Here is a 1,102,869-nt window from a genome sequence, read left to right as displayed (position 1 = left end):
CGTGAGATCCTGAGATCAAGCCCCGTGGGCTCTGCGCTGACAGCACAGAATTCTCTCTCTCCCTCTCTCTCTGCCCCTTCCCCTCTCTGTTTCAAAATAAATAAACTTTTAAAACATATGTGTAGGCAGAAATATTCCCCTTGCAATTCCTCAAATGTAAACATGACTCTTCCATCTGGTCATTCTTTTAACAAGGATGTACCATCCACTGTGCTAAGTTCTGGTGACTCAGAGGTGACCAAGACAGAGAAAGTGCCAATCGTCTCATTCTAGGGATGCCTGGGTAGCTCAGTCAGTTGGGAGTCCAACTTGGGCTCAAGTCCTGATCTTGTGGTTCATGAGTTCGAGCCCCGCATCTGTCTCTGTGCTGACAGCTCAGAGCCCGGAGCCTGCTTCAGATTCTGTGTCTCCCTCTCTCTCTGTCCCTCCCCTGCTCACACTCTGTCTCTCTTTCTCTGAAAAATAAATAAACATTAAAAATTTTTTTTAAAAAAAGAACTTACATTCTAATTGGGGAGATGGACAAAAAACAAATAAACAAGGGAATCTGAGCTAAGATGGAGTTGGGGTGGGATAGGATGGGCCTGGGCTCACTGTCAAGGTGGATAAGAGTGTGAGAGCCGGGGCATGGCACAGAGAGGAAGGGGGGAGAGGCAGGTTTACAACTAGAATGGTGGGCCAGGGATTCAATGAGGTGAAGAGGCGTGGGGCTGAGAGGTCGAATAGGAACACGGAGTACAGCAAATAGGAGACTTGGGGGATGTGAGTCATCTAAGAATATGGGGGGAGAGAGTATTTCAAGACATGTGTCCAAGGGTCTGCTGGGGTGATAAGGCAGAGGAGATGTGGAAAGGTTGGCCGTGAATGTTGGAAGTTGACAATGTATGGGTAAAATGTGGGAGGAGGAAATAGCATTTCCTTTAACACAGGTTCCTTCTCCTGTGTGGAAAATGGCTTCTGGCTATGTGGCCCCGGATGCTTCTGTCAGGACAAGGAGGGAGGCAGCAAGCTTTTTTAGGGTCAACTGCTTTATTTGGGTTTCTATGGCCAACTGCCAGTAAGCAGGGCTGAGCCCATTTTATGTGCATTGAGGGGGAACTCAGAGCAAGGAGCAAACAGAAAGCTGGTTAGGGATCCCTCCCTCTCACTTCCCTCAACTCCTCAACTTGAGAAGGCAGCCCTTCCCCAGACCAGCCCCCTCCCCCCTGCACTCCCAGTTCCAGGTGTGACGATCAATGCACGATCAATGCACCGACCGACCGGTGCAGCATTTCCTTCATGACATTGCTCGGGACTGGACCACCAGAATGGTGCTGACCTGCTGACTTAAGTGACTCTCACATAGGAAAAGTACCAGACATAGCACAAAGAATCTTCGCATGTACTGAATGGACAACAAACAAATCCACGAGTACCTGTTGTCTACAACATTCTAAATCTTCACCAGTAACCATTACACCTCAGATGGACTCATGAATTTGGTGCAGTTTTAATCAAATTGCTTATATAGACAGGAGCTCACAAAAAATGTTTGCCAGGATCCCACACAGTCAGCAGCAGCCCTGGCCTTTTCTACACTCTCAGTTTCTCTGTTCACTTCATCTCCCAGGCCCTGGGAAGGCTCTGCTGCTCCTTGGGGCCAAGATAGACTGTATCCTGATCAACACCCCACATCTACATCCTGGTCCATGTGTTCCCAAGTTTATTGCTGCTTTTGCCTCAGTGCATCTTGCAGCTCTGGGTTTTTCCATAGTCTGCACACATAAGGAAGCATAAGGGCTTCTTTAATAAAGGGTGTCTAATGGATCCTTTAACAATCCCCTTGCCTTTTTCAAATTTAGTGGCCATCACAAGAGAGAGGCATGATCTCCCCACTCCTATTGTCTCCCAAAGGTATTTGTCTGACAAGCTGAACGATTCCTTCATTAACTTCCACAGATGAGCTCTTTCCTTGCAGGATTTACAAACCACAATGACACAGAAAACTACTAATGACTTAGTTATAGAACTAAGAGTCTGACAGACACTGGCTGTGTCCTGCCCATGTCCCCCAGCCCACCTGGAGGTCCCACGTAGCTTTGGTGAACAGTTGTCATCCACATCAACAGCTTCCTGTCTCAAGTATCCGTCTGTCTCTACCCGAAGGTCCTCTTCCCCCATAGGAACACTCTAGGTCCATTGGCAAGGCAGGCCAGCAGCGCAAGAGTTAAGCTCTCCTGGAGCAAATCCTCAACTAATGAGGGGCAGGCGCTGGTGGACAAACACCCCCAGCTTCCTTGCCCCGCCAAGGACAACTCTGAGGTGTGCCCCACACAGCCTCCCAGAGGTCCTGGTGGGGCTGAGCCCCAGGTGCCCACGGCAGACGCCTGTTCAAAAACTCACCTTGTATTGACTGCCCCCCTCCCCTGTCTCTCGTCCCCACTCTCTTGGGATGGGTTCCTGGAACCACTTCCCACATGAACTACTCACACCCAAATTTTGCCTCAGAGTCCACTCTGAGGTAAATCCGATTTAAGCGAGGGCATCTATTTCAGAATCACGAGTCGGGGGTGGGGGTGGGGGGGCTCTTGCATCCAAGCCCTCAAAGTGGGAGCCCCATCCCCCACTTCAACCAGAGCCCTTCTCTTCACAGTGCCCATCCTGGGGTGCAGGGAAAGAGTTCATGTGAGAAACGAATCCTACTGCTCAAAAAACAACAACAACAACAGAAAAAACAATGGAAAATCGGAACAAGGTCAATACCAGGTGTGTTTGTTTGCTTAAAGCCTTTCCCTCAAATCACCCCTCAGCCTTCTCCCTCCTCTCTTCTGGCCACACAGTTGGAGGTCACAGTCCTCTCTGGCCACGAGGACAGAGACCTATACAAACCCGTGCCACCCCTGCCTCCACACAGGATGCTCTCCCGCACGCTTCACTGTGGGGACACGTCCAGGAGCCCAGACGACCATATGCAGAACTTGTCGCTTGGGCCCATGGTGCTGCCAATCATTGGGGCTCAGGGCAGCAGGGTCTGAAACCACGGCTCCTTTTTTCCACTTGCCCTTTTCCCTGCAAGGGATGTACCCGGGGCAGGTGGGCCTTATCTTCTCTCTTTGGTTCCGGTTTGGAACGTGCCCTTTTTCATTTGTGCGGATATGTGTCTATTGAGTGACTCCCTAAGTGAATACCGATGTTGGTTGGTGGGGTGGCAACCTGTCCTTTTCCTTATCTCAGGGCTCATCCAGATGGAAAGAGGCCCATGCCCAGCTGCTCTGTTTACTCTGCATTCTCTCCCCATTGTACACGAAATTGATCTGAGAGGGGTTTTGTTTTTCTTCTTTTTCCTCCAATCTCCTTATTAGTTCAGCCTCAGAAAGTCCCTTATCACTTGCCGGATGTCAGGCCACACTCTGCCATCAGGCCTGGCCATGTTAGACTCTCCATTAATTGATTTTGCCCTCCCCACTTGGAAGCACAAATTGGCTCTGCCCATTAGCAGCAATAATTCCCTGAAAGGGATTATAAATCATGCCCTGTGTCCATCAGTTACTCACAGCGGAGCAGTGCCCCCGTGGGGTGGGAGATGGAGTGTTTGATGGGCAGGGGAGGTCCCCACAGTCAAGCAGATTCTCTCCTAAACCTGACCAAATGAGGCCACAGCCGACTGGAGTCACTACAATAGGCCCCAGCACAGAGGGTTCCATTGGCATGTATTGAGTGAGTCAAGGTGGGGAGAAAGAGGGCTGCCTCTGTGGTGCAGGATGACCTCGTGACTTGACCCCCGCCCACCAATTCCACCATTATGTTACCACTCTCTGGCTCTGTGGGATTGGGGTTTTCATAAGTACACCCCCGCCCCTACACACACACACACACACACACACACACACTAAAATGGAAGTGCTCCTGAGAAGGACTCATCCTAAACTCTAGTCAAGTCTTTGGGGGTCCATGAAAAGTGAACGTGAGAACAGGAGACGAGGGGCACAACCAGAGGAGAGCTGAGGAAGGAGCCTCAGAGGGGAGAGTGAGCAGCGAGGACGGGGGAGGACAACAGGCACACAGGAGGTTCTCAATAGGTAGGCCATAAGTGAAGGCAGTGTCTTCACCCTAGAGAACCTGCCAGGACCTGGGTGGGGGGGCTCCAGTTAAGGGCTAACCCAGCCCTCCTTCCACCTCAACATGTCAGAGACAGAGCTCTGGCCCCCAGCGCCCACCCCTTTCTCCCATACAGACAGTCCATACTCTTCCCTTGATTTCCTTCCACCTTGGAACCACCACCATTGCCTGTGGACAGCGTCCAGACCCGTGGAGGATACTTGGGCTGAAGAAGTTACTAAGACCTGCCTGAGATTCCCCCAGATGTCAATGGATGAGCTTTCTAAATGATACACAACAGAACTCTTCACACATTGAGCTTCTCTAGGGCAATAAAATAGGATTTGATTATTACGCAGCCCTGCAGGTGTAACTACAAACCCAAGCTTAAAGCCAGGAAGTAGCAAGTCTGTGATGATAAGATGGTAGTCAACCTGTGTGGTCCCATCTCTCCAGACCATAAAGAAAAACCGGTCAGGGGTGAGTTTGGGGAGTCTTGATGCTTCCTTCCTCCTCCAAGACAAGCCCACATCCCAGCCACGGTGCTATCTGGGAAAGCTCTGGGTATAGAAGAGCCTTGTATGGGGTAGCTCGAGATCCACAGGTGACTTCAGGGAACCCAGAACCAGCAGGACTGCAGAGAAGGCAGCTGCCACACCCAGGCAGGGCCCCCCTCAACCATGGGATGGATGAGGTGCTTTGGAGTGGAGACACCTTGGCTGCCTTCGGCACTGGTTACAGTGCCGGGATGTTCCCCAGGGGTGGCCTCCACATCCTGCCTACACCTCCACCCCCTGTTATTTGTTGTTCTAGTTCTGGCCTTAGAGCAGGTTAAGAATCCTATGACACTACCACTCTCTTGATCATTCACATACTTGAAGTGGTAAAATGGAAAAAAAATCTCCCCCTGGCTTTTATTTTCTCTAATCTCTCTCTCTCTCTCTCTCTCTCTCTCTCTCTCTCTCTCTCATTACCAAAACCATCATGGCCTGTCCTGGACACAGAGGCCACGGTATCTGCCTCCCCATACCCCCTTCCAAGTGACACCTGTACATGTGATGCCCCCACCCCCTGGCTGGGGCAGAGCAGCTGAAGGTATTGCTTGACTCAAGGCCGTCCAGACACCTGTGAAGTGGCCCACGTGAAAAGGTGCTCTTGACATCAGCCTCACCTTGGAGACAAGAAGTACAAGAGAAAGAAGAGAAGGGCAGCAGCTGATGCTGATGGGATGCCAGCAGGGCGGCCTGGAGCAGAATTCGAGGCAGAGAGACAGGACAGAGCACAGGGAGGGAATGGCCGGCTGGCTGGGGCGAGTGGAGGGGTGCACCCCGCGAGGAGAGGGAACAGAGCCTGTTAATGGCTAAGAGTGAGGACACAGGCCCAGTTGCTCCAGAAGCCTGGCGGCTCCTGGCTTCCCTTCACAAATTATTTCAATTACTTCAGATAACTGGAGTGTGTTGCTATTTCTTCCAACTCAAATAAGCCTTGAACAATTAAAACAACAACAAAAATTTGTGTAGCCATTGGGAAGTAACAGAATACCTAACAGTGGTTTAAACAAATAGGGTTTATGTTCCCAACATTTTTGAAATCTAGAGATAGGTGTGTGCAAGAATCGGCTGAGCATCAGTGGCGCCCGAGTGGCTCAGTCAGTTGAGCGTCCGACTTTGGCTCAGGTCATGATCTCATGGTCTGTGAGTTCAAGCCCCACATCGGGCTTTGTACTGACAGCCCCGGAGCCTGGAGCCTGCTTGGGATTCTCTGTCTCCTTATCTCTCTCTACCCCTCCCCTGCTCATCTGCCTCTTTCTTTCTCCCTGTCAAAAATAAAAAATAAACATCAAAAAAAAAAAAAGAAAAAAGAATCAGCTGAGCGTCTTTGCAACCCTCTTGACCTTTCCCTCAATGAGGCCAGCCATCTGTGCATTCAGGGCACACAGAGGGGGAACGGCGGGCCCAGCCACAGCTGAGCCCTTTGCGGGGACAGCACAGCCTGGCCCCACACATCCACAACCGGCTCTGCACACACCCAGTTGGCCAGAACTGAGTCACAGGGCCACCTGAGCTGCAAGAGAGCTGGGAAAGTGGGTGTGAGGGATGCTGTCCATCCTCTGATCTCCTCCCCATTTCTGTGCCCTCTTTAATGTGGTTCTGCTTCCAATGGCCTGGCCTACCGATCACCTGGGACTCTAGTGGACCATCCCCAGCTTACCGGAACCGTTTGCCAGCTGTGTGCCAGAGATGGCTCAACGACTGGCTGGTGTGGGATTGTGAAAGCCCAGCTCCCCTGCCTCCACCTGGGACTAACGATGTGCATCACCCACCAGGGCTCTCCACGAACCAGGCTGAGCTGGGACTATGGTCTCCTGTTTGACCCTGCTCTCCCCACATCCGTATCGCTCTTCGCTTACCCCGCTGCTCACACACAAATCCCCCTCTCGGGGCTGCTCCCAGGAACCCAGCCCAGAGCACAGGGAGCAGGACTATCATGATGGGTTAGACCGATCACGCTCCATTGCCTGGGGCTCACAAGCACACGGTTTGGGCTCTGCTAGCTGGGAAGGAGGGAGAGGATGTAGACAGGCAGCTCGTGTTGTCTGCGGCCACAGCCCATCACAGAAAACGTGAGCAGAGAACTTGGAAGACACACACACTGCAGGTGCAAACGTACAATGGTGCAGCCCCTTTGGAAAACAGCCAGGCAGCTCCTCAAAAAGTTAAACATAGAATGACCACGTGACCAGCAACTCCACTCCCAGAGACATGAAAACATACATCCTCACCAAAGCGTGTAAGTGAATATTTGTAGTAGCATTATTCCTGATAGCCAAAAAGTGGAAACAACCTGAGTATCTATCAACTGATGAACGGATAAATAAAATGTTGGTATACCCACGCAATGAACTATGATTCAGCCATAAACAAGAATAAAGTAGAGGCACCTGGGTGGCTCAGTCGGTTAAGCAGCAAGACTTCAGCTCAGGTCATGATCTCGTGGTTTGTGAGTTCGAGCCCCATGTCGGGCTCTGTGCTGACAGCTCAGAGCCTGGAGCCTGCTTTGGATTCTGTGTCTCCCTCTCTCTCTGCCCCTCCCCTACTTGTTCTCTCTCTCTCTCTCTCTCTCTCTCTCTCTCTCTCTCTCTCTTTTCCTCTCTCAAAAATAAACATTAAAAAAAAGAAGATAAACTACTGACAAATGCCACAACATGGATGAACCTTAAATACATTACACAGAGGCCAGACACAAAAGGCCACAAACGGTCAGACTGAATCTCTATGACATGTCCAGTATAGAGAAATCCAGAGAGAGAAAGCAGATTAATGGTTTTGCCAGAGGCTGAGGGGGCAGACTGGATGCTCAGGGGTTTCTTTCAGAACTGATGAAAATGTTCTAGAAAAGATTGTGGAGATAGCTGCATGATTCTGAAAATACTAAAAACCCTTCAACTGTATACTTTAAATGTGTGAATGAAATGGTATGTGAATTATATCTCAATAAAGCTATTGCAAATTCACACACAAGCAAAGAAGAGAAAGACAGGAAAACACCCTCCATTCCACTCCCCAGAGCGAAGCCACTGTTAACATCTCAGGCCAGGATATAATTTTAGCTTCTTTTTTACTCACACATACATCTCACCAATATTGTATTGGAAGAAACCTGATAAGGATTTCAAGCCAAAAAACAAAACAAAAAAAACTTTCAGCAAAAGCTATGAAGCAAATGCATACAACTTGTTGGGAGCATCAACCCTATTCCTGTTCTTGGTCAAGGCTGTTCTCTATTTGCTTTGCCCTGATTTGTTACCCAGTTTATTATCTTCAGGGCCCTCAATAGGCAGGCCATCCTCCCAGCCCCATTCTGTAGCCAAGGCAACTGAGCACAAGGCATTTTCACACCCATCCTGATTCCTTCCCAGCGTGGGGACCCAAAGCCATCCAACACGGGTGAAAAGCTGGGGGCTGTGGAGGGCACCCACGCAGGCCTGGGCAGAATGAAGGGGAAAGCATCTGATTTGGTCCAGAAACACCCATCCAACTTGTAGGCAGAGGGTAAGACAAGACGACCGCAGGAGGACCGGTAGGTCTCTTTGAGGGGTCCATGCCACCGACCTGTGCTCTCCAGGGTCCAAAAGGCTGGTGGGGGGTGGCTGGCCTGTTTGCGCTGGAGGCACTTAGTGCAGCCACACTGAGCCGCACTGTTCAAACAGACTCCCCAGCCTCCAGACACCTGTGCCGAGGAGGACGAGGAGGGCGAGGCAGGCAGGAGGCTGGGCACGGGTCCCCGGGCGCTTCCCCCCTCTCCTCCCAGAGGCAGCCCCGCAGCCCCGGCAGATTCCCGGCCACACCATGCCCCAAGCCAGGCTCTGCAGCTGCTGGGGTGGCCGGGTGCTGCCCCTGCTGCTGGCCTACGTCTGCTACCTGCTGCTTGGTGCCACTGTCTTCCAGCTGCTGGAGAAGCAGGCGGAGGCTCAGTCCAGGGACCAGTTCCAGTTTGAGAAGCTGCGCTTCCTGGAGAACTACACGTGCCTGGACCAGCGGGCCCTGGAGCAATTTGTGCAGGTGAGAGGGAGGTGCTGGTGTGGGATGGTGGGCAGAGTGGGGGTTCTCGTGGCAGATCCAGGGCGATCAGTCCGGGGAGGGGTGGTTAATGCTTGTTTGGAAGCAGTGTAGAGCGGGAACAGAGACCTAGGGAGACCTAGGGCTGGATTCTGGCCCCAGGTCTAGAACCAGATTGCTGTGTGACACTGAGCGGGTCACTCAAACTCACTGATCCCAAATTTCCTCATCTAAAAGGTGAGCCGAATGATCTCAGAGGTGCTGCAGACATTTACAGCGGATCAAAAGCATTTTTTAAGCAGCCACTTGCTGCATAAATGTGAACTGTGTGTCAGGGTTAGCAACACTGTGCAAATTTCCTTCTCCCATGCGCCATACTTCCCTACCCCAACCCCGGGGCTGCTAATCCTTCTGTCCTCACCCCCCTCACTTCCCTCTGCTGACCACACTCGAAGGCTGTGGGTGGGACACACAAATTAAGGTCAGGAGCAGCTGCCATGCTGGTCTTCCCCGGCCCAGTGAGCAGGATGAGCAGGATGATAGCTACACCAGCAAGGCGTCCATAGGGGGCTCTCTCTGGGGCAGAGCATGTCCCCCTCCTACTTCTCTGCACAAACTCTGGAGCTCCAGCACCCTCTCTCCAAGAAGCATGGCAAAACCGGGGTGTTGTGAATGCCTTGGAGACCAGGGGGCCCAGTGAAAGACAACAGCCACCACAAAGGAACAAGCCAAGTGCAGAGTCATCAGAGTGATAATTGGCACTTAGTGAGCATTTACAAGGTGCCTAAAACAGTGGGGAACAGGGTCTTCATGCTGGGGTTAGACCGGTCATGATCCATCCTCTGGAGCCAAGAATTTTATACGTGTTTCCTCATAATGACCTATGGCTATCACTGTCTCCAGTTGGTAGGTGGAAACCGGGCCACAGAGAGAGGGAGTGTGGGCAAGACTGCAGGCTTAAGTACTGGGGACAGAACTCACCCCTCAGCTGGCTGCTCTTCACCATACGAATTAGCATAAGTGTAAGGCCCTGGGGTGGTCAGGATACAGCCTAGAGCAGCAGTCCTCAAAGTGCGGCCCCTGGACGGCTGCATCAGCATCACCAGGGAGTCCTTTAGAAATGCCGACATCGCACCCCACCCCAGGCGCTCCAAATCAGGAGCTCTGGGGGCAGGACCGGCAGCCTATTGTTAACAAGCCCTCCAGGCCATGCGATGCCCTCAAGATGGAGAACAGCTGACCTAGAAGCTGATAGTTGGGTGGGGTGGTCAGAGAGAACTTTCCAGAGATGTGAGAGACCAGTCCAGGCCCTTTCTTCCAGGAAACGAGGCCTCCTTGCTCTCCAGCAGTACAGGGCTGGCACCATAGCACCCCTATTAAGACTGAGAAGGGCTCTGGCGCCTCCCAAGACCCTCGCGGGCCCTGGAGCCCATGGCACCTCCTCCCTCAGCCTAGGACTAGACGCAAAACCCAGGAGCCTGAGGGTGTGGGAAGGGTTGGTGGCTGGGATCTAACTAGCTCTGTAAACAGAGCTAAAAAACAAGCCTAAAAAATAGGCTTGACTGCAGCCCCAGCCACTGAATAACAACACCCTGGCCCTGGCCTCCCCAGGGGAGCCAAGACACCTCCGTCCTCAGTTTCCTTGGGAGGGACCCTCACTTGCCAGGGGATGGATGCCTGGCTGACAGGAATAGGATTCCAGAAGAGCACACATTACTGGTAAAATTCACAAGAGGAAAAAGCCATTAACAGTACCAGAAGCAGTGTTAGAGACGCCTCCACAGGAAAAAGGCCTTGCCCCGGTTCACAGGATTCGTGTCTGGCTTTTTCTACATGTGTGGATTCTTACAGAAAAATGGAGGGTTGCACTGGGGGCCCCACATCCAGTACCCTCGCTGAATCAAGGCCCCTCCTCAGCAGGATGGAGTGCTTCAGGTTGGCTGTGGGAGACAGCTGGGTGTAGAGCAAGAGCTGCTCCCAAGGGTGAGGGTCTCCAGGGAGTGAGCGTGTTCCGGAATGTTCCGTCCTGGCCTCTCTGGGTGTGTGGGAATGGGAGGGAGACCAAAGTCCACATGGGAAGAGACCAGTTCTGCCAAAGTGAAGAAAAGCAGACAGCCTGTGTCAGGACTCCCAGACTGGCCCAGCCTACCAGGGCCACCCCCACCCTGGCCAGGAGCACACACACCCAGCCAGTGGGGAAAAGGTTCCCACAGGAACTGGAGGCTGGAGTGGCCCCCTCCCCCACTGCCCTTTTCCAGTTTTGGGGGCTCTATCAAGTGGCAAGACTGTGCTGCTGCCTGGGACAAGGCATGGTCACAGGGGAGGGAACTGGGGAGGAATCACTAACCATCTCCAAGAGGGCTGGGCCTCAGGACAGAGGGGCTTACGCTTGAGCCTTCCAGGGTTCAGATTCCGTAAACACACACTCAACACACATGCACATGCATGCGTACAACACACGACACAGAAACACCACTACATACACGACCTTTGCCCTGGTGTCTGATGGAATTTCTCTTGTAGGCATGGGCTGGGCTTCATGAGGGGGCAGCAAAGAGCAAGGCTGCCTGCTCCCCGGGAATACCCAGAACGGGGTTCTCTGTCCCCACCATCAGCCCTGCGGGAGGGCAGCCCCATGGCTTCCCTGTGGCCCCCCAAATCTACGTTCCCCAGTAAGCTCTTCCGGGAACATCCAACCTGGAATCTTCCTATTGTCCTCACAACACATCTACGTCTCACCCTCTTGGCCACAGACAGCACCTCCCACCTGGACCACTCATTAAGCACCCTCCTCTGCCTCCTTACACCCGTTCCCCTCCACCAGCCCATGTTTACAGCCCACACCTCAGTCAGCCCTGGCCCATGGAACAAGCAGTGGACTTGGGCAAGGCATTTAGCTACTTGGACAGAGCCTACATTTCCACAAAATGGAAACAAGACCATCTAAGAATATCGTTAAGTGAGATGACAGCAGAGAGCTTGACCACCATCAGCTGCCTCTTTCTCCCACCCCACACCACCCCCCCCAACAGGTGATCATGGAAGCCTGGGTGAAGGGTGTGAACCCCAAAGGCAACTCCACCAACCCCAGCAACTGGGACTTCGGCAGCAGTTTCTTCTTTGCGGGCACGGTTGTCACCACCATAGGTAAAGGGTCTGGGTGGGGAAGGGCTTCCCCAAAGTCCCTGTTTTGGTTGCGGTTGCTGAGAGCAGATGCTGAGACCAGGACTGTGGTTTATTTAGGAGATGATTCCAGGAAGCACAAGTAGAGAAGTGGGGAGGTAAAGCAAGAGAGGAGAAAGGGCAGCAACGTTTGCATGGGTGAACAGGGTCCCAGTTAGGACAACTGGCCTCACTCCCACGGGGGCCCTCTGAGAGCACAGGCAGAGCCCAGCCTCCAAACATTGCCTGTGAGGGGGGAGGAAATGAGGCTATTTATCTACCAACTCCTGCCCTCGATGGTTGAGAACTGACCCCGGATGTGTTAACTCTAGTATTTTGAACCTGCCCATAGACTACGCACGTTCTCAGGTACAGAGAGATGCAGGGACTTGGAGTAGAGAGCCATCTGGGTGGACAGGAACTGTCCCCCAGGCTGCAGGTGATGCCCCAGCTGTTCTGAGGGGACAGCACACCAATAGCATCTGCTGTGTTCCCTCACCTCCCCCAGGGAAAAACTAGACAGGAATGACACAAAGCACTATGAGGAATCACTCCACGTAGGCAGGAGGAGGGTGGCAGTCAGGAGGGCTTCCTAGAGGCAGTGCCATTGGAGATGGGCCTTTCAAAGACAAGCAGGATTCTTACAAATAGAGATCATTCTAGCAGGGGCTGGGGGGAATGTTCTTGGGAAGAGAGGAGCTTCTCCTCTACTCCAGGAGGTGATGGAAGATGACCACCTAGAGTCTGTGGGGGAGGCAGCTCTGAACTCTCTCTTTCCCATATTTGCACACTCCTCCCCTCCCCCCGCAGGATACGGCAACCTGGCGCCCAGCACGGAGGCAGGCCAGGTCTTCTGTGTCTTCTATGCCCTGGTGGGCATCCCGCTCAACGTGGTCTTCCTCAACCACCTGGGTGCAGGCCTGCACACCCACCTGGCCGCCCTCGAGAGGTGGGAGGAGCAGCCCAGGCGCTCCCAGGTAGGGCCCCCTCTTCCTTATGGCCCTGTGGTGGGGTGAAAACAGAAACTGATACTGAGACGCGGTTTGGCAGGCAGGGTCTTAGGGGTAGAAACTCATGGAAGAAAGGGCGGGGCAGAGGGAGAAGTTGAATTGTGATCAGGCTGGACAAAAACTTGGCCAGCCCCTCGTGGAGCTCTCCAGCGTGTGTGGCCATGGGAGTTGTCCCACAGGGTGCTGAATCAGCCAGGGCTACATACCCTGGCCTCAATCAGACACAGGGTGGCCTTCTTGGGAAGGGTGTGCCCGTGGGCCCGGCGGTTCTCTGTAGCTGACATACGCTTCAAAGGAGCTGGGAGCCAGAGGCCGCTGGCTGACTGCTGATCAACAAGGTCTCCTTTGAAAGGGAATCTGGACAGCACATCTCTGTGGCCATCACAGAACTCCAGCACCCCTTCCTGCGGTTGAAAGTAAACTTTGGGCCACCCAGCACACCCCCATCGCCCACCCACTTGGCTAGCCCTTTGCAAAGCCAGCACACTAAGGAGGACTGGGGTGCAGAAGAATCTGGGGCAGTTCAGTGGCTGTCCTCTGTCCCAGCTCTGAGTCTCTGACAGGTCTATCCAAGCATGACCCTCAGACCCAAAGGAGTCTCCAAATTCCAACCTGACCCACTAATGAAATCCCTCTGACCAGATATTCCCCTGGCCTGGGCAAGAGCACACACACAGGATACAAACACCAACCCAAAGGTGTGCAGGGCAAGGAAGGGACATAGCTACGGCCCAGCTGCACTCCCAGATTTGCGCACTCCCCCTGCCCAATCCTTGGGCCTTCCAAGTGACTCAGAGACAGACTCTCTCACTCCCAGCTGCTGCAGATCCTGGGCCTGGCTCTGTTCCTGACCCTGGGGACGCTGGTCATTCTCATCTTCCCGCCAATGGTCTTCAGCCATGTGGAGGGCTGGAGCTTCGGTGAAGGCTTCTACTTTGCCTTCATCACTCTCAGCACCATTGGCTTCGGGGACTATGTTGTCGGTGAGAACAAGGCAGTCACACTTCTCCGAGTGGGGGCCATGAGGGTTAGGGAATGGGGAAATAGTCCCTGGTTGTTTGGGGGAGACAAATAATTTGTAAGCCTTCTGAGGATTCTCACAACATCCTTAGACGTCTGTGGCCTGGGACCCATCACCCTTTCCCTCCACTGCAGATCCTTGTTATGGGGAGGCTGGTGAAGACCCCTATGGAACCTGGGAGGGGGTGTGGCTGTGCCCTCAGATCCCGGGCATTTATCATGTCCTTTCCCTGCCAGGTACAGACCCCAGCAAGCATTACATCTCGGTGTACCGGAGCCTGGCAGCCATCTGGATCCTCCTGGGCCTAGCCTGGCTGGCTCTGGTCCTCCCACTGGGTCCTCTGCTTCTGCACAGGTGCTCCCAGCTCTGGCTGCTCAGCAGGGGACTCGGCCTCAAGGAAGGGGGAGCCCCCGAGATGGAAGGGGTCCCCAGACCTCAGAAGACCCCCATCTCTGCATGAGGCCTCCAGCAACCCCAGGAGCCCCTCCTGCTTCCCCTACCCCTATATGCCTTCTAGACTTCCTGTTCAAGATCCTCCCCCTCCCCTTCCCAGCCAGGGATGATCTCAGGATCTCTCCAGAGAGTAAAGGAAACAGGAATGTTCAAGCAAGTAACTGAAAGGAGATGCAGGACAGGATGAGAGACGTGTGTGGAGTGAGATGCACGCTGTTGTCCCAAAGCCCCTCCCCCAAATGTGACCTGGAAAAGTTGAATCCAGACATGGATCACCGTAGCCAAATCTCCATCATGCCCTCCCCGCATTCCCCCCAACCCAGGAGACTTTATGCAGTACAGTAAACATACGTTGACTTTATTTTCACCTCATTTGATATGTGCACCAGGGGCATTTGTCAGGCCCCCACTGTGTGTCAGGCAGAGGGCCAGGCTCTGGGGACACACAGTGAAAGATCCTGCTCTCCATGTGCGTTTAGTCCACTAGAAGCACTAAATAAGCAGAGAGGCCCCTACCCAGTGCCCAAAATGCTACAATGGGGCAGAGCAGGCCTGACCAGAGCCCATAGGGGTGGCTGGTGGGGAGGGTCAAGGAGAGAGGAGGGCTGGGGAGGGACTTTTGGAGCATCTTCATGCAAACAGGACACCTACCCTCAGGAATCTGGCAGCTGCCTCTCAAAGCCTGCCAGTTCCCCTTGCCTAGAGGTCTAGAGCTGTCCGTGAACAAGGCTTAGGAGCTGTTGTGTATCCCATACCTTCCTGAGTGTGGCCTCCCCTGACTCCCCAGGGCACCCCTTGACCTCATCACCCCCTCTGGGTGCCTGTCTTAAGAGCCTTTCCAAACACACCCAGAGACAAGCTCCGTGGAGGCCTGGCCTCCTTTAGGAACATGCTCTGCAACCCTGGCCCTTCTCCTGCCAGACTGTGACGTCTCTGGCCAAAAGGAGAGGAGAGATTTAGACCAGTCCATCCACAGCCCAACTTCATCAAGGACTTCAAAGCTCTGCCCCTACCTCTGCCATCAAGGCAGGCCGGTAAGTGGCTGGGGGGCTCCGGACTCCCAGACTCCGGACTGAGGCAAGGCTGTGAAGCAGAGAAGGCTCCAGATGGGACACATAGGGAAGGATCTACAGCATCGAGAGACCCAGGTTACACCCAGGACTTCCTCATATGGGGAAGAGGTCTGGGAAACTGAAGACCCCTGAGGGACTCCTTATATGCCCTGGACCCTTCCTCCTCCAGGAAGGAAGTTACCGGGCTTCTTCAGAAGCAGGAAATGGACAAGCCCACTGGTCAAGAATCCTCTCACCTCCCAAGTTCATAGACAAGTGGTGATCAGCTGGAGTCCCTCATCTTTGGGAAAGGAAAGGGTGGTGTTGCAAGAGATCCAGGAAGGACTTGACAGGAGGCAAGGGTCCCAGGGTCCAAGAGCTTAGGCTGGGGCCCTAAGACAATAAACTTGGCTTCTACTTTCTCTTCCCCCTTGAGTGCGGTCTCCAGGAGTCCCTCCCACTGTTTGCTACAGTAGGACACGCTGGGGGGCTCTGGGCCCCTTCCACCTCAGAGCCTGCGGTCTCCCAGCACCCCTCCCCTTCCCCTGAGCTAGGCCTGGGGGGTGAGCACTCCACACACATTCTAGGCGGGGCCAGGTGCCCACAGCTTGGGGCTCGTTTTGTCCCTGGGATTGGATCCCGGTGCAGGGTGGGGCAGGGCTGTCCCATTCTCCCGCAAGCCTCCTGGGCACAGGAGAAAACTGAGAAAACTGGGCACAGGCAGGCGCTGGCTGGGGAGGGCACCAGCCGAGCTCCTAGTCCCTTCCTTACGCCTCTGCCCTAGGCCATGGCTCCAGGCCATGGCCTCCCTGCCTCTCTGGCTCTGTGCAGACCCCGAGCCCCGGCGGCGTCCGACGACAGGGCTCCACACTGCGCCGTGCCGGGCACCGTGCTCCTGCTGCTCGCCTACCTGGCTTACCTGGCGCTGGGCACCGGCGTGTTCTGGGTGCTGGAGAGCCCCGCGGCGCGTGACTCCAGCGCGAGGTTCCAGCGCGAGAAATGGGCGCTGCTGCAGAACTTCACGTGTCTGGATGGCCCGGCGCTGGACTCGTTGATCCGGGTCAGGGGCGAGCGGAGGCACGGGCGGGGGGCGGGAGGGCACGCCCCGGGTCGGGAGAGAGGAGGCGGGGATCGACGCGGGACGACTCGAGCGGGCGGGGGATGGGAGGGTTGGGCTGGACGGCCGCGGACCCGGCTCCGGGGCGGCCGGAGGGAAGCGCACCTTAGCGCCCTGTCCTCCTTTAGGGCGGAGAGGGCACAACCCGCCCGGTCCGGACGGTTGCTGGGCGCAAACACCCTACTTTGAGCACGGGATGACAGGGGGCGCGCCTAGCCGGGTCGGGCCGAATGGGGGCAGGGCGCACTGGACAGGCCTGGGAGGTGGCGGGGCAAGGGTCCCACTAGGACCGCGCGGCGCTGCGTCGGGGTCGCCCCGCGGGCGAAGGACGAAAGGGCACGCCCGACCCCTTCCAGAGAGAGTGCAAACAGGAGAACTGGGGGCGAGGAGCAGTGTCAGAGGAGGAGCAAGACTGAGGGCACGGTTGGAGTCTTGGGGGCAAAGGGCACAGGGCGCGCTCGTCCCAGCGGGTGAGTGGAGGGGAACTCGGAGCTCCCAGGGCGCAGACCCGATCGGGAACTAGCGGGGGCAGACACAGGGGCGCTCTTTGGCTGAATCCGTTTTACTCCTGTATTCCGACTCAGGGGCTAGACGCGGAGGGGAGGTGCAGAGGTCTCGGAGCACGGAGACTGCTCTGGGGGGGTGGGGACCCAGAGGGGCGGAGGGGAGGGGAAAGGCTGAGGAGGCTCTTAGGGGCGGGGCATCGCAGCTGGGTGGAGGTGTCCTTCGACTCGGGGCGGGGCCGCACCGGACTGGGACCTGCGGGATTTGGCGGATGCTTGATCGGCAGACAGGCTGCTGTGCCCCTAGCCCCGATTCCGCGTCCCGAAGTCCCGGTGCCGCCTCCATCGAGGAGGGCAGGGCCTGAGTGCCAGGGTCGCCAACCCAAAGCCAGTCCCCAGAAGGTAGCAGGGAAATGTCCCTGGGTGGGAAGTGACATGGCACTGGGGCAGTGGTAGAGTCCTGAGCCCTTGGACTGGGCTGATGGTGTAGGGCCTGGAGCCGGGCAGGGGAAGGACGGTCTCCGCTAAGGACCTCCTGTAGCACCTCCACCGCCCCCACCTCTAAACTTTTACAAACACCGCGGGCTGCCTGGTCCTGGAGGCTGGGTGACACCCCTTTGCAAAGGTGGAGAATTTCAATTCCCGGCAGCACAGGCCCAGGGAAGAAGACAGTGATGGCAGTGATAATGGTAAATGCTTCTGTGTAGCACGTACTGTGTGTGGAGCCTTGTTCCTAGACTATTAACTTGTATTGACTCCTTTCCTCCTCGCCTACCTCACAGGTAGGTACCATTTTATCATCCCCATTTTCGAGATGAAGAAACTGAGGCTCAGAGACGTTAAATACAAATACATGAATGGCTGCACAGCCAGGGATGGGCCTGTTAACCGCCAAGATGGATCTCAGTGCAGATGTGTGTATGTGGGTGTTTCCCACCTTTCCTCACAGGGCTTTCATTTCTGTACACTTCCCCCACAACCCCCTTCAGCTGCCCCTGCACTTTTTTTTAAGTGCTTCTTTATTTCTTTTTGAGAGAGAGACAGAGAGACAGAGAAAGGGGAGGGGGGGGGCAGAGAGGGAGGGAGAGAGAAAATGCCAAACAGTCTCTACTCTATCAGCTCAGAGCCCGATGTGGGGCTCAAACCCACAAACTGTGAGATCATGACCTGAGCTGAAGTCAGACACTTAACTGAATGAGCCACCCAGGTGCCCCTCCACCTGCACTTTACCCCTTCTTCAACCATCCTGTGGCTTTCACCATCCCCGAAATAAGAATGTGGTGTCTCCAACCCAGATCCCCCCCTGAGGGTAGACACGTGCGTGCAACTTCCTCAGATCCCCCCAAAGCAACAACCCTCCTCCTCCCAGCCGGGCCCTTCCACCTATGCTAAAAGTCTGTCATCCAGCCCGCATCCCCACACCCTTACAGGGGTTTCGATGCTTCCCTGACTACCCACACCAAATAGGACCAGAGTCCTAGGTTTCTGAGTGTCTCCTCTCTGTTCCTCCTGGCCCACTCTGTGCTGGATGCAGGCCAGGCCCTCTCCATCACTCACCCCTCAAGAGTCTCTCCTCTTCTGGTGTGCTAACTCCTATGCTGCCAGCTTCCAGGGAACACACGGACCTGCTCTTGCCTCCTCTTTGCTCACTGACCTTGGGAGAGGCCTGCTGTTCCATCCCTGGCATGGCAGAGCCAAGCGTGGCCTGGCTGCCAGCTGCCTCTCCGTCTCCCTGTACTAGATCCCAGGCACAGTCCTGTCTCCCAGGCTTTGCTCCTGCTGTCCCATCTACCTAAATGTCCCTTCTACCAGGAGCAGTTCTTTTTGACCCTCAAAGAAAGCCCAACTAAAACATCACCCCCTCCGTGCACCTTCTGCTTCTACCCCCGTCAGAATAAACATCCTTCCTCTCAGTATTCCTACAGCATTATACTGGTAATAATGTTGATGATGGCAACCACTACCACTTACTACGTCCCACGTACTGTTCTAAGTCTACACCAAACACCTCACTGTACCTTCACAAACAATTCTATGAAGCAGGTGCTATTACTATTCCCATTTTGCAGATAAGGAAACTGAGGCACAGAGAAGTTGGGTATCTTGTCCAGGACCATGCAGCTGTACTGCCTTAATGCCCAAAGCTGCACTGACTGTGCTGTATTGGTTAAATCTGTCTCTGACCCACTGAGGACTGACACCCCATGTCCTGCCTGGCCAGTGTCTGTTGCAAGAATGGGAGGGAGCAAGAGAAGGGGGAAAAATGGTGTTCTTCCAGCTGGTGAGACATCCTGAGCTGACCTGGGCTCTGGGGTAGAGAAGAAAAGGATCTCTCTCCATGGTCCCTGCCCCTGGGGAGGCCCTGACTGGACAGGAAGAGAGCCTGCTTGCCCTGGAAGGGCTGAGATCAAAGAGTGGTTGTGACGATTGTCCATGAGTGTGTGTGTGTGTGTGTGTGTGTGTGTGTACACACCCCCATGCATGTGTATTCATGCACACATGTGTATGTGTTTGAGTGCAGGGGCCCAGTCGCCCCACAGACCATGGTGGTCACTGCAGCCTCTCCCCCAGGGCATCGTCCAAGCGTACCAAAGTGGGGACATCGTCCTTGGCAACACCACCAGCATGGGGCGCTGGGAGCTCGTGGGCTCCTTCTTCTTTTCTGTGTCCACGGTCACCACGATTGGTAAGAGCAGGATGGGGCCAGAGTGGGGTGGGGAGTGTGACCCCGCCCCCCGAAAGACAGGGGTCAGGGGACCGGTGCCTTTTGGAAGAGTTACTAGGTCACTAGACTCCAAGTGCACTCAGGCCCAGCAGCGTGGCCACCATCTGTGGGCAGAATCTGGGGCCGACCTGGGATTTGCTGAATCCAGTTCTGCATTTTACTGAGGTCTCCAAGAGATTTTTGTGCAAGACGACATTTGAGTAGGGCTGCTCTTGGGGGATTTCTGCCCCACACAACCTTTCAGGACATAGCCCCCGTGTAGCAGTAAGATGTGTTTCAGCTCTCTAAGTCTCCTGGTCCCCTGAGCCTAGCCCACCCAACACTGGGGATGTGGAGGGCAAGGGAAAATTGGGAAGGAAGGAAGGGCAGAAATACAAAAAGACCCTTTGCATCCCCTGTTCTCAGTGTTGGGGAAAGGTGGCCATTCCTGGAGGCCTCTCCCCAGCTCACTAAGGCACCCCTCGCACCCCATCGCCATTCTCTCCAAGCCCCCTTCCTCCCTCACACAGAGAGCCCTGGGACCAGATCTCCCTCCCGTTTCCTTAGCCCAGCCTTCAGGAGAGTGAAGGTGGAACCAGCCCTGGAAGGGTGCCTGGGGGCTGTTGGAAGGGGAAGGAGGAGAGCAGCCTAGGTCCCTCCAGCTCTGAAACCCAGGAAATAACTCAAGTCCAGAGCCCCATCCCCCTTCTCTGGCGGAGGCCCCGCTCCTGCATGACCCTGGAGTTACCACCAGGTGGCAGGCGGACACCACTGCTGGCCAGGGCAACCTCTACCAGCTCTTGGCCAGCCAGGATCCTCTCCCTGGCAACCAGTGTCCCAGTCTCTGTCCCCCCCACAGGGGAGCCAAGCAGGAGCTCCCAGCGGACTCTGCTTAGCTTTAAATCAACCAATACTTCTTGGAAGCGGGTCTCAGGGCTACACAGGGGCTTGGGTAGTCCTCCACCTTGAGGCAAGCATGCTTGGGAGGCCCCTGAGACTCCATGGACCCTGTGGCCGTGGAAGAACTAGCCAGGATGGTATTTATTCATCTTTACACCCCCTGGGTCTACAGGGCCAGCATACAGTGGGCACTCAAATTCCCAAAACACCCATCCCCTCCAGCCCTTAGTGATTCCCAGGGCAGGGGGGATGTTCCATGCAGAGTCACTGTGGGGAGGCGTCCTAGCTGTGTGGGGGGTCTGTAATCTCTAAAGCCCATACCTCCTACACCCTTGGTTCATTGAATTCCGAGTTTGGCAGCCCGTCCCTTCGTCTTTACTCGGTTCTGCCCTAAAGCTATCTGAGCCAGCTCTGAAGGGAAGGAGGGCAGAGGAAGGGGGAGCCCAGCTCTCCCTGCACACGTGGTCTACTTGTACTAGGCACCGTGAAGGGCACTTCTACAATTGAGATTTCATTTTGTCTGTATGGTCCAACTTCCAAAATAGGGCTTATTATTTTCATGTCACGGAGGAGGAAACTGAGGCACACAGCAGTTGCCCTTTCCCCAAGGAAAGTAAGCAGCTATGGGGTTTGAAACCCAGCTGGGGGACTACCTTGCTCTTTCCAATAGTGCCTGCCTTTAGAGGGTTTACAAATAGAGTGGAAATTCTAAGCAACAGGAAGAAGGAGAGAGCCATTCTAGGGTGAACAGGGGGGAAGTTCATGACCTGGTGATTCTGACCACACACACACACACACACACACACACACACATGCGTGTGTGCAGAGGGCATGCAGAGAGAGGAGGAGAGGAAGGGAGAGGAAGATGGGGTACATGTGGAACACTCCATGAAGGAAGGAAGGGGTACCCTGAGGGGCACAGCAGAGGACTGCCTCCTTGGCGTCCCTGTCATCCTGGGTCTAGTACCCTGTAAGGGTTGTACTTTCCAAGCCCCAAAATGAAATAATGTCTGACAGGCCCATGAACACCTCTAGGCCAGCTGTACAGGCCTGAACCCTGCCCCCCCCCAAATTGTCCATCATCTATGAATTCCATCCATGGCTTGTTCATTTGTTCACTCCTCTAGCCATCCATTCATTCAACAAATAGACTTAGTAGGTGGGGGAGCCAGAAAGTTCTAGTGAGACAATGGTGAGCAAAACTGGCAAGTCCCTACCCTTGGGGGAGCTGATGTTGTAGTGCAAAAGGACACCCAACAAACAAACAGATACATAGGCAATATTCAGGTACTGGGAGGTGCATAGAGAGAAATAATGCCAGGGAAGGGAGTCTCATAGTGATGGGGAACTATTGTATATAAAGTGGCCTTTGAAAGCCTTGCTGTAATGGTAACACTGAAGCAGAGACATGAACGGAATAAGGTAGAAAGCTGTGTAAGTATCTGGGGAAGCAAGTGCAAAGTCCCTGATAGGAGTGTTGCTGATGGGCTTGGGGAACAGTAAAGAGGACCAGGTGATTGGAAAGGGTTGGAAATGAAGGCTGACTTCAGAGGAGGTACAGGGCAGCCCAACCACACAAGGCTTTCCTGGGATGTCCTAGGGGTCGACTAGCAAAGTGAAAGAGGTGACAGATAGGAGACCTGCTGAAGGGAGAGGTGGCTTAGATGGAGCCATGGTCGCCGAGAATTGAGCAGGCAAATGAGGGCTTCACTGATATCCACCGACGGCGCTGAGCTAGGGCTGGCTGAGAATGATGGGAGAAGAAAAACTCACTTAATGTCAGCCTGAGAAAGGGAAAAGCTTCACGGGGGTCCTCCCAGACTTGGAATCTAAGTGCTACCATTCCACAGGTTAGAAAAGACCCCGAGGGACAGACGATAGCACTGGGAGGACCCACGGTTAGAAGAGGAGGGGTCAGTGAGGAGTCAGGCATCCCTGGATGCCAATAGAGTTCCCTCCTCTAAATGAACCTGTAAAAGCCAATTAGGTGAAGAATGGATGAGGCTCTAGAAGAGGTTGCTGAGGTCCTCAGACCACAAGCTGGTGGAGTGGAGTTCATTCATCCATTCATTCATGCGGCAAACATTCCTTCCACACCTTCTGTCTATTACAGGCTTGAGGGCTCACATTCCCATCTATGGCACACTGCCATTGCCTCCTTTTGTCCCGCACGCAAACACTGTGAGGTTGATGTCAACATCTCCATCTCACAGACAGGGAAACAGAAGCTCAGAGAGGCCAAGCCACTTCCCCAAGGTCCCACAGCCTTCAAGGGGCAGAGCTGGGATCCAAACCCAGGAAGCACTTCTGATTCCAAAGCCCATGCTCTAAATTAGTGGATGCTTTGGCCTCTCTTGGGACCATCCCCTCTGAGACCCCTCAGTAAGGTGAGAGTTAGTGTAAACCACCAATTTCAATCCAGTACAAGTGAGCGTGAAGTATGTGGGAATGCTGACCAGTCTGGGCAGGGGGACAGGGTGCGAGGCATCCATTCATCTATTTACACATTCATTCCCGCATTTCCCATTCATTCATTCATTCATTCTTAAACTCATTCAACACACATTTGGTGAGCACCTAATTAGGTATCAGATCCTGTGCCAGTTGCTGAGAATATAAAGCTGATTATGACCCCCTGCTTTTGAGGGGCTCATGACTCTCGAGGATGGCAGACTTGGAACAGATCATTCTTATACAGTGGGTTACCCTCAAAGATGGCCAAGTGCTGGGGAAGCTGCTGCACTGGGGCTGCCATTTATAGGCAGGCAAGGAGGGAAGCATGCTCTTGGTAGAGGGAGAGTCATGTTCAAAGGCACAGAGGCAGGAGGGGGCCTGGGGATTCAGCAGGGCAGGAGTGTGGCCAGAACTGGGAAAGTAGGGGACCAGATGGGCTCAGAGATGGGCTGGGTGAGACTTTGGACCTTCCAAAGGAATAATGATGGGTCATGATCTGGGAGACGATATAGTCAGGCTTGCATTTAGCACAAGACAGGAATGTGTGTGTGTGGGGGGGGTGACCAAAAAGTGGGGAGACAGAAACGGAGGAGAATGAAAGAGGAAAGGATGTCCAGGCTAACTGAATCTTTGGAGGAATGCCTCATCGTCCCCTAGCCTCCCCCATCCCTTATCTTCATGACAGAGAAGATAGCCAACCTCCACCTGGCCCTCCATCAGGTCGCCTGATTGTCCATCCACGGCCCCTCGCTCCTGAGGGGTTTGGGAGGGAGCCTGGGTGTGTTAGGGCATTCTGCAAATCAGGCATCAAGGCAGAATCAGATGTGCAGAGGCATATGGGGGGGAGGGGAGGGGAGGGAGGCCTTTGAAGGCTGAAGAAGGAGCAGGACAGATGGTGACAGCCGGACTGCAAAGTAGGCATGATGCCTGAGAAAGGAGAGAGAGGATGGGAAGGGCCTGAGTAGGCCCAGCCTCAGACTGCAGGTGGCTCTGAGGAAGGCCTGGCCAGGCCGGGCAGTGGGGGCCCCAGGCAAGACTGCCTGCCGGGGATGCTGCATTGGCTTGGGGGCTGCGCCCAGAGACAGGAGCCTGGAGGCCGCAGGGCCCTGGCTCAAACGGTGCAGCTGATCCCGGAGATGCAGCACCTAGAGGCTCCATGCCCTTCCATGCCCCTCTCCCATGTCCACCCAGAAAGGGGGAAATGAGGGAGAGAACGGAGTCTTACCCTTTGTGGGTTTGAGCTCACACACACTGCCGAGCCTCCTGGAGCTGTAAGTCCAGGAGGGAGTCCCCAGCTGGAGTAGAGGGTGTTCTGAGGGAGTGAAGGTATAGGGACCCCTGCAGTCCTGGCTTGGGAAAGGAAGGCCTCCGGTAAATGCCAGCTGGAGGGGGTTAGGAATGAGGGCCCCTGGGGATGGAAAGGTCCCCTGATGTGCCTCTGTCTTGCCTCAGGCTACGGCAACCTGAGCCCCCATACGATGGCTGCCCGCCTCTTCTGCATCTTCTTTGCTCTTGTGGGGATCCCGCTCAACCTCGTGGTGCTCAACCGACTGGGGCATCTCATGCAGCAGGGAGTGCATCACTGTGCCCGCAGCCTGGGGGGCGCCTGGCAGGTGCATGGGCTGTGGGAGTGAGGGGGGCTGGGTTACTTCTAGGATGAGTGGGGTAGTGGGAATCAGGAGGCCCCGGGGGGCAGGTCACTGGAGGGAGCAGGGGTTACCTCTGGGAATCAGGGTTACTAGTGGGGATGTGGTGGGACTGGAGGCCGCTGCCCAGAATGGAGGTCATTAGTGATAAAAGGGCATCAGTAGAGAGCACGGGGTAGCAGCTGGCCGACTGGAAGGGTATCAGCCAGCCAAGGTCTTGCCCAGGAACCTGGAGAACACAGACGAGGTGGAGGGGCCCCAATAGCCCCTTCTTGCCGGGAGGGAGTGTATCCCTGTCTCCTGCTCAGGATCCCCCAAGGCTGTCTGTTCCCCAAGCACTGGGCAGAAGCCACATGGGGCCTGGGTACTGCATGCACCCACAGGACCCTGCCAAGGCTCGGTGGCTGGCAGGCTCCGGTGCCCTCCTCTCGGGCCTCCTGCTCTTCCTGCTGCTGCCCCCACTGCTCTTCTGCCACATGGAGGGCTGGAGCTATGTAGAGAGCTTCTACTTCGCCTTCATCACCCTCAGCACCGTGGGCTTCGGCGACTACGTGATCGGTGAGAGACCCCTGCAGGCAGCGGGAGGGAGGCTGGGCACTCAGCTGCCTGGCCTCCACTCGCCTGCTCCATTCGCTGGCACCTGTCATGCGCCAGGCCCTGGAGGGGGTGGGGGGGCGCTCGGAGGCCCAGAGTCCAGAGGACACAGTCCTGGGAAGGTTCAACCTGCTTTGCTGTGTGATGGGGCTAAAGTCACCCAGGTAAAAAGTGACGACTGGAATTTGAACCCAGCGCTTGGGGCTGGCTATAAGTCACAGTCCTGGTTCTCTTGACAAGCGCTGAAAATGTCCACAGGCTCAACTGTTGTTATGAGAGCTCACCAAATTAAGAGAGTCCCTGACCCGCCCTCCCTGGTCCTTCCTTGTCCCAGGGTCTCTCCTCCCCACTTCACCCCACCTCATGAAACGCCAAGCTTCCCACTGTTCCTGGGCTGAGGGCCATATGTTCCACACCACAGGCCACAGGGACCAGGCTGGAGAGTCTGGGAGACTCAGGAAAACCCAGCCTCCCCCGACCCGCGTTGGCAGATGAACTCTGAGTGCCAGTAAAGAAGGGCTGCATGGTCCAGAAGGCCCAACATGAGGTTTAATCAGCCATCACTACCCAGTGTGGGCAAGACAGGGGTCCCAGAAGCCACTGGCCTTGCATGATAAAGCTGAGGCAGGTGCCCAGCAGGTGGCAGTGGAGGGACATTCTGTGGGGCCGCAGGGGTGGCTGGGACCTCAGCTCAGCCTCATTATCCCCCTGTGCTGCCCTCCCCTGAAGGTTCACCACATGAGCCGTGGCCCCTGGCACCACCACCACACTGGTCTCAAGGACCCCTGGCCCTAAATTAGGGAGGAGGCCCTGTCCTTCTTCACATCTATGGAGACAGAACCCAGCCTGGGATATTGAAATGAGGTCTTACCAAAGTAACAAACAGCTAGCTAGCACCCCAAGCCACCTAGAGTGACAACTGTCACCCCCATTTTACTGAGGAGAAAGCTGAAGCTCAGAGAGGCCAAGCCATTTGCCCGAGATTGCACAGCTAGCTAGAATTCTGATCGGCTGACTCCCAGACTCATACTCTTTCCAGACCCCGTCACGCACCCCCTCTGGGGCCTCAGTGTTCCTATATATAAAATAAGCGGTCAGGGCTAGGTGATGGCTGAGACCCCCTCCGTGCCTTCTCACCTGTGTTCAGGGTCCCCCCTTCCCTGAACCTCTCTTTCCTTAAGAAGAAGCATCCTGTGTCAGGGGCCTCATGCTGTCCCTTCCCAATATCTTCAATCCTGGAGGGAGGCTGTTGCTCTGAAAAGAAATTTTTGAGAAGGTTTCTTCCAACTGGAGTGTACCCACCTACCTTCAAAGTGGTGAGACAGGTCTGAGGAGAGCTTAGCCCAGTGGCTCCAAGGGCCACATCTGTCCCTGTCACAGATCAGAGAATGATTCTTGGATCTGTCCTCTCCTCTCTGTTCCCACTGCCATCTTCTTAGTCCAGCCAGGCCTGTTGTACATGGCTGGTTATGTAGGTTGGGCAGTACACAACCCTAAAGTGTTGCCATTCACATAAAGCACATGGAATGGCACCCATAGATTTGTGAGGCCTGTAACTCTGTCCCCGCCTTGGCTTTTAGGACCTTTAAAAAATTACAAGTGCTATCACGTCACCTGCCTAGGTCCTGCGAAAACCTTCAGTGTTTTCCCATGGTCTTAGGATGGGAGTCCCAAATCCATGGGTAGGCTGGTGAGGGCTATTCTGTGGCTGAGCCCTGCCTCCTTCTCCACTCTGAGCTCTCCCTCTTCCACCCTGCATCGGGGCCACCAGGGGCTCAGCCATAGCAACCTCAACCCAGGGCTATGTGATGTGATGGGTCCTGCACCACCAGGGCTCAGGGCATGAAACTCGGGATTTGCCCCAATGGTAGTCCTGAACCCAGAAGACCTGGTTCTCTGAGGGTGTCCAGTGCAAGGAGAGGGGAGGAAAAGTGGGGACAAGGCTCTCAACAACAGTCTCCTGGTGCCTACTGATCACCAGGTCCCCCAAAGTTTGGTCCTGGGTGGGAAGAGCTGACAGCAAGCTCCCCTGGAATCCTGCCTGGAGAAGCCTACACGGGGCTGAAGGGGAATCTTCGTAAGGATGTCCTGAGGCTCCACATTCCTCTGAGGCAGGGCGGATACAGGTCTAGACACAGACAGACACCCTGGGAATGGCAGGAAAGGCCTCCGCCAGCATCAGGGAGGGCCCGCGACATCCACGCAGCAGTCTCTACTGGAGCAAGGAGGGCTGATCACGGTCTCTGCTTCCTGCCAGCCACCCCGTGGGGAGTGGCAGGGCCAGGAAGGCTGGAGGATGGGGCCAAGGCTTCCCAGAGTTAGTCCCCTTCCACCGAACATCCTGACTGAGGAGACGTGGTTCAAACCCACGAGGCCCCCGGAAAGACCACTCCCACCCATGTCTCTCCACCTTCTTTGTCCTCCAAGGACAAGGTCAAACCCTTTCTTGGATGGGAATGCTGAGGTCCACCACCTGGTCTCAGGTGGCCCGTTGTCCCTGTCACAGCAGCCCCACGGGTGTTGTCTTCATAGCTGTTCCTCTTTTCCCAAAGGCCATGGCCAGAGCAGCACCCCGGTCCCAGCCTCCTGCTCCTCCCTGGCCTCATCCCCCACTTCCCCCAATTGCATTTGCAACGCAGTTGAGCGCCTTGCCAGCTGCCAGATCACCCGCCACTTATGATTTCGGCTAAAAAAATGAAATAAAATGAGAGAAGGACACCCCCTCCCCTCCGCTGCCAGGAGCAAGCCGAACTGGTGGGTGGCAGGGGCCGAGAGCTGGCTCACCGCTGATCTCATTTGGGACTGCCAGCGGAATCTTGGCCCCATAACTCAATCAGCCTAATCCAATCCCGGCTCCTGCCAGGCAGTGAGGTGGGGTCCAGGGCTGCAGGCTCATTCCCGAGCTGGGGCCCAGGAAAGGGACCCAGGCCTGAATGACAGGGAACAGAGGTTGTCTTGGGGCCAGGAGACAGAGGGATGGGTGGGACAGAACACGAAGACAGAAAAAGATGTTGAGAGAATAAGAGGACAGACCTCGCCCTTGAACAATCCCGATTTGATGAGGGTGACAAGACAGACCCCTAGGAAAGAAGGAAGAATTGAGTTATGGAGCAAGCTCTTGAAATGACTTATCTAAGCCCTCCAATGACCTCTATCTGTCCCTTCCCTCTGCCATTACTCACCCAGTCCTGATTATGTTTGGGGTGCCGGTGTGGGGATCCCAGAGAGAATAAGTAACTTAACCCAGCAGAAGCACATGGGCTGAGGTCTATCTGCTGGATTAGGGGAAGTTCAATAGGCCATGAGGAAGTGGAAATGAAGAGCATTCTGAGCTGGAAGGACCGCAAATACAAAGGCCCTGGGGCAGGACTGGAGATGGATGGGAGAACAAGAGAAAGCCCAGAGTGACAAGCACAGCACTCAGCAGGGAAAAGGTATGTAAATCAAGGCTGGGGGAGTAGATAAGGGCCTTAGGACTTCATCCCAAAAGCCAAGGGCTTGGGAAGAAAGGATTCTCCTCATTCACAGGTGAGGGATATTCAGACAGATGAAGGTCACACAGCCAGGGAGAACTGGGGCGGGATACAAACTCCAGTGGTTCCACCTGTTGTCCCCAAAGCTCTTGGCAAGTTGCCTCTGTTCAGATATGAGGAAACCAAACACAGAGACAGGCAAACAACAGAGCGGGCATCAGAATCTCTTGGGAGGCTTGTTAAAACAGATTGCTGGGCCCACCCCAGGGTTTGCATTCAGTAGGTCTGGAGGGGGACCCGACCATTTACACTTCTAGCAAACTCTCAGGTGATGCTGATGCTGCTGGTCTAGGGACCCCACTTTGAAGCACTGGGATAGAGCACAGAGTCCATCAGAAGGACAAAGAGGAAATGTAGCTTCCAAACTCAACTCAGAGTGTCAATCCAGGGAGGCTTCCTAGCATCCTATAGCAGTGACCACAAGGCTAGCAATCTCAGACCAGTTTGAACTTCCCATATTCTGCTCATATACATCAAGCCATGTGTGGCTGTTTCTGTTTGGGAATGTGGCCTTGACTTTGCCAGACTTCTTTCCTCTGACTTTGCCTCTCCCCCCCAGGGATGGACCCCTCCCGGAGGTACCCGCTGTGGTACAAGAATACAGTGTCCCTATGGATCCTCTTCGGGATGGCGTGGCTGGCCTTGATCATCAAACTCATCCTCTCCCTGCTGGAGACCCCGGGGAGATCATATTCCTGCTACCACCACAGCTCCAAAGAGAACTTCAAGCCCCAAAGCTGGAGGCAGAGCCCCGATGGGGAGGCAGAACCCCGTTTGCCACAGTCAGGCTGCTGTCCAGAGGGGCCTGTGAGAATCATGCAGCATCCAGAACCCTCTACTCAGGTCTCATGTTGTGGAAAGGGCAACTAGTTATACTCCCGTATGCGTTCCATCTTCCTCAGTAACAAGAGCCCTGGCTTTAAGCTTGGCACATAACCACCCAGACTAAAGACTACTTTTTTTTATCTTCCCTTGAGGCTATTTGCAGCTATATGGTTAAATTCAGCCCAATTGAATACACGGAGAAGAATCCTGTGGTACTTATGACTGACTTTTTGTGGCAGGTAGTGTGCTCCTCTTCACTACTTCCTTTTTCTAGCTGGCTGCAATACTGATATAGTGGCTGGAGCTCTGGCAACCATGTTGCACCATGAGGTAGAGCCATGTTTGTGATCTGTGACACAGTAAGACAGGAAGAGCCTGGGTTCCTGATGGTTGAAGAGCTTCCCTAACAATCTGGACCGAATACCTTCAGACTTCATTTGTGTGAGTGAAAAATAAATGTCGATCTCGTTTACTACAGTTTTATTTGGGGTTTTCTGTCACTCACAACCACAACTAATTCTAACTGACCTACGTACCCAGAGACAAAGGCAGCATCTGAGACTGGAACATACACAGAATCCACTCCTTTCCCAGGTGAGTTTGCCCAGGACTGGTAGAAGGAATGGATTAAGGGCTGAAGTTCAAGGCCCCCTTCACGTCCAGAGACCTTCCAGGTAAACTCCCAACGGTCAGGGTTGATACAGCTAATAGGCAGCTGGCCCCAGTCTGGCTGCTGAATCCTTGCTCTGTGGCTCCCTCACACCAGAGAAAAGCCAGGGGCAGGCCAGTGGGCTCCTCCTGCCTCACCCTGCCCCGCTGCGTTTGAAGACGGCAATCACAGTTTGCTAGGCCAGGTAGGGTTTGCAGAGATTCCTTCTTTTTGCAGAGTCTCACCCTGAGCATTTCTGTCTCTCACTTAGGGCTGCTACTAAGCCGGTATACCCCTACCACACTCAGGTCCCCAAGCCCAGCCAGGAGCCCCTGGCAGTACCAGCTGCACCTGAGGGTCACCAACGGCAGCTGGGTTCTCCACCTCGGTGGATACCTGTAACTTGGCTTCCCTCCACCACATTGCAGGTAGTGGCACAGGGACCCAGGGGGCTCCATGTGGCCCCTCCCTATGGAGCCTCAGAGCCCTCCTAAAATTGGATCAAGGGCAGCCTTTTGGCCAAGGAAGAAGGAAGGGTTGTTACACCATCCAACTTGCGCCATCCGGCCTGGCCCTAAGTGGACCAAGGCCAGACCCAGGAACAAATACCAGCGAGTAAACAACAGGGTCTGTGCCCTCTTCCTAAGGCCCACAGGGCAGGCAGAGGAAAACGGAGGTGAGGAAGAGATTGCTAGAGGCCTAGAACTGGCATCCTTGTACTTTGCACACTCCAGAGAGAGGACCCAGAACTCAAACCTGGGAGAGACAGAGAGGCCAGAGTGCTGGGTTGGTTTCCATGGTTCCCGCACTGCCTCGCGTTGAGCCCCTTTCTCCCCCTGCCTGGCCTCCTAGAGCCCCTCTCACCTCCATCAAGCCATCTACCCCATGCACACCCCTACCCATGCTCACAATGCCTGCCCCAGAGAGCACCAGCCTGTGGTGCTGCCCATGGGGCAGAGGAAGGCTTCTGATTGGCCAATTGCCTGCAGATGTCTGCTCCATGGCCAATGAGAGGAGTCGCTGCAACCCTGAAGCACCAATCCAGGAAGCGAGAGGGGTAATATGATGGGAAAAGATAGGATTCAGCAGGCAGAGAGGGAAAGGTTAGGACCTGAGGTCCCTGGGTGGGGAAAAACACGTAGTTCAGAACAATGCTGGGAGCGTCTGACCACAGCAAACCCCCTTGGGCGTAAGTTCCCTCTTAAGAATGTAATAGACACCACCTACTCCCCTTCAGGTTCCCTCAGGAATTTGACAAAAGACCTGGCTAAAAATAAGTAGTGGGCCGTGAAACCCATGACCCACAAGGAACGGTATAGCCAAAGACCACCCTCATACAATGGATCGAGCCGATCAGGAATGGACAACCCAGCACCTAGAGTTATCGAGCCAGTGAGGGTAGAACCTGAGAAGGAACGAGGGGGAAGAGAAAAGAGAGCTGACCAGAACCTTATAAAACAAGGACCCTTGCCTACAGTCGAGGTCATTCTCTTTCCAATGTCCCCTCCCTGTAAACAGAGCTTTCCTACCAGTCTTCATTTCTGATCGTCTCCTCTCCTAAACTTCTGCCTGTCGCTCATTTTGTGTCCACCTCTTCGGAAACTATGGCCTAAGGATGGGCAGCGAGGTCTTTCAGAGGAGAGGGAGGGGAGGTGGGAATGACAGTGGCATGAGAAAGTGTGCAGGCGAGGAAGCAAGTCACTCATTCACTCACACCACCTAGGCCAGGCCACCGAGGCCCTGAAGGCGGGGGCCAGGGGGCCCCTCAGAGCAGCACAGCCTAGCTGCTGAGGGTGTGGAGCTTGGAGGCAGCCTACCTGGCTCACCATCTCTGTGACTTGTGCAAATCACTTAACATCTCCCTGCATGGCTTTCTTCCTCTGCAGATGGAGATAAGAGCAGGGCTGATCTCCTGGGATCAAATGACTGCGTAACATCCCAGCAGGGCGCGCATCAGACCGGAGCATGATGCGCCACTCAGCTGGTGGCGTTCCACGGCAGGCGCCTGTGGACAAGGCAGGACGCCGGCACTGCGCAGGCTGGTGGCTACGTGGAGGGCAGGGCCTCTGCTGACCCGTCTCAGGGCTCGGGGCCGGCCAGGCAGGCCTGACTGAGCAAGTGGTGATGCAGGACTGAGCCCTGCCCTTTTGGGGGCTCCCAGGCTAATACCATCACACTGCTGGCCGGGATGAGGGGTCTGCACACGCATGGGTCCCAGGGGAACCTCCTGGCAGAGACCAGGAAGTGCATGTCGAGCGTGCAAATGCAGGGCCAGGGGACCGGCCACAGCTGCTGCCACAACACTGAAGGGCAGGCAGACCCCTCACACCAGCGGCTGCCCTGCCTTCTCCCTTGGACAGGCTGTCCGGTTCTGTGGCTTCAGCACAGCCAGGACAGGATCAGACTCACTGTCACATGGTGCTTCCTTCTAAAACAGTGACACCCTTCATCACCACGTCATCATCCCGGTCGTCATCATTATTTCCTAACATTTATTGGGTGCTTATTATGTGCAGGCACTGTTGTAAGCTTTCTGCTTGTACTAAGTTATTTATTTCTCCCCTCAGTGCTGGGAAAAAGAGCTGTTCTTTTTAATGCTGTTTCAAGAGGGGGGAAATGAAATTTTCAGTGGATGCTGAGCGAAGGTAGCCACCCATCCTGGTGGGTGAGCATGAGAGGTAAGGGAGACTTCCTTTAAGCCCTGTGTGATCTTGACCAGCCACTCCCCCTTTCTATGCCTCAGTTTCCTCATCTGTAAAAGAGGAGGCTGGCTTCAGAGAGTCTGCGTCTTACTGCCTCTCTTCCCTCAGATTTTGTCTGGATTGTTTTATTGACCACATTTCAGGGAGGGCAGTTCCTGACCCCACCCATCTCCTGGGCCATCATAAGCATTTGGATCCAAGGAAATGTCTCCCTGTTTCTGTCTCTCCTCTCTCTGTCTCTGTCTCTGTCTCTCTGTCTCTGTCTCTCTCTCTCTCTCTCTCACACACACACACACACACACACACAAAGTTCCAAGGTCCTTCCCTCACGGTCCCTCCAATGCCAGAGGCCTGGCTGGGGGAGGGGTGTCCACTCATTTTAGGAGCTGGCTCAGAGAAGGACTTGACTCAGTAGGAGCCAGAGGACCCCCATAGTCTGGGCAATAGCTATGCTGAGACTCCCCCATCCCCAGTTCCCTTGACCCTTACTTCACTAGGAACCCCCCCCCCCCCCGGGCTCCAGGCCCAGAGAACACTGGCCTGAAATCGACCCCCTGACCGCCCCCCTTTGCTCACCCCAAACCACCCACACAGCTGGTCACTGGGCCTCTCACCCCCACCCCCCATACACTCTCCATGCTGGGCCCTGGGCCCTGGCCCCTCTGACCCTCCCTCCTTCTTCCCCCAATACTGTGCTATACACTCTGCTCTGTCCTGCCCCCTTGCCCTTTGCTGACCAAAACCCATCTCCAGTTCAACAGGGACGCTCCCCCCACCCCACCAGCATGTTCTACAGAAGCATGAAAGCAAAACCATTCAGACTCACTCCCCACCAGCCACTGACTGAGCTCCCTGTCCCTGTCTGAACCAGACAGGGCTCAGGATCCTGGGATTGGGATCCTGTTCAACCTTTGCCCACATTCCAACCTTTCCACATTTTGTCTCATTTATTCTTCCCTGGATTCAGGGAATCTATACCCTGACCCTACCAATTTCCTGCTTGCTGTGCAACATTTGAGAAGTCACCTAACCTCTCTGAGCCTAAAATAGAAATGCTGATAGCATGCTCAGGAATGTTTTGATGAATGCAGGGGAGTGAGTAATGAATGAGAAAGCACCGTGTTGGATCTGGTACATCACAGGGCTCAGAAATATTTGTTCCCCTCCCTTTCTCTTCTTCTTGGACTGAAGCTCTCCCTGACCCCACCCTCTTTCATCAGGCAGCTCCTGGAGCCCTTCTGCACCCCTTCCTTTCAGAAGACCTCCTAGACCCGCCTACCCCTTGGCCTCCAGTGGGCTGGGGAGGGGCAGGAAGTGAGGTGGGAATGGAGGAAATAAATTTGCCAAAGACAGACTGTAAAGTGAGAGGGTTAGTGTGTGTGTTGGAGGCGGGGCTCCCAGTCCGCCCACTGGCCGACCTTGCGGGTCAGGAAGCTTCCCTGGGGGGTGGGTGTGTGCCTTCCGAAGTGCTCCTTGATAATCTGTCTTGGCTCCTTCTCCCCACCCACTCTCAGACTTTCTCTGAACCCCTGAACCTCCCCCGGGGGGGGGGGGGTGCGGAGACGGGGTCTGACCCCTGTGGGCTAAGTCCCCCAGGCTCCTGTGGGCTTTGGCTTCTGATATGATGAGGCCTGTGAGGGAAAGTGGTGGGAGAGGAGGAGGGGAGAGAAGTCGGGGTGTTTGCCCCCTCTCCCAGCAGGCCCCGGTTTTGGCAGTGCTGTTCTTGCCCAAGGGGCACAGTGCCTGTCCTGTTGGCCCTTTTCCCAGGGTAGCAATACTGACTGGGTTCTAGTGAGAGGTCGCCCCTGCCCTGCCCTTTCAGGACCAGGGGTGGTAATGACTCCCCATGGGGCCCAGTCCTAGGAGCTGCACTGTCACCTGGACTTGCCCTCACCCTCCCTTCATTACACTCTCTGCAACGAGCCCTCGCCCTCGGGAAATGCAGCCTGCTTCCCGCAAAGACCCGTTGATCCAAGCCCGCAGTTCATCAGTCCCCCATCCCCCACTCCCTGAGCCGAACCCCAGCCCAGCAGGGGTCTGGAGGCTCAGAACACTGCATTAAAATCACAGAGGAATCAACCCGGCCTCCCTGATCCAGGAGAGGCTCCAGCTCTTGCTCAAGGGTAACAAGAGTGGAGACCTAGTTCAGGCACCCGGTATACTTGGTCAGTCACCCTTGCCTGCCTCTGCCTGGCTGGGGAAGGCCGAATGAAGGAAGAGAGCAATGCCTTCACCCAACCACGTTCTGGGCCCTGCAGAGAAGTCAGGGAGGAAGGGACAGACCCTGTCCCCACAGGAAACTCCACATCACACTGGAAGCTAGATGTCTCCCCCATTGGACTAGGTGCTCCCTGGGTAGGGCGGTGGGGGCGGGCTGGTCTCACCCATGTGTTTTCTTTCTTTTTTTTTTTTTCAACGTTTATTTATTTTTGGGACAGAGAGAGACAGAGCATGAACGGGGGAGGGGCAGAGAGAGAGGGAGACACAGAATCGGAAGCAGGCTCCAGGCTCTGAGCCATCAGCCCAGAGCCCGATGCGGGGCTCGAACTCATGGACCGCGAGATCGTGACCTGGCTGAAGTCGGACGCTTAACCGACTGCGCCATCCAGGCGCCCCTACCCATGTGTTTTCTTATTATACCCAGCATCTAACTCCAAAAAGAAACAACTCCTCAGTGCAAAACTTAGAGACACAGGAAAAGTACAAAGTGCCAACACTGCCCTCTGGTAGGGGAGGTGTCTCCAAAAGGCCTATGGAGCAGCAGCAGCACAGCTCGTGCTATATGATTGGTCCGGAGCTTGTCCCCAGGAGCACTCACCTGGCTTCAATCCTATGTTGCCAACTCCCCCCCCCCCCCCCCCCCCCCCCCGCCCCACCATATCCTTGGGCAAGTCACTTCACCTTGGGGTAGCCAAGGTGGTCTCAGTTCTCCGGAGACTGTCCTGGGCAGGTGCCACTTCCATGGACATCCCTTAGTCCCAGGAAAAGCAGGACAGTTGTTTGCTCTCTCTGACCTCCCCGTGCCTCAGTTTCCTCATATGTGAAATGCAAATGATAATAGCAATGTGATAATAGCATCAACATCTGCCTCACGAGGAAGGCTGTGGTAGAGATGAAATTACTTCATGCAAATTCAGAACTTAGAAAGTACCCAGCACAGAGTTAAGTTCTGGATGATTTACTTTCTTTAGCTGAGTTCCCCAGCAGCTGATCACGGGACAGGATTTGCCTGCAAGCAGTTTATTTAGGAAGTGGCTCCAAAAAGCCCCAGTCAGGAGGTAAACCAGGGGAAGAAAAGGAAAGCAGCGGAGAGTTGAGGGGCAGGGGAGGGCTCCATAAAGCCTGGGTGGAGCATGCCTCCTGGCTGCCTGTCCTGAGGGGCAAGGAAGCTGAGGTATAGGACCCCCCCCAATCCCATTTCTCGCCGCTTGAGGGCTGCTGTGTAGGGAGGTGCTTACTCCCCAGCACATGTAGCGCAGAAGCTGGCAGAGTACGTAGGAAGGGTAAGAGCAGAGCGGGCAGGGCCCCGTCACCACGTATGTGTTAACCACACTTAAAATAAGCAGGAGAGAGGGGAGCAGAGGGGACACCTGCCCAGCGGCAGGAAAGGGGCTCAAGGCAGGAGGAGGTCGTTTCTGGGTGAGCTTCGAAGCATGAATACAAGTTTTCCAGGTAAAGGAGGAAGTAAGCCTTGCACATGGTGGGCTCGCAATACATATTTAAAGGAATGCCAGACAAGTGGAGAGAGAGTCAAATGCTTGCGCTTATGGGGCTGATTAAGATGGTGGAGAGGCATGGCCAGTCAGAGGAAGAGGTGACGCAGTCAGACCTGGGGGCATCAGGAAAGGCTGGATCAAGGCACAATGACCTGAGCTGGTCCCCGTTAACAGGTGAGGAGGAGGGAAGGTAGACCACGTGGAAGAACCCCAAGAGCCCAGGCAGAGAAGCAGGAATAGGCAGGGCTAGAAAGGGATGCCAAAGAAAGGGAGGGAAGGGGAAGGAAGGGAAGGGGAGATAAGGGAAAGGAAGGAAGAAAAAGGGAAGAATTGAAGTAAGGGGAGGAGAAAAAGAGACATAGAAAGCTCCAGCGCAGAAGCAGAGTCCCTCCAGAGTGGGGGTAATCCAGGAAGGCTTCCCAGAGGAGGCGAGCCCTGAACCCAAGCTGCTGTGAGCCCAAGAACAGGAGCTTCATGGAAAGAAGGCCGCAGGCATCCTGTGAGTAGAGGGAGCCGAGGGCCAGGCGCTGCCAGCCAGCCAGAAGGAGGGTGGGTTCCAGTGGTTATTACCGGAGCTGTACAAATATTGTTGTTTTGACTGGTAGCGGGGATTGGTTTATTTTTCCCCGGGAACCACAAGTGTGATGTGCAGGTTCATTTTAGAACATGACACCACGGGAAGAGCAACAATCTCTGGCCTCGCCTTTCCCACTTCTGGTAAGATGCACACACACACACACACACACACACACACACGAGTCATAAAAAATAACCCAAACCACAAATGTTTAATCCACCAACGCCAAATGTCTGCTGGAAATATCTCCGTTGTCGCAATGGTAAGAGCGTCCCACTTTTTTATATGCAAAGCACTTGCAACAGTGCCTAGAATATAAAAAGCCCCATAAACATCTTCACTATTATCTGGAGGTTGAAGAGCTCAGCAGCTAAGAGCGTGGACATGTAGCCACATCATCTGAGTTCAGACGGCTCGGCTCCCAGCACTTACCAGCTGTGTGACAGTGGACACGTTGCTTAATCTCTCAGTTTCTTCGTCCAACATGGGGATAATAATAGTGCCTCACTCAAAGGGTTGTAAGAGTAAATGAATTAATAACATACAGAGAGCTCAGAAAACGGCCTGGCTCAGAGTAAATACGTTATAGACATGACGGTCATTATCATCACCATCACTGTCACGTCCTGCTCCACTCCCTGGAGCCTATGCCATAGACTCCCAGCCCCCCCCTCCGACCCCTCAACTTCCCACTGAAAACCAACCGCGCGCCCTGGCCAACAGTGCCCCGGGACGAGGAGGAACAGAGAGAGAGAGTGGGTGATCCTGTGTGTTCAACGGGAAGTGTCAGATGCCCGGAAGCTTTGACTCCAAGATTGTGCGAACCTCCCCCTTCCACCCCAAAACTACATCGCTGCATCCAGGGCCCGACACCATGGCTAGACCTCTCTCTGCCCACCCCCTTCAGGAAGTGGAGTCTCGTAGGGAGAAGGCAGAGTCATTTCCCCTGTGGTGGAGACGCTGCCTTCGCGGCTAAGTTCCATGGGTGGGGATGGCAGGGGAACTGCAGCTTGGATCTGCTCAGGGTTAGATCTCTCTTGGTGGCTGGGAGAGAGGAGGTGAGGGCGGTGGGCCCTGTCTCCAGGCTTGGCTTGGAGTAGGAGCTCTCAGACTTGAGTGTGCATCCACACCCCCTGGAGGGCTTTTTCAGACACAGGTTGCTGGCCAGAGCCCCAGAGTGTGTGATTGCTCAGTCAATTTGCTTTTCTAATGAGTTCTTGTGTGAAGCTGCTGAAGAAACTTAAAGAAACACAGGCTTGGGCACTCGGGTCTAGTCCAGCCTAGACAGAACTTTGTCTGAATCCCAGTTCTACCCCTAAGAGCTGTGTGACCTTGGTCAGGTCACTTAACTTCTTGGGTCTCAATCTTCCCACTTCTAAACCCAGGGCTCTAGGGGTGCCTGGGTGGCTCAGTCAGTTAAACATCAGCACGGTTAAACAATAGCATTCGACTTTTGATTTCGGCTCAGGCCACGATCTCAAGGTTCGTGGGATGGAGCCCCTCATGGGGCTCTGCACTGACAGTGTGGAGCCTGCTTGGGATTCTCTCTTTCTATCTCTCTCTCCCTCTCTCTTTGTCTCTCCCCCTTTAGTGTGTGCACTAAGTGCACTCTCTCTCTCTCTCTCTCTGTCTCAAAACTAAATACATAAAAACACTAAAAAAATAAAATAAAACCAGGACTCTAATACCTGTCCTCAGGACGGCTGTGAGGATTCCAGAAAGACATGGAGTCAAAGTGGCCAGCACGGTGCCTGGCTCCCAATAGATAGACACACTGTGACTGTTGCCATTATTCTTCCAGCATCTGGGACTAATGGTTTTCCTCGGGACCTGCTCTTTCCCAGTAACACACCCCTAACTATTACATGGGCACATAGCTGCCCAGAAGAAAGACCTCATTTCCCAAGCTCCCTGGACACAGTGCAGCCTTATGGTAAGAACTGAGTAGGGGTGCCTGGATGGCTCAGTCGGTTAAACATCAGACTCTTGATTTCAGCTCAGGTCATGACCTCACGGTTCGTGGGTTTGAGCCCAACATCAGGCTCTGCACTGACAGAGTGGAGCCTGCCTGGGATCCTCTCTCTGTCTCTCTCTTTCTCTGTCCCTCCCCAGCTCGCGTGCATGTGCACGCACTCTCGCTCTCTCTCAAAATAAATAAACGTTAAAGAAAAGAAAAGAAAAGAAAAGGGCTGACTTTTGTATACTAGATGGGATATTGTTTTGCTACTAAAACAGAGACTCAAAATGGCAGTTACCTAACAAATGGAGAAATTTTTTTTGTATGTGTTTTTTAAAAATTCATTTTAGGGACAGAAAGAGTGAGCAAGTGTGAGCCAGGAAGAGGGGCAGAGGGAGACAGAAAGAATCTTAAGCAGGCTCCACACTCAGTGCGGAGCCCAGCGTGGGGATCCTACGATCCTGGGATCATGACCTGAGCCAAAATCAAGAGTCAGAACCTCAACCAACAAAGCCACCCAGGTGCTCCTGTATTTATTTTTCATATAAAGGCCTAGTAGGTGATCTATGACCCTTCTATTTTGTTGCTCTATCATTCTCAATATAAGACCTTCATCTCATTGCATAACATGGCTTCTCCAGCTCCTGCCATCCCATCCACATCCCAGCCAGTGGGAAGGAGAGAAAGGAGAAAGAAAGGTCATCCTTGTTCCCTTTCTGGTCACAGCTAGTAGCTGTAAATATCATTTCTACTCACACTCTATTGTTTGGAAGTCAGTCACATCACCACATCTAACTGCAGAAGCCCGGACAATGTACTTTTCAGCCGACCAGCTATATCACCAGTTAAAAATGCCATTACTATGTCAGAAGGGTTGAATGGCCACAGTGTTTGCAACAGGATAGAGTCAGTTTGTGTGCACAGCTTCTAGGAACTGTCCTTAAAGGAAGGGAGTACTTGCTTTTTCAGCCCTTACTTCTTCCCGTTGCTGGAATATTATAGATGTGATGGTAGAACCTTAAATGGCCCCTTTGGACCATGAGGTGAAAGTTGTGTTCAGGAAGTGGATCAACTGTGTAGGAAGGCTCGTGTCCCTGACCATTGTGATGCTGCCATACCAGCCCTGAGCTGCTTCTTTCTGGGCTTGGTTTACATGAGAGAGAAATACGTCTTTACCTCATTTAGCCCACTGCTATTTGGGATTCTCTGTCCCTGGCAGCTAAACTTCATCTTAGCTGACAGTCTTCTTCCCAGCTACCTGAGCTGCTCCTCTCCCGGCACTCCAGCTCAGTTTCCCCAAATTGTCAGGTGTCACATGTTCTGGGAAGCGGGAGGGAAGACGGAGATTCATGAGACGTTCTAATATTTTACTCAGCTTTTAGCAGTGCACCCCCGGCCCTGGGTTGCTTGCCATTGTAGACTGAAAAATGGCCCCCATTCTTCATCTTGTCCTGGATCCCTGCCTTTTGCCGTGTGACTCTGCAATGCCTGCCCACTCTCGGTGTGGACTGGTCATGTGACTTGCTTTGGCCAATGGGGTGTCAGCAAATGAGATGCCAGCAAAAGCTCAAACAGTGCTTATGAATTTGAGCTTGTCTCTCTCACCCTCCCTCTTTCTCTCTCTCCCCCTCTCTCTATATGTGTGGCTCTGGCTCTCTCTGCCATACCCACGAGAATATTTCTAGACTAACCTGCTAGAGGAAGAGAGGCAATGGAGCTGGGCATTTCTCTTTCTTTCTTTTTAAGTTTATTTATTTTTGAGAGACCACGGGAGAGGCAGAGAGAGAAGGAGACAGAAAGCCCCAAGCAGGCTCTGCTCTATCAACACAGAACCCAATGTGGGGCTTGAACTCGTGAATGGTGACATCATGACCTAAGCCGACATCAAGAGCCGGTCGCTGAACCAGCTGGGCCACCCAGGTGCCCCGAGGCAGTCATTTCATTTCAGAAGCAGGAACCAAGGCTCAGAGAATGTGAACTGCCCGCGGGCACCTCTAGGAGAAAAAGGGGGAAGGAAGGAAATGACAATATCCTCCATCCCTGCTATGTGCCTGGACTCATCAGTTCATTTCATGAGGTGGTAATGCCAGGGCCAGGCTCCCATCCAGCCTCCGGCCTGGTGTTAGAGCCCTGGGTGTCCACACTACCCCACAGTGCCCCCAGAGACAGCCCCTGACTCTGCTTCCCCTCACCCATTCCAGTGCAGAATCTGACCCTGAAGTGTTCCCCCGGGAGGACAGACCTCCATGTTGGTAAGTCCAGGCATGTCTGTCAGCTCAGGTGACTGTAACAATACCATAGACGGGGTGACTTATGAACAACAGAAGTTTATGTCTCACAGTTCTGGAGGCTGGCAGTCTGCGATCAAGGTGCCGGTGTGCAGTGAGTGTCCCCTCCTGGTTCAGAGATGGTCATCTTCTCACAGCACCCTCACGTGGCAGATGGGGACAGGGAGCTTTCCGGGCCTCCTTTGTAAGGGCACTGATCCCATGCTCACAGCACTCCCCAAGCCCTGACCTCCTGATACTGTCACGTTGGGGGGGTAGGATTTCAACATACGAATTTTGAGGGGAAACAGATAGCCGGCCCTCAGCATCAACTCCACTTTCCAGCCTCACCTTACCTGCCGCTCTCAGCACGTTGGCACGCACATGGCTTCGCTCTCCTGGATTTCCTCCTGCTCACCAGGCCACGCTTTCCAGGTGTAGCAGGGTAGTCTGTCTATTTCTGTCCGTCTTTTATACTTTCCTCTTTTCCCTCCTTCCTTCCTTCCTTCCTTCCTTCCTTCCTTCCTTCTCTCCTTCCTTCCTTTCTAAAATGGAGAACAACTGACCTTCCTCGTCAGATAAAGGGTCACATCTGGGGACACTTAGCTGCTCAAACGCAGGGCAACCACGCATCCATTGTTCTGAGCTTAGGGGAGCAGGTGGATAATTTGCAAAATCCTTAAAGACATTCCAGGAGAGGAATGTGCTGTACCAGCTACGATAGTGTCCCTCTGGCCATGAGATTTGTGGATGGATTAGACTACAAGGCTCCAGTCCTCTCTCACCCCATGGTTAACCTCAGGACCTGGCCCCTGGGGACAAGTAGACCCCTGAGAGTATTGTCAGTTGCAGATAACAGAGTGCCAGAGGGAGATACTGGAGCTTCCGCAGCAGGACCTGTGGAGCCTGGAAACCTTTAACTGGAGTCCTATCTGCTATCCCGGACCCCATGGCCAGCTCTATTTTCTATAAGCGTTGGTTTTCTCCCAAGTTTCATCCTTAGGCCATCTTTTTTCTCATTCCATATTTTCCCCCTAGGCCATCAAGTGCCTGCCAAGATTTCAACAACCAACCACAGCTTGACCTCTCTCAAATTTTCATCTCTAAACCAGAATTTCTCCTTTGAGCTCCTGAAGCTAAGCAGTCAACATCATCATCTTCCAATCATCTCCTGACTCAAGATGGCTGCTTGAGCTCCAGCCATGTTGTCCCCATTCACTCAGGAAGGAGGAAGGGAAGAAGAGATGTTCCACATTCCGTACCACTTTCAGGGAGATTTCTTAAAGAGCCAGGAACACATTTGCTTATATGTCATGGGCTAGAAGTTAGTCACAAGATCACATCTCACTTCAAGGGAACCTGGGAGATGTCATCTTTGTCTGGTGTCTGCCTACCTCATCAGCCTCGTTTTCTGTGTCACTGTCACACTCTGCCTTCCTCTCTCTGCAATGGTCACATTGACGTATTCTTGGTTCCTCAGACAAGCTCAGTTCTCTGCCACCTGGAGGCTTTTGTATAAAGCGTTTTCTTTGCCTAGAACACCGTGCGGGCTCTCCCCTCTTTCCATCCCACATGCTCAACTCTTTCTTACTAGTCAGTGCTCAGCTCAGATGCCATCTCCTCAGAGGCCTTACCAGAAGGAAGTCATGACCCCACTTGAAAGCCCTCACATATCCCTGAAATCGTTCATAGCACTTACCATATAAGTTTGTAATTCTATATTTATTTTGGTGCTTAGTTCAATTCAATTCAATTCAATTCAATTCAATTCATTCAATGCAACAGATATTTATGGAGTATCCATCGTATGTCAGATACTCTTGCATAGCACCTCCTCCTGGTCCCAATCACCACAAGGGGTACCTTTCTTTTTCTTTCTTCCTTCCTTCCTTCCTTGCTTTCTTCTTTCTTTCCTTTTTTCTTTCTTTCTTTTATTTTTTAGCAGGCTTCTTACCCAGTGAGAGCCCAATGTGGGGCTTGAACTCACGACCCTGAGATCAAGTCCTGAGCTGAGATCAAGACCTGAGCTGAAATCAAAAGTCTGACACTTAACGGACTGAGCCACCCAGGTGCCCCAAGGGCTCCCTTTCTGGTAATTTCTCTGTATCTGCTGTCTGCCCTTAAGGGACTGGGACCAGACCAGCCAGTAGACTTTGGCAGATCATGACTTGAGATAGTGAAGACTCCCTCCCAGTATATCCTTTCCAGGGTCTGTCTGGCCTGGTTGTAGTCAGGGCAGGTGGAGGGGGTGTGGAGCATGAGCTGGGCTCCTGGAAACTGAGTTCTGGGTCAGATCTGCTGCCCTTGGGGCATGAGGCCTTAGGACAGTCACTGTGTCCTCATTTATAAAAGGAAGCCTGACTTTGGGTGAATATTCTCTATATAAGTGACCAAGACTTTTCTAAAAAATCCATGATGGGCTTTGGGTTTCGTTCATTCACCATTCATTCATAGATTCATTGACCCATATTTATTGACCGTCTCCTCAGGGGACCCAGAAAATGACAGGAATGGGGTCAAGGATGCAAATATGTCAACAGGCAATCCCCATTCTGTGTGGAAAGAGAGATTTCCACCTACAATTTCTTGTATTGGCAAGAAATATAGTGTTCTTTATAACTCAATGTCTATTTCAAGTACCTCCTGAAATGGGGTAAAAAGACAATGTATTCATTCTCTATTGCTCCTGCCTTCTCTTCTTCCATCAACTCCTTTCAATCTCTCCTCCGTTCTTCTAGCCCAGGAGAAGTATTTTTCAAGTCAAGGAAAGGATGAGGCTGGGGGCAGTCTAGTTACTTTGGTTGTATAACAAAATAGTCCCCAAATTTAGCAGCTTAAAATGACCACATTTATTTCACTCACAGAGCTGCAATTCAGGCAGGGCCCAGGGGGACACCTCTACTCTACCCCACATTAGGTAGGGTGGCTTAAAGGCGGCTTGGATCACCTGCAGGGTCACTCGCTCGCTCACACCTAGAGTGTGATGTTGGCTGTTGGCTGAGACCTAGCACACCTACATGTGGCCTGTGCTTTCTCACAACATGCAGGCTGCTTGTCAAGGGTGAGCACTGAGAGGGAGAAAAGTTGTACTGCCTGGGACCAGCTAGCCTGGAAAGCTACACAGAGACACTTGCACCACATTCTCTCCATCCAGGCAGTCACCAAATCCCACCCAGTTTCAATGGGATGAAAGAATAGACTCTACCTCTTTGGGAAGAGAATGTGGGGAAGAAATAGGGCTGTGACCATTTTTGGAAAGTACCATCTACCATGAAAGTGGAGGGGGCTCCTCTTTATGTTTTTCCTCTATTTTTTTCTATTGTGGTAAAATACACGTAACATAAAAATTTACCATCTTATCCATTTTGAAGTGTACAACTCAGTGGTATTAAATACATCACATCCTTGTGTACCGTCCCCGCCTTCCATTGTCTTAACTCTTCATCTTGTAAATCTGAAACGCAGTCCCCATGAAACAATAATTCCCCATTCTCTCCTCACCCCAGCCCCTGACTACCAACATTTTACTTTAATTATTTAGTTATTTATTTTTTATTTTAGAAAGAGTGTGTGTGAACAGTAGAAGGGACAGAGACAGAAGAGAGAGAATCTTAACCAGGCTCCACGCTCAGCACAGACCCCGATGTGGAGCTCAATCCCACGATCCTGGGATCATGACCTGAGCCAAATACAAGAGTTGGATGCTCAACCAGCCAAACCACCCAGGCACCCCACCAAATTTTGTCTCCATGATTTGACTACTCTAAGCCTTTCATGTAATTGGAATCATACAGTATTTATTTTTTTTTGTGAGTGGTTTATCAGCATCCTCAAGATTCATCCATGTTATAGTGTATGCATAATTTCCTTCAAATTTTTAAGGCTGAATGATATACCACTGTGAGTATAGACCACATTTTGCTTATCCATTCATCCATCAATGGACACTTAGGTCGTTTCCCCCCTGTGGCTATTGTAAATAATGCTGCTATGAGAACAGGTGTACAAATATCAGTTTGAGACCTTACTTTCAGTTCTTTGGGGTTTAATACTCGGAAATGAAATTGCTCTTTCCAGCAATTCTATTTTGAAATTTTAGAAGAACTGCAGTATTGTTTTCCACAGCTACGACACCATTTTATACTCCCACCAGCAGTGCACGAGGGTCTCGGTTTCTCTACAGCCTTGCCAACACTTGTTGTTGTCTGTTTGTGTTTTGATGGTAGCCATCCTAATGGGTATAAGGTGGTATTTCGTTGTAGTGTAAGGTTTGCATTTCCTAATGATTCTAATAATTAAGGATGTCGAACATCTTTTTGCGTGCTTGTTTTGTTTTGTTGTTGTCGTTTTTTAACGTTTCTCCTATTTTTTAGGCCCGCATCCTTGTAGTTCCCTTAAGAGCCTGGGGTTTAGACACAAAAGGCCAGAGATTTTTCTGCTTCCTGTTTTGTCATGGCCCACCCCTAAGAAAATAGGACACCAGATAACATCATCCAGCTGCTGTAAGGGGAGGTACCCTGAGAGTCTGAGGAGGAATGTTTCCCCCAGGCCTGGGGCCCTGGGAAGCTGAGTGGAGGAAACAGAAATGTGCATGATGAGTAAGAGTCAGATTGGTTGGGGGAGGAGTGTGGGACAGAAGGTTGGGATGAGGGGATAAGAGTTCTCCACTGAGAGGGAACAGTATGTGCAAAGCCTCTGAAGGAAGATAGAAAAGGGATGTCAGACTTGAGAGACAGGAAAGAGATGAGGATAGAGATAGTCATACAGGTTGGACTTTATCTGGAATCTAGGGAGAGGCCTTTAAAGGGTTTTAAGCAAAAGAATGAGATAAGGGGCACCTGAGTGGCTCAGTCAATTGAGCTATCAGCACAGAGCCCATTTAGGATCCCTGGATCCTCTGTCCCCCCACCCTCACTGTCTGCCCCTCCCCCGCTTGTACTCTCTTGCTCAAAAATAAACATTAAAAAAAAAGAATGAGATAAGATTTTGTGATAATATTCAAATATTATTTTTTTAATGTTTATTTATTTTGAGAGAGCAAGTGGGGCAGAGAAAGAGAATCCCAAGTAGGCTCCAGGCTGTCAACACAGAGCCCAACCCAGGGCTTGATCTCACAAATGGTGAGATCATGACCTGAGCCAAACTCGAGGGTCAGATGCCTAACCAACTGAGCCTCCCAGGTGTCCTAGATTCAAAGATTATTTTGAAGAAAAATGTCAACAAAATGAAAACACAACCTACAGGGATGGGGAAAAAAATCCTCAAACCAAATATCCAATAGGGGGCTAATATCCGAAATGTATCAAGAACTTACACGCTTCAATAAACCCACAAATTAAAAAATTAAAAAAAAAACGCACAAATTAAAAAATTAAAAAAAAAACCCACAAATTAAAAAATAGGCAAAGGACATGAATAGACATTTTCCCAAAGAATACACATGAATGGCCAACAGGTGCATGAAAAGGTGCTCACCATCACTCATCACCAGGGAAATGCAAATCAAAACCACAAGGAGACATCGCCTCACGCCTGTTAGAATGGCTGTCATTGAAACGGCAAGAGATTAATGCTGACTAGGATGCGGAGAAAAGGGAGCCCTTGTGCCCCACTGGTAGGATTATAAACGGCTGCAGCCGCTCTGTTTCCATGCTGTTTTCACACTATGACAGTTCCTCAAAAAATCAAAAATAGAAATACCATCTGACCTAGCAACCCCACTTCTGAGAATTTATCTGAGTATATGAGATATCCGCATCCCCCAAGTGGTTGCAGCATTGTGTACTAGCCAAGATATGGCAATAACGTGAGAGTCCACTGACGGAGGAATGGGTGAAGGAAATGTGATGTATAGCTACAACAGAATATTATTCAGCCACAAAAAAAAAAAAAATTCTGCCATTTGTGACAGCCTCGGTGAAACTGGAGGGCATCATGCTAAGTGCGATAACTCGGACAGAAAGACGAACACTGTGTGGTCTCACATGTGGAAATCTTGAAGAAGAAGAAGAAGAAGAAGAAGAGTAAGAAAAGCACTCAGAAAGAGAACAGATTTGTGGTTACCAGAGGCGTGGTGGGGGAGAGGGAATTAGAGGAGGGTGGTTGAAAGGTTGTGAGGTAAGTAAGCCATGAGGATGGAATGAGCAGCATGGCGACTACAGTTGACCACTGCCTTATGCTATGTTTGAAAGCTCTTAAAAGAGTGGATCCCAAGAATTCTCATCACAAGGAAAAGACCTTTTTTTTTTCTTTTTTCTGACTTTATATATCCACACGAGATGACGGATGTTAACTAGACTTACTGTGGAAATCACTTCACGATGTATGTGAGTCCAGTTGCTATAGTTGGCCACCTAAAATTTACACAGTGCTTTCCATCAGTTATACCTCAATAAAACTGGGGGGGGGGGTGGGAAATTAAGTGAAATAGATTTGAGAAGCATTTGGAGGACAGAAATAGTGGGTCTTGGGACCGAGTGGACACAGGGGAGCAGGAAGGGGCAGCTCCCTAGGCTCACAGGACCTCCTCCTCCTCAGGGTTTCTATACCCTCACAGCCTCTGATGGGAGCTGCCATGTCCCATGCCCACGCCTGCCAAGTGGCTGGGATTGTGGGCATGAGAAGGCCTTCTGGAGCCCGATGTGGCGCACATCCCCAAATGTCCACGGATTCATTAACTGCCTAAATCCATTAATGAGGTTCCTCTCAGGTCTCCCCAAGGAAACAGAGCCAAGTAGCTCTCTGGAAGACAGAGCCTCAGAACCCTGCACACAGCGGGGCACGTCCCCCACCCTTCACCCAACCCTGTTCACACCCTCAGGTAGCCAAGTGACCACTGCCCTTCGACTGGAATACCTGGGTAAGGGGGGCAGGAAGGAGGGAGAGCCTTCTTGCGCAGCTGAGGCTGGGGGCCAAGTTTGCACTAGGACTGAATCTGAGGCTGCCTGGGCCCTGCGCCGCTTGCTCTAGGCTCCCACTGCTGGCCCCGTTGTGCCCACCATTTTGCTTTGGCAGCAAAGGCAAAGGATAAATGTGCCCCCATCTTCCCGCACAAAGAATGTGAGGGAAATATTATTTTTTGTATTAAACACAGATATGATGGAATAGAATGCAAAATTTATGTGTGGGTCTTAGAAAAACAGGACACTTGAGATCCAACAAGGGCTTTGAGTTGGCTGTTTTGAGCCAAGGCCCTTGGGGGAATGTGGTCTGGCCCCTTTAGGCACCGTTCTGGTGGAAAAGTTTGAGAAAAATCAGCGTTCTTTAACACCCACGGTCCAAAGGACGGACTCTGCAAATAGTGGCCGCCGCTGCCAGGGACAGCTGTGTGCAGAAGGGGCTGCCGGGTCCCACAGGAGTCACCCTGGCTGCCCTAGGGCAGTGACCTCAGAGTCACCGACAACGTAAGTGGTGGCCAATGTTGGCAGAATCTCCCACAGCTGGTTGCTGTGCACCTCTCCTGGCCCCAGCCGGGTATCAGCTGTTATCTCCCGCTGGGCACAGGACAAGCCAGTTCGCTGGCCCCCGGATCCCGCTGCAGACGGAGCCGAAGTGAGCCCACTGGACTTCAATCAGCCATCCATCCGCAGGACGAGACAAGAGGGAAGACAGCCCGTCCTTCTGCCGTCTGTTTGGTCCCTGGTTCCACCGGCACTGTCCCGTTCTGCCACCTTTGCCCCCTGGTCAATGAGTACCAGACTGGTTCCACGCCAGGACAGGGGACCAAAGGGCTGAGTAGAAATGGATTCGATGTGGTGTGGGTGGGAGAAGATGAAGAAAGGGTTGCGACCCTCAGTGGGCGGACTGGGAGAGGGAAAAGGCAAGAGGAGAAAGGAACGCAGAAGAGAAATGAGAGATTTTGTGTCGCGGTATCTTCCTCTGATGTCAGAGGAAGCCCAGGAGGCCACCTAGTCTGTTCCTGACAGTGAGTCCAGCATTCCCCTGAGGAGGTACACAGTGACCCTTGGCCACCGGGCGCTTGGTACGGACACATGAGAGCTGACCACACCCCTCAGGAAGCCCCTGAGGGGGGAGTACACAAGCCCTGCCCTCAGGGACCCCAGTAGGAGGGGGGAGACAGAGCCCTGCCCTCAGGGAGCACCAGTCTGAGGGGGGAGACACAGCCCTGCCCTCAGGGAGCCATAGTCTGAGGAGGAGACACAGCCCTGCCCTCAGGGAGCCCTAGTCTGAGGGGGGAGACACAGCTCTGCCCTCAGGGACCCCAGTCTGAGGGGGGAGACACAGCCCTGCCCTCAGGGAGCCCCAGTCTGAGGGGGGGGGGACACAGCCCTGCCCTCAGGGACCCCAGTCTGAGGGGGGAAAACATAGCCCTGTCCTCAGGGACCCCAGTAGGAGGGGGGAGACACAGCCCTGCCCTCAGGGACCCCAGTCTCGGGGGGGGGGGGGGGGGGGGGACACAGCCCTGCCCTCAGGGAGTCTAGTCTGACAGGGGAGACACAGCCCTGACTCAGCAAACCCCAGTCTGAAGGAGGAGACACAACCCTGTCCTCAGGGACCCCAGTCTGAGGTGGGGAGACACAGCCCTGCCCTCAGGGAGCCATAGTCTGAAGGAGGAGACACAGCCCTGCCCTCAGCAAACCCCAGTCTGAGGGGGGACACACAGCCCTGTCCTCAGGGAGCCCCAGTCTGAGGGGGGAGACACAGCCCTGTCCTCAGAGAGCCCCAGTCTGAGGGGAGACACAGTCCTGCCTTCAGGGAGCCCCAGTCTGAGGCGGGGAGACACAGCCCTGCCCTCAGGGAGCCATAGTCTGAAGGAGGAGACACAGCCCGGCCCTCAGGAAGTCCAGTCTGATGGGGGGGGGGGGGGGAGACACAGCCCTGCTTAGGGACCTGCTGTCAGGGGGCCCTTGGTCTGTCGGGGAGACCCTGGCTGTGCCCTTGGAGAGTCCTGGTCTAGTGGGGGGGGGTCCCATTAGGGCGGTGCAGAGGCTCTTGTCTAGCTTGCCACAGGTACTGTGTGGTTCTGTTTTGAATTCCTGTAAACAGAAATGGGAAATCCCAGGAACTGAAACACTTTTAATCACCCTCCTTTATTGCCCTTCCCTGGGTGACTCAGCGGTAGGAAAATCACAGCTCCCGAGAGAGAACCGAGAATGAAAGCCGAAGGGAGAGTGATGAGAGAGGCAGCTAGTGACACAGCCTCCGCAGCTGGCCCTTGCCATCCCTACAGCGGCTGCTCTCAGTGGGTCCCCAGCAGCCACTAAAGCTGCTGACAGAGCCATTGGTGGTGGCGGGGTGGGCGGGGGGTGGGGGGACACAACGCGACACACGCAGCCCTCAGGGATCCCCCACTCGCAGGGGCCAGTGCACAGAAGTGACGGTCTGGATGTTCTGAGAGGTGGTCACTCACTGTCCAGGGCTTTTGACCCCTGCCCTTTCAGGCACATACCATGCCCCCCAGCTGGAATGTGCTTCCTTTCCCTCTGGTGTGCAGCATTCTGCTCTCCTTCGGTCCCATGTGACCCGTCAGAGCTGCCATCACACCCTCTGAGCCCCTCTGGGCACGGAGGTCATCTGACTCTTTTGGGGAATGTAGGGGCTTGCGACCTTTCTTCTCCACTAGACCTTCAAGCCTCAAGAGTAGGTGTTGGATAGAGTGGGCCCTGTGCTGAGGAAAACATGAGTGAGTGAGGGAGTGAATGAATGAATGAATGAATGAAAGAAACTAGAACCCAGACCCAGTTTTCTTGACAGACACAAGAGGTCAGGAGACATCCAGCCCCACTGCCTTTTCCTGGGAGAATGGGAAGGAGATACCTCCCTGAGCTGAAAGGGGTTTTAGAAATTTCCCCAAACTGAGGCCTAGCAAAAGGAAGGGACCTACCCAAAGTCACACCGTTCGCCAGAAACAGGGCCGGGACTTGAACCAGGGTCCACTGTTTCCCTCTCTCTGCCTGACCTTCCACCCTTGTACCCGGACCCTGGCCTCAGGGTCAGGCCGACACCCAGAGGGAGACACACTGTTCTGTCCTCACTCCAGCAGGGCGGGGCAGTACGGCCATGGCCACGGTTGGCTCCACCCAGAGTGGGCACATTTCATCACCGAGAAAGTCTGGCTCAAGCTTGCAGCCTCTGAGCCCAGGGGAAACTGTGCTTGGCAAACAATGAACCACTTGGATCCCCCGTGCCCAATTTTAAGCAGGCATCCAGGACATCCCAGCCCTGGCCAGCAGGGCTGCCTGGGTACTGGTCATCTGCCAGGGCAGCCCCTGGGCTCACTCTAGGCTGGGGTCCTGCCTCCCACCTGTCAATGGCAACCGTGTTTGGAGATGAACGTGAAAATGACTGTTCTAACTTCTCCCTGTCACTTCACAAGTATTTCCTGGCCCAAGCCTCTTTCCAGCCCAACGGAGAAGTACTGCTATTCCTCCCATTTCACAGAATGAGGACACTGGGGCCCCGAGGGGTGCAGTGACTTGCCCAGGGGCTCCAAATCATCGCCCTTTATCACCACACTGCCAGTGCCCCACCTGCTGCCGCACCCGTCAAATTCCTCCCAAGGAGAAGGCCGCCTAGAACCCCTGAGACCTGGAAACAGACTCTGGAGACGTTACACGGCGGCCGCAGGTGCTGGGGGAGTGGGTGGTGGTAGGACCCCTTTACTGAGCTGAAATAAAGCTGTAAACTGGAAACCCATTTGGAGTCTCCCCTTCGCTGACCTTCATCAGCTGCTAGGGAAGGGAGGGGGCGGGAACCAGCATTCGACACTAGGGAAGCACCTACTGGGTGCCAGCCCTGGGCCGGGCACTTGTTAGGTGATATTTGGCCCAGGGCAGGGCAGGTAATTTCAAAGTTCTTGGGTGTTTTTGAACCAGCTGTTTGTAGGACTGGTTTCCTGAGGGTGACGCCCTCTACAGAGCGCACCCAGGGCTCTGCTCTTGGATCTTTCCCGGCCAGTACTGTCGCCAGAGACGAGGATGAAGACACAACTGCCCACCTCTTAAGCTTCTGGAGAAAAGCGTGCAGAGTGGACTTACCAACACCGTGGAAGACAGAATCCACATGGTGGTCTGTCCCGTGAATGATAACTTTGGTGTTCCTAGAACAGCCGCCAGGCCCTGGGGAACCGAAGGGACGATGAGGGGTCAGTGCCCTTGATGCAAGGTGGTGAGTTGAGTGTAACTGCAGGAGCCAAAGCCAGATTCAGAGGCTGCCCAGCCCCCATGATGGAATGATTAACCTGGGGTTGGGGTAGTCTTGGGGAGGGGGGGAAGGAAGAAGAGGGGAAGGGAGAAGCACTTATTGAAGGGCTTATCTGTGCTGGCTTTGAAAGGCAAATCAGAATAATAGGGATCCCTGCCCAGGTAGCCACAGGATTAGTGTGAAAATCAAATGAGGGGCGCCTGGGCGGCTCGGTTGAGTGTCTGACTTCAGCTCAGGTCATGATCTCGAAGTTTGTGAGTTTGAGCCCCACATGGGGCTCTGTGCTGACAGCTCAGAGCCTGGAGCCTGCTTTGGATTCTGTGTCTCCCTCTCTCTCTGTCTGCCCCTTCCCCACTCAACTCACGCTCTGTCTCTGTCTCTCTCTCAAAAAATAAATAATCGTTAAAAATTAAAAAAAAAAAAAAAAAAAGAAAAGAAAAGAAAATGAGATAATGGAGGGGGAGGTCTCTTGTGACCTGATTTTTAAAACCCAGGCTCTGGGGCGCCTGGGTGGCGCAGTCGGTTAAGCATCTGACTTCAGCCAGGTCACGATCTCGCGGTTCGCGAGTTCGAGCCCCGCGTCGGGCTCTGGGCTGATGGCTCAGAGCCTGGAGCCTGTTTCTGATTCTGTGTCTCCCTCTCTCTCTGCCCCTCCCCCGTTCATGCTCTGTCTCTCTCTGTCCCAAAAATAAATAAACGTTGAAAAAAAAAAATAAATAAAACCCAGGCTCTAGGGCCTGTTATGCTTCCACAGGCGAGGAAACTGAGGCTCAGCGATGTGAGATGATTTGCCTGAGGACAGATACCTCCTATGACAGTGCAAAGCCACGGACCTTCCCACTCCTCACTTCCGCCTCCACTCTGCCCAGTGAAAAACATGTTTATACATAGTTGCCAGTGGGAACTATTGCTCACCCCAAGATAACCCCATGTTACCACACTGCTCTGATATCATTCCTGCCAAAACAAAAGATCAGTCCTTTTAGTTAACCTGAGTGGCCTTATCTCATCGAAAAGCATATATTCCATGAGACTGGGGTTCCATGGAAACAGCTCTTTCACCTCCATTGTTGCCTTCCAGGGTGCCTTGGGAACCCCAGCTTAGGGACATCTAGCTGGGTCAACATATCCAGTCCCTGGCCTCCCACTAGGTGTTCAGACAACTTGGGGGTCTCCTCCCCATCCAGGAGCAGGTGACAGTGGGAAGGGTTCATGCAATCCTGGGCTGGCAGTTGGGCTCCGGGCCAGGAAGGACTTTATGGAGCATTTAGTATAGACGGGGCACTGGGTTCAGGACTGAGCAAGAGGTACTCACAAGGGCGTGTGTGTATTTCTTTGTCATCTAGATGTACCTGTTCCTCAGGCCAGGTTCTCTAGGAAGCACCCACGGAGATGAAAGTGGGCATGGGGAAGGGTCACTGGGGAGTGACTTCTGTGAAAGGAAACAGGCCGAGGCAGGATTGGGCAGACCTGACAGTTGTCAACTAAGCCCATCGGGGAGCTTGGGAGCAGAGATTGCCCATCACAGGAACCCTGACTGCCCTGGGCAGAAATGACCCATCCCTAGAACCGCTGCTGTGTTCAGCCGTCGGCCCTCCAGGTCAAGACTGGAGAGGTGAGGCAGTGCCTAGAGCACACACAAGGTGCTCACACGACCTTGACAGTCAGCACGTCTCTACATTTTGTGTCCTAGGTGCCTAGCTCTCTGCGCCCTAGTCGCAGCCCCGGGGTTCTGCAAGAGGCTAACACCTGGAATCCTCAGCTCATTACACTCCTTGCAACTGGGCAGCAAGTCCTCTCTTGAAGGGAGGTCTGCACAGCACGTGTCTGAGTCTGTCACATTCTTCCATTCAACAAACATTTAATGAGTACCTCCCGGTGCCAGGCTTTGGGGATGTGAAACGAATAAATCAGACCCGCTCTGCCCTGGGGAGCTTCCAGTCTGGCACGTCTCCCTGCACACACTTGGGTATGTGCCTCAATATCTGTGTGTCAGGGCCAGGGTGACCAGTTGCCTGGGATGGAGCATATGGACCCATAGTTCTCGTTGTGTCTGCCTGTGTGCGTGCACGTGTGAGGAACACACACTCACGCACCATCAAGGGGGTCCTTGAAGGGTTGGGAAGATTTTCAAAGAAGCTGCAGCTTCATTTGAAAGGTGAGAGAACCAAAGCTGGAGGAAGGGGCAGACCGACAGGCTAGCAGAGAACCCCAGGCGGAAGAAAGGGAAAGCGAGTTGGAGTGGCCAAGCCTGTCTCTGGTGGGGCATTTCTGTGCAGGCATGAGCAAAGAGCAGGTGACAGTGGGCAGGGTTCATGCAATCCTGGACTGGCAGTTGGGCTCTGGGCCAGGGAGGAAAATTTTCTGCTTCCTTAAGAACTAGGGAGTAGAGGGAGGAGAAGGGACCGTGAAGAAAGTCCAAAGACCAAGAACCAGAGCTGGGGTGGGCCCTTCAGACAGGAAGGAGCAGGCTGGCAAGGAGAGGGCTGGGTGGTGGTGAGAGCCAGCTGAGCACCAGAACAGGCCACCTGTCACTTCTGTCAGTCACCATCGACTGTGAACCACAAGCAAACTATGCATTTGAATAAGAAGAAGTGGCAGGAACTTTGTTTAGTGTTTGCATAACGTCAGGGTCCTTGGCCCCAAACTGAGTCCATTGTCCAGGCCAGAAACCTGCAGTCATTCTAGACTCTTCTCTCTCCTTCACCCCCTCAGGTCTTCTGTCCCCAAGACCAGTCTACCTTTTGAGGACTACCAGAATCCTGTTCTTTGGCCCATACTTGCCATGGCCTCTGCCCTTGCCTAGACCACCCTCCCCTCTGCCCTCTGGTGTTAACAGTCTCTTGTCTGCCTGCCTCCCATCTCCTTGTTCCTTCGGTTCCTTCTTCTACGGTACAAAATATACCACAGCAGGGGCACCTGGGTGGCTCAGTCGGTTAAGCATCTGACCTCAGCTCAGGTCATGATCTCTCAGTTGGTGAGCTGGAGTCCAGCACAGAGCCCATTTCAGATCCTGTCTCCTTGTCTCTCTCTGCTCCTCTCCCACTCATGTGAGATCTCTCTCTCTCTCTCTCTCTCTCTCAAAAACAAACATTAAAATATATATATATATACATATATATATACATATATATATATACATATATATATATACATATATATATATATATATATATATATACCAAGTCACTCTCTTGCCTAAACCCCATTGTCCTCAAGACAAAGCCCCACATTCTTACTTTGGCTTTCAAGATATGACCCAGACTCTGCTTTGTACCCACCTCTGCTCCCCTTCTATAGCCCTACACTGTAGCTCTTTAATCCTCAAGTCAACTTCACCACCCCCTTACACACACACGCCCCAGGGCTCTTTTGCCTCTGGGCTTCCCCAAATGCTGTTCCCTCTGCCTGGAACACACTCCCTCTAATTCCTGCCTAGACCTTCAGCTTTCAGCTTCTGTACTGCTCACTCCAGGAAGCCTTCCCTGGATTCCCCACCACATCCCAAAGTCAGGTGTTTCTGCCCCAATTCCCTGCCATGGGGAACTTGCAAATACCCTGGCATTTGCCAGGTTACTGTTCCTGGTTAATTATAGCAACTCCAAGGGGGACAGACCCTGTCTGTCTTGCCCAGGTTGTACTGCATGGTGCTACACAGCACCATGTCATCAGCATGTGTTTTAGCATCTACCTAATGTCAGTGGACTTATCACACTGTGGTAAGTGGACTTACCACGATAGACCCTGGGGAAATGATGGGGAATTGGCAAAGTTCTTGCCCTCTCCGAGCTTACACTCTGATTTTTGCATATTCCAAAGTTATTGCGGGGGGCGGGGCACGTATTGCTTGTATAATGGGAAAAGAAAAGTGAACCCAAAAAGTGAGGGAGAGAGGAAGGGAGGAAGGAAGGAAAGAAGGAAGGAAGAAAGGAAAGGAGAGAAGGATGAAAGAACTGTTCCTGTCCAAACTCCCGAGTGAGGCAAACCAAGCTCTTCACAATTCCAGACCCTGCCCTGTCCAAATACCTTGCCTCACTTCTTTTTACTTTGGTGCACAAATTTTATGCCCCAGAGAAAATGCAGTTTCCCAATGCACCATGCTCTTTCCTACCTCTGAGCTTTTTTACACACGCCATGGCCTGCCTAGGATAGCTTCGCTGCCTTTGTGGCTCCTGGTTGCCCTTGGGGACTCAGCCGTCATGTGTCATCTCCTGGCTCAAGTCACATACTTCCTTCTCAGGGCTCCTGTGAATATACCTCCCTGGCACTTGTCCTGTTGTATGCTAACTATTCATCTATATGCTGCATCTTCCTCCCGCCGGACTGTGAGTTCCATGAGAGCAGAAACCAAGTCTTACTCATCTCCGGTCCCTAGAGAACCTAGATCTGGCCCAGGGCAGGCACTTTCATATCTGTTGAACTGAATGGGAAGGTTTTTGACTCAAATCCTATACTTTATTCACCACCTCATTTGCCTCCCAGCCATGCTCAAGCCAACGTGCTGCCAAGACTAAGTGGAGGGCTGACTGTCCAGTCTGCTCGGCCCCTGTGGGCCTTACCACATTTCTCAGACGTGATGCTTTTCTTCCCTCATGATGTCACGCCCATCCTTATTTTCTTGTGGGTCCTCGACTCCAGTGCATTGTGGGCCCTGAACAGGTACAAGGTCTTCAGGGTCCTGAGCCCAAGCAGGTACCTCTTTCCTGGTGGCCCCGTCACGTACCCTCTCTTCCCCCAGAGGTAACCACTATCCTGATACCTAACACTAAGATTCATTGTTGCCGTGTTTATGTAAACAGAATCACCCAATACGCCCCTTTCTGAATCTGGCTTCTTTCACTCAGCATCATGTTTATGAGACACGTCCGCATTGTCACACATGGCAACCGTGTGTTCATGTTCATTGCTGCGTAATATCCCATTATAAGAATATTTCCTACTTTATTTATCCAGTTCACCTTTGATGGGTATTTTGGATGTTTCCAATGTTTGTTTTTGTATACATGAGGCTGTTATGAACATTTGGATGGTCTCATGGTGAGCAGGCAGGTGCATTTCTTTGGGGAGAAACCTAGGAAAGGCATTACCGAGTCATAGGATACGCATGTTGTCAGGTTTAAAGATGCTGCCACTTTTCCAAAGTGGTCGCACACCATTTTTTTTTTTAATTAAAGAGAAAGTCTAAGCCTACATGAACATATTTCATTCATAGTGGTGACTGATAATAGCATTTGAGGCCAAGAAGCGTGTATAGAAGACAGGGCTGTGGGGGGCTTAAGTTTCACTTGGCACTCCTAATACATTTGGAATTTGGAAGTTAAAGTCAAACCTAGTGCCATTTTTTTTTTTTAATTAAAAAAGAAGGAAAAAGAGAAAAGTCCATGTGTTTTTCAAACACCTTCTTCTTGGGGTCTTTGTAACAGACCCCTTGGTTTCCACTCACCTCCAGAACCCGCCCTACTCCACTCCTTCATTCTTAACCTTTACATAAATGGAACAGAGAGCTCCTAGTCTGAGGAGGGAGGCTGTCCCCACCAGGAAGGAAGCCACAGCAGGACGTGAAGAGCAGGAATTACAGAGGCTTGGAGAGAGCAGAGGAGACGGAGCAATAGGTGTAGATGAACAAACAGAGCTAATCACGTCCAAAATTGTCCAAAATTCCCAAGGAGACACAGAAGTCAGGTGTGGTTTGGATTCATTGGAGATCACCTGGAAAGGCTTGCCAGTTAGGACAGGTTTGAAAAGCAGGGGCGGGGCGCCTGGGTCTGACTTCCGGCTCAGGTCATGATTTCAGGGTTCAGATGGTGAGTTTCAGCCCCACATCGGGCTCTATGCTGGCAGCTCGGAGCCTGGAGCCTCTTTCGTATTCTGTGTCTCCCTCTCTCTCTGCCCCTCCCCTAATCGCACTCTGTCTGTCTCTCTCTCAAGAATAAATAAACATTAAAAATATTAAAGAGAAAAGGAAAGGCAAGGGTGACAGAGGGAGAGAGAAGAAGGGGACACCACCCGAAAGCGTGGGGGGGGACGCGGGAGGTGAGCACATGTGGACTGTGGGACATTGCTCCCCTTCCCCTTCCCACTCAGAAACTTCCGCTCACACTTCAACACACACACCACTGACCAGGGAGAACGCTGAACACTTCTCCTTCAAGGGCACCCCATCACCACCTTCTTCCCCATCCTGCAATCAAGAGGCCGTCTGCAATTCTAGCTGCAGCCAAGAGGAAGTGGCTGCTGAGCTGGGCCTGGGAAGGAGCCAGTGCTTTCTGGCTGCATCTGCTTCTCTCAGTCCCATCCTCTGTGAGCAGGGCTGAGTAGGGGAAGGCAACCAGTAAAGGGCGGCTGTTAACACCAGGCACAGCTGGGGCGTGAGGCTTCCTCATCCACTCGCTCACCCCTTCCGTGCTATGGGGCCAGACTCCCCACGAAGGACTGGTGACACGGTGGTGAGGAAGAAGGAGTGCTCTGTGAGCCACTCCCAGAGATGGCTTCACTAGCCTGACGGGACTGTAGAGAGAGCAGGGAGATTCCCCGCCTCCCAAAGAAAGCATTTCCTCTAGCTTGTCTGAGCTCCCGCCATTACAGCTGCTTAAGGGTAGAGCCGCTGTGGATTGTGAGGCCCGAAGCCCCAACAATTTGGGAGGGGGCACTCCTAGGAAAATCATTCAAAATGACACATTTTACAAAAAACCTGTGACCATGGAAACACATGGTTGGGCCCACGCAAGTGAGACAGACCCCACAGCCTGAGTCTTGCGAGCTTTTCTTCTCGGTAAACCCAACTCACTTTAAACTCACTTTAAACTAAGCCACTGCTTCTTAGAAGTACAGATATTAGTGAAAGGAACCAGTCCTCAGGCTGTGGCTCTAGGGAAGGGCACTGGGCACTGAGGGCAGGCATTCTGACTGGACAGGAAACCGTTCCGGGAGGGGGAGGGCCAGAGAAGACAGTGGGAAGGGGAGGTAGCTGAGGCTCCTCCCCCACCTGCCTGACAACCCCCTCCCTTCCCCCAGAGCAAGGTACCCTTTAGTCACGGAGAATATGCCCCTTCCTTGGAGCCAGGAGGGTCCTCTCTGTCTCCACTTTCCCAGCACAGTCAGGAATAGGGTGCATGCAGAAATGTGGCCCATTTTGAACTTTCCCTCCACCTGGGGGTGCCTTAGGAGGAGACAGCAAAGTCCCCAAAGGGAAAGTGAGCAGACTGGTTCTACACCAACTCTGTGTTGACTTTCCTGCTCCGGGTTTCAGCCTTTGCTCTGATTCAGTGCAGTGATTGGAGTAAATCAGCTTAGTACCAACGAAAGGGTTAGGAAAGCCCAGAGTCTCCCAAGGTCTTCCTAACCAGGGACTTTTAGTTAAAAGAGATGATGGTGTCTATTTCTGTGTCAGTGCCTTATAATTTCAATAAGTTAAATAATCACTTTTCTCACCCTGAGGCCTTCCTAATTATGATACCAAACCTAGATATCTTAAAATAGAAGCTTGATAAATTTAACGCCAAAAAAGTTGTTTTTTCAAATTTCTGCATGGTAGATGCTATCATAAACAAATCCAAAGGACAAGCAACAAACTTGGCAAAGTATTTGTGGTTAATATCATAAACAGTTAATTTCTCTAATATATATAAAGAGCTCCTACAAATCACCAAGAAAGAACCAACAATCTTCAACAGAAAAAAGTGAGCAAGGGACATCAACACACAAGCCACTGGGGGTGGGGGGGAATTTGAATGACTCAAACATTTGGAAAGATGCCCAAGTTCACCTGCATATTTAAACTAGCACTTGCATAGGATTTCCACCTACAAAGATCAAACATTTGTCGGTATACTGAGTTGGCAAAGCTATGTAGAAGCAGCACAGAGATCTTTCTGCTGAGCATGTAAACTAGAAGAAATCTTCTGGAGAACAATTTGGCAACAGCTATTGAAATTATGAATGCATAGTCATTTGACCCAGCAATTCCACTTTGCTTTTGTAGTTTTTGCATTTGAAACCACCTAACCATATTACCTATTCAAAAGTAGATGAAAACGAAGTGACAACTTCTCCCCAGGGAGTTGTGAGAGCTTTCTAGGGGAGCCTTTGGTCCTTCTGACTCAGTGGGGTGCAGCTTCCTACTCAGCCACACAGGATAGGTCAATATCTGGTTTTTGACCATCAAGCAACCATAAATAGTTTTCAGATACTGTCATTGTTTTTGTTAATGTTTATTTATTTTTGAGAGAGAGAGAGCAACAGAGTGTGCGTGCACACAGTGACGGGAGTGCAGGGGGCGGAGGCAGAGAGAGGTAGACACAGAATCTGAAGCAGGCTCCAGGCTCTGAGCTATTAGCCCAGAGCCTGACACAGGGCTCGAACTCAAGAGATCATGACCTGAGCCAAAGTTGGACGCTTAACCGACTGAGCCACCGGGCCCCCCGTCATATGTTGTTTTATGTCTATCTACGGTGGATGGTTGGTTAGGTAGGGAAAGTAGAAAAAAATGCTGATACTGAAGCATAACCACCCAATAAGGAGTTTGGCAATTTGGCTCCCAGAGCTCCTCAGCAGATCCTTATTTGGCATTCATCTGATCAAAATTATTTTTAAAGCACAACAAGATGTCCTGGGTTCTAATTATTGAACGATATTAAAATGAAAGAAGAGATGGCCGATTCTTCTCAATTTGGCTTTGCTTTTATTGGAAATGGAGGCTACGCATGGCCATGGTGTGTTATGTGGGCAGACACACTTAGGAAAAGCAGTCTGGAACCCTCTCTCCCATCCTGTGGAAACCAGACTTGAAATGTGTGATGAGGAACCAGATGATTTTTCATGATGTGCAATGCAAGCATTCCACACATCGTGTCCTGAAATAGTTCTTGGCAATTATTGATGCTGTAACCTGGAAAATTGTATCAAATCCACTTTTAAATACATTAATCCCTAATCTACGCATAATATAACTTGTCATTTTGAATTTGTCCAACAAAGCATGCTTTTCCTTCGTCAGTGGCAGTGACCTTAGAAAAACTCAAAATTAGTCTTTATACATTATAAGTATTTAATTAAAATGAACTCTATGATATAATTGTAATAATACATTTCAAAGATGTAATTTTTTTTTTTAAATCTTTAATGTTTATTTCTTTTGAGAGAGAAAGAGAGCAGGGTAGGGGCAGAGAGAATGGGAGACAGAGAATCCCAAGCAGGCTCCATGCTGTCAGCACAGAGCCCAAGGCCAGGCTCGAACCCAAGAACTGTGAGACCATGACCTGAGCCAAAATCAAGAGTCAGACACTTAACCAACTGAGTCACCCAGGTGCCCCTCAAAGATGAAATTCTTTTAAGCTTATTTATTATTTATTTTGAGGGGGGACTGAGCATCCAAAGTGGGCTTTGTGTTGACAGCAGAGAACCCAATGTGGGACTTGAACTCACGGACCATGAGATCATGGCCTGAGCCGAGGTCAGGCACTTAACCGACTGAGCCACTCAGGCGCCCCAAAGATGTAATTTTTAAACTGAAAACAATGTTGATACAAAAAAGTGCTGAAATGACCATTTAAAATATTTCAGGCAATTTCCAATAATACAAATTAGTGTTGGAATGTCAGAGACCTTGTTTGTTTCAAGTTTTTATTTACATTCTGGTTAGTTGATATATAGGAAAGTGTCAGAGACTTTTGAATAATTGAGAGACACTATCTAAGCTATGACATTAGCTATGACTTCCTTGGCTTCCAAGATTGAACAGCCAGATGTGTCACCCCTCAGTGTCTAGGGCTGCCCGAAAGCTGACCCCTCGGGAAGTACCTGAAGGAAGACAGACCGGAGTCAAACATTTCCTTGTAGATATTCCCTATCTTCAGCAATTTATAAGTACTCATGATCTCTCTTGAGCCTTGTAAAACTTCTAGTACCTGTATTTACCTATTATCTATCTATCTTTCTATTATCTATCTACCTATCATCTGTTTGTCTACCTACCTAGTTATTCCCACTTTACAGAGGAAAATACTGAGGCCCAGAGAAGTTTACAGCACTTGCCTGAGGTCACAAGGGGGTCAAAGCCGGGTTTACAGCTCTCCTTGACCTGTCACTTAGAGGTGACTTAACAGTCCCCAGCTCCCCCGCCCCCCATCCTCCACCGCCTGGCCACCAAACACACGTACTTCCCACCCCCTTTACATTCTGAGGACAAACTTGGTGCTTTTGTGATCAAAGTAGCTCAGAGCAATGGTAAGTGGGGTCTGGGAGGCAGTCCAAGGCTGAATGGTTGTTGGCCTATAGCTGCCTTAGTGGGGGGCCTGGGGCAGAGGGCACTGAAGTTCCGCTCTGTGAACAAATGGGTGACATTCAGTGGTCATCCGTGCTTGACGGGGGGCCAAAGCCCCTGGAAAACCACTTGACCAGGCTGTGGTAAATGTTTAAGCACTGAGGTGAAGGTAAGGAGTGAGTCTTGGGGTGGGGGTGTTTAGGTGCAGGAAGCGTGGAAAGGGAGACTTTAACCCTAGGAGTGGGTAGTCCCTGCCCCACCTCTATCATGTGCCTCAGAGGCCACTAAAGGGCTGCCTGGGTCAGGCTGACAAGGCCCCAGCTCAGGAGCCCTGCTCTGACCTTTCAAGCGAGGGGGAGAGGTGAGAGACCTTTGAGTCCGGGAGCCCCTCTCCCCTCTCTCATTTAATTGAGGTCAGTTCAGTTGGTCCTAGGCATTGAATTGGGGCTTAGATAGTTCCTTTCAGGGGCTCAGATTCTTCTGAATATGAAGCTGTCTGAGTTTATTCCTCCTCATCCCTTCACCACCTCCTCACAGGACCACTCCACAGGCCTCTGCTTTCCCAGTCCACCTCAGATTCCCCCCAGGCATGGAACCACTGATCCCTGAAGGTTCTAATGTCCCCTGGCCCAGGCAAGTGGAAAATAAGAGTGAGTGTGGCTGAGTCACGGAGAGGGCATCCAAGCAGGGCCAATGTCCCAGGCCTGCTCTCCCCTTGGTAGTGAATACTGGGCTTCCCAAATGGGGTTGCTGTCATCTTGGAGCACTTGTCTTAAACCACCAGGACCCTTCATCACCTTCAGCTTTATCACCACCATTTGCAGACTGGGCAGGGTATTGTACAAGTGGAATTTCTTTCCAGGTTTTCTGCCCAACCTGGATTTGAACCAGTTCCTTTGAAGGCCAGGAGAGTTCTTAGCTCTATGTTGAGACTGCTGGTTGCCCTCTCATACCTACCCTCACTTTCTTTCTTATTATACTATGTATTGTTGGAAGTGATGAGGTACCCAGTTTAAAACAGACAAATAAATATTTCCCGGACTCCCTTTCACAGCAGGAGGGCTGATGATACAGTGATGATGGGGGTGGGGGGAGGTTTCAGGGCAAATGCATTAAGGATCCTAACTGAGCTGACAAGTGCTTTTTGCCCTATCTCCCACACCCCTTCCTTCCTCAAACTTGGATGCACTGGCTGGAGCTCCAGCTGCCATCTTGGACTATGACGTGACCCTAAAGATAAAAATCCATGCAAAGGATTTAAAGACAGAAAGCTGGAAGGAATCTGGGACCTCACAACACCACAGAGCTGACACTGAAACTCTAGACTAGCTTATCTATGACTTCTTTTACTTGAGAGAAAATAAAACTCTATCTTATTAAGCCACTATCACTTGGAATCTTACTAGAACCAAATGCCATTCCTAACTGAAACACTGAGCTTCCCTAAAATTCCCTTCCAAATGGACACAGGGTCCCACTCTCTGAAGATCTCAGCCAAGAGGGGATGATGTCACACACTGTTGTCTTTGGGCAGTGGGCGGGCTGGACTTGGGGTCCATGGACAGGGGAGAAATACAGAGTGTGCTCTACATTTTCAAACCTGAGACATCACCTACCATCATGGCATCACCATCAACACATAGGGACAGGGAGTGTCCTCATCACTGTGTTATCAGAAACAAAATCCCTTAGAGTCAAGGTTGACTTCCAGTCCTGAATCTATAAGCATCATCCACCCAGCCCCCCCGCCCCCACACTTGCTCACCCTTTCAGAACCTTCTGGGCTGAACAGCAAAAAGCCAGCAACTCTCCCAGGTATCACCACTCTCTGACATCTGTTTGAAGCAGATGCCCTTGCATGACCATCACATCTCCTGGGCACGTGTCAGGTTTCAGCCACAGCGCTGGTGTACAATTCCATGTAAGCTCAGACTCATGCCTCCTCAAGGAGGCTGCTTTCTGCCCCAGGACCTTCCCCAACATCTCAGCAGGGCTGCTGGAGACTTGTTCAGGTGACACAATGAGGATTTGATCCGGACTCATGTGGCCCTAAAGCAGTGGCTCTTAGCCCTGGCCGTATCAGATGCCCTGGAAAGCTTTGAAGAAACACTGCCGGCATCCCATCCTCAGTTTCTTTTCTCATTGCCCGCGGTGGTGTTTGAGCCTTAGTCTTTTTGAATAGTTTCCCGGGGAGTCTTAAGTGCAGGCAGGACTGAGAGCCACTGTTCTAAGGCCCAGCATACTTGATTCTCTCAGCTCTTGGGGTTACTCACTATTGACCTTAGTAAGATGGCCAGTTTCTTTGAGCCTCATCTGTAAAGTGGGTTAAAAAAAATACTTACTCTGCCTACCTCACCACGCCAGTATGATATTAATGGCTGCCTAAGCTTCCCCTTCCCACCCTTCTCCTATGTCTCTTCTCTTTCCAGGAGGGTCAGCTGAGGGAGTGAGGCCATGAGGGGCTAGAGCTACACAGAAGCACTGTGTCTGACTGGTAGGGACTCAGCTCAGAGGCTGCAGGCATGGGAAGTAAACTTATTGGAGATACGGGGAGCTAAGTTTCTCACTATCAGAAAGGTGCTTTACACACGTGGAAAGAGGAACAGCCAGAAGGATCTGGAGCTCTGGGATTGGAATAGGAACTATTGGTATGAACTCATGGTTTTAATGGGATGCCTGGGTGACTCAATCAGTTAAGCGCCCAATTCTTGGTTTCAGCTCAGGTCATGATCTCACGGTTTGTGGGTGGGTTCGAGCCCCACGTTGGGCTTTGCGCTAACAGTGTGGAGCCTGCTTGGGATTCTTCTCTTGCTCTCTCTTTTTCTCTCTCTGCTCCTCCCCTACTCTCTCTCTCTCTCTCAAAATAAATAAATAAACTTTAAAAATAAAATAAAATACATTTACACAGATAGACACTGAAATAGTTATGGCTGTCTCTGTGTGGTATATCACGTATTATGTGTGTATGTATGCATGGTATGTATACACAGTCAATACTCATTTTTTAAAATTTAGATATAATTGACATACAACATTATATTAGTTTCAGGTGTACAACATAATGACTTGATATTTGTACATATCGTGAAATAATCACCACAATAAGTCAACATCTGTCACCACACATAGTTACAAATGGTTTTTTCTTGTGACAAAAACGTTTAAGATCTTCCCTCTTAGCAACTTTCAAATATACAATACAGTGTTATTAACTGTAGTTACCACATGGCACATTACATCCCTGGGACTTATTTATTTTATAGCTGGAAGCTTAATACTCTCTAACCCTCTTCACCCATTTTGACTACCCCTTAATGCCTGCCTTTAGCAACAACCAATCTCTTTATCCATGAATGTGGGGGGTTTGTTTTTTAAGATGCCCCACTTAAATGAGATCATACAGGGGTGCTTGGGTGGCTCAGTCGGTGAGTGTCTGACTTCTGTTCAGGTCATGATCTCACAATCCGTGAATTCAAGCCCCAAGTCCAGCTCTGTGCTGGCAGCTCACAGCCTGAAGCCTGCTTTGGATTCTGTGTCTCTTTCTCTCTCTGCCCCTACCCCACTCACTCTCTCTCTCTCTCTCAAAAATAAATAGACATAAAAAAATGAGACCATACAGTATTTGTTTTTCTCTGTTTGACTTAGTTCATTCAGCATAATGACCTCAAGGTCCATCCATGTTATCACAAATGGCAAGATTTCCATCCTTTTTACAGGTGATAATAGTCCAATATCTTGCATATATATGAAACAACTCTTCATCCATTCATCCATCATCGATGGATACTTGGGTTGCTTCCATATCTCAGCTATTGTAAATAACGCTCCAATAAACATGGGGCTGCAGATATCTTTATGAGTTAGTGTTTTCATTTTATGTGGATAAATACCTAGAGGTGAGATCGCTGGATCATAAGGTTGTTCTATTTGTACCTTTTAAAGGACCTCTCTACTGTTTTCTAGAGTGGCTGTACTAATTTATGTTCCCTCCAACAATGCATAAAGCGTTTGCTTTTCTCCACAGCTTTGCCAACCCTTGTTTCTTGTCTTTTTGGTAAGAGTCACTCTAACTGCTGTGAGAAGATATCTTATTGTGGTTTTGATTTCCATTTCCCATTTCCCTGATGATTAGTGATGTTGAGCACCTTTCCATGTACCCATTGGCCATCTGTATATCTTCTTTGCAAATATGTCTATTCAGATCCTCTGCCCACTTTTAATCAGATTGTTTTTTTGCTATTGAGTTATTTGAGTTTTGATCCTTATTATTCACAGATTCCATTTTTGCAAATTCACCTACTCACTAAAATGTATTTGCAACCCCAAAGTAAACAGTTCCAGCACTTTTGAAGTCACTCACAGACATGCACGGAGAGGTGAAAATTTTTAGTTTACCCATGGGCATGTTCTCAGCTGAAGTCAAACCAGGGAGGCTTCACCTCCTTGGTTCAACTCTCATACTGTAAATGAGTATCCTTTTCATCATCTATTTAGCGCTACCTTGTTCTCATTTTTGCGCTCTTTGTTGGTGATTTTGCTGTTTAAAATTAACCCCAAGCATGGCGCTGAAGTGCTATCTAGTGTTGTGAGGCCAAGAAAGTATGATGTGCCCTATGGAGAAAGTATGTGTTAGACAAGCTCTGTTCAGGCATGAGTTATAGAGCTGATGCCAGGGAGTTCAATGTTCATAAGTCAACAATATATATTAAATAAGATGTCTTTAAACAGAAACGCGCATAAAACAAGATTATATATTGATTGCTTGGTGAAAATGTTGTGACCAGAGGCTCACGGGAACCTAACCTTGTATTTCCTCTAAGAACAATGGTTCAATGCTGACTAATTCAGTGTTGGTGAACTTTATAAAACACCATCACTGTGAATGAGAGTGGCTGTATAAACACGTGTGTCCTAGCTCTATCTTTTCAGAGGGTCTAGAAGTAATGACGCTCCTGTAACAACAACTCAGTGAGCACCCAGATCTTAGTTTCTAAATACCATCCTCCACTAAAAGGAACCAGGACTCCTTGTAGAAGTGGCTGATTCCAGGGCTGGAGCAGGGGGATCCTGGAATGCTTTATTGTACTAGAAATTAAGGAAATGCTCAAAGAGTGATGGGGACATGGCAAAGGACATGAGGAGCCAACTTGAAGAAGGTCTATCTGGTCCAACTTGGGATAATTTGAACATCAAAATAAATAATAATATTAATGCGTTTCAACCAATTAAATAGGAATCCATGAGTCCATTCTGACAGGAATAAACCAACAAATGGGGGAAGAGAGGAAGGTTTTCCTTGCAGTCAAGTGCCAACTAATAAATGGTGGCATGAGGGGTGCCTGGGTGGTGCAGTCAGTTAATTGTCAGACTTGGTTCAGGTCACATTCTCACAGTTCATGAGATGGAGCTCGGCGTCAGGCTCCAAGCTGACAGCACAGAACCTGCTTGGGATTCTGTCTCTTGTGCGTGCACACACGTTTTCTCTCTCTCTCTCTCTCTCTCTCTCTCTCTCTCTCTCAAAATAAATAAATAAACTTAAAACATGGTAGAAGGAATGCTGAAAATAGAAAGATTCCCATTTGGCAACCACACCAGTAGTGTTTGATTCAGGAGATGTCAACAGATGTTAAAGCCGGTGGGCAGAGGTTCAATGAGGATCAAGATATTGGTATAATTTCATAATTCACAAAGCAGAGATGGTGACTTTTTGGAGTGGAAACCTAACAGACACCAACTCGACCAAGCGATAGAGGCACAGCATCGTATCTGTGGCATTCTGGTTCAGAATGCGCGCATGGCCTGGAGCTGCTGGAGAGAAAACATCTGATGAATACAAATTGAAGGGCATCCTGCAGAATAGAAGGCCTGAACTCTTTAGGTCTGCTAAGGATGCAGAAGGAAGGAATGATGGAGTAACTATTCCAGATTGAAGGAGATGGATGGGAACTGACAATGAAAGGTAGTGCAAAAGGAGAAAGGAAAGGAAAAGGAGAAAGGAAAAAAAGGAAAAAGACAGTTGGGACAGTGGGCAACATTTGAACAGGATCTGTGGAGTGAATGACAGTCTTTACCAATGTCAATTCCCTTACCTGGACAGCTGTTGAGTGATTCATACAGGAGATTATTCTTGTATTTAAGAGTGATGGACATTGTAATCTGCAGCTTGTTCTTAAATCCAGAAAAAGATTAATGGGTATACATAAAGAGAGAGGGCATCACAGCAAATGTGGCGAAATGTTAAAGAATCTGGGTGAAGGGATAAGGGAATTCTTAGTATTGTTCTTGCGACATTCCTGTAAATCTAAAATGATTTCAAAATAATTTTTTTTAAAGAGTTCACCCAAATGCTCTGGAAAATGCAGAGAGGTAAGAAAGGGACTGTTGTTATGCTTTTTTTTTAAGAATGTGGGATTATTCCAAAAGAGTGTGCTGTGTGTGGGGGTGAGGGGGGTTGCCAGGGAGTGTGTGCTTATTTATTTTCCAGCCTCCAGATTAACCCCTTCTCCCCCAGGGCAACAGGTGATGCAATCTGCACTGTGAAGAGGTAAGGGCCACACCTGGGCAAACACTAAGCCTGGGTTCAGCTGGGATGAAGCCTGCACCCAAGTGTTTATGACTCTTCATGCCTTATCACCCTTTCCTGTCATGACTGAGTGCCCCCCTGCCATCTGTTTATACAGACACTAATAAAACAATACAGCCTCATGCCTTGCCTGCTCAGAGCTTTGGGAATATCAATACAGTGACGCTGGCTAAAGCAACTTGCTTTCTGTCTCCTCAGCTGAGTATTTCCATGCCTCTGTCTCAGATGAGATGGAAGAGACCCAAAACAGATAGTAAGTTCGTGGCAGGGTGGGGTTGACTGCAATTCAACATTATAGGGATTTATTATGGGACTAAAATGGGCAAGATCTGATGCTAGACATTGAACAGGAATTTCTTTAACCTCTGCTGTGCAGGGAGCCTGCTGTCAGGCTCAGAGAGATGAGCAAAAGGAAGGGCACCACCCTACCACCGCCATTGGCATCATCATCATTATCATCATCACCATTATCATTGTTATGGGTTGACTTGCGTCCTCCCCCAAATGCTGAAGCCCTAGCTTCCAGTACTCAGAAATATGACTTTGCCTGAAAATAAGGTCTTTGTAGATGATCAAGATGAGGTCATTAGGGTGGGGCCTAATTCAATGTAATTGGTGTCCTTGGGAAATCTGGACACAAAGGGAGAGAAACACACACTGGGAGAATGCCACGTGAATAAGGAAGCATATCCATGTGTCAACGAGCCAAAGAACGCCAAAGATTGCCAGCAAACCACTGGAAGCTAGGAAAGAGACGTGGAACTGATTCTTTCTCCTACTTTCAGAAGGGCCCGACCTTGCCAACACCTTGATCCGAGGCTTCCACGGACTGTGACACAATGAATTTCTGTTGTGTAAGCCACCCTGTTTGTGTTGCTTTGTTATGGCAGCCCCAGGAAATGAACACAATCTCCATCACCAGGAACAGCAGCAGGACCACCACCACTACCCTCATCTTCCTCATCATCCTTGCCGTCATCATCACCATCACAATCTTGTCATCAAAGTTATCTAACTAACTTCGATGAAGCTAACCGTGTGCCATCACTGTCCTGAGCACTCTGTTGAGTGCTCATCCAGTCCTCACAGCAACAGTATGAAGTGGGTACTATTACTATCCCCATTTCCCATGGGATATGAAAAGGAAGCTCAGAAAGGTTAAATCATCTTCCCAAGGCCACACAGCCAGAAAGTGTCTATGCAGTGGTTTCAACATTGCCCCGGGCGTATTCTTGATCTCTCGTGTCAACTGCCATATTCCTCTCCATCCATAAGCTGGTGCTCATCTCCTCCTGCCAGAAGACTTTAGTTGAGCAAATGCTTCAACATTATTCCCATGTTTCTCAGGTCTTGAAGGACACATATAGGAGCACATGGGCATCATGTACTGGGGGCATGTCATGCATGGAGTCCTGCCCCCAGTCCTGGTCTGCTCTTTGCCCTTAGAGCGCCTATGTCCCCACAGACAAGATTGTTCCAGTACGGAGGCCAGCAGCCAACAGCAGAGGTGTTAATCACCTTTGGATAGAGTATTCAGGTAGATTATGATTTTTTTTTTTTATTGCTTCAGTTGATAACCGGGGGTATTAGCCAGGTATATGTAATCATGACTCAGAAGGAAATCAATCTGAGCTGTGTACAGGTATTCTCAATGACTATGAGAAATGGTGCAGGGTGTTTGAGCCTCCATGAGCAAAATGAGTGTGTATGATTCTCCACACTTCCCATCGTGCCTAGCACCATTCTTTGCACATAAAAATGATTCCATCGATGTTTTGTTGAATTATTTTGATGCATTTCCACTCCAACCAGAGCCCGTAATCTTCTTTATTTATCAAAGTTACTTGTCCTCCTCCCATCCCTTCCTATCGGTTTCCTAACATTTGTTCCTTTTGGAAAGGGTCAGTAACGATCAGTTTCAAAAATTGTAATAGTGTTCTTGGGTTTGTGCCTATAGTTGATACTTTTATAGCCTATTGCCCAAATGTGGTAGAACCTCTACTGTCTGCAGTGCGGAACCTGCAGGTGTTTGCAGAGCTTGTCACTTTTTGCAAAGCCCGCAGCTGTTCACACATCCCATGGATGTTTGCAGAGCCTGTCCCTGGTTGGAGAGCCTCTAGTTTGTAAATGTTAAAAATTTTTAAAACATAATTTAAACTTGTAATTGCTTTAAATGCACAGTTGTTTGAAGAACTTGAAGGTGTTTTACAGAGCCTACTGCTGTTCGTAGAGACTGTAGCTCTTTGTGGAGCTCTTCATTATTTGTAGATCTATAGTTTGAAGAACTTACTGAGGGCGATCAGAATCGGATGCCTGGCTTCTGGCTGAGCTTTATTCCCTGAGCTAACAATGGACATATCTTGTGAAAGCACAAACTACGTGTCCAGTGTGATGCCAAGAGATTCGAAGGATACAGAGGTTTGGAGAAAGGTCCCTGGCAGAAGAGGTTTTCCATACATTCAGGGAACAATCACAGAGCATACATGGACATAAGAACAATCCACAAAAGGGGCATGGGGTTGGGTAGATGTGAGCTACTCCAGGATCAGCCCAGTTGGTCTCCACATACCCCTGGAACAGCACAGCTACAATTCATGCAGACCCCTCCCATGCCATACTCTATCCCCATCCCATGCCCACAGCCTTTAAGCCACACCCCACCCTCTGCATCACACCAAATAACACAATTATCTCATCCCTTTTCATTCTCTCATTGAAACTCCTTTCTCTCAGAGTTCTGATCCTAGCTAACCCTCAAGGAGAAATAGGAACAGATTTGCTACGAGTTCTTTAACCCCTGGGATGTGCTACCGTGAAGGGACACTTGCATTTTGAAATAAGAACCATGGAGGCTGCCGTGCCTTCACCCAGTGGTGTGCCCCCTGACGGTTTGATGTGGGGCACAGTGGCAGGCAGCAGGCATGAATGGAGTGCACGGCAATCTGGCTGCCCGCGGGGAAGGCTTGCCCTGCAGGCGCGCCCCACTTTTTGGCCACAGCTGTAGTCTGATTGAATCTTTGCTAATCAAATCCTCTTTTCCAAGTGACTCATATGCCCATTTCAAAGCAAGGACGCACCTGGAATGAGAAGTGGTTCCAGTCGAGGCGTGAGCTGAAGGACGGTTCGGTTGGGCGAAGGCAGTGATTTTGATCGAATGGAGTAGGTCTGCCTCTTGACGTGTTTCTGTGTGTTTGTTCTCTTCAATGGCAGCCTGGACTCTGACTCAGTGAGTGTAATTGATAGCTGTCTCAGTTCCAGTGCTCCATTCAGAGGTTCCCCCAGATCTCCCCAGTTTCTGTCTGGTGCCTAGGATCCTTTGCTCCCTTATCTCAGCAAAGCTTCCTCTTCCTCTCCAAGCGCTCTGAAGCAAGCCACGCTGCTAACGTCTTGGGTTTCCAGCCTGGGAACAGGAGTGGGCCACTTGGGAGAAGATCAAATGACCCATTTCTGCTCCCCTGGCTGTCCCTTTTCCACCTTATTTCCTACTTTGCAACCCATCTAGTTGTGCAGGTACAATGAATTCTTTCTTTCTGAGTCTCATAACCCTGCCTGCAGAAAGTCCCTTACTCTCCACCTTCTCATCCGTCTCATTCTTACTAGGCAAGGCAGCAGCCCCTCCCGCAGTCACCACCTTCCATGATGACCTCAAGGATCGGCATCCTGTCTGTCAACAAATACTCACCAAGCACCTATAATGTGCCCGTCACGAGGGACAACTGAGAACAAGATAGACCTGGCCATGTTTCAAGGAGCTTGTGGTCAGTAGGGTCTTTCTTTCAGTACTTGTCTGGAACAAGTGCTTCTCTGCTGTTTGGTTTAACATTTTTAATACAGAAGCAACAGATGTTCATTGAGAAAGAACTAGAAAATGCACTTAAGCATAACCAAGGAAATAAAAACCACTCTTTTCTATTGAGATGGAACTGACATATAACATTGAATAAGTTTAAGGTGTACTACCCATCAACTTGATACATTTATGTACTGCAGTAATGTGATTACCACCACAGGGTAGTGAACACATAATTATGGTTTCTTTTTTAAAGTGAGAACATTCAAGAGCAGTCTCTTAGCAATTTTGTAAAAGTCACTCTTAAACCCACCACTCTTTCTGCCTCCTACTACCCACCTCCCCCAATTACAGTTACCCTTCGAGTGTGTTTCTTTCCAGACCTTTTTCTTCTTCCTATTTGAATGTCTTGTAAACGCCACTAATGTCTCTTTACATTTTGAATGCATTTATTTATTCCGCAAACATTTATTAGGAAGCGCCACGATAGGCCAGGCACTGGGCTAGGTGCTGGGGATACAAAGATGCACAATCCAGTGGGGGGTCGGAGGGAGACAGACACCAAGGAAGGAATCACACAAATCAATATATGATTCTCAGCTGTGGTGCTTCTCATGAAGCAAGAGGGTTCAGGACACATAAGTGCATATGATGGGGCCCCTAAGCTCTCTTGGGGACTTGGGGAGTTCAGGGAAGCCTTCTCCAAGGAAAAGTAGGGCTTGCCAGGACGAAGGGGTAGAGAGGAGTGTTTGGGGAGGCAGAGATTGAATAATTCTGGAAGAGGGCTGACTTATCCATTAGCTGTAGTTGGGAAAGTGTGCCAGGCCCATCAGACTAAAAGGAGCCCATGAAAATATTTTATTTTAAAATCAGAAGAAAAAATCCCAAACTTTTTGGTGGAAGAAAATGTTTTAAATGTGATATTCATGTGTTGGTCTTTATATTAATATATTTGTAAAATATCACTTGTAGAGGAAGGAACCCACACAGGCTAAACCTTCCACAAAAGTCACAATGTGATCCTGGCATGAGGCCCATGTGGGTGGGCTGGGAAGACAGTGGGAGATGTGACCCAAGAGGCAGGTGAAGGCTGGATTTATAGAGGCCATGGTAAGAACGCAGGACTTTATCTCAAGCATCGGGAAAACAGAGAAGTGACAAGATTCTTTCAGCATTTGATTTAATCTCTAAAAAGAAAATGTTTCTTTTTAAACCACAATATCATATTACACCTTGAAAATTACTAACATCGGCACTGGGGGTGCGCCTGGGTGGCTCACTCAGTTGGTTAAGCATCCAACTCTTGATTTCGGCTCAGATCATGATCTCACAGTTCGTGGGATTGAGGCCAGTGTCAGGCTCTGTGCTGAGAGTGTGGACTCTGCTTGAGAGTCTCTCTTTGCTCCTCCCCCTGATCTCTTGCTGGCTTTCTCTCAAAATAAATAAACATTTTTTTTTTAATGCTAACATCTGGGAACAAATAATAGTGATGATTGCACAACATGGTGAATGCATTTAATGCCACTGAATTGTACATTTAAAACTGGTTAAAGCAGTCAGTTTTATGTTATGTATATTTTACCACAATTAAAAACAAAATAGAGGCAGAGGATAGCCAAAGGGGTGGGGAGGATTAACAAATGAACATTGCCATGCCCCTGCAGGCAAAAGCCTGGCTCTGGGGGTTGACAAGGGATGGGGTGCTAAAGGAGTAAAGTTCCGTCAGGCCCCGCCCTAAGTACTCAGAGGCCTCTGCCATCAGACCAGTCTGGGATCCTATCCCGGCTTCCCCACACGCCAGATTGGACAAATTACTTCCCTCCTTTGAGCCTCAGTTTCCTTATGAATAAAGTGGGGATAATGACCAGGTTTCCCTTAGAAAGTCATTGTGAGGTAAATGCAGTGATGTGTATCAAGGGCTGAGGGCAATGCCTGGCATGTAAGAAGTACATAGAGAGGGTGACTCATATCATGGTATCCCTTATGACTAGTCTCTTCCTTGCCCTGACAGTGAGGTGGTACAAGGGAAGGAAAGGGGCTAGACCATTCATCCCAATATGTTCATCTGCAATAAAGGTCCCTGAGCTGGACCCCAATCAATGGGTTTTCCAGAGCAGGTCAGCTTTGCATCCCTGACACAAGGTTAAGAGGATTTGGTGACTGGTTTGAGGAGGGAGGTGCTTTTGTGACTGGGGGACAGGCATTCCAGTTCCTCATGATAGGCAGCAAATAGTAACTTAGGTATTAGGAGTCCCATCATAAGGTACGGGGAGCCCTCATTAGGTACCTGAAGCCCCAGCCCCTGGTGAGCCATTGCTCAGAAACACACATCCCAGGACTCAAAGGCCAAAGTCCTGTGTGTGCTCAAGTTCTGTTTATTGCCCCAGATCACTCTTGATACTGGCTCAGAAGGCAGAAATTCCAGGAATCCCAGTTCCTCCTTCCCCTTGACATCCCCCTCCTCCTCCTCCCCTCCCCACCCCCCTCTCATCCAATCCTCAGGCCCCTCTTCCATTTGGTGGACAAACAGCCAATTGTCTCTGGGATCTTTACAGCCCTTGGGAGCAGCCACACTGGGGCCAGATGGGGCTGTGGTAGGCATTGAACAGTGGGCCTGAATGAGGCCTTCTGGGGATGCTGAGAGCAGGCAGGGGCTAAAAGAGGCTAGGGGAGGCAGGCTTGGGGAGAGGCTCCTGTGAGAGCTACATGTCCAGGCAATGGGGGATGGGAAGCAGCTTAGCATGGGTACCAAACTCCAGAATGTAGCAGGTCCTACACACAGCTGCAGAAAGTAGGGGAGTTCCAAAAACTGTGACAAGCCCCCTAATCACAAAGCTCCCAACCCCTTAACATCTCCTGAGTCCTCCTTGCCTCTCACTACCACTGTGCTCACCTTCCTTCTGGTCACCATTGTCTCACCACTATACTGTTGCCATCACCACCTTCTAAAGGACACAACTGCCTGGGTGAACTCTTGAAAATGCTACGGGCACTTGCCTGCTCAAAACCTTTGCAGGTCGAATGCTTAAACTTATTTTAGTTCTGTACATTCCTCTGACTGTGGACTGTGGACTTCTTCCTAAGGAAAATGTTTTTCTGGTATTTGTTTGAGAGAGAGAGAGAGAGGAGCAGAGAGAGAGAGGGGGAGAGAGAGAATCTTAAGCAGACTCCATGCCCAGTGCGGAGTCCGACGTGGAGCTGGATCCCACGACCCTGGGATCATGACCTAAGCCGAAATCAAGAGTCGGACACTTAACTGACTGAGCCACCCAGGCGCCCCAGTAAAATGTATTTAAATGCATAAAATACAATGGGCTGTATTACAAAGGCAACCAATTGCATCGAAACACAATTATCAAAATATTCCTTAAAAATAAAAATTGTGTATAGAAACACATGTGCTTTTTCATTAACATGTTGTAAGTGACAGCAACGGGTCTAATAATGACATAATTTTGGAACAATGTTTTAAGATATTTACTGCCATTTCATGGGATTTTGAAAGAGCTGTGATATCTGTTGGTGACAAAGTCTCAGGTGCTGCTCATGCTACTGTGGTTCGCTGCCTGCAGTTGTTATTGAAGGTGATGCTAAATTTCAGATAGAGACTAGTGCAAATAAAGATGTGAACTTGATATCCAAGTTCACGGAGGCTCTGAGCTTTATCCACGGACCTCTTGATGACCACAGGTTAGAACCCTTTGTCATTGCGCCCCAAACCCTCCCCCGTGCTCCCGAGTGTACAGACACACACACACACACACACACACACACACACACACTTTGTAGCTCTGGGACTTGGTCGCTGGCTGCCCCTCCCCCCACTGCGCCTCTCTCTGACAGCTGCTCAGCTCACCTCCCTGCTTTCTGCCTTCATGACATTTCATACTGCCCTCCCCACCCAGTCCACCTGATGAACTCTCACCTAGCTTCGAAAATGACTATCAAGATCAGCTTCTCTTTGAAGTCACTTTTGACTCTACCCACATGGAACGGATTCCCACCCCCACTTCTGTAATCCCTGGCTTCCAACCCCAGATAGACATTTATGGCCCTTTTGTCTCCTGGTCATTCAAAGACCCTTTAGGACAAAGACCCTTTAGGACAAAGACAGGGCCATCCACAGTGCTTCACACGGAACCTGGCACATAGTATTTGCTCAAAAAAACATTGAAGAATGGATGAATAAATAAATAAATTAATTAATTAATTAATGCATGAATATAAGACATTATGAGCGGTCGCCCAAAGGCACTGGCAGAGTCAGTATGGTACTGTCATCTCTACATGCAAAGAACAATTGACCCCACTGACAATTTCTTCTTCTTTCCAAAGCCCCTTTCTGTGTTAAGGGTGACCGGCAAAGGGAGCAGGCTGTATGAGACCAGCAGGGACAGGCCACAACGTCCAGAAGAAATACCCCAGGCTACAGAGGACGTTGCTCACTGTAGGACAGAGAGACAAGAGACACACGGGGCTATCAGGTGCACCCAGTCACTCCCACAATGAGTTGGGGAGGGCCTAGGCCAACAGGGCAAAGATTCTCAGCACAGAAGGAAAAGAAGAGGCTTCAGGAGGAGCCAGAGGAGGCCATGGGATGGGGAGTGGTGACCGCTCATGCTCGTGTCAATGAGGACAGTCACGGACTCTGGACTCAGGTCACCCGGAGCAAGGTACCTTGGGCAAGTTACTTAACCTCTCTGAGCCTCATATATAAAACGGGCTCATAAAAAAATGGGGCGCCCGGGTGGCTCACTCAGTTAAGCGTCCAACTCTTGATTTTAGCTCGGGTCATGATCCCAGGGTCGTGGAATCAAGCCCCGCATTGGGCTCTGTGTTGAGTGTGGAGCCTGCTTAAGATTCTCTCTCTCTCCCTCAGCCTCTCTCCCCCCAGTCTAAAATTAAAAAAAAAAGGGGGGGGGGGCTAATAACCCCCTGTGGTGTTATTGCAACCATTAAACAAGATAATAATTATAATTAATAATAATATGCTTTATCTATCTGCATTATCTCATTTAGTGTTTAGTAAATGGCACATAGTGAACACATAAAACTGCCTTGCTTTTATTGTTCTAGGCAAATTCCTAAAGATAGTCAAATTTGTCCTGGTGCCCTCCCACCCTTTCCATTCACCTTTTTCTCCTTCCATTCTCTTTATCAAGCGCTCTGCTCAATCACCCCAAACCTCCCTGCCCAAGGAGCCTATGCAGCCAGCTAGCCAGGAACAACCTTAGTGGGAGGTGAGGATGGGTGTTCCTCTGAAACCATCAGAACTTGTGTAAAAATTTTGGTGTGACTGTGCATGGGTGCATTTTTTCCAAGGAAACATTCATAGATACTCAAAGTCGTGACCAAAGCAACAAAAGGTTAAGACCTAACACCATACCCCTTTCCTGGGTGTTAAAAAGAGGTCTTAGGAAGAAGGCAATGTTTAACACAAAGGAATGACTCTCAAATATGGGATTTCAGGAATCAGTGACAGTTGGAGAGAAAGATCTGGGGGTAAGTCCCATAACTCACGCCCTGCTGTGTTAACTCTAAAAATGACCCTGTCTAAAAAAAACTCTGGGTGACCTCTGAACTGGTCAGAGTGGGGACTTCTCTTGTTACTGGGCAGTTTTTCCTGGTAACAGAAGTTTTAGATGCTGTTCCACAGCAGTGAAATTCTAATATTGTCACGCTCCCTTTTTAAGGGAAAGACTTTGAAATGGCAACAGGGCTCTATCTGAAATCTTCAAATACAAAAAAACTCAGAGTCTGTGCGTGAGTGCTGTTCTTAACCTACGAGGACACATTTCTCCACAGCTTAACTAGCTCTCAGGATGAAGGACATGTAGCTCTGGTATTAAGAGTAACAAACCCTGCTAAAGGTTAATTACTGACTTAATTACTGTCACTTAGCCACATCTCTCTCCTCAATGCCTGGCTAATTGTTGTAACTTCAAACACCTTATCTTGCATTTACAAGTTCAATTTTCACTAATGTGTATGTATGTGTGTGTGTGTGTGTGTGTGTGTGTGTGTGTGTGTTTACTTTCAACCTTACATATAACATAAACTTTATCATCTTTACCATTTTTAAGTGGATAGCACATTAGTGTTAATTACATGCACCTTGTTCTACAGAAAATTCTTTAGAAGTTTTTCATCTTATGAAACTGAAACTCTATATCCATTGAGCAGCCCGTTTCCCTCCTCCCCACCCCCCCCCCTCCACTCCCTGGCAACTACTATTCTATTTTCTAAAAGCTGGCCACTTTAGATGCCTCAAATAAATGGAATCATGCAGTAATTGTCTTCTTTGAGACTGGCTTATATCACTTAGCATTATGTCCTCAAGGTCCATCCATGTTGTAGCATGTGCAGAATTTCCTTCTTTTTAAAGGCTGAATAATATTCCATTATATGTATGTACCATTTTCACTACATTTTTTTCCACTACAACTTTATTGCTCTGTGACTTTGTTTTGTTTTTCCTAGTATAAAACATGAAGGCTATCTTATCAGATCCACTGAATTTACTATTCAGAACCTTTCTAACTGAAAAACCAGAGGATTAGTAGACATGAAAATTTAACAGATATTTTCCCCAGATTTCTAAATGATCCGTATGAAATAGAGCAAGTTTATAAAGTAATTGACAATCTTCCATAATGCAATTAATTTTATAAGGCATTTAAAACTGTCTATCCTTCAAGCAAATGACAAGAACAAAAATGAAAATAAAACCTTTTAGATTTTTGAAATGAGAGCTGCAAAGCTTTTTCTAAGGACACAAGGTTTTCAAGTGATTGTAATGTTGAACCACTTTATGTTCTTAATGGCTTTTTATACGTCTCCTTAGATCATACATGAATTAAAATTTTTTTTTTCAACGTTTATTTATTTTTGGGACAGAGAGAGACAGAGCATGAACGGGGGAGGGGCAGAGAGAGAGGGAGACACAGAATCGGAAACAGGCTCCAGGCTCTGAGCCATCAGCCCAGAGCCCGACGCGGGGCTCGAACTCACGGACCGCGAGATCGTGACCTGGCTGAAGTCGGACGCCTAACCGACTGCGCCACCCAGGTGCCCCATACATGAATTTTAGAGGGGGAACTATTCCCCCTGAAATCCCTAAACAGTATAAACAGAAATATTCCTAAACAGAAATAAAACAATAAGTATCGTAGCATTATGAAAGGATTATCAAAGATTCATTCACCAAGAGGATAACCCTTTCACCTAACTGAACCAAGGAAGAACCAAGGGTAAGTGTGGATCCTTTTGTGGCCAGAGCCTGGGAACATGACTTGGGGGAAAACAACTGATCTGCTCTGTCAATTTCTCCTAGGGGCACCCAGGTAAGTCTAGTGATCTGTTGCTATCAAGGTGAAATTAAACTCCATTCTCAAAGCTGATTGCCTTGCAAAAGATGGCACTCTGAAATGATTATCAGCCATAAGCTGATAAATGAGACTGGCTAAATAAGCCCACATCACTGTAGCGGGCAAGGGCAGGCCAGTCCAAGATGGGCCACTTTGGCATTAAGATGATTTTGAGTTAAGCAATTAAAACCCAGCAGATTTAGGCAAGGCTCTTTACCTTCCCCCTCAACTGCCTACAAAGAATTTAGATAGAGAATCTGCTCCAGGAAGAGAGCTATCGCCACAGATATCTACATTATAGAATGAACTAGTTATGGTAGAGGAATCTGGCAAGGCTTGTTTGATCAAAGTCCTCTATGTTTCTGAGTGACCTCGCAAACATTTGTTTACCAACCATTTACTCTTTTTCATCTTCCTGTGAATTACGTTCCTTCCCTTTGAAGTCCCAGACTACTACCTCCTTCTCCTTAGTTCATGTACACCTTGTTTCGCCTGTCTTTGGAATTTCCATGTCTGTGTGGATTCCCTGTGCATAGGAAATTCAATTTGGTTTTCTCTTGCTAATCTGTCCCCTGTCGATTTGATTTTCTTAGTCCAGCTAGAAGGACCCAGAAGGGCACAGGAAATTCTTGCTTCCCAACATCAGCTGTATAAGAAGATACACTCCCCGCACCCTCACCTTTCACCTACTTTTATTTTTCCATCCTCGAGGCACAAGTAGTCTAGACATTCATTGGTTCCAGCACAGTTTATATTTCCAAAATCCCCCACTGGCTTCTGTGCAGAGAATAGGCCTAGCTCCTGATCTCTATCAGATATTCTTGACCCAAATGTGTGGATGGGGTCCAGGAAGGTCGAAGAGGTAAGGGAGAAGAGGGGAAGCACATTCACTCTGGAAGGAACCAGAGGAAGGGGAGAGAGGCATGAGAATGGAGAGCTGGGTCAAGTGGTTTGAGAAAATACAGGAAGTTAAGGAATGGGGCCACAGAAGGAGAGATGAGGAGAAAGTGAACACCACATTGAGGGCAAGAAAGAAAGGAGTTGGGAAATGGAGAAATAGGCAAAGTGGAAAGATAGAGAAACTAGAAATTATAAAGCTTTTGAATAAAACCCAATTCATCCCAAAGTATTCTGCAGTGTTTTTGTGAGACAGCGAGACTGAAATAGGAAGAGGCCCTTTATTTTCTTAGGAAAAGAACGCAGACCGGAGGTGGGAGAGGAATGGTGGAGAATTTTCCAAACAGAAAGAGAGCCTGTGGCCTCTCAAACTGCCCCCACCACCGCTGAATGAACTGTTCACACCAAGTCCCTTTGTTTCTCCCTCCAGAGAGAGGGGATCTGGGACAGAAGCCTGGACTCTTCATGGGCTAAGGGCTGGAGCGTGGGACTGCAGAGTGTGGTGCAGGGTGGGTAGGAGGCAGGCAGGAATTAAAGAGAGGGGTCTTTCTGGGGCGGAGCAGAAGCCTGGCTGGGGAGTGGGTGCGCTCTAGAGGGGGCCACCTAAAGACCTTGTTGAAAAGGCTTGGCTCCCTAAGTCTTCAGGGAACATGGGGCTTCCTGCTCTGGCCTCCTGGGGACACACACAGGTTGCCATAAAGGAGAGATAGAAACATCCATAAACTTAGATCAATCCTTCAAACCTCTATCCCTAGACCCTCTCCTGCCCAATTTGGAGATACCACAGATACCTCCTTGTCCTCTCAGTAAAAACTGCCCTCTTTTTTTCTTTAAATATAATTTATTGCCATGTTAGCTAGCATACAGTGTATACAGTGTGCTCTTGGCTTCGGGACTAGATTCCCGTGATTCATCACTTACATACCCACCCAGTGCCCATCCTGAGTGCCCTCCTCAATGCCCATCACCCATTTTCCCCACCTCCCCAACCCCTTCCACCCTGTTTGTTCTCTGTATTTGAGTCTCTTATGACTTGCTTCCCTCTTTGTTTGTAACTATTTTTTTTTCTTTCCCTTCCCCCATGGTCTTCTGTTAAGTTTCTCAACTTCCACATATGAGTGAAGTCATATGACATCTGTCTTTCTCTAAGTGATGTATTTCACTTAGCATAATATCCTCCAGTTCCATCCACGTTGTTACAAATGTCCAAATGACAAGATTTAATTCCTTTTCATTGCTGAGTGGTATTCCATTGTAGATATAAACCACATCTTCTTTAACCATTCATCAGTTGATGGACACTTGGGCTCTGTCCATAATTTGGCTATTGTTGAAAGTGCTGCTGTAAACTTTGGGGTCCATGTACTCCTATGAATCAGTACTCCTGTATCCTTTGGATAAATTCCCAGTAGTGCTATTGCTGGGTCATGGGGTAATTCCTTTTTTAAATTTTTTGAGGAACCTCCACATTGCCCTAACTCTTGACACCTGACCAAAGCCCCCCACATTCCTCACAGGGGGAAAAAAAAGGCCTGGACCAGGGGCAGTGCACCAGTTTGGCCCACTACTGCACTGGCCCCCTCAGAGGCCCCGAGAGGGTCAGGGCCAGCCCTTAGTACCAAATGCTAGAGTGTGCCACGCCAGCTTCTGGCTGTTGCTGGTTAGAGATTTTGAACAAACTAACCTAACACAGCTTCCTTTTCCTCCCTGCAAGGCTGGTATAATTACAGGCTGTTCTTGGGATGCATGGGAAGGTTGGAGTATTGCCTCGGTAAATGGTAGCTAGGCGAGTGAGATGTATCCTCAGTGTGTGTGTTTGACAAATTCATTCACTCCTTCGTTGCACAAATGTTTACTGAGTGTCTCCTATGTAACAGTCTGGGGATATGTCATTGAACAATCTAGATTCCCCACAGGGCCAGCTGTCATTTTACTGTTCTATAGTGTATTGGTTACATAGTACATTAGAAGGAATTTAGGAAGAAAGTATCTTCCAACAAGCGGATGAGCTCATGTGTGTGGGTGTGGATGAGGGTTGCAGAGTAGGCTTCGGAATAAGGAGGGGTTAAGTGTTTCCTGGAGAGTTACAGTGCGTGAGGCTGGGAGATGTCTCCAAAAGCACAGCTCCTTCTAGATGTGGGCGTCTCACCAGGGCAGGTGAGAATGGGGTAAAAGGGGAGAGTCTCACCTTTGTGGCTGGATTAGTCCCTGATATCCTGATTCTCTACAGCTTCTCCAGTACCTTTCTAACCTTACACTTAGCCTTGGTTTACAGGAGGGGGTGAGAGAAAGAGACTGAGAATCAAGCTTTCTTGGCAGAAACGGCAGTGGACGAAAATTGAGTTACAACGAAAATAGCAATAGTAATAACTTCCTTGACCCCAGTCATTAGGTACACACTCATCTTAGTTAATACCACCGTCACTAACAACAAACGCAAGCCCCAGAGACCCCAACCTCTCCGGCACCGCGGGGCACGCAGCCTCCCCTGGCGGCAGCCCCCGGCAGCGCACGGAGCACCGAATCCCGTGCGCACCTCGCGGTGACTTCTCCGGCCGGCCAGCCGCGGGGCCTGCGCGGGGCGGGCCTGAGCGGGGGCGGTGCAGACGAGGGGCGGGACCTGCACGGGTACCACCCCCGGGATCAGGCTCGGGAGGGCGCGCGCGCTGGGCGCTGGTTAAAGAGGCGCGTGGAGGCGGGTGCGGCGCACACTGCTGCGGCTCGCGGAGGACGGTCCACGTGTCTCCCTAGACTCTGGCCTTGAGTTCCCCCGGCTCCCTTTACCCCAGCGAGCCAGGGCGCCCCCTTGCCCCGCTTTGGTGTCCACCCACCAGCCTCCCCCCCGCCCCCCCGCGCGGGAGCAAGTCCTCGTACAGTTCCCCGCGCTTGGTGGGCCAACTTGGCGGAGCAACTTTGTCCGGAGAGCGGCGCCGGGGGCGGGAGGGGGGGGAACAGGGCACTGCGCATGCGGAGCTCCAAATTCAAACAGCTGTTTCCAGAGGCTGTAGGGCGCGTGGACCCGGAGCCGCAGGGGCTAGGGGAGCCTTTCTCCAGGAGGCGGCCGCTTGAGAGCCATGGTGGACCGGGGCCCACTGCTCACCTCGGCCATCATCTTCTACCTGGCCATCGGGGCGGCGATCTTCGAGGTGCTCGAGGAGCCACACTGGAAAGAGGCCAAGAAAAACTACTATACACAGAAACTGCATCTGCTCAAGGAGTTCCCGTGCCTGGGCCAGGAGGGCCTGGATAAGATCCTGCAGGTGAGCCGCCGTCTGTGCCCCTACAGACACTGGAAGCCGGCCGGAGATTTAGGAGTGCCGAAGGGAAACCCTTCACAGCTTTGGATAACCCTCAGTCCCTGCGGGTAGCCCTGGGGGTGGCAGGAAAGGATGTCTCACATGGGTCTGGCTGCTGAGGTCTGTCGTTCACCCGTAGACACGGGAGTCACCCACGCGCGGAGACTCTTTGGGAACCCCGTTTGTCCAGAGAGACGTTGGGGTTGACCTCTGGGTGAACCGGCCCCGCGATGGCTCCCTGTGAGTGTGCGGGTACCTCCCTCGTTGGAGGGGGGCTGTAGGGCGGATAAAGGCGGTTATCTGCACTTTGAGAAGCTCCCGCTCCCGGAGTTCGGGAGTGGAGCCGGGTGCCACCCCTTCGCATCTCCACCTCCCAGCTCTGGGCCAGTGCCGCGCCCGCCCTGTGTTTCTTCAGGAACGTGAGCCGGGCGTAGTGGCGGGAGGGTCCCACAGCCCCAAGCTATGCAAAGGCTCCTCCGCACCCGGACCCGCACCCCCAGGGCTCGGGAAGTGGGTAGGGGGCTGCGTACCGTCCGAGCGCCCCCCCCCCCCCCCCCCCGGGATGGGGGGCTGTTGGCCGCAGTGCCTGGGACGCGCTCAAGCTTCCGGCAGGGCTTATCTCATGGAGACACCTCCCCTCCTCCCCCAGGGCTTGGAGTTAAAGTTGGTGAAAGTAGCAGGTTGAACAAAAGAACAAAACCCGGGGAATCCTTTTTAGGGGAAAGGAGAGGTTGAGCAGAAGGGGACGCGTGGGGTATAGTTTCTTCTCCGTGTTGACATTGAGAGGCTCATATCTTCTGGTACGTGCTCTATGGATGGCTTTGACCTCACTAGAATAAACTGGGGCTGACCATGGTGGCTGGGATCTTGGGTCTGTTTGGGGCCCAGGGTCCTCCACGCCAATTTCTCAGAGGCTCTTAGCCTTAAGCACCCACCCTCCCTGGCCTGCACTAATGGCTTCTCTCTGGTGGAAGGACCAGGACCTGGGTATAAAGAGCTGGTGACGGCTCTAGATTGTGGAGTGGGGTAGGGGTAGATTGTCCAAGGTGTTATTTTTCTCTTGGGGTGGAAGATGCGAGAAAGGAGGTTTGATGAGGAACAACATTTAATCTACGGCAGCCACCCCAAATTTTATGATTGTCTAGTTGTCTCTCATTTTTCTGGTCTCAGTTTCCTCGTATGTGAAATGAGAATGCACCCGTGTTCATCTGTCTTCCCTGCCCTGGACTGTTGGGAGGTTGAAAGCTGTGGAAAACATGAGCATGTCTTGCTTGTGCTGCCCCCTCATTGTCCTTAAATCGATGGACATTCACACACCAGAGCGTATAGGTACCTACCAGCAGCTGGGCAGGTGAAGACTTGTCCTCCCAGGAGCCAGTGAGAGGGGAGGTTTAGGGGTGCTGCATTTTAGCGGGGAGAGCCTCTGGGCCCTTAGCAGTCCCCAGAGTGGGTGACCGTGGGAGGTGAGGTTGGTGGGGAGGAGGAATTCAGTCGGTAATTGGGGTGGTTTGGCTGCTAATAGCAGGAACTTCTGTGGATGAGTGTCTGCCCTGTGTGTGTGCGTTGGGGAGGGGTCACTTTATAATTTCCCTTGAGGAAACAATTCCCCGGGAGAGCAGTTGTTGTTTAGTTTGTTCCAGGGCTTTGTTTAGAGGGGGAAGAGGGCAGGCGGGGATGATAAAGAATCAAGCTGCCCTCGAAGTGTTTCCCTCTTCGCCACAGCAGGGGAAGGAAGGAAAGAATTCAAGGCTGAATGTGGGAAAATAAACTTCAAAACCCACGGAGAAGGGAAGAGGGGGGTGGTCAGGGTAAGGCAGCCGGGTGCAGCTGGTGGTGGTAGCTTTGGAAGCTAGCTTTCTTAAGGGGTTCGAGTCAACAAAAAGCCTCTTATTTGGGGGTCCTCTTAAACCTGCTGATGATTGCCCCCCAAAAGCAGGCAGGTAACTTTTAGATGTGGGCATCGGGCCAATCTGATTTGGAGAGGATCATGGACAGCCCTGTTCCCCATCCCTGGCCAAAAAACTCTCCAACCTTCTCCAACTTCCCCTCCCATCATAGGAAAAACCCAAGAAGTGAACACTGACCAGCGGAAGCATTCTGCTAGCATCACTTTTTAGTCTGCAGAAATCTGCCTGGCTCTGCTTTATGTTATGTGACTTGAGGCATTACCTTCAGCCCCAGGAAATTGGTTTAAGGAAAAAAGAAGACTCCGTTGTGGAAAACTCAAACTTCTTTCCCATCTGGCCTGGGGCATTTCCACCTGAGGTTCTGTGTTTTGTCAGGTTCTGAGTCACCTTTGTAATCCTAGAGAAGTCCCAAGCTAGAAATTCCTGGGGTAGGGGCGGGCTCTTGGGAGGGGTTGTTAGAAGTGGGGGGTGCAGACTGAGTAGGGTTTTTTTTTTTTTTTACACTGGAAACTGCATGTGCTTTCAAATGTGTGCAAAGGGAGTTAACACAACACACTGCTCACCTTTCATTAGGTCTTATAGGCACCCCGCCCCAACCGAGTTGTCTGGTTCTTCCTGCCCGACTTTCAAATGCTTACCCTCCCTGCTTCTACCGCAGCAGCCTCAGACCCTGTGGTTGTCCTCCTTCCTGCCTTCAGAACCACCTTGAACCCTTGCCTCCCCAGCCTCTTCCCTGAATTGCATGCAGAGGTTTCCACTAGGGCAGTTAGCATGGATTTGAGCACCCTGTGTGTTGGGCACTGTGAGTGGTATGCACATTTTATAAAAGAGAGTGGGCACAGGCCTGTTTTGACATCTGCATTGGCCATTTTACCCATCAAGCCATTTGACTTTGCCTCTTTCCTCAGTGCAAAGTGAGGGTCCAGTGAGGATCAGGGCAAGTAGAAGCGTTATGCAAGATGCCTACAGATGTCACTTAAAGCGAGCACGTCTCCCCCTGTCTGTTTGTGTTTATTGAGCACACGTTGACCTAGTGCTTTACCTGCGTTAGTTCAGGTACTTTTTACAGCAACCTTATGAATTCAGATAAGGAAACTGAAGCTCAGGGAAGTTGAAGTGGCCTTGGTGACACAGCAGGAGGGCACAGCCTGGGGTGGGAACCTGGCTCGCCTACTCCTTGTACACCTTTGCCCTGCTTCTTAGGCCTGTGAAGCTGTTGAATGGGTAGTCTGTAAGTGAGCTTAGTGGAGTGGTTCAGCTGGACTTCGGTCAGCTGGGAAATTTTATTTTCTATTTCCCCTGGAACAGGCGTTGGCATGCTGGCCTCCTGTGTTGGGCCTGGCCAAGCCAGCACCTCCTCTGTTACTGCGGTAAGCATCGGTCCACCCCTCCCTTGGCAGCACAAAAGAGCAAAGGGTTGGGATGCAGTGAAGGGGGGCAGTCTCAACCTTCACCTCCAGTGTGCAATGATCATAAACAGGAAGGATTTGAGAACTCCCTGTGCACCAGAGCTTTGAATAAGCACGTTCTATACATTCTTACTTTAATTTAATCTTGGTGACCACCCCCTTTTATAGATGAGGACAATGATATAACTTGCCCAGGATTATATAGTATAGAATCAGGTTTCACACTGAAGCGGGTTGATCCCAAAGTACATGAGAACATTCATCAACGAACATTTATTAAGTGTCCACTATGTGCCAGGCACTAGGCGAGGATCTGGGAGTGCAAAGATGGATTAAGACACCACGAGGCTCAGACTGGCTGCTGGGGAGAAGGAAGAATAAACCCACTATGATGTGATGGTTTCTGAGGGCCTCCAGGACCAGCCTGAGGGGTCAGGGAGGGCTCTCAGGAGGTGATGACTTCAAGCGGAGTCTTGGATGTAGGAGGGTTTAAGAGGGAGAAGGAGGGAGAGAGTGAGGTGTTCCTGCTGTGGCTCTTGAGATTCCCATGTCTCCAGGGGTGTGGTAGGGGTCGCCCCATGCCCTGCCTTCCACTGGAGCACCCCATCCCTAACTGGTTTTTCCTAGACTGTTCACATAGCTGACCAGTTCCCAGAAGCCTCTTGGATCCTACTGGCCTCCTTGCCAGCTCCAAACTGCATTATCCTATTTGGAGGTTTTCCGTGGGTGCCAGACCCTGCTCCTTTTATTTTCTGGACCCTTCCTTTTCTCTTACATGTTCCAGTCTACAGTAGTCAAGCTGATTCCAGCTTTGAGGTTCTGACATCGTGTTTCTAACACCAATCCTCCTCCTAAAATTTGAAAATATAACCACGGGTTATGTGCAAAAGTTACATCTGACCAAATGATGTAATGATCTGACCAAATGATGCCCTTAGAATGGGTCACATTCATTGAATTTTTTTGAGAATTGAGGGTTAACATGAAAACCTCTTTTGTTTCAAGCCTCGTTGGAAATTGTAAAGCACACTGGTCCACTTAACTGCCTTTGTAAGTAAAGGGAACACAATAGATCTTTTGATTATCCAAGATCACGGAGGCCTCCACGTCATTAGTTCAAACTTGGATCCTCACCGTCTAGAACTGCAGAAGTGGAAAGTAGGGAAGTTGGGGTTTTGAGAGGAAATGGAAGAAAGAGGTCCCCTCCTAATGACCTGTTTGTTTATGTTCCGATCAAAGTTGAGGGCAGCCGAGATAATAATAATTCTTAAATCGGTAAATATGCCTCAGTTAACTGCTCTAGTTAGAGTTTAACAGTTAAAGCGGATTTTTATTGAATCGTTTTGAAAGTTTTACTAGAGCCCTTAGGATGATTGCAGATGGCATGGTATTAGAGAATTATTGAGGGTGGGAATTAGCAAGTGTTGAAAGGTTCTAGTGGGGTGGGGGGAGCCCTATAGGAGGGGGTGCAAGGGAGGTGATGACTGTTGCTTCTAAGTGTTTTCCTGGGGCTTTGCCCTATTTATAGTCTTACATTTAAAAGAAACAGTCCTCTGGTTTTGGGCGCTGTGCTTGGCCGGCTCTGACCTCAGGCCAAGGGCTTTCATCTTGAAGTTGGCTGTTTGCTGTCAGATTGCTCTCAGCTTCTGAACTCTCTGTGGGGTGGGGGGCAGGGAAGTATAAGGCTTTGGGGAGCAGAGGAGCCATGGTCCTGACATAGTACCCCCAAGATAGTCTTTATACATGGGGCGCCTGGGTGGCTCAGTCAGTTAAGCGTCCGACTTCAGCTGGGGTCATGATCTCACGGTCTGTGAGTTCGAGCCCCGCGTCGGGCTCTGTGCTGTCAGTTCAGCAGCCTGGAGCTTGCTTCTGATTCTGTGTCTCCCTCTCTCTCTCTGCCCCTCCCCCACTCACGCTCTGTCTCTATCAAAAAATGAATAAATATTAAAAAAAGAAAGATAGTCTTTGTACAAATTGGGGTGCAAGAACTACTGGGCCAGAACTGGGTGATTCAGAGAGGCCACGTGTGCTGGGTGCTATAAGAAAGCATGTGAAGTAGGCTTGCCTCCTTCCCGGTTCCCTCTGGGGGAATGCAGAGGGTCACGGCGAGTCTCCTTGGAGATTTCACTGACAGTTGCCAGGGACTCTTAGAATAGGGCAGACGAGGCCTGACCTGGCCATCCTCCCCAAGGATGGGTTTGACATGGATAGAGGACATGCTTTCCTCCAAGTGCCACTCGCCCCACCACCTAACTGCAGGCTCCTTGCTGTTGTTGAAAGAGTCACCATGCAAGCAGTATGTCTGATGGTTACAGGCTGGCCTCTGAAGGCATGCCGCAAATCTCACCCTCACTGTTTGCATAGACGAGTGCTTGGCACATAGTGCTCATTAAGTGTTAGCTGCCGCTGTCGCTGCTACTGTTCCTAGACAACCCTGCTATGTGAAGGGACTGCCCCCACACAAGTGTGGTTCACACAGTAGCAGGAAGACCTTCCTGAAGCAGAGGAAAGGTCAACCGACTTTTTTTTAATTGTAGTAAAAAACACATAACAAAGTTTACCATCTTAACCATTTTGAAGAGTCCGTTCATTCTTGTTAAGTATATTCACACTGCTGGGAAACAGCTCTAAAGAACTTTTTCATCTTGCGAAGCAGATTCTATCGCCCTTAAACAACTCCCTTTTCCCCTCTCCCCCTGGTTCCTGGTAACGAGTAATCTACATTCTGTTCCTGTGAATGTGACTACTTTAAATGCCTTCCAAGTGGAATCATTTGTCTTTTTGAGTAAAATGGTGCCACCACTATGGAAAACAGTGTAGAGGCTCCTTAGGAAATTAAAAATGGAAATGTATGATCGAGCAATCCCTCTTCTGGGTATATATCAACCACATTTTTAAAGAGCTAGACAAAGAAGGGGGGATGGTGGGTCCTTCTTGCCCACAGCCCTCAGGGAGGAGTAAAAGTGCGTGATGGTTCTGGGCTGCAGCCATAGGGCCGAGAGGTAAGGGTCAGATGACAAAGCCCTCTGGGTTTAGCCAAGGAATTTGAACTGACCAAATTTTTGCAATTTTTAAGTCGGGGAGTGAACAGCATTTCAGAAAGTTCCCTCTTCCTTCACAGGCGTGGCAACTTAAAAGAAGTAGAATCTTCAACTCTAAATTAACAGCATTTCTGTGGGCTGATCCCTTCACCCCATGGGTGTTCTGATAAGGATGCTTCTTCCCTTGAACTTTCTGATGTGATGGAGTGTGGGTTTTTCCACCAAAACCCACAGAGCCCACTCCCCCCCGCCCCCACCCCCACCCCAACACACACACAACACAGCCCATCCACCCTCCCTCACACCCCAGCTTTCAGTTAGGGCACCTTTTCCTCTTACCATGAACCCCTTGGGAGGTCCCAGCTAAAGCCCAGCTAAAGCCCCCCCCCCCAATTTGATGACCTTCCAGATAATACCTTAGTTGCCCCTTTATGTAAAAAAGTGGGGGGGGGGGCGGTGGGATATTCCCCTCAGTACAGCTGCCTGGGCCCTCTGGGCTTTTGGTGAGGAGTTAATCTGATCCCTGAATTTCAGAGATCTGGACAAAGGAAGGGTGGGCTCACGGAGGGGCCTCCCTCCTGGCCAGCATTTTTGTGTGTACTGAAGCCTCAGAAACCATACTGGGCCGTAGACCTTGGGGGCTCAGCCTCGCTGGGCAGAGAAACAAGGCCACAGTGGCGAAACTGAGGGGAAATGCGGTCCTGGTGCTGAGTGATGGGTTGCAGATGGTAGAGGTTGGAGAGATGGCACAAGAGTCACCGGGCCTCAGGATTCAGTTCCTGTTTGCTGAGGCCTGTGGAACCCCTTGGCCTGCAGGGGATCTGGCTCTGATTAAAACATAGCCCCTGCCCTCAGGGAGCCCCCAGTCTAGAGAAAGAAAGGTAAGGAGCTCTCACCTCGCTGACATTGGTAAGGGCACCTGGGGGTTCTAAGTGTGAACGAGTGAGAGATTAATTTCTACTCTTGAATTTAAAGAAGCGGGTATTTGAGGCAGGCTGGAAGGATGAGTGGTATGGGTAGCACTCTGCTGAATTCCTACTGGGTGCTGGGCATTGGGCTCCTACTTTAACTGTGTCTCATTAAACCAGTCCAGTGGATTCAGTGTTACTGCTATGCCCATTAGCCAGGCAAATGGAGGCCAAGGGATTTGCTCAGGTCTACATGGCTACCTGGAGGCTCAGACTCATCCCCACCTTGCCGACTTCAGAGCCAGGAATGGAGAAGGATCCAGGAGGTGCCCTTATCAGCACTCCCTTCTAGTAGGAGCACCAGAATGGACCACAGAGTTTCAATACTGTGCCCAAGGTTGTCCTAGTGGAGTTGTCCAGCATTCTCCATTTCTTTCAAGTTCACCCACAGCCCTCTCCTCCAAAGAGTTCACGGTCCACAGCTGAAAGTATGGAAGGTTGATACCCTCTTCCCTTCCCGAGCAGGGGCCCTGCTCCTTGCTCTGGGGAAAGGTGGCAAGGATTTCTCTGCTCAGTCCTGGCTCATCCCAGGCTTTGGTCAAACCTCTTCCATTCTGGAGGATTCCAGGGGCAGATGGCCTAATGGGTGTCTTCTCTGGGTGGTGGTCACTCGGGACCTGGGATCAGAGTTGTTTCCTCGTTGGGGGCAGACTCCACCCACTTGCCCTCTCACAGTGCCCTTGGCAGGCAGGTCCCTGTGATTGGCTTTGAAATGTGCATTCTGTTTTTCCTCCCCTCCATCTAAATATTTGGGTTTCCTGCTGAAATATTTAAGCAGGATTGCGTACTGTGGCTGTTGTCACCTCCCATGGCCCAGTGTAATCTGGCTGCAGCTGCTTAGCTGGGTCCCTCCTAGGAGGGGGAGACTTGCTCCCCAACCCCAGGAGAAAAGCCCTGCAGGGTGCTTGATGGCCCAGCCAGCACACGGTTGAGCCCCTCCCTTTGTATGGACCTGTGCTTGGGGCTAGGGCTGGGGCTGACGGACTCAGATCTGAACCACTGTGTAGGAAATAGAGGATTCGGACCTGGGTTCCAATTCTCCCCATGGTACTGGTGTGTGCTGTGCGACCCTGGCTGGATTTCACTTCTCTTGGACTCTACTTCCTTCAAGTAAATTCATCCATTCACTCAGGAAGGCTCGAAGTGCCGGTTAAATTAGGCCCAGGTAGGCAGTAGGAGCCCTACGTGGGCAGGGACCCTTGGCCCTAATCCACAGACCTGTGCAATAAGCATGTGGGGGTATAGCCAGCCACTGATGTGCCCACAGTGTCTGCTGGGCCCCCGGTGCCCAGTGCTGTGCCCAGCTCTGAGGGGGGATGTGGAGACGCATGTGGACCTTCAGTACTATGGCCAGTCTGGAGGACCTAGGCCTCCTCAAGATGAAAGCACTTTTCCTTTTTTTTTTTTTTTTTTTTTTTTTTTTTTACTGTTTATTTATTTTTGAGAGGGAGGGAGAGAGAGACAGAGTGCCAGTGGGGGAGGAGCAGAGAGAGAGGGAGACACAGAATCTGAAGCAGGCTCCGGGCTCTGAGCTATCAGCACAGAACCCAACGCAGGGCTCAAAATCATGAACTGTGAGATCATGACCTGAACTGAAGTTGGACACTTAACCAACTGAGCCACCCAGGTGCCCCAGAAGGCACTTTTCTAGGTGAACTGAGCCAGGCCCAGACTCTGGCCCCTGGTCTCATAGTCTCCACACCGTGAAGAGGAGGAAGGGAGAGTGCCATTATCAAAATGTGCTCCCGCTTTCCCCTTCAAGCCTCATGAGGTGGGGCCATGTTGCCTAGTGGTTAAGGACAGGCTTTCAAGTCACAGTGGCCTTTGCAAGCTGAGTGGCCCTGAGCACACGACTCGCGTCTGAAAGGGAGAGTGATGTTACCCATCTCGGTGGGACGAAGATAACAGAACATGGAGAAAACGTATGTGATGTTCACTCCCTGTAGCTGCCAGCTCCAAGTTCACCTTTAAATTCAGTTTATTGCCATCTCTTCTCCGGGGGACTTGACAGAATAAACTGCTCTCCCTCTCTGGGTCATTCTCTCCAGGAACCCCTTCTCAGCTTCCCTGCCCCCATCCCTTTTTTATAAACTTTTCCTGAACTCCTGTCTCCTGGGATTAGCAAAACCAATCAGTGTGAGCATTTAACAGGTCTCTTTCCCCCACCCCCTGGCCCAGCTAGATGCTAGATGGGGAGCCATGGATTCTGCCTTCAAGGAACTTGAGACAGCAAATATCCAGTCCTTCATTCAGCAGATATTTACTAAGCACATACTGTGTGCCCAAACCTGTTTGCGACCTGCTGCAAAGGGAAGCAGCCCCTTCCGTCCCTGCCTTTTGGGGAATGTCTTCAGACCATGTACTACAGAAACCAGGAAGGCAAGTGGACCCGCCGGGGGGAGGGAAACAACACTCCCTGCCCCTTCCTTGTGGAAACCGTTTGATCTTCAGAGCAAGGAGGAGGAAGGCCCGGCTGTTTTGCAGGGGAGAAGGGCATGCCTTGAGCAGGTAATTCCAGCCTGACTGGCGCCTGCATTAGGCTTTTGCTACCCCGTGGCCCACCCTGCAGGGTACCCCCTCCACAGCTGGCCAAGGATGTTGGCCCCAGGGGATGGAGCTGGAGTGTTGGGTTGTGTCGCCTGCAGTACCTGGGTGACCCCTGAGAAACCTTCAGATACACAGGCTTTGCACCCTTCCCAGATTCTCACCCTTGGCCTTACCATAGGTCTCTGCAGACCCATTCCTCCAGGGTGCCTCCCTGTGACCTCTCCGGGCCTGACTGAGGTGTGGCATTTCCATCCCATCTGCTAGATAGGAAAACCGAGGCCTGGCGAGGAGCTGGGGACAGACTGTCTGTAGAACTAAGCTCAGGTTAAACTAGCTCAGCTTGCCCAGGTCGAGAGCCTTTTTCCACTGAGCCATTTGTCACCCTGCCTCTAATCCTCTTTTAAATGGCCTTTAAGTCAGAACCTTGACCGTGTTTTGGGGTACAGAGGACTTAATGTTACTTAAGCTAAATTGGCCTGCCTTGATTTCCTAACCTGCCCAGCACACCCCTTTCTGTGATCTTGAGGGCCAACTTCCCCACCCACGAGTGAGTTTTTCTGGAACAAGAGGCAAAAGTTGAGATTGTGGTAACTGTAGGCTCGGAAAGAAGCAGAAATGATCTCATGCTTCCCCAGGGAGCTTCCCCATCACAAGATTCTGCACCCCAAGTGTTTGCACCCAAGGAACTGTCTCGTTGGCTGGTTTCTCCCCACCCCCCACGTCCCCCTCCCCCGGAGGCTGGCAAGAGTGGCTGATGGGGGAGGAGGGTCAGGCTCCGGGCACATCTCCTGGCGGCAAATCATAAATTGTGAGGCTGAAGGGAGCTTAGTGGTTACCTAACTGGCCTCCCTGTACAGCCCCAGAGCCAAGGCCCAGACCTTCTGAAGTTATGTAACTTTCCCAAGGTTACTGCGCAGGGAAGTACAATAAAGGAGTAATTAGAGCTAAGTGGGGCAATTAGGGAAGGCTTCTTGGAAGCCGTGGCCCCAAGATGTAGGTTGAAAGGTGACTGCTACACCTTCTAAGAGCTCTTCTGGCCACTCTTACAGCCATCAGGGGTCCTCGGAGACTCAGATCGTGACCACACCCCCTCCCCAAACTCAGAAAACCCTCAGTGGCTTCTCCCTCAGACTAAGCCAACATTCTTGCGGTGTGATTTGGACTCTGCTACCCACGTGGTCTCCCCTCTTTCTGGACCGCAACCTTTGATCGCATTCGGCCTTGATATAGGTGGGAGGCTGTCTCCTGAGGGTGGAGAGGTGGTCTAAAATGCTGTACGCTCATAGCAGGTTTTCAGTTTTTATGGAGACCTGAAGGTCTGTGTCCACCAGTAACGTGAGCTGCTGTGGGGAGGGGTGGCAGAGGGGCAGAACCACAGTGCTACAGTAGTAATGGTAGCTGGCACTTGGTGGGGGAAAAGGTGCCATGGGCCAGGCGAGGGCCACTGTCACGTTGCACCGACTGCCCAGCAGTGTTAAGATAGCTGCTGTGGGGAACTTCATTTTGCAGATAATGCATCTGAAGCAGAGAGATTAAATAACATAACCAAGGTCACACAGCTAGTTAGTGGCCTGAACCCAGGCCTTCAGAGTCCAGAGCCAGGGCTCTGCAGAGTGGCCTCTCATGGTGTCCTCAATTAGCGCCAGTCCTACCGATCTTTCTAGGCTACCAGCCACTCCTTGGGGCTGGATTTTCTGCTCGGGGCCCATTGGTTCCTAGCACCCCAAAAGCTCCCCATGCATGCTTGCTTGGCCTTTGCTGAGCACTGTGTTCTGCAGCCTTCAGGGTTCTGACACCACTGTTTCCTGACCACATTGACCAGATATAGGTTCATTTGCCATTTGCAGCATGAAAACATTTAAAGCAGGAAAGCTTGGGTTATGTAAGTGGGTACCACAGTTCAGAGTCGGGTCTGTCAACTCCTTTCCTGCCTTCAGCCCCTTTTCTGTATCATCCTTACAGACCCAACAGGCCCCTACCCTTCATGACAGAATTTGTGGGTCAGGGGACCCAGAGACCGAGGCTTTGAGAAAAAAATCAAGGAGCCGACGGGGGAGGTGTAGCTGTGAGATTTCCACCTGAGTCCCCATATTACTGCCACCTCCTCAGCAGCTAAACCTGTACTTGTGACGTGTGCCCCCATTTGGCTTCCCCAGGGGAAGGCCCCCAGCAGGACTCTGGGCTACACCTTGGTAGGGAATAGCTTTAGTCTTGCCATCCTCCTGCAGTGGAAATACCACCCCGATGCTGCTCACATGGCTGAAGATAGAGGTCGGTGACTGCAGCATGCTGAGGACCCCAGGACGGGCCCCTTGTGTCTAAGTGCAAGTTTCTTGACCCTCCCACGTCCCAGGCGCAGGGTGGCACCTGTGCACAGACCCTCTGGAGGAGAAAGAACAGCAGCCCCGTACCTTCCCCATTTCTGCTGTTCAAATAAAACTCTGGCCTCCTGGGTCGTGGAATGCATCCTGACAGTGTTAGCTTTGGAAGCACGCCCTTCCCTTGTCAGCATCCCGGCCCCCCAGAGCAGTGCCTCTTACTGAGGGTAAGTGAGTGCTGAGTGGGCTAAGTGGAGCAAGCTGATGCAGTAGTGTCTTGTCAGCACCCCCTGGGGAGCAGGAAAAGGGAGGGTGTCCTGATTATCAGCTTTTCAACACCCCGTCTCTCCCATCCCCCAGACTCTAGCCGCAGCCCAGAGATCTACTTATGAGTAGCCCAGGGAGTGGGGGCCTAGGGCTTACTCAGCTGACTTGCTGTGTGACTGGGCCAGGTGGCTGCCCCCCTTGGAACCAAGGACTTGCTCCCTAAGGCCAATTAGACACTTGGCTGAGCACTTGCCGTATGCCCAGTACATATGCTGGTTTAAGGACTATGGAGATTCTGGGAAGAATTAGATGTTAGCTCTGCTTTTGAGGTTGGCGTGGGGCTATGCAATGTGTATGGAGAATTACTGAGTAGGGAGCTGGCATGTTGTGGGGGCCTCGGGTGCACCAGGGGAGAAAAGTTGCGTTGGGCCAGGGGTGTCAGGGAAGGCTCCCCTGAGCCTGGGGGTCACCTTCCTTTGAGCCTCCTCCTTCTCTGGGCACGTCTTCCCCACCCTGGGGGTCTGCACTCCCCCCCCCCCCCCGTGAGGCCCTCAACCTGTGCCCCAGTGGATCACAAGTCTAGTACTGAGTAAGGGGTAATTATTAATGAATACCCTGAACCATGAGCTGTATTTCTCTTTCCTTCGGCCTCTCTTCCACCAGCCCTCAAATTTCAGAGGCAGGACCCTCACAGCCCTCCTTTGCCTTTTAGGTGGACCCACTTCCAATCTGGAAAACTGTCCCTAACCCTCCCAATGGAGGTCTTGGCCAGCCAGACTCTATGTCCACCCAGCAAGCTCTCTGGGACTGCCCCTACCTCTCTGAACCTCACCTGCGCACCGCCCTCTTGGGACAGGTCTATAGGTTGCCTGGCAAAGTGTCAACACCTCCCTGGGTTAGGTGTGCATTGGGTCTAGACCCAGGGCAGGCGCCACGGTGCTGGGGCAGGGCAACTTTGGAGACATGGGGGCCACTTCTGGGTCCTGCTCCAGAAGTTTCCCATCTGCATCAAGCCTGCTGAGGACTCAGGTTCACTGATCTCAGCTTTGGCACAACCTCTCTTTTTGGAACGTTCCAGGGCTGAGAGCTGCATGTGGTCAAACCCCCTGGCTCCTCTGCCTGCTCTGTGTTGGGGTCACTGTGTACAGGCCTTAAAACCTCCCCTTCCTGAAGCTGGTCTTGTGTCTGTGGACACACTCCTCCGCCCCTCTCCCCCGCTGCTCTGCACACACAGGTTAGTCCTTCCTTCTTGACTGTCTGGGGCTGTGTGGCCAGTGGATGGGAAACCCTCAGACAGACTACCACGGGGACACCTGATGCTTGAGCTACCCAGGCCCTGGGGGTGGGGGTGGTTTCCTGGGGGTGGTGCTTCGGTTGGTGTTTCTCAAAGTGGGACTGAGCTAGAAGCCAGGCTTCAAGTTAAACAAAAACAAGACTGGGGGTGAGGGCAGCTGGGACTCTGAAGTTAGTGTGGGGGTTCTGTTAGCGTTGAGTCATAGAAATTTGATGTAAAAACAGAAGGCGTGAGTACTGAGTTGGAGGCAGGATTATTGATGGCTCTTTCTTTCTCTGCCTCCCCAGTTTTCTGAAATGCTGTTGTCAAGCCTTTAAAACAAAGAAATTTAATTTTCTTAAAGGGTAAGATATATGCTTATGTCATCAGCCACTTCTGTGCTAGCTGTTTTCATTTTTAATGTTTGAGGTGCACAAAGCAAAAACACGGTTTTAACAGAACGTACTCTAAAACCTGGTGTCAGTTCTGTGATTGCTAAACAGTGTGTTGCTATTGTTTTTCAATGTAGCTGCCAAAGTTGTGACTTCCTGGGCAGCCGTGCTGTTGAACACTTGGAGGTGAAGGGGCTCAATGTCTGGGGAAACCAGGAGGGGCCTTTGGTCCGCAGACCAAGGTGTTTGAGACTAGACACACAAGTCGGCGGTCACCAAGGAGAGGGTGCAGTTCCCTGAGAGGTCTCTGGCAGAGCCAGGGAGCCCCAGCAGCTGTACCCAGTGCTGCACCCAGTGTCGCCTACAAGGGACGGTGTCTTCCAGCGGCCCACGGACAAGTGTTATGTTGCATCCAGCTCTGCCAAGTCTCAAAGGGGCACAGGGAGACCTTGCCCTGCCTTTTGGATGAACACAGAGCACAAGCGAGATTTGGGTCAGCCCGGGACCACGCATGTAACTCAGAGTCAGGAGCGTGCTGCGGTTTACCTCGGGAGGCTTGGGTGAATGTGAGGGACCAGGGGAAGGCGGACTCTGCCTGAGAGAGAGAGTCTGGGTAGGATGTGTTGTGTTTCACTCTGCATCCGTTCGGTAATCATCACCCACCTGTTGCCAATTAATTTAATTTTAACGTGATAATGACTAAATATCGTGGCTGTTTAATTTTAAATTAAAATTTAGTTCCTCAGTCACACATTTCAAAGGCTTGGTAGCCACATGGGACTGCTCAGATATAGAACATTCCACAGCACAGAGAGTTCTCTTGGACAGCACTGGAGTGTTGATAGGAATCTGTTGAGGTTTCTAATGGCCCACTGGCTTCTCGCGGTGTCTAGTCAAATTCCATTCCTGCTCTGGGATGGGAGAGGGGAGAGCTGGCCCAGCCTGGCAGGCTTGGAGCTGGGACGGTGGTGTGCCAGGAACCTGTAGGGGGTGGCCTCCCCACCCCCGCCCCCGACCGGAAACTTGCAAGCCCTTCTGAGGTGAGCACACCCACCCTCACACCCCAGAAAGCGTGAGATTGCAGAGGGCTGTGGACCGCCTTGCCCGCTCAGCCACATCAGACTAGATGAGTGTGTATTTGATGGGAGGGTCATTCCTGGTGTCACCATCAGTCCACCTTGGCTCCATTGGAGGTGGGCCCAGGCTGAGGTAGACAGTGAGTCATCTTCCATGGACCTCCAGTTGTTGTCCAGGGTGTCAGTTCCTTCTGATTGCCTGCTCCGCCCTGTTCCTCAGCCCAGTCTGCAGTGAAGGGCAGCTCTTCCCCGGCCCTGGGGAAGAAAGCCTGCACTTAAGGTCCAGGCTCGTTGGCTGGGTGGATCTGCGGCCACCCGGGGAACATCTTCCCCTTGGGATGAGAACCATGAACATCTCTTCCACCCCAAATCTGGAAAGAATAGAAGAAGGGGTGGCCGACGGAACCTGCAGGGCGAGTTTTCCAGGTTCCTTCTGGGGTACATGATATGGGTCCTGGGCCAGGAAAGGTGGAGGACCCAAGGGTGGGGCTGGGGAGGAGGGCCCGGCGCTTTTCAGAGCTTGCGGAAGCATCTGACCGGGAGATAGCTCTGCTCTAGTCGTTTGTGTCTTGTGAGCCTCCGTTTCCCCATCTGGGTTTGGGCCTCTTGTCCTGCTTTGTGGCCAGTTGCTGGGACTTTGACAGAGGCATAGCTCAAGCCCTGGGGCTTGTCCTGACCTCGACGTTTATCCTGCTGCTTTGTTGTGGTGTCTTCCACCATCCTGTAACTTCCTGTGTGCCTGCCCATATCTGGACAGAACTGCGAGTCCTTCTAGGCAAAGCCTGTCTTGCACTTCCCTTGTTTGGCTCACAGCATCAGAGCATATGGCCAGTGCTCAGTAAATACTTAATCAGTAGATCCAGCTTTGAGCTGCACAGTGCAAGGGAAGGTCGTCCAGAACTCTGGTCCCTTCTTTCTTTGGGTTAAATTAGGTTGGATGCATTCTGTACAGGGGCTGGTGCCTGGCCAGATGTGGCATTTGTAACAGGCAGGCACAGCTGCACTCTTGCCCCACCGAAGAGGGGAATACCCCAGGGCCCCAAGGTGGGAGTAAGGGTGAAGGGAACCCTCTTCCCATCTTGCCATCTGGTCTCACCACTCTTCCTGGGAGGTGACAGGCTGTGTCCTGGAAACCCACTGATGGGTCACTTGTTTGGCCCTCAGGACAGACAGCCACTTTCAGCAGGCTGGAAGGTAAATGGACCTCCCAGGACGAGCCTGAGAAGTGGCCGTCCCAGCTGCCATGTAGTGTTCTCGTGGGAAACTGAGTTCCACAGGGGGACAGGATGCAGCCACGTGAGGAGCGGATTTCGCTCTCCTGCATGACCCCTGGGTGACTTGGAAATCTCGTGCCATGTACCTTCCTGTCCTTGAGCCTTCCCTGGCCACACACAATGCACCAGGAGGCTGAAAGAAAGCCTATCCCAACAGCACGAGGCGTTTAGAAACCACAAGTTTTAAGTCAGGGGCATCTCTGGCTTTGCCTGTGCCCCTGCTTCATGTCCTTCATGTTCACATTCATCGAGCCTTTGGATCCATAGCCCTGAGAGTTGGGGGTGTGGGAGGGGGAGGCAGTGTTCTTCCCGTTTTACAAGTGAAGAAATGGAGGTCATGACTTCTGGGGCTGGAGAATAGCTGACCCTGTGCGGGCCCATGCACTGACAGTTCCTGCTCTCTGCTAAGAAGATTGAGAGCCGCCAGCCCTTGGGTGGGAGTTAGGGGGTTAAGCAGACTTGAAAAATGCTGTTGCTTAAAATCCCAGCCCTCGTAAAGAAGAGAGAGAGAGAGAGAGAGTGAGTGAGCCATGGTCCTGATACTTTCTGCTTCATGGGTTTTGCAACGGGGCTGTCTTACAGACATGACTCTCCTCCTGTGCCATCCAGAGAGTTTCCATTTCCTGTCACCAGGCCTGTCCCTGGTCCCTAGCTAGGAGGGCCTGGCTGTACTTTTCCATACCTTCAGCACAAAATGCCTCAGTGTTTCTTCACCCTGGTCACGTCCACGCCCCAGTTGGCTGGGGATGGGAGGTGGGCCAGGGACCGTCCCTGCGTGATGGAAAAGGCTGAGGTGGCTGTGCCTGTTCTGCCCTTCTCCTGTCATGACCTACCTGGGTAAGGGTGGTATTAGCAGCCCGTGACCGGGGGGCCCTGGTTACATATATCTGGCTCCCATTTCCTTTCCCAAACTGGGGAGCCTGTTTATGTCTTATTTCTGTCATCTCCAAATGGGGCCTTGGGGGCCAGCACCCCTGGTGGAATGACCAGTGAAATCTGTGGCAGTCTGGGGAGTGGGGGATCTGCCCTTCAGGATGGGACTCCCTTTGCATCCCGCCCAGGGATTTTCATGACCGTCGGGCATTGTGGTCTTGACCCTTGTCTCTGATCATGACTCAGCCTTCTGGTGGGATTTGATCTGGGCTTTGGGGGCCCATAAGGCAGAAGCACATTCCCCCCCCCCCCCGCCCCCTGCCGGGCAAAGAGTACCATCCATCCCAAAATGCCTGTGCTACTTTGCCGGTAGTTTCTTGTACAATTTATTCCAGGGAGGATGGAGGCCAGCTGTTGTCCGTCTCCAGCTGGAGACTGAACCAAAGGAAATGGGCTTGGAGTGCAGCCGGAGGGATTTAGGCTAGAGTCAGACAATAAGGAAGGATTTTATGACAGGTGGTTGGCCTGCAGGAGAATCCTGCAGGGGGCTTTGTGGAGAGGTATGGGGTGGGATCATGCTTGGACACAGGGGGGCCAGGATTGGGTGCAGGGTGGGGGGTTGCAATAAACAGGCGGGAGGGTTACTCCACAGGAGTGGAGAAACTCAGCTGTCTACCCCTCATGCAGAATTAATACCACTCCCTACGACCCCTGTGGGCTTCTTTTTTTTTGTTGTTTTTTTTTTGTTTGTTTTTAAATTAGTGAAGGGGTTTACAGTTTAACCATCTAGTCATCTTAAACAAATTGCAGTAAATGGGTAAGCTTAATAATTCCTTATCATCAGAACCCCAGCCTTCAAGGATGGGTAGTTACTTATTACCCAGAGCCACCAGCCGGGGTGAAGCGAGAGGGAAAGGAGGAAGGAGCAGGTGGAGGGGCTGCTCTCGAGGCCCCTAGGTGGGGGAGAGTTTCCCTGTGGTCTGGGGTGCTCTGCAAGACAAGAGGTGGGTGATGTCAGCCACAGCCCTCCTCTCAAGGGGCATGGGTGTAACCAGAAGGCATGACCGAGGCAGGGATCAGGAATAGGTTTTATACCATGGAGGCAGGAGTGTGGGGGTGTCGGTGGAGGGGAACCATGTCCTCAGCATCCCAGCAAGGGAGACCAGGGCTGTCCAGAGGAACACGACCAGCAGCCTCCAGGGTTTAAGAGAGCTTCTTGGAACAGAGTGTCCTTCCAACTTCTGGGGGAGCAGGAAAGCAAGGACATGCATGGGAAGACCTGGGGCTCTCAACCCTGATGAGCCTCCTGGGCTCCCCCCCTTCCCCACCCACGTGCCTCCTTCCTCTGAAATCCTGATGGTTCCAAAGTCTGCAGGGAAGCTGACTCATCGGGGCTAGGACCTCTGGGGGCTTTGGCCTTGCAGACAGGTGGGGTGGGGTGGGGCGGGGTGAGGCAGGGGAGAGGCACTGGGGCAGAGAAACAACAGAGCCATCAATGCGGGCTGCCCTCACCTACCAGGACTGCCCACCTTACCCAGCAGAGCCAGAACCCACATCAACTGCACTGGCACCCAACTTTGTGTACTGGAAGGTGTGATTAGGAAAGGCATCTGTCTTGGAGACTCAGTTATTCATTAATACTGAGTATTTACTGGTGCCAGTTTCCGTTCTAGGAATAAGGGATGAATGAAGTCTGCCTTCTATCTTGGGGGAGATAAACAGGCTGTGGCCATAAGTAGTGTCCCCAGCCCTGGTCTTCCAGGCGGTGGTAGCCGGAAAGGAGGGCACTGCCGTTGGCAGCCAGCCCAGCTCTCTCATTGCAGCTCTGGAGGCCCCGTCCAGCAGGCATCCCCCTGCCCCCCCATCACCCTTGTGTTTCCCACGTCCACTTTTCTACCCAGTACCTGTTTTGGGGGCACACCATGTATGCCCAACACCGAGCCGTGCATTGTTTCATGTAAGGTGCACCCCAACCCGATGCAGTCTTGGTACCGCCGCTTGCCAGGTGCGGAAAGTGAAGCTCGGAGAGGGGAGAGGACTTGTCCCCGGTGACCTGCTGGTGAGTGGTGGACACCCAGGCACGTCTGTTTCAGAGCCCAGGCCTTTCCTGCTCATCCCCGGGCTGCTTGTGGAGGGTCCCAAACATGACGTTTGTGATTTTGAAGTGGCTTGGCCATCCCGGTTTGTGTTGTGCAGGCGTGCAGACCTGAGCTCTGGAGGACCGGAAGCAAGGTGGCGGGAGTGGGGCAGCCGGGCTGATGGTGAATCAGGTCAGGTCGTCAGCCCTGGACGGGGAGATAGCAGGTCAGCGGTTCCTGTGGCCTCCTTTGTGGCTGCTCGAGGGCTGTTTTTAGAAATCTTGCGTGGAGGGTGACTTCTGAGTTTGCACCTTCCACCCCACCACAAGGTCTGGGTGGATTTAAGAAGCATCCTGGGAGTTGGAGATGGGGAGTGTAAGCATAGGCTCATCCCCTAAATAATATCAAAACTAGATCTGCACAACGCTTTGGCATTTGTCAACCCAGTCCCGGGATGGGCAATGGTTGGTCTGGTTGTTTGGCGGAAAGGAGCCTCAATGGAGAGTCAGGGGCTTCTGGTCGGTTCTGCTCTGTGCTTTGCAATCAGCTTGCTGTGTGACTTTGACCACGTTACTAGCCCCCTCTGATTGATTTTCTCACCTACAAAATGGGAATAGGAATATCCATTTTGCCTCCCTTCCCTCCAGGGTCTTGGCCTTGAATGAGATTAGGGCCACAGGAGTTCTAGGTGTGAGAGGTGCCTGACGATCGTGGGTTCAAGTGAGAAGGAGGGGAGTGCCAGCTCCATGCTCTTCCTGGGCCTCGTTGTTAGAGCTGCTGGCTGGGGCCCAGAGAGGTTTGCTGGCTTGTATGGAAAGGACGAGCCAGAAGCTGAACCCTGTGTGGGGCACTTTCACTCCCAAGTGTCCCCATCCCAGAACAGGGGACTGTTCTGCCCACCTGGCATGCTTGAGGGGTCCTGGCCGAACAATTTTCTCTACATCTGGGAAGGAAGAGAGATGTCCGACACTCCCAGAATTTGGATTCTGGGGGCAGGGAAGAGGCCAAGTCATGAACCCAGGCCCCAGGCCCCAGCATCCCAGATCAGGAATTGATGGTAGCAGCACAGGACATAACATGGCCAGGCCATGGTCACCCCGGGCAGGGCAGTGGGTGTGAATTGTTGGGCAGAGAAGCTGAGGTGGATAAAGGATATCCCTCTTGTCATTTAGGTGTCCCTGGACATCCCACCTGCCCTGGGTCCTTAAGAAGATGAAGCAGGAGGTGGATTTGGGGAACATGGCTCCAGAGGATCACCTTGTGTGTGTGTTCGGGTGGGAGGAAGTGCTCTCAGGCAGCAGTGCCGGGAGACCCCGAGCTGGGCTGGCGAGGTCCCCTATGTCTGCACACACCGGGATTTCCAGTCCAGTGCGTCTGCTGAGCCTTCCAGTGCCTGAGAACACTTGCTGACGCCCCATCCTGAGCCCAGACCCCAGCAGCCCTCACTGTTTGCTTTAGCCAAGCCTGCAGCCTTCCCAGGTCAGCCAGTCCCTGCAAAGCTCTGCCCTGGGCTCAGCTCTCACGGGAGGGGGCCCCCAGCTGCTGGGGGGTTACCAGAACAATGGGGGCAGGGTCACCTGCCTTGTTTTTATTGTCCCTCCCGAGTACAAACAGGGCTCCCGGGCCTGAGAAAATCGGAAACCCAGAGATTTCTGTTGAAAACGTACTCCCCTCTGGCATGGGCTTGCCCCTTGGAGCGTGAGATCCAGTGGTGCTTCTGAGCTCCGCAGAGGCTGCTGAGAGATGGCCTGGGAGGGTGCAGGAGGGGAAGCCCAAAGGTGGGCTGGAGGACAGCCATGCTTCCACGGCCTGCTGCACTGGCTCAAGGGGCGGGGCTGGCCTCGGGAGGGAGGACAGTTTAGGTCTGGGGCAGTGGCTTTGAAATTGGCTGCTTATAATAGTAGAGTCATCCAGGGCAGATTTAATCATCTTAGTTCCATGCCCCAGACCATTGCTGGCCGATTCCCCGAGGGCAGGACCCCGGCAGGAGTACTTTCCCAATCTCTCCCCGGGACCATCTCTACACACAGTCCCGGTTAAGCAGTAGTATGGTGACCCCTGAAGTGTGCCTTGAGGACATGGTGGTGTACCACTTGCCACTTTGCCTAATGAGGTTGTGCGGGTTTCTGTAGGTGTGACCAACACTGCAGGGGACTGTGCTGTGTTCTGTACACAGCCCCGCCCGAGACACCTGGGCTGAGGGAGGGCAGCCCAGACCAGCACCGGCACATTACTTTAAGGACCAAAGAGAAGTAGACGTAGTGAGGTGCCTTCTCCGTCCTGCAGTCCTGCATCCTCCAGGGGACACGAGGAAGAGGAAGCATGATCGAGGAGCAGGGCTCACTCCTGACGTGGGTGACCTGACTTGCTGGGGGCTCAGGAGGAGCTGGAGCTGGTGGCCAGTGAACTGAGTCTCGAGAATGAAAATGTATCTTCTCAAATGTGCTGTGGATTGGGGATTTGGGAAGTGCTGAACTGGGCCCAGAAGTCATGATTCTGGGCAGAGGAAATTATGCATTGTACAGGCAGGGGGACCCCGGGAGTCCTAGACCAACCTCTTCATTTTACAGAGAAGGAAGTGGACAGAGGTCCAGGGTTCCAGGAAGATCTCAGCAAGTGGCTGGCAGAGTAGAGCTGGACCTGGGTCCTCAGCCCTATTGCCTAGCCTACCAACCTAACATTCCAGCCACGTGTCCAACAATTCATCTTTCCTTCTTTCCTCTAAAAACATAATAAATACTCCATGGGTGGGCACTGGCACAAATCTGAAAGTTACAGATAAGCAAAAAAGAAGTTAACAAAGTCCATACCGCAATAGCTGAGGTCTGGTCTCAACTGAGATGCGGTGTGGCCCTGCCCCCTTGGGTCCCTGCACCTGCCACAGACACCTGCTTCTTCCCCGGGAGCGATAGGGCCTGCAGCTGGCACAGGTATCAGGGTGGCACCGCCTGGCCCTCGCCAGTACCCCGTTCATAAGGTGCGCCTGCCTTCCCAGCCACACCCTGGTCACCTGGGCTGAGGGGAGAGGCCAGTGAGAATGCCCAGGGGCAGGGAGGTGGAGGCTTGGAGCCTGGCGTCCACGCCCATCACCCCACACTAGGCAGTGAGTGTCTGCACGTCAGAATCCCCCGTGGGGTTTGTTCACTACCCAGGTCCACTACACAGAACACTTGCCGGGGGGCCCAGGCACTGTAGTTATTTAACGTCCCCCTCCCCCCCCACCCCCGCCCCACCCCGGGAGGGGGTTGTGTTGGGCAGCCTGGACTGAGAGCCACTGCCTCAATGACTGTGTGGTATCTAAGGCCCCTGAGCCTCAGTTTCCTCATCTAAAAACAAGCCCAGCACCCTCTCCGCCATCCCCAGTTAGGGAAAGCTTGAGAAGTCAAGTCAGTCTGAGCGGTGCAGAGGGACAGAGGATGGAGATAATCGAGGGCTTAACTTTAGTCTTCCACTCTCTAATTGGTTTTAGGAATAAGATAGTTAACAGGTGCTCACCTTCCGGCCGGGGCACTTTCACTCTGCCAGCAGTCCCAGAAAGGACTGTCTGATGGAGGACTGGCCTGCAGCTGGACAGACGAACCGTTCCCCACTAGCCCCCCACATCCCCACTCCCGTTTCTCAAACTGCTCTAGGGAGTCCCCACGCAGGCTCTGGGGTCCCCCTCCCCTCCTCCCTTTATCTGTTCATTAGTTCAGGTGTTAAAGGATTTGATAAACATTGTTGTAAACAAGTCCATACTGCAAATACTTGCTTGGAAAGTGCCTGAGATAGGTTTACTAATCTCCACTTGATGTCAGTCCTGTTCACAACACTCCCCCTGGGCCTCCACTTCCCCCCCGCCCCAGCCCCCTGTTCAGAGGGGTTGTTAGACTAGATGGACATATGGACAGATAGGGACATGCAGGGAGAGGCCAGCAGGGGCTGGGTGGTAGGTGGGTGCTGTGAGTCCGGGGGCAGCTGGGCGGGGAGCTGGGGCCAGGGTTCAGACAGGCTGCCTAGGCCCCAGCCTCAGCCCCTCCTGGCGGGCACAGTGGGGGTCGCAGTGTGTGGCATGTTTCTCACCCCCAACTCACACCTTCCCACAGTCTGCTTGCCTTGCTTGGCTGCTTAGGAAACTGGTCAGGATGACTGGGAGCCTCTGGGTGGCAGAGATCAGGAGAGATGAGCCTTCTGAGGGATGGAACAGGGCATCTTGGGCGAGCCTGTTTCCCCTGCCAGGGAGAGCTTTAACACACACCCGCGTTCCCCAGGTTCTCTGGCTGCAGCTGATCCCGTCCCCCTTGTGAGTTGTTTTGGTCCCCCTTGGTGTTGGAGAAGTCCCCCTGTGCCCTGAGGAAGCCGACTGACTGCTCAGACTGACAAAGGAAGCTTTCACTGTTAGAATAGGAAGAGGTGGGAAAAGGCTGCAGGTGTGAGGGAGCTTGGGGTCAGTGTCGCCTGTTCTCACCCAGGCCTGTCCTCCAGGTGCAGGGAAGTTAACCCCTTGCCCTTTGATTTAACGTTGGGGACGAGGGGTCTTTCCCCCTGGGTCTCAGATCCTCTTAGGGTTTGGTTTCCTCACGGACCCACATGACAAGTCACAGTGCAGATTGCAGGTGCGTTTATTCAGCGCTTACGATGATGTCCTGCACGCAAAAAGCGTATGTTCAGGAGACATATTTCAGGAGGTTATTCTTAGCACATGGAGAAACTGAGGCTGATAGGCTAAGTTATTTACCAAAAGACTTGATGTCAGCCATTGGGAGCCCTCTGCCTCCCGACATGAAGGCTGAGCCACAGAGAGCCTGCTAGTAAGTGTTTCTACCAGGGTTCACTTCTATCTTCCCTCTCCTCTCTCTGCTCACCTGCTGCCCCCAGGACAGTTTCCAAAGGGGACTGCCTCCCCTTCCTGCAGAAAGGACAGTCCTTCAGTCTCCCCAGGGACTCTCCCAGCTCTGCCATCCTGGCCTTGGCCGAGGGGGCTTTCATCTGTCTCCTGCACCTCACCCCTTCCCCAGCCCTCTGCCCCCTCTCAGAGTCTAGCAATCACTGCCCTTCACCCCACCCTCAGTGCCAGCTGGAGGCTGGTGGTTTCAGTGGTGTCTGCAGCCAGCCCTTGGCCCTGCCAGCCCCCGCTCTTGCTGGGGTCTGACTCTGCTTCCCTCTCTCTTCCCGGGTTCAGGCCTCCACCTTGTTGCTGCTGAATTTAGTTGAAACCCAGCTGCAGAGCAATACTGGGAAGGTGTTGAAGGGAGACCCCTGGGGGATGAGTCAGTCCAGGCCAGAGAATATGCACTCATTGAAGATCATTTACTCACCCATGTAACCAGCACCTTCGACGTGCCAGGCAGTGTCCTAGGTTCTGGGAATACAGCAGTAGAAAAGAAAACAAAAGTCCTGTCCTCATGGAGCTTATGTTCTAGGGGAGTCTGCATTCCTGCAGATTTCTCTCGAATTTGCTTGGGAAGTTGTGTTTCAGAGACCTGGCTCCAGTCCTTGTAGCTAAGAAGCCCACCCTGAATCCCCTGCTCCCCTCTCCCCATCTGTAGGTAGCATGGGGTGGGGGCATTAAGAGCCAGACCGCCTGAGTTCACTCCTCAGCTCCACCACAGACAAGCTGTGTGACCTTGGGCCACTTACTTAATTAGCCTCATTGTCCTCATCTGTAATTGGGGGCAACAGCACCTGCGCTTTAGGCTTGTAAAGATTCAGGGAGCTGAGTGATTTAAAGGGCTTGGTTGGTGTCAATCATATAACCGCTCAAAATCCACTGCTATCCAGATATCAACTGTTCTAATCTGTTAAATAAGGATTAATAGACCGTGCCCCCCTCACAAGGGGACTGGGAGGGCCAGGCAGATGATAAAAGTCCTTTCTACCCTGTGCTGAGCACCATGCCTGTGTGGCCGGCAGCTTTATTTCACCTTCCAGGCCAGAGGCCCCCAGCGCCTGAAATGGAACCGCAGCCAGGGTCTGGTAAAGGACTCTCGGGCCTGCGGGCCTCCAGCGGTGTGTGGGTCCAGTGGAGGCTGGCCTCAGCGGGGAGCCTTAAGGCTGCGTCCTGCATAGTGGGAAAGAGCTCTGTGATCCACCCCTGAGTCTGCCTGGGAGCTGGAGGCCAGGTGGGGAGTAGCTCCGTGAGCGCCAGATAGCTGCCATCTCCACCCCACCGCAGGAGGGTGCTTGAGGGGCAAGCCGGCTGGCTCTCAGCCCCACCTGCCTGTGTGTGAAGGTGGGCTTCGTGTCCCGAGCCCTGGAACTGGCCCGCTCAGCAGGATGAATCTCTCCAGGAAGGGGAGGCCTGGCAGCTGCCTCTGCCTGGGAAACCCCAGATCCCGGGGGATGAGGAGCTGTACGGGAACCGTATTTCTCGGACAGCAAGAGCTCAGGAGGGTGGGGTCAGGGCAGCTGGTTGCCTGAAGCCAAGGCAAGGGCATGTGGCCTCCCTGGAGGCCGGGCTAGAATGCTGAGCTCGGGTCAGAGTGGATGGACTGGTTTTAGGGCACTGTTTTTTCAGCTGGTGCGAAGGGGTGGAAGTATGCACTGGCCTCCTTCCTGTGGCCTCTGTGGGAAGGGGGGCAGGACAACCACGTCTAGCCAGGGCTCTCCTGGCTTCGTGCTTTTAGCATTCTGACCTTAGGCTACTTAGTTAACCTCTCCAAGCCTTACACTTTCATTTGCAAAATGGAAAAAATTACGTATCTTCCCAGCAGGATTCTGTCCTCATTAAGTAAGCTAAAGGCAGTAAAGTGTTAGCACAATACTCAGTGCATCAGTGCGTAGTAAGCCCTCAGTAAATCACAGCTGCTTTGTTGCGGGGGAGACCCAGAAGGGAGCTCGATCCCTTCCCCAAACAAGAGCTAGGCCCGGGCTGTGTGCAGTATCCTTTCTCCCATCACTCTCCAGGGTCATGTGGAAAATGAAAATATTGTCTTGTGTGAATTAGGGAGCCAAGTTAAAGAATCCTGTGAGTGAACAGGGGCCACCTCCTCCTGCTAGAGCTGTTTGCCTAACCCTGGGGACAGTACGCCACGTCCATCGTGGTGTCAGCCTGGCTCCCCCGTGCCACTCTCCCTAACCCAGGGATGGCCTGGATCTTGGGTCAGGCCCTTTGTTCTGGGAGACTGCCCCCTGCATTCAGTATGACCCTGACCATCACCATGGAGTTGCCCCTGCCAGAGCCACAGCTGTACATGGTGGGAACAGGAAGCAGGCCCCCAAGTCCACATCTGGACTTCTGCCCCTCCCCCAAGCCTCACTTCCCCCACCTGTCGAGGGACACCTGGCAGGGTCACAGGAACAACCAGTTAGGTAATATGTGTATATACACCCCAGCAAGGGGTGTTTGCCATTCAGCAGCACTAATAGCCTTCTTCCCACTCCAGCATTGTGATGGACCCAAGCTGATTCTCAGGCCAGCTGCTTGGTGGCCGTGGGCAGAGAGGAGGCAACAGCAAGGAGTGCTGGGGGTGCCTAGGGGCCGGTAGAGCAGAGAAGAGGGGAGGGGGAGTCCCACTGACTTGTAACCAGAACCTAGCCCAGCCACGTGTAACCTCTCTCAGCCTGTTTCGTGACCTCACCAGTGGGCAGAACTGCCACCATTGGATTGCTGTAAGGGCTAGTGGTGCTTCTAGCCCTGGGGACATTGGGAGCCTCAGAATGCCCCCTTCGCTGCCCCTCTCTGGGTGACCATGGAGAGATAATGGAGGTCTTGGGGAAAGTGCTTGGGGCTGTGGCTCCCTGATAACCCAGGGCTGGAGGCCGAGGCTGCAAGGCTATGCCCCAAAGGGCATAGGATTGGCAGAGGGAAAGCAGGAAACCCAGTTTTTCTGCTGCAGAGCTCCCAACCATAATGCCCTCTTTGGTTACCTGTTTGACACTTTGTTTTTTTTTTTTAATTAATTATTATTTTTTTTTTTGAGAGAGAGAGAGAGAGGGAGAGAGCATGAGTAAAGGAGAGGGGCAGAGAGAGAGAAAGAGAATCTCAGGCTCTACAAAGCATGGAACCCAGTGTGTGGGGCTCCATCCCATGACCCTAGATGACCTGAGCCGAAACTAAGAGTTGGATGCTCAACTGACTGAGCCACTCAGACACCCCTGTTTTGCCACTCTTATGTTTGGTGTCTCCTTAGTACTTACTAATGATTCCCAAATCACAGATTGCCTTTGGAAAGCCAGTGTTCCTCAGCGGAAGCAGTGTTGGCATTGTGGGTTAGGCTGTCTTGTGAGTCGCTGGACATCTAGCCCCATCCCCCACTAGAATAGATGGGGGGCCAACAGGGACTCTGTCTCCTCAATGTGCTGTCCATGGTGCCTGGAACAGTGGCTGGCAAGATAACACTCCCCACTTAGGCAGCATTTCCAGACACTTCCAGAAGGTGCTCCCGCCCAGTTGGGAACCCTTGTTTCCAGTCACACCATCAGCATCCCTGATGTGCTGTGGTCACCCTTGCTCTCAACACTTTCTATTATCAGAAGTGGATTACTGCCAAGAGCAATCCATTCTGAGGTAGCTCACTATCCAAAAAAGCCACTCTCCTCTTCCTTGGGTAATAGATCATGTGAGGTCAGGCACCCACAGTGGAACAGAGTTCCCCATGTGTGACCCAGCCCTCGATAGATAAGATGTTGACACTGTCTGAGATTGTGTTGACTTTTCTTTCAGCAGCCACCCTCGTGTTTGTTAGTTTGTGGTCAGCTGAAACCCAAGGACTTCTCATTTCACGCCTATACTGGCCTTTTGTAACCCAAAGTGTATGACATGAAAAACTTAAAAGATGGTCATATCTTGTTATTTTGGGCCCATTTTTTCCCGTCCAGATGATTTTTGAGTTCCAGACTGCCATTGCAGTGTGTTAATAACTATCTTCCCACCCTGGCCTTGTCCGCAGTTTTGCATCCTTTGCAGAGGAGACTGGGCAGCCATCTATGTATGTGTTTTCTGTGTTGTTGATTAAAATATCGAAGAGGCCAGGCCTTTGGCATGATCATGGAGACCTCAGGCCAGGTCGATAAAGATCAAGACCTCTTGGCTGTTTATCTGCCTTTAAAGGGATCCAAATTAATCCCAGCTCTGCCCTACATTTCTCTGTCTTGTCCACATGAATATCTTTAAGCTCATCTGTTCGGCTGCCTTGTTGAAATCTAGATTTACTGCATTCCACCCAACTTCAAGGGTTTGCAACCCCTTTGGAGCGGGAGATGCACTTAGCTGAGCGTGACTCATTCTTGATGAACCTGCGCTAGCTTCTGGTACCCACCAGTTCCTCTTCTGATTGTGCCAAACTTGCTGCTGTCCCCATTTAGACATTTGTAAGAGTTCTGGTTTGAGTGTCTAGAACCCACCCCTTTTGTTTGTGTGAGAATAGGGACAGCTTTCGTGTTCCCGAGACTCCACGGGGATGAGCAGAGATGGCGCCCTGATGGCATCGCTCCCTGCCAGTGGTGCAATTCCTACTTAAGCGTTCTTTTCATCTGTCAGGCTGAGCTCCTCGGCAATTACGCTTTGCCCTTTCCGCTCTACAACAAAGGCTGGGGCCAAAGGGAGCCGCCATCTGTTTGACATTAAGACACGGGACCCTGCTACATTCTCCTGCTTCGGACGTAGGTTTAATTTCTGAGAAAACCGTTCGGATGGACCTGTTGGGCCCTTAGGATCTGAATGCGCTGGTACTCTCACGTGGAGGGGGCCCTGCTGGCTAGACAGCCAGCTCTCTGAGCGAAGGGTTGCAGGCAGCCTGCGGCCTTTCTGCTTTGCCACTGCACGGCCTGCAGAGAGATGCTCTGGAAGCGCCGTGAGGAGGCAGGGCAGCGAGTGGTGTGGTTTGATGGCCTGTCAGACGGGCATGTCATCATGGAAAATTCTTCATGGGATCTGCAGATCCGTTTACACGGGCCTGCTGCTGCTCCCAACTGCTCATTCCTTCTCAACAGCCCCAGCCCCTCCCTGGTTTCCCACCGGACTTCAGTCACACTGTGGTGGGTTACAACTCTGGGCTTTCCGTCTGCCTCGCTCTTCTTCTGCCTCCCCTCGGTCCCAGGCTTGAGGTTTATAGGGAATGTGGCTGAGTTCCCGGTCTCTGGATTGGGTGGCCCACCTGGGGCCCTCTTTGGGGGCAGAACTGGAACCTCCCAGGTTTAAATGCTGGGCCCTTCTGTGAGCCTCCTTCTGGGGTCCACACCCTGTCATCTGCAAGTTGGGGTGAATGGTGGCAGGACTGAAGGAAGGGCTAGAGGCAGTCTGTGGTCGGCCAGAACAGGTTTGGCAGCTATCAGTGTTCCTGGAATAGATAAGACTTCTTCTGGGGCCACCAGTGGACTTCCCCAGGTGGCCTCTCACCTGCTGCCCACAGTTGCTGGGAGCCCTGTGGGGACTGGTAGCAGGATTTTGAGTCGCCTTGAAATGTGCACACCACCTTTGATGATCTGTCCTGGACCAGACCTTGAAATTGCTTGGCCCAGGGCAGAGAGAGGGAGCCAGAGAAGGGAAGGAATGGGGAGTCTGTAGGGGAAGAGGGTAGAGTCCCAAGCATGGGGAAAAGGAAGCTAGCTGATTCGTACACCCTGAGACAACAGATCCAAGAGAGCCCTGAGCTGAGGTGAAGGGTATATGGGGGTCCCTCCCAGGTCTGTCCTGCAGTAGAACACTTCTCTGTGGAGGGCTGTGGAGGGCTGGGTAGGGTGTAGGCATCCTCCTGCGTGTCTGAATCACATGTGCCTTCTTTGAGGCAGAATAGCCTAGCACAGTAGCTCTCTAAGTGTGGACTCTGGACCACTACCACCAGCATCACCTGGAAACTCATTTGAAATGCAGATTCTCAGACCCCCTTCCCAGACCCACTGAATCAAACTCTGGAGGTGGGGCCCAGCAGTCTGTATTTGACAAGCTCTCTGGGTGATGCTGGTGCACACTAGTAAGGTTGAGAAGCACTGGCTCAGTGAGAGAATGGACTTTAGAGACAGACTGCTTGACCAGCTGTGTGACCATGGGCACATCACTTAACCTCTCTGATCCTCTATAAAATATTTCATCACCTAATAAATTGGAGACAGTAACTGCCACCTTATTATTGTGATGATTACGAATGCTTACGGAGTTATGTACAGTGCTGTCGCTTAGAAAGCATTAAGAGTCAGTCTGTGGGGCGCCTGGGTGGCTCAGTCGGCTAAGCGTCCGACTTCAGCTCAGGTCACGATCTTGCGGTCTGTGAGTTCGAGCCCCGCGTCGGGCTCTGGGCTGATGGCTCTGAGCCTGGAGCCTGCTTCCGATTCTGTGTCTCCCTCTCTCTTTGCCCCTCCCCCGTTCGTGCTCTCTCTCTGTCTCAAAAATAAATAAACGTTAAAAAAATTTCTAAAAAAAAAAAAAAAAAAAAAAAAAAAAAAGAGTCAGTCTGTGTCTCTCTTTTTAGGTAGTATCTGATGCTGCAGGACAGGGCGTGGCCATTACAGGGAATCAGACCTTCAACAACTGGAATTGGCCCAATGCAATGATTTTTGCAGCTACAGTCATCACTACCATTGGTAAGTCTTCTGGGACCTTCAGGATAGCCACTGCCATGCCCTAGCTCCACGGAACCTTGTAAAAATCCAGCTCTGGTCCCATGGCCTTGTTGCATTGTGCTCTTTTAACACTTTCCTAGGCATTTAGTCAGTCGTTGGTGATGGGCCACGCTTGGGAGATTGTTTTCCAGGAGTCCTCACCTGGGCTCTTGGAGCAGAAACGACACAGCCCAATAGCCAGGGCCATGCAGGAGGTTGAACAGGTTGCTCACTGCACAAACCCAGCCCATGCTTGCCTACCAGGCTGGGTATTCTGATATTCTGTGGCTTCATAACCGACCACCCCAGAGGTTAGTGGCTTAAAACGCAACTTATTATTCGCTTTTGCCATTCTGTGCGTTGCCTGGGTTCAGCTGGTTGGTTCTTGCTTGAGGTATGTTATGGCGGAGGCAGTCCTTGTGAGACTGGAGTCAGCCAAAAGCACTACTGGCTAGACATCCAGGACAGCTTCGTCCACTGCACATTTGATAGTTGACACTGGCTGCTGGCTGAGAGCACGGCTGGGGGTGAAAATGCACTGGCTTGGGCAGCTCACAGTATGGCAGCTGGGTTCCAAGAAGGAGAATCCCCAAAGTGAGCATTGTAGGACGTCACGGGGAGAAATAAGAGGGCTTCTTAGACCTAGCCCACCGGGCATCACCTGCGCTGCATTCTCCGGTCAAGCCAGACACTGATGTCCAGATTCCAAGGGAGGGGATTAGATGCCAGCCTGCCATGAGCAGCAGCATAGGCTTGCACAGGAAAGGGAGGGATTAAGAATGGTCTACCACGGTGCCCCCGGGGTGTCTCCCCAGAGAAGGCTGTTTGTAATTTGCACAGTGGTGCCATATGGACTAGTGGAAGGTTTACTAATGGTGAAAGCTTTGTCCACCAGGGAGCTCCCAATCTGATGGAGGAGACATAGCCCATGCTATCACACTTGCTCTGTAAATGCTCATGACCATAGTGTGATCAAGTGAAGTTTCATTTCTTAAGTCCTGATGTTAGATCAATATCAAGTGATCTTAGGGAATGTGGGTGTGTGGATGTGGGTATGGGTACGTGATAGAGGCAGGGGCCAACGCTGGATCTGGGTCTGTCACCCTTGCTGTGGCTCTCTGTGCCTCACTCTCCTCTCCTTCCTCAGGCTATGGCAATGTGGCCCCCAAGACCCCTGCTGGGCGCCTCTTCTGTGTCTTCTATGGTCTCTTCGGGGTGCCACTCTGCCTGACGTGGATCAGCGCCCTGGGCAAGTTCTTCGGGGGACGTGCCAAGAGGCTGGGCCAGTTCCTTACCAGGAGAGGCGTGAGCCTGGTATGTCTCCAAACCCTAGGTGCCAGGCAGCACTGGGGGGACCCTGGCAGGGGACGGACGGGAGGATGGGGAAGACCAAGAATGAGCAGAGGTGCCAGGGCAGATGGCAAGAGGGCAGTCCCAGGGCCCCTTGTCCTGTGAGTGAGGCCGGGAGCGATGCTGCTTGCCCTCTCCTGGGTGGTAAGCCTGCTCCGTGGCCTCCTGGGTGCCGCTGCTGGGCTTCCCCAACTCCGCCATGGTCTGACTTGGTCTCCCCACCACCCCGTCAGCGGAAGGCGCAGATCACTTGCACAGCCATCTTCATTGTGTGGGGCGTCCTGGTCCACCTGGTGATCCCGCCCTTCGTGTTCATGGTGACTGAGGAGTGGGACTACATCGAGGGCCTCTACTACTCCTTCATCACCATCTCCACCATCGGCTTTGGTGACTTCGTGGCCGGTGAGTCCTGCCCTTTTCCCCTTGCGTCTGCCTTCTTGCCTTCTCTTTGTCTGCTTCTCCTCCACCTGCAATTCAGCTGATCTTTACTGGGGCCCCAGTAGGTGTTCAGTGTCCTGGGCAGCCCCCCACCCCCCAGAAATGGGTCCTTATCCCTCCCTGCCTGATGCAAGAGGAGTAAATGCAGAAGCCTCTTCTGTTTCCCTGTCTTTCTTGGGTCCTGGCTTTTGCTGCTTCCTCTCCCTCTGTTCTCCCCTGTCTCCTAGGCCTAGGTTCACTAGGGGCTCTGGGTAGGGCCTGGCCCCTGCGGGGTTTGTGCCTGTGACCCAGAAAGCCCTAAAGCCAAGCCAGGAACCCCCTTCCTGTTACAGAGCTGCCGGCTTCCATCTGTCAGAGGAGCGGAGGGTGCTGTTCTAGAGGCTTGGCTCACAGGCCCGAAACTTTGCTCTTGCCACAGGCAGTTTAAAGACAAGAGAGGCCTTCTCCTAAGCTGCCCCACCCCCTGGAGCCGGGACATTCCCCTCCCACTCCTCCCCTACTTAATCCAGCAGGTGATAAAATTCTTTGGCTCCAACCTCTCACGGACTTGTGCTTGTGGCCTGCACAGCATCTTGGCCCTTCACCTTCTTGCCCCTGTTTGGCTGCATTGACCCAGCGTTTCTTCCCTTGATGCCTGCTGCCCTGCCCAGCTGACCCCAACCTTGCTCCAGGGGCCTCTGGTCTCCCCCCGCCCCCTTCCTAGGGGGCAGGAGCAGGTCACTTACCCTTCTGCTTCAATGTAAAGGGAGACTCAGAATGCTAGGGCAGGGGTGGGGCAGGGGTGGGTGGCTGAGTGGTGGGAGGAACAGGAAAGATGCCTGAACACTCTACTGACCTCGGCAGATCAGGGCCTGCTGTCTTGGTAGATAAATTTAGATGGAGGCACAGTCCTGTCATTGTCTAAGGGACCCTGGACAGGCAAGAGAAGCCTTTGTCCTGGGAAAGTAGGGTGTATTTAGTCATCCTTTCTCAGCTCCAGCATGACTCCAAACCTCTGCCTCAGTTTCCTTATCTGTAAAATGGATTAAAAAAAATAGCACCTACCTAATAGGGTGGTAGAAAATCATATGTGTGCGGAGGCTAGGACCCAGCAATGTTAGCATGTCCCTGGTTGTCATCTTGTGACCAAGAGCCCTGAGCAAAGTTGATAGCATCCCTCAAAAACACCTCTTATCTGCCAGGCAGACACAGCACCTGTCTTCAGGGACCTGATTTGATGAGGGTAGTATAGGCCTTGCCCTGCAGGAGCCCCACTCTGGAGGAAGCCCCCTTCCCCTAGTCCCTTTTCCAAGTTGCTCCCAATTGGGGGAGGGGGGGAGTGGCAAGATACCTAATAATACAGATCAATATGCCTAGAAGTGAAAGTTGAAAATCTCAGATAATCCTGGAGTGTAGGAACTCAATCAGAGCTGTGTAGGATGACCCGGGAGGACTGCCTGGAGCAGGTGTCAAGAGCCTGGCCTCTGAGGAGGAGGATGTGGAGTAGGCAGAGCCCTCCAGACCATGGGAAGAGCCAGTCTGAAGAGGGCAGAAACAGGAAGTCAGGGGCAACCAGACCCCCCTGAAGGAGAATCAAGGCTGTCCAGAATAGTTCTTGCTGAGGCCAGTGCATATGGACCTCTTGGCCTGACCCCCAGCCCCATGCATATTAAGCCAGTGGGTCCATCCCCAGCAGTGGAGATGCCAGCTACTGTCTCATGTAATTTCCATCCTGGTTTTAACTGAAGCAGAACATACACGCCCCCAGAAGTGTACAGAACCGCTAGATGTGGTACAGCGAATCATCGAACGGCAAACCTTCATGAACTCTCTCCTGATCTGCATGTTGGCTGTGTTAATAGCCTCCCCAATACCTTGGCCTTTGAACCTACTTTGCCCTAGGGAACCACTCTCCCGACTTTTGACAGTTGAATTGAGGCTCAGGCAGATTAGGGACTAAGATGGGGACATGAGTGACTGAACCATCAGGATGACAGGACAGCCCAGTTGCTAGTCCTTCCTCTCACTGTGCATCCCATTCTGTGTTCTGACACTGTGTCTGCTCTCAGAGAACACGGCTTTGGCCTTAACGTGTCTCCAGGTCCCTGCCGACGCTCTTCTGACCTGGGTTTCCTGTCCTGTCCGCAGGTGTGAACCCCAGCGCCAACTACCATGCCCTGTACCGCTACTTTGTGGAGCTCTGGATCTACCTGGGGCTGGCCTGGCTGTCCCTCTTTGTCAACTGGAAGGTGAGCATGTTTGTGGAGGTCCATAAGGCCATCAAGAAAAGGCGGCGGCGGAGGAAGGAGTCCTTTGAGAGCTCTCCACACTCCAAAAAGGCCCTACAGATAGCCGGGAGCACAGCGTCCAAAGACATCAACATCTTCAGTTTTCTGTCCAAAAAGGAGGAAACCTACAATGACCTCATCAAGCAGATCGGGAAGAAGGGAATGAAGACGAACGGGACTGGGGAGAGGGTCCCAGCAGTGGGGCTGGGGCCTCAGGGGGGTGGGCTGCCAGCCCTCCCCACCTCCCTGGCCCCCCTGGTGGTTTACTCCAAGAACCGGGTGCCCAGCTTAGAAGAGGTGTCTCAGACGCTAAGGAACAAAGGCCATGTGTCACGGCCCCTCAGTGAGGAGGTTGGGGCGGGGCCCCCCAAGGATGGCTCCCTGACCCCTGAAGTGTTCATTAACCAGTTGGATCGAATCAGCGAGGAGGGGGAGCCATGGGATGCCCAGGACTACCACCCACTCATCTTCCAGAATGTCAACATCACCTTTACAAATGAGGAAGCCGGCCTCTCAGATGAAGAGACGTCCAAGTCCTCGATAGAGGACAACCTGGCAGGGGAGGAGAGGCCCCAGGAGGGGGCCGAGGCCGAAGTGCCCCTGAACCTGGGCGAGTTCCCCTCGTCTGATGAGTCCACCTTCACCAGCACCGAGTCTGAACTCTCCGTGCCTTACGAACAGCTTGTGAACGAATATAATAAGTCAGACTGCCCCAGAGGCACGTGAGGCAGGGCCGGCTCCCCACCCCACCTTCGATGGCTTCCGTTTCCCTCATCCTAGGGCGTCCTACTCTGGCCCCTGGTCGGGGGCAGCCCTGGAACTGGGAGTGGGGGGCCAGGGGCCTTCCTCACCTTCCATCCCCTGCAGCTAGATGCTACTGGCAAACATAGCATGTGCCCAGGACAGGGCCTCTGTTCTCCGGTTGAATGGGCACCCTGGCAGTGGGAGGCATCTGTCCTGAGCATGGCTGGTAATTTTGATGGTTCAGTGACCTGTGTGGGCTGGCAGGTGACCCTCAAGGAGGCCTGCACCTGCATGGGTCTTCGTGCGTCATTCGGTTGAAAATGTCACACGGTTCTCTTAGGCCGGGGCCTCGGCTGTTTGAGTTCACCAGTGTTAATGAGCTCCTGTGAGCCCAGCACTGAGTCAGGTATTTCAGAAAAGAGGCAGGGGAGGGCATTGTGAGACCCGGGTCCTGCCTTTGAAGGAGGGACGGCTGTGGTGTTGGGGGTGCTGAGCATTTCAGCTCTTCAGCAGTAGCAGGGCCCTGTGTGGGGCACATGTGTGACCATCCCCCAGGCCCTCCTCGTCTGCCTGTCAGGCCTCTACTGCAATCTCAGTAGGGAAGAGGCACCCAGGGGAAGGGAGAGAGGAGATACTGGGCAGGTGCTGAAACACTCCTCTGATATAAGGGCCTGGGAACAAGCTCTGAGTGTGGCCCAGGGTCTTGTCACTGTGCTCGGACCAAGGCCCGCCCCCCCCCCCCCCCCCGCCCCAACCCAGAGCCCAGTTCCCCGATGCAGACACCCTTTGGCCAAGCAGTGACAGACGTCGGCTTTCTCTCTTCCCAGGAACGTTGGGGGAAGAGGGTGGCAGTAGCCAGGGAGCTGCAGGAGTAAGCTCACCTCTGGCTCCAGCCTCCCTGTCTGGCTGGCTCCTTATCCCCTGTGCCCAGAACAAGGACCTCATGGCTCCCTGGCCCTCCTGGCCCCGTGGTGGTGGGGGGGAGGGGGGGCAGGGGGAGGAGGTAAGTTGCTCTTGGCTTACAAGCGGGAATGGCCAAATATGTGAATCGGCTCCTTCCTACAGCCACGGTTTACCATTTGTGTGTGTGTGTGTGTGTGTGTAAGTGTGTTTAAGAAAGAAAGGACTGGGGACAGGGGGAGCAAAAGATAATGTGAAACTGCACAGACCCTCTCTGATGAGGGGCCGGCAAAGTTCTCTGCGATGTACACCTGAGGGCCGGCCCTCTCTGCCCTGCGCATTCTGTTATTTTTAAATAAACTGCTGTTTTTATATACCTGGAACCTGTTGGTTTCAGAGCCAGAGGGGAGAGGAGGTGAACGAGCAGGGTCCCAATGACTGGGATGTTACATGTTCACCCTTCTACCCCCAACTCAGCTGGGCCTTTCTTGGTGACCTCAGCCAAGGTCATGCTGTCAAGAGTCCCCACATGGAGAGGGCGCCAAGGCACCCATAAGCGCGTGAGCAGCACATTTGGGGGAGAGGCATCTGTCACAGGCACCTGAGGCTGGCCAGGAGGTGAGTGATCACCCTTGGCCCAAACACTCTCTCAGCCCCCCGCCCAGTATTGTGGGGCTGGGCCCCACCCCCCAACATGTGAAGACGGTGATGGGCCTGTGTGTCCACACCCACATTCATCCCGTGACCCAGGGCTATGCTGGCTGGGCAACTGGGTGAGAAGGAGTGGCCTTCGGTGTTTCTGTGAATGTTTTAATGAGTTCATCTTCGTTTCCTTGCCCCACCTTGCCGGGGTGTCCCTGGCTGTCCTGGAATCACACTGTGTGTACATACTGGCAATGATGTCAAATGTAATTTATTTTAACCTTTTTACAATAAAGCCTGAGATGGACAGGCCAGTCTGGTGTGTGCTATGTCAGGGGTGGGGTGGGAGCGGGTGCTGGGCAGGGGCAAGGTGTGGGGGCAGTCTGGGAGGATTGGGGGCTCGGTGAACTGAGGACAGTGGGAGGGTCTCGTTGACTACTGGGGGGAGTGTTCTGGAAGGGAGAGGAAAAGGAAAGAGGTGAGGGGGGGTGGAGGGGCAGGTTACTTAAGATGGGGTAGTCAGGGCAGGCTTCTAGGAGGAGGTGACAGTTAACAGGTCTGAATGAGGATTGGGGAGGAGCCTTGCAGAAAGTGTCCTAGAACCAGGAAGGAGTCAGGAGCCAGGGGAGAGAGGTGGGGGGATCTTGGCAAACTGTCAGCAGTCTGCCAGGCACTGTTCTGGTGCTTTATACCCCTCTGTGAATGAGCTCCTTTGATGGTGCAGCAGCCCTGTGCGGTAGGTGTACATGCTGTTTTACCGGCGAGGAAACAGGTACAGAGAGGTGACTCGGGCAAGATCTCAATGGATGGTGAGCCTGGATTCAAACCCATGCAGCCGCGCTCCTGGGTCTGTTCCCCAGCCACCGCGATGGGAGGAGGAAGCAAGCCTGTGCTTTTGTGGCGACTGACGTCCCTGAAAGGGCTCCTGTCTCAGGAAGGTGGGACCAGCCTGGAGTTCGAGGGGTGGGCACCGGGGGCTGGAAAGAACGTGGAGGAAGGACTGACCAGGCTCAGCTGGGCATGTCTGAACCCATTTAACGAAAGGATCTGTCAGGCTTCTATGGTTCTGGGGCCCCCTAAAGCAGCACCACACAGGACATTAGTTAAACGTTTGCATCTGTTGGGAAACACGTAAAGTTCTGTGGTTTCAGGGTGAGCCACGTTTTTCACGAAGGCATGGATGTGTTCACAGAGGGTCATAGGTGTTTACAATACCACCGGTTCTAGAACTACTTGATAGCATCCCTACCTCTGCCAAAACATCTCTCCACCCCTCTCCCTCTCCTCGCCTGCACCGCCCCAACCCCCACACACAGGTCCAAGATTCTCTGGCTTTGCTTAACACCGTTCAGCTTCAAGGTAACAATTCCATCACGCTAAGTGCTACCTTTATATACCTCGGAGCATCCCCGTGGCACAGGTTATTTGACCCCACTTGCAGCTAAGCAGATGAAGGCTCAGAGTCTGACTTTACCCGGCACAGCTTCGCACAAACAGAAGCACAAATGGAAGCCTGGGGTGGAGGTGTGGCCTTGGGCCACTGTGGCTAAGATTAGTCAGGAGCTTTCTGAGTAAAAGGTCTAGAAACAGGAAGGTGGCAACAGCTGGAGCAGAGGGTGGGGCCTGGGAGGCCCCAAGTTGCTGAGGGATCAAGAGCAGAGGCAGGGTGCCACGTGGGGAGTAGGAGTGTGGTGAGGTTTCCTGTCACCCTGTCATTGTGAGCTGCCTGGGATGGTCGGGAGAAGGCCCTGACAGGGAAATCCCTTGTTGACACCAGATTCAGAACCTGGGTCAGTGAGACCCTGATAAAGAGACCAGTACGTTCATGGGGTGCACTGCTCAACCCTGGAGGTCCACGGGGTTCTGAGGCAGACCCTCCCACTCAGTGGACCCACTCCCAGCAGCCCCAACCCCTGGCCCTCTCCTGCTCCCTCCCAGAAGCCCTCCTGCCCTAGTAGTGAACTGGCACTGTACTCTCCACCTTCATTGCCTGGACTCACATTCATCTGAATGTTTATTGAGCACCTACTATGTACCAGACACTTAGAAAACTACAGTGTATAAAATGGACAAGCTCTCCCCCCCCCCCCCCCTTGCATTCATCGAGCCTATAGACTCATTCCCTTTGTTCTAACTTCTGGCTATTTTTCACGGCCTGTGCTTGGTACTGACGTCCGTATCCCTCAAGGCTCTTTTCATCTTGCCTCTAATACAGACCCTCTTCCACCCGACTGGCACTGCCACCAGCAGGGAGAACCCTGAAGTCAAATCTGACTCCCTTTCTGTCCTGTCTGAAACTCCTCTGGGCTCCCACTCCTCTTTCGTGCACCTCTCTCTCCAGCCTCCTCCTCCTCCACCACCCCCACCTCTTTCAGGGCTCCAGCCATAGAACAGTTTCTCACATGAGCCAGACCCCCCCCCCCCACTCCGTCTCTGTCCACACTGTTTCAGGGATATGCCCTTCCTCTCTCCCGACTGAGTCCTAAGGTCTGGATTAAAGGGGGACATTGGTTTCTCGGGGAAGAGTTCTGCAGTTACTTGCCCCCCTTCTTGGTTCTGGCTCAGATGTTTTTCCTCTGTGCCCAGAGCACCTCTCTCGACAAGCCCACTCTCAGGGCCTGTCTCCTAGTCTTCCACACCCGGCCCCTGACGGGGAGCCCAGAGACAGCCAGGAGTGGCTTGTACACCTTTGGATCCTTACCGCAGGACCCGGCACAAAGAAGGGCTCAGTTTTTCTGGCGTTTACTGCAAGGAGGGGTGAATGAACCAGGGTGCTGAACCCTCCCAGTGGTAATTCATTTTCTCCTCCTGGGGTAGAAGCCAAATCAGGAGGCAGGTCTTTTCCCACAAGGGCGAGTCTCGGCTTGTCGGTGGATGATCTTGAGGGACCATGTTCCAGGCCGTGGTGGCCCGGTGAGTCACTCAACTGTGCCAGGTCACCTCAGTCTGGCACGCAGGATGCGGACACAACACCCCTTATTTGTCCACACCCCCATTTTTGCATTTCCCCACACCTGTCTGCCCTCATGCCTCGTCATCCCCACGGCGGCCCCAGCCACCACTCATTGATGACCCGGGGGACTGGGCCTTCGCCCCAAGTCCCTGTGCTTCCCGGGGGAATGCCTCTGCTCACAGTGACCCCTCACCTCGGTTGCCAGCTGCCTAGTTTACAAAGCCCTTTCACATGGGTTCCTGTGGGATTGTGCAACAGCCCTGGGAGCCAGGTGCGATATTTTACAGCCCAATTTAAGGGGCTTTTTTCAAGTGAGGAAACGGAGAATCTTGGTTTGGTTTCCCAGAGGCCTCAGAGCAGAACCGGGAGATGGTTGGAGGAAGCAGCAGAAAGGGAGGGGAGATGAAGATGGGGAAAGAGCAAAAGGCAATAAAGAGGGCATTGTTGAGTGGTTCAGCTAGTTCTACTGTGGGAGATTGGGGTTCAAACCTGCTGGGATCTCCTGAAAAACCTGTCCAATACACCTCAGAACTGTCCTTCTGAAGGGGGGACATGTATCCACCCATGTATCCACCCATTCCCACCCCCTTTGCTTGAGGCTGACCCCAGGGGCATTAACCCCCACCTTCCTCCCACACAGGCTGGATGTGGCAGACTGCACTGTCCAAAGATCGCCGGGACAGTGTCTCCCATCCCACATACCGGTTGGCAAAGGGACCTGGCCACTCCCCCAGCAAGAGGTGGAGTCTATTTCCTTTGCACGTGGTTGGGACGATTTTGATCAATGGAACACTGAGGAAACGACCTTCTGTGCTTTCTGAACCTACCTGTTAAGAGGCCCGGCAGCTTCCACTTTGTGCTCTTGGAGAAGCCAGCCGAAATGTGAGAAATCTACCTGGAGACCCGGTGCTGTGAAGAACCAAACTAGCCACGTGGAGAAGCCACAGGGACAGAGAATCTGCCCAGCTGAGGGGCCATCTTGGACACTCCAGCCCCTGCTGGAGCCACGTGGAACAGAGCCCAGCCATCCCCCCACACTGCATAATCACAAGCAAATAAATGATTGGTGGTGTTTTAAGCCTCTAAGTGTTGGGGTGGTTTGCCACACAGCAGTAGATAACGGGGACACAGGGTGGGCTTGCCCTGAGCTATGCTTCTGCCCGGCTTTAGAGAAAGCTCTGAGGTGGAAAAGCAGAGGAGCAGCAAGGCATGCTGAGGAAGCACTTGGGCCGTGTGCATGGGGCTGTGCACTACGGCTGCACCGACACCCGAGGTGGGCAGAGGGGTTGGGACATGGGGTACAGACAATAATCTGCTACCATGAATCTAAAACTCTTTGAGGAAGTAGCACAGCTGAGACCAAACGCCCTCAGGTTTTGTAATTCCTAACCTAAGATCAAAGTTTTTTACTTTCAGGATATCAAAGCACCTTCTTTCTATTTTGGGGTCTCTAGCTATGTTCGGATCCTCTCTGCTATGTTTAAACAGTACCGGGACGCCTGGGGTCTGCTACCATCTAGCAGTGTGACCTAAATAGTCACACCTGCCATTTTTGGGATCCTCACCACCTCCTGACCAGGACACTTTATGCCCATGGTCTCATTTAATCCCCGCAACATTATCCGCATTTGGAAGCTGAGGCTCAGAGCAGTTATGTAACTTCCCCAAAGTCACACAGCTAGACGCACAGCCCAAGTCCTAACCTGAAGACCCCCCAGCCTGAGCTACTAACTACCACACCAGTCTGCTCTCCTGCAAAACTCACCAGGCAATTCCTGAGCTCCGCCTTGGGAGATTCTGAATCAGAAGGTCAGGGGTAAAACCTTGGAAATACCCAGGTTCTGGAAACACCTGGCTGGAGACCTCAGAGGTCAGGTCCCTCTGTATTTCTGACATCCCCTGCCAATGAATCCCTGCCTGTGTTTTCACTCTGCATTGAAATCTGTGTTTACCTCCAGTTATGGAAAACTTCCTCCTCATTCTTTGATTCCTTCACCTGCAGTCCCGGCCAGCTGAGCAGCTCTGTCTGGGGTGTTGACATCACAGTCCATTCAATTCAACTGACCTGTATTTGTGGCATCTCTCTTAGGTTACCTAGAACACCTGATGTTGGTTGAGGGCAGGAGGAAGCAAAATGAGGAACAGATAATTGCCTACCAGGCAGTCAGCAACTCCCCTCCACCCCATCTCTTTACTCAAATTCCCACCCTCAATTATTCACTCCAGAGGAAAGTTCTGACCCGGTGTCCTGGAGCCTGTTCATACTGGCTCATGAGACCCAATGGTTATAGTTTCAGAAATTTTGCAAGCTGGTTGCATAAAAAAACTAAAAATTAAATTATATAAATATGCAAATTATATTAAGAACAAACACAATGCTCAAAACTCATCCTTTCCTAATTCCATGCCACTACTATTCATGCTTTGGAGGAAATTTGCATATTTGTAGGTATGTAGTGGGACTATTATATAATGGTATTGCTACTGTGTTTCTCTCCTCAACTTCATGTTTTGTGACATCGTGTTGGTAGCTTAAAATCAGCCATAACGGGGGCGCCTGGGTGGCTCAGTCGGTTAAGCGTCCAACTTCAGCTCAAGTCATGATCTTGCAGCTCACGAGTTCAAGCCCCACACGGGGCTCTGTGCTGACAGCTCAGAGCCTGGAGCCTGTTTCAAATTCTGTGTCTCCTCTCTCTGCTCCTCCCCCACTCATGCTGTCTCTCTCTCTCTCTCTCTCTCAAAATAAATAAACATTGAAAAAAAAAGATTTTTTAAAAATCAGCCATAATGGTTAAGCGTCCGACTTCGGCTCAGGCCAAGATCTTGCATTTTGCGAGTTCGAGCTCTGCATAGGGTTCTGCATTAACAGCTCGGAGCCTAGAGCCTACCTCGAGTTCTGTGTCTCCCTCTCTCTGCGCCTCCTCTGCTTGTGCTCTCTCTTTCTCTCAAAAATAAATAAACATTAATTTTTTTTTTCTTTTAAATCAGCCATCATGGGAGTATCTACACCATGGAAATGGGCAGACACTACAAATTAGGGCTCTCCCCTCCTCAGAGAGCCAGATATTCAACATTTACCAGCACACTGTTGCACTGATCTCCTTCTGGACTGGCTGTGTGGACTGGGTGGGGTGGGGGGCAGTGAAGCTTGCCTATCCTGGAAAGGAGCAGGCATGTCTGGGTTTCAGGGAGAGCATAGCTCATGAAGAATCACTTTATCCCCCCTGACCCCTCAGACCATTGTTTACTGGCTGTGAACCATGTGACCCACATTGGTAAAGCTGATTGGACTAGGAGAGGAAACCTGAACCAAGATGGACCAATGAGATGAGCTCGCTAGGCATTCGAAATTAGGGTGTTGAGAGACTGAGCCAGTGAACCATGAGGAGCAGAGCAGTGAGGTCATGGAGGCTCGGGAGTGGTGGCAGACATTTGGGGTTATGTGGGAGCCAGAGGACAGAGGTGTGCAGAGAGAAGCAGGAAGATAGAGAAGACACATAGTAAGAGAGGCAGAGACAAGGGACCTGGACAGGCCTTGAGAGCTGTATCCTTATGTGGAATCTCACCTTTTATAACAAATGGACCTTGATCCATATAATGGGCCTTGAGCATCCCATACGAAAGCCAATAAGCACGAAAAACCCTTATGTGCCCCTCACTTTGTCCCCAAGCCCCCACATTGTCCCGCTAAGACATTGAGCTCCCTGTCATTCAGAGTGCTCAGGGAAAGGCTTGGTGTCTACTTATAGATGTTGGCAGGTTGACCTCATAGGTCCTGCTGAAACACATGATTCTGAATTTCCACAATGGGAAGGCATAGGGGTATTTTAAGATTGTTTTTTCTCCTTCTTGGCGCCCAGTGCCCCATGCCTAACACCTGGTCCCTGGCAAGGAAGCCTGTACCCCTGGGGATGGGGGTGGGGCACACAGTGAACAAAGAGCACAAGAAAGTCTCTTCTGTCCCTGCCCCCCACACACATCAGCACACACATCTCCATGGTGGGAGAATGGCAGGGGGGGTGGAAACAATGGGAACCTATGAGTCATGGGGGTAGGCAGGATAATGTTTCTCCAAAAAAGCTCCTCTAGCCATGTCCGGAGTTGCTGACGTAGGCAGCTGCCAGGCAGTGGCACCTGGAATGACCCTCAGTTCTGGGCATTCACGTGCCCTTCCCTGGATGACCTGGGTTTTCTTTTTATCTTTTAATTCCGTTTTTATTTTTAGCAAAGTGATATATATATAAATACTTTCAAAAAGTCAAATAATACTACTCAAACGGTAACGGAAAACAGCAATTGCCTGCCTCACCCTTCCCCAGCCCCAGCCCCCAGAGGCAGCCTCTTTTAGACTTCTCAACTATTTCTTATTTTTCTTCCACTTCTTTAAATAACATCTAGATATTTTGGCACCCCATTATTATTTTTTGTTAACCTACTTTAACAATGATTATCTCTCTACTGGAAAAGATGAGGATTAGCTCCATTTTACCCCCCAACATGCATACTTCTTCCTCATCCCTCTACCATAGTTAGATTTCAATTTATGGTTGGATACCAATTCTGTGTTCATGTTATTATGACTATGTAAATACTACCTAATGTACTTGGGTACCCTTTCTTTCCTGCATTCATTTTGTTTTCCATGGGTTTTGTTTGCTTAATTTTGCATGTTCCTGTCACTAGTTAATTTCCAAACTCCCTGCTACAATTGTAAAACTCCTCTTGGGATCATAGATCAGTCCCATTTGTTTATTTCTTGGTGAATTTCTTTCAGCACCAAACATCTTTCTGCCCCTGGGTGCTCTCCAGGCCTGCTACAGAGCTAGCTTCCCCAAGGGTCTCTTCACCCCTCACTGGGGATTCCCCTTGCGTCCTTCCTACATTGGAGCCCCCTTTGTTTTTCTGGATCCGATGCCTTCTGTCTTTCTTTTTTTTACTTTCTCATTTGATGGAGCACTTCCATCAGTAGGTTTCTGAGAAATGGTACAAGGGAGGTAAAATGTTTGAGATCTTGTCTGTCTAAAAATATCTTTATCCAACCTTCAGCTTGACTGATAGCTTGGCTGGGTATCTAACCCTAGGTTGGAAATGGCTTCCTTCAGAATTGTGAGAGGTTTTTTTTCCTCCTTTGTTTTCTAGCTTCCTGTGTGGTTGTAGCGAAGTTCAGTGAAATCCTAATTCCTGGGCGTTTGTATGAGACCTGTTTTATTGTTTCTGTTTTTTCACCTTGGAAAATTTTCATAATCTCTTTATTTACCAGTGCACTGGTTTGTATATTCTTTAGTTCACTGTGTCAGGCCCTCAGGCTTCCATTCAATCTAGAAGCTCACACAATTTGGCTCCTTTCTGTGCTTAGTATGTTCTACATTTTTGAGTTAGAACTCTTGGGCTGGTTCTCTGATTTTCTAACCTATACTTTTTGTCTTCTTGTCCAACTTTCAAGAGGATTTTCCAAGCTTTATCTTCAATACTCTGATTAAAAAGAAACTCTTCTACTTTATTTTTATTTTTATCTTTTTCTTTCTAACCTTCTATTCAGACAGATGCAGGGGCGCCTGGATGGCTCATTTGGTTAAGCGTCTGACTTCAGCTCAGGTCATGATCTCGAGGTCCGTGAGTTCAAGCCCCATGTCGGGCTCTGTACTGACAGCTCAGAGCCTGGAGCCTGCTTCAGATTCTGTGTTTCCCTCTCTCTCTGCCCCCTCCCACTCACACTCTGTCTCTTTCTCTAAATAAACATTAAAAAATATTTTTTAATAAAAAAAAGACAATTGCAAATATGCAGAAAAGTTGAAAAAAATAATATAGTTAACATTCTTTTCCTGACATTTAGGTCAGGGCTGTTTTAATAGACATGGGATGTGAGCCACATATGTAATTTTAAAATTTATAGTAGCCACATTAAAAAGGTAAAAAGAAACAGGTAAAATTAACTTTAATATTTTATTTATTTCAAAATATACTTTAATAAATAATTATTTATTATTTATTAAAATAATTGTTGGACTGCCTGGGTGGTTCAGTTAATTAAGTGTCCAACTTTTGATTTCAGCTCAGGTCCCACATCAGGCTCCAGATCTCAAGGTCCCACATCAGGCTCCATGCTTTCTTCCTTTCTCTCCCTTTCTCTATACCCTTCCTCTGCTCTCTCTTTCACTAAAAAAAAAATTATTATTATTATTATTATTATTAAGATATTTTACATTCCTTTTCTTTGTACTAAGTCTTTGAAATCCAGTGTACTTTATAATCACAGGGTATCTCAATTCAGATGATGTTAAGCACTTAGTAGCCATATATGGTTAGTAGTTACTATATTAGACAGCACAGGACTAGACTGAACATTGTTCTTATATATCTATCTATGAATTACCTATTTTGGTAGAGCCATTTGAAAGAAATTTGCAGTCCATATAACACTCACTTTTAAACACTTTAGCCTGCCTATCCTAAAATTAAAAGCATTCTGCTACACAATCACACCCCTGTTTTCAGACCTAAGAAAATTAACAACCATTCCATAATATCTTTAATATCCTGTCCATATCCAAGTTTTCCCCCATCATGTTCACAGTTTATTTTATAGCTAGTCTATTTGAACTGAGATCCTATCTAGTTTTATTTGGCTGTTGGGTCTCCTTAGTCTTCTTAAAATCTATGATTTCTCTTTTTGTTTCTTCTACAACAGACATTTGAAGAGCCTAGGCAAGTCTTATAGAATGTCCTACATTCTGGATTTGTTTGATTATTTCCTCACGACATCATTTAACTCTTCCCTCTACCCCCTATATTTACCGGAGACTAGAAGCAAGGTCATGGTGAGATTCAGGTTAAATATTTTTAGCAAGGATGCACATAGATTGCTGTCATATTTTTAATTTTCAAGAGGTATTTTTTATTCTGTGAATGTTACTTTTTTATAGTGTCCTATTCTTGTTTCAAAGGTAACAGCATTTTTCTTATCACAAAGACTATTATCTCAAAGAGACAAAAAAGGATTCTGATTTTTGCATCCTCTCTGAGTTATGTTTTTTTATTTGCTTCTTTTGGTTTCCTTTTTCACGGTGATGCCTCTCTTCCATTACGCAGTGACCCCCTGTTGTCTATCCATATTTAAGGCTGAATCTCTGATTGTATGAGCAGGGCTTGTGCCCAGGGGACCTGGTGGCAAGCTGACCTTTTCACTGAGAACTATCCCCTTAAATGTCAGTATCTGCAGGGTTTTTCTCTCAGGCCAATGTTCCTAAAGAGAATCCCCAGAATGTGCCAGGATCTACACACGTGTTTCCAATGTTCTGATGCTGAGTGGGGAAGGGCATCTGGGAACTTACTGCTCCCTCCACGTTCAGGACTGCACTTAATTCCCTGCCTCAGCTGTGTAAACTTCCCCAATGGCAAGCAAGCCCATTTTCCGCTAAGGTGGGGAAGGCTATGCAAGAAGTGGGAGGGGACCTGGTGCTATCACTGCTCCTTCACCCCTTTCCCACCAGTCCTCTTCAGCCCCACCTGCACCCCCTTTCAGAGGGATCTCGTGTGGCCACGTGCTGAATTGTTCAAGGCACTGGAGGCTCAAAGCAGCTTCTTGTCGCCTTCCTGCCCATCCTTCCGTCCCCCACCCCAGGCAGTGAGGGTGCAGCTTCTGCTGGGCTAAGTAACTGTCCATCCTTTTTCAGCTTCCGGCATTTTGCTGCCTCCTATCCAGCTCCAGTCTTCTCGTCCTTGTGGGCGATGCCTTATCGTGATCACCTTAGTGGGGCTCTAGGAGAGAGCAGACATAAAAAGCAGGCGACCTCCATGCTTTCTCTCCAGCAATGGCCCATTCTCTGGAGGCGAAGCTGAGGCTTAGAGAAACTTTGAGGTAACCCTACATCCAAATTCCAACCCCACTAAGGAAGCAGCATGTCCAGAGACCCAAGAGAAACTTGACCCCTATAATCTCTGCTCTGCGGCCTGGCTACTGGGGAGTAGGGTGCCAGGGCCTCGATTTTGACCTTGACACTAGAGTGCTGAGATGGCCCCTGTGCCCCAAAGCCAGCTCCTGCATGGCCCCATTACGTCCCCAGACTCCAGAACAGTCCTTGGGGCCTGCTTGCCCTCCCTGCCTTCCAGGGCCTGGCCCTCTACACCCACTTCTCTCTTTGCTCCTCTTATTTCTTTTCTCTCTCTCTCTTTTTAAGTTTATTTATGTATTTTGAGAGAGAGAGAGTGGGGGACAGCACACTCCCGCACTGTAAGCACAGAGCCCAATGTTGGGCTCTAACTCACAAACCGTGAGACCATGACCTGAGCCGAAATCATGAGTCAGACACTTAATCAACTGAGGCACCCAGGCACCCCTCTTTTCTTTTTTTAATTTTTAATTTTTTTAAATTTTTTAAAAAATATTTTTTTAATGTTTATATTTATTTTTGAGACAGTGAAAGACAGAGCATGAGCAGGGGAGGGGCAGAGAGAGAGCAAGACACAGAATCTGAAGCAGGCTCCAGGCTCTGAGCTGTCAGCACAGAGCCCGACACGGGGCTGGAACTTGTCAACCGTGAGATCATGACCTGAACCGAAGTCCAACACTCAAGAAACTGAGCCACAGAGGCGCCTCTCTTTTCTTTATCTCATTTTCTCACTCTTCGTATTTCTTCTTCCTTCTTTTTTCTCTCTCCACCTATTTCTCTCTTTTCCTCCCCCACCTCCATTCTTCTCTCCTCTCTTGTTCTCCACCCATCCTTGATGTTTCCCTTCAGTAAATCAGGACTTTTAAATCTACACCAGTGGCTCTCAGCCAGGGTTGATTTCCCCTGTTCCCCCAGGAAACATTTGGCCCCTGGGAAGGGGGTTGACCCTACTGATACCTAGTGGGAAGAGACCGGGGATGTTGCTAAACATCACTGGATGCACAGGGCAGCCCCCACGACAAAGAACTATCCAGCCCCAAATAGTACCGAGGTTGAGAAACCCTGACCTCCTATAACCCCTCCTTCATACACACTCCCTAGCTCCTCTCCGAGAAAACAAGAGTGGAGAGCAGAGGCCCAGAAAGGGAGCCATTGCCAGCGGCACCCAGCTGTGATGAGTAGCCCAGACAGTGGGTGGGACGCAGCCCCAGGAATCGCTGGTGTTGGCTTTGGCCTTCTCAGGGTCAGACAATCTGGTGGGAAAGTGCTCCTTAGCCACTCCAGCTGCTGCTGCCAGCTGTTTGCCTGGCTTTTAGGACCACCCCTGGTCCTGGCTCAGAAGCAGGTAATGAAAACACAGCCAGCCCACTCCCCACCCCAGACTGGTCTCTCCCACCACTCTGAGGACAGAAGCCTCTGACAAGTGTGAGCAGTGGAAGCCTACCTCTTCCTGAGCCTGTCCGGCCAGCCTACCAGAAAACCCCCTAAGACCTGGGGTGTGGTGTAATGAGGGGCCAGGCAAGAGCTGGGGCAACCTTCCATGACTAACCGTATTACTACCAATGCCTCCACAGGCTGCGTCAACTTGCTGACGTTGGTAGGAATGGGGGCAGGTTGTGGGGCAGGACAGAGCCCAGCCCTGGTGAGCTCAGTAAAGGGGGTCAGGGCAGCTCAAAGCCAAGAAGCGAATCTTAGAGACACTTGGTTGGGTGTCCTGACTCCAACAGTACCTTCAGACTCTGTGTCGCCTTCTGTGGCCCCCCCCCCCAACATTCCATTCTCCCATTTTCGCATTGGAATATAATTTCCAACTGGACACACGCTGGCCCCAGCTGCAGACTTCATTTCCCAGTCTCTCTTGCTGCCAGGTGTGGCCACAAAACCTAAGTTCTGGCCAATGAGATATGAGCAGAAGGGCCGGGTGCAACATCTAGATGGCGCCTCTAAAAGGAAGGAGGGTCCAGATGTGATGGCAGGAGCCGCAGCCTCCATTTGGGATCCTTTGAGGCTATATGTTGAAGATGGCAGAGCAAAAGGTTGAAGCCACCTGCCTGCCCATCACCATTGACGGAGCTGCCCTACCAACTCTGTAGCATCTACTTAGATTTTTACCTGAGAGACAAAGGAAACTTTCTTGTTTAAGTCAGTCTATTTTAGGGTCTCTTTTTGAGTAGCAACCTAAATGTGTCCTAATTCCTAATTCCTCACTGGAGTCTCACACGAGCTACTCCCAGCCTGGGCAAAGCAGGTGTCACTTCCTGCAGTGCACCCGCAATACTTTTCAGATGAGAAACTCCTGACCCACGGTCACAGTTACAGTTAATTTATGATGGAGCTGAGGCTTGAAGACAGGTTCAAAGCATTGGAATGGATGAAGCCCAACGTTCTTCCCATTTCTGGCATTCTAGGATTCTCTGAAACTTATGAATTGACAGGTGTGGCAGGTACCAGGGAGCTTTGACTTCCTGGAGACTTTTACATGCAGTGTCATTTGATACAGTGGTCTTGCCCACTCTCTGCCCTCCAGCCACACTGATCCGTACTGTCTACTCAGACTTTTACCTGAGGGAGAAAGGAAACTGTTTCTGGTTTACGTCAGTCTATTTTGGAGGCTGGTCTCTTTCTAATATCAGCTTAAATGTGTCCCAACTACCACCAGCCATGTTCTGTCTTACCTCAGGGCCTTTGCTTGTGCTGCTCCCTCTGCCTGGAATATGCTTCTCTCCCCTTTTCACCAAAGTAACTTCTTCAAATGCAGCCCAAGTGACACTTCAGGAAATATCTGTCCCACTAGGCTGGAAACTCCAAGAGAGCAGGGACCAGGTCTGTTTTCTGCTTATTATTGTATCTCCCACTCATAGCATGGTGCTACACAAACACTCGTGAGGTGAGCGAATGAATCCATCTGGGAAGCCAGATACGTAGGCATGGCCTGGGGGCTGGGAAACGGCTGGGCCGACTTCACAAGGTGACTTCCAGACTCCAGTGAAGTCTACTGAGATGATGTTGTCATCCAAGCCTTGCTCACAGGGAAGCTGTCATCCAAGGCCCAGGAAGCTCCTAGAGAAGTCCCTCCAGAAGCTGAATATGTGCATAGATAACCAGGCTCTGATTCAGTGCACCTGGGTTTGGCCCGAGACTCTGCATTTCTGAGAGGCTCCCACGTCATGGTGCTGTCCATGGATTACCCTTTGAGTGGCAAGGCCCAAGGGGCCTCAGATTCCCTCTAGGGGTCCATCTGCCCATCTGTCCACTGTCCTGCTCTGTCTCTGCATGGGGCTGCAGAGTCTGGATCCTTAGTCCAGGGAGGCAGGTCCTTTGTCCTCTCAGCCTCCCAGGACAGCATTCAAGATCAAAGCCCAGTCTGTTTACCTCATAGGTGCCACACCGCAGACCAGGCGACCGCGGCCAGCGTGCCCCATCCCTGCCGCCAGCTACTACCTCCTTCCCTCTCCAGGCCCGTTCTCCTCCATTTTGACACTGGCAGCCGCTGCAACGCCCTGAGACCAGAGCCGCCCCTTTAAAACACAAAGGCTGTGTCTATGTTTGTGTCTGTGTGTATACGCATGTGTGTATTTAGGAAGGTTATATCAGAAAAGTGCGTTGCCTGGCCCACAGGTGTCCCCTGGCTGTATGGTGTGTGTGTGTGTGTGTGTGTTTGTGTGTGTGTGCGCCTGTCCTGTCTACCCATGGATCCTTTGGTGTGACTGGCCGGGCCTGTGACCCTAGGGCAGTGGTTTGAGTGTGTGTGGCACGGGGAGGGGAAGGCAGGAAGGAAGGGCTGAGGCCCCAGCGGCTCCATCCCTGGACCTCCCCTTTCACTTTCACCAAATAAACATCTTATTTGTTCACCAGACAGCAGCCCTAAGGCTTATACTCTACCTCTTGCCCGCCCCCTCCCCCCCCACCAGGGCTCAGGACTGGCTAGACCTGCACAGGAAGTCCACTGGCTGGACCATAATCCAGTGTGGGAGATGCCAGGGCGGGGAGGCGCCATGCCAGGCCTGTCGATGGGACCAGGCAGCGCCGAGGCCAGAGGTACCTGCATCACACCGTGGCTCAGAATACAGCCTTCTCACCTCGCCACTCTCACCTCCCTGGCGCCACCCAAGAGCACAATAGGGCCACTCATCTGTGAAATCTGTTTGCCCAGGAGGAGTTCCCCGAGGCAGCCAGGAAGGCTCTGGGATGCCCTGTAAAATGGATTGCAAGCTCCCATCTTCTTTGCCAGGGTCTGCTATTGACCAGGTGGAGGGCAGGGGACCCAGCAGCCTCGCAATCCAAATCCCCCCTGCAGAGGCGTCTGGTGAAGATAAAGGCAGCTTTGAAAGAGAGTGAGCTCCCTGTCACTGGAGATGTGACCTCCTGTGAGATGGGCGGTCTTCCCAGTTCGGGCCCTGCAGTTAGAGATGTCGATTCTTCATTTTTTGGCCTCCAGCCTGATCGAACTGCAAGGAAGACAACTGGTCCTGAGTGTACAGAGTCCTAGGAAGGCTGACTCCACCGATTCTCTGCATCCCCAGATCACTCTGACTTCCTTTCCCCCATCTCTCATTCAGACAGTGTTACTTCTGGGGCACAGACTCTGTGTTCTATGTTTATAAATGAATTGCAGTGGTCCTTTTCTCAGAAAGTGACTAAGGTCATGCAAGTGACAGAAAGGTGTTTTCTTAAAAAAAATTTTTTTTAAACATTTATTTATTTTTGAGAGACAGAAAGAGACAGAGCATGAGCAGGGGAAGGGGAAAGAGAGAGAGAGAGATACAGAATCCAAAGCAGGCTCCAAGCTCTGAGCTGTCAGCACAGAGCCCCACGCGGGACTCAAACCCACAAACTGTGAGATCATGACCTGAATTGAAGTCAGACGCTTACTTGACTGAACCACCCAGGTGCCCCAAGAAAGGTGTTTTCTAAACATTATTGGAACTGAACCCCATATAGGGCCCCTTCCTTCCCACCTCTTGGCCCTCCCCAGCATAGAGCCCCAAATGAGGGCAATGGAACACATCCCCGGAAGATGCCAAGGCCTTCTCTCTCCTCTGTGGGCTCTGGAAGTCAAGACAGGTGTGTGTGATGAAAAGATGCTCAACATGACTCATCGTCAGGGAAATATAAATCAAAACCACAATGAGGTACCACCTCACACCTATCAGAATGACTAAAATCAACAGCACAAGAAACAACAGATGTTGGCGAGGATGCACAGAAAGGGGAACCCTCTTGCACTGCCGGTGGGAATGCAAACTGGTGCAGCCACTCTGGAGAACAGTATAGAAGTTCCTCAAAAGGTTAAAAATAGAACTACCCTACGACCCAGCAATTGCACTAATAGGTATTTATCCAAAGGATACAAAAAATGATGCTTCGAAGGGGCATATGCACCCCCCAATGTTTATAGCAGCACTATCAACAGTAGCCAAAGTATGAAAAGAGCCCAAATGTCCATTGACTGATGAATGGATAAAGAATGTGTGGTATGTATATGCAATGAAATATCACTAGGCAATCAAAAAGAATGAAATCTTGCCATTTGCAACAACATGGATAGAACTAGACTGTATTATGCTAAGCAAAATAAGTCAATCAGAGAAAGTTAAATACCATATGATTTCACTCATAGGTGGAATTTAAGAAACAAAACAGATGAGCATAAGGGAAGGGAAGGAAAAATAAAATAAGATAAAAACAGAAAGGGAGGCAAACCACAAGAAACTCTTAAATATAGAGAACGAACTGAGGGTTGCTGGAGGGGAGGAGGGTGCGGGATGGGCTAAATGGATGATGGGCATTAAGGAGAGCAGTTGTTGGGAGGAGCGCTGGGTGATGCATGTAAGTGATGAATCACTGATTTCTACTCCTGAAACCAAGACTACACGGTATGTTAACTAACTTATAGACAGGTATGTGTGTGCGTGTGTATAGCGGGGATTCCACTTTCTTGGCCTGGCCTCATGGGGAGCTTGGACCGCTAGTGGTCAGCTCCACCTCTCCCATCCCAACCTGCCCCTGTGATGTCTTCAGTCACTGCACATGCTCCCTGTCCTTCCAGGTTCTGCTTCTCTAGCAGCCAGACCGTGTAACAGGCCAGATGGAGGAAACATGTCCGAGACGGCGAGGCTCACACCTCATTCCAGTGACCACAGAAGATACCTCTACTGGAGACAGAAGTCATGCTCAGAGCCTCAGGGGCATTCAAAGCCCCTGAGTTCAGGTGACCTCTGGAGCCTCACCCCTAGCAGCCTGACCTCGAGACTTTCCCTAACTTACCACTAGAACCTGGGTCTCCTTAGTTCTTGGAGTTGGGGCTGTGTTTTGGCATCTACTGAGATTTGGTCTTGAGTGTTTTTAAAACTTCTTATGAATGTCTGCATGTGGGTGTGTGCACGTGTGGGTTTCTGCATGTGCACACACGTGGCGAAGGGAAAGATGCAGAGAGACAGAAATAGAGGCAAGACAATGGCAGGGAGACAGAGGATATCCTATCAGAGACCTTTAGAGATCAGAAAGTGCTTCTCTCCCCTCAGACTGTCTCTTCCCTCATCAGGACGTGTCTCCCCACTTCGGATAGAAGCCATGTCTCCTCTCAGATTGGAACTTCTGAGGACAGGACCATGTCTCCTCCTTAGACAGGGGCTCCCTGAGGACAGGGCTGCGTCTTCCCTCAGACCGTTCGTTGCTCCCTGCTCCCTGCGGCAGGCTATGTCTCCCTCTCAGACTAGGACTCCCTGAGAGCAGGACTGTGTCTCCCCTCAGAATGGGGGTCCCTGGGGTAGGACTGCTTCTTTCCCTTCAGACAAGGTCTCCCGGAGAAGCTGATCTACCTGGGAATGAAGAAGCACAAGTACTCTGTGTGCGTAGCATGAGTTGTGTGACTGGTATACTTATGTCTTCAGAAGTTTCTGTAGAAACACTCAGGAAAGGTACTCTGTTTCTGCACTCGTGTTTAGGGAGGTCAGCCTGGATGTCCTCATCACAGAGATGACTTGGATGGACTTTAAGACCTGGAACATCCCCACAGGGCTGCCTGACCCCTGCCCAGTGAGTCCTGCCCCTCCCTCCTATTCCTTCTCTTTTCCCCTCTCCCTGCTGTGGGGCATGGAGGCTTGAGTCTGAGATCTGTGGGCATGGCAGTCCCTGACGCAGCGGTCCTTCTCAGGAAGTGCCAGTAAACTCGACTCATGGACGCCAGTGATGGGCCTCGGGCAGCCTGCTCCGGACTCAGCTCAGCAGGGCCTCTGGCTTCCTGCCTTCCGCCTGGCCACCCGCATGAATGGCCCTTCCAGTGTTCATCCTTTGGCCCTGTGTGGATCCAGAAGGGCAGGCCTCTTCTTGTCTGCCATGATGCCTCTTTGGAGGAGGAAAAAGACGGATCCAGGGACTAGGAAAGGTATGGAAGAGATGGATGAGGGGTACTAGGAAAACAGGACAAATCATGAGGGTGGCATACATGTGCAGCAACTACAAAATTGGTTAAGGTAGGGGTGAGCTTTTTTTTAAGTTTACTTATTTTGAGAGAGAGAGAGAGAGAAAGAGAGAGAGAGAGAACAAGTTGGAGAGGGACACAGAGAGAGAGAATCCCAAGCAGGCTCCTCACTGCCGGCACAGTGCCCAGTGCGGGGCTCAAACTCATGAACTGTGAGATCATGACTTGAGCTGAAATCAAGAATCAGAGGCTCAACTGACTGAGCCACCCAGGCACCCCTATGGGTGAGCTTTTAATCCTCTATCCTGACGTTTGTTTGTTTGTTTGTTTGTTTTTCAACTAGGCTTCACGCCCAGCACAGGGCTTGAACTCACAACCCTGAGATCAAGACCTGAGCTGAAATCAAGAGTCGAACACTTAACCGACTGAGCCACCAAGGCATCCCGTCTTGCCGTTTTTGCTTGGCCACAGAACAAACAGAACTCCCACTAGAATGTAAGCTTCTTGAAGGCTGGGATCTTTGTTTTCTTCACTGTTGTTTTGTTCACTATGCCTGGTACATAGTAGGTGCTCAATTAATATTTGTCCAGCGAGTGACAGATTCTTAACTAGTATGGTTTCATGGACCTCTAGACTGTTCTATCATGTTCCTGACAGTTACAGGGGTTTCCTCTGCTCTACCCTTAGCCCACTCATACACCCCATACGCCCTTCTCCGGGAGCTGCTTGGGGTGGGCCTGGTGGCCAGGAGACCTGGGGTTCAGGGTTGACTCTGCTCTTCTTGAGGTGTGTGTTTCAGCAAGTCTCTCTGTCCTTGGGTCTCAGTGTTTCCAACAAAAGGAGGATGGATTAGCTGAGAGATTTGCAAAGGCTTCTTCTCTGCCCCATCAATCACGCAGCCCTTTCTTCAAAAGAAATCCTAAGAAAATGTCCAAAATACAAAATAGCAGATACCAGAAGGTCCCAAAAGGGAGTGGCTAGACTCTAGTCCACTCCCTCCCACTCTCCCTTCCCCTCAGAGTCCCTGGAGCAGCTCTAGGGATCCAATAAGACCTGTTGAGCCCAGTGTGAGACCCCCTGGAGGGGCTGCTTTCTCAGAATTGTAAGATCCTGAGGAAGGGGAGAGAAGCGGGGAGCACACAGGGATGGAGCCGACCCTCTCTGCCCACAGCGCCCCGGGAGCAGCAGAGGAGGTAGCTGATGTGGACTTCACCCTAACGGAGTCCCCATGGAGGCCCGGGGGGAGGGGCTCCAAAGATTCTGAGTTGGGGCTTAAAGTGTGTGTTTGTGGTGGGAGATGGGGTACTCCTCCGGCACCAAAGCCAGCCGCAGCTCAGGAAACTCTGGAAAGATCACTCCAGTCCAAATTATGTAACCTGAAAGCCGATGAGTCTCTCCGCGGAAGAAGGGGGTCTGGGAAGGGTCCCGGCAGCGGGAGCTCTGAACTTCCGGGGAAGCAGAGCCCCTCCCCACTTCTGCAGACCTCAGGCTCCCACCAGCCGGCGTTCATCACGTGGGCGCTACTGCCCCCTTGTGGTCACTCTGACCACAATGCCAAGGCTTCTGTCCCTCTGGGATGCTCCAGTGCCTGGGGAGGAAGACCTCCCAAGAGCCAGACTTTCTGGCTGGGGTCAGGACTGGGAAACTCAGGTGACGCTGCCTCTGGCTTCCCTTTCTCTCTCTTAGGCCAAGACTCCCAGGACAGCAACCACCAGAAACTGAAGCCATGTGGTGTGGTGGGCCCAGCTCTGGGCTGAAGTCTGGACACGCTGCTGCCTTCAACATGCTGTGTGTCCTGGATAAGTCTGATAACCACTCTGAACCTCCACATCCTTATTATAAAATGGAACTAACCATTTCCGCCCTGCCGGCCTCACGACCTGTGTGGGGGCTTGTGAAACACCCTTTGCATAAAGAAAGCCCAGCGTCCCAAACAGGAGTCACTGTCAAGAGGGGAGCAGGAAGGAGAAGCCTGGAGAAGGCAGTACCGGGGAGTTTGCAGGAGACTATGTGAAACATCAAGCAGGAAGGAGGAACTCTGGGCAACCGCAGAGTCAGGCCCCAGGATTCCTCGCCCCTTGCCTTGAAAAAACTCTGCTCTCTCCAGAACTTCTTACCCCCTGCATTTCCCCACCAGGAGCTGCGGCCTGTCCCTCCAGGCCTCCCCTGTTGAGCCTCACGCTGACCCCATGGCAGGACACCGTAATGGGACATCAGAGCCCTCACGTTTGCCGCACACTTGACGCCCAGGGACCATTGCCTTTATTCTCCCCAGCCCTGAAGAGCCCAGAGCAGGGGCCGCCCTTCCTCCAGTTTCCAGCAACAGGCTCATTTCCACCCAAGACCTCACCTTTAACACATGGATTTCTAGCAAGTCCCTTTCACCGCAATCTAGGCTTTTCTATCAGTCACCTTCAAACTCCTCCAGCCTCCATCTGTTACCCAGTCACAAAGCCACTTGCACATTTTTAGGTATTTGTTACAGCAGCCCCTCAGACTCCCCCGGGAGCTAGGAGAGAGGCGTGGATAGATGGGTTCTGCCTCTCTGCCCTCAGAAGGAACCAACCCCACCAACTCCTTATCTCGAACTTCTGGCCTCCAGAACTGAGACAATATGTGTCCTTGTTTTCAGCCAGCCGCGTGGTGGTCACCGTGTTCCGGAAGCCCTTGCAAACTAACACACACCACCTCGTCCTCCTTCAGCAACTTGCTCTGCTCCTGTACCCCCCGACAGCCCCTCTTCTTCGGTCCCTCCAGCCAGCCGCATTTTCCTAAATGAGATTCTCAGTGCCCTTGTGCTTCCACGTGTTGGGTCCCCCTCACTCTGGCGACAACAATCGTTAATAGCTCACATTTCCAGCCCTGATCAGGTGCCGGGCTTGGGGTCAGATGCTTTCACTTGCTTTCTCTCATTGAGTCCTCACGTGACGGAAGTGCCCACGTTATCCCAGTTTCCCAGACGAAAGTGAGGTTCAGAGAGGCTAAGTAACTTGCCAAAGTCACACAGCTGGAATACACCCGCAGGTTCCTGTTGGTTGAAAGTCTGCTCCTAACTGCCTGTGCCCTCCAACCTCCCACACCGCCCTCTCTGAGAGTCACTATTTCTACCACCGGCTGCACATTTCTGCCTAGACAGCCTGAAGTCTCCTCAAGTTCAGAGTGTCTGCAACAAGCTTGATGGTGTCACTCCCTTCATCCCCCTAACCCCCTCCACCCCTCACACACAGCAGCTTCTCCTGCCACTTCCTGTAATGGCCTCACGGTCACCTGGGCTGGACACCTGGCTTCCCTTCAGCTGTGCTCCCTTCAGAGTTTGGAAGAGACTGGGACCCACTTCTCCTATTTGAGATCACGGTATTTTTTTTTTTAATTAAAAAATTTTTATCAATTTTTAAAAATTTAAATACAGTAGTATTCACTATTTTTGGTGTGCAGTTTTCTGAATTTTAACACATGCCTAAATTACGGGTTTTTTATTGAGGTATAATCGACACACATTATATGTGTTTCAGGTGTACAATATAGTGATTCAGTATTTGATATATTGCAAAAGGATCACCACCACATAGTTACAAAATTTTTTCTTGGGATGAGAACTTTTAAGATCTACTCTCTTAGTAACTTACAAATACGCAATACAATATAATTAGCTCTAGTCACCATGCTGTCTATTACATCCCCAGGGCTTATTCTATGACTGGAAGTTTGTGCCATTTGAGCCCCTTTTATTCATTTTGCCCACCCCCACCCCTACCTCTGGCAACCACCAATTTGTTCTCTGTACCTGTGAGCCCCCCCCTTTTAAATTTGTTTCCTTGTTTGTTTTAGATCCCACACATAAGTAAGATGACACATTATTTTTCTTCTATATCTAACTTATCTCACTCGGCATAATGCCCTCAAAGTCCATTCATGTTGTCACAAATGGCAAGACTTCTTTCTTTTCTATGGCTGAATAATATGCCATTTATATATACATTCAATTATATATATCATATATATATTCCATATATATATTCCATTGATTTTATCCATTCATCCACTGATGGACAATTAGATTGTTCCCATATCTTGGCTTTTTAAATAATGCTGCAGTGAACATGGGGGTGCACATATCTTTTCAAATTAGTGTTTTCACTTCCTTCAGAAAATACCCAGAAATAGAATGGCTGGATCATAAGGTAGTTCTATTTTTAATTTTTGAAGAACACCCATACTGTTTTGCATAGTGACTGCACCAATTTACATTCCCACCAACAAAGGTTCCCTTTTCTCCGCATCTTTGCCAACTCTTGTTATTTCTTGTCTTTTTGATCATAACTTTCTAACAGGTGAGGTGATATCTCACTGTGGTTTTAATTTGCATTTCCCTGATTAGTGATGCTGAGCACTTTCACATGTACCTGTTGGCCATCTGTCCATGTCTTTTTTAGAATAATGTTTATTCAGATACTCTGCTCATATTTTAATCAGATTATTTGTTTTTATGTTATTGACTTGTATGAGTTCATTGTATATTTTAACACTAAGTCCTTATCAGAGATAAGATTTGCAAATATCTTCTCCCATTCGGTAGGTTGCCTTTTCATTTTGTTGAAGGTTTCCTTTGCTGTGCAGAAGCATTTTAGTTTGATGTAGTCCCTTTTGTTTATTTTTGCTTTTGTTTCCTTTGTTTTTTATGTCAACTCCAAAAAATTGTCACTGGATGTCAAGGAGTTCACTGCCTATGTTTTCTTCTAGGAGTTTTATGGTTTCAGATCAAGTTTTTAATCCATTTCGAGTTAATTTTTGTACATGGTATAAGGTCCAGTTTCAGTCCTTTGCATGTAGCTGTCCAGTTTTCCCAGCACCATTTATTAAAGATATTGTCCTTTCCCCACTGTATACTCATGGCTCCTTTGTTGTAAATTAATTGGCCATTTATGTTTGAGTTTATTTCTGGGCCCTCTATTCTTTTCCATCAATCTGTGGCTCTGTTTTTATGCCAATACTAGTTTGATCACTATAGCTTTTTAATATAGTTGGAAATCAGGGTGTGTGATGCCTCCAGCTTTGTTCTTTCTTAAGATTGCTTTGGGTATTTTTGTGTGTGGTTTCGTGCAAATTTTAGGATTGCTTGTTCTATTTCTGTGAAAAACTGCCACTGCAATTTTGATAGAGATTGCATTATAGCTGTAGATTGCAGGGGGTAGTATGAACACTTTAACAATATTAATTTTTCCAATCAATGAACGTGGAATATCTTTCCCTTTATTTGTGTCTTCTTTAATTTATTTCATTAATGTCTTAGAATTTTCAGTGCACAGGCCTTTCGCCATCTCGGTTCAATTTCTTTCTAGGTATTTTATTCTTTCTGATGCAACTGTCAATGGGATTGTTTTCTTAACTTCTCTTTCTGATAGTTCGTCATTAATGTATATAAGTGATCTTTGTATATTGATTTTGTATTCTTTAACTTTACTGAATTCACTTATTCTAACAGTCTCTTGGTGGAGTTTTCTATACATAATATGTCTTTGGCATAACAACAGTTTTACCTCTTCCCAACTGATTTGAATGCCTTTTATTTCTTTTTCTTGCCTAATTACTGTGGCTAGGACTTTCAAAATTATGTTGTTTTCTTTCTGATCTTAGAGGAAATGTTTTCATACTGTCAAGTATGTTATTTGTGAGCTTGTCATATATGGACTTTATTATGTTGAGGCACATTCCCTCTATACCCACTTTGTTGGGAGTTTTTTATCATAGATGCTGAATTGCATCAAATGCCTTTTCTGCATTTATTGAGATGATCATATTAATGTCTACATTCTTTTTTTTAAGTTTATGTATTTATTTTGAGAGAGACAGAGACAGCTTGAGTGGGGAAAGGACAGAGAGAGAGGGTGAGAGAGAGACAGAATCCCAAGCAGGCTCTGCACCTACCTGTGCAGAACACAATGAGGGGCTTGAACTCATGAAACCATGAGATCATGACCTGAGCCAAAACCAAGAGTCGGACCCTTAACCAACCGAGCCACCCAGGTGCCCCAGTGTCCACATTCTTGTAACCACCACCACCACATATACAAAACAATTTCAACATAAGGAATGTTAATCTCTGAAAATCATTGATCTGTTTTCTGTCCTGTATTAGTTTCTCATGGCAGCTATGACAAGTTCCCATAAACTTGGTGCCTTAGAATAATGGAGATTTATTCTCTCACAGTTCTGGAGGACAGATGTCCAAAATAAGTATCACTGGATTCAAATCAAGGTGTAGGCAGAGCTCCAGTCCTTCTGGAGACTCCAGGAGAGAATCTGCTCTTTGCACCTTCAAGCTTCTGCTGGCTGACAGCATTCTTTGGGTGTGGCCACATTAACCCAACCTTCAAGGCCAGCATCCTCAAAATTCCCTCTCTGTTCCACCTTCGTATGACCTTTTCCTGTGAGAAAACTCTTTCTGCATCCCTCTTGTAAGGACACTTATGAGTGCATTTGGAGCCCACTTGGATAATTCAGGGTTATCACCCCATCTCGAGAATCTTAAATTAATCACACCTGCAAAACACTTTTTTTTTTTTTTTTTTTTTTTGCTAGAGGAATTAATATCTGAAGGTCCCAGGAAATAAGTTGTGGATACTTTTTTTTGGTGTGAGGGCGGGGGGATAGCTTAGTCTACCACGGGTCCCTATCACCTTTTTGGAAAGTCATATAAATGAAATCATGTAATACTTGAGACTCGTTTCTAAAACTGATCACAGTGTATTTGAGACCTGTTTAATTTGTTGCATTCATCAATTGTTTATTCTTTCTTGTTGATGAGTAGTATTTCTTTGCATGGATGTATCACAAGTTATTTATCCGTTTACTAGTTGAAGAATATTTGGATTATTTTCGATTTGGGTAATTATGAATTTGTGCTGCTATAAACATTCGTGCACAGGCTTTGTATGAATATAAGTTTTCATTTCTCTAGGGTAAATACCAGGAGTAGAATAAGTAGGTTGTGTGGTAAGTGTATGCATAACTGTGAGACACCGACAAACCATTTTCCAGAGTCACTGTACCACTTGGCATTCCCATCGCAATGCAGAAGACTTCCAGTTGCCCCATATCCTTGCCAGCACTTGGTATTCTCAGTATTTTTAAAAATAGCCATTTTAATAGTTATAAAATGACATTTCATTGTGATTTTAATTTTGTGTTTCTTTTAAAAAAATTTTTTAAAGGTTTATTTATTTTTTGAGAGAGAGAGAAAGATGGAGTTCAAGTGGAGAAGCCACAGAGAGAGAGAGGGAGACACAGAATCTGAAACAGCCTCCAGGCTCTGAGCTGTCAGCACAGAGCCCGATGCGGGGCTCGAACTCACTGATCAGAAGACCATGACCTGAGCCAAAGTCAGACGCTTAACCGACTGAGCCACCCAAGTGCCCCCATTTTTGGGTTTCTTTAATGACAGAGAATGTTGAACATCTTTTCATGTGTGTGTTTGCTATCTCTATATCTTCTTTTGGTGAAGTATCTGCTCAAATTTTTTGTCTTTTTTTAAAAAAATTAGGTTCTTGTTGTTAAGTGTTGAGTGTTCTTTATATATTATAGATATATTTGTCAGATATATGATTGGCAAATACTTCTCCCATCCTATGACTTGAATTTACATTCTCTTTTCTGTGTCCTTAGCAGAGCAAAAGTTCTAAAGTTTAACAAAGTTAAATTTATTTTCTTTTTCTTTTATGAATCATTATTTTGGCGTCATATCTAAGAACTCTTTGCCAAACTCAAGGTCACAAAGGTTTTATAATGTTTTCTTATAAGAATTGTATTGCCTTACATTTTATATTTGGATCCATGGTTCACGTAGGTCAATTTTTTGCATCTGGTGTGAAGTAGGTTGAGGTTGAGGTTTAATATATGGAGATCCAGTTGTCCCAGGACCAACTGTTGAAAACACGCACTGAATTGCCTAAGCACCTTTGTCAAAACTCAGTTGATCATATTTGTGTGAGTCTGTTCCTGGGCTCTATTTTTCTCCACTGAACTGTATGCCTGTTCTTTCCCTAATACCACATTGTCCTGATTACTGTAGTGTATAGTATGTTTTAAGATCAGGTAGTGCAAATACTTCAATTTTGATTTCCTATTTCAAAATTATTTTGAGTATTCAAGTTTCTTTACCTTTCCATATAATTTTTGGGCTCAGCCTGTCTTAAATCTGCAAATAATCTTGTTTGTGTGCGTCTTTGTAATTGTATATTCAAATCCATTCGGCGATAACACCGAGAGTTTATATTTGATTCTCTTTTGAATAATTGTGGCCTCAAATCTAGCACATCATTCCCCTTTAGGTGCCAGGTCACTCTTTTTGGCCATCCCACATGCAGTCACCAGGTTCCATTAATTCCTTCTTCCATTAACTGTCTCACTTCAGTGCACCCTTCCCTGTCACCATCAAGGGTGTCACAGAGGCGGGCTCAGTCCCTTAAGATCTCACCCCTGAATGTGTGTAGTGGATTCCCACCGGTCCTTTCTTAGCCCATACTGCTCTTCCTGCATCTGGCTGAAATCCTCCTCACTTGTAACTCTTCACCGGCTCCCCTGTGCCTACTGCACTAAGCCTAGATTCCTTAGGTTATTCCTTAGGTTAACATTCAAGGTCTGCTCCTTGCCCACCCCCGTCTTCTGTCTTCCTCCATGCTTGTGACACCTTCTCCCTGGTCACGTTTGGAGGCATCACCTTCTCCTGTGAGGACCTTGACGTTTCCTACCCAGGTGTCTTTGCCCTTGCCATTTCTTCTGCCCAGTATACCCCCTTCCCTACAACTCCTGTCTTATTGTTTATACCCTGCTGAGATATTCAAGCAATGTTACTTGTTGGGCATTTTACTAAATATGCCCTGGCAGATGGAAACACATCCCTGTCCTGCAGGACATGACTGGCACACACGTAGCTGAAAGTCTAGGTAATTTATGCTAAATTCCAGATCACAAGAACTTGGGAATTCAGACAAAACAAATACTTTGAACAATAATCAGAGAAAGTTTCCTTCAAGGCCTAATGCAAACTCAACTTCCTTATAGATGCCCACCTACCTACCAACAGCCTAAAGAATGTTTGTGTGTGTGTGTGTGTGTGTGTGCACATGTGTATGTGTTAGAAGTGTGGGCCAGGGGCATTTAAGAACAATGCCTCTAGTTTATGAAGAGAGCTTAGTGAGCTCTTTGGTGACTAGTAATACTTCTTCATCTGTATAATAGTTAGCTAGTTTAATAAATAATTCTTGTTGCATTATTCAGAGAAAAGAGGCTACATCATCTCAGAGTTCAGGAAATTCACAGGGGAGAAAATACCAGGTATAGCTCACATAGATTTTGTGAAATTAAAGGGCAAGGTATGTATGTACTATTTGACTCTGAAAGGGAAAATGGTTGAAAGAATTTCAGGAATGAAAATCTAGCCCCATGATGGCTAACTATTGCTGCAGGAAGTAAAAAGCATGGATTGTAAAGATACCAATGTATCTTCTTTATCTTTGTACCCCTGATACCTAAACCAGCTGTAGGTTGTTGGTAGGCAAGTATTTGGCTCTCTGTATTTGTCTTTCAGTTACTGAACAAGAACGAAAAAACACTGATTTGATTTTGGGACCCAGATATATGCACAGGCAGGCTTACTTGGAAGAAAAGCCATATGGCTGCAGCACCGCCACCTTGTGGCAGCATTGATAAATTGTAGGCTAAACTTCCAAGAAGATACACCTTTTTGAATGGTTAGTGTTCCTTAGTAAAGACTGTGCTAGCACATCCCTGCCAATGTCTCCCTTTTTCCCCAAGGTCTCAGCTAGCAGGGTCCTCATTAATGCTTCTAAGGTAGGTGATTTCCAAGTTGCTCCCTCATAATGCAATCAAGGCCTTCAAACACTCTTTAAAATGCAAAAAGGACAGCATTAGGTGTTATCATTTAAGTTTCTAGGGTCCTCTCCAAAATGACTTCCATTCCAGGCTCTAAAGCAGGTGTGTTTTTTTATTAAAAAAATTTTTTGTTACTTGAAAGACAGAGGGGGGGATGGGGAGAGGGGCAGAGGAGACACAGAGAATCTTAAGCAGACTCCATACTCAGTCCAGAGCCCGATGTAGGGCTCCATCTCACAACCCTGGGATCATGACCTGAGCTGTATTTAGCAGTCAGATGCTCACCGACTGAGCCATCCAGGCACCCCTAAAACAAGTGTTTTAAACTTGGGATCCAAGGATGGACTTATGTATGAATTCTTTGAAACTGTTTATCAAAGCGTGTGAGCATATGCATATGTGCATCTTTTCTGAGGTGGCGGTCCCTATCCTTTGACCAGATTTTCAAAAAGCATCCGTGACTCTGAAAAGTTATAAAATCCCTGCTCTGGGGTGACACAGGTCACACTGACTCTTAAAAGGAAGACAGGGACTTTTGTTTAAATAAACGAGAGAAACAGAAGACATTACTGAACTTCTGAACATAATGAAAGATTTGATCTCTCCTCCTCTTTTCTCCTCTCTGCTCTTGACTTGCCCTCTTCCCAGACCCCATCCCTCCCCCCACCTTCATGTCTCCCTATTTCCCACCCCCCCCCCACCATGGGGAGTAAGGAGGGAAATCAAACTTCACTTGCAGTTGAATGACCATCTGTCCTTCCAAAGGTTTATGAAGGAAAGGAAGAATTTTATAGCCTCCTGGGGAGATAGATTAATCCAAATTAGCTTGAGGCAAAGGAATCAGGCTATTCAAGATAACACCATTTTAAAAAACAGCCCTCTTATTTGTCTCCAGATCAGGTGCCTGGGTCCTGCATAGGAAGTTGATAAATGACTTAGTTATGTTTTCCGTTTGGGGCAAGGGCCTGCTTTTATCTCTGTGATTGCTTCTTTATTTGGCAACTCACAAACTTATCTGTTTTCCCTAATATAATTGCCTGGCCCCTCTCCACAGCTTAAAGTAATGTCAGCAGGGCTATCTTTCCATTTTCCTCTGGAGTTTAATATTGTTTAAGCAAACGAATTGGACTCTATTTCACTTTGCTTATTTTCCTGTACCAGACCCAGTGATCGGTTATTTGGATTTTGCTTATTTTGTTCCTTCACCAAATTTCACTTGTGAAGTTCCCAAGTATATTGGTATTGCCCCTTCCCCCGCTCCCTTATTTCCTTCTGTAAACATTTCTCTTCCTCCCCTACTGGGATAGGCACAGGTCTAGATGAGGCAGAATTTATGGGAGTAAATAAGGCTCAGGACCTGTCTTCAGGGATAAACTTTGCATTTCCGTAGCCAGAGCTACGGAAATCATGAAGATGGTTCACTGGACAAGGGTGCCCTGCCCAAGAGCCAGCAAGAGCTGAAAATCCAGCTGCCTCTCTGCTTGTCAAGCCATGCACCCTGGAGCAGAGCTGTGTCACCAGGAAGAAGGGATCCCTTTTCTTACTTGCAAAAGGGCATCCTGTGGGCTAGAAGTAGTCCTTCCTCTAATAGATAGTTGTTTTTTACTAGAATGAAGGGACGTTAACATAGGGACATCCAATCAGAAGTCTTGAAACCCAGAACCTCCTCCTCTCTGAGCCTCAGTTTCTTCATCTGTATAATGAGGGTGTTGGATTCAAAGATCTGTGGGGAGATCTTCACTTCCGACTCAATGCTTGTCATATTTAACTGAAATGATTCCATTCACCCATCTATTCATTCCATCCCTTTCAAGAATATGGGCATCCAGGGGGAGGAATGGGGTTAGGCCATTGTAGGAAAGCGATGAGACCTGATGAGCCCTTTTCAAGTAAAGTGTACTCTCAGGATCTCTGAGGACACATTTCTGCCTTTGACAAAGATCCTTTCCCTCCCATCTGAGAGTCAAGGTATTTACATGTCCCACTCCAGAGAGCAGCCATCATGTCATTATAGATGCAATCAATACCATCAGTGCCCGCAGCCAGCCATGCAGAGCAGAGAGGCTGGAGCATGCGTGGGCTGAGCCACCCTCTACCTTGACATAAAATATTATCATGGCTGTAAAGACTAATGAACTTCTCCCTCCCAGCCCCTGATCCCATGAGAGGTGGTGGGTGTTTTTACAATCAAAACACCAACAGCCCAAATGAGAGGCAACAAATAATTATAAATACTGGATTAAATTGACCTTGGGTGTCTGGGGAGGGCACAGAGCCATAAGCAAGCATTAAAGCATGGAGGGTGTAGGTGGCAGGCTGATGTAGGAAGTGAGAGATGGCTCTGCCGTGGCAGTCATTCTTCCAGAAGCCCCATCCTGGGCACTAGAGCAGGCAGGCCAGGAGTTTTCTATTCTGTCGGGACCATTTGCTTTCATCTGCCTGATTTACTTTTTCTTTTAAATGTTTATTTTACTTTTAAGAAGGCATGCAGCAGGGGAGGGGCAGAGAAAGAGGGGGATAGAGGATCCAAAGCAGTCTCCATGCTGACAGCAGGGGCTTGATGCAGGGCTTCAACTCACAAACTGAGATCATGACCTGAGCCCAAGCCCCCAGTTGGATGCTTAAGTGACTGAGCCACCCAGGCACCCTGATTTATTTTCTCTTTTATTTTTTTTAATGTTTATTTATTTTTGAGAGAGAGAGAGCCACAGTGCAAGTTGGGGAGGGGCAGAGAGAGAGAGGGGGACACAGAATCTGAAGCAGGCTCCAGGCTCCAAGCTGTTAGCACAGAGCCCGATGCGAGGCTTGAACTCACGAATGGTGAGATCATGACCTGAGCTGAAGTCAGATGCTTAACTGACTGAGCCACCCAGGTGCCCCTTTTTCCCTTTTAAACCCAGCCCTCTGCCAAAGAGGATTTGCAATGGCTACCAATAAAGACACCTAAAAGTGAATTTAAAATGGGCCGGGAAACTTCAAAGCTTCACTGTAGGGAATCATTCATTCATTCATTCATGGATCTACCTGCTGAAATAGCAATTCACTATGTCACACCAGCCCTGTGCTGGATACACAGCTTGATTCACGTGTTCCTTGTCATTTAGGAATTTATATTCTTGAGGCTTGCATTGTCTACTAGGAAACTGGGGGTGGGGGGCACTAGGCACCCTGGTATAGAGACGCAGGATGGGCTAAAAGAGAACAACCTGGCTTTTAGTCCCTACCTCACTGCTTCGGACATAGGTGACCTCAGGGCCTTAATTTCCTCAAATATAAAATGGGTGGTGGGACCAGGTCAGTGGGCATTTGATTCTCTAGGGAACTTGTTAAAGCTGAAGATTCCTGAGATTCCCAGAGATTCTGCTTTCAAATGTCTGCAAAGGAGGCTGAAGTCCCTACTTTAATAGTCCCCTGACCCCCACCCCTAGAGGGATTCTGATGTTGGGGTCTCTGGATATACTTTGAAAAACTCTGGGCCAAATACTCTAAATAAAGGATATTTGCTGGAAAAAAAAAGTCAATAGTTCACTGGTAGGCAGAGGTGATCAGATGGGAAAATGAAGGAGCCAAGAGGGCTCAGAGAAGGGTGATTTCAATGTGTGGGGTAGACCAGGATCTGAGGGCCCCTTAGAGGAGCTGACAAACTACCCCTTATAAGATGTGTGAGGCTTGGCTGTGGCCTTTCTTCATCTTCTATGGTTAGGATGGGGCCAGTTTGTTGGAATTTGGAAAAGAAAAAGTACTTAAATACATTACATTTTCATAACATTTAAAAACATTTATCAGCGCACCTGGGTGGCTCAATCGGTTAAGTGTCTAACTTCAACTCAGGTCATGATCTCATAGTTTGTGAGTTCAAGCCCCACGTCGGGCTCTGTGCTGACAGCGTGAAGCCTGGAGCCTGCTTCAGATTCTGTGTGTGTGTGTGTGTCTCTCTCTCTGCCCCTCCCCTGCTCATGCTCTGTCTCTCTTAAAAATAAATAAACATTAAAAATATAAAATAAAAAAATGAAATAAAAACATTTATCAAGTACCCAAACTTTAGGAACTAAAACTAAAACAGATAGGTAGCAGGATAATACTTAAGAGGTGATCTTTATTTGAATAAGTACAATTTTTTTTCCCAACTACAAAACTCAGGGATGACTTTCTTGGCCAGGCTAAGGCACAAAGGAAAGGAACTTTTAAAATGGAAAACACAAGTCCAGTACTCAAAGCAAATGCATATTTCATTCTGAAATATTAAATGTTCCAAAAATTCCTTTCACTGGCTCAGGCTGAAAGGCCAAGAGAAGCCTCTGGATTTTCCTGTGTGTGACACTGAAGGCAAGTGTGTGCATGGGGCAGTGCATATGCTAAAATGTGGGGGCCACCCTTGGATGGCAGTGAGGGTGGGAGTGGTTAAATGGGAACCAGAAGGAAGGTATAATTTTACACTGAGAAACTAAGGACCTAGAAGGTGGATATCTGTGAAGTACTTGAAGGACCTTTATTCCTGGTGACAGTCTAGGAACTTGGTCTCCTGGTCTGGAAGGGCTCTGACAAGGAAAATGGGTGGAGGCCCCTAAGGTAAGTTGGCCACAGGTTAGGAGGTGGTCCAATCACGCAGGGTGGTGGCATCCTCTTACTGGCAAGATCATGCTACTACTCCTAGTACTCCTAGGACATCATGCTATTTGACATAGCATCAAACATGTCATCCATCACGGTTAAGGAAAGAGGCTGCTAGAGCTGGGTAGAGGCTGGTTGACAGCCACACGTTCCCTTCTAGATCCAGATCTTGAAGATCTTCCCCCAGGAAGCAAATCATGGTTTGGGGGGTAAGAGTCAGGGCTGTCTCTGTGGGCATGCAGCTTAGACAGGCCCCATGTTTGGTTCAACGTTCTGCTGTTGCCATTTTGAAATTCCTAATAATTTTCTCTGTGAACTTGTGTTTTAGCTTCATGAGCACAGAATTCCGGGGGACCCACAATGTGTGGGAGTTGAGTGAGGCAAGGTAGAAAGCAAGGACAAGTTAAGCAGCAATTTAGGACTAAGCAGAGCTGCTGACAGCCCGGAGAGTCCACACTTTCCATTAGAACCAGAACCTGCTTTGAACACAGAAAGAAGGCCGTGATGTTCTAAGAAACATGAATGACTAAAGAACTCTGTCATATCTGCATTCGCCAATCACCTGATGCCCAAAATGGTAGCACAGAAGGTGAAGGCAAAGACATGGTGAAAACAGCTCCCTTTCCTTCAGTCCTTCCTCCTTGGTCAGCCAAAGGTAGAGGGTAGGTAGAATGCACATGAATCAAGAAGTGAAGTTTAAAAGTTTAGTTTTGTGCAGTGTTTCCACTATTCTGGTAAGAACTAAACACATATACATGTATAAGCTACAAAATGAGAACTGTATAATTCTGGTGACTCTGCATATGACATAAAGTCTCTTTTATCTACTCTTGGGTTCGGCTCAGGTCAAGATCTTGTGGTTCATGAGATCAAGCACTGCACTGGGCTCTGCACTGTCAGTGCAGAGCCCACTTGGGATTCTCCCTCTCTCCCTCTCTCTCTGTTGCTCACCCGCTTGTGCTCTCTCACTCTCAAAATAAATAAACTTTAAAAATTAAATGCCAGAGGACAATATAAAGATGAATGGTAAAATTCATGCTTAATGAAAAAAGTCTAAAGTTTCGTTACTTACATTGATGTTAAATAACAAGTGAAAAACACCATGCCACGTCAAGAGACCCCAGGAAAAAAGAAAGAGCATGTGTTTTAGTACCTTTAATGGTATTTTCCCATTGCCAAATGCTTTTTGATCAAGGGACCTGAAATTTCATTTTGCATGAAGCCAGCCAATTATGTAGTTGGCCCTGGGTAGAGGACAGCTCCAGTTCTGGAAGAAGCTGAGAGGATCTCTCTGTAGGAGGATTTGATGATCACGTCTTCCTGGAGTTACAGCCACAAGTGTTTGAGGCCCTGGTGTCTCGGTTTTACTTGTATTCGTTTCTGTCCCCAGCTGGCAGCCTGCCTTTCCCTCCAGCAAGAGCTCTTTCTGCAGCACCTGCTGTCACTGACTTTCTGATCCCAAAGAGCAATTTAGGCTTTATTACATCTCATCCCCTCCTCCCCCCTCCCTTTCTCCTAATTCATCCTCCTGCTCCTAAGTTCTCTGCTTATAAGCTTTTACTTCCTCTGCAGCAAAGAGCACCTGCTCTCCATCTTCCCACCCATGCTCCCGCAGAGTCAATGCCTCTCCACCTGCCAGGTCATTAAGAACTTGGGCTTTGGCTGCGAGGCTGTGCATCTATTTTCCAGGAGAGCTTTGATGGAATGCTGTGCCCTAGAGTCAGGGTCCAATTTCTCTGTGCCTATCTGACATCTCGTCACTCAGTTTAGACTGGAAATGGACTCTCCTTTTTCAACCATTCTTCATTTTGTCTCAGACGGAGACCTGTCTACCGCCTGTCTCCTTGGACCATGTATCTTCTCACCCAGGTCACTGGGTGTTTCAGCATTCCAGTGCAATTATTCAGAATGGGAGTTTCATGCTCTTGGTGCAATAGAGCTTCTTGTAGGACTTTCTGAGATTTCTGATAATATTTGATTCATTTACTGAGCTCAGTATTTCATTCATTCTAATCTTCTCCAGAATAGTTCCACGCCAACCCCAAGCCTGAGATTTTCTTTTCTGGAACTGAATAGCACACAGACATCATCTTCACTTTACTTAGCTTATCTTTATTACAGATTCTTTAGCTCTCTGGAAGTTTTTATAAAATCGCTTGTAAAATTGTGTGACCTTTCCTCAGAGTGCCAGCTTTCCAGTGAATTCTTCATATTCTGCTCTTCCTCAGTTCTCCAAGCAGCCAGCACATTTCCTGTGCATCTGAATAATTTCTTCAAGTCATCTGATTATATCTTTGAGCCCAGATACTTCCTTAGGGAGATGTTTTTTTTTAGGTCTTGATTTTCCTAAAAGATAATCTTTGCTGTTTTGATATTCTGTTTTAAATTTTTTTAAGTTTTATTTATTTATTCTGAGAGAGAGCGAGACAGAGTGAGCAGGAAATGGGGCAGAAAGAGAGGGAGAGAGAATTCCAAGCAGGGTCAGCACTGACACGGAGCTTAGACCCACGAACCCTGAGACCATGAGCTGAGCCACAACCAAGAGTTGGACATTCAACCAACTGAGCCACCCAAGAGCCACTGATATTCTGTTTTTAACTGGAAACTTTTTACTTTGGAAATTTCACACCTACAGAAAGGTCAAGAGATTAGTATGATGAACATCCCATATACTCCTCAATTAGTGAACAAGATTCACTAATTGTTAACATTTTGTCATATTTTCTTTTTATGTATGATGTATACGGTTTTTTGCTGAATAATCTGGAAGCAAATCATAATACAACCCCCCATCTCTAAATATTTCACCATAAATCTCCTATAAATAAGAACATTTTCCTACTATAATGCCATATTCACATGTCAGAAAATTAACAGTAATTCCAGAATCTAAAATATGACCTATAAGAAAATTTCCTTATTTGTACCAAAAATGAATGGGACAACTTTTCAACCATTTTTAAAAATTTTGCCAAGATAATTAAATTTTTTTTTTATTTGAGAGAGAGTTCATGAGCAGGGGAGAGAGAGAATCCCAAGCAGGCTCCACACTCTGTACAGAACCCAATGCAGTACTCAATCCCATGACCCTGGGATCATAACATGAACCAAAATCAAGTGTCGGACACTCAGCCAACTGAGTGGCCCAGGTGCCCCAGCCAAGATAATATTAAACTACTATGCAACCTGTTATTTGATCACTTGATACCTTTTACTCTTTATAGAAAGGAGTGTTTCCCCCCAAAAGAAGTGGGCAAACACCACTCTCAAGGAGCAGTAAAAGTCCCATGTTCCAAAGGCATGTGATAAAAACCCAGCCTGGTGTCAACTCCTCAGGCAGAGTGGCCCGTAGTATCACGGCATATCAACTTAGGAACTCATCATTTCCACTGCCTGCATTTATTCTTGGCCATATTTTGAGGCACTGATGCTTCCAAGTTCACATACAATTAAGTTCCCAGACTCTGCTAACATATTTAAATCCTTTTCAGTCATTTCCATTCTAACAATGGACTCCTCTCTCCCAAGCAATGCTTGCTCTCTTGTTATAATTCCTTGTTATCTTCCATTCTGAGTGTTATTTGGGTTAAAGTTGGTCCTCCAGTAATTTCTTCGGGAACAGTTCGTAAGAACAATCTTTCCTAAATTCTTGCATGTTCACAAAATGCTTATTACTATCTTTTAAATAAAAATTTATATGATTTTAAAGGGAATTTTAAAGTAAACATTTTAGGTTGCACTTTCTTTCCTTGAAGGATTGTTAGGATTTGTTCTACTGACTTCTCATGATGGGCGTTGACTTAGAGACACCTGAAGTCAGCAAGTCACTAATGTTGTTTTTTTTATCTGACTGCCCCAAAGGGTCTTTATCTCTGAAGTTTAGTAATTTCACTAGAATAGATCGTGATAATAAGAATACTTGTTATTTATTTTTTTTCTGGAACCAGCTATCCCTTTTAATAGCTAAATTCAAGTCTTCCTTGGTTTCTGGGAAGTTTTGATTAATTGTATGTATCTTTAAATATTTGTTCTAGTCCTGATTTCTGGGTTTTTTTTTCCCCCTCCAGAGCTGCCATTTATTTATATATTTTTTAGTATATTGTATTTACTTGGCTTTTCTTGTCCTTTCCTTCATTTTGGGGGTTGTATTTTTCTTCTGGGGTAATTATATACAAGAAGCGACACAAGTTTAAGTGTACGATTTGATACATTTTAACATCTATATATACCTGAGAAACCACTGCCACAAAGAGTGAACATATTTATCACCCCTCAAATTTCCCAGTACCTTTTATAATCCCTCCTCGTGTCCTTTACCACCCTGTCCCCATTTGTGTGCACCAATGGTCTGCTTTCTGTCACTTTAGGTTACTTTTGTTTTCTAAAATTTTATATAAATGGTATCATACAGTATATATTCTTTTTTGGTCTGGATTCTTAGTATAATTATTGAGATTCATCCATGTTGTTAGATATATCAGTAGAAGTGGGGAGGGCAGACATCCTTGCCTGGTCTTTTTTTTTTTTTTTTTTTTTTTTGAGAGGGAGAACAGGGGAAGGGCAGAGGGAGAGAGAAAGACAGAATGTGTGAGTGAACAGAGGAGGGGCAGAGGGAGAGAGACAGAGACAGAAAGAAAGAGAGAGAGAGAGACAATCCTGCAGATTCCATGGCCAGCATGGAGCCAGGCATGGGACTCAATCCCATGACCCTGGGATCATGACCTGAGCCGAAATCAAGAGTCGGATGCTCCACTACAGAGCCACCCAGGCACCCTTTTCCTTGCCTGATCTTAAGTGAGAATTTTTTCTCTAATTCTTAGATGGTTCATTCTCTATCCTCCCCAACCTCCTCCCTTGGCCTCCTCAGGTGGTTTCCTCACGTTGCATGCCCTTATCAGAATTCAGCTGAAGACTCAGGAGGGCTTTCAGTACATTTCTGGAGTGTGTGCATGCTCTCTCTCTCTCTGAAGCTTCCTTCTGTCTCATGTTCTTCTCTGAAAACTAGCTGCCTTAGCATCTCGAGCCTTCCAGCTTCTACCAAACTGAATGATCACAGGTTCTGATTAGGTTTTTCCTCTCTGTGCCATGACCTAAAAAACTCTCAGTGGTAACCTGGGGCAGACTTGTAGGGCTCACCTCATGTATTCCCCATCACTCGGAAATCAATGAATACCACCAAATTATATCCAATATTTTGAACATCTTCACTGCAGATATTTTGTTTGCTCTTTCTCTTCAGGCAGAGAGTAATTCTAGCCCTTGTTATCCCATCTTGTTCCGAAGCAGAAGCCATTGTCGCACAGACCTTTGATGGCTAAACTGAGTGAGGAGCGTTTCTTCTCCATCTGGTACTTGCAGGAGTTCATCCAGGAAGTTAGGTTCCAAATCAGCAGGAATTCTCCTTATAATCTGGGGATGGAAGTTTGGTCTTTCCTTCTCTTCAGACAGTAGGTACAGACAGCCAGTGGGCTGATACTAAAGAAAACCTCTTCTCTCCCCTACTGTAACACTGAGAGTTTCTTCTCTTTTCTTCCTCAGGACCAAGCTAGATGCAAGCAAGCACCGATTCCTGGTGATAGGAATCCTTGCTCTTCTAAGCAAAGGATTGATGTTCTATCACGTCAGGTGTGCCCCTCACCTCACATGAGTGTACTATGCAAACCTTGGACATCTGTAGCCTCTGCATTCTCTCCTGTTCCCTCCCTTGCTCCTGATCTACATCTTTGGACACTCTTCCAACCTATTAGAGTTTGACTTTCTTATAGTTTTAACAAAGATAGAGTTTGAAATTCCATTTCTTGTTCTTTTTGTTCCTTTTAGATGATTTCTAGGAGAACAGAGACACATCTACTTGAGTCTCTCATCTTCCAAATGGAAGTCAGGGACCACTTAGTTATGGCTGTTTTGCATCCATTTTTTTTTTTTTTTGCATCTTCACCAAGCCTGACACAATCTCTGATCCCTAACAGGTAGTTAATAATGTTTGAAGAATGACTAGAAGACAATACAGCAATCCCCCCCTTAACCTGGGTCTGCACAGACAGGCCATGGCTTCCTCTCCATTTGAGGTATCCCAGAATGCATGGACATCTTTCTGCCATGGAGTCTGGAGCCCCCCAAGTGTTGACAGGGCTGATGAGAGTCTAAGAACATGAGACTGTCTGAGTCTGTCTATCAAGAGCATGGGCTTTGGAGTTGAACTGAGTCTGAAACTCAACAATAACATTTACTGCTTGTTGGACAATTATACTCAATAGGGTTCTCCAGAGAAATAGAACCAATAGGATGGATGTGGTTAGTTAGATAAAGATTTGGATACTATTTATTTATCTATTTAACTGTATCATTTTTCTGCCTACCTACCTACTTACCTACCTACCTACCTATCTGGGGAGAGATTTTAAGGAATTGGCTCATGTGACTGGAGAGGCTAGCAAGTCCAAAATCTTCAGGGAAGTTCAACAGGCTAGATATTTTGTCAGGAGTTGATGTATATTGAGGTCTTAAGTCTAAAGGGAGTCTGGAGGCAGAATTCCTTCTTCCTACTCTTAGGCCTTCAGCCATCTGGATGAGACCCAACCACATTAAGGAGAGTAATCAACTTTATTCAAAGTCTCTTGATATAAATGTTAGTCACATCTCAACAATACCTCCACAGCAACATTGACTGGTGTCTGACCACACAACTGGCCACCATAGCCTAGCCAAGTAGATACATAAAATTAACCATCACAGACTAATTCATTTGATCTCTCTGATCCTCAGCTTTCTCATCTGTAAAAAGAGGCTATTACATATTCCTCAGAGGACTGTTGTGAAAAATCAAATTGGATATATATGTAAACCACCTAACATAGCATCTGGCAAATCACAGGCACTTGCTAGATGAAAGCTACTGTTGTTTTGTCTAGAAGATGTCCCTGATATGGTCTCCTGGAATCCAGTCCATTCTCTCCCATGCCCCCCACCCCCAACCTTCTGTCTGTATTACAAGGGCTGGGAGTTCCAACATCTACTTGGCCAGACTCCCTTGCAGCTAGAGATTTTAGGCTGAGATAAACTTAGGCAAAATTTGGAAAGAGTAAGTAAGCAAGATTGGACAGATGTGGTTGCAGCTGCCAGAGGCCAAGTCCAAGTTCCTGGTCACCAGGTTCATGGGTTCACATCAAAGTGACTGCACAGCAGGCAAAATTTGGAAAGAGTAAGTAAGCAAGATTGGACAGATGTGGTTGCAGCTGCCAGAGGCCAAGTCCAAGTTCCTGGTCACCAGGTTCATGGGTTCACATCAAAGTGACTGCACAGCAGAAGCAGCAATTTCCTGACCTCTGGCTGCAGCTGTGGAGGTATGACCTTGAACCATTAGTCTTTGAATGGTTCCTGACTTCTATTCCTCCTAGAGGTACCTAATTGCTCATATTAAGTCTAATTGCTTTGGGCTTGAGAAACCAAGAGTGGTTTCTGTTTCCCACACTAAATCCTGATGGTTAACTTAAGACTTCCCTGAAGGTCACTTCATTATGCTTTCCTGTCTATATCTGGAAGGCTTTGTAGGCTGGCACTTTCCCCACCAGGTCCAGGAAGGCTCCCTGGTCCTCCTCAACAGGCCATGTGAGAGAGAGACAAGGCCTAGTGATTAGAGCTTTCATAATGATACAAACAGAGAACATCAGCACCAACCAGCCCGCACAGGGCATTTTACTACCTGCACTGGAGCTCTGGCTTTGCATTTGGATCTCAGTGTAGAACAGACACTTCTGCTAACTGGAATCTTCCATCAGCATGATGCTCTGCCTCTGGATGTTGCTCAGAGCAGAGCTTGGGCATCTGTCTTTCAGCAACCAGACTTTATTGCATTGTAATATTTATAGCTATAAACACTTGGGCGCACTTAAAGGAATATCTTCTTAAAACAACAACAAAAACGAAATCACATTTCCCAGGTGAGGACACACACTGCAAACTCTTCATCATAGGTGAAGACATTCATAAAAAGTGGCCTTGCCTCCTCCCTGGCCCCACTCCCACTGCAGCCCAGGAGGGTGCTATGAAAGGTTGATTTTTAAAAAAAATTTTTTAACGTTTATTCATTTTTGAGAGATAGAGACAGAGTGCAAGTAGGGGAGGGGCAGAGAGAGGGAGACACAGAATCCGAAGCGGGGTCCAGGTTCTGAGCTGTCAGCACAGGGCCCGATGCAGGTCTCGAACATACGAACTGTGAGATCATGACCTGAGCCGAAGTCAGACGCTTAACCGACTGAGCCACCCTGAAAGAGTGATTTATAAAACATGGCTGGTGAGAATCTTAGACACATGGGTGGGCTGGGAGTGCTGACTTAATGAGCCCAAAGTTGAGGGTTAAGAAAACAGGGAGAGACAGGGAGGTAGGAACATGCAGACAGACTAGTTATGACTGCTGAGGGCAGGAATGGCTTTGGAGGGAAGGACTTATTTAAGATTTTTTAATAATAGCTTTTACCTTTATCAAGTGCCTACTGCCTATATTTCACATATGATATTATTTTATCAGTACAACAATCCTATGAGATAGGATTATTAGCCCCGTTTTACTTATGAGAAAACTGAGGTTTAGAAAGATAAGAACCTTCCTTCAGGACACTAGTGGAGTCAATTCTAGAGAGTCTGTGCCCAGACCCAGGTTTGTAAACACTGTGCTACATTGCTGACTCTGAGAATGATCAGAGGTATTATACCAAAGAAGGGAATCAAAGCCAGTTTGGAAACAGGTTTCCAAAATTCTGGGTTAACAGAAGCAAAACAGGTTGAATGTTTTGTCTGTTTTTGCTGCAGGACTTCTCAGAGCCTTCAATGTGTTGTTGTGACTGATGGGAGGGAGAGCCATTGAAAGATGAGGAGGAAGAAAGAAAAGTATTTTTTTCACAAGTGTTGAACTGCAGTTACCTAAGAAAGTATTCTGCATCCAACCTCAGACAAAATACCATGCATCTAAAACATAGACAAATTTGTGTATCTGGCAGTAGATAGCTTTTTAGTGTAAGCGAGAATAAACACATACATACAGTGAATAGACTACACACACTGGGAAGAGAAAACTCGGCTAAAGTGGTCATCATTAAGTGAGTAACACCAATGTGCCCCTTATTTGTATATATTTTTCTTTTCTTTTCTTACAATGGAAACATCTGCTGTTTCTATACTGCGGCCAACAGAGCTGACTACATAATTTGTGGGGCCCCTGCAAAATGAAAGTGCAGGGCTCCTTGTTCAAAAGGCAGGAGAAAATGTTGTTAATGTTGTTAGGTGTACAAAAAAATAGATCTTTCCTTTCTTCTGCAATCTCTCAGCCAGTCATAGTGGGTTTTTTTGTTGGTTTTTGTTTTTGTTTTTTTCTTGCTATGTAAAGTCCTTCTAAGTAAAGAAAAATTAAGGTTTTAAATTATTAGCGTGAATTTTACTTCTTTATACTGTGCAATGCCAGTTTAAAAATCTTTTTTAATGTTTATTTATTTTGAGAGAGAGAGAGCGCATGAGAGAGAGAGAGAGAGAGAGAGAGAGAGAGCATGAGTGGGGGAGGGGCAGAGAGAGAGGGAGACACAGAAGTTGAAGCAGGCTCCAGGCTCTGAGCTGCCAGCACACAGCCCCATGCGGGGCTCAAACCCACAAACCATGAGATCATGACCTGAGCCAAAGTCAGATGCTTAACTGACTGGGCTACCCAGGCGCTCTTGTGCAATGCCACTTTTAAATGCAGACTATTAGACCAGGAGCAGAGCCCTCCTGAGCACAGGACTCCGTGTGGCTGCCACGACTTTATGCATTTCAGACAGTAATATCAGGCTTCTGACATTTACAGTGTTTCTCCTGTGGGAAGTTATGGACGTTTTTGACTCACAGGGTCCACCTTTGGAAGACTATAATGATAGCTTCATTAGAGAGAGAGAGAGAGGAGTCAGCAAGAAAAATGTTTCCCTTGCATTTCTTGAAGCTGTAAATGTCACTGCTCATTGTAAGGAAATGTTTCCAGGGCCATCGCTGATAAACCAATCAGGCGACTTCAGGTGAAGACATTCATAAACATGTTTGAAACTTGCCTGGCAGCTTTTAGGCCAGAGGCTGAGGAAATGACTTCCTTGGGAGAGAAGGAGAGAACAAAGACACCACTCTTCCAGCTAGGAAAGGCTGGGGAACTGGACTTCACTGGGGAGAGCACTTTTCTTTCTAGAGGCTGCACTGGACAGAGTTAAGACTGCTGGCTGCCTTTTCTCTCCATCTTTCCCTGTCACATGGAATCTGGTGTAATATGCCTTACATAGAACGAATGTTCTGCCCACTGGTGCCTCTTCTTTGCTCATTCATAAAACTAGCATTTACAATCCTCATAAGAACTTTATGAGGCTTGTGCTATCTGCCCCCCTTTTCCTGGTAAGTGAACTGAAACTTCAAAGGATGATGTGATTGACAGAAGTCACCCAGCCAGAGTGGACTGCCCTGAGCCTAGAGGCCAGGACTGGCTGGCTCCGAAGTGTACCCTTGCCTTCAAGGTCTCCTTGGCTCTGGGTATCATCCTGAGCCCTGAAGCCAGGTACTGAATCAGCATCACAGTGCTGGCTGCAGGTCTATCTGCTGGTCTCACAGGGGTTGAGGATTTTATCAAATACCAAATGTATACACACATGCACGCGCGCACACACACACGTAATGTATACTCTAAAAGAGAAATCTTCAAAATCTGAGCACATTCTGTTGACTGGCCTTCATGATACCAAATCTCTACCCCTGAAAGTATATTTGATTTTTGGAAATGGAAGAAAATAATTTGGAGTCTATGATACAGTGATTTATAATGAGAAATATATATTTGGTCTTCATCCCCAGTCCCTGACACAGGCTCCTAAAGCCCTTATAAATTATTTTTTAAAAAATCTTTTTAACATTTATTCATTTTTGAAAGACAGAGAGAGACAGAATGCAAACGGGGGAGGATCAGAGAGAGAGGGAGACACAGAATCCAAAGCAGGCCCCAGGTTCTGAGTTGTCAGCACAGAGCCTGACGCAGGGCTCGAACTCATGGACCACGAGATCATGACCTGAGCTGAAGTCGGACGCTTAACCGACTGAGCCACCCAGGCACCCCTAGCCCTTATAAATTCTTAACTAATCTGAACACTAGAAGCATCTTTTGTTCTAATGAGGTGACCTTGGGCAGGTTCCTCGATGGCTCCTGGATGGGGACTGGTCACCAGAAAGACCAAGCCATGATTAGAAGCTTGGAATTTTCAGCAGCCTTCCCCACTTCTCTAGAGAGGGGAAGGGGTTGGAAATGGAGTTAATAATCCTTCTTGGGGTGCCTGGGTGGCTCAGTTGGTCGAGTGTGCAACTTTAGTTGAGATCATGATTGTGCAGTCTGTGAGAGCCCTGCGTCAGGTTCTGTGCTGACAGCTCAGAGCCTGGAGCCTGCTTCGGATTCTGTGTCTCCCTCTCTCTCTGCCCCTCCCCTGCTCATACTCTGTCTCTCTCTTTCTCAAAAATAAACATTAAAGATTTTTAAATAAAAAAAAATTAATCATGCTTATGTGAGGAAACCTTCATAAAATCCCAATAGTACACAGCTCAGAGAGCTTCCAGTAGGTTAAAGCATCCATGTATCGGGAGAGTAACACACCCCAACTCCACAGAGACAGAAACTCTTGTGGTTGGGACCCTCTCAGACCTCACCTCATGTATCTCTTCATCTGTCTGGTCATCTGTATCCTTTATCATCCTTTAAGAAACTGGTAAATTTAAGTTAAGTGTTTCCCTGAGTTCTGTGAATGAATTGTTCTACCTAATTAATTGAACACGAGGAGGGAGATCATGGGAATGCCTGATTTATAGTCAGGTCAGACAGAAGCTGGGGGTAACCTGGGACCTACTAGTTGTGATTGGCATCTGAGGCAGAGGACCGCCTCGTGGGACTGAGCCCTTGACCTGTGGGATCTGTCGTTGTCTCTGGGACAGTCAGGGATCTGACTCTCCTGCGAGATAGTATCAGAATTGCGTTTGAGGGGCGCCTGGGTGGCGCAGTCGGTTAAGCATCCGACTTCAGTCAGGTCACGATCTCGCGGTCCGTGAGTTCGAGCCCCGCGTCAGGCTCTGGGCTGATGGCTCGGAGCCTGGAGCCTGTTTCCGATTCTGTGTCTCCCTCTCTCTCTGCCCCTTCCCCGTTCATGCTCTGTCTCTCTCTGTCCCAAAAATAAATAAAAAACGTTGAAAAAAAAATTAAAAAAAAAAAAAAAAGAATTGCGTTTGATTGTAGGATCCCCAGTCACAGAGAATTGCCAGCTGGGTGTCCCAGAGAAACTTCCTTACATTTAGTGATCAGAAGCGTCAGAAGTGTTTTGTGGGAAAGTAAAGGGAAAGACTTAGGTTCTGCCTCTACAGAGCCTGATAATTCAGTGGATTAAGTGAGCTGTGAATTTATTTAGTGGGCAGAGTGGTAAAGGGAGGGAATGGCAGAATGAAGGTGTGTATGGATGGATGTGTCCATGTGTTTTACTGCCTGCCCTGAGCCACACACCCTGGCTGGTGCTGCTGTGTTCATCTTCTGCTCGTCTATGGCCACACTACAATGTGGGTATTATTATCCCCATCTTCCAGGTCAAGGTCAAAGAGGTAAAATTACAATTTTCCACCAGTTAGTAGCAAAATTGGGAGTGGAATCTAATTTGCTTTAAGGGAATGAGAACCTTTTTTTTTTTTTTTTGGTCAAAAAACAAAAGAAACAAAAAGAAAAAAGAAACTCATGGCTATAAAGCAAAGAGACGATTTTCTCATTTGGCTCCAACAACTGGCTCTGCAGATAATTTTAAACCAATGAATTTGAAAATGTTTGGGGAAATGGCAGCATTATTTTAATGGGAGTAAAGCTCCCAAGGAGACCAGCATGATGGGAACGAACACTTCACGGAGCTGCTTCCGCTTTATTTTTGTTTCAAGTCAGAGAATTTCCTAGCCACATCTTCGATATCGCTCTTTAGAACCCCAGATCTTGACACTAGAACAAACCTCGGAGACTTCGTTCAGCACCCTCATTCCAGGGAGGCAAAAGTCAGCACCCGAGACTGGGGGGGGGGGGGGGGGAGGGTGGGAAGACTTGCTCAAGATCACACAATGAATTTGTGCCAGAACCCTGACTAAAGAAACCCCAGGTGCTTGGGGTGCCTGGGTGGCTCCGTTGGTTGAGCTTGACTTCAGCTTAGGTCATGACCTCACAGTTGGAGAACTGGAGCCCCATGTCAGGCGGGCCCCATGCTGACAGCTCGGAGCCTGGAGCTCAGGTCATGATCTCCCGTTCCATGCGTTTGACCCCTGCGTCAGGCTCTGTGCTAACAGCTCAGAGCCTGGGGCCTCCTTCGGATTCTGTGTCTCCCTCTCTCTCTGCCCCTCCCCCACTTGCACTCTCTCAAAAATAAATAAACATTAAAAAAATAATAAAAATAAAAATAAATAAATAAACCCCAGGTGCTTGGCAATGCAGCGGCACACAGCTTCCTCTCCACTTCTCGGTTCCTCACTCATACACCTTTCTAACCAGACCTTTCTATGTGTCAGACACTTAAAGTGCATTCCCTTATTAAGTCTTCAAGGAGACCTTATGAGTGAGAAGTATCATTCCCATTTCAGGGGTAATAAAACCAAGGCCCAGAGAAATTAAATAATAGGGCTAAGTTACAGAGCTAGGAAATCGAGGCCCTAGGACTTGAACCCAGGTCTGCCCACCTCCAGGTCCCATGTATTTAACACCCAGCACTGCCTCCTTTTGTCCAAGCTCCTTCTCCTCCTTCCTCTTGTGTCCCAAGGGGCCGAGGATAAGGCCCTGAAACCCACACTCCCTCCAGCCAGTCACTTCCCTTCTTTCTGTGTTTAGCAACACAAACAGCCTGTCCAGCCTGTCCTCCTCGCACGTTTGTTTTGTGTTTGTTTTGTCCGAGGCCTGTCTTATTCCCTGGGAACCCAGAGAAACAATGAGCTGTTACCCAAGCCCTCCGGGGCTCCGCCCCCATCCTGGACTGCTTCCTCAACTTCCCCTGCTCACGCTCATCCCCAGCAGAGACTGCATTGCAGCCCCTCCAGCTAGTCTACAAAGTGCGTCAATCACTTGTTTACTTGCTTTTCCTGCCCGGCTTTGGGGGTTCCGCTGGCTATTTCTTCTCTCTGGAAGTTCTCCTGAGGTGAGCTTTGATCTTCACAAAGGAAGAGGCAACGGGAAGATGAGAGATGCTAGGAGTCTATCAGCATCTGACTCATTCTGTGGGGGGAAAAAAGCCCTCTCTTAAAGCAAGCAAGTATGCTTATGAGAACTGCATCCTGGCCAGTGTCTGGATGGGGGTCTCCTTTTTTTCTGGGATGGAGTTGGAAAAGGAATAAAAATTCCACAAGGCAGAAGCCCATTCTCCAAAGCCATTCTACACTTAGCTTGCAGTAATACTCATTGAATAATAAACCAACATACAACCTTTTCACAAAAAGCCACGGCTGCAGACCGCCCCCCCCCCCACGCCCCGCATTGGAGAAAGATGTTTTTAGACGTATATCTAAAAGGTTGGTTGTAAAAAAAAAAAAAACAAAAAACAAAAAACAACCAAAAACAAAACAAAAACGTGCTGCCTTCGGGTCCTCAAAAATCCATATTAACATGAAAATGTACCACTGGGTAAGGACAAGTAAATATTGAAATAAAATGTTAGGGTCCCAACAAGAAATGGAAGAGACACTCAAAATGGTTCGGCTGAAGAAAACTGCATATGGAACAATTCATAGAGGTGTGTGTGGAATTAAGAAAACACTAAGGGGTGGAGAGGGGGAGAAATATCCTTGACCTCTGTCTCTCTTTCCTGCCTTCTATTCTCCTAACAGTGCTTCCCATTGACAGAATCCAGCTAAAAGCCAAAGAATAGAGGCGCCTGGGCGATGTAGTCTATAGAAATCAGCCTCTGGGGCACAGAGCAAGGTGGACAGGGCAGAGAATGCATCAGGAAAGGCAAACGGAGAATACACAGCCTCCTACATCATACCTTCTCACTAATAGCTTAGGGGGTGGCTCTGGGTTGCTTTTCTATGCAGAGCAGTCTTTCATGGAATCCAGGTTAATACAACAGGATTCCAAGTGCTGTGAAAACAATTTATTAAAGTGGTCTGAGAAACCTCAGTGTTGTGCTGCTGGTTGAGTATTTTGCTATTCCTGTTACCTCTTGATTAGGGCTCTGAGAGAGGGATAACCTTATGCCCTTTTTCACAGTTCCCTCTGTTCGAGACCCAGAGAGTACATATGAACATATATGATTTCATGGCTTCACAGGGTGGCTTAGCTTGGTATGTAAATTTTTATTGTAAAGTGTACAATATGTATGGAAGAGTATTTTAGATACATGTAGAGTTGAAAATATATTACATTTAACACCTCTGTACTTACAACAGAAATTAATAGAACACTGACCAGTGCCTCAGAAGTCTGCCAAATATCCCTTTCTAAATAAAACCTCCAACCTCTTCCCCAGAGGTAACCATTATCTTGACTTTTGTGCTAATCATACTCTTGGTTTTCCTTATAGGTTTACCACCTAGGTTTATTTTTCTAAACCAAGTATTGCGTAGAAGCATAAATCTAGCTGAGAATGAAAGAGTGATGTTGGAAGGCAGCCAGGAGAAGATAAATTAAACAGTCCTTGGTCAGTCTGGTTTCAGTTCCCTCAAGTATCTACTTACAAGAGCCTCTTCTGGGGAAGTAGGTGGGCAAGGTAATGAGTGGGTCTTGGGAAAGCAGAGTTGGACATCTGGTAAGGCTGTGGTGGAGGCCAGGCACTGGGTATCCAAAAGAAATATGATCCAGAGGTGGACTGCCCTGGATTTTCTGCTTTACCACAGCCTACTTTCAGCTTCTGAAGTAGATCAAAGGAGAGGGCACTTCTGTGGGGTGAAAAGAGCATCCTTAGCTGATCTAGAAAATAGGCCATAGTAGGAAAAGCAGCATCCTCCACATCAGAAATGATTAAGGCAAATCACAACATACTATCTGCTCAGCAAGAATCACCTGGTAATTCTAATGCTCAGGTAAAAAAAAAAAAAAAAAAAATTAACAGCAGTGGGGGTCTTGGTGATGACAGCTTTAAACACATCTCTTTTGAGGCACTCTGCTATCACCTGGTCTGGTTGTCCTCCAAGCCTGGTTCACAGTTGTCAATCTGAGACCACCATTTACCATCCTGTTGGGTATTTCTTTCATCCCTTCCAGTGCTGGAGCACACGATTCCTATATTCAATGTATTTCTCTTTCTTGGTGTACTATTTTTTTGTGGAGTATATACTCTAGTAATTCCCTGAGGAACAGTACATGGGGAGAGAAATCTGTTGAGACTGTACAGGTCTAGAAATGTTTTTATTCTATAGTACTTGGTTTATAGTTGGGCTGGGTATAGAATTCCAGATAGAGGTTAATTTTTCCATCAGTACTTTGAATTTCTCTATTGTCTTCTTGTTTCGAGTGTTGCTGTTGTGAAATCTAAAGTCATTCTGATTCTAGATCTTTGAGACTATAGTTTATTTAAAATATTTTATATTTATATAAATATATTTCATATTAATATTTATACATTTAAATATTATATAAATTTACTTAAAATATATCCATATTTATTTTAAAATAAAAATTTTAAATATACTTAATATTTGTTTCATATTTATATATTTAAATTACATATATAAATATGTATATTATATAAAACATTTACATATTTAAATATTTTTTATAAATATTTTTATAAATATTACATAAAATTATTTAAAATATATTTTTATATTATATATATGTTTACATTATATGTAATATATATTATTATTATATGTATTATATTATATATATAATATAGCTCACTGCTGGTGGCTTGTAGAATTTTTTCTTTGTCCCAGTGATCTGAAATTTCACAATGATGTATGTGTCTTGTGAGTTTCTTTCTTTCATTCATTAGGCTGGGTATTTGGTGGGCCCTTTCAATCCATGCCAGGAAATTTTTTGCATCCATTTGTAAGAATTTTCTACTCTTTCCCATTTTCTCTATTGTTTCTCTTTAGAACTGTCATTATTCTAATGTTGGACATTTATGATGGTCCTCTTTTCTTTTTTAATGTTTTCTCCTGTTTTTCTTCTATGTATATTTGCTCTTTTAGTTGGAAGGTGAGAGTGAGATGAAATATCCTCAATATTATCTTTCTACCCAGTTGTTCATTTCTGCTATCAAGTTTCTCATTTTCAAGAGCTTTTTAATGTACCTTGAATGTTCTTTAAAATATACATATATACTCCTGTTCTTGTCTCATGGAAGTTCTTTTATTTCTCATAATATACATTTGGGAACTTTTCTTCCCTGCATAGTTTTTATTTCGTCCAAATTGCTTCTTCCCTCTGTTTTTGATCTCCCATAACACAGAATTTCCTTAGATGTAAACTTGGCTGTATGATCACAACAATGAATGGGAAAGTAAAAAACTAATTAGAAGTTCTGAGCAGAGAGTGGGGCCTGAAAACTCTGAGATTTAAAGTAGGGTGACCCAGCTTAGCTATTGGTTGGGAGAACACCAAATATAAGCATTTACTTTTCAGATGGTCAGATTACTCAGGGAATGATCTTCCAGTATCCTGTCATGAGGGTCAGGGGCTAGATGCTAATGTACTGGGAGCCAGGTGTGGAAATAACATAAACATATTAAAAGTTAGTTTCATGGCAGAGCTCTGTTTCTAATGAAGTCCTCATGAATGGGAAGTGGGAAGGGCACTAACTGTCCATGCATGCAAAACCTGTTGCCACCCTTGTTTTACACCAGGCTTGCCCTTGCTGTAGTAGAAAACTGAGCATCCAAGTGATGGGGTAGGAAATAAACATTTGCTGAGTGTTTGTTTCTTTTCTTTAAGCAACACAGTAGTAGATACATGTGCTTGTGCTTATTTAATATCCCCAAGAAGACTGCATTGTAGGCATAGGGGAATTATTGACAGTTTGTCCTTTTTTTTTTTTTTTTCTGTTTTGTAGTTCAGTAAACAATGGCTAGTGAAGATTAAATTAACTGACCCAAGACAGCTATTAAGTGACAAGAGTTAGGATTTACATCTCAGTCCTTCGATTCCAAAGGTCTTTATTTTTATTTTAAATGATATTTTTCTGAGTAAAGAAATACATGATCCTATAGACATCTTAGAAAACACAAAATTCTAAATAATTTTTTAAAACATATAAGGCCACCACTGTGTAACATTCTTTCACAGGGACACACCATAATTTATAATAAAACAATTTAGCATTTATTTGCCTTTCCCCTAATCTGAATCATTTAGGTTGGTAAACCTATGCTCTTTCCACTACATAGCTTCAGCCAAGGGAGCAGGCATGGGCAGGAGTCAGGTACAGGAAACAGCAAGGTTCTAGGCAGGTCCCTAGGTACAGAGTTGCTGATTAAAGGCAATTTATATGGATATGGTCAGTACCTTGGAGAGCTCCACACAGTCACATTCTACTGGGGATTCAACAGAACAATGGGTGGAGTTCTCTAGGGTTCTGAACTGCTTCTCCAGAATGGAATTAAAACAAACAAAAACAAAACAAAACAAAACATGACAAAAAACATCGTACACACATAGCTGGGATTGGGGGTCTTTTTGTCCCTGAGGCATTCAACCTCACCACTCTCCAGTTCAAACAGGTTTGTGGGAGTTGGTCATTTTTCTCACCACTAGCCTTTTTAAAATGCTGTCCCATTAGCTGAGAATGCCTAGCTAATTTCTATTCATCCTTTCATGAAAAAGCTTTCTGAGCTTTTTGTCTTCTCCCTCAAAAAGTTTTCTCACTTCCTTCCTCCACATCTCTAATTATTATATATGCCCCACTAGATTATAATTATCTGTCCTCCTAGCTAGACTTTGAGTTCCTTGAGGGCAAGGACTGAGAATTGGTTATCTTTGGCCAGTACCAATAAATAATATTTAATATTTAATAAATGATGCATTTTTTGTAGGCAACAGGGAGGTTTTGAAGGTGGTTCTCAACCAGGAGCAATTCTGCCCTGCAAAGGACATTTAGCAATATCTGGAAACAGTTTTTGTTGTTGCATCTCAGTGGAGTGGGTGTTACTCAGTGGGATAGGTAGAAACCACAGATACTTCTCAACATCCTACTATGCACAGGACAGCTCCTATAACAAATAATTATCTGCCCCCAAACGTTATTCATGCAGAGGTTGGGAAACCCTGTTGTAGAATAATGAAATGGATTTAATCAAATTTAGCCTTCAGAGAGCAGTGAATTCAACTGGGTCATTTTACAGAAGAGAGAACTGAGCTGGTTGGTTGTAGGGTCAGGACAAGAACTTGAACCATGGCACTCTTTCCACACAGTTGCACTGGCTAACGTCTTTTTAGCCATCTAGTACTTTAAGTGGTTTAGGAACAGAATAGTTTTTTTTTTTTTTAATGCACATTGTCCTGGGTTTATCAAGCAGGTTTGGGGGACAAGGATGAGACTCTTTAGGCTGGAGAAAAAAATTTGGAGTCACATAACAGGCACAGCCAGCCTCATTCCCTTCCCCTGACCCCGAACCCACATTGGCCTCTCTTTTCTGGAAAGATATGCCATAAATCTAGGACTGAGTGAGAAGAAAGAGTTCTCTCAATGGCTCATTTCTGAACAATCCAGTCTGCTCCGGGAAATGAGAGATTAGCTTGTGGAAGAGTGAATTATTTTAAGCCACTCTGCATTAGAATCAATTAAAGCTCTAGAGGGCTCAGCCTGCCACAGGAGAATTCACACTAATTGCCACAGACCAAGGGGATCCAGCATAATTTTCCTCCTATCAACAAATAATAGCATTTGTGGAGATGAACTCAATCTCCATGGGAAGCTTTGAACCAAATGTGATGGTTATCTCCCTCTTCAAGTGCCTCAGATTTAGAAGGCTTCTGATCCCAAAGAGTGCCCTGTACATACTTCTCATGAGCCAAACCTGCCATTTTCCCAGCAGTAATCATAGGCTTGGGTCTCTCCCATTCAGCTCTGTTGGCTTAAAAAAGCCAAATGATTCAGGCACAATACACAGTGAATCAGCAAAGGAAGGAAATGTGGAAAAAAGAATGTGTGTGGCATCTTGAATAAAAGTGCCTTCCAATAAATTTGGTGAATTGTCTTCAAGGGAATCAGCTGAATGTGTTAATCACTTATTGTATATCATAACTGTCTGGCGCATATGTGATTAGCTGGAAATTATATTTGTGGGTCTACTGAGGCTCTGAAATGAAGCACAGGGAAAGCTAGTTTCTGCAGAAGGAGCTCAACTTTCTTTGCTAAAGTTTGCCTTGGAGCATAAAAAGCTTTTCCTGTATTGGCTGTCACTGGCATAAGAACATGAGGGGCTAAGGCAGGTGGGGTGGGGATAGAACAGGATAATAAGCATCAGGTCCCAACAAGGAAATTCTATCTCACCACCTCTGTTCCTTGTCCTCTTCTCTAACCGCCCCCCCACCCCAATACGCACACATACACACACCTGGGAGAAGTAGTTTACTAACTCAGAATTTGGACTGAAATATCTGAGTTTGAATCCCAGTTCTGCTTCTTTTCTAAGTCTGATTCTTCATGCATAAATTTGGACAAATAATCTTAATATCCCCAGCTTGTCAGAGTAGTTCCCATGAGATGATATATACAAAGCACAGGGCTCATGAAGGCACTAAATAAATGTTCTATTATCACCATCGAATTCAGTCTCAGCCTGGGTAATTTTCTAAAGACAGAAAGCTTGATCCATGGCACTAGTGAGATGAGAATCATAGATATGGATGGTCAAATCTAAGAAAAAAATCTCTATCAGGGGTCCACTTTAAGTTTTGAGGTCTAATGATTTTCCAAAGCCCCTTACAAGATGTAAAACAGTTGGGTTGGAAGTTAACCAAACATATAAGTTTCTAGAGAATGGATGTCATTGAGCAGGCTTGGAGGCCTAAAACTTTTGGGACATTGCAACAACCTGGGGCTTAGAGTTCAAAGAGAACGTCAAACAAGAATCACCTTGTCAAAGGTCCAAAGAGAGAAAAATGTTTTCTCCATGAAAGAAAATGGAGCTCAACTGGTGAATCTGCAGTCAAATACAGGGTGGTTATAGGTCTTCTAAGTGCAAGGGTACCCACATCCAACTCTTCATCAGAATCACTGAAAGAATTTTATAAAAATGTATAGATTCCTGAGTCCCACCCTAGAGATTCAAGGGTCATTGAAGGGCTTAGGATCCTGTTTCTTTTTTTATTAAAGTGCCTCTTATTAAAGTTTCTTTTTTTAATTAATTTGGATGATGAGTCAGGTTTGGAAATAGTTCAGAAGGTAGATGGATCAGGCCCATGGGCTCCTGTTTAGAAGTCATTCACTGAGTATTAGCTTCTCCACTCCATTTCCCTTTGTAAAGATTTGACCCATGTCTCTCCAAAATAATGTAAGAAAGATTTAGGAGAGGCACTTGGAGCTGATTCTCACTTCAGAGGCAGTGATTTTGGAGTGTGTGCTTGAGGAATGGCACTATCCAACAATAAAGGTCACTGTCATCATCAGATGTGTGTTTGACATTCAAGTCCTGCACAATGAGCCCCAACCTTCATGATCTCATCTCCTTCTACCCTCCACTGGCACTCAAAGTGTCTCCCAATATACCTTGAAATTTTCTAACATTTTTTCACATCTTCCTCCCCAATCTGCAATGAGCTCAGCTTCACTAATCGAAGTAATATGACCTAGTGGTTAAGAAGTTGGCTTTGAAATTAAGGCAACCCACAGAATTCTCATTTGGTTGTGAGCCACTTGCACTATACTGGCCAATACACTAGGAATGGCAGAAGATCAAAGTAGAGGAGGCCTGGGTCACTGCCCAATGGTACTCTCAAGTGATGCCTAGAAGGAAACATAAACTTCTATCTGGTTCAAGCTACTATTATTTTTGGTCTTTACTCAAAAATCTTAAACTATAACCTACTAGAAACCAACCACTGTAATCCAGGTCATAAAGGCTACTCATAAAGAGGATACAGTTGGTGCTAGAAGAATATCTGGGGAACAAGATATTCTGGGGAATATCTAGGACAATTTCTAGAGAAGGAGATATTTAAGTATGTAAGACGAGTGTCACTTAATAGCTGAGGAGGGAGGAAAGTGTGTCCCAGATAAAAAGAAAAAGTGTGGACAAACGTATGGAGCCAGGAAACAACATAGCACGTTTGAAAAATTATAAATTGGCATAAAGAGTAGGGTTTTAAGGGGCAGCAGGGAGTAATGAGGCTTGAGCTTGGGAGTGGGTTTTGTGGGGGGGGGGGGAGAAAAAAAGAGGGTGTGGTGATGTGATAAAAACTCCAATCAGAGAATCCCTCACAGTGCAATCTCTCCATGTCTTGAGCAGCTCCTGCTAAGGAAGGAGACTGAAAGCCAATGATAAGTGCTACATGGTTTCCCCTATTATTATATGGTTTCCCCTATTATTAACTTCCTAATGAAAATCCCAGATTCATAAAGGGGCTCATTCCAGTGTCCTGGCCAGCCAGATTTTTTGTGAGGTGGACAGGAATGCCCAATGGCTCCTACAAATAGACTGTGGGAGGCTGGCTGATTGACAGGCCTATCAATACCACCTCAAATCAACCTCAAAGTGAGGTCAGTGGTTGAGTACATTTAACCCAAGCCTATTAAGGTAATGGAAGAGGTTTATTTTAGTTCAAACAAGCTCTGGAGGGTGATAGGAGTCAGGGAAGAAGACAGAAACAGAGGCGATATGTCAGTTTTTTGACATGGAAACAATCTGAATTCAACCATCTCAGATGAATAGTATCTTCCTTGGTCTAAAAACCTACCAACATACCAATTCTCCACATGCATTCCATTATGTCTGGCTTAGGAAGATGTTCTTTTCTTCCCTCTGTTTCTTCCCAGGCCTTTGGTTACCCATTGGGTATGGACATGCTTGTTTCCTACTCTCTTAGCTCTCTATGTTGACTAAGCATCTACAATGATTCAGGTACTTCCAGGCACCCTCTATCAGCTCAGCTCATCCTGATACCCTCCTGTGAGGTATCATCCCTCCATTTATAGATAAAGAAACAGAGGGACAATTTGCCTTGCTTAAGGCAAAATAAAAGTTAGAAGCTAGGGTTTCTTGTTTGTTTGACTTTTACCATTCAATGGATTATCATAGTGATTACTCAGGGAACCACTACTTGTCAAGAGAGAATTCTGTCAACATCCTGGCCCCCTTAAATCACTACCCCCTCCCTCCCCACCTCTCTGAGGCTTCTTCTGGTTCCAAACTTCTGCTCTCCCCACTATTCCATGTCACCTCTTTGAGCCTTTCTCTTTATAGTAAAGGAAATGGGGCAGTAGAGGATAAGGACTTTCCTTGGATTGTACAGATAATGTCAGAGCTGGGACTTGAACCCATGTGTTCGAAGTCCTCTGTACCTTAGTTGATTTCCTCCTCTCAGCTTACCTAAGTTCTCTGTCTGTTGAGGCCAGTCAAATGCCATGCTCCTCCATAGAGCCTTTTAGACCACCCTGGCCTCACAGATCTTCTCCTCTGCCTGATAAGTTCCTGCCTGTCTGTTGCATGGACAGAACACTTAGCAGATGGTGCTGGGCATTACTTAGCATTTCATGTTCTTGTTTCATCTTCTCAGCATGTCTGTAAGGTTTCTGAAGGCCAGGGATCAAAATGTATACCTGTTTGTATTCATAGAACCTTGAAAGTGGTCTGCACAGAGGAGAAGGCAGAATAAGTGGACTCCTGGGCTCTGGAGTCAGACTCAGGTTCGAATCCTGGCCCTGCTCGTTGCATGCTGTATGACATCAAATCACTTCATCTCTGTCCAGGTGCACTCCTGAAGAGTTGTTGAGAAAAATTAAAAAGCATAATGATTTTCAGGGTATAGCAGAGTACCTGGCACACAGAAATCACTCCACAAAGATCAACTATTATTGGAGCACAACAAGTATTCGTTGTTGATAGTGAATTACTCAACTGGTCCTCAAGGTTAAAAAAAAGTATGATTGTTTGTTTGTTTGTTTCAGGAAGAATTTAGATAGAATATCTCCTTTCTGTAGGATACGAGTCTAGAAAAGTAACACACAAGTTGGAAGGAGGCTGGATGTTGGGTAAGAATTGCCTCACTTCACCTCCATCATGTCCACCTTACTACAGGAGCAATAATGGCTCCCCAGGGTGCAGAGCATGGAAATGACTAAGAGCTGAGCAGGCGACAACCAGGCAGAGTCAGGCGCCCTGGCAGTGTTCCTGCTGCTAAGTCACGCAGAAGGGGCCAGCTTTCCCTCCAAGCCTTAGCAGCAGCTAATGCTATTAGGATGAAAGATGGGTCCATTTGGACCCCTAACCCCCATGTTCAGGCAAGACTCTGGAAGGTCAATGGCTAGAGAGAAATGCAGGAGCAGCTATTCTTGTCAAGAATTAGGATATACACCATTCTGGGCACTTGTGCATATATTTTAGCAAAACAGCCCACTTCTTCAAAGGACTTTTTTTTTTTTTTTTTTCAGAGGGAGAGAGGGAGGGAGGGAGAGGGGTAGAGGGAAAGAATCCCAAGCAGGCTCCATGCTCAGCGCAGAGCCTGATGCAGGGCTCGTTCCCATGACCCTGGGATCATGACCTGAGCTGAAACCAAGAGTCAGACACTCAACCAACTGAGTCACCCAGGCACCCCTCAAAGGACTTAAAAGGGCAAAAGCTTGTCTTCCTCCCAAGTTTATTCCCATATATAACTAGGGAGGAACAAGCTTACCTGAAACACAACACCTATGGCATTTTGTGCATCCTCAACTTGCAAAATGTTCTTCTCCAAATACTGAGAGATCATTTTAAGAAGAGTTTGGGGATGGGATTTACATATAGATTATCTTTGCTATAATTTTGTGGGCTTTGTCTGATCATCTGTCCTACAAACCCCGGAGGCATTTCTCTGAGCATCAGAGCTAAGCACAAAAGGACTCAAAATAGAATAATGCAGGGCAAGTCAGGTGGGCAGGGAAACTGTCAAAACCTGAGATTTGGGAGCTAAAGGGATTTAAAGACGGGCTGAAGGAGGTAATGAGGAAGCTTCAGATAATGGGATTGGGCAGAGAATGCTGGGCTCTTTAGGAACACAGGATCCCTATAAATTGGGTAGGGGACAAAAAAGGCAAAGCTCAAACCAGCAGTAGCTGTCAAGCAAAAGCAGTTGTGACCACTAAGCCAAGAAGAAGTGGGGGGGAGGGTGGGTCAAGGGGGTCATGCGGCAACATTTTCCAATGCAAATGCAACAGGTAGTTCTACAAAGAAAGAAACTATAACCAGAAATATGTATTGTCTACAGCAATGCCCAGGGATTATACCTCATCAGCTTGCCTTTGCTGGCCTCAGTTTCCCCATATTTAAATCTAAGGAAGTCATACTTCTCCCCAGCCTGAGTTAGTGACCCTCTTCTGCTCTCCCAGACCTTCATGTATAGTTGTCTTTTAATGAGTCTGCCTCCTCAACTAGACCTTAAACTCCTAAAGGCTGGGACTGTATTTTATACCTCTCTGCATCCTCAAAGCCTGGCACAGGGCCCGGCCTATAACAAGTTTTTAGTCAACACTTGCTGACTAATTGGTCTCTAAAGTCCTTGGAGGATTGAATCATAGAATGACTGGATCCTGTTCTCCACGGGGTTCAACATAACACGTAAGCCAACCCATCTTCCCAGAAGCTGGCCCAGGCTGCTTTAGTTGAAGCACTGGCCTTCTCTTCCTCTTTTTTAACTTCTTTATTCCCATCTCCAAATATTCTCCTTGGACTGTGCTAGTCAAAATCCCTGTTTTGCTTGCTTTAAACTTAAAGACAGGGGTCTAGTAAATGGGAACTACCAACTAGCCTTCTGGTTTACTTCCCTTTCTGCCTTGCTTAGGTCTTGCAGTGTGGTCTTGCCTTAGACTCTCTTGGAAGAAGATCTTTTTTTTTTTTTTTGATTTTTTTTTTAACGTTTTATTTATTTTTGAGACAGGGAGAGACAGAGCATGAACAGGGGAGGGTCAGAGAGAGGGAGTCACAAAGTCTGAAACAGGCTCCAGGCTCTGAGCTGTCAGCACAGAGCCTGACGCGGGGCTCGAACTCACGGACTGTGAGATCATGACCTGAGCCCAAGTCGGCCGCTTAACCGACTGAGCCACCCAGGCGCCCCAAGAAGAAGATCTTAAGATAATGATTTGAATGGAAGAAGTTTACTGAGGAAGTGAGTCCCGAGAGCACTGACTGGACAGCAGGAAAGTGAGACAGGAAAGGGAAGAAAAGTGATAAAGGATGCTTTAATGAGCAGGTACTGCTGTGGGCAACTGAGGCTCCTTTCTTCTGAAGATCCCTGGGAGACTCTGTGGAATGTACCTCAGAGTCATAACCCATGAGGAGTGAGGGGGGAGAAAAAAAGGAGTGAGGGAGCTGGGGTATTTACCTACCAACTCCCACCCCCAGTTGGTTGAAGGCTCTTTGAGGGATGGTGGGAATACCCCCCAACTGCTGCCAGTGTGCCTCATGCACTAGTTGAACACATTCATGCAGCCAGAGAAAGCCCGCAGGTGCTTATAGAAATAAGCCATCAGCAGGTGCAGCCATAGTGAGTTCTGCCCCAGTGGTACCAACACCTTATATGACATATTCTTAGCCTGATGCCCCAAAGTATTCCATTTAGGCTAACCAAATCTCTCCAGTTCAGAAAGCCCCTCTACAACATTCCTGAGAGGTAGTGGTCACCTTCTGACTGAATACTGCTACTACTAGGGAGAGCTCACTCCTCTGAGGATGCCATGCTGTCGCTGGAAATAACTGAGTTGCTGAAAAATCCTTTAATTTTTTAAAGCTTCCATATATATTACCTTGTAATTTCTTTTTTTTTTTTTCTTTTATTTGGGAAAGAGAGAGAGCACACGAGCAGGGAAGAGAGAGAGAGAGAGACAGAATTTTAGCCAGGCTCCCTGCTCAGCGTGGAGTCCAACATGGGGCTTGATCTCATGACCCTGGGATCATGACCTAAGCTGAAACTAAGAGAGGTTCAACTGACTGGGCCACCCAGTCAGCACCATATATTACCTTGTAATTTCTGACCGTTGGCCTCAATTCTGCCTTTTGGAGCCCCATAGAATGATTCCCCTGCCCCCCCCCCCCACAATATCTCTTTTAATAGTTTCTAAAAATAACTGGTATATTTTCACTATGACTCCTCTTCTCTGGCCCAAATCACCCACTGTCCTTACCACTCTTACTACAATATGGTCTCTAAACTAGTCATTCTCAACCTGGGGCAAATTTGACTCCCAGGGTACACGTGACACTGTCTGGAGACATTTTTGGCTGTTAAAACTAGTAGGGAGAGTTACTGGCAGCAATGGGCTGTGGCCTAGGATGTTGGTAAGGGTGCTACAAGGCACAGGACAGCCTCCACAACAAAGAATTATCTGGCCCAAAAGGTCTAAAGAACCAAGGCTGAGAAACCTGCTCTAGAAAGATCATTATCCAGGTCACTCTGCTCTGCATATGCTATGGCTTGTCATATAAAGCATAGTGCTAAGAACCCAACATGCAGTACCTACAGGGATAGGACCTGAAAGAGCATAGAACATGGGGGGGGGGATCCTTTCTCACCATGACAACAGGATCGACTGTAGCAGCTGAAGCACCCACAACACACGCCCCCCTCCCCTCCAGTCTGTGGTCAGGGAAAAGCTATGAATCCTATTGAAACAAACTGGTCTCAAGCAGATGACTAAGAAACAAAAACAAAGACATAAAAACACAAATGCAAATCTAGAAGGAGGTGGAGTTCCCTCCAAGCATCTCCACAATATTTTCAACACGAAAAACTGAATCAAATTTATTTCAGTTTTCCCTACAGACATAATTATAGATCTTCTCTACTAAATTTTTGTCACCTGAAATTATGATAAAATGCCTTTTAAAATTTTCATCCAGGCCACTCCCAAAAACATCAGACAGGACAGACTAATGTTGATCCATTTCTTAACACTTTTTTGGTAAGTTTGTGTTGACTAGTCCATTTAACTGTAGCTTACATTTATTTACTTGATTAAGGAAACACCAGTTTTCTGGTGTTTCTTTTACTATAAAGTCCTACCAAACCTTCAAGAAATAGGTTAATTCCTATTTTATTCAAACTGTTCTAGAAAATGGGAGTGGGGGAGAAGATGGAGCCACCCTTCAGTTTATTTTATAAAGCTGTATAATCCTAAAACCAAAACCTTTCAAATATAGTACATGAAAAGAAAACTACAGAAAATAATCTCATTAATGAACACGGATGCAAAAGTCCTTTAAAAATTACTAAACTGAATCTAGCTTTGAATTTTGTATTTTATAAAGTGACTGAGTTTTGGTTATTCCAGGAATGTAGGATGTTTTAACAGAAAATCTATTAATGTAACTCACTACGTTAGTAGATTGAAGAGGTGGGAAGGAGTCAGGAATGGACCACAAGCACACAGAGAAATGTTCTTATTCTTGAGTAGCTTTTTCTGTGTAATAAAACCCACAAAATTTCTGTGACATAAAATAAGCATTTATTTTTTTATACCTCTTGGGGTAAGCTAGGGTCAGCTATTTGAGGTTGGGCTCAGCTGGGCACCTCAGCTTTAAACTGCAGGTCTGTATGTCAGCTGGGTGACTATATATCCACCTGACTCTCATTATTCTTAGACCAGCTGGCTAGCCGTTACAAGTTCAACTCATGGCAGTACACAGTATTAAGAGGGTGCATTCAATAAGACAAAGATGCTTCAAGCCTCTGCTTGCATAATGTTGCCATTATTCTATTGGCCAAAGCAACCTGTGTGGCTGAGTTCAAAGTCAAGGAATGGGAAAGTATACTCTGCGTTTTATGGCACAGATGCAAAAAATGAAGTATTGAGGCCAAAGACTTAATATATCACAGGGCATGTGAATATTTTATTCCTTTTAATGTACAAATATGATATATATGTGTAAATATACCAATTGGCCCCACGTGTGTGTGTGTGTGTATACACATACATATACACTAAATTTACTATGTACAAACTATTTTATAATAAAAATTAAATTCACACATTAAGCACACTTTGGGACCTTTCTTATTGACTTCCTTTATAATCTTATCCAAAAAGAAAATACAAGTTATTAATGCAGCAGGAATTGTTCTTCATCTCTTTCACCATAACTTTTCATTCTTTCGACCTTTTCCAGAAAAGGATTTAAAGAGGTTTTACAAAGTTCTGAGACAAAATCAACGTATAATAAATCAGAAGACAAGGCAAAGGGAAAATCAGGTTACCAAAGCAAGATGGGCCTGGAATGGCATTAGTACTTGGCTGGATAGTCTCCATTTGCTTCTTCTGATCCTTTTCCCCTCCTTCCCTACCTGGTCTGTCCTCCTTGAAGGGCTCCCCTTTCTTGGGCTTTTCCTATAGTACAGGTCTCAAGGGGTCTGATGACCACTGTGTCCTCTTGTTGCTTGAAGCCCAGAGGCTGGTAACACTTCCTGTGAACCATCCCTGACTGGCTCCCTTAATCATGTCACACCTCTGTAATAACTCCTTCATGAAACTCTCCCTACTTAATCTGTTTGGAAGTGTTATTTTTCCTGCCAGGGACCCTGATTACAAGAGCCCACAAATTACATGCCTTAAGTGTAAATACCCACTAGAAGTAGACCATATATATAGCTCTAAGGTCTCAGAGTGATTATCAAGTGGGAAACACAATCAATAAAAGAACCTCCAGTCTCTCGAGAGAAGCAGGCCTACTCCAGACACCAAGATGGGCAAGAAATTTTCTCTGTGGTTTCTCTATCAAAGGTCATTGTGTTATAATGACCCCATTCTTTTCTGTCTTACAAACCATCTCTATTCAGGGCTCACTCCTCCAATATCTTTCCTCCTTATCCACATTCACCTTCTATTTGATCTCTTCTAGTTTTATGGCTTTAAATATCATACATGAGGATGATTCCCAGTATGTTTCTCCAGTCCTGACTTTTCCCTGAACTCATTTTCACCATCCAATTGCCTACACTGGATATCCAACAAGCATCTCAAACAAGCATCTTGGCATGTCAAAAACAAAGCTCTCCATGTTCATCCCATACTCCTCCCTTCCTAGTCTCCCCTCATTTCAGTAGAGGGTCCCAGCACCATTCCCTTGGTTGCTCAGGGTATGTAGTCAGGAGGGAGAGAGAATGGCAGAAATCTATCATGCTTGATTCCTTTTTTGCACATTCCACATCCAATCAATCCACACATTATGTGGCTCAGCTCTTCAAAATATATTCAGAATCTGACCACCCCCATTACCACTACTGTAGCCCAAACAGCCAGTCTCTCTTGTCCTACTGTGCTCCTAACTGGTTTTCCTTCTTCTACCCTTGCACTCTTCCAGGACCCCATCTGAAGCAGCCTGTGTACTCCTTTAAAAATGTCATGTCATGTCATCTCCTATTCAAAATCTTCCAATCACTACCATCACACTCAGAATGCAATACAAAGTATTTACGTTGGCCTATAGGGCCTCACATCTGGATATCTGTGAGTATTTATTTTCTACTATTTTCTTCCCTCTGCACTGGTTACACTGGCCTCCCTGATGTTCTATGAGCAAGTCAAGAGTACACTTAAGGTCTCAGAACCTTCGCACTTGCTGTTTCCCATCACTGAAACATTCTTTTCCAGATACCTGCATGCCTCACTCATTTCACTTAGGTCTCTGTGGGAATGGCAATTCCTCAGAGAAGTCTTCCCTGGTCATCAGCTGTAAATAGTCCCACCATCTCTATTCCTTACTTTATTTTTCTTCATAGCACTAGTCAGTATCTGACATTACATTAAATATAAATATGTAGTTACGCATTTGTCTATTTAGAATGTAAGTAAGTGCTAATAAAACGGATGTATTTCATTCATCCCAGCATCTCTAGTGCCAGACACAACACTTGACACACAGCACGGTCTTGATAAATATTTGTTAAATGAATGAGACTCCATTCTACTTCATCTAGTTTCTTGACTCAAAAACTCAGCAAGATCCAAGAAATACTTGAGTCTCAATTATGTGAGTGGCACTTCGCTAGATGCTTAGAGCTTTAAAAATCTAACAGACACCTGAGTCTTTTGGGTGAATAGTGATTGGGAGAGGGGATAAGGGGCTCCTCAGTGTACTAGAAACGTTCTTTTTCTAGATAGTACAATACTTACAGAGGTGTATTCATAATTACAAACCTATTGAGCCCCACACTTAAGATTTGTGTATTTTAAGTTGCACACCGATAAAAGTGTTTTTTTCTTAAGTCTCTGACCTATCTAGACACATCGAGAGGTAGTTTGCATTGTGGTAAAAGCAGTGACAATGATCTGTATGGCCTGCCTGTCTATGTGAGAGGTGAGTCACCTCCAAGTGCTAAGATCGGCGTATCAAAAGGAAAAGGGGAGACTATACTGTGTTCCTTTTGGCACCAGAACCTCCCAGATATGATGGGCCTTCTCTAATGCCCTGGGACCACCTTTTGAAACTGGCTTGCAATACTAGCGCCTAACTGCTAAAGGGATGTTCCCTTTAGATCCCTGAAGTGAGATGGAGCACTGGAGAACTTTCCTCGGAAGAGCCCGCGGAAGAGAGGGGGCCAATGGAACAGTCTTTATGCTTTAAAAAAAATTTTTTTTTAAAGTTTTTATTTAAGTAATCTCTAACTCAAGGTGGGTCTTGAACTCTAACCCTGAGATCAAGAGTCGCATGCTCTTCCGACTAGGCAGCTAGGCACCCCTATGCTTTGGATGCTTAGCCATTTGCCCTGAGAGGCTGACACTCCGTCCACTAGCGTTTAGAGGGCATTATTAGCTGTACATTCAGCCCAACGAACGTCACAAACACTGGTGCTCGCGGAGTCCCTGGCCCCCAGCACGCACGCGCGGCACAGAGCCGCCGCTACGCAGGCGCACTGCGGCCAGGCGCCGGGCAAAGCGGAGGGCAGGAGCCCGGCCGGCGGGTGCGCGCTCCAGGGCGCGCGGGGAGCGAGGCGCGCGCCATGGAACAGCGGTTAGCCGAGTTCCGAGAGGCCAGGAAACGGGCCGGGCTGGCGGCCGAACCCAACACTTCGAGCCGGAGTGCACAAACCTCAGGGAAGAAGGCGGAAGCAGCTGCGACTCCAAAGGCAGCTCCAGGCTGGCTAAAACGGTTCCTGGTGTGGAAACCGAGGCCCGCGAATATCCGGGCCCAGCCCAGCCTCGCTCAGGTGAGAGGAAGGCCTCGTCCCCCGGGACCTAGCTTCAGGGAAGCTGTCGTGTCCACCCAGTAAAATCCGGCTGAGGCCACACCCACTGCTCGCCCATCGCGTGGCGGCCTTCAGGCCACGCCCCCACCGAGGAGCCGTCCCCGCCCACCACGCGAAGGAGCACGAGTCCAGTCCCCTCCTCTGGTTCCCACCTTCGCTGGCGGGGCGGGGCTGCCGGCGCCTCCCGACTGTTGAGGGCCAGAGCCTGGCATCTCGGGCCACACGTGTCTGCACTGATCCTTCGCCTTGACATTTTCTTTCCAGCCCGCGACCCACGCAGATCCTGATTCCGGTCGGGAAGCGATGGTCTAGGGTCCTGGAAGAAAACACCTCTGCCCTTGAGTTACTCACAGCGCGTTCAGTTATTGTGATGCCCTGTAGCCTCCGGGAACTTCTCCACCACCGCTTTCAGCTGCAGCCCTCCGCTAATGGAGGGTAAAGGTCTAATTGGATACTGCTAAAAAGTGGCAGTAATGAAGGCTTCCTTTCATTTCGCACCTGGGACACATGCAGCCAGTAGCCCAGAAAGCCTGTGCTTTAGAAATAGCATTTGAATACAAACGTGCAAAAGTGTGGTTTGTGTAACTGCCAGAGGCCGCAGATGCTTGTGCACCTCTATTAACTAGGGAAACTTACTCAAGTTCTCTGGTGAATGTTCAGGTGAAAGCATTATTTAGATTAGTATGATAGCCTTTCCACCCTTTGATTCTTTAGTATTCTCTTAATGTTCAGATGAACTTGGTATTTTCATTTCACATCTTGTATTTTCATTTCGTTTTCACTCAGGAGTAGAGTGGCAAGGTGCCCTGTGTGGGAGATTAGATTATCTATGTTGGAATACAGGACACAACATGGAGGGAAAATAGGTGCCTTGAGACAATCTGTGACAAAGCCTTCCTATCTCAAAAGTGTAATAGCCAAAAAATTCCTTTTGAAAATGAAAATGTATTGGAGCAGAAATGTACCTTACTCCTCTTAAAATTATTTCTCTTAGTTCATTTATTATTGCACAACATCTGGTTTTAGGCAATTTTTTTAAACCAAGGAGAACTTATGGTTACTCAGTTTTGATTAGATACTATTCTCCATAACACGCAGGGTTCCATCAGACTTGCAGAAAGAGAGTGCAGCAGGGTTCAGACAATCTATTTCCTTGCATGCGGTTTATCTCAGGATAACTTCATTGTTGATTAGAACTCACTGAGCACAATTGGTTAAGATTTTAGAATCTACTTCCCTTACCCTTTTTCCTCTCCACAGTTAAAAAACAATGTCTAGCCCACACAATGAGTTTTTGCCTGTGTGTCTCATTTCCAAAGGAGTATGAGATCATTGAATTGGACCCAGAGAAGCTGAACTTGGAGAAAGTTTCCATTATTAAAAACCTAAAAGCTGATGTCCCGACAAAAGGATGACAGGAAATGCTGGATCTCCAGTTGTTCTTATTAATTACTCTGTCTTTCATAAGGGACTCTGTCTTAAGCTCATTTTCATTGGCTCAGTTATCATTCGCGGGTTTGCTCTGGTGTGAAAATTCTCATTAAATTGTTTTTTTCTTTCTCCCAATTTACAATCCATCTCTCTTAATCATTTTGGAGACACACAGTGGCTTGTCAGAAATTTCTCTAGCCTTCTATTTGTAATTGCTTCTTGGTTGTCATTGATAAGGAAGCATCCATATCCTCCTTCCTCCACTCTCGAATTTAGCTTGAAGAAAGCAGTCCCCAAGATCAAACATTTCTTTCTGTGACAAGCTTGTTCCACATTGGGGCCAAAATGCTTGTGACTTTTTTCAACCCCACAGAAGCCCCGTGTCTCCCTGCCCAGGCATACCCTGCAGCAGTCCCCAGCACCTTCTAGCCCCAAGGTATCCTCTCTCATCCTGTGACTCTGCCCCTCCAGCCTTGGTTCGGACTGACCCACTGCTCAAATGCTCTCCTTTGGAGTCACCTGGCTAAACACAGCCTTTGCATCACTCCCTCAAACCCAGGAATCACCTTCTAATTTCTTCCCTTTCCTTGCCATCATTCATTCATTTATTCAGCAAATTTATATCCTGTGCCCAGTCTGTTCCAGCTACTGTCCCGAATCTGGGAAACAGTGGGATAAAGGCAGATGAAGCCCTGTTCTCACAGAACTTGCATTTGGGGCAGCAGATGATAAACAAAAGAGCTGAATGATGAATGCTGTGAAAGGGGGGAAGAACAGGATGCTATGATAGTGAACTGGGGGTGAGAGGTGCAGAGTGTTACTTTAAATTGGGTGGGCAGGGAGGACCTCCCTGAGGAAATGGCGTTTCATAAGAAGAAGCCACTCTTTGAGAAACCCAGGACAAGGACAAGGGCACATGTGGTCACATTTTTGCTGAGATTTGTAGGAGAGGAGGGAACTATCCAGGTAATGTGAGGGGAAGGGGGCATTCCTCTCAAAAGGAACCATAGGTGCAAAGGCCCTGAGGTGGTAAGCAGCTTGGTATTTGAGAAATGGAAGTATTTGCCCTAAACTATGCCTCTATGTGCGGTGATGACCACAAACACTTCCATACACAGCTTTTATAGCAGAAGCCACACTGGTCCTAAAGCAAATGCCAAAGGAAGTAGAGGAATTTCTGTATCTCTCCTCTTGTTTGTTCCCTTTGCCAGTTGGTTTGACCCATTCCCCCATCTCCTAGCTCTCTAACCCTTCCCTTTACCATTCCTCATAAAGGCCCCTAATTAAGTACAAAGAGCTTTGGAGGGAGGCTGTGCTGGGATCCTGCACCAGTCTCCTCTCTGTCACTAGCTGTGTGACTCTAGGGGAGTTACTTAACATCTCAGTGTTTCCCTATCAGTAAATTGGGATTAACAGTGCTTATCTCCTGATTATGGGAGATGGGGCATCTCAAAGGTGTGCCATAAATCGTGGCCATAAGCATTATTCTTTTTATACTCCTTCAATGATAAATTCAGTTTACAGTAAATTTCAAGTTGTACACATTCAAAATGTATTCTGCATCCTTCAGTCAGTCACTTCTCTCTGACTTCTGTGTCACCACCCTAGTTATGCTTGGCCCTTCTCTCTCACTGAGCCTCCTGCGTGAGCTACTCACAATTTCCCTGCTTCTAGCCTTGTAGCCCATTCTCTACCTGTCAGCCAGAGTAGTCTTAAATATAAATCAGATTATATTAGTTCCCTGCTGAGACTTTCAGTGGTTTCTCTATTGTGCACACTGGTCAAATCTGAAAGGGACATTTATTTACTTAAACGTGTGTGTGTCAGGAGAGGGTGTGTTGCTGATGGCATGTTAAGGACTTTTCCAGTCTAACAGAAAAGGTAATAATTACAACCTTAACACTAGAAAAGAAGGTTGCAACAAAATAGAATTTCTGGAGCAATGTAAATCAGATGACCTATATTTTTTATCAAGACCAGATAATATTTGTGGTCCCGTTTTAAATTATCATGGGAGGAATGGGGATATAATTGAAGAAATGAACTAAAAGTTATGCAGTGTATTGAGAACCTACGTGTGGGGTGCTCTGTTTGGCTCTGGAGACACTAAAAGATAAATGGTAGTCCATTGGCCTCCTGGTAGCAATCTAAGGACACATGTGAACTGTATTAAAAGAAAAACACTTGGTGTGGCTGGGTGGCTCAGTCGGTTTAAGGGTCTGACTTCGGCTTAGGTCACGAGCTCACGGTTCATGAATTCGAGCCCTGCATTGGGCTCCGCTGGCAGTGTGGGGCCTGCTTGGGATTCATTCTCTCTCTCTCTCTCTCCCCCTCTCTCCCCCTTTCTCTCTCTCTCTCTCTCTCTCTCTCTCTCTCTGCCACTCCCCCACTTGCACTCTCTCAAAATAAATACATAAGCTTAAAAACACAACACTTAATGAGCATATAGTTTGGTGCTCAATGAGACAAAGAGGCAGTAAGTGCTCTGGGAGGCAGAGGGGGAATCCCTCCTTGATAGCTGCAGAGGTCAAGCATACACAGTTCACCAGTCATGCTGGCCTGGAAGGAAGGCACAGAGCTGAGAATGGAGAGGAAGCAGAGCAGGATACAAGGGGGGGCAGTGTCTTTGGGTAGTAAGCCCTGTTGAACTGGAGTAGAGCAGTAGATTGTGGATTGTATCGTACAGTTAATTTTTTAGATCATTGTTTTACAAACTGTACATCGTGACCCGTTAGTGGGTGGTGAAATCAATTTAGAGGATCTAGTCCTCTGTTAAAAACAAATTTTAAAAACGTGGAATGGAAGATGAGAATTTCATGTGTGGTGAAGATATTTGTTGATTTGTGAAACTTTTTCATATATACATACATACATACATACATACATATACATACACACACACACACATATATGGGGTCACAGTACAAAATGTATTTCTTATTATGGATCATACCCAAAAAATTTTGGAAAATACTGGACTAGAGATCAAGCCTCCCTAAAGCTATCTGATTATCTGTATCTCCCATTCGCACCCAACGCAGGGGCCTGTGTACTGGCATTTCTATCTGTTGAATAAATGGAAGGCCTTGCATGGATTCCAGCCCAAGAAGTTTACATTTTAACCTGTAGGCAGTAAAATTTGTTGAAGGTTTGTGAACAGAAGGTTGGGGGGCGGGGTGTTTTAGGAAGTTCATTTAGCAGCTATACATAGGATGTTTTGGAGAGTCCAGGCAGAGAGGAGGTAAGGAGTCCAGTTAGGAGACACTGCCTGGGCTTGGTGGCGTGTAGGACAGTCCTGGGATGGAAAGGTTGTGGCTATAATGGTGATTTGTTTTTAAGAAGTGAAAGGGATTTTTGTTTCTGGTTTCATGTAGTCCTCATTTTAGACTCATGCCACTCACAAAACTGCAGCTCATGTAATCCAGTCAATAAGCATTGACTCTGTGTGTGAAGCACTAGGTGTGGCTGCTGCATTATCACTTACTGGGGAGTTTCTCTATGGGGCACAAATTAGCTCTTGTTAGCAGCAGACTGATCTGAGGAAATGACTCCCATGAATGGGAATCCACCTGAATGCTGTAAGGATTTTATCAGGTCACAGCTCACTAAGTGCACATCAGTTTTGATTCCGTTGGAACAGGGCACGTGAGCTCTTTGGAGATGATTGTTTTAGGGAGCAGAGCAAGAAAATAGAAATCAATGAGCCGGAGGCCTTCCCAGAGCAATGAGAGCTGTCTTTGCAGATTGGTTTTTATCCTTTGAGCCCCATTACCCTTTATTCTTACTTCTATTTGTTTGTGTGACCTAGGAAGTGGCTCAGCCGGGGAGCAGCACGTCACAGCCACCACGGAACACAGCCATTCCTCTGCCTTCACCACAGGACCAGTCTTTCCTGATCAACATCACCTTCTTGAAGGTTCTTCTCTGGTTGGTCTTGCTGGGATTGTTTGTGGAACTGGAATTTGGCCTGGCCTATTTTGTCCTCTCCTTGTTCTACTGGATGTATGTCGGGACACGAGGCCCCGAGGAGAGGAAAGAGGGAGAGAAGAGCGCCTACTCGGTGTTCAACCCAGGCTGCGAAGCCATCCAGGGCACCCTGACAGCAGAGCAGTTGGAACGCGAGTTACAGTTTAGACCCCTCGAGGGGAGATAGGCCCTGCTCTCTTGCAGCTAGCCTCCCACATGGCTCCCTCATAGCCTCTGGACATGGGCTCATGGGTTTGATTTCAAGTGCCCAAGACCTTATAAGAACAGCTTGCAGGTTAGTTCTGTGGCTGTGAACTTCTGCATTCTTTCCCCAATCTTCTGCTGCGGTTTTATCATTGAACTTCTCTTTGGTTTTGGTGAAACCCCTTGAATGACACTCAGTGTGGATATGATGCCCTTTATAAAAAGTACATACTCAAAAAAGAGAGCTGTTCGTCTCATTATTTGAGAGAGGCACTTGTAAAGCAGTAGAAAGGGATTGGGGAGATAACTTTAAAACACCCAGCTGTTTGAAGGAATGGTGTGTTAAAATAAGTGTTCTCTTTAAGTCTTTTCGTATATGCTATAAACCATTTTTTTTCCCCCTGAAAAATTTAAGTTGCAAGTTTTTGTTTTTTGGGTTTTTTTTGTTGCTGTTGATGATGTTTGTTTTTTCATTGTTTTTTGGTTTTTGTTTTGTGTTTTCTGCTTTAAATCTTGCTTTTTTTTTTTCAGTCATTAATGGTAATGAAAAATAAAACAGCTTCAAAATACTTGCTTTTCAGAAACAGATCCCCATTGCCCATCACCATCTTCCATTCTCCTCAGTTATTCTGCTCCCACTTAATGAAGGAAGATTAAGAGAAGACAGAGTCCTAAGTGACAGGCGAGGGGAGGTAGATTGGTAGATTTGGTAAGTGGTTATTTATGATGAATTCAGCAAGAAAAAAATTCCTGAGTGTGTTCAGATGAGAGCTGTGGAAGTGGAACTCTAGACTTATTGGCTGCGTGGGTTGTTTCTTATATTCTGAGGGCTCTGGAGTAAGCAGTCCCTTTCTTTGCCTGTGGGCCTCTGGTGAGAAATTATGTAAATAGGGGTAACCAGACATGATTTCAGTCGTTCTTCCTCTTCCAGTACAAAGTTGGTGTTTGGGTTCATTAAAATTGGACCAAAGCAAACCATTAAATACTTTTTTTTTTTTTTATGGATCATACTGATGAGTAAGAGGAGTCTAGTTTTAAACCAATACTTTTTTTCTGAAACTTTTAAAATGTTAAGAAATTAGTGATTCCTCAGTAGGATTTCAACTTCAGAATTCAGTTATTCACTCATTCTGACAGTAACTTTAATATTTATGAGATATTCTTAAATAATGGATGCTTATTGCTGAATTTTTTTTTCTTTCTTGCCTGATTTGCTTACTATAGCCAAACCTTAGCTCCATTTAAATGTAACTTTTCCTCATTGAATGCCAGCTCCCTGGTAGGCACTTGAGGGAAAAAGCAGACATATTCCCATTGCGCTGAGCATACAGTCTAGCTGGGAGGGGGATTGGTGGACAAAATAAAACAAGCAATAGCAATAATAGAGTGAGATGGGGTGCCTAGCTGGCTCAGTTGGAAGAGCATGCAACTCTTGACCTCAGGGTTATGAGTTCAAGCCCCATGTTGGGTATAGAGATTACTTTAAATAAATAATTTTAAAAAATAATAGAATGAGGTAAGTTTCAGTTTTTAGGAGTGTACAGAGGGGATGTTCTCATGAAACACACTTTGTAGCCAACCACATGTGTTCCAGCCCTTGCTGAAAATTCTTCTGATCTGAGGAGCAGCTTTGTCTAGCCCTTTGCTGACAGGCACTTTGGCTGTCCCTCAGAACTCTCACTTGACCAGAAGTTCTCTATAGCTAACGAAGAAGTACTTTCTTTCTTTCTTTTTTTTTTATTTAAAAAAAATTTATTTTTATTTTTTTTGAGAGAGAGACAGCATGAATGGGGGAGGGGCAGATAGGGAGACACAGAATCCAAAGCAGGTTCCAGGCTCTGAGCTGTCAGTGCAGAGCCCAACACAGGGCTCGAACTCACAAACCAAACCATAAGGTCATGACCTGAGCGGAAGTCAGACACACTGACTGAGCCACCCAGGTGCCCCACAAAGAAGTATTTTCTTCCATGACTTCTGTCTCAGCTGGGCCTCCAGGAAGTATGGGAAACAGGTGAACCCCTATTAAACAGGCAAGGTTTGATCATATTTCAGATACATGATTTTGTTTCCAGATTTATTTTCTTCAGGCTTTCTTCATTTCCCTGGATATTTTACTTGGGCTTTGACATTTCATAAAAGCCAAATACAAGGAATATCCCTATTCAGAGACTCACTACAATGCCCCGCTCAATAAGCATTGTTCTAGGAAAGAATTCTCATTTTTAAAATGTGTAATTCAGGGGCTCCTGGGTGGCTCAGTAGGCTGAGTGTCCAACTTCGGCTCAGGTCATGAACTCGAGGATCATGAGTTTGAACCCTGCGTTGGGCTCTGTGCTAACAGCTCAGAGCCTGGAGCCAGCCTGCTTTGGATTCTCTCTCTCTCTCTCTCTCTCTCTCTCTCTCTCTCTCTCTCAAAAATAAAGATTAAAAAATTTGTTTAAAAAATGTGTAATTCAAACTTTTACTTAAAACAAAGCACCTGTAACTCCAAATTGGGAACACATGATCCAATTAGCAATCTCAGCAAAGTGGAGACTCCACTTGGCATAGAAGAGACTCAGCTTAGGAGTGGATCCCACTAGCATTCTTTAAAAATGTAGCTGTTTATAATGAGGTGGAGCTTGATTGCCTTAAGCCCATCTTTCATGGGATTTTCTGTGCACGATCTGTCACCTCTCCTTGCTCACCTCTCACCAAAGGTTGCATGTAATGACAGCATTAACTTCTAGGAAAAGTGGGGTGTGAACCAATTAAATGCGTGGCAGGGGAGAGAGGAAAGGACAGTATGTATTTGCTGTTCTTATCAGACCATTAAGCTTTAGGTGCAGTCTTGATTTCCTGAATTTAGAAAGGCCTATTGATCTCAGAATTTCCACTCAGGGCCCGACCATTAGCTCAGCAAGCAGCTTCCATTAAAGGCTGCTTCTGTCACCAGGGAACTTGAAATCCCAGAGATGCATTCAGTCCCTATGATTGCTGTGTGCACTGTGCATAGGTGAGGTCATTTCTGTCCAAATCTTACAAGTAAATTGGCTTTTGCTTCTATTCACATTGTCCCGTCTTGTCTACTCACAGAGACTGTTAAATGAACCTCTACTTGTAGGGCTGGAATGGACCCCAAAATGCTATCAAATGCATCCCCCTTGCCTTGGGCAAGGACCGCATTTATTCCTGACCAAATATTTTTTTTTCCTGGTGACCCCTAAAGAAGAAGAATCCGGGTACAAGATTTAGGCACTTCTTAGGAAATTCTTAACCGAAAGACTTGACCCCCAATGCCACCGCAAGTTATTACTTATCTAATCTCAGGGGACATGGAACATCCTCCAGACTGGTGAACTGTTACTCTGTTCTCGCTCAGTTTTCTCTGTTCTCCAGACTAAATCATCCACATTGTACCTCTGGGACAATCACTTTCAAGCTAACCCTGACACATTCTGAGGGTTCCAGTTCAGGACAGAGGTGAATGTCACAGTTGGTGGGTACAATGACTTTTCTCAAAAGCTCTAGAGTTGTAACAGTGATGATCTGGGCATATGTATTTTGTGCTATTAGTATTGTACTTTGAGTCTAGGAGGTCTTTGACATTTGCCTTTTGACCGATCTCTGCTCATAAGCTCTGTGCTAAAATCAAAAGAATAAAAAATAAAGGAAGTTACACAATTGACAAAACCAATGATCGTCATCTGGGCAGAAGAAAGTGAAATTTTGTGTTTTGTTTCCTGCCACTCACACTGTTAACCAATATTTGTATTTAGGCTTGGCGCTGCTGTGGAACCCATAAGTGAGCTTGGGCAGACAGTCCAACCACCGTAAGAGCCAGGATACCTGGTGGGGCTGGGATGCCAATGAGCATCTTGCCACCAGGGGGTAGCATAGAGCTGCTGCTATACATCCTGGTCCCTTCTCCCCACACTTGGGAACTTATGTAATGTGAAAAACCCACCGGGATGTTTATCTGAACCATTTGTGCTGCTTTTTCGGATGTTCTTTTCACTTCAAGATTCACAAAGGAAAGGGCTCATCAAAGGTCCTGGAAAAGGCACGGAAAGCTACCAGAAGTGATTTTTACCAATATTTTAAAATAAAACAACAACCCCCCCTCTAGACTTAGCAGGCAGTATTGCACATCTGCCCATCTTTATCCATTTATCCATCAGTCAGTCTTCAGGTTTGTGTCATTTCTTATGAAGAGAATCAAAAGCCTAACATAGTATCAACTGTGGACGTTGGTGGAGCAACTAATCTTTTCTAGGCCAGGTGCCCGGCTCTGATGATCAGTTATCACATTGATAATGAAGGCAAGGTCCCTTTTCTTAAGGAGCTCACAATCAAATGGAAGGGGCAGCCAATAATCAGACAGTTACCACAGGATAGTGTGGTAAGTGCTATGAGAGTGTGCAGTCTAAATGAGGGCCAGAGCAGAGAAAAAGAGGTTTCAGAACCCTAGGGTCAAGAAGGGCCTCCTGAAGGTGATATTGTATTGAGTTTGAAAGAGCATCCGGTACTCCCCAAAAAAACAGGGGCAAAAGGGCTTTTTAGTCACAGGAAACCACCTGGCAAAAAGGTAATAATCTGGAGGGAGAATTGCTTGCTTGGGAAAAAGTGATGCATTCTGAGAACATATATTATTTTTTCCAACTGGTTGTTAACATATATATAAGCTATTGATTTTGGTGTATTAATTTTGTTATAGCTCTTGTCCTTTATTGAGTTTTCTTACTAATTATAATGGTGTTTTACTCGTTTTCCTGGATTTTCCATGTAGATAATTATTTTCTTTTCCAGTAATATAAAATTTAACTCCTCTTTTTCCAGTTTTTTTACCTCTTGTTTTTTCCTCTTTGTCTAATAACATTGGCTAGAACATCCAGAAAAATGTTAAATCAGAATGATAGTCAGTGATGTCTTTGTCTTGTTCTTGACCTTAATGAGCATGCTTTAGTATTTTCCCATTAAGCATGATGTTGTCTCTGGGATAAATGGAGAGATAATTATTCATCTGTATTTATGTTATTAAAAGTTTTTTTTTCCTTCTTAAGAATGGATTTCACATTTCACAAAATCTCTTTCAGTGTGGTGGAGATTATATGACTTTTCTCTTTGACCAATTAATGTAATCAGTTATATATTTACACATATTAAACCATCCTTTTATTCCTGGAATGAGTGACCCTTGATTTTAATGTACTGTTCTTTTATTTTTTTTAATTTTTTAAGTGTTTATTTATTTTTGAGAGAGAGAGCAAGCAGGGGAGGGGCAGAGGGAGGGGGAGAGAGAGAGAGAATCCCAAATAGGTTCCTCACTGTCAGGGCAGAGCCAGACACAGGCCTCGAACCCACAAACCACAAGGTCATGACCTAAGCCAAAATCAAGAGTCAGATGCTTAACCGACCAAGCCACCCAGGTGCCCCTGAACTGTTCTTTTAATATTTAGTTAAAATATTAATAGTTAAAATTAACTTTTTTAAATATCTCTGTTAATACTTTTAATCCATAATTTTCATGAGATTATAGTATTTTTTAAGTATTTTCAGGTATTGGAATATATAAAAGCATAATTTTTAGGTCTTCATTAAAAATTATTCCTTTTATCATTATAAAAAACCATCTCTGCTTTCTTTATTACTTTTGCCCTGAATTCATCCTTATCTGATAGTAAGATTGGGACCCCTGCTTGCTTTTTTTTTTTCTTTCCCCATGGTAGTCTTTTATTTGTTTTTTTTTTTAAAGAAAATTTATTGTCAAATTGGCTATCATACAGTGTGTACTGTGGGCTCTTAATTTGGGGCTAGATTCCCGTGGTTCATCGCTTCCATGCAACAGCCAGTGCTCATCCCAAGTGCCCTGCTTTCTTTTTGTTTGAATTTACCAAGTCTGCCTCTGTCCATACTGTGGTTTTCAGCCTGAGTCATTTTTATCAGGTGTGTTGCTTGTATATAGACAGTAGTTGGATTTTACTCTAGAATACATTGTGAAAATATTTTTCTTTTATTAGGTGAGTTTCACCCACTTATATTTATTGAAACCTTATCTATCTCATCATATTTTATGTTATGCTTTGTGTTTATAGTGGTAATTTTACCACACGGTCTCTGGTTTTGTTTTAATTTTTTTCCCTTTGTGTGTGTGTGTTTCTTTCAATAATTTGGAAAACTTATATTTCTGTTCCAGAGTTGTTGGTTTTTTTTTTTTTTTTACTTTAATGGCTTAATCCTTTCGCATTTTAGGCAGTATTTATTAATATCATATGAAAAATAAATATAAGAAGTTAGTATTTCCCCCTTTTCCCTACTTCTCTCCGCTCATCAGTTGTCAATTCTACTGACTGGTTAATTGACTTTACATTTTTAAATATAATTGTAAACTGTTACTTGATTTATTAGCCTTAAATTACAGTCACCTGTGACTATGAAGGATGAGGAACTCAACATACCTATGCTACTTTATACCTCCTATCCATTTTCCTTTCCTCATTTTATTAATTATACCATTACTATATTGTTTAAATTAACAAGAGCTACATTTCGTTCTCTAATCATAATTTATACATTTGCTTTTGTCTTAGTCCTACCTATAATTGATTTTTTTCACTTAATGATAAGCTATGAATAAATTCTCATGTCTTTCTTCTACAATATTGATTTTGACAGCTGCTAATATCACTGCATAGATAAATGTATCCTTTATTTAGCCAATCCCCTATTACTAAACATTAAGTTGTAGCCAGTGTTCACTAGTAGGAATAGTATAAATAGGCTAACCTCTTTGAAATTGAAAACTGTAGGGGCGCCTGGGTGGCGCAGTCGGTTAAGCGTCCGACTTCAGCCAGGTCACGATCTCGCGGTCCGTGAGTTCGAGCCCCGCGTCAGGCTCTGGGCTGATGGCTCGGAGCCTGGAGCCTGTTTCCGATACTGTGTCTCCCTCTCTCTCTGCCCCTCCCCCGTTCATGCTCTGTCTCTCTCTGTCCCAAAAATAAAAAACGTTGAAAAAAAAATTAAAAAAAAAAAAAAGAAATTGAAAACTGTATTTCATACTCTTAGAAAAGAGTAATTAGAGGCCAGTCAAGATAGTGGTCTCAAACTACAGTGACTGTTCACATCTCTTGGGGATCTTTTTAAAATGAGGATTCTGGTTCTGTAGGTCTGGTCCAGGGCCTAAGATTCTGCATTTCAAGTAAGCTCCAAGGTGGTGCTGATGCTACATGTGTTCAGACCATTCTTTGTGTAGCAAGATCTTTGAATACATTTTATGTCTGGAATTTTGCTTGAATGAAAAAAAATGCTAGAAAACATAGTCTGTAGCATTGCTTCTTGGGTCTTATGACACATTTAAAGTATTAGGTTTGTCTCAATTTATAGCATATTATTATTTGTGAATGTTCATTTTGCAATTTTTTTAATGCACCTGCAAGGTTACCTTAGGTTATACATCTGCTCACTTGCCTGGGCCTATCAGGGCTGTGTTCACGGCAGCCTATCAGATGTGCACATCGCTGTCACATGGGAAAAAAGGCTGAGAACCTGAGGACCAGCAACAAAGCAGAGTTCAGGCAGGCACACTGGAGTGAAATGGTGAGAAAGAAGTCTTATAAATGATGTCTGCACTCCTAACCCTTCGGCACGTGTCTTTCATTTGGTGATTGGTTGGCTATTTATTGGTTTTATCCTAAAAGGCCCTAAGTGATCTGGCTCCTTCTTGCCTTTCCCAGTTATATTCACTTCCCTCATGTTCATCATACACAAGGGTTTAGCAAAAATGGTTTGGCCTTTCTCTGTATGGGGCCAGACAGAAAAACTTTTGTTGATCATACTGTCTCTGCCACAACGACTCAGCTTGGCTATTATAGAGCCAAAGCAGCCATATGTGACAATATGTGAACAGATGAGAATGCCAATAAAACTTTGTTTATAAAACCAGGCAGTGAGCCGTAGTTTGCTGACCCCTCCTCGAACACACACAATAAGCTTCTGCTTCAGGGTCTTTGCACTAGCTGTTCCTTTGCTTAGAACTCACTTCCCCTAGATGATCCTGGGACTTTTTTCCCTTGCTCGGGTCAGATCTTTCTGCTGTCACATCATCCGAAAGACCTTCCCTGTCCCTCTCCCACCCCCTCCCCAACCCCCAAGTACAAGATAGCACCACTCCTCCATATCTCCATGTCCTTTTTTTTTTTTTTTTACCTCTCTCCTATGGGAAATACTATATTTCGTTGCTTTAATATCGATCATATTTGGATAATTTCTAGAGAAAAGCATATGCATTTATAGGCAGAGTATTTTTATACATTTAGCAGTTCCTTTGCAGTGAACCAAAATAGATTTGTTATGCAGAGTTTGTTTTAATCATATTCCTTCTAATGATTTGCCCCCTGAGACTTAGACTGACTTCAGCAGTGCTAAACATACCATATGGCGAAATGGCACAGGATGATATGAAAACATTGCTTTGTTCTAAAGTCTCATCAGTGAAAAAATGTCTTTGGCTATTCTGGCTCTTCTAATGGGTTATACCAGGTTCTGCACCTATATGTGATTTTCAAACTATTTATGGAAAGAGGAGAATTTCCTACACATTCATACGTTTCCCAGAAGCAGAGGAAGCCTCATGCCTGGTGAAAGGCTGGTAAATGCAGGGTGAGTAAGGGAATCGGGAGGACATTTACTAAGGAGAGATGATCAAATGGGAAATTCACATTAGGACTTGATAGCTTTGGAGGATCCAGCCCCAGAGAGGAGAGAGGGGTTGGATTCCAAAAAGTCTACACAGGGTGTCCGTGATCTTGCTGCAGCCTTTGGAAATCTATATCAGTGCACCATTTTGAGTACAGCTGAAGAAAGTCTCTTCATGTGGGCTGCTGTGCACATTTGGGGGCACCTGGGTTTCAGGTGATGCCATACCCTCGTGGGCTGTGCACCACAGATGCAGAATGTCTCAAGAGCGGTTGGCATTTCTTATGTGAGGAGTGACACCAAGACTTAACCCAGTGAGGGAAACAAGAAGCAAAGGTCGCCTCCTGCTAGAAGAAGGGCTGTATCCGAGAAGCAGGCAGAGTTCAGGGCCAGGAGAACACGAGAAAACATGGTTGCAGCTGACGCCAAGACTGCATGAAGGTGGCATCTTTTCTGGACTTGTGGCCTCATCATGCTTTGGTTGGCAGGCTTCATGAACTTCACCGCTTCCTGAAAGAAGGTGCTTTTGTAAATACCTTATGTAAAGTATGGTGTTATGGATGTTTTTCCTGATGGCTAAGAATAGTCCAACACAGTATAATTTGTAATGTAACCTGATTCTTTTATATGAGATGTCTTTTCATCTGATTTTTTTTACTGTACCTTTCTAAAAGATGCTGTTGGAAGGACATTGGCTTAGCTTAATCAGAGTGAGATGTCTTTACTTTTGTGTGTATCTCCCACATTTTGGTTCTCCCAATCTCCATTTCCCACACCAGAACTTGAAAGATGAAAGAGCTTGAGGGCGGTTTCATTGTGTAGTGACATCTAATCGGTAGATATCAGTGGGGTTCAGTAAAACCATAAATTTAATTTCCTAAGCATTTTTTTAAATGTTTATGTATCTATCTATTTATTTATGAGAGAGAGACAGAGACAGAGTGCAAGCAGGGGAGGGGCAGAGAGAGAGGGAGACGCAGAATCTGAAGCAGGCTCCAGGCTCTGAGCTGTCAGCACAGAGCCCGATGCCGGGCTCAAACTCACAAACTGTGAGATCGTGACCTGAGCTTAAGTTGGACGCCTAACCAACTGAGCCGCCCAGGAGCCCTGATTTCCTAAGCATTTTTAAAGTTATGAAGCTTTCGAGAGTTATGAAGCTTTCGACAATATTTGGTCATAAAATACCTGTCTCTATAAGCCAGAAATGTACGTAAATGGTTCTAGATTGTTGAAGATAGGACCTAAAAGGTAAAGTAACTGTGACCTTTTTGTTGTGGTTGTTAAATGTGTGTAGTTAAGGTGCCCAAGTCCTGAGCTGTGTTTCTAATTCTTTAGAAGTAGAATTAGAATAATTCCTTAGGTCATATGGAACTGAAAAGTCTTATATAAACTGTATTTATTATTTCAAGTCCTTGCTCTTTCACTGTAGAGGTACGGAACGTTAAAAAAAAAAGTTGCTTGCAAATCTCCTCTTGGTATTACCTGCCTGCTTCCACCCCAGAGCAGTCCATCTCCTGGCACGGGACTGCTCAGGGTTTGTAATTCTCAGCTATTGATTTTATTCTTGGAGGTTGCAACACAGATCAACCCTGAGGTCCATTGGTCCTACATGAGAAGGAGCCACAGTAATTCATTCTACCACTGGTGCCTGTATCAGTGGGAGAAATAATAAAAAATCTGTTGGACTTACTCTAGGCTGTGATCTTTTTCTCTTTCTAAAATGATTATGTTAGTTAAAATGAGCCTTAGGACCAAAGAAAAGAATCTACCAAGGTTTAAGATCAGAAAACTCTTCAGGGAAAGAGCTCAGATTTATGGAAGAAGGAGTTAAAAATACTGGCTGGAGATGGGGCTCCTAACTTGGCTCCCTATAGCTTCCCACTGGTAATTCCCATTATTTTTTTTTGTTGTTTACTTATTTATTTTGAGAGAGAGGGAGAGAGCACAAGCAGGAGAGGGGCAGAGATGGAGAGAGAGAATTCCAAGCAGGCTCCACACGGTCAGCAGAGAGTCTGACATGGGGCTCGACCTCATGAACCATGAGATAATGACCTGAGCCAAAATCAAGAGTCAGATGCTTAACCGACTGAGCCACCCAGGTACCCCTGGTAATTCCCATTCTTTTTTCCACCTCCACAATTTCCTTGTGTCTTTTACTACAGCTCTTTCCCACATTTAAACGGTCTGTTTTTTTTTTTTTTCTTTATTTGCTTTATTATGTTAGGGCCTCATCATCTTTCCCACCTACTCTTCCCACCTTTGGGGACACTCAATTTCTACTTCTTCCTTGTCCCAGTATTGTTCTGTTTTTCCATGCTCTTCAATATTTTGCCTACATTGTTTTCTGTTCCAGGTTGCACTGCTGGGGTTTTCTCCCCACTAGTTCCAGTAAGGGAGACCCCACTGTTTTCAGTATTGTCTTTATTGTGTGTGTACATGCATGTGTGTGAGAAAGAGGGTGGTGGAGGGAGAGAAGGGAGGGAGGGATTGAAAGACACTGCATTGCACATGCCTAAGGCATATGTTTTTGAGGGGATAGTGAGAGGAGATTTGGCAGTGGGAGCCAAACACTTGGGAATGCTTCTATACAAGGCATATGAGTGACATTCTTCACAAATGCTATTTGGAACTCAGTTATCCCCATCTGTGGGGCATCAGTCCCTGGAATGTGGCTCTATATTGCATGTGACCACGAGTGAGTCTGAAGGCCAAAAATTCTCATTTATTTCCTCCAGGAGAGCAGGGAAACTGCCCTTATCCCTTGTTCAGGCTGAGGTTAAGACCTGTTAGGCCCAAGTGCACCCTCTTTTCCTGAGGTTGTATCTGTCTGGCTTCCCTACAGATGTGGTGGTCATTATTGGTTTGGGCAGGTGTCTTCGTTGGGATGGGGAAGGGAGAGAAAGCTCTGAGATCCATCTTTCTCGTGCTGCTGAGTGGTGGAGTAAAGACATAGAACGCTGAGAACATCACAGGAGAGTGAATGAAGTCAAAAGCAAGACTGATGCAGACAAGCCAAAATGCAGATATTCTGTCTGCAGATACCAGGAGAAACGACATATCATTTGCTCTCAGAGTAAGAATTATTATTCGGTTTGAAAGAGACAATCCCCAAAGCGTGTCTAAAAAACAGGTGTGTTTTAGGAAACCTTCAGATGAGCACATTGATCTTCAAATGGGTAGCTGAAATGGTGGCGGAACTGGGGAGAATCTGCAATTCCTCTGCTCTTCTAAAAAGAGTCGGCTGCAAGCTCGGAGAGTGAGCGATTACTTAAACTGGAGAGAAGTTCATTTATCTGAAGATGAATCTCTAAACAGCAGCTCCATTCAAATTCTGTGGCTACTTTGCAAACAAGGCTTGTGCTTTTATGACATAAAAAAAAAATGGATTTAATGGACTGAGTTCATTTAGACAGGGGAGATCAAATGAATGAGCGGAATTAGAATACGCGTCCATTTGGCCATCAGTCATTGTTTAAGCCACTCGACCACCCAACTTCTCTAATTAAATGGCAGCGCAGTCCCTGTATAAGGGCTGCGATGGGTAAATTAGTACTTGGTAAGTGCTTTGAAGATGAAAATCATGACATGAGTAATGAGCAAGGGTTTTTTTCTTAGGCTGGAAACGGCATCTTTTGTGTTTTCCCACTGCGCCATGAGTCACCTGGGCTGGACGCTGCAGAAAACCTCCTCTCCCGAAGGAAGAGCAAGAGAGACACAGTAATGACAGGCCTTTATTTGACGTTTACAAGGCAAATTAGGGAAGAGCCTGAATCCGTTTCACATCTGTGTAAGGAATTATAACACCATACACGTTTGCTACCTATAGATGCAGGGTGTATTTTATATGAATTTATACATTAGGAAGTTGCATGAAAATTATCTTGTTTAAACATTCATGAGGAGCAAACATCCCCCAAGAGCACTGAAGACAGAAACCCAGCTTTGTCCCTCCTGAGAGCCTGGCTCCCCTCTCTCTTCTCGCATTTAAAGCTCCGCATCGAATCCCCTCCAAAACCAAGGGGATGTGGAAGTTTATCTGCTTTGAGGATGTGATCACTTTTACTGGGAGGAGCTTCAAATTGCAGATTTGGATGTGAAGTGTGGACCATTTGGCAAGGTCCGGCCCTATGGGTCTGGGCGGATCTTGCTCCCTTGCAAGGAAGCCAAGACCCTAACTTGTTATATGTTCCAAACTTTGCTGGGAGTTTTTGTTCACCACATTCAAACATTCTCATTTATATATGTTTTCCTTCTCCCAGATTGCTTTGACACAGTGGCAATTAGTCATGCTCGATTGTCTGGGTTGACTAATTACTGATAGTTTTGACAGGCCTCATCAGAAAGGTTGCAGAGCCCCAGGGTAAGCTAGGATCCAAGCCCCTGGCTGCAATGCTCCTCGCTGTGCCAGAGTATGGAATGCGGTGCATCATTTCAGCCCTGGCAGTGCCTCACTCTCAGCTGCACCCCCAAATTGGTCACAGCTGAGAGAACAGCATTCCTAGCATAGCTAGTTGGGGGAGGAGTGTGGGGAAGTTCATTATAGGGCTGGCAGGGGTGGGGGAGGAGGTAGTGTGGGGTGGCAGGGGTGGGGGAGGTAGTGTGGAGATGGGGAGGAGCTTGGGTGCATCAGAGAAAAAAATGCACCACTGGATAAGGTCCTGAGAAACTGGCTTTAAATGGCCAAAGGGGAGAAGAGAAAACTCTCCCCTCTGATAGATTCAGATGTAGGTGAAGTCCAAGAGATTTGGGTCATTAATGGGAAAACAGTTATGCTTATCTGCTTCCTGCCAATCTGTATCCATTGACAGAGCAGAAGTAATTATAGATACTGTAGACACACTGTGGCATTAAGTGTTTGAATTACACTGCTTAACAACACTTCCTGATATGGCCCTCCAGGCGCGGCCAAAGAACTGGTTTGAGCCAGCAGCCAACACTGTAGGGGCATGACAATATTGTCTGGGGAAATTTCTCACATTTTCTTTCCCCCCCAAAACTCCAGCAACAAAAAGGAAAAAAGCCTGAGTTGATACTCATTTGGTTTCTGTTGAGTACTTAGTATGTCATTCACATAGCTGTCTTAGCAGAGGAAGCAGGCATATTTCATTTGAGGGTTTTCATAGTTTGGCTCCTCATAGGAGCCAAAAGCAGGGTCAGCACTGTAGAATCAATTCAGTAGAGGGAAAATAAACCTTTGGAATATATTTTACCTTCCCTGAGCACGTCGCAGGCATTAGCAATAATGGGAACCCTGTCTGCGCATGGAGAGGAAGCATCTACGGCTCAGGCCCCCGCCTATCTTCGCCCTGGGCTGTGCAGTCCCATGACCTTCACAGTGGGTGGGATGATTCTGGATTCATCATCTCCTAACTTTATGCTGCTATGCACAGGATACACACACACACACAGTGTTCTTTCCTTATGGATGGAGACAGAAGCTGCTGAAACATGGCCCACACTGATGAGATTGAGCCTTTCGGGGGTAAATGTGAACTGACTCTATTTGCCCTTGGTGGTGGCTGTGCCATCTTTGCTAGGCTAAAGCTGCCCAGTTTGCTAGTCTTCTCCAACTTCAGGGAGATGAGAGAGCCAAAGGGGGAGGCTTAGGACCTTTCTCCACTTCTTTTAGTTCACTCTGTGCGGCCAACAGAACAACTTGTCAAATAAGCACAGATGCATCAGGAAACCATTAAGCCAACCCATTAAAAGGGCACTGGATTCGCTATTCAAAGTGGCTCGCTTGCTGTTTCTATGTATATGTGTGCTCTGATGCATTTCAATTTCTTAATTTTAAGACAAGGATGAGTGAGGTACTACAGTAGAGATAGTAAACCACAGCCTTCCCCTCCTCTCAGGCTAAGTCACTGAGGAGATGGCATCTTCACTGGCTGATTTGTCCACCTTCGCTGTTGTATTTCTTTTTTAACAGAAACTCCAGATAAACATTGCCAGCTTTTACTAAGAGTATCTTGAATGGCTCTTTTGTATTTCTTACCTATCCCTCCCAGAGGTCTCATTACACTCGGAGACCCAGCCCAGGACCACCTAGCAAGTCATGTTTGCAAACCTCCCTCCTCTAGGTCAGGATAGGGGAGATGCCCACGGTCTTTCCCTGCTCTGAGTCTTCAAGAGCTCCACTGGTGTGGGCTTCAGCGGGAATTGTATTGAGGCAATTGAAAATCACACGGGCAATCTGGAAAGTCATCTTGAAGGCAACTTTGCGATGTCAGCAGTTTGTTTCAGTTCTGGATTTAGCTGTTCTAAAGGTTGATGTAGTCAAGAGGAGTTGTCATGATGTCAGCCACTAAGAAGTGGAGCTGACCAGAGTGCTGAACCCAGTCTCTATTTACCAAAGTCCTCAGACCTTGCTGGCTGCACAGCTGATACATCACCCCCACCCCCCCCCAACCCCCGCCAGTCAGCTATAGTACCCCCAGGACAGAGGCAGATAAGAGTGTGCAGAGCAAAAGCTCAACACTTATGGCAACATGCATGTAAACAGCTGGTGGAATTTGGGAGTACATTGCATGTGATAGTTCCCAGCTCTATTAGAGATATATTTGGCTTAGGAGAGCTCAAAAATTGTTTAGAGGGAGTTCACTGCCAATCAAATGAATATTAATAGTGTGGGTCTTGGAGCAAAGAAGATAGTTCTTCAGTATCTAATATGTATCTACAAAGGAAACAGTTCCTCAGTGTTATAAGGCTTGGAGCATGGGGTTTGAGGAGCCTTTTGAAATCAGGAAACACCAGTACCAGTTGGGAAAAGAACTCTACTTACAGTTTAAACCAAACTATCTGAGCTTCCCTGGTGCCTAACTAAATACTTTCTCCCTACAGTTTCTCCCCTTAACAATTTGTTTCTCTCAGGTTTTATCAATCTGGCTCTTTTTTGTTGTTGTGCAGTGTATTAATGATTCTCAAAATCTTCCAGTTTACCCAGAACTGAAACACTTGTGCCAGAGCCATACCCCACATCAATTCACCAGTGCTCATCTCCCCTCTACCCACTCCAAAAACAAAGCCAAGGAGTGGTGCCTGTTGGAAAATCTTCCCTTATTCTGGGGAAGCAGGGGTGCTCCCGTCCCCCACTTCTCTACATTTTCTCCAGGAGCCAGTCTGCACAATTCATCTTTAGCCTGAGGTTCAACTTCCCCATTAACATAGACACAACACTTCACTGAAGCTGAAGTATAAGAAATTTTCTGCTTGATGTGTTTTATGTCCCATTATTATTTTCCCCGTACATCACATGGCTCTCTGAGAGGCACAGGAAAATATGTCTGGTGCAAGGCTTTGGGGAGGGTCCCCCACCACTTAAAAAGGGGAAGGAGGGAGAGATGGACTCATAAAGGAATTCATCCGAAGCTTCTCTCTCTGCCTTCCCAGGAGGTCGGGACTCCTAAGAGTTTTCTCCTGCTCTGGAAACTTCCTTTGCATCCACAAACTCCCTTGGATGGCTGTTTCCCTTTTGTCTGGGTCTCCGTGGTGCTGCTACAGGTCTGCCCTCTCACCATGGCTGGGGCAGGACTGATAGGTTTCTCCTCTCTAGCCTGTCTGCTGGTCATTATTTATGGGATCAAACTAAAGGCAGGGAAAACATTGATTAGCTCAAAATGTGGGTGAGTCAAATCAACTACCCCACTCCCCCCAAAAATATCACAATCACAATGATTTAGTTCTTTTTTCCATCAGGTGGGAGGAGTCAGAATTGCACACTTGCACATGCAGACTATTCACAGCAATAAAGAAAAATGCATTAACTATATATACAGGCTTCCAAGTGGGAGAATTTCAAGGGGGAAGAAACCAAGGATAGGGGAAGACTGCCTCCATGGTAACAGTGGCGACAGGTAGTTTCCCCAGAAGTCTCTTTTTGGTCACATCTCTTAAAGTTAGAGGGCACCCCCAAACTCCCATAATCTGGTCACAAATAAAAAGCATTTCCATGGAGAGGTGGAAGTAAAGCTCTCGGCCTTCTGGGTTCCCGACAGTTGCAGTTACACTGTAGCCCCCAGTGCAAATATTCCTGAAGTTCCCTAGTTGAACCCTAGAGGATTCTGGAGCAACTCTAGAATAGAATTCAGAGTTCATGCCAAGAGCTGGGCTCCTCAGCAGTGGACTTGCCCCGGTTCCCTGGACATAGTGGGAGCAGCCACCAAAGCAGGTCAAACACCCACGGGAGAAGTGGGCACCAGCGAAGGAAACCATCAGGCACCTTCTCAGTGTTCATTGTCAACACTTCTAGAAACAGCTGCCGGTGGCCCAACCAAAGGCCCCCAAAGGCGAGGTGGCGAGATGAGGGAGCGAGATGAACAAGCAATGTGAACAGTGCCCCTTAATGAGGAGCAACGGCAATGGTGACCTAACTGGAGGCCAGCAGACTTGGCTCACGTTCCCTAAGCTCTGCTTGGCTGAGGTTATGTGAGCCTCTTTCAGAACCACCTCCTCTCGCAAGCCCAATCCCACTAATAAGCCACTGACCTTGAGTGCAAGTCTGGGGCTGATTTGCTGCTCTGTCTTGGGGAACCCCAGGGACCTAGTGGCTTAACGGGAAGAAATCCTCCTCACTTTAGCAACATTTTTTCTCTCCTGCCATAGTGATCAAATTAGTAGGCTGTTTCTCCACAGAGGAAATGTAGCCACGGGTCCCAGGAGGCACTGCCCATTGCCTGCCTGATGGGTTTGGGAAGGGAAAGCAGGAATGGGTGTGTGCGTGTGTCCCTCCCTTCCCCAGCCCCAGCAGGGTCTCTCCCACCCGGGGTGGCCACCCAACCAGCAGCGAGACCACAGGAAGGGTAGGGGCTGGGGGGCTTAGCTGCAGGAGGCCTGGCAGGAGGCTGCATACACACTGCTGCCCACCGTGCCTCCGCTGGTCAGGCTACTGGTGGGACACTTGAGGGGCTTCATGCTGCTGTCCCTCTGGATGTGCAAGTGCTTGAGCCGCCAGCGCTCCCAGCTCCTCCGAAACTCCATCTGGACCTTCCGTGGGAAAAGGAGGGAAACAAAAGCCATCATGCAAACCAACTGCCCACAAAATGGCCCCATTATTACATTAGCAGGGAAGGGAAAAAAATCCACTGCATTATATTAAGAGACACAAGTCAAGGCCTTCGGGCACCTAAATTAATATCCCAATAAAATTGTTTATTGTTGTCTCCTATTTTCCGCCTTTCCTCAGGAGAGAGATGAGCTTGATGATCTAATTGGTCTCCTCCATCTCTAAACTCTGTGACTCAGCTCAGTACCTTTCACAATCCATCACAGTCTTATTCAGCGGAAGATAACAAGAGCGAGAGAAATGCGGGAGACGGGAAGGAGAAGACGAGGAGGGGGAGAATCAGACTTCAGCGCACAGCGGAGCCAAGACGGCCCGAGCCAGCCTGCCAGGATGCGCCTGGTCTCCTGGGCAGCGTCACGGGGCCCAGGCTTGGGTGCGGGAGGGGGCAGAGCAGACACAACCTGTGACCACCCTGCGGCGTGCCAGCTTGCTGCCTGGCTGAGCGGTTGTGGAGAGTGTGCTGACAGGTGGGATGGGGACACCCCAGGCTGATGCGGCCTCTGCTTGTGAAGCAATCTTGTCTCACAGTCCTTCACTGGGGAGGGAGGGGGAGGGATGGTGAACCGAGGCACATGTGTGGGAAGCCACCTCAGGGAACGAAGCAGTTTCATGGACACCAGCAGGGAATGGGACGGGACTGGGGCTTCTAAAAGTGCTGACACATGGTGCCCTTTCTGCCTCCATCAGCACTTTTCCTGAGCCTGTGTTATGCCCCCATAATGACAACTGTCATTAAAAGCCACCATTTAGGGGTGCCTGGGTGGCTCAATCAGTTAAGCATCCGACTCTTGGTTTCAGCTCAGGTCACGATCTCATAGTTTGGTTGGTGAATAAGAGCCCCAGGTGGGGCTCCACACGGAGCCTGCTTGGGATTCTCTCTCTCTCTCTCTCTCTCTCTCTCTCTCTGCCCCTTCCCTGCTTGCACTCCCTCTCTCTCTCAAAATAAACTTAAAAAAAAATGGGGCGCCTGGGTGGCTCAGTCGGTTAAGCGTCCGACTTCAGCCAGGTCACGATCTCGCGGTCCGGGAGTTCGAGCCCCGCGTCAGGCTCTGGGCTGATGGCTCGGAGCCTGGAGCCTGTTTCCGATTCTGTGTCTCCCTCTCTCTCTGCCCCTCCCCCGTTCATGCTCTGTCTCTCTCTGTCCCAAAAATAAATAAACGTTAAAAAAAAAAAAAAAACTTAAAAAAAAAAAAAAGCGCCACTTACTACATGCCCAGCACTTTCCACTGATTATTTTCCTTAACTTTCTCAGCCACCCTGTGAAGTAGCTTCCATTGTTATTGCCTGCTTCAAGGTGAAGAAACTGAGGTGCAGAGCATTTAAGTATTTCCCTCAGTCTCAGCCAGGGTCCACACCTAGGTCTGGGCTGACCTCCAGGTTGGTCTCCTAAGCACTGGCTCCCTGGCTTCCACGACTCTTTAGGTCGTGCTGGTCCCTGGTGTGTCTCCTCCCCTGACTCAGCTGGGAGCACCGTGAGGGCCAGGGCCACCCCTTCCTCACCTGGGTTCTCTGGACCCTAGTACAGTGCCCAGCATACAGCAAGTCCTCCGTGCGGGCTTTGTAAATGCGCTGAAGGAAAGAGCGAGTGAGTAACTGAGCATCTGACACGGAACTCCTTCGGCTACCGAGGTATTACAATGAAACACCAGAGGCGAGGACATGAATCCCAGACCCCCTCCCAGTGCTGAGTGCAGTGCACTTCCTCACATGAAGTTTACCCTCACCCCTGCCTCTGAGGTCCTCTCTGGCCAGGCTCCAGGTTAGGGAATCTGGGATGAATGGGTTCAGCTCATTCACTTCTGTTTACACTGGTGGGGAGAGGTAAAGTGACTGCCCCGCATCACACAACTGGGTAGTGGCAGATCTGGGGCCAGTATTCCGGCTCCTTAGTCAGAGCCATGGCGAGAGGACACAAACCATGGCAAAACCACTCCTCGGCCTCCCTTCCCCTATGCCTACTCTCCTGGAAGCTGATGGAGGACTGATGTCCAGGCCATCTTTTCTCTTTGGGTCACAAGTACCTGGCATTGCCATGGCGACCCGGGGTCTGGAGAACAGCTTTTGTGGACAGAGGTCTCAGCCCAGGAGCCGGGGGGTGTTTTTATGGCCCAGTGATGGTGATGTGTCTGTTCTTGTGCCTGGAGGAACCAGGGCATGAGGTGTCTCTGAGGAACTGTGCAGTGCCCTTAAACAAGGCAAGTGTCCGAGCAGGTGTCCTGGATCCCACAGCATAAGCCCGGAAGAGCCCGAGGGGACAGGCCAGCTGGGGATCTGGTGATTCAGGGGTTGTTAGTTGCCAAGGGGCTGAGTGGGATGTGTGCACTCCCCCTGGGCCAACCTGGGGGCAGACAAAGTGGGGAGGTGACGGGTGACAGGCTTTGAGGAATGGAGTCAGGGGGAGACTCGGCCAGGGTCTGGGAGACTCTCCATAGAAGTGGTGGGGAAGCCTCACATGTGCGTGTGTTGGGGGCAAGCATGTGCTGCCAGCATGGCTTTGGGGAAGAGGAGGGAGAAGTGGGAAATGGGAACCTCGGGGGACCGAGAAGATGAGAAGGGGCAGAGAAGAGCCTCACTCTCTCCAGTGTGCATAGGGACACCTGCCACCCTGTCCCTGTCCTTGGGACATAAAGCAGCAGAACATAGGCCCAGGGAGTGCATCACCCCTCTGGCTGAGAACCATTCCTGAAGGGAATGCCACCTGTGTTCCTCATATCTCAACATTTTCTTCAGTTTTTTAGGAAGTTCTTTGTGAGGGCTCAGATGCGGGGGAGAACCAGGGCTGGAACATCCTACTGTCCCCCACCCCCTCCCCCACCATGGATCAAGGGCCTGTAGGACAAAGGCCCCCATGAGTGTCCTCTACAATGGCCTCCTCTCCTTCCGTGGCCCACCCACCCCACAGGGAGCCTCGCCAGCCCTCTGAGACTGGCCCAGAGGAACAGCCAGAAGGCATTAATGGGCCACGCTGAGCCTGGCTCTACCTCCCCTCCCCAGTCCCTGCGTTAGTGGAGACCTCTCCCAGCCCCCAGCTCTCCCATCTTCTAGCTGCGGAACTGGGCTATTCGTTTCATTTTGCCAAGTCTTACTTTTCTCATCTGTAAAATGAGGATAACACCTGCTACACAGGACTGGCTTTAATAAAACATGTGGGCACCTTACACAAAGTAAACATTCAGGAAGTGTTTCCCTCCCTTTTGGAGCTCCACATGCTCTAAGCATCATGACCGCCATTTCGCAGAAGAGGAAACAGGTTTCAAAACTTGCCCAAAGTCACACAGCTCACTAAGCAATGGGGCCTGGATGGGAGCAGAGACCCGACTCCAAAGCCCATGTCCCGCATCTTTCCTGCTCTTTGAATCATCTCACAGCATCCTGAAATACCAAGGTCCCTCCACAGCCACCCTGTGCCCTCCACACTCACAGCACAAGTAAATTAATGCATTAATGCAGACTCTTAAGCTCTCTGAACTCTGGGACACCAGACTCTGTGACAGAGGCCACACAAGGAGAGCCAGGGTCTTTGAGGAGCAGGGTTCATGGGTCATCTGAGCCCAAAGCTCACTGATAGAAACCCTCACCTGGGCCTGAATGGAGTCAACAGAGCCCTCAGTTTGTCCCCCAGACTCTGAGGTGGGGGGTTTCCTACCCCCTCTTCCCTGCTGGGGTTAATCTTCTTGTGAATACTTCCCCTATGGTGCCACATCCAGAACTATAATTTGTTCCCCCTCTGGAAGGAATGGGGTGCAGTGCTGTGGCATTTGTGATACCCAGTGATGATGGGGATCGCTCCTACTCTGTTCCAGCACAAAGCTGGGTGCCTGAGCAGAAGGGGCCTTCCCCAGCACCACAGGCACAGACACCCCCTCCGCCTAGGAGCTGACTGTCTCGGACAGGGGAGGGCTATGGTCCAGCAGGGTCTGCAGGAGAGGACGTGGGACTCAGCAACAGCCTGCTTCTTCTACCCCTACAGCCTGAAAGCCACAGGAAGAACACACCCCTTGGCCATTGGCGGGCTGGGGCTCTCACCTGCACACACAGGGTGGGCGCTTTCCTCTTTCTGTTAGGATGCGTTTGAATCCCATCTCTGCCACCACTTCTAGGCCAAACCTGGGGCATGTTTCCTACTCACTCTGATCTTCAATGATCTCATTGTGAAAAGTGGGAATATTAAAACCATAGGGATTAGCAGAGATTTTTTTCCTGGGGGTGGGGTGGGGAGGGAGGAAGCAGTGACGATTAAATAAGATAGTATTAAAGCCCTAAGGATGTGACTTGGGCATGTCTGCTGTTGAATCAACTTGTAACAATCACCATCGCCTGTTCATTCAGGACCCCCTTAACACAAGGCTGGGTCTTCCCCAAGTTCATATCCATTAGGGTATGCCTGCCCACGTGTGTGTGTGTGTGTGTGTGTGTGTGTGCGTGTGTGCGTGTGTGTGTGTGTGTGTGAGAGAGAGAGAGAGAGAGAGAGAGAGAGAGAGAGAGAGAGAGAGGAGATATCCATGCATAGAAAACAATACATGAACAAGATGCCTTCTCAGCTCTAGCACCCAGTGGGATGGATAGGGGGTTTCCGCTGAAAAGATTGATGGGAGCCACCACTGACAACTCTAGAACAGCCAACAGTAGCAGCCCACAAGTGTCCCCACGTCCCTTCTCAGGCTTACCTCATTGTTGACAAAGCAGTACAAGATGGCCACCATCAGCCCCTGGAAACAAGAGTCATATCAGCAGAGAGGAAGCAGGAGGGAGGCACCCTGTAGGTAGACCCTGAAGCTCCTTGGGGCCCCAGCCCCAATATCCACCTCCTCAGACTGGGCATAGCCAGAGCTGGAGTGGTGGGTTCCTTCTCCTTTCCTTGCTGGAGGAACAAGAAGCCTCCTTGCTCAGATACTGAGAGGCTCTTCAGCTACCCTCTCCTTGATGAAGTCTGACCCGAGAAAGTACACCACCTCTGATCGTGGGCCATTTTCCCCTGCCATGGCTCCATCTGTTCATTCAGCAGACCCAGCATTCCCAAACTGTGATCTACATGCGTGTGCACATATGTGTAAGGGCACATGCATGGGTTTACATGCTTGTGGCCCTCCCACAAGCCTCCTGAGGGGCTGAGACCAGGTTCTCATATATCTATACCCCCCAGTGACACTCATACACCCTCAGCATCATCTGATACTAGTGGGGAGGTTGAGTTTCTGACTTTGGAAACTACATAACCTGGAAAATCTTATTTCAACATTTCTGAGTATCAGTTTCCTCCTTGGTAAAATCGGATGATCCTGCCCACCTCCTGGGATGCTATGAGGATTAAATGCACGATGTGTGCAAAGCCCCTGGTGTCCAGTAACAAACAGCCTGGTAGATGGCAGTTGTGATGCCAGGCTGGATGCCCACAGTTACATCTGGGAAGGCTTCTTGTCCCACGTGCGTATAGAGAAGACTGGCCTGGGTGCTAGACACTGATTTAGCCCTGGCTCTACTCCACCCATAGCCCTCTTGGCATGGCCCACTTTCCCCCGAGGCCTCAGGGCGCCCATCTGCATGGTGCAGGCTGGTCTCTGCCCCACTCCCACTCTGACACTTAGCAAGTGAGGACCCCCAGCCGTGAGGTCACCTGGAAGGAGGTGAAGGAGAGCTCTGTGAACAGCTTGATGAAGCGCAGCGTCCCCCGTGCATGTTCATCCATCACAAAGGCAAAGACGACCTCATGGGTTCCCAGCAGGGGGATGAGCGTCAGTGTGGACTTGGCAAGTCTGGGGGTGGGGTGAAGACATCATTCTGGAATTCTCCCATGGACGTGTATCCCCTTTCTGTGCCCCAAACCCACACCTGAGTGACAGACATTCTCCCACCCCAAATACACTGGGATGGGCTGCCTGGTGGGGAGGAAGTAGAGGTCAAGACACCCAGAAGCCCAGGAGATGCCCAGGTCCAGGGCTAAGGGCAAGGCTTGGGGTCCTGGCCTGGGCCAGGTGGGAGAAGGTCGCGCAATGTTCCAAGCTCTGAGCCCCAGGATCTCTATTCTGGAAGCAAGGGTGAAGGGCGCCCATGAAAGCCAGCTCAGGTACATCACCTGCACTTGATGTCTGTCTTGCACATGAGATTGGCTTTCAGTTTGGACACCACAATGCAGATGACCCGGACAAAGATGAGGAAGTTCACCTGCAGGGCAGATGGGAGGGAGTGGCTGGAGGCCCCCTCAAAACACCCCCCTGTTTCCAGGCCTTCACCCAGCAACACCTGTCCAGCCAGAACTGCCACTCCCACCCCCACACCATCACTCACTCCAATGGCAAAGAGAATGGGCAGCCGGATAATGAGCCAGTAATTCATGTTTGAGTTCCTGGTCCAGCAGCTGGAGAGGAAGAGAAATACACAAGTACCCAGTTAGACACACAGAGCCCCCAGCTCACAGTGCAGGTACAGGGGCACACAAACACATGTGGCCATGCAAAGTGACCCTCACAGAGCCACATAAATGCTGCCACAAGGAGCTACCCAGTCCCATAGACTCATGCAGAGTCCTTCAAGCCACACACACACACACACACACACACACACACACATACACACACTCCTAAATACATGGTCACACAGAGAGATACACACAGCCCTTTGTGAACCAACAGTCATGATGCCTAGCATCATACACAAAATAGCAGGAACATTTCACAGTTATTATAGAAAAGTCATTGCATACCCCATGGACCCAGCACCATTTGTTATCACCCAGTCCCGGGAAGGGATAAGGAAGGGATAAGGAACTAAATTCATAAATTAAGCTCCTGATCCCTCGGTTTATCCTCCCACCCAACAGGTGGTAGCCACGTACCCCAGGGGCCAGGGAATCCCAGGGGGGTTTGAGGATGGGGACCTCAGCACACCCATGCCCAGGAGCAGGACACTCACCCTTCATCTTCATAGAGGTACTTGACAATGCCCCAAGGGATAACAAACAGCAGGGGGACACCTAGAAGAGAGAGGGGAAGAGAGAGGGGAGAGGGCTGGCAGGCCTGACCCACCACCATGTACACCCAGAGGCCTCTATTTACCCAGGCCTCTCCCGCCTCCAGCCCTTTCCCTCACCTGACTCCAAAACCACTTTCTAGCAGGTTTGGAACTTGGAGGGTCTGGGAGCCTGGGGGAGTGGAGGCGGCAGGAACACCTCCGTGCCCCCACCCCCCATCCCTGCCCAACTCCCTGGAGTCTTCCTCAGAGAGAGGATCGCACCACACTGTGGCTGTATCTGAGATAAGACGAGATCGGGCACGTTCAGGGTGGTATGTCCGTAGACACGGTGGCTGTATCTGTCCTAACCAGTCCCCCCCCATCCCAGGCACACTGTGCGAGCTTGCCCCCAAGTCCAGGCTGAGACATGAGGATGCAGACACCAGAGTAACAGAGGACAAGGCCATGGAGTGGGAAGAACATTCTAGATGAGGTGGAGCAGGCCAACCCACTGATGCCCTTCTCCTCCTGCTGCTGCCCACGTGCCCATATCAGTCAACTCCTTCAGGCTCCAGAAGCCCCTCCAGCTACCTGTTCTCTACCCGCATGCACTACAAGTGGCTGGGCAGAAGCCTGGAGTACAGACAGGGGCCCCATCCTTGATGCCAACAGCCCAACCAATGGCACAGTGGCCCACGGTAACAACAGCTCCAATGTAACACTTTCCACTTGACTGAGACTCAAGTGGTGTGGCAGGCAGCCTCTAGGAAGTTTCCCAGCGACCCTCACCTCCTGGTATCTACACCACCATACAGGCTGTGCTGTATCGGGATTGGTCTGTGTGACCAAGAATGTACTCAGAAGCGATGGCAGGTCACTTCTGAGATCAGGTTATAAAAGACTGTTAAAAGGTTAAAAAAGGCTTGTCTTGGGCTCTCTCTCAGTCTGATCACTTGCTCTGGGGGACGCTGGTTGCCATGTCATGAGGGCACTCACCCAGCCAGTGGAGGCCCCTGTGGCAAGGAATGGAGGCCCCCAGCCCACAGGTAGCAAGGACCTGCACTTCCTGCCAACAACCTTGTGAGTTTGCAAGGGATTCTCCGACTCCACTGAAGACTTGCTATGACAGCAGCCCCAGCCAACAGCGTGTCTGCATCTCTGTTAGAGACCTTGAGCCAGAGGCACGCAGCTAAGTTAAACCAGATTCCTGCCCATAGAAACTGCAATAGGAAATTGCTGCTTTAAGCGGTGAAGTTGTGGGGTCATCTGCTCTGCACCAGGAGCTAACGAATCCAGCTGGTTCCCAGTTCCTTGAGGGTACAGCATCACTCATTCTCAGAGCCTCAGGGCTCGGCTCAGCCTGAGGGCTCAATATGTTTGCTGAATTCAAATGGACTGTCCGTCCTCACGACAGATGGAGATGAATGAGGAGCTCTGGAGGGTTCAGGTGGGACTAGAGAGCAAGGCTGCCAACCCAGGCCCATGCCAACCACCTTTGGTGGCTTTCTGCACCAGCTCTCCATGCCTGTCTCTGTGGGTGCCCCTCCCGGGGTTGGAGATGTGGGCGTCGGGTATAGGTGAGAGTGTGTGTGTTAAGGTGTGGACACAGATGTGAGTGTGTGGTGGGCAGGGCCATGCACAGGCATGTGTAGCTTTAGGGGGTCTCTCCCCAGAACACATTGCCAGGGCAGAGCCCCATTGACAGTCCTTCCCGTCATCACGATCCATGTCCTCAATAGCCATTCCCAAGCAGTTCATCTGCCAGGAGCTACTGTGCATGACAGTGAAGACAGGGAGGAAGCCAAGAAACTCACAGCTGGTCAGCATTCTTCATCAGGTACCTTCCTCCTTGGCCATTTGTTTTTACACAAACCAGACCTCTGAGCATCCACGATGCTTTAGTAACAGGCCTTCATGAGACTGGACAAGGGATGGGTGGCTTCCAAAGGCCTCAGAATATAGCACGGAGCCTGCCACAATGAAGATGCTCAGACAGCATGGAAGGAAGGAATGATGGGTGGATCCACTGGGAAGGGAAACTCTCCTGGCAAGAACATGCCAATTCCCTGAGCCACACACACATGTGGAAACCTCCTTCCTGGGCATTCCCAGCCACCTCTTGTCCTTTTTCTCTGAGATCCCACTCAGAATTGGGGAGCTCACTCATGGCGTCAGCAAGACCTGGTGAACTTCACTCATTTACCAGCCTCTCCTTAACAAGGCCTTTTCTGCCACATGCAACCATTACACACCCCCTCATTCCCTGCTGGCTGCATCTTTCTCCCATTTAGAAAATCAACAAGACAAGCTGGAGAAAAATTTCACATTAAGAAACACAGAACTGGCCCCAAGAAGCAATGACTCCCTCGTCCATCACTTGCCTCCCTCCCTTGCAGCCTCCCTGTGGTGGGTAATGGGGCACCAGCTGCCCATGGATGGCAGCAGGAGCTGACGTCTTTTGGGACTCCCCAGCTGTGTCAGAGTTGTAATTTTAATTCTTCTGCTTGCATGTGAAGCTAAAAGTTGTTTCCAAGCATCCCAAACTGGGCTAGGTCTCCTGGCCCCACAGAAGAGCTCTTTGGAAAGCTTTCTCTCTGTCCTCTGTCTTTGTCCTTCTCTCTCTGCACCTCCCCATCCCAATTCCTCAAGATAAGGGTGTTCTCATTGGGAAGGAAGGTCCCCCAGGTCCCACCCAGGTGCCCCTCAGACTCTGAGCCCTGAGCTGCAGCATGAGGTGGTGGGAAAGGATGAGCTCCCCTTCCCCCTCTTCCATTTCCCACTCAGAAACCTCCAGGATGCCATGTGTCCCCACCAACCCTCCAGCAACCACCCCCGCTCCTCTGCACACAGCACAAGGTCCCCTCTGATTGTTCCTGCCCTCAGAGGGTCACCATGGAGACAGGCACTAACAGTGTTGACGCTATTTCCCAGAATGGACAGACATAGTCCCCCACCTTAAGGACAGCCTCCCCAGAGCCCCCTCAATGACCTAACACCGCCCCACCCTCCATTAGCTGCAGGGCTCTCCAGCTGCCCACTGCCTGGGTGACTGCCCTACCCTCGGAGGGGTGGAAGAGCAGGGAAGGATGGGCCCGTGGGGAGGTGGGGGAAGGGTGGGAGCAGGGAGTTGTACACAGAGGAGAGACCCACCTGCCCAGAGGCCTGAGCTCGCTCACCTTGTCTATTAAGGGACCAAAGAGGCAATGCAGGACAGAGAACTTTCCATGACAGGCAGCAGCCCAGGGCCTGGGAGTCAGGAGGCCTGGTTCCAGTGCTTGCTCTGCCTGCAAAGCCCTGCCCTCTCTGGCCTTGGGTGCCTTCAAGACACTGATCACCCTCTTTAGAGGTACTCTTCTACAACAGGGCCACAAAGAGCCAGGTGGCGGAGGGACACCAGTAAAAGGGAATTCAGGGTGAGGACAGGGGCAGGGAGGCTGAGAGGGCCAGAGAAAGCGCACAGCCAGGGGGCCAGACAACTTGTGGAGGCTTCCTGAGGAGGCGGGCTGGACCGAGGACAGCCTTGCAAAGGCTCAGAGGCAGGAGCCAGTATGGGAGGGGGACATCACACGTGGCTGTGACTGAGGCGGGAGGTCCCCAGTGGTCAAAGTAACCTGAGGCAGGCGAAGGAAGGAATGACAGTGGTGAATGAATGAACGGCAAGCTTGAGGTGGAAGGCAGGCTCCTGTGGCGTGGGCAGGGACACTGGCAGATTAGGAAGGGCCAGAGGGCAAGGCCCATTCTCTGGCTCCATCCAGGGGTGGGGGTGGGGGCTCCCGCGGGCCTCTCCAGAGTAAGCGCTGTTGCCTGTGTTTTCCCTGTAGTGGGGTGGGGGTTGGGGAGCTGCTGGTGGGCTTCTCAGCCCCTGTTCTCATCAGAATCGCACGCGGCGAGAGGCAGAAGCACAACCAGAAATGTTCCAGCAAAAAAAAAGACACGATAGTTCTCGGCAAACTTTTTTGGCTAGAACATTTCCAGCTGGGCTCCAGGCACATCCGCGGTCCACCCTTTCCTCAGCTGGCTTCTGGCTGCCAGCCCTGCCCTGCCCGGCTCTCCTCTAAGCCCTCCTCTTCATCATCAGCTGACAGAGCCACAGCCCCTCAGCCCTCACCTCCTGACCCCTTACCCTGAAGCCCAGGACTCTCCACTTCCCTCAGGGCCTGGGTACCAAGGACTGGGTATGGGACTCCATCCCCAGGGGTCTTAGCAGTAGAGGTATTTGAGGACAGTGCATGGCTGCCCATGGTGTGTATGTGGTGTATCTGGCCAGATAGGGGGGAGGCCTGTGTTTCCATTAGGTGGGGCAGGTGATGCAGAGACGGGAGGGTAACCATAGCCCTCTGCAGTGAGTCCCGTGCCCAGGACAGAGTTATCCAGTGGGCCCTGCCCTTGGCCCAGCAGTGTGTTCTGAGCACCAAGAGGGCTTCCTGGGGGCAGCCTGAGGGCAGTAGTCCCAAGAGAGGTCAGGGTCCCCCGCCTCCCATGCCATGGATTGGGGTGGAAGAACACATAAGATGAATGATAGTCGACCTTACCCCAGCCTATGCTCAGATAGAGCCTGAAGATGCGCTGCTCGGAGAAGACTGAGAAGGCCAGCAGCGTGTACAGGTACACGCCCTCCACCAGGAGCCAGTAGTAATTGGCCGCCACGCAGTACTGCATGAGCAGGAACACCAGGCGGCAGCCCAGAGAATCCTGGGGGCAGAGGAAGGGTCCCCAGGGGACATAGCTCTGCCTCCTGCCTCTCTTGATCCCCCTCCCCGTCCTGCCCCAGATGCAAATACTGGATGAGAAGCCCTAACACCGTTTTGCCAGGGCCAAGGCCAAGAAGTTGACCTGCTTTAGCTCACTGAATCACTACCCTGAGTAGAAGAAGCTAATATTATCCCCATAGAGGTGAGGAAACTGAGGCTCAGAGAAGTTAAAAGACTTGTCCCAAAACTATACAGCTAGTAAGTAGCAGAGCTGGGATTCAAGCCTGGGTCTGTTTCCAAAGACCATTTCCTGTGTCAGACAGAACTTCTTAAGCGCAGGGAGGGTGTCTACATCTTTAGACTGGGGGCTCCCCAGAGTGGACTGCCTCTCCCATCTGACTGGGGACTCCCTAAGGACCAGGTGTGGCTGTTCTTGCCTTTCTTTGTGCCAGGCCTAGGTGGGGTTGGGGAGGCTTGCCTTCACTGACTGTCCATCCCTCCCCAGGCCCTCCTGAACACATCACACACCTGGTAGGAGAGGAGCCCATCCCATTGGTGCTGCTGGGGGGCTGTGCTGTACATCCACTTGAGGACCGCGTCCCTGATGAAGACGGACAGCGCTCGGAGGATGAAGGATGCAAACAGGTTCAGGTGGATGTAATTCCGGGTGCAGTGCAGGTGTCTGTGGGAGAAAACAGGGCTCTTTCCTAGCAAGGTGGCTAGCAGTTCTGCTCCACAACCCTCCAGTTCAGGCTAACATACACCGCAGGCATGTTTCTGCATCTGGGACTGAGCCTCTGTCTTTTCTTCCTCTGAAAATGCCCCTCTTCCTCGTATCCTTGAAAATTCTTGGATCCAATATAAGTCCTGCCTCTCCATGGAGCCTTCAGGTGTGTGGTCACTGCCACCACCCACCCTCATCCACACTATCTTCCTCTCTACAGCATCTTCTTCTCTACAAAGTCATGTATAATCCAAGTGATTTATGTGTGAAGACCACCTTCCCCAATGGAGACTTTGGTTTGCTTCTTGAGGACAGGACCCACATCTCACATGCTTCAGGGGCAGACTAGGGCTAAGCACGTAGTAGGAATTCAAACACTATTAGACACAATTTCAATATCCTTTCATGTAAAAACACAGAGCAAACTGCAAATACAAGGGCGTTTTTTAACCTGATAAGGGCTATCTACCCAAACCCGGAACAAACATCATTCTTAACTGAGAAATTTTATAAGCATTTCCTTCAAAATCAGGAAAATAAGGATTATCTAGCCTGACAAAGCTATCATCACATCTATTCACCATTGTAATATAGATCCTGGCCACTGTAAGAAGGCAAGGGGGAATAATCCATACGAATTGGAGATAAAGGAACAAAATTTTCATTATTTGTAGATAGTAGAGTATCTTCATAGAGAATCTGAGATCATCTACACACATATTATTAGAACTGATAGATTTCATTCAACATGGCTGCTGATGTGTGTTTATATATATCAGCAATAAACAAATAAAAAGTAAATTTTAAAGATTCATATATAGTTTTTTAATTGGCTACATAGAAATAAGTCTAACAGAAGATGGGCAAGATCTCTATAGAGGATACAATAACATTTGCTTAAAATAGTTAGACAAGACTTAAAATTACACATTCATGGATAGACTCACTATTTTGAAGGTGTCAATTCTCTCCACATTAACTGATAAATAAAAAATAGCTATAATAAAAATTTCAACAGTGTTGATTTTTTGTTTTCCTGGAACTCTCAAAACGTACAAAGAACCAAGGGTCAAGCATAGTCTGGACCCTCCTAAAGACCCACAAAGTAGACAGGGCACCTGGTGGCTCAGTCAGTTAATTATCTGACTTTGGCTCAGGTCATGATCTCACAGTTTGTGGGTTCAAGCCCCGCATCAGGTTCTGTGCTGAGAGCTCAGAGCTGACAACCCAGGCAAAGATAACTCTTGATGCATGGAAGAGTAAGCACTACAAACCCAAGGGGGAAAGGATGAGCTGTTACTAAATGGTACTGGACCAATTATATATATATGTGTATATGTGTGTATATATATATACATATATATATACACATATATATATGTGTGTGTATATATATATTATATATATATATATATATGAAAAATAAAATTAAATCTCTTATTTTCACCATAGACAAAAATTAATTACAGGTGGATTAAAGAACCATAAGAGAGAGAGAGAATCATAAATAGAGCCTGACATGGGGCTTGATCCCATGACTCTGGGATCATGATCTGAGCCCAAATTAAGAGTCAAACCAATTGAGCCACCCAGGCACCAAGAAAAGATTCCTTAAACAAGATCATAAAGGAGTTTGGTCTTTGGAAAAAAATTGGTAGTTTTTTTTATCAACTGGCAAAATTAATCTTTATCAATTGATAACATTTAGTGATAATCTTTAATAAAAATGGATACACTGATATATTTCATTTCATTAAAATTAAGGACTTCCATGCATAAAAGGCACTATAACGTGAGTGAAAAAATCAACCACAGACTAAAAGAGGATACATCCTAACTTAGGATCCAGGATATATAATGAATGGCCAAAGAAAAAAGAAAAAGCCAAATAAGCCAATTAAAAAGTAAGCAAAGGATAGGAATAAGCAATTCATAAAATGAAACACAAAAATGCTTGATCTCTCTAGGAATCAGGGATATGCAAATTAAAATCATGACATATCTCATACCCTTCAGATTAGTAACAGGTGAAAATACTAAATATTAGTGAGGATGTTAAGTAAAGGGAGCTCCCATTTATTACTGGTAAGAGGGCAAACTGGTATGACCACTTTGGAGAGTAACTTCACCTAATAAGTTTCCTTTTTTTTTTTTTGTAACATTTAAAAAAAAACGCTTATTTATTTTTGAGAGAGAGAGAGACAGAGCATGAGCAGGAGAAGGGCAGAGAGAGAAGGAGACACAGAATCCAAAGCAGGCTCCAGGCTCTGAGCTGTCAGCACAGGGCCCAATGCGGGGCTTGAACCCACTAACCACGAGATCATGACCTGAGCCGAAGTCAGACACTTAACCGACTGAGCCACCCAGACACCCCTAATAAATTTTCAAAAGCACATGGCATTCAGACCAGGCAATTCTACTCAGAGGTACATGCCCCTGAAGAAATGCACAAGGGGTCATAAGTAAGAATTTGCCTTGTAGCAAGGTTTGTAATTCAGAGAAGAAAAAAAAAAGGAAACACCTCAAATATCCATTAAAGTGATAAAAATAAATTGTAATATATTATACAATAGAGTCTGGAGTGACGGTTAATATAAAACAGAACTACCTGCATTAACATAAATGAATCTCACAAAAACATTGCAGGCCAAGAATAACATTGCAAGAGTATATACAACATACCATTAAAATACGCAAAGTCCACAGCTATCTATTTGTACAGATACTATAAATGTGGAAAAAGTATAGAGATGCCTGGGGATTATAAGTAGCCCCTTCAGGGCTTTCCTCTGGTTGTGGGGGTGGAGGGCAGTGGCAGGGTGGGCTACCCAGGGCGGCATGCCTGTGTTGACTGTGTGGTAGGTGTTAGCTCTCGGGCTCGGCATGGGGTGTGCCAGTGATCAGTATCAGCCACTGTATTTTAATATCTCTGAAATACTTCATAATAAAAGGGGAGAATATTCACCAAGTGAATGCATCTATCAAACACTGACTGTGCCCAGCACTGACTGTGCCAGGTGCCATGGAGGCGACAGGAGGAATGAGGCTTGTCCTGTTTCTGTGGGGCTGGTATCCTGAGGTCCCTGCACTCAGAATTGCTCCTGACCTTGAACCCAGCCCCCCTGGCTTACCCTCCACCAAGTGCAGAGGGAGTGGAAAGAACATGGTCCTCTGGAAGGAATGGCTCATGGAGGTTAGACTTAAGGAAGACCTTTTCCAGGGGGCTGATAAGCTCCAAAGAGGGCAGAATCTCTAAACCCCTGAGCTCTTACCTAAAATCAAACTGAATTCCTGATGATTCAAGCTTCACATGCTCAGCTGAAGGGGATGTCCCCTAATCCTACCACCCACTATGAAGGTCTGGGGATATGTGCTTTGTGTGTTTGTGTGGTGTTTGTTTTTTTCTCTTTTGCAGTATTCTATGTAGGCTCTTACAGAGTAGAGATATGGCAAACGGGGCCATATCCCGTGTTTTCAGCCTCGTATTCAGTGGACAGGCTCTCCGGAGATCTCCTAAGAGAAGAACCTGCAGCACTGTCACTTTAGTTTGGTGCTCCCTCATCCACTGGGGACAGTGCAGGGAGCTGGAATGAAACAGCCCCTCCGGGCCCCCAGGCCCCTTACCTGAAGCTCAGGAGGATGGCCGAGGCGATGACCAGAGCGGAGAAGGAGAGTGTGTAGCCCACCGTGTAGATGATGGAAAAGGACAGGAGCTGCTCCTCTGGGGAGCTCTGTGTGCACACGAGGGATACAGTGCACGTGAGGCAGCCCACGCCCTCCTCTCCCACATCTGTCTTTCCCATGGGACAGGGAGAGGCGGGGCCCCAGGTCAGGCTGCACCAGGGACTTCAGAACTAAGAAAGAAAATAACCTATGGCAATGGTCCTTGGACTTCCAGGGCCTCGTCCCAAGGCCAGTGGGGTGAACACACATGGCCTCTGCCCAGCAAGCATGGTGTGCAAAGCCCCCAGAAGCAGGGGGATAGACAAGATTGCCACAGGCCAGCCCATCAGATGCCCAGGGGCCCTGCTCCAGTGCGGCTGGGACCCCGTTACCCCTCACTGACTCGGAGCCCCCATCTGCAACTCACTCTCTCCCCTCGCTTGGACTCCTCGCACTCAGACAGGTTCCTCCAGGGCAGGCTGGAGTTGTCCTGGCGCAGCCACAGGCCCTCGGCTGTGCAGAACCGGTACACGTGGCCCTGCAGCACTGGGGCAGAGAGACGTGGGAGCTGAGCCCAACACCACAGAGCCCTCATTCCTCCCTGCCCTGGGGGCCCCCCTGCTCCCCCAGGACTGACCTCTTGGAGTTGGCAACACCTCTGAGACACACACACACACACACACACACACACACACACACACACACATTCAGGCCTTCCTCTCTTGCCATGTGCCCATTTGGCCCAGGGACAGGAAAGGCAGTCGCTAAGGGCCACCCAGCACCACCTTCAGCCTTTCCTCCTGGCCACCCTGGGATAGAGTTTGATGAAGCCATGTTTTTGAGATAATTCTAGCCCATTCCCATGTCCTGCCTCCAGCCTCAAATCACACTGCTGACAAGGTCTGGTGCTGAACACCAGTGGCCTTCAACAGCTCCATAGCCACCCACTGTGACTTCGAATTTTCAGGACTAGCCCCTGCCTTCCTCCAACACTTCATAGACAGAGCAGATCCTGGGAACAGATGGGCTCAGAGCTCCTGAGAGGAAGAAAGAGGCACAGCACTGCCTCCGGGAGCCTGTCTGAGGGGGAGACACAGTCCTACCCTAGGGAGCTCCAGTCTGAGTGGGGGAGACACAGCCCTGCCCTCGGGGAGCCCCATTCTGACAGGGGAGACACAGTCCTGCCCTCAGGGAGCCCCAGTCTGAGTGAGGAAGACATAGCCCTGCCTCACGGAGCCCAAATCTGAGGGGAGACACAGCTCTGCTCTCAGGGAGCCCCAATCTGAGGGGAAGACACAGTCGTGCCTTTAGGAAGTCCTAATCTGATGGAAATGACAGAGTCTTATGCTCAAAGACAGCCTGATCTAAAAGAAATCCAATGTCAATGGTAGAGGCACAGCCCTTGGAGACTCTCCATTCAAAGACGGAAAACCCAGCTCCTCCCTTCGAGTAGCCCCTAGTGAGATGCTGGGGACAGAGACTGCCCTCGGAGACCTCCCAGTCTGAGAGGAGGGAGAGATCCAGCCCCTGTCCTCAGAGAGCTTTCATTCTGAAGGAGGAAGCACAGTTCCTGGCTCCAGGGAATCAAGACTCTCACAGGAAAAAAACAGTCCTCAGAAAGTAATAACATAAATGCAAACCGAGAGAGATCAAACACAGGCCCAACAGAGCTGGGGTGGGACGCTGTCTGTGCTCATTCACACACATCAAGTCTGACCTGCCCTGCTGGCCCCCTACCCAGGGAGGTGGGTGGCTTGTGGTCCCTGGTTCCCTGTGAGGTCATGAAAGGGAATAAGGGGTTTACTTGTGCCTGGGAGGAAATGCCTCATTGCCTTCCCGGAGGAGAATGTAAGTCTGACCCCAGAGCCAGGAACCTGGGGACAAAAACGAGGTTAGGGTTAGCACAGGAAGATTAAGGAGGGAAACTGGAGCCAGGACAAAATGTAAAAGATTTAAAAATTCTAAAGGACTAAAAGATTTTAAAGACCAGTCATGGGATGAAGGTGCAGTGGGAGGGAGGGAGGGAGGAAGGATGGGAAGCATTGGAGGCCCTGGTCACAAGTTTCCAGGTGGAGGAGTAGCAGTAAGAACTGTGTGTGGGAAGAGGCTCATTAACATGTGTACATGAGGGTAAAAGCAGAGGGAGGCAAACCTTAAGAGACTCTTAAACAAAGAGAACAAACTGAGGGTTGCTGGAGGGGAGGTGGGGGGGGGGGGTTGGGCTAAATGGGTGATGGGCATTAAGGAGGGTACTTGTTGGGAGGAGCACTGGGTGATGTATGTAAGTGATGAATCACTGGGTTCTACTCCTGAAACCAAGACTATACTGCATGTTAACTAACTCAAATTTAAATAAACAAATTAATTAAAACAAAAACAAAAACAAAAATGTATGCATGATGGGAGTGAGGCAAACCCCAGGGCCTGCCCTGAAAGGGCCCAGCAGGGACGCAGCCATCTAGGCCAGGGATCTGTTTTACCTTTCACAAACTGTCAGTCTACCCACTGTTCTTATGTATCAGGTACCTGCAGGGCCTATCGCTCAGACCCTTTTCCTTCCAGACCCCCAACCCCCAGTTACCCAGTGCAGCGTCCCTGTTCACTCCTCTCCTTTCTCCCCCTCTTTCATAAAACCTGAACCAAGGCCCTCTTCAGGAGACCGAAACATCTTGTGATAGAGTAAATCACCTCGCAGTATCAATGCTTCTAGAAGAACATTTTAAGAGACTTCACCTGGAAGAGAAACAAAAACCTAAAAATCTAGTGACAGGACTTCTGGCAGCGAAAAGAGCCTGAGTCCCAATACCCCTCAAATGCATTTATGAACAAAATCAGGCAAAGGCAAAGGCAAAGGCAGAGGAGGGGAGGCATGTGGTCTGATTTTAGCAGATTTTAGCTCTTCTCGAGCCCTGAGTGCCCCTCTTATCTGTTGCACAGATGCCTGGAATTCTTCACCAGGGGTCGAGTCTTCTGATAGAAGGCCAAACCAGTCTTCAGAGCACTGATGGGGATCTGGGCTGACCCCAGAGGGAGTGAGACTGATGTCAGGGCCTTCAATGGCAGCCCATTTTGATGACAGCAAGGAAGGAGGAAGAGAAGGCAGAGGGACCAAGGGAAGGGAGAGGACATGGTAATGGGGCACAAACCACCGAACCGCCCATTTACCCAGGACTTAGCCCACAGCAGTGTGACCCCAATAATACCCCAATAATACCACAGCTAGATGCACCCACAATTGCTGGTTCCCTCCCTACATGCATCTTATACAACCTCTCTACAAGCTACACACAGTATTGGTTTTCAAACACCTGCTGTACGCTTGACGCCTTTGAACATCACGACCAAGTTACAAGGTAGGCATGTTAATCCCATTTTATGGATGAAGAAACTGAGCCTCTTAGTGTCCAAGTGACTTGCCTAAGCTCACCCAGCCAGCAAGTAGCAGAGGCAGGATTCAAACACCTAGCTCTTTGCCTTCAGAGGTCAAAAGTTAGCAGCCAAATTCACTGCTAACAGTCAACAATGGCCATGTGCCATTTCTCTTCTGCCCTTCAGGGCTTGGGTTTGCTAACATTCAGCATCCTCCCAGTAGATCCTCTTACCAGTGTGGATCCCCAGCAGCCTGCACTATTCCTGGGCCTTCTGTTGAGGGCCAACAGAGAAGATGGGGAGGTGGTAAATGCACAGATGTGTCACTGGCACAGTATCAAGAGATCACTGCGTCCCTGAGAAGCTCGGGGAACCTATGAAAGTGTGTCTGTCAATTATCCCTCATTAGCAGCCAGTATTAAAAGCCAGGCTCATTCTTGGCCAGGCCTATGGTCCCCAGATGCCCATCTTGGCTGGAGGTAGGGAGGGTCCAGGCACAGCCCTGCTTATCAGCCCAGCTTTATCTGGCCCAGGAACTGCTGGTAAATCACAGCCAGGGGATTGGCTCTGGTCTTGTCAACACCAGGAGGCAGCCGGCCACATGCCAGGAGGCCCAAGGATATTTCATTAAGTCAGACCCTGGTGCTGGAAATAAAACCCCCAATTAAACACTTCCCCTCCCGGAAACTGCAGCGGCGTCTGTAATCAAGCTAACAGCCGCCCTTCCACGTGGATGCAGGCTCTCAGGGCTGCGGAGAGCTGCTCATGAATCCATTAGTTCTTGCACCCTTAGCAACAACAGCGGCCAGCAAGGACTACTGGGCCCCATCTGACAGACGGGGAAGCTACGATTCAGAGACAGTAGTCACAGCCCCATCCCATCGTGGTGGAGTGAGGGTCAAAGGCAAGGCTAGAACTGAAGGCATCAGCTTGGGGTGGGAGACAGCAGGGGTAGTGCATCAATCATGACCCAGGAGAACTACACAGACCCAAGATCAAATCATGGTTCTGCCCTCAAGCAGCTATGCAGCCTGGGGCACACCTCCCCAGGTCTCAGTTTTCTCATCTGTGAAATGGGAACCATAATGGCTTCTCAGGTCTGTGGTGTGAGGATTAGGAGATAAAGCACGAGAAGTGCCTGGTGCATAGTAGGCCTTCATGACATGGTCACATTGAAAGCCCTGCTGATGCCTTCACCCCAATTTCTCAAAAAAGGCACTCCCCCACTGAGGATGGGGCTGGAACTCAGGACACCACCTCGGCCACAACTCCAGGGCCAAGCTCTGGCCTCGGTCTCTCTGTGGCAACGCTGGCCTGCCATGAAAGCTCCTGGGCTCCATTACTCAAAGGAGGCACCTGTCAGAGTTTCCGAGAATTGTGAGTTATAGGCCATTTTAAAAGCATTTTATGACTCTCATGTAATGAGAACTAAACTAACAAACAGGTACAGATCAGGAGGGGGTGCAGCTAATGAGACCAGAATGATTTGTAACAAGCAGATCAGCTGTTTGTGGGTAAATGAGGCTGTTGGATGACCCTCAGGCGGCAACACGCTCTCAGAAGCCACTCAAGCCTTCTGGTTTACAAAGTCTTACTGACACCAGGCATCTCGTTCGAACATGTTCCTTCCTTGACTCATCTGCTTCTGCCCTCTGGAGTCCCAAATTCTGAATTAGAGGGCTCAGAATTTGAGGATGTCTGAGGGCATCCTGTCCCTAGGACATCGTGTGGTTCTGAGGCCTGAGGCCTGGCCCCATCTACAAGGTGATGCCTGGATGTCCTCTCTTCCTGGAGGGTCCTCCTCTCCCCTTCTCCCCCCTTCTCCAACTCCCTTTTGTTTCAGGCCTGGCTCTGATGTCACCTCTCTCTGGAAGCCTTCCTGATGCCACACCCCAGGCAAAAGAGGTGGCTCTGACCTCCCTCAGCACCACTTCCTGAGCCGATGAGCTGACCTCTTCAGCCCTGTGGTGAGGAGTCAGTCCTCCTCCCCAGAGCTGACCTCTTCAGCCCCATGGAGAGGTGTCACCTCTTCTCTGCAGCACACCCACACACACTCCTGAGGTCTCATTAGTACCCCTATCTCTTGACATAGGCCTGACCCGAGTGTCTGGTAATTGTTTTAATCCTTTCTCTAGTCGCACATTCCTTTGCCCTGTTCTGCACTCCCCGGGGACAGCATCACTTGGGCTCCCTGCCCTCTATGAGTTTGGCCAATGGGAGGCACAAGTAAAAGGTAGGAGGGCCCCCTGTGTGGCCACGGCCCTGCTGGGTGGCCTCCCCATTCCCACTCCACTCAGATCTAGGAATGCTAAAGCTTCTGCCTCTTAAAAGTCCTTGGTGCTTTATACACCTCACTGGCCCCTTAACCCTGCCCCGCCCCCTGTAAGTGACCCCTCTGTTAAATTCTTCTCAAATCCCCAGCTGAGTATGTTTTCCTCCAGGACCCTGCCTGCGACAGCCCTGTCCTTCTTGCTGCCCACCGCCCCACTAACTCACACTGTGAAGTTTCTCCACAGGCTGTTCCCCTTGATCAGCCCAAGAATGCTCCAGTACTGCCCCCTTCTGCTTTCACAATCCCTGGGTGGGTGTTAGGGAAGTCCCTGGTGCCAGCCTCTGCCAAGGGGACCACCAGGACAAGCCAGAGACCGCAATTATGCTGTGGGAGCCCACGGTGGGTCTCCCTACAAGTCCCTAACTCAGGGAGGGGAGAGTCAGTGATCCTGAGTGTCAGAAAAGGGAGTGAATTAGCCTGGTGAGTCAGGGAGGGGGTGGAGACTGGCAGGGGGCCTATGCAGTGGCCAATATCTTCGTGGAGAAAGCAATAAAACTGTGTTCGCTCATAAACGGGCACCACCAGGACCTATTTCCTGCTCAAATAAAATTAAAGGTGATGGATGGAGCTGCGAGTGGCAGGCAGAGCTGGGGGCAGCTTAGTGTTGAGTGATGGACCCTGTCCTGGGCCCGGCTCCCTGGGGTCTAGAGGCCCAGCCCAGGCTGGCCAAGCAGCTAGTCCCAAACCTCTCGGAGGCAGGGAAAGTCTGTGTATTGGGAGAGGTGGGGGAGGTAAGTAGGGTGGGTGGAGAAAATTAACAGCAACCATTCTTCAAGAACCTGCAATCCTCCCAGCGACCCTTATCACCGGATTTATCCCATCTCCCAGATGGGCGAGTGAGCTGAGGCACAAAGCGGTCTGGGAATCTGCGGAAGCTCACACAGCCACTCACAACATCGGCAAACAGAACCATTAGATTGTAGGACTTGACTTTTTCATTTGTAGGGAGAGGCCAGGCCGCTCACCGCCCTCTCTTGGATGGAGTGTGCCCAGCCAGCAGAGGCCCAAGGCCACCCACCTGTCGTCATGCCCGGAGCCACAGCGACACGCACACATGCGCACACACGTGCATGTAGGCTCACTCAGCCTGGTGCAGCAGTGAAACGCACTCTCCAGTGACTCCAGAGACTCTCCAGTCTCAGCCAGACTCCAGACCTGATTCCTGGGTCTGCTACCCACTAGCTTGTGGGCTTGGAAAAGGCACGTAGCATCTCTGTGCCTCAGGTTCCTCCTCTATAAAATGAGAGCATAATCAGAGTACTTGCTCATGGGGTAACGCTGTGAGGATGAAATGAGTGTAGGTATGTAAAGTGCTTACAACAGGCCACAGAAGTGCTGCAGGCGCGGGGAGGGGGGGCACAGATCCACCCTGCATCTTACCAGGTGCACGTTCTCCCTGCACACCTCAGGGTGAGGTGGGGGTCCTGAGAGAGCAGAGAAGGAAACAGCCTCCTAGCACTCCTGCTTGGGCTTCATCTGACCTCAGTCCTTTGTTCTGAGGTGATATCCACGCCAGGCCTTCCCAGGTGCCCTAATGTTCCAGTAAGGGGCTGCCCCCTCCAGGAAGACTGCTGGCTTCCCATAGTATGAGGACATTTGCTTTTGGGTTGGTTTCTGCTTGAAGGCCTCTTCGAGGCACAGTGGTTAAGAGCACAAGGCTGGCTTCAAATCCTGGCTCTACCATTTACCACATCATCTGGAGCAAGTGGCTGAAACTTTCTGGGGCCTCAGTTTCCTCAGCTGTACAACAAGCAAAACCACAGGGTAATTGTAAAGAGTAAATGAATACTCTGCTTTTAAGGCAAGACTTGGCATGTAGGTCGTCAGTACATATTAGCTATCATTATTATGAGAGTCTTTTCTCCCCTTACTGAGACTATGAGCTCCTTGAGGCCAGGGTGCTAGTCTCCTGTTAGCCTCCCTGGTGCTTGGGATAGACAGGTAGTGATGGGGGCGCATTAGGTAGCCCTCTGAGCAGAGTGCCCCCCGCAGGCTCTGTAGGTTCCTGCACTCCAGTGACTCTCGCACCCACCCAGACACACTTTTCCTGGTGCAGGGTCCCCTGCAGGCAGGAGTGATCTAGGGAGGGAAGCCCACTGGGGAGGAACAACCCCAGCAGCACCCTGATGACTAATCCCATCTGTGTTCATCTGACCAGTGAGCCTCTGAAGAGTCAGGAGGTAGCCAGGTACCACTACCAGGTATGGGGCACCTACAAACACACATCATACGTACATACATACACACATACACATACCCAGAGTAGTGATGCCTCTGGGTAACCCCCAACGCTAAGTCTGTTCCTACCCAGCTCCTTTCCTGACTACTGGATGGAGGGGGCTTACATTTCTCTCTTAAGTCAGGGGCTGAAACCCCACACTCTACCCTCCCCCTGTCACATGGCCAGCATAGGCCCTAGCCTAGGTTACACCTGACACCCCCTACTGTACCCCCAGAGGAAAGACAGGGAGCCCACCCATTAGGAGGCCTAAAGATCTTCTGGGGTGGGGACGGCTGTGCTTCGGCAGAAAGGCAGCAGTGTGCACCCTGCTCCAACTCCACCCCCCTGCCCCCCAGCCTCCTGGACACAGGGAAAAGGAGAGAGGACTTACCACTGCTGGCCCAGGGCAGGTACCAGGGGCAGCTGACATTCACGAAGGAGCCCGGAAGCCCATCTGGCCAGCAGGCATACTCATCGAAGGTCCGATTGCAAAACAGGCCTGGGTGCAGGAGGAACAGTCTCTGAGTCCCCACCCGGCCTGCCAGTGGCACATCCCCTCCACTGCCACTGTGGAGGCTGGCAGGGCAGAATCCCTGCACTCGGCTAACCTCTGCTGAGCACTCGCTGTATGCCAAGCACTGTCCCCACCCAGCAGGTACCAGGCCAGGGGACTCAGCCACTTATCAGCAGTGGAACTTCGAGCAAGTTACTTAATGTCTATTTTCTCACCTGTAAAATGGGACTAATCCTGTGCCCACAGGGCCTTTTGGAGACAAATACTGTGTTATATAGATACTTGAGCATGGTAATTAAGTGCTCAATAAATCCCTATGGACCATTCTTTTTTTTTTTTTTTTTTTTCTTTTTTGGAACTTTCAGTGGACCCATGATTTATTCAGACTCCCTATGAAGGCAGTATTCAAACAAGGGAAAGACTGATTATACACTTGCTGAGATCAAAATGGAAGACCACCTCAGTGTGAAAATAAATTGCAACACAAACATCTAAGAAGAGTGCCTATAGGCCTATTCTTAAAGTATACATCATAGATGAGGGGGGAACGGTAGCTCATGAGGCTGTGATTGCAGGGTCCAGCCAGCTCCAATCTTCTGCTCTTTAGACCACCCCATAAACTCCTCTGAAACATTTATTCCTATAAATATGTTGGTTGGGCCTCCAGCCCCAGCACAGGCCAGAAGTGCTAAGGAGGACACAGAATGGAAAGGCCAGGTCCCTGCTCCCAAGAGGCTCGAGCTGGAGAAAAGGGGAATAAGGTGGCACCCCCAGGTATCGGGCAGGTGTGGCATCCTAGAGAGGCAGATGATGCCCAACCATAGCTTGGGGGTGGGGAGCGCCTTCAAAGTCTCCAGGGGATTGGTTGGGTGAGGGTCCCACCTGGACTCACCTGTGGCTGGGGGTGGAGCCTCAGTCAGGAAGCGTTGGCACTGGTGTCGGTATTCTCGCCATTTCTGCACTGTCTCTGAGAGGGACACAGTGGCACCCTGTGGGGGGAAGGGGAGAAATGGAAGCCCCTTGGGTCCAGCCAACCTCTCTTTTCCCCCCTGCCCCCACACCCCCTTTTTTTTCATCTCCAGAGAACGGTAGAGCCTGAAACTCCACCAGGCATTGGCTATCTCTGAAAGGGGGAGAAAGTCACTACCACAGAGGCACTCTGGTGGATCTTTTCACATTTTTATCCCCAAGTAGACAGATGCATAGCTTGATGTGTATTAAGTGGCCAGCACACGTCTACTGAAATGATGATTTGGGGGGCTGAGTGGGGGAAGGGGGAGTGTGCCGCATTCTGACCTCACCTAAGAGGCAGAGTTCCTGAGGGACCACGGCTTTGTGACTGCCATGGACTCCTTTCCCAGTGCCCAGTCAGCCTGCCTGCAAGGTTCTTGCACTTTCAACCATTCTAGAAGGGCACATGCCAGCCCAGAGTGGGAGAGAGACTCAGTCGAAGTCACACAGCACCCCAAGGAGCAGAGCTAAGGCTAGGACTCTGGCTCCCCCAGATCAGTGACTGTGATGGTGTATCGGGAGGCATGTGGTGTGGTGGGATTCAATGCTACAGAGCATTGAAATAGGCCATCATGTCATCCAGGGGGGCCGACACACCACCCATTGTCCCTTTTTCTAGCATAACGTTAGAGATCAAATATTCAGCCCAGCTTCTATCACCTGAAGTAGTCCTGAGGACATGGGATCAAAAAAGTTCCAGAACAGGGAGATTTGGCTTACAATGGGAGGGGTCCCCCTATCTGTGAGTAAGGGGATATGAACCTCCATTTTTAGATAAGGTAACCAAACAGATTTTTTAGCACAGAGACCCAAACGGACCCGCCCATGTGAGAAATGTCCCTTCTGAACATTTTCGTGCACTTCCTGTAGATATATCTTGGGATTGTGATTCTTTTTTATTTGTATTTTTTCCTCAACAGGCTCCAAATGACAAATACTCCTCATTTAGAGTCTGCAGAGGCCAAGATGACCAGGGAGCCCCTTGCATAAAATGTAGAGCCTATACGTGATTTAAAACAAAAGTTCACTTTTTTGAAATCACAAAAATACACTCGGGTGCTAAAATTAAAATAGCTTCTTTTGGGGCGCCTGGGTGGCTCAGTCAGTTAAGCGGCTGACCTCGGCTCAGGTCATGATCTTGCGGTCTGGGAGTTCGAGCCCCACGTCAGGCTCTGTGCTGACAGCTCAGAGCCTGGAGCCTGTTTCAGATTCTGTGTTTCCCTCTCTCTGACCCTCCCCCGTTCATGCTCTGTCTCTCTGTCTCAAAAATAAATAAACGTTAAAAAAATAAAAAATAAAAATAAAATAGCTTCTTTTGGGCAGCTTGCACCCTGGACTTGGTGCTGCCCTAAGCACATGTTGGATGTGGTTTGGGGTAATCCTGTCTTGGTTTAAGCTGAGTCCTGGTTTATAGGACACCTCCCACAAAGACACAGGTTGTCCTGTGCTCATCCCTGCCCACAAGGGAAGCGCCAGGAAGGGGCCCAAGCTTGCTTGAGCCCCAGCACATTCTCCAAGTAAGTGTGCCCAGGCCACAGGTGGCACCACCTGAAGGAGCTCTTCTGAGGGCAAAGGTCAAGTGTATTTGTTTGAAAAACAAACAAAAGAACAAGGAATAAAACACAACAGCAGTTAAGGCAGTGTCTTGATTTTGGCTACAAAAGACAGGTCAGCAGAATTTTTCACTAGAGCCAGTCCTGGTGGATCAACCCCAATCCCAGCCTACCCCTTTTCCTTCTACCCCCCACCCCCACCCCCACCCCCTAATGCAGCAGCTGGTGGTAAAAGGGCAGAGAGGCTGGGGAGAAATCCTGCTTGATCACTCTTTCTAGAAGGAAAGCAGGCAGAAAGCAAGGTCACAGCTGGGAACTAGGGCAGAAGGTGTGTCTGGGGCAGGGAGGGAGAACAGGGAAGCCCATGGAAACTAAAAGTCTTGGAGTGGGGATTGGAGTGGGGTTAAAGGCTAAGGACAGCACCATGAAGGCCAGCTTGGCCACCAACACTCCAGGGAGGTTCAAAACAGAAGCAGCCCTGTCACCTGCTCTGAGGAGAGCTTCAGATATAAAACTATCTTAGACAAGGACTCCCTGAGGCAGGATTGTCTGCCCCCTCAGACTGGGGCTCCCTGAGGCAAGGCTGTGTCTCCTCCCTTAGACTGGGGCTCCCTGAGGGCAGGGCTATGTCTCCCCTCAGACTGTTGCTCCCTGAGGCAGGGCTGTGTCTCCCCTCACACTGGGGCTCCCTGAGGACAGTGCTGTGTCTCCCCTAAGATAGAGAGCTTCCTGACTTCTTCCTGAACCAGCTCAGGGTCTCCAACATACTGCTTACTGTACAGCCCTGCCCTCCAACCTCCTACATAAACAGCATGAACTACTGGGACCTCTGGTCTCTCCCCGACCAAGTGTTTATGGAAGCCATATTGTGTCAGACTCTGGGAGGTGGTGGGGATGAGAAACGTGGGAAACACAAAGAGGAAAGACAGGGCCCTGACCTGAGAGAGTTCCCATGCTATTTGGGGGGTGGTGTCAAGGGCTGGGCAGCACAGAACAGAGAAGGCAGGGGTGAAAGTGTTCAGAGGGTGGTTTGGCCCAGGCTCAGTGTAGACTCAGCTTTGGGGGACAGGCTGGGCTAGCAAGGGTGGAGGGTGGGCGTTTCAGCAGGAGCGCCCAGCAGGTACAAAGATGCAGAGGTGGGGATGTTGATGCTCCTGCCAGCAGAGAAAGGAATTTCTGGGCGAGGGAGAGAGCAGTGGCCAGGACTCGGACAGACATGAGGCTCTGGTCTGGGACAAGGCTGATGACGTCCAGTAAGCAGGGCCCAGGTGCTCCGGTGAACACAGTAACACAGTGGAGGGTGAATAACCCTGGCTTTGGGCTTAGATCCAGGCCTGACCCTGGCTCCCCCATAAATTAAGTTTGTTACCTTGCCCAAGAATCTTAACTTCTAGCCTCAGCCCATACATGTGCAAAATGGGAATAATAATAGTCCCTACCTACCCCCTGCCCAGGATTGTTGTGGGGATTAAGTGAGTTTATGCTTAGAATGGCCCCTGGCACATGGAAAATGGGCAGTCCATGCAGTCCTCACGATTTCTGCTGTTTACAGGAGAAGGGGGAGGGCAGAGTGGATGGGGCAGCCTGGCTTCCTGGGGAGTCTGGGCGCTACCTCTCCCTCACTTCCAGGATCGACAAAGTCCCAGGAGGAAACGGACATATTTTCATGCCAAGGCCCCATCATTCTGCATCGTCCGGTGGCAAACCCAAGTGGGGATGCTCAGGATTCCATGCCCCTGGGCAGGGAACTGTGAGGAGGGGCAGGCCCTGTCCACCAGCCCCTAGCCCCGGTTCATCCTCCCCTGGCATGAGTCCCTGCTCCAAGCCTGATGAGGTGGGGCTGTGGGTGCTGGGTACTGGGAAAGACCCAGTTGTAGATGCTCCTGCCTCACAGGGCAGCAGACCAGGCCCACAAGAGGGCAGCAGTGGCGGGCTAAGGTGCCAGAGTGAGGGCAGGATGGAAGTTTTAGAATCAGGACTTACCAGGTTTTATGAGATCTCTCTGAAGAGAATGGAGAGATAAAACGGAGAAAATGGGCAGGTGGGAGTTATAATAAGGAGGGGCATCTCTCAGATGCAGGAGTTTGGGGAGGAAGCAGGAGGTAAGAAAGAGGACGCCAAGAGGGAGTGGTGTGCAGGAAAGTGCAAGTCCTGGGTTCAAATCCCAGTTCAATCTGTTAATGTGGGATTGATAAGATGCACTTTAATCCTCTGGGGCCTCAGTTTCCTCATCTGTACAACAGGCATATTATTCTTCTCAAAAAGTTACTGTACTGGGGCGCCTGAGTGGCTCAGTCGGTTAAGCATCCGACTCTTGATTTCAGCCCAGGTCCTGATCTCATGGTTCCTGAGATCAAGCCCCATGTTGGGCTCTGCGCTGAGCATGGAGCCTGCTTGGGATTCTCTCTCTCCCCATCTGCCCCTCTCTCCCACTCACACACACTCTCTCTCTCTCTCAAAATAAATAAATAAACTTAGAAAAAAAGAGTTACTGTACAGATCCAGCAACATAAAGTAGATGAACACCTTTATGAATCATCAAGCCCTGTACAAATGGGCAGTCTTAGAAGGAAGAGGAGACAGGAAAGGACATATTTGGCATGGGTGCTCCCAAGGTGACAGGCTTTCCAACACCCTGGGAAGGTACTCCCTCTCCAAAGACTAGCTCCTAACTGAAAAATTCCTCCTACAGTTTTCTTAGTGTGAATACATCTCTTCCTTTTCTGGAAGCCTTTTTGATTGAAGGAAGGGGTAAAGAGACCTTGGCCTCCCTGGGCCACCGAGGTGGGAAAAATGGGAGAGGATTCCAAAGAAGAAAGAGAACTCCAAAGACGAACTCTGGGGCCTCCTAGCTGACGTAGCCCTTATCTTCCCCAGCAGCTCCTCCCCAGACCCCCAGACCCCTCCCTCTCTGCCCTCCTCCCAGAGCCCACAACATCACCCTGGCCCCAGTGCCCTGGAAGGGTGGGGCTGCCAGACCCCTGGCTCTTTGACCCCCCATTAGTTTTTTCTTAAGGGCTCCAGACATGTGAGCAGAAGGGCAAGGCAAAGAAAACTGACACACGTTGTCACATGCACAGGAACCTTCACATGGGTGTCCTGTCATCCACATTATCAAACTCATCGTCGAGCACATGCTTACATACCAAGACATGACAGTCTCACACTCTCTCTCTCTCTCTCTCTCACACACACACACACACACACACACAGTCAGGTACACACTCACATGCTGAGACATCACCCCCACCACCGTGTGCGCACACACACACACGCACACACACACACAGACTCCTCGACTGACATATGCTCAATTCACACTGTCACATACATGCATACAGGGAAACTGCCACACATTCTGTCACAAGCATGCTATCTCTCACCCAACACTGGCACAGACTGGCAGAACCCATTCACACACAAAAATGTCTCTCTCTCTCACACACACACAAACCTCCCCATAGACACAGTATCATACATGGGGTTGCAAACACATATACGCTGCCAGACACACAATTACATGCTGAGACATTTCACACACCAGTGGCTCCCACACCAGCAGACTGCCACACGCAGGATCACACACAAATACACAGAGAAACAGGGGCTCATACAACCCACACCCTTCTCCTCCTGGACTCTCTCTCTCTGTGTTCCTCTATCTATCTCTCTATCACACACACACACACACACACACACACACACACACACACACACACAGGAATCTGCCTAGGGCCAGGCTGCAGCTAAGGAAGGGCCTGTTTTTGCTCAGAGAAAGGGACTGGAGGGCAGGATGTGGTTTCTTGGTTGCTCCTGTCCCGGGGCCCCCACCCGGGATCCGGGTCTGGGAGGGAGCCCAGCTCAGAACAAAGTCCACGCTGACCGCTGTGCACCCTGGACTCCCTCCGCCCTTCTCTAGAGTACAGAGGCGCAGGCCTCCAACAGCCCCTCTCCAAGCCCTGTTCTGCCCTGAAGAAGGCTTCCAGATTCTGGAGGACAAAGGGGTCAGTTCCCCCACGTGCCTCAAGTTGCCATTTCAGGGTTCCGGGGTCTCAATCCTCTCCATGACTTTATGTGGTAGAGCTTGTGATCCCCATTTACAGGTGAAGAAACTGAGGTTTGGGATGGTGAAGGGTGCTACCCAAGATCACCAGCTAATAGCAGACCTGATATTTGAACCTAGTTTTCTCTGGTTCTAATTTTGGGTGTCCAAGTCCTGCCTGTCTCCTCATAGACCAGGTTCCTCACAGGGATGGTGGGGAGGTAAGGAATAGGGGAAAGGGGTCTGGTCCTTTCCAGGAACAATGAAGCAGTGGCCTGGGTCCCTTTCTTTAGAGGTCGATTTGGCCACTACCACCTGCCCCCCTCCCGACCCCGGCTGCTGGCCAGACCAGAGAGTGGACAGCTCACTCTGTATTCTTCCTTCAGCCCCACCTGGGAAGGCAGGTATTAGGTACCAGCCCAGCCTCACACCCCTTTCTCCTCTCTGAATGACCCCTTCCTGAATGACTGGGTCATCTTACACAGGAACTTCCCTTTTCTGAGCTTTTTCCCCCATCAGTGACATAGAGGGAGTAACTCTGGCATTGCTGACCTCATGAACAGAAAATAGAATGCAAAATTCACCCATTTTTAGAGTCATCTACATGGGCATGGGGTTGTACCACAATGACTGCAGTCTAACGTCAAAGCCCTTTTGCTCAGCTCTCTGTGGTGGCCAGAGATGCTCAGTGCCCCCCAATAACAGAATCCCCAGAAAGCTCCACCCTCTCTGCTCAGAGCCTGGCTCATCCTGCCCGTTTCTGCCCTTCCAAGCCCAGGGCTGAGGAGTCAGGGGATCAGAAGTAAGAGCAGGTCCAAGGAGCACAATTCTTCTGGGAAAAAGAACTTTGGGGAGAAGCCAGGCAGCCTCCAAAACCTCTCCATCTCCCTGAATCCAAACCAGGTCTGCAAACTCGGCCTGGAACAGGACAGAGGCAGACAGCAGGGCCTTCCACCTCCACCCAGCGCAGCCCCAAGGCGGTAAAGGTGAGAGCCAGGCAGTAATGCTAATGTGTCTGCAGTCTTGGCTGCTGAAAGATCCCAAGTACACCAGAGAAGTCAAGGCCTGGCTGAGGGACTTTGGGGAAGGTTCTGGGGCAGTAGGGGGCAGACAGGGGTGTCTCCTGTGGCTAGGGTCAGTAGCTGGGCTGGAGGACAGGGAGAGGAAGGGAATGAGTCCAGAAAGGAATTGGAAGGGGGGGTGCTGAAAAATGGGCTGGCACTTAGCTAGGGGGCAATCTGTCCATATCTGGATTCTCAGCCAGGGTGGAGTCAGCCTTCACCAAGGCCATGCCCCCTCATCCTGCCCTCTCCTTTGCTGGGACAAATTCCAAGGCCTGTACAGGTCCATTCCCTAAAGCTCTCAGTTCTTTAGGTCTGGGGGTAGGAACAAGAGGTGGCTCCCTTGACACCAGTCAGGCCACCCAAGCCTGCACCTCCTCTCTGCTCTAGCAACCTCACAGCATCTTTGGACATCTCCCCACTCCACAAACAGGCCGACTACACCCCCCAGCCCAGGAGCCCAGAGGCAGGAAAGGCAAGAAGGACAGTGAGGGCTGCAGAGAAGGACTGTGGAGATCCATCTGTGGTCTGCTCGCCAGTAGCATCCAGGGGGCCAAGGTGTCTCTGTGTGTCCCAGTGCACATCCCGGTATATGTTGTCACCCAGAGAAGTCAGAATGGGGGGTCAGACAAGTGTGTGAGGGGGACATGGCCGCGTCCACAGGAGCAGGGAGCCTCCTATGTGTTTGCCGCAGGGGCTGGGGTGGGAGGAGGGCACTCAAGTTCCATCTGGGAGGTCAGGAAGAAGGACAACTAGCTGCCTTCGCAGGGCCCCTGTGGCTATGAGTCAAAAGCTGTGCCGGGGGTGCTGCTGAGGGGGTGATGGAACTGGGTGTCCACACCCTGACCCTCTCCGTCTTCCCTGAGCCTTCTCGCAGGGTCTTTGAGGAGCGAGCAGGGTGGGCTGGGGGCAGACACGCGGGGAGGGGTCAGAGGCGTGGTGGGAGAGGTGAGGTCAGGGGAGGGGACGAGTCGGGGCGTACCCCGGAGGCGGGCAAGGGTCTCCGAGGAGAAGGAGTTGGGAAAGTGGTCTGAGGAGATGCGGCGCAGAAGTCAGCGCAGGGCGGCCGCGGGGCAGCTGGGGGCCTGGTGGAGGGCGGGGGCGGCGAGGAAGCGAGATCCGCGGGGTTGGTACCGTCAGCCGCCGTCCAAGCCCCCACCTCGGGCCGCCGTCCGAGCCCCCCTCCAGCCCCCGGGGCGCCCAACTCTCCAGTCCCTGCTCCACCCCCGGGGCTTCGGTTCCCACCGCCTGCGGTCGCGGAGTTTCGCTCAAGTCCCGGCCGCCCCTGCCGGGACCGGTTCCCGCAGCGCGCAGGGCCCCCTGCCTCCCCGCCTTCCCCCGGGGAACGCGGGTCTCACCTGGGGGCGGGGGCCGGCCCTGCCCACCGCCCCGAGCAGCAGCAGGGCCAGGCAGAGCGGGCTGGGGGCGCCGGCCATGGCGGGGGGGCGCTCAGGACCGGGCCATCGCTGCCACCTGCGGAACCGCGCGCGGCGACTGATCCCGGGCGGCCAGCGGCGCCGGGGGAGGAGCCGGCGCGGGGCCGCCCCGCCCGCGGGAGGGGCAGACGGGGTCCCGCGTCTTCCGCCCCGGCCGCCCCGGCCGCCCCGGCCCCCTCCCCGGTCCGGCCCCGCCGCGTGCGCCAGTCCGTCCCGGGCCGGGGGCACCGGGCGCTGCGCTCCTGGCGAGCGCCGCTTGGGCAGAGGTTAGCGCGGGAGCCGGCCACCAGCCCGCCCCCCACCCCCGCGCCCCGGATTCCCCGGGCTGTGGAAAGCCAGGCCACCCCCCACCTATTCAGGATACCCCAGAGGAAACTGAGGCCGGAGGGGCAAGTAGGACTTGTCCAAGGTCACCCGACCCGTCGGACCCCTCCCGTAAAGTGTAACCCCAAGAGCTGTGAGTGACTAGGATAAGATACAGCCACCCGGCGGGGTTACCCCCTCCCCAGGTCCTCTCCTCATTTCCAAGTTCAGTCCGGAAGATCGCCCCGGGACAACTAAGTAAGGTTGAGTGAGGAGCGGGGAGGGGAAGACAAATAGATCACTGGAGCCCCGAGGCAGAGGGTCTAGAGATTTTCCCCACTCCTGCAGCCTCCACAGTCCTTGCTCTGAGTCACTAGGCCCTTAGAACCGTGTGTCCGTATGCCAACGTGGGCCCGTCGCTATTTCCTGTGTCTCCTGGATCTTTGTCTTTGGCTTTGTAGGGACTGTATTTTACCTGCCTTCGTGTCCACCGCTCCCCGCCTCGACCCCCCAAACACAGTGCGGGCAGGGGGTGGGGGCGGTGGTGCACAGGCCACCCTCAGATTCCCTTCTAACGGCCAGGCTGTGGGAGGGGGTGCTAAAATGCACTGACTTTACTTCCCTAATAAACAGTGGGAGTGGGAAGAAAGGATTACTCCAGCTCTAAAACAACTTTGACGTCACTGTTGGGAAGGGGGGTGGGGGGCGGGTGGCTGCAGCACGCAGTCCTGGAGCCGCCATAGGGCATGTCTGGATCACTCCAAAGGGAGAGTCTGTGAGAGTAACTGCTCCTCAAGGGGGGAACAAAACTTCTCCAAGCCCTGAGGGGAACTGGAAGGGGTGGAGAGGAGTGGGGAGGTGGGAGGAGACAGCCAGTAGGAGGAGTCAGGGGCTCCCTTTCGGCAAAACGGACCCTCCTCTCCAGCCAGCCTCACCTCCTCTACCTGGGAGTCTTGTATTTCCTTCCCCGCCCAGAAGTCAGTCTACAGTCACCTTCCTCGCGCCACATAAGACTATTAGCATGTTCAGGGGCCCCTGGGTGGCTCAGTCTGTTAACGGTCTGAGTCTTGGTTTCGGCTCAGGTCACGATCTCCTGGTTTGTGAGTTCAAGCCCCCAGCCAGGCTCCTTGATGACAGCGCAGAGCCTGCTTGGGATTCTCTTCCCCACCCCCCACCTGTCAAAAATAAATAAACAAACAACAACAACAAAAGGTTATTAGCCAGTTCAGCTGCACCTGACAGGAAACCCCAAACAACAACGGTGTAACCAAGGGCTCTCCTATAAAACGAGGCCAGTGGTTCAGCCTTGGACTGGAGCAGTCGCTCCCTGATCATTAGGGCTTCCCCTGTTCTACTAGCTTCTACCATTCGCATGGCCCAAGCTTTCCACCAAAGGATCCAAGGAGGCTGCCCCAGCTGGCGTCATGACATCCAAATTCCAGCCAGCAGGAAGGGGGAAAGGGAAGAGGAGGGGTGCGCCTCTAAGGGTAAGGACAGGTCCTGAAAGTGGCAGTTGTCGGTTCTGCACCCATTGGTCAGAACTTAGGCGCGTAGGCACTCCTAACTGTAAAGGAGGCTGGGAAAAGTTCCCTTTATTCCAGCCAGCCGCTGGCAAGGTTAAATATTGGGGGTTTTATTACCCTTCTAGAAGGCAAAATTAGATATAGATTTGTAGATGATATGGACATCAATATAGATATAGGGAACAATTTGCAAGCTTGGGGGTTGGGGAAAAGAGGAGGGAGGAGGAGAAGAGGCTAGAGGAAGTATTCAGACAGAACTGGGCCTTGGCCATGAATTTATCCACCTCCAAATTACATTTATTCAATAAATATCTATTGAACACCTTGCTATGTGCCAGACCCTGAACTAGGTCCTGGGGAGAATGTGGCAATGCTGCCCCTACCCTCAGGAAGATTATATTCCGTGCAGGTGAGAGACATTAAACAAATAATTATCAGAGCCATTTCTATTACAATCACAATCGTGATCCATACCGCTGTGAAACGCAGATGTGGTGGGAAGTCCCGTGGTCAGTACTGAAAAGACCACTTTCTTTCTGCCAGTGGGCTTTCTCTGACTGGGAGGAGATTTTTGTGTTCAGCCAGTGCAGGCTGGGCACCCCTAGGAGCTGCTCTCAAGCATGGATGGACAGAGGAGGATGGATAACCACCCCAGCTCCTACCCCAGCTCTGAGGATGGGTGCCAGTCTCTCCGAGATCCCAGGGCAATGTGGCCCCAGCTTCCCACTGCTTCCTTCCCTGGCCTGGCCTGCTTTCCAACAGTAGGGGACTAGTGCTTCCTAAAGATAAACTCCTTGTCCTCAAATCTTCACCCCCAGGTCTGCTTCTGGTAGAGTTCAACTGAAGTCACTGGAGCACTGAAGTCAAGAGCATCGAGGGACAGAGGTGGCCCCCTGAGCCCAGAAGCATTTGGGTGGCAGATTCCTCAACCTCTCCTGGAGGTCCAAAACCCCTGAGTTTTTTCTGACGCTACCTCTCCTCTCAGCACCCCCCCCCCCAACCTGGGTTGTGATGGCCCCCTTCTCACTAGGTGGGGCTCCCAGAGGGTGAACATTCTGTAGTGCAGCACCGGCTGGCCTAGTGAATGCTCAGTGTTCACAGACCCTTCCTTGTTCTGTCTCTGGGTATGATGGGTGATACTGGGCACCATGCCCTAGGTCTTCTGTGGAAGTGCCTGCAGCGGCTGGAAGGTTGTATATCAGATGTTTGGGAGGATTTGTTTTCCCAACTTGTAAGTGAGTAAGGGTCAGAGTAGGTCCAAGGTCTGATTGCCTTGCTTTGCTCTTTTCTTTTCTCTTTTTTTCTTTTCTTTTCTTTTCTTTTCTTTTCTTTTCTTTTCTTTTCTTTTCTTTTCCTTTCTCTTCTCTTCTCTTCTCTTCTCTTCTCTTCTCTTCTTTTTTTTTAAACAAGTTAACACCTTTCCCTCCTCCTTATCCTGACTCCAGAGGGTTCCCTTTCTCAAACCCTTATCTAACCTCATCCCTGGGCCCATCCGTTGGTTACCTATCATCTAGGACCGGGTCCTCCAAACTCATAGCATCTAAGAAGCCTACTTGGGACTGCCCCCAGTTTGTGTCCTGACTGGACCTCTTGCATGTGCTTCCTCCCACCTCTCTGCCTTTACACTCAGTCCCCTCTGTCTGAAGTGTCCTCACTTACCTCGCCTGCCTGAACTCCTACTCATGCTTCAGGACCCTGCTCAGGCAGTCCCCTCTCTATGCAATGTCTCCTCAGCTCTGCCCCTCAATGCTACTTCAAGACAGCATAGGCACTCTTGTCAGCAGCAGGAGCCCTAGAAGTTTCCCCTAAGCTTAGTTCTCCTTCAGAGTTCCCCAACTTCTGCCCACCTTCAGAGCCTCAGTGAAGAAGTTGCCCCCACCTGGAAGCTTTCCTTAACCCCTGCCCCCTGTTCTTGGGGACCCCAGTCCCTTGTGTTTATGGCCATCTGGGTACTCTAGAACCCCCTTGAATGTTTGCTGGTTAATTTCTCAGTTTCCTCATGGACCCTGAGTCCCTTAAGGGCAGGGACCTTGTTTTACTCCTCTGTAAGCCCTCAGCACCCAGCACGGTGCTTGGCACATACTAGGTACTTAGTGATTCTTGTTTAAAATAAGAAACAGAATAAACTGAAGCACTTGAACCATGTTCTGTCACTGTCCTTGCGACTTTCCCTTGTTAGACTGTGGGCTTCTTGAGGGAAGGGATGTCTCCTTGTTCATCTCTGGATATCTAGCATTAGCACAGGTCCTGGGCAAGTATTAGGTGCTCAATAATGTTTGTTGCATGAAAAGGGCCAATCCCAGTGTCCAGTGAAGTGCCTGGCACAGAGTAGGTGCTCAAAAACTTATCAGAAGAAAGATGGCCTGGCAGAGAAGACAGAGTATGTCCTGGGGAGTACAGTTTTCTCCTCTCGCCACACGGTTATCGGGGCCCCTCCCCCAGACCCTGATATGGTCTGAGTGTTTGTATCCTCCCCACAAATTCATATGTTGAAATCCTAATCCCCAAGGTGGTGATTTTGGAGGTGGGGCCTTTGGGAAGTGATTGGGTCATGAGGGTGGCACCCTCATGAATGGCATTGGTGCCCTTATGAAAGAGACCCCTGAGAAGTCCCTCCCCCACCACCATGTGAGTTTGCAGAGAGAAAACAGCCATCAATGAACCAGGAAGCGAGCTCTCACCACACACAAAATCCACCAGTGCCGTGATCTTGGACTTCCAGCCTTCTGAACTGTGCTAAGTAAATGTTTGTCATTTATAAGCCATCAGGTCTATGATATTTTGTTACAGCAGCCCAAATGGACTAAGGCTTCCTAGAACAAAGGACAGGATAAGCTAACTTAGAACAGAGATTTGATCGGATGGAGAACTGTTTCCCGAACTAACACTGACCATGAACGAGAACAATAGCCACGACTTATTGAGTCACCACTCTGAGCCAGATGCTGCTGGATGCTTCGTGTGCCCTGATCTCCTCAAGTATTATGAGCACGTACAGGTATACCCATTGTATGGGCAAGTAGACTGAGGCTTGGGGATGAAAAGCGAGTTGCTCACAGAGCAGCACTGACATTCATCGCCAGGGCCACCTGCCCCCAAAGCAAGCTCCTGATGAGCAGCCTGGATCTGCAGAAACACAGAGGGTTCAGGCTCCAGCTCTACCAGCCTGTCTCGGAGGCACCTCCCCTGTGGCTCCTTCCTCTGTAGCCCCCAGCTCTGGGTCCCACTCCTTACCCCCATGCCCAAAGCTTCTCTTATGGCCCTAAAGCAGGGCACCTTCAGCTTTCACTAAGAAAACGTGGTTTTCAGATCACTTTCACAATGAAAATGGGAGTCAACTGACACATGCACCTGAGGAAAAGAAAGACGTTGCAAAGCCCTTCCTTATGGAAACAGACCTGAGAGCCGTCCACTCCACCCTTTGTCCTTGGCTGAGGAAGAGCCTCTCCTTAGTTGGAAGGCCTGGCCAGAGGGCAGAGCAGAATCCTGCAGCTTCGGGAAGGTGGAGGGCAAGGGAGTGGAGTAGTGGAGAGTAAAGGGGAGAGGATGGGAGGGGTGAAAACCTGCTGAAAAGACAGGCGTCTCCTGCCCATATAGTTCAGCTCCTTTCTGAGCTCCAAGTCCCTAAGAGATGTGCTTATTTTCCAAATCTGAAGACTACCCCCTCTTCCAGGGGTCCAGAGGAGGAAAGAGCCAATGTCTTTTAGCCTAATATAAACACACGTGCACGCACACACCTCCACACAGATCTTACAGCCTGTCAGTCTTGGCTTCAAATCCAGCTCAACCGCTCACTGAACATCTCTGAGCCTTGGTCTCACAATCTGTAAAAGGAGCATAATAATAAAAGCCACCATTTACTGAGCACTTGCCTTGCTCCAGGCGTTGATCCAGGAGCCGTGTGTTACTCCATTTAATGCTCACCACTGCCCTCAGCCTCGTCGTTGCATCATTGCCATCGTTGCATCATTGCTGGTGAAGTCTGAAGATCCACCGGCCACAGGGAGAAAGCAGAGACTGAAGGAGAGGGCCCAGGAATCCAGGAGCACCTGGCTGTCACCAGCAAGGAGGCGACAGTGCTGAAGGAGTCTGTCACCGGAGGAGGGCCCTGCGGACAAGGGCTCCATGCCTCTGCCTCTGGCTTCTCTTCTGCCTCCTGTCCCGGTGCTTCTGGAAGGAGCCCTGGTTATGACCTGGGATCATTTTTATCCCCATTGTCCCAGTGAGGACCCTGAAGCACAAAGCGGTGGAGGAACTAGCCCAAGATGGCTCAAGATAGCCAAGATGGCCTGGATGTGACCGGCTGGCCCCGGCACACTGACTGCACAGCCCGCAGGCACCGCCTTGCAGAACTGCTGGACGATCACAACCAGTACTTGCCCAGCACCTGGCGTAAATAAGTCTTCAGGAAACACAACTGTTGTGCCCCGCAGCCCTCCATCTTCCCGCTGTCATACCAGATGTGCTAGGTCTCAGCAAGACAGCAGGTGCAGCTGCCAATGTCCAGGGTCTCCAGCTTAGCACATCCCTTCCTGGTCCAGATGGCTACCACCCAGTCCCCCAGGTCTGGGGGCAGAGAGGAGGCCGGCTGAAGCAAAGAGGCCCTTCCCCCCCCCCCCCCAACCCATACAGTGCCACTCTCGCTGCCCCCACTCACCGGTCCCACCGGGTTTCCCAGGTGCTGGGTTCTGTCCAGCTCTGGGCAGTCAGCTGGGGAAGATTTACAGCCTCTTGAGCTACAGCGATTACTGCTCTCTTGGGTGGAGGCAGCACACTGTATTTTCAAAGGGGGCAGATCACTGTTTTCATAACTGACTCCTCTGTTGAAAGAGAAGTCAGTGGGATTGCTCCTACTTTACGCAGAGGGAAACTGAGCCCCACAGGAGTGGGAGTCAGGGGATTTGCTTAAGGTCATTTAGCAAGGTGTTGGCAGGGTTTGTGCACCTCTGGATGAAGGAGTAGGAAAAAATGAGGCAGAACAGCAAAGGTCCTCTGCCTTCTCCAAATGGGAACTCTGGCCAGAAATGACGGGGCTCCCTCTGGGCGGAATCTGTGTCGGCAGTGGGGAGAAGGTGAGAAAAAACCCAGGGGAGGGAGGGAGTCATGGGGAGAGGGGCTGGGTAAGAGCTGGAGAACCAGTGAGAGTGAGAAGGAGAAAGAACCTTCTATTCTCTTCCTTTTGACAAGACCATTGTATCGCAGAGCTGGCTGAATGCTCGCCAAATCCAGGCATGTAGCATGTGTTAGTTCCCTGGGGCAGCTGTATAATAAAGTGCCCACAAACTAGGGGGCATGCATGATAGAAATTTATCATCTCACACAGTTCTGGAGGCTTGAAGTCCAAAATCAAGGTGTTGGCTGAGGGCTGACAGGGAGAATCTGTTCCAGACCTCTCTCCTAGCTTCTGGTAGCCTCAGGCAGTCCTTGACTCATAGATGGCATTATTCCCTGTGTCTTCACATTGTCCTCCCTCTGTGCAGGTCTGTCCCCAGATTTCCCTTCTGTGTACAATGCCAGTCGTACTGGATTAGGGCCCACCCTAATGGCCTCATTTTAACTTGATTTCCTCTGTAGAGACCTATTTCCAAACAAGGTCACATTCTAAGGTACTGAGAGTCAGGCCTTCAAGGTCTCTTTCTGTGGGGGAGGGGGGATGTGATTCAACCCATAACCCATTAAGCCCACATTTCCCAATGTTCCTTGATTAGTTTCCATTAGTGCACCAGGTAGAATGTGGAAGAAAGTGGTATAGGCCACCTCCGGCTTGGTCCATGCAACTCCCCACACAATCCTCCGCACCCTCTCCTCCTTCACCTTCCACCTGGTGCAGGTGATCTGGTGGAGAGCTCTAAGGCCCCCAGGGGACTGCAGAACCAGAAACCAGCAGTTTTCTGCTGGCCTGCATTGCACTGTGTCTTGTTAAGCCACTGAGATCCGGGAGCTGTTTGCCTCTGCAGTTAGCCTACCCTGACACCTGTGGGGGGCACGTACTCCTGAGTCTGTCAGGACCAGAGCTAGTTAGACCAAGCACAGGGCTTGTGAAGGTCCCCTCTGTGGTTGCAGTTAGGCGAATGGGACGCCTCACTCTGGGCCCATCTCCTGCTCCTCTGTTCCCCTCACCATTGTCAGCCGGTGGCAGCACCAGAAAGCGGACTCTGGGTCTGTGTGGCTGCGGCTCCTGGGCCCAGAGAGCAGGCCCGGCCCGTTTGTTCTTATCCATCTGGCTCCTCTCTACCCCTCATCCCTGTGGTTACCACCTATCTGCCTTTTTCTCTGGAAAGAAGGTTGGGGGCCGAGGAGAGGGTAGTTGTGACAGAGCCCACACTGTCCATTCACAGAATATTAAAGCTCTGTAGGAAAAGAGGAAATGTGCCAACTTGTACACGTTTGGAAATCAAGTGAAAAAGAAGCATCACACCTTCTCACTGTGGTCTTTCAGCACCTCTGTCATGGCCAAGAAACCCACTGTGACCAAGATGAAGAATGAAACCAGCATCAGCCTGAGTCTAAAATAAGAGGTGTCCTCAGTCTAACATGCTTACCAGCCCACCAGCAAACAGCCTCCTTCTTAGAAACTTTTGCCGGCTGTTCCGCTTGTGGAATCCTTCAGACCAACCCATCACAGGCCCCACAGGCCCCACAGGCCTGAGGAGGAAACTCTCTGCACAGAGGCCTGTGCAGGCCCAGAAGTTCTCTCTGGAGCTGGGGTGAGGAAGCTGTAACTGGTCATCAGGAGCCAGGATCACCTCCGGTGCTGAGTCAAAGTCACTGGAAAACCTCGTCAGAGTCTCCCAAGCCCACAGGGCAGGTGGGGCCCCTGGCAACACCCTGACTCTCATCCTGGAGCCTTCTAGATCTCATTCTCACAGACACATTCAGGCTGGACGAAACCATCTCCCTTGGTTATCCATAAAAGGAATGTGATAACCCACTCACTCCTTTCTCCTAAACCAAAGAAAACAAACACAAAACAAAGTCTGACCCCTCCCAGCAACCTGCACCTGTGTGCCTTGACTCTCTGAGGTCACATCTGGGATCCAGCTTGAGGCATCAGCAGACATCTAGGACTGGCCCTGCAGATGTCTCCTAGACGTCCACAGGATCACAGCCCAGAAGTTTCCACTCGCATCTCTGGTCAAGTCCTGGTTGACTTGTGGCATGGCAATGCTTCAGAATTCCAGACTGGCATATGGTTAGGGGAAGCTTGGAGTCTCCTTCTGTGGTCAACTTCTGACCCTGAACCTAGCCTCTAGTGGACCTGCGGCTTTGGCCAGAAGTTTACATTTTCCAAGGACCCAATCTTTCGCCTCTCAAGGCCAGCCCAAGAGTCACTTCCTTCCCTGTTCTGAAAGTCCTTATCCCTAGTGCACTCAGTGATCCTCTGGTTTCTGGCTCATTTGTCAAACGGGATGCAAACAAAGCTGATGGAAATACTCAGCACCTAATAGCTCAGATGTCCAATCCCCCACCATCCAGGTGCTCTCAGGGGGAGCTGTTTGGGGGGACAGGGCTCCCAGAATTAAGTCTAAGCATGGCAGTTTGGAGAACACACAAATACTTCTCTGAGACGAAAGTTAATGGTGCCAGCACTGTGCTTGGGGGTGTGTAGCCAGGGGCCCCAGAAGTCCTGGAATGGGAAGCCATGGAGGCCTTGGCAACAGTGGGCAGTGCTGGGGTCTCAGCTGGGGTCTCCAGAGCTGAGGCTCTGGAACTGATGGAGGCAAATGGAGGATAAGGAGTGAGTCCCCAACATCAAGCCAGGTCACTGGATCTGAGATATGAAGATCAAGTCCCCACAGATCTATCCCTTCTCTCTGCCCATCAAAGAGTTTGAGATCACTGACTTTTTTTTTCCTGAGGATTTCCGTCAAGGGTGAGGTAATAAAGATCATGTGCAAAGCAAGAGCAGGACCAGGCTGACCAGCAGACAGGTACAAGCTGATTGTAGTCATTAAGGATTATGGTAGTCATGTCAGTCTGGGTGGCAAGTACCCCAAGGAGGTACCCACTACCGTCCTCAGGGCCTTCATCCTGGCCATGCTCTTCATCATCCTGGTGCAGTAGGACTACTGGGGCCACAAGACCCATATGGGTTTATTAGGTGCTGAGGTTCTGTGCCAATGGTCCTCATCCCTGTCCCCCTGGCATTTTCTCAGCCCCTGTGCCAAGGGGCCAAAGACTAGCAAGTCTTTGCCTGCTCTGCCAGGTTTGCCAAGGCCACTCCAATGTCCCATCCAAGACCCACAGCTCTGACCCCTGGGAAGAGATCGTCCCCGAAGTCTCTTTGTCAGGAATCCACTGACCCACACCACAGTATCTGGCGGTGGTCACTATGTGGTGCTTTCATACAGGAAAAATCAGTGAGCTAAACCTGAAAGCAAGCTAACACACAGAAGTTCCCCAAACATGGAGAAGGGGCAGGTTCTGAGGAGCAAGTTCTCCCGCAGGCTCCCTAGTACCACCTGGTTTAGGGGAGAGACTCTGGTCAGAGCGTGGGACTCTGTTTTCCTTTGTCCCCTAAAGCAGACCACCTCAACTTTCCAAGTTTCCTCATCTGTATAATACCCCCTGCCTGCCCACTTACACGACTATTGTGAAACTCAAATGAGACAAGGGCACCTGGGTGGCTCGGTTGGTTAGGTGTCTGACTTTGGCTCAGGCCATGATCTCATGGTTTATGAGTTCAAGCCCCGCATGGGGCTCTCTGCTGTTAGTGCAGAGTCTGTTTTGGATTCTCTGTCCCTGCCCGCCTCGTGCTGTCTCTTTCTCTCTCTCTCTCAAAATAATAAACATTTTTTTAAAAATCAAAGGAGAATAATGCACGAGAAAGAGCTTTTGCAACCTGCAGAACACCACCTAGGAATGAGGAGCCCTCACGGCCATACCCACAATGTTCTCCATCCTCCACGGTCACATGCCCACAGACTTTCCTCTCAGCCCTCCTCATCATGTGTCCCGTGCTGCAGCCAACCCAAATTCATCATCGTGGTTCAAACCGCTAGCCTGCCTTTGCCACGCTGGGCCTTTGCTACTGCTGTGCTTCGTCCTGGAATGCTCTTCTCCCCTATGTTGAGGGGTCAAATCCTATCCATCCTTCACGGCTTGGCCTAAAGTCTTCTTCCTCCAAGGACCTTGCTTTCCCCTCCCAAAGCAGAGTCAAATGTGTCTGGTGCACTGCTCTGCCATTTCATTTTCAGCATTGGACCACTCTCTGAGTTACATTGTGTCTGCTCACAGGGGGTTTGCTTACATTGTGTTCTCTGCTCTACCCCCTGCCTGACCTCAGAGTCACTCTTGCATCAAACCTGAGGGTCAGGGGCGCCTGGGTGGCGCAGTCGGTTAAGCGTCCGACTTCAGCCAGGTCACGATCTCGCGGTCCGTGAGTTCGAGCCCCGCGTTGGGCTCTGGGCCGATGGCTCAGAGCCTGGAGCCTGTTTCCGATTCTGTGTCTCCCTCTCTCTCTGCCCCTCCCCTGTTCATGCTCTATCTCTCTCTGTCCCAAAAATAAATAAACGTTGAAAAAAAAAAATTAAAAAAAAAAACAAAACAAACCTGAGGGTCAGCATGGGGCCTGGGCACGGAATGTGCTCAGCATCATCATACTGAGTTGGAATAAATCGGAAAGGACCTCAAGAGGTAATCAATGTCTTTGGGGCCCGGAGGCAGATGAGTGGTCAGGCTCCAGGGATCAGGTCTATAAACATCTTCTGCCAGAAAAGCCCAACTTCAAAGCCTAGCAATTTTAGATTATATTTGCATTGGAGGCTTTTAAAGTAGCAAAACTTTAGATTTATGTCTTCACGAACAGATGTGGAAGGGAAAATCAATTCCTCATAGGATTGGCTTGTTTGTTTTTTATCGCAATACTAAATATTACGCATCAAGTGATAAATTAATACATAAGTTGACCTAGAAACATAAACACAGGCTCCCCTCAGCGAGGATGGAGGGAAGAGGTGTCTGAGCTTCTCATGGCTGGACGTGGCAGGTGTTTGGACATCACGTGTCAGTCAAATCGGAGTTTCCCACAAAGATGCTGGATTGGACAACTCCCTAATCGAGACAACTCTGAAAGAGCCCAGATTTTCCCCCAGAAGAGGGGAAAAGTGGACATACTTCATTTAGGGGGGAAGACATGTGGTAAGGAAGGCTGAGGCCATCTTGCCACTGGCTCTGGAGCCTTTCCAGGGCTGCGAAAAGGATGTCAGGAGAGAAGCTTGGCAGCCCCCGGGCCCTTTCCCACCCATGCCCTCCTCCAAGATGAGAGGAAGAGAATGGAGAAATACCACAGACTGGCCCTGAGAGTGGTGACCCCCAGGGCGATCGCCCCAGGCGATCACCTGCTCTCTTCCTGATGTGGCTCCTGGAGTGAGGAATATGAGCAAATGAAGCGTGAGCATGACCTTCCTCCAGTGGGCATCAGCCCCTTGCCCTCTGAGGAGCCTGGCAGAAGGGGCAGGTCAGCATGACAGGGCAAGAGCAGGACCAGACAAAGAAATTCACCTGCTCATCCCCTGGGCCAGCTGTCCCAAAGACTAGGGTTCTGTGGGCAGGGGAGAGACCTGAGTGGAATGTGGGGTCTGAGATGCCCCAGGGAACCCCACAACTGAGTGCTGGCAGCCAAGGACTGGCTTGGGTTTCTGGAGAAAGCTGACCAGGAAGAAAGATCAAATCTAGTCTTGAAAAAAAAAATTCCATAAACATGGAAAAAAACTAAAAGTGACTGCTTTCCCCAAGAGAGGAGATGACACATAATAGACAAAGCTTCTGACGTGATCTAGCTAAACGCCAAACAGTTGGTTCTTAGCTCAAGAGGGAGGGATGGGGAGAGAGAGAGAGAGAGAGAGAGAGAGAGAGAGACTAAAGTGTATTTTCTATTTGTCTGGCGACCTTTCATACAGGTTTTTTTTTTCAATATATCAAGTTTATTGTCAAATTGGTTTCCATACAACACCCAGTGCTCATCCCAAAAGGTGCCCTCCTCAATACCCATCACCTGTGATAGACACTGGAGGTCCTTTGAGAGGACACTAGAAGAACAATAGAAAGGGGGAAGGATTTGCATAATCAGGAAGGAATACATGGAATCTGCAAACCATAGATGGGCGTCCTTATCCCCGGTCACATGTCTGAGGAGGCTGGGGTTCCAGTGACAGAAACACCCATGGGTTTGTCAGTCAGGAGACTGGAAAAGAGCCCCCACATTCGTAAACACCATCTTGAGGCTGATGGGTGAAGGTGCCGGGAAATTCGAGGCTCAGGCATCGAATATCTGCACCGGGTCAAAGGAGGGTTTGCCTGGAAATGGAGAGGAGGTGCTTTAATTAATCAGCCACAGCCTGAGTAGGGATGAGCAGAGAGGCAGCCCCTGTCAGGAAAGGCGGGGAGCTGCCAAGCGCAACACGCCTGCTAAGCCAAGAGGAATATTCCCCTGCTCCCTGAGGACACCTGTTCAATTAAAACTGCTTATAAAGAAACAACTGTAGCGCTGTCACCCTGTCACCTCCCACATTCCCGAGGAGGGTGATTTTGCAAGTCCCCAAGGACCTGAGCCACTGCGAGCCCCTCCCCCCAGACTCCTTCTTGGGAGACAGAGCAGTTAAGGTAAATCTACTATAAACCAACAGCTTCCCAGGAACTGGTACCAATTCAGGGTAGACAAAGAACGTTTTCATTTCTTGGGCAACACTCCGAAGTATTTATATTCATCTCAGAAGATTGTATGTAAATCAAGACTGGTTCCTTTTTGAAGGAAACACCAGATGCAGCAAGAGAAAAGCAATGGTGTTGACTAATTTCTTCCCTCCCCTCCCCCCCCCCAGTGCTCAAGTTACAAAAGTCATTTTTTTCTACGGCGAAATACAGCTCGATCCTTCAAAAATTCTTAGGGAGTTTACAGCTCTGAGAAAAATAGCAGGTAAGAACGGATGCTTTCAGATTTCAGTTATCTTTGTGTTTGGGGGTCTTTTCAAAATCTGTTCCGTCATCCCACTCAACCCCAGGGGCTCCCTCAGGCAGGGACCCCCCTCTTTCTCGGCCTCTTGGAAGGGACAAGAATTGCATCACTTCCCTCAAGTTCTTTCCCCCCCCTTCAGCTGGTCTGGGAAGCTCTCTGCACTTCAGGGGTGTGGCTTCTGTGTGAAGAAATATGCTCTCTGAAGTTGTCGGGGTCCTCTGAGGAGACCATAAGAAGGAAGCAAGAGAAAGCATGTTCAAGATTTCTTTAATGTTTATGTATTTTGAGGTGGGGGGGAGCGGCAAAGAGAGAGAGAGAGAAAGAGAGAGAATCCCAAGCAGGCTCTGCACTGTCAGGCTTGATCCCATGAACCATGAGATCATGACCTGAGCAGAAATCAAGAGTCAGATGCTTGACCAGCTGAGCCATCCAGGAGCCCCCATGATTTGTTTTTAAATCAAAGAAGGCTGAGAAAGAGGACATGAAGAGAAAAGGAAAAGAGGGTGGAAGAAGAAAGACAGTGCCCACGTGCTCTCCTCTGGTCCCCGGCTTCCCAGCTGCCAGGAGTGTTCTGGCAATTGGCTTACAACTGCCCCGCCCACTCGGCCCCTTCGCCCCTCTTGGGGCTGCCTGCAGGGCCGTCGTTGCTCTGCAGGGCCCTCCCGGGGGTGGGGGTGGGGGGCTGAGGCCCTTGCTGTGACCACATCCAAGCCCAGCTTCTCCCTCTGCTCAGTGCTGCCCCCTTCACTGCCCCACAGATGCTATCCCCGGGACACCTGGCACAAATCTGGAGCCCAGAGTCTGTTTCCAGAAAACCTGATGTAATACCAGGAGAGGGGTAAAATTTTTAGTGTTTTTAAAGAATGGATATATATATATATATACTATATATATATATATATATATATATATATATATATATATTATATATATTAACCAATATGGAATAGGCTCACAAGCTAATGTCTATCCAACTCTGGATAATGTTTATGCTGTATGTCCTCACTATTCCTGGAGTGTTGTTATGTGACATATTTTTATATCTTTTGAAGCAGGATCACTTTTAAAAACCTTAATAAAAAACACTGGAGATTCTATTAGACACCTAGGACTAAGTCACTGGGTAACTTTAACTGTGAGTGGCTTTTTTGGCTTTTTAAATGGAAGGAATCTCCATAGTTCCCTGATTTTTTTTTTTTTTTAATTTAGGACAGTGAATCACTTTTGACACTTTTGCTTTCTTTTACCATTGGCTGAATTGTGTTCTTGAGAATAACATCCTACTTGTTCTTCTTTTGTGTGTGGGCAAGGAAGCTGCCTGGCACGGGGCCCGTGTCAAGTCTAGACCTTGTGTCTTCTCACCTGGAATCCAGAGCAAATTTCTCCAGCTCCTTCCAGTTAACAATGCACCTGCTGGTCTAGAATGTTCAAGAAAACCCAGAAAGAGCATGTTAAGTGAACCTACTGATGCCCTTTGAAATTCCTGAATTTTAAATGTACATTTGTTTTCCAGCCATGTAAATGCTGGTATTTGCCTGATAGCCTCTCTTTTATGCACATTATCCTTTCCATCCAGATAATGAAAGCTGCTGAAATTAACAAGTCACAGAAACATAGATGTACTATTTTCTGTGCATAATTATGAATTTTAGAGGTTTATGCCATTAGCCTCTGGCTTTTAAAAAAAAATCCAATACTGTCTTGCAAAGTTCATCAGAGCATGGGCTGGACCCATTCAACCTGGGTTCAAACCCCAGCTTTGTCACTTACTAGCTTGTGAGAACAGCGGCAGGGTTTTTAGCTTCTCTGTGCCTTGATACCCTCATCTGTGGAATGGAGACGACAATGTCAGTACTGACCTCATAAGGCTAGTTTGAGGACTAGTTAAGTGTAATGCAGGCCAAGTGTTTAGACCACTGCCTGGCCCATGGTAACACTATGTTTTGAAGTCACAGACCTCACCATGAGCAGTGGGGAGTACACAGATCTCAAGTCTTTCTTCAGAGAATTTGGCAGTTTTTTATAAGCAGTGGCTAAGGAAACAGCTCTTTTCCCCAAATTCCAGTGACAGAAGAAACATCCCACTAGACTCTCCAGGCTATAAGTTGCTTTACCTATTAATCCTTCCTGCTTATTATTCATCTCATCAACTTGGTTTCTGAATCCCCAAATTTTACCTCCGTACCATCTTTCAAACGACTTGCTTTACTTCCATTCGAATTATCTTCTTTCTGGTTTCCTCATTTCACATCATTTGGTCTGGAGCAATAGCCTCTTTGCCAACCTTCGTCCGCTCCTGCCATTCCTTCAGCAGTCCAGAACCATCAGTGGTCCCCAATGTCCTTCCGTGGCATTCCCAACATGGCCCCCGCCTGACATCTCCTCCATCATTTGTCTACATTTACCAAATTGGGTTACTTACTGTCCACTCATTCTTTCATTCAGTCAACACTTAATGGGGTGCCAAATGGCCAGACTCTGCTTTCTGGAAGCTTCTGTAGAGTGGGGAGACAGGCATATGTTATTAATTCCTGAGACTAAAATTGCCAAATTCATTTGCAAACAAAATGCTGCAGAAGAAGCAATAAATCCCACTTGGTGGAGGGACAGGGGTCATGGAAGTTGTCACAGAAAGGATAACACTGTGACGAGGGGCGCCTGGGTGGCTCAGTCAATTAAGCGTCCAACTTCGGCTGGGGTCATGACCTCACAGTTTGTGAGTTCAAGCCCCACATTGGGTTCACTGCTGTCCCCTCAGAGCCTACTTCAGATCCTCTGTCTCCCCTGCCCCCCAGCTCTCCCCCGCTCACACGTGTGCTCACTCTCTCTCTCAAACATAAACACTAAAAAAAAAAAAATAGATCAAGTAGTGTAGGGAGAACTTTTCATCACAGGGTTTTGTTTTGTTCGTTGGTTTTTATTGTTTATTTATTTTTCAGAGAGAGAGAGAGCGAGAGAGCAGGGGAGGCCCAGAGAGAGAGGGACACAGAATCCAAAGCAGGCTCCAGGCTACAAGCTGTCAGCACAGAGCCCAACACAGGGCTCGAACTCACGAGCCATGAGATCATGACCTGAGCTGAAGTCAGACGCTTAACGGACTGGGCCACCCAGGCGCCCCTCGTCACAGTGTTATTGAGGTATAGCTGAAGTACAAAAACCGTACATGTTTAAAGTGTACAATTTGATACATTTTGGCACGTGTGAAATCATCACTACAACCAAGGGAATGAACACATCTATCACTCCCCAGAATTTCTTCTTGCTCTTTTGTAATCCCTTTCCTCTGCCCCCTTCTTCTCACCCTGCCAGGCAACCACTGATCTGCTCTCTGTCACTAAAGACTGGTTTGCATGTTCTGAAATTTTACATATGTCATGGAACCATACATCATGCACTCTTTTTTTCACCTGGATCATTTAACGTAGCAAAGTTACTTCGAGATTTATCCATGTTGTAGTCGTATCGATAGTTTATTTCTTTTTGTTGCAGAGTCCTATTCTATAGAATGAGTGTGCCATAATCTGTTTATCCACTCAGGCATGGATGGACATTTGAGTTGTTTCCAGTTGCTGGTACTACAAACAAAGCTCCTAGGAACATTCATGTGTAAGTCTTTGTATGCACAATGCTTTTATTTCCTTGGGTAAATATCCAAGAGTGAAGTTTCTAGGTCATATGGTAGCTGGTTCAGTCAACAGTGTAAGAAATTTAACTTTTTAACAGTGTAAGAAATTTAACAGTGTAAGAAATTACACAGAGGTGTAAGAAATTTAACTTTTAAGAAACTGTCCACCTGTTTTCCAAAATGGTGGTCCCAATTTACATTGCCTCCAGCAGTGTAGGAAGGTTCCAGTTGTTCTACATGGGATAGGTTTCCTTGATAAGGAAACAATATGAGGATGAAAGTATGTGTGATGCTCAGGGAACATCAAATAGTCATAACTGAGCAAACTGAGTGGTAGTGGATTACAAGGGAGAAATTTTATTTCAGGCCAGCTCATGGAGGGCTTTGGTATTTGGAGTGATGGAAACTCACTGAAAGCTCTTGAGGAGGGCACTACCTGGCCGGGCCTCTGGCTCTAAATGTAGCTTCCCATCTGCATACCATTCTCCCCCTCATGCTTTTCCCTTCCTTGGAATACATTCATCTACTATCTTGGTACCATTTTGGGACCATCAATGGAAAGGCCAAGACCCAACTGAAATATTAATTTGTCTTCAAGTGCATCCCTTACCCCTGGACTTCTTTAACCATTCTTTCATACGTCACGGCCCCAAGTCATACTCACATTGCAGGTGAATCCCCTATTCATCTGAGGTCTCTGACAGCAAAGATTGGGGCTCATTCATGCAACATCACTCACAGGACCAATCCCTTTTAGAAGACATGTCTTTAGACACTTCTCCTTTGGTCTTATTTTTATTCAGAGTCCAAACTAAAATAACATTTTAAATCAACGAAGGTACAAATCTCGTTGCTCATTTTGCCGAGACCAAAATGAGAATCTGTGGGCTGATTCCGAGGAGCCAAAAAAATTACTCTGCCTCCCTCCCAGCTTCAGTTAGCTTGACCATCCTGTCCTCATGCTTTGCTCTTTATGCTCACCAGGTCTCCTTCACTCAAGTGTGGCAAATTACATAATTAGTGAAAGAGCAACAATTTTGCTGAGAAAATGGTTATGTGTTTATGGAAGTTCAATGGCTCAAAATGTCTAATGAAACCATTTAATGAGCCCAAAGAAAGCAGAACTGGGCCCCAGCCAGCTCTGCAAAACTGGGGATAACTGCGAAGCACCTCCGATACAGAAGAGCATTTTGAGGCATGGCTTGGGTAGCAGGCACTCATTCCTAGGGTGGCCTCAGCCTCCCTCTCTCTCTCTCCTCCATGCTGACACAGAACAAAATAATCAGTGAAAAGTTCCCAGGAGATGGTCTGTGGCTTTAAACAGTCTCATCTATACCCTCTCTAGATTCACATCTTTCCATCTCTTTCCCAATTTTCCATAAGATGTTAAAGTCATTAGGGAACATGGAACCTCATTGTTATTCTCTGAAAGCCTACCGTGATCCAGGGGTTTAGACTATGCAGTTTGCCTTCAATCGTTTTAGCAACTAGACAGGAATATGAATAAAGTGTGTGTGTGTGTGTGTGTGTGTGTGTGTGTTACCTTGGGACCTGCAGGTTGATGTGCTATAATGCACTTTACTTCCTCTGTGCTCCCCCAGAGCAGCAGGAACTTCCAAATTCTAGCCTCCGTTCAGGAGAACATTCTTTCCAGAGAATTCCATCCTTTTCTTCAGTGTGTCTATTGGACAAGGGAAATACCAAAAAACATTTGGGCTGGGGGCTTGGTTACTTTCATTTTCAAACTGCCCTGGAAAGTTCTATGGCTTTGACATTGAATCAGTATCAGAGCATAGCAGAGGCCACTACTCTAACGTGCGTTCCATAATATATTTTCTTCTGTTGGAAAGTATCCTAGACTATGGGGAGATTTTTTCTGGGGTCTTCCCTGGATGCCTCAACCCAGGCTGCTGCTTGGCCATCTTGTTCTGTCTCTCATTGGCATCTCTGATCAGAGTGACAGAAGGATGATAGGAGATCAAGGCAACATGAAATGCTCCCTTCCTTCAGAATAGACAGGGGGAATGAAATTGGTGAATTTAGCTGAGGGTGAGCAAGAGAATTCTAGACGAGAAGGCCAGTGGAGACACTTCACTATCCTGAAGCTGCGTGAGCATTCAAATAGGACCTCATCTGTTTTGTTAAATTGACAATTTCCTTTAGCAGGAAATAAAGGTTAATGCTGAGTTTCAGACCAGCTACAGAGTAAGAAATAGCTTCACTTTTTAAAGACTTGGCTTTTTAAGGCATTCTGCATGTAACCCAATTTCGTTTGATGGAGTTTGTTTTTCCTTCTCCATTTGCTGCCTAGAAATGTGCGCTTCATTATCTCCTGCAGAGTTGGGGTTGCAGCGGGGAGAGATCTGGAGACTCAGAGTTCTCCGGGCCTCAAAAGCTCTCAAAAATAAAATAAAATATATTAAATAAAAGTAAAATAAATGACAAGAGCAGCCATCCCAGTGGATTTGCTGTCTCAAACATGTCACACCACACAGCTGTAACTCCTAAGGGGTACTGACTGGACCCCTTCAGTTTCCATTTCACAAGCACGGAGTCAAGGCCAAACCCAAACAGGCAGTGGATAGCACATTAGCACAGACATACACAGGGGTAGATTTTATTCCAGGGCAATGCGGTTTTTATTTGAGAGAAAAGATTGCATCTATCATGCCCCTTTCAGGATACAACAAATTAATACTTTGTTTTGGATTTTTAGAAAAATTTAAACCTTCCAATGCTCTAACATGAAGGAAGGGCTTTATCTACATAAAGTGATTATAATGGAATATGATTGCCTGGGATAAAATGCATTACGTTAGAATTGTCTTTTCGAATATTGATATAAGGAAACACACACACACACACACACACACACACACACACACGTGATTGTAGAGTAACAACTTTTTAATTTAAAAAGAGTAATCAAGCAATTACCAGGGAGAAAAGACACAAAGCGCCAGGCCTCTCAATAGCACTGGCTGGGTACATGGCTCAGGTGCCCTCAATAAGTGGAAGTGAATTTACTTGATGTCACACAAAAGAGCCACTCCTCTCAGGATCCAGTGATCTGGGGACAAAACTGTTCGCAGGTACACCACGGTGATGAAGGTCAAGTCAGTACGCCTCGGTTTCTTGTAAATAGGACACACATACAGCTTGGGGTCCTTGGGCGCGATGGAATTAATGGCAAAGATATGCAGCACAGGCAGCTGTGTGAAGAGCACCTTGGGAGTGGATTCTGTAAGCTTCCCATTCCGTCTGTCCCAGGCTGCTCCATCCATGTAGAGCCCATAAATATACACACCTTCCTGGAAGAGTCAAGCACGACGTAATAGGATTTTTTTTAAAACTTAGGCGCTGTGAGATGGACATTCATTACTGTAATAAAGGTCATCAGTTTAGAAAGAAGACATACACCAGTCTTAAAATGCCACCAGAAGAACAAATACCACTGGGTGCATTGCGTGAGTAAAATACTGAGCCCCATTTTCTCCTGCGGCCTATCTTGAGGCCATAAGGGCTGTGGAAACATGCCGTTATTGCTTATTTGAGCAGAGGGCTAGCCCGCTGGGGACGACAGACTTCGCCAGCAGCACCAAATCACCTGTGCGCAGAGATAAAAGTCTCAGAGAGGCCCGGTCTGTCATGTAGGGTCAGAACAAGGAACAGGATTTGGAGCGGGGCGCCATGCGAGATCTCAGCCTGTGCCAGCCAAGCCAACATGCCGCTCTAACCATCTCAGTCAGTGAGAGTTGTGCAGCCAGGCCCAGAGAACAGGAGAGTCAGAGCGCCCCCAGAGGCCAGTTGTGGTAGAAGGCGAGCAGGCCTGATAGTCAGGGAGGGGGTGTGTTAGTTCAACAGTGGCTGCTTGTCATCCTGTGTCTCTCTTTCACACAAAGGGGCCCTGCCCTTGAGGTCTTCACCATTAAATCGGGGAGAAAGACATGAATTGAATACAACACACACTTTTTAGAGAGGCTGCCTGGTGACCAACACTGAGACTAAGTGCAGGGACTTGAGGTGAAAGGCCACCTTGGGCTGGAGTGCTTGAGGGTCTTTGTGGAAGAGACAGCTTTGAAGGGTGGGCTGCTTTTGGAAAGAAAGAGGAGAGAGGGCAGGCATCCAGGCAGGAGCAATATAGTACAAAGATAGGTAGGATGGGTAGGAAAGCCCAGGCATTTTATTTAGCAGAGAGTTTAATGGTCATAAAATAAGTTAGGGCTTGACCGTGGAAGACTACAGATGTCAAACTGAAGAGTTTGAACTTTACGTTATAGGCCATGGGGAGCCATAGAACACATATTCAGTAAGAAAAGAAAGGCTAAAGGGAATCACGGGAAACTCTAATAATCATGTAAGCCCATAAGATATATCTAGGTAGAAGATGGTAACCATTTTTCCTTTCCAATGAGGAGTAGCTAAGGGGAAGCAAATGTAGACTTATTATAAGAGAGAGTGAAATTAATTGCCAAGTGTTTCCTGGAATTCCCCTCATGTGACCCAAGCGTATGAGGACAATATTTTGGGGACCAAAACCTAAAGTACATGGTTTGACAGTAAAATGGGCAATCCCAGAAAATCAGGACATATGTACGATTACCATCATTGGCAGTGACAATTACTACATGAACGATATAAAATTTAGATACCATCCTACAGTAAACTGTATCCCTTCTAGGTTCCTTTTAATCTCAGAACTTTGCAATAGTGTCACCCAAAAATTCATGTCCACTTAGGATCTCAGAATGTGACCATTTGGAAGTAGGGCCTTTTCAGATCTAATTAGTTCAGGTCATACTGAATTAAGGTGGGCTCTAAACCCAATATGACTGGTGTTCTTTAAGAAGAGGAGGGGATACCCAGAGGTACACATAGGGAAGAAGGCCATGTGATAATGGAGGCAGAGACTGAAGTGTTACCACTATCAGCCAAGGGATACCAAGGACTGCCTGCAACCATCAGAAGCTGAGAGACAGACATGGGACAGATTCCCTCCCCCCCCCCCCCAGAGCCTTTGGAAGAAACCAACTCTGCCAACACCTTGATTTCAGACCTCTGGCCACCCAAACTCTGAGGAAATAAACTGCTGTTGTTTTAAGCCACTCAATTTGTGGTACTTTATTGCAACAGCCTTAGGAAACACATACATATCTCAGTACTGCTCTAACAAATACCTACAAATGTGGACATGACTTTGGAATTGCATGATGAGAAAACACCAAAAGAATCTGGAAGGGCATGATTGAAATCGCTTAGGTCTACTTGAATGGAAAGATCGCTGGTGGAAATATACTGGTGTGCTTCTGGTGAGATGGCAGACAGAGTGAGGACAGGCATTGGACGCTAGAAGGAGGCAACCCTTGCTGTAAAGTGGCAGAAAGGGCCAGAATTTGGAATTCATCTGGTCCAGGCTTCTTCTTTGGCAATTGAGGGAGTGAAAGTCACAGAGGAAGGGAAAACGGGGCTAAGATTTATTGAGTACCTATGTGGGGTCCTAAATGATTCCATTGAATTGGCACAACCATCTTTCATGAGGTTGAATTACTGGCCTTATGTCACAGAGGAAGAAGTCGAGGTCAAAAAATTAAAGAACTTGCCCAAGTTCACAGAGCGGGTAAGTGCCAAGCAGTGGCTCTCAATGGCGTCTGCTTACCTCGGGGCCCCTGCTCTTCTCCCCTCCAGGGGTCCCTCCACCAAGGGGTCCCGCAGCTAGTGGGGGCACTACTGGAACTGGCCCAGAGCTCAGGACTGCGAATACTATTGGTCTCTACTGCCCTCCACACTCGTCCAGTCTGTGAGCAGCCCACAGCTGCAGCAGGAGACGTGTGGAAAACCCTTTTTTAGCAGACACAAATGTAACTTGTCATTGTAAAGAAAGGCTGTCTGGGGAGTTCCAGTGCTTGGCATTAATTCCTGCTCCAGCAAATGGAGGAGGTTCCAGCGTCAAAGTCCCCTGGTTACGACTGAGGAAACCCCACCTACAAAGCTGAGGTTCAATCTCAACTCCTCTTGGGTGGGCATGCATTTGGAGGTTGATACGCAGCTACCACTTGGAGCTCACTGAATGAATTTACTAAGGGCTTCTGTATGCACTATTACATCCTCCAGGCCAATGGAGGGACAGAGACTGTGGCCAAATGATTGTACCCGTGGAAAAAAACACACCCACCTTTCTGAGGAGAGGGAAATTGGCAGTTTTAGGAACGTGGCCCTTGACCTGGTTGTGCATAGCATACGTGTTGGCTGGGGGGAGGCAGCCTGTCAGGCATGAGGAGACGGACTGGGGGGTGCGATATGCCAGACCGGGACCCCCACCTTCTCCCCTCTTTGAGTGGTGAATGTTCTCTTTCAGGCATACTGCATCTCAACAGGTCTTAACCGAGGCACTCATCGGTCAGTTTTAAGCAGAATGTGAACTTGCAACACTGGTTCCAGAACTGCCCCTGCTATTTGCCCAGTGGTGCCTACCACGGGGGGTGATGTGATCTCCTCCTTGGTCTGCCGCAGAACTTCGTTGTGGATGGTCACAGAGTCCAGGGCCCAGCCTTTGTGGGCGCGGGTCACTTCCTGCCTCATTGCTGTGAGGAAGCCTTAAAGAAAAGAAAAAAGATAATGCCGATGCCTTAGATCAGTCCACTCGAGAAACAAGAAAGGAAGAAGCTCCAAGTGTTAGCTGCTTATCAACCTCCAAATGCGTGCCCACCCAAGAGGAGCTGAGATTGAACCTGAGGGGCACATTTCTTTCTGTGTTTTGTTTCTATGGGGACCTGCAATGAGCTAAGTATTCCTTGCTGGCTGACAGCAGGAAAGCAGCACCCTTTCTGCCTCAGAGAGAGCTTTGGTTTGAAACTCTCATGGGGTTTCAACCACTCAAGTGTCTAAAGATTGTAATCCAGGCCTAGCTCCTCGTCTCTATTTGAAATCACACTGCTTAGGAACAAGACTGGAATGGCAAATATTCTGCGATCGGCATTCCAACTAAAACTAGAATCAAACCATTATCAAGCTTCTATTTGCTATAATGGAACAATTTCATTTTGTCTAAGGAAGCAAGGCATAATGCCAAAATAGAAAACCCAACTTTCAATTTGATCAAACAAAGCAATCACACCGGAAAGGAAATCTATGTGTTTTAATGTGCATAATACGGTTATTTTTAAGGCAATACAAGGTTGCACATATTGTGGCCTTTCTTTAAACTTAATACAATATTTGCAAACCATGCCATTCAATTCAACAGGAGAAGCCTTTCTTGGAGAGCAGCAATTAATGTTAGAAACTACACCCTATACTTCAAATGGACTTCAAAACCTTAAGAAGATTTTATCTGTGACCTCTATATTACGTTTGGCTCCCATGTTAATAGTGAAAATCATGAATAAATTTTGGAATATGTTATGTCCCCCACCCCTACTCCCAGTCAGATCTGAGGATTATTATGCACCAGCATGTGAGAATATTGTATCAAGTTTGGGAACAGAGGGAAGAGAAGAAGTTGCAAGACATAATAACAGGCACTGAGTTACTACCCCTTGAAGCTGGAAAGAAAAACTAGGCCCTAGCTTGGCTTAATGAGGCAGTCCAGTTCTTCCAGTTTCCAAGTCCCTTCCTGGTAACTGAATTAGACACTTGGGGAGGCCCACATTCATTCATTCATTCATTCATTCATTCGTTAAGTCTCTCAGGAGTAGTTCCCGCGTGCCAGGCACAGCTCTTGGTGGGATGACCACAAAGATGAATAGGCCATCCATGGACCCTGCATTAAAGGAGCTCAGTCTAGAAGAAATGTGGAGGAAGGCAAGGCATATAAACACAGTGTTGTTATGAGCAGAGGTGTAAAAATAAACCACTCGGGAAGACAGCTCAAGGCAGGCTGAATCAAGAGGATGAAGTTGAAGGTGACTCTTGTAAGGTATGTAGGAGTTTACCAAATGGGACAATTCCAGTTAGAGGAATAGCATGTGCAAAAGCACGGGGATCTAGGCTAAAGGTGAGGCCTTTGTTTGTGCAGATACCACATCTGGCCTAACCCAAGCTGTCCCGTCACCACACAAAGCAGGCTACCACCGTCAAGGGATTAAAGAAGCTAAGTACACATAAGGAAGCCCTCAGTGACCAGACAGTGATCTGGAGTCACATTCCAAAGGTCATGATGTGTGAGACTAGGCAAAATTACGTGGCATTGAATGGCAGTTCCATCTCCCATATAACCTCAAACAGCAGGGAATGTTGGTAGAAAGGAAAACTGGAATATTAAAGCAGCAGATTAAATTAAAGGTAAAACCACCTTGGTCCAGTGGGCTAAAGCACTGTCCCAGGCTTTAATGCATTTGAATGATCAACCAGTAGGGCCTGCTGCCCCATATGCCAGACTGGGGATGCTTGCCAAGGTACCCAATACCATAAAGGTAGGGAAGTTGCAGGAAACAGCCATTGTCCCCACTCTCGTTGTGAGTCAACATGCTATGCTGCTGAGAACACCAAGCCCCACCACACCTGGGAAAGGAGTTATCTACTGGAAACTGCAATGGGATGTCCTTCTGGGATGGCTGAGTTACTTCACACCCCTGGGTGAGGGGGAACTACTCAATCTTCACTGGGATCCCACTGTCCTGCTGCAGGCCAGACTGTTGAGATGTAGTATGCCTGAAACAGAACATTCACCACTCAAAGAGGGGAGAAGGTGGGGGTCCTGGTCTGGCATATCGCACCCCCCAGTCCATCTCCTCATGCCTGACAGGCTGCCTCCCCCCAGCCAACACGTATGCTATGCACAACCAGGTCAAGGGCCACGTTCCTAAAACTGCCAACTTCCCTCTCCTCAGAAAGGTGGGTGTATTTTTTTCCACAGGTACAATCATTTGGCCACAGTCTCTGTCCCTCCATTGGCCTGGAGGATGTTATAGGACACACAGAAGCTCTTAGTAAATTCATTCAGCAAGCCTTGAATGATAGCCAACAGAGCCTGTCCTTACCAAACACTGAAATGTCTCTAATGAGAAAAACTGTCTTCCAAAATAGGATGGCCTTGGACATTATTACTGCCTCACAGGGAGGTATCTCTGCCATTATCCAAATAGAATGTTGCTCATTCCTGATGAGTCTGCTAACGTATTATCTTTATTAAATCACATGAAGACACCAGTGAATGCCCTGAGTGATCCAGCTCCCAACCTAAGGAACTTAATAAATCAGTGGTGAGAATCACGGAGCTATCAGTGGAAAAAGCTGTGACTAACTTTGGGGATCATTGTCTTAATCTGTGTTTTCTCTTGCATGTGTCCATTCTGTTGGCGTGGTATCTCCCTCCTATGCAGCCAGATGGCTACCGAAAGAGCCAGCTTCATGCTAGTGAAACCCCTTGCTGACTGCTCAGGTCCCATTGCGGAAGAGGGGGAAGGTCATCAAGAGGACACAGCCACCAGCTGATCTGTGAGCTGCACTTGGGCAATTGGAGCCTCCTCATTCCCTCCCCTGTCCTTGAAATGTGTGTTCCACTTGCCCTTCCTGCTTCCAGAAGCTGCCCTAAGGACATAGCCTTGAGATAGTGATGTATTGTTGAGGCCATCTGGATGGTATACATGACTGAACTCAGTTAAGTCCTCTATATAAACTTTTAACGTTTGGCTGTTGGGTACAGAGATCTATTTGGCTTCTGGCCACCCAAGATAAACCTTTTATGTAAGTGTCCTTACTTATAAAACCTTCCACCTACCAATCTGAATGGCCTGCGTCTTTCTTCCGTCTCTCCCTGCTCTCTGCATATGGGGGCTGGTTTCAGATTACACCTTCAAAGCTCCCCAGGAAGGTGCAAACCAACGGTGAACACAATAATAAAATCCAATTCTTTCTTGTAAATCCCTCCATGAATGTCATTTTCATCATTCAACACTAAGCATGCATCCTTGTGGCGTATTAGACACTGTGTATCCAAGTAGAGTAGTTGGATTTCAATTGACCCTATTATGCAATATTTTAAAATTCATCCCTGATCTATGAACCTACCAGGTCACAATGCACAATACATGAATCTTGGTCTCAACCGTCCTTTGGCACAAATTGAATAATTGAAATTTTCTATAACATTTTAAATTCCAACTAAATTGCAAATTTAACCTCTCTTCATATGGCACTCCAGACAATGACATAGGTGCCAGATGATGAATGACTGGGGTTCTCTCTTATGTAACACACCTGCTTTGAAGATTTCAGCCATTATTGAAGAGCTCTGAAAACCTCCTATCTCCTGCCTACTAGGGGATATGCATGATGTTGTCTAGTTTACTTCAATAGTATGCCTCCTAATGCTTGGGTAGCACTTTTAGTATGCCAGTAGGTAGAATCTAGAACACAGATTACCTTGAACTGTTAAGAAAGGAAAATGTTAAAGAAATATATCTGAGGCCTGAGAGTGGAGGGCAGGGAACTGTTCTATGGGTAATTCCCACCCAGAGAACATGGAGAAGATAACATAGTTTTTCAAGTCTTGATAGTTTTGTTTTGGCTTCCTAAAAAGAAAAACATGATCTTGTGGAATTCCAATTGCAGTAAATCCACTGAAATGTTCACTATTGAATTTAAAACAATGAATGGCCACCTTTCTTGTAGACTAATATCAAGGCTAATGGAATCAAAATCTTTGTTTTCTGAAGCCTGTATAATTTTATTTATTTTTCTTTTTAAAACATTTTTATGTTTGTTTATTTATTTTGAGAGAGATAGCATGAGTGGAGTAGGGGCAAAGAGAGAGGGAGAGAGAATTCCAAGCAGGCTCTGCGCTGACACAGTGCAGAGTTGGATACAGGGCTCAAACTCACAAACTGTGAGAGCATGACCCGAGCTGAAATCAAGAGTCGGTGACTTAACTGACTGAGCCACTCAGGTGCCCCTGAAGCCTGTATAATTTTAAAAGACTATTGACATATTTTTCTTTATAAAAACTTGAAAAGCTTTTGTCTTGGCACCAATTTAGTTTTAATAATTCTTAAACCAAATTTCAACCATCAGTGGTAGAAAAGTGATTCATACTTTCATATGTTTGAATTAAGAAACAAAAAGTTGGGGGAAGTCTTCACCAATAATAACCTTTTGTTCTTCATGATATTTAACCACCCACATGGAAATGGGTGATTTGACTATTCAAACATCTGAGTTGCATGTGTTCTAAATGAGGTGTTTAAAAAAATTTTTTTCACCTTCAAACTCATACAGCACAATGAAATCTTAAAAGACTTGTCAAGTTTTTCTTTAAAATTTTCACTTTCAAGCTAGTGTTGTACTTTGGAAACTCAGGTCTAAAATAACATGTGTTGTGTCTTAATTCCTATAATAGTAGTAACCCAACATTTCAGCAAACTAATTACTGTTGTTTGACTTGTGCAATCAGTCAGCCTAAAGAAAGCTGTAGAGTTCTTTAAGTATCATTTCAAACATGGCCTGAGAAGAGACTAAAGAAATAACTAATCAGGAAGGTTGCTTGTCTCAGTTTGATAAGGAGGAGGTTAGTATTCTGTAATGATGCTCCTATCAGCCATTTTTTTTTCTTTAATAAATGAACCGGTCTTTATGTAACGGGCCTTAGGTTGGGCAGTATTTCCTGTCTTATTAGTTACCAAGCCTCCCAGTAGCATCTTCAAAGATGAGGAGAAATGATGTTCCTGCTGCAAGCGTATGACAGGCAGTTTTTCCCCCAAATGAGAAGCAAACAGAGTTCATTAGTACGTTAAATAAAGGTCAGAAATCGTTAAACAAAGATGAGGCTGATCCACCCGGTTGAATAAAAATGCACCAGGCACCTCTCCTGATGCTTTGCTAGATGCTGTAAGGTGGGGGATCTTAAACTTGGCTGCAAGTTAGAAATATCTGGAAAGTCTTATAACTCCTGATTCCCATGTCACAACCCAGATCAGTAAAATCAGAATCTAGAGGTGGGACCCTGGCATTGGCATTGTTTCAAGGCAGGGCTTCTCAAACTTTAATGTTCTTAGGTATCAGCTGGGGAAGGAGCTTTTATTAACATGCAGGTTATGATTCAGTAGGTAGGTCAAGGGTAGGGGCCTGAGATTCTCCATTTCTATCAACCTCCCAAGTAGTACTGATGTTGTTGGCTGGTGGACCACATACTGGGTAGTCTAAGGCCTAGTTTACACATTAGAATGACCAAGGGAGCTTTTAAGAAAACTAACTGTCCAGACTCTAGAGGCCTCATCACCAGAGGTTCTGATATAATTGGTCTGGAGCCCCAGGCATTACTATGTATTAAAAGTTTCGCAGGAGATTCTATTGTACAGGTAGGGCTGAGAAATACTGCTATGTAAAAAGATCCACACAGCAGGCCACTGAGAGGTCACTGACCCAGATTTGTTTTAAGAACAAATTTGACAAGTAGTAACAGAAATGCCCCATGTACAAGCAAAATATTAGGAAGGCTGTCAGTTGTTTGAGTGGACTCCTTCCACAGTCCCTTGAGACATACATGCTCTCTGTGATGTTGTTAATCCAGGACGGGGTTGGCTTCAACAGAACCTGAGTATAAGTGGGAAAGCTGGGGCTACTTCTGTGGTCCCCTAAACCCACCATGTTTTATGTGCCAAAATGTAATTCCTTGAGCTGCTCTACCTTCTCTGAGTGCTACTTTATGCTTCCTTTCCCTTGCCCCAATCAAACCTTTCCATTTTTCCCTCTAGAGTGGTTCTATGGTCAACCAACTCTTCACAGAACATTCTCTCCATCTTCTTCCCCTTACTGGAGCCCTGCTCAACTCTAAAGACACAGTCCTTCCCAATTGTTCCTCCATCCTTTATGAGAATCTCTGCTGCTTTGACAAACACACCCTCAGGCCACATGCTCCTCCCCTCTCCAAATACTATCTGCCTCCATTCACTGAGCATCCTCGATCATCTGGGCCTCTTCAGCATCCATTTAGCATCTTGACCTCTCCATTCCCTGACCTTATCATTTCTGAAGACCTCCTGAACTCCACCTTTTCTTCCTTTCTTTCCCAGGTAGTCTAGATTCATTCTTGTCATCACTTGCCCAGCCAAAACTCCAATCCTACATGAATCCAAATGTCCCCCTTCCTATACCTATTCCAGGCTGCCGAATAATACTCAGACCACCACATCATTGCCACTTTCCTCGACAGGATTCTCAAAGTCACCCACGAATCTTTCCCTGTCTCCCTCAGTAGCCCAATTTCTCAAACTTCTGCCCCCTCCTTAAGTCTGTCCTCCAACACCTTCCTGCTCCTGAGATCACTTCATGTCCTTCTTCAAGGAGAAAATAGAAAGCATCAGATAAGAACTCCCTTATCTCTCTGCCATCAAACTGACAAACTCACTTGCATCTACACTCATTCCTCCCTACAATGTGTATGGTGTCCTTCCACCTTCTCAGAGTGCATCTCTCCTCTTGGAAGCCATCCCCTCTTTGCTTCTTTTATCTCTGTCTGTTATCTTTGTGTGCACTCTCTCTCTGTCTGTCTCTCACTCTCCTTCTATCTCTCTCTACTGGCTTCTTCCCAACCATATTTGAATAGACTCAAGCCTCTTCTATCATTATAAGAAGAAAAAAGGAAATCCTTTCTTCTTACAACCACTCCTCCAACTTGCTTTTCCTCTTCAAAGCCAACTTGCTTGAGACAATTATCCTTCTTGTTCATATTCTCTGTCTCTCCATTTCCTGTGGTCCTACTCACTCTTCTTGAAGTCTGACTCCTCCACCTCCCCATCCACCTCACTGACACTTCTTTTGCCAACAATCTCCTTGTTGATAAAGCCATCTGACCACGTTTGGTCCTATCTTACTTGATTTCTGGCAGCTTCTGTCACTACTTCCTACTTTCCCCTCTTGTCTTCTACCACACTATGCTTTCTTGGCTTCCCTCTTCAAAGCTGTTTGGATATGAAAGGACCATTCACAAGGATTGGGTGATCTGGAGGATGGTGATACATAAGCAAATGTACAGAATCTTGATGAGGATGGTTTAGGAGGAAGATGACCAGATGGCAGTACTGGTGAGGTTCACAGGAGTATGGAATACTCTACATTCACAGCTGGAAGTGAAGAATCAGAATCTCAAACAAGGACTTTGGATGAGTCAGTCATATGCAGATAAACAGTTGCATCTGTGAGAACGGTTGACATCATCCATGTAGGTACCAGGGCCAAGGGCAGAACTTGCTTGAGAAGAGCCTACAAAAGTGGACTAAGAAGCAGTCCTAGAAGAGACAGGAGGAGAACCAAGGAAGGTAGAATTGGCATCCTAGTATAGTTAGGGGGAATGAAGTTGGCAAGAAGGTCACTAGGTTTGGTAGCCTTGGAGACAGCAGTGATGAGGCTGGCCAGATTACAAGGGATTGGACACTTGGTAAGGAAGATAACGATGTGCAGAAACTAGAATTATAAGAGATGTGTATAAGGATTATGACTGAAGCCAGGTACATCTAAGCCCCTGTGACATGAAGGCAAGGAAGATGGGTTGTTACTCATTTTGGAGGCATTTTAAGGTGTCCACAGTCGTCCAATCATTCTGTGGTTTGAGGATAGAGCAGGTGAGTGCTATCACTCAGAGGTTTAGAACCCTGAGGTCCATTCACCTGGCTTCCCTCAGACATTAGGGGAAGCTCTGGTTCAGCACACAGTAGCTTTGGGGAATGATTATGATTGTTGTGGGATTAGAAGAAATCTCCCAGTCCCTTCTAATCCTAAAATTCTATTAAACCTTGGTGCACTTTTCCACCCGACAAACGTCAGGCTTTTTATAAGACAAACATTCAGAAAGTGCTGCTAGTTGATGATGTTGCCCTGAAAACAAATACATCAGCAAGAGGTTATAGATAATTTTTACTATAAAAAAAGATAACAGGACAAAAAATACCTATCCCCTTGCTTTAGCAAAATCCTCTCTAACAGAAAATCTTGATTTGTACTATGTATAACTTGTCACTGGTATCTCCTTTGTCAGACTGACACGGATTGTTGAGACACTGAGAAAAAAAGCAGAAAACCTAACAGAAGTTGGCATCCAAATGGCATCAGGCTCCAGGTGGAGTTAAACATTTGTAAAACGATACTACATGATTCAATCTAAGATAGAGGTGTGAGGCCTGAAGAGCATGTTCAGCCTCTGCATCAGCAGTACCTGTGAATCATACCTAACAACAAATGACAAAGCATGGCTATCAATTAAGAGGTTTTGAAAGGCAGTCAATCCCTACTTGAAGCGAGGCTCATTACAACTCATTTTCTACACCTACGACACAGGCGTGCGTGCGCACACACACACACACACACACACACACACAAATTAGAATCTAAATCATATGTACATGATACTCTGAAAATGTACACCTGTGGGAACAAGAGACAGAACAATTCCTTCAAGAACCCTGAGAAGGACAATCTTTTTTTTTTTTTTTAATGTTTTTATTTATTTTTGAGACAGAGAGAGACACAGCATGAGCAGGGGAGCAGCAGAGAGAGAGGGAGATACAGAATCCGAAGTAGGCTCCAGGCTCTGAGCTGTCAGCACAGAGCCCAACGTGGGGCTCAAACTCACGGAGTGTGAGATCATGACCTGAGCCGAAGTCGGATGCCCAACCGACTGAGCCACCCAGGTGCCCCCTGAGAAGGACAATCTTAAACAATATGTGAACATGTGTATCAGCAATTGCTGGAGTACTAAGGTCCTCTTGGACCTGAGTAATCACTGGGGTGCAAATCCCTGCACTACCAAAAGTTGAGCCATTGAACAAATATTATAGGGTCATGGGTACAGAGAGCTTGACCATTTTTTTAATATTTTTGAGAGAGAGAGAGAGAGTGGGGGGAGGGAGATAGTGAGAGAGAGAGAGAGAGAGAAAGGTAGAGAAGATCATGTGTGAGTGAGGGAGGGGTAGAGAGAGGGAGACAGAAGATCCAAAGCAGGCTCCACGCTGTGAGCATAGAGCCCGACGCAGGGATCGAACTCACTAACTATGAGATCATGCCCTGAGCTGAAATCAAGAGTCAGCTGCTTAACCCAATGATCCACCCAGGCACTCCCGCCTGACCATTTTAATAATCAAGCCTAACTGCCATATAGGTGAGCTCATCAACTACTACAAGAAATTATTGTGAAGGGGACTGAAAATACCATTCCATGGTGGCTGACTCAGCCTCTTCGAGTATGACTGACAAAATATCAGACCGCCATAAGGCAATGGAGCAGTGCTACAAACAGCATTCAGCTCAGACACAGACTGGGGGGCACACAAGGCTATCACCTGTCCTTGTGGCAGCATGGGCCTTGAAGGCACTTAGGCCTGAGGAGCAATCTTTAGAGGTGCCACGGGAAACACACGTCTGACAGTACTGGATGCCATATTACATTATAAGAACACAAAACTAAATGGTTATATGTGAAATTTTATTTTCAAATATTTCATAGCCTGATTTTGACTCTACGTATTTGTAATAAAACTATGGTCTTGTTGCAAACTGAATTACGTTTTACTTCAACGTGTTTTTTTTTTTTTAATTAAAAAAAAAGCCCATTTATTTAAATATCTTGAGCCAAAGAAAGAAATTTCATTGAAGGGGACTGGGTTAGAAGATGTAAAACCCAGGAGATACAGTCATGCTAAGAATCAATTATTGTCAAATAGTGATCAGAGAAGCTTCCAATTGGAAGGCGCTTTATCTGCTTGCACACTGTCTATGAACATGTATGAAATTGCTGTAATCTTTGTGATGTCCAGATTTGGTCAGGTGATATGGAACAGAAAGTAATTTTTCTCTCATGTCAAGAAAAGGAAAAGGAAGCAGAAAAGTGATTAGTGTGCAGGGAAAGATGACCTCTACTATGCTACACCACAAATAAAAAGCAATCATAGACAAGACAAGGGTATATGTCTATGTACATGTGCATAAAGGTAGCATGCTTGAATCCAGGCCTTTCCAAGACATGAGAGCCATGAGAGAAAGAATCAGAGTTTAAGCTGAAAACAGAAATTAAGGAAAGAGAAAGGATTAGTATTACTAACAAATAATGACAAGAAAACTGAAATGTACATCTGCATTTGAATTTTTTTAAACGTTCTGGCTTGTGACATTTCTTAACAAACAGTAACAATTACGGATTAGTTCACATTAATACTTTGCCATTTTAAGTCATATTTCTAATGAAAAAAAAAAACCAGTCATGGAAAGAGACTGTGTGTTGTGATATACAACTTAATTTGTCTGTGTCTATGGAAGGCCAGGGATGAACCAACCCCATTACCTTGGTTCTTGAATATCAAAAATGCACTTAATGACCTCACATCCTTTTGAAAATCACTGATCTTTACCCCTCTCCCAAATTCCAAGTCTGCCAACACACCTCTCCACCTGGATGTCCCACCAGCACTAGCTGACAAATCCAGTGCTCCTTGCTTTCCTCTCAGCCAGTCCCTCTTCCAACGCTCCCTGCCTTATACCAGGCCTTTAGCCTCAGCCGTTGTCTCTCTCTGTTCTCTCAAAGAACCCCCATTTAGGGTGCGTGGGTGGCTCAGTCAGTTGAGCTTCTGACCCTTGACTTTGGCTCAGGTCATGATCCCAGGGTCGTGGGATTGAGCCCCACACTGGGCTCTGTGCTGAGCATGGAGCCTGCTTAGGATCCTCTCTCTCTCTCTCTCTCTCTCTCTCTCTCTCCCCCTTTGTCCCTTTTTCCTGCTATCTCTCTCTAAAATAAATAAATAAACAATGAAAAAAGTCCCCCATTTAGTCACCCCATCAGATCTGTCCCTTCCTCTTCACCTAGTTAAGGTCCCAGGCTCTCTCCCTTGGACTTGGTAAGAGTCTCATTGCTCAGAAGCTTCATACTCCAGTCTACTCTCTACCTTCTCCTGGGATTATCTTTTGATCTTTGATCTTTGATCAAATTGGATCAAAGACCCAATTTGATCCCGAATTGGGACTTCCAATTGCCTTTATGATGTGGCCTAAACTCCCCCAGGAGACTCCACACGCCAGCCTCACTGCCCCCCACCTCTGCTCCCCTCTCTGAACTCAGGCCATGCTGCTGTCCTTCTTTCCCTGGAGATGCCTTGTCTTTGCTCAAGTCTCTGACTGGAATGCCCCTTTCTCAAGTCCCTGCAAATTCTACCCCATTCTTCCTGTATAAAGCTCTTCTGGAGCCTTACCTTGGCAGAATTCATCTTCCTGTCCTCTGTACTACTATGGCACTTAGCTCTCACTGGGGTGAAGCACTTATCACATTATGTTAAAGTTGCTGATGGGTCTGTCTTACCAATCAGATTATGAAGCTCCTTTAGGGCATGAATTGGGTCTCAAATCTCTCTCTATTGAAAGCACCTAGCAGAGGGGCTAGCAAATGGAAGGTGGTTAGACAATCCTAATTAAGTTAAGTGCTATTTCTTCAGGCCCTCAAGCCAGGAATTACCTGGTGACAACTCACTCAAATTGAGGGCTGGTAAGGAGGAAAGAGACACTCATAAGTAGACACATGAAATCCGAGAACCATAATAAAAATGTTTCCTCCCCAAATTCAATGGAAAATCTGGGAGAAAAATAGATAAGTGAAATCTGGGAGCTGTCCTTTACAAATATAAAGCCTATTGACACAATAATATACTATGTATAGTTTTGTAAGCTCATAAAAACAGCCATGGTTAGTGTTTTAAATTTAGAAAATGTTAAAATACTTAAAAATGCATGAAGTGAATTAATGTATGTACACAGGGGACAATTAAAGGTATACTATTTGTTGAAGTATTATTTATACAAAGAAAACTGCGTAAATAAGTGTACAGCATGACGAATTTTCACCAAGAGAATACAGCCATGTAACCAACATCCAGATCAAGAAATGGAACATTCCTAGGCCCCCAGAAGCCCCTTGCGCCCTTTTGCAATCACTGCCCTCTCCCTCAAGGGCAACCACTAGCCTGATTTTTAACACCATGGATCTGTTTTGCCTGTTTTGATTCTTTGTGTAAATGGAATTATACAGTATACATATATCACAATGTATACAGTATAACAAATTGCAATGTGTTCTGCTTGACTTCCTTCACTTGAGATTATTTTATGAGATTCAACCATATTATGAGTAGCAATAATACCTCTTAAATTTGTATGTGCAAATTAAATTGTATTACAAGTGGACCTATAAGATGCTGAACTGTAAGGAATCCAACATTACTTTATTTTGGCCAAGAATTACTTGAAGTAGCTATGAAACTAGAAGTCAACCTCAAGAAAAAAAATCTGCCAACACCACAAATACATGAAGGTTAAATAACATGCAACTAAATAATGAATGGGGGGGGGTCTCTCCACCAAGAAGACCTAACAATTGTAAATATTTATGCCCCCAAATTGTAAACACCCGGATATATATGTCATTTAAAAACAAACATAAAGAAACTCATTGATAATAGTACAATAATAGTAAGGGACTTTAACACCCCCACTTAACAACAATGGACAGATCATCTAAGCAGAAAATCAACAAGGAAACAATGGCTTTGAATGACACACTGGATCAGATGGACTTAATAGATATATTCAGAGCATTTCATCCTAATACAGCCAAATACACATTCTTTTTGAGTTAACATGGAACATTCTCCAAAACAGATCACATACTGGGTCACAAATCAGCTCTCAACAAGTACAAAAAGACTGAGATCACACCATGTGTATTTTCAGAACAACAATGCTATGAAACTTGAAGTTAATCATAAGAAAAAAATGTGGAAAGACCACAAATACATAGATATTAAAGAACATCCTACTAAATAATGGATGAGTTAACCAGGAAATTAAAGAAGAAATTTAAAAGTATATGGAAACAAATGAAAATGGAAACACGACAGTCCCAAACCTTGAGATGCAGCAAAGACAGTCATAAGAGGGAAGTATATAGCCATCAGGCCTACCTGAGGCAAGAAAAGTCTCAAATACACAACCTAAACTTACACCTAAATGAGATAGAAAAGAAATAGCAAATAAAGCCTAAAGCCAGAAGGGAAATAATAAATATTAGAACAGAAATGAATGATATAGAAACAAGCAAAAACAACAACAACAACAACAAAAACACAGTAGAACAGATCAACAAAACTAAGAGCTGATTCTTTGAAAGAATTAGTAAAATTGATAACCCCGTAACCAGACTTATTAAAAAAAAAAAGACCAAAATAAATAAAATCACGGATGAAAGTGGACAGATCACAACCAACACCACAGAAATACAATCATAAGAGAATGTTATCAAAAATTGTACGCCAACAAACTGGGCAATCTGGAAGAAATGGAAAATTCCTGGAAACATACAAACTACTAAAAGTAAAACAGAAGAAATAGAAAATGTGAACAGACCCATAACTAGCAAATAAATTGAATCAGTAATCAAAAATCTCCCAACAAACAAAAGTCCAGGGCCAGATGGCTTCCCAGGGGAATTATATCAGACCTTTAAAGAAGAGTTATACCTATTCTTCTCAAACTGATCCAAAAAATAGAAATGGGAAGAAAACTTCCAAACTCATTCTATGAAGCCAGATTACCTTGATTCCAAAAACAGACAAAGACCCCACTAAAAAAGAGAATTACAGGCCAATATCCCTGATTAACACGAATGCAAAAATTCTCAACAAGATACTAGCAAATCAAATTCCACAGTACATTAAAAGAATTATTCACCACAATCAAGTGGGATTTATTCCTGGGCTTCAGGAGTGGTCCAATATTCACAAATCAATCAGTGTGATACACCACATAATAAAAGAAAGGATAAGAACCATATTATCACTTCAATAGATACAGAAAAGGCATTTGACAAAGTACAACATCCATTCATTTTAAAAACCCTCCACAAAGTAGGTTTAGAGGGAACATACCTCAACATAATAAAGGCCATATATATAAAAAAAACATAGCTAATATCATCTTTAATGGAGAAAAACTGAAAGCTTTTCCTCTATAGTCAGAAACAAGACAGGGATGTCCACCCTCAACACATTTATTCAACATAGTACTAGAAGTCCTAGCCACAGCAATCAGACAACAAAAAGAAACAAAAGGCATCCAAATCAGCAAGGAAGAAGTCAAACTTTTACTATTTGCAGATGACATGATACTCTACATAGAAAACCCTAAAGACCCCACCAAAAAAACCTGCTAGAACGTATACATGAATTCAGTAAAGTTGCAGGATGCAAAACCAACATACAGAAATATGTTGCATTTCTATACACCAATAACGAAGCAGTAGAAAGATAAGGAATCAATCCATTTATAATTACACCCAAACCATAAGATATGTAGGAATAAACCTAACCAAACAAGAAAAAGACCTGTACTCTGAATACTATAAAACATTGATGAATGAAATTTAAGATGACAGAAAAAAAATGGAAAGACATTCCATGATCATGATCATGGATTGGAAGAACAAATATTGTTAAAATGTCTATAGTACCGAAAGCAATCTACATATTTAATTCAATCCCTTTCAAAGTACCAACAGAATTTTTCACAGAGCTAGAACAAGCAGTCCTAAAATTTGTATGGAACCACAAGACCCCAAATAGCCAAAGCCAATGTTGAAAAAGAAAAGCAAAGCTTGAAGCATCATAATTCCAGACTTTAAGTTGTATTACACACCTGTAGTGATCAACACAGTATGGTACTGGAACAAAAATAGATACCTATATCAACAGAACAGAATAGAAAACCCAGAAATGAACCCATAATTACATGGCCAATTAATCTTCGACAAAGCAGTAAAGAATATTCAGTGGGGAAAAGACAGTCTTTTTGACAAATGGTGTTGGGAAAACTGGACAGCAACATGCAAAAGAATGAAACTGGGTCACTTTCTTACACCATACACAAAAATAAATTAAAAATGGATTAAAGACCTAAATGTGAGACCTGAAACCATAAAAATCCTAGAAGAGAACACAGGTAGTAACCTCTTTGACATCAACCATAGCAACTTCCTTCTAGATATGACTCCTGAGGTAAGGGGAACAAAAGCAAAAATAAACTATTGGGACTGCAAAAAAAAAGCTTCTGCAAACTATCAGGCAACCTAAAGAATGGGAGAAGATATTTGCAAATGACATATCTGATAAAGGATTAGTATCCAGAATCTATAGAGAACTTCAACTCAGCACCCCTAAAATGAATAATCCAATTAAAAATTGGGCAGAGGGCCTGAATAGACATTTTTCCAAAGAAGAAATATAGGTGGCCAACAGACACCTGAAAAGATGCTCAACATTACTCACTGTCAGAGAAAAGCAAATCAAGACTACAATGAGATATCACCTCACACCTGTCAGAAAGGCTAAACTCAACAACACAAGAAACAACAGGTGTTGGTGAGGGTGTGGAGAAAGGGAAACTGTCTCGCACTGTTGGGAATGCAAACTTGTACCACCATTGTGGAAAACAGTATGGAGGTTCATCAAAAAGTTAAAAATAGAACTACCCTATGATCCAGCAATGGCACTACTAGATATTTACCCAAAGGATACAAAAATACTGATTCAAAGGGGCACACTTGCACCCCAATGTTTATAGCAACATTATCTACAATAGCCAAATTATGGAAGCAGCCCACATGCCCATCAACTGATGAATGGATAGAGAAGTTATGGTATATGTATACACAATGTAATATTACTCAGCCTTCAAAAGGAATGAAATATTGCCATTTGCAACAACATGGATAAGGCCAGAGAGTATCATGTTAAGCGAAATAAGTCAGTCAAAGAAAGACCAATACTATATGCTCTCACTCATATGTGGATTTTAATAAACAAAACAAATGAGCAAAGGACAAAGGGAGAGGCAAATCAAAAAACAAACTCTTAACTATAGAGAATAAACTGATGGTTATTAGAGGGGAGGTTGGTGGGGGGGATGGATGAAATAGGTGATGGGGATTAAGAAGGGCACTTGTGATGAGCAGCAGGTGATATATGGAAGTGTGGAATCACTATACTGTACACCTGAAACTCATATTACACTATATGTTAACTAACTGGAATTTAAATAAAACTTTAAAAAATAAGAATTACTTGAAGTAAAATTATCCATATTGTAGTAAGGCAAAAAGTTGTTGTGTCTCTGAACTTTATGAATTCAATGAACTCCACAAATTTCTAAATCCAAAACACTAACTTTAACCATAGTGGGTTTTATGAGCTTACCAAATTATGCACAATTTATTATGTCAATAGACATCTGGTTAGTAACTTAGTAAAAAATACTTAGTAAGAATTTCTAGAGTGAAGGAAGAAATGCAGCAGAATCACAAAGCACTTTTTCAGGGGATAAAAAACTGAGAGGGGGCCGAGTCTAGAAGTCCACTAAATGCCACATGATCAGTTTTGAAATCAGTCTAATTTCCTGCAACCTAGAAAAATTTTTGCATGTTTTGGTGCTTCATGTTCGACAATTTCACAAAACATTTAAAACTAAGATCTGAATAAAACTTTACTATTTCACATGTCCTGACCACAGGCTTGCTGAAGTAGGTGAGAAGAAAAATGGAAGGTTTGCCTCCATATTGTGGAAGCAATGGTAGAATGAATTTCAGATTGAATTTGCAGAACAATTACAGAAGGATCATCTGTGTTCCCCATCCTTTGAAAGCCTATGCCCAGAACTTAGCAAGCTGTACCTCTGTATTATTATATATCATACATATTCATCCCACAGTGCAACTACCCTCACCTTCCAACTTTACCCACTCTCCTATGAGCACATACCTTGTGGATTAAAGAAACCAGTCATCCAAAATACATTGGGCCTCCCCTCAAATATCCAAGTAGAAAACTGAGCGTTTCTTTCCAGAAGTTCAGTGAACCAGAAGCCCAGTGTGGATGAATCCCAGGACACTCTTTTCCAGAGCTGAGGTATGCGAGCATCATACATGTTGTCCAGGGCGTCTCTCAAATTCTGAAAAAGGTAAAGTTAAAATATAAGAACAAGAGAAATCAGCAGAAGAGGGAAATGACAATTGAGATAATAGCTCACCTCACTCATAATGATTGTTCCCTCAATGGCCAATTTTAGATCACTCAAGCTACTTCGAAGTATTGAGATGACTCTTTGCATTCTGTCAATTTCTTGTCTCAGAAATATGTTCATTGAATTAAGATGTCCCATCTTGATCAAACGAGCCTTCACCTTAAAAAAAAAAAAGCATACAAGAAATGAATTTCTAAATTTCTTTTATCATCTGTTATTTCTCTTCCAATGATCTCTCCTTTCTCTGTTCTTTTTCTTCCTCTGGATATATCTCTACCAAATGGATTCTAAAATACCTTTTGCAGAACCAAACTTGCCATTAAATTCCCCATTTTCTGGGCCTCAAAAACTACTGTTCAACTAAAATGATTTTTATTTCCTATTGATTGTACTTAGTTGCTAATTGGAAATGTACTTTAAAAAGCTGAAATAGAATTGTACCTTTTTTCCCTTTTAAATGATTAAGTACTAAGTGTCAGTTAAATATTCCTTTGCAATCTAACCTTTAAAAGAGTACAGTTTGGAATATTTTTTTCATAATGCTTACAGAGTTGTTATTAGAAATGTCACAGAAAGTTAATACGGACAAAATCTTTACAGAGCAGTTACCAATGAACGATTGGCTGCAGTGTCCTAAGATCATTGTTGCCTTGGCCAGGGCGACTAAAGAGAGCCTTTCCTAATCTAATCAATGAAAATATTTGACTTCGTGGGAGAGCCATTAAGCACCTGTCATTTGTTATTTTTGGGGTATATCATTTATTGACCATTTTGAAGAGATCAATATAAAAGCATCTGGTTGTGGGAATAATAAAATATAACAATTATTGGAAAATAAGCCAATATATATACACATTTCAATTTAGTGTCCTATGCCCAAGAAAAGATTGACTGTGAGTCCTGGCAAGAGCTCATATAGAGATCTGAACTTTCTGCTGGCCACTATCAAAGAGATGCCAGTACATGAGGGGTAAGGATAGGCACATGGAGTGGGAGAGAATTTAGACTGATGTACCAGTCTGCAGAATCACCAGAAAGCCATTCAACTGTAGGTTCTCTGCTGGAGATGCCCACTGCCCCATCCTGAGTCATGGAATGTTAGAGACGATGGCCTTCAAGTTCATCTGTTCCATCCTTCTCATTTTACATGCTAGGTTTGCTAGCATGGTGCTAAAGTGTCCCACTGAGCAATGGACACCTCTGGTTTCCTGCAGTTGGGCCACTTCTAGTGGGTGAAGGATGAAAAGGGGAAGCACAAACTCAGGCAAGCAGTGATAGAAAAAGGAAGAGCCTGGGTGGGAATATCTGGGCAGGCAGAGCGAATGATATAAATCCCAGTCAAACATGCCAGTGGAGGTCCCTAACCCACTCACCATACTAACCTTCAGGCATTCTCTCAAGTTCCTGGTTCTAGAACTTTACATTTTTGCAGGCTCCACTGCCTCATTCTCAGCTCAGGCCCTTCAGCCTCCAGTGGCTGAAGAGCATATATATCACCCCCTTTAAATCACAACTACTGTGTAGAAATTCACACTGACGGAGAAAGGAAATTATGGAAATACTTTTGCAACCCCCATATGTGGGAAATTAAGCCCAGGTATTGGCTACAACGTCAAATCAACAGGCCAGGTAGGTATTTTTTAGTATGCTAACAGCCTCAAACAAATTGCCTTACCCTACTTACCGTTTTAAAGGAGAAACTTCTTTTGCAATAGAGTCAAGCTTAGGAAAAACTTAACTCTTGAAAATATAATTTTAGTACTGATTTTATTTTGAGTATGGTTATTGTTCCAGCTCCAAATTATCTTTTTACTAATAAGATGAAAGATTTGCTGCAGTCTTACATAGGATTTTCATTATATTTCTGGGACCAAGTAGTCTCTTCTTCAGTAATGTGGCTCCATTTTTACTATGAAAGTCAATAGTATAATTATATTTCAATTTATAAAATTCACTTTACAGCCACATTTTCAAGAACAAATCTCTCTCTTCAGTAAAATAAAGGACACTAAAAGGTAAGTGCTCTTGAAAGAGGAAGCAGTTTTAGATGCCTCAGTACAAACTCCTTCCCATTTAGCAACCCACCTAATGACATCCCTCACACTCAGTTCCTGCTAGGATGTTGCCAGCACAGAGAACTCGGAGGAATGGCCCCAACCAACCCTGGACACCTCAAATTATCCCAAGATCTTAGAAGCCTCCTCTGGTATACCAGCCTGTGGTCTAGGCATCTAGAGTGAGTTTTATTTCACTTCCACATGCCAATTTTTAAAATCTCTGAAGGCAGGTTTTATGCCCCATCTGTTGAAAGTATATTGTATCCATTAAAAAAATATTTCCTTCCCTTACTATATCTGTCTCTATGTGAAGCAACTGCTTTCAGTATCTTGGCCAAATGTCTTGGTACTTATCTACATAATGGAAACAAAAACTGTTTTAAGAATGAAGAAAATGTTTTTGTTTTGTTTTGTTTTGTTTTGTTTTGTTTTGTTTTAGTTTTGGGGGTACTCGCTGCAGTGGGAAGCCTGTAGCTCAAGGATCCTAAGTGTTCCCAGCTGACAAGTTCATTTTTCCCAGACTTGAGGAAGCAGGACAGAGTAGACACAAGACCACAGTTACACTAGCACTAGGGCATTAGCCTCTCACTTCTTGGTTGAAGAGCTAAACTTGACTCAGCCCCATCTGGGGCTCAGGTGAGGCTCTGCCCACAAGCAGTGAGGAGAGGACACTGAGAACAGCAGAAAGGAGGCCCTGGATGGCCAGAGGACACAACCCTGTCTTCTTGCAGGAAGAAGACCAAGTTGGAGGACTTTTCACAGAACTTTCAACCACCCAGAAATCTCACTATAGTTAAAGAGACTTTTTTTTTTTTAAATCAGCAGTTCTCAAAGTGTAGCCTGGGACCCCTGAAGGCCCTGAGATCCTTTTGGGGGTCCACAAAATTAAAACTATTTTCATAGTAATACTAGGATATCATTTGACTTTTTGACTCTTCTTCTCTCAGGAGTATACAGTGAAGGTTTCCAGGGCTACAGGACATGTAGTATCACAACCATGTGGATATGAAAATCCACCTGCCTTCTATTAAATGAGACATTAGAGAGATTTGCAAAAATGTAAAATAATACCATTATTCTCAATGAATATTTTTATCTTGGAAAACAGAATTATTTTTTTATGTTTATTTTTTGAGAGAGAGAGAGAGAGAGAGAGAGAGAGAAAGCATGAGCATGGGAAGGGCAGACAGAGAGGGAGAGAGAGAATCCCAAGCAGGCACTGCACTATCAGCACAGAGCCCTATGTGGGGCTTGAACCCACGAACCAGGAGATCATGACCTCAGCGGAAATCAAGAGTCAGATGCTTAACCGACTGAACCACCCAGGCTCCCCCGTACTTACTTTTTAATAAAAATGTTATTTATGTTAACATGTAATGGGGTTTATTACTCTTATTTAACAATAAACTAATACATATTTTTGAAATGTCTCCAATTTAAATCCCTAATATATTAAATATCAGTAGTTATAACTCACATTAACAAAAGCTGTTTGGGTCCTCATTTTGTAAAGGGGTCTTGAGATTTTACAAAAAAATTGAGAAAAACTTATTTAGATTAATAAGCAAACAACTGTGAGGTTCAAGAAGTAGAAAATTATTGCCATTCACACCGGGAGTGAATTCGTTTAAATGGTCTGCTTTCCTATTACCTGACTGGGAGGATTGTGAGACTACAAGGGACAAAAACAAGGGGTAAGTTCAAAGAATGGACAAAGCCTAGATGGGTAAGATATCTTGGTATCAAAAGACACAGGGATGGAGAAGGGTAGAGAAAAGGTGATTGAAAGAGAAAGTGGAGTAGAGGGTAACAAAGAAAAGTGCAGATCATAATTTGCAAGATGCCTGAGAAGGGGCAAGGAAGGGAAGGTCACAAGGGTAAAAGGAGTTGCAAAGGAAGTGGAAATGAGCAGAGAGGGAGGTCCCAGGATCTCCCTCAACTTTGTGGAACCCGAAGATAGCCCTGTACACACCAGGGCATGGCTTACCTCATGAGGAATGTAGTCAGGAGGCAGTTTGCTCAGCATATCTTCAGATAGTCTATAAACAATGGCTTCCCGGGTCTCTCCGACTCCCCCTCCACTCTCTTTGGGTTGAATGTTGGTAATTGTTTCAAGAACAGCAGAAGCAGTGTTACTCTGATACCTGATAAAAGAGTGAACTGTTCAGAATGTAGCAGGGAAATGTACCTTCAGAGATCATTATTAAAGCTAAAATGAACTGATACGATCACTTCAAGCCACACCGAGAAAAAGGAGGGGGGTGGAGGGAAGGAAACTTTATAATCAACCCACAGGAATGAAAAAAAGTAGAGATTCATTCTGCCTGCTAACTATTGCCTCCTAACAAGACATGGAGAACATTACAGAAATGAAAGGGTCTCCATCTTCAGAGAAAGAGATTCCACAAATGTTCTTGGCAACCCAAAGCAGTACTATCCAATTTTGCTTGTCACACTAACCTGCAAACCTCATGCTGGACAACCAACACACCTCCTTTTATTTTCTCCCACTTAAAGACTGGTCATAAGAATCTATAATTATATGGTAATTTGTTAGGTCAAAGAGAATCACTCATAATTCCTCTGCGAATTACAAATTATTAACATTTCAAAAAAAAAAAAAACAAAACAAATTAACATTTCATTGTTTTTTTTTTCTGTTTTGTTTTCTCAATTTACCACTGGTTTTATGATTTCCAAAGTAATCTATTGGCATCCATCTGCTCCACCAGTCTAAAAATCCCACTCATCTTTAAAATCCATGTGTCCAGGGGCACCTGGGTGGTTCAGTCGGTTGAGCATCTGACTCTTGGTTTAGGTTCAGGTCATGACTTCATGGTTTGTGAGTTCGAGCCCCACATCAGGCTCCATGCTGACAGTGTGGAGCCTGCTTGGGATTCTATCTCTCCCTCCCTCTCTCTCTCTCTCTGACTCTCTCTCTCTCACAAGTAAATAAACTTAAAAAAATTAAGTTAAATTAAATTAAAATCCATGTACCCAAATAAAGATTTACTATGTACCAGGCACTGAGCTAGGTGCTAGAATATGGTGGTGAACAGGTTCCCCCCGCCCCACCTTGGTGCCTTTCTCTGTTTAGTGGAAGAGGGGTGCATTTCTCAATACCACTTTAATACCTGATGTGGAGGAACAGAATAGAATGCTTTAAAAGAGAATAGTCTGTCTGTGTCTCTCCCTTGTTTTTGTTCTCTCTATATCTCTTCTAGGTCAACCAGAGGCTCTGAAGGGTACAAACCTAGTTTTTGTCTTGAAATGGCTGGGCCTAGGGGCGCCTGAGTGGCTACGTCAGTTAGGCGTCTGACTTCAGCTCAGGTCATGATTTCACGATTCATGAGTTCAAGCCCCACATCGCGCTCTGTGCTGACAGCTCAGAGCCTGGAGCCTGCTTCCGATTCTGTGTCTCCTCTCTCTCTGCCCCTCCTCCCACTCATGCTCTGTCTCTCTCTCTCAAAAATAAATAAATATTTTTTTTAAAATTAAAAAAAAAAAGAAATGGCTGGGTCTGGACACACAGATGGTGTGTGTGCATCAGTGTGAGAGTCAGTAGGATATTAAAGTCCCCTACTATTATTGTATTGCATTGTACTATTGTACTATTGCTGTATTGCTGTCAATATCTCCCTTTTGGTCTGTTAGTATTTGCTTAGGTGCTTATAAGTTGGGTGCACAAATATTTACCAATGTTCTATCTTCTTGTTGAATTGACCCCTTTATCATTATGTAATGACCATCTTTGTCTTTTATTACAGTCTTTGTTTAAAAGTCTATTTTGGGGGTGCCTGGGTGGCGCAGTCGGTTAAGCGTCCGACTTCAGCCAGGTCACGATCTCGCAGTCCGGGAGTTCAAGCCTCACGTCAGGCTCTGGGCTGATGGCTCAGAGCCTGGAGCCTGTTTCCGATTCTGTGTCTCCCTCTCTCTCTGCCCCTCCCCTGTTCATGCTCTGTCTCTCTCTGTCCCAAAAATAAATAAACGTTGAAAAAAAAAATTAAAAAAAAAAAGTAAAATAAAAGTCTATTTTGTCTGATGTAACTACCCAAGTTTTCTTTCAGTTTCCACTTGCATAAACCATCACTTTCTGTTCCTTCACTTGCAGTCTGTGTGTGTTCTTACATTTGAAGGCAGCACATAGATGTGTCTTTTTTTTAATCCATTCAGCTACTCTATGTCTTTTTTTTATAATATGAAATTTACTGTCAGATTGGTTTCCATACAACACCCAGTGCTCATCCCAACAGGTGCCCTCCTCAATACCCATCACCCATCCTCTCCTCCCTCCCACCCCCCATCAACCCTCAGTTTATTCTCAGTTTTTAAGAGTCTCTTATGGTTTGCCTCCCTCCCTCTCTAACTTTCTATGTCTTTTGATTGGAGAATTTAGCCCATTTACATTTGAAGTAATTATTGATAGGTATGTGCTTATTGCTATTTTGTTAATTGTTTTCTGATTGTTTTGTAGTTCTTCCCTGTCCTTTTCCTCTTCTGCTCTCTTCCCTTGTGGTTTGATGACTTCCTGCAGTGTTATGTTTAGATTCTTTTCCCATTATCTTTTGTGTATCTACTACAGACTTTTGTTTTGTTACCATGAGTCTCACATATAACAGCCTATAAATATCACAGTCTGTTTTATGTTGACAGCCAATAAGTAAATAAGGCCTTTTTCACAGGAAGACTGAGGTTGTGTTTTGGTCTGCTGTGTGTGCCATGCCTTGTGGGAGGAAGCCTATTAAGAACTGTCCTTGTAATTGTTTCAGTCCTATGGGGCCCAGAAATGCAAGCGATCCTGGCCACTAGAGCTAGGCATGCAGGAATATCCTCTGTGTGGGATGTCTGCTGGCTTTAGCAGGGCTATGGGAAAAAGTGGGGCTGGGGTGGCCTACCAGCTTTAGCAGGGCCACAGAAAAGCACTGGGGTTCAAATATCCCTAATAGCACTAGTAAGGCCAACCAGTGTCACCATGCTTAGTGATAGTCCCAACAGGTCCCTGCCTCTCTAGCAGATGCCTTAAGATTAGCAGGTGAATCTCCTTCACATATGATCTAAGTGCTTTTCAAACTGCTGTTTTTTGCTCTGAATCAAGGGATGAGTGAGTCTGCATGAGAGCCCTGCTCTTGATTCCCTACAGCCCTTTGGGTCTTTTAGACATAAGCCCCATTGGTTTTAAAAGCCAGGAAGTTTGGGGTCTGTCTCTCTGGTACAGGTCCCAACAGCTGGAGTACCTGATGTGGGGCACAAACTCCTTGCTTCCCAAGGAGAAGCTCTGTATTTATGAGATCCCTCTCAATGATGTGTCACTGTGCCAGGGGCAGGGTTTTGGGTGAGACAACATCTGTGCCTCTCCTATTCATCTCAATGTAGCTCTTTCATGCTTCATTGTGGAGCAGCTACTCAGTTTTCAGGTCTTTTTAAGAAGGAATTGCTTCATATGTAGCTGTAGATTTGGTGTCTCTGTGGGGGTAAGTTAGTTCAGGATATTCCTATGCTGCTATCTTGAACTGCCTCTTCCTGTGAATTCTATCTATCATCTATCTATCTATCTATCGAAAGAGAGAAAGAGTAAGGAAGGGGCAGGAGGAGAGGGAGAGAGAATCCCAAGCAGGCTCCATGCAGACCCAACATGGGGCTCAATCCTATGACCCTGGGATCATGACCTGAGCCAAAATCAAGAGTTGGACACTCAACTGACTGGACCACCCCAGATGCCCCAGCCTGTTACTTATTAATTCACTAGGTTTGTTGCATTAATTGACATTCATTCGTATCATCTATGTGATTTTAAAAACCTCAAACCAAAAATTTATTTTAAGGTATTTTTAGGAAGTTCTATGTGGCAGTTGGTAAAACCAAACACACACCTGTCCTGGAATAATGTGGCCACAACAAGGTCTCAAAGAATCCAACAGATAATTTCCAACAGACTTGAGTTCACAATCAAAACTTACAGAACCCATGAAGAAACTAAACAAGAATTTTTATTCTGAGCAAGAGCCAGTAGAAACAACAGAAAGCAGAAACAAACCTGCAAAGATCACAGATAATACATTTTCAGGTGTATGTTACAAAGATGTTTTTATTATATCAGGGGGGAAAAAAAGGATGATTGATACTGCATGTATGTTAGCTAACTTGAATTTTAATAAAAACTTAAGAAGAAAAAAAGGATGATTTAAAATATAAGTATGAAACAGGAAACTCTAAACATGAATAGCATAGAACCTCTGGAAAAATTTTAAAATATTAAAATTGAAAACCTGTATTAGTTTTTTTATTGCTGCTAGAACAGATTACCACAAAATAAGAAGCTTAAAACAACATAAATTTATTATCTTACCGTTCTTTAGTTAATAAGCCTGACATAGTACTCATTAGGCTAAAATCAAATTGTCAGCATGGCTGAGTTCCTTTCTGTAGGCTGTTGGGGAAGATCCATTTCCTTGTTCATTTGAGTTGCTGGAAGAATTCACTTTCTTACTGAGGTCCCCAATTCTTTGCTAGCTATCAGGTGAGGGCTCTTCCTAGCTTCCTGAGGCCATCTGCATCCTTTGGCTCATGGCCCCCTTCCTATATCTTCAAAGATCACAAAGGCAGGTCAAGTTCCTTTCTTGCTTTGTATCTTTCCCCCTGCTTCTATTTCATCTCTCTGACCCACTCTTCCTCCTCCATCTCCCACTTCTAAGGTTCATTTGATTAAATTGGGCCTTTGATATTCTACAATAACATCCCCATCTCAAGGTCCTTACCCTTGAGAAAATCTGTAAAATCCTTTGTGCCAATAAGGTAACATATATACAGGTTCTGGGGATTGGGATGTGGATATCTTCGGGGGTCATTATTCTGCCCACCATAACAGTTAACAATGAGTCAAATAGCAGATTAGATTCAGCCAAATAAATAATTAGGAAACCAGAAAATAGATCTGCAGACATTATCCAGAATGCCACAGAGGGGAAAACAAATAGGAAATGTGAAAGAGAAGTTAAGAGACATATAGGATAGAGTGATACGTTCTAACATACATCTCAGGCAAGCTTCAGAAAGATAGAAGAGAGAGAATAAAAAAGATAATAAGGGGTAGAATAATGACTGGGAATTGATGAAAGACTTGAATCCCCAAGTTCAGGAAATTCAATGCCTCCTAAGTAGGATAAACAAATAAATAAATAGAAATCATATGTAGACATATCACAGTGAAATTGTAAAACACTCAAAACAAAGTGAATATCTTAAAACAACGAGAGAGAAAAAAGATTATCTAGAAAGAAATGACAATTAGACTGATGGCCAATCCTCAACAACAGCAATGGAAGCCAGAAGAAAATGGCAGAGTGTGCTGCATATGTTAGGATAAAATAACTATAAAACAAGAATTGTATACCAAGCAAAATTATCTTTCAAGAATAGGGGCGCCTGGGTGGCTTAGTCGGTGAAGCGTCCGACTTTAGCTCAGGTCATGATCTTGCAGTTTGTGAATTCAAGCCCCGTGTCAGGCTCTGTGCTGACAGCGCAGAGCCTGGAGTCTGCTTCAGATTCTTTTCCCTCTCTCTCTGTCCCTCCCCTGCTCATGCTCTGTCTCTCTTTCAACAATAAATAAACACTAAAAAAAAAAAAGAATAAACACAACACAAAAAACTTAAACAGACATTTCACCAAAAAAAGCTATATTAAGGCCAATAAACACATGAAAAGATGCTCATTATTTACATAAAAAATGCAAATTAAAACCACAATGAGGTAGGACTTCAGACTTACAAGAATGATTATAATAAAAAAAGAGACAATAATAAGTGTTGGCAAGAATCAGAGAAACTTGAACCCTCATACATTGTTGGAGGGTATTGTAAAATGGTGCAGCCACGTTGGAAAACAATTTAGTAGTTTCTAAAAATGTTAAGAATAGGTTAAACATATTATCCAATAATTATATTTCCAATTATCTATTCAAGAGAAATGAAAAGACATATCTACACAAAGACTTGTACATGAATGTTCATGGCAGCAAAAAGTGGAAATTACCCAAATGTTCATCAGCTTTTAAATAGATAAACAAAATGCGGTATGTTCATATATTGGAATACTGTTTGACAATAAAAGCAATGAAGTACTGATCCATGCTACAATACGGGTGAGCTTCAGAAACGTTATACTAAGTGAAAGAATGCATCCACCAAAGACCACATAGTATATGATTCCAGTTGGAAATGTCCAGAAAGGCAAATCTATAGAGACATAAATAAGTGGTTGCCTAAGGCTGAGTGGGGGTGGTAGTGAGAACTGATTACAAATGGACATGAGGATTCTTTTCAGGGGTGATGGTAATATTCTAAAATTAGGTGGTGGGTGATAGTCACAGAAGTTTGTAAACAATAAAAATAATTGAATTGACCACTGAAAATGAATCAATTTATGATAGGCAAATTGTAAGTCAATAAGGTGCTTTTTTGTTTGCTTGCTTTTACAAAGGAGGGCAAAATAAGACATTGAAGGAAATTCTAAAGGATACACTTCAGAAAAGATAATTATTCTGGTGGAAGGTTTGTGGTAGTAAAGATTGGGTGAATGCATGGGCAAATGTAAACATCATTATGGCATAAAACAATAATTATATTTTTAATTGTGGGTTTATAAAAAAAAGATAAAATTAAAATATTGGGATGCCAGGAAGTGAGTAACTATAGTTAAAATTACCTAAGAGATTTTTATTGAGAGGAGGGTAAAGATACTAATTAAAAATTTTTTTGATGTTTATTTATTTTTGACAGAGAGAGAGAGAGATAGAGAAACAGAGTACGAGCAGGGGAGGGGTAGAGAGAAGGGGAGACACAGAATCTGACCAAAGCAGGTTCCGGGCTCTGAGCTGTCAGCACAGAGCCTGACACGAGGCTTGAATCCATAAACGTTGAGATCATGACCTGAACCGAAGTCGGATGCTTAACTGATTAAACCACCCAGGTGCCCGAAGATACTAATTTTACACTTAATTAATATTGGATGTTAAAATTCCTAGGGTAACCAGTAAAAATATAGAAATAGTACATAAATTCCAAACTAGCACAGGGATAAAAGTAGAATGAAAAAAATTCATATTCAGCAAGAAGTCAAAGACAAGGAAGAGGGAGCAAAATATAGAAATGGTGGTGCAAAATAAGCAACATTTTATATTTTATACACATGTTATAAATACTCATGTATTTAACACTTAATCAGTTTTTTTAAAAATAACAAGTGTACAAAGATGTATGTACAAGGCTGTTTGTAATGGTATCTGTAATAATAAATCCTGGTAAAGCCCTATAAAAATCTATACAGTCAGTAAAAATGTGATGTAGCTCTCTATTAATTGGTAAGTTGAGGTTATTGAATTGAGATTACAGAATGAAATAGCATGGTACATTCTGTTTTATAAAACATTCTGTTTTATACTCCACTGTATACACATGCCTCATCAATCAATAGTCACTTAGGTTGGTTCTATATCTTGGCCATTGTAAATAATGCTGCAATTAAAATTATTACTCAGCCATAAAAAAGAATGAGATCTTGCCATTTGTGATAACATGGATGGACCTACAGGGTATTATGATAAGTGAAAGAAATCAGATGGAGAAAGACAAATACCATATTTCCCTTACACGTGGAATCTAAAAACACAAAACAAAACACAACAGCAGAAACTGACGCATGAAGAAAGACAACAGACTGGTGGTTGCCAGAGCAGAGGGGGTTGGGAGGATGGGCAAATTGGGTAAAGGGGAGTGGAAGGTACAGGTTTCCAGTTATGGAATGAATAAGTCACGAGGATGAAAGGTATAGCATGTGAATATAGTCAATAGGATTATAATAGCGTTGTATGGTGACAAATTGTAGCTATACTTGTGGTGAGCAAGGCATAATGCATAGAGTTGTCAGATCACTATGTTGTTGTAAACCCGAAACTAATATAACATTGTGTGTCAACTATACTTCGATAAAAAAAAATAGCATGTTACAAAAACCTAATATTCTGTTAACATTGTGCATGTAAGCATGGAAAAGATCTGGAAGGGTATTTTTATAGTGGGATTTTTGTATGAGCTTGTGCTGTGATTATTACTTTCTGCTTTCTACAATGTTTGTTTTTCTCAGTAAGAAAATATGATTTTTTATAATAAAGAGTATTAAGACCATTTTCATTTTTAAAATGAGAAAAAATAAGCCCCCAGATGCAAAGCCCACCAAGGACTCAACAGAGATGAATCAGTGGCAAATGTTTGAGGTTCATTGAAACGCATCTTACAAATCCCTAGTAATCTTTGTGCCCCACCAGAAAGGCCCCCTTCTACCTTTCCTCACAGCATTTGGAACGAAAGAATTACACCTTTCTCTTTTTCATCTCTAGCATGAATTGTGCAAATTTACTCACTAAGGAGCTACTGCTAAAATTACCCAGGCTTCTTTGCTTATGAAAAAGCCACATCTTGTGTCAACAGAGGAAATTCTATTCAGCTAGCCTTTAATTCAATTAGGAAATCAGCTGAAGAGTGAAAGAGAGACTGTGTCTTTAGAATTTTATTTTTTTAAAGTTTTTAAAAATATTTATTTATTTTTGAGACAGAGAGAGAGAGAGACAGAGTGAGAGCGGGGGGAGGGGCAGAGAGAGAGGGAGACACAATCTGAAGCAGGATCCAGGCTCTGAACTGTCAGCACAGAGCCCAATGAGAGGCTCGATCTCATGGACCATGAAATCATGACCTGAGCCAAAGTTGCATGCTCAACTGACTGAGCCACTCAGACTCTGCAAGAATTTTCATTTGATTAGCAGGTAGAATAATGCATCTGGCCCCAAATGTACATATCCAAACAACTGCATCCTTTCCAAAAGTTGTGGCTAAGGTAAATACATCTGCCACTATGCTCTATGAGCTGGATTTACAGTCAGCTACAGTGATTATGAGGGTTCTTTGTCAAACCCAGTGAAAGTTTGTAACCCAACCAGAGTTGGTGTATTAACTCCATATTACCTTTAAACATATGAGTTTCACAATAAAGGCCAATAAGGTAAAAGCTGATGTTGAATAAAATTAAATGAAAATTGATTTTGTATAATTTTACACAGAATTTAAAATTCATTTTTGATTATTTTTTGATGAGCAACCTCTACTCAGCTGTTGGGAGTTTTAGAATATCCTCCCAAAGACATTCATTTAAAAAGTTGAAAGATGACCAAATCAGGCACACACAAAATTGAACATGTATATTGGTAATTAAAAATTCTAGTAAAATGGGACAAAAAGCACTTGCAACTCATTCCTGAATTTTGAAGTATGGTGCTATCCCAGTTTTTAAAAGTCATATAAAGTATAAGATACAAGTAACTCCTAAGGGGAAAACCTGTGAAAATAGCTAATGTGACAACAAAATGGAGTCATCAAAAGTCAAGGATCCACATATTATTATACACAGTTCTCAGAAATGTAAACTTCTATGTGATTTATATTCTAGCATTAGATCTTATTCTAGCATTAGATACAGTAAAGACAGACAATGTTGGCAGACTGCTGTGTTAGAGAAGATGTAGGTATCACTGTCACTGTCTCACTGAGGGCTGTGAAACTCCAAGCAAGTCTGGATAACATGAAACCTCTGGCTTTATCATAATCTCCACATATGCATATTTCTGCTGACTCCCAGGACTCCCTGTTAGTTAAATCAAACAGTTCCAAAACCCACCTCATTGTTCCCATTCTCCCTTCGCCCCAGTCTGTCCCATCTCCTTTTAACAATATCAATGTCTTCACCCAGCTGCTGATCTACAGACTTCAGAAATAGTCTCCACCTGATGCCACTCTCCAGCTCTTCCTGGTTTCCAAGGCCTATTTCCACATCACTTCTAGCATCCATCTAGAAATTTCCAGCATCTTCATGGTGCCCCACATCTTGGAAAAACAGTCTCTGCATGTGCATCAGCCTCACGGTTAGGCTGCTCCTTTCTTGAATCCCCTCTCCGCCACGCTCCAGACTTGGGTGGACTTGGTCCCGCACACATAGCACACGCACACAGTTTACACCGTCATGCCCCTCCTTGGGCTGCTCCTCCATGTATGTGCCCTAAGCTATGCATTTTATTTTCACTATGCTAAATCATTTTATTTTTTTAATTTTTTTTTAATTATATATATTTAAGGTGTACAATTTGATGACTCGATATCTGTATACGCCCTTTACTGCTCATTATCTTCCTCTTTCCTTGCGCTGTCTTTCTTGTCCCCAGGGCTACAGTCCTTTCCTCCCTAATCCTACACTCCCCTGAGAACTCCTGCACATTCATTGAGTCACAGCTCAGAGGAGGCCTCTCTCGATAGCTTAACTTTAATACCTAAGCTGCAATTTACTGCTCCTTCGCCTTTGTTCTCATACCATTGTGTGTGTGTGTGTGTGTGTGTGTGTGTGTATGTGTGTGTGTGTATGTTATATATAATCCTGATTTTAGAGTCTGTCATGTTGTATTACATAACCATTTGCCACTCATTTATTTTCCCTAATACATGATGACCTCCAAGGGCAAGGACTGCATTTTACTAATCTCTGTATCCTGAGTTGGCTACCAAGTAAGTTCTCAATAAATATTTGTTTGTTGAATTCAGGCCAATTGGCTTGACTTTTATTAAACCTCAAATGTAAAGGAGAGCAATTCTCCAATATTTAAAGGGCATGAAAATTTAATTATTTGTTTCTTCTTATGGTAAAAGCATAGTAAATTATCATTATCACTTCCTGACACGTTACCTACTATCATTACCTACTTCCTGGCACATTTCCACATACAAAGGGAAACATATATAAGTTCTATGCTCTCAAAACACAGGAGAATCAGAAAGACATCATTTGAGGGTAAAGGACAACTGTTTTCAGTATGATATTTAAGCACAGATCTTTAAAGGTTGAGGAGACTAAAACCACAGTAAATTTACATTCACACAACAAAAATCAGAGTTCATTCTTTGTGCCTGTTCTAACGCCAAACAAAAGAAGGGAAAGACCTCCTATCTGCGATTCTCAGGAGCTCTTGGCTCACCTCCAGTCTGTTGCCTCTTTGGAAATACACTCTGCACCAGAGGCTGAGTGCCAACAGTGGACACCACTGCAGACATGACCATCATGCTCTTGGCCGGCACTGGCCATGTTCACCAGTGCTCCAGGGAGGGGCCAATGGATATGCTACTGCTGCTAGATCTCGCCTAAGAAGTCATTTTCTCGGTGGCTGATTTTATTTTATTTTTTTATGAGGTGATATGAAAATAGTCCTCAGGACATGGATGTGGGTATGAAGTCCTGAAAAGCTGACCCATTTTGCATAAGAGCTAGACAAGATCTCCAGATCACCTCCCCACCACATATTTTATGAGGCACAGAATGCCAGGGCTGTACAACTCACATTTCTTTATCCACAATGTGATTTTATGTTTGCTGAGTGAGGAAAGGCAGAAGCCTAGTTAGCTAGCTATTATGGAGAACTGTGAATATCTCTATATGCCTCAAAAGCCTTTCAGGCTTTCAGGAAAACAGTCCCTATAAATGTTCTGAGAAGAACGAGAACTATAATACTCCAAGAGCTTTGGTTCCAAGTTACTTCTAGAAGAAAATTTCTCTTTGGAGCTAAGTATGGGAAGAAGCTCATATCGGTCTTGTAGCTTGGTGGTTTGGGGCAATTGTCTAGGTCACCTCTGTTGGGCGGCAGTCAGGGTCTTGGCTGATAAAAATGCAAAACAAATGCAAAACAGAACTGTCTATAAATAAGCAATTAACCATCTAATGAGATATTAGTGCACTATCACATCCAAATCAGCCTACATTTATATACATCTTTGCATATGAGATAACAATAAACATACATTTTTAATAAAAATCTGAAACTCAAATTTCAGCTAATGCTAAAAGGAATACAATTAAATTCATCCTGCATACAAATGAATATAAAAGTTGTAATAAGACATCTGATAAATTTCAGAAGGTAGAAAAATATGCATAATCGTTAATGAGAAAAAGAGCGAAAATAAATAACAGTTTCTGACATTGAGATAGTTGAATTTGCAGAGTCCTTGGTAGCTTATAAATCTAGATAATAAAATGTGAATAAACTATGCATTTTTATGGTTTCTGTCGCCAAGGTATCTAAGCTCTTGGGAGAGATTTTACTTATTTTAAAGCATTTATTCAGCTGTATTTCCCACCCACCCTCCTCAGGGATCCTGCATTCTTAAGGAAGAGAAAGAATCATTATCTCTTTTTGCAAATTTCTCTCTTCTCTAAAATTTGTGTGGATGATAACTTCAGAGTGCAAATTCTATAAGCAGGGACATAGAGTTCCCCACCATGGCCCAGTGACAGCCCATGAGCTCATCTGAAAGAGTAATGTTGAACAGGGTGCACAATCAGATAAACTGATTAGGATTCTTCTAGCTGGGGACATTCACACAGATTTATCACTGTATCTTAGAGAGTCCACCCCCCTCTTGTACCTTCGAGTATTATTTCTGTACAAATACCTTGAAACTTCTCACCTGGGCTCCAATCCATGTTTCTTCCCCACTCAGACATCCCTTTGTCTTTCCTAATTCAACACACCCAAACAGGACTCTGCAATGTCCCCTCGAATGCACTCCTGTTTCAAACTCCAGCACCATCCCAGCCACCAGACCAGAAATGTCAGGGGAGGCTTCAATTCCTTCTTTCATTTCATGCAGAACTTGGGAGTCACTTCTTGCTGGAATGGGAAGGGTGGCCTTAGGAGGAGACCAGGGGTAGGTTTTAGCTGAGAAGCTTCATTTGCTATTGCTTACTGCCTCCTGGTGGCTGGTGAGGGAACAGCGAGGGGTTGGAGTGCAGCTCTCCAGAAAGGTCCGCTCAAATGTCTACAACCCCAGACACCACATATTTCAGAGCCCAGAGGAAAGAAGAATCAAACCTAGGGCAAAGCTCATCCAGAGACTAAGAAAATGACCAAGCGCAGAGCTACTACTTGAGCAGGAACCAAAAATGGACCACGGTCCCTGGGAGGAGGAGTAGAGGTGTGAGTGGGGAAGACCCTAGGGCGGACCAGGTGGGAAGTTAAGAATGAAGAGAGATCAGGGGAGGAGGGCCACAGGTCTTACAGGCCAACCAGTTGTCTAGGAGATTTAAGGCAGAGGCCCAGCAGTTTCTACTTGACCTCACTCAGTGTGATGAGAGACTGCAAGATCCTGACACTCGATTTTGGGAAAAGATAGCTGTGGCATCTATAGCATGCCTGCCAGTGATGGCATATAGGCCTTTGGACAGAGCGGTAAAGAGAGTTGCCAAAAGACACAGAAGGCTCGCTGTGCTCTCTACCCCTCAGATAGCAACGAATGGATGAAAACGACACACGATTCTCTCTACTCACTAAATCCCACCAGTCTCCATCGGGACGTGTCCTGCAGCTTTGCTCTACCCTCTCCATCCTCTCATCATCCCTCATCTCAGCCTGCGTCAATCCACATCCAGATTTATCCACAGGGTCTCCAAGACAGTCTCAGTCTAAGTAGCCTCCAAATATAGGGAAACGTACTCCATTTCACTCAAAATAAGAGAATACAAATTAAAACTATGCCGAGATACCATTTCTCACTTGTCATATTGGTGAAAATTCAGATTTTCACCACACTCTGTTGATGAGGCTGTGAAGAAAGGGCCTCATCATGTTGTTGGTGAGAGTGAATAGCCCTATGGAAGGGGGGTTGGCAATATTTACTAAGCCCTGATATAGCAACTCTACCTGTACCGAATTACCCTAAAAATACATCTCCAACCACACGAGAAACCAGAACCATGAGATCATTAATTGAGGAATTATTTGGGGTAGCAAAATATTTGAAACAACCTAAATGCCCACCCATAGGAGAATGGATGAATAAACTATGATACATGTTAACAATGGAGGAGCATGCAGGTGTAAAAAAAAAATAGTGAGGAAGACATGGGAACATAGAATGGAGTGATTACAAGATACATTTTTAATTGGAGAAGACAAGACACAAAAGTATATATATATATATATATATATATAGTATTACAACTTCATTTAAGAAAAAGGTAATAAGAACATATGTGTATCTATGTATGAGAAAAAAGAAACAGGGACGATAACCCAGAAACGAATGCATTTGCTTGCCCGTAGAGGAAAGGGGAAATGGGTTGGAAAGGTGTGAGAATACCTTATTATGTAGTTGTGACTTTCAAGCCATGCCCGTGTCTCACATATTTAAAATAACCAACAGGGAGCGACAAAAACTCAGTGTAATATGAACAGAAACAAATGAATGTACCTATCTACCTAACTGATAGCATAACCACACAGAAAAAACAATCTGAGTGAGTTTTGAATATAGTACTCTGACAACCTCAACTGGATGTATTCTAGGGACAAAAAGAACTGCAAAGAAATCTTGACCTCCACTTAATACATTTGTTGTTGGTAGTGGTATTGGTGGAGTGATTCGGAGCAAATGAGTAAATATACTGAACTTCCTGGGAACCAGAGTTCTTCCCATGGGAGAAAGGAGATAACAATACTGAAATGAGGGAAGACAAGGAAGAGACATGAGGTGAACATTTGGAATTGGAGTTATTAGTATTAGCTCATGATGTTTTTAAAAGTGCTTATTTCTTAGCTCTGTCCATTGAGAGGGGTTACAAGTGCGCGCACGCACACACACACACACGCACAGAAATAGATGTGGTCACATACAGATGTAACCGTAGATATATAAATATACAAAAATATACATACAGAAAGAGAAAATGCAAATGGTACAAAATGTTAACGATTGGTGACTCTGGGTGAAGGGTCTGTAGTGTTGACTGTACTTGCAACTTTTCTGAGGGTTTGTAATAGTTCAAAATAAAAAGTCAAGGGAAAAAAATCTCTACCATCGCCTCCCATCTGGATTACATTTTAGTTGCACTTCTCTGGACCTTTTCTTCTTCTTCTTCTTCTTCTTCTTCTTCTTCTTCTTCTTCTTCTAACATTTATTTATTTTTGAGAGACAGGGAAAGAGCATAAGCAGGGGAGGAGCAGAGAGAGAGGAAGACACAAAATTTGAAGCAGGCTCCAGGCTCTGCGCTATCAGCAAAGAGCCCAATGCAGGGCTTGAACCCACAAACTGTGAAAGCATGACCTGTGCCAAAGTCGGATGCTTACCTGACTGAGCCACCCAGGTGCTCCTGGACCTTCTCTAGTTCTCGTTTATCTTTCTTGAGAGCTGACGGCCCAAACTGCCACAGTCATATGGGTAAGTCAGGATGAGATGATTTCAACCCTGCTTTAATATATATTCCTTGGCAGAATCCTACACAGCACCCAACAGGATCCGATTCTCTAGGTACCAGCTTTAAATGACTCCTTGGACTCTTGCCAAGGATGAAATCAAAGTTCAGAGTCCTCATACGTGAGCCGCTTCAATTACTAATTGACAAGTGCCATTTTTCTGCCCATTCACATGAACTCATGAGCTATTTCTAAAGACCATTCCTGTTCATTAGATTCTTCACAACCCAGAGAAATTTAGTATTGCCGGCACATTCAACAAATATTTCCTGAGCATCAGGCACTGTTTAGCACTAGAGATATGCAGTAAAAATAGACAAAAGTTTCAGACATGATGGTGCTTATGTTTAATGATGGTAGGTAGATGATAGCAAGTATAAATAAGTAAATATGGAGTATGTCCGTTGGTGATACAATCTAAAGAAAAAAGTAGCAAGGAGGATAGAGTCTGGGGTGAGGGCTGGGGAGTGATCTGCAAATTTTAAATAGGGCAGCCAGGGAAGACATCATTGGAAAGGTGACATTTAAGAAAAGGCCGGAAGAGGTGAAAAGGTGAGCCATGATATCCAGGGGGAAGGACGTTTCGGGAAGTACAAGTATCCCGTGGTGGCGGTGGGGGAGGGCATCTGGCCTGAGTACCAGGAAGCTAGCAGGAGTTAAGCTGAGCAGTGAGTGAGGGAAAGGGCAGAGGAGGCCAACCTCCTGGGGGCAGGTGGTCTTACTGGGCCTTGCAGGTCACCTGTAGGTCACTGTCTGCCTTTGACCTTGACATGGAGTGAGACAGGAGCCTTAGGAGGGTTCTGAACAGAGGAGTGACGTAGTCAGCCTCAGATTTTTAAAGTTTCAGCCAAAGTAAAACTATTTCTCCGTGTTCCTTCTTTCAGGTCGTGTTTCAGTTGATTCCAAATGGATCCCCGAGGAATCCTTTTTACTTCTTCACCTCTTTTCTGTCTCCGGCTAACTTATGACAGCCTCTTCAAATAACAGCTAGAGTCATCACCAAAGAGGCATCATGGTTCCATCACAGGGTCTGAAGAGTGTTAGCCATTCACGGCTCTTCTGGCTCATGCCCACGTCTTTGAAGGTGAAAAATAGCATGGGAGAGATGGGAAGATCTGGAGAGGTTAGAATTTGTATGGGTGACAAAAGCCAGGAAGCCAAGCCTCATGCAAGGGACAAAGTGTATATTCAGGGGCAGAGAGACAACGCAGCAGAGGGAGGCTGGGACTCCAGGGATGCTGGGCAAGGGCAGGGAACCGGAAGGTGGGAAATGCCTGTGCCCCTTTGCAGAGTTGTTACAGTTGCAGTGGCAGGTGAGTGACTAGGAGAGAGGCACACCCCACTCCTTCTCAATCGGTCATCCCAGCTTAAAATCTGCCAGAGGAGTCCCGCTTTCTCCCATTCCTTGAAACCACTCTCCTAGACACAAACTTTATGGTTCTTCATTGATGGGCCGGAGGCAATGACCATCTGGAGGAGAATCCCAGCTGGGGCTTCTTGGCGCCCTCTCTGTGGAACTGGATAGCCTTGTTTTCAGGCTCCTTCAGCCAAAAGATGGGTCCGAGAAGGGGCTTGGGATTTGGGTGAATTTCTTGTGTCTTCACTCATCATCTCTTACCTCAGCGACCAGAGCAGGGACCTCATGTTGAGCTGAGACCCATAGCCTCTCCTCCCAGCTCTGTATCCATGCTCTGTGCTCTATGCCCATCGTGGGCATTAGTGACAGAAGGAGGCAGGTGAGGAAATAAGGAGACAGGGGCCACAAAAGAGAGGATCAAGCAGAAACACAATTCCTCCTCCTCCTCTCTCTATCCCCCTGGCCTTTTTAGACTCTGTTTATGATCATTATTTTTTTTATTTTATTTTTTATTTTTTTAAACTTACATCCAAATTAGTTAGCATATAGTGCAACACCGATTTCAGGAGTAGATTCCTTAGTGCCCCTTACCCATTTAGTCCATTCCCCCTCCCACAGCCCCTTCAGGAACCCTCAGTTTGTTCTCCATATTTATGAGTATGACCATTATTTTTAATGGATTTTTTTGGGGGGGTGGTTAGAGGCAAGAAGCTGGGAGACCACTGTCCTATCAGTGGAAGGCATCGATGCCAATAAAACCAACTGGTTTAATGACATGGCAGAGGAGAAATAATCAATGCATAAATTAGAGCTTTAGCATTGTCATAAACTCCGGAGCATCAGGATTTACTGAGGGAAAAGGAGGCCAAGATATGACAAAGGTGTAATTGGAGGACAGGAAGTGACAATATTTTTCACAGCAAAATAAAAAGAAGTGAAAGGAGAGGAATTAAGAGAGAAAATGAAATGCACAGTCTCTGCCAGGCTGAGTTACAAATGATTCCTTAAAATATAAAAAATGCCAGGAACTTACGTGATATCGGCATTAGGGTGCAGCCCAAAGACTTCGGGGTTATCTAGGGATGGCAATGACTGGATGTACTCAAAATACTGATCCAGGGTTTTGCACAAGGGGATTTTATACCCGGTATAAAACTGGAACGATGGTTCAAACATCTTCTCACTGAACCAGACCTATATGGGGGAGAAAATGGAAGAAATAAAAGTGATGAACATCTCAGTGAGAACTGCCACTATAAGGAAGGAAGGGTCACCTTATTTCCATTTTAGTATATTTTTATATTGGGTTTGAAAATACCTTAAGAAAATCACTGACAGAAATAATTAGCACAAGTATGAAGAAAAGAGAGAGGCCACACGGCACAAAAACAGTGAAGTCCTAGCCTCTCTTGGACACCAAAGAAGGTACTTGCTAACAGTGAAGAGGAGAGAGCCGGGCTTGCAAGCCTGCTCTCTGCTCCAGTAAACTCACGACCCTCAATCCCACTTTTGAAGACTAATGGGAACACACTGCAGAGGAGATAAGGCAATAACCACAAACACCAGAGAGTATCTGGGCATTTCCACCTCCTCCCTTTGCCCCCAAACAGGGCTCGCGCCAGGGCTGGGGTGGGCGGGGGGAGGCTGTGCTGTGCTCAGGGTGGTTCACAGCAGCCCTGCGCACCACACAAGGCCAGAAAATTTTCTTAACAATTGTCTCCCCTCCTGCCCTGAGCTGGAGAGCTCCCTCTGTTAATTAAGTTACGTCCCTGGCCACAAGAAGCAAATGTATCCAACCGTCTTATTGTTCGCCTTAAGACATCCTTTTCTCATTCCATATGAATTGATTATCTGTAATGTAAAAGCAAGAGAACAAATATATACTTGGTGTGAATAGGCTTATTCTGAAGAGGGGAAAAAAATAATGTTGAATGCCTAGGAGCCAGATTTGAGGCAATGACTTCAGTGTCTAACAGAGCAATTTTCTCAGCAGGAAGGGAAATAATGGGAAGACAGGAGGAACAGAAGTGCAGGCAGGATGCCTGAATCACTGGGAGGATTCAATGCAAAAAGAGATGGGACTGTGCTTTACTTCAGTCAGTTATACTTTCTCTAGTCCCTTCCTTCCATATCCTTTTTCCAGCTCTTTTTAGGTCCAGTGATTACTCTGAAATGACCTATGAACTGATTCTCTCTTCTGTCTCCTCCCCTCCCCACCCCACCCCCCTCTCCATTTCCATCCTAGTCAACTCCTGCACACAAGGCACAGAGCTTAGGACTGGAACAGAATGAGAAGGTGAGTCACACATGGTTCTTTCCTTCCAGGAGCTTGTGACCCAATGAAGGAATAGGGCAATTACATAATAAACCACAATGCAAAGTGCAATAAGAGGAGAGCCAAAGGAAACAAAAATAAGCAAAGCACTAAGGAAGCTTAAAGCAGGAAGAAAGAATGGACAGCTGGATGTCAGGTAAGGCTTTATCTTGGAGGTGATTTTGGAGAGAAACGTTAAAGGACAGGATTTGATAGGGGATCTAGTGTGACTGGGGAGATGACACCAGCAAAGGCACAGAATAATTGATACAAAAATGTGAGGTGGGGTTGAGGGATGAAATCTAGGGTAAATATGTCCAGGTGATGTCTGGGTGATGACTGGTGTTAACTTAAGAAATGAGGAGCAGGGGCGCCTGGGTGGCACAGTCGGTTAAGCGTCCGACTTCGGCCAGGTCACGATCTCGCGGTCCGTGAGTTCAAGCCCCGCGTCGGGGTCTGGGCTGATGGCTCAGAGCCTGGAGCCTGTCTCCGATTCTGTGTCTTCCTCTCTCTGCCCCTCCCCGTTCATGCTCTGTCTCTCTCTGTCCCAAAAATAAATAAACGTTGAAAAAAAAATTAAAAAAAAAAATGAGGAGCAGTTGAAAGCTATTAAAGAGAACAGCGCTATGATCATGGTCATTAATTAGAAAGATTATGTTTGGGGGCGCCTGGGTGGCTCAGTCGGTTAAGCATCTGGCTTCAGCTCAGGTCATGATCTCATGGTTTGTGAGTTTAAGCCCCGCGTCGGGCTCTGTGCTGACAGCCCAGAGCCTGGAGCCTGCTTCGGATTCTGTGTCTCCTTCTCTCACTGCACCACTGCTCACACTCTGTCTGTGTGTGTCTCTCTCTCCCTTTCAAAACTAAATAAACATTTTTAAAAATGAAAGATTATGTTTTTAGTGATGTGGATGGTTAGGGAGGATGATGGCCACAGGGTCATCGGCACACAGACAACAGTGACCACACTAAGCTCTCTAGTACCAGCTGACATATATCTATAAAAGCAAAACAGAGTTTCTTCCTGTTTTTCTATCACTTTATTAGTAAACACACACACACACATCTGAGTTTCACCAAATTTGGAGGATATTTGGGGGGACAGTCAAAGTAAGGAATAAGAAGTCAACATGGAATTACTCTGGGAGACTCTAGAAGGTACCTCGCAAAGAAAAGCACTCGTCTTCTAGGGACAATAAATAAAGTTCTACAATTGTTGGTTTTAGGGGAGACACACTGTAAGGTGTTGAGAACAGAGAAAACAAACAAGGGTTCAAAGATAAGCCCCAAATTGTAAGTCATAGGGAGAGAGGATCCAATTTGAAGGCACTGATACACAATTAAACTGAGTCACACTGTGGATAGCATGGTCAGGGCAAAGGTTAGGCCAGCAGGTTAGAAGGTACGACTGAAGCCGCGACTAGGATAAGGGAAGGCAGCATGTGGACCCCATGGTGCTTTCTGTAGCCTTCTTCAATAGAGTTTCATGGTAACCTCGTGTCCTTATAGCCAGAGACCCAAACTCTCCTCTCTGGTTACAGAGGAGCCATCTGGAACAGGTCAGAGCTAGGCACAGGAATGAGTGAGGGAAGGAATGGATGAGACAGGAAGCTGAAAGGGGTGCAGGACCAAGTACAGATTCAGAGGCACTAAGGGTCAGGGCATCTCAATGGTCAGAGACTTGGAGCCACTGAAGGTGGAGCAACTCTAAGGAAAGTTAGGAAAGAGACTGAGAGAAAGAAATGGGGACTGGAGGGTGAGGGAAGGTGGGGAAGCTGCCCGGGGGCAAAAGAATGGAAAAATGGAAGGATGAATTTTTCATTTAGGGCAGTCCCCAGATGGGGCCCAGGCCCAGAGGTTGGAGACTTGTAGGCTTCTGAGAGGCGGTTGGAGTCTGCTACTCCTCTGTTGCCCTGAGTGTGGGGGTTCAGAGAAGAAGTAGAAGAGGTGGAAGACAGGTTTGGGTCAGAGAGCAGAACTGCCCACCTTGAGGTCTGGAAAGTGTAGCAGTTTGAGCCACAGGTGCTCTTCCTTTCCCTCCCTTTGCTCTCAAGCAGGTTTCAGCTGCTTCAGAGAACTCCCTCTGGTTCTGATGTGGAGGGCAAAGAGGTCTCTGAGAAATCCCTTTCACTTTGCCAGCAAACTGGCGTTCCTCCCGCCTTTAAGTAAGGTAGTTTCAATAAAACAAAGACAGACCAACTAAGAGAGTTGGTTAATCAGGACTTTCCTTGAACTCTACTTTTTAGAAAATGCCTAAGCAATTTTTTAAGCTGATATAAAGTATTGTATAAAAAATCTTTTTTCCTGATTTTCAGGTTGTGCTCTGGGGTCAGTAAAAATTCAATCCAGTCTACGCTGTCTTAGATGATTCTGACCTCCGGGCACATAAAACTTTCAATCTACTGAGATTAAATTATATTTAGCATCATCAACAAACAGGCATTGAGTGTACCCTAGGTGCTAGAGAGAAAGGACACAGAGACTTAGATGATTTGTTTCTTATTTCAATGGACTTACAACCTAGTGGGGTAGGCCGAATACATGTCTTAGGATCACATATTTGCTTTCCCCACTCTCCACGGCAACTACCTCACACCTCTTCCTCTTTCTTCAAATGTCCCAAACTTGCTGTCCCCTCCCCTCAGCTGATGACCTGCGTCCCCTTAGCCAATGATGCTTATTTCACTCTGAACATAGACACGGTCAGAAGAAAACAACTCCATTTTCCCCCATCAAACCTTCTGGTCCCTGCACCTGTCCCCCTCTGCTTCCCTACCAGAAGGAACGGGCTGTACATACTGTGTACTGGTACACATACTGGTAAATCTAAATTAGCGCTGGTTGTAGAATTATTTTAATGAATAACAGGGGTGGGAATAAAAATGAGGAGGAACCAAAATGCTCCACAGCAGTAACAGGGAAGATAGAAGTCAGAAGGGCTCAGAGGTAAAGCCTATAAGGTAGGGCTAGATTTTTAACTTAAGTAACCATGTTTGAAAATGTAAAGACTAAAAATGGAATAATTTTAAAACCAGTACAGAAATATAAAAACACACTTTTTTGAAGCAGGAAAGAAGAAAGTAAATCCAAAAAAAAGCAGGGTTAATGAAAACCACAAAATAAGATGATAGAATAAGTCAAAACATAGCGGCAATCACAACAACAATAAAGTGATAAATTTGCCTGTTAAAGGACAAATACCTTCAGACTGGATGTCAAAAATTCCAGCTTTTTTTGTTTATAAGAGATAAGTCTGAAACATAATGCACAGAAATGTTGAAATGAAAAGAATAGAAATATATATATGTGTGTGTGTATATATATATATATATATATATATATATACCAGGTATACTAAAATTAAGTATTAAAAGACTGATAAGAGAGTGAAGGGGCAAGGATCAGAGTAGGAAATATATTTGCAGTCACATAATCAACAAAGAACTTACATCCAGAATATGCAAAAAGCTCCTATAAATAAATATTTTAAAAAGACAGACAACCCAAGAGAAATAGAGGAAGAATGTACAAGCAAGTCACAAAGGAGAAAACCAAAATAGTGAATCAACATGTCATGTGAGGGTGCTCAAGCCCATTCGCATTCAAAGAAATAAAAATTAAAACCAAAGTGAGGGGCCCACCCGGGTGGCTCAGTCAGTTAAGCGTCTGACTGGCTCAGGTCATGATCTCACGGCTCATGGGTTCGAGCCCTGCATCGGGCTCTGTGCTGACAGCTCAGAGCATGGAGCCTGCTTTGGATTCTGTGCCTCCCTCGCTTTCTGCCCCTCCCCCACTCACACTCTATCTCTCTCTGTCTCTCAAAAGTAAACAAACATTAAAAAATTTAAAAAAATTAAAACCAAAGTGAGATATCAGTATACACCCACCAGAATGGCTAACATTTAAGCCATTTAGCCAGAATGGCTAATGATGCCCAGTGTTGGTGAGGATGTGGTGAAATGGGGTATCTCATTCTTCTGTGGGATGTATTTTTGGAAAACACTTTGGAAATCAGATTGATGTGAGCGACTAAGATGGAAAGTACATAAACTCTATAACCTAGCAATTCCACTCCTAATAGAAAGGCATAATCGTGTGCTCCAAGAACCTTGTGTGAGAATGTCCCCAGAAGCATTATTTGTAATAGCTACAAATGGAAATGATCCTCATTTCCACCAATATAATACAACGGAATCCCAACACAGTAAAGGAAACAAGTAAACTACTGCTACACACAACATGGATGGATCTCATAACACCATGTTGAGAACAGGAAGCCAGAACACCAAAATGACAACATACTGCATGGTTCCATTTATATGAAGTTCAAAAACAGGCAAAACTGAACTACATTAATAAGCAGTACTTACTCAGATGGTGAAAGTTTAGTGAGAATGAAATTCTGGTGGGTATCTTGAGTTGTGCGGAAGAAGGGGGCATGTGTGAGTCTTTGGGGGAACTGGAAATGTTCTATGTCTATTTAAAGAGAGTTATTAAGCTGCATGTTTATATTTTATACATTTTTCTGTACATTGCATATTTTTTAAGTAGTTGCATTTTTCAAAGGTTTATCAAGCGAATACTAAGTACAGGTAAAATCTCTTTCCTTATCTTCCTTGAGCCTTCTCAGTTGACCATTTCTTCTTTCCTGATACTTTAAAGTACTCAGGACCCTGTCCTTAGCTTGTTTTCTGTTGTTTTCTTTCTCTACACTTTCTTCTTAGATGATGCTCTCATCTATTATCTGGACCTCAAAGGCTGTTTTATATGCTGACAAATTTCAACTCTTTTTCTCCAGCCCTGACCTCTCTCTTGAGCTCCAGACCTGTAAACCCAACTGCCATGTTTACCCTTCTTCATTCTCTTAATCAACAAATATTTATTGAGGCCCCTAATATTTTCTAGGTTCTGCACTAGGTGCTGGGAATCTGACAGTGATGTAATGAGGCAAAGCCTTTGGGGAACTTACAGTCTTGGACAACTCCAATTGGGTGTCTTGTGGACGTCTCAAAAGTTACATGATCATAGCAGAACTCCTAATTTCCAGTCCCAGCCAATAAAACTCATTCCATCTGCAGCCCTTCTCCTCTGTAAATGGTCTTATTCTCTAATCAGTTATTTAGGTCAAAACAAGAGTGGCCCTTCTCTTCCCTTATCATCAGCATTCTGCTGGTACTATCTGTACAATGCAATGCAATGTATATGCAGAATCTAACCACTTCTCAGAGTCTCCAGTGCTAAACCTCCAATTTTAGGTACTTTTACAATATTCTAACACAAAGTATACTTTCAAAGACATCTTTTTTTTTCCTTTAAACCTCAGATATAGAGGTGAGTTACTATATTCCTTTATTTTTCTTATAAGTCTCGGCCCCCTTTATGTTAGTTTTTCCCCATTCATCCCTGATCTCCACTCCCAGTCTCCTTCCCTCTGAGGGCATCTATTTAAATGTGCTTGATCTATGTCCTTGTGAAATATGCATGTATTGCTTTCTAGATCTCATTTTATTTTTTTTAAGCTGTGCACTCAGCACTAAATTTTTAAGATCTATGCATGATACTATATGGATCATTTCTTCCAAGTGCTGCATTGTGTTCCATGATAGGTGTCTACAATATTTAGCTCATCTATTCCCCCAGGACAGACTCCCAGGTTGCTTTCAACCTCCTACTACTGCCAACAATACCATGAGCAATATCTTTGTACATGTCCATGGACCTGTTTGCAAATTTCTCTGGGATATATACTCAGGAGTGGGCTTATGGTTCAGAAGGTATCATACACTTGACATGACCAAGTGTCACCAGATTGCACCCTAGAAGGGTGAGCAGTAGTCTCCCACTGTGCTCATCCACTACTTCTTAGGATTCTTAGGTGTCTGTAGTGGATGTTGTGATGTGCCACCAGTTTCTTCTCTAAGGCCCAGGCACTCAATCCCACAGCTGTCTGGAGTATTGGCTACTAAGGGCTCTCACCACACTGTCCCTCCCCAGAAATTGTCCTGGCAGAAGGCAGCTGCCTCAACCAAGGTCATGCCCTCAGGGAGGGGGGCGCACAAGCAGATCTCCATCTCAGTCTGTGTCCAGAGAAGCCAACCTATGATGGTCACCTTCAACTCCACACACAATATTGCCGTAAACATTATTATACATGTCCACTTGTGGACTTTTTCTAGAAATGTCCTGCGATGTGTCTATCTAGGATACTTAATTTCAGTAAGTTTTGCCCAACTGCTTTCCAGGAGGTCTGTACTGATTTTAATCTCCAGCAGCCAGGCTCCTGCCTCCACACATCCTTGCCGACATTTATCATCATCCATCTTTCTCCACATACAGCTTCAAGGAAAACTTGCAGAAATAAATAAGGGTTGAAAGAAAAATCAGATTCCTGGCCAACCTCCGGCTTACCAAAATACTCTCAAAGTTTATGCTTTGTTGTTTTTGTTAAGGGGGGAAAGATCATTGAAACAGAGAATTACCAATGTAGATCCTAATACAAAGAATTCAAATAACCATAAAATACTCATATATCTGATTTTTCCCACTTATGTAATATATATTGCTTCTTTAGCATGTAAAAGTTTTAAGAAGAGTTTGAGCCTGATGTGTGTGTATGTATATATACATATACACTATTTATCACTGGTGTGAAAGCTGTAATTGCTAAGGAATAATTTTCTCTAGAAAATGTTTACCAATGTGATGTATGTGGATTTTACTGGGAACAGAGGAAAAAATGAGCACTCTATCACTTTTCAGTTGTCTGTCCTAATGAAAAAGATGAGAACACCCAAATTATAGTTAATTCTCCAGTCACTTATTTCGGGGCTTGAAATCTTCATGAGACTCATAGTCAGAGGAAGCAGTCAATCAACTGTCATGTGAAGGAGGGGAGAGACCCTGAAAATGTGCAACTCAGGAGAAGAGTCACAGACTATTGACAGCTGATCCTTATTCTACTTTGGACCACAAGGACCACAAGTAGATTGCTGGTTGGTTTGGCTGTGGCTTTGGCTTTGGCTTTGGTTTTGGTTTTGGTTTTGGCTTTGTTAGCTGATTCTTTTTAGCGGCTCTGCTCTATATTTTTTTTTCCCCTTAAGTTTGGCTCAGTGATTATGAACAAACAAATATTCCTGTTTAAAAGGAAAATGCAATGAAATGTGTCTCCATGCTTTTTCTGTAAATTGACTTACTCTAGCAAAGCAATTAAGTAGACGTTTATCAAAGTCATCTGTCACTCTGCCTCCATACTGTACTTCTCCAATCATGTACCGAACCGTACTCCATGAAACACCCTTTATTAAAAATAAAAAGATTGTTAATTGTCGATCCAAACAGATAATTCTAAATATTTCAGGTCTTCCCTGGAGGAAAGGTCTCAAAAAGAAAGCACTAACTAGATTGCATTTAAAATGACTCTATTAGTAACTCTTTTGCTATCACATGGCTGAAACTGCCAGGGTTCAGTCACCAAAGAAAAATCTATAATAGTAAATATCAGTGAATTTATTACTCATTGATTATTTAAAATGGGGGTGGGGGAAGACTATTTTTCATTCTGTGGATGTAATCGTCTATAATACTCATTATAGTAATGCCAAGCTGTTAAAAAAAAAAGTCATGTTTAGTGAAGAAAGGGAAAAAAAACAAGTAGTCAACTGTTTAATACACTTTCTTAGTAATATATTTTCTGAATCAGTATGAGAACAACTAAAAGATTATTCACTCACAGCATTTTTCTACAATGCAATTCTTTGCTGTCTCATTCTGTGAGCTATAACTAAATCAAAGTATTTATTAATTGCCATAGAATCTTATCCTAGCAATATATTGCAGATATTAATAGTTTTTTTTAATTTTCTTTTATTTTTTACTTAATACATTTGGGGTAAGAAAAGTAAGGATGCTTTATTTTTTAATTGACTTTCTTTTGGTTAAACTTTGATTCATCAGCTCCACTGCCTTTCAAAGCAACTATTTCAAGGGTAACTATTATTTGTATATATCAAATGATAAATAATAACAGAATATGAACCCATATGATGTAATTTTTCATCAAGTTGTCATACTCGATTTAATATGCCTTTGTAATTTCAAGGAAAACTGATGGTTTGATTCTAGATCCTCCAGCGGCCCAGGTAAAAATTCATCATGGCTTACTGTCACCATACTGACACTACAGTATCTATAATTAACTTCAAGATCCACTATGAGAAAGAAGAGAGGGGGAGACAGCAGAACACTGGTGTTTATTGAGTACTTACTGTGTCCCAATATACTGTGCTTTCACAAATGCTAACTCATTTATTCCTCACAGAGACCATGACCATTCTGTAGATGAGGAAACAGGCTCTGGGAGGCTCATAAACTTGCTCAAGATCATGGAAAAAACAGATGTGGAAGCACATGTGAAAGGACAACTGGGTTTGTGTTCTTACCTCTGTGACCTTTTGGAAGTCCCTCCTTCTCTCCTATTACCTCATCAGGAAAACGAGGATAATAGTAATGCCTTCTGTACCTCCCTCACAGAGTTGTGAAGACACAAATGAGATCCTCAATGCACGAGCACTGAGAGCTGTCAAGTGCTGTACAATGATCAGTGACCGTTACCAGAAATTATTGCTATGTATCTCCATAAGTTTAAGCATGTGTTAAGATGTGACTAAAGGTGAGAAAGAACTTTCACGTGGGCTGAGAGATAACATTTTCTTTCACCTCTGAGGAGGCATCTGTGAAATGCTGGAAGAAAAGTCTGACTTAAGATGGACATTGTCGGGGCGCCTGGGTGGCTCAGTTGGTTAAGTGCCCGACTTCAGCTCAGGTCAGGATCTCGCGGTCCGCGAGTTCGAGCCCCACGTCGGGCTCTGGGCTGACAGCTCGGAGCCTGGAGCCCGCTTCGGATTCTGTGTCTCCCTCTCTCTCTGCCCCTCCCCCACTCATGCTCTGTCGCTCTGTCTCTCTCAAAACTAAATAAACATTAAAAAAAATTTTTTGGGGGGGGGGGGCGCCTGGGTGGCGCAGTCGGTTAAGCGTCCGACTTCAGCCAGGTCACGATCTCGCGGTCCGGGAGTTCGAGCCCTGCGTCGGGCTCTGGGCTGATGGCTCAGAGCCTGGAGCTTGCTTCCGATTCTGTGTCTCCCTCTCTCTCTGCCCCTCCCCCGTTCATGCTGTGTCTCTCTCTGTCTCAAAAATAAATAAACGTTAAAAAAAAATTAAAAAAAAGATGGACATTGTCTTGGAGTGCACTGTGGCACTTGGGTGCGACATGAGGAAGGTTGTGAAGTTTCTTCATTCGTGGTCTGTCTCTGCCGTGTATGTGCGCCGGAGACAGAGGAGCGGGGCAGGGACATAAGCATGAGATGGGGATCCAAATGCACCCCTATGGGCAGTAGGGGTGTGAGTGGAAATGGCTGGACCAATAAATGGCTGATTCGGGGAGGCGGGGAAAACCTTGGCAGGTTCCCTGTATATTATACACTGAAAATGTCTGTGGAAACTTGGTTTAAGGACAGCAATAAAAATTGGGGGGGGGGGGAACCAATTTCACTCACCTTTTTAATATCACATTCATCAAGGTGATTCTGAATAAACTGGACACTGGCTGTAAAATCAGCAGAATTGAATTCATAGGGAATATTCCATCCTAAGGGACCAAATTTGCGTCGCTCCTTAAAAATGCCAAAGAAAATAAGTGAGATTTTAAAATTGAATGTAGCTGATGTCTTAATAAACAGGAAGATTCAGGCATGATATAGAGATAAGTTGATGTAATAAAAGAACAGTATACAATTTTGGATCTATTAACCATTAGAACTATTATTTCTTAGCTGTATTGCCAGATGGTTTACAAGAAAAAATGTTCAAATATTTGCCAAATTGTAGTTCTTGGGATTTAAAAAAAAAAAGTCTCAGTTTCCATCGCCAGCTCAAAAAATGCAGTAGGTGCTCAATAAATAGCTGTTCAATGAATTTATTTTAAATTACCCTCTTAGAAATTTCAAATGTTAAAAGTAAGGGTTTAAATTCTTGTTTTTCAAGTTGAATAACTGAAACACTCAGGAGCATTAAACCCCCTGCTGGTGTCACTTCGTAATCTTGCAATTTCAGATTTTGAAAACCCCAAATCTCTATTGTAAAACATGACACATCCTTCTTAAAACTTTCACAGTGCCCTACTTGTTCTCTCCTCTGGACCAGTGGCTAATGTTTTGAATTGTCAAATTACCCATAATCAATCCAACTGGTCTCAGATCAAATGATACAAATGCCTCAATATTCTGGAGACCATTTTAAAAGGTATGTAAATGTGAGAACTGGTACTTCTAGGCTCTAATCACATAGCAAACCACATAAATTAACTCAAATATTACTATACCATCAGCTACCTCTGCCTCAGCATATAACCAGTCTCTAAATGGGGGAAGGGGAGTCTAATCATTTATTTGGATTAGCTCCTAGCCCTTTGACCCTAGTGGCTGAGGTGAGAACCTATATGGAGAGTAGAATCCCAATACATCTATGGGACAGTATAATTCTACTTCTTTACCTCTAAATATATAGTAACTTTCTCTCTTCTGCTTTCCCCCACCCCCCTCCCCCCACACACTGTCTTCACAGTCCATTCCAATACTTCTTCTCCCAGCTGCTCCATGCCTTAGATCCTAATTAATACCACCACTTTAAATAATCTAAATGAATTTTAGTTTAGACAAGTTCATGGACAGGTCAGAGAAAAAATTCAGAAAGCATGAAGGTTTAATTACTGATTTTCAAAATATGCTTTTAAAATATTAAGTAAACCATGAAAATTAATTTGGGTCCAGATGTTCTAACCCTGGGAGATCAGACTGTTAAATAACAAAAATTCAGCAGAGTAAATTTTAAAGATCTAAATGGCTTTATTGAATGATTGATGAATCAGGCAGCATCCTATTTAGCAAATAGAAAGGAGCCCCGAAGAGCTACAGAAAAGGAAAGGTTTTTATTTACTATTTTTTTTATTTTTATTTTTTTAAGTTTACTGATTTTGAGAGTTGGGGGGGAGAGGCAGAGAGAGAAGGAGAATCCCAAGCAGACTCTGTGCCATCAGTGCAGAGCCTGGTGTGGGGCTCTACCTCATGAACTGGGAGATCATGGCCTGAGTTGCAATGGATCCCACGAAGAGTCGGACACTTAACCGACTGAGCCATCCAGGTGCCCCAGAAAAGGAAAGGTTTTTAAAGGCAGAGGGGGATGGCACAAGAAAATCATAAGTGGAAAAAAAAAGGATTATTTTGGGGGACAAAAAAGGATCTCCTTTGGGGGACAAAGGGGGTTTATTAGGGGATTACCTCACTGGTGCTGACCAGGAAATTCCAGACTGACCGGTTAAAATTACATTCCTGGAGAAGGTTGAAACTGCAGTTAGGTTAGGTATTAGTTTCAGTTTGGTGATGTGGGCTTAGCACAAGTAAGTCCATTCTGGGTCTGCTGTCTCTTTTTTAACAAGACCGAGGGCAAACCACTCTTAAAAACGTAAACTACTAACATTACTTCCAGACCTTTACGTCTTTAGGTTAAGTTGTCAGGTATTACACATTTGTATGGTGTAACTCCCACCCTCATCCCTTAGCTAATTAGATCTAGCTAGATCTAATTAGATTGAAGTGGACAGCCAGCCCAAGAAAGGCCAACCAGATTTCTCCTCCCACGAGTTTGGACTTAGGGTTCAGAACTTCAATCTAGAGTTAGAGCTTTAACCAGGGAGACTTAGAAACTTGGGAGCTGTGAAGCACCATCTTCTACCTTGAACACAGAGAGGTGAGAAGGAGCAGAGGTGCCTTAATAGATGGGAGAGACTTGTGGTATCATCCCAGCAGCAAGGGGAAAGGCCCTGGCTATTAAAGGTGTCAGCTTCTCTTGATGGCTTTCTGCTTCCTGGTCTCAGCATTCATGTTGCCGTGATGTGTTTTTCTACTTGTTTCATGTTGAAATACTTGGTCCTGTAACCAGATTTTGAACCTTGACAGTGAGAAACGTGTCTCCCATTTTTGTCTCCCCTTTTGCACCTTTTCGGGGGAAGGCTTATGATTGTGTAATAAATACTAGATTGATTATTGGTAATTATCAGAATGAAAGGCACTCTCCCTCTCATCCTCTTGGGGGGTAATTTCTGAAGCTGACACAAGGTTTTGAATTTTTTGAGTGGATCCCACAAACATTGAGCTGAGCCTCCTCCAGGTTATTTTGGAACAAGAGTGGGTTTGGGAGGGTCTGTGGGATATTAATATGAAAATGCATTCAGTTAAGCCTTGAGTCTCTGGAATTTCTTCCATCTTGAAGTCTTCAAAGAGAAGAAAGCTAACCACTTATTGGTGAGATGCAAATGTTTTCCCACTTTTTTAAAAAATAGAATCAACTCTAAAATAGTTTCACCTGTGTTTGACTTAATTTTTAAAATTTACTGTTCAATTAGACAAGAGACTGAATGAAAAATAATTCTTCCTTTCCAATTACTAAAGCTGCTTAAATTGGCTTTATGGAAACATTCCCATTTACATGCACTGAGCCATTGCAATTCTGTTGCTCCTTAAAATGTGATCTTTGAAAATTGCCCCAAATGCTGAGACTCACTTCACTTTATGCTATTTACTATCAAATTTCATTTAAAGCATTTACTTTTTAGGTTGGTTCACTAAAGTCATAGACTTATTAGCTTATCTTGGAAAAAAAAAAGAGAAAATCTTGCGGGGGCGGGGAGTGACTTTTCTTTCACAAAGGAAATCATTTCATTTTCTCACAATTTTTTTGGTACTCAGTGATTTAAGTGACAATAAAGAAAGAACCCTGAATTATCACCTTGGAATATTAGCAAGCCATTGGGAGAACTAAGAACTCATTTGGAAGCTCAAAAGCAAGGGGTTTGCTTGGAATACTGAATCTCTTCAGTCCCATTAGTATTTTTGAAACTATGGGATGAGTCCTATGTGAGACAATGGAAAAATATTAAAATCAATGTATTTTCAAGAAGTTTTAATCTATTTGAGAAAATAAGCCTTAGAGGACAATGTGATAGTGAGTATAATTAACTGTCAGAATTTAACAGATGATAAGAAGAAGAAGAAGACATTCAATCAGAGGCTTCTGGGAGGAATGAAACTGAAGCTGGCCTTTGAAAAGCAGGGAGAAAAGACTGCTGGGTTTTGGCAAAGACCATGAGCAAAGAGAGGAAACACAAAGCTTGTGATTCATCCAGAAAGAGGCTGCAGGTAAGTTGCTCTACTACAGCAGACAGTGACCTCAGGTAAGTAGCTGGAATTATGTGTTCATACGATGACTCAGGCGTGGAATGTAGACAGATATGAATGTCAGGGCAAAGAGCTAAAACCTGATTCAACAGAGGGAGTTATTATTTATTATTAAGTTGGAAAGTGGTGATTTTAGGAAGACTAGTCTACCCTTTACTGAATTTGACCAGTATAGTTCCTTCTTTCTATTCCAAAGAATCTTCAAAACACAGAACTGCTAGTGAAATGCGGAAAACTTGGACTCCTCCTTTGGACGCTGAAGAAAAGTTGCTCAATGGAGTCATCATCTTAATGATGTCAAAGCCATTTCCAATTTTATGTTAGATTCTACTTCATCCCAACGAGCCCAGCTCCCACAGGCCAACACAGAACCATTTCCGTTGCATCTGCAAAACAAGGCTCTCTTTGGAGCACCACATCTTGATTATTTAATAACTGGAGTTAACATAAAATGAAAAATGCAATCCATACTACACAACAGCAGGGAAACTTTAAAAGGTGAAAATAATGAACAGAAATGGCCAGAACCCCTGGGAAAAACCATCAAGCAAAACGTGAGAGATCTTTCTCTAAGCCTGAATCACGTTACTGAAATTATTCTGAAGGCATTTAAACTAAGAACTTTGCAATCATGCCTCCCCAAAGCCAGAACTTCACATGCACCATTAAACTTGAAGGAGATGTTTGTCAAGGCTCCAACCTGAGAAAGAAAACAAGATGTAGGAGAAGAAAACACTTTTCTGAAGGAAGAACTACTGGCAGTGGAACCTGGGCCCTGTTCCATGTGGCCGTTTTTATTTAATATTTAATTATTTTTAGGATCTTGGAGAAAATATCCAAGTCTGCAACTGCCACTGCAAGCCCCAAGAGCTCCTAACCAATGCCTCCAGCAAAAAAACCTCACAGACTTGTACATAAACCATTAGAAAAATCCCCCCACATGGGCCTCAATGTAGGCAAGCCAAGGGGATGAGGAGAAAAACTCCAAACCATGGAAAGGACATGAAGATGATGAAGGATTCCTGTCTTTTTTTTTTTTAACATTTATTTATTTTTGAGAGAGGGAGAGTGTGTATGTGAGCAAAGGAGGGGCTGAGAGAGAAGGAGACAGAGAATCAGAAGCAGGCTCCAGGCTTTGAGCTGTCAGCAGAGCCCAACAGGGGGCTCGAACTCACAGACTGCAAGATCATGACCTGAGCCAAAGTTGGACACCTAACCGACTGAGCCACCCAGGCACCCCAAGGATTCCTATCTTAAGGGCAGTGGATGTTTGGCAGTCATTCTCAATTCTCAATTCTTCTTGCATATTAGAATCACTTAAGAAGTGTTTTAAAGGACTGAGCACCCCACCTTGCTGCCTCCTCCCTGGGACTCTATGGCCCAGGCAATGGCTGAGAACCATTGCATTAGACATTCATTGGGTCCAATGCACTGTTCAAACAAAATATGGTACATTGACCATCAACAGGAAAAAACCAGAGGTGCCATTCTGACCTTCCACAGAATTCTTCCACTGCAGAATTTGTGGGAGGACACCATAAATGTAATTATTGAGTTTCAAAAGACCAAGACTCTGGAGGAAGACCTATTTAAAATTAAAATCCTAAAGGGTGAATGTGGCCTTGCTCTGAAACCCAGAATGACGCTGCACTGGAGTATCATAGAGAGATGATACTAAGGCCAGAGGGAAGCTTCCATTGAGAGTAATCTCCAAGAGGATGTAGAAATGCCCCCAGGGAGTAGTGGCCAAATGTAGCTGAAGCACTGGGGATGCTGGGCTCTCTCTGGGAGGGCAGAACTGCTGGCTGGCTAGAGCAGAGACACCACCCAACTGTGGTAAGGGCGCCGTTGCTGCAGTAACTTCCTGGCATATGTGTACGGTAAGTTCCTGGAGGAGAGGAGAGGGAAGCCCAGGGGGGTCTGGGGCAAGAAGAGTTTGGCGCAGAATTGGCTTGTGTATCTCTGTAAGTTCCCATGGAAGCACCCATGGCCTCCTCCTACTAGGTAAGCCTGCTCCTACCTCAACAACAAAACAAATTACACCCTTCACTATGCCGCCCAAGACAGTTGTCCTTGACCAGCCAAGTCTATTCCCCTTCTATGGGAGAGGAGGGGTGTTCATTTTGTTCTCTGTAACAATGAGCAAGATCCATATAACACATGATGCCCTTGAGCAGGGGTGAGTTGATGACATGATGCCAAAGCACAGTTCAGTAAGGGAAACTGCACTGGGGGATACACAGTTCTTGCATTTGACCGCTATTTCACCACCAGGTTCTGCGTTATGACTCGTGATGGGCTCCAGCACGAACCCCTACGCAGCCCTGAAGCTTCAGAGCATGCGACATGAACCAATTCCCTGTTCTTTTTGTCAGTCTCCACAAGGACAAATGCATATGCATCATGTTTGTATAGAGCAACGGATAACTAGGTTAACTTGGAGGAATCAATCAGTCAATTAACAAATCAGGTATTGGGCTATTATGTCCAACACTAGAGAAATCTAAGTCACAATCATTCCAACCCAGAACGTCCTTCCTGTAGCAGCTTCACTTCAAACTTTAATGTGCACGTGAATCACTTGGGCATCTTCTTACGATGCAGATTCTGATTCAGCAGGTCTGGGGCCAGCCTGAGATTTTCTCTTACAAGCTTCTGGGCCATGTGGACATTGCTCGCCCCGAACCTGCATTTTCCTATCAGGTAGGTGCCATCCTAACAAGTAAAACAAATTATTTAGGCAATATCACAGTAAATATTTCTGCAAATGAGGAAAACAGAACGGAGGAAGCTATGCTTGGATTATTTGTGCTCCCTGTGTAGTCACAGAACTTGATAACGGAATTTTAGAAATGGGAAAAATCTTGAAAGACCACCTCCTTCTGACTCTAAACACACAGATGGGGAAACAGAGGTCCTGAGAGGCATATAACTCAACAATCCCCACATAGCTAATTGATTTTACCACAAGCATAATGTCCCAGCCTCCTGACCCTCAATGAGGTTGCTCTATCTAGCACACTATGACTATTTTAAGACACATTCAACCTTTACTTTCACAGCCCTAGCAATGGAGACTTTTTTCTGTTTTAATCCAAATGTATGTCATGTTAAGAGCAAGCACTCCTTGACCCCATGACTGGACCACGGCCCCACTGTTGTTCTTCTATTTAGCACTTGGATAATGGCCACAAAAACACAGGTTGCCCCACTGACCATATGGAAAATACCCCCAATCATCTCCCCATGATAAGCTCAGTGGAAGAGTTGAATCATCACTACTGGGAACAGAATCATAAAATATATTATTTGCGAATTGGGAATTAAATAACAGAGTTAAAGTAATATTTGTATTAGAGTATGATAAGGCCTAGCAAAGCAAACAATTCCCAGATAAGAATGTATGAAATAGGCTTCAGTGACTTGAAAGCTGTAATTTACAATCCAAAGGCCACAGTGAGACTTGGTAAAAATAACCACCCACAAAGTGTTTAACCTGGTTTTAACTCTCTCAGGGGGAGGGGGCCAATGCACAGGAGATACACCAATGTCTCCTCTACACAGCTCTCTCCGCTGGGCAGCAGGGAACCTGGCAGAGTGGCAGGGACAAGGAGCCTGAGGGTAAATATGCCCAGTATTCTCTTGGATGAGCACCAAATTCCCCTCCAGCTTTGGGCAGGAGGGGAGAGAGGAGGTGAAGCTCTGTGTGCCACTATGCACAGCTAAGGCAGGCCTCCTAGTACAAGCCAGGTGATTCATTCTGTCCTCACTGCAGCCTCAGGGAAGGAGGAAATGTAGAAGGGGTTAAAGGAGCCTGTTCATCTCTCTCCAAAATCAAGGAGTGACTCAAGCACATTAAAATTATACAGCTTTCAAATATGGGACAAAATATAAAATCAAATGTAGAACAAAGCAATAACAAAATGAAAACACCGTATGGCTGCAAAGTCATAAAATTACTAAATTAATATACAAGTGTATGGTAAAAGCAAATAGTAAACAACCTGAAAATGACAGGTAACCACTGTGACTCTTCTCATTGTCACCATCACCTTCGCTGGCTGGCTCAAAACACACCACCGCCCGAGGTAGGCAGCATCAGGCTTGACTCCTAGATCTACCACCTATGAAGTTACCCTAACCTCTCCGAGCCTCAATTTCCTCATTTTTATTTTATTTAATTTTTCCTGGACGTGGTTAATTTATTGCCGCACACTAAAGGGATGGGGGGATGGACCCGGAGTGAGGCTGGGGCTGCGTTGTCCCTGTGTCTAGTTCTCCTGTTATTTAGGACAGTCCAAGGAACAAATTCCTGAGAGTCTGAGGAAAATTACAGGCATTGCAGTCAGACTGGTTAAATAATCTATGAAAAGCATCTAGCAAATAGTAGCTGCTCCTGCTTTAGTGCTACTATCTTCATTCATTTATTTATACATCTGGACATATTATCAATCAATGTCCTCTGGCTTATTTATTTATTTAAAAGTTTTTTACTTATTTATTTTGAAAGAGAGAGAGAGTGAGCATGAGTGGGGGAGGGGCAGAGAGAAAGAGAGAGAGAATCTCAAGCAGGCTCTCTGCTATCAGCACAGAGCCCAACCCAGGGCTCAATCCCACAGACCATGAGGACATGACCTGAGCCAAAAATCAAGCGCCGGACGCCCAACTGACTGAGCCACCCAGGCACTTCAATTTTCTCTTCTTTAAAATGGTGATACACCATTCTCACCTTGAGAAATGTGACTGTTAGCATTACATGATATAGTACATATAACGCTCCTGGCCAGCATAGGTACTTTGAAAACCAAATTTCTATCTAAATAACCATGTTCATCTCACAAATATTTACTGAGTTCCAGCAATGCCCCAGATGCTCCTATGGCCAGAGAGACTGAGAAGTTACAAAAAGACAAAGTCTTTGCCTTCAAGAGTCTTACGCTCCCATGGCCAGAGTAAGGGGCAGGAGCAGGAAAAACATTTAACTACACAGACAAATAGATACTATGCCAGGTGGGGAAAGGGGCCACGAAGGAGAGAAAAAGCAGGGTGAGGTAAGCAGACAGTGCAGCAGAGAAACAATGTATTAGCATCCCCTAAATGTGCAAACTGCTCTCAGAAGTTACCTGCACAGTGGAGTGTAAAAATGCTACTGTGTAAAGCATCGGCTTCCACATGGGTAAATTACTGATATCCAGAAGGTCTTGATTAATTCCGGCAAATGTTCTTTTCAAACCCGCGCGTACGCCTTGGGGCGGCTCATTAGTGAATTTGAGAGAAGTCTGTCGTAAAAAGCAAACAGTAGTTTTGTTTCTAGAAATTATTGTCAAGGATAAAATAGAAATTACAATCCCTCAGACAACAGTATGCTTACGGTACATGGTATGTTGGCTAGAATTCAGCACTGTGTAAACTAATGACATCAATCACAGCTGAAACCCCATGAATTACTACTGAGTCTTATAACTCTTCTGTGGAAATAGTTCCTATATAATATGGATGGTTATAGTTAAGACTTTGACCATTATTACATAAGATCTTACAGACTCTACTGCACCAAAATCCCTGTTGTGGTTTCATCTTTCAATAATGCCACAATGTCATCTTTATTTAAACAACTCTCAAGGAAAAGACACTTATGTCACGGCAACAAACCTGAAGCAACGTAATTGGGAATCGATCATGGGGCTCAGTAGTTATCCATACTCGGAAAGAGTCATCACTGGCTTCCGTGGTAATTAACGTCTCTAGCAATTCTTCCATGAATTCTAGGCCAAGGTGACAATTTTGCAGTAAAACCCAGCCACCCTGTATTCAAAAATGATTTCATATTAATATCTTGTAATTTTTTGTTACAATTTTAAGAAAACAAAATGTACGATTGAAAAAAAACCCTTTGCTTAGCGCATGTAAATACTGTTTTGAGCACCTATTTTTGGTAAGATGATTTTATGTCAATACAAACACTTTCTTCTGCTACTGGTAAATCTGGTTACTTGGAATCAAGTGGGTTCAAAACAATAGTACTCACCCACCCCAGGTTCAGAAGGAAACAGAAATGAAAGCTCGAAGCCCTGTGTAAGTACAGTGTGTGCACCATCTAATGGTAGGAACGGGTATTTTGGAATTTGTAACAACGCGTCCTAAGATGAATCGGAACTGACTCACCTCCGAACCAAATCATCCATAGTCACAGAGAGAGATGCACATTATCTCATGAAAGATGGAGACAATACATGTGGTGACTTCTGCTACCATAATGTAAAATAAACATTTGTTGTCATCACCGCTCCCATATAGTCCCAAAGCCACAAAATGTACTAAGCACTCACTACCTTAATACTTGCTAAAACTGTCTTTAACAATATAAGTCACATAGCCAATGCTGCTCTATGAGAACACAGGTTGTTTTTTTTTTTAACCAGACAACATGTTGATACCCTGATATAAAGATCAGATCAATACAGCTACAAAACAGTGAGCGCAGTAAATAGACGGTAATTCTTGTGTGTTATGCCTCCTACCGTGAGGGAAAATACAACTCGAACTGGCTTCAGCAGCAAAGGGGACGTGTTCGTCTAGACAACAGGGGGCTGCAGAGTAAGATGGACTTCGTAGTTAGTTTGTGCCGCAGGGATCCAGTTACTCGCTGGGTATTCCATTTCATTCCACAATGTCAATTTCACCTCAAAAATCTGGTGGCCCTCAAGGGTCAATGTGGCTGTACCTATTCATGGGCTGTTGGTTTGTTTGTTGGTTTGTTTGTTTCTCAAAATGTCATTATTACCCATACTTATCCCACCTTGAGAAACAGGACATGGAAGTTATAAAAGCTAATATTCCAAAGAAGGTTAGTGTGAATGTACCGCTGAAATTTAGAAGTTTCTCATTCACGGAAACTAAAGAAACTATTTAAGGCCCAGAATTAAACTGTCAAATCACTCCTTGGAGTGAATCATTTGATCTGAGTAAAAATAATTATATGTAACTGCCTTGATATATATAAATTAGATACAATAGATTATTGAATATAATTAAGTGATAAAGAAAAAGGCTTAGGGCACTTGAGAATTAATGACTAACTTGAGAATTTGATGGCCCAAGCAGAGCCTTAGCTCATTAACCCTCTCTTGTCATTAATTCCCAAGAAAAAGCTGCACCAAAGTTGCTACAGACATTAGGAGATCAAAAGCTTAAAAATAAACCGAGATCTTACTTTATTTTTGTAAGTGGTATGATTTCTTATCACAGCTGAAATTGTTATCAACCAAGCATCTCTAGAAAATTAATGTCCTGTGTATTATTAGGTGTGATGGAAAATATTTCTCAAGATTCCATCCAGCTTGCAATTTTCAATAAAAACCATCATCAATATTTAAACATAACATCTTCAAATATTTCTTATTCATCTGCAACTATCCACTAATGAAAAGAATAAAGTCTGACTTTAACCAAAAATTGAAATGTAACTGTCTCGGTCTGTCACTTCTTAAGCACTATCTATTAATGTTGATTGTCAAATTCCAAGACTTGCTAGAGCTCCATTCCTAGAAACCAGAAAGTGTGTCTGCCAAGTTGTCAAAAAAAAATATTTAGTGAAAATAAGATAGAGCTTACACTATATAAAATAAAACAAGTTTTTTGTGGGGATGTCAGGAGCAAACCAGCTTGCAGTTTAAAATTCACTGGTAATCAGGGATGCCTGGGTGGCTCAGTTGGCTAAGTTTCCAACTCTTGATCTTGGCTCAGGTCATGATCCCACACTTTGTGAGACTGAGCCCTGCATTAGGTTCTGCACTGACAGCGTGGAACCTGCTTGGGTTTCTCTCTCTCTCCCTCTTTCCCTCTCTGTCCGTCCTTTCTCTCTCTCTCTCTCTCTCTCTCTCTCTCTCTCTCTCTCTCTCTGTCTCTCTCTCTCTCTCTCAAAATAAACAAATAATAAAAACATTAAAAACTTTAAAATTCATTGGTAATCACAGGTTGACTATACATACATTAAAAAAAAAAAAGGAAAATGATGATGAAGCATCATAGGCAGAATGCTTAAGCCATCACTGTGGCAGTCCCAGGTAAACCTGATGTCCAGAGGACTAATAGCAAGAATGATGCACTAGGAGTAGCTGTCCTTGTCACCTACCTGCTGCATGGACACCTGAATCAGCTTTCGAGCATGTACCTCTTGTCCTTGCCCCATTGAGATAGTTCTGCATTCTGTAACATAGGAGAAGGACCGCTGTGATAAGATGTAAATTTTGTAACAGGATTGGGACAAAAAAAAACAATTCCTCAATGGTCATGGACTCCCTCCCGCCATGGCTTCTAATAAGGGCCCTTGTTACTCAAACAGGTGTGGCCTTTAGTTGTGTTGATGAGAGAGATGAGTGGGACAGAAACTGGAGGCACTGTCTGGAAAGCTGAGGGCGAAGACATACAAAGGGCACGAGGTTGGGTTTTTAGAGAGTTCGGGGATTTTGGAAATGAGGTGATCACAGGTATTTAGAGGATTTTTGAGTTTTGCTGTATATTTTGATTAGAATCTTTCTTTGGTGTTTTAACAGATGCTTCAGTGAAAATTTAATTGCGTTTTTATTCTTTTAAGATGTCAGGGTTGCAGTGCTTTCTGTCCATTTTGGGTTTGTTTGCATGATTGTCTATTTTCCGAGATAGAACTCAAGGCAACTCAGCCCCAGGAGGACTGTATTCAGGGGTAACTGCTCCTTAGATTAGATCACCACCTTGGAACTAATAAGCATGAAGAGAAAGTGGAGGCCACTCCAAGATTGGAAGTATGACTACAATTCGGGGGAGAATCTGCTTTTTAGACTCTTTAGTGCATTTGAGGTCCCAGGCAGAGAACCCACTTGCACTGTGCCACATGAACTCACTAAATGAAGAAGTCTCTGAATCATGCTAGTGAAACTAGAATTGGAAATTAATTCTCAAGCAAACTTTTGTAGACCCAATTTCCTTGAGTTTTAGGGGCATGATCTCAGGGCCGGAAAAGGAAGTCAGTGGAGACATTGCGAAGCAGTGAATGTTTTTGCCCTGCTATCCCAGATGAGCCTGGATCCTCAGTGAAGTGGGGCACTGTGGTAGGGAAAACAGTGAGGCTAACTTGGGAACCACTAGAGGAGGCTATAAGCGATGGAGGAATTTATGGGGTGGGAGGAAGTACGTCAGGAACCAGAGAAGTTGTCAGGACATACATCATTTAAACAGCACTGTATGGCTAATGGACAGAGATTCTGTGAGGCTCTGTAAATTGCAACATTAGAGACTATTCATAAACTCTCGGTCACAGGGAGAAACTTTGCAAGGGTGCCTGACAGAGGATAAAAGGGCACCGCTTGAAGAATCAGGAATTCCAAGAGGCTGAGGTGGAACCAGGCACTGCTCCCAGAGAAAGCCGAGAAGAATCCACACAACCTACCAAAGGAGAAGAAAAGGGAGGTGGGACTTGAATGGAGGAGCCTCTGGATCATTCAAAGAGATGCTGAGCCCTTCATTTGAAGAACACACAAATGTTCAGTTGGTCAATGGGGGGGGGGAGGTTTGATAGGGACAGTGATAACACATTGAGTGTGAGCCACAGTCTATCTCCTGTCTCCTTCCAACTCTTCTGAAATACACCTTAGAAAAGGAAGAGCTGCTTTCCATTCAGGTGGCCTGACTTTCTAATATTGATCCATGAATGGAATAGGAGGAGACCTAGAGGCATCCCTTCAAAACACAGAAGGCAGAAGTGAGAATCTGCTCACTTCTCCACATCTCCACTTTCATTCCCTGGCCCAAGGTTCCATCATCTTTCGCCTGGATTTTTGCAAAAGCTTAACCAGTGACCTCACTTGCACTCCTGTCCCCTGCTCTTGTTCCCTACCAGGTCTTCTTCTCCCAGCAGACAGAGGGACCAGCCCTAAATCAGATCATGTCCATGCTCTACTCAGAACCATCTGATGGTTTCCCATCTCATTCAGAGAAAAACCCAAAATCCAGTGCAAAGTTCTTAGCTACAGCCTCTAAACACACACAATAGCCCCCACTGCAGACACACACACAAACACACACACACACACTCTTTCTCCCTTTACACACTCCACATACCCCACATACACACTCTACACACTATCTCTTCTCCACACACACACTCTTTATACACTCTACATACACACTACACGTACACACTCTCCACACTCTCCCTCTACACATACTCTACACACACACCTACACACTTTACACACACACACTACATGTACACACTCTACACACACTCTATCCACACACACACCTAAACACTCTACACACACACTCTACACACATACTACACGTACACACTCTACACATATACTCTCCACACACACACTTTACACACTCTACACACACTCGACACACTCTCTACACACACACTCTTTACACACTCTACATGAACACACTCTACACACATTCTACATACACACTCACGAACACACACTACACACACTCACAAACTCACACGAACACACTGCCAACACACTCTACACACATGCTGCATGAACACAATACACACACACACACACACACACACACACACACACACCCCTTACCTCACTACTCTCCCCCCGCTCAGCCATTCACTCTCCTCCAGCTGCAATGGCCTGCTCCCCAGGCACACTCCAGCTTCACTGCTATTCCCTCTGCCTGAAAGATGTCCCCGTGAGAGCTGCACTGCCTCACTTCCTTCATACTGCAGATCTTCCTCACCCTCTTAGCAAGTCTTCCCTGGCCCACCCCATGTAAAACAGCATACCTCTCCCATCACTCTGTCCCTCAAGCTGCTTCTTTCTTAGCAGATTATGTACTTTTCTTGTTAGCATAGTATATACTCACTTGTTTGTCGGTTATTGTCTGTTTTACCCCCACACTAGAATGTGAGCCCCAGGAAAGGGAGGAGCTAGATCCCGGTGGCTAGCCCAGCACCTGAACAGTGAGTGGCACGCAGTAGGTGCTCAATAACTCTTTCCTTGAACTTTTAAAACTGAAGTATAATTTACTCTTTCAAAGTATATAATTCAATGTTTTTTAGTTTACTCATCACATTGTGGAGCTATCACTTCCATCTAATTCCAGAACATTCTCATCACCCCCAAGGGAAATCACACACCCATTCGTGGTCACTCCCCATGACCCCTCCCAACCGGGAACCACTAATCTACTTTCTATCTCTATTCTAGACATTTAATATAAATGGAATCATACAATATGTGACTTCTGGTTCTGTCCCCTTTTACTAGCATAATGTTGTCAGGGTTCATTCATGTTGTGGCATGGATCACAACTTCATTCCTTTTTATGGCTGAGTAGCAGTCCACTGCATGGATGGACCACATTTTGTTTACCCACTCATCAGCTGATGGACATTTGGGCTGTTTCCACTTTTTAGCTAGTATGAATAATGAACACGAATGCTGTGAACATTCGTGTATAAGTCTTTGTGCAGACATATATTCAATTCACTTCATTACATACTTGGAAGTAGAATTACTGGGTCATATTGTAACTTTATGTTTAACTTTTCGAGGAACTGACAGACTGTTTTGCAAAACAGTTGCCCCATTTTACATTCCCATCGGCAATGCATAAAAGTTCTAATTTTTCCACATCCTTACCCACACTTGTTATTGCCCATCTTTTTCTTTCAACCTATCTTATTGGGAGTGAGGTGGTTATCTCATTGTAGTTCTGACTTGCATCTCCCTAGTGACTAATGATGTTGATGATATTTTCATGTGCTTGTTGGTCATTTATATATCTTCTTTGGAGAAATATCTATTCAAATTCTTTGCTCACTTTTAAATTGGGTATTAGACTTTTCATTGTTGACTTGTAAGGGTTCTTTATATGCTCTGTATACCAGACCCTTGTCAGAATTATGATTTATAAATGCTTTCTCTCATTTGTAAGTTGCCTTTTTCACTTTCTTTGATGGCACCCTTTGAAGCACAAAAGTTTCAAATTTTGAGGAAATCCAATTTATTCATTGTCTCTTTTATTGCTTACGTCTTTGACGTCATATCTAGAAAACCACTGCCTAATCCAAGGTCACAAAGATTTACTCCTGTTTTCTTTAAGAGTTTTATAGTTTTAGCCTTTATATTTGTCTCTGGTCAATTTTGAGTTGATTTTTGTATATGGTATGATATAAAGGTCGAACTCCATTCTTTTAAAAGTAGGTATCAGTTTTTCCAGCACCATTTGTTGAAAAGACTATCTTTTCCCTCATCCAACAGCTTGGAACCCTTGTTGAAAATCACTTGGGCATATATGTTAGGGGTTATTTATGGGACTGCAATTCAATTCCATGGATATATATGTCTATTGTTACGCCAGCACCATCTTGTTTGAATTACTGTATCTTTATAGTAAGTTTTGAATTCAGGAAGTATGAGACCTACAGTTTTGTTCTTCCTTGTCAAAACTGTTTTGGTCCTTCTGTGTCCTATGTATTTCTCTATGAATTTTAGGATCAGCTTGTCAATTTACACAAAAAAAGGCAGCTGGGATTTTGATGGGGGTTGTGTTAAATCTGTAGATCCATTTGGAGAGTACTGACATCTTACCAATATTAAGTCTTCTCACCCATGAACACAGGATGTCTTCCCATATATTTAGGTCTTCTTTAATTTTTTTCAATTATGTTTTGCACTTTTCAATGTATAAGTCTTGAAATTATTTGTTAAATTTATTCTAAGTATGTTTTATGATGCCATAAATGGAATTGCAAGTATAATCTCATTTTTGGATGGCCCTGGCTATTGTATAGAAAAATAATAAATTTTTAAATATTGATCTTATATCCTGCAATCTTGTTGACCTCGTTTATTACCTCTAATAGTTTTTGTTTGTTTGGGTTTTTTTTTTTTTTTGTGGACTTCTTAGGACTTTCTATATACAAAATCATGTAATCTGCAAATAGAAATCATTTTACTTCTTCTTCTGGTCTGACTGCCCTGTCTACAACCTCTAATATGGTGCTGAATGGAAGTGGTGAGAGTCTTGCTCCTGATCTTTGGGGGGAAAGCATTCAGCCTTTCACCATTAAATATGATGTTAGCTGTGGGTTTTGGGTAGGTGCTCTTTATTAGTTTGAGCAAATTTTTATTCCATTTTATTCTTGTTTGTTTTCATCATCAAAGAGTATTGAATTTTTTTCAATGCCCTTTCTGCACTTATTCAGATAATTATGCGGATTTTGTTCCTTATTCTATTCATATGGCATATTATATTGGTTAATTTTCATATATAATTAACCTTGCACTCTTGGGATAAATCCACCTGGCTATAGTACATAATCCTTTTTTTAGTTTTAATTTTGTTTAAGTTTATTTATTTTTGAGAGAGAGCACACCAGGAAAGGACAGAGAGAGAGGGTGAGAGAGAGAATCCCAGCAGACTTCATGCCACCAGCGTGGTGCCCGATGTAGGGCTTGAACTCACAAACCATGAGATCTTGACCTGAGCTGAAGTCAGACGCTTAACCAATGGAGACAGCCAGGCGCCCCGTGCATAATCCTTTTTATAGGGTGCTGGATTTTGTTTGAAAGTAGTTTGTTGGGATTTTTGCTTCTATCTTCATAAGGGATATTGGTTTTCTTTTCTTGTGGTATCTTTGTTCTGGAATTGGTAATAGTGGTCTCATAAAATGAGTTGGGAAGTGCTCCCTCCTCTTTTATTTTTTGGAAAAGTTTGTGAAGAATTGGTGTTATTTTTTAAATGTTTGGTAGAAATCACCAGTGAAGCCATCTGGCCCTGGTATTTTCTTTGTGGAAGTTTTTGGTTACTAAATCAGTATTTTTACTTCTTCTAGTTCTCTTCAGGTTTTCTGTGTCTTCTTGAGTCACTTCCAGTAGTTGTCTCTTGCTAATAATTTGCCCACTTCATTTGGGTTATCTAATTTGTTGGCATAATTGTTCATAGTATTCTCTTATGATATTTTTAAATTTTTGTCAGGTCAATAGTGATGTTTCCCCCTATCATTCCTGATTTAATAAACTTAGTCTTCTCTCCCTTACTCTTGGCCAAACTGAAGATTTATCAATTATTGGTATTTTCCTTTCCCTTCCTTCCTTCCTTCCTTCCTTTCCTTTTCTTTCTTTCCTTTTTATTTTTTTATCTTTTTACTGTGAGGTAATGGCATATATTATCCATTATGGTGACTTTCCCTTTTCTTATTTAAGCTTCTATTTCTGTATAACCTTTGGGACTTACTTCCATGGTTTGTCTGCTAAGTCCTGGGAATGAATTTCCCTGTACCACTCTTTATTTCCCTTGCCATCAAATGTTCACTTATCTCTTTATGACTTTGGGCAAGTTAATGATCATCAAATAATATTTTCTGATCTTTATAAAAGGATAATTTCAATTAACCTCTTTGCATATTTCACAGTCTTGTGGAGGTGGGGCTTATGGAGTGGGGCTCAATATATTACCGACATTCTAATTTGTTTTTTTCACTCGTGGTTGTTAGTAGGTGTTTGTTGGTCTTTTCGAAGAAGATACTGTGTTGATTCTTTGTTGTTGCTGTATGCTCTGTTTCATTTCTTTCCACTGAAACATTTATTGTTTCCTTTTGCTTGCTTTGGGTTTAATTTACTCTTCTTTTCCTGGTATCTTAAGGCAGAAGTTCAAGTTATTGACTTGCAAACTTTCTTCATTTTTAACATAGGTCAATAAATATTTCATAAATTTTCTGAATGGTCTGGAACAACTAGATTGATTGACATTGGAAAAGTGACGAAGCTTTGCCCTTAAGAAGAAAAGGTCCCAAAGGGCAGGGACCAGTGAGATAAGATGCAGTACAAGACCAAATTTCTAGAAAGGGTAAAGAAAGATGCCACAGCATCATAAGAGGAATTCTCAAAAGAAAGATGGATGCAGAAGGTATTGTAGGAAGTGTTGCTGCAGATAATAAAGTATAACTACACTTTGGTGTTTGGGCTTTTTGTTTGTTTGTATTTGAGAGACTTTAATAAGAATTCAACTGCTTTTCCATTTCTTTCCAAAATTAGGCTTGTGTCTTTTTCCCTTTTTCGCTTTCTTTTTTTTTAAAACTTCTTATATCTAGTTAAGTAGTATACGCTCATAGTGAAAGCACTGTACAGAAAAGGTATAGAGAAGAAAATGAAAGTCATGAATATCCCTCCCTAGATTTTCATTCTAAACTTTTTAATATGCACAATACACAATCGCTTACCCTCATTTTAAAATTCAAAACGTCCTGAAAACTGAAAATTTTGCAGAAAATCATTTTAGTGGCAAAACTTGACCTGACTGGATATGAGGCTATTTATAGACTTTACTCCTATCTCTATGAATATTAATACTCTTATTTGCAGTATATTATGTAATATATGAAATATTATCTTTCTAAAAGGTGGACTATTCTGATTTCTGAAGTATATCTGGCCCCAAGGATTTTGAATAAGGGATTGTAAGCCTAGCTATATATATATATATATATATATATATGTATGTATTATATATATACATACACTCACAGATGTTATTCTTTTTTTTTTTTTTTTAAATTTTTTTTTTTCAACGTTTATTTATTTTTGGGACAGAGAGAGACAGAGCATGAACGGGGGAAGGGCAGAGAGAGAGGGAGTCACAGAATCGGAAACAGGCTCCAGGCTCTGAGCCATCAGCCCAGAGCCCGACGCGGGGCTCGAACTCACGGACCGCGAGATCGTGACCTGGCTGAAGTCGGACGCTTAACCGACTGCGCCACCCAGGCGCCCCTCACAGATGTTATTCTAAATCTCTACTTCTTTTTAAAAAAAATTTTTTTTTCAACGTTTATTTATTTTTGGGACAGAGAGAGACAGAGCATGAACGGGGGAGGGGCAGAGAGAGAGGGAGACACAGAGTCGGAAACAGGCTCCAGGCTCTGAGCCATCAGCCCAGAGACCGACGCGGGGCTCGAACTCACAGACCGCGAGATCGTGACCTGGCTGAAGTCGGACGCTTAACCGACTGCGCCACCCAGGCGCCCCTAAATCTCTACTTCTTAACAGCATATTGTGAGTATTTTACTGTCATTAAATATTACTGGAAAATTTTTTAATGGTACCATAATATTCCATCATGTTGATGCATTCTTGTTCATTCAACCTCTAGCCTTTTCTATATGTGAGACATTTTCAATTTTTCCATATTATAAATAGCACTAGATTAAACATCTTTGTATATAAATTTTGATATGTATCTCTTGATATGTTCTTGGAAGGAATTCATACATATAGAATCGTCAAGACAAAGCACAAATATTTTAAAGATTTGTGATATATACATTAAAAAGGACTGCCAGTGTCTCCAGCTAAAATGGAAGGCTGTCATTCCCAGCCCACATGTCCATCCTCATTTGTGCTAATGGCGCTTTGACATACAGAAGTTTCAAAACTTCATCACTCCAAACTATCCGCCTTGGTTTTAGATTCTGATCTTATGATTAAGAAAATCTTAGCTACCCCAATAGTACCAATACATTCTTTTTTTTTTCTTCTATAGCTTAATTAACCTAGAATTTATTTTGGAGTTTAAAGTAAGATAAAATTGTTACTTTTTTCTAAAGTTAACCGGCTAGCCCAACAATGTCTATTGACTAATCCATTTTTCCTCCATTGATGTGAAATGTGAATCTTATCATAGACTAAGCTTATTATAGATACTAGAGCCTAATCTGAGGCCTTTCATTTTGCTTTATTGATCTGTTTATCTACTCTGAGCTTCCACACTGATTAAATTATTGTCCTTTGATAAAGGTTTACAAATCTAGTGGTGCTCATTCCCCATTATTCTTTCTCCTTTTCAAAGTTTTCTTGGTTATTCTTGTCCATTTATTGTTCTAGATGATCTAGGATCTTTCTACTATCCAATTAGAACAAGAAATACAGTTGGAATTTCAATTAGACTTTCCTTCAATTTATAGATTAATTTAGCAACTATTGACATCTTTACAATATTGAATCTTTACACTGGCAATGTGGTTTGACTCTCCATTTATTCTATCCTACTGTTATGCCTGTAAGACAGTTTTATAGTTTTCTTCTAATAGGTATTTTAAAAATGATTCCCCAGTTTTATTTTTATTGCTATAGTGAATGGGATTTTTTACATTTTATTTTACAAGATTGTTCCATTGATTTCTTTAATATATTTATTTTGTGATCAGCCACCTTACCAAACTGTCCCGTTAAATCTAATAGTTCTTCAGTTGATTCATTTGTGTTTCTAGTTAGACAATTACACTGCCTGAGAGTAATGATGATTTTTGTCCCTCCTTTCCAATAGTTATATCTTTTATTTATGATTCTTACAATACATTAGCTATATCTTCCACAATAGTGCTCAATAATAGTGGTGATAGCAGACATCTTTATCTTATTCTTGACTTTAATGTGTCTAGTTGTTTACCAGTAAGTAAAATGTTGATGTCTGAAGTTCATATTCATTATCATATTAATAAAATGTTATATGTATCAACTTCTTAAAAGTCAAATACAAATGTTTAATTTTTATAAAAAGGCTTTTCAGCACCTATCAAGGTAATAATATGATAGCCTAAGGAAGAGTCTTTTACATTTTGTTGTGATGACATTTCTTAATACTATATCTTTCTTATACCCACCCATGCATTCCTTCTTGGTCAAGGAAAATTACTATTGTTTTGTACGTTATTTTTTTTTTAATGACACAATGAATTCTTTTTGTTTGCACTTCAGTTAAGATCTTTAGGGGCGCCTGGGTGGCTCAGTCGATTAAGCGTCCGACTTCGGCTCAGGTCATGATCTCGCGGTCCGTGAGTTCGAGCCCCGCATCGGGCTCTGGGCTGACAGCTCAGAGCCTGGAGCCTGTTTCTGATTCTGTGTCTCCCTCTCTCTCTGACCCTCCCCCGTTCCTGCTCTGTCTCTCCCTGTCTCAAAAATAAATAAACATTAAAAAAAAAATTAAAAAAAAAAAGATCTTTACATTTACATTGACAGGCAGCGTCAATCTGTAGTTTTCTTTCTTTTATGAAGTTATTACTATCTTGTCTGTTTCTATCAGGATAATGCTATTCCCTCAAAATAAAGAGGAAAATGTATCATCTTTTCCTATGTTCTGAAATGGAATAAAGTATGTGAAAGTTTTAGAAGATTTACTAAAAAAAACCAAGCCCAGAGCCTCTGCTCAGGTCATAACGTAAAAACTTCTCATTTTTCTCATCTTGATTATTGGTGTATTCAGGTTTTTTTTTTATAAATTTGTATTTTTCTACAAACTTGTCCATTTTAATGATATTTTTAAGTTTATTACCATAACTATGCACTGTTCTCTTGTTATTTAAATTTTTTCATCTGTATGTGTTTTTATGCCCATTTCCTCATTCCTACTTCAGTATATTTGTGGGTTTGTATTTTACTTGTTCTCTTTCACTTGTGTTTGGATTCTATCTTCAAACCCATCCATCCTCTTTCTCCGTTATCCAGGCTCTGGTAGGGTTCTCATGCTAAAGACACCTGTCTTCTCTCTTGCCCAGGCACACAGTGTTTCTGGGCAGAATTTGTCTGCTCCAAATCTCTCACTGCAGAGTCTGACAGGCACCTGACAATATCCATAGTGAGAAGCTTTTCTTTTCTTACAAAAATGTATTTGATTTGGTCCCATTCCTCAAGTTGCTGTCTGGTAACTGGTTAATTCATCTAATGAAGGCAGTGAAAAGGAATGAAAGAACAGACCACTGCAGTGGGATTTGGAAGCCCTGAGATAAGGCCTGAATTGAGTCTGTCCCCAGCCAGCTGTATGGCCCAATCTCTAGACTTTAGTTTCCCCAGCTGTAAAATAAGGTAGTTGGGTTTCAAGACTTCCAGCCTATTCACCTTGAGTATCCTATGATTGTTTAGTATCCAGTTATCCAAATAAAATCTTTCTAGTTGAGACTAGATTACTATGTTATTCTGTACATATTATAGTTTCATTTTCACAATTATTTGGGGGATAGTAAATAGCATGAGACTTTCTAGCATACTCAAAACTTATTCATCGAAGAGTTCTGTATAAAATTCATTGGGTCCTGGAAGACTGGCAAGTTGCCATAAATACCAGAGCAAAACAGCCTACCTTTAAGGTGGTTAGTAATACTTAACCATGAATAGTTGCCATTACAACTGGAAGCTCTTTACATGGAGTTTCAGGATCAAAGTCAAATGTACTCTGTTTTAATATCCTAACAAAGCAACCAACAGAAGCTTGAACAATTGTCGGAAAAACTTAAGTCATGGCAAGAAATGGAAATCACCAAATTGCCAAGCAAAGTAGTATGATAACATGTAATAACAGTAAAGGTGATAGCACAGTTCCAGCTAAATTTACTTAATGTCATGGTTATAATTTCTCCCAAAAGAAACCCTGAATTTCTTAATTCTGTTTTAAACTCTGGTCATAGACAATAGCATTATTTTGAGGTCATTTGAAATGGTAATTCTAGTTGGAAACATGCCCATCTTCTAGGAACAATATCCCCTTCTAAGAAATGCCCCCACTCTAGCCCCACACATGTGCTTCCTGCTATGAATCCATTACCAGAGCAATATTCGTTCATTGGCTCAGACAGGAACATGTGACCAAAGCAAAACCAATGAATTTCTTCCCTTGTTATTTGGACCTGGGGCCAAGAGAGTAAGGGGAATTTCCCTGGGAATGCTGAACTTGCTAAACATATAAGCAGTGAAGCTCACAAGCCACCAGAGACCAAGAGTTCTGCCACATAGAGATTGGTGCATAGTAAGACAGGAAAAAGGAACCCATAAGCAGAGAGAAGTGGGGCATCTGGACAAAGCAACTGGACAAATATCCATAAAGGAATACATCTGAGGGAGATTTGGAAGCTACAAGGCTGCAAGAGAGGCATCACTCTTAGACCAATGAAGATGACTGGCATGTTGCCATAAATACCAGAGCAACACAGCCTACCTTTAAGGTGGTTAGTAAAACTTAACCATGAATAGTTGCCATTACAACTGGAAGCTCTTTACATTGAGTATCAGTGTTCAGACTGAAGAAAGTGACCATTAAAACATGGATCAATATAGAGTATAGAAGTGTATGGTGACAGTGAACAGAGAAAAGTCAAGATGAGAAAACAGAGAGTGACCATAGACCATGATACCTTAAGCTAATGGTTTGCAGTAATTTTTTAGTGCAGGACACATGGCATGGTGAATACTTGGAGAAGACTAAATTGATTTTATATCACATTATGTTAACTTACTAATAAACTCAATGTACGTTTTGTTTCACAGGGTAGGTTTGGTTATGCATAATCAATCACCTTTATAATCTTTATAAAGACATAAATGAATTAACCCAATAAGGGATAGTTCCAGAGATCTGAACCTGAAAGATACCAAATGGCAATGCCAACAATATTCAGATTTCCAGACCATGAGGAGCAGATGAACAGCCCTCCTACAAACAGCCATTCTATAAAAAGATGGCTCAATCTTCCCATACAGGTCCCTGTCCTTTGGTCATGCTGACTCAGTCACTGCTCTCACCACTTATGTGTTTCTAATTCCTTGCCCTGCCTCCTCCCCCTGGAGCAACTTACCTTGTATCTCCCACCATTCCACCTACTAAAATCTCAACTCCTTTTTAGATCCTACTCAAAATACCATCACTGTGATGCTTTCCCTTTACCCCTTGCAGCCCGAGTAGCTCTGGATCTTATAATCAGGCGTGTCTATGCCTCAGTTCCAGCAGTTGCCACAATTACGTGTTTATGTATCTGTCTTTCCCAGCTATTTTGTGTTCGTCTCCGCGCTTCTTGAATCTAGCGTGCTGCCTGTACTAAAGAGTTATTGAAAGAAACTATGAATGAATAAATCCCAAATTACTGTGTGTTATAATAATGGTTATAGCTTTTCAATTTCTGACAAAATAGATGTTTTTGTAATTTTATACAGACAGGGCAATGCCTCTGTATGTTCATTCTTCCTAGTCTGCTATCCATGTAGTATGGACATCTGCTTGCTACTTAAAAAAATATATATATATTTTTATATCATTATTATACTATATTATAATAATTATATAATTATAATATATATAATATTAGATATAATTAAATATAATTAATATATACAATATATATAATAAGAATCAGTTATGAAATTATAAGAGGCAATGTTTGAGGCAAAAATACAGAGGTTTTACTAAACTGAATAAATGTCTGATCATACCCAGCTTCAGTTTCTTGGCCAATGCATCAATTTGAATAGTGGGATCAGATCCCATGGACAGGAAACATATCAAAGGTGTCCTGGTATCACTTTCTTCCCAAGTTTTCTCCAGGTTTAGGATAACTGGTTCTGTGTACTTGTCCTCCAAAGAATCTGCAATGTACTTTCTTGCTTGAAAAACAGTACGGTCTGGGCACCAAGACCTAGAAATGAATACAAGTTATAGGAAAAAATTCAGTGTGTTCATTTTTTTATTCTATTTTATTCTAAGCACCTAAAAAACGTAATTAATTAGCAAAGGACAAAAAGCTAATTCCCAGATCTGCAGATCTGTGTAAGAAGGATGGGAAGGTTTCCCATCCCTGAATGAATACAAATTTAATCATGTGGTTTTGGTGCGAGGCACTGGGAAAAAATAGGCCAGAGTGGGTAAAAACATGGTCTGTTGTTAACCCACAAGAGCCCTTAGAAGCCAGTTGATCCAAATGTCTCATTTTCAGAAGACACACCAACTACACTGAAGCTTTAATTAGTTTTTTTAAAGCTTATTTTTAATGTTTATTTTGGCAAGAGAGAGCACGTGCGCGAGCAGAGGTGGGGCAGAAAAAGAGGACAGGGGATCTGAAGCAGGCTCTGCACTGACAGCAGGAAGCCCAACACAGGGCTCGAACTCATGAACGATGAGATCATAACCCAAGCAGAAGTCTGATGCTCAACTGACTGAGCCACCTAGGTGCCTCTAATTAGTTATGTTTTTTTTTTTTTTGTTTTTTTTTTTAATTTTTTTTTTTTTTTCAACGTTTATTTATTTTTGGGACAGAGAGAGACAGAGCATGAATGGGGGAGGGGCAGAGAGAGAGGGAGACACAGAGTCGGAAACAGGCTCCAGGCTCTGAGCCATCAGCCCAGAGACCGACGCGGGGCTCGAACTCACGGACCGCGAGATCGTGACCTGGCTGAAGTCGGACGCTTAACCGACTGCGCCACCCAGGCGCCCCTAGTTATGTTTTTTTTTAATCACATCAATGATTACCCCTGGTCACTGAGGCTATCTGCTTCAGGTAAGCAATTCCTTATTCAAACTCATAGGCAGGACCACATCTATTCTTTGATAAATATTTATCTTGTGCCCACCGCATCAGGCCCCACTTTAGGTGCTGGGGCTCAGCAGGGACACAAGGGGAGGCGTCCTCCACCAGCTCCCGAAGACAATAGGGGCCAACCCGCTGCACACTGTGAAGCTCTGCAGTGTTCAAGGGGAGAATTAAAGTGTCAAAGTTGTCAAAAGTAGGTTGATCAGCAAGCACTTATTTAATACCATCTGTGTCGCCTGCACTGTAGTAGGTTCTATACACAGCAACACATCAAATAAATATCATTTACTATTTGATATTTTGGATCACAGACAAGCTCTACAGATTCTTATTTACTAGTAGACTACACTACTTGTTTGGCACAGATTCACTTTTTAAAGGATGGACAAAAGATAGACACATCTATTCCTATAAAAACAAGTAGCCCTGGGGCACCTGGGTGGCCCAGTCAGTTAAGCATCTGCCTCTTGACTTCAGCTCAGGTCACGATCTCATGGTTTGTGTGTTCAAGCCCCACATCGGGCTCCACGCTGACAGCATGGAGCCTGCTTGGGATTTTCTCTCTCCCTCTCTCTCTCTGCCCCTCCCCTGCTTGTGCTCTCTCTCTCTCTCTCTCTCAAAATAAATAAACTTTAAAAAAAAAGTAGTCCTTTCATACTCCGTACGTCATGAGGTCACCACTGCTGACCATTCTGATTACTCTCAAAGAGTGGACAATATCCAGGAAACAAGTTTTTCTAAGAAATTCAAGCTCAGGTGTATATTATTAGGGAAAACCAAAACCACTCCAAAATAATCCTACATCTTTTTGTTGCTCTTTTGGTGGCCCCATCTCCCCACCTCCATCCTCCTGCTTTGCTCACAAATCACACACACACACACACACACACACACACACACACCCCTTCCCATAGCCTTCTCCAGTAGCCTTCTTTGAGCTACTGGATATTTAGAAAACATGAAAAGAAGGAAAAGAAAGGAGAAAAGAAAAGAAAAGAAAAGAAAAGAAAAGAAAAGAAAAGAAAAGAATTTTCTTCCTTCACATCATATTTTAATAGCCAAAACAACATTTATACATTTCAATAGGCAATTCCTGTTTTTTTCCTCAAATAAAATTTAATTTCAGCTTGTAGACTAATTGCCTTGTAACTTTGTGAGGATTATTTTTTTTATCAAGTAAATTCAACAATAAGTGATTCACTCAGTGGCAAATGATGAACAGAGGGAATAATAAAGGCATATTTTTCATGTGTCTTCTGCTAAAAGCACTATCACTAATACATTCCCTGCCACCACCACCATTTTATTTGCTTGTCAAGGAACTAAGGAATTGCCATCCCAAACCGCAATATGGAAGCACACATGTTTCTTAGAATACCCACTGGGACATAGCGAAGTAAACTCACTGAGGTAACATCTGTAATTTGACAATCTGATGAGTGATCCTTCTAAGTCTGATAATACATATGCTCACCTGATAAGTAAAAGTTTGCGGCAGGTATCCAGTGAATCGTTATATCCATCAGGGATAATTTCCTCCTCTGGAGCATCTTTATCAAACCAGCTTTTCCATCCCTTCTCATTACGAGATATCTAAAATAAATAAGCCAATTAGCAAGCCATAGAAATATATACAATTGGAACATGTTGGAGAGGATACTGAGTAACTTTAGAGGGTCATTCTTCACAGGCAGATAATTTTTCAAGCATAACTACACAGTTTGCTTTTTTTTTTTCAGAATCAGTGACTCAAATAATGTGGATATAACTATTCCCTTCAGTTTTTCCATTGCTTTTCTACATTTTTCACGGAAATTAAGACAGTGTATCAATTACACTAAATGATCAGGGAGGAAAAAAACATAGACGGGGGTTTACAAACAACCTGCCAATACTAATGACATTTGGGGCCAGATTATTTTAGGGGAGTAGTCCTGCACACTGTCAGAATGTTAGCAGCATCTCTAGCCTCTACTCAGCCTCATCCCCCACTCATGACAATGAAAATGTCTCCAGACATTGTCAAATGCTCTCGGGGCGGTGGCAGGGCTGGGGGGTGGCACAAAGCTGCCCTTGGTTGAGGACCACTGATATAGACCATTCTGATAACCAAACCTCTAAATATTGACCTCTACTTAAAATAGTGATAGATGACAGACTCTAAACTTTTATTTTCTTAGTGATTCCCTGCCTTGAGACCCCAAGCCTAAGAACAGAGGTCTCTCCAAGAGCTGGTCTGAAATACGTGTTCTTTCAGAGGCATGGCAAGAAACGCCAATTTTCAGAGGCATTAAAAGGCACTCCTTGAAGCCCACGTACTGACAAAACTAATTACAAAAACTATAGATTGATGAGCCCGACGCTGCAACAAGCAGCCGGGATTATTTTGACCATGTTTGTAAGCATGTTTTAAAAGCCATGGTAAGAGCTACAAGCAAACGGCAAAAGCTAACAGAGCAGATACTGTGTGCCAGATCCAAGGATCGGACTGTTACCTGTGTTACCCTCATTTCTCACTGAGGCACAGAGGGGTTAAATAACCGCCCAAAGTCCACGTCCCGCAAATAATTCATCATATAGGATACAGGCAGCACGCAAATGAACAGCAGAACAATTGCTCTGTAATGCATTCGTTCCAACTTTGTCCCTGGGGCACTAAAAGGAAGAGGAGGATTTCTGAACTGTTTCACAACTGCCACCTTTCTCCTGAAGATTGTTGCAGTGGCTCCTTGGAGTTGACTGCTCTCAAAGAATCTGCCCTGCACACTTGGCGCCCCACCCTACTGCATGGGTACCTGGGTGCTGCCCGCATCGCCCCCTGCAGCCCTCCTCCACAACTGTGGCTAGAGAGGAGGCGCGAGAAGAGAGAGGGTGTCCGTTCCCAGCTTACTGACCTGGCGGGCATCTGCTAATTTTGACTCTACCCGATGGAGCTTCCAAGCAAGCCCCGTCTGTGATGGGCAATGGGATATCTTCCAGCCCCTGGCTGCTCACCTCCACTTCCCATCCCTTTTCCTGGCTCTATCAACAAAACCACTTCCAGGTGCTAAACAGTTCAGCCTGAGATGCCAAAGCAGGGCAGATGCTGTTTGAGATACTTCTATTTCTCTTCCTGACATCCACTCAGCTGGGAGACTGACCCCCTTCTCCTTCTGCCCTTTCTTGCCACAGAGACCCCAAATCGATGGCCACCTGATGTCAGCTCCCATGAACTTCTGCAACTTTCCTTAGGATGACCGCTCCCTCATTTCTGGCCCGTCCAATGGTGACTGGGAGAGAACTAACTCATGATGTCAGGGAAAGAGCATGAGGTCAGAGGACAGCTTTGCCATCAGTGGCTCTGAGGCCTTGGGCAAGTACTTAACCCCTTTGAATCTGTTTTCTCATCTATAAAGCGGGGCCAATAATACTTCCCTTGCATGGTTATAGCTGTTGCAAAGTACTTATTCTATAGTTAAGCAGTAGTAGCTGCCAGATTCCTCACCACAGGTAATTAAATTCTAATCAACAGAGGCAAACGATAATGCCTATCCCAGTGTCAACCTAACCCGCCAGCAGAGGGCGCAATTGGTGAATGATTTATTTATTTATTTATTTATTTATTTATTTATTTATTTATTTTTTACTCCAGTGGTGCTCTGAGGTCTCCCTTACCAGTCCCGGCCAGGCTCAGACCACCTTATTTTTTCCCAGAGTTACTTGTTTGGTCTTGAGGGACTCATGTGTGGCTGTACTACAAAACAAAATTTACTGTCCATCACAGGTGGACCCAGCCATGGCTGAATAGGTAAAGAGTCTCCGTAATGTTTCAGAAATGCCACTAAACAGACACACCTAGTGTATGCTGGGCAGGGTGTGTGTGTGTGTGTGTGTGTGTGTGTGTGTGTGTGTGTTTGTGTGTGTGTGTGTGTGTGTGTGTGTGTGTGTAGAGGGGAGGGAATCAGTGATGACAGCATGAGGTCTCTACCAACTTGCATTCCACCCATCACCCCAGCTGTCTATCACCAGCACCCCCCCAAAAGATGATTTTCAGCATCTGCCATTGGGAAACCACAGGCCTTGCATCAGTGATAGGTGGTTATGACCAGCAGACCCCAGAAATAAACACTGATCTTTATGCTGAGTTGCACAGCTATTCTCCAGTGAGAACTGAATTCGACAACTAATCCACAGTAACAAATTTACATTTTCAAATAAGAAAAGCAACAGGTGAGGGGCGCCTGGGTGGCTCAGTCAGTTAAGCATCCAAATTTGGCTCAGGTCATGATCTCACAGTTCATGGGTTTGAGCCCCGCATAGGGCTCTGTGCTGACAGCTTGGAGCCTGGAGCCTGCTTTGGATGCTGTGTCTCCCTCTCTCTCTGCCCCTTCCCATTTGTACTCGGTCTCTGTCTCTCAAAAATGAATAATGTTAAAAAATTTTTTTTAAAGAAAAGAAAAGAAAAGAAAAGCAACAGGTGAATCAGGACATGTTCAGCATATTCACCATTTCCTTCACCATTTTATACTTTCACCGTCAAAATGATGATTTTTTTAAAAAGGTCCCATACCTCTTAATGCGTCTCAAATTCAAATGTGTACAATTTATTTAATCAGAAGTAGCAGTAAAAATGTAAAAACATCAACAGTCTACAGTAAAGGGACCACCCACCTGTTCGGATTGTAACAACTTGAGTTCAGCAGGCTTATGAACGACCCATGCCCATCACACGGGAAGAAAAGGCAGTCACCTTCCCCTGTGACAAGGCTCCCTCTGATATTCCCCCTCCAAAATCTGCCCCAGAGAGCTTGGTGCTTTAATACTACACTACTGCAGATAGCCCCTTGGGTGAAGGAATTGTCGCCAGGAGGCCCCAATTAAAATGGCCCCGGGTACGTTTGGGTTTACAGATGTGCACTTTCATCCAGCCCTCTGTTACCTGGTTCATAATCTCTGCAAACTGTGGAAGTTTGCTCAGCTCCACAAGATTCAGCCAGGTCATATCAAGGATCCAGCGGAACGGCTTGGGAGGGCAGGCTTTCAGATCCAGAGCTGCTCCCCCTGGGGAAGGGCATCCGTAGAAATCAGGTCAGCCTGTGCTTCATTTTTAGACACTTATATTCCAAATAACAGACACGAGACAACCATATTACAGAGAAAATGGGAAAATGGGAAAATAATCAAGACAGAAAATGTGGCTATCTTTTTGGAGTATATTTCCTCCATGTCTTAGTGTTTTCTTTTCTGATTTAAACCATCTTACAAAACACAGATGGCAACTTCTTGTCATTTCTCCCTGCACAGAATTTTTCTCAGGTGGTTGCAGTTGTTGGGGGTTTTATTGTGGGGTTTTTTTCTTTAACAATCAATTTAATGACATTTACAATTTTGACTAGCTTGATCTTTTTTTTAAATTTTTTTAAATGTTTATTTCTTTTTGACAGAGAGAGAGAGAGAGAGACAGAGCATGAGTGGGGGAGGGGCAGAGAGAGAGGGAGGCACAGAATCCAAAGCAGGCTCCAGGCTCTGAGCTGTCAGCACAGAGCCTGACGCAGGGCTCGAACTCACAGACCGCGAGATCATGACCTGAGCCGAAGTCGGACACTCAAACCGACTGAGTCACCAAGGCGCCCCTAGGTTGATCTTTTCATGTGTGGTTTCAAAAGTCACTTCTTAGTCCTCACTCCTCCAGAAGTTTGACACTCAATGTTATTTTTTTACCAGGTCAAAAAGATGGATAGATGGAGGGCAGGAGGGATGTAAGACTTCTGTGGGTTTTTAAAGGAGTAACTCATGTTCAGATCATTTATTCATTCATTTATGCAACAAATATTTGCTGAACATCCTTTATGTATCAGTATATGCCAGGCGCTGGGGATAAAGCAGAGAAAACCACACAAGACCCCTGCTTTTTAGCAGTCTGGTGGAGAGAATGAATTACACCATTGGATCCTGTTTTGAAGCCAATCACAAATCAAAAGAGCATCCTCAATGTGACAATCTTCCACCAAGACACATAATTATATTTACAATTTCAAAAAAAGTCCTCAACTGCATGTCTCTAGTAACATTTTATCATAATAACGCCAGCTATGCTGTTTAATTCGGATGTACGCAAAACAGTGATTCTGAACTTTTAAATCCTATTATCCTTCAGAAGAACTCATCAAATGCCTTCCACTTCCCCTATGACCTCTGGGCAAAAGAGGGGGTAGAGGGGACAGTGGTGGGGGGGGGGCATCTGCTCTCCCACTAGCACCTTCCTGGGAAGATGAATGAGCTGAAGTATTCTGCTCCTATAAATCCCTTTGCCCCGCTCTGGGTCAGCAGCTCTGAGCTCCAAAACGCCATTAGAACGGGTAAACCTTCCTCTGCCACCTGGGGAAAGAGAAAGCCGTCCTCTAGCACCATTTCTGCTAGTACTGAGTTTACTGCAGAAGCAACTGTTAGAGAGCATCACCTACAGACTCAAAGGACTCTGCTTCTCTATCTTAGAGACCAACACATTTTCTTCTTGGTTCTTTCCAAAAAAAAGTTTTCAAAGACATCAGGAGAAGACATTTAGGCCACAACGAGTCTTTTCAAACATCTTGGCGTACCTCCCCTAACCCACAACAATCACAGCCCATCCTGCTCCCCAAGATATCCTGGCTCTCTGTGCCACTTGCTAGCTGCATAAACATAGAGACAAAGAACTCAATTTCTCTCCGATCCCCTCTTCTGTCAAACGGGTGTAATGATATAGAATCCACCAGATTGGTCGCTGTGAAGATTAAGTAAATTAATGTATGTAGAAAGCTTAGAAGAGTCTTGGCCCATAGTAAGAGCAACATTAGTTGTTAACATAGTAAACATTAATTCTCTGTTTTGGAAGGCTTGGAAGGCTCGAGTCCAATCCAACCTGGAAGACAAGAGCAGAGACTCCCTAAGGTGTCTTTGTGTCCGTGGTTTATGACAAAAGAAAGAAGGGATCTTTCTAAAATAACCAGGTGGGGAAAATAGTTATATCAATTACTCTGTAACAAAGGATTGTCCCTGGCATCTATTTCATTTTTCAAAGTACTCTGACATTCTCAGTTGAAGAAGAAAGTCAAAGGCACCTCTCAAATACTGCAGAAACCAAGTAGGAATTGACACAAAGGGACAGTCATTCCTGGGGAATCAAATATTTCTGCTACAATAAATAAGTCTTCTTTCCCTCTTAAGTATGGAGTTAAAAATTATATATATATATATGATCTAAGGGCTCTATTTGTTAACTCTGTAAAGAATATTGAAAACAAAATCATATATCATTTTTATGAAAATAATTTGGTTAAAATGTAAGACAGCTCAAAAATGATACAAACTTTATAATAAACCAATTTTGTCTTAAAAAAAAAAAAACTCTTTTACTGCTGAGCTGATTGTACTTCTGTCAACCAAACTGTCATACAATCCAAATTAATCTTTTTAAAGCACTGCTCTGCTCATGCTACTTTCCTGCTCGTAAAGCATTCGAAGGCTCCCTATTGCCAACTAAATTAAATCCGAACTCTTCTCACCGGCTCTCCTGGCCCTGTGCAATCAGGCTCTCCCTGACTCTCCAATTTTATGAAATGGGGTCGTAGATGTGCTCTCACCACAGCCCAGAAGTGTAGCCTGTTTAAATTTTTCAGTCACCACTCTAACCCTCCTCACAAATCCCCTCCTCACTGTGTCTTTCAGTCTCCTCTGATTTACACCCTTTCTGCGAAAGATCCAGTCTCCTTCATAGCTCGGGTTTGGCTGGGTGGGTGAGGGGAGAGACTGGTGGGTTGGGATTGTATCTTGATGGGGAGGGTGCCTCAGATCCGCATGCTGCCCTCCATCTCTGTCACAGGCTGAGGTCCCTGCAGTGCATCCTCTGAGCTATGACAAATCCCGCCTGACCTATGGGGACATTGGGCTGTTATCCACAGAGACTGGTCCTTTGTGTCCAGTTACAAAGCTCACCTGCCCTGCAGCTTCTTGGCCTGAACCCCACGCCTTTGCTGCATACCAGCCCTCTCAAGAGTCCATGCCCATCCATGCCCACGCTCCTGCTTGCCAAACATCAGGCGCATCCATCTAGCCACTTCCCTCCACCAATGCTGCCATGCACCTGCGAAGTGGGATGTGGCTCTGGGCAGAATGCAGGGGCGTCTCCTGTCTGGATGTTTCTCGAGCACCCTTCTGTACCCACCCGAGGTTCTGCCTCAGGAGCCTGGGAAGAGGTAAGGATCTTGGCACCTGACTTCCTTCTACCTCTGATTCCTTCATCCTTCCCACAACCCATTATGGCCCAACATGCCAGGTTTCCTTCTTCTGTCTAAATCCTATCTGTCTCCTTCTCAGGGGCCATGTTGACAGATGGGATTGGGGAAGGAAAGCCAGCTCACCAACAAGGAAAGATCCAAAGTACACCTCCCTTCTCACTTGTATTCCACAGTTAGAAGGCCTTCCTACATTTGGGGCCCATTTTGCTCCTGCTGCTGCCTGGATTCCTACATGCTTCAATGTCCCTCCTCCCCATGGCCCAGTGTCCCAGACATTGAGGATGTGGCCCCAAATCCAAGTGAGAGAGCTTCAAGGTGACTGAAATGAGTCAGAAGAAGCTTCTAGGTTTGGTGAATTTAGGTTCACTTTATTTAAACGTCCCAGAGACCTCAAACCTGTATGCCTGGACCCTCTGTACCGCCTGCCCCACCTCTCCTGGGTGGTACTTATCACTTCCCCTCGGGGCCCCTCAGCCTCTTGCACATGGAGGTAGTGGGTCTTTGAGCTCACATAGCTGGTCAGTGGCAAAGCCCGGCTCATTTCTCTGCTTCTTGGTCCAGCCCCCACCTTACTGTACCACGCTGCCTTATACCTACACTTTAAGACATCAGCTTCTCCAGGTGCATTAGACCTGAGAAAAATACGAACCCAGTGACATATTTCAGCTTCCTTTGAACTACAGGAAATAAAAATTCAAGGAAGAAATTTCAGAGAGTCTGCGAAATTGTTTGCAAGGTTTCTACAACCATCATCTAACCTGACTCTGAGGAAGAAATTAACTAAAGTAGGGAAGGAACATGATGGAGTAATAAGAAGTAATCATTTACCGCCTGTTTGTTACCAATAGGATGTTGAGGATAGAAGCGTGTCGCATCCTACCACCTCGTAGTATGAATTTAGAAATAGTCGACGTGTTTTGTTTTGTTTTGTTTTGTTTTGTTTTTCCTACATGATCACTTTCGTTCCCATGGCTTTGGCTGTTATTTCTATGCCTATCTTAACAACTGTCTGACTTCTTCTAAACTGTCTGGCCTATCCTTTCTAACTGTCTGCTGGATATTGCAAATTCAACACGTGTGTGTAGTCACCAGAGCTGTGTGAAAACACTCAGCTTCCCCTTCCTCCACGCACACAGGGGAAGGGCACATCCCTGCTCTCTTTGAAGTTAGTTGCAGCTGTGTGTCTTGCTTTGGCTAATGAAAGATGAGCCTTTAAGTGACATGTGTCACTTGTGGAGTAACTTTTAAATGCCAGCACACAATTTGTCTTATCCCGCTCCTCTGCCATAGTAATTATAGAAGCAATTCCTGGGTGACCATGACAGGCATGTTGGAAAGAAAACAAATGAGAATATATCTTTGTTGTGTCAAGCCACGGAAAGTTTGGGTTTGGGATTGTTTTTATGTCCACAAAACCTGGCCTATTCTGAAAGAAACTAGGTCCCCAAATCACATTCATTACTCTTCCACTCTGACACCTCTCAAACTAACCCCTCTTTCAATCAACCAGAGCAAATCTTTACATAGACCAGAAATCTTAGACTCATTTCTGACCCCTCTCTTGGCTCTTACATCTGGCCCATTGCCATTTTACTTCCACGATCTCTCATGTGTGCTTCTGCCTTTATATTCCCATTGTCTTGGGGTGCCTGGGTGGCTCAGTCGGTTAAGCATCCTACTTCCGCTCAGGTCATGATCTCACAGTTCGTGAGTTCGAGCCCCGCGTCGGGCTCTGTGCTGACAGCTCAGAGCCTGGAGCCTGCTTCAGATTCTGTGTCTCCCTCTCTCTCTACCCCTCCCCCACTCACACTCTGTCTCTGAACAAACAAACAAACAAACATTATATTCCCATTGTCTTTACCCTGGGCTGACCATGTAGTACCTGTGGCTGGGAAGAGTATAATAAACTCCCTTGAACCTCTTTTCTCTAACCCCATACATGTCTACTGGAGTCATCTTCTTAAAAGATGATAAGAGGTTCCTGAGGGACCACATCACCACCTTACACAACTCCTTGTTTCTCACCAGGTCAAGAAAATCCTTCCTCTAGCAATCAAGGCTCACCATTTACACGCCCCACTCATTCATTCCTTTTCTTGTGCTGTTCTGTTTCAGCGTGGAATGGATCTTTCACTTCTACCTATCCTTCAGAGTCCTTTTTAAATGCCACTTTCTTCTTTTTGTGGGGAGAAGGGCAGACAGAAAATGATTTATTAAACTTTATACAAAGAGAAAAAAACCATAAGAAATAGAATGGTACATTTTTTCCCATGTATCAACTAATCTGAAAAATTCATGGCTTAACCTGCAACAGTATATTTTCCAAAGAGTTCTTACTGACCTCACCAACCATATGTCTCTCCTTTCTTTTAGACCTAACACTTTGTTTTTAGCTCTCTCTTTTTTTCAGAGTTTATTTTTATTTATTTTGAGAGAGAGAGAGAGAGAGCAAGCAGTGGAGGAGCAGAGAGAGAGGGAGACAGAATCCCAAGCAGGCTCTGCTCTATCAGCACACAGCCTGAGGTGGGGCCCAAACTCACGAACTATGAGATCATGACCTGAGCTGAAGTCAAGAGTCAGATGCTTAACCGATTGAGCCACTCAGGTGTCCCTTAGCTTTCTTCTAACATTTAGGTTATTCTGCCTTCTTTGGCAAAAAAAAAAAAAAAAAAAAATTAATTATCTATATTCCCCTTATGAGACTGTTATTTCTTTTGAAGCAATGTCTGGTTTATCCTTCTATCCCAACACTAGCATGGTGGATTTGCATAGGATATGCTCAATAAACACTTGTTTAACTGAATTGAATGAAAATAGCATTCTTTTATCTTCTTAATGATACTTTTAACATGGAGATAGGCGACGAATAGGATTAACTTCCAATATGAAGTGCAAGTGTGCCTTTTTCACCATCTTAGAAATCACTATATCCCTTGCTCAAGTAATTGGTCTCTTGCAATAGAAAGTTCAACACCTGCCTTACTTTTTCTTCCCTTTGGCATTCGGGTTTCCTAATCACGAGCAGCAAGGATCAAACTTAAGGTAATTATATAACAAACAACAACAACAACAACAAAAATCACAGAGTTCACACACACCTGAAATAAATCATCTTGAGTAACCAGAGCAAAATGAATGGAAATCAGAAAAGACAAAAGAGGTGTCAATAAAGAACTTCACTTTCACGGGAACGTAATATCCCCACTGTGCTATAAAAATGGGTCTACAGCACATCAAAGAGCGTAGCAGAAGCAGTCTCCTCTACATACCGCATCCATATTCCAAGCCCTTCACCTTTAATGAGAGCCTGAAACTCTCTGTGCTTCACTGTTCCTCTCTGAAGATCGATCTTCAAGGTCATCAGGAGTACAAAGAGGAATTTGTGGTTTTCGTACAGGCCTCTGACAGAGTATGTAAAAACCTCGTACGTCAGATACTCAATGATATTCGTAATCCTCTTTTGAGGTAGTGGAGACTTCTCAGATCTGCAATGCATTTGAAAAGTCAAAGAAGTAAAAAGCCACTCCGAAGACAGTAGGAACACAAACAGAAATTTTAAGTGACCCTGCATGGGGGAAGGGAGGGAATTTTAAGTTACTCCCCACCTGGCCATGGACTGGTCAAATAACTTCAAGAACTGGGCCAGCGAGGTCTGGTACATGATGTTGACCATGCTCATCTCTGTGATGAGAAAGTAGAGGATGCTCCCACGGGTGGCTGCAGGCCGGAACTCCTCCTGAGCCGTGTTAATTTTGATCTCCGTTTCTGCGGCCACGTGCAGCTTTTCACTTACTTCAGATGCTGTCTGCTTGGTGGTTCGGAGGACACCGATGAGAGATTCGTCGTCTACCAAGGAACCTAAAAGCCAAACAGGGAAGGTAGAAGGCAAGATGGGGGAAGCCACAAAGGAGACGCGTCACTTCCGAAATCGCCCTGTCCATTTCCAAGTCTCCGTCTTCAAAGCCCGCAAGGGAGAAGGGCAGATGTTAACACAACAAAAGGCTTCCAGCCCAACTGTCCTCTGATGCCTAAATCCGTCTAAACATTCCTGGGGACGGGTTGTCCCCCATGCTGCCTGAACACCTGCAAAAGGTGATTCACAAGGCAGCCCCCATGACTGGCCTGCGAGTGTCTGAAGACCAAAATCAGGCTCCATGTACCCCCAGCGGTTTCAGCCGTGCCTTATGTGACACAGCTTTCCCCTCCATTATCCCCTCCATGGTCCCCCTCAAAGTGTCATGAGCTCGTCCACCCAGTTTGAGTTATGGCGGGAGCCCATCCCATGTTCCACGCCAGCTTACAGTGGAATGGTACCCTCTTTAGTCCAGCTTTAGTAGATCAGTCCTTGCCGCTGAGAACTCTGGTCCCTCCATGTCTCCGACAAGAGGAAACTGGGGGATAGTGGAAGTGTCCCGCCAGGAACAAAAATCCTCATTTTATTTTTAGTTTCACCTTTCATGATCATTTTTAATAGAAACACCCATGTCTCTGTGACAATAAATCCAACTTTAAGATACGGAAAGATACTTGGGACATGCTGAGCTAAAAGGTCACGATATCTGCAAATAGCGTGCTCTGGCCTGACCCTAGACCTCTGGATGGCAGGTGAATGCTTCAGGAAGGTGTGAGTTTACTCCGATGGGCATTCTGGGTCTACCATGAAAGTCCAAATTGCAATCAACCTCACAGGGATGACACCTTGATCCAGCACACACTCGGCTGGAGCTGGGCAAGAGCCCGCTACTCTCCCTGCTGATATTAGAATGCCCAGGGGTAGCCACGTGGCTGGGAGAATCACTGGACCAGAGGACAGATAAGTTCACGAACACAAGCAGTGCAATCAAGGCAGATAGAAGGTCTTTTCCATGAGGTCCCTGTAAAGGTAGTGCTGGAGACTGCTGCAGGAATGATACATCACGTACTTCTGGAAGTTAAGATTTTTGTTTATCTCCAAGGATTAAAGTGCTGCTGGGAAGCACTCATTATGAGGCTGTAATCAATAGCAGGATTTAGGCTACTGTAACTTACCTACTGCAGAACAATATGGTGTTTGCTGACTTTATTGTCTTGGGATAGGATATTTTTATTTATTGAGAGAGACTACATCCCCAAATCAGACTGCCCCGGGGAGAACCCATCCCTGACTTCTAAGTAGATGGTCAAGGCAACTTGAGAGTGAGCTTGGGCCTTGGGTGCCCAAGTGCCTCTGACACAGATTACACACCTCATAACCCGCTGTGGTAACTGCATTTCAATGCCAAATGAAAGAGTCGATCTTAAAAAAAAAAAATCAGATTGAGCACATTAGTTTCCTTTGGGCAAGCAAATTAGCCTATTATGAGTTACCTAGCTCTATTGGGAGCCCTTATGTTTCTCAGGAGAGAGCAATTATATCAAGAAAACTGTGTTATTCTCAAAAAAGACTCTGTTTGCTAATTCAAAAATCAGATTCTCTGAGGTCCCTCTTCAAATGTCTAGATGGAAATTGCCTCACTTGTGTTTGCCTTGGTAACTCAACTGTTTCCTAACATCTACAATCACGAGGGTCCTGAAAAGAGGCCACCAGAAATCCTTGTTCAGAACCCACTGTTTGGTGACTTGTTAATAAATCAGTACCTTTTGTGGCGCTTAATTTGTAGAGAAGGTTGTCTTCCAGTTCCTTCATCTTCCGCTTGTTGAAAGTCACATCCTCCAAAAGTTTAACCCTCTCAGACTCTAATTCCTGTTATCAAGAGACACGAAACAATAGCAGAACTGTGATCACCAGCCATGGTGGCAGATCCTATTTACTAGTGCTTCTGGTCAATTTTTAAAAGTTTAAACCAAAGTGCCTCTGGAATGACAGAAGAAATTACCATCACTAGTCAAATCTATCCATCTATACTTTTGTATCTCTGGACACTTAAAAAACATTATGCCCACTAGGGGCGCTTGGGCGGCTCAGTCAATTAAGCGTGCTACTTCAGCTCAGGTCATGATCTCAGGGTTTGTGGGTTCAAGCCCTGCATCGGGCTCTGTGCTCACAGCTCAGAGCCTGGAGCCTGCTTCAGATTCTGTCTCCTTCTCTCTCTGCCCCTGTCCCATTCACACTCTGTCTCTATCTCTCAAATATAAATAAAATTTTTTTAATTAAAAAAAAATGATGACCACTAGCATTAAGCTTCCATAGCATGCATGAGATGCCCTTGCTAAAATAATTTTGTCTGATTATCCCCTCTCTCTTCCTGGATCTAAGTTTATTTAAATTAGAGTGTCCCATTTTCTTGGCCCTGTTCCCACACAGTCTCTGTGTGAAATGCTAACTTTATTGGCAAGCAGAAGTGGTAGAAGCAGAGACATAATATTAAGAAACCAAGAGGCCACCCAAGCTGAATGTGAGCTCTTGGTTTGGGATCTGCCTATGGGAACACCAGGCAGTTTGTTTGGTTTGACACAGCCAGTTGCCAATACAAATCCATTTTCCATTGTTTGACATCTCTTTCTACTAGACGGGCCAAACTGGGTGTTTGGAAGGCATATTTTTTTCTACAAAAATAATGTATTTTTCAAGTTATATTTGGAAAAAACTTCAAATTTTCAGAAAAGTTACAACACTGATATAATAAACTCTCACATATGCTTTGCCTAGATTCACCAGATAACATTTTGCTTCATCATACTCTCCCATTCTCCCTCTCTCTCTCTATATATATATATAATATACATATATTATATATGTATAATATACATATATATAATACTTACCACCATTATTATTGTTGGTGAAACATTAGCTGATGTCATGATCCTTTACCCCTAAGAAAACTTTAGCAAGAACCTAAGAACCAGGATATCCTGTTGCACAAGCATAGTGCAATTTTCAAACTCAGGAAATTTAACATGGATTTAGTACTCTTGGCTCAACGTAAAGTGAATTGAAATTGCCTCCGTAGCATTTTTTATAGCACTTTTCTTTCCTGACTTTAAATAGAATCATGCACTGTACTTAGAATTATGTTAAAAGAAAGTGCTTTTAAGGTACATATTTGAGAAAATTTCTTGAAAAACCACTTCAGAAATTCTACCACTTTCAGAAAGTCTTCTTAAACCAATTTGTCCATCAGAAGCCACCACACCAGGTTTGTCTTTACACGGGCCATGGCTTGCGTCACAATCTGTGTGTAGATTAGGTGCCTCTAATGAGATCCTGTGCGTCTAGAGGGCAGGAGCTGATCTGCTTCACCTTGTATTCCTTAGAGCCCTTGCCCTGAGGTTTTGCAGAGAAAGGACCTGGCATGATAAATATGTGTGAAATTGAAGTGTGCTAAATTTCGTTCAACAACTTTGTTTTATATCTGGGGAAACTGAGGACTCAGAAATATTAACTCCAAATAACATCCCATTATCATTCTCACAGTTAGTTACTGGCAAAGACAGGTCTGATACCCTTGTCCTCCAACTCCAACACAGGTTGTATTATTGTCATTTTACTATTGATGGGGTGGCAATGAAGGTCATGGCTGCATTTGCATGGGAATGCCTAATGCATTGTTTCCATTAAAATGGTCACCTCTGGGTGGCAGTATAGGAATCTGTGGACAAAATGAAATCACGTTGGAAAAGCAAGCATCACGGGACAGTGGACACTTGTGGGTTTTACAGCATGACCTGTAAAGCTTATCTAGGAGGCCTGGCAGGGTGGAAAGTCCATGTGATTTTATGGGTTAAGACCCTATTCTCTGTGGTCTCTGTCCCTCCATAAAATGAGGGTGTAAGAGCAATATAGCTAAGAGGGTTAAACATCACGGTCAGGATGTCTTCCTGCAGAGTAAGTGTGTGTGTGTGTGTGTGTGTGTTTGTGTGTGTGTATGTGTGTGTGTGCGTGTGTGTGTGTGTGTGTGTGTGTGTTTCCAGCAAGATTGAAGTAAGCACCTTAATGTATCCCTTGAAGGGGAAGCTGAAGCCTAGAAGATCAGGTGTGGGGCCCTCTGGGGACAGAGTGTAGCCTACTTTAAACAGAGAGTGGCCTGCCTTACAGAAATTCGTGCAGCCTGCATGGGACACCGGACCAGTGAGGAATCATCTCAGAACAGATAAACAGCACCAGTTAAACCATGAAGGAAGGCACCATGTGGCCCTAAGAGGTGAGGAGGCAATGAGGCCCATGCTCTCTCTGCCTGGCTGTGGAAGTGCCATGACTCCCTTTCTGGACTGCAGAAACCCCAGGCTCTTTGTTGGAAGACCCAACAGCTACCGAGAATGGAAGGTGGGACTGTACCCACTTCCCTCCACCAGACTGGGAGGGCCGGCCCCAAGGTAACCATCTCTGTTAATCAGGTAGGGTTTCACTTCTCCTTTTACTGAGTCTCTCTATTTCTTTTTTTTTTTAATTTTTTAATGTTTATTTATTTTTGAGCACGCAGGCACACGCGCTCATGAGAGACAGAGAGAGAGAGAGACAGACAGAGACAGAGTATGAGCAGGGAGGAGCAGAGAGAGAGGGAGACACAGAATCCAAAGCAGGCTCCAGGCTCTGAGCTGTCAGCACAGAGCCCGACGCGGGGCTCGAACTCACGGACCGTGAGATCATGACCTGAGCCGAAGTCGGATGCCACCCAGGCGCCCCTGAGTCTCTGTTTCTCTGGTGTGAGTATCATTTCTCTTTCCCTCTTCCAATGTCTTTCCTGTGTCCGTGGCACCTGTTCCTATTTCTTGTCTTTCCCTTTTCCTTGCCAAGTCTGCTGCTGCCAATCTTTTTCTCACCCTCCCATTTTAAGCCTCTCCGGTCTTATTATTGCTAAACTTGCCCTTTCCTTGAACCCTCAATACTCAAGTTAATTCTATGTAAGCAAATATAATCTTTCTCAGATTTTATGCAAATATATTTTCTATATGCAAATACGTATAATTACATTTTATGCAAGCATATTTTATGCATAACATTAAATGTTTCCTGAGATTTATCTTAAAAATTAGTTTAATCTTGTATCAGTCTCTTAAAGTCTTCAAGTTTTAAGTTGTTTTTTGTTTTATTGGTACCCTCAATCACACTTAATTTCTCTGCTTTCATGCAAATTTTATTCAATTAAAATGAAAGTTAGGTTCTCTGTATCATTAGAGTACCAGACTGTAGTAGTTGAAACTTCTACAGTGGCAATATACTCATTCAGAGCAATTTCTTTTTCTCCAGGATCACTATTTTATTGAATTTTTCCGGTACACCAAAGATCACCCATCCAGGGGACTATAGACATGAAGCCAACATACCCCAAGGTTGAAAGACAGAAACAGAAAGAGCAGTGTGAGTGTGTGTGTGTGTGTGTGTGTGCACGTGCGCACGTGTGTATGTGTGTGTACGCGCACACACGCATGTTTGGGGTTGGAAGACAGGTGAATTCAGTACATGATTTCTTGGAAAGACTTGAGACAGCTAAACAAATATTTATGTTAACGAAGGTAAATACAGTTTGCTTAATTTTTTCTTTCTCATATACTTAACAATTTCAGAATACATTTTAAGCTTTTATTATAATTTATGAGAAGTAGTCCTCTACCTTGAGAAATTATTACCTGTTTCTCAGTTAAAATCACTCTCCTTAGTAACTGATTTTCAAGGCCTTTCATGGTGACAGTAAAATCAATGACTGATGTTTTAGCATTGATCTCAGGGGTGAAGGCAGGGTTTGGTAACTTTGTAGTAATATAAAGTTTAAATGTATCCATGATATCGCATTCCTTATCACCGACTTTCACCTATATCAATTCAAATACACAATCAAAAAACAGCTTAAAGGACAGGGAAAGGAATTTGGGTTTAAATTAGGAAAGAATTTATCAGAGGTCAGCGCTGGGAAATTTGGATGAATTGCAAAGGAAAAAGTTGTAAAACTTTAATCGCTGATCTTAAATAATTAAATAATGTAGATTTGTGGTCCTGCCGGAAGATGCTGTTAGCCGTGACACCAAGCAAAGTAAAAGAAACATTTATCCCAAACAAATGTTGCCTAAGGGAAAACTCAGACACATCCCAGATTTGCCCGTTTTCTCCCACTTGAGGAAATTGTTTCCTACTGAGGAAATCTGTGGTGTTTAGAGGAAGTGTTATCCCTCTTTGCATTTCACAGTCCTCAAAGAAGCATACTTGACAACCGAAAAGATTAAAGAAATTTTCAAAGGAAAAAAATGCCAACATTTTATCCAGAGAGATAACATTTATCGTAGACACTACAATTTGCAGTATATTTAAAAACACCTGGTTTCGCTATCTAAAAGTGAGGTGGAAATGATACCATTTGTAAAGGACTTAAATTTTTAATTAATCTTGATTCTACCTGTGGTTGGAAATCACATCAATAAGGCACTCCCATGGTTTCAAGCCCCATGCCTTCACACCACAGATAAGGATCTGTTCTTTTGAAAGACCTTCAGGAAGACCTTCAGGAATAAAAATCCTACACCCTCCTTTGGCATGTTAAATAAGGCATATAAAAGAATTCACATTATGAAAAATATTTTCCTAAATAAAATTTTGTTTAATGAGAAAATCTGCATTCTTTACTTATACACTGATATTCATGAAATTAAGTTGTCCAAAGTGAAAAATCTCAATCAGAAATGTTGTCATTCATCAAGAAATAAAACCAAAGAGGGCGCCTGGGTGGCTCAGTCGGTTAAGCGGCCAACTTCAGCTCAGGTCATGATCTCTCGGTCCCTGAGTTAAAGCCCCACGTCGGGCTCTGTGCTGACAGCTCAGAGCCTGGAGCCTGTTTCATATCCTGTGTCTCTCTCTCCCTGACCCTCCACCCGCACCGTTCATGCTCTGTCTCTCCCTGTCTCAAAAATAAATAAAACGCTAAAAAAAATTAAATGTTTAATTAAAAAAGAAATAAAACCAAAGAAGCCTAAAGGTAGAGAATGCCACAATTAAAAAAGAAACACTTCTGAAAATGATTCATGTCACCAACGATGGGAAACAGCAATCCATAGCTTCTAGCAAAGTCTGTGAGTTTAAATTGAAAGTTAATAAAGAGAGAAATGAACAAAGAAATGTTCATAGACTGTATTAAAATGCCATTTTCTCCAGTGAGAACACGGAGGTTTTATTGTATAGATGAGAATATGGCTTATAAATCCAATTTTCTCAGAGCTGCTAACATACAAACATATATATATATATATATATATATATATATGTATGTATACACACACACATATATATACACACATATACATACACATATATACACACACATATATATGCACTATATATATATATATACATACATATATATATAGTGTGTGTGTAACACTAATATATTATTATAACCAGACAATGTCTGTCCTTAATATGTTATTTAGTGCCAGCTAAATGGCTACTCTAACCAAGATATTGCCCTTCCCTGTGTTTTTTCATATATTGTTAAAAAATAAGGGAAACACTAAATATGATTTTGGAAATAATTTTTTCCAGTGTATCCAATACTACCACCTCAAGGAAAGTGCCTTCGCTGCTATACTCAAAAAGATAAGTAGATGTCACCATTGTTCTTTTCTTCTTCTTCTTCTTTTTTTTTTTCTTTCCCTGAAGCTCACCTTGAATGTGGTGCCTGATTTAATGAAATTCTTTTCTAATACATTATCCAAGGCTGGATCCAGCTCCTCACGAATATCCTCAATGAGAAGGGGTCGGCCCAAGGAAAGGCTGTCTTCCAAGTGTGTGCGGAAATATTTATGGTTCAGAGATGTTACCTAGAAATAGAGTTCATTACTACATAAATGTTACAAAGAATGTGCTTATTCCTAATGGAAACAAAGAGATTTGCTGGACAAGTGACTAAGAATTTTAAGGGCTATATAGGAAGCCTTACTTAGGAAAAATAAAAGTAAGAACATTTAATTTTCAAAACTTGGTAGGCCATGACTTTCTGGAAGCCCTGGATGTGCAACTGAATCTCTCTGATCAAAACAGGAGTCAGGTGGCATTCCTTAAAGGGAACGTCACAGCTCTGCTCCTACAGATGGAAGGGAAGTAATCAAGGGTTAAACCTGTCATGCTTACATAGTTAGTTACAATGTAACTAAGAGAAAGCAAAGTAACTTGCACATTTGTGCTATTCATTTATCTCCTCAGGACCACTCACAAGATGATCAAGTAACTAAAAAAATAAGCATAAGAGCGTCAGAAATTATATACTGAGTCAAACCAAGGGTCCATCCATGTATTCTGTCTCTGACAGTGGCTCAATGGAAGAATATGATAGATACTTTCCATAAGATCAACTTAAAAGACTGTATGTTCACTTTTTACATTACATTTGTAAAAAATTAGAATTCTGAATGCCTGGTGGGGCCCCATTTCTAATTCAGTGTTTGTTGATTAGTTAAAATAGACACACTGGGCTGGTTGATCTTCGCATTAGCTAAGCGGCTTTGAACTCTTAACTTCTTTGATCCCTCCCCCTGCCTAAAAGTGAGGATTCCACAAGGTTCAGTCCTTAAATCTCCATCTCCTTATTCTCTACCCACTGGATTCAGCTATTGCCTCTACGCCACTGTGAGTGCTGATCCTAAGATACAAGGAAGATCCGCTGGGACAGCAGGTCATGAAGAGAGTGGAATTAAAAAAATATTATCTCTCGGGGTGCCTGGGTGGCTCAGTCGGTTAAGTGTCCAACTTCGGCTCAGGTCACGATCTCATGGTTCGTGGGTTCGAGCCCCACGTCGGGTTCTGTGCTGACAGCTCGGAGCCTGGAGCCAGCTTCAGATTCTGTGTCTCCCTCTCTCTCTGCCCCTCCCCTGCTCATGCTCTCTCTCTCTCTCTCTCTCTCTCTCTCTCAAAAATCAATAAACATTAAAAAAATTGTTTTAAATATTATCTCTCACTTGCTATGAAAAAGAGATGTGGAATTGAAAAATTAAATAAGCCTACCCTTGTCCTGTTTTGGATAAGAAGGAAATGACTAAAAGAAAAAAAATCCTGCACATGAAGGAATTTGTTTCCCTGGATGGATAGCTTTATTTACACAAATGATGAGCTGTGAAAGACCTCATTATGAGCTGACAAGGTAAATGAATCTAAACAAAGAGCTTTAACCAGCCTTTTAAACAAGATGAAACAAGGTCCCAATGAGACGAAATATAATTGTCCCGCTCTATTTCCTAAGGAGTAGACTCTGTTTTTGTGATTTCCTTCCTAAGTGTGATGGTTCATATCATGTGTCAATCTGAATGAGGTAGGGGCTGTCCAGGTACCTGAAAAACATTATTTCAGGCTGTGTCTGTGAGAGTGTTTCCAGAAGAGATTGGTCTTGGAATAGGCAGACCGAGTAAAGAAAATCATCCTCACCTACTTGGGTGGGCATCATCCACTCCATTGAGGGCCTGAATAGAGCCCAAAGATGGAGGAAGAGCAAATTTGCTCTCTGCTTGAGCTAAGACATTCATCTTCTCCTGCCTTTGGACATCAGCGACCAGCTCTTGGGCCTTCGGACTTGGATTGGGACTCCTATTACTTACTCCCCTGGATCCCAGACCTTCAGAGTTTGGACTAGAACTACATGACCAGCTTTCTTGGACCTCTAGGTTGTAGACAACAGACTGTGGAACGTCTTGGCCTCCCTAATCCCATGAGCCAATATCTCATAATAAATCTTTTTCTACATATCTGCATTTACATATAGATATCCTATGTATTTGGTTTCTCTGGAGAACCCTAATACACCAAGAAATTGGGGTGCACGGGTGGCTCAGTCAGTTAAGCGTCCAACTTTGGCTCAGGTCATGATCTCGCATTTTGTGAGTTTAAGCCCCACATCGGGCTCTGTGCTGACAGTTGGAGCCTGGACCCTTCTTCAGATTCTATATCTCCCTCTCTCTCTGCTCCTCCCCTGTTCGACTCTGTCTCTCTCTCCCTCAAAATAAATAAACATTAAATTAAAAAAAAAAGAAATAATAATTTTCAAATTATCAATTTATTTAAGATAACTTTTAGCCAACTTCAATGCCTTTTATAAATTTGAAATAATGGCTTAGAGTCATAATTTCATATTTAATTAACTTTATTTTCTTGTGTAGTAACCCTAAGTGGTAGCTACCAACAGAGCCTGGATCACCTGCAAAGATACTCTGGTATTGGGTCTTTACAAGGTGGTCAGTGAATTCTTTATAGGGAAACTTGATGAATACCTTCTCTTTCTGGAAGTCAGAGCTGAAGGTTCTGGGGATGGTGTTGAAGGTGATCTTGGCAAAGCTGCCAAGGTAGAATGTAGTCCTAGGCATACAATACATGTTTTGTTTTTCATTTATAAAGTGTTTCATTTTTCATTCTGTTTTCCTTCCCAAATAAAAGAAATACTATTTTTGTTTTATTCTGTCTTCATTTATGTGTGCTCGCGCATGTGTTTATCCACATATTTTAAAAATAATGTCTCCTGAGTAAGGAGAATATAGTTCAATCTTACATTCCAGCAGTCAATGTCTTTAAAAATACATTAAGTATCTGTGGCATATTTCTATTACTTCCTCGAGAAGATTCCTGGGACTGGGTAACAGCAGAAAGGACATTATCGAAGGCTATCAAGGAGCTTAATGCCAAAATGGACAGACAAAGCTATGATCAGGAACATTAAGAACAGGATGAGTAGGGAGATGGACAGTCAGAAGAGGCAAGAGGGATGGAACAGGGGACACGTTCTAGCTGCATGGATCCAGGAAATAAAGTTCAGGGGTAGGAATGCTCCTGTTTACTCCACCCATGCATTCCTTCTGTGAAGACAGCTCCTCTGAAGCTACATTCCCACTGGCTTCATTTCCCTTAACACTCCTCTTCCGTTTATACTCTCTGACCCTGTCTGGGATTTCTCTGGGGTTTGTAAGTAAACAGACTGATGCATTGTGTTCTGGAGTATCTGTAAGATGGGAGTATCTTAGAGGTGTTCTGAGCACCAGGCAGCACCCAGGTGTCAATGAAGCCCTCGTCTCAGAAGGAAATCTTTCAATATTTTACCATTAAATGATGTTTGTTGTAGGCTTTTGGTAGATGCTCTTTATGTGATTAAGGGAAGATTCCTCTTATTCTTAGTTTCTTGGAAGTTTTATCACAAATGGGTGTTGAATTTTACCATGTGCTTTTTCTGCATTTATCAAGATGATCACATGATTTTTCTGTTTTTTTCCTTGTAATGATGTTATACTTTGATTAATCCACTTAAGTTCAATAAATATCAGAATCCCCACCCTATTGAAAGAGCAGTACAGAAAATACAAAGATGGCATAAAACCATAAACCTTGCCGGCAAGAAGTTTAGGATACGATAAAGATAAAAGACAAATGGGCAACGAACAGGAATTAAAGACAGACTCTAAGTTCATGTTGGAAATCCAGACAAGACATTGTGAGCATTTAGGAGAGGCTATATTAAACTGGGGACACAGGGAAGTCTTGATGAAGGCCGTGTTGGAGGTGTGGGCTTTGAAGAACATTCAAGATATTTATCTGGGATATAAGTGAAGTGGGAAACAGGGTGAAGAAAGACACCCTGGTTAGTAGAATAGTTTAAGCAAAAATATGGAGACAGGAGACTCAGAACCCTGGGAACACTGTCTGGGAAACAGTGAATAGTCTACATTGGTAGTTAAACCAAAATATTGACAGTAAACCTGAGATGCTGGAATCCTGCCCTTGTTTACCTCTACCTTATAATTAACACCTTATTAGACCTCAAGTCCAAAACTGGACTCTAGGATGGTGTGGAGAACCAAGTGCCTGAGCTAGGTTGGTGCAAATCGCCTTACACCGAGGAGCCAGGAGTTCTATTTTTACTGCTTCCCTGTAAGCCCAAGCCCAAAGCCCCGAATAACAGCCATATCCAACACAGACGAAGGCAACAGAACCAGGAAAGGGACAGAGAGAAGAGAACATCATGAGAGAAACCAAAAGGAAAAATAATCCAAGCTCTTGCCCTAAACCACTGTTATAAAACTCAAGGGTGTAAATTAACAAGCAATTGTCACAGAGATGACAACTTTATGACTGGCAGATTCAGCTGAAATTTCAGGAGAAATTTCATGATCTTAAGATTGCTTTCCCATATACCAAGAAGCACATACCTGCAAGTCATTTTCTCTTTCCTTTGATTTAATCCAAGTTTTGCCTTGAGTTTGTGGGTCAATGAGGAGTGGGTATCTGGTGGCCTTTGTCACAATGATGCCATTCTGAATGGAGAGGTCATCTCCTGGTAATCCCTGCAGCCCCCACTCCCCAATCTAAATAACAAGAAATGGATATGGCCAGTCAGAGGAGAACAAGAATGCTTTCATTATTAATTAAGAGTGCCACAATATTAAAATAATTTAATATTAGAATATATATTTTTTTCCATTGGGACTATGCAATGGGTACCTAGAAAAAAACTCAAACTTGTAAATATGAACCAAATAACATTCACCTAAAAAAATAAATTTACAACCTAACAAATCCTTCTCTAATAACCCAAGACCAGGGTTTAGTCCTTTATGTTATATATCTTCAAACTTATGAGGAAATATTACAAAATCTATGAATTTTTGAAGCATTGTAGTTCAACATGCAGAGGACATAGGGGCTCAAAATACAGTAAGACTAGGTGGATGGTGGAGTTGGTGGAGATGATGAAATATTGACCTGTCAGGAAAGATAAGCACCAGGGGTTAAACCTCAGAAAACTCTCCTTCCTGCCCTTTGGCTTTGTTTACATGGGGGGCAGGATTTGTATAGCTGGAGGCAGAGAATTTATGACAGATAAGGTATTATATTCGCAGGTGCTCATCAATGATTTAAATATATATATTTCCGGGGCACTTGGGTGGCTCATTTGATTAAGCATGGGACTCTTGATTTCAGCTCAGGTCATGATTTCACCATTCATGAGATTGAGCCCTGTGTCAGGCTCTGAGCTGACAGTGCGGAGCCTGCTTGGGATTCTCTCTCCTTCTCTGCCCTTCCCCACTTGCTCTCTCTCAAATAAATAAATGCATAAACATTTAAAATATATATATACATGTATATATATATATTTCCTGGGGTGCTTGGCTGGCTCGGTCAGAAGAGTGTGTAACTCTTGATCTCGGGGTCATGAGTTTGAGCCCCACGATGGGGGCAGACATTACTTTTAAATTAATTAGTTAATTAATTAACAAACAAACTTAAAAATATATATTTCCTTTCCGAATTACAAGGGAATTGCCAGCCTGCCTCCATGCCGTCAGTAAGATCACCTGGGATCCAAAGAAGCAACCAGCTTCCACCTTCATTAAATTATCCTAACAGCCCCCAAAGGTCATAATTAATATCCTGGCCTGCTTTGCCTCATCAGTGTCCATTGCACCTTTAGTACATTATCTAGTCCCTGTAACAACCAGTTGAACATTGTTTGAATTGGAAAAGATTAATTTTTTTAACTTTTAAATGCAGATAACATGAAACTAATAGCATGACTTCCCTCAGGAAACAGCCACTGGGGAACATATTTACAGATCAGAAAGCAGCTCATGAATACAAATTGGCTGGAAAGCACTTAATGCCATAGGAGCTCTGCAAGATAGACTTAAAATTGACAGTGGCATCGAATTCCCAGCAAGGAAGGCTAGTGCAGCGGGACGTGCCATCACTCAGTGATACCACAAAGGGCTGTTGTGCTATGCTGTTGGACACTACGAAAAGATGGTTAATCATCGGAAGAAGGTTAATACCAGTACTTACGGCCTAGCTAATGCCTATAAGCACCTAAAATGTTTGAAAGAGAGTGTGACTTAAGAGGAGTGGTGTAAATAATGGAAAGTTATAAGAAGAACTCAGTATTACCAAGCCTATAATTCATGAAGGATCTTTTTTTTTTTTTGGAAGATTTTATTTTTTTATGCAATCTACCCCCAATGTGGGGTTCGAACTCAAGACCCAGAGCTCAAGAGGTGCACGTTCCACTGACTGAGACAGCCAGGCGCCCCCACGAATGATCTTTTAGTTCACAGGAGTGCAATTGAAAATATTTTAAAAGCAAGATTTCTTAAACAGAAAGGAACTTTTATACAAAAAAAAAGGTGGTTGTTTTTTTCAGTAACTCTTAAGCATTTTCAAAACAATCTTTTCAATTAAATGAAAAAAAAAAGGAAAAAACTTAGGTGTACCTTGATTTCTTACTAAATAAGACTGAAATTCAAATAGTATTATAAGGAAAGTGACACTTACGGTTGGCGGGTCCACCAACATTGAAATAAGATTCAGGTTTTCGGTGAAAGGAATCTTCCGAGCTCTCAGCTCTATCTCCCACTGATCTTTAAGCAAATAGTTCCTAAATATCTGATTGAAAGGACCAAGGTAGGAAAGGAATCCAGTGCACAGAAGAATGTCACCTACAAGTCTGTTAGGAAACGAGACAAAGTGAGTCACCTGACACATGTGAGCTCTCCCATTAAGGTCACGTACTAGTCCATGTTACTAGACAAAATCCTTCTCTGCTTCCTGCTTAACACTTCGAAACCAGACATGGAGAGACCATGCAAGAGGGAGTCCCCAAACCCAAATGCGGGTAGGAAGGGCCACATTTGGTGTAGACCAAGGAACAAGAGAACCGCTTCCTTGAAGCCTGCAGGTCCAGAGCCCTGATGCCGAGGAAAAAAAAGCATCCTTTTCCCATGCCTTGGTCCTGTTCAGATTCAGTCTTAATAAAATTATTTTCTTCTCCCTGTCTTGTTCCCTCTCTGTTCTTCCCACTTCTTGCCATTCTCTACTCCTCTCTCATTCCCCTCTCTTCCACTTTTCTGAGGACACCAGCAGACACGAGCACAAGTCTGCCTTGTATTTAGAGCAAACCACTGATCCACACGTTCAAAGTCACTGAGATTAAGAGTATAGAACTGGACAACATATGTAGATGGTTCTGGAAAAGCCAAACCGTATCAGAAGAACTCTTGTACTAAAACCCCACACTGCTGAACCAAAATTGAGATTAAACGTGTTTCACAAACGTTTCATCCCTCTTTGTTTTACTGAGAGTGCGTGACTTAAGCTGTGAGATTCAGAAATGGTTGGTAGGGAGATGAGGGAGTGAAGCATTTCACTGGGGAGATATATTTTATTTTCTCTAATGTCACAAAGAGGTGGTGTTTGGAGTGATGATTAAGAAGGAAAGCAATTATAGCAAAGGCCAAAGTTTATACCTGTTAACCTGGGCTTTGAACTCTTTGCTTTGCTGGGTCCATCGGACCTTTTCTCCACTCAGCCCATCGATGAGAGTGGAAGCTGCCTGCATCTTTTTCCGGCACATATCTGCATCATTTAGCAAATCCTGGATTCATAAAGGCAGAGTGTCTCAAAGAACTTCCTTAAGTGCTTAATCAAACATTCACTGTATTCACACATAAACACATATGAGGGAATTTCCTAATTTGCAAAATAAATATAATCTGAAGAAGCAATGTGAGTGAAGCTTTACATGTTAAATTCTGGTAATTACTTCATCATATAGTTATTTTATCTTGCGAAATTTCAAGGAAAGCGATTTTGTAAGAGAGACTCCGAATCACATAAATTAATACGGTATTTCTATTCGGTGATTTCAAAACACAATCAGATCAATACAATACACCATTTTAAGTCTTGGATTTGATAATTCTGAGTTCTTGGAAGTTTACAAAGTGTTTTTACTTTTCCTCAGAAAAACTCTACACAACAGTGATGTGCTGCAGCCAGCTTTTATCAACTCAGAAGAGCCAATTATGACATTTCCAGAAAACTTGGATGGTGTTGAACACATCCTATGATTTCATTTATATGTGGCATTTGAGAAACAGATGAACATAGGGGAAGGGAAGGAAAAAATAAGATAAAAACAGAGAGAGAGACAAACCGAAAAAGACTCTTAAATACAGAGAACAAAACTGAGGGCTGCTGGAGGGGAGGTGGTGGAGGGGGAATGGGTTAAAAGGATGATGCACATTAAGGAAGGCACTTGTTGAGATGAGCACTGGGTGTCATATGTAACAGATGAATCACTGGGTTCTACTGAAACCAAAACCACACTGTATGTTAACTAACTTGAAATTAAATTTAAAAAAAGAAAAAATATATATAAGCTTACAATTAAGCTATATTAAAAGCAAAGGTAACAAGTAATAAAAACCCATCACCTCCTTACTATTTGCTACATTTTTGCCTTATCTATGTGCTTCAGGTCAAGTCAGCACTGCACCTGCATGGTGGTATGTAGTAGGGCTCAGTATGTAACAGTGCTAAACATGTAACAGTACAGTATATGAGAGTGCGCTGCTGTGCACCTGTTTCCAAACATGTGTTCACTGTCAGCGCATCAGTAGCTTAAAACTGGCAGTGGTGGGAGTATCTATGCCACAGAAATCAGCAAACAGTGCAGATCAGGGCTTTCTTTTTCCTGGGGCCCCTGTCCCATGAGGTCATGTTAGGGTCCCCATCTGACAGATAAAGCTCCATCAGTTGCCTCCAGCTGCGTAGTGAATAAGTTTCTGCACCGAATCTCAAACCCAATTTTCTAACCTCCAAATCAGTCCCCTTAGGGTATGACATCGCAGCTTACTCTTACCGAAAATGATGATTAAAAACACAAAAAAAGCTTTAAAGTGTCAAAAATCGAAAACAGGTAGCCATAGCCAGTGAAGGGCAATCAGGTAAATACTTTTTTTTTGGTCGTAAACATATGCCTCATTTCCAAATACAACACATACTTGTGTAAAATTTTGATACGTTGTTTCCATAATTTTGTATACTTAATCTCACCATTTTCTCATTCATCGCTGCATCAAATTTTGCTTGTACTTTATCCAGCTCGGCTTGTTTCTCATCCAGCAGTTCCTGTGCCTTCCCCAGCTCAGCATTGGCGACTGCTAGGCGGCCCTCCTGCTTGGCCAGGTTAGCCTTATAAGGAAGAAGAGGTAATTGTATGGACTTGTATTAAGTCTGCCCAATATTTGTGTTTTTGTTTTGTTTCTTTACAATTTTTTTAATTTAATTTATTTTTGAGAGAGAAAGAAAGTGCACATGAGCGGGGGAGGGACAGAGACAGAGAGGAACACAGGAACTGAAAGGAGGCTCTGTGCTGACAGCAGAGAGCCTGATGCGGGGCTCGAACTCATGATCCGAGATCATGACCTAAGCCAAAGTCGACACCTAACCAACTGAGCCACCCAGGTGCCTCTGTTTATGGTTTTAATTGGTAAATAATAACATGAATTACACAATTTTTGCCCAAGATGGTATGTTGAGGTCATCTGTTTCTGTGTGTTCAGCTGGAGTGTTGGAGATATTTCACTAAAGTTCTATTTTTTCTTTTAATTATTCATGTTTGATACAGAAAACATGAAAAATGCAGCAATGTATAGAAAGGAGAATAGAAATTACCCATGATTTTACCCAGAGATAGTCTGTGAGTATTGTGTTAAAAAGGTGATAACTGGCATTTTCTAGTTTTTTTCTTTGCCACTTAATATGGTGTAATCATTTCTCCTTAAACATGTCCTTAAACACTTTTTCATAGACATTAGCAATATGGCTGCATAATATCACACTATTTTGATGTATCATAATTTATTTAACCTTTGCCCTATTTTTGACATCCCCTCCCACCATTTTAAATTATTATAAATAATGCTATTGGGCATGTGAGCATTTTGGGTTGTTCCTTTCGTAAAGACATTTTGAAATGAAATTACTGTAATGGTAGAGTTCCATCTTTTTCTACATCCTACAGCACCGAGTGAGAATTATATGTTTCTTAGAACTTTAAAAGAATCAATAAAATAATATAGCCCTAAAGCCTTGTGAGGTAGAAGCTTTTTGATAACATTCTCATTTTCTTTCCCAATGTTTAATTTATCTAAATTTAGCCCCTTTTCACAGAAAATATTAAATTACTATTAATATTATTAAATTGAAAGTTTCTCATGTATTTACATATAAGTGTTTAAAATTATTTAAATCTATGCATCTGTGAATATATGTATTTTCTTCTGGATTATATTTTCCAACAACATGTATCTTATATTTTGTTTCTGCAAAGCACCAATTATTTAATTCTGCTACTGTTCTCTATTTTTTAATGTTTATTTATTTTTGAAGGAGAGAGAGAGACAGAGAGAGAGAGAGAGAGACAGAGACAGAGACAGAGACAGAGTGTGAGCTGGGGAGGGGCAAAGAGAGAGGGAGACACAGAATCCAAAGCAGGCTCCAGGCTCTGAGGTGTCAGCACAGATCCCAACACGGGACTCAAACTCATGAGCCATGAGATCATGACCTGAGCTGAAGTCGGACGCTTAACCAACTGAGCCACCCAGGCGCCCCTACTTTTCTCTAACTTTTAATGGTTTTTTTTGCGGGGGGGTTCTATTCCACTTTCCTTAAGTTTTGTGTGTATGTATATTTATAAGCAATTATGTTCTGGAGTGTTTAGTTTCTTTAATTAATTTAAGAGCTAAGAAAGTGCCATTGGGCCATATGACAAAAGCTTTGGTAACTAGCTTTTTGTCATCATTTTCTAAAAAGAAGTGGCTGGATTTTTTTTTTTTTAATGAAAACTGTGTAATCTTATTGTTTATAATCAGAGAATGAGGCCTTGACAATTTCTGCTTTTGGGAACTGAATCAAAGTCTTCTTTTAGCACTGAGTATGATCAACTTTTGTAAATGTTTCTTGGTCACTAGAAATAACTTCATATTCTTTGTTCATATTCAAGAAAGTTCAATGTAGCTATTCAACCTTAAAAATGATAAAGTGTAAAATCTCTATATAATTACTAGTTTATGGCTGCAAAAGACTGGCTACGTAATTTGCAGGGCCCAGTACAAAATTAAAATGTGGGGCCTCTTGTTAAATAATTAAGAACTTCAAGAGGGTGACAGTGACCATTAAGCCAAGCACGGACCTTCTAAACACAGAGTCCTGTGTGCACAGATCACACACTCATAAAACCAGCCTTCTGCACAATCTCAAATTGCAATACTACCTGTGTTAATATCCACTTAAAATATGAATGCATTTTGCTTTTTGTTATTTGATAACATCTTATTTATTACAAAAAGCGTAATTATAATTAAGTCTCACTGTAGATCACAATTTTTAGTAAAAATTAACTCTGTTCTTAGAAGTGCATTTTTTCTTAAATTCTACATCCCTTGGTATCTTTTTGTTGGAGTAGATGGTTACATTTTCTCATCATTTCCCTTTATTAAAACTTTATTTTTAAAAAAATGTTTGTTTATTTTTGAGGAAGAGAAAGTGCAAGCAGGGGAGGAGCAGAGAGAGAAGGGGATAGAGGATCCAAAGTCGGCTCCAAGCTGACATCAGTGAGCCCGATGCAGGGATTGAACTCACAAACCATGAGATCATGACCTGAGCCACCTAGTTATTTTCAACTTCTTTTCTATTTTTCTCAAAGTTACCTATGCACACAGTTTTATTTTATTTTTTTTTTTTTCAACGTTTATTTATTTTTGGGACAGAGAGAGACAGAGCATGAACGGGGGAGGGGCAGAGAGAGAGGGAGACACAGAATCGGAAACAGGCTCCAGGCTCTGAGCCATCAACCCAGAGCCTGACGCGGGGCTTGAACTCACGGACCGCGAGATCGTGACCTGGCTGAAGTCGGACGCTTAACCGACTGCGCCACCCAGGCGGCCCTGCGCACAGTTTTAAAAGACAGCCATCTTCAGGGCCACCTGGGTGGCTCAGTCAGTTAAGTGTCCAACTCTTGATTTCAGTTCAGGTCATGATCTCACAGTTTCATGAGTTTGAGCCCTGCATGTGGCTCTGAGCTGGCAGTGCGGAGCCTGCTTGGGATTCTCTATCTCTCTCTCTCTCTCTTTCTCCTTCTCTATCTGCCCCTCCCCTGATCTCGCTGTCTCCATCTCTCGCAAAATAAATCAATAAACTAAAAAAAAAAAAAAAAAAAAAGGCAGCCATTTTTATAAGGCTTACTATGAAAACCCACAACACCCTGCCCACCTGCTCATCATTTTCCATTCCACAGAGCAACCACTTTCCCCTCTTTTAGCTTTATGGTGGGGGTGGGGCGGGAGGTTAATATGTATCTGGGTTGTGTATTTTATGAATCCTTCGCACTCTTGAGAATGTCATTCTGTTCCCTCTGACCTGAAGAACAGGTTGCCCTTGTATACATGGAGTGCGTGCATGTGTGTGTGTGTGTGTGTGTGTATTTACCACTCAGTACTTAAACTGCATCCTTAAGAATGTCTTTTTGTTCCCTTATACATGAAGGGCAGCTTGACCAGTTATTGAATTCTTGGACCACAGCAATTTCCTCAATACTCTGCATATATCTCCCCATTACATTCTAATATTTAGGGTTGTGGGAAGTCTGCAACATCCTGATTTCTCTTCTTTTGTGAGCGATCTTTCAAAATTTTGTTTGTTCGTTTGTTTCTTAGAAACAAGGGTTGCCCCCACCCTCCCCCTCTTTTTAAATTTCAAATATTTCTGGGTGTTGACCTTAATTTCTATAAACTTTGTTTGGAATCTAGTAATCAAATTCTATCTCCAAACCTAATCTCTTTAAACTTTAAAGAAATGGCAAGTTTTCTTTTATGACAGCTTAATTATTACTTGCACTGAATTCATTTCCTGCTTTAAGTTAACAAGCTGGCTTTGATTACTTGTCTGCGATGCCCAGAAACACGTAACAGATGTAAAGAAAATGAGAAACCACAAGAAGACATGAAGAAAAGAGGAAACATTTAGCAAAATGGCGACATAGATCTTTATTAGTCAAAATGCTGCTTTGCTTTGTCTTCTCATAGCAGTAATACTGATGACTGATTTTTACTGAACACTGATTTTCTAGGAGGCAGAGGGAAACTCTTACCTTCAGAGGCAACACCTCTCTGTTGACACCATAAAATGTGGCCATAGCAAGGGTCCAGGACAGCAGGCCAGCCACATTCCCACAGACTTTTTTGGCATTTTCCAAAGAATAATCATCCATGTTAAAATATGGCTGCAGCAACTCAACAGTCTCTTCATTTATAGTATCCTTGGGAAACTGCTGAAGGCTCCACAAGAACCCTGTTGCACTCATTAACTGAAAAATAGTAGCACAACCTGTATGTTCTGGGAGAAAATCAATGCTTTCTTCCTGAGTTAGTATATATTTCGAAATTGAAGTTTCTTCCAAAGAAGTAACAACCGACACCCTCTTAAACATACAAATCAAGATTGACAGCAGTCGACCTAAATCCGTAAACTGCAAATTGTCTTCCCATTACCACGGTAAAAGAGTAAGGAAGAAAAGATATGTGAGCTTCCCGTCCAGTGGGTGCATCTGAATGTCACCAACCACGGAAGCTCCCTTTCAGAGACTCAGTTGGGTTGACATCAAGACCATGCCAGTGCTAGCCTCGGGTTCTGGACACTTTTTACAAAAAGAAGGCATTTGGCTTTAAAATCTTTCCCCACTTATACTTTAGGGGGTGCAGTTTAAGATAAACTCTTCATTACACAATTACTGCCTGCCAGCTTGTCTGGTCTATATTGAATGTCCTGGACTGGGGACATCTGATGAATCTCATTGGTCTTGCAAAGATTTTTACTTACTTTTAATGACTCTCCCCAGGATGGTTTGCAGCAAGGTTTTTCTGGATCCATAGTGACAGGGTCAATTTTCTTTTGAAATAGTAGCAGAACACAGTCCATGATTCTCATAATGAGATGCGGGGGCTTTGCAAGTTTCCTGACTGTGGCAATATCATTTGGTTTGATAGTCTGTATTTGGGATTAGGAAATCAACGTATTTTTTGTTGAACAGTATTAATAATCACACAGGAATCTAATGCTTTTAAATAACAAAAGTATAAAACTTTAAAATGTATGTTCTCCCCATCCCCTGACCTTATCCCTTTAAAGGTTTATATCCCAAAATTTTTGCATAATGGCTCTTTCATTGTTATCTTGGGATTTCCGTTTGTTTTTATTCTTTTTTCTCCTGTTGCCCTCAAATAATTGCTGTAGAATATCCCTACCATTCATTACCCACCACCCCAGACCTCTGTGAGCAACACGCCTCATTGATGGGTAACATTTAGATAACTTGCATCTTCAAAGCACATACTCTGTGTGGATATTAAAAAAGAGAAGGAAGGCTCTGAATATCAGAAACCTAACCTTCAGTCTTTGTTTTAAGGGCTGCCCTATCTATCCAAAGGGAAGAAATTCAAAGGAGAAAAGAGAAGTTATTAAAACATATGGCTTATAAAAATACTTTTCAAAGTTTCTATCTGTGAGCTGGATTTAAAATATTACCTGATATTCAAGGCAAGAAGGATTGGAACATAACATGACCAATAAAATCGCCTAAGAATCATTTGTTCAGTGATTTCTCTGTCTTGTAGGTTACTGTAGGATTCTTAAAGGGAGTGGGGGGTCGAGAATGTGTCCTGATCTTTGCCACAATTTTATTAAATGATTATCATAAATCTATTCATTCAACAAATACAGGCATTCTCCCATTTAAAAAGAAAGAAAGAAAGAAAAATAACCTTGTCTCATAATCTTTGGAGGAAAAGAAAGAAAGTATAATCACCCTAAACTAGGATTATCATCGTGATAGAAGCAGAGAGGTGACAGGAGAAACAAAGGAGAGCCAGAAGAGTCGAACACTTTCCAGAAGGGATGAGCCTCGTCCTGGAGAATGCCTCTTATTAGGCAATGTAAGTTAGGAAAAGCATTTCTGGCAGAGAAAGAGACATTTAAACAGACCACGATTCTTCCAGAAGCCTACGGATGTTTCTGCATGGCTGGACCATACCGTGTATAGAGAAAGAATGACAGAAGAGTTCAAGGGGTAGACAGGAGCCAGATTATCAGTACCAACAGCAGCACTGATATTTACTCAGTACTTTCTAAGTGCCCAGCAAACTGTATTCATTACCTTTAATGTTTAAATTGATCCTTCAAGGATCACTGAGGAATTATAATCGCCATGGAGACACAAAAAAGTAAAGTAAATTTATGCCAGATCATGTATTTAAGAAGTGGTGGTCGCAAGAGACAATTGCATGTTGCCTCACAGATGTGGATGGCTAGCTGGGGACCTTATCCCAACAGCCACTGGAACCCACAAGAAGATTTTGTTTTAATTTTTTTAATGTCTATTTATTTTTGAGAAAGAGAGAGAGCACGAGTGGGGGGGTGGGGGTCGGGGGTCAGAGAGGGAGACACAGAATCCAAAGCAGGCTCCAGACTCTGAGCTGTCAGCACAGAGCCTGACACGGGGCTTGCACTCATGAACTGCGAGATCATGACCTAGCTGAAGTCAGATGCTTAACCGACTGAGCCACCCAGGTGCCCCCACAAGAAGATTTTTAAAGGGCAAGTAATATAATCTGGAGGGGATGCTTTGGAGGAACTGAGGAGGCTCTCTATATAATCTGAATCCCTTATGCTATTGCTTAGGCCGTTAATCACCATTATTTCTCAGATCTCATGGAAGGCTGATTTATGGAACGAAAATAGTAAGTTATAGGGGCTGAAGACTTAAAAAAAATTAGAACTTAGAAAATTGAACCAGCAGAAACATTTGTCTTCAGACTCAGAGATTATAAAGCACATAAGAATTCAATTCAGTTTTCAGATTCTAGAAGTCCTGCAGTGAATTTCACAGAATGAAACCTGGTTCTGGCTGGGACTTGTGCTGAGAGCGGGTCACAGCACACACTCACGTTCAAGGCCGCCTCTGCTTCTTCCAGGGCCGGTCTAGCTGCCTCCAGCTTGGTCTCAGCTTTTACTTTTTCACTATCAATTTCATCCACGATTTTTTGGGCTTTGTCTTTCACCTCCTGCACTTCATTTTTGACTTTGGCTGAAGCCTGAGCACTTACTGTGACTTCTGCTAACACCTGTTAAATCGAGGGAACACATGAGGGCAAATAGGTATCTCCTGAGCAAAATTTACAGATTCGAGGAATGGAAGAACATTTATTTGATACAATATAAAACAAAAATAAAAGCAAATTGATTCCCTACGTATATTTTATATATATTCTTTAATTTATGCTTTAAGGTGTATTACTGTAACTCCTTTAAATGGTCCCTTGCAGTCTTCTCCTAAGGCTTACAAATATATAAATAAGGGGCGCTGGGGTGGCTCAGTTGGTTGAGCGCGTGGCTCTTGATTTTGGCTCAGGTCATGATCTCAGGGTCGTGGGACACACAGTTACTTTATGGACACAGGTCCATACCCTGTGTCAGCTCTGCACTGAGTATGGAGTCTGCTTAAGATTCTCTCTCTCCTTCTGCCCCTCTCCCCTGCTCGCTCTCTCTCTCTCCCTCTCTCTCTCAATGTATATTTTTATATATGTATATTTTTATATCTATAGGCTATATACATAAACATTTTAAGCTTTCAGGAAAATGGTATTTCCACTGTATGTAATTTCTAGAAAATTAACACAATTCAAATATAGATAATGGAATAAGGTCAGAAACCATATTAATGCCCACGTAAAAAACATAAAATAGCTCATGTTTGTTGAGCACCTACAATATGACAGGACTATGCTAAAACCCTGTCCTATGCTATCTCTCTTACTTCAGTAACTGGCTAAGGGTTAAGATTTAAGTATCCACTCTTAACCAACTCAGTGAGTGGAAGCTGAAAGCAGTCACAGTCTGGTAGGGTCACAGATGAAGGAGCAGCAACCATATATCCCTATCAACTTGAGAGGAGTATCTTTTTTTTTTTTTAACTCCACCAACAATTCCTGTTAGCTTTTCCCTCCTTGACACAAACTTTAGATGAGACCTGGGCCATCCTAGAAACTTAGAGCATGAGAGGACCTTAAAGAGAAGACTTAACTTAAATATAAGTTATAGTCAAGCAAAAATTTTATATAAAAATTATATAAACAAATTTCTATGCATTTATAAAAAATTTATAAAAATTTTTATAAAAATTATATAAAGGGAGACAGAGCCAGAGAAGAAAGAATAGTCAGGTGGAGGATATAATAATTTAGGTGTGCCTTGGTGGAAGTTAAACAAAAATATGTAATGGTCTTTGTGAACATTATCTCACGAGAAATAGCCTACAAGTTGGGGCACCTGGGTGGTTCAGTTGGTTAAGCATCCAACTTCGGCTCAGGCCTTGATCTCATGGTTCATGGGTTCAAGCCCCAGCATCAGGCTCTGGGCTGACAGCTCGGAACCTGGAGCCTGCTTCGGATTCTGTGTCTCTGTCTCTCTCTGCCCCTCCCCTACTTGTGGGCTGCTCTCAAAAATACATAAACATTTAAAAAATTTTTTTTAAATAAAATAGTCTATGGGTTTATATATTAACCATTTTTAATAACATTTTTAATTGATGCTTTTTAAAATATGGAATAATATTCTTCATCATTAGTTATAAAGTAAATGCCACTCACTTCATCTGCTTTTACGGAAGCCACTGCCAGCTCCTTCTCCTTTACCGCAAGATCCTGAGAGAGCTTAGCAACAGATTCACTTGCCTCCATAAGCTTATCAAGACCTTTGCAAATACACACACATACACTTTTCCTTAGAATATGGACATCCCAAGTATTTGTTCAATATTTACTATTTACAAGGCACTGTACCAGGATTATAACACAAGATAATTATTTATGGACAAATGCTTTAAAAAATACTCATATAGGAGTGCCTGGTGGCTCAGTTGGTTAAGCATCTGACTTCAGCTCAGGTCATGATCTCACGGTTCGTGAGTTCAAGCCCTGCGTCGGGCTCTGTGCTGACAGCTCAGAGCCTGGAGCCTACTTTGGATTCTGTGTCCCCCTCTCTCTCCGTCCCACCCCTGCTTGTGCTCTGTCTCTGTCTTTCAAAAATGAATAAACATTAAAAAAATTTTTTTTAATATTCATATATTAGGGGCAACAATACTGACCAAATCTCTGAGAGTTTCAGCAGGGGGTGAAGAACACCACCCAGCTAAATTGAAGGGAAAGTCACAACGCCATACTAAGATTACTTTAGTCAGGTAACTAACTTATTTGACAATTTAGTGCTGTCCTTGGCTTTGCAAACATCATTTTTAATGATGTAAATATCATTTTTTTTTTTTGCCTTTGAAGCACATTGCAGCTGGAATGGCAAATGAGACAGCTAATATAGTCATCATTTTGTGGTTTTCTTTGCTATGAAAATGAAACAAGCGGCTAAACCTTGTGCAGCTGGCTCCAAGGCTCTCAGTACCACAGAGCAAAAGAGCTGGTTAAGTGGATTTCTCACATTGCAACTGAGTTCTAGACGGTGGTGTGTTGGTAAGTGTTTAGTATCTGGGTCTCTTGGGGAGAGGGGGGAACACTCATTTGCATGTTTTCCAATTCCCATGGTGTAAATATTCCCACCATGGCTGATTTTAAGCCACCAAGAGACTGTCAGTAGCACTCCATTTTATGTCTACCGTACTGATAGAATAAAAATAACCTCAAGAACATGAATAGCAGTAAAACAGAGTGAAAATAATTAAGATGTGATAAATTTTGAGCACACTTGCCTTCTTAAAATATAACTTATTTAATTGTGAGTTTACATGTTTTGAATAAAGGCTGTGTTTAATGACTAGATCATAAAGTTCCTAAGAATTTAACTGTCTCTCCAGAGCCAGTCCAGGTAGCTCCAGCTGACCGCTGATTGTAGAGCATCCTATGGAGAGCCACAAGAAGGTGAACCATGAGAAAAACAGAGGACAGTTTCTTGCACAGTGTTTCTTTCCATCACTATAACTGCATAGACCTTGGAGTTTAGTTATGCTAGGGCACCACATTTTTTGCAGGAGAAGCGGGGGGAAAAACCACTTCTTTTTGGCCTGTTTGGACCAAATGTTTTCTGGACATATAACTTGCTCCAATTTATAATTTTCCTGCTTATATTACATGTCCTGGACACAGACATCCATTGCTCAGGGAAACTCTCTCTTTTTGTTTTGATTTGTTTTTCCTTTTCCTTTGTTAGAAATCTGAGAAGCATTGACATGGCAAAGTTTATGCAAGTCAAGGCAAAGTGTAACGAAACCAAAAACTGAAGTTGTGGTCAGTTTCCAAGAACTGGCTTTCCAAGAACTGGTGGTTTCTCTACCTGCAGGCAGGGGGCTCAGTGACTATGAGGACGCCCAGCCCGACGGTGTGGATCCAGTTGAAAGGGCCAGGAGAAAATGGTTTGAGAGAAAAAATTGGCCCCGTCTGTTTGGATTTTCTTCTGCCTGGATCTTCTTAACGGTAAATGACCCTAACAGGCATCTATATATATAGATTCCTATGAAAAAGTCCTTAAAAGATTCCATTCTGCTTACCAATATTCATACGTTCAGCTTGTTCATTGATAAATTTCACCTTTTCAGCATAAATGTTTTTATAACCATTTATAAAGGAGAGATAAGACTTGGGAGTCACGTGAGCTCTTCGGCGGTATCTGAAAGTAGAACATGACAATGGTCTTCGTCTCTGTCATTCTGATGTATTCCTATAAAGCATCCTACAGATGCGCTTCCCACTGTGGAATCAGTGTAATTCTGAAGGGTGATTCACTAGTAGGAGGGGAGGAATTGTGAATGGCTTCCCTAGAGGTGAGGTGGAAAGGACACTAAATATCTGATGTTTTGACCCTTTAGGGGGTCTTTGACTTGACCCTTACCCCACTCTGGGCTTCTGTTTCTTCATCTGGAAAACCGAGAAAAGAATCACTGCCCCATACCTACCAGCATTTTGTGAATTTTATATATATTATATAATATATATATAATATATATATTATATAATATATATATATATGGCATCTGTAAATACAACTTGTAAACTTTAAGATTTTATACAAACATTAGGGGTAAATGGTTGAAAGGAATTTGTGCTATGATCTGTTTTCATTCAACTGATATTTGCTAAACACTTCTTCACTGTTAAAAACTAGCTGGGTGGGCCTACAAATGTGAAAACCAGTGTCTCCCCAGATTGACCAGATCATCCTTGAAATCAAGGCAGCCACACTTGACTCAAATATTCAACTCCCTATGGCTTTACTATAGTAATTCTATTTAACTCAAATATTCAACTCACTATGGCTTTACTATAGTAATTCTATTTAACAGTAGACATAAATAAAAGGAATAATTTTATAGAGGAGAAGCTTGAGTCAAAGAAGAGCTCCTCACATACTATAAAATCATTTTACCTTTTATATTAATTTTTTCATTTTTGGAGTTCCAAAGATTTTTAACACTAAAAAAAAAATTAAGGACTGGACATATAAGTGACTAGCATTTAAGCATTTTATAAATATCACATTCAGAAAAAACTTCTACAGTCAGCAAGGATATGAAAATTTTGGACAATACACCAAATTTTGCAAAAATAAAGACACAGTCTTTTTTTTTGGAGCTGTACAAAGGTAAACTTTCTCTCCACAGATGACAGTAACCGGCAGTGTTCAAGTTAAATGGAAGGAAAATCTTCCTAACCGTATGAATTAATACCCATGGATTCACCAAGAGGATCTGGGAGATTATATAGAACTTGTTAAGGGGGTGGGGATCCTGGGTCTAGTTTTAAGTAAAGAAAAGGTCCAAGATAAACATACTTTTGTGAGATAGGGATCCCCTGGAAAATCCATGAAACTGTTAGCCAGACTCTATGTAGGAAAATTCTTCTGGCAGGTTTAGCACCCCCAGAAGCCTGAAGATCACGTTGGCCCACCTTTACTCACATCTGTCAAATGTACACAGTGACTATCATGCTTTGGGAGGGCGAAAAAGTTGTATTTTTGAACTGTTGATGACAGCTTTCACATGTGAACACCATTGCTATTTTTAGCAAACAGTCAATTAAAATTATTTGGTGTGAACACATTGATAAGATTAAGAGATGCAAGGGTGCCTGGGTGGCTCAGATGGTTGACCCTCTGACTCTTGATTTTGGCTCAGGTCATGATCTCATGGTTTGTGGGACCAAGCCCCGTGTTGGGTTCTGCAGGCTATGGAGCCTGCTCGGGATTCTCTCTCTCCCTTTCTCTCTGCCCCTCCCCCGCCAGCTCTCACTCTTGCTCTCTCGCTCTCAAAATAAATAAATAAACTTAAGAAAAAAGGCTAAGAGATGCAAACACAAAACCTAAATATCCCCTAACATAAGGCAATAGTGAAACTTTAAAACAGTGTACTTCTTTAATCAGAATAAATAATGCATGTAAATAATAAACTAATTTTAAATAGTTTGTAATGAATCTGTTAAATCATTTTCAAAAAAAAAATTAAGCAAATGAAATAGAGTGATTCATTAACCGTCTGTTACTTTGAGGCCTGGAGAGAAAGTGATACTTAAGTACGGACACTAGTTAATTTTTAAGTCTCATTTATTTATCATTATTTCAATGCATAATCACTAGAAAATCAAAGCAAGAACAAAATCTAACTGCATCTGGGACTCTGCACTCAATCAATACAAAGAGCCTTTTAGTGGCTGCTGCACTGAATTTCTCTTTGGAGTGAACTCTGGTTTTGCAGCTAACACGCTCAGGAAAAGTCACTCACCTTTGGAAATAACTTTCACAGCTCTCGGAAACCATGTCATGGAAGAGGCCCATTGTTTCTACGACTTGTCTTTTAGTGTCACTGGAGCAGACAATACCGTAGCCTGAAAGGAAATAGGAGGCCACAGCAATCAAAGCCTCCTTTGGCCAGCGACTAAACCAGTCCATGGTGCAACCTGATATCAAGCCAGGAAATTTCAAAGAACGGGCACGGAACTTCTCACCAACCTATTGACAGCAAAGATGGAAAGCATTAGACACACAAAGAGATTATAATAAATTGTCTAGAGAGAGACTTATGCATTCTGGGCCAACAGTGTGATATTTAAAAAAAAAAATCCTGGGGGCAGGGTGCCTTGGTGGCTCAGTCGGTTAAGCGTCCGACTTCAGCTCAGGTCATGATCTCACAGTTTGTGGGTTCGAGCCCCATATCAAGCTCTGTGCTGATAGCTCGGAGCCTGGAACCTGCTTGGATTCTGTGTCTCCCTCTCTCCCTGCCTCTCCCTCACTTACACTCTCTTTCTGTCTCTCTCAAAAATAAACATTTTTTTTTAATCTTGGGCTGCATTAATAAATTAAATGTCCAGATGAAGGGAGGTAATATTTCTACACTCTTCCTTGTCCTAAGACTACATCTGCATTATTGGTTTTGATCCTAAGAGCTACCTTTAAGAGGAAAGTGACAAACTGGAACTCTTGCAGAGAGAGATGACCAGGACAGTGAAAGTCCTGGACACTAGGACAATTGAGAACAGTGGAAGGGGTGGGAGGTGTTTGGTCTACAAAAGAAACAACTTAGCGAATCTGCAAAGACTTTCTCTAAATATCCGAGGAGCTGAAGCGGGGGATGAGGTTCATTTTACAGGCCAGAAACAGAATCACAGGGGAAAAAACAGAAAGACAAAATCCAATTCATTCTAAAGAAGACCTCTCTGGCAATTAGACTATCTAAAATTAAGCAGGTTGGCTTGTGAGTTAGTGAGACCCATAGAGCAGAGCTGCCCAACAGGACTTTCTGTGACTCTGGAGATGTTCTACAGATGCGCTTTCCAGTATGGTGGCCACATGCCACATGTAGCTACTGAGCATTTGAAATGGAGCTAGTGGGACTGAGGAACTGAATTTTTATTTTACTTCATTTTAACTAATCAAAATATAAATGGCCATACATGTCTAACGGCTACTATATTGGACAGTACAGAGAGCTAGAGACAGTCAAACCTACATCAGGGACATTCTAGATGGTATGTCTGTATTGGAGGAAGAACTGGACAAGATTACATCACCAAATCCCTTAACAATTTGAATAATCTATATCTCTAGGCAATTAATGAAAGCTGTAGGCTATGAAATAATTTCTTATAAAAATGAATTATTTTAAATTATTACACTTTGGTAAGAGATTGCCTCTGGTGGAGATTGGTGGTAATGAAGTGTTAATTTCAATTCAGTGTAACAAATGTTAGTTTCCGGGCGAATCATTTCATCACCGAAGGTGAATATTAAGTACATTTCAGTAAGTAACTCCTCCCACATAAATACAAATTAAGTAACAACTCACTGGAGAAAAGCAGAGAACAACATGCAAGTTCTTCCTTGATCTTGAAATGAAGTATTCATACAGATTATCAAAGGTAGGAGGGTGGCGAGGCAGCTCCTTTTTCATTACCGATATCAGACCTTGGGTGATTTCATCCATCTCATCTCGCGCAAACAGATTGGAGATCTTGGAGAAACAGACAAGAAAGTGTTCTGTTTTTTACAGGTTCCCCACACCAATTCACTGCCAGAATCTGGTCCTTTTTTCCTCCCAATGTGTCATCTTTTTTCATATTTTCTTTCTGCATCTCCACAGTCAAAATCCTCCATTTGCCAGAGATGACCAAGAATACTACTTTTTATTGAGCAGTTTAATCAGGAGAAAATGTTGTTTCCCTTGGCTCAAATACGTATCACCAAAAATGTATCTGCCATTCCAGTCATCTCTTTAAAATGTCCAGTGACACTCTTTACTCTCTGATTCTCTGACACAATTCTGCGTCTGAAGTAATTCTTTTTTATTTTACTGTTTGTGTATTTTTTTTATCAAGGTATAATTGATACACAATATTATATTAGTTTCAGGTTATTCAACATTTATATACTTTGCGTAATAATCACTACAATAAGTCTGGTTACCATCTGTCACCATACAAAGGTACACAATGTTATTGACTATATTCCCGACACTATATATTACATCCCCGTGACTTCTTTATTTTATAACTGGAAGTTTGTACTTCTTGATCCCCTTTACCTGTCTTCCCCACCCCCATCCCAGCAAGTCCCCCTCCCTCTGTCAACCACCAATCTGTTCTCTGTTATCTATGAGTCTGGGTTTTGTTTTGTTTTTTATATATCACATATAAGTAAAATCATGCAGCATTTTCCTTCTCTGTCTGACTTATTTCACCTAGCATACTACTCTCAAGATCCACCCATGTGTTCACAAATGGCAAGATTGCATTTTTTGTTGTGTCTGAGTAGTATCCCTTTGTGTGTGTCTGTGTGCGTGTGCGTGTGCGTGCACGTGTGTGTATACATACATACCACATCTTCTTTATGCATTCATCCATTAATGGATACTTGGGTTGTTTCCATATTTTGGCTATTGTAAATAATGCTGCAATGAGCATAAGGGTGCACATATCTATTTGAATTAGTGTTTTCGTTTTCTTCAGATAGATAGTGGAATTGCTGGGTCACAAAGTACTTCTATTTTTAATTTTTTGGGATCCTCCCTACTGTTTTCCAAGTGGCTGCACCAGTTTACATTCCCACCAACAGTGTATGAGGGTTCCCTTTTCTTCACATCCTTACCCAAACTTGTTATTTCTCATCTTTTGGATAATAGCCATTCTGACAGGTATGAGGTGCTATCTTGCAGTGGTTTTTATTTGCATTTCTCCAACAATGATGTTGACCATTTTTTCATGTGCTTATTAGCCATCTCTACATCCTCTTTGGAAAAACCTATATTCAGATACTCTGGCTGGAGGATTGTTTGGGTGTTGTTGTTGTTGTTGTTGTTATTGAGTTGTATGGGTTCTTTATGTATTTTGAATATTAACCCATTATCAGATATACAACTTGCAAATATTTTCTCTCAGTCAGTAAGTTGCCTTTTAATTTTGTTGATTGTTTTATTCACTGTGCAGAGCATTTTAGTTTGAAGAAGTCCCGCTTGTCTATTTTTCCATTAGTTTCCCTTGCTTTTGGAGTCAAATCCATAAAATCATTGCTAAGACCAACTTCAGGGAGCTTACCACCTATATTTTAAGAGTTTTATGGTTTTAGGTCTTAACAATTCAAGTCTTTAATCCATTTTGAGTTAAACTTTTATACACGGTATAAAGTAGTGCTACAGTTTCCTTCAGCCAGTTTTCCCAACACCATTTATTAAAGAGACTGTCCTTTCTGCATTGTATATTCATGGCTCCTTTGTCACAAATTGACCATATATGCATGGCTTTATTTCTGAGGCTCTCTATTCTGTTCTGCTGATCTATTTTTATGCTAATACTACACTGTTTTTAATTACTATGGCTTTGTAGTATAGTTTAAAATCAGAGATCATGATTTATTCACCTTTGTTTTTTTGGTTTTTTTTTCAAGATTGTTTGGCTATTCAGTGTCTTTTGTGGTTCCATTTAAATTTTAGAAATCTTTCTTCTAGATCTGTGAAAAATTACATTGGAGTTTTGATAGCTATTATACTGAATTTGTAGATGGCTTTGGATAGTATGGACATTTTAACAATATTAATTCTTCCATTCCATGAGAAGAAAATATCTTTCTATATATTTGTATCTTCTTCATTTCTTTCATCAATGTCTTACAGTTTTCAGTGTATAGGTCTTTCACCTCTCTGATCAAATTTACTCCTAGGTATTTTATTCTTTTTGATGCACTTGTAAATGGCATGTTTTCTTAATGTTTCTTTCTGCTAGCTCTTTATTAGTATGTAGAAATGCAACCAACGTTTGTATATTATTCTTGTATCCTGAAACTTTACTGAATCTGTGTATTAGTTCTACAGTTTTTTGGTGGAGTCTTTAGGATTTTCTATATATGATATAATGTCATGTGCAAATACTGACAGTTTTACTTCTTCCTTTCCAATTTGGTTGACTTTTATTTCTTTTTCTTGCCTGACGAAAAACTTCCTGTTAAGTATGATACTAGCTATGGATATGTAACCTGAGCCGAAGTTGGACACTTAACCGACTGAGCCACCCAGGCACCCCTGGTCTTTATTATTTTGAGGTACATTCTCGCTGTAGCCACCTTCTTGAGGTTTTAATCATAAATGGATGTTGAATTTTGTCAAATGCTTTTTTAAGCATCTATTGTGATGATCATACAATTTTTGTGTTTCATTTTGTCAATGTGATGTATTATGTTGATTGATGTGGATTTTGAACCATTCTTGCATCTCTTGAGTAAATCCCACTTTATTATGGTACATGATCATCTTGAATTCAGTCTGCAAACTTTTTACTGAGGATTTTTGCATCCATACTTATCATGGATATTGGTCTGTAATTTTCTTTTCTTGTGGTGTCTTTGTCTGGCTATGGTATCAGGGTAAGTCTGTCCTTCTTAGATGAGTTTGGAAGTGTTCCCGCCTCTTCAATTTTTTAGAAGGGTTGGAGAATAGCTATTAAATGTTCTTTCAATGTTTGGTAGAATTCACCAATGAAGCCTCTGGTCCTAGACTTTTGTTGGGAGGTTTTTGATTACTGATTTAACATCCTTAATAGTAATCAGTCTATTTGGATTTCCTATTTCTTCATGATTTTGTCTTGTAGTTTTTAGAAATGTACCTATTTCTTCTAGGTTGTCCAATTTGTTTGGTATCAATTGTAACTACCTCTTTTATTCCTGATTTTATTTGTTAGAGTTCTCTCTTTTTTTTTTTTCCTTGTTTAGTCTAGCGAAGGGCTTGTCCATTTTGCTTATCTTTTCGAAGAACCAGCTCTTAGCTTCATTGATCTTTTCTATTTTCTTTTTAGTTTCTATTTATTTCCACTCTGACTTTATTATTTCCTTACTTCTACTAACTTTGAGCTCCCCCTCCACCATTTTCTAGTTCCTTTAGGTGCAAAGTTAAATTGTCTATTTAAGATTTCTCTTATTTCTTGAGGTAGGTTTGTATTATTATGAACTTCCCTTTAAAAAACATTTTTACCGCAGTGCATAAATTTTGGTGTGTTGTATATCTGTTTTCCTTTGTCTCTAGTTTTTTTTTTTTTTAACGTTTATTTATTTATTTATTTTTTTGAGATAGAGAGACAGAGCGTGAATGGGGGAGGGTCAGAGAGAGGGAGACACAGAATCCGAAACAGGCTCCAGGCTCTGAGCTGTCAGCACAGAGCCCGACGCGGGGCTCGAACTCACGGACCGCGAGATCATGACCTGAGCCGAAGTCGGCCGCCCAACCGACCGAGCCACCCAGGCGCCCCTCTAGTTTTTTTTTAATTTCTCCTTTGATTTCTTCTATGATCCAGTAATTATTCAGTAACATGTTGTTTAATCTCTATTTACTGTCTTTCCAGTTTTCTTCTTATAACTGATTTCTACTATCATACAATTATGGTCTGAAAACATACTTCAAATGATTTCAATCTTCTAGAATTTATTAAGACTTGTTTTATTACCTAACCTATTATCTATCCTGGAGAATGTTCCACGTGCACTTAAGAAGAATGTTTTCTGCTGTTTTGGGATGGAATGTTTTATATCTATTAAATCCACATGGTCTAGTGTATTGTTTAGGCTGATGTTTCCTTACCGGTGTTCAATCTGAATGATCTATCCACTGATGTTAAGTGGGGTGTTAAAGTCCCCTATTTTTATTGTATTGCTGTCAATTTCTCCTTTTAGGCATGTTAATATTTGTTTAATATATTTTGGTGCTCCTATGTTGTTCACATACATATGACACATACACAGATGTCATATCCTCTTACTGGGTTGACTCTTATCATTATATAGTGCCTTCTTTGTCTTTTGTTATGATCTGTTTTAAAGTCTATTCTGTCCTGGGGCACCTGGGTGGCTCAGTCGATTAAGCATTTGACTTCAGCTCAGGTCACGATCTCACAGTTCATGAGTTCAAGCCCCACATCGGGCTCTGTGATGACCACTCACAGAGTGAGCCAGCTTCGGATTCTGTGTCTCCCTCTCCCTCTGCCCCTCCCCCCCTCACATTCTCCCTCCCTCTCTCTCTCTCTCTCAAAAATAAACATTAAAAAAAAATTTTTTAAAGAAGGGTTTAAGTCTATTCTGTCTGATGTGAACTATACAGGCTTTCTTTTCACTTCCATTTGAATAAAATATCTTTTTCCATCCCTTCACTGTCAGTCTGTGTCCTTAACTTCTGAATTGGGTTTCTTGTAGGTAGCATATAGATGGGTCTTTAAAAAAAAACAAAACCCATTCAGCCACTCCATGTCTTTAGTTAGATAATTTAGTCCACTTACATTTAAAGTCATTTTTGATAGATATGTACTTATTGCCATTTTGTTAATTGTTTTCTGGCTGCTTTTGTGGTTCCCCTCTGTTCCTTTCTTCTTCTCTTTCTCTCATCCCTTGTGGTTTGATTACTTTCTTCAGTGTTAGGTTCAGATTCCTTGCTCAGTTTCTTTTGAATGTTTACTGTAAGTTTTTACTTTGTTGTTACTGTGAGGTTCATTGTATCATAGTCTATGTTAACTTGATAGAAACTTAAACTTGAACACATTCCAAAATTCTAGTTTTACTACCTCCCCCCCATATTTAATGTTTTTGATGTCACCTTTTGTATCTTTTTATATCCCTTAACTGATTATTATAGTTTTAGCTAATTTTATTACCTTTACCTTTACTACCTTCATAGTAGTTTCGTAAGTGACTAACCCAACCCCTCTACTATGTATTTACCTTTTCCAGTAAGATTTTTATTTTTGTATGCTTCCTGGCTATTCATTAGTGCCATTTCTTTTCAGCTTAAAGAAGTCCCTCTCACATTTCTTATAAAGCTTGTTTAGTAGAGATGAGTTTGTTTAGCTTTTACTAACCTGAAAATCTGTTTATCTCTTTTTCAATTCTGAATAGTAACCTTGCTGAATAGAGTATTCGTGGTGGGAAATTTTTTTTCTCTCCTTTAAGCACCTTAAATACACTGCCACTCACTTCTGGCCTGTAACGTTTCTGCTGGGAACTCAGCTGGTAACTTTATGTATGTATGTATGTAACAATTTGTTTTTTCTCTTGTTATTTTTAAGATTCTCTATATCTTTAACCTTTTATAGTATGTCCTGATGTGAATATCTTTGGGTTCATCTTATTTGGAACTCTTGGCTTCCTGGCCCTGGATGTCTGTTTCCTTCTCCAGGTTAGGGAAGTTTTCAGCCATTATTTCTTCAAATAGATTTTCTCCCCCTTTTTCTTTCTCTTCTCCATTGGGCCCCCTATAATTCACATATTATTCCATTTGATGCCCCATATGTCCCTTAAGTTATCTTCATTATTATTTTTTCTTTTTGATGCTCTGTCTGGGTGATTTGCATTGCTTTGTCTTCCAGCTCACTGATCTGTTCTTCTGCTTCTTCCAGTTTGCTGTTGAACCCCTTTAGTGTATTTTTTCAGTTCAGTTATTGTTTTGTGCCAGTTTTGCACTTTATATCTACCCTGCTTGCACAGGTGAGCAGGCTTGAACAAGGTACCCTCCTGTCACCTTGCTAAGACAGGTAGGGGTGAGTGAGTGATCACAGTACTATCCTGCCACCTTGTTGAAGTTGGAGAGCATGGGTGGTGACATCTGTTTGGTACTTTCTTATGTCGTCTATATCTTAAAGTTCTCACTGTGTTCATCCATTCTTCTCATGAGGTCAGTGAACATCTTTATGACCATTACTTTGAACACTTTACCAGGTAGGTTACTCATCCTCATATCATTAAGGTATTTTTCTGAGATACTTTCATTTATAACATACTTCTCTGCTTCTTCATTTTGCTTGGCTGTGTTTGTTTCTATGAGGCAAAAGAGATATTCCTCCCAGTCTTGAAGCAGTGGCCTTATGTAGGTGATGGACCTTCTCATTCAACTTTGCCCTAGCTCTTGGTTGTCTCACAAAAGTTTCTTACTATCTAAACCACTGCTTTATTGTTGATATGTCCTTCTTGAGGGTATACCAAGACCAGTCAGTGTTCCAAGGGGGAGGAATCTCATTTAGCACCTGGTTTCAGGCTGATTAGAAGCTAGGCCCTCAGGCAGCAGCTTTTAAAGGATGCAAATACAGGGGCGCCTGGGTGGCTCAGTCAGTTAAGCGTCCGGCTTCCGCTCAGGTCGTGATCTCGCAGTTTGTGAGTTCCAGCCCCGCGTCGGGCTCTGTGCTGACAGCTCAGAGCCTGGAGCCTGCTTGGGATTCGGTGTCTCCCTCTCTCTCTGCCCCTCCCCCGCTCATGCTCTGTCTCTCTGGCTCTCAAAAATAAATAAACATTAAAAAAAAATTTTTTTTTAAAATAAAGGATGTAGGGGCGCCTAGGTGGCGCAGTCGGTTAAGCTTCCGACTTCAGCCAGGTCACGATCTCGCGGTCCGTGAGTTCGAGCCCCACATCAGGCTCTGGGCTGATGGCTCGGAGCCTGGAGCCAGTTTCTGATTCTGTGTCTCCCTCTCTCTCTGCCCCTCCCCCGTTCATGCTCTGTCTCTCTCTGTCCCAAAAATAAATAAACGTTGAAAAAAAAATTAAAAAAAAAAAATAAAGGATGCAAATACAGGCAGTCCTGTAGGGCCACAATCATAATCCCTGCTGGCCTCCAGACCAGAAGGTCTCTCTAGATTGAAAAAATTGGGGCTCCAGACAAACATATAAGCTCCTTTCTGGGAGGTCTCATTGAGCTCTAGCAAGGCCAAGGGGTTGTTCAAGCATGGTGTCTTTTGCTTACTTACATTCCCTGCCAGTGTCTCCTCAGCCTCTAGCTGTGTGGGAAAGCTAAAGCCTGTCCAGCTGATGGAAGCTCCAGGCTAATAGGCCTTTTTCACAGGAAGACCGGGGTTGTGTTTCAGTCTGCTGTCTGTGCAGTGTCGTGGTTGTGGCAGCCTGCCAGGAACTGTCTTTCCAATGTTACGTTCCCGGAGAGCTCAGAAAAGCCAGTCCCCTTGGCCACCGGCATCAGGAAATCAAGGGGCATCCCCATGTGGATCGCCTGTGCTTGTTGGCTTTAACTAGGCAGCTGGAGAGTGTAGAAGAGGCGCACACTTGCTGGCTTCAGAAAGACAGTAGGAAAATGTTTTGACTACATGCTCCCATGGGCTTCAGGACTGCAGTTAGTGAGTGCCTTGTCTGAGTGTGTGCACCAGCTTTAGACTGGGTGGGAGAATATTTCAACCATTTGCACTTGCCAGCCCCATCCAGGGAGTGATGGAGTGACCACAACTGCCCATGTTTGTGGACCTTACCTAGGGAACAGATGAATGCTACATTCATTGCTCATCTACTCCAGCCAGAGAGCAGAGGAGTGGCACAACCACCCATGCTCTCCAACTTCAAAAAGGCAGCAGGATAGTATCGTGACCACCCACTCACCCTTACCTGTCTTAGCAAGGTGACAGGAGGGTGCCTTGTCCAAGCCTGCTCACCTGTGCAAGCAGAGTAGGTAGAAAGTGCAAAACTGGCATCTGCCAGCAACTTCATCGCTGGGGAGACTTTTCAACTGTCCCCTGCCTCTCCAGTGGATACTTTAAGATTAACTAATGAACTTCCTTCACATATAATCCAGGCACTGTTTAAACTGATGGTGTTTTTTGTTTGTTTGTTTGTTTGTTTGTTTGCTGGGTCTCAGGATGAGACTATCTGGGAGCCCCTTAAAAGGAGAACCTCAGTTTCCTATAGCACTTTGAGTCCCTTGGATGTCAGCCCTCTTGGTTTTCTTGCCTCCTCCTCCTTCTCCTTCTTCTTCTTCTTCCTCTTCCTCTTCTTCTTCTTCTAACCCCACTGGTTTTCTAAGCCATAGGTTTTGGGGGCTTGTCTCTCTGGTGTATAGCCCAGGGGTTGGGGTGCCTGATGTGAGGCACCAGCCCTTCACTGGTCCAGGAGAAGCTCCATATTTGTGAGATCCCTCCCTATTGCATGTTGCCATACTGAGGGTGATATTTTTGGCAAGACTATGTCTCTGCCCCTCCTACCTTTCTTGATGTGGTCTTTTTATCCTTTGTTGTGCTTATCTGGTTTTCAGATCTTTTTCAGAGGGAAATAACCCATATGTAGCTGTAGATTTGGTGCCTCCATGGGAGGAAGTGAACTCAGGATCTTCCTATGCCACCATCTTGCAGAAGTCCTCTCTCCAAGGTACTTAAGTAGCTTATGCAGCAGCAAGCATCGATGGACACCATGGCGCAGGGAAGAGTTGACACCGTGGGCCTGATTTTGAGAAGAAGCTTGCAGGGCTAGCACTTGGCCAGCATCTGGGACCTTGGCCATGGACACCATGGCGCAGGGAAGAGTTGACACCGTGGGCCTGATTTTGAGAAGAAGCTTGCAGGGTTAGCACTTGGCCAGCATCTGGGACCTTGGGTTTAGAACGTCTCCTCCATTACTAATTGATAAGGTTGTTCTGTGCCTGGACTATTTACACAAACGTTGTGATAGATGGTGAACATGTGCTCTCCTTCTGGGAGTCTGCAATTCTGGCAGTTGTGTCTAGGCAGGGAGTGATGGCCAGACCAGCCCCCAGTAAAACTGCTGACCTCTGAATCTCAAACAGGTTTCCCAGAACGGAAACACAGTGCATGTGTTACCCATCTCACTGCTGGAGGTGAAGCACACTCTGTAGGGCCCGTTTGGTGAGAAATTAGGAAAGCTGCACATGGATTTCTCCAGACTCCACATGATGTGTCTTTTTCTTTATTGATCTGGCCACGAATCCTTGCTGTGTTGCTGTAATAAATCTTAGACAAGAGTACAACTATATGCTGAGTCCCATGAGCCCTTCTAAGGAAGCACCAACCATGTGAGTGGTCATGGAAGTGCTGATAAAGGTGGTGTCAGAAAAGGTGACACAAACATCTACTGAGAGCTGGCAGAATATTTTCATCTCTTTTATACTCCTGACTATTAGATACTTTGGTCCTTCTAAAATAAATTATAGGACCAAACTGAAGACTGATGAAATAGATACACAATCATATTTAAAATGGAACAAAGCACACACACACACACACACACACACACACAAAATCTGGACATGGGCAGCATTAATTCCACAGGAAGTTTTTAAAAAATCTACCAAATCTTGTACATTAATCATTCCTAAAACGAAAAATGTATGTTAAATGGCCTCACCTCTGAAGGGTTGCTACTTTTTCTATTCAAATATAATTTACATCTTTTAAACAAGAGCTTTCCTTTCTACTTTTGAGACCTACCTCCCCTGAAGATAGCAGGTTGTTAAGATATTCTAGAAATGCCTCATCTTTTATTTCATTGTCAGTAAAGATGAAGGTGATACCTTTTCCTTCAGCACCAGCAACTTTGTACAGACCTTTTAAGTCCTCTGTCAGATTATTCACATTATAAGACCTAAAAAGGGCGGTAGAATAATTAAAATAAAAAATATAGGTACAGTCATAATTTATTTCAAAACACAGTATAACCCATGGTAATTAGAGCATAATCTGTACCTGTTCCAAGAGATATTAAGTAATAATGTCTGCTAAAAAAAACCCCACAGAGATTAGAGTGAAATAGCTATATGTTACCATTCAAAACAAATATGTCTTATTTAACTTGAGAAGTGAGAAATGGGAATTCACCAGAAGTGACTCATGAAGAGCAATTGGAAATTCAGAAATGGATTTTTATTCTCTGCAAGGTGACGGTCTTCCACATCAGATTTTGGCCAAGTGAATATACGTATAATATCTGAAACTAAGCTGAAACTTGGATGAGTTGGATTGGGAAGAAAGTCAAGATAAATTATAAATAAAATTAGTGATAAATTATTTGCACATCACATTAAGCGGCTGGAGGCACCGACAGCCTATAGAAGAAGATGCGTTACGCGATGCGGTATAAATAATAGAAATGGTATAATTATGTAGTTACAGATTATGACAAGGAGAGCCTGGCCTTTGCTTTTCTGTTTACTCTGTTTCCTATGACATGTATATGCTACTGGAGGTGACATGATGTGCAGAAATAAAGCAGACATTTTCTGAAGCGTTGTGTATAAATCCTCATGAGTAAATTGATAACACAGACATTTTCACTCGAAGGAAGTGTACAGTGCAAGTAATAAGGAGTTCAAGTAAGCCAGAAAGACCACGGGCAGTGGAACCAGAAGGACCAGGGTTCAAATCCCCATTCTGCATCTTTAGAAATGTTCCTTCACATTTTTCAGCTTCTGTTTCCTCCTCTGCAAAATGAAGATAATACCTGTTTGTAAAGGCTGCTGTGAGCATTAGAGATGATTCAGCTAAGTGCACTTGAGTGAAAAAATAACCAGCAGAACCAGCTACCCCCGTTCTGGGTGGCACTACAGGAAAACGTCTTGTAGACTTTGACAAAAGGAACCCCATCGAAACGAGAACGTACATCCCTTTCAAAATAATTCCCAGGGGGGACATTCATTAAAAGGAGTCATTAGGGCAGAGCAATATTGCTTCCTGGTGTCGCCAGACAGAGGTGGTGGTCCAGAGCACGAGCCCTGGATTGGTTGATTGACCTATGAAAGGCACACATTACTGGGCCAGCCATTTGCTGTCTCTGAGAACCGGCTCGCCCTGGGAGGGGCAGTCAGCAAGACTCCAGTGCCAGAACGTCAAGAAGACAGAAAACAGGAAAACTGCAGTTAGCGCTCTGGGAAACTGGGAGGACTGCATGTCCCATCCAGGAAGGCACCTGCTACTCAGACCCAGCCACCCAGGAACATCGGCACAGTGGTGCCAGAGCTTCCAACTGTTTCAACAGTCAGAAATCCATCTTCTGTGTGAAATCTCTCCAATTTCTTGAAGTTGACAAGTGATTTAATACAAGTTAATCTCTAGATATTTGATGTTTTGTTCTTTTAAGTGCTCTTGTAGTTTGTACCTTGGTAAATGTTTTACCTCTTTGGCAGCAGGGGGGTATGCGTGTGTAAACTGTGAACCTAAAATGTATAAGGAAATACAAAAGGCCAAATATTCAAGACAACCTTGAAAAAGAATAGCAGGGTTGCTCAAGACGTATTAAAACTACACTAATTAAAACTATTATTATATTTATATATTTATATATAAACTATTATTTATTTATAAATAAAAAATTATTTACCCAAGGGATATATGAGTGCTGATGGGGCACTTGTACCCCAATGTTTATAGCAGCACTTTCAAGAATAGCCAAATTATGGAAAGAGTCTAAATTTACATCAACTGACGAATGGATAAAGAAGATGTGGTTTATACATACAATGGAATACTACTTGGCAATGAGAAAGAATGAAATCTGGCCATTTGTAGCAACGTGGATGGAACTGGAGAGTGTTATGCTAAGTGAAATAAGTCAGGCAGAGAAAGACAGATACCGTATGTTTTCACTCATAAGTGGATCTTGAGAAACTTAACAGAAGACCAGCAGGGAGGGGAAGGGGGAAAAAAAAGTTACAGAGAGGGAAGGAGGCAAACCATAAGAGACTCTTAAATACTGAGAACAAACTGAGGGCTGATGGGGGGTGGGAGGGTGGGGAGGGGGGGTGATGGGTATTGAGGAGGGCACCTGTTGGGATGAGCACTGCGTGTTGTATGGAAACCAATTTGACAATAAATTATATTATAAATAAATAAATAAATATTTGGTAGAATTAAAAAAAAACAGTAATAGTGCAAAAATAGATAAATCAGTGGAATAGACTATAGTCACAGACACAATCAGTTGATTAATGGGAAAGAAATGACACTGTAATGTGTCAGGAAAAACATGACCTTTTCAATAATGGAGTTGAAATGATTGGATATCTATATTGAAAAATATAATCTTGGGTGCCTGGGTGACTCAGTCAGTTAAGCATCCAACTTTGGCTCAGGTCATGATCTCACCATTCATGGGTTTGAGCCCCGTGTCGGGCTCTGTGCCTGGAACCTGGTTTGGATTCTGTGTCTCCCTCTCTCTGTGTCTCTCCCTCTCTATGTGTCCCTCCCCCACTTGTGCTCTCTCTCTCAAAAATAAATAAACATCAAAAAAAAATGTTTTACATAAAAATATAATCCTAACTCCTACCTTAGACTTTAAAAGAAAATAAACTCTAGGGGCATCTGGATGACTCAGTCGGTTAAGTGTCCTCCTCTTGGTTTTGGCTCAGGTCACGATCTCACATGGGATGGAGCCCTGAATTAGGCTCTGCACTGACAGTGTTGAGCCTGCTTGGGATTCTCTGTCTTCCTCTCTCTCTCTGCCCCCACCTCCCTCTATCTCTCTCCCCCTCTCAAAAAAAGAAATAAACAAACAAACATAAAAAAAGAGAGAGAGAAGAAATTCTAGATGGGTTATGGTTCTAAATGTTAAAGGAGTATATTTTATTCATAAATGTGAAGGAAATCACAGAATATCTTCACAGGTAAACCAATACATTTTAACAGAATACAAAGATCACTAAAATAAAGGGACACAATTGACACCTGAAGTTTCACTAAAATTAAGATCCACTGGGAGTGAAAAGGCAAGCCAAAAACTCAGAGAAGATATTTATAATGCACACTCTGACAATGGAACTGTATCCAAAACCTGTAAAGAACTCCTAAAAAAATCAGTAAAAGAAAGAATCACACCCTAATTGAAAAAAAAAAAAGCAAAGGACATACACAGACATTTCACAAAAGAGGCTGCCCAGATGGTCCATAAGAGGTGAAAATGTGCTCAACGGTGTTAACCACGGGACACACGTGACATACGGTGACATAACACCACACATCCACAGGAATCACTAAAATGGAAAAAGGCTCACAGTCCAAAGGTGGGCCGGGATGCGGAGCAACTGAAACTCTCATGAACCATTGGTAGAAGCGCAAAGTGGCAGAACCACTGTGGAAAAACTATTCCTCAGACCTACTACAGCAGAATGTATGCGTACTCCATCCATAATCAGCAAGTCTATCTCTGGGGGCATACTCAGACATGTACAACAATATTCATTACAGCTCGACTTGCCAAAAAATCCCGGGTAAACAAATTGTGGTAGTATGTAAGCAAGTGGGAGATTATACAGCAATAAGAATGAACAAACTATTGGTACATGTAGCGTCATGGATGAATCTCACAAACATAATACCAGCAACAAGAAAAGAGTAGATCCCGTAGCATTTGATTGATATAAAGTTCAAGAATAGGTCAAACTAGGGGTGTCTGGGTGGCTCAGTCGGTTAAGCGACCAACTTCAGCTCACGTCATGATGTTACAGTTCATGGGTTCGAGCCCTGCGTCGGGCTCTGTGCTGACAGCTCAGAGCCTGGAGCCTGCTTCGGATTCTGTGTCTCCCTCTCTCTCTGCCCCTCCCCCTCTCACCCTCTGTCTCTCTCTCAAAAATAGATAAACATTAAAAAAAGAGGAAAAAAAAAAGAATAGGTAAAACTATATCAGTGGGGTTAGAAGTCAGAATATGGTTAACCTTGGGAGGGTAATGACTGGGACAGGATGTGGGGGGTACTTATGGGGTGCTAATGTTTTATTTCTTCATCTCTAGGCTAACGACACAGGTGAATTTACTTTGTGACACCCGTGGTTTGTGTACATCTCCTTAAATACATTGCACTCAAATAAAAAGTTAACTTCAAAAAATGCACCAAATTGTTGTGTCTTTTTAAGTGAACATTTTACTTCAGAGAAATTAATGATAGAAAAACATATTGCTGTGTTTTATTTCATCTTACCTGGTTAATGTAATCTGGAATATTTGATATCCAGCTATAAAAGAGGCCAGTCTAGAAAGACTTTGTTTTCCTGAACCGCCAACACCCACCAGCAATGCATTTCCACATGATGTTCGAATTATTCGTGAGATCTGTTTTGAAATAAAATAGTATTTCTTTAAAAATAGAATTTAGCTGTTTACATTTGCTTGCACTCTACATGAGTCCAAATTTTGGCCATATGCTTGTAGACGACATTAGACTTTTTCCTTTAATGAGATATGTCAGAGTTTTTTAAATTAATGTCTCATGTTGATTTATTCAACTCAAATTCTTTCCTTGTACATCATGAAAGAGAGAACAAATTGGCTTTCCTATCTCCTATTTCAAAGCTATTTTCTGTGTGTGTGTAATTTTATTACTTTCAGACTCAATGCATGATGGAGTTGCTCTTCTCAATACACAGAAAGAAGTTTAGAATTGTCTGCTTATTATTCAGTCTAACACACTGACCTATATAGACACCTCGCTCCACAATGAATATCACCTCTATTGTATCTCTGCCAATGAAGAAAAAAATTTAAGTACCAAAATTCTACTTACAAGGGGGAGGGGGGCAGAAAGGCATTTGTAGAAAAAGACTGAGAGAGCCTTTAGTCTTGTGTTGCTTTTCTTTTTTTTTTTTTTTTTTTTGTGTTGCTTTTCTATGGCTGATTTCTTCAATAAGAATAAGGCTGGAATTGTTCAAATCTTATGTAGGCCAATTGAAGACATTGCTAAAAAGCTGTCTTTTACATTAATATTACTGATTAAGATGAAAGTCTAGATGGATCACTAAATTCATTATCACCACTAAAGACCTTTTTTTTTTTTTAATGCAAGTTTTACAGATGGCAGACAGTAACAACACTTTGGTAAGTATTAATTTTATCATTATATTTTTTAACATGTTAATCACGTAGGCGGTTGTGCACCATAATAGGGTCCCAGGTCCCCAAGACCTTGCCAGAGAGTACTCAATAACTACTTGTTGAGTGAATGAATGTCAAACAGCCCTAGGACATCTGAAATTCACCAACTTTGCAAAATACAAACATATAATAAATACAGAGTAAGCTGCCTCGTCTTTATCAAAACTCCTTCCTCTGTTCTGACTTCCTGGGGAAACCCCTTTTCAATTTATAAATTATACAAACAAACAGCTCCTTTCTGTAGCCTTTCAGACTTGAATCAAAGCATGTTCCTTTGGGTGTTGCCTCTAATTGGTTTCTGTTTTTACACCACTCCTGTGTACCTGCCTCACCCCTTCCCCATCAGTTTGCCAATAATCTGTAAGCCGATCATAAAACTGATTTTTAAAAGCAGCAACTGTTCCTCCATGGGGAACAGGATTCTCATTATATCAAAATAAAATTTGGGGAAGGACGATTTATTCACAGAGTTCTGCAACTTACTTTCTTTCTAGAAAGAAAACTCAAGGTGTCAAAAGCCCTGAACACAAAACCTGTCAATTTGCCCAACATTTGCTGCCGTGTAGGTGGACTCGGCTAAGGGGTTTGTGATTAAGCCTTTGTTTTCTGAGACAGTGCTCGGACTCAACCTAACGACGCTCTTCTATATACTACCTGATAGTACACATTTCTTCTCTCAAAACATCTATCGTGAAATTTACTAAGCTTTTACATGATCTATTTATGTCAGCAAATACTCAATAGTTAGAACCTTAATAAGATGAGTCATTGCATCTTTAAAAAACACTAGATCAAGAGATGTTCCTCTAATGATTTCATTGAACTGTCTCTGATAGAACTGGAGTTTTTCAGACAGGAAGTCAAAGGATGGTACCTGTGGGTAGGGAGAGAGAAAAATAATACTTAAGAGCCAAAATCCATGAAAGCAGAACTTGTAAAGGCACTCGAAAGTAATTCTAATTTTTTTTTAAAAATCTAATGGATTTCCAAAAATTTGTCATGGATTCTGTTGACTTTTGGTTAATTCTATTTTCAGAAGCCCAAAACCTCGCTGCATTAACTGGTTTCCAATATGGAATCATTCCTTGACCTTTCCCTTCAAAAACCCCAGCACCAACTCCTATCCCTGGGGATTATGATTGGAATATAACAAATATTTCTCTGTTTATATTTGCTTTTTAATATTGTTTATGGATTTTTAAAAATACACAGAAGTTTTACATTGTTGATGTGGTCAAATGGTTTTGAATATTCATGTACTTGTTCGTAAATTTTTCTCCCCCATTTAACTCTTTGAATTAACTCTTCAGAATTACTTTGTTTATGACCCTGCTTAAAAAATCTTTTTGGAGTCCCATTTCAAATTTCATGAAACCTATATATTAATTCAGGGAGAATGATGTTCTCATTTAATCAAGTCAAGTTTTATCATGTTTATTCCTAGATGTTTTACATATTTGTTGCTGTTGAATGAAGTACTTTGATGTTATGTTTTCTATCTTGTGATTGTTGGCAAGAATTGGCTAACCTTTTCTATAAAGGGCAGAATTAGGCTTTGTGGCCTATATGGTTTGTCACGATTTGTCCCCACCCTCGTGGTGTAAAAGTGGTCCTCGGCAATAATAAGTAAGCAAATCGGCATGGCTGTGTTCCAATACAACTTCAGGGATGAACACTGAATTCGAATTCCAAATAATTTTCACGTGTCACACAATATCATTCTTCTTTTGTTTCTCTTCTCACCCATTTAAACATGTAAAAACCCTTCTGAGCTCACAAATCTAACAAAAAATAGGCAGTGGACTGAATTTAGCCCATCAACTGTAACTTGGCAGCCTCTGGCATAGAGGATAGTTGTTGAGTTTGATATTTATGTTAGACTTGGTCATCTTACTCAATTGTTAGTGGTTAAAACAGATTTCAAGTTCTTTTACATTATATTAAGAGATAATCCTATCATCTGCAAACAATATTTTTGTTTTTTCCTGAAGGTAATTTGTTTCATTGTCTAGAACTTTCATAATATTAAATAATCGTGATAATAGTAGGCATCCTTGTCTTATACCTGACTTTAATGGATTGCTGCTAAATTTCACTGAAAGAAATATTTTACTTGGTGTAGCAGATGACATGAATCACAACATATAACTAATGAAGAAGTTACAACAACTCCATGGTGGGACTCTGGGGTAGGGAGAAATATCTAGTTGGGTGAGTGGTCAAAAAAACTCTTTTAAAAGGCAAAAATAAATACCAATTCATAAACTTTGGGTACTTCAAACACAGTGTCTTCAGGTTCGTCACCAGTTGGTTCAGGCATCTCCCGGAGAAAATCTACAAAGTATGGTTCGGGAAGGATATAAGATGCCACATCTGGGCTAATATTTTCCTCAATGGCGTGAACAAGATGGATATTAAACCACTGCTCATCTTCAGATGTTATAAATCTGAAATAAAAATGCAGGAGGAAAAATGCAATATATAAAGGCATATTTCCTAATTGAACATGTCCAATCTCCCTCCACCTCCTCTAAGGCCTTATCCTGCACCTCCATCACAGACAGGAAGGACATAACTCCATTCAAGAGAGTTATAACATTGACTATTACTTACAGAAAATACTGGCAAAGAATCTCTCCTTGATCAATCTCAGGCTCCTCTGAACCCTCTTTCCAATTAGAACTTGACTTTTGGGTTTCCATGCCCTTCTCTGCATCACCCAATTTTACCAAGAATTCTGTCAAGTGGCTTTAGTTCCAGAATCCTCCATTCCCCATGCTTTGTAAGACCAGCATTACCATCCATGTTTTATAGAGGAGGAAGCTGAGGTTCAGAACAATGACCCGGCCTATGTCCCAGATTTCACCAAGTAAAACCTACATGGAGTTCAAACGTTTTAGAAAATATACACTACTAAAATTTGCCTCTGAATGTTACCAAGTCGCTGATGATGTGGTGATTTGAAAAGATACCCTGTGGAAATAATACTGGAGCAAACTGGCAGAGCATTTTTCAAGGGGACCAACAGGTGGGAAATGACATCAATGCTTCACAAGCCCCAGAGCAAATGAAGACAATACTCTAATTATTTGAGTAGGTAATGCAGGAATTAGGCTCACAGTGTCAACTTCTTATATAGTACATTTAAATTCAAGTGCTGTAATATACACCTGTCTGCAATTACTCTGTTGCACTCGTGTTTGAAAAGTGATAGGAGAACAGATATCGAATCGCACTCCTCGGATTTTATGGTTAACATTCCTTGCCAAATTCTGGAAAGATCTCGAAGATTGAAAATGTAGTGAAATTTAGAAGGAGTTGGTAGCATCTTCACCTAGAGGTGGACAAAAACATAATGCTCTCAGTTTTGTTTTCAGATAAAACCAAAAGCAGAACTGCTTTTAGGACTATTTCATTTCACAAATTTTATTTTAACTCAAATAGGCTGAATAAATAAACCAAGAGTAAGTTCATATTTTTGTCACAGCACTGATGAGAAAAACACATCATAAATAAACTTGCATAGGATTTCAAAGACCATAAGCCCTTGAATAGGATCGATTCAAGAACAACACTCTAGATGACAATTCCAATGCCTGTTCTATCACCACGAGTTGGCTTTGAACAAGTCACTTTCCCCTGAATTCTTACCAACTATTTGAGTTGTGGGAATAATCATTACTAATCATTGTTAACCATATTAATGTGTATATGGAAGTATGCCATAAAAAAAAAACTGAATGCGAGTTGGTTGCCATTGCAGTTAAGAACAAGGAATGTTCACTTCTAAAGTCAATAAGGACTATTTCCACAGGTTCCATTAAGGTCTTTAGTATATTTGGATTCTCCCAATATATTTGAATATCATAATCTAGATTTCACTGTGAAGATCTAAACTCAATCAACATGACTTCAAATATCTATATATCTATAATAAGTTGACAGGCAAGTCCGACATGCAGCTATAATGACGAGGTAGCTTTTCTGGGTTGTGTTTGTGTCTTTGAACAAATTCACTTATTATTTCTACCAAGTTCAGAATCCAAACAGGCAAAGCTATAACAGTGATACATTCTTGTACGGAGAGATACCTGTTAAAGGATAAACTTGAGGTGTACTAGGTGTGGGAAGCACTGCTAGCCATGGGTAAAGATTGTAATTGACACCACTAGCATCATTTTTGAACGTGAAAACAACAATACTGGTGATACGAAGTAAACTCTCTACATGATTAGTTCAGGATAGCATATGCTTTCTCCAGGACCTATTCATGGTATACGCCTTTTCCACATTGAAAAAGTACCCCAGTGAGCTCATAGCATTATTTTTACAGGCTAATTCACAGTGTACGTTAAGACAGCAGGTAGCCAGGGAAGACAGAATGAAGACAAGTGTTATTTTATCAATTATCCTTCAATTTCCCTCTTTGCTCAGTTCCATTTGCAGCTAAAATGTTCATTCTATTCACCAACATGTAAAATTATATTATAAATATGCAGAAATAAAGGCTGTGTGAATATTGCTTATAAAAGACTGCCACTTTGCTGTAAAAGACTACCACTGTGATGACAGCTATTGGCAACTCAAGCAATCATTAAAGAGAATCAAATAAATTCCTTTTTTCCCCTCTCCTTCTCACACATTAACCTTCTTCATTCCTTTCAATTGTTGTCAACTTCTTTCTTTTCTCACCTGGGCTTCTGCTTTAAAGCTGTGTAGACTAATGTAAAGGTGAAGTGGTATACAAGAACTAAAAATGCTTTGTGAAGATGGGAGGTTTGAGGAAAAGATACAAAAAAGGGGGTGCTGCTTCTATGGGAATGGGGAGGGGAGGAAGATTCATTCATTATTCAATGGCTATTTACCTCCGGCTGCCTGTAAGAAGACACCAGAGTGACTTAGAAAATACTATAGTAAGTAGCAGCTCAATCCGCTGCCATCAGGGAGCTTCCATTCTAGTCGGGGGAGTCTAGCAATAAATAAGAAACAAATATATTGGTAAACAAATAAGCTGACAAATAATAATGACATAAGTCATGGTCAGAAAAAATAAAGTAGGGTCAGGAGACAGATAATGCCTGTGATAGCCCCTCTGAAGGTAAGAATGGTGAGAATGAGTAGTATATGATGGCCCAAAGGACCAAAAAATGTGGGGTGTTCAAGGAACAGTGCAGTGGAGGGCAGTGCAGCTGGGGAGAGAGGCAAGCAAGGGGCGGCTCTGGTGGAGTTTCACAGGCCAGAGCAAGGCATCGGGTTTCACTGTAAGTGTACCTGGGAGTCTACTGGTGGTTTTAAGAGGGAGTAAGGATCTCTGATTTACTTCTTTGAAAAGCATCTTAGAACTGTGTAAAGAACAGACTCTAGGAGGGCAAGGAGAAAGCAAGTCACTGTGTGGTCCAGAGGGCAGGTGCCGGAAGCATCTATCAGGGTAGTTGCTTCGAGAGAGAGCTCAGCTTTGGGATATATTTTGAAAGCACAGTTGCTGAGACTTGCTGATGGATTGGAGGTAGGGGGTTGAGGGAGACAAATCAAGCACGGCACCAGTGTTTTAACCTGAGGAGCAGGATAATTGGTGTTGCTATTAACTAAGAGGCAAAGGTCTGAGGGAAGGTCATATTGAAGGACACTTGAGGGTTCTGTTTGGACACATTAACTTCAAGATGGTTATTGGACATCTAAACAGTGATGTCTACTAAGCAGTTAGAAATAAGTATACAGCCAAGCAGAGAGGCCTGGAATGGAAGCTGATTTTGACATTATCAGCACAGAGATGGTGTTTAAGGCCCTGAAGCTGGAGAGACCATCTGGGTAAAGCATGGAGATAGGGAAGAGGTCCTAGCATCGAGATCAGGTGCACTCCAGCATCTAGAGGAAGGGAAGAAGAAGGGGGACTTTTAAAAAGATAGCCTGTCAGATAGGAAGAAAACCAAGAACATGAGGTCTTCAGAAACCAAGTGAAGAAAGTGTCAAGAGGGATAATTTATGTCAAATGCTGCCAAGTAAGAGGAAGAAATCAACCTTTAGATTTGGCAAGATTGAGGTCTTTGGTGACTTTGCCGAGAGCAGTGAACAAAAGCCTGTGCAAAAGAGGTTAAGGAGGTAAAGAAAGATGAAGAAATAGAAGCAGTAAACATTTATACAACAAAAAAAGCTTTGATGGAAAGACACCCAGTAGGCCAAAGCTTTTAAGAAAATATATATACATATATAAGACATGACATTGAACAACAGCCCCACTGGAAAAACAGATGGATCTTACCACAGAAAATTATTTCAGATGCTCAACCCTTGCCATTCCTTTTGGAGTTACTTTAAGAGAGGCAGAACAGCATGTGCAAAGACCGTATGTTGGCAAAGGGCAGCCCCCATGCAAGGAACCGGTCACCATAGGGGGCTGCGTGGATGGAGAATTTCATAAGAAACACCCAATTCCTCTCCTGATAATTCTTTTTTTTTTTTTTTAATGTTTATTTCTTTTGGAGAGAGAGAGAGGCAGAGAGAGAAGGAAACAGAAGATCCAAAGCAGGCTCCGTGATGACAGCAGCAAGCCCGATGTGGGGCTCGAACTCATAAACTACAAGATCCTGACCTGAGGATCTCTGACCTGACCTAAGTCAGACGCTCAACCAACTGAGCCACCCAAGCAACCCTGTTAATTTTGGATCTAGAAATTCCCTCATCCACCCCGGAATCTGAGAGGCTGGCACCCTCCAGAAGTCTCCAGGACATAAGCTTCCTCCCAGATGTGTGTAATTGGCCTAATGAATGTTTTTGGCATATACCTCCACCTTGTTTTTACCTCAGACCTACACTTAATTGTTTTCTCACGAGCCTGCTTTAAGCCATCTTGGTGACAAGCTATATGTTTCCTGAGCTTTACTTAGGGCACTGGCCCTGTGTCTTAAAATCTAGTCTATTTTGTTAAGTACACTTCCACCCATTTACTAATTCCCACTCCATCTCAAGACTCACACAAGTTAGATTTTAAGTCTCAGATAGCTAAGAACATCTGGAAATCCATGTATTCAGTCAGTCAGGAAATAGGTGAGTGTCTGAGATAAATATCAGAGTAACAAGCAGAAAAGCAGTGTCCTCGTTTTAGCAAAATTCTACTTTATCTTGGATGTCGTGTGTGGTTTATAGTAATGTCTCATACATATGGAAAGCATCATCCAGTCAGAATATTTGCTCCCTGGAAGGAAAAGGTGTCATAAATCTATTTGAGCACATAATTTGTCTTTTCAAAAAAAAAGAGAGAGAGAAAGAGAGAAAGAAAACCCACTACTCCGTGATGTGATGATAAGTTCATGGGCCACAAGGTGAGAACAGGCCAAATAATAGTAGATTTTTTATTACGGACAATGACCCTTCTGTACCTTAGTCCACTGCCACAGCACTCTGCCTGCTGAAACTAAATTTCCAATCATCTCACATATTTCAGGTTTGAACTTTCTGCAAGGATCAAAGTACCCACAGCCAATAAGTCCTGGAAAATAAAACAAGATTGAAAGTACAAGCTTACTAAAAGATAAAAGGTACATGTTTATCCCAGGGAATAAATCGTTACAAGACCAACTAAGCTGGGTGACGTTAAGCATTTCTCTTTCCATGTTTAGTTTTCAGTATTAATCATATCAGAGATACCATTAATCATTAATCAAAACAGTTTAACAAATAAGCAAACACTCACATACGGATGACTAGACTGAGAAACACAACCTTGCCGGATGCAGTAGAAGCCCCTGTTTGCCCGTCGCTGTCCACAACCCCTTCCTTCCTCCAGAGGCAGCCACTACTCTGACCTAACAAGATACCGCGACTTGCTTTTCTTTATAGGGTGGCCCACTTATGGGTTTGACCTTTAACATTTTCTTTAACTTCAACTTTTGAAATTTAATTTGATGGAATCGTATCATATATTCCTTGGTGACCTGCTTCTTTTGCTCAACCCATTTCTGGGCTTCGGCCATGTTGAAGCACATAGCTGTGTTTGTTCATATTCACTGCTGCATAATGGCATTAGGCTGTGTGCCTAGACCACTATATGGATCCACTTTTACTGTCAATAAATATTTGATTGTTTCAAGGTTTCTGCTATCATGAACATTGTTCTATAAACATTCTTGTAGAACATGTGTGTCATTGATTTGTGGCACAAATCAAGTAACGATGGGTTAAGGGTTTAAATATGGAAGGCAAAACTGTAATGTTGGGAAGAAAACACAGACAATATCTACATGACTGCTGGATAGGAAAGGACTTCTTAAATGAAACTCACAAAGTGAAAATCATAAAGGAAACAAATGATAAACTGGCATATGCCTGGAAATGGAACTGCTGTGGGTGTCCACACATTCTGCTTTACCAGTAATGAGGTCCAGTTATTATCCACAGGGCCTGTCACAATTTATACACCCACCAGTAGGGGGTGAGTGTCTCAGTCCTGCACATTCTCCCCAATGCCTGATTTTGTCAGAATTTTTCATTTTTGCAAATCAAGTGGGAATAAAATGCTATTTCCTTGGTGATCTATCTATCTATCTATCTATCTATCTAGAGCATGCGTGCATGAGCATGGGACAAGCAGAGAGGGAGGGAGGAAGAGAATCCCGAGCAAGCATCACCTTGTTAACATGGAGCGCAATACACTGCTTGGTCCCACAAATCGTGACATCATGACTTGAGCCAAAATCGAGTCTGATGCTTAACCAACTGAGCCACCAAGGTGCCCCTCCTTGGTGTTTTAAATTTGCATCTTTGCATCTTTGCCCACTTTGGGGCTTGTCTTTTCACTCTTCAATATTGCTTTTTAAATGAACAAAAGTTCTTGATTTTAATCTAGTCAAACTTGTCATCTCCTTTTTATGGCTTCTGCTTTTTGAGTCTCATTTTACAAGCTCTTTCCAGGGGCACCTGGGTGACTCAATGGGTTAAGTGTCTGACTCTTGATTTTAGCTCAGGTCATGAGACCAAGCCCCACTTCAGGCTTTGTGCTGATATCATGGAACCTGCTTGGGATTCTCTCTCTCTCTTCCACTCTCTCTGACCCTCCCTTGCTTGTGTTTTCTCTCTCTCTCTCTCCCAAAATAAATAAATAAGCAATAAATAAATAAATAAGCAAATAAATAAATAAATGAGTTTCTTTTCCTACTCAGCTGTCATGCAGATATTTTCTTCCAAATATTTTATATCTTTGCTTTCTATACTTAGGTCTTTAATCCAACTGTATTGATTTTATTCTTGGTGTGAGGTAAGGGTTCAATTTCAATTATTTTCACATAACAATTACTAAAAAAGTCCCAGTACAATTTGCTAAAAGTCTTCCCTTTCCCTTCTAATCTACAGCACCTGCAATGCCAATTAATGTCCATATATACATGGGTTCATTTCTCTTGTATGTCTTCATATATATAATTTTTAATGAAATAGTTTATGTGAGCATAAATTTGTTATCAAAATTCCCATTTCATTAACATATCAAAGTGCTACATTTGACTTGATATATTACATTGTTAACCTATAATACATGTGCTGTCATTCATTAGCCCAAATTTCTCTGATTAATTGTGTCAAAAAAACAAAAACACAAATGTTTGCTTACACCAAAGTCAAACTTCAACAAGGCTATTTCTAAATATTCCTGAGTTTTAGAATAGACTATAAACATGAGTCTTCTTAATATTTAGTCCCTCTTTTCTGGTATTTAATTCTCAATTTCAGATTCTTAATCCCTACTTCAGACAGAGCCTTTTTATCTCTTAAATAAGGTTTTGCATGGCTTATGTCCATTATGTAATAGGATAAAAAAATGTAACACCAAGAACAGTCATACCAAAAATTTTGTCTATTGAAGCATTTGAAGGCAAGGTGCAATTAAACACAGTAAACTGTCTTTTTAAACGTTGTGGAATATCATTTCGACCACCTCCAGGGTGGATCATTGCTGCTATGAGCTGCACATCAACAATAGTAGTGAAGTCTCCAGGCTTATCTAAGCTATACATTCCTTCCATTTCCATCATTTGTCGCACAATCTCATTAGTTACCTGAAATATACACAGTGATAACTTTAGTAAGTATATCTATCACATTCCTGCATGGCTCTTACAAAATAGTACACATGAAATGGTCAACTCTTATCAGTGAAAGTGCTTGCAAATGTTGATAATAACCTGCAAGGCAATTTTATGTAAATGCTACCACTCATGGGGGTGTCTGGGTGGCTCAGTCTGTTAAGTGTCTGACTCTTAGTTTTGGTTCAGGTCATGACCTCACGGCTTCACAGGTTCAAGCCCCACATGGGGCTCTGTGCTGACAGTGCGGAACCTGCTTGGGATTCTCTCTCTCCCCTTCTCTCTCTGGCCCTCCCCTACTCGTGCTATCTCTGTCTCTCTCAAAATAAATAAATAAACTTTAAAAAATACTTAAATGCTACCACTCATGAATTAAACCATAAGCTAAACGTCTGCAACAAGTTCAGTGTACTCTTCACCACCTTGATAAAATGGATCTCCAAAGAAATTTAAATAGGCAAGTTACAAAATATTTGGTACAATTACAACAGTAGTCAGAGTTACAAATATCAACATTTAACATTTCAAAATACTTTAAATCAGAATGTGGGATAGTTATTCCTGAGCCTTCAGGAATGTTTGGGGTTTAAATTTTATGTCCTCATCTTCCTTTACTGAAGACTCTAACACAGCTAACACTTCTTCCCTATTGAAAATTTTTCCTCTCTCGGCTTCAGAGGCTCAATTATTTCCAGGTTTACCTTGTGACCCTGGATCACTTCCTAAGTCATTCTTTCTCCACCTATCCCTCTCATGTAAGTGTTCTACAGAGTTCTATCATTCTCACTATTTCAGCCAATGTCATGTCAATCCTATAACCTAAAGAATCTCAACTCTGTAACTAGCTTCAGATTCCCTTCTAAGCTCCATGCCTGTATATCCAAATTCCTACTAGGCATCCCTGAGTGGATGACACACAAGCACCTCAAATACGACATTCTTTCATTCAACACATATTAATGACCACTGTGTGTCTGACTCTGTTGTAGCATAGACAAAAATTCCTGTCTTCATGGAGCATACATTCTAGTGGTAGGAGAAAAAATATATACACATGTACGCTAGTATGTATATATGTATGTAAATAAAATGGTATGAGTTTGGGAAGGAAAATAAAACAGAGAAAGGAAATAGACAGTGTTCGAGGGTGCAACTGAATATGGAGAACACGGGAGGATTCACCTCACAAGACATGCAACCAAAGAATATATAACCTCATTGCTTGAAGGAGGTGAGAAAGCAAACCATTTAGGTATCCAGAGGAAGAATATTCCAAGAGGAGGAAACAGTAAACATAGAGGCTCTGAGTGAACATTATATCCAGTGTATACAAGGACCAATAAATGTGTTTGGGGCAGAGTCATGGGGAGGTAAGATCAGTCAATGCAGGGTCTTTGGGTCATGGTAAGGATTTTGGCATTTATATTCTACAAGTCTGATGGGAGGATTTTGACCAGAAGACTGTGTCATGATCTGATCCATGTTTTAATTGGGTGCTGATGTGAGCATAGACTGAGAAGGGCAAAGGCAATGGGGAGACAATGAGGAGGCATTTGTAATGATTAAGAAGAGAGAGAGAGAGAGAGAGAGAGAGAGAGAGAGAGAGAAAGAGAGAGAGATGGTGGCTTGCACCAGGTGTTGGCAATAGAGGTAATGAGTAGTGGTAAAATCCTGGATATAGTTTGAAGATACAGCCCACATGATTTCCTAACAGATTGAATGTGGAGTTTCCACTTCTTGATATTAAGAGGAGTATTTCAGGAGCAGATCTAGGGAGTAACAGGAATTTGGTTTTGGACATGGTAAGTTTGAGATCCAAGTAGACATCCCTAATTGGTTAAGTGAGTCCGAAATTCAAGAGCTCTTCAGCTTATAGATGATATCTTAATATGCCTCCACTCTCCTCACCTTACTGCTGAGAAGTCTCTCTTGGATCCCTACTGAATGGGAGAGGAAAAGGAAAGAAAAAAGAAAAATAAGAGACTTCCCTAGGAGGCTGCGGCTTCAGGATGACACTTGCACAGATTTGCACCCTGGGTATGCATAGCCTAAGTGGACCAGAAACTTTCCAATCTTAGCCTTGCTTTGAGATAATCCTGACTGAATAAGCTCTTAAGGATCTGGCAGAAGAAAACTCAAAACCTGTCTTGATGAGAGCATATCCAGCTTAGGCTGTGAAACACAGTCATGATTAATTTTCCAAGGGTAATGATCTAGCAAGCAGTCAAAGATACTTACAGAAAATAAGACTTGTTCAACACACACAGGAACTATTAAAATAACAAAGAGCAGAAATAGGATCACATAGACTTCAGATGCTGAAATTAACAGACACAGACCTTAAAACAACTATGCTCAATATGTTTTAAAATTCATTTGAAAATTTGAAAATATATGCAAGGAATAGGAAACTATAAAAATGATAACATATTTTAAAGAGAAAATAAACAGTAGCTGAAACAAAAACTCAGTGGATGAATTTGACAGGAGATTAGATGAAACAGAAGAAAATTAGTGAGGAGGAAGACAAAGAGGAGAAATTATCTAGATCGCAAGCATTGGAGACAGGAAAGGCTGGGATGTAAGAAAAAAAGGAGAAATATACAAGGCATAGAAGAAAGTCTGATATACAATAGGACTCTGAGAAGAAGGGAAATAAGGAGGGGCAGAAATAATATTTGAAGAGATAAGGACTGGGTATTTTCTAGAAGTGATGAAAGACACCAAACCACAGATTCATGAGTTCCAGCAAATTCCAAACAAATAAGTACAAATAAATCTACACCAAGGAACATCATTTTTAAAAGAAAGAAAATTATAGGAAAGTAAAGCAAAGAGAAAGTCTTACAAGCAGCAAGTGAAAAAAAAAAGGCAGATTAAGTTCAGACGTGCCATGATTAAGTGGTAGCTGAATTCTCAACAGCAACAAGGAAAACAGAAAACAGGAAGAATATATTCAACATGATGGAAAAAAAACCCAGAACTGCGAGTTTAGAGTTTCACACCCCAAAACACTGTCTTTCAAATAAAAAAGATGAAATGACATGTGCAGACAAAGAATTAGTCATGAAAAGACCTTCTCTAAAGTAGGTTCTAAAAGCAGAAGGAACACACCACATGCAAGGTCTAAGAAGGAAGAATGAAGAAAGAGCAAAGAAAGTGGCAAACAAGCCAGCAATGCAAATGAAGAGTGAATATATAAAAAAGTAAAAATAATGTCTTGTGGGAGTTAAAAAAAAAAAGGGGGGGGGGACACCTGGGTAGCTCAGCTGGTTAAGTGTCCAACTTCAGCTCAGGTCATGATCTCACGGTTCATGAGTTTGAGCCCCACGTCGGGCTCTGTGCTGGCAGCTCAGAGCCTGGAGCCTGCTTCAGATTCTGTGTCTCCCTCTCTCTCTGCCCCTCCCCTACTCATGCTCTGTCTCTCTCTGTCTCTCTCAAAAATGAATAAACGTAAAATAAATTAGAGAGAGAGAGACTTAAAATACAAATCAACAATAAAATGATAAGTTAGGAGAGAGATAAAGGAAATTAAGGTGTTCAAAGGTCATTGGATATACAAGATAGGAATAAAGGGTTTATCTTTATCTTTCATTACCCGTGTATGCAGGATATACTGTCTAGGTAAGCATTAGAACACAGAAATTGAGTGCAGTGTATAGGTAGTAAACAAACAAAAGGAAAAAGTCAATCTTCTCAGGAAATAGGAAGAAAGCTACAACACATGTGTGCTCAGCAAACGGTAAGGAAATGGAGGTGTTAGAGGTCCGAGAAAATGAAGAAAGTATGAAGCAGTCATGTCACAGAGAAGGAGCCTGAATGGAAGCTGAGGTCTGTGATGATGATTTAAGTTTATTTATCTATTTTTGAGAGAGAGAAAGAGAGAGCAGGGGAGGGGCAAGGAGAGAGGAAGAGAGAGAGAGAATCCCAAGCAGGCTGTGCACTGTTAATCATGACCTGAGCTGAAATCAAGAGTTTTAGTCAGTCAGTTTAACTGACTGAGCCACCCGGGGCAGCCCCATGGTGATGATTTTAAAATGAAGCCAGAATTGTGTGGTTTTCTCCAGCCAAGCTTAGCTGCATAGGTGCAGGTGGGTGGAGAGCAGGCCGAGTTTCAACAAGGCTTTAATGGAGTTAAGGCTTTCACAGGTGAGTAGAGGGTGTATGCGACAGTGATTATAGTGATGGGTCCTGGAATTCCAGCTAGGAAAGAAAGGAAGTGAGGAAATGAGAGGAAATGAGGGATAGTTTAATGATGGCAGGAACTATGGATCGTGGTAGCTCTCTCTCGAATCTGGGAAGTGGAGGGAATAAGCTAGAAAGGGTGGATATGGTACAGAGAATAAAATGCTTGAAACTGAGATAATGAAGGGGTCACAGTTCTCGATAATAACAAGGTGTAGGTATGACTGCGTGGATGACTAATTCACCCAGGGTGGAAGACACGATCATCACAGGAGGAACTAAGAGGTCAAGATCACGTATGTCAGTATTGGCATCACCAAGAATTACAAAAAGCAGGCTGCATAATTTGCAAGGCCCAGGGCAAAATGAAAATGCAAGGCTCCTTGTTCAAAAGTAATTATTAAGAAATTCACACTGGTGGCTACAGAGCATTAAACCAATGCAGGTCCGTTTGAAGTATGAGTCACTGTGTCAGCCCAGTTTCCACACACATGATGCTGGCCCCAGCAAGAGGGAGAGTAACAGTGATCCAGGAATGGAAATCTTCAGGGTGTTGTCTGAGGGTCTGAGGTGACAGCAACAAGGGAAGCATGAGGTGGGATTGATCCCTCCACAGGGCAGGGGACAACAAGAGGCAAGGAGGACATCCCCCCCACCTCTAGGCCCAGGGGCTCAACTTGACTGAGGAAAGCAGCCTCCCAGGTTTCCATTAGAGCAAGCAGGCAAAAGAAAAATTCAGAGAAGCTGCATTTACAAGCAATTCTGTGGATGAACTATGGCTTCCAGGGGCACATAGAAAGGTTTCAGGGGGGCACCTGGGTGGCTCAGTCGGTTAAGCGTCTGGCTCCAGCTCAGGTCATGATCTCATGGTTTGTGGGATTGAGCCCCGCATCGGGCTCTCTGCTGTCGGTGGAGAGCCGGCTTTGGATCTTCTGTCCCCCTTTCTCTCTGCCCCTCCCCCACTCACTTGCACACACTCTGTCTCTCTCAAAAATAAACATTAAAAAAAATTTTTTTTAAGTGAAAGGTTTCAGAGTGGGAAAAGTAGGAAGTAAGGTCAGAGAAGTGCTGTGCAAAGCTGTTTGAGGAATAGTCTCAGGTGAGCACAGGACCTGGGAGTCTGGACCTCCTAGAGGTATCTGAGGTGAATCCACATAAAAGGCCAGATGGAATGGGTGCTGGCAGGCTCCAGGTAGATGTAATTGATGAAGCAGTGGGCAGTGGTGGGAGGGAGGTGTTGGCAATCCCACAAGGAACATGCAGAACGCTGACAGCATCAGTGAGGTTCTCTGATGGGGAATGCCTCTGGGGTTGACAGATGATCACAAGGGGGGACACACGCATGGCAGAGTTAAAAGGAAAAAAAAAAGGTATTTTCTACATCAGGTATTCCTTGGAGGGAGTATGTAGAATAAGAGGTAACAGAACAAAACTAAAACCCTGGGGAAAGGAAGAGAGGAGCCAGAAAGGTCACTGAAATCACGAAGCCAGAGAGACAGGTAGGCGTATTGCTGAAAAGCCCACAGGGACCTCAAGAAGGGAGAATGCCAGCTATACCAGAGAAGTCAAACAAAACAGAACTGCTACTAGGGAGGCTTAATAAGATGAAGGCTATTGACATTTTTTACATATAACTAAAAATGCTGATTAACTATCATCTACAGGAGATATTTTAGTCATACCTGATCTCCCCATTCATTAATCACCGGCATATTAATATCATCAATAAATACAGTCATTTTTCTGCCTCCTGGTGGCCCGTATGTGCTTCCCATTCGTTTATCCACATAGCTTTCAATGGTTCTCTGGAAAGAGGAAATGGTTTAAGTGTTAGATTTCAACCCAGATTCCTAAAAATGCTGAGCGTGTCTCTCAGAGTGAATTGAGTTACTTAATATACATAAATACCATTATTAAAATAGACATTGTAGGGGCGCCTGGATGGCTTAGTTGGTTGAGCATCGGTCAGACTGCTGGTTTCGGCTCAGGTCATTATCTCATGGTTTGTGAGATGGAGCCCCGAGTCGAGTTCTACGCTGACAGAGCGGAGCCTGCTTGGGATTCTCTGTCCACCTCTCTCTCCGCCCCTCCCCCACTCACACGCACATGCATTCTCTCTCTCTCTCTCTCTCAAATAAATAAATGAACTCAAAAATTGTTTTTTTAAATAAACAGTGTAAAATTGCAAAAAATAAGTTACTGAAATATTAATCATTAATTTTTTGCACAAAGTTCAGCTTCAGCCTCAATATTAGGTCAAAATATGCTATTTGGCTTTGGTTTCCATCTTAGCCTAGGGAAAACCAATAGCTGAATGCCAGGTGCAGCCACATTTCCTACACACACACACACACACACACACACACACACACACACACCAGCTTTTATATGCATACACATTTTACTGTAAACACCACTCAAAACATTTAAGATGTTGATTACCTCAGCAAGTGATGGGTTTTACCTGAAACATGACTGGTTCTGTGGCAGATGAAAAGTTTAGACTTTTGGATAACTGTACTTCAGGATCGTATCTTTTCAAATAGGCTTTAATCATTACAGTTTTCGCAGTCCCCTGCTCTCCCGTGAGCAAAACAGCCTGCAGTAATAGGATAGTCATGGTGAAAGGGGTTGTGTTTGGTTTTAAATGCCTTATGGCTCTAGCAGCCATTTTTCATTCTAAAAATTCATATGACTAATTTTTAATTACTTTTTAGAATTAGACCCACGTCAAAATAAATCCTAGTTCAATTAAAAATTTAAATGTGAAATGTGTACTACAACTGTGCTGGAAGAAAAAAATGGGCAAATATTCACGTGACCACGAGAGAATGAGGGACTTTGTGAGCATATGACAGCTTTCCTTAGCAAGCTGGAAGTCAGAAGTTCAGGGGATACTGAATTGGAGTGTATCCTGGGGTTCATTCGCCAAAAGTGTTTCCCTTAAATGGCACCACTTCCGGCCCCTTGTGCTGGAATTTAATTTTTCTATCTGTACCGTGTGAAAAGGGATGTGTTTCATACAGGTTTGTGATCAGCTAAGAAACTATCAAACTTACTTTATATTGTTTTGCAATGGTGTCTATCAAAAAATTTGTTCTAATATTGTCAACATTTGGAACCAAAATTGATGAATATTCTGGAATACTGTCAGTTGGATAATAATATGGCTGTAGTTTCTTATTCCAGTGCTCCCAATCACCTATACAGTAAGTACAAATTCATCTTAATAAAACTGCACTCTTTGAAAAGTATCTCAAAATATAAAAATGCAAATGCCATAAACACCCAACAGAATCACATGGACATTTAAACCATTTTCCAAAAATATGTGAACATATCTGCTTATCTAATATATATGGCATTTGATCATTTAAATTCGTTTTGCCCCTTCACAAAGCCAGTTTTTAAATTTCTAAATCACTCATCTAGAGAGATCTGGCCTGAAAGGGAATTAGAACTGGCTACTGGTAAAACCAATGACATGTTTAATATCTAGTAGGGAAGCCCCATCAACTGAAAGGATAAGGAAGACCAAAAAGGGGTTAGTGGACATAGAATGTTTGCCATGAGAAATGGGGAAAACAAATCTAGCCCTGAAACTAGTTAATAAAGTGCTCAGCCTATTGACTTAACAGTAACTACTAATTTATTAACTGATTTTAGATAGCCCATAATTTACTGACGGATATTATTGGTATAAGAATTATTTTTACCACATTTCTTCAATTATAAAAAAAATTGTATTTACATTTAACATATGTGGAATGTGCCTTACAAATCTACAAAGACTTATAACCACCATTGGCTAGGCAAACTTGGTCAGAGATGTTCACACTGTTGCCATAAATTACTTTTATTGTTGGTATCGTATTGTTCATTTTAACTGGCTTTTCAGGAATATTACACTATGATTCAGGATTGTATCAAAAGAGTTACTGTGTACATAGAATGCATGAAAACAGAGCACAGGCTCACACATTTGAGAGTAGCAAAGAAAATATTCATCACTGGAGGAATAACCTCAATCTCAAATTTCCTTGCAAAATAACAAGTCATTTGGTAAGTGTAGGTGTTAACTTTTAAGAAACTGATAAACTTTTTCCAAAGTGGCTATCCCACAGAGTAGTATATGAGAGTCCCAGTTATTACACATTCTTGCTGATATTTGGTATTATCAATCTTTTCATATGGCAATCATTGTAATGGCTGTGTAATCATAGCCCATTCTAGTTTCAGTTTGCATTTCCTCGATAACCAATGATGTTGAATATCTTTTCATGTGTTTTTTCACCATTTTAAAATCTTCTTTGGTCAAGCATCTATTTAATTATAGTGCCCATTTAAAACATTTTGGCTTGGGGCGCCTGGGTGGCTCAGTCGGTTGAGCAGCCGACTTTGGCTCAGGTCACGATCTCGCGGTCCGTGAGTTCGAGCCCCACGTCGGTCTCTGTGCTGACAGTTCTGAGCCTGGAGCCTGTTTCTGATTCTGTGTCTCCCTCTCTCTGACCCTCCCCCATTCATGCTCTGTCTCTCTCTGTCTCAAAAATAAATAAACGTTAAAAAAATTTTTTTTTAATAAAATAAATAAAAATAAAAAAATAAAAAATTTTGGCTTGGCTGTCTAACCACTATTATGGAATGGCAAGAGTCCTTTATGTTTTCTGGATTGAATTGTTTTATCAGATATATTTTTTATTTTTTTAATTTTAATTCCAGTATAGTTAACATAGAGTGTTATGTTTGTTTCCAGTGTACAATATAGTGAATCCACAGTTCCATACATCACCCAGTGCTCATCATGACAAGTGCCCTCCTTAATCCCCATCACCTTTTTCAACCATCCCCCCATCTGTCTCCCCCCGCCCCCATAACCATCAGTTTATTCTCTACAGTTAAGATCTGTTTCTTGGTTTGTCTTTCTTTTTCCCCTCTGCTCATTTGTTTTATTTCTTAAATTCCATGCCTGAGTGAAATCCTACGGTCTTTGTCTTTCTCTAACTTATTTTGCTTAGCATTATACTCTCTATTTCCATCCATGTCATTGCAAATGGCAAAATTTCATTCTTTCTATGGCTGAATAATATTTCATTGTATATCTATATACCATTTCTTCTTTATCCCTTCATCTGTCAATGAACACATGGGCTGCTTCCATAATTTATTATAAATAATGCTGTAATAAACATAGGGATGCATGTATCCCTTTGAATTAGTGTTTTCACATTTTGGGGGTAAATACCCAGTAGTGCAATTGCTGGATCATAGGATAGTTCTATTTAAAAATTTTTGACTAACCTCCATACTGTTTGTTTTCCACAGTGGCTACACCAGAGTGCATTCCTATCAACAGTGCAAGAGGTTTCCCTTTACTCCACATCCTCGCCAACACCTGTTGTTTCTTGGGCTGTTGATTTTAGTTGTTCTGACAGGTGTGAGGTGCTATCTAATTGTAGCTATCTAATTGTAGCTATCTAATTGTAGTTTTGATTTATATTTCCCTGATAATCAGTGATGTTAAACATTTTTTCATGTATCTGTTAGCAACCTATATGTCTTCTTTGGAGAAATGTCTGTTCATGCCTTCTGACCATTTTTGAATTGGATTATTTGTTTTTGTGTGTGTTAACTTGTATCAGTTCCTTATATATTTTGGGTACTGACCCTTTTTCAGATATGTCATTTGCTACCTTGTTGCTACCTTGTTAATATGTTATTATTCTGGAGAATATTCCATGTGCACTCAAAAAGAATGTGTATTCTGTTGTTTTAGGATGGAATGTTCTGAATACATCTATTAAATCCATATGGTCTAGTGTGTCATTCAGAGCCACTGTTCTCTTGTTGATTTTCTGTTTGGATGATCTGTCCATCAAAGTTTGTGGGGTATTAAAGTCCCCTACTATTATTGTATTATTATCAATTAGTTCCTTCATGTTTGTTATTAACAGTTTTAAGGATTTGGGTGCTCATATACTGGGTGAACAAATATTTACAATTGTTATATCTTCTTGATGGATAGACCCCTTCATTATGATATAATGCCCCTCCTTCATCTCTTGTTACAGTCTTTGGTTTAAAATCTAGTTTGTCTGATAGGAGTATGGCTATTCTGGCTTTCTTTTGATGTCCATTAACATGATAGATGGTGCTCCGTCCCCTCACTTTCAATCTGCAGATATCTTTAGGTCTAAAATGAGTCTCTTGTAGGCAGCATATAGATGGGCCTTGGGGTTTTTTTGTTTTTGTTTTTGTTTTTGATCCACTCTGTCTCCCTATGTCTTTTGATTGGAGCATTTAGTCCATTTACATTCAAAGTAATTATTGATACGTCTTTATTGCCATTTTGTTACTCGTTTTATGGTTGTTTTTGTAGTTTTTCTCTGATCCTTTCTTCTCTTTCATAATTTGTTGGCTTTATTTAGTGATATATTTGGACTCCTTTCTCTTTATTTCTTGCATATCTATCACTGGTTTTTGATTTGTGGTTACCATTAGGCTCGTATATAACATCTTCTCCACATAGCAATCCATATTAACTCGATGGTTGCTTAAGTTTTGGATACTCTTTTAAATACTATATTAAAATTCCAATTTTTAATTGTTTGTTGTGAGCATATAGAAATACAACTTATTGTTGTATATTGTCCTTTTATCCTATGACCTTGCTAAACTAATTCACTGGTTTTAAACACTTTTTTGAGGATTCTATACAAATGGTCATATTGTCTACAAATAGAGGTATATTTGTTCTTTTCTAATCTGTAGATACTTTATTTGTATGTTTTTGTTTATTTATTGACTTACTGCACTGATTAGACCTTCTAGTACAATGTTGAATAGCAGTGATGAGAAAGAACATCCGCGTCCTATTTCTAATCTTGGCAAGGAAATATTCAATATTTCACCAATAAGTAAGTATAAATGTTATCTTTTCTGTAGATGCTCTTTGTCAAAATTATAAAGCTCCTATTCCTAGTTTACTGAGAGTTTCACCATGAAACGGTGTTAAATTTTGTCAAATGCTTTTTCTGCATCTATTTAGAGGACTGATGATGTGTTTGGCTTTTAGTCTGTTAACATGGCAAAATAAATTTATTGCTTTTTCAATGTTACTCCAACCTTCAATTCATAGAATAAATGCTCACTTGGACTTTACCTGTTAAAATTTTTTTAAGAAATGTGTGTCAGGGCACCTGGCTGGCTCAGCTGGTAGGACATACAACTCTTAACCTCAGGGTCATGAGTTCAATCCCCACATTGGGTGTGGAAGCTACTTAAAATTTAAAAGGGGAAAGGAAAGAAATATGGGTCATTGTTCCTAAGACATACTGCTCTACAGTCTACTTTTATTATAATGCCTTTCTCTGGTTTTGATATCAATATAACATCATCTTTATAAAACGGTCTGGGATGTATCTCTTCCTTACGTTTAATGTCTTAGAAGCAGTTTTTGTACAGTTGGTATTATTTCTTCCTTAGGTACTTGGTAGAATTCACCAATAAAGACATCTGGGCCTGGGGTTTTCTTTGTAGAAAGGTTTTTAACTATACATTTTTGGTGAGTCTGGGGATATGTAGGATATCTATTTCTTCTTTTTTTTTTAATTTTTTTTTTCAACGTTTATTTTATTTTTGGGACAGAGAGAGACAGAGCATGAACGGGGGAGGGGCAGAGAGAGAGGGAGACACAGAATCGGAAACAGGCTCCAGGCTCCGAGCCATCAGCCCAGAGCCCGACGCGGGGCTCGAACTCACGGACCGTGAGATCGTGACCTGGCTGAAGTCGGACGCTTAACCGACTGCGCCACCCAGGCGCCCCATTTCTTCTTGATGAGGTTTAGTAGTTTGTACCTTTCAAGGAATTTGTCTTTTTTATCTAAACATGTCTGTTTCATCATCAAACATACCTTCAAAACATTGTTTCTAGTATTCCCTTATTTTTTAATGTCTATACGGCCTGTAGGGATGTTCCCTCTTTGATTCTAAACACCAGTTAATTTATGTCTTCTCTATTTCCTCTGATATTTCTGGTAAGAGATGTATCAATTTTATTGATCTCTTAAAAAATCCATCTTTTGGGGCAGCTGGGTGGCTCAGTCGGCTGAACATCCAACTTTGGCTCAGGTCATGATCTCACATTTGTGGGTTCGAGCCCTGCATCGTGCTGTGTGCTGACAGCTCAGAGCCTGGAGCCTGCTTTGGATTCTGTGTCTCCCACTCTCTCTCCCTCTCTCTCTGCCCCACCCCTGCTGGGACTTGTGTTTCTCTCTGTGTCTCAAAATATAAAATAAAACGTTTAAAAAAATTTTAAAACCCCCCATCTTTTGATTTGATTGTTTCTGGATTGTAACAATTCATAAGTAGATTTAAGGATGCATTTCTTTTTTTTTTTTAATATATGAAATTTACTGTCAAATTGAGGATGCATTTCATTGTTAGTTTGCATTTGGAGTTAGAGCTCCCTTTTATGAACCCAAATCTTTAATAGCATCTAATCACACATAGAATTAATTTAATCATTCTGATTAAAAATGCCCAGCTGAAAAAAAGTTCACTTCATCTCAGTCTCTTTATAAAGGCCTTTAAAACACCAACTTTAGGGGAGCCTGGGTGGCTCAGTCAGTTAAGCGTCCAACTTCAGCTCAGGTCATGATCTCGCGGTCTGTGAGTTCAAGCCCCACGTTGGGCTCTGTGCTGACCGCTCAGAGCCTGAAGCCTGTTTCCGATTCTGTGTCTCCCTCTCTCTCTGACCCTCCCCCATTCATGCTCTGTCTCTCTCTGTCTCAAAAATAAATAAACGTTAAAAAAATTTAAAAAATAAATAAAAAATAAATAAAACACCAACTTTCACTTAATCCCTATTTTCAGTATGATTCTTCCACTCTCAAATGTGTCCAGTATCCTCCAACTCTAGGCAATTCTGTGTTTCACACTCTCTAAACACCAATTCTTCTGTGTTTGGCCAGTGTGAGGTGAGTGCAATTATCTACCAGTGTGATTTTGGAAAGAGGACCTGGAGGTTCTGTTTCTTAAACAGACTTACAAGCAGCACTCTGGTTTTTACCTCTGCCCTCACCCCAGTTTCCATTTCCCGAGCCATGGGAAGGTTCTGCGGCATACATTACATTGCCTCTCAACCCTTCCCCCTGCCAGTTTAGGACTTACCTTGCCCCGTGTGCCAAATCAAGTGCCACTTACCTTTCTGCTTTCTTGCTTTCAAAATGCTTTTGTTGCCATCCAGTGTCCTGTTCTGAGTTTATGCATTAAAACAAAAACAACAAATGCAGGGCTCCTGGGTGGCTCAGTCAGTTAAGCGTCTGACTTCACCTCAGGTCACGATCTCATGGTCTGTGGGTCTGAGCCCCCTGTCGGGCTCTGTGCTGACAGCTCAGAGTCTGGAGCCTGCTTTGGATCCAGTGTCTCCCTCTGTCTCTGCCCCCCACCCTGCTTGCGCTCTCTCTTTCTCTCTCTCAGAAATAATAAATGTATAAACTTTTAAAAAATGCTTTTGCTGCTTTGGGGTTTTAGGAAGAATCAGAGTTCAATACAGTTTTTAGGAAGCATGTTTCATCTTCTCTGGAGTTTAGAAGAGTTGGGAGCTACACTCCGGATAAAGGGCGCCAAACTCAAGGGCATTTCTCTTAGAGACAGGGAAGCTGGGCCCTGCCACACACAGGAGGCTGGGGGCTGAGGTGACAGCACCGGACTGTGCCTAGTCTGCTGCAGGTAAGAAGGACCCCATATGCTTGGTTCATTCTCTCATTATTCCGACATTTCCAACAGGGAAGTTGTGGGATTGATCTGTTACTTCATCATGAGGGTAATCTATGTTCTCTACACTGCTGCCTTTCTCTTCAAGCACCAGGATGTACATGATGTGAGAGGTATTGCCAACTTATTTATACAAGATTTCACTTAGGCCACTCCAAAAAGAGGAGAAGCCAAGAGTCTCTTACCAGTTTCCAGCATGGTCGATATGCAAAGTTCCACTATTTTTTGCATCTATGCTTTTTAAAAATGGTATTAGCAATCAAGTTATTTATAATCGGCTTAATATTCCCCTATAGAAGAGTTTATGAAAGTTTATATTTTTCTCATTGAAAAAGAGATCATCTCATTTCAAGTGTAAGTCACTGTACTTACCATAATCAGTAACATAAAACTCATACATGGTCTGATTTGTGCCTTTAGGTATTTCTGGCAAGTCTAACTTGCTTCCATGACTTCGTAAAAAGGCCTCAAGCTTTTCTCTGCTTTCCAATTCCAAAAGGGCTCCTAAACTCCACATTAGGCCAAACACAAATAATTTATGAAGATGTTCGACACATGAAATACCACCTTCTTCTTTGGAGGGAATTAAACCTTCCAGTAGAGTGAGAGACTGAAAATATTTGAAATATAATAAAATAAATTTTGGTGTTCAAATTTTTGAAATAAAAAAAAAATTAACATTTTGGAGTAACTAAACTTTAGATCCAGAAACTACCTAGAAAATATCTAGTCTAAAAGGAAAAAAAAAAGAAGAAGAAGAAAGTAAACATCTATTTTATTTAGGCCCTTTACTTTTCAGATGAGGAAACTGAAGCTCAGTGAGGTTAGTCACATGAGCTAGGGACAGAAACCACACCCTCTGATTTCCATTGTGGCATCTTTTCTGCTAGTCCAGGCAGACTTTTTTTTTCTTTTATTTTTTTTTTATGTTTACTTATTTCTGAGACAGAGAGAGACAGAGCATGAGTGGAGGAGGGGCAGAGAGAGAGGGAGACACAGAATCAGAAGCCAGCTCCAGGCTCTGAGCTGTCAGCACAGAGCCTGATGTGGGGCTCAAACTCACGAACCGTGAAATCATGACCTGAGCCGAAATCGGTCGCTCAACAGACTGAGCCACCCAGGCGCCCCCCACGCAGACTTTTTAAACCAGGATGACCTTTCTCTAAATGCTGTCTGCTGTTGGACAGTGATCAAGCAATATCTGGAGATAGGGTTTTTTTTCTTCCCTTCTTTCAAATATATTATCATTTAAAAATATTTATTTCAGGGGCACCTGGGTGGGTCAGTCGGTTAAGCATCCAGCTTCAGCTCAGGTTATGATCTCACTGTTTGTGGGTTTGAGCCCCGTGTCGGGCCCTGTGCTGACAGCTCAGAGCCTGGAGCCTGCTTCAGATTCTGTCTCCCTCTCTCTCTCTCTGCCCCTCCCTCACTCATACTCTGTCTCTCAAAAATGAATAAACGGTTTTTAGCCATTCGTGCAGTCATACCTACACCTTGTTATTATCGAGAACTGTGACCCCTTCATTATCTCAGTTTCAAGCATTTTATTCTCTGTACCATATCCACCCTTTCTAGCTTATTCCCTCCACTTCCCAGATTCGAGAGAGAGCTACCACGATCCATAGTTCCTGCCATCATTAAACTATCCCTCATTTCCTCTCATTTCCTCACTTCCTTTCTTTCCTAGCTGGAATTCCAGGACCCATCACTATAATCACTGTCGCATACACCCTCTACTCACCTGTGAAAGCCTTAACTCCATTAAAGCCTTGTTGAAACTCGGCCTGCTCTCCACCCACCTGCACCTATGCAGCTAAGCTTGGCTGGAGAAAACCACACAATTCTGGCTTCATTTTAAAATCATCACCATGGGGCTGCCCGGGTGGCTCAGTCAGTTAAACTGACTGACTAAAACTCTTGATTTCAGCTCAGGTCATGATCTCCTGGTTTGTGGGATTGAGCCAGGCGTCAGGCTCTGTGCTAACAGTGCACAGCCTGCTTGGGATTCTCTCTCTCTCTCTTCCTCTCTCCTTGCCCCTCCCCTGCTCTCTCTTTCTCTCTCTCAAAAATAGATAAATAAACTTAAATCATCATCACAGACCTCAGCTTCCATTCAGGCTCCTTCTCTGTGACATGACTGTTTCATACTTTCTTTTTTTTCTCGGACCTCTAACACCTCCATTTCCTTACCGTTTGCTGAGCACACATGTGTTGTAGCTTTCTTCCTATTTCCTGAGAAGATTGACTTTTTCCTTTTGTTTGTTTACTACCTATACACTGCACTCAATTTCTGTGTTCTAATGCTTACCTAGACAGTATATCCTGCATACACGGGTAATGAAAGATAAAGATAAACCCTTTATTCCTATCTTGTATATCCAATGACCTTTGAACACCTTAATTTCCTTTATCTCTCTCCTAACTTATCATTTTATTGTCGATTTGTATTTTAAGTCTCTCTCTCTCTTTTTATTTTACGTTTATTCATTTTTGAGAGACACAGAGACAGAGCATGAGTAGGGGAGGGGCAGAGAGAGAGGGAGACACAGAATCTGAAGCAGGCTCCAAATTTCCTACATCAGAGACTGCATTTCTCTTTAACTTTTTGCAGGGCTCAGCAGACTGTGGCCCCAGGGGCCAGCCACCTGCTTGGCAAATAAAGTTTTACTGAAACACAGTCACACTCATTCATGTAGGCATTGTGTCTGGCTGCCTTTGCAATACAACAGCAGGTGTCAGTGTTGAGACAGACAGTTGTGCAAATATTTGCTTAAATGTTTGCTACCTACTCAATTAAAGAAAAGTGCACCACCCCCCCCATCCAGCATCAGAAAGAAATGTATCTACAGCAAGACATCCTCAGTCTTTCAAAACAAAATTAATTCAAGATAAGATGTTCACTTCTGTTATGCATTTTAAAGTAATTACTAAATAATTAATTGATTTGGGTCTCATGCATTACTTCTAACCTACCCATCCTCACTGACCGGTATCCATTATTAAACTAAGAGAAAATCAAAGCACCAGATTGGATACTGAAAGGTCACCTATAGCCTAGAAGCAGGAGAGCCCTTCAAAATCTATGATTCGTTCTGTTTTCTCCGAAGACTGTTAAGAAAAGCTGAGGGGGCGGAGGGAGGAGGAAAAGACATACACACAAAGCTAGAGACTACTAGGAAAATTGTTTAAAGGTTTTCCCGGTCTGGTATTCTGTAAATATGCAATGCTGAGATGAGATTGCCATTCGAATCTTCTTGCTTGTTACCAGCTCCCTTTTTGCGCTTTTCAGTAGAACAGTCTGCTTTACTTATTTAGTTAGTCTACTGTCATGATTGGATGCACTTTCCGGGAAGGTTACTAAGCTTGATGGTGGGGAAGACAGTTCATACCTCTTCCCCTGACAACACCCACCCTTGGGAAGAGAAAACAATAAAACAGATGGCAGTAACAACATTAACGAAATCTTTAATAGGAATCCAACTTCTCCAAGCCTTCACAGCCATATCATAAAAATATTTCTATGGACTGCGGGAATTTTCTATTTCAGATGCCTCTAAACTGCAAGTGGGCTGGGGGGGGGGGGGGGGGGGGGAAGGGGAAACGTCTCCAGTCTACATAGAGAATGTCCACAGTCTTACCTGCATGATATAGTTGCACTCCAGGAGCTGCATTTTTGGATTGAGGTTCAGTTTCATGAATGTATATATATCTTCAAATATTTTATCATACAGAGTCTGGAATACAGAAGCTTCCTGCGCAGTGCGCTTCTTCAACCACGCCTGCAGCAAAGAGACAGAACCTCAGTTTCCCAAGGATGTGAACCCCAGGTAGCCGCTGAGCACACACTGGCGTGGATCTCCTGTCCCCACCTGCAATATCGGCCTCCAGCTGAGCGCAGAGCTGCTGATATAGACCATGCCCATCCTGGAAACTGTGGCAGGGGAAGCATTCTCAATATTGTGGACTTCAAACAAAAGCTTGCAATTCGGAGCCATGGGGATGCGATCTCCATTAGCTAACGTGAGAGTTTTATTGTCATCCAACACAGAATTTAGGTTCTCGATCCAAATGGCATCCACGGGGCCATCTAAAATGAGGAAAATGTTTTCACCTGCAAATAATTAAAAGGGAAAATCACTTTTCACCTGTAAAAAAATTAAACGTTGTGTTATTAATAAACTGACGGGGGGGGGGGAGGGGGAAGCTTCACAAAGGAGAGTTGAGGTGTACCTTTTTTAGCTTTTAATGTTTTTCTCCACAGAGTAGAAAAAATCCCATCTGTCCAGTCATTAGTAGCGGTGTCCAGTCTGCCAAACATCTGAGGCGCGGTAATCGCTTTGGGATTCATTCGCATCTCTCTGTGAGGTCTTCCGCACTCAGTCAATGCCTTCATCAGGATTGTTATGACAGTCGTCTTCCCAGAACCACTGGGCCCCAGAGTCATCAAACCATGACGGACCAGAGACGTCTCATATAACTGCACAATGAAGCAAGCAATTGAAAAATGGAACTAATGAGTCTCTTGCTGACACTCATAGCAGCGTGCTGAAATTTAAAAAGCTTTCAATAAGCTATTAAAAGTAACTAGTTCAGGGGCGCCTGGGTGGCTCAGTCCGTTGAGCGACCGACTTCGGCTCAGGTCACGATCTCGCGGTCAGTGAGTTCGAGCCCCGCGTGGGACTCTGTGCTGACAGCTCAGAGCCTGGAGCCTGTTTCAGATCCTGTGTCTCCCTCTCTCTCTGCCCCTCCCCCGTTCATGCTCTGTCTCTCTCTGTCTCAAAAATAAATAAACGTTAAAAAAAAATTAAAAAAAAGTAACTAGTTCACTAAGGGATGAGAAAAAAAAGTGGTATTTTTTTTTTTTTTACTAGACGTGGCTAGCCAGTTAGCACCACATTATAAAATAACGTTAAGTGAGAAAATTATGACAATGTGGTACTTGCATTACGTTTTGGAAATAATGAACTCAGGATCTAGTTTTTGCTTCTCAAACTACTATTCCTTGTGATTTTGGCTTGCTGATGCAGAAGTTTTTCCACACACACGCTTTCTCTGTATTCAATGTGATGATGTCGCCCCCTGGTGGTGGAAAGCAGCAACACAAACCATCACGGGGAAGACCAGCTTGAGATGAGTGATTTATTCAAGAAGTGCTCCCAGGAGAAACTGGTAAGGGAGTGGGGGACGCGAGACAGGAAAGGGAAGTCAGGGAAGGTGTTATTGAGGACAAAATACTGTACAGGGAAGCCTGGACACTGTTCCTGGGGGGTACTCTGGAATGTAAGTTACACCTGCATTTATTCCACCTGGAAGCAGGGGAACTTGAATTTCCTACTCCATCACCCATCAGTCCTTAACTAACTGCTATTTGTGCCTGCTAACAAAGTGGCTCCAATCCTCTGGAAGAAAATAGTGAATATGGGCTATTAGAATAGCCCAGGAAGGGGCACATAGTTACGGTAAAAGAGATTCAAGGAGATGTGCTAAGAACTAGATGGTATCTGTTACAACATCCTCTCTATTGTTTTCTTAATAAAAATAAGTTAAAAGGTTGGGGCGCCTGGGTGACGCAGTCGGTTAAGCGTCCGACTTCAGCCAGGTCACCATCTCGAGGTCCATGAGTTCGAGCCCCGCGTCAGGCTCTGGGCTGATGGCTCGGAGCCTGGAGCCTGTTTCCGATTCTGTGTCTCCCTCTCTCTCTGCCCCTCCCCCGTTCATGCTCTCTCTCTGTCCCAAAATAAATAAATAAATAAACTTTGAAAAAAAAAAAAAAGGTAGCAGTTGGGTGGCTGGGTGGCTCAGTCAATTGAGCATCAGACTCTTGATTTTGGCTCAGGTCATGATCCCAGAGTCATGGGATCAAGTTCCACCCTGCTTAAGAACCTCTCTCTCTCTCTTCTCTGCCCCTCTTCTCCTCTCTCTGTCTCTCTCAAAAAAAAAAAAAAACTTACACCTTATAGGAGGCAGAATTTAAATTATTCTAACATTTTAGGTAGAAATGTATTACTACAGTAACCCATAGTTTAAAAGCAATAGAGACACTACCCATAACATTATATTCAAGAGTAACACTGTTGACACTGAGTAACAAGACAATATTCTAGTCCTCTACCCATTGAAATGACTACGATTTTAGTACTCAGTATACTCAGTATGTATATCATACAGATTTGGGAAAGTTTCCCAGAAATTAAAAGAAGTGTTTAATGGTTTTCAATACATGGATGATGAAAAATACTTAAACTCTTCCTCATATATTTCCCTGTAAAATTTGAATGTGTCTTATATACTTGCACTTCTTATTATCCGGCAAGTTAAAATAAGAATTGTTATTTTCTGCATGCAGTTTTTAACATTTTCCATAATTTCAGCTCCTTCATTTCCAAATGCCCTAGAAAATACCCCTGAAACATCAGGCCCATAGAGATTTCTTCCTGCATCTCTGCCAATCCTTCTTGCCTCTGCTGATTAACTGGTGGGTGGTTGACAAGGATGAAATGTAATGAGCAAAAAGATACCAAGAGACACAGGCAAAGGATTTAGATGTTAGGGTAGGCGTGAACTTGACCACACACAAAACAGAAGCAAAGTGACACTCCCAGATTCCTCGGGCTCCATGCCCATGAAGGTACCCAGCTATGAGTGACATTGCCAGACTGACACAAGAAGCTTGTGAGATCATTCCATCTCCCCGGCTTTTTATATAACTTGTCACCCTCTCCTAACTGTTCTTGAGATTCTAGTTACCACCTGCCCTAATACCAGCTCTAGGTAGTAAATTACAGCTTGTTTCCTGCCAGGCAGGGTAATGCCATACTATCTCTCTGGGGCCAACACATCCTCCTGAGGACTCTTCTTGCAATGATGTGTTTTAATTTAGTTTCAGGGGCGCCCGGGTGGCTCAGTGGTTTAAGCGTCCAACTTCGGCTCAGGTCATGATCTCACAGTTTGTGAGTCTGAGCCCTGCGTTAGGCTCTGTGCTGACAGCTCGGAGCCTCGAGCCTGCTTCGGGTTCTGTCTGTCTGTCTGTCTCTCTCTCTCTCTCTCTCTCCCCCTCCCCCACTCACACTCTGTCTCTCTCTCTCTCTCAAAAATAACCATTAAAAAATTAATTTAGTTTCAGCATTTACATTAAGACTAATATCCTGAGCTCTTCTCTTCAAATGGCGATCTTTAACAACACACACTTAGCATAACAGATTAAAATTTCTTTACCTGCACAAGTTTGAGATTCCAGGGCGGGTGGTTAATCAAACCTTCTATCTGAACCTGGTTGGCCACTGCAGCTTGCAGCTCCTCGTACGTACTACTATCCAGCTGCAGTCCTGGAAACAGGTCATTGATTAAGCTGAGGAACAGGGGTTCATCTTCATCAACCTAAGATGGCAGAATAAATTTACTTCTTCAGTCAATAAATAATTACTGACCAGTTACGAAGCTCATGGCACCTTACTATCACTGCATGCCCAGAAAATCATGTATTACTCTCCTAACCAGACTTGGGTCCTGTAGACCCAAGTCCTGAACACCACCACTGAATCCACATTACCTACAGCATCGTACCCAAAGCTCTTTGGCATTCAACATCCTCTACAATCTGCGGCTTCAAGGTTTGATCTCACTACTTTATCATGAATGTGCTGCTTGTCACAAATAGGTGTATGCATTAACCTTAAAAATATGCAATTAGTAGTCCCAACCCCATGAAAATAGAACTATTAAAATTATATTTAATTATAAAATTAAGATTTCATTTAAACTGCCCGGCTCATCCAACATTGGCTGGAACATTCCATCAGAGCAGTGTTCTGCCATCCTTAATAAGCCGTAGGTTTCAGTCAACTGACCCTAATCCTCATTTGCTATGTCTTTAACGTCTCCATCACCCCATTCCCAGCTGCTGCCCCCTTCTGATTTCTCCTTATCCTCTGGGACTCTTCTGACACCTTCTGGAATTCTCTTGTAGCTGTTTCAAGAATATACTATTACCAAGGGAGGCACTAAGGTGTACTAGAAGGGACAGAGGATTTGACATCAGAAAGTTTTGTGGATTTTTGTTCCAGCTTCTCAACTGACCATAATTGTGGCTGAGTCCTTCGAACTTGGTTCCCTCATCAGTAAGATGGCAATAAGCACACGAGCCATTCATATCCCACAGTGTTGCTGTGAGACTCAAACAACACAATACCCCTGAAAAAGCTTTGTAATACTAAAGAACTACACAGGTGTTAGTTGTTAGTTTCTATAACTAGAACTGAGCTTCCTAAGAACCACTTCTTCCTCAACATTGTATTCCCAGGGCATTGACACAATATGTAACACATAAAAGCCCTTGAATAAATCCCACGCACGCCTGTCCGTCAGCTACTTCAAAGAACCTGGCTATAATTGTGACAAGCGTGAAAGCAGCAAGATAATTATTATCATCTTCATGGCAAACTTTCAGTGCACTTTTGGAAAACAGAAATGGTGTCAATGGCAGGGGAGAGACATAGCTGAAGTAAGTTCAGACGTGTTCTGAGAAAGCAAAAGTTCTCATAGTTCTCTGTGAATCCAAGAAACCTGGACTTTCATGTTTAGAATTTGTGTTACATTCTAAATAATAGTAGAAGACTGGACTAAGGGGCTCCTGGGTGGCTCAGTTGGTTGAGCGTCCAACTTCAGCTCAGGCCATGATCTCACAGTTCGTGAGTTTGAGCCCCGCACCAGGCTCTCTGCTGTCAGCACAGAGCCGGCTTCACATCCTCTATCCCTGCCACCCACCCCCCCAACCTCTCTCCTGCTCATATTCTCTCTCTCTCTCAAAAATAAATAAAAATATTTTTTTAAAGACACAATTATAAAAAAACAAAAAAGAAGTCTGGACTGAAATTTGGGGGCCAGAACCCACCAATGGTTTTATGGTTCACAAGTGGTAAGGGCCCATGTTGGGTATACAAGGTCACAGACTTTTTGTCTTCTGGAAGCACAGGGCTAGCTTCACATACCCACTGTCCCTGTCGTTACTAATGCTCAGCTCCAGCTGAGCCAAACCCCCTCATTTCGGCTAAGTGGGGGAAAGAACAGGTGAGAATCTTGGAGGAGAAGCGAGTTCAGGGAAGGGAAGGATACTGAAGGAGAAGCGAGTTCAGGGAAGGGAAGGATACTGAAGGAGAAGCGAGTTCAGGGAAGGGAAGGATACTGAAGGAGAAGCGAGTTCAGGGGAGGGAAGGATACTGAAGGAGAAGCGAGTTCAGGGGAGGGAAGGATACTGAAGGAGAAGTGAGTTCAGGGAAGGGAAGGATACCAGTTTGGAAAGGTTCATATCTCTCAGTCCTCTCATGACAGTGCTTAGTTCACTGTCTTCTGGTCTGGCTCTTTTTTGAGATCCGAGTGTCCTCAAGACAGATAGAATATTTCTCAATCCAAAGTCGTAATGAACCTAAGATGGGGGGAGAAAAGATTGTTTAATTGACCAATCCTAAATGCAGACCCACTGTATACACATAGGTGGATATGCTGATCTGTAAACACTGCTGTGTGCAGGGGCTCAGCTTCAAAGTTCTATGAGCTCAAGTCTTTCACCTTTCCTTTGACTGCAGATTAGTTTTAAGTTTATGTATTTATTTTTGAGAGACAGAGGGCGTGCGCACAAGTTGGGTAGGAGCAGAGAGAGAGAGAGAGAGAGAGAGAGAGAGAGAGAGAGAATCCCCAGCAGGCTCCGCACTGTCAGTGCAGAGACTGACACGGGGCTCAAACTCTCAAACCATGAGATCCTGACCTGAGCAGAAGCCAGACACTTAACTGGCTGAGCCACCCAGATGCCTCACAGTAAACAGATTTAAATTTGCCCTGTTGGTTACACACTCTGTGATTCCATGTCTATAACATTCTTGGAATAACAAAGTTATAGAGATGGAGGGAAAATAGGGGCTGCGAGCGGTTAGGGATTCGGAAGGGTGGTGGGTGTGGCTATGAAGGGGTAGCAGAGACAGAACAGTCCTGTTTGCTGATCGAGGTGGAGGTTACATGAATCTGCACGTGACATAATTGCATAGTACTACACACACACACACACACACACACTACACTACACTACATATGTGCATACATAACTGGCAAACTCTTAAACTCTGTGGATTGTACCCACATCTGTTTTCCGGTTTTGTCATTTATAATTGTACTGTTGTTACAAAATGTCAACCATGCGGAAGCAGGGTTCACAAGACCCCCTCTACCTTTCTTTGCAACTTCACTGAGACTCCATAATCATTTCAAACTAAAAAATTTTAAAAACACATACATACATAATTATAAATATATCTTACAAAAGAGTTGATATTTTTTTTAACTCACTGATTAACATCTATCAGGGTAAAACTGCCAAGTAAAAAAAATCACGTTCTACAGCTAGGGAAAAGACTGATTTACAAAGTTACCTGTTTGGTAAGTTGCTCTTCGCAGAGTTTGTAAAGAACGTAAAACTTTTGAGCCAAGACGATGTTTTCAAGAAAACCACAGCTTGCAAGTTTTACTCGCATAATGATCTGAAAATTAAGGTCGTGAGATTTTTCAACAATTTAGAGAAAAACAAGAACATAAATCATATTATGCTTCCAAATCCCGGTGCCTACCTGTCTATCTGGAACCATCATAGCAACAGTTCTAAACTGAATTTTTAAGTTTTCTGGTAGTTCCTGGCGCCCAGCATACCCAGGGTTCTAAAAGTTAAAATTATTTTAAATTATTGATGTAATGTTCATTTCATGAATACAAACACATTCAAATTCCTAGTTCATATTCTAAGGTGGTATTGAAAAACATTAGATTCATAAAACGTCCCTCCTGTCTCAAAAATATGTATTGGACTATCCATATTTTTTAAGGTCACATTACCCCCTCATGCATAATTTCCATTTCCATTATACTAACAAACTCATACACACACACACACACACACACACACACACACACTTCATGTAGCAAAAATTAAGCTTCTGTGTATCTATTGGTTAAGAAAATAGAAAAGAAAGATACATAAATACCAGGGTAATTATGGTCTAACATAGGTTATTGAAAAAGGAAGAAAATTCAGGATTTCATATGGATCAGTTTACTTAGATAATTCTTATTTTATCTTTTCCATCATTCTCCATGGTCAGAATTATAGAGTTCTCTGGCTGATTTAAAAAAAAAGAAAAAAAAAACTCCATTGGAGTGTGGGGAAATAAAGATGGGAATGGTGGGGAAAATATTGAAAAGGACGAAAGTAGAAGAGGAAAGGAAGCTAGGGCCTCACGAATAGCAACAGGTTGAGTACATCAGACCCAACAGTTCCAGGGGAGAGGTTAGGGATTCAAAGACTAGTCAGGCAAAGAGGGGTTAGTTATTTTAGGAAAGTACATTAAGAAGCCTTCAGTCCCTAAGCATTTCGTGGGCACTGTCCATTGGCCAGATACCTTCCTCAGTCCTGGGAATACAGAAGTTACTAGCTGCCTCTCAGTATTTCTTCTTGTCTCTTTTCTCAGTCACAGAACCCCAGTTGCAAACTGGGTGCATCACCACCCAGATAAAACACTACATTTCCTAGCCTGCCTTGCAGTTGGTGTGATTATATTTGACACTGGAAGATGCAAAGGGGCACATAATACGATGCTTGTTTGAAGGGAGTTGATTCAATCAATTGGCTACAGCAAAACAGAGGTGCTTCTGTAGCATCTTGGGTTATAAAGGTGACTTGAAGATAAAAATCATGATGGTGTAGAAACATAGAAGGATCTTAAGAGAATAAGTCTTTATGTGTTAAGCTACTATTTTTCATGTCTCAGTTATTTACAGTCTAATGTAATACTTAATTGATATTTCCAATATTATTCTTAATCCAAGGGAAATGTTACTCTTCTTTTAAATTATTCTCCACCACAGTATCACACAATAAAACTTTTCATCCCATTTCCTGAGTTATAGTAACTAATCACTTCTGGATTATTATTATTTACCCCTGAGTGTTTTGCTTATGTTTGCTTATAATAAAGCTTATCAGAAAATTTCCTAATTTTACTTTCTATAATCTTTGTCCACTGAGACATTTAAAATTCAGATTACGTTGTGTTATCTTGCAACATAAAGATTTAACTATATAGAAAACATACAAAAACATTAAATAAAACTGGTTCAACATTAACATCACTTTTACAATTCACAGACTTTTCTACTTATTCATGCTTTTGGTTTTCTTTCTTTACTAAATGTATCACAACACATTGCCCTCAATCGCATGGTAACTGAATTTGTTACAATTGTTACAGGTTTTTGGTGAATTACTTTGGCTATTTTAAATCATTTCCATCATCCTTTATTATGTGTCAGAGAAAAACCCAAGTGCAAAGGTTAAGTAGTTAGATTTTGACATTAGACAGACAATAACCTCTTCCTCTAACTGGCTACGTGACTTGAACAGGTTTTTAAATCTCTCTGAGCCTGAGATAACTCAGTTACAACATCCACCATACAAATGAGGTACAGGACTACATTTGCCTGTTCTTTTGAAGTTAGGTGTGTTCATCAACCTACAATAGACATGCGACATGAGAGAGAAATAAATCTTTGAGGTTTTGAGCCACTGAGATTTGGGGATTGTCACTGTGGCTAGCCTGTCTGATATAATACAGAAAACATTTAGCCCAGGACCTTACACATAATAAGTGCTCACTAAACAGTAGCTAGTATTATCATTAACATTTTGCTATTTCATCTTCTCTCAAGGTTATTTTTACTACTCAAAAAATCATATGACAAGAGGGAATAGCTCATGACCTCTGAATAGTCATTGATTTACTAATTAATATATGCTTTATTTCATTTAAGTCTATAGCAATTAAACCAATAGAATTGCATTTAAAGACCACATTCTTACCATTGTTAGGAAAATTCCAAATTCTGGATTCAAATCAACACAATCACCATCAGAGAAAATGAACTGTTTTTTTCTCTCTTTTCTTGCTGTCAGAACAATATAAATCTGTTGGGCTGCCACTGATAATACAGGCAATTCTATTCTGTTAAACTCATCAAAACAGCCCCAAGAACCTGATTGTGCAAGACCTGGTATGAAAAAGGATTAATTTCAAAAGGTTTCTTTTGTAATACACCTTCTTGGTAGCAATCATTTCTCTAAAGTGCTCTCAAACAATTCTATATAGAAATACAATTTATATAAAGTTTCATATCTGGCTGTTTATAAAGACATATTTAATTCCAGTGATATAAAGGGGTTTAATTATTTGTACATCATCGTGAAAATAGGGCACTGCCAAAATGAAAGAATAGACACGTCATCACACCCAGGAATGCTGGAAGATGATAAAACTGGATTCAGTGGGGAAGGAGGCTGAAGGAGCCACGTTTGGGGAAACAGACAAAATAAGGCATGCCCTGTCTGCATCAGATTATTCTGTTTCTTTCTTGTTGCAATGACAGATACAAGGGGATGCAGGGTGAGATAGAAAACGGTCAAAGGGATTTTTATTTATTCCCTTCAAAACTCAATACAAAGAAAGACTTCCATGTTATGAACATTACTCCTATCTAATCTCTTAAGGATGAAAACCTTCATTATCTTCAGCTGCATAAAATGTTCTTCTTTCTTTTATTACTGTCCCCCCGCCCCAGTTTTTCTTCTCTCTCCTTTGGGCGTTTCCATTATACAGATGTTGGAACTTTTATATGTATCCCTATTACCCTTAGGCTTTTCTGTCAAACCTCCCATTTCTTTCTCTTGTATTCAATGTATTTATTCTCTTGGCTAGACAGTTTAACTCAAAAGAGGTTTTTAATTTATTCACGTTTTCAATTTCATGTTATTCCAACTGTTACTTTGTTCATAGCAGCCTGTCTTTCTTCCATCAGTTGTATGTTATAAATTATTGAATCCCTCTGAAGCTAATGATTTTATTTACTCTTTTCTTCTGTTTCCTCTATTAATCACTTTAGCAGTCTCTCGGCTGTTTGGGGCGCCTCCCTCATTTCTTCAGATATTTTACGAGACTTTGTTACCTTTGTATTGTTATCTCTGTATCTTTGTATCTCTATGTTTCCTTATCTCAGATGCCAATCTCTGTTTGTAGGACCTCTGCCTGTGATTTGGAGGAAGGAACTGGAGAGGCATGAGAGCTTCCCCTCGGGGTCTGGGGCTCGCAGCCTGTCCTGGGTGGGCGGTTTGCCTCTCTGACACGAGCCCCTATCCGAAGTTTATCTGTGACAGGACTCCCGCTTCAGAAACCTGTGCAACATCGTTTATGCAAAGGAAACACCGGAGCCAGCCACTTCCTTTTCTTTTTTCTCTGTCATCTCCTATCATTTTGTGGCACTATAGGATTTACCTTGTGCTCTGTTGGCTGCTCTCAACCATCCCCAACCTTCAAGCTGAGAGTGATCCACAGAAGAACCCTTCTCTTTGATCAGGACATGATTTTCAGGGCTCAAAAATGTTTAACAGGCAACTATAAAGAATAATATAATGTATACCCAAGCACCTACCTATCAAATCTTAACAATTTGCTTCAGATTTTATTCTAAAGAATAAAATATTAGAACCACAGTTCACATCCATGTATGATTCTTTGGATTCACACTCCCTCCTTCTCCAGAGGGAACCTCTGTCCTGAATTTGATGCCAGTGGTTCCAGGTGTGCTTTAAACTACTGCTCGTGGGCGCCTGCGTGGTTCAATTGGTTAAGCGTCCGACTTAGGCTCAGGTCATGATCTCACAGTTCGTGGGTTCAAGCCCGGCGTCAGGCTCTGTGCTGACAGCTCAGAGCCTGGAGCCTGCTTCAGAATCTGTGTCTCCTTCTCTCTCTGCCCCTCCCACACTCACACACTCTCTCTCTCTCTCTCAAAAATAAATAAACATTTTAAAAAACCTTTAAAAAATAAACTACTGCTCACTTGCATATATTCATGGACACTATATATTTTGTGTATTCAAGATTTATATGTATCTATCTACATGTATAGGTCTATAAAATACTGTATATATCTTCCTGAAACTTGATTTATTTGGCCAGTATTATTTTTCTGAGATTTATCTAAGCAAATACACATAGATCTAATCCACTATTTTTTAATGTTTTATTTATGTTTGTTTATTTCTGGAGGCTCCTCAAAAAATTAAAAATAGAACGACCCTATGACCTAGAAATAGCATGTTTTATTTATTTTTGGGAGAGCATGAGTGTGGGAGAGGAAGAGAGAGAGGGGGACAGAGGATCTAAAGCAGGCTCTGCTCTGTCAGCACAGAGCCCAATGTAGGGCTTGAACTCACAAACTGTGAGATCACGCCCTGAGCCAAAGTTGGATGCTCAATGGACTAAGCCACCCAGGTGTCCCCAGAAGTTTTTAATTTAGAGTAAGCAATGTACCAATCTTTCCTTTGTGGCTTGTGATTTTTGTATTAAAAATCCCTTTCTCTGAGAACAAAGATATTTTCATTTATTACCTTCTAAAAACCATATGGTTTTGCGGACCACACTCAGGTCAGTTCTTTAATTCCCAGAACTGATTTTTATATATGGTGTAGGCATCCAGTTTTTATATATGTAGGGATCCGATTTCCTTTGTTAAATACTAATCATCTCTTGCCCCAGGATGATTCATTGTAAAGTCTATCCCTTCATCACTGATTTACAATACCACCTTTGCCATACGTCAAGTGTCCTTGGCCCATTTCTGCATTCTCTATTATATTCCACTGGTCTATTTATCAATCTCGGCTCTGAGTTATGCTCTAAATGAGATCTTTCATTTCAGCAGGATCTAATGCAGGAAGGGGGAACCGCATGTGTCATGGGTTTGCTATCTTGATCTTATCCCCTCCACCATTGTTTCAGGCAATAACAAATTGATTTCATTTTCACAATCTAATACACATTCAACTCATGGACTAGAGTGCCAGCAACAGTATTGAACCATATGAAACTGATGATATCCAGCCATTCTTGACCCAGAAAAAAGAATGGCAGTATTACATGCATCAACCTATACTAATTTCAGTTAGATGGGATAATATCACTTTAGGTTTTATCAGAAAATAATGTTAAAGTGCAATAAAAATACATTCACCAAAAGTAATTTAACTGTGTTTGACACTTACCTTTAAAAATCCTTCCGAGCCCTCTGAAATCCATTTGATCTGAGCAGTTAAACACAACCACATATTTTCCCAAACACCTTCCCATGTCTTTCGTGGTTTCTGTTTTGCCAGTGCCCGCGGGTCCTGCCGGAGCTCCTCCCATGTTCATTCCCAAAGCCTGGGCTAAAGTGATATAGCACCTGCAGACGTGAATCAGATAAAGCACCATGAGTACGGGATAACACATTGTTACAGTAGGCACAAGTCAAAGTCGAATGTGACTGGAATGGGCCTATTTATTTTAGAATTTGAGCCCCCCACTTAAAAGAGTCAACCAAACAAGGCTAGAGTACTTGATATCCATTAAAAGTAGTGCAGTGATTACAAACTTTTTTAGGACAGGGGCGCCTGGGTAGCTCAGTAAGTTAAGCAGCTGACTTCAGCTCACGACATGATCTCACAGTTCGTGGGGCTCTGTGCTAACAGTTCAGAGCCTGGAGCCTGCTTGGGATTCTGTGTCTCCTTCTCTCTCTGCCCCTCCCCCACTTGTGCTCTCTGTCTCTCAAAAATAAATAAATGTTAAAAAAAATTTTAAAAACATTTCTTGGGACAAACTTTCCTTTTTTATTATTTTATTTTTTTTATTTTGAGAGAGACAGAAAGAGCATGTGTGCATGCACGAGTGGGGGAGGGGCAGAAAGGGAGAAAGGGAGGGAGAGAGAGAATCCCAAGGGGGTTCCATGTTGTCAGTGCAGAGCCCAGCCCAATGCGGGGCTCATGATCCCATGAACTGTGAGATCATGACCTGAGCCAAAATCAAGAGTCGGCCACTCAACTGACTGAGCTACCCAGGCACCCCTGAGACAAACTTTTTAAACTCCTCAACCCTGACTTAAAATCTTCAGGCCTGGGGTACCTGGATGGCCCAGTTTATTAAGCTTCCAACTTCAGCTCAGGTCATGATCTCACGGTGCCTGAGTTTGAGCCTTGCATCAGGCTCTGTACTGACGATGCTTGGGACTCTCTCTCTCTCTCCCTTTCTCTGCCCCTTCCACACTCGTGTGCTCTCTCTCTCTCTCTGTCTCTCAAAATAAATAAATAAACTTAAAAAAAAAAACTTTTAGGCCTTCCTTCTACTGTGGTCAGGATAAATCGTGAGGCAGAGGACCAAACAAGCAGTGCTATACTGGTGGATATTGAACAACTCCAGGAAAAAAATAAATCAATCTGATTCTCATGTTTGCTGATTTCTGTGGTCCAAATACTTCCACCAGGGCCAATGACAAGCTACCAATGTGATCCCACAAACTTGGGAAGAGATGCACACAGTTGACTCTCACAAGCTGGTACAAGCCAACTCCAGCACACCGTGGCAAATAAATCATCTTACTACGAAATGTTTCACTCGTTTAGGTAAGTGTAAAGAATAATATAATGAATCTACTTGTATCTATGATGCAGCTTCGGTTATATTTGTTCCAGATCTAAGTAAAACTGAATGGAGCTTGGTGGAAGAGGAAACACATTGACAAGTTTATGCTACAAGGGCACTGGGCATATAGAAGGGGGTTGGATGAATCAAGAGGACAGTAAAGATGTAATCTGTGTCATAATCATGCAGCCCTATTTAAAGTAACCGCAGAACTAACTGTTCTATGACCCAAGTCAATTCTACAAATACTGATTGAGCATCTTCTTTTTTTTTTTAATTTTTTAATGTTTATTTATTCTTGAGAGAGAGAGAGAGTGTGTGTGTGGGCCCACAAGCAGAGGAGGGCCAGAGACAGGGAGACACAGAATCCGAAGCAGGTTCCAGGCTCCTAGCTGTCAGCACAGAGCCTGACGGCGGGCTTGAACTCAGGAGCTGTGAGATCATGACCTGAGCCGAAGACGGATGCTTAACCAACTGAGCCCCCCAGGCGACCCCTTATTGAGCATGTTCTATGCACAGCGTATTGAACTGGGTGTTGGAGGATATGCAGAGATGAATAAGGCCCAGTTTTGTCTGGTGTCACACATTGGAAAGAAAGAACTGTGAGGAGATCGGCCATTGGCTGATTATTTGTACCTGGCCAAGGACCTTCACTTTAGGCATCAATCTCCACACTTGGAAAACCAGGAGGCCAAATTACATCATCTCCAAGGTCCCTTCCTTCTTTACAATTCTAATGACTTCGTTTATGGTGCCAGAGAGGTTCTTCCAGCTTGTTGTCATTCATTACTACATTACTCTCTTAGTCAGCATTCTAACTTGCTTTCATTCTTGTATCTTTTTTACTTCACAAAAACTTAATGTACATGTACGTTTAAGTAACAGCTATGGTTATTTCATTGGTAGACTGACTTTGATGAGCTAGCATGGACCTAACCTGACAGCAATATGCTTTTGTTAATATTTCAAATGCAACTTTTTGTTTTGTTTTGTTTTAGAGAGAGCACACGAGTCAGAGAGAGGGGAAAAGGAAGAGAGAGACAGACAGAGAGAGAGAGAGAGAGAGAGAGAGAGAGAGAGAGAATCTTAAGCAGGCTCCACACTCAGTGCAGAGTCCAATGTGGGGCTCAATATAAGACCATGAGCTGAGCCCAAATCAAGAGTCAGATGCTCAACAGATTAAGCCACCCAGGCACCTCTCAGATGCAATTTTAAAACAATTTTAAGTACATCATTTAATTACAAAATGGAATAACAAGAGGCGCATGGGTGGCTCAATCAGTTAAGCATCAGACTCTTGGTCATGATCTCACAGTTCATGAGTTTGAGCCCCACGTTGGGCTCTGCACTGACAGCGTGGAGCCTGCTTGGGATTCTGTCTCTCCCTCTCTCTCTCTGCCCCTCCCCTCTTCATGTTCTCTCTCTCTCTCTCTCTCTCTCTCAAAATAAATAAACATTAAAAAGAATTTTTTTAATGGAATAACAAAAACTCAGTTCCTACCTATCTGTTAATGGAGTGATAACAAGACGATCAGTGCATCCCAGAAATTCATTTTGGTAAATAAAATCCACATCTGTAATAGACACTACAGTTTGATCCAAGTCTTCCTTAAAATAAAATCTACTCTGTTTTAGCCATTCAAAATCAGTAACTGATTTGATATGCATTTTTACCTTAAAAACATGAAATACAAAGAGATTACATACTGAATTGCAATAGCACAAAACACAAGCATGTAGGCAGTTTTTATTCACTCATTCACGAACTGGTTCATTTATTTAACATATATCTATAGAGTCCCTCCTTAGGCCCGACACTGTGCTCGGTGAACAAAGACAGACAATGGTTCTTGTCTTCTGAAGCTGATCAAAAAAAGACAAAAGACAAACAGATAAACAAATAATTGGAATAAAATATGAAAAGAAATTCAGGGTTCATGGAAATATGTAGCAAGAGGACCTAACGTAGTCTAGGGAAGGCTGAGAGGGATACTTGGAGAAAGAAATATTCAAACTAAAACCTGGAAAAATAGTAGGAATCACCAAGGGAAATAAAATGAAAGCAAATTTTAAAAAAGAGGGCACAATGTTTTAGGCAAAGACCCAGGAGACCTGGTTGCATGTTCAAGGAACTCAAAGAAGTTCAGCACAGCTGAGGCATCCAGGAGTCTTGAGACAGAGAAAGAGTTGAGGCTTCACGGGACATGGAAACAGCGTTGGGCAGTGTTCTCATGGCAAAGGGAAGCCACTGAGGGGATTAAGCAGGAAGATACACTGTCATATATGCACAAGTGCCTTCCTCCACCAGCACTGTGGCCAAACCAACCAACCTGCCGGATCATCAGTCTACCCCTATGGGCACGAGGTACTGGGCTCCCCACAGCCATACATGCAAGTGATAGAAACCAGGGAAGCACATTTAGGAATAACATCCTGCCACAACCACGTTCTCAGGTGCTTCATGATTTTCCATGGACAACCTTGGAGAAAACTTGGTCCTGCCCACTCAGGAGAATCAACACGGGAAAGAGGCAAATGATCCCCTTCACTGCTCTTAAACTCGGTCCCTCTTCCAGGTCATTCGGCTTGACCTTTGGCAACCCTGCAATGTACCTGATCTCTAACTAATCAAGTCTCCACCCTATTTAACAGTCCTGCTTTTTGTCATTGTTTCATTGTTTGTGATGACCTTGCTTTCCCCCTGCAGCTAAGAATTCTGGCTTCCAGCAGAAATCACAGTTTGGATTCATCACCTTAAAGTGCAACTGTCAGGTGACATGATCCAGTGCCATCCCTGGGGACTCTGCTCCCCAACACAGGACCTGCAGCCATGGAGAGGCCATCAACTAACTAGCTAGTCTCAGTAATCCATGAAGATGGTGAGGAGGCAACAGAAGATGAAGAAGAAAGAATAGCTACTATTTGTTGAGTTCTTACCATATACCAGGCTGTTCTAAGCATCACACACAGAAAAATAAAATGCAAACATGCTGGCCATGAGATCTCATTTTACTTGGGATGCAGAGGGACCAGGAGTTCAACAGTAGTTAAGACAAAAAGAAAACAGTTTCGTGGCTTTAACTGTGTATGGGTTTTTTTTCTTTTTAAAACTCCATTCTGCATGTAAAGTAAAACTTTGCTCAGCACTTAAATTTAAAAGAAATTTCTTCCATGGGATTTCAGCTTAAAGAGTCCGCGAGGGATGTACAGACAACACCCTAAATGGCACGCCTTTAGCAGATACAGTAATGGATTCCATAGGAGTTCTTGAGGTGGACTTCAAATAAAGTAAAAGTGTGACAGTAACTGCAATTTGGTGAAAGCAAATCTGTAGAAGGCCAAAGAAATATGGTCTGAGTATGCAGCTCTCTGATGATTAGATTGACTGGAAGATCCAGAGACAAACCCTAGAGCAGTGTTTGGTCAACTTTAACATGCATATCAATCACCTGGGAATTTTGAAATGCAGATTCTGATTAAGTAGAGGGTGGGGCGGGGGAGGGGACTGGAGATTCTGCTTTTCTAACCAGCTCACAGGAGATGCTAATGCAACTGGTTGGTATATAATACTTTTGAGAAGCGAGGGTCTAGATTCCAGGGGAATAAACGGACTGCATGTCCTTCTCAGCCTTCCATAAATATTACCTATCTGATCAGAACTTTTGACACAAGCTTGAAACAAGTAGTCTGTGATCATATTGTGTAAAAAAAAAAACCCAAGTTGCATGAATTACACGTCTCTGGTGAAGAAGAGATACCTTTAAGATGAATCAAATCAAATCAAATAAAGCAATAGTAGTTAAAGACAAAGATAGTCAAATGGCGGTATATCAAATGGTGGCACGTAGGTCCCTACCCTACAATGATAACCACTGCTTTCGGAGAACTTTGTCTCACTCAAGGCTGCTGGTTAGAGTCCTGTTTCTGAAGGGAATTCAAATACCACCCCACCTACTCTTACCCTACAGAACCTTGTCCACATCAAGCCCATGATGCCCTGTGGGACACTGTTAATCAGACAAATATCCATGAAACTTTTCTGAAGCTTGATTCTCTTTGATCAAGACTTCTTTCTTAATGGAGCAAATGATTCATGACCAATCCTACCTAAATTGTATCATGCCCCTGGTTATTTGGTGTAACAGAACGAGTAGTTAGTTCACCTCACATCAGTTGGTTCCAGACTTTCACAATGCCAAATGTGAGTATACACATAAGGTTGTTTAAACCACAAATATACATATTTGTAGACATGGTATATAGAAAGACAGTTGTGGAAAAAGACCAAGTAGATGGAAAGTTCACACAAGTTAGGGAATATATATAATACTAATTATTCATTATTAGGAGCACTGAACTATTAATTAGTACACTGAATCACTTTAAAAAACAAAGATACTTTACCAAGTCATCAAAAATATCTCTCTGGTGCACATGGATGGTTATCAGAGTTTCAAACTTCACTCTGTCAAACTTGCTTAGGTCATGTGTTGTCTGACTGATGAGAATATTCAGAATATCCAAAAATTTCTGATTGGTCACCTGCATGATTTTCCTGTCATCTTTTGCATTATGTAAAGCCTCTTCTGAATCATGTGTCCACAACATCTGAATTCCCAGAAGCCCCACCTATGCACCCAGAGGAAAAATAATAAGTAAATTTGCCAAATATTCAAAGCACATCTGCAATAAAATTTGGTGGTCAGTTGTCCATAGGAAGGCAAACGAGGTTTTACTCATTTTAAACTAAAAAGAGACATGCATTTCTCCACTCCCAAAAGGGGAGAAATAAACACTCCAAGTTCCAACTATTGATATTTAATTATTTTAATGCAGAGAGATAAGTAATAATTAAAACAATGGCTACCATATATGAAGCTGTATATGTTTTATGAAGGATGCTTAGCAAATTTTTCTATAGAGGGCCCAAGACCACCCAATAGCTCCTATGATCATTTTTGTTTCTCAAGAAAAGCAAACAGAATTTCTAGACTTGTTGTTGTGTATTTTTCTTTAGCAGGGTTTCCCAAAGGTCTCTTTGCAATTTCTAGAAACGGTATGCTGACTCTCTCCTTTCCTGATCTATCTAATCTATCTAATCTTTCTTTCTTTCTTTCTTTCTTTCTTTCCTGATCTATCATCTATAACTTTACCTAAATTGACTTCTTTCTATATATATTTATCTAAAGGAGAGAGAGAGCGAGAATGAGAAGGGGGGAAGTTTATTCTTTTTCTCCTGATGAGGGCATAAGAAAATTGTGACTATCACCTTGCCTACAATCTCCCCCCAGGAAAGGTGTAAAATTGTCAAAACAAACATGCCCTCCTTGCTGCAACACGTGTCCCTTTAGGAGCTTTTGTTCATCTGCAGAGTCAAGCCACAGATCCGAGATCATTTGGACCAAAGGGAACCCCATATCTGGCGGAGGACTGGGAGCAGAGTGAGCGGCATGTGGACACTGTTGGGCATGGCACTCAGTGTGGGTAAGGCAGGAATAAAACCCTTTCCTTATCCCCGCCTCCTCAAGACTTCAAAATGCTTTCTGCCAAAAGCAGCGGCCAACCCTGCGGTCTGCAGGTAAAGATAAATGAAGGCCCCCGGGTGAGGTGAGCAACCCGACGACGTAGAGGAAATACCCCATGTCAGGAAGTTCCCAGCAACAAGACAGTTCTGACTCTGGCAGCAGCAGAAGATGGCGTGAGACAGGAAAAGCAAAAAACAAACCAAAAACCCACAGTGTAAGGCTGTGAGATTTAAAGACACAGACCCACAATCTCTGAGAAATCACTGCTTAGTGGTAGATTCTAAAAACTAATCTTTAAAATGACTATCCTGAGTCACCTAGAAAAGCTTAAATTACGGTTTGTACTCAGTTTAAGAAGGCAGAAGATTTCATGGTGAAAACTGGAGGATGTCTCATTAAAATAAAAACAAAACAAGAATGCTCATTCTCCTCAACGTCACTCGCTGCACGTTAAAACTGCTAGAAGGGAATACACTAAAATATGAAGTCATCGTTTGCAGCTGGTAGAAACAAGCAATGTATATATTGAATAAATATTATGGGTAGAATATACATTGGATGAATATATATCTTCATTACTCTTGAAAGCATTTTTTCCAAATAACTGAAATTTGCCCATTACGTTAAGATTTTAACCTAAAATTGTTTAAAATGTCACCTTTTAGAGCTAGTCAACTTTCCTGCTGTATCCTGTTCAACATCACTCCCACTCTGACCTCGCTTTCAGTTTTCCACATGGTGCTAGCTTCTCTATCTAATCTAGACTGAGTCTCTCCTTCAGATTATACAAGCTTTCCTGGGAGAGAGAAAGCGTGCCGATTTGGTCTAAGGGGCTATCTTTCTCACTTTATCAAATAAAGTATTTTATAAAGCTTCATCACAAAGCTAATAAAGCTGATAAGAATATAAAATTTGCCAAGGATACTGCATGATACAAAAATATTAAATACAATATCAACATATTCTCTCCAGTAAAGGTTGTTCTATAGCCATACTTGTGTCATTTGAATAAATAATTTCCTATCATTTCAGCCCTCTCTGCTGTGTGTGCATTAAGTCGGGACTTGGAGGTCGGCTGCGAGGAGCAGTTGGAGAAGAAGTATAGTTAGGGTCAAAATGTGTGTATTTTCCTTGGATATCTCTTGCTTCCTATCTCACACTCTCTCTGACCCAGATCACAAAGCATCACTTTTCGTTTATTTTGGCTGAAATCTGAATGAAACTGTTGGCTTTTCCTTTTCTGTATTCAGTTAATAACACGTGGCACAGTAGGGTGCATTCCTAAAAGCCACTGGACATGAGAGCTGTTCAAGAGAACACCTGCTCAAACGCCAGCCTCTTGAAGGTCCGCTCCTGTTAGGAAGCTAGCTGCATGACAAGGCCTCCTTTAACAGATTATGACAATTTGTAATCACTGGAAGGGAGAAAAAAAAAAAGCAAGATGGATTTTGTTTCAGGACAAGATAATGCTCGTTCTTATCTATATCCATATTTCTATCTATATCCGTATCTATATCTATCCATACATAGCTACATGGAAAATATGCCACCAAATCCATACACAGATGGGTATAGATAGGTGTCTTTTATGTACAGATGTGTGTGCTTTGTATAGGAGATGAAATTTTCCATTTGTGAGTTTAGTTTTAGTGTTATCCTTAGTGATCAAAGAACAGTGGCAAATCCTCTTCCAGCGAATGGGATGAGATGGCCTAGAATAATGTAGGTGGACAAGCAGGTGGTTGGCGGCGGGGGGGGGGGGGGGGGGGGGGGGGGGTTGGGAAGACCTCCCCAGCTAGTTCAAAGCTACCAACAGCTGCTACACCATCAAGGCCAACTGCTTCCTGTGTATCTTTCCCCCTTATTTCCATTATGTAAACATTATATATTCTCACCTGTGCTGGAAAGTGATTGAGAAAAGGTAAGAGTTGAAATCCTGAATCGCTGATTTGGTAGAATGCAGACCTGATTATATTATGCAGTGACGACATCTGCATTTTTAACAAATCCATAAGCCAAATCTCTACAGGACCTTTGGCCATAACAGGATTATCCAACTAAAAAGACACATTACAGATATATTACAAATTGATAATAATTTCCTATTTTTACCAATGTCACACTTCACTTGATAAATCACAGTACCTCAACACAAAGCAAATAATTTTACACAAAATATTTAAGACATGAGAAAAACCAGGGGCGCCTGGGTGGCGCAGTCGGTTAAGCGTCCGACTTCAGCCAGGTCACGATCTCGCGGTCCGTGAGTTCGAGCCCCGCGTCGGGCTCTGGGCTGATGGCTCAGAGCCTGGAGCCTGTTTCCGATTCTGTGTCTCCCTCTCTCTCTGCTCCTCCCCCGTTCATGCTCTGTCTCTCTCTGTCCCAAAAATAAAATAATAAACATTGAAAAAAAAATTTTTTTAAAAAGACATGAGAAAAACCAACTAATACTGTAGGTGGAAGAAAATGGTCTGGTCTAAAGTTTTCATTGTAGGGGTGCCTGGGTGGCTCAGTCAGTTGAGCATCAGATTCTTGATTTCGGCTCAGATCATGATCCCAGGGTTGTGGGATCGAGCCCCACATCAGGCTCCGTGCTGAGTGTGGAACCTGCTTAGGATTCTTTCTCTCTCCCTCTGCCCCTCTCCCCCACTCACGCTCTCTCTCTAAAATACAAAATTAGGGGCACCTGGGTGGCTCAGTCGGTTGAGCGTCCGACTTTGGCTCAGGTCATGATCTCACAGCTCGTGAGTTCGAGCCCCGTGTCAGGCTCTGTGCTGACAGCTCGGAGCCCTGGAGCCTGCTTCAGATTCTGTGCCTCCCTCTCTCTGCCCCAACCCACTTGCATTCTGTCTCTATCTCTCTCAAAAATAAATAAACATTTAAAAAAATTGGTTTTTTAATACAAAATTAATAATTAATTAATGATAGAACAAGTCTCAGAGAAGTCAGTGACTTACCCAGACTTGTTTGCAACCAAGCCAGGGCGAGAGAACTAGAACCCAGGCCCACCCCTCCCCCACTCTCTGTTTTTCACAGGAGAATTGCAATCTCCTCAACCTACATTTTTAAAGAAATCCTAGTAAGAAAACTTTAACCCAAGTTAAATTACAATAATTTTTTCTCCTTCTCTTGATATGACGGCCAGGATACGATCGTAGTCTTTCGCATGAAACGTCACCTCGTTTATGTTGTCGGATACTGCAGGGAGATGTGGCTGTAAGAAGCACAAGACAGAGCCAGAACAACACACGTGAGGCTAAACACAAAAGCCACTGAGATGTTTTTAAAAACCTTAATATGTGTTTTCTTTGTAAGAGATTAAGAATTCACTTCATTGTGCCAACAAAGACAGAAACAAACAAACACAACACGGCTTTGGCGGCTGATTGACTTCGAGACCCGCTTTTAAAAATCCAGCCCTACAGCATGTTTCCTGCAAATGCCCTTGTTCCACTAGGTTGCCTGGACTAAGACTGTGACCTTCCTCCACATGGAGACTGAACCATGTGGTCCCCGCCTCCTTCCCTCCCACAGACAGCTCTGTCCTGCCTGTCTCTTGGCTCTCCCTCTGCCTTCCACAGCTTTTACTTCCCTCCTTTCTCTTCTCATCCCCACAGCTCCCTAGAAACCACCAAGGAAGTCCCTAGTAGTGGCCTCCCAGATTGCCAAACTTGGCAAGGCTCTGGGATAGGGGTGTTTCAGTGCCTCCCATATCCGGTTTTTCATAGTTTCTCTCTGCCTCCTGGAAGTAACTGCCCTTGGAAATGGCTAAAAGCACTTGAGAAGCACTTGGATATGGACAATGCCAAACCACAATCCCTACTTGATCTGAGAATATTTAGACTACAATACAAAAATGAATTACATTTAGTGAGCACATACTGTGTGTCAGCTACATTCCAGTGCATGATCTCATGTAATCCTAATGACAATCCTATGAAGCGGAAACCATTAATATCCCTATTTTACAGATGAGGAAACTGAGGCACAGGAAAATTAAGAAGCTGGCTAAGGTCACTCAGCTGGTGAGTTGCATAATCAGTGACTCTTGCTTCAGGTTGATGAGTTCAGAGCACACAGAAACTAGGACATTTAATACTTAACATAATCTTTAATACTCTCCTCCCTGTGCTATTAAATTTCTAACTTCATTTTTATTATTAATTATGTATGCTGTGTAAAAAAGCAATTTAGGTAATAGATATTAAGATTATACCTGTATGGTGTGGGAATCACTGGCTTGTCCCAGAATTTCCAGGAGAACTGGATCGGACACAAAGAAGAATCTTGGAAACAGTAATCTCTTCTTCTCCAAATACCTGTAAATAAAGTCATGTTACCAAATGGCTTTTCCTGAATTAATAATTTTTGGGTTTTTAGCCAAGACACAATCCCTAACATCTTCAGTAAGATAACAGCAAACATCTATAGTCATTTCCCATTTGCCTCTGAAATGTTTGGTTAGAACCAAAGTCCATGGTCTGTCATGAGTGGCACTTGGGAAAGCAAGACAGGGATTCAGAGCAAGACCTACGGTCTTCTTCCTCAAGAGCCCTCCTGTGACCTTTCTAGGAGTATCGCGAACTTCATGGTTTAAACCCATGATGAACACATGATTATCTCCAAACCTGGACACTGGAAGAGTTAAAGGGGGAACAACTAACCATGAAGTCAGGACAGGGGCATAACCTTGGAGAAACTAAGATATACTACAACTCTATTTCAAGCAGAAATTGAGAATGAACTGTCCTTTAAGGAAATTATCTGTAAATTTGTCTGGTTCTCTTCGTACACATCTATATTCCATGACTGTAGTGGGTTGAATGGCAGATCCTCAGAAGACAGGCCCACATCCTATTCCCTGGAACCAGTGGATGTGGCCTCATTGGGAAAAAGGGTCTTTGTAGATGTATTGAAGTTAAGCATTTCAAGAAGAGACAATCGTGGATTATCCACAGGAGTCCTAAATCCAATGACAAGAGTCCTCATAAGACACACACAGGAAAAAGAGGGGAAGGCAGAGAGGTTTGAGTCATGTGGCCGCAAGCCAAGGAACTCCTGGAGGCACCAGAAGCTCCAAGAGGCAAGGAAACATTCTCCCTCAGCACCTTCAGAAGGTGCTGGCTGACACTGATTTCAGATTTCTTGCCTCCCGAAATGTGAGAAAATAGATGTGTGATGTTTTAACGCCCAGTTGGTGGGCATTTGTCACAGCAGCCCTATAAAACCAATCCAATGCCTTAACTCATGGACCCCAAAATTGATGGTGTCTTGTTTTGCAGAAAAATTAAGGCTATGTTAAATTCCTGCAGCCACTTCAGCCATCCCTACCAAACCAGAAATGCCATCAGTTTTATTTACTTGTTTGGGATAAAATGCCATCACATATAAAATGATAGGACACTTAAAACTGCGGTTCTTACCCCGTGAGTGACTTCTGACATACTTCCAACTGTTCGTGCAAATGAGGTAAAAGTTGCCCCATGGTTTCATCTCCAACACAGCAACTGATCACATTGGGGTTCTCATGAGCTCGCTGCATTATCTTTATCCATGACTTGTCAATATTCTGAAAACGCTTGGCTTCCTAAAAACAGTCAGTGAAAATGAGCATTTGAATAAAAGCAAAGTCTTCGCTTTGGAATAGCCTCTAGTTCCTCAGACCCGCTTCTATTAGTCCTCAGTCTACATAATTTAAAGGAGCATTTTTTTTTCACCTCAATTAATTCTGAAAAACAAAAACCCAGAGTCATAAAACTGCTTATTGAAATACTGCTTTGTCACAATGGGGCTTATCACTTATTTGTTTTCTTACATTTAATACATTTTCAAAATGCCACACGATTAATTTACAGAGCTATCGACTTAAAGCTCAAATCTAGTCTTCCAGCACCCCAGGTGCTTGGTTTGATGAGCAAACTGAAGAAGCATGACAATAACTTGATCTCAAGATCTTTTGAATAATTACAGCTCAAAAGGACCCGGGGGAGGGGGGGGGGGCAGAAAAAAAGAAAGTAAAAACCCAAAACAAAGCTTCATTTACATTTTTGCTAATGAAATTTTTCTATTTACTATGGATGATATTAAGCTTTGCATTCAGTTGCAAAAACGCCTCTAGGAATGGCATAATCTTGCCTTTTTAAAAACTTTTAAAGGTATCTTTTAAAACACTGCAACTTTCTGGTTAAGAAAGAAAAGAATTATGTTTAAAACAATGTTACAATGAGAAATGAGCTATTTTTGAAACCCTTTTAACCTTGATTTTTAATTTATATAGAGCCTATAGTTATGGAAATTTAGGAAGAGCAGGCTTAATTTTATAAGAAGGATTCTACCTTCATAGAATAAATCTATTAATAAGTTTACTTATTTCAAAGGCTGCAGAGTAAAGCTGTTTTAAAGATTTTGTTAAGGGCTCAGAAAGCTAAATTTCCTTGCCCCGTGGTATGTGTCTGATCTACCATTAGTCGACTTAATGATAGTTAATTTGTGTTTATGCAATACAGATTAATTTTAATTCTACTCTCAGAGGAATACTATAAAGTCACCTCTTAGAGGAGATGAACTACTATAATCCAACAGTACCATATTTGAGGGGTGCCTGGGTGGCTAAGTCAGTTAAATTCTTAGTTTCAGCTCAGGTGATGATCTCACAGTTTGTGGGTTTGAGCCCTACATCAGGCTCGGTGCTGACAGCATGGAGTCTGCTTGGGATTCTGTCTCCCTCTTTCTCTCTTCCTCTCCTGCTCTCTCTCCCTCTCTCTCTTTCTCTCAAAAATAAATAAATAAACATTAAAAAAAAATTAAATGTAGTAGTACCATATTGAAGGTCCTGATATCCTCAGATAACCTGGGGATTTGAAAATAAGTGATTTTATTTTTTTCTTTTAATGTAAATAAAAAATCAGCACATTTTGAAAATTTATTTTGTAAAGGGGCCAGACAGTAAATATTTTACTTTGCAGGCCATATAGTCTCTGTTACAACTACTGAACTCTCCTGTTGCAATGCTAGAGCAGCCACAGACAGAACATAAATGAATAGATATGGCTGTGTTCCAATGAAACTTATTTCTACAAACAGGTGAGTGGACCACAGATTGCCAACCCCTGTTTAAATAAGGTTTTAATAAGGTGGCACCTGGGTGGCTCAGTCGGTTAAGTGGCCGACTTCGGCTCAGGTCATGATCTCACAGTTAATGAGTTTGAGCCCTGTGTCGGGCTCTGGGCTGACAGCTGGGAGACTGGAGCCTGTTTTCAATTCTGTGTCTCCCTCTCTCTCTGCCCCTCCCCCACTCCCTTCTTTCTTTCTCTCTCTCTCTCTCTCTCAAAACTAAATAAACGTTAAAAAATTGATAAATAAATGAATAAATAAATCAATCAAGACAGGACCATATGGCTTTATAAGGACTTCTCCAGAGACATACACACAACACAAATCATTCTATCAGTAGTTACAAAAACCATATATATATATATATATATATATATATATATATATATATATTTTAATATATGAAATTTATTGTCAAATTGGGTTCCATACAACACCCAGTGCTCATCCCAAAAGGTGCCCTCCTCAATACCCATCACCCACCCTCCCCTCCCTCCCACCCCCCATCAACCCTCAGTTTGTTCTCAGTTTTTAAGAGTCTCTTAGGTTTTGGCTCTCTTCCACTCTAACCTCTTTTTTTTTTTCCCTTCCCCTCCCCCATGGGTTCCTGTTAAATTTCTCAGGATCCACATAAAAGTGAAACCATATGGTATCTGTCTTTCTCTGTATGGTTATTTCACTTAGCATAACACTCTCCAGTTCCATCCACGTTGCTACAAAGGGCCATATTTCATTCTTTCTCATTGCCACGTAGTACTCCATTGTGTATATAAACCACAATTTCTTTATCCATTCATCAGATGATGGACATTTAGGCTCTTTCCATAATTTGGCTATTGTTGAGAGTGCTGCTATAAACATTGGGGTACAAGTGCCCCTATGCATCAGTACTCCTGTTTCCCTTGGGTAAATTCTTAGCAGCGCTACTGCTGGGTCATAGGGTAGGTCTATTTTTAATTTTTTGAGGAACCTCCACACTGTTTTCCAGAGCGGCTGGACCAGTTTGCATTCCCACCATACAAAAACCATATTTACCTGAGGTAGCTGTTTGGCAATATCTCCACCCACAAAGACAGCTTCAAGATAAACCCAAAGGTTCTGGACTACTAGCCACTCTTCAATTATATCTGAGGAAGTGGACAATTTATACACCCAATTCTGGATGGTTTTTTTAAATGGAGCATTATATCTAAAAAGTGAAAATGGAAAAAACACTATATTTTAAGGGTATATGATTCAGAAAATAACATGGCCTAACAAAGTTACAGGAGAAACATTCCTTTGGAAATGAACATTTTTTTTTCCTTAAAAGGCAGTTCCTAATAATTTTCACACAGCTAATGAGATATTTGCTTTTCTAGGAGTAAAACTCATATAATTATAGTGATTTTACTTGTTTCCACATATTAGTCATAGACTAGGAAAATGGACCGAGTTTTGTGACAGAGGTCCAGCAAAGGAACTGTGCTTGTTGTTTCTGGGAGTAAAGGGAAGGCAAGGAATAAGGTGTTTTTACAAGACTTTGGTGAACCAAATCGAAGTAAGCATGGCCTGCGAGAATAACACTTAGGGCACTGTTACTGGTCCATGAAACTAGTACTACAAGGCCAATGTCAAGATTGAGGGTTGATGTCCATTTACAGATGTTGCTCTTCTCATCCAAAGACTGCTGGTTTCACCAGGCACTGGGCCTAGATTGTATGGTATTAGAGATCTAGAATAGCTGCCCCCAAATAGCATGCTTCCTGCTTTCTCAACATCAGGGCTAGATGAAGGATTCATGAGAATTCAAGGTGTTCAGAAAGCTGGGCACAACCAAAAAAGACAAGAAACACAATGGATGTCATGCAAGAAGTGATGGGAAGATACTGGGTAAGGACCCAACTGCCTACAGTTGGATTAAGAAGCCAATTTTAGTTTGTGGCAATGACAAGTGGTTTCGATGTGGTATAGTGGCATTTTCTGGTGATTGTCAATACAAGGTTCTTAAAACTTGTCTTGATCCAGGACAGGTTGCTCACATACAGAAGGGGGTTCTTCTGGGTCTGAAGCGGGTCTTCTGGGTCTGAATGGGGTCTGATGCGTGAGTGCAACCCATAACTTCTCTAGAAGTCTATGTTATACATGGAGGTATAAAGTGAGTTGCACAAAAATTGCCCCAAGGAGATAGGTGAGCTATTCAGATAGTAACAGGCATTTTTATCAACACCCATTTACTGTCCGTCTGACCATTGTTCTGGAGCTGAAAGGCAGTCAATATGCTAAAAGCAATCTTCAAAATTAAAACATGCAGACCAAGATGGTATGGATGGGTACTTCAAGGGGTTGAAGCAACTAGATATTTGAGGCCCAAAATGGTCCTGCACAGAGGAAAAAAAAAAAAAAAGAGTCATATTTGATGGTTATATTTCATGTAACTTCCAACATGAAAATGGGAGACTTGAAATAAAATCTAGCATAACCAAGTTTCGGTCCTATGGCCAGGCCCTTGCATTGCACAACTCTGCATGGTGGAACCTGTCAAGACCGATAGGGAGTGCCATAGACCAATCAGGAATCCAGTAGGAAAGTGTCACAATCCAGGCAATATCTGGAGTTAAGTCTCACCCATGGAATATATACAATTTCTTTCTGAGGTCACTGCCAGGTCACCCTAGAGACCCAGCAGCCACTGCCTCAACATTGATTTTATTAGTGCTATAAATATTATACTGATATATAATACTTATATATATACTGATATATAATAACTTAATAAATGCAAGTTAAGTATGAAATTAAGAAAGGCCTCAAATCCTGAATTCTTTGGCCACAGACACTATTCACATGACTCCACAGCCTTTTTTCAAGAAGTCATCCTTTAGTGGGGGCGCCTGGGTGGCTCAGTCAGTTAAGCGTCCAACTTTGGCTCAGGTCATGATCTCACGGTTTGTGAGTTCAAGCCCCACATCAGGCTCTCTGCTATCACTGCAGAGCCTACTTCGGATCCTCTGTCACCTTCCCTCTCTGCCCCCTTCTCTCCTGCCCCCCAAAATAAATAGCACATTTAAAAAATAACTAAGAAAGAAGTCATTTAGGAAATTAGGATGGCAAAATTAGCAGTGATCCATGTGGACATAGTATCCCATGAAGTCCAGAAACCACTGAATATCCCATGGTCACCTGTGCCAGGATTATTCATATTCCCTCAGAGCAGAAGACATAAGTAGGATCTTAACCATAGCAAGTCAACACGAAACTCCTAGAACTAGGAGCTTTGAAATTAAGTACTTTATCCAAATACAAGACAGACTTTGGGGCCAGAAGTCATGCAGGATGTCATTCATTAACCAGTGATCTCAACCTGGACAAGGGGTGTTGGAATTCCCATGTACCCTAGACACTGACCTCTGCTAATGACAAAGTTGTGGCATATTTCTTAGAAGTATTATGGCGAAGAACAGTTGAGAATTACTGCATAGTCAGCTAAGGGATTAAAGGTTGCTAATGCCCAGATTAAGACCTGACAGTATACTTAGTCTGACTGATTCCCATTTTCTAAAGCTGCACTTAAGGTCATGGTCACCTTCCAGCTGGTACAGTAGTCCAAAGATGGACAGGTTGTTTCATTTAGGGCACAGTAAACCCAGCACATAAAGAGACACTTTTCACGATAAAAGATGCATAAAGTGTTTAAGTAACAAGCCCCTAGTGATAACAGTTCCTTAATGTGTTGCCAGGATACTTCTCCTGGGCCACTGGATGAACACTTGGCCAAGGAGGCCAAAAATGACAGATTGGAGGAATGAAAGAGAAAGAAAATAAAATACATCATCATGGTGGGGAGCCAAAATGTTCAGGAGATAAGCTGCCTATTTGGGGGAAAGTAATTATGATGGGGCCCACCAGGAAAATAGGAAGGAGAGATGAGTACCATAAAGAAGAGACAGAGGTCATGATTGTTAGGGAAAATAGGTAGCTTGTGTGAGAACAGACAACAGTGAGCACTTTAGGTCAGAATCTTATATTATGCCACAGCTGTAAAACTGGGCTTTCACCTAGTATTATATAATTCCAAAAACCAAATTAAAACCTTCCCCCCGCCCCCAAAGTATAAAATTACCTGTTGCTTAGTAAGGAACCTAAGACCATTAAACTATCCTCCATCAAGGTGATAATTTCTCCTGATTCAGTTCCTTTGAGAAGGAGCTCTCCCTTTCCCTTAAATGCGGCAAAACTCAGGTTCTGGTTGGTCCAGTTTTCAATCACCTGAGTCAGCTTGGCTTCAATATCCTTTTCCTTAATGGCAGATATGCAAATGTCCTTCAGAGGGAGATCAAAGAATATGTCATGACATTTTCAATTATAAATTAAGTGCCTTGTAAAATAATGAATTTTTGAGTTTCGACCTAGAAGTCATAGTCATTTTGTGGCCAAAAAACCAAGACTCAAGGTGCACCTGGGTGGCTCAGTCAGTTAATTATCTGACTTTTGATTTCAGCTCAGGTCATGATCTCACAGTCATGAGACTGAGCCCCGTGTTGGGCTCCACACTGGACGTGGAGCCTGCTTAAGATTTTCCTTCCCCCTCTCTCTGCCCCTCCCTCATGCTCGCTCTCGCTCTCACTCTCACTCTCTCTGTCAAAAGAAGAGGAAGAGGAAGACAGAGGAGGAGGAGGAGGAAAAGAAGGAGGAAGAGGAGAAGGAGAAGAAGAAGAAGAAGAAGAAGAAGAAGAAGAAGAAAAAGAAAAACAAAGAGAAAGAGAAAGAGAAAAAGAAAAAGAAGAAGAAGAAGAAGAAGAAGAAGAAGAAAAAGAAAAAGAAAAAGAAAAAGAAAAAGAAAAAGAAAAAGAAAAAGAAAAAGAAAAAGAAAAAGAAAGGGGTGCCTGGGTGGCTCAGTCAGTTTAACGTCCAACTTCAGCTCAGGTCATGATCTCACAGTTTGTGAGTTTGAGCCCTGAATCAGTCTCTGTGCTGACAGCTCAAAGCCTGGAGCCTGCTTCAGATTCTGTGTCTCCCTCTCTCTCTGCCCCTCCCCAACTTGCACTCTGTCTCTGTCTCTCAAAAATAAATAACCATTAAAAAAAATTCTTTTTTAAAAGAAAAAAAGAAATGCAAGGTCTCAAGATCATTGTATTACAAGTTCAAATAATAACTCTCTTGACTGTCTGACCACTAATTATTTTATTGTACCACCTACATGCAATAGCAGAACTTAAATCGTCATGTTTCTTGATTATATTTTTTATTGGAGTTTTCTGGCCAAAACAGAGATAACCCCAGCTGCTCTATCTCAGCAACTTGCCATGAGAAAACAACTGAGAATGTATGTGGGAGTCCTTTGACCTCTTTGAAGTAACATATAATCAGTCATTGCCAGATTCCTGCTTCTTCTGGCCCTGATACGAATATTTCATTTGCTTAAAAGTTATTCTATTTTTTTTCTTACAAGTTTTCCTGTTTTTCTGAGAATGCTCGATATGAACGTCTCACAGGGAAAGTAAAAGTAAGGTATTTTCCCCACCATGCCTCTATTTATTTTCATACTTAGAATCACAGAATCTCACAGATGGGAAGGAACTGAAAGGTGCAAAGTATTTCCACAAATAATTATAATCCAAATGGGTGTGTAATAAATGTCCTAAGCATGGTAAGATTTGTTGTGAGTTCTGAAGAGGGAGAAAGGATTTCTGCCTGCAGTCAGGAGGGAAGGCTTCATGGAGGAGGCAGCATCTGAGACTGAGTGAGATTCCATGGGTGGTGGAAGGAGATGTTCTACAGCAAGGGAAAAGAGTTCCTTTGGAGGCAGTGAGTCCAGTGACAGAAGGAATCCAGCTTGGTTAATAGCAGGACATGCAGAGCAGAGCAAACAGGATGTACCAGGGTATACCGCACTAAGAATCCATTTTGGGGTGCAAATAGTAACTGAGGCCTAGAATTCCTTGGAAGTATAAAATGATGTTTTCAAAGCACAGCTTATAAATGGCTATATTCTTAAGTGTAAAAACCTACTTCTAAGAATGAGATGGTCACTTTGTTTCCTTCAGTAGTATTTGAATGACATTGATAAACAGGACATAATGTTTTGAAAACAGAATTTCTGGTGTACATATGTAGTTAAGGGAAAAAGAAGGGGCAGGAGACTCAAAACCATATATAGGAGAGATTTCTGGTCACATGGTACAGTTCCCTGCCTCCAAAAATACAGAATAGTGGATAAAATGCAAAAAAGAGAAAGTAAAAACATAGCCACGCTTAAAAGCCAAACAAACATCTCCATGAACCAGAAGTGAAAAAGACATGCAAACCGGTGGATGGACATGAAGCCCAGGCCTGAGGGCTGTGGTGAGTTGTGGAGAGGGGCAGGGGGAGCAGTTATAAAGGGTTTGCATAGACATATCTGGCTACACCCCAGGGCCCAGCGCAGAGACAACCCACTGAAAACTGCCCAGCCTTTCTGTAAAGAAGGCCTCTTTGCTTATCTTAGAGCTTCTGTCTGAGGGTCAGGCATCTAATGTAACACAGGACTAGGGGTTCTCTCCAAAGACAGAGGCTAGTGGGCACCACCGTTGCACTGTCCTCTGCCTCACCCCAGGTCACTGCTATCTCCTGGAAAGGAGCTTATGCACATGTCTGGTGTCCTGAGTTTTGTTTTGTTTTGTTTTTGTTTTTTTGTTTGTTTTTGCAGCTGCCACCCAGGAGATGTCTCTTGAGCACCTGATTCTGGTGGCAAATGAGGTTTATGTTTGAGGTGCCACAGGACCATAACAAACCAGGAAAACATCCTTAACCAGCTACCTACCCCCAGTGCAGAGACAGCAGACTGGAATGCTCAGTCATACTATGGGAGAGGCCTATCAGTGTAACTTCACAGCCGTGGCCTGAGGAGTAGGCTTCTAATTAAACATACATCCGAGGGCCAACTCTAATCCTCTCCAGAGACTTTGTAGGGTGGGTGCTCTCTTCATCTTCCTTATGCCATGCTCCCAAATGCTGGCATCTCCAAGAAAGGAACTTGTGTGAACAACTGTTGCTGTCACTCAAAAGGCACATCCCTTGATGGCCTGAGTCTGGTGAGTAGAGGGGCTTGGGTTCATGGGTTCAACAGGATGGCAGCAAACAAAGAAAGTTCTTAACTGGCTATCATCCCAGGGTTCAGTGCACACAGAACAGACAGAAATGTCCATTTCCTAGTGTTCCCCTAAAAGAGGTATATTTGCATACTTTAAAAGTGGCTGCCTGAGAATTTGGCTTCCAATCAGCCTAAATCCACTTTGGAGCCTGACAGGTCTTGTGACACCTCCAGTTACTGGGAGTAACTAAGGATGAAGTAGAGTACTAGAAGAAACACAAAGTTCTGAGAGCCAAGCAAGAGCTAAGGTGGGCTTGAATGATAAGGCTCATTTCCTACATGAGGCTTCTCCTTCCAGACTGAGAGAGGTGGCTGTTTTATATAATGCATAAAAACCAACACAGAGAGGAAAGTAAAATAAAGAAACAGAGGAATATGGCCCAAATGAAACAAGATAAAACCTCAGAAAAGACTTCAATGAGACAGATGGGTGATTTACCAAATAGCTCAAAATAATGGTCATAATAATACTTAACAAGTTCAGGAGAAACATGCATGAACAAAGTGAGAATTTCAACAAAGAGAAAGAAAATATTTTAAAAGTACCAAATAGAAGTCATGGAGCTGAAGAATACAATCACAGAACAGAAAAATACAATAAAGGAATTCAATAGCAAACTAGATGAAGCACAAGAAAGGATCATGAACTCAAACACAGGACAGTAGAACTTACCCAACTAGAGCAAAAAGAACAAAGAATGAAAAATAGTGAAGATAATTTAAGGGACTTAAATTTAAGATAGATCACATGGGCCAACACTCACATTATACAAGTCCCAGAAGGAGAAGAGGGCAGAAAATTTATTTGAGGAAATAATGGCTGAAAACTCCCCTAAGATGGGGAAGGAAACAGACATCCACATCTAGGAAGTCCAGGGAGTTTCAAAACAGATGAACCAAGAGATCCACACCAAGACACATTAAAATTGAAGTGTCAAAAGTTGAAAACAAAGAGAACATCTTACAAGTAGCAAGAGAAAAACTTGTTAAATACAAGGGAACTCTCACAAGACTAATAGCAGATTTTTCAGCAGAAATTGTGCAGACCAGAAGGGAGGAACACAATATATTCAAAGTGCTGAAAGAAAAAAAAAAGACAGAAACAAAAAAAAAACCCGCTATCAAGAATACCTTACCGGGCAAATTTGTCCTTCAGAATCAAAGGAAAGATAAAGTTTTCCAGACAGGCCAAAGCTAAAGGAGTGCATCACCACTAGACAAATCTTACAAGAAATGTTGACAACAAAGCCAAGGAAACACAGGGAAAAAAACACAAACGGGACAACATCAAACTGAAACGTTTCTGCATGGCGAAGAAAACCATCAACAAAATGAAAAGGCAAACTACAAATGAAATAAAATATTTGCAAATCATAAACCTGATAAGGAGTTAATATCTAAAATATACAAAGAATTCACACGACTCAATAGGAAAAAACCCCAACCAACCCAATTCATAAATGGGAGAGGATCAGAATAGACATTTTTCCACAGAAGACATGCAAATGGCTAACAGGTACAGGAAAATGTGCTCAACATCACTAATCCTCAGGGATTAGCAAATCAAAACCACAGTGAGACACCACCTCATACCTGTCAGAGTGGCTACCTTGACAAAGACAAGAAATAACAAGTATCAGTGAGGATGAGAAGAAAAGAGAAACCTGCACACTACACTGTTGGTGGGAATGTAAATTGGTGCAGCTGCTATAGAAAACAGTATGGAGGTTCTGAAAAAAAAAAAATTAAAAATAGAGCTACATATGATCCAGCAATACTACTTCTGGGTATTTATTCAAAGAAAATGAAAACACTAATTCAAAAAGAAAGAAACCAGAACATAGATACTGAGAACAGACTAGTGTTGCCAGCCGGGTGTGTGTGTTGGGGCAGGGTGGGGGGTTAGGGGAGTGGCGGTGCAAATGAAATGGGTGAGGGTGGTTAAAGGTACAAACTTCTAGTTATAACACAAATAAGTCCTGGGGATCTAATGTACAGCATGATGACTATAGTTCACAATATTGTATTGTGTATTTGGGAGTTGTTAAGAGAAAAGTTCTCAACACAAGAAAAAAATCTTAACTATGTGTGGTGATGGATGTTAACTACATATATTGCAGTGATCACGTTGTGATATACACATGTATAGAGTCATTATGTTACAAACAAACTAATAAGTTTATATCTCGGCCATAAAAATCATATAATTATAGAAATTATATCTCAATAGTAAAAAAGAAACACCATACAAACACTAAGCACACACAAAAGAACCAATGTAAAATCTTGGAAAGGAAAAATAATATGTAGTAGATTAATAAGGAAAAGTATAGAATTAGAAATCTGGAAAATGTTCTAAGGAATTTACCAGGAATGTAATACAGAAATAAACAGATTTTTTGCTTTTAAATGAGAGTGTAGTTAAGGGACAAGGAGGATAGATTTAGGACCTCCCAAATGAACATATTTCAAATAATCATCTTATCTCCTTGAGTTACTGTATTATTTTGCAAAATCAAAGGATGTTCAGGATCATTCCAAATTTTGAGGGTACATTATATAAGGCAATTAGTACACTCTTACATAAAATGTCTGTACAATTTTCAGAAAAGAAAAAGATTTTTTAAATTTTTTTTCTAATGTTTATTTCTGAGAGAGAGAAAGCGAGCACAAGTTGGGTGGGGCAGAGAGAGGGAGACACAGAATCCGAAGCAGCTGTCAGCATAGAGCCCAACATGGGGCTTGAACTCGTGAACTGCAAAATCATGACCTGAGCCAAAGCTGGATGCCCAACCGACTGAGCCACCCAGGTGCCCCAGAAAAGAAAAAGATGTTCTTTAATGAACCAGTGATAAGATATAAGCTTTTGTACCTCAATGTCATCCTTATTTTTAAGTAGTGGTGCTTCCATAATATTTCTAAGACAAAATGAATCAGATTCCACATCAAACGGGGTTCCAGTTAACTCAGAGATTCGATCCCAGTGTCTCTGTTTCATTGCCTTATTGGTCATCATTTCCAGTAGAGGACATGACTCACTGAAATCATCAATTCTTTTTTTCAGATCCAAAAAAGCTTGCCAATCTTTAAGCCCTTTTGGGAGTTTACGACACCTTTCAGGGAAAAAAATTGTATCACTACACATTTCTTTGTGTACACACACACACACACACACGCACACACACACACACACATATATAACAACTTTGCCATATATATATATATATATATATATATACACATAAATATATATATATATGGCAATATATCAGAGGATAGATTCATTTGTTAAATACCTACAAGATCCTATGAAGATAGCCACTAGAAAAAGGTAAGTTTAATTCAATTAAAACTCACCTGTTTTGAAATTCCTGCAGTTCTGCGTTAATTTTTTCAATGTCTACATCTCCCCAAAGTATTTCATAATAACCACTAATATTGCTCATTACGGTATCATAGAGTCCATACAGCTTCTGCAGCAAGTTGAGTTCCTTTCTGGGAAACCAAATATTTAAGTCATTGCATAATGTGTATTTTAAAAATAAATGTCATTATTGGATAGACAGAATTCATCCAATCAAATATTTCATACATCACATGTGTACTTTATAGACACCAATATGCAAAAAACCCTGTTAGTTTCCAAACAAAGATTTTATTAAAGCTCCATCAATCAGGTCAAGTGTACAGCTCTCAAATATTCCAAGTCATACTATGACTTGACACTAACAAATGGCTTGATTATTATTACCATTCCAGTCACTGCAAACAGTGTGACCAGCACTTGGTAAGATCAAAGCTAAGGCTAAGATTTTAATTTTTTTTCTTTCAAATGCAAGTTGTTTTTTTATGAGAACATCTGTCTTTAGGAAGTGACTTAAACATCACTTTCCTACCAAAAGCTTTCCCTCATGTACCCCAATGGAGTTATATACATAGCAAGAATAATAGGAGGGATTATAGATTCCTAGAAAAAGTCCTTTTATCATGTAATACACCAAAAATTGAGTTTGTTGATGCTCCCAAGAATTCCTCAACGCTTAGCGGACCATGAGGGTCCCCTAGACCCAATTTCAGTTTTTGAGTTTATTTCTTGAGCAGTTCTAACTATTTGTAAGGATTGATGTTCACAACTTTTATTATTTATTATAAATAATGCAAAGGCCAAAGTTAAAATTTGCTTATGTTTTTAATAAAGTAAAACTCATTCTATCTTGCAATTATCAAATGGGCACACTGGGCCCTTTAAAAAACACTCTGTTTTTCCAATTCTTGCTTCATTTTGCTGATTCTTAGGAATGATCCCATTGTTAATCATGGAGTATTTCCAACTATGCTAAAAATGACTAAAATAATACAAAAAGAACAACAAGATCTCCAATAAAAAAGGGACAACAATTTTTCTTCAGGTTTCTTATTGTGTTGCCCAAAGCATTGCATCGTCTTGTAAGAAAGTATCAAGAGGAGGGCACCTGTTGGGATGAGCACTGGGTGTTGTATGGAAACCAATTTGACAATAAATTTCATATTAAAAGTAAATAAATAAATAAAAGTAAAATGATCATTGTATTGAAAAAAAAAGAAAGTAAGTATCAAGAAAGAACCCTGGAGAGACACCATTTTTGTTTTGTTTTTGTTGTTGTTTAGCTCTCACTTAATACAGTTAAGGAATTGTTCATTTTTTATGTAAAACAGCAAAGAGAAGACAACTGACAAAAGAGTGTGTTTCCCGAGTATTAAACAGGAAAGAGACACAGGGCAACACACTAGACTCTAACTGTGATAGTCCAACTGGCTATGTAAGTGAGATCTCAGACTGTGGGTCTTTAGATGATAATTACCTAGATGAATTTTACCAAAATCAGTAATTTATGAGTGGACAATATGTTTATGTAGAGGCAAGGGCTTCATCCTGCAAATTTTTACAAGAACCTAAACCATCCCATTTCGTGAAAAGGATAAATGACTGTTCTTCCATTATCTGTGATGTTTGTGTAACTTTTATTTGGGACATCCCCTAAGTAGACAGATGCTGAAGGCAGATATGTACTCAAAGACAGATGATGCAGAAATGAAAAAGTTCATGGACTTGATCCTTCAAATGTGAAAGTAAAGATTTTTTGCATTCATAATGCAAGAAAGATGGTGATCCTCTCTTCAACAAAATTATGGGTGTCTGAGTTTTCAACAGTTCTGGGGTTTAGCAATGCAAGTCCAAGAAAAGTCAGAAGTTGTTGGAGATGGATTTGAAATCGGAAATCAGTGCCTACAGAAGGGGTATGGTCCAGGTTTGTGCGTGACAGCCGATGAGAAGTTGGTGGTGTCACCAGCAAGAATCCAAGAACTGACCTTTACTGTCCCACTGCTTGTACTCACTAATCTTTGCCTTAAATTTTTCCTTAAGCTTTTCTTTCTGTCTTACCTCTTAACTTAGGCAAAGGAAACCCAAAACCACTACTCAAGTGGTATCCACTGCCCTCACAAGACCTCCCACTCGCCCAGATCCTTGGAGCTAAACTCATATGGACACGGAGTGACCTCTGGAATGACTTACAATCACCTTCACCGCATGATAATACTAAAATCTCCGCTGATGGAGAAGCACATGTTTCATTTACATAACATACAATGTGTGTATTGGCATGTTTCCTTAAGGCACATGCGCAATCTCATGCCTGCCTTTACAAACAATGACTGAGCTTTCCTATTGATACATTCATTCTAACCCTAAATAAAAGGAACCCATTCACCCTCTCTTAGGGAATCATGGCTTTGGAAGCTATTCCCCATGATCTCTTTATTTGCTACAAATAAAGTTTTCTTTGTGTGACAACTCAAACTTGTGCAGTTTCTGACTCACCAAGGAGCAAACTCACATTGGTTCTGTTACAGTTGGATTCCGAAGTCAGTTTCCACTTTGTGTAAATATCTTCAAACCAGGGTATTATGGAGTAAAAGTTTGGGTTTTCACTGCTTAAATTCTCACTACATTTTCTAATAAAAGTGCTTTTCATCATTACCTTATTTGTACTTTTGCAAATTATTCATAAATCACTTAAATATAAAAAAATAAATAGTAAATGAGGATGGTTATTTTTCCTGGAATACTGAGGGCTAAAAGAAAACACTGAGTCTCACACTGAGCATGCAAAGAATTAACTAGAGAATTTATGAAAATGCAGGACCCAATCCCTGAGATTCTGATTTAGTAAGTCAGGGCAAAGAACAGACATCTGCAATTCTAACACAACTGGTCATCCAGCTAAGCTTGGTGAATGACTGCTTGGAAAAAAAATACAAGCCATCTACCCTAAGGTAGTTGGAAGCATTAATTTATGGTCAGAAAATTTCTTACCTATTTTGCAAAGACATGTTAGAACTTTGATGAAATCAACATAAAGTTCTTTACTGAAACCATGATCCTAATAAGCTAAAGCCACTGTTCTAATTTTGAGTTTGAGGAAAGTTACACAAAATTCCATTAAGATATACTTGCTTAATTCCTAGATCTACTTACTATTTAAAATCAGTTAAGCTCCTTGGCTTTCAATCCTGATGAATTCTGTGTTTACTCAAAAGCGAAGAGCACTTAGCATAAATGCAATAAGAAGGGTTGGAAAGCCAAGGATGGCTATTCTTCTAAATTAAAAAAAAAAAAATCCAAAATTGCAGTGCTTCTATAGGCTAAATATAGACCACAAATACCACAACTTTGACAACCTATTTTCAACTCCTCAAGGACATTTCTGTTGTATATGGTGACCATGTATCCAGTGGGTCAGGAATAGCCAGGAATAAGGGGGATATTTAGGAGTGTTCTAGGGGAGGCTGTCTGCATGATAAAGGATTTAATGATGGCATGATTCTTCTAATGGACAGAATTTAATTATTTGCATGTAACACTTGTACAGTTTCTAAACCTACCTAGTTTTGTGTAAAACCTCATAATCAGTCACAGGCAATCCAAAAAGTTGTTCACCAGATGAATATGTAACAAACTTCCTCCACAGATCATCAAAATTGGCCTATAAGAAGATTTTTAAGTTGTAGTAAAATATAATTAATTCAGGCCCCATTAAGGTAGAATTTATTATACCTGGAATAAAAGCTACATTGAGGTTTGTTTAATAATATCTATGAAACAAGGATCTGTGAAGAAATTTATACTTCTGATACCAAGCTATCAGAAGAAAAGTTGACCACTTAATAAAATTAACTTTTAAGCATTTTAAAAGTATCCATTTTGCACGAATTTTTTTTTTCTTTAATAAATTAAGTGGTCCCTAGAAGACCTGGTTCTCAAGTTCCCATAAATATGTCTGAAAGTAATAAAACAGTATTTTAAATAACCTATAATTCAGGCTTTTTCACTAATTTAGACTTGTCATCTCTTCTACATGGTCCAAATGAGTGAGTATAATCCTTTCAACCCTGTTTTCTCTCCAAGCAATAGTGTATAAAATGAAGGATTCCATTTTAATACCATTTGAAAGAATTCCAGCAATCTGAATCAATGAAGTTAATGCACATGTCCTTTGAACCAAAAGTGGAATCTCCTATACTTACAATGCTAAGTATTAATAGTGTTTAAAGCAACAAACCAAATAGAAATAACCCACCTGTGATGAGATATGTGTGCTACACATAAAGGGTATAACATATCAATAGGGATCCCAAATTTCCAGCCCTGGAGAATGTCTGGCATCAGACCTCACAATACCCAGAGAGTGAATCAGATCGGACAGCTATGTTAGCTTCTTTTATTTCTTTTTTTTCCTTCAATTTTTTATTTAAGTTCTAGTTAGTTAACATATAGTGTAGTATTGGTTTCAGGAGTAGAATTTAGTGATTCATCACTTACATATAACAGTGCTCATCACAAGTGCCTTCCTTAATACCCATCACCCATTTAGCCCATCCCCCATGCACCTCCTTCCATCAATCCTCAGTTTGTTGTAAAGAATCTCTTATGGCTTGCTTCCCTTTCTCTCTGTCTCTCTGTCTCTCTCTCTTTCCCTTCCCATATGTTCATTTGTTTTGTTTCTTAAATTCCACAACATACTTTAAAGGAGCCAAATCAGGAAGGGGTGAAGACCTTGAAGGAACTCCAGTGAACTCTTAGTTCCTAGAAAGGGCCATATTTTGCACTTTTTACGTTTCTTGGTGGTTAGTACAGTGGTTACTCAACAAATTTACTGACTAAAGTGTCCATGGGACAAGGTGAACCCAGAAAAGGTGAAACAAAAACTTTAAAGTTAGCATACTTTAAAATAATGACATTTAAAATCTTGTCTATGAGGTAAAGACTATTGATGGATGCCAGTCACTCACCCCTTTTCCACTCAGCTCCCAAATAATATAAAAAGACCCATAGCACCAGCCAAATGGGGAGCAAAATAATCAGCTTTGTCAGCAGACCAACAGAGTGCCCAGTAACTCCAGAAATCAGAGTAAAATTGCATCAGAGAACACCACTGCACCCTGAGGCTCCACATGAGGCTCCTGCTTCTTTCCACAATCCAGATCTTGGCACCTGCTTCTCTTGGGGGTTGGGGGATGAAGGGCACCTGCTTTTGAGGAGAGTTGGATCACATGTTCAGACAGATGCATGGTGAACAGCCTGCTTACCTCACACCCCCAAACACGTGCAGAATAGAAGGAGCAAGATGGCAAGAGATGGGCCCTTCAATGTCTTTTCAATGAAGTGGCCACACCTCTGGTAAAAGGGTGACCCATTAAAGTCCCAGTTGCTAACCAATAAATTGGTAACTCCTGATGGAAAGACAAGGAGATGGGTCTACCTTCAAAATGCACCAAGCCTCCAACCACTTCTCATCAACTCCAATGCCACCAGGCTGGTCCAAGTTACTGTCATCCTGTCCTGGACTATTTCAATAGCCTCCTAATTACTCTCCCTGCTTCTACCCTTGACTGTCAATAATCTACTCTCAACACTTGTAGCTAGAGCGAGTCACTGAAAATATAAGTAAGTTGATGTCATATTTGCTTATACTCAGGACCTTTGCACCTGCTTATCCTTCTGCCTGGAAAGCTGCTCTTCCAGATATCTGCTGGGTCCGTTCCCTCATTTCTCTAGGTCTCCACTCAGATGTCACCTTTTCAAGGATGGCTTCTCTGGAGACCTTCCACTTTATGCACACACAGCCCAGCATGTTATTCCCCTTCCCTGCTTTATTTTTTTCCCTTGGCACTTATCACCATCCAACATTACTATCTATTTTCATCCTCCCTCTTGCTTTTATTGCTGAGGGGTTCTGCTTGGCTCAGCTGGCAACCACCAGGTAAGCAGATCAATCTGGGTCCTGGCTCCTCCAGAGAGGCAGGCCTTTCCCCCAGGGCCCTGGGGACTTCAGGTAGCAAAGGATCAAGAGCCTCCTCCAGTGTCCAGCATAAAGTGCTGGCAAGGGTGATAGATAGGAGGATCTGGTTTTAGTCCAAGAGTGACCATTATTGTCCTAAGGACAAAAGAACCCAAACAATATCAACGGATTATGACTTTTTGTCTGAGGACATCATATTCAATGAAAGGCTGCATTCCATGAAAACCCTGGCCAGCACAGACAGCCTACCTTATAGAAAACCACCAGAGTTACTGGGCTGGACCTACCCCTCTGGAGCCAGGCAGCACACACAGTGGGTTCTGTGACAGCTGATTTCATCTACTTTGCACAAGTTTATTCCTCTAGGGTCAGCTGCAATTCCTGGTTGCTTGAAGGATCCTGGAGAAACACTTTTCTTATCTAGGTCTCGATTTTCCATTTAAACCACTCAAATCAAGGGAGATAGTTGAAAATTCGGTACCACACGAGAAATTCTACTTGGTTCTGATGGAAAAAGCCTGAAGTGCCCCTCTCATGAGAACCTGCGACTGGAGAGATCCCATTCAACTTGACCGAACCTTTTTTATTACAAGTGCATCTGGTTGGTCTCAATCTTTACTATTTCTTGCTTGTATTACTGAAACTGCCATTGGTCTGACCACCCTCCCTCCAAAACATTCTCCACACTAATGCCAGAGAAGTCTTTTAAACACAAAACTGTTCTAAAAATTCAAATCTGAACAGATCATTCCCTGTTTAGAGCCCTCCAGCCCCTAGGATAGGCTACAAGCTCCTTATCATAGCCTCCAAGGCTCTCTAAGGATTTCTGCCCACTGTGCTGTCTATCCCTCATCCCTATGCTCTCTGCCCAATGCACCCCACACTTCACTCTCTCATCTCCCCTAGATCTCCCTGCTTATGTCTTCATTTCTGGGAGGTACAAATTCTGTCTAATTTGTTTTTCCTCCTCTTACCCCTGGCTAATTCTCATTAGTCCTTCAAGATGCAGCTTAGATGGCTCCTCTTCCAGGAAGTCTTTTCTGGCTGCCCCATCAGCTCCCATCGGTCTGTTTCCATTAACACTGGTTCTCACACCTAGATCACAATGCTCACCACATGGTTTTGCAATTACAATCTATCCAGCTGTCTGTCTCCCTACCAGATTTTAGCAGCTTAGAAGAAAGAACCATTTCTTAATCACCTTTCTATTGACCAAGACACACAGCAGGTATCTGATAAATATTTTTTCATGACTACAAGTGCAGGTGGGATAGGGAACATAAAGAGAACATATAGTACAGCCACTACAGAAAACAGGATAGAGATTAGAAACAAAGAGGAGAATTTCCAGATAATCCTAGGGGCTGGCTTACATAGGAATCCATGAATCCACAAAACATTAACCTAAATGGGTGTGTGGTTTTTCTCTAGATGTGCTCAGCACTCTGGGCATATAAAAAGAGGGTAAACGGTTGGCCTGACCCAGTAAGCATTGCCCAAGGTAGGGCAAATGAAGTGGGAATTTTAAAGTCATGGATACAGAAGGAAGAAAAATAATGGATACAGAGAGAAGACAAGGAAACTTTTTGTCAATATTTTAAATTTGATATATTTTATTATTTTCATACATTTTATTATTCTATGAATTTTTACCATTAACACACAAACAAGATGTTTGGAACGAGAATAAGGTATAAGCTTAAGTTCAAAATCAAAATCTTATTCTCTAAAAATACAGAGAGAGATTCTGTGGAGAAGAGCATGAAGGGATATAAGAAAAGGAATCAATTACATTATTTAGCAGACTAGAATACAATTAAAATCTGTATGCACTTTAAACATTAACTTTTCCTCTGTAAGACAGAACACATACATTTTTCCCTAAAATTATTTTAAAGACTAACAACACATTTTCTATATGCAGAAAATGAAATTTTACCTGAAATATCTGTAGCCTGTTGCTAGCTTCTTGGGGTGGTATATTTGGAACCATGGGTCCTTCCTGTAATGAATAATATAATCTCCATTTAAATTCTTAATCACATGCATTTATCAATTTATTGAGTTTACTTATTATTTCCTTTTAAATCAATAAACATTATTTTTAATTGAAATGGTCAAATTTTGCCCCATAGATGAAGCTTTCATTTAGTTTTTGTAACAGCCTTGCTGAGATATAATTCACATATCATACAATCTCTCACTGAAAACAGACAACTTGATGACTTTTACTATACTCACAAAGTTGTATAACCATGACCATTGTCAATTTTAGAATATTCACATCACTCCAACTGCCACTCATTTCTAAAGGACCATGACATAGCTAACAAAAAATGTGACAAAATTACACCCTGCATGAAGCTTGTACCACTAGAGCTCTGTCTCATTTCATTTATGATTGTAAACGATGATGCTGTGGTTACTCATTAGAATAACTGATCTAGAGTTCCGACAACAGCCTCCTTTCACCAATGGTTCAGCCCAATATGGAAACAGAGAAGCATGTAAGTGGAACACTTGGAAGAAGCCAAAGGCAGTCTCTGGTGGCCATCATCCAGAAAACAGTTGCAAAAAGGACCCCAGATGATCTATACAATCATGAATACTATTGATATGCTAAATAATAGACTAGATTCCCAGTATAATAGACTACGAGGGCCATAAAATGTTAACAAATCCAACTAAAAGAGGCAAGTTCAGCACATGTAAAAAAAAAAAAAAGAAGGCATTTATGATTATTATTAAGGGCTTAAAATTATCTTATGAATCCAGACCCACTGTGACCACTAAAAGAAAGTAGCACATGTTAGGGAATATATCCAACTTTTTTTTTAATTTTTTTTTTAATGTTTATTTATTTTTGAGACTGAGAGAGACAGAGAGAGAGGGAGACACAGAATCAGAAGCAGGCTGCAGGCTCTGAGCCATCAGCCCAGAGCCCGACGCGGGGCTCGAACCCACGGACCGTGAGATCGTGACCTGAGCCGAAGTCAGACGCTTAACCGACTGAGCCACCCAGGCGCCCCCCAACTTTTGAGTTTAACTTCAAAGAGGTGGATCGTTATTGGTCATGATACTAGGCTGAATAGTCTGTGGTACTGAGCAAGTGTGACATTGATTATTTATTTATTTTCAATGACTCTGTTGGTTCTGTAGTAAAAAAAAAAAAAAAAAAAAAAATATCAGTTGCATAACGTCCTGGTATTATGGTATTTATAGTCTCTTGCAACCTTCCAACAACAGTATTCCATTTCCAACTATGAGCATTCTGGCCTGAGAAAGGACAAGAACAGACCCTTTGGTTCCTTCCACAATCTCAAAAGCTGTTGCTCCTTTTAACAGTTATATCTTCTTTCTTCCTCTATAAAACAAGCTTAAAGGACTAGCTATCTCCTGTTTTTCAGATAGCTGCAAATATGCAAGTACAGCCTCTTATACACAATGTGCAAATCACAGTGTATTTCTCAAGACTCATCACTGTCATCGCATATAACACTCCACAGAACATTTTAACCCACAGTATGCAAATACTTGGATTACCATCTCATAAGCTTCTGCGAAGTTCATTACATCCTCACGAAAAACTTCCACGGCCTCAAGAAGATTACTTTTAAACTTTGGCTGCACTTGAACTAGTTCATCTTGCACAGAAACCTAGAATAAGAAAGAATACTCAACGTGAGATGTATTTAAATGAAAATGTATTTAAATGTATTTAAATGAAAGCCCTAATTCTATTCCAGCAAGTCTGTTATCCTGCAGATGCCCAGGGATGAACAAGGATGTCTCTGCAATGTTGTTTAAAAGACAAAAACAAAAACAAAAGAGAAATAAATAACCCAAATCCACCAACAGGTGACACAAATAATTCTAGTTCATGACCTAAGAGGCAAAGCCAGCTTCTGTAACTGTGGTTAGGAAAAAGTTTTCTGGCTGATCCAGTCCAGGCCATCACTGTGGCCAGGGGGACAGCTACTGCTTTAGGCCCAATCTGGGTCACATGCTGGCTCTGGGGCCAGGTGAAGACCTGGGATTAATAACCTCCAGTAGGTTCCCATGGTTGTAGTGGTTGGAACAGTCACCTAAAAGAAAGTGATATTACTCTGGGTATTTAAAAAAAAGGGGGGGGGGATGCCCTCTATAATACTCTTCAAAGTTTTTGCTTAAACCTTCAATCATAATAGCTATCACTTAATTCATACTACCTGCCATGCTTTTTACATACATTAACCCATTTAACCCTCACAACAACCCTGTGTGGTAAGTGCTGATATTATACTCATTTTACAGGTGAGAAAACTGAGGCACAGAGACACTAAATATAACCTCTCAAAGACCCCAGCATCAGCATGAGGCAAGGTCAAGATTCAAAACCTGGCAGTGTGGTTCCAGGGCTCCTGCTCTTAACTGTTCTGGACAACAGCATCTGCCTAGGCTACTTTAAGATTATGCATGATTGTAGTAAAAGGATGGGTCAATAGGCTTAACACTAACAGTTAAAGAGGTAGAACAACCTGAGTGAATCTTTCCCATTGAACAATAACAGAAAGTTGAGCTTCACTAAATCTTTCCTTACCAAGATGCACTTCTCTGACGAAATCATCAATCATTTTTTAAAAATAAGTGATTAGTCAATACTAAACATGAATTTAGATAAACATGAGTATTGAAAAAGCATTTTATACACATTACATCAAGGGAGCCTCATAACCACACATAAAAAATTCCTAATATGTTCCTGAATGATCACATGAAGAAATTGAGAAAGAAGGGTTATTAACTTGCATAAGGTCACCTAATTGGCTGGTGGCAGAGCTGGAATCATGAGTCATGACCCCAATTTGAGCTCTGTATCCTTGCAACTCTGTCTTGCTTCAATCTCAGGGACAAATCTCTCCATAAATAAGGAATTTTAATCCAATGTTTAATTAACATTCAATAAAAATTTTCACTATAATTAAAGAATCTGGACCCACCCTTCAAGTTCATTTTTAATGTTTAACTGTGTAAATGTTTACCAACTTCAAAAACGCTTAGAGAGAAATATATAGGTATAAATACCTGCATTAAAAGAAAAAAATCTCAAATCAGTAACCTAACTATCCACCTTAACAAACCAGGCAAAGAAGAACAAACTAAATGCAAAACAAGCATAAGGAAATAATAAAAATTACAGCACAGATAAATGATACAGAGAATAGGAAAACAATAGAGAAAATCAACAAACTAAAAGTTTCTTCTTTGAAAAGATCAACAGAATTGACAAACCTTTACCTAGACTAACCAAGAATAAAGGAGAAAAATTACTCAAATTGACTAAAATTAAAAATGGAAGAGGGATATCACTACCTACTTTACAGAAATAAATGGAATTATAAGAACACAATAAATAGAGTGAACTGGGACCCTATGGGGTAGGAGAAAATATTTGTAAATCATATACCTGATAGGAGTTAATATCCAGAATAGAGAATTCCTACAACTCAACAACAACAAAAACCACAAACAACTCAATTCTAAAATAGGCAAAGGACTTGACTAGACTTTTTCCCAAAGACAATATACAAATGGCCAGCAAGCATATAAAAAGATGATCAATGTTCTGTATCATAAGGGAAGTGCAAATCAAAACCACAACGACATACCACCTCACCCAATAGGATGCCCACTATCAAGGAAACAGAACATAACAAGTGCTGACAAGGATGTGAAGAAATTGGAACCTTTTTTCACTGTTGGTGGGAATGTAAAACGGTGCAGCTGATATGGAAAACAGTAGAGTGGATCTCAAAAACTTAAAAATGGAAAGTATATGATACAGCATTTCTATTCCTGGATATCTATACAAAAGAATTAAAAGTGGGGTCTCAAAGAGATATCTGCACTTTCATGTTCATGGCAGCATTATTCACAATGGCCAAAAGATGGAAGCAATCCAAGTGTCCACTGAGAGATGAATGAATAAACAAAATGTGGCATATACACATAATGGAATATTAGTCCGACTTGAAAAGGAAGGAAATTCTGACACATGTTACAACATGGATGAACCTTGAGGACGTTATGCTAACTGAAATAAGCCAGTCACAAAAAGATTCCATGATTCTACTTATATGAGGTACCAAAAGTAGTCAAACTTATAGAGGCAGAAAGCAGAATGGTGGTTGCCAGGGACTGGGGAAACAGAGAAATGAATTATTATGTAATACATATAGAATTTAAGTTTTATAAGATGAAAAATTTCTGAAGATTGGTTGCACAACAATGTGAATATACTTAACACTACTAACTACACTTAAAAATAGTTAAGATGTTAAACACTATGTGTATTTTACCATTATTTAAAAGGAAAAACCCTGCACATGGCTACAATAATCAAGTCATTAGGTTACGGGCATAAGGGTAGACATATGAAGCAACAGAATAGAATTGAGAGTCCAGAAATAACTCCCTACTTTTATGGTCAACTGATTTCAACAAGCATGCCAAGGCAATTCATTGGTGAAAGAACAGTCTTTTCAACAAATGGTGCTGAGACAACTGGATAACCCACATGCTTTTGCATGAAGTTGAACCCTTAACTCACACCATATATAAGAATTAACTCAATGTATCAGAAACCTAAATATAAGGGCTAAAATTCTAAAATTCACATAAGAAAACATAGTAGTAAATCTTCATGACCCTGGATTTGGCAAAGGTTTTCTAGACATGATACTAAAACACAAGCAACAACAACAACAAATAGATAAATTGGACTTGATTAAAAATTAAGTCAAAATTTAAAAAATTTGTGCTTCAAATTCAGAGACAGAATGTAGAATGGTGGTTACCAGGGTTTGAGGGGAAGGGAGAATGTAGTTACTATTTAATAGGCATAGAGTTGCAGATTTACAACATGAAAGGAATTATAGGGATATATAGTGTAATGGCTGCACAACAATGTGAATGTCTTTAATACCACTGAACTGTGCTCTTAAAAATGATTAACATGGTAAATTTCATGTTATGTGTCTTTTAATGTGGAAAAAACAAAAAAAAAAAAGAAAAAAAGGACACTGTCAAGATACTGAAAAGATATCTTCTTTATCCATTCATCAGTTGATGGACACTTGGGCTATTTCCATAATTTAGCTATTGTAGATAATGCTGCTATAAATATTGGGGTGCATGTATCCCTTTGAATTAGTCCTTTGGGTAAATATCTAATAGTGCAAATGCTGAATCATAGAGTAGTTCCATTTTTAACTTTTTTGAGGAACCTCCATACTGTCTTCCACAGTGGCTACACAAGTTTGCATTCTCACCAACAGTGCAAGAGGGTTCCCCTTTCTCCACATCCTTGCCAACACCTGTTGTTTCTTGTGTTGTTAATTTTAGCCAGTCTGACAGGCGTTAGGTGCTATCTCATTGTAGTTTTGATTTGCATTTCCCTGACAACATGGATGGGGCTGAAATAAGTCAGTCAAAGACACACACCATATGATTTCACCCATATGTGGAATTTAAGAAACAAAACAAATGAGCAAAGGGGGAGACAGAGATTGAGAGAGACAGAGAGAGTGAGAGACAGACAGAAAGACAGACAGACAGAGGCAAACCAAGAAACAGACTCTTAAAGACAGAAAACAAATTGATGGTTACCAGAGGAGAGGTTGGTGGGGGATGGGTTAAACAGGTGACGGAGATTAAGGAGTGCACTTGTTGTGATGAGCACTGGGTGTTCAATGGGAAGTACTGGCTCACTACATTGTACACCTATATCTAATATTACATTATGCCTTAACTAGCTGGAATTCAAGCAAAAACTTGAAAAATATAAAGAAAAAAAAAGAAAATGAAATTGAAAATTCAACCCACAGAATGATAGAAAATATTTGCAAATCCTTTGATATAGGACTTATATCCAAAATATATAAAGAACTCTTACAACTCAAAAATAAAAAGACAACTCATTTTTTTTAAAAAAGCAAAGTATTGGGGCGCCTGGGTGGCTCAGTCAGTTGAGCATCTGACTTCAGCTCAGGTCATGATTTCACGGTTCATGAGTTCGAGCCCCGCATCTGGCTCGCTGCTGTAAGTGCAGAGCCTGCTTCAGACCCTCTATCCTCCCCTCTCTCTGCCCCTCCCCAGCTCATTCTCGCTCTCTCTTTCTCAAAAATAAACATAAATAAATAAATAAATAAATAAATAAATAAATAAATAGCAAAGTATTTAAGTTCACATTTCTCCAGACAAGATGGATGAATGGCCAATAAGTATATGATGCTCAACATCATTAGATACTAGGGAAATAAAGTCATGGTACATAGGACAACATGGATAAACTTCAAAACATTATGCTAAATGAAAGAAGCCAGTCACAAAAGGCTACATATTGTATGATTCCATCTATATTAATGTCCAGAAAAGACAAATCCACAGAGACAAAAAAGTAAATTTGTGGTTGCTAGTGACTGGGGTAAGAGGAAGAAGAAGTGGTTGCTAGTGAGTATGGGGTTTCTCTTGGGAATATGAAAGTGTCCTAAAAGTAGATAATAATGGTGGTTATGTGACTCTATGAATATACTAAAAATCACTTTTCATATACTTTGAAATAGTAAATTTTATGGTATGTAAATTATATCTCAATAAAGCTCTTAAAAATATATATATTTAAGCTTTAAAATGTATGAAAAAAAAATTTTCTAGAGATAGGGACTTCTAAAAAAAATAAGAATTAAATTTATACTTACAGCTTTGCTCTGCAATCTGTTGAAAGAATATCTCAAGGTGTCAACTGCTTCTGATTCTTCCTTAGTTACTTCAACTTCAAATCTGTTTAAAATAGCATAGGCTTCCTGGAGAGTGGGAGTAGAGTCCAGAAACATCACAAGGAAAGCAATTGACAAATGATTTAGATTCCTTCAAAAACACATTCCTAGTCTCCCCATTCTTAGAAGAAGACAGTACATTCCAGAAGAGTGGTTCCTAAATTAAACGTGTATAAAAAGTGCCTCTAGATTCTAACTGATACCAGATATTTACTCTAGATCCTCGGTCCTGAAATCTGCATTTAATAAGCACCTAAGTGATTCTGATGGAGATGTGGGCAGATCCTAGTATTTCTAGGAAATACTATCCTAGAAAATGTCCCTAGAATCATTTTCTGCCTCTCTCTCCTCCTTGATCTTGTGCAACACCATGCAAAATATCTTCTCATTACTCTATTCAAATAAGGGCTGGCTATGTAAAAAATAGAATGAAACAATGATATGGGAGATATTCTGAAGAAGAGAGACTTGAATGACCAGAGGAATGGACTGGCAAATGATTTACTAAAAGAATTTATGCTGAAGAATAAAGTTTCTGTAGTCAAGAAAAAATGATATGATAATTTGTTATATCTTGAGGAATGGATGGTCAGGCATCAAAAATTCCCAAACACTAAGATTTAAAGAGGTATTAAAGATATGAAGTGCATTAGCTACCAGAGAGTATGAACACTAAATGGTTTTTAGAAGGCAATACTCAACTATAAGCACTGGCATACCAAACAGAGGCAGTGAGAATGCCAATCCCGCAGGTATTTTGGGGAGTAAGGGAGAATGTTCCTTACAGAATTTGAATTTAAATTTAAATTTAGATTTAATTTAGAGAATTTTTTTTAAAAGAGTCATAAAATAAACTAAGACTCTGATTTTTATTATCAGTATGAGCCAGGAATTTAAATATGAGTCATAAAATACTTGCAGTACACAAAATAATGGCCTCTCCAATGTTGTCTGCATCCTAATCTCCACAACCTATGACTATGTTACTTTACACAGCAAAAGGAAATTTGCAGATGTGATTATGTTTAAAAAACTTGAGATGGGCAGATTGTCCTGGATAAACTGGGTGGGCCCCATGTAATCACAAAGATCCATATAAGGGAAAGAGGGAGGCCGGAGAGTAGAATCAGAGATGTGAAGCTGAAGCAGGGGCAGGAGTGACACCACTGCTGGAAGGGGCTGTGAGCCAAGGAATAGAGGTGGCCTCTAGGAGCTAGAAAAGGCAAGGAATGGAATCCCCCCTCCCTAAGAGCCTCCAGAAAGAATACAGCTCTGCTGACATCTTGATTTTAGCCCCATAAAATCCATTTTCAGACTTAGGATCTGTAGAACTATAAAATAATACATTTATGTTGTTTTAAGCCATTAAGTTTATGGTAATTTGTTATAGCTGCAGTAGGAAACTAATACAGTACTCTACCCTAAAAATATTTCCGATCTTAGTTCCAACAGTTTACTATTGAGCCTAAGTGTACTGCTCCCACCATGCTGCCCTGAGTATGTCATTGATCAGGAGTGAGACCTGTAAGTGGTTTCTAAAGAAAGCTAAATATATTTGGGGAACTTGGCTACCATGTCAGGACTGACATGAAAGCACAAAACCATTCATTTCTGTAAAATGTTGGTGTTACCATAAAAAACTGAACACTGTCTAGACCAATTCAGCATTATTAAATATCAATATTCCTTTGTATACTGTTCACTGTTGATAATTGTCAAAATCCCTCCAACGACATCTAATCAGAAAGGAGAAAGAGGCAGACTATGCCATAAAATAGATGAAGTATGTTAACAGGATCAATTTTCGTGTGTGTGTGTTTGTGTCTTTTTAAATTTTTTAATAATTTTTTAAATGTTTATTTATTTTTGAGACAGATAGGGAGACAGAGTGCGAGCAGGGGAGGGGCAGAGAGAGGGAGACACAGAATCCAAAGCAGGCTCCATGCTTTGAGCTGTCAGCACAGAGTCTGATACAAGTCTCGAACTCACAAGCCACAAGATCATGACCTGAGCTGAAGTCGGACACTTAACCAACTGAGCCCCTGAGGTACCCCTCTCTCTTTTTTTGAAAAGCATCTCAAGAAAGAAAAAAAATGCAATCATTTCTTACTTCAATTGGTCCCAAAGTCATGTCCATTTGAATTTCATTATCACGGATACATGCTAAGGCTTCCATTGCAAATCTGACATCATCTAAATCACGGATAGGTCTAGATAACTTTTTCAAGTATTCATTGATGAATGCTATCATGTCTGACATTTTCTTTTTGTATTCTTCATTCAAATATCGACAGAGTAACATCTTCCATGCTTTAGCCTCAATTGATAAGGCCAATTTCATTGGCCCTGGGGAAGAGGAAAAAAGATCAGAATACAACTGACATACTGAAACTATTTACTTCATGTCTAATCTGAGCATCCATCACTGTACTGCCCTATTTGATGATCACTAGAGACATGTGGTTACTGAACACTTGAAATGTAGTCTAAATTAGATGTGCTATAAAGTTACTACATTTTGAAGATGCAATTCCTCTCCCTATAGAGTATGTTAAGCTGTACATGAGAAGGACACTAGAGTCTATGGAGAAGAATGTTCGAAATTAGTTCTAGCACTGCCCAAGGTGAACTTTGCTCTGTTTCTGGTCATCCCGTTAGCAGCCCTCATTCAGTCCTCCATATTCTTCTAGGTAACCCCACAAAGTGGAGTGTGATATATTCTTTTGTCTGCCAAACCGGTCCTCATTTTCCCATCATTCTACTCCCTACCTCATCCACATATTAGAGAATGTGTATAACCTGACCTTGTACCTGGGCCTGATTGTCCCAGTCAATCCTGACCTTTTATCTGACATTCAGAATCCTTTTCTTGTTTGGAATGAGACTTGAGGGGGAACCATGTGGTCTGGGAAGCAGAAAAAGTCATGCACAGAGGGAAGAAGAAATGAGAGGCAGAGAGAGTGGATTTCCTCAGCTTCCTGTACTGTCCCTGGTTCTGGTTCATACCTAAGGCCCAGTTGCCTCTTGGATTCTGGGATATACGGTTTTCTCATAAAAAAGCTCAGAGAGGTTTCTGTTCCTTGAAAACAAAGCAGTTCTAAAGTCAACTCTATCTTAACAATCCTCACACATTCCTCTTTTCCTCTCTTGGTATCTCTCAAACCCCCAGCCCTGCCATGCTTGAAACATGATCTCTTCCCCTGCAATTCCCAACAGACAGAGAGGACTAGGGAGCTGAGGAGACAGCAGCCTGAAAAGAGACGCACAGTCAACCTGTGAGATCTTATCTCATGAGGTCTGCACCTCATGGACCTCTCTTCTCCTTTTCCTCAGGCCCCAAGCATTCAGCCCTCCTTCACCTTTCTTCAGAACTGTTGCCACCTATTCCATTTTTCAGTTTCCTTTCTCAAAAATCAAGCCACCAGCCAACTCTCACACTGTGCTAGAGTTGATTTGTGTATGAGGAATCACAGCACTAACCACTATGAGAAAACAAATGGGAAGTTTAAATGATAGTAATAATAATAGGCAAATTAATTTTCCAAAAGTCTACAGTTCTTGGAATGATTGCCCCTGAGGTATAGTTTCTGGTTTCTAACTGAATATCCCCTCCAAGTGCTTGTGATTCTTCCCCAAATTAAATACCTTCTTGATAGATATAATAATAGCACTTAATATTTATTGAACTCAACTACTTGTCAAGTACTATGTCAAGTGTCTCATATAAAGTAGTTCATGAGGTGGGCACTGTCATTATCATCAGCAGAAGAGACGGCAGTTAAAGAGGTCAGGTAACCTTGATAGTCAAATTTGAGAGTCAGTTACACTTACTCCTTAAGGATAGACCTGCAAATCTACTTACAATGGATAGTTGTTGTAAAATAGGTCATTCGAATATCTCCTGAGAATAAAATCTTCTCACAAACTTCAAGCAAGATTGATTGTATCTCTGTAACCATGGCAATAAGGAGCCACCACAACCCAGTTTTAAACCCAAACCGCAGACCAACAGACCTCAATTCCCATGTTTTTGCCAACCAATCAGCACCAGCCCCTCCCTTCTGAATGTCAACCAATCAAAAGGAACATATCCAATAAGCCCACCTCTGAGCACCAACCCATCAACAACAGTCTCACCTGAGTAAGCATCCTTCTACAGGTGATGTTAACCTATCTACACCCATAGTGCTTGAGCTCCATGCCGCCCAGACACCCTGTATGAGATGGGGCAGTGTGCTCTGTGGAGAACACTGTGCCTGAGCAGCACAGCTCTCCCTTAGTCTTGTAGTCAGTAAAATTAGCTTGGGCTTTGTATTTCAGATATTGAATGGCTGTCTCATCATCCTGTGATATTCTAATCCCAAGTGGATTAGCTTCTCAGGAAACCTCAGACTGTCTGACTCCTATCTCATGTATACAACTCCCTCCTCATAGTAACCCCAAAAAGTGTTTCAAGTGTAGTTTAGTTGTTTGCCAATTGAGGACTTGGGCAGTGTATTGATTGTATTAAGCCACCCTTGTATATTATGTACGAAGAATATATAATAATATATTATATAACATACATATTATATATAACATATATGCATGTATATATGTATACCATATATGTATATGAAAGGTAGCTTAGTAACTGCTTTCTACATAACGTAACATTTCATATGAAAATACAGACACTTTACATCACATTTTAAAAATACCTGTATGCAGTTCAAGTGCTCCTACAACAATAATAGGCTTCAACTCATCAATCTCCTGTTCAAAAGTAGCAAAGTGTAGAATTTCTGATCTGATTTCAGTCAGAGAGGGGTTGTTAGCCAAAAACTCCTGTAGTAAGGAAACAGGAAACAATGTTTTCTTTAACTTTTGGACAGTATAAATTTCACACTGCTTTTTCTCTTTTTTTTTTTTCTTTTTCTTTCTTTTTTTTGTTTCCTTATATATTTTTCCACTTGCATGTCAGGCCAGTAGCTCAGTAAAGACAGGGATGAACTGGTAGTACCAGAAGATGAGGAGATGAGGCCAAGTGAGGGAATTTCATAGTCCACCATGAATAACTGAGTTATTCATGTGTCCTTAAGTCTCTAACCAAAAATACAGTTGAATCTATGTAAGCATGACACACCCTTGAATACCCAGCCTCTGAATGTCTGGAACATAACTGGTACCCAACCAACTGTTTACACAAATTAAACCGAAACCTGCCTGAGCCTCATTACCCTCAGCTGCCTCAGAGTCTCATTGTGAGTACGGCACAAAATCCACTATGTTAGATGCTTGGCCTTTTCAGGTTCTTGACCTCTGCTCATGAGTTCCTGTCATCATTCTGATACTTTCCTGCTTCTCTCACACACGTTAGATATAAACAATTCAAACCCAAACTGCATCACAAGTAGCCAAAATACACCTTCACTTTCACGTCTCGGTCCTCTGTCCAGAGTGTCTTGTACTTTTGAAAGTCCTGCAAGGCCTCATGAGCCACCTTCCGTAGAGAATTCACAGAGGAAGAAAGGAGGAGGACCAATTTGGAAATATCCTTGTGCTCCGCTACCCCTGGATAAAAATTCTTCAGCTTTCTTGCAGTAATTACTTCTTCCACAGGCTCTGAAAACAGATGGTTTTATAGAGAGATAACTTCTATATGCAACTTCAAATATTATCAATTTTAATATTTACAGACTTCTTTCAAGCTGGATTTTCTTTATTATTATTATTATTATTATTTAAATTCAAGTTAGTTGACATACAGTGTAGTCTTGGCTTCAGGAGTAGATTCCCGTGATTCATCACTTGCATATAACACCACCCAGTCCTCATCCCGAACAGTGCCCTCCTTAAAGCCCATCACCCATTAAACCCATCCCCCCATCCAACACCCCTCCAGCAGCCCTCAGTTTGTTGTCTGTATTTATGAGTCTCCTATGGCTTGCCTAAAGCACTGTGTCAGATTTTGAGGCCTAGATTTCTTTAATGTGGGAAAATTGCTTTCAGAGAACAGAACTTAAAGACACTGATTAAACATCCCCACCCCACCGCCACATAAGTCCTTCAAGGAAAGAAAGGTCAAAAGAGCTAAAATTGTTGCTCTATAGAACAGTATGGTGGTTAAAAGAGATGCACCATACTTATTACCCATATAACCTTTGGCCAGTTTTTTTTTTAATATGAAATTTATTGTCAAATTGGTTTCCGTACAACACCCAGTGCTCATCCCAACAGGTGCCCTCCTCAATGCCCATCACCCACTTTCCCCTCCCTCCTACCCCCCATCAACCTTCAGTTTATTCTCAGTTTTTAAGAGTCTCTTATGGTTTGCCTCGCTCCCTCTCTTTTTTTTCTCCTTCCCCTCCCCCATGGTCTTCTGTTAAGTGTCTCAGGATCCACATAAGAGTGAAAACATATGGTACCTGTCTCTGTATGACTTATTTCACTTAGCATAACACTCTCCAGTTCCATCCACGTTGCCACTAAAGGCCTTATTTCATTCTTTCTGATTGCCAAGTAGTATTCCATTGTATATATAAACCACAACTTCTTTATCCATTCATCAGTTGATGGACATTTAGGCTCTTTCCATAATTTGGCCATTGTTGAAAGTGCTGCTATAAACACTGGGGTACAAGGGTCCCTATGCATCAGCACTCCTGTATCCCTTGGGTAAATTCCTAGCAGTGCTATTGCGGGGTCACAGGGTAGATCTATTTTTAATTTTTTGAGGAACCTCCACACTTTTCCAGAGCAGCTGCAATCTTTTCAGTCTTCATGGAAATACTTGTGAGGATTAAATGAGACAATTTATGTGTGTCCTCAGCTCAGCATCCGATATATAGAGATCATGCAATCACTATTAGCCACTACCATAAACATCTCTTGCCAAAATCTGATCATGTCACTGCCTTGATCAAAATTGTCAAGTATTCCCCATCAGACAGAGACTATACAAATACTTTTATTTGGTCCAAACAATGCCTTACCTTTTCAAAACAGTTGTGAACAATTAAAAATCATGATATTTCATGTGCAATTCCAGATTTTCAACTTCTCTTTTAAAAAGGTTTAATCTTGGGGCGCCTGAGTGTCTCAGCCGGTTAAGCGTCCGACTCTGGCTCAGGTCATGATCTCACGGTTCATGGGTTCGAGCCCCGCATCAGGCTCTGTGCTGACAGCTCAGAGCCTGGAGCCTGCTTCTGATTCTGTGTCTCCCTCTCTGCCCCTCCCCTGCTCATGCTGTCTCTGTCTCTCAAAAATAAATATATGCAAAAAAAAATTAAAAAGGTTTAATCTGGGGGGCACCTGGAGGGCTTGGTCAGTTGAGCATCTGACTTCAGCTCAGGTCATGATCTCACAATTTGTGGGTTCAAGCCCCACATTGGGCTCTATGCTGACATCTCAGAGCCTGAAGCCTGCTGTGGATTCTGTGTGTGCATGTGTGCGTGCGTGTGTGTGTGTGTGTGTGTCTGTGTGTGTGTGTGTGTGTTTGTGTCTGCCCCTACCCCGCTCATGCTCCCTACCCCACTCATGCTCAGTCTCTCTCTGTCTCTCAAAAATGAATAAACGTTAAACAATTTTTTTAAAGATTTAATCTGGTAGTACAGGGTCCATGTTCCTGCATGGCAATAATTAGCTGAATCTGAGAAGCATCTCTAAAAAGGGCATCCCTGGTGAATTTGCCAGTCCCCTCTAAGACCACGTCACTCATTTGCTCTTTTGTTTTAATTTTAATCAAAATTAAAGCAAAAGAAAGTACACGGTATTTGGCTGAATTAACTAAGTAACTAATGTTGCATGTCCTGGTAGTTGTTTCCCTTTTATCGCACAGAAGCATCCCACTGTGTAGACATACCTCATTTTGTTTATCCATTGATCAGTTTTTAGACATCTGGTTTGCTAGCAATTTGAAGCTATTAACAAATAATGCAGCATAAACATTCACATCTTTACACAGACATATGATTTCATTTGTCTTGGATAAATTCCTAGGGGTGGAATTCCTGAGCCAAATGGTACAGGTATGTTCAACTTTTTAAGGACATGCCAAACTGGTTCCAAAGTGGCTGTACCTTTATGTACATTCCCACCAGCGATGCCTTAAAGTTTCAGGCTCTTTATCAACAATTGGTATTGAAGATTATTAAAAATTTTTATCCATTCTAATAGGTGTGCTGTGGTGTCTCATCATAGTTTTAATGTGTATTTCCCTAACACTAACGGAGTTGAGCATCTTTTCATGTGTTTTTTAGCCATTCATGCATCTTCTTTGTTGAACTAATCTTCTGACCATTTGGGGAGGGAGATAGTCTTATTATTCAGTTTGAGTTTTTTACATATTCTGAATACAAGTACTTTATGCCAGATGTATGCATTGCAAATATTTTCTCCAAATATATGGCTTCCCTTTTTAATGTTTTAAATGGTGTCTTTTGAAGAGCAACCATTTTTACTTTGACTGAAGTCCAGTTTGTCCATTCTCCTTGTCATGATCATGTTTTTGCTGTCATACCTGAGAAATTTTTATATAACCCCAAATCACTAATTTCTTAAAATTTTTAAATTTCTTTCTAAAGAAATTTTTATAGCTTTAGTCCTTGTATAATTGACTTTGAGTTAATTCATTTGCATGGTTTAAGAGTCCAACTTCATTTTTTTTTTTTTGCATATGTATATCTAATTGTTCCAGCACTGTGTGTTGAAGAGACAATCACTTGCCCCATTTTTTTACTTCATATCCTTTCAGAAAGTCAGCTGACTCTAAAGTTTATTTCTGGATTGCCTAGTCTGTCCCACTGATCTACATGCCTATCTTTAGGCCAATACTGCACTGCTTTGATTATTATAACTCTGTAGTATGTTTTGAAATCAAGTATTCCAGCTCTATTATCCTTTTTCAAACTAATTTTGGCTATTATAGTTCCTCGCATTTCCCTATTTCCTATTCAAATTTTAGGATCAACTCAATTTCTGCAAAACAGCTTTCTAAATTTTGATAGAAAGTCCACCAAGTCTATAGATCAATTTGGGAGAATGGCTATCTTAGCAGTACTGAGTCTTTCTCCAATCCATGAACATGGTGTTACCTTTCAGCAATGTTTTGTAGCTTCTGATGTACAGGCCCCTACACTTCTTCGGTTAAATTTATTCTCTACGATAGTATTATGAATGAAATTGTCTTCTTAATTTCATTTTCAGATTGTTCATTCCAAGTAGTTAGAAATACAATTGAGCTTTGTACGTCGATCTTATATCCTGCATACTTGCTGAACTCATTTATTAATTCTAACAGTTTTGTATGTGCATGTATTCCTGAGGATGTTTTTACATACAAGATAATGTTATATGTTAAATAAAGTCAGTTTTGCTTCTTCCTTTCTAATCTGTATATCTTTAATTTCTTATTAAATCCACGGGATTGAATCTCCAGTATAATGTTGAATAGATGTAGGGAAAGCCAGCTTTCTTAACTTGCTCCTGATCTTAGGGGGAAATAATTTAGTCTTTCACCATTAAGTATGATGTTGGCTCTAAGTTTTTCACAGCTGCCCTTTATCAGGTTGAAGAAGTTCAATTCTATCCCCACACTCTTTTTTTTTTTTCTGAAATTTATTGACCAATTGGTTTCCATACAACACCCAGTGCTCATCCCAAAAGGTGCCCTCCTCAATACCCATCACCCACCCTCTCCTCCCTCCCACCCCCCATCAACCCTCAGTTTGTTCTCAGTTTTTAACAGTCTCTTATGCTTTGGCTCTCTCCCATTCTAACCTCTTTTTTTTTTTTTTCCTTCCCCTCCCCCATGGGTTCCTGTTCAGTTTCTCAGGATCCACATAAGAGTGAAACCATATGGTATCTGTCTTTCTCTGTATGGCTTATTTCACTTAGCATCACACTCTCCAGTTCCATCCACGTTGCTACAAAAGGCCATATTTCATTTTTTCTCATTGCCACGTAATATTCCATTGTGTATATAAACCACAATTTCTTTATCCATTCATCAGTTGATGGACATTTAGGCTCTTTCCATAATTTGGCTATTGTTGAGAGTGCTGCTATGAACATTGGGGTACAAGTGGCCCTATGCATCAGTGCTCCTGTATCCCTTGGATAAATTCCTAGCAGTGCTATTGCTGGGTCATAGGGTAGGTCTATTTTTAATTTTCTGAGGAACCTCCACACTGCTTTCCAGAGCGGCTGCACCAATTTGCATTCCCACCAACAGTGCAAGAGGGTTCCCGTTTCTCCACATCCTCTCCAGCATCTATAGTCTCCTGATTTGTTCATTTTGGCCACTCTGACTGGCGTGAGGTGATACCTGAGTGTGGTTTTGATTTGTATTTCCCTGATAAGGAGCGACGCTGAACATCTTTTCATGTGCCTGTTGGCCATCCGGATGTCTTCTTTAGAGAAGTGTCTATTCATGTTTTCTGCCCATTTCTTCACTGGGTTATTTGTTTTTTGGGTGTGGAGTTTGGTGAGCTCTTTATAGATTTTGGATACTAGCCCTTTGTCCGATATGTCATTTGCAAATATCTTTTCCCATTCCGTTGGTTGCCTTTTAGTTTTGTTGGTTGTTTCCTTTGCTGTGCAGAAGCTTTTTATCTTCATAAGGTCCCAGTAATTCACTTTTGCTTTTAATTCCCTTGCCTTTGGGGATGTGTCGAGTAAGAGATTGCTACGGCTGAGGTCAGAGAGGTCTTTTCCTGCTTTCTCCTCTAAGGTTTTGATGGTTTCCTGTCTCACATTTAGGTCCTTTATCCATTTTGAGTTTATTTTTGTGAATGGTGTGAGAAAGTGGTCTAGTTTCAACCTTCTGCATGTTGCTGTCCAGTTCTCCCAGCACCATTTGTTAAAGAGGCTGTCTTTTTTCCAATGGATGTTCTTTCCTGCTTTGTCAAAGATGAGTTGGCCATACGTTTGTGGGTCTAGTTCTGGGGTTTCTATTCTATTCCATTGGTCTATGTGTCTGTTTTGGTGCCAATACCATGCTGTCTTGATGATGACAGCTTTGTAGTAGAGGCTAAAGTCTGGGATTGTGATGCCTCCTGCTTTGGTCTTCTTCTTCAAAATTCCTTTGGCTATTCGGGGCCTTTTGTGGTTCCATATGAATTTTAGGATTGCTTGTTCTAGTTTCGAGAAGAATACTGGTGCAATTTTGATTGGGATTGCATTGAATGTGTAGATAGCTTTGGGTAGTATTGACATTTTGACAATATTTATTTTTCCAATCCATGAGCAGGGAATGTCTTTCCATTTCTTTAAATCTTCTTCAATTTCCTTCATAAGCTTTCTATAGTTTTCAGCATACAGATCCTTTACATCTTTGGTTAGATTTATTCCTAGGTATTTTATGCTTCTTGGTGCAATTGTGAATGGGATCAGTTTCTTTATTTGTCTTTCTGTTGCTTCATTGTTAGTGTATAAGAATGCAACTGATTTCTGTACATTGATTTTGTATCCTGCAACTTTGCTGAATTCCTGTATCAGTTCTAGCAGACTTTTGGTGGAGTCTATCGGATTTTCCATGTATAATATCATGTCATCTGCAAAAAGCGAAAGCTTGACTTCGTCTTTGCCAATTTTGATGCCTTTGATTTCCTTTTGTTGTCTGATTGCTGATGCTAGAACTTCCAGCACTATGTTAAACAGCAGCGGTGAGAGTGGGCATCCTTGTCGTGTTCCTGATCTCAGGGAAAAAGCTTTCAGTTTTTCCCCGTTGAGGATGATGTTAGCTGTGGGCTTTTCATAAATGGCTTTTATGATCTTTAAATATGTTCCTTCTATCCCGACTTTCTCAAGGGTTTTTATTAAGAAAGGGTGCTGGATTTTGTCGAAGGCCTTTTCTGCATCGATTGACAGGATCATATGGTTCTTCTCTTTTTTTTTGTTAATGTGATGTATCACGTTGATTGATTTGCGAATGTTGAACCAGCCCTGCATCCCAGGAATGAATCCCACTTGATCATGGTGAATAATTCTTTTTATATGCCGTTGAATTCGATTTGCTAGTATCTTATTGAGAATTTTTGCATCCATATTCATCAGGGATATTGGCCTGTAGTTCTCTTTTTTTACTGGGTCTCTGTCTGGTTTAGGAATCAAAGTAATACTGGCTTCATAGAATGAGTCTGGAAGTTTTCCTTCCCTTTCTATTTCTTGGAATAGCTTGAGAAGGATAGGTATTATCTCTGCTTTAAACGTCTGGTAGAACTCCCCTGGGAAGCCATCTGGTCCTGGACTCTTATTTGTTGGGAGATTTTTGATAACCGATTCAATTTCTTCGCTGGTTATGGGTCTGTTCACGCTTTCTATTTCCTCCTGATTGAGTTTTGGAAGAGTGTGGGTGTTCAGGAATTTGTCCATTTCTTCCAGGTTGTCCAATTTGTTGGCATATAAGTTTTCATAGTATTCCCTGATAATTGTTTGTATCTCTGAGGGATTGGTTGTAATCATTCCACTTTCATTCATGATTTTATCTATTTGGGTCATCTCCCTTTTCTTTTTGAGAAGCCTGGCTAGAGGTTTGTCAATTTTGTTTATTTTTTCAAAAAACCAACTCTTGGTTTCGTTGATCTGCTCTACAGTTTTTTTAGTTTCTATATTGTTTATTTCTGCTCTGATCTTTATTATTTCTCTTCTTCTGCTGGGCTTAGGCTGCCTTTGCTGTTCTGCTTCTAGTTCCTTTAGGTGTGCTGTTAGATTTTGTATTTGGGATTTTTCTTGTTTCTTGAGATAGGCCTGGATTGCAATGTATTTTCCTCTCAGGACTGCCTTTGCTGCGTCCCAAAGCGTTTGGATTGTTGTATTTTCATTTTCGTTTGTTTCCATATATTTTTTAATTTCTTCTCTAATTGCCTGGTTGACCCACTCATTCGTTAGTAGGGTGTTCTTTAACCTCCATGCTTTTGGAGGTTTTCCAGACTTTTTTCTGTGGTTGATTTCAAGCTTCATAGCATTGTGGTCTGAAAGTAAGCATGGTATAATTTCAATTCTTGTAAACTTATGAAGGGCTGTTTTGTGACCCAGTATATGATCTATCTTGGAGAATGTTCCATGTGCACTCGAGACGAAAGTATATTCTGTTGCTTTGGGATGCAGAGTTCTAAATATATCTGTCAAGTCCATCTGATCCAATGTCTCATTCAGGGCCCTTGTTTCTTTATTGACCGTGTGTCTAGATGATCTATCCATTTCTGTAAGTGGTGTATTAAAGTCCCCTGCAATTACCACATTCTTCTCAATAAGGTTGCTTATGTTTATGAGTAATTGTTTTATATATTTGGGGGATCCGGTATTCGGTGCATAGACATTTATAATTGTTAGCTCTTCCTGATGGATAGACCCTGTAACTATTATATAATGTCCTTCTTCATCTCTTGTTACAGCCTTTAATTTAAAGTCTAGTTTGTCTGATATAAGTATGGCTACTCCAGCTTTCTTTTGGCTTCCAGTCGCATGACTATCCCCACACTCTTAAGTTTAACATGAAAGAGGTAGATTTTGACAAATTCTTTCTCTGTGTCTACTGAGGTAATCATGTGATTTTGTCCTTTATTCTATTAACAGGATGTATTTTTTAAAAATCTTGTATTTCTGGGATAAACCTCTTTTGGTTATAATATAGCCTCCTTTTTATATGTTTCTGAATTCAATTTGCTAACATTTGGGTAAGGGTTCCAGCATTGTCATTAAAAGTAAGGATCCTTTAAAGAATGTTTTTAAATATAAAGAAGTCAAATTTAAACATATTTTCTTCTGTGGTTTGAGCTTTGTAGGTCTCGAGAATTTTTCCCTACCCTAATGTCATAAATATATGGTGTTATGTTTGACTCCAACAGTGTAATAGAATACGTATATTTTTAACAGTGTTACAGAATATAGAATAATGGATATGAATTCAAGATACTTTTATTGTTTATTGTTTGTTTATTTTGAGAGAGAGAGAGCAAGCATGAGTGAGGGAAGGGCAGAGAGAGACACAGAGAGAAAGAGAGAGAATCCCAAGCAGGCTTCCCACTGCCAGCACAGAGCCCAACATGGGCCTCTACCCCATGAACCATGAGATCATGACTTGAGCTGAAATCAAGAATTGGACATTTAACCAACTGAGCTCCCCAGGCACCCCTTGAGATACTTTTGTGATGTAATTTAAGTTTTTCCATATGGATAAAAGTTCCTAGTATCATTTATTAAATAAATAGCACATTCTTTCCCCCCTGATTTGTAAGTCTACCGGTGTTATATATCTAATTTTCATACATATGAGTGTTCCTGCACCCTCTGTCCCATTTCATTAATCTATTATCTATCCTTGGACCATTAAGAAATTGTCTTAATTAGTCTGGCTTAATAATACTTCTTTCTATGTGGCAGGACAGGACCCTTACCCTGTTTTTCTTCATAAATATTTTGAGCTATTTTTGGCTTTTTGCACTTCCACATAATTTTGCAAAAATAATTAAAATTAATTTGACAAATTATAGAAAAAGTTCTGTTGTGATTTCATTGGAATTGTACTGAATTTGCAAATTAAAAAATTGAGTTCTTCAAGTTGTAGGTTTATTCCTATCTTCCATTATGCTATTCAATAATAATTATTTTCTCCAAAAATGCTGTGCAAATATTTTTTACATTTATTTATTAAGTACCTTATGGTTTTGTGGCTATTGAAAACCTATTTTTTTCTATTACATTCTGTCCAGCTTTATTGAGATATAATTGGCATATAATGCTATTACATTCTAGTTGAATTATTAGCCACTGTAGAAACACTTTTGGGGGCGCCTGGGTGGCGCAGTCGGTTAAGCGTCCGACCTCAGCCAGGTCATGATCTCGCGGTCCAGGAGTTCGAGCCCCGCGTCGGGCTCTGGGCTGATGGCTCAGAGCCTGGAGCCTGTTTCCGATTCTGTGTCTCCCTCTCTCTCTGCCCCTCCCCCGTTCATGCTCTGTCTCTCTCTGTCCCAAAAATAAATAAACGTTGAAAAAAAAAAAAAAAAGAAACACTTTTGTATGTTGGTCTCTTACACAAAAACATTACTGAACCTATTAGTTCTAATAGTCATTTCTAGATTTGTTGGATGATCTTTAGATAAGGACAATCTTAGTCTTCCTTTCCAATTATCTCTTTTTATCATCTGATTGCTCCAATAAAATATTGAATGAAAGTAATGATAGCAGGCTTCCTTGTTTATTCTTCAGTTTAAATGGGAATAAATGCTTCTAAATTTTTCCACAGACATCATTAGCATAAAATCTTTCATATTCCTAGTGTGATAAAAGGATGTGTATGGGTGACTAAAATATATCATATATATAGAAGCAAATAAGACAGTAGTAGTTAAAGAAGAACGTGACATATATAAAACATATATTAAATAAGAAGAAAAATTATTTCAATGTTCTCAGCACCTAAGTTAAGGAGAGAATGGTGACAATATATCAGTTGTCCTCTCTAAGTCCTCTAAAATTACATATTCCTTCCTTACTCCCAGAGGTAACCGGGATCCCGAATTTTCTTTGAAGAGAAACCAACATTGTTATCTCTAAACAATATATTGTTGAATTTTTTTTAACGGAGTACTAAACACAAACCTAGTTGTAAAGGCAAGAATGTTAATTGCCCATGATAAAAAAGGTTCTCAGAAAATAAGAAGCTGGACAGTTTGAATCTAGTCTGGCTTCAGCTTTCCTCCAAATCTACAAAAGCCCTTTGTGGGGAAGCCATGGGGGATGATCACAGGTGAGTCTATTGCTTATGATCTGGAAAATACAGGTCTCATCATAATCAGGACATCTGGCAGGGCTGTGTTTATGAGCCATGTAATGGAATCCAGCAGGGATATGGCCAGGACAGTGGCCTAATCTTTTTCCTTTAGACCACAATTCCTTCCCTGTAGTTCCCAGTAGCAGGTCAAAGCAGAACACTTCCAAAGAACGAAATGAATTTCCTCAGCTGACCTAGGTTAATGAAAGTAGATTGGCAACTTCATCAGCACATGTGAAAACAAGCAAAATTTAATGTACAGCATGGCATGGTGCCCACAGATAATACTAATGTATACTCAAAATTTGCTAAGAGAGTAAATTTCAAATCTTCTTTTTTTTTTTTTTAATTTTTTTTTCAACGTTTATTTATTTTTGGGACAGAGAGAGACAGAGCATGAACGGGGGAGGGGCAGAGAGAGAGGGAGACACAGAATCGGAAACAGGCTCCAGGCTCTGAGCCATCAGCCCAGAGCCTGATGCGGGGCTCGAACTCACGGACCGCGAGATCGTGACCTGGCTGAAGTTGGACGCTTAACCGACTGTGCCACCCAGGCGCCCCAATTTCAAATCTTCTTACCATACACATACACATAAAAAAATGGTAACTGTAGGAGGTGATGGACATATTAATTGTTTTGATTGTGGTAATCATTTCACAATGTATACATATATCAAAAAATCACACTGTATACCCTAAATATATGCAATTTTCACTTATCAAAAATAGTTTGGCTTTCTACAGAAGAAAGTGTCCAAAAATGTCCACGGAACTTTGGGTCAGTGCCATATCACACCCATGATTACTTAAGGGAATAGCTTATATGTACTTCAGGTACAAGCAACATACGACCCAGAACTTCTAAGCACCATGTTTTGGCAAACTAAATTCATTGGTCCAACTACAATGCTGAAAGTAAAATTCTTACTAAGCCTAGTTGTAATTTTCCTCTGAATCTAAGATTACGATAGCGGAACAATGATAAAAATCTTTGTTCCCTATGTCCAAACATAGATGGAAATGTCTGTATGTTATGTTTATGAAGGAAGATGGAGAACACTCATTTTTTTACTTTTAAAGCAAAATTTACAAATAAACATGATAAAAATGACAGCCACAAACAAGAATGGGATCTTGTCACTTGCAATGACATGGATGGATCTAGAGAGTATAATGCTAAGTGAAACAAACCAGTCAGAAAAAAGACAAATAAAATATGATTTCATTCATATGTGGAATTTAGGAAACAAAGCAAACAAACAGAAAAAAAGAGACAAACCAAGGAACAGACTCTTAACTATAAAGAACAAACAGATGGTTACCAGAGAGGAGGTGGGTTAAGGGCTGGGTGAAATAGGTGAAGGGGATTAAGAATACACTTAACTTGATGAACACTGGGTGATATATGGAATTGTGGAATCACTATACTGTACACCTGAAACTAATATAATACTGTATGTTAACTGCACTGGAATTATAATTTTTTAAAAACTATATGCTGTCATACCCAGGAACAATCACAAAGATGATTTACTAGTTGTTGTAATTCTAAGATTCTATTCATTGGAGATGTGCTTTAATACTCTTACTCTCTTCCTTCTTTGCCTGTTTTGTTGTGTTTAAATGCATCAGGTCAGTAGTACGGCTGGGACTGGTGACGACAGGTTTAACTTGACGGGTCAGCTGTTGCCCCCAGTGAGCCACTCCTCTGCTGACTTCCAGGGTTAGCTGGATCATACGGTTAATGGCTTGTTGAATGTCATCCAAACTAGGAACCATTACCTACGGAGAGAATAAATGAATTCCTGGTACTGGCAGCACATGCCATCCATCCCTCTGTTTCTCACCAGCCCATCCCCCACTGGGTGGGACAGCCTCAGCTGGCCCAGTGGAAGGCTGCTTTGAGGAGAGGGATATTAGAGGAGGGTAGACTGTGGGCTTTCTCTATCCTGAAGTTTTCCCATTCTATTATTTCCCCCAGGCTAAAAGGTCAGGCATAGTACTTGTCATACTTTCTCCATGAGGGCGGCCGGATGTGGCCAAAAATGGTGGACTGTGTGTTGGATACCAATGAAGCAAAATGATTGAAGAAGCTATACTGCCAAGGTTCTGACCTCAGTTCTTTGAAATGTGCCAAACAGGCAAAGAAGCTGTCCTCCAGGAGGCCAAGCTGTGTAGATGTAGATGGCGACAGATGAGTCACAGATCGTTCCTGCCTGGCCTTATCCTATGGCTCATCACAGAATGCACCTCAATCATCCTGTGTGACTCGGAGTTCCAGATGCCAGTTGGCAGCTGAGACATGAGACGGTGGTAAAAATAAGTGTCGGGAGAAGGCACAGGGTCCATGTGCTCAGGGCATGGGCTCTTTCTATCCTGCCATTTTGGGTTACCTTACAGCTGTGTGTTTGCTGTCGGGATGTGGACTTCTGAGATGGACTATTTAGATAATTTAATGCTTGAAGAAAGAAAAAGCAAGAATGCTTTTCAAGTACTTGCTAACTGATGGCTGAACAGAGATGCTTAACTCATCTCTTACACCATCCTTCAATACACCATGAACTGTGCAGAGTAATTATTTTATAATGGATAAAAATCACATTCTGCTTTTGTTAAATATTCGGATAAAACCAAAAAATACATAGGGGGTGCCTGGGTGGCTCAGTCAGTTAAGCGTCTGACTCTTGATTTCGTCTCAGGTCATCATCTCACAGTCTGTGAGATCGAACCCTGTGTCAGCGCAAAGCCTGCTTAGAATTCTCTCTCTCCCTCTCTGTCCCTCCCTTGCTCGCCCTCTCTCTCTCTCAAATATAAATAAACATTTAAAAAATATGTAGAACCGAGAGGTTATTCTAAATGAAAGTTCAGTGGTAGTCCTATATTTCTTTAAAAGTTACCAGAATATCATCATATTAACTTGAATATTAATTATACTTACCACATTTGGAATCGCAAGATGCACTTCAGTTTTTATGAAGGAAATAACATCTTCTGATCGCCTTCGTCCATATTGGCTACAATAAGATACACATTGAACTTATAAAACTTAACCTAAAGTTTCATAAATAGCTTGATTATGCTACCATTTTCAATCCTAAAAATGAAGACCATTTTCAAAATACCAAATTACATGGAGAAGGTTATTTATAATGAAACCATAAATTTTAGAGAACTAAGAAAACACGTTAATGTTATTTGAAGTAAAATGTTAGTCTCCTATACATTTTCTAGTATTTTAATGTTGCTCTCTCTCTCAGTAATAACCATTTAATAACGTTTACTAAAAGCACTGCCTGTTCCCAGCCTTGTAACAGATGCCAGACAAGATCACCAACAAAAAGCATATACCTTCCTATACTTTCATATATACACTTTTTTGCAAGATTACACAGGAGGTTTCTTTCTGGTCAAAGCCTTCCAAAAACTGCTTTTGTAAACAACATACTCCTGCTCAGGCAGAAGTACAGACATACAGACACACAAGTGCAAGTAATGAAGAACACACATCACAGCTATAAATTGGTGATCTCCCTCCGCCTTGACCTCTGTCCCCACCCTAGACAAAATTATAATAAATGTCTCATTGCTCTCCACAGCAGGAAATGCTGTCATTACTGAAAAACTACACCTTCCTTTATAAAGATGGGGGGGGGGGGGGAGGGGCGGAAATCATAAGTAACACAAAGCTTCCACAGTTCAATGTGAAGACCCAACATTACATATTATTAGAAGGAACTCTTCGAACCAAAGCAAGCAAACAAAGGGAAAAAGACCTCTAATTCATAATCCCATTCTGAAATCCAAGATGCAAAAATAAAACAAGTGTAAACTGTATTTAAAAGAGCACAATCTGAGAACAAGAAGGAGTTTTATAAAGTATAAACAAACAGCTGAAGTAACAGAGGCAGTGAACAGCACACTAGATCATTCAGTAACTTATTTGACAAACTAGAGATTAAAGAATTTTCCAAAATTTCAGGTGCAAAATATAGAGACAGATATTACTTAAAGAAAAGGCAAGAAAAAATTAGGGAAAAGTAATGTTTATTGAATGCTTAATGTATGCCAGGCACTTTTCCAAGCACTTTCCATGAATCCACACATTTCATGCTCACATTAACTATGTGAGGCAGATCTTGTGATTATTATTTGCATTTTACAGATGAAGAAACCAAGGTAGGGAGAAGCTGAGTAACTTACGGAGGGTCACTCAGCCGAGAGACACTTTACTACCTAGATCCAGCACATGAATCTTACATATGGTTGATTAAAGCACAGCCCTTCTCTCATCTTCAGAAGAGACTTGTTTTATCATATTGAAAAGAGTTCTGTGCGCCTGACAGGATTAATGGGAAAAATTATCTACACAAAAACATACAATTTGTGAATTTCCAGAATAACAGGAGAAATCCTATAAGCTCAAAACAACAGGGTGTTATTTAGAAAATTGGATTAACAGCAGAACCCTCAACTGAAAGTGGGAACAAAAGAAGCCAATAAAACAATATTTACAGAGTGTGAGAGAAAGAGATTGTGATCCAAGCTGACCTAACCAGTATTCATGTGTTAGGGTAAGAAAAAGACATTTTAGACAAAGGAGGATGTTGCAGTATCATGCTCATGTGTATCTTTTCAAAAATGACTTAATGCTATAGGACTTATACGTCAACGTGGCATAGCAAGTTCAGACTTCAAAACCACTCTTTGTGCCAAATATGTAACAATCATGGATAGAAAATATAGGACATGAAGATACTCAAATGCAAGGTTAGCACGTCCATGAATCAGAAATGGGTCAGAAACACATAAACAGCGTGGCCAGGAGTCTGGTCAGGAATTAGGCAGTGACAGTGGAAGGTTGGCTCCTGTGGACTCTGAGGCACTGAAAGCACTCCACGTGAGATAGGGCCTCAGCCAGGGCTGCTACTCAAAGCCAGAAGCTAAGGTAATCCTCCTCCACTTGTAAAGAGGCAAAGCAAAAACAAAGCATAGTCCATCAACGTACTGTCTGCAGCTATAACATCTCCAGAAGATATGGACCTGGGGTGATGAAACAAATCCACAGCATCCCCAGGAAGCAGTTAAGTCAGGTCACTTGTGTACTCCCTGGCTGAACCTGCCATATGCCCCGTATCTCTTCAGTGGGCAGATATCGTGAACAAATAAGACTCGGGTCTATATCAAGGTTCCCAGGATCATGGGAGACAAAAGTGAAACTCCTATATAGGGAGGCAGGGTGGGAGAGAGAAACATAACACACACACACACACACACACACACACACACACACACACCTTTCATTCAATGAAGTTCTATAAACTAAAATCCCAATAGGCATGAATAAGTCTTACAGTAAGAAAGAGAATGAAAGGAATTAATAATTGAAACAAAAACACACTCCAGAGAAAATCAATGTATAGAAGTAGAACAAACTCTAAAATAAGTAAATTGATAATATTCAAAGAGATAAATGAAAGTTATTTTCTCTCAACATAATAAGTTACTAAACTAGAAATAAAGAAATAATACAATACCTGGAAAATAAGAAAAAGTATTAGTTGAAATATTTAAGATGAGAGAGATGAGATCTTTAGACTAGAAAGAGAGATACTTGCTCATAATGTAGCCCAGAAAGGCAAAAAGATAAAATATATGACAGAGTAGTTAGGAGACAGGGAGAACAGACTGAAAGCCCCAAGATTTGAGATGACTGCATGTCCATTGTTCCCAGAACAGTTACGGGTTAAATCTGCCCTGACACTTCATCTGGGTAGTGCCCCTACACTTGAAACAGTATCCTGTTTGGAACAATAGATCATGTGGTCAACCTATTCAGCATTCAACTACTTAAATTTCCGTAAGAAGAGAAAGAAAGAAATTTCCCAGAAGGAACAACTGAAAAGGAAATTGCTGAGGATTTTCCAGGATTAAGGAATGCCAGACACCTTGAAATAGAAAGTGCACTGTGAGAACAAAGCAGGATTAAATAAAGACAAATCCACGCAAAGAAAGAAAACTGAAGAACATCAAGGATAAAAAACAATCTTTAGGGGCGCCTGGGTGGCGCAGTCGGTTAAGCGTCCGACTTCAGCCAGGTCACGATCTCACAGTCCGTGAGTTCGAGCCCCGCGTCAGGCTCTGGGCTGATGGCTCAGAGCCTGGAGCCTGTTTCCGATTCTGTGCCTCCCTCTCTCTCTGCCCCTCCCCCGTTCATGCTCTGTCTCTCTCTGTCCCAAAAATAAATAAACGTTGGGAAAAAAAATTAAAAAAAAAAAAACAATCTTTAGTTAGACTTAGTGCAGACTTCTCATCACCCACATTATAAGTCAGAAAAAAATGAAATACATTCAAAGTGCTGAGAGACAAACAAAAACTTTTTATCCACCTAAACTGTCATGGAAGTATGAAAGCAAAAGAGGCATTTCTCAGACTTAAAATAAAGAATAAGAGCGTTTACCCCTCTTATACCCTGACTAAGGAACCAGTGGGATATAAGAAATACACAAGAATCTGGAGGTGTTTTACAATATGCCAGTAAATAAATTATTTTTACGTGTTCAAAAAAAGGCTAAACTAAAACATCAAGCAGCAATAATGAGGTAGATACTGTTCAGTGAGTAAATCATGCCAAGGCCCTTGTAGTGAGAAATAAGACTAGAAAACTGAAAAACCATAGACAGTACTTCTTTTTTTTTTTTTTTACCTGGAGCAAAATACATGTATTCTCAATTTAAGGGCAACTACTTAAATAACTGAAGTACAGTAAAGAAAATAAAAGGAAAATATGATCCAACCCAAAAATAACAGATAATGAAACGAACCAAAGAAAACAGACACTAAAAAGAAGACACAAAAGGAAATGTCATAAGTGTAACTATATCAAAAAATTACAATGAATATAAACAAATTAAACTCTACTAAAAGGCAGAGATAATCAGATTGAATTTAAAAATCAGGTATATGATGCTTTTAAGAAATAAAACAAAAAATTGCACAGTAAGGTTTGAATAGAGGGCTAAAAGTGATATACCAAAAAAGCTGGTACGGTAAAATTAATGACAGACTAAAAAGAATTAGAGGAATTAGAATTAATATCCGTAAAGAAATAAAATAAAAATAAAAGATAAGGTGCTTTAAGCAAATTTAACTAATATAATGCACCTAACAGCATAGCCTTAAAACACATAAAACAAGAACTGAACAAAACAGAAGGAAAATTTGTCAAGTTCACAATCACGTTGGGAGATTGTAACAGTGTGATTAAATTAAAATTCAGCCATGATTAGCCAATGAATAAATCTAACAAAAATGTGCAAGACTTTTACACGGAGAATTATACAATTTCATTAAGAAATAGTAAAGAAGACTTAAATGGAGAGGTAATCATGATTCTGGATGGAAGACTCAATATTATAAGGATGCTAATTCTCTCCAAATTGATCTATAGATGCAATGTAATTTAATTCTCTCAAAGAAAAAAGTTAATTTTTCAACAACTTTTGTTTGGTTAACTTATAATTATGGAAAAAAATACATTGGCCTCCTACCTCACAGAATCACAAAAATCAGTATCATGTGGATTAAATCCCTAACCATAGAAGACAAAACTATAAAATTTTAGAAGACGTTATGAGGTAAGGAAAGATTTCTTTTAAAAGACATAAAAATCACAAGGAAAGGATCAATGAATTTTAATGTTTCCAAGAAAATATTGATAAACATGAATACTTTAAACTCAGCAGAAGATACCATAAAGAGAATGAAACGACAGGTACAACTGGGAGAAGATATGTGCTATATTATCATCAACAAAGTAATATATTGAGAACTTCCATAAATAAGTCCAATCCAATAGAAAAAATTGGCAAAAAAGAAAGAAATGAAGGAAGGAAAGAAGCCAAGCCTAGTCAAGATAAGACATGACAAAAGAAAAAAAGGAAACTTCAAGGAAAAGAAGGCACAAATGGCTCACAGCCATGAAAATATGTTCAATCTCATCAGTATCCAAGAAAATGATTATTTAAGTCCCAGTGAGATGAGATTTCACACCCCATTCTTGGCAAGAATTTTCTAATTGAAAAATACCAACTGTATGCAAGGATGAGGAGCCATGGGGACTCTCAGGCTGGGCACTGCATGGTTAAATGAGCTATTCACATACCCCATGGCCCAACTATTCCATTCTTAACGAGTGTAGCAAGAGACAGGTACGAAAATGTTTACATTGGCTTTATTCAGAATATTTCAAACTGGAAACTACCCAAATGCCCATCACCAGGAGAATAAACAGATTGTGTATACTCCAACTATACCTAAGTGAAAATAAATTATATCAACATAGATGAATCTCAAAAACATCACACTGACAACAGCATAAATACAGGCAAAATTAAATACTCTGATTAGGGATACAAACTTGGGAAACTATAAGGAAAACCAAGACAATAAGAAGTATGAAGTTCAGAATAGTGGTTACTACATTTGGGTGAGCAGAGAAAGGACTGATAAGGGGAATGCTGGCGTTGAATGTTCTTTGTCTTGGCCTGGATGTTAGGAACATGACTATTCATTTGATCACTATTCTTACAGTATTACACATATATTTTAATATAGTCTTTTCATAAATGTTATATTTTTAAATTTAAATTTATCAAAATAAGAGGTAATATTAGCATTATGTTATGATAGCATTACCAGACTTATTTAGCATATTTTCAACTTGCCTTGAAACAAATATTCTTCTTTTCATTGTGTCCAAAGATAACCGTGTAGCTTTTTGAAGACTGTCTAGCAATTGATGAGAGAAAAAAGCATAGACCTCTTTACATTCCTGTAACAAGAAATCATATTAGAAGTTGGATTCAGGGCACCTGGGTGGCTCAGTTGGTTAAGCATCTGACTCTTGATTTCAGCTCAGGTCAGGATCTCACAGTTTGTGGGATTGAGCCGCACGTCAGGCTCTGTGCTGAGACCACAGAGCTTGGAATTCTCTCTCTCCCTCTCTCTCTGCCCCTCCCCTGCTCACATGCGCGTTCTCTCTCTCTCTCTCTCTCTCTCTCTCTCTCTCAAAATAAATAAATAAACTTAAAAAATAAAGTTGGGGTCAAGATGATGGCATGGCAAGATCAACTCCCCCACCATAGTATCACAGCAGTCATAGCCATGTCCTACAGCCAGACTGAGTGACAAGTCTACCCACCACTGTGCCACAATCACAGCCCTGCCACAACAGAAGGGCACACAGAGCACACATAAGGGACACCCCTTGAGTGTCTGGCTCTGGTGATGGGAGGAGACTGAAATTCTGGGCACAAGTCCACTCCTTTAAGACTGTGAGATGCAGATGAATAATCTGATACGTAGAAACAAACACAAGAGAATTAGGCAAAATGAGGAGATAGAGGAATATGTTTCAAACAAAAGAACAAGAAAAAAACCTCAGAAAAAGAACTAAATGAAACAGAGATAAGCAATCTACCTGATAAAGAGTGCAACAGTCATAAAGTAAACAGTCATAAAGTAACAGTCATAAAGATGAAAGTAACAGTCATAAAGATGCTCACCAACCTTGGGAGAAGAATGGATGAACACAATGAAAACTTCAACAAAGAGAGAAAATAAAAGAAAGTACCAAAGAGAAGTTATAACTGAACTGAAAAATACAACAGCAGACTGGATGAAGTAGAAGAACAGATCAGTGAGCTGGAAGAAAAGCAGTGGAACTCACCCAAAGCAGCAAAATGAAAACAGAATTAAGAAAAATGAAACTATCATGAGGGACCTTTGGGACAACATCATGTGGAAAAAGTGCTTATAGGGATCCCACAAGGAGAAGAGAGAGAAAGAGCCAGAAAAAATTATTTAAAGAAATAAAGGCTAAAAACTTCCCTAGTCTGAAGAAGGAATCAGACATCCATGTGCACAAAGCACAGAAGTCCAAATAAGATGAACCCAAAGATATCCACACCAAGACACATTATAATTAAAATGATAAAAAGCCAGGGTACCTGGGTGGCTCAGTCAGTTGAGCATCCAACTCTTGATTTTGGCTCAGGTCATGATCTTGCAGTTGTGGGATTGAGCCCCATGTCAGGGTTCATGCTGAGTGTGGAGCCTGCTTAGGATTCTCTCTCTCTCTCTCTCTCTCTCTCTATCTCTCTCTCTCTCTCTGTCTCTCTGTCTCTCTACCCCTCTCCCCCGTTTGCACTCTCTCTCTAAATAAAAAAAAATTTTTTTAATGATAAAAGTTAAGGATAAAGAGGGGTGCCTGAGTGGCTCAACTGGTTAAGCATCGACATTGGCTCAGGTCACGATCTCACGGTTCATAAGTTCAAGCCCTGCATGGGGTTCTGTGCTGACAGCTCGGAGCCTGGAGCCTACTTCAGATTCTGTGTCTCCCTCTCTCTCTGCTCCTCACCCACTCACACTCTGTCTCTATCTCTCTCAAAAATAAATAAACATTAAAAAAAATTTTTTAAATAATCCTTGTTACAAAATAACAACTTGTTACATACACAGGAAACCCCATTAGGCAATCAGATTTTTCAGCAGAAACTTTACAGGCCAGAAGGAAATGGCATGAGATATTCAAAGAACTGAAAGGAAAAAAAAAAAAAAAAAAAAAAAAAAAAACACTTCCAAACATGAATTCTCTAGGTGGCAAGATTATCATTCAGAATTTAAGGGGAGATTAATAGCTTTCCAGTTAAGCAAACACTAAAGTTCATCACCACTACACTGGCCCTAAAGAAACATAAAAGGGATTTCATTATGCTGAAAAATATTGGCACTAATTAATAATAACAAAACATATGGAAGTAAAAATCTCACTGGAAAAGGTAAATATATAACAAAGGTAGTGAGTCACTGACATATAAAGCAAACATGAAGGTTAAAGGACAAAAGCAGTAACATTAGCTAAACTATAATAATTAAAGGAAGTATAAAACAAAAAGATGTAAAGTGTGTCACCAAAAATATAAATAGCAGGAGTGGGGCAGAAAAAAGTAAAGTTTTGAAATGTGTTTAAATTCAGTTACTGTCAATTTTAAAAAGACTACTATTCAAATGGGATATTTTACGTAAACCTCAGAGCAACCACAAAGCAAAATACAAAGAAAATGAGAAAGGAATGAGAAACTTAGAACACTAAATAAAGTCATCAAACCACAAGAGAAGAGAGAAAGAGAAGAAAGGAACAGAGAGAAATTACAAAAATAGCCGGAAAGCAATTAACAAAATGGCAATAGGTATATTCTAATCAATAATTGCTTTAAATGAGGGGCACTTGGGCGGCTCAGTCAGTTAAGCCACTATGGGAAAATTAAGAATATAGCCACCACATGACCCAGCTCTTTCATTTCTGGGTATTTGTCCCCAAAATATGAAATCACTATTCCAAAAAGATATATGCACCCCTATGTTCACTGCAGCATTATTTACAATAGCCAAGATATGGAAACTACCTAAATGTCCATTGATAGATAAATGGATAAAGAAGGTGTGGTATATTTACACAGGAGAATGCTACTCAGCCTTAAAAAAAGAATGAAATCTTTCCATTTGTGACAACATGGATGGACCTTGAGGGGATTATACTTAGCAAAGTAAGTCAGACTAAGAGAGAGAAATACCATACAATTTCACTCACATGTGGAATCTGAAACAAAACAAAACAAATGAACAAACACAATAAAACAAAAACAAATGCATAAATACAAAGAACAGACCAGTGGCTACCAAAGGGGAAGGGAGTTGACAGGTAGGTGAAATGGGTGAAGGGGGTCAACTGTATGGTGATGGATGGTAATGAGACTTATGGTGGTGATCACTTTGTAGTGTATACAGATGTCAAATTATAGAGCTGTATACCTGGAAATAAAATCATTTAAAAAAGAGATACTATTAAATTCAGCGTCGAAAATAAGAACTTTAACACCCCAAAGCAATAATACAATATTAGAAGTGACATGTGAAGATAAATAATAAACTATACAATTTTAATTATATTGTATAAATAATTTCAATCCCAAATTACTTGTGTATTTTTTAAACAAAAAGCAGTATTTGAATAACTGCATTTCATAAACCCCCTAGTAAACTGTAAGACCTTACTCAAAAGCCAAAGCTCAAAAACACCTTATTCAAAATAATCTTGGTTTGCTCAATCCTCAAAAATTGGCCCACTTATTAAGTATGGTACATTTCTTAATGCTCGGGGGTATGGGCATAAGTCTATCTTTCAAAAACTCAGCTTATGGCAAGGATATGGAGAAATGGGAACCCTCTTACACTGTTGGTGGGAATGCAAACTGGTGCAGCCGCTCTGGAAAACAGTGTGGAGGTTCCTCAAAAAATTAAAAATAGATCTACCCTGTGACCCAGCAATAGCAGTGTTAAGAATTTACCCAAGGGATACAGGAGTGCTGATTCACAGGGGCACATGTACCCCAATGTTTACAGCAGCACTTTCAACAATAACTAAATTATGGAAAGAGCCCAAATGTCCATCAATTGATAAATGGATAAAGATGTGATTTATATATACAATGGAATACTACTTGGCAATGAGATAGAATGAAATCCTGCCATTTGCAGCCATGTGGATGGAACTGGAAGGTATTATTCTAAGTGAAATAAATCAGTCAAAGAAAGACATATCGTATGTTTTCACTCATATGTGGAACTTGAGAAACCTAACAGAATACCATGGGGGAAGAGAAGGGGAAAAAAATAGTTACAAAAAGAGAGGGAGGGAGGCAAACCATAAGAGACTCTTAAATACAGAGAACAAACTGAGGGTTGATGGGGAGAGGGGAAGGGGAAAATGGGTGATGGGCATTGAGGAGGGCACTTGTTGGGATGAACAACAAATGTTGTATGTAAGCGATGAATCATAGGAATCTACCCCCAAAACCAAGAGAGCACACTGTATACACTGTATGTTAGCCAACTTGACAATAAATCATATTAAAAAAATAATATAAATAAAAGATTCCACACTAAAATGAAAAAAATAAAATAAACAAAAAGCTCAGCTTAGAGGATAAATGTATTTTAAAATGTACATTACTAAATGTATATGGGATAAAACTTCCACCATCCTGGGACCACGGTTTGCCCCTCTGTCTAAGCCCTTCTTTTCCTCCAGAGGAGTCACCAAGTTTATTGGTCAGAACACAGGACAAGTATTGAGCCTGGGCAGGGATCTGGATCCCAAGTCTTGCTTGCACGGTGAGTCATGAGTCACACCTCCAGGGCCAGGCTCTGGCCATAGTGTTCCTCTCCATTCTACGCCCTGCTCCTCTGAAACAGGGTGGACCAGCCAGGTTGAGTTGGATCAGAAGACAGGGTTATCAGGCATGAGCAAAGAGAAATATGATCAGGGCTGGTGAATTGCCAGGCTAAAACACAGGCATGACAGAGTCAGTTTTTTATGTTAGATAGACCATTCTGGCAGCACTGTGGAGGATGATGGATGGGAGAGGCAGAGGCTATGTAGGCGGTGACTGCACTAATGCAACTAACTTCAAGTGATCCTCCAACTTTGATGATCCTCCTTTGATGATAATCAGACTTGCTCTAGGGACCCCAGCCAGTGTCAAAGGGAAGAGCAACTGGAAGAGAAGGACTGGGGCACTTGGGTGGCTCAGTCGGTTAAGCGACCAACTTCAGCTCGGGTCATGATCTCCCGGTTTGGTTGGTGAGTTCCAGCCCCACATCCTGGCTCACCGCTGTGAGCCTGTCAGCGCAGAGCCTGCTTCAGACCATCTGTTCCTCTCCCTGCCCCGCTTGCACTCTCCCAAAAATAAATAAATATTTTTTTAAAAAGGAAGAGAAGGATGGCTGGCATGGGCATACACTGCCTCACTCCAGCTGACTCCTACTGCTTGATAATGGCCGCCTGGAGCATGGTACTGAGAAGAAATCAACAGTTAAAATCTAGTCTAGTGGGGAAGTGCTTCTCCATCCATTGATGATACCCTTCTTGCCAAAGAAGGTGAAAGTAGAACAGATGTGTGCTATTCATTTCCAAAACAGTATTACAGTGTGTGTTAGAGGTGTAAAATAGAGAAAGAAGGAAAAGAAGGTGAATATGAGGGATTAAAAGAAAACTGACAGGAGGAGGAGAAAGCAGGGATTAGCACACATGTGGGAGCTGCATTTACAACTGAGGCATGACCGCAAGGGTGAGGCTTAGAAAGGAACAAGAAACCCCATGAGTCCTTCTCAACCTCCACTCTCAATACATCTCAACACAGTGTTGAAACTCTGCCCACCCAGGGTTTCTCCTGGGGAGGAGTCCACAGTCTATCTGTGGTGCTAGTGAAAAATGCAGATCCTTGGGGCTCAACTGAATCAAAATGTGGCCTTGCAATATAGGTAACTCTATTCAATACAATAACTAAAAACATCTTGAGTCAAATGAATTCTCACTACAATCCCAGAAGTATGACATTTACTATATAAGAAAACATGGTCAATCACAATAGAGGGAGATAATTATATATAACTGTACTGAGAGAATCACATTAAAAGGTGATAGTGTTGGGGAAAACTAAAAGGATTTGCTGTATCTTGCCAGATCCTACAGTGTAGCATTGAAAATTATATATTCTGGATTTTGTTATAAGTCCAGATTGGTTATAAGTCCATACAGGTCAGCTGCAGAACTGCCTAGAAGAAGCACCAGTTGGGGGTCATGTATAATCCAAGGAGTAATAATTCTAATACATTGTATGAGGTTATTTTGTAGCAAATACCTTCTTAAATTCATCTTCTTTATCATTAAAATCAGCCTGAGGCAGGATATTAGTCTCATAATCAGGGTTTTCACCCTCTTCTGTTTCACTTCCAAAAGCAACATGCTTCCTCTGTTCTATAGATAAAAGATAAAACAAAAATATAACCTTTAGTATTGAGCATTTGATTTATTCCATACGGCCAAACCTTCCTAGGAAACCCCTTCTTTAAAAGTTCTTAATTAAGGGTGCCTGGGTGGCTCAGTCAGTTAAGCATCTGACTTTAGCTCAGGTCATGATTTCGTGGTCTGTGGGTTTGAGCCCCGTGTCGGGCTCTATGCTGACAGCTCGGAGCCTGGAGCCTGCTTTGGTTTCTGTGTCTCTCCTCTGCTCGTGCTCTGTCTCTCTCTCTCTCTCTCTCTCTCTCTCTCTCTCTCAAAAATAAATAAACATTAAAAAAAATTAAAAGTTCTTAATTTAAAAATTTAAGACTTGTTTCTGTAGGAATCACCTTTGAATTCAATTTAAATCACTCATCTGAATAGAATCATAATTCTACTAAGAAATACACTATAATATATGTTGCAGCTTAGTATACAGAATTAAAAATATTTGGGGGCACCTGGGTAGCTCAGTCAGTTAAGTGCCTGACTCTTGATTTCAGTTCAGGTCATGATCTCACAGTCCTGAGATGGAGTCCTGCATCAGGCTCTGCTCTGAACGTGGAGCCTGCTTAGGATTCTCTCTCTTCCTCGCTCTCTGCCCCTCTCCCCCTCAAAAAAAATTTTAAGAGCATTTTACATATTATCTTTCTAAAATATGTGTTTACCTTTTGAATACTCTAACTTAATAAGCTGATATTTGGGGTTTTCGACACTTCTGAAGAAAGCTAATTAAACTAAGTAGACAAACTAAGTGGAAAAAAGAAAAAGAAAACATGCTGTCAATACTTATTTAAACTCGTAGTTTCTTAGCCTTGGCACTATTTTTTTTAATGTTTATTTATTTTTGAGAGACAGAGACAGAGAGAGACAGAACGTGAGCTGGGGAGGGTCAGAGAGAGAGGGAGACACAGAATCCGAAGCAGGTTCCAAGATCTGAGCTGTTGGCACAGAGTCTGACACAAGGCTCGAACCCACGAACTGTGAGATCATGACCTGAGCTGAAGTCAGATGCTTAACAGAATGAGCCACCCAGGCACCCCAGCACTATTTTTTTTAATTTTATTTAAATCCAAGTTAGTTGACATATAGTGTGATAATGGTTTCAGGAGTAGAATTCAGTGATTCATCACTTACATAGAACACTCAGTGCTCATCCCAACAAGTGCCCTCCTTAATGCTCATCGCCCATTTGGCCCATCCCCACCCACTTTCCCTCCAGCAACCCCCAGTTTGTTCTCTGTATTTAAGAGTCTGTTATGGTTTGCCTTCCTCTCTGTTTTTATCTTATTTTTCCTCCCCTTCCCCTATGTTCATCTGTTGTGTTTCTTAAATTCCACATATGAATATAACCATATGACATTTATCTTTCTCTGACTTATTTCCCTTAGCACAATACACTCTAGTTCCATCCATTCCATCCATATTGTTGCAAATGGCAAGATTTCATTCTTAGCACTATTGATACTCTTTGTTATTGAAGGCTGTCCTGTGCCCTGTAGGGCTGTCACCAGCACCCCTGACCTCTACCCACTAGAAGCCAATAATATTCCCCATGATGCACAATGACCAAAAATGTCTCCAGACATTTTAGAATGCTGTTCTGGAAAGAAACAAAGAGAGACAGAGAGAGATTAACAATAGCAAGCCTAAGACTGCTTGCAGCATTGGTCCTGATTCCCACTATTCTCTAGCTGATAAAAAGGGCTCACTGTGCCTAAGCAGTTTCTGCAAATGATGTGGTGTATGCTGAACACATGCTTTCCTTCAGGGAGTCTGGAATCTTGGTACCTGCTAAGCAGAAGGCACCCACCTGAAAACATATCTATAACTCTTGCAATTCAAACTTTAGAACTAGCAAAATTACCTGGTAACGGTTTTGCTGTTTTCCCACTGTCCTTAACTTCATAAATAGCTTCAAATATTAATATAAGTTCTTTGACAGCTTCTTCCACATGCTTACTTTTGTGGTTTAGGATATCAGCCCATTCTTTTGTGTATGTCTGTTAAATAAAGCAATGACTATTAATTTACAGATGCTTAAAAATACTGTGAAACTTAATTTATAAAACTATAATTAACAGCACTTGAAAATAACTAGAGATAGTTGCCAATAGCATAATGTTTCAGATCCCATACTCTCAATGGCTACAGGCATATCTGGTAAGGCCCAAGCAAAGAAAAAGAGGAAAGAAGAATAAAAACTCACCTGATTCAATCAAACATAAATATCTACCTTCACATTTATATGGTGAAAAGAAAGAAGGCAGAGGTGCCTGGCTGGCTCTGTCGGTAGAACACACAACTCTTAATCTTGCGGATATGAGTTCAAGCCCTGTGTTAGGGGTAGAGTGTACTGAAAGAAAGAAAGAAAGAAAGAAAGAAAGAAAGAAAGAAAGAAAGAAAGAAAAAGAAAGAAAGAAAGAAAGAAAGAAAGAAAGAAAGAAAGAAGGCTGAAAGACAGGAGAGATAATGATGTCAAAAGTTGAAAATGAGAAGTTTTTAAAAAGACAATCCAAAGTGTTGCTTTGAGATTCAAACGAGATAAGGCTTTTAAGTGAACAAGTGAGCACGGTGCTTGCTTATGCCAGGCATCAATTTAAGAGCTTTATGTGTATTAACTCATTTAATTAAATGACAACTGCTTGAGATGGGTAATATTATTGTCCCCATTTCACAAATTAGAAAACTGAGGCTCAGAGAGAATGAGTAACTTGTCCAAAATCACATAGCAGGTGGTAAACATAGGCGTTTACAACCAGCATTGTCTGATTTAAAAGTCTGTGCTCTGCCTTTCTGAACTTTTCGAATAGGCTTTGGGAAGAAGCTGAGAACTAGTTAAATTCAGAAAAGAAAACTGGTCTATAAAACTGAATAGACCTTTTGACATGTCTACAATGTCCATAACATTTTAGAGAGAGAAAAATAAATGGGAGCATTCCACCCTTCCCAATTTATTCACCACAGTGGTAAACACTGGAATGCCAGTGGTAAGAGCCACTTCAGATAAGCAGGGAAAGCAAACAACTCTAAAGAGGCAGAAAACAGATTAGTGGTTGCCTAGGGCTGGAGAGGTTGAGATGAAATTGTGTTATAAATGTTCTAAAATTGTGGCGATGGCTGTATAACTCCGTGAATAAACTCAAACCCTTGAATCGTACGCTTTAAATGGGTAAAATTGTATGGTGTGTGAACCACATCTCCATAAAGTTATTACCAATAATAATCCATGCCGGAAATCACCTACGCTAGGAATTGGAGGAAAGCAAATGGAGATGGGAACTGAAAGATGGGGAAGTGAAGACAGCATGCACAAGAAGCTGGTGAAGTTTGGATGTGAATGAGAAGTGAAGGGAGGTGTGGGAAGGTTTTTGTTTGTTGGCAAGGAAAAGATAATCCGGCACATTACACTGTGAGGGGGAGGAGTCCGGTGGAGGGGACGAAGTCGAAGATCTAGAAGAGAGGGAAGAAGACTAGGGGAGGAAGGTTGCCAGGAGGGCAAGGAGGTGTGGGATCTAGAGCCCATCTGGAGGACCTAGATTTTGCAAAGAGGTCGAATACTTTCTCCATGGACCATTCTTAGAACTCAGAGAAGAACAGACTGAAATACTGAGGGGAAGTCCAGGGACAGACTGGAAAGACAGTCAAAATCATTTTCTTTCTTTCTTTTTTTAATTGAGATATAATTCATAATGTAATAGCACAAAAAGTACCCTTGTAGAGTGTACAACTCATTGGTTTTTGGTATATTCACAGAATTGTACAACCATCCCTGCTATCTAATTCCAGGACATTTTCATTTCCCCCCACAAAGAACCCCCATACCCATTAGTAGTCCCTCCTCATCACCCATCTGGCAGCCACTAATCTATTTTCTGTCTCTACGGAGCCAAGGTGATTTTGCTGAAATGACTTTTAACAACCTTTAATGTATTTACCAGTTTTCCTATCATAACTTGAATCAAATTTCCCTGATTTTCTATTCCATTTGTATACCTATCAAGAATCAGATATGTCAGTCAGGGTTCAGTCAGGAAAACAGATGCCACACCAGCTATTTTAACCAACAGAATGAGAGGATTTAATACAGACAATTGGTGAAACAACTGTTAAAGGACCAAAAAAGGCAAAAGGGATGCAAAGGTCACACAGAGAGTTACTTCAGGAAGCAGCTCCCATACCTGGGGAGTGGGAGAGCAAAGGCAAGAGGCTGGAATTTTTAGACCTAGAGCTGGGAAGTGAGGGAACTGCCCAGTTGGTGCTACTGCCTCAGGAGCTCAGAGAGAGGCGTCATGGTGTTGGTACATCTGAGAAGCACAAGAAGCTGGTCCTGGAAGGACTGGAAAAAACTAGAACCTAGGATTAACTGCCACTGCCAGTTAAGAGAGGCCGTCTGACTGTATTGGGAACGGGAAGAAAAACAGGAAAGAGCAAGTCCCTTCTCTCTCCTCCATCCTTCTTCTAGCAGCACTATTGGCAAAACCTAAAAGGGAGCCAGCTGGCCAAAGATAAATGTAGTTTGCAGAGTCCCAGCCTCAGCGTCACAGAGCAAAAGATCCAATTTGAAGCCACTGAATGACCACAAATATCCCTGGTTCCCAAATATGGTCTGAAACCACTGGTTGGCCCAAACTAACCTCCTCCCCCCCAACATTAGCATTATGTGTGCATGTTTCCAAAACTTAATTCTGTCCAGAGTATTACTAGGCTTTCCCGGTCATTTTAAATCTTACTCTGCCTTCACTATTAATGGCCTACCTGATGCAAAGGCAGCCCACATATCACTAGACCTTAGATACCTCTGACGCAAGTGAGTGGGGCATACTGACTGGCAAAGCACTCTTCAAAATTCCACCTCTCGTAACTCTGCCTGCAGTTTGGAGACTTAACACTTATCTAATAGTAATAACTTCTTCTGTTGTGATGTCAATGCAATCGCCACATTCACACCCACTCACACTTAATCTGTCCCAATTTCCCTGATTTGTGTGATCTGTTTCTCTTTCTATGCATATAAAAATTCTTGGTTCATGTTTTCAAAGTAAATTCGATCTGGTAAGTGTGAATATTTCCCCACTGAGCAGTTGACTGTGTCACAACAATTATAGGTACATACCAATAGAAGATGACTATCATTATAAGTGGAACAAAAAGAAGGACATCCATATAGGTATTCCCTGCCCATTTTAATTGTGTTTGTTTATAAGTAGGGCCTGGTATGAAGTACATACATATAGTGAGATTCTAGGATGAGTGAGAAGAAAATGGCAGGCAGGAAATTACCCTTAACCCCTGGGGCAGGAAACAGGAGACTTCTTTGGAAATTTCCAGTTGCTGAGAAAAGATCATTACGGAACCTGAAGGGCTCTCCCTCATAGAATAATATGGAATCCAGTAAAAAGAGCAGATGGGGGAGAGTCTTGGATTTATAATTTTGCAGCTGACCTGGACAGTAATCAACTCAGGTTGAAACAGGAATTCAGAGGTCTCTGAGAGGAAGTCTCTTGGGAGAAAAATGGGACTCTGAAATAATAGCGTATTTGAAGGAAAATGTGAAAAGAAAGGCAATTAGAACTCCTAGGGAAAACAAAAAGTTGTATAAGAAAAGATGTATTGTATGTACAGTACTTGATTCTGCATTGGCTGATATTTACACAGGCATAATAAAGTGTTGGTACTTACCATCACTGTTTAACTAAAAATAATTTTATAACTATACTGAGAAGACAAGAGAGGAGTGATAGAGGACAGGGTCAAAAAGCTAAATGCTCACTTATTGAGGCGGGAAGAAAATAATGTGCAAATTTGCTAACTCAAGAAATAGCACCCCAAGTATATTACTTAGAGATGTAGAAATAATACTATAAGGAATGACTAAAAGTTTAAAATGAGTGCCTTTCGTAGGACCCAGATTGTGATCTCCATGTACCATTTTCCACTGGTAACATGGAAAGGCATGAGGGCTAAATAGAGAAATGGGTGATCCCAGATCTGGGGCAGGAAATGTGCAAGATGAGCGTAAGGTACCCTCTAGTTCCAGAAAGCAAGGAAGCTTTCAAAAACTACTGGAGTCATATTAAAAATATAGAAGCCAGCCTGAAGGATTCCACTGAAAAAAGATGGAAAAACAACATCAAAAAGACATACAAATGACCAAGAGACACATGAAAAGATGCTCAACATCACTGACCATCAGGGAAGCACAAATCAAAACCACCATGAGATATCACCTCACACCTGTCAGGATGGCTAAAGTCAAAAACACAAGAAACAAGTGTTGGTGAGAACATGGAGACAAAGGAACCCTCTTGCACCACTGGTGAAAATCCAAACAGTGGTGCAGCCACTGTGGAAAACAATATGGAGGTTCCTCAAAAAGTTAAAAATAGATCCAGTAATCACACTACTGGGTATTTACACAAAAAAATACAAGAACAGTAATCTAAAGGGATACATGCATCCTATGCTTATTGCAGCATTATTTATAATAGCCAAATCATGGAAGCAACACAAGTACCCATCAATAGATAAATGGGTAAAGAAGATGTGGTATATATAAACAATGGAATATTACCCTCCATAAAAAAAGAATGAGATCTTGCCATTTACAACAACATGGATGGAAACAAAACAAATGATCAAATTAACAAATAGAACAAAACAGAAACAGACTCATAAATATAGAAAACAAACTGGTGCTTTTGTTTTCTGGAGAGATGAGCAAAATAGGTGACGGGAATTATAACCACCAGTTATAAATCAGTCACAGAGATGTACAGTATAGCATAATAGTCAATGATATTGCAATAATGTATGGTGACAGATGGTGACTGTGCTTATTATGGTGAGCACAGAGTAATGTATAGAATTGTCAAATCACTATGTTGTACACCTGAAACATTAACATAACATTGTATGTCAACTATACTTCAATAATTAAAAAAGAGAGACAGGCACCTAATCATATTTTCTTCCTGAGAAACAGTGTATTCTGCCAGCGCCATTTAAATAATCCATCGTTTTCCCCACTGAACTAAAAATACTATCTTTGACACGTATTAATTTTTATTGTGATTTTTTTTCTCCTAGATTCTTTATTTTGTCCCTCTAAATTATGTTTTTTTCTGTTAATGCCATATTAATTTGATTACAATGGGTTTCTGTATTTTCATTTTTATTACCTATTCCTCATTATTAATTAATTTAAAATAATATAATTTAATACAATTTATGAAAAGAATTGTATAGGAATTATAAGTGGAAGTGTATTAAATTTATATAGTCATTTGTAAAAAAAATGATAGATTTTTTTACAGGAGATTAAATACAAAATCCAGCTAAATATTCTTTATAAGAGAAAACCTAAAATAGGAGAACCCAGAAAGGTTGAAAAAAAACAGAATAGAAAAAGATGTATCTGGTAAATAATAACCGAACAAAGCCAGTGTAGCTACATTAATGTCAAACACAATAAACTTCAAGGATAAAAAGCTTAACAATGATGGAACGAATAGCCAGGAAGACACAATCATTTTAAATTTGCATGCTCCAAGAACAGGATGTAAAAATGGATCATTTAGTGTTGTCTCTGTTACAGCCAAGGTCCCAGTGCTGGGGACAAACGATTTTAAGGTCCTACATATTATGAAGAAGTGAATTCTTAAATGGTAGCAGGGGAGGCAACCATTAGCCCTTTGCCCATCTTGAGATTATAGAAAGGAAGCTTGGTCATCGGTAGAGATCAGGTAGAAATAAGTGTAGCGTCCTTCAAAAGAACTACTCAGAAAACTTGACCCATGTCCTCTAGAATTTGGGGATGAAGGGGCTGACTCATGTCTAATTAGTCCTGAGGCAAGAGGCCAGCTGGCTTATCCAAACCCCTAAAGGCATGAAGAGGTGTCCTGGAAAGAAGAAGCTGAATTTCCATAGCAACAGGCTCAAAGGGCCCTGTATCCCATAGGCAGGATTGGAGCCCATGAGACAGAGGCACCCTTGGTTGTCTTGAAAAGGACACTAGCAAGGTGACCCCAACCAGCAGAGTAAGTGTAGCAGAAGCACATGGCAGGAAAGAAATAAAAGAGTCCAGTTCAAGATGTAAAGTGAGTACTTCTAGGAGAGATTGTGTTATGTGTGCTACGTGTTATGTGCCAGACCGTTAGGGTTCCTATTTTTGTAATTTTGAGCCAATGGAGAATAAATAGATACTCAAATAATTTTAGTATAATGTGATGCTGAGGTTAGGTTTTGTCCTATGGAGACTAGATGCCACTGCTGGTTGAAGGATTTAAGATCACGAGTTTCACAATCAGATTTGGTGGCAATGTGGAGAATGGATATGATGGAGCCAGATATAGAGAAGAGAGACCAGTCAGATCATAACATCAAGCACTAAACTCAAAATGAGCCTTAAGGGCCTGACCTAATTAAGGGGTAGTAAGTATGGAGAAGAAGAAGCAATTAATTCAAGCAAACTTGGAGTAAAAGGCAAAAACTGGCCTGAAGATAATTGGCCTGAAGCCTGAAGACTGACTGGAGGTAGGAAATGGGAGTGTGAAAAGGACTCCACATAACTCCCAGATTTCTGTGAGTGGCTTAAAGGGCAAGGATGTGGTAGTCAAAACCAAGAGGTAGTCGATATTGCCCTGGGAGTAAACACAGAGGAGGAAGAGCAGTAAACCACTGACAGAAGGAACCCCAGGAAACCCCAGCATGAGGTTGAGGATATTAGTAAGATCCTATCTAGGGTGTGGCCATGGACTTGAGTTGTTGAAGCCTTGTAAGTCTTTGAATCTGAGGATTTCCAAAAAAGCAAGGATGTCTATATACTACTAACAGAGATTTCCACGTTTAGATTATAAATTCGCATTTTAAGTATATGAGCCAGTATTTCTATGATTAAAATATAACACATAAGTGCATACCTCATTGAGTGTCAACATATCTTCTACTTTGGTGGCACCACTTTCAGGCAGGGAAATTAACACAGTTTTGGCTATCTCCTTTAGAACTGTATCAATATGCATTTCACACAAGTCGCTGATCTACCAAGAAGAAAAAACAGAGAGGAAAACTCTTCTTTCATCCAAGATGTACTTGAGTTATAAAATAATTTAGAGGGCTGTATCTCAAAACTTGGGGCCTGAGCCAAGATAATTTGGTGGAAATTGTAGGAGTACATTTACAAAGAAAGCTTGACGTGGAACTAAAGTTTTATAGAGCAGCAACATATGTCATAATCTGATATACGTTATCTCTTTTAATCCTTCTTCTGGCCCATGACTCATTACTACCCAAGTTTTACAGCTAAAGAAACAAAGGCTCAGATAAGCAAAGTAACCTGGGAAGGAACGCAAAAGGCAGATCATTGTACCTAGATTTATCTGACTCTCAAGCCTCTGAGTTTTGTCTATTGACCCTGCTGTCATCAGAGAAAAGCACATCTAAGAAGGTATGCATGTTCTATGTAGAAAAGATGTCAGAAATCAATACACCGTCTCCATTAGGTGAATGCCTCATCTAACTAACATTAGATGTATTAATATTTAAGCACTCCATTTTGCCATTTTCCACAGTCTACAATTATTCCATTTTCTAAAGTACACTGTGGAGTTGAACTACCATTTTAACATATTGAAGGCAAGTAATTCAGAGACAAAAACAAGGCAACTCTGCATGAAAAGGCTCCAAAGCAGTTAGAGAAACATAAAGCATTATTTTTTTTTAACTCAATAGATGTCCTTTTAGTTAAGAGTCACATCCTTTAAATAGCTTTCATAGATAAGCAAACTATTATTTATAGCCTGAGTATTAATGTATGTAGTTTTAAAAAAATGTATTTATCATACCTTCTTTAAAAGTTGATTGAACATATCCAAAACCGAGTCAACTTCTTGAAAGAAGCTTTCTAGTGTTAAGGATGACCATGTTAATATTGTGAGCCCTTGTCTCAACACAGATTCCACCTAGAAAAAGAAAACAAAAAAAAAAAATAGCGGCTTCCATGATTAACAACAACATCTGCATTTACTTAAAAAGGCTTTCTTTTTATTACCTGGAAATATTATAGGTTATATTTCCTTAATTTTATTTCTCTCCATTATGCTTGGTAAAGGTGACTTTGTTTTTTAATCACCTTTGGCTGTCCATGAAGAATCATGGATTCTTAGAAAGTGCTCGTTATTTAGATTTAGTTGTTTTTCAAAGGCAACAAAACTTGTTGACAAGAAATCATTCTATAGGAGAAATAGAGCTATAATGTTGAACTAGAAAGATAGCAGATCTAGGCAAGAATAGATAAAATCCATAATCTGTGGAACGGGAATCTAATTTTAAACACCAGGGAAATCAATATAAAACCTTCAGCATTACCAACCTTTTTCATTCTCGGGGTCATCAGATTGACAAACACTGAAGGCACTTCCTGACATAACTCATCATAATACTGCAGAAGACCCTGTTGAAAGCCAAAATGGTGTGTTTTACTTTAATTTATTTTAAAGCAAGTCATATTTTGATTCACACCAGGAAGGTGTCATTATACCTGTTTCCTCATGGTCCTGCCAAGATTAAGGCCGTTCACCTAAATTTATATTAATTTACCATACTTTTTCCTCACCTGTAAATTACCTTAGCATCTCCTTTAAAGAGCAAGTCAGTGGAGCTTTCTAGAGTTGTATTTTTCATATTTACTATTTAATTACCTTTCTCTATTTATGCTATTTTAAATAGCATGGATAATTATCTTTTCAAGATGTCTCTCATTATAAGTTTTTCCCCGTTCTGGAACACATGAAAGCATACTTATTATTGATGTCACACTTGTTTTCTTGAATCAAAATAAATGTATGCACAATCAGAATTAATAGGCTTATATATTTTCTTTTAGATATTTTTTAGAGATGAACCGTAATGATCAATTTTTGGCCATTTCATAATTTATTGCAGGGTGTGATGGGAAATAAGGATTCCAATCAATCCTTCCCCAAATTAATAATATTAAGCTGTTTCAATGTTTCCTTAATAGTTTCAAAGTTATCAACTCCTTTCCACCTTTTATATTCCCAGTATTCTGTTTTCACATCAGTATTTTAATACTATCAAGAAGAAACAAGGGAATATAACATGGTATGCTAACTATATTGAAATTTAAAATAAAATAAAATAAAATAAAATAAAGGAAAAGAATAAAGAGCCTAGAAATAAATCCCTGACATGTGGCCAATTAATTTACAAAGAAGCAAGAATATACAAAGGAGCCAAAAATATACAATGAGGAAAGGACAGTCTCCTCAATAAATAGTATTGGGAAAACTAGACTGTCACATGCAAAAGAATGAAACTGGACACCTATCTTAAATACATACACACAAATCAACTCAAAATGGATTAAAGACTTAAATTTTAGACCTGAAATGGTAAAACTCTAAAAAAGAGAACATGGGGTAAGCTCCTTGACAGCTGTCTTGGCAGTGATTTTTGGATTTAACCAAAAGCATAAGCAACAAAGGCAAAAATAAACATGTGGCACTCCATCAAAGTAAAAAGCTTCTGCACAGCAAAGAAAACCATCAACAAAATGAAAAGGCAGCCTATGGCAACAAAAACAACAACAACAACAACAAAAATGCGAAAAACTAACAATCCAGTTAAAACACATGCAAAGGAACTGAATAGACATTTTTCCAAAGAAGAGACACAAAAGGACAATAGGTACACGAAAAGGTAGTCAATTATCACTAACCATCTGGGAAATGCAAATCAAAACCACGGTGAAATGGTACCTCACGCCTATTAGAATGGTTATTCTCAAAACAAACAAAGAAACGAACAAACACCCAAGAGATAACAAGTGTTGGCCAGGATATGGAGAAAAGGGAACACTTGTGCACTGTTGGTGTGGATGTAAATTGGTGCAGCCACTATGAAAAACGTCTAGAGTTTCCTCAAAAAATTTTAAGATAAAAATACCATATGATATAGCAATTCCCACATCAGGGTCTCAAAGAGATAATCTGGACTCCCATGTTATTTACAGTGATGATGGGAACATCCATCAATAAATGGATGTGTAAAGAAAATATGGTATATATATGCAATGGACTATTACTCAGCCTTGAGAAAGAAAGACATCCTGCCATTTGGAACAACATGGATGGGCCTTGAAGGCATTATGTTAAATGAAATAAGGCAGACAAAGAAAGACAAATACTGTATGATGCCACTTACATGTGGAATCTAAAAAAGCTGAACTTGTAAAAACAGCAGAAAAGTGATTGCCAGGGGCTGGGGGTGGTGAGGGAATACGAAGAGTTTGGTAAAAGGGAGCAATCGTTTAGCTAAAGATGAATAAGGACTGAGATCTGATGATTAACATGGTGGCTATAATTGATAGCACTATAGCATATAATCAGATTTTACGAAGAGAGTAGAACTTAAACATTCTCACCAAAAAAAGAAACAAATATACATAATATATATGCGCACGCGTGCACACATGCACACACACACACATATATATATATATGAGGTATGTGTATATATAAATGAGGTATGTATATATATATATGAGGTGTATATATATATATATATATGAGATATATATATGAGGTATATATATACATGAGGCATATATATATAAGGTATATATATATATATATATATATATATATATATGAGGTAATGAATGTGTTAATTAGATGACAGGAATACTTTCACAATGTATATGTATATCAAATCATCATGATGCACACTTTAAATATCTTACAATTTTATTTGTCAACTGCACCTCAATAAAACTGAAGAAAAACGAACAATCGGGGCGCCTGGGTGGCGTAGTCGGTTAAGCGTCCGACTTCAGCCAGGTCACGATCTCGCGGTCCGTGAGTTCGAGCCCCGCGTCAGGCTCTGGGCTGATGGCTTGGAGCCTGGAGCCTGTTTCCAATTCTGTGTCTCCCTCTCTCACTGCCCCTCCCCCATTTATGCTCTGTCTCTCTCTGTCCCAAAAAAATAAATAAAAATGTTGGAAAAAAAAATTAAAAAAAAAAAAAAGAAAGAAAAATGAACAATCAACGTAGTAACAAATTTCCCCTCAATATCACATCAGCACAACTCCAGTGATGTATTTTTCTTTTACCAAAACAAAAAACTCCCTCAAAAATAATTTAAAAATATAATCTATCTTACCTGCAAATGCAACTTATCTGCTTTCAATTTATTCTCCAGTTTTAGCAATCTCTTTGCCTCTTCTGGTACATCCAGCTTCATTTTTATCATGCACTTAGTTTCCCGAACAACTTCCAAAATTTTGGGATCAAAATTAACCAGCAACTTCCCCGTCTCTGGGTGTCGCACAAAAAGTGTGGCTTGTAAAGCTACAAATAAATGATTATTGGCATTAGTTTTTTTGGATTTCTTTTCTGCTTCCAGCCATGTTTACATGCCTGTCTTCCCACTGGGTACTGACTTCTTAATAGAACAATAGTTTTGGATATCCTAGGTGCTAAGGCATAGCATCTGACATGTGGTCAGTGCTCAAAACTCAGATAAATGAATGCAGAGTGTCTGCAAAGCCATACAATCAGATCCAGACAGATAAAAATGGACGAAGAACATATAGTCTTCGTGCTATGAACTGCAATACTTTTGTGAGTGGATCTAAGAAAGCTATAATGCAATGTAGTTTATTTTAATGGATTGTGATTTAACCCCTGTGAGAGAAATGTAAGGAGTACACGCTACAAAATATGACACACCTCATATGATGAACTCTTTCTCACAACCCCAAACTGCTTCTTTAAAGAGGCTTATCTGAACTAAGCCTCCATCTTGAATTTCTGGTAACTAAGTTCAGTATCAATAATCAATATTTATTAAACACCATGGCATTGTAAACTTCTAGGTGGTAGAGGAAGACTTTTTTAGGCTACACCGAAACTACCACCTGAATATCATTCATATACATAGGAATTTTCAGGCATGCTTTTTATTATGAATTGAAATAAATAATCCCAGTCAGTGGTGAGTAGCCATAGCTTATTTGTTATCCTAACATGAATTATTTCTAGAGGCATAATAATAACACGCTTCTAGACGAGTATGTGCTAGCTTAAATTACACCTTATATTAACAAACACTACTACCATGAGAATTCCCTATGTATCTTCCAAGCCTCACATTGCTTCATAGAATGTGGCTGCATTGAATTTCTAGTAAAATAAAATAGTCTGTATAGCCCTTTGAAGTTAGTTGACTTTTATTCATCAATTAGTCTTGAGATGGTTCTTAATGCTGTTGGTTGCATGAGGATTTCAACTAAAAATTTTACTTAATTCGTTTGGAATCTTTTTTAAATTGGGCCAGAAATCATTGATCCTCCCAAGTAAATTCCAAAATAACCTTGGAACGTTCATCTAATGAAATCTATCTTCCTTAAGTCTGTACTGAGCTTTCTTGAAAGGACAAAATGGTCAGCAAGACCGCTAAGAATAATGATAGTCAGGAAGTCAGCTCCAGAACTGAGTGGCATTTCATTAAATTTTATAGAGCAACCATCTAAAAGAGGCCAACACCAGATCCCCAATTATTATTCTGAGTTCCTATATTGTTAAATATAGCCACATCAATACAACAAAAAGCTTTGCAGAACAATTTATTTCCACTTCACAATTTATTTCCATTTCATAGGAAAAGGCAGATTTAAATCCGAGCTTTGCCATTTCCTAGCTGTGTGATAATCTTGTGCAAGGGGCTTAATCTCCCAGTACCTCAGTTTCCTCTTCTATAAAATGAGGATAATTATAGTTCCTCATAGGGTCGCCATGAGGCTTAAAAGGAAGCTGCATATGTAAAGTGCTTTGACAAAGCCTGGCACATGGTAAGAACTATATAAGTGTCAGCTATCACTGTTATTTAAAGGTTACAAGGATGAAACAGACAGAGAGTACCCTTCGAATGTGTAGGGGAGATAAGACAGATCCATAAAGCAGTAAGTGTCATGAGAAAGAACAGCAGATAAAGCAAATAGAGGACTCTGGAGTAGGAAGACGTTATTTTCTGCTGGGGGAACAAGGAGCTTTATGGAACTGGTAAGTGGTGAACTTGTTTTTGAGCATGTGCCAATAAGAGGAAAAACCACCGGGAAAAAGAAAAGTAGAAAAGGGTATGGTATTATACAAGCAAAATAGAACATGCTCCATTCTTCAGTTAACAATTCTCTTCTGCCCTTTTCCAGAATGTGAATTTTAAGTTTCTCTTAAGGCTCCTTTGAGAGTGTTGTTCTTAGCTGCCTCTCATTAGGATCCATAGGGTCCTACTGTATTCATTACCCAGAAACAGTTGGCCTGATACAAGTGGCTTATTAAAAGCTAAACTGAGGGGCCAGGTGGGGAAGACAGCCTGCAGAGTTGGGGCCCCGTCCTCCAGGACACAGGCATGAATGAATCAATAGCTTGTAATGGTGATGTGTCTTCAATAGCTAAAATATATAGGTCAGGAACCAAGAGGCAGGAAAAGAGCAGCCCCTCGTACCATCACTCCCAGGGACCCAACTGCAGGATTTGTGCTTCCTGTGCCTGCAATTCTGTATACCCTGCTGGGGTGGAGATCCTGGTATGGAAGGAGAGACCTTTCTATCAGGGACTACAGTCAGGGTTCCATCAAGGTTATGGATAAAGCTGAAGGCTAAGATGGGACAAAGCAGGAACCTGGACCGCCCGACAATTGAGCCCACACAGCAACAACACCCCAGATCATGCCCGCATGGACGGATGATGGCTTGAAATCAGCCCTCCTCTGCTTCACAGTGAATTCTGCCCAATGCCTTGGCACCTCTCAGAGGTACCTAGACATAGCCCTAATACTGTGAATCTACTGGAGCTCAAAGTGAAGTAAAATTCCGTTATAGAAAAAGAAAGGAAGTGAGGGAGGAAAAAAGGAGGGAGGGAAGGAGAAGGTAGGAGAGGGAAGGAAGGAAGGAAGGAAGGAAGGAAGGAAGGAAGGAAGAAAGGAGGGAAGGGAAAGAGGGAGGGAGGGGGGAGGGAGGGAAGGAAGGAAGGGAGGGAGGGAAAGAGGGAGGAAGGGGGGAGGGAGGGAAGGAAGGAAGGGAGGGAGGGAAAGAGGGAGGGGGGAGGGAAGGAGGGAGGGAAGGAAGGGAAAGAGGGAGGGAGGGGGAGGGAGGGAAGGAAGGGAAAGAGGGAAGGAAGGAAGGAAGGAAGGAAGGAAGGAAGACCAGCAAAGTGCAATTCTTTCTCCCTTGATTGGGACTGAGATTTGAATCTACAACATGATAAAATTGAAGATGAAAACTTCCCTAAATCTATGGAGAACTATCTATGAAGAGTCTCGATATTTACTTTTAAATACTGTTTCTTTTTTAAAAAAATTTTTTTTCAACATTTATTTATTTTTGGGACAGAGAGAGACAGAGCATGAACGGGGGAGGGGCAGAGAGAGAGGGAGACACAGAATCGGAAACAGGCTCCAGGCTCTGAGCCATCAGCCCAGAGCCTGACGCGGGGCTCGAACTCACGGGCCGCGAGATCGTGACCTGGCTGAAGTCAGACGCTTAACCGACTGCGCCACCCAGGCGCCCCTAAATACTGTTTCTTAGTGTGAAGTCACAATCTAAGTATATCAACTTTAAGGTGATGGCAACTGTTGCTTATTAAATCAGAATATTATTTAGTAATTGTAAAGAAACAATTGTATTTTAAAAAGACACAATTGTATCATTCCCAAAGCTAAATATGACCATCATAATGTTGCATTAAAGGGATGTAAAAATTCTCCAGAACCATGAATTCATTCAAAATCACCTAACACCCCCTCCTTAGTGTCACTGCATAGTCTTATACACACCATACTGTAACTGCGAGATCTCTCTGACCCAGGCTGTGTGATAGACCACCTCGAATTCCACCAGAACATAGGAAATTTTGTTATACTGACGAATGACAGCTTTACCTTCTGCACTTGACAAAATTTCCGAGTTTTTCTGTTTTTTTAAGGGGAAAAAAAGATTTATAATTAAAAGATTGTTGGTTGTTTTGTATCCAAATCATAAAGCTGTTGGTACTTAAAATGTCATCAAATAATTAATTATGTTAGCAACTTAGATTTTGCTTCAGAGTAAAATAGAGGTGAGGAAAGCCATACAAACTAAAGATGGAAGTAGAGAAACATTACCAGCAGAAAGGGAAAACTAGAAAAGGAAATAAAGGATTTAAGAAGAAAGAGAGGTCTATCTAGCCTTACAGCCAGCCAGGCTGAGAGCCTCTGCTTTCAATTCTTTATTCCCTTCCCAATTTTCTGGACAAGATACAATGGAGTGATTTTCCTTGAGCTGTGAATATCAGGGAAAATCCCCAAATTCCAGCACCAAAAAAAAAAGTAACTGTATATCAAAGAACAAAAACCAAATTTCTTTACATAAAAACTGAAAGCCTTATTTTTTGACTCACAGATGTCAAAAACACAGCAATCTCACTGCAGAGTCAATCAGCAATGGAGTCCCCGTCCTGGCCTCTTCTCTAAGGCCAGCGTTTTAATATTTTTACAAATAGTGAGAACAGTAAAATAAATGATAGCAGTCAAACAGCAACAATAAAAATTTTAATATCCAAAAATGCTTAAATACTAAAATTACTGCAAGACTATTTTTGGTAGTTATTTCCTTCTGTATTTAGGCATAAGATGCCACCCGAAGCAAGCCAACTCTGCGTTGTTACTCTGTCTCTTTACAAAACCAAACCAAACCACACAAAAAACAAAGACAAGACAAACTGGCAATTTCAAAATGACAACATGGCCTAAGAGTATCCTGGGATTTTTCAGAAATATAATAATCTTAAGGACACAGAGAATGCATATACTCCATTATACTTTGCTCTAGATCTCAATTCTTTATTCAGGAATAGTGTCTCTGGGGCACCTGGGTGGCTCAGTCGGTTAAGCATCTGACTTCGGCTCAGGTCATGATCTCGCGGTTCGTGGGTTTGAGTCCCACATCAGGCTCTGTACTGACACTTCAGAGCCTGGAGCCTGCTTCGAAATTGTGTGCCTCTCTCTCTCTCTCTCTCTCTCTCTCTGCTCCTCCCCCACTCACGCTCTGTGTGTGTGTGTGTGTCTCTCTCTCTCTCTCAAAAATAAATAAACATTAAAAAAATTTTTTAAAAAGGAATATACTCTCTAAGACTGTCTTCACTTCCACTTATATATGTCAGTGACATATCTGTCCACACAGAGAAGTAAGCTTCAGGATTATGCTTGTACTTTTATTATTTTCAAAACAATGACTCTTTAAAAGCCTTGATAAAGTATCTTTTATTACTAAAAGCCATAAAGTTATAAGATTCTCCCCCTTAGAGATTAACTGCAATTAAGTGAGCTTATCTACTAAACATGAAGGAATTGGCCTGGTCACCCTCAGGCATATTTATAAACTAAATTTTTTTTGCCAGTGGAAGAATTAGTTAGCTCTCACGACTTTATTGGACACAAACATTATCGGATAAAATATACATCTTCTATTAAAACTACTGTAATCCTCATACTATAAATGGAATTATTGGCTTACGAAGAAATAGTTGATGGGCTCACTTATCCGGCGATAGAGCTGCCTCACCCAAAGTATTTTGCCTGCTATAGGGGGCATGTTGCGAGCAAGAGGCGGGTCATCTTTTTGAGAATGATAAAGCTGGAATTAAAGATACGGTATTGATGTTTACAATTCAATACAATGGAAAAGGCAAAAGATATTCAATACATTTGCACTCACATGTTTTATGTATAGGAGCTAGTCAATAAATATGTAAATGCACTCTATTTAGAGATCATCTGTGGCTCAGAAACTACGATGTTTCCAATAGATGACATTTAATTCTCTCTAAACCCTTATTTCCCATTACATGTATATTTTTTTTCTGTATTTTATCCCAAATTTTAAGGAGATATTCAAATAAGGGAGCAATAAGCTACATTATATCTGTCACAATATTCTCCAGAGCCCAAATTTCTCTGCACAGAAATATTAACTTAAATGGGCTTTCCAACACACACATAAATGCTGTTACAAAAACAAACAAACAAACAAACCCTGTTCTTAAGAGCTTAGGGACATAAATCTGGCTGTCCAGTGACATACACTGTCAACACCTTCCCACATTTGGAGGGGCACATCAGAGGTACTTAGCAGTGAAAGGGTCATTTTGAAAAGCTTGGCACCAGATAATAAGGGCAATGCTTTCAGAATACTTTTTTTTTTTGTACTAAAGTACCACTCTTGTTTATAAACATGACCCTTGCCTTCTTTGTAGCTTCAAGTTCAGCCACGTAATACTGAAGAATACGCTCGATGGTATGGTTTATTTCTAACTGAAGACAGGGGATGTTCAGCTTCTGGAATCTGAAAGTGAGTGAGGGTGAATAATTAAAAAATCAATGAGAAACATACTTAAGAATTGCTGCCATCCTAAAAATCCATTCATTCACTCATTTGACAAATACTCATGCCAGACCTCATGCACTGTCCTGGGATGCGGTGAGGAACAAGACAGGTGTGGAGCCAGCCCTCTTGGAGCCTCCAGTTATCTTATGGAAAATGTAGACTTAGTCAAGAGCTATGTTTTAAAAAAATCATTTAAATTACAAGGGGACCAGGAATGCATATATCAAGGGAACCCAGCCAAGTCTGGCGAGGCAAGAAAGACTTCCTTAGAAAAGGACATTTAAACTGACAATGAAAAGATGGGGGGCAAGGGTTGACTTAGCAAAGATGGAGGGGAACACACTGAGCATCCCTCTGACAACAGTAATGCTCACATAATTCCAAATAGCCATAATCAAAACAATGATCTGTCTGCCAAATATCACTTCCACCTTCAGACTAAGTGATGCACAGGAAATACTAGGATAATAACATCCTGATAAGAAAGTGAATTAATACCAGTGTACTATGGGTAAAAAGAAAGACAGACACACAGAAAGAGACAGAGACAGAGAAATCAAAAAGAAAATGGTGCTGCCATCTGTCTGTACAGTATTACCATTTGTCAAACTCATTTTCTGTCTGTTTTGACTCTTTCACTGGTCTCATGAGGTAAAGTCTCACTGGTATGATCCAACATTAGAGAGACGTGGAGCTATATAGCAAAGCTGGGCCCAAACCAGATGCACTGGCTCTCAGGGGAGCATTCCCGAAGGATCCCTAACATGAGCCATGAGCCCTCCCTGAACTCAAAGGAAATGGCATCCAGTCCAGGCTGCCCTGCCCTTTAGGAGAGCACCATTGTCAGGAATAGAGGAAAAGGAAGCAGCAGGAGCACTCCGGAGGAAAAATGAGAACTTTGAGGATCTGCTACCCTTTGATAACTTCACTTCTAGAAATCCTTGCAGTATGCAGAATTAAATATTATTTGTTCCCTTTCCAATAACATCTATGAAATCAACTTCAGATATATTACCCAGCTGGAGGAAAAATCATGCGAAATAATTTCATTTTCTTATTGGAAGACTTTCTGCTTCAAAAAATGCAATGAGAAATATCATACTATATTTCAAATTTTTACCAATCTATTTAATGGCAATTTAAAGATTGTTTATAAGTCTTAAAGTTTACGGAGGAGAGATTTCCAAAAATATCTTATTTGAAATTGTATTTTCAAATACAAAGTTATCCCACCTAGAAACTATACTGCTTAATGCACTATAAATACCTTTGAAGAAGCTGAAGGGCCTGCTGAGAAGACAAGATTTTTCCAAAAGTACTGTTCATAAATGCCTGTATTTGTATCTAAAAGAAAATATTAATATTCAATTGATTCGGGGCATTAGGGAGAGATTCTTTTTGTTTAGCAACAATTAATGATTTTCCTATAGAATCAAAATTGCCTTAAACATACCTACCATCTAAGCATCTAGAATTGCACTGTCCAGTATGGTGGCCACATGTGGCTCCTGAGCACTTGAAATGTCACTACTTGGAAGTGAGATGTGCTCTGAGAGTAAAATACACACTAGATTTTAAAGACTTAACACACCTACACACAAAAAATATATAAAATATCTCAATGGTTTTTATCTTAAAATTTTTTTTGATTTTATCATTTTTGAGAGAGAGAACAAAAGCGAGGGAATGGTAGAGAGAGAGGGGGATGGAAGATCCAAAGTGGGCTCTGTGCTGACAGCAGTGAGCCCAATATGGGGCCAGAACTCATGAACCATGAGATCATGTCCTAAGCTGAAGTCAGACACTCAACTGACTGAGTCACCCAGGTTCCCCCCAAAGATTTTTACCTTGGTGACATGTTAAAATGGTAATATTTTGAATTCTGTTGGGTTGGGAAAAGTGTATTATCAAAATTAATTTCACTTGCTTCTTTTAACAATTATTCATATGGCTACTAGAAAAATTAAAATTACATATGAGGTTTGTTTGCATTTTCTGCTCATTATTTATGGGATATGACTGACCTAGAGATTTATAAGAGTGAATGTCCCTTACTAAGCATATTTCTTGGGACATTTAAATTTCTAAGCATATTGGTAGAGCAATGTAATGACATATAGACCCACAGGGTCAACAAGTGTCATTTTCCAACAATACTGTTCTAAGAATCCTCTTGGTGACATTAAGGAAGAACAAGAAGAAGAAAGTACTTTTCCAAGACTCCCACCATCCCTAGCAATGAACTCCAAACTCCTGGTACTCAACTGATGGAACTGAAGTATCCTTTGCAAACTACTCTCACTTATAAATTGTTATGGTCTACTAATATAGGCTGTGTTTATTAATCAAAATTTGGGAAAGGAAGAAAATTTTAACATTGAAACCTATTTGAAAATATTAAAAATTAAAATTTTTTCAATGTTTATTTTTTTGAGAGAGAGAAAGAGAGAGAGAGACAGAGTGTGAGCAGGGGATGCGCAGAGAGAGAGGGAGACACAGAATCCCAAGCAGGCTCTAGGCTCTGGGCTGTCAGCACAGAGTCTGATGCGGGGCTCGAACCCACGAACTGTGAGATCATGACCTGAGCCAAAGTTAGACATTCAACCAACTGAGCCACCCAGGTGCCCCCAAAATATTAAAAATTTAAGATGGCCTCTAAATTTACTGAAAGCTAAAATTTGTATCTAAGGCTACAGGAAAGCTTTTATAATACATAGTCTTTATTAATAAATCATTAAAAATATGAGATATACCAAAGGTAGTCCTAAGAGGGGAATCTAGTCTAGCAACACAGGTCTACCTCAAGAAGCAAGAAAAATCTCAAATACACAACCAACTTTGCAGTGAAAGGAGCTAGATAAAGAAGAACAAATAAAACCCAAACCCAGAAAAAGGAAGGAAATAATATAGATTAGAGCAGAAATAAATAATACAGAAACTAAAAAACAATCAAAGAGATCAATGAAACCAGGAGCTGGTTCTTTGAAAAGGTCAACAAAATTGATAAACCTCTAGCAAGACTAATTACAAAAGAGAGAGAGAAGATCCAAATAACAAAAATTACTAATGAAAGAGGAGAAATAACAACCAACACCACAGAAATATAAACAACTGTAACAGAATATTATGAAAACCTATATGCCAACAAATTGGACAACTTAGAAGAAATGGATAAATTCCTAGAAACATATAATCTACCAAAACTAAAGCAGGAAGAAAAAGAACATATGAACAGACCAATTACCAGCAATGAAATTCAATCAGTAATCAAAAATCTCCCAACAAAGAAATGCCAGGATCAGATGGCTTCACAGATGAACTCTACCAAACATTTAAAGAAGGGTTAATACAATTTGACAATAAATTTCATATTAAAAAAATAATAAATAAATAAATAAATAAATAAATAATAAAATAAAAATAATAAAGAAGGGTTAATACCCATTCTTCCCAAACTTTTCCAAAAAAACACAAAAGGAAGAAAAACTTCCAATGACTCTAAGAGGCCAGTATCACCCTGATACCAAAACTAGATAAAGACACCACACATACAAAAAAGAGAGAACTACAGGCCAAATCCCTCGTGAATATAGATGCAAAATCCTCAACAAAATATCAGCAAACTGAATCCAATGCTATATTTAAAAAATCATTCACCACAATCAAGTGGGATCAATTTCATGGATGCAAACTTGGTTTAATATTTGCAAAACAATCGACGTGATACAACACATCAATAAGAAAAAGGATAAAAACCATGTGACATTCCAATAGATGCAGAAAAAGCATTTGACAAAGTACTACATCCATTTACGGTAAGAAACCCTCTGCAAAGTAGGCCTACAGGGAACATATCTCAACATAATTAAGGCCTTATATGAAAAACACACAGACAACATCATACTGAATGGTGAAAAACTGACAGCTTTACCCCTAAGGTCAGGAACAAGTCCACTCTCACCGCTTTAATTCAACATAGAATTGAAAGTCCTAGCCACAGCAATCAGACAACATAAAGAAATAAAAGACATCCAAATTGGTAAGGAAGAAGTAAAATTGTCACTATTTGCAGATGACATGATACTATATATAGAAAACTCTAAAAACTCCACACACACACGCACACACACAAATACTAGAACTGATAAATAAATTCAGTAAAGTTGCAAGATACAAAATCAATGCACAGAAATCTGCTGCATTCCTGTATACCAATAATGAAGTAGCAGACAGTGAAATTAAGAAAACAATCCCATTTATAATTGTACCAAAACCAATAAAATATCTAGGAATAAATGTAATCAAAGAAGTGAAAGACCTGTACTCTGAAAATTATAAAGCACTGATGAAAGAAATTGAAGACTATGCAAAGAAATGGAAAGACATTCTATGCTCATGAATTAGAAGAAATATTGTTAAAATGTCTATACTACCCAAAGCAATCTCCAAATTTAATTCAATCCCTATCAAAAGACCAAGAGCATTTTTCACAGAGCTAGAACAAACAACCTTTAAGTTTGTATGGAACCACAAAAACAAAAACAAAAACAAAAACCTGAATAGGCAAAGCAATCTTAAAAAAGAAAGAACTGGAGGTATCACAATTCCAGATTTCAAGTTATATTACAAAGAGGGAGTAATGAAAACATGGTACTGGCATAAAAATAGACACATAGAACAATGGAATAGAACAGAAAACCCAGAAATAAACCCACAAGTATAAGGTCAATTAATCTTTGACAAAGGGAGAATGAATATACAATGTGAAAATGACAGTCTCTTCAACAAATGGTGTTGGGAAAACTGGACAGCAGGATGTAGGGTGAAACTGGGCCACTTTCTTTCACCATACACAAAAATAAACTCAAAATGGATTAAAGACCTAAATGTGAGACCTGAAACCATAAAAATCCTTGAAGAAAGTACAGGCAATAATCTCTCTGACATTGGCTGTAGTAATATTTTTCTACATATGTCTCCTGAGGCAAGGGAAATAAAAACAAAAGTAAACTATTGGGACTACGTCAAACTAAAAAACTTCTGCCCAGCGAAGGAAACAATCAACAAAACTAAAAGGTAATCCACTGAATAGGAGAAGATACTTGCAAAATGACATATCCAATAAAAGGTTAGTATCCATAATATATGAAGAACTGATCCAAAAACAAATAATCCAGTTGAAAAATGGGCCGAGGTCATGAACATTTCTCCAAAGAAAACATCTAGATGGCCAACAGATACACGAAAAGATGCTCAACATCACACATCATCAGGAAAATGCAAATCAAAATCACAATGAGCTATCACCTCACACCTGTCAGAATGGCTAAAATCAAAAACACAAGAAATAACAAGTGCTGGCCAGGATGTGGAGAAAGAAGAACTATCTTGCACTGTTACTGAATGCAAATTGGTATAGCCATTGTAGAAAATTCATGAAGTTTCCTTAAAAAATTAAAAATACTACTACCCTATGATCCAGTAATCACACTACTGGGTATTTACCCCCCAAAATACAAAAGCTCTAATCCAAAAAGATACATTCACCCCTATCTTTATGACAGCATTATTTACAATAGCCAAACTATGAAAGCAGCCCTAGTGTCCATCAATAGATGAATGGATAAAGAAGATGTGGTATATACACAATGAAACATTATTCGGCCATAAAAAAGAGTGAAATCTTGCCATTTGCAACAACATGAATGGAGTTAGAGAGTATGATTCTGAGCAAAATAAGTCAGTCAGAGAAAGACAAACACCCATATGATTCCACTCATATGTGGAATTTAATAAACATAACAAATGAGTAAAGGAAAAAAAAACAGAGAGACAAACCAAGAAACAGACTCTTAACTATAGCGAACAAACTGATGGTTACCACAGGGGAGGTGGGTGAGAGGATGGGGGAAATAGATGATGGGGATTAAAGAGTACGTTTATCATAGATGAAAAATAATAATCTCTCTGACATTGGTTGTAGTAATATTTTCCTAGATATGTCTCCTGAGGCAAGAGAAATAAAAACAAAAAAAAAACTATTGGGACTACATCAAACTAAAAAGTTTCTGCCCAGCGAAGGAAACAATCAACAAAACTAAAAGGCTAAATAAACTAAATAAACTAATAAAACTAAAAATAAATAAATCATAAAAATAAGCAATAATTTTTTTCAAAACCCACAAATTCCCATTGCTATAGAGATGCAACTCCTAAAGCATTTTGGGAGCAAACTCCACCCTGCCCAACTAGACAAACAGTATAAACAATAACTAAAATATGTCTTAAATATCAAACAGTCTAACTTTCAAAAACTGAAAGGCAATCTATGCCAAAAAGAAAGGGTGTTGTTAGAATTTTAGGGTCATTCTTATTTATATTGCCCAGATTACCTTAATATAGTTTTTAAAGAATCTTTAAAAAATAAATGAGGAAAATATATATAATTTTTTTCACCATCATGGCAAGAATTTCAGGTTCAGGAAGTGGACAGAGTATATTCTTGTCCCTCTCTGTATCTCCAGGACATTCTACAGCAAGAAGAGACCATTCCCTGGGGCTAAGCCTAGGTTTACAGTACTTTTATGATAAGAGAGTAACTGAGGTCATGTAAGCCCAAAAGGTGGGAGAGAAATCTGTTGTGGTCCCACCAGACATATTTTTTAAGTACCCTTCATCCTTCTGCTACCCCATAAGCTATGACAAACAGGATGAGGTCTTTTTTAGAGCTGTGCTCTAAGCTGAAGACAGAATGTGGCCATAAAGTGCAAGGCCAAGTCTGGGAGGGCAATCAATCTTCCTAATCTGTCCTCAAATCTTTTCACATTTAAAACAAACAATAAGGATGACACATCTTCTCTTAGACAGGAAAATCAACATGGGCTCCTTGGCATAGCAATAATGGTAACAATGGAATACAAATTCTGATGCAAACTAGACATGAACCCCAGCTACAATAGCCTTTTGGGCTTCTGTTATTCATTGATATCTTTTACTGAATATGCTCATTTCTCATTTATTTTGAGGAAAATATTTTGTGGACTGGTTAAAAAATTATTCACACTGGCAAATAGTTTTGATCAATTACACAAGAGTAACTTATATAGTAGATATATAAATTCTAGTACTATTACATTTCAGCTTTACTAAAGTAAAAGTATGTATAATTACTAACCTCTAAACCATTGATTTTTGTCATGAACTCTGAGAAATCTGTATCAAATTCTGTCCTTCTTGGATCCAGAATGTCATACTGTTTTTTCTTAACGCCTTGATATATACTTTTGAATTTTATTGCCATAATATCTATTCCCTCTATGGTGGAATTACTCAAGGCTGAATATGTCTGCACAATCGTTATCATTTCTGTAATCTTAAAAAGAGAAGTGTTATTTCAGAAATGGGGTATTAGCACCCTTCCCTAGAATAAGCTCTTAATAAATCATTGACTTAAGAAACAAACCAAGGGGTGACTGGCCAGCTCAGTTGGGGAGAATGAAACTCTGGATCTCCAGGTTGTGAGTTTGAGCCCCATGTTGGGTGTAGAGATTACTTAAAAATGAAATCTCTTAAAAAATAAATAAAAATTAAAAAAAAAAAAAAAACAATAAACAGACCCTAGAATCATTTACCTAAAACCAGCCAGAGGAGATAAACTAGAAGACAAATCTCTGTCACCAATCATTACTACCCTTAGACTATTTCTATCATGTCTAGAGAGAGTTTACTACCTTTCTCAGATTTTGATCACTTTGCCTTTCAAGAGGGGAAAGAAAAGAATTTGAGTAAAAGCTCTTACAGATGTCTGAATAATTTTATCTTTTTGCTCTTGAGAATTTTCTGAAAATCATTTCGCTTGGATCACTAGATTAAAAAGCTTTACCATTCTGGAGTGCTTGGGTGACTTACTTGGTTGAGCGTCTGACTTTGCCTCAGGTCATGATCTCATGGTTCGTGGGTGTGAGCCCCATGTCGGGCTCTGTGCTGACAGCTCGGAGCCTGGAGCCTGCTTCAGATTCTGTGTCTCCCTCTCTCTCTGCCCAACCCCACCCCTCCACCCCCTCCTGCCCCTTCCCCGGGCGCTTGTGACCTCTCTGTCTCTCTGTCTCTCTCTCTCTCTCAAAAATAAACAAATTTTTAAATTAATTATTAATTAATTAATTAATTAAATAAAATCCTTTACCATTCTTCTTGGCCCTCACCACAATTCTGAAATGTCAGACGAGCAGAAATCCACATCTGTTTTCCCTTTCACCTGCATTCAAGCAACAGAAGTCCCAAGAAGCCTAAAGACAACTGCAGTCAGTTCTGACCCCTGAAGAGCCTTGGGAAACCCTCAAAATAAACTTTACTGCACAAATGGCTGCTTCCATCTCGATGTACCAACACCACTACTTAACCAAAACAAAACAACAACAACAACAACACACAACAGTCCTTCACATCTACAGGCTACTCAGTTATTTAACCTTCATCAATGATTCCCCACTTTGATTCCTGCTTTGGAGAATAATGCTCAAAGCTCTCCAGGGCAGACCCATTGGTCCAAGGCCAAACAAAATAAACCTGTTTTCAGGGGATTCCTCCAAATACTACACACCATGAAGACAACAGTACTGGTCCTCCTACTGAGCCAGCAGAATTGACATAAATTTCCTCCACCTGGCAACCCAGATGACCATTTTCAGAGCAACTGTACCTCTTACACCACTATTTCTGTGCACTTCCAAACACCACTGTCATCCTAGAAGCCAGCCGAAACCTGGAGGAAATACGAGCCCCCTGTAATTTGCAACACACTGTATATGCTCTATGTAAAGATGAGAAATACCTGGCTCTCCAATACATACAGTCCACGTACCTTAAAAAACAAAAACAAACTTTAAAAAACAGATCAAGGAACTCAAACTACCCACTTGCTGTGTTCTTCTAGGCTGCTGAGACTGCCTGCTATCCCTTACCGTGCCACCTGGCCCCAAGGACCAGAGACTAGGATGGAATTCCTGTCACTAACACGTCCTCCATTTTGTCCATGGGTGGATGAGGGGCCAAAAGAAGAGACAGCAGTCAGTCCCATGCTTGGCCTTTCCAACTTAGCCAGTGTGTCTCCTACCCCCAACACCACATAGCAGCAATGTGAAAGCCAGTCATGGTGATCAGCCATGACCATACCCCTGCTTGTTTGTCTCCTCTTGGCTTTTTCACTAACTCACTCTTTATCAGCTTTTGACCCCTCAGTATTGACATCCAACTTGTGATCCCTTCTCTGCTCACCAACCTTGGCATCTTTCCCAGTTCTCAACTTGTTATGATTGCCTCATCTCAATGTCCCCCTACCCTACCTACTAGCTCTAGTTCCTTAAATCTACCCCCAGAAATACCAGCTTCCCATCCCATCTCTTCTCTCCCACAAATGTTCAGGGTGAGAAGCAAACAAAACTAAAGACAGGGCTCTGGGAAACATCAACATTCACCAAAATTTACATGGCAGGAAGAGGAAAAGGAAGCAAAGGATACTGTACTTCCTTAGTTCTGGCTCCTTAGGACAGACTAACACTAATGCCCCATCAAGTCTCCATCTACCAAAAGAAGGTGCAGCCTAGTGACACACTAGAACTTTCCTCACTTGTTCCTTAAACATTTCTGCCCAAGTCTGAGGTCTCAGTTCTCCAACCCCAACCTCAGTCCTGTCTGTCCTGTGACTTTGGTACTTGTTCATCCTGACATCTGAATCTCAGTTTTCCCTAATAGGCTCTGATTTAGCTTGCCTTTCTGACTCCCTCTTCTACTATTTTAGAGTTCAGAGAGGTAGCCCAACAGTGGTTGCTACTGTGCCCCACTCATCAGGGGAAGCCCATCCAGGCAGCTCAGTAACCAATCACCTCTGGAAAAACATGCAAAACCCTGCCACACTTCAGGGTAAGTTTTATAGCCCCAGCTTTGCAAATCTGGATACCAATATCCACCAGTCACACATGGGAGCAATGCCAATCATCTAAGGCATTCTTAGTACAGGGGTATTGGGATAACCTAGCAATCAGGATGCACTTTAGGTGAGGTCTCTGGGCAGGGGAGGTGGGGGGGGGGGGGGCAGGTGGCATTAGCTCTGGTGCTGAGCCCTTGTGGCATGAAATTGTGTCCTTAAGATTAGAGGCACAGCTTCTCTAGAGGTAGAGTAGGGTAAGGAGCTAGTGCAGCTGGCCATTACCGCCCACTCCCTTCAGCATCAGGAATATTTGGGCTGCTACTTCATGAATGGATGCCCATTAAGCCCAGCATTAGACCTGCCACCAAAGATCTTTACTGCTAATAGGCTAATCATTAAGGCCTAGCCCTGAAACTCTACCAAGTATAGAATTATACCCAAGTTGACAGGGGTCCTAGCTCCTAGAAAAACTAAGGGTAAAGAAATCTCTATTGTTCACAAACATCTTCATATAATAGTTTCCTACCTATGGTTCCAAAATCACAAACAACAACAACAAATACATTTCATAAATTTGACTTTATCAAAATGAACAACTATGGTGCTTCAAAGGACACCATCAAGAAAGTGAAACAATAACTCACAAATTGGGAGAAAATATTTGCAAATAATAACTGATAAGGGACCTATACCCAGAATACATAAAGAACTCTTACAACTCAGCAATCAAAATACAAAAAACCAAATTAAAAATGTGCAAAGGATTTGAATATAAATTTCTCCAAAGAAAAATTATAAATAAGCGAATTAAAAGATGTTCCAACATCATTAGTCTTCAGCAAAATGCAAGTGAAAACCACAATGAAACAGATATTACTTCACAGCCTCTAGTTTGTCTAAATTCAAAAAGGTAGACAATAATAAGGTTGACAAGGATGTAGAGAAATCAAAACCCTCATACATTGCTGATGAAAATGTGAAGTGATATAGCTGTTTTGAAAAATACCTTGGCAGTTTCTCAAAAAGTTACCGTGTGGCCCAGAAATTCCAATTCTATGTATACACTCAAGAGAAACAACAACATATATCCACACAAAAACATGTACACAAGTGTTCACAGCAGGATTATTTGTAATAGCCAAAAAGTGAAAACAACCCAAATGTCCATCAACTAATGAGTAAATTAAATGTAGCAACCATACAATGCTATATTATTCAGCAATAAAATACAATGCTACAACATGGATGAACCTTGAAAACATTATTGTAAGTGAAAGAAGCCACTCACAAAAGACCACATATTATATGATTTCATTTATATGAAATTTTCAGAATAGGCAAATCTATAGAAACAGAAAGTAGATTAGTGGTTGCTTAGGGGTAGGTAGAGAGGAAAATAGGGTGTGTCAGGTAATGGGCAGGGTTTCTTTTAGAGGAAACAAAAATATTTTAAAATTATATTTGGTAATGGTTGCACAACCCTGTGAATATATTAGAAAATACTGACTTGTACACTTTGAATGGGTGAATTGTACTGTATGTGAATTATATCTCAATAAAGCTGCTAAAAAAACCAGCCCCACACAAATATGTATTAAGGACTCTACTCGATAACTTGGTTCTCTACATCATCCATACTTTCCTATCCTGGCTGGATCAGGAGGTTACAAATGAAAACTAGGCGTCCAGACATGTCCAGGAGATGCCCTTCAAGCTGTGTAATGCCCTCACTGATTTCCAAAAAATGATGAACAGAATCCGAAGCATTACCAGGACATAGGGAGTTGGCAAACTGGTGGGGGAGGGGAAAGGATATCTACATGAGATCTTTATAAACGTTTCAAAAGCTGAGTCCAAGAAGCCTCTGGTATTGGCTTCCCTATACCCCCTGAAAAAATACCACTCCTCCCCAGCTAGTGCTAATACATAAATCAAAGGTGCAGAAGTGTTTGACTCGTGTCTGCCCAGCAAAGGCATCACCCACATAGTGTTTAACTATACCCCATTTTTAACTGGTCTAGAAGGATGTGTCTATACATCCAGATATTATACAACTACTGGGATCTGCCAGGTATTGTAGGTATTTCACCACACACTTTTCCTCAGCCTAATACAATCATTAGACACAGAGTTTTCTAAGGTCAAGGTCTACAAATAGAGGTAGAATTGAGGTCTTGAGAGAGGTGAAAGTGTGCAATAGCTTTGCCGTCATCAGGAATGAAAAATAAGTTATATAAAAATGTGATCTGTAAGTAATCTGTAAGTAATAGGAGATGATTCATATCAATAGTGAGACAAGAGATCCAGGTCAGTAATTCCCAGTAGTGCTCCATAAAGTATGAAATAACCAGAAAGGGTTGGGGCGGGGAGGTGGGGGGTAGGTGAAGTGACTGCATAATGATTACCTTCTCCAGCCTTTTGCAGAAAGCTTCAAATTTTCCAAATATATACATTTCTGAAACCTCAAAAGATTTTTCTCCTGAGGACTCTAAAATCTGTTTCCTTGTCTTATGAAAAGATGTCTGATATTCCTTGAATAGGAAAATGCAATCCTATGAGAAAATTAAAAGAAGGTATGATGAGAGTTTGTTCAGGAGTCAGAAATTCAAGAATCTGTCCTCACACGGTGCTGATGGCATCAGCCCCTCAACAGGAGCTGTTGCTGTTACCATTAAAATTCAAGTTCTCCGCCTACCTATTGAAAAGCCTGGGATTGTGAAAATAGTTTCTTTTAATTTACAACGTACTTTCACTTTCTTCATTTGCACTGTTTCCCTTATTTCCTGTCATCAGAGTGTGCCATACACTGTTTGTACATTCCCATGGCTAGTTAGAACTCCTGGGAGGGCAGAAATTATCTCTCAATTCTATTTATCACTCATCTATCTATCTGTTAGTATCTATTGTTCATCAACATTCTTTTCATACAGGTATGTAAAACATTAAAACTCTGCAAAACTAACTTATCATCCAGGCACCGTTTCTCTACAAGGAGATCCTAAAAACTTTGATGAGTGCATTGCTGAAATCCTAGTGGTATTTGACTTTAACTACCGCACTGGCCAGTTCAACCAGGCTGGTGAACCTTTTTAAATATAAAAGAGGATGTGGTCCCTAGGGTCCAGTAGGAATTCTTTGTCACATCACACTAACATTCCCAAAAAAACCAAACCAATTAAAAAAATATAATGTTGGGGTGCCTGGGTGGCTCAGTCAGTTAAGCGCCCACTCAGCTCAGGTCATAATCTCATGGTCTGTGGGTTTGAGCCCTGCGTCGGGCTCTGTGCTGACAGCTCAGAGCCTGCAGCCTGCTTTGGATTCGGCGTCTTCCTCTCTCTCTCTGCCCCTCCCCCATTTGTTCCCTCCCTCTCTCTCTCTCTCTCTCTCTCTCTCTCAAAAATAAACATTAAAAAATAATAATAATAATAATGTCAAACTTTCCCAAAAAACTAAAAATAGAACTACCCTATGACCCAGCAATTGCACTACTAGGCATTTATCCAAGGGATTCAGGTGTGCTGTTTCAAAGGGACACATGCACCCCCATGTTTATAGCAGCACTATCAACAATAGGCCAAGTATGGAAAGAGCCCAAATGTCCATCGATGGATGAATGGATAAAGAAAATGTGGTATATATATACAATGGAGTATTACTCGGCAATCAAAAAGAATGAAATCTTGCCATTTGCAACTATGTGGATGGAACTGGAGAGTATGATACTAAGTGAAATTAGTCAGAGAAAGACAAAAATCATATGACTTCACTCATATGAAGACTTTAAGAGAAAAACAGATGGACATAAGGGAAGGGAAACAAAAATAATATAAAAACAGGGAGGGGGACAAAACAGAAGAGACTCATAAATATGGAGAACTGAGGGTTATTGGAGCAGTTGTGGGAGGGGGCATGGGCTAAATGGGTAAGGGGCATTAAAGAATCTACTCCTGAAATCATTGCTTCACTATATGCTAACTAATTTGGATGTAAATTTTAAAAAATAAAGTTAAATTACAAAAAAAACCAACCTTTTCCAAAGGCACCCATAGCCAGTCCAATTTTTATCATAATGCCATCTCTCTGGTTCTGGCTCTTCCATCTCCCTCCTTGCAAACAAGGCCTCTTACCATTATATTGGGCCCACTTGCATAATCCAGGATAATCTCCCTGTCCAAAAGTCAGCTGATTAGTAACCCTAATTCCATCTGTAACCTTAGTCCCCCCACACCTTGCCATATAATAGATTCACATGTTCTGGGGATTAGGACATAGACATCTTTGGGGGGCCATTATTCTGTCTACCACAGTCACTAAATCAGAATTTCTGTGACTGAGACTCAGGAATCTATATGTTTAACAACTTCCTGGGTGACTGCTATAAACATTCAGATTTATGAATAAGTGATATTATACTTCTAACTATGACACATCTTGCCTCTTCTATCTCAATCTCCAAAAAAACATAACTGCTCCTTTCAAGGTCACTGATTATTTTTCATTCACCCAATAAGTTTATCAGTGCGTACCATGTGTTAGGAACTCCTTGAGATGCTGGGAATACTGATAAGACCTCTAACCCTCATGGAATATACCATCTAAGAGCAATTACTTTATATTACTTCCCCTTCACCAATCAATCTCTTCATGTTGGACAAAGGAGGTAAAAGGATTTGAATAGACACTTCTCCAAAGAAGATATATAAATGGCCAATAAGCACATAAAAAGATGCTCAACTATAGCTAGCCATTAGAGAAATGCAAATCAAAACCACAATGAGATACTACTTCATACCCATTAGGATAGCTATTGTCAACAAAATAGACAATAACAAGCATTGGCAAGGATGTGGAGAAAGGGGAACCCTCCCGCATTGCTGAAGGCAATGTTAGATAGTGTAACCACTGTGGAAAACAGCTTGATGGTTCCTCAAAAAGTTAAACATAAAATTACCATATGGCCTAGCAATTCCAGTTCTAAGCATTACCCAAAAGAATTGGAAGCAAAGACTCAAACAGATAATTGCACACCAATGTTCGCAGCAGAATTACTCACAATGGAAAAATGGTTGGTAGCAATACAGATGTCTATCAACACATGAATGGATTAAAAAAAACGGAGTATATCCATACAATGGAACATTAACTTACGTTAGCCATAAAAAGGACTGATATTCTGACACACCGCCACAAATGACAGAACTTGAAAATGTCATGCTAAATGAAATAAGCCAGGCACAAAAGGACAAATAGTGTATAGTTCTACTTAAATGAGATACCTAGCATAGGCAAATTCATAGAGACAGAAAAGAGAATACAGGTTACCAGGGCTTGTGGAGGGGACAGATGGGGGAGTTATTGTTCAGTGGATACAGTTTCAGTTTTGGATGATGCAAAAGTTCCGGAAATGGATGGTCCTGATGGATGCACAATATTGGGGATGTACTTAATGCCATTGACCCATATACCTCAAAATGGTTAAAATGGTCCATTTTATGTTCTGTGTATTTTACCACAATTTTAAAACTTGAGTTGTAAAAAAAGAAAATAATTTTTAAATCTTCCTATAAAGAAAATGTCCAGCCCAGGTGACTTATTAGATGAGTTCTATCAGATCTTTTTTTGTACAATATTTTCTGTTTGATTTTCTGAATGCACACACAACAAAGATTATCATCAGGTCATGTCATAGCTGTACTTGTATTCAGTACCCTTGAGCGTCTTCCTCTGCTTTTATTGTCTCAACAAGTCCCTTATATTATTTCAGGTTGTTTTTCTTCTGTCTTGCGAGGCACTGCTTCTGCTATTTTTTCCCTATTTTTCAGGGGTATTAGATATGTTTTCAAAGCTTGTTGCAAAAGCTTCTGTTCTTCTGTTGTCCAAAAGGTGAAATCTGTGCATGGACTTTCAAATTGTTCCAAAGGTGTGTACTGTCAGCTTGAGGCATGACTCCCTGTGGTGTGCTGTCTTTTTGATGCAGGTCATGATTTTGGAGACTCTTTTTTTTACCAACTCCATAAAAAGAGTATGTGTTCATGTAATTGGCAACAGCTTCCTATGCTACTGTGATTTATAAGAAATACACAGATTTGGTCATTCAGGTGACCAAAATACATTTCTCATATATATTTGGTCTTCATCCATGGTTCCTGGATCACATCTCCCAAAAACCTTGCAATTTCACAAATTACAAGAACAGTGGGAGTATTTTTGTTATAAGATTTGGTCTCTTGTCCTCGGTTCTTGAAATTGCTTTCGAGCCATAAAGGTGAAATGGGTGTTTTGTTATTCATAACAAGCCCCTTTCCACCACAACTGGGTTTACATCATGAAGTGACTTCTGGAAGCACTAAGGGTGGGGGCTGGTTGCCAGGGGAATGAACCAGGAATGTCTTACCCCCAATTCCGGGGAGGGGGGAGGGCTGCAAGTTGAATCAATCACCAATGGCCAAGGAGTGGATCAGTCATGCCTATATAATGCAATGAAACCTCCATAAAAAAAAACAACCAAAGCATAAGAGACCGTTAAAAACTGAGAACAAACTGAGGGTTGATGGGGGGTGGGAGGGAGGGGAGGGTGGGTGATGGGTATTGAGGAGGGCACCTTTTGGGATGAGCACTGGGTGTTGTATGGAAACCAATTTGACAATAAATTTCATATATTGAAAAAAAATAAAAACATTTTACTATTTAAAAAAAAAAACACAAAAAAACAAAAAGACAAAAGGAGGGGGTTCCAGTTGGTGAACACATGGAGATCTGAAGACAGTGGTAGACTCCAAGAGGGAAGGGAAGCTCTAAGCCCTTTCCCCATACCTTGCCCTGTGTACCTCTTCCATCTGCCTGTTCCTGAGTTATATCCTTCTATAATAAACCAGTAATCTAGCAAGTAAAATGTTTCTCTGAGTTCTGTGAACCACTCTAGCAAATTACTGAAACTCAAGGTGGGGAGTGTCATTGGAACCTCCAATCTACAGCCAGTTGACAACCTGGACTTGCTACTGGCATATGAAGCCCCACTCTTGTGGGCTTTAACCTGTGGGATGTGATGCTATGTCTGGGTAGATACGTCAAAATGGAGTTAAACTGTAGGACACCCAGCTGGTGTCCAAGAATCGCTTGTTGGTTTGGGGAACTCCACCCACCCCCCCAACACGCACACACACACAATTTCCCATCTTGAATTTGTTCCAGCAAGGAAGAAGTTCACAGCTTTCATTAGTAATTGCAGGTCACTTCTCTTCTGACCGGTTTTTACTGCCATTTCCACCTTCGACAGTTGATTTGTCTACATTCCTAGATGCTTGCCACATACAAGGCCTTAGCTTCCTCCTTCTCCTTTGTAATTTGCTCTTTTGCTTCTACCATTTGTTTTACCAGAGAAGCCATTCCTATTTCTTTTGTAGATGCTGATGCGTTTTTTTTTTTTAATTTTTTTCAACGTTTTTTATTTTATTTTTGGGACAGAGAGAGACAGAGCATGAACGGGGGAGGGGCAGAGAGAGAGGGAGACACAGAATCGGAAACAGGCTCCAGGCTCCGAGCCATCAGCCCAGAGCCCGACGCGGGGCTCGAACTCACGGACCGCGAGATCGTGACCTGGCTGAAGTCGGACGCTTAACCGACTGTGCCACCCAGGCGCCCCTGATGCGTTTCATTTAAATACATAAGCTTGCTAGTTGGAACCTATCTCAAGGTTTTTCCACTTCTTCCTTCCCTCTAACCTGCTCCATCTCATGATCAGAAAAGTGATTCTAGGTCTTCCATGAATTATGAAGTTTTTGCCTTTCCCTTTTAATGGCTTTTTCCCCCCTGGGTATCCTTCCCTTCTTTGCCAATAACCTCCTCTCCTTTCTCCTGAGCTCTCCAAGCAGCTTCTGCTTCAGCCCATCTTTGTTTTTCCTCAGTTTTGGGCTCCTTCTGTTTTCCTTCTGCTTGTGCTTTCTTCTCTGCTCCTTTCTTGGCTTTTTCTTTTTCTTTTAAAAAAATTGTTTTACCCTTGCATCACAGCTATATATACATTATCGAGTAATGTTCTCATTCAATTCAGTTCTTTTTTTTCTTGATGTCCCGTTGCTCTGTCATGCTTCTCAATCCATCTCCTCTCATTGTGACATCCTGCTTCTTTATTTAAATACAAAAATCCTCTCCAGGAGTAAAACTTATACCAGAAGGAATAAATGTCTCTCCATCTTCAAATGGTGAATTCATATCACCAAGTTTATGAGCTTTTTTATTCTTTATCCAGAATTCCTGTCAAGCCTTGGGGAAAACACTCTGAAGAACTTGTCCTTTGCTTCACTTTTATTTATTTTTTTTAATATAAGTTGTTTTCAAGTTGGCTAACACACTGTACATACAGTGTGCTCTTGGTTTTAGGGGTAGATTCCCATGATTCATCACTTACATAAAACACCCAGTGCTCATCCCCACAAGTGCCCTCCTCAATGTACTTTTAGAAGTAACTGAATTATGAGAAGTAAGCTGTGTTAGATTCTCTTATTTTCACTGGATCAGACATTTCATAAGCTTTCATAATGCAAGTAGTTATGAAGTAGCCATGATTTTCTTCTTCTATTGTTTCTTCAGCTGCTTTCAGTGATATTTTAACACCATTTTTTATGAGCAGCTTTGGTCTATCTCTGTGTAAGTCTGTCTTACGTGGCCAAATCCAAGAACCACATAATGATCCTGGTTCTTCCCGTGTTTGGGATCAAGTATTTTCAGCATGAGAAACCACCCTAATGAGGCAGGCCAGGCCAGGTCTAAGGACTCAAAGACAGGGTCCTACAGGACTAGTTAAGAGGGTCCTTGGCTTCATGCAGTATGGAAATCAAACATGAACCAGCAGGAAGTGGGAGAAAAGTTTTTTGAAGATATAGAGAGAGCAGATACGAAGAGCCATCTGGGAGACTTGAAAAGGAAAGGAGCTTGAGTCTCATTTTTGCTTGGGGTCTCAGACTTTTGCTGGCACTTGTGACCTGGTGCATGTGTTCTCTTAGGCATCCAGGAACTGAGCAGAACAAGGGCAGGATCCAGGTGTCCTTCATATCACTCACTCCCTGAATGAGTCTTGGCATTCAGATGTCTAGTGCCAGTCGTCTAGAATAGGCACATGGTGGCTCTGCCTGGGTCATTCCTTAGATATCATCTATTGTGCTGGAAGACTCCAAAGATACCATTATCTCTCTGTCCCTCGGGAGGAGGACATATGTTATTTGCATTACAAGGCATGTGAGGAGTGGGGTGCCGGTGCGGGTCTTAGCAAGAAAAGAAGCTGGAAAAGAAGCAAAGGGGGGAAAAAACCAGTTTTTTCTCTCATAGGGTCCTTTGGGTTTCCCTGTCTCAATAAGTGTAGTTCTTCACTTTCTGTTCCCTGTCATCACTGGTTCCAGAGGTCAGAAAATGGTGACGGCAGTGCTTAGGCAAAGCCCTGTGAGTGCAGCGGTTCACGTCCCATTTGGAGACCACTAAGCATCCTGTGGCTCTGCCTCCCAGGCCCAACCTTGTGCCTTGGTTCCATAAAGTCCACAGATCAGCACATGAAGACAGCCAATAACAACTTCTGGATGAAGCCTTCCTGCTGTGCTCATTTCCTGCACACTTTAAAACACAGATCCTTTTAATTTTTTACAAACTTGTCCAGAGAATAGAAAAGGGAGGCATACTATCTTCCCCTCCTCCATCTCCACTCATTCTGAGACCTTAGTGCCAAAAATACTGACAAGGACACTATGAGAAAGGAAATTTGCAGGCTATCTCTCATGAATATAGTTGCAAAAACTGTAGCAAACAAAATTGTAGCAACCCAAATTTTAAAGTTTTTTTTTAATTATACCATGACCAGGAAAGTCTCATTTTAGAAAACCTAAAGATGTCATCCATCACACTAACAGACTGAGGAAAAGAATCTAATAAGCATCACAATAAATATCGGCAGAAATTTCTTTTTTAAAACCCATTCATAACTTTAAAAAATATCTCCTAGTACTAAAACTAGGAATAGAACTTCCTTAATCTAGTCAAAGATGTATCTAAAACCTATGAATGCATCAGGTTTGCAATGCAGAATGCAAAATGGGGAAATGTCTGAAACATCCTCCTCCAGAAGATGATCAAGACCAGAAGCCATCTATCATCTTGATTATTTAAGAATGTATGGCAGTCGTCGTCAAAACAAAAAGGCAAGAAAATGAAATTAACAGGAGCTGGAGTGAAAGGCAGGGACCAGAGTATATGATACAGCAAGAAGAGTCTGATGTGGGCAGCCATAGATAAGATGAGGAACAAATTATACCCTAAATGAGCACTAAATATAAAGGAAAGCTGATAATTCTAATGAGGCTCATTTTATGTTCTCATGCTACTCTGTAAATGTTTTTTTCAAAGTTAACGTGTTCTGTGAACGAACAAAGTAAACAAAAGTAGGCCAGACAATGAAATCTTTACTTTATGAAAATAAGAGTATTTATACAAACCTGAATTTTCTTTAATACAAGCGGAGTTTCCTGATCCCATACGTGGACAGTTCCTCCATCAGTAATATATGCTTTACATGCTGTCACCATTTGATTTGTTACCTAAAATAAATACAAGTCCAAATAACTACAGGTAAAAAGAGAAATAAAAGTTAAGATTTTTAAACCATAACCAAAAAAAAGATGATAAATAGTAAATTTACAAGATGAAGCCACAATATAAAAAATAAAGAAATACACATTCTAGTCCAAACCAAGAAAATTCAAAATTTTGATGGCATTTAAGTTGATGTCACTGGGGCCATAAATTTCAAAGTCCTCTATATTTTTCTGTTGTTTATCTTTCCTCTAATTAGGATCCAAGTGTGATTCTTCACCATTCTTCAACATGCAAACTAAATTTAAAGTTAACCACATCCCCAAAATAGTGGGAGAAAAAAAACAGTCACTTAAATGGTCAGGAGGTTAGACTGAGATGGCAGGTTGACACACAGACATTTTGGAGAATTCCTAAAATATGGAAAGCACATGGGATCAAATTTCCAGAAAGGAGGTGTGGGGGGGAAGACTAGAGAAAACCAGAACCCAGTTCTGGAGAAGGTTACCATGAAGGTGGAACATTTATGGGAAATCTTTGAGGTGGGAGACAATGAGAGGTATCCCTTGTTTATGATGCTGCACATTGAAATTGGAGCAGCTTGTACAGTAGGTAACAATGACATATGCTGGCAGGACAAAGCCATGAGTGTGGACTATGCCCCAGGTAGCTTCTGTGCCCCAGGAGGACATGTCAGAGAAAAAGCTCTTGACATTCCCCCCTGCCCCCCCCCCCCCACACACACAAGAGACAGACTACAAGGAACAGCACAGGAAGGCAAATTAGGAGTTGAAGACAAAAATAGGCAGACAACTAAGAATGACCAAACAATTAAAGAAAATAAACATGGTAACAGAGGCATTAAACTCAACAAAAAGGAAATACAAAAAAACATATATGTAAAATATTTTAAAATATCTTTTATTAACTAAATTAGTTCAGGAGGAAGATATGAGAGTATTTTGCATCACGAAAAGAAAACAACTAGAGAACTTGGAAGTTGAAATTTTTATTATCAAAATAAAAAAAATTTATTGATGAACTGACTGGCAACTGGGACATAAATGAAGAGCAAATGAGTGAGCTGAAAGGTCAAAGGACAGAAAGTGACAAAAAAAATTAAGAGAAATGGAAGTTAGATTCAAGGGGAGAAAATAAATTGAACAGGTAGGTAAGGAATAGTCAAAATCAAAACAAGGAAATTTCTCAGGAATGGAGACAAAAGTCTTTGGATTGAAATAATACAGCAAATATAGAACAAGATAAATGTAAAAAGAAACACATCACTTTGAAATTTTAGAAGTTCAAGGATAGAGAAAAAAATCCTAAAAGCTTCTTGAAAGAATAAGGTTGCCTACAAAGGAAAAATAATCAGATTAGCATCTACTTTCTCATGAACAGTCCTGGATAGGAGACAACATTTTCAAGTTTCCAGAAGAAAATTATGTTGAAATTGGAATCCCAGGCAAACTAACATTTGAGTGGCAGGACAAAATGAAGCTATTTTCACACATGCAGGAATTCAGGAGGTTCACCACACACAGACTCTCTCTCTGAAAGAACCATTTGAGAATACTTTTCACCCAAAGAAATAATGAATCCAAGATGGAGGAAGATATGGAAATCACCAAACAGAGGTGATCAAAGAAACTAGCAATGCTTAGATTTTAGTCGGAATACATGTGGATTCAAAATGTTAACAAAATATTAGGCAAAATAGTTTAAAAATATTAACAAAAATAGGGGCGCCTGGGTGGCTCAGTTGGTTAGGCAACCGACTTCAGCTCAGGTCATCATCTCACGGTTCATGGGTTCCAGCCCCGCATCGGGCTCTATGCTGACAGCTCAGAGCCTGGAGCCTGCTTCAGATTCTGTGTCTCCCCTTCTCTCTGCCCCTCCCCTGCTCACACTCTGTGTCTGTCTCTCAATAATAAATAAATGCTAAAAAAAATTTTTTTTAATATTAACAAAAATATAAAATGAGAAATCTCAGCATGGGACATACATAACAAGAAAGAGAGAGACAAGGGATGGGGAAAAATCCTAAACTTCTTGCCTTGTTTGGGAAATAGATGATGATTAAATCTATTCATTTGCTTGTTAAAAGAAATGTGACTGTTACTTTATATATTTATGTTCTGCTTGAATCACAAAGAAATTCTATTCATGTGTTTCGTGGATGATTTTTCAAGTTACTTAAGTGATGAACCATATGTCATCAGAGGAAGATTTTACACAAACTACAGGGCCACCGGGAGAGGCTAAAGACACATTGTTAATAGTGGACACAATTCTTAGGTCCTGAGGAAACTATCTGAACAGAATAAATTAGAAAAGCACCAGCTACATTTAAACAAAAGACCTGAGGGCTTACCTCTAACAAAAAGAGGGTACACCTTCAGTTAAGTACAACTAACCACTCAACACCTTTCATTTCTTGTCCACTGGAAGTATTAAAATCCATAACTCGGAGAGGCACCCAAACTTCCCAGTTCCCTTCTCTGGACCCAAGGGAAAGTATTATTAACTTTTTTACAGGGTGACATGTGTGATATCTTCCTTGGAAACTTACTTTGATAAACAACGAGGTCATTCTCTCTGAGGTATTATAATACCGTGACACACCATGAATCATTCTGATGGCATTAATCAAATTTTGTATTCCATGTGCCATGGAAACCTAAAATTGAAATATATTAAGGGAAGTCCGTCATAAATTTATATTTTTAATAAACAATATTCTATAAAATTCAAAACTCTAAACATGCATAAAATAAGGCTGAAACTTTGATCTTAAAGTCAAATTTTACTAAATGCAATGTAGTGTCCCAGACTGGATCTTGGAACAGAAAAAGAATATCAGTTTTGACAAATGTACCAAGAAAATGCAAGGTGTTAACGGGAGAAACTTGAAGACGATTCTGTACTGTCATTGTAACTTATCTGTACATCTAACCTTAAAAGTTTGTTTAAAAATAAAATTTAAGAGGTGAAAATGATTTTAGGATGAATAGTTCAAGATAATCTATTTAAAGATGAAGAAACTTGATATCTTCAAGGGTAAAGTGACTTGCTTATGGCCAGAAATCTAGTTTAAAACAGAGATCAGACTAAAACCTATTTCCACTTGTGCAATTCAATTCACCTTTCAGCAAACCTACTAACTACCACCAGTTTTGGAGGATATTTGGGAGAAATTCAAATATATAAATTCAAATACAAGGACAGTTCTAGAGGCAGTCACAACAGAGTGGAAGAGATACATGCAAAACAGTGAAACAAGTGGAAAAGCATTCAGCAAAGGGAAACAAGTACAAGAGAGACATAAACCATCACGAATGTATATTGAATGCTTACGATATGCCAGGCACTAGGCAAAGAGCTTCACATACTACCTTAATTTATGCTGACAATGATCATTTAAGGTACATTTGATCATCAGATCTGAAACATCACTGATTACGAGATGGCACCAATTCTTTACACATTAGCAAGAAAGGAAAACAATGCTCAATATGGGAAGTTTTAACTCTCCTGTAAAACTAAGTCACCAACAGGCTAAATGCCCTCTGTAAAGGTAATCATGAAATAAACGAGCCATGGAGAAAATGACAGGAACAAAGATTCCATGTCCAAATCTTGTTCCTTGGGTATGGTGGGAGAATAAACTGTCTTGAAGATTTGTACCACAGGCTGGTTACTTACTCACCGTAGTCTAAATTCATACCAATGTTACCAACAAAACAAAACAAAACAAAACAAAACAAAACAAAACAAAAAAAAAAAAAAACACCTCAATCGGAAAACTAATAATCTAAGATGGTGTCCAGTCACATCCACAATGATTCCTAAGACTGGACTCTCTTATAAGATGTGCTCTGAGTACAGAGATGTTAAATGTGAGAAAGATAAGTGTCGTAGAACCTAAAAAATAAAGTATTATGATTATTCCCATTGTGCAGATGAGAAAACATAGAAGCAGGGAAGTTAAGTACCTTGTCCCACAGCTGTTACATAACTACAGTTATGTGCCTGAGATTTTGAGACCCTGCTTTTAACTGTGACACAAATCAGGATGGAAGAACAGGTCAATGGCTGTTCCACCATCAAGGAGCTTGCCTTTTGTTAGGACAAAACAGAATATATAAAAGATTTCTTTAATAATGACAAAATAAAACCAGAAATAACTACTGAATAGTGTACTGTATGTCCTAGGCATCAGGTGTTAACTATGGCTTAATTAAATCAATTGTATGTGGCTTATGTAAATTAACATCATTACTTTGCAGGTCACCTTGTATGTCAGAATTCATATTATATGTGTTATCTGTATATCAGAAAGAGTCTAATGAAAATAAGCCTTGGAGGAGTCCCTTCCACTCTCAATAAAGCAAGTCTACAAAGTGCCCCTAGCTCCAGTGAAGAAGGCTCAGAGATGGCACCAAATGGGTCCATCAGGAAAATGACCTTCATCTAAATTTAAACATCATTTATTAGAGAAGCTCCTTGAGCACATAGTTCTTACCTATCTGTACACAGTGTTTGACACTTTATATGTAAAATACACGACAGATATGCCAATACCCAGAAAGTGCAATAGCAAGATAATAAAATGAAACATTAAACATAAAATTCATATAATTTATCAACAAGAAATGGAAGCATGAGTCCTCTGAACTTTTCCTGCTCAAATGTGAGTTACAAGCTAAACTAGTTTGTGAGTTACAAACCAAAGCAATTGCTGTTTGCTTTTAATGACAGTAAAGAAAATGAGGATAAAAAGAACAGTGAATGCATCGAAGATAGTGACTATATGAGGGGGAAGCAATTATATGACAGTATTATTAGTACTTCTTTAATATCAAAGATAATGTTTGAAACATTCTTTCATCAGAGAATATAAAAAGCTCAATAACAACAACAACAACAACAACAAAATAATAATAATAATGTATATCCATGGCTAGAGCAATCGAATAAAATTTTTTAAATTACTAGGATGAAAAGAACACCAGAACTAAAAGATGTGAAAATTCTATAAATTTAAACAAGTCTTTTGAACCAAGAAGTTGAAATTAGTACACCTAAAAATCTAGAGAGCTTGATAACAATAAAAAGCATTGTACCTTTCTTCCAAGTTTATTTTTTATAATGAAGAGCTTTAAATAATATAGAAAAGTACAGAGAATAGTATAATGATCAGTTATATCCATCGCTACACTTGACAAAAATTGTTTTGTTGCATTTGTTTCATCAATATCTACTTGCAGGTAGTCCTCCTAGAATAGACTTTAAATATATGTCTATTTAATATTTGAATCTTCAACTCTTGTGAGTAAGCCCAAATGCACGTGACATGTGATAATTCTGATTTTTCTTAGAAATAGATTTTAACTGCACATGCTATAAAGCTGGGGAATCAAGTCACTGAGCTCCTGAGTGAGCCAAGTAATGGCCATAATTCTCTATTACCAATTTGGTTTGTTTTACTCATGATCATATGCACACAAACACCTAAAAAGTGATGCAACATGTTCTAATGTGAAACGGATTTTTAAAAGGTCCCCAGCACAAGTCCAGTTGCTGGTACTAAAGGTGTAAATAAGCTGTAAATAAAACCCATCATCTCTTTATGGAATCAATTCCAAGACTGCTCCTGGAAGTCTTCCTATTCTCTCTCATGGTGCTTCCTGGTGGAGAATAGATTCCTGCATGGCCGTAAGAACTGTCCTGACCAAGGCTCTCAACTCTACATTTTTCCCTCCTCACCTACATTAAACTCCTTGGTTAACGGAACCATCTTGGAATGGGTATGAACCACCCCTATACATATCTATCTTCTCCAAATCCTCTTTCCCTGACTCCAGGATGAAACCAGCATTGACCCTGCCCTAAAAAGTTTGGCCAACCAAACCATATAGGCAATGGCAACATGCATGTGGAGGCTTTGACTATGTCTTCAAAAATCAGAATGGAGAATGATGAATATGTGTATCAGACACTAATATAAATTATTTTGAAAGCATTTTAACTTAGAGAATAACTTGAAGAAGCAGCATGGAGAAGCAGGAACAAAAACAAAGCAAAATGCCAGAGTGCTAGATTTCAAATTCAGTCTCATGACTTAAAGTTGTAGAAATGCTCAAATTCTATTCTTTGTTTTTAAAATGAGGACTGTTTTGCATACAGAATGAAAATGCATGGAAAGTATGTATTACAATGCCTACAGTAAAAGGCCAGGGGTTTTCAAGACTGTGGACACCTTTAAAAACACAATTGCCTGGGGAACTCTCCTGGCTAAACGTGATCCACAAAAGAGGCAACACCCAGCCAAAGTTGGGCAACACTGCCATAAGTTCTCAACAAATATTAGTTTCCTTGACTTGCCCTCTCTACTAAAGAAAGGATAAAATGTACCATGCTCTACATCAGGTTCCCAAAACTTATGGATTTATAACTGGAATTTTATACTCATTGACCAACATCTTTCCATTTCCCCCACTTCCCAGCCCTGGCAACTAACGTTCTATGAGTTAGTTACCATGAGTTTGGCTTTTTAAAATTCCACATATAAGTGAGATCACACAGTGTTTGTCTTTCTCTGTCGTACTTACTTCATTTAACATAATGTCCTCAAGGCCCACCCATGTCACAAATGGCAAGATTTCCATCTTTCATATATATATCCACTTATCCAGTGATAGACACCTAGGTTTTTTCCATATCTTGGTTATTATGAGTAAGTAATACTGTGATGAACATGGGAGTGCAGATATCCTTATTTCATTTACTTTGAAAAGATACCCAGTAGTGGAATTGCTGGATCATATGGTAATTCTATTTAATCTTTTGAGGAGTCTCCGTACTGTTTTCCATAGTGGCTGCATCAATTTACATTCCCACTAACAGTAGACAAGGGTTCTTTTTTCTCCACATCCTTGTTATCTTGTTTTTTTGATGATAGCCATTCTAATAGCTATGAGGTGATATTACATTGTGGTTTTGATTTGTACTTCCTAATGATTAGTGATGTTGAGCTTCCTTTCACGTTCTCATTGGTTATTGGGATGACTTCTTTGGGAAAATGTCTCTTCAGTTCCTGCCCATTTTTTCCATTATATTGTTTGCTTTTGTTATTGAGTTGTATAAATTCTTACATATTTTGAACATTGATTCCTTATCTGACATATGATTTGCAAATATTCTCTTCCATTCCATAGGTTGCCTTTACATTTTGTTGAGATATATATATATATCAACATATATATAATATATTATAATATAATATATTATATAATATATTATATAATAATATATATTATAATAATACATATTTGATATAATATCCAAAAAATCATCCCTAAAACCAATGTCAAGAAGTGTTTTCCCCATTCTTTCTTCCAGGAGTTTTATGGTTTCTTGTGTTACAATGAAGTCTTTAACCCATTTCAAGTTAAATTTTGTGAGCAATGTAAGATAGGGGTCTAATTTCATTCTTTTGCATATGATTATTCAGTTTTCCCAATACTATTTATTGAAGAGACTATCCTTTCCTCACTGAGTAGTCTTAGCTCCCTTGTCAAAAATTTTTGACCATATATGTGAGAATTTATCTCTCTTGTTTCTGTCTGATTGATGTGTCTATTTTTATGCCAGTACCATAATGCTTTAGTTACTCTAGCTTTGCAGTATAGCTTGAAATCAGGAAGTGCAATGTCTCTAGCTTTATTATTCTTTCTCAGGATTGTTTTGACTAGTGGACATCTTTTGTAGGTACGTACAATATAAATTTCAGGATTTTTCTCCATTATTGCAAAAACTGTCACTGGAAATTTGATAGGGATTGTATGAATATATAGATGGCTTTGGGTAGTGTGGAAATTTTAACAATATTCATTCTTCCAATCCATGAACATGGGATATCTTTCTATTTCTTTTTGTAGTGCTTTGATATCAGGGTAATGCTGGTTGGGCACTCTCTCTTGCTCATTCCTGGATCATTCACCCTAGGGGAAGCAAGTTACCCTATGTAAAAACTCATCTGGTGTGAAACTGGGGCCTGCCAACAACCATATGAGCAAGCTTAGAAGTGGACCCTCCAACTCTTAGTCTCCACTTCCAGTGAGACCACATTCCCAGCTAATAGTTTGTCCACAAGTTCATGAGACACCCTGAGGCAGAGACACTCAAACTATGCTATGCCTGGATTCTTGATTTATAGGAACTGTGTTTTATGTGAATCAGTTCTGGGGTAATTTGTGATGTGCAATGGATTAATTAGTTTAATTCACAAATGAGATTATACTCATGATAATGTCAAATATTTAAATGTAGTTTGGAATAATAAGTAAGTTTATAATTCATGATAGATGTATAACAGGAAAATATATCTTTTATATAATTTTTCTGCAGTATACATTTCCCAATACACATATATTAAGTTATTTTAAAATGAGTTATTTTTAAAAGTACACTTTAGGGGCGCCTGGGTGGCGCAGTCGGTTAAGCGTCCGACTTCAGCCAGGTCACGATCTCGCGGTCCGTGAGTTCGAGCCCCGCATCGGGCTCTGGGCTGATGGCTCAGAGCCTGGAGCCTGTTTCCGATTCTGTCTCCTTCTCTCTCTGCCCCTCCCCCGTTCATGCTCTGTCTCTCTCTGTCCCAAAAATAAATAAATGTTGAAAAAAAAAAAAAGTACACTTTAAAAAGCATACTTACTAGGTCATAGTTATAGAGAGGTTGACACACTTTTTCTAAAGTGTACAAATATCTGACATTATCTTTTGATTCATTTGCTGTATCTGTTATTCTTGCATCCAAATCACGCCAATTCTAAGGGAAAAAATGTATAAGAATTCCATGAAACATCCAAATATATCACTGTACTTAATTTTAATCAAGAAATTCAGGGGGCACCTGGGTGGCTCAGTCGGTTAAGCGTCTGCCTGCAGCCCAGGTCATGATCTCACAGCTCATGAGTTTGAGCCCCACGTCAGGCTCTGTGCTGACAGCTCAGAGCCTGGAGCCTGCTTCAGATTCTGTGTCTCCCTGTCTCTCTCTCTCTCTGCCCTTCCCCCGTTTGTGCACTGTCTCTCTCTCTCTCTCTCTCTCTCTCTCTCTCTCTCTCTCTCTCTAATATAAACATTAAAAAAATTTAAAAAAAAAGAAATTCAGGCTATCTTCCGTAATCATACATATACTAAAGTAGCTGATACTGAAATGTGATTGATACATCTGTTTCTTATATTATTTAAGACAAAGTTATCACCTTAACTGATTTACTAAATGATTTACTAAAACTAAAGACTCATTCTTTTTGTAATTAACATTTTGTCTGTTAATTACACCTTAAATGATTTTACTAAACTTAAATGATTTACTTAATCACCTTAAATGATTTACTAAAACACCTTATATGATTTACTAAAACTAAAGACTCATTCTTTTTGTAATTAACATTTTGTCTGTAGGCTTAAGCTGGACTTGCTTCTACCTGGAGTGACTTTTCTAGGTTAGTTATTTATAACATTGCATTATTTGGGGTCTTTGAGAAAAGGATATATATCTAGATAGACAGATACAGATATAGATAAATATAGATAAATTTTTTAAAGAAAGAATACAGAAAAATAAAAGGACCCAGAAAAAATCAAACCAAACTGTGGACTAGTGGACATGAGCTATCTAACAAGAGCACATTTTTGTTTTTGACTTTCTATGTAGTTCTTTACCTCAATGAGCTTCTATTGATTAACAATTTCAAAAACAACTTAAAAATAAATACCAATCATTCCATAGTAGTATTGTCAAAATTGATATACAAAATATTGAGAAATAAGTCTTCATTTCTATACTTCCTTTTCCTCTTTGGGAAATAATTGTGGAATATGAGAAAGCCTCACTCAACGTTTAAAACCTCTAAACACATGGTTCCAGTATATGATGTGAAGAAGCAGTTCAAGAAGGGTAATTTTCTAGTTGGTTGTTCTGAAGCATATCAAATTTTAAAATAAAAGGCCTTTTACCTTTAATAGTTTGGAGTGTGCAACATTAAGCACATTTATGACAGCCTTACAACTTGGTCCTTTAATCTGTTCAATGATATAATTGAATTTGGCTGACATGCGTTTCCAGTGTTCCAATTCAGTAAGTGGACCTGAGTCATCAGCTTCCTTTCTCATCTGCTCACTCTCAATAAGTACCTGCAATTAAAAAAAAAAAAAAATTCACAGAATTTAAGAATGTTATTTTCTTCTTTGGTAAAACCTCATTGTTTGTATCTTTTCAAAGGAAGCTAAAAATTTTTATAAATTTTAATTGAAGAATATTAAAAACTCTCAGCAAACTGGGATGCCTCGGTGGCTTAGTCAGTTAAGCATCTGACTTCTACTCAGGTCGTGATCTCATGGTTTGTGAGTTTGAGCCCTGTGTCAGTCTCTGTGCTGACAGTTCAGAGCCTGAAGCCTGATTCAGATTCTGTCTCCCTCTCTCTCTACCCCTCCCCCATTTGTGCTGTCTCTCTCTGTCTCAAAAATAAACATTAAAAAAAAATTAAAAGAAAAACTCTTAGGAAACTAAGAACAAAAGGGAACTTCTTTAACATGATAAATAGTATCTACCAAAAATCTATAGCAAACCTCATATTTAATGATGAAATTTTAGAAAATATCACTTTAAAACCAAGGACAAGAAATATTTGCCACTAACACCACCCACTACTATTCAACGTGGTAATGGAGGTCTCCAAACAAGAAAAGCAACCAAAAGGCATAAGAATTGGAAATTAAAAAATAAAAAACAAAAACAATAGTGGCAGTGTGCCTGGGTGGCTCAGCTGGTTGAATGTCAGACTTGATTTCGGCTCAGGTCACGATCTCATGGTCATGAGATTGAACCCCACATCCGGCTCAGCACTAGGTGTGGAGCCTGCTTAAGATTCTCTCTCTGTCTCCTTCTGCCCTTCTTGTGTGTTCTCTCTCTCAAAAAAAATTGTCATAATCAAAGATGATATGTTTGGCTACATTTTTAAAATTCAAGAATATCTAAAGACAAACTTCTATAATAAGTAAAAGTGAACAATTCAGTAAGGTTACTGGATGTACATAGAAATATTAGTAGCATTTCTTTACAAGCCATATAGCAATCTGAAAATGTAATTTCTAAAAGAAGATAGTATTTGCTGTAACAAACAACAACAATGATCAGATATCTAGAGATTAGCAAAAGATGTACAATATCTTTGTGGATAAAATTAGAAAACTTACTTTCAGCATACAAAAGAAGACCTAAATAAATGGAGAGAAATACCATGTTCATGGATGGAAATCTTCAACCATATAAAGGTGACAATTTTCTCTAAATTAATGTATACATTTAGTGAAAACCAATCAAAATATCAATAGAGTTTTTCAGAATACTTGAAAAGCTAGTCTTAAAATTAATTTGGAAGAATAATTAACCAGAAATAACCAATGCAATTTTGAAGAAAAATACATAAAGTGACTTGTCATGACAAATGTTGACTTAGTAAAAAAACTACAGAAATGAAAGCAGTATTACCTGAGTGTAAAACCCAAATAAGTAGACCAGTGGGATAGACAAAGGGATTTAGAAACTTTATATATTACAGAGTGATATTAAAAATTTGTCAGGAGGAAACAATGGGCTATTAACTAAACAGCTTATTTTGGGGACAATTGGCTAACTATATGGAAAAAGACAAAATTAGATTCCTACTCCACATACACAATTAATTCCAGATGGATTACAAACCTAAATATTAAAAACAAAATGGCAACACTTTTAAAGAAAACATAGGAGATGAGGGGAAAATGATGAAGTAAAGCATGGAACTAAATATCATAATTGTCAAGAAAATGGTTACCACTGGGGGAAGAAAAGGGAGTTAAAATTGGGAAGAGGGATGCATGAGGGCTGTTAGGTGCTGGTAATGCTGCTTCTTAACTTGTGCAAAGGTTACATGAGTGTTCATTTTACAACAATTTGTTTCTTTTATGGCATTTATTTCTGTAGATTTCACTAATATTTAAGGTAAATAAATAACTCAGGAGAATATCTACATAATATTTAAGTAGAAAAGAGTTTCTTAAATAAAATACAAAAAGCACAATGTTCCTACCACTGGAGGTAGCTAAAATGAAGCTGGATTACAATTTGTAACTAATATGTTTACATTAAAATATAAAACTTTCACATGACTAAAGACACCATACCAAATGAAAATGTAGGACACAATGGAGACCAACAAAGTTAACATATGGAAAATATTATTTAAACTCCAGCAACTTGGTAAGATATCATCAAGCAATCTGAAATAAAACTAGGTGAAGGATGTGAACAGGCAATTCAACAAAGAGAAAACTTAAATAGCCATTGAACACATTCAACCTCAACAGAAATCAGAGTAATACAAAATAAGATATCATTCCACACCCAACATACTGACAAAGATTAAAAATCTAATGATCCAAGTGCAACAAAAGATTTGAAGAAATGGGAACTCATATGCTTCTATAAAAATGAAGTAAGTTAATATAACCACTTTTTGGAGGGCTATGTAATACCCAATAAAAAAAGCCATATGCTATTGCTGTCAGCAATTCCACTGAGAAACTCTAGAACCTGTGCAAAGGAGATCTGAACAAAGGTATTAACTGAATTCTAAAAATTAACTGAATTTCTAAAAATAGAAACAACTGTCTTTCTGAGGGAATGGATGAACAAATCTCTCTACCTCTTTAAACAGAGGATATTAGACATGACTTAAATGTATCTTAATGTCTGAAAATGTGTATAATAAACTGATAGGAACACCAGACAGTAGTTAAGTGAATGATTTAATTTATTTGTACCAACATAGATGAAAGAGAATGCTAAATGAGAAAAAACATAAACTGTGAAATGATATTATAAATACCAATTGTATAAAGACCTTAATCACAAATATATATTCTGTATTTATATATATACATAGTGTATACATATAATTTTAATATATATAATTTAAAGCTTATAAATATGAAAATGCAATAAAAGTGTAAAACTTTCAGGAGAATGAGAGACAAAAACATCAGGATAGTGGTAACATAGAGGGAAGGAAAGGGATGGGTTGGAGGCTTTCATGAAAATAAAACAGATCTGAAGTAAAATGAGAATCTATTTAATCTCAGTGGTAGTTTCAGGGGTCTTTGTTATATTGTTTTCTGTACTTTTTATGTTTATAGCTTCACATAACTTAAATTGTGATGGAATTTTTAAGAATACAAAGGAAGTAAAATACATAGTTGATTTTTCAGACCCATGAAGGTTCTTTCTTCACTCCATGAAAGTTACTTGCTTTTAATTTTAACCATTCTGTGTAGAACTCTTTCCTAATCCTATCACAAGCTTCCTCATCACCTTAAATAGAGGACACTAGACATAATTTAAATTTCTCTTAACTGGCTGAAGGTCTATCTAGTTTGAATCACAGAATTAAAGAATGAAAATTCTTGAAATTTAATTCCTGTTACAACATGTTTCGTAGATAGATACCAGCCTCAAATTGGGTACTTTCAGGATGCAGTACATTCTGTATCTGTGTGTGTGTGAAGAAGGGATTCTGTGAGAAAATTATCCTGATTTCAAGATTAAAAATCTCTCTCCTTGCAGCCACCACCTGGTCTTCTACCATTTAGGGCCATACACTGCAAGTTAATTTCACATGAAATCCCATCAAATATTTGAAGATATCATGACCTCCTAAACCCCCCTCCCACCCACTCTCAGGTCAAATATCTCCATGTACTTTCCTTGAATGACATTGTTCATATCCTTGGCCTATTTTTTTTTCAATGTTGCCCATTTCTTAATGATGTAAAGAAGATCTTTACATATTATGGATACTCTTTGTTATATATGCTGATTATATTTTCTCCAAGAAAGTCGTTTTTTAATTTTGCTCATGGTAATTTTTGACATATGGAAATTGGTAAATTGTTTTTATGTAGTCAAATATGTCAGTTTTTTCTTTCATGGCTTCTGAGTTTTGTATCTTAAGAAGATATCAATAGAGCTCTATGTTGTGTTCTGATTCATTTATAGGTTTTGTTTTATTTTTCACATTACTTATTTAGGGTTGCTTTTGTTCACTCACAGTGTTTTTGAGATTCATCCAATTTGTCGTGTGTATCTGGTTTTTTTTTTCATTTTTAGCTTTCAAATTTATGTTTATAATTTATCTTGACTAATTTTTGCGTATGACAAGGTCAATATTTATTTTAGATGTCATGGTTCAGATGTTTATTTTAGATTAAAGATCTCTCCCATTTCCTGCATTGATTCTACTTAATTGGAGCCATTTGCTGCAATTGCCCAATGTGATTTTCTTATTTCAACTTGTTAAATCTCCCTAAATCTCAGCTATTTTCTTTTGCTTGTTCATTTTCATGAAAGAAAATCTACATTGATTGATTGCAATAATTGGGGGGATCTCCTCAGCCATTGTGTAGGACAGAGCCTGATTTCCACAATGGGTTACAGCTCCCCCTTCCTCCAGCGACATAGTAAGTGGGTACAGAAGTCCTGCGGTGCTCTATTATCCACTTCAATTTCCTAGTGACACCTGGAACAAATTCTGTGACCAGCACTCCAGGCCCTGGTGGAGTTTCCAAAGTCCTCCAATTTTTCCATTCCAACTGCACCTCCTTCCTTCTAACATAGTTCTAAGAGAGGTAAATTGAAAGTGCTTTTTTCTAGCTTTTACTCAGTTAAGATTTTTTTTTGCCTTAGTCTTCACTTGACTGAACGTTTTCTTCTCTAGCTCCACTGACCTGTGCTCATCAGCTAGAGATCCGTGAGTTGGCTCCTAGAGGCCTCTTTCAGTTTAGAGCAATTGCATAGTGCCTGATTTGGGGCAGTATGGGTAATGTAGGTTGGCACCTCTCAGAATGTTAACATATGCCCCATTCTTATTGCTGCTTTCCCTACTGCCAGAGAAAATTTATTTGGCCAGAGAGTTGTAGTAGTGACATGAATGAGCCTAGTTTGAACATCTTTGTCAACATAGACTATTCCATTGATCAACCAAGAGGTATTTATTTAGTGTCTAGCACTGTGGCTATAGTTGCTTCATTGTATCCTCTTCTTTTCTCTTATGAAGAGTATAAACAATATATAAAGTATTGGAATGAACACTGGCTATTCCTGATTCTTCATTTTTTTCATTCTCAACCCATATGGTTATGGTTCCTCCTTAAGAGTGAGACATATTTAAAATATTTAAAATATTTTTAGGTATTTAAAATATTTTAAAATATTTAAATGTTTAAAAATATTTAAAATGTTTAAAATTAAAATTGGTTTTCAGTGGCTCCCAGAGAACAATGATTTTGCACTGAGGTCAAGAATAAGCTGAGTTTCATAACCGAATCTGCAAGATTCCTCTTCCCTTTACTTTCAGGGACACAATGCAATGGCTAGGACACAGCTGAGAGCTACAACTCACATCTGATGTAATACTTGAGTTAGCTCACCTGTTCGATCTGTCTGTACCATGTCATCAGCACATCCTCTAGCTGACGAACCATTTCTGAATTGCTGGCTGCAGCTGTCACTTCTTCAAAAGTATGCAGTTTGGAAAAATCGACATTGTCTACCTTCTTTAACTTAACTGTGCCCTCAATACTTACTCTAGCACCTAAAAGAGAAGAAACAATATCGAGAAGAGGTGTTTAATGTCAATGTGTGGTTCCAGCTATAATTACTCAAATGTTAGAGAAACATAAATACAAACTGATTGTTAGATTGTGACTTGGTTATTTGTTAATAATATATATTTTAATAATATGAACTAATAAAGTTGTATATTTTTGAAAGAGCTAATAATATAGTAATATTTTTAAATATGGTGGAATTTTTCATTAATAACATAGGAATAGAATCTTCTTGCTACAATGGAAAATTTTTTAAAAATATATCCTACTCCTGCAAAGATCCCCGGAAATGAGAGGTTCTAACGATTTGATTTCTTACTTCTAGGTCTCATAATTATTTTGAGTAATACTTTCTTTTAAGATGGAATGGTTTTCGTCTAAAGCTTATCTTTAATAACAGATCTTACAGTTAATCTGCTCATTTTCAGTAATGTACTAAACGTTAAATTTTGTACTTACCATCTAAAAATGAAAGGTATCTGTTGATGGTTTCGGTGAAAATGTGTTTTTCAGATTCTCCTTGCTTGGACTGGTTTAGAGCACCCCAATTATTTGTTGCAAGAATAGCTGGCACAAATATACTTGACAGCATATTCCTAATCCCAGGAAGGATTCCTGTTGATGCATCCAGTACAGTAAATAGCACTTCCTGAAAGGGTGGTGTTCAAATGTTATATGCTAATCCCATTAAAGAGCTGAAAATCATAACCTATTTTTCATTACATTAAGAATAGGCAATACTTTCTATATATTAGGAAAACTTAGGCAGTCATGGAAATTAGAGTTCTAAAATCAACAAATTTATATTCTTCCCCCATTCTAACCATTCCCATGTGTGTCCATCAAGGCGACACTTTCCTCAGTGCTTTACTTTCAACATAGGTAAGGAGACAACCTGGAGCCTATACAATGTGGAGGAAATGAAGCTGAGCCTTCCGCATAAAGTTCTTAGTGGAAAATTGCCCTGTCCCGGGAAATGAGACTAGAAAAACTCAATCAGAGTAAGGAAAGAGCAATGAAATTAGCCCTCTGCCCAGAATTTTAAGTGGAAAAACTGATCAGTCTCAAGAAATAAAATACACAGAAATCAGAAGTCCAGCATTTATGAGTATGACATTTCAATTAATACAATTTAAGTGACATGGACATCCCAAGCCAAGAAATTAAGATAAAAAACTTGCCAAAAGCCACTACATTTCTTTTTAACTGTGAGCGTATGGCAGTGAAGACTACAACAGCTACAAGTACACTACGGTGCCACAGCCTTGATTCGTGCTAAGGAGTCACCAGTCCTTCCTACTACTGCTTCTGCACCATTAGTCAAATGCCAACACAGTAAAAAGGGCAAATGTCTTAGTATAATGATAAAAATACATTTTGACCTTGCACATTCCATGAAAGGGTTTAGGGAACCATTATGAGGACCACTGATATACCATATGCTCAACTGCGATTGGTTTTACACAGTTATAATGGTGTAAACAAATATTTATCTAACCGAAATAGAATATAACTATGTTATAGTTATGTAAGAACAAAGGGATGGAAAATGGCAGGAGGGGCACAGGATAAAAAAGAGCTAAATCTTCATCTTCCACAGAAAAAAGGCAATAGGTAATGTCTAACCTGGCAAAGGAGCAATCAGAGCACACCATTTAGAGATATGGAGGCAAATGAAAGAATCTGTTGAGAGATTAATGGTTGCTCCTGGAGAGTGAGATAGACTTAAGTTTTCATAACAAGACTTACAGAATTTCTTTCTTTTTTAAAACTGCATACCGGGGTGCCTCAGTGGCTCAGTCAGTTAAGCGCCAAACCCTTGATTTCAGCTCAGGTCATGATCTCACCACTTGTGGGACTGAGCCCCGCCTCTGGCTCTGCACTGGCTGCACGTTTTCTCTCTGTCCCTCCCCCCGCTTGTGTGCTTGCTCGTGCTCTCTCTCTCAAAATAAATAAACATGTTTTTCAAAATTGCATACAACTGTGACAAACATAAAAACTCACTTATAAAAAAGAATGAGTTGTTACAAACAAGTTGAAGGGAGAATTAGTGAAATGGAAGACACACTGGGGAAACATGTGCACATGGTTGGAGACATCATGGTGAAACTGTTTGAAAGACAAAGAACAAAATCAAACCGAAAGAAAAGACAGATCACCTATGAAGCACATTTACAGAAGAGGCTTAATCAGTCACAAGAGATACCAGAAGACAATGCAGTATCTACAAGGAGTCACAGGGAAATGATTCCCAACCTAGACTTGAAAACCAAGCTAAACAACCTCTCTTAAAGCCATTTGTTGTCATAAACAGAAAAGGAGAAAAATTAGGGTGGATTTGTTACTTAGCAAGATAAGAATTTGCTAATATTATAATTTAGTCTCACAACAATCCTGCAAGGTGGGTATTACTATTTCCAAATTAATAATGTAAAAACCTAAGTCATAGAAAAGAAAAGCAACCTGTCAAGGAACACTCCACAGGTCAGTGGTGAGGGTAGGTGACAAATTTGGGTCTATCTGAATAAAATTGCTGTTTTTCCCATGTCATCAAGCTGCCTTCCCAGGACTAGATAAGCAGTGTCTAGGTCAATTCTCTCTTCTTTCTAAACTATTAAATAGTTAAAATATTAAGTAATGAGGAAATTAAAAAAACTAATACTCAAAATAATGTGAACATTAAATTCTTTCCCAGTAAATGGAAGGATGGAAATTATTTGCACACCATCTAGAAGAAATGGAATTTTCATGAATTTTAAAAGCAGTGTCTAAAGAATAAATATCACTTCATCCTACTATAGTAATTTCTCAGTTATCCTGAATACATGAATACATTTTCTTGGAACTCAAATCAGTCCTATATACAGAAAGGAGAGAAAGTAAAGTAAAAGTGTAACTATGATAATACATTCAATGTTTGACTACAGGCTGGTGACATCAACACATGGTAGAATAAGATGTCCTTTGTTTCTGTCCCCTAACAAAAAACAATAATTTGGTTTTTATCAATGGACAAAAGTGGCTTTGTGGGAGCTCTGCGATCCAGCACCATATGTCAAGGAACTCAGGAAGAGTCTCACCCACCATGCATCAGAGAACAGGCATCCAGACCTCAGTCTAGGTGTGAAACCTGCAGTGGCCATGAACCAGCTCTAACCCCTCTCAGACACTGTCCTAGAACCCCATGGAAAGCACTATTAATCACCCATGGACACAAGAGCCTTTGTGGAAGTCCAGATTTCCAGAAGAGAAGTTCCTGCACACAGTTGAAGCAAAAAAAACATGAGTTTGAGTGCACTGGATAAGGTAAGAGGAAAGACTTGACTTTATCCACATCACCCCTCCCCCAAGGCTGCACAGCTTAGGACCAAGGGAGATCTTCTCAGCCTTTAATTTCTCCTGTAGGGGCAAATGAGAGCATGTAAATGAGCATCCAGCTTCCCCAGCTATGTAGGATGCTGCCAAAGAGGCTCATTTCTCTCCCACCCCATCCAGAGTACTAAATCATGAGCTGCATGGCTAGGGGACAGGGGGGTGTGGGCATAAACAAGCTGAGAGAGTGGCAGATAAGACTCTAGGAAGGCGCTAAAGGGAAGCAGATACTACTAACTCCACCACAGATTCCATCAAGGAGCCCACCACCGGAAGCCCAGCATGGCCACTGGAAACATCTGGCACATGGATTTCCCAACTGGCCCATGGGCGCCCCCAGCTCTCAGCATGCCTCAGCCACACAATTCCCCCTACCCTGTGGCTGGCTCCCCATGCATGCTCCTGATGGCAGCAGTGAGAGCTCACTTTGCCAGATGGCTAGGGACTACATGAAGAAAGCCAGCCCAAATTTGTTGGCTAGGGGGGAGATCACAAACTTGAGCTTTAGCATCACGTTTGGGAAAACAAAAGGGAGGTTGTCAACTTGGTACACTGCAGGATTGAGAGAAGGCACACAAGCTTAAGAATTCCTCCACAAAAGGGATAAAGAAGTGTAGAGCAGGTTTATCCACAGAAGGTCTCTGAGAGCCGCAGAATCACCAACAGGGCTGAGGGAAGATATTTTTCTCCCAAAGATGGTAAAGACTAGGGACATGACTACTACATCAAAGGCAAAGACAGCAATACAAAACTTTAAGGAATGTGATACCACCAAAGGGTCACAATAATTTTCTAGCAACCAACCCCAAAGACATGGAAATTTGCAATTTACATGATAAAGAATTCAACAAAGCTGTTTTAAGGAAACTCAGTGAACTACAGGAAAACACAGAAAGATAATTCAATGAAATCATGAAAAAAATACACAAACAAAACAAGAGATTTAATAGAGACAGAAATCATGAAAAAAGAGCCAATCAAAAATTTTGGAGCTGAGGAATACAAAGAAATGAAAAGTGCAACAGTGGTCATCAACAATAGAATGGATCAGGCAGAAGAAAGAATCTGTGAGATAAAAGACAGGAACTCTGAATTTATTCAGAGGATAACAAAGAAAAAAAAATGAAAAACATTAAACCTGTGTGATCTATGGAATATCATCAAAAGCACCAATCTGCAAATTATTGAAGTTTTAGGAAAAGAAGAGAGGGAGAAGGGGCAAGAAAGCTTATTTAAAGAAACAGTGATTGAGAAAAGCCCAGATCTGGGGAGAGATTTGGATATCCAAGTTCATGAAGCTCATGGCTCACCAAACAAAATCAACTTAATGAGATCCTTTCCAAGACACATTATAATAAAACTGCCAAAACTCAAAGACAAAGAGAAAATCTTAAAAGTAGTAAGAGAAAAAAAGCTTGTAACTTACAAGGGAACCCTCCAAGGTTGCCAAAACAGATTTCTTAGCCAAATCCTGACAAGCCAGGAATGTGTGGAATCATATATTCAAAGTGCTGAAAGAAAAAAAAATGCCAACCAAGAATACTCTCTCTGGCAAAATTACCCTTCAGCAATGAAGGAGAGAGAAAGATTTTTTTAGACAAACAAAAGCTGAAGTAATTCATCACCATGAGATCCACCTTACAAGAAATGCTGAAAGGAGTTCTTTAAGCTGAAATGAAAGGACACTAATTATTGACATGAACACATATGAAAACATACAATACCCTAAAAAAGGTAAGTATATAGTCAAATTCAGAATACTCTAACACTGTAAATATGAGTGGTGTTGACCATGTAGCTCTAGTATAAAAGTTAAAGAATGAGTGTAATAAAAATAACTATAGCTACAAAGTTTGTTAATGAATATGCAGTATAAAAAGAGATACATTGTGACATCAAAACATAAAAGGGAGGAAGGAGTAAGAGGATAGAATTTTTGCATACAATTATAGTTGTTATCAGCATAAAATAAAGTGTTATAGCTATAATGTCTTATGTAAGCCTCATGGTAACAGCAAAGCAAAAATCTAGGGTAGATTCACAAAAGATTAAAAAGGAAGGGAACAGAGTGTGCCACATGGAAAAACACCAATTTACAAAGGTAAGTAGAAACAGAGGGAAAAAGAAAAAAAAATGGAAGTATGAAACAACAAAAAGCAATCAATAATATAGCATTAGTAACCCTTTACATATCAATAGTTATTCTAACTGTAAACGGATTGAATTCACCAATCAAAAAACACAGAGTGGCTGGATGGATACAAAAACAAAACAGCTATATGCTGCCTAAAACAGACTGACTCCAGCTTTAAGGACATACAGAGGCACAAAGTGAAAAGAGAAAATAAATATGCCATGCAAATGGAAACGAAAAGAAAGCAGAAGTAGCTATACTTATATCAGACAAAATAGACTTTAAGCCAAAACAATAACAGTAGACAAAAAAGGTTATTATACAATGATACACAGGTCACTTTATCAAAAAGATAAAGCAGTCATAAATATATATGCACCCAACAACAGAGCACCTAAATACATTAACCAAATGCTAACAGATCTGAAGGGAGAAACACACAACACAATAATAGTAGAGGACTTTTAATACCCTACTTTCAACAGTGGTTAGTTCATCCAGACAGAAAAGAAACAAGGAAATATTTTACTTGAACTGTAGTTTACACCAAATGGACCTAATAGACATATACAGAATATTCCACCCAATAGCAGAAGAATATATTCTTCTCAAATGCATGTGGAACATTTCCAGGAGAGATCCTATGGTAGGCCACAAAACAGCAAATTTAAGATGACTGAAATCATACCAAGTGTTTCTTTTTCCAGTCACTATTTTATGAAGCTAGAAATCAATAACAAAAGAAAGAAAAACTAGAAATTTCACAAATATGTGAGAATTAACACACTTCACACAATCAGTGGGTTGTGTTTCTTTAGAAAAAATCTAAAGGGAAATTTAAAAATATCTTGAAACAAATGAAAATGGAAACATAACATACCAAAACCTATAGGGTTTGGGATGCAGCAAAAGCAGTTCTAAGAGGGAAGCTTAAGCAATAAATGCCTACATTATAAAAGGAAGATATTAAACAACCTAACCTTACAATCAAGGAACTAGAAAAAGAAGAACAAACTAAGCCCAATGTTGGCAGAAGAAAGGAAATAACAAAGAAAAGAGCAGAAATAAATGAAATAGAGATCAGAAAAACAATAGGAATGATCAACAAAACTAAAAGCTGTTTTGTGAAAAGATAACCAAAACTGTTAGGAAGAGTAAGAAAAAAAAGAGAAGACTCAAATAGATAAAATCAGAAACAATAAAGGAAACATTAGGACCACAGAAACACAAAGGACCATAAGAAACAACTATGGGGATGCCTGGTTAGCTCAGTCTGTAAAGCATGCAACTCTTGACCTCAGGGTCATGAGTTCAAGCCCCACATTGGGCATAGAGATTACTTTATTTATTTATTTATTTTTAATTTTTTTTTTCAACGTTTATTTATTTTTGGGACAGAGAGAGACAGAGCATGAACGGGGGAGGGGCAGAGAGAGAGGGAGACACAGAATCGGAAACAGGCTCCAGGCTCTGAGCCATCAGCCCAGAGCCTGACGCGGGGCTCGAACTCACGGACCGCGAGATTGTGACCTGGCTGAAGTCGGACGCTTAACCAACTGCGCCACCCAGGCGCCCCAGATTACTTAATTTAAAAAAGAAAGAAAGAAAACAAAGAAACAACTATAGACAACTATATTCACACTAATTGGACAACCTAGAAGAAATGGATTAACTCTTGGAAACATACCATCTACAAAGACTGAATCATGAAGAAACAGAAAATCTGAACAGACCAATAACAAGCAGAAATTGAACCTGCAATCAAAAACCTCCCAACAAAGAAAAATCCAGTACCAGATGGTTTCACTGGTAAATTCTACCAAACACTTAAAGAAGAATGAATGCCAATCCTCCTAAAATTCTTTCATAAAATTGAAGAGGGAACACTCTAAACTCATTTTACAAAACAAGAATCATCCTGATACCAAAGCCAGATAAGCACACTACAAGAAAATTACCAATATCCCACTTACCAAAAGAACAATATCCCTAAAAAAGAGATGCAAAATTTTCAACAAAATACTAGCAAACCAATTCGACAGCACATTAAAAGCCTCATACATCATGACCAAGTGAGATTTATCCCTGGGATGCAAGGATGGTTCAACATATACAAATGAATAAATATGATACACCACATTAACAAAGTGAAGGATAAAAAGCATGTAATCATTTCAACAGATGCAGAAAAAGCATTAGAGAAAATACAACACTCTTTCATAATAATAAAAAAAAACTCTTAAGAAATTGGGTACAGAAGGAACATACCTCAAAATAATAAAGGCCACATAGCACAAACTCACACTTACCAGTGAACCAGCAGTGAAAAGTGGAAAGCTTTTTCTCTAAAAGAGAAAAAATAATGGGAAAAGATAAGGGTGCTCACTCTCACCTCTCCTATTAAATAAACACTGGAGGCGTGCCTGGGTAGCTCAATCACTTAAGCATCCAACTCTTGACTTCAACTCAGGTCTTGATCTCGTGGTTCGTGGGACTGAACCCCACATCAGACTCCAGGCTGACAGTGTGGAACCTGCTTGGGATTCTCTCCCTCTCTTTTTGCCTCTCCCTCACCTCTCAAAATAAATAAATAAAACTCAAAAAAAAGATAAACACAACACTGGAAATCCTAGGCAGAGCAATTAGAAAAGGAAAAAATATATATAAGTCATCCAAATTGAAAAGGAAGGAAAATTACCTCTGTTTACAGATGATATAATATTGTAAACAGAAAATCCTAAAACACCACCCAAAAAACTGTTAGAAAAATTGCCAGTAAAGTTGCAGACTACAAAATAAACAAACAGAAATTAGTCATGTTTCTACATATGAAGGACAAATCATCTGAAAATTAAATAAAGAAAACAATCCCATTCACAATAGCATTGAAACCAATAAAATTCTTAGGAATAAAATTAACTAAGGAGGTGAAAGATCTCAAAACTATGACATTAATGAAAGAAATCAACGATGACAAAATGGAAAGATATCCCATGTTCATGGATGGGAAGAATAAATATTGTTAAATGTCCACATTACCCAAAGCCACCTATAGATGCAATGCAATCTCTATCAAAATTTTAATGGTATTTTTCCCTCAGATAGAAAAAGCAATCCTAAAATTTGTATGGAACCACAAAAGACACCCAAGAGCCAAAGTAATCCTAACGGGGAAAAAGAAAACCACACCTGAAGGCATCACACTTCTTTTTTTCTTTTTTTTTTTTTTTCAACGTTTATTTTTTATTTTTGGGACAGAGAGAGACAGAGCATGAACGGGGGAGGGGCAGAGAGAGAGGGAGACACAGAATCGGAAACAGGCTCCAGGCTCTGAGCCATCAGCCCAGAGCCTGATGCGGGGCTCGAACTCCCGGACCGCGAGATCGTGACCTGGCTGAAGTCAGACGCTTAACCGACTGCGCCACCCAGGCGCCCCCACACTTCTTGATTTCAAACTATACTGCAAAGCTATAGCAATCAAAACAATATGATACTTGACATAAAAATTGACACATGGGCCAATGGATTTGAATCAAGAGCCTAGAAATAAATCCACACATGTACACTCAACTAAAATTTGACAAGAGAGCCAAGAATATTCAATGAGGAGAGGATAGTCTTCTTCAATAAACACTGCTACGAAAACTGGATAATTAGATGCAAAAGAATGAAATTTAACCTCTATCTTACACTATTCACAAAAATTAACTCAAAATTAACTGAAGACTTAGCCATAATACCTGAAGCCATAAAACTCCTAGAAATAAACATAGGGGAGTGCCTGGATGGCTCAGTCAGCTAAGTGTCTGACACTTGATTTCAGCTCAGGTCATGATCTCATGGTTGTGGGATCGAGCCCCATATCAGGCTCCACACTGGACATGATATATGTTCCATTGTGTATATATATCGTACCTTCCTTATCCACTTATCCACAGTTGTACACTTAGGTTGCTTCTATATCTTGGTTATTGTGAATAATGCTGCAATGAACCTGGAGATGAAGATACCTCTTTGAAACCCTTATTTCATTTCCTCTAGATATATATCCAGAAGTAGGATTTCTGGATCATATGGCAGTTCCATTTTTAATTTTTTGAGAAACCTCCATACTTTTTTCCATAGTGGCTGTACCAATTTACATCCCACCAATAGTGCATGAGGGTTCCCTTTTCTCCACATTCTCACCAACACTTATCTCTTTGTCTTCTTTTTTTTAAGTTTATTTACTTATTTAAGTAATTCCTACACTCAACCTGGGGCTCAAACTCATGACCCTGAGATCAAGAGTCCCATGCTCCCCTGACTGAACCAGCCAGGTGTCCCTATCTCTTGTCTCTTTGGTGATAACCATTCTAATGGGTATGAGGTGATATCTCATTGTGGTTTTGATTTTAATTTCCCTGATGATTATTGACTTTGAGCATGTTTTCATGTACCTGTTAGTTACTTGGATGACTCTGAAAAAATGTCAATTCAGTTCCTCTGCCCATGTTTTAATTGGATTATTTGTTTGTTTGCTATTGAGTTGCACAAATTCTCTCTATATATTTTATATTAACCCCCAATGAAGTAGATGGTTTGCAAATATTTTCTCCCATTCCATAGGTTGCCTTCTCATTTTATTAACTTTTTTTTTGCTGTGTTGAAACTGTTTAGTTTGATGTAGTCTGCTTATTAATTTTTGCTCTTGTTGCTTGTGCTTTTAGAGACATAACCAAAAAACCATTGTCAAGACCAATGTCAAGGAACTTTTCCCCTATGTTTTATTTTTTTAATTAAAAAAAAATTTTTGGAGTTTGGGGGATGGGGAGAGGGACAGGGAGAGAGAATTATTTAGCCATGAGAAGGAACGAAATCCTGCCTGAAAGACAACATGGATGGATCTGAGGTCATTATACTAAGTGAGATAAGCCTGACAGAGAAAGATAAATACTGTACAATCAGACTTATATGTGGAATCTAAAAAAGTTGACCTTATAGAAACAGAGAGTAGAATATTGATTACCAAGGGCTGTGGGGTAGGGGAAATCAGGAAATGTTTGTCAAAGGATACAAACTTCCAGTTATAAGATGAATAAGTTTGGGGGATCTAATGTACAGCGTGGTGATTATAGTTAATACTGTAATATATACTTGAATGTGGCTAAGACAGTTCATCTTAAATGTCATCACCAAAAACAAAAACAAAAAAAGGTAATTATGTGAGATGATGGAGCATTAGCTAATGCTACAGTGGTGATCAGTTCACAAAAGCTAAGTGTATTAAATCAACATGTTATACAGCTTAAACTTACACAATATTCCATGTCGGTTACATATCAATTAAGCTGGAAAAAAACATTTAACCATATATTTGGAAAAGATGTAAACATACCTCATGAATATTTTTAACATTTATAGCAATATCATTGTGACAGCGAACAAAAAATATACACAATCCTTTTAGTTTCTCGGGGGCTGCGTTGTCTATATACAATCTCATCATTTTTGCCCCTTTGGTTGCTCCAGCAATAGTTCGACCACATTCTGAAAACAAAAATCAAGAACTTAGTGTATGATCACATAACTGATCAAATGTGACAAAGTACCATGGATCATACACTGTGGTTTCTTGCTTTACTTTACCGTAAGCAATTTTTGATATGATTGTGGAATAATGGTTTTTTTGTCTACAAAAAGATATCAATAATTGAAATTCTTAAAGTGCAGCCTCCTCAGTTTTCTTTCCCTGAGCTCTGCACTTTTCTCCCTTCAAAGTCTTCACACAAACTACTCTATCCCATCTCCAACCCTCTACCTCTCTATTCCTACTCACCTTTCAAATCTCAGCTGAAACACTAGCTCTTGGAAGCCTTCACTGACTCCGCAGAGAAGATTTAGTCCCCTACTAACTACACTCATAGCACCCAAATTATGTTAAATTCTTCCTCGACCTGGTTTGGATGAGAATCATTTAATTTTATTTTTTTATTTATTTTTTAACGTTTACTTATTTTTGGGACAGAGAGAGACAGAGCATGAATGGGGGAGGGGCAGAGAGAGAGGGAGACACAGAATCGGAAGCAGGCTCCAGGCTCTGAGCCATCAGCCCAGAGCCCGACGCGGGGCTCGAACTCACGGACCGCGAGATCGTGACCTGGCTGAAGTCGGACGCTTAACTGACTGAGCCACCCAGGCGCCCAAGAATCATTTAATTTTAAAAACTATTAAAAATATAATAATTTTGTTAGATGGTTGGTTGTAATTTTTATTTTACTTATTTTTTATTTAGATTCAAGTTAGTTAACATATAGTATAGTATTGGTTTCAGGAGTAGAATTTAGTGATTCATCACTTACATACAACACCCAATGCTCATCTCTAACATGAGCACCCTTCTCTAGTGCCCATCCCCCCATTTAGCCCATCCCCCCACCTACCTCCCCTCCATCAACACTGTTTGTTTTCTATAGTTTAGAGTCTCTTATATTTAGCCTCCCTCTCTGTTTTTATCTTACTTTATTTTTCCCTCCATTCCCCTATGTTCATCTGTTTTGTTTCTTAAATCCTACATATGAGTGAAATTGTATATTTGTCTTTCTCTAATTGACTTATTTCACTTAGCATAATACATTCTACTTCCATCCACATTGTTGCAAATGGCAAGAGTTCATTCTTATTGATTGCCAAGTTATATTCCATTACATATATGTATGTATATATATGTGTATATATATATATGTATATATGTATATACACACACACACACACACACACACACAACATTTTCTTTATCCATTCATCAACCAATGGACATTTGGGCTCTGTCCATAATATGGCTATTGTTGACAGTGCTTGGTTGTAATATGGAAAAGCAAAATCAACAGTCTTCCTATTTACAACAACCAAATTTAGAATGTGATATAAAAGAAATTTTAAATTTTTCTCAAAACCATGAAAATCGTTTTTCTTCCCAGCCTTCCCTCCTTTGGGTGTGGGGGATTCTTTCTGTCCTGTGATTCTGGAAGACACCAGTGTCAGAGCCCTGTGGGGGAAATGCAAACTAGATAAATTAAACTCTCTGCAAGAATATAAATTCTGATTGGAGACACCAAAGGTAAAAGGGGATTTGAGAAACGTCAATACAGTGATGAATCCTAAAGAAATTGCCCTGAAATCTGTGTAAATGCTCTGTTCTTGTCCTTCCCGAGGCCTAGTGGTTCAACTAGTTCTAAATTTTGTGAAAAACCAAACTTTTTTTTTTGCTTATATATGCTTGAGTCTATTTCTACGGCCTGCAACCAAAGAACCCTGATACACAGTATGTAGCAATGGAAGAGCTCAATTGCTCATTCATGGAGGTTGGTACTCTACCCCTAATAACCTCCCTCCCCTCCTGCCTTGATAAGAACACCCACTGTGTCCTTTAGCAATGTATACATTCCCAAAGAGACAACTGCTTTCTCAACCTCCCTAATCCTATGGTTGTAGTGTAACACAGTTCTGGCTGATAAGACATAAGATAAATTTAGGCTTTCCTGATAAAGGGGAGCCTGCTTCAGATCTGTGTCTCCCTTTTCCTCTGCCCCTCCCCTGCTCACACTCTGAGGCCAGCAGAGTGAATGCTATCACGGGCTGTAATCATAATTGCAAATTAAAAATTCACTTATACATTTTACAAATTATACATACATATATATTCATATCTATCTATATCTATATCTAGATAGATAGATAGATAGATAGATAGATAGATAGATAGATATAATGGAATAAAAGGTTTACTTCTAAAGGAATAAGTAGTGTAAACTTCAGAGATACTGGTTTTCAATCTGGAATACTAGGGCAGGCATGAGATATGAGCCTCACCTAAAGGCAGCAGAGGAGAAAAGTAAGAAAGAGCCAATAGAAGGGACAATCCACAGGATTTCAAAGATAAGTAGTCTAAGACCAAAAGGATGGCCCTAGTTATTAACACAACAGTTTCACATCCTGATGAAGGGTTAATTATTTCAGGGTACTGTGAATAGTAAGGGAAGCCAGATATTGTGACAGCTGCAGCAGACACAAGATGCTGACCCAGGACCACAGGGACAGCTGCTGAGTTCTCATGTGGTTTCACAACTATTACTAGTTATCTGAAAACCTGTGTGCAAAATGGCTCCACCTGTTTGAGGGAGAATGCAATTAAATTCTAGTGAAAATGTGTACCCCAGGAGATACCAGTGACTTCTAGAAGTATATTTTCTCCTTAAATCATTATACTAATGCCTGAAATACATATTTGGACTGAAAATGTATCGTTTTTAAGACACTTTGGGGCGCCTGAGTGGCTCAGTCGGTTAAGCGTCCGACTTCGGCTCAGGTCATGATCTCGTGGTTCATGAGTTCAAGCCCCACGTCGGGCTCTGTGCGGACAGCTCAGAACCTAGAGCCTGTTTCGGATTCTGTGTCTCCCTCTCTCCCTCTGACCCTCCCCCGTTCATGCTCTGTCTCTCTCTGTCTCAAAAATAAACGTTAAAAAAAAATTTTTTTAAGACACTCTGTTTTCCACACATGAACTTCCGGTAAATTTTCTATATGAATAAAGGATTGTCTATGCATAAGAGAAAAGATATGCTACACTTTAACATTAATTAACACCCAGCACATTGCCCTCATAAAACATCCTTACCAATACCAGGGACATCTCCTTCTTGGTACAAAAATTTCAATGTCTTACAACCATCTTTCATAAAAAATTGAGCAAATGCGTCCAGCTGTTAAATAGAAGAGAAAATGATGATCAATACATGACTAGAGAACTACGAAAAAATGAACCAAGCCCTGGGCTAGGCATTTTACATACCTTCATCCTCATCATTTTGCAGACTGAAAAAAACAAAAAGAAGCTCAAAAATTTTACTCAAGATACATAGTGAGTGACAGGTACATCAGAAGCAGGATTAGAATTCAAACTAATTTAACTCCAAAATTACCACGAGATATATGGTAGATTCTATTTCTGAACCCCATTAATGATCTACAAATATAAGCAGGCAACCACTTACCTGACCCTGCCTCACAGAATCTTACAGGAGTAAATGAATGAGTCCAACTTCAGGTAAATATAAAGAACTATGATTAAAACAAACTACTCTTAAAAGCTGACTTGGGAAACAGAAAACTTGCCTTATTAACTAACTCGGTGACCAAAATTGGGTTTTTTGACCAATTATTTGAGTAATTATGTTTTCAGCACTTGTAATTTGACCCATACTGTAGCCAAACTAGTGTAAAAACAAATTATTATAATGAGAGTGTCCCATATTTATGAGCATGAAGCTCGTATTTAATTACTTTTAAGTCAGCGTAACATCTATGTAAGTGGAAAACTAAATAGGTCATGTAAACAAAAACCCTCACACATCAATTGGGAAATACAAAGTTACTCAACCCACTTCACCTTGTCCATTGATTACATACATAAGTGTCTCTCTTGGGCAGTGGGTTTCTTTTCACTTATTGACCACGTGTGGGAGGTATCCCAGATCTCGCAAAGCCTCTACCCCTAGGATAATGGTTCTCAAACATTAGTGTGCACCAGAGAAGCATCTAGGGAGCTTTTAAAAGACACAGAATGCTGCAGGGCCCCTGGGTGGCTCAGTGGGTTAAGAGTCCAACTTCAGCTCAGGTCATCATCTCATGGTTCGTGAGTTCGGGCCCCACGTTAGTCTCTGTGCTGACAGCTCAGAGCCTGGAGCCTGCTTCAGATTCTGTGTCTCCCTCTTTCTCTGCCCCTCCCCTGCTTGCTCTCTGTCTCTCTCCCTCAAAAAAAAAAAAAAATACAGACTGCTAACCCTGAGGACTTGCATTTCTAAAAAGGTCCAGGTGATGTTGATGCTGCTGGTTCTGGGACCACGTTTGGGAACCACCGCCCTAGGAAATGAAACAGAGCCACAGAGATGTACAAAATTCTAGCCCTTCATTTTCTATTCTTCCATCTCACACATCAGCTTGACTCTTGCATAATTACAATCTGAAAGATACGAAAACTGTCAGCACAGCTATCCTTGCCAAGTTCCATAAAATTCTTTCTTGCTCTATCTGATTTTATGACCCATCAGATTTGAAAGCATCCAAATTCTCAAAAATAGAGCTCATACTTGTGATAAAAAGGCATCAAAATATCAAATGCAACAAATTCTTGGTTTTTAGACATACTGTATTCTGAGACCAGCAGAGTGAATGCTGTCATGGGCTGAAATCACAATTGCAAATTAAAAATTCACTTATACATTTTATAAATATTTCATCTGAGCTTCACCACAGCCTTGCACTAAATAAGGGTGGCATTATTATGCCGCTCTTGCAGAAGACAAAAACCAAAGCTAAAAAGAATTTGAGTGAAAAACCCAAAGACACACAACTGCAAGTTCAGAAACCTGGAATTGGGTGCCAGCCTTGGGCAACCAGAGCTGCACTCCATCCACAGAACCACAATGCTGTTGCCTTGACTCTGTCATGTAAGCCAGCAAAGCAAGATAGTCTGTGATTATCCTGAGCAGTGATGAATGAAGGGAGCAGCAAGAGCATGATTGCCAATGTGGTAGAAACCTCACTGGTAGAAACCTCATTGATCAGGGTCCTGGTAAGAAAAGAAGTCTCAACAAAGAGGTTTTGAAGAAACTTTATGATAAAGAGGCTACTGCCAGAGGCCAGAGCAGGGTTAAGGGAAGCTGTGGCACGAGCAGCAACAACAGGACTATCAACAAAGGAAAAAGAAGTACCAAGGCCTGAAAGTGTGATGACTGGGTGAATGGTATATCTGGATGCAAGTGGACACAGAGCTGTGGGAGAAGGTCTGTTTGGGAAGGACTCTAGTAAGAGGATACGACCGTAGCCAGAAAAATAGCCAAACAGGCAGAAATAAGACTTCTCTCCCCATCTGCCCTCTAATCTCCTGCTGGTGCTTCCTAGTGACTGAGTCATGAGGAAGCCGGAGAGCAAAGGAGCCCAGGTGATGGGTTCTCGAGAGGTCAGCTTTCTGGGCCACAGAGTAGGGTGGTGAAGGGTGGGCAATAGATCTGAAGGCAAACAAAATAACCATCACACTCTCACCGTCACCCTTTGTGGGGACTTTAATGAGCTGCTTTCAGGCTTCATTGTTACACCAGGTTTCACATAAAAGGAAAACCTTTTCATATACCCAGTTTCCTAAACCACTACACCAAACCATTCTACCCCTCGTTCCTGGTTCCATTTTCTTATTCACCTGTCCACCAATCTTGATGCCAATTTACTATAGGTGCTTTCTTGATCCGTTCGACCAAATAAGCATTCTTATCTCTCCCAGATTTAGAGATTGGTTTCCCCCCTGGCTGTACTATCTCCACTCCACCGTGGCTTTGCAACTAATAAACAACTCTTACTGAAACACTTTTCCTGGTTTGATTCTTCCCTTAAGATCTAGGTTTCCCTAGATTTCCTAGATGGGCAGCCTAACCAGTGTCTAACCTGGTCCATGGTGGCCTCAAAGGAAGAACCTAACCACACAGACCCAAAATACAAGACACTGTCCAGGAATGACAAATGAAAAGGTTTACAGGCTTATGATACTCTCACTTCCTGGCCAAGAGGCTACCCAGTGAGAAAGACTTCCTCCATACATAGACTATCAGCCCAGAAAGCCAGCTGGCAAATATTTAAAAGTGAGATGACCAGCTCCACAGCACCCATCTCGATGTAGTCCTAGCAGCTGTCCTTCTCCAACATTACTAGCCAGCACCAATGTATATGCCTAAATCTTTTACAGAGCTTCTGGGATTCCAATTGTGGGATTAACCAAATTTATGGCCTAGAAATTTTCAGGTGAAACAAGTTTGATTACCTATCTTGCTGTACAAGTGGTATCATCCACAGCCAGAACAGGCTACAGAATCTGTGGGGCCAGTGCAAAATGAAAATGCAGGAACATTGTTAAGAAATTAAGGTTTGGTGCACCTGGGTGACTCAGTCAGTTGAATGTCCAACTCAGGTCATGATTCCAGGTCATGGAATCAAGCCCTGCATCAGGCTCTGTGATGAGCATGGAGCCTGCCTGGGATTCTCTCTTTCTCTCCCTCTGCCCTCCTCCCCCATTCTCTGTCTCTCTCTCTAATAATAAAATGAATATTAAAAAAATTATTAAGAAATATTAAGACTCTTAACTATAGAGAACAATGGATGGTTACCAGAGGGGAGATAACTGGGGAGATAGGTTAAATAGGTGGTGAGGATTAAGGAGTGCATTTATGGTGATGACCATAAGGTACTGTATGGGAGTGTTGAATCACTAAATTCTATACCTGAAACTAATATTACACTGTAAACTAACTAACCAGAAGTTAAATAAAAACTTAATTTAAAAAAGTATTTAGAGCACCAAATTCCTGCTTTATCAAAGCTCACTGGATGGTTGCCGAATTTATTCTCAACCCACCAGGAGTCTGAGGTTTCATTATCTAGAGAGGTCTCTGAACAGCAGGATTCCAAGAACAAACCCTAACCCTGAGCCTAGCCTTAACCCTGACCCTAAACCTACCCCTACCTCTACCTCTACTGGTAACCGCTAAACTCTACCTCTAAGCCTACCTCTAACCCTAAACCTAACCTCTAGGGAGGTCTCTTAACTTCAGGATATGAGGCACATACCCTCACCCTCACCCTAACCCTAGCTCTAACCTAATCCTAACCCTAAGCCTAACCCTAACTGTGAACCACTAACCCCTCACCCGAACTATAACCATAACCTTAACCCTAAACTTATCCCTCTAGAGAAGTCTCTGAATAGCAGGATAACAGGCACATACCCTTACACTGGCCCTAGCCATAACCCTAATTCTTATCCTAGCCCCAAACTAACCCTAATTCAACATCTGAGGGTAAAAAAAAAAAAAAGAACTGGCATACATCTATAATGAAATATTACATAGCAATGAAAAAGAATGAAATCTTCCCATTTGCAACAACATAGATGTAGATAGAAAGCATTACTTTAAGTGAAAACCTAATCATAACCCATACATATACCCTAGCCCCTAACCCCTAACCCCTAACCCTAACCCTAAACTTATCCCTCTGGAGAGATCTCTGAACTGCAAGATAATAGGCACGTAAAATCACACTGGCCCTAACCCTTATTCTGGCCCTAAACCAAACCCTAATCCTAGATATGATAACTAATCCTAGGTGTATATATACCTCATCATTTTCCATATATATACATATATATATGAAAATTTAAGATACATATATGAAAATTACTCATAAAAAATAAAAAAGAATGAAATCTTGCCATTTGCAATGACATGGATGGAACTAGAGTATTATTGTAAGTGAAATAAGTCAGTCAGAGAAAGACAAATATTGTATGATTTCACTCACATGTGAAATTTGAGAAATAAAACAAATGAGCAAATAGAAAAATAACAAGGCAAACCAAGAAACAGACTTAACTATCGAGAACACACTAATGATTACCAAAGGGGAGATGGTTGGGGGTTATGAGTTAAATAGGTGACAGGGATTAAGGAATGCACTTGCAATGAGCACTGAGTTTTGTATGGAAGTTGAATCACTATATTATACACCAGAATCTAATAATACACTATATATTAACTGGGATTAAAATAAAGTAAAAAAAAAAAAAAGAATTTCAAGGTGGATATGGTCAATTAGTCTTCAACAAAAGAGGCAAGAATATGCAATGGGAAAAAGACAGTCTCTTCAACAAATGGTGCTGGGAAATCTGAACAGAATGAAACTTACAGAATATACAAAAATAAACTCAAAGTGAATTTAAGGCCTAAATGTGAGACCTGAAGCCATAAAAATCCCAGATGAGGGGCGACTGGGTGGCTCAGTCGGTTGAGCATCCAACTTTGGCTCAGTCATGATCTCATGGTTTGTGAGTTTGAGCCCTGCATCGGGCTCTCTGCTGTCAGCACAGAGCCCACTCCAGCGTCTCTGTCCCCCACTTCCTCTCTGCCCCTCCCCCACTTTCACAAACTCTCACAAAAAAATATTTTTTTAAAAAACAAAAACAGAATCATAAATGAGAGCACAGGCAGTAATTTCTCTGACATCGATCATAGCAACATTTTTTGTAGATATGTCTCCTGAGGCAAGGGAAACAAAAGCAAAAATACACTATTTAGACTACATCAAAACAAAAATCTGCAAAGCAAAGGAAACAATCAACAAAACTAAAAGAGAACCTACTGAATGGGTTAAGATATGTGCAAATGATATATCTGATAAGGGATTAGTATCCAAAACATATAAATAACTTATACAACGAAACATAAAGAAACCAAAATAATCCAATTCAAAATGGACAGAAGACATGAACAGACATTTCCCCAAAGAAGACATGCAGATGGCCAACAGACACATGAAAAAATGCTCAATATCATTCATCAACAGGAAAATTAAAATCAAAACTATAATGAGATATCACCTCACACCTGTCAGAATGGCTAAAATAAAAAACTTAAGAAACAAGTGTTGGCATGGGTGTGGAGAGAAAGGAACCCTGGTGAGAATGCAAACTGGTACAGACACTGTGGAAAACAGTATGGAGTTTCCTCAAAAAGTTAAAATAGTCAAAATAGAACTACCCTATGATCCAGTAATCACACTACTGGGTATTTACTGAAGAGACACAAAAACATTAATTCAAAGGAATACATGACCCTCTATGTTTATTGCACCATTCATTATTTGCAATACCCAAATTATGGAAGCAGCCCAAATGTCCATCAATAGATGAATGGATAAAGAAGATGTGGTATATATACACAATAGAATATTACTCAGCCATAAAAAAGAATGAAATCTCACCATTTGCAACAACATGCATGGAGCTGAAGAGTATAATGCCAGGCAAAATCAGCTAGTCAGAGAAAGACAAATATGTTTTCATTCATATGTGAAAGTTAAGAAACAAAACAAATACACAAAGGACAAAAGAAGACAGAGAGAGACGCACAAACCAAGAAACAGACTCATAACTATAGAGAATAAATTGATGGTTACCAGAGGGGAGGTGCATGGGGCGGGGGCAATGGGTGAAATAGGTGATGGAGATTAAAGAGTACACTGATCATGATGAGCAATGGGTGATGTATAGAATCGTAGAATCATGACGTTGTACACCTGAAATTAACATAACACTATATGTTAACTATACTGGAATTTAAAAACTTGAAAAAAGTTTTTTAAAGAATTTCAAGGTGGTGACAGGAGATCATTAAGCCAAGTACGGGGCCCTTCAGCCCAGGGGCCTGTTTGATTGCACAGTCCACATGCCCATGAAGCCATCCTTGACCACACCTGTACATTCCTGCAGAGAATTTCGGCAACCTGAGAAACTACACTCTATTTCAGTTGCTTTCTGTGGCACCTCTTCTTTTATGTGCACATCCCCATGCATTTTTCTATCTTTAGCCATTAAAATAGCTCAGATTATTGATCTCTGTGCATCAATCACATTCCCAGATCACCATAACACACTAAGGAAACAGGAAATTGAGCAATCAATCCCACTCATGCTATCAGAGGACTGCTAGTTCTCAACTTTTATAAGGGTCCTGAAAGAAGTGAAAGGCAGACAACTTTCCAGAACTTGGCAACACCTTGCATCAAGCAAGGGAGAGACTCCTCTAGGCACCATTCCCCAGAATCTTGGCTCCTAGAGCAAGCTAAAGAGTTTTGCCCAAGTTCACTGGTCCCTATAAAAAGCAGGGGGTAGGGACCCCAACGATGACAACCTTACCACAACACTGCCCCCCTACCCTACTCTCTCATCAGTGCATTCAGTGGGACAACCAGCTCACCACCAGTATGTACCTGCTCTCTGGTCTTGCTGGGGCTCCAGGCCAGTCCACTCCAAGAGGTGGTAAAGAGCTCAGGCAACTTGTAGGAATTTTTTTTGAAAATTAATATAGAGCCATAGCTATCTGAAAGGAAAGCAGTGATACTGCTTCCAATAGCTTCTATGAAAGTCACAGCTTATCATATATTACTCTAATTAGGGTGACCACAGAAACTCACCAGCCAAAACTGGGACTTTTTAGGAGTGAAAGGAGGGACTGTTAATAATTTTGCCAGGAAAGTAGGCATATTCTAGGACTGTCCCTGACATGCTGAGACACATGGTAATCACCTCTTCGTTTTCTACAAAGCTCATGCAAAAGTCACTGTTCCCTAGTTCATATGTGCCCAGTTTGTTTTTCTATCCAAATTATTTGCATATGTAGTTTATACAACCTGTGCTTTCATTAGAGAGAGAGAGAAGGAGAGAGAATCCCAAGCAGGCTCCACACACTGTGAGCGCAGAGCCCTATGCAGGGCTTGAACTCACAAACTGTGAGATCATGACCTGAGCTGAAATCAAGAGTTGGATGCTTAACCTACTGAGGCACCCAGGGGCCCCTGACCTGTGCCTTTAAACTAGTTAACTCTATCTATGCTTGACTATCTCTCTAACTTTTAAGGGCATTTTGAGTTCAAATTTTAGCCAAATTCGAATTGCTAACTTTTCTCTTCGTTTCCTACTCAATAGTAGACCTAACTAGAAATATGATTCAACTGGCTTTAAGTCATATAAAACTCCCCTAATTGGTAAAATTTCAACCTTCCCTTTCTAAATGTTCTGTTGTTCATGACAATGACCCCAGCCTCTTAAAACAATCAGTTGTCAAAGAGCAATTAAAAACTAGTAAGATTTAAACTCACAGATGGACAGTCCAAAATTAATTCTTCAATGGTTACCAAGTCCAGGCCAAGCTTCTCCGCTAGAATTTCAAATATATATTTGTATGAAGGGTCAATTTTCGTTTTCCGATTTTCCCTTGCTTCTCTAAATCTTGCCTAAAGAATGAAAACCACAGGGAAAAATTGTTAATTATGGGAAAAGACCACCAAAAAAATTAGCGTGACATAAAAGTGACACTTGAAAAATCTTATTATAAGCAAAACCTGTCTCTCTTTTAATGTTTCCTGGAGATTTGGAATGCCGCTCATGCTTCGATGATATCGGGATGATTTTCGGGAAGACTGGGAAAGCACTTCAGAAAGCAGGGATTGGCCCAGTCGTACTGCAGACTTAGGTCGAACTCTATATCCACCTTGCTCATCATGCTCAGAAGCAGGGACATTCAGAAAATCACTTCCAGAAAGAGCAGGATCTCTTTCAGAAAAAGAGCCAGTTTCTACCGTGGAGGCTGCCCCTGTCACAGAGAGCGGAGCCTCTTCGTCCGAAGGAGGAGGGGCCTCTTCTCCTGGAGGGGGCGGAGCCTCATCTCCCGGAGGGTCGGTACCTTCTGAACCAGGGGGTGCTGCCTCTCCAGAAGAGGGAGGAGCTTCTTGCCAAGAGGGTGGACCACCTTCTTCAGAGCTCATGTTGGCCGTGTTTTCCTCCTACCGGGCACCTGAATCTTCAAAACCTAGAATTATACAATGTTTTCTTGTAAAACTGTACAAAAAATGTAATGTTCTGTGTTAATTTATTCCTCCCCTTGAGCCTGGACAGGTAGCAAAATCATCTATTTCTCCCTTCCTACATTAACTGAAGAAGCTAAGCTCACAGGACTAGAGAATGATTTTTTAACGAGGGACAGCACACATATACCTAGGGCCCTTTTGAAACTATAAGAGCTCCTCCTGACTATGATATGCCTCTAGGGGACTGCCACTCCACACACATCCCATCCCTGTCATAGTAATTACTGCACCTGATGGGAAGGTACCTGTCCTCAGGTATGTAAGGGCTGAAAAACGATTGAAAGCCACAGCATTAGAGCTGAGATACTGACTTGTCCGAGAGACAAGGCAAAGAACCACACGGACGGAAATATTCCTTGCATGGAGGAACTCCGTGACACAATTCACTAATCACTCAACCGTCCAGCCATCTCATCTACATACGCATATCCAAGAACCCCCAGAAAGCATAAAACCTCCTCTTAGCAGTGTGAAAATTAATAAAAGGAAACCTCATTTAGTATGTTTTCAGAAGGCCAGCAGGGGGAAGCTCTCACATCCTACCAGCCCTACCACTGGTTGTGAATTGCAGACCAAATAGCAAGAGCCTGACCTTGTACATGGATACTACTTTCCTATCCCGCAGGATTTATGAAAGACTTTCCCTTCCCCCAACAATAGCCCAGGCAATGACAGGCTGTCACAACTCAGCCAAAGAAAAGCCACTATACTTCCAGCTCCCAGCTTACTCCAATGGACTTTTTGTTTATAACAGCATCCCCCTAAAATGTGACTGTGGCTATTTATTAAAGCAATGGTATCATATAAAGTATAAATCTGACCTACTCAATCAGAAAAGCTCTATATACAGGAATACAGAAGTTATCATGAGCACATTAAGCAGGAAAATTAGGAGACACCAGTGGAACAGGAGAAAATGTCACTTATAGAGAAAGAAACCACATTATAGGACAATAATCAAACTTCCATCGAAATAAACAAGTTTTCAGGATATGGCTAAGATCCAGAAGCCAGGAGAATAGTAAACACTTGAAGAACACAACAACATAAAATTCCAAAGCAGAGACTTCAAAAGAAGACAGAGAAAGAGGCTTTTTAATGAGAAATTCTGAGGACACTGGTGCACACCTGGCCTAAGTAAGACAGTCCTTCTTGTGGAGGGACATGAGCAGCCCTCCATAAGACAGAGACAGCCTGTAACCTGCACCCCACAGCTGCCCCCTCCAGCTTTTCCAAAGATCCTATAAACAGCTGAAATGGTTTTCTTTGATATCCTAAATTGGCCTACTCAAGAACAGAAATACCCCAACTGACCTACCTTTTTGCTGCCAGCTAAGCACTCGAGGCCAAGACATGCAAAAAAGAACAACTGTTCCCAAACCAACTGCAGACTTTTTTTTTTTCTCATCCCCCTTTCCTCTCTCTTTTATAAACCTCTCTCCTCTCTCCTTTATAAATTCCAGGTTTTGTCTTTGTTCCTTGACCACAATCTAATGTATACTTTCTTCACATGTGAGTACATTTGCTTGGAAAGTAAGTAAACATCTCTGAGTTATTTTTGGACATAATGATCTGCAATTCCCAGGAGTTGTGGGGCCCCTGGGTGGCTTGGTCAGTTAAGTGTCCGTCCCACGCTCGATTTTGGTTCAGGTCATGATCTCACGGTTCATAGGATCAAGTCCCATGTCAGGCTCCATGCCGACAGCACAGAGCCTGCTTGGGATTCTCTGTCCAACTCTATCTGCCCCTCCCTCGCTCTCTTGATCTCTCTCAAAATAAATAAATGAACTTAAAAAAAATACCCAGGAGTTGTGTTTGCATTATCTTGGCCTAGAGGAGTTAATTGTACTATCTATAGTAGCTCAAGAACAAGTATAATGATACATACTAGGGAAGTCATATCAACTGCCTGTCACTCTGTTCTAATTTATGCTTTTGAATTCTGCAAAACAATTCACTTTACTCAGTAGGAGAATCATACCCATTCTCAAAGGATATTGTCAGGCATGGTTGACTAGTTTCTAAAACCAAGGCAAAATTTACTTAAATTTCAATATAATGGTAAAACACATACACTGACTAAGCTCACTAGCACTAGAGAGATTCTCTGCAGGCTAGTGCTCTTTCTAGAACCACCATTATTTATACCACTATAGAGTCACTATTATTTAAGCCATCAAGGAAAGGTGAAAATTAAATCATGATAGTATGTTTAAGAAGTCAGGGAAATATTCAATTAATCTTAATGATTTTTTCATCTAAAAATGGCCACTATTTTTTTTAAGGGTTGGCACAGATTAAATTTTCAGAAAACGTTATTATCCAACACAGTTCATTCCCTGAGGAGTCCAGATTTCTGAGATTCATGGCACATAATTTCAGAACTAGAAAAAAAACCTTAGAAAGTATCTAGTTCAGCTCTCCCTTTTTACTGCTAATGAAACTAAGACCCACAGAAGTCATAGGTCTTACCCAATCACACAGACAAAAATGATCTTTCTAAATATCAGATCATATCATATCACTGCCCTACTTCTGGGTGCCAAATACAAACTCTTGTGTCCTCCAGGGCTTTCCTGACTCGGTTCCAATCTCTCCAGTTTTCTTCCATTGCCTTTGCCCTGGGCGTTGCCTGAGGTCACAGCAGCTCTGGCAGTTTCTGAAAAAAAGCACTGTTCTCTCACCTCTAGTCATTGGCTGAGAGCTCACAGCCTAACGAAGGAGGCAAACATACCAACCCTTAAAGTTTCATTACAGTGAGCTAAGGTGTGCACGAGAATCTGTAGCATCAGAGGAGAAAACTCAAGAAGGAAATCTCTAGGGAGGAGCTGTCATTTAAGGTAAGTCTTGGTAGGGTACATATGAGTTCCATGGAGAAGACTGGGGAAGTCATATTAATTGTCAACAATTAAATGCCAAGTTCTATGCTTGGGGAGATGTATAACAATGCTTGATAAATACATATATTTATATATATATAACACATGACCAACAAGCACATGGAAAAACACTCAGTGCTCAACTAAGACAATGCAGATCAAAACCACCAGGAGATGGCACTTTACACCCACTAGGATGGCTATAAATTTTTTAAAAATTTTTGTATTGTCTATTTATTTTTGAGACAGAGCAAGCATGTGTGTGTGCACGCGAAGGCTGGGGAGGGGCAGAGAGACAGAGGATATGAAGCAGGCTCCGTGCTGACAGCAGAGAGCTTGATGCAGGCCTTGATTGAACTCATGAACCATGAGACCATGACCTGAGCCAAAATCAAGAATGACTGAGCCACCCAGGTACCCCTAAAATTTTTTTTTAAGACAATAAAAAGTGTAGAGAAGGTTGTAGAGAACTGTAAATCTTCATCCATTGCTGGTGGGAATGTAAAATAGTACAGTCTCTGAGGAAAACAGGTTGGCAGTTAGTTTCTCAAAAACCTAATCACAGAATGATCACATGAGCCAGTAATTCCAGTCCAGGGTAGAATTTTACCAATTCCACGCAAGAGAATTGATAACATCTGTTCACACAAAAATCTGTAGGTAAATGTTCATGGCATACCTTGAAATGTGGCATACCTTATAATGGAATATTATTCTGTCATAAGAAGGCATGAAGGACTGTTACATGCTAGAGCAGGGATGAACCTTGAAAACACCACACTAAGTGAAAGAAGCCAAACACAAAAGGCCACATATTGTATGAATCTTTTTATATGAAATATCCAGAAAAGGCAAATCCATAGAGACAGAAAGTATATCAGAGGTTGCCAGGGGATAGGGAAGGAAGAACTGGGCCTAATGGCTAATAGGCCTGAGTGTCTTTTTTGGATAATAGAAATGCTCTGGGATTAGATAGTGATTATTTATGGTTGCACAACACAGTGAATATAATAAAAACCATTGAAGGCTATGCCTTAACATGGTGAACTTTATGTTATGTGAAATAAGCTTATAACTCAATTTTAAAATGCTATTTTTAGGGGAGCCTCAGTGGCTCAATCCATTAAGCTACCGGCTCCTGATTTCAGCTGTGATCATGTTCTCACAGTTAGCGAGTTTGAGCCCTGCATAGGGGCTCCACACTGTTGGAGCCTGCTTGAGATTCTCTCTCTCTTCCACTCTGTCTGCCCCTCCCCTGCTCTCGTTCTGTCACTTAAAATAAATAAATAAACTTAAAAAAACTGTTAACAGGGTGCCCGGGTGGCTCAGTCGGTTAAGAGGCTAACTTCAGCCTCTCAGGTCATGATCTCAGGCGTGGTCTGTGAGCTCAAGCCCCGCATTGGGCTCTGTGCTGACAGCTCAGAACCTGGAGCCTGCTTCTGATTCTGTGTGTGTCTCTCTCTCCACCCCTCCCTTGCTTGCTGTCTCTCTTTCTCTCTCTCAAAACTAATAAACATTAAAAAAATAATAATAATAAAGTAAAAAATTGTTAAAAAAACAAATAAAATGCTATTTTAAAAAAACGATAAACACTGCAGTAAGGAAATGACCAATTTATTGACCACCTGTCAGGAGGCTTTAGTTTGGAAACTTTCCCCTCAAACCCACCAGGGGAAAAAAGAAGGCATTTTAATACTAAATAAGAAAGGTAAAAAAGAGATAGAATTAGTTTAGGCACAGATGACTGTTAACCCTCTGTAGGCACCAGTTTCCCCCACCCCTTACTCAAATAGCTATTTGTGATCTTGTAAAGAAAGAATATTAAAGCTAAAAATGCTTCATTTAGTCCTGAATATCACCAGTTGGGTTAAAGAGTACCTATGGTTACTAAGGTCAGGCTGAATCCCTAGCCTTAGAGAAGGAAATTTCATTGAAAACAAGTATGAAAGGGAAGAAAAAAATGAAAGCTTCTCCCCTGTTCCTGTGCCACAGCCACAGCCGCCATGCAAAATGTTGTAACTACTATGTCCCCAGGGCCACGATACTCACTCTGGGAGGCAGAAAACAAGGAGACTTTTGTCCTCAAGGATTCACAATGCTATTGGAGAGAGAATCTTTGCAAATCAGTCAAGAGTGTGAAACTGCAGAGTTCTACTGGAAAATAATTCAGAGAAGGGAAGAATTAGTGTCAACAAAATAGACAAAGAGGATTTCATGGAGGATTTGAGCATAAGTTGCATTTGAAGACTAAGTTGGATTCAATAAGAAGAGAGGGAAGAAACCTAGAGAGAAAAGTAAAGAGGTAAAGACAGGAAAGGCTATGAAGAGGTCAAAAAAGGAAGTTAGTAGGGGAAAAAAAGCTTAGAATGATGTCATATTATATTTATTCTTCCAAATGACTACAAACAGCAAGGATTCAGAATCAATTAAAATAAGTAAATAACGAATGATAAAACATGGTTTTTTTAAAGCACAGATCTTAATGCTAATATGTTAGAAAACTGTCTCAGTTCTTTTTTTTTTTCAACTTTTTTAATGTTGATTTTATTTTTGAGAGACAGAATGTGAGTATGGGAGGGAGCGGAGAGAAATGGAGACACAGAATCCGAAGCAGGCTCCAGGTTCTGAGCTGTCAGCACAGAGCCCAACGTGGGGCTTGAATCCATGAACCATGAGAACATGACCTGAGCTGAAGTTGGACACCCAATTGACTGAGCCACCCAGGTGCTCCCAAATTGGCTTAGTTTTGCCAGTGATTTTTTTCTAGCACTCCTAAGTAGTTCTGAAAATCTCATCAAAAATTCATCAAGTTTATCATAAGATACACAGAAAAAATCCATTTTGACTGACTCTGCTCATATGCTAATCTAATAAATGCAATCTATAGCTTCAATTCAGGTAAACATTTCACTATAACATATATACACTTTCCACCTCTATGTGTGTCGTCTTACCTCAGTTTCCTTGGAACTTAGGTGAAGCTGTTTAAGGAGAAATAAAAAGCATTTAATTTCTGAAACATTAGAATACTTACAAGTTTCATGAAAGAGTTTAACTTGTGCTCTACTAAGTGCTGATATCTATGTACCTGCATATATTTTTTAAGATTTTATTTTTTATTTTTTTAAATATTTATTTATTTTGAGAGAAAGAGAGATAGAGTGTGAGCAGGGGAGGGGCAGCGAGAGGGAGACATAGAATCCAAAGCAGGCTTCAGGCCTCTAAGCCATCAGCACAGAGCCTGATGCGGGGCTCCAACTCACAAACCGTGAGATCATGACCTGAGCCGAAGTTGGATGCTTAACCAACTGAGCCACACAGGAGCCCTTTTTAAGATTTTATTTTATTTATTTATTTTTTTCAACGTTTATTTATTTTTGGGACAGAGAGAGACAGAGCATGAACGGGGGAGGGGCACAGAGAGAGGGAGACACAGAATCAGAAACAGGCTCCAGGCTCTGAGCCATCAGCCCAGAACCTGACGCGGGGCTTGAACTCAAGGACCGCAAGATCGTGACCTGGCTGAAGTCGGACGCTTAACCGACTGCGCCACCCAGGCGCCCCTTTAAGATTTTATTTTTAAGCAATCTCTATACTCAGTGTGGAGCTTGAACCCACAACCCCAAGATCAAGAGTCAAATGCTCCACTGACTGAGCCAGCCAAGTGCCTCAATATTTCAAGCTAAGGGCAGGATAAACTCTTATTCTGTAAACATTAAAGAGTGTTTATGGTTAATAGTCTATGAACAAACACTGAATATAAAGAAACTGATAACCAGGTATTAATCACTATTGTGACTGAGAAATAAATAAATTCTAAATAATTTGTTATGTTTTAATATTTTTAAAATAAATCACATATCTAACCATGGGGTTTGGGGTGATATTGGGGTTTAGAGCCAGTGGCCAAGAAAGAATTCTTGAAAATGTCTTTGGTGCAAAAAAGCTGATTTTATTAAAGCACAGGGACAGGACCCATGGGCAGAAAGAGTTGCACTGGGGCTGTGAAGAGTGACTGATTATAAACCTTCAGGTTGGGAGGGGGTCAGGGACAGCTTAAGTCTCTAAGGAATTTTGGAAGCAAAGTTTCCAGGACCTTGAGGGGCTTGCTGTTGTTAGGAAAATGTCATTTATTATATTCCTTAGTAAAACCTCAGTCATGAGACTATTCAGATGGATATCAGGGGCCATATGCTTGCAGAATAATTGCCAACATATACTTGGGGGTTAAAGTAAAGAAGGCTTGCAAAGGAATTTTTATGTGTTTTAGTAGACTCACAGGATCTTGGGGGTGGGAGGAAGGATCAGGATAATAATAAACCAAGATTCCATTTTGCAAAGTGTCATCATCGAGGCAACAGGGCTCTTAGAGGAAGGTCACTCGGCCTGTTTCAAGGACTTGTAAATGGGCTATAGGCAGTAAGGGAATTTCATTTCTCATTTGCCTTTGTTTCCCACATCACCATGGCAAGCACTTAAACCTCGTTACATCTTGATGAGGGTGATATTAGGGCTCCGGGAAATGGAGTCTATAGGTTTCTGGAGATTACGGTATGGATAAGATTGCCTTTTTCTTGCAGTTCACTGAGTTACCTGTAAACTGAAGGAGAATCCTGTCCTGCATACCTGTGATTTCTCAGTCACCCATTTGCTTTCTTTCCTTTCCCCTGTTCTTGAGCAGCCAGGAGTGTCCGAGGAATATCTCACATATCCCACCTGGGGGCAGGGAGGAGGTGCTTTTAGCCTGTACTTTTGCCCTCAGCTCGCCCCACGCTCCCTCATCATCTAAGACACTCAAAATAAATAAATAAATTGCCCAATAAATAAACAAACCACGGCCCACGTGGGGAGATCTTGCCTAGGGGAAGTGTAGAATTCTTCCTCTTAACAAAATAATTTAAGATGCATTTTCTACATGGCTTTCAAATGCCAAATCATACTGGGCATGTAATAAACTCTGAAAATAAAATACCAGCTTACCACTTCCAAAGACTGATGCAACCATTTAATTTTAGGTTAGGAAATGTATACAACTACTTTATTTAGAATTCCTAAAAACTGTACCAAAAGTTTGAATAGAGTACATAGTTGAAATGGGAAATCTTAGTAAACATGAATTAGCTTACTATATTATTCACATTATATCCAATTTGTATGTATTTATGTACGTATGTACATATGTATGTATATATACAGAGAAGGTTGATTGTTCACTGCAACATGTTTGTAACAGCAAAAATAAGTGCAAAAACAAACATACTTCCTGGAAATATCCAAAAAATGTCCCTTCTTTTTAAAATTTTTTTTTTCAAGGTTTATTTATTTTTGGGACAGAGAGAGACAGAGCATGAACGGGGGAGGGGCAGAGAGAGAGGGAGACACGGAATCGGAAACAGGCTCCAGGCTCTGAGCCATCAGCCCAGAGCCCGACGCGGGGGCTCGAACTCCCGGACCGCGACATCGTGACCTGGCTGAAGTCGGACGCTTAACCGACTGCGCCACCCAGGCGCCCCAAAAAATGTCCCTTCTAAAGGACCCATTGTATACCTAAAAGGAATATAACACTCTGTGTTAATTATACTTCAATTTTTAAAAAGATGTTAAATATAGTAGGTGCTCAATAAGTGGTAACCAATTACAAAAAAAGAGAAAGAGGAAGGGAGGGAGGAAGGGAGGAAGAGAGAAAGGGAGGAAGGAAAGAAGGGAGGAAGGAAGAAAGGGAGGAAGGAAGGGAGGGAGGAAGGAAGGGAGGGAGGGAGGGAGGAAGGAAGGAAGGGAGGAAAGAAGAGGTAGGGGGAGAACCCATTAATTGAACTGCAGTACTAAGGCCAAATGCTTGGTTCCTGGACTTGTTTTGAAAGCATAAACAGAACTATAGTTGTATTAACTGCATTAACTTAGCTCCACGTACTGATTGGTTCTCTACTTATGTTTTATGCACCTCTTAACCTCAGGTACGATCAATCATTAATTGCTTCTTTACCCCCTACTCCCTGGTTACCCACTGATTGTAGAAACCTAATGGAAACCAGACAGTAACATTTGTCTTGACATATCTGATTCTACTAGGTGCCAAATAGCTCCTCATTGTGGGAAGAATGCTTACCTCCAGATTGTTTCAAGGCCCCCTCCCTTAAGGTTTCAAGAAACCCCTTAGCCTCCTCTCATGTACAGAAGCTGTCCCAACGCTTAGCAGGGGGAAGCAGCTTTGGGAATGACCCTTGCCTTCTCCTTGGTTCTGTCCTTCTGATCATAAAACTTTCTTTGCTTCAGAACTCGTGCCTCAGGCATTGGCTTACTGCTCATTGGGTGGGTGCACAGACAAGTTTGAGCTTGATAATAGTATCCTGTTCAATAAAATTTTAATACAGACACTAGAAATAAAAATGAAGTAGAACTACATCTACAGATGTAGAAAGATCTCCAACACGGATTATTTATATGAAAGAAAAAAAGCAAAGCAAAGTACACTACATAACAGTACCAACTGTATACATTTTTATAAGTGTATATATAAATGCGTATATATGGTATTTCATCTTTTCTAAGATGCACATTTTTTAAAAGGTTTAATTGGCAACATTTTTTTCTTTCATCACATGTTTACCTTCATGCAGTTACATAACTATGTAATTTTCATTTATGTAACTGCATAAAATTATGATCAGTAATAGTTTAGATTTGATAAAACATGTTAAAAGCTTTCCAGGAAAGATACACAAAAGTTATCACCAGCGATCCCCTTGACAGAGAAAGATGGAGGGGGAAGTAGAGGAAGAGTTGTACTTTCCAATTTTATAACTTTCAGTATGATTTTTAAAAAAATAGAATCATGTGCCTATTTTACTCATATGTGTATGTATCATATACAACAACACATGACACGTGTTTTTATTGTCCCCTGCACCATTAACATTTAGAACCTAAAATTCCCTATGGATTTTAGGATTTGGCAAGATTACTTATGCAATAAAGACACAAGTATTCATACTTGGCTAGCCATCGAGCAGAGTGAATTCAGGATAAACACCTATTCATCTCTTTCCCCTCCACAGACAACTTGATGCCACTTGCAATCATTCTCAATTTCCACCAGTCCTTCTCCTTAAGCTCAATTTGAAGGTTCATTGCACCTGCACAAAGTCATCCCTGCTCATTTTCAGGAGCAGTTAGGACAGTGGACTTCTCCACGCATAGGAAGACTGAAGTGAGCAAATGACACACCAGGGAGCTAAGCCTACAGCCACTTCAACCACATTCCTTCTTCTTACACCCATTTCTGTAACCCTATCCCTTCTTGCATTAGTTGATTCCTGATTGTGGAGGGTCTTCTGTGTGCTTGGCGGCTGTAGCTACATATAAAATTAAGAGACCCCGGGGCATCTGGGTGGCTCTGACTTCAGCTGAAGTTATGATCTCAGAGTTTGCGGGTTTGAGCCCCACATCAGGCTCTGTGCTGATAGCTCAGAGCCTGGAGCCTGCTTCAGATTCTGTGTCTCCCTCTCTCTCTGCCCCTCCCCTGCTTGTGCTCTGTGTGTCTCTCTCTCTTAAAACTAAATAAAAACATTAAAAAAAACAAACAAAACTAAGAGGCCTCTTCTGGAGCAAAACAAACAAGTTGGGGGACAGACCCTTAAACATACACTGGATGGTCAGTGTCAAGAAAAGGTGAATTAGCAAAGGGCTGAGAGGGACTGACATAAAAGAGAAACTTCTGGAAAACAACCTGACAGACAAGGCATTTGAGTTGGGTCTGAAGAAGAGCTGTCATGAGAACATGGACTAGGGGAGTATTTATTCCAGGCTGCAGGCTGGGGGATAACAGAGTACAAATGCACCAAAGCAGGAAAAGGGGAGAGCTTGTTTAGGAAAAGTGGGACGCTCAGTGATGAGACTTTCGGGGTGCAGGGGAGAGAGGAAACGGGAGGTAGAGAAAATAAGCTGGAGGGATAGGTGTTTCGTCTGCCTTAGTTTTGAACTCTTAGCAGGGGGAGTGAAGAGACTGGGATTTACAAAAGGCGATGACTGAGCTGGGGTTGTGCCGTAGGGTGTTAGCTGGGCTGGTCGAGAGGACTAGCTGGAAGGTGAGAAACTGAATTCCAGCACCGACTGTGATCCCCACCTAGAGAGGAAAGCGGGCCTTGGCATCCCGAGAAGAGAGGGCTAGGGACAGGAGCTCTTCGCGTCCCCGTCGAGCCCCCGCCGCGCACTCACCTGCCGCCGCCCGCAGCTCGCCCAGGTCGGCGAGGAGGCCGGGGTGCGCCGGGGGAGCTGCTCCCGGCTCCGCGGCCACCGAGGTGCGGCCGTTGGGCGTCCGGCACCGGTTCGCTCTGGGGCGCCCCGCGTGGGCTATGCTGGGCGCTGCTCCCCGCGCGGTGCTGGGTGCGGGAGCACAGGCTGCGGGGGAGGCCCGCCCCCGCGCGCGTGCTCTTCTGCACGGGACACGCACCCCACCCCCACCCCGCCCCGCCTTCGGAGCTGGAGAAGTGAAACATCGTGGAGCGGCCAGGGTCATTGGGTCACTGAAGGGCAGCCACCTAGAGCGGGAAATTGAGCGGGGTGCGGGCTTGGGAGGATTCCAAGGTATGCTTTGAGAGGACTGCCATGGAAATGCTTAAATGTATAAAATGAAGTTTTCTATGGCCTTTTCTTTCCTTCTTTCCTTTTATCTTCCTTCCTTTCTGAGATTTCTTTCTTTTAAGTAATAATCTCTGCGCCAAATGTGTGGTTGGAACTCACCACTCTGGGATCAGGAGTCGCAGGCTCCACCCACTGAGCCATCCAGGTGCCCCTATGACCTTTACACTTTTCTGAAGCTACTTAGTGTTTCGCTTGAGAATATTAATTGTTTTCTGTTGAATTTGTTTGCTCAGAAACCTATGACTGGTAATACAGAGACCAGAAAGACTGAAGAAAATGGACTTCTTTTCAAAGTCTACCCCCCTGCCCTTTCCAGTACGTTTCTGTTTTCCTTATAACTCCCTGACATGGTGTGGCTGGTGTCGGTTTTAATTAGGTATTAGAGTCAGTCTTTGTAGAGCAGATCAGTCCAAAATGAGAACTGGAAGATCTGACAACTGATTAAAACAAAAACAAAACATCCCAAAGCCAGCAATGACTATAAAAATCACAAGTAAAGTTCAATAAAACATGGTCCATCCATGTTAAGAAGTACCATGCAGTGATTATGCAGTATGAAGTTATGGGGTCCACAGGGAACTATGCCAAACTGCAAGACCTAACTGTCCTCTGACTCTGAGCTGTATCTTTAGCTAGTGTTTAGGCAATTAAGTAGATGACAGCAATCACATTAGGACCTAGAACCAACTGCTCACTTCCCGTCGGAGGGGCACTGGCTGGTTTACTGCTTGCTACAAAAGATGATGAGCCCTTAGCCCTGGATTCCTTAGCTGCTCCCCCCAATCCACCAACTGCATGTGAGCCACAGTGTTGCCCAGTGGTACTTGGGCTCAGAACTGGTTTCCCTTGTGATGATATTCCTGCTGTTTGTTGGGCTGTGAGTAATAAAGGGTTTCTCTCTGGCCCATTTTTTTTTTTTTTTTTTTTTTTGGTCTCATCATCTATTTTGGGCACTTATGATTTAGTCCTTGCCATCTTCCCAGAGTATGTCTATAGATTCTATGTAGTAACAGACAAATTACAGAATGTTATATATTTTAAAGAACCTTAAATATATCCATGTGCCTTAACCTACAAATTCCTCTTTTGAAAATATATTCTAAACAAATAATACTGTGCCAAATATGGACACAGGTTTTGTTCTAAAGATGTGCATTGCAGTATTAGGTTTGTAGCACCGTGATCCGTGTAATAGTTTAATGACCTCTGACAGAAAGTAGGCTCATGGAATACTGCCAAATGATAACACTCCTGACGATGCCTGAGATATGGGAAAAGTACATCTTCTAGAGAGTTCTCTTAAGGCTTCATGGAAAGAAAAAAACATGCAGCATATATAAAACAGTAAATGGTTTGATTGCCCAAGACCTTGAAAATACAATGAGGGACCTGGTTCTTTGTCTGGTAATAGATCCACTGTAGATCCAGGATGATCTCACCTTGAGATCATTAACTACATCTGCAAAGACACTATTTCTAGATAAGGTCACATTCACAGGTACCAGGAATTAAGACTTGGACATATTTTAGGGGGACACAATTCAATTCACTACAAAGAGCCTCTACAGGGGCGCCTGGGTGGCGCAGTCGGTTAAGCGTCCGACTTCAGCCAGGTCACGATCTCGCGGTCCGTGAGTTCGAGCCCCGAGTCAGGCTCTGGGCTGATGGCTCAGAGCCTGGAGCCTGTTTCCGATTCTGTGTCTCCCTCTCTCACTGCCCCTCCCCCGTTCATGCTCTGTCTCTCTCTGTCCCAAAAAAAATAAGTAAACGTTGAAAAAAAAAAAAAAACAAAGAGCCTCTACATATTTTTTGTATGTGTCAGTTAAGATTAGATTAGAAAATCTATTGAGAGTATGTTTAAAACACTTTTATGGTTAAGTTAATTTTCCTCAATGGACATCATTTTATTAGTTGCTTAGGTACCTATTGCCAGGTATTTTAGATTTCTGCATTGGCAGTCTTTTTTTTCTTTCTTTTCTTTCTTTTTCTTTTTTTGCCAAATAGAATGGACAACTAAACAAGGTAAAAAATGTGCTGTTTCAGCCATAAACCAATAATCCTGGAAGAGTAAACTCAAGACATTAAACTATAGATAGTTACTCAATATTTACATGTGTTTTATTTGAATGTCTGGCTACTTAAATTGTGGCTATATTAGGACAATTATAACATAACACATATTGATAATCTGTGTACTCTAATTGCATATTCCCTACGAAATCTAGACATCTTCAGTTGATTGTTTTGACATTTTTATTTCTGTCAATAGTGTGATCTTTCTGTCAGTGGCTGAGTCTTGAAAAACAGACTCATCATGGAGTTATAGATTTTTGGAACAGGAAGGGAACTTGGATATCACCTTATTTCCTGCACTTTGTTTTACAAATGAGGACATCCAGGATTAGAGAGCAGCTTCACCATTTGAGTTTCAGAACTAATTCATTGAGCTACTGGGCAGCATGTCCCATGACTAAAATTCAGGACCCCTGTTACCAGTTCAGTATTTTTTGTCCCTTACTACGTACACTAATAATAATAGTTACAGGGCTGAGAATCAGTTCCTGACTCAGATTTGCTTACTTAATGCTTGAAAATCAATACTGTAGAGACAAGTGATGGCAGGCAAAGAAAGGTTGCTTTATTCAGGAAGCTGGTAACCTGGGAAGAGGGCAGACTAATGTCTCAAAGACCATCTTCCCCATTCAGGGGAAGCTGGAGGGTTTTAAAGGGGGAGGCACGGGTGGGGCACCTGGGTGGCCCAGTCGGTTACGCATCCAACTCTTGATTTTAGCTCAGGTCGTGATCTCACGTTTTGTGTGGGTTCCAGCGCCTGGTCTGGCTCTGTGCTGACATGCAGAGGCTGCTTGGGATTCTCTCTCTCTCCCTCTCTTTCTCTGCCCCTTCTCTGCTTGTGCTCTCTCTCTTTCAAAATAAAAACATTAAAAAATATATTTTTAAAACAGGGGAGGCATGAGAAAAGGGAGGAGGCTATGTGCAGAAGAAGCAGGTGCCCAGGAGATTTGTCCTATGTTGACATGACCTTGAACGGACCTGCTGACATCAGTGGCAACTGTTTTCCAATGTAGTCAAGCCTTATCTTCTAAGAAAGTTGGGTCGAGGAAAGCTGGGTCCTTTGCTTCTCAAGGCCAGTCGTCTGAAAATCGCAAGGAAAGTAAGTTAGTTCTGCTATAGATCAAGGGACTTAGTTCAGCAAGCAAGGAGTGCATAAGCTTGAAGCAAGTTAACCCTTAAGACAGGTTGGAGTACTGTGACAGACCCTTAATCCTGTGACTGGTGTCCTTAGAAGAGAAAGGGGTGAGAGATTTTAGACATAGGGAAAAGGCCGTGTGAAGACAGAGGCAGTGATTTATGCTGCTGTAAACCAAGGAAAAGCAAGAGCCACCAAAAGCTGGAAGAGGAGAAGGAGGATTCTCTCCCAGAACCTTTGCAGTGGGGGATAACCCTGCTGACACCTTCATTTCACACTTTCAGCCTCTAATATTGTGAGAGAATGAGTTTCTATTATTTTGAGCCACCACGGGTTTGACAGTTTGTTACAACTGTAGGAAACTAATAATCCTTCTACCAAAAAAAAAGAAACACTTATGCTCTATTTGGAATTTGTGTCTTCTCAAATAGTGACCATTTTACACTATTCCTTCCCCATTACTGCTGCCTTTCCTTTTATTTCTATATGTGGCACTTATTACTTTTAAGCTTTTGAAAGCATATTATTTAATATTTAAGATATACAGGGAAGCATAAAGAATGAAACAATTATCCATTTATCCACCATCACCTTTAGTTATGAAACAACGTCAAAATATTTAAATCCCCAGTATATCCCTCCCCTCTTCTCCTCTACCATCCCTTAGGGGAAATCATGTTCCTGTGTTTGGAGTTGTGTATTCCTAGGCATTTCCTGACCCCATCACTCTAAGTATATTTAGCCCCAAGCAATACATTCTATAGTTGCACAATTTAAAACTTTGCAAAAATGGTGTTCTGCCATATGGATTCTTCTGCAACTTTTAATTATTTCATTTCTATTTGTGAGATTTATCCATGTTGGACTATGTTCCTCTGATTCATTCATTTTCACTTATGTATAGTATTCTGCTGCATGAAATAACACTGTTTTCTTGCTTTTGGACACTTAGGCTTTATCAATTTTTTTTCTATTCAAACCATCTTAAACCAGTATAGTCACAATAATCCTCTAGGACATATGCTTATTCACGGATCCTAGGATGTACTCTCTGTAACTTCACTAGATACTGTCATTATTTTAAAGTGTTTATAATAATTTGGGTTTATATCAGCAAATGTATATGAATGAATTTCAGTTCTACATTCACATCAACACAGACTTTTGATTATTAAATTTTTGTCAGTTTTAAAGGCAAAAAAGGAATCTCATTTTTATATTAAATGGCATTTTTCTGTTTACCAGGGAGTCGGAGCATTTTTTTAATATGCTTATTAGGTATTTGTGTTTCCTCTTTCGTAAACTGCCTGTTTTTCCTTTTTGTCATGTTTTCTATTCAGTTACTTATATTGTTTGCATTGATTTGTAAGAGTTTTTACTTATTATTGATACTGATCCTTTGATGGCTATGTGTGTTGCCCCTACATTCTCCCACTCTGTGGTTGGTTTCTTTTTTTATTTTTTTATGGTGTGTTTTAGTTAAGATCCTTTTTTCTTTTATATTTTGTACTTTTACATTAAGAAATTCCTACCATGAATTCATAAAGATATTCTCTGATATTTTGCTCTTTATGTTTTAAGTTTTTGCTCTTTTACATATATATATATATGTATACATATATATATGTGTGTATGTATGTATATAGTGTTTATTTTTGAGAGGGAGAGAGAGACAGAGTGGGAGCAGGGAAGGGGTAGAGAGAGAGAGGGAGACACAGAATCTGAAGCAGGCTCCAGGCTCTGAGCTGTCAGCACAGAGACTGACGTGGGGTTGGAACCCAGGAACCATGAGATCATGACCTGAGCTGAAGTCAGATGCCCAAATGACTGAGCCACCCAGGTGCCCCTCACATTTATATTTTTAATACACTTGGACTTTTGTTTTTCTTTATGGTATGAAATAGAGAAATCTTTTCTTTTCTCATATAGATAAACTATGCTGTCCTAAACTATTCATTGAAAAATGTATCTTTTCCCTACTGATCAGCAGTACTAGCTCTAATCTATATCAAGTTTTTATATGTGTATGTATATATTAGTTGTGTATTGCTGCACAACAAATTATCCCAAAACTTTGCAGCTAAAAACAACAAAATTTTGTTATCTGATAGTTTCTGTGGGTTAGGAATCTGGGAATGGTCTAGATGGATACTTCTGGCTCCAGGTTTCTTATAGAGTAAAAATTATGGGGTCAACCAGGGCAGCAGTTATTTCAAAGCTGTATTGGGAGAGGACTCACGTCCGAGCTTACACATGTGGCTGTTGGCCGGCCTCAGGTCTTGACTGGCTATTGATAAGAGACATCAAACAGTTCCTTGCCACATGAGCCTATCCATAGTGTTGCTCACAATGTGGCAGCTTGCTTACCCTCAATGAGAGATTGGAGAAAAAGAAAGTGAGAAAGATCTCCCAAGACAAGAATCACTGTATAATTTAATATCAGAAGTGACAAGCCATCACTTCAGCCATAGTCTATGCTTTGGAAGTAAGTCACTAAATCCATACTCAGGGGGAGGGGATAACACAAAAGTGTGAATACCTTGAGGTGGGGATTATTGGCGACATCTTAGAGCTGCATATCACAATTTCCATTTATTGATTTCTGCCTACCAGCGCCATTACCACACTGTATAACCGCAGCTTTATAGTAAATCTTATTATCTAGAAGTTTAGGTCCCCCTACTTGTTTATTTTTCAAATATGTCTTGCCTATTTGGAGATCTAAAAATAGAATCTGGAACCAGCTTATTCAGTTCAATAAAGAATCCATCAACATTTTTATTAAAATTGCATTACAGAGGTGCCTGGGTGGCTCCGTCAAACTCTTGGTTTTGGTTTAGGTCATGATCTCACAGTCTGTGGGTTTGAGCCCCACATCAGGCTCTGCGCTGGCAGTGTAGAGCCTGCTTGGGATTCTCTCTCTCTCTCTCTCCCTCTCTCTCTGCCCCTCCCCTGCTTGTGCTCTCTCTCTCTCAAAATAAATAAACCTAAAAAAATTACATTAATAGGTTAATTTCATTAAAATGAATCAATATTTTATGATATTGAGGCTTCCTATCCATTTATATGGTTTATTTCTCTTATATCCTGAAAGTTCACCAGAGGGTTAGAGGAAAAGAACAGTTTGGAACGTCTTTTCAATAAAACATCTCAGACAAATTTCTTTTGTCTGGGCTTCTATGGAATAGTTCAGTGATGCACCGTGTATGGAGGGTTTATGTTGCCTCAGTTCCTGGATTAGCAGGTTTAAGGTCTATTTCCATGCTGAAGTTCTGTGGTTCCAGTATACTGAGTCCTCTTATTTTATAAGAACAGCCTCCCTCTTCTTTGGGGGAGCTGCTGCTTCTCCCACTTCAAACATGTGGCTCTAATCCTGGTTGCCAATCATAGTGCCCTGACCACAAGAGTTAGCATAGGTCCTCGTCTAGGCCAGTCATAGCTCCTCCTATTTTATCAAGTTGGAATTTAGGGAAGTGGTTGCTCCCTCTCAGGTAAGAGGCTGAGAGGCTGAGAGCTCTAAGCTGCTGGACTGGAAAAGTAAGTATGTCTGACAAAATGAAGTGGAGATGAGGAAAGAAACTGAGATGAGAGATGGAGACAACTTGGTGGTGGCCAGGTGCCTGGTGCTACATGTTTGGTGCCAGATGCATCCCTGCCCTGCTTCAGTCTGATTAGGTGAGCCAATAAACTCCCATTTTCCCCAACCTCTTGCCACCAAAATCCCTAACGTGTATCTATCTTCTTGCTAATTTACAATAGACCCTCCTATTCATTTAAAAACCCTTTGTCAAATCTCATTCCTCATTAATTTACTAACATAAGGCCCTTTTCTTTTTTTATTTTTATTTTTATGTTTATTTATTTTTGAGAGAGGGGCAGAGTGTGAGTGAGGGAGGAGCAGAGAGAGAGAGGGAGACACAGAACCAAAGCAGGGTCCAGTCTCTGAGCTGTCAGTACAGAGACCGACCCAGGTCTTGAACTCATGGACCATGAGATCATGACCTGAGCTGAAGTTGGACGCTTAACCTACTGAGCCACCCAGGCTCCCTGCACCAGGCCCTTTTCTAAATTATGTTTACACCAATTATGATCATTTAGTCTTTTAACCACAGGAAATATGTACTAAGCATATACTATGTGCCAGTTATCAAAGAACAGTGATAACTAAGTCTTCCAGTGAACACAATTAAAATATGTGCCTTAGCAAAATTAATGTAAACACACACTGCAAGTTGTGGACATTTAAATCATAAGTAGTGAAACTGTGACTTAAATCTCATTTGAACCTCACCAAAATTCTGCAAGGAAGCTCAGAGAGGGGCCAGTAATATATTCAAGCTTCTATAGCGAATAAATAGTGGAACCAAAACTTGAATCTAGATTTTTTTTTTCACTAAGTCAGGGTTGTTTCAATTATTCTGTACTTCTTAAACTGAGAAAATACTTTTGGATCCTTATAATTTAAAAAGGATAGCTCCCAATTCTCTTTTCATCAGGTTTCAATTTTCTACCAAGTTGCAGCCCTGAGGTCTGGGTGCTTCCTGAACTTTAACAATTAAGCAGGAAAAAAAAAAAAATCAGGTCAAGAAGCAATACCCAGAAAACTACTCTTTCCGGCCCGCAGGGATTTTGTGTTTCCTCAGCCAGCCACCCTCTTCAAGTGCAAGGCACCTTGGGAGTTGTAGTCTTGAGGCACAGAGTCGTGTGGCTGGAGGCGCTGACTTACTGGGACCCAATCAGCAGAGAGTCAACTTGCTGTACGCGCAGCGATTGGCTGGAAATCAGCGGCCGCCCTCCCCGTGGCGCCGTCCCTAGGAGAGGCCGGGAGGATTGTGGCTGGCTGCTGCGTTCTTAGACGGTCGTCAGTAATACAGCAGTGCGGCCATGGCAGAACCGCAGCCCGTGTCCAGCGGCCTCACCGACGAGGCTGCCCTCGGTTGCTGCTCCGACCCGGACCCCAGCACCAAGGTGGGCGCAGAACCTACTTCTCCCGAGTCGCGGCCCCGCAGGCCGTAGCTCGGGCCCCGGGAGGGCGCACGTCCCCGGCACAGCCAGGCCGGGCTCCGGCTGGATTCGAACCCCATCCGACCGTCGCCACCGCAGCTCTGGCTGCCTAGGAGGGCCCAGAGTGAGCTGGGTAAATGGCTAGTGGTGTCCAATAGGGGATGCGTGAGAGGATCCATTTCCTCAGAGACTGCGACCCTTCTTGTATTAACTTGTTTACTTGGGGACGGTAACTGGAAGCCACGGCCAAGCCGGGGTCAGATCCCTTATCCGTGCGTGTGCGTGTTCCCCGGGCCAGTAGCTATGGCGGATAAGAGGAGCTTCAGAACTCCCAGTCCAGGTTCGAAGGTCCTTATCCACGCCGGCCCCTCACAGCCTGCTCTGGCTGCTGGCTTAACTCCTCCAAACTAATCTGATCTCCGAGTTTAACCGCGCCCAGAATTTCGCTTTTGCTTGGTTTTTATGGTTGCTCACGGTCACACTTCTGCCCTCCCTGTGCATGGTGGCCCCCAAGAAAGGTGACAGAATCGTGGAGCTTAGATCCAAAGGGAATCTTAGAAATTCTTTCACCGATCCTCTAATCGCTGCCGAGACCCAGTAAGAGGAATGACTTGTTGCCTCCCTCCAGCTTGCTTAACATGTCTGTACCCAGTCAGTGTAACTCACTCAGGTGTGGTGCCTCCACGCTGCCAGGATTTGACAAAACTGCCGCTTGTGGCGGGGAGTGGGGGTTATGCCGGTGTACTTGTCAGTGTCAGTAAACGACTTTGTATTTTTTTTAAATTAGATTGGGGAATTTTTAAATTCCTTGAAGATTGAATATGTGCTTTATGCAGACCTCAAAGAGGAACTGAGTTTGCTCCCTGCTTGCTCTTTACCTTCCGGGTGAAGAGTCAGACACCTCTCATAGCTAAAGCCTTTGGCACCTGGTCCTTAGCTTAGGCAAAATGGTAGTCACTGAGAAATATTGGGACAGAAGAGAGAGGGAGGGAGGAAAAGAAAGAAATTTCCTTTCACACTCATTTCACTTGTATATCCTCTAATAGTAATACCTAGTTATTTCACAAAATATAAACTGAGTCATTCAGTATAAATTAATTTCCTAGATAACTGGAGATTTTATGTGCTGGGCTATTTAAAAAAATATTTCTTAGACTTTTATAAAATGTATTAAATACATTTTCTTGCGTTTTTATTTACAGTTTATTTTTGAGAGAGAGACAGGGAGAGAGAGAGAGAATTCCAAGAGGGAAGAGAGAGCCCGAAGTGGGGCTTGAACTCACAAACTGTGAGATCATGACCTGAGCCAAAATCAAGAGTCCAATGCCTAACCGACTGAGCCACCCAGGTGCCCATTGCATTCTTAATTTACACTACATATAATTGAAAATTCTCTTGGTTGTTTGGAGTAATTACTTCTTGAAATCAGTAATTTTTGGCCCTTGAGGTACCATGTAGGGGACATAAAATGAATAGGTAATAACAGCTTGAGTGTGGCAGGCCCTGGGTTGTTGTTTGAAGTACATTACTTAATTTAATCCTCATAACAACTCTACGAAGAAGGCATAATTATTATCTCCATTTTATAAATAAGAAGACTCCGGGATAGAGGTATTGAGTAACTTGAGTAACTTGCCCAGAGAGGAGCTCATGCTCCCAACCTCCACCCTGTTCTGCTTCTGGAGTACTGACTTCAGCAGTAATTTTGGAAGTTGACATGAAGGAAAGTAAAAGACCTAAATTAGATTCAGTCTGATTGCTGATTTTATTTATATATATATAAACACACACACACACACACACACACACACACACACACACACTGCTATATATAAAAACATAGTATGTATGGGGGATGGATACTGGGCTGAACCAGATGAGGTCTCAATCAGACAGACACCAACTCCAATATAAGATGGAGCTGAGATAAATGTGCTATTGAAATTATAAACCACCCTTGGCGCACAAGAGGTAGAAATTTTTGAAGGTAGCATCTGTAGTATGGTATATATATGAGGTATTTGAAGTCCAAAGACCTACATTTGAACCCCCAGTTCTGTCATTGGCTGCAGTGATCTTAGCAGGGCACTTGAGCTGAGTTTGTAAAAGCAACATAAAGAGAGCTGCTAGGAAGATAAAATGTATTAATGTTCTCTATGAAAAGTGATATAATTCAAGGTTGTGTTTCAACTGTGGGGATCAGGGAGTGCATCAAGTGGAAGGTGGGGGTGAGTCTATGTCTTGAAAGGTGGATGGGGGTCCAGAATCACCTGGGAGACAGTTATATGGGAGGAGGCATTCTAGGTGAAGGAAATATATGAGCAAAAATGTGAGATGGCAAAATGATGCAGTGAAGTCATGTTCTGGAGAGGTGAGTTACATGTTTTTGGTTGAAGTTCAGGTTATCTAAGCAGTGGAGCAGTGGTGGAGAAGGCTAGAATGGTAGGTTGGAGCCAGATCATGGAGAGAGCTTTTGAATGTCACATCTAAGGAAGGTGGATTTTATATAGGTAGTAGGGAACCATTCAGGGTTTCAAAGCATTTTTGTAGAATAGATTGGAGGGATCCAGGCCTGAAGGGGATGAGGACACCTAAAAGCTTCTTCCGGAAGGTGAAATAAATGATGAGGGCCTGGTTTGGAAAGTATAGGGTAGCAGTGGTAGAAAGTCAACTTCCCTGTTGATCATTTGCACCTTTGTCATAAAGGCAGATCAAGGAATGTATAGCTGTCCCACATCCTGGGTAGTCTTATTGGCCAACTGTCTTCATAAGGCCAAATACTTTTTTTTCCCCTAAGTGATAATCTCCTGAAACTAATTCTTTTTACTCTCTCAGTGTCCTTTAATATAATAATTTGGAGTCCTGTCCCATCTGAGTGGGGGGTGATCGGGTCAGGGAAAACTGAGTCTTGGTGACACTTAAGCTGATAGAATTGGGTGCAGGGGTAGGTGGAAGAGAGAATGGAGAGGAGGAAGGAAGGACAGTGGCCAGATGGATGAAAGACTGTTCTAGGCAGAGAGAATCATACATTATAGGCAGAATCTAGGCAGAGAGAATCATACGAATATAAAAAGCACAATAACTTCTGAGAACTGATTCAGGAATCTACAGGTAATATGAGACTAAGTTCCAGGCAATGGGAGTTGAGGGGAAGGTACACAGGACAATCATCAGGATGTCCAAAGAAAATATGAGCACTCACTGCCCCTGTAAAGATTTCTCACCGTGTAAGGATTTCTATTTGGTAAATATATTTTATAATACATATATATATATGTGTGTGTGTGTGTGTGTGTGTGTGTGTGTGTGTGTGTGTGTGTATTTTTTTTAACATCTGTTCATTTTTGGGAGACAGAGACAGAGCGTGAGCTGGGGAGGGGCAGAGAGAGAGGGAGACACAGAATTTAAAGCAGACTCCAGGCACAGAGCACTATGCGGGGCTCAAACCCATGAATTGCAAGATCATGACCTGAGCCAAAGTCGGATGCCTAGCATACTGAGCCATCCAGGCGCCCCTATAATATATATATTTTATTAGTATATTTGTAAATGTATATAATTAAAATAAATACATATTTATTGGGGCTGATGCTCTCTTTTTTAACTGATAAGGGTTTACCAGAAATGTTTGAAATGACCAGTTTAGGGGAATGCTGACAAATGATGAAGTTAGAGAAGTATGCAATAACCAATATGTGCTTGCTTTGGGGACTTTCTCCTAAAAGCTGTGAAGCACCACTGAAGGAATTATTTTTAAACCCAGAAGTGACACAATTGGGTTTTCACTATAGAAAGATCACTCTGGTGCTTTATGGGAAAATCAGTGGATTGCATCTGGCGAATACTGCAAGAAGCAGAGACCAGGGGAGGCTATGACAGACATTCAGGGAGGAAGTAGTGAGGACATGAGGAAGGTGGTGCTCATTTATAAAGACAAGGAGAGGGGCACCTGGGTGGCTCAGTCGGTTGAGTGTCCGACTTCGGCCCAGGTCATGATCTCACGGTCCGTGAGTTCAAGCCCTGTGTCGGGCTCTGTGTTGACAGCTCAGAGCCTGGAGCCTGTTTCAGATTCTGTGTCTCCCTCTCTCTCTGACCGTCTCCCGTTCATGCTCTGTCTCTCTCTGTCTCAAAAGATGAATAAACATTAAAAAAAAAATAAAGACAAGGAGAAAGATTTCATAGGGATTTAATCAGGTTGATAGGACACTTGGAATGGATTACAGAGAAGTGGAGAGGGAGAAATCTAGGAAGACTTCAGGTCTCTGGCTTGGGCTGACAAGGGATTCTAGAGGCCCTATGCTAAACACTAACGTGCATTATCCCATATACTTTCCAACTCAGCCCTACAAGCAGAGAACTATAATTATCCCCATTCTAAAGATGTGAAAACTGAGGTTCAAGAAAAGTAACGATTTACTCAAAGTAATGGGGGTGGAGCCAGCATTTGAGCCATCCATATTGCTTGTGAAGAATTATTTCTCTGACACTTGTGTGTTTTTTCTGTCCCTTTGCGTGAGATTTTAAAGTCCTGGTGGTTCTGAGGGCTTCTGGGATTTTCCTGTTTCTTTTATCTGTTGTAAGAGTAGTCTGGCAGGGGTGTTTACAAATTTCACAGGTAAATTTTAAATTAAAAAAAAAAAATTCCTTTGTGTCTCCTATCTATTTATGTCTCTCTTATGTAGGGTGAGTACATTTGAAGTATGTCTTTGGCTGTTGACTTATAGAGTGGGAAGGAAAGAACCACATGAAACCAATTTAGATAAGACAGAATAAATGTAAAGGGAGTTGCTGAATTATTTTCAGGAACAATTTATCACATTCTGACATAGGTTGAGTCAGGCAAATAACTCTAGAAGGAGGAAGATAGTGAAGAAAAAAACCATATCAAACCATCCTGTGCATGAACCATGTTCTCCAGCTGTTAATAGAAGACAATTTTGTTCCCCTCAGATATGCTTGTATTTCCAAAAGGGTCTTTCACTCAAGGCAACTGTAGTTTTAAGAAGTCAGGAAAGACCAAAACTTGATCCATTTTTGTTTTATAGGAGATATGATACCTAGAAGCATATCAGCCCTTAATTAACCCTTTGATGAGAATGTGAATTTGGTTAACTCTAGCTGTCTCTCAAGAAACCATTAAAAATATGTTTGTTACTTAGCGATATTGCTTATGATAAAAGATAAGCTGATTGGTAAATTGCATTTGGAGAGGGAGAATTATCAATATCTAATAGGAAGTCATGGCTTTGGTCTCTTGTAACTGTCCCTTGGGGAAATTCTGGAAGCTGTGCCCATGGGATTGCTACTGGATACACTGGTGCTTGTGGTACACATAGGGCTTCTACACCAGGGTGATTCTGGCTCCTACCAGTGCAGATCTTCTCCCTGTGCCTGAGCTGTTGGACATCTTGAGGTACTCCTGCTGAAGAGGAACACCTAACACTGCTCTGTTGGCAAGCTGTGTTTTTCTGACAAACCCTTTCAGCCTGTGGTTGTCCTGAGGGCTGTGGAGTCTGTCCAAGCCCTGTGGAGTCTGTTTATTTGAGCCTTAAGAAGACTCCTTGGGGGCGCCTGGGTGGCGCAGTCGGTTAAGCGTCCGACTTCAGCCAGGTCACGATCTCGCGGTCCGTGAGTTCAGGCCTGCGTCAGGCTCTGGGCTGATGGCTCAGAGCCTGGAGCCTGCTTCCGATTCTGTGTCTCCCTCTCTCTCTGCCCCTCCCCCGTTCATGCTCTGTCTCTCTCTGTCCCAAAAATAAATAAACGTTGAAAAAAAAAATAAAAATAAAAAATAAAAAAGAAGACTCCTTGCTGGGGGTGATGCAGCACTTTGTTTTTTAGGACATCACTGGATAGATTTATTATTTTTTAATATGAAATTTATTGTCAAATTGGTTTCCATACAACACCCCGTGCTCATCCCAACAGATGCCCTCCTCAATGCCCATCGCCCACTTTCCCCTCCCTCCCACCCCCCATCAACCCTCAGTTTATTCTCAGTTTTTAAGGGTCTCTTATGGTTTGCCTCCCTCCCTCTCTAACTTTTTTTTTCCCTTCCTCTCCCCCATTGACTTCTGTTAAGTTTCTCAGGATCCATATAAGAATGAAAACATATGGTATCTTTCTCTGTATGACTTATTTCACTTAGCATAACACTCTCCAGTTCCATCCACGTTGCTACAAAAGGCCATATTGCATTCTTTCTCATTGCCAAGTAGTATTCCGTTGTGTATATAAACCATAATTTCTTTATCCATTCATCAGTTGATGGACATTTAGGCTCTTTCCATAATTTGGCTATTGTTGAAAGTGCTGCTATAAACATTGGGGTACAAGTGCCCCCATCAGCACTCCTGTATCCCTTGGGTAAATTCCTAGCAGTGCTCTTGCTGGGTCATAGGGTAGTTCTATTTTTCATTTTTTGAGGAACCTCCACACTGTTTTCCAGAGTGGCTGCACCAGTTTGCATTCCCACCAACAGTGCAAGAGGGTTCCCGTTTCTCCACATCCTCTCTAGCATCTATAGTCTCCTGATTTGTTCATGATATCTCAGTGTGGTTTTGATTTGTATTTCCCTGATGAGGAGTGACGTTGAGCATCTTTTCATGTGCCTGTTGGCCATCTGGATGTCTTCTTTAGAGAAGTGTCTATTCATGTTTTCTGCCCATTTCTTCACTGGATTATTTGTTTTTCGGGTGTGGTGTTGGGTGAGTTCTTTATAGATTTTGGATACTAGCCCTTTGTCCGATATGTCATTTGCAAATATCTTTTCCCATTCCGTTGGTTGCCTTTTAGTTTTGTTGATTGCTTTGCAGTGCAGAAGCTTTTTGTCTTGATGAGGTCCCAATAGTTCATTTTTGCTTTTAATTCCCTTGCTTTTGGAGATGTGTCAAGTAAGAAATTGCTGCGGCTGAAGTCAGAGAGGTTTTTTCCTGCTTTCTTCTCTAGGGTTTTGATGGTTTCCTGTCTCACATGCAGGTCCTTTATCCATATTGAGTTTATTTTTGTAAATGGTGTATCAAAGTGGTCTACTTTCATTCTTCTGCATGTTGCTGTCCAGTTCTCCCAGCACCATTTGTTAAAGAGACTTTTTTCCATTGGATATTCTTTCCTGCTTTGTCAAAGATTAGTTGGCCATACTTTTGTGGGTCCAATTCTGGGGTTTCTTTTCTATCCCATTGGTCTGTGTGTCTCTTTTTTGTGCCAATACCATGCTATCTTGATGATCACAGCTTTGTAGTAGAGGCTAAAGTCTGGGATTGTGATACCTCCCGCTTTGGTCTTCTTCTTCAATATTACTTTGGCTATTTGGGGTCTTTTGTGGCTCCATACAAATTTTAGGATTGCTTGTTCTAGCTTCGAGAAGAATACTGGTACAATTTTGGTTGGGATTGCATTGAATGTGTAGATAGCTTTGGTAGTATTGACATTTTAACTATTTATTCTTCCAATCCATGAGCATGGAATGTTTTTCTATTTCTTTATATCTTCTTCAATTTCCTTCATAAGCTTTCTATAGTTTTCAGCATATAGATCTTTTACATCTTTGGTTAGGTTTATTCCTAGGTATTTTATGATTCTTGGTGCAATTGTGAATGGGATCAGTTTCTTTATTTGTCTTTCTGTTGCTTCATTATTAGTGTATATGAATGCAACTGATTTCTGTACATTAATTTTGTATCCTGTGACTTCATGTATCAGTTTTAGCAGACTTTTGGTGGAGTTTATCGGGTTTTCCATGTATAATACCATGTCATCTGCAAAAAGTGAAAGCTTGACTTCATCTTTGCAATTTTGATGCCTTTGATTTCCTTGTATTGTCTGATTGATGATGCTAGAACGTCCAACACTATGTTAAACAACAGCGGCGAGAGTGGACATCCCTGTCGTGTTCCTGATCTTAGGGGGAAAGTTCTCAGTTTTTCCTCATTGAGGATAATATTAGCTGTGGGCTTTTCACATATGGCTTTTATGAGTTTAAGTATGTTCCTTCTATCTCGACTTTCTCAAGGGTTTTTATTAAGAAAGAATGCTTAGGGGCGCCTGGGTGGCGCAGTCGGTTGAGCATCCGACTTCGGCCAGATCACGATCTCGCGGTCTATGAGTTCGAGCCCCGCGTCAGGCTCCCGGCTGATGGCTCGGAGCCTGGATCCTGTTTCCGATTCTGTGTCTCCCTCTCTCTCTGCCCCTCCCCCGTTCATGCTCTGTCTCTCTCTGTCCCAAAAATAAATAAACGTTGAAAAAAAAAATAAAAAAAAAAAGAAAGAATGCTGAATTTTGTCAAATGCTTTTTCTGCATCGATTGACAGAATCATATGGTTCTTTTCTTTTCTTTTATTAATATGATGTATCACATTGTTTGATTTGCAAATGTTGAACCAGCCCTCTAGCCCAGAAATGAATTCCACTTGATCATGGTGAATAATTCTTTTTATACGCTGTTGAATTTGATTTGCTAGTATCTTACTGAGAATTTTTGCATCCATATTCATCAGGGATATTGGCCTGTAGTTCTCTTTTTTTGCTGGTTCTCTGTCTGGTTTAGGAATCAAAGTAATGCTGGCTTCATAGAATGAGTCTGGAAGTTTTCCTTCCCTTTTTATTTTTTGGAACAGCTTGAGAAGGATAGGTATTATCTCTGCTTTAAATGTCTGGTAGAATTCCCCAGGGAAGCTATCTGGTCCTGGACTCTTATTTGTTGGGAGATTTTTGATAACTGATTCAATTTCTTCGCTGGTTATGGGTCTGTTCAAGTTTTCTATTTCTTCCTGTTTGAGTTTTGGAAGTGTGTGGTGCTTAGGAATTTTTCCATTTCTTCCAGGTTGTCCAGTTTGTTGGCACATAATTTTTCATAGTATTCCCTGATAATTGCTTGTATTTCCTGATGGATTGGTTGTAATAATTCCATTTTCATTCATGATTTTAATCTATTTGGGTCATCTCCCTTTTCTTTTTGAGAAGCCTGGCTAGAGGTTTATCAATTTTGTTTATTTTTTCAAAAAACCAACTCTTGGTTTCATTGATCTGCACTAACTTTTTTTTAGATTCTATATTGTTTATTTCTGCTCTGATCTTTATTATTTCTTTTCTTCTGCTGGGTTTGGGGTGTCTTTGCTGTTCTGCTTCTATTTCCTTCAGGTGTGCTGTCAGATTTTGTATTTCGGATTTTTCTTGTTTCTTGAGATAGGCCTGGATTGCAGTGTATTTTCCTCTCGGGACTGCTTTCACTGCATCCCAAAGCGTTTGGATTGTTGTATTTTCACTTTCATTTGTTTCCATATATTTTTTAATTTTTTCTCTAATTGCCTGGTTGACCTATTCATTCTTTAGTAGGGTGTTCTTTAATCTCCATGTTTTTGGAGATTTTCCAGACTTTTTCCTGTGGTTGATTTCAAGTTTCATAGCATTGTGGTCTGAAAGTGTGCATGGTATGATCTCAATTCTTTTATAGTTATTAAGGGCTGTTTTGTGACACAGTATGTGATCTGTCTTGGAGAATGTTCCATGTGCAATCAAGAAGAAAGTATATTCTGTTGCTTTGGGATGCAGAGTTCTAAAAATATCTGTCAAGTCCATCTGATCCAATGTATCATTCAGGGCCCTTGTTTCTTTATTGATCCTGTGTCTAAATGATCTATCCATTGTTGTAAGTGGCCTATTAAAGTCCCCTGCAATTACCACATTCTTAGCAATAAGATTGCTTATGTTTGTGATTAATTGTTTTATATATTTGGGGGCTCCTGCATTCAGCGCATAGACATTTTTAATTGTTAGCTCTTCCTGATGGATAGACCCTATAGTTATTATATAATGCCCTTCTTCATCTCTTATTACAGCCTTTAATTTAAAGTCTAGTTTGTCTGGTATAAGTAGGGCTACTCAAGCTTTCTTTTGGCTTCCAGTAGCATGATAAATAGTTCTCCATCCCCTCACTTTCAATCTGAAGGTGTCCTCATGTCTAAAATGAGTCTCTTGTAGACAGCAAATAGATGGGTCTTGTTTTTTTTATCCATTCTGATACACTTTGTCTTTTGGTTGGAGCATTTAGTCCATTTACAGTGTTATTGAAATATATGAGTTTAGAGTTATTGTGATGCCTGTGGGTTTCATGCTTGTAGTGATGTCTCTGGTACTTTGTGGTCCTTGCAACATTTCACTCACAGAATCCCCCTTAGGATCTCTTGCAGAGCTGGTTTAGTAGTGATGAATTCCTTCAGTTTTTGTTTGTTTGGGAAGACCTTTATCTCCTTCTATTGTGAGTGACAGACTTGCTGGATAAAGGATTCTCAGCTGCATATTTTTTCTGTTCATCACATTGAAGGTTTCCTGCCATTCCTTTCTGGCCTGCCAAGTTTCAGTAGATAGGTCTGCCACTACTTTTATGGGTCTACCTTTGTAAGTTAGAGCCGTTTATCCCTAGCTGCTTTCAGAATTTTGTCTTTATCCTTGTATTTTGCCAGTTTTACTATGGTACGTCGTGCAGAAGATCGATTCAAGTTACGTCTGAAGGGAGTTCTCTGTGCCTCTTGGATTTCAATGCCTTTTTCCTTCCCCAGATCAGGGAAGTTCTCAGCTCTGATTTGTTCAAGTACACCTTGAGCCCCTTTCTCTCCCTTTGTCTTCTGGAATTCCTATGATATGGATATTGTTCCGTTTGATTGCATCACTTAGTTCTCTAATTCTCCCCTCATACTCCTGGATTTTTTTATCTCTCTTTTTCTCAGCTTCCTCTTTTTCCATAATTTTATCTTCTAATTCACCTATTCTCTCCTCTGCCTCTTCAATCCATGTTATGGCCGCCTCCATTTTATTTTGCACCTCATTTATAGCATTTTTTAGCTCCTCGTGACTATTTCTTAGTCCCTTGATCTCTGTAGCAATAGATTCTCTGCTGTTCTGTATGCTTTTTTCAAGCCCAGTGATTAATTTTATGACTATTATCCTAAATTCTTGTTCTGTTATATTGCTTAAGTTGGTTTTGATCAATTCATTAGCTGTCGCTACTTCCTGGAGTTTCTTTTGAGGAGAATTCTTCTGTTTCATCATTTTGGGTAGTCCCTGCAGTAGCTCCAACCTGCAGGGTACTTCCTCTGTGCTGTCCGGAGAAACTTGTGTTGGTGGGTGGGGCTGCAGTCAGACCCGATGTCTGCCCCCAGCCCACCACTGGGCTCACAGTCAGACTGGTGTGTACCTTACCTTCCCCTCTCCCAGGGGCAGGACTCACTGTGGAGTGATGCGGCCCCTGTCTGGGCTACTTGCACACTGCCAGGCTTGTGGTGCTGCTTCGATGGGATCTGGCATATTAGCCGGGGTGGATCTGCAAGGTGCACAGAGGCGGGAGGGGCAGGCTTAGCTCGCTTTGCCTTTGGTGGTCCCCTGTGGGAGGGGCTCTGCAGCACTGGGAGGGAGGCAGACCCATCAGAGGGATGGATCCACAGAAGCACAGTGTTGGGCATTTGCGTGGGGCAAGCAAGTTTGGTGATGGGAACTGGTTCCCTTTGGAGTTTTGGCTGGGGGGTGGGAGAGGGAGATGGTGCTTGCCGGCGCCTTTGTTCCCCCCCTCACCCTCCAGATGAGCTCTGTCTTCTGGGACTCAACAAATCTCCCTCCCGCTGCCCTCTCGCCCTCCCTGCTCTCTGAGAGCAGAGCTGTTGACTTACAACATTCCCGCTGGCTGTCAGAACACACTCCGTCCGGCCCCTCTGCTTTTGCAGGCCAGACTCAGGGGCTCTGCCTTGCCGGGTGGGCTGTCCCTCCACCGCCCCGCTCCCTCCTGCCAGTCCGTGTAGCATGCACCACCTCTCCACCCTTCCTACCCTCTTCTGTGGGCCTATCGTCTATGTTTGGCTCCAGAGGGTCCGTTCTGCTAGTCTTCTGGCGATTTTCTGGGTTATTTAGGCAGATGTGGGTCTAATCTTAGTGATCTGCAGGACGAGGTGAGCCCAGCATCCTCCTATGCCAACATCTTCTCTGCTCCCTCACTGGATAGATTTAAACAGAATTCTAGGAAAGAGTTTGCACTGGATCACCAGCTTATCTTGAAAGTATACAGCTCAGGAACGGCCAGATGGAAGAGATGCATGGGGTGAAGTACATGGAACTCATATCCTCTTCAGGGGACCTGTCTCCCCCCAGTCTCCATGTGTTCACCAACCCGGAAGCTCAACACTTTTGAAAACTCATTGGGAAAGAGAGTTGATGGGCACCCAAGGGAGTTGGCCTCAACTGTTATTAAGGCCAAAACACACACTTTAGGCCAAAAAAATCTTAAAATTTCTGAAAATTTAGCTAACGTAAGTTTGAAACTCCTCCTTTCTGAAAACTGAAGGTGATAGAGGCAATGAAGATCTTGATTTTGATGGAATATCATACAAAGCTCCTTAGCAACATTTCTAGAGAAATGTGTCTTCATCATTAGAAAGAGACATTTGGTGACCAGACATACCTACTTGTTGGGCGGCACTTGTATAAAATCAGTTTGGAGACTTTTTCTGGGAACATGGAGTGCATATACTTTTCCCTATTCCTCCTGCTATGTTCAGCTAAAGCCTCTGACATTTTATATGAAATAAACACAGGAAGACACTGAAAGGTGGAGAGAGGAAGACAGACTAGCTAGGGACCTTGAGACCCTAGGAGCAACATGGTGGTGAGATTCCTGAGTTTTCTTTTTGCCTTATTTAGCCCAAACTTGGAGCTACAGAAGTATCAATGGGTACAGACAAAAACAAAACAAAAACCCCTGCTCTCTATTCACAGGACCAGGATATAGGCAGTATTTCCTGATAAGGCAGAAAACTTTTAGACAATACCAGCTTTGCTACAACTAGACCACAGAAAAATCAGTGGCTGCATCCTTATCTATGCCCGCAAAGGCTGGGTAGGAAGTCTGTTCTTCCCCTGAACAGGTTGCAATGTCCACCCTCCCCCCGCCAGGCTGGTATCCGAGAAGGCTGAGTTGGATGCCAGGACTTTCATCTCACCAGACAATAACAAGCTTTCCCCACTTGCTGTATTAATGCAGAAACATGGGGAACCTGAAATTCTACCCCACGCCAGCAGTGGAAGTATTTTAAGGCCTTTACAAATGGGAGAGAGTAAAGGGATGTAGAGAGGGATGAGGTTTCTGCCTTCACCCAAACTGATAAAATGATGACACCAAGTGACTGTGATAACATATATAATTGAACACCTAGAGCAACCGCTAAAAAAGCTATACAAAGAGTACATGAAAAAATGCTATAGATAAATGAAAATGGAGTTATAAAAAGATGTTCCAGTAACCCACAGGAAGGCAAGGAAAAAATTAACAGAAAACAAACCAAAAATAAATAAAATAGCCAACTTAAGCCCTAGTATTTCAATAATTACACTAGGTATAAATACACCAATTAGAGATTAGCACAGTGGATTTAAAAACATGCCCCAACTTATCTATCTATGAGGTGGTGGATATTAATTAAACTTATTGTGGTAATCATTTCACAACATACATGAGTCAGGGTGTATGCCTTAAGCTTATACAGTGCTGTATAAAGGCAGAAACATGTTATGTTAATATCTCAGTATAACTGAAATAAAAGAAAATGAAAACATGCCCCAAATATATGCTGTCTGCATGAAACTCACTTCAAATAGAGTAGTAGAGGCAAGTTAAAAGTAAAAGCATAGTATAAGATTAGTATGGAACCATTAATCAAAAGAAAGCAGGAATGGCTATACTCATACCAAATAAAGTAAACTCCAGAGCAAAGAAAATTACCACAGGTCGAGAAGTACATTTATGTAATGAAAATGGGTCAATTGACCAAGAAGATCTAGCAGTCCTAAATGTGTGTGCACTAAAGAACAACTGCAAAAATATCTGAAGCAAAAACTTTGATGGAAGAGAGAAATTGAAAAATCCACATTTATAGTTGGAGACTTCAAATCTCCTCTCAATAATTGATAGAACTAGACAGAAAATTAACAAGGATATAGACAAACTCTGTAACACCATCAGCAAAGAAGATCTGATCAACATTTAAAGAACACTCCACCCAATTACAGCAGAATACACTTTTATTTTCAGATGCCCACAGAACATACGCCAAGACAGACCATGTTATGGGCTCCAAATCCAACTTTAACAAATTTACTATTGAAACAACACAGTGCATTTTTCAACGTTTATTTATTTTTGGGACAGAGAGAGACAGAGCATGAACAGGGGAGGGGCAGAGAGAGAGGGAGACACAGAATCGGAAGCAGGCTCCAGGCTCTGAGCCATCAGCCCAGAGCCCAACGCGGGGCTCGAACTCACGGACCGCGAGATCGTGACCTGGCTGAAGTCGGACGCCCAACCGACTGCGCCACCCAGGCGCCCCCACAGTGCATTTTTCAACCACAATTGAATCAAACTAGAAATCAGTAGCAGATACACAACAGGAAATCTCCAAACACTTGGAAATTAAACACATTTCTAAATAATTCATGCATCAAGAGGAGATCTCAAGGGAAAAAAAAATTTTAAATAGATTGAAATTAAGAAAGGAATCTCAGGTAAAACAGTCCTAAGAGGGAAATTTATATTACTAAATGAATACATTAGAAAAGAAGAAAAGTCTCAAATCAATAACTTAAGTTACTTCCTAAAGAACCTAGAAAAAGAGCAAAATAACCCAAAGGAAGCAGAAAGAGGGAAATAATAAAAAGCAGAAATCATTGAAATTAAAAATAGACTAGAGAAACAATTAAAACTAATTCTTTGAAAAAAAGAAACACAATAGAATTGGTAAACTTGTAGCAAGACTGACAAAATAGAAGATACAAATTACCAATATAAGAAATTAAATAGGAAATACCACTACAGACTGCAGACATCAGAAAGATAATAAGGGAGTATTAAAAACAACTCTGTATATGTAAATTTGGGAATTTACATGAAGTGGACCAGTTCCTGGAAAATATAAACTATCATAACTTGCCCAATATGAAATAATTTGAATAGCTCTATAACACAAGGAAATTGAATTAATAATCAATAACTTTTTAAAACAGATATTTCAAGGCCCAGATGATTTCACTGGAGAATTCTTCCAAATATTAAAGAAAAATTAACATCAATTCTACATTATCCCTTTAAAAAAATTGAAGAGGAGGGAGTACTTCCTGATTCATTTTATAAAGCTAGTATTACTCTGGGCAGCTGGCCAGCTCAGTAGAGCATGTGAGTCTTGATCTCAAGGTTGTGAGTTCAAGTTCCACGTTAGGCATGGAGCCTACTTAAAAAAAATTAAAAAAAAAAATAAACATTTAAAGCTAGTATAACTCTGATAGCAAAATCAGATGAAGGCAGTACAAAAAATGAAATTTACAGACTAATATCCCTCATGAATATAGATGTAAAAGTCCTTGACAAAATATTAACAAATATAATCTAGCAATAAAAAAAAACCCCATGACCAAGTGGGGTTTATTCCAGGTATGCAAGCCTGGTTTAGATTCAAAAATCAATCAAAGTAATCCACTATCTTAGGAGGCTAAAGAAAAATCACATGATCATGTTAAATGATGCAGAAAAAGCTTTTGACAAAAATTCACCACCATGTATGTTTAATTTTTTTTCTATAAAAAAGTAGGAATGAAGTGGAAGTTTTCAACTTGATAAAGACCATATATAAAAACCTTACATTATACTTAATGGTGATGCTTTTTCCCTAATTTGGGGGAACAAGACAAGGATGTCTATTCTCACCACTCTTACTCAACATAGTGCTACAAGTTCTGGCTAGTGCAGTAAGGGAGGAAAAGGAAGTAACAGTCATATAGATTGGAATGAAGAAATAAAACTGTCCCTATTTGCAGATGACATGATTGTGCATAGGAAATCCTAAGGAATCTACAAAAAACTCTAATAGGACTAATAAATGAGTTTATTGAGGTTGCAGGATAAAAGATAAACATACAAAAATCAATTCTGTTTCTGTATACTAGCAGAGAATACATGAACACCAAGATTAAAAATATAATTGCTCAGCAAAATTTCTTAGGTATAAATCAAACATATACAGGCCTTATATGTTGAAAATTAAACAGTACTGATAAAGATGTAAATAAATGGAGAGAAACATACTGTGTTCATCATTGGAAGACTCAGCATTGTAAAGATGTCACTTCTCCACAAATTGATATACATGTTTAACACAAACTTTTTTTTTTAGATACAGGTAAGATTATTCTAAAATTTATATGGAAGGCACATAAGCTATAATAACCAAATTTTAAGAAGGATGAAGTGGAAGTCTGATTTTAGGACTTATTCTATAGCTACAGTACTCACTATTCTGTGGTATTAGCAGAGAAGATACAGAATAGTGGAACAGAATAGAGAACACAGAAGTAGACCCACACTAACATACTCTATAGATGTTTGGCAAAGATGAGAATGCAGTCCAATGGAGAAAGGATAGGCTTTCAACAAATTTGCTGGAGCAGCTAAACACCCATAAATTAAAAAAATGAAGATTTACCCAAGTCTCACATCTTAACACCAAAAAATCCATTTAGAGGTGCTCTAAGGGACCTTGACCCTTTGGTTCACATCCATGTCTCACCTTTATAATTTTGTCAGGATTGTGCACTAGAAACATCCTTGACTGCACCATTAAAGTTTTTTCAAAGTAGTTTTGAGCTAATGAAATTTGGACAATGTGCCCCCCCATCCAAAGCCTGATGATTATTTATATTCTTATTTTTTAATTTTTATTTTAGAGAGAGTGAGCACAAGCAGATGGGGGGGGGGGGTGGATCTTAACCAGGCTCCATGCTCAACACAGAACCTGACACAGGGCTTGATCCCGCTACCCTGGAATCATGACCTGAGCTGAAATCAAGAGTTGGATGCTCAACTGACTGAGCCACTCAGGTGTTCCTATATCCTTTTTATTTTTATAAGGCAAAGAAGCAAACCTTTGTTACCTAGTAGCCATCCCAGAAAACCCAAAGATAGTTTAGGCATAAGAGACATCTTTCATTGTTCAAAATTTAGAACATGATAAAGGAAAGACAAAAAATTGTCTGATGAGACAAGACATGAATGTGAGAACTGCCTTTTTAAACACAAGATATATTTATTTTAAACAATATTTTAGAACCATAGCAATAAATAGTCATTTTTAGGATCTTTTTGGGAAAGGAACTTTTTCTCAAGATCATTCAAGGGTTTACCAGTAGTACAGAGAGTTGACAGAATATGTTGGTGATAAATAGAAAACTGTTAGCATAGAATAACTTTCTCATTTTATAAAAAGCAATCCCTGCTTGTTTTTTATATCATCCAAATAACATTTTTATAGCAAAGGATTTATAAGCCTCTTTTTTTTATGAATAAATCCACTGATATTGAATATACCTTTAATTTTTCAGCCATGTATGTATAGGCTTATTTTAATGTTAAAAATGGCATTAGAGTTTACATTTTATCTTTGAAAATAATCTGTTTATCATATTGAGTCTTCTCAGAAAAATGTATCTTTCCATTTTCCTCTTTTTTAAACTATTTTTTCCAGCTTTATTGAAATAATCTACATATAACAATGTGTAAGGTTTGGGTGTACATTGTAGTGATTTGATATACATATATTTTGCCAAATGACTACCACAATAAGGTTAGTTAATGTGCTGATCACTTCAGATAGTTACCTTCTTCATATGTATGTGCGGACAGCTTTTAAGACATGCTCTCTAAGAAGAAAAAAAAAAGATCTTTCTTACAACTCTCAAATAAACATACAATACAGTGTTGTTATCTATGTATAGACTTGTAAAAGTTCATTTTAATATTCTTTTATATGTATGTATTTAGATAGTTTTAGTACATAGCCATGTTAATAATAAAACTAAAGGTTTTTAACATTACTTTTAAGATGTAATTAATCTTGGGACGCCTGGGTGGCTCAGCCAGTTAAGCATCTAACTTCCACTCAGGTCATGATGTCACATTCTGGGGTTTGAGTCCCACCTCAAGCTCTCTGCTATGACCATGGAGCCCACTTCAGATCTCTGTACCCCTCTCTCTCTGTCCCTTCCCTACTTGCACGTGTTCTGTCTCTCTCAAAAATAAATAAACGTTAAGAAAAAAATATGTAATTAATCTTAATAGCATATTAAATAAATTATACATATATGTATTCTTTTAAACTTATTATGTCATGTGCATGTCCCCATGCCATTTAATATACCTCTAAAGCAGCATTTTTAATTTATTCATAATATTCAATTATACTTTTATCGTAATTTATTGGTTTCTTTGTTGTTAGAGACAGTTTAGCAAAGGTGGTTGAAACCAAGTACTTTGGAACCAAACTGCTTGGGATGGAATTTTTTCTGTGACACTCTCTCAGCAGCAAAATGGGGATGGTAATAATACATATTTCATAGGGTTGTTGGGAAGATTATATAAGTTTTGTGAATCTCTTAGAACAGAGGCTGGCATGTAGTTGTTATGTAAGTGTTATGATGAATGTCCTTGTACATAAATCTTTGTCAGAATTTGTAATGTTTTCCTTAGATTTTTAAAAGGGAAACATCTTGGTCAAAGAGCATGAACTCTCTCAGAGTTTATGGACGCAACAGAAGTAATAATAAAGTCATTCATAGTCTAACAATACCAATGTTGGTAGAAAGAGTTTGAAAAGATGAAATATGATATACCAATGTCATTGGTGCAGTGGTAAACTGGGCCATTACAGAACAGATTTTAAAAGGATTTTAGATTTCAATTTTTTTTTTCCTTGAAGAAAAGGCTAGTAATGTTGGATGCAGCTTGATTGGAAAGAACCATCATCTACTGAAAGTTCATTTACTCATTCTCAACAAATATTTATTGGGTACCTACTCTGCCAGATTCTGCCCCAAGGTTGCATCAAGCAAACAAAACAAGCATCCCTGCCCTTATGGGGTTTATATTTTATGGGGGAAAGAAGAACAAAGGATAAATACAAAATACTGTAAATAGCACATTGAAAGGCAACGAGTGCTATGGAAAAAGAAAATGAAAAAATGGGCTAAGTGGAGAGTTATGGTAGTCAGCTGAGGCCTCATTTGGAAGATGACATTTGAGCAGAGTTAAGGTTAGAAGTGGCTCTGGAGAAAGCCTTCCAGCAGAGGCCCTGAGTGAGCTGCTGAAGACACAGCAGGCTGAGTGAGTGGGCAGGAGCAGAGGTGAGAGAGCCTGCCAGAGCCAGAGGGCCACTGGAGGGGCTTTGGCTTTCATGAAATGGGGGAGACTTCCCACGGTTTTTGAGTAGAAGAGTGATCTGAATTAACTATTTCACGGATCTCTCCCCAAGAATAGACCATAGAGGACATGGTAAGAGAGAAAAGTAACAACCAGTGTGTGTGGCAGGAGGGGTGGGTGGTCAAGGTGCTAGGCTGGTGAGAAGTTCAGGGAAATTAGCTCTCTTGTATCCAAGAAAGGAGAGTTTTGCTGATAGAATTGACAGCTCATAGCTTAATGGTGAGTGAGGGGACTGAAAGCTCATTAAAAGAGTAAAGGGCGCCTGGGTGGCTCAGTCGGTTAAGTGTCAGACTTCGGCTCAAGTCACGATCTCATGGTCCATGAGTTCGAGTACAGCGTCCAGCTCTACTGACAGCTCAGAGCCTGGAGCCTGCTTGGGATTCTGTGTCTCCCTTGTTGTCTGCCCCTCCCCCGCTCATGCTTTGTCTCTCTTTTTCAAAAATATAAATAAACATTAAAAAAAAAAAAAGTAAAGTAAAAACAGGAGTTCCAGGGACCATCTCAATACAGGGACAAGTAGTAGTAAATGTACCAGGAGCTGCTCTATTATATTGTAAGACAGTAATTGCTGTTGACAGAAATGTTTTTGAATCATTAAAATTAAGTAAATTCTGCACATTTTTAAAGCAGGTAACTAGATAGCTAAGTAGTAGTAGAATACAGTAGTAATTAATATTTTTTCAGATAGTTTTGATCATTTGAAAACCTGTGTATAGATCCTAGCTACCTCACCAAAGTTGAAACCGTGCCTTCTTTCAATCTGTGCTGAATAAGAGTATGAAGTGGAATTGGTTTTGCTGCATTTGTTTTGATCTCACTTCATTGCAGTCACAGAGTGACTTTGTAAGAGTTTCTGAGATTCTGTTCACCAGGGGAAACCCAAGGCCTGGTTGTGAGTGCCAGGCCAGCACCTAGAAGTCAGGGGCAGCTTTGCTCTTTTCCAGCTGCTTGCTGAAACCAAGACCTTTAGGAGTGCAGCACCTGCCTAGAAAAACAATCCAAATATTATAGAAGCATGTAATTTCAGAGCCAGCTGCCTTATATATGATTATAAGGTGTGAATGAAGAATTAAATTACATTCATTAAGATCTGCTTATTAAGATAAAGTAGTTTTTAGACTGGTTTCATTTATTTTTTCATGTTTATTTATTTTGAAAGAATAAATGAGCATGTGCGAAGGGTAGAAGGGCAGAGAGAGAGGGAGACAGAGAATCCCAAGCAGGATCCATGCTGTCAGTGCAGAGCCAGATGCAGGGCTTGAACTCATGAACTGTGAGATCATGACCTGAACTGAAGTCAAGAATCAGACACTTGGATGTTTAACTGACTGAGCCACCCAGATGCCCCCAGAATGCTTTCTTCTTAAACATTACGTTGCAAAGGTGGACTGTATCTTGCTACAGAAAGCACAATTAATGTTGGTAATGAATGTCAGAAGTCAAATGTGTTTAATATACACTTTTTCTCCTTAGGATTTTCTGTTGCAGCAGACCATGCTACGAGTTAAAGATCCTAAAAAGTCATTGGATTTTTATACTAGAATTCTTGGAATGACGTAAGTAAACTATTTGTGGTCATAATTTGTTTAATACTTTAATTAATTAATTTTTAAAATTTATATCCAAATTAGTTAGCATATAGTGCAATAATGATTTCAAGAGTAGATTCCAGTGATTCATCCACTATGTATAACACCCAGTGCTCATCCCAACAAGTGTCCTCCTTAATGCCCCTTACCCATTTAACCCCTCCCCTTACCCCTGACCCATCTAGCATCCCTCAGTTTGTTCTCTGTATTAAAGAGTCCCTTATGTTTTGTCCCCCTCCTTGTGTTTATATTATTTTGCTTCCCTTCCTTTATGTTCATGTTTTATATCTTAAATTCCTCATATGAGTGAAGTCGTAATGATATTTGTCTTTCTCTGACTAATTTCGCTTAGCATAATACCCTCTAGTTCCATCCACATAGTTGCAAATGGCAAGATTTCATTCTTTTTGATTGCCGAGTAATACTCCATTGTGTGTGTGTGTGTGTGTGTGTGTGTGTGTGTGTGTGTGTGTGTATACACACCACATCTTCTTTATCCATTCATCCGTCAATGGACATTTGGGCCCTTTCCATACTTTGGGTATTGTTGATAGTGCTGCTGCTATAAACATTGGGGTGCATGTGCCCCTTTGAAACAGCACACCTGTATCCCTTGCATAAATACCTAGTAGTGCAATTGCTGGGTCATAGGGTAGTTCTACTTTTAGTTTTTTGAGGAAGCTCCGCACTGTTTTCCTGAGTGGCTGCACCAGTTTGCATTCCCACCAACAATGCAAAAGAGATCCTCTTTTTCCACATCCTCACCAACATCTGTTGTTGCCTGAGTTATTAATTTTAGCCATTCTGATTGGTCTGAGGTGGTATCTTATTGTGGTTTTAATTTGTATTTCCCTGATGATGAGTGATGTTGAGCATTTTTTCATGGTCTGTTCGCCATCTGGATGTCTTTTTTTTTTTTTAATTTTTTTTTTCAACGTTTATTTATTTTTGGGACAGAAAGAGACAGAGCATGAACGGGGGAGGGGCAGAGAGAGAGGGAGACACAGAATCGGAAACAGGCTCCAGGCTCTGAGCCATCAGCCCAGAGCCTGACGCGGGGCTCGAACTCACGGACCGCGAGATCGTGACCTGGCTGAAGTCGGACGCTTAACCGACTGCGCCACCCAGGTGCCCCTGGATGTCTTTTTTAGAGAAGTATCTATTCATGTCTTTTGCCCATTTCACAGGATTATTTTTTTGGGTGTTGAGTTTGATAAGTTCTTTATACATTTTGGATACTAGCCCTTTGTCTGATATGTTATTTGCATATATCTTCTCCCATTCTGTCAGTTGTCTTTTGGTTTTGCTGATTGTTTCCTTTGCCATGTAGAAGCTTTTTGTCTTGAGGTCCCAATAGTTTATTTTTGCTTTTGTTTCCCATGCCTCTGGAGATGTGTTGAGTAAGAAGTTGCTGCGGCCAACGTCAAAGAGGTTTTTGCCTGCTTTCTCCTCAAGGATTTTGATGGCTTCCTGTCTTACATTTAGGTCTTTCATCCACTTTGAGTTTACTTCTGTGTATGGTGTAAGAAAGTGGTCCAGGTTCATTTTTCTGCATGTTGCTGTCCAGTTTTCCCAGCACCATTTGCTGAAGAGACTTTCTTTTTTCTATTGGATGCTTTGTCAAAGATTAGTTAGCCATATGTTTGAGGGTCCATTTCTGGGTTCTCTATTCTGTTCCATTGATCTGAGTGTCTGTTTTTGTGCCAGTACCATACTGTCTTGATGATTACAGCTTTGTAATATATCTTGAAGCCTTCAGCTTTGGTTTTCTTTTTCTGGATTGCTTTGGCTATTTGGGGTCTTTTTCTGGTGTCATACAAATTTTAGGATGGTTTGTTCTAGTTCTGAGAAGAATGCCAGTGCAATTTTGATTAGGATTGCATTGAATATGTAGATTGCTTTCGGTAGTTCTGACATTTTAACAATATTTGTTCTTCCAATCCATGAGCATGGAATATTTTTCCATTTTTTTGTATCTTCAATTTCTTTCATAAGCTTTCTATAGTTTTCAGTGTATAGATTTTTCACCTCTTTGGTTAGGTTTCTTCCTAGATATTTTATGGTTTTTGGTGCAAATTGTAAATGGGGTCGATTCCTTGATTTCTTTTTCTGTTGCTTCATTGTTGGTGTATAGGAATGCAACCGATTTCTGTGCGTTTATTTTATATCATGCCACTTTGCTGAATTCATGGATCAGTTCTAGCAGTTTTTGGTGGAATCTTTTGGATTTTCCATATAGAGTATCATATGGAAAGTCTTCATATCTGTGAAGAGTGAAAGTTTGACTTCCTCCTTGCCAATTTGGATGCCTTTTATTTCTTTGTGTTGTCTGGTTGCTGAGGCTAGGACTTCCAATACTATGTTGAATAACAGTGGTGAGAGTGGACATCCCTGTCGTGTTCCTGACCTTAGGGGGAAAGTGCTCAGTTTTTCCCCATTGAAGATGATATTAGCGGTGGGTCTTTCATATTTGGTTTTATAATCTTGAGGTATGATTCTTCTATCCTTGCATTCTTGAGGGGTTTTGTCAAGAAAGCATGCTGTATTTTGTCAAATGTTTTCTCTGCATCTATTGAGAGGATCATGTGGTTCTTGTCCTTTCTTTTATTGATGTGGTGAATCACATTGATTGTTTTGTGGATATTGAACAAGCCCTGCATCCCAGGTATAAATCCCACTTGGTCATGGTGAATAATTCTTTTAATGTATTGTTGGATCTGGTTGCTAATATCTTGTTGAAGATTTTTCCATCCAGGTTCATCAGGGAAATTGGTCTGTAGTTCTCCTTTTTTGTGGGGTCTTTGGTTTTGGAATCAAGGTAATGCTGCCTTCACAGAATGAGTCTGGAAGTTTTCCTTCCACTTCTATTTTTTGGAACAGCTTCAAAAGAATAGGTGTTAATTCTTCTTTAAATGTTTGGTAGAATTCCCCTGGAAAGCCTTTTGGCCCTGGAATCTTGTTTTTTGGGAGACTTTTGATTATTAATTCGATTTCTCTACTGGTTATGGGTCTGTTCAAATTTTCTATTTCTTCTTGTTTCAGTTTTGGTAGTTTTATTATATGTTTCTAGGAATTTGTCCATTTCTTCCAGACTGCTCAATTTATTGGCATATAATTGCTCATAATATTCTCTTATTATTGTCTGTATTTCTGCTGTGTTGGTTGTGATCTCTCCTCTTTCATTCTTGATTTTATTTATTTGGATCCTTTCCTTTTTCTTTTTGATCAGACTGGCTAGGGTTTTATCAATTTTTTAAATTATTTCGAAGAACCAGCTCCCGGTTTCATTGATCTGTTGTTCTAATATTTTTTTTTTTTTGTTTCAATAGCACTGATTTCTGCTCTAATCTTTATTATTCCCTGTCTTTTAGTGGTTTGGGGTTTTATTTGCTGTTCTTTTTCCAGCTCTTTAAGGTGTAAGGTTAGGTTGCATATCTGAAACCTTTCGACCTTCTTTAGGAAGGCCTGGATTGCTATATACTTCCCTCTTATGACCGCCTTTGCTGCGTCCCAGAGGTTTTGGGCTGTGGTGTTATCATTTTCATTGGCTTCCATGTACTTTTAAATTTTCTCTTTCACGTATTGGTTAGCCCATTCATTCTTTAGTGGGATGTTCTTTAATCTCCAAGTATTTGTTGTCTTTCCAAATTTTTTCTTGTGGTTGATTTCGAGTTTCATAGTGTTGTGGTCTGAAAATATGCATGGTATGATCTCGATCTTTTTGTAGTTGTTAAGGGCTGATTTGTGTCCCAGTATGTGATCTATTCTGAGGAATGTTCTATATGCACTCGAGAAGAATGTGTATTCTGCTGCTTTGGGATGAAATGTTCTGAATATATGTTAAGTCTGTGCAGTCCAGTGTGTCATTCAATGATATCGTTTCCTTGTTGATTTTCTGTTTAGATGATCTGTCCATTGTTGTAAGTGGGGTGTTGAAGTCCCCTATTATTATCAATGAGTTTCTGTATGTTTGTGATTAGTTGATTTATATATTTGGGTCCTCTCAAGTTTGGAGCATAAATGTTACAATTGTTGGATCTTCTTGGTGGATAGATCCCTTAATTATGATATAATGCCCTTCTTCATCTCTTGTTACATTCTTTATTTTAAAATCTAGATTCTCTGATATAAGTGTGGCTACTCTGGCTTTCTTTTGTGACCATTAGCATGATAGATGGTTCTCCATCCCTTAATTTCAATCTGAAGGTGTCTTCAGGTCATTAAAATGGGTCTCTCGTAAACAGCATATAGATGGATTTTTGTTTACTCATCCATTCTGTTACCCTGTGTCTTTTGATTGGAGTGTTTAGTCCGTTGACATGTAAAGTGAGTACCAAAAGATATGAATTTATTGCCATTATGTTGCCTGTAAATTGGAATTTCTGGTGGTGTTCTCTGGTCCTTTCTAGTCTTTGTTATTTTTGGTCTTTTTTTTTCCGTCTTTTCTCCCCCTCAGAGAGTCCCCTTAAAATTTCTTGCAGAGCTGGTTTAATGGTCACAAACTCCTTTAGTTTTTGTTTGGGAATCTTTTTATATCTCCTTCTATTTTGAATGACAACCTTGCTGGATAAAGAATTTTTGGTTGTATTTTTTCCAGTTCAGCACATTGAATATATCTTGCCACTCCTTTCTGGCCTGACAAGTTTCTGTGAATGGGTCTGCTGTGAACCTGATCTCTCTTCCCTTGTAGTTTAAGGACTTGTTTTCCTTTGCTGCTTTCATGATTCTTTCCTTGCCTGAGTATTTTGTGAATTTGACTATGATATGCCTTGTTGATGGTCGGTTTTTGTTGAATCTAATGGGAGTTCTCTGTGCTTCCTGGATTTTGATGTTTGTGTCTTTCCCCAGGTTAGGAAAGTTTTCTGCTATGATTTGCTTACATAAGCCTTCTACCCCTTTTTCTCTCTCTTCATCTACTGAGACCCCTATGATTCGGATGTTATTCCTTTCTAATGAGTCACTGAGTTCTCTAATTCTTATATCGTGCTCTTTTGCCTTAGTTTCCCTCTTTTTTTCTGCTTCATTATTCTCTGTAAGTTTGTCCTTTATATTGCTGATTCGCCATTCTGCTTCATCCATCCTTGTCACCATGGCATCCATTCGAGATTGCATCTCAGAGTAATTTTAACTTTGTTCTGACTAGATTTTACTCCTTTTATCTCCGCAGAAAGGGATTCTATGCTTTTTTCAACCCCAGCTAGTATTGTTATTATTGTGATTCTAAATTCTGGTTCAGATATCTTGCTTGTGTCTGTATTAAGTCCCTGGCTGTCATTTCCTCCTGTTATTTCTTTTGGGATCAATTCCTTCATTTCATCATTTTGAAGGAAGTAAAAGAATTAATAAAATAAATAAATAAATAAAAATGAAAAAATTAAAAACAACACAAAGAAATCAAATAAAGGATGCTAGATTCTAGGTGTGTTTTGGTCTGGTTGTTGAAAGAAGCTTGATACAATAGAGAAAAAAATGATAAGAAAGATAAAAAAGAACAAAAAGGAAAATGTTTGAAAATGAAAAAAATGAATACAGTAAAATAGAATAAAATGAAGTGATGAAAGTAAAATAGAATTTTAAAAATTTACAAAGAAGTAAAAACTATTGTAGAAAAAATTAGAATCTTTTTCATAAAAAAGGAAATAAAAATAAATTTTTTTCTCTTTCTGTATTCAAGAATAAGAAAAGAAAAAGAAAAAACATTGAATAGATGGACCAGTGAACAGAAAGAAATGTGATTGAAATTACATCCAGTTTCCCCTAGAAGTCAAACTATGAAACACTTTATAGTCCATAAACTAAGCAGGCAGAGAGACTTGTGTTCTTCTGGAGCACCATTGACCCATTTGGCTGGGGCTTGGTGTAACAGCTTTGTTCTCCACTCGATGCGCTGCTTAGTTTACTGGGGTGGATCATTGTGATGTGTGTAGGTGTATGCACATGTGTTGGAGGGGTGAAAATGGTGTCACCCAGCTACCCAGTCTCTAGTATCAGAACTGTGTGCTCTCACCCACTGGCAATCAAGCACCCCTCCTTTGTCTCTGGCTTCTGTCTACTTCCCTCTTCTATACTGTCAGTGATCAAGCCATCAGCTTGGCAGGCGGCACCTCCCTCCTGAGTTTTAGCTCAACTGAGGGTGTGTTTCCAAACCCCTCACTTCTGAGGGCCCTACGCCTTTGACCACCTCAGATGCTGAGCAATGGCCAATTGCTGGTCCAGCCCCAGGAAAGCTTGTGAGACTGCGCTGCTGCAGATGCCTAGAGACTGCAGCCAGGTGCCAGCCCACCCCAGAAACAGTTTGCGTGATTGTGTAGCTGCAGCTTTTCAGGGATAATGGTAAATCACAACACACATCTGATGCCAGGCTTCAGTGAACCCTTAATGTCCTTGTTCTACCACTAGCGAATATGACTGTTTTCCCAGGTCCACTAGGACTTTTGCCTGTGGGGAGGCTGCACAGCCTCTCCCATATGTCCTCCCAGCAGGGGAATTGCCTCTCCCTGTGTGGCATGAGGACCCCTCAGACCTCACCGTCCACTCCTGGGGATTCGCCCTTCCCATCAGAGCTCTGCCAGGTATTAAGTTGCGGAGTTTCAGACTCTACTCCCCTGTAGATAGTCATTAATGGTATTTAAACCCTTTCCTTTCTCCTTTCTCCCTTTCTCATTCAGTCCCTTGCAGGTGTTTCCACTCTTTCTCTTCAGCTGCTTTCAGGGGGCAGGGTGCTTTTCCTGTACTCTCCCCGTTGTCTCTATCCTCTCCACGAGCAAAACCAGCTCCCTGCCCTACACGGTTTCTCTTTTCCCCAGTTCACCTCTCCGCACCATATACCTGCTGAGTTCTCTGGTTCAAGTTGTGCAGATTGTTGTGTTAATCCTCATATCAGGTTTCAAGATGTGCAAGATGGTTTGGTGTTGATCTAGCTGCATTTCAAGGGCGAGAGTGGCAAAAAAAACTTCCATGCTGCTCTGCCATCTTGGCCCCTCCCTGTGCCCATAGTTTTGTAAATATAGGGAATATTTTCATTAAAAATAAAAAAAACAGATTAAACTTTTCTTCAAAAGTCACAGAAGTCCTGGGGTGCCTGAGTGGCTCAGTTGGTTAAGCGTCTGACTTCAGCTCAGGTCATGATCTCACAGTTCATGAGTTCAAGCCCTGCACATCTCACAGCCTGGAGCCTGCTTTGGATTCTGGGTTTCCCTCTATCTCTGCCCCTCCCCAACTTGTGCGAGTGCACTTGCTCTCTCTCTCTCTCTCTCGCTCTCTCTCCCTCTCAAAACTAAATAAAGTAAAAAAAAAAAAAATCACAGAAGTCCTTTTGGTCAGGAGTCTGGGACTAGGTTTGACCTTCCAGGGCTTCTGTCAAGTTCTTCTTTGTGCCAACCAGACTCTTTGGACAGCAAGGGATGAGTACTTGTGTGTTCTCTACCTCTGTTCTCTCTGGGAGCTGCAAGTTTAACCCTTAATGTGTTCAAATCCTTTCAATGTTATGGCCTCTTGTTTACTTCAGAAAAGATGTAGTTATAAACATGTATTATTTAGCAAATAAATGAGTTTACTGAAAACTGGCCATCCGTCCCATTTTTACAGCGTGTGTTCTCTTTTGCTGAATAGGTAGTGTCTACTGATCTTGTAATCCTTAAAGCTTTTTATTTTTCTTGATTTGTTTCCCTAGATAACATGAGAGTTTGTTTGTTTCTGACAATATAGATACATAAAGAATAAAAGTAAATGATTTTTATTTTACTGCCTAGATAATTTCCATTGAGAGAAAAATTCAAGTAATACAGTATATGTTTGTTTAGAAAATCTGACCAGTTCAGAAAAATACAAAATGAAAAATGGTCACCTCCCTTTCCCAGTCCTTCTCCCCAAAGATTATTGCTCTTAACAGTTTCTTGTTATTCTTTCCAGAAAAAGTAGTTTTGTATGTTTACAGTACATTTAAAAGAGTGAAAACAAATACATTGAAGACTTGGTATTTGCCAGGCACTGTATATGTTTCTTCATACAGTTTCCGTAGTAGCTTATGAAATAGTTTATATCCCATTTTACAAATGAAGGAAGAAACCAGAGTTTAAAGACATTAAGTTACTGGCCCCAGATGCCACAATGGGTACATGGCAGAGCAGGAATTTGAATCCAGGTCTGATCGACTCCAGTGTTGACCTTGTTTTTCAAGAGCCTCCAAACAGGGTGCAACTTGACATTATACTGAAAGATATACTCAGCTGAGAAAAGCAGGTTATACAACAGGTTTATTTGCTCTAGTTCCCACCTGATTGGTCTGTAAGGCTTGTGCAATCTGTTTTAGTAAGTGCAGAGATTGTTTTTCATGACGGTATTTGAGGTGTTTGATGCCTTATTATAAACATGTTAGAGTAAATCTTATTTGTGATAAGTCAATGTCTGGGTCTCAGTGGACCAAGGCATATTACATAGCAGTGATAATTGAAAGACTTGAAATAGAACTTAGAAATTTCCATTTGCTAGGTAGGCTTCAACCATTCCCTCTTATTGATTACAAATAGGGCCATCTTTGTGCACTTAATCCTCAATAATCTAAATAAAATTGCATACATCCTCATTCTACCCTACTCCTTGCAAAGTAATCTTATACTCTTTAAACTCACTTTATAGGCCATGACTTCAATTACGTTTTTTAAAACTTTAGGATTAGTAATTCATTCACTCTTTGTCTCACATCAGTTATTCCCTTTCTGCTGGCTTGTGGTGTCTAAATGGGATGTCTCTCCATTAGAGGCTGTGCCCCAAATGTGGGGCAACAATCAGTTGGGAGGAGCTGTGGCACGGGAGGTGGGAGAATTCACCTGAGGCAGAACAAAGGGTATAGAAGTTTATTGAATATACTGCAGGGGAGTGGGGGGCAAGACAGCAAAGGAGAGGTGTCTGCAAGGAAGCAGTGGGTGGGGCTGTTTTTAAAGGGGAAGATGAGGATGTATGGCAATGTATGGAATTCTTCCTTTTTTGGTAGCTCTTCCTGGTTGTAAGTAGCCCATTGGTTAATTAGGGCCTGTGAGGTGGGGCGCCTGATGGGCCTGTGTTCAGCCAGGTGGTCCCTATAGGCCCTTTCTACATTCCATGGCTCAAGCCTGTTTGCACAAAAGGGGCCTTTACATGGCTCTTTTCCCTCAACCTACAAACAATCTTAAGTCTTCTCCATTCTAGCATGATTCTTGCCTTCTGCTCCCTTGCCCTCTTTCCCATCATCACCGATCACCTATATAGGTCAACCATGCTTGCTGTTTTACCTGGGTACCTTCCCTTCTCTCCTGCCCCATGCTGCTGAGAGGGGCCTCGCAGGACCTTTCCATATCCAGTGACCCATTCTCAGTCTTAATGCTGTTTGACCTTTCTGCAGGATCTCATATGGTTAACCACTTTCTCATTGACATTCACATTTTCTGTGATACTCATCTGTCCTTCCTTCTCTTTTAACCATTTATCCTTAGTTTCTTTTCCTAATTTTGGCATAGTAAGACCTCAGGAAATGTATTTTATTTAACTGAATGCCATATATCTGAAAGAACAATAAGATAATACATTGTATTTTTCACCAAAATTTTCTTTTGAAGATATTTTGCCATTTATAAGCAAGTACCATAATCCCAAATAAGTATTATTATATTTGAAAAATTGAATTATGAAAGTTTGCTTTTTAAAATTTTTTAATTTCACTGATATTTACAGATAAATAGGTTTTTTTTAGTGAGATATTTTCATTGATTTCCCTGTTTTTCCTATTAAATAGCCTCACTACATAGGGCTTTTATTCTTAGTAGAACTTGAATATTGTCATACTGATTTTAATATGAGTCAAATTTTCCTATTGTTGATTAACTTGTTATTTAATTGTAGGCTACTACAAAAATCAGATTTTCCCACTATGAAATTTTCAATCTATTTCTTGGCTTATGAGGAAAAAAATGACATCCCAAAAGATAAAAATGAAAAAGTAGCATGGGTGTTCTCCAGGAAAGCTACACTTGAACTGACACAGTGAGTATGAGTTTTTATCTTTTTATGTATATTCTACATTTTCTTTAACGTTTTTTTCCTTACAACAGTTTGAATCTTTTATCATGGATCTTTGGTCTTTGTACTGTTTTGGTGGGTAGGGCAAGGGGGTAGTGCTAGTTTGTCTTTTAGATAGAGAATGTAGGACTGAATTGGCAAGATACTTGCCAAACTACAGCTAATGAATGTTGAAGCACTGTAACTAACGTCTTCATAACTTCAGGATTTTAGAAAATTTTTTTTTTTTTTTTAATTTTTTACGTTGTTTCTGTGTCCTCTTGAACAACTAACAAAAGAGCATTTATTTCAGAGTGTGTGATTTAGTGTGTCCCTGATTCAAAACAGCTCTGGAATCAGACAGACTAGACATGAGTGTTGGCTCTGCCACCCTGAACAAGTTCTGTCACCTCCCTCCATGGCAGTCTCATTTATGAAATGGGGACTCAAATCTAGCCCACAGAGCTGTTGTTAAAGATTTAATGAAGTCCTCAAAGAAAGCATCCTCAATAAAGTACAATAAATGACAGTTGCTGTTGGTATCATTATTGGTCTTATCCAGATGCCTGGTTTTATTGTCTCCTTAGCCTAATTAAAATCATATTTTGCCCATTTGCCTTTTCTGTGGTTGAAAACTTAATATTTACAGTAGTAAGGAATAAACCAAGTATATTTAAATGGTATGATTTCAAAGAGATTGTTGCAATTTTCTTTTCAGAATATCTGTTCTACCAGTCACTTGTAATTATGTTTTCCCTCCTTTTGTAGCAACTGGGGCACCGAGGATGATGAGACCCAGAGTTACCACAGTGGCAACTCAGACCCTCGAGGATTTGGTACGTTTGCCTATGCGTATGTAATATACGTGGATTTGTGTGATTTGTGCATTGTGTATATATTAAGAATAATCAACTTCTTAGGAGTATGGTTATTTTCATTTTCCAGGAAAAATTTGATTTAGGAATTGTTTAATTTCGTAGTCTCTACCTAAACTCTACATTTACTCTCACAATGATTTTACTTTTCAGTCTCAGTATTATATTTCCAGTGGACTTTTTAATTTAAAAAACAAAACCTGTGGTTGATAAGAATCCCCATTTCTGCTAGCATACACTTCTGCCCCCGTCTATAATCTCTCAGTCAGGATGACAGGATTGTAGGTTTATATTGGCTGCTATGTATGCAGTGTCCACAACAAACCTATTCGGTATGAATAAAGGATTACTCTTTCATGATATAGTAATTCTTAACAGATTGAACTATGCATGAGCCCCACTATCAGGCCTATTTTACATAATTTATTATTCAGAGCTACTGATTAGTTTATTATACCCAACCAAGACTTAGATTCTTGTTCTTTACTATATGTTTTGAACTTATTTGACTCAGTCTGTTTTCAGGTGTCTTATATTTTGAAATAAACTACTTTTGGAAGCTACTTGTGATACTTGGATACCCTGAAGTAATTATTTCTTCCTTCTGCCTGCCTTGTTTTGGGGATGACCACCTCAGGTCACATTGGAATTGCTGTTCCTGATGTACATGATGCTTGTAAAAGATTTGAAGAACTGGGAGTCAAATTTGTGAAGAAACCTGATGATGGTGAGTCTGCTACTGGTTTTCTGCAGGCCTCTCCTTTGAGTTACGTAACATTTACTAAGCACCCACAGAGGGTACTGATATAGTCAGTACCCTCTGGGTGCAAGGAACTTTGAAGAAGTCTGTTTCAACCAGTGTAAGGAAAACAGAGGAATTATTGGAAAAATACCTGGGTATCTTAGGGAACTAAGACAGCAACTAGGGTGGCTTCACAAGGGACTAGACTCAGAGTCTGGAAGAGCCATCAAAAACCTATGTTCTCAGGCACCTGGGTGGCTCAGTTAGTTAAGCATTTGACTCTTGGTCTCAGCTCAGGTCTTAATCTCAGGGTTGTGAGTTCAGGCCCCATGTTGGGCTCCGCACTGGGCATGGAGACTACTTAAAAAACAAAAAAATCCTAAGCTGTCTCCCCCACTTTTGACTTTACCACATTCTGTCACTGGCCACCAGTTTTTACTATTTCAGCATGTATCTAGCCATCCAAAAATAAGTTCCATAAGGCCTATTTTATCTGATTTTCATGTAACTACACCACATCTTCTTGGTTAATAATGGCTGGTATTTCATTTTCATTCTTCTGCAACCCTTGCATGTCCTTAGGTTTTAAGTCCGTCTCTAGAAATAGTGTATATATCTACATTTTGTTGGATTTACACATATTATGATTATTTTACTTAGATCTGTTTCTGCCATCATAATTTATTATTTCAATTTTTGTTTGAAAGAGTTCACATTTCATTTTAATCCTTTTGTTTTCAATTAAAAGATTTGATATCCAGATATCCTCCCAGAGTGGGATATTACTGATACATTTTTCCTTTCTTTGGCCTTGTGTTTTTTTTGTTTTTTGGTTTTATTTTTCAGTGGCCTCTGTACCCAATGTGGGGTTAAGACTTATAACCCTGAGATCAAGAGTCATGTGCTCTACCAACTGACCTAGCCAGGTGCCACTTGGCCTTGGCTTTTTGAAAATAATACATATATCAAAGTATTTGGCCACCTTTTCTCTGTGTATCTCTTACAGCATCTTTTGGGTTTTTCTGTCCCTTTACTAAGAATCTCAACCAAAATAGTTTTTAAAGGGTTTGTGAGGCAAAAGTTTTAACTTTGTATGCCTCAGACCCATACCTTTCTCTATGAATGGCAGTTTTGTTGAATGTAAAACCTTAAGTTTACTTTCCTTTGAACTCACGACCGTGACATCATGAGTCATATGCTCTTCTGACTGAGCCAGCTAGGCACCCCCCACTTTTATATATTTTAATAGCTCTTGGCCCATTGGTTTGATATTTGTTCTGTTCGAATCTATAATCCACTGTTTGTTTTATGGTTATGTTCCTCAAATTCTTGTTACTTTGGTCTCTGAGGAGTCTTTTTTCATTGCAACTGTTACTGTTGCAGTACATCAGGGAATGTGAATCGGGGGAGGCTAGACCCCACTCTTTAACAGCTCACACGATCTCAGGAAGATGGGCCAGGCAGAGATCCCTAGCCACCTGAAAACGAGAGTTAAACACCTCATGTTTTGCAGAGCAGCTCTTCAGGTCACATCTTCCCCCTTGTCCCTCAGAGAAAAGGAGTATTAGTAGGAGGCACTTCCTTCCGAGATGGTTATTCCCTAACCTTGTGTGGAAAGTGAAGGCTGGGAAATCAGTTGTTTCTCACCTGTTTTTGTCCGTTCCTCACAGGCATAAGACTTGGTACTGCCCTTAATTACTCCTGAGGACATCTGAACCAGTAGTTTGAACCTCCCCCAGCGTGGGGGTAGGAGCTGATGCCCAAGGCACAGGGAGGAGCAAGAGCCAAATTAACAAAACCCCTTCTGTTTATTCTCCCACAACTGTGATGGACTGCCTTCTGGTCCAGGCCCAAACTATCCATTCCCACATGGACCAGGTTAAAACAGTCACCCCACCCCCACCTTTTCCAGTCCTCAGTCATCACCCCAAGGGTGACTCACTTTTTTTTTTCTTTCATTTTCCATATATGTTCCTCAGGGGCTGATCTTGGGGAAAAGAGCCAGAGAGAGATAGGAGTCAAACTAATTTAGCATCTTGGTCCCAAAATAGATTGCTGAGGTCACATTTCTGCACTTAAGCAAACAACTCTACTACTAGACCTTCTAGCTTCTCAATCCCAGTTATGAATTCCTGGGAGAAAGACTGACTGGCAGAGCTCGAATGACTTAGAATAGTGTTTAAAGAGTTTGTTATGCCCCAAGCCAATGACTCTTTTGGCTGTGTGGGTATGCCATGCTGCCTGCTCCAACACCTCCTTAGTTTATTTTCCTCTTTAAAATGAGACAGTCTTGGGGCACCTGTGTGGCTCAGTGGGTTATGTGTCGGCTCTTGGTTTCAGCTCAGGTCATGATCTCACAGTTCATGGGTTCGAGCCCCACATTGGTCTCTGTGCTGGCCATGTGGAGCATTCTCCCCCTGCTCTTCTCGCTGCCCCTCCCCTGCTCGTGCTTTTTCCATCTCTCAAAATAAATAAATACAAAACAAATTTTTTTAAATAAGACAGTCTCTTTGACTACTCAATGGGTAGCATGAAATATATCATAAAGATGAAGTAAAAATCTGATGCCTAAAATTGCAGCTGGTCCCACAGTTTATTTCAGGAGAGTTGGCTTCCAGCTATGTGTAGAAGATACTGTGTGAGTTATTCTCAGAAACATGTATTTGGGCAACACTGACAGAATTTTTTAAGGTTAAAACTATAAACAAAACAACGTATTTTGTTAAAATGGAGATTAAAATTTGAATAAATGGGAATGCAAGCTGGTGCAGCCACTCTGGAAAACAGTATGGAGGTTCCTCAAAAAACTAAAAATAGAACTACCCTATGACCCAGCAATTGCATTACTAGGCATTTATCCAAGGGATACAGGTGTGCTGTTTTGAAGGGACACATGCACCCCAATGTTTATAGCAGCACTATCAATAATAGCCAAAGTATGGAAAGAGCCCAAATGTCCATCAATGGACGAATGGATAAAGAAGATGTGGTATATATATACAATGGAGTATTACTTGGCAATGAAGAATGAAATCTTGCCATTTGCAACTATGTGGATGGAACTGGAGGGTATTATGCTAAATGAAATTAGTCAGAGAAAGACAAATATCATATGAGGACTTTAAGAGACAAAACAGATGAACACAAGGGAAGGGAAAGAAAAATAATATAAAAACAGGGAGGGGGACAAAGCATAAGAGACTCATAAATATGGAGAACAAATAGAGGGTTACTGGAGGGGTTGTGGGAGGGGGGATGGGCTAAATGGGTAAGGGGCACTAAGGAATCTACTCCTGAAATCATTGTTGCACTATATGCTAATTTGGATGTAAATTAAAAAAAATAAAAATAAAATAAAATAAAATTTGAATAAAAAATATTCTAAATGAACAAAATAAAAAATATTAAAAAAATTTTTAAAGTCTCTCTATAATGAAAATCATTTTATCTTACAGGTAAAATGAAAGGCCTGGCATTTATTCAAGATCCTGATGGCTACTGGATTGAAATTTTGAATCCTAACAAAATGACAACCATTATTTAGTTATGTGAGAATACTGCTTTGCGATTTCAGTGAAGACCTTGTGGGAGGTAAAAAGGAAATAGTGTTAATCAAGATATTCAGATAACAGAAACATCTAGGACTGAAGGATCATTGTCCCAATTCAAATTGTTCTGAAGTCCATTCCCCTTTTCTATTTCAGCTATGTGTTTCACCTAACTGTTCAGTCATTCTGGTTTTAAAGTAGTGCTTTGTCTTGAAGTGTCCTTGACTGTAGTTATATAACTTTACTTTTTTAGATAATAATTAGAACAGTTCCCTTCAGAGGCTGCATTTGGCTTCTGTTTCCTAAATATGAATATGACTTCTCTACAAGTCTGCCTTTGAATCCTCATTCTCAAAAAAAAAAAAAAAAATTGACAAGTTTTTGTTGTGGTTACCTTCTGGGGTTTCAGTTCCTCAGAAATAACTTCACAATGGAAAGTAAGGAACAGTGAACAAAAATGAAACTTCATGTATATTTCAAACAGTATTAGGTGTTTATTTTACAAAAGAGAAGGTAGTCTTGGGAGCAATTCAGAATCAGACTGACAAGGATGTTGATAGGAAAACTAATTTCTTCTTATTCATGAAGTACTTTCAAAGTTCAAGGACTAACCTCTTTATTTGGGGATGGGGAGGTAGATGGGAGTAATATTTACTGGGTATACAGACACTGGGCTAGACTGTCGCATACTGTATCTCATTTAAACCTCCCAGCTATCCTTCATCCTGAGAGAAAGCAAGCAGGCTAGACACGTAAATAACTTTAATGGAATTGAAGGCAATATAAATAGGCTCCAGTGCTTGAGCTCTGATGATCATTTTTAGTGTTTAGATTGTACCTCAAAAATTAGTGCCTCACAATACCTTCTCCACTCATCTCTGCTGTGCAAACCTCCAGTGAGCTTGAACGTTGTCCTCTCAGCTCTGGGCCCTGAGAACCACGGAGAGGGAAGAAAGGGTGGAGGAAGTCTGTAGCACACAACTGCTCTGGGGACACCTGCTTATTCCTGGGCAAGCAGCGCTTGTATTACTCGTGAAAAGCCCCTACCCCAAGGTCTTCCTGATGCCAAGTAATCATTTAGGGTAAATTATGTTCAGTGACAACATTACTTAGTTATCAGAGAGCAGCTCTATGGTCTTCCTTGCCATTGATATTTGGTGGATTTTAAGAAACCAAACTGATTTTGACAATCTCGTGGCCCAGAGAATAAGAACGTCCAATTTGTGGTTTACCTGACATTTTAGATTTTCCATAGGCTCCAGTGGAAGACCTTTGGGTAGGCTGTGCCAACTGTGCTAACATGGCTACAAGCACCTGACATTTCTTTTTTTGGATGGAATGGATTATGTGAGCAAGTCAAACAAATAGCAGGACTTACAGACTGAAATAAAGTACACTTTTAAATAAGACCATGTTTAATTTGTAAACTGTCCAGTTCTTTTTAAGAAAGCCTGCAGAAATTTGAAAGGGCTTACAGGCTCGCTCTGAACTTGGAATAGCTGTAAATCTGCATATCCTACAAAAGCAGATAGTGTATATAAGGGAGTGTGGGAAAGGTGGAAAGAGTAAATAAATAGGGATAAAGCAATGTGGGAGGAAAAGTACAAAAGAAGAAGGACCAACTATCAAAAGGTGACTTGTGGGAACCAACGAAGACCAATGTCACAGGTTAGGTACTAGAATTATCAAATGGGAGGGTGACTAGATTTACAAATCAGTCATTTAAACCTTGTTTCTATGGAAAGAAGCTTGCTCTACTTGCTGAGTAAAACTTGCCAAAAGACAGCCCTTGTGTATTCCTTAATTCATCTCTGTATGCATTGAGAAGATGTATGTTGGATCACCAGGTGAGGGATTGGGACAATTCAGTGATTTCCCAATTAACTTACCTAAAAGTGGTGATATGAAATAGTGATGTAGAGCACAGGTTTTCTTGTTTTCCACAATTGGACCACAAGACTGTGTAGCTGTCAATGTAAAATCAGTCTCATGTGAGTCCTTCACAGCTAAGCCTGGGACTCAGTTATAATACAGTGGTTTGAAGTAGGTGCTGATGGCTGACAGAGAATTACTGTAGCTTCCCTACATAGTATTCTGAGCAGGATGCTTACAGTGTGTATAAATACTCCTTAGCAACACAATTGCTTGTGAAGAGGGTTATATTAGTAAGGATGCTTGCTGCTGGCAATAAGAAGAGACCCAACACTATCAGATGTCAAGCACTTCAGAGGTTCTAAAAATGGGTTGATAGAGGGTTCAGAAATATCAAGATTGCTGGTTTCCTTCCACCCTTCCCAAACTGACATTCTCAGCATTTTCTTTCTGGGCTACTAATATTCATGATCAAAGGTGCATGCCTACCACGATTCCAGGTGTCCAGTATAATCCAACAATGTCCAGTAAAAGAAAATGACTTTCATTCCTCCTGTGTCTTTAATGACTTTAAAGCCTTTCCCAAAGTGCCTCAGCATTCCCCTCATGTCTTGACTACATCTGGATCACTTGCCTGTTTTTAATCACTGACAAAGGGAATGGCCTCTCTGGCTTAGATGGATCGTATTTACTTGCCCACCTGAGCATGGGCACTGGGTCAAAAATGAGACTTCCACAATGTGGAGGAACAAATAAGGGCTTCTGAGTAGCATAAACAGAAACTGCAACAGGGTGAAACTAAATGTTGAGGACCTGTAAGAAATCAGACATTTCCTGCCCTTGAAAAGCCTGGTCTGAGATTGTAGTTCTCAACCATATCAGACTTAGCAGACTCTTTTTATTATTACGTGGGAACACTTATAACATCGATCACACCCACTATCCTAAAATGAAATTCACATATAATTTACCTATATACACAATTCCAGAAATGGTCAGTCCAGTGACTCTATTGTAATATAAAGGAAAAGTGAAACCAATTTGTAATACAACATGAATTTTAACATACAAATGCCCAGATTCTACTACCCTAGAAAACAATGAAGTAGTCAGGTGCTTCCTCTTAGGTGTGAAAAAGTAAAACTGCTCACTCAAGTACTGTTAACCCTATTAGATATTTTATTATCTTTTTTCAGTTTATTTTTGAGAGAGAAAGCATGAGTTGGGGAGGGACAGAGAGAGGAGAGAGAGAATCCAAAGCAGGCTCCACTGTGTGTGCAGAGCCCAATGTGGGGCTCGAACCCACGAACCGTGAGATTATGACCCGAACTTAAGCAGCTGCTTAACCAAATGAGCCACCCAGGTGCCCAACACTATTAGATATTTTATAAAAAAATTTTTTTATTTTATTTATTTTTTTTAAATTTTTTTTTTCAACATTTATTTATTTTTGGGACAGAGAGAGACAGAGCATGAACGGCGGAGGGGCAGAGAGAGAGGGAGACACAGAATCGGAAACAGGCTCCAGGCTCTGAGCCATCAGCCCAGAGCCCGATGCGGGGCTCGAACTCACGGACTGTGAGATCGTGACCTGGCTGAAGTCGGACGCTTAACCGACTGTGCCACCCAGGCGCCCCTAAAAAATTTTTTTTTTAATGTTTATTTTTGACAGAGAGAGAGACAGAGCATGAGCAGGGGAGGGGCAGAGAGAGAGAGAGACACAGAATCAGAAGCAGGCTCCAGGCTCTGAGCTGTCAGCACAGAGCCCGATGTGGGGCTCGAACCCACAGACTGCGAGATCATGACCTGAGCCGAAGTCGGACGCTCAACCGACTGAGCCACCCAGGCGCCCCTGGATATTTTAAAATAAAGACCGAATTCATGATTTATAAAGAGCTGTAAGTTTACGTATGTATGTAATGAGGATAACAAGTATGTGTTATTGGCCAAAGAACATGAATAATGTTACTGTTAAAAATGTCATTTTCCAAAATGGTGATCAAATTCTTGCTGAAGTTTTGAATAAAAGAATAGTATTCCTTCTGTAGGTAGGAAAGTTTGTCCCTAGTGAATATTAAAATTATATAAGTAACAAATAAAATAGGAGTTCTAGGCTCAGATAGTAAAAAAGGTGGGTTTATAATTTTTTTATTGAAGTAATATTGCTATAGTGTGTAAGTTTAAGGTGCATATTTGATACATTTATATGTTGTAGTATGATTGCTAGAGCTAGCTAACTCCTCTATCATGTCACATAAATATTTCTTTTTTTGTGGTGGGAACCATTAAGATCTAGTCTCTTAGCCACTTTGAAGGTTATAATATAATAGTTGCCTATCAGCACTATCCTGTGCAGGACTTACCTACTGGTTGCAAATTTGTACTTTACATTTTTAGAAATTTTAGAATAGTTTTAGATTTAGAAATGTTGCAAAGATAGCACAGTTCCTATATACCCCATACCCAGTTTCCTTTATTTTTAAAATCTTACATTAGTATGGTACCTTTGTCACCACTAATGAACCGAAGTCTACACTTTATTCACATTTCCTTAGTTTTCAGCTACTTTTCTTTGTTACAGGATCCTATCCAGGATACCATATTACATATAGTTGTCGTGTCTCCTTAGACTCCGTAGGATGTGATAGCTTTTCACACTTTCCTTGTTTTTGAGAATTTTGATAGTTTTGAGGAGTGCTAACTAGTCAGAGTGTTTCTCAGTTGGAATTTTATTAATATGAATTTTTTCTCATAATGAAACTGGGATTATGGGTTTTTAGGAGAAAGCCTATAAAGTGTCCTCAGCACATCTGATCAAGGGTGCACATTATCAACACGATGTATCAATGTTGCTATTAATCTGATCACTTGGCTGAGGTAGCTTTTGTTGTTTCTTCACTGTGAAGTCAATTTCCATCCACCCTCTTTCCACTCTGTGCTCCATGGAAGGAAATCAATATGTGAAGGGAAAAGCAAGCTTTTTACCTGTATGAATACTCGGTGAGATTTTTCAAAGTTGTGCAGGCCTTTACAGGATGTCTCACAGCCCTATCCCTTGTCCAGTAAGAACCAGTTGTGAAACCCAACCGAAAATGCCCCACGAGTTTCCAAAACTACCCCTAGAGGTCAGTAATGCCCTGTGGAGAACCACTGGTCTAAGATCTAAAATCTAGTTTCTTTAAAGTGGAGTGTGAACTTAAAGCATTTACAAAGGAATCTGAGTTCAGAATCCATAGTTTCATGCTTTTCTCCTTATTCACATGTTTTTTTGCCTCTAATTCAGGAGCAAGTTATTTTAGCTGTCTTTGAGAGTTCTTCAGGATGTTCAGCTTTCCTTGTACATAAACTCATTTTATTGTTTTATATATTTCATTAAATTATATACTTATAACTACAAGAATAACTGTCTTGAACATGTGATCTGTCAGTGGACACGACCGACTTGATAAGCACACAACTCATCAGGTAAGTGGAAGTGTGCAGGTGTCCAAGAGAGTGACCAACTGCTTATAGTTATTCAGCCCGCCAGGGCATCAGTTCTTTACTGAGGAAATGGTAAGTCAAATCAAAGCAATAATCAGTGAAGTGGAGGGGCGCCTGGGTGGCGCAGTCGGTTAAGCGTCCAACTTCAGCCAGGTCACAATCTCGCGCTCCGTGAGTTCGAGCCCCGCATCAGGCTCTGGGCTGATGGCTCAGAGCCTGGAGCCTGTTTCCGATTCTGTGTCTCCTTCTCTCTCTGCCCCTCCCCCATTCATGCTCTGTCTCCCTCTGTCCCAAAAATAAATAAATGTTGAAAAAAAAATTAAAAAAAAAATCAGTGAAGTGGAAACTGGTTAAGAGAATTTTTACTGTAAATGCATCGATTTGAGTCCTATCAATATTAGCAAAGATGACAGGAGATTTTTTTTTTAAATGGCAATACCTAGGACTGCTATACTTGTAACGAAACAGGCACTTTCATAGACTTAATCCAAACTATTGACACATCAATTTTGCATTAGGTTTCAAGAGTCAGTAAAGACTTTAAAATGTTCAGATCCTGGGTGGCTCAGTCGGTTAAGCGTCCGACTTCGGCTCAGGTCATGTTCTCGTGGTTTGTGAGTTCAAGCCCTGCATCCGGCTCTGTGCTGACAGCTCACAGCCTAGAGCCTGCTTCAGATTCTGTGTCTCCTTCTCTCTCTCCCCTCCCCTGCTTATGTTCTGTCTCTCTGTCTCTTTCTCTCTCTCTCTCAAAAATAAACATTAAATTTTTTTTCTAAATGTTTGGATCCTTTTATCCAGTGTTATTGTGATATTCTGGGAGTTCTATTTCCTAGAAAATAATCAGTTTAGTTTTAAAATTATATCCTATTTATTGCTTCCATCATTATTCATAATAGCAAAAACTTAGAAACAACTTAACTGTCCAAAAATGGGGAAATAGTTAACTATCATAGCATCTTCATGTGAGAGAATATTATCTATTTCAACACATTGTGTTTTAAACAGACATTTAAAGATATAGAAAGATACTCATGAGATACACTAAATGAAAAAGCAATATGTGAACTTGTGTACATTACTTTCTTGATTTGGTTTTAAAAGAAAACAAGTACACAAAGAAATGACCAGAAGGAAATGTATCAAATTGTGATTATCCCTGGCTGCTGAGATTATCAGTGATTTTATTTCTGTCCTTATATTTTTCTGTATTTTCTAAATTCTCTAAAATAAGCAAGTATTGGGGCACCTGGGTGGCTCAGTCCGTTGAGCGTCTGACTTCGGCTCAGGTCACGATCTCACAGTTTGTGGGTTTGAGACCCACGTCAGGCTCTGTGCTGACAGCTCAGAGCCTGGAGCCTGCTTCAGATTCTGTGTCTCCTTCTCTCTCTGCCCCTCCCCCTCTCACGCTTTGTCTCATTCTTTCTCAAAAATAAATAAATGTAAAATAAAAAAAAATATTTTTAAAATAAGCATCATTTTTATAATCTGGAAAAGAATGAGAAATATTGTTTGATTTGCTAACATTTGATTTTTTTCACCTTTTGAATACAATGAGGTATTTTAACATGTTTTTGTCTGCTACTTAAACTTCTGTTCAGGATGGTGACATATTAAAAATTATGACATGCTTTTATAGTAAGTTATATTAAGTTAAAAAGACAACATTCTAGATGAGAAAGTTCAATTCAGTGACATTCAAAATTTCTTTTAACATTTAGAGAGAATGTTTAATTTTTTAAAAGTTGAAACAAGTGGGGCATCTGGGTGGCTCAGTCAGTTGGGCATCTGACTTTGGCTCAGATCATGATCTCATGGTTAATGAGTTTGAGCCCCTCATTGGGCTCTGTGCTGACAGCTCAGAGCTTGGAGCCTGCTTCTGATTCTATGTCTCCCTCTCTCTGTTTCTTCCTTGCTCGCACTCTGTCTCTCTCTCTCTCTCTCTCTCAAAAATAAATAAACATTAAAAAAAAAAAGTTGAAACAAGTGATAATCCATGAAGGAAGTTAGTAAGCATTGTATTTTTATCTATATTGTCTGCTCTTAGCTGACTGATTCTGTAAGAACTTTCTTTGTTTCTTATATTCATTTTTTATTTTATTTTATACTGTAGTCAAGGGGCACCTGGGTGGCTCAGTCAGTTAAGTGTGTGACTCTTGATTTCGGCTCAGGTCATGATCTCATGACTGGGATTGAGCCCTGTGGTAGGCTCTGCATGCTGAGCATAAATCCTGCTTGGGATTCTTTCTCTCCCTCTCTCTCTGCCCCTCCCACCCCCCATTCTCTCTCTTCTCTCTCTCAAAATAAAAAATAAACATAAAAAAATTTAAAAAACAAAACAAAAAACTGTAGTCCAAAATTGGACCTCAAGTCAATGGCACACTTTGAGCATGAATGTCACCTGTGTTTATTTGAGAAAGTGCTAGTCAATATATTTGGAGGACCAACATATTGTAATCATCTTACCAGTATATTGAACAGCCTCACTACTCCCAAGGGTGGTCCCTGTATCAGCAGCATCAGCATCACTGGAGGGCTAGTTAAAAATTAAGATCTTCAGGCTTCACTTGAGACCTACTGAATGAGCTTTATTTTCAAAGGATCTCCAGGCAATTAGTGTGCACAATAGTTTGAGAAGCACTGTTGTACAGACTCCTTTTTAAAGCCACTGATCTCAGAGAAGTATATTTCCAAAAATATGAATTTTTTCTCCCATTGTTATAAATATAGTAAAACACTCATTATTTGTAGCAATGAATATAAGGGATTCATATCTAATCTACAAACTCAGAGGTGTAAGAATATGAATTTTTATTCCTATTGCACATAGTTTAAAGGCCCCATTTTCTGAGGGGGTTAGGTAGAAAATGAATCTCAATAAATTCAGGATCTCTCCTGCTGCTGTTCTCTGAGGTAAAATCTTAAGTTCCTGTAATGTCTAGAAGGTTGGGGGAATGTGAGCATCTGATCTTCCACAGGAGAACCATTCTATTGGCATTTGCTAAAATGTCAAGTGTCCTGTTTGGTCCTTTGTTATAGATCTAATGCGGCTTGCTGTTAGTCCATCATTCATTCTTATTGCCGAGGCTCTTTCAGGTCTGTTCCCTCCCTTGTGATTTTATTCTGCTATTTCCATGTTATGTCAGCTATTTCCATTCCGCTATTTCCATGCTGTCAGGGAAATCTTTGGGGCTAAGGGTTCTCCTCTACAACATTTACCGAGGGAGCACTGGATGGTTCTGCAGCTCCTACGTCACAAGGGGATGTTTCCATGGGGAACCTAACTCATGAGGTTTATATATGGTCCTACCTATTAGATATCTCTCACACCATTTCTTCAGGGATCTTGCTGACGTCCAGGTTTCTACCTTGGAAGCCAAAAAAAGGGCCCTTTTCCATTCAGATCTGAAGATACTCTGTCTCAGGACTCTGATTTCCCTTTACCTTAACCCACAGGCGCAGAGGAAGGTACGGCCTCTTCTTGGGGATTCACCAGGTCTCAGAGCTCTCCCTCTTGACCTGTCTCCTCACAACTCACAGCATAAAGGCTTATATTTTTGAAAGTCACAGGCTTTTTTCCTTTTGTAACATTCCTAAGGCCTGTGTTCTAGCCGCCTGAGTGAAGAAGGGCCACGGGTCACAGAAATGTTGGGAGAAAAGTTAACGTTTTAAAACATCATGTCACATGAATAATAGGATATAAATCCTTGTAGGATTTATAAATCTCATATAAATCCTTAACAGATTTACATCCAATTATTATTTTATTATTGTAGTGTGCTCAGCATGACTGGGAGCACACAATCGATAATATTAAGTGTTTTCATAGAACCAGAAGGCTGGAAGTATAAGACAGGGATCCTGTTCTGTGAATGTTATAATTTGTGGAGGCAAACTGCACAAAACAACTACAGCACAACAGCAAAGCAAACTATCAGGAGTAAAGTAGGTTTAAAAGCAATAATAGCTATCCTACTTGGGGCTGTTAGTGGCAAGTTATAACACCTGAAGGACTTGTTAGAAGAATCCACCCTTAACTCAGTGTTCCCCGGATTTGGGAGCAAGAACCTCCAAACAAGCAGGGTCAAGATCTGTAGGGATAGGAAGCACAAATGCCCCAAGTGAATAGCCAAGCAATGGTGGCAGGCAGGGGCTGCTTACAGTTCTATCCACTGGTTCCTGAACCCATATAATGCCTATTGGGTGTACAATACTAATAATGATACTTGCTTGAGGGTATATGATGTGCCCTGGCAGATGGCGTCTCATCATTGCAGGCTTATATCTCCAAGTGGACACCTCAGCTACACCTTCAGAAGAGCTTCTCATCACACTCTCATACCAGCAGCTTCTTATCTCTCCATATCAAATTTGAACTGGCTCAGGCATCCACATGCCACTTAAGTAGGAAGTTCAGAACCACTCTGTTGGTGCAGTACGTGATAGATCTAGTAAGTTCTGTGGCCATGTGTCCACTGCTACACCTCTTTTGCTGTAAAATGGACCCTTTGGCTGCCATCACCATGAGAAAAATATGCTCCAGGCAGCCACTGCCCTTCTAGCCTAGAGCCCAGCATGGGATTCATGGAGCAGAGACATCCCAGGTGTCCGAGAGCCTGAAACAGAGTGACCTTAGCTGATCTGCACAAGCAAGAAATAAGTGCTTATTGTATGCTACTGAGATTTTTGTGACTGCTTGTTACACAGAATTTTTCTGACAATAACTGGCACACTTCTTTATCATTATCCCCCAAATTTCTTAGTTTATCTTGTTTTATTTTCTAATTTCTTAAGTGGAATGATTACTTATGAATACTACTTTAAAATCTGAAAAGTGCATTTAAAAAGATTAGTTTTTCCTGATGATACAAGCAAATGGAAAGATGTTCCATGTTCATGGATTGGAAAAACACTGTTAAAATGCCAATGCTACCCAAAGCAATCCAGAGATTTAATGGAATCCCTATCAAAATATCAACAGCATTTTACACAGAACTAGAACAAATAATCCTAAAATTTGTATGGAACAAGAGACGCCAAGTAGTGAAAGCAGGCTTAAAAAAGAACAAAACTGGAGGCATTAGAATCCCAGATCAAGATATACCACAAAGCTGTAGTAATAAAAACAGTATGGTACTAGCACAAAAATAACACATAGATCAACAGAACAGAGAGCCCAGAAATAAACCCATGATAATATGGTCAATTAATCTATGACAAACGAGGCAAGAATATGCAATGGGAAAAAGAATGTTCAACAAATGGTATTGGGGAAAATGGAGAGCTACATGCAAAAGAATGAAACTGGACCACTTTCTTACACCATACACAAAAATAAGCTCAAAATGAATCAAGGACCTAAATGTGAGACTTGAAACCATAAAAATCCAGCACAGGCAGCACAGGCAGTAGTTTCTCTGACATGAAGTATAGCAACATTTTTCTAGATATGTCTCCTGAAGCAAGGGAAACAAAAGCAAAAATAAACTGTTGGGACTACATCAAAATAAAAAGCTTCTGCAAAGGAAACAGTCAACAAAGTAAAAGATAACCTACTGAATAGAAGATACTTTGCAAATGACCTATCTGGCAAAGGGTTAGTAGCCAAAATATATACTTATACAACTCAACACCCAAAAAAACCAAATAATCCAATTAAAAAATGAGCAGAAGACATGGACATTTTTCCAAAGACATACAGATGGCCAACAGACACATGAAAACATGTTCAACAACACTAATGAGGGAAATGCAAATCAAAACCACAATAAGATGTCATCTCACACCTGTCAGAACGGCTAAAATAAAAAACACAAGAAAACAGGTTTTGGCGAGGATGTGGAGAAAGGGGAACCCTCTTGCACTGTTGGTGGGAATGCAAACTGGTGCAGCCACTGTGGAAAACTATGGGGTTTCCTCAAAAAATTAAATATAGAATTACCCTATGATCCAGTTATTCCACTACTGGGTATTTGCCCAAAGAATATGGAAACACAAATTTGAAAAGATATATGCACCCCTATGTCTACTGCAGCATTATTTACACTAGCCGAATTACAGAAGCAGCCTGTGTCCATTGATAGATGAATGGATAAAGAAGATGTGATATATATGTGTGTGTATATATATCTGTATATATCTCTATATATGTGTATACACACACACACATATAGTGAAAGATTACTCAGCTATAGAAAGAATGAAATCTTGCCATATGCAACAATGTAGATAGTATGATGCTAAGTGACATAAATCAGGGAAAGACAAATACCATGTGAGTTCGTTCATGTGGAATTTAAAAAACAAATGAACAAAGAAAAAAAGAGAAAAACCAGAAAACAGACTCTAAACTACAGAGAACAAACTGGTCAGCAGAGAGATGGGTGGGGGATGGATGAAATAGGTGAAGGGGGATTAAGAGTGCACTTAACGATGAGCACTGAGTAATGTATAGTTGTCCAATCACTATATTGTACACCTGAAAGTAACTTAACACTGTATGGTATCTAAAGTGGAATTAAAAAAAAAAATAAAGAGGTAATTGTTAAAATGAAAATTAAAAAAATAAAAATACTAGTTTTTCCTTTTTCTCAGAACTGTTTTGGTCACATAGTACAGCTTTTGATGTTAGATGTCATTTACTGCATTGTGGCTAGTGAATGAGAACTGTATCAGTTCTTCCTTTTGAAATTTACTATAATTTTCTTTGTGAACAAACATGCTTGACACTCGCGAACAGTATGTATCTTCTGTTATGGGCTACTAAGTTCTATTTACAACTGCTAGATCAAAGTCACTGAGAATTTAAGTAACCTCCACAGCCACTGCTATCTCCTCCCCCTCCTCCTTCCTCTTTTTCTTCTTCCCCCTCCTCTTCCTCTTATTTGTCTACTTGGTGCATTGAATTCTGAGAAACACATATTAAAGTCCCCTAAGTAAATTTTTGAAAAGTTTTTGCCTTAGTTTGCTACTATAGTATTTGATACATAAAGATTTATAACAGATCTTCACTTCTTGGGCTTTTATTATACAAAATATCCTTTCTTTCTCTGTGTAATGCTGTTGATTTTGAATTGCATTATATGTGAACTTAATATTGCCACCTCTGCTTTTTGTTTGCATTTAGCTGAAAGTTTTGCTCTTCTTTCTCCCTTTTAAAGTTTGTCTACTTTATTATCTTTAGCTAGCCAAAGTATACAGAAAAAAAGTGAAAAGTTGCCCTCTCCTCCTCCAAACAGTTATCTTGAAGAAATTTACATTAAAAAGTTGGTGTATACCTGTCCTTCAACACCATTCTCTAAGTCCATAAAAGTAAGTATAAATGTGTTGCAGTTGGCTGAATAATGGCTCCCTGAAATAACCAGGTCCTAATCTCTGGGGCCCATGAGTGGTACGTTATATGGAAAAATGGTCATTGTATATGTGGCTAAATTGGGGATCTTGAGATGAGGAGGTTATCCTGGATTATCTGGGTGGGCCCTAAATGCAATCATAAGTGTCCTTGTAAGAAAGAGTCAGAGGGATATTTGACACAGAAGAGAACAAGACAATCTGACAGTGACAGTAGAGATTGGAGTGATGTGGCAACAAGCCAAAGAAAAGACAAGGGACAGACACGGCTCCAATGACTCTGAAGAGAACATGAAAATTAAAGATATTTATAATAATCTTTGATATGTCTTTAGACACATAATGGGTATACAATGCTCCATTAACTCTCAAGGTATGAATATAGTTCCAGCACTCTTATCTCTCCTAACCAAATTAAAAAAAAATTTTTTTTTGTCTATTTATTTTTGAGAGACAGAGAGAGAGACAAAGCATGAGGAGGGGAGGGGCAGAGAGAGACACACACACACAGAACCCGAGGCAGGCTCCAGGCTCCGAGCTGTCAGCACAGAGCCCACTGCTGGGCTTGAACCCACAAACCATGAGATCATGATCCAGATTGAAGTCAGACACTCAACTGACTGAGCCACCCACGTGCCCTGCTCCTAATCAAATTTAAATTGGCTTAAGCACCCAGATGTCATTTAGGTAGGAAATACAGAATCCCTCCATTGGGCTATTCCCATTGACCCTAAATTTATTTTTCTCAATGAAATATGCATACCTTCTGTATCAAATCATCTGGAGGTATTGTTAAGAAAGACTCTCACAATATCCATTAATCAGAATCTCTTAGGAGTGTCTGGGTGGCTCAGTCGGTTATGCATCCAACTCTTGGTTTCGGCCCAGGTCATGATCTAACAGTTCGTGAGTTTCAGCCTCACATTGGGCTCCACGCTGACAGCACGGAGTCTGCTTGGGATTCTCTCTCTCCCTCTCCCTCTCTTTCTGCCCCCCCTCTGCTCCCTCTCTTTATCTCTTTCAAAATAAATAAACTTAAAAAAATTTTTTTTAAAAATCTTTGGCAGTGGGACACGACATGCCCCAGATCACTCTTTTTTTGTTTATTTTTGAGAGGGAGAGTGAGCAAGAGAGAGGAGAGAGCAAGGGAGGGGCAGAGTGAGAGACAGACCCAGAATGTGAAGCAGGCTCCAGGCTTTGAGCTGTCAGCACAGAGCCTGGGGCTCGAACTCGTGAACCACGAGATCATGAGCTGAGCTGAAGTTGGATGCTTAACTGACTGAGCCACCCAGATGCCCTGTCCCAGGTCATTCTTACATACACTTAACACATGACCTTTCTTAATTCCTATAAGAAATTCCTATGAGACTTTTATTTTTTTTTTTTTAATTTTTTTTTTTTTCAACATTTATTTATTTTTGGGACAGAGAGAGACAGAGCATGAACGGGGGAGGGGCAGAGAGAGAGGGAGTCACAGAATCGGAAACAGGCTCCAGGCTCTGAGCCATCAGCCCAGAGCGCGACGCGGGGCTCAAACTCACGGACCGCGAGATCGTGACCTGGCTGAAGTCGGACGCTTAACCGACTGCGCCACCCAGGCGCCCCCCTATGAGACTTTTAGACTGGCACTCTCCAATAGAATTTCGTACAATGATAGAAGTGTTCTACACATGCACTGTCCAGCCTATAGCCACATGTGGTTATTGAGCCCTTGCAATGTGACTAGTATTACTGAGGAACCAAATTTCTAATTTAATTAAATGTAAAAGGTTACATGTGGCTAGAGGCTACCATATTGGACAGCGCAGTTTTAGGCTATTAGTCCTTTAGGCACCCTCTGTGCCTGGTACATGGTAACCTGTGAATAAAAACTGAAACAGGAAACAGGTCTGCGCTATTTCAATTTTTTGAGGTTCCTGGTATATTAAGAAATGACAAAACAGGATTACAAAATCTGTGGTATACTGTAACTGTTTACCTTACACTCTTTGTTTTTCTTCTGATGAGGAATTTTAAGATCTCCTCTCTAAGCAATTTTCACATATGCAATACCATATTACTAACTACAGCCACCATGCTGTATATTCCATCTCCATGGCTTATTTTATAAGAAGTTTGTGCCTTCTGACTCCCTTCATCCATTTCATCCACTCTCCATCCTCTGCCTCTGGTAACTACAAATCCGTTCTCTGTACGTTTGAGCTTGGTTTTGTTGTTGTTATTGTTTTAGATTCCACATTTAAGTTAGATCATATGGTGTTTGTTTTTCTGTCTGACTTATTTCATTTAGTATAATGCCCTCAAGGCTCATCCAAGTTATTGCAAATGGCAAGATTTCATTCTTTTTTATGGTCAAATAATATCTATTGTTCATATATACCACATTATCCTTATCCATTCATCTGTTGGACACTTTATTTCCGTATCTGGGTTGTTTTAAAGAATAGTTCAATGAGCATGGGAGCACATATATGTTTTTATATTAGTGTTTTTGTTTTCTTCAGATATATACCCAGAAGTGGAATTGCTGGATCATATGGTAGTTCCATTTTTAATCTTTTGAGGAAGCTCCATACTGTTTTCCACAGTGGCTGCCCTGACTTACATTCCTGCCAACAGTGCATAAGTGTTCCCTTTTCTCCACATCCTCACCAACACTTGTTATTTCTTAACTTACACTTTCAAAGCCTTATTGTCCTATTCTCAGGATAATTACAAGATTAAAATATTACATCATAGACACATTATTGTCTGATAACAACGCCTAATTGTTATGGGGTATTCAATTGCCTTTCTACCTTTAAATTAACCAACATAAAAGATGTATTAAGACAATGATGAATTCTGCTTCAAGATTTTCCATGTACCTTCAGTTAAAGCATATATGTGCAAATACATACATCAGTGAATACAAATCAGATCACTAATACATGGTAGAAAGGAATTTAAACCAAGAATATGATTTAGATTAGATTACAAAAATTCTGGCTTACTAAAAGAATATACTGAGAGGTTCTGAGAAATTGGTTGGTTGGAGAACTAGGGATTTGAAGTTTCCTACTTATGTTTGCCAATCATTACTTTATCTACCTCTATCAGAAGGAAAAAGCAAAATTAAAAGAATGACATGGTAAAGATTTGCAATGACATTAAAACTTCTTTGAAAATAATTTGTATTCCTAGCTTTATTTAGCTGAAGTGAAACTCTAGAGACCTTATAAACAAGACATTGTTATCAGCATGGAAGACACTTAAGTTTCAACTCCTGCTTGAAGGGTAAGTGGCTACCTTTAAGGTAGTCATCATTAAATGTTTATCATTCATTTCTCTACATTTTCCCACAATCAATTGAGGTGGCTAGTGCAATTACACATAGCATGTGGAAAGTGATAAATAAGTCTGAGCAATAGAAAACCCAAATTTAAGTAGGTTAGGACCAGGAAACAAATTAGAATGCAGATAGGCAGGCCACAGGTTCCTATTCAGGCACTAAAGCTGAACTGAAACTTGACTCAGAGCTTCATCATGGCCAAAGTGAAAAGGGAAACACATCCAATTATATAATCTACTTGTCTGTAAGGAAGACATATTCAGTTATTTAAGGATAGCCAAGCATTTCATGACACTTGGCTCTGAAAAAAAATTCTCTCATGGGATTTTCCATGAGAAACATAAAATGACTGAATGCACAAAAACTCTACAGTAAACGCACTAGTGGGCTCTGTGGAGCTGTCTCTTCTAGAATCCCTTAATGTATGCTGAAGACACAATATTCAAAAACAAGTCATTAAAAGGCTCCTGGTAGGGGGCGAGGAAGGTTTATGTGTGTATGAGCTCAGGATAATACAATCAGGTATGTAATTTTCTAATGAACCAGCTAATATTCTGTAGTTGACTGAAGGCTAATTCATATTTAGAATTCAGTAATGCAAATAGCAGATTGTTGACAGCCTTTTGTGAAGAATAAGTCCCAATGAGATTCTCACCTACATAGAAACACTTCTCTCTACAAAGTGGTGAACAGAGTGACAAACTGGAGGGAACCCAGGATTTTCCTTTAAAGACAACTCTTCAAAAATAAGAAAAATTAGTAAGTATTTAAGTCCATAAAGTTCTACCCAATTGAGCAGAGGGTCTGCTGTTTTGTTTGTTTTGTTTCGACAAAATTCATGTTAGTTACCAATACTTAGAGATCAATAGATTTCAAGTCTGGCAACCCTGGATGCTCCTATCATGACTTGGCAACAATCTGTTGTGTGAAGAGTACAGCGCTCACTCATCCCTGAGGCATTTGAATGCCCTGTTGGAAAATGAAGATTTGGATTGAAAAATCTTCAAAGAAGAAATTATCAGTTGTTCACGTTGGCTATAGAAAAATCTGAATGCTCTCCTGAAATGAATGACTTTTAGCGAAGTGATTATCCAGTAAATCTACCTGCAGGAATTACTTGTAAAATATACCCTTAAATAAAGAAATGAATCTGGTGTTAAGTTACTGGATCGAAGCCAATTAAACTTGAGAACATGTATCAAAATAATACTTTTAATTTTAGGACAGGTGATCTTTATCCATTCTTTCAGCCAATGGTAAACCACAAAATCAACTGCATATTAAAGATCATTACAATAAAATATCAGCATTAAGGAAGATAATCAACTTCCTATCTCTAAAGCAAGGTAGCATACGTCAAAAGAATCCATGGTAGATTGAAAGTGGTTTCAAATTACTTAGCTACAGGTTAAAAACAAGGAGGGCCACAACTTGCTTCTACTTGAAATATCTTCTGATATATCTGAACACAAATTCTATTCATCTGGACTTACAAGAAATGCAGAAATCCTGGTTTCCTAGGAACTAGGATTCTGTATGGAACTCATGGAATTTAACCTGAAACTAGTTCTTGTCCACAGAGCAAAGTCTGAGAAATCATTTGATGAAAGCATGCTTTTATTTGCTTTTTTAAATTTGTAATTATAAATGTACACTGTCAAAAATTTGTAAAATAAAGAAGAGTTTAGATTATTTTTCCCCCAACTTTTAGTTTGAAAAATTTCAAACCAACAGAATACAGATATGCAGGCCAACGCAGTTACTAAAGCTGAGGCACAAATTTACTTGGAACTTCTAGGCAAAGTGAAAGGAGACAACAGCCAGTTATATAATTCACATTGCCTATACAGAGAAAACATATCAGTTACTCAAGTATAGCCAAGTGTTTCCTGACATCTGGCCTGAGAAAAAATTCTCTTGTGTTCATTTAATAAGGAATACAAAGCAATATCACAAACAACATTCCTATAGTAACTGCATTGATGAGTTCTGGAAACTATATCGTCTAGAATTCCTCCATGTTAGCAGGGGGTGCTTGTTATAAAAGCAGCAGCCTGGAGGTTAAAAGCATGGACTCTAGACCCTCACTGCCTAGGGCTGAATCCTGGCCCCATCAGTTATTAATTGTGTGAAAATCAGGAAAAATATTTCCTGATTTATAGTATTGTGATTAATATCACAAATATCAAAGAGCTGTTATGAGGCTCAAGTGGGCTAATGCCTATTATGTACTTAAAACAGGACCTGGCACAGAGCAAGCATCATCGTAATTACAGTAAATGCTAAAATAAAGGTATGCACATGATGTAATAGTACAGAGGAAGGGCACTTAAACCAAGAGCCTGAGGGAAGATTTCCTGGAAGGAAGATGCCTGTGCTGGGTCCAAATCTTAGTGTACTACTTAACTGTTGTTAGTATGACCTTGATCAGATTACTTAAACTTTGTATCCTGACCTGCTATAACAGAGATATAATGTCAGTTGTTGATACAATAAAGCTGATGTTTGCAAAATTAAATGAGATAATACACGAGAATTAGATGAGCAAATGTAATAGAGCATGGAAATATAACAAATAGCTGTTTCTTCTGGGATTTGGTAGAAAAGTAAAAAAATTCTTCTTGCATTCAACTATTATGTATGTCCATTTTTTCCAGTTAAACAGTGTTCTTAGCTGGGAAGTAGCTGTACATGAATAATCTTTCAGATCACAACAAAACTACCTAAATGGAATGTTAAATGATCAGCATTGGATTAGCAGAGCTCTCATTTTTTTTAATCACCATGGGAAATGTCTTGGTACAGTTACATCCACCTTTGAGGTATGCTGTGCCTATCTGAGGGAGTAGGTAAATACCTTAATTTCAATTAGACAAAATCAGTTACTCCCTTATCTGTATCACTTTATACATACTCCATGTCACTTCATACAGATTTCTACTACAGCACATAGTGTACTGTGTTACAGTTAAGAGTTCATTCAATTTGTACCTTGCTTTGTTTTAAAAAGAACTACAGCAATTAGTTATATCGTTATGTGTTTATCTCCCTTCCAAAATTGTGAGCTTCTCAGATAACTGGGTCATGTCCACCTGGAGAGAAGCTAGTATATAAATATACTAACACTCAATGTTTGGTGAAATAATCTAAGTAGGATTTGAAGTGTGCTGTTACAAGCAAATGAGTCTAATATAAAGTTGGGGGGGATTATCTAGGAATTTATGTGAAAATCATAGGCTCAGCCTGATCTCTCCTTCGGCACAGGAGATAACCAAAGCCTGGAAGAGTTAAGTAATTTGCCCAAGGTTATCCAGCTAGTTAACTGCCAGAACCAAGCAAGACTAGAGTCTCAAACTCCCATCAACCAGTCCGAAGGCCAATCCACTATATTCACCTGCCTTTCAGACCCCAGTCATTTGATGTCTATATCCACTACTTTACTAAAGCCATTATTATTGGTCACCAATCCCTTTTATGTTGCTAAATCTAGTCAGTGCTCTTCAGCCATTGATATACTTAACCTGTTTGTAATCTCTGACTCTGATGACCCCATCTCCATCTGGCGATTCCTTCCAACCTTGGCTTTTGAGGCATTATGCTCACCTAGCTCTTTTATCTCTCTGGCCATTGTTCCTCAGACTTCTTTGTGGGCTTCTGTTCATCTGTCACTCCCCTTTATTTATTTTTTATTTATTTATTTATTTATTTATTTATTTATTTATTTATTTATTTATATTAAATATAATTTATTGTCAAATTGGTTTCCATACAACACCCAGTGCTCATCCCAACAAGTGCCCTCCTCAATGCCCATCACCCACTTTCCCCTCTCCCCCACCCCCCATTGTCACTTCCCTTTAAAGTCAGTGCTTCCTGGGACTGTATTCCTTGGTCCTTTTTATTGTTTCTTCTAGATTTTCTCCTGATTGATCTCATCCATGCCTAGGACTTAAATTACCAATTACAAGTTAATGTCCTCTAAATCTATTTTATTTTGACTCAGCTTCTCTCCTCATTCATAGATCTGTGTAATTCAACTGCTTATTGGATGTTTTCCTCCGGATATGGAGGTTCCCTCCATCAAGTCACAGTTACAACGCAGCAGTCTTTGAGGGAACCTGAGAAACTTGCACCCTTCTTTTTCAGATAAAGGAGAATGTGGCAGAAGACCAACCATCATCTTTACTACCCACTATTAGTTTCCTATTCCTGTTGTAACAAATACCACAAACTTAGTAAAGAACACAAATTTACTACCTTAGAGTTCTGGAGATCAGAACTCCTCTAAAATCGAGGTATCGGCAGAGCTGCGTTCTTTCTGCGTTCTAAGGAAGAATCCATTCCCTTGCCTTTTCCGGCTTGCAGAGCGGTCTGCATTCCTTGGCTCCATCTTCAGTGCGAGCAGTGCAGAGTCTTCAAATCTCTCTTTCTCTCTGACCTTGGTTTCCTTCATCATATCTCTATCCCTGATTCTGACCTTCCTGCCTCAAAGCCCAGCCAGATAATCGAAGATAATCTCTCCATCTCAAGATTCTTAACTTAATCACACCTTGCAAAGTCCCTTTTGCCATGGAAGGGAGGGAGCATATTCAGATTCTGGAGATTAGGGCATGCACATCTTTGGGGGGGCCATTACTCTGTATGATACAACTGGCAAAGTTGGTATTGAATATTGCCTGTGGATAGCAAGCTTCATAATGCCAAACTTTGAAATTAAATAGGTTTACTAACTTTGTAGTCCTGGACCGGGCACCGTCAACCCCACCCCAGGTCCTGGTCTTCCAGAACAGGAGAACACCAGGGCATTGCACCCTGCCCGATATGGGGCTTGAACCTACAAACTGTGAGGTCATGACCTGAGCTGAAACCAACAGTCAGGTGCTTAACACTTAGCTTAACCACTTAATTTACTGAGCCACCCAGGTGCCCCTAGTTTTTCCTTTTAAAATCACCATCAGAAAGTTACTGCTCCAGGGAGGAGTGAGCTGGGGCAGGTGCAGTGAGAGGCCAGGAGTGTTATTTTAATGGATTCACTCCAGATGGAAAGAGACATCATGAGTGGAGAGTGTTTCCCCAACAAATATATCTATATTTGAACTCATCATCATCTCATCCCACAAATCTGATCATCCTCCGAGGCTGTCAACACCACTATCTATTAACTTAGTACAGAGACTTTGTACTCATTTTTCTTCCCATCTTGTGAAACGGTTCCACCATCTACTATGGCACCCATACTAGAAACTTGGTCTACTCACGTATCCCCCAACCTCCCACTCAGTACTGTCAATTCTACCACCTTAATAGCACTCGCATCTATTCCTTTCCCTACATTCCTACTGCCAATACCTTTGTTAAGACTCTTATCGCTTAACTGGAATACAGCAATGGCCTCAATACTGGCCTCTCTGCCTCAAGACTTAACCTCTTTACTGTCCATTTTTCACTTCCATACCTTTGCTCATAAAACACCTTTTGCCTGAAATTATGTCCTTTTTGGTTAGTCTCCAAACCCTGGTACCCCAGTTTGCCCAAGCGTCAAGCAAAACTGACTATCCAACATCAGCCAGGATCAGACTTAAAGTTACGTTTCTGACTCCAAAGTCCATGCTCTCATCTGCTCCTGCTCGACTGCCTTCTAACAAAAATATTTTAAAGTCTAATGGGCTTTATACTTTACAAAGAACTTCCGCATACAGTATTTTATCTTAGCTTCACAATTCCTCAATGTAGGCAGGATGGGTACCGTTACCCCATTTACAAAATGAGGAAACGGGAATTCAAGGCTCGATCCATCACACCCTGTTGCTGGGTTAACGAGTGTCACTCAGCAGTCTTCCGCGTTAACCGCACCCTCAGCTCCCTTTGGTCCCACTTTTGTATAACCTTCCTGCACTTTGCAGAAGTAGCCCATAGGATCCGCGCCAGTCTGGACAAGGCAGCCGCTCTTTCCGCCACAGGCGCCCTGGAACCTCGCGACGGGGACCTTCCCATCTGCCGTGACGCGATCGGTGACACCACACAGTGACGTATGGTGACGTGCTTACCCGGAGCCAGGTGCCGGCAGGGCAGCCACACCCTGGGGCCCCCAACTCAGGAGGGCGACGGGTCGGGCGGGTGGGGAAACGGCGCAAAACCCGCCAAAGGCCACATCCGAGCCCTAAACCGTCGGATCCCGCCCGCCGCCGACCGGTTGCTAAGTGACGCCAGCGCGCAGAGGCGCGTGCGCGGCCACGGCGGTGTGCGTGAAGGCGGACGCGCGCCGCGGCGACGGCGGCGGCGGCGGCGGCGGCGGCGGCGGCGGCGAGGACGGCGGCGACGGCAGCGGCCGAGGGGGCGGTGGCTATAAGGGGGGTGCGGAGCAGGCGGAAGAGGCGTCCGTGCGGGCGGCTAGGTCGCAGAGAAACATCGTTGGGGTGAGTAGCCGGGACCTCGCAGGGGAGGTGGGGCCTGGCCGCACCTGCTGCGCGGGCCCGGGGCGCGGAGACGCGCACCCCCACAGTACCCGCGCGCGCCGCTCCACGCCCCTCTGCCGCTTTTTCCGGGGGCGGGGAAGGAGAGGGGACGGGGGCTGGCGAGGGTCAGTTCCTAGGCGCTGGCGCTCCGGGAAGCGACAGCGAGGTGCCGACGGAGACTGTGTGTTCCCGGAAGGTGTAGTGGGAAGTAGGTGTCTGGGGGCGTCGAGGTGGCTTTGCCAGGCTCCCCGACAGAGGAGTCGGAATCAGGAGAAGCCCGGGTTCCCAGAACAGCCTCGCAGCCTGCCTGAGACGAGGTTGACCGGGATGGAGAGGAGGTGGAACCGGGGACGTAGTAGGGCTGGGATTCGGAAAGTTTGGCACTGCTGGGGCCTTCCTCGCCCCTGCCCTGGCTGGGTTCCGAGGAGGAGCCGGTTGTTATGGAGAGAGTTGTGAATCAGTGCCTGCGTGCGGCGTCAGACACACCCACGACCTGGGGAAGGCGATTGTCAGTACTGATAGGGGGCAGCTAACCTGTTGCCTGGAGTTTCCAACTTCACATGTGTGTGCACGTGCGTAATGCACGCATACAACTTTGCCCTAGGCATTCTGTCACGTTGCTACAGATTTTAAGGCCAGGGGGCAGATATCCATCCTAAATTCTCACTTCCCTCTGGACTCAAATCAGCTGTTTTATTTCTCAGAACCTGTTGTGTTTCTGTCATTACTAGGGCCAAAAAAAGTATGGAGGCACTGTTTTTTATTTTCTTTAATAGAAGTACAGACGTCCTGTTTCCTAGGCACAAAATACAGATTCTTTTCAACGTGTGGGCTGGAAAATGTTGGTGGACAGACAAGCCTGAGTGTGAAGGTGTAGCAAATCATCAGCCCAGTGCTCTCAATGCGCTGGCTCCCCTCGTGAGTCAATGTGTGGTGATTGTAGTTGCCATCCTTGGGAGAAAAGAGTATTGAAGATAGGGAAAAAGTCGGTATTTTCTGACTTTTGATTAAGGCAATGCCTAGAACAGAGGTAGATGATACTGAAATTTAATCAGGATCTGTGCAAGAAAATTGAAGAAACATAACTTGTAAGTTTTCGTTCAGCTCTAAAATTTTGTGGTTCAGTTTCGTAACTGAGGATCTGTGAAGTATGCTGCCTGAGGTGCTTACGTCTTGGAACCAGTAATCTTGCTCTGTAGCACCTAGAGTACTGGAAATTCAGTGTCTCTTGCTCACTGGACTAGGTAGCTTTTAGGACAGGTGTCGTGTCTTTTTTATTCATGGCGTTCTCTTCAGCATCTACACAAGTTTTGCCACAGAGTAGGCACGCAATAAGGTATTTGTCATATATTACACTGTGTATGAGTGTTTATCAATGAATCTAGCTTAGTCCATCAAGGAGTTAATATCCGTTCTCCCCCCGCCCCCCCCCCCCCATCATGTTATATGTGGGAAAAGGGAAAAGAGTTATATGGGTACAAATGACATAGAAAACCTGGCTTTTTTTGATAAAGAGCAAATAGACTGGGGGTGCCTGGGTGGTTCAGTCAGTGCAGCGTCAGGCTCTTGATTTCTGCTTAGGTCATGATCTCACTTTCATGAGATCAAGCCCTGAATCGGGCTCCACACTGAGCATGGATCTTGCTTAAGATTCTCTCTCTCTTCCACCCTTCTCCCCTGCTCATGCTCTCTCTCTAAAATAAAAATAAATAAATACATTTCTAAAAAAGTGTAAATAGTCTGGGCACAATTGGCTAAGTGTGATTCTTCATCTTAGGTCTTGATCCTAGGATGGTGAGTTCAAACTCCGCATTGGGCTCCTCACTGAGTGTGAAGCCTACTTAGAAAAAAAAAAAAAGCAAATAGTTTGTTATGTGTATGTCAAATGTATGAGCAAAAATATGTCAAATCATTATGAAACCAAATGAGGCAGTATGTAAACAGGTGCTATGTGAGATGCTATACTTTAAGTGCAGTAGAAATTTAGAAAAGATAAGACCTATGGTGGGCTGAGTTAATGAACTCTTTGGAAGAGGTAAGATTTGATCAGGTCTTTGAAAGAGCTATAAAATTTGAATTAGAGAAGAGGTAAGGAATCATGTTGAGAAAATTGTGTGAATGTGCTTGATGAGGGAGATATTGAGGAGACCTACATGTCTGGTGAGTGGAGTTTAAGGTCTCTGATAGGGAGATGTTGGAGAGAGAAGGTTTAGCAGATTGGGAAGGAAAAGTGTTAAGACTAAGGCACTCACTGATAACAAGATAGGGGCTGCTTGCTAGGTGGAATGGAAATTGTGTTAGAATAGTCTTAGACAAGAATACGTGTTATCCTTACTTAAAATTAAGGGATATTATGGTTGAATCAGGATTGGGTTGTTGTATACTTCTGATGTCAATTACTAATTTGAATAAATGCCTCATTAATGTGAGTGTATCTTATGTACTTTGTCAGCAGCGCGTGTCCCCATTTCTAAAATCTACCTAGTGTGCTTGGGCCTTTCCACTGGAAATCTGAAATGATGTACCCAAAGCAATTATCCAGCTATTCTCAGTGACACAGTTTTGCTTGGGATTATCTTTTAGAGTGCCCTGTGAGGTTTGTACTTAACCTCTGATTCTGTAAAATATACAAGTAACGTTTGCTGGGAAAGGAGTCTGTTTGAAGAAGGATGCTAAAAAGCATTGACAAAAAGATTTGAGAAAATTAAAGATGTTGCTGCTGAGTATCGAACCTTTGTTCTTCATAATATCTTTTGTTGTTATGTGGAAATTCTTCAAGCCCATTAAACCTGAAGCTGAATTGCTAACCTACCATGTGTAAAGTTGCAACACCAAATGTTGCATTATTTAACAACTCAGCAAATATTTATTGGGTGCTGGCTATGGCTAGATACTGTGGTGGGTGCTGGGAAGACAAAGAACATGACACGGTAAGCCCAAACCCTGTGAGTTACTACGTGTTCATTAGACGAGACAAACCCCTAAACTTGGGATGTTATGATAAGAGTTAATCACCTTGGAATAAGTAAAATGCTGAGGGCATTGATCACTTTGGAGGAAAAAAAATTGATAGAATCAGGGAAAGCTTTAAAAAGAAGAGGATAGAACATAGCCCTGCAGGTTAAGTAGAATTTTGCCACATGTAAAAGGGAAAACACACAGTCCAGGAAGAGGGGAGAGCATAAGCACAGTTGCTAGAGATTAATATCAATAGGGTTTTTGGAAAACCTTGAATTGTTTCTTGATGAGACAGGAAAGATATGGTTGCGGCCAAACTATTAGGGGTTTTCATTCCATTCTAAAAACCCTAGATTTTCCCTCCTCCCATTCCAACCCCCATGTTGGTGATGGAGGGCCTTGGAAAGTGGACTCATAAGAAAGTTAACTGGCAGTTCCCGTGCAGAGCTGCATTGGCATGGAGAGGCTAGCAGACCGGTTAGGGTATACGTAAGAGATGCTGGGAGCCTGAAGAGGGACAGCAGGCATGGATGGATTGTAGAGATATTTTAAAATCTCTCTAATAGAGAGTTGTTAAAATCTCTAAATGTTATGACCAGTTAGTGGTGAGAGAGAGTGAGAAGTTAAAGATGTGACTAGCTTTAGTAACTGGTGATTATGATGACATTAAATTAGAAAATACAGGAGAAGCAACAGAATTGCAGTGGAGGGAAGAAATGATGGCATGTTAATTATCAGGTCCCTGTGTAGAGTTTGGAGAGGTCCACTGGGTGATTGGAAATTCTACTCCAGAGTTGATGAGGCAGTTTAGGAATAATTGTAACAGTCTATAGGGCCAAGAAAATAGTACTATTCTAGGAGTAGTGTAGTAGTTAACACTGTGGACTTTGGAATCAGGAAAACCTGAAGTCTTGTCTATTTCACTTACTGGTTGGGTCAGGTGACCTTGGGCAAGTTGTTTAACATCTCTAAGCCTTAATTTCTTCTGAAAAGTGGGGTTAATAATACTCCAAAGAATAGTTGTGGAGATTAAATAAATAGAATGTGCACAATGATTAGCATAATGCCTAGCTTATAAATGCTTAATAAATGATAGCTGTTGCTATTAATAGTGATAGTAATAGTGACATAGAGGTAGTAGAAGAAGATACAACTACCCAGAAGAGTGGAGAATGAGAACTGAAAAGAACAAGGAATGGAACTTGTGGACATCAACACTTAGATTAAATTTAGATTGGTTCTCAAACTTGAGCATGCATTAGGAATACCTGAGGCCCAACGATCTCTTTTGCAGTGCTGGTGGGAATGCAAACTGGTGCAGTCACTCTGGAAAACAGTATGGAGCTTCCTCAAAAAGTTAAAAATAGAATTACCCTATGACCCAGCAATTGAACTACTAGATATTTATCCAAGGGATACAGGTGTGCTGTTTCGAAGGGATACAGGCACCCCAATATTTATAGCAGCGCTATCAACAATAGCCAAAGTATGGAAAGAACCAAAATGTCCATCCATGGATGAATGGATAAAGAAGATTGTGTGTGTGTGTGTGTGTGTGTGTGTGTGTGTGTGTATATATATGTGTGTGTGTGTGTTTATGTATGTATATGTATATGTGTATACATATATATATACACACACAATGGATTATTACTCAGCAATCAAAAAGAATGAAATCTTGCATTTGCAACTATGTGGATGGAACTAGAGGGTATTATGCTAAGTGAAATTAGAGAAAGACAAATATAGGACTTAACTCATATGATAAATTTAAGATACAAAGCAGATGAACATAAGGAAAGGGAAGCAAAAATAATATAAAAACAGGGTGTGGGACAAAACGTAACAGACTCTCAAATATAGAGAACAAACAGGGTTACTGGAAGGCTTGTGGGAGGGGGGTGGGCTAAATGGGCAAGGGACATTTAAGGTATTTACTCCTGAAATCATTGTTGCACTATATGCTAACTAACTTGGATATAAACAAACAAACAAAAAAGAAATACCTGAGGCCTTGATAAAACACAGATTTCTGGGCCCACCCCCACAGTTTCTGATTCAGTAGGTCTGAGTGGGGATTGAGAATTTGCATCTTGAACAAGTTCTCAGGAGATGCTGATGCTGGTGTTCCCAAGACCTCACTTTGAGGACTACTGACTTAAAGGATGGATGAAAGAAGAGAAACCGGCATAGAGACTAACAAAAACTGGTGGACAGAGAACCAGGAGAGAGTGTGGAGAAGGATAGGGAGGTAGCAGCCTGCAGACTGTAGATCCACCAGTGTGCTTTCCAGTTCTGTAGACTTCATCTTGTTATTACTGTCTTCTCCAGAATTTGGCATAATACTTGGCACATAGCAATGCTTGTTTGAACCTTGAAGCCCCTTAGTACTGTCCTTGTGCATGATTGCACGTACTTCATGTGCAGATTTCATTCATTCTTTTATATCTCTGCTGAGTCATAGGGTACTGTTTCTTTTTTTTTTTTTTTTTTGGCCAAAATTAGTAAACTTTATTTGAACTTCAAAAAAATAAAATAACAGATGAAAGGCAGCTTTAGCTTTGTTCTTCCATAGGATCAGATAGAATGACCCAAAGCAGGAACTACCCCTAAGAAGTTAAAATACCCTTTACCCCCAATCAAGCCACAGGCAAGGAGGGATCCTCAATTCGGGGACTAGGGTACTGTTTCTAATGTTACACACACACACACACACACACACACACACACACACACACACACTAACTACAGAAAATTTCTTTCAAATAGCTGATGCATTAGCTAGCTGCTGTGACTTTGAATTAGATATCTTACCCTCCCTCTTTTATTTATAATGTTAGAGAGTCCAAAATAATTGTCAGTAACAAGTGTCAGGAGGATAGTCTGTGTCTTGAATTAGGCACTTTGCAGGTTTACAAGGTAAGCAAATAGTATACTCCCTGTACCTTGGAAGTTTGCAGTAGGATGGGTGAAGGAAGGGAATAGGAGGAGATAAGATCACAGAAATGTGGATTGAGAGGAACCTCAATATAAAGGCTTTTTCCTTGTTTGCCGGTATACTTTGTATCTTATGTGTCTGAGGACTTTAGCATGTAGAGCAAATATTAGTTCTAATCTCTGATAGGAGGTTAAAAGATTTACACTGTGTAAGGAAATCAAACACTAGTTGTGCAAAGATATAAGTACTGTAAAGAGATTTCAGAAGTTGTAGTTTCATGATGGACTAGTTAGCTACTCACCATGCTTCTTTGGTTCTTGTTATCTCTCATTTATTTTTTCTGTTAATATTTAAGTATTTTACTTACTATGTGCCAGAAACTGTAAAGTGCTGGGCATAGGGAAATAATTCTCTGGGCATCTAACACTGGCTTTAGTTAGGGGGTATGATACTGTGTAAATGAGTGTGCACACATGTCAGGAAGATCTGATATCTGCATTTTATAATTTTAAGAATATATTGATACGAGTAGACATCAAGAACTTGAAGTTAAATTCATTCAACCTGTGTATGCAAGGGACCATGAAAAAATATAAGCTGAAAACCTGAGTGTCCTCTTTCTGTCTTGTACCCTCATATTCTATCTTGTTCATAATCCCTCATATCCATTTTTTCCTTTCCATTCTTACTGCTTTTACCTTCGTTGAAATCCTCAATTTCTTGCCTGGATTATCGCATTAGAGTCTTTAACTATACAGCAGTGGTTCTAGGGACAGCATTAAAGTCTCCTGGTAACTTGTTTCAAGTGGAAATTTGTGGACCTCCCTCTAGAGCTTCTGATTCAGAAACTCTGGGGACGGTGCCTGGCGATCTGTTTTATTGCTCTGTCTAGGTGGTTCTGCTGCAACTAAAGTTTGGGAACCATGGACAGGGTGTTTGTAAAATTGTAGGAGCTTTTAAAGAAATTAGTAGATGCCAAAAGTGGAGAAAGAAGTGAACAATCTGTGAGAAGCAGGAACACATGAACCAAGCTGACTAGGGTGTAAGGTACCTCCCACAAGGGGGAAGGAAGACTCATTTGTTTCCCTTCTGGCTGGCTTATTTGTCCTGTAGGGTACGTATTCTTTGGCCCAGGATCCTAAACTCACACTGACGCTTTCTTGCTGGGACCCCAGCTCACATAGAAAATGTCTGTATCTTTTGATGGCTTCCCTCAGGAATTCTACCAGACATTTAAAGCAGAGTTAATACCTATCCTTCTCAGGCTGCTCCAAAAAATAGAAATGGAAGGAAAACTTCCAGACTCATTCTATGAAGCCAGCATTACTTTGATTCCCAAACCAGACTGAGACCCCACAAAAAAAGAGAACTACAGGCCAATATCCCTGATGAATATGGATGCAAAAATTCTCAACAAGATACTAGCAAATTGAATTCAACAACATATAAAAAGAATTATTCACCATGATCCAGTGGGATTCATTCCTAGGCTGCAGTGTTGGTTCAATATTTGCAAATCAATCAATGTGATACATCACATTAATAAAAGAAAGGATGAGAACCATATGATCCTGTCAATATATGCATAAAAAGCATTTGACAAAATGCAACATCTTTTCTTAAAAACTCTCAAGAAAGTCAGGATGGAAGGAACATACTTAAACACCATAAAAGCCATATATGAAAAGCCCACAGCTAATATCATCCTCAATGGGGAAAAACTGAGAGCTTTCCCCCTGAGATCAGGAATACGACAGGGATGTCCACTCTCACCACCGTTGTTTAACATAGTTTTGGAAGTCCTAGCATCAGTAATAAGACAACAAAATGAAATAAAAGGCATTCAAAATTGGCAAAGAAGAAGTCACACTTTCACTTTTTGCAGACAACATGATACTCTACATGGAAAACCCAAAAGACTCCACCAAAAGACTCCTGGAAGTGATACATGAATTCAGCAAAGTCGCAGGGTACAAAATCAATGTACAGAAATTGGGTGCATTTTTATACACCAATAATGAAGCAACAGAAAGAGAAATAAAGAAACTGATCCTGTTTACAGTTGTACCAAGAACCATAAAATACCTAGGAATAAACGTAACCAAAGATGTAAAAGATCTGTATGCTGAAAACTATACAAAGCTTATGAAGGAAATTGAAGAAGACACAAAGAAATGGAAAAACATTCTGTGCTGATGGTTTGGAAGAATAAATATTGTTACAATGTCAATACTACCCAAAGCAATCTACACATTCAGTGCAATCCCAATCAAAATTGCACCAGTATTCTTCTCAAAGCTAGAACAAACGATCCTAAAATTTGTGTGGAACCACAAAAGACCCTGAATAGCCAAAGTAATACTGAAGAAGAAAACCAAAGCGGAGGTATCAATCCCAGACTTTAGCCTCTACTACAAAGCTGTCATCATCAAGACAGCATGGTATTGGCACAGAAACAGAGACATAGACCAATGGAATAGAATAGAGAACCCAGAACTGGACCCAAAAATGTATGGCCAGCTAATCTTTGACAAAGCAGAGAAACATTTCCAAAGGGAAAAAGACAGTCTCTTTAGAAAATGGTGCTGGGAGAACTGGACAGCAATATGTAGAAGAAGGAAACTAGACCACTTTCTTACACCATACACAAAAATAAACTCAAAATGGATGAAAGACCTAAATGTGAGACAGGAAACCATCAAAACCCTAGAGGAGAAAGCAGGCAACAACCTCTTTGACCTCAGCTGCAGCAATTTCTTACTAGACACATCTCCAAAGGCAAGGGAATTAAAAGCAAAAAATGGACTATTGGGACCTCATCAAGATAAAAAGCTTCTGCACTGCAAAGGAAACAATCAACAAAACTGAAAGGCAACCAACAGAATGGGCAAAGATATTTGCAAATGACATATCGGATAAAGGGCTAGTATCCAAAATCTATAAAGAACTCACCAAACTCCACACCTGAAAAATGAATAATCCAGGGAAGAAATGGGCAGAAGACATGAATAGACACTTTTCCAAAGAAGACTTCCGGATGGCCAACAGACACATGAAACTATGCTCAAGGTCAATCATCATCAGGGAAATACAAATCAAAGCCACACTGAGATACCACCTCACACCCGTCAGAGTGGCTAAAGTTTTTTTAATTTTTTTTAATTTTTTTTTTCAACGTTTATTTATTTTTGGGACAGAGAGAGACAGAGCATGAACGGGGGAGGGTCAGAGAGAGAGGGAGACACAGAATTGGAAACAGGCTCCAGGCTCTGAGCCATCAGCCCAGAGCCCGATGCGGGGCTCGAACTCACGGACCGCGAGATCGTGACCTGGCTGAAGTCGGATGCTTAACCGACTGCGCCACCCAGGTGCCCCTAGAGTGGCTAAAATTAACAACTCAGGAAACAACAGATGCTGGCGAGGATGTGGAAAAACGGAACCCTCTTGCACAGTTGGTGGGAATGCAAACTGGTGCAGCTGCTCTGGAAAACAGTGTGGAGGTTCCTCAAAAAATTAAAAATAGAACTACCCTATGACCCAGCAATAGCACTGCTAGGAATTTACCCAAAGGATACAGGAGTGCTGATGCATAGGGGCACATGTACCCCAATGTTTATGGCAGCACTTTCAACAATAACCAAATTATGGAAGGAGCCCAAATGTTCATCAAGTGATGAATGGATAAAGAAGATGTGGTTTATATATACAATGGAATGCTACTTGGCAATGAGAAAGAATGAAATCCTGCTATTTGCAGCAATGTGGATGGACCTGGAGGGTATTATGCTAAGTGAAATAAGTTAGTCAGGGAAATACAGATATATGTTTTCACTCTTATGTGGATCTTGAGGAACTTAACAGAAGACCATGGGGGAGTGGAAGGGGAAAAAATAGTTACAAACAGAGAGGGAGGAAGGCAAACCATAAGAGACTCTTAAATACAGAGAAAAACAGGGTTGATGGGGGTTGGGTGAGAGAGGAAAGTGGGTGATGGGCATTGAGGAGGGCACTTGTTGGGATGAATGCTGGGTGTTGTATGTAAGCCAATTTGACAATATATTAAAAAAAAAAAAAGAAAAAAATGTCTATATCTTAAAACTTCCTGTTTCTGTTGTCCAGCATAGCACACAAACAGAAAAGTATGTGGAACACAAATACTGCACTTAGTGAAGTAGTTTAAAGTAACATCCAATTTTTTGTCCCTCAGCTTAAGAATAAAACACTGTTGGGGGCGCCTGTGTGGCACAGTCAGTTGAACATCTGACTTCAGCTCAGGTCATGGTCTCGCAGTTTTTGAGTTTGAGCCCTACATCTGGCTCTCTGCTGTCAGCCTGTCAACTCAGAGCCTGCTTCGGATCCTCTATTCCCCTCTCTCTGCCTCCCGCCCCCCCGCTTGTGCTGTCTCAAAAATAAATATTTAAAATTAAAAAATATATAAAAAATAAAAATAAAACACTGCTGGTCCCTAGGCACTCATCAGGTGCCCTTTCCTGGCCCTTCCCAATCTCAGCATCTCTCCCAAAAGTAAACACTGTCCTGACTTTTATAATATTACTTCCTCTTATTTTAAGTTTTATCCCTTAAGTATACACTTCAAATACTTATAAGCTACGTGGCCTATTTTTGAACTTTTTGTGAATGAAGTCATAAATGTGTATTCTTTGTGTTTGGCTTGTTTAATATTACATTTTTGAGATTATTCATCTTGTTACATACAGCTAATTTTTTGATTTTCACTGCTGCATAGTATTCCATTTCAGGACTATACAATTTATCCTTTCTGCTTTTGGTGGACTTTTGGGTTGTTTCTAGGGCCTTTTGTTTTTTAGCTAGGATATTCTTACACATGCTCATGAACATATTTTACCTTAGGGTATAATAGTGTAGAATTACTGAGTCATATATTATACAGGTCTTTAATATCAGTAGATAACAGCAAACTTTTCTAAAGTGGCTAACCTACTTAAATGTTTCTATTTATTTTTGAGTCTTTATATTATCACTTACATCAAGCCAGCTAATACTCATACCGTAGTTTTCAGTACCTAGCTGAAATCCTAGAAACAGAGAAGGCAGCTTAATGAAGAAACACCCTTTATAACCAACACCTCAGCCAACATCAACTCATTACCTTTTTTAAAAAAAATCATTTTTGGGGCACCCGGGTGGTTCAGTCAGTTAAGCATCCGACTTCGGCTTGGGTCACAATCTCGCGGTTTGTGGGTTTGAGCCCCGCATCGGGCTCTGTGCTGACAGTTCAGAGCCTGGAGCCTGTTTCGGATTCTGTGTCTCCCTCTCTCTCTGCCCTCCCCTACTTGTGCTCTGTCTCTCAAAAATAAATGAACTTTTAAAAAAAATCATTTTTTGAGGAGGTAATTTATGGACATGGCACAAAATTCAAAAATACAAAGGGGTACACAGTGGAAAGTAAGTCTTCCTTTCATTCGTACCTGACAGACCTCCAGTTCTTCCTTCTGGGAGCAGCCACTATTACCGCTGATCTATTAATTTGTTCAGCAGATTTTTATTGAGTGCCACTGAAGCACCGGGCACCATTACAGTGTTTGGAGACAGAGGAGTGAATAAAATAGGCAAAGATCTGCTCTCACTCATGGATTCTTCCATTCTATTAGAGGTGATTAAAAGTAGTAAAGATGCCTGTATACCTTTGCAGAAATATTCCGTGTGTATATGGCATATTTTGTATTTGTTCTTAAACATAAATGTCACATACCACATTACTGCCTTTGCTTTTTTTGTATTGTATCTTGAGGGCTGTTCCATATTAGTATATGAAGAGCCTGCCTCATTCTCTTTAGCAGCCCTTACAGCGTTCCATTGTATGGTTGTTGTCAGGAAAAAACTGCGGAGGACTGAAATGGGCATAAAATATCCCTGACTGCCCTATCTTGTGCACTCTTCCAGGCTGTCTGTACCTTTCATTTTCTTTGAGCTGTTTTATAACTATAAATTGTAGAAAACTGATAGTAATGCAGATGATTCTTATCCATAGAGACCAAGTGGGTTTTGTCTAGTGGAATGCAATCAAATGTTGTCCTGAGGATATAGACTAGTTTTGCATCTATTTGTAAAGCAGTGTTAGTATTCCACATAGGGCGCTTGTGTCTTGCGTGTGTGTGTGTGTGTGTGTGTTCTTTGACTTCTCCATTTAACTGATTATAATATCTTAATGAATGCTTCATTAATTAATGATTTAAATAAAATCATTAAATTAAAATATAAACCATTTGATATGGTTTATATTTGTATGTGTCATGATACCTTTTAACAGATACATTATAATAAGTTCCCTCTCGATGGCCACTTTATTTCTTCAGAAAGCAGTTCATACGAGTTTTAGACAGTTTTGGGCACAGAAAATCTGTGCTATCATAACGCAGTACTTTGTGATGCTTCAACAAAGAGATTAATGGATGAGACTGTTTTGGTAGATCTTCCATCAAGCATTGTGACCTAGTCCCTGCCCTCAAAGAGTTTATAGTCTAGTGGAGGAGGAGGAGGAATGGTGTCAGATGAAGTGTAGCATGGATACTGGATAATCTAGGAGATAGCTAAAATGAGGTTCCCCTAAGGGCAGAAAGAACAGCATGGACTTGCTTTCCTCACAGGATTTGCTATTTTTCACACACCCCTGGTCTGGGCTTACTGAGGCAGAACTAAACATCGCCCTCTTTTCGATGCTTGGTGCCAGTGTACTTGTTTTTATGCTTATTGTGGAACTAGTCAAGTCTTGGGGACTCCAGTGGAATCCCGTGGCTCCAGTTGCCAGCACAGTGGTTTGTCTGTTCTTACAGATGGTGGCATTAGCAGGAGAATATAGTGGAGTCACATAGTTGGGGTGGAAGTGGGTTAGTGGTTATTTTCTAAAGTCAGGACAAAATGTAAAAATCAAGTACTGTGAAAATTTTCTTTAGAAGATCCTTTAATGCCTACAGAATCCCATGTCGTGGTTCTCTTAATACAGGAAATGTCCCCAAATAAGGTAATTTGGATTATGGAGTTTAATTTTATTAGAAGTTTTGTTTGACGTCCTTAATTTGTAATGACGTCCTTATTAACACCTCACCATTACTAGCAATTCCTGGCTTGCCTCTACAGCACCACTATGAAACTGTCTTGGCAGTTACGTAACTGGTGTTTGATAAAGTTCTCTCAGATACCTAGTTCCCTATTCTGTCAGTAATCATCTTGTGTGCAGTTATACTGTTTGCATTGATTTCTTTGCTCTACTGTTCTGTCACCCCTCCAGTAAGGTTTAATTACCCAAATATTAACGTAATGTTACACTTTGTTAACTACTGAGGAATTATGTACAATTTATTTCAATGGTATTAAATTCTTTTGATGTGAAACAAACACTCTTTCAGAGGTTTTTTTTTTTTTAATGTCTATTTTTGAGAGAGTTCAAGTTGGGGGGGAAGGATGGGGGGAAGGACAGAGGATCCGAAACAGGCTCTGCGCTGACAGTCTGACAGCAGCAAGCCCGATGTGGGTCTTGAACTCACTAACCGGGAGATCATGACCTGGAGCTAAAGTCACTCAATGGACTGAGCCACCCAGGCACCCACCCTCTCCAGAGTTTATAAAGAAAGGGTTAATTTTCCTAAGGCAGGATAACTCTGTTCTACCACTTCTCTTCCTTTCTGTTGTCAGTGTTTCTCTTAGGCCTTCAATTAATTTTTTTGCCACCTCCGGTTATCAGTGATTGAGAAAATTCCCAAATCACTCATATCTTGTTTCAGGCTTGACTACAGCAAGGAGCACTGAATGGAGTCATTGAGTCTGGAGTGATGGGTAGCTCCAGCTATTTCTGACTCCTCTTTCTGTATAAGTAATTGAATTCACGTAAGTTAAATTTCAGTATGATGTGACTCCTTTGTAGTAAGAATTGGCCTAATTCAGATGGAATTGGAGATGAGATTCCCAGGCAGCTTCCGTTTCATCCATGCAAACATCTGTTGATCTCCTGCTAAGTTATATCAAGTGCTGCAAATACAAAGGAGAATAATTTGTTTCCTGTCCACAAAGGATTTGTAATCTAGTAGGGGAGGTAGATTTAAAGGTAGATGATTGTAATATAAAGTGATAAGTGCTGTGAGAATAATATATCAAGACTGTTAGCTTAGAATTTATATGCCATGAATACTTAGTCTATCAGTACTTCTGTGGAGATTCTTAATCACTGATGTTCAGAGAAGGCTTCCTGGTGAATCTGATACCTTATTACCCCTAAAGAATAAGGCTTTACCTCTGCAGGGGGTCAAGGGAATATGTATTTTTGACAGGGAGATGGCAAAGTGTGTCAGGGTCAGTGGTGTTGCTGAAGCATAAAGTGAGAGGTAGAGCATCCTCAGAGAGAAGGCTAGAGTGGTAGGCAAGGGTCAGTTCAGAGAGGCCTATGGATGTCCTGTCTGTGAACTTGTATACCATTCCAATGACCATAATATGATCATTAATTATAAAGTTACTAATAAACCACCTGTTAAGCACTTACTATATGCCAGGGACTATATTAAGTGTTCTGTAGTTATTTAATCCTCTTGGACATTCACAAGTGAAAATATGATTGGTTGGTTATTGGTTGGTTATTGTGCAAGCCAAGTGGATATGGAACTGAGGGGGATAAAATGGGAGGTGGGGAGATAGTTTGGAAGCTGTTGAAGTAGTGCAGGTGAGAGATGGTTGAAGCCTGAACTAGAGTAGAAGTTATTAGATAGGCATATGAAGGATGAATTAGAGGAATAATATTTAGGAGGTAAAATAAGATCTAATTAATTGATTACACAGGGTGGGGTCAGGGAAAGGAAAAAGTCAAGGGAAATATACAGGTTTTTAGCATGAGTTACTTGTGTGGTGATACTACCTTTTAAGGTAAAGGACACTGGAGGAGGGCCTGCATTAAGAGAAGATTAGTTTGGTATTGAGTATGCTGATTTGAAGTGCCAGTGGGGACATGTGGTGGAATCATATTGCAGGCACACAAATCTGAAATACAGAAGAGAGAGAGGTCTGGCTTAGAGATAGAAATTTGGAAGTTGGCAACCAGCAGTTGAAACCAGGAGGAATGATAAACTCACAAGGAAGGCGTGGCCCTGGGGAGTGTACGTCTTAAAGACCAAGTAGTGAAAGAGGAGACTCAGAGGTAAAATGAGAACAAGGCGAGGAGAGTGTCACAGAGGCTAAGGGAGTAGAGTTTCAAGAAGCGTATGTTCAAGAGTGTCACATGCTACAGCGAGATCCAGAAAGATAAGAATGGAAAGTGAATCTTGGGTATCCCAATTAAGAAGTCATTGATGACCTTGGTTAGAGCGGTTTCAGTCGGGTGATGGGCCGTGTGAGACTTCAGTGGATTTTAGGAGTGAATTGGAGTTTAGAAAGAGGAGGCCAGGGGTGTGGATAATCTTATGAAAAGTTTGAGTAAAAACTGGAAAAAGGATTAGAAAATATGTGTGAGGTGTAAGGGTGAACAGCTACCTCTAAACTCTTCATGCTCTCAACCTTAGGGAAGCTGGTTTGGGCTCAGTTCAACAAGTTGAATGTTTTTGAAACCTTTTGAGAGTGTAGACTCAAATCCTGAGAGCTAGGGTCAGCTGTTTCCTGTAGCCTCCCAGTAGCCCTTCTGTGGCTGAATGGACTGTAATTTGGTCTAATTTGTTGTCAATGCAGTGTATGTGTCAGAAAATCATCACCAAAGTGCACCATCCTAAATGATATTTTGGCCAAAAAAAAAAAAAAAAAGTGACGGGAGAAATTAATAAAGGAAACCCTGGGAAGGAAAAGGTATCAGCCATTGTACTATGTCCTTCGCATGTCTTATTCTATACTTTATTGCATCCTCATAGCCACCATTTTGGGGGTGGGGTTATCCCCATTTTCTCAATGAGGAATTGAGATCCTATAGTCCTATGTCTCCTTATCTTACCCCAGCTTCTGCCACTGATGACTGTGACCTTGGATAGGTTTCTCAGTTTCCTCCTCTATAAAAAGCTGTGGTTTTGATCCTTAAGTCCTTTCCAGCTCTAGGGTTCTAGGCATCTGTGAATATTTATTAGTGTTGCTATTTGGGCATGAAAAAAAAGGCCATTCAGGGAATTTCCCCCCTCTCAGTGAATTAATAACTTAATAGTAACACTGTCAGGTTGTTCAGACTAAATAATTTATTTTCCCATCACAAAGTGAGTACCCATTATGTATGTGGCCTTAGAAAGCTACTGTAAAATAAATCAAGTAAATAGGCTTGGTGACAGGCTCTCCATCAGTTGTTACTAGCCCTGGGCACATGGGCAAATCGCTACCTGCAAGATTGTGTGATGATTTTAAAGTGTGTTATAGGTTAAGTGCTAAGTATTTTTATTAATTTAGGAAGTACTTTGGCATGTGGCCTTTAAAATTGCATTATTATATTATCATAAATCTTGATTAAGGCAACAAAACATATTTACTATGGCCAGCTTCACAGCTGGGGTGAAATATTTTATAGCGTGTATAATGAGCCACTAGATGATGGTGATTCTCTGTTCACATCTGAAAGATGAGAGTTGGGAAATGAATTAGAGGCTTTAAAGGGCTATTTAATTGTGAAAATTAATTTCAAGGAACAGTATCATGTGCTCAGTGAGTATTTAATAATTGAGGAGGAGGAGGGAAAAAAGGGAATTGTGAGGCTTTCAAACCTTCTTAAGTCCATTTTGGAAAAAGGAGAAAAATATAATGCTAATGTGACTTTCAAAGACATACTCTACAACAGTAATGTAAAAGAAGCAAAATTAACCAGTACTAGGCATTTTAAGAGTTAAATATTCTCCCAATTTGAAGCCAATGTGTTCTAGATACACTGTGCCTGGCAAGCAGATGTTTTCAATGGATGTGGAATCTCTCAGAGGGCATTTGGAAAACTTACAGGGGCATTTTTGTTTTCTAATGTGGTTGAGATACATATTATTTTATTATAAATTATTTTCTTTTGTTTTTTCCCTTACATTTTAGCCAGTGTCTTATTTTAAGTTGTTGAGTAGGTTCTAAATCTCTGAATTGTATTTCAGAACAGTGTGTGTTGGGGCAGGGGGTGGTTAGCAAGATATTTGTTATAAAAAATAAGTTTGGGTCTGATGGGGTTGATGGCCATTATATTAGTTTTCTATTGGTACATAACAATGAACTACAAACTTCCAGCTTAAAGCAGCAGCCATTTTTATCTCACAATTTCTGTAGGTCAGAAGTCCAGGCACAGTATAGCTGTATTTTTGCTTGGGGTGTCCCCAGGCTGAAATCAAGGTGTCTGCAGAAGCTATGATCTCATCTGAAGCTCGGAGTCCTCTACCCAAGCTCCTTGGTGATAGACAGAACTCAATTCCTTGCACTCACGTGACTGAGGCCCTCATTTTCTTTCTGGCTGTAAGCTGGGCTGGCAGGGAGTGGGGGTCACTCTTGGGCCCTAATCACATGGCCTACTTGTAGTCTGTCAACTTCTTCAGAGTCAGCAGGGGAATTCTTCCAGTCTGCTTACACACACACACACACACACTTAAGGGGGGATTGATTATACAGGATGCATACACCAAGGGGTGGAAATCACGGGGGCTGTCTTACAATTTCGCCTACTGCATGGCCACTGGTATCAAATCTTCATACCTCTGTCTCTTATCTATGTCAATGGACCTCACTTATTTGAAACAGGACCTGCTAGCTATTTTAAGCATGTGTATAGGTGTTGTCTACTGTGCAACAGGTATTTTTCTAGGCACTGAGATGAACAGGGTAGTCTTTGCTCCCAGGGAGGTTATCTTCTAGTGATAGGTGCAGTGAAGAAAATAAAACAGAATAGAGGGTTAGAAGTGGGGTGGAGGGTGGATGTTCCTTTAGGTGAGGTGATCAGGGAGCAGATACCTGAATGGTGAGTAGTCAGTAGTGGTCTCTGAGGACAAAATATTCTGGTAGTGCGGACATAATTATAAGGGCCCTGAGTTCAGAGACCAGCTTGTCTGTGTTTAAGGAAGGCAAGACCAGAGTGGCTGGACTAGAATGTATGAGGAGGAGGGTAGGAAATAAGTTTGGGGAGGTGCTTGGTCATAGTGCATGCAGAGCCATGTTAAAGGGTATGATTTTTATTTAACGTGAGATAGGAAGGCGTTGAAGAGTTGTAAGCAATAGGGCGACCAGTCTGATACACATTTTCATAAGGTTTGTGTTGAGAAATGGCCTGTCAGGGGGAGGGCTGATGTATAAACACAAAGAGATGAATTCTGTGAAGGAAATGATTACGGTGTATGAGTGTAGAGGACGAGGGACCCAGACTAGACTGAAGTCAAGGAAGGCTGCCTTGAGGAAGTGGCACCTGGGAGATGGAAGGTGAAAGACGAAAGGTAGTCCCAGAAGGGGAACAACTTATGCCAAGGCTCCATGATGTAAGGGAGCTTGTCAAGTGAGGGAACATTAGTGGAAATAACTGCATAGTTAGGAGGCAGATTCCACAAGTCTTGAAGGCCTCGTTAATTGTGTTTTTTTTTTTCTTTTTTTCTGTTGTTCTTTCATGTTAAGAGCATTGGGAAGCCACTTAAAGGGTTTTAAGCGAGAGTGGGTGTCCTAAAGGGAGGGGTTGAAGGAGATGGTTCATAATCAGTTTTAAAATTTGAGAGATTCCGGTCTGGCTGCTGTGTGGAGGATGGTTTGGAGTGGAAGCAGGGAGATCAGTTAGGAGCTAAGTGATGGTCCTAGTGAGAGACAAGCATGGCGTGGACTCGAATGGTAGCATAGAACTTGCCATGAAGTGAGTCGATTTCAGAGTTCATTTAGGAAGTAAAACCGAAAGACTTCCTGCTGGATTAGGGAGGGAAAGTGAGCTTAAGGGAGGTGTCGTTCTGGTTTCTCGAATTGGGTTCATTGAGCTGGCAGCTCTGCATGGGGACAGTTTTTTCATGGGAGAGAGGACATAGAGAGTATGAAGTGAGTTTTGAAGTACTTCTGAGGTAACCCAAGTGAAGATGTAAAGTAGGCACTATATAGGAGTCTGGAATTCGGAGAAGGGGTCTGTTAGTATCTATATGAACTTTTTGGTTAATTTTGAGGACTTAAGTATGTCTGACACCGTATTAGATTCTGGGAATATAAAGAGGAAGGAGATGTTATGTTCACTCGGTATTTGTTGAGTACCTCTAGGCACCATGTCATGGTTGTTGCCCTCTGTGAGTTTACTGACCAACAAGGCAGGTGTATAATAAAATCCTAGTGTGTTGTAATGGGGGCAGTGATCGAGGGAAATAGCATGTAAAAAGGGCGCCTGACCCAGATTGGCAACATCAGTGAAGGCTCTTGCTGAAAGGCATGAAACCTGTTCTGAGCCTTGAAAGAAGAGACAGAATTAGCCAGACGAGGGGAATATAAAAAGTGCCAGCAGTAAAAGTCCTGGTTGTCTGAGAGAAGACAGTGGCGTCTCAGAAAAGCCATCAAGTCTACATCCCTGGCTTTCACTAGAGGCTCGACAAGTGGGAAGGCAACATCTATGCCGGAGTTGGATGTTTTTACGGTGGTGGTGATGGGACTCTTATGAAGCTACTCTTGCTCTGCAGCCCTTTTGGAAAGAGGGGAGAAGAATATTCATAGCTGGCAGGGACTTCAGAGAATTTGTAGCCCTTTCTTCTCACTTACAAAGTAGCCAGTAGCCAGAGGAGAAATGATTGGCTGATACCTTGTCAGCAAGTCCATGTCTCCCAGAGTCAAGGCTAAGGGTCCTTACACTGCTACAAGAGTGGCAGTGCCTTTAACTACTTGTTCCCACACTTTCCCTGACATCTTTCACTGGAAAGAGAATGTCCTGGAAATACCTAGATACTGCCTGCCGTTGAGTAATGCGGGTCTCCACATGGGCTGTGTCTTTGGGAGCTGATGCTAGCCTAGGTTTAGTTCTTTGCCTGTATGGCAAAGTGGACTTGGTCCTTTCTGGGCTGCCTCTTTAAATTTAAACAGAGAAATCTCTCCGGACAGTCCATATTTGTAACTTCTCTCCATCTCTCTACCCATTTGTGTCTTTGTCCTTTTCTTCATCACGGACTGGTAGTGAATCGTAATAATAGTAGTAGTTGTAGTAGTAATGATAGTAGTGGTAGATATTTACTGAGCATTTATTATGTGCCAGTTACCATAGTATTTGCTTTTCTTTACCTCATTTAATTCTACCAACAGCCTCCAAGGTAGCATTTTCTTATTGCCATGTTTACAGAAGAGAAAACAGAGGCTTAGAAAGAGGTTAAGTAATGTGTCAAAGCTTACACAGTAGTATATGGTGGTGCCAAGATTTGAACTCAGGCAGAGTGACTTGAGATACTCTTTACTGCCTTTCCTAAGATAAACTATCTTATAGAAATTCTATATTTCTATCAGAAAACTATCTAATAGAAATATAAGGTGAGCTACAAATGCAAGCCATGCTTGTAATCCAAAATTTTCTAGTAACCATGTTGAAGAATAAAAATAGGTAAAATTAATTTAAAAATTAAAAATTTATAATGTTTATTTTTCAGAGAGAGGGGGAGGGAAAATATGAGTGGGGGAGAGGCAGGGAGAAAAGGGAACAGAGGATCTGAAGAAAATTAATTTAAAAATTAAAACTTTATAATGTTTGTTTATTTTTCAGAGAGAGAGAGAGAGGGAGGGAGGGAGGGAGGGAGGGAAGGAAAATATGAGTGGGGAGGGGCAGGGAGAGAAGGGAACAGAGGATCTGAAGCAGGCTCTGCACTGACAGCAGCGAGCCTAGTGCGGGACTTGAATTCACCGACTGTGAGATCATGACCTAAAGCGAAGTCAGATGCTTAACCACTGAACCACCCAGGCGATCCTAAAAATACTTTATTAAGCCCAGTATATCTCTCATATTATAATTTCAACATCTACTCAAGATAGAAAAGTAAATGAGATGTTTTACTGTGTCTTTGAAATACAGTGTATATTTTATACGTACAGTACACCTCAGTTTGGACTCGCACATTTCAGGTGCTCAATAGCCACATGTGATGAGTGGCTACCATTTTGGCTAATGCAGCTCCAGAGGTGGATGAAAGTTCCGAGCACTTTCTATTGCTTTAGTCAACTAGAGAGAGAAAAAAACGTGCTGGAAATCAGCAGATGAGGCAACTGAAAGGGAAGAAAGCAGAGTAGTAATTCCTGGGTCTGACCGGTGAACAGGAACAGGTAGAGAAGAGTTTCCTCTGTTTTTTTCCCTGAAGCCAGCCAGTAAGGTATCTTTTTTCTTTCCAAATTGAGACTCAGCATTTTCCCATATTGTTACTCTTTGGCTTATTTTCATAGTGGTCCATTCCTTAAGATGCTTTGGGACTAAACAAGCTTTTGTGACTGGCCCATCAGATATTGCAACATTGTTTCTATGGAAAAGACTTAAGCCTCCTGAGGTTTCTAAAAACTTGTTTTTGGAATGTTGTCTTTCATACATTGTGGGGAAGATTGGAGAGGAAATTATAGTTATCATTTGCTTTATGATCTTTAAGTCACAGATCAATGATCTGTTAAAGCACAGAAAGAAGAATAATGAACTTTTTTAGTTCCTATTTATGGGTAATGTTCATCACCTGTTACTTTCTTCCCACTGTACCTAGGTTCCTAGTAAGCCTTCACCAGTTGTTGAAGATTGGCTGAGAAGCAAGTATCTATAGAACTATTTGAATCATTTCCTTCATACACTTGCTTCTGGTTTGGTCCTACCCCTTATAATTAACCAACACAGGCTCATCCTAACAAGCTAAATAATGTAGAAGTATAGAAAGAATGGACTTCCTTTGTTCGGAAAATGCAAACCTGTCTATTGGCTAAAAGCACATCAACAGGATTTTTATATTTTTATGAATGGAAAAATAGAATAATGATAGATTAAAGATTTTAAGGGAATGTTGGCTCTTCTCAGGTTTATACTGTTGTTCATGTTTGTTTATATTCTATAAAAGTACGTATGGCATTTACTATTGAAAAAGCTATGCATCACTAGAGACTTAGAGGACACCAAGAAAGGTGTTGTATAATAAAGTGGTTTTGTAAGTTTAAAAATATTTGAAAGAATTTGAGAAATATGAGAAACAGTATGCAAAGTATGATACAGGAGTGTAACCGTAGACAGTAAAGTGGAAATTAGGAAATCAAATACCTGCTGAATATTAGGGGGAGGGAAAACTTGTTGATGAAAACATTTGATTGTAAGTAGTTGAGAGATTTTTTTTTTTAATTAAAGATTTTTAATTTATTTTGAGATTTTTTTTAAATTAAAGATTTTTAATTTATTTTGAGAGAGCATGCTCCCCTGTGAGGGTGGGGGAGGAACAGACGGAGAGAGAGAAAGAGGTAGAGAGAATCTCAAGCAGGCTCCATGCTCAGTGCATAGGCCAATGCAGGCTTAATCCCACGAACTGTGAGATCATCACCTGAGCTGAAGTCAAGAGTCAGATGCTTAACTGACTGAGCCACGCAGGAGCCCCAAGAGATGGTTTTTTTGTTTAATTTTTTTTTTAATCTTTATTTTTGAGAGACAGAGACAGCATGACTGGGGGAGGGGCAGAGAGAGAGGGAGACACAGTATCTGAAGCAGGCTCCAGGCTCTGAGCTGTCAGCACAGAGCCCGACGTGAGGCTCGAACTCACGAAATGTGAGATCATGAGCTGAGCTGAAGTCAGCCACTTAACAGAGTGAGCCACCCAGGCACCCTGAGAGATGTTTTTAAGATGAGCACATATATTTTTATCCTTGATCCCCAAGAATGACACAGTTGTACATTTGGGTCTATAGCCTACAGCCTATGCTTGGATCATTTCAATGTAATATTTATTGATTGAATGTTGTCCTTGTGGAACACCAGGGAGCAATACCTAGTTACTGCTCTCTAGGATTTTGTGTTGTAACTCATTTTCAGGTAACTCCTAAAAATCTGTTATTTACTAAATTTCTCTGTGCATCAGAATTTGCTCATTTCTACTCACATTGCTTCTCAGTAAAGTACAAGTCAGATCTTGTGTTTTCATCCTTTTCTTAAAAGCCTTTTGATAAAAATATCTTACCACCTTTTTTAAGTTTCTACTTTTTAAAGTTTATTGAAATACCGTTTATGTAAAAGATAAATCAGTTATTGTTTTTTTTTTAATTTTTTTTTCAACGTTTATTTATTTTTTTGGGGGGGGGGGGACAGAGAGAGACAGAGCATGAACGGGGGAGGGGCAGAGAGAGAGGGAGACACAGAATTGGAAACAGGCTCCAGGCTCTGAGCCATCAGCCCAGAGCCCGACGCGGGGCTCGAACTCACAAACCGCGAGATCGTGACCTGGCTGAAGTCGGACGCTTAACCGACTGCGCCACCCAGGCGCCCCTCAGTTATTGTTTTAATAGAAGGAAACACTTTAGAAGTACAATGAGTTTAAATGTAAAACTTCCTGCTCTTTCCCTTGAGGGCCTCCAGCCCCTCCCCTCCCCAGAGGTTATTGCTGTTATTTCCCATTTGCTGCAGTCATGGACGTTTAGTCCCCCAACTTTTTGCTATTACAAACAATGCTAAATTAATAACTTTTTCTATATCCCTGGAAGTACAATTGTGGAGTTATAGGAAGTATATATTTAAGAATTTGGCAGATTCTGCCAAACTAACCTCCACAAAGCTGAACCAGTTTGTTATACTTCTAACAATATATAAGAGCATGGCTTCTACACATATGATTTAGCTATAGAATTTTAGAACTTGAAGTTATCACAGAATGTAGCCTACCCCCTCCCACTCCTTTTCCAAGGTAGAAACTGGAAATGGTTTGCCTAGATCTAACCCAGCAGAACTTATGAGTACTTCCCAGTCTTAGATCTGTGTTCCCTTGGAGGCATCTTAGTTTTAGACACATTTTATATTGTGAGGTTCTACCAGACTGTGTATCTGTTTCTATCTCTTCTCTGTTATTAATCAAAACAAACTTACTTTTCAGTCTCATATTTGCAGATATTACCCCAAGACTCCTGCCTTTGCCATCTTATCTGCATGGAACATCTTTTACTTAATATCCTTAAAAAGTGACCTTCTTCCATTATTTAAAACTCACCTTATCTACAGGGTGTATGGGTTACTTTAGATATACTCATGGTTCTGCACAGTGTTTTAAGAATCTTGTTTCCTCAACAGCAGCTAAACCCTACCTGGGTGGCCAAGTAAAACATAAGCTGCTTCTTTCTTTATAAACTTAGAGCATTTCTGCTACATTTGATCATTTTGTGTTTGTCAAATAATATAATACCGCTTCAATGAAATGAAATCTAACTTAATAGCGTTAAAAACTTTATTAATCACAGTATATTTTTTTCTCTTAGAAATGACCTTCAGAAATATTGTGCTTCTAAAGTATGAATAGATTCTCCTCTTGTGTGACTATATTTATTCCTTAGGTGCCTGCATTGTAGCCTTGTTTCTCTTATAAAGGCATGGTCTTAGTATCTTTTCTTGATGGGCTATGAGAATTTGTGTCAGTGATATCCCAAGTTGGTGCTGTAGCTGAGCTGGTCACATATCAAGATTATGACTTTAGGTAAAGAAACAGCTGATGAAATTCTAAGGAACAGAGATCAGCCTTGATGCATATTTTTATCATGATAAAAGAGATAGAATTCGATATTAGATATGAATTAAATTTGGTCCATGAATGTTGTTCAAAACTGAGGATGGCAGTCTAATCATAAGCTCATCAATTATTCAGTAGCATCTTGGGGGTATTAGTGTATAGAATATAGAAGACCCATATACTATCCTTTAGAGTCTTTGTTCTAAAACAGAATGAAAAAAAAATACAGTATTCTCTCTCTCTCTCTCTTTTTTTTTTTTTTTTTTTTTTATGGGTTTTATGCTCCCACAGCGTAAGTGAAGTTTATACATGCACCAGAAGAGGGTGAAAGACAGGGCACATATTTGCGTATTCACAGGGGTTTGTGGAAGATTTAGGGGAAGATTGTTTGGAACATGACAGGATGACAGTTTTACAGGAAAGGTCAATTTTCCTAAGCTCGAGAGACATGAACTTGAACTTTTGGCTAAGTTTTTCTGTTGCTAAATGAAGGTTGTTTGCTTGACATGTGCTGTTCGTTCCCTTATTCTTACATATGCACTATAGCTTTGGATTTGGCTATAGATTTGGAGCAGTGGCTGTCATTTCAGACAGTAACTCCTAGTCTGCAGGATGATAATTACTCTGATTTTTATTCTTTTTTTTTTCATTGCTGTAGAGAATGCTATGTTGAAGGAATAAAGACAATGCTCATAAAACTAAAGAGAAAAGGGGGAAAAAAACAAAAGGAAGACTAGTATCAATTGTGAACATTTCCTTTAGACTATGTTCTAGAATGGCAACAAATAAACTTATAAGTCAAGATTTTTAGGTGGACTGACTTCTAAGACTTGATCTTTTTTTAAATTCACAGCTCACAGAAAGTAGCCTGGATATGGGGTTTAACAAACTGCATCAAAGTATGCACAGTAGAACATTTTTATAACATCTACAAATGAAAAGCCAATTTCCTTTACACAGACAGTAATGCAAATGTTCACAGTAGCTTTGCTACAAAGAAATTAAATTGTTGCAATTGATTATTCTACTGCTTTAATGGGAGTTCATGCTATAATGTTTATTAATTAGGAAAATATCATATAATTTAAATCTGGGCAAAATATTATAGACCCATAAGTTGCCACTGAAGAAATTAAACAGAAATGGCTTGTCCTGTATTTTCAAATATTATTACAACTAATAACCTCTGCACTCATCATGACTTATTCATTGCTTTTTGGCTCTAGGTGCATATATATTTTTTTGCTCCCAGCGTACAGTTCATGCAGTCTTCAATGGACTTGGGACCAATAAGACTGAGCACCTGAAAAAGGATGTTTATATAAACTCTGAGAAGTATAAGTGATAGTCACTTCTTAGAGTTGTAGCCTGTGACTTGTCATTCCCAAAAGTCATCCCATCTTTTAGATGGTTGCCTTACAGGGACTTAAACAGTAGAACAAACACGACCTGAGAGACTGAGGGAAGTTGGTAGCTGGATAATGCATGTCTTTGGGTAAACATTCAGAACTTAGGTTAATAAAATCTGATAGTAAGTTTCACCTTATGCTTTTCTGGAGCATAAGCTTAAGAAAGTACTTTTAGGGAAGAAAGAAGAAGTTTCAGGATTTAGGGAAACTTTAAAACAACAGAAGGAAGCTCCCTTGGGTCATTTGATATTTTTGTTCTAGGATAGCTGATTTAAACGCTTTTGTTTGTTTGCAGGTATTTGGGAAAGATTGTTTTAGAGATTGGAGCCAGAGAAACTGAAGACAGAAAATAAAATTAATACTGTAAATTATATACTAGGCTGTTTTTGCCTTGGGAATCTTAGATATTTTGTGATGGAGTAATAGAATAGGTTCCCCCAACCACCACAAAATTAGATATCATTGCCAAACTGAGCCAGAAGCATTGCCTTATTTAGGAGAATGCTTCTCAAAAATGACCAAGGCCACTGGTGAGCCCTGATCAAAAAATATTGGCAAGTGTCAGTTGATCTCATAGTCTTTCATTTATATATATCCTTTGGCAACTTATTAAAAACCAATCAAGTGAAGTGTTAAGGGTATGCAAAACGGCATTCATAAACCCACATTAGCATAATACTAGAGTCTAGAAAGGATTTTAATTTTTTTAATATTAACAGTATTTTAATATATATCTGGATAAATGACATGGTGCTCTCAGTACCTTTTTAAAAAAATTCTTTTTTAATTCAAGTACAATTAACATACAGTGTTATTTTACTTTCAGGTATACAATTTTATATTCTGCTAATAATTCTGGCTACTGTGTAGTCTGTAGCAACATTGCAAAGCTCCTGTTCCATGTATGAACATGCTTAAGTTAGAATTATTTTACATTTTCAGAGAGATCCATATTATCAGTGTATGTTGGGTTGGTTGTACTTTTCACAGTTGTTTCTATTCTTGTTTTTTTATTATAAATTGCTGTTCAGTTGTATCATTGTCAGCTTAGTTTGTTATAGATTTTCTCTTAACCCTGTACTGTACATGGATGCATATTTGTATTAACAATATTCTTGGTCTGTAATTTTTCAGTAATTAGAATTTAACTACATTCAGTTAAAATCTGAATTATTCTCCCTATATTAGTAAAGCAGATGTGTACATAATCTCCAAAAGCTGGCTTGAAAAATGACACTTCATTCTATCAGCCAAGGCATATTTTACCTAATCTAAACAGGGTGTCTTGAAAAGAATTTGAGGACTGCTGGTCAGGGAAGCTAGTTGGCAGGAATCATAGAGTCATTTCTGATTTCTTCCATGTCACTGTGGCATAGCTCTTGTTAGTTCAGGCCTTTGACAGACATTGGTTTGGATGTGCTGTTTATTGTCTGTGCCCTTGGACTAGTGCCTCATCTTGTCTGTGTCTCAATTTCCTATCTGTAAAATAGAATTAAAAACAGTACTTTCCTAAGCTAGTTCTTTGAATATTAGATAAGATGGCGTGTATAAAATACTTAAGAGTCTGCCTGGCTTATAGTAAGTCCACTGTAAATCGTAACCATTATTATTAGGTAAAAGGTACTTTCTGTGTCCTACTGCAAAATAGTTAATTTGCTACTAGATTGTAATTTTGTTTTAAACTTCTTTTGGGTTAAAGCATTCAACCAATGTTTGTTCAACATATGTTTTAATGCCTTTTGTATGAAGGTTCGTTGTTGATTTTTTTTTTAAGTTTATTTATTTTGAGAGAGAGAGACAGTGTGATCAGGGAGGGGGCAGAGAGAGAGGGGGAGAGAGAGAATCCCAAGCAGGCTCTGCACTGTCAGCTCAGAGCCCAAAACGGGGTTCAATCCCACAAACCCTGAGATCATGACCTGAGCCGAAATAGAGTTGGATGCTCAACCGAGTGAGCCACCCAGGCGCCCCTGGAAGTTCATTGTTAATAATAGTGTATATTTCAAATGATCTTCTTGATTATTTCAAATTTGGAGGTCACTTTTTTACTGAAACATATTTGACATATAACATCATATAGACTTAAGGTGTGTAACGTGTTAATTTGATATGTTTGCATGTTGTAATATGATTGCCATTGTAGCCATAATTACCACCTTTATCATGTTACATGATTAGCATTTGTTTTTAGTAGTTGCAATAATTAAATTCTAATGTCTTAGCAAGTTTGATGGTTATAATACAATTTGTTGTCTATATTCACTGTAGTATGCATTAGATCTCTAGGACGTATTATAAAATCTGATTACTAGGAGTAGAATTATCATAATGGGCATTTACTTGTTGTTTTGGCATTGTTCCATTATCTTCAATCAGCGGTTTCCTTGCAGGAACCTTTTTTAGTCCATTTGTCATTTTGTGAGCAATAATTTAATTAAAAACCAGATAACATTTGGAAAATTCACATAAGCAGGCACAAGTAAACCTGATACTTACTTGAGCAAATGAGTATACTTCCTGAGCCATATGTCTTTGTTGAATTCCCTAGATGCTTACTTATCCTAGACAAGTGAGTGTTTTTGACATGCAGATCATGAGAGAAGGCAATGTTCATCTACATATTAAAGATTACTAAAGCTTAATTTTCCCTCCCATTTTTCTAGGTTAAAAATGAATGTCAGTAGAAGCGTTAAGGCTTTCTCACCAAATTCCTATGGCTTGTATTGTACTTGCTCTGGGATGTGAACATCCCTTTTTGGAGAAAAGTAGCCAGTTGTTTGAATATTAACTTTTACTCTGATACAGGGATATAACATAATTTTCTGAGTTCCTGTTCATTTATTAACCTGTTTAGCATAGTTGTGGTTGCTTTAGTGTGGTACTTACAGAAGATGGCTGTATTTTACTTTCTGAACATCATAAAATCATGGCTTCCTAGTTCTAGAATTAGTTATTATTTGTCTTCCGAAGTCCTAGCTTCCTCAGCAGACAGTGAGCTCTTCAAAGGTAGCGACTTTATCTTTTATTAATCTTGGTGTTCCTGTCACCTAGCACTGGGCCTGTATCATAGAAGAGAGCTCAATAAACCTATTTTTTTCTTCAATAAGTCTTTTATCAGATGAATCATATACAGATTCAGAAACTAGTTTGTCCCTTGACAAAGTGGAGAATCAATGTGGTAATTGGTAAATGGAGTTATATACACTTCGATAAAATAATCTTGTTAAATGGTCTTGTTATAATATAGTTCTTTAGTATTCCAAACTGTGTATATCCATAAACATTTATTTACAAACGTATAAAATCATAGAGTGACAGGAATTTGGACTGGGACTGGATGTTAGAAATCATTTCATCTTTCCCAGGGAAAGACGTTTCGGGCATCCTGAAGCCAGAAAATGCCTGTGAGACACAGTTGTGCTTCTCACACGGCCCTTACTGCCCCAGTGACAGGACTCTGCAAGGTTTAGGATTAGATTTGCAGAATATCAGAATCAAGGTTACACCTACCAATATGGGCAGCCTACACCTGTTTATTCAGACTTTTGGATGACAAGGGTAGAGTATATATCAAAAGAAGTGAGGTATCCCTCCCATGAGAAAGTAGAATGTGATTTTTTTGACAGTGCTTAAGATGCAGACAGGATATCTTTTATCTCCCCAGGCGATATTAATTTAAAGTTTAAGGAATACTACTTCAAGTTACACACCACATGGGTACCAAGAGCAGAAAGAAATTGCTAAACCATATGCTTGTAAATGCCATTGCTTTCCTCAAGAGAAAGATCATTTATATTTTGTAATTAAAGAGCAGAAGGTCTTTTTAGCCGTAAAGGCCTTTCAGCCAGGAAATAGGCGGGGCCAACAGGGCTTCCCAGGGGGATTTATACAGCATTCAAGGACTCCTTGGCATCTCCACCTGGTGGAACTTTGCTCTTTGTCTATGTCCTGATTAAACACTGGAAAATAAACTTTAATTCTAAAAAATGTGGTGGAAAGCCCTTCTTAAAAGTTTGTAAGCAGTTCTTTCAGAAGTGAGCTTTAAGTAAAGAAACTGATATTTAGGTAAGCTTGTTTGTTTGTTTGTTTGTTTTCAGACTCCTTAAGAAGTAATTATAACATTACAGTGTTAAAAACGACACATGGTGATCTCATTTTATTGATGGACATTGTTTATTATTTTGGTTTGAACAAATGGGTGTGGGTTTCTTATTGCATAGTAAACAGTCAATAACCCTTAGAATATTAGTACTGCTGCATTTGTCGTCTTTTTTTTTTTTTATGCACTCGAACCCATGAACGTTACCCAACCATGAAAAAGAGTGTTGTTTCTATACCACAATCCCATGTAAATAAATCCATATGAAGTCCTGGAACCCTCAATTAATCATATTAACTATATGCTCTCACGAATGGTGCCATTTTCTGGTGGTGGTATTCTTGCCCTCTCCTAGTAGGTCTGTCCGTATTCCCTCTGCCTTCCTGTTCTCTTTCCTCCCACCTTGAAGGAACAGCTTGAGTGAATAGATTACCCTTGCCTTATCCTGTGAACGTCAGCAAATTTAGACTGGGGCTGTCAACAGGAGCAAATCTCAGAGCACTGTTTGCATCTGAAACAATGTGCCTTCAGTCTAGAAAAAGTCGAACTGAAAACCTCTAAGGTGAAGACCTTTAGTTGGGATATATCAGATACAGTGCCCTAGTAGGCCATGCTACCCAGGTATCTGATAATCATTCCTGCCTTGGGCGTAATGTCTGTCTTAGTGTAATGAACTTTTTGTCCTTGTCTCCAAGTTGTTAATTAATTTTCATCTGTAGAGATAATATATAGTCCCTCTGCTTACTGTTTTTAGTCGCTAAATCAGGTACTACTCATTGTGGCAAATTAAAACACTTGCTGTCTCATACCTGAACTAATTTATTTTGTAATTTTAGTGGCCAAAGTTACTGAAATATTTGTATAAAGTTTTATAAATGAAAAATCTTATAAAATTTTAAACATTACAAAGCTATGTAGTGTGCTATTTAAAATTTTCACATTAATTAACCCTGATCCATTGGGTTATTAATAACTCTTGTTAACAATTTGACGTTTGCTTTTTAAGACTTTATTTAACGGAATAACATTTTACTCTAGTACTGTTTTGCAGCTTGCCTTTTTCCACATAAATACATATATTTCAGATTTTTTTCAATGTCAATGGTATCTAAATTTATTCTTTTTAAATCATTATATACTATTCTACTCTATAGATTTACCATTATTTGTTTATCTAATTACCTTTAAATGAGCATTTACGTTTATTCCAATTTTTTAGTGTTACAGAAAGTGCTGAGGTTGACATCCTTATGCATTTAATTTTGTGTTCTTGTGTGAATATCCAGGTTACTTTTTACAAATGGCTAGCCAACATCTTTTATTGAAAAAAATCCATATTTCCCACTACTGAATAGAAATGCTGTGTGTGTGTGTGTGTGTGTGTGTGTATACATATATTTGTAGTGAATTCCTGTGCATAGTTTATTTGTGGCCTAATGTGTTCCAGTGATCTGTCTCTAATATGACATTGTTCTAATTGCTCTAATTTATGATTTGCTTTCTCATCCACTAAGCTGGGCCCCCACTGTTTTTTTTTTCCAGAATACACACACACACACACACACACACACACACACACACACACACACCAAATTTCATATTTATTCTTCCAGATGAACTCCTTTATCCCAACTTAATTTAAAAACTCTGTTGTGATTGTGATCAGGATTACTTTTAATTCCTGTATTAATTAGAACTGTGTTTCTCAACCTGAAACACCTCTTGATAAATATAAAATTCTTACTTCTCAGTGTCAACTTTTTTGTCTGTGCCCATTTACCAAATTATTGTTATTTAACTGTGTTATCCCTACCAAGAATGTTTTCTTGAATTTTGAGGTTTCAAAACATTTTGTGTTCACAATTTAAAGTACAATAGAATTTTTCATATGGTGATTTAGGGGTGATAGATCTCTTTAAACATTGAATCTTTCTATGTCCAAACAATGTATGTCTCTTCATTTATTTCTCCTAAATTCTTTCATAGACTTCGATAATTTACTTATTCTATGAATTTATTCCCAAGTATTGGATGGGTTTGCAATTATAAATTGCAAGTCTTTTTCTTTATATTTTCTAGCTGGTGGTTTTGGTGTGGAAGGATGCTATATATTTTCATATAATAATTTTTTGAGATTACTTTAGTGAACCTCCTTTATTTTCTTTCAGTTGATTTTATTTTTTTCAGTTGATTCCTCCTTTATTTTTTTTCAGTTGATTCTCATGGATTTTTCTTTTTTTTTAATTTGATTATTTATTTAAAAAGGAGAGATGATTTCAGAAAAAATATTTAAAAAAAACTATGTTGATGCACTCTCTGGTTCTTTAACATAGAAGCACAAAGTGCACAGAGGAGAGAGAATCCTTAGAACTATGTCTATAGTAAGAACATGTTAGGACAGACTTCTTAAAATTATGTTACAATTCGAAGATTATTTCTTACCTCTTTTTTTTTTCAATATATGAAGTTTATTGTCAAATTGGTTTCCATACAACACCCAGTGCTCATCCCAAAAGGTGCCCTCCTCAATACCCATCATCCACCCTCCCCTCCCTGCCACCCCCCATCAACCCTCAGTTTGTTCTCAGTTTTGTTTTTTTTTTAATTTATTTTTGGGACAGAGAGAGACAGAGCATGAACGGGGGAGGGTCAGAGAGAGAGGGAGACACAGAATCGGAAACAGGCTCCAGGCTCTGAGCCATCAGCCCAGAGCCCGACGCGGGGCTCGAACTCACAGGCCGCGAGATCGTGACCTGGCTGAAGTCGGACGCTCAACCGACTGCGCCACCCAGGCGCCCTTGTTCTCAGTTTTTAAGAGTCTCTTATGCTTTGGCTCTCTTCCACTCTAACCTCTTTTTTTTTTCCCCCTTTCCCTCCCCCATGGGTTTCTGTTAAGTTTCTCAGGATCCACATAAGAGTGAAACCATATGGTATCTGTCTTTCTCTGTATGGCTTATTTCACTTAGCATAACACTCTCCAGTTCCATCTCATGGATTTTTCATATGGGGAATCAGATTATCTGCAAATAGTGATTATTTTGCCCCTTTGTTTTCTAATCCATTTAACTTTCACTTGGTTCAATTAATTAATTGCATTGTCTTTTGTTTCTGAAAAATGTTAATAGTGGTAAGAGTAGACATCCTTGTCTTATTTCTGATCTTTCTAGGAATGGTTCTAGTGTTTTATTATTAATTAGATGCTTATATCCGTTACGGTTGAACTATGTGTATATATCAAGTTAAGGAAGTATTAGTATCCTAATAAAAGGAAATATACTTTTATTCCTATTCAATTAGAACTTTTAAAAATAAATTTAGTAGTGATTGTTTAAAAATATTTTAGCTTTTATTGAGCTAATTATATGATGATTTTTTTTCCACTTTGGCCTTTTAATTTGAGGACTTATTTTTCTTAATATTCGTCTGTCATTCTTGGAATTGACTTACTCTGTCATGAATTGTTCTGCTTAATTCTGTTTTCTATGTTTTACATAGGATTTTTGTTATTTATGATGGTTTTTGAGTTTGTAGATATGGTCGCATCTTCCTGTCAGGGTTAAATTGGCTTCGTAAGAAGCAGCAGAAAACTACTTCTTCCCATGTGTAGGAATTGTTTAAATAACACTGGAATTATCTGATGCTTGAAATTTTGAAGAAAGCTGTCCCTAAAACTATTTGGATCTGGCATAATGGGAGGTCCAGGGTCAAGAATACATTTGGGCAGGTAAGGTAGGCTGTTTTCTTGGTATTCCTCTCTCCAGGCCAAATCTAAGATTCAAGAAGTACATCAGATAGGCTTTTAAATAAATTCCTTGTTTTCATTGCTTTTGCTAACATCATTAGATCCTCTCATTGTTTCTGGAACTATACAGAAAATGGCTAACATAGAAGGACTGAACTGCAAGGTTGGCCCTTGTCTGGCATCTAGATGGAAACTTAGATTTTAAAAGTGTTCCTGCCACCAGCTGATAAGAGTGGCTCACTCTAAGCAGTTTGTAAAAACAGTATGGTCTGTATTGAACTCTAGTCCTTCTGGGAGTCTGGAATTTGGATACATGCTAGGCAGGGGCTTACTATTGAAACAGCCCCCATTATAAATCCCCAGGGCATCGGGGCGCCTGGGTAGCACAGTTGGTTGAGCGTCTGACTTCAGCCAGGTCATGATCTCGCGGTCCGGGAGTTCAAGCCCCGCATCAGGCTCTGGGCTGATGGCTCAGAGCCTGGAGCCTGTTTCTGATTCTGTGTCTCCCTCTCTCTCTGCCCCTCCCCCGTTCATGCTCTGTCTCTCTCTGTCCCAAAAATAAATAAACGTTGAAAAAATAAAAAAAAAAAAAAATCCCCAGGGCATCAAGCCTCTAACAAGCTTCCTGGTTGGCAGCATTTAACGTGCTGTCACAACTTGTTGCTGGGGGCATTAAGCATGTCCCATGTAATTCCACTGGGAGAGGACCCTTGGCAGATTATGTCTTGTTCTCAAACTTTGTCCCATATGCTTTTTCAAAACCTTTGCTAATTTTGCTTTGTATTCTTTGGCTGTAATAAATCACAGTCATGAGTTACAATCAAATGCTGAGTCACAGAGTTGATTTCATATGTCAGGCCAAGACACTGATATTAAAAGGCGGTAGCAGAGTTATAAAATATAACTTTAAAAAAAGCCTATAACCATGTCATTACAGGTGTGGAAACAGTCTAATTGAAGTTAGAAAATTTGTCAAAGATCACATATGTCGATAATGGCAGAATAAGGTTTAGGGCTTAAGAAACAAGTCAAGAAACAGTTTTGCTCCATTAACTTTAACATTTTCCCCATTTTATTTATCAAATTAAAATCAGCAGTTTAAAAAATTAACTTTATTGGTGTATGTTTCTAAAACAGGCCTTTTAAAATGCAGGTGGGTGGGCCCAAACTATTACTTTGTAAATAATCTAGGGCATTGGGCAAAAATATTTTCAAATATTTTTTGTTTATAAGCTGTGGCATTGGTAATTTTGTTAGAATCATTTGCCTCTTTGCAGTAAGATTCAAAACGGAATCAAACCCTCAATGAACTTTCTCAGCATAAATTTTGTTTGTATATTTGTGCATCAGAGTAAGCTATGTGACCATACGACAACAGAGTCTAAATCAGTGGCTCCTTTTCGGCCTGCTCATTAAAATCAACTTCTGGAAAGTGATTCCACATTCCAGACCAATTGAATCAGAATTTCTGATGGGTAGGGTTCAAGCATCTCTCCGCACCCCCTCCCCCGCCCCCGCCTCCCTTTTTTAAAACTCCTCATGTGATTCCAGTGTGCGTAAGCTCATTGACAATCTCTGGTCTAATTAAATTATTTCTACATGGCTAATAAAAATTGTATTTATTCCGTAGTAAGTGGATAGTCAGAAAAGCATAATTAAACCATAAATTTAGCAAAATGAAATTGTATGTATTAGAAGTACAGATCTGGAGAACCTATTAAGATATTTATAAATGTAATGTTAATGTTTATTATGTATCAGTTGAAGAATTAAAAATTTATCTTTGTGCTAGTTAACCAAAAATCAGTCATTTCTCATTAATAGTCACTTAGTCTCACTTATGACCTAGATAAAAATTTAAGAGAATATTATACCAGAGAATATAGTCACTGGTATATGCATAGCATTTGTTCAGGCAGAGAAAGAGTCTGTTTTGTTTAGAGCCACGCACCATCCCTGAAATATGGGATAGTGATGTGAGAATTCATGTTGAAGAGGAGTGAGATTTTGAAGTCAGCTCCCAGTAGATTCCACAATTTCATGGCTAACACAGAAAATAACCGTGTTACTTTGAACATTGATTGGGTAACCCAGCCAGAAATCAAAAACTAGAAAACAGTCTGATCCTTTGTCTAGAGTACAATCTTTGATCATATGTTAGAGCACGGTTTGGCAAACTATAGTCTTGAGAGTTCTATCTGTCCCTTTTCTGTAAATAATTTTATTGGAACATAGCCGTGCACATTCATTACTTACTGTCTATGGCTGTTTTTGGCTTCAGTGATCTGTACAGACACCGTATAGCTTGCAAAGCCTAAAATATTTACTATCTGACCCTTTGCAGAAAGTTTGCCAACTCCTCTATTAGACTGTTGTATCTTGCATTAAACAATCGAATCATGCATTATTTGCTGACGCTCAAGCTGAATTTGGTCTTTCATACACAGGTGACTGGAGATGATTCAGTTTTTAAGGCTTTCAAATGGAGATTGCAGTTGAAGAAGAGGAATTTGCCTTGGCAACTAGGGAACTATGCTGTTAGACCTCTGATGCTGCTACGATAAGGGGCCAGGAACTTGTCCATTTACCTGGGGCAGGTGTCTCCTTGCCTCACTCATCCTCCATGTCCTTCTGTGTCGCTGTCCTTGCTGGTGCTCTGTCTGCTGGGGGTGAACATGGAGTAGCAAGTAACTGGGGAACCTGGTCTGTGAGGATCTTTCACTGCAGTATCTGGGGATTAAGGCCATTTTTTGTACACCTTGCTAATAATGGATCTAGATACGGAAGTTTAAAGATTGGAGTGGCTTAAGCTTTAATCCTGGTCCAAGTGGAGAGTTCAAGAAGGTGTGGACGTGTAGTGAAGAAGGCACATTCCCCTAGTCTCTGGTGCATTAGAAGGGTAGCAATAGAGGCTGAGCTGTCAGCCACATTTCCACCTTGGGCACCTGAATGCCAGTGAATGCTCTTACTCACTTGCTGGGTAACTTACCCTTAAAAACATTGTACCTGCAAATATTGGAGAGATTGGAGAATATAAACACTTTTAGCTTTCAAAGAACATAACTCCCCTTTCAAACAGGTAAATCTATTAATGATGTTTCAGCCCTTTGATTTTCAGTTACATCTGTAGGAAAGCATTGCATGCAAAAGCAAGGAAGTGCCTATAAATGAGATTAAATGTAATGATGTTTTGGTAAGCAATCTTACCATCAGAGCTGCAAGTTTATACTAGAAATTACAGTCTTGAGAAAAATATTGGGGTTATTTTTTTTTTGAGGGAGGGTTAAGATTTCATTAATGTCAGGTTATTTTTTATAAAATATTTAAGATATTTTCAGACCAAAATCCCTGAAATTATTTGAAATCTGATGACTTAGTTTATTCTGTTTGTGATTTAGGTCTAGATATATGCCTGGATGACTTTTCAACTGGGTATAGTTAGTGATACCCAACCTCATTGAATAGATCTATGCTATAAAGAGGATTTCTTCTGGTTGTTGATTTTCCTTTCCTGAGGGTCTGATAAATAAGGGGGCTGTATCTGGGCATAGTTTTCTAGAATATGATGGCTCCAAGTTCTTTTGTATTGGAAGACCTGGCATTTTTGTTTTCCTAGTGTGATAAGACATTGAAGGGAATGGAATTAATGGAGTCAGGCTCAATTACTTCCCAGAATAAATTGGTTGATAAAGATACCAGTAATGATAAAATCTCTCTCATGTGAATTTTTTTTAAAGTACTTTAAATTCTTGCTTAGCTATGTTTGTGGTATGTGATTTTCTAAGTATACTTCCCTCTCCCCCACTAATTCTTATCCCTCCTTTATATAACAGATCAGCGAATATCACCTGTTCTACAAGATGAGTAACAGTCACCCTCTTCGCCCCTTTACTGCTGTGGGCGAAATTGATCATGTGCACATTTTGTCTGAACATATTGGTGCCTTGCTGATAGGGGAAGAATATGGCGACGTCACATTTGTTGTGGAAAAGAAACGCTTTCCTGCCCACAGGGTAATTTTGGCAGCGAGGTGCCAATATTTTCGGTAAGTGTATATTACTTTTTGAAGATTCAAGTTACTTGTGGAAAACACTGGTATTTTCTACTCTATGACAATTATGTAACAAAGCATAACAATAAATTCTAGCAGTCTTTCAATTCAGCATCTATAAGAATTCCATCTTTGTAGACTTTTTGTTACTTTTTAATCACCTTTTCCTTCAGAAACCATCTGAGAATTAGCGGGATAGAAGGCTTTCCAGGCTAGACAGTCTCACACCAACCATTTTTCAAGGTCTTGAGAATATTTCTCAGGCTGAATCTTTGTTGCCCTCACCTGCTTCTCACAGCTGAACTTCAGCTGATTTATTGATTTATTGGCAGATAGGCTTCTTGTTGTGTGGGTAGACTGACCTCTGGACTTGCTAGTAAATATGTATACCTCTTAGTTTCAGACCACTGAGACTCAGGTAACCCAACAGATCTATCTCTAAGATACGCATTTGGCAATCCCATTAGATTAAAGGGAATTCATTTATTGAAAGGAAGTTTCATAGTTACATTAGAATTAAAACTAAGCAAAATATTTATGGACTAATGTAAAAAAATCCTCCTTGGGGTGCCTGGGTGTCTCATTCAGTTAGGTGTCCAACTTCAGTTTAGGTTAGTTTGCTTAGGTTTGTGAATTTGAGCCCCACATTGGGCTCTGTGCTGACAGTTCAGAGTCTGGAGCCTGCTTCATATTCTGTGTCTCCCTCTCTCTGCCCCTCCCCTGTTTGCACAAGTTCTCTCTCTCTCTCTCTCAAAAATAAATAAACATTAAAAAAATTTTTTTTTAAAATCCTCCTTATACATAACTGTTGTCTGTTACTCAGACCTTTAGCTTCCAGGCTTAAGATTGTTAAGCTAAGCTCTAATGACTCTACATTTTACCTAATAATTGTTAAATGGGAATCACCACTGAATTATAGACTGAGTGATAATTTATCCTTGATAAATCCTTGGAGTTCATGGAGTCCATATCCATAAAATCATGGATTTACCTAGGAAACTTGATATCTAAAAATTAAGATGCCAAAGGCTTAGAGAAAATTTCAGTTACCTTCTAGTGAAAACTGTAGTCTGATTTTTACAATTAGAGTTAAGTAAGTCAACAAAACAGTATCTAGAGTCACACACACACACTGTTGTGAAGTGAGTCTCTTGGAAATATTTACCATTTATCTAGAACGTGTTTAGTACATTTTAAACATTTTTAGAGCATTCCATTTTGTACATATAAAATGCCACTGTCGATAAAGCCAGGAGCTTCGAAAAGAGAGCGCACACTGTCCTACTCCCCCTGCTGGTGGTCAGCTCAACCCTGACTGCTGGCCTTGGTCTAGTCATTATTCGTTACCAGCCTCTGTCCTCTGCACACTTTTCCTTTGTGTTTCTGTCCCTTTTCTTACTTTTGGTCCACTCATTACTATTAAAGTGTTTGAGAGACCATTCCTTATTAGGTCAGAACTTTTCAGCCTTATGTTTTATATTTGTTAATATTATATGCCTCTCTTCTTTCAAAAATGATTTGAGACAACTGTGTGTGGGTACCTTTAAATGTTCAGGATATTCTTAAAAGAAACTCACATACTTTTAGAAATTTGAAGATCATTTTGAATGAATGGAATGTACTCCCCTCGCTTACTGAACTTGTTCTTGGTGTCTCTTTGTGGATATTAAACATTTATAATCTCTGATGGCTCACTAGGCTGAACTCAGAGTCATTACCAAAGCTGTCTTAGATTCTCATTGCAGACACTGTTCATATGCAAAGGAAATTTAGGAGAGGCCCTAGTGTTGTCATAAAGCCTATCAATTCCCACATAAGGACAAACTAACTGTACAAGAGGGGATTTTTCACAAGTTGGGGGTTCATATTTAGTGTTCTAAGGGAGCCCCATGAAAACCACTTTTAAAGTATTGAGAATTTAGGTAAATACCATGGATCACTCTGCAGGGGGAGTAAGTCTTGGCGAGCCCTCCCTAGGAAAGTATTCTTTAATCTAGTAATTTTAAGGTCATGGTGGGGTGCTCTCTGGATTATTGAAAACCTTTAAGAGTGTTTTTAGGCAGAGTATATAACCGGGTGAAGAAGTATGCTCAGAATATTTGTGAATCTTTGCCTGGATGGTTTCAGCTGTTGCCCTGAGGCAAGCCAGAATGCCAAGGCCTGGGGAGGGTGGGAGAAGTTCCAGCAGGTATTGGAGGGAACCCTTGAAATGCTAGTCCTGCTCTGAGAATCTTAGGAGCAGGGGGAGTCTCTTTTCCCCCCCTTATTGTCTTGTTTTCACTTTTACACATTTCCTTTCTCACTTGTACTGTCCTTTTCTGCACTCCTCCCTGGTCCTCCTCTGGCTGCCCTTTCTTTCCTGATGGATTAGAGGTTTAATTGGCTCATATTATTCCTCCTGTAGTAATAGAAGTAGAAATTCAAATTCATTGCCTGCCTGGATTGTCTGGTTTTCATTTTTTAGATGAGCAGATAAGCAATAATATGGGGATTTTTTTTAATCTGAAAAATACTGAAAAGACAGGAGAAAAAAAAAAGTTAAATCACCCATAATCCCATCACCAGTTTCATTTTTAATTTATAAAGTAACAAATGGAAGTCCTTCCCTACCAGCCATCTAATCCCATTCCCCAGAGACAACCTCTTGTTAATAGTGTAAGATGAATTTCCCCTGATTTTTCTCAACATAAATAGACATATCCATATTACCTATGTGCATACACATATAATTATGTGGTATATGCTTTTTTCCATGCAACCCATGTGGGTCTGCAACTTGACTTATCTACCGTATCCTGGACATCTTCCAAGACTGTATATATTGATCTTCTTTATCTCTGTAATAGCTGTATAGAATGCATATATCCATTTTTTTAAGTGCATTTCTGTTGATGGACATTTAAAATTTTTTTTCAACATTTTCATTGTTTCAGTGTACATTCTTAAGATGTATCTTTGCTTTGCTGTATTATTTCTCTAGAATTGAGTCCTAACAGATTACTTAAATTACTTTCTCCAAAAGGGCGCCTATTTATAGGCTCAAAGCAGTGCATGAGAGAACTTGTTTTTCTATTGCTTTTGCAGCACTGAATAGTTAACAGGATTTTTAATTTCTGCCAGTCTGACAGGGGAGAATGGCACCTGAGTGTCTGTAATTGTTTTTATCTGATTATATCTTTTCCTACAGATTTTTATTTTTTAAACATCCTTATCTATCTTTAATATGTTTATACGGATTTTGCTGTTCCTTTCAAAAGAGTACTTTCATCTTTCTGTTTAATGAATGTTTATTACATATTTGAGGTCTCAAGATAATTTCATTAGTCCAATTGTTTATGGAATTAATCCAAAATAGTTTATATAAATAATTTCTCTTCCTTTAGAGAAATAAAGTGATTACTATGCATTTCTTCACTTGAATCTTTGTGTCACTAAACAAATTTACGTTTGCATAATGCTGCTAACCATCGTTTCATGATATTGTGGCAAATCTTATTGGAGGTTTTCCTTACGCATTTCTTCTCTCATGTGCAGAGCGTTACTGTATGGTGGGATGCGAGAATCTCAGCCTGAAGCAGAAATCCCTCTTCAAGACACCACTGCAGAAGCATTCACAATGCTGCTAAAATACATCTACACCGGGCGGGCAACGCTGACAGATGAGAAGGAGGAGGTGTTGCTGGACTTTCTGAGCCTAGCTCATAAATATGGATTTCCAGAGCTGGAGGACTCTACCTCTGAGTATCTCTGCACCATACTTAACATTCAGAATGTCTGCATGACTTTTGATGTTGCCAGCCTCTACTCACTTCCCAAGTTAACTTGCATGTGCTGCTTGTTTATGGACAGAAATGCTCAGGAGGTGCTCTCAAGTGAAGGCTTCCTCTCCCTTTCTAAGGTGTGTCATCATCTGCAAGAACTTCACAGGCATGCCCTGTACAATTTAGATCTGTGCTGTAAGAGTAGAGCAATAGACTGAGATTAAAAAAAGTAAAAATCATTGGACTAGAAGAGGTCATCTGTCTAGCCACCTGCCTCTGGCTACTGAGACTCTGTGTAGATCATATAAAAGAGAGGCAAATTGCTTTTGGTTTCTTTTTTAAGATTCTTCTGGTAGGTTCTATGTGTAAAAGAGACTGTGCTACAGAGCGGTATCATCAGTGTGATGATAGTCAAATAGGTTCCTTTGTGGTGTTGCATACTATGTTTTGGTTTTGTATTTTTCCAACAGAGTGCAACTAATAATTCTATATTATGGGAGGGAAAATTCATAAAAGAGATCTGATGTATCATTGGGTGTCTTTAAGTCACTGCTATTTTGTTTTGTTTTGTTTTGCTGGCTGAAAAAAATAGTCACACTATTTTGCTCAAAATCATTCTCTGAACCCTGGTGGTTGTCTCTCCTTTCCTTTTTTGTGTTCGTCCTAGAACCTGAATATTTCACATGAAAAAACCTATTTGAAAAGCTATGTATTTTGGCTTGAGTGTAAACTATGATTTTTATTATCCTACTTACTTTTTAGAGGTAAGGGTCTTCAAGGGTCACACCAAGGTTACTGGAGGTCAGTCTAGAGATCTGAGAACCAAAAATATGGGAGTGCAGTAATGCTGTGGAGCAAAAGATTTCGAATTTTAAATTCCAGCTGTATCTTACTGACTTAAAAAAATTTTTAACTTTTTTTTTTTTTTGAGAGACAGAGACAGCATGTGAAGAGGGAAAGGGCAGAGAGAAAGAGGGAGACACAGAATCCAAAGTAGGCTCCAGGCTCTGAGCTGTCAGCACAGAGCCCAATGTGGAGCTCAAACCCACGAATGCGAGATCATGACCTGAGCCGAAGTCGGACTCTCAGCCGACTGAGCCACCCAGGCACCGCTGACTGATTTCTAAATGTAAACTCTCCTGAAGAACCTGCATGGAATGACAGCTCCCCATGCTGCCATTTTTCTTCTTGTTTTATTGAAGATAGGTGCACAGAGGATGTGTTGGAAAAATTAGACATTTGGTGTAGTGGTTAAAGATGCCCATGGCTATTCATGGAGCCCTTATGGGCAAGAGAATATATGGCACGAAGGTTAAAGAAAGAAGATGGTCAAAGAGAGTTGCTGAGATATAAGTGATACCTGCAGTCCTGTAACATTTTGCTGATTGATCATACACATGGTTGAGCTCCTTGATAACTGGAATTTTTTGTTTTGTCCTTTTCAGACAGCACTTTTAAACATCGTATTAAGAGATTCATTTGCAGCTCCCGAAAAAGATATCTTCCTAGCCTTGTTAAATTGGTGTAAGCACAATTCAAAGGAGAATCATGCTGAAATCATGCAGGCTGTGCGTTTGCCTCTGATGAGCCTCACTGAACTTCTGAATGTTGTGAGGCCTTCAGGACTGTTGTCTCCTGATGCCATTCTGGATGCTATTAAAGTTCGATCTGAGAGCCGGGATATGGACCTCAATTACAGAGGCATGCTCAGTGAGTACCTGCTTATCCTGCATTCCTTAGGAAGTTTTCTCCCTCGTCTGATAGTTTCAGCTACAAAACGAGCCACAAAACTCTAGTTGCAGGTATATGTGGTGAGTGGGTCTGAGAACATACAGCTCTGTTTCCTGTTGTTCTCCTCTTAATTCCTCCAGAGACTGGTGAGCCCTTGCAGACCCCAAAGTAGTGATTTCTTGCCATTTCTGGATGGATTTCTTTAGCTGTTCCCTAAAATGTCAGAAATAGACACTTTTCCAAACAGCTTCTCATGCTAAGACCTTTCGTGCCTTCCTTCATCACATCAGCACTGAGTATGTGCTACACGCTTACTATTTTAGGTCCTGTGAACACGGATATTCTAAATAATAATAGTAGCTAACACTTGTGTTACATTTCCAACACTTATGTGATTTTTCTTATTAATAAATATAATAGTGGTTAACACTTACAAGGTGCTTATATATATCAGTAATAGTTCTACATGATCATTTTTTTAAATGTTTATTTTTGAGAGAGAGAGAGAGAGAGAGAGAGAGAGAGAGAGAGAGAGAGACAAGTGCAAGTGGAGGCGGGGCAGAGAGAGAGGGAGACACAGAATCCAAAGCAGGCTCCAGGCTCGGAGCTGTTAGCACAGAACTTGAGATGGGACGCAAACTCATGAATCGCGAGATACGATCTGAGCTGAAGTCAGACACTCACCCTACTGAGCCACCCAGGCGCCCCTCTACATGATCATTTAATTCTCAAAACAACCCTTTGAAGTAGCTACCATTATTGGCTCCATTTCACAAATGAGGAAACTGAAGCACAGAGAGGTTAAATAATTTGCTGAAGGTCACACAGAAAGATACAGAGCTGAGAGTCAAACCTACTAGGTAGGCTGTGTAATTAACCACTACGCTGTGTGTGTAAATGCAAAATAGTCTCTGCATTTGAGCCTTTTTAATTTCCTTGTGGAAATAAGATCTACTCCCATGAAAAGTTCAGTACAACAGTGTTTAAGACGAGCACATGCTGTGAACTTCTAAAGGGAACCTAGGTTCAGAAGGGTTGAGGGAGATTTCATGGAGATTATGAAGCCTGAGATGAATCCTAACATTTGATGCGAGGGGTATTGGGGCAGAGTGTATTCACAGGGGAGGACTGGTTATGACTGAGAGCCGAGGTGGGACATTTCAAGGACCGTCATCAGGAGAGCTCAGCTAGAGGTAGAAGGCTTGCATTGATAAACAACACAGGCTGTAATGGTCTGCTCAGGCAAAATCATAGAAGTCTTTCAAAGTAGCTTGGGATCTGGCTTATACACAACCAGAAGGTAATTTTCAAGAGGAAGAGAGACATGAGTATGGTGGTGGTCTTGAAAGATTGATCCATGATGTAATACTTGTTGATTTGAAATAGTGAAAAACGATTCAGGGAGACCAGCTGGGTAGGTGTCTGACTTGTGTAAGGTTGATAAACTAGAGTGGTAGTAGGGAAGATGGAAATTTTATATTCTAAAAAAATCAGATCTTGGTGATTTAAGGGATTTAAATCTGAGGATTAAGTTTAGGAGGAAGTTAACCATATTTTATCCAATCTAAGAAACCAGAAGTTTTGAGGTCCCATTGTGTTATGTACCACTAAGAAAGGAAACAGTATTGCCAATTAAACCATAACATACCATCATGTCTGTGTCTCAACTTCAGAAATGTTAAAATTTGAAAAACTCTGTCTTAGAATTGATGAAATGTGGTAGTTCTCCAAAGATGCTGAGCTTGTTTTTAGACTTACTGAGTTTGAGGGTTTCTGGAACATCTTAGTACTCTGAGTTCTGTCTCATGTTAGTCATTTCCCTGAATGATCTTTTCCTTGACCTTGGCTCAGACATTCTCTTGAAAACTGACTGATCTTAAATAGGTGTCCTTAGTCTGGACTTCTCTCCTGACCCATCAGATTTGGATTCCTTTTCATTGGGCACAGAAGAAAAAGCACTGGCTTTGGAGCCAGACAAGTTTGACCTCAAATCTGGAATGAGTCACCTACTAGTTGTGTGACCTGGTATTAAGTTACGTAAGGAATTTTACCTTCAGTTTTAACATTTCCTTATATTGTTATGAGAATTAATTGAAATAACGTGTCCAGGGGTGCCTGGGTGGCTCTTTGGTTAAGCGATTGGACACTTGATTTTGGCTCAGCCCATGTTAGGCTCCACTCTTGGTGCGCAGCCTGCTTGGGATTCTCTCTCTCCCTCTCTCTCTGCCCCTCCCCTGCTTGCATACTGTCTGTCCCTCTCAATCAATCAATCAATCAATCAATAAACATTTAAAAAAAAAAGAAATAATGCGTGCAAATAACATCTGTAAGCTCAATCAAGGAAATGATTGTTTATATTATCATTATTTGTATTCTTCCTCATCTTTATGTGTCTCTGTAGGAATTATCACACTGGTCACATTGTTTTAAAATTTTTTGCTTGTCTTTGGTCCTCGAAGGCAGAGATGATCTTTGTACGGCCTGTTAATCTTTGTACCCTTTAACATACTCTATAGCATATAGGAGACATTTGGTGCATGAACTCAAGGAGAAATGTCTAATAGCAGTGCAAGCATGTTACTGGAGTTTAGGAAGCAATCAGAACTGGTGAAGAAAGAGTTGAAACCTGGGCTAGAGTGTAGAGAAAGAAGTGAAGATCAAAGTCTGAGACTTGGAGAAGAGCTTTAGCCAAGGGGCTAAAGGTAGAGAAGGAAGAATTAAGTAGGAAGAAAACGGGGTAGGGTTACAGAAGCCGACAGAGGAGAGAACTTTTATATGGAGAGGGTGGTCACAGGTGTTCAGTGATGCTGAGATATAAGAAGAACGAGAATTGAGAGAAAACCTTGGGGTATAAATTGTGGTGGGTTGCTGAGTAGTCTGGGCAGAAGCTTGACTAAACGGGGGGAATTAGGCCATAGGTTTGAAAAGATAGTAAGTACCATGTGTTGACCGTCCAGTGTGTAAATTGGAGTGAAAGGCAGTCGAGAAATAGTTTGGTAGCCAGAGGGAATAGGTTGAGGGAGGTCCGGGTGGAGATTGGAGGTGCTAGAGAGTGGTCCTAGTTGAGGGTCAGCCTTGGATTAAAGTGTGGGAGGGTGGACGGGGGAGAGATAACAAGATAAGTAATATACTTTTAGACTTTCTAAATTCTCATTGTCAGATCCTCTTGTATAAGTTTCTTTTTTCCCCTTCTTGCCCTGGCTTTGGTTTGAGGTGTTGGGAAGACCCTATAACTGAATTTGCTGTTAGGATAGGTTTGGTACATTTTTGTGGGAGGGAGATGCTTTGGACATTTCACATAGTTAATGGTAGCTTAGAATTGACCAACTGATAAGTATAGGTATTAGACACGGGTTATAATAAACCCATGAAATCACCATGAAAGGGACTACTCAATTCTGGAATGATATATTTACTGTACTTAACTACTCATAAGTATTAAATTCTTCATTCTGGAATAATTCAGTGGGGTCTCAAGGAAGAGATTATACAAATGTTTGGGAATCTTTTATCTAATTTGTGAACTTGAGAAATGAATAAATAGCAGGCTGTTTTTCAGACTTTTTAACTATATGGATAGCAAAATCAATACTAAGGATGCATATCACTTTCGTATCAGATACTAAAAATATAGGTTATTTTCTAGGTAAGTGTTATCCAAACATACTGTTTTATCACATTTCTTCACTGTTAGGAAAAAAGGGTCTAAAATTTGAGAACTGTTCCTGGGCTGTTCTGGAACAATAGTTCTGCGTATTTTGAAACTATTGACCAAATTTGTTTGTGTCATTGTTTTTCCAGGGTATAGTTTCTGTGTCTTTGGGGACTTTTCATGAACTGTGGAGAGGTCCTGTTCTGGACTAGGGGCAGCACAGATACTAATGGTCTTACTTTGAGTTTATTAATACTAGTTTCTGGAAAGTTGTACACTTAAAGCTGTATATCCTGGGGATTTTAACCGAATTGCAGCAATTTTTTCCTCCTTAAAAAAAGGGGGGTACCCAAAGGATGTTTTTAATTTACCATTGATGGTTAGTCTTCCTGAGAAGGTGGTTTTGACTAGTCTTATACATACACCTGGGGAAAAGGAATTAATTTTTAATGAAATTATTTTTTCCCCCTTAGGGTATTTGAACTACTAGCACTCAGACCATTCCTTTAATGCTTAGTTTTGTCTTATGGAGCCCTTTCTACCTTGAAAGTTAGTGCTTTTTCTGTTTGGGCTGAGTTGTACTTTGTATTGCATGTCTTAGGTTTTAGACTTTGAGAAAGAGTACAGTAATATACTGCTTCTTCATGTTTATAGCAGGGAGCTTATCACAACTTCCATTCTCAAAATTTCTTTATTGAGTAAAAATCAATCTGTTCATCGGACTGCTAAGTTAAATTATTGGTTGATATGTAAATATGTGTGTGTGTTTAAATCTGTGCTGTAGGTACATGGTACCACATAGCCCTTCTTATAGTTTCCAGTAACTCAGATGAAGAAAGCTTGCCCCTCTTGCTTTTCTTGCCTAGATTCCTACAAGACTGAGCTTCCTGAGGACTGTAATTATGCCTTTCACCCCTGTTTTCCAGCACCTAGCACAGTGCCCAAATCTAGACTTTTCATAGTAAATGAGTGACTGAATGGATCCATCCCTTGCTTCTAGACTAGATTTCAAAATGTCTCACCTGTCACATATAGGCTATAATAACAGCAGTGAACCTTTAATACTTTCACAACCCTTTGACTCCTCTTTTATTTATCTTCTATAGTTCGTAGTATCTTCATCTGTAAACTAGGGGGGTTCACAAAGAATCTCTCCTGAGTGTTCTTCTGTGGAGGCATTTCATGTCTGATATGCACTTGTCTGTATTAGATGGTGAGCTTCTGAGTCCAGCACAGTCCAGCACACAGAAGGCAGCTTAGAAATTTTTTTTCTTTAAATAAATATGATGAAAGTCCCATTCGGCTCTTAGAAGTTTTCATTCTGTGATCTTTATAAGTAACTTGCCTAAAGTTACTGAGTGAAATCAATGCCTGAGCCGGAACCAGTGCTGCTCTGACTCAGGAGGCTGGTGCTCTTCGGTAAAGTCTCCTGCTGGGGTTATTTTCTATCTCTGTTTTGTGTTTGGTGTGTTTGAGCACCAGTACTGTTAAATGTGGAAAGGAGGCCTGCAGAGAGTGGAGATAATGGGGCGAGTCAAGGGAAGACAAGAGTTGTCAAGAAAGCCACGTGTAGTGCCACACGTGTTGGAAGGGAGGAGCCACACATTTTTCAGGGATGTCAGGTTGGGGAGTAGATGATGATTGGGGCACAGAATTAGGTAAAGAGATTGCAGTGGGCAGAGAATCAAGTATGGCTCCAAATGACCCATCAGGGGTGGACAGCTGTCTCAGCCTAGATGTAATATAAAGTTCAATAAAGGAGGAGTAAGAACATAACACAACTAAAGAAAAACACAAGATAATTAACCTAGAACCACTCAGATTTTGGCACTGTGTCGCTAGCAGCAGGTCCTACTCCATTTCTCCTTAGCTTTTCTTTCTAATACTTGGCTTGTTTCTGCCTACCTGTGGAACTTCAAAGCTTATTTTTTTTCTTCATGTTTGTACAGTGTATCAAAAATCACAAATGTTAAGAAAACTGTTGTTACCCGCTATGTGTTTCATCTCTAACACCCTATATTTTTTGAGAGCTCTTTTCTCGACTGATAGATATTAGGCAGTAAGAATACATTTATGGTCACTTTCCTTCTTACCTTTAACTGGGGGTCTTGTGCGTGTGTGCAGGTGTGCGCACGTGCACATAGACACACACAAATACTTGGGGGTTGTGTTTTTATCTCGTGAGATACTCCGATTATGGTCACCATGAGAGGCTTGCCACTTGTGTAAGTGTTCTCCATTTTAAAGTGAAAGATATTTTCAGGGAATCTGGGTCAAGAAGAGTTAGAAAAGTTCTCAAGCGCCCTTGAAATAAACTTCAGAAGAAGACTTTAGACTTGCAGTAGCACTTTCATTTCCATTTTAGACTTTTAGTTACAGTCACTTGAAACCCTTATGCCTAGTGTGTTGTTGCAAGCTTGATACATTTTAGAGAAGATGCTTGTGTTTAGAGAAAATCAAAGGGTGGCAGCCATTTCTAAGTCTGAAAGCTTGAGTTCCCCCCTTCTTGGCTTGGTCTTGACTGGTGGTGGCAGAACTGGTGGAGATGGTTCCAGTGGTCTGCGGCAACGGACTTCAGACCCCCCCCCCCCATTTTACACTCAGCAGTAAGGGAGAAAATACCTCTTTTTACCCAGTGTTACGCATTATTAGCACTGGAAAGTGGAGATTGGAAGTTTTTGTTTGCTTGCTTTATGAAAAGCTTCATTTCTTGGTTGGAGGCATCAGGAGGGCAGGGCCCATCTCTGTCTTCCTTTCTGAGGCATTCCAGTGGTACCTGGTACAGATTGAGTCCTCGGTAAGGGTTTTTTGACTGTTTGAATGCTTTACACTTCCCATGATCTTGTAGCATATCTTATTTGTAGTATGATGTAGTAATCCAGTGAGTGGGTTGGGCACAGCATTATTTGTAGATGAGAAAACCGATCCATAGAGACTGACAGGCCTCACTCAGGGGGAGTGGGGAGTAGAGCCTGAGTCTTAGACTTAGGTTTTCTCACTTTAAATCCAACTTTCTTTTTTTTAAAAAACCATACCAGGTTCTGTTTTCTTCCCTCTGAGTCTCAGGCGACCCTATAGGGAAGGGTTTGGAGAGAGGGGTAAGTGTGTCTTCCCATCAGAAACCCTTACAAGGCAGGTGGCAGGCAGGGCTCCTGGAAGCAGACTACAAGAATGCATATATATGATTACCATGAACTAAGAGAACTCAGGAAATTCTAAACCTGTATCACTTCATCATGAAAAAGGTTGAGCCTGACTAGGTTTTGTTTTGTTTTGTTTTTTCTGAGTTGCCTTAGCCTTTTGCAAGTTAACTAAACCTACCCAGTCCCCATTGTCAGCAGCATTTATTGTTATCTTCTGGAGCCACTCCCTTCACCTGGTTTCATTTGAAAAATGTTAAAAAAAATTTTTTTTATCTTTATTTATTTTTGAGAGAGAGAGAGAGATAGTGCAAGTGGGGGAGGAACTGAGAGAGGGAGGGAGACACAGAATCTGAAGCAGGCTCCAGGCTCCAAGCTGTCAGTGCAGAGTCCCATGCAGGGCTCGAACTCACGAACCGCAAGATCATGACCTGAGCTGAAGTCAGATGCCCAACTGACTGAGCCCCCTAGCTGCCCCAAAAAATGTTTTTAAAACCCACATTTTGGAAGAAATATGCAGTGATGAATTACCCCCTTTCGCTAAGAGTCTAATTAAGCTCAAACTTTCCCCTATTCAAATCACATAGCTGAGATGTACTTGTACTGTGAGAATTCAGTATTTGTTTACAGTCTGTGAACTTACTTAGTTCTCTTATTATTGTCTGTTTTTTAGTATATGTTTCATAATAATAATGATCATGTTTTTTCTTAGAGAGCTTACTGTGTGCTTCACAAACATTATCTCATTTAATCCTTGCAACAAATAAACAAAAACATCTGGATCTAGATATTGCCTTCTTGAGAAACTGAAATTCTGAGAAGGTAACTTCCCCAGAGTCATTTGCCTCATTAAAGGTGTAGCCCCTATTTGAACTCTGACCTTGAAGCTCAGGCTCTCAACATCTGCTTTATGCTGCCTTCTGTCTTTCCGCGGAGAGTGTCAGAATGCCGGCACCTAGAAAACACGCTCTAGCTCTGTGAAGCAGCCTTTGCATAGAGGACTTCAGAGTTCCAGGAACAAATGACACTTAATAAATCTAGTGTTGGAGAGGGGAGGGGGCTTAATTATAACCATAATAATGATTTTGATGACAGACTGAATTTCCGTTTTTAAAAATCTCAATTAAAGTAAAAATAGATCTTCTTTTAAACATACTGTTTGTTTATTAGCTAGATTAACTGCTTCAGCATGTCTGTGGGTATGGTCCATGCCCAGTATCTCCGCTGTATTGGAACGTGTCTTCTTCTGTTGTCTTATCAGATATCTGACCTCTCTGCTTTGCTTTTATATGTCCAGATGGTGGGTACAGGTCATCTTATATGGCATTTTTGTCCTGTAGATAGTAAATTAAAGCTCCTAATAGAGTGAACTCTGCAGAGCTGGTTTGTTTGCCCTAGTACCTGTTTTTTTTCCTACTATTATCAGCTTCTTCCTCGTAGCACTAGTCTTAGGCACTTTGTGGCTATGCTGGCGTCATTAAATCTAAATGGTAGGTGGTATCTTAACCCTCGTAGACATTCCATGTCTTCTATCTCTGTAGACTTGCTTCTGCCACTTTTAATTAAATGCACATAATAGAATCAACTAGAATGTTAGAATTTGTCTTTTTCCCTACAATATAGAATAATTTACTAAGTAACCATTAACCTTGCTTTCCTATTTTTAATTGTAGTACCAGAAGAAAATATTGCAACTATGAAGTATGGAGCCCAGGTTGTAAAAGGGGAGCTGAAGTCTGCCTTATTAGATGGTGATACTCAAAATTATGATTTGGATCATGGATTTTCTAGGCACCCAATTGATGATGACTGCCGTTCTGGCATTGAGATTAAGCTAGGTCAGCCATCTATTATCAATCACATACGGATACTCCTGTGGGACCGAGATAGCCGGTGAGTGATTAGCATGACTTGGACAGAAAATGACATTATATTTGATTGAATTGGCCTCATTTTGTGGTCATCTCCTTTGGTTTTACAGTTTGATGCTTTATTTCCTTGGGATTGTTTTGCCATTTCTCCTAAAGTTTAGTTCTGGGAGAAGAGTGAAAGGCTATATTCCTTTTAAAAAAACATTTTTTTGCTTTTTTTCTGTTTATAAAAGTAATGAATATGTGTTTATCATGGAAAACAGAAAATATAGAAAAGCACAAAGAAGAAAATAGAAATTGTTAGTAATCTTGCCAGCCATTAATAATCTTTGCATATATCTAGTATAGATGTAATTATCCAACTTTGTATATATTTAACTAGTTATACGCACACGTACATACGCAAAACAGAAACCCGTAAAACCGTATAGTTTTATAAAATGAAGATTTGATGTCTGAAGGCTGACTTCACTTTGTAGTTGTGAACATTCTACTCTTTAGAAATACTCGTCTAAAATATTACTTTCAGTGGTTGGTATTTCACCACCTGGGTTACCATTACTTATTTACTTGATTCTTCACTTTTGGACATTATAACCTTTTAAATGCATTTTACCCTATGAATGAAGAAAATAAGTTCTCTTTTAGTGTATGTATAAATAATCATCCTCAAAACAAAGGAAGTTTGTGAAAAAAATTTGATGGGCTCCAGCCTAGGAACCCCCCAGTTTGTAGTGGCTTCAAGATTCTGCCTTCCTTCTAGCACCTCTGACACTTTCACCCACTGTGGTTTCTAGGGTTCAGCCATGATGCTCAGAAGTAGTAGAGCAGTATAGGTGACCAAGAACTGTCTTTCTCATCACTGCCCATCATTAACCTAAACCCTACATACCCAGAAATTGATACAGAGTCTCCTAGGCCCTACTCATGCCACTGAGCCTGGGTATGGAGGACTTGATAGTAATGGTGATGATACCTTGTAAATCTTGCACGTTAATTCATTTCTCTTAGCACCACTGGCCATCACTCTTTTAAGCCATTTGAACCAAAGATGAGAAAGTTTTATGAGGTAGGAGTCAGTGTTTCCCATAGGCATAGGTGTTCAAGGTCCCCAGGTTATCTTCATCTGTTTCTTTTTTATTAAGAATGTATTTCCTGGGGAATCTGGGTGGCTCAGTCAGTTAGGCCTCCGACTCCAGCTCAGGTCATGATCTCACGGTTCGTGAGTTCAGTCCCCTCATTGGGGTCTCTGCTGTCAGTGTGCAGCCTGCTTTGGATCCTCCGTCCCCCCACCTCCCCCGCTCCACTCACACTCTCTCTTTCTCTCTCAAAAAAAAAAAAGAATGTATTTTCTGATATGTATCTTGTTGGATATAATATGATGTTTAGTTGGCAAAATGGAGCTAATTCACATATCATTTCCAAGAGTCTCTGGATTAATAATAACAGTATAACAATAATAATACTTATATAGCACTTTCATTACTTTTATGTGATCAGTACTGTTCTCAAAGCTTTGCGTATATTCACTCATTTAATTAATAATGAAATTAGTATAAAGATAATAAAAGAAAAGGTTACTATGTTTGAAACTGAAAGTAGTTATTATGGTTTCCATGATGTTAAATATTTATGGGCCACTTTGTTTTAGTATGTGCTTTACATTCACGGGGGACTTAACTTTCCCACATAGCAGTTCTTTTCTCACAGAAGTGGTTATCATTCTAAGCAAAGGTGAAAAATGCAGAATCTTAAGCCCAAAAGATTCTGACATGTGTTGTAAAATTATATCCTGCATTCCTGATAACCCAGAGAGGTTCAATAAAAGGTTATAACCAGTTTGAGACCGAGCGATAAAATGAATGGGAATGAGGGGGCAGCAGAAAATGAGGGGATGACACAAAATAAGCTGACCTTTTCTGGTCACAACTGTTGGTTGCAGGCTGACATTTATGGTCACCTAAATCTTCCGAGATTGTTCCTGTTGATATTACAGTACAAGTAATAACTGCATCTCAAATTTAAATTTGGCTTATGACAGGGGAATATAGATTGGTTCAGCATGGGACCAGCATCTAATGGTCCAGGGTAGCTGACTAGGGGAGGGTGATAGGCTATTTTCATTACTGCTGGATTATTAGCTGCCAAATTCTTTGTTGTATCCCAAAGAAACACACATTATCTCTTCACCCATGTCATTTATTTTTCTTCAGGCTGGATGTATATGTGGGATTGTGGGAGACTGGGAGGGAGCAGGAGATAAGCTGGCCTTTCCCGGGAACCATTCTGAGTTGGCTTTCCTGAGAGAATAGGGCTGAGCACCCAGACTAGGGAAGGCAGAAGGAGAAGGCATACCTCTTACTTGTCTGTTTTCTGTCCTGTCTCTTGTCATGGCTTTATTAATCTGCTGATGTAGTAGGAGCAAGGTAGCTGACTCTGTTTGAAAAGGAGCAAATGTCTTGTGTGCCAGATATGTGCCAAACAGCGTGCTAAACCCCGAATATGTGAAGACAAATATGGCGTGATCCTTGTTCTTAAGTAGCTTGTGGTCTACTAAAGCATACAGATGTGCCCGAGGGATAATCTCGATACATTGTGGTGAACGCTACAATACAGGGATCTATGCAGATGTTATTATTTTCTGAATTTGATTGTTATGGAGAATAATATGACCATTAGGCAGAAAATGTAATTAGTGAATACTGTAGTTTTTGTACCCTTTAACGTTTTATTAAAGTATAATGTGGTTTTGTTATTTTAATAGGGTTTTTTCTGCCTTTTTCCTTTTGATTCATAGGTCTTACTCATACTTCATTGAAGTGTCAATGGATGAACTTGATTGGATCAGAGTGATTGATCATTCGCAGTATCTGTGTCGTTCTTGGCAGAAATTATATTTTCCAGCCCGTGTCTGCAGGTTAGTTCTCGTGGCTAATTAATGATTTTGATGTTTATTTAAGGAGATTTGGACTTTGAGAAATGGACTACATTTTTTTCTGTCTCATGGAAGAAGACTTTTACAGGATATCAGCTACTAAATGCATCCCAAGTAAAAAACTTAGAGAAAATATGGAAAATTAAGCATCTTAATTCTAGAGTATACTGCGGAACTGTTTATCCACAGTATTTTGTGCCAAACTTCAGCAGAAGACCCATAAGAACAAGAAGGGAGAGCGAACACTGAGAAGTAGAGATGCTTTTTAAGCTCCATGCTATATACTGAAAGCAGAGTGATTGGTAGGGGTTGTGTTCTTCCTGCAAAAGCCATGGGAGATATTTCTGGAGGCTTCCTTGGTAGTCCTCAGGGCCAGGAGGAGATTTTTATATGTTAGTGTGCATGTTCTGAGTAGCTGTGTTCTTTCTCTAGGTTGGTGCTTATCAGTGGAGTTTGACAGAACCAAGTGTTTCTAGTGGTTTGGGCTGGGAGCAGGGGAGGCTGAGCTGGTGGGACTCCAGGCTCACACCCTCCCTTCAACTAGAGCACCTTTGTTCTTACTGTTGTTACATATTGTAATCCCATAGAAGGTTGCTTTTAAAAAATGTTGATGAGCTACTGTTCTAATATTTCATATTCTTCCTTTAGGTTAAGGCCATCTTTTAAACCTTCTGAATTCTGTAAAACCTATACAACTAATGAATTTGGGTGTTGGAAAAGGTGGTGCCCAAAGTTCTGCTGTTTTTTTTCTTTTCTGTTGTAATTTTCCCTTTGGAAATTGCCCTCAGGTATTCCTTATCTTAGAGTCAAAAGATCAAAAGCAGAAAATGATTGGTTCATTTAGTCAGGTGTGGCAAGAAGAGAAGGAAAGGTATTTGGGGGTGTAAACCAGGAGCAATGTGGTTCTGGCCTCTTACCCACTCCCATCCCCACCCTCATCCATGACCCCAGCTGACTGATTTGGAGCAGATGGGGGTGCCCAATAGCACTTACTCTGCAGGTCAGAAGATACCCTTATACTTAATAAACTTAGGACCTAACAGCATCAGGCTGAATTCTTAACCTCCACCGAAGGAACTCCACAAAAGCTCTCCGCCTTCTGGTACAGTAAAGAATGTTGCCTTTTTTTTTTTTTTTTTTTTTTTTTTTTTTTTTAATGGGTATGACCGGACACAATATTGTTACCCAGGGATCCTCTTGTGTAAAAATGAAGGAAATCAATTTCATTTCCCCAAAGAGAGACTAAAGTGTTGCAGGTCTGGCAGTTGCTCTTTTATCAGGAGTTTTGAATGGATTAAAAAAAGAAGGACAAGAAATTGAGTGAAGATTTTGTGTCTCAGAGCTGCCTAGGGATACTTTGAGAGTGACAGAGGGGCCCCAACTTGGAGGAGAAGATTGAGTCTGCATTGACTCAGGTTATTATGGTTGTATTGGATTAAAAAGTAAGCAACATAGCAACCAAAGCATCTGATATGGACTGAAGGACTGCATGGGTTGCATTTAATTTGAAACAAGAGGAACTGGACTCCCAGAACAAATCATCATGAATATAATAGTAGCCATGACAGAGGCTGTATGCTTTACCCACTCGGAAATTCCCACCGTGTGGAGGGAGATTTATGCCTTCATTCGCCATCTCTGGCTTTTAGAAAATATACTTCACCTTATTTACTAATGGGTATTACTTATACTCCCCTTTCCTTATTTAGTCTCTTCTGTGTGGCCTTGCTTTTTATTGATGTAGCTTTTATGTGTTGTAGAGCCTGGCTGTATTCATGATGCTGGTTTTTGTCTTGGTATAGCCAGTTCCCAGCCCTGGTCAAGAAAAACTGAGCAAAGATGGTGTTAGAGATGGTGATAACAAGACAAGGAAAGAATCTTGATATCCATAGTAGTTAAGAAATAAATTTAAAAAGATTTATAACCACTTTTACATATTAATTACTACATTCCTTTATAAACTGCCTTTTGTAATAGACTGGAATTTTGGTAGCCTTTAAAAATGAACCTAAGACTAAGTCTCAGTTGATTATCCAAGGATGTCTTATACTTGGTATTTCTTCACACTCATTTATTGACTGTCTAAACAATGTTCTAAATACACATCTTCCAGGAACATTACTGGGTACATATAAATTACTTGGCGTTATTTAGTTAATTCGCACATTTGTACGTCACCTTTGTTTTTCGGTGTCCTTTGAGTATTTGTCTTGCCTCCGATACTAAAATTACAAAGTCCTGGAAGCAAGGAGTATGGATTCTAATCTTTCAGTATTCTTGCATGGTACTCAGACTGTGACCTCGTATGCAGTAGTACTCTGTAAATGTTAGCACAGGTTTCGTGGGGTCAAGGCCCTGACTGCGTAATGAAGAGAATTGATTCAGCATTAATATGTATATACATTCATTGGCACTTTTTATCCACGTATTTGTTAAAAAATATATTAGTGCTCGAAAGGTCTCGGAGTGGTACGTGGTTCTGTACTGTTTGCAGAGGTAACTTCCTGTTTTTCATCAGGAAACTGAATTTTGAGGTTAATCCTGAAGGATATGGGTACCAGGTGTTGATGAAAGATTACATCAACTATATGCCCGGAAGAGGAGACTGTGAGTTGGGGAGTGTGAGACTAATGGCTCTCTCTGAGTCTTGGCTGGATTGCATGGAAACCAGTGCTGTGTCATAGAAACCATGGGCTGTGGAGCTAGATAGAGCTCTTCTCACATTCTGGTTTCACTGAATACTGGTATGGTGATCTTCGTTAAGCCGTGCTTCTCCAAGCCCTAGTTTTCTACACCAGTAAAAAAACAGGAATATCACAACACCGTTTATGAGGTCTGCTGTGGGGAGTTAGATGACATGGCATATGTACAAACATTGAGTACAGTGCTTGGCCCAAAGGAGAGGCTCGGTCAGTAGTGGTTTTTATTTTTATTGTTTTTATTTTTATTATTTTTATTATTTTTAAATTGCTTTTATTTATTTATTTATCTATCTATCTATCTATCTATCTAATTTTTGAGGCTCTCAACTGGTGTTTGACCTTCAGAGAAAGAGATTCGTTCTTGCCATCCTCTTTGGCCATGGGGGCTCTCACTATGAGGAAACTGTTCCTGACCTCAGGAGCCTAGTCTTCTTAACACTTTTCCATATTGCCAGTCCATACATAGCAGTCCAAAACATGCCTTAAATGGTTTGCTTTATCTCATAACCTGCGTATTGGTGTGTTTCTAACGGATTTAATGTATTTTCATTTTGGTAAAACATGTTTTATTGTAACAGAATATATATGGCATAAAATTTGCCATTTATATATATCATGTGGAATGTAGTTCAGTTAGCAGCACTTCACTTCGTCAAGGTAGTAGAGTTTATCTAGTGGCAATAAGGATAATGTCGGGCTTCAAAGTCAGAGTGATTATTCCAACCATAATAGTGAGTGGAGGGAATGATCTGCTCTGTCTTCTGGGCCCTTTTTTAAGGAATGTGCTGTAGATTAAGTGGGGACTGTTCTATAGAGCCAAAGTCTAGACTAATAACTCCCCCTGCTCAGCCCCCACCTAGGGATGAAGAAAATTGACTTGTCCACGTTAGTATAATCTTTCAGATGCACTCAGAACCACGTTATGTCTTACCAGCTTCCTCTTTCTCAGGAAAAGGCAATTTCTGCTCTACCCATAAATTCTCCAACCTTTACATTGTCTTGGCTATCTAGTAAGCTCTCTTCAAACCCTTCCACATCTTTCCTAGATGCTGGAGCCAAGGACTGAACAAAAAACACTAATAAGGAGTGGCAAATATGGAGTGCTTTAAAAAACTTTCTGGCTGTTTCTCAACATGGTGCTAATAATTTGGCAGCCATACAAAAGTGCTAAAATAGGAGAGGACTTGAGAATGTGGGTGTGAATGGGTAGAGGTGGATTTTAGAGCCTGCAGGCAGCTAGTAGCTGGAATTACCAAGGTGATCCTGGGGCCATACCTGGGAGTTGAGGGAAGGAATAGCAGGCCTGCAAGCACCGTCTCCCAGGTATGCCTGTGAAGAGAGAGAAGAAAAGACTAGAAGGCAGGTGTGTTTTCTGTACGGGCTGGTCAGAGACACGGGAGGAGTCAGGAGGAGCAGTGACTGAAGATGAGGCCAGAAAGAGTATTGAGAAGGGTGTGGCTTGACAGGAATGTGGCACCAGAGGGATGACCTCAGTTAACACAAAACGGGGCTTCTGTCTTCTTCTTCTTTTTTTTTTTTTTAGAGTTTATTTATTTATTTTGAGAGAGAGAGAGCACGCGCACATGCCTGTGAGCAAGGGAAAGTCAGAGAGAGAGGAGGAGAGAGAATTCCAAGCAGGCTCCATGCTCAGTGCAGAGCTCAACTCGGGTCTCAATCCCGTGACCGTGAGATCATGACCTGAGATGAAATCAGGAGTCAGGTGCTCAGCTGAATGAGCCACCCAGGCATCCTCCCTTTTTTTTTGTAATTTTATTTTATTTTTTATTTTTTTAATTTAATTTTTTATTTTTTAAAATTTTCATCCAAATGGGGCGCCTGGGTGGCTCAGTCAGTTAAGCATCCGACTTTGGCTCAGGTCATGATCTCACGGTCCGTGGGTTCGAGCCCCTTGTCGGGCTCTGTGCTGACAGCTCAGAGCCTGGAGCCTGCTTCAGATTCTGTGTCTCCCTCTTTCTCTGACCCTCCCCCATTCATGCTCTGTCTCAAAAATAAATAAACGTTAAAAAAAATTTTTTTTTTAATTTACATCCAAATTAGTTAGCATACAGTGCAACAATGATTTCAGGAGTAGATTCCTTAGTGCCCCTTACCCATTTAGCCCATCCCCTCTCCCACAACCCCTCCAGTAACTCTCAGTTTGTTCTCCATATTTATGAGTCTCTTATGTTTTGTCCCCCTCCCTGTTTTTATATTATTTTTGTTTCCCTTCCCTTATGTTCATCTATTTTGTCTCATAAAGTCCTCATATGAGTGAAGTCATATGATTTTTGTCTTTATCTGACTGACTAATTTCACTTAGCATAATACCCTCCAGTTCCATCCACATAGTTCCAAATGGCCCCTTTTGTTTTTAAGTACAAGAAATGGGAATGTATTGTTCATGACACTTTTATTATAAAATTATAATGTAGGACATATTTTAAATACTGATAAAGCTTGCCCTCTGGTAAAGTTGTACCCAATTTCTACCAATAACACATGAAAGTGCTGTTTCTTTGAGTCCTTACCAATGTAAGCTTGTCAACATTTTGCCATTGTGAGCCTTGATTTATTAAAAAAAAAAAAAAAGCAACAACTTATTTTAATTTAGATTTCTTTTATCATCAATGAGGTAGAATAGTTTTTAATAATGGCCATTGTTCTTTCTCATTTATGAAAAGCCTGTTTTTGTCTTCTGCATATTTTTCTTCTGACACAATTATCTTTTTCTGTCTTGGGAGAACTTATTCTGATATATTGACATATACACATTGAGATATCTATGTATACACATACACACACACACATATGCCATCCTTTTGCCTGTCATGTACAATTTGTTTTTAGTTTTTAGTGTTTTACTGGTACTTTTTGCCATATAGAGTTTCACTTTTTAAAAAATGAAGTCCAAAAAATACATACATACCTGCATACATGCATATGTATATACATTAAGTAGTCTAATCTGTTAATCTTTTTTATGATCCCTGGTGGTCTGCTATCGTGTTTAGAAAAGGTGTTTCTCATTCTAGCATTAAAGAATATTATATTTTTATAAACTTTTTCTACTATTTGTTATTTTTGTCTTTAGATATTTAAGTCAGCCAGAATTTTTTTTTTTTTTCAACGTTTTTATTTATTTTTGGGACAGAGAGAGGCAGAGCATGAACGGGGGAGGGGCAGAGAGAGAGGGAGACACAGAATCGGAAACAGGCTCCAGGCTCTGAGCCATCAGCCCAGAGCCCGACGCGGGGCTCGAACTCACACACCGCGAGATCGTGACCTGGCTGAAGTCGGACGCTTAACCGACTGCGCCACCCAGGCGCCCCAGCCAGAATATTTTTTGTGTGTATTTTCAGTAGGAATAGTCAGTTGACTAAGACCATTTATTTAATAATTGTTCCTTACCACATGAATGTGAACAATCATATTTATCATATGCTGAATTCTAGCATATTCTCCACTCTGTTTCACTGATTTCTTTGTCTGTTGCTGAAAGTGTTGTAATTATTGTAGTTTCCCTTCCCTCCTTTTGATATTATAAAGTGCCAAATGTGTCCTGGAAAAAAGAAAGGATGTTATAGAGCATCTGCCGGCCTGTCTTCTGGTCTCAGTGGTCACATTAGAGGCCATAAATGATAAATATCTCACTAGAATTGTTCTACTTTCACTTACAACAAGAAATTTAGGCATGCTTCACCAGCTAAGAAAATAGATTTTTCTTCATTTATTCATCAGTTCTTTCATTCATTCACTCATTCATCACTTACTCATTCTGCAGTAAGCTCTACTTTGTGCTCTGCACTGTACTTGATACCGAGGCCATAACACCTGCAGAAGACTGCCATGGTTTCTGCTGTCATGGAATTTGGGAGAAACCAACATCAACAAGTGATAATGCATCAAGTCATTTTAAGTGTTGTGAAGATGGTACTGTGATAGTGACCGTGGTCCAGGGGAGGTGTTGGGGAGGGTATTTTACAAAGGTGGTCAGAGAAGGCCTGAGCAGGGAGGTGGGTATTCTTTGAGATGAAAGGAGTGATATTTTCTGGTCATTGTTTTAGATAGTTAGCCTTTCTTTGGTGTACATTGACTGTTATTCAGGAGTAACTGGTCTACTGTAGGAGGCCTCATTAGAGGGATACTAAAACTGCACTGTTTTTTCACATAGGACACTTTAATCTCTTTTATTGCTACCATGCATTCCAGGTTCCTCATCTCTGCCATCATTAGGTGCAGTTTTTTTTTTTTTTTTAACCCATCTTCATTAGATTATGGTACCCACAGAGTGCTATAGATCTATAGGACATAAAACAAATGAGAAAATAAACATTGCTATTTATGGAAGCATTCTTTCCCAACCATGTTAACATTATACAAAAGCTGCATGTCTTCTTTCTTTTCTCTCGTTTTCCCCTGCTTCTGTAACTGGGCACTGATACATTCCTTTACTTTTCGAGGAAGGCACTTACTCATTGGTTCACCGGGATGCTTTAGAATTGTAGCTAGGATTATGCTGAGGCTTTATTTCTTTATGTGATTGGCATCTTCAGAATTCAAGCAATGCCTTATCCAGATGTAGGGAAGAAAGGAATAGTTTCACTTTTAAAAAAGGAAACATTTTAGTGCATACTTAGTGTGAATTGTACCTACAACTTTGACGTCATAATTGAACTAGTATAGAGCAAACCTGCACGCAGGAACATTTTCTTCTGAGAATGCAAAGCAAAGTGCAGCCACATGGTGTCACTAAATCATAACAATTTTACTTGAGGCCAAAGAGGTTGAAATTGCTTTTTTGTTTTTTGTTTTTTAAATAAAACCATATTTATACATAAATTGTTCTGAAGTCTGTGACTTATGAAATAAATATGTGAAATATTTGTGAAATAACATGTGAAACTATTTGTACTATTTAAGTCTCTCAACTCACATGAAACATTATGTGTGAAGTCTGTAGATAGCAGCCAGCTCTTGACCCATCATCTGCAAAGTATAGCAGCTATGTGGGCTTCTGTAGTACATTTATCAGTTTCATACAAATAAGGTGGGTTTTTTTTTTAATCTTCCTTTGGAATTTTGAAAGAAATAAAAGAGTAACTCAAAGGAGATAGATCCATTAAGTAGTTATAAGGAATCAGGGAGCAAAAGAAAGGAGGATGAAGAAAAGAGAGACAGGATTACAGGACCTCGGGAGAGACAGGAAGGGACAGTTTAACAGTGAAGGAGCATGTTCTCTGGGCCAGCCACATCATTACCTTGTGTATCCTCACGGTAGCTCTACGAGAGAAAATACTGCTAACTACCTCATTTTACAAACGAGGAAACTGAGCCTTAGGGAAGCTAAATTTGCAGGTCCCATCTGACTGTAGTTAACATCAGGGCCCTACATTGCCTTTGTAGGATATGAGGTAAAGAAATAGCTCTGGTTTAGCGCAGGAGGAGACATGAAGCCCCGAAGAAGCTCTTGCTGCCTCTGGGGCAGCAGCAGTTTCCAGGAATGCCGAAAGAGAGGGCCCGGTGTGGCCGCATTCTGTTCTGCTCGTGGGGGTCATAGCCACCCAGACTACAAGGCCACTGACGATGAGGATGAGGATGATGATGAACAGTTAGGGAAGTTTTCTCTTTTAAAATGTGCCAAAGGGAGTGTAGCAATCCTTTATTGTCAGTTTGTCAATAGAGCTTTGAATTCCCTGGCCCCTTAGTTCCCAATAAGATCACTGTAGCCTTTATTATTACAATAGGGAGCCTGTTGTTCTTAACTCCTGATTTGCTTTGCGTCCAGTGTATTTAGAAACATACTTCATATATTATGGATTCTCTCTTGAATTACTTTTTTTTTTAAGTTTAGAAATTTTCTATTTATAATTTTCACTTACAGTCCTCCTATTAGGCCAAAAGAAAAAAAAAACCACTGTGTTTTGTTCAGTAAGACTTTGGAGACATGACTGTTTGTGCTTAAGTTATTAAATCACATCCAGGCTTTTTTTGCTTGTTTTGTTTAAAGAGTAATAACACGTTGAACTGTTGTGTGTTCAGTAGAGGAATTGGAATATGAGAAAACAGAACAGGGTTGTCCTTTTCTTTTGCATTTTATTTTATAATTTTAGAATATAAATTACTGCCTTTTAATAAGCCTATTGCATAAGATGATGTTAATACTAATGACCTATTGTTATTGTCACAAACAGCCGTTGTCTGTTTTTCATTCTGGAAGGGCAGGAACTATATTTGGTGGCACTAATAGTTGCTCCCCAAGCAGTTAGGTCCAGGATTAAGTTCAGATAGTACCTCTCTGGTTGAGCATCAGAAATCTTTTTTCTCATGCTTTCACTCCCCGCAGCACTGCTCTGTTACTTACAGGATTTATTCGTGTAGACATTCATCTAACAAACATTTACTGAATACCTGCTGTATTGCAGGCACTTAGTCTAGGTGTCAGGCATAAATGGATGAACTAGACACGGTTTTTGCTCTCCTTCCAAGGACTGACAAAGTAAAATACGATAGGTGCAATGATAAAGGAATATATAGGGTATTCAAGAGCATCATTATAGGGGTTCCTACTAAAGACAGGATTTGAACTGAGTCATAAAGGACCAAGGGATTGAGCCAGCAGACAAATGGAGAAAGGATGTTCTGTGTATGCAGGACACTTGCCGAAGGCAGAGTCTGCATTGGACTTGGCCAAACCTGAACCCTCTTCTCAAGACTCTGCATCATTTGGTCCTTCTGCTTCTTTAGTTTCATCCTTGGTTCTTATTAAAAATGCCTTATTTTGTCTCATCAGTCAAAATCGTCTGTTTACCCTCTATCTTCCCATACCTCCCTAAGCTCAGAGACATGTACATGAATGACAATCCTTCTCTCTTTACGTGACCTTGTATAACTGTTTCCGGTATCTGGGACTTGGTTTTATTTAAAGTTTCTTTCTTTCTTTCTTTCTTTCTTTCTTTCTTTCTTTCTTTTTTTAAATGTCTTTCAACGAGATTAGAAGACTCCCTGGGGATAACTGTAAATTAGGTTAATTTTCACAAATAATATTCAGAAAAGAGTAAAAATTCCCAAGAAGCAGAGAAAAAGTTCCTGTTTTGGATCCAGGATTTGAGTCAGTGTGTCTTTTGCTTAGAAAAAGAATACATTTTCGTAAGTATTTCGTTGTTGAGTATGTGCTGCATGTAAGGAAATGGACATTAGGAAATCAGCTTTCCTGTTTGAGATCTTCTTTTGGAATCTGTTTTGGTACTGCAGTGTTCCCAACACTTATTTATGGAACTTAGGAAATCCTGAACCGGGAGGCCAGGTACTGTGTGACTTGGCATGGGATTATGGGTCTATCAAGTAGAACACAAGGAGGGAATAGAATACAAAGCCATCTGGGACTCTGGGCTTCTTAATATGAGCGAGGAGCCTCCAGCATAGGTGAGCTGTGGGACGGGAATAGGAAACCAGGAATTAATGGAAATGGTGGGAAAGAGTTTCCAGGACCTCCAGCACAGCTTCCAGAATGAATAAGAGCATGGTATCAATGGAGTAAAGCTTCACTGACTTTGCTTTTTGAAAGATCAAGAAGAGGGAAGGACACCTAGATCTCAGATCTTGGAGATCAGAAAAAAAACTTAAACACAGATTTATTTGTGAATTATATAACCATTTTTACTCTTGTTTACTTTGGTAATGGTAACATAAAGAAGATATTGGTCAAGTAGTTAATAATAGTCTCAGTGGGGAGTTAGGCCTGTGCATATCAACACATCACCCCACACGGCCTGGCAGTGATTGCTCTGATCTTTTAACATTTATAGCTTAAATCACCCAATTCAGCCATTAATTACATAATATATGTTGTATGCCTCTCTAATTATTTTGTATTGTAGTTCCTGGACCTCACTGTATATTCCTTTGGTAGTAGTTGCTCATCAGATATCTTGTTGAATCTCTTTAGCCTTCTAAAATTCCTGAAGGAAGTTGCCCGAATAATAATCTGTTTTTCTGGAAAAATCCTTTTAACATTGCTGTTTTTTCCTCAATGTTAGAAAGAGATACTAGGAAATTAGCTTTTGTAATATTTCTTTCCACAGAAAATATGCTCAAAGAGGACTATATGTACAAGCCCCATGGTTAATAAAACCATCAGAGCTTTCTCAGTGATCTTTATAAATGGCACAAGTTCCCTAGACCAGGGTGCTTTCTGTGGATACAAGGTTGGCTCAGGGGAGAGTGGACCAGAAGTGAAACCAGATTGCTTGTCTGCTGCCAGAAATTCTGGGCAGAGTGCCAAACTTGGTTCACCTTCTAAAAATTCATCTCCCAATATGAAAATTGAGGGCTCGAACCCTGCAAAGAATGGTGGTCGCATGTACCCTTGGACTCCCTTCAGCCCAAAGCACATTATCGATGATGTGAGGAAAGGTGGGGGAACTGATTGGTGTGGACTGGCGGCTTTGACCCCATTTAAGAGCTGTAATATTTTCCTGAACAGTCTTACTTCATTATGTTTCAAATTATAATTTCATAAGTTAATAATTGTTCTTCCAAATAATGTGGGTCATATATACACATGAATATGTTCTGCCTGATAGGAAGCTGTAGGTTTAATTTCTAATAGTCATAGAAATTCTGTGCACATTAGGAAGCTATTAGGATGTAACAGCTGTTTTAGTTCTTTTCACCCTGCAAAAGAAATGTGATGCAGACTAAAATGATCAGTAATTATGTATTTTGAAAGCTAAAGCTCCAGTTATAGAAAGAGCTAATTTACACATTAGATACTGATAAAACTACAGTATGCTATGAGTTTCAAAGTTAGTGTTATCTCTTGCCTAAGTCTATGAAAGAGAGGCTGTGCCAAAAGACATTTTTCCCTCTCTGAAATCCTCTTTTGCATTGCCTATTGTAATTTTGAAGTTGCAAATCAACAGTAATGAAGAACTGCTTGATATTTTTGTAAAGAAAAAAATTAGAAGGAATGTTAGAGGGAGTGGGATTTAGAAGGATTTTATTTTATTTCTGTTGATCAGTGCCTACCATCTGCCTTCCATTTAATGTTGTAGAAGCATGCATGCGTTTCTCAGTTCTGAACAGATGATGTGCATGGTTTGTTGAGATATATGTGTATTCTGGATGTGTGTGTGTGTATATATACCTACAGTGCTTAAAATCACACTTGAAGTGTAAAACAGATAATGAGTCTCCATTTTGGGCTAATTTGCATATTCGGCTCTTGTACACAAAACAAAAGACTACAATGACACTGATTTTCTTTTCTACTTTAGAATCGGCACTAACCAGCTGTCAACAAATATTTTGATTAAACACTTTCCTTTATTGGGGAACTTTGGGGCACATTCTTTGTATAAACATATTGTTTTCTTTGATTTCAAGGGACATATTTTCAATATGATTCATGGATGCATCACACCGGTAAGCTGTCATGCACAAAAATATATTTCTCTCTGCAAACTTCCTTTTTACCGTTGATTTCTCTAGGGCAAAAATATGGCTCAGAACAGAATATTCCAACTCAGGATACTTGCCTGAAATAAAGGTGGCAAATAAATGTATAAACCTGCTTTAAGTAAACTGAAAATTTTAAAGTACAGTTCGTTAAGCTGGACTTTTCCAAGAGATTTTTAAAGAAGATTTAACAGTTCCTCTCATACATTCAAAATGTAATTTGAGGATAAAAATTTTGTTAATATTTTGACAAATACTCATTGAGTCTTTCTTCTGTGTATCATGGTACGTAAACGTGTATTTTATAAAAATGGTATTATGGCGCATATACTATTCTGAAACCTTGCACGTATATATTTATATTCATTATTTTTTTTTTGCTTTATCCTTTTTGAAAGCACGGTATTCTTTTTATTTATTAATTAATTAATTTATTTTTTGAATATATGAAGTTTATTGTCAAATTGGTTTCCACACAACACCCAGTGCTCATCCCAAAAGGTGCCCTCCTCAATACCCATCACCCACCCTCCCCTCCCTCCCACCCCCCATCAACCCTCAGTTTGTTCTCAGTTTTTAAGAGTCTCTTATGCTTTGGCTCTCTCCCACTCTAACCTCCTTTTTTTTTTTTTTTCCCTTCCCCTCCCCCATGGGTTTCTGTTAAGCTTCTCAGGATCCACATAAGAGTGAAACCATATGGTATCTGTCTTTCTCTGTATGGCTTATTTCACTTAGCATAACACTCTCCAGTTCCATCCACGTTGCTACAAAGGGCCATATTTCATTCTTTCTCATTGCCACGTAGTACTCCATTGTGTATATAAACCACAATTTCTTTATCCATTCATCAGTTGATGGACATTTAGGCTCTTTCCATAATTTGGCTATTGTTGAGTGTGAAAGCACAGTATTCTGAATGTACTGTTGTTTACCTAACAGTCTCCTACTGAGGGACTTAGAATGCTTTCAGTTTTACTGTTATAGAACACTCTAGTCTGTATACTTATCTGATTATCTCTTCACATTGGCAGAGTCAAAGGATATGATCATCTTAAAATGCAAGACCTATTGGTAAATGCCACCCAAAAGCATTATACCAGTTTGTTCCTACCAGGAGTATATGACAGTACAAGTTTCTCCACAGCCTTATCAACAATGGGCATTATCATTGTTTTTAATCTTTTGTCAAACCGATAAGCAAACTGCGGGCTCTCATTTGTTTTAGTGTGCAGATTTTTGATTATTTGTAAAGTTAAGCAGTTGTCCATCTGTTTGTTGATAAGCATCCGTATTTTCATCGAAAAGACGAAATTTAAGGTGGCCTGGAAAAATGAGTTGAGTTTTGACTGGGTAATTTTAGAGGGCTTTTTCTTGAGGTCATCTAGGAAAGTTGTTCTCCACTGGGGGTGATTTTGCACCCCCAGGGGACATTTGGCAATGTCCAGAGACATTTTTGGCAGCCACACTTGAGGGGCAGGGTGCTACTGGCATCTCATGGGCCTGTACAGTATACAGGACAGCCGCCTGTGACAAAGAATTATTCCACCCAAAATGTCAGCAGTGCTGAGGTTGCGAAACCCTCATTTAGAAGTTTGCAGTAATTCCATATGTGAAGGGGGCTTGAATTAGGATGTCTTTGGTTAACACAGAGAAAGAGAACAGGTGTGAACGACAAACAAAAAACCATTCAAACTCAAAGACTGGTTGAATATGGGATAAGAATAATAAAAAGTTGAGTCAAAGAGAGCTTCAAAGCTTGGAACCTAGGTGGCCAGGAGGTGGGATGACATTGGTGTACAGAAGTTGTGAGGAAGCCAGCTTGAGCTAGTTGCAGAATTAGTACTTAGGAAACAAATGGTGACGCTGTGCGAGTTCATCTGCTTTGCTTTGGTATAGCAAGATTTTTATTTTACGCGTGGTGGCAGGATTATGTTGGATTTTGAATTACAAAATCTCTAGTACCAAATATTTGATCTCAAACAGTTTCCTCTTTCTGAAATGTTCTTTCATCTCTAACTACTGAAATCTGGTCTGTTCATGTAGGGGGTTGAAATGCCATTTCCTCCAAGAAATCTTCCTTAATCTCCCCAAATGAAATTAAGTATGCTTTCCTCATTTATTCAGTAAATACTTACCAAGTGCCTGCTACGTGACAGGTACCGTGCTAGGTAGTAGAGCTCCAGTGGAGAGCCTTAAACATACATCTCCTGCCCTTGTAGAGTTTACAGCTTAGCAGGAGAGTCAGATATTAGAACAAGATAATTACAAGTAAAGGAAGTATGATAAAGGCAAAGAAGGAAGACGCAAGTGAGCACTGGGAGTATAACAGAAGAACACAGTTTCAGCCGGGTGAGTCAGGGGAGGTCTTTTAGAGAAGTGCTATTTAAGTAGAGACCTACGTGATGATTAGCAGTTAAGCAGGCAAAGCAAAAGGGAAAAGCGTTTGGAGAAGAGACAGGAAAGCTTTGAGGGAGAAGAGAAGTTGACCTGTTTCTAAGGACATGAAAATAAGTCATTGTGGCTGGAGAGTGGTGACATGGTAGAGAGGCAGAGGTAGGTAGTGGCCAGGTTGTTCAGGACTGGCAGCGCCACGTTAAAGAGCCTGAGGGCTAGCAAATATACAGTCCTGGGGGAAGGTATAAAGCAAAGGTGTGACATGATCTGACTTAAGTTTTTTGAAGACCTATGTCCTTGGGGAGTAGGTTCAGGTGGGTGGGAGACCAGTTGGGAGGCCTCTGCTACAGTTTAGTAGGAGAGGTAGGGCAGTTGCTTGTGTAAGAATGGTGGCAGGGAAGTTAGGGAGAAATGGAAGGAATTGAGATGTGTTCTTCAGCTTGTGAGAATTCCAAGAAGTGTTGTTCCATGTACAGGCTAGGAGCTGAAAAAGGAGTTGGAAATAAGAAATTTAAGAGCTGTTGTCTACGGGGCGCCTGGGTGGCGCAGTCGGTTAAGCGTCCGACTTCAGCCAGGTCACGATCTTGTGGTCCATGAGTTCGAGCCCCGCGTCAGGCTCTGGGCTGTTGGCTCGGAGCCTGGAGCCTGTTTCCGATTCTGTGTCTCCCTCTCTCTCTGCCCCTCGCCCGTTCATGCTGTCTCTCTCTGTCCCAAAAATTAAAACAACAACAACAACAACAAAAAAACGTTGAAAGAGCTGTTGTCTTAGAGCATGATATCTGAAGCCACGAGAGTTGATAACATTCAGAAGAGAATGCAATAGATCCTAGAAGGAGAGAAGAGGACCTAGAACTGAGTCTGAGTGCTCCAGAACTTGATCAAGTAGGAGAGGAGAAGCCAACCAAGGAAACGAGGAAGGAGCAGCCAACAGGAGAAGGACAAGCAGGCAAGTGTGGCTTCAGGAAGGAGGGGCAGGCCAAGATGTCAGATGTCATTGCGAGATCAAGTAGATGAGGAATGAAAAGTATCCCTTGGCCCTGGCAACGTGGCGTGCACTGCCCCACTTAGCAGCAGCTGGCATGGTAGGGGTGGAAGCCAGGGTAGAATGGTTGAAGAAATAAATTTATAATGTGTCATGAAATTTACAGTGCACATACTCCTTGGGGCAGCAGTTCTCCTAGTAAAATTCATTCAAAGAAACGTGTGTGTGTAAGGATGCTTATTGCAGCATTATTTGTAGCATTGAAAACTGGAAACTACCAAAATGCCTGTCAAGAAGGAAATTCATTTCATTTAAAAACAATTAATTGTATCTATATGAATTGACCTAGAAGGATTTCCATAAAAGTTGTTAGATGAAAAACAACATGATGCAGATAGTGTGTTAATTATGCTTCTTTTATCAACAAGCAAACTACTTTACATATGTATATAAATGTCTGTGTGGATTTATATGAGCATAGAGAATGGTGTGGATGGACAGATACACATCAAACTTTAATACTGATTACTTAAGGAAAATGAAGATGGGGTAGGGAAAGTAAAAAGATAATATTTGATATTTGATTTTTATTTATTTTTTGTTATACTTGCTATAACTTTTTTTTTTTTTTTTAGTTACAGTTGAACTTTAAAAAAAGAAAAAGCTCTGGGAGGTAAGCAAACGGAGAAAGAAAGAATGGATAACTCTTTTGGGAAACTTTGCTCTGAAGGTGAATAAAGATACAGGATGGAAGGTAGAAGTGGATATGCCGTAACGATAGAGGTACAAAAGCATGTTTAAATGCTGATTAAAAGGATCAGAGAGAGAGAGATTGAAGAGGAAGAGAGAAAGATAGTCAAAGGAATGAGAAGCACCTTCATTTTGTATAACAGGAGGAAGGGAAGAGAAAGAACAAACCCAGTTCCAGGCTGTGTCAATGTGATGGTTTCTGTTTCATATGGGGCATATGGAATAAACATCAGCTGTGGGTGAAAGGGAACTTGCAGGTTTGAGTAGAGAAAGATCAGAAATTCGTAGTGGTTTGAGTCTATTTGACTGTTTATTTGAGCCTGGTAAGCATGATCTGCCAGTGGTAGATTCCATCTGCCTTGTATGGTTGTCTTTGGTGAAATCAGTTTCTCAGGTTAATGTTCAGAAAAAATGGGTGGTTGAGGCATGGGTAAGAGTTTAACTAGTCCAGTGCAATAGGTGGTGGTGGGGCAAGAAAGGAGAGAGTATTTGCAGAGACTCAGAAAAGTCTAGAGGGGCACCTGGGTGGCTCAGTCGGTTAGGCGTCTGGCTCTTGATTCTTGCTCAGGTCATGATCTCCCGTTTCGTGGGATTGAACTCCGCATCGGGCTGTGCACAGACAGCACTGAGGCTGCTTGGGATTCTCTCTCTCCCTCTCTTTCTGCTCCTCGCCTGCACATACACACAGTGTTTTTTGCCATTTCCTGTGTTGTACCTAGAAGGGCAGTGCAGTGTTTGCAAACTTTTCAATTGCTCGGTAATTTGAAAGATTATTTTGAACATTGTCATTGAACAGTACTCATTATTTGACCATTATCCCATTGGTTTTATCAGTTTCTTATTTGTGTTTTCATCTTAGAGAAGACATGACCACTAGATATGACATCTTTGGAACAGACCTCAGGAATGTGTTTTATTGCTGTCATAAGGTGTTTTAAAATATACCTTATGGAATGTGGGTCTGAAGGACTCTGACTCACATACTGATCTCTGGAGGTTTGGAGTTTGTTCTTTTAAAATACAAATTGTTGATATCTTATTTTAAAAATGACATTATCTGTACAGTGTTGGTAATAAAGATGGAAGTCTCCTGAATACTAGGTGCTTTTACGTAAGTTACTTTTTTCAGTTCTTAAAATAATTAAAAAAAATTTTTTTTAACATTTATTTATTATTGAAAGACACAGAGAGAGCGTGAGCAGGGGAGGGGCAGAGAGAGAGGGAGACACAGAATCTGAATCAGGCTCCAGGCTCTGAGCTGTCAGCACAGAGCCTGACGCGGGGCTCGAACTCACCGCGAGATCATGACCTGAGCCGAAGTCAGATGCTTAACCCACTGAGCCACTCAGGCGCCCCTTAAAATAATTTTTTAAAGATGGGTTTGATTATTCTCATTTTACAGACCCTCTGAAAGGTTAAGTACTTTGCCCAAGATCTCAAAATCAGAAAGGGCTAAGATTCTAACCCAGGTGTATCTGGCTTCAAAGAATCCATTCACTTACATAACTCACTTTTATTTGCAAGGCTCATTAGGTATGTGCTTGGGTCTGGGACCTTATTTAGTGGGGGAGGAGCTTTGTTTATAATACTGGCTTTATCAAGGAATGCTGACAAATTCCACATAATGATATCATAGCACCTTGTTTTCGTAGATAAGTAGAGCCTCATTAGAGACTTCTGGAAGTTTTTATATGGTCATAAAAACTACGGTCATAATGCCTGAAAGAATGAGGTATTTATTCAGCTAAGATATGGTTTATAGCTCAGGTACTACCCACAATTTTCCAGATACTTTGAAGTATTTCATTAAGTATTTCTCCTTAACTGGGAGCTAAGCAACCATTGCATTTCACACATGGGGAAAGTGGGACTTGGAGAGCACAATGAACTTACAGTCACACAGCTGGAACACAGCATCTGAGATTGAGGACCAGATCTGTCTGACTCTAAAGGTCTTTTTTAACACACAATGCTGTCTTTTCCATCTCTGTTTATCATCTTGTGGCATTATCTTTGTTTTCTTGTGAGGCTTCATAGATAAAAAAATTTTTGTTTTATTTTGGACTTTAGGATTCTGAAGTAATAGCTTTTCCTGCAGGATAATCAACACATACACACACTCACTCACTCACTTTCTAGAACAAGGATAATTACCGTATGCTACATATTTTTTAATCTTTTAAAAGCACTTAGTACCCTCAGTAGATCCAGATTCTTACAGCTGCCAGATATACATTTGGATGCTTAAATTAATAAGTCAAGATTTTAATTTTGCTGCTGTGGTTTAGCAAATGATGCCAGAATTAAATCATTTCCATTATCAAAGAGTAGGATGCATACTAGGTATCATTTTATTCAGTCTATCGTCTGATGATAGGTCATGAAGACAGGCAATGTTAAAATATAAACTGTTAGGATGTGTTTCTGGAATATACTTGTAGTCCTCTGAGGAAGATTTCTAGTTCCCAAAGACCAGCGTATCTATGATGGGTGGCCTTTCATATATGGCTCTCCTTGTTATCTGAATCTACATTATCTCATGCCTTATAGTTGCAAAGGTTTCATGGGGAAACAGAAGTCATTATAACATAAAAATGTTCACTCATGAACTGTCCACGTGTAAAATTAGTTCCCACTCAGACGTTCATTCCTGATGAATACTCTCCTTGTCCATCCTGTTAGTTACAGTGTCTCAGTGATTGTTGGGAAGATGTAAAATCATTGTACTCGATTGCAGAGTCAAATGCAGGTTTTGCAAAAATACAGGAAATAAAGATTTAATGAAATCAAGAAAAGTAATGTTGAAGAACTGCCAGACTTGCACGCAAAGTCATTGGCAAATTAAATCTGGCAGTGTTAGAACAGTGAATGACTGCAGAAAAGAAAATCCACCAGAATAATGGCGTGTTAGGCATTTTAGAGAAGGATCTGACTATAAAAAATTAAAGGAAATTTGGTGATAGCTGTATTTTTGGAAGAATGTCTGTCACTATAATTGTGCTGGGAAAGTTAGTTGGGAAATGTTAGAAAAACTATACCTAAATGGTATTGATTGAACAATTGTTACTACTAGTATTTTGGTCAGCACAGAGTTGCATTTATTATTTCTGAAATAGAAGATAAAATACACTTGTATTCAACCTTGCACTTCCTTAACTTAATGAAACGCTCACATTCACCGTGAAATTTTGGTCCCTGTTTTAAGTGAATTGACTTTAAATGTCCTTGTTCATATAACTGTTGTCCTCAAATAATGAGACCCTCCTGTACTGGGTTATATACCTGTCTTTATGTTTCTGTATGCTGTTCCTCTCCAGTTATGCTGGTAACAATCAGCAGCAACAAACACCGCTGTGGTGAGTTAGAGATAGGGGTGACTCATCCCAAGTAAAAATGTCTTTTAACCAGTGAGGCAAAGAGACAGAAACTTGATGAGCAACAATCTCTTCCAGAAGAATGACTAACCAACAGATTACACCTCTGTGTTGGAGGAAGGGCTTCAGGTCACTCATTAAATCAAAAGACATTCCCTAAATAAAGATTTCCAGTTTGGGACCGGTTGAGGGAAATGAATGCCTTAGTATTTATGTTTTTGAAGTCTTTGTTTCTATTCAGTAACAGTGCCCATAGCTTTAATGTTACGCAGGCTCAGATATTTTGGAACTTCCTAATCCATTTGAAAAGAAAAACGTGTTTGTAACTTCACCAGCCTTAATTTGGCCCACCAATAGACTTGGCAGGCTCAGCTGAAACAGCAAGAGTGGAGCCGAATGAACCCTCCCGGCTGCTTTCACTACAGCCAAGGTTCTGGATGCCCATTATTTCTGGAGATGGTCTTCCTTTTCGGATTTTTTTTTTTAAAGTCTTGGAGCCCATGGAATACCCCAAGGGGGTGGCAGTGGCAGTGAATTCAGTATTTTCTGAGTTTTGAAATTAGTGCAGAGGACATTTATCAGTTGAAAGTATAATGCACAGTTGATTTTCTGGTAACTTCCAACAACCTGCAAGCCCTGTTCTGAGCAAAATCAGAAGATTGGTTCTTTTTTTTGGAGACCTGCAAAGTAATGTATGCCTTAAAACCATTTTCCAAATAGAGCTCATTCGTAATGACCCCCGTTTACATTCATGCTTCCCATGAACTTAGGCCAGAATATTTATCTGTGCAATGTAAGTAGCAACATGTTAGTTAAGTGCTTGATTTAAAGTAGCTGGCATTTCAATTTATTTTTCTTTATTGGAAAAGTTCATCCCTTTGAGAGGGGTTGAATTAGTCATTGTGTGGTTTAGGTAAGTCCCTTGATCTGGGGACAAAACATTTGCAGGATTTGTGGAGTTGTCTATAGTACCTGCGTGAGGGACACGTCATGAATCTCTTGAAAGTTGTGAGATTGCTTTTCACTGAAAAGTATGACATGTGTGACTGGCTCCTTCTCCCCCATTTTATGGCAAATCACGTAGCTCATATATCATGCTAACCATAAATCTTAATTTATATTTGTCCAAGGATTTTACTCTGAGATTCACCTTCTTAGAGCTGAAAAGGTTCAATACCATATGGTTTCTTTTTATTAGTATGATTAAGAATGTATTTTCATCAAAGTATACCATCTGTTTGTTATAAGAAGAAAACAGGTAAATACATTGGTATGTCTACTTCACTTTTTTCCTTTTAACCTCCATCCAATTAGCTGATCAGTATAAATCTCTTAGATTGGATTATTTAGAAAATATTTTAGAAAATTTAAAAAGGTATATGTTGAAGCAAGAGCTCCTTCAGGGCAGGTTTTAGCTGTTTTGTCACACACACACCTTGCATTATGTTACATACGTAGTAAAATTTTAGGAAATGTGATGAAGCGATTTGTAACCGTGCTGTTTTCTGTTATATTATAAAACTACAGAAGTATATTATCTGGTTGGAATTACATTTGGCTGTCTGAATAATTGGTTTCTTGTTCCTGGTCTGGTGCTTGGCCCATATTTGGCATTCAAGGTCTGCATCTTGACTTAGCTAATGAATGAATGAGTTAATTAATTGATTCTTAGGATAATTTACTCTGATGCCTAAATGAGGTATAAGACCAGTCCTATAACCTTTATTATAAATAATGTGGTTTTTTAAATTTTTAAAAGTTATTATTATTTTTTAATGTATGTTTATTTTTGAGAAAGAGAGAGACAGAGCATGAGCGGAGGAGGGGTAGAGAGAAAGGGAGACACAGAATCCGAAGCAGGCCCCAGGCTCTGAGGTGTCAGCAGAGCCCGACGCGGGGCTCAAACTCACGAGCTGTGAGATCATGACCTGAGCCAAAGTCGGACGCTTAACTGACTGAGCCACCCAGGTGCCCCTATAATAGTGTGTTTTAATGATCTTGCAGGAACAGAATTTGCTAAAAACATTTTCTTTGTAATAAGTTTGCAGTATTTATAAGAGTTTGAAATAGTCTCAAAACCATAATTTATTTTTTTCTTAAATTTACTATCTAAACCTCTGTTGAATTTTGTGGGGTTTTTTTGTTGTCAGTTTTTCCATTGAAGCTCATAGGTAATATTCTTTCTGCCTAGATCTTTATGTTTCTAAATGAGCTTTTAAGGGTCCAGGTTAATAAATATATAACCCAGGGGTCACTTGGAGTCTTTCACTCCATGCAGTCTGGGTAAGAGTGCCTGAAACTCCCAATTCTGTGGTCTTAGAAAGTCCAAAATTTCTCCTAAGATATGTGAAGAATCCCAGGACTTAGTTCTCTACAGCTTTGCTGCCTTTGGTCTCCTTTATCCTTATGTGCTAAATTTGTGCTGCATCAGGTTGCCCAGATGTGAAATTCCATGCAGTTTCGAGTTCCTCCAGAAGAGCCCTTTCCAACAGAAGCATTAGCAACCAACGTACACTTTTCTGAGGCTTTCACTGGGAGAGAGAAGGAAAGGTTTAACATCATTCATCCCATCATGAATGCGTTTAAAAATCTGTTTTAGACATTATTTTTCATTTACTCATTGAAGAATATTGAATGAGTCAGGCACTGTGCTGGGCACATGGTAAGCAGGGATGAGCAAAAAGTAGACAGGTCCCCATTTTCATGGAGCTTATAGACCAGCAGTGAAGTTAGGTCGTCAGGCAGACACACAGATTAATGTAAAATTCTAACTGATAAGTGCGGTGAAAAAGAAGTATGTAGGCAGTACTTGAGGATGTTTAATGGAGGTGGGGCGAATGAAGATTAAAGGAATTACCTGGCCATGGAGGGAGGGCATGGGCATGGAGGAATGAGAGGCAAAGAAAGGCCAGTTTCTAGAGTCTCTTTACCCCACACTGCTGTCTGTATTTTCCTCTGGGGCACTTCTGTCTCTCAGTGCCCAGCCTTGTTGGCTGTCTTCTCCAGGATTTTCCCTCAGAACTTGCAAGGTCTTCTCCCTCTGTTAGAGCAGTGCTGCTATCTTCAGGTCCTATCCAGAAATTAATTAATTTCTATAAAACACTCCATATTCCTGCCAAGATTTCACCCCCAGATCAAGGGAGCTATTCTAAACCGCACATTGGCAGCATCATTCATTCATTTTTTTTTCATTCACTCATTTGACCAATATTCATTGTGCACTTGTTTTCTGCAGTTTGCCTCCTAGGAGCCAGCAATATAACCCTCCAGTGTAAAGTCCAGGGAGCACAGGGAGCACTCAGTTAAACCTCCTTGCAAGACGGTTGGGCTTATGAGAAGCCAAAAGATTCTTTTATGACCTATGAAACAGTCACTTTTATAAAGTGTCAGGGATGCATCAATGAAACACAACCAAAAAACTGTGGCTTTCAACCTAAAATAAATGGAAAAATTTGAAAGTTGTATATGTTTTGATTTTCCAGTCTATCAAATCACCAAATTAAGTGCTATGTAAGTCTTTTAAAATTTATTTATGTTTAAATATAATTATCTAAAAGTGGCCTTGCCTGTTATTGTGCCATCATTTTTGCCCAATTGGATCCTAAAGGAAACAACATCAGGTATATGGGTGATTTTTAAATAATTGGAAGAGTTTTTTATATCCCTGTTTTCTGTGAGTATGTGTGTTAGTAAATTCTCATTTTGTGTGGCATTATATGTTTTCAAAGGCAGGTAGACTGTATTAAAATTATTAACTTTCTTTAGCCCAAAAGCATACTTCCTTGATAAGCCTAATGAGCTTTCCCAACGGGATCATGGGGGATGAGGGGGGAGGGGGTCAGCCTCTGTAGCAGAAAAATTGACACTTGGAAGACTAAACCAGTAAACAGGATATTTTGTTGGATGTCTTCCATGTAGCCAGTATTGAGAACAGTCTAGAAAACCACTGGATGCAGAACTTTGTCTTCCCTATAGCTGAGTGATCAGTTTTAGATCCTTTAGGTTGGCTCATTCAGCTAGATTACTAATGGGAGGTCTTGCCATCATCTCTGTTTTTTTCAGGGATGGAAGAATTATCAACTGTGGGCTCTTATGCCAGACAGCATCCTACATTATCTAGAATCTTTTAGCATTTTTTTAAAATGTCTTCATTTATTTTTGAGAGAGAGAGAGAGAGAGGGAGAATGAACATGAACGGAGGAGGGTCAGAGAGGGAGGGAGACACAGAATCCGAAGCAGGCTCCAGGCTCTGAGCCGTCAGCAGAGCCTGACATGGGACTTGAACTCACAAACTGCAAGATCATGACCTGAGCCAAAGTTGCGCTCTGAGCAGACTGAACCACCCAGGCACCCCTAGAATCTTTTCAAAAGACTTTTTGTTCTTTATTACTTTTTTAAAGTCTATTTATTCATTTTGAGAGAGACAGAGCGAGTGGGGAAGGAGCAGAGAGAGAGGGAGAGAGAGAATCCCAAGCAGGATCCACACTGCCAGCATGGAGTCCAACGTGGGGCTCGAACTCACAAACTGTGACATCATGACCCAAGAGTTGGACACTTAACCAACTGAGCCACCCAAGTGCCCCAAGACATTTTGTTCTTGATCTTCTGGAGAGGCCATATGTCCCACCCCTCTGTTAGTAGGAACTGAGGTGTAAGGTCTATCCGGTTTTTTCTTTTCCAACACTCAAAATGTTAGCCTTAAAGCTGCTAGAACTGAGGTAACACTGCCAGAGGCAGCAGCTTTTTTCTTGGATCTGTTTCAGTGACCAGCCTGTTCCCTCTAATTCTGTTCAGTATTGGGTGAAAATTATAGTCCCCTCACCACTGTCTTGGAGTTAATTTTACTTTCAGATTGACAGACCGTGGTGTGCTGATCCTGTTTGTCTTTTGCCCCCTTCATTTTAATCACATTTAGTGTCTGGTGGCTCTTTCCCCCTTGTGATGATATATTAACAATATGCTGATTGAAGCAGTCAGAGTCCAGGACACTGACTGTACTGACCAGTGAGTAAGATGGGTGGATTTTGAGTAATCACACAACTATCGAGTCTTCTGCCTTTCATTTCCTTTATCTCTGGGATTGGTGGCCTTGCCATCTTGTTCTCTCTCCTGAGGGTTTCCTGCCTCAGTGAGGTGCTTCTGCCATCAGGTTCTCCTTCAGGACTGCTTTCATACTTTATCCTTTCCTATGGGCAGTGTAGTAAATTGAACCAGATCACTTCATGTAATCAAGCTTTCATTTCATGAGCATCTCATTCTCGTTCTCTCTGCACGAAGCCTGAGTGTGATTGACGCTGCTTCAGGTCCCTGTACTCGTGGTTGGCTGAACTTAAGGAACTGTAGAGGCCCTTAGTTGCATTTTGATCCTAAGCCAAATGTTCTAATCCAGCATCACTAGATTCCTGCTTTGTAGTATTTGGATGTTAAACTAACTGGTGATAGAGTGGTACTTTGATTTCCTTTCAGCTTTTGATTTGCTTTAATGTAAATATATACAGAGAGAACGGTAAATGGCAGAGCAGGAATTCCAATGTCTTCAGCCATAACACTACCAAAACTCCTACTAATTTCTATATTCTGGGTCTAAGACCTGCCCGCCCTTCTCTCTCCTTCCTGCCCTAAGTTCCGCCTTCAGAATCTTTAGGTTGTACCTCGCTATTCTCTTTGACCTTCTCTAGTCCGTTCTCTGCACCGTAGTGAGTCATCTTCCTATGGTACAGACTAATCTATTATTCCCCAGTGTAAAAAACCTTGTCTATACCATGAAATCTGATATTCTTGGCACAGAGGTAATACGGTCTAATGGTTAGGAGTACTTTTCTAGAGTCTGTCTGCTTGGCTTTAAGTTTGCCTTTCATTTATTAGCTGAGTGGCTTTGGCTAGTCAGTTAATGTCTTTGTCTTCCATTTGTACACCTGAAAATGGAGATGACAGTAGTGACCTCTATGTACAAGAAGGATTGCTGTGATGGTTGAATTGCTTAAAAACAGTGTAAAGGAATCAAAGCAATGCCTGGCACGTAGTAAATGCTTAGTAAGTATTAGACTCTATTTTCTAGCCTCACTTCCTGCTGAAACCTTAAGCCAACCAAAACCAAACTGCTTATGGATTCCAGATGTATACTATACTAGTTCATTATTCTGTATCTTTAAACATGATTTGCCTTTTGCCCAGAATGAACTTACCCCACCTGATGACTGAGCATCACCTTCCCTGTGAAAATATCCTGGACTAATCTGAACAACCTGAGTACTGTAGGCATTGAGGTTTCAGCAAAATACAAATCGCACAAAAATGCCTGTCTCTGTGGAGATTATGTTCTAATGGGGAGAGACAGACAATAAACAAAATAAATAAGTTTAAGCAGGGAAGAGAGACTAAGATGTTTATGGGGTAGGATTAGCAATTTCAAATAGGCAAGGCCTCATTTTAAAGATGACATCTGAGTAACGACCTGAAGAAGATTAGGGAACCTGCCAGTGTGGGCAAAGAGTGTTCCGGGCTAAAGGAACAGCACCTGGCCCCGACTTGGGAATATTCTGCTGTGCTGTACGTATGGTTAGGAGCCCACTAGAACTGGAGCAGAAGGGAAAATAGTACAAGATGGGGTCAGAACGGAAAGGGGACAGGTGTGTGGGGCTTGGTTGAGTGAGATGGAGAGCCAGTGGAGGGTGTTGAGCACACAAATCATGGGATCTTATCATCTCACGCTCATGTTGAGGTTAGGCTAGAGAGGGGCAAAGGTCATAAGGATAATTTAGGCAAAAGATGGTGATGATTTGGATGGGCGTAGAAGCAGTGGAGGTAGGGAAAAATGCTTTTGATAAAAATACGTTTTGAAGGTAGAGCTAATGACATTGGCCAGTAGATTTGGAGGACAAGAAAGAAAGAAAAAAGAATCGGTGATGACACCAAGGCTTTTGGCCTGAGCAACCGAAACGATGGAATTGTGGTAAACTTCGATAAAGGGGACTATGAAGAGTTGGTTTTAGGGTGACTCAGTTTGAGCATGTTCGATTTAAGATGCGTCTTAGATGCCCAGGTGGAGGCATTGAAGAGGCACTTGCATGTGTATCTACAGTCCAAGGGAGTCTGGGCTAGATCTATAAATTGAGGAATTATCAGCATAAGATGTGTCCTACAGCTGCAGGACTGGATCCAAGCAGTGTTAAGAGGTTGAGGACAGAAGGATCCAGCACACTAGAGCACAGTTAGGCGAGGATGGAGTCTTGGAAGCCGAGGGACGGAGTGACCAACTGTGTCGTGCTGCTGAGAGGTCACGTAAGATGGAGACTGACAGTCGGCAGTGGGCTTTGGCAATAAATTGGCCCTGTGCCCTTGTGCAGTAGTTTTAGGTGAATGGTGGGATGGAAGCCTGATTGGAGTAGGTTCAAAAGAGAAGAGAAGAGGGGAATGGGAACAGCGTGGATAGGTAGCATTTTTGAGACACTTAACTATGAAAGAAAGGAAAGAAGTAGGGCAGTGGCTCCCTACTTTCTGGAAGCTTAGCTACACAGTCACTTCTGCTATCAATTGTCTGGGAAAAGTTATTTTTGCAGAAACCTAGTTATTACCATTAAGATTTTTTTCCCTCTCCTGACAGCTGTCATTTCGGGTTGCTTCCCTCCTTTACTTTGACAGTGCCTAAGTTAGGACCTACTGAAATCTCTCTTTCTGATCCTCAAATAGGATGCAAAAATACCAAGCTAGCCCCTGCTTGGGAACAGAGATACTGTCCTCCAAATCAGTTGAACAGGAGTGTCAGTTTGGAAACGCAGCATTTCCTAAGACTTGGGACAATGCCATGCACACAGAGGAAGAGAACTAATATTTATTGAGTGCTTCCTCTGTGCCAGCACAGCCTAGGTGTTTTACATCATTATCCATTTAACCATAATAGCTACTTGGGGTGCTAGAGCTTCATAAAGAGAAGCTTACAGGTAAATAACTGGGTTTTGTGACAACCCTCTTAGCATTGTGTTTTATCTTACAAATGATAGCTCATTGGATGCCCAGGGATGTTTTATGAATGACTTTGAAGTGCCAGGCACATTTATGGAACTGGGCACAGAAGCATTAAAAGGAGTTATATCGTGGCTTGCTTTTTAAAAATATTATGAACTTCTGGTTAAGAAGATAACCTTAATTTTCTTTAATTTTTAAATGAGATGCTGGAGTTTTGGGAGAAACACCCCAATTCAATGAAAATCTTCCAAAAGATCTTAAATCCTTAGAATTTACAGATTCCTTTTACTCCTGGGTTGTGTTGTCCCTTTCTGCAGTTATTGATTTTTCCTAGTTTCTTTTCTATAATGTCTGCCTGGCCCGTATCCACTTCCATATGGATTTATTGCTCATCTTTTTACCCTGCTCTCTTTAGAGGAATACTATGTCAAACTTTTATCCCTTCCATCAGGTTACAACAATTTAAAGGTAGATTGTGCTCCTGGCCTAAACATGTTGACAATGACCCTTAATATTTGAATTATAGGGTGGTTTTCTGGTAAACATCTTAGTATACCGTTTTCTTTTTATGTGTGGACCTTGCTTCTTTACTCATTTACATTTCTCTAGGGAAAGATAATGCCTGAATGGGACAGAAAAGAAATTTTGCTTGGAAATTGCTCCATTCTTTTTTTTTTTTTTTGAGGTGCAATCTAGGAATACTCTATTTTAAAATTTTGAACTTTGCAGGCACATTTTCATTTTAAAAGAAGAGGGAAAATGACTTTTAAAAATGTGTTGGCAAAACCTGAAAAGAAAGCTCTAAAAAAAAAAAAAAAAAAAAAGGACTCTCGCCTGACAAGGGAACAGGAAGAAATGATTACTGATGATTTCAATTTCCAGTAAATTACAAAGCATATGTAATAGGCTTTGAAGAGAAATGATTCCTATGGCATACTTCATGCTGCCTTTACAGATAAGTGTGTAAATGAAGGGAAATGAATTGTTTCAGTCTGGCAAATCTGTACCATTTTGGTGGAATGAAAATGAATGAAATTGAAATAATTCTATCATTCCTTACTGAAAATAAAACATATAAATGTTTTTGATGTGTTCCTAGAGAATAGCGTACTTGTAGATTTGCTATAGTACACATAATACTGAATCAGAGGTAACTAAACAAGTATCAAAAATAAGGGTATAATAGTGTGTTATATAATTTACACTGCAAAATTTGAAAATTTGAAATATTGGTGACTAGGAATGATTTTTTTAAAACCTCTTTAGAACTTAGCCAATTTTTCACAATGGGAAAGAAGCTTCATATGTGTATTCATTTTTTTAAAATGTTTATTTATTTTGAGAAAGAGAGAGGGAGGGAGGGGAAGAGAGGGGGAAAAAGAATCCCAAGCAGGCTCCATGCTGTCAGCGCAGAGCCGGATCTGGGGCTTGATCCCACAAACTATGAGATCATGACCTGAACTGAAATCAAGAGTCAGACACTTAACCAATTGAGCTGCCGAGGCGCCCCCATGCATGTCTTCATTTAACAAATATGTTTTGAAAGCCTACAATGTGCTAGATTATATTATCAATAAAACAAAAAAAAAATTTTGGCTAGCTCCTGCCATTAAGGACTTTATATTCCAGAGGAGGAAACAGATAATAAACAGTCATATACATAATTATATTATTTCACTTATCATACCATAAAGGCTGTAAAGGAAAAGAGGTCCTCCCTGAGAAAGTGATGTTGAAGCTGAGACCTGAGGAATGGCAAGGAGGTAATGACAGGAGGGGCAAGGAGTTCAAAGCACTGAGAAAAGCAGTGAGTCAAGCAGTATGAATAGAGCAACAGAGCAAGAGTGGAGAGGTACAAAATGGAGCTGGAGTAGTGAGCTCAGGACAGGTCCTATAGTGCCTCATAGGTCATGTTGTGGATTTCAAACTTTATTCTGAGAGCACTCCTGGAGAAGCTAGTAAAGTATTTTTAGCAGGTTTGCATTTTTAAAAGCTCACCATGGCCAAATGACCTGAGTAGACATCTTTCCAAAGAAGATACGCGAATGGCCAGTAAACACAGGTGAAGATGAAGATGCTCAGCATCATCAGTCATTAGAGAAATGCCAGTCAACACCACAATGAGATAACACTTCACAACCAGTAGGACGGCTGTTATCAAAAACAAAGATGGAAAACAGCAAGTGTTGACAAGGATGCGGAGAAATTGGAACCCTCGTGCATTGGTGGTGGGAATGTAAAAGATGCAGCTGCTGTGGAAAAAAGTCTTCAAAAAGTGAGGCATAAAAAATTTATTTAAAAGCTGTTGTTTAAAAATATGCATAGAGAGTTGAACATGTAAATAAAAAATTAAACCATATGATCCAGCAATTCTACTCCTAGGTATATACTCAAAAGCATTGAAAGCAGACACTGGAATACTGATGTTCACAGCATTATTCACAGTAGTGACGAGGTGGAGGCAGCCTAAGTGTTCATCAGCAGGTGAATGGGTAAACAAAATGTGGTCTGTCCATACAATGGAATATTACTTAAGCCTTAAAAAGGAATGAAATTCTGATACATGGTACAATATTGATAAGCTTTTGAAAACACCTTAGGTGAAATGAACAAGACACAAAAGGATAATACACTCTTCTCCTTAGATGAGATATGTAGACTAGGCAAATTAATGGAGACAGAGAGTAGCATAGAGGTTATCAGGGCTTGAAGGTGGTGGTGCATGGGGAGTCACTATTTAATGGGTGTAGAGTTTCTGTTTGGGATAATAAAAAAGGTCCAGAAATGGATAGTGCTGATGATTGTACAACATGGTGAATGTGCTTAATGCCACTGAACTGTATACTTAAAAATCATTTGGATGATCAAAACAAAGCATAGCATGTTTTTATTTTTTATTATTTTTAAATTTTTTATTTATTTTAGATAGCATGAGTGGAGGAGAGGGGCAGAGGGAGAGAGAGAGAATCTTAAGCAGGCTCCACGCTCAGCACGGAGCCTGATGCAGGGCTCAATCCCGTGACCCTGGGATCATGATCTGAGCTGAAATCAAGAGTCAGATGCTCAACTGACTGAGCCATCCAGGCACCCCACATAACATATTTTTTAAAATATTACCATGCATATTAGTTAAGGATGCATTTTAGTACAAATCACAAGAAACCCTATTAATGGTTTAAATAATTAGGGTACTTATTTTTCTTATATAAGAAAACTGGAGGTTGGTAATCTGGTATATAGTTCAACAATGCCTTCAGGAGCCAGGCTATTTCTGCCTTTCTGTTCTGATATCCTTAGTATGTTATTGTCCTCATGCTTGTCTCTGTAGGTCACCAAATGTCTGTTCTCCTCCAGGCCCACCTCCAGGCCCTTATCGGTATTCCAGGCAGGAAAAAGGAGGACTATGAGGAAGGAGCAGCATCTGTATCCAGAAAAAAAAAAGCTAATTGGCTAGAACCTTTGTGTCACCCTGAATTTCTTTTTCTCATATACCGTATCTACTCCAGCAACAAGTCCTGTTAGCCCTACCTTCAAAATACACCCAGAATTGGAACCATTTTTCACCATATCTGCTGCAACTGCACTGATCCAAGCCACCACCATCTCCTAGGTTATTATAGTGGCCTAATACCTCATCTCCCTGCTTCCACTCTTGCACTCCTATAGCCCCTTCTCAACCTCTGGAGTGGTTTTTTTTTTTTTTTTTTTTTTTTTATTAAGACATAATTCACACGCCGTAAAATTCAGCCTTTTAGAAGGTATACAATTCAGTGATTTTTAGTCTTTTCCACGGGGTTGTGCAATCATTACCACTATATAAGCCCAGAGGGTTTTCTTTTTTAAACATAAGTCAAAATCCTCTTAAAGCCTTCCAGGAACTCATGTCATTCAGGATAAAAGCATAGTTCTTGAGCAGTCTGCAAGGCCTGCATGATGTGGCTCCCCTCTCCTCTCAGACCTCGTCTCCTGCAACTCTCCCCTCATCACTGCTTCAGCCCCAATGGCTTCTTGCTGTTCCATGCCAGACGCACGCTTTCTTTGGGGCCCATGCACTTGCTGGTCCCTCTACCCAGAATGCCTCCTCCCTTACCTCCTTCCAGTTTTTCCTGATGTCACCCTTTCTGTAAGCCCTCTCCTGACCCCCTATTTAAAATTGCAGCCCCCTCTGTACACACACGCATGCACACTCACACTCACTGACACACATTACCATTCTCCCTCTATCCCTTTCACACTGTATTTGTTCCTTCATCTTCATCACCTTCTAGTATACTGTATAAACTACTAACTTATTTTATTATCTGTCCCTCCCTACTAAATGATAAACACCCAGGGGTAAGGTTTTTTGCCCAGCGTCTTGAACAATTGTAATATGTATTTGTTGAGTGACTAGAATGTGTTATATGGCACCCCAACTGGCAACAGAGGCTAGCTTCTAGATTAGTGGAAATGAGAAAAGGGGCTGGGAATGAGTGTTGACCAAGCCCATTGAAAGTTGCAAGAGCTGTTATGGTAGTACATTATGTATTTGACAAGTACTTATTACTAAGTGCTAAACAGTAGAATTAGAAAGGCGAATAAGACATTTGTGGTTCCTGCTGTAGTGGAGTGTATGTTCTAGAAGTTGGTATATCTGTGTGAATATATATATTATATATATATACATATATATATTGTATATATTGTTTTTGTTTGTTTTTGTTAATGGGCATTTAGGTAGTCTCTACTTTCTGGCTATTATGAATAATGCTGCCATAATCATGCACAAGATTTTCCACGTGTGGGAACATTTTTTTTCATGTTAAAATTTTTATTTGAGTACAGTTGACACGCAATGTTACATTGGTTTCAAGCGTACAACATAGTGATTCAACTTCTCTCTACCTTATGCTATGCTCACCAGAAGTGTAGCTACCATCTGTTACCATACAACGCTATTGCAGTATCATTGACTACATTCCCTGTGCTGTTCCTTTTATTTCTGTGACATATTCAGTCCAATTGCAAGCCTGTATCCTCCACTGCCCTTCACTGATTTTGCCCATCTCTCATCCCCTTCTTCTTTGGCAACCATCACTTTTCTGTATTTATAGGTCTGATTCTGCTTTTTTGCTTATTCATTTGTTTTGTTTTTCAGATTCCACATGCAAGTGAAATCATATTGTATTTGTGTTTCTCAGTCTGACTTATTTCACCTAGCATAATACCTGCTAGGTCCATCCATGTTGCAAATGGCAAGATACCATCCTTTTTTATGGCTGTGTAATATTCCTGCGTGTGCAGGTGTGTGTATGTGCACCACATCTTCTTTGTCCATTCATCTGTCAGTGGACATTTAGGTTGCTTCCATATCTTGACTGTGTAAATAATAAACATAGGAATGCATATATCTTTTTGAATTAGTGTTTTTGTTGGGTAAATACCCAGTAGTAGAGTTATTGGGTTGTATAGTGTTTCTATTTTTAATTGGTTAAAGAACCTCTATACTGTTTTTCACAGTAGCTATACCAGTTTACATTTCCATCAGTAGTACATCAGTGTTTCTTTTTCTCCATATCCTCTCCAGCACTTGTGGTTCTTTTTGATTCTAGCCGTTCTGACAGGTGTGAGATGATCTCTCATTGTGGTTTTGATTTGCATTTCCATGATGATTAGTGATGTTGGGCATCTTTTCATGTATCCTTTGGCCATCTGTATGTCTTCTTTGGAAAAATGTCTGTTCAGGTCCTCTGCCCATTTTTTAATCAGATTGTTGGCTTTTTTTTTTTTTTTTTTTTTTTTTTTGGTATTGACTTACATAAGTTATTTATTCTGGATATTAACCCCTTATCAGATATATCATTTGTAAATATCTTCTCCCATTCAGTAGGTTGCCTGTTTGTTTTGTTGGTTTCCTCTGCTGTGCAAAAGCTTTTTATTTTGACATAGTCCTAGTAGTTTATTTTTGCTTTTGTTCACCTTGCCTTAGGAGACATATCTAGAAAAATGTTATTGGAGCCGATGTCAGAGAAATTACTGGCTGTGTTCTCTTCTATAGCCTTTATGGTTTCAGGTCTCACATTTAGGTCTTTGATTCAGTTTGAGTTTATTTTTGTGTATGCTATTAGAGAGTGGTTCAGTTTCATTCTTGTGCATGTAGCTGTCCAGTTTTCCCAGCACCATTTGTTAAAAAGATTGTCTTTTCCCCATTGTGTATTTTTGCCTTCTTTGTCATAGATTAGCCATATAATCATGGGTTTATTTCTGGGCTCTGTACTCTGTTCCATTGATCTGTGTGTCTGTTATTTGCCAGTACCATACTGTTTTGATTACTACAGTTTTGTAATATATCCTGAAATCAGGAATTGTGATATCTCCAGATTTGTTTTTCTTGCTCAAGATTGCTTTGGCTATTTGGGGTCTTTTTGGTTCCATATGAATTTTAGTGTCATTTGTTCTAGTTCTGTGAAAAAAGCTGTTAGTATTTTGATAGAGATTGCATTGGATCTTTAGATTACTTTGGGTAGTATGGGCATTTTAGCAATATTAATTACTCCAGTCCATGAACATGGGATATCTTTCCATTTGTTTGTGTCATCTTTAGTTTATTTATTTATTTATTTATTTATTTATTTATTTATTTTTATTAAAAAAAATTTTTTAATGTTTATTTATTTTTGAGAGAGACAGAGACAGAATGCGAGTGGGTTGGGGCAGAGAGAGAGGGAGGCACAGAATCTGAAGCAGGGTACAGGCTCAGAGCTGTCAGCGCAGAGCCCAACACAGGGCTCAAACTCACAAGCTATGAGATCATGACCTGAGCCGAAGTTGGACGCTCAACCGACTGAGCCACCCAGGCGCCCTCATCTTCAGTTTTTTAAATCAGTATTTTATAGTTTTCAGAGTACAGGTCTTTCACCTCCAGGGTTAAACATAATTCTAGGTATTTTATTCTTTGCCCCAAAGAATTTATGTTTTTACTTTAAATCATTGTAGAGTCATTAGAAAGCTCAGCTAGGGAAGTGATATGATCTGATTCATATTTTAAATGTGAACTTGCATTTATGGATTCACATACTCATTTGCTTTCACTGGTCATGTAGTGTAAAAGTATGTGGCAGGCTGGGACGCCTGGGTGGCTCAGTTGAGTGTCCAGCTCTTGATTTTGACTAAGGTCATGATCTTCGTTGAGATCGAGCCCTGTGTCAGGCTCTGTGCAGACAGAGCCCTTCTCTCTACCCCTTCTCCCCCACCTCTCAAAATAAGTAAAAATAGTAAACATTTTTTTTGAAAAGTATGTGGCGTGCTTACATAAAATGATATTGAAACGTCATTGATAAATGGCAACTTTTGACCTAATTGTTGGGAGACAGTGGAGAGATGGCTGGCAAACAGACCAAGAAAGTATCAGCCCTATGTTGACAGACACAGCCTCCTCTGAGCCCTACCAAGTTTAATCCAAGTGGAATTATATGGCTATGTTGCCAGGTCTTTTAATTTTCGAAGAGAAGCCAGGAATCCAAATGGTTTTTGTTAAACTTTTCAATTTGTAAGTATTAGTAACTAATGTAAGTAATTTATGAAAATATTATGGGCCAAACAGAACAGCCTTGCAGGTAGAATAGGTTTCCAAAGATGACACTTTGCAATCTCTGGATTAGGGTGATGGCAGTGGAGATATGGAAAAACAGATGGGTTTGTGATGACAAACATGGTGATAGAGTGGCTATAGAAGGTACAGGAGAGGTGACGGAGACAGAAGCCTCACCATTGGCACTGAATTTCTGGCATGTACAATTGGGTGCATAGTGGTCCATTTACTGAGATAGGGAAATCTAGGGAAAGGCAGGAACACCAAATGTTTGGTATTGAGAGATTTTGGATTTGAGATGCCTGAGAGTCATCCAAATGGGGATTTCCAGAGAAAGTTGCATGAAAAGGACTGGCACATGGAAAACAGGTCTTGATTGAAAATGTATATTGGGAGTTAACTGGCATATAGTTGAGTTGAAGCTATAGGAGCAGATGCACTCAGCTAGGGTGAAAGGCTGAGAGAGAGTACAGAAGAGGGTGTGTGTCTAGCCTGAGAGGCATAACTATTCCTTTGATAAGCATCTCTGCTCTTCCTCTTTCTATGTGTAAACGTATGGGTTAAACATGTAATTAAGTTTATGTTTCCTGCTTGAGAAAATAAATATTCCTCTTATCTTTTTAGGAAGTGTAACAGTGATCCTAGGAACCTTAGAAACTCAAACTCATAAGGAGTTACTCATATACAACTAGAGGAAATGGCTAGTCTTATCTTAAACTTGCTAGAAGCAGAGAGAAAAAGCAGTGTTTTGACTAATTCTCAGTAGGGATTTCAGGCCAATCCCAGAATGAAAATTTTATAGTCACCCTCTATGTTCATGGTCGACTAAAGTCCATCCCATTTGAATTCTTCCCTCCTTCCCCTCTTCCTCCTGCCTTCCTCAAATACTTGAGCACCTACTATATGCAAATCATTATATAAGCATAGGTAAGGTAATAGTCAAAACAAAACCAATAAGACCCATGAAACTTACTATCTATTATCAGTAATGATATATGTTTCTTTAAATATTCTGCTACCCTGAAATTCATTTTGTAAAATTTTTTCATGCTTTTTTATATGGGAGGGGGTAGTGTGGGAGGCCTAAAAGTAAAAAATCAGAATGAATACGAATAATATACATCTCCCTTTGGGGATCTTTCACCTGAGACTACCAGAAACATAGTCATTAAGTTTCTGTTTCACCTATGTGCAACATTAAGACAGCTTTTGTGTTTTCTTGGCTTGCTGTCCTTCTGATCAACCTATGAATGGATGTAAAAGAGGAGGACCCTGCTCAGTGCAGACCATGCGGGGGTGATGCTGTGTGCAGAGTATTGCCACTCTAGCATCTGGTATCTTAGAACACAGCAGGAGATATATATCACAGCTCTGCTTTGCTTTGGAGTTAAATTCAGAGTGGTAATTTTATTTTTAAAAAATTTATGTTTAAACCTTTAGATATCTCAACACTCACTCCCAGTGAAGCACCCCTGAAGCTCTCCTGCTAGTTGGTTCAAGCTTTGGTGTCCAGAGATAACAATGTTTTCTTGGGTTAGACTTTTTATTTTATAAATCTTTATACAGTTGGCCCTTCCGGTTGACCTTCAGGTATAAGACATACTGCTTTTGTTTAGTGCTTTAAAAAAAGAACAAAAAGTGAATCTGAACAGAGCCTAGCTTTTCTTTTTGTTAGGATTTTGTATCTGCTTTTATACCTTGTGAGCGCCGGAGGCATCTTAAGATGGACATGATTTTATAAATCTTAAATAAAAAATAAATGCCTTATGGGCTTGGGGTTTCCAAGTGTGTAACATGCTGTAAGTCAGTGAGTCTGTTGTAATACAATAAGGTTTATTGTAATACAAACCAATTTATCACAACTATGGTCATGGATTACTAGCCTCATCCATAAAATGGGTCCCACTGTGGGGCATTTCATATTAATTTATTATATCTCCACTACGTGTAGTATTATTACTTAGCCCTTATTAAATGCCAAGTTTCTTAGGCGCTGTACAAAATCAGATGACAGAACTTGACTCAGGCCAAAATGTTGGCACACTGACATCGGAGCCAGGCAGAGGAAGGACAGCCCTGCTTTTCTGTGGTCCACCTGTTCTGATTCCCGTGACCCTGCCATACTGTTGATTCCTAAATGATTTCAGTCCCATATACAATTTGCTCATGATTCACATGCCCTATGCATTGTAGGTATTAATAAAGAATCTTAACCTTAACTTTTAAGAGGAAAACGCTAATAACATCAACATTCCTGCCCTTCATTCTGTGAGAAACCTTTAACACTGGCAATGCAACCACCAAGGGGTTTCTAGATCTATTTATTTCCCTTCACTTGTGCACTCTAACATAGCACAGAATTTTTCCTTAGTCACATCTCTATGAGTCTAATTCCACATACAGCTTAATACAGAATCGTGCTTTAAAATATTTTATTTTTAATACCTCTAGTCAAATCGCATTTATCTCTTATAATTTACTCTGCCTTCTGTTTTATTTGTGGTGTATTTTTATGCCCATGTTGAATTGGTCCAGCTTCCAGTTATGCTCCCATCATTTGGCTTGGACCCAAGAAACACAAATCATTTTTCATATTATCCCGAGAAAAAGATAATCAAATAAATCTCTTTAAAAAATTAATAGACATTTCAAAGCCAATTAGAAGTGATTTGCAGATTGGTTTTGATCGTCTGTGCTTCTGCCTTCAGTTAACATAAATAATCAAAAGTTGGCTGTGGCACAGTATGACTCTTGAGCAGAACAGTGGTCATCTGGTTATAAATACTCTCAAGACCAGCCATCTGTCCTAAAGGAATTGGGACACCAGAGTCTCAGATTCTTCACTTCATTTCTGCCCATCTTGGAAATTAGTGTTAAACCTGAGTTTATTTGATTAGAGGAGTAAATACATTTAAATAAGGCTGATGTTGGTAATACCTGTTTGAACCAAATTACAAAAACTTAATATTACATTAGTTGTTGACACTGTTGCTATTAGTTAAATGTGGTGCAAGCAATTAAAAATTTGGTAAACAAAGGGCTGTGGACTTAGTAAATTTTGATTAAAAAAACTGATGTAGATGATAATTTGGGAGGTATTGAAATTACTCCTGCTTATATATAAAAAATGTTATGTAGATAATACCTGTCACTCCTAAAATGTATCTGGATTTCAGCATTAAAATCAGAATGAATACCCTTACCATTCCTCCCACTCCTATTTGCTTTTTTATTGTTAGTATAGACAATGCATATGCTCCTAAGGAACCCCTTAATTTCCCCAAAGTAATTTGTGATTTTTCTCATCTTTGGGGTTTAATACTGTGGAGTCAACCATTACTCTTTCATCTTAGGAAACTAATGAATTCCTAGGTATCGAGTGTGTAGGAATAGATTTACACTAGGTGACTTTTCCTCCCAAATTGGTACCTCATTACTATGAATTTGCAAAGAGCGGTTGCGGGTTCTAATATGCAGTTCTGATGTTTAATTTTACCAGTATCTGTATCAGTAAGGGAACAGATTAAGCTATTCTGTCAAAGAGACCCAGGGACTTTGATAAAAATAGAAACACAGTTATTTTTTTCTCACTTAATAGAAATCGAGGGCTGATAGGCAGGCTCCCCCTCCTAACCTCACGGGACTCAGGCTGCCAGGGTGACTCTGCCATCTTTAGATGGGACTTCCACGGTTCCTCTGGTGGTTTCATGGTAGCAGAGGAGTGCATGCCCAGTGTATTAGATCAAGACTTGGAAATAATTAGCCATCACTTCCACTCGCATTCTGTTGGTGAGGACTTAGTTACTGGCCACACCTATTGGCAATGGAAGCTGGGAAATGAAATCTCAGTTGGGTAGCCATGTGCCAGCTAAAATTTGCCAAAGAGGGAGAACAAGTTTTAAAGGCATGCCACTCCATCTTATATCTAATATTTTCTTTGTCCGTAACATAAGATTCAATGTCATATTGTCAGTACGTGGTAGTTAAAGTGAAGCACTTTCCCTAACTCTCCTTCATCTCCACATCTCTAAGAGAAATAAAAATGTAAGAGACACACTCACCCTTGTGTTAAAATGGAAGATAAACTTGATACAGTAGATCTGCAAAATCAGCAGAAATGGATAGAATTGCTCTTTGCCCTGCAGGAGTCTTTGATTATCTGTGTGTATTTACATATCCAAAAAAAAAAAAAAAAAAAAAGTCAGTCCGAAGGACTGTTGGCCACTTGTGAAAGGATAGTAAAGGGAAATTCACTGAGATAGATTCTGAGAGAGTTTATCCAAGCATTTTATAAGAGAGTAGTTGTTTCAAGTCCCAAAAGTAAGGCTGTTGATTGATGCCTTTGTTCATTTGAATCCTAACTTTCTTTTGGGGAGTAGTACAGACTCATCAAGCACCTTCCTAAATCCCATGCCATTCTCTATACACAGAAAAAATGCATCAATCATGCAACCTATAAATATTTCTTTTTTGTTTTTAAATTTATTTATTTTGAGAGAGAGAGAGAGAGAGCGAGCATTCACGTGCACAAGCAGGGGAGGGGCAGAGAGAAAGAGGGAGAGAGAGAATCCCAAGCAGGCTCCATGCTCAGCATGGAGCCTGATGTGGGGCTCAATCCCAGGAACCATGTGATCATGACCTGAGCCAAAACCAAGAGTTGGATGCTTACCCAACTGAGCCACCCAAGCGTCTCATGCTATAAATATTTCTGATTTCTAGGACACTGATTTTTCATGATTAAGAATAAGTGGCTGGAAATCATAGTGATATATTTCTTCCTTCTCTCAGAAATTAGTCTCTGGTTATCATTTTGACTAATATTGAAGTGGTTTGACTACAGGAATGGAATGTGCTATTCATGTCAGTATGCTTTCACCCATGTGACGAAGTATTTTTTGTTGTAAACTAATAAACCACTCTGGTGCCTACTCCAGCCTTAAGTTAATTTTACTAAGAGTGAGCCCATTTCTAAGGGCTTGATCACCCAGACACTGACAAGATAGCCAGATTTAGCTGGCCTTCCCTTGTTTGGTGCCACCCTCCCCAGGGAGTGAATGACTGATTCTGATCTTTGTTAACTCATGTCTTCATCATGAGCATGAAAAATGTAGCTAGTGGACAGAGACTACCTCCTTGTGGTTTTATTAAATAATGTCTAGCAAGTAAAAGTGGCTTGAAGAAGAATTGAAGTCTGCCTCAATGCTGCCAAAACAACTATCACTGTGCCAAAACTAAAACTCGTTTCTGAATGGTTAGAACTACATAACTCCATATTGTAGTCAGTGTGTACATTTTTCAGAAGACTCACAATGTTGGACTTACTGGAATGCAGTTCTGTGTAAAATTTGTGTTCTACAGGAAACAACTTAGATAATTTTGTGGTCAAGGTAGCTCATCCATTAAATAAACATTGATTTAAGCCTTGTTCACTGTTCTAAAAATAATCCATCACTCTACTCAGTTTTTCTTAAGCAGTTTTCTTGCTTGCTTGCTTGCTTGCTTACTTATTCCTGAGAGAGAGAGAGAGAGAGCACAAGCGGGGTGGGGCAGAGAGAGACGGAAACATAGAATCTGAAGCAGGCTCCAGGCTCTGAGCTGTCAGCACAGAGCCCAGTGTGGGGCTTGAACTCATGTACCACGAGATCGTGACCTGAGCTGAAGTTGGCCACTTAACCGACCGAGCCACCCAGCTGCTCCAGCAATTTTCATTCTTGAGAATCCTAAGGAGAAGAAAAATCCCTTAGCCTGTCTTAGAACATTTTGTAATATATGACCACTAAAGAGTTTTTTTCCCCCAATATTCTGCATATGGATTGTTCTATCATCTGGAAATGAAAAGCCAGCCACTAAGCAGCTTTTTTTCAATATGCTTTTGATATAACCTTCTATACTTGGAAATGGTTTGAAGTCACCCCCCATCCCCCAATTTTTAAATTTTGGCTAGCAACTCTTATTTCTGACACTTTCTGATATTTTTTACTTAATAAATCTATTAATTAAGATTTATTAATAGTGATTAGTAACTGGAGAAATCTAACCTCTTGTTTTCCAAGTAGTGTTGTTGGCTAAGGAGAAAAACATTAAATCTCTCTTGTCTCCTTCTAATAATTGAAGAGATGTCTCAAAGCAGCTTCTTGACAAATGGACAGTATGATATAGGCAAGAAATCTTAAAGGATTCCAGATTAGCAGGAGAACACAACAGTTTAAAAAACATAAACTTTAGAGCCACGTTACCCAGGTGTGAACTGTGGGCCTGCCGCTCACAGCTATATGTCTGGATAGTTGCTTAGCTTTCTTGTGCCTCAGTTTCCCTAACCTTTAAATAGAGATAGTAATCGTACCTTGTAGCATTGTGAAATTTAAATTAAATTAGTTAATATATATGTAAAATGTTTAAGACAGTGCCTGGTATATACTATGCTATAAGCATGCTATAGTAATAATACCAGGAATAAAAAACATTCTAGACCATAACACTGTTGGAAGATTTTGGGGTGGATTAAGCTGAAGGACAGACAGAATTTGGATGATCTTAGAGGAGGGGAGAGACCTGTCCAGACAAGGCAGAGAGCCTGCATGATGGGTAGAGGGCACTCACTAGACTGGTTTGGTTGGGATGGAGTTGTCTGAAACATGAGGATTTGAATGCTGGCAGAAAGGCAGACTTATGCCCAACTCTCAGGCTTTCAGTGTATTGTCAGGAGTTTGGATTTAACCTTTGTAGCAGGTAGAGTATGAGCATGTTTTACTTTTGATACGAAGTAGTTTGCTGGATTGATTGGTGGAGACAAGTGGTTAGTGATGGCCAGTGACGTTACAGCCATCGTACAGACTTGAAGTGGGATGGGTACAGTAAAAACAGAGAAGAGATGTCTCTGCAAGAGGCATTGTCATGGAAAATTGAAAGGCTCTGCCTTCCTAGCTTTTGAGCACTTTTCTCCTGCCTAGTATGTGCTCTCCCTTCACTTGGTATTTTTAACTACAGAGGGAAAATCAGAATAAGAAGCAGTCTGTGGATAGAGTATCAGGTTTTTTGGACATGGCTTAGATTGAGAATTGGAAATGTCTGACAGGGAGTTGGAAATGAAGGACTGAAAGGAGAGAAGTTGAGGCTGGAGGTAGAAATATGGCAGTCATCTCCTTAGAACTAATATTTGAAGCGTGGGAAGAGTCAAGATCTTTGAGAGAGAAAATGGGAAAAGCTAGGCCAACTCCTTGAAGAACATCTGGTTTAAGGGAATATGACAAAGCAGCCGAAGAACTGGGGGGAAACCAAGACTGTGTTAACAATTCACATTAAAGAAGAGTTTGCAGAGTGCATAATGAGCAGTGTCAAGCTGCAGAACAAACAGAATGAGACCTAAAGTTGTTATTGAGTCTAGTGATAAGGAGGCCATTCATAATCTTGGGAGGTAAAGCTTTGATAGAGTACAAGAAACCGGATTTGGGGACTTTTGTCTGAGAAGTAAGGATGTGAAAGGAAGAAGAAATATTGGATGGCTCTGGTAGGTCCAAGTTAACATTTTTTTCCCAAAAATGATAGATGTGCATATTTTCAGAGAGAGAGAGAGAAGCCAGTGGAAAGGAGAGATTAATGTTTTGGGGGAATGTAGTAAACTGGAAAGGAGCTGCAGAGTGGAGCCCGTGGGCTTAGCCTCAGAAGGGAGGAGGCACATGCTCTCGGGCAGTGGCCTGGGGTGTCTCACCTCAGACAGGGCTGCACACCCAGCAGGTATTTGGAAACACTATATAAAAGGAAGAATACGAGTTATAGAAACAGATATTCAGAAATAAGAGGTGAGAATGAGTGAGTTAATGATGCCTGTTGTGTTAGGTTCAGTCGTTAAGGTAGGAAACAGTCGTCAGACAAGATGTTCATGAGGATGCTAAGAGTGATGGTTAACATCTACTATATGTTGAGCACCATTCTCAGTGTTTTACATGTATTATCTCATTTATTTCTCAAACCTGTAGGGTAACTAATAAGGAATATTCATGAACATTTAGGACATTTATGGTGGTAATGGTGCCTAGGAAGCAAACTGTAAGATATGTTTTTTTTTAAATCTTTAATAGCAGTGAATTTCTTTTTTTTTTTTTCAATATATGAGGTTTATTGTCAAATTGGTTTCCATACAACACCCAGTGCTCATCCCAAAAGGTGCCCTCTTCAATACCCATCACCCACCCTCCCCTCCCTCCCACCCCCCATCAACCCTCAGTTTGTTCTCAAGTTTTTTTTTTTAATTTTTTTTAACGTTTATTTATTTTTGAGACAGAGAGAGACAGAGCATGAACGGGGAGAGAGAGGGAGACACAGAATCTGAAACAGGCTCTAGGCTCTGAGCTGTCAGCACAGAGCCCGACGTGGGGCTCGAACTCACGGACCGCGAGATCATGACCCAAGCCGAAGTCGGCCGCTGAACCGACTGAGCCACCCAGGCGCCCCTGTTCTCAGTTTTTAAGAGTCTCTTATGCTTTGGCTCTCTTCCACTCTAACCTCTTTTTTTTTTTCCCTTCCCCTCCCCCATGGGTTTCTGTTAAGTTTCTCAGGATCCACATAAGAGTGAAAACATATGGTGTCTGTCTTTCTCTGTATGGCTTATTTCACTTAGCATAACGCTCTCCAGTTCCATCCATGTTGCTACAAAGGGCCATATTTCATTCTTTCTCATTGCCACGTAGTACTCCATTGTGTATGTAAACCACAATTTTTTTTATCCATTCATCAGTTGATGGACATTTAGGCTCTTTCCATAATTTGGCTTTTGTTGAGAGTGCTAATAGCAGTGAATTTCTTAAAAATGACTTTTTTTTGTGAAGGTAATATATGCTCATTGAAGAAAATTTAGAAAATAAAGCATACATTTAAAAATTCTTTTTTTTTAATATTTATTTGGGGCACCTGGGTGGCTTAGTTGGTTGAGCATCCAGCTCTTGATTTTAGCTCAGGTCATGATCTCATGGTTCGTGGGATTGAGTCCCGCTTTGGGCTCTGCACTGACAGCAGGAGCCTGCTGGGGATTTTCTCTCCCTCTCTCTCTGCCCTTCCCCCACTCATGTGCACTCACACTCCCTTTCTCTCAAAAAAATCTTTATATATTTATTTTGAGAGAGAGGGAGAGCATGAGTTGGGGAGGGGGGGAGAGAGAGAATCCTGAGCAGCCTCCATGCTCAGGGTGAAGCCCAACTTGGGGCTCGATCCTACAACCATGAGATCATGACCTGAGCCAAAATCAAGAGCTGCACACTTAACCGACTGAGCCACCCAGGCTCCCCAATAAAGGATACATTTAAACAAAGTCATTCTAAACCCACAAATAAATGTATGTTGACAATTTCTTTTATTTTTGTGAATCTTTTTTCTAAGTTTATTTTTTCTTTTTACAAAATTATATGAATGGGTGTATGTGCACAAGTATATATACTTTGTGGGATTTTCACTTAAAATGTTATTGAGACTATTATTTCATGTCATCAGATACACCATCAAAATCTCACCATTTTTCTTTTGTTGAACCACTGGGTCATTTCTGTATTTTGTTCTTGTAAATAATGTTACAGTGAACAGCTTTCTTTGTTTACAGCTCTTATTATTACCTTAGGCTATATATTAGTCAGGATGGCTTGGTGTGTAAGTGATGGGAGCCCACCTTGAACTAGCTTAGGTGGAAACAATGTTTTGGCTGGGATATATAACCGCTAAACTGTCAGGGCTGCAACTGGGCCCCAGGGGTAGCTGAGGCCAGGGACAGCTCAGACTCCTCAAAACACTCCCTCCTCATTCCTAGTTCTCTGTGTGTAATTGCTTTCAGAAGCAGTTTCCCCTCCATACCTTAGGAAACGGGACCACAGATCACTCCTGGGCCATAGCTCACAGCACTGGCAGCAGGGTGGGACCACAGCTTGCTTTCCCCAAAAACGATTTTATTATAAAATTCTTCAAACAAAAAGATCTACTCTTTAAGCATGTTACTTATATTTCCTTTTTCACATATCTATCCTGTTATCTATAGTGCATCTTTTGAAAATACATTTCAGAGTCAATTATAGACATCGGTACACTTCCTCCTAAGTCCTTTAGCATCATATCATTAACTTAGAGTTCAGTATTTGTTTACTTTTTTTTTTGACGTAAAATTTGCATGCAAAGAAATGCACAAATTTTAAGTTAAATTTGCTGACTTTTGACAAATCTGTACACCTGTGTAACTCAAACCCTTAAGATGCCCACTTTTTATGATCTTAAGATAAAAAAAAAAATCCCAGGAAATTGCTGTGACTCACCTACTTTGAGTCTGGCGCCCATTCCTGAGCTCACATAGTTAGAGTGAAGGAGGCAGCATTTCCCACCATAAGAGGATTCCGTACAGATAGAACTGTAGATATCTGCAGGAGAGCTTTCTAGAAGTTGAATTACACTAATTGAATTTAGACAGCATGACTTTATGCTATGTAAAAACACGTATATTGGTTTTCATTTTCTTTAGAAAGCCACATCTGATGTCCCAGAGTAGTGGTTTCTTGATTCTGTGTAACTGTGCTTCATCATTTTTTTCTTTAATTTATATATCATGTATTTTATATGCCTTAAACAATAGATAGTAAACTCTTGAGGGCAAAGACCAGTTATTTTTCAAATCTAACTTTATCCCTTTTATAATGGCATGTGATGGTAGGTACTCAGATTCTTCTCCAACCAGCCAGATCCTTTATGCATCAGTGAAGATGCTTTTAACTGCATGTAATAGCAAACTGTGATTCAAAGAGGATTAAATAATAAGGAAGTATGCTTCCTTATGTAAAAGTACAGAGATTGACCAGCTTCAAATTAAATGCTGTTAATTTGTGGCTTTACGGCATTGCCAGAGACCTAAGGTTTTCTGTCTTTAGGCTCTCACTGCTTTAGGCCATTGCTGTGTCAGCTTTGTCCTCAGACTGCATCCTTTCATGGTCATAAGATGGCTGTTACAAGTCCAGGCATCACTTCCAGGTGCAATAGTATTCCTTTTTTTCTGTCTCTCAAAAGAGCTAAGAAACCTTTTCCAGAAGCCTCCTATCAGACCTCCATATGTCATTGGCAAGAACTAGTTGAAATCATCAACCCCACATCAGCCACTGGTGAAGTGTTTGATTCTTAGTATATTTTTAAAATGTGCATTTTAATTGTTTCTTCTTAATTTCACCTGGAATTAGTTCCTGTAAGCCTAATGTCTAAGCCTGGGTTTCTGGAAAACAGAGCCTGAGGCAAGGATTAAAGTGTTGATGCTTCCTTTGAGAGGTACAGATCCAGGTCTGCAAGGGGAAGGGCAAAAGGAGGTGAAGCAAGGAAAGATGCAAAGAAATGGATGTGATGTGTTGTTGAGTAGCTGTTGCTTCACTACAGGCTTGAAGAGACACAGCAGGTCACTCAGTGGGCATGTTTACTTGCCAACAGGATTTCTCTGAAAGGGTAGCAAGGAGGAACCATACATGGAGTAGCCCTCGGAAAAGATAAGGAAAGGGGAATTTATCTACCTGGTTTCCTCCTGTCTCCTCTTCCTAGTTGTTGAAGGTTTGTGCCCTGGGGAGCTGACTTCCCTGTACTCCCAAGCTGAATCACCCAGGCCCTTTATGGCCACTTGGGATGATAGATGCCCTGCAGTGGGGTAGTTCATCCAAGTCCAAAAGTGACTTGGATGAGGCACCAGCCGAGTGAGGAGGTGGCAGGAGGGAGAGGGAGGTGGTTGCAGATATCGGAGAAGGTACGCAGGTTTGTGTCCCAATATTCCTAAGAGGATTGAAATTGAACTTACTTGCTATATAGCTTTATAGTAGTCTCTCTTTATCCATGGTTTCACTTTGCACGATTTCAGTTACCTGTGGTCAACAGCAGTCTGGAAGCAGATAATCCTTCTGACATATCATCATCAGAAGGCCAGTAGTAGCCTAAAGTTACATCATTATGCCTATGTCATTCCCCTCACTTCATTTCATCATGTGGGCATTTTATCATCTCACCTCATCACAAGAAGAGGGTATGAATACTGTACAATAAGATATTTTGAGAGAGAGAGAGCACTAGCTTCTTCAATAGTACATTGTTAGAATTGTTCTATTTTAATATTCTTATTAACCTCTTACTGTGTCTAATTTAGTAAATAAACTTTATCATAGGTATGCATATATAGAAAAAACATAGTAGATACAGGGTTTGGTACTATCTGTGGTTTGTGGCATCCACCGGGGTCTTGGAATGTATCCTCCCACAGATAAGTGGGGGACTACTGTACTTTGATTTTTAATTACTTGGAAACATAAGAGTCAGAAAGTGAGTCAGAAAGTAAGTCAGAGACTGTTTTTGCTACCCAAGGCTATGAAGGTTAAGATAATCACCTTATGAAATGTTTTGCTTTTCTCTGGTCTGGGAATCTCTTCAAGAGGCGTTGGCAATGTTCCAGAGCTCACAAATCATATTGGTTGTTGTGGATCTAGGTCAACATCGACTTCTCCATAGTCTTCCTGAAATATGACTGAGACTGAATGGAGTGGCTCTGGGCACTGTGAGATTGTCTAGTCTTTCCAAGTTTATCAGGATTGATGGGCTCTTTGGAGCCCCAGACACTTGGAAATCCTCTAAATATTGGCTTTGAATTCTGAAAGTTCTTACAAGGCCACCTTCTTTTCAGAGAGCAATTTTTGCTTTTTATTCAGCGTGAAGAGAGACAATTGTATTGAATTGGTGACAGAAGAGGCACAATCTGATAGAATAAAGGGAGGAATGTCCTTTCTGACTTGGTTTGGTTTTTGCATTCTTCGTTTGTTTCTTCCATTTTCTTGGGTGAAGATCTCTTTGTTTTTTTCCATTAGTGTACTTTAGTCAGATCACTGTGTCTGCTTAATAGGTATTACAGAGTGATGGTAGCTGTTTTTGTGTGGGCGATTAAAAGATGAGCTTGTCAGAGATGAATGTTAATTGGCTGCATCTAATAAGCCTGAGGAGACTTCCTGCTTCTGTGTCGTCATAGGAACTGAGGCAGAGCAGTTGGACATCCTTAGCATGTCTCTAGCTGAGTGTTCCCGACCCATTCTGCATTGCCTACAGGGAGCGGCACTGGCATGGACACCGGGAGGCCATGTAGCCCTGGGAGCTGCATTGAAAGTGGGAGAATCCCTTGCCAGCCTTTGGTTTGTGCTATCCAGATTTTTGAAGGTGTTCTGAAAGGATTTGTGGGTTTTTTCACCAGGCTTTATGTCTAGACTTTACCTAGGGATATAAAGTCACATTAGGTATATTAGTGTTATAGCATAGTTTCTACCTGTATTATCTGGTTATTTGACCCTCTTCCTGTTAAGCAATTTATGGAATGACTGTTACTTGATTTAAGGAAATCTTGAAAATAAAAAGTCCCTGCCTCCATTTTCTGGTCCAGTGAAGATGTTCATTTGCCTTTCTCTTCTGTTCACCTTGGACACTTGTTACCAACCATGAAGTGTGAGGCTACTTGTAGGGCTGATTTAAGGTGAGATATTTTCTCCGTTTTGAGGCTCTACTTATGAGCTAGAGTCATAAAAATTCAAGAATCGTGCCAAATGTTCTTTTGTTGATGACTGTGATTTAGTCTGTTATGTAACTGTAATGTATAATTTACACATCCTGAAGATCATCAGTCTCTGTACAAAGTGACTATATTTAACCCTCACTTCTTTGGAAAAAGAGAACATTACCAATTATCTTTGAAACTATATTTGTGAGACAATGCACATTGACCCACCCTCTGTCTCCATTTTTAATTTTTGGTGTGCTAAGTAGTATTTTATGATTTATTCTGTGCTTTTTGTGTATAAAGGCTCAAAGGAGAGCTTGGTGGCTGATGTCTTGAGGTCCCCATTGCTCATATTGTCTACACCAAGAACAACGGACATAATATCCGTGTCATCTCTGTTAATATTCAGGTCCAGAGAGAACAAAGGGTAAACTTCTTTCTACTATTATTTTTTAGTTGTAGAAGGGGAGTGAAGAGAGAAGATAGTGAAATATTAAATGGTGAACAGTTTTATACTTAGTAGTATGAAAACCATACTTCCTTTTTCTGTTTTGTGATGCCACTAGTGCCTGTGTCATTTCGAAGGTTTTTGAGAAAGAAAATAGTTAATGTTGATTTTCTTGTATCTTAACCTTTGTAAGTTAAGTCCAGTTTTAAGCTCAGATTCCATAATGGTGTCTTGTAAACAAATTCGCTTATTTACCACAACATTTTGCCTCACTGCCCTGCCGCAGGCTCTGTTTATATGAAGTTGTCATGATGTAAGAGGAAATGTTGACTGTGTTCACATAGGACTGTGTTCCCTTAAGAAAGAAAGCCTTGAATAAGAAAATGATGTTCTCATTAAATCAGCTCTTTAAGAGTAGGTGGGAGGAATTGCTATCGATCTAATGGATTTAATAGTTCATATACAAAGTCTGTGGAATAGAAGTAATATTCTGCAGCTGAGTAACTGTAGATTAATCCATCTTCAGACAGAATTCTGGAAGCATCTGTAAAACTGGAAAATTACTTTTTCTTTCCTTTTTTTCAGGCACAACTGGACTAAATGTATTTCCCAAATACTTTAGAATTAAATTATATCCACATAAGTAGATCTACTAAAAATTATACGAAAAATTGAAATAAAATCATAAAATATAACTGTTAGGTTCTCCTTGGCTACATTTACTCTGCTGCTGGTTTGTTTGGAAGGGCTGCAGTGTTGAAGGGTAACCAGAGGTCACTTGTAGAAAGTCTTTGTTAGGTGGTTCTCTAATAGCTAGTAGTGGTCTATTTTAGTTCAGTTGGATGAAGTAGTCCTTTTAAGGTGGGTGGTGAAATCAGACATTTAAGCTTCTCTTCATGCTCGCCCATTGACCCTTTTAAACCCTTTTCTTTTATTCCACTCACTGAAAGCACATCACCGAGCCCTCCTTCTTTGTCAGGAAAGGCCAACCATTCCCTTTCCCCTTTCCGCCCTAACCTTTAATGAGCGGTTGGTTCTGTGAGGCTATGGGGGCTCCCGGCACATGTGAGACTTTTGATAGTTATAGGTGACATTCTGTGGATGGGAATGAGGTGTCCCTGATCATGTTCATGCTTCATGCCCATGTCAACTATGTATTCTATTCATGCCTGACACCTAAAGGATAGTCCACCTGGGTGGCGCATGCCATTCGAAGGTTCTTGAGGAAAGAAAAAGTAGAATAATCATAATAACAACTACAACTCTGTGTATCAGAAAAGGAAAAATGCGGAAGGAATTGGGACTCTTGATAAATTGACAACTAAAAGACAAATAGAGCTGCATTAGGAGCAACAGCAGTCCCTTGTGTCTCTGTAAAGCATCGCAGTTTACAAAGCACTCTCTGGGTTTTGTGTGGTCTTCCCTGATAGCAGAAGGGTGTGAATTGGCAGGATCTCATGGTTTCTTTAGCCTTACAATCTCTGGATCTAAATATTCACACCTGGGATTTTATTTTTTTTAATTTTGAGAGAGCATGAGAGAGCGTGAGCAGGTTAGAGGGGCAGAGAGAGAGAGAAAGAGAGAGAGAATCTTAGGCAGATTCCCTACTTAGCATGGAGCCCAATGCAGGGCTCGATCCCATGACCCTGGGAACATGACCTGAGCCAAAATCCAAGAGACGAACGTTTAACCGACTGAACCACCCAGGCACCCTGTCACCTGTGATTTTAATTGGTATGATTGCCACGTGTTATTATTAAACTGCTCAAATAGTCAGATAGTCTGTTACTGGTGCAGCTGTTCTTCTTCGTGTTTAGTCTTTTCCCTCTTCTGCTTCTCTCATCACTGTCACTTTCCAGTTTGGAAACTAGAGCATATGTAGCCATCTTTATTTACTTTTGTTCTGTGCTAGCATTTGCCTTCTTCTAAATGAGGTTGTCCTTTATGAGACAGCTGGCAATTTGTTTCTACAGTCAGGGCTCATATACTGCATTTCAGAACCTGGGATATGTTACTAAGCCTTCAAAAATAAAAATATCATCTGAATGAGCACTGCCCCGGTGCTGGTGTGCTATAGACACCCCTCCCCTGCCTCTTCCCTACAAAACAAAAGTCACACCTGAATGTGTCAGTGACACAATGTCAGTGACATTGGTACTTCTGCTTATTTACCCCACCTCTCCCGATAGTTTTACAATCAATAGTAGTCTGTGAGAATGGCCGTAAATAGACATGTATGTGTGTATGTCTTCATATGAATCTCTTTCTCCCAAGCAGGACCATTTCTTTGGTTCATTTTCATGAGCAGTAATCTTAATTTGATTTTATTATCAGCCCACGGAGCATTTTTTTCTCTTTCATTTACATCAGGGTAGTTGAAAGCATCATGGGACTTTGAAAGCACAATGGGAGCACTTCTTAAAACATGCTTTTATTAAATCAACCTTCTAAGAAAAATTCTATAAGCCAGATAAACCCCTGAGTTCCCTGGGCTTTAATGAGGTTCATAGTTAGGCATTGGGTTAAGGGTAGGGCACCATGAATCCATCAGAATTTATACTTGGGATGTGTGGACTAACCCAGGCAAAAACCAGTGCTTTTTGACCGGATCCTTGGGATATCTTCATCAATTCTGGTGTTTTTAGATTCTGTGTATTTTGGAACCTTGTTATTTTTACATTACATGTATCACAAACTTCAGCATTAGGGTACATGGAAATACTTAAGTCTCAACCAGCATAGTATAGCATAGTATATCACTATAGTGGTTAGTTAAATATATTTATTTAAAGAAAAATTTGTAATGATATGGATTCATTTTTAAAACCTACCCTTTCATAGTTAAACGCTTACTTCTTAAGGATAATGAAAGCATTTTCTGAAATCTATTAAACTGTTGATTACTGCCTCTAAAAGGATTATTTGTTTTGTTTTGTTTTGTTTTGTGAAAGGGTCAGACTAAGTAGTTTACCTCCCAGCGACACGTCTGCTCTGTTATAGAAGCTGGTAAAGCTTTTGCAAGAGCAAGGTATGTAAAGTTGCTAAAGAAGAATTCATTTCAGTTCAGTAAGCGAACTCCCACCTTTTGCTTGGCACTGGAGAGACAGAGACGGCGCGCCCACATCCCTATTCTTAAACAGCTCACAGTTTACTGGAAGAGTGAATTTTATGTGGGTCATCTCAGTTGATTGCACCTAATTGATAGGCACCATATGGTGTTTGGGGTGCACACATTCCACAGGCCCAGTGTGATTACGCGGGTGAGGTTAACCATACCATCCCTTTCCTTTGTTAAACTTGGTGGTAGCTTTTCATTGCTCTGTGGATCGAGCTCAGTATGCCCACTCTGAGCTTTGGAGAGCCGCATGCCATTTCATTTATCTCTCATCTGCTTGCACATATGTGAGGTTAAGTCTTCCCCAGAATTGTACCTTGTGTCCTTCCTGTCATCTATATGCAGGCAGATCTTTACTCTTCCATGTAAAAATTTTTCAGATGTATGTGAAAAGAGTTGACAGTCTCCCTTCATACTGTGAATTGGGCATAATGAATGTGTAGGTAATCACCATAATTCTAATATATAGGGATTCAAATATACTGAAGGTATTTCCAAACTACTCTGGGAGAGGAGCACGGTGGAGGAAATGATTATTTCTGGGGAGTTAAGAAAATGTTTTATAAAGAAAATCATGTTCATATAGATTGTCAAGGATGAGTTGGAGTTTCCCAGGTGGGAAGTTTATTTTGGGCAGAGGGACTAGTGTATGTGAAAAGTTAGGGCATCATGAGAGAATGGCACCAGCAAGATTTGTATGATAAGCTCTGAAATGCAAGAGCCAAGCCTAGGCAGCTCTTTGAGAATGCTGCATACTGGCGCATTACCAGCTGGTTTAGGCACTTGATAATTTTTTTTTTTTTTTTTAATGAAACATGAGGCTAAGAGTAGCTGGTTCTTTGATCAGGAAGGAAAATGTGAGTAATCCTGTAAGAACCACATTCATTCATCATTCATCAGGCATTCATTCAACAAATATACACCGAGGCTGCTACGCTCAAAGCAACAAGGGAGATATAAAGATGTTCCTGCCCTGTGTATGCAATGCCTCTTCCCCAAATACAGGGTTTTATTAGATTTTTCTTTTGAAAAGTGTTAATTCTGTGCCATTTTATTATGTTTTATGCATGCTTGCTACCAAAGCACTGTATATTACTGCTCTCTCTGAAAGGTTCAAAACCATTTAACCCACTCCACTGCTTTATTTCAGGCATTCTCAGTCTGCGTTTTGAGCAGAGTACAGGCGATCAAATGGCCGGCATTTTTCTGCGTATTGTGCCTTGCTAGCCTGCGTTTATAAGGTCAAGTAGGTGGAGCCTGCAGTATTAGAGATGTGAAAGCTGATTTGTACTGAACCTTTTAAGCGTAACATATCTTAGCTGCCATTCTTTGCTTATAGTCGATGCAAAGAGAATACAGTTTAACTGTAGCAAAGAAAAACTGAATAACACTGAAAGCAGAATAGAAATTGTGTTCTTAAAGATTGGACTCCTGATGATATATCCTATTATGCATGTGTGAAAGAACATCCAAACCTGTTCTTGAGGATTATTTTAAATTCATCCCTTCCCTTTTCCTTCCTTTCCCTATCCTTCCCTGCCCTTCCCTTCCCTTTCATCCACCCACTGCCTGTTCCCTTCTTTCCTTTGCCACATATTTATTGAGTGACTTGAATGCGCCAGCAGTCTGCTGGTATTGGTTTTCAACCATAAACTCCATGTTTCTTGTCCTCTGGGAGGGTATAAGTTATTCTCAATCCTGGCTGTGCATTTGCTATACATGTAAGCCTTTAAAAAGTACAGGTGCTGGGGTCCCTGTCCTGGAGATTCTGATTCAGTGGTTCTGAGGTCCATAGGTAGGATTACTGATGAGTTAATAGGTAATCACAGTTCTCTGAAGTAAGGCTGCAGGATAGTTCCCGAGTTCAAAGGAGGATCACCTAGCCTAGTCTTGGAAGATCAGGGTTGGTGGAGGGGTGCAGAGTAGAAGGCAGAAGCCTTTTTCAGGCTTTTAGGAGTAACGTGTGGACTGCAAGAAGAGAGAGCGTGGGAAATTGGTAGTTTATTGTGGTTGGAGCAGAGAACAGGAGGCAAGGAGTAATGAGAGATGAGACTGGAGAGGCAAACAAGAGTCCAGGTCATTCAGGGCTTTGTCAGACAGGTTAACAAATTGGAATAATGTCCTGAAGACCATTGAACAAGGGAGGGCAATTAGAACAAGATATGAACACTTTTGCAGATATCTGGGCAAGAAATATCAGTGGCTTGAATCAAAATAGTGGAAATACAGAGTTGTGGACCATTTAAAGAAACATTAGTTAAAAAAAAATCACCTACAAGAATAAGTATTTCGTTGATTGAGTATACTGACCTTGGTTAATATTAGATGTGTTACTAGGGCTAGGGGTGAGAGACATCAGTGTATCAAAGACTGGATTCTTGGCTTGGGCTCATGGGATGGGGAGAAATACCATTCACTAAGATGAGAACACAGGAGAAAGAGCAGATTTGGCGAAGAGAGGTGATGAGTACAGTTTAAACATGCTGAGTTTGAGATGTCAGTTAGACATCTAAGACTGGACATTTAGGCAAATGGTCTGAAGCATGGGAATAGGATCTGAGCTACAGATAAAGATTTAGAGGACATTTACACATTTATTGTAACTGAAACTTTATGGGCGCATGAGATGATTGATTCATTGTGTATGGAGAGAGGGTTCTGATGGGTTAGAACCCTTAGGAGCACCAACATTTTAGGAAAGGAGGAGAAAAGAGGAAGCCTTAGAGGGATATTGAGAAGGAGTGGTAAAGGTAGGAGGACCATAAAGGGGGTAGATTGTCATATAAGGCAAAAAAAACTTTTTAAGAATGAAGGCATGACCAACACGGTTAAATGTCATAAAGAGGTTAGTAAAAAAAAATTCTCGGGGCGCCTGGGTGGCGCAGTCGGTTAAGCGTCCGACTTCAGCCAGGTCACGATCTCGCGGTCCGTGAGTTCGAGCCCCGCGTCGGGCTCTGGGCCGATGGCTCAGAACCTGGAGCCTGTTTCCGATTCTGTGTCTCCCTCTCTCTCTGCCCCTCCCCCGTTCATGCTCTGTCTCTCTCTGTCCCAAAAATAAATAAACGTTGAAAAAAAAAAATTAAAAAAAAAAAAAAAAAAAAAAAAAAAAAAAAAAAAAAAATTCTCGTTTGCTTTGACAACTATCAGAAGGAAGAGCAGCTGCATGGCATAGAGAGAAGTGGGTTGAAGGGTCTAAGGTGAAATAATCACGAGTAGTATCAAACCATCATATTGTAAACACCTTAAACTAATACAGTGCTGTGTGTAAATTATATCTCAATAAAACTGGAAAGCTAATCATGAGTAGACAATTGTTTCAGGAGGTTTGGGGACACAGAGATAGGATGGATGGTAGTAACTAGAGGCAGAAGGGTTGAAGGAGAATTGCTGAAATAGGAGAAATGTGATCATTCTGTTGATCCTTCCCCTGACCCCTGCCCAGAGTGGTGGATCTTTGAAGGTTCTCTGTGAGTCAGAGTCTGTGTTCTATGCTGAGAAGAAATCCTTGTTCTCATGGATCTTAATTGTAGTAGAATGGCTTCTTAGTAATTGAATAACAAACAGAAATAATGAGAAGTACTATGAAGGAAATAAGCAGGATGCTAGGGCTGAGAATAAGAGGACCTTCTTTATTAGATAGTGTGGTCAGGAAAGGTCTGTTAGAGGAGGTGTACTTTTAAACTGACATCTAAAGGATGCAGAGGAGACAGGATGTAAAGAACCTAGGCAAGAGTATTTCATTCAGGGGAGTATTAAGTGTATAGATCCTGGGACAGGAAGGAGCTTGGTGTAGTCTAGAAACCAGCAGGAACAGAAGATTTTCGTGGCCACAGTGGGGTGAGCTGGGGAGAATAGTGTGAGCTAGGTCATGTAGTTTATGTTTCATTCAAGAGCAGTGGGAAGCCATTGGAAGAGCTAAAATGACGCAATCTGATTTAAGTTCTGAAAAAGTCCAGTGGCTGTTTTGTGGAGAATGGGTTACAAATGGAGGTAGGGCAAGAGTAGAAGCAAGGAGATCAGTTAGTGGTTAGTTGGATTAGGGTGGAGGTAGAGAGAAGAAGATCGCTAGTGAAATGTATTATGAAGATAAGAATCAGCATGATTTAGCTGATGATTGAGGGATTGAGGGATGGGGAAGAGGGACCACTTCAGTGTCTGGTTCGTGTCTGTATAAGTGATGGCACCATTTACTGAGGGGGAAGAAACTGAGAGGGGCCCAGATTTTCAGTGTGGGTTGGGCCTGGGAGGACATGAGGAATTAAGAGTTCCTATATTATGCATGCTAAAATTCAGCTGCATAAGGATTTGGGCTCAGCACTCGGATGTAGCTACGTGGAGGTTAGAGGAGAGGTTTGGTCTGCGGCTAAAGAGTTAAAGTTTGTTGGCATATAGCTGCATTTCAAGCCATGAGAATGGGCAGGATCACCTGAGAAGAGGATGCAGGACCAAACCCTGAGGAAAATACTAGCATATAGAAGTCAGAAGAGACAAAGCTTGCAAAGAAAATTGAGAAAGCAGCTAACGACATAGGAGGAAACTCATGCTACACTGGAAGCTGAGAGAGGGGTGTTTCAGGAATGAAGGGAGTGAGCAATTCTAGAATGGTTCTCATACGATCTGAAAAGTGACCATGCATTAGTCCTCGTGTGGAGTAATAGTGACCACTGCAAAAGCACTTTGGTGTTATAGTGGGGACAAAAGATGAGTCAAAGACAGCAAGTGAAGTAGAGTTCTATTAATTGCACTAGATCTACTAGAATCTGTTGAATCATTAAGGGCTGCATGATGGTCCATGGTGTGGTTCTGCCGTAGCTCATTCAGTCTTATGTTCCGTGAGCATTTGCTTTTTCATTTTTGCGGTTGAAAATAAGGCTATCATAGACATTCTTCCCTCCGCCCACCTTGCTCCACATGTTTGGGTGTGTGTGTGTGGTGTGTGTTTATCCTTACACACTGGTGAATTTATTTGCAAGGAAAGATTCTAAAGGCAGGATTACTGGGTTCAAGGATATATGTATTTTATGTCATAGAGTATTGTTAATTACTCTCCTGAAAAGCTGTGAAAATTCACATTTCACTAGCAGTGTGTGAGCGATTGATGATTTGGGAAAGGAGGTCTACCTGAAGGTGCAAAGTTCTTGAATAGATAAGAGGAGATGGGTTCTGAAGCACCTGTGAAGGGACTGGGCTTTTGTAGGGAAAGGGACACCTTCACCATTCTAGTGGGGGAGAAAGAAGGTCTGAGATGTCCATAGTTTTGCAGTTTGGGTGGTAGTAACATGAGGACAGTTTACACTCTCCGTGAAATAAGATATGGACATCAGTGAAGAAGGAGGAACCTGGAAGGCTCAAAATATGAAGTTGTTACTAGAAAGTTGAAAACGGAGTCTAGTAAGATTGCTGGGTCATGCTACATTTATTTTTTTAAAGATTTTTTAAGAAATGTGTTTTTTTGTTTTTGTTTTTGTTTTTTTGAGAGAGAGAGAGCAAGTGGAGGAGGGGCAGAGAGAGAGAGAGAGAGAATCTGAAGCAGGCTCTGCGATGACATCAGAGAGTCCGACGCGGGGTCGAACTACTAACTGAGAGATCATGACCTGAGCCGAAGTCAGGTGCTTACGAGACAGGTGCTTTAGCCAACTAAGCAACAAAGCCAGCTGCCAAAGTCAGATGCTTAACCGCCTAAGCCACCCAGGTGCCCTGCCATGTTGCCTTTAAAATGAAGTCTGACTGTGTGGTTTTTCTCTAAATATATACTGTTACTTAGGTTTGTGCTCAGAGAAGCGGGTACTTGGGGTCATCTAGTGCTGGAGTTTGCCAGTATAGTATGTATGCAAGTATGATGGACAAGGGAAGTCAGGGTGTACTGCAAGGAAATGCTTACACATAGACCATGCAGTCTAAGTTCAACAAAGGAGGGAACAAAAGGGGACAAAAAGGGGTTGTAACATGGTGACAGGGAGAGAATTTTTAGCCATGAGGATGCTTAAGGCACATGAACAGAAAGGATGGGAAGGGGTGTTGGAATGTGGGGTGTGCGAATTTAGAATTTTGGCTGAGGTATGATTTCTGTTGATAAAGTCAGGGAGTTGCCCGTGGATTTGGGTCGCTGACATATAGTGGAAGAGGGATCCCCAAAAGAAGATCTTGAGGACGAGGCAGGCTGAGATATTGTTTGTGCAGTGTCCATCCTGTTGACACATGGTAGCAGGAATGGGAGTGGAGGGCCGTGAGCCAGGAGTAGAGGTTTCCAGTTGGTGGCATGAGTATGAAGTTGGTGGAGAACTGTGGCAGCCTGGGGTGGGGCTTAAGCTTTGAGAGAGCAGGGAGATTTGCAGGCAGAAGGGGAAGAGGAGGGTTGGGGTAGTGGTGGGGAACAAGGAGAGTTGCCTCTTCTACCTCCTGGCGCTGGGATTCATGGGGCATTGAAAGAAACAGAGCCTCTCGTGAGGGGTGCAGGGGAACCATGTTTATGGGGCAGTGATAAGGAGTCGAGAGCGAGGGGAGGCTGTGGAGGGACAGGTTGGAGAGCAGAGGTTCCTGAGAAGGGAGAATAGGTGGGCTGTAGTCTTAGTGGAGAGATTAGCCTTGGCCTCCTCATAGAGGGGCAGCAGGCCCGGCTGTGGGTTGGGTAGCCAGAGGCCAGTGCCTCTCTCTCTTCTCTGCGGGAGGTGGCAGGAGCAGCTGCTAAGGGTAGGACTGTAGGGGATTGCATAGGAGATTGAAAGGCATGGAGGAGGTTTGAAATAGCACCTGTGGAGAACAGACAAATGGAAGTGAGACATGGAAGGATCGTCAGGAGATGGTGAGCATGCTCAGCTGAGGTTGGAGATGATGAGTTAGGCATAAACTTCTCCCTCTCACCCTTCCCTTTACATATGTAATGTCTATTTTACTCTATTCCTATCAGACTGAATGAATTGCTTTCTCATCTGTGTTTCCGTAGTGTTAAACACCTACTTTTATATCACTCATCACATTGTGTTACAGTGATTTACCTGTTTTCCCTTTTAGAGTGTGAGTTCCTCGATAGTAGGGCTTATGTCTCATTTATCTTCTCTCCATGATCACCTAGAATAATGACTGGAACATAGCAGGCACTCACTTAGTGTTTACTGAATTGAATTGAATTGAATTACACAAGCATAGTCATTTTATTTTCTAATAGTTCTTTTTCTTCATTGATCTGATACCATATATTCTACACAATGTACTGGTCTGTGGGCACAGTATGATCATTAAGGCCAAGCCATCCTATTCCCATGCTATGCAGGAGCAAGACCTGTGTCGAAGATTAAAGTATCCCACTCGTCTACAGCTTTGGCATGAATTTATTTGCCTGCAGAATTTCTGTCGGAAATCTTTGTTTGCCTTACTGTTGACCTTACTATTTGACCATAAGGACATTTTTGGAGAATGTAAGTGGATGTCCATATTCTTCTGAGTGAATGGTACTGTGCTGTGTGATTTGAAAGCTGTGGGGGGCTGAACATGGAATAGAGAGCTTTTCTTACAAAAAGAACCCAATAAGCAAAATAAAAAAGTCACCTTGCTTCCAAAATGTTGGAAATAATGTACTGCCATGAAGACCACACAACCATGGAAAAGTATTAATTTGCCCATTAACACGCTCATATTGTTTTGTGGGTAGGAAAATGAAGGGACATCAAGTATTATTCACATTCCATGTCAGTAGCCACAACTTTGGAAGGAAGCTTCCTTAGGTTCCCTCTAAGATGGAACTGCAGAATCTCATGTGAGAAGGGACCACAGAGAGCAGCTGGTCCAGCCGTCCAGTGCAACATTTGAATCCCCTCTTCAACATGCCCACCAGGGGAGTACCCAGCATCTGCTTGTATACCTCTAAGGATCAGCAGTTTTCCTGGGAACAGAACCAAACTCTGTGCTGATACCAGAACGTTGCTGTCTCTATAACAGTAATCTCAAACTCATATTCCCAGGAGCCCTTTATACTCAAAAATTACTAAGGATCTCAAAGAGCTTTTGTTTATGTAGGGTGTATCTGTCAATTATCTATTTATTCATTTTAAAATGCAATACTATAAGCCCCTTCCAGGTTGACATAAATAGTATTTTTAATGGAAAATAACTGTATATTTTCCAAAACAAAATAAATTTAATGTCCTTGCAAATCTCCTTAATATCTTTTATAAGTAGAAGACCTCTGGATTCTCATAGCTCTTTCTTATTCAGTCTGTTGTGATTTCACAGATTGTGTAGCCTGTGGAAAACTCAAGTGTATGTACACAGGAGGCAAATAATTTCTTAGAATTAAGAAAGTTTGACCTCCTAGACCTCCTGAAAGGTTCTCAGAGATCCCTTGGAGTTGCCAAACCATAGCTTGAGAGCTGCTGCTCTCGTGTGTACACCAGAAGATGGGGTGATTGATGAAGTAGGTTGTCAGGTACTGGAACCAGAGCAAAAATAGATACAACAAGAGAGAAGGAAAACATACTCATATCTGTGGGCAACAAATACTGCGTGCCTACCATGTGCCTGGATGTAAAGCATTGAAAATATTAACACATCAATTGTTCCTTGCCTTTGTCACTAGGAAAAATATCTTAGGATTGTAAATTAGGTATTTTACCTATATAACCTATTAATTGAGCAAATGACAAAAAGCTATGGGTAATTTGGTTACAGTTTTTAATAAATTTCTATTGTAATTGTCACAGCAGTGTCTGTGGACATTAGAAAATGAATCCTGTGACTGTGTTTTTATACATTAGACAGCTGGTTTACAGGCAGTGCTTGGTGTCCGTGGGGATTTGCAAAACCCTCGCAAGTAACTGTACCTGGCCTGCGTAGCTGCCCCTGCCACCTATCGCCCGAAGGCTGGGAACCATGGTTCTGTGGGTTCCCCCCCCCCCCCCCCGGAAGTCATTCATCAGTTCTTGTCACCAGCTAAAGGTGTTGAGTGATAGAGTTGTTCTGGAGTTGATTTGAGGCCATTATGACTTTTGGTGCCTTCAATTAAGATGGCGGGGTGTCATAAAGGAAAGCCAAAGACAAATAAATGCGTGTGCTTCTGGGGCTTCTGGTTCTCTTCACTTACGCTGCTCTTGCCAAGACCAGTGGACGGGCACATGCAGATTGAGCACATCTCCCCTGCTCTGTGAAATATTGCCGAGAGCTTGTGGAAGAGAATCGTATTGAGAGAGTTAATACTGAGTTACAGAAAAGTGGAAGTGTGGTAATAGTGCAAGGGGAGGAGTGAGAAATTAAATGGTATCTTTTTAGAAGTCTGCCTTATTGCAGTCTGCATTGCTCCTTGGGGATTTTTCTACTGAGTACAAGAAAATCAGCAAGCACTTCTTGAAAAACCCAGATGAAATTACTGCCATAAATTTTTATTTTTTTTTTCATGGTATAAAACCCTTAATTTAGATGGGGAGGGTTTATTACCAGTGTTTTCTTGGCATGGCTAAGTTCAATTAATTTCAGATGACAAGCTCACCCCCCCCTTGCCTTTTCCCTTTTTTTTTTTTTTTTCCCAATATGTGGAAAGTACAATTTGTTATTGGTTTGCCTTTGGCTCTGGAGACCTCATTAAGGGCCCGAGAAAGGGATTCTATCTCTCTTTCTTTGACACCTTTCTGTTTTCTGCAGGATTCAGCCCATTTACATTGTCACATGGAAAGTATGTATGGTGTGTGTAAGGGGAAGGTTACTAGATAAAAGTGGTGGTGTTTATACTTTTAAAATACTGATTCGAAATGACTATTGCAAGTTAAGAAATTGTTACCACAGTGTTCAGCTGAGATAGGGAGCTCAGCTTAAGATGAGGCCTCTGAAAAGAATGTGGGCACATTTAGACAGGAAACTTATTTAGCTGTTGTGACAGTTCATATGTAACATACCTGGTTGTTTGAAAGCAGGAACAAGATGTCAACAGAATATTGTATTTGCTCCTAACTCCTAAGGCATAGCATGCCGCACCTTCAAGTTCTTGTTCCTATCAGAATACTGTGAACATATCTTGCAAACAAGGGAAATAATCTATGGTGTTTTGTTTTGTTTTTCTCGGCATGTAATATAGAATCTATTGTAGTGTGAATAAAAGAAGTCACAAGAGATTCATTACTGTTTGTGAAGTGTGCTGTCTAGGTCTTTCAGCATGTGATTCTTTATTTTACTTACAAAGTAGATATAAAAATTAGAATTGAGGTGATGGAGAATATATATTGCATAAATAAGCAATTCAAACCAAAGTTTTACCATTATAACAAATAAATACCCTGCTTCAGAGGTTGGAGATTAGAATCCTGTTACATTAAATGCTTGACAATTAATTAGCTATTGTCTATAAAGTTCCCAAGATGACAAGTTACTTAAACACTATTATTAGGAGTAGCTGGATTAGTAATAATAATGTTCAAGTGCCATGGGCAACAATGAGGAGATTTTAAAAATAAAGATAAATGGGTGTGATCACAGTCGAAGTGATTTGTGTGCTGAATGCCGAGCAGGCGGTCCCTGCGCGCAGTGTTTTCTGAGCCTGCAGTGTGGAATGTGCAGGGCTTGGCACAGTGTTCTGAGGAGGATGAGACAAAAGTGCTTCATTTGTTAATATTTTTTCTCTGCTTTTTGTGTATTGCTTAACCCCTTGTCAAAATAGTGTTCACTTAGCAAAATTAAAAAGAAAATAAGAAAGCTGACAGAAAATAGGCTCGGCAGAAGGCCAAGTATCAAAGATGAACCTCTAGCCGTTGCTGACAGGCATTGTTTAAGATTCCAGATATGCTAGATCATTCATTAATGTGTTTTGTTTTTTTAAATATGGTACATAATTGGATGGAGAAAAACGTGTGGGAATTTAACTGGATGGTACAGGTTTTTGTTCTGTGGAATTTATATCCTTAGGGCCCCATGCGTTTTGGATATAATTTTGTGAGAAAATCAACATGGAACCGAGAACTGGCCCAGTATCAGTAATAGGGGAAAATTTCCACAGACAATGATGCACATGTATCCTTATTGTGGAGAGTGAGTGGTGTGGGGCTTCTTGATTTTTAGAATCAAAGAATTAAATGGGATGATGTACAGAAGTAGTAGGGCCCATCAACTATTTCATATGTCCCTTACGTGACCCAGCCTCTGTTGCTGTCAGGTTTGGGCTATGTGACTCGCTCAGGCCAGTGGGCTCTGGGCAGCAGGGATGTGTGGCCAAAGCATTTAAAGGCCAGTGTGCCCCTTCCAACCCTTTCAGGGTTACTTTCCACTCTGCATTTTTTCAGTACTAGATAACAGAACAAAATAGAACCATACACGTTTTGAGATATATATGTGCCTCTAAATAATGACAAAAATTCAGCTTATGTTAACACATACCTATTTAGCACAATCTGCTATTTAGAAGTATGCATAATAGCATTTTCTTCTCCATGAATATGGAATGTGGATGACAGACTAGTTCTGGTATTGTGAGTGGTCCTTGATACCTCATAGGAGTCCTGGAAAAACCTCACTGAGGAAAATACTGGGATAGGTTGAATTTGGTTTTAGATATTATAGACAAGTGCCTTAGCCGGCCAAATTCGTACAGTAAACCACTTTTATAAGTGATCAGATTTCTGTCTCTGATGCTTTGCCGGGAACCACTCAAATGTTGATCTTCCTAAAGATTTGTATTAATAGGAAAGTCAGGTGTTTTTGTAAAGCTAACAAAGTTCAAACATAGCAGTGTTAAGACCAAGGGGCACCTCAGCCTTCAATCCATTTGTTTTCAGCGGACCTAACACATTATTCTCCTCGAATGCCTCTTTCAATAACCCTGGCTGTTGCCACCTTGGTGGTTTGCTTGCAGTTTGGTTCTAGCCAAGCTGGTTTAACTAAGACTTGGAAAAAATACTTTTAGCCTTGCCTGGACTTGAGAGAATAGGCGCTCTGAAGCCTTTATTTGCTGTAATGGCTGCTCAGCTAGTTGGTGGGAGTTCTGTAGCAACGAGGTTGGGGAATCCTCTAGTACATGATGGTTTTCATTATAATAGGTCTGGCTGTAAGGGGCAGTCATCTGTATTGAGGAAAGTTCTTACTGGATACTTCATTTTTTCCCTCTCCCTTACTCTCTCTCCTCCCCGCAGCGTTCTCTTTATAATGACTTCTGAACCTTGAAAAACGGGACCCCACTCTGCTCTATGTGTGGGGTCCAGGAATCCTGATTGTTTGGAAGAGCTAGCCAGCCAGCTTCTAACGCTATACTTAGGAAGTATCTTACTGAATATGGCATCTTTTGTGATGAGTGAAATGATAAAAGAGGGAATGTAATTTGAAGGGGGAAAAAAAAGGAAAGCATATTCTTGGACCTACATTAGAGAATATAAATCACAGATCAATATAAAGTTCAGATAATACTTCTTCATCCAGAAATTATATGTGACAGCAATGAGAGGTTGGGAGAAGTTCTCTCCATGTGTACATTTTGAGAAGCACAGTGTTTTTATTTGGTACAGTTGCATATTCATTTCTAACAGACTGCATCTTAAAAGGATTGGACTTTTATAGATTCTATGAATATTCAGAGAGTCACCAAAACCAATTCCGTCTTTTACCTTATGCATCTAGAGCCATCTGTCATTTGCTCCCTAGATGGTCCTAGGTCTGTATTGTGAGCTCTCCCTTTTGAGAAGAAGGTATTTCCTGTGTGGATGGGGGTGGGGGGAACATGTGGTACCTTTGCTGCCCTGGTTGAGAGTTTCCGCCCTCAAGGTGGATCTTGGTGTGTGTCTCTGTCTGTGTCACTAGGCCCCCTTGGGGATCTGGCGTCAGCTGTCTCATGCTTTTAGGGTGTTGTGTAGGACACTGACACAGCGAGAGGAGGCATAATGGCCATTGCTGCTAGTAAGTCATCAGGGTACTTGGCAAGCCAGCAAAAGCTAGAAACCTTACTATTTTCATTTTAATTGGCGTGACCATTAGCCTAAAGCCCGAATTTTAGAAGTTGTCCCTTGAGCCCTCTCTCCCTTTTACCCTCTCATTTTCCTGATTCTGATTTGCATCTTCTAAAAGAAATGTTTCTCAACATTTTAAGCTCATACTCTTTTTAATAAATATAGAAATCTTATGCCTCCTTTAATGTTATTTAAGATATCCACTAAAAAGCAAGAATTGTAACAAAGAATCAAGGCAATGACAGTCTTAGAGCAATGCCTTTTTTTTTTTTACTTCAGTCACATGAGATCAGTGTGAAAGTGGGGTCCGCTCGCTCGCCACAAGCATTTTTCCTGTTGTTGCTAGTGACAGAGCACAGCATAGGTAACTTTCACACCAACCTGTTCAACTGCTTTGTTTTCACAGTCACCAAGGGCGGAGAGCCTGCTTTGCAAATATAGTCTATGTTATTGTAATTCTGAGAGAGCATGTTCAGACTACACATGTGCCCATCTTCCCCAGAAAAGATGTTGATATGACTCCCATGCCATTTCCCACCACCTCACTGCTTTAAATACTTAACTATAAAGAGAAAAACAGATGAAAGTAATTAAGAGGGGATAAGTAAGACATTCTTATTCATGAGCACATCCGCATCTCCTGGCCACAGTCCCCATGGGTCTCTCTTATTGCTCCTCCTCTTTGCTGTCCTGACCACCCTCAGACTCACCTGCCCAGCAGTTGGGCCCCCCACTGCAGCCTTATTTGGACAGGAGCAATCCGGCATCACCGATTCCCATCACAGTCATAATGCTGCGGGACGGAGACTTGTGGTGCCTTAAATAATAAGAAAGACTTGGTACAACAATAGCGTAAGACCCCCAGGACAAATGTGAGTTCTGTTTCCTTTCCTTCCCTCCCCAGAATTCACTGTTTTTGCTTCCAGAATCATCTTTGGTTCTTCTCATGTATGAATAGTAAGAGAGGACAGAGTTTTCATGGATGAAATCCTAAGTGGGTTTTACTGATTTATCCATGTGCCTTCATCTCTTCTCACTTTGGTTCCAGTCCTCCTTACAAGGAGGATAGGACTTTTGCATTTTTTTAATGTTTATTTACTTATTTATTTTGAGAGAGCGAGAGAGAGAGCGAGCAGGGGAGGGGCAGAGGGGAAGTGAGAGGAGCCCAAGCAGCCTCTGCACCGTCAGCACAGAGCCCAGTGTGGGGCTCAATCCCACGAACCCTGAGATCATGACCCAAGCTGAAATCAAGAGTCAGATGCTCAAGTGACTGGGCCACTCAGGTGCCCCTTTTGCATTCTTTTAGCGGTGAGAGTGGGTATAAGAAAACCAGCATTCTTTGAGGATCTCCATGTGAGTGCAGGCACTGGGCCGAGTATTTTACTAGCATCATTACATAGAATCCTCACAGTGTTCCCATGAGATGAGAATAATTGTTTCCTTTTCATAGATGAAGAATGATCTTCATGAGATGAGGCACAGGGATGTTATGTGGTTAAGTTGCTCTGCAGTGGTGGAGTCAGAATCCAAGCTCAAAGCCATTTCTCTTTACACTGTAGAGTTAGTTGCTCTGTTGGTTCCAATGAAAGGAATGATCATTTCAAAAACATGTTTAAACTTTTCTGGTTTTTGGGTAGGCAGAAGAAGAAAAAAAATTAATTAGGTAATCCTTATTATTCTTTGGAAAATAATGACTTTACTCTGCCTGGTAACAATTTGCTGTAGGGTCTGGGGCAATGTTTTCTATACCTTGCAGTTTATAGACTAGAAAACCAAGAACGTTATAATCACTGGACTCTGTTTTCACTTGTTATTGTAATTAGAATGATGATCCCCTTTCATATGGGAAATCAATGTATTTTCAAGAATAAAAGTATTATAGGTTGGCCTAGGGGAGCCTTTTTGATAACCTGTGAGGGTAACTATCTTTCCCTGCTTCTTTACAATAATATTTGGAGATTTTTAACTTTGGATCCATTTTGATAGAAGTTGTAATGATGAGAATATAATGTACATACAATGAATCTTTGATACTGTTATGTAAAAAAAAATGTTCACATATAGAAAAAACGAGTAAAAGACATTTCTATAATTTTTAAGTTGCTCTTCGTACTCATTGTAGAACAGTCCTGTGATTTTTATAATCTCGCTCTAGAGTTTAGATTCGAACACATAACAATTAGTTAATACCACTCTAGTGCTGGCATCCCAGCCGTTTTTCTGGGCTTACAGAAAATAATTCACTCATTGTCATGACTCTGTGTAAGGTTTTTGGTTTCGCTTTGATTTCTTTTTTTTATTCTCCAGAACATTTTTTAGGAGCAACTTAGATTTGAGTAAAAGACTTTAAATTCGGTGAGGAAAATTGGCAATATAAAAATGGCCAGATGTTGAAATGTACTGATATGTGCTGAGATAAGCCATTCTAATAAAAATAAATAAATAACAGGAGCTAACGTTTTGTTATTACCATTCACCATGGAAAAATTTTGCTATTGAACCTCTGCCTTTGGAAATTGCATTTTGAGCCTTTGACCACTGGAGGGCGCTGTGCTACTGCAAACTACCTATTCAAGTCATAAGTCATCAAATCTCTTCATTTGTTCTTCTCACTAAAAAGATAAAGGATTTATATTCTTGTAATGCCAAATCAGTTCATACTTAACATTCAGCCCTTAGCTGTAGAAACTTGTTTGAATGACAGTAATGGCTTCATTTCAAGTTATTTAAATGTTTAATGCTGTGTAATTTACTCAAATGTGTATAATCCTTTATTTAACTAGATGAAAATAATATACTGTTAACATTGTTTTTAGCATTAATTAATTCGACTAATTGAAGTTAAAAACACTAAAACCAATTTCCTCGTTTTGTTGCATGATCAGACTGCAAAGAGGTATCCCCCCCCTGGCCCGGGCTGATCTTGGTTCAGTGCTTACCTCCCCTCAGCCCTGCTCTCTGCCCCACACACACTCCACCCTCTCCCTGCTATTTCTGTAGTTAATTTGATTTCAGTATACTGACAGCTACGGTTAGTAGCAAAACTGATTAACTGTAGATCGTTTCCCCTCTGAAAACTTGTCTTTGCAATACATTATGACAGGAGCTTCCTAACATTATTTTGTTATTCCAAAATAAATGTAGTAATGATTGAAATCACCAAATTACTCCCACCTTAAAAGGAGGGAGAAGAGATGGAAGTACTTGTTGACATCACTAGTCATGGCAGTCGGTGAGAACTCATTTTCAGCAGGAAAAGGTGGAGCCTCAGCATTCCTGCCTGAAGACCCCAGGAACACAGCTCTGGTTGCCATTGACTCTTAGTAATAATGACAAACAAAAACCAAAAGCCCCTGCTGTTTTCAAAGCTTTGGTATGGTCTTGGAGATCAGAGGAGAATAAGTCAAAACCAGGTAACACCTTTCTGGCAGCTTGCTTATACTACTGTGATGTGTTATATTAGAACTGCCCATTACAGTTCTCTGTTTGTAGGCATACATGATTCTTTCTCCTTAAACATGGCTCCTCCAGGGTGCCAGAGAAAGGAATATTTTTGCTTTTTGGAATTGTTGATAAATATCTTTTATTTGTCTAATTGTTAGGTCATAGTATGCTTTGTTATTTTAAACTCTGGAAGTTTTGCCTACAAACTGGACAATTTTTTAAGGCTTAAAAATGCAGAAGCAGCTCATTATTTTTAGATTAAAATCTAGATTAGAATTGTCTTAGTTTAAAAAAACGCCAAAAAAAAAAAAAATTGTCAACTCCTCACAGTATTTTATGTCCTCATGTGATCCTGTATATGCAGTGGCACTATTTTGTTTTGTGAATAAAATCTTAAATAGAAAATTTAAATTTAACTTCATGAGCAAAAGGCAGTCTCATTTAATTTAATGAGCAAAGTACACATTGGCTCTGGTTTATTTGTTTATCAACAATTTTTTTAAAGACTTATATGACATTTGCACCGTAACATAATTTTTCTTTATCATAATTTTAAACATTATATGTGTATGTTTTATAAATATACATATATTAAAATATGTATTTCTTAACCATTGTGTATACTGTTAAAAAACAAAATTCAGCTGAGTCAATTTGAGTAGCTAATAGGCTTTATTCAATGATTCATGAATCAAGTGTCATCCCATCTAGCAAATAGAAAAGATCTTGGAGGAGCTGTACAAAATGGAAGGCTTTTGTTGGCAGAAGGAGGCAGGACAAGGAAAAGGCAGACTGCCTCATCTTTCTTTGGGAGATGGAAGGGTTGTATCAGGCAGATCACCTCTACTGCTGACCAGGGACTTCTAGACTGACCCATTAAGATTAAATTCCTGGGAAAGCTTCAAATTGCAGTTAGGTTCGGTGTTAAGTTTCGATTTGGGGATGTGGGCTTAACGTAAGTGACTCCATTTTGGGCCAGTTGTGTCTTCTTTTTTTTGATCAGACTCTCAGCTTAACTAAGAAACATGACCAAAATTTCAGTGCCACTTCCAGCTGCCACTGTGAAGTTCTCTCAGTTTTTGTTGGTCCCTTGTGTGGTATTCACAGATCATGACATTTTCTGCTTGATCTCTGTGGTATTCACAGGTCATAACTTAAGGCTCATGATTTTGATTTTGATTTTACGTTTATTTACTTTGAGAGAGAGTGAGAGAGTGAGAGAGCGAGGGAGGGGCAGAGAGAGAGAATCCCAAGCAGACTCTGCACTGTCAGTGCAGGGCTCAGACTCACAAACTGTAAGATCAAGACCTGAGGCAAAATAAAGAGTTAGTCGCTTAACTGACTGAGCCACTCATGTGCCTCTCAGGTTCACAATTTTTAAGTCAGTCATTCTTCTCATTCCTTTTCTAATGTTTCTTGTCTTAGGGAGATCCTTTGCTTGGTAGTTAATGGGTGTGAACATGCATTTAAGGCTTTTAAGAGAGTAGAGCACACCAGGGAGATTACCGTGGTTATTATAACTGGAACTGTGTTCCCCAAGATTCAAACCAGTCAAAATCAAATAGGTCAAAGAAAGAGCCCACTGATGGAGTCACCTTTTTAAAACCAAGTGGCTTCTGCAGTGATCTTATGTAATTGAGTTTCAGCCTCCCCAGAAGTGTTAATCCAGGTGCAGCAGGTGGTGTTGGCCATAGCACAGACACCTCCTTGCTCAGCTAAAAGTTAATCAAAGGCTATCCTATTATCAAGGACAACTTTGGCCAGAGAGTCTGAGGATTTTCACTGGGCAACTATTGGGTTAGCAGCAGATTCCGTAGTACTTTGAGAGTTAAGGAAAGGTTCCTGATCATAACCTCATTTGTATTCACTTCTAACCAAGGAGGTAGCACCTTGCCAAAGGAAGCAAATTCTGAATCATGAATGTTTCCTGATAATTCCCATTTGAATCTGTGGCTCAAGACAGGAAAGGTGACAGGCATAGAGGCCAGTAAAAATTTTAGGGTCTATAGACCACAAGGTGATTTTATTCTGGTTATCCCCCATGTCCCTCTCTTTGAACAGAGCCCAGTCACACGTTTCAGTGTTTGGGGTTGTTAACCAGAGACAGAGACGTTGACCACAGTGTTGCTAGCTAGCATCACAGACAGATTGGACTTTTGATGACAAATACAGCAGTCTGAAAGGTGACCCCCCCCCCCCCCAATGGTTTGGGAGCTATGGATGATAGCATTATCTTTCCAGGCCAATGCCAGAGTGAAGGAAAGAGAGAAGAGAGGGCTTCATGTTTAGTTAAAATATGAAGTCTTGATCCAGCATCTTGGGATGAAGCAGTCTACCTCAATGTCAGCTACTTCTTTTCCTAGTCAGTTTGCTTTGGAGGTCTCCAACGTTGGCATAAGACCACATGTCAGGTGGAGCCTTTTTTACCTGTAAGATGTGTATTCAGAGTTCAAGTCCCTGAAGTTTGGCTGCCAAACTTCTTAAATTCTTATCCAGTTCAGTTTTATGATCTTAAAGTTGTCAGAAACCTGTACTTGTCAAAGGTCCTTTTCTTGAATTTCCTTGAAGATGAAGTACTCTTGTAAGAATACTTTTGCAAAGAAAGCATCAGAGTAAAACAATAGCTCCTGTAGATGACAAAAGACTTAAAAATTCCCATTGTTAGGGGTACCCAGCTGGCTCAGTTGGTAGAACGTGAAACTCTTGATCTCGGGGTGGGGAGTTCAAGCCCCACCTTGGGCATAGAGCTTACTTAGAAAAAAAAAAAGCCACTGTTAAAGATCTGAAGAGAGCTGATTATAATGGAATTGACAAAGAAATTTGTCATTTCTGTGACAGAAATTTGTTATTTCTGTGACACACAATATTTTAAGAGAATAACTGGAAATATAACTGACAAATATTACATATCAGATTTTTAGAGATTTTATATAATTTCTGCAACACATATTAATAACATATATGCATACAAGGATATCCATAAAGACGGTTTAACATCACTTATTTGAAAATGCTTCTCATGTGAATTATTATGTCAAATACACTTAATTAGTTTAACATCTTCCTTTTTGTAAGGAGAGAGAATGAGTCTTAAGAGGTTCCAGAGACTCTCTTGAAAGTTTCTAAATTAGTTCAAGATCAAAAAGACTTCATTTAGAATTTGATTTTGGAAAGCTTGTCAAAAATATCAAAAGGTTTTAAAACACTTGGTTGAAAAGGATCATAGGTCAGTGTGAAACAATACTTAGTTATCTGTTTAATCATGGTGACAATTAAAGATTTTGCAGACAAATATGCAAAATTAAATAGTTGCATAACTTCTTATTAAGAGTAGACCAATAAACTAAAGACACTTGTCTTTTTAGTAGATGAAAGAAAATTAAGACTTAGTTGTACATAAGCATACTATTGATACTTTTTTCAAAACCCTTATAACAAATTTGGTCTTGTACAGCTTGACCGCACACAGAATTCCTTACTCGACATTTTTTTCCCCACAGACTTCCTACAGCTTGTCCTGTTTTTCCTCTTTTCCACTTTGAAATAAGCAGCCTTGCTTTAGGACAAAATTACATTCTTTTCCCTCAACAAAAAGAGCATTTCCATTCCTCATATCTTCTTTTACTGAACACACACATCCTACTTTCCTTGTATACAGAGTTGTCTCTCTTGATATTTCTAGTAGTTTTAGTTACATATGTGAGAATTCTTAACCCTTAAAAACCTAATTTCTAATGAAATAAAGAAGTAAACAATTGTGAACATTGTATAGCTTGGCAAATTTATAAATATCTTTTATAATTTTTAGAACATATGCTTTCTCATAGTAAATTTCTCAGCATGGCACAAAATATGTTTACTAATAGACCCACATATCTTTAATTCCTCTGCAAAAGGAAGCAAAAAGTGGAAAAACCTATGTTTGGTAATTAATGTTTTAGTATTTTATCTTATTTAGAAATAATCTATATTCAATGAATTTAACTTGATTCAACCTTTAACTTAGCAAAACTTTAAAGGTTTCAGGTGTTGAAAAGATTGGGGGAAACTTTAAAAATTTTTTATCTTACTCATACCTATCTAATTTACTTGTTCTTAACAGTTATGTGTAGATTACCTACAAAAGCTTCATGAGACATTAGACAAAGTCAGCCGTCATCCCAAGCTGTTTTTCCTGCTGACAAATTTTGTAAGAGATAACATGAACTCATTTGACCTTTAGTAAGTCGAGGGAGAATAAAAGCTGTATGTCTGCGTTATTTTTAATTTGGATAACTGAAGACATATCTATGTTAATTAAACCAACAAACTTTAGTCATTAAAATTTTTTTTTTTAATGTTTGTCTATTTTTGAGAGAGAGAGAGAGTGCAAACGGGGGAAGAGCGGAGAGAGAGAGAGAGAGAGAGAGAGAGAGAGAGAGAGAGAGAAAAGAGAGAGACAGAATCCGAAGTAGGTTTCAGGCTCTGAGCTGCCAGCACAAAGCCCAATGAGGGGCTCGAACCCATGATCATGACTGAGCCAAAGTCGGATGCTTAACTGACTGAGCCACCCAGACGCTCCTAAATTAGTTATTTTTAATGTTTATTTATTTATTTTGAGAGAGAGCAAGCATGAGCAGGGAAGGGGCAGAGAGAGAATCCCAAGTAGGTTCTGTGCTGAGGGGCTCAAACTCAAAAACTGTGAGATCATAACCTGAGCCAAAATCAAGAGTCAGGTGCTTAACTGACTTAGCCACCCAGGCACTCCTAAGCCTAAATTTATTTTAATACCAAATATTTTTTCTCAGTTTCTGTGAACCTGAAATTCATTTGGGTTGGTTTCTGTTCTTAGAATTTCATTTCTGTAAATACTTCATTTTCTTAATACCAATTAAATAGAGCTCTTTTACAAATTAATCTTAATGATAACTATCCAGAGGTAGAAAAATACCATAAATCCACAGCACATCTATGTATAGACACCCTCAACAGAGACCTTATAGTTTCTGTTTTAAAATGACTGCTGTGAATCAGGTACAGAACTCACTAATGATAAAAGAAGTTGGATCTAAGTTGTTTTTCTGCCTTTGTAAAGATTTGTGAGATAAGGACAGTTGGTTTTAATTCTTTAAACAATGGGGTTGTAACTTAAATAATACCATAGGCTGGTCCAGCCACAAATCCTTTCACAAGGGCTTTGGAAGGTTTTTCTTTGCCTCTGGGTACTTTAGCTTTAGGGACAAAGCCTACCAGGTTCTGAACTTTTAACCAGAGAGATATTTACAAATCCTTTTAATTATGTTACCAGTTTTCAGTCAGGACAAACAGCAGCATTTCTGAGAGTGTTAAATAACCCTCTTGGATGTAAGAGAGGTCCCCAAAGAGGATACAAAAGATATTTTGTTTTCCTCTGTCTACTGGGGACTACAGGCAGAAATCTGGGAGAGCTGACCCTGATAAAAATTCTCACTTTTGCTGACTTCTGCCAGTTTCCCCAGGATCTACTCGGTAGGCTCAGAGTGGGGTTTAGAGAGGGTAGCTCTGATATCTCCCAGAATTGGACAAGGTTTTTCATTAATTTTAATTTTAGTTTCCCTTTGCTATGTAAGGGAATAATAGCAGTTTACTAGAAAAAACCCTTGGAATCCCGTCAACCCCCAGGAGGGACCCATACAGGAGCCCTTCTTTGGGAGCAGATATGAGAGCATCTATAAAGCCACTAACTTGACGACTTTGTTTACAGTTTTGTTTCAAAGTCCTTTCAAAGTGCTCGGCTATGGCAATGAGTTCAGTCAGAACAGTGGCCTCCCATTCTGTTTTCTGCCTTTTTATCAATCCACTAATCTCAGGAGGTAACCCATTTAAAAAAACTTTTGAGGATCCTCCCTGGGTTTGGGAAATTCTTTGACTATGGCTTTAGATCAGCTTTTGACCTGGGAATGAGATACCTGAAGAGGAACCTTATAACCTCGAGTGGTCTCATTTTAAAAGGTAACTGTTTAATAGTCTCTTCAGAGAGGAAAAGCAATTCAGACAGAGGATCACTAGAATGAGTGTCAAATAAAGGAGGACAGAGAAAGGCAGTAGCAGTTAAGTCAGTCTTGCCATCTTTTGTTTTAGGTACCTCTTATATGTTTATATATATATATTTTTCTAGTCTCTTGCAGCAAATTTTTCAATGAAGGTATTTTGGAATTTTAAAGCCTTTTGGAAGCTTCTCATGCCAGTTAAAATAGGCATCCCATTCTGTTTAATTTGGGAGCCCTTGCTTTTCCATGCACTTCTTCAGTGATCTTCCCAGTCGGAGCATTTCTCATAATGGCCATTGTAATTCTTGCCTGTAATTCCCCCAGAGAGCTGGCAGCAGTTTGGTAGGACCCTAGCCACAGATGGAGTTTAATCCACCTTTTATGTCTAGCCATATCTAGCTGTAGATGGGGTGTAACCCATATTTTGGGGGCCCTCAACAAATGGTTACCACACCAAGTTCTCAGGACACAGTAAGATTTTGCATTTTTGTGTATGCTTACAGCTTCTGAGACCATAGTTATTAGACATAAAATAAGTAGGTGGTATGTTCAATTCTTTGAAATTAAAGGATCCTAACTTTCTTTTTTATTTATGTATTTATTTATCCTTTTATCTAAGCTTTGGGGTCTCAGAGCCAAATTAATACCTAAGAGGGAGGTACTGCAGGATTGGAGATTGTGTGGTGTTTTACAGTGTACCTTGCACAGAAATGTACTTGAGGTCGGTGGGTGATGTAGTATCACTCTAACCCATTCCCTGACCAACTTATCCTAATATGGGAGTCTTTGAGTAGGTGGTGAACATTCTAATGCTTTTAAATGCTTGGCTTGTGCACACCAATTTTTGCAGCTTTTTGGTTTCAGAAATCCCTATTAGCAATAGCCTTGGTCTTCACAAAATAAGACAAACATATACATGTACCTTAACATAGCAGTAACCAAGAGCCGTTACTAGACACTGGCCAAGAGAAGGACCTGTATGCACCACCAGTAATTCCCAATCTGGAACTGGGACTGGGGAAAGGACTGAACCTAGTGGACCCCAAAAATGAGAAGTGGAGACTGGACTGGGGTTCCAAACAACAAGGGAATTGCAGGCTAGAAAGCCAATTAGACCAGGAGCACAACACAAAAAGAGCGGAGCTCATGCCCTGGAGAAACTTCCTGATGGCCTTCAAAAATGGTGAGAAAGACAGTTCACAGGGTACCATGCCTGTCCCCAGATATCATCAGGATTTGCTTAAGATCCCGCTACTGCCACCAAATCTGTTAAAAAACAAAATTCAGCTGAGTCAGGACATATTCTTTGGAAGATGGAAAGGTTCTATGAAGTGGATCACCTCACTACTGATGACCAAGGAATTCCAGACTGACTTGTTCCATTCCTGGGGGAGGTTGAAACTACAGTAGGTTAGGTGTTAAGTTTCGGTTTGGTGACGTGAGCCTATCAGATGTGACTCTGGAGCTTGTTGTCTCTTTCTTAACAACTCACATAATAGTTGTCTCAGTTGGGTAAAACAAAATAGTTGACACAAAATACTATGTTTGTTCTTAAATGTATGCCATATGGCTCTTTTAGGAGATGAGTTTATGAAAGTAATGAATGACAGGATGATACAAGTTTAAAAATCATTGTTTTAGTTATATTGTTCTTCTCTCTCAAGTCCATAAATGACAAGGATGCCCAGCACTTTATAAAGAGGCCTGCCTTCCATTTGATCTTTATAAACACTATGTCAGGGAGTCTTCATAAATATTATATCCCCATTTTATAGTGAAGGACATGGAGCTATCAGAACATTAAAATTACTTTCCTGAGATCCCAGTATTAGCGTAGTGTGAGGCTGAGGCTGAGACTGAGCTCGGTTTCCTGCTCTTTCCCTCCATCCTCTCTTCTTTGAAGGCTGCTGTGGACCCTGAGGGGTGGCTGTGAATCCCAGGAGAGCCCTCCTGCAGGGGAAAGCTGGCCTTTGTTTCCCTGTGTGTTCTAGACTTGCTTAGGCTGTTTTTGTGTCAGTTTTCTCATCTCTAAAATGAGATATAGTTAGTCTTTGTCCAGTTTTATCCAAGACATCATAAATAATAACGAAGTTGTAATTTATTAAACATTTTAAGCCGGGGGGTAAAAAAAATCTACTAACATTGTGGTTGTTGTTTGTTGTTATTGTTTTGTTTGTTTTGTTTTTGTTTTTGTCTTATTTTACCTCCTATGTTTCTGGAAGGGGCAAATGGCTCTTTTCTTCTTCTTTATGAAAAACGGTAAGCAGGCTTGAAAAGGAAAGTGCTGGAAGTAAACAGATGGATGAGGCATCACTGAAACACAGGGAAGCAACTCTAATTATTCCTAATAAGCCTTCTTGCGCCAGGTGGAGGACTCAGGATTTGTTTTTCTTCCTTCATTGCTTCCTAGGTTTGTAGTTTCTTCTCACTTGAGAATGAGGTCCTTTTTTTTTTTTTTAATTTTTTTAATGTTTTTATTTATTTTAGAGACAGAGACAGAGCATGAGCAGGGGAGGGGCAGAGAGAGAGGGAGACACAGAATCTGAAGCAGGCTCCAGGCTCTGAGCTGTCAGCACAGAGCCCGATGCAGGGCTCGAACTCACAGACTGTGAGATCATGACCTGAGCTGAAGTTGGTCGCTTAACTGACTGAGCTACCCAGGCGTCCCTTTTTTTTTAAAATGTATTTATTGGTGTGTGTTAATAGATAGGCTGATTTCTTTAATAGATGCAATGTTATCAGTGTTTGACTGCAAAGATTAAATTAAACCATAAATTAAGACATAACATTTCCTGAAGACATTTTATGTTTTAATCAGTGCTAAGATGAAAAAGATAAATAACTGCTCAAGTAGCAATAAAGTGAAGAAAACGAACCAGTGTTACCACTTAATATTATGCAAGAAAAAATAATTCCTTGTTAAGTACATGTAAATAAATACTAGTCAGTTACCAAATAAAGGTAAGAGGGGCTGTAGCTCATTTAGGTGATTTCTTGTGATGGTGTGTAGCCTGGACTGGGAACTTTGCTGGTAGTGCCCATAACACAGTGTCACTCTTCTTTAACCAACACCTTATCTCTCTTGCCAGCGTCTTAATAGTTGAGAGTGCGTACTGTCGCATCACAGTATTGTGTCTTGCAGGTCCTTCACAGGGATGGGGACATCGCTTTCATCTCTGTCACCACTGCCAACCTGTTCTTGAGACATCTCTTCTCTGTGCTTGAGTTTCATGGTCTTTTGTCCCTTGTCATGTCCCCCTTATGCCTTCCCTTGAAAAGCTTCCTCTCAACCCAACCCTCACACCTAGTGACATCTTTTCCCTTTGACCTCAAAACTTTCACTGCTTTTTCTCATCCAAGTGCCTTTGGGGGCTTTGTTATTCTGGCTTTTATGCCATTATCTAACACGTATAGACCCCCAACTGACTCAGAGGAAGCCACAGTGAGGTTACCTGGTGCCTTCTCTGGAAAAATCTGCACATTAATGTTGAGCCCTTTTCCAGCTTGGATTCTGTCTGCCTTTGACCCTGCAGATCATGCTGGCCAGCTTGAAATGAATTTATATTACCTTCGTGTCAAAAGGACTTTAAGTTCTTTCCTGTCAGACTCTCTTTTGCCATCTCTCACCTTCTCCACTCTTCTCATTGACAGGTCTCTCTGGGGTGTGGATTCCAACTAGACTGCAACATCTAGTACTGAGTTCCCTGCCTTCAAGTGTCAAATAAGAATGAGCCTTTGAATTGGACATGCCTTTTGAGATTGTAGTGTCCATGCCTCTCATTTTATAGGGGAGGCATATGGTGCCCAGAGAGACCGTGGGATTTGCCTAAGGACATTCAGCAAGTGGGCAGCAAACCCAGGACTAGCATCTTATCCCCCTGGCTCTTAAGCCATCCAGTAGGGTTTCCTCTACACATTCCTGCCATCTGGCCACCGCCGAGCAGAACCTGTGCAGGCCGGGCAGATTTGGAAGAGTTACACTGGCTGCTTTTTGGAGACTAATGTAGGTCGTTGGCCAGCACCAGGAGATATGGCCCCACATCAACACTGGGCTATACTGATCTCTGTCAAAATCACAAAGAACAGAGGCAGGGGATTTGACCAGATGGAAATGCTACATTGCTGAGGTTAAAAAAACAACACATTTAAAAAGACAAAATTAAAAGGTAAATGGCAAAGTGGGAAAAATACAAAATTTATGACCAAAAAAAAAAAAAAAAGTGAAAGTCTTTACTGTTTGGCTTTTAAAAAGAATAAGATGAATAACCTAGAAGCAAAATGGGAATAGGATATGTGACCGTGGCAATAGAGAGTTCAGGAAAGAATGTGTGAAAATAAATGTTTATGTGAAGAAAAGACCACCCTCCTTGTGAAATGAAGAGAAACCATTTTGTGCTTATCAGATGGGAAAATACTCTGAATTATGCTCATAGTCATGCTAATAAGGGTGGGGTAAAACGTTCTGTCATACATGCCTGTCCTGGGAGGATTAGTTATAGGAATTATGATACATAAGTATAATGGAATTGTCCCACCATTAAAACAGTTTAAGGAGAATTTTGTATGACACAAAAATGTTCACGAGTTGACTTGTAACAAGTGGAAAAAAAAGATACTAAAATAAGTGATATTCTAATTTTTTAAATGACATATGTGTATATGCACTTTTTTAAAAGCTGTAAGGAAATACACCAAATGTTAAGTGTTTATCATTGAACAGAGGGATTATGAATGATTACTCTTCTCTTGAAATTTTTTTACATTTGCTAAATTTTCTGTAATGAATGTGTACTACTTTTAAAGTTAAAGAAACATTTTTTTATAAGAGGGATTGAGAACTTTGGGCGCCTGGGTGGCTCAGTCAGTTAAGTGTCCAACTTCGGCTCAGGTCATGATCTTGTGGTCCCTGAGTTTCAGCCCTGCGTCGGGCTCTGTGCTGACAGCTTCGGATTCTGTGTCTCCCTCTCTCTCTGCCCCTCCCCTACTCATGCTCTGTCTCCCTCTCTCTCAAAAATAAATAAACTTCAAAAAAAGTTTTAAAAGAGTGATTGAGAACTCACCTTTAGATCACACGTTCTGTGCAGATCTGCTTGTTCTCATCTGCCCTATTTTAAAAGCTGTCTCCCACTCTTCGGTGTGCAGATTGTGTCTCTGTAGTGAGGTGAAGGCCACTCGGCACAGTGGGAATAGACCCAGCCTAGGAGCCAGCATGAACCACTGAGCTGTGTAAATACGTTCTGGCCTGAAGCTCATTGCTCCTCCACCAATGGTTTCTTCATTTACAGAGTGAAGGAGTTGGTTCCCAGTTTCTACAACGCCCCTTGCAGCTCCAAAATTGGATCATTCTGATTTTCCCCAAGCTCTTCAGGAATCTTGATTCCTTTTTATGTCCCCTTATATCATCTCATTGATCCTAGTCTGGGAGGCCAGATCCACCTTAAAATCTTGACTCTGGGAAGTTTTGTTGTCCATGGTATTTTAAAAAACAGAAAGAACCCCTTCGTAGATACTTTCTAAAACCTTCCTAGAGTTGCCTTTTCTAAGCAGGTATCTTATTCTCTGTTACAACTATTTTTATATTTTTGCATCCATTTTTAAGTTTTAGACCAGGGGTCAGCAAGCTTTTTTGGTAAAGGGCCTATAGTAAATATTTTAGACTTTGTGGGCCACACAAAAGTCTCTGTGACATGTTTGTCCTTTTTTCTTTGAAACAACCCTTTTAAAAGATGTAAAATCCATTCTTGGGGCATCCGGGTGGCTCCATTGGTTAAGCTCCTAACTCTTGATTTCAGCTCAGGTCATGATCTCGCGGATTTGTGAGTTCGAGCCCTGCATTGGGCTCTGCGCAGGCAACACGGAGCCTGCTTGGGATTCTCTCTCCCCCTCTTTCTCTGCCCCTGCCCCATTCGTGCTGTCTCTGTCTCTCTCAAAATAAGTAAATAAACTTAAAAATAAGTAAAAGATGTAAAATCCATTCTTAGCTAGGACAAGTAAGCCATGATTTGCTGACTGTGTTCATAACCGTAGAGAAACAAGAAATTATTTTCTCATAGCTGGTGCTGCTTGCAAACTTGTTCTTCTTTCCCCATATTTCTAAGCCAGGTCGTCAGACTATAAATAAAGTAATCTTTCAGGATGACAGAAGAGAATTTATATAATGGGTAACCGAAAGCACATTATTTTGTCTGGTTCATCAAATGTCTATTGAACCAGAAGCTCAGAGATGAAATCTGCATTATAGGGCTGTTTTAAGTTGTTTTTTATATGATTTTCTTTGTACTATCCCTGGAAATACCTTGGAATCCTAGATTTGGGTGAAGACTCAAAAAGTTGACTCTCACACTTTCAGGAGGGCTACATCCAGTGCTTTAAACTCTCCTTTCTAAACATAGTACTTAGTTAAGAGTGCAGATTTTATAATCAAACGGACATGGGTTTTGTCCCAACTTGATCATTTATCCACTGTGGGCTTTCAATTTAGTTAGTCGTCCTGAGCCTCAGCTGCCTCGTCTCTAAAATGAGGACAATAACCTCATAGAGTTGCTGTTAAGTGTCGAAGGAAATCAGGCTTATAACACAGCCTTGATATGGCTCTTGGCACTCCTGGGGGCTACTCAGTTGGTAGAGGATTATTATTATCCCTTTGTTTTTAAAATTTTTTATGGTTTTTTAAATTCCAGTATGATTAACATAGAGTGTGATATTAGTTTCAAGCGTACGATATAGTGATTCAACAACTCTACACATTACTCAGTGCTCATCATGGTAAGTGTGCTCTTAATCCCCTTCATCTATTTCACCCATCCCCCACCAGCCTCCCCTCTGACAGTCACCAGTTTGTTCTCTATAGTTAAGAGTCTGTTTTTTGGTTTGTCTCTTTTTTCCTTATTTGGTTTCTTAAATTATACATAAGAATGAAACCATATGGTATTTGCCTTTCTTTGACTGGCTTATTTCACTTAGCATTGTACTCTCTAGATCCATCCATATTGTTGCAAATGGCAAGATTTCCTTCTTTTTTATGGCTAATAGTCCACTGTGTGTACCTACCACATCTTCTTTACCCATTCATCAGTTGATGGACATTTGGGCTGCTTCCATAAATTGGCTATTGTAGATAATGTTACAATAAACATAGAGGTACATAATATCTTTTCAAAATAGTTCTTTTGTATTCTTTGGGTAAATACCTAGTATATTGCATGGTAACTCTATTTTTAATTTTTTGAGGGAACCCCCCCCACCCCCCCCGCCCACACACACACACTGTTTTCCATAGTGGCTGCACCAGTTTGCATTTCCACCAACAGCGCATGAGGGTTCTTTTTTCTCCACTTTCTGGCCAGCACTTGTTGTTTCTTGTGTTTTTGATTTTAGCCATGCTCCCAGGTGTGAGGTGAAATGTCATTGTAGTTTTGATATGCATTTCCCTGGTGATGAGGAATATTGAGCATCTTTTCATGTGTCCGTTGGCCATCTGTATATCTTCTTTGGAGAAATGTCTGTTCATATCTTCTGCCAATTTTTAATTGGATTATTCGTTTTTGGGGGGGGGGTTGAGTTGCATAACTTCTTTATATATTTTGCATATTAACAATCCCTTTTTGTTTTAAAAGGATGTTTAGTGTTCTTCCTCAGGAATTAATTATAATCTCAAATACTAGTCAATCCCAGGAAGTGCTTCTACTCATCTACTCTAGGACTCCTAGTTTTAGTCTACTTAGCCTGCAGTCCATCTCTTTCTATTTATCCTTGTTAGACATACAAATAAATACATACATACATACATACATACCAGTAATGATCTCCTGAAGAATGAAAATAAAATACATCCTCATTAATTTTAATTCTGTTAACCTTTTGCCATAAGCCTGACTTCCCTATGCCCTGGTTATTTTTATTTTTCATCTTTAGCCTTCCTGTGCTCTTCTGCAGTTGAACAGCAAAGAGCTGGGCATGGTGTCCTCAACAAGGATTTCATCATCGTTTCATTTATCTATTCCGTAAATATTTGCAGAGCACTTGCAGTGTACTGACCACTGTGCCTGAAGCCGGACATAAACAAATGAATGAGACCAAGTCTCTGCCCTTATGCTCTTTACACTCAAGCAGGAGAGGTAGACAAATGAGGTGTCAAGAAATAGGGGCACTTGGGTGGCTCAGTTGATTAAGCGTCCGACTCTTGATTTTGGCTTAGGTGATGATCTCACGGGTCTGTGAGTTCAAGCCCCGCATCAGGCTCCGTGCTGACAGTGCAGAGCCTGCTCGGGATTCTTTCTCTCTCTCTCTCGAGATCTCGCTCTCTCGCTCTGTGCCCCTCCCCCACTCATGCTCATGTGCTTGCTCTCTAAATAAATTTTGAAAAGAAAAAAAGAAAGAAATATGATACTGCTCTGTTTTGAAGAAATTGGAACAGGACAATGAGCTAGCAGGTGACTGAGTTCAGAAAAGGGACATTAGAATGGGATGATTAGGGAAGGCCTCTCTAATGAAGCCAGTTGAGTTGAGACTTGGATGATCAGAAGTTGGGCATGCAGAGAGTTTAGAGAAGAGTGTCCCAGGCTAGTGAATGGCCATGGTACAGGTCGTGAAGTGGGAACTAGCCCAGGGTGTTTGAGGAACAGAAAGAAAGTTGTATATGTCTAAAATCTGGTGATAGTCTCCAGGATGTTGGGAGAAGGTGTGGCTATAAATGAGGGTAGAGAGGAGGCAGCAGCCAGGAAACACAGGCCTTGGTAGTATGGAATTTATTCTAAGAAGCCATTGGAGGGTTTCAGTCAGCGAATGAAATAACTTGGTATGTATTTTTGAAAGATCACTGTAGCCACTATAAAAATTGACTATAAAGGGGACAGGAAGTTAGGCAGGCAAGGAAAAGCAAATACTGAAAACCGGGAAGGAGCTGCCAGGGAGGCAAGAGGGAAAAAAGAGAATCTTCATGGAAGCCTAAAGAAGACAGTCTTTCAGTAAGGGCAGAGGGGAAAGGGAAGTGGGTAGGGATGCTATCCAAGGCGGGTAAGAACAGGAAATTGACTAATGGATCTAGCAAGGTGGAGCTTATTGGTGACCTTGCTAAGAACCAATTCAGTGGAGTCATGGGAGGAGAGAATGGAGGGGGAGGTAATAGGGATAGCAGGCAACACAAGATGAGAGGCATATCACTGGGAAGAGAAGCAGAGGAGTGGCCAAGAGGCTGGAAGGGCACTAAAGGTCAAGGGAGGATGACATTATTGTATGTGAATTGAATGATTCTGCAGGAAGGGAGGATTTGACCATGCAAGAGAGTGGATCTTTGTAGGGAGGGGCCAAGTGAAAGAAGGACCTCGAACTCAAGTGGAAGTTTGGCTTTAGATATGGATGAGGTTCCATCTTCCCTTATAACAGAAGGCGAGGCAGGGTGCATGTAGAATAGATATATACTGAATATATACGGGTAGATTGAAAGAGACAAAAATGGAAGGATTTCCTTCATGTTCACAATCCTTGTGTTTTGCTGCATCTTTCTGGTATGTTATGGCCCTCTAGATTTTTTTGTGTGTGCTGTTGTGCTGATTTATTTGTGCAATATATTTTTTTCTCCTTCTGCAGGCCATGTATCTTACATACAGATCTGTTTACATGTCTGTTTTTCCCACTAAACTGGCATCTCTTCAACAAGAGTGGGTATCTTTGTATCTCCAAACACTGCTCACTGTTTGGCAAGAACTGAGTTGAAGGAATGACAGCTACATCAGTACAAAGGACTCATGTAACAGCTACACAAACATGCAGTAGAAAGGAAAGTAATTCAAGGAGCATGAATAAAATTCAGTGCTTATATTACTTAGGAGAATTAATCTTTTTAAAATTGAATAAATTGTTACCAGTTACCAGAACTGGGAGTAGTTAAGGCTAAAAAAGGAACCACCTCACCATCGCCTGGAAGGAGGTGGAATTTTAGCAGCCCCTTTGGGTAGGGACGAGTTAGTATCTGGCATGCTATGGTGGAAAACACATGGGGAAAACATAGATTCAGAAGAAAGTGACACTTAACTGTATATAGGGAAAAGCAAATCCCAGTATGGTCAGCTTGTTTGAGGGGATCTCAGATTAGCAGGGAGGTTGTGTGCTAAGAACAAGATTAAATGCTAAAGAGAAATGGCCCATGCAGATTTGTGCCAAAATGAGTGAGAACAACTTTATAGAAAATTTCAGTTTAGGGTGCTCAGTTGGTTAATCGTCTCGACTTCGCCTCAAGTTATGATCTTGTGGTGTGTGGGTTCAAACTCTGCATCAGGCTATCTTCTGTCAGTGCAGAGCCCGCTTTGGAGCCTCTGTCCCCTCTCTCTCTGCCCCTCCCCCCCCCCACTCTCTCTCAAAAATAAACAAACATGAAAATAAAAAAAAAGAAAGGTTCAGTTTAGCATGCAAAGCTCGTTCCCAAATGCTTTCTACTTGGACTGGGAAAAAAACCACAGCAAAACAAAATAGTTAACGTTCCCCTTCAACATTATACAGCACATCCTCAATGAAACATGACTTTCTGAGTTACAAGCTGCCCCTGGCAAAGAGACTGGTTGTAAGAGCATAATCCAACGCGGCCCTGAAATTAATGTTCCATGGGCACTCCAGATTTGTGTGACGTACTGTAAGTTATATCTAACCCAACTGTTCTTTAAGCCGGCTGCATTAAGTATCATGAAATGAGTTGCCCTGAAAGGAACCATCTCTTTTACTCCTTTATAACTCCTTCTTGTGTGACCCCAGGTCACTGCTGTTGATTTTGGGAGCTTCCTCTCCCACTTTTCACTCTCTTGCCTTTAATGGATGGGAGGTCTCCACACCAGGCTTTCTTTCTCTTTTTGGCTGCCAGATGCTAGCAAGTGGTGCTGCCATCCCCCTTGTCGCTGAAAGAGGCAGGCACTGGCCTCTCCATCATGTCTCTCCTCTTCCCAGCGGCCCGCGGGGTACCAGCTGAAGAAAGGTCACACTCAGAGCTGCCCACCCCACAAGAGCTCATTTTCTCCAGACTTACGAAAATGCCGTCTTCATCTTTCCCCTGGACTTTTACTTTTCAAAACACTTTTCCGACGTGTGGCCTCATTTTATTTTACATTAAACTGACAACGTAACATCTCACCAGGTTATCAGCTGGGAATACAATTCTTCCCTCACTGTGCTGTGCCATCTTGCCAGTTCTGTCTTCGTTACTCAGCTCTCATTCAGAAAGGAATTAATTTGAGTTACATGATGCCGTGGTTGTCTCCTTAAAGAAAGCTAGATTTTTGTACACCTTGGGAAAGTATCTATCTGTGAATGTACTTGAATCTTCTAGATTACACGCCATTCCTCTTTTCTTTCCCTTTCACATCATCGCGGGGTCCCCTCAAATTAGAGCTAAATCTTCCTATTTCTCTCTCCCTACTCAATGGGATTTTACTCAAGGGGCCCATGGTTTCTGTCTTTCATTTCCTTTTGCCTTAGAGAAGTTGATACAAGTGGAAAGGCATTTTCTAAACGTAAGGCTACTGCCATAAAAGAAGAGAATTTTTACTCTGCTGCAGGTGCCCAGGTGTTAGCTTCCCCAGGAGGATTTTGAACAAGCTTGGATTTGGAAATAAAAATTCTTGACCCAGGGTGTGTTGATTGAGCAGTAATGGCAACATCAGTGGCCTGGTCACACAGATGTGGTCCAGAAAGGGATTGTTGCTTGTATGGCAGTGATTCAAGCTTGGACCTGGATTTTAAATGTTGAAAAGTTTTGAAGAAATGGGATTGTTTTCTTCCAAAGATTTGAATAACTTTGCCATCGTGTTGTTAACGTAATCACTGCCTCACATTTGTCTTGTAGCCAATTTATGGTTTTACTAACATGAAGGACAGTATTCTTTTTATGTTTGTCCTTTCTGTCTTTCACCAGGTACACTGTGAATTATCATATAAATAATTTGGACGGTCGGTACTGGGCTAACCAGGGTTTAAGTGACACTGAGAGTGGGAAGCTGGGTGGGACAGGGGTAGGGACCGAATGAGTTGTGTGTCTGAACTCTGATCACTTTGATGGGTTTCATGTTGGACCCCTGTTAGCTTCTACTCACCCTTCATGGCATAGTTAGAAACTATCTTACAGGCAGAACAAAGTCAGGGAAATCTCTCCTCTTGCAGTTTAGGTCGTGTGCTTGTGGTTTCCATCTGTAACAACATAGTGTAGAGAGAACTTTTCAAGCTTTTTGAGAACTCCTGAGACTCTTAATTTGTCTTCGCTCGCAACCAAGATAATTGAAGCTTTGTCAGTCTATTTCAGGGGCACATCTTCAGGTAGAATGTGATACTATTTGGGATGTTTAGATGGGCCAAAGGGAATGCAACTTGTAGCTCTTCCTCGAGCTATAATGCTGGTCCTGTGTATGATGAAAACGAAATGGAAGTTTTAGCCCACAAGACATACTAAGGCAACTTAGTCATTATACAGTAGCAGCCTCTCTCGTAATTTCCAAAGTCTCCTCAGATTTTTAGTCTGGTGATCGTTCATTCCCTTCTTCAAAGAAAAAAAGGATTCCTCGGCCCTTCACTGCAATTGCTGACATGGATTCACACAAAGTTTGAAGGTGAGTGAAGTAGGCGAGAGCCCATCCAGGAGCCAAGAACCCCCATTTCTTCCCTTTCTTAGTTTCTGCATTGTCTGTCTGTCTGCATTTCCTCTCAGCGAAGACAGAGTCAAATTCAGTGATGCAGAATGGAAAGAGAGTGGTTGTTCAAGAATGATGAGATCCGGCACCATCCTTATCACTGCCATGCGTGTCATTCCCACCCTACCCCACCCCCAAAACAGGAGACAGGATAGAGATAGTCAGATCATACTAATAGACCATTTACCTATATACACATGCCCGGAGGTGCCTAAAAGGCCAGTAAGTGGAGATGTCAAATGATATATATAGGTAAATTAATGTGATATTCAAATGAGTAAAGCAGCAACAAAATATGTTAAAGATGGTAAGGCTCATGAAAGCAGAATAGTCACAAATATATAACCTTCCTTTGCACACAGCCCCTTCTCTCAAATACCTACACACCCAAGCAGAGACTGACGGTAAACATTTTGGACCTCAGCTCCCTTCCTAGTGGAAGGGGACAGACAGGAAGCAGCATATTGATTGACCACAGGCTCTTTCTTCTTGGGCACTTGCACGTACTTTCATCTCACCTCATCCTGCACAGCACCTTGGTGCAGCACGGCCATTCTCGTTTTACAGAGGAAGAGAACTCAGAGGAACTCAGAGAAGTCACACCATTTTTTATAAAAACAAAAAAAAAAAAAAAAAAATGGTGGGACCAGATTTCAAAACTAGGTCTGCCTGACTCAGTGACCTTGCGTGGATTCTTTTTCTGTGAAACCATGCTGCCTCGCTAGAAAGCTACTGACGTCTTCTGATGTATTTGTAGCATCGTTGCTCTTCAGTTTAAGCCAAGTTAGTGATTCTTAAATGGCTCCAGGATAAGAGGACCTCCTGTTGAGGCTTTATGAAAAACAAATCTTCCCCGTAAGTATTGCTTTCATCTTCACTTTCTTAACTATAATCAGCATTGATTCTTTCTTATTCCCTGATAGCATTAAGTTATGATAACATTAGGGTGACCGAAAATAAAATTGGCAAATATAGGTACCACTTAGGAGATCAGAATGTGAGAATTGGCAACAGTTAAAGTAGGTCTTATCTAAAAAGTATGAAGGTAAATACAAAGTACAGGTTTAAAAGCATTTCATATAAAGATAACTTTGTTTGCTAAACAAGGTTTTTTTCAGGTGTAAAGGAAAGTACAGTCTTGCTGCTGAGCATCTTATGATAATCATGATTCTGCCCCTGGCATGTCCTATAGATGAGAGTTAGCACTTATGAAAGAAGCCATGTCTATTCAGTTGTATTCAGACTACATTTAGCATACAGTAGGTACTAAATAAAGGTTATGTTTTGGACTGAATGTTCGTCATCCTAAAATTCATACATTGAGGTCATAACCTCCCTCTCCCCCCCATGTGATGGTATTTGGGTGGGATCTTTGGAAGTAATTAGATTTAGATGAGGTTGTGATTAGTGTCCTTATAAAAAAGGGAAGAGACCAGATCTCTCACTCTCTCCCCCTCCCTCTTCCCCTCCCTCACCACTTGAGGACACAGTGAGAAGGTGGCATGGGCAAGCCAGGAAGAGAGCTCTCACCAGGAACCAAATCAACTAGCACCTTGATACTGGGCTTTCCAGCCTCCGGGACTGTGAGAAATGAACGTCTTTTATTTAAGCCCCCCCGGTCGATGGTGTTTTGTTAGAGCAGTGGAGCTAAGACAGGCTCGTTGAAACGAAACAGAAACTCGGTCTCTAATAAAATGTTGCCATCTTTCCACTACTTCATTTTGCTTCTGTTCCTTTCACCTCTGAATGGCTGTACTCTCCTCTAGTTTTGACTGCCATCCCCAGCGATTCGAAAAAGGAAGCACAGATTAAGGCTTCTCTTTTCTTTTCCCCAACTTGTGCCTCATTTCCATTTCAGGAAAGACGTCCGTCTCTGTCGCATATCCCTGGTCCTCAGCCCTTATTAATCATCCTCAAATCCCACCCATCCCAGGTGTCATCTCGTGTACACCTGAACGGCATTGGCAAGACCCTTCGGAGCATTGCCATCCCCTCCCTGAGTGTATTTAAAACTCGGTTAGCAAAAGTTTCTATTTAAAAGCTCCAAGGGAAAATTAGGTAGAGTAATAACATTTTCATATGATTATTTGCCATATTGGCATTGAGGCAGAGAAATCTGTTAGAAAAACTGTTTGCTCTTTTCCCATGTGTCCATACTGAATAATCTAGAGTTGGATATGCTGTCTCTATTCTGAAGCTGTCATGTGTTGTAATAACTGGTTTGACACTTATTATCTTTTTTAATGCAAAGAGGAAATTGTCAGAGTTCGCAACAGTAAAATAGATCCTTTGTTATTTGTATTATTTTCACTTGAAAGTATATTTTACTCTCTTTGCCTTGATAAAACTGAAGTTTATGCGGTAAAAGACGACGGCATGACATGAAATGCCAGAACTTGGACAGTATCAGAGCAGGATTCAAATGAATCCTTAATTGGTTATTTTTAGAACCAATGTTTATAGACAAAGCTGTCAACTGAAATCATAGCCTAACCTCATAGGATGTTGGTGCTTTATCAGAATAATTATTCATCAATGACTTTAATCCATCTTCCTGGAGTGGCTAAAAGCGTCGTTTCCCTGCTCGTTCATAAGCACATATCACACACCCTGGCTTTCTTCGGGCCTGTGTTCATGTACTGTAGGGGTGGAAGGAGAGAAGGTGTAGCCTTGCGGGTACACTGAATTATGCTCTTAATTCTGTATCCCTGGGAGGAATTTGTGATCGGGTTATTCTAGCCTTTGTATTGTGCTGCCTTGAAAACAATTTCTGAAATGCCTAGTGGTTAACCTTAAACACACTAGTTTCATTTGCTTTCAATGAACCTTTGATATTCAACAGTTAGATTAAACAGAGTGAAAAACACAATGGCAATCCCAAATTCATTTTCTCCAGCTTGTCAAATGGACATCCAAGATACGGAATGGATGTTTCCAAACTTGCTTGCCATTTTACATTCTTGGAAGAGTTGGAGGAGCTGCTGGAATTCCAGCCACAGGATGGGCCAAGGAAAAGACCACTGAATTGGAGCCATTGTGTTTCTAGGCCTGGCTCTGCCACTCTCTCTCCCAAGGACCTGAATGGAGTCTCACTTTTCTCTTTTACTGATTTCAGTGATTCAGCTAGACCCTATCTCAGGTCTCTTCTCTGCCCCAACAATCAATCAGTGATTTAAAGTGGCAAGTATGGCAGCAGCCTTTGGCCATGAAGCAACAGGAGATGATGGCTCTGGTAGACTTCCAAGAGCCAAACAGTGCCCCCAGTGTGGAATAACTCCATTCCGAACAAGCACCAAATATTAAATGGCTGTATAGAAGGGGCTGTGTTTGGTGCTGTGGGACAGGATGAAAAAAACAAAAACATAGTCAATTTGACAGAGAAGCGAGAGCTCAACGCACAGAAAAGACATTGATGAGTCAAGGCAGCATGTGTGGTGTCAGATGACTGCTTTGTGTAGTAGAGGTTGGGAGCAGGGATTGAGGTACTCTACAGCGAACTTCTCCAGTGCTGCCATGAGCAGTATAGCATTGCAGCCCCAGAGAAGATGCTCAAACATTAGCAGAATGGCTAATGAATGAATATCACAATCTCAGTATGTAAAACTTGAATGGAAGAAGTCTATAGGTAGCCCTCATGGACTCAGAGCTGTGGAGCAGGAGCAGGCCTTGTGCAGGCAAGGGTAGAAGCAGGTCCCTGGGAAACAGAACCACAGACTTCTGAGCAAAGACTGGGAGGGCAGCCTGGGAGTTAGGCTGGAGTCTTTGCCTTTGAAATGGAAACATTACGTAGAGATTTTCTGGAAAACACCAGAAAAACATGGTAAGAAAGTAAAAATCACTCTTAACTTCCTAATCCATAGATTACTACCTTAAATGTTTTTAAGTTTGTTTATTTATTTTGAGAGAGAAGAGACAGAATTCCAAGCAGGCTCTGCATGCTGTCAGTGCAAAGCCTAATGTGAGGCTCGAACTCACAGAGTGTGAGATCATGACCTGAGCTGACATCAAGAGTTGGATGTTTAACTGACTGAGCCACCCAGGCACTCCCATAGATCACTACTTTAATCTTTGATTTTCTTTTTGGTCATGTGTATGTATGTGCATTTTACAAACGAACTTCAGATCATATATGTTTTATATTGGCTTTTTGTTTTTTTGGTTTTGGCTTTTTTTTTTTACTTAACATTGTATTACTTTTCTCCACATTACTAAATATTCCTTGAAAACATTTTTCAGGACTGTATATTATTTCATTAGGTAGAGGTGCCATAATTTGATTGTTCCTTTATTGAAGCACATATAGGTTATTTGCTTTGATATTGTAAATAATGCCACGATGAATATTCTTATAAGTACATTTTTTCTTGTTCTTGTATATAAATTTTGTGATTATTTGAGATTTCAAAAAAAATTGTACTTCTACTTTTAAATAGAATTTAATGCGGCATTTGAGGAGCTCGAACTTTATATTGTAGACTTGAGATACAATCTAAATTTTTTAAATCATGATATTGATTACTAATTTGACTCTAGAAAGTAACTGTAATTGTGTCTCAGAAAGAGACTGGAGGATGCCTCTACCCTGGGACAAGCAAGAGTATCATAAAAGAAGACTGTAATAACTGATGCTGATACCTATTTATTGATTCATTCATTTGTGTGAACCAGAAACTGTGTCAGACCCTGGGAATGAGAATGGCTTGGGTTCGTTCAAGTCCCTGTCTGTTCTTTCTAGGACTTCTGCAGTCGTTTCTTAACTAGCTTCCCTGTCTTCCACTCTTGGCTTCACTTCATTTTTGACCTAGAAGCTACAGTGTTCTTTTTAAAACAGAAATCAAGTCATGCCCATAACCCTTTAGAGTTCCCATCATTCCCAGGATAAAACCCTGTGCCATAATTGTGGCCACTGTACTGCCTACTTTATTACCTCCAGCCTTCTGGCCTTTTTCATTTTCTAAAATGTGTTGGGCTCTTTCTTACCCCAGGGTCTTCCCACATATTGCCTCTCTTCCTAGAATCTCTTCCCCAATCTTCACCTAACTACCTCATTGCTTACCTTTGAGTCTCAGCTCAGTTTTCACCAGCTCAGAAAATCTTTTTGACTACCTCTGCCCCTTATCTTAATTAAACCCTCTCATAGAGCTCAGTCTTTTTTTTTTTTATTTTTATTTTTAAATTTTTTTTTCAACGTTTTTATTTATTTTTTTGGGGACAGAGAGAGACAGAGCATGAACGGGGGAGGGGCAGAGAGAGAGGGAGACACAGAATCGGAAACAGGCTCCAGGCTCCGAGCCATCAGCCCAGAGCCTGACGTGGGGCTCGAACTCACGGACCGCGAGATCGTGACCTGGCTGAAGTCGGCCGCTTAACCAGCTGCGCCACCCAGGCGCCCTAGAGCTCAGTCTTAAAGCACTTATCACAATTTGTAATGATGCTTTTGTGTATTTAATGTGAGTCCTCTGCTAGACCCTAAGCCCAGTGAGGGCAGGGACCATGATTGTCTTGCTCACTTTGGCCCAGTGTCTGTAACTGTCCTTGTCATATGGTGGAGATGAAAGAATAAATGAAAGGTAAATAGAATAGTCATATAAGCCCAGTCTTCTTAGAGTTTATAATCTTAATGAGCTTCCATATTGTCTCTGAGAGGAAGAGAAGAGGAAGAATCAGAAACAGTGAATGAGGACTTGAATTTAGATTGTTGGTAGGATGCAAATGTCATTAACAGAAATGGTTAGGCTTAGTTAAATTAGGAGAGAAATGATGAACCCAATTTTTGGCACATTGAATTTAAGGATGAATGGGGGATAAGTGGAATAATCCATTGGAAAAATCCAGCATTTCATTACCAATCTCTTGCCTTAATGAAACAAAACCTTAACCCAAGATTACTGTTCATTTCTTATTTGGAGATGTTACTCATGAACCAGAGAACTTTATTTATTTATTTATTTATTTATTTATTTATTTATTTATTTATTTATTTTCCAATTGAGGCCCTGCAGTTTGCTTTTTTTCTTTTTTTTTTTTAACAATATTACATTTATCCTTCTAAATGGCAGGTGAGGAAATAGAAAGAATAAAGCCATCATTTTAGTCTCCCTTGAAGACATGGCATTCTGCCATCTCAATTACAGAAGCCTTGACACCTCCCTATTCTGTGTGGAGAAGAAAAATAAGTTGGAACTTTCCCCCTCCTTCCCTATCCCAGCCACTGCCATCGACTCCTACTTCAATTATTTTGGAAAAATATCTCAATTACAAATTTGGGGAACTTCCATAGTGTTTTCATATACTTGCTGGGATCTAATCATAGTATCAGGCTTATAATGTTAAATTTTGAATGTAGTGTTTAAAGTCTTGATATTTTGCAGAATTGCAAACATAAATTTAAATTGGAAGCTGATTTTCTCCAAGAAGTAATAGAAATATTCTTTGCTCTCTGAAATGTGAGTAATGCAAGAATGGACTTGATTATGACTTGAGCAGGATTATGGATCTTAGAAAGCCAAACCTAGATATGAGCTCATCTGTTCACATTATAGACCTAGCATATTTTTAGAAAATGAATAAAAATATAAACCAAAAAGCCCATCTCACATGGGTGCCTTTGGCCTTGGATCTCTAGAAGTCATCGAATTTATCCCTGGACTGGTTGGTGGTTTTTCACTTGTTTTCAGGATCGAGACTACCTTTGGGATAGTAGTCAGGCACAATCTGTAGGTCACAACGTGATTTTTTTTTTTTAAGTTACTTAAGAGTCTAAGGCGTTGTCTTTTGCTGCTTGGGCACCTTTCTGTGACAGTGCCCAGCTCTCTTTTTCAGTAACCGGCTCAGCCTGACACAGTTGTACTTGCTGCTTAACGCTCTGTAAAATGTTATTTAAATATTTCTAACTTATTGTTTCATGCTGGGTTTTATGGAACATAAATTTCTATTTAGGCCACTAATTTACAGTAGAAGTTTGTTACTAATATCACTGCAGGCTCCATCCATCTAAAAATATTGCTCATAACCTACGCTAAAAATATGTTATATATTTGCACTGTATGTAAACAGTGTTGTGTTTTATTAGTGTGCAGTGCTTTGTCTATGGAAATGTTGGTATTGCGGCATATATTTAGTGGGGATAGGAACTCAAGTATGGTGGAAAGTCTACAGAAAAGTGAAATCCCTGCAGGATGGGATTTATGGAATTTTCAGTGTGCTTTGCAGAAAATCTACATACAATATCTACATTCTCTACAAAGACAAAGCGGAATCTTGCAGAATGTTGTAGGAAGCTCTGTTATTTCCCGTATTATCCATCTTTCTAAGTGGTTTATCGAGGATTGAAACTGCAAATATATTCAGCTTAAAAGAGGCAATCATTATTGCCATAATGACCATGTTTTTATTTTTAAAAAAATATTTATTAAATGGACCAGAAATAATGTAAGCCCTATCTTCTTTCTGATCGTGAAGAAACATAATTTCAAGGAATGGGATTTTGTTTTCTTCCTCTTAAGTGTCCTTGAGCCGGAAGAGATGATTTAGAGAATGAAAGGTTTAAGACTTTGGAAGAGTTTCTTGGGATCATTTTGAGTAACCTTCAGTGACTACGAGTTATTTAGACTGGTTAACTGAAAGTGTTCAGCTCTTGTCCTATCCTTCACTAGCAAAAACGAGGGAAAGAAAGCAGATTCATTATGATTAAATCCTAGTTACACAAGCTTGTTTCATTCCTGCCAACCTGATGGACCTGATTCCCTGGCTGAGGCAGCCCATGTGCTGACCCCATCCTCCTCGTTCTGATAACAGCATAGCTTCTGGGCATTGCCTAGTGAATGCAAAACTGGTGCATGTTGACTAGTCAGAAAGATGTTGTGTCTCAAAAACAGACTGATTTAAGTGGCCAATTAAATCACCAGAGCTGAGCTTTTATCACCTTTTAAAGGTATGTTGAGATTTGATAGCCAGGTTCTTAAATGGAAAATCTTAGAACTTATTTAATATACATTGGCTGGAAAGCAAGGCCATTGGTTCTTCCCCTAAAATAGGGATGCTGTGGTAAGAAGTTTATCATCCTGTGTTTACATGGCTCCCCAGAGTGCCAGGAGCCGTCATCTGTGATGAAGATTTTTTACAAACAACTCTCAAAGAGTTTTAATGTAGCAAATGAATCTTGGAGAATGACTGTCTTTTTATTTTACTACTTCATTCAATGCATGTTAAAGAAGAAGTGGTGAATCACGTAATTAACTGTGACTTTTTTAAATCCTTTGAGGTGGCACTTTCCAAACGGTACTTATGGGCATTTTGCTTGGCCTGTTGGACTGAAGCAGGAGGTCATCCAAAGCTCATCCCTTCTGAATTCAGACCAAGAGTAAAAGGTGCTTTATTAGCAGCGTGTTGACTCAGCATGCCTTTAGATAGCTCACATCATCACGCTGTCATCACTCTTCTTAGGCATGGACTCCACCAACTCTTCTCTTGGTGGTCATGTTTAACTTAGAAACTTACCAATGTTCACATTAAAATGATAAAGCTTTCTCCAAAAGCTGACCGCTAGATTATTAAGAAAAAATGGGATAGGATTTAAGTACCAAAGGTTTTCCAAAAAAGGCCCGCTTCCTCAGTTGACAATAAAACGAGCACTCCCTAAACCAACATTTACATCCACAGACAAGGCATTTCCTGCAACTTCCTGAGCTGTAATCCATCCCATCTTCAACCTATGCTTTCATTTTCAAGACCAAGACAGACTTTGGCTACATGGAGATTCTTTGGGGAGGACCATGGTTGCCCTCCCTTCTCAACTTGGCCTCCCATCCACGCTCAGGCCTGTGCTAGGCAGGATGATAAATGTGAAAATTGGACTGCATTTCATGGCTGGGTTCTTCACTTTGTCATTTTCTTTCCTCCCCTGGTTATTTCTTCTGTTCTTATAAAAAGGAAAACAAAGCCCATTTAACAACTGCAAAGCACACAGTCTGCAGAGGCCTTAAAGATTACTGGCAACAAAATATATTTATGTCTTTAATAAGGATTTGAAATTTACCACTCGCTAGATAAATTTTCCCTCTCTGTTCTTTCTCTCTGGAAATCCTTGGTGTTGGGTGAAACAATTTGGTCTACAGGATATTACATTAATGTCTTTTGATTTCTGAGGAAATATTTTATAGTTTTTTCTGCCAATAATAAAATTTTGAGATAATTCTAAATTCTGGCATACATGGGCAGTTTTGAATTAAACATTAAATTATTCTGTATGACTTCCAAATGTCTGAAAACTGAAAGAGCATATCACATGTAAGGAATGCAGGTGGATATGAGAGTTTATTGAAAGGGCAAAGATGTGGCTACAGAATATAGGTCATATATTTCAAGGTGAACATGGAGTGATCGCTTGTAGAATCCAGATTAAAATCAGATGAAATAATTCTGTTGCCTGTGTAATGGTTTTTTATTAAAGCCTGCCTTAAAAGATGAGGAGGTTACCATGCCACAAATCAGGCAGGGTATTTTAAGAGTAGGCTTTGGGATAACTCCTGGTCCCCCTTTTCCTTACTCTTTAGGAGAAATGGCCAGACAGGTCTCAGAGACTCTATTTGGAGATGAGGGATCTGGAAGTACTGTTGAAGTCACTGTGGAGTACATTGGGCTAGGCCATCCACTGCTTTTGCCTCAGTCAGGATATTTACTTGTTGGCCGTTTGTCCAGCATATCTGAATAGGCTTCTTGGTTTGTCTTTTGGATGCAACTTTAGATTTCTACAAACATATAAACAAGAATAGTAGGCATGAAAAAATGGACATTTTATTTCCTTATTAAGGAATGGAGCTACTTTCTTTTCTTTATATTATCATTTAAAAATTTTTTATTTTTAGTGTTTTGATAATCTTCTGAGTCCCATTATCTGCTTTGATTTGAATCTTAAAATACTATTTTAGGAAACCTAGAGAGTATAGAGGAAAATAAAACATGATTCCTGCCTTCAAGCGGCTTACAATTTGATAGTTGCAAAAGAACTCTAATGAAAGCAGTATGTGTTAAGTGAGATAAAGAAATACAAAATGCTCTAGGAGTCTAGCAGAAGGAAACCAGACTATGCAGCGATATCATGGGGAGGCCCTAATGTCTAAAAAATTGGGGGCATCTTTCAAGGCCTAATATAAATATTTCTTTAGGAAGCCTTCCCTGATTATCCCTGAAGTGCAGTTGCCCTTTCCTAAATAGGTTCTCACACCCTCCCCCAAACCCCACTCCCCGTTCTGCTGTAACTCGTTAAATGTAAAACATAGGGAGTGAAGATATAGGAGTCCACTATGATCAAACTGTAAGCTTGGGTAATCTAGGAAAATTGTGCAGCCTGAACAGAGAGGTTAAGGGGAGGGAGGAGATAAGATTTTGATGAGTTGATGAATCTTCTAGACGTGATGAAAGTGAAGTGCCACCAAGATATCAAAGTGGCTTTGTCGAGCAGGCAGGTGGAAATGTGGAGTGATGTTCCATAGGGTAGATTAGGTTTTCAGTTGACTGCACAAGCTGACGCTATGGATGTGGATGGAAGAAACTGTCTATCTAAAGTTCTCCTAACTCTAACTTTGTGATACTCAAGTAAAACTATTCCTCATACTCATGATTAATATCTAAGTTGGCACTATGGTCTGCTCTTCTGTTGGGAGGATGGAGATAATTTCTGTGATTTCTACCTTGGATTATAACTGAGGTATTTGTACATAGTGATGCTAATTAGAGCTGCGTAAATTCAGAACCAGGTAGAGAGGTTTATGTTTGTTCTTGTGAAAATGACAGGCGTCTCTTCCCTAGGTCTAGGGGGAGAAACCTTGAAGACAAAGAAAGACCTGACAGCTTCTGGAAATCAAAGCTGAAAAGAAAAAAAAAAGGATGAGATCCTTTTCCATAGCCGCCTCTCTCTGTGGGTTTGGGAAACAGTCTTATTAACTTTTTCTACTTCTGTAATCTTTTTTTTCTCTTTCCCTAAATTCAAGACCACAAATAGGAAAAGCTGTCATTTGCATTTTAGTTTAATCAGCTCTCTCATTAGCACATTTTAATGTAAGAGTTCCCTGATTTATTGACTGAAGTTTACTGGATGCCTTATGTGTGTTTGGTTATGCATACATTTGTTAGCTGTTGTTCTTGAACTTTGGTGGTGTTATTTGTCGATAATATAGCTCATCTGGGTGTGAAGAGTGGTCCAGATTTCAAGGATATTCTAGCTTATTTAAAATATGATTGAACAGTGCCAGTTTTTTTTTTAAGTGTATTTATTTATTTTGAGAGAGAGAGAGAGAGAGAGCAAGTGAGAAAGAGGCAGGGGGGCGGGGATAGCAGATCCGAAGCAGGCTCTGTGTTGACAGGAGAAAGCTCCCATGTGGGGCTTTAACCCATGAACCCTGAGATCAGGACCCGAGCCGAAATCAGACCCTTAACCCCAGCTGAGCCACCCAGGTACCCCTGACAATGCCAGATTTTTAAATGATGTCAGAAATTTATTTCTGGCTCTGTTCACTCAGTGTAACCTTTCTTTTGGGTGTTAGCACTATCCTACCACACACCTGTATCTTTGGCTTTTCTACCTTTATGTTTGTGGTTTTAAAATACTGAATGATTTCTAGATAAAGTGCATACCCCAGTTAAAATATTTGACCCATTTTCATAACTGGATTGTATCCATAGAGAAATATTTTGAAGTTTTAGTTCAAAGCACAAACCAACCAACAAAAATAAAACAAAAAACCCACTTTGCCTTTTTCAAGAAGAAAATGGAAATGTGGAATTCAGAGTTTCAATCAACTTGGAAGAGGTTACAGAATCATTACAGATTCTACAGATATTAAAATAATAAGAGAATATTATGAACAATTTTGTACTAATAAATTAGACAATATAGTTGAGATGGACAAATTTGTTGAAAGACAAAATCTACCTAAGTCACTCAGGAAGAAATAAATAACCAGTATAGCCAGATATCTATTAAAGGAATATAAATTTACAGCTAAAAACATTTCCACAGAGAAATGCCAGGCCCAAATGACTTTACTGGTGAATTCCATGACACATTTAAGGAATAAATGACATGGATTCCACACAAACTCTTCTAGAAAAATTGGAACAGAAGGGACTATTTTCCAATTCATTTGTGAGAATGAGGCCCTAATACCAAATTGGGCAAAGATATTACATAAACATTAAGAGGAAAACTACAAACCAATATCTAGTTTTCTTCATGGAACACAGGTAAAGAATTCTTAAGGAATTTCTAAAATTCAATTTTAGCAAATTAAATCTAACAATCCATAAAAAGGACAATATATCAGGGTGCCTGAGTGACTCGGTCGGTTGAGCATCTGACTCTTGATTTGGGCTCAGGTCATGATCCCAGGGTCATGGGATCAAGCATCATGTTAGGCTTCCTGCTGAGTGTGGACTCTGCTTAAGATTCTCTCTCTCCTTCTGCCCATCTTCCCTGCTTGCACTCTCTTTCTCTAAGAGAAATATATTAAAAAATATATATATATATATATTTTTTATTTTTATTTATTTATTTAATTTATTTATTTATTTATTCTCTAAGAGAAATATATTTAAAAATATATATATTTTATTTTTATTTATTTATATATATTTATATAAATATATATTTATATTTATAAATATATATATTTTAATATTTTATATATATATATATTTTTAAGGACAGTATATCATAATCAGGTAAGGTTTGTTCCAGGAATGCAAGGCTAGCTTAACATTCAAAAACTCACTAAATTAATTCACCATATTAATAAACTAAAATGGAAAAATCATGTGATCGTTTCAGTAGAGGCAGAAAAAATTTCACAAAATCCAATATCCATTCTTAACCTTCATCAAACTAGGAATAGAAAGGAACTTTCTCAAACTGATAACCCTTCTATGAAAAGGCTGTAACTCACATAAAACCTAAAGGTGAAAACCTGAATGTCTTATCTCAACATCAGGAACAAGTCAGGGAGGATGTCTACTCTCATGACTCCCATGTAGCACTGTACTGGAAGTTCTAGCTAGTGTAGTAAGGCAAGGAAGAGAAATAGAAGGAATTCACGTTGGAAAGGAAGAAGTAAAATTGTTTTTATTCTCTGACAGCATCATCATCCATGTAGAAAATTCAATGGAATCTATAAAAAAAAAAAAAGCCACTAGAGCTAATAAATGATTTTAGCAATGGTGCAGGATACAAGATCATTGTACAAAACTGAACTTCTTTTCTGTATCATATCTACAAACAATTGGCAATAAAAAAATTTTTTTTGAAACAGTGCCACTTAACATAGCATCAAAAATTTGACAAAAGATAGGCAAGACACTGAAAACTACAAAACAATGCTGAGAGAAATTAAAGACCTAAGTAAAGGGAGAGGTATGCTGTGTGTATGCATCAGAAGATTTAATATTGTTAGGGTATCAGATCTCAAACTGATCAGTAAACTCAGTACAATCCCAATTAAGATCCCAGCAGGCACTTTTGAAGAAATTCTAAAATTCATGTGGAAATGTCACAGTGCCTGGGTGGCTAAGATGGTTAAGCGTCCAACTTTTGATTTTGGCTCAGATCATCATCTCACGGTCATGAGATTGAGCCCCGCGTCAGGCTCCACACTGGACATGGAGCCTACTTACTTAAGATTCTTTCTTTCTCTCCCTCTGCTCCTCTCCCTGCTCGCATGCTCTCTCTCTCTCTCTCTCTCTCTCTCTCTCTCTCTCTCTGTGTGTGTCTCTCTCTCTGTGTCTCTCTCTCAAATTAAAAAAAAAGAAAGAAATGTAAAGAAGGTAGATTAATGAAAACAACTTCGAAAGAGAAGAACAAAATTGGAGACTTAACATGACCCGATCTTAAGATTTATATATCTAGACAGTATGGGATTGATGTAAAGCTGATAGAACGAATGGAACTGAAGAGAAGATCTTGTGGAAGTAGATCCACATAGTTATGGATAACTTGTTTTCAACAGAGGTACAAAGGCAACCCAGTAGAGAAGGGAAAGTCTTCAACAAGCGATGCTGGAACAAATGGATGTCCATAAGCCAAAAACACAACACAACACACTTCAGTTCATACCTTGTACAATGGGAAAAATTAACTCAAAGGATCACTGACCTAAATATAAAACCTAAAATTAGAAAAATTCTAGAAGAAAACATAAGAGAAAACCTTTGTGACCTTGGCATAAGCAAAAGTTTTTAAGGTACAGCATCAAAAACATAATCATTAAAAAACATAAAATCATTGAATTCGACTTTATCAAATGTAAAAACTTTGGCTCCTCTAAAGACACTGTTAAGACGATGAAAAGATGAGCCACAAATTAGGGGGAAATGTTTGCAAGTCATATATCTGATAAAGAATTTGGAGTCAGGACTCATAGAGAGTGCTTATAACTCAATAATTAAAAAAAAAAAAAACAAGAATAAAAGGGCAAAAGATTTCAAGAAAGAGTTCACCAAAGAGGATAGGTGAATAATAAATAAGCACTTGAAAAAAACGCTCACTATCCTTAGTCATTAGAGAAATGCAAATTAAAACCAAAATGAGATGCCACTATGGGGTTGGCTCAAATGAAAAAGACCAACCATACCAAGTGTTGGTGAAGATGTGAAGGCACTGTAACTCTTACGCTGCTACTCTCCTGGTGAGAATGTAAAATGGTATAACCACATTGGAAAATAGTTTGGCAATACTTGAATTGGTAATTTCCTAAAATGTTTGGCATGCATCTGCCTTATGATTCAGCTATTCCACAACTAGATTTTTACCCCAGAAAAATGAAAGCATATATCCATACAAAGACTTAGACACATGTATTCACAGCAGCTTCAGTTGTAATATTAAAAGCTAGAAACAGCCTTAATGTCCGTTAGATAAACGGAGAGATAAATTATGATGCATCCACGCAATAGAATAGTACTCAGTGATTAAAAAAAAAAAAAGGAAAGTATTGATATATGCAACAATATGGAGGAGCCTGAAAATAGTTATGTTGAGGGTTGTAAGTTTGTAGAGGAGAAATGGAAGCAAAGCAAGGAGATTATTTGACTGGCTGTAGCTTAAGTGGTTGCATTATTTGGGAAAGCCTGGTTGGCTGTTTGTAATTGGTTCTTTTTGTCCTTGAGGCATTATAGGAATTAATTCTGGCTTAGCTTTCATTTTGCTTACATAGGCTACCAAGGCATTGGAGCCACCTCAGTCTAATGACTTCCTTGTTTGATTACTTTAACAAGCAAAATAAGCCAAACGAAAAAAAAGTCATACTGTATGATCCCCATTTATACAAAATTTTAGAAAATTCAGTTATCTATAGTGTCAAAAAGCAGTACAGATCGGGAACAGGGGTGGAGAGTGGGGAGATATAGGAGGGTAGGATATCAGAGGGACCCAAGGAAACGAGTGGGAGTGATGTGTATGTTCATTACGTTGATTATAGTGATAGTTTCATATGTCAAAATGATCAAATTATAGGGGCACCTGGGTGGCTCAGTCGGTTAAGCATCCAACTCTTGATTTTGGTTCAGGTCATGATTTCACGGTTCCTGGATTTGAGCCCCGCATCAGGCTTCTCACTGACCATGGAGCCTGCTTGGGATCTCTCTGCCCCTCCCCTGCTCAGGCACATGTGTGGGCATGCGTGTGCATTCTCTCTCTTTCCTCAAAATAAACTTATAAAAATGATCAAATTGCACACTTCAACTACATGTTGTTTGTTTCAGTTAAATAACTGAACTACAACAACTACATGTACAACTACAACAACAACTATAATACAATAACAACAATGCAACTACATACAGCTACAACAACAATACAACTACAGTACAACTATATGTACAGTTACAATAACAACTACAATACAACAACAACAACAACTACAATAACAAACAACTACATGTTGTTTGTTTCAGTTAAATACCAATAAATCTGTTAAAAGCAGACAAAATTACTTTCCTTTGAAGAGGGGAATGGAATTCTAAAGCTCGGAGTATTTACCAACCTGGAAGAGATTTTTAGGACTTGAACGTGGGTCCAGCTTGCCTGAGGTATTCATAATGGAAGCATGGAGGTATGTGGCTGTAAAATTTACTATGCCATTCCCTTCACCTCAGAGGACAGAGAATGAAAGTCCTAGTCAGAATTAGGGGGGTGATTTCCTAAAGCACAAAATTTAATTACTTTTATAGTTAGGTGACAAAAATTAAAGATTTCATCAATTATTAAGTTATCCAGCTTAAAAAAAAAAAAGCCTTGATTGTGAAATAATTAGTAACAAATTCCAAGGGTTGCTGAGTGTCTATATGGTATATGAAGAAACATTTCTTTTTGTTTATTATAAATTCACTAGCTATTTAAAGTATCCTATTGTTCTTATATTACACTAGTAAATTCTTTTTTTTTCTTTTCTCTTGGAAGGAGAAATAAATACACAACTGCAGCGTGCATAATGATGTTCAGACTAATGTTGTTACCAACCAAAAAACAAATAGCAATGTGTTGTCAGCTTCCTGGGTAGAAATGACATAAGGGGCAGACTGGTTTTATCATTTCTCAGATCCAACTGTTTGATGATTGCTGTGATATTACTAAGTTAGAAAGGAAAAAAACTCCGGAAAACTTAAATACATAGAGAAACTCATGTAGAAATAAGATCATTTGCATTTTTTTACTGAATAAAATTTAGATTGTAGACCCTTGGAAGTTTAGTGTTGTAACAATTAGTCTGTTAACTACGTGTTAAAGTGTAAGCAAACATTATTTCTGAAGTCATTACAGACTCCCCACACTATTAAATAGGCTATTTGTGTAGGATTTTTAGTTGATATCTCTATCATAAGTTAGCCTGATATGATCCCCTACAGATGATGAAACAAACAGAAACCTATGGCTTTGTGCATGGAATGTTGCCAACCACAACATACAAATCAATTCAGGAGGCAACAATAGGAAACAGAATGGCTTTTTTAACATCAAAGACAGCATGTGGACTTGTACTTTAAAAGAATTAGTCTTTGCAAATAATTATACTTGCAAATAAAATGTTTGTGCAGTGTGAAATGGGTTCTTTGACCAAAATTAGTCTCTGAACTGATCTCCCGATTATCCGTAGTTATAAATATGATTTTCATCTGTGAAGGTGTATTAATAAGGATAGACTAAGCTATGTTGTAACAACAGCAACAAAATCAAAATCTCAGTAATGTAGCATAACGAAAGTCTATTTCTTGTTGACATTACATATCTACCCTGGGTAAGAGATTCTGTTCCACAGAGTCTCTTAAGGCTGGACGCTCCACTATCTTATAGTTGTACCATCTGGAACATGTGGCCTCCTTGGTCACTGCAGCAGGGGAAGGGAGAGTTGGAGAGGCACACGCTAGCCTTTTTCAGCATGAAAGTAACATGTTCTTTCACTCACAGTGCATTGGCCAGAACCAGTAATATGGCTACACCTAAAGTAGCTGGAGAATTGTGGGGGAGCCCATGCATATTTAGTGATAAGTAAATGTTTCTGCTGAAGAAGTATGGTCAGATTATTACATAACATGAACTCTACTTTGCTTGGCATCTTTGAAATAATACCTTAATAGAAAGTTTCATGTTAAATAATTAAAGTATACAACTGCTAAAGATGCTTTATAAGATGGCCTTTTTATGTCACACTTAAATTTTTTGTGTATTCTCATTTGTTAATAAGGAGAGGAAGGGGAGAAGAGAATCTATGTATTCTTCAATTTGCTATTATTCATATAAATAATAAATTGCCAGTTTCCATTTTTCAAATAATCAAAATGACCTTTGACCCAAAATGAGATTTTTATGTGTGTGTGTGTCTGTATAGAAATATGTGGCTATAATGAAAACTCAAAATAGATTTTTAAAATGGCCAGAGTGATTTTTAGTATATTTGGTTGGGAGTTTCTCCTGTTAGGAATCTTTCAATCCCGGTTTTTACTGATTTTCCCACCAATAAAGTGAAACCATTGAGAAGACTCTTCTATCATGATAGAATTATCTTGAGGTTTTATTTTGGCTACTTTCTAAGTCTTTTGGGGTGACAAATCAAATGAGGCAGGACACTAGGGTAGCAATGGCAGGGACTTCTAGACTTCCTTTGCATTCTTTTTTTTTTTTTTCTGAAATTTATTGACAAATTGGTTTCCATACAACACCCAGTGCTCATCCCAAAAGGTGCCCTCCTCAATACCCATCACCCACCCTCTCCTCCCTCCCACCCCCCATCAACCCTCAGTTTGTTCTCAGTTTTTAACAGTCTCTTATGCTTTGGCTCTCTCCCATTCTAACCTCTTTTTTTTTTTTTTTTTCCTTCCCCTCCCCCATGGGTTCCTGTTAAGTTTCTCAGGATCCACATATGAGTGAAACCATATGGTATCTGTCTTTCTCTGTATGGCTTATTTCACTTAGCATCACACTCTCCAGTTCCATCCACGTTGCTACAAAAGGCCATATTTCATTTTTTCTCATTGCCACGTAATAGTCCATTGTGTATATAAACCACAATTTCTTTATCCATTCATCAGTTGATGGACATTTAGGCTCTTTCCATAATTTGGCTATTGTTGAGAGTGCTGCTATGAACATTGGGGTACAAGTGGCCCTATGCATCAGTGCTCCTGTATCCCTTGGATAAATTCCTAGCAGTGCTATTGCTGGGTCATAGGGTAGGTCTATTTTTAATTTTCTGAGGAACCTCCACACTGCTTTCCATAGCGGCTGCACCAATTTGCATTCCCACCAACAGTGCAAGAGGGTTCCCGTTTCTCCACATCCTCTCCAGCATCTATAGTCTCCTGATTTGTTCATTTTGGCCACTCTGACTGATGTGAGGTGATACCTGAGTGTGGTTTTGATTTGTATTTCCCTGATAAGGAGCGACGCTGAACATCTTTTCATGTGCCTGTTGGCCATCCGGATGTCTTCTTTAGAGAAGTGTCTATTCATGTTGTCTGCCCATTTCTTCACTGGGTTATTTGTTTTTTGGGTGTGGAGTTTGGTGAGCTCTTTATAGATTTTGGATACTAGCCCTTTGTCCGATATGTCATTTGCGAATATCTTTTCCCATTCCGTTGGTTGCCTTTTAGTTTTGTTGGTTGTTTCCTTTGCTGTGCAGAAGCTTTTTATCTTCATAAGGTCCCAGTAATTCACTTTTGCTTTTAATTCCCTTGCCTTTGGGGATGTGTCGAGTAAGAGATTGCTACGGCTGAGGTCAGAGAGGTCTTTTCCTGCTTTCTCCTCTAAGGTTTTGATGGTTTCCTGTCTCACATTTAGGTCCTTTATCCATTTTGAGTTTATTTTTGTGAATGGTGTGAGAAAGTGGTCTAGTTTCAACCTTCTGCATGTTGCTGTCCAGTTCTCCCAGCACCATTTGTTAAAGAGGCTGTCTTTTTTCCATTGGATGTTCTTTCCTGCTTTGTCAAAGATGAGTTGGCCATACGTTTGTGGGTCTAGTTCTGGGGTTTCTATTCTATTCCATTGGTCTATGTGTCTGTTTTGGTGCCAATACCATGCTGTCTTGATGATGACAGCTTTGTAGTAGAGGCTAAAGTCTGGGATTGTGATGCCTCCTGCTTTGGTCTTCTTCTTCAAAATTCCTTTGGCTATTCGGGGCCTTTTGTGGTTCCATATGAATTTTAGGATTGCTTGTTCTAGTTTCGAGAAGAATGCTGGTGCAATTTTGATTGGGATTGCATTGAATGTGTAGATAGCTTTGGGTAGTATTGACATTTTGACAATATTTATTTTTCCAATCCATGAGCAGGGAATGTCTTTCCATTTCTTTAAATCTTCTTCAATTTCCTTCATAAGCTTTCTATAGTTTTCAGCATACAGATCCTTTACATCTTTGGTTAGATTTATTCCTAGGTATTTTATGCTTCTTGGTGCAATTGTGAATGGGATCAGTTTCTTTATTTGTCTTTCTGTTGCTTCATTGTTAGTGTATAAGAATGCAACTGATTTCTGTACATTGATTTTGTATCCTGCAACTTTGCTGAAGTCCTGTATCAGTTCTAGCAGACTTTTGGTGGAGTCTATCGGATTTTCCATGTATAATATCATGTCATCTGCAAAAAGCGAAAGCTTGACTTCGTCTTTGCCAATTTTGATGCCTTTGATTTCCTTTTGTTGTCTGATTGCTGATGCTAGAACTTCCAGCACTATGTTAAACAGCAGCGGTGAGAGTGGGCATCCTTGTCATGTTCCTGATCTCAGGGAAAAAGCTTTCAGTTTTTCCCCGTTGAGGATGATGTTAGCTGTGGGCTTTTCATAAATGGCTTTTATGATCTTTAAGTATGTTCCTTCTATCCCGACTTTCTCAAGGGTTTTTATTAAGAAAGGGTGCTGGATTTTGTTGAAGGCCTTTTCTGCATCGATTGACAGGATCATATGGTTCTTCTCTCTTTTTTTGTTAATGTGATGTATCACGTTGATTGATTTGCGAATGTTGAACCAGCCCTGCATCCCAGGAATGAATCCCACTTGATCATGGTGAATAATTCTTTTTATATGCCGTTGAATTCGATTTGCTAGTATCTTATTGAGAATTTTTGCATCCATATTCATCAGGGATATTGGCCTGTAGTTCTCTTTTTTTACTGGGTCTCTGTCTGGTTTAGGAATCAAAGTAATACTGGCTTCATAGAATGAGTCTGGAAGTTTTCCTTCCCTTTCTATTTCTTGGAATAGCTTGAGAAGGATAGGTATTATCTCTGCTTTAAACGTCTGGCAGAACTCCCCTGGGAAGCCATCTGGTCCTGGACTCTTATTTGTTGGGAGATTTTTGATAACCGATTCAATTTCTTCGCTGGTTATGGGTCTGTTCAAGCTTTCTATTTCCTCCTGATTGAGTTTTGGAAGAGTGTGGGTGTTCAGGAATTTGTCCATTTCTTCCAGGTTGTCCAATTTGTTGGCATATAAGTTTTCATAGTATTCCCTGATAATTGTTTGTATCTCTGAGGGATTGGTTGTAATGATTCCATTTTCATTCATGATTTTATCTATTTGGGTCATCTCCCTTTTCTTTTTGAGAAGCCTGGCTAGAGGTTTGTCAATTTTGTTTATTTTTTCAAGAAACCAACTCTTGGTTTCGTTGATCTGCTCTACAGTTTTTTTAGTTTCTATATTGTTTATTTCTGCTCTGATCTTTATTATTTCTCTTCTTCTGCTGGGCTTAGGCTGCCTTTGCTGTTCTGCTTCTAGTTCCTTTAGGTGTGCTGTTAGATTTTGTATTTGGGATTTTTCTTGTTTCTTGAGATAGGCCTGGATTGCAATGTATTTTCCTCTCAGGACTGCCTTTGCTGCGTCCCAAAGCGTTTGGATTGTTGTATTTTCATTTTCGTTTGTTTCCATATATTTTTTAATTTCTTCTCTAATTGCCTGGTTGACCCACTCATTCGTTAGTAGGGTGTTCTTTAACCTCCATGCTTTTGGAGGTTTTCCAGACTTTTTTCTGTGGTTGATTTCAAGCTTCATAGCATTGTGGTCTGAAAGTAAGCATGGTATAATTTCAATTCTTGTAAACTTATGAAGGGCTGTTTTGTGACCCAGTATATGATCTATCTTGGAGAATGTTCCATGTGCACTCGAGAAGAAAGTATATTCTGTTGCTTTGGGATGCAGAGTTCTAAATATATCTGTCAAGTCCATCTGATCCAATGTCTCATTCAGGGCCCTTGTTTCTTTATTGACCGTGTGTCTAGATGATCTATCCATTTCTGTAAGTGGTGTATTAAAGTCCCCTGCAATTACCACATTCTTCTCAATAAGGTTGCTTATGTTTATGAGTAATTGTTTTATATATTTGGGGGCTCCGGTATTCGGTGCATAGACATTTATAATTGTTAGCTCTTCCTGATGGATAGACCCTGTAACTATTATATAATGTCCTTCTTCATCTCTTGTTACAGCCTTTAATTTAAAGTCTAGCTTGTCTGATATAAGTATGGCTACTCCAGCTTTCTTTTGGCTTCCAGTCGCATGATAAATAGTTCTCCATCCCCTCACTCTCAATCTAAAGGTGTCCTCTGGTCTAAAATGAGTCTCTTGTAGACAGCAAATAGATGGGTCTTGTTTTTTTATCCATTCTGATACCCTATGTCTTTTGGTTGGCGCATTTAATCCATTTACATTCAGTGTTATTATAGAAAGATACGGGTTTAGAGTCATTGTGATGTCTGTATGTTTTATGCTTATAGTGATGTCTCTGGGACTTTGTCTCACAGGGTCCCCCTTAGGATCTCTTGTAGGGCTGGTTTAGTGGTGACAAATTCCTTCAGTTTTTGTTTGTTTGGGAAGACCTTTATCTCTCCTTCTATTCTAAATGACAGACTTGCTGGATAAAGGATTCTTGGCTGCATATTTTTTCTGTCTAGCACCCTGAAAATCTCGTGCCAGTTCTTTCTGGCCTGCCAAGTTTCAAAAGAGAGATCAGTCACGAGTCTTATAGGTCTCCCTTTATATGTGAGGGCACGTTTACCCCTTGCTGCTTTCAGAATTTTCTCTTTATCCTTGTATTTTGCCAGTTTCACTATGATATGTCGTGCAGAAGATCGATTCAAGTTACGTCTGAAGGGAGTTCTCTGTGCCTCTTGGATTTCAATGTCTTTTTCCTTCCCCAGTTCAGGGAAGTTCTCAGCTATGATTTCTTCAAGTACCCCTTCAGCACCTTTCCCTCTCTCTTCCTCCTCTGGGATACCAATTATGCGTATATTATTTCTTTTTAGTGTATCACTTAATTCTCTAATTTTCCCCTCATACTCCTGGATTTTTTTATCTCTCTTTTTCTCAGCTTCCTCTTTTTCCATAACTTTATCTTCTAGTTCACCTATTCTCTCCTCTGCCTCTTCAAGCCGAGCTGTGGTGGTTTCCATTTTGTTATGCATTTCGTTTAAAGCGTTTTTCAGCTCCTTGTGACTGTTCCTTAGTCCCTTGATCTCTGTAGCAAGAGATTCTCTGCTGTCCTGTATACTGTTTTCAAGCCCAGCGATTAATTTTATGACTATTATTCTAAATTCACTTTCTGTTATATTATTTAAATCCTTTTTGATCAGCTCATTAGCTGTTGTTATTTCCTGGAGATTCTTCTGAGGGGAGTTCTTCCGCTTGGTCATTTTGGATAGTCCCTGGCGTGGTGAGGACCTGCAGGGCACTTCCCCTGTGCTGTGGTGTATAACTGGAGTTGGTGGGCGGGGCCGCAGTCAGACCTGATGTCTGCCCCCAGCCCACCGCTGGGGCCACAGTCAGACTGGTGTGTGCCTTCTCTTCCCCTCTCCTAGGGGTGGGATTCACTGTGGGGTGGTGTGGCTCGTCTGGGCTACTTGCACCCTGCCAGGCTTGTGATGCTGGGGATCTGGCGTATTAGCTGGGGTGGGTAGGCAAGTTGCCACGGGGGCAGGAGGGGCAGGCTTAGATAGCTTCTCCTTAGGTGATCCACTTCAGGAGGGGCCCTGTGGCAGCGGGAGGGAGTCAGATCCGCTGCCGGAGGTTTGGCTCCACAGAAGCGCAGGGTTGGGTGTTTGCGCGGAGCGAGCAAGTTCCCTGGCAGGAACCGGTTCCCTTTGGGATTTCGGCTGGGGGATGGGCGGGGGAGATGGCGCTGGCGAGCGCCTTTGTTCCCCACCAAACTGAGCTCTGTTGTCAGGGGGCTCAGCAGCTCTCCCTCCCTTTGTCCTCCAGCCTTCCCGCTTTCCGAGCAGAGCTGTTAACTTATGACCTCCCAGACGCTAAGTCGCGCTTGCTGTCGGAACACAGTCCGCCCGGCCCCTCCGCTTTTGCAAGCCAGACTCGGGGGCTCTGCTTGGCCGGCGAGCCGCCCCTCCACCCCGGCTCCCTCCCGCCAGTCCGTGGAGCGCGCACCGCCTCGCCGCCCTTCCTACCCTCTTCCGTGGGCCTCTCGTCTGCGTTTGGCTCCGGCGACTCTGTTCTGCTAATCCTCTGGCGGTTTTCTGGGTTATTTAGGCAGGTGTAGGTGGAATCTAAGTGATCAGCAGGACGTGCGGTGAGCCCAGCGTCCTCCTAAGCCGCCATCTTGCCGCAATCTTCCTTTGCATTCTTAAGAACACCAGGGAAATTATTTACATTCAGACCCTTAAATCCACATATATTCAGTCTCAGTTTAACCCAGTCATCTGACCTATTAACATGTAAATTTTAACGAAGGGAAAGAATTCATCGTTACTTTGCTGGTAGGAAAGTAAAAGTAGTAGAAAGAGTCCTCAACAAAAGTTCCCCTTGAAAGCCAGCTTCCTTAATTTGTTAGCAAATATATTGACTGCTGTTTTGAAGAGCCCCTTTTGCTTGAGACACTAATTGCCCATCACGGACACTGCAAAATCTAGCACTTGAAGTTTCTACTGTTGGGACTACCGTCTCCTTAGAGCTGCTCATTATTGCCACTCCAGTCCACTTTAGACATCCTGATGTTCACTTCCCTCACGTATTATGCCTGTGAGAGTTCCACAGCCACTTTTAAGCACTTGTTAAGTATCAGGCACCAAGATTTGTTAAATATAGATATGAAAAAGACATGATCTATGTACTTGAACTAACAAGCCAGTGAGGGGAGAGAGATGGGTAAACGTATTTTAGTATCATGTTGAATGCTGAGGGCTTTGTCCTGAACTCCACTTTTCTCTCCTGTGCTCTCCTTTCTTAACACACGTATGTACTCCTGGCTCTCAGATTTCTTTCTCTAGTCCAAGTTTCTCTATTATTGTGTCCCAGCTCTTGACCTGAAATCTCTACTTGGGTGTCTCTTAGACATCTCAGACTTCACACATCCCAAACAGGTCTTTGATCTTCACTTCTCCAGTCAGTCCTTCTCTATCCCAGTAAATGCCATTATTATCCACCCCATTTCCTTGGCCGCCAAGCCTAGGAGTCATCTTTGATGCTTCCGCTTTTCTTGTTCTTCGCATTCTAGCCCACGGGAGAGTCCTGTTGGTTTGGGCTCTAAACGAAGTCTTAAATCCATCCACTGCAGTCATTTTGCACTGCCAGGACTTCATTTGATGCCAGCATCATCTCTTGCCTGGGCCGTAGTGGCTTCCCGACTGGTTTCCTTGCTTACCTCTCCAGTAATTCTCAGTGTAGCCAGACAAGTCTTTAAAGTTAAGGAAGATCGAATTATTTTTTTGCTTACAACCCTTCAGTGGTGTCTTGCCTTCAAATTCCTCCAAAACCTATAAGATTTTCCCTGCCTCTGCTTCTTCATCTTTGTCTCATGCCTCATTCTGCTTTGCTTGTTGAGCTCCAGCTATGATGGGCTATCTTCCTTTCCTTGAACTTGGCCAAGCTCTTTCCCACCAAAGGGGCTTAGCCTTGCCCTTCTCTCTGCCTCTCTGTTCTCTGTGGTTTCTTGTATTTGGATCTCCACTCAAATATCACCTTCTCAGAGAATCTTTTCTGATAACCCTTCTTTATCATATCACTTCATTTCATTCAGAGTTTATTATAAGCAGTGCCTGGGTGGCTCAGTCTGTTGAGCATCAGAGTCTTGATTTCGGCTCAGGTCATGATTTCATGGTTTGGGAGATTGAGCCCCACGTTGGGCTCCATGCTGCACGTGGAACCTGCTTGGGGTTTTCTCCTTCTCTCTCTGCTCCTCCCCGACACACCTCCTCTCAAAATAAATAAGTAAATGGTTTTTTATTTTTTTAACATTTTATTTATTTTTGAGAGACAGAGACGGAGCGCAATCAGGAGAGGGGCAGAGGGAGAGGGAGACACAGAATCTGAAACAGGCTCCAGGCTCTGAGCTGTCAGCACAGAGCCCGACACGGGGCTTGAACCCACAAACTGCGAGATCATGACCTGGGCTGAAGTCAGCCACTTAACCAACTGAGCCACCCAGGTGCCCCAAGAAACATTTTTTTTAAATGGAAATTAAAACCATAATGAGATAGGAAAAACCACAATAGGATGCCACCAAATGCCTGTTAGGATTACTTTTGTTAAAATAACCAAAAAACTGATTATGCCAAGTCCTCACAAGGATGGAGGGTATCTGAAATTCTCATTCATTGCTGGTAGGAATGCAAAATGGCATAGACGTTTTGGAAAGCAGATCAGCAGTTCCTTAGAAAGTTAAACATACACCTACATCTGACACAGCCATTCCACACAAAAACTTGAATATTTATAGTGACATCATTAATAATCGTATAAAAACTGAATGTAACACAAATATCTCTTCAGCTGGTGAATGAGTAAACAAATCTTGGCATATCCATATTATGGACTACTACTCAGCAGTCAAAAAATGAACAGGTTACTGACAGCCACAGCAGCATGGATGAATCTCATATGTATTACACCAAGTGAAAGAACCCGAAACTACATACTGTATGCTTCCATCGCGTGTCATTCCTTGGAAAGCAAAACTATAGCAATTAAAAACAGATCAGTGGTTGCCACGGTTAGAGGTTGGGGGAGGTCTCACTGAAAATAGCACGGGGGAAGTTTTGGATTGATGAAACTGCTCTGTGATTGTCACCATGGCAATTTTTAAAATTCAAAGAACGGGGTGCCAGGGTGGTGCCATCAGTTAAGCATCTGACTTGATCTCTGTTCAGGTCATGATCTCATGATTCGTGAGTTCCAGCCCCACACTGGGCTCTGCACTGATGGTGTGGAGCCTGCTTGGGATCCTGTCTCTCCTCCTCTCTGCCCCTCCCCCACTTGTGCCCAGTTGCGTGCTCTTTCTCTCTCTCTCTCTCTCTCTCAAAATAAATAATTTTTAAAAAGTAAGGTTTTCCTTTAAAAATAAAATAAAATTCAAAGACCAATACACCAAAAAGAGTAATTTTAACTATTAATTTAAAAATAAACTTAAAAACAGAGTAATCATGGGCATTGCTCTGTAAACCTTGATTTTGGTTTTTTGTTTCATTGTGCTGGTTGTTGTACCACCGGGCTAACAAAATTCAGTTTTTATCTTCTTTCCAGTAAAGAGGTATCTAGTTACAGGAAGTGTTGGTTTCTCTCAGGCAGCCCACACGACAATGACATTCTTCAAGCTGATAATGCTGTATTGATTCTTCTCATTTTTTATTAGCTTTTGTTAAATGAATGAGGTTTAAATTTCTTATCATGAACTTACGTTATTATTTCCAGTATTTAATTTTACATTAATGTTGCTTTTTAAAACTACTTGTGGAAAGATATTTTTTTAAACTTGCATTTTCCTAAGAGTGGGATGATTTTCAGTGCTTAATGACCCAGCATTCCATATGTGAACTTTCACCTCAAAAATAATTAGACTAAGAAGGTACATAATTTTTAATACTTTGTGCTCATCTCTACTAAAACAGCTGGCTCCACCAGAGGATATGAACATTGAGCTAACACTTGTCAGACAGTGTTTTGTACGCTAACTTCATTATATTTTGTCGCAATCCATTGTGCAAATGTTAGGTTAATTACTTGAAACCCAGACCTACTTGCCTGAAGAATTTCCATTTTGAAGTACATCAGAGTCATTATTCACTACACCTTTTGATCTCCTCTGAAAAACTTCCCAGCATTTATTTTTCTATTATCTCCCTCAACAAAAGGAAACCACTTTTTGAGCAGCTGATGCATGACCTTGTGTGTATGGTTCTGTTTCCTGAGTCTGTGGAATACATGGATGTAGAATGCGTTCCCAACATGCCTGCCCCGTTTGAAACTTATCCCACGTTCTGACGTCTCCTCTTTCCAAAAAGCAGCTTGATTTATTTACGTGACAGTCACAGCAGCATTAACATTTTAGTTCCCTCTATCATCTTCTCTCTCCATTTGGGATGATATGCAATATGCAGGCGGACATTTGATGTTCCAGTGGATATCATAAGAGAATGTTGAAGAGCTAAGTAGGAAGCATTCTTCATACGGAATCTATCCAGTTACCAGGCTGTCCTCAATCACAGGGTGGTTCCGGAGCTACATCCTCATCTACATCATAGCATTTCTTTTAAAACTTGTCATTTAAAAACTATAAAGCCAAATATTTAAAAGCACTCTGGGTGTTTACTTTGCTGAGGCTCACTGTTGATTTTGTTGTTTTATGGAAGGCTGTAGAGGAGTCCATTGTTAATCACGTCCTAACCCTATAAAATATGTAACAAGCTGCTGAACAGAATGATGACAGCAGACAGAGAACAGAGTTTCATTTGAATTCATGCAAATGTAGAGGTTTCCCAGAAAGCCGTTTTTAAAGTATGAGCCACATTTTGAAAATAAAACAAAGAATAACGCCTTGGAGTAGAAATCTGTAATGAAACCCATAATAGCTGAAAGAGTACAATAAATTCTGCTGGGAGAGCGTTCCATTTTCTGTTCCTTTTCAAATTCTAATACTAAACTCTATTAGTAGTCAGTATAAAATAATGAGACATGAAGCCCTGCTGGTGTAAAACTATTACTAATCTGTTACTTTGCATAAATTTTCACTCAAACGATTGTCTGTGGTCTTCTTATGAAGGACCTGTTATATGCTTTCCAGCTAAACAGATGAGACCTATTAACCATCTCCTTTGAATGAATGACGGTGGAATTTGCAGGCATTGCACTTTTTTACAAGTTGGAGAAAGAAAGGGATTGCATACAAGGGACACAAGGGTATTTACTCCAATCAGAGATCAGTGTTCTCATGTGAATACATGAATTGAAGTCCCTTTCAATAATTTTAGGGTCACGTCAAGGAAAAGCAGAAAGGCATTTTTACTCTAAAGATAGGTATATTCTAAAGTCACCTTCCTGCATCTTGGTCACATCATTGTTTTACTTTTCATAATTATAACAAGAAATTTATGGGGTTCCTGGGTGGCTCAGTTGGTTAAGCACCTGGCTCTTGGTCTTGGTTCAGGTCATGATTTCACGGTTTGTGGGATCAAGCCCCAAGTCGGGCTTGATGCTGACAGTGCAGAGCCTGCTTGGGATTCTCTCTTCTTCTCTCTGCCCCTCCCCTGCTCATGTGTACATGTGTGCTGTCTCTCTCTCTCTCTCTCTCTCTCTCTCTCTCTCTCTCTCTCTTTCTCTCTCTCAAAATAAATAAACTTAAAAAAAATTTTGTCATTTCCTCTCCTGCAAACTCTGATCTTGCCCTTGTCATTCCTGTTTCAGTCATATAGTTTCTTGGTCACACAGACTTTTAAATTAAGTCCATTTTGATTCTTTCTCTCTTCATAGGTTTAAGTAGCCGCCAAGTCCTTTTGATTCATCTTTCATAATTTCTCTCATATCCGTCTCTTTTTTCCATTTGCATTGCCAGCATCCTACTGTAGGCCATTATGGACTCATGCCTAAATTATTACATCTTTAATTGGTTTCCCAACCTCAAGTTAATTCCCTTCCAATCCATCCTGCATATTACCACTAGATTTATCTCACTAAAAACATGGCTTTTCTTACACTCACCCATTTGAAAGTTTGGAAGTGATTGCAGAAGTAATTGAAGCTATTAGTGTTATGAAGAGATGGCGTGGTATTGTGGTATATTGGCTTTGGAGCCAAATAGACATGGGCTGGGATCTCAGATTAATCCCTTAGTAGTGGCATGACCTCAGGCATTGAGTTACTTGACCTTTTGGGGCCTCAAGTTCTTCAACTGAAAATAGAATAATACCATGGTTATTATAGGGGAGTAAACACAATATGTAAAGTACCTCGCTTAGTGGGCTCAACTAATGATGGTTATGCTGAGTAGAAGTATTATTGCTGTTACTATTAGGACAAAGTAGAAGATGGAAGCAGAGATTAGAAAACATAAGGGAAAAGAGCCCTTCTACATTGGTAGGTGCTTCTGAAAGAATGACAATTTTCTTTTTTTCTTTTTTTCAAATTTAATTTATTTTTTAAATTTACATCCAAGTTAGTTAGCATCTAGTGCAACAATGATTTCAGGAGTAGATTCCTTAATGCCCCTTGCCCATTTAGCCCATCCCCCCTCCTACAACCCCTCCAGTAACCCTCTGTTTGTTCTCCATATTTAAGAGTCTCTTATGTTTTGTCCCCCTCCCTGTTTTTATATTATTTTTACTTCCCTTACCTTACGTTCATCTGTTTTGTCTCTTAAAGTCCTCATATGAGTGATTTCATATGATTTTTGTCTTTCTCTGACTGATTTCACTTAGCATAATACCCTCTAGTTCACCCACGTAGTTGTGAATGGCAAGATTTCGTTCTTTTTGATTGCTGAGTGATACTCCATTGTATAGATATACCACATCTTCTTTATCCATTCATCCATCAGTGGACATTTGGACTCTTTCCATACTTTGGGTATTGTTGATAGTGCTGCTATTGACACTGGAGTGCATGTGCCCCTTTTGAAACAGCACACCTGTATCCCTTGGATAAATACCTAGTAGTGTAATTGCTGGGTCATAGGGCAGTTCTGTTTTTAATTTTTTGAGGAAGCTCCATACTGTTTTCCAGAGTGGCTGCCCCAGTTTGCGTTCCCACCAGCAGTGCAAGAGAGATCCTCCTCCTCCGCATCCTCGCCAACATCTGTTGTTGACTGAGTTGTTAATGTTAGCCATGCTGACAGGGGTGAGGTAGTATCTCATTGCAGTTTTGATTTGTATTTCCCTGATGATGAATGACGAGCATTTTTTCATGTGTTGGTTGACCATCTGGATGTCTTCTTTGGAGAAGTGTCTATTCATGTCTTTTGCTAATTTCTTCACTGGATTATTTGTGTTTTGGCTGTTGAGTTTGGTAAGTTCTTTATAGATTTCGGATACTAACCCTTTATCTAATTTGTCATTTGCAAATATCTTTTCTCATTCTGTCGGTTGCATTTCAGTTTTGCTGATTGTTTCCTTCGCTGTGCAGAAGCTTTTTATTTTGATGAAGTCCCAATAGTTCATTTTTGCTTTTGTTTCCCTTGCCTCCAGAGATGTGTTGAATAAGAAGTTGCTGCAGCCAAGATCACAGAGGTTTTTGCCTGCTTTCTCCTCGAGGATTTTGATGGCTTCCTGTCTTACATTTAGGTCTTTCATCCATTCTGAGTTTATTTTTGTGTCTGGTGTGAGAAAGTGGTCCAGGTTCATTTTTCTGCATGTCTGTCCAGTTTTCCCAGCCCCACTTGCTGAAGAGACCATCTTTATTCCATTGGATATTCTTTCCTGCTTTGTCAAAGATTAGTTGGCCATACATTTGTGGGTCCATTTCTGGGTTCTCGATTTTGTTCCATTGATCTGAATGTCTGTTTTTGTGCCAAGAGAATGAAGATTTTAAAACATTTATTTCTCTTATAGCATTTGCATTTTTTATATGTCTAGGTTCCCTCTCCTTAAATAGACTACAGTGTGTAATTTTTCAGATACATTAAGACTTCTTTGCAAAGCCAAAGATCAAATGTCATCAGTTTTGATTAGGAACTAGTCTCATATAGAACAGTAGGTGCGAGACAGGATTGAAAAAGAGATGGGCATAAGAGAAATTAATCAAAGGTAAATCAAAAGAACTTCAGAAAAAAATGCCAGGAGTAAATTGTAGAAAAGCAGAGATAGCGGTAAACCTTTTATCCGGTAGGTTTAGTGAGAAAAGAAGGAACAAATAGGGCACTAGCTGTGGTATCCCTGGCAGGGAGAAGGGGAGGCTTTTCTACCACAGGCTGGTGACATAAAATATTTAGAAGACAGAAGGGAACCACCATTGAGGGTAAGTGTGGAAGTAAGGACCTCCATGGGTTGGAAGGACTGATGATTACTGTATTTCACATGACACTTGGGCTGCTCCTGGGCACTACTCTTGTCTTCCTGTGTGGTCACCATCCTTGTACCACAGACAGAGTGGAGACTGCTACTCTTTATGTCTCTCTTCTGCAACTCTTGATCGTTTGTAGATGTTTGAAGTACACATTTAAGGCTAGTGGGAGTTATAAGAAGTAAGTAGTGGCAGGTACTAGATGAGACACAACTGTGTTTTGTAAAAATGTCTTATTTAAAACCCAGGAAAGAAATGGCTGTCACTCATCAGTGAGTTTGATTCAAAGTTTATCATACCTTCTGGTCTACTTAAGCACTGCACTAGGACCACAGTGACTAGAGATGAACACCTGCCTTCACGGAGCTTACACTTAAGTGAGCACAAAATACAATATAAGACATACATTCATTCAGCGGATATGTGTTAAATTTATGTTTATAACACAGCGTTATAACTTGCCAACTTCAGTGCAAATAATGAGGGTGAAATGGGTCTGAGACGCAGACCTTTCCCTCCAGGTATGTGTTGTTAACTCCACTGTGTAGTAACAAGTTCCATTGGTGTAGTTAAAAATAGTGATACAGTTTAGAGTAATTAGGTGTCACACGTGCTTGGAAAATCAGCAGAGAAATCATTTGTTGAAGCTGTTTCCTGAGGGGATGGATGGGCTTTCAATGGCCAAAGAAAAGGAGTTAGTGAGACTGGAGTGAGGATGTTTCCTGACAGAGGCATCAACACAAATAAATGACCAGAGCAGGGAAACTGGTTGGGCAGCCCGAGTGATATTGAGGATAAATGATAGATGAAGATTCAGAAGTCACCTGGTCTAGTCCCCAATCTTGAGTGTACATTAGGATCATCTTGAGGGCTTGTTAAAGTGCAGATTCCCAGGCACTCCCCCATTCTGAGTCATGAAACCTAGAGAGTAGTCTAGTCTAGGAGCTTGCATTATTTCCTGAATTCCTATTATTTTCTGTTCGCCAAGCACATCAAGTGGTTCTAATTCAGCTTCTCCTCATTTTACACTTGAAATACTGACCTGGTCCCAAACTTTCAATCAGTGCTCAAAACCCTTTCTTAGCATCTAAGTGGTTATCTACCCTTTGCATGAACTGGGACCCTGTCTTCTGAGACAGCGTATTCTCTCTTTGAATAGCCCTGCTAAGCAAGCTTTTCCTTTTGTTGAGCTGAAATTTCTGTCTGTTCTATCTGTTGATGTTCACTCTCTCACCCTGAGGCCATAGGAAACAATAATAGGCATTTTCCCATGTGAGAGCCCTTCAAGTATTAGAAGGCCTCTCTTCTGTAGGCTGAACACATCCAGGTCCTCATTGGTTTGGTCTTGAGTCCTTTCCCTGTCCTGGATGCTTGCCTCTGAATGCATTCCAGTTTTTCTGTGACCTTTGTAAAGTGTAGCACCCAGAACTAAACATTATTACTGCATGGTCTCTGAGTTGTGAGTGAATAGTACCCAGATGGGCCATGTGGTTTTATCAATTATTTCCTCATATGGTCCTCATAAATATTGTAATGGAAACATGGGGACAAAGGGTTGATTGCAATAACCTTTATTAAGAGATTTTATGCCACTGAGAAAAAGAAAGAGACTTGAACTGGCTTGTGTGCTCGGTAGTTGTCAGCTACTAAATTTTGGAATGAAATAGAATGAGAAAGAATACTGTTCTTGTCCCTTTTTTTCCTCCTCTGCTTAATTTCAGTCTTTTAAGTCTTATAAAAATATGCATCTCTTAACCTCCTTCTACCATAACACTTTCTTCTTAAATTTTTTAATTTAAAAATTTTTTTAATTTTAATTTCTGCATAGTTAACATACAGTGTTATATTCGTTTCATGTGTACAATATAGTGATTCAGCGATTCTATGCATTACTCAGTATTCATCATGATAAGAGTACTCTTAATCCCCTTCACCTATTTCATCCATCCCCCCACCCCCACCCCCCTTCCCCTCTGGTAACCATCAGTTTGTTCTCTGTTGTTATGAGTCTGGGTTTTTTTTGGCTTTGTTTTGTGTTTTGGTTTGTCTCTCTTTTTTCTTTGTTCTTTTTGTTTCTTAAATTCCACATATGAGTGAAATTATGTGGTACTTCTTAATGCTTTCTTTTTTCTCTCCCCTTCCCTGTCTTTTTTTCCTTTCTTTTTTTGTGAGAAGAATTTTGCATGTGTCTGTTTCTGGAGAGATTAGCTGACCTTTCATCTCATTCCAGGTACTTTCCAGTAGGGCAAAATGGAGAATCTAGGTGATGCAAGAGGGGTTTCAGTTTGGGGACAGAGCAGTCCGCCATTTCCATCCCATTCTCCCTCCTGTGTGGTGCTTGGCACACCCTGACTGCTGTAGGAAGTTCTTAGGCTGGGGCTCGGGGTTAAGCTAACCAGAGCTGCATCTTTGCAAGCTGAATTTAAGTCATAAATTGCCTTTTGGAGGGTTATGTAAATGTACGGTTCTAGGTCTGTTTTAAAGCTGTTGAACCAGGACCAAAGAATGTTCTTGTACCTTCTGCAGACTTCATTGTCCAATGGCTGCAGTTTTAACTCAGTTTTTGCATGCTAGCAACGACTTTGAATTTTCCCTCAAAAGCTTAAATGTCAATTGTTTGAAGATGGGGTATTTTTACAGTGTGGTAAACTATATTGTATAGCCTTCCAAAAAAGAGGCTGGTTGGGGCGGGGGGCAAAAAGGGAGGTACAGTGTTTTTTCCTTTACCTGAGGAAGCCCGATAATAATTTTTCCTGTCTTGTAATCTTAATTATTAAGAAAAGATGTCTGTCAATTAGCTCTTTTATGTCAAAGTTCAGTACAACTGGACAGAGCCTGTACTCCAGCCTCCTTGAATTTTTCCACTCTCTTGCCCTTTAGCAACATGTTAAATTGGTTGATGACTGTTAGACCTTTTATTTCTTCTCCTGCTGATATTGTTCTTCCAGAATAAGGATGCCAGTGGGCTTTACATGAACTCAATCACAGTTTCCAAATATTACCAACGTTTTAGGTTCTTTTTGACTTTGCTGAATTATTTGCAGCATCTTCTGTCTGTTGCTTGTCATACCAGGTGATTGAAAAGTCCCTTGAGTTTCTTCCTACCTTTCTGATCCCAGAATTGACAGCTGAATTGTAACAAATTGCTGTATACACTGACCCAAATTCTCTGTCTCTAATTGATGGGTCGTTTGTACTTCCATGAGTGTTAACAAAGCAGCAAGATTTTTTTGACTCTCCCCTCTACTACAGTGTTTTGTCTCAAGACCAATCAGCTTTTATAGAGCTTGATATATTTTTCCTTACTGGAAATAAATAAATAAACAAATGAATGAATGAATGAATGAATGAATGAATAAAACAAAAAACCCTGCAGTTAAGTACCCTTAACAAAAATGTGAGTAATGACAGTTCTTTTGATGAGTTGTAAAATTGCCATTAACATAGAAGAAAAATATTAATTACATGGGGAAAAGTTATTGTTCATTTAAAAAAAAACAAGGAGTTTTTAAGATAATTTTTGGTTTTCTGATTAGCCAGGTGCACAGGAATTTTGCCTGCTCTGATTTGTCTAGATTTGTGTGCATGATTTGACTTAGGACTTTGCAGTATGTGCTAAGAGATTGATTCCACTCTGCCTAACCACTTCGCCTAGTGTACTACTAGGCATTTGCTTTGACATCGAACAGACCTGGGTTCAAGTTCACCTGTATGACCTTTGGTAAGCTACTTGTCTAAGCCTCAATTTCTTTTTCTATTAAATATGGCTAATAATAGATCCTACCTCATATAGTCCAAGGTTAAATGAAATCATAAATGTAGAGATGCACTCACTGCCTGGCATAGAGTTAGCACTCAATAAATGGCAGGTGTCAGGGTGAACAAGAGTGTTCCATGAACAGAGTCCACCTCATTGTCTACTGATGGAGAAAGCTGCTAAACAAATCCTTATGAGAGTACAGGCGTATCTTGTTTTATTGTGCTTTGCTTTATTGCATTTCAGAAATAATGCGTTTTTTACAAACTGAAGGTTTGTGGTAACCCCGTGTCAAACAAGTCTGTCAGTGCCATTTTTCCAACAGCATTTGCTTATTTCATGTCTCTCTGTCACATTTTGGTAATTCCCATAATATTTCAGTTTTTTTTAATTTCTGTTATATTTGTTATGGTGATCTGTAGTTGGTGATCTTTGATGTTACTATTGCAATTGTTTTGGGGGAGCCATGAACCATGCCCACATAGGACAGCAATAAATGTTGTATGTGTTCTGAGTGCTCCACCAACCAGCTATTCTCTTTCTCTCCCTCTTCTTGGGCCTCCCTGTTCCCTGAGACACAACAATAATGAAATTAGGCCAATGAATAACCCTACAGTGGCCTCCAGGTGTTCAAGTGATAGGAAGAGTCGCGTGTCTCTCTAAATCAAAAGCTAGAAATGATTAAGCTTACTGAGGAAGGCATGCCAGAAGCCAAGATAGGCCAAAAGATAGGCCTCTTGTGCCAAACGGTTAGCCAAGTTATGAATGCAAAGGAAAAGCTTTTTGAAGGAAATTAAAAGTTCTGCTCCAATGAACACATGAATGACAAGAAAGTGAAACAGCTTTATTGCTGATATGGAGAAAGTTTTGGTGGTCTCGTTAGATGATCAAGCCAGCCATACCATTCTCTTAAGTCAAAGCCTGATCCAGAGCAAGGCCCTAACTTTTTTCAGTTCTGTGAAGGCTGAGACAGGTGAGGAAGCTGCAGAAGAAAAGTCTGAAGCTAGTAGAGGCTTTAAGGAAAGAAGCCATCTGTGTAACACAGAAGGGCAAGAGGAAGCAGCAAGTGCTGATGTAGAAGCTGCAGCAAATTACCCAGAAGATCTAGCTGAGATATTGATGAAGAAGATGGCTACACTAAGTAACAGATTTTCAATGTAGACAAAGCAGAAAACAGCCTTCTATTGGGAGAAGATGCCCTCTAGGACTTTCATTGTTAGAGAAAAGTCAGTGCCTGGCTTCACAGTTTCAAAGTATAGTCTGATTCTCTTGTTAGGGCCTAATGTAGCTGGTGACTCCAAGGGGAAGCCAATGTTTAATTACCTTTCTGAAAATTCTAAGGCCCTTAAGAATTATGCCACATTTATTCTGCCGGTGCTCTATAAATGGAACAACAAAGTCTGGGTGACAGCACATCTATTTACAACATGGTTTACTGAATATTTTATTTATTTATTTTTTAAGTAAACTCTACCCCTGGTATGGGGAACTCATGACCCCAAGATCTAGAGTCACATGCTTTCCTAACTGAGCCAACCAGGTGCCCCTGGTTCACTGAATATTTTAAATCCACTGTTGAGATCTACTGCTCAGAAAAAAAAAAAAAAAAGAGTCCTTTCAAAATATTACTACTCATTAATAGTGCACCTGGTCACCCAAGAGCTCTGATGGAGATGGGCAACGAGGCTAATATTGTTTTCATGCCTGCTCACACAACATCCATTCTGCATCCATTTCATGGGTCAAGGAGTCATTTCAACTTTCAAAATGTATTTAAGAAATACATTTCATAAGGCTACAGCTGCCATAGGTAGCAATTCCTCTGATGGATCTGGGCAAAGTAAATTGAAAACCTTCTGGAAAGGATTCACCATTCTAGATGCTATTAAGAACATTGGTGATTCATGGAAAGAGGTCAAAATATCAACATCCACTGGATTTTGGGAGAAGTTGATTCCAACCCTCATGGAGGACTTTGAGGGGTTTCAGACTTCAGTGAAGGAAGTATCTGCAGATGGGGTGTAAACAGCAAAGATGTGACTGAATTGCTGCAATCTCATGATTTTAGTTTTTTTTTTTTTAATGTTTATTTTTGAGACAGAGAGAGACAGAGCATGAATGGGGGAGGGCAGAGAGATGGGGACACAGAATCTGAAACAGGCTCCAGGCTCTGAGCACAGAGCCCAACGTGGGGCTCGAACTCACGGACTGCGAGATCATGACCTGAGCTGAAGTCGGACGCTTAACCGACTGAGCCACCCAGGCGCCCCTGCAATCCCATGATGAACTGTTAATGGATGAGGGGTTGTTTCCTGTGGACGAGCAAAGACAGTGGTAGAATCTACTCCTGGTGAAGACGCTGTGAAGATTTTTGAAATGACAGCAAAGGATTTAGAATATTCCATAAACAAAACTGATAAAACAGGAACAGGTTTGAGAGGATGGACTCCAATTTTGAAAGAAGTTCTGTGGGGTAAACGCTGTCAAATTGCATCACATGCTACAGAAAAATAGTTCATGAAAGGAAGAGTTGATCAATGCGGCAGATTTCATTGTTGTTTTACTTTAAGAAATTGCCGTAGCCACCCCAGCCTTCAGCAACCACCACTCTGCCCTGATTAGTCAGCAGACATCAACATGAAGGCAGGATCCTCCCCCAGCAAAAAGATTACAACTCGCTGAAAGCCCAGATGATGGTTAGCATATTTTAACAATAATGTAGTTTTTTTTTAATGCTTATTTATGTTGTTTTTGAGAAAGAGTGCATGTGCACACACTAGCAGGGGAGGAGCCGGGAGAGGGGAGGAATCCCAAGCAAGCTCGTGCTCAGCGCAGAGCCTGACACAAACTGTGAGATCATGACCTGAGCTGAAATCAAGAGTCAGACACTTAACCTACAGAGCCACCCAGGTGCCCCAACAATAATGTTTTTAATTAAGGTATATACATTGTTTTCTAGACACAGTGCTATTATTGCTGTATAGTGTAAAGATAACTTTCATATGCACGAGGAAACCAAAGAAATGATTTGTTTTATTGAGATATTTGCTTTATTGCAGTGGTCTGGAACTAGAAGAACCATAGTATGTATCTCTGAGGTGTGCCTATAGTTGTTTGATTTTGATTACCTATGCAACATGGGCAAAATACAGGGTCCATTTAAAGAGGCTGCTTTTCTGTAGTCAGTCCCTTTTGGTGGTTTACATTGACTGAATGTGCTGTGTCTTCAGCTGGGCTGATTACCCGGATGTGTGTATGGGAGCTAGAAGTGGTGTGAGAGGGAGGGAGAAGAAAGGTGGGTGGAAAGAGAATGAGAGAGACTGGAAAGGAGTGAGAAGGAGAGAAAAAGAGAGGGAGGGAGGGAGGGGTGAGAGAGAGAGAGAGAGGAGAGAGAGGGGGGGGGTCAAGGCCAGTTTCTTGATTCCTGGCTTGAATGCTGAGTGCTTGCTGTTCCCTACCATCAACAGAGAGAATAGTGGAGAAGCCTTTGGAGGGGAAGACATAAGGACGTAGCATTATGGACCCTTGTAGTGGGAAACAGGAGTGGAAATGCCAAGATAAGGGGACAGTGAGACAGGGACAGGTATGCATCGTGAAATGACTACAAAAACATGCCAAAAATTAAAGTGAGCAGCTAGGCTGTGACACATCTCTAGGTATTGAGGCATGGAAAGATTCAGCCAGGGAAAGACACATTTGCATCTCTTCACATGGACTCAGGACCAATCTAAACTAATCTAAATGTATTTTCTGTTCATAGAGGACTTTTGTCTGTAATATCATGTTTCAGTCTTTTTTTTTTTAATGTTTATTTTTGAGAGAGAGTGCGAATGGGGGAGGGGCAGAGAAAGAGGGAGACACAGAATCTGAAACAGGCTCCAGGCTCAGAGCTGTCAGCACAGAGCCCGACCCACGAACCGTGAGATCATGACCTGAGCCGAAGTCGGACGCTTAACTGAGCCACCCAGGCGCCACTCAGGTTTCAGTCTTTGTTAGAATCTCTCACAAAGGCCTGAATCTATTTTCTTTGATTAAGTCAGTATAGAAGTATTATCCATTCTTGTGTGGGAAATTGTTCCATGTGGCTTTTTGTGTCACAAGGTCATATCACCACAGTCCATTCGCCTGCTAAGTAAATATTTTTTGCACATACAAAAGCAGAAATGAAGATGATTTTGTGCAGTTTGAGCTTGTTACAATTTTTTTTTTAAAGCTTTGCTACTTCTGTATTCATTATCACAAGTGACATCATTCTACATTACTCTTTCCAACTTTCCTTCTTCATAGGAAAGGGGCAGCTGTCACTGACCAGAGCAGATAAGGTGAGCTTTCTGGTGGCATCATTATTAGTGTGGGTATCTTCTTACTGTCTAGAACTCAGTACTTTTGTTTTTATTTTATACATACCTCCAGCAAGATTCTGTTATTATATGAATTCAAGTTTATTACAGACTAAATCTTGTCCCCACAAAATAATAGTTGAATCTAACAAAAACCTGCTCCCCAACACTAGCATTACGAAGGTCCTGTGATTTTGTTTTTAGTGTTTCTATACATTTTGGTACAGGGGAGCCAATCTGTCTTGCCATGGTTTTGCTTGGGCCCTTAGAATAGGAACTTTTGCTCTTCTGTGGAATTCTGGGGAGGAAGCTTCATGTTTAAGGGAGTGACCCTGGAACCAGAATGCCTAGGTTATGTCCTGGCTCTAAGTCTATGTGCCTTCTAAATCTGTGTTTATTTTTGAGAGAGTGCTAGCAGGGGAGGGGCAGAGAGAGAGAGGGAGACAGAGGCCCTGAAGTGGGGCTCATTGCTCACAGCAGAGCTGGCTCTGTGTTTCCTAGTGGTGTCACTGAGCAGTGTGACTGTGTGACTGTATTTGTACCATATGTAAAATGAGACTGCTGGTAACATCTACTGTACTTCATAGGTTGTTGTCAGGAATAATGAGGTACTATACGTAAAGCACTTAGAATAGGATCTGGCACATAGTAGGTGCTCAATTGATGTTACCTGCGATTGCCTTCCCTCTGTCCCCCAGGTTGGAAGTGATAGGTTTTCCTTTCTGTGACACTGTAGCATCTGATATAGGATTCTGTATTCAGAAACCTCCTGCAACCTCTTTTCTTTCTAAAATGAGTTATAGTTTTCTATAGAAAAAATACAAGTGTAAATTACTTCGCTAACTTAGACCTCAGTATCAAAAAACATTCTGGTTTTGGCCAGTGCTCGATTAGAAAAGTAAAGACAGATCAAGTGAAACATCTTTCACTTAAAATGAATTGCTAAACATTGTATGATTTTAAGGTGGCAGAGGACTTAGAAATGATCTGGTCTGACATTCATTTTACAAGTAGTAAAAGAGGTCTGAAGATGCTGTACTCACCATCCACCTGCCCTCATCACGGCCACCAGTTACTTCCACTGTGCTGAGCCCAGCGGTCTGTTAGGACCTGGTCCTCTTTCACCGATTAGCAGCGTTTGATGCAGTGGGTCACACTCTGCTCCTTGAAACACTTCATCTACTTGACTCCAGGACAGCACTCTCCCTGACTCTCCTCCTACCTCACTGGCTCCTCCCTGTCTCCCTGCCCTCTAAAATTGAAGTTCCCTGGACTCTGTCCATGACCCTCTTTTCTTCTCTGTTTATACTCAGGCTCACACTGTTGGTCATCTCATCTGGGCTCCAGGGCTTTAAACCATTTCTAGGCTGAAGATGCCCATATTTATATCTCCAGCCCAGACTTCTCCCTTGAGTTCCAGACTCATAAATTCATCTGCTTACTTGATACCTTTATTTGAATGTCTAAGACACATCTGGAATGTAATGTAAACAGAGTCACACTCCTGAGCTAGCCCTTGAAACCCCCATCCTCCTGTGGTCTTCCATACTTTGGCAAATAGCAACTCCATCATTTGGCTCAGGCCAAAAACCTTGCCATCTTCTAGTCTGTCAGCAAGTCCTGTTAGTTCTACCTTCAGAATATTTCTGGAACATGATCTTTTTTCAGTGTCTCAACTGCCCCCACCCCTATTCAACACCTGCCCCCCCTCCTGTTGGATTATTACAAAAGCCCAGTAACTGAGCTCCAACCCTTGCCCCCCCCCCAGAGTCTTCTCTCAACCTAACAGCCAAACTGATCCTTTTATTATTTTATTAAATGTTTATTTATTTATTTTGAGAGACAGAAAACAGGGGATGGGCAGAGAGAGAGAAAGAGAGAATCCCAGGCAGCCTCCACACCCATCAACACAGAGCCCGAAGTGGTCTCAATCCCACAAACTGGGAGATATGACCTAAGCCGAAATCAAGTGTTGGATGCTTAACCGACTGAGCCACCTGGGTGCCTCCAAACAGATCCTTTTAAAGTGTCAGATTATTTTACTGCTGGCAACACTCCTAGCTTCCTCTGTACTTCCCATTCCACCCTAATTAAAAGTCATATACTGCTTCCAGTAGCCTACAGAGCCCCACATTATCTAGTGCCACTTTACCTCACAGACTTTCCTTTCTACTACTCTTTTCTTTATTTTTCCCACTCCAGCCACACTGACCTCCTTGCTGCTCCTTGCACACACAGGGCATACTCTAGCCTCAGGATCTTTGGATTTGCTGTCCCCTCTTTTGGAAGCTTTTTCCTCCAGATATCGGCATGACTCATTGCCTAACCTCCCTTCAGGTCTTCACTGAAATGTCACTTTCTCAGTAAGACCTTTACAGACTACCCTATTTGGAAAATTGCCAAATGCGTATGTATCATCCTTCACTGTTTTTTCTTCATAGCATTGATCACCACCCATCATATGTATTCTACTAATTTATTTTGTCTTATTTAACTTTTTTACTATCTGTCTCTTCCCCACTAAAATCCCTCCTAGATCCTCCAGGATCTCGAGCTGTACATGAAACACAGTAGATGCTCAATAAACATACTTGAAAGATTGAAAGAATGAACTCTTGCTCTTCCTTGGTAGCTTTCAGAGGAATCTGTTCACTTAACTGAGGCCTGAATGACCAAAAGTTCCTTGCCTATTGTTTACATTTGAAAACATTGCCTTATTAGTAGTACTTGGGAGCTATTTGAGTAGATCTGTTTGTGTCTTCCCTCTGAGCTTGTGCCCTGTCCATCACTCCCATAGCCCTGCCAGAAGAATTGGAGTCATCTACATGCCATCCTAGTTCTGAAAGGCTGTTAGCTCCTAGTCTGCACCTTGCATAGGAATCATCATCTACCCACTTCTACCGTTTGTCTGCTACCCACACTTACATGAAAAGTCCAGAGTATGTGAAAGCAATTTTTTATGTACCACATTGCCATAGAGCAGCGAGACAGTAGCATTCTCAAAGTCGTATCTCTTCTACAGATGCTTCAGAACTTCAAAGTCAGTGCTGTCGATGTAGGTGAAAGTGTCTTCCTTCTCTGTCCCCAGAGATCACTGGACTTTGGAGCGGGTGGGTTTTGTTTAGATTAGAATTCTAGCTCTGACACTCATCCAGGTGTGTAACCTTGAAAAGGTTTCTTAAAATCTGAGAGTGGGTCTGAAATGTCACCCTTCAGCACAAGTTGCTTCCCTTTTCCTTTTCTGCTCCTTTGTCCCTTGTCTCTTCCCATCCTGTACCCAGAAAAGAGACTTGACTGCTGGGTTTTCAAACCTTAAATACAGAGGTCTCCATTTGGACATTGTCCTGTGCTTTAAAACTGTATTTTAGATTAATCTTGCACATTTCAGTGTGATCTTTCCCCGTTAATTGTTATTAATGAAACCACCTCCTCTACGTGACTGTGTACTGAGAAAGCCTCGAATCTGTGCTCTACAGGCGTTGCAAAGTGAGACAGATATGTCTTGGATGTAAGATTAAAGATGACTGCATTAGAAAACATGTGGAAAGGGTATTACCGCTTTCACAGTCCTTCTCAAGATGCCATTCTTTTTCAAAGAAATAACAAGAAACCCAGAAAAGGACATATATTATTTTCACACTTCTTTTTTTTTTTCAGTGAATAGAAGTAAAAATGAATAATAATGGGAAAAGAACATGAATCTAAATGAGGTATTTGCATCTTCCTCTATTTCTTCTTCCTCAAGCTGTTGTGAGCTGAGTTGGTAAACCTCAGAGCCTTGGAGCCAGGGGCAAGATACTGAGCAGGACCTTCTTCCCTCTTGTAAGGAGTTACTAGTTGCTGTCACCCTTCCGTGTCTACAGTAGGGGAGTAGGGCACATCCAGGGTTTCTTGCCATTAATGTCCCTGTTCTCCCTCTATCTTTGTGTCACTTTGACCTTTCAGTCTTAAAACATACACGTCATCCTCGATTCTACATTTATGTATTCATACTCCTTAAGCCTTGGATTTACTCTAATTTGTACTAATTAGTATATTAGTGTAGTATACATTTTCCTCAGCCCAGCTTTTTGTGATACCATGTTTGATTCTGCATCTTTCAGAGGATAGAAGAAACTAGTTTGCTTCAGGTATCACAGGAAGCAGAGGAAAAGCTGGTTGCTCGAAGAGTGGGGCACACATACATATTCCTGTGACTACAACTATCATCATCATAGGCTTGTAATTTATTGCACTTCCTGTTTACAGATACTGTGAGGGGTTCACTGTGTGACCTGAATAATGCCAACAGCTGACTCAGATAGAGATTCTGGTTCTTGCTGAGGGAAAAGCACAGAGCTAGGGACTGAGGCATCCAAACCTGTCCTGCTCCCTTTTTTAATTTAAAAAAAAAATTTGTTTTAACGTTTATTCACTTTTGACAGACAGAGCATGAGCGGGAGAAGGGAAGAGAGAGGGGGAAACACAGAATCCAAAGAAGGCTCCAGGCTCTGAGCTGTCAGCACAGAGCCCGAGGCAGGGCTTGAACTCACGGACTGGGAGGTCATGACCTGAGCCGAAGTCGGATACTTAACCAACTGAGCTACCCAAGCGCCCCTGTCCTCCCTTTTTTTAAACGAAAGCCTTCATGAATGAGAATGTTGATGTTAACATGTATCCATCCAGATTAGAATTTGAGTGGCTGTTGCTTCATTAGTTTCATTTGTAAAATATTCTGTAGCCTTTTCTTGCAGGGTTAGACAATAAAATATGGGGGTGGGAGTGAGTGGGAGATTGGGATTTAAGATGAGAAATTGGAATGTGTTTTTTGGATGTTCCTCACTCTAATGCTTCTATTAGCTGTGGGCAGGAATCTGTAACTGTTAGCCTCATTTTTTACCTTTAATAGAATGGTACTTCCTATTTATCTGCTTATTAGTACAAGGCAGAGATTTTGTATAATATCAGGTTCAAGATACTTAAGAGACTTATGACATTTAGTGATTTTGCTCCATGTTGTTAACTTTATATTCAGAGTGTTAATACTGAACATTCCCTTAGACCTGTGGTTATACCAGAATATACTTATGCCTCAGTGGATTATTAGAAAGATAGAGATCTTATGGAGTACTTCTGTTCTAAAGGTTGGTTGTTTTTGGTTTTTGGTATGCTCTAGATTTTTGTTTTTGAGAGCAAATGTTTAATTATTTTTTGTCGGGTCATATTTAATAGTTTTCTGTGACCCATGCTTGTGAAAGGTTAAGAGGAAAACCCGACATGTTTCCCTGGGCTAACAGTGAACCAAAGGACATAGCTCCTTAGCTGTGGTAAAACAAGTCAAACCTGTATTAAGCATTGTATATGTTCTTAGATTTGGGGGGATACTAAAGAAATAACAGCGTATTTCCCCTTTCTAAAAGTGTTTACATGGATAGACACAGATAATCTCTTCTATATCCTTATCTGTATCTATATCTGTGTAGTATATATATCTATCTGTATCTATATCTGTGTAGTATATATATCTATCTGTATATGTAAATATACATGTTATCTATATCTACGTATAGATAGCTACTGTATATTTATATATACATGTACATACATGAAACAATTAAAATTAAATTTAATGTATAATCATAGACTTTGAATGTGGACTAGTACCAGAGAGAGAATGAAAGAGAAAGCTCTTTGAATTCGGATGAACTCATTCAACAAATATTGATCGAGTGCCACGCACTCACTGTTGCAATCACTGAGGATACAGCAGGGAACCCAATAGACAAGGTCCACAAGGTGGTTGTGGAGCTTATATTTTATGGTAGAAGAAAGAAAGATAGTAAATAAACATTGAAATAAATGTGACAGTTGCAGATATGATGAATGCTAGAAGAAAATAAAACATGGCTTAGGAATGGAAAACTTCAAATTCCATGGTCAGAGAAGATAAAATTGGAGCTGAGGCTTAAATGGCAGGAGGGAATCAGGTAAGTAAAGACCTCAGGGGGACGGACACATTCCTGGCAGAAGGAATGCTCTGGAAAAGCCACAAGGCTAGGATGAGCTGTGTTATGTAGAAGGACCAGAAGGAAGGCCCGTGTGGCCAGAGGGATGGTGGAATGTGTGAAGCCACAGACGTGGCTAGAATCCTAATGAACTAGGGCCCTGCAGGCTCTGTCAGGGAGTTTGAGTTTTATTCCAGTGAGATGGGATGCCATTTTAAGCAACTTTTAAGAAACCTGAAAGAAGCCTTACTCTTGTTGCAGTGGCGATATAGGCCGAGGAGAAAAGAAGCAGAGAGACCAGTAAGGAGTTAAAATGGCCTAGAGGAGAAGTGATCAGAGCTGGGCCTTGTGTGCTACTAGTGGAAAAAGAGAGCTGTGATCAGATTCAGGATGTATCTGCAATTTGCCAGAGAAGTAGATACAGTTTGGGGAGGAGAGAAGTTTTTGGGTTAAGCAAGTAGATGCAAGATGGTGAGGAGGACCATGGGAGGAGCCCATTTCAGGGATGGGAATCAAGGGTTTTGTTTTGGTCATGTTACAATTCACATACATATTTCTAACAGTTACTGGCTGTGGAATATTGAGCAAATTGTTCCAATGTCCTCATCATTAAAAAGAAGGGTTGTAACAGCACCTGTGGTATATGGTTGGTATGAAAATTAAGGGAATTAATACCTCTGGAGCACTTCACACAGGGTTGGACACCTATTAAGTTCTCAATAAATGTTAACTATTGCTGCTACTGTTATTAATATTGTTATGATTGATGTGTTATGTATCCAGGGGTGATGTTGAGTAGGCAATAGGATGTATAAGTTGAGCTCAGAAGTAAGGACTGGAGATGAACTTTGATAATTATCAGTATTATAGGTGGATATTTAAAACCATGGGACTAGATGAGATTGCCCATTGAGGGGAGGGGAGAGGGAAGGGAAGGGAAGAGGGGCAAGGACTGAAGCATGGGGCCTCACCACCATTTAGAGGTCAGGAGAAAAGGCAGAGTCAGCGAAGAACTGAGAAGATGCTGTAAGGAGATGTGAGAGAAACCCAAAGGGTATGGATGGCACCATGGAAGCAAAGTATAGAAAGTGTTAAAAGACAAAAATTGACTGTATCAAATGATGCTGAAAGTAAACTAAGAGTAAAAAGGAGGACAGACCTGATAATTGGGTTTGTCAAAGGGTAAATTGATGGCAACCTTAACAAAGAGCCACATCAGTGGCATGGTGGGAGTGAAGTCCCTATTGGAGAGGCTGGGGAGAATGGGGAGGTCAGAAATGGGGCAGTAACTAGAAAGGGGAGGGGCTTGGAAGATGTCTTGCGTTTGTATGTTACCTGGAATGATTCCGCAGAGAAGGAAAATTTTATGATAAAAGAAGGAAAGGGAACAATTATTAAGAAAATGTCCTTGAGTAGTCAAGAAAAGGATATGATCCAAGAGAGACATTGAAGGGGAACAGAGATACTTCTTCCATGTATGTGGAGGTGAGGCAGAATATGGACACAGCCATAGTGGATTTGAGGATGGAACGGGGGTAATTTTTGTTTCATGGCATACCTTTCAAAATGAAGTATAAGGTGAAATAGTTTTAAAAAAAAAAAAGGAGGAAGACTTGGAACTATTCACAGTGAGCTCAGGATCTGGACAAATATTATAAGGTAACAAAAATTGGTTTAAAAAAATTCAAAGCTACATTCTATACAATAAGGAAATAATAAGGGATAGTTCTCATGTTGCAAAGATGATCTGGTATCATGTATTACCTCTGATAAAACAGAATTATTAAACTCCTGACTTCTATTTTCTTCAGTAAGGAGTTTGGCCTTCAAAAAGGAAAGAGTAAAACAAACATGGTTGAGAAGAAATTGAAGCCCAGGGTGTAAGAGAGTCAAAGGAAGAGTAAAGAAGTATCTGTAGCTTTAGATTAGTTTCTAATCTGTAGGCTGTGCTAAATTACACCCCAGGGGAGTCAGGGAACTTTCAGATCTGATTCGGGATTTTTCATTTACTACGATTTCTAGACAGAAGACTAATAATACAGGTGATTCCCCCCCCCCCCCAAAAAAAAAGAGATTCTCTTTACAAATAACAATACGCCTGATTTTTTTGTGCGTGGTAAAATTCTAGAACTAGTGATTGATTAATTAACCTGATGATTTATAAGCATTTAAGGAAAAATGCATAGTTCTAGTAACCAATTTGAGTTGTCTAAAAATAAGTCATTCCCAAATAAATGGATTTTCTTTTAGAGTTTTATTGGAAAATCAGGGCAGTGCTGTAGCCATAGTATGTCTTGATTTTAGCAAAGTGTTTGATGCTGTTTCTCATGACATTTTCAAAAGTAAGGATGAGCTAACATTTAAGTATGTATGTGTGCAAGGCACTTGATAAGGTGGTGAAATTATATTGAATGTTGGTTCTTAAATCAGCCACCCCCATAGTGGAGTGTCACAGAATTCTGTTCTTGGCTGTGTCTTAACCAATGGTCTTCAGCAATCTAGATGAAAATATAATAAGCACATGGAGAGAACTAATGCAGTAGATGACATAGCCAAATGAATAAATCATCTCAATGACTGGATAAGCTGTGTTATTTAACAGTCATTCAGGAACCATTCATTAGTTCATTTATTGGTATTTATTGAGAGTTTGGTATCAAATACTCTTCTTGGTGTTGGGAATACATGGGAAAACAAAGAGCAATGAGTCATGGTCCGTGCCCTCAAGGACCATATAGTATGCTAAAAGAATGCATTAATAGAGCAGTTTTCAATATAGAGGAGTGTACAAAGGTCTTTAGGGCATCAGGAAGGGAGTGGTCAGTTCATCTGGGGTGCTGTTCCATGCTGTGCTGTTTTTTCTTCCAAGTGCCCAACACCTGTCGAAAAGTCATCACTTCAGGCTCCTTGGCCCCTTTTTAAAAAGTCCTCTGTGTAGCACCTCTTGATGTTTAAATGTCACATGGAAGTATCTCACTTATTAACCTTTGCAGCCCCATCTTTTCTTCCCCACCCTCATTCCCACCACCATTGACAAAGCACCCCTCTGAGAACCGGTAACCTTGGGAGTAGCTGTTCTTTGTCCCCCATACCTTTGAAAGGACCTAGTTACCTCCTTTTATGCAAATATGGAAAAGTACCTTCACTTATGCAAATGTTGAACATAAACACTTCCTAGTGCCCAGGAGCAATGTTCCCTCAAACATTACACTGTTCTGGAGTAACAAACTATGAAGGTTAAGTGTACAGGAACAGTTTAATCTTGTAATCAAATAAAACTTACTCTAGTTAACGCAAAACACGTAATAACGTACCTTATCGTTACTGTGCTGCATTGTAATTAGTCAAATAGAGAGTGGTTGACCTAAGAGAATACAATTAGCATTTCTTTTATATATGAAAGTAGATCTTTTGTGCTGTTTTCTTTTTGTTAATTCTCTGTTACCTATAATTATCTTTACTCTCAGCAGTTTTTCTTGAGACCAATATAACCTAATCATTTAGTGAGCTCATAAGCACACACACAAATACTTTGACACACAGGTTAGAAAAATAAAACTCTAGTCCTTCTAGTTACTGGGATTCCCTCTTCTCCCTTCTAATGGAGGTGTCTTTTCTGTGCTTGGTTAACTCGTGCAGTATAAGGCTGCTCTTGCTCCCCTGGTATTGACTTCAGCTGTATATTGGGGATCATTTGGGGAGTTTTTATAAAACCATGATGTCTACATACCCCCCTCACTGAGACTTTGAGGGTAGGTTTGGGGTAGGTCTACTACCATCAGAATTTTTTTAAGGCTCCTCAGGTAATTTTAATATGCACCTAGGGCTGAGCATTCACTGCATCTAAAGGGTTGGAGGTATATTGGCTTCTTGATGTGTCCCAGGAGGGTCAGTGTGAGCCTTATGGTGCTGCTGTAGAGGGCAGAGAGGTCATGCCAGCCTGGAATGTAAGATGCAGAGCCTAGAGAGACTGCACTTAGGAACCTGGAGAGACCAGGAATCAAAGCTTCATTTCAGGCATTTAAGGGAGTATTGAAGGCTGGGTGATTTCTGTTTCCTAGTCCACACATTGTACCACATCAGACATTCTTCATTATTTCTTGCAACCCCTAGGAATAGGCTTGTAGCAGCTCTAGATAGCCCCTCCTCTCTTCTTGGAGGTCCATCCTGATCCTCCTTTTCATAAAGACGCCAGAATTATATCAGATTTAGTTTCTGGGTTGGGCTTGCCATTAAATACGATGTGATTGTGAGGGGCAATCCCTCTCCCATTCTCTGCCTTGGGTGTAACTTGTAGTTAGAATCTCAGAGTTTGAAGAATGACTTATCATGAGACATTGAAACCTATAGAAATTACATGAGGCATTGAAACCTATAGAAATTAAATTTATTGCCTAATGTCATACTAATGTTGTGTTAGAAATAAAATGAAAACCCAGTTCTCTTGGCCACAAGTTCACTGTCTTTTCTATACATCATACTATCTTCTAGTATATTCTTCTGAATATTTCCAGTAGAAAATACCTTTGTATTTTGAAGATAGATTAACTTTTAGAAACTTTGTAACTCATTCAGATTCAAGCCTAGTAGGATGGAAAATTTACCTAATATTTGCGGTCTATAATTGACAGAAAATTTACAATGAACTCGAGCATTGTCATCGAGCCAATTGTTGGGCAAGATTACTTTTTCTGTATCACAGAGAATTTCTCAACTGCTTCAGAATTTCTTCCTTATAAACTGCATGGACAGTATGACCTTGTGGGATGAATTTTGAATGTACTCTGCCATCTGCTTGCTGATGCCTGAAGTTCCTTTAAAGGAGAAAAAGATTTTCATTCCACAATTAGAAGTAAAAGCCTTAAGATGCAAATGCCTGGAGACATAATCCATTGAAACTCATTCACTCATTCACAGATCATTCAGTAAGTATAAAAATAACACTGATGGCCATCACTTCCTTAGTTCCTCTTAGATACCTAGCTCCTAGGTGCTTTGTGTATTCATCTCCAGTAATCCATACAAAAAGTTGAATGTCAGTATTATTTCCATTTTACAGATAAGGAAGCCAAACTTCTGAAAGGTCAATTAACTTGTCCAAGGTCATGCAACCAGTAAGTGAAAGTGCTGAACATGGCACTGGCTCATGTCATGAGCCAGTTAAAAATACACCCATTTATTCATCTTGGAGGAATAGGCCAGCAGGTCTGGTTTAACTTTTTGAGATTCCAGAAACATTCTTTTAACCCATTTCATTATTTGATTTATCATTTTTTGGATTGTATGATTTAACTACAGAATCCCAGTAGTAACTTTTATCCTTTGACCTGATGGATTTCCACTTTTGTTAACCATTTTGACTTTTATTGCCCAAATTAAAAATGAGGAGTTTATTTATAACGACCTGTTTGGCATTAGTGTATGTGTGCTTTGGTCCTCTTATGATAATTTATAAAGGAGCTAATGGATTTTGGTGAAATCACTTAAACTCCTAAAGGGTATCAAAGCATACCTATGCCTGGAAAACCCTGGGTAAAATAATTAAATGGGCAAGTCATGACATCTGAGAAATGGGGTTTTTAAATGGGTATGTTCTCAATTATCATCTTCAGTAAATTTTGTTTTTCACGGAAGATCTAGTCTTAGAATATTAAATAGAGGAGAGTGCCGCATCCTTAAATCATTTAGGACATTGGTTGTTATATCTATGAGGCCCAATATTCCCTTTTTTATAAGAAATATTATGCAATGGCCCTTAACATCCTGAAATAAAATTTTAGAAAACATAACCTACCCACAAAAATAAATTAAAAAAAAATCAGTATAATCCCAACTGTTTTTTTTAGTGGAATTTAATAGGCTGATTCTAAAATTTATAAAGAAATATAAAGGAACAAAAGTAAATCACCTATGAAGGAGAAGAGCGGGGTGGGAAGACTGGCTTGACTATTTGCCAGGACTTATCAGAAGGGGCATGTGCTGGGCTTCTGGGGTGCTGGGCATGGGTTTATTTTACAGCTATTCGCTACATTGTCCCTTTGTACTTTATCCATTTTTCTACATGTTGGTTATATCACAATGAAAAGGGGGTTTGAATAAATCAATATTATGTTCTTGCTGTGGCATAAGGAAGAAATAAAAGGAAAGGATTAGACTAGAAGATAAGGTGCTCCTTTTCCAGGACGCCTCCTAGAGTGATACCCTACCCTTCCTCCACGGAAAACCTCCGATTTAGAGAATTAACTTGATAGGGAGGTTTTACAGTTGTATTTGATGGCACTGGTTTTTTATTTAACCGGTTGAAGACCTGTTTCTTAATTTGTTATTCTCAGTCTTACCTCGTGCTCATTCTGATCATCTGTGGAAACTAAGAGCAAGTGATCAGTATTTCCAGAGGCAAACATGCATGTTTTTGGCCAACCTGTCTGTATTTTAGTATTTGTACTCCCTATTTCCAGTCCTTTCTTCATTGTCTTTTGCTTTATTGATGTACCGTATACTTGTCATAATGAACTTAATTATTTATTCCATTGACACTTTAGCTTTAGTGAGAACTTCTAGTGTCTAGCTAATGGCTTGCTATTTGGTACCACCTCAGAATTCAGTGGCGTCTCCTTCTCATGCAGTTGTCTGGTCATGGATGCAAATGTTAAACACGCAGCACTGTTAAAGCTGGCCACGTTACCATGAACCCCTTAAGTCCTTTGCTCCACGTGCCTTATCCTGAGGCTGGCATACAGAAGCAGGCATCTTTGAGATGAGCTGTCCCATCTAGAAGGCAGCGTAGAATCTGTATATATACAAAGGAAAGTGTTAAAAGATAAGAATAAATTTTAAAACCAAAACATGTTCAGAAACAAGTGAACAAAATAATCTTGCCATCTAAATAATTTTGCCTTCTAAAACTAAATGTTTTCTAAAACACTTTTGTTGTTAAATACGCTTTAAGACATCATAAAAGGAAATAAAAATCCGAAAAGTTTCATCTAGTCATATCAGTGTAACATTTTAGTTTTTCTTTTTTACCATATTCAATAGTCTAAGGTCTTTTTAAATTAAAATTTCTGTGCTTATGTAGCATTGTCTTTCAAGCATTTTGTATGTAGTCAACACAGGTGCCAGTTTTAACGGCTGCATAGTATTTTACCATTTTGATAAAACCTACTGTTGACATCTTGGTGATCTTGAATTTAACAAGTCAGAAGCAATCACAAAGGTCTACGATCCAGGGATTTTACTGAAGCACAAGTTTGGGTCACTGTTGGCATTGCCCCAGAGGTGCCAAATGAGTTTCTTACATAGTGAGTGAGCAGAGTCCCCTGCCAAACATACCACCTTAGTACCTTCATGCTGTTTTCTGTGTGTGTGTGTGTGTGTGTGTGTGTGTGTGTGTGTGTGTATGTGTGTGTGTCTGCATTGAATTTATTGTATGACTTCCTTTTTTTTAAATATAATTTATTGTCAAGCTGGCTAACATACAGTGTGTACAGTGTGCTCCCGTGATTCATTGCTTACATACAACACCCAGTGTTCATCCCAACAAGTGCCCTCTCAATGCCCATCACCCATTTTCCCCTCTCCCTTGCCCCACCCCCATCAACCCTCAGTTTGTTCTCTGTATTTAAGAGTCTCTTATGGTTTGCCTCCCTCTCTGCTTGTAACTATTTTTTCCCCTTCCCTTCCCCCATGGTCTTCTGTTAAGTTTCTCAAGTTCCATATATAAGTGGAAACATATGATATCTGCCTTTCTCTGACTGACTTATTTCACTTAGCATAATACCCTCCAGTTCCATCCATGTTGCTGCAAATGGCAGGGTTTCATTCTTTCTCATTGCCAGGTAGTATTCCATTGTAGATATATACCACATTTTCTTTACCCATTCATCAGTTGATAGACATTTAGGCTCTTTCCATAATTTGGTTATTGTTGAAAGTGCTGCTATAAACATTGGGGTACATGTGCCCCTATGAATCAGCCCTACTGTATCCTTTAGATAAATTCCTAGCAGTGCTATTGCTGGGTCATAGGGTACTTCTGTTTTTAATTTTTTGAGGAACCTCCACACTGTTTTTCAGAGCTGCTGCACCAGTTTGCATTCCCACCAACAGTGCAAGAAGATTCCCGTTTCTCCACATTCTTGCCAACATCTGTTGTTTCCTGAGTTGTTAATTTTAGCCACTCTGACCGGTGTGAGGTGGTATCTCAGTGTGGTTTTGATTTGTATTTCTCTGATGATGAGTGATGTTGAGCATCTTTTCATGTGTCTGTTGGCCATCTGGAATTCTTCTTTGGAAAAGTGTCTATTCATGTTGTTTTCCACTGGTCTTTATGTGCACAGTAACTCTTATAAAGTGATTAAAGAAAAATACCCTCACAGACTCATATAAGTTCTTAGATATTGTCACCATAGTAACGATGCAGGATAGTGTTTATTTAATGACAGAATCTATTAGTCTTATAAAAAGTTCTAGTCATCTACTTATAGAGTAATTAAAAGCTTGACAGTGTTATTTAATTGATTATTTATTTATTTTTACTTCTTTGTCAGGGAAGTGAGATGTTTTCAGTAGTTTTGCAAAATTTGTAGATTTATGAGTACCTTGGGATAAATCAGTTTTGACTGTTTCAGGTCTAGTGCAATTTATATTCCATTGTTGGACATGTAGTTGGTAGAGAAGGAAGATTGTTTTGACCACCATAAAAAGTGTTAAAATGTTTTCTCTTAATACTTCTTTTTATTTAAAAAAAATTTTTTTAAAGATAGAGAATGAGTGGGGGAGGGGCAGTGGGGGGCAGGGCAAGAGAGAGAGAGAGAGAGAGAGAGAGAGAGAGAGAGAGAGAGTATGAATGAGAATGAGAATCTTAAGCTGACTCCAGGCCCAGAGCCCAGCATGGAGTATGACACGGAACTCAATCTCATGACTGGAAAATCATGACATGATCTGAAATCAAGAATCACATACCTAACTAACTTGAGCCACCCAGGTGCCCCTCTTAATTCTTCTGAGCCCTTATTTTAGAGTCTTCTAAAATGTACATTTTCTCTTTTTTCTGGAGTACATCATACTCTGATTCTTTTAATTACCATGAATTTGAAATTTTAGACAAAGAAGAAAGGGACTGATCAGAGGGTCTCATAAATGTGATTTCCAAACATTTCTAAATTACAAGCACTACCTCTTTTTTTGTTATTGAGATATAATTCACATACCAAACAATTCACCACTTAAAGTATACAATTGAGTGCTTTAAGTATATTCACAAGAGTTGTGCAACTATCACCACAATTATTTTTATGACATTTTTATTGCCCTCAAAAGGAACTCCATGCCCTTTAGCTATCACCCTCCCCATTTCCCCATCTCCACCCCCAACCCCAGCTTCAGGCAATCACTAATCTTTCTATCTCTAGATATGCCTGCTCTGAATATTTCGTGTAAAAGGAATCCTAAAATATGTGGTGTTTTGTGAGTGACTTCTTTCACTCAGCCTGTTTTCATGGTTCATCCATGATGTAGCATGATACATGCACTGATAAGTACTTCATTCCTCTTTATGGCCAAATAATATTCCATCGTATAGATATGCCCCATTTTGCTTATACATTCATCATGGAAAAGTAGGATTCTTCAAGAACTTGAAATCCCAGTACCCTAGAACTAATGGGGTTTACTGGGTAATAGGAATGGATATGGAATGTTTTGCCCATAGCCAACCTCCCAAAAACAAATAATCAGCAAGTGGAAAGGATGTCTTGACCCTTTTCTGTAGAACTTTTTGGGAACAGAAATTGCAGACAAAAATTAAATCTATTCCTAATGTCCCATAAACAGAATTCCCCTTGGGGCATCAGGATGGTGGGAGGGAGAGCAGAGAACATAGGGCTCTATCCCACGTATTAAGTAAAGAGATAGGATTGCCACATAAGAAGATTACAAAATGCATACCAGTAGTATTCCTATATAAAGGCACGTTCCATACCTGAAATTCATCACACTAATTTTCCTCAAATGCAAACACATGGCTATTTTATAAGAATGGGTTTAGTGATCTTTGGCCCACCTTGCTTAAGAACAGGGGTTACCATGTTCACACCCTCATGCATTCTCATCAAGGGAGGATATTATACACAGGGGTGAAGATTGTCTCTCAGGGTCAAAAAAAATCTTACTCTTATGTATAAAACACAGATGTATATGCAGTACATAAATAGATCGTTGTGCTACTAAAATTTCACTGGGGGTGAGGATAATTAGGAAAAAAAGTCTACAACAGCTCCTTAGGAGGGATGGTAATGAAAAGTATGATGAGAAATACTGCCATAAGGAGGAAAATCATTATTCTAGAGGAACCTGGAACAGTTTTGGCTTCATTTGGGGATTTTCCTGAGGATTTCATATAGCAGCCAGGAAACTTTAGTTCGCCCACTGCACTCATATACACGTTCACTCTCTCTTCCTCCTGCCTCCTTTTCCTCTCCTCTTTTTAGGGGTAGGGTAGGAGGTGTTGGGAGTGGTAGAGCTCAAGAGAGAAAAAGGACCAGAATTCAATTGTGTAGAGAAGTCCAGACCATTCTGTAAATGGACAGTCTTGTATACAATTAGGCCAATGTCTGCATCTGGACCATAACACATTTACATGATAGTTGTGCAACCCTAAACGTATTTCTCCGTATATTAGAGTCAGAAAGAGTGATTTTGTGTAATTTATTTCCCTTGGAAGGCTCATCTCATACCAACACTTTTGTTTCATCAAGATCCTTTATATTTTTCCCTTAAAATTTCAATGCAGTTAAATCTGACTCTTTATGGGCCATAAGCAAAGACATAAATGATAATAGAAAAAAACATTCTTCAGTTATAGCAGGCAAGAGTTCGAGGGTACATTGTTCAGCTGCTTTCTTTTCCCATGGTAGAAAGCTGATAAATGACTTTTGAAAGGTTTTCCTTTTTTTTTTTTTTCCATCTTCCCCTTTGGGAAAATGTAAGTTGTGATAATCAGTTACTGAAAACAAATGTTACTCATACTGTGGGAAAATGAAAAAGTCAACTAAAACTAATATTCGTATACTGCTTTATCAACAAATGTTTGACTACCAGTTATTTGTCAATACTTTATTAGGTACTGGGACACAGAGGTAAATATGACAAAGGCTCACCTTCAGAGAGGTTACATTCTAGGCAGAGGAAATGGATGAAAAAGCAGTTAACCCTTATATCTCAATGAGATGCATGCAACAGTAGAGAATGTCCCAGGCAGTGTAAGAGTTGACAGGGGGCACATAACTCAGGCAGGTGGGGCTAACTCAAGCTCTACCTCTTAGGAGCTGCCCTTACAGACACATAAGGTGCTTGAGCAGAACCGGGGTGTTGCAGATAGAGCCACAGGTGATGAGAGAGAACATAGCTCCCCAGATTTGAGCAGACAAATTACTTGGTTCCCTTTTTAGAAGTATTGTTTAATAGTACTTTAGAGATACTGAGGGCTATAGAAGAAAGGGGCTGAGCAAGTGCTCTGGTGACTGGGTCCCAAATTGCAGAGCCTTTCTGGTCATGTTCTGAAGTTAAAGGGATAGGCCTTTCTTAGATGGCAGTTCAGCATCTGTTTGTGCCACTCAGGACTACCCTTAGGGACTTTCACCCCTCCCCAGCCTTCCCATATCCCAGTGTTTGCTTCTAACCTCATACAGTGCTTGGTACTTTGGAATTCTCTAAAGTGTAGTTTTCCTCCATCTCTTTATGTTTCTAGCAATGTTTAGCCCCCAGCAATATTTTAATGTCCCGTATAGCCAATGTTCTGATAGGGCTTCATAGGCTCTGCTAGGATATTTGAACTTGGTCCTGAAGTCATTGATAAAGTATTTGAAGAAATATGATGAAGGAAGGGATGCTTTTTTTTGTTTTGTTTGTTTGTTTTAGAACTCCTCTAGCAGGCAACAAGTATCAGTGGATAGGAATGAAATTGGATGAGACTACCAAACCAAAAACAGAAAAAAACAGTGGGAAACTATGATCATCATCTGACAAAATAAGATGATATGGTGGTAATGGGGATGAAGAAGAGGAATTAGATTTGAAAGTTATTAGATGATACATCAATAATACTTAGAGAGTAACTCTACCTTCTGCCTTGGGTGCTGCATTAGTTTCCTATTGCTGCTATAACAAACTACCGCAAACTTAGTGGCTCAAAAACAGCACAAATTTATTGCCCTACAGTTCTGGAAGTCAGAAGTCTGAAATGGGTCTCACTAGACTAAAATCATGGTGTCACCAGTGCTTCATTTCCTTCTGGAGCCTCTATGGGAGAAGCCTTTTTATTAATTTATTATTTTTGCTTTTATTATTATTTCAGTCTTTTTCCAGATTCTTAAGATTGCCCACATTCCTGGATTCCTTGACTCATGGTCTCCTTCCATCTTCAAAGCCAGAAATGGCTGGTTGATTCTTTCTCCTATCACATCCCTCTGACTTTGGATCTCTACCTTCTTTAAAGACCTTTTAGACTTTATTTTCCCACCCAGATAATGCAGTGTAATTTCCCTATCTCAAGGTTAGTTGATTAGCAACATTAATTCCTCTTTGCCAGTAACCTGGACTGTTCACAGGTTTTGGGGATTAGGACATGGACATCTTTGAGAACAGGGCTACCTACCTGTTGTGCCTACCATAAATGCCTATGTAGATAGTGGTACCATTGCTGTGTTGGAAAAGGAAAAAGTTTCTGTGGTGGGAGCATTGAGTTGATGATTACTATCTTAGATGTTTGTGGGTTAAAGTCCCCCATGGAACCTTACAGCGGAAATGTCCAATAGGCAGTTGGAAGTGTGGGTTTGGAGCTTAGAAATGATTAATTTGGGTGTTCTTAGTTTAAGAATAGTAGCTGAAGTCATGATTTTGGGTGAGATTGCCTAGGATAGGTCTACAGAGTAAAAACAAGAGAAGGCCAGGTGATGTCTTGGATAACACCTGTGTTTAAGGAACAAACTAAAGGAAAAGAGCCATGCATGAAAGAGGAAGGTACTGATGAGGAACATAGAAAGAAGAGGAGAAGAATAAAAGGAAAGAATGGTGTCACAAAAGAATGCCCAGCAGTCAGCAGACTGAAAAATACCTGAACAAGTCCTGTGAAGTGGTGGGGGCAGAAGAGCAATGGCGGCACACTGAGGAATGAATGGGAAAAAGGAAAGTATGGATTGATATGAAGGATGGAAAAGAGAAAGGGCAATAGCTAGAGGGAGGATATAGGTCTGAGAAGAGTTGTTTTTTTTTTTAAATAATAAATGGTTGGGAAAAAATGATGACTTCATAACAGCAGGACCCTGTGACTTCCATCCTGTATGATTCAAAGAATTAGTGAAATGTATTGGTAGAGCCAGTATTAGCTATTATTTTTGAGATGCCAGGGAGCACAAAAGACAGTTGTAAAAAACTGGAGAATTGCTTTTGGATGACCCTGGTAATTACAGATGTCTTCCTATTCCAGATAGCAAGGAAGATACTACAACATATCATCAAACAATCCACTTAAAATAAGCACCTTGACAAATCCTAGGCACTGAATAGCGATGACTATTTTTGCAAATAGCAAATTTTGTCAGTTGTTAAGTCTCCTTCAGTGATAGGCCACAAACCAAAAGAGATAATAAATGTAACATCTGAACTTTGGTGAACCTTTTGGGGATATTCTGTATTGTATAATTGTTAAATGTGCATAAGTTGACATAGGTACATTGATAGCATTAGTCGCTTTGATAAATTTATGTGCCAGACATTGTGCAGAACACTTGATATGTATCAAGTCATTCAGTTTTCACAACAACCCCATTAAGTAGATACTATATTATTATTCCCGTTTTATGCATAGGGAACTTCTCAAAAATCACACAGTAAGTCAGTGAGACAGAGGGCCTGAATCAGGCATCAAAGCAGCTGGCTTCTAATCCGAACTCTTACAGGAAAAAAATTAGTTTTGTGACTGTGGGAAAGTCCCAACACAGGATGATGCACTACTTCGTTTTTATTTTTTTAAAGACTGAGATTCTAGAATGCTTCTATAGGAAAATGACATGTAAAACGAAGATGTCACACAATGCACCAGTCCTGTCACATTCGTAGAAAATTATGTCCCCTTCTGATCTGTATTTGGACAAATGATGTCTAACCGGCTGCTTTAGAGAAGAGCAACCAGATGATGAATCAGTTAAAAAATAAGCCCTGTTCAAAAACATTTAAAATAGAGCTTACAAACTGGAGGTCTAAACAGTGGCATTTTTGCTTGACCTGTACAATGTAAAGAAGTCTGAATTGGATGTTAACTTAAAAATTGGGGAATTTCCCATAAAAATTCCAAATCCCTAGCTGCTCTTGAAAAATAGGAAACTTTGTCAATCCCCCTTGGCTACACTGAAGAGAAGTGTATGTTCTCCAGTATGCCCTTCCTTGCCCCCTGCCCATGACACCCACATGGACGTTACAGTTTGCCATTCCTAGTTCAGGCCATATGGTTAGAGAGGGGTCTAACTTTGAGACAGAATGCTTTTGAGAAGAGGGATGTTATTGTCCTCCTTGAGGGAGTCGTTAAGAAAATGAAAAGAAAAAAGGAAGGAGAGGGAGGTGAGGTTTAGGAAGAAAGGAAAAAACTTAATTTCAATCAAAATAAGAGTTTGGTAGGAAGAAATGATTTCCTAAGGGTTACGTACTTGGTAGCAGGGCTATATATTGAACAGCTCCAATGGGCACCACTTTGAATAGCCATGTGAAAGTCCCCCTGTGGTGTTGTACACACCCATCATGTAGAGCTATATATATGCAGCAGGCTAGATTGAGAATCTCTAAGGCAGTGTACAAAATTTCCAACTGTGGACTTTTTTACATAGTGCAAATGGCATGCCGATTCCATAGTACCCTGTCACACAGTGGTAGGACCTCATCCCTTCCCTCAAATGCAGATCCCCCTGCGATATATGAGAGGCTGGTTTCCCCCACAACATTGCCAACAGAGTATGTTTTTCAAGCTTTTGGAAATCTAGCTGACGAGAGATCTTTACGTCTCTTAAGGGGAGGGAAGTTGAGCATAATTTCACATTTCAGGGATGCTTGACGATTCTGTGAACTCTGCTCAGTTCTCTCTCCCAGTTTTCGGCACAAGTTTTAGTTCTTTAATTTTAGGAGTTCTTTATGTATTAGGAATATTAACCTGTGTATGTGATAGGAGTTACACAGATATTTTTTCTCATTTTGTTATTTATACTTTTTGTTTTGTATATGGAGGTTTTTTGGAAGTTTTTTGTCTTTTCACTGTGTACAATTTTGTTTGTTTTTATGTAGTCAAATTTACTAGCCTTCTTTCTTTCTACTTCTGGATTTTGAGTCCCTTAGGAAACATTTCTCCACTCCAAAGATGTGGAGCGATTTACCCATTTTCTTTAATACTTAATATTTTTTCATTTTTTTGTATTTAAATCTCTGATTTATTAGGAACTTATCCTCATGTATGATGTGAAGAATGCTAACCCGAAACTACTTACCAAAAATGTCAGTCTTTTCCAAGCCCTGATCTGAGATGTTAACTCCTTTGTAAAGTATGTATATATTTTCATGTACAATTTGATCCTGTGTCTTGGATTTCTCCTCCATTCGACTGAGCTGTTTATTCATGTGCCAAGACCACATTACTTTATTTATAGAGACTTTATAACGTTGTAATATCTGCTCTTCTTTTTCAAGGTTTTTCCTGGCCTTTCTTGCTTGATCGTCCTTCCAAATTAGCCTTTTATTAACTTGTCATTTCAGGGGGGAGGGGACTGATGGTATTTTTGTTGGGATGTTACAAGTTAGGAATTAGGGAATAGGGATATCCTATGATTTTGAGTCTTCCTCTCCAGGAACATAGAATGTCTTACCATTTGTTCAAATCTGCTTTTATGCCATGTTCTTTCTTATACATGTTGCCCATCAGTTTGGGCCAGGCTGAATTTGAAGAGCTTTGAAGAGTTCAGTACAGGCAGGCAGTCTCAAGAGAAAGAGGTTGGGCTGGAAATATATGCTCAGAACCACTTTCATTCATCATAGATGATTTCATGAAATGACATTTTCACTGTTGCATCTTTGAGTTAGTTATTTAATAACATTTTCTAATGAACTACCTCTTTTAAGACATTTAATTCATACTAGATACAGGACCAAGTAACATTTTTATGCCTTATCAATGATAGAAATGTTTAGAACTGTTTTTAAATCCTGTGTAGCACAGTTTTTCAGTTTTGTGGAACTAGAACAACTTAAGTTTTTGAGACTGTTTCGTTGGCTAAATTTCTTTCTAATTCTAAGACAGAAAGATAGATGTTTTCGACTTCATCAGGTATACAGAAATATTCAAATAAAACCATCAGTATTTTTTAAGTCATCAATTTCTTAGAAAATGCAAAGAAAATGGCAGTGTTTTAAAATAAAAACTCAGTGATGCGTTATAGCCCAGAAAATGTAATAGTTTAGCTTCAGAACTTAGTAATTATGGAATTGGGTTCACTATAAGGAGATGACTAGGTGAATTAGTTTGAGTTATGCCTTGCTTTTGGTTTTATACTCCGGAAATCGCGCGCGCGCGCACACACGCACACACACACGTATTCTAGAGATAGCCTTTTAAAGAAATTTGTAAGCAGAAAAGTAAGGTAGAGTCACAAGTATCTCTTTTTCTGTATTTTAGAAATATTTTTACAGATTAAAAATTAAAATTAAGGCAACTGCTGGCTAGTCTCTACCTTCTGCATTATCCTTCATTTCAAAACGAATTAATACCTCTTAGACCTGTGTAGACCATCTTCCGAAAGTAATGCCATGGTGTTGCAAATTAAACTTGCTTAAGGAATTAAGGTAATTAACTTCACAGTCTAGGCCACCAGATATTTCTCTTTGGAGAGTTGTCTGGGTATCTGTTTTTCTCTAGCGCTAGTGCCTGCAATAGTACCTAAAGCAGTTGAATTTCATACCACTTTCTCTCTTGGTCCTTGCTTTAGGCTGTGTGTGTGCGCAGAATGGACTGAGGGTGGAATGGAAGAAATGCCTACCTTTAGCCTTAGTGGCAGAGAAAGAGGGATATAGACAAAAGTAATTTGGAAGTCCTGTTTGTTGGCAGCCAAGACTTAGGAAATAACAAAAACTGTTGCCTCTTTTTTGTATAGATCTCTTTTTTTTCCTTTGTGGATTCTAGTCAAAAGCTATTTTCTTTGGCGTATTTCTAGCTCGTATGTTAAATGATTTTTCAGGAATTTTTCTTATTAGGCCAATATGCAGCCATAATGACCCTCAGACTGCGTCTCTTGACAGGGGGCTAAGGTATGAATGTCTTAGAACTGTTTCAACCCAGGCAGAAGAAAAACAAACCTTGGTGGACCTCTTGCCCTATCTGCATTACACAGCTTTGGATTCTTCCAAGTTTCCAATGCATTTAACCTTCAGGTATTAGAATAAGTGGGCAGAAGGAATAAGAGATGTGAGAACATTTTTTTTTAAGTTGGAAAATGGATAAGATGTTGCATTGTCACTCATACTGCATTATGACAACGGAAAGTACATGGCAGGGATGGCCTTTGGAGAGAGTGAGTCACAGGTGGCAGTGACACAAGTTGGCTACTGCTGTCTGTAGGGCCACCTCAGGGAATCATGTTCACTCACTACTTAGATGCTATGATTTGAAGTCACGGCCTTCAAGTGCGAATAAATAAAAAAGCTTACTTTCAGGTTATATATTAACTGTTTCATTGGTACTCCTTTTCTGGAGAAAAAAAATCCATTATCTCCAAAAAGAAAGCGTAAAGCAGCTTTCTTTTGATCATACATCTGATCATCCATCAGAGAGGCCCATGCAGGTTCTTGAATGCAAGGATTCTTGAATCGATCTGGATGGGTAGACAGGCATCATGGATTTTGTTCATTTTCTAATTAAATCCAGGTCTGATGATCATTTGCATAGTTTTTTCAAGGTTTCCTATTGATCATCCTTGTAGCCATTAACATAGGAAAACATTGTGAAAACACCTTGGCAGAATGAGATAGTATTTTGCTTTTTGTTGAAAACAATCCCTGAATGGATTTTATCCTGCATACTTACCCACATTTAACCACCCAAGCTATCTCCCTTTTCTAAATTAGAACTGAAGTCTAGCACATTGACAGAATGACTTTAAATGCATAACCAGAATTCTTCAAAACCCCACCACCCTACTCAAGCGGATACTACAGATTGCACACAGGAACAACAGTAACTGATCGAACTCCTTAGCCAGATTCGCACACAGCCAGGCTTGTGCACAGACGTGAGAAAGGGTAAACATACCTGATAAAGAATTGAACATAAAATTTCAAAGAACTGGAATTCAAAACTGATGCCCCACCAAAAGAGCTTCCTCCCTTATTGCTCAGAAGTGATCTTTCAATTTGGGCTCATTCTGAAAGCTACCATTTGAATTGGACTGAGAACAAAATGTTGAAATTTACTGAAAACAACTCATTGCTTAATCTCTGGCAATTTTGTTTCATTATGTGATCAACAGATGTGTTGCAAGTCGGATTCAAAATGAAAATAAAAGTTTAAACAGTTAGAGTGTGGTCATCAAATAATCTTCCAGACTTGTAGGAAAATAAAATCAAAATCTGAGAATTACCCTCAGATGCAACACAGATTTTTTTTCTTGTTCATTCCCATCTCTACACCACTGGTTATATTTGTGTGTTTTTCTTGTTCATTCCCATCTTTTCTTGTTCATTCCCATCTCTACACCACTGGTTATATTTGTGTCTTTGTTTACAGAAGTCAGTCAGGTAGCGGGACCAGAACAAGGAATTTGGACTCTGAAGACTTCATTTCAGGACCTGGTTCTGTCCTTTATTAGCTGTGTGAATCCTTCTCAGACCGGTCACTGAGTTTCCTTTTGCAAGGTGATAAAAGTACCTGTCTTTCCTCCCTCACCAGGGCGATTATTGATTTCAGATGATATGATGCATTTAGAAACTTTAATTTATCCCAGTGTCATAATGAGATCACACACCCAGGATCGGTCCTTTAATCTTCTGACACTGTTTTTGAGGGTAAGGGTATCAGAAAACTACTTTCCCAGTCTTTTGTACTCCCACCAAACTCTGTGGAATTGGGAATGCCAAGTCCTTACTGTAAGAAAATTTAATTCCCTAATCTAAGATTCCTTTCCAAGTGCCAATTCTGACAAGAAATTTAATGGAATGGTAATGTATGTATATTCCTATACAGTGTGACGTGGGACTTGCTGATAAAGTTGCTGATAGTAGAATTTGGAGATTTTTTTTTTTTTTTTATCAGTTCTCAGACTATAGATCAAAATGTCAACAGTACTTACAACTTGGCAAAGAATTTCGCCTTTGGCCTGTGCTGATACTCCACATAGTTTCTCTTTGGGGGACTCTAAAATGTTAGAGCTCTGTTGGAGCCAAAGATTTGTAAAAAGGTGCTAGGTCCCCCTCCTTCTGAACTGCAAAGAATTTGTTTCCTTATCTTCTCCTATCCTTCACCTAAGGACCTATGACGGCCTGTTGGATAGAAGCTCAGATTCTGGGTTGAGAGGCCTAAAATTTAGCCCATTTGAAGGGTAGCTTACTTACACATCTCTTTGCTGGTGCCAATGCCTGTTGACATTCTTACCACTATTACTGAGCTCTGAAGCTCCCATATTTCACCACCACCCCCAACATCTCCACGCTTCACCAACTAATCCTCCAGAGGCTCTTTAGCAATTCAGTTTGTAAGTGTTGCACACACGTGACTTGTAGAATTAGTCTAAGTGCTAAATTGTTTATTATTTTAATATTAGAATATTTATGATTAACGAAGAAATTCGAGTAGGCTTTATGGCTACTTTTCCTGATTGCACTCCTTTCTACTTATTTGAGGACATTTGGCTTTTAGAAATCAAAGAACAGATCGGGTTAAAATAATTTGAAGGTGCAGTCACAAAACAATGTATCATTTGCACTGGGAATGCAACACTAGCTGTGTGTTCCCTTCCTTCCTTCCTTCCTTTTTCTTTCTTCTTCTTCTTCTTCTTTTTTTTTTTTTTTTTTTTAACAATAGCACCAATAAAATGGCTCGTATGTGTTTTTGCCAGAGCTTACTTCTCATTACAGCTTCAGTACTGGAACAGAGATTAAGTTTCTGAATTTGAATCCGATTTTTCAGACTTCCAACTTCCTATAAGTTTTTATGTGCTGATGCAGGGTTGCTGTTTTTTAGGTCATAGCGATTTGGCTTTTCTAGAAGCTATCCTTTTTCTAAGTGACTGACAGGAATCATTACTCTCCATGGCAAGAAACCAGAAGTTGGCAGGAGCCCTACAACAACTGTCCAATTGGATTTATTTTTTTTAAGTGTTGTGCCAATTTCAAAATTATCTTCAGTTATAGGGCATCTGTTTTCTTAAAAAGGTTCAAAGCGAGTGATACACATGTAGTGACAGCTTTGCCCAGGTCAGTTGTGAGGGGATGGGCCCTCCCTCAGACAAAGACTTTCTATTTAGTGCTCTGGACAGAAGCCAGAGATCACCATTCATTCCTAGAATTGTGCCAAGCCAAAGCCACAACCATCAGGCAGTTTTGTATTTGTTCCTGAAACTCTCACACTGCGACTTTGATTTCTTCTGGTTGTTTAGAGGTATGAATCTGACAAGGATCGCTTTGTAACGATTGACAATAAGCACTAAAAGCCTCAGTGATTATACTAATATTTCCTGCCTCAGCCACTTCCCAGTATGAATTTTAAAACACTGAAAAGAAAGGGCCAGGGCTCTAATCTGAAGAGAATTCTGAATTTGCCTCTTTCCTGAGAGAATTAATTGACGTAGAAAGTGCTTCAGGTGAGGGCCACCCGGAGCTGAGCCCTACGTTTTCACCTGTATTGAACAGCCCCACTTTTATCCCCTGCTTTGCTGGCCAGGGCAAATTTGATAATAACAAGCCCAGAATGAAACACATCTGTTTATTTTCCCTTATCTGCTGGTAACAACTAGAAATGCTTTTTGCTTGTTTGAGCTTTGCCCTCCCCAGAATCTTGGTATTTGTTTTGAATTTGGTTTTTGGCAGGATGATATCCCTTGCGTGCCAGGCAGACCAAGGCATGTGTGTTTAGTAGTGTGGGGCTTTGCTTTCTCTTCTTTTAATTGACTTGCTTTGGGCTGAAGCTTTCAGTTTTTAAATGTCTGCCTCTTCTCTCGTTGTCCTAGCTATGCTGTCAGTAATAAATGCGTCCTCTATTTTGGAATTGTGCTGGATGAGATGCAGATTTGTCTCTCCTGTTCCTTTATCTAGTGAGTTTCCCCAACCGGGCCTGATGCTGTTTTAAAATTCTCAAGGCTTGGGGCACCTGGCTGGCTTGGTCAGTAGAGTATGTGGCTGTTGATCTTAAGGTCGTGAGTTTGAGCCCCACATTGGGGATAGAATTTAATACTTAAAAAAATTGGGGGGCTCAGTCAGTTAAGTGGCTGACTTCGGCTCAGGTCATGATCTCACATTCATGGGTTCGAGCGCTGCATCGGGCTCTGTGCCGACAGCTCAGAGCCTGGAGCCTGCTTAAGATTCTGTGTCTCACTCTCTTTCTCTGCCCCGCCCCAGCCCACACTCTGTCTCTCTCTCAAAAATAAGTAACCGTTAAAAAATTATTAAAAAATACTTAAATTTTTTAAAAAATATTCAAGACTCACAGAACTGTTCTATGTTAAAAGAAGAGGGTTATTTTGTAAGTCTGCCCAGCAGTCTAGTGCTATAAAGGAATAGATCTAGATTAGCTTACCTTTTTTAAATTTATTTTTTATTGAGATACAATTCACATATCATACAAGCCACCATTTTACAGTGTACAATTAAGTGGGTTCTAGTTGTGCGACAACATTCAGAAGGTTGTGCAACCATCACCACTATCTAATGTAACATTTTCATCACCCCCAGAACAAACCCCACACCCATAAGCAGCCATTCCCCATTAGCCTTTCCCCCCACTGGCAACCAGTGATCTAGTTTCTGTCTCTATGAACTTGTCTAGTCTGGATAGTTCACGTATTTCATACAATATGTGGCCTTTACTTACCACCTGCCGTAATGTTTATCGGGTTCATCTGTGTTGTGGCATGTTTCAGTACCTCGTTCTTCTTTATGGCAGAATAATGTTCCATTGTATGGATATATACTATTTTATTTACCCACGTGTTAGTTTTTGATGTTTGGCTTGTTTTCACCTTTTAGCTGTTATACATAATGCTGCTATAAGCACTCATGTACAACTTTTTGTGTGGACATATGTTTTCACTTCTCTTGAGTATAGACCTAGCAGTGGAACTACTAGGTCATATGTCAACTCTATGTGTAAGTTTTTAAGGAACTTTCAGACCATGTGTGTGTGTGTGTGTGTGTTTGGAGAAAGAGAGATAGCAGAGAAGGGGCAGAGGGAGAGGGAGGGAGAGCAGGCTTAGTCTCAGGACCTTGAGATCATGACCTGAGCCGAAATCAAGAGTCGATACTGAACTGACTGAGCCCCTCCAGAGCCTCCAGACTGTTTTTGACAGCTGCACCATTATACATTCATCCCCACCATTAGTGTGTGATGGCTCTTACTTTTCAGCATCCTGACTGACGCTTGTATTACCAGAATTTTTGTTGATAGACATCCTAGTGGCTATAAAATGATAGCATATTGTGGTTTGTTTGAATTTACCTGATCAGTAATGATGTTGAGCATCTTTTTCTTGTGCTTATTGAGTATTTGTGTATCTTCTTTGGAGAAATATTCAGATCCTTTGCCTGCTTTTTCATTTAGTTACTCTTTTTTTTTTTTTTGTCCATTATTTAATCAGGTTGTCTTTTTATTACTGACTTTTAAGAGTTTTTTATTCTGTATTATAGACCCTTATCCGATACACGTTTTGGGAATATTTTCCTCCTACTCTGCAGGTTGCCTTTTTCTTTCTTGATAGTGTCCTTTGAAGCACAAAACTTTTAATTTTGATGAAGTCCAATTAATTTTTTCTTTACTTGTGCTTTAGGTTCATATCTAAGAAACTATGGTTGCCTAAACCAAGGCCATGAAAATATATACCTGTGTTTTTTTCTAAGCATTTGGTAATCATAGCTCTTACATTTATGTCTTAGATGCATTTTTTAAAGGTTTTTTTATTTATTTTTGAAAGAGAGAGAGAGAGAGCACAAGTTGGGGAGGTGCGGAGAGAGAGGGGGACAGAGGATCAGAAGCAGGTTCCCTGCTGGCATCAGAGAGCCTGATGCAGGGCTGGAACTCACAAACTGTGAGATCATGACCTGAGCTGAAGTCGGAGGCTTAACCGACTGGGCCACCTGGGTGCCCCAGGTCTTGGATGCATTTTGAGTTAACTTTTACATATGGTGTATGGCAAGACTATAAATTCATTCTTTTGCGTGTAGATATCCAGTTGTCCCAGCACCATTTATCGGAAGAATCTTCTTTCCCCATTGAATTGTCTTGGCACCCTTGTCAAAAATTGACCACAGATGAATGGGCTTATTTCTAGACTGTCAGTTCTACTCCTTTATTATATATGTCTGTCCTAATGCCAGTACCATGCTATCTTGATTGCTGTGGTTTTGTAGTAAGTTTTGAAAACAGGAAATGGGAGTCTTCCAACTTTTTTTTCCTACAAGATTGTTCTGGCTATTTTGGGTTCTTTCCATAAGAATTTTAGGATTGGGTTGTCAATTTCTACAAAAAAGCCAGCTGGGATTTTGAAAAGGAGTACATGTAATCTGTTGATTGCTTTAGTGGTGGTGGGGGTGGGAGGAAGGGGGGGAGTATTGCCACCTTAACAATACTAAATTTTTCAACCCATGAACACAAAATATCTTTCATTTATTTAGGGCTTCTTTAATTTCTTTAAACAATATTTTGTAGTTTTCAGTATACACATCTTTCACTTTTATTAAATTTATACCTAACCATTTTATTCTTTTGATGCTATTATAAATGGTATTATGTTTTTCCTTTCACTTTCTTTTTTTTCATTCTCATGTATAGAAATGCAACTAATTTTTATATTCTGATTTTATTCAATACTTTTAAGAGTACATGCTGTTATAATTTCAAATATTTTGGAACCAGTTGATAAAGCCAGTTTTATCTTCCTTGAAATTCTTTAAAGATGAGAATATGTATAGATAACATTTATTGAGCACTTACATGTCATACACTAAGTATGTTACACTGAATTATTTTCATTTAATGTTTACCTCTATCTCCATTTTATGGTGCCAAACTCTTGCCCATATCCCTACTGTTAATAAATATAAGTGGCACAGCTGAGACTTGAACCCAGATCTCTTACCCCAAAGCCTAGCTTCTTAACCATTCGACCATACTGTCTTACTGGAAAAATGCACAGTAGTTCTACCCTGAAAGCCAGGCAATAGATTAAGTAACATGGAAATATTTTTCTGGTCTCTAATTTTTGTTCCTTATCAGAGTTGATCATTTTTCTTTTGTACAGAGGTGATTCTCTCCCTCTTTGGGGAAATTTTAATTTCAGAGAGATACTTTAGCAAGAACATGAGCCATTGTAGAGCCTGGGAGCAGGAGGTTCTCAACAGGCAGGAGTGATTAAGGAGCAGTAGGGAACATGAGATAAGGTTATGGCTTTGAGAGACATTTTGAAAGTAGAATCAAGAAGCCAGTTATATATGGGAATGAAAAAGAATTCCTAGCCTAGGCCTGTCACAAAGTATATGCTTTAAAACAAACAAACAACAACAACAAAAAAAACCCTTTTTTAAAGGTGGTTATAATTAGCATGAATACTTTTATAGTCAGAAAGCCAGGTAAACTTTATTGTTTAAAAGTCATTGAAGCTCTGGAAGAGACTGAATTAGCCTTGGAGAGTGAATTTGCTGAAACAAGAAGATCTGGGATTCTTAGGGAATGACCATTGGGGTAAGTCCAAGAGGATGCAGGTGCAAAAAAACCTGAGAAGGAAAGATGAGACAGGCGGGAGGAGATGGGGAGAGTGTTACAGAAGGTGGGTGGGGGGGGAAGACTTTTGAGAAGAGAGGGTGAGTAATTATGCTAGATGCCCTTAAGGCTGTCAAGTAGGACAAAGACTGTGAGAAGTCATGGCCCTTATGTTGTCACCAGTCAGTCTTTAAGATCAGTTTCAGTAGAGCAAGGAACGAAGAGGTAGACTAAGAAGTTAAGCTGGAGATGCAGAAATGAAAGGAGCATGTATGAACTATGAGTTCAAGAAGTGTGATAAGAAAGGGGATAATTTCATACAGAGCAAGTAGGGTGAGAACAGGTGTGTTGTTTAAGGATCTGGTCTGAGAGGAAGTGGCTGTTGGAGAGAGAGCAGCTAAAGATACTAGGGAGGAAGGAATTGGTGAAGGAGGCAGGATGGAGCGGGAGCCAGAACAGAGTGGAGAGGTATGTATTAGAAAGGAAGATTGACAGGGAAGGAGGAAAATAGTGAAAAGAAGGAGAGTTGGAAGACACCATGTCAATGGCCTCCATTTTCTCCAAGAAGTAGGGGGCAGGGATTGAGTAGAGTGCTCCAGGAGAGAGGTGAAGGTTTACAATCTCCATAAGGAAGAGAGGTCTACAGAAAAAAGTAATTGTGAATTCTAGTGGCTTTGCAAAATATGGTATAGCTAGGAGGTATGATAATGTGTTTTCTCTCATTTACATGGTGTTAATTAATTTGTATAATATACTTTATAATTTACACAGTGCCTTTACATATACTGTTTTTTTCTGATCTCTGGTAACCCTGTAAAGCAGATGCCTAGATGCATTGATTGTCACAGCTTCATTTTTGTCTTTCCTTCTTTCTCCTTTTCCTTACAGAGAACGTTGTCAGTCATTGTACAGGTATTTATTATCTACTATGTGCCAGGCACTGTGGATTCAAAATCAAATGAAACAGACACAGTTCTGCCCTCACTGAAATCAAAGCCCTAGTTGGGGAAGCAGGCAGGTAAACAAGCAATTACAGTACAAGTGTGTTAAGTAGTAAAATTAGGGAAATGTATGGTTTTATGAGACCACATAGGAAAAGTACCATATCAACTAGTATTAGGTTCCATTGCATGTAACAGAAAACCCAAGATAACAATGGCTTAAACACACAAGAATATACCTTCATGTAAAATAAAGTTGAATGTAGGCATTCTATGACTGACATGGTGACTCCACGAAAACCTGAAGAATCAGATTGCTTTTATCTTTCTGTTCTGCCATCATGAGTACTAGCTTCTTTTCTCAAGATTGCCTCCTTGTCCAAAATGGCTGCTGGAACTCCAGCTATCAAGACAAAATTCCAGGGGCGCCTGGGTGGCGCAGTCGGTTAAGCGTCCGACTTCAGCCAGGTCACGATCTCGCGGTCCGTGGGTTCGAGCCCCGCGTCAGGCTCTGGGCTGATGGCTCAGAGGCTGGAGCCTGTTTCCGATTCTGTGGCTCCCTCTCTCTCTGCCCCTCCCTCGTTCATGCTCTGTCTCTCTCTGTCCCAAAAATAAATAAACGTTGAAAAAAAAAAAAAATTAAAAAAAAAAAAAAGACAAAATTCCAGACAGTGGGAAGAAGAGAAGTGCAGAAGAATGCATATCCCAGTTGAATTAGCAACTTTTGAGGAGCATTCCTGGCTGTTTTGCACAACTTTTCTTTCTTACATCTCTTTGGTTAGAACATAGTCTAATGGCTATTCCTAGCTAGCCGAAGGGAAATTTGGGAAATGGGTTTTATTTCAGGCAGCTATGTGCTGAGCTTAAAAAAAAAAAAAAAATCAAGGTTGTTTAAAGACGAGGAGAATAGATTTGGGGGTAGGTAATTCACAGTCTCTGCCATAGATAACCAGACCCATCCAGCCTAGTTGGTAAGCATGTGTAGAGTTAAAATTATTTACTAGCTCATCAATTACCTCATTTTACTGACAGTAAGGAAAGTTAAGTGGCCACATTTCACATGATGAGTAGATAGCATAGCAGAAACTAAAGTCTTCATACTCCCAAACCTAGCATTCTTTCTCTTGCATCATTGCTTTTCATGTGATTATATACATGTAGTATTGGTAGTTCAACTAATTGACAATTTTAAGATTTAGAGCTTTACTTCCAGATATCTAAATATTTTGAATCTAGGTAGTATTATATGCATTATATTAAAGTCTAGAGAGATTAAGAAGTCAGTGGGATTTAGATGTGGTCCATTGAAAAGCTTTTTATAATGGGTTTAATTTAGTTTTTGTTCAGAAACTCATTTGGCTTTTGAGACACAGTCATTTCTCAGTGTTTTGCAAAATGTTTGCAAATTCTTCCCACCGTAGGACTTACTATTATATCATAAGTAACATTGGTGAAGGCTATTCCTGAATACCATTTATTTTAAAAACAAACCTTTTCTTAGTGAAAACAAATGTTTCTCCATCTTAGTGTTGTGAAATGCATTTCATCTTAGAAAACCCGCAATGGAATGAAAAGCTGTGTGATTGCAAAGGCTTTGAACTAAGGAGCAAAGAGTATGTGATTCTGGGCAAGTCACTTGTCCTAGCCATAAAATAAAGTAATTACTTTTTAAAAATGGGTATGAGATTGGGGCGCCTGGGTGACTCAGTCGGTTAAGTGTCCGACTTCGGCTCAGGTCATGATCTTGAGGTCTGTGAGTTCCAGCCCTGTGTCGGGCTCTGTACTGACAGCTCAGAGCCTGGAGCCTGCTTCAGATTCTGTGTCTCCCTCTCTCTCTGCCCCTCCCCTGCTCACACTCTGTCTCTCTCTCAAAATAATAAATAAACATTAAAAAAAATTTTTTAATGGGTATGAGAAATTAGAGGGGAAAAAAATGAAGTGCTTAAACTTACACATTTGCAATAAACAGACAATGTTAAACTGTCTTTCAGCCACTAGCTTACTTCCCCTTCACTATCATAATTAATTTGTTTGGGGAGTTTCTTGTTTTCCTGACTTGTTTGCCTATGAGGGGAGGATAAGTGTCCAATGAAGAGCTGAAGAGCACATGGATGGGGGATGGTGAGCAGGCCTGGATGAGGTCTCTGCTGGATAATCAGCCTGTAACTTTCATTGTTTCTTTTTAGTTTGAGCTGTTCAATGACAACCCTCAAGAAGGTATTAACTTCCTTCTTCCTGAGTATTTTGCCTAAATATGTGCTATGCTACTTTGAAGTGAACATTGGTTCCTTCGTATGCCTATGTACTCCTAATGTTCAGGCTTACACCACATATTATCACCTGAGAGTGAGTGAAGGAAGGAGGATGGAGAAGGGGAGAGGGAGAGACTTCTGAAACTGGCACGAGTACCATTTTATACTTTCCTCACCAAACCTTGAACCATAGGCTGTTTAGATTTTAAGGTGTGGAGAAATCATCTAGCCCAGTGGTTTTCAAATTGTGCGCCATGGAACTCAATGATATGTCAGGGCCAAGTGGATGGGGACTCCTTTTTGTTAGGAACATGTGCCTTAAAGAATGCTGTGAAGATCAAATGAGGTCATGTCACTCCTCCTTAAAACTCCCAGGACCCCTCCCTCCCCCACCCTGCTTGGCCTACAGAATGAGATCCAGGGTCCTTAGCTTGAAATACAAAGCCCTTCACCATCTGCTCACTTTGTGCTCTTGTGGTTTCTCCTGTCCCATTCCTCATTTGTTAGATTCCAGTAGGACCAGACTCCTGCTGTTTCCTGAATTTGCAAGGCTCTTCCACAACTGCCTGCATTTGCTCTTGGTGTTTCTTCTATGTAGAAGGCTCCTTCTCTCTCCATCCAACATTGTTCCTTGTTCCCATCTCGGTTATTCCCAGACTTAAATAGCGACCCAGCCCTATCCCATTTCTCACTGTCCTTTGATCCTGCTCTATTTCTGGTATAACACCCATCACAATCCAGAATATCCTTAATGTATTTGTTTATTTGTGTTCCCTGCTCTTCTCACTTTGCACACCCTCCCCAGGTAATCTCATGGGTTCATGTGACACCAGTCCAGCAAGATCTTCAATTCCTGCCTGAATATCTCCCTGTGCTTGTAGCTAACACACTGAAATGGCCACTGTGTAGTTTCCTTAGAGTGAACAACAGAATGCTTCAAGCTAACTAATTCTACACTCTAACACGTTCCTCTTCCTATGTTCTCATCTCAGTGAAAGACACCCACTTGTGCCAACCAGAAACCTCGGCATCATCTTTCGTTTCTCCCTTCTTTCTCCTTCTGCAGCCAGTCCTGTCAGTCTTGGCAGGTCCTTTCTTCTCAGATTCCTTCCCATCCATCCTCTTTTCTACATCTCCACTTTTCTTGTCTAAATGTGTGTTATTTTAAACTTTTACATTCAAAAAGGTAAGAAGAAATAAGTGAAATTAACTTCAGTAATCATTTTTTTGTTGTTGGAAAATCATTTTTTTAATATGAAATTTATTGTCAAATTGGTTTCCATACAACACCCAGTGCTCATCCCAATAGGTGCCCTCCTCAGTGCCCATCACCCACTTTCCCCTCTCTTCCACCCCCCATCAACCCTCAGTTTATTCTCAGTTTTTAAGAGTCTCTTATGGTTTGCCTCCCTCCCTTTTTTTTTTCCTTCCCCTCCCCACAGTCTTCTGTTAAGTTTCTCAGGATCCACGTAAGAGTGAAAACATACGGTGACTGTCTTTCTCTGTATGACTTATTTCACTTGGCATAACACTCTCCAGTTCCATCCACGTTGCTTCAGTAATCATTTAAACCATTATATGCAAAATATAATCAGTTCAGCATGTAATCCATATTTAAAATTATTTATTATACATTTTAAACCACTTTTAGGTATGATATAACAGAAAGCTACACACATTTATTATATACAACTTGGTGAGTTTGAAGGTAAGCATATACCCATTAAACCACTATCTAGGCCATTAACAACATAACCATCACCTCCTAAAGTTTCCTACTGCCCTCTTTATAGATGATCTTGAGGATATTGATGATCTTCATCAAGAAGGAGATGACGAGGACAACTTAACATACATCCTACCCCCCTTAGCAAATATTTAAGTATAACAATACATTATTGTTAACTATAGGCATATGGTGTGCAATAGATCCCTAGATCTTATTCGTCTTGTGTAATTGAAACTTTGACTTTGACTGATGCCTGCCCCACCCCCAGCCCCTGCAACTACCATTCTACTCTCCGCTTGTATGAATTTGACTATTTTAGATTCCTCATATGACTGATACTATGTAGTATTTGTCCTTCTGAGTCTGGCTTATTTCATAATGTTCTTATGTCCCAAAGTTCATCCATGTTATCACATGTGGCAGGTTTTCCTCCTTTTTAAAGGCTGAATAATACTCCATTGTTTACATATGCCACATTTTCCAATACAAAAAAATTATTAGTGAGGTGTTGTAAATTCTCTTTTAATACTAAGTCTTCAAAAATCAGTGTGTAATTTAAACTTCCAGCACATCTCAATTTGGATTAGCCACATTTCTACCTCTAAATAGGCAACTGTAGTTAGTGGCTGCTGAATGCAACATCATAGCTATAAAATACGGAGCCTGAAACAAGGATTAAAGTGCTGACATTGCCTCTGGTACGTTCCATCCCAGAGTGGTGAGGGTAAAGGTCAGATAAGGAAAAATGTGAGGCAGTAAATTACCATGCTGGTCACCACCTCACAACCAGTGCAAAGACACATAGCAGGTTGTTCAGTGGACATATTTCTCTCCCATCTTCTGTCACCATCAGTTAGGGCTCACCACTTGGAAAGCTAATTTCTCTGTATTTCCTCTGCCCCTTGACAACTGTTTAGAAAGTAGTGTGACATTTTATCCGAGTGCACCTGTGGAAGGGTGCCTCAGCATGGCTTAAAGAGAATGTTGGAGGAGGTCGAGAGAATCACAGAGTCTACGTCAAGTTTGCATCTAGTACAGTGAATGAGCTTTGTGTCTCTGGTTTGTGTCTCTCCAGTACATTCTCCACACTGTAGTCAGGTGCTCTTGCTAAATGCAAACCTGACGCCATCATTTTCCTATTTCAAAACCTCCCATGACTCCTCATTGCTTTCAGGATAAAGTCCAACACATGTTTTATTCAGAGTTTTACTTGATCTGGCCCTGTCTACCTTTCTAGCTTCTGGTCTCAACCACCTCCATCCCTATCTTGATTGCTATATGTATTATTTACCTATCTCTGGGTAACAAATTATCCCAAGCATAATGATTTTAAACAATAAGCATTTATTATCTTATGGTTTCTATGGGTTTGGATTTTGAGACTAGATTAGCTGGGTGGTTTTAGCTCAGGGTCTTTTATGGGCTTGTGGCCAAGATGTCAGTCAGGGCTATGGTCATCTAAAGGTTTGACTAGGTTTGAGCGATTCACTTTTAAAGGTAGCCAGGTCTCTGCAGGCCTTAGTTCCTCTCCCCTAGAGGGCTGCTGGAGAGTCCTCACAGCATGGTGGCTGCTTTCTCCCAGAGAAGGATCTAAAGGAATAAAGCAGAGGCCACAGTGCTTTGTTGTGTTTTGTTTTACCTAGCCTTGAGAGTCACACATCGTCATTTCCATAATATCCTATTGCTTGCAAAGGTCAGCTCTTTGTAGGAGTATGAATAACAGAAGGCAGCCAGCAAGGGCCATATGGGAGACTGGCTACTACTGAATGGTGCATCTACAGAATTTCTTTAAGTCCTTTTAACATGATCTGATTTATCTCTGAGCATTTGTACATATTGTTCGTGCTTACCACGAAAAGAATTCTCTCTTATTTCTCTTTTCCTTGTTTGCCTTTCTAACTCCTGTTTATCCTTCACCAATGGTGTCCTTATTCCATGCTATCAGAGTACCGTGTCTTTCTCCTGTCATAGCACTTATCACATTTTGTAACATTTACCTGTTTCCTGGCCTATTTCCCTCATTTAGGCTCTGAGTTCACAGGACCAGGTCTTTCTGGTTCATTGTTGTATCCCCAGTGCCCAGCACAACACTTGGCAAACGTTGCAGGTTGGTTGGAAAGATGAAGGAAAGGATGTGTGAATATATGGATGAATGATTTACCAGACATCTTATCTTTTCTACTAGAATCTGAAGTCCTAGAGAACAGTGCACTGGTCTTTTCATTTCTGTGTTCCAGGATAGAACATAGAGCCCAGCAGATGACAGGCCCCTAATAAATATCCCTTTCTCTTTTCTACTCTTTCCCCCTATTCTTCTTAGTGGAATAAAGATTTCTAGAGACTCAACATCTCTATGGATCTGTCATTAGGGGTAAATCTGATTATTTACAAAAATTCACCTGTTGGTTATTTCTAATTTCAATTATTGCTGATATTCCCCTGCAAGTGAACATTGTAATAAGTTTTCAGATCATTTATATTTGTGTTTAATAACTGTAGCAGTGTTTATTCAAGCTTAAGTGGATGCCTTGAACATGAAAGGTGTTTTGTGAATGGTAAATAAATTCAACATATCAATAAGTGCTTTTTAATGAGTAACTGGTAAAGCTTCAAGTTGTGTGAGAAGTGAATAGTTTTTCCTAGGTCTTGATTCTGTTAACACAAGGAATTACTGACATGTAAGTTGAAGTAAATTGTTTCTGTTTCTGGATTTGAAATTTAGGAGAAAATTGACCTACTACTGTGGCATTGGATTGTTTTTAAGGCCAGTCCTCTTCAGCTACCCTGCTAGCAACATAAAGGTAGCAAGTGAAAGGGAGGCTAATTATCAGTAATGCTGGTCCTGCCGCCCAGAGGGTACAGAACCAAGGGCCAATTATGAAGAATCCAGTAGGATGAAAGCAATAACCTGGTAAATAAAATGTGGTGATGTGGTCCTTTTACTCTTTTCATTTCCTTTAAAAATTATGGTCTTATTTCATATTTTTATTTATTTTTATACCTTATGAATTAAGTCCATATTTGTTTTTGTTTGCATTTTCATTTTCACATTCCCTACTAGTGGTTCATTAAAAGGTTGTGGGCTTTGGAATTGAACAGAACTACATTCAAATTCTGACTGCTGCTTCTTACTGGCTTTGAGTCATTGGACAAGTTACTTTATATCTCTGAATCTTACCTTTTTAATGTGTAAGATGAAGATTGAAATGACCCCTCCGTGAGATTGTCATCAGGCTCAGTAAGGTATTTTATGTAAAAGCCTAGTGTGGTGTTTGGTGTATCATAAGTAGATGCTTCGTCGTCAAGACTGGGGAATACCCCTTCCTTACACAGGTTTGCCCGGCTTGAAGCGGTGCTTAGCAGCGTGTCATGACGATCTGAGTCACATTGATGGGGTTTTGGGGTGATGGTGGGGGTTTGTAGCCGATGGCCAAGAAAGAATTCTTGAAAAGGTCTTCGGTGCAAAAAGAGTGATTTTATTAAAGCACGGGGACAGGACCCCTGGGCAGAAAGAGCTGCTCTGGGGTTGTGAAGAGTGACTGATTATAAACCTTCAGGTTGGGAGGGGGTCAGGGACAGTGTTAAGTCTCTAAGGAATTTTGGAAGCAAGGTTTCCAGGACTTTGAGAGGCTAGCTGTTGCTAGGAAAACATCATTTATTACTATTTAGTAAAACTTTAGTCGTGAGACCCTTCAGATGGATATCAGTGGGCTATATGCTTGGAAGATGATTGCCAACATATACTTGGGGGTTAAAGATAAAGGAATTTTTGTGTGTTTAAGGAGACCCATAGGATCCTGGCCAACCTATGGGTGGGGATCAGGATAATAATAAGCCAAGATTCCCTTTTGCCCCTAGGGAAGTGTCATCACCGAGGCAACTGAGCTCCTAGAGGAAGGTCACTGGGCCTGATTCAAGGACTTGTCAGTGGGCTGTAGGCAGTAAGGGAATTTCATTTCTCATTTGCCTTTGTTTCCCACATCACCACGGCAAGCACTTAAACCCTGTTACATCTTGATGAGAGTGATATTAGGGCTCCAGGAAATGGAGTCTATAGGTTCCTGGAGATTAGGCTATGGATGAGATTGCCTTTTTCTTGCAGTTCACGAAGTTATCCGTAAACTGAAAGACTCGTGTCCTGCATGCCTGTGATTTCTGTCAGTCAACCGTTGGTTTTCTTTCTTTTCCCCTGTTCTTGAGCAGCCAAGAGTATCTGAGGAATATCACCCATAGCCCACCTGGGGGGCAGGGAGGGGGTGCTGTTAGCCTGTACTTTGCCCTCAGCTTGCCTCACACTCCCTCATCAGCATTGCCCCAGCAGTAAATGACACACATCTCTTCTGGCAGAGAGAGGTGGTTCTCTAGACCATCTGATGAAACTCCTACTCTGTTCTCTTCCTTAGTTTATTTCTCAACCAACCAAAGTAGTGTAGAGAGTATTGTGCTTTTCCTGTATGTGTTTTCTTTTCTTTCCTGTTTTGCATTCCCTTTCCTTCTTTGACCTTGTTTTTTTCTCCTTCCCTTTGATGATGACCCATATTTTTAGATCCCTGCTTACTTCCATTTTCTGATATCACCAAGACTCGTTCTTCACCCTGCCTGCTTTTGCCAGGCCACAGACTCCCGACTGTCTTCCTGGGAAGCCTTTGCTCCCGACGCTCCTAGCTGGGCTTTACTTGGCATCCTGCCAGAGAGTGGTTGTTTGGTGATGTGTCCTCCTTTTTCTCCATATGATCTTCAGAGAGATCTGTCTGGGAAGACTGTGATGGGACCTACAAATAAACCGTGTGGGTATCCAGATCTTGAGTTGAGTGGCCTGTTAAAACAGGTCTGTGTCAAAAGTGATGAATAGTTTTTGTGGGTTTTGAGCAAGTTGCCAATCGATCAGCTACTGTTTAATGAGAGAGAGGCACTGTAAGAGGAGCAGAAGCCCAGCTGCCTGTTCAGAGAGCCACCTGCCTTTTTTCTTTACTTCATTTTCTTGCTAATGAAGGAACCAATTGGTTTAGAGCGATCAATGCTGACCTATTAGGATCAGACATTGTTTTGGCATTGCCAAGGCAATTAAATTCAGCAGGGTGAGGATTAGAGAGAGAAAGGCAGTGAAAAAAGAGAAACAAGAGACTTTTTATTCAGAAACAGCCACTCTGGTGTTAGAGGTATAAAAAGGATTAGTTAAAAAAGAATTAATCATTGGGGCGCCTGGGTGGCGCAGTCGGTTAAGCGTCCGACTTCAGCCAGGTCACGATCTCGCGGTCCGTGAGTTCGAGCGCCGCGTCAGGCTCTGGGCTGATGGCTCAGAGCCTGGAGCCTGTTTCCGATTCTGTGTCTCCCTCTCTCTCTGCCCCTCCCCCGTTCATGCTCTGTCTCTCTCTGTTCCAAAAATAAATAAACGTTGAAAAAAAAAATTAAAAAAAAAAAAAAGAATTAATCATTAGAGCATTTTCTTTCTTGGTAAAATAATCAGAAGATTTGTTGACATTAGTTCTTAGATTTAGGGAGATAGGAAGTGCTGCTTGGCTGATCTGACTTAAGGTACACGCCTTTATTATTTCCTATTTAGAGCTTTGACTCATCCAAAAAGCCTTCTCTAAAAGACTGCATCAGGTAGTAGGTGCCATGACCTATATGTGCTAGATTTTCCATAGCAGCTCCAACTTTAAATAGTCTTGCCCCTCATAGTGCTATTTACAGTTGATGTGATTCAGAAATTGTTAATCAGTCTATCACGGAAGACTTGATGGAGAGCATAGTACATAAAACCCTTGAGAGTAGGGTTCATGAGCTAATCATCTTGGCACACACAGTCCTCTTCCTAATTCTTTCAGCCAAGCATGGTGCCTTCCATTTAGATGCTCAGTAAATATTTGAGTAAACTGACAAATTGACTGGGTAGAATTTGAAAACTTGGTGTTCCAGAGTTAGGGAAAGAGCAGAAACAAGCATATAAAAGCAGGAATGAGGGGTGCCTGGTGGCTCACTCGATTGAGCATCTAACTCTTGATCTCGGCTCAGGTCGTGATCTCAGGGTCGTGAGACAGAGTCCTGTGTCAGGCTCCATACTGGGCACGGAGCCAGCTGAAGATCATGCACACACACCCACTCTCTCTCTCTCTCTCTCTCTCTCTCTCTCTCTCAAAAAAAAAAAAAAAAAAAAAAAGGCAGGCATGACTAGAGTAAGTTAGAGAGACTGTAGGTCCTATCTAGAGTAGAAGGCATATACTTCTCAGACTGGGATTTCACCAGCCTGTGTAATTTCCAAAAGTAATTTTGCTAAGCAGAAATGTTGACTGTCTGTTGTCCCGTAATACCAAAATATAGAATGTATATAATTTTGGCTCCAAAAAGCACTTGTTTATATATTTTGCTATATTTTTAAAATCCTCTGTAGTTCTTTCTGTTCTGTACTAAGAAGAGCTGTTTGCACAGATACAGGCGACAGCCTCTAATATCTTGGTCCTGGTGGAGTGCCTCCTCAGAGTTGTCACTAGATTGCCTTTCATGGACGGCTGATGGTGTGCCCAGGATGTAACTAAGGTCACTGCCACCGCCTCTTTGCAATGAGGGTAGAGACAGGCATTAGCTTATGCGATGGTGACAGTGAAGGTGATTCCCGACAAGTCCTTCAGAGTGGTGTAATATCCCTGAATTGGAGGCAGTATCTCGATGTCTATATCTGGTGGATCTTTGATTCTCCCACGGGTTTCCCATACTTTTTGGTTTAATTTGTATGTCATCTGTGGAAGTATCTTTTTTCTTGTCTATGAAGAGCTAAATGCCTTGCGGTGTTTGCTTCAGAATGTTCTCTGGAGTTTTCATTGGATAACTGCCCTGAAATTGCCAGAGAACTTTATACCAGTGGTCTCAGAATTTTTTTGGTCATGCACACCATTAGTTTAAAGAATTGCATGTGAATAAGATAATCAACATTATTAGTCATCAAGAAAGTGCAAACCAGAGCTACAGTGAAACACCACGTCTTGCCCAGTGGGATAGCCCGAATCAAACTGATGGTTGCCACAGGGGAGAGGGGTGAAGAGTTAGGCAAAATGGGTGAAGGGGAGTGAGAGATACAGGCTTCCAGTTATGGAACGAATAAGTCACCAGAATAAAAGCCATAGCAAAAGGAATATAGTCAATGATACTATAATGCCAGTGTAACAGGACAGATGTTAGCTACACTTTGGTGAACATAGCATAATGTACAAACTTGTCACATCACTAAGTCATACACCTGAAACTAATGTAACATTGTGTGTCAACTATACTCAAATGAAAGGAAAAAATGTGGTATTAAAAAAAAAGTCCCTGATAACAATAAGTGTTGGCAAGGATGTAGAAACACAGAACCCTCATAAACTGCTGCTGGCAATGTAAAAATGGTTCAGTCATTTTGGAAAACAGTCTGACAGTTGCCCCTAAAGTTAAATATAGAGTTACCATTTAACCTAGCAGTTCCACTTTTAGGTATATACCCAAGAGAAATGAAAATATGTATCCACATGAAAACATGAACATGAACGTTTATGGCAACAGTATGCACAATAGCCACATGGTGGAAGAGACCAACATGTCCTTAGCTGATGAATGGATATAGAAAATGTGTTATAGCTGTGCAGGGGATTATTATTCAGCCATTAAAAGGAATGAGATACCTATACATGCTACAACACAGAAGAACCTTGAAAATGCTATGCTAAGTAAAAGAAGCCAGTCATAAAAGATCACACATTTTGTGACTCCTACTATATGACATGTCCAGAATAGGCAAATCTGTTAAGACAGAAAGTAGATTAGTGGTTGCTTAAGGCTAGAAAAATGGGAGGAAAATAGGGGGGTTGATGACTTAAAAGATACAGGGTTGTTTTCTGAGGTGATGAAATGTGCTAAAAATTGATTGTGGTGATGGTTGTACACCTCTGTGGATAAACTGTTAAACCACTGAACTGTGTACTTTAAATAGGTGAATTATAAGGTATGTGAATTTTATCTTACTGAAGCTTTTACAAAAAATATTTTCAAGTGGGCACCCCAGTATATTTATTTGTTTATAAATTATATGCATATATTCCCATACCAGTATGTATATTATAAAACACAAAAACATAAGCATTTTAAAAGCCTACAATAAAGGTAATGGTAATATAAAATCTAGTATTTTCTTCTGGAACTAATTAATCAAAATTTTACAAGCCCCTTGGGGCGCCTGGGTGGCTTAGTTGGTTAAGCGTCTGACTTCAGCTCCAGTCATGATTTTACAGTTCATGAATTCAAGCCCCACGTCGGGCTCTGTGCTGACAGCTCGGAGCCTGGAGCCTGCTTCACATTCTGTGTCTCCCTCTCTTTCTGCCCCTCCCCCTGTATGCACTGTGTCTCTCAACAGTAAATAAATGTTAAAAAAAAAAAAAAAAAGAAAGAAAGAAAGAAAAAGATTAAAAAAAATAATTTTACAAGCCCCTGGAGTGCGTGCACCCCACTTTGGAAAGCACTCTTTGTGACCACATGATAGAGGTCAATGTATGTGAGACAAGCCTGCACAGGAAGGCTAGGTGTTGCAAGTCCAAGGGGCCTTCTCCCCTCTTATAGCCCTACATATACAGATAGGTGATGGCACCAGCATTTCCAATCATTTCATTGTACCATCAGAGAGAAGTTTGAGTGGCATATGCTAACAATCACTGAAGGCCCTTATAACCTTATATTTCATAATTACTAGTAGAATATATTCAATATGTATGTGGGACTCTACAGAGAGAGAAGGAAGAAATCCTATTCCCAACTGAAAATGACATAAAGCTGTATTTTTATTAAGAGCTTTGACTGACAATATAAATCATGAATCACCAACATGAAGCTTGAGGCCCAGAAGCCAAAGAGAAAATATAACCTATAAAATGTACCATTCTGGTGTATTTTAATATTCATAGCACCCAGGATTTTAAGGCTATCATATACTAAGTTAAGGCATCCAATTTTTTTATTCAGTATTTTCTTTTTTTCAGGTGAGTTAGTCTTCTTGATCCCTTGTGTAATTTCTTTATCATATCAGCCAGCAGTAATCAGTTTGGATATTTCTCTGAGTGGTTCATGAAAAAGATGGTGAATAATTACATACTTTTCATTACATCGTTGTATACTGTAGTCACTCTAAAGCATACTCAGTTGTGAACGAATGTGAATACCCAGCAGCATTTAGCATGGGTTTATAAGCGTAGTGCACACGTGTTTAATACATATTTATTGGCAGTGATATTGATGTTGAAGGGTTAAAAGGGGAATATTTTCAAATTCCCAGGCTCTGTTTGAAATGTACAAAGAACATGGTATTGCATTTGCTTGTTTTTTGGTGCAGTAATGTATCATTAACAATTTATTGTGGTGTATCAAGCCATGAAACAGACCACGTATTGAGCATATTTCTCTGGCAGACAAAGGTGCAGATTTTATGTATTGAGTTAAAGGAAATGAAACTTTCCCAGCAAGATTAAGCAGAAAGAAATTTGGCTCTAGATATAATATATGTCTTTAAAATCTGGTAAAAATAAGTTAAAAAGATTCTTTATTAAATCCTCACCTCTATCAAGTAAACTATAAATTATCACAGATTTCCTGCCAGTTAAAGACAGTTAAAAGGTCAAGTGGAGAGTTTGGTACATTACATAGTCCTAAAAATAAATTATTGTACTATTGTCATTTGCCCCCTTTTGTTTAAAAATTGTTTTTGCTAGTACCTGTGGTCTAACACAGCTCAAATTTCATTCTTGAGAAAGGATAAGACAATGCATCATAAAATACAATTTATCTAACCCCTTTAAATGTACTTTTTATGGTGACATTTTAATATTTCAGAAGTCATGAAGGTTTAACTTTAAGTTCCAGTTTATACGATTGTCGGGTTTTGGATATTAGTATTTATTAGGAACAAAGTCATTTCAAGGTTAAAGTTTAGAAACAGCATAGGTGTTTGTATATATATATACAAAATATGTACCATTGGAAAGAAGGTACTGGCCAAAGAATTGATGGGGACTGCTGTTTTCAACACACTTCATTTGAAAAGGACCATATCAAATCTTTCAACACACTAAATTCAGCTGGTATATTCACTTTCGGTCAGTAAGAACTCTGGTAATACAGAGGAGATAAGAAAAAGCTAATACACTGTGTGCAGAAATCCACAAATAGCTCCCTGTTCCAAAGCATCTTTGTTCCCTTTTCCTTGGTGAAAAACAGAAAGCTGTAAGACAAATCATTATAAAAGTCTAAGTGGACTATAATCCTAACAGCTAATATAGGTGCTAAGTGTTACCATCTTCCTTTTCTTCATTCCTTAAAAAGCAAAACAAAACAGCCCCTAATGTTGGAGAGCTAAAGCGGCTGTCATTGTACAAGCCAAGTAGGAGAGGGGCCCTGATTACAGCCACGCGGTCTGGCTCCAGCCAATTAAACTGTGAACCTCGAAGCTGTTTTACTAAAGCAGACTTTTTGTCGGGCAGTCATACTAGAAGCATTTTCTTGGCACAAAGTACACATCGGAACATTTAAATCCAAATATGCTAACAGATGTCTCTTGAGCAAGAGCATCATAAAACCAGATTTCACTTGAGTGAGGAAAATACTTTTTCCATCATTTTATATTTTTCACTTGGAGATTACATTTCACTTTAGACGATAGCCCTATGGACTGTGAGTAGCATCGGCACATCCTATCAGGGTGAGTTGAGCACATGCATTTTAAATCAAAGTGATGTTACCTAGTTCTGAGAACAGGGAATGCTAATGAAACGGACCATTATTTTCCTCTTTTGGATTTCAGGCCTGCTCGACCCACAAATGTCTGACACCCTGTGAATCCGGTCTTCTCCTTTATGATTCTGCATAAATGTATTTGGCATCTGGGCAAGTTCTTTCCCCAAGAATTTAGTGGAGTAGCTTATCTATTTGGCTGATTTCTCCTCTGGGCACAGATGGAACAAGCTGAATGTTACTCATTTAGAAGGTCTGTCCCAAATCCATACAGCCAGTCATGTGGCCATCACCCATAATCCCCGCTGCACTGACCGGATAGCAACTGCTGAATGATGCACATTAGACACAGGATCCCTTCCTACGGTGTTTGTCTTATAATCTAGACTTAATATAATGTCTCCCCAAAATAAACAAATATGTGTAGATCTTCACTCAGAACATAGAAGTAGTTGAAATAGAAATGATTATTTACCTTGAAGTTCCTAATAAAGGTGAATGTCCGCAAGGAAATTCATAAGTGTTTCATTGTTCATTCTACTGTATGTTATACTGTACGTTATCTCTTCTTGCAACATAATATAGAATGTCACTTTAGAGGTACACCAGATACATAGTTTGGCAAAATGTAAAATTGAGACCAGAAATAGAGAGAGGACTTTTGACAAAGAATTTGAAAATGTATCCCAAATATAAATATCATTACAATCTCTACAATTTTAGGAATCAGAATTTTAGACTTTAAGTTTTTTTTTATGTTTATTTATTTTTGACACAGAGAGAGAGAGAGAGAGAGAGAGACAGAGCATGAGCGGGGGAGGGTCAGAGAGAGAGGGAGACACAGAATTGGAAACAGGCTCCAGGCTCTGAGCCGTCAGCCCAGAGCCTGACGCGGGGCTCGAACTCCCGGAACGCGAGATCGTGACCTGGCTGAAGCCGGACGCTCAACCGACTGAGCCACCCAGGCGCCCCAGGAATCAGAATTTTAAAATTTGACACAATATGATAGGAACCAGCACCCTCAGCACTACCACCTGTTAAATTGATCCTATGACCACTATATTGCATGATAATAGACACTTTGAACTAAAGTCTGATGATTCCTAGCAGCAGCTCATTTTTCTGTAATTCTGTATTCTTCTTTTCATATTTATTCTATTTAAATTGAAGATAAGTATCATGGATGTTATTTATGTTAGAGTCTTCTCTCCTATGAAAGTTTGAGGTAGCGAAGTTGACATCTATCTTAAATTTATCCTTACATGACATGAAGATTTCTCAAATAGAATTGTTTCTTGAGGGGCGCCTGTGTGGTCCAGCCAGTTAAGCATCAGACTCTTGATTTCATCTCAGGTCATGATCTCTCGTGGTCATGGGAGCCCCACATTGGGCTTTGCGCTGAGCGTGGAGCCTGCTTAAGATTCTCTGCTTCTTCCCCTCCCATGCTTGCCTGCATGCTCTCGCTTGCTCTCAATAATTTAAAAAAAAAAAAACTTTTTAAAAAAGGAATTGTTTCTTGAAACTTGTATCCTATGTGAAAGAAAATAAATTTAAATAGAGGTTTTTTGCTTATGGTTATGAATAACAGTTCACCAAATAATATTAAGAAGATTAGAATTAGGATACTATTTAATCTCTAACAGTTGGTCTGGTATTTTTAAAAATTTTGTAGAGATATTTTGATTCAAAAAGCATATAATGGTCTTCCTAAAGATAACTCGTGAATCTGTTTCTTAATATTTGCAATATTAATCTATACCCCTTTTTATATGACCATTCTGATTTTTAATAATTTTATACATAAAGTTAATACTTTTGTAATGATTTTCACACAGTAATAATTACCATTATAGCATTTTAGTCTCACAGTAGTGAACACAGATTCAAACTTCAGCTGATTAAGATTTCAGTAACCAAATTACAGAAAGAGCGTTTCACACCAAGTTGTATCTAGCATGCTTGACTATATTTGAAAGTGAATAAGTAGATACTAAGGATAAGTCCAAATGGCATACCTTGTTCATAGTACTTTGGTTGTTATGTTAGTTGGGTTTTACAGGAGCCTACATATCACATGATCATTATCATGAATACATACATTCAGTTGCCCAAAATGACACTGAAGCAGATTGTAGGCTTTTAACCCCCTTCCAAAGACTAAGGTTGAAGCCAATAGTAGAGAACTGAGGTCAAAGCTAAAAGAATCCTGCACATTTAGATTTGATATGAACCAAGTGTATTTTTGTCCGTATATTCCAAGCAAGATGAGAGAAGATTCCCCGTGAAGCCTAGATGTCTTTTATCCTTTTTTTTCCCCCTATTGAATTGGCCACCATATTCAAGCATTGTCTTCTTGTGACATTTGAAGTCATTCAGGAGTTATCAAATATACCCCAGCCAAACTGTTTTCCAGTCTACTGGGGCCTGAAAACACCGTGATTTTCTTTATCAATTATGTGACTAAGGAAACACTAGTTGTGAAGACTTTCTAATATGTATCTTTTAGAAATGGGTTATTCTAGTTTATAAATGCTAACTGATCTAACTTCTGTATGAACTAAGCAGACCTTTACTGCTGGGATGCATTTTGCAAATCCAAAAGAACCATTTGCCAAAGGCCGAGGCTCAGAGGAAAGATAAAAAAGAATTTATATCTGACAGCAATCTTTGTCTCTTTTAATACCATTTTATTGAATTCTTCATAAGGTGAAAACTACTCAGTGAATCTAAAGATATACAAATTAGGCCTGGAGAATCAAGCACATTTGATGTTATAGCAGAGAGGCAGTAAAACTTTATATAATGCAGTGTGCTTTATTTTTATATAGCCTAATTCACAGTATCACAAGACACTTTACAGAGAGAATCAATTGCAAGCTTAAAAGAAAAAGAAAACTTTTTAGGTGAGATTTAAGGATAGAAAATACTCTTATTTTGTACTTATAGTACAACTGAGTCACTGTTCCTTATGTGCTGCCGTGAAAATTAGGCTTATGGTTTTCCCACTGAGCCCTATAATGTCAGCCTGCCAGAGGGGAATATTGTTCTCATGTGGCTCGCCAGTTGTCTAATATAAAAGGCACTGTCTCTGCTACAGTGCATTCAGTCATGCTGGGATTAGGGCAAAATCCCGCCCAAAGTCCATGCCCTCTGTCTCACCAACATCTTTGTCATTGTCTCCACAGAACCTACCTTCTGATTTTATTCCAGTCCTCCTTATCATTGAGTGTTGTGTGTGCATATATATGCATGTGTATGTGAGCTATTATTAATTTTTTGGCTGAACATTTGATATACTTAATGATTTTTGAAAGGAATTTTTTAAACTTCTTTAAACTAAGACTGTCCCTTTAAAATTTTCTTAAAACCTTATTAGTTGGACCGTAAAAATTTTTGTCTGAAATAGACCATACATGCAAAAGAAGGCATATAATGTTTGGGTACAGTTTAAATAGTTTTAATAAAATGAAGACCCATTACTCATCACTAAGTTTAAAATTAGAGATCAAACATTACCAGTACTTTTGGCATCTTTACAATGTTGGGTCTTCTTATCCATGAATGCGATGTGTCTCTCCATTTATTTTGGTTTTCTTTACTGTCATTCAATAATATTTTATAATTTTCTCTACATCTTCCATCTTTTTGTTACAAATTTTGTAACATTTTTGAGATATATATAGCAAATATATATATATATAGCAAATATATATATAGCAAAAAATATATATGCATAAAATGTATATATTTACTGCATATAAATATAGTATCTTTAATATAATCTGCATATTACAAAATGTATAGACAAGTAACTGACTTTTGGATTTTGATCTTGCATCTGGCAACCTTGCTAAACCCTTATTTACCATAATTGTTTGTAGTTTCTTTGCAATATTTTATATGGATAATAATTTCATTTGGTTTTGTTTTCCCTTTCTTTTACTCTGATTGTAGGAAATCAGAATGATATTAAACAGAAAGAGCACTGGTGGTCATCTTTCTCATATTTGTTTTTTTTTTTAAATTTTAAAAGTAACTGCTTGTATTTTACCATTAAAAACACATTTGCTGGGGCGCCTGGGTGGCGCAGTCGGTTGAGCGTCCGACTTCAGCCAGGTCACGATCTCGCGGTCCGTGAGTTCGAGCCCCGCGTCAGGCTCTGTGCTGACACCTTGGAGCCTGGAGCCTGTTTCCGATTCTGTGTCTCCCTCTCTCTCTGCCCCCCCCCCCCCCCGTTCATACTCTGTCTCTCTCTGTCCCAAAAATAAATAAACGTTGAAAAAAAAATTAAAAAAAAACAACACATTTGCTAACAGGATTTTGATACCTACCCTTTATCAGGTTAGGGAAATTGCCTTATATTTCTGGTTGGCTAAGAGTTTTTAAAATTTTTGAATAGTGGCTGAATTTTATCAAATGCTTTTTCTGAAAATGTTGAGATGATCATATGTTTTTTCTTGTTTAAAGTTAATGAAGTAGATTATAATATTTTCTAATGTTAGACATACCTGGAATCCCTGGAAGAAATCTAATTTGGTCATGATAACTTTTTGTATATTGTTGGATTCGTTTTACCAAATATTTAGTTTTGCATTTGCATTCGTAAGTCAGGTCAACTAGAATTTTCTTGTACTTCCTTGTCTGATTTTGTTTTCAGGTCTTATCAGTCTCATAGAATGTGTTGTGGGGTTTTGCTTTCTTCCCCTCCTAAAATATTTTTTTTAAATACTAAATTTGTCTGTTTCTTGACTGTCTGGCAGAACTTACCTGTTAAACCTTCAGGGTCTTGTGGGAAGATTATTAGCTGTTAATTAAATATCTTATTATTGATGGAACTAGTCTTCTATTTTTTATTGAGTCAGTTTTAGTAATTCATATTTTTCTAGAAATTTGTCCATTTCAACTAGGTTTTCAAATTTATTGACTTAAAGTTATTCATAATTTCTTAAATTTTTACTCTCTGTAGCATCTGTAATTATGTTCTCTTTCTTATGCCTACTATTGTTTATTTATCCCTTTTTACTGTTATTTCTGATCCATCTTATTACAGTTAACCTTTTCCAAGAACAGATTTTGGTTTTTCTGATTCTCTGCATTATATCATTGTTTCCTGTTTCAGTGTTTTCTGTTCTTATCTTTATTATCTCTTCCATTTTCTATTGCTGTTGTTTTTCTAATAACTTTAACAATTAATAACAAGTTGATTCAATATCTAATTCAGTAATTTTCAGTCTTATTTTCTAATGTAAGCATTTTAAACTGTAGATTTCCCACCATGGTGCACATAATCTATGGCCTACAAGTTTTAAAGTCTTTGTCTAGTAAATCTAGTATCTTCTTGGCTTCCTCTTGGATAGTTTGTATTAATTTCTCCCCCCACCCCCATTTATGGGCCATACTTTCCTTTTTCTTGGCATGTCTTGTAATTTTTTCCTGAAACTTGAACATTCTGAATATGATAATAATGTGACAACTCTGAAAATCCCCCCCCCTTCCCAGGGTTTGTTGTTGTTGCTAGTTATGGGTTGCTATTATTTAACAGCTAATGACTTTTTTAAATTACTTTAAAAAAACGTATTTTTTGGTATGTGCAGCTTTTGAGGTCTGTGTTCTATTGCACAGTGTTTTGACCTAGTGTTTTGACAATTTCCTTAAACACTTGGAGCCAAGGAAAGAAAAGAAAAACCTCTCCCAGATTGGTTCTATGTTGAGGAACTGCTTCAGTGCTTAACCAAGCTGTCTACAACTCTGCTTTATTTAGCCTTTACTTCCTGCTTGCACAGAGCTTGCAGGCCATCCAGGGGTGAAAGCTTAAGGGTTTCTCAGGCCTTTTTGAGCATGTACTCGGCCCTTGGAATGCCTGTGGATTTCTGTATCCCCCCTTGTGCAGGAGCTTTTCAATCCCCCACGTGTCTCTTTTTCTGTCGTCTTCTTTCTCAGGCTTCTCAGTCTATCATTTGTGCCCATTGTTGTCCCTTGGCCAGGCTGCTCAGCCAGTAATTGTACTTAAGTGCTTTTGGTATATAGCCACTCAGAAAGCCAGCTGAGCCCTGGGAATGTTACACGTTGAGCAAAAGAAAGGCAACTCCTCACACCAGTCCTTAAGGGCACCACCAGATAGATCGAAACCCACAACCACAATTCTTTGGAAATAAGGTCCATATTGTTCCCTCTGGCGCTGGAGACCTGCACCAGGAATGCAGCTGCTCTCTTCACAGCCACTGCCCTGAGGTGGGAGGTGCGAGGGGCGAGGGACGAAGGATGGTAAGTCGGCAGTTTAAGGTTCACAAGCACTCTTTTCCTGCAAGCAGCTGCTTTTCTTCACCTAGCCTTCTTCTGGTGGTTCTCAGTTTTTGACTAGACTCCAGAATCCTGCAAAAGTTGATTCTGACAGTTTCTGCCAGCTCATGAGTTGATTTTGTAAAGAACTGGAGTCCTGGAGCTTCTTATATACCACCATTTTCAGTGACAGCCCCCCATGAGTTTTAGTGTTATTTTCATATTGTTTTTTCTTGAGTTAGGCTTTCTTGTCTTTCAAACTACAGAATTAGTCTATGTATATTGATTGTGATTCCTAATAAATTGGGCCCTTGAACAACATGGGTTTGAAGTACATGTGGATTTTTTTGGAACTTACACATGGATTGTTTTATACACACACGCGCACGCACACACACACGCACACACACACACACACACACAGTATGGTTCTCTCAATGTGTTCTTTTTTCCTTATGATTTTCCTAATAACATTTTCTGTAGCTTACTTTCTTGTAAGAATATAGTAGATAATACACAGAACATGCAAAGTCTGTAACTGATTATGTTATCAGTAAGGCTTCTGGTAAACAGTAGGATCTTAGTAGTTAAATTTTTAGGGAATCAAAAGTTATATGTGGATTTTCAAATGCATGGACCGGGAGGAAAGGGGTCAGTGCCCCTAATCTCCACATTATTCAAGGGTCATCTGTATTTTCAGTCTGTTTCTATGATATAATATTTTGCTTTCTATTTGTCCAGCTTTTTTCCTTTAAATTTCTTATTTTACAAAAAAATAAATTTCTTCTTTTATCCTTCCTTGTATTCTTTTATGTTGATTTTTTTGTTATTTTTTCTTCATTCTGTTTTCTCCCCCTTCTACTAGTTTGGAAGTTACATATTCTGTTTCCACTTTAGTGGCTATACTAGATTTTGGGAAATAAATCTATGTTTTTACCCTCTATTTAGATTTCATCCGGATCTTAGAAGACATTTATCTTCTGGGGCACCTGGGTGGCTCAGTTAGTTGAGCGTCCGACTTTGGCTCAGGTCATAATCTCACAGTTTGTGAATTTAAGCCCCACATTGGGCTGCTTTCCTCATGGAGCCTGCTTTGAATCCTCTGTCTCCCTCTCTCTCTGCCCCTCCCCTGCTTATGCTCTTTCAAAAATAAATAAAGCATTTAAAAATTTAAAAACAGAAAGAAGACATTTATCTCCCATTATCCCTTATCTGACCAAATGCTGTTCCCCCCACCCCCACCCAGAATTTTGTGTATACCTTGATTTTTTTAACCCCACCAATGTGACATATTATTATTGTTTTACCTGGTCTATATGTGTTTAGCATTATCCACAAATATTTCATATTCTTGACACACTATTCTTTCTTGCATCTCAGATCTTCCCTGCAGGATCATCTTCCTTCTTTCTGAAATATGTCACTAAAAATTTAAGTAAGAATCTATTGGTAATTCACACCAGTCAGAGTGGCTAAAATGAACAAATCAGGAGACTATAGATGCTGGCAAGGATGTGGAGAAATGGGAACCCTCTTGCACTGTTGGTAGGAATGCAAACTAGTGCAGCCACTCTGGAAAACAGTGTGGAGGTTCCTCAAAAAATTAAAAATAGACCTACCCTATGACCCAACAATAGCACTGCTAGGAATTTACCCAAGGGATATAGGAGTGCTGATGCATAGGGGCACTTGTACCCCAATGTTTATAGCAGCACTCTCAACAATAGCCAAATTATGGAAAGTGCCTAAATGTCCATCAACTGATGAATAGATAAAGAAGTTGTGGTGTGTGTGTGTGTGTGTGTGTGTGTGTGTGTATGTATATACGTGTGTACATGTGTATATGTGTGTGTGTGTGTGTGTATATATATATATATATATATATATATATATGTATACACACACACACAAGCAGTGGCATACTACTTGGCAATGAGAAAGAATGAAATATGGCCTTTTGTAGCAACGTGGATGGAACTGGACAGTGTTATGCTAAGTGAAATAAGTCATACAGAGAAAGACAGATACCGTATGTTTTCACTCTTATGTGGATCCTGAGAAACTTAACAGAAGACCATGGGGAGGGGAAGGAAAAAAAAAAAGAGAGGGAGGGAGGCAAACCATAAGAGACTCTTAAAAACTGAGAATAAACTGAGGGTTGATGGGGGGAAGGAAGGAGGGGAAAGTGGGTGATGGGGCATTGAGAAGGGCACCTATTGGGATGAGCACTGGGTGTTGTATGGAAACCAATTTGACAATAAATTTCATATTACAAAAAAAAAAAGAACCTATTAGTAATTAATGCTTGTCCTTTGAAGATTCTTCATTTTGAAATTCTGAAAATTCTGTCTTTATTTCACCTTTATTTTTTTTTTCAACTTTTTTTTTTTTTTTTTTTTTTGGGACAGAGAGAGACAGAGCATGAACGGGGGAGGGGCAGAGAGAGAGGGAGACACAGAATCGGAAACAGGCTCCAGGCCCCGAGCCATCAGCCCAGAGCCCGACGCGGGGCTCGCACTCACGGACCGCGGGATCGTGACCTGGCTGAAGTCGGACGCTTAACCGACTGCGCCACCCAGGCGCCCCTATTTCACCTTTATTTTTGAAAATATTTTAATTTTGGTATATGTTTGTGATTGTATTATTTTTCTTTTTATCAAAGTAATATATACATATGGATTAAAAAGTTGAATAGCAGTTAAAAGCATATATAACAAATATAGCTGTTGCCACACTCACCCATCCTTATTCAGTACAGACTCCATCTCTAAAAGTGATGACTCCAGCTTTTTCCTCAGGCATTTACACATACCTATAATTTTCTAGTGATGCATTAATTCTTTTGATTAATCAATTGTAGCCATTTTCTATTCACTCAATAAGGAGTTATTATGATGGTTATTGATGAAGATTTGGCTCCCTTACACTGCCATGTCTCCTGTGCTATTGCCACCCCCCCCCCCACCCCCGTCTCCCAGTGTAGCTTTATTACAGTTTGCAGTTAAAGCGTTTTTTTACTTTACTTTGTTTATTTTGTTGTCATGCAAATATTATTCACACCCAAGCATACATAATTGTTTCCCTTCTGATTTTTTTCCCTTAAAGTTAGTTAAAAAAATTTTTTTTTATTTATATATTTATTTTGAGAGGGAAAGAGAGAGAACACAAGTGGGGGAGGGGAAGAGAGAATGAGAGACAGAATCCCAAGCAGGCTCTGTACTGTCAACACACAGCCTGATGCAGGGCTTGAACTAACGAACTGAACTGTGAGATCATGACCTGAGCCAAGATCAAGAGTTGGAAGTTTAACAGATTGCGCCACTCAGGTGCCCCCTAAAGTTAGGTTTTAGTAGCTACTCATGATTTTTTTCACATGTTCTAATAGCCTCTAAATAAAATTTTCTTTGAGCACTCCCTATCAATTCCATTTTTGTTCCTGATAGATATCCTTCCTGGAGACCTCTATTCTCCTCTGGTTGCTATCTCAGCCTTAATAAGCACCTGTTATTCCGGGGCTCTTCTGTGCAGCTATCCACAGAATTCTCTGCCTTTCTCCTGAGTTGTATTCTCTGTTTCTTTGATTTCCTACCTTCCATTTTTTGTTTCACTCCCTTGCTTTAGTAGAGCACATACTCCAGAAGTTGCATCAGACTGCAAAGTGTCCAGTGGCCACAGGTGTGGTGATGAGAGCCTTCAGTATTCCTGCCTTTTGAGTTACACTGCTCCCGTCATTCAGATTGCTTACCCTCTGCGATGGTCATAGTGGTCATCTCCCTTCACCATCATCCTGGAGATACCCCTTGATTCTCTTCTTTGATAGATCTTGTTTCCTATATTCCATGATTTGGGATAAATTATTTTCCTTCAGAAGTTTAAAGGCATTTCCTATTGCTTTCTGGCTTCAGTGTTCTTGAGAAATCTGATCCCTGGTTTTCTGTTTCTTTGTTTTTCTCTCTCTGGAATTTTCTAAGCCTTTCTCTATGTCTGATGTTACAAAGTTTCAGGGATATGCTTGCGCTAGTTCATTTTGATCATTGTTCTTAGCCCTTTAAGTATGAAAGTCTACATCCTTGAATTTTCTCCTATCAATTTTTTTTGGATGTCTCTTTCTGAAGTTTCCATTATTTGAATGTTGGCCTTCCTGGATTGGTCTTCCAATTTTCTTATCTTTTCTCTCTTACCTTTTTCTAAAGTTTGTTTTTGTTTTTCAGCTATATATTCTGTGATATTTCCACATGCTAATTTCTGACTTTTATTTTGATTTTTAAAATTTCTGCTATTCTGCTTTTAATTTTCAAGAGCTCAATTTTGCTCCTAAATAATTATCTTAAGGTTGTTGTTGTTGTTTTTAGAGTTTCTGTTTCCTCCAAGTTGTGGTGGTTTTTTTCCCTGTTTTTATTTTCCTGTTTCTCCTGTTTTAGAAGACTTTCTCATATGTCCTCTTAAGTAACCCTTGATTTCCCTCTTATTACTAATAGAAGACAAAAAACTGATTGGAAGCTTTGAATATGTTTTTGAGTTTCACTCTAAGGTAGTGGTTCTTAACCATGGCTGAACCTTAGAATCACCTAGAGAGATTTTTTTAAAATCTCAACTGTTGGCCATCTCCCCACACCTTCCCTCCCCCAAGACACTCTTGGGAGTGGAACCCAGGCACCTCTATTTTTTCAGAGCTTCCAAAATGATGCTAATAAGCAGCCAATATTGAGAGCCATTGGTAAGCCATTTGTTGTGTAATCCCAGGTGCCAATATTTTAGGATTTTCTCCCATAAGCTAGTCAGATTCCTCAGAGAAGAAACATCTGCCTAGAGAGGAAAGGTCCAGCTGACATTGTTCCAGTTGCTGAATAGGGAAAGAGGGTTGGGTATCTCAGCATAACTCAGTCAGTAAGTATGGTCACTTAATCACTTGATTTCAGTAAGATGCCCATGTCTTCAACTGCCTAGGCCAACTTCTAGTCCAAAGCCTGTTTTATACTCTCTGAAGCGTTTACCATCAAGCTTTTTGCTAGGACAAAGGCTTACCCAGTGGCATGGAGTGGTGAGGGATCTAGGCAGTTAAGTGCTTAACAGTTAATAGCTTTCACTCTGTCTCACCTCTCCTTTACCCCTAGTTCCAGAAGTATCAAGGACTGCTGGTTTCTGAGACTTTTCAGGATTCTGTAGCATAATAAAGACTGATTGTTATCTTCCCCCACTACTAACTAGGAATCTGTGGAGAACTGGCCTGCTATGCCAGTTCCCAGCCTTCGAAATTTTGTTATTATCTTTTCTCCTTTTCTTCCTGTCCTTTGGCTTTGACTTTTTAAAAAATCTTTTTATCGGAGTTTTAAGGGATTTCAGGATTGAACTTTTGGTCAATGCTAGCTTTCTCTATAACTCTTTGATATTATTACATTGTCTTCCATTGTTGCTATTCAGAAGTCAGATGTCAGTCTCAGGGTCTAATCAGCCTGTGCACATAATCTCTCTTTTTTCCTGGCTGCTTTTCAGATCTACGTTTTGGTTTTAATGTTCTTTAGTTTCTCTAGTGTTTAGGTATGGATTTCTCTTTATCCAGATTGGGGTTCTTTGGGATTTCTTTTTCTGAGTATTAGTATTTTTCAGTACAAAATGCTGTTCTGATATCTCATTGAATATTGCCTCTCATTCTTTATATTCTTCCTAGAATCTTGACTAGACTAGATGTATTTTAGGCTTCCTCACTCTGTTCTTCATATTTCTTAGTCTTTCTTTCATATTTTCCATTTCTTTGTGTCTCTACACAGCATTCTGTGTAACTTGTTTAGGTCTAACTTATTATTTTCTCCAACTGTCTTTGATTTTTCTGGTTGACTTATTCATTAGATAGTAATTTAAATTATATATTTTTAAAAATTTTTAATGTTTTTATTTATTTTTGAGACAGAGAGAGACAGAGCATGAGCAGGGGAGGGGCAGAGAGAGAGGGAGACACAATCTGAAGCAGGCTCCAGGCTCTGAGCTGTCAGCACAGAGCCCGATGCAGGGCTCAAACTCACAAACTGTGAGATCATGACCTGAGCTGAAGTCAGACACTTAACTGACTGAGCCACCCAGGCGCCCCGTTAAATTATATATCTTTGGGGTGCCTGGGTGGCTCAGTTGGTTGGGCGGCCGACTTCGGCTCAGGTCATGATCTTGCGGTCTGTGAGTTCGAGCCCCGTGTCGGGCTCCTTGCTGACTGCTTGGAGCCTGGAGCCTGCTTCAAATTCTGTGTCTCCCTCTCTCTCTGCCCCTTCCCCATTTGCACTCTGTCTCTCTCTGTCTTTCAAAAATGAATAAATGCCGGGGCGCCTGGGTGGCGCAGTCGGTTAAGCGTCCGACTTCAGCCAGGTCACGATCTCGCGGTCTGTGAGTTCGAGCCCCGCGTCGGGCTCTGGGCTGACAGCTCAGAGCCTGGAGCCTGTTTCCGATTCTGTGTCTCCCTCTCTCTCTGCCCCTCCCCCGTTCATGCTTTGTCTCTCTCTGTCCAAAAAAAAAAAAAAAAAAAAAAATGAATAAATGTTAAAAAAAATTAAATTATATATCTTTAAATCTAAGTACTGTGTGTTCTTTAAATATGCCTTTTCAACTTTGATAGTCTTATGTTGCATTATCATATTTTGTCTCCCCTTTAAATATATTAAGCACGTTCTATATTCTAAATCTGATGATTCTAGTCTCTACAGTTTATACCATTCTGATTATGGTGTTTGTTGTTTCTGTTGACTCTCATTCATGAGGCTTCTTTCCACTTGTTTTAGTGATTGTTTTTATTGTTTGTTCATAATCCTTGGAATTTTTTTAATGGGAATTATTATTTGAGACCTGCCTGTGTGTTCCTCCATGGATGACTTGGTTAGCTTCTCTATGTATGGTACCTAAGGGCAGACTACCAACAAGGATTATTTGAAACTTAATTTTTAATTTCAGGGTTTCTTAATGCTACTCTGTTAAGTATGGATTCTGTCCTGAAACCTGAATGAGAGTGAATTTGTGCTTTGGAATTTTCAAAGGAATTCTTTTTGCCCCCTTTTTTATCTTTTCACATATATGAAAGAGTCAAGTTCCAGTTAAACATGGCTGTCTTCTTCTGTAAGACAAATTTCTTTCATTTTTTAATTTTCTTTTCTTTTTTTTAACATAACCACTATTCTGGTATCACCCTTTGTGAGTCAGGGCTTTGTTTGGGGGGGGGGGGGGTGTCTCTGGGTCAACATCTCACTCTGTGCAGCCCGTAGGCTTTGTCACCTTCTCCCATGTACACATGTGGCCTGTTAAAATCCAAACTGCTACCAAGGATCAGCAAAAGACTTCAAGGTATGGTGACATATATCCTGGTGTGCCTGGAAAAGTTTGAGTTTGTTACGGCTTAACTACCCGTACTCAAAAATGTCCTCGTTTGGCCACCTAACCAGAGGGCAAACACCAGCTGTAAGACTTGCTCATTCCTGTGAAAGGTTCTTTTTCAAAGATTCTTGCCTCCCGTTATTTCCTGTGCTTTACTGCCAACTTAACCATACGTTTAAAAGAATTTTAAAAATATGTTTTATCCATTATTTATAGATATTCTTCTTGGGGAGGGGTTTCTCTGCATATTTAGTCAGCTAGTTGCTGGAAATGGAAACCCTGCCTATATCTTTTAAAAGATTTTTTTAAATGTTTATTTATTCTGGGGGCAGGGGTGCATGAGTGGGGCAGGGGCAGAGAGGGGGAAGGGGGAAGGAATCCTAAGCAGGCTCTGCACTGTGAGCACAGAGGCCAACACGGGGCTCAAACCCATGAACCATGAGATCATGCCCTGAGCTAAAATCAAGAGTCAGATGCTTGACCATCTGAGCCACCCAGGCGCCCCTAAAAGAATTTTTCAAGAAGGAATCTAAAGATTTCTTTCTTAAAAAAGAACTTACTATGTTTCTTCCTTATACCTCCCTATTGATTATACAACATTTCATAGATTAGAAAAAATAGTAATTCTATCAAAATGGAAAAAGTACTATGTGGAAGATTAATGTGTTAGGTAAACATGATTATAAAAAAAAAAAGAGGAACATCCACATTCTCAAATATTGTAAGTGGAAGTTCCTAGGAAAGTCCAGAATTATTAAAATGAGAAATAGTTCTGGATAAATCTAAAAGAAGATTGTGTGTGTGTGTGTGTGTGTGTGTGTACACATATGTGTGTTCTTGATTCTTATGAATCCAAGAATGAAATACACAGTAAACTAAGAAACAGAAACTCAAAGCAGAGGTTAAATCTTATTTCTCATCTTTAGACAGTAGGATTGCTTTGGCCTCAGCTGTTAACAGTTGTACACCCTCACTGGTTTGTGATATTCTTAAAAGGTGCCATGATAAATAATGTCTGTTCCTTCATCCCTAAATAGAGAAGATGATTTCATTCTGCTATGAGTAATTGTTTCCGATGGAAATACTAGTCTTAGCCCCAGAGTAGCTTCCTTGCTGTGCCTGACATGGTTTCTTCTGAGAAGAATATATTAGGCAGCAGTATATAGTTACATTCTCAAATGCATCTTCTACAAAGAAGTAAGAAATCATTATGTAAAGTGTTTACTTTTCATTTATATACATATCAAAATACACTTATAACAAGTTCAACCAAAAATTTATGTACTTTCTGAACCAAACAAGACAGTTATAAAAGAAATATAGTAGGTTCAAGTAAGTGAACCTGATGAAATATTCGAGACCTCATCCATCAACTCAAGAAATTGGTTGAGATAAGCCTAACTTTGCTCAAAAAACTTAACTCTGTGCCTTGGAAAGCAGCCTTTAATACAAGGCATGCTGGGAGGGTAGGTGTCACCAGTAGGATAATGCACTTAAAGGAAATTATGACACACAGTATATTCCGATGGCAGTCATTGTAATTCTAATTATCCAGTCCATTCAAGGTACTGGATAGCTTTTTATGATTATAACCACTCCAAGAAGGACAAATATAAGGTAATAAGCATACAGAGCTATTGAGTACCCAGAGTGCGTAGGCTAGGTAAAATGAATGATATTAGAATACATCAGCTTGTCTCCAATTTTCTTTGTACACAATTGCAATAAAATTTGATGTACATTGCAGGGTGTTAGGAGGTTTCTTAGTGGTTAATGATTTACATAATGATTTCCCTTTTATCAGAGAGTTAACACAGCTCTTGTTTCTAGGTTTAGAATAATTTTGTTACAGCCTTCATTCTGTTTAACTTAAATGTCTATCTGCACACATACCTGCATGATTTGAGATGTGTATTTTTTATACATTAACCTCCATACATGGTATTTATATTATATAGATGTGGAAAAGTTCTGACATCGAGGATGAATTTTCTTTCCTTTAATTTAATTCCTTTTTCTCCTCAATTCCTTGTTTCCCTAGCACACTAACAAATATTACCCAAAAAATTCTTCATCCTTGGAATACTCTTAGATGTTATTTGTAGAGAGTATGACCCTGTTTAGTCAGCCCTTAGCTAAATGGTATGTGCTTAACTCTTACAGTCTTTCTGCTTGAATTGTCCCCTTTTTTCCACATGCATTGCTTTCCCTAATTTCTCTTCACTATGTATAACATCTTTTTTTTTTTTTTAAGGAACTTTTCCTTTGTGATTTCTCATGCTCATTAAGCAGCAAGGGATAATTTGGTGTTAGCTTTTGGCCCCCAAATATGGGTATTATGCTTTCTGGTTATATTGAATGAGACATGAGATTGCAGACATGGCTTTATTTTCCTATTATAGTTACCTCTGCATGGGTTTTTTTTTTTTTTTTTTTTTTGGTTGGCTCAAGGTTAATTACTTTAGATAAGTTTTTGCTAAGTCCAAATTTACTTTTTAGTTTAGTAATAAACTGATGTCCAAAACATACTGCCAGTATCTTAAAAGAACTAGAATTGTTCAGTGTGCAGTGTATGTGTATGTGTGCATCCACCCCTAGTGACTCAAGCATGGCTGAATCTTCCAGCTTGCCCTTTCCCACAGACCTTGTCTCCCTTGAAGAAGTCTGTTCAATAATTCAAATGGTTAAATTCCTCTGAGCAAGAAAAGGTCTGATATTGTTGCCAGAGTTCAAATATCTGGTAACCCTTCATGCTATGGTTAGCAGTGCTGGATTGTTATCTGGAAGACGTTCCCAGCCTCAGCTCTCTGACTTCAGATGCTTGCCAACTTCCCATCCTCAGCAGTTAGTGGATGCAGTGATTAGCATCTGGTACTGCTTGAACTCGTCTTGAAGATTATAAGCACTTTCAGAGCACAGACTTTCTAACTTACATTAAAACTTCTTAATGCCAACTTCTAGCACAGTAGTATGCATCTTATGATTGCTCAGTAAATATTTGATGCTAATGAAAAGCAGGATACAAGCAATTCAGTTGTCCAAATAAGCCTTCCACAGTTCCTGTTGAACGTGATTTTAACCAAATTTATATCTCATTATTATACTGACTGTCAGTCACTTTGCATTCTGAGCAAGAGCTCATGTGGACAACTCAGCAGCATTTCTTCTACTGACTTTCCTTGTACTTACGTAGTCCTGGCACATCTTGCCTCCTGACTTCTCCTTCAATGCTGGTTTTATCAGGGGACTTAGAATTCCATAGATGGAAGGAATATTGAGAAGTTATTCGGTAGTCCTGCCTTAAAGACAAGAACATATGAAAGACAACTGTAAGCCTCTTTTTCCCTCCTCAAATCTCCAGAGTGATGACTGTCACATCTCAGCTGCTGCTGGACACTGCCTTGTGTTTTTTGGACATTGTGTTCCAAAGATCACTAAAATGTCGCTGCTGACTCTGAATCACTTTCCTTGTTACTGTAGTCAGGGAAGAAAGCCAGTGATACTTTTCTAAGACACAGTAAGTGTATCCATAGGTCTATCAGTGTTTTCAAGGCCACATAAAAGGTATTGATTTCATGCTGATTTCTATGCAGGGTTAGTTCTCTCTGTAGGTCGTGTGTGTGTGTGTGTGTGTGTGTGTGTGTGTGTGTGTGTGCGCGCGCGCGCGTGTGTGTGTGTGTGTATTGGGGGGTGATATCTGCATGCATGCATAAATTTTTTTTGAATAATTTGTTTTAAATTGAAACATTTCATTAATTAGTTTGTTCATTCTGGTGATTATGCTAAAAGTGAGAAGTCTTGGGGAGACAGTTCTAGTTCTTTTATTAGGAAACAGTAAGTTGAAATAATTTATAAAATTTTCAAAGAATGGTATTTGTAATAATACAGACATTTCAATAAACTTGGCTTTGAAGTTCACAGACTATAATCTCTACGCTGTCTCTTCTTGCTATTATGTAGCTAGAGTGTTGATATTTAAAAAGCTTCTAGGGGTGCCTGGGTGGCTCAGTTGGTTGAGCGTCCAATTCTTGATTTCAGTCAGGTCATGATCCCAAGGTCGTGAGATCGAGCCCTGCATCAGGCTCCACACTGATTGTAGAGCCTAGTTGAGATTCTGTCTCTCTCTCTCTCTCTCTCTCTCTCTCTCTCTCTCTCTCTCCCCCTCCCCCTCTCTCCCCCTCTCTCTCTCTCTGCCCCTCTTCCCTGCTTGTGCTCTCTCTGCCTCTCTCTATGAATAAAAATACAAAGATAAATTAAATAAATAAAAATAAAGTAAAAAATAAAAAGCTTCTATTTCAGAGAAATGCTAGGCATTGAAGCAGAGTTAAATGTTGACCTTGATAGTTTTGATATTAACTTTTAAACCTGAGTATTAAACCAATATTAACAAGTTTGTGTGTACCTCCCAATACTAAATATAGCAGAATGCTTTTCTAAAGTGCATATTTTATGGTCTCATTAAAAAGGAAACTATCACAATAAGTTTCCTTTAACACAAATAGGGTATTTAAATAATGTACTAATAATGTGGGATATACAAAGATGACTTAATCACAGTTCCTATATTCAGTGAACTTAAAACCTACTAAATGAGATCCAAAGCTTAATCAGGAATTTTTCTGAATTTAAGGTTATTTTCAGTATTGTCCAGAGAATTCTGGGAAGCAGCAAATGACACATTTTATTCTTGATCCCTTAAGGCTCTCTGTGTAGCTTCCTGAGGAGGGTGGCCCAGAATGACCAACACCATGTTTTTTTTCAAATCATGGTTTCTAAGTTCTTGGTTCTGGTCATCACACAGTTAGCCAGCAGACCTTAAGCTGCAAAAAGAAAAAAAAAAGCTAATAGAAGAACTTAATTCTCTGAAAGATAGAGAAGGGTGCGCACATACACACGCAAGGCATACAAAACCTGGAGAGGATGGGGCTCCTGAGTGGCTCAGTTGGTTAAGCAACCGACTTCGACTCAGGTCATGATTTCGCAGTCCATGAGTTTGAGCCCTGTGCCAGGTTCTGTGCTGCTTCGGATTCTGTGTCTCCCTCTCTCTCCCCCTCCCCCGCTCACACTCTCTCTTTCTGTCAAAAATAAAATAAATATTAAAAAAGGGGGGGGATGGTAGAGAAAGGCGTGGAAAAAAGAAACAAATGGAGAAGGAAGTCCAGCTTAGAGTTTTCACAGAATGATAGACCTTTGCTCTACTTGTTTTATGGCAAGTGTGAGATGCTTTTGGCTGGAAGGGAAGGCATTTGGATATATCACAGGTGGAAAAGGGTAGAAATCATGTCAGGTTGGGGTAATTGTTGGAAGGAAGACTGAAAAGAGGCTCATGTGGTCTGAGTGGAGGGTATAGAGGGCAAAGCCGGGGAGTCTGAACAGCCCTTCTAGGACTTTCTAGCACCAGATGGGTGGGCCATGCTCTCAATGCTGACAGTGCCTAACGTGTATTCCCTAAAAAGGGAATATAACACAGAAAATGATAAATTTGTTTTTCCTGAAAATATGGATGAAAGGGGTTTTATCCTGTTCTGCTTCTTCATACTTTAAAGTGTTCTTTTTTTTTTTTCTTGAAAGATCTGTAGATTGATGGAGCAGGATTTTCTTCGAGCTGCTGTAGTGCAATGTTTGATTTTTAGAAAATGGGTTATGTCAGTCCATACCAACCCACTAAAACCCCAGCTCTCCGCTGCAGAAATAGCCTGAGGAAGTGACAAATTAGTGTACCTCATCATACTGTGATTAGGCTTAGCATCTTTTAATAATGAGTGTTACTCCATGTGAGAAGAGAATAAACTGGCAGTTTTTACAAAGATACAATTTCCCAGGGATTTTGGTGATATTTAAATTTTAATCATTTTAGATTTGGGGTTATGAATGAGCCAAAGATAAGGTTAAGATTCTGTTGCTCATGGCCCAGGGACACTTGTCTCCTTATTGACACATGTGACTGATGGCCTAGGAGATGGCAAAACGTATGTACTGCCTTTTCCCGTGGGATTCTCAGGGGTAGGACATCTAACTGAACATACTTGTTTTCGGTTGAGGTGCTGTGATTTGCTGTTACATTGAGGTGTTAACCTGTGGATAAATTCTCTTGTTTTATTTGCATGGTCCAAAACTATATACTAATAATCTTTCCTTCGATTTTATAAAAAGTAGATACAGGCATTGAGGCCATAAAAGGCACCATAACTTAAAAATTTTGTTTGTTTTCGCAGTTGCAAGCGCAGGTTAGATACTGCTCTAACAGTTCAGAGAAATGAAAGATCATCAACCACGTCATGCTTACTCGATTCACTGTGGGTACATGCCTTATTTTGTGAGCTAACCTTGTTTACATTATTTTCAATGTGCTGGTGTGCAGATTACAGAAAGATTGGAAAGCTGAGAGATTTATTATTTAGAGAAGGTGGACAGTAGAGTCTATTGCTTTAGGAAAACACAGCTCAGAGCAGCAGCCTGTTCGACATTAATGAATCATGGCCATGGCAGTGACCTTGAGAAGCCATCCATCTCATTCACCCCATGCTTCTGCACAGGTCTGTGTCTCACAAACACCCCTGGGCAGAACAGGCCTGTCTGTCATGTGCGAGATGAGATCCTGAGAAGGAGGGCCTACAGTCTCCCCCAGTCCCCCTGGCCAGGGATGATCTGGTAATCCTGAGTGGCCTTCGCATCCATCACCATCACTCAGGGCTGATTTTATTCATTGCTGCTTGATTATTGGAACATTTTCAGAGTGTAAATTTCTCTGTCTTTTGGAGAGAAAGCCAAAGTTAAACTCTAGCAAAATAAAAGGTCTCATCTGTGCACAATACACGGAATGGTAAATTGTCCCAGACGCACTGGATCGCCTTTCAGTAAACTGATACTGCTGAGATCCATTAAAGCAGTGGGGGGCTGCCAAGTACTCACATCCTAGACTCATCAACTTGTTTTTTTGCTGACCACTCAGTCAGTCAGCAAGAGAAATGCGATAAGTCCTGGATGATAAACATGGTTCTGTTGCAGAGACAAAATGGATCACGGCAGAGAAGAAAAAATGTTTCAGATGAGAAAAATAAATGCCAGGAACAAGGTCCTTTTAGATTAGAGCAAGTCCCTTCAGATCCAAGAGAGTCTCGTTTCCCACATGGAAACTGGGCAGGGGTGTGGGGGTGGGGAGGATTTAAAAAATGTCCCACACCAGGCCCTTAGCCTCAGTCACCTGCAAGTCTGCAGAAGCTCTCGAGGGGAACCCTTGACTCTCTGGCATCTTAAGGGCAAATTTCAGTACTTGCTTAATAGAGTAGAGACATTTGTTGCCATGAAATGCAGATCTGCTGTTGGTGTGAATTTATTGTGCTGCTGTAGCATCTTTATTATTTCCTATAAAATACAATCTGATTTAAAAATAACTGGTCCTATGACACTTACAAGGTTGAATCTGATGGGATGTCCATTGCAGATGAATAGCCCTGTAAATAATTTATATCTTTTGTCACTTGTGTGTGTATTCTCTTAGACCTACAGTAATTAGCAATAAGTTCTGGAGTAAACTGGAGAGTGAAAGTATCAGAAAGTCATATAGGTTAGTGAGTTCTATTGATTCTTTAAAATAATTCTATAGTAACGACTACGGGAAAGAAGCCAGTGTTTTTCCAAGTCTGATTAATAGCTGATTTAATTCATAAGCCTTAAAGCCCAAAGCAAAGATTCATTTGTGTTCAATTCTGTTTTATGTTTTTTGGAGCATCAAAGCTTGGATAGTTTATTTAAATGAGGTACATTTATGACTTTTGCTATGATTGCCCTCCCATTTACACAGAAAGTAATATATTATTTTCAAAGAGGCAGGACGAGTGAGTACCACTGGCTCTGAAACAGAAGAAGGTGATGTGGATCCCATGTTGGATCAGTGCTGTACCGATGCTGACATCATCAAGTCCCTTCTGTTGCAAGGAACAGAACTGTTGCAAGGAGTAGATACTCAGGCCAGCTGAAACAAACTGGGAATTTACAACCAGGAGACCGGGATAGCCGTTAGAACCAGGAAGGAAATGTGGTCAGGCCTCATTTGAGACCAGAATAGGGACTAGAAAGTGATTGAGAGCTCGTGTTACTTTCGTTGTCCCTCCAGTCTTTTGTCTCTCATCACTGCTTCTATGCACAGGCAGACTTTCTTCTTCACTGTGAATATGTGACCAACCATGGTTGCCTTCATTTCAGATTTATATTACTTCCCAGTTCAAGAAATACCTGCCAACCAGCTAGGATCCTGATTCCTAATTCCAGATTCCTTGAGATAGAAACTGATTGGACCATTGTGGTCAAGTAGCCAAAGAGCTATGTCCAGGAGGACAGGGCAGTCCAGCACCAGAAGGGCACTAGGGCCAAAGCTCCAGTTTTGCCTAAGATGCTTCTTGTCATTCCTCCTCCCTTACCTACCTGTCTTTCTTCCATGAGCATTACAGACGTTTTTAGAGCAATTACTTCACAAGGTGCAGAAGGGAAAAAAGATACCGAGGACGTTTCAGGCAGAAGAAATGGCAGGAATGTGAAGCGGCATGATGTGCCGAGTGAATTTGCACGCAGTTGGTAACAGCCGAGCCCCAAGTGTGCAGCGTGAATGGCATGAAAATGAGACAGGAGCAAGTGATTTGGAGGCTCTGCTAGGAATCTGGGACTTCATGTGTGTATGGGTTTGTCTGGGTATCTTTTTTCCCCAGAGAGTTGGTCATTAAAGGGTTTTAAGTAGAACTGACAGATTTTGTATCCTTGGAAGCTTACTTAGGCAGAAGTTTGAAGAATGGATTGGCTCAAGAAGAGCAAGAGTAGAGGCAGAGACATCATTTGAGAGTCCTGGGTGGGGATGGGGCCTGAACTAGCAGAGCAGTAGAAGGGAGGGACCCATTTGAGAAACATTAAGGAAGAACAATGAGCAAGACTTGTTGATGGGACACTGTGAAGTGAGGAGAAAGGAATCAAAGTTAATGCAAATTTTTTTCTGCCTGGGAAACTAGAAGACAGGGTGATAGGAACTGAGTTGGAATCCAGAAGTAGGTTTGAGTGGAAGACCGTGAGCTTGGTTTGGACAATTGAGTTCGAAGTATCTGTGGGGCATTGAAATAGATATTTCTCTCGGCCTCAGCATCTGAGTCTGAAACTTGGAGATGAAGTGGGATTCCAGAGTACTCAAATGGTAGTTAGAGGGATGAGAATACGATAACCCCAAGAGAGCATGCAGAGCAGAGATGCTTAGCCTAGGGCCCATGGACAGGACCCAGAGGTTCTAATAAATGTTCTGATTGTATATAAAATTTTGTACAGATGTGTTAGGGGCGGGGAGAGGGCGGGGAGGAAAGGGTCTATAGCTTCCATCAGATTCTCAGAAAGGTCCATGAATCAAAAAATTGTTATGGAGCTTTGGTGTAAAGCATGCATTCTGAAAGGGGGCAAAGAACAAACAAACCAACAAACAAAAAACCCGTGTTCTTTTTACTGTATAAAGTGTAGATTTACATATATGCAGTGTACCTGTGGTGTTAAAATTTCATTGGAGCGATTAGAAAGAAAATGTCTTAAAAGGCTCCTTAGCAAAGTGACAGTGAGGAAAGGGTGCAAGACATCGATGTGGAGTAAGAGAAGCAGTGGGCGTCCCTTACCATCCGTGTCTGAAAGCCGAGAACAAAAAGAATCTGTAGTGTTTATTGCTGTCAGCCCACCTTTTCCCCCCATCTGTTACAACCCATCACTGTCACTACCATCACACACATACCCAGTATATACCTTCTGAAAAGTTCTAGTACAGTAAGCTGCAATTACTAAGAGGACCAGGAATAAAGGGAAAACACTGCATTTTCCAGAAATGGGGTGTGTGTGTGTGTGTGTGTGTGTGTGTGTGTGTGTGTGTGTGTGTGTGTGTGTTCGTTCCATTTCTGGTACAAACCTCTTTCAAGATGATGCACATAATTAAGGTTATGAACATCTAGAGTTGGGAGCACATTTTAAAACCAGTCTTCCCCATTAATAGAGATGTCTACTAACCCTGTCTGCTAAGTGAGAAAGAAAGCACCGTTTGTGGTCTGCACTTGCTAGAAGCTTCCAAGAATTGTACTCCCTTGGGCCTTTTCTCTACCTTCTCTTCTGTGGCTAATAAGTTCCTCCGCTGAGTGTCTATTGAGGCCTCACTGCCCATGACACTAGATCTAAATGTTGAGGAGCTTTACAGAATTCAAAGAGGACCTGGTATGCTCTTTGAGGACCTTCTCTTTCCCTCAGAAGTAAAAGCAGCAGTTCATTTCAGAGGCAAGCCATTGCTGCCGTGTCATTGTCAGAGATCACGCTCTGTGTCCCAGAAAACCTAAGTCACTACAAAGTATCAAGGGGCTGTCACTTCACCGTGTAATGTATTATGTATGTTTCTTATCTTAATTCTTTTATTAGTTGCTTATGAAAAAATATGGTCAAATTAACCAAATTTCACTCATCTTTCCATTCTTTTATTTTAATGTAAATTATTGGTCACCCTTGGGGCCAGAGCTGAGAGCAGCAAGTTTTGGAAGGGGAAAGCAAGATCAGCAGGTTTCTGGCCACTGTGGTTCATTAAGCCAGAAACTATTTATCTGCATTAACTCTTGTCCTAAAGTGTTCAGATTTTTAAACATATGTGTGTGAGGGTTTTCATAGGGTAACTGCATTTCAGGAAAACAACTCGGTCCTTTGAACCTGTACTCATCTTGAAGCCTTATTACTGAAAATGGTGCTATTCTCAGGCCTCCACAGTCAGAACGTCCAGAGCATGCTATGTGCTTACCTTTCCTACCCAAGCACCAAAATGCAGCAAAACTGCAATAGCAACAAATTGGGAATGCTAGAAGAAGAGACTGAACTTGTATCATTAGACGGAAAGATCATTCTTCTTCCCATTGCTAGTGAATGGTCATAAAACTGAAAGCCTTTTTTTTTTCATTCTTCCAAAAGGCCCCTAAAGACAGATCACCATTACATTTATCATTCTTTCCCACTTTCTTTCATGGGATCAATCACAGTTGTGTGCTTGAAACTACTTAGGAGCATTTTGATGTGTAGCAACTCCCAAAATTATGATTTTAAATGCCTGTTTTGTTTTTAATTCTCAAACCAAGAATACTGTTTTGTTAAGGGAAGGCCGGGCCTCTGTTTTACACATACTCTTTGTTTGTGCCCTGTAATGAAGTCTACAGTATATACATGCCTTTTATGACATGCTTTGGGGACAGCTTTCCTTTTCAGACCCTGCTTTTTGTGTCAGCTGACTGGCACTCCCAGTGCTGGGGAAATGGAGTGGTTCCTTGGTGACTCCAGATAGCTGTCAGAATTAATCTGTAGACAGGAAAAGATTTTCCCTGAAAAGAAGCTGGAGGAAACTGCCGAGCAATATGCCTGCACTTCATTTTAAGGAGGCATTTAATTGCCGTGGTGGAGGCGAGGAAGGGGGTGCGTATTTTGCAAATTAAAATTGTGCACCTCTTTTCTTGACAAGTGAAAATCAGATTCGGTGGGTTTTAATAAATGTTTAACTTGCAAGTTCTTTACATTTTGATAGATCAAGCCTATCCACTTATGAAGCAGATCATATTCTCCTTTTTTAATTCTGAACAAGTAAAGCTGGCATTTTTCTCACTCTCGAGCACTACAGAATCAGATACCTTACGGAAGCAACCGTCTTCAATGTTCTCTCTTCCTTTTGAGTGAGAGGTATCCAGTTAATGTTGGAAACAAAAGTCTTTGTTTTCTGCTTTCTTCTGAACCTTGCTTCTGGAAACCGGCATTGTCTAATTTGTGAGCAGTCTTTCCTTCCATTTTTTAAAAGCAGAATTTATTTTTTAATCATTCATCTACAAATTATTAAGGAGACACAAAAGTGTTACTTACGGATTGACTTGGTCTTGAGGGATTGTATTATGTACCAGTTGTGGTAGCTTGTTACGGTTACTAGTATGCATACCATGATTGTAAGTGGGTCAGATTTTTACTTCCTGTTTTAGCTATGGAGATTAGACCCCAAGGCCATGGCCTGGGACTTATGGACAGATGCAAGTTTAAGTTTTTGGTGTTTTTTTTTTTTTTTTTTTTTTTTTTTAAAGAAAGGGACCTGTGGTGCGCCCTGGTGGCCCAGTCGGTTAAGCATCTGACTTTGGCTCAGGTCATGATCTCATGGTTTGCGAGTTCAAGCCCCGTGTCAGGCTCTGTGCTGACAGCTCAGAGGTTGGAGCCTGCTTCAGATTCTGTGTCTCCCTTTCTCTCTGCTCCTCCCCAACTCGCACTCTGTCTCTCTCAAAAAATAAATTTAAAAAAATACTTAAAAATTTTTTAAAAATAAAAATAAAAAAGGAACCTATGACTTACCATAGCTGCTGTGTGCTGGCCAAGCAGTTTTAGTGAACGTTTAAAACGAAGCATTGATGTGTAGCCTGGCTCAAAGCGTCGCTCTGTACTTCCCAGCTTGTGAGCTTGAGCAAATTGACTAAACATGGGATTGTGGGGTGCCTGGGTGGCTCAGTCGGTTAAGCGGCCGACTTCAGCTCAGGTCACGATCTCATGATCCATGAGTTCAAGTCCCGCGTCAGGCTCTGTGCTGACAGCTCACAGCCTGGAACCTGTTTCAGATTCTGTGTCTCCCTCTCTCTCTGACCCTCCCCCATTCATGCTCTCTCTCTGTCTCAAAAATAAATAAACGTTAAAAAAAATTTTTTAACATGGGATTGTGCCTCATTTTACTATCTTGAAAATGGAGATAGTAGTAATGTCTACCTCATGAATTATGAAGATTTGATGAGATAAAATGTGTAAAGTACTCAGTATAGTGCCTGGCATAGACTCCATGCTGAATTGTTTTTTCCTTGCCATATTTCTTATAGTGTTAGCATTATAAACCGTTTGACATTAGCCTTGATGTTGTAAGTGTTATAGTTTAACACTGTCCTGAAAACACCTTCCAGAGCCTGGATTGTTCAGTCTCCCTCAAGTACTTGGGAATTTCTGTTGTCATAGGATTCAGTGTTCCTAGGGCTTTATTCAGTGGTTTTGAGGAATCTCTGGGACAAGTCTTAGAGCAGGGAGAATGCATCATCTCTCAGGTGCCACATGACCTTGTCTCATGCATCAGCCTATTTGGCTAGGTTTTTCTGCAGTCACTCATACGTCAGTATTTTCATCTTAACCTGTTTGGAGAGCTGAAAGAGTAAGGTGAAAGGATTTGCTCTAGATTGCCTGGGTTTGGTAACAGAACTAGGCATAGAACCACTTTGACCGCTACTTGTGGAGGTGGCTTATTAACATGAAACCCTTCCACAGCTAAGTTGACATACGTACCATATCACATGAGTTGCCAAGGTCAGCCAAGGAATATTGCAGAGTTTCGTATCTCGTGGATTGAATCACTTAAATGTTAATTCTAAACATTTTATCATAAATATTTAAAGCAAATAACCAATTTCCACTTAATCATAAAGCACAACTCTTGTTAGTCTGAAAGCATTTGCATGGAAAATTACACATCACTTTAATGTATTTTCTGTCTGCTTTTGTGTCCATATAAAAATAACAAACCACAGATGCATGATGACATCATCATCACTGAACCAAAGAAGGAAGAAAAGGAAATTATTTCATGAGCTGAAGATTTAAAGATTTAAACTGTTCTGTATCAGGTTGTCAGTGCTTTGCTTAATATTTTTAGGAGGGAGGGCCTGTGTGTAGAGTCAGCTGTAAGACCAAGGACCGTTGACACTTCTTCCTGCAAAATGAGTCCAAAATTTAAACACAGTGTCCTCCAAATGTCCCTTGGCACCAATGAATGTGACTTTTTTTTTAATGCTACATTAGCTTCTCTAGTTCATCCCACTCAGCTCCATTGCATTTTCTCTCATGTTGTGTCCAATTTTAAATGACTTGAGTGATGGGACTTCCATCTTTTACCTGGCCAGCGTAACCCCATGGTGCCCAAGATTCACAAGGCCTTTCCTGTGACAGCCAGGCTGCAGCAGACCCAAGAAAGGGGTGGCAGAGCTCACAAGGTTTTAATTGCTGCCTAATAGGCTATAGCAACCTGAGCATTTTATTAAGAGGGCATTTAAAATTAGCATTATTATTCCAAAAGATGCTTTCACACTGCAGTAAAAATCATGCTGAGAGAATGTCTGATATGCAACCTAATTTCACCATTTTCTTAATTTCTTTCCATTACTCCTAGTAATATACCTCTCAAGCCATTTTATATTCTCTTTGTACTTCTCTGATGACATAAATAATTTTATCTCCTCCCTTTCTGTTTCTCCTGGGTACGTTTGCCCAGAGCATTCATGGCAAGCGTAATCCTGCCGCTAGAACTGGAGGGTGTTACCTGCAAACTTCTCAGAGTGAGAGTAACTTCTAAAAAGCACATGCTGATGAATCCCATAGAAGTAGGCAATATGCACCTTCTCATAGCAATAATCAGGATAGTTTTGAGGGTTTTTTTTTTCTTACTTTTACCTTCATCTTCCCCTAAATCATTCAGTTCTATCATTTCCGGGCTACTCTTTCCTATTACTGACACTCCCATGAGTGAAAGCCGGATTTCAATATCATCCTCTTTCTAGAGAGGAATTTTTATCTCTCCTCTGTGATGATATTTGAGCAACTCTGCTATCATACCACGGTTATTTAATTCTATTGTATTTATAAGCAATTCTCTAACCTGCTGACGGTTGTCATTTAGAATCCTTACTGGTGTTTTTCCTTTCTTCTGCTATCCTCATCAAATCCTGCCACATCATTCCTGCAAATGTGCACTGTCCCACCAGGATACAGCTACCTTATAAAAAAAAAGGCTTTGAAAAAAGAAATACTGTCTAATCGAGACTTCCAATATACTAAAGCCTAAGCATCTACTTCCATACTTGGTATAACACTGCTGGAAAATTCTTTGTCCTTTGCCCTTTGGGAATAGTTTATATTCCTCTAAGAAGTAATTTCAGGGGCGCCTGGGTGGCGCAGTCGGTTAAGCGTCTGACTTCAGCCAGGTCACGATCTCGCGGTCCGTGAGTTCGAGCCCCGCGTCAGGCTCTGGGCTGATGGCTCAGAGCCTGGAGCCTGTTTCCGATTCTGTGTCTCCCTCTCTCTCTGCCCCTCCCCCGTTCATGCTCTGTCTCTCTCTGTCCCAAAAATAAATAAACGTTGAAAAAAAAATAAAAAAAAGAAGTAATTTCACATAAATATCATTTGCTTTGATGAATTTTAACTATCTTTTAAAATTACTATATCCTTTTTAAAAAATTCTTAAATCCTTAATGCAGTTCTTACAATGATCACTTTTTGTTTATCCACATTCATTCATTCATTTAGCAAACATTTGAGGGCATTCATTGCGCTCCACTGGATACCGTACTGGGTGCTTTGAAAAGGAAAATGAGGTCTCTGTTTTCAGAACGATCAAAATCCAATGGGGGGAGGCCCGAAAATGGACACTGAACTGTCATACAATGTGAGATATGCTATCATAGAAGTTATGTGAGCACTAATCAGGGAGAAGTTAATGCTTCTCGGGATAAATCAGTATCATGGGATATTACATACAGGGTGAGACTGGATTTACAGCAGATGTTAAGGTTTCACTAAGGAAGTATGGAAAGAAGGGTATGCCCGGGAGCAGAAACTCCATGAGGAAGGCATAGACACCTGAAGCACATTGAGGAATGACCCATGATTCAAACATAGGGCATATGATAGAGGTAGCTAGTAATGGAGCCAGAAAAATAAGTGGAGGTACACTGAAAAAGTGGAGCAGCGGTCCAGTGATCCAGGGGAGGATTAATCCCTAACTAATCAGTCTTTGCTTTTGAAATGGGAGTCTTTATTGATGTATGACTATAGGTGTTTATTATGATTTAGACTAATGGTTCCCACCCCTGACTATATAGTACAGTCTCTATTAAATTAGAATCTCTAAGGGTGGCATCCATATATTTTTAAATCTCCCCAGTGATCCTGATGGGCAGCCAGGGTGGAGAACCACTGATCCAGACCTCCTCAACTCTTGAACAGGTTAGTGGAGGCACCCAGTGAGACCCTGACTCATTAGAGGTGGAAAGGGGTACCCTTAAGTCAGAACCCACTCCCCTCTTGACTGCTAGGAAGCAGCAACCTCTGCCTCTCTACTCACAGCTTTTTCCCCTGTAGCATTTAAAGCTTCCTGTATCAAAAAAATAAAATAAAATAAAGCTTCCTGTATCGCTTCCACTTATAATTAAAACGGGCCCCTCTCCTGACTCTCCAGTCTCCCTCTAGCCATCATCCTGCTGTTCTCTTTATAGCCAGGCCCTGTGCTTCCAGTTCTCTTTCTGCTCTGACCCAGTACAGGCTAGACTCTAGTCCCATTGTGCTGCCCAGTCTTGCTGACCTTCCAGGGTATCACATTCTTAGACTTTGCATGTGCTGCTCTTCCCCCTGGATTTTTCTTCCCCATACGTCTTTTCCCTGGAATTACCTACTCATCTTTCAATACGCAGCAATCACATCTGGGAAGCCACCTCTAATCTTCCCAGTCTGGATTAGGTGATGATCCTTGGTGCCACCATGCTATTTTATATAGAATTTGCATAATAACATTTATTAGTTATCTATTTTAATTACCTATCTGCACTAAAATGGTAGACTTTTGAGGAATTGACTTACTCATATTTGTTTTTATATCTAGTGCCTAACAGTGCTGAGTATATAGTAAGTAGTTCCTCAATAAAAAAAAAATGCTAAATTACACTAAATGTGTTCATTTAACATTTTTTAAAATTCCCCTTTTATTTTTATTTATTTATTTTTAAGTAAGCTCTACATCCAACTTGAGGCTTGAACTCAAGAATTCAAGATCAAGTGTCACATGCCCTACCAACTGAGCCAGCCAGGTGCTTCTCATTTAACATTTTTGAGTACCAACTGCATGTTAACTACCAATTACTGAACTTATTATGTGCCTGGTCAAGTACTGGCTGCTGGGCACATGTGTTTTTAATCTTAATACCAGTATTATTATACCCCTAAGTTAGGTGCTGTTATTTTTCCCTTTACAGATGAGGAAACTGAGGCTTTAAGAAGTTAAGTGATTAAACCAGAACTGAATTGCCCTTGTGGTAACTTTCTCAAATTACTATTTTACATTTAATCTGAACCAGCTGGAACTTCTCTTATTTAGGCTGTAAATTGTTAGGTGTTTTTTTTTTTTAAGTTTGTTTATTTAGAGAGAGAGAATGTGAGTGAGGAGTAGGGGGGAGAGAGAGAAGGAGAGAGACAATCCCAGGCAGGCTCCATGCCATCAGCACAGAGCCTGATGCAGGGCCCAACCTCATGAATCAGGAGATCATGAACTGAGCCAAAATCAAGAGTCAGATACTCAACCGACTGAGCCACCCAGGTGTCCCTAGTCTGTAAGTTTTTAAAACACAACATACAATCATCTAATTATATGAATTTGTAAATTGGCAGCATTACCAGTTTGTCAAATAATCTTTTTAAAAAGATGGAACCCTGTGTGGTTAACTAGTAATTTTTTTGTCTTTTTGTCTAACAGTTATACTTTTGCTAGCCCTTCAATGAAAACTGAGGACCAACAATTCATCCTATTGGGGAATTAAGAGAATCTAAGTGATTAAAATCAACATAGTGCCCAATCCCCAATTCTCAGTTCTCTCTCTCCACGGAAAAGCCTCTGGAGCCAATAGTTTGAACGCCCTCCCTAGAAACCTGCTCATAAAAAGAAAAATCGGCTAGATCGACTTGCCCCCTCCTCCTCCCTGCTAATGAGCAGTGAAATGGCCTAATGAGTGGGGCCAGAGGGAGGGGAGAGCAGAGAAGAAAGCCAGAGTAATGTGCACTCTGAATTATCAGCCTCTGTGTAATTGAGTTTTTTTGGCTTCCTTCTTTTCAGAGTTCAGCATTTTAGAGTTGTTGAGGGGTGCACTGTCTCTCCAGGCCCTGAGACGAGCCATGGTTTCAGTCTGTGCCACCGTCATTTTGATTCAGCTGTGTGGGCTAGAAGGCCTGTGTGTCTGATAGGGACTCCAGAAAGGAAGCAGGGAGAACTCTGGATGGCACAGCTCCCTTTTCCACTGAGAGGCAGGCGCAGAATGGCCTTTTAATGCCCTTGTCTGTTAGACTGTGCATGATATAGGCTGAAAAGTGTTTGTGTGGCAGGAGTGGCCCTGGAAGATAAGGAAGGTGCTGAGTGGAATATGAATGCAGCCAGCATCACATAAGCCCCGGAAGGGGAAGTAGCTGTTGGTGGCATGAGGTGAACATTTATCCTGGTTTGCCTGAGACTGAGTGGTTCCCTGGGCCGTGGGACTTTCAGTACTGAGACCATCACAGTCCCGGGAAAACCTGGGTGGTTGGTCATCTTGTGTGCTTTAACTCCTTTCCTCAGCCTAAAGAAAAGCTCCCAGTCAGTTGGAAATCATTTCCTATTGTCTTTAAATCCTGTCTGGATTCGTTGAATGAGAACAAACAAAAAACTTGAGAATTTCCTTGGATGCCCTGGAGTAAGCAGTAAAATTGAATGGACCCTTGTTGAAAGATGTCTTCCTCCTCCACTTGCATCTAGCTCTCCCCTTGCCTAATTTAGAACCCCTGGCCGCCCTGCTCCCCACGCCTGTGAGGTATTTCTTTGTTCTTCCTCCCCTTCTCCTCTTGCCACGGTCGCAGTAACTGCAGGGATTAAGGAGGATGTACAGTATGTACTTTCTCCTACTTTGGCACTGGCTTCCCGTGGCTCTGCTTAGATGCAGCTGGCTGAGCTGGGGCATTAGGAAGCCTCCAGGCGACCCACAGCTGAATCTCTCAAGTCCTCTGCAGCAGCTGTTATCTGAACCAACTGGGTCGTGCCGACAGCAGCAAAGGAAGGGTGCAGTGCGAATGTGCAGGAAGAACACCAGACAGGCCTGTCTGTGCTCCAGAGAGTCTAAATCACCCCATCTGCATGTGGAGCATGGTGATTGTTCTGGAGAGAGTGGGAAGGGGAGGAGACGGTGTTTTTCCACAGTTATCAAGATAAACAGAGCAGCCAGTGCTGTCTGTGCAGCTGTTTCAGGGTGAGGATGAGCCGAATTATTTTATTTTTATTCAGTGGGAATTAACACTCTCCCCCGCACCCGTTTTCTTCTGGAGAGAGGGAGGCTGTGGCTAACCAAATCACTCGGTGATTTGAATCTTTCTGCAGAATGCTGATAATTTGTGGGACTGTCTGGACATATCCCTGTTTGGACATTTAATTAGTGAAAAACCAGTCCAATAAATAAAATAGCTAAATCATCAGAGACAGCCATTTGAAGAGCTGGTAGAAGGAATGGGGCAAGGAAATGGGATGGAGGGACGGCAACAAGGTGACAACGTGATGTCAAGACAAGAAGGGATACAGAGCTGTAGCCCTCAGACTAAAGACAGGGAAGGAAATGAGGAAGAATGGTTATTGTCTCTCGTATTATCATCCTAACTACCAGTTTTAAAGGTTGTACCCTTGTGGCCATAGCAGCTTGGAAGACCCAAGGTCTCAGACCCAAGTCTGGCGGAGATCTTGGATTAAAACGGTATTGTATAGGAATAACAGCGGCCATGGACATACTCTTGTGACAGATGGTTAAGGTTTCAGGTAATGGTGGCAGATTGAACACATATTGATTGTCATGACTTTTAGGACAATACCCCACTAAAGTGACAGTAAAGGGATTTTTTTTTTAGGTTATTAACCTATGAGGATAAGGAAAAGGGGAAGAGGAAGTAAAAACACAAAAGAAGGAGCTGTAAAGCAGATAAACGAGTGGTAAAAGATTTAATAGGCTCAAGAAAACTCATTCCTAAGCCACCGAATTCTCAAAGGCTTAGGAATTAGAGGAACCAGGCACCTTTGAAGCCACAGTGAATAAGGCAGATAGGAAAGGGCTAAAATGAAGATTGGTTGACTATGTGTTTATGCAGCAATTAAGAGCTCAGATTCCCTTCCCCGCTCCACAGAACTTTGCTTCTCCCTCACTCTGATGGAAAAGTAGAAATGTATTCTTTTCTTTTTCCAGCTTTATTGAGGTGTGATTGATATCTGACTTTGTGTAACATGATGTGATACACTTACACATCGTGAAATGATTACCACAGTAGAGTTAGTTAACACCTCCATCACTCCATAGAAGTCCTTTTCTTTTGTGGGGAGAACACTTAAAATCTCTCTCTTTGAAGATTTCAAGTATATAATACAGTTTTGTTAACTGTAGTCAGTCACCATGCTATACATTAGATCTCCAGAGTTTATTCATCTTATACTGGAAGTTTGTACTCCTGGACTAACGTCTCTACATTTCTCTCCTCCCCTCTCCCCCCACCCCCCACAACCACCATTCTACTGTATTCTACGAGTTAGGCTTTTATACATTCCACATGTAGGTGAGATCATGTAGTATTTGTCTTTCTCTATCTGACTTTGGAAGTTTATTCTTTGATGAGGGGCAAAACAGTGTCTCTGAACCAGGAAAGATACCATGCACAGTTGAGGAAGGCCATGCTATATAGAAAGATGTAAGTGGCATATGCTGAGAATCCCCCTTCACAGTAATTATGCACCCCCCCCCCCCAACACTCACACAGACAAATACCCTTTGCCCTCTTTCACCACTTAGCCTCTGGAACTCTGGCAGGCAGACCCATACCATCCCTGCAGACGATTAAAAACCTCTTCCTACGTAATTTGACTATCCCAAGTGGGAAGAGCTAAAGAATCTGAAAGTCAGGTTTTCCTAGCAGTTGACCCATTTAGGCAACTGTATTCTCAGAATTTCCTATAGTATGTCCAGAGGTTCCTTCCTAATAACCTTCTTGACAGCGAGACATCTGAGGAAACTAATATGAAACATAAAGGCCGAAACAGGAAAAAAATAAAAACAAAAACAAAACTATACATGGAGATGAAAAATTAAAAAAAAAATCATTGTTTTCTTCAGAGAGATTGAGTAAATATGGCAATCTTAGACCAAGAAAATACCATAAAAAAGGAACATTTTGAGAATAATAAGTATATTTGGAAATTTAAAATATTAAAGCAGATATGAAAAACTTGGTAGTTAACACAGATGATAAAGTTGAAGAACTCTCTCAGAAAGTAGAAAAAATGACAAAATGGTAGCAAATAGAGAAACTATAGAAGTGTGGGTGAAGATAAGACTGCTAATATCCAAAACAAAGAGCTTCGTAAAGAGAGATTTCGGGGCTCCTGGGTGGCTTAGTCAGTTAAGTGTCCGACTTTGACTCGGGTCACAATCTCATGGGTTCTTGAGTTCGAGACCCACATCGGCTCTGTGCTGACAGCTCAGAGCCTGGAGCCTGCTTCGGATTATGTGTCTCCCTCTCTCTCTGCCCCTCACCCACTCGCGCTCCATCTCTCTCGCTCTCAAAAATAAACATTAAAAAAGAGAGCGAGATTAAAACAAAATTCAAAGGAAGCAGTCAGTACCTATAATTCAAGAAAATTTGCCAAAACTGAAGTATATGGGTTTCCAGATTGCAGGGCCTTCTGAGTGCCCAAACTAAGGGAAGAAAATAGACCCACACTAAGGCACATCTTCATGAAATTTCAGAATACTAAGGATGTAGAGAAAATCTACATGCTTCCAGAGCAGGACATAATTTTTCTTAAAAAAGAAGAAACAGAGAAACCAGATAAGGTATCAGCATGACTTCTCAATGGCAAAACTAGAAGCTTGACAGGCAGTAGAATAACACTTTCAAAGTTCTGAAGGAAAACTACTAACAACTTAAAATTCTATACCCAGGCAAATTACCAGTCAAAATCAAATATGAAGGTAGGCCGTAGGTATGTTCAGACAAGCAAAGCCTTAAAATCTTTACCCTCCAGATAACATTTCTGAGCAAGCTACTGGGAGATGCTCTCCACTGAAATGAGCGAGTAGATCAGGAAAGAAGACAGTATGAGATACAACAGAGACAGTCCAGCACAGGAGATAGATGAAAGGAGATGGGGAAGACCTATCCCAGGATAACACCTGCATCACATCAAAGGGTACCCACACTTGACTGAAACTAGCCAGAGGCCTGGGAAGACTTCTTCAGGAAGAGGAAATAACTAGAAATACCTGATGTATCAGAATGTTTTGAGGGAAGCTTTAGTTCAAATAAGGGACAACTGGGAGAGAGGGGGTGAGTTAGTATTGAGCACATACAAAACTAAGAAAAACAAAAATCAAGACTATTTTTAACTCTGTAAGTGAAAAAAATGTGCAGGAAAAGAAAGTACTTCCATATATTTGTTATGAATAATGTTTACATAATCATAATGTAAACACTGACTATTGATTCAGCTGAAGTTACAATGTAATCTAAATTGGGCGATGGGAAAGGGTGCATGTGGAGAGGGGAGAGCTACATACTTACCCTCCACGATAGTAGATTGTTGGTAAAGCCTAAAATCAGAAAATCAAGAAGTAGCATTAAAAGTGTGATAATTATAGATGTGAAGTAAATCCTAAAATAATCCACGTAAGCAGGTAAAAACAGTTGTCTGCAGGGAGGGGAGGAAATGGAGCACGGAGGAGTATTTTTTTAATAATAAAACAGGCGATTTGACCTTTCAAACTATATATGTATGAAACTTTATCTTAAAAATATAAAAGAAGAAAAAGAAATAGTTAAGGCAGTTTTATTTTAATGAGGCCAAACACCACAACAGTAGCCATGACCATTGGTCATATTATAAAATTCTCTTGTTTATTAGAAAATTCCCTCTTACCAAGTATGCATTTTACTTGATGTGTGTTCCTCTCCTAAGTTTTCCTCTCCTTGAATTTCTGAAACAAGTGTAAGGATTGACATTTTCTTTCTGACCACTGGCTTAGCACTAATACTGTACCAGTAAAGTCTAAGTCATGAATGGTTGAACTCTCAAGAAGCTTTGGGGAGGGGGAACAAAGCCTTGCCAGACTACTACACCTCCCAACCTGCTTGCTAATCCAGCAGAAATATGGACTGGAAACAGGCTTCAAAACTGAACCTCAGTAGTACACAGGACTCTTAACACAAAAGGTGTACGGGGAAGTGTCTTCAAATGATTGGGCAGATTGTTAGATTTGGACCCGGCCCATGCCTGCTCACCCCGTGCTCTAGCTGCAGATTCTGTAGACCACCCAATAGTGCCAGCTGGGGGATCTTGCTGTTTCTTCTCTGTTGCTCGTGTGAAAGTTCTACCACACTGACAGATTTTAGCAGCAAAATCCCTTACAGCAGTCTAGTGCTGAAATTAGTAATCCTTCATGCTGTTCAGAAGCTTGAATCCATTGGAATCAGCCCTTCACTCCCAGCTTTAATGACCCCTGAGATATAGGACATTGTACATATCCATATTGACTTTTGCACCCAGGACAAAAAGACTTCTGTTTCTCTCTTCTGCTATCAGTTGCATGTTTTGTGGTGTTGGCGGTGAGCATTCTTCCCAAGTTTTCTGTAGTTTTATTTTTATTTACTTTGATTTCTCTGCCTCTTGTTGGTAGGTTTGTACATAGTTATATTGATGCTCAAACTAATGTGCTAGGTAAACCTCTGGGACTTTTTTCTTTTCCTCCTCATCCATTTTCTAGGTAAAGGTCTAGAACTTCTCAATGGGCAAAGGAGCACCCCTCAAATTTCCTGTGAGCATCGAAGCAGTTGGGGATAGTATATGGCAAGTGTCGGACTTTTCTGGGTTTCACTTAGTTCTCTGAGGAACTATTACTGCCAGAAACACAGGTTTCTTTGCATAGCATGTAAAGAATTCAGAGGCTTTGGGGGACATAGGTTCTGTTGATCTTTGATATCTCCAGCCTGATGGTATGTGTGTGGGGGGTATGGGTTTTCCGTTAAAGGAAATAATGCATTGCAAAGTGTAGCACATAGGAGGTGTTCAGAAGTTGCTGGCTTTTATTTTAATTGCACTGCTGGTTTCTCAAGGGTCTGGAGTGAAGATCTGCAATTTCCTTACCCCCATGATCTCTTTATTATTCTCTTGACTTTGACTTTGTTTTCACTTCTGTTGTTCTGAATGTCTTGAGCAATTTTTATCTTCTCAGTATGTCAAATATTTACATTCTTAGAAGTATTCTTAGATTTTTCTTTGGGGAGCAGCAAGTTCTTTCTCCTTCTCTTTACCTCTCTTCCTTCTCTCCTTATCTTTTACTCTATAAGGACAAAGGCGGCGGGGGCAGGGTGGGGGGGCTCCTCCGACCCTTAAAATTTTAAGTTATAATAAATTGCATATACCTACCATAGTCTTAGATTTAAAAAAAGAGAACCTTTCCTTACCCACCATGATCCTAAAGCAGGCTTGCTACAGGTCATGGTCACCAAATGAGTTCTTACAGATTCATAGGGAAACTAACAAATTTAATTTTCTTCTGCTTTTTCTCTAGTGCACAATTCCATTAGACTCATTTGTCTACATTCGTGGGGATGCACAGCCTATTGGATAAACTGAAAAAGATAATGTAGCCATTTAAAAGATAAAAGTAGTGAAATCCTCTCCCCGGCCCCCAGCATCTTGGGCGAGGAGAAAAGTTAATGAAAAAATGCAAATGTTGAACTTTTGGTAATTTAGTTGTATTTCTTAAAATATACTTTTTGTTGGTTTCAGTGTTTTATTGAGTAATAAAATTGGTTAACAGTATTCCCACATGGGGATTTGTTCACATCAGCACATAACAGAGACAGAAGAAGGGATTGGTTTATTCATATTCATGCTCTCCCTCTCTCTCTCTCTTCCCCTCCCTCCCTCACTCCTCTCCACTCCCCACCCCTCCCTTTACCCCCCTTCTCTCCTCTCCCTCCTTCTCTCCCTCCCTGTCTCCCTTATTCATTTTTCATTTTATATCTTCCACTTCCCATTTTGTCTCTTTATAATCCCCTGAAAATTACAATCTAAAAAAAAAAGCAAAGATAAAAAGAAAACTAAACCATGAAATAAATAAGACATTTCTTCGCATGAAATTCAAATCAGTTCCTTTTTCCAGATCCTAAGAAGCCTACTTAATTAGATTTTTGCCTGTATCCTGCTAAATATCTGTAATAGGTGAACTGTGTCTGTACATCAGACTCATTTACACTGTATCTGTGTTCTCAGGCTCGGTGTCGCGCCTTCCCATTTGACCCTTTTATTCCTGCAGGGAGAGGTTATATAACTGTTTATTCTTCCAGTTTAGCAAGTTTGTCTATAAAGTTCAATGTTAAATAGATCACCTATCAACCATCGGGTAATTATTTGATTTTTTTTTTTTAATTTTTATTTCTTGTCTGTCCCCTGACCCTGAAATAAATATTCCACGGGGAAGAGATTTTATCTGTATTGTTCAATCCCATATCCCAACATGCAGCAACAGTACCTAGCACATAGTAAATACTGAATTAATACTTGTCAGGTGAGTCAGTGATCATTTGTATGTATGTGTATGTGAGAGAGAGTCTGAGGATTATTTTTCTTTTAGCCACGTTTGTTTTGTTTTGGTCTTTGAAGCAAAAATAGTTCACAGAGAGGACTTTTAAAGTTCATAGTGCTAAATTCAGTGTTATAAGAGTTGGCTAACCTCTTCACCATGTATGAATAGATAAGAAGCTCTTATGTTTTTCTCTTGACCCCTACTACTAATGTGTTTTAGTCTTGCCTTCTGAACTGCACTGTAACCTTCTTCAGATGAAGGTGTGTGTCCTGTCATTTGGGTCCATTCCTTACAGTGCTTAGCACAATTTCTTGCACCTAGTAGGTGTTTCTTAAATCTTTGTTAATAGCAGATTTACCCCGTATCCCTACAAGGACTGTTGACTGGTTAATGTGCAATCAGGAAGTTAAATGTTATGTATTATATCATTTTCACAGGATTTATGTAAATATTATAATTAAGTTCTTTTTGTGATATTAATTCCAAATATAATTACATGAGTTGAACATGTATTATTATGACAGGATAAGTTCTACATATTTGGGGGTGGGGAGAAGGCCTACTGTTGAAAATCCACTTTTTTTCCAAATAAAAAAACAACACTTAAATATTTATCTCTAATGTTGAAATGACTGTGTATTTTGGTAGCACTGGGCTACGATGTGTTAGTAATATTTACCCATCTTATCCCTTCTGCACACTTGATTCGATACAGCATCAATTTTCTCGGGAAACCAAGATGACTTCTTTCATTTGCCCTTCAAGTTGGATAGTGGAGGTGCTGGGACATGATCGCTCCCTCTGCAGGCCTTATGGTCAGACAGCACGGGGGCTGCTCTCTGAGAGGGTAGCCTCTGATTAGGCTAACTCTGGACCCAGACTCTTTAACCTTTCAATAATTCTTCCTCTCCCAAATAAGCAAATGCTGCTGGGGCCCTTTGCTGAAGTCAGTAGAGGAGAATCTATAGCTCCACAGATCAGCCAGAGGGAAGGTTTTCTAAGAGTAACAAATCTTTTCTGTTGCAACCTGCTTTTTCTAGAAGCTTTTTGTCATTCTGGCAGTAAACTGTTTTCCACTTGCTGCCTTAGCAACAAGACCTGAAGTCACTTCCCCCTCCAGTCTGCGGTTTGATTATAAGAACACTAACACCGTACACAGAACTGGAAGAGAATACCATACTGGAGAGACCTGCAGACATTACCTGCTTCTTGGGTCAGAGAATTATTTATGTACATTCTTAGCACCTCCTTGAAAGGAAAAGTCAGACAGGAAGTCTTAGAAGTGATGAATCCAAACCCCACACAGTTGCAAGTCCCTAGCAAATGTGGAGCTAAGGTTCTCGCTAGATGGCTGCATCTGGCCGCAGCAGAGTTCTCTGGCTAGCTCAGAGGAAGAGCCAAAATGTTAAGGAGCCCTTCTTGCATTACAGTCTCAGGTTGAATCTAGTTTCCTCAAGAGTCTGTGTTTAACCCAAGGGTATGAAGTTCACCTCGAGAATAAAACTTTGTTTACCAAAGAATAGAATTCTGATGGATTTTGGCTTCAGGTGTTCCCTTGAGAGCTCATTTAACTATTTCTTACTGAATTCAATTTTATCTGGTAGCAGAACCCACTCAGTACAGACGTGGGTGATCCTGTAACTAGAGGCAAAGGTTAAGGGTTAACTGTAACCTCAGGTGGGCTTGTGGTCCACCAGAACTGAAGACTAGAGAATACCAAAGGATTTAGGGTGGGAATGTACAAGTTGCTATTTTTCTATACTTTCTACTTTTCTGTACTTCCCTTAGTATGTTAAAGATGTATGTGACTTAGAAATCCAATCTGGTAGCACCCTGACAAGAAATGATAGAACAATAGGTTAGGAATAGGAATCTGTACATTCCCAGAACTGGTAGGGAATGCAGTGAATCTCCAAAGCAAAATTCCACTAGGACACAGTATTATGATGTCTCTCTGTTAGGAAATGCTAATGTGTTTTCCTTAATGAATTAAAACTCCAAACTTCTAGAGTTTGCACAGAAACAAAACTCTTCTGTGGGCTTGGGTAACTAGACTCAATATGGGCAAAAGATTCTTGGCTTGCTTCTTCATATAAAGCTGACTCAGGTCAAGAACATTTTAAATAGACTTTTCTGGGGACTAGACGCTTGAAGAATGAAATGCCGTAGAGCCAGGTCATTTGCAGCTGGAATGTGTACTGCTGTGGCCACAGTGCCTCTGCTGTGGTGCCCTAAGAGGAAGAGCGAGTGCCAGCCTGTGTTCTTGAAGTCTGCCCCTGGGTGGGCCTGCCTCCTCCTAGATGAACCTTCTTAACAGCCACAGCTAGGGACACTCTTCCAGACAATCAGCGTTCTCGGGGTCCAAACCAAGATATTTTGTATCCAGTGATCTCTACTCTTCGAATTTCTGATTAATGCCGAGTGCTGCATTAAACACTTTAAATTCTTACCTCATTTAAATATCTTATAAGGTGTGTGTTACAGACCACATTTTATAGAGAAGAAAACTGAAGTTCAGAAGGTTTAAGGCGTTTTGTTTTTTGGTTTTTGGTTTTTGGTTTTTTGCCCAAAGTGACAGAACTAATTAAGTGACGCGGCTGGGCGACAACTGTGGTCCTGTTAGACTCGAAAGCACACTCTTCAAAACTCCATAGTGCCTTTCAATTTTAGAGTGCTCTCCTTGGAGGCTTTAGGTTTCATTTCATTAAAGAAGAAAGAATCTCTTTTCACCCACAATATTACAGCTCCTGGAAACTTCTGCCTCGAAACATCCTGTTGTGAACTGTGTTCCGGGATCCTGCCCCCTTCGGGGACGAGGAGACAACTAACCCGGGGAAGGGAGGAGCACATTAGAAACAGACGGTTACATGAAGGCTCACGTGGACAGCATTCATCCCCCTCAGAAATGGCCAATCTGTTGCATATGTGCCTTTCTCAGCGCTGTTTAAGTTTTAATTATCTTCCAACTGTCTGAGCTGCTGTTGAGGATCTCTGAGAGAACAAAGGCCGGCTGCGAGATTTTTCAGCAGTGCTCCTCTCTGCACACTGATGAAGTCACTAGCTGCCACTGCCCTTATTATCAGGTTAAATCAGAGTCTGACTGTGCTTTGGAGAGATGCCGAAAGGAGAAAAAATTAATCTTAAGCTCTGCCCCTTATTCAAAATCTTTTGTGGCAGAGAAAATGTGATATCCACTCCTGTTTAGGTGTTATGACCCAGAAGCAAGTCTGGCTTTGTTTTTCAAAAAAAAAAAAAAAAAGAAAAGAAAAAGAAAGAGAGACCAGACCCTCTCCTATCCCCATCCCTTGGACTTTCAATAGTGCAGGTAATAACTTCTCTTCTGCCTCAGGGATGCTCCATTGTGAGCACCATGAAAGAAACATGCTTGTCATCAGAGATGGTACCTGTGCGGGTCCCTCTCCCTCTAGGCACTGCTCACGGGTCCAGGCCTCTGAGTTCTCCTGCCAGTCACTGAAGTTGGGGGATTAGTGGAAGCCTGTTTCCCACCTTCTAGCACAGACCTTTAGTGAAGAACAGAGTCCTGTGCTAAACAACACCCTGCTGAGAAAGAGGAGTGTGGTGTTTTTCTTGTGACTTGGTTACCGTTTTTTTTTTTTTTTATGTATTTGAATAAGGACTTCATGCCATTTTTGTGAATTATGCTATAATTTTGTGGAGACTTTGAAAGTATTGTAGAACCAGAATAATTAAACTTGTTATGAGCATTACGTGTAACAGGCTAATCAAGAAGTGTGATGTACAGTGGCGAATTGCTAATTTGACCTGAGGATTATGCGGCAGAGATAACATTATCTTCATTTATATAGAACTTTCTATCTGGAGGCATCTCTCAGTGCTCTTCGAACCATATACATTATCTTGTTTGTTATCATAAGCACCATCATTAAAGCTGTAAAATGTATTCCAGGACAGTCTTTTGTTTGCAGTGTCTTACAATTGGAAGATGAGGGAGGGAGGGAGAGGTTGTATATTTTCTCTTATTTTTGGTATTTGCACCAGGGTTAAGTTTATCTAAAGTTGGAGAACATGGTACCATGTAATGTTTTAAAAAGAAGGGGGGGGGGACATTACTGCATTCCCTTAGGTCAGCGTGGAGTCTTAACCTTAAGAACTGCCAACGAGGAAGGCTCTGATCTATCTGTCATTTCCTGGCTCCTCTACCTTGTACAGTGTTAGGAGAGCTGCCTCTCCCTTGGTGGAGACTCAACCTAGGGAACAGGAAAGTGATCTGATCAAATTCCCCAAACCACATTCCCTCCATTCCCTCCAAGGTTGCAGACAGCAGCACTCAGGCTGTCACAACCATGAGCACCTGAAAGTGCTATGCTGTTTGAGTTCTTGCAGTTTTAAGGAAATGGACAAAATTAGATCCAGGCCACTGTTCCAGGCTTAACACACCCCTTCCCTTCCAGAAAGTCCGTAGAGACCTGTCACCACCAGCAGTAGAGAACAGCACAATTCCTGTTCTACACAGACCACTTAGAACTTATTTTACACGAACCTCACCTACCCACCCAAACCCAGTAACATCAGTACCTTCTATCTGCCTTGAGGGCTCGAGGGAACAGATCGGGGCCAGCCTCCTGCTTAGCCAGAGGGCTCTGATGAGTGCAGCAGTTGTGGTGACTCTCCACACAGGAAGGATGGTGTCTCCCTGCAGTGGCCATGCCCGGGAGATAGCATTCATATGGGTTATGAAGATGAGTGGCCAGCTCATGTCAAGGAGCAGATGGCTAAATGAGGTGTACCGGGAATGCTGTGAGATTCATGCTTGAAGGAACAGGAGGGAAGATAGCTTATGAGATAAAAACCCCAAATACAGTCTCCTTAATGTGAATATTTTAAATTGGCATTTACATTATACAGTTAACTTGGAGTGATGAGAAATGTAAGGGAATTACCGAATTAGTGAACAGCGATTAACTCAGAAGTAAAATTATATCATCTAAGTCGAAGGTTGTTTTACACAGCAGAGGAAGGATATTACTAAAACCTTGCCCGGTCTGTCATCGCCTAATTGAAATGTGTTCATTTAATATGCCCCATCCTTCAGAGTGCATAGCTCATAATTTGGGAGAGTGCTATCACTTAATCTAGTTATTTTTCCTGGTTCTTCTTTGAATCCCGGTAAGACAGTGTGTGGCACATTCCCCAGGGATTTGTGTGACACTCAGAAGAATGAGTTTGTCTGTTCATTAACCTGTGAACTGGCGGGTCCCTTTGGAGAGTGAAAGGAACAAGTCACTCCAAGGTTAATGCTTGTTTGTCAGAGGTGAAGCCTCCAGGGAGACGCAGAGGGTGAGCAGGCCGGGATGCTCAAGGACTGCCCCATGAAACTCTGCACTGTGTTCGGATGCCAGATCCATGTGGCCAGGACGGAGATTGCCGAGCAGGCTGGGTCACCTCTGCGGATCACTTCCTCTGGTCAGGAGAAGGCTTCCCAGCAGTCAAGTGGGGTGGGGGTGGGGGCTGGCGTAAGTATATAGGGTTAACTTTCTACAAGGATCTAGGAGCAGTGTTGAAATATAAGAAACTGTGAACAGTTTCAGTGGATCTGTCTTTTACACAAGAAGGCAATATTGATTTCATGCATTTGCCTCCAATGGCTGAAATCTTTCCTTGAGTTGGAAAACATTTGATTTTGCGAGTGTTTGTGCACCTGTGCACAGGCACATTCCTAACCACAAGACGAAGGTAGAAGCGGTTTGTTATTCTCCAGTGTAAATGCCTCATGGACATGCAATTATACTGACATTCAGGGGTTGAGCTTGAACAGCACCTGGTCTGAATTTCTAGGTAAATCAAATCTAAGTTCTGCTTAGTTCTCTGGAAAGTGGTATGTCCCTAGTTTTGCCGTAATTCTTCTAGGCTCAGTTGGAGCTAGCCCTAAGGAGCAGGTAGAGGGTCTGAAGTCAAGTTCAAAGTCTGCTTCAGTCCTAGCACACTGTATGTGTACAAAATGTACTTTATTCTGTTGTTTCTGGATTGGTTGTGATAGAAGCTTGTTTTCTTCAACAGATTTTCTTTTTACCCCCAGGTATATTCGAATAGTTGGGACTCACAACACAGTGAACAAGATTTTTCACATTGTGGCTTTTGAATGTATGTTTACAAACAAAACCTTCACTCTTGAGAAGGGGCTGATAGGTAAGTATCACAATTACATTTTTGTATATATGCTTAGATATTTTATCTTCAAATATTTTGCTGTCTCATTAACTCATCTTAACCCAGCTCTTAATCACCTTTTGACTAAAAATTGGTTGATTTGAATGCCTTATGGCTGAGTAAGATAGAAGAAGTCTTATATTTTTAGAAGTAGTCAAAATAATAATAACCTTAAAAAATATAAATATTGCACTAGGAGTTAAGAATTGATAATGTTCTAGTGATGCATTCAGACTTGCTATGTGAGGAATGCTTATGATAGTCAGGCAAAGCCTTTTACACCAAAGGCTTTTCTATTTTTAATGGTAGGTAGGATCACGGAGGAAGTCTGTAGAATATTGATCCAACGCTCATGCTTTCCAAGGCTATGGAAGTATTTTGGCCTTTAATTGGATATGAATGCTGTGCTCACTGTGAGAGTATCTTCTTTTCATGGACACATCAGTCCATGTTTGTACTGTTTAGCCAAGCTCACCTCCAGAAAATGCCTGCCTGTAATTTAAATAAGACCGGAGTAACTGAATTGTCATTGTGAAAGTCAGGTTATCTTGTGGGAAATACTGTCTGACTGATCTTTCAGAAGAGTATTTTTAGTTGCTATTTGGTTGTGTTCTGTTGTGTTTCGTTTTTGTTTTAGATAATACTTAGCATGGCATTGTTTACAGCCCATCCCAGGTCTTGGCACCCTAGATAGCGCGAGCCATGCCCCCAGATTTTTATACACGTGCTGCAGAGATCCTGGTTTGACTGACTAGTGCCTCAGATCTGTGTCTTTACTGCAGCTTCTTTGGAAAGGGACTCTGTACGTTCAGGTGCCCTTGCCTTGCTATTTCTAAAATAGAATTCTGTGCCTTTATAAAGGGATCCACGTCTTCTCTCCTTCTGAGGTCCCCTCCATCTGGGACGTAACATACGGACACACGTCCTGAAAACATGGTGATGACCAGAACAGGAAAGATGAGTGTAACTTGTAAATGTTTCCTAACTCTTGGGAAGGTCCTAAGTCTAAATTTCCTTAATACCTGCTGTGTCCTAAATGTAATCCTTTACTTAGGGAAGTTTGGAAGACTAATATTAATAGTGTAGCAGGAGTAGAAATTATTCCAATGTGTAGAGCACATTTAGGGCTCAACTAAGATAAATAATTTGGTATTACCTTTGTTGTGCATGTAACTTTTAATATTAAATACAAATGTTAATCATTGTGGTGACTTGTAAGTAATTTGAAAGTCAACAATGCTGAAACATTTCCTGGTATTGTTAAGGCTTTTAATTCTGTGGGCTGTATGGAATTGTGGTGATGAATGGTTGCAAGGAGGGCGCATGTTTTCACCTGCTACCCATGTTCTGTTATATGTGGGCCCCACTGTGCATGTGATTGTGTAGTTAGGGGTGTCCTTACCGAGAAGGATCTTAGAAACCCAACCAACCTTCCTAGTCCTGGCGTGCACACCACTTGGCTACCCATCTCGACCCCGTGCACTGCGTTCTTGAACATGCTGCATAGCAGGCACCCTCTACTTCAATCAGTCTCCCCTTCTTATTGGAGGAAGAACAGGTTTGTGGACATGGTAATTATCCAAGAAGCAGGTCTGTGTGGCATGAGAATCCATTACAGGATGAAACTCAGGATCAGTGGTGGTGAGGGATGTTGTTGTTGGTCTGCATTTTTTGTCCAAAGCGAACTAGTCAGCATTATCAGAAGCCATAATGGTCTCAGACATGTCAGGGGATGAAAGAAGATTGCAGAGATGCAGGAAGTGTGTTTGGTTTCTGGTCAAACACTTTTCTTCGAGCCCTTTTCTCTGATGCTCATGAGTTTGACTGCAGAGAGCACTGCAATCATCTGCCTGTCACCGTCCCTCAACTGAATGGGAGCAGTGGGGCAGGTTGGCAGGTATGTACGTGCACTTGGTGGTGGATGGCCTGCAGTGGGATCCCGTCTGGCCCTCCTCCTGCCATCCTCACAGCTCAAGCCGTCCCCACGCTGGGCAGACAGGGAGGCGGTGTGAGTCGTACGGGAGTGCAGGGGGATTGCATTATCCTTGTCTGACATGGCAGCGCTGCTTAGTTTAAAGGGGCGTTTGAAATAGCAATGGCCAACTTTCCACATTGATGATCTCAGGTGCATTTTGGCTGCACGCAGGCCTCAGCCAGCCGCCCATCAGGGGCCTCCAAGAAGGGAGTGGTTCTCCAATGGGGGCACAGTGTACGTCAGAATCATCTGGAGTCACTTTTAGATGGAGCTCCCTGCCATTTACTCCTTCCTGTGCCCTGTGAAGTACACACTTCTTCCTTGAGAACCACTGCTATGCACTCCCGGCTTTCAGGGAGGAAAAAAGTAAAAAGTAACATAATATCGTCATGAATGACTAGTAGGGTATCAGACCCTCCTTTTACGGTTTAAGATTCAGAACCTCTCTCTTTCACAGCTCCTGATCTTTGTTTCATAGTTTCCGCTACTCCCATTGGGGCAGTACTCTCCTTGTAGGCCTCAAGATTACTTTAAACATATTTGTGTTGGTTTTTTCTTTTAATCAAATTTTAGGATCATTTCTTACAACATACCATGATGCCAGGAAAAAGTAAGCTTTGTGTGGTTTTAGTCCTGTTTCCCAGCGGAGAGTTTCTTGCATGTCCATCCCTCACACATCTTCACTTGTGCAGATTTGTGGGGAAATCCCTGGGAACAGGCCCTACCTCGACCACACTGACCAGATCTGGTGTCAGCCTCTCCCAGCTCATCGGCTGCTGCCCCCACAGCCCCTTCTCATTTGGTGGCTGCTTCTGGATCGCGCTGGGATGTATCCTCGCCTGCCAGAGTCAGCCTGTGATGACCATCTCCTCTTTGTTAGGAGGTGTTGATAGAACTCTAACCTTCTGACCCGTGAGGCATGGAAGGAATAATTAGAATAGATATGACCGCTATTTTACAAGCATTCAACCTCCCAAAGAAGGTATTTGCTTTGCCTTAGCACTCCACCTTGTGATACACAATGGCATTTGCCAAGTCCTTGTACTTTTTCATAATAATTGCCAAAGCTTCCTTTCATTTAATCTTGCATTTAAATTCACTTACAGACAACCTACTTTTGTCTGTATGCTGCCCACTTCCTGTCTGTCATATTATTTTGACACCAGTCCCAGACATTTTATCATCTTATCCATAAATATTTCAGTATGTTGTCTCTAAAAAGTAAGACCCCTTTTTTTGTACCCATAATGACGATGTCATTATAATATCCCCAAATTGAACTGTAACTTTTTATTGTATTGTTTTTTAAGTTTATTTATTTATTTATTTATTTTTAATTTTTATTTACTTTTTGAGAGAGAGAGAGAAAGAGAGAGAGAGCGCAAGCATGAGTGGAGGAGGGGCAGAGAGAGAGAGAGAGAGAGAGAGACAGAATCCGAAGCAGGCTCCAGGCTCTGAGCTGTCAGCACAGAGCCTGACGCGGGGCTCAAACTGACAGACTGTGAGATCATGACCTGAGCTGAAGTTGGATGCTCAACCGACTGAACCACCCAGGTGCCCCTATTTATTTATTTATTTTGAGAGAGAGCGTGCACACACAAGCATGCGAGGGAGGGCAGAAAGAGAGAGAGAGAGAGAGAGAGAGAGAGAGAGAGAGAATCCCAAGCAGGCCCCACGCTGTCAGTGCAGAGCCCAACAGGGGGCTCAAACCAACAAATCTTGAGATCATGATCTGAACCAAAATCAAAACTCACTCACCCGACTGAGCCACCCAGGTGCTCCAGGATATTTAATACTCATAAAAAGTTACAGTTCAAGAGTGACTCTTGATTTCGGCTCAGGTCATGACCTCATGGTTCATGAGTTTGAGCCCTGTGTCAGGTTCTGCGCTGACAGTGAGGAGCCTACTTGGGATTCTCTCTCTTTGCCTCTTTCTGTCTTTCTCTCTCTCTCTCTCTCTCTCTCTCTCAAAAAAACATTAAAAAAATATATCCAGTCAGTGTTCAGATGTCCCTAATTGGATCAAAGTCTAGAGTGAGTTTATGTGCTTTTACAGGTTATTTAAATCAGAATTCAGATAAGGTCCATACTATCAATAAACAGTATGACTCTTAAGTCTCTTTAAATCTGTAGGTTTCCTTCCACATTTCTGTCCATCTCTTTCTCTCTTGTTTTTCTCTCTATTAATTTATTTGTTGAAGAAACTAGGTTTTTGTCCTGTAGAGTTTCTAACAGCTAGATTTGGGTGATTAAATCCCCATGGTAACATTGTCATTTTGTGTGTGTGTGTGTGGTATTTTTTGTAACTTACTAGTTAGATAGAGACTTAATCTGATTCAGGTTCTGGGGGGTTGGTTTTGTTTTGTTTTTTGTAAAAATGCTGTGTAGGTGGTAGTATATATATGTTTATTAAGAAACACAGAAAATCTTTGATTATCTCTCTCTTTTGGATGTTCCCCTTCATTCATGATTGTTTCCTGGATTCATTATTTCATAATTTGGAATTGCAAAATGATTATTTTTTTATTATATCCTTCCTTCTTTATTTAGTGGCTAGGAAGAGAAAAATTTCCTCGACGCTTATTTGATAATTCTGAGATGCAATTTGCCAGGGAAAAGAAGGGTAAATGTCACACCCTTTCTGTGTATTTGCCATTTTCAGGTAGGTGGTTACCTACCATCTTACACATGGGACCACTGAGAATTGTTGGTGGGGACTGTTGGCAGGGGAAGGGAGAGGAATACACATCATTTTCAATTTATGGGATTAAACAAATTGGACACCTTTTGATCACTTGCAGTTACTATTATTGACATTCAAGTTGTCCCCTTCTTCAGCCTTTTCATACTGGCTCTTGAGTCCTTCTGACATGACCTCCATAGTCCTTAATAATTCCTTGATTTCTGGCAGGACATGACATCCTGGGTTCCTTTTGTACAGTTCCTGCCCCGATCTGGAATCAGCCATTTCTGCAAGAAGCCCTGCTTCCTTTCAGTGGGAAATGACATTTGGAAACCTCAGTCTAAGCCCTTGCTGCCGGGATGGTCACTATTTCTGGGTCTTTCCAGTGGATGGAACTAGGAAATGCGTGCACATTTCTTTATTTGTTTATCATATATTTGACAGGTTAAATATATCATGAGTGCATGCTGACACATCCAGTTAAAATTCAGTACGCAAAGTTTTTGTTTAGCCTTTCGTCTTGCAGCTCCTTTTTCCCATACTAAAAATCTTGGTTACCAGTGATACAGCACAATAATTCATTCGCTTTGTCCCCAGCACATACAAAACAGCCTCAGAATTACAGTATCATTGCTACCATATAGTTACTGAAAATAGTTTAAGATTTTTGCAATTATTTTTGGGGCCCTTAGGGTATATCCCACTAGAGATATATATTAAAATTACTGTGTTATAAAGTCATCTAAAATAATTCTCTGTGTGGTCATGCCACTGTTTCAGTATACAGTTGGATTCATTTACTCCATTTTGCTTTCAGTGTTTGGCAATTGCCTTTAAAGATTTTTTGTTTTGTTTTATAACCGTGTAAACTATATACACAGTTCCAAAGTGAAGTCTGCAAAGAAGCTGTATTTAAAGAAATCTAGCTTCTTTTCCTGTCCCTTCTACTCCTATAGGTGATCTCTTTTCAAAACCCTTGAGTTTTTTGGGTTATCCTTCTATTTTAAATGATGAAAAATAAACCAATATATTTTATTATGTTATATTACATATAATTTATATTTTGTATTCTCGTCAATATTCTTTGATAATTGGTAGCACACTGTGTGCTATTCATACTTTCTTTCTGTGGCTTGCCTTTTTGTACTTAACACTCCTCCCAGAACTAGCTGTATAGAAGGATACGATGCATTCCTTTTTCTAGCTGCATGGTAGTCATTAGAATAGATGTACGTAGTTTCTTTGTTCAACTAGTTCTCTGTTGATGAACCATTTGGGTTGCTTTCTGTCTTCCCCTACAAATTGTGCTATTGCCTTGGGTAGAAGTCTTTTCCTGGTTTTCCGACTCTGTCCTTGGGCTAGATTCCTAGAAAGGGGATTACGTGGTCAGAGGGTAAATGCATGTTTAATTTTGCAAGGTGTTGCCAAAATCACCTCCACAGGGATTATACTATTTTGACGTTCTCATTGGCAGTATAGGAGAATGACTGTTTCCCCACAGCTTTGCCAGCGGAGGGTAGTTTCACGCTTCTGGCTTGTTGCCAGTTTGCTAGGTGAGAAATGGTGTCTTCGTGCGCTTTTAACTACGTTTCTCTTTTGAGAGAAATTGAGCATCTTTTCGTATGTCTAAGGGCCATTTGCATTTTTTCTTTTTTAAATAGCTCTTCTCTTCTTATGAGTCTTGTAGATGAATAGAGAATATGCTTTTAGTAAGACTTGGGGGAGCAGTAAACACTTTACACTGATATTAGACTGTGGTATTTAGCATTACATGAGTCTAGTTTCCCTTCTTAAGGTCTCCTACTTCTTCTGGGAAACATAAGCTGTCATAAGTCCTTCTCCATCCTTATCTTTGGCTCTACCGCAGCTTAAGAAAAAGATAGTAGGCTAGAGCATGGAGCCCTAGGCTCAAAATTCAAGGTCCTTTAACCCTTCCAAAGAACAAGAAGCTTCCATTACCAGCTTTAGGCCTTTAAGGGTTACCTCTGTGTCTGCCGGTTCGTATCCATGAGGACCAGTGGCTCTTTTGCTCTAGTTTCTTGTTAGTAATTGATGTAGGGCAACCCAAATACAGGAATTCTGTTTCTGAAGCTCTGGGAGCACTCACTGCCACCGCCACTGCCACCATGGAATCGTGCTGTCTGCACAGGAACATGGGAGCCCATGCTCATCTGCCACCAGTAGCAGATAGAAAGAAACATTTCCTTTCTTCCTCCCACTTTCCAGTCTGTCATTAGTTTCTTCTACTGGCAGAACTTCACCAAAAACCAAGCTGGCAAGCTTGGGAGATGTGGTTTGGGGAACATTAGCCTCCGAGATACTCTGAGAGTATTTAGTTGGGCTCTGAAGGAGTAGAGATATTTTCTTGCCTGGTAAGAGAAGGCTTCTTGAAGAATAGTAGTATTCTGAGGGGTGCCTGGGTAGCTCAGTCGGTTGAGTGTCTGACTTCAGCTCAGGTCAGGGTCTCATGGTGTGTGGATGCGAGCCCTACGTCGGGCTGTGTGCTGACAGCTTGGAGCCTGGAACCTGCTTCGGATTCTGTGTCTCCCTCTCTCTCTCTGCCCCTCCTCCATTTACTCTCTGTCTCTCTCTCAAAAAAATGAATAAATATTAAAAATTTTTAATGGTATTTTGAGCTGGGCCCTGAAGAATTCAATAAATAGTATAGAGCACTACAAAAGTGCTAATTCACATAGCAGCAAAAATGGCTGATGCTCAGTGCGCTCAGAAGAGCTGGAAGCAGGAAATAGAAATAGGTTGTCTATAGTTGCTACTGTCATCTGAAAGTATTTTGAAATTGTAACAGTGTGTTTAGAATTCTGTTAAGTTCCTGGGGAAATAAACAGTTACAAATCTGTGCTGTGAAGGGCTTTTGGCATCCACTGAACTAAGAATATGACTTCTGTGCTTTGCAACTGTGTTTAAATAATAAGTGTACTCTGGAGCAAAAACAGAGATTTGGGGGTGGGAGAGTTCACTAGGGGGTGAACGTGTTAGAATGTGGCATCGAAGCAAGCTTGCAGGAGGTGGCAGAGGGGCCCTAAAGACCTTAATGCATATGGTTTCCTAAAATGACACTACTGAGTGTGGACTAGTCTAGACCAAGAGGCTATGCTTTTCCCAGCCTATTTCTCTAACCAGATATTAAAGCTGGTTCTAATTGTCAGTGAAGCTTAACTTCTTTATCTACTGTAAATTACTTGCCATTAAGCAGACATTTATTAAGAGGCTGCCAAGTATATTTTAGGCACTGGGGATTGAAAAATACAGAGGTGTAGTTTCTGCCTTGGAGGATCGTGTGAGCTAATGGAGGAGAAAGACACTTAAATAGAAGGTGACAACACAGTAAAATAGTTCATCTATTGGGAGATTTCAGCAGATGCTATAGGAACACTGGAATGGGGGCACCCAACCTGAGTTGGGGATGGTGTCAGGGAAGAGCCCCCAGTGGAGGTGATGGATGGGTCAGTCCCTGAACAAAGTCAGAAAGTGGAGGGTCAGGGGAAAATCACGGAAAATGATCAGTGTGTGCAAAGGTCTATCTCTGACCTTCTTCAAAGCCAGTGCCCATTCCAGTGGACCACCTTGCATCTGGTCAAAGGGTTGGAGTAAGAGTTAAGTTAGTTGTGGTCTCTCAACCTTCCTGAGGAGAAGGTTAAGCACTGCCTTCTTACAGGATCTTAGAGTTTAAAAACAAACTCAGATAAAGTAAATGCCCCACAGTAATGCCCACAGAATGTAACACAGTTTGCCTCCTTCCCTAGTGAGCCTGTGTTCGCCAGTGGAATGGGCTCCAATTCTTACGTTGGGCAGAGGGCGAAGGAATGGTTAGAAAGCAACTTACTCATAATCATTTAGGATTCTCAGTCTAGTGTGTGGTCCTTGGTACACATGGAAGTTTCATTTTCCTTTATACCTATATTTTGTTTCTGGTGGTGGTGGTGTTTTGTTTGAGAATAAAGACAACCTGAAAAAGATTTTATTGCTCTAATTTTACAGAATTTGCATCTGTAATTTACAGGATTGATTTTTTTGGATCCTACTTAATATATCCCCTTGTTTGTAACAGTGGTATAGCGGGGTGTGTGTGTGTGTGTGTGTGTGTGTGTGTGTGTGTCCGTTCATCCAGGTTAATATAAACATGCACAAGTTGTCTTAAATAGGACATCATGGAGCATAAATCCAACATTATGCAATGGTATCACTTTCTCACAAACCATGGTTCTCCCTCAAACTAGCATTAAGAATAGCCATGTTGTAAATAGGCAGGGTGTTTCTCTGGCACCTACTATGAAGGATGTTCCAGTGGTCAAGGGGGTGTAAAATCTAATTTTGTTGGTCTAGTCCCTAGTGCAGGCCTCTACCCCAAACCTAGTAGGTAGTTTTTTAATTTAATATTTAAAAAAAAATTTTTTTACATTTGATTTATTTTTGAGAGAGAGACAGAGACAGAGCACAAGTGGGGGAGGGGCAGAGAGAGAGGGAGACACAGAATCCAAAGCAGGCTCCAGGCTCTGAGCTGTCAGCACAGAGCCCAACGCAGGGCTTGAACTCACAAACCGTGAGATCATGACTTGAGCCCAAGTTGGATGCTCAACTGACTGAGCCACCCAGGCGCCCCTAATTTAATATTTAAATAGATAATACAAATATATATGCTTATTTCCCCCTTTTTATTAAAAATCGTAGCACATATTCTCATACATTTTTTTCAATTCGTGTTTCTTGGCGATCTTCCCTTACCAGTATACATAGAGCTTTCTCATGCTTTTGATTTTTACATTTGGGCAGTATTCCATTAAATAGAGGTCCTGTAATTTATTTAAACAGTCCCCTTTGATAGGCATGTAGGTGTTTCCAGTATTTTACTATCAATAACAATTCAGTAATGACCCATTTTATAAATAGTGAGGCTTAATCAGAGGTGATTCTAATAAAGCCTAAAACAAGCAAACAAACAAACAAACAAACAAACAAACAAAAATACCCATTATAATTCCCAGGACCAGCTATATAATTTGCAAGGCAGAAGGCAAAATGAAAACATGGAACCCCTGTTCAAAGAACAGGCAAAATGCTGTTAAAGGTACTTTTTTCCCTTTTCTCTTTCTGCACATTACTCTATGTTCATCACATTAATTTTACACTTAATCCCCTTACTTATTTCACCCATCCCTCCATCCACCTCCCCTCTGGCAAGGGGAGTTCATTCTCTGCATAAGTCTATGTTTTTGTTCCCTTTTTTTCTTCATGTGTTCATTTATTTCTTAAATTACACATATGAGTGAAATATTATGGTATTTGTCTTTCTCTGCCTTATTTCACTTAACAGTGCAGAGCCCGACATAGGGCTCGATCTCGTGAAACGTGGGGTGATGACCTGAGCTGAAATCAAATGTTGGTCACTTAACTGACTGAGTCACCCAAGTGCCCCCAACACTTGTTATTTCTTATCTTTTTTATTCTAGCCATTCTGACAGGTGTAAGGTGGTATCACACTATGGTTTTCATTTGCATCTCCCTGATAATTAGTGATATTGAGTATCTTTTCCTATGTTCATTGGCCATTTGTATGTCTCCTTTAAAGGCACTTTGAAAAAAATGTTTTTCCTTTCTTTTGCAATCTTTCTGCTTGGCGTGGTGGTGGTGGTGTGTGTGTGTGTGTGTGTGTGTGTGTGTGTGTGTGTGTGTGTTTTTCAACAACAGATTTATTTTTTTGAAAGGAATGGATTTTGAGGAGAAAAAAACATGGGGCAGAGGTATGGAATAGAAAATAAATAGAATGTGAGCCATTTTGCTAATTGTTTTATGACCACAACAGATTCATGTGGAGAATGCCCTGTACAAAAGAACACAATAAAGGGGCAAAGATTGAGGTGATCCCTAAGGCAAGGCTGAAGATTTCAGTCTCTGGTATTTGGAATAGGCTGTCGTCCTTGTTTTTAGATGGGTCACTGGGTGTGTGACATAGCCCACATATTGGGCAGCATAATGGCCACCTGACCCAGACAGAAGTGGCTTAAAGTGTTTGGTTTCATGTGTCACATAACTAGCCAGGTTCCTCCCTAGGATGCACTACCAGGTGGGGGAGAGGAGCTACTTCTTGTCAAACTCCTTCTTAATATGAGCTACAATGGCTTTCTCCACGTTCCATTTCAACACCAAGCCCTGTTGCATCGCCTCCGACATATTGGCATTTTGGATCACAGCCTTCAATGGCACAGGGTTACAGGGGAACAGAGGATGGCCTACCGCAGCAGTCTCCACAGGGAGGGGCTGGTGACACTCAGACCCAGCGGGAGCCACCTTTGCTACCTAAGCCATGGCACATCTGGGGTGGCATGATGTTTCTGTTTACCATTTAATGTCATTCGAAGTAAAGAAAATTTAAACTTTTTCTGAGAGAGAGAGAGCATGAGCAGGGGAGAGGGGAGAGACACAGAGAGAGAGAGCGCAAATCTTAAGCAGACTCCGTGCTCAGTGTGAAGCCCAGTGCAGAGCTCAAGCTAATGACTGTGACATCATGACCTGAGCCTAAATCAGGAGTCGGACGCCTAACCAGCTGAGCCACCCAGGTGCCCTGAAAAAATAAACTTTTAAATGATTAGCACAAATTTTATCATTCATCTTTATATTATGTATTGGTGGTTTTATTTATTTTATTTTTTTAATTTTTTTTTTAACGTTTATTTATTTTTGAGACAGAGAGAGAGAGACAGAGTATGAATGGCGGAGGGTCAGAGAGAGAGGGAGACACAGAATCTGAAACAGGCTCCAGGCTCTGAGCTGTCAGCACAGAGCCTGACCCGGGGCTCGAACTCACTGGCCGAGAGATCATGACCTGAGCCAAAGTCGGATGTTCAACCAACTGAGCCACTCAGGCGCCCCATGTATTCGTGGTTTTAAATGCGGATAAAAGAGCATTTATCTTATTGTGGAACCAAAATTTTACAGTTCACATTTGGGTAGCTCATGTGTATGTGTTTAGTTCTTACCAGAACAGTGGAAATTCTGCACAAAACTGAATTTTTTTATTTCACTTCTTAATTCACAGACATTCCATAAAAACTCTCCACCCTTGGCTTAATCGGTAAGCCTCCTTAATAAGGAAGGACTGAGGGGGAAAGGAACTATGGGTTGCCTGATCTTTCCCTTCCTTTTTTATCTTATTACTACCAGCATACATATTTGGCTATAATAGGGAAACAGGAGTGAAAAAAGACAGAATGCAGTTCCTTGGTCATTAGTGCTTCTTGGAACACTGTTGCCTTCTTTCTCCCTTGGAGACAAGTTCTACCTTGGGGAAGTGTGGCTTCTCTAGGCTGTCAGCAGCCTCACTCACTCAGTCACACTCACAGTGTGTTTACGTCGTCCTTGCTTTGAGTCTCATTCAGCACCTATATGGTGTGTGGGTTCACTGGAATTCTGTACTCAGGGGGCAGCAGGTAACTGTGGACACACATGTTGCGTATCTCCTGTATTCATAGGCTTGCTCCATAGTTCCATCAAACTTTACTTAAAAAACATAAATTCAGAGATAAGATTATTAAGAATTTTAAGACCAATACAATAGAGCGTTAAACTCATGGCGGGTCGCTTCTGAGTGCAGGGCCTGTCTGAGAGCACTGGTTGCATGCCCATGAAGGGGCCCTGATTACCGCTGTTATTTAACATTGGTACGTCTGGAAGTTCTGGTGAGGGGACCCGGGGAAGAACACAAATAGGTATGATAAATATTGAGGAAAAGGGACCAAATACCATTATCTGCAGATGAAATATGGTAAGACATCCAAGGAAATGAACTGAAAAAATACTAGAACTAACAAGAACTCTGAGGAATGTAGCCAGTCACAATAATAAATACAAATAAAGTGTTCTCAAAACAAAAACAAAAACAACCCAGGGAAAATATAATGAGGGAAATTCCGAAATTCCATTCATAATAGCATTGAAAACTGCCAAACACCCAGTAACAGCCCATGAGCCATACATCAGTCCATCCCTAGCCCTGTGACCAAGGATCAGCCATCTCCAAACCCCTCTTACGCCTTTAGAGATGGGAGCAGGGTCAGGAAAGCAAAGGTGGGAGCCGTAACTGTAGATTATGAGGGGAGCATGCCAGGAAGATCTGCCAGAATTTTTAAACTTTTCTCCCCCTCACAAACAACAAATACCTACCAAGGAATAAAATTAATAAATCCACATGTTCTAATTAAAACTATAAGTCTTTAAGAAACACTGAATAATGGAAAGACGTATTTCTGGATGGAAAACTTTAATGCAGTAAAAATGTTGGTTCTTCCCATCTTAATCTACCAGTTTCATGCAGAACTACTCAGAATCCCAACTGTGCTTTAAAAACAAAACAAAACAAAAAACTTTGAGTTAAAAAGAATTTTTCCAAGAGAATAAATACATGGAAATCCCTTCCCAAAAACAGAAAAAAAAAATGAAATGAGAGGTCTAGTATTAACAAGGTATTAAAATTAGTACTACATGCTGCAGTAGTATGGCATTAAATGCAAGAATAAACTGGTAGATAAATTAAGCCAACTCGGAATTAGATCTTAGCATATGTAGGAATATAGTGCAGGATAAAAATGACATTTCCCATGAGTTGAGAAAGGAAAGGTAATATAGTAAATGCTGCAGCAGTTGGTAACTAAAAACACCTGAGATTTTCCCCACATACTGTATACCAAAATAGTTTCCTGTTAAGAGTTAGATAATATTACTCCAGAAGAACCACAGAGAGCTGTTAATAAGTATTTATCTGAGCTCAAGGTTGAGGAGGTACTTCCTCGGCACAAAAGCAAAGGCAGAAAGCACAAATAGAGCTCAAAGGTGTTTGACAAACTGGGAAAAAATAATTGCAGCATACATGAAAATGAGTAATTACCTTTAATATAAAGAAAGTACTTTCAAACGAGTAAAAAAGTTGTGGATTCCCAGGGTACCTGTGTGACTCAGTCAGTTAACCGTCCGACTTCGGCCCAGAGCATGAACTCACGGTTCGTGAGCTCTGAGCCCTGCATTGGGCTCTGTGCTGACAGTGTGTGGAGCCTGCTTGGGAATCTCTCTCCGCCCCTTCCCCACTCACTGTCCCTTTTCTCTCTCTGTCTCAAAATAAATGAATAAAATAAATTCATTAAAAAAAAATGAATTCCCAACAGGTAATGTGCACAAACAGCAATTTATTAAAAAGGAAAGAAAAAGCATATTGTCAATAAACTTGACAAGAGTGTGGCCTCACTAATAATCAAAGATACCATTTTTGTCCTCTTTTATCAGCAAGTATTTTTAATTAAAAATTTTTCATTTACATGAATAATACAATCGTTTCTCACCAAAACACAAACACAAAAATATATACAGTGAAATAAGATATTTCCATTTTAACACGTATTAGCCTAGTTATTGCTAAACTTGAGTATATTTGTTTATTGGCCATTCCTACTTTTTTTATGAATTGTATCTTCATGTTCTTTCTCAACTTCTTTTTTGATTTCTTGTGTTTTTTATTATTAATTTGTAGATTATGGATAATCATTCTTTGTCTTTTATACATGTTGCAAATATCTTCTCCCACACTGTTATTTTAACTTTGTGATGTCCTTGTTGTGCAGAAGTTTTTTATTTTGACTTAGTCATACCTGTCAGTCATTTCTTTTCTTGCTTCTGGATTTTGTGACTTGCTTCGAAACTCCATCCTCAGCCCAACATATAAAAATGTGCTCCTCTTTCACTGTTGTCAGTGGCTCGTTCTTGTTGTCTTACTGCTACGTGTGTGTGTAGCATTTAGCTCTTCGATCCATTTAAGTTTTATTCTGTTTGGTCTGAGGAAGGGGTTCCCCTCTTATTTCTAAAATATGTGACAAGTTGGGGGCGCCTGGGTGGCTCAGTCAGTAGAGCATGTTACTCTTGATCTCACGGTTGTGAGTTCAAGCCCTATGTTGGGCATAAAGCCTACTTAAAAAAATAAATAAAAATAAAATACGTGACCACTTGTTTTGAAATCCTTTATTGATTATTTCATCCTTTCCCACATTGATTTAAAATAGCAGGTATCCTGGATCTCTCCATCCTAGATTCTGTGACACATCATTTAAATAACTGCAGCTTTATAATCTATTTTGCTGCCTAGTATTGCAAATCCACATTTATAGCTATTCTTTTTCTAAATTTTCTGGGCTATTCTTTCGGATTTTCTTTTCCTGTGAACTTGAAAATCAGCTTGTCAAGTTTCATTTCAAAATCCTGTTGGCAAAAATATTTTAAATGAAAATACTTCGTATGAGTGAGGCTGTCACGATATGGGCAGTGTCATACTGTGGAGAAACGTGTAAGTTTTCTTGAAGACAGTTTAGCAATAGATGAAGTGTCTTAAAAATACCCCCTCAATCTATTACTTTAGTAATTTATCCTAAGGAAATATTCAGGAAGAACATTTCTTTTACATGAATGTATAATGCAGTGTCATATTTATGATAACCAAAAAAGTGGAAAGACTGCAATGTCTAACAATAGGGGCATAATGAAATAAATTCTGGCACGTTCACACATCAAAATTTCTATATAATCATTCATAACATAGGGAAATGCTCGTAATATAAAGTAGAAGCAGGATGCCATCTTTATAGCCAAACTGATGCCAGTATTTTAAAGATAGTATATGTATTTTTATATGTGCGTATATTAATTTGCTAGGGCTGCCATAAAAAAATACCAGAGCCTGGGAGGCTTAAACAACAGATGTTTACTTTCTCCCAATTGTAGAGGTTGGAAGTCCAAGATCAAGGTGTCGGCAGGTTAGGTTGGTCCTGAGGCCTCTCCCCTTGGCCTGCTGATACCTGTCTTCTCACTGCGTCTTCACGTGGGTTTTTCAGCATGCACTCCCATCCCTGACGTCTCCTCCTCTTCTGATGAGGACATCGGGCTTGTTGGAGCAGGTTTCCACCCTTATTTAATCTTGATTATCTCTTTAAAGGTCCTATCTCCAAATATAGTCACGTTCTAGGTTAGTGGGGGTTACCCCTTCACATTATGAATTTGCAGGGTACGGGACACAATTCAGCCTATAACAGTTCATGAAAACAGCCCTTGTTATAACAGGACAATAAGAAGAACATCAAAATGTTAATCGAGGTTATCTGGATGATGAGATTGTAGGCAATTTTAATTTTTTAATTATATTCTCTGCATTTACGTATTTTCTTCAGTGAATATGTGCTACTTTTATGATCAGAAAAAAATATTAATGTTTCTTTTTCAAATAAAGCTATTTCCACACTGCCTATCCTAAGAGAGAGACAAGGCAGGGTGGATAGGGCCAGCACCAGTGCCCTCCAGGCACCACAGCACCCCACGTGCTCCCAAATATAGCCCACTAAATTAAGTCCTATTTCTGGGTTAGGTAGGGGAATTTCTTTGTGAAGTATAGTGATTCACCTGATGATGATTCTGTCGAGTAAACCAGGAGTCCCTGAGAATCTAGATGAAAGATGCCAAACAAACAAAAAAAAGAAGATATACTGTATAATTCCACTTACAAGCAATTCTAGATCATACAAATTCACATATAGTAACAGAAAGCAGATTCACAGTCCTCTGGGGCTGGGAGAGGGATTACAGAGGGGCATGAGGAAGCTTTCGAGGATGATGGAAAGGTTTGTTATCTTGATTATGCTAATAGTTTCATGGGTGTGCACATATGTCTAACTCATCAAATTCTACATTTCAAATATGTGAAATGGTCTGTGTGTCAATTATACCTCAAGAAAGATGTTTAAAAATGAGAAGAGGGAATTGGAAGGAAAAATTCCAATAGCCTTTGGGGCCTTACAGTATTCCTTATTTATTAAAATAGCAACACGAGGGCCGTGCTTCTGTGAATCAAATGAAATCCTTGGGATTTGGAAGCTGTTGGAGCAGGCTGCTGTATAAAATGTTTGGGGAGGGGACCTCTAAACCTGATGGCCTTTTCCTGCCTCATAATTCAGTGTAACAGGGCTTGGGTGTGTCACTGATTTGAGTCAAATTAAGTGATTGCATGATACTGGGTGCCTGGTAGGTGAGCCAGTCCGGGACGCAGCAATCTTTTTGAATTTATTGGCTCGTTAATATTGTGAAGATGGGTATGTTTCTTTTATAGCTGCATTCGATACTTAGCTTTTTAAAGACAGGAACTGGTACAGTGCTACAAGAGAGAAATGTACTTAAAATCACAACGTTACCTGTGGTAAAATTATCATAAAAACCACCCAGTACTGAAACAGGGGATTACTTCAATCCTGCCCTCATAATGACAGGCAATGGTCGTTGGTGAAGTTGTTTTCCATGAAGCTGTGTTGAAATCAACTAAAATGGCAATAAAGTGGAGTGTAAAAATGAGGGGCTCAAGTGAGATGTAAAAGTGCAGAAGGTGTTAGATGTTCAAATTAGAATCTTCAGGAAATGATTCTGTAAAATATTAAAGATGAATTGGTTGAGTTCTAACTTCAGGACTGTAGGCACCCCAGGTGGCCCTTGTGCCTGCCTGAGGCAGACGCTGCACCCCCATCCTAACTGGGCAGCTACTGCTTTGCTAATGGCCAGCGAAGCCGGCTGACAGAGCAATGGTCTTTGGTGGCAAACGATAGTTTAGGGAAGAGCTTAGAGCCCCATTTCCTTCCTTCTTGCTCAAAACCAAGGAGCCAGTTGCCCCAGGAGCATTATCAGACTTTTTCCCAGTGATCCTTTGATGAATGTTCAGTGGTTGCTGGTTATAAAAAACTGGAAACACACCTCAGTAAAACCTCAGCGAGCTGTGGAAGCACACTAAAACATGTATCATCAGAGATATTTTTATATTATAGAAATAACTTATATCGATGCTGCATTCCAAATGTCAAATGTATTCCCTTCTTGCCCCCACGGCCACTACCTTCCGAGTGCAAGCCACCACTGGCTCTAGCACTGCTGTCATGCCTGGCTACTCAGCAGGGTCCCGCATCCTCTCCAGTCCTTCCCGTTGTTCTCCACACCCCCATGGAGCACTCCTTTGCCCAGAGTCACTCAGAGCCTTCCCGTTCCTCTTAAGAGAAATTCAGTCTTCACTGTGGCTTGTGAACCCGTGTGTAATCTGGAGCCCGCATACTTGCTTCAGCTTATTCCAGTTCCCATCTAGCCTTCTGCTGTTCAAGCCGCAAGCCTTCTCTTCATTCCCAGAATGGACAGGGCATTCTCTAACCACGGGGCCTTGCACTTGGCATTCTCTCCGGAGTGTCCCTTACCCTCCCTCCATTACACCTCACCCCCTTTATCTAGGTAACCTCCTATTGATCCTTTAAATTTCAGTTTAAATGTTACTTCTTAAGAAAAGTTTTACCTGACCCTCTATCTTTGTATGATGCTAATAGATATGGATTTTTTTCCCTTCAGAAGCTCTTCGTTTCATTTGCAATGATACATTTTATTCACATGGTTTGATAATAGAAGGGACCGTGTCTGTTTTGTTCACTGCTATATTCCCAGCACGTGGAATCCCAATACTCAATAAATGTTTATTGAATGGTTGGATGGACAGAATGGTGTGCTGCATTCTGAGGACCAGAAGATTAGCCCAGATTCTGGTTCCCACTCTGCTGCCGATTTGCCATGTAATATAAGACAGCATCTCTCTGAGACTCAGAATTCTCAGCTATAAAATGAAAAAACTAACCGAATGATCTCTTTCTTTTTTGTTTTATTTTTAAATAAGCATCCTTTGGGTGTAGATAATTGTGTTAATCATATACCTCAGGGCATTAATGCATCATCCTTGGTGTTCCAAGCAAGGCCTTTTTTTAAATTTGTGTTTCTTCTTTGCTTTGAACCCTGCTTCTGTTCTCCTTCTCTGTGACATCATCTTGAGCATGTTTGGCTATATCCTTAATATGCACTTATATTTGTAAAATCTATAACATTGGCATGTCTTGTATATGTGTTTTCATCTTCAAAAATGTTCGTATGCTATAAATCTTACTCATTTTCATACTTTTCTCAAGGAATACTATGTTTTTAAGACCTATGTATCATTGCTTCTTAATGTGACTTAGCATTCCATCATAATAATTATAAATATATTAACAAACTTATATAGTCCTACTTTTTGCCAGACGCTATCTAAGCTCTTATGTAAAATCATTTAACCCTCTCAACAGTCTTGTAAGGTAGGCAGTTATTCTCTTACCTGTTTTACTCATTCATTTCCCATTGTGATGGATACCTAGGTTGCCTCCAGATTCCTGCTCTCAAAAACAACCCTGTGACGAATGTCCTTGTATCTATCTCCTTTGTACCTGCATGGGGATTTCTCTGGGACCTGTATTCAAAGTATGATCCTCGAGCACTAAAGCACACGGCTTTCATTCTGCCCCTTGCTGCCAGATTGCCTTCCTGTATGGCTGCTGCTGGTTCGCATTCCCAGCACCAGGAGTGCATGAGAGCGCTTTTCCTCCCCATCCCCTTAACCCACATACAAGGTGGGTGTTCTATTCTTTGCCCTTACAGTGACCTGATGGCCCTAAGGTCATAGTGTTGTTCAATTTACACTTCTTTCATTCCTAGTGAGTTTCTTGCCACTGCTGCTGCTACCCCCCCAGTGCAAGCCACCACCATCCCTCCAACTGCTGCGTAATGTTTCTGCCCCTGGCTCTGCCTGCATCCTCTCTAGTCCTTCCTACTGTTCTCACACTCCAGCCAGGGTGAGCCCATTGGAACACCCTTTTGCTCAGAATCACTCAGAGGCTTTTTTTTTTTCTTTAATCCATTGAAATGATAGATGCTCTGATGATGACCCCTACTTGCATTCCTAAGATAATTGCTACTTGGACATGATGTATTTTCTAAGTAATTGGATTTGGTGTTGGTTAATATTTATTTTAGAATATTTATACCTATTTTCTTTCTTTCTTTCTTTCTTTCTTTCTTTCTTTCTTTCTTTCTTTCTTTCTTTCTTTCCTTCTTTCTAGTTAGTTAGTTAGTTAGTTAGTTAGTTTAAGTAATTTCTGTGCCCAACATTGGGCTCAAATTCACAACCCCAAGATCAAGAGTCTCATGCTTTTCCAACTGAGCCAGCCAGGAGCCCCTACGTCTATTTTCTTAAATAAAATGGGCCTGTAAATTTCTTTTTTTGACCCATCTCTAGGTCAGTTCACAACCAAAGTTATATTAAAATGACTTGAGCAGCTTTCCCTCCTTTTCTGTTTTCTGGATCAATTTGTAATAAGATATAAATTATTTATTCCTTGAACTAAAAGGTTCTCAAGGTTCTTTTCTAACTATAACTTCGATGACTTGATGAGCTCTGGTAGCTATAGGTTTCTTACCAGTGTTTCACTGGTCTTGTGGATTAGCCAAGCAAATTCACAGGTATTCATCACCTCAGTGATACGAGAGAGGGTTAACCGATCGTGCATGCAAAAATGGCGTGTTTTCCATCGTGTGTTTTCCATCGTGTGTACGGCTGGCTGTAAACAGGAGCTCCATGACCAACTCGTAACTATTTTCATCCATGCATCGGTGTTACTAAATTGTAACCACAAAAATTTCGTATAAATTCTATCTAATACATTATAAAGGAGCTTTCTTGGCCTTACTCTCACCCCAACTGACTTCCTGGACTCTCATTTCCTTGCCCATAGAAATACACTGCTTTATTTTTTTCCTTCCTCCTCCCTTCTTTCCTCTTCTCCTTCCCATCTTTCTGATTTTTATGGCTCTAGAGAAAAATTGGGTTCTTTGAGCCTAAAGACAGAGACATTGCCAGAAGGGGTGGGTTTTGCAAAATTGGAATTGTGGGTAATGGAGGGAGGAGATTCAATCTCTGCAAATTTAGCAGGTGATATAGAAGAAATTCTCATGCAGGTGCATATTCCATGGTGAAGAGCTTCTGGGGCAGACACAGGGTGTTGGTGTCCATACCCAGTGGCTTTGGAGAACTTGAGCAGTTACACACTCACTCTTGTGACCTTAAGCCACTTGGACAACTGCATCACGATTCTCTGAATCTCAGTCTCAGCTGGGACGTGTGACATCACTATTCTGACATCTCCCATTCTTCTTAGTACATACCACTTTAAACCATAATAGTAATTTTTATATCATGTTATTTTTATTTCTCATTTGGCTGAGGACACAGTGCATGCAGAGAACATTACTCGTCAGACAGCGACTACCCGGCACACACAGTCCATATAGTGGCAGTTTAGCTGAAATCCAGAGACTGACAAACAAGCTATAAAATCTAAAAGGCAGGATTTCTTGTGGTAGATCGGTTATAATAATTTTATGCCTCAGTATTTTACATTTGTGACATTTTGTATAATAAACAATTAACTGCCTGCTTTTGACATTTGAAAGTTAATGTGAAGAGAGTTATAAAACAGACACTGTAAACATCACCTCCCAAAGCGAAGGGGTAAATGGCTATCAGCCTCTGGGAGGGTAAGACCTAATTATTCCTCACAGTGCACTCTGTACCTTTTTACTACCAGTTTGGTTTTCATTGTCTTTGATAAACAAGATAATTGATATAAATGAGTGTGATCCTGTAAAATGGTTCCCCAACTGCAGATTTTCATGCTGGAGGTATAATTTTCCTTATGGCACATTACTGTTAATCTTTAAATGGATAGGTTGGTTAATCTGCCTTCCATGAGAAGACATTAGGTGACTTACTCCTTAATCAGAGCTGATAAAAAAAAAACATTGGGTGTAGCCAGGGCACAGGAAGAAATGACTCATGGTCACATTAACGAGAAAGAGCATGTGGATTTTTGAGCAGGAGGTTCAGAGTTGGGAATGCCAGAAAACGATGTTGGAGAAGAAGCCACAGCCCTCAGGAAGAGGACACAGGCAGTGTATGTTGAAAAGTGAGGCCTCAGCACATTGGGCTTTCCCCTCTCCTTCTCAGCCCCAGCTCTTTCCAGTTCAAATGCTGATTCCGCTACACTGACTGATGAACTGAGGATCTTAAACAGGCAAGCCCTAACGTGCTTTCTTCCTCTTATCTTGTGGTAAAGGGCTGGGGCTTTTTGTCCCATAAATTAGCCTTCAACATACTTGATCTTCAGTTGGGAGGCTTTCTTTAGGAAATGTCAAGAGCCAAGCCAGCAGAGGAAGCATGTAAGCTTGCACCCAGTTGGGAAGTCTGTTTAACATCATTGGCAGTTTGCTTTGAGGAACCCATTTCTCTTTATGCATAAAGGAAAGCAAGGAAGAAAGAATGAAAAAAGAAAGTGGACAAACGCTTAGGAGAGAGTATAAAATGGCTTATCCATGACTTCTCTTAGGGGAATGTTACCACTCAGAGTCAGGGCAGTTTAAAAAAGCAATAATTAATAATCAGCTACTTGTCTAGGGCATTCTAATATTTAGTTTTAAAAACTAATTTAAACTCATGGCAGGGAAGGCCATGGTGAAATGAGATTTCTCCCAGGACAGTTCTCTTTGGCAGTGTTATCACACAGCCTTTCAAAGATCCAGCAGGCTCAGGGTGGTTTGCTGTCCGGTTTAATGTCATCTCTTCACTGGAATACGTGGGCTCTCTCCCTCCCCCGCTCCCACTCTTGAAAGGTTAGCCTTTCTTCAGAATAGTACAGGTTTTTCCAGCAACATCTGTCAACCTGGCAACGAGCACACCCTAAGGAAATTATGAACATTTGAAGACCATCTAAATACTGTAGGGAACCTTTACTCTCCCTCTTCCTCCCGTCTCTCCTTGTGCCCCCTCCTGCCTTCCCCCAAGAAGAGTGGGGCAGCCACATGGCATTTACCACTGCCTGCCTCACTGATAAATGATATGCCCATTTGTGTCTGCAATATTTTTAATGTGTTTTGATTTTGCTCACTCAGTTGTGATAGTTGATGAAACCTCAAAGCAGTGACTCTTCTAGAAGACAGGCTGCAGGCAGACCCCTTAGTTTAATGAAAAGAGACCCCCAGCCACTGTACTGTAAGCACAAAGAGGCTTCTTTGGTCTAATGACTCAGATGATCTTGATCTGATTCAGTAGGTCAGAAATTGCTGTCCCCAGCAAATATCGACCAGAAGGAACTGCTTTCTTGGTTATTCTGAAACTGCCAGCTGCATATTACACTAGCAGGTGCTAATAGTTTTTGCACGTCAGTAGAATTGTTATTGGTTCTTCCTTCCCTTGCACCCTGTCCTTTTGCAATTATAGGGTACCTCATGGGAAAAAGAGTCTTCCCTCTTGTATGATAACCGAGATTTCTGAAATGCTGGTCCCACCTACCCGTACCACGTGGCCAAAACCCTGACTCTTTCATGGCTAAGAAAGTACCAGTCCTGGGTCTTGTGCTTTTTTGGTCTCAAGGTGCTTTTGTAAACATCTAATTTTTTCTGTCAATATTCATAAGAAGGTAGAGAGAAGAAGGGATTATTCACTAAGGAAAGAAACTCAGTCCCAGAGCAGTTAAATGGCCTCCTCAAGATAGCCTAAGAAACCATCCCCGGAACTCAGGGTAGTTCTTTGGGTGCCTGCATTCAGTCCATGGCCTGGTCCATTGGATGCCAGAGCTGAAGGCGGGAAGGGGAGAGTAGCATTTCCCCTCTCAGAATTAAAGTGTGTAGATATGATATGAAGAAAGCTAGAACCCAAAAATGAGATGCTTCTTATTAGGCGGGTTTGACAGTATTCATAATAAAGTTCATTTAAAAATACTTGCACCCATTTTTCATTTCCCAAAGCACTAAGTGTAAGCCATTGAAAGAATAATCGAAAACAGTAGCAAAAGGCTCTCTTTAAATTACTTTTTTATTGTATTTTAGACAAGACTTTTTTCATCACACACTGTAAGTCTACTGGAAAATGCAGCATGATTGTGTTTCCTCAATCTGGATTAACTTTGGCCTCCAGAAGGTAGTATACATTGTAGGTTTTGCTGAGGCTTTTTTTTTCTTTCCTGAGAACTACTTAGAGGTATGAATAGAGTTGTTCCGGGTCACTTGGAAGACTCTGATTGTCAGTCTTTGAAGCCAGGTAGCCAGATTCTCCCAGGGACCCCAAGTTCATCAGTTAGGAGGCATCACTTGTGCCTCACCCAGGGGGACTGCTCCATTCCCCCACAGCCCTGGGTGGTCCCTCAGACTAAAACTGGAAGAGTGCCCAGGAGGCAGGATTTTTCCCTCAGGCATCCTGTGTGGTCTGACTACAGAGTCTTAATTCTGAGAGCCCAGTATTCAGAAGTTGAGACTCACCTTTACCTATCTGTTTCTTCTAAATTCCAGTCTTGCTCCCTTGAGATTCTCAGAGATTCTTTTCCTTCTCACATAACTCAGTCCAGGATGGTTTGTGGGAGCTAAAACATGTGAGAATTTGGCATTATCTCCAACCTTTTTCTGTCTGCCTCCAAAAGGTGTGGCAGGAAGATTCTGCCAAAGCAGAGTTGTAGGAACATACTTGTCACAGATCCGATCAGGACATTTTCTGTACAATGTACAGGGCTCCACTTAATGTTTGGGATGCCTCACTACTGACACTACTTTGAGTAAAAACTCAAATTTTATAGTTATTGATGCATTTTAAGGAAATATTCAGGATCTTAAAACTCAAGAGTCATCCATGATCCCAGAATCATTCTGATTGAAAATTGTTAAAGTGTGAACCAGATGCATCCTTCAGCTTATATAAAAAGAAAGCCACTGCTTGATTAAAGGAACTTAAAAAAAAAAATCTCCTTACAAAAAAGTATTGAGCAGGGCGCCTAGGTGACTCAGTCGGTTGAGCCTCTTGCTTCGGCTCAGGTCATGATCTCATGGTTTGTGAGTTTGAGCCCTGTGTTGGGCTCTGTGCTGACAGCTCAGAGCCTGGAGCCTGCTTCGGATTCTGTCTCCCTCTCTCCCTCCCCTGCTCTCTCACACACACACACACACACACACACACACACACACACACTCTCTCTCTCTCTCTCTCTCTCTCTCTCTCTCTCTCTTTCTCTCTCTCAAAAATAAAGAAACATTAAAAAATTTTTTAAAGTAAGTATTGAGCAAACCATTACTTCTTTCGTGGGGCTTTTAAAAACCTTTTGCACATCCTTTGTTCTATGCCCAGCATGAATGAGAAATACTCCCCCTAGCTATAGTAACAGCTCTGATCTTGAGTCTTAAAATTGTTGTGGGTTGATAAGACCTTTTAACCAGTGGTGGGGAACAAAAATAATTCTGTTGATATCATCATCTTTTAGGACATAAGGAAAACTAAATCCATGTAAAACTTATGATACCACTCATAGAAAAAAATGCCTTTTACGTTATAACTTTGTGATTTTTTTGAGAGTTTCCAAAAATTTCAAAACCAGTTTCAGCGACTCTTTGTTATGTTAGGTATTTCCCCCTGTATGAGCTTGAATCACTTGTCCTGATGTAGGGGCAGATGTAGAGGCTCTTTCTCTAATAGATTATGTCCAGAGAAAAGAAAAAGTCACCCCAATGAGATATCGCCTATTAGTTCAAACACATAGTTGGATGTTTGGGATATCTTTTTTCTTACACCTGGAAATGCCTTTGTCCTAAATTTCAAGGCCTCGCCTACAGAGTGAATCCCTCTTTGATACACTGCAGTGGTTACTGCTGTGCAACATCTGATGCTTGATTCTTTAAGGTCTTTTTGCATTGAAGATTTTCACAGCTAAAACCTCCAGCATTCAAGCTACACCTAAGAGAGTAAACCTCTTAAACAGTTAGTTCTGGACCATGCTTTCCTTCAAAGGCCCCAGTATGAGAGAGAATTCACTGATCCTAGTGAATTTGTACCTTTGAGATCCACTGGCCCCACCCACCTCACCTTGGCCCTGGGGATAACCACCTCTGATTTCTCACCTTCCCTCTGAAGTGTTTGGAGCTATGGCCTTACATAGTTTGCATATGTTTGGGGAAGGGGGAAGAGGGGCACATTTGAACTTTGGAAAAGTATTACCTCCTCCTTTCACTGGCCAAGTAGAGCCCAGCATGACTGTCAAAACCCTTACAGTCTCAGGAGATGGTGTGATTTGGGCAACTTTGATAACATCCGGAAGTGGAGCTAGACAGGAATGATGGGAGCATGCAGATTCATACTAACTCAAACAGAGGAGAGTGAAAAGCAAAGAGAAAAGGAAAGAGACACAGAGGAAGGTGGGGGTGGGGGGGTGGTCCAGCATTCAAAAGGTGTGGTCTATTTTCTTCTCCTGGACTTCCCCTGTGAGTGCGGAGAGGTGATCCTGTCCAAATCCTTTGCAATTGTGTTAGGAAGCAGTCTTCTCATGGAATTGGGAACTGGGAGAAATTTGGGGAAAAAAGTTTAAACGTTGCATGCCCTAAATGATCAATGGTTCTTCTTCAGTGATACGATTGATGTAACATATGATTGAAAAGTGATGTTTTTAACCTGATAGATAAAAACCAGGGATTAATGTAACTTAGTGCCAGTGTTGTAGAATACATTTTTGTAGCTTTTTGATAGTTTCCAAGAATGATGGGCTTGTGCTCTAATTAGCTATTGTTCTTTTACAGCTGTTAAGATGTAACAGCTGCGGGTATTTTCTCCTTTGAAAAACTGGACCAAAGGTTGGATTGCAATCCGGTTGGGAGTTTGCATGCTCTGCAAAGTTGCAGTATAGGCCTGCGGGTAGGAGCCTCGGGTGAGCCCCTTTTTTTTATAAAAAAGTTTTGGGAGGCACCCAGGTGGCTTAGCTGGTTAAGCCTCCGACTCTTGATATGGGCTCAGGTCATGATCTTGCGGTCGTGGGATTGAGCCCCACATCTGATTCTGTTCTGGTAGCACGGAGCCTGCTTGGGATTCCCTCTCTCCCTCTCTCTCTGCCCCTCCCCCCACTCACAAGCACACTGTCTCTTTAAGTTTAAATAAATAAACTTAAAAAAGTAAAAATAAAAAGTTTTGGTCTGTAGGGGAATATCTAGGTGTGATCTTAAGCTAATAACCTTAGTAGTCTTTTTGAAAGAAATTCTTTGTGAAAATCTTAGCAGTGGAGAAGAATCATGAGTCACTGTGCCATTAGAAAACAGTTTGTAATAAAAACAGCCAGGGAAACATTGAATAAAGCCTAACACAGGTATGGTTTGTGAGGATGACGGTCCTCTGTAAGTGCCACATGTTCTTTCATTTTTAAAAATCTGCCTCAAGTGGGTTTTTTCCCTCACCTCTCAAAGGTGATCTCTGGAGACAGTTAACTAACATGTCAGTCTTATCTTTAAATGGAGCTGGTACAGGTGGCCCTCAGGTCATGTCCCAGTGAAGTAATACTGCCTTTTAAAAAATTTATTACTCCTGAATTAAATTTACTGGCAAGCTGTTGGCCACCCCTGCTGCCGAAGGATGGTGAAGGAAAAACAGAGAGAGACAGACACAAGATGCTGGATTTTGGCAGTATGGTTTTGTAAACAAAGTGACACAAATTGGGGCAGAAATTCCAGGGGGACAAGAGAGGAAACTGGAAGACTGGAAATACAGCACAAAGCCAAGTCCCATCCAGATGGTGTTTTTAATAAATTTATCAGACGCATTATGAAAGATTGTAATGAACATTCAAACGGGGGGGTGGCTTGGCCCCTACGAAGAAGAAAAACAGTAATGGCACCTTCTGTGCTTTGCAGGCAGAATCACGCTCTAATTTTTCCCAGTAAAAAAAGACCACAAAATTTATTCAAACCGTTGAGTAATTATTGAGACCGTTCAACTAGGCAGGCCGAAGTTTGTGTTTCTAGGAAGAGGAACTTAACAGAATTACTTTCTGCTGACATGGAAAACATGGTCTCTATGTGTTAGTAGGCCCAGAAGTGACTTTCAGGACAAACCTCTTCTGGAAGGATTCCTGTAGTGTAACTAAAGCAGATAGCACTCTCTGCAGGCATAAAAGAGCTTTTCTATTTTGTAAAAGCCACAATGTCACGTACGTTCCTCCTCTCCACAGAATGGTTTCTCCGCCAGAAGATATTTTTGTCTATCATGAGCGACCATGCTTTCTGTATGTGGGGTGAACTTTTAGGGAAGGAGAAGTCAAGAGGGTTGAAAGCGTGTGGAATGCTTACACAGCAGCTCTTCCACACTGACCATATTTACTTTCTTTTTAATGTTTGGGTCAGGACCCAAAAATTGATCATACTTTACTTTTCTAAGAAAACTTTCACCGAGAAAGCATTTTTTTTCCTGCTTTATTCAGTAACTTTGAGATTTTCTAGCTTTTGGTGAGGAACTATGTTAAGCAAGGTTAAGCGCCACAACTTACATAAGCATCCTTTTTTTTTTTTTTTCTGTCTCTGATTCATTCATTCAGCAAATATTTATCTAACACCTACTATGTATGCTCAGCCAGCCCTGCTTCTTAGCAGTTGGGACTTGAGCAATGAAAGCAAGAAAAGCCCCTGCCTTATGAAACTCACATTTTAATTCTCCAATTGTCCCCTTAGATGGGATCGGCATACTGGTCAGAATGTTAAGAATCGGCACAGTGCTGGAATGATGGTCTCATCTTGGTTGCCTATAAAATGTCATTATCCTCTGGGTTAATAACCTCTGCCTAGGTCCCCATTCTTCTCTTCTTTTGATCATTTAGTATAATTTGGTCATTATGTTGTTAATTTGACTCGTTATCAAAAAATAGGAGTGAGAATTAAGAAAAGTAGTAATCTTTTGATTTTGTACCTTACCGGTAGATACAGTTGCTTATCAAGTTGCCAGTAGAGTTCTAGCAAAAGCTGTTTCTTAAAAGGAAATTTGGGACTCGGGGTAGATTTCACTAATACAGTTTATCTCTGTGTGTGTATGTTGAGATGTGTCTGTGTGTTTAAAAAACAGTGTTTAAATGTGTGAGACTTGGAAAACAAACAATATTCCATATGTGCAAAAGAATATAAAGAACATGTATGTGAAGTCTGGGGGGTAGGAATACTCACATGCTGACCACTATGCTGAATAGAATACTGCCAAACCTCTAAAGCCCTGTGTGTGTCCCTCCCCACCCCCCCCACTCGTGCTTCTCCACTCTCTTCTTGATTTCAGTGTTTACTGTTCCCTAGATTTGCTTTCTGATCTCACCACCTAAGTGTGTATCATTAAACAACAGAAGTAGAATCATACTCAGTATTTTGTTTTGTTTTTTGATTTGGCTCTTTCCTTAACCAACTTTCTTTGTGAGATTGACCCTTGTTGGTACACATAGCTCTAGTTCATTTATTTTTAAAACTGTAGTTTTTGTTTAATAGTGAAATTTCACTAACTTGGTGAACAGGTTAAACAGCAGATTAGACACACCGAAAGAATTAGTGAACACAAATAGTAATTTTAAGAAGTTGCCCAGAATGCTTCAGAAAGGGGTACAAAGGGGAAAAAAATAAAAGAAAGGTTGAGAAACATGGAGGAAAGAATGAAAATTTCCAACAGAGGTCCAGTAGGAATTTGAGAAGCACAACAGCAACAACAAAACAGAAAAGGAGAGAGAATTGATATTCAGGGAAATAATGGCCAAAATTTTCCAGACTTAATAAAAGCCATAAATGCTCTTATTCAGTCCTGAGAAGGATAAATGTAACCTACGTCTAGGTACAACTCAGTTAAATTGCCAAACACCAAAACCAAAAAGAAAATCTTAAAATTAACTGTAGACAAAAACAGTTACAACAGTTAGGGGGATAGCAGACTTTAGCAGACATAACAGTAAAAAGTCACAAGACTATGGAATAATATCATGAAAGTGCTGGGGAAAAACAGCTTTTAACTAGAGTTCCATATTAATTAACCTATTTTCCAAGAGTGGTGGCAAAATGCACTTTCAAACAGAGACTTTGCTGAATGCTAGTGGACATGTCTTAGAAAGAAGGAAGGTGGGCCAAGAAGAAAGGAGGATGTAAAAAACAGTAATGGTGAATAAATTGGTAAGTGTGGGTAAATAAGTTTTGACTGTATGAAAAGAGGAAAGGTTAATGAGTTGAGTATTCACTTCAAGTAGTTGGAAAACAAAACAGTAATTTAAAAGGAGTTGAAGAAGAAATAATAAAAAGAAGAGCAGAATTTAGTGAAATAGGAAATAAAGAATCAACAAAACCAAAAGTTGGTCCTTTGAAAACGCTAATAAGTAGACAAGCCTGTATAGGACTGAAAGAAGAGGTACAAATACAGATATTTGGAATGAAAAAGGAAGCATTCTGAAAAATTTTATGCCACTATATTTGAAAGAGTGGGTAAAATGAAAATTTTTTCTAAAAGGGCCAAGAATATCTAAGACAATTTGGAGGAAAAAGGAAAAGAAAAGGGGGAAGGAGAGAGAACAGAGGTGTTCACTGTATCAGATTTGAAGATTACTGTAAAATCCCAGTAGTTAAAACAGCATGGTAAAGACACAAGGCTAGTCAAATCAGTGAAACATAGCACAGATCTTAAGAAGAGACATGAATATATATGAAAACTTTGTATGTGGCTGAAGTCTCATAAATCAGTGGGAGGAAGAGTTCATTAAATGGCGGTAGGGAAATTAGCTAAACTTATGAGTAAAAAATGAAAGTAGATTTTCTGTGTTATGGTAACCGAAAATAAGTATGTGAAAAGCAAAATTTGAGAACTTGTAGAATAAAATACAGGAAAATATCTTTATAAAGTGAGGGTAGGAAAGAATATATAAACAAGAAAGGTACCAATCTTAAAGGAAAAGATGAATATTTCATCTCAAAACATTAACCAACAGAAGACTGGCACCCTGCAATCAATTAGAAAGACAACAGAAAAATAGACAAAAGATAAGATAGGTAGTTTACAGAAAGGAAAAAAGAAAAAAATAAGTTCAACTTCATCAAACAAAAAAAATGAAAAACTAAAACCACATTGAGATATGTCACACTCATCTGTCTGACATCACCAAGAGCTGATAAGGATGTGGTGCAATGAGTTGAGAGTGTACATTTTTACAACCACTTTGGTGACTCATCTGGGCAATATCCAGGAAAATTGAAGGTAACTCATAGCCATGAGCTGCACAATATCTTATGTATTCCTTTAAGAAACTCTTAGCCATGTACACAAGAAGACACCTTTGTGATCGCCAAGAAAATGGTGGTAACAATCTAAATGTCCCTTTGCGGAGACTAGATAAATACATTTTGGTATGTTTATGCATTGAAATATGCCATATACTTTACATAAATTGACTAGATTTATCTTTCAGTTGAAAGTTCCTTCATCCTGGTTTAGTGTTTGTGCTAAAAGTCAATACTATTCCCCAAGCATTCCCCTTTCTTCTCCTGGGCACACAGCAGAGTTGTACTTTTCCCACCCCCTTTGAAGTTAAGTAAAGTCCTGTGACTTGCCTTGGTCAACCAAATGTGACAAAGGTGACGTGTGCTACTTTGAAGGAAGAGTCTTAAGAACCAGGACACAGGTCACTTCTCATTGCTGCTGTAATTGAGAAAACCCATAGTAATACAAAGCCTCTGTCACTTGGATCCTTGTGTGATACAATGTATGAATACTGTGTATTCACAGGGAACACAAAAAATAAACATGTGCTGTGGAAAGGGAGAATGGGGGCTGTTACTGCAGCCTAAGCTATGACTGCAGTATTATTTTAATTTTTTTAACGTTTATTTATTATTGAGAGACAGAGAGAGACAGAGCATGAGCATGGGAGGAGCAGAGAAAGAGGGAGACACAGAATCCGAAGCAGGCTCCAGGCTCTGCGCTGTTAGCACAGAGCCTGACATGGGGCTCGAACTCACAAACCGTGAGATCATGACCTGAGCCAAAGTCGGATGCTTAACAGACTGAGCCACCCAGGTGCCTCAGACTACAGTATTATTTTATGTCTCAACTCAGTTACTGTGCATCTTCTGCCACTTCCTTAAGTTCTGCCTTCCAAATCACGCAATACTTCCCCTTTTCCATGAGATAGAGATACCATGACTTAGCCTCCAAATACAGTCCTTTCTTGTCTTTCCAAAGTCACAGGGAACGTCTTTCTGAGCCCCCTCCTTCTCTGCCAGGAAACTGTACTCAGAGGTTATTTCTTGTTGCTTAGAGTGTTTTTGCTTGTTGCTTTGGAGTTAAGCTTGATAGTCAAGGGATTTATCACCAAAAATCCATCCTCTCTCCCTTCCTCCTTTCCCTTCTCCCTTTTTTAATCTGTGGATGGCTTCCTCTGCAGAGAACAAAGCAATTAATGAAGCTGTGTAAGATGAGGACTCAAGTCAGGCATGCCCAACTTTGGAAAATAAATGCAATGCATCGTGTAGAATGTATGTTTAAGATTATTTACTCTACATCATTATAAAGGTAGAAAGTTTTGGTATGGTGGTAGTCTACTGCTTACCCTCTCTCTTCAGAGAGTATGTAATATACTGAGAAGTATAGTATATATCTAATGAAAAATTGTCTTTTTGCTAACCTATTTTTAAATTATGTAAATAAAGTAAGTTACAGACCTTGAGTGTAAGTAGCTGGATTTATTGTAGATTTGGTTTAAATAATAAATTACATTAAAACCCCAACACTAGTAAATGCACAGAAAAGGTCCCAGGGGGACTTAAAAGGCCCTGACCTTTTATCGTACTCGTCTCAGAGAATCTATATCCTTCTTTCTTTCTTTCTTTCTTTCTTTCTTTCTTTCTTTCTTTCTTTCTTTTCTTTTCTTTTCTTTTCTTTCTTTTCTTTCTTTTCTTTTCTTTCTTTCTTTTCTTTCTTTTCTTTCTTTCTTTCTCTTTCTCTTTCTCTTTCTCTCTTTCCTTCTTTTCTCCCTTTCTTCCTTCCTTCCTTTCTTATTTTAGATTTTGTGGGTTTTTTAAGTAATCTCTACACCCAACATGGGCCTCTCATAACCCTGAGATCAAGAGTCACATGCTCCACCAATTGAGCCAGCCAGGTTCCCCATATTTCATTTTTAGACAGCTGTCATTTTGTGGAAGTCCTTTACTTTTATAAGTGAGCAGATTGGTATGGATTTGAAGTAGAGAGAGACTCAAAATCAAAACAGAGCTGGTTCAAAATATAGCAGTTCATGAACAAAGAGAAGAGCATTATGTGTTGAAATGTTCAGAATAGTAAACAAACAAAAAAGGGAAACGAGTCCTGGCTGAGGGCAGCTGTGTATTCTGAAAAGTGATTGGTACCATTTCCTAGATCATCTTCCTGCTCTATGAGTTTTAAAACAATCTATTATATCATGTTTCTCCAAACAAATTTATTATATCTACCAAGTGCAATAAATATATACAGTTTGGAGTATACTAATAAAACAAGTGCCTGTGTATTCACCACCACCTAGCTTAAGAACACAACAAGACCAGTACTTTTGAAGCCCCTCCAAGATTTCATCTTGGAAATGAAATCAATTAATGTTTGGACCCACTGGTAGGATGCCCTGCAAGATTTCATCCCCCGTTCCCAGACACATTATACTGAGTTTGATATAATAATTCCCTGGATTTCCTTTTTAGTTTTATGTTTTTATATATATATATATATATATATATATATATATATATACATACATACATATATATATATGTGTATATATATATATATATATCCATCCTAAACAAAGTGTATTTCTAGTTTTGCCTTTTTAGAAAACTCTGTATAAATGAACTCATATTCTGTGTTTTTCTTGTGCCTCGCTTTTTTCACTCGACATGTGTTTTGTTTTTTGAGTTTTTAGTTTTTTAGAAGTCACGTTTTTTTATGAAGCAACATTATGGTTTTTGATTCATCTATTTGTATATAGCTATAGTTCACTGAGGTCAATTACTGTGTAGTTTCCTATTATAGTAATATTTTCAAATGTATTTATCCATTCTGTGTTTTATGCAGTATCATATTTCTTTATAGTAAAATACTTCAGGGTTAATTATTACATGCTGTTTGGTTTGTTCTAATCTTAGGTTCAACTTTTTGTCTTGAAGCTATTTGGCATGGAAAGTGTGTTCATGTCTTGAGATAATCAAGATGTTCTAATTTCCCTTTTATCATTGATTTGAGATTGTAATTAATTTTGTTCATTGCACACTATCAGGATATATTTGGCTTCTCTTATCTTGATGCTGAATCTTGTGTTGCACTCACAGTTCCCATGGAGAATGTTGCAACAATTGCTGATTGTGCCAGTGTGATTGAAGGAGTCAGCCGGAGCCGAAATGCCTTGCTGAATGGGGACACCAAGAATTATGATTGGGACTCTGGCTATACGTGTCATCAGCTAGGAAGTGGTGCAATTGTGGTTCAGCTGGCACAGCCGTACATGATCGGGTCGATACGGTAAGGAGATTCCTTTTCATTCATTACTTTTAAAATGGAAGACACATGTGCAAATTCTGTTTTAGAACAATGATGATACCATTAACTTCAGTGAAGATACATTTCTGTTCTGTGCTCTAAATATTGAAGGGGGAACAGAGAGAGATACAGGGTGCTTGTTTGGATCTTCTGGTGGGAGGATACACCAAGATTAGACTTGCAGAGAGACTAGATTAGAGGCTCTCCCTGGGTATGGCTCACCTCCTTTTTTAAAAAATGTTTATTTATTTATTTTGAGAGACAGCATGAGAAGGGGAGGGGCAGAGAGAGAGAGAAAGAGAGAGAGAGAGAATCCCAAGCAGGTTCTGCACTGTCAGCTCAGAGCCAGATGCAGGGCTCAATCCTATGCACATTGAGATCATGACCTGAGCCAAAATCAAGAGTCGGAAGCTTAACTGACTGAGCCACCCAGGCCTCTGGCTCACTTCCTTCTTAAGTCTGTTTGAGTTAGTTAGGGGCTTAGAGGATAATTCAAGAGAGGTTATGTAGAATCAAAACTAATTTTCAACTTCAATAAATGGCTTTACATATGAACCAAACAAATGCGAGTATGAGACCTGGTACTAAAAAAAAAAAAAAATCTCCTTAATGAAAAATCTGGGCTTGGGGTGGTTGTTTTCATTTTGTTTTGTTTTGCTTTGTTTTTTAAGAAAGGAACTTTAACCCAACATTGTTTGACATATAGGCTCATATAATTTTAAAACGCGAGACTAATGATATCCCCTAGAGAATATACTTCAGTTCAAGAGAGCCATCTGGGTGTTGAATAGGCTGCCCTTTTTTGCTTTTTTTATGAAGGTTCTAACAAGGCCTCTGAAATACTAATATATACATATTTATGTTACATATTTATATTTATGTTTAGCAGTAGTTAAGGTATCTTACATGATAACCCACATGGAGATGTGGGTGGGACAGGACTGCCTCCCCCCTGCCCCATCACTGTCTACCACATTTGCCTTGTTGTTTTCTGTTCTCATTGTAAAGTCAGCGTATATAAAGAGAGAAATAGCACCAAAAAAATAAGGTAGTAGGATTCTAACAGGCAAAGGTTTATTGATGTTAAGGCTAATAACCACAGAGGTTACTGCAGCTTGCCAGTCCCCAGGGGCCCCCTGACGAGTGATGCTGGATTTCTGGGAGAATTCTGACTGTGGATTTCTTCATTTAAATTGTTAACCTCTTTTCATAAAGGGCTACATACAGGTTGCATAACATAGGCAACAAGTCACACAGATAGAGAAGCACTGCAGACCAGACAAACCCACTTTGTGCTTAGGAAGGGGGAAGAGAAGCCACAGTCAGTCTGGACAAGCTACGAGTGCAAATAAACTTCTGTCAGATAGCAAACAACATCCCTGTCCTTCCTTTTTTCTCAGCTGTGGGTGTGAAGTAAAGCAGTCATAGGCCATCTATTTAATAAGCCATTCTAGAATTTTTGTCATAGATGGTGTGAAACTTACCCAAATGTTTCCCGTTACAATCTATTCCTCTTCGCTTTAAAAATCTGGGGAACAGTTGTCCTTCTCCGGTCACTGGCACTCCTTATAGTCTTCACAGTCTCTTGAAGATTACCAATCGTGGCTCTGAGATTACATCTGCAATTTCTTTCAGCAGGCGTGGGGTGTAACTCACCGGAGCTAGGAGACTTGGAATCATTTAAATTGACTAGATACTCTCTTTCTTTCACTTCACCTATTTGGGGCTTCAATTTTCCCTTTTTTTATGGTTGTTCTGCCATTTCTAATTTGAAGACCAGTCTTCTCACCAATGAAGATGGAAGCAAACTGGCAGCTTAGTGGCTCTTCCCACTCTCTTGTAATGTTCCCTGTGTTCTACCCGCTTACCTGGTACTCCACCTCCGCCCCCAACAATGTTACACATGCATCTCACACCGACATGCCGGAAATGGAATTCCGTTATCCTCCCTTCCCCTGCTCAAGTCACCTTGAGATTTCCCTCAGCTCATTCAGTGGTACCACCCATCTATCCGTAGACTGCGCTAAAAGTACGGCAATCTTCCTGAATTTACTCCTCTCCCTCACCTCTCCTCTTCAACCAGTTCTGTCAGTACTGGCTCCTACATATCTCACAAAGCCTTCCACCCTTCCCCACGCCCACTGCAGTTGTAGTTTCTCCTCTCTGCCTGGTCTTCCAGACTTCCATCTGGCCCTTCCTTCCCCACCTGCAGCCAACTCCCCACCCCAGATCTGACGCGGTCACGCCCCTTCGGGAGAAAGTTCAGACGAAGGCATTTAAGAACAATCTGACTTGCTTCTGTCTACACAGCCTTGTCCTGTGCTTCTCCACCCACCTCTACACAAGCCCGTCTTAGCCTGTCCAGCTTCCTGCAGTTTTGCACATGCCACCCCTCTCTCACCTCTATGCCTTCAACTCTTTGAACGTGCTGTTCCATTGCTAGTGTCTCTCACTGCCTTCTCCTCACCCCTTTCTACCCAGCTCTTACTCCCCCTTCAAGACTCTGTTCCTCTGGGAATGCTACCCTAACTGCCCATCATCTCCTGGGCTGATCTAGACCTCCTTCTTCAGTGATCCCATTCATTCTCTATATATTCATTCCAATAGGAATTATATTTGTATTATAATCATTTACTTGCTGCCTCCTCACAGCCTCACCTGATATATAAAGCCTGTGGCAACTCATAATAAGCATCCCTGTCAGAGAAAATGTGTAGAAGGGGAAATTATAGCAGGTACAGTAGGAGATCTAGAATTTTAGATCCAGCAGGAACACATGAGGTCACTGCCCAAGTGACAACTCAGAGTGAGACAAACAGGCTCTTTGTGTGACAAAGCCTCCTTGACCTCTGGCTCTACCCAGAGAATCAAAGATATTCAATCTGGCTCCAGAAAAAGGTGTCACTGGGCTTAAAGCAAGAGAAAACAGTGCCCATTTGGTTTTCTTTAAACATGGAATGAAAATGGTTCCCCTGAACTAATTTTTCTTTCCATGACTCAGAGTGGCGATAATGAGCATGAACACAACCAAAGGTAGAATTGTCTATCTCAGCCTCCAAACTTCCTTAAGCCAGCTATTGTTTTTGCAGTGAGAAAATCCATGCAATTGAAGCCCTATGTAACTGGCTGAGCACTCAAAGAGACACGTTTCTGTGAAACTAACATTATGTTGTCAGGATCTGCATTTGCCTCTTCTGTGACATTATTAAGAAGAAAGGGAGAGGGATTTCTTAACCACCGATGCCTGTGGACGATGCTGGATATCTTGGCGGGCCATGGTTAGCAGCTGCTGATGTGCCCAGACAGACATTTATTGATAGGAAACTAGATCAGTGGCACCTCTTCATGGGGGTAGGTAATTGACCAATGACGGGATGATTAGTCAGTGACATTTGACCCACAGCTTCTATTGCTTGTGATGACTGACTTGCTTTCCTAGTCACTGTGTCTGAAAAAGCTCAATGATTCTGAATCGACACCCAGAGGGAGAGTGTTACAGAACTGAGTAACTAACACTTTCCCCGTCTAGGAGATAGGAGATCTGGCAATCCTGGAAACTCTTCCTCTAGGAAAGGAAGCCCAGTCACATGGTACATTGGCTTTAAAAATTCAGGTTTCTTTGTGGACGGTGACTAGGAAGGCAAAGGACTCAAACATGAATTGTCTTAATCACTGTGATCTTTTTTCCTAAGCGAAGATGTAAGTGTTTTATGGATAGAGATGTCTTTTGTTTGTCTGTTTTCATCCTCAGAAATCATTTCTTCCTTTCCTGAGCACTTAGCTGTAGGCAGGTAGGCAGGCAGAGCCGCCTTCTTTGCCTGGCGATGCTTGCTCCTAACCACAGTCCTCGGAAACCTAATTCTGCTAGTGTATCTGGTACCAGTATCTTGTGGTATCCTGGAGAGGCTGATCGTGAAACATGACCCCTGACCATCCCTCCTCCCCCCCCCATTTTCTTTCATTCATTTAGCAAACATTTATTGAGCCTTCTACTGTGTTCCAGGCACTGTTCTCAGCCATGGGGATAGAGCATCGAATAAAGAAAACAAACATCGATGCTGTCATAGAACTGACATTCTTGTCAGGGGGAGATAAACAGTAAACAACACTGTAATATGTCAGATTTTTCGAAGTGCCACGGAGCAATCAGGAGGGAGGACTAGCAGGTAGAAACAGTGCAGTGTTAGATGCAGTGGTCAGGGAAGGCCTGTGCAGAGCCCGAAGAAAGGGAAGAGCAAGCCATCTGGGGACCTAGGGGATGAGCATCACAGAGTGCCAAGGCCCCAAGAGGGAGCATGTCTGCCAGGTGGCAGGAGCAGTGGGGAGGCCAGTGTGACTAGAGCAGAGTGAGGGAGGCTGAGAGCAAGAGGCAAGGCGAGGGAGGTGACTTGGAGAGGCGACAGCCCTGAGATTTGTTGCCATTTGGTTTCTGTATTCAGTCACCAACTCCCAAAACCATCCCACCCACCACCCACACAGCCATCCCTGCATTTCATTAGCACCATGAGAGGAGAGTTTTCTGGGCTGAGGAGAAGAGGGGTCTGGTGGGGAGGCCATCACGCCTTCAGAAGCGCCTTTCTTGCTCCCGACCTGCCTTTATCCAGCCAACTCCTGGAAGAGAAACCACAGAGGCGTCCAGTCCTTATAGCTCAACAGGAAACTTGCTCCCCAGCTCCCTCTTCTTTTTCTCTCTCCTAAGAGCCAGAGCAGGCAGTGTAACTGGGAAATAAAGAAGCTTGGCTTTGTTGTTGCTAGGTGTACAGGCACAGCCAGAGTTATTCATTGTCTATGAGAGAAAAAGAGAGAAACTGCCTGCAATGTACCTTACGTGTGGGTAACTGAGTAGTAATTATATCATTTTCGTGCCCCTTTTAAGCATTAAAATTTAAATAACAGGAAACCTTCAGAGGCCTGATCACATAAAAAGACCAGGGTAAAGTCATAATAACTAACCAAATCTACCTAATGTCTTAGTTTATAGTCCCTCTGTCACCTTAGTTTAAGACTTACTATCTTTCTACTTGCTAATCATGATATCTTTATCATTGTTTTCTGGCTGGTATGAGAATCACATATGCTGTGTATTACGTATGCCTGTCACTCAGTCTTTTTCAGCTAATCAGTGACAGCACTTTGTGGAAACCCTAATTATAAGATAGTCAATTGAATTAACAGTTTTTACATTTGCCTGAAAATGATTGTTTTGTAATTGATATGTGCAATGCCGTAAGTAAAACGCCCCGAATGCTTTAACTAACAAACCTCATTGTGGGTAGGCTATCCAGAGATGACGACGTGCATGTAGATGCCACTGCCCATAGTCTGTCTGAGTGCTGTGAGGATTAAGGAGTTAATGACACAAAAATAGTTAAGGTTCCTCAGTTGGAAAATGTTGTATGAATATAATATGTAAGGACAAGATGGGTCCAGCCCAAAGTATGTTCTTGGTGGGTATTCATGATCTCTTCAGTCTGTAGGGATGAGCCTCTTTTTATTTTACAATAGGGAAAAAAGTTCTACCGCTTATAGAAGTTAATGTGGTGCAGAATGTCCAAAGCATGAGTCAGTTTCTCTCTTGCAGCTATTAAACATAGAGAAAATGAAGCAATAGCAAGTTGATCTCAAAAAAAAAAAAAAAAAAAATTAGGTATGCCTCTATGGTCCTTATTCATCCCAGTGTATTTTTCTTTCTCTGGGAGTTGTCAAGCCCAGGCCCAGTTCAGCCGCCCTTTCATTATTGTGCGACTACAGCCAACTGTAGATTATCTCTTCCGTTTGTAAATTATGGAGACTCCTTTTCGACTGCTATTTTCCCTTCTTCCCACTGCTTACCACCCTGCCAAGCTATTGCTCATCCACTTCCCTCCCAAAGGATAGGCACAGAAAAGAAAAAGGAGAGGAATCACAAACCATTCAATTTCCTTTCCTATTTAATAGTTCCAAATGAAGCCTTGTTCGATAGGATGGGGAGAGGAATTGAAGCTAATGACGCAAAAGATGTTTTGTAATTGTTTCAGTATTTTTGACATCTGTGCTGCCCTCGGTCTCTCATAGGAGCACGGTTAATATCCGGTTGAAGATAGTGATTTTATAGTACTGAGATGGACGTGGGTTCCTGGCGGTGGTTTCCAGGTGCCTAGTACAAGTACTCTGTGCTGTGAGTACTCAATAAACACTCATTGACTGAACTGACAGCATAGTATGTTAGTGCAGCGAAAGGGAGTTCTATCTATCAACTAAATTGGACATCATATTTGCTCAGTGTGTCTGATCTAAGTGTATGTGAGGAAACTGCTAAAGATTTGGCATCTCCAGCAAATGACTGAAATTAAGCTCCGGAGTCAGGTGCTCACATTAGCACAGGTAAGGGCACTCGCCTCACACGTTTCATGCTGCTTCCATTTCATTCTGTCTGAGTGCCGCACAGGCAAGCAGTACATCTATTTACATCAGGAGAGCCTTCTTTGCAACCTGGAGAGCTAGAAATTTGCTTTTTATAGTTTAAGGAATACAACAAACATCTAAATATATGACTCCTCTGGCTTGGATTAAGATTGCCTATAATTCTAGTCAAAATTGGAAAGATATTTTACGAAATTTGCTTCATATCAGTCATGCTGAGCATCTCTGTCACAGCCCTGAACCAAAGAATTCTTCCTTGTCTCACTGATCCATGATTTATTTACCAAGCGTTGTTTCTCTCTCAGCCTATCTGCCTTGCACTAAAGTCTTCTCTTATCACCCTCAGACCTCAGAACACTGGTTCCCAGAAAAACTGTTGAATAAAAAATTGTATGTGTGGTTCCCAGTAGACACTGGAGTCTGAGCTGGGTGAATGCTTAGGGGACTAGAAATCCTCGAGCCTAGAAACAGATAACAGAGTTTGGGGGCAAGGTAAATATGTCTCAGCCAGTTTCATCCTAGAGGTATTTCAAGACCAGAAAGTATTGCTATGGCAACTAGGTTGAATGTTAAAAATACAGGAGGGGCACTAGAATTCGGATGTTCTTCAGAAAAGCAGGAAAGGTTAAATGCCCCCAAAAAGGAGAGAGAGAGAGAGAGAGAGAGAGAGAGAGAGAGAGAGAGTCTGTGTATGTGTTTGATTTACCTCACATGTCAGCCATTTATTTCTCTTGAGTGATTAGAGAACTTGACAACTAGTCATCATAAAATATAGCTGGATACATGAAAAGAAAAATTTTTGTACTTTTCAAAGATTAACCCATCAAGAAGACATTTTTATAGGCGATTTCAGCCCATTTGACCCAGTATTTCATGTACAAACATGCTTAGTAATTATTCAGAATTTTTATTTAAGACACTTCTAAGGGGCACCTGGGTGGCTCAGTTGGTTGAGTGTCCGACTTCAGCTCAGGTCATGATCTCGCCGTTTGTGAGTTTGAGCCCTGCATCAGGCATTGTGCTGCAGCTTGGAGCCTGGAGCCTGCTTCAGATTCTGTGTCTCCCACTCTCTCTGTCCCTCCCCCACTCACACTCTGTCTCTCCTTCAAAAATAAATAAACATTAAAAAAAAAATTTTTAAGACACTCCTAAGAAAATCTTCAGAAACAACCACAAAACAAGTAATAAAATGGCAATAAATGTATATTTGTAATTACTTTGAATGTAAATGGACTAAATGCTCCAATCAAAAGACTTAGGATGACACCTACGGATTAAAAGTAAGGCAATAGAGGGGTGCCTGGGTGGCTCAGTTGGTTAAGCATCTGACTTCGGCTCTGGTCACAAGTTCACAGTTCATGGGTGCGAGCCCCACATTATGTTCTGTGCTGACAGCTCAGAGCCTGGAACCTGCTTCAGATTCTGTATCTCCCTCTCTCTCTGCCCCTCCCTGGTTCATGCTCTCTCTCTCCCACTCTCAAAAACAATAAACATTTAAAAAAAATTTTTTAATAAATGTAAGGAAATGGAGAAACATCTGTCATGCAAATGGATATCAAAAGAAAGCCAGAGTAGCAATACTTACATTGGACAAAATAGACTTTAAAACAAAGACTCTAATAATAGACAAAAAGGACATTATATAATAATAAAGGGGACAATCCAACAAGATCTAACAATTGTAAATATTTATGCACCCAACATAGAAGCTCTCAAATACATAAAACAGTTAACAAACATGAAAGAATTAATAATAGTACAATAATAGTAGGGGGCTTTAACACCCCTTTACATCAATGAACAGATCATCTAAACAGAAAATCAACAGAGAAACAATGGCTTTGAATGACACACTGGACCAGATGGACTTAACATATATTCAGAACATTTCATCCTAAAGCACCAGAGTACACATTCTTTACAAGTACACATAGAAAATTCTCCAGGAAAGATAATATATTAGGCCATAAAATAAGCCTCAGTAAATTTAAGATCAAAGTCATACCATGCATCTTTGCTGACTACAACGCTATGAAACCAGAACCATAAGAAAAAGTCTGGATAGATCACAAATACATGGAGGTTAAATAACATGCTACTAAACAATGAATGGGTCAATCAGGAAATAAAGGGAGAAATTTTAAAAGCATGGAAATAAATGAAAATGAAAACACAACTGTCCAGGGGTGCCTGGCTGACTCAGTCAAGAGAGCATGCAACTCTTAATCTCTGGGTCATGAGTTCAAGCCTGATGTTGGTTGTGGAGCCTACTTTAAAAAAAAATCAAGAAAAGTAATTCATTGAGAAGACACAACCATCTAAAGCCTTTGGGATGCAGCAAAAGGGGATCTTAGAGGGAAGCTTATAGCAATACAGGTCTACCCTCAAGGAGCAAGAAAAATCTCAAACAGCCTAACTTTACACCTCAAAGGGCTAGAAAAAGAACAACAAACAAAACCTAACACCAGCAGAAGGAAGGAAATAATAAAGACTGGAAAAGAAATAAATGATATACAAACTTAAAAAAAAAAAGGGACACCTAAGTGGCTTAGTCAGTTGAGTGTTTAACTCTTGATTTTAGCTCAGGTCATGACCTCAGGGTTGTGGGATTGAGCCCTACATCAGGCTGTGTGCTGAGCGTGGAGCCTGCTTGAGATTCTCTCTACCCCTCTCCCATTCATGCTCTCTCTAAAAAGTAAAAAAAAAAGAAAAAGAAAGAAACTAAAAAAAAAAAAAAAAAAAAAACAAAACAAAACAAAAAAAAAAACAGTAGAACAAATCAATGAAACCAGGAGCTGGTTCTTTGAAAATATCAATAAAATTGATAAATTTCTAGCCAGATTTATCAAGAAAAAAGAGAAAGGACTCAAATAAAATCATAAATGAGAGAGGAGAAATAACCAATACCACAAAAATACAAATAATTAGAAGATAATGTTATGAAAAATTATATGCCAACAAATTGGACAACCTAGAAGAAATAGATAAATTCCTAGAAACATAAACTGGCAAAACTGAAACAGGAAGAAATAGGAAATAACCAGCAAAGAAGCTAAATCAGTAATTGAGAAAGTCCCAACAAACAAAAGTTCAGGACCAGATGACTTGACAGGCAAATTCTGCCAAACATTTGAGAAGAGTTAATACCTATTCTTCTCAAACTATTCCAAAAAAAAAGAAAAAGAAGGAAAACTTCCAAATTAAATCCATGAGGCCAGCATTATCTTGATACCAAACTGGATAAGGACACCACAAAAAAAAAAAAAAGAGAACTACAGGCCAGTATCTCTGATAAACATAGATGCAAAAATCCTCAATAAAATACTAGCAAACTGAACCCAACAATACATTAAAAGAAATCATCCCAATAAGTGGGATTTATTCCTGGGTTGCAAGGGTGGTTCAGTATTCACAGATCAATCAATGTGATACATCACAACCATAAGAGAAAAGATATGAACCATATGATCATTTTAATAGATGCAGAAAAAACATTTGACAATGTACGACATCCATTCATGATAAAATCCTTCAACAAAGTAGGTTTAGAGGGAACATATCTCAGCATAATAAAAGCCATCTATGAAAAACCCACAGCTCACACCATCCTCAATGGGGAAAAACTGAGAGCCTTTCACCTAAGGTCAGGAAAAAGTCAAGGATGTCCATTCTTACCACTTTTATTCAACATAGTACTGGCAGTCCTAGCCACGGCAATCAGACAACAAAAAGAAATAAAAGGCATCCAAACTGGTAAAGAAGTAAAACTTCCATTATTTGTAGATGACACAATACTGTGTATAGAAAACTCAAAACACACCAAAAATCTGCTAGAACTGATAAACGATAAACTTTCAGTAAAGTGTCAGAATACAAAATTTTTGTACAGAAATCTGTTGCATTTCTATACACCAATCATGGAGCAACAGACAAAGAAATTAGGGAATTTATCCCATTTACAATTGCACCAAAAGTAATAAGATACCTAGAAATGAACCCAACCAAAGAGATGAAAGACCTACACTCTGAAAACTGTAAAACACAAAAATTGAAGATGACACAAAGAAATGGAAAGACATTCATGCTCATGAATCAGAAGAACAAATATTCTTAAAATGTCTATACTGCCCACAGCAATCTATACATTTAACGTAATCCCTATCAAAGTACCAACAGTATTTTTCATAGAGCTAGAATAAACAATCCTAGAATTTCTATGGGACCACAAAAGACCCTGAATAGCCAAAGCAATTTTGAAAAAGAAAAGCAAAGCTGGAGGCATTACAATTCTGGACTTCAAGTTATGTTACAAAGCTGTAGTAATCAAAACAGTATGATACCGGCAAAAAATAGACACATAGATCAATGGAACAAATAGAAAAACCAAAAATGAACCCACAACTATATGGTTAACTAATCTTCAACAAAGCCGGAAAGAATATCCATTGAGGAAAGGACAGTCTCCTCAACAAATGGTGTTGGGAAAAGTGGACAGCAACATGCAAAAGAAAGAACCACTTTCTTACACCATATACAAAAATAAATTCCAAATAGATTAAAGACTTAAATGTGAGGCCTAAAACCATAAAAATCCTCCAAGAGAACACAGGCAGTAACCTCTTTGACACTGGCTGTAGCAACTTCTTTCTAGATATGTCTCCTGAAGCAAGGTGAACAAAAGCAAAAATACAGTATTGGGACTACATCAAAATAGTTTATGTATAGTGAAGGAAACAATCAACAAAACTAAAGGCAGCCTATGGGATGGGAGAAGATATTTGCAAATGACATATTTAATAAAAGGTTGGTATCCATATTACATATATAAAGAATTTATAAAACTCAACACCCAAAAAACAAATAGCCCTATTAAAAAAATGGGCAGAAGACATGAACAGACATTTCTCCAAAGAAGACATACCGATAGCCATCAGACACATGAAAAAATGTTCATCATCACTTACCATCAGGGAAATCCAAATCAAAACCACAATGAGATATCACCTCCCACCTATCAGAATGGCTAAAATCAATAACGCAAAAAACAACAGGTGTTGGTGAGGATGTGGAGAAAAAGGAACACTGGTGCACTGTTGGTGGGAATGCAAACTGGTGCAGCCACTGTGGAAAACAGTATAGAGGTTCCTCAAAAAGTTAAAAATAAGATCTATCAGTCGCACTACTGGGTGTTTACTCAAAGAACACAAGAACACCAAGTTACACTAATTCAAAGGGATACATGCACACTGATGTTTACAGCAGCATTATTTATAATAGCCAAGATATGGAAACAGACAAGTGTCCATTGATTGATGAATGGATAAAGAAGATGTGGTGTATATACACAATGGAATATTACTCACCTGTAAGAAAGAATGAAATCTCACCATTTGCAATGACATGGATGAAGCTAGAGAGTATAATGCTAAGTGAAAGAAGTCAGAGAAAGACAAATACCCTATGATTTCACTCATATGTGGTATTTAAGAAACAAAACAAATAAGCAATGGGAAAAAGAGAGAGAGAAACCAAGAAACAGATTCTTAACTCTAGAGAGTTAAGATTGGTTTACCACAGGGGGCGGGGGGGGGGGGGGGGGGGGAGGGGGGTTGGTGAAACAGGTGATGGGGATTAAGGAGGCCGTTTATTGTGATGAAGACAGAGTGACGTATGGAACTGTTGAATCACTATATCGTACACCCTAAACTAATATAACACTGTATATTAACTGGATTTAAAAACTTAAAAAAAAATAAGACCCTCTAAAATGAATACTACTTCACCAGTAGTTTGTTAAACAGTCATTTTAAACACCAGAATCATTCACCTTGGAAGAGCAGATGAAAGGAAAGCATCAACCTACTCTTTATGTGGTTTCACTTTGGCAGATAATTTACACACTGCTCCCCCAACCTGGCCCCATAGGCCATACAGGGGCACAGAAATGCAGCTTTTCTCATGAGAACTTACAGAAGCATAGAGCTTTCAGCAAATTGCCCAAAATTACTACAAATTTAATACATCAAATTGCTTAAGTATACCTTTTAAGTATTAAGTGAATAAAGCTATTCTTAACGCTGATGAAGGGTCACAGACATTTAAGGTTAATCCTTGAATTAATCCAATGCAGCAATCTACCTTTGAAAAAACCTCACTTCCTTAGATGCCCTTAAATCAGAGATTGTTTTTCCCCTAGGAGCCCAATTTTGTCACCTTGTTAAGTTGCTTTTGATGCATCTTGCTTGGTAGCACCTGATACTATGTATCTCTCTCTTTTTAAGCTTAGCCCTTTGTAAACTGGTAACCACAGAGGCATTTGACTGAAACATTCTGAACCAGCAGAAGGACTGAGATCAAGAAAAAATGCTTCCAACACCCCTTCTTGCCTCTCCCCTCTGCCCACCTCCATCCTTCTCCAAGGAAAAATGATTATGATGACAGGCTGGTTGGTGCCCCTCAGGGACTATTTTCAACAACTTTCCTGGATACTCAGGGGCTGAGATCCAGCTGAGGAATCTTTTTTGTCTTTCTGCTGTGTTGCATCTTTCAACAATGTTATTAGATTCAGTATAAGGGGTATTGGTTACCTAGATAAATGCAGAGTATGCTTTTACTTCTCCCTGGATTTTCTTTCTTTCCCCCCTTAAGACCTCACAGTAGGATCCTCTTTCTTCCTTTTGCCTTATGCTATCTGAAACCATGTCCCGCAATGATTATGACATAAGCCGCCCTGCCACATTATTCTTTTACTGTAACTGAATACCAGTCTAGACTGTTGAGATGTTCCATACAGTTTAATGTTTAGAAATGGCTAATGGTCCTTTTACTTGCCATGTCTTACAGTAGCTCTGAAGCTTTAGTTGCTTCATTGTCTCCATGTAAGAGGTGAAGAAACCAAAGTATAATTTGAGTTCCTTCTCTTTCTCTCCACCATGAACATGACAATGCAGCCAGTGCTAAAACCCTAGCTGGGAAGATTCCAGTGTATTGCACAAGCCTACAGAGCTTCCTATGGCCTTAAAAAGAAAATGAGAGAAGGCATCATACTTTCTGTTCAATCCATCTTCTTTCCTAAGGGTGTAAGTTACAGTAACTTTCATTAAATGTTGTGGCTAAGCCTTGACTATGTTTGTTTTTATTGCTAGGCTTCGTTTGCCCCAAAGGAGCTTGCATTTGGGCTGCATTTAGCTACAAATAACAGAGAATCTGATTAAGACTTTTTAAAGGTGTGTGTTTGTTTATTTTGCCTTGGCTTACTTGTTTTGGTCTCACATAACAAAATGTCCACAGGTGGATGGTTGCTGGTATTAGTTCTGCAGTTCCGTGAGCTCTTCAATTTTCTTGGTCTTTTTCACATGCATTTTGGCCGCAGGAAAATGTTGGCTGCTAAGGCCTTAACTACCTCATCTTCATTTAGGCAGAAGGAAGGAGAAGGGCAAAGGGTAAAGAGCCCTGCCAGCCAAGTTTGCACCTTTTTATTAGGAAAAGCCAAAGCTTTATTTGAAGCTCCACCCAGCTGACTTCCACTTAGTTATTGGGTTGAACTATGTTACACGGTCAGCCCTGGCAAGGTTGGAGAGGAAGTTGAGGGTCATGGTAAGGGGTTGGCTCATCCAGTCAGCAGTTCTGCCACAGAACCCTACCTCCTACTTGACATTTCACATCTACCTTGGAATTTTTATAAATCCCCATATTTCATGTGGTCTTTTTTTTTTTAAACAGCCTTATTGAGATATAATTCATATACCATTTACCCATTTAAAGTATACAATTCAATAGGGGTTTTTTTTTCTGTTTATTTTTTAAAGATACCCTTTGAGCTTGTAGCTTCTGGGTTTATCCAAAAGAGTAAATATAATAATTGTATTTTATATTATTCTCAGCTTCAAAAATGTTCTGTAAATAAAAAGCCTATTATCTGCCTACTGGATAATTCTGATCCAAAACAAGCAGAATTACTCATTATATATGTTTGACTTCTTAGTCATGAAGTTTATCTCTTAAAAAACACTTCACTTTTTGTTACAAACTGTTGCTGATTTTCTGTAACTGGTCTTCATGCTTTACCATCATAATGACAGTGGATGCACCAAATGAAATTGGAGAGGCAGGGCAAGATCCCAGGTACCTTCTAATACATCAAAAGGTGAATAAATTTTATTTGGTGTGGTTTTACTCTAGTTATCTAGTTCGGATATTTTATCATATCTGAATTCTTGTTAAAATCGGCAGTCCATACAGAGTCTGTTAGCCAGACATACTTACTTAACTAACCAAAGCACCTACTTACCTAACCAAGTTATAGAGAATTGACTTTTCTTCTGTACCTATCACACTCTCACATCAGAACTTCACTGCATATCCGTGTTATTTTGTAGTGGCAGACGAATTATGTCAAAGTCCTGCTAGAAATAATTTTTTAAGTCTTTAAAAGATCTGGACTCCTATCCATCTGTCCTAAATAAAATGATACATTAAAAGATCTCTGACTTTCAAAGGGGATGTTGGACAGTAGCTGCCCTAGCACCTCCAGTTTTTCCCTCCTCTGAGTTCTTGGAATGTGGTATCTTGTTTCGTAGGATTATAGTGAGTGTTTCTGGCTTTGGGCTGATGAATGGATAAAGAATATGTTGTGTGTGTGTGTGTGTGCGTGCGCACTGATGAATGTGATAACGAATATGTGGTGTATATATATACACACACGCACACATACCTGTATATACACACACACACAATGGAATATTACTCAGCCATAAAAAGAATGAAATCTTGCCATTTGCCATGATGTGGATCAGGCTAGAGAGTGTTATGCTATCCAAAATAAGTCAGTCAGAGAAAGACAAATACAATGTGGCTTTGGAACACTTGAAATAAGAAGTACAATCAGTCAGAGGGTGATGATAATAATACTATGATTTTAGATCTTGAGAGAAGAAACTCAAATACCCTCTGCATTTCCTGCTACTATTTCTTCACTCCTCCCCAAAATGCTGGTCATGGTCAAAGCATCTAGTTTTCTTCCAGGAAAGATGCTGATCATATTGGTGAATTTGTAGGACTGAGAGTGGGCCACAGTTCAATGGAATCATTTCTTGTGTCTCTGGTCTCCCACTGGGCCCTAAGTGGTATGGGCCAGGACTAATTCTGTTAGAATGATGTCCTGCCTTCCCTCCTTGTCCCAACCTCTCCCAGGCTTCTCCTCACTCCTTTTGTCTCTTCTGCCCTCACAACAAAATGGTAAGCATAGCCATCCTTTTGTCCTTGGGCACTCTTACTTCCTCTTTTATCTTGTAGGGCAGCTGGGGTAAGGTAAGGTAAGCCTCAGCTCAGGGACAGTTCAGTGCCTGACAGCAGAAGCCAATAATCTCTTACCCGCTCACTCTGTTTCGGTGGTATTGTTGGGTTGATCCTTTCTAAAATTGTAGTGGTAAGAACCAAGAATAAGTTTTGGGTGTTGAAGAAGAGACAAGGCAGGCCACCTAGCTTGCTTTGGTTGAAATTGTTGAGGCATAACCAACTCGGGAATAGGGAGTACTCCACGTCTTACACCTTTTGCATAAGAGTTTTGGGCCAAAAGTTCCACTAGTGATCATGTATCCCTTCTCACTTGCTTCTCACTTGCTGGGACTCTTCTTTGGCGTATACAAGAACCTTGTGGGGAAGGATAGTTGTTGTCTAGGCTAATAAGATTTTATTCCTAAATCCCTTAGGCATCTACCATTTAATGTCCTCTGATGCCTAATGCAAACCTTTCTCAAATCTTTTCTTGATATCTAATCTTCTATATTCATTTCTTCCTGGAGGTTAAAAAAATAATAAAGCATCTATAATCAAATAGTATCTTTATTAGGAAGTTTATAGTAGCACTGTTAGAAACAGATAAGTATAGTCTATAGAGAATTGCCTGAGAATTGGTGGTAAATCAGATAAATAATATCCTTTTGATAACAGCCTTCTTGATTGAACAGGTAAATGTCACGATTGTGTTCACCATAGTGAGATTTTAGCTATATATGTTAGACTCACAGACAAAGTAGAGAATTCATGGAGATTGGTTGGAACTATTTGGGAAGAACATGTTAAACAGAGTCATCCCTTTAAAATTGGTTTCATTAAAAGATTCCAAATGAAAAGCTCTGTTAGCACACCAAACACTTCACGGTTTTTATTGTTCTGTGGTCATAGACTGCCCCGGTCAGCTATCTTGTAAGATGCTTTTTATACTCACAGTAGACAGAGCTGGAGAGATAGCAAGGGGAGGGATGGATCCATACATATCTATTTTCTCCTGGTGACCAATAAACAACAACACTGTCTGCCTAATTAGTGTGGTTTCGTCTGTGGTGTCATCTTCCCCTATAACTGATACATTATTTTACTGCTGTCATATTAACCACTCTATCAGTGACTGTATAACTTCCGTGTGCACGTATTGGTTACTGACTTTAAACATCCCTGCAACTTCTTCGCCTTATCCTACTATTTCCATGCCACCTGGAGAGTGGTGGTCAGTACTGACTGTCCTGTTTGCACATGTCTTCAGGTTGAGGATGTGGCTCCTGGACACTTCATCAGTTCAGGGAGTAGAGAGGGTTTGGGAATGGTTTTCAGATTTTTATTTTTAATGGGAGCTTTTTTTTGAGGGGGGGGGTCTCGTTTCCTTTCTTGTTCTTTTACCCTTAGGAGAAATACCAGAAATTTGGGGTGAAAGGCAAGCCAAGAATTGTCAGTACAGTTGTCACAAAACAAAGACAGGACTATAGCAGAATCGAAAAACTCCACGTGGAATTTGCTATATGAAAATCTGTTGAAACACTTTCAACAGAAGAAAGAGATTTTAGACATTTCTAGGCTAAACTCTGCCTTGGTTTAAACTATACCTTTATTTCTTGCCTTGGTGCCATAACTCTTTACTGCTCAATAAGAACAGCTCTGGTTTTCTGCCTGTTCCTGGCGCCAGCAAACTTTTTCTGGAAAGGGCCAGGTAGTGGATATTTTAGACTTTGTAAGCCATAGTCTCTGTCACAACTGCTCAGCTGCTGACTGGGCATGGCTGTGTTCCAATAAAACTTTATTTACAAAAATAGGCAGCCACGGGCCACAGTTTATCTGTGCTTCATCTATCCAGTTCCTTTCCTCACTAACAGCTCTGGTCCATACAGGTGGGAGCGAAGAATTAGGGAAGCCCCTTTGCCTTTTATAGTTTCAAACAATGTGAGAAATAATACTTATAAGCCTGTTATCAAGAGACATGAATATTAATATCACTGTTTAGTTGGGAGTCAACATGCACACCACGACTCAGTGGTTTTTCCTACCATGTGTGTAGGAGGTGAGCCTTGGGGGCTGACACAAGGAGAGGCTGATGAGAAAGCCTGGCAATGAGACTTCATCCCCAACTCTGACCCTGGCAGAGCAGTTTTACTTTCATCTGTCATGGAGATTGAGGTTCTTCTAAGATGTTGTCTGTGAAGGGGTTCTGCTACCAAAGAACATTTTTTGAAATATTGGTTTACCTTTTTTTTTTTTTTTACAATTAGTAAAGGACGCTAATTGTATCTACTAAAAGATATCTAATACTAATAGATACTTTCTAAGACGTACCAAAGGATTTATTGTGTACTCCTTTGTGATTATAGAAAAAAAAAACAGATTAAAATAAAAGGAACCACAAATCATCTAAATTAAAATTCATCTCCCTGTCTTCTCCTACCCCACACCCCATTAAACAGATTATAAATCTGCGAGTATAGGGTTCCAAGACCGAGGCAGAGTTGAGACCCCTGTCTCCTATCTGCCACCACTGATTCTGGTTATACCGTATTGCTTCGGAATGTCCTTGTGTCCATCAGAGGCAGTGGGAGAGTCACTGGAGCTTTTCCTGCTCCAAATAGACTGAGAAGATCATTTGACCCAGAATGCCACTTGAGGCCACACTATTTTCCTCTTCCTTGCTCACATTCCTTCTTCCTTTGAGCTACCAGGAGCCCCCAAGCACCTGAATGCCCCAATTTCCAGGGTACAAACTGTGCCAAGAGCTGGACTAATTCCAGCACCAACCTCTTTGGAAGTTATCCCAGATCTGTCTCCCAGCCTCTGGCACCTAAACATCGTCGGCTTGGTAATTGTTGGTTATCTGAAGAGCATTAGTTACAACGGTATCACGTGTGACTCAGACAGGCTGTCTTAGCCAGTCTCCTTCTGCCTCTCAACTTGATTATCAATGTTGACTATTGGGATTTGGTGCCAGAGTGGGAGGATACTTAGAAATCTGAGATCTCGCTACCTTGGGTATGATTTCTTCCCTGGCTTGTAAGAGTTGTTCATCTTTTCTGCCTGTACATTTCTGAAGGTGAGTCAGGGCAGTGATATAGCAGGTGAGGTGTGTGTGTGTGTGTGTGTGTGTGTGTGTGTGTGTGTGTGTGTTCACGTGCATGTACATGAACATACATACATTGGGTGCCTGCGTGGTATGAGGACTATGGTCTCAGGATGTCTGTGTATATCCTATCAGCCAAAATAAAAAGAAAGTAAAAAGGGGGTTCGAGGGTTATGGGGCAGAAGGGAGATAAATGTTTGTTGTTCTTGGTGAGGAAGCACAAGCCAGATCAACAAAAGAAACCATTTAATTCGCAGAGTGCAATGTTCTAATGCATCCTCCTGCTGTGTTTGAGGCACAATGGCAAGGTATGGCTACAGCAGGGCCTTCGACAGATTATGAGTGATTTATTCATCCCTGCCTCCTTCACTCAGATTTTCTCCTTTCAGCCATCCAATATCCATCATCAGAAAGCCCAGTTTCTATACAGGAGTTTACCCTGGTAGCTTGCCTGGAATACATTTTGAAGGATTAGTGTCCATGGCATGGAGACTGGCCCCTGTGCTCGGTACACTCTGGTGAATATTCATGTTGGCACCGGGAGGGTTATTTCTAAAAGGGTAGTTCCTACAGAATGCATTCTAAAGAGGGAGTATTTTTCCCATCTGATGATCCTTCAACCAAACAAATGTGGGAGGGAGGGGAAGCTGTTCTGCAATGCTGGTGAGTATTTATGAGACAGAAAACTGCATTCTTCCATCTCCTGCAGCAGTGGGGGGCACCTTGGCCCCTCTGAATTCGGAGCCTTTGCCCGGGCCTCCCACCCTGGGGAAAATAGTATAGGCAATTCCAGAAAAAAAAAATGGCAAATGCCTGTTTAGCCTTTGGTCCTGTAACCCACACGAGTTTGATTTGATTACAGCTGTTTAGCAGTTAGAAAAGTTAGAGTTATTAATGTTCAGCTGAAAACGTTTGAATTAAAACTTATCATCCCAGCTTTGAAGACCTGGATCAAGAAACCTGTACTGAGTGGCCAGTGATCAAAAGAATTCTACTGAAAAACATAATTAGCCATTTTTTCCTCTAGCCATTACAAAAAATTCTATAAAATCTTGCTTTTTTTTCTTAATTCTTGCCATTCTTCAAAAGCTTTATCACATAGTTACATATTAAATTAATTAATTATCTTTTGTTTATAAGAACTTGTCATAGTTAGGATTCTCACTTTTAGGTAGTGGTAGAGATGCCACTATTATTATTCTCACTAATGTGGTCTTTATTTTAATGGTAAGTCATGTACTGCACGGAGGATTATGATTTGTCAGACACCTCAGACTTCAAATAGAATAATCTGCTTAAGTGTTTTAATTTTATAGCACTTGCAACTTATACAGTTTTATTTTTTCTGCTTTAGAGTCTAGTTTTTTTGTTTTTTGTTTTTTCATGTGAAAGCCTTCACAGAAGAATTTCCTGAAGGAAGTTCATTAGGGAAGGGACTGAAAGGGAGGAAATTTAGACCAGGTGAGTATGAGAAAAGAGTGCAGACAAGCATCTGATCGTGCAGGGCCGAGGAGGATAAATACTAGAGTTGGGAATACGACGGAGGGGGCCGTGACTTAGCAGAGAGGGGACATGAAAGAGGAACAAGCAGTGGCTAACACAGCTGGTACAGTTGACGGCAGATGAGGGCCTGTATTGGATGGGCAAGTGCTTTCAAATCATTTTCGTCAAGAGCCCAGGACTTTATAGATTGGGCCCTGTGGGGAAAAGAAGCTGATTCAAAGCTGGAGCAAAGGTTGAAGCCCAGATCTGATTTGGGTGAAAAGGTCAGGCTGGTAGAAAAAAGAGAGACATAGGAAAATAGTACTGGCTGTGTTAAGAGAGACCAGGGGAAAGATTTGGTGAGAACAAAAATAAAGAGATTACCTGCCTGAATAGGAAGATTTTTGCCTTATTGCTCAGCCCTACTGGAACGTTCTCTCGGCTGTAATATTCAGAGTCAAGCCTTCCCCAATTTTGTTTTGTTTCTCCATTCTCTCCCTTTATCACCAGGTTGAGGTAATACAAAGATCTACCTGTAGCTAAATTGTGAGTTCTCCCACAGACACGGATTCCTGTGAAAACTTGACCTAAGGGGATAGAAAGGAGCCGTGGAGCTTATTAAATTTCTCTTTGGCTCTGCTTCTTGGAGCTTTGTAGGCTGTGTGCATGTGGACACATACTAGCATGTGGTCAGAGGAGGGGCAGGAGAAAAAGCTCAAGAAAAGAAATAGCAGTGAGCATTAATGTACTTCATAAATTTTCTCTTTTTAAAAAAAATTTTTTTTAATGTTCATTTATTTTTGAGGCAGAGAGAGACAGAGCATGAGTGGAGTAGGGGTAGAGAGAGAGAGGGAAACACAGAATCTGAAGCAGACTCCAGTCTCTGAGCTGTCAGCACAGAGCCTGACGCGGGGCTCGAACTCATGAGCTGTGAGATCATGACCTGAGCCGAAGTCGGACGCTTAACCGACTGATCCACCCAGGTGCCCCTTCATAAATTATCTCTTAAGTGAGACCCTGCAAAATGGAGTGGGAGTGGAGGACTGACTAGGGGGGTGTTTCAGCTTGAAAAGTAATTTAATGGAGCATTAAAAGATGGAGCTACCTGGGTTTTGTGCGAAAGGGGATTTATCTGTAGTTCCCTGTCTTCTCTCCATCATCCTCTCCTGTCCTGTTCCCCATAGCTCCTTTACTTCAACTCAGTAGAGCTTATGACATGCCCGGTACCATGGGGAATACCAAGACATTAGCCATGCATGATCCCTGCACTCTCAAAGCATGGTCAGGGTGGTTCCTCTTGGCCGGACTTGGTCTGAAAGTTAAAGGAGGGGCCTTTGGATGGTGTCATACAGGGAACCTGGAGCCAGGTGACACTTTACTCCCCTACCTGTTGGATGAAGACTCACACTGGGGCCATCTTATTTTACAGGGGTCATAAAAGTGAGTTAAAATCCAGTGAGTCAGTTCCCTAACACACAGCTGGTAGATCAGTGAGCTCTGAGCTCTTAAACATGCCAGCACTTTCTCACCCTTCGAATAATTTCATAGAATTGGGTGCAGGGAACAGAAACGCTCTCACAAATGGATATTGTCCTTAGCCATTAACGGAAGAAACCAATTTTTGCCTTTTTAAATCACAACAGCCTTTCCTAGCAAATGCCCCTAAAAGTGAGCTGGACTTGATATGTAGGGAGCCAAGCCCTGTGGTCTGGGTGGGGCCTCTCTGTTTCTACCTCTTGCACAATCCTTTTCCAACCCTGTTGGTGGGCCAAATTGCACCCATGTCACTGATGTTATGTGTGCATCATGATGAGGAAGCTGCTGGGATCAAGGAAGACGGCCTTGCTGCCGAGAGGGACATTGATGATGCCAAATTTAAACACAGGGAAAGCTCTGTGAAAGCTGCACCCCTGCTCAATGTGTCACTGCCGAAAAGGTCTACAACATAATGAGACTTCACCTTGTAAAATATAACAAGACCATGTGAAATGGCTCCCGATGGTTTTGATGCCAACGTCCTGCTTCAGGAAGGGACTGTATTGGAAAGAGGCACCTTGAAAAGTAGACGAAAACTGCTTTTCTTCTTAAGGACTGTTTGGCTTGGACAAGATTTTCTCCCATGTCCACACTGAGAGCATAAAATGAAAGAATTTCTGTCAAATTGGACTGTGTGGTATGGAATCTAGATCATAAGTCTAGGCCAAACCTTATTTATTAATAAAGGGTTTGCCAAGTGATTGAGTCAAATCTGTGAAAGATTGCTTGGGCAGTGTTTGGCCCCTGTAAGAAAATTAACCAAGTAACTTAGAAGAATAGATTTGCATTGAAAGCAGGAAATGTGCTGATTGTAAGTTGTGGGTTTTTTCCAAATGTGATAATGCATGCAAAAACATTTTGAAGCCAGTGAGGTCTGTGTGAATGTGAGGTGGGATTATGATTAGTCTATCACTGTTCGTTCCAGCCTTGGTGTTTGTTGAACGTTGCAGAGGCAGCCATGCTGCCTTGTATGTTATCACCTAAAACTTGAAATTAAAAATTTAATCCCGCCAGGGAGTGAAATGATAGTCTCAATTAGCTGTTAAAAGTCAGGAGTTTTGTACTGTCTCAAACTCCTGGAAAGTTTTGTCCCGTCCCGCTATCCATATAGCCCTATCCTGCGGGCATGTTCTCCATCAGCATTTCTCTACTGCCATAGAATTTACCTGGAATGTAGGATTTATAGGAGAGAAAGCCCCTTCTTTTATTCCCTCCCTTCTCAGTAAACCAGCCTGCACGGTGAAGCCCGAGTGTATGCTTTGCCCCATCTCCTCACTTTTTTTTCATCCTGGGGCTTCAGTGACTAAATGAAGAAACTGCATATGCCAGACGACCGAGCTCTTGCACCTGTCTTTTCCCTCACCAGCTGCAAGAGAATCTTGTTAGCCAGTGCCATTATTTCTTCCTCTGTTGGAGAAACCGCCCTCTGTGTCCAAGACATGGGCAATTCCGCGGTTGCAGACAGTGCGTAGGCTCTCTGATGCCCTGTGACTAACACATCTCCCAAGATCCCCTTCCATCTGGTGAGCAGGCTGTCTCCCTCCTCCTGCTGTCAGAAGAAGGTGGGTGTCCCCTTCGCCCTGAAAGGCTGTAGGGCCCCTGTGGTGGCCACTCCTCGGGGGTTCTCATGTCTGGAATCTGCAGGGCAACCACCTGCTCTGCCTCCCGCACTTTCCATCAAACGTTGTTACTTGGCTCCAGTCTCCTGCTGAGAATCTCATTTTGGGCTCGTGGTCCTCCAGCAGCTCATCTCAGCTCGACCTTGCTCTTCACCTGCAGAGGAAGCTGCGTGACTGAGCCCTGTGACAGCCCACAGTGAGGGTCTCTCTCATCTGTGGGAAAATTCCAGTTTCTCCCCCAGGAAAATACTCTTCCTCCAAAGCAGTATAATTCCTTCTGGCAGCTGTTGCCGGCTCCCCCCTGCCTCTCAGCAGCAGCGATTAGAGTGGAGCCTCTGTCATGATGTTTGTCTTCCAGCTCCTCACTCAGGAGAGTGAAAACTGGGCTCCCATTGCTTACTGAAGTTTTCCTCTGTGGCCACAGCTCCGTACCCTTCTCCCTCGCCTCTGTGTCTGCTGCATCTGTTCTTTTGCTTCACGACCTGTAGTCCCTCTCTATTCTGAAAGTCAGTCAGCCCCCTTTGGCCCCAGTTAACTCCTCAGCAGCTTCAAACTGGCCACTGCTCCAACTGGCTCTTGTCTTCCCTGACCCTGCCCTGAATCCTCCTTGTCACTGGTGGTCCTGAGTTATCAGCTACACTGAGTGTCCTGTCCCTGCAAGGCCCCCTCCCTCAGCTCTGCAGACCCCACAGAACTTGCTCCAAAGCTTAGGTTGCCTTTCCACCCCCAATGCAGCCCTGCCACTCTCAGCTTCCATCGAGAATCTTCTTTCATACTTGAATGGAGATCTCCATTCAAAGTGAGCTTCCTCACCATCCCTGTCCTTCACCTCCTATCTCTCTGGTCCTAGAGCCATCACATCATCCTCATCATGAGAACCTCTGCTGTAAGTTGAGTAGCTTTTCTGGGTCATGCACTCTCTGCTAGGAGCTTATCTTAGGCTCTTTGGTTCCAAGCTAAAGAAATCACATAAATATGGCTTAAGCCATGTATGGCAAGTTTATTAACATGATGGGGAGATTTCTCATAGAACACCAGGGCAGAAACTCTGGTGACCCTCATAGGGACTATAGTCAGATACTAGAATCCTGCTGGGAGCCCAGATAACCCTCCCTGGACCACATCATCTGTCTTCTTTGTTTCTCATTGCAGGTAACTTTCTTTGCTTCTTTATGTCTCTGATGAAAGAAAGTCACCCCAGAAGGCCTGCATTTTCATCATCTTATTTTAAGTGAACAGGACCAATTAAGCTCGAATCTTACGTAATTCTCAATTTTTGAGAAACGAAATTCAGTTGGTGCAGCATGGGCCATGTGTCTTCCCAGCATGCACTCAGGTCCACAAGCCAAGCTCAGGAACCCCTGTGTCCACCTTAGGGCTAGGCTAGAAACAGTTCTCAAAGAGGGAGGTTACTGTATAATGGACAGACATGCAAAGAAAAAACTAAAACTAAAAAACAAACAACCCATCACCTCTACTGCTGGTCACAGCAAATTATAAAATGTTAGAACTGGAAGAGCCCTTAGAAACCGTTGAATCTAGATCTTTAATTTCACATGGGATGAAACTGAAGTACAAGTAAGTTAAGTGACTTGCCTAATGTCACTTAGTCAATACTCAGTAAATATTTGTTGAACAGAAGAAAATTATTTCTAAAGAACTTAATTTCTCAAGATCTTTAACAAAGAATGGTCTCCAAACCTGTGAGGTCAGACTCTCTTTGATTTTGACCAAGAGATTAGAAATGGGTTTGATAATAAATTATGTTACTAATATCTTGACAGTTCTCTTCTCTCAAGTTGCCTGCTTTTGTCCAAGCAAGGAAACATGGCAGCAGCAGGAGAGGTGACCCCAGGCCTTCCAGTGGAGTCTCCCACGAACAGTGGACAGTTAGAAACAGGCAAAACAGACACTTGCTTCTGACCTAAAAGATACCAGTTCAGCGGAGAGGCTGTTGATCTCCACTGTTTAAACCTCAGCACTGTTCACAATCTGGCACAGAATTAATCCCTTAAGAAAGGGATGAAAAAAATGCCATTCAGCACAACATAGTTTGTCATCGCATGCATAATGCAGACTCTCCAATTAGAATGCTACAATTTGAAAACTTTCTTCACAGACTGATGAGAGAGCAATTATTTTAAAGAAGGGAAAACTCAGTCCACTGGGTTTGCCTCAAGTCACTTCTGACTCAAGCCGCAAAGACAGGAGTTTTGAAAACATATTCACTATTGAATTTTGTATCAAAACACCAGCAAGGAGAGCAATTAGTTGCTGTAAACCGAACCCCGGTAATCAATGGTATGCAGCCAGCCAGGGCATTTATGGAACATGTAAGCAAAATCACATCTGCTAATCAATTACAAAAAGCCCAGCACTTCACTGCTTTTAAGGGAAACTCCACAATGAGTCTGAGGGAAGATGGAGGAGACAGTGTTTAGTATCACCAGGCATCTCATGCAGTGCTCATTAGGTAGAGGGGTTCATGGCAACAGCTGAGTACAGACCTGATCTGCATCAATAGATCTTGGCCAGCAGCTTCCTTTATTCAGCCCCTTTTGAAAATCGCTTCTGATGTCTGGGTGGAGGTGTGTAGATGTAGGGGGATATGTTTAAGAAACTCTTCTCAGTTAAGGTCAGAGGGGGTGTGTCTGTCCTGGGCAAGCTCATCGGGCAAACATTCCTTGGCAGATTGCAAATCAGAAGTATCTCTGTGTTGTTGCAGGTGCACAGACGTGGGAACAGACTTTGCTGGCAAGGAAAGAAGTGAGGGAGTTGGTGGGTTTTTCAATTGTGCCTTATTAGAACAAAATTCCTCTCTGTGGAAAAAGAGAGATTGAGCCAATTTTTCCTGTAGTGTCCTTAGACTGTGCTTGCTTTTTTCAGTTGAATCAACAAAGGTATTTTCATGCCTGGCTAAGCCAAAATTCCAAGCAAATATGCATCCTGGCACATGAATTAGAATCTATCTCAAAAATTCCAAAGTGTAAGTGGCTTGATAACCTGAGATCCATCAGTGTCCCTTCTCTACTCAGGAGTCACCATGACCCCCCCATTTCCAGCCCTCAGGGACTCTTAATAGAGGAATAGAAAGGAGATGTCTCAACCAGTGTGTGCATTTGGCTGCTGTTCAGAAAAAGGAATTTAGGCCAGGAGAAATTATTGAAGTAAAGATCGATAGAGTGAGCTAATAAAAATTAATATCTTCAGCATGCCAACTATGATAGGCAGCAGATTAATATCCGTCAAATATAGAGGGCATCATGTAAGTCATTAACAAAAGGATAAATATAAGTAGAAAATGGGTAAAATGTTCAAGTTCAATAAGTGAAAGGCTGCAAATTAATGACAGATTTCGTCTATCGAATCGGCAGTGTTTTTAAAGATAATACATGATTGTCAGCAGTGACACACAGAAACAGGCGTCTCTTATGCACTGCTGGTAGTATGAGTATAAATTGGTTCAGACTTTTGTTTAGGGGAAAGGGAGAAGCGTGCAGCTGTTTGGTAATACGCGTCAAGGCCTCACGTGCTCTGCTCCAGCTTCACCCACAGAAGCTTTCACAGGCAACAGTCATAGATTTAGTGTAAGGACGTTCATCACAGAGTTTTACTAGCAGTGTAATACTGTCACCTACCTAAATGACCACTAATAAGAAACCGATTAAATAATTTATGGGGCATCCATACAGTGAAATTCCGTGAAGCCAGGACGTGTGATGAGGAAGAGTATTTGATAGATACAAAAGAAAGGGATTCATAATACGTCGTTAAGCGAAAGAAACAAGTTACAAGAAAAACTGCACCATGTCTATGAGTTTACACCTGGAATCACAGGTGATGTTCCTTTTAAAACAAACATTTGTTTCAAAACAAGTTGGAGGGCTTATAGGAAAAGCTACTACGGGACAAAATATGTGCAACCTTAAAAATTCTTTTAATATCCTATTACTCCCAAGAATTTCTACCAGAGCATTTATGGTGCTTACTTATAACTGGTCTTCCTTTTTATCTTCTTCATATCCTATCTCCCACATCCCAGTATTTTTCCATGAAATATTTTGGAATCTAGTTACATTCTATCCCAAAAGCCTTGATTATTTTCATTTGGATACACTGGTAGAAACACTAACTCATGATTATCCAGAAGGATAGGGATTATCATAAAACTGGCTCTGCATCAATGATCCAAAATCCCCTTGAGAAAATAACCTCAACATTGTCTCCCAAAAAGCCTGTTACCAAGGCTCTTTAGTGAAGAGAATGATTAATTAATTTGAAGAGGTTTTTTTCTTGTTTTTAATCCACTCTGGCAAAGTTACAAGTTATTTCAGCCCAGAACATGTATGAAACATACACTATGAACAGAACCCATATGTTCAGAGTAGAATTTTTTAAAAAGAGAAAGATCAACAGTCTTTCTATAATCTTTACAAGAGCTAGACAAACATAGAAACAAAAATTACACTTTTACAAGTTACTCAACATAAATGTAAATTAACAAGCTAACTGCATAAAAGTGCTAAGAAACTAGAATAATATACAAGGAAATGACTAATGAGAGAAATCATTCACTTTCTTACCAGGCAAACTGATAAAGAGCAGAATTATTAGACACTTAAAACCAATAGGGTGGAATCCTGTCTGATTCATTCAGAGTACTTTGAGAGCTTAAATACTCAGGTGAATTAAGGGGAATATTCAGGTAGATTAAGGCAAACTCTGTTTCTGCTTTGCTTAAAAGATGAATTCCAAAATATTAGGCAGTGTGGGTTTAGTCATTGATAGCAAACAAAATTACACTTGAAAATAAGGAACAAAGGGTAAGGGGAAAGGGGAACACAGTAGCATTTCTGATACCCAATAATAGCATTGTAGGTGACACTAAACTGAGCTTTGCAAGGGTTTTTATTGATTATAATCACAAGATTAAGGAGAAATAATATGAACTACTTTTGTAGAGTCATAGGTGGCAGGTTGTAAATTGGGACCCAGGCCCATAAACTGGGAGTAAAGAAGCACTTGGCAGAAGGATGACAGAAATGGGCTTTGGCCAGGATACCAGGTTTGATGAACCCCCTGTATCTGCCAACACTAACTGAGTATAGACACGTTACCCAACAGTGTTAAGCCTTACTTTCACCGTCTATAATTTGATGAGAGGGGTGCCCGGGTGGCTCAGTCGGTTGAGCATCCAATTCTTGATTTCAGCTCAGGTCATGATCCCAAGGTCATGGGATTGAGCCCCATGTCAGGCTCACTTGCGCTCACTCTCTCTCTCTCTCTCTCTCTCTCTCAAATTAAATATTTTGTATTTAGATGGAATATATAAATTAAATATATATGATATATATATAATTAAATATATATAATTTGATGAGAAGAATAATGCTTGCTAAGGGGATTTTTGGAAGGATTTAATAAGATAAATTATATAGAGCACTTAACACAGGGCCTGGTACACAGTGTGAACATTAAAGGTATGTTGACTATTATGATAATAATAATCGTCATAACAAATAAACATTCACTGAGTATAGGCTCTTTGAGACACTGTGCCAAGTATTGGGTATAGAAAGATCAAGAAGACATAGGCTCTGCCTTTAGGGAGCTCACTTTCTGTTCTAGCTGGTGGAGGAAGCAAATATGCATGACCAAATATAAAACGGTAAGATATCCTGTATGGGAAGGACTTTGGAAGCTGAAATCGTAGAAAACAGTGGTCTCGCGTCCCTCACCACGGTGGCACTGTCAGAAGCAAAATGCTGGACCGAAGTCTAATCCTGTATTGCAATTCTTAGATCCTTTTTTCTTATTGTTGGTTTTAAATTGAGGAATAACACACATACAATGCACAAATCTTTTATATATAGTGCGAATGAGTATTTACTGTGTGTATACCCATGAACTACCACTCAGTCAGAGTCCTCACATTTCCAGCATCCTGGAAGGTTCCTTCATACCCTTTCCAATCATTACCTCTCCCAGAGGTAATCACTGTTCTGATTCCTGTCACCATGGATGAATTTTGTCTCTTGAGCTTCATGTAAATTAAATTGCATAGTCTATGCTTTGGTTCTTATCTGGGCTCAAAAGGAGATAAGAAGAACAGAGCCAAAATAATCAATCTCTAAATAATAAAAAAGTTTTACTAATGAATATGTTTGCTTGTATCTCCAAATCAGATCATTATACTACAGCTATGCAAAAAGTCTGCTAAGAATGAGAAGGAATTTGAAACATGATAGTTAAGGTCATTGGGACTTACTACCAATTAGAAAGCATGGATTTCCCCATGAACAGGAGTCTCAAGGATATCACTTTTGGTCAGCCCAGTCAACTGGAGATGAATCAGGAAGGAGGACTTGGGGCCATCTTCTCACCCATAAGCCAACCAAAGAGCTTTGACAGAGGCTGCCTGAGATTGGGTGACTTGTGAAATAAATTCCTAAAGAGACACTGCTTCTTCTTCAGACTGACTCCACCTCCTCCTACCATACTTTTGCTGGGATTCTCTTCCTTTTTCCAGTCCTGGAAGTGTGGTGGGGCAAAGGAGGCAGGGAGGAGGGGTACGGCAGACATGGATTCACTCATGCCCACAGCCTCAGGAAACAGCCAGTTAGAACATTCACAGCATTCTTAACGTATTTTTCTTTGTTCAGGTTATTACTTTGGGACTGTGATGATCGAAGCTACAGCTACTACGTTGAGGTTTCCACCAACCAGCAACAATGGACCATGGTGGCCGACAGAACTAAAGTCTCTTGCAAGTAAGTTACATCATTCCCCAGAATTTATTACAAGTTAAGAGTCTTATCTGATGGATTCAGAAGTTTCTAATGAAGATTTGTGGAATCACCAAGTTACGTTCTTATTTGGAGGTTGAAAACATCCTAATGATCCTTCATTTCAATTTTGACTGTTAAGTACTTCGGTGAGAATTTATATGCTCAAACAAACTTTCCTTATTTTGTGGTTTGAACTTGACTCTTGAAAGTGACATGTAGGGGTGCTAGGGTGGCTCAGTTGGTTGAGTGTCCAACTCTTGATTTCGGCTTAGGTCACGATCCCAGGGTCAGTCGTGGGGTCAAGCCCTGTGGAGCCTGCTTCGTATTCTCTCCCTGTCTCTGTCTCTGTCTCTGTCTCTGTCTCTCTCTCTCTCCCTCTCTCCCTCTCCCTCCCTCTCCCTCTCTCTCTCTCTCCCTCTTTCTCTCTCTCTCCCTCTCTCTCTCTCCCTCCCTCTCTCTCTCTCTTTCTCTCTCTCTCTCCCTCCCTCTCTTTCTCTCTCTCTCTCCCTCCCTCCCTCCTTCCCTCCTCCTTTCCCCCTCTTCCCATCTCACACTCTCTTGCTCTCCCTCTAAAAATAATAATAATAATAATAATAATAATAATAATAATAATTTTAAAATAAATAAAATAAGTAAAAATTAAAAAAAGAAAATGGCATGTACCTGAGCAGGGAAAAGAAGGATTTCCATATGCAATCCTCTCTTGTGTCCCTGCCCCCGTCACTGCACACTACCTCTTTAGAACTTGTTTCTTCCTTTGAGAATTTTGCTGATGTGATACACACTTTAGTAGTTATTCTGGGACTCCATTTTCCAGCCACATATGATTCTCAAGGTTAGCTTTAAATATTTATCTCCTCTCAGTGTTAGCTACACTGTTACCTAAACCAAAGAAAGCTTGATATGTAGGTCTCTAGTCATTTAATGTATATGGCATTGAGCCTCTGTTTGCATTTACGTTGTTGTAGGGGAAGCTAGGAGGAAGGATTATGTGGGTTCTGACTGGCCTGAGATCGTGACTAGAATGATTATTTACATGTGTATATACCCATATAACTCACTCAGATCAAAATTAGCATGTTTCCAGCATCTTAGAATCATACCTTTTCCCAAACATTACCTAAAAAGAGCTCAGTGCCTCTTTGTGTAGAGCCAGATCCACTGGGAGGCAAGGTAAAGCAAATAGCTGAGATTTCTCTTTTTTTTATTATTGAAATATGATTCACGTGCCATAAAATTCACCCTTTTAAATGCACAATTTAATGATTTTTAGTGTATTCACACTGTTGTACAGTCATCCCTACTATCTAATGTTTCAAACATTTTCATCCCCCCCCCCCCAAAGGACACCTCCTATCCATTAGCAATCTTTTCATTTCCTTCCAGTTCCCACAGCCCCTCACCACTAATAAGCTCCCTTCTGTCTCTATGGATTTGCACATTCTGAACATTTCATACAAGTGGAATTAAATAGTATGTGATCTCCTCTAGCTGTTTTCACTTAGTACATATTTTTTTTCAAACTTATTTTTTGTGTTGCAGCATGTGCCAGCATTCCATTCCTTTTTACTGACTGAATAATATTCTATCATATGGAAATATATATGTCACATTTTGTTTATCCATTCATCAGTGGATGAACATTTGAGTTATTTGCACTTTTTGGCTAAAATGAGTATTTCTGCTGGGACATTCCTGTGCAAGATTTTGTGTGAACATACGTTTTCAGTCCTTTTGGATCTATTCCTAGCAGTAGACTTGCTGGGTTTTATGCTAACTCTGTGTTTAAGTTTTTGAGGAACTGCCAGACTTTTCCACAACAGCTGCACCATTTTGCATTCCCACCAGCAATACAGGAAGGTTCCAATTTCTTCACATTCTTGCCAGTACTTGTCACTGTCTATCTTCTCGTTCATGGTATCCTAGTGAGAGTGAAGTGGTGGTTTCAATTTGCATTTTCCTCGTGGCTAATGATGTTGAACGTCTTTTCATGTACTTACTTGGCCAGGATTTCATAATAGCATTAATAATGGCTTGTTTGATGCAATGTCTGACACACTTACCGTCATTATTATAGTACTTATCTTAGAGCATGTTTAATGTTTGCATTGGTTAAGGTAACACTTGCTGCTGTGACAAAAAGTGGCTTCAACATTCCAATGCCTTAACACAGTAGCTATTTCTCAATCATGCAACAGTCAGTAGGGGTGTTTCTGGTTGTCAGGTGGCTCTTCTCCACACATGACTGAAGAACCCAGGCATCTTCCTTCTTGTGGCTCTGCCCTCTCCTAGGGCCTCAGCAGCAGCATCTGCATCTGGTTGGCAAATGGGGAAAGAACAGAAAGAAGGTATACCTGGCTCTTCTGAACGGCCTTGGCCTAGGTGTAGTGACCATCCCTTCCACTTATATTCCACTGGGGAGAAGTAGTCAGTTACCACATTGGATGCTGGTCGGGCTGGGAAGCATGGCTCTGCTGGGCAGCCACTTCTCAGTGGAGCACACATCTTGTGGCCATCTCTGCGATTGGATGAGAAAACTAGCAATTATTCAGTAACTAGTATTCCATCACTTTCCTGTATTTTGTCTCATTTTTTCCTGAATATAAAACACCTTGTGGGATATTGTCCTCTCCTTCTAAAAGAGAAAATGAAGGGCTCTTTTCATTGTACCTCAAAGCATTACTAAAGAGGGTTAAACCAAGCTAGATGATGGAAACAGGGAAATGAAGTGATTACCTTATTTCCAAGCTCCCAGGACCCTTTCCATACAATAGGAAGGCCTTCAAGGGCCATGAACAACTGCCCATTTATCTTTTCAGAGCCATTGCTCATTGAGTATACAGCTCACAGGCCAGACCCTCTGCTTCCCCATCTTTTACACATCTCACTGGTTACCATCACCCATCTTGTCTGTCATTTCATGTGTTATAAATTAGATTCGTCATCTCTTTATGTCCCCCTACTGAAGGTGTTATACAGTATGAGTTTTTGACAAGAACTGGTTGACTGCTGACACAGATACATATTATAATGGTTTTATATTTATTCAAATGGGTTTTTGCTTGATTCAAAAAGGCATTCACTCATTAAGTCCTTCCCATTAGCTTTGTATTAAGTCATTGACATCTCCCCCCCCCTTTTTTTTTATATTTTATGTCCATTAGTTGGTGGATTTAAATAATTTATGTTTTTAACCTTCCATGTTAGCACATATATGCTACAGCAATAGGTGTTTTAGAGATTAATAAATAAATAATATATTTTAAGAGTAAGAAGGCAAGTGCCTGTTAACCCCCTAAGAATCAGTGGAACCAAAGGTTATGATTTTATGTTTATAGGTATAACCCAGATCTGTTGTGCCTTTCATTTTTTAGTTAGGTATTAAAAAATATAATAGAAGATATGCAGATGATAAAAGAGGAAAGCCTTCCCTTTTTAACTAATATACTCTAGAGCAGTCCTTGAGAAGATTCTACTAGCTTCAAAAATTATAGCCTGCTTTTTATTGAAATAAAGTATGTGAGTCATGTTATGAATGAAATTCTATAGGATCTTTAGAGATCACAGCCCTGCCTCTTGATAGCACTCTACCCATGTCAGGAAATTAAATGACAGACTTTGGACAGACCTGGAGAATGAGATTCTCCAAATGTCTTCCCTTAAGACCCTAATGCTCCTAGAACAGGACGTTTTCCTTTATTGCTACCCTGAGTCCTTTCGGCTATAGCTGCAGCTTGGCTTGCTTTACTTTTAGGATAAAGGCTTATTTACCATCACAGGTAGCCATGTTTTTGAATAGACGGATTTTGGGTGTTTTCCAGCTTTTTCGGAAATAATTGATATATAACATTGTGTAAGTGTATGGTATTCAATGCAATGAGATATATAGCAAAGTGATCACCACAGTAAGTTTACTTGAAACAACTACCATCTCACATAGTTACAGGTTTTTTTTCTTGTGATGAGAACTATTAAGATCTCTTACCAACTTTCAAATACGCAATAGTTTCGTTTGCTGTAGTCACCATGCTGTACATTATATCCCCAGAACTTACTTATCTTGTAACTGGAAGTTTGTGCTTTTTGATTCCCTTCACCCATTCCCCCCCCCCCCCCCCCCACACACGCCCCTCTGGCAACCACCAATCTGTTCTTTGTTTCCATAAGTTCGGTTTTTGTTTTTAAGATTACTCGTTTAAGTAAGATCATACAGTATTGTCTTTCTCTGTGTGACCTTTTTCATTTAGCATAATACCCTCAAGGTTTATCCATGTTTTTGCAAATGATTTTCTGAAATTACTTTTTACCCCTCTTTTTTCACATAATATAATTCTGTACCTTTTAGCTTTATTCCAAAGACATCACCTTCAGTCTTTGATTCCTTTTCTCTACCGTCTTCTAAATTGTTGAGCCCTACATCTGTTTTGATACAGTAAGGCACTAATATCAGTTTTTTTTATTATAAATGTAAAACATGCATGGAAGATTAATTTAAACAATACAGGAAGATAGAAGTGAAAAGTAAAATTTTATCTTCCCATCTTGTGCTCAGAAGTAATTTTGACATTTTTTTTAGTTTTCATAACGTCTCAACTATAAATAATATTTTTATATCTGTTTATTAATTTATCAGCTTTATTAACTTAACTACCTCTCATTTTTTGTTATATTTTTCTCTTTAGTCCTACTATTACTTACCTTTTAAAATTAAACAATATACTGGGGCACCTGAGTGGCTCAGTCAGTTAAGCATCTGACTTTGGCTCAGGTCATGATCTCATGATCCGTGAGTTCAAGCCCCACATCGGGCTCTGTGCTGTCAGTTCAGAGCCTGGACCCTGCTTCAGATCCTGTGTCTCCCTCTCTCTCTGCCCCTCCCCCACTCATGCCCTGTCTCTCTCTGTCTCTCAAAAAAATGAATAAATGTTAAAAAATTAAAAATTGAATTAAACGATATACTTAAACCTCTATTTTTTGATCCATCAATTGTAGATAGTATTTCTTTACTCTCCCTACTATGTATGAAGAAATTACCACCCTACATTTCCCTTTCCCATCTTCTGTTAACTGTCCCACCACATTGACATTTTAAAGATTTATGATACTTATTTTCTGTTGGGTAACTTATATTTAACTTAAGTTAAATCTTCCATGTGTTAACTATAAATTGGTCCTGAAAAGGGAAAGCCAGTAAAACCTCATTATAATATTATGATTATGTAAACATTATTCACTACAGATCTATAATTCAGTGGGTCTATAGTGAGGGAAATATTATTCTATATCACTAAACTTGTGTCCCTCTTGAAACAATTGTATTGTACTGTGTTCAGATCAAATAGATTTGGTTTTCTTACAAGTGCTCGGAATTATTCTACAAGTAATAAATCAGTAGCTTCATATTAGCCAGCTTTTTGTTTTCTTGGAGTTTCTAATTACCTCTTTTTTCCTGTTTACAGAAGTTTCTGGGGCACACTATTTGTTCATTGGTTAATTTTGAACAGACTGCTTCCTAGGCCTATATATATATAGCTTACAATTCTTTTTCTTTCTAGGCTGGTTTCACTTTTTCTTGGATTTCTTTTTCTTCTTGTAGCATGTGGGTAAAGGGTTAACAAACCCCTGTTTGCTTTGCAGTGGGATACTGACCTTGGGCCCAGTTACCTTTTTAGATCTTTTCTCCTGAAAACATGATAGAAGTAGAATGTCAGCTATTAGACGACATTGCTTATGATGAAAATTACCCCTAATAAATTGCATCTGGCCTGGAAGGACTGTAAATATCTGGTTGGAAGCTATAGCTTTGGGTTTCCCGAGTACAATAACTTTTGTGACTGGACATGTCCCTTGTGAAAATTCTAGGATCTTTGTTTATGGAGCTATTACAAGAGATAATAGTTTGATTTTGGAATGTGGGGTTTCTAAGCCAGAGTGGCTCCACCTCTGCCCACTCACTTGAGCTGTCCTCTTGTGTGCCAGCAGGAATAGCTCCCGTACAGTTGTATAGACCACTACAAGGACTCCCACTAAGGAGAAATGCTTGCTGCTGCTTTAGTGGCATGGTCTTCTGTTCGCTCCCCTGCATGAATCCGAAGCCAAGTAGGACTTGGTTGGGTCTCAGTCAAGATCTCTCAGAGGCATTGCACAGAGTAAATGTATTCAGAATTGTTTTCAGAAACAAAGGGTATGTAGAAGGCAAATTTTTAGAATTCTTGCATGCCTGAATCATAGTTTGGGTATAGAACTCCATTCCTTCAGCATTTTGAAAGCTTGGATTTATTGCTATCTTGCATCTAATGTTGCTGATGAGAAATCTGATAGAATCTGATTCTTCTTATTTGTAGTAATGTATTTTTCCCTATAGAAGCCTTAGAATCCTCTCATTATTGGAGGTGTTAAATTTCACAATGATATGTCTGGATGTGGACCATTTTCATTTATCCTGCTTAGTTTGCTTCATTATGGAGATCTGCCCAGCTCCCCACTCATTTATAAATAATATTTCATCCACCTGCCATTTTCTAGAAATTCACAAAAATTTTGATTTGCTTATATTCTTCCCTCCACTTTGCAACACCTTTATGAGTGTATTTCCTTTGTATTTCTTTGATGTCATCTCATTGGTTTTCAGGAAGGGAGAAAGGTCAGTGTGCCTACAGTGTCATCCATCTTGAACCTGAATTCCCTAAAGCTCTATTACATGGGCTGTTGATACTCCCCAGTGACCCTAAATCCTTTGCCTTTCCTTCCTTGTGCCTGGCTGCCCTTGTCCCATGTTATATAGCTGTCTTTTTTCCTGCTAGCGTGTACTCCTTAACATATTGACCTCATTCGTGTTCATTTTTTAACCATTTCTTCACTTTGTCATGGTCCCATTGACTGATAATTTTGTCTGTAGAAGTGCTAATGACCTCAGCCATTATCTGTCCAAGACTGTGCCCTTGGCAAACGTTTTGGCAAATATAAATAAATTATCAGATATAAAGAATTAATCATTGATAATACTGAATTTTTTTCCACTTGAGAATTCTGTGATCATAATTTAGAACTACCTAGGATTTCTAGTTTTTAGCTGAATTTGCTCACAAGCTCTCTGTCTGCCTGCCAGATATATTATCCAGATTCCCTTTTAAATAAGTTTTTATCTCCAACCTAAGTGTTCATTAAAAATGTTGTGAAAGAGTTTTTAATAACTTAAGAAAATACTTATATAATAAGATATTTTTAAAGCAGAGTACAGAACTGTAAGAGTATTATATCACAAGTAGAAAAAGAAATATGGAAGAAGAAAGCCAGATGGAAATACACCAAAATGTTGTTAGTGGCTGCCTCTATGTACTGGGATTATGTAAAGTATTTCTAGTTTTCTGTATTTTTGACCAATTTACATATATTTCTTTTACAATCAAAAAGAAGACTGTATTTGAAAAGATTTTTTTTTCTTGCTGCAGCCATAAATGTTTTGTAGATGTTTGTCCTTGCCTTTATTTGAGTAGCATATGCTAGCAGAGTGCATGGTTTATTCACTGCCAGCAATAAATTAAAGAAATTAAGTAAGTGCTGTCCATAGCAATATCCTAGTAGCTTTTCAGAACCTTGCAGCCACTTACCCCAAGCACGGGTTGTGCTTTCCTGAAAAGGACACCTGAGCTGCCTCTTCCCGTGAGCCTCTTAAAGCCCCATTCTGGGAGAGTGCTTCTTCCTTTTGCCTTTCCCCAGGACTTCAAAAGTCCATTTCTACCTGGGTGTCCCCTCTCATAGAGGTCTGGCCTGCTTGAGACCTTGGAGCAGTCCCATGGATCAGGCAGTTTCTATAGCATCTTAACTTTAAACGTTTCTCCCCTGTGCCTTCCCTGAGGAGCACTTTGACAGCCTCAGTCACCTGGCAAGGCCTCTGTGGGGTCAGCTCACCTTCTCCCTGGGCTTCAGCATGATGATACTAATATGCGAGAAGCAGTGTGTCCCCCTTGCTGAATATACTGTCATTTAGTCCTGGCGAAGGGCAACTCTTTCTGTCCTGGGGTCTGTTTCCATAGTCGATGCTATTTATTCACCAGGAACCTGAGAAAGAGGAGTCATGTTTCTTTTTCTGAGTGCTGCAGTGGTTGAGGACAATGGGATAAATTAAAGGTGCAGAGTTACAGCCTCAGAAAACTCTTCTAAAGCATAGCAAGATTGAAAAATGAGACATTTGAACCTAGGCTATTTACCTTGCCTGCGATTTTCTGCATCTTCTTTGCCATTGTCAGTGCTAAAGTTGAGAAAGCCTTCTTTCCGCCAGCTTTGTTTCTTAGCCTGACCCTTAACAAAACGAAAATCTTGGGCTGATTCCAGGAGGTCACAGCTAACCATGTGACCCCGGGGGTTGTGTGTAGAGAGCTCGCACCACTAATGTGATGCAATAGAACGAAAGTGGGTTTTAAAGAAGGAAATGTCTCCTCCATTGAGACCGCTGACAGAAAAAGTTCATACCAAGTGTCAAGTTTTAGTTTCCAGGACAGGATTGCAGCTCTTGGCTGTGGCAGAGGTCCTATATTGAAATATTACTAGTTCTTGCAAGTCTGTGCTGTGCTAACAGACGGTCACCCTCACCTGCCCAGCTGCCCATCCCCGTGAGGTTGGAGGAGTACACTTGCTTGCTCCTTCAAGAAGAGTGAGCCAATTAATGGGCTCTGCTTGTGTAATTGTCACTATTAAAATGCTCTATGGAGATTTTATTTTTCTCTTTTCAGACTTAATTCCATTTTTCTACACAGCATTTGACAGTAATGAAAAAAGCCAGTCATGTTCTTTCCTGTGTTTTTTTTAAAGGGCAAAAGCATTGGTGTTAATTTTGTCACGAGTCTTAGAACTTGAATGATAAAGAAATATGGACTTGTAAGAGAAATGGCAAAAAAAATGAAAAATGAAAAAAGTAACAGAATTCAGATAGCGCGCGCACACACACACACACACACACACACACACACGGAGAACAAGTCTGGTACTAGGCAGACCCCTGTGTTAATGAGAAGATGTCAGAGCCTGCCTTGTAGAAGGCATCTGTCTATTAGACTTGGAGACACTTGTTAATCAAACTGTTATTTATGCAGTTGTAAAGTACCAGAAATAGATGAATATTCTGGAGTAGAAAACATCAGTAAGGAGTCAGTTACTCATACCTACTCATCTAGAGAAAGTGTTTATCTGTTGTTGTACATAAACTTTTTATGCAAAACTTTACCCATATGTTGGAAGCCATGTGGATAGTAGATTTTTATGCAAAGTATGTGAACTAAGTTCTGAATTTAGAGCTATCAACAGGTTCTGTGGACCACCACTGGGAAGGCCTCTCCACACCACAACATTTGATGAAGGAGCATGAAGGAAATGAAATCCCCTCAGATAGCAAATGACCAGAAGGAAGAAGCTAAGAGCTCTTTTCCCTCCCCTTACTTAACCCAGGAGCCATGTTACTCTGTGAAGACAATAATTTTTCCGTGCCTATTATTAAAAAAAAGAACAAAACGAAACAAAGCATACCTCAGTAAAACTTTCTCAATGAGCTGTGTGAACACAAAATATGCATGGTCAGAAAGATTTTTCTTTCATTATGGTAATGACTTTCATGTTAATATTACATTCTAAATGACAAAAATCAATCAAGAGCACACTAGCCCAACTACAGTCATCTGTGTCCTGTCCTCCACTCTGCTAATTGCCCCCACAATGGTCTCTCTGTACCATCCCTCAAGTTACTTACTATAGCCAGAGTGGCACATCTGAAGCACAGCTCTGATATTATATCTGCATGAACCCTTAACTGGCTTCCCATTGCTCTCTGGATAAAGACCCAAATTCTTCACATGATATAGACTACCTACACAATCTGGCCCCCTCCTGCCTCTGCAGGCATTTCCTGCATCAGTCTTCCTATGTTCTCTGTGTTCACATCAGCCTGGCTTCCTCTCAGGCCCCACCATGCATCATGCTGTCTGCCCTCCCACAGATCCTTTGCACACGTCATGACCTCTGTCTGGAACCCACACCTTGTGCTTTGACTGGCTAACCCCCATTGTCCTTGACTCACGGGCCACTTTCTCAGGAAAATCTGCCCTGACCACCCATCTCAATCAGAGTGCTTTGTTATTCCATCTCGTAGAACCAAGCTATTTTCCTTCACAGCTGATACTGCAGTTTGCAGGGACCCATTCCTTAGCGTAGTATTAGGTCACTGCTTTTCCTCTCTGCTAGAATGTAAGCTCCATCAGGGCAGGGATGTGGTCCATTTCATTCTTACCCATGGTAGCCTAGCAAGGACCTAGCACTTGTTGTCTGAATGAATGGTTGGATAAGCACTACCACTGTGTCTCTGATCATGATACATGTTGGTTTCATTTGTCCTGCAACTATCTGGAGCTGTTGTCTTCACAGGGCTCAATCTGGAAGTCTGTCCATCCCAGTTCAGAGGCTGTCACATGGAGCAAAGGAGAGTTTGTGGGAGAGCATAAAAGGTGCTCATTGACCCTGATCATGTAGTCCTTGTAGAACTAGGAATATGTCTTCCCAACTTCTCTTTATGAATCCATTATTGATCTGCCATCATTGATTCATTCACAGCCTTATTTCAGTCCTTGCCAGAGGTTCAGTTTGCTCTGGTCTCTGCATCTATCCTTGCCCCTCAAGTTAATGACTTGGATCCCCCAGTAACAGTTTATCACTCGAGATTGGTTACTGGCTGGAAGTCCATTACCTTTATTTTTAACCACTCTTAGAGTGAAGTTTTTCTTTACAGAGGGGCCATGTGCTTTACAGACTGTTTGCCAGCTGTGCCCTTTCACCTCGGAAATTGATTTGATTTAAAATCCCAAGTTTGTCAGCTTAATATGTTTTAATTGCTTCTCTGGATTTTTAGAGGAAAAGGTTAAAAAAAAAAACAACAAAAAACCCCCAAAAACCTGGCCTTATTCTCCAGAAGGGAACTCCAAACCATTTGCCAAGGCAGTCCATGTACCTGTCCCACCAGGGTAGAGTTTGTCCAACCGAACAGACCTTACTCTGGAGTCCTGGAGCTCTGAACGATAAAGAAGTATGGACCTGTAAGAGGAATGGCAAAAAATGAAAAATGAAAACCTTCCCCTGGTTTCAGGATGGCTGCGGAGAGTCCTGTCCCAGCACTGTCCAGACGGGTGCTCAGGAGGTACCCCTTACCATGATCGAGCCTTACCATGACCTTCCCTGAGAGAGGCATTGCCGTTAAAAGCAATGCAGATAGCCCCTCAAGGGGCCTCCAGTCAGAGTCACATAACCTCAGTGAAGGCAAGCAAGTTGAGCACACAGTGACACCAGAATAGCAGTCCTCATAGAAATCCATTTATAAAAATGAATAGTCAGCATGCACATCTGCAAAAAGAAAGTAGAGCCTATTTGTTAGTCAGTGAACAAAGGCAGTGGGAAGGAAAGTCAGTATAGTTTGATCATATCTGGTTAAAGTGGCCTGCCTCGTTTGTCTCTGGGTCCAAGTGAGGAGTGCTGTCTTGGTAATCTCACCATGATTAATGCTGACTCAGCTCTAGCCCAGAGTGTGAAGGGGCTCATATTTCTTCTAGGTTAAAAAAAAGAAAAAGGAAAGGGACGCCTGGGTGGCTCAGTCAAGTTTCCGACTCTTGATTTCAGATCAGGTCGTGATCTTGCAGTTTGTGAGATCCAGCCCCACACTGACCCACTTTGGGCTCCATGCTAGCAGTGTGGAGCCTGCTTTGGATTCTCTCTCTTCCTCTCTCTGCCCTTTCCCCACTCCTGCATGCACTCTCTCTCTCTGTCTCAAAAAAAAAAAAAAAGACACTTAAAAAAAGAAAAAGGAAAAAGTGTTCCTGTGAATTCAGGGATCCAACATGCACATAGAACCAATTTTTAGAGCTAAAAAGGCACTTTTCCTTGACTCTCTGATTTATTCTCTTGGCTTCAGCTGTCTCTTTCATTCATATTTTCCATTAAACATTGGCCCCGTCTAGAATGGCTTTTCAAACTCACCTTGTCTAAAACTGAGCTCCTTATCATCTTTCCCTGTAAGCCTCTTGTCCTTTGATGTCCCTGCTTGTGTTGGTGGTAAACCCCTTCTCCTGGGCATCTTTTACCCTTTGACTCTGGCCTCCTCCTTGCCCCTCCACAGCCATTCAGGAACCATGTCTTCTCTGTTATACCCTTTCTTCTTTATTCTGTTCCCATTGCCTCCATCTTAACTCAGACCTTCTACCTCTCACCTGGCTTACTGTAGTGATTTCCCCCAATCTGTACTCTATCTGCATCTATTGCTATTTTGGTATCTGGAACACTGTTGCCAGATCGGTCTGGCCATGACTCCTTTCCTCCCCTGAACAGGCTCCTCCAGTGGCCAACTGAGAAAAGCCTCAGATCTCTGCCTGGATCACCTTCGGTCTCCACATGACCAAGTTTTCCCAAACATCTCGTTTTCAAATATTCTGCCCTACTGTTAGACTTCATGTTCAGATTTCAAATATATAACGACCATACTTATCTGACTCTCACCAAACTTTCTTACCTTTATTTCTTCAACTCTCTCCTTGTAGGTATCATTTTTCCTTTAAGTCTGACCCAATTGCTGCTGTCAAATGAGTCCATGCTTTAGATCAGCTGATTATTGCCACTGGCCGGTCTTTGAGTCTCTAACCCACCCCAGTTGCCTTAAAGACCCAGCCCAAAATGCCCTGTGAGTTCTTCCTTGATTTTTCTCCTCCTAAATACAGCCAACTGCTCCCTTCGCTGAATGCCCACTGTACTTTGTTTCTGTGTAGCTGGGACAACATTCACTTTTTCTTGGTTCTGTCTCAGAGGAGGGAGAAAATAAGGGGCTAGGCTGGGAGGAAGTTTGCTTTTTAAAAAGCTGGCCATTTTTCAATGAGAAAGAATGAAATCTGGCCTTTTGTAGCAACGTGGATGGAACTGGAGAGTGTTATGCTAAGTGAAATAAGTCAGGAAGAGAAAGACAAGATACCATATGATTTCACTCATGTGTGGATCCTGAAAAACTCAACAGAAGACCAGGGGGGAGGAGAAGGGGGTGCGGGGAGTTACAGAGAGGGAAGGAGGCAAACCATAAGAGACTCTTAAATACTGAGAATAAACTGAGGGTTGACGGGGGATGAGGGGGAGGGGAAAGTGGGTGATGGGCATTGAGGAGATCACCTGTTGCAATGAGAACTGGGTGTTGTATGGAAACCAATTTGACAATAAATTTCATATTAAAAAAAAAAAAAAGAGCTAGCCATTTTTCAAGATGCACTGGGATCTATCCCCTGGAAGTACAGGCCAGATCTTTCCAGAGTAGTCTCTGGTTACTACATCTGTAATCAAATGCATAGCCCAGCCAGCTTTGATTCAGCCTAATATTTGTTAAGTGACCCTGGTAGATAAAAGCTACATTGTGAGGGCAAATACTAGGAGACACAAGACACTGTTCCAAAGGAACTTACAGGATGTCCACAATTTCTGAATATTTAGGAACCATCACACCTACACCCACAAAGTATAAAATACAAAACAGGATCCTGTAGTCATAAAATAGTTTAACTAAAAATACCTTGGAAATCATAGTCTAAGCCTCTCATTTTACAGATGGGACTCTGAGACAGGTACAGAGTACAAATGCCTCCTCAAGTTCTCATCTGATGGATCCAGATTCCAACCCAGATCTCCTGATTCTGCATCCCTTGTTCCCAGAATGCTGCATAGCCAATAAGCCCATGGTGAGAGACAGTTATGTGAAGGCTATGAGAATATAGACATGATCAGAATATACCATGCAGCTAGGGACTTTTTCTGAGAAGATGTATTTTGAACCTAGTCATTTACTGCGGGTCTACGTGGTACCTGGGAAAACAGGTGATCTCCCAACCAAAGGAAGCTGTGAACTTCAGATTTGAAAATCACATAAAGGTACAAGTCGGAAGCAGACTCACCTTCCAGAAGGCCTGATGAAGACTATAGATTACAAAGAAATCCACATATATTTTCACATGATCTCTTACCTTGCTCTCATTACTACTTCTTCTGCAGAATACTAATGTATCCAGCCTGTTAGCTGTATCATAATTCAGATTTTACAAATTGGTTTTAAAAGCCTAGTCTCTATATCAAATCACCTAGGGCTTCACTATCCAGGTTTGGAGTCTATTAGTCTCTGTTTTTTTTCCCCTTTTCCTTCCTATTGCCTACAAAAAAAAAAACCCAAAAAACAAACAAAAAACAAAAAATCATTACCCTGTTCATTAGGCTATTTATTAGATTATTCCCTTCTACCAAAAGAGACTTGCATGTGTGTTTTTCGTCTGTTTTCAGCCAAGATCCATAAAAGTGTATTTCCCCCATAGTTGACATTTTCTTTTCACAAGCCCTTGAAATGGAATGTACGAATTTCACCACAGTGTTGTAAATTACGTACTGAGTATCAGTAATAAACATTTCTTACAAAGTTTTAAAGTGTAGTTGCAGATTGGTGATCATGTGGAATTGCACACATTTACCAGCTGCTTTGGAGGGAGTTACTGAGTGCTTTCTGCTCATACACTTTTCACCTCTTTATCCAAATTTATACCACAGTACAGAGCCCACATAGTAAACCTAAACTGAGCAAAAGAATGTTTGCACTCCCAGGAATGTGGCTTCACAGTCTGGACCTGGAGAGGGTGATGAATAGTCGTCTTGTTTGTATTTCTCCTTCCAGGCATTTTGCACATTAAACTTGTACCAGAGAGTTCCTGATTTTTCTCTGGTGAAAAAACCTGGATAATATCCCTTGCTTCCTTATCTCTGGTTCTCAGAGCCTCTACTGTAAGTTCCTTAGGTGGGGGTGATGTTCAGGCAAAGGAGGGCAGCTCCTGTTGGTACTGCTGCTATTAGATGAAGGTAACTTATTTATATTGTTCTTTTTTCCTTCCTTATTCTCTAGGGAGTTACTGAATTCTCTATAGGACTTGGCAGTAGATACATAGGCTTAATAGAAATTCTGACTGCTGGAGCTGTGAAATGTATAGACTTTTCTCCAGGGTGTGCCGGGGGCGGCGGGGGGCGGGGGGGGGGGGGGGGCGGGGGGGGAGGAGGGGGAGGAGAGGCTCATGGAAGCTTTGGGCTTGCTTCACGTTTCTGAATCTTCTCAATTCATTTCTCCTAAATAAAATAAAAGTCCAAACCTCCACTAACGTAACGTTGGATCACAGGTTTCAACTAACAGGAGGGTATGATTCTAAAGTCCATGTTCTCACAGCACCATTGAGCCCCTCATATACAGCCTCTGTCTGTTTGTAGGTCCTCCGGGTAGACTAATTGAAGGCCTCAAATACATAGAGAAGTGGTTCTATTACCCTGTGGGGACAGAGAACCACAATAGGTGTTTCGTAAGACATGGTGTGTACTGTCATCAACAAATGCATTCATTGTTGGATTTCTTGTCTGATTTTCAAATTTATACCTTCACAGTGCATTAATATCATATTCTTACATTAATATTAATTAACTTTATAAATTTCTGAGGAGATGAGAAGGGAACATAGGGCACATTCTTCTAAACCATTCATATTTGGAAATGGAACACCTGATACTCTCAGATACTATTTTCTCCTTTTGCCACTTCCTTAACTAAGATTATCTTGCAACTAATACTGAATCACTGCTCTGCTAAAGCCCCCAGTCTGTGGAGCATGGGCCCATGTTAACCCCAAACTTGCTGTTTATCCATCCATTAACTTAACAGCAGACAGCCTTCAAGCCACTGCGCTAGGTCAGGCACTGTGCTGGGTGGGCACTTTCCTCCTCTATGGGCTCATTATATTTAAGCTTTTCCAATCAGCCCAGGACCAGCAGTAACTGAAGGGCCTTGATCTAAATGTAAATAGAGGCAATTGTGGACTCTGACACACTTAGCTAGACCAAATCTTCTCTGAATGACTCAGTAGGGATAACATTTATGGGAGCAAGCAGCATGCTAAATCTGGACACACATACTACATAGAAGGGAGTGGGCTTGGCCTCGGTGGATAAATAAAGATCACTCCTCCCTTCAGCCTGCTGGAGGGAAGTTCAAGTGTGCCTTTGAGCACAGATCTTCCCGGAGGTGGCAGGATTGCAGCCTGTAAACTCAGCCAGTCCACTTCTTTGTCACCTTTGTATTGGTAACAATAACCTCAGCCGAAGGGATGCTTAGCAAACTGAGCGTGTTTTGTTGCACACCTGTGCCCATGCTCTCACTGCCCTCTCTGATGATAAGATAAGTGTGATGTGCAGTTTGTAATGAGCACTTGCAGTTGCTGTAAACTGTGTAATACCATATAATAAGCAGTAGTTTTCCACTTATCCTTGATAACAGGAGGTTTCTGCCTGGCTTTTAGCAATAGCCAAAATGTGGGTTGTTTTTTTTTTCCAGCAACCGCCCCCCCACCCTCACCAACATGATGCATGAATTTTCAGAGGCATCTCTCTTTTCACAGATAGATTGACAGGTTGTTTTCCAAGTGTGTCCAAAATGTGTATTGGCTAATCTTTGCCTTTAAAGAGTCAAAGTCAAACAAAATGGTTCCAAAGTAGCCATTTATAATAAAATGACTATATACATTCTTAAGCTCGTTTTAGCTGTCTCCTGGCTATGCTTTTCCTCAAGGGATTAGTAGCTTGAAGCTTAGCCCAATAGCTTGGATGATAAAACTGCCAAGTCTCAAGTTATTGTTTTAAATTTCCTATAAGAGATTATATCTTAGGTATAAAGTGAATTCACCCTAGATGACTTGGTGCTCTTCCCTGAGAGGAAGAGGGCCATTATGCTGTGTACTTTTTTTTCTCTTCCGAGTCATACACTGTCAAGACTGGATGGGGTTCTTACTATGATTTCTTTTTAATCATTGGGAAATACTTTCAGAAAAGAAATGGACTCAAGCTTTACGTTGAAATCCCTCCACCTCTGTTTAAAGTCATCTCCTGACTTTCCCTTGATGCTCAGAAGACCATAAAATTCAGTGTTTCCCTGTAATGAATTAAGATTGCCTTTTCATCAGACAGTCTTCTCCCTTTCTGAGATGCTGCTTGCATTATCTATTCATTCGTTCATTTCTGCGGGCCTCTGGGTAACCACTCATCCCCATCAGATGGCCTAAGCAAGACCAACAGCTGTTGAGTTTGTGATATCAGGGAGATCTTTTGAATCATGCTGATGGGAGCCCTGGTACTTCATGATCACTGGGCACTGCCATTTGTCTGTCACAGAGCTGGCCTTCCTGCGGATTTCTTGCCTGGCACTTCGGTGTGTCTGACCTGCTAACACCAGGATGTCAGTGAATGGCTGCAACTAAGGTGCAGAAGTTGCCTGAGCTGACCTCACATTTAAAAGACGATTGTGCCTTTCTGGCACAAACGGTTGCATTTTTTCCATCAGAGTGATAGATTGATCCTCTCTGCGTGCAGAGCTCCATGTGGGATCACGAGGAAAAGAGAAGATGGACCACTTGCCTGTAGTCTAGTTCAAAAACAACATTACACATCAAAAAAGACTCTCTTATCAGCTGACTCTTTCCAAGTGTCACCTAAAAAGCAAACTGAAGCCCAGTGATCGTTTGCTCTTCATGTCTGCTTGAAGATTCATCGAAATTACACAAGAACTAGCGTGTGGTTTATAAAGACAATGTATTAGAACTAAAAAGCAAGCAAGTCGCGCTTTTACCAAGTTAGACCGCTGATCAGGGAGATGTGGGGAGGAGCGTGTGCTTGGGCAGAGACCTGGCTTCCTGCAGACCCCACAGCGGTGACAGTGTTGCTCAAAGAAAGTGCTGCTCATCCATTTGGTACATCATACTCTCGCAGCTCTTTTGTTTCCCAGATATGAATCCAGATATACCATTTCAGTGGCTCTGGGGTTTGGGGAGCTACTGCTTTTCTTTTTTTCCTCCCGCGGGGCCTTCCATTGACACGGCTACTCTGCACGCAGAGCTGAATCGTGCCCGTGAAACGCACTGACCCAGGTGGAAGCAGATTTTTAATCAAGTGCCAATAGAATGACCCATTTTCTGCCAAAACCTCTGGAGCCCTACCATTACCCGGTGCCCACATTTTCCAGTTGTTTCCTGGGATTTGATTTCTAGCCTAGCGTGTTGTCTTTGGGTGTACTAAGATTGATTTAATTAAGGTAGGATTTATAGCTCTTGTGATCCTCTTACTTAGGAACTTTACATGGAGACCCCCGCTACAGACAGAACATTGTGTGTTGGCAGACAGGTGTGATGACAATGGTCTTTCCTTCAAAGCAGAAGTGGTTTGCCCTACCTTTGACTTGGGTGTTATTGCTCAGCCTTCGGTAGGGTGTGGGATGTTTGGATTTGCAGGTTGGGGTAGCTTTCTAAGTTGTTCGAAATGATGTTACAGACCAGTGTTGTTCTTTAGCAATGTATAAGTCAGATGATTTGTTAATTTTACTATAGTGAAAAGTAAAGGGGAGGTTGCTGTGGAAAAACAGAATTGTATTTTCAAAGAGAAGACCTAAAATTTGCACGAGTGTTGCCAATTCCTGGTCTCCATTCTGTTTCAAAAGGGAAGCTGAGGAGGAACAGTAAATACCAGGGAGGATATGGGGGAAAGGGCATGGGGAAAGCAATATAAAAACCGCTGTCAGCATTGTTTCTTTTTTTAAAAAAATAATTTATTTATTTTTTAATTTATATCCAAGTTAGCATATAATGCAACAGTGATTTCAGGAGTAGATTCCTTCATGCCTCTTACCCATTTAGCCCATCCCCTCTCCCACAATCCCTCCCGTAACCCTCAGTTTGTTTTCCGTATTTATGAGTCTCTTATGCTTTGTCCCCCTCCCTATTTCTATATTATTTTTGTTTCCCTTCCCTTATGTTCATCTGTTTTGTCTCATTTGAGTGAAATATGATTTTTGTCTTTCTCTGACTAATTTCACTTAGCATAATACCGTCCAGTTCCATCCACGTAGCTGCAAATGGCAAGATTTCATTCTTTTTGATTGTCAAGTATTATATATATATATATATATGTGTATATATATATATATATATATACATATATATATATATATATATATATATATATACACATATATATATATATATATATATATATATATATATATACATACCACATTTTCTTTATCTTTCATCCGTCGACGGACATTTGGGCTCTTTCCATACTTGGGCTATTGTTGATAGTGCTGCTATAAACATGGGGGTACATGTGTCCCTTTGAAACAGCACACCTGTATCCCTTGGATAAATGCCTAGTAGTGCAATTGCTGGGTTGTAGGGTAGTTCTATTTTTAGTTTTTTGAGGAACCCCCATACTGTTCTCCAGAGTGGCTGCACCAGCTTGCATTCCCACCAACAATGCGAAAGAGATCCTCTTTCTCCACATCCTCACCGACATCTGCCGTTGTCTGAGTTGTTAATGTTAGCCATCCTGACAGCTGTGAGGTGGTATCTCATTGTGGTTTTGATTTGTATTTCCCTGATGATGAGTGATGTCATCGTTTCTTAATGAGGTGTTCCTTTCCCTTAATAAGAGCATCTAACTTCATGTTTTCTTGAGAAATGAGGATTCTGGTAGAAGGAAGTCTAGAGTCTCCAGTTCTGAAGTCCAGGTTCTGAAGTCTTATGCCACGTAGCACAATTATGTCAGGTGATGAGGCTTATTCTTTTTGCCTCCTGCCAGGTGTCTTTCAGTGTCCTTTTGCCCATGGGGTCTGTGGACAGCACTGTAGTTCATTATCATTGGTTTCCCTGCATATTTGGTTGTATGCATTTGAAAACATTCTGAGAAAGGGGTTCATAGCCTTCACCAGACTGCCAGAGAGAGCCACGGCACAAAAAAGGGAAGATCTAAGGGTCAAAGGAATATTCACATATGTCTGCTTTGGATAAAGCAGACATTTTGATAAAAATAGGAGGTGTTGGTTACAGACATCTTTGTAATTGTGTTATTTACTTTTTTTTTTTTTTACCTGATTTCTAGTTGTTCTTCAGTGACCTTTCCATCTGGTGTGCACCTTAGGTCTGGGGCCACTCGCCGCTAAGGTGAGCATGTCAGGCTCATCCTCGTTACTGACCTCTCTATCTTAAACCTTGAAATTGGTGACTTCAGTTGTTCTGCTTCAGCCAGTGCTGCTGAGGGCCAAATGAAGTTCACGCTGAAACCGAGTCCTCCTCGCCAAGCTCAGATTTCAGAATCATTTCTCCCTTCACAGCTGCATTTGTACATCAGTCCTGAAGGTTGTTTCTAAAAGATTAGGGCTAGGGAAATGTAGCCAGCCCTTGGCTTCATGTCAGCCGATGCTCTAGCCCTTCAGGCCCACCTGCCCCCTTCTCAGGGCTTCCTTTTTCCCGGCAGGAAGCCTGTGCAGATCTTGATTGATTCATTCAACCCATTTTTATGAGGTACCTTCTGTGAGGTTGGAACTATGCCAGGCAAGCATCCACCTGACCACAAAAGTCAAGAGCGCATGGGAGTGGGCTGGTGCTTGCATCTTGGCGGCCCCAGTTGACTACCAAGAGTGTGAAGTGCAGGCTGCCTGTGGGTTAGCAGTGTACTGTTCACCTACTGCTTCCCAGGCCCTCGGCTGGTAGAGACATCAGAGCCCCGCCCCCAAGGAGGGCACAGGCTAGTGGATGAAATAACGTGCGCATGGATAAAAAATGAAAATCTGTGTTGGAATTGTTTGGGTTTAATGTAAAATATTTCAATCTCAGCCTTTATATTAGGGATTTTGTTATTGAAGTACTTACCAGTATCTTTCCACCAGAAAGGGAAAGTGTGCAATACAGTACCATTAATTGCACATGCAGAATAAAAATCCCTGGACTAGAAATCAGGAGGCTTGGCTCTCAACCATAGTTCTGCCTCTGACTGGCCAAGCATCCTTGGGCAAGTCCTTTACTCTCCCTGTACCTCTGTCTCCACCTCTGTAAAACACCAAAGGCTTATGTGCAGGCTCTGGGAACTGTACTTATTAAAATAGTACAGTTCATTGTTATCAACAAAAATGTGAAACAGTTATGTAAAACATAAAGTACAATGGATTTATCTCTAACGTTCCTTCTAAAGTTTACATACCACAATTCTAAAGTCCTACTAGGATATGTGTTGGCTGGACAGATGTACCGACACCAACATGCATGTATGCTATGCATATAAAATATATATGTGAGCTTTAATAAACTCCTACATGTGAGGTAGAGCCAGCTGCTTCTCTGTCCTCTCCCTAGCCCCTGGAAACTCTCATTTGTTGCCATGAACCGGGCCCAAACAGCTGCGAGGAGCTCCACCTCTAGAGAGAGGCCTGCAACCTCTGATATTCTTGTTGTTGAGTGAAAAATAAATAAATAAAATGAAATATATTAAATACCTTGAGCTTCCTGCAGATAAAAGCTGTAATATATACAGTTAAGTTATATTTGAAAGAAACGTGGTCACGTAGAACAACAAATAGAGGTGCTAAAGCACAAGGTTAAATGACTCTGTGTTGAAAGAAGGGTCAGGAAGTTCGCCTCTTCCTTCTACAGTCACTAAGTACACACCTCTGACTGGAAGCCATTTCCTAATGAAATATTAACATCCAGTAGATGGTGGGTATGCATTAAAAATGTTTTAACATTTGTATTTTTAGCATGGACACCATGGTATCAGTTAAAATAATTAGCCCTTGCCTTTAATCTAAAAGCCTTATCTCTTTACTCTTACTTTTTTAGAAGGCAGATGTTTTAAAACTGATTTGAAAATCAAATTTGCCCTTCAGTGATTTCATTTGGAAGAAACATAGAAGTAAACATTATAAAGGAGGCTTTTCAGTACATTATGCATGCAAATGTGGCAGCCGAATTCAGGTTCACAAGTGGAGGTGGATGACTGTTCTGGTTGAGAAAGGTTGAGTTGTTTAAATGAATACAAAGGTCATCCACCCTCAGAGCGTGTTCCTCTGTCATTTAGTAGCAAGGCTATTGCTTCATGGTAAACTCTATCTGCCAAAAGGGAAGAATTGAAAGGCTTTGGCAGGCAAAGTGAAGCCGCGTTAATAGTGCAATGGCCGTGGAACGCTTTTCATCGAGCCCCTGCTCTCTGCCTAGCCCTGTGCCGGCTGTAACACAATGGTGTTGAGGGGGTTTTGTGCTCCTCTGGAAATACCCACTGCTGGTGTTGAGGCTGTGGTTACAGCAATTAACTGTGTCCTGGAGAGGCGGCCTCAGATATATTTACAGATTTGTCTGATACTCCTCGAGGGTCCGGGACTATGTCTTATTTGTTTCTGAATCACCAAAACTCAGCACACAGACTGACATGTGGTAGGAGCTTAGAAATGATTTGTGAGCAAATGAATGAATGAACTTATGAATGAATGATGAGGGATTATATTTTGGGGGCATTTTTTCTTAATGGAATGGGAACACAGGTTTTTCAGACTTACAGGGAATTAATTAGATAAAGGTTATCACTACGGAAGAGTGGAAAATGAGATTGAAACTAATCCAAACCAAATTCTTGCTCTCTGTCCAGGAGATCAAAAACCCGAGCCCTCCTACAGGTCTGTAGAGAAGTAGTCTCCCATCTAAGGACCTGTGACCACCCTGCCTACATTTTGGATTAAAAACCCTGTAGGCCTAGCTCCTCACTGGGTGGATTCAGGAACAGGATGAGTGGAGCATCCCTTGGGAAGAGCTTGCTAGAGCAGGCAGGAGGAAGCCTGGGCTTTAGGAGGAAGCTTGACTTCTTTATGTGATAGTAATCCGTGATCCAGAGAGACTCGTTTAAAAAGGCCTCATTAAATGAACTGCAGCTCTAAGTCCAATGACAGTCAGGAACCTTCTGGGAAGAACTTCATGCTATGCTACCTCTCTCTTGTATCTTTTATCTCTTTCTATTTAAGAATCCTTATTTATCTCAGATTTCTTAGGGAACATGATAAAAACTTTTCCGGGCTGTTCCCTGGTTTCTACCCTCCTTTTCTGCCGGGATGGTTCGGATTAGGCGGGAGGTTCCATGTGTAGCGCATACCCCTTCCCATTTGCTCCCCTGGCACTCTCCTCAGCCTGGGCAGACAAGACCACCTTCGCCTCTGGTGTTGGACTGGTGCTGATGGCTCCAAGAGTTTTTCCCAAATACTTCTAGCTGAAGCTACTTCTACATCTCTAATCATTGGAAAGCATAAAAGGGGCTTCTTTCAACAAATATTTTGGCATGCACTGCACACAACGGAGAGTCAGCACTACATTCATACTCATTGTTCTGTGTCCTGAATCAGGTTGAGAATTCACTGAACTCCTCCTTGAGCCCTGGAAAGTGGACTTTCTACATCATAGGTCTCCCTAGGAAGCCCTTGGAAGGCAAAACTTTCAGCCTACTGACAAACAAAAAAGTCTCTGAGTTTCTTAAGAACCTAAGTCATTCCATGAATAAAAAAGATGTGGTGTGTATACATAATGGTGTATTACTCAGTCGTGAGAACGGAGGGTATCCTGCCATTTGTGACCACATCAATGGACCTTGAGCACATTATGCTAAGCAAGATAAGTCAGACAGAGAAAGATAAATACTGTTTATCGTTTATATGTGGCACCTAAAAAGGCGCACACACACACACACACACACACACACACACACACAGTAAAATGGCAGTTACCAGGGGATGGGGTGGTGCATAAGAGTGACGTTGTTTAAGGGTACAAACTTGCAGCAAGTAGTAAATAAGTCCTAGCGATCTATTGCACAGTATAATAAATATAGACAACAATGCTATACTATAATTATGTAACTGATAAATATCACTACAATGGCAATCATATGATAATATGTAAATGTATCAAAGTAACACACTGTACACCTTAAACTTACACAAAGTTACACGTCAGACATTCAATAAAAAAATTATTGTTTAAAAAAACCTCATTCAGGGAAGAGAAAGGGGTGGGGTGGGAGAGGTGGAGTGTACCTGCCAGATGCACGGATGACTGATCTGTTAGGAAGCAGAGACTATGCCAGCCCCACTCATTTGTCTTTGTGTCTCTCAGAGGCTGGTGTAGAGAGATGATGAAGGAAGTATCTCATTGGTTTCCTTTACGTTTGAGGCACTCGTGTAGATATGAGCCAAGAGAGCTAGCACCGGGGTTCTCCATTTTACCCCTGCCCGTAAAAGCATCCTCTGTCAGCAAGGGACAGCAGCAGCCTGTGGGGCTGTAGACGTCCAGAGAGAGCAGGGGATGGGGAAACCTCCACGACCAGCTTCACATGATGGCCCACAGTGTCCTCTAACGAGAACCCCGAGGGGGCCGTCTCACAGACTCCTCAGGGTCCACTCTTCTCAACTTCCTTCTCCCCTGCTGTCCCACACAAGCTAATGCCTTCTTCTATATTCACTTCCATTTATTCCCCCAACCTAGAAACATCTAATCATACTCAACTCATTTCTTTCCAATGTCTGGATCGATTGTGTTTGCTTCTGTCTTCTCACTGACTCTCAGCTGGTCTCCACAGCCTCCCCCTCCACCTCCTGTCTCTCTTCCCTTTCTCTGCCCTTATAAAACAGAGCTATCATACCACCACTTGCCCACAATCCAGATGTCTCTGCCTGACATCTGTAGGATCTCTGCAAGATCCTATAGTCTGACCCCAAACTTGACATCCACCTCTTTTCCTCTTGCTTCTGTATTCGCCCTCTGCTTTCAATGCCGTGGGCCCCTACTTGTTCTCTGGACCTGATCTGTGCTTTCTCGTCTTGGTGAAACATCCATATGTTATTGCCCCTACCTCAAATGCTGGTCTTTATTGTCCATCCCTAACCCCTGCCCCTTCTCTGGTTAATTCTGGGTCATCCTTTATGCCCAGCCTAGTGTTTGTTCTCTATGAAGTGCATCACGACCCCTCCAGGCTAAACGTGGAATAGCTAGAATCCCCAACTCAGCTATATGTGGGAACCGCTCTTCCTTGATCAGCCCTGAAACTGGACTCACAGACTTAGCAAGGAAGCGGAGGATTTCAGGCCTGGCTAAATGATGAAGCCACTTAAAGGGTTCAGAAGAAAGTATTTTAATTGCATGGTAAAGAGGGCAGAACTGAATCTGGTTTGTTCACTTCCATGTTCCTGCCATTTGGTACAAGTTCAGTACATGCTAATGTGCATGAAGGATCCAGGAGACCATGTGTGTCCTGATCTAGAACTTAAAAGTCACTGCTGGAACTTGAGGAGCTCGTGGATAACATAGTCGTCAGAAAGGAACTGCGGGACCCAGAGACTCCCCTTCTAGGCATACACTCAAGAGAAGTGAAGACGTATGTCCACATAAAAGCTCGGACATGCGTGTCCATTCACAGCAGCACTAGTCATAGTGGCCTCAAATTGGAAACACTCCAAAAGTCTACTAACTGATGAATGGATAAACAAATGTGGTACATCCATGGAATAGTATTTGGCCATAAATAAAGGAACGGAGTACTGATACATGCTGCAACCCGGGTGAACTTTGAAAACATTTTGCTACGTGAAAGAAGCTGTGTATTATATGATCCATGTATCTGCAATGTCCAGAATAGGCAAATCCATCATAGAAACAGAAAGTGGACTATGGGCTCCCAGGGGCTGAGGGTGTTGGGGAGAATGGGGAATGACCATTAAAGGGCAAGGCGTTTCTTCTGGGGGAGATGAAACTGTTCTAAAATTGATTGTGATGACGGTTTGCACAACTCCGTGAATATACTAAAAACCATTGAATTATACACTTTGAAAGGGTGAATTTTATGGTACGTGACTTATATCACACTAAAGCTGTTATTTTTTAAACAGAACAAAGAGTCAGTGGAGCATTCCCAGGTGGGGGCTAAAAGTACCCTTGCACGAAGCAGGAAGGACTCATGTTAGGGACTAAGGACAGCTCCTCACAGTAGGAGGGCCCTCACATTGCCCCGTTTTGTTAGCATGAATTCCAGCTTCCAGACCCCCTGCAGCTTTGGCTAACAGAAGGACCACACTGCTGTTGGTGGGCTCTTAGCTCCTAGAAAGAGACTACACTGAGACCGCAGCAGAGAAACATAACTTCTCCCCACTACATTTTCTCTGCCTTGTCCTTGCAATTCCTTCGAGAAGGAAGAAGAGAGGCATGGTTAAGAAATTCACTTTTCCCTTCTCTCCTGTTTCCCACTCCTGTGTGGCTGGGCCAGGGATTACTGCTCTAATGCATTTTTAATTTACAAATGCAAATTCAGAGATTTCATTCTGGGGCTTTGGGGTGAGAAGAGAGCAAAATACAGACCAGAGGGCCTTGCTTACATAGTAAAAAGAATGGTCCTATTTTCCTCACATGTGGCTGGGCCACCACTGAGCCATTGCAGCCCCATTTCTAGCCCACTTGATACGTTGGATACCAGGTCAACAGTATGAGTTCCTACTATAGAGTCTGACATTGTAATGGGACTCTAAGTCAATAAAATTCAAATTTTAAAATCAGAATGATTCTTGCCCCGAATGTTACACTAGAATAAGCATATATAAATGCACAGGTTAGAGACATTTACATGAACTTGACCTGATTGAGCAACAGCCCTCATAAATGGTCCTTGTGATGTGAAAACAATCTAATCCTGTAACCACAGAGCTACATGTGACATGTTAATTCTGCACCAACATCATACTAGAGGTCTCTCAGAGTGCATGGTTTTTAAGTGGCATGTCTGTGTTATCTCACATAATACATTTTTACTACCAATTATTGTCTGACCTAACTCACTGCTGGTAATTCTGTTTGATTCTTTAATAGCATCATAAAATATTGATAACAAACCAAAGTTGATAACACCAATGGTAAAAAAAGGAACCAAGAACCATTTTTATTAATACAAGGGAAGTCATAGCAAATTTATTTCGTTTCTCCTGATTCCATAATTCTCACTGTTATTCATCCATTTAACAAATAAATTGAGCACCCACTAAGTGTTAGGCACTGAACAAGAGTAGACAAGATACCTACTTATATCAAGTATACATCTTAGCAGGGGGAAACAGGCAATAACATAAATAATAAACTTCCAGCTACTGATAAATGCTATGAAGAAAATAAAACAGAATAATAGATAGCGATGAGGCTGTGCTAGGCAAAAAGCAGCTACTTGAGCTCAGGCCTCTCTGACAAAGTGACATTTGAGCTCAGTGATATAGAAGCCAGCCTTACAAAGGCTTGGGGAAAGAGAATTTCTGGAAAATTTAAGGTCACAAAGAAGAAATGAACTTGGTGTATGTGCAGAACAGAGAAATAGCTGGGGTTGCCAAAGCTTGAGGAAGGAGTCAGAGAATGGTATGAGATGGGATGGAGAGGCCAGGACCTCTCAGATCGTATATGACCTTTAGGTCTTGGTGTAAGGAGTGCAAGTTTCATTCTAAGAGCAATGGGGAGGGGCGCTGGGTGGCTTAGTCAGTTAAGCATCCGACTTCGGCTGAGGTCGTGATCTCACGGTCTGTGAGTTCGAGCCCCATATCGGACTCTGTGCTGACAGCTCGGAGCCTGGAGCCTGCTTCAGATTCTGTGTGTGTGTGTCTCTCTCTCTCTGCCTCTCCCCCGTTCATGCTCTGTCTCTCTCTCTCAAAAATAAATAAACATTAATAATAAACAAATTAAAACTTAAGAGCAATGAGGAGTTGTTGGAGGGTCTTAGGCAAACGAGTGGTATGAACTGATTTCTACTTTTTAAAGATCACTCTGGTGGCTGTGTGAGAAATGAATTGAAGGGAGGTAAATATGGAACTGAGAGACCAGTAAGGAGGCTGGTGCTATAACCCTGAAAAGCCATGATAGGGTCTCAGACTAGGGTGGTGACACTGGGGATGATGGGAAGTGGTTGGCTATGGAAAACATACTGCTGATGGACTGGACGGGGAGCCAGAGTAGGGATAGGAGAGAGGAGAGAAAGAGCTCCTGGTATATACCTTTTGACTCTGTCCTTAGTCCTGGACATTTCAACATTTCACTGTTTTAATCAATGCCCTGAAAGAAGACAGAAGGCAGACGTGAGATTTAAAATGATCTCTCCATCCTCTAATGTGGCACCAAACCAACAGGATGGGTTTTAATGGGAATAAATGTGATGCCCTCCATTTAGGTTCAGAAAATCAATTGTACAGCACAGTATGGGGGCAGTGAAGCTTGAGAAATGTTTATGTGAAAAAAAGCTGTGGTTTTAGTTGACCACAAACTCAGTATGAGCTGTTAGGATGAGGCTGCTACAAACGTGAGGCAGTCTTAGTCTGCGCTGGCTGCATAGTGTCCATATACCCACGAGACCTTCCTCTTGTGCTCTGTGTTGGTCAGGACGCATGCATCCATATTTAAAGAGGTACATTGAAGATGACTAGATGATAAGAGTTCAGGAAGCTGATTCATGATGGAGGGGAGTGGGCAGGGTATCAACTGAAGGAACCAAGGATAAAACAAGACCCAGGTATGACAAGACCAAGGAAGTGGGTTGTGAGGTCACGATAATGATGTCTCTTTTTTTTTTAAAAGTAAACTTTATGCCCAACATGGGGCTTGAATTTATACAACCCCCAGATCAAGAGTCACATACTCTACCAAATGAGCCAGCCAGGTGCCCCTGATAATGATCTTTAAATGTCTGCAGAGCTATCTTGTGGAAAAGAGACTAATTCTATGAACCCCAGCAGTTGGCACTAACATTTTTTATCCATACCTTCAACACACATTTAATGAGCATCTACTCTCTCCCACTTAACAATTTTTTTTTAAGCTCCTGAACTTATGGTGCTCCGTTACGGTCCAGAGAGACAGATACATAAATAAATGAATGAATGAATGAATGAATGAATGAATGAATGAATGCAGTAGAGTATTCCAGATGCCACCATAGAAGTATTCACTGAATACAATGGGGACACAGTGGAGGGAGCGACCATTCCAGCTGAGAAGGGTTAAGAAAGGTCTCTTGGTGGAGGTACCACTTACACTGAATCTTGAAAGATGAGTAGATGCTGGCTGGGGCACCACGTAGGGTGGGGAGGGGTATTTGGAGGTGCCTCAGGCAGCAGGAGTGACGTGTGCAAGGGCATGGGATGTGAAATAGCTTGGTGTGTTCATGGTTTGGCACGACTAGAGAGTGGGGTGGGAGGTCCAGGGACTTCCCCTTCTTGGTTCGGGGCTGAGGAGGATTTGTCCAACAATGTACCCTGGGCTGCCCCTGAAGTATAGTGTGACAACAGGGAACAAGCTGGAGAGAAGGCTGGAGGGACAACCTGGGACCAGACTGTGGAAGTCCCTGGATGCCGTGATGGGGAATTTAACCTTGGTCTCCTCTAATGCAGAAGAGAGGACTGCTAAAGGTGTGCTTCGTTCAGGTAGATTGTGCTTACAATAGTAACTAGAATGAATTGGCGGTAAGAGAACCAGGGGACAGGAAAACGGGGAAGCAGCAGTTAGAGACGAGGGTTAACGAGCATCTACACTAGAATGGGAGCAGTATTCCGGGTGAGAAGCTGAAGTGGGGTGGGGAGCCCTTTAGGGAGAGCAAGAAAAATTCTCTCTGTGCTCTAGTGCCCCAGGGCAGTGGGGCAGAACTGGGGCAACCAGTCAGCAGGCTGGACAGCCAAGGGCCCAACAGAGGCAGAAGGGCTTCTTCTGGGCCACACACATGTTGTTCCAGAAGTGCCAGATGGCAGCAGAACCCACTGTTCTCCAGTCTGCCCACCAGTCTGTGTCCTGGTGCCTGAGTTCTCAGCATGGAGAGACTGTGGCCTTCTCCCATCATGCTCTCCCTCAGAGCCCCATCAGCAGGAGGAGCCGCAAGCACAAGACAGAGTGGCCCCTCGTTTTCTTCACAGACACAGAGTCGCGGACTTCTGCAGAGGCCACTTCTGAAGCACTCTCGAAGCGCTTCCTCAGCCAGCTGACTCTGGCTGCCACTGTGGCCGGCCAGCCCTGCTGTCTCGTCCGCCTCGTGCCATCAACCACTTTCCTTCTGTCCTGCCCCACCAGAGCAGCGGGGACAAGGACAGTCACTGCCGTGCGTGTCTAGGGCTCTGTAGCATCCAGCCAGCCTCACCATGTAGCTCTTTATTCTACAGCCATTTTTGAGAGGCTCATTGTTCATTCCTTCAAGAATCTCTGGATTAGAAATCTGAGGAATTTGAAGCCAGCGGGTAGCAGAATATAAGCTGGGAAGTGCAGAATAAGTATGTACCCTTAAAACAACAGCAAGTGGCAGCACTAATGCCTATAGCCAGCACTTCAAAGCACAGACCCCAACAGTGGTCCCATTTGGAGAGAAATCAGAATCCCAGCATTTTTGAAAACTTGAAGAAAGGAACTACCTGACCGTCTGTCTGGATGATGTTCTGCGTCTCCTTGCGGTACAGCATTTGGTCTCCTTGTTAAGTGGCCTGCACAGGGGAGGCTGGAGGTACACGTTGGATAAGAAAGCCACTCCAGGACACTCTTGTGAAGTGTTGTAAGCCTCGTGCTGCCCAAACCTCTGCTTGTCTCAGCTGTAAAATCCTGGGTCAAATTGTGGTCATAAAGTCTATTGCTTCCAAAGCAACCCTGCTGTCTTTAGGTCTTTGTTTTATTCAGGGCTGCTCTGTGAGCTATAGCTTGCCTTTGATGGGCCACAGCAGTGTTTTTCATGTCTAAGTAGTGTGTTAATGTTTGTGAGAGGCTGTGGTTAATTGGATCCCCATGGTACCACAAATGGCTTCAGACGCCTCTTACGTTGGGGGAGGTAACTCTGTGACTGTGTGCATGCGTGTGCGTGTACACATGTGCACTCACACCTGAGCAAGCACCATGAGACAAGTGTTCTTGGGCCCAGGTCTCAGCTTTGCGAGTGTTAATACTTGTTTTTCCAGAGTCAAAAGTCTTGGCATCATCCCTAGATTCTTAACCTTTCTTCTCTCACACTCTTTTGTTGTGTGTATTGTTCTCAGGCCGATTGGAGCTGCTGAGCCAGACTCTTCTTGACCATGGCTTAACCCACACTCGCAGACCCCTTACGAACTTCCACCATCTTGCTGGCTGCTGAGCGCCATTCAGTCCCCATTTACTGACTTTCCTTTCTCAAGGTTGCAGCACCAGCAGGGGCTCCCACTGTCCCAAATCTGTAAAAGCTTTCAAGTACCTTCCTGTTGCCCTGTCTTGCTTTGTTTTGTTTGTTTTTCATCACTGCATTATTTAAGGGCTCATGACTGACAGCCATCCCAGACCCAGCCCCTTCTTCCTCTACAAAAGCAACTTAATATGAAAAGGAGCTGTTCTGCAAGGGCCCAGCCTAGGGGCCTGTGGGACTGCAGCTTTAATTCTCAGGCCACAGGCCTCGGAATGCAGGAAAGGGGGGCAGGCAGTCCAGTTCAAATGGGTGGAGTGCTGGTAAGGTGGATGAGGAGCCTGGGAAGTCCTGGAGAGCCCTTGCCCGGGATGACAGGACACCAGGGCAAAGGAGCCAGCAAGTTAAAGGCTTTCAAAGCGAGGTGAATCCATGCCCACAAGCACACCCCCACAGCCATGCACACTCACAACCACATCCGTACCCACTCCATACACACAAAGGGCTGGGCTGCTGGGCAGGTCCACAGCAGGTGCGACTGCCAGGGGAGTGGGTCCTCTGCCATGTTACTGGTTGACTGCCTGACAGGCATCTGTCTAATCTCTGTAACATCCACTGCCTCTGACAGGTAATGTGATGGGCTTGTGGGATTCCTCTAGGCATGCCGTTCAAGAGATGATCCTAGTGTTGCTGGCATGGTCCATTTTCTCCTCACAAACTTCTCGTGGTTGCAGGAGGGGCAGGTGAAGTGGGGCTTTAGGGCGCCTCCATCTTTTTGGAGGGGCACTTCCGTTCCGACTCTCTGCATCCCGTGTCTATAAAAAGGCGAACACTCGCCTTCCCCTGTTGGGATGACCCCTGGAGACCATGACTTCTCTAAGTCACCATACTTTGAATTGTGCAATCCAACCACCGAGATAGGGATCGGCGTTTTAGCATTTTTCCAAAGAGAGGGTTTCACACTCCCATCCCCTCTCTAAAACCAGTGGTGACCTATTTCTAGGAACTTGAACAAGCCTAACTAACATTCCTGTGGGTGGAGCAGAGGGCAAGTCAGGGCAGGTGTTTTTGTAAGGAAACAGGAATAAGTAAGTACCCTGGGGCAAGGCAGGCTGCTGTGCCCTAGGATTTGGGATGCTTGGAAAGCAGAGAAGTCAATCTGCCTCTGGCTTCTAGCCTTATATTCCATCCCAGCCAAGGGACTGTGCTCGCTCATTGAGCACAAGTATTGTTAGTCTCTTTTTATGTGTGTGCCATACCTGCCTCAAATCCGTGTACATGGAGGTCATCTCCAAGTGGTAAAACTCTGTGCAAAAGTAAGACATCACTAGATCTCTTCAACTAAGTCATAATCTCCTTCAGATCCAAGATTGCTCTGACACTTCTTTGGACTCTCAGAGGTAGTCCCTAATCTCTGCTCTTTGCCTGGCTGCTCAAATGACCATTGAGCCACACTGGTTAAATGACCGTTTCCAGGCAAAGTAAAGTTGGCCTCCTCTGTTAGTCTCTCTCATAGAACCCTGTTTTTCTCCTTCATAACACCTGTCACAATTTATAATATTACATTGCTTGTAATTTACTTACTAATTTCTGTCTTTGCTGTAGACTTTAAGTTTCATGAAAGTGGGACCTTGTCTGCTTTGTTCATATCTACATTACCAATACCCATATAATACCTGGCACATATTAGTATTTTTTTGAGTTACTAAAGGAGTGGTTTTGCAGGAGGACATTAGCCACTATAGAGCCAGAGAATGCCTCTGTTCTCCTAGATCGTATCAACTAGGGAGGTCCTTGACCTTCACCAGTTTTCCTGGACTAGCTTCTTCATGTATCCTGAGCATCCCACCTCTTCCCATGACCACTGAATTTGACTGCTGGTGACTTGATTCAAATGGATCTCAGAGCCTCTAGGGACACATCACTGGGTAAGAAGTGGCAACTTCCTTAACCAGTTTGTCTCATTCCATTTGTCCCTGGTGTTGTGGGAGGTGAAGAGATGGGTGGTTTTAAGGCTCTGGAGGCACAGAGCTGGGTAGGTGGACCTCTGACCAAGCATGCAGGGACAAATGCAAAGGCCACCCTGGGGAGCATCCACAAAGAAAGCATACTCTCATATCTTCCTGTCCATAGCGACTATATGTGCCCATCTCATAGGGAAGCTCATTAAGACATACATTTCACCACATGCCAGCAAGAATTCCATCAGAAGTTACTTACCTTAAGCTGTGACTTTCTGACCCACATTTATGGGTTTACCCAAATTAAATTGTGGAATTGCAGCATCACACTTCATTATTACCTTGAAATTACAATCCCATCCTGAATGACCAAGCCTTGTAAGCAATGTAAGCACCACCTGACACGCACGCTCTGAAACAAGTCCCATGTTAAGCTGCACAAGTGTGTAATGGGTGATACTTGGATAACTCTGATTAAATATATAAATCATGAAAATTAGAAGTGGGAAAAAAGTCAGCTCTCTGCTTGGATTAGCTACATACTACTGTTTGGCTCAGTAATAGATCATTTTCTCTCCGCAGATCTTGCTCTTACACAGCGTTTTTTTTTTTTACATGTTTACCCTTCTTTCATGGCACTTCCTTGCCCATGTTCACACCTTCCAGTAGACAGAGCCTCTCCATTTCTACTCTTTGTACATTGTGTGTACTTTGGCTGGTAATCTCTAAAAGGCTTTGTGCAAGGTTTTTAAGTATTTTCCATCCAACATTGGTTTTGCCCCAAGGATCATCTTCCCCCAAGCAGTGACACTGGATTTTGACAATCCTTTTCTTTCACATCGTTATGAGATGGCCCTCATCCAGAAGTATGCTCGTGACCATATCCAACATTAGGAATATTGCTCAGAAGGCCAGGGGCTTGCCAGCTGAGCCAGGCAGACTGATAAATCCAAGAAGAGGAATGACAACATAGAAAAAGAGGTTGTGCAGGCCAAAAGACTCGAATAAATCTTACTACTGAATTATCCATACTTCAGAATTATAAAGAACTCCCAGACACTCCAAAAGACTATGGGAAGAAGACCGACCAATACAGGGATTTCAAAGCAAGATGAGAAATTGGGCAAGTTAAGAGAAGATGTTGGGGCTGGGTTTAAGTGATTAAAAAAAAAAAAGAAACAAAACAAGAATGAAATAAAACATTTGGCTGAAATGGAAAGGTTGAGCAGGAGCAGTGTGACAGGGTGGGGACAGACCTGTGGATGGGGGAGGAATTGGGTAAAAAGAAAGATAATTGAGTATCCAAATCCCAAATGCCTATGCAAAGACAACTTCCCGTGTTTAGAAGGGTGGTTATCTGGCACTACAGTTCGGTGGGTTCAGCTGTTAGAATCCTTTTAAATTAGGGGCACCTGGGTGGCTTAGTCAGTTAAGCATCCAACTTCAGCTCGGGGCATGATCTCACAATTTGTGGGTTCGAGCACCACATAGGGCCCTGTGCTGACAGCTAAGAGCCTGGAGCCTGCTTCAGATTCTGTGTCTCCCTCTCTCGTTTGCCGTCTCTCTCTGTCTCTCAAAAATAAATGTTAAACAAAGTTAAGAAAAAAGAATCCTTTTAAATTCTCTATTGTGATAATCTACAAATCTTCTCCCAAACTCAGGATTATAACTTCATTTGTGCTGGTTCACACCACATCAGATCTATTAAAAAAAAAAAAAAAAGGTACAGAATGGGTAAAGAAAGCAGTGAGAGGAGATAGAATGGAATATGCCAGAAAGACCATCTGTGGCCACCCCCCTGCTTACATGTGTGTAACATGTCTAGCTATACGTGAACATTTTATATGGATGTCTCATTTACTTTTGATATATGTGGTGTTCCTATTTTTGAGAGACAGAGGTGAGTGTTGTATATTTTTTAGCTGGAACCTTTTCAGTTCATGGTGTCTCCTTGGGATTATATTCTGCATCTCATTTTGTCCATTATTAAAATCAGAGTTTTTTTGTCAAGTCAATAAAATGATTGAGTTATCAATGCTAATTTAGTCCTTTCTCTCTTCATCAGTGTGATTTTGAAGCATTTTTATTAATACCTTTAAGTGCTATGTTTGAGTAGCTAAAAGTCCTGTTTTTTAAGACAAACCTTATATTTCAGTGTCAGATGTATCCAATTCATGATAAGTGCTTAGACCAGTCTCTTAGCTTCTCTGGGTTTCATTTCTTCTGAACAATGAGTAATTATGCCAGTTCCTCCCTACGCGTAGGGATATTTGGAAGGTAAATGAGATCACATCTCTGACAGCACTGCCTGGTCTTCAGAGGAAATCTGCAGTATTGTTACTGGGCTGTTACTGCTCTCTCCCAAATTGCACAGCACATAATGCTTGTGGCGCCCACAGTCTAGCTGGGCTTTCACTGGCAAAATGATTTAAAGGCACTGGCTTGTCTCGGGCCGTGCTCAGGGTTCCCTGACGTTCTGTGGGCAGGAATCTGGTGGTGCTCTTGGCCTCGTGTGTATACAGTGGGGTGTTGAGTGTCTGAGCCTGGAATAAAGAAGGTGGCAGTGGGCTCCTGGTGGGAGGCTTTTGGACGGGAGGCATCTGGGATTATAAGAAGGCAGGTGCTGACTTACCTGTTTGCCAGTTTATTTTCTTTGGGGGAGGCAGTGTTTCAATTTACTGCATTCCTTGGAGGTTTGACATATCAATTAGATGTTATCGACAGTAATAGAGGGGCAGTTGCTGTAAATGTGAAGTTTTTACTGGTAGGCCATGAAATGACACCCCAAGGGACCGTAGCAGAGTGGCATGATAAATATCGTGTTACCTGCACACGGGCAGAGGGACTGATTAATAGGGGAGGATGATTCTATCTCCTGCACTAAAATGTTATTTATTCATTTGCTGTCAATCAAACCTTCTGTTCTAATTGGCTGAAAGGTTAAATCATCAAGATCTGCTCATAAACCAAGTTAAGGTAGGAAGAAAAGCAGCATTAAATCATAATCAGTAGCTTGTTTATTTACAGCATTATTGTATCTGTGTGACCTTGGAGAGCCTCTCTCTACCCTCTAGTTACAGTAGCGGCCCTGAGCTGGGGACTCACATGCATGAGTGGAGGTTGCTGGAAAGGAGGAGATGGTTGCCGTGCCTGGTGGTGTAGCCAGAATCTGAAGAAGGCAGTGCTCAGCGCAGTGTTGCCTCAGCGTAATTAAACCACCGCTACTCTTTCTGCTGCATTTTTAATGTATGGCTCTGGTATTGCACAATACTTGTAAAAGGAAGACTTATTTTCAAAAAGACAAATATATTTCCACACTAACAGTTTTATAAAGATGTCAGTGAGTAAGTATAGGCACCATTAAATCACATTTTAAAGGCAGGCTTCTCGTCGTGATAAATCTGCATTATCAGGTCTCATTTCTGAAATGAATCACACATTGTAAAACTTTATGGGAGTTGAGTTAAAGATCCCTTGTTGGCCAGTACAAGTGTATATTGTCAAACCATGCAGGAAGGGTAGCTTCAAATCCCAGTGAAAATGCTGATAGGGTGACACCCCTTTCTTAGAAGCCGTATTTCAAGTACAAGCTACTTTGGGGAGGTAAGAAGCTTTTCTCACTGCCAAAGAAGCTTATTCAAAGAAAGCCAAGAGTAAACTCCCATTCAAAGGTTCTCTCTGCTCAGCTTGGCGCCATGAGAACACAGCTTGCTCTTCAGTGGGGCTGGTAAAGGTCAGTAACCCAGAACCACAGCGCCGAGGTGGAGGGGGCCTGTGCTGACGGGGCGTGCTCACCCTAGCATTCTGTCCTCACCGCACGTACCACCCGCAACACACCTTGCGCTCCTGCTCACTCACCCCCACCTCCTCCTTCAGCAGTCCAGACAGGCAGACACTGCAGCCTAAGAAGTGACTGTTATACCTTTATCTTGATGTTTAACAAATTCACTTCCACTGTTGTTTATTTGGATATTTTAGCCACAGATAGCCATGTCAGCTCATGAATCGTGAATCTGATAGACCGTATTACCATGTTAAATGCCATCAATCTGCCGTATTAAAAATAAATTTGCCAAAGAGGGTCTGATCGTCACCTTTGTGGAGGGCATCTGCAAGATGACAGCTGAATGCCTTCCTCAAGGTTTGAAATCATTTGCATGTGTATTTTAGGTCATCGTATCTGTGGAAAGGTGTAACAAATGTTTCTAGACGGCTCGTATGGCAAAAATGGCCAACATGATCTGCTTTTTCATCTTCAGTGACTGCTGAGTTCATTTTGCTGTAAGAACACACACCCACTTCATGACCACCCAGCCTCATTGTTCCTAGTGAATTACAAAGCTGTGCGGTCATGACCACCCGGACTCACTCGTTCTGGTGAATTACAAAGCTGTGCGGCTGTGTTGTTCTGCAGTCAGGTCGCACGTGAGATGCCAACACTGTCCTGCATGGTAGGACAAAATTGGAGGTTGCTTCAAGTCTGAGAATTAATCAGAAAGAGGAAAGTTAAGAAGCTGGACGTGGGTGGCTAATTCAGTAAGGAGAGACTATTTAGTCTAAAGAAGAGAATGTGATAAATGAATGTCCTCGTGCTCCCTCTGAAGGAACAGACTGAGCAGCACTGGAGCGTGTGGCTTCTACCCACTAAACCCTCCACAAAGAGCTAGTCAGTCATCAGTAGCTGCCAGTGTTAACAAACCTGGGGCACACTCCGGGGGGTGGGGGGCACTCACAAAAAATTGTGTAGGAAGTCACACTCACCAACTTGATTGTTTTCCCCTATCAGACAAAATGTCATACCCACCTAGAAATTAAATTTCATAGAAATGACATATCCTGTGTAACTAGTCATTAAAGGTTTGTGCCTGAGAAATACACAATCTGCCGATCATTGGGATTTGAGAATAAAGAAAATTAAGACAACCGGTGTTTCCTTTGTTATGTTGCCCGGTCATCATAGCTTCACATGGCTCTCCATGTTGAGTTTCTGTCCGTGTTACACACGCTCAGCCTATAGGCTAGAACTCAGGCAACTGGTGGTAGATGTTCAACTTCCTGCTGAGATGGAAGAGAAAATTTGAGAACATCTCTGCAATAGGAAGGGGCAAAAGTCCAGATAAGCAGTCCTAGGAGGAAGTCTGGTAGGTCCAGGAGGTCGTTCTAGAAACAGCACAGCCTAGGAGCTGGTACTTAGGGAGTGTTCCAAGCAAGGTGCAGAGACCCCACCTTGGATATTGGAGTTCAGAAATAGACTATTGGACTGGAAAGGTTATAGCAGGACCTTAGGACTTTAGGGAATGAAGGGAATTCAGCAGAGCGGGGGGGGGGGGGGGGGGGGGGTTAGGGCTGTATTTGGCCCACAGCCTGTTTTTATATGGCCTCTAAACTAAGAATGGTTTTTACATTTTTAAAGGGTTGTAAAAAAAAAAAAGAAAGAAAGAATAGTATCTGACAGGGAGCTATGTGGCCTAAAATATTTACTCTCTGGCCCTTGATAGTAAAAGTTTGCTGACCCTGGGGGTAGGCGTGGACTTGAGTACAGAATAATTACTGGAATGTGCTTGTTGAATGACAAGGAATGAGGTGAGAGCCAGTTCCTAGGACCCAACTACTTGAGAACAGGGTCCAAAGCAGGGCTCACCTTAGTGCTGAGTAACTTCCTGCAGACCCCCCCCCTCCCACTTAGGGTGGGGGGAGATGGAACTAGGTAGGGACTGCAGGGAAGGGAGAGTCAGGTGGGTCCCACAGCAGGTGGAAATCCCTCAAGGACACAGGTAGTGTGGCAGCAGAGGGATTTCTGACATTTATAGTAACTCTTTATAGAGGGCTCTCCCAGCCTCTGCGTCCTTTGACTCCCTGCAGGATAGGTATTTTCCAGGTGTGACAGCAAAGACTCCAGAGATCAAGTGATTTGCCCAAGGCCATAAAGCTAGTGAGTGGTAGAACCGGCCAAAACCCAGATATTGTCACTACTGGCTGATGAACTTCCTGCTCCAACACAGCTCCTTTCCCAGGGTAGTGATCCTTGGCCAGCAAACCTCTTCACCTGACCAGGATACCTGTGGAGTACTTTGGAAAGCTGGATTTAAAAACTTCCTGCTGGGTCACCTGGGTGGCTCATAGCACCTGACCCTTAATTTCGCCTCAGGTCATGATGTCCCGGTTCATGAAATCAAGCCCCACATCAGGCTCCACACTAACAGCATGGAGCCTCCTTCAGATTCTCTCTCTTCTCTCTCAGACCCTCTTCCTGCCCACAGTATCACTTCCATATCCGTCCCCCATCCTCACTACCACGTAATTGTCTTCTTATGTCTTTCTGGTCGCCTTATTCTAAAACTACCTATGATTTTTCCAGCTTGCTGCCTTCTACCTAGTGTAACATAGGCTTGTCCTCTTTGTTACAAAATAGAACAGTGGATCTCAAAGTGGGGTCCCCCGTTCATCAGCATCACCTGGGAAATGGGAACCTGTTAGAAACTCAAATTCTCAGGCTCCACCCCAGACCTGCTGAATCAGAAACTCTGGGGGTGGGGGCTGGCAGTCTCTGTTTAACATGCCCTCCAAATGCTGCTGATGAGTTTGAGACCCCCTGGAACAGTACATCAGAATGTGCATCAGAATCTTATGGACTACACCTCCTCCCTCCCTGTGGGAAGCCCTGAGCTAGGGCATGTCAGTGTTCCCTCCAGAAGGTGGTTCCTGTGTTCTTCAGTGACCATGAGGGTGTTAGTGACAGCTACAGCACAGGTCAGGGTATACTGGTTCAGTTATGAGAACCAGTGGGAATTTCAGTCCCATGGCAAATTCTTCAGATGCTGTCATCAGCTGCTAAGCACCCCTGTACTGGGGGAGAAGTTTAAGAAGACGGAAAATAAACCTGCAACTGTACATGCAGGGACCCAGACCTGGGAGTCCCAGTATCCAGGATCTTCAGCAGAAACCTGTGTTTCCCAAATGCTGCATTGCTGTGGGATGCATTTTAGTGTCCCTAACTCGACTCAGTCACTATAAAAAGAAGGCTGAGACAAGACCCCTCTGAAGAGTTCGGCAGAGCCTATACCAGTTTGCTGGTCCCAAGTCTACTGCTAACAGGGTATTTTGACCCAAAGTTGGGAGTCATGATCATTCCCAGAAAAGATTATAAAAATGAAGAAAACGAAAATCATGAAAACAAAGATGGACATCCATATCCACCACCAAAGATGGTGCAGCCATCCCCAGTTATGTGCTCTGAGTCAACAAATGTAGCAGTGTCCGCTGCTTTCCAAGTTCAGTGTGGTTCTCTTTCATGATGTCTTGTCACATCCGGGGAAATGGCTCCAAAAAGGACATTTGCCATCTTTAGTCGTAGAATAGAGCAACGGTCCTTCATGAGGAGTGAAGGGCAAAAATATTGATATCCTTCCTAAAGCTTTAAAGTTGATGTTGAGGGGCCTTCTCCCGGGGGCAGTTTTTAAGCTAGAGCTGGAGCTGTTCTTAGTGACGGCAGTGTTGGTTAGGGTTTTGTTGTTGTTGTTGTGTTCATCTCTAGTTCGGAGTCTCAGATCTAGAATTCCGCTGACTTGATGGAAAAAAACAAGCTGAATGACAGAACAGCTGAAATTTCATCCATTTCTACACCTCACACCCCACAGCCCTTCAGGACTAGACAGCAGGACACCGGCGTGATCCTGATGGGGGCAGAGCCACAACGAAGCAAGGAGAAGAGTAAATCCTCTCGCAACTTTAGGAGAAACTCTGTGCTTTCACACACTTGGTTGAACTTTTCAAAAATATTGACTAAACAACTTGCCAGCTGTGATTACCAACAGCTCTATTTGGCAGTTGTTGACAGAAAGCCAATGGGCGTGTGCAACGTCATCTAGTGCTAACAGGGCCTTCATTAGCAACTGTTGAGGAGATGAGTGCTCTCCTGGACCCAGAAGAGTGATTCCTGTCCCCTGGTGGTGCTCACTCAAGCATCGGTAAACTGTTTGCTTAACAAGCCCAGGGGCAGACAGGAGGCCTGCCTGTACATCTCCATCACTCTGAGGGTTTTTTATGTCCCGAGCTCCAGGAACACAAATAATATTCTTTCTAAGCTGCTCCAAAATGCAATTGATAGAAAATATCATGGAAAGGGTGAATTGCCAGATAGTAAGCCCTCATGACCGAGAGCTTATTCATAAAATGATGACAAATTTATTGCACACATTCACTGCTGGCTTTCTGAGATTAATAGCTGATCTATCTGATTTTAAAGGCTGACAATGGAATCAGAAAGAGTTACTGGTCAGTTTTCTCACCCATCCCCTTCACCTAGAAACCTTCCTCCCCAAGAAATAATACAGAAAAATAAGCTGATTAAGCTTCAGCAACCGTCTTATAGTATTTTATTGCAGGAGATTTCCACGTGCCAAGGGTAACTTTTAACCTTGTTGAATGCAGTTTGACTTCTTGGCATCTGCCTTCAACTCTGCAAAGCCCTCAGGGCAGGGGACTAGCACAGCAAATAACTAGGGGTAGATTAAAACACAACCTGAAAGGAAACCATATTTTTGTGCGTGTTTCATGGCTGCTTGTTTACTATGAAGTAGTAAAGAAGTCATTGTTTGATGTCTTAGCCTTGGGGCATGAACAAAATTCAAAGCAGGTGTTAAGAGATGCACTGCATCAGATCTTGGTCCCGGACACATGTGTACACACACAAACACACACACCTGTGTGTACACACGACGTCTAGGTTTACAAAATACAGGAAGGGGATCTCTGAGGTTGCTGGCCTGAGGGGACTCAGGATTCATCACAAACAGTGAGATGCCTCCCATGCATTTTGCACCTATGGTTTTGATCCTGATTTTGCTCCTATGGCTTATTAAAATGATCCAAACAGACCCCTGACCTCCCATACCTCCAACCACTCTCCTTGCCCAGCTAAATCCCCCTACCTGTCTTGGCATTTGATTTTTGTGTCATAAATTACCTAAATTATTTAACCTGATTTTGGTACTTCATACCTGCCCTCGTTGTCTCCTGTCCTGTTGCATTGACCACCATGTTTTATAAGCTCACAGGGAGCCAAGGGCTGCCTCTTTCCCCCCTGCACTACGGTGGCGTGGCTGAAGACACTAAGACGAGCAGAGCAGGGTCACAGGGCGGAGTTCTTCCCTGCCAGCATGTAGGCCTGAGTCCAGGGAAGAGGTCAGAGAGTGACTCAGAACCAGGAGAGCCAAGGGGGCCTGCAAGAGAGCACACGCACCCAGAAATCCATTGATGCTAAGCTGGGGTGGGGGGTGGTAGTGACTTTTTATCAAGAAAGTGTTTGAAAAGAGAGAGAAATTATCTTTTTAAGTTCCACTTTTTTATTAACAGAAAATGTCCCAGAAGAAAGATTGTTACATACTGCCTTACATCGGCTTTAATTGTGTTGAATGTGGCAATTTATGCAAATTCCAGCAAGGGCCTTTATGGGACCTGCCAGAAACACTTGTCACCTTTTTATTGTGGAACTCATATCAGAGATTCCAGTGCGTTCAGCGGCTCTAGGCTAATCTTGGACGGCTCCATGCAGAGAGTGATAGGTTTCATCATAGAGAAACATTCTTTTGTACTCTGGAGATTTTTAAAACTCTCCCCGATGCCCCCAATTTCTTACCTGTTCAGCTGCAAATATCAGGCCCTTAATGGCTGGAGAGGGAGAGTCTATTTTTAAGTTTTCACTGAGTATCTCCCCAGTGTTAGGTGCTGAACGAATTTGGCATATGTCATCAGATCTGGAATACCCGCAGGAGCTCAGTGTAATTTTAGTTATGAAATTGGTCAGATTTGATTCAGAGAATGCCTGGCAGTCCTTCTGGAGGGCCACTGGCTCACCTTAGGTGTATGTGCTGTGGTGGGTTTCTGAGGTCAGGGTCGAGTTTTGTTCTGCACAGGCATTTGGCGTGAATTTCCATAAAAGCAGCCCTTTTTTAAAACCTGCAGCGCAGGACTGTTTAGTCCTCATTGTGTTCTCAATCCTTTTGGTATTTAAAACACTAGGAAACGAAATTGCCAAATTCTTAACATTTGAAAATTGGCTCCTGCTCAGGCATGGTCCTCACATTTCCAGCGTGCATCTCCGAGGGAACGTGCTTCTGGAGGAGAAACGGAGGTGGCGTTGGACGGTCACACGGAGCCAAGGAGGAGGAGGCTGTCTCCTCAGAGGCAACAGCCTTTTCAGAGCGAGCCTGCTCTCCTTGCAGGCTGAAAGGAGCCACTCACGTCATTAAATCAATAATTCTGTTGAGCATTGTACTTGCCGGGGACAGGGGATCCTCTGGGGAAGAGCAAACTGAATGTTCTCTCGCCCGCCCCCCCCCCCCCCCCCAGCCTCTAGAGCTACCTGCTGGCAGAAAAGTATGGCCAATGGCTGGCTCTTCCATCCATTCAGTGGAGACCAAGACCCAGGTGGTTGTTACATTTCAGGCAGATTTCAGCAGAATTCCTAAGCACCTGAGCTGGGCAGCAAACGATCAAAAGTAGGAACATCCCTCCTGAACAATATGGAGCAAATCAAGGTATGTGGAGCCTGTTCAGGGCCATGAGGGAGAAGAAGTGTGTCCCCTCAAGCCCACCATAGGCCTGGCCTAAAGTAGCCAAATGCGTCCTGGACAGGAACTTCACAATACATGAAACCCAGTTAGATCATTCTCCCCAGCTGCCATCACTGAGCGAGGTGAATGGCCCAGAACCTGTGCGATAGAGAGAGGGCTGCTCCTGTCCTGGTCTTTGACATCACCAAGGACGGGACCTCACAACTTCCCGGGTCACCACATTGATGTTTCTAATTTCTCTGGTGGGCTGAGAGTTACTACTCAGTTGCCAGAACCATCATGTTGCTGAAAGGGTTCATTTCCCTTCTGCACATGAACCAGTACTGGGCCTAGTCACATCAGAAGAGTCAGTGGGTGGACTGAACACACTGGCGACAAAATGTTGGTCTAGACTGCTCGGCCCGGCTTCCTGAAGTCTGGTCTGTGTCTTTATTTCCAGAGTGAGCTAGGAATTTTGGCCTCCCAAATAAGGGGCAGCAAGAGTCCCTATGTTTGTTAACTACACAGACACTCCCCTTTTCAACCTCATCCTGCCTGGCTGTCACCAGTGTGGGGACTACTTGGTGGTATTTATTCTTCATGGGGGAAGAAAAGGATTTTTGTCTCTGATGTGGACCGAGAGCCAAATGAATAATGAATTTGTCTGGAGAAGATAGTGACTGGTGGGTAATCCTTCAATATCAGACAAGGGGAATGTTTTTATACGAAATCTTGTATTTATTGGAGCCTTTGAGGACACCAAGGAAATGGACAGTACCTGAAGTGTTTAGGGGTAAGGACTCCCCATCCCCACACTGTATCTTGTAAAGTAGTGTGTCGACATCCTTGCGGGCTCTGGATCTCTGGACTTTGAGCAGGATTATCTTGGATAGTAGCTATTTCTGAGGCCATTTTTTATTCCCTCGTGCGTTCAAAAACCTTAGAGGTGTGAACTTTGTAACATAAAATCTTCCTACCTAAATTGCTCAGCTCTCTCTGGCTTCGCCAGGAAAACTAACAAAGCTCCCGAAGAATACGTTTTACTCTCAGCGGGGAGGGGAGGGGCATTATTAGGCCAGGGACTCGGATGGCACGGATAGCACGTGACCCAGTGGTGGTTGGGAAGGTCTGCAGGGACTCCTAACACTGTAGCAATTGGCTTGAGACACACTCTCCCTTGGAAGAGCCCCAAGTTTTCCTCTGGTACCTGATGGGCTCTTGGAGGAGGCAGATAATAGGCAAGGGTAAAGGTCATTAATTATAAGATCCAAGTGTGACAGAAACCCTATTAGAAAGAACACATCTCTTCAAAAGACTTCCCAGACATTTAGAACTGTTTCAACAGAGTTTAAATTTGCGAGGGAAGCCATTAAACCTTGGAAGAGAGAAATGCCAGACCACGAGGGTGCTTTACAGACACTAATTTGATTGACCAGGCCTCCCCTGTTGCTATACCGCACAAAAGCTCTTGCCCAGGTGCAAACGTGGGCGCGTGCACACGCGCACACACACGCGCACGCACCAACTCCCACCACCGGCTGTGTACAAACATGAATACAGAAGCAGGAAAACACATAGATTTTCTTTTTTTCTGCATGATACTCAAAACCATTGCGTTTCTAGCACAGCTGCTGCAAGAGAGAAAGAAAAGCTCTTGGCCCCAGAGTCTGTTTATGTGTTTGAGCCGAGAAAGCGATTTTTGTTGCAAGGAGCTCTAAGTGAGACAGACAGAGTCAGAGAATAAGAGAGAGAGAGATAATTATCTAAATTATGTTCGTGCTATTATCGAAGACGAATATAGTTAAAATGTAATTAAATATGACGGGCTAGCAGGATGTAAGCCAAGCTTTGGAATGCTAATCATCAATTACTGCATCCCCTTAGGGGAATCAAGGAGTGCTCCATGGCAGGGAGTGGATGGCACAGAGTGGGAGCGGGGGCTTGGGGATGGGGGGCTGAGTGCAATGCAGAGTATTAAAACGGCCCCTCTCCCCTTTGCTCCCCCACTGCTCATTTGAACACTCTACGAATATCCCCAGGACGCAGACCTTCCTGTGGCTGCCACAGGGTAGGAAGTTTCCGGCTCCGCTCTTACGAGGAGCTGGCAGGAGGGTCCTGACCCTTCCTTTGAGAGGAAACTCCTCTAAAAGGGAAAATTATGCTATGAGCAGGGAAGGTAAAACCCAAGACCAGTTCATGTTAGAACAGCAAATGCAAGTGCATTCACCAGAGAAAAGGGGCCAGAAAGCATGAAATGCCCACATAGGTCCAGAAACCCCCAGGGCAGGAGGAAAGTAGGGGACGGCTCACCTGCACTGTAAATAGGAAGGGACACACGTGTCCGTCCCAGCAGGCTGCCCCCCAACCCTCATCCCCAGCCGGGGGAAGGGCTCCACCCCCACTGGACAGTGAAATGCCCTGAGGAGTTTCAATGGGACTGACTCATGCAGAGCCCACCCCCAGGGATTCTGAGTGTAATCGGCCAGGGGCATGGCCTGGGAGTTGGATGGAATGTTTGGAAGCGCCACAGAAAACCTTCTACTACTGACTGTAGCCCAGGGGAAGACAAGCAGCAGTGACTAAAGACTATCAGTATCAGCTGTTCTGCCCTCAGTCGTACCAGTTCTCAAGGCCAAGAATAGAACAGTGTAAGAAGATAGTCTTTTGTAAAGATTTTACTTCTAAGTAATCTCTACACCCAAGCTGACGCTTGAACTCACAACCCCGAGATCAAGAGTCGTATGCTCCACCAACTGAGCCGGATTTTTTTTTTTTTAATTAATGAAACATAATTTGTGTATCTATTCTGGTGCTAGGTTCCCAAAGAATTTGGAGGTGGTACGATTCCTGTTCAAGAGTTTGATATTTGTTCCATTTTTAACACTGTCTGAGCTCTCTCTAAGGCTGGGATGGAAACCTGGCCACTTCCTCGGGCCAAATGGGTGATGGGAACAAGCACAGCAGGCCAGGACAGGCTCCACAGAGTGATGGAGACCACCAGAAGCCCACTGACCTCAGTCTGTCTTGTTCACCTCAGCTCTAGCCAGTGTTGTCTCTGCAGAAAAGAGGACCCAAGGATGCCAGATCTTCTGGCTTTCAAAGGAAACTAGAAGTTTGTATTTTTATGTGAAATCTCCCGAATTTTAAGTGGGAGATAACTCGGATTTTTAAAAATACTCAGTAGACCAGCAAAATATGCTTAGGAGCCTCCCCTGTGTGACCTTTGATCTCAGTAAGCATGTGGCTGATCAGCATGTGACTAAATGGCCACAACTCCCAGGTGCTCCTAACAATCTGTTTTCCTGCCACCTCAGGTCTGCAGTCAGGTTAGACTAACTTAGCAGTGTTTTTCCTGGGCCTGGCATGTAGAAGGCTTTCTGTAAATAGTTGTTGAATGGAGAGACAGACAGGGTAAATGGAGCGAACCCAGAATTCCCTGGAAGTCAGGGCAGTGAGACAGCCATAAACTCCAGTTAAGCATCGTGGAAGACAAAAGAATTTCCTCCCATGGTACCAGATTAGACCTCACCACACAGAGGCTTCCCTTTAGACTGGCGTCCACGATCTGAGGACCGGGAGCTCGTGGGAAGGGGTTCATCAGAATCTGGGCCGACCCTGCCTCTCTGCTGCATAGGACACCATGTCACTCTGCTTCTGGGGCAAGGGAGGTGCTCCCTGGATGTGCCAGGTGCTCACCAGATGTGCAGGGGAGAGACACGCCGGGCCCGTTTAAAGACTGTCACAACTCTAGAATTGTCGCCTCCCCCAGTGCTGTACAAGATGCACCGTCCCTCCCATGCCCAGGCCCCAGTGAGGTGTTAGATCTGATTAGAGATGAATGTGGGATCCTGGGCCTGTCGCAGCTGTGAGGCAGACAGTAAAAACAGCGCGTGCGAAGGGACGGCAGGCAGCTGTGGGGTCAGCATGAGAGGCGCACTCATAAAGAACTGTCAGAGGGATCTTCAGGCTAGTCTGGAGGCTCACTCAAGGCCTTTAATACCTGTCACGTCTCAGCACCACACAGCTCCGAGAGGGCTCCGATGTCACTGCAGCTCAGTTGATAGGGGACAGCCTTTAATATTCCCTTCCTTTACAGGAATCTTCTCCGAAGGTTCATGTTTGCCTTCCGGCCCTGCTCCCAAAGGTTGTAAATAAATCTATTCCCCACATACCCTTTCCATGCCTCCTCACCGTAGGTTTGTCTCCTCTTCTTGGCTCTGCTTGTATTTTTCAACTTCTGAATTTCCTTATTTTTTATCCAAGTTATACATGTACGCTGTTTTAGAAGTCAGGTAGAGGGGCACCTGGGTGGCTCAGTTGGTTAAGCACTGACTTCAGCTCAGGTCCATGATCTCACGGTTTGTGAGTTCAAGCCCCACGTCGGGCTCTGTGCTGACAGCTTGGAGCCTGGACCCTGCTTCAGATTCTGTGTGTCCTCCTCTCTCTGCCCTTCCCCCACTCTCTCTCTCTTTCTCTCAAAAATAAATAAACATTAGAACATTTTTAAATAAATAACTAAAAGGTAGCAGCACGAGATTTATTAACAAAAGCAGCGGTATGCTGCTTCACCGCCCCCAGCCCAGGTCCCACTCACCAGAGGCAGCTGCCTGCCTTCCTCCTCCCCAACAGTCTTTTAATATTTGTAAAAGATAATACATTCAGAGCAAATGCCTTTAATATGGTTAAAAATTAAGGACTAAAGACAGCAAAATGTATCTCACCCACCACCTCTTGCTCCAGAGATTCGATCGTTTATACATAAACAAATGTGTGTATTTTCCTGTTTTTTTTTCATACAGATTTTTCTATACCTAGGAGAACTCTAGAATGTTGCCTTCCTCTCTCCCTCCCCCACCCTCTCCGTCTCCCTTGCCCTCTCCAGCTGCAGTCTTTCATCATAGGGAAAGAGATGTACCATAATCCACTTGACCAGTGAGGAGCATTTGGGTTGTCTCTATTCTCTTGCTGTTCAAGCAGTGCTACACTGCAGTCCTTACTCCTGGGTCCCCAGGCTGGAAACATGTCATAAGCTCAAGTGATGTAAGAGGAATCGCTAGCTCTAGGGGTATGCGCATTTAAAATGTTGCTGGTTGGCACTTCCTTGAGCGAGCGGGTTGTGAAGGCGCCTGTGTCCTCCCACTTGGCCACCATAACACATGATCAGACTTTTAGACTTTGAGGCAAACATGTTCATGTCTTATAGACCTTTATTTTGGTCAGTACCTTCAGGTTTCTAAACTATATGCTTATCCTGCTGCTTTTTAATACTGTTACCAAAATTATCTATCATCTCCCTACTTTGGAAGATAAGAATTTAGCTTCCTTACCCTTCCCTCCCATGATCGTATTTCTCTCCCTCGCCCCTCTTCTCACTCCCGTTAAATCAGTTTTTAGCATTTAGCGTTGGCATTAGTATGACTGACTATTGTTCTGGGCTAAGCCACATAGTTTGCTAAAATTGCCTTTCTTTGTAATATAATTTGTTATTCCTGGAGTTAAAAATTACTTAGGGGGCGCCTGGCTGGCTCAGTTGGTTGGGCATCCGACTTCCGCTCAAGTCATGATTTCACGGTTCGAGGGTTCCAGCCCCGCATCTGGCTCTGTGCTGAGAGCACAGAACCCGCTTCGGATCCTCTGTCTCCCTCTCTCTCTGTTCCTCCCCTGCTCGTTCTCTCTCTCTCTCTCTCTGTCTCTCTCTCTCAAAAGTAAATAAACATTTTTAAAAATTACTTAGTTTTCCATATTATCTGTCATTCATTAATTTTATAGGTACATATCACTTATTTTTGTCAGAGCCACACAAATCCCCGCAGCCTAACACCTCTTGGTTTTTCCCTCTTGGAGCCCTGCCTTCCCTCTCCTGCAGGGTTGGTCCCCTTAAGCCTCTGCTCAGCTCTCGTCCTCAACTTTCCCTTCCCATCCTCCTGGGTCATCTCTTTTCTGGATCCTGTAACTTTCTTTGCCTTAGTTTAATCCTTTGTTATTGATGGAGTACATTTTCCAGAAGTTTCTAGTGAATACCCTGGAGGTAAATGTTTTCAGATTTATATGCCTGAATCCAAGTTTCTTTATTCTATCCAAATATGTGACTTGGCTAGGAATAGCCCTCTGGCTGGGACTAATTTCTCCCTCAACACTTAGAAGGAACAGCTCGGCTCTATCTTCTCCTGACTCCCAGTGTTGCTCTTGAAAAATCTCATGTAATTTTGGTTCCCTCATCTTTAGGTTGATTTGCTTTTGCCCTGTCCAGAAACATTTAGATCTTCTGAAATTTCTCAATAATATGTTTTGTGTTCTTACCTATTGTAGTGACCATTCAGTGGGCTCTTTAACTTAGTAAGTTATGTCCTCCATATATGGGAAAATTTCTTTTTACTTTGACAGTATTATAGCTCATACCTTCTCTGCTCTTTTTTTCTGGGACACCTCCTAGTTGGATAGTGGACCTCTTCGTTGGTCCTCTCATTTTCTTATCCTTTTTCTTCTATTTTCTATCTTTGCTGTCTTGTTGGATGTTCCACAAAATTTCAACTTAAGCTAGCTTCGTTAGATTATTGATTTCAATTCATAGCCTCAATTGATAAGAGCATTTTCTTGTTCTCTGAATATCCCCTTTCATATCATCTTATTCTTATTTCAAGAGTGTATGGGGCATCTGAGTGGCTTAGTTGGTTAAGCAAGCATCTGATTTCGGCTCGGGTCATGATCTCACCGTTCGTGAGTTCAGGCCCCGCGCTGGACTCTGCTGACAGCTCAGAGCCTGGAGCCTGGTTTGGTTTCTGTGTCTCCCTGTCTCTCTCTCTCTCTGTTCCTCCCCCACTCTCACTCTGTCTCTCTCTCAAAAATAAATCAAGATTACAAAAAAAAAATTTTTTTTAAGAGTATAATAATTCTTTTATCTATCTGGCAGTGTATAGGGGTTTATTCCTGAAGTTTTATTCTGTCTACTGAATTATAACTGTATCTTCTGAATTATTTTTCTTTTCTCTGTGCTTTTGGTCTCTCTTTTCCATGTTAGGATTTTTGGTGATCCTCGACTGGCTGTTCTCCTTCAAACCTTAGGCGATGAGAAAGCTGGTTGGAAGATTTTCGTGTGAGGGTGGGTTTGCGGGCTTCCTTCTGGGTTATCAGACAGGGATTTGGTGTCTCACTGGGAGATCCCTGCCCGATCTCATTCAGGTCCAGCACAGCAGCTGCCTTCTGTTTCTTCTCACCGGAACACTCTTCCAGATCCACGTGGCCATTTACTCTGCTGGTGTAGGTCTTCGCTCACTTGTCACGCACCAGAGCAAACCTCCTTAAATATGTTCTCTAAAAGCAGTGTGCACTTCTGAATCTGCTTACACTGCTTTACTTTTCTACTTAGCCCTATATTTATTTGTCTCTTTCTCCCACTAGAATGTTGGCTTCTTGATGGCAGAGTCTAAAATAGGGCCTACTCCATAGTAAGCACTGAATAAGTATCTATGGAAAGCAGACTGGAGGGACAGGAAGAAAGAAACTGGATAAGTGGCTCTTGGTCTTTCCTCTTGGGCTAGTGAGAGTCTCCAGAGGGATCCTCCAGAGGGATCCTCCAGTGTCTTGCATGGGGATTAAGCCTGGATCACGGTGGCCTGAAAGCCAAGACAAGGAGGGTAGGGGACTGGAAGTCTCACCATTTGAGACATTCACTTCATGTAAATCCTTCTTCATAGGCCCCTAGGTTCCCACCCTCTACTGTGCCTCGATCCCCTGGAGTAGACCCTCTCTGTTCAAGGACTCCAGAGTGAAATCTCTGTCTCCTGCCAAGGTGGGAGAGGGCTCATCCCTGCTGTAGAGGAGGAAGGAGAAGGGATATGGAGGGTCAATTTGCTCCTTTCACCTACTTTCAACCAGTTCTCATAGTTGAGTCCCCTGTGTAACCCCCACCTTCAAAGGTAACTGATAGTGCAGGGATATGAGCTTTTCTAGGGTTCTGTAGTGTGAATCTACTTGCTTCCTGTGCATTGTCTCTCAGGCGAAAACACAGAGAGGGTAATGTGTCTTCACTGTTTCTCTGCTTGGGGTGTGTGCGTGCGCGCGCGCATGTGTGTTAGAACACATATATTTAATATTTTATATGATGCATATATTAGATTTCCTTACTGTCCTTTTAGTGGAGGGAGCAAAGATTAACCCGTGTGTTCAGTTTGCCATGTTTAACTGCCAGTGTGGCCCTGGCCATCTCCCCAGTGTTTACCCGGTCTGCTCCAAAAAAGTTCTGACCCTGGCATTCTCTTTATAGCATAGGCATCAGAATCACATAATTTTCCAGAACCTAAAAGACCAGCTTCCCTTGGTACAGGATCTACAGGACCCCCAGAGAAGGTAGGATGAGGCTTAGGATGGAAAGCCAGTCTCAGCTGAGTCCCGCTGCCTTCCTTTCTCTGGTGGCCCTTGTCACCAGAGCCATTCACACAAGCCTGGCACCTACAGATGGCTGCTGTACCCCTCCCCAAGCCAGCAGCTCTCCTGCCCTCTGCTCCCACAAAGACGCACGTGTCCCCGAGCCAGCGGCGCTACCTGGCAAATCCACATGCCCACCGAGCGACTGACTTCACCCAGCCCCCTAAGTTTTATATTTGCACTTTGGTTAACTCCACCCCTGGTAAATTCTTTCTCGTATAAACACAGGCACTGTTTCACTGCCTTTCTTCTCCCTCTTTTTTTCTCTATTTCAAGAACTGTTTAAAATGCAGAAAAGAATAAGAAGTATTATAACATTCACTCACATACTCATCCCCAGAATTGACTGTAGTTAATATTTCTCACATACACTTCATCTTTTTTATTTTAATCAAAGAAATAAAACATTCCAGTTAATGATGAAGCCTCCTTTGTACTCCCGTCAGCAAACCCATTCCTCACCCTCTCTCTGAGACAACCACTGTCATGAACTCAGCCTATCTCCTTCCAGAATATTTAAGAATATTTTGTAAGCATGCTTGTTTCCATGAGTAACGTGTGCAGCTGTAGGGGTGGGGGGCACATTGTAGATGCAGTCCCCTGGCTTGCCTGTCAGTACGACCCCGTGTGTTCTCCATGTCTCCACGCTGATCTGTGTGGAGAGGGAGCACCTAGGGAGCCTCTTCTTCGCTCTTCCGCACGTGTGAGTATGAAGACAGAACAGCAGCCGGCAGCCACTGTGCGCCCACCCTGTGCCAAACACCGTCGCCCCATTGAACCCTTCCGACCAGTTCACCGCCATTGCATGTAGGGACCCAGAGGTCAGCCTGCGATCCGCTCACGCGCGTAATCTCCAGCTTGGCATCACGGTACCAGCACATAAATGAGGTCTGAAACTCGAGGACCCAGGCGACAGGGATTAGTCAGTGCCCCAGCCTCTCGGTCAGAAAGTTCCTCACTGTGCCCTTGGGTGGAAGGAGCACAGACAGCCATTAAATCTGGCTTCTGTTGACTCTACACCTGGTGGCACTGGAATGTGGACAGGTTGCCTCTCTTTCTGCCTCAGTGTCTCACCTCAGAAATGGGATTGCAGTTGGCTGCCTCGGTACCTAACGGATTGCTGGCAGCCAAATGTGATAGATCATGATCGGGAAGCACTTTGTGACCACGCAGTGGTCTGCAGACAGAGGACAGCTCCTGGCCTACTTTTTCACTCCTAAACAGACCACCTACCGTATGCCAGCCCCAGGCACCTGATTGCATGCGCCTGACGGTACTTAATCCTTCGTCAAGCAGCAGCTTTAGAGAGACTGTTCTCGAGCTCTTGTTTTTCTGGCTTGTTTAATTACCACTATGGCAACAACATCATTTTCTTCCTTTTTTTTTTTTTTAACTTCATATATATAGTATTTCAGCCTCATTATGGGTTAAATTGAATGTTATGGGTGGGTCTGGAAACCCAACCAAAATTTATAACTTTATTTCTCTGGAAAAATTGCTTCCAAGCTTCAAACAACCAATTACAAGGGAAGCGTTGGAACACCACCAGTTTGTGAGTTGGGACCAATGCACTGTTGACATTGTTCTCTCCATAGTTCACAGAAGGATAGCTGATCTCCCCAGAGAGATCAGGAAGCCCATAAGGGCCAGCACTACGTCTTGCGTGGATCCCCTGGAACACTCAGGTGCCAGGCTCAAGGGTATACTCAAGAAATGCTTGCATAATTCCTCCAAAGCCCAGCCACCTTGACTGTCTCCAAGAAATGGGTGCTGATGGGGTGCCATGGGTATCCCTGGGAACCTCTGCAGTAGTCAGTAAATCACATAGTAACAAACTTGGTGACTCCCAGATGAGGCCCAGGAAAGCAGTGTGTCCTGTCCAGACTCTTTTGGCTGAATAGTAATTTAGTAGTAATAACAATACCGTCTCCAGTAGTAATAACAGTACCATTTTTAGTGCTTTAGTACTTAGCACATGGTTCTAGATGTTTTATACTTGTTAATATATTTAATCTTTACCCAAAAAAGCTAGATATTTTTATTATCTTCATTTTACAGATGAGGAGCCTGAAGCCCAGAGAGGTTAAGCAGCTTGCCTAAGGTCACAGAGCTGGTAAAAGTGCAAAACTGAGATTCTGACCCAGAGCCCATGTTGTCAACCAGTGTGCCGTACCACCTCTAGTTCATGAAGGGCCAGGATCAAAGCCTCCTGTCTTGACTGTCACCCCCCTTGCCCTGCCCCGTTCCCCCCACTAGAAATATCTTGCATAATAATATAGCATTGGCATGTTCACTTGCTTCATGTCACGTGATCTGTGTTAAAACCTTGAGTAGTAGGCAGGACAGGTACTTTTCAAAAATGCTTACCTCTACATTCTACCAAATTCAGACAGTGCAGAAAAGTACAAAAGTATAGTAAATATCTCTGGGAATTCTTTCATCCAAAGCTAAAATCCTGATCAACATTTTGACAAACATTCTTTCGGATCTCCCTCTGAACACATCTGTGTGTAGATACATATTTACACTCCCCGGTCCTCCGGAGCGCACTCCAGGTGAGGTTACTTCTGTAACCAGGGGAGCCTGTTCTTGAGCCTGCAGCTCAAGGCGGGGAGAGGTTCCTGTGATTGAGAGCCCCTCCTGCGAGTAACAGCTTGGGACTTCAGTCCAGGGTAGGGCTTTCTGTCTTAGTGTAAGTGCTTGAAGCAGAGACCACATGTGCTTTGACACCCGTTGCTCCTGTGCAGACACTTCCTCCATCACCCAGTCATGGCCGTGAGCCAAACTGGGTGCCGCGCCCCTAAGACTCCGTTGCCTCCCTGGGCATGCTGCCTGCTAAGGAAGGGACTCAGGATACTTGGCAAGGAGGGATATTTTATACAGCTGTCGGTAAAGCTCAATAAATATGGCAGTGGAGCCTCGTGTGGACTGAGTGATGGCTGTAGTTTCCTGGCGCTGTGAGATCGCGGCTCAGGCAGCCGTCCTCCAGTTGCACGGTGATTGCATACACGGCCCCAACGTGACAAGGACTTCCGGGGCCACCTTATCCTGTCCCCATCGAGCAGCACTTAAAGTTGTTTGCAAGAAGTTGAGGGGAAATGGGATCTGATACTTGGGTAGGGAGAGATGCTCATTACCTCACCCTAACCAGCATCCCTTCCTCCTGATATTTTGTTTTAGGGTCGGTATCCAGTTTTGCTGAAAATGAAATCATCTTGCAACTCTCAGGCTGTGTTAGTGAAAATGAACTCTAATTTGATTAGATATTAATGCGGTATAATGGAGGATTGGTATTAAATTGAGGCCTTCTGATCTTATTACTCCACAAATGCTCCCTCCCGCTTGGGCTGCTGCCCTGCCAGCCCTGCTTCCCCAGGCACAGGCAGGGGGCACACGCGCCCAAGCCGTGAGCCCGCTGCCCAGGGAGCCCAGCTCTGCCCAAGGCGACTCCCGTGAGATCTCCCTCCCTTCACTGCCTTGGGCTCCCAGCCCTGTTGTGAGAGGACAGGTGGGACCTCAGGAGGCATCATTTGGATCCCCCAGCACTCTCAGGGCCACAAGCATGTTGTTGAAGACTGTGAGCCAAGTTTTACCTCTATGTCCAGAAGCACTTAAGGATTTTTTTGATAGGCATGCAGCTAGAAATCTAAGAACACAGTCTGCACCTCCTCCACACCCAGCCCCTCTCCACTCCAGTCCTTTTTCTGAAACCGATTGGAACATAATAATTGTCAGCGGCTGCTGTCACCTGTCCTGGCTCTGTCTCCCTTTCCTGGAGGGCTGGTCTGAGAAGCAGGCAGTGGCCCAGGCTCAGTGTGTGCTTCCCTTAGGAGCAGGGATGGGCCTCTGCTGCCCCATGCAGCACGGACCCCTCGCTTCCTCTGACCTGCCAGAGGAAGGATGCCAGTCCATCAGTCACACAGCTCACTTCAGAAGTGACAGGTTTGCCTGTGGGAGCCCAGGCCCGGGGTTGAAGCCCCACAGGGCCTCCCTCTGTAGCCCTGGCCCCAGCCCACAGGCTGCATCCCATCCAGCAGACTCCCCAGGGGAGCCACGTGGGTGTGGGAGCAAAACACCCCCCCCCCCCCCCCACCGAGGACATGGGCCAAGAGTGCAGTCTCTGGGGATGATCAGATGGCATCACCTTCACATATGAATGATAGCATTTTTGCAAAGAGAATGATTTTTCTTACGCTGTTTCCAGAAAACTGCTTTCAGAGGCACAGACTTTGCACACAGGATGGTAACGACTTTTTAATGACCTGAAGGGGCCTGGGTGTCCGGGCAGCAGTGAATCAATCTCAGTGGGAGGCTCACAGTGAGAGAGAAGATGGAACACCTGAAACCAAAGGGGGAAAAAACCAAACCACAAATACATATATTTTCTTTGGTAGCATTGCTTGGTAATTAGACAATTACAGGAAACAGCTTCCCAGCAGCTGGCATCTCCACTGTGTGAGCGGAGGAGGGATGGCAACAACTGTGAACTCCTCACATTTATTACAGAAAATATTATTGGAGTTTACAGTCGTGGGTGCCGAGCTCTCCTCCAGTGCATTCTGATGAGCTCTGAGCCTTAAACCAAGAGCAGAGCTCCTCCTCTCGGGGTTGCTTCAGAGCCTGCCTGGTTGGGCTTTAAAGCAGCTGTCTTTGAGCCGCCCAGAGACTGGCAGGTCCTGAGAATAAGCCCTTGGGGGGATGCCTTTGGAAGCAGGAAAGGGAGGGGAGGTGGAGGCCTGTGGAGAAACTGCCTGTTCTTCCCCAGGTGCCACCACTTGCACTCATGGCAGTGAGTGAGCCCCTCCTCCCCCTCCCCTTGCCCTGCCCTGCTCAGTCCACATTCCTGCCCTGGTTCAAAACTCTCCTCCCAGAACCCACCACGCCTCTCAGGCGCACGCCCATTCAGCCAACAGGCCCGTTTCACAGGTGAGGAAATGTGTTTTGTGAACTCTCACTGACCTTGATCACTTTTCGGCCTCACAATTGTTCCCTCGTGAACTTGGTCTGTACTTTGTGTGTGTTGATGGGGAGCTTTATGTGAGTCCCAGGTTGCCTTCACAGAAGGTAGGGACACTACATACTGACTGCCTTCCTCAGGCCCACATGAGGGAGAGCCCTGTTCCCATTCCCCTTCCTCACCCCCCACCCCTGCCACCTCACAGGCCTCCTGAGGATAGAGGACAGGCACCCTCCTTCCTCAGCACCTGGCTCCCCCTGCCTGCCGACAGGGTTAACCGTACAGTCTAACCAGGCAAATGGTTGTGCTTCCTCTCACAGGTCCTGGCAATCTGTAACTTTTGAAAGACAGCCTGCCTCCTTCATCCGAATCGTGGGAACACACAACACAGCAAATGAGGTAAGGGTCTCCTTTCATGAAAGACGCTGTGCTGTTTCATGATGTCCAGGTAAATGCTACATCCCGAGTTAAGTGGAACTGTTTGTTCTCCCCGCTAATGGCCTGTTGTTCAGACAGCTCGGTACAGAAGAAAGTCCTGCTCCTGCACAGTGGGGATATCATTATCATTTCTAGATGTCTCTTCACTGGGAAATGAGAGCCAACTCTTATGGCTTTGCTTACTCCCACCAGCCTCCCTATGGAATCTGCAACCACAGAGACCTTGAGAGGTCAAACAACCCTGTCCTCAAGTCTTCTGCCCTCCCAGACGACAGCTATTTCAGAGGTCCCTCAGTGCTCTGAACATGGTGTTTAAGGGACCCCGGCCCCACGGGACCACCATGGAAGACAGTTGTTGGTTTTCTCTGCCTGTCTATTCTGTCCTGGGCCAGACTGCACATAAATGTTTGTGAGTGGGCCTGTTCCTCCACTGGTGTCCAGGTCTGGATCGTCCCAGCAGATCATGTTGTTTGTAGACGTCCCTTCATTTTTGGATTTAACGGGGGGAGAGTGGGCAGGTTGTTTCCCCCCCATTTTGGGTACCCACAGTCAGGGCAGCAGTCAGGTGATGAGTCTGAGCCTCAAACCGCCAGGCTGTTTTCTCGGGAATGTAAATGGCCCCAGAAAAATGCACTGGATCCCTTGGATCAGGAAAGAGAAGACAGTGCCCTTGGTGAACAGAGAAACCAGGACACTTGAGTGTGAGGGAAGGCATGATCCATAATCACACTAGGACGGCAAGTGTAAACCAGACATGAGCCAGGCACGCCTGGACCGTCATCCCCTCGACAATATGGATTTCCAGTGAGCCCACAGGGGCACCTGCGGATTCAGTCACACCATTTAAGATGTGAATAGTGTCAGTCAACTGTAAGTTCATTACTTACCTTTTCTGTTCTTTGGGTGTTGAGTGAGCACTAGTGGCTACTCTGTTGATTTCTTCTGCTTATTACACCCTTGCTTTTTATACAGTCATGAGTGTTGAGTGTGAACCTCTGAAGGACTGCTAGTTAAAGGCAGGAATCACGGGGTGCCTGAATGGCTCGGTTGGTTGAGCGTCCAACTCTTGGTTTTGGCTCAGGTCATGATCTCATAGTCCATGGGTTGGAGCCCCATGTCGGGCTCCATGCTTCAGCATGGAGCCTGCTTGGTATTCTCTGCTCCTCCCCCCACTCTCGTTTGTGTGTGTGCATGCTCTCTCTGTCTCTCTCTCTCTCTCTCTCTGTCTCTCTCTCTCTCTCTCTCTTTCTCTCTTTCTCAAAATAAATAAACTTAAAAAAAGACAGGAATCATAAAGAACAGGAAAGCTGGAACTCAAGAGGAAATGAAAGTCATCAAAATAGTAACCATTCTGTAGTTTTCACCTCAACATGGTATTTCTCAGCTCTACACAAGACTGGCTTCATGGGCATGTGACCAGGGCAGTTGCGTGAGGCTCCACACCCAGAAGGGGACTCTGTGCTTGGGGTTTATGTTCTCCAGCACCATCTTGAATTCTTCACAATTTTACCTGTGAATTTGTTTTCATAATGGGAGCCCCATGGGGAAGTGGGGCACTCACCAGGGGCCGAGAGCCTCAGTTTACACACAGGCCCACCTCTGCCCCCTCTCACCTTCCCAGGACAGGTTCTCAGCCACCCACTGACCCCTGGTACCTAGACCTGCCCAGCCTCCCCCTCCTAGCCTGACCCATGCCTCCCACCACACTCCACTCCCCCTGGAGGCCCAGCGTGTTTGCAGGGAGGGTCAGGGTCTGGTGTGACTCTCACCTGAGTCACGGGATTGGGCCCCAGGCGCCTATGTGGGTCTGCCCCAGCCTCGGAGTCCCCTTGCCCAAGGGATTGCAACATTAAGTAGCAAAAGAAAACCCTGTGTCCGGTCAAGAGAGGAACTGTGGGAGAAAACATAAAGCTTTATTCCTGCTTTTTTGAACAGAAGGCTCTACATTTTCATTTTGTGCTGAGCCCTGCACATTACATAGCTGGCCCTGGGTTCGTGCATTGTGGTTGTCAAATCAGAATTCTCCAGAGCATACCAGGGTGTTTCTGGTACTTCAACTCACATTCTCCAAACTGAAAATATTGTGATAATTTATACTCATTTTGCCTTTTTATTCATTTGCATTTGCATTTTATTCATTTAGAACAGTGTGCCTACAGTGTGCTTCTTAGAGAGCAGAGCTTATAAACAGTAGTCTGAAACTTTCTCTCTTACCTCTTCGTTTCTAACCAAACCTGAAAATTATAAAAGTAAACAAATTAATATTTGTTAAGGCACAAAATTAAAGAACTCTAAATATCAGGTCATAAAAGCACTTTTTTTTTTTTTTGATGAGGTAACAAAAGTAAATTTGAATCTGAATCAATGTATATTTGAGGCCCAAACCAAATACCCTATTTTTTAAAATTTTTTTCTAATCTTTTTAAAAAATTGTAATTTCAGTAAAGTTAACATACAGTGTTATTATTAGTTTTAAGTGTACAATATAGTGATTCAACCGTCCCATACATTACTCAGCATATTTTTTAAATTTTGCCAATAAATCCCAATTTTTTTGCCACTTATACTTACATGAAGTTATGTGTTTTTTATTTACCAAGTTGGAAAACAATTTAAATTTATCTTCACATAATGTATCAAGCTAAAATTGAATATTTTTCATGTGCAGTCACTTCTCATATAATACATCCCCAAAAAACAAACCAGTTCTGTCTTTAATCCCTACATGGGACTCTGCAGTCTAGTATTCCAGCAGAAGGAATTCTAGGTCAGAGAAGGCCAGGGAGCACTGGGATGTATCTAGGAGGGTCTCCCGGCACTCAGCCCCAACACTGTCACCTACCTCAGTAACCAAATGAGGAATAATTTCCCATTACAGAACCCTAAAGTTGGAGTGCAAGACCTTCTCTTCCCCAATGAGTTTCCAGAACTGTCTATGCAGGGAACTCCAAGTACACTCACCAGCCCGTCTGTACAGGTTGACTAATTAACCGGTGATCTGTTGCATCTGGCTGAGCAGCGACTTGCCAGGCTGCCTGACTGAGTCAGTTATTGTTCAGGGAAAAAAGCCTCAATGTGGTGTTGCCAACTGGGAAACATCTGAAATCATAACATGAATAATGAATGGGATCATAAGGCAACACCCACAAACTGTCTTTCTCAGAGCACACAAGAAGACACAAAAGTGCTGAATCTCCCTGAGTGTCAAGAATCTAGCACTCTCTCAGGGCCCCTGGGTGGCTCAGTCAGATGAGTGTCCAACTTCGGCTCAGGTCATGATCTCATGGTTCATGGGTTCAAGCCCCAGGTCAGGCTCTGTGCTGACAGCTCGGAGCCTGGAGCCTTGCTTCAGATTCTGTGTCTCATTCTCTGCCCCCACCCCCTTGCACTCTGTCTCTCTCTCTCTCAAAAATAAATATTAACCAAAAGAAATTTTTTTCTTTAAAGAATATGGCAGCTCTCAAAGCATTCTCTCCTACAGCATACTAGTTTTGGAAAAAGTATCACCTATCTTAGAGAACAGCGGGAATGTGTCTAAGTTGGGGTGGTGATGTTCAGAGGTGTGAGAGACAAGGCTGTAGGATGGGAAGACGGGTGACTAAGGTTGGTGGGGCAGGACTCCTGGGGAAGGCAGCCCGGGAGGAGAGCCGTGATGGCACAGACAGCCAGGGAAAGGAGGCTGGGGGCAGAGTCAGGAAACCAGGATGGCAGGGAGATGGGGTCCAGGGTAAGCCCATGTCTAGTCCCATGGAAGCCAGAAATCTGCCATCAGGATATTGGGGTCTGGGCCCCTCTGTCTCACAGTTGAGGGTGGTATAGGGAGAAGCAGAACTTCCTCAGCCTGTCACTGCTTGTTTGCCAAATGACACCTGTGGCCTTCATTTAGTCAGAAGCAGGACCTTTAGATACTGAATGTTACCAAGCCACAGGCTTTGTGCTAATTTCAAGAAGCGTAGATGGGATTGGTTTTGAGCATGTGTGGGTAACAGAGAAATGTGGGTAACTGCCACATCTCCCAGGGAAGACTGTTTTCTGCAGGTGCTGCCCCCTCCAGGGAGAAGGTCTGACAGCGGATGGCAGGGAAGGCCCAGCTCAGAGGTTCCTCTGACTTGAACACTCCTGGGGGGCGCAGGCGGTCTGTTTTGGCGGCAGGTGGAAAGTGGCCCACACAGCGTGTCAGTGGCTGGGGCTACTAGCAGCTTGCGGCTGTGGTGCTGGCACCTACCCCGACCCCAGATCCCGGCTGCTGCTGGAACAGCAGAGGCCTCTGAGCTGAAACAGCCTGGGATTTCCTGCCCAGCATGGGTGTGCATCCCACCCCAACCAGCCAGGCCTTCCTGCACTCGAGGTCCGCCTGCGACCGCTGCATGTTAATTTCCCCGCTTCCCTGCGATTGGGCTCTCAGGTGACAGCAGCCTCAGCCACTGTGGAGGTTCAGATTTCTTGATCACCTGTTTTGGCACGCTTCTGATTTCCTGCAGCATTTCATCCCTTTCCTCTGGGAAGTGTGTGTCTGCTGCTGGCATCTGTCTCTCATCTATCCTTTGTGAGCACCGCAGCAATGAATTCATTTCATCTTTTAGCTACGTTTACGACTTCTGTCAATAAATTTCCCTAACGCTTACCTTACAGACTCCACCGCTGCCTCGTGTGACCTCCCGCTCCTCGTGTACTTGGCATCATCCTTGTCACTTATCTTCGCTTCTTACGCTTCCTCTCCCTCCCCGCCAGCGTGTGCTCTGTCACCCCCTGCTCCACAGTCTCCCTGTGCTTGGCGTGTTTCCCACACGGCTCGCGTTTCTCCCCTTTACTCTCGGTTGCCTTTCTTGCATGTCTTCTCTGCCCACTCGCAGGGTTTCCTTTGTCTTCTTGTCACGCTTGGCACTAGATGGCAGACACGCGTCTTTTAGCACGCCCGCCCTCTCATCCTGCTCTCCTTCAGTTGTTTCCATTTGTCTGATTCTCCCCAGGGCCAGTGGCCCAAAAGGTCCTCCTGGGCTGTTTCCCCAGTCACGTTATGGTGGTCTCAGCCGCCAGTCTGGCAGTCGTGAGGTTGTTCCCGCGCGGTTGCCCATCTTCCTCAACTGCTAATCAACTCTGCGTGTTCAGGAGGCAGGTACTGCTCAGCTTTCTGAGGCTCTCTTGTCTGGAAACGGTTGCGACCCGGGCCTTGTCAACAACACCACAAACGTCACGGCAGATCTCCAGTTTCAGCTCTGGAGACCGTGGAGGAGCCCTGCTGCTTTTGAAGCAGCACCTCGCGTGGACCCCTTCGTTTCCATTTCATTAATTATCGTAGCAGGGCCACAGAGGGACACGCCTCCATCCTCAGAGGCCAGACGAGGTCCAGACGAGAGCTGTCTGCAAATCTGTCCGTGTATTAAAGGAAGTAGAAGTGGTACCTGTTTCTTCTTATGGCTTGGATGGGAACCCGGGTTTGAGAGCACATTCTGGAGCGATTTTTCAGTAGGCAGAGAGCTCAGGGGCACAGATGGTCCCTGGGGGCTCAAAAAGACTATAGAAAAAACTATCTGCAATATAGAAAGACTGGGGTCCCGCTCCCAAGAAGCCACATGCAAACCTTTGCCAAGTCAACAGAAGCTGAGGATAGGGCTGATGGTCCATAGGCTGCTCTCAGGGTCCCACTTCACCTACTGTGTGTGTACAGCTGAGGAAAGAGGCTGTGTCATATTTATCTTTGTATCCCAGGCACCTCGCATGGGCCTGGTGCACATCAGCATAGAGTACCTGTTGGCTGAGCGAGTGAAGGAATTGTTCAGTCTCCCTTGTGCATCAGTCAGCCACGTAAAGGGTTCAGTAATACAGGTTCTCACCATCAAGAGACTGTGGTGGTCTAAGGCAGACTTTCTGTAGTCACAATGAAGAGTTTCTTAAACCAGTCACTTTTGTAAGTGGAAAGGTAAATAAGCCACATACCTCAGCATGTCCTAGTTCAAGACCCTTTATAATGATTATTCTTATTATAAATTATAAAACAGGAGCTCATGTGTACTGAGCACTTACTGTGTGGCAGGCTCTATTCCAAACTATTACACTATCTAACTGTCATATGGAAGTAGATTCTACTCTCATTCACTTTTTAAAAATGAGGTAGCTCAGGGGAACCTGGGTGGCTGTCAGTTAAGCATCCAACTTCGGCTCAGGTCACGATCTCATGGTTCGTGGGTTCAAGCCCCACGTTGGGTTCTGTGCTGACAGCTCAGAGCCTGGAGCCTGCTTCAGATTCTGTGTCTCCCTCTCTCTCTGGCCCTTCCCTGTTCGTGCTCTCTCTCTCAAAAATAAATACATATTAAAAAATAATAATAAAATATTTTTTTAAAAGTGAATTAGCTCAGTACCAAGTGTTGGCAAAGATGAGGAGCAGTGGGCAACTCACATCCAGCGCTGTGAGAGTATGACCTGCTGTAGTTGCCGAAGAGGATGGTTTGGTAAGATCTACTGAAGTTGAACATCTGCATGCCTGCTCTAAGACTAAGCATCTCACACTCGTGTGTGTTTTCTAAAGAAGCTCTTATGCAAGAATGAAAATGTTCACAGCAGCACCGTTCGTTCATACCAGACCGAAGTGGGACACCACCCAGTCATCTGTCCAGGGAGATGGATGAGCCAAGCCTAGTACGTCATCCAGGGGGCTGTGATCTACATGATGAATATCACAGCATGCCAAGGGAAAGAAGTCAGATACAAAAGAATACGTAAATTATGTAATACGTTCTTAAAACTTCAAGAACAGGTAAAAGTAACCTATCACATTTGAAGATGTGGACACAGGTGGTAAAACTTAAAAAAAAAAAAAAGCAAAGGAATTATTATTATTAAAACCAGAATTGTGGCTTCCTCAGGGTGGGGAGGCTTGGATCAGGAAGGGCCGGCCATGTGGAGGGACCAAGGTACACCAGCAATGTTCCTGGGTTCTTGAAAGTTTGCGTGGCTTTCATTACATAGTTATTTGACAAGCTATACATTTGCATTTGCATATACTCTTTGGTGCATGGTTTTCACAGCCAAAATGTTTCAAGCAAAAAGGAAAATTTGATGAGGAAACTAAAGCCGAGTGATGTTAAGTGACTTGCTGTGTCATGCTGCTGGTGAGTGACAGAGTGAGGATTTGAATCCAGGTAATTGATCTTTTTTTTTTTTTTTTTTAAGTCTGTTTTTGAGAGAGAGAGGGAGCGCATGAATGCACAGAGAGGGAGGGGCAGGGAGAGAGAGAGAATCCCAAGCAGGCCTCACACTGTCAGCTCAGAGCCTGACACGGGGCCCAAACTCACAAACTGTGAGATCGTGACCTGAGCCGAGATTAAGAGTCAGACGCTTAACTGACTGAGCCACCCAAGGTGTCCCTGAATCTGGGTAATTGGTCTCTCAAAACATCCAGGCTGCTCTGTCTCCCACAAATGCATAATAAATAGTAAAGCCACAGAAGTGAGCCCATCTCTGCCGTGGCACAGTCAGACTTAGCAAGTGGCTTCTGTGGGCACACTTCCCGTGCCAGCCAGTGCCTAGGAGAGAAACCACGGCAGGGCCCTTCCTTAGAGGGATTTCAGCCTCGCGCCTGGTGGAAGTCAGCCACGTGAGGGGCGCCTGAACTCGTGGCACCGTGGAGGGCAGCCCGCGGCGGAGACGGCAGTGCGGGCTGCCAGCCCAAGCAGCACAGCTGGCGTGCGTGGATGCGGGGGCCGGGTCCGGAGGAGGGGGTTTCCTCATCCGTGAAATGGGTCAGATGATCCTGGCCCTGGGGACCCCATAGACACGAATGAGATTGTGTCGTGGAGGGTTGCGGAGTGTGGGCAATTGCAGACTGCCCCGCGCGCTCCGTGCTCGCCGTGGCAGAATAGCAGTCAGCTCGAGAGCTTGCCGCAGGAGGGTCCTGCGCACGCCGGCACCAGCAGGACAGAGTGTCGGCAAGTGGCTGCTTGAGCTGCCCTCCAGGACCACTCAGCGCGGAGCCCGGAGTGAGGCAGAATTTATTTACAGGCTTCTGTCAGGCCGGTGAGTGGCTGTGGGTCCCAGTGCCATCCTCGTTCCCATAGCAACATGTGGCTCTAGTGAAGGGAAAAAAACAAAAACAGGGAAATGGGCTCTTTAGAAACAAAACAAAACGAAAAAGTCTCCTTCCTGGCCTGGTGATAATTATTTCCCAGAAACCCCCACCAGGTCTGATCACTCCCTGTCTGGTCCCCCCGGGATTTCCCCGGCAGCATCCTCCGGAGGCTGTGCTCTAAGCTTCCAAAGGCAGGTGCACGTCACAGCAGTCATAGGCTGGCTCTCAAGGCCAGAACTTCCGGTCGGTCAGCACCAGAACTGAAGCAGACATCCCAGCGGCAGAGACGCAGAGAGATACAGAGAAAGTGGACCAGTGAGCCTCTCCCTCGGAAGACCTACAGACAGAGACGCAGCGTCAGCTCTCAAACTCCCACTTCTGTCAGGGAGAACGAACCGGGCCATCTGGGGGCGTCATGTGGCAGTGATGGGGAAGGGATGTGCACAAAGAAAACCTACTCGGGAAGAGAAATAACGAGCACAAGCCAGGTTTCAGGTGGCACCTGGATGCCCTGTGGGGTATATGCAAGATGGAGGTGGTATTTGCAAGGGCGGGACCAGGTGTGGGCCAGAGACCAGGGAAGCACAGGAACAGCAGGGCCCGGGCATGGGGACAGGTAAGCCAGCCTGGCACCTAGGAGTTTGCTTAATTAATAGAGGCTTTGCCTGGGTCCCGCACTATATTGTCCTTTTTTTTTTAATGTTTATTTTTGAGAGAGGGGTGAGGAGCAGAGAGAGAGAGACAGAGGATCTGAGGCAGGCTCTGTGCTGACAGCAGAGAGCCCGATGCGGGGCTCGAACCCACGAACAGTGAAATCATGACCTGAGCCGGAGTTGGATACTAATTATGAGCCACCCAGGTGCCCCTCCACCACACTTCTTGAGAGCAGAGACAGTGTCATGGTATCTTCGTGTCCTAGCACCCAGCCCCGTGCCCCACACACAGTAGCCCCTCCATAAATCAGACTGAGGGCCATAGCTACAGTGCAGTGTCCTGAGAAAAATAAGCTCTCAGGAATCACCTGTGACAACTTGCATCTGAGGAACGAGGGGAAGCTAAAGATTGCACCAGGCTGTCATCCCCATGATCTTGGAGAATGGCAGGGCTGTGGCGGCTGGGGGAAGGTCTGTGGAAGCACTTAGTTACAAGATACTGTAGGGCACAGTGAGCGGGAGTTACAGGTGCCATCCACACAAAAATGTGGATTTAAGGAGTACACATGTAGCTCGCAATCCAGGTCAAGTACCTCGGAAGTCGGGCTAAGAAGAAAGGGCTGGAGAGGGTCTAGAAGTAAGCTCTGAGAAATAACCCTGATGTGCAGGCTAGCCAAGTAGGGAACGAGCGGAGGAGGAGAGAGCAGAGGGTGGAAGGGAGGGAGGGAGGGCCTCGTGGAGTGTGGCCCAGGAGACCCCAGCACTGGTGCCAGCCTCCCCCCCTCCCCCCCCGACCAGCTCTGTGACCCCCCCAACAAGTCACTTCACTCCCTGGCTCTCAGGACACTTGTCTTTGAAATAAGGAGAGTGAATCCGATCTTAAATCCAGTCTCCTTCCCAGTGAGACAGAAAAAGCAGGAAGATACTTAATTTGTAGCATAATTACAAAAGAAGACCTGTTCTAGGCATCTTTATTCTTAAATGCCTATTGTGGAAGACTTGCTTGGGAAGAGGGAAAATGACCCAGCAGTGAGCATGTGTCATTGCACTTACGCTGCCATCCACAAGGTCCTTGTGTGTGCCGTGCTGTAACCGCACCAACTCGGCACCAAACCACTGCCCTGGGAGGCGGCGCCCAAAGAACCTGAGTGGGTGAGGCGTGGGGCCTCCCAGCAGCGAAGAAGGGAGATAACCCGGCTTGTGAGGATAATCTCGAATGGCGTCCTAGTGCCGAGCCAGCAGTTAGCAGCCAGCCCGAAATCTCCAAGCAGCTGGGGCTGCGACGCGGAGCAGACACACATCACCTGGAGGAAGTGAAGAACTTTCCCGGAAAGCTGGGGCTACGCGTGCCGGCCTTCCGGGGCTAGTGGCCACAGACAGACTCTCCCTTGATGTGGGAAGGGGCCCTTGGTAAGGCCACACCTGCCAGGCTCTGCCTGGGAGCTAGAACATTTCCCGTTTCTGTTTCTTAGTTTTTCAAAAATAAAAAGAAGCCACTAATACTCCAGGGCCAACCTAATTACGAAGAGAGAGTAAATCGCTCTCCCTGGAACTCTGGAGTGTGCACACATCAAAAACGGTAACTGGGGATTGTGGGGCTGCCTGTATTGATAGGTATTGGAAAGACTCTTTTTCCGGAACCTTCCAAGCAGTGAAGTTCCAGGGATCTGTGGGTGCCCTGGCCTACATGAATATGGGAAAGTGATACTGGAAAGTTTAAAAACTTGCCATATAAAAGCAGTGTCACCAAGAAATGTACTTCTATATGTATTAGGATTAAATATTTGTGCAAAACGATGTTGGCATCCTATCATCCGTAAGCAATGCTGAAAAAGTATTCAGAATCTGGAAGTATCTCCCTCTGAAGAGGGTTTCTTAACTGAAAACAATGGTTTGGGCTGTTCAGATGTACAATTACAGAACTTTTGTTTATAAAAAGGGGTGTCTTGTCGGAGACACTTGGACTTCATTTTTAAAGGAACAAAAAGTAAAACATCCCTGCAGCCTACAGAGGGACTCTTGACCTCTGCCCCTGAGGTGAGTGTAAGAAAGATGTCAGCTGTCAGCAGCGTCAGGATCTGTCAATGCTCATTGAACGCGCAGTGGGTGTGGGGTGAAGAAAGATCGGCAGTCTTCAGGGTGGCATAATTCAGAAGCCATGTCTCTGTGTCTGACTTACGGGCAGATATCACTGAGAGGTGGTATCTATTTTATAAAGATATGTCACCTTGGAAATGTAAGCTGAAAGCTTGGGTCAGGAATCCTATTTGTATTGGTTGGCATGAAAGCAGTCTGTGAAAATTACTCAGGAGAAACCAGAAAAGCAAGGTAGAGCCACGGATCAACATTTATTAAATTTTCCCAATTTCTGCTACAGTTCACGGCGGACTCTTAGTGCAACTTGGGAAAATTAGCAGAGGCTTCTCTGCTTCTAAAACCCTTGAAGATGTGTCGAGCACAGTGTGCTTGGGGAGTCCCTGTAATGAAAGGCGGCAGACAGCGGCCAGCCGAGGAGCCAGCCCCGTCACCGAGAAGAGGCCGGAGCGTTTGTGCTCATCCTTTCCAGGGTTCACAGGGAAAAAGAACACCCCAGACTATCTCAAACATGTCAAAAATTATGGCTCCCAGAGAGGAAAGGCAAAGTGATAATAAACAGCAGCTACCAAAAAAAGGACACCCGGATAGCGACTAAGGCTGTGTCGGATTCATACACACGACTACATTCCAAATTAGCCAGCTCCTCTCCAGGGATAGATCCAGAGGCCATTGAAGCTGGTTCAGCGAAGGTGCCCCTTTGTGAGCAGCGGCAATCAAACAGGCTAATGGGATACATGATTGCCGAAAAGGGGAAGGGAAAATGATGCGGCGGCGGTCGTAATGGTTTTGCATAAATCGGTAGTGCGACTCTGCCCTGTATGCTTCATTCACTTTTGGTCACATCGTTTCCGAGGGGTATTGCAGTCTTGGGAAGGTTCGCAGGAAAGAAATTGAATTGCACAAGCTTCTGAGTAAAGAGAAACTCAGAACCTGGCTGTTCCACCTAGAGGGAGGCCAGAGGTGCACTTGGGCAGAGCAGCCTGAGGGCGTGGCAGGCAGGCGGCACACTTCCAATGGCACCCTGCGCCCCCGAGCCATCACTCCCTCCCCTGGTTTCTGTGTGAGAGCAGGGGCCCTGCGGCAGGAGGAGGGAGGCGCTTCAGGCCCCTTCCGACCAACGTGACCCCCGAGGAAGGAGCCAGTTTCCCCGCAACAGGCTTGCCTTCCACCCCCGCTCCTGAGAACAGTTAGGCCCCCTCTCTGGGTGCCCAAGGTCCCGACAGGGGGAACCCCAGTTTTGCATGAGATGATGGTGGTGAGGTGCCGTAGCCCAGGACGTGGCGGGTGTTGGCTTCGTACTGTGTTAGGTTCAGCTGGCGGGTGGGTGGATCCTCAACCACAGCCCAGCCTGCACACTGTTCTGCAGACGGGTGAGCCGGCTCAGAGCTGCTTGGCCCTGAGGCAGAATGCCACCACGCATGTGACCTTGGGCACACTGCTGCCTCCTTTGCAGAACAGTAAACTCCTACAGGCAGGGGCACCCCTGCTTAGCGCCTGGTCAGTGTTTGTGCTCAGTGGGGCAGTTCAAGTGTGAAAAACAAAAGCAGGGAAAGGATCTGAAGATGAGGACGGGCCCTCGGAGGTTGGCTGAGCCGGGAGCCCCCTGGGACCTGCTGCTGCCATCTCTGTCCTCCCAGAGAATCCCCGGAGCCTTTTCTTTCCTGTGTCGGTCTCACCTCTGTTGCCCAGTTCTGTTACTCTTTCTTTAAAAAGGACTCTTTCTGTTTATCCCAAATTGCTAGTCTACATCAGGGGGTTTCAGTGTTTAAGGGTTTGTTGTCATCTACCCTCCTCCTTTAACCACTTTTATTAGTTGTCACCATAAACATGTATTTCTTTTGTAATATTTTAAATTTAATCCCTTTTTAAGAGTCTCTTCTGTCCAGAGCCCCTGTCCCCTGCTCCCCACCCAGGTCTGGCCAGTCCCTCATGGTACTGCCCTGGGCCATGACCCCACTGCACCCAGCCTGCACCCTCCTGCTCTCTCCATCATCACCCTCCCCAAGCTCTAGCCAAGGCTAGAGCTACAGTAGCCTCCCCTCTCCCCTCTCCTGCTGCGCCAAGGGCTCCCTCCTCTGGCCTTTCCTGCTTGGCTGCCTCAAGCTTCCCGACTCAGCTCTGGCATCTCCTCCCCCAGGAAGCATTTCCGACTCCCCCGGGCCGGTTGGGACCCCACCACACCCTCATGGCTCCCTGTAGGCCCAGAGCCATTTGCCTGTCCACTGAGGTGTCTGCTGTCCTCATCAGATGATGCACCCTCTGAGGGGCCAGGACCCGCATGGTGGGCATGCAGGTGGTGCATCATAGTGTTGTGGAGTGAATGAATGCACTCAAACCTCCTGACCTCCAAACCCCATTCACCCGGTTCCTCTAGTCACACCTGCCACTTGCCGCCTATGTGGGGCTCGCTCTGTCCTCAGCGCCTGGCACGCAGAGGCACCCTTCATTTCCCGACTCCAGCCCGCCCTTTGCCTGCTCGTTCTGATTCCCACTGCACGTTTTACCTCTTCAGTGACTCCAGTCTCTGGGTAAGACTTACCCATCTTTCCATTTGTAAAACACCCTTTTCCACTTAAAATCCTCACTACACCAGTTTGTGACTTAATAAAATTAACTGTTTCTTGTGTGCTGCCCTTGAATCTGGCAGAGCCTGCTCGGCTCCCTGGAGATGCTCAGGGAACCCATGTTAAAGTTAATTGGTCCTTCAGCGACACTCAGGATTCCAAGTCCCAAACTGAAGCTCAGCTCAGAGGTGGCCCCATCCCCCCGGTCCGGTCACATGTGCGCCCACCCCGGGGCCGCATGAGCACAGTCAGGCAGCTGGGATTTCCACGGCCTCCGGTCTGCCCTACCTCAGGTGGAAGGACTGACCACTGGTGGCAGGGGAGCAGCGACTATGATTTCTCAGGGAGGAATAGCCAGAGCAGAACACAAAACAGCCAGTGGAGATTCGCTGTCAGCATTGTGAGGTGTGTTGGGAATAACAGCCGTTTGCACTATTATTTTAAAACAGGTGGGTCAAATGGGCTAAAGACGGTTGTGCAGTCAGCATCACCCAAGTTAAGAAAGAAATGCAGGCTAGGAGCGGGAATGACAGTGGAAATGAGGGCAACAAGAAGCAAGCCAGCAAGCATTCATTAGGCACCCACTCTATACAGTCTTCCCAGACTTCACCAGCACCATGCAGAGCAGATGGTAGCGTCGCTGATGTGGACCCTTTCCGAGGTGAGAGGCATGTTCTGAAGGACCAGCTTGTTAGCGCCCAGCCTCACTGAGAGTTTTTTAAATTTTATCTTTCAATCCAGAATTTGTACTGACGTGTTTATCATTGTGCAAGGGCTGCATGGGAGAAAGGGCAACTAGGGGCGCCTGGGTGGCGCAGTCGGTTAAGCGTCCGACTTCCGCCAGGTCACGATCTCGCGGTCCGTGAGTTCAAGCCCCGCATCGGGCTCTGGGCTGATGGCTCAGAGCCTGGAGCCTGTTTCCGATTCTGTGTCTCCCTCTCTCTCTGCCCCTCCCCCGTTCATGCTCTGTCTCTCTCTGTCCCAAAAATAAATAAACGTTGAAAAAAAAATTTAAAAAAAAAAAAAAAAGGGCAACCACACCTTGGTCCTTGAGTTGCAAGGTTGCAAGGTGGGTAGACAGAGGCAGGAGGGGGCCGGGCTTTGGTAGGGAGCCTAAAGCCTCGCAGGGCCTGTGGGGCAAGAGCTCACCCAGAAATTAAGGACACTGAGGAGAAGGAGGGGGATAAGTCTCAGTCAGTGCAGGGATTAGCATCAGCTCAGGGTCCTGAAGGATAACCTCTGGAGATCGGGGCTGAGAACGCAGGCGATGGGATTACACAAATAACAGCACGATGGGACAGGAAAAGGGCTCAGGGTTGGAAAGGGGAAGGTGCAGTAAGTACAGCATGTTCAGAACATTTCCATCTCAGAGGGTGGAGATGTGGGCTCTGGGGACAGAGTGTGACTGGTCGGTCAGACTGAGAAAGAGAACAGGATGTTTGCTGGCTTAGGAAAAGCTTCAGGGAGGGGCTTGGGAGAGGGGGCTGGGGTGGGGGTGGGGCTCCAGGCAGCAGAGGTGTGCCCAACAGCACCATCCCCTCCCTCCCAACCCCCCACCCCCTCCTTACTTGGAAAGAGGAGTGTTCATAAAGCCAGAGGACTGTCGCTAACCCACCAAAAGATGGTCTTATCACTTGAAAAACTGTGAGAACGTTAAATTGATGGAGGGGAATAGATGGATAGCTGCTACCAGGAAGCTGTTCAGATTTGCCCTGCATGGTACAGGTCAGAGCCAATGGCCTAGACAGTTTAAAATCCCCATGAAAGGCTCTCCCATTGAACTTTTGACCAGTAAGCACCTGCAGATGGGCCCAAGCAGAGAGATGTGCTAGAACAGGCAGAGGAAGGAAAGAGAGGAAAGGAGGCACGGGGAGTACTGAGGGCAGCTGGCACCGTGAGGCCCCCAGGAAGCACCATGGTGAGGACAGGGCCACCTGAGCTTCGGGGAGTGGAATCTGCTCGCTCTGAGGGAGACCGGCTTTGCCAAAATGAACAGGATAGACCTGAAGACATATGGCCTCAGTCTTCACGTTAGAGTTTGAGATGTGAAATTTGAAACAGCAGTAGATAAATGAATTAAAATGGGAATGTGGAGAAAATAGTGATGCAGGAAGGTAAGCACAGAATTTATAATCTCACAGTTGATATCACATTTGCCTTCTGTGAATTTGATTCTACAGTAAAAAGGGTGTGTGTGTGTGTGTGTGTGTGTGTGTACATGCACATGTGTGTATGTGTGCACGATGCATGTGCATGCACACACTGGAGCCGTGGAGGACATAGAGCCCCCGGGACAAAGGAGAGATGGTTCCTCGTCCACCCCCCGCCCCCCACCCTCTGCTTGCACTTCCTCCCTTGGGGAGAGAAACAGGTGCCCACCAGCCCTGCCCCACATCCTGCCCACTCCCAGGATACCAGTGCCATATCCACTACAGATGGACCCTCATCCAGGAGCAGACTCACCAAACATGGGCAGATCCAGAGTTGAATGGCTCCTCTCCAGCCAGCAGGCCCAGGGAAATAAGGGGTGGACCCCCATCCAAGGGAGCAGGGGTTGCAGTTCTCCAGGAAGCACTGGGTGACCAGGGAAGGGCCGGGAGTGTGCCATGCCCCTATGCCCCTGTGGCACACAGCCTGCCTTGCACGCTGTCTGCACAGGCTCCAGGCTCCCACCAGCCCTTCGCATGAATATCACTACAAAGCAGTTACACATTCAGCATCTGCAGCCAAGTTCAGTGGTAACTTTACAAATTTCACCACTTACTTCTTTAAGCAGAAGCCTGGGGATGAGAGGGAGAACGAGGTGTTTGTCCAGGATGCTTGGATCTAGTGGCTGGGCTTCTGCCCCATCGGTCCCCCAGCCTCAGTTCCTGTCCCAGCCCAGCCTAGCATACCAGTTTGTTTAAGACTCTCTTGTGCCATCAGGCCCCTCAGAAAATGGGACTCACCCCTAAACCCCATTCCAGGTGAGGCTTCATCTGCCCCTATTGCCTCCCTCCCGTCACCCTCCTGCCTCTCGCTGGGATCCACCACTGCCAGAGCCCTCCTCACCTCTCAGTCCCCAGTGAGCCTGTGCGGCCTCTCTTGCCTGGGCTCCACCAGATGCCTGGGCTCCAGCCTCCTGTGCCAGCTCATCTCAGAAGTCTGGGACCCCTCTTGGATTTGTCCCACTTTGCTGAACTTCACCTCTAACAAGTAACCAAGATCAATGTGTGTTTCTCTTTAATCACCTCATGGGCTGTAACTCCTCTCCTTGGCCTCTTTGACCTCCTGCCCAAAGCCTCACCCCTTGTTGAGGACAGTGTGTGGGCCCCAAGCTGACCACCCTGCCCTCATTGCCAGATGAGTCTTTTCAAATATCCCAGTAGCACATCACCAGCACGGGTCCTTTTGAGGTCAGTCTTTGTTGTTGGATCTGATGTACAGGCCCAGCTCTGTGGGACATGGGATGAGCATGTCGTGGGGTGTTCCTGCCCCAGAGACCTCGCCGGCCCTGCTGACTCGGATCTTTTCCTCCGACATCACTGGGCCCTTTCCTCCCCTGTGTTATTCCCCTTGCCTGGAACACTTCTAACCCCAGATGCCCTCTCCTTCCCTCCAGGCCATGCCTATTAGCTTTTTTTTTTTTTTTTTTTTAAATATGAAATCTATTGTCAAATTGGTTTCCATACAACACCCAGTGCTCATCCCAACCGGTGCCCTCCAATATCCATCACCTACCCTACCCTTCCTCCCTCCCCCCATCAACTCTCAGTTTATTCTCAGTATTTAAGAGTCGCTTATGGTTTGCCACTCTCCCTTTTTTTTTCCCCTTCCCCTTCGAGTCTCCTAAGTACAGCAGTCATGCCCTTCAAACACTTTGTTCACTTATCCCATAAAAGAACTTTGGAAAAAAGTAATCCTTTGAACATTTAAGGTTGAGAAGTGAGATACTAAGTTTAAATACAATTATTTTTATAAATATGAGGTTAAAAAATAAACATTTTATAAGATGGAAGATGACCAATTACTAGGAATAAATATTTGGTGACATGATTTTAACCAATTCATTAAATAAGGCATACCAAATCTGAAAGTCATTGTGCAAAACTTTTACTCATGGGCCTTAGCCAGTGTATCTTGAAAATGTTTTAGTACTGGAAAAATCCCAGTTACATTTAAAAAATTACGAGGCACGAATACACTTGAGTGGGTCTTCACTCTCAGAGGGGCCAGGAGGTGTCAGGGCCCCTTGCTGAGGGCAGGTGAGGGGGCTGTGCTTTCCTTCTGTGAGGTGGGGAAGGGTGTTGTGAATTCAGTCATGTTCTTAGTGTTGGAAAATACAGATATTGAGGATCTGGAAACGGATTCCCTCAGAACTGCCAGCTTGCTCCTTGGAAAGTGGATCTGTGTACCCCACACCAGAGACCACCACTGCAGAGGATGTGATTCCTCCCCTTCAAGAGTTCAGGGCAGGCCCCAGGGGGCTAGAACCCCAGAAGGATATGGTTGTTAGTGAAGAAAGGAACTTCCGTGTGCAGGGGAGGGCGTAGGTCAGCTTCCCCAAAGGCCCACCTCTGACAGAGTTCCTGACTGTCCCCTGTCACTATACCCCCAGCTCACACACCTTCTGTTTCACAGCGGGTATGTTAGGCGCTCTCTCTCTCTCTCTCTCTCTCTCTCTCTCTCTCACACATACACACACACACACCCCATGCTGTGTATTCTCAGGGTCGGCCATGCCTCCCCCTTATTTGCTGAGCTCTGTGCTGTGCCCTGTTCACATAATAGTTGGCCCAACACTGAGTACAGAACTCAGTCGTGCTTCCAGGTAGCAAGCTTTTCCTGGCTCCTGGGGGTGGCCGGCTCTTCCATGTGAGGGTTTCTTTTCCTTTTTTTTTTAATCTAAATCTTAGTTAACATACAATGAAATATTGGTTTCAGGTGATTCATCACTTACAACACCCAGTGCTCATCACAAGTGCCCTCCTTAGTACCCGTCACCCATCTAGCCCACCCCCCACCTCCCTCCCTCCATCAACCCACAGTGTGTTCTCTATCGTTAAGAGTCTCTTGTGATTTGTTTCCCTCTCTCCTCTTTTTCCCCCCTTTCCCATGTGTTCATCTGTTTTGTTTCTTAAATTCCACATATAAGTGAAATCATATGCTATTTGTCTTTCTCTGACTGACTTATTTCCCTTAGCATAATACACCTAGTTCCATCCACATCATTGCAAATGGCAAGATTTCATTCTTTTTGATGGCTGAGTAATATTCCATTGTATATATACCACACCTTCTTTATCCATTCATCAGTCAGTGGACATTTGGGCTCTCTCCATAGTTTGGCTATTGTTGATAATACTGCTATAAACATTGGGGTGCATATGTCCCTTCGAATCTGTATTTTTGTATCCTTTGGGTAAATACCTAATACTGCAATTGCTGGATCATAGGGTAGTTCTATTTTTAGTTTTTTGACGAACCTCCATACTGTTCTTCAGAATGGCCACACCAGTTTGCATTCCCACCAACAGTGCAAGAGGGTTCCCCTTTCTCATCCTCACAAGCACCTATTATTTCTTGTGTTGTTGATTCTAGCCATTCTGACAGAGATGAGGTGGTATTTCATTTTGGTTTTGGTTTCTATTTCCCTGATGATGAGTGATGTTGAGCATCTTTTCATTTGTCTGTTAGCCATCTGGATGTTTTCTTTGGAAAAGTATCTATGTCTTCTGCCCATTTCTTAACTGGGTTGTTTTTTGGGTGTTGAGTTTGGTAAGTTCCTTATAGATATTTGATACTAACCCTTTATCTGATATGTCATTTACAAATATCTTTTCCCATTCCATAGGCTGCCTTTTAGTTCTGTTGATTGTTTCCTTTGCTGTGCAGAGGCTTCTTATCTTGATGAAGTCCCAATAGTTCATTTTTACTTTTGTTTCCCTTGACTCTGGCGACGTGTCTAGTAAGAAGTTGCTGTGGCCAAGGTCAAAGAGATTGCTGCCTGTGTTCTCCTCTAGGATTTTGATGGTTTCTGGTCTCACATTTAGGTCTTTCATTCATTTTGAATTTTGTGTGTGTGTATGGTGTAAGAAAGTGGTCCAATCTCATTCTGCATGTTGCTGTCCAGTTTCCTTTTTTTTTTAAATTTTACTTTAATGTTTATTTTTGAGAGAGAGACCGAGAGTGAACAGGGAAGGAGCAAAGAGAGAGGGAAACACAGAATCCGAACCAGGCTCCAGGCTCTGAGCTGTCAGCACAGAGCCAGACGCAGGGCTCAAACTCACAAACCTCAAGATCATGACCGGAGCGAAGTCAGATGCTTAACCAACTGAGCCACCTAGGTGCCCCAACTGTCCAGTTTTCCTAACACCATTTGTTGAAGAGATTGTCTTTTTTCTATTGGATGATCTTTCCTGCTTCATCAAAGATTAATTGACCATCTAGTTGCGGGTTTATTTCTGGGTTGTCTATTCTGTTCTGTTGATGTGTGTGTCTGTTTTTGTGCCAGTATCATACTGCCTTGATGATTACAGCTTTGTAATAACAGCTTGAAGTCCAGAATCCACGTGAGGGTGTTCATTCTAGGTTGGCCCAAACCACGTCAGGGTGAAGCCCCTTCCCCAGCAATGCTTGCCCAGCAGATAATTACACGTCAGGAGCTGTTCCCTTCCTGAGGGCACAGGAAGAGCATGAGAGGGAGGGACTCACTTGGACCCTTGGAGATAAGCTGCTCCTCCCCCACGGTGACACCCTGCTGGCTTTTTATTTTTAAGGGCAACTTTATTGAAATATAATTCACTTGCCATACAACTCACCCATTTATAGTGTACAATGCAGGGGGTTTTACTACAGTTTTGCGCCGTCACCAGTCAACCCCTGTTGACTTTTAACCCTGCTGCCAAATGCAAGGATTAATTAATTTAAAAAGAAGAGCTCATATGATGAAGGTAACCAAAAATGGAGTCATCCGGTGAGAACAGTCTATAGGAATCCATGTCGTGCTGGCTGTACCTTTTAGACCCTCGGCCCATGTACTTTCACCCCACCTGACTGAACCATGTGTCACCTGTTAGTCGCTGTCCCAGGTCTGCGCAGGGGCGGCGGGCAGGACATCGGCAGCCTCCGGAGGCTGGACAATGGCCGTCGCTCACCGGCCTTTGCTCTCTCTCTGCAGGTGTTCCACTGTGTCCACTTTGAGTGTCCAGAGCAGCAGAGCAGCCAGAAGGAGGACAACAGTGAGGAGTCGGGGACGGGGGACCCCAGCCTGGTGGGGCCGCCGCTCGACCCCCATGCCCTGCAGGCCCCCGGTGGCAGCTCACTGCCTTCCAGCCCAGGCTCCGTCTCCCGCTCTCCCAACCGGCAGCACCAGTAACCGGGACACAGATGTGGAGTGATGTGGGTGGGCCCCAGGGGCAGCGGCAAGAACCGGTGTCCTCCCAGGAGGGATCTCTGTGGACTGCCCCTCTCCCCCTCCGGGGAGGAGCAGACCTGGCTGCAAAAATGGACACAGAACAGGCTTTCTCCCAAGGACAGAAAGGGGCTGCTTTGTTCTCCTCAATTTGTTCAAATCAGGCTGGTCTCAAGGGGGAGAAAATGGGTCTTCAATCTTCATCAAGCCCACCATTAACACCCTACCTCTCTAATCTAACCCGGGCAAAGGGGACAGGAGGAAGCGGTAGACAGGCCCGTGTCAGAATACAGCAATGGCCCGCCAGCACTCAAGCGGAGGAGAATATGTTAAGCCTTTATTACCTGGAGGTTCCCTGTAGGAAATGGGTTTCTGTAGAGTGTTTACTTTCATGGAACACATCGCCCTGGCAACTAAATGATTTTTTATTTCTTAGTTAGCATCCATTTGCTGAATCATAGGTGTTCCAGTTCTTCTTGAAATGCTCAAACAGCAAATCACTTGTTTTAATCCCTTTTGATGCTGTAATTTTCTTTCCTTGGTTTTGAACGGTTAAGCCTGGGGTGAAGCAGAGATACTGTGCACACGGCCTGTGCGAGGCTGAGACTCGGCTCATCACGGCACCCGGTCTGACCAGGAAAATCCTTTGAGGAAGTTCAAGAAAACACACAGCAAATCAGTGCGAGGACACTGGAGTTAATGGTCACTCGAGTTCCTGAGTGACTCACCTGTCATTCCTGAAATGTACCTCGCCTCTAAGCTTGGGAGGCTGACAAGGAACTAGTTCTTATGCCACCCGCTAATTTAATGTTCACACGTATGTAAATGTATATATGTAAGTCTGTAGCGGCTTCCAGTTGGGTGGAACCCTCCCTCCAGTCACCACAGGTTAGCTGAGCCTGGGGGAGGGCAGCCCTCCTGCCCGTCGGTGTCTGGAACACAAAACTGGGCCTTTGCAGTTCGGGGGTTGCTGTGTTTCACCCCCAGACCACACGATTCAACTGGGGATTGGAAAGAAAAGCCGTTCTAAGAAGCTTTTCTCCTCATCCTCCTCGAGACCATCTTCTCTGACTTCCTTCACTTCATCTGGCTCTGTCATGTCTCTCAGTAATTTCCAGTCTAGCACTAACTACCCCGTGGAACTTGATCAGACTGCCTTTTGATTTTCACTCATCTCCGGAGCTCACCCGAGGGCTCTGTCACACTCAACTCCACGGGAAGCTCGGTCAGCCTGGGCACCGTGGTCCTCTGGTCCCCCAGATGCACATCCAGATCCTCTGCACACCCTGTGACCCCACTTGGAGGAAGATGGGCTTTCATGGGGGCTCTTCTCTGGTGTCTGAAAGATATCTGTTGTGGGCGTACACAGAACCACTGGCCCGACTAACTAAATGCTTTCCCCAGTATACCTTCGTTTTGAGTGATCTATTGACATGGGAACATGGGGTCATCAAACCGCATGATTAAACAGTTAAGTTAGGTGGGCTTTCTGTTTGAACATTGGCGGGAAGGAGAAACCATGGGGCCAGCGTCCCTGCTCGTGCCACAGGGGGCTCCAGGTCCCCCTCTGCCCTCAGCCCACGCATTTGACCCCTTCCCCACTGTGTGGGGTGAACGGCACCCCTGAGGGGTGCCAGGCAGCTCGCGAGGGGAGGGAGGCTCCCGTAACAGATGGCAGTGCCTCCCGCTTGCTGTGGGTGGCTGCCCTCTGTGACTTGGCCGCTGCCTTTGTCAGCATTCAGCACGTGGTTGCCAATTAGCCTGGAGAATTCCTGTCCACTCGGCACTTCCTTCAGCAGTGCAGTCCTGCCCAGCGAGAACAGAGGAGCCCGATAAGTCAGCAAGGGCTGAGTTCCGATGTTTGGAAAGTATCCATTCAGAGGGTTCCTTCTCAACTTTGAAGTCTCCTGTCCAGAGAGGAGTCCCTGGGCTCGGGGGCTGGCACTGCTGACCTGGGAAGAGGGGAGCGGGCTGGCGAGGACCTGGAAGGTTCCAACCCTCTACGTCCAGACCGTGCAGCCCCACTGTCCCACGAGGTACATGTCGCCATCCCAGGCACAGGTAACCAAGCTGGTCTGGCAGCTCACCGTCCCGTCCGAAAAGGCACAGACCATGAGGCTTTAGCACCAGACCCACATCTGGGCCTTGCCCAGCCAGCGGCTTCCTGTCTCCTCCTCTCTCCCACAGATTTCCATCAGTGTTCCCACCTTCCACACGTCGCTGTGAGGTCTTGAGAGAACGGACTTTAATCCAGTAAGGGAAGAAGGGGAAGATGAAGCCATGCCGATCACACACGACAGTGGGCGGGAGGGGTGGGGTGGTTCTGAAGGCATCTCTGCAAGCCATCAGCTGGCCACGCCGTCTCCTGGTGCCGACAGGAGGCCTTGCCTGCAGGGAAGCCTTCTCGGGACCCCAGGCAGACACAGAGCTCAGAAGCTGCTCTGGTCTACCTCCCGTTACCAGGCCAGTGGGCTCCGTCTCCGTGATGGGCCTTCTGATCCGGGAGCAGGGAGGGGCTCCTTCTGCTGGCTGGGCCAGGGCCTTCTGGATGGGGCCTGCAGAGCCCGGTGGAGGTGTGTGGCACCAGACAGATGCCGGGTGAAGCACAGATCTCCGGGGAATGAGGGGTGAGTGGGCAGCCAAGAAGAGGTCCCCAGTCGACTGGCATTCAGGGCCCTGGCTGGCCCTGCGGAGGACTTCTCCCTGCAGCCAACTAGACCAAAATGGCCCGAAGCTTAGACTAAGGGAGGTGAATGGGAGAGCAGATAAGACAGCCTGGCACGCAGCTGGAAGGATTCCCAGATGCCCACAGAGTCCTCAACCCAACAGGCGGTGGAGGCTAACTCCGCCGTGAAGTGTGAGGAGGGAAACGGCCCAGTGATGAGGGTGCCAGGGCCGATGAGGGGCTGTGGCTCCCCCACCCCTGTGAGGATGCAGCCCCGGTGGTGTTTGGTTTGAGGAGAGGCCAGGTGAGGCTTGGCCCCCAGGGGAGACAGAGGGGTGCTTGTGGCCCCTGGCCCTTTACTGGGATGCTTCTCAGTTAGAAACTATGCAACCACTGCCCAGGTCAGGAAACAGAACACTGCCAGAACCCCCTGCTCGTCATCTTAGATCATGTTTTTCAGGAGAGTAAAAAACCGCACTGGGGCTTTGGGGGGGGGGATGGCCTTCACCTTCTGGTGGCTCCTGGGAGGGCCAGCCGGGGTGACAGCAGGCCAGGCGGGGCGTGTCCCAGTGGGGCTGGCAGCCTGGTCAAGGCGGTCTGAAAGGTGGGGTTGCTGCCGAGCACTTGGGACCCGAACCAGCTGTAATAGGACGCGTGCGCACACCCACCCAGACACAGATGCTTGTTTTCTCATGGTCTCAGTGCTTTTTCTGGTTTTCTTCTTCTGATTTTAGTTAGAACCATGAGCCGTGATGAATGTGGGACTCTTCTCAATTGCTCTTTAAATTGTCACTTTTTAAATCTTATTAAATGAAGTGTCGATTCCTGACAAATACATTAAAAGTGTTTTATTCCTAGAAGAGTTGGGAAAAGAAATTATTTTCAGCAAGAGTAGGATGTGTTTGTTAGACTGATTCCTTGGCCAAAAAAAAAAAAAAAAAAAGAGTTCTCAATTGTGCAAAAAATTGCTCTGTAGTTATACTGTCACCCCAATTGTCAAATCGCTGTGCAGATGGATCTGAACCATCAACTTCACCTTTTTTTTTTTTAGAAGATAACAAAATTGTAATCACTTATTCTTTCTAGATAGAGACTTGGAAAAGAAAACAAAGTAAGGTATCATCTGCAATAAAAAGGAGAGCATGGTGTGTGCCAGGGCCACTGGGTAATAGAGGGAGCAGACATGCCCCACCGCAGGCTTCGATCAAGAACCTCCCTTCGGACAGGGAAGAATGGTGTGAAAAGAGGAAAAGAAAATTAAACTTCTCCTTCCAGGAGTTTCTCCTCATTAGCGTTTGCATTTTGGTGTTACCTTTTAATCCTGCCTTCTGTGCAGGTGGTCGGTTCCTCTGGATGCTGCGAGGTCAGGGTGGCCGTCGCTGGTGATGGCTGCGGCGGGCGTAGGCCATGCTCCATTTATTTTTGCGGCCACAGCCATCGATTCTGTGTGTTTGTCCTGACAACAGCTCCAGCAGGAGTTCAGTGCTCATTAGTGGCCCTAGGAATTTAAAATGCAGCTCATGGTTCTGTACCACCGTGGGTTTTATTATTATAATATTAAATTAGAAGTCATCCCAGTGCCTGGTGTTTGCTCAGGAGTTTCTGGAAAAGGAGAAGGGAATGGTTTAGACACCATGCAGGACAACTGGGACTCTTTCTCCTCCTGGAAGGTGACTGGTCACCCCCAATTACTGAACAGGATTCTAGAAGCCCCAGTGGTAGGAGAGCATACATGGAGAAGGGTTGGGTTGGAGGATAGGACCAGCTTCCCATATGCCTCGGCCTGACCCCTGTGCAGTGTCGTGGGAAAGGACATGGTGATTCTGCTGGTTTCCATCAGACTGGCTGGCAGGGCCCTGTGCCTCCTGCCTCTGCAGACAGGGTCTGTTCAGATGACTGCGAGCTCCCCCACCACACACCCCCACATCCCTTAGGCAGGACTTCCTGCCGGAAGGATGCAGGCAGAACCTGTCTCCGTGGCAGGAGTGTGGAACAAGCATAGAAGAGCTCCCCCGCCCACCCCGACAACACACACTTTTTGAATATCACTGGTCTCTTAAATGGTTAAAAAACATTAAAGGGGCACCCGGGTGGCTCAGTGGGTTGAGCATCCGCCTCTGCGCAGAGCATGGAGCCTGCTTGGGATTTTCTCTCCCTCCACCCCTCTCTCGGCTCGTGTGCTCTAATTACAAAAAATATATCAGTAAAGTAATAATGCTCATGGAATAACATTGCAACCTAACAGTAGGGACAAAGGTGCCCTCCCTCTCGTCTGGCTCAGAGTCACCCTTGACCTGAGCCAGGTCATTCGTTTCCTCTGTGATTGACTCACTGAGGGGCGGTAGTGCCCCCTGCCCCACCCCCAGTCATCCTTCCCCATACCCTGGCCTCTCCCAGACAGAAGCCAGGCTATGAAGGGGACCTCCTAGACCATCAGGTTAGTTTCTTCTTTTTTTTAAAAGAACTGAAATATTCCCCCAAGGGGCCTCATGGCCTAAAGATTCACAATCATCCACCTATAATTTATAATGAACATCTAGAGCATTTACCATTTGCATCCTGAGTATTTATAGCCCTGAGAGGGGGGAGCAGGGGGAGGCAGAGGAGGCAGCAGCCTACACCTGTCTCTGCTTTTGTCTCCTCAGCTGTCACTGGCTGTCACTGGGCTGGGACAGCTGAAGAATGCCAACTTTGAGAACTTGCGGAGAGCGGCTCCATCCCATCTAGAGGTGGGAGGGAGGCCCCAGCTCTGTACAGAATGAGGGTGGGGCAGCGCTACCCCGAACAGCAGGTCTGAGGGGCTTTTAGGATGGGGATCTGGGCTCTGGGGCTTGGGTTTCCATGGATGCCCTGGGAACACTGGCAATGCTTCTGTCCACCCATCCATCACCAAATAGTCTCATCCTGTCACATGAACCCCGGGGTTTGTGGCCCAAGACAGGGCACCTGACCCAGATGGACACACACATCGCTGGGGGCGGTGGCCTCTGCTTGCTGTCCAGGGGGCAGGGACAGGCTGGTCCTCCCATGGCTGCTTCCAGCCCCGGGGTCAGGGTTAGTCCCCATCCACATCTCCTTCCACTGGGGCCTGATGATGCTCCCTCCGAGACCTGTCCCAAGCAGTTGGGTCTCGCTTTCAGCGGCCCACACCCCCATCCACGGCGCCACGCACTGACCGTGAGATCTGAGAAGCTTATAGGCAAGGACAGCAGGGCACAGAGCCTACTGACCACAGCCCTGGGGCACTGCCTCTCCTGGACTCACTCCCCTGGAGGGCAGCTCAGTTCTCGGGGCTCCCTTCCAGAGTGACCTTCTGGGAGGCAGTGCCCACTCTGAGGAACAGAAACCTCCCCCGAAACTAAGGTCCTGAGGCCACCCCAGCACAGCACCTGGAAAGGCCAGAGGTGCGGTGGGCCTGGGACTCAGCTTCCAGGGGACTGTGGAGAGGGTGATGTTCCGGGGCTGGCATGCGGCTTGACCTCTGAGCTACTCTTGCCAAACTTGTGTATACCCTGAATTTACCAGACACCATGACCCTCCACCCCCTTCAGGTTTCTGGGCTGCAGAGGTTGGTGGGCGCGGCCCCCATCCCCCTTCCCAGGCCTCCGGGATGTGGGGGGCTCATGCTGGACCTGGGGTGGGAACAGCCCTTCTCAGCCATCTATGGAGGACTCCAGGAGCTCCGTCCAAAGTTCTAAAAAAGCCCAAAGGGCAGGTTGCTGTTTAGAATAAGCATTAATTTGTGAACAGGATGCAGCCTCTTCCTCATTTTGCAGAGATACCTAGGTTAGCCAATATACCAAATGTATGAGTTCAAAACACCCGGAAGGTCCTGTCTGTGAGCCTGCTGCTGTGCGTTTCCTCTTAAAAATAAAGTGATGGCTGCCTGTGTCTGTCTTCCCTCGTCCCTCTCCCCTCAGCGCCTCTGCCAGCCCCAGGGCCTCCCTTGTTTTCCATGCCTCTGGGAGGGAGGGGACAGACATCTCCGGAGTCAGCGCTGTCCGCTTGGGTGGGGCCCCTACATGCAGTTCCAGGACTCGCCCTGTGACCACACTCCCTGGAGCTTTCTCTGAGCAGGGACGGCCCGGGAAACCCTTTCCAGGCCCCTGTGAGCCCTCTCAGCCCCTGCAGTGCCTGTTCCATCCCAGTTCTGGTGAAGAGAAAATTCCATCACCTTGAGCCCAGGCCTGGTTCCCTCGTTGTTTCTGCGGCCCTGGTCAGTCCAGCTGCCATCCTTTTCTCTCTTCTCCTGTACGACCGGCTCACAGGTGCTCCCCTGTGGGTGTCTCGACCCTCAGCTCGCTCTCACTCAGCGCCTTGTCCTTGCATGTGGCCCCCGCATGACGCCTGCAAGTGACGGTGACGTTCCTGCAGCTCCGTTGCTGCCTGCTTGGCCTAACTCCACGCGCCTGGGGGCGGGGCCTAGGCTCCATGCGTGGGGACCCGGCGAGACTCGAGACTCCACGCCCGGAGGCAGGGCTAAGACTCCATGCACCTGGGAGCCCCGACGCCAAGCGCCAGAGGGCGGGGCCCTCACTCCACGTGCCAGGGGGCGGGGCCTAGACTCCACACGCTGGGGCGGGGGTGTGACTCCAAGCGCCAGAGGACCTAACTCCACAGGAGGCAGTGGGCCCTGACTCCATGCGTGGAGGCGGAGTCCTGACTCCACGTGCAGAACGCAAGCCTGCACTTGGCCACGTCTCACCTTGAGCTCACACTGAGCCCTTTTCACTTAAATCGGGCAGCTGTGCTACTGCTAACGTAGTTTCTTTTCTGAACCTAAACTCAGGACTTGACATTTCTCTTTGCCAACTTCCATCCGGTGGTTTTAGCTGAGCACTGGAACTTACTGTCAAGACCATTTTTAAACTTGATTTAGGCACCATCATGTGAGTGAACCCTCCTAGTTTTTGATCGTCTAGCACTGACAGCATTTCCAACAATCCTTTGATGTATTGAACAAGACAAACCCCCCCCAGAGAGCATTGGGGTTCACCAAGCAGCTGCTCCCCCAGTCCCCTCAGCCTGTGAACACCACCAAGCTCAAGTCGTTTTTGTTTTTTTCCTGTGGTAACAGATATAAGGGATTTAATTCTATCATCCCAAACCAGACTTTCTCCTTTGATTCCAACAGTTTCATTTCTCTCCTTAAAATGCATCAGGGAGGGGCACTTGGGTGGCTCAGTCAGTTGGGCGTCCAACTTCGGCTCAGGTCATGATCTCGCGGTCCATGAGTTGGAGCCCCGCGTCATGCTCTGTGCTGACAGCTCAGAACCTGGAGCCTGTTTCAGATTCTGTGTCTCCCTCTCTCTCTGACCTTCCCCTATTCATGCTCTGTCTCAAAAATGAATAAACGTTAAAAAAAATTTTTTTTTAAATGCATCAGGGAAGGTTCACTTATGACCTGCAAGGTGAACAAAGGACAATCAGAAATTCACCAACTTTAGAAAGTGTAGGTAGTCTCCGGCAAAGGCAAGTGCAAAGGACCTGGGCCAACAAAGAGCATTTCCAATAAATAAATTTTTCCTAACACCACATAGAAAAACACTTAACAGGAAATGACAGGGAAAACAATTTAGTAGGAACCAGAGTGCTTAAACAATCTTTTTAAGTAATAGGCTTCAAAAGGAAGTTCTTTATCCTTAAAACATAGCTATTTAAGACCTGATACAGGGCTGCCTGGGTGGCTCAGTCAATTGAGCGTCTGACTTCCGCTCAGGTCATGATCTCACAGTTTGTGAGTTCGAGCCCTGAGCCCCGAGCCCCGCGTCAGGCTCTGTGCTGACAGCTCAGAGCCTGGAGCCTGCTTCGGATAATGTGTCTCCTTCTCTCTCTGCCCCTTCCCCACTCATGCTCTGTCTCTGTCTCTCAAAAATAAATAAATGTTAAAAAAAAAATTAAGGGGCGCCTGGGTGGCACAGTCGGTTAAGCGTCCGACTTCAGCCAGGTCACGATCTCGCGGTCCGTGAGTTCGAGCCCCACGTCGGGCTCTGGGCTGATGGCTCAGAGCCTGGAGCCTGTTTCCGATTCTGTGTCTCCCTCTCTCTCTGCCCCTCCCCTGTTCATGCTCTGTCTCTCTCTGTCCCAAAAATAAATAAACGTTGAAAAAAAAAATTTAAAAAAAAAAAAAATTAAAAAAAGAAAAAAGACCTGATACAAGTACTCAACTTTCCGTGCTTAAATGCAATCTCAACAGATAACCTTTCATCTGTTTTTTAAAATTCTTTTTTCTTAGTGATTTAGAGGGACTATTTTCAAACTACAATTAAATATTTTGTAAGTACTATCTGGCAGTTCCTAATAAATTGAGTATATTGTACAATAAACCACTTCACATCTTTCAGCAAAAAAAACCCCATCACATATTTTTTTTTAATGTTTATTTTTGAGACAGTGACAGAGCACGAGCAGGGGAGGGCAGAGAGAGAGGGTGACACAGAATCCAAAGCAGGCTCCAGGCTCTGAGCTGTCAGCACAGGGCCTGACTCGGGGCTCAAACTGCAAGATCATGACCTGAGCCAAAGTCAGATGCTTAACTGAGTCATCCAGGTGTCTCAAAACCCACAAAATTTGAATAAAGCCATCACCCAATGAATCTGGACACAGTTAAAGTTTGCTTTAAATACTTCTTCGGGGGAGAAGATACCAAGCTGGTACTCAATTAAAAGAAACATTTTTACAGTCTTGAAAAGTCTTTTATTTTTTTTACATTTATCATGCTATTAATTCATAGAGAATGGGTTCCCAGCTCAGGCTCCTTTCCACTGGTTCTCACAAAGTGTGCTTCTCTGGGTGGGGCAGGCTGGTGCTTCAGTTGAACCCAAGTACCTTTCTCCTTGGCTTCCTTCTTTTTCTGATCATTTTCCTTCACATGCTTCAGGAAGCTGTCTCAGCTCTTTGCTTAACGTGCTCAACATATACATGAATTCTCTTGGCAAGAATCTTGCCCTTGTTTGTTTACAATAATGCCAACAGCATGCTGGGTAACATTGCAGACTCTTCCAGTTTTGCCTGGGTAACATTTGTGGGGCATTCCTTTTTGAACAGTGCCCATTCCCTTGATGTGTACAATATCACCTTTCTTGTAGATTTGCGTGTATGTTCCTAAAGGAACAACTCCATGTTTTCTAAAAGGCCTAGAGAACATATAGCGAGTACCTCTCCTCTTTCCCTTTGTGTTGGTCATTTTGGTGAATTACTGGAAGATGGCGGTTCCAGCTGAAAGGCAGCTCAGGTCGTTTTCTAAGTGCTGGGTATGTAGCAACGATCAAAGAGGACAAAACAGGCCAATGGCCTGCCTTCATGGCACTTACATTCCAGAGGAAGGTGACAGACAAGAGACAACATACACGAGTGTAAATGTGGCTCACGCCTGTGTGCTCATGTGAAGGAGAGGGCTAGAAGTGGTTGCCCAGGTAGAAACCAGAGCAGCTTTCAAAGCCCTGGGGACAAGGGACAAAGACTGAGGCCCAGGGAAGTGGGGAGTGGGGGGTGGTTCTTTCCAGGAGGAGAGAGAGCAAAAGGGAGGGCCCTGCCTTTCAGCATGGTTGGTGTGGTGGGGACTAGTGAGAGGCAGGGGTGGGACGTGAGGTCCAGTGTGACAGGTCCAGTGGGCAGGGGAGGGCCCTGGGATCCTTAGAGAACATTGGGTTCTTCTCTAAGTCGTGGAGCCGGTGGAAGTTTCTGAGCAGAGGAGGGCCCTGGTCTGACTCACACTTTAACAGGCTCACTGGCTTCCTGACTGGAGAATTCCTGTAGGGAGAAGGGACAGAGCAGTAGGGGTGAGGGCTGTTGTAGAAATCTGGGGAGAGGGGGTGCTGTCTGGGCCCGCTGAGCTTCAGGGGCTGGGGCAGGCAGGATTTGTAGGTGGGTGCGGTGAGAGACACCACAGAGTCAAGGTAGACTCCAAGTGGGGTGGCCTTCACAGAACCAGGGATGGGGGGAGCCTGCTTGGGACATGCTGGGTTTGTCCAGAGAGAAGGCAAGGAAGCTGAACTTCTCAAGGACCTGCTCAACAAACACAAACCCAACACGTGTTTAAGGAAAACCATACAGACTTTACAAGGTGTTCAAGTTCATACTCATCTGTCTGTGACGGAAAAGGAGCTACTTCTCACTTATCCCTAGTCCTCAAGGTCACAATTTACCTTGGTACATCAGCTCAGCAGAAGTTAGGGATAATACTGCTTTAACTCAGTATTGGTTTGCAGGAACTATTCAAGACTGTATTGTTATGGGAACCAGAACATGTCAGGATGGCCCTGTTAATTTCAGTTTAGCTCAGGGTGCTGGGTTTCTGTTTTCTCTGAGAGTGGTGTGGAAAGTCTGTCATGGTTGTACCAGGAAAGAGCGTCGGTTTTTTTTCTAGAAGTTTGAGATGAGTACTAGAAGCAGTCCTTAGACCACAGCACAGATCAATCCCCCGGGAACTTGATAACGTGTCCACGACCACACCTGCGACCTACAGGTCTGGACTCCAGGGCTGTCATGGCCCAAGGATCTGCATTCTCAAGCATCCATTGCTACAGTGCTGACAACCCACCCTGGCTTGGAGGAACACTGAACTAGATGTGCGAGCCCCTGGGAACCTGAGCCCCGAGCCAAGGGCTGAGGTGTCAGCTGGGGAGAAAGGTGTCATCACCAGTGTTCAGGTAACTGGGACGAGATCACCAAGCAGGGAAGAGACGGGTCCTGAGCTGAGCCCTGGAGCTCCCAGTGGATAGAGCCTGAGGAGGTGAGAAGGAGCAGCAAAGGTGCTGAGGGACCAGGAGACCCTGTGTCTGAACACCTGGTGGTGATAGCCCAAGTGAGGGCAGATCGGTGTGTCAAATCCCCTGAGGGTTCAAGAAAAGAAGAGGGCTGAGGACTGATGGAATTGGGGGTGGGGTGCCTGATTCTGATGGTATCTGGTTCTCTGGGCTTCTTTTCTGGAACTGACCACTTCTGAGACAGTGCCTGAGGCTATGAACTCATGTGTGGGCACCTGGGGTCCCCACTTTCCTTTCTCAATGTTTACCTAATACACTCTTCCTTCATTTCACTAAGGACTGGCATCAGACTTCAAGCACAGCATTTGCCTACCTCTGACAGTCTTAGTTCTTCTTCCGCTGACAATATTTTTCCACCAGTGACCAATGGTTATCTTACAATAGCTGCACCCAGGACACACTTGCCCAGGACTTCTTAGGATGAACCCTTTTGAAGTGGCCACACATTTTCTGTCCCTTCACCTGTCTGGGACTGCAAAGCTTCCAGTATGTTCTACAGGTCTCATCTATTTAAATTTTAAAGATCCTGGACTTTGAATTCAAGATGGCAGACTGCTATTTGGAGTACAATCTGGCTGTCTTGACTAAAATTTAGCGTGTGCAGTAAGGCAAAATGAGCACACACTGCCTCCCCCTTCCTCTAAATCACAAGCAATGACCAAAAAGATACAGAGTTTGAAAATAAAAATAACCAGAGTGGAAAACCAGGAGGAGATTTGAGAAACTCAGGGAACGGTGAAAGATCAGCAACAGAGGGATTGCCTAAAACAATGAGCTTGATTTGACCTTGACACACAGAACAAGATACACCACAAACGGAGGGCATTCAGAATGACACACACAGCGAGTCTTCAAGTGGTCATGGCTCTGCTGGCACGTTCTGCATAAAGCATGGGGACAGAAGGGGATGTGCTGGGTCCTCCTGCTGGGGCCCCACGCAGTGTCCAGCAGCTGCTGTTGTTCTGGAGAGAAGCAGCCGGGACCTCAGGCAGACAATCGCCGTCACCTCACCTCTCCCAGCCGAGAGTGACATTCCATACAACTGGGGAGGGTGACATCAGTGTGTGACAGTCTCCTGGGACAGCACCTGGCTCCAAGTAGGTGTGTCATAGATGCCAGCTGTTGTGATTACCTGTTGGCCTAATGTGGTGGCCCGGTCTGCATTTCTCTTGCTCCAGACATAGTTCTGCGCTGTACTTCATAGGCACATAGTCCCCAGGCCTCAGCTCCCCGATCTGATACTCTCCTTGGAGATGCCTCTCGGTGCCCTTTGGAAACATGAGCCCAGAGCATCTTGAGCACCTCTCCCTCAGGGGTGTGATCCTGGGGGTTAGTGGGCGGGGCCAGGGGCAAACATTGACCTTGAACAGCCACAAGGGGAAAGCCAAGCAGGAGAACCTGATGGGAACATAGGGGTTTTGGGGGGATAGGGTAACAGACCCTACCTGGGCGGGGCCTCTGGTGAGAACAGGAGACACATGTTGGTCTACGATGCTCCAGACTTGGAGACGGCATGGTTCCACAGAGGCCCTGGCTCTTTTTTCCCTTAGTGGGATTCCGACACAATTTTACGTCACATCCTTTGTAAACTCTTTTCCCAATAATATTCTCTGGCCATGACATCACTTTCCTCTTGCTTTTTAAACCCGTTTGGCTTTGATCCTTGGTTAATGCCGGGCAGGACCTTTCCCGATCACAACAGGCTCCAAGATGACAAATTCCTTTGTCCGGGGGCCCTGGCTCCTCCGTGTTCAGGCCTTCCACCTGGTCAGGTTTACAGGGAGCAGCACCGGTCTTGCATCCTGCATTTCCACACCAGTGATCCACTGCCGGGGAGGCTGGGGGGCTTCTGGGTGCTCTTCCTGTGGCCTCAAGGCATCATCAGGTGCAGCAGAGGTAAGTCAATGCCTGGTTCCAGTCAGCCCAGCTGTCAGGAGTATCCAGGCCACCACGTCCCTCCTGAGTCTGTGTCATCCCTGCCCTGCGGGATCTGGGGCACCTAACCAGCGAGTGCTGTCTCCTGGGCCTGGTTGGCATCTGCAGCATTGTTAAGATGTCTCCTTCTGTTTCCATCAAAGGGCCCACCCCAGCTAGGGTGTGCCACCCCAACAGCCTAAAACCCTGGTGCCATTGGCTCACCTGCTGGGGTTTCCCCACACGGCTGCTCAAGGTCAGTGGTTTGCCCCTGGTCCTGCCCACACCTCTGAGGAGGAGGTGCTCATGGGTGATCTGTTTAGAACCCAACAGATGCCCACAGAAGAAAAGCACACTGCTGTTTGGGGCAGAGTCCGATGTCCTGTGTCACATGCTGTTGCTTATCTTCTACAGGCTCCAAAGTTTAAAGGGCAAAAAATGGGAAGACATTTTTGAAGAAATCCACCCAGTACTTTTTTTTTTAGATTTTATTTTTAAGTAGTCTCTACATCCAACATGGGGCTCAAACTCACAGCCTCAAGATCGAGTCGCACACTCCACCTACTGCCAGGCCGGTGTCCCCACCCCAGTACCTTTTTAATCTGCAAATTGAGAGAGTTGTTAGCTGGGGTACACCACTTTGAGAATTAGTGTTTTGATGGTTACAAAATACACTCACTCTCTGTGCCCTCTTAGAATGGGGCAGGATGACAGCAAAGGAAACAACCAACAAAACTAAAAGGCAACCAACGGAATGGGAAAAGATATTTGCAAATGACATATCGGACAAAGGGCTAGTATCCAAAATGTATAAAGAGCTCACCAAACTCCACATCTGAAAAACAAATAACCCAGTGAAGAAATGGGCAGAAAACATGAATAGACACTTCTCTAAAGAAGACATCCAGATGGCCAACAGGCACATGAAAAGATGCTCAACGTCGCTCCTTATCAGGGAAATAGAAATCAAAACCACACTCAGATATCACCTCACACCAGTCAGAGTGGCCAAAATGAACAAATCAGGAGACTATAGATGCTGGCGAGGATGTGGAGAAACGGGAACCCTCTTGCACTGTTGGTGGGAATGCAAATTGGTGCAGCCGCTCTGGAAAGCAGTGTGGAGGTTCCTCAGAAAATTAAAAATAGACCTACCCTATGACCCAGCAATACCGCTGCTAGGAATTTACCCAAGGGATACAGGAGTACTGATGCTTAGGGGCACTTGTACCCCAATATTCATAGCAGCACTCTCAACAATAGCCAAATTATGGAAAGAGCCTAAATGTCCATCAACTGATGAATGGATAAAGAAATTGTGGTTTATATACACAATGGAGTACTACATGGCAATGAGAAAGAACGAAATATGGCCCTTTGTAGCAACGTGGATGGAACTGGAGAGTGTGATGCTAAGTGAAATAAGCCATACCCAGAGAAAGACAGATACCATATATGTTCACTCTTATGTGGATCCTGAGAAACTTAACAGAAACCCATGGAGGAGGGGAAGGAAAAAAAAAAAAAGGTTAGAGTGGGAGAGAGCCAAAGCAGTTCTCTTAAAAACTGAGAACTGAGGGTTGATGGGGGGTGGGAGGGAGGGGAGGGTGGGTGATGGGCATTGAGGAGGGCACCGGTTGGGATGAGCACTGGGTGTTGTATGGAAACCAATTTGACAATAAATTTCATATATTGGAAAAAAAAAAAAAGAATGGGGCAGGATGCTGCTGCGTTTGAGCAGCGGCCTCAATCTAACTGCACCCCAGAACGGCCTCGGGAGCTTTCAACAAACATCTATGGCCATGCTTACCTGACACATTCTGGTTGACCTGGTCTTGGATGGATTTGGGCATGGAAATTTTTGTAAAAGCTCCACAGATTATTCTCAAGGACTTCTGTGAGCCCCTAGGGGAGTGTCCAGGATGGAGAAATCTTCCACATTCCCCAGCAAAGGAGCAGGCCAGAGGGAGGGGGTCCCTTGGCAGAGAGGCACTTGGGAGAGGCCCAGCTGGACAAGATCTGTGTCCTGCCTCCTGGGGTCAGGGCTACCCCCACTGCCACTGGGGCTGATCAGGCAAACTTGGGAGGGGATGGTCGGTCACTATTGAGGAGCTCAGTGAAGGTGCCAGAATCCACTGCTTCATCAGCACCTGCTTGAGTCCATCGTGACGGCTGCCACCACACACTTGTTCCTGGTTACCCTGGGGTGCCCTCACCCCTCATCTAACCCCCCACCAGCTGTCTGGTCCACGGTGCTCCGCTGTCCTTGCTTGGCACTACCACCTCTGATCCCCAGTGCCACCCTCCAAGAACCTGGCTGGCTGAACCCACTTGCCATTGTGATGCCCAGGGGGCTGGGGACTCCCTGCAATTGTCGGACATCACCTGCTCAGCTCACATTACTGCAGACCAACCCTCCCAGGACCTAGTGGCCTAAACCACTTATTTTGATCACAAATCTCCAGTTTGCTAAGGGCTCAGTGAAGACAGCCATCTCTGTTCCCCTTGGTATCATTTGGGTCAGACAGAAAGGCTGGACCAGCTCATCTGAAGACTTGCTCATTCCCCACGTATCTGACGAGTGCCCTGGGGACTCAGACAGCTGGGCTCCTGGACTTCCCTCTCTCATCCTGGGCTCTCCACATGGTCTCTCCAGTACACCGGCTTTGGGGCAGCCAGGCTTTTTTTTAATTGCGGTGAGATTCACATAACATAAAACCCACCATTTTAAATGAACAATTCAGTAGCATTTAGTATATTTGCAATGTTGTACAAACAGCACCTCTAAGTCCAGAACATTTTTATCACCCCAAAAGGAAACCCATACCCATTAAGTGCCCATTCTCCTCTCCCCCCAACCCCTAGTAACCACCCACCTGCTTTCAGTCTCTATGAATTTGCCCATTCTGACATTTTACCTAAACAGAATCATGTAACATGTGATCTTTTGTGACTGGCTTGTTGTACTTAGCATAATGTTTTCAAGGTTTGTCCACATTGTAGCATGTGTATTTGATTTCTTCTTGTGGCCGAATTGTATGGCTATACCACCTTTTGTTTTCCTGTTCATCTTCTAGTGAATACCTGGGCTGTGTCTCTACCTTTCAGCTATTGTGAATAGAGCTGTCGTGAACATGTGTGTGCACACACATGCTGGAGTCCCTGCTTCCAAGTCTTTGGGGTGGATTCCAAGGAGTGGAATTGCTGGC

The 1,102,869-nt window shown here is 42.5% G+C and overlaps 8 protein-coding genes and 2 pseudogenes across 12 annotated transcripts; 6 read left to right on the top strand and 4 right to left on the bottom strand.

The window, feature by feature from the left end:
* The first annotated feature begins 8,426 nt into the window (after positions 1-8,426).
* On the top strand, positions 8,427-15,477 carry KCNK16 (potassium two pore domain channel subfamily K member 16). Of its 3 annotated transcripts, XM_047860419.1 has the most exons (6): positions 8,427-8,639; positions 11,669-11,783; positions 12,609-12,775; positions 13,626-13,791; positions 14,066-14,208; positions 15,355-15,477. In XM_047860419.1, exons 1-6 carry the CDS (start codon positions 8,427-8,429, stop codon positions 15,475-15,477), a joined length of 927 nt encoding a protein of 308 aa, XP_047716375.1. The 3 variants fall into 3 exon arrangements, with proteins under 3 accessions (XP_047716375.1, XP_047716378.1, XP_047716377.1); XM_047860422.1 differs by lacking the exon at positions 14,066-14,208 and having other exon boundaries at positions 15,347-15,477; XM_047860421.1 differs by lacking the exon at positions 15,355-15,477 and having other exon boundaries at positions 14,066-14,289.
* A 644-nt stretch (positions 15,478-16,121) lies between these two features.
* KCNK17 (potassium two pore domain channel subfamily K member 17) lies at positions 16,122-30,067 on the top strand. Its single transcript, XM_047859973.1, has 5 exons — positions 16,122-16,394; positions 19,526-19,640; positions 24,465-24,625; positions 25,042-25,216; positions 29,345-30,067. Exons 1-5 carry the CDS (start codon positions 16,122-16,124, stop codon positions 29,653-29,655), a joined length of 1,035 nt encoding a protein of 344 aa, XP_047715929.1. The 3' UTR covers positions 29,656-30,067.
* A 54,146-nt stretch (positions 30,068-84,213) lies between these two features.
* Positions 84,214-122,423, top strand: KCNK5 (potassium two pore domain channel subfamily K member 5). Its single transcript, XM_047860018.1, has 5 exons — positions 84,214-84,799; positions 115,646-115,757; positions 116,923-117,089; positions 117,359-117,527; positions 119,691-122,423. The coding sequence occupies exons 1-5, from the start codon at positions 84,614-84,616 to the stop codon at positions 120,554-120,556; spliced, it is 1,500 nt and encodes a 499-aa protein (XP_047715974.1). The 5' UTR covers positions 84,214-84,613; the 3' UTR covers positions 120,557-122,423.
* A 64,478-nt stretch (positions 122,424-186,901) lies between these two features.
* SAYSD1 (SAYSVFN motif domain containing 1) lies at positions 186,902-193,085 on the top strand. The gene is made up of 2 exons (XM_047860188.1): positions 186,902-187,203; positions 192,482-193,085. The coding sequence occupies exons 1-2, from the start codon at positions 186,997-186,999 to the stop codon at positions 192,824-192,826; spliced, it is 552 nt and encodes a 183-aa protein (XP_047716144.1). The 5' UTR covers positions 186,902-186,996; the 3' UTR covers positions 192,827-193,085.
* A 17,073-nt stretch (positions 193,086-210,158) lies between these two features.
* GLP1R (glucagon like peptide 1 receptor) lies at positions 210,159-244,183 on the bottom strand. Of its 2 annotated transcripts, XM_047860185.1 has the most exons (13): positions 244,065-244,183; positions 235,932-236,028; positions 234,917-235,024; positions 227,031-227,149; positions 226,565-226,671; positions 222,745-222,898; positions 222,058-222,217; positions 217,487-217,547; positions 216,863-216,932; positions 216,651-216,739; positions 216,192-216,330; positions 215,245-215,286; positions 210,159-210,498 (listed from the first exon to the last, which is right to left on the bottom strand). In XM_047860185.1, exons 1-13 carry the CDS (start codon positions 244,140-244,142, stop codon positions 210,331-210,333), a joined length of 1,392 nt encoding a protein of 463 aa, XP_047716141.1. In that variant the 5' UTR covers positions 244,143-244,183; the 3' UTR covers positions 210,159-210,330. The 2 variants fall into 2 exon arrangements, with proteins under 2 accessions (XP_047716141.1, XP_047716142.1); XM_047860186.1 differs by lacking the exons at positions 234,917-235,024; positions 235,932-236,028; positions 244,065-244,183 and adding an exon at positions 228,408-228,450.
* A 20,254-nt stretch (positions 244,184-264,437) lies between these two features.
* DNAH8 (dynein axonemal heavy chain 8) lies at positions 264,438-602,921 on the bottom strand. The gene is made up of 94 exons (XM_047860389.1): positions 602,839-602,921; positions 596,674-596,775; positions 591,221-591,687; positions 590,978-591,112; positions 582,894-582,978; positions 579,615-579,766; positions 569,191-569,380; positions 568,552-568,715; positions 563,044-563,220; positions 561,737-561,850; positions 555,593-555,700; positions 552,924-553,025; positions 544,854-545,000; positions 539,698-539,895; positions 533,791-533,867; positions 532,382-532,481; positions 531,654-531,773; positions 529,937-530,072; positions 526,265-526,452; positions 523,455-523,535; positions 522,928-523,044; positions 522,004-522,123; positions 514,950-515,085; positions 512,943-513,058; positions 506,904-507,010; positions 501,119-501,194; positions 499,770-499,962; positions 487,834-488,030; positions 487,127-487,253; positions 484,537-484,772; positions 482,349-482,453; positions 477,154-477,267; positions 475,550-475,612; positions 471,194-471,294; positions 467,627-467,764; positions 467,142-467,382; positions 461,261-461,460; positions 458,194-458,347; positions 455,469-455,632; positions 454,262-454,364; positions 453,155-453,259; positions 451,941-452,102; positions 448,925-449,149; positions 446,022-446,194; positions 443,110-443,288; positions 439,876-440,063; positions 437,594-437,680; positions 437,399-437,506; positions 436,267-436,401; positions 434,196-434,357; positions 431,211-431,457; positions 430,850-431,091; positions 430,619-430,759; positions 427,353-427,590; positions 420,266-420,408; positions 419,671-419,805; positions 418,889-419,011; positions 412,781-412,994; positions 410,325-410,434; positions 406,119-406,282; positions 405,203-405,395; positions 403,700-403,822; positions 401,999-402,129; positions 397,523-397,676; positions 387,634-387,798; positions 386,074-386,300; positions 383,848-383,966; positions 381,944-382,047; positions 380,243-380,419; positions 378,120-378,287; positions 377,392-377,607; positions 373,296-373,433; positions 371,705-371,832; positions 370,734-370,905; positions 368,618-368,773; positions 364,103-364,258; positions 362,081-362,263; positions 358,148-358,253; positions 356,137-356,389; positions 355,826-356,016; positions 349,195-349,316; positions 345,751-345,869; positions 343,183-343,385; positions 330,066-330,139; positions 327,584-327,736; positions 327,055-327,210; positions 318,197-318,313; positions 315,839-315,940; positions 307,368-307,528; positions 289,630-289,786; positions 285,592-285,744; positions 285,324-285,513; positions 268,021-268,142; positions 264,438-264,860 (listed from the first exon to the last, which is right to left on the bottom strand). Exons 3-94 carry the CDS (start codon positions 591,641-591,643, stop codon positions 264,573-264,575), a joined length of 14,163 nt encoding a protein of 4,720 aa, XP_047716345.1. The 5' UTR covers positions 591,644-591,687; positions 596,674-596,775; positions 602,839-602,921; the 3' UTR covers positions 264,438-264,572.
* On the bottom strand, positions 549,527-551,175 carry LOC125165541 (dnaJ homolog subfamily C member 2-like; annotated as a pseudogene).
* An 8,360-nt stretch (positions 602,922-611,281) lies between the features above and the next one.
* On the top strand, positions 611,282-648,945 carry GLO1 (glyoxalase I). The gene is made up of 6 exons (XM_047859722.1): positions 611,282-611,440; positions 632,226-632,308; positions 642,218-642,358; positions 643,142-643,209; positions 643,886-643,975; positions 647,446-648,945. The coding sequence occupies exons 1-6, from the start codon at positions 611,357-611,359 to the stop codon at positions 647,532-647,534; spliced, it is 555 nt and encodes a 184-aa protein (XP_047715678.1). The 5' UTR covers positions 611,282-611,356; the 3' UTR covers positions 647,535-648,945.
* Positions 648,946-669,880: 20,935 nt separating this feature from the next.
* BTBD9 (BTB domain containing 9) lies at positions 669,881-1,089,811 on the top strand. Of its 2 annotated transcripts, none has more exons than XM_047858828.1 (11): positions 669,881-669,987; positions 707,608-707,819; positions 711,360-711,723; positions 713,032-713,296; positions 721,783-722,002; positions 724,778-724,897; positions 943,847-943,956; positions 977,718-977,907; positions 1,008,006-1,008,113; positions 1,065,424-1,065,502; positions 1,086,080-1,089,811. In XM_047858828.1, exons 2-11 carry the CDS (start codon positions 707,635-707,637, stop codon positions 1,086,275-1,086,277), a joined length of 1,839 nt encoding a protein of 612 aa, XP_047714784.1. In that variant the 5' UTR covers positions 669,881-669,987; positions 707,608-707,634; the 3' UTR covers positions 1,086,278-1,089,811. The 2 variants fall into 2 exon arrangements, with proteins under 2 accessions (XP_047714784.1, XP_047714785.1); XM_047858829.1 differs by lacking the exon at positions 669,881-669,987 and adding an exon at positions 670,147-670,234.
* A 5,881-nt stretch (positions 1,089,812-1,095,692) lies between these two features.
* On the bottom strand, positions 1,095,693-1,096,224 carry LOC125165670 (60S ribosomal protein L21-like; annotated as a pseudogene).
* Between the last annotated feature and the right edge of the window lie 6,645 nt (positions 1,096,225-1,102,869).

The sequence above is a fragment of the Prionailurus viverrinus genome, chromosome B2 (genome assembly GCF_022837055.1).
Source record: "Prionailurus viverrinus isolate Anna chromosome B2, UM_Priviv_1.0, whole genome shotgun sequence".
Taxonomy (NCBI): domain Eukaryota; kingdom Metazoa; phylum Chordata; class Mammalia; order Carnivora; family Felidae; genus Prionailurus; species Prionailurus viverrinus.
The sequence above is the reverse complement of the archived record's forward strand: the minus strand, read 5'-3'. Positions and strand labels throughout refer to the sequence as shown.

Excerpts from the sequence above, each read along its gene's own strand:
- KCNK16 (XM_047860419.1), top strand. The coding sequence starts at position 8,427 with ATGCCCCAAGCCAGGCTCTGCAGCTGCTGGGGTGGCCGGGTGCTGCCC. Across the intron at positions 8,640-11,668 it reads CCCTGGAGCAATTTGTGCAG|GTGATCATGGAAGCCTGGGT; the intron begins GTGAGAGGGAGG and ends CCCCCCCAACAG. Across the intron at positions 14,209-15,354 it reads CCCAGCTCTGGCTGCTCAGC|CTGAGGCAAGGCTGTGAAGC; the intron begins AGGGGACTCGGC and ends CCAGACTCCGGA.
- KCNK17 (XM_047859973.1), top strand. The coding sequence starts at position 16,122 with ATGGCTCCAGGCCATGGCCTCCCTGCCTCTCTGGCTCTGTGCAGACCC. Across the intron at positions 24,626-25,041 it reads GCCTGGGGGGCGCCTGGCAG|GACCCTGCCAAGGCTCGGTG; the intron begins GTGCATGGGCTG and ends ATGCACCCACAG. Across the intron at positions 25,217-29,344 it reads CTTCGGCGACTACGTGATCG|GGATGGACCCCTCCCGGAGG; the intron begins GTGAGAGACCCC and ends TCTCCCCCCCAG.
- BTBD9 (XM_047858828.1), top strand. The coding sequence starts at position 707,635 with ATGAGTAACAGTCACCCTCTTCGCCCCTTTACTGCTGTGGGCGAAATT. Across the intron at positions 711,724-713,031 it reads GCTTCCTCTCCCTTTCTAAG|ACAGCACTTTTAAACATCGT; the intron begins GTGTGTCATCAT and ends TGTCCTTTTCAG. Across the intron at positions 943,957-977,717 it reads TCTTGAGAAGGGGCTGATAG|TTCCCATGGAGAATGTTGCA; the intron begins GTAAGTATCACA and ends TTGCACTCACAG.
- DNAH8 (XM_047860389.1), bottom strand. The coding sequence starts at position 591,643 with ATGAGCTCTGAAGAAGGTGGTCCACCCTCTTGGCAAGAAGCTCCTCCC. Across the intron at positions 582,979-590,977 it reads TAATTTTGGACTGTCCATCT|CTGGACGCATTTGCTCAATT; the intron begins GTGAGTTTAAAT and ends TCTATTTAACAG. Across the intron at positions 440,064-443,109 it reads GCTCGGAAGGATTTTTAAAG|GTCTTGCACAATCAGGTTCT; the intron begins GTAAGTGTCAAA and ends TTTTCATACCAG.
- SAYSD1 (XM_047860188.1), top strand. The coding sequence starts at position 186,997 with ATGGAACAGCGGTTAGCCGAGTTCCGAGAGGCCAGGAAACGGGCCGGG. Across the intron at positions 187,204-192,481 it reads CCCAGCCCAGCCTCGCTCAG|GAAGTGGCTCAGCCGGGGAG; the intron begins GTGAGAGGAAGG and ends TGTGTGACCTAG.
- KCNK5 (XM_047860018.1), top strand. The coding sequence starts at position 84,614 with ATGGTGGACCGGGGCCCACTGCTCACCTCGGCCATCATCTTCTACCTG. Across the intron at positions 84,800-115,645 it reads GCCTGGATAAGATCCTGCAG|GTAGTATCTGATGCTGCAGG; the intron begins GTGAGCCGCCGT and ends CTCTCTTTTTAG. Across the intron at positions 117,528-119,690 it reads CTTTGGTGACTTCGTGGCCG|GTGTGAACCCCAGCGCCAAC; the intron begins GTGAGTCCTGCC and ends TCCTGTCCGCAG.
- GLO1 (XM_047859722.1), top strand. The coding sequence starts at position 611,357 with ATGGCAGAACCGCAGCCCGTGTCCAGCGGCCTCACCGACGAGGCTGCC. Across the intron at positions 611,441-632,225 it reads ACCCGGACCCCAGCACCAAG|GATTTTCTGTTGCAGCAGAC; the intron begins GTGGGCGCAGAA and ends TTTTCTCCTTAG. Across the intron at positions 632,309-642,217 it reads ACTAGAATTCTTGGAATGAC|GCTACTACAAAAATCAGATT; the intron begins GTAAGTAAACTA and ends ATTTAATTGTAG.
- GLP1R (XM_047860185.1), bottom strand. The coding sequence starts at position 244,142 with ATGGCCGGCGCCCCCAGCCCGCTCTGCCTGGCCCTGCTGCTGCTCGGG. Across the intron at positions 227,150-234,916 it reads CCTGCCCTGGGCCAGCAGTG|TGCTGCAGGGCCACGTGTAC; the intron begins GTAAGTCCTCTC and ends TCTCTGCCCCAG. Across the intron at positions 216,331-216,650 it reads AAGACAGACATCAAGTGCAG|ACTTGCCAAGTCCACACTGA; the intron begins GTGATGTACCTG and ends CCCCACCCCCAG.